Source organism: Sus scrofa, chromosome 6 (assembly GCF_000003025.6).
Source record: "Sus scrofa isolate TJ Tabasco breed Duroc chromosome 6, Sscrofa11.1, whole genome shotgun sequence".
Taxonomy (NCBI): domain Eukaryota; kingdom Metazoa; phylum Chordata; class Mammalia; order Artiodactyla; family Suidae; genus Sus; species Sus scrofa.
Genome location: NC_010448.4, coordinates 22,735,018 through 23,888,450, shown reverse-complemented (window position 1 = coordinate 23,888,450; position 1,153,433 = coordinate 22,735,018). Strand labels below are relative to the sequence as shown.

At 38.0% G+C, this 1,153,433-nt stretch overlaps 1 protein-coding gene and 2 long non-coding RNA genes across 9 annotated transcripts; 1 reads left to right on the top strand and 2 right to left on the bottom strand.

Annotated features, from left to right (window-relative positions):
• Window positions 243,950-965,486, top strand: CDH8 (cadherin 8). Of its 7 annotated transcripts, XM_021093978.1 has the most exons (15): window positions 243,950-244,248; window positions 245,007-245,356; window positions 330,921-330,988; window positions 534,692-534,811; window positions 624,209-624,659; window positions 726,639-726,933; window positions 774,869-774,988; window positions 807,501-807,668; window positions 811,477-811,664; window positions 814,846-815,099; window positions 836,052-836,188; window positions 897,337-897,458; window positions 909,894-910,011; window positions 961,287-961,538; window positions 963,383-965,486. In XM_021093978.1, the coding sequence occupies exons 5-15, from the start codon at window positions 624,408-624,410 to the stop codon at window positions 963,874-963,876; spliced, it is 2,400 nt and encodes a 799-aa protein (XP_020949637.1). In that variant the 5' UTR covers window positions 243,950-244,248; window positions 245,007-245,356; window positions 330,921-330,988; window positions 534,692-534,811; window positions 624,209-624,407; the 3' UTR covers window positions 963,877-965,486. The 7 variants fall into 7 exon arrangements, with proteins under 7 accessions (XP_020949637.1, XP_020949636.1, XP_020949638.1 ...); XM_021093977.1 differs by lacking the exon at window positions 245,007-245,356; XM_021093979.1 differs by lacking the exons at window positions 245,007-245,356; window positions 330,921-330,988.
• Window positions 342,768-357,676, bottom strand: LOC106508507. The gene is made up of 2 exons (XR_002344548.1): window positions 356,706-357,676; window positions 342,768-342,910 (listed from the first exon to the last, which is right to left on the bottom strand). It is a non-coding gene; the product is annotated as an uncharacterized LOC106508507 (long non-coding RNA).
• Window positions 593,745-609,064, bottom strand: LOC106507572. Its single transcript, XR_001303641.2, has 3 exons — window positions 608,870-609,064; window positions 597,852-598,232; window positions 593,745-594,118 (listed from the first exon to the last, which is right to left on the bottom strand). It is a non-coding gene; the product is annotated as an uncharacterized LOC106507572 (long non-coding RNA).

Below are 1,153,433 nucleotides of genomic sequence, written 5' to 3'. Positions count from 1 at the left end.
CTCATGACAAATATTATTTTTTGTTTTAAGAAAACATGCTATTTGTATAATAAGTGAACTATGTTATGTGAATTAATCTTAATAAAATTAATAATTATATTTAAAATAAATTAAAGATATATTAATGCACTATTTTAAATATTAAAGCATTATCATTTATAAAAGTGCCCGAATAAGGATTCCTGGATATAAGACATTGAAAGACTCAGGTAATTAACTATTAATAAAGCTATCTGAAGAAAGGACTTGCTGCCAGGGGAATAAATATTAATTTCTTAATACAATGTTTGAAAAATTAAAAGCTACTTGGCATTCCCATCTTGGCTCGGTGGTAGCAAACCTGACCAGTATCCATGAGGACGCAGGTTCGATCCCTGGCCTTTCTCACTAGGTTGAGAATCTAACATTGCCATGAGCTGCAGTGTAGGTTGCAGATGAGGCTCGGATCCCACATTGCTGTGGCTGTGGTATAGAAGAACATCTGTAGCTCTGATTAAAACCCCTATCCTGGGAACTTCCATATGCTACGGGTTCAGCCCTAAAAAGACCAAAAAAAAAAGGCTACTTAACAATGGGAAAGGATTCCAGAAAAAAAATAAATAAATAAAAGGATTTAATGTTTTATTAAAGGGATTTGAAAGACCAAGGACATTTGAAGCCTTCCATTGTCTTTTCAGCAATTCGTTTAATTATTTGAGTGATATTTCTAAGGAAAATCCATGTTTATACAGTTTCTATGAAAAGATTGTGCAAACTGGAGAAAAGAATTACTCTTAACAATAACAAATATTGAAAAGATGAATGATGCCATATGGCAGTAGAAAACTAGAGAGAATAGAACTTAACACTGATGTTCCTGGATGGTCTTTATAAAATTAAAAAAAAGCAACAAAAACCTTTTCTCAACCTTGATGTTTATATAATTTTTTTAGGAAAAAAAGTGCAGAAAATCTAGAGTGGTGATAAAACTTAAAATGTCTAAAAATAATTGCAAAGATTTATGAAAAGTTTTATGAGTGATTACACATATTGAGAGGCATATAAAGAGGGTAAGAGCCTGGATTCATGAATCACAATGCTGAGGTTTGAAGCCTGATTGTACACCTCATTATTGGCAATATTAAACTTGTCAGAATTTTATTTCCTTACCTGTATAGTGGAGAAAATAATGGGGAAAATAACCTGTCTCACTGGGGTGCTCTGAGATTAAATGAGAAAATGCATATGAGGCATTTAATAGTGTTAATACTGGTAATCATTATTATCCGTATGGTAGATATTATATGAAGTGTGTGCTAATTCCATAGACTCTTTAATGTATTTCCATCCAACTCATTCAGGAGGGACATCTTGATTAATCTTGTTTATTCCCTGAAATACATCTATCGCTCAATTGAAATAACCTTTAAAAATATGTGTGTGTGTATAAGCAAATATTATTTAGCTAACCATGAGTAGATCACAGAGTCACAGACCTCTAAAAAAATCATGAAACTGATGTTGTCATGGGATTTTCTCTGTTTTTAATTATAGTTTCTTTATAGTGTTTCTTCAATTTCTGCTGTACAACAAAGTGACCCAATCACACACAGTTCCCTAGGCTGTACGGTAGGACCCCATTGCCCATTCATTGCAAATACAGCAGTTTGCATCCACCAACTCATCCCAAAAGCTAAATCATGTTGATCTTTCAGGGATGAAAGAATAATAGAGATCTCTGCAGTACCTTGTATGGGGAGAAGTTATAAAAAAAATCTCTGGCTCCTGTAAAATGGATGTCCATATCCATTTGAGATCTCTACTTGAATAGCTACTGTGCTACTTAGAAGCTGAATTACATTTAAAATAATTCTGTTTACAGTTAGCTTCATCCTATTTGATTTTGGGCTAATAGTTTATGTAATGGTTTGTGCAATAATTGAAGGAGACAATACAGTATAAGTATAGTGCTTTGCCTGGTGTATGAATGACGTTAGACAAAGGTCCTGTTTTCCATTTTTCATCCTTCTCTTCCTGTGACAAAATGCTGTCTTGCCAGTTATGAAAGGAAATGAAGATAGTCTGCCAAAACTGGTTCCTGGATAAGCTAATATTGTTTTCTAGGAATCGTGGATACCTTTTCTAACTAATTGTATATTATCCTGTAAATGACCACTTTTCAAATCTTCTCTATGTGATCTCAATTCTATGGATCTCAGAATTTACTTTTTCATCCCCAAAAAACCTCGCAAGATATCTCTGTGACCCTCAGAAATGGTTGATAGATAAAATGTCACAGTAGTTTGAGTTGTGGTTTCCAAAACTGAAAAGTTTAACTTATACCCTGATGTCCCTTCACCCTTCCACAGTTAATTCTAAGAAAACATGCCAATCCTTTAATCTGGGAATCATTTAGGGCAGAAGAAATGCAAATCCAAAGGGGCCGAATAGGTGTGGTGATGCCTTTTTCTTTTCCCAGCATCTGAATTTCTGAGTTTATTGCAGGGCACTCACACCTCCCATTGTGTATAATGATGTGATATGTGTTGATTCCTAATCTCACAGAGCTCACATGTGCAGTTGGAGGAATCACATAGGTAAATACAATAGATCTTGGTAAAAACAATGATGTTAATGAGCCCTTAATCCAATTGTGGTGCAAAGGTCACGAGCTGGGGAACCTCAAGACATGAGCTTTTAAATAAGTGTTGAAGTCATAATAGAAAATCTCAGATGGACATATAAGGGAGATTACTACTAGTAGAGGAAGGTGCCTATGCAAGAAAAGGCATCAGGTAATATTACATAGTTAGAAGACTACTGATGATTCATCATAAATTTGAAAAATCAGGAGTTCCCGTCATGGCTCAGTGGTTAACGAATCCGACTAGGAACCATTAGGTTGCGGGTTCGATCCCTGGCCTCGCTTAGTGGGTTAAGGATCCAGCATTGCCATGAGCTGTGGTGTAGGTTGCAGATGCAGCTCGGATACTCTGTTGCTGTGGCTCTGGCGTAGGCTGGCAGCTACAGCTCCGATTGGACCCCTAGCCTGGGAGCCTCCATATGCCGCCGGTATGGCCCTAGAAAAGGCAAAAAAATAAATAAATAAATAAATATGAAAAATAAGAGACCTGCTCCTAAGGGGTCTGTAAATCTTTGCAGTCATCTGTGTATATGGGCCAGAAATATATGCTTAATTCAGACTGTGTAATTCAGAATTACTTTGAGATACAGAAATTGAAGCAAGTCACAGAACATAGTTGTTGACTGTATGTTTTCCCTTTTGAAAACATGATTTATCAGGAAATAGCCAATCAGTGATGTCAAGCAGATGGTCACTATAGTCAGTGCAGGATGCACAGTGTGTGCTTGTTGCCAAATGTTGTAATTTCTGGTTCCTCTAAATTGAAAGGCTACCCTAAACATCTGTGATCTGTCTCTTGAAAGGTACAGTATATGCAAAGGTTTAATTGATTCTTCTTTGGTATTCAGTGACATCTTTAACAATCAACAGAGGATATGCTTAAGCTAAGTAGCTTTCTGTATAGTGTGGACCATGACTAAGGAAACCATTAGCTTTTACAAAGTAAAGTAAAGGTTGCTATTAAGATAAAAACTTTTTAAAAAAATCTATTTAGAAAACATATCGTTTCCTGGGTTTTAAAGCTTATAGATGAGCTATGTTGAAACAATGCAATTAGAATGTGATTGACTTCTGAGAACTATGAAACTCTCAGCACAAATGATTCCATCCAACTTCCTGTACCAAGAGACTTGAGCAAACATTAGCATGACTTTATCAGCTCAAGACCGTGACCCTACAATGATCTCATACCTTCTTAAAATGCCTGCCTGAGAAACCTCAATGCTGCTCCAAAAAGTTTACTGTTTTTTCTAGCCAAAATTTGACTATGGAGTCTGACCTCCCTTTTCTTAGGTCATGTACTTCAAAAATCTTACAATTATAAATTCTCTTTCTTTCCATCTAAGGTACAAATCTTCTACCACCCTAAAATGTGTCCTCAAGGATCTGAGAGCCATCTCTTTGAAATGCAGACAAGCAGGGAGATAGATTTCCTGTCTCTTAGTTCCTCTGGGAGGGTAAGAGCTTAATTTTGGCAGGTGCCTTGTTCCAGTATGCAAACTCCCTCCTGTCCTAAAGATATAGTTTGTTTCTACTTCAGATAAGGGTAATTAACAAAGCCAGATAGCCTATCTCATTGACCAACCAACCAGCCCTTAACCCATTTCAATACTTTTCCTTTAGCACATTGCAGTATTTAAAATGTTTCAATGGAATAGAGCTCCATTCTGTGTTGAAGTCTCTCCCATACTGTAGTAGTCTAAATAAAATCTGTCTTACCACTTTTAAAAGTATCTGGTTTCATTTCTCTTTGACACTTTCAAAGAACAAAAAAAGAAACCACACTAAACCTCTTTTCTCTTCATTGTAATCTTTTCAACTTGCTGATTTTCTCCAATTATCTTAAAGGGAGCATCTTTCAAAATAGGAGTTAGGGTTTGTATGCCTCAGCAGTTCCATATAAATTTTAGTACAGGATACTACAGATTTCTGGTTGATTGGTGGCAATGATAGCATTCATGCTGTTCCAAATTCTGGAACTCCCCTATGTGTCATTGTGTTTTCCTTCTGTATCCCTGTCTCCTGAAGAGCGAAGCAAAGAAGAGAGTTTGGGTTTGGGGTAAGACTAATTGAAACTTGGTTGTATGACCTTCAGCATGTCACTTAACCTAGTTAAGGCATCCTTTGCTTTTATGTTATATAAGAACAATAATACTTATCTCACAAGATAAAATAACTGTAAAACATTTAACCTTGTGCCTGCAAAGTTTAAAATACTCAGTAAATAAATTTCTGCCCCTACAAATGCCAAAAAGTTAATTTTTGTTGTGGAAAAAAGCTTGTCAGTTAGGATGCTTAGAAAAGACAAAAGGGAGCAAAGGTGAGGGGTATCAAAATTTAACAACCCCCTTGGCTGTGAAATGTAAGAATAAACCCAATGCCTGACAAGCACTGAGGGAAGCTTCTTCTTTCTGGGCTACATTCCTTAATGATCCAATCACAGAGAGGGTATCAGGCCTGATTTGATCCTGTGACTAAGAAACCCAGTCACATTGTATCTTATACAGCACTGGATTGGCATGACCACAGATAAGAATGTGGAAGTATAAGTTGCAGGGCTTTTCCAGGTACATGGTGAAATGAAGGCCTTCAAGTTCAGCTTCCAGCCATTAATAAATAGATGGCCTGTGATCTGTCTCCCGGGCAAATAGGGCTTGTGAGGGGGGCTTCGGAGAGTACTTGTGAAGCAGCGGCAGATTTAATACTCTCTGGTCCCTCGTATTGTTATATGCTCTTCTGCTGAACATAGCTTGACAGTAAGCTGAGGGGAACATCCTCAAGCTCTTTTTTTCCCGTCACCACCACTGTATGGCTGAACCTTGCTCGGCGCTCCAGCAGGAGCTGATGTTGCCAGGAGCTGGACCTGATGGAAATCATAATAGACTCTAAAATGAGAACTACCAATTCCCTATAATTGTGTCTCTATCCATAGAGCGAGATAAGAATTCCTGTCCTGCCTATTTGAGAATCAGTGCAATACTATCACTGTTCATAGAACAGGGGTTCATTTTTTATTAATAATTTTTACTGTAACGTAGATAACACAGTCTGTAAAAAGGAATTCTCTTGTGCTTTGTGCAAGAAGGGGATTTTTCTTCCCCATGTACAATCAGAGAAAACAAAATAGCCATGGTTAGGTACACCATATCCAATGATGGCCGGTATTCCAAAAGGGCAAAGTACATGATTTATTTATATCATTTGTGTGTCCCAAAGGAACCTCAATCTGAGTTCTGGAGACTCTTAAAGATATTTTAGAATGAAAACCTGGATGGTTATTTGTGTAATCCCAATGCTTCAGGAATGAATAAGGATGGATCCTTGTTGTTAATCTGTGTATAAGAAGATAGAGAGTTGTTCAATGCAATCAAGGTGATTTCTAATAATTTTCTTCAAAACTCTAATTCCTAGAGATGCACTAGGGGAAAAATATCGATAACTTTATGAGCAGATGTATTATAATCCATTGCCTAATAGAATGGGAACACCTGATAGCATAGTACAAGTTCTAGAAATCCTAAAATAAAGTAACTGTAATTTTGTTTAACTTATATTGTCCCCAATACATTAGTCCAGAATTTTTTAAATAACAATAATAAAAGACACTCTCAAAAAAAAAAAAAAAAAAAAAAGGTTTGAAGATCAGTTTTCCTGAAATCCTGCCTCATTCCTATTAAAAAAAAAAAAAAAAAACCAGCCACATTCACAGCATGTGGAAGTTCCCCAGGCTGGGGATTAAATTTGAGCTGCAGCTGTGATATATACCACATGGTGGCAGCACCACATCCTTTAAACCACGGTGGTAGGCTGGGTATCAAACCCTTGCCTCCACAGCAGCCAGAGCTTAACCCATTCTGTGCCACAGTAGGAATTCCTCATCACAGTTTTTCAATTTTAAACTGTCCTGATAGTTTATACCACTGCAATTTTGGTTACTAAATGATTGCATTCTCCTTTTATTTCTCTAATGCACTAAAATATGTTATAGAGGGACACTAACTAAATTGGTAGTAAAAGCGTGGATCATTATAGAAAGCCCTGGCAATTGATTTTTAAATAGACTGATATTCAAAATTAGGCATGATGGAGTTCCTGTCATGGCTCAGTGGTTAACAAATCCAACTAGGAACGATGATGAGGTTGTAGGTTCAATCCCTGGCCTTGCTCAGTGGGTTAAGGATCCAGCATTGCCGTGAGCTGTGGTGTAGATCAAAGACACAGCTTGGATCCTGCGTTGCTGTGGTTCTGGTGTAGGCTGATGGCTACAGCTCCGATTAGACCCCTAGCCTGGGAAACTCCATATGCCACAGAGCGGCCCTAGAAAAGGCAAAAAGAGCAAAAAAAAAAAAGAAAAAGAAAAAGAAAAAGCATGACGAAGAAAACAAAACAAACCAATGAAAACGAAAAGGATACAAAACTGTTCTATGTATCATTATAGGATAATTAATTAGTTACTCATTGAAAATAATTAGTTTAATGTCCATTTTATACCAGTACTCCAAATACATGTTCAGCAACTTGATAATTAAATTCAGCCATTCAAAGTAGGAAAAAGGGTATAGTTAATTATTTCTCTTTTTTGGGAAATTATTGATGAGTCAATCTATTTACACATATTTCTTATTGTTGCTTCTGGAAATGCTCTAGTTGTAGAATTGTTAGTATAAAGGTTGAAACTTTCTTTTAGATTTCAAAGATGATATACCATGTATATGGGCTATTTATTTTATTCCATATCTTGGCTGCCTTTTTTGTCACCAAGAAAATACTTCAAGCCATGGGCACAGCCAAAAAAAACAAACAAAACAAAGTAAAGAAAATGCTTCAAATATTTGCTGTCTTTAAATCAGCCCATTGTGCTTTCATTCTTGCATCACTCACTCATGCATGCTTTTATTCATTTAGCTCCACGTTGCAATCCTTTCTCTGATGCCCCTGCTTCATAGGAGTAGTTATGTGCACAGATTTTGGAAACAAACTGTCTGGGATCAAGCTCATTCTGCAGTACACAAGCTGTGAGCAAGTCACTTTTGTTCTCTAAGTCTCATATATGAATGTGGGAATGAAGGTAGTACCTGCATTGAATTTTGGAATATGTACCATGGTAAACCATTAAAGGACTAAGGACAAAACCTGTCACACAGTAAGCATTCAATGAATAGTATATTTAATAGCAATTACAAGCACTGTTGTTAAGCCCTCAGTATATGTCAAAATCTAGGCTAAGAAATTTGCATGACATGACCCTCTCTCTTTCTATGTATGTATATATGTGTGTACTATCTATATAGAGAGTACGTAGAGTTGCTTAATTAGGGTTAAGTGACAGATATAGATAGATGATAGATCGATCAATCAATCCATATAGGGAGATATATATAGAGAGAAATATATATACACACTCACAACTCTGGTTTTTGTAATAATTTTACAGATGATGAAATAGAAGATTAGAGGATTTAAGGAAGTTATAAAAGGTCATGTGTTCAGAAGATGATCAGACCAAAATTAAAACCAGGCAATCTAACTCTGAAACATGTGTTCTCTATGATTGCAATCTACTTCCTAATTTTTATTTGCTAGGCAGACTCACCTAATTCAAAAATCTTTGAAGGTATGAATATGTCACCTCCAAGTGCATTCTAGAAGAAGAAGAAATTCTCCTTGATGGGGCATTTCTATTCCTTTTACATATTCTTTCCATAAACAGTTCAAAACAAATTAAACATTGAAGTAAAGTGCAGGCATTTAATCAATCCTAACACCCATTTATCGCTGCTTAAACTACAAAGCAATAGAGATTATCCCTTTAATATTTAATGCATTCATAAATCTGCTACAGAAAATCTGTCCCTTTCTGTGTCTGTACTTATTCCCCTGTGGTTTATTGCTTTTCAGAAGTTTCTTATATGAAAGTTTTTCAAGACTGAATCATTTTTGAGCCAAAGAGCAGCCATGTTAAAATTACAAATAAACAAGATGATAATGTGTTATTGACCTTTGGTTTGGTGATCAGCATGAACCATTATTATTAGCACATATCTGTTGCCTGTCTATATTTCTCTGATCACTGTATTTTGGGCTGGAAAAGCCCTTACCTTTACTGAGCACACAGGTTACTGTGGAAGAGGCAGATAAACACTTTACAACAAATATGTATGAATATTAAATCATGTGTGTGAATTCAATAAAATGTACTCTTCTTTCCCCTGCCAAAAATCATTTATTTCCCATTGTTCACAAGGTGAAAGATAAAGGGATTATCCTGTTTCTTAATAATTTGGCATAAGCCTCTCTTCCCAGTTTCATCTTGGTCCATCTCTTCTCAACATACTACAGCCACATTCACTTTGTTAATTCTCAGAACAGGCTGTCTTTAGGCCAGCTCTCTAGAAACAGAGGCTGAGATGAGTATTCTAGATTGGTGGGGGGTATGCATCTAGAAGAAAGTTTTGAGGAAAGTAGATAAGTCAGGGGGCAAATGCTACACAATACCATGGTCTTACTTGGAGAGTATCTTCTAAATAATCCCACAAGAAAGTTTTGGATACAAATTGCATAGCAGAACTACTCTGACCTTCCTGTCGTGGGACCAGTCTTTTGTTCTTAGTCAGACTAAGTCTTTGCCCCTCAGTGAGAAAGGAAGACATCTGCCATGTGCGTCTGAGGGCTATGCTGTTTCTTCAAGGGATCTTCTCCAAGAAAAGAACAATTATGAAATGTTTGTAGTCGACATGCCTTGTGTCTTGGGGGTGGGTATACCAGCCCCGTATGGGGGTTTGGGACAAGGATGCATTCTGCAGAGCACTTCGTGTACTGCTCATGTCCACTTGCTTCTAGTATTAAGTTTATTCCACACAGTCACAGCTTCTCCAGTACTCCAGTAGTCACAATACGGGACCTTTTACGAGAGGGGTGTTAGTAGGACACACTGCAGTCCCATGCTGCGGTTCTCCCAGAATCATTACTGAAATCCATCATCTCCCTCCCTACATATTCTGTATCCTTGTCCTAGGCTAGAACTTCTGCAGGTCTAGATTCTTATCTCTGAGGGCCCTAAGGTGCTGGTTACCATGTTCTGATCAGGTATGATTACTGTATTTCCGTTAAACCGGACATGGGAGAATGGACTGGTGCTCCAGTGGGGTCATTTTAAGTACCCATCGGTCTCCTCTTTGGCCAAGAGCAATTATCCAGAGAAGGGAGCAGCTCTGAATTGTTAACAACTATCACAAAAGCTAGGGAATAAGTACACCAGCATGCGAAGATGATCTGAGCGGGGCATTTGAAACATGCACTATGTGGGCTAAATTCCTTTCTGTCTCAGGGCCTTTGCTCTTCTGATCCTTTTATGTGGAGCATTTGTCCTGCTGTTAGACTGTCCCTTACTCATTATTCACTGAGAATTGCACATGCTTCCAATTCAGAGATGCCATGACCCACCATCCCACCTAGGTATTATTGTCATTATTTCTCATATCATGCCTGTGTTGTTCTCTTTCCAGTACTTAGCCAGATTTACAATAACCTGCCTTGGCAACTTTATTTGATTTTTTTTCAGTCTTTATCGTTAAAACTTAAGCTCAATGGGGGTGTTAAAACTTAACTCAATGGGGGTAAAGGCAAATTTGTCTTGTTTACTTCTACCTCACTAATCCCTAGGATAGAGAGTAAAGCAGAGACAGTGCAAAAGTAAAACAAATATTTACTGAGTCCAGTTTTTTCTTTAATTTTTATTATTTTTTAATTAAAGTATAGTTGACTCACAATGTTGTGCCAATTTTGGCTGTATAGCAAAGTGACCCAGTCATGCAGATGCATACACTTTTTGTTTATATTCTTTTCCATCACAGTCTACCCCAGGAGATTGGATGTAGGTCCCTGTGCTGTACAGTTGGACCTTGTTGTTGATTCATTCTAAATGTAATAATTTGCAACTACTCACTCCAGACTCCCAGTCCATCCCACTCCCTCCTTCCTCCCCCTTGGAAACCGCAAGTCTATTCTCTATGTCAGTGAGTCTCTTCCTCTTGGTTGGTTGTTTGTTTAATTAGGGTATGTTTGATTTAGAGTGTTGTGTTGAATGCATATTTGAATGCATCAACTGTGTATGAAGACCTTCATAAAGTACCATATCCATCTTTTATTATAGATCTTATAAGTCTCTCATTATATTAGGACCCCAGGATCATTCATATTTATCTCCATGTTGTGCACCCATTGTACTGTGTGCCTTCCATGCCCACCACCAGGGGCATTGCATGCCCTTAACTACTCAGCCCTTTTGTTTTTCTCTTGAGTTTGAAACCTCATAAAGGACACAGTTGCAGTAAACTGACCTAGCCTTACCTCTTTTGTTCCTAAAAAAGTCTAGCCCACTTCTGATCATCATACTGGAACAACTCAGTGCATTGGATCCAACCCAAAGCCAAAGGATGTCTCTTAACCATTCACTGTTCAACAGATATATGATTCCTGTTTTTCTATTATAAATATTCTATTTCATTCCAGTGGCTTTGGTATGTCTACTTATCTTTAGAAATGCATTCAGCAGTTTTTATCTTATTGATGATTAATTCTTAACGATTAACTTTGGAACCTAATGCAGGATAATGTAACTCCCTTGTTTTCAAAGTGGTGAAGTGTAAGCAAGATTAGGAACGTCTCAGGACACTAAGTAGTGTGGTCTATTAATTCTATGTAATAGGAAATAGGCACAATTCATTTGGGGGAAGAAAAGCAAAGTTTGAGGTTTTTAAAAATATATATATATGTATATATGTGTTTTTTTAGATATTTATATATATGTGTGTGTGTACCCAAATGCATTAATAAGATGTGTTCTTCATTATTTGCTATATTAAAGTGTTTAACTAAGATTGGTAGTGGTGTTAATATCCCCTTCCCATCAGTGCTATCCTTTAATAAAGTTTACCCCTCTCCTATAAAAATACAAAAGTCAGCTCAAACTGTTTGCTTTCATATCCTTAGTGTTATCGATTTTGAACACTCCATATGTTGTCTTTTGTACCTTTGAAGATAAGATGTAATTATCGAAAAAGATGGATCAATAAAATAAGAGATTTGGGTGCTTATTAGTTTATCTCACTCTGCCTCAAGCTCGATTTTTCAAAGAAAACAAGCCATTTGCATGTACTTTTCTTGGGAAAGAAAATTAGCTGGAGTCAGTCAGTGTTCCGGGAAAATTCTTAAAATGTACTTTGTGTGTCGCGTAATATCTCATGGCCAAAGTGTCTATAAAATTTCTCTGTGAGGCATTCCTAACATGGCTGTGAATGCTGAAGGAAATTTTGAGGACAGTTGCCATCCTATAACATCTGAGATATGGGTGATATTTCTAGGGATTCATCTTATAATCTGTTCTAGGCATGCCAAAAATAAGATATTTAGTTACACTTTGATAATTGTCCAGTCTCCACTGTGGCTGTGTTTATTCTGCATAGATGTAATTCAGCTAGTAAGTTGTGTGGCAATTCAATAGACCCTTTTAAATGACCAAGATATTACCCCCCCTCATTAGAAAATAGAGTCACATCTTATCTGCTCAGTTCTTACCGAAATAACAAAAGCAATGCTTCCTCTCCAACCAGGCTTTGAGGCTTAAGATGTATTCATTTCAAATATGCATATTCATGAGTTTCCTTTCTTTTAGTCTATCTGTCCCTGCCTTTGCTTTCCTAAATCTAATTTTAGCTTGTGTATAATACTCCGATATTTGAGTGTACCCTTGGAAAAGACTAATGCATAAATTAGCATAAATAATCCCTTAGACACACTTGTATCCTAAACCATCTGTCTATCTGAAGTCTGAGGTCTTCCATTTGATTGGTTGGGCAAATCCCATGATTTTGGATAATTCTAGATCTGAACCAAGTGAAAACAAATAACTTCTGAGGTAGAAAGCTAGATAAAGTAGAGAGATATTCCCTGGAATTTTCTAAAGAATTTGGCATTACAGACCAAGGAAACTTAAGAATAAATAGAACAAAAGGTCACCTGAAGGTTTTATAAACACTGGTATACTTCCTTTTTGTTCCTTCAGTTCTTTGCATCTTGGCTGACATCTTTATATTCTTTTCTTCTTCGGTTTATCTCAGTGGCCCCCATCTCTACAAGGTTAGATGGTTTACCTATTGCCAGCATAAAAGGGATCAGGGGCACTGATCTTGTCCAGTCAAGCACCTGATGGCTTGAATTATCTTAGAAATCCTTCCAACAAATTCCTGTCATCCATTATTTATTGTATTACTACTAATGGAAAAAATAATTAGGAGTAAATATAATGATAACTGATGAAAATCGTACTGTTACTTATGTTATTATTGAGTGCTTTGATGTTCCAGGCACTTTTATTTACATTACTGCAAATCTTTATATGAATCATGCAAAGAAGATCATGCATCCTGCTTGTCCAGAGAAAGTAATTGAGATTTAAAGAAACAAAGTGACTTGTCCAAAGCTATACTGGTAGGGTTCCAGACTAGGTGCATATAGTGTGTCTGCATCTGCTAAAGCACATTCATGGGACAGCTCCAGTGTTGTAGCACTTACCAAATAGTAAAGCTGCTAACATTTCTTTTTCCTCTTATGGAAAGCACTTCTGTATATGAAGGTGAATTCAAAATGTCTTCTGTCAAGCAATTGATTACTCAGAGTAATCATAATCTATTATATTTATTTTCATATTTTTAGTATTCAAACACATATACAATGAGATTATTATTCATTAGCATAATGTCATTTCTTTTTGTTTGTTTGTTTTTGTTTTAGGGCCATACCCATGGCATCTGGAGATTCCCAGGCTAGGGGTTGAATCGGTGCTGTAGCTGCCAGCCTATGCCTTAGCCACAGCAATGTGGGATCCAAGCTGTGTCTGTAACCTACACCACAGCTCACGGCAACACTGAATCCTTAACCCACTGAGAGGCCAGAGATCAAACCCATGTCCTATGCATGCCTAGTCAGTTTTGTTACCTCTGAGCCACAGTGGGAACTCCTAGCATAATGTTATTTCTGATATTTCCCATAAATGTACAGAGTGGATCATCAAGTTTAGACATTAACTGAATACATCATAATATATTCAGGTATTTTTCATGAATTTATTTAGTTTGGTAGGGATTTAGATTCACCAAAAAAAAAAAAAAATGCTTGCTTCATTTTTTCAGTGGAGTGTATAAAATACACCCCAAGTAGCTCAGCAGAATGCCATACCCCAACAACCAAAGTGGTTTAAGTCCTCATTTTGTTGCTGTGAATGAAGACACAAAAATTACTACATTTACTACTTGTAAGCTTTCACTAACTTCTAAAACAGAAGAAAATAGTCTTACCCTCTGGGCCCACATAGGCCAGTTTTACAGATATTATTAGCACATGGAAAATTAGGAACCATATCAAAAATGCACAGGATAAAAGATAGTTATTCTATTTCATTTAAAAAATTTATTGGCATCTGCACTATGACAAACAGAGTGCCAAAGACATGAAAGTGTATTTGGAAATAGTATCTGGTTCTTAGATGAGATTTGTGGTCTAAGGATGACAAATGATTTTGTCATAATGTATAGCATGTGCTGCTAGGGGGCAGAGGATGCAGAAGAAGCTGGGTCTGATTTTGCAGAGGAATTGACATGGGCAGTATGCTTTGAATTGAGATTAGGTGATTATGGGGAGAGAAGGCGGCACTAGAGAATGAGAGGCAGACAAAGACAATATCATTCTAAAATGAATAAGGATCTTTTTAAGAATCATAAGCAAAGTGGCATTATTAATAATAGTAATAACAGTATCATTAGTTTTTAACTATTCTAGGAATGATATGATGAAAAAATAGGAATTGGGTCAATCAGAATATTAAAACATTCTAGGCAAGAATTTATCAGGGCTACCTTAGGTAAAGCAGTGAGAACAGAGAGAAGGGACACAGGGACTATTCAAGGTTCAGCATATGAGTAGAACATACGAACCAATTGATATGGACCCTCTCCATGTCCCATTTCAAAAGCATATTGTTCACATTCACAAACTACTTTGTACAACAGCAGTCAGACAGTCTTGGCCTTACCTTCTGCATATCTCTCCCTTCCTGATCTCAAGTTCATCTGATCCTGTAGCAAGGGACACCTGCAGAACTTGCTGGGCACTCACAAGCAGGCAACTGAGAAGCGTAAAAAGTTAGTGCCCACAGAGCCATCCATGGCTAAGTGTAGATGATAGGTAAGTGTTCCTTCCTTTCATTACTAAAGCAGTCAGTTCTGATACACATTTTATAAAGCAACTCAGAAGATCCCAGGTGATGGAGTATCCAATAACCCCTAGCAATGACCAGTACCATAGCATTCCAGTCAGTCACCAATAGCAATGACCAGCACCATAAACTCCCAATCACCCATAGCAATGACCAACAACATAACACATATTTGCATTGACTTTTAATTCCTCTTTGTGTCACTAGCTTTGTTCTGCACTCCCACTCCTTATAGATCAGTCCCCAAGTAAACAATCTGGGTGAAAGCCTTTGTCTTAGGTTCTGCTGTGAAGGTAAACTAGTACAAGGTACTGGTTGATACTGCATATCTGACAAGGTATACCATGTTTATAGGTTTATTGGCCATATTTCTGATTCAGGGTAAAATCTAGGAAGACATTATGACTCTATGCTACACAGATTCCACAGGTATATGATCTGATAGTTCAGAAGGCAGATACAAACTGCCATGCAGTAAAAGAATCAACACCCTCAGATGTATTCCAGCATGACAAAATTAGCTGGCCCAATCAGATTCTCAGTGAAATCATACATGAGACAAATTAGAAGAAAAAGGGAAAAAAATAGAAGCTTTAACAAAAATGGAAGGGATAGATAGAGAAAAGCCATTAAGGAGGATTGTGCATATGTGCGTCTGCAAGCTCCAGTCATGAGGAAGCAGAACCGTAAGTAAACAGATGCCAAGAAGTAGTAAAAAAGATACCCAAAGTATAAAGGAAATGTCAGTTGGTAGTGAGAGTAAAAGAGAGCAGATGACAGAACAAGATGCCATAAGAAAGAGAGAGAACAGAAGTTCCTCAATTCCTAACTTATTTCCATTTCTTTTTTCAGTCTTTCACAAGTATTCCTACAAAAAAAAAATTTTAAGTGTTCTGTGTAATCCTGTGACTCTTATTACTAGAAAAGCAACATTAAATCTTTGCCCATGCCACTTTCTCTGGTAACATACAACAAAATCTTCCCACAGACCGGAACAAAAGGAAGTTCCGCCCAGACCTCCCACATACTCCTTTGAAAATCTTCCTCTTTAATTTCAGCACATTTTCATTGATTCCGCTATCAGGAGCACAACCAGACTAAATCATCTAAGACTCATGACATTAGGCAATAACTTGGAAGTACCAAGCACTTTAGTGTAATTATCTTGTCTGAAACAGTTTAGCAAACAAAAAGTCAAGCTGCTGATGGATTATGCTAATAGGTCTCAGAAGCAGTCACACTGGTTATTGTATTATTTTTCTTTCCTATATGTCTCTCTGTTAATACATGTCACTTGGTGGAGGATTGAGACAGACAGACAGCATTTTTCTTTGTTTCTTAAAACTTGATGTTAAATCAATACTGTTATGCAAAAACACAATAATAGAGGTAATTTTAGTGGTTATGAAGTTGGAAATAAGGAAGTACTGAGTTATTATAATTCGAATACAGAATCAGATACATAAAAATTCATTGTGACTAAAAGAGAATGTTAAGTTCTTTAGTACTGTTTTTATTAGAGTCAAAAGAACTTACAAGGCCAGTAACAGACTCAAAGACTTTGAAACCAAACTTATGGTGACCAGAGAGGAAACATGGTGGGGGAGGGTTAAATTAGGGGTTGGGATGGACATATACACACAGCTATATATGAAATAGATGGATAACAAGGACCTACTGTATACCTCAGGCAAATTTACCTAAAACTATGTAATAACCTATATGGGAAAAGAATTTGAAAAAGAATGGATATATGTATATGTCTAAGTGATTCTCTTTGCTGTGCACCTGAAATGAACACATCTTTGTAAGTCAACTATACTCCAATAAATTTTTTAAAAGGAGGATATTAAACTGAAACCTCCCATCTGTGGAAATATTGATAGACTATGGAAAGAGCATCATATAAGTCAGGTATTGGAACCTTTTCCCTAAAAGGACCAGGTAATAAATATTTTTCTTTTGGTCCTGAGCCATACAACTTCTGTCATAAGTAATGCAATCACCAGAATAGAAGCATTTGCAAGAAAGGAAAATTTAGGTATTCATATTCAAAGTTGATAGAGTTCAAAGACTGAGTCATTAAGAATATGGTCTTTTGAAGGCCAGGGTTGGTGGGGCATAATTTTGTGCCATGGAGAAGGGAGGTTGCAGCTTGAGTTACCTAGGAAATGGAATCTGAAATAGAGATTCGTGTGCTGGGACTTGATAGCATAGTGCTCCTGGGGGTGACCACCTGCAAAAGGAAATGGAAAAAAAGTTGAATTGGACACAGGGAGATGTTAGGCTGTAGAACAGTCTTAATAGAGGCCTCAGGCAATCACATAAGGAGCTCCGAAGTTGGAATGACCCTTTCAGAGTTGTCCAAAGTTGAGTCATAGGAACCAGGCGTTAGTGTTTCCATATTGATTAATCTTTAGGAATGCTCTGGAATGGAAATGTGAATTTAGGGGAGAGCCCTCTCTCAGTGAAAGTGATCCCCAAAGAGGAATATGATCCAAGGGCTGTCTTCATTCCTAAAAGAGGATCTGGTGTCATATCCTATTATACATAGAGTCTCCCCTTTACGTGGACCGTATCTGCCACTGATTATATTTACTTTTTTGGTATAAAGTTGTAGAAGCAGGAGTTCCTGTTGCAGCTCAGTGGATTACAGACCCAACTAGTATCCATGAGGATGTGAGTTCAATCCCTGGCCTCACTCAGTGTGTTAAGGATCTGGTGTAGGTTGATGACGCAGCTTGGATCCCAGCATTGCTTTGGCTGTGGCAGCTGCAGCACTCATTTGACCCCTAGCCTAGGAACTTCCATATGCCACAGGTGCAGCCCTGAAAAGACATGCACTATAAAGTTCTAGAAGCATATACTCCAGTATTTCTGGGAAAAACTACAAGGAAGATTCATGGGATGAATTGTAGTCCTTCCTTAACAGCTGTGTCAGTCCCCATTCTCTGCACACATCCTAGATTCCACTGGTCGAGCTTGCTTACCTGGTAGCATCACCCAGATCTGTATCCCTGAGAGATCTGAGCTTATGTTCACCATACTCTTAAGAAGGGCTTGGTTATTGAACTCATCCAATTACAATCAAAACTGGACAAGGGAGTTTAAGGAGGCACCCAAAGGAATCACAATGAGTGTGCCAAATTACTTATTCTGCCCTTATTTTGACAATTGCACTAACAACAACAGCCCTGCCTCCACCTGATGAATAGGATTAATTACCCCATCAAGATGATTGTTTTGCATCTTAAATGCTAGTCATTTTCCATAACACCTGAAGTACCAGGGTAGAAACTATAGTTTATATTTCAGTGGGACTCTGGTGTTCCCTTCTGGAAGCAGTCTCTCTTTTGGAATCAGAAGTTTTATATTCAGAGCCCAAAGTTGCAAGGATGTAAGAACAAATAAGGAATCATATATTCTAACAAGGGATTCATGGTAACTGGAACGATTCCTGGATCTGTGCCTTAAAGTGTACTCCATATCCTGGAAGATGATACTCCATCCTCTCAAGGTATTGTCCCCAGGCTAATGCCTTAAACCAGCTATTCCACCACTCTCTTTGGCAGCTGTAGCCAGTGTAGTATACTGTATGGCCTGTGGCACCCACAGCCAAGGGCCAGTTTTTATAACACCTTTGCTATAAGTGGATCATTTGAATTGAAGTGGTGATAAGTAGGACTTTGTATTGGATTAAACACTCTGTAAGAGAGTGGTGATGGTAGAAGCCCTCTTTGCAGACAAACACATGAAAATGTAGGAAGATTCTTCCTAGATGTTTTGTGACTCTTCATGATAGATGCCATTTGGTAAGTGTTAAAATATGATTTGAAAATCTTCACATTTTATGTCCACTTGCTTTTGTTTTCTTTCATGCCTCTAACCCCAACTTTTATTGTCCCTGACCTTCTATTTTTATTTTTATTTTTGTCTTTTTGCTATTTCTTTGGGCCACTCCCGTGGCATATGGAGGTTCCCAGGCTAGGGGTCTAATCGGAGCTGTAGCCACTGGCCTAGGCCAGAGCCACAGCAACGCAGGATCTGAGCCGTGTCTGCAGCCTACACCACAGCTCACGTTAATGCCGGATCCTTAACCCACTGAGCAAGGACAGGGACCGAACCCGCAACCTCATGGTTCCTAGTCGGATTCGTTAACCACTGCTCCACGACGGGAACTCCCTGACCTTCTAAATATTATTCATATCCATGTATGTTCTAACCTAGACTACAAACCTCTCCAAACAGTGAATGGCATTTAGTCTCTAATCATTGATTAATCACTCTCCCATATGTGTTGGCTTTTTCCAAAACAATCAAGATTAGCAACGGCCAACCAATTCCACTATTCTTACCATCGTTAGTTCTCACCTGTCTGATACATGAAAGCAGCTAATTGCACTGATACCTTGAGCCAGGAAGAACCTGTGCTCTGTCTACAATCAGTGTTGGGTTCTTAATTGCCAGCTGGGTAGCAAGTGATCCAGCTCCAAAATCCTATCCTAGGATCTGATTTCTCAGAATATTCTTGGCACCAACAAAAATAGGTTACATTCCCCAAAAGCAGACTCTGATAGGAAGGTTAGTTGGCCAGAGATTTATTAGTGAACATTCTTGGAGTCACCACCTATAAAATGGAAAACAGTAGGATGGGCTGGAGGGAGGAGATGGGTTATAATTTAGAAGCAGCAGAACCCTCAATCCTCTCCATGAGCAAGTCTGAACCTGGGGTAATCCTTTAGAATTTTCGCAAGAACTGGCAAGGAAACCATTTCTTTTTGTGTTTGTGCTGGCCTGTTTTTGTATGAGGACCGACTGAGAAATGTGTTATAAGACTCTTTACTGTTAAACAACTTAAGAGGATAACCAATATAGTATTAAGCAATATATATATGTAGTTAATTTTTAATAAAATGTGATCTCCTACCTCTGAATCTACATGATCTTCGATACAGTAAGACATCCATTCACTTTATCACTTATTTAAAGAACAGCTATTTAACTAGCAGATACTGTGCCAGGTACCATGTTAGATTCTGGAGAGATAATATAGTACAAAATTTATAGGTATTACCATCACAGAGTTAAAATTTAACATGTGACCTTTTTTTTTTCCCTCCAGAGAGAGAATTTGGAAACTCCTTTAGGACTTACTCAAATCTCTCAGTGAAGATACAGTTTCTCTGCTTTTTAGGAATTACTGGTGGCTATACTGGGGGCAAAGTGGCAGATAAACACACATTTTTTAAAAGTATCTTAATGAATAGTAAAATAAAAAATCAAGTGAGTTAATATTTGTAGAGTAATTATAAAATTATAAGTGCTGCAACTAAAGCAAATAAATTATGATAAGTACTAAGAAAGAGTTAAATAGAAAGCTATTATTTAGAATAAGTTGAAAGTGGCTTTTGCTAAATAGTAGATGGCCAAAGAAGTGATTTAAGAGCAAGAGCCTGGCATGTTAGAGAAACTATGAAAAGGTCAATGCTACTGCATTGACGGAATAACTAAATCCAGAATTCCTGGTTTTCTCTTAAATTCTTTATATATTTGCTCAGACTATCTGTTGTATTTTCCCATATTGTTATTCTTTGAAGTCAAGCCCATATACAACTCTTTGCAGCTGGAATGGTGCTTAGCAGGGGCAGGGTGGTTAGTCCCATTACTGGAATTCAATAGGCTTTTGATTAAATAACTATAAAATTCACTAATTTCAAATGTAAGAGAGTGGTTCTCTTGTAGGTCTTTGAGAATATTCTATAATCAAACTAACATTTTTCTCTGATTTAAATTTAAAATAAAGCCAAGTGGGTACTTTTCCATGTTGTTGTTTTTAAACAGCATGAACTCTGGCCAAAAGCACTGCAAGGAACTAGTCTGAGTGAGTCATCTGAATTTCCTAGTGAAAATGTAAATTTCAGTATGAAGGAAAAAAAAAATGAAACCTCAAGGTATTAATTAACTTGCTGAAGGTAACACGTAGGTAAATGGCAAAACTTGGAACCTCTTAGATTTTTTGACTTTACTAAACATAATGAGTAACATAGATTTTCTGAGTCATTTTTTTACTTTTTAAAAAATATTTAATGGCATATCATTGTTGGCAGATGTTAAATTTTTATTGCTAATAATGAGAACAGTCACTGAAGCATCAGCTTTTTAATTTTTTAAAAATGTCTGTCTTTATGTCTTCTTTTTAAAGGGCTTACTATCACTCTTATTGGAACAGATTGTTTGTCAATAAATTCTGAATTCCCTAGGCAGTCTCTTAATCTATTAGATCATTATTTCTGTAGAGGGGGAAATGGAGCTTTCTTTGAGGCTTTTGTTGTTATTTTACCATGAGTTATTTCTACCCAAAGCTAAAACATAGAAAGAACTGGAGTCAGAAATACGGAGTTCTAAGTTTGGTTCTTCTGACAGTGTCAAGTTTTTTTTTCTTCATCAAGGAACTCAATTTCTCAACCCGAAAAGAGAGATGTGGATAGATTAATCTTGAGTCTTTTTCCACTAGGTCTTCTACATGCAACATAAATCAATTGCATCTTCTTAAGTCTCCTTTCTATTTCAAGCTATTGTTTAAAGTCAAATAGGACCTATCATATCAAATCAAGAAAGACAAAGGCAAGAAAGCCTTTTGAGGACTGTGAGTGTATTCAGATGCCTCTAGGAGAAAATATTCCTATCCTCAGATGCTGAGTGCGTGGCTAGTGCTGAACACATTGTAGATGACAGAAATAATGACTTAATACTCACTTCATTAATTTCTTGAAACAGATGATGCTAGTATATGACATTGAATATGTGAGGATGTGACTTTCGATGTATAAGAGAGCTCCTCAGGCATGTTTGGGCTTGTGCATCTCTCAAGTCTCCTGACATTACAGTAAACGTGGATCAGATGAAAACAGGACCCTCTGTTTTCCAAAACCAAATAACTCCCATGAATGCCCATATTAGAAGGCTTCTTCCTAGACCTCTTTCTCTTAGTTGTCTCTTTCAACCAAAATAGGTCCTGTGGTAGGCATGACATTGTTTTCCAGAGATGTTCCTGCCCTAATCTGTGAAACTCATGTGTGTTACTTTGCCTGGCAACAGGCATTTTACAGATGTGACTAAATTAAGGATCTGGAGATGGGAAGACTATACTGGATTATTCAGGATGAGTAATGTAATCAGAGAGGATCTTAGTAGAGGGAGGTAGGAGGGTCATAGTTATAAGAGGAAATGTGATAATACAAGTAGAAATCAGAGAGCGAAAGTGAGGTTTAGAGCTATACTGCGCACTGCTGGCTTTGAAGCTATAGGAATAGGCTGTGAGCCAAAGGGGACAGGTGGCCTTTGGAAAAGTCAAGGAAACATTCATCACTAGAGCCTCTAGAAAGACTATAGCTCTGCTAACTCATTTTAGATTTCTGATGTGAACAGTAAGATAATAAATTTGTGTTGTTTTAAGCTACTAAATCTGCAGTCCTTTGTTACAGCAGCAATAGGAAATTGATGCCTTCCCAATCTCGATCTCTAAAGAAAGAACATCCCTTCCTAAATTAGTCTAAGAATGAACAGAAGACAAAGATTCACATTATCAACTCTCTATGGGTTATAAAGATTAAATGTTATTAAAATAATACATTGAGATTTATATTTTGGTTTCCATGGTGATTATTAGATCTGCATCTATGTAATGTATTATTTTGAGGAACACGATCCATTTTGAATAAAACAAAATAATGCAACATATTCCTATGGTTCATTACAAATACATAACCCTTGGAAATAAACATTTCAGGTTCCGTTTCAATAATTTAAAAAAATGCATTGACTACGCCCTGGGTGCTGTATGTATGTGTATGTGTGTGTGCATGTGTGTGGCGTTTCCAATACTGTGTGGAAAGCATTATCTTCAATTTTCTTTTTTATGGCTGTAATTTCTAGTTATTTATTAATTCATGTTGTCATTTCTGAATATATATGGCATAATTTAAATAGATTTATAAGTACACAGTGTTTGGAAATGTTACTTGCCTCTAAGTAATAGGTGAGCTATGGCATGGGTTCCCGAGCATTTCTGCGTCTTTACTTCCCCTTTGTTCTTATTTCATAAAATACCACTTTTATTATTCTTCATCTGCCTCTTCTCCCCTTCAGATGAACTCTTTCTTTAACACTGAGATGCCAGGAATTGATGGAATTAAAAGCAGTGCATTTTTCTGAGAAATTAGCATTATCAAAGGTTTCAAGAGCCTTACATTCCAAACATGAGCGCTGTCGGTAGAATTTCTAAAGTCTGTAATCTTCAGTGTTTTTAACCTTCATTTATAATAGATTTTACAGTTTGCAGAGCACTTTCCTTTGGCTTCAGAGTTATGGCTTAGGGTTCTGACCCCAGCTCTGTCTTTGACAAGCCAGGTGGACAATGGCAACCTGTTAAATATTTCCGAGTCTCATTTTTCTCATCAAAAAAAGTAAGTAAAAGTGGAAATGATAATGTTTACCTTGTATGTGTTTTTGAAGATGAAATGAGGTATTTTATGTAAACAAAAGAATACTTAGTTAATAATGGTAACAATTCTTAATATGACTTATTTTATTAGCTAACTATTGATGAATAAAAAAATGATCTTACAATATAGTGACCTAAGTCAGTTAACACATATGACATCACAGCTCTGTGGATCAAAATTCTGGGTGTGGCTTAGCTGAGTTCTGTGGCTGCAGGGGTCTTAGAAGGCTGCAATCAAGGCGCAGCTATCTTAGCACTCCACTGAGGCAGACCTGCTTCCAAGCTAATGCAGTGTTGGCAGATTCAGTTCTCTAAGGGCAGTTGGAATGAGGCCTCAGTTCCAGGTTAGCTATTATCCAGAGGGACCACCCTCCATTTCTTGCACGGTGGGTGTCTCCATAGTGCAGCTTACAGCAGACATGACAGCTGGCTTCCCTCAGAGCAAGAAAAAGGACGAAAGAGGGTACCCAAGATAGAAGCCACAGTCTCTTAGTAACTTAATCTTGCAAGTGACATCCCATCATTTCTGTACTGCAGTTGTCCCTCAGTATCTGTGGAGGATTGGGTCCAGGACCCCCATGGAAACCAAAATCTGAGGATGCCCTAAACCCTTCTGTAAAATGGTGTAGCACATCCTCCTGTATTCTTTCAAGCATCTCTAGATTACTTATAAAGTGTAATACAATGTAAATGCTATGTAAATGGTTGTAAATACAATGTAAATGCAATGTAAATAGTTTCCAGTGAGCGGCAATCCAAGTTTTGCTTTTTAGAACTTTCTGGAATTTTTTTTTTTTTTCGTGAATACTTTCAATCTGAGTTTGATTGAATATACAGATGCAGAACCTGGGGCTACAAAGAGCTGACTGTATTCTTTCTATTCACTAGAAGTGATTCATTAAACCCAGCTCATACTCAAGTGGAGAGCTTTACACAAGGCTGTGAATTCCAAGAAGTGTTGGTATGGGGACCATCTTGGGGACCGCCTACCTTCATTATTATTACGCAGTTCTTAAAATTGTCCTTCACAAACATTCTGGGCATTGGTCAAGGCATTTTCCTTTAAAAAGAATCTGTCACATCATTGGCTGAAAACAAAATAAGACACCCAAATTTGTTTTAAAGCTCCACTTTCTTATACACTTGAATGTATATTTTCCTGATTGTATTAAAGAACAAGGAATATTTTATAACTTCTCTTACTAGAACGTTTTATGTAGTGCTGGGCCTGGGTGACGGAATATGCCGAGTTGCTAAGTTCTGCAAAGCACTTGGTTGCAGAGGGAAAACAGATTAATGCTCCTTTAACTACAACTGCACTAGTGGGTACAGCATGCAATCATGATTTCCAAAACAATTATTTTGAATTTAATAGCTCTCCAACTCCTTTTCTGGTACTGCGAACAGAATACTGACTTAATGGTGCACCAAGCTGCTAGAAACCAGAGGTTAAAACCTGTAGTTAAATGATTTGGGTGAATGGTATTGAAAACTATCACCATGTAGATAGTTCTCAGGCTCTGAGAAGGGGGAAGGGGAGGGTAGAATGGAGAAGAGGATAAAGTGGGAAATGGAACAAAACAGGAAAAGCCACCAAGCAGCTGAGGCTTTCAGTGGCACTCACATACTGCCAATTTTTCTTTTTTCTTTTCTCCTTTTTTTTTTTTTTTTTTTGTTGCTCCAAATGTTAAATTGAGGTGATTATAAAGCTCTTGTTTGTTTTGTTTTGCTTTCAGTGAAAAAGTGAAAATTAAAAGACAGTGGGAATAAAGTGTGGGGAGAGCTTTTGACAGCTGAAGGATGGAAAGCCCATTACCCATAATCATAATAATACAAACCCGGCTGGACAATGCTGAGGGAGGGAACCTCTCACAGGAGAGGCGCTGGAACTGACCCAGGCCTGGCAGGCCCTGGGGCCATCACAGGAATGAGATTGCAAAGCCCCAGGGAGAAGCATTGAAGGCTGCCAACATGGTGGGCTCTGAAAGCTGCACTCTGCGATGACAATGGCGAGCAGCAGAGCTGACAGTGCACTGATTGGCAGTGGGTGGGAAAATGTAGGAATAGGCTGCCTGCCCAGAGGGCCAGAGACCTGGTAGGAGAGGGATGTGAAGGGCAGGCAGAGCTACAAAAGAAACCTGCATGCCAGGGAAAAATATATCTAATCAGAAATCACTTAAAAGAATGGATTGGGGCTTTAAATCCAGAGCATTTAGTACAAAGATGGGAAAAAAAATAGAAAAAGATTCAAAAATGAGCCCTTCTCCATGTGATAGAAATAAACTTAATTTTGTCTAAATGGGGAAAGGGGGGTTATTTTTATTTTTACCAATTTTATTGACCTATGGAATAGTACACAGTTCAATTTAAATAGCTTAATGAATTTTCATAGATTTTCATCTTTTATTTTTATTTATTTATTTATTTATTTATTTATTTACTTTTGTCTTTTTTTTTTTTTTTTTTTTTTTTTTTTGCGTTTTCTTGAGCCGCTCCTGGGGCATATGGAGGTTCCCAAGCTAGGAGTCAAATCAGAGCCATAGCTGCCGGCCTGCACCAGAGCCACAGCAACGCGGGATCCGAGCCGCGTCTGCGACCCACACCACAGCTCGTGGCAACACCATATCCTTAACCCACTGAGCAAGGCAAGGGATCGAACCCGCAACCTCATGGTTCCTAGTCGGATTCGCTAACCTCTGCGCCACAATGGGAACTCCCGATTTTCATCTTTTAATCAGCACCCTAATCTAAATAAGACTGTGGCCTGCCCTCAAGAGTCCCTCACACCCTCTTTTATTTCCTACCCACACCCCCATCCCCAAGAGTAATCACCATACGATCATCCAACAGCATAGATTAATGTTTCTGTTTGAACTTCATGTAGATGAAAGCTTATGGTGTGCTCTTTTGTCTAGTCTTATTTTGCTTAACATTGTTTCTGAAATTCATCTACAGTCTATGCCAAAGATTTGTCCTTTTCATTACTATGTAAAATTTCAATGTGTGAATATATCACAACCTAGTTATTTATTCTACTTTTGAAGGGTAGGTGACTAGTTTCTAGTTTGGGGCTGTTTTTAGTAGTCTTGTCTTGAATGTTCTAGTATTGGTCTTTTATGGCCATGTTTTTTGGCTTCATATCTACAGGTGCAATTGAGAGTCATCAGGATGCTAATGTTCAGCTTTGGTAGATACTACCAAGTGCTTTTCTAAAGTAATCGTACCAATTTATGCCCATGCCAGCAGCGTATGGGTTTCCATTGTTCCATAGTTGTGCCGGCATGTGCTATTGTTTGTCTTTAGCATTGTAGCTATTATTGTAGACATGGACGTCTAGTACTCTAACTTATTAACTAATGTATGCTTCTGCCTTTGTCACCTCTTTATTTTTTAATTTTTAATTTTTTTTTTTTTTTTTTTTGCTTTTTTTTGCAACGTATGGAAGTTTCCAGGCTAGGGGTCGACTCAGAGCTGCAGCTGCCAGCCCACACTACAGCCACAGCAACACTGGGATCTGAGCCTCATCTGCAACCTACACTGAAGCTCATGGCAACACCAGATCCTTAACCCACTGAGTGAGGAGAGGGACTGAACTGGCATCCTCATAGATACTAGTCGGGTTTGTAACCCCCTGAGCTGCAACGCAAACTCCCAATTCTCTAGGTTTTAAATGTGAGTTGACCATTGGAATTGGAATAGATTATCAATGGTATCACAAATCAGGAAGAGCTGGAATTTCAGATTTACATTTCTTTAATTAAATTCAAATGTTAAAAATTTTACATTGGGAGTTCCCACTGTGGCACAGCAGGTTAAGATTCTGGTGTTGCCTCTGCGGTGGCTCAGGTGGCTGCTGAAGCATGGGTTTGATCCCCAGCCTGGTGCAGTGGGTTAAAGATCCAGCATTGCTGCAGCTATGGCATAGGTCTCAGCTGCAGCTCAAATTCGATCCCTGGCCCCAGGAACTTCCATATGCCTGGGTGCAGCCAAAACAAAACAAAACCAAAAAACCAAAATGTTTACATTGTTACAAAGAAAATTTCAGGTTCTACATGCAAATTATAAAGAGTGATTCTAAAGAGAGAAAAAAATCTATAATGTTTCCTGATTATTTTGAAAATATTTCTCTGTATGCTGATATGACGTAGCAATTTAGGTAAAACATTAGGCAAATGAGTGCAAATGAATCTTGTTATAGATTGAAAATTTTAGTTAGGATTATCATTCATTGTTTTCCTGTTTGCTTTCCAGATTAATTCCAGAGATGTGTAGAGCTGTATTTAGAGCATAACTATAGAGGGCAAATATTGTGTATTCACATTTGCTTAATTGTGGAAAATAAAGAAATAGAGCCCTCCTCAAAGAAAACCAGTTTGCAAGCCATGAGTCTTATCTGGATTCATAAGAAAAAGCAGAGACAACCAAGAAGCATCTCCAAAGAGAGAAAAATAAAATTATCTCTAAGACAAAGCCTGAGATCAAGGCATGGAAAAAACAAAGCTTGGAAATGTTAGTAACAAAATGTTAGTAAGAAAACAGTCTCTACAGAGGTAGTCTCTGAGTCTGGTTCCTGCCCAAATTCCTCCTTAGTAAGTCAGAAAAACATGAGATTTTTTAGAATCTTTACTGCTTGAAAGTAAACATTAATTTGAATGAAGCCTCCTAAAACTCATAAGTAAAAATTAAGTTTTAGTATTCAATAAAACTATTCATAATTCTGCTCCAAGTTCCTGAGTAATTCATAAAATAATTGAAGGAATGGGGGTGATTCTTGTAAGAGTCAACTTCTGAGTAATGTGTCTGTGTCAGGAATAAACCAAAAGTGACAAAATGTGCTCATAGAGGGGCACTGACCAAGGTTCATTACAAGTTTTCTTTGAGCTTTGTATCCTGAAAATAAAATGCTGGAATGTTAACAACTATTTTTTCAACATAGTGCTTCACATTTGTTTCCTTTCAAAAAAAATACATATATATATTTATATAAACTTGGTGTATTATGGGTATCTATCTAGAGAAGAATAATCCAATCCAAACTGCTAAAATTGATTCTGATGTATGAAATTAGTTTGTCTTTTCTAAAGTGCTAACATGTATGCTGTTTTTTAATTTTAAAAATGTAGTTAAACAATGAATAGCCCAACTTCTATGATGTTGATAAATATTTAATTTCATTAAAAATTATTGACTTGCTTTCCTTACTTAGTTTTAAGCCCCTCAACATGAGTCTACCTACCAGTTTATGCTTTAAGTGCTTAAAGATTACCATCTAATGGGGAACTCAGTAGCCTGTGGAAAGGCTATTAGATTTCACAGGTGTATTAATAAAAATAACAATAAGCAATATACAGCAACATATTTTCTGTCATTTTATGGATGAGAAAACTAAAACCAAAGGGGTTAATAATCTCATCCAAGGTCTTGAAATAAGTGATGAAACCCAGAACAGTCTGATGCAAATATGCTCTTTAAAATGATGCCATGCTTCCTCAGGAGAAAAAACAAAAGATAGATTCTGTTTTTTTAACCCAAATAACAAGGCAATGAGGACCACAGATGGCATCCCAGCTGTGTCTAATATACACCTGGGAAAGCAGTGTCACCTGAAACCATTTCACATCATAAAAACAGAAACAAAGTTTTGCCAATTATCTGGTTAATCCTGTTAATTTCAGTGAAGTAATGAGGTTTCAAAATACATTTTATTTGGCCTGAAACTTTGATTTGGCTGTCTGCATCTATTGAAGGAACTGGATAATCAGGAAATCATCCCTAAGCCCTGCTTGGCCACATCCAACTGTGTATCATTAAATAATCTCTTATTCAGTCTGGTGTGAAATCTGGATATGTTGTCTCCAGTATTGTGTAGCATGTCATTTATTATTTTGGATCACACGTAGACTGCTTGCTACTTAATCATCTTCAGGATCGGGTGTCGTATATTTGAGCACGTGGTAAAATTAGAACTTCAGGTATCAGAGTAGCAGGTTAGATGATGAAGAAGGTGAGAGGAAGAGGGTCAGAGGACTGGAAAGTGAGTTACTTCTATTGTAATTCAGCACCTCTTGTTCCTCAGTCTAGCAAGACCTTAAATGATGTGTGTATGTATCTGTTTTAAAGACCACTTGGGGAGAGGCTGTTAACCATCATCAAATAAATTTCATATGATCATTCTTACATCCATTTATTTTCCATGCATTCTGAAATAGAAAAGAAAGTTTCATGTTGTCATTCTCTATACTAGATATTAATTCCTAGATGAGTTTGATTTTTTTTTGCAGTTGAATGGTGATAAAATGAAGCTATTTTGAAGCACATTAAATCTGCAAATTTGAACACTTTGATGCCAATGTTCATTTTATTGCAAGGTATCCTATTTTCACCTTCATAAAATTGAATGCTTGCATGTACCATATAATTAAATTTAGCCATACCAAAAGCTCAAGTCTATGCATTTATTAACTCTTGACTGCATCACTGCCTAGGAACTTTGATAAAGTTTACTACAGTTTTCTTAATCTCTGATGTAACTTATCTAGTAAGTAGTTCAATTCTGGAGTTTAGGGAAAGCAGACATTTCTTATTATCCATGGCCTCTATCACAATGACACAGTGCTGTTCTGGCAAAGACATCTAGGATTGGCAAGGAAGTCTTTTCTCCTGGGATATGGGACTCCCTTCAATACTGGCTCTAATATCTGCCCTAAGGAACAAAATTGCTCTTCTGAGGGAAGTGGAAATTAGTTGTTACTATTCAAGATTGAAACTTATAGAATACATTCTGGCTGGTCACCAGAAAATGAAAATTTTGTGAATCTTGGAAAGTTTGAAGCTGCTAAAGGTGGCATTTGCAATCTGTTCCTTCAGCAGGATTTTATTCAGATCAGTTCTACAGGAAACTAGAGGATATAATAAGAAAAAGGACAGAGGGGAGCAGATTCACTGGAATAGAAACTTACAAAGCACCCAGCTTGGAATTTTTAAATGATAGATGTACTTTTCAAGGCAAAGGGCCACAGCCCTGTTTAATCTGTTAAACAAATTGCTGATAGATATATTGCTGCTTCCTCTGGCATTACCAAATATAAACTAATAGTCTTTCCTGTCTTATCACCATTCATTACCCACCACATGTCTACTCCGATCAAAACAGATTGACAAACATTTTCCCAAAGACCCCTCCGATTTACCCTTCTGCTTCCTTTTTCTTTATTTTCTCTTTTTAGATGACCTGTTGTATGCTCACTGGTTAAGTACAATCCAGAAGTTGAAGCTGATATGTCATTTCTTATGTGAAGGTCCACTATTCTCTGTCAATCTTTTCAAAAGTATTGTACCTTCTCTCTCCATTTGCTTACATCCCTGTCACTCTTCAACCCACTTGGATCTGGTTCTGTCACATTGTTCCACCGAATGTATCCTTACAAAGTCACTAAAGCATGCATACAGCCCAAGGAGTGGCTTTCTCTGTCCTCCTCATACGAGATTTTTCAATAGCTTTCGAAAGAGTAAACCATGGCTTCTTTTTTGAAATACTCTTCTCCCTTGACTTTGGAAACACACCTCTCTACTGACGTGCCTATTAATTCCTTGGCTGCTTCTTTCTCCTTTTTCTTTGCTAGCCCCATTCCCTCCAAAATCTATATGTTGAGTTTCTCTAGGGCTTAGTTTTAGTACTTTTTCAGACTACTGCTTCTTCCCCCACCCCCTGCCATAATGCCCTTAATTCCCAAGGACCCAAACACCATCGTTATGCTGATCACTTCCAGATTTTTACATTAAGACCAGACCTCTCTATGATTTCATATCTATGTATCCAACTGCTGACTTTGCATGATCCCTGGAACAATGTATCTCAAACATAACTGTCCAGGATTTATCTTTTATTTTCAGCCCTGCAACCTGCTTTCCACCCTCTACCTACTTGTCCAAGCAGGGTATAAAGGACAGCTCCTGTTTACTGTCTTTCTTCCATTTACTCCATATGTTACATCATCAGCAAGTTCCAGAAACCTGTGTACAGAAGAGATCTAAATCTTTCCAATTCTCTCTGTCAGCATTACTACCACTTTAGTGTGTGTCTGTATACACACAGATTTATACCTACACTGAACAGATTTTAATTACTCTTTATGTAGTATGTGATTTTTTAAAGTTTTAAAATATTTTTTATTTAAAAAGTACATAATTTTAACTATATAAAATGTATTAATAAACTTATTTTTTAAATATATAAATTATAGGAGTTCTCATTGTGGCTCAGTGGAAATGAACCTAACTAGTATCCAAGAGGATGCAGGTTCACTCCCTGGCTTCACTTAGTGGGTTAAGGATCCGGCATTGCCATGGTCTATGGTGTAGTTTGCAGATGAGGCTCGGAACTGGCTTTGCTGTGGCTGTGGTGTAGGCTGGCAGCTCTGATCCAACCCCTAGCCTGGGTACATCCATATGCCACGGGTGCAGCCCTAAAAAGCAAAATATATATATATATATACACACACATATATATATGTATATATATAATTATAAATTATACATATATATATAATTTAATATTTTAATTGGTATTGTATTCTGAATAGTATACCAACTTTCTTTTACGAAATTGCATGCATACAACCTCGTGTGATATTTAAAGCTTTTTTTATATATATATATATATTTTTACTGCATCTGTGGCATGTGGAAGTTCCTGAGCCAGGGATCAAACCCGTGCTGTGCTTGTGACCAGTGCTACAAGTGGGGCAACACTGGATCCTGAACCCACTGGGCCACAAGGGAATTTCCTATTTTAAGCTTTTAAATTAGGATATGCTACATGTTATTTGATTCCACTTATTTTCAAATCCAAACTAATATAATAAATGAAATAAGAATTGTGGGGAGATGGTAGTTAGTTGATGAGTGATAAGAATGAAACTGGCTGGAATGCGTTCATAGGCATCTCTCCAAAGAAGGTCATAATTTTCTCTGTCTTGCTTGGGATAGTAGTTACATGGGTATTTACAACTATCAAAACTCATCTAACTGCTTAATATCTGACCACTTTATGTTAGTCATATATCCAATAAAATAAAGCAAGCCATATGTTACAGTTTTTAGGAATTTCACTTTGAATGTGCAACAAATTCCTTACCTTTTGAAAAGCCATGAATGGTCTTGCCTCTGTCTACCTCTCCTACCTCATTCTATGCACATATCACTCACTCCTTACATATCTTCTCTCCCACTTGTATGAGGTCCTTCTCTGTATGTGGATTATCTTCACCACCATCATCAACCATGAACCTATGCTTTACGTGGCCAGTCCCTGACTCTCAGTTTTAGTGTTTATCACCGTGCTATCAAAAATAGGTTATCTATTGTACTATAATATATATGTATAAATAGATATCACTTTTTATCTGTACTACTCTTTAATTTCATTTTTAATACTTACCACAATGTATCATCATTTTATCCATTTTTTCCATGCTTTTTTTTTTTTTGCTGCACCTGCAGCATATGGAGGTTCTCAAACCAGGGAACTCCTTCTATGCTTGTTTTTGTTTTTAGTTTTTATTATTATTATTATTATTAAAGTATAGTTGATTTACAATGTGTGCCAATTTTTGCTATGCAGCAAAGTGATTGAGTCATACATATATACATTCTTTTTTTATGTTATTTTCCATCATGGTCTATCCCAAGAGATGGATATAATTCCTACTCCATATATTAGGACCTTGTTATTTATCCGTTCTAAATGTAATGGTTTGCTTCTATGCTTTTGTTTAAATATCCTCCATTATAGTATAAGGTGTTTAAAGCAAAGCCTGAATCTCTCTTGATTACCCTTGTTGTATTTAGCCACCTAACACATTACCTGGAACACAGAAGTTATTCATATTTGTTTACCTATGTATTTAATTTATCTGTTTCTTTACATTCAATGAATCAAAGGAGATATTATCATTCTGAAAAGTGAGTACACTTCCTTTTGTTGCCAATATGGGAAAGAAATTTAGGCATTAGAAATGAATGGGGAAAAAAAGAAACAACATAATTCTATATATAGTATAATTGGCTCTTTCTAGAAATGATTCTCTGTGCAGGTAGGATAGGAAACTATATGAGGGAAACAAAAGAGAAAACCTTATAAGCCATAGTTTTTCTTATTAAAATGTATTTGTATAGGTGTTCACTGCTATTTTTTTTAAGAGTTTTTGATGTTGATGTCTCTGTCTATAATGAGCTAGGTAAACAACTAATCTAAGTTTTATCTTCTCTTGAAATAACTACAGTTCCTTATTTCACTCTCTAAACAGCATTTTGTGGGACAGTCTCCCACCAACGTATACAAACTGGTTAGCCAGCGTTCTCCTTGTAGTGGTCATCTCTATTAGACACGATTCTCTGGGGGTGGGGAGGAGCACTCTAGATAGGTAGATGATGGATGGATGGATAGATGGATGGATGGATGGATAGATAGATAAATGGATAGGAAGATAGATAGATAAATAGATAGATAGATAGATAGATAGATAGATAGATAGATAGATAGATAGATAGATAGATAGATAGATATGGAGAGATGAGATTCATTATAAGGAATGGCTCCCATACTTATGGAAGTCTAGAAGTCCTACAGTCTGCCATTTGCAAGCAGGAGACCCAGCAAAACCAGAGGTATAGTTAGAAGGCCTGAGAGCTGAAGAGTGATGGTGTAGATTCCAGTCTGAGTCTGAAGGTCTATGAACCAGGCAAGAGTATTGGGCACAGTAGAAGACTGATTTGCCAGCTCAAGCAGTGAGGCAGATAGCACAAATCCTGCTTACTCCATGGTTTGGTTCTATCCTGGCCTTCAGTGGACTGGATTATGCCCACCAGTATCAGGGAGGGCAATCTGCTCTACTCAGCCTCTAATCCAGATGTTCATCTCATCTGGAAACACCTTCACAGACACATTCAGGAATAAAGTTTAACGGGATATGCGGGCATCTCATGATCTAGTCAGGCTATCACATAAAATTAACTAGCACATCATCCAAAGGAGTAAGAATCTAGCCAACATTTCCAACATTTATCTAATCTTATCCACAGGATAGCAGAGAACATGATGATATCATGTGTTAATATCTTGGTAGATGAATCAACAGGATTACCCAGCCATCACGCAATAAGAAACATTTATGCCGTGAGACTGGTATAGAAAATTAAAATAATGGGCCAGTTAAAAGTTCTCTGAAACTAATTCAGGGAGCATCTTTCACCATAACACAGAAAAGCAAATGGCCAGATGGTTTCAACTCATCAGGCTAGGAAGGCGAAATGCAGTGTTTCAAAGTTATCATCATTGTGAAGCCTGGCTGTCTCTGCCTTGTGGGAGTTTGTCGTTTGAGTCTTCAAAGGGTGAGGAGTCATCTTGAAGCTTAAGACGAAAAGCTGCTTTAGGACTCTGGAGCTGCACAGGGCACACAGTCTTCTACATTGCAGACAAACAGCTGTTACCCATGTCTGTGGAAAAGCAGCAGCTGATGTTTTATAACATGGTGTTATGTTTGCATATCATGGAGTAATGAGTTTGTTCCATGTTGAAAATGAAGCCACGTCAAGGACAGTACAGTACTGTTGTCTTGTCATGCAGTCACACAATCTCAGAACCGAAAATGTCCTTGGGCTGTTGTTAAGCACAAGCATTCATCAGATCCTGGGATCAAACTTAAATGTGCAGTGGCAGTTGTATTGGGTTCGGAGCATTTCACTTTAAGAGAAAAATTAACATATCACAATATCTTAAAAACAGGAATCAGCATCATGAGAGATTTTGGGGGGGAAGGAGAATGGAATGGTTGAAGTCAGTGGGGGTGTTTAAGCAGTAGAAAAATGAAATGGTGAGGAAATAGAGTGCATGAAAGTAGACTCAATGATTACAGTTTTTAAAACCTATTGTTATTGGATGTATGTAGTTTTATTTAAGTATAACTATATATTAATATTGGCATGCTAGTTAATTAAAATAATTTTCAAATATTTTGTAAGACTAGATTCAGGTCTAATAGAAATATAAGAATGTTTTGAGTCAGAACTGGAGTGTGTTTCTTGGGGATGCACTAACTTGCATGTCTCTGGCCAGACATAAAACAAAGGTGTTCCGAAAAGGCTTGCCATTAGATTGGATATCTATCCATGTTTATCAAGGGTCTTGCCATTTATGACTCGGGAATTAAGAGTTGTCTTGAATGAGCCCTTTTGGAAAGGCCATTATGTTTTAGAAATTGTGAAATCGAGACTTAGAAAACATTGTTAAGGGTTATATAGGTATGCTAAAGGCAAATGTAGCTTCCTAAGAGCTATGTTTTGATTGTTTCAGTTTGTTATGCAACCTACTTCCCCATTCCCTATATTATTATGCCAGGGAAATAAGCCAGTTCAAATTCAAGGAGGAATAACCAAGATTTATAAACAGAAATGTGAATACTCGATTCAGCTATTCAAGGATCAGCAAGATTATTCACTTTTGCACCTCAACGTTTAGATTAAGGAGCTCAATATCAATATTTTGCTCTTTGTCTTGTGTGTATTCAAGACCTGAATGAGCCAGGTCCCAGTGTTGTTCTTAGACAGTTCAGGCCGAACAGGTGCCAGTTATGAACACCAGGCTAAACTGGGAGATGGAACAATGACCTGTTGAATATGACTCTTTCTTCCCTTTCTAGTGTTTGGCATGCTCCCTGTTTCTTAGTTTCTTGCTTCTTTGTTTCATTGTCCAAGCTCCTGGACATGTATTGCTGTGTGGAATCACTAACGTGTTCTTTTTTTACCTACAATGGGAGCAGGGTGGCTAAAACCGACACCTTCTACAATTTTGTTTCTGCTCCCTTTTCTAACCACATTTGTTGTCACCTTCTCACTTGTACTTCTACATGTCTTCTCAAAAATGTGCCCTTACAACTTGTACCAAATAGGCAGGGGATCAGGTTACCCTGTCCGAACCTTGTAGTCTCTTGAAGTAGGAATGAGCCCTTGACCCAAACAGAACACATTTGATTTTCAAAGAATTTGGAATTGATACTTAGGAGTATATAATGTAAAAGGCATTCAGTGGGAGGCATAATGTATTTGAATTGATAAAAATTCAGTCTACCAAGAAGGCATAATCTCCACTGACTTCATTTCAATTTAATGGCTTCAACAAATCAGAAATAATTTTTAAAATGTATAGTGCTCCTTAACATATGTCTCTGAAATTCAGTAGTGCAGGTAGAACAATAAACAAGAAAATAAGATGTGGAATATTTAAAGGACTAAACAATATTTATGAATATGTATGCACATATATACATATATGCACACACATGTGCATACATGTTATATTTGTATATTTAAATAAATGCCTTTTACATTACTTTTCGTGTCTGATACTAATATTGTTTATAATAATTTGATCTTTTAGATATCAGGTATTCCTTAGTAATCCTTCAACTTTTATCAAGGATATTTACTGAAAATACCATTTTGTTGGGTATTTTTGCTGTGTTTTTGTAAGGTGTTCACCGTGTTCTGTTAAGTGATGTCTGTCTTATAGATTCACCATGGTGAGAGGTCTTGCAGTGACTTTTTCTTCTCTGTGAAAAGATTTACCATGTCTTGGAATTATTACATTTTTTGGACACTGTCTTCCTGCCTAGTCCCAGGGCCCACACACACTATACTGGTCACAGGAAAAAGAAATGGCACCTGCATCTTCACTGTTCCTAATGGTGCCCCCCTTTTATTTTATTTATTTATTTACTTATCTTTTTTTGCTTTGTAGGACCGTACCCACAGTGTATGGAAGTTCCCAGGCTAGGGGTCAAATCGGAGCTGCAGCTGTCAGCCTATGCCACAGCCATAGCAACGCAGGATCCAAACTGTGTCTGTGACCTACACCACATCTCACTGCAATGCCAGATCCTTAACCCACTGAGTAAAGCCAGGGATCAAACCTGCATCCTTATAGATACTAGTCGGATTTGTTTCCACTGTGCCACAACAGCAGCTCCCTAGTCCCTCCTTTAATAATGTAGAGATGTCTCATTACCTCTGTTAAAGAACAAAAATTCAACTGAGCAAACTCTAAAGATCTTAATTGTTTTATTTAGCAACTTATTCAGGTAATACTATCCATCTCAACAAATAGAAACAATCTCTGAAGAGCTATGTAGCCAAGAGACTTTATAGGTAGAAAGGAACAGAAAAGAAGGAAGTACACAAGGCAAAAAAATGTGGATTGGGTATTACAAGGTTATTTTTCTTGTAGAGGGTGATAGGAGCTGATCAGACAGATTACCTCAGGAATCAGGGAATTCCACTTCTGGGAGAGCTGAAACTGTAATTAAGTTAAATCTTAGTTTGGTGATGTGAGGCTTAGCATACATACATGACTTCCTTTGGGACTTTTGTTCTTATCTTTAACTTCTCCCATTTTCAATCTCTCACCTGTAGACTTTGAGTTCTCCCTACACACCTTCTCATTCTACACCATGTGTCTCTGGTAAATATCAGAGACAACAATTTCTTCCCTTCCATCCGTTCCCATCTAATGTTTATCATTCAGGGATCCTCCCTCTATTTCTGGTCCATTGATCATCTTTCTGACCTGTCTTTACTACTCTCTCCACCTGCATACTTCTATTTCAGCACCTACCTCACCAAGTTGTAATGATGACTCTATGTATCTGTCCCAACTTCGAGCAAACACATTAAAAGGAAGAATGGCTTCATATTCAGTTTTAATGCCTGCTACTGAGCCTTCCACAGGAATGCTTAATGAAGTGACTTTGAATGAACAAATGAATGTTTCCTTCCAAAAAACTGCAAGACATTTTCTATCATTCTCATTGGACAGTCAATATTTGCCCTAAAGATAGTATCCCTCAAATCTCCTCAAGAAAGATAGGTTCATCATGAGACAATACCCATTAGAAGTTAACCTTAGAATATTTCACTTGATGAAGCACATAAAACCTAAATGTGCAGTTTTCATAATGGAGCACCTTTTGTGACCTTAGCAATAGCTCTATGATTGTGGCATTATAATGAGTGTAAACAGGTAGCAAATCAGGATTTGCCAATAATAGTAGTAACTCTCACTTTCCCAAAGCCCTCAGTAGCTCACCCAGTATCCCAAGGCTCACAGCAGCTATTTCTTCCAAGAGTACAAAGACCACAGAAGACTAAATAGAAGATTAAATAGATTTTGCAAAATCAAAATGTGATAAAACTACATTTCAATGAGAGGGGAACAAGGAGAGGAAATTGCAAGGGAGAAAAACGTGTGCAGAACACCAGCCTTTCTAATCTCAGAAAACAGAGCCTTTCCTTGGGGCTGAGCTCATGTTGACTCATCACAGAAATCACAGAGTGAGGATGAGAGAAAGTCCTGAGGAAGCAAGGATCTGACAAACTTCCCTGATAACCTTGACTGCCTGGACACGTGAATTGGGCTGGGCTTTGAAAGTGAAAGGGAACCTGCCTGGCAAACAAGCTGAAACTACAGAAAGTTTAATTAAAGCCAGTGGGGGGATAGTAAAAGTGGGGAGTAATTAGGGCAGCAAGAAAAAAGGACAAAAAAGAAAGCAGAAGATGATTAAAGGAAGGCTCTGGGGGCATGAAGCTACCTGGATAGAATTCTGTTGACAACTATTAAAAATAAGTTTGGTGTTTTGTCTATTCCTAGTTTAAAATTTTGATTTGCAAGGGTATCTGTGTGTGTGTGTGTGTGTGTGTGTGTGTGTGTGTGTGTGTGTTATCCCCTATTATCTGTATTTTTCCTTGGCTACCAGCTGAGTGGGAACGAAATAAAAAAATGCCGTGATCCAAACTGGATTTTAATGAGGACAGTTCACTGCCTGCCAAGTCCTTGGGAATGAAGTTGGCGGACTGGACCCACTGGTCCTGGAGGGTCCCTGCTCTGGATCTGAAAGCCCCTCTGTTAAAAACTTGGCATCCCTTCTGCAGCTTCTCTTTGCCTCTGCCAAACAGATGAAGGCAGCGTCTGGCTCTGAACGTGCAATGCTAAAAGTTGCCATGACTGTCAGAGACCCAAGGAAGGAGCACTTCCTTTCCCTGACATGAGTCAGCTTCAGTTCCAACCCAGGGACCCTCTGCTGTTGTCGCCTTCCCTGAGAGATAACAACTTTTTTTTTTTTTAATTCTTCATAAACACCAAATATGTCGCTTTCTACATTAAGTTTGGTAAGGACCCAAGAAGAAAAATTTCTCTTCAAGAAGTCGTCCTTATGAAGGGCACTGTTACTTGCTGATATATCTAGAGTCGAGAGCTGGTATGGAAGAGTTTCAGGCAATGAAGCTCAAGTTTTAAGAGTCAGATTCTAAACTTCCTGAATCTGAACTTAAGAAAGGGTTTGTATTTTTTTTTTTTTTCCTTCTTTTTAGGGCCGCACCCACAGCATATGGAAGTTCCCAGGCTAGTGGTCAAATCGGAGCCTCAGTTCCAGCCATAGCCACAGCAATAGCAACAGCAACGCGGGATCCAAGCTGCGTCTGAGACCTACACCACAGCTCATGACACCACTGGATCCTTAACCCACTGAGTGCGCTCAGGGATCGGGCCTGCATCCTCATGGATCCTAGTTAGGTTCATTAACTGCTGAGCCATGAAGGGAACTCCCAAGAAAGGGTTTGAATTTTTGATAGAACTATTATGGGGAAGCAACAAAGCTCTCTAAGCAGGAGAATGACATTAGTTATTATGATTATTATTTCTGTTAGAAAAATGATTCTTGCAAGCTGAGACAGATTTATGTGTGTGACTGTTAAAAATAAATATTAATGTATGTATGCATATGTGTATTTGTGTATTTATTTGCCTATTTATGTTATGTAAAAGTGTCTTGAATACCACCAGTATTGTGCATACCCAAACATGATTTCTGTAGAGGCATTAGGATGAAAATAAATCCCATGCCAAATCTTTTGACATATTTGTAGTTCACATCTCCACTGTTATGGAGGATTCCTCAGCTAGAGAAGAGAACTTTATAGAAAAGCAAAACCCATGGTTCCAGTAAAGAACAATTCCCAATTTAGAGTGCTTGAATCATCCTTATTCCCAGTCCACACCAGAGACAATGAAATCAAAATGGTGGGTGGAAGAGGGAGTTCCCGTCATGGCTCAGTGGTAGCAAACCCAGCTAGTATCCATGAGGACATGGCTTCAATCCCTGGCCTTGCTCAGTTGGTTAAGGATCAGGCATTGCCATGGTCTGTGGTATAGGTCACAGACACAGCTCAGATCCTGCATTGCTGTGGCTGTGGTGTAGGCCGGAAGCTACAGCTCCAGTTCGACCTCTACCCTGGAAAACTTTGATATGCCATGGGTGTGGCCATTAAAAAAAAAGAAAGAAAAAAAAATGGTGGGTAGAAGATACAAACCACAGCATTATTATCCAACCACCTCATAAAAGTGCAGAAGGAAGCCTCATTTTAGAATTATTACAGGAGTTTCCTTTCAGTGCAGTGAGTTAAGGATCTGGCATTGTCACTGCAGTGTTTGAGTCACTGCTGTCATGCAGGGAGATCCCTGAACCCCGGAACCTCCACACATGTGGGAATGGCCAAAAAAAAATTGCTATGGAAGGTTGCAGGGTTACATCTGAGACAAACTGAAAAGGGGTATTAGGAGAAAAAATAACAAAGCCCATCCAGAAAAGAGTAGAATCACATGTAACATAAAGAGTAAAAAAAAAAAAAATCATTTGCACTTGAAGAACAGTTGTATGGGGGAAAAAATGCAGAAAAGGCCCAAGAAAATTTGTCACTTTGACATTTCACATAAAGATATTTTTCACTGTTCAATATAATTTTGATACAGTGACATGAAAACAAATCATCCTTCCATGGTATCCTCTTTATCCTACAGGTTGAAGTTAATTAGGATGGGCAAATGACAGTAGCAGTTCTGTGCCTGAACATGAACTTCACTGATTTGCAGAGACAGAGAGAGAGAATTGGTTTCCAGTAGTTCCCCCAAAGAGTGAGTAACATTCTTTGCCACAAATCTCAAGATTTGGTATTTTAACTTTTCTTTTTTATTTCTTATTTAAAAAATTTTATTGACATATAGTTGATTTTACAATGTGGTGTTTTCTGTTATATGGAGTAGTTATTTGGTTATAGATATATATTTTTTCCTTATATATTAAATTCCCAGAAGAAGGATGACTATTGAAGAATATTTGCACATTTAACTTTTATAGATGAGTAGACATAAAGATAAATAGATCAATTTATTTATAGGTATATAGAAAGAGGATAAATGTTTGATTCAAAAGTTTATTAATTTCCAGTTCTTTTGGTATCAGTTTCTACATTCACTTCAAGGAGAAAAAGAAAAATTGTCTATGTGTGTGTTCCATATCTTGTTTGCTAACTAAGAGATTACCAATTATCTCTTGGTTAACTTTGCTAACCAAGAGTTAAATAACTCAATGAAATTTTAAATTGCATCTATATTAATAGTAAAGATTGACATTATGAAGTCTCAATACATGTTTTTTGAGAGAATATTTTTTAGAAGTTTTGTTCATAGACTATTTGTATTTTGTCTTAAGTAATGTTCCTTTCACCCAAGTCTTTTAACTCAAAAGTTCGTGCTTCATGAGATAGCTGAGTAATGTTGAAAGGTCAAGGGTCGGGCCAGTAATTTAGGATGATAGAATTAATCTTATCCTCTGGGTTTTCTGTCTGTTCATTAACTCTGGATGGTTAACTTGGTTCTCTAATTATAGGAATGAATAGTTACTGGGTAGATTTTTCTGTGTTTATATTTAAAAGATTGAGAAACACTAAATGACAGTTTAACATACATGCTTTTTTTCTTTAGTGGATATTTAAGGAGAGATTCACCGTCGTTAAAGTTTTTCTTGATGTCTGAATATCTTAGGGCAATTTAATTTTTTAATTCCAACTGAGCTTCCTGAAATGAAGATTTCTGATGCTCTACTGCCCTTAGAATAAATCAGCATGTATCTGAATCACTACTAAACCAAAACCATGGTTTTCTTTAAAAAGATAATTGACTTAAAAGTTGTTCATTCAAGTTACTCTATATTTTTCAGTTGTTATAGTCTTGTTTTGGTTATTCATGTGAAATCACTTTGGAATTGAGTCATTTATAAAGTGATTGGAAAATACTTATTACCATGAAAATATTCTAATAAGTAGCTCAGATAAGATGCTAGTTAGCTTAATTGAAGGACCATTGAACAGAGTTAAAATGTGGATTTTAATGTTAGTGCCACATAATGTGTATTATGTGAACAAAGTCGAATCTCTTTGCTTCTCTGCAACTTAATTTTACTCATATATAAAATGAATGGGTTGGTCTATATGTATGATTCATACAAAGAACAATATTTAGAGGTGTTTTTTTTCCCATTCAAAATTTAATGAATGAAAAAAAAAAAATGTTGTGGCTTAGCAGTAAAAAACTCAACTAGTATCCATGAGGTGGCAGCTTCGATCCCTGGCCTTGCTCAGTGGGTCAAGGATCCAGCATTGCCATGAGCTGCAGTGTAGGTCACAGATGTGGCTCAGATCCTGCATTGCTGCTGCTGTGGCGCAGGCAGGCAACTACAGCTCCAGTTCAACCCCTAGCCTGGGAACGTCCGTAAACCGCTGGTGTGGCCCTCAAAAGACACACACACACACACACACACACACACACACACACACACACACTAACAAACATATATATGTATATGAAGGCTAATGGGGAAAATGTGAATTTTTGATAATTGATTACTTGATCTGTGTAATACAAAAATGCTACCATAAAAGTGTGACATTGTGTTAGCCAATGTGTTAAATATATTTTTCAAAGACAGATGCAACAGTATCTTCCATTCCATATACTCTTCTACAGTGTTAACCTGTAACTTCCTATTGAAAGATTGGTTATATTTCATCTTTTTCTTTAATCCGGTTAAGTTTGTGTCTGTGTTGACCAATAGAGGATGGTAGAAAGGATACTATGTAACTTCAGTGGCTGGGTTATGTAAGTCCATGTGTCTTTCAGAAGGCTAGATTTTAGACCTGGTTAAGAAGTCCAACTTTCCTGAGCTCTCCCTGTTACACAAAAAGTCCATTTGCAGGTGCTCTGGTTTACAAGCACAGCTTAGATCCCAGTCAACAGCCAGACATGTAAGTCAAGACACCTTAGATGTCTTTGCCACTAAACATTGAGTCTTACCAGCTGAGGTTTCAGATATCATGAAGCAGAAATAAGCTACATCATTGTGTTGATTCCAGTTTCCTGATCCACGGCGTCCATGATCACCATAGAGTGGTTGTCTTCTGTCATCAAGTCCTACGGTAAACAGACAATACTAAGCATATAAACCTTTTGAACTTGGAAGTGAAGTCCTATACAATATCGCATATTGTAGATAGCACTATACTGTATTACAGCCAACTATACTAAACTATCCATAATAAAAAACTAAACCGTGTAACATTGTGTTTGGGACCAAGCAGAAAGTAGTCAAACCCACAAGGAAACCCTAATGAAAGCAAGGAGGATGTTGATGGTTAAGGCTTGGGAGACTAGGGAGAAAATATTATAAAAAGTTATATGAAAGTAGTTAGTAAATGAAGTTGTGGAAAATTTAATAAAACTGTCACCTTGAATAACGTGGAAAATAAGAAATGTACTTAGTTAACTTGATGAGATAGTGGTGGGTATTTCCTGTCATAAACTAAGGCAAGGCAGAGATGGACTGAAGAACAAACTATTCAGTTCTCGAGTATAAATTGAAGGATATATAGTTTCCAGAACAGTCTTTCAAACAGCAGTGGGTTTTCAAATTAAGAAGGGTCCTGTGGACCAACATCAATTCCAGGATGGAAATGTAAAACCATTCTCAGTACCGCAGAAAGATCTCAGGTGATGTCACATAGAATGTTTCAGAAGGCCAAAACCCCTTGCAAGGACCTCGAGAGCAAACATTTCATTAAAGAAACGTGGTTTCATATTTTAAGAGCATGGTAACACTCACCCTAAGTTTATATACTTTACATTTTTTTATACTTTACTTTTTTTTTTTTTTTTTGTCTTTTTGCCATTTCTTGGGCCACTCCCACGGCGTATGGAGGTTCCCAGGCTAGGGATCCAATGGGAGCTGTAGATGCCGGCCTACGCCAGAGCCATAGCAACACGGGATCCGAGCCGCGTCTGCGACATACACCACAGCTCACAGCAGTGCAGGATCCTTAACCCACTGAGGAAGGCCTCATGGTTCCTAGTCGGATTCGTTAACCACTGCGCCACAACGGGAACTCCCTATACTTTACATTTTTAACCACAGAAGACGTGCACAACTTTCCCCATTTCCTAACTGTAAACTGCAAGAAATAATGGTTGTAAGATAATGGTTAATTGAATATAAATTAAATGCCTGGTTTTTGTCAGAATTAATTCAAATAGTATAAGATACTCATTCAGTGCACTCCAGAGCACTATTGTCAGGGGCTGGGCACACCAACTCCTTCTAGGAAATTATTGCTCTTAACCCGAAGTGATGAGTACCTGGAGAAAAAAGTGGCATTGGCTTTTGGACTGATCAGACCCCCACAAGAAGTGTATCTGAGACAGCCACATACAAAACACCAACAACTGGGACAATTGAGAGAATGTTGTATATTGGAAAAAGTTCTGTTTGCATCATCATCCCCCCCTCCCCCCCCCCCAAAAAAAAGTTTCTGTAGCTATGGTCCTTCAGACTCCTTACCTAGGAAAATTCTACTTAACAGATACAGTGGTTTGTCTTATCAGGCAGTGTTCCATCTACATCGCAGGGACATTAACAGTTTTACAAATATATGCCCCTGTGTGGTGGAGCCACACACTGGGAGACTTCACCAGGTCTCGACTGTGAGGAGATCACTGGAAAATAAATGAGTTTGTTTCCATAAACACAACAGTGCTTCTTATTAAATATCAGGAAGAGATTATTACAAATATAATAAAGTAACCACAAGCTGGTAGAGATTAATAAAGTGCAGTTCAGAGAAGATGCTGCTTAAAAGATACACAACCTGACTTGGGTTGTCCCAGAGGATAGAGCACAGAACCTTATTGCACTTGAGCCCAGTGTATAGATCCTGTCTATTTATAGAAAAATAACATTTACTACTTACTTGGGAGCATGACCAATGAAATGATGCTTTTCAAAGAGGGAGTGAGCTTTTCACTTTCAATTTTGAATGTGAAATGAGAAGCTTCTATACAGCTATACAATTTTATACAACTGCCAGAAAAATCACAATTGTCTCTATTGTGATTTCCCAAGGAATTCTAGTCTTTGTCTCTTAAACAGAGAAACATTGTAAAACTGTCAGACAGGAAGCCCTCCCTTGAGGGAAAAGACATTTACAGTAGGACCCGGCAGCTGCTGGGGGAATCTCCCAGCCATAATATTTACAGTGCTCTGGTTCAGGTGCTGTCAGTGCAAGTCGTGCTGCACATTCAGTGCCATCACTGTTATTGAAGCTAATGGTTAACTGAATCTGAATTAAATTGCTGTTTTTGTCATAAGTGGACCAAATGGCATAACATACTCGTCCACTCAGGGCAAGGACAGCCTTCTTTTGAGAGCAACAGTGCTGAAAGCATGTCATCACTTAGGGAGGTGTGTTATGCATGTTTCTGGCCACACACATTCAGGAATGTCACTTTCCCCCAGGATGCGGGACACAGCATCACATTGCCCTGGGATATGAGGAATATTGCTCTGGGTATGAGAAGTTCAAATGCTGAGGCTAAACCTTTAAAATGCAGGCTCATTTCTCCTTGCATTATATGTGGTTAAAGTGCACGAGTTTGTAAAACTCACGCGTAAGAGCTGTATAAACGAGAAACTACATAAATGCCAACCCTTTACTCATTGAGATGTGCTGCTAGTCTAGATAGAATGTATGTATTTGGAGGTTAAGATTAGCAACTCCAAGCTAATTGAAACCCACTGTGACACTTTACAGTCATGAAACTAGCTCTTATAAGACTTACGTTGGAATTCTGGCTTTTTAAATCTTGATAGGATGCTATGCTGAGTCCAGAATTTAATGTATTTACTCTCTTTCCTTTACCTCGCCATAGTTTCATGGTCATGTTACTTTCTCTCAACATCCATCTTTGTCTCTCTTGTGCCTATTTTCTCTCTCGCTCTTCCCCTATTTACTTTCTCTTGCTGAACCAAACATAAAATAGTAAATGTCACCAGTTCATTTTTTAGACTCTGCCTTCATTGTCCCTTCACTATTCTAATAATCATTATTTCTAACGCTGAAGCACAAAACTAATTTCACCATCACTTCCATCTTCCCAAGGATGTCATGCCCTCCTCTCATGTGTTCTGTCAAGGAAAGAGTTACGTGTTACGGGGGAAAGAGAATTTGAGATTCAAAACAATAAGCTATAACATTATTAGAAAAAAAAGCGTGAGGGAGAGGGTATGGAAACAGGCATCGAATGGCCAGATATAGTGGCTACTAGGGAGAAGGAAAAACATTTACCATCTACTGTCTTCTACTTCCATCTTTCCCTTTAAGAAAGCGCAGCTGATATTACAACATTGCTATATATAGATATAGATGCTTAGATAAGAGATTTTAAAAAACAATATATATTTGAAGATTCAACCTCATTATCATCCTCTCAGCAATTTAATGACCACTCAAGCCATGTCTAAAGTCCATTTCTTGGAGATCCTGTCGTGGTGCAGTGGTTCACGAATCCGACTAGGAACCATGAGGTTGCGGGTTCAATCCCTGACCTTGCTCAGTGGGTTAAGGATCCAGCATTGCCGTGAGCTATGGGGTGGGTCGCAGATGCGGCTCAGATCCCGTGTTGCTGTGACTGTGGTATAGGCCGGCGGCTACAGCTACGATTAGACCCTTAGCCTGGGAACCTCTATATGCCGTGGGAGCAGCCCCAGAAAAGGTAAAATGACAGAAAAAATCAAATCAAATCAAAAAGTCCATTTCTTTTAGATCTGTGAAGATTTGCCCAAATTTCTCTAGATTGGATAAATGGAGAAAGTATGGTGAAGTATGAAAAGCATGGATTTTATTACTAAACACATTTTGGCTTGAATCTGAGCTCTGTGACCTCAGGAGAATTGCTTTAATCAATTTGCTCACTTTCATAATAGGTACCAACTTTATAAGAGATCATGCAATGCGGTAAGAGAATTGTGAAGTAGAGTCCCTGCCTAGCACATGTGAAGGGTTCCATAAGTGCATGTTCTTTCCCTGGTCTTCTCTTCTACACTCTCAGCAGAGCATATGTACCTTGCACTCTGCCCATCCTATTGGGACTTAGTAGAGATCTTTGTGTCCTTCTGGAATCCAAGATCTCTGCCTACTTCCATAAAACATGACCTTAGTAGCAATAATAGCTAACATTTTCTGGATGGATTATCTATGTGCCTGTGTCAGACATAACACTAACCTATTTCTTAGTGTTATCTTATTTAATCTTTTCAATATCCCTCAAAAGAGATACTATTAATATTCCCAGATGAGGAACCTTCATGTCCAGGGATTACATAATGTCCCTAGGTTACACCTTAGTGACAGGAGTAGCCAAAACATAAGCCTTGCAATATAATCTAGGTACCCATCTCTGAATCACATCACTACACTGCTCTTTTACACTACAAGGGGTAATTCATGTTTGATAATTGAGATTACAAAGAGGCATAATAAAAATGGAGGTCACGCATGGCCCCAGGAAACAGAAATAATGCTACATGTGTATTGCTGACAACTTACTTTCAGAATAGTTCTGCCAGAGTTGGCAACATATAGAATTATTTTTTTGCATCTTGCTCAACTCTGAGTGCAACTAACCTAAGATTACCTGATTGATGATGGAGATACAGTTTTATGTGCAGCAAGAAAGAATATGGAAGCTTGTGGCATCCCATCAACTCTTTAATTTCCTACATTAAGCGGCACAAAGTGATTAGACTGAAAAGGCACTTTACCATTCAATGCAGGGAAAGCTGCTTGATTTTATTTCCAGAGAAATTGGCCCCTTCTTCCTCCTACTCCCTTTTTGTCTTTAGAAAATAGAAGGGGAGGAAAGCATGATGTTGATTGGCTTTGTAAGAAGTCTATGGCACAAGAGAAAACAAGAACTAGATTTACATCCTGTATAATATGACAGGTCTTGTACCAGTTTTAACAGAAACAACATCCATCGTCCAACAACCATTTGTGCTGTGACAGGCTTGGAATCAACATTTACCTTCACCGTCTCACTTATGTTTCACCACCTCCTACAGAGATGTTTGTGATTATCTTTATTTTCATAGGCAGAAAAGGAGGCACAATGGATTAAATAAGTGCCCAACATCAAGGACTACTGTTGAACATGAGATTTGCACCCAGACAATTTAATCCTAGTGTCTGTGCTTTTAACCCCTATATCCCACCAAAAGAAAAATGTGACTAGAATGGGGGTGGAAGCAGAGAGGGGCGATTTAACCCTAGTGTCTGTGCTATTAATCCCTATATCCCACCAGCAGAAAAGCATCACCAGAGCAAAGATGAAAGCAGAGAGGACCATCATCATTCTTGGAGAGCAGGAACTTTGGAGGTTGGGGTTGAAGTAAGAGAGTGCCATCCAGTGATTTACAGTCCCTCTGTGTACATTAGGGGCCTTTGACAGATTTAGGTTTTATATAAGGAAGCCTTTCATATCATATTAAATCAAATTGCATTAATACAGTAATCATCTTAGGACAATGCAAAATGGCTTAGTAGTGAGTTAAGAATCATCCGTCCTTGGACACTTTCTCAATGGGGGGATGACCCTGAATGGTCTGCTCCAAATATCCGTCCATACATAGACAATGTTGTGATTACTCCCTAACACATTTCAATAATCTCAGTCGTTCAGGATGCTTTAGGCTGAGTGGTTTATAAACTACAGAAATTTATTGATCACAGTTCTGGAGGCTGAACTCCAAGATCAAGGTGCTGGCTGATTTGGTGTATGGTGAGGAAAGCTTCCTGGCTCATAGACACTGTCTTCTTGCTGTGTTCTTGCATTATAAGGGGCAAGGGAGCTCCCTGGGGTTTCTTTTATAAGGACACTAATCTCATTCATGAGGTCTCCACACTCATAACCCAATCACCCCCCAAAGGCCCTGCTTTCAAACAAACCACATTAGGGATTGCATTTCAGTACATGAATTTGGGGTGAGGGGACACATTCTGTCTGAAGTATTCTGAATAAACAAATACTACTAACTACTTCTGTCATTCCTAGAGAAGACTCTTTCCTTGGGAAACTTACAGTAGTGTTATTTGGTAAGAAAACCCGAGTTCCTAGAATCAGAAAGCTTGTCCTTCGCCAGCTGTGATATTGTGATTTACAATGAGAATCATATATTTGTCTTCATTCCTCTTTCTGGCACAAAGCTCCTAAAGCCCTTGGAATTTCCAGTGAAGAGAGCTGAGAGCAGTAAAGGCATCTTTTGTTATGTCAATGAATTGACTTTTGGAAAGTACCAAAGGACGAGGGATGGCAGCCAATGAAGCCAACCATGTGATTAGAGGTTGGAATTTGCAGTCCTGCCCAGGCCTCTGGGGAGTGAAGAGAGGCTGGACCATAAGTTCTATTACCAGTGGCCAATGATTTAATCATCTGTGCCTGTGTAATTAAGTCTCCATAAAAACCCAAAGGAGAGGGGATAGTGAATTTCCAGGTTGGTGAATACATGGATATTTGGGGAGAATGACCTACTCAGAGAGGGCATGGAAGCTCTGAATCCCTTTTCCCACACACCTTGTCCTTTGCATTTCTTCTTCTGGCTGTTCCTGTGTTTTATGCTTTTATAGTGAACTGGTAACCCAGTGATTAAACATTTCCCCAAGTTCTGTGTGCTGCCCTAGCAAATTAATCAAACCCATGGAGAGGGTGGTGGAAACCTTCAATCCATAGCTAATTGGTCAGAAGCCCAGGTGACCACCTGGACTTTTGATCGGTATCTGAAGTGGGTTCAGGGGAGAGGGAGTGGTCTTGTAGAACTGAGCCCTTAACCTATGGGATCTCACGTATCTCCCGATAGATTGTGTCAGGATTCAGTTGAATTTTAGGACACTGAGCTAGTGCTAGAGAATTGCTTGGTGTGAGAAAAAGCCCACACATTGGAATTAGTTTCACAGTTGTATCAACTGTAATCTTTTCCTTCCTCCGATCTCAAACCCGCGTTTTAGGTCCTGTGTCAAGTCTTACTTCCTTCACTCTTTCCTCACCAACATCTTCGAGCTTCCCAAAGGATCCCATTTCACACTCATGGAAACATTTGCTGCAGTTTATAGCATTCTTGGTGGTTTGGTTCTGCCATAGAGATGACAGTATAAAACATAGAGAACAGAAGTATAGTGCAGTGGTTTCTAAATTTCTTTTCAAACACAAAAGTATGCAGAATTCTGATACAAAATAGAGGGAAGCAGGGATGCTCTGGTGGATGTGAAGGTACTGACCTCCCAACATTTTCATCTAGTTCCTGGCCCTTTCCTATCTAATGAGCAGGCAACCCATAGTCAGAATGACGGAATTCAAACTCAGTCCTACTAGGTGATCACAGACAAGTTCTCATGTATCTGGGTCTCTCTTCTTTATCTTTGCCATAGAAATTAATTTTAGGCCAACCTCAAGGGTTGAATTAAGGCTTCAACGAGATAAACAACCAGAAATGTTTCACTTTCTTCTTTTCATGTCTTCAACTGTCCCTTCTCCAGCCTGTTTTTTTCCCCCTCAATTCTTCGTACCCTCCCTCCCCATTTCTATAATACCTTTCATAATGCAGTATCCACAGTAGGCCTTCACCGTACATTTCTTCATTTAGGGTTTCATTTCCTGAATAGTAAAGATTGATTTTGAATATATTATAATTACAATATATGCTAAGAAAATAATATAACAGCCACCATGTTGGTGTTTCTGGACATATATTTATAGAGCTATTTTTTATTATGGAAATAGAGTTTGCATATTCATGGACTATGTTTTCCATTCCACAATACCACATTAGGCAATATATTACATCTCCTGGCCTGCTTGATATTCATTGCTAATAAAGTCTCATAGAAATAAAGCTATGTGGTAATAGAATGGCAGGTTTTTATTACAGAGATGTTTCTATTATGCTAATTTATGATTTAGATGATTTACGCTAATAAGTGTAATTTCTTAATATAAACAAAACTATAGTCAAATTTTGAAATGCCTCTACCTCTGGCTGGCAAATTTACATACCTCACAGTTTTATTAAATATAGTCTGTGGAGATAAAACACATTTTTTACATAACAATCACCTCCGGCTTTTCCATGGAGAATTTGATGGCATAAAACAGCTGCACATCTGTAATTGTTTTGCCACCTGTTCTGTGGAAGTGAAGGTTCTGTGCCTCTCAGTGGTGACTGGATGATGTTTGGCTCACGTTTCAAGGTCATGAGTTCCCCTACCTTCATTTTTTGAAACCCTTCGAAGTATGGAGTAGGGTGGGTAATATCTGATGGAGCTGATTTTCCAAGGGTTGATTAGAAATTTTCCAGAAGAAAGGAATTAAATAGCAATTTGTTCAAAATCAGCCAGATGACCAGATAAGAGGAGACACCCACCATCTGTGATGAGCTTTAATTTCTAATTTTCCAAAGGGCAGTTATTTTAGTTTTACTTCAATTCAGAAAAATAGATTGAGTTCAAAAGAAACAGGAGCATTTAGGAAAAAACTATGAGGGATGACAATATTGTTTAGTGATTGGTCTCGTTTTCTCTCAAGCATGCATACCCACATGTTCACACAGAAATTATCTCTCAATCTATGAATGTTAATTGTATGATATTAAAGCACATTGATCATTCTATCTCAATTAAGTAAAATCTTATGGGTGATTTCTTTTGACCTCATTCTGAACAACTGCACTAAGATCGTTAAATCACCGAAGGTCCTAAATCTACCTGTTGTGAGATTAATATAGATGACCCGTGTGTTTATACCAGCAACTCTACTTTGGGGTGTCTTAAAGTGATATTCGTGTAATCACTCACTATGATGTGACACGGTATTGAATCGTCGCATCACCCACAGAGAGATGACAGGTGAGATGAGGAAAGGAATTCCTAAAATGTAAAAGTTCTTATAACTTTCTCATACAACCTGCTACATATATCCAATCCTTAGAAATTTCATTTTTAGTTTTCAGTTTTACATCATGGCTTAAATCATGATTTTGTTTATTCAAGTGTAATTACGCATAGGACAGACTGCCTATGACATATATTCCATGTAACCTTCCTTCTGTCAACATGTAATGAAAAAGGAAAGTTCACAGATAGAAAGGAGAGGATTGACTTAAGAGGATTTGTTGCTTTGTTTTTGTTTTAATATACAGAAACAACATAAAAGTGGCAAAAACGTAGTCAAAGATGCATCTCGAGTTTCCACCTAGATTGGTTCATGGATAATTGTGCCACTAGTAGAAATCAGCAGTGAGGGGATAGGAATTGTTTTAGAGAGAAGGGAAGGCAATGAATCCAACTTATGCTGCAGGTCCAGGGGCTTCTTGACCTAAATTTGATGTCCTTACATTGTAGGGAGCACTGTATTAGATCTCTTCTGAGGGTGATTTTGCCCCCACCCCCACCCCTGCAAGGAACACGTTCTGCAAAGTTTGGAGATATTTTTGGTTGTTAAACTGGAGAGTGAAAGGAGTGGCTATCACTAGCATCCAGCAGAGCCCAGGAATGCTGTTAAGGACAGAACCCCCAGTGCACAGGGGATACCATGGAAACATTCAGCCCAAAATGTCAACAGTGTCCAGACTGAGAAACTGTTTACTGGATCATGGAGGACGGTTTTATACACACAGGGCTGTCATCCAAGAGCGTGGAAACAAGAGTGCCCCATAATGAAAAACATGTGGAGAATAAACATTATAGGAGTTCATGGAGGTTCAAAGATTGTAGGAGGATGATAGAAACAACGAAATACATTAATGCATTTTCAGGAACCCAGTGATGTAGAATTATTATCCTTGGTATACATATAAAGCGACAAAGGCTTAAGAAGTAATTTTTCCAAGTTTACATAGCTATTAGTAAGCAGCAGAAGAAAATTTCAAACTTACTTCTCTTTGACTCCACAGTCAATTCACTGTCCTGTCTACCAAACTGAGAACTAAAAGCTATTACAATGAGTGATAAATGATCTTTCCAACAATGACTGAGGGCTTCCTGCTGTCCTTGAATGCTTAATGTTGAACATTTTGCTAGGCTGATCTGCAGCCCATATTTAGGGATCAGCAGAGGACTGCTGTAAATATTATAATTTTAGCAATGCTTCTAGCCTCCATATATTTGCTACTTAACACCAGGAGCAACCTCCTGAAATGGGCCAGATCATACATGGTCAAAAGCATACAGCATCCCTTAAAATAACCTGAGATATCTTTTAGAAACATAAATCAGAGTATCTACTCTTTGCTTTGATTATTGCCTTGCATAGCTTTTACAACCCCCTGGAAATGATGTTGATACTTAATGCTGAAGCCATATACTGGAGCTATATTTTGGATCAGAAAATGAGTACATCACTATATGGCAATTCGTGACCATAAAATACAATAAGACCTCTAAACATCAAGAGGCAAGAATTAGATTCAGTCCCCTGCTCAACAAATACATTAATTTTTGACCTTGGTTCAGTCACTTATTATTTTTAGGACCCAACTGCAAATGACTGAATTAAACTTTTCAAGCAGTCATTGGTAGCTCCAATTGGAACGGATTCTATGATCCTTAGAACTTAAAAGCACATAAGCCCTGGAGTTCCCGCTGTGGTGCAACAGATCATTGGTGTATCTGCAGCACAAGAACACAGGTTTGATGACTGGCCTGAAACAGCAGGTTAAAGGATCTCTGGTTTTACCACAGCAGCAGCGTAGGTCACAATTCTGGTTCAGACCCCTTACCTGGAACCTCCATGTGCCACGGGTAGCCATAAAAAGAAAAATACAAATGAACAAACAACAAAAAAACCTATGTCATCCCAAACTGCCACTTTAGCAATACCTAACAGTACTCATCCATGCATTCAACAAACGTTCCTTGTAAACCTACTCTTTGTAATGCAGAGGGGGCTAAATATAAAGCTTAAAAGACTTGATTCCTGCCCAGAAACTAAAAATAACTCAAAATTTATTATGAGAAGAAGTAGAGTCGTAGCTAGTAGATAAGTTCAGACACAATACTTTGATTTAGGGGACAAAAGTGATTGATTAATGGGCTGGCATTTGAATGAGAAGGTTGAAAATTGAGTACCATTATCAAAAATATCCTTTTTTTCTTTATTTCTTTTTTTCTTTTTTTTAATAGGTACTGAGAGTAATGGAGATCCATTTCCCTGGAATGGGTTAGCTCTTCTCTTTATTCATTCCCAAAAGATTTGCATTGTGCCCTTGTGGAAAGGGCACTTTATCTGTCATCATTACTGGATATCATTTTCTAACTGAATGCTTGGCACAAAGTGATATGCTATTTCACAAATAATTATGAAGTATTCTATATAGTACTTTCATGGAGCTGGGGTCTGGGTATTTTTTAAATGGACAAAAAAAAATGATTAACCAGGATAGTTTGTAATAAATTAATCTGGATTTAGTAGTGAGTGGAGATTTACCATGCTCATATACACAGGTGTTTAAAAAAAAAATCAAGAGGGAAAAAAACCTACATGATTTAGGTTCTATTTGTATCAGTCGTATTTAGAGTCCTTTAGGGTTACACAATTTACTAGGCTAATTTCAGTGCAGCACAGGTGTTTATTCTAAGGCTCAAATTAGCTTAAAAAAAATGAATTGATGCAAACTAGCAAAACCCCATAATAGTGTATCATCCCCACTTTATCTCTGAATTACTCATGTTTAAACAGTCAGATGGACCGATCTCCATTTCTCAAAAGGCGCAGAGCCATTGCTGGAAAATGACAGTAGGATTGGCTCTTAAAGGGAAAGTGGTCCAAAGCTCTGAGGAGAAATAGCTGACTCTAGGGATAGAAGTAGGAAATACACAAAATGAGCCTGAAGCATCTTCTAGGGCCGGAAATAAGGAAGTGCTGAAAAAATAATGGGGATATGCTAAAAAAGATACAGGAGTCAAATGAAAAGGTTTCTAATGATTAAAGCTGGAAGAATTTGAGCAGCAAGCAGGGTAATATTGGGTTATTAACCTAAGCATAAAATAAATATCCATAACTCTATACTGATATAAATAAATGCTAGAATAAATTTTAGAATTGCCAAAGATGGACACATCTCTCATGACAAGGAATTCAGATAAGGCACATAGATGTTCCATTCTAGTGAGGTAGAACATTACTCTTCACTTCTTAAGTGTGGATTGTGTATGGTAACTTCCTTCTAACAGTACACAAGGAGAAGGGGGGGAAAGAGTAGCTTTACACTGGATAAATCCGGCCAATACTTAGCCAGGTGCTCCAGATTCACATCAACTGGGATAAGTCATGTTGAGAGTATAAACCTTTGATATGGTCTGCTGAAAAGGGCATTTTTTCCTCTTGTAATCTTCCCACCAAAAACAGAACGCCACCCCCACCTCTGGTCTAGTCATGAGCCAAACATCAGACATATTCTAACAGAGGGACAGTCTTCAAAACAGCTACGATACTTCTCAAAACTGTCAAGACTGTCAAAAACAAAGAAAGTCTGAGAAATTGTCACACCAGGAGAAGACCAAGGAGACTATTGTCACACTAGGAGATTTCATCCTGGGTGGGATTTTGGAACAAAAAAGGGACATTAGGAGTTCCTATTATGGCTCATCAGTAACTAACCTGACTAATATCCGTGAGGACATGGGTTCGATCCTTGGCTTTGCTCAGTGGATTAGGAACCCAGTGTTGCTGTGAGCTGTGGCAGAGTCCAGCAGCTATAGCTCCGATTCAACCTCTATCCTGGGAACTTCCATATGCCTTGATTCCTAGCCTGGGAACTTCCATATGCTACAGGTGCAGCCCCCCAAAAAAAAGAAAGAAAGAAAAGGGACATTAGGTAAAAGTGAGGGGAGGCAGGAATTTAATTATTAATAATGTGTTGATATCCGTTCATTATTTGTAATAAACATATACATAAACAGAATATTAGTCATAGGGAAGCTGGCACACGGTATATGGAAAGTCTCCTGCAGTGTTTCTGTGGGTGTCATACTGTTTTTAAATTTAATTTGATTTTTTTAAAAGGAAGCCCATAGAAGTTCCCTAGTTGCTCAGTGGGTAGCAGGTTAAGGATCTAGCATTGTCACCACTGCCCTGCCATGGGATCAATCTTTGGCTCAGAAACTTACACATGCTGCGAGCACAGCCAAAAAAAAAAAGGAAGCCATTGGAGTTCCACTGTGGCTCAGCAGGTTATGAACCCAACTAGTATCCATGAGGACATGTGTTCAGTCCACTCCATGGGTTAAGGACCTGGTGTTGCCATGAGCTGTGTATGGTGTAGGCCGGCAGCTTCAGCTTAAATTAGACCCCTAGCCCGGGAATTTCCACATGCTGCAGGTGAGGCCCTAAAAAGACAAAAAGAAAAAAAAAAAAAAAAAAAACAACTATTGGAGTCCCCCATCTTTTCCTGATTCAAAGGTCTATTTCTAATTCTAACTAATCCATTTGGTTCTTCAAGTTCTGGAATCGCATCCATTTGTTTGTCTCCTGTAGTTTTCTCCCTTCACTCTGTGTCTCTGGACATTGAACACAGTGGGTCTGATATTTGACGGTGGGCAACTGACCTTTTTTCCTAACATCTCCCTTCACAGACTGGGTGCAAACCACACATTTTTCCATTAACACTGACATGTTCTTGAACCTCATACCACTCATTCCACCTCATGAATTTATTGATAAGTAGCTGAAGTTTCGCTACCTTTTTATTTATTTATTTATTTAGGGCCACACCTGGGGCATATGGAGGTTCCCAGGTCAGGGGTCTAATTGAAGCTATAGTGCCACAGCCACAGCAGTGTAGGATCCTAGCCGTGCCTGCAACCCACACCACAGCTCACAGCAACACTGGATCCTTAACCTACTGAGTGAGACCAGGGAACGACCTTGTGTCCTCATGGATGCAGAAACACGTTTAGGAAAAAAACGTTTTTCCTAAAAGTTCCTTCTTCAAAGATAGAGCCCTTAGCTTAGTTATTTCACTATATTGAAATAAACAATGAGCCAAAGTCTTAAAATGCTATACTTACAACATTATCAATTTTGTAAGAGTTAAAATAGGACCTCTTTGGAAAAAACATTTTTCCTTTTCAGCTGCACCTGCAGCATATGGAAGGTCCTGGGTGAGGGATCGAACCCTCACTGCCACAGAGACAACATTGGATCCTTACCCAGTGTTCAGCGCCACAGAAGGAACTCTGAAAATGTTTAGAGCTATAGACTTCATTGTGCTACTTACAAATCACACTCTCTTCCCTTCTAATATTACAAGAACTAATAATAAGAGAGGACGCTTATTGGCTCAATCTGAACTGTTTGCTCATTTTGGCATCAATTAGGGTGCAAGAGAATAAATAATCATGACCAGTCACCCCGGTTTTCTGTGACTGACCCAGTCTTAGCACTGAAAGTCTATGCCCTGGGCTATGGTCACATATCCACCTTGCAATGGAAAGTGAATAACAGAACAGTATCACTTGAAACACAAAAAGGAGAGTGGCTCCCCAGAAAGAATTTACTCAAAAAAAAAAAAAAGTTAATATATGTAAAGCACTTTGAACAATGCCTGGAATGACATATTAAACGCTCAATAAATATTAGTATAAAAACTCATTCCCCCAAATTCATATGAGTATCTACTATAAAATCAGTGCTTTTTTGCTTTTTTACTTACCTCTAAGAAAGAATAATATGCTGCAATTTTAACTTTGACATACCATCAATCTCAAAATACATTTGGACTTCAGTGATATTAAAATGTGATTTTTTTGTGTGCATATTTGATTTGAAAAAAGTTAAATGTGTACACTTAGATTGACTACATATATAGCTCATCAGGATCTGCATGGTTTGAGCCATGCCAATTCGATTTCCTCTTTCCAAAATAGGATGTTGTTTCCTTCCTTAAGGCCTTTGCACTGTGTTTTCTGTGCCTAAGATGCTAATGTCTATTCCTGCTGCCTTTTCAATGACAGTCACCGTTTTTGGAAGGCATTTCATAATCACCCAAACTAAGGCACTTCTGCCACCTCCACTTCATCCTGATCATCCTCTGTGGAGCAGTAGCTGTCTGTTGGTATTAATCTCACCATACTCATCAACACTTAAAATTATCTTATTCATTTCTCTCTTTGCCTGTTGTCTCCCCCACTCTAGAAAAGAGTCTCTGTGAAAATGGGAGTAACACCCATGCCTAGCCTAGCACATAAATTTGCTTAATAAATTAGTGTTAACTGGGAGTTCCCATCATGGCTCAGTGGTTAACAAATCCGACTAGGAACCATAAGGTTGCAGGTTCAATCCCGGGCCTTGCTCCATGGGTTAAGGATCTGGCATTGCCATCAGCTGTGGTGGAGGTTGCAGATGCGGCTTGGATCCCGTGTTGCTGTGGCTCTGGCGTAGGCCAGTGGCTACAGCTCTGATTGGACCCGTAGCCTGGGAACCTCCATGTGCCATGGGAGTGGCCCAAGAAATGGCAAAAAGACTAAATAAATAAATAAATAAATTAGTGTTAGCTAAATGAATTAATCAACTCTTTTGCTTTGTTTTGTTTCCGATAATGTGTAGCAAGGACTTGTGAACTACAGGACCAAATGAGAAGAGTAGAAAACAGCAAGTCTTTTTAGATGATGACTTAAGTAGGCTTGTTTCTCTTGACTCTGTTACATCCTATATTCATGCCTGCTGAGAGTAAAAACAATATGTGGATTAGGAAGAATGAGATTGTGTAAAAAGGTTAAGAAGAAGAAAAGAAGATATAATATTGTTTGCAGCTTCCCCAGTTGATGAAAGAAAGGCCCTGGAAGGCCTTTTAATGTCATTTGGTTTGTATTGTTTTACTGTTATTTTTGGCCAGAGTGTGGAAAACAAAATAGATAACTGCTCACATCACAAGTACACTTGGCTGTGAGAATGTGATAAATTCACTTACATCTGGAAAGTCTATCAGACTTCCAGAGTTCCCAAAGCAAAATTTAGGAAGCTTTCCAAATCTGCAATCATTTGGATTTTCTCTTTTGCTGTCAACTTGTGGACACATATCTGTGAGAATTTAGAATTACTCGTGAAGGATTAGTTCCTATTCTGATAACCACTAGAATAAGCGAACCAATATAAAACCAGTGGACAAACAAAAGGCACATGTATGTGTGATGACGGTAATTTCAATACCTGTTGAAAAGAAAGGAAGGCAAATGGGAAGGCAGGAAAGGGAGGAGGAAGAGAATAAAAAAATAGAAAAAAGGTGGGGGGAGAAAAGAGAAAAAAAAGAAAAGGAGGAAAAAAAAAAGAAAATTAAGAAGCAACCAGCATAATTAAATCAGTAGAAACAGAGAGGGAGACCTCTTCCTGTCAGCAAGGCCACCACGGGCTCCACTCCCAGAAAAGGATTTGTGGAGAGACATCCCTTATCCGAAATTGAAGTCGTCTTCTCACCGGAGGGTATAGGTCCCCTTTCATCTCTTAACACACACTCCTCCTAAAATCTCAGTACCCCTTTCTGTAACTTAAGACCATACTGCGTGGTAGGAAAACAAGGAAAGCTTTTTTTTTTTTTTTTTTTTAAACAGTAACAGAAACTAAAAAGGAGTTTCTATGTTAAATCGTGGCTTGATTTACTATTGCTGTTCAGATGGATTTCTAGATGATCATGTTCTGTCCAGTTGTTAAGCTTTGGCTGTGTCCTATGTCCTGTCCCCTTTCTGTGTCTTGCTTTAGCTTCAAGCTCTTGGCTCAACCAAATCAATCCTGTTTCTTATCTTACTCACCCGGGTTTGGTATTTATATCAGACATCAACATAGCATGCTCTTATTTTGTCCCTCACCACAACCGCCAAGGCTTTGGGTTGATTGATTCATTGTAGGTCTTACATTCCTCATTAGTAAGTTATTTGCCTTATTTATGTATTTATGTATTGACCGCACTTGCAGCATGTGAAAGTTTCCAGACCAGGGATCAAACCTGTGCCACAGTAGCAACCTAAACCATTACAGTGACAACCCCAGATCCTTAACCTATTGTGTAGGGAACTCCTACAAGTACTTTGCCTTTTAGTTCCTTTCACACACTTAGTTCTTTCTATCCTCCCATAGGTGGAGAGAAGTTCCTGCTGTGGTATAGTGGGTTAATGATCTGGCATTGTCCCTGTGGTGGCATGGGGCAGCTTCAGTCCCTGGCCCAGAAACTTCCATATGCTGCCAGTGTGGCTGAAAAGAGAAAAAAAAAAAAAAATAGGTACAGAGCGTTTCATTATCTACAAAATCAGGTTAGATAAAATCAGGGGCATTCCAGAAAACACTGGTCCCATGAAATATTTCATGAAAGTAAAAATGGATGGAAAAAGGGAGTGAGAGAATAATTAATTTCCATACCACTGAAATACTATGTACTCACACAAGTGTCCATGAAGCCCTTGATCATTGTATAAGCACTGAGAGATTCTACAGTAAAAAAAACAGATTTCACTTTGCTTGAATATCCTTATTTTTTTGGCCGCATGATATTCTTTGTTTCTTTGTAGGAACGTCTACCAATAGGCTAAGAAAATAGCATTTGTGGCAGATACTTAGGAATAATCCTGCCTTGATGCATTTATGGTCCCTCCCAACCTTGACAACATTCAGAGTTATAGAATTCCTTTTGTTTTCTTTTCTTAGGGCCACACATGCAGCATACGAAAGTTCTCAGGCTAGGAGTCAAATTGGAGCTGCAGCCTCTGACCTACTCCATAACCACAGCAATGCAGAATCTGAGCCATGTCTTCAACCTACACTGAACGCAGTGCATGGCAATGCAGCGTGGGATCCTTAACCCACTGAGTGAGGCCAGGGATTGAACCCACATCCTCATGAATACTAGTCAGGTTTGTTTCCGCTGTGCCAAAAGGGGAACTTTTTTTTTTTCAGGGTTATGGAATTTCAATCAGTTGAGTTCTATTTACAATTTGACGCGTGCAATTCACACTTATCAATTCCATTCCAATAAAGCCCACTTATCAATAAAGGCCTTGCTACTTAAAGTGTAGCAGATCACAGCAACTCAGTCACCAGAGGAAATTAATTCTCTCAGGTCACAAAAAATAAATTCCCTTAAACTAACTGAAGAACAAGTTAGTTGTTATTAATATCTTATATATGTCACCATTAACATTAATCTTTGTAATATAAACCATGTAATGTTTCATTTTACCTCAATCAATTTCCAATAACTTGTCAGCAAAGAGGACTTAAGTTTATATTTATATCTCATCAATTTTTCTACCCATTCATTTTAGGGTATTTCTACAGTATTTTTATAGTATTCATAAAACAAAATAATATTTACATTTTAAAGAATAAAGTCATGCTTTTGCAAGCAGCACATTATCAGATTATAAATCCAGTTAAAAGTGTTGAACACAAGCAACTATTTCAATATAGAAAGAAAAATTTATGAAAAAAACATATTTTCCTCTTTACAAATATTATGAAAACTTATTAAAACATAAAGAAGTCAACACATGACAAGGCCACAAAACATATCAAATTTGAAAACATGGCATTAGACAGAAAAAAAGGAACACTCATACAGAAATGTCTAATTCAGTAATGTAATTGTACAAGATCTAAAGTGTGTTAACAAAATGATTAGGGCCTGTGATAGGCTCACATCTGCTATTTTAACAATGACTACCAAGCTTAAACCTTACCTGACTGAATGACAGCCAATATGTAACCTCTCCCCAACCAAGCTTACATTCAAGCCCTTACTTAAAACACTGTAGCCCTGATCATTTCCCTAGAGCCACTCGATTTATGCTTCCTTATTTCCCCCTAGGGTCCATGACTCACTCAAGTTACTCAAACTTATGACAGTCATCAGTGGAGAGTTCCCATCTCCCAGGTTCATAACTCATTCATATCTCTCAATTTGTGAAAGTCATGTTATGTTTAAACACTTCCTCTGTGAACTGAGAGGTCTGACCATGGAACACTTTTCACTTATAAATCCTACTTTGACCCTCTTCTGTCTAGCATGTGCTATTAAAAAATTAGCATTTAATAGATAAGGAAAATCTCAGGTTTATGCACAGCTGTTAATTTTCCTTAGAGTATCACTTCACAGAACCTTCTTTCCAGGAAGATATCCTCTTAGGAAAGGCTGCCTACCAGGAGAGCAACTGTTATGAAAGCAATCAAATACTTTTAATTAAAAAAAAAAAATCCCAACACCTTAAAGTGTTTTCCCTCATGACCTCAATTCCTGGGAGGCTTTCATTTTCATCTACTATTTCTATATTGCTTTGACATAATTAGAGCAAAGTATCACAGATGTTTGGAAGAATTTTTTTTTTTTTCAGTCTGAGCTAAGGTTTACCAGATGTCTAAATCCTCCATTGTGAATTATTAGCAAATTTTTAAAATTTGTTCTGGGGACATAAATCTACCTAAAGAGTCCCAGCAAATAATCGAACCTCTACTCTTTGAGTGTATATAAACTCAAATATGATTGCATTTTGATTTATAAATAAGTACCATGGGTAAACTCCATATTATTTCATGAAATCTTAAAAATATATACACCATAAACATTACACTACTGGCCTAAGATCAAAAGTGTGTAGCTTATTGGGAATAATAAATGTCAAAGTAATTTCAGTCTACAAGAGTGTAAACTTTCATAAAACTGGCATTCATCTCTTATGATACCTTGTGGGCTAATTAGTTATGTTTGAGAAATTAATGGTTTTTAGGAGGAAAAGCAAAAATGCTTTACTTTTAAACATCCAGATTTGAAAAAAAAAATCAAACAGACTGTTTTACATAAAACAATGTAGATTAAAAGCTCAATTAATTTAATCAGTTATCTGAGTGTCAAATAATTTGCCAGTGAAATTTTATGTAGGCGTAAACTTGCCCTGAATGTGCCATTTTCCAATAGGAGATAAAAAGCTGTGTGTACCATCTGGAATTCTGGACAAGGATGAGGTTTCAGTGATTGCATCAGCAATACAGTGCCAGTTTCAGAGATAAGTGTTTTGGGGGTATATGGGAAGAAGCAAATCTGTAAGATTTATGCATAGCACTTCATGCTCATGGTAGTAAGAACTGAAAATTTGTTTAACACCATGGAATGACATAATTGAGCACAAGGCCAAGATAAATTGGCATCCATGTCCTCGTATGCATCCCCAGCAAGGATCTATAGAGGAGATGGTTTGAGGATAGGAATGGTAGAAGGAAGAGAGATGAAACCACGGGAAATGAATTAAGCCTGAAAGAGAACCACATTACTCAGAAAGACTCCAAGATCCCAAAATGAATTCACCAAAAATCATGTGTGTGATGCTCCTCACATACACTGCAGTCTTTAATTTTTTTTATTGTTATTTCCCCAATACAGTTTTTTTTTTTTTTAACTGGACGGCAAGGTGACCTAGTTACACATACATGTATACATGCTTTTTTCTCCCATTATCTTCCTCCATCATAAGTGACTAGACATAGTTCTCAGTGCTACACAGCAGGATCTCATTGCTAATCCATTCCAAAAGCAATAGTTTCACAACTTATACACTGAATTCTTTTTTTTTTTTTTTTTTTTTTTTGTCTTTTTGTCTTTTCTAAGGCCAATCCCATGGCATATGGAGGTTCCCAGGCTAGGGGTCAAATCGGAGCTGTAGCCGCCGGCGTACACCAGAGCCACAGTAACACAGGATCTGAGCCGCATCTGAGACCTACACCACAGCTCACGGCAACTCTGAATCCTTAACCCACTTAGCAAGGGCAGGGATCGAACCCACAACCTCATGGTTCCTAGTCGGATTTGTTAACCACTGAGCCACGATGGGAACTCTATACACTGAATTCTTAAGCCCTCTTCATTCCTGGTCTGGGCTCTTTCAGCAGTGTTTCACCTACTCTCTGCACCTGCATTTTCTCTCATTGATTTCTTCTTCAATGTGTTTCAAGAATTGTTGTTTTAGGGAGTTTCCATCATGGCTCAGTGGAAACGAGTCTAAGTGGCGTCTATGAGGACACAGGTTCAATCCCTGACCTTGCTCAGTGGGTTAAGGATTTGGGATGGCTGTGACCTGTGGTACAGGTTGCAGATGCAGCTCAGATCCCATGTTGCTGTGGCTGTGGTGTAGGCCAGCAGCTACAGCTCCAATTCAACCCCTAGCCTGGGAATCTCCACATTCCACAGGTGTGGCCCTTTAAAAAAACAAAAAATTGTTGTTTTAAAATATAAATTTTGGAGTTCCCACCGTGGCACAGCAGTAATGAACCCTACTAGTATCCATGAGGACAGGGGTTCAATCCATGGCCTCACTCAGTGGGTTAAGGATCTGGCCTTGCCATGGGCTGTGGTATAGTTTGCAGACATAGCTTGGATCTGGCATTGCTGTGGCTGTGGTGTAGGCTGGCAGCTGTGGCTCTGATTTGAACTCTAGCCAGGGAATTTCATATGCCCTGAGTGCGGCCCTAAAAAGACAAAAATAAATAAATAAATAATAAAATAAAATGTAAAGCTGTCTGTATCACCCTACTTTTCTGATTTCCATGAATATGGAGAATAGAATCTCAACTCTTTAGTTCCTCCACAACTTCCCATGCATGCTCCATGCATAGAGCACTTGTCTTACTGAAGCCTCATTCTCCAAATGACTGTGCACTCCCCCTGCTTCTGACCCTATTCCCTGTCTAACTCAATTCACCCTGCAAGACTCAGCATCAATGTCTCTCATTTCCTAGAATATTACCAGACCCAAGCAAGCAAAGATTGTTATTTTTTTCTCTATTTTTCAGTGAACTTTTGAGTTTTCTTTAAAAGTACTTATTGGACTTACATTTAAACCTGGAATAACACATTTGTATTGACATCCTCATACCTTCAACAAATGTGAACCCTGAAAGATAAAGAATCAGAAAAGAAAAACAGCAGACAAGAAGATGACACTTTTGGGGGAAATGAAAGTTAAATGGGAGATTAGTAACAGCAAAGCAGAAAAGGCTGAATCCAAATTGCCAGGAGAAAGTGACAGATGCTAAGAGGAAATTTCAACTTTGCTTATATACCTGCTTTTCTCTCTAGAAATTTATTTTTAAATCTTTACATTCCCCATACCTAGAACAAAGCTACAACTGCTGGCCTACACCACAGCCACAGCAACCAGCAACCAGCAACACAGTATCTGAGCCGCATCTGTAACCTACACCATAGCTCATGGCAACACCAGATCCTCAATCCACTGAGCAGGGTCAGGGATCGAACCTGCATCCTCATGGATAATGATTCCCATTGTGGACTCATTACCGCTGAGCCGCAATGGGAACTTCCAGACAGTGCTTCTTGAATGAATGCTTCAATAGTTGTTATCCTTGTGATTACTATTTATCGAGGTTATAAGATTTACTGATTATTCTCCAAATCATTGTTTTAAATGTTTCATTTAATTCTAACTTTCTAAAGTGGGTGTCACTTATTCTCACTTAACGCACAGAAGACCTGATGCTTGGAGAGGTTGAATAGCCTGGACAAGTATATAACCTGGCTCTGAGCAAAGGTACAATTTGAACTCACCTTAGTTTGAACTCAGAATCAGATATTTTCACCTACATGTTATACTGCCTTCATGTTAAACTTGGTTTTGTTTGCTTCCTAGGAAATGTTTATTTTTTAAAAATGTGATTAAGGTAGGTGAGGAAAGGATGGGTTTTGAAAATGTTTTTGGGGAACAATTCAAATGTCCAAAGTGGGCTTACAGTGTGAGAGCCAGATCAGAGCCAGCACCAGCGGAAGATCACTAGTTCTTTTCCATGATCCAGTGTCTAACAGCAGAAGTGAGAATTCATATGGTCCCTCTTTAGCAGTAATATTCTGACTTTGACATTATCTAAATGGTACATCTTATCAAGCTTGTTTATTTGATTTTCCCACCCAACAGAATCCCAACAGATTAACTGAAAAAAAAAAAAAAATGAAGGGTTTCATTAACAGTGAGAAATGTCAGTTAACAGTGGGAAAAAAAATTGTAGTGGAAGACTAATAAGTAACTTTCTGCTTATCTTAACACAGAGTAAGACTAGGAGTTACTGGTTACTGTCGTGACTCAGCAGTTAGCAAACCTGACTAGCAACCATGAGAATGCAGGTTTGATCCCTGGCCTCACTCAGTGGGTTAAGGATCTGGCGTTGCTGTGAGCTGTGGTGTAGGTCGCAGGTGCAGCTGAGATCCGGCATTGCTGTGGCTCTGGCGTAGGCCGGCAGCTATAGCTCCGATTGGACTCCTAGCCTGGGAACCTCCATATGCCATGAGAGCGGCCCTAAAAAAAAAAACAAAAAAAAATAAGACGTAATGCTTATGTTCTAGCAGTAGTTGTGTCTATTTTCAAAATTACATTCTTCTAAAGGAAATTTTATTTTATACAATTAAATACCTTTAGTTACTCTACATGGCAACAACTCTGAGGACATTTTGGGGGGCAGGGGTCTATTTTTTACATTTTCAACTTTTTGTCTATCTGCAAACTGCCCAGCACACAAAGACAAGATGAGGCCAAGGTTTGAGTAATGTAACCAGTAAAATTTACAATGAGCTGCTTTTGGATTTAGCATTATTTGCATGAACAGTGGAAGGAAGAAAAGCCAAATGAGCCAGCTCCCTGTGGCCCATGTGCCAAAGAACATCAAAAAAAAAAAAAAAAAAAAAAAAAAAAAAAGAACTGAGTGACTGCAACACCACCTGCAGGATTGACTCAGTTGTTGAGGCGCTAATTCTGGCATCTAAGCAGATTATATTCTGCAGACTCTTAGGAGGTGGGCAACACAGAAAGCCCCATACCTCACCAGTGCTAAGGAGGCAATGAGAAACTGTCTTATGAGAGCCTTGAAGGGGAGATATGAAGGCAATGGGTAATGGTCTCACAGTAGCTTCTCACAGATTTCCCATTTGCTCATGTTCCAGAAAGGTCACAACGTGTTCTGCCAGGACATATATTAATTACAGTTCAAGCCTTTGTCTGCACGCAAGTACATGTATTCAGTGTCACCACAGCACCATAACAGAGACAGTCACTTAAATGAACAATGGAGAAATGAGATCAAATATTGAATGGAAACAGTTCTCATGGCATTTTACAGCTACTTCTGTTGAGAACAGATGAGCAAAAAACTGAATGATTCAGTGGTCATATTCTCCATTTGTCCAAAACCTTTTATATATAAGCAATTTATGTATAATAGGTATGATATTTTCTTATATATGTTAGAATATATTGAAATGAGCTTGGTCATGTAAGACAAATTGATTTTTAATATAGTCTGTTTAAGAATAAAGAGAATTGGGGGAGTTCCCTCGTGGTCTAGTGGTTAGAACGTGGCCCTTTCTCAGCTGTGACCTGGGTTCAATCCTTGGTCTGGGAATGGAGAGCCACATCAAGCTCCTGCATGCCATGACCACCATACATACATGCATGCATACATACATACATACATAAATGAAATTAACCTGTATTGAGAATCTACTATTTACCTGGCTCTCTTGCTAGGTACTTTTTACCACAACTCCGTGAAGCAATTCTATTTATCATGTGTATAAGTTAGATCTTAGGCTCAGAGTAATTAAGATTTTCTTCTTTTAAAAAATTTTATTATAGTCGGTTTACAATGTTCTGTCAATTTCTACTGTACAGCAAAGTGACCCAGTTATTCGTAGATGAATGTGGGTACACGTACATACACACATATATATATATACATTCTTTTCCTCATATTCAACCAAAGTTTCATCAAGTGCCAGCCTTAGGAGAGAACATGTTGTAAACCCATGTGTTTCTTACTGGTTCAGTTACTTCTTAAGAAGACATAAACATCTCTAATTTACCTTAGAAACATTTCATTGTATAAGGCTTAAAAAAAAAATATTGTGTTCAGAGGAAATACACCTCAATTACTGGGGGAAAAAGAAGGTTCTAGTGTCTCTCTCTATGTCTAAGAAAACCAGGCGAAGGAAAGTGGAAGCTAAAATGATTAGATTTCATGTTGTTCTGACAGGTCTCTATACCAGTTACGTGGAAATGCCCTTAGACAGCCTAGAGGGACCAAATTTTTTCCTTAATATTTTCCATAATAACGTTGGAAATGTAGAATTGTGTAATTCTACAACAAGAGCATGTTCTAAACTAGAGAATACGCAGGAAAGAATAATCATGGTGGTGGATGCCCCCAATATTGTTATGTTAATTGTTGGCAGATGGAATTGGGGACACTTAATCTGAGAGGAGAGACACAAGGAAGAACTGAGGCAGATTTTCAACAAAGCGAAGGACAATTTTGAGAAAGGCGAGCAATATGTATATTCAGATGCTCTAATTATTCAGACTAAAGCCAGTGGCTAGAAATTAGACAGTTCCTCAGTTTACGCTAAGGAAGAAGTTAATAGTTATACAAACTGTTGGGCAGTAGAATCAGCTGCCTCTAGAGGTATTGAGTGCCCTCTCACTAAACTTGTTTAACTACATGTCTTTCATCGATGTTGAAGATGTAATTTAAACATGGCTAAAAGATGTGGTTAAATCAAATTAAAACAGGTCTGCATATTCTCAGTTGATGTCATAGTTCATTTATTCTTACTCCTTAGTAAGAATATGCCTTCCAAACTAACTCTATCTGATAAAACCCTAGTAATTCAATATCCCTTTAAAAGCCACCTGATTGATCGAGACTTCCAATAACCCACAACAGAAATGCCCTTTCCTCTTCCCTGCTGTTATTTCCCTGGTAAGAATTATTACATCTACCTTGTGTTAGAAGTGCTGTCTGATCATATATCTACTTTTAAACTCTGTATTCCAAATGCTAGTGTCGTTTTCATATCAATGAGGTCTTTAAACCTAACAGATGCTCAGCAAACATTTACTAAATAAACAAATAAGATAACTGTGAAACAGAGGCATTCTTTCTACCTATACAGCAGAACACTTAACAGGAGTATAAAAGTCTTATTTTTGCCTCATTTTTAGAAGTTTAAAGAGTGTTATTCAAAGAGTGATACAGTCTTATAAATCTTTAGTTTGTTAACAGGTCACTCCTAGCACTGTATGCATTTTCTATCATATTTCTATTACCACCCGACATCCTGGTTTTAAAAACAAAAATATATTACCTTAGGTTTCTGTAAGTCAGAAGTCTATTGTAGGTCTCAGTGGGCTAAAATCAAGGTAGCAAAAGGCTGCATTCTGTCCTGGAGGCTCTAGGTGAGAACTGGTTTTCTGCTCATTCAGTTTGTTAGCAGAATTCAGATCCTTATGGTCGCAGGGCTGAGGTTTCATTTTCTTACTGGCTGTGTAAATTGAGGGCTGTTTCCAGCTTTGAGAAGCTGCCACATTTCTTGACTAGTGGACCTCTTCCTTTATCTTCAGAGCCAGCAGTGGTAGATCTAATAGGTTGTATCTTTTTCAAATCAGTGATCTGATCCTGTCTTCTACTCTTCCTTCTTCTTTTGAGTTTATGTGATTACACCGGGCTTATCTATATATTTCAGGACATTCTCCTTCTCTTAAAGTCAGATGATTAGGAATCTTAGTTCCATCCACGACACTAACTCCTTTTACCATACAAAATAGCATAGTCACAGGTTCCAGAGAATAAATAGCTCATGGACATCTTTGAGAAGCCATTATTCTGCAGCCAAAATAATTAGTCTTTTCTTTCCTCATTTTCAGAAATTTCAAAGGATTATTATTCAATGAGCGATACAATTTAAAAAATCTGTATTGTTTGTTCTTTAACTATCAAATCTATATGCTATTTATAAAATAGAAAATTATTACATACCTTTTATTATCTCCTAAAAATATATTTGGACTGTTGTAATATTCTAAATGATTTAAAATGATTTGGATTCATGGTAATTGTCTAAATAATATATTAATTTATATTGACATTTTATATTGACATTTAATGGAAAATCCTTAATATAAGTAAGCTATCCTTTCTTTGGTTTTTGTTTTTTGTTTTTTGTGTCTTTTTGCCTTTTCTAGGGCCGCTCCCGCAGCATATGGAGGTTCCCAGGCTAGGGGTCGAATCGGGGCTGTAGCCACAGCCTACGCCAGAGCCACAGCAATGTGGGATCTGCGCCACATCTGCAAGTTACACCACAGCTCACGGCAATGCCGGATCCTTAACCCACTGAGCAAGGCCAGGGATCGAACCCACAACCTCATGGTTCCTAGTTGGATTCGTTAACCACTGCGCCACAATGGGAACTCCTAGCTATCCTTTCTAACACAGTTTTACTTTAAAGAATGAGTAATTTTTGCAAAATCAGTATTGATTTTTATTTTCACTTCATATGAATTCAGTAGGCTTTTTTTTTTTTTTTTTTTTTTTGTCTTTTACCTTTTTAGGGCCACACCTGCGGCATATGGAGATTCCCAAGCTAGGGATCTGATCCGAGTTTTAGCTACCAGCCTACACCACAGCCACAGCAACACAGGATCTGAGCCACCTCTTCGACTTACACCACAGCTCAAGGCAGTGCCGGATCCTCAACCATGAAGTCAGTAGGCTTTAAACTGTGTTCATGAAAGTGATTTTACTACTGTGCTTTAGAATAAAGTATAATTGACCCTTGAACATCAGAGGGATTAGAGGCACCAACCCTTCTTGCAGTTGAAAATTTGTGTATAACTTTTCAGTTGCTCCTCCATTATCCAAGCTTTGGCAACAGCAGATTCAAACAACTGCTGATCATATAGTACTGTAGTATGTATTTAATGAAAGAAATGTGGGTATAAATGAACCTGAATAGTATAAACCTGTGTTGTTCAAAGGTCAACTGTACATGGACTTTGTGTCAGCTGTTTTGCTTGATGTCTAGGTGTTGTACTTTTTTTTTTTTTTTTTGGCCTCTACATTATTAACAAATGATTAAGTTTGCTATTTTACTTGTCACAATATATTGTATTTACCTGAATATCACATATAAAAAGTGAAATGAACCTAGAGATAAAATACATTTTTTTAAAACCATCAGAAACTAATCAATGTAAGCAAGGGAGACTTCAGTGGAGAAGCAGAGACAAATAGCTTAATAGGGTATATCGGGTAGTTTTTTATATAAAGTTTTAAAAATCTTTAGGTTTATATATCTGTGTTTAGTTATGTAGTTATTATGCACATTTTATCGCAAAATATTTTCCTAATTTCTGTGGTCACAAAGTTGAGAATGACAAACTTGCAGTTGTCAAGAGATGAAAATTGATACATTCTATTAGCCAAGCATTTTATGAGGCATTACCATCTCACTAAAATCTTGACATTTTAAAACATTTGCTAATCAGTTATGTTCTAGACATATTTTAAGGCATATTACATATATATATTATATATTATATAAAGATTAATATATAATCATGTTGTATATATATATATATATATATACATAATATATATATATATATAAATTGCTGAATCCTCACAACTATAGGACATGGATTTTATAATACAGTCTCAGTATCCACAGAAGATTGGTTCCAGGAGCCTCTACAAAGACCAAAATCTGTGAATGTTCAAGTCCCACAATCAGCTCTCTGTAACCCCTAGTGTCACATCCAGGGATTCAAACAAAAACAGATAGAAATTTCAACCTGTGGTTTGTTGAATTTGCTGATGGAAACCCACGAATATGGAGGGGTGACTGTATATTTATTGAAAAACTCTGCCTGTAAGTGGACCCACATAGTTCAAACCTAAATTGTTCAAAGGTCAAAGGTGACTCCAATTTACACATGGGAAGCAAGCTAGGGAGAGTTTCAGGAATTCACCAAAAGTCACACAGCCTTGGAGTTCCCGTCATGGCACAGTGGAAACGAATCTCACTAGGAACCACGAGGTTGCGGGTTCCATTCCTGGCCCCACCCGATGGGTTAAGAATCCAGCGTTGCCGTGAGCTGTGGTGTAGGTCACAGACACAGCTCAGATCCTGCATTGCTGTGGCTGTGGTGTAGGCCAGCGGCTACAGCTCCAATTAAACCCCTAGCCTGGAAACCCATATGCAATGGGTGCGGCCCTAAAAAGACAAAAAAAAAAAAAAAAAAAAAAAAAAGTCACACAGCCTTTGAATGGCCGATTAGAGATTTGAACAGTGGAATGTGAATCCAGAATTCTTTTAATCTCTGCACGTTAAAGTCTCATAACCACCAAACAGCTTTCAACTCTTTTCTTTTACAAATGATCAACAATGGCCCAGTAAAGTTTAAAAAAAAAAAATGACAATATCTCATAACTGGTAGGTGGCAGAACTTGGAGTCAAATTAAGCCTGTTTACCTCCAAAGAAAATACTCTTTTCCAGTAAGTGCCCATATGTCTAATAGGTAGAGATTGACAAATACTTAAGCAATGATAAAATGAAGATAAATATGTCATGAAAGAGACCCAGACCTCCTCTGAACTACAGTGAATTACAACAGGATTATTGCAGAATGTCATCAACCAAAAGTGTGGGTCCTGTTGAGCATCGGGGTGTCTAGATGATCCCCTTTGTCATATTGGATGTTATCCGTATACCACAGGGACAGGTGATACGGCTATGTTTGACTAAACCTGAGCCGAAAGATTCTGAAATGTTTGCAGAATGTTTTCACATCACAATCATACTCACACCCCATCGCTGAAGGTTTATGTTCTCAAGATATTATTCCTCCTCTGATTATATATTTAAAATTAGAGAAGACAATATTTCCAATATAAATTTGAACATCTATGTCTATTTTTTTCTGCTTCAATGATCAAATTTGATTGATGTAACAAAGGAGAATTGGATGCAAAAGCAATTTTCTATCGTCGGATGAAGGAAACAGGAATAGAGTTTGCCTTTCTCTGAAAAGCAGAATTAGAATAATATAAAATAATCTGTGGTTTCATATGCTTTGAAAGGATGACAAGGAAGTAAACAAGAATGTCCATAATCTAAAAAATCCACATAATAGAAGAGTCATTCAAAATGAAATCTGGGGAGAGTAAAGGCAGTATTAAAACAGAATCCCACAAGTGACATCCCATATCCACTAATGTTATTAACATCTCAGTATGAAACCTCCTTATATTCAAATACGAAGACACAATTTAGAAGCCTGGACATTAAAGAAATTAAATTATAATTGTTTCCTTTGTATACTTAGGTTAACCACATGGATTTTATTTTAATTAATTAAAATACTATGAAAACCAAACATTTAAAATCCATCTAACTCACTTCCCTAATCTGCATCATAAAAGAATTAGTATGAATAAGAATTCTAAAGTCATTTGTGAAGTCATTTATAACCTTTATGTATTTCCTATTCTCCTGATTAAATTACATGTCTGAGTGATTCTTAATTATATTTTGCCAAATGATTTGAAAGCTTTCTATCTTAAGGTCTGTTAGTAAACAAATGAATGTGAAAAAATAGAATATGTCCAATATAATTCATGTAATGTAAAAGCTTTATCATTGTCACCAGCATCCCAATGCAATGGTTACTCCTAATACAGTCAACTCCAGCAAGATCTTTCTTGGCAAACGGAAGCCTCACGAAAGATATATTGTAGACATCTCCTTGAAATTTATGCTCCATACAGATTATCTTCTATTAACTGGTGAGCTTGAACCTTGAAAGAAGTTTCAAGTTTCAGATAAGTAACACACATCACTGAACATTACGTCTGCCACCTGGTAATGGATAATATAAATACAGCACATTTATTCAGCAGGGAAGGGAAGCTGCTTCTATCGCCAATTCTCAATTATTCGGGGTAATGGGGGAAAACCTCCAAGTGGTTATCCATAAATACCGATAATTGGCAGAATATGTAAATTAGGTCCCATCTCACAATGTTTACGAACATTTTGGCTGAAGAGTGATAAAAGCAGAAATGAAGAATTATTAAAGCACTGTAATTATTATGAAGTATTTGACAGATTCCCTCTTGCCTGGTTCTCCTCCCATCCCTCTGACATTTCCTCCTCCACCTCCTCCTGTGACCACCCTCAAAAGGCACATCTTCTTCTGGCTTCTGCATTCAGCTTCCTTCTGTTTTCATATACAAATTATTTCTGGTTCGTCTCACCCACTGTCATGGCTACCGATAGCAAGAAACCAAATGCTTAATACATGCTGGTTGAATGAACAGATTGCTAAGTTCCTCTTCTTCATGTGGTTTCAATTGAACTAAATGCTTAAATGTATAGTGGGTGAGGTTGACAACCCATACGTGTGTCACAGTTATCTGGAGAGTTTTATTTTAATGCAGATATCTAAGCTCTTCCCTTATCTCTGAAAGAAGAGTTTTGAGTGGGATTGGGACAGAGGAGCAGAAAATCCTCACTGAAAAGAAATAACCTGTTAACCTAACACAGAAAAACAGGCAAAGCATCCAAGAAACAATGTAGAATACTATGATTTCTATACAAGTAGATGATTCTCTGATTTCTTTTCAAGTGGCTTAAGGGAGTACATTCATTCAGCATAACTGAAAATTTTTACTCAAAATGGCAGCTCTGTGGAGTTCCCGTTGTGGCTCAGTGGTTAATGAATCCAACTAGGAACCATGAGGTTGTAGGTTCAATCCCTGGCCTCGCTCAGTGGGTTAAGGATCCGGCATTGCTGTGAGCTGTGGTGTAGGCTGCAGACGAGGCTTGGATCCCACCTTTCTGTGGCTCTGGTGTAGGCCGGCAGCTACAGCTCTGATTAGACCCCTCACCTGGGAACCTTCATATGCCATGGGTGTGGCCCTAGAAAAGACAAAAAGACAAAATGCCAGCTCTGTGATAGAACCAAGCTCTGGCCTTGTCTTCACATGTGATTAGCTATAATCAATCACATAGCCATAGCATGGGTCTTAGGATAGGTGAATTCACCAAACCACAAGGAGTTAGCCATGCCAGTTTAGGCATCGTCAGATCTGCATCAGTCACTGTAAACTTCACAAGCATTTTTTGAGTAGAACTTGCTTGGTGTCAGGCACTCTGATATCAGATGGATTGTTGAATGCTCCTAACTGCTGACTGAAAGCATTTTCCCAAAGATTTTTGACATATGAAAATGATTAAGGAGTTCCTTCTGTGGCACAGTGGAAATGGTGGCATCTCTGGAGTACTGGGACACAGGTTCAATCCTCAACCTGGCCCAACACAGTGGATTAAAGAACCTGTGTTGCTGCAGTTGTGGTGGCTTGGATCTGATCCCTGGCCTGGGAACCCCACATGCTGCTGGGCAGCCAAATCAGGAAGGAAGGAAGGAAGGAAGGAAGGAAGAAAGAAAGAGAAAGAAAAAGAAAGAAAGAAGGAAAGAAGGAAGGAAGGAAAGAAAAGAAAAGAAAAAAAGAAAAAGAAGGAAAGAAAACAATGAAAACAAGACCATTTTTCATAGAGCAGCAGTCTTAACATCTGCAAATAGAATTGTTTTTTCACCCAGTGATCTTTCAAAAATCTTTCTTAAAATCTTTCAATAGGGCTTAGAATACAGGCCTGTTGTCCTTAAAATATTTTTATAAGGCCTCCAGAATCTGGCCAAGGCCTCGTCTTCTACCACCCTCTCCTTTATGCTCAGTTCTTCAGCAAAATTGGATTACCTTTGCCTTTCTCAAAATGATCAGACACCCCTCTTAAGGCACGTTACTTCTGCCTAGACAGCTTCCACTACTCCTTAACCAACTTCCCCATTCGTGTTTTAAGCCTCATGCCATTTCCATCCAAATCGCACGGATGATGGCCACAGCTTGATAGTGAGTCTTCTCCTCTGGCCTTGCTCAAATCACCTCTGAACTGCAACCACTGCCTTCTGTTTCAAAAAGCATTATGACCCTGGGCCTCAGAACCTCTAGGCATCTCCAGTTACTCTCAGGATACAACCACAAGCTGAAGCAGGCCTTCAAGGCCCTTAGTGGTCTGCTTCTGCCAACCTATTTCATGTGTTATGTTCACTGGCTGTCCAGCTCTATCAGCCTTCTTTGAAGACATAGCACCTGCCCCACTTCTTTCTGCTGCAAGGTGTTTGTACACTCTTGTCCCCTGCTTGAACTCTTCTCTCTGACTTTGTCTGTAAAGTCCTTTTCCTCCCTTCAGCATCCAGCTCCATCGGGCTTTCTGCGGTGATGCTCTTTTTCCTAATCTTTTTCTAGGAAAACCTTCTCATGGTATAATTTGTTATAGAGGAAACTTAATCATTTTTTTTCACCAAGGTATTTTATTGCCTAAGACAGTGTCTGGCACATCTTGGGTACTGAATAAGCATTTATGAAAGGAATTACTAATTAAGATACCTGCCTATAACCCTAGGTTTGACTGAATGTCTTTGTTCCATGCTTCTCATCATTTTGTCCTAGTCCTTGTTTTTTATTCTTATGATCACTGGTTCATTATCTTCTTGGACGACTGGAATGTAAGTTTTTTGAAGGCAGAGGATCTGCCTGGTGTAATCCAGAGCCTTGCATAAAAAATACCTGATGCATGGGAGACAAAAGTCAGTGAAGTCGAAGTAACTACATATAAAGCCATGGTTAATATGAGTTTTCTCATCTAAATTTTTTTAATCAATTCAGCTTTAAACAGTCCATTTAATGCCTGTGGTTATTGCATCAATCACTCTGGCTTTCAGAATTTTCCCTGCTCTACCCTCATCCTGTCTGTCTCAAATATCAGCAGGGGTCTGCAGAAGAGACTGATTCTTTCTTACAAATTATTCTTGCAAACTATCTTGTATGCCAGTGGATGTCCAGGCAACGTCAAAGATCAAACAGTGTTCCTAATTAGTCGTGTCTGTCTTGTGTCTGTGTTTCGATTTTCTAGGGCATGCTTAACTGCTAACATTACTGAGTAACCTGCTCCAGACCCGGTACCAGGTTAATCATTTTCTATAATATACTTCATTTAATCCTCTTTATAATCTACAGATGTGGTAACTTCCCTAGGGTTACAGAAAGTCTTAGAGCTGGGATTCAATCCAGACAGGTTGATGCCTTAGCTTAAGTGCCTAACTACTTTCTGAATTCCCTGACAATGGTCAGGTTTGTATTTAACTGTTTTTTTATGGTCATTCTCCATGTATACATTTCATTGACTCCACATGTACTTGAACTTCAAATATCTCCTTCCAGGACACTCAAGAGAAAGCCCCATCCATAGTTCTCTTCATTGTTTCCTTTACCCACCTCTTATTTGCATGGGTCTGTTTCCTTTATTCCACCAAACTCTTGAAAAAATCCAATTTTGTCATTTTCACTTGCCCCAGTGTCAGAGAAGCCGTTGGCACACTGGGTGTGTCTGCCTGGCATATGTGACTGATGTCACATATGTGACACTGGGTGTGTCTGCCTGGCATATGTGATTCACAGCCTAGTTTCCTTACTTTGCAGTTAGATGAGCTCTGAATCATGTTTAGACTGCCCCCTAGAGTTCTCCAGTGGAAATGAACCTCAATCCCCCAGCAGTAATTGGCTCAGTAACACTCCCTTGACACACTTCTTTTTTTCTCTCTGGCTCACTTCTCCACTCCTGTTCAGGTGCTTCCTTGAGTCACCTCCTAAACTCACTATTTGTATCAAATCCGTGTTTCAGAGTCTGTTCTGGGGACAGCTCTCCCGAGATTTCCTTGCAGGCATGGAGCTCCACTCTTCTATTTTCCATCAACTCCAGAAGCGTAGTGTGGACCTGGCTTGGATGAAATTACAATTTCTGTTCAGTAAGCTTCCATTGTGGGTTCCAACTTTATCTGCATTTTTTAAAAATAAACTATATCTTCAGTGCTTCTAACTTCCTCTCCCCTAGCTTGTATTTTTCTTTTGCACCCACTGTGCCACACAGTCAGAATGGCTGAGAAGTCTGTCCTAGCCCCTCCTGTGGCTTTGGTGCCACTCTGACTTTCAAGTTGAATATCCTATTATCCAGCATCACTGGCCAGGTAACTGTTAGTCATGCTTTGAGTCCTTTGTGATTTCCAGAAAATTGGCCCAAGGGAAATAGTCTCTGTAAGTAAAGATTATATCCATGTGTTCCCTGCAGCTCATCAGAGGATGAGATTTAATGCTATTTCAGACTCCCATTTCAAATTCGTGTTTCCAGCCTGTCATAAAAGGCATTAAAAAAAAAATCTGTGGCTCTTGGGAGCTGATCTCAACTTTTAAAAAAATAATGTTTTTAATGTAGTTCCCAAATCTGTTTCCATTTTTAAAATACATATATATTAACAATGCCTGAAACCAGGTCCAATTCATTTAGTTTAATTTGGCATCTAGATAAGATGCCTGAAATTATATTTTTTAATGGTTTCATATTGGCTCTTCAGTCTTTCATGCTGAATCTTTGTCCTTTTACAAATTAGATTTCTCACTTTCTTTTCATGGTATTCCTGTTGGGCAAATATAATCTTTTCAATAGGAGATAAACATTTCACAATTCCTTGTAATAACTCTTTGTAATAATACCACTCTCACTTCCACATTCTTCAAGCCACTTAAACAGTACCAGTTTATTAACCAAGCAATTTATCAATATTTATTCATGATGCCAATGGCAGCCTTCTTGTCATAAATAATTATTGAGGTAATAAATAGTTTTACTATTAAAAACTGATGACAAGAGCAGAGTGATTACCCTGATAAAGACGGATGACAGGTCTCAGTATCGGATGCGACACTCAGAACACTGTGCAGATTGAATCTAAGGCCTCCTGCATGGATAATAAATTGTTATTTCAGAGAATAAAATGATTGATACATTTGCTTGCTGTGGAAAAAGCATTGGGGAGAAGATTCTACTCCCTAACTTATTTAAACAGGCTATGGTGAAATTTTTTTTTCCTTGTGACAAATTTAACTTTCCAAGAAAGTGACAGCTCTTTGGCAGAGAGATGAGTAGAAAAGCATTCCGTTTTTTAGAAGCTCCTAAAAGTCAAATTCATTTTGGAAATCCTCCGGATGGCCTCTGGCCTCAGTGGTGCCCTCAGCAGGTATCACCTGGAGCAGAGGAGGGTGGAGCAAAGCGGGAGCGTGGTGGGAAGTCATGACATGTGATACCATGACTAGCTCAACAAGGAGACAAATGAAGTCTGTCAGATTACTTTGGAGAAACTGCCACTGACTCTTGCACTGCCTGGCTCAGTGCACAAGCTCATTGTATTTTTTTTTTTTTTCTCTATTGGTTTGATCTTACCTTTTATAACAATCTAGCCCTGGAGACCATCTATCTTTTGACAACGTGGAAAATGACTGTATTAGGAGGAGTGGAGAAGGAGGAATAGAAAGAGAATGAGTTAGAATTGAAAATGTATATTCTATGCATTTGCAAATGTTTTATTCATAACTGCTATTACTACAAATTAAAATGCAATGACAAATATTGTGAAAATCCCCTCAAAGGGAATACTAAAGATTTAAAATATATTCTCTTTACTTTGCTCAATCTATGTGTACTACAAAAGGCAAGGAAAAGAATGACAAATATATAATTTGAAATGTAATCCAGTAACAGCAGGGGCGAACTAAAGTCACAGAATTATTATATTTTCCAATTTGTATTTTAAGGGAACAATTGAAACATCAAATATGATGTATATTCAGTGATTTGGGATCCATTCTAAATGAACTGCTTGTTTGTGAAACACAAGTATCTGCCTTTTAGGTCTGAAGGCATTAGATGTCTTCATTTGTCTCTGTATGTGCTTAACAATGTGAGACTAAAGCAATTTTTGAAAATTATTTTTGTGAAAATGATTTCTTTTTAGCCTTCCTTAGTTGAAACTTTCCTAAGATACATGAAAACATAAGTTATATCATCTTCATATTATTGGAAAAGTGATTATTTTAATTGTTAACTTTATTTTCTAGAATATAAGCGTGATAAAAAAATTTAAAAATTTCACAACTCAATTACTTTAAATGTCTGGTTAAGTATATTGAACATATTCATAAAAACCTATTGATATCTGTTTCTCCTTTTTCCTCTCTTAGTGCAGTGTTTTCTTGCACATGTTCATTTTAAAGGTACTTTTTAGCGTCTCAGTAGTGATAAAGACATTTACATTAGCTAAAAAAAAAAAAAAAAAAAGATCCTGCAACAATGTAATGCCTTGTAATTGCCAAATCTTAATATTTATAGCACAAAGCAGAAACTATGGGATCACAATGGAGAGCTTTTAATTTCTTCTGTGGCCCTGTGGTATATGTTTAATTCCCTAAGCTATGATATACATGATGTTCAAATTCTAGCAGTTATCAAATTAGATTCAATTAACATTTACAGCAACCCCACAGGATGTGTTATGTGTTTCAAGGTGGAGCCATGGCTTAAAGTATATTCTCTGAATTCAAGAAATATATGCCTTTATGAAGACATGATAGATAAACAAACATATTATAGCCAACTAGATAAAGGAATGCTTTGCAAACATCTAAGCTATTCCATGCATAAAGCTGAGGATGACTACCCACTCAGCTAAGCAGAGCTTCTCCCATGCAATTCAGGGGACAATCATTTGACCACTTAGGTGCCATGGACCACATTAGGCACTAGTATCATAGATATTCATAGCCTTGCATTGGTTCAGCAAGCATTTATTGATTCCTAACTTGCCAAACCCTAAATTAGATGTTCAGAATATAAAAACAAGCCATATATCTGGAATTTAATATATGGCACGAATGAATCTTTCCACTGAAAAGAAAATCATGGACTTAGAGAACAGACTTGTGGTTGACAAGAGGGAGGAGGAGGGAGTGGGATAGATTGGGAATTTGGGGTTAGTAGATGCAAACTAATGCCTTTGGAATGGATAAGCAATGAGATCCTGCTGTGTAGCACTGGGAACTATATCTAGTCACTTATGATGGAGCATGATAATGTGAGAAAAAAGAATGTATACATGCATGTGTGACTGGGTCATCTTGCTGTACAGTAGAAAATTAACAGAACACTGTAAACCAGCTATAATGGAAAAAATAAAAATCATTAAAAATAAAATACAAAATAAAAAAATTAATAAAAACAGATCAGAAGGAGTTTTTACCCCTACAGAGCTCAGAGAGAGAAGAGGCATAAAAATAAACAGAGTGCAAAGAAGTGTTAAAGTTATTATAACAGAGGTTTGAATAAGACATAAAGCCAACAAATATAAGACCTTGATAATTACATCTAAAAGAAAAGGAGTTTCATGGAAAAGATGTGATTAAGCCATCTTCAAAGATGATTTGATTTTCAACAATACTGAGAGGGAGGGGTTACATGTGGCCTGGGGAGCTTGCTTGCAAATACTGCAGAAACAGAATCCACTTTTGTTTAAGTAGAAAATGAACTTATTGTTAAGGACATTATAGTTAACCAGGGAATGCAAATAAACCAGAAAACCACAATAACAGCATGTCTAGCTTACTTAGTTAAATTAAGTTTCAGATATAGTATGATTGCTTATTCTAACAGATACCAATTCGTTTCAACCATAAAGTCATTGTTAGGTATCACCACTGAAACTGATGCACAAACTGTGATTTCAGTGAGATGGAGAGATTTCCTCAAATTCATATATGGTCTTAATCAGTAGGCATATTCTTCACCCAAACTATGTGGCCTGCAAAGGAAGTAGTCTTCACATTTTGGAGCTCACTGTCTTAGCCAAAGACACAGACGCAGGGAGTGTCACTTTAGATACCACATGGTAGGGGCTGTGGAGGTGATGCAGGGTGTGTAGCAAACATAGTGTAGGGGCTTGGGATAACTAGGAAGGCTTTTGGATATTGTACTCTCTAAGCTAAACTAAACATTTGCCCTCCCCACCTTGCCATTTTGGTCCATGGTATTTGAACACCTTTTTTATCTCTCTTTTTCTTTCTTTCTTTGTCTCCTGCTTTCTCCCTCTCTCCTTCTCTCTTCTTTCTTTCTTTCCTTTTCTTTTTTTCCTTCCTAGCCCTGGAAGTAATGGCATCTAGTGTTTTCCTGAAACGTGATTCTAGCTGTGTCTAATTATCAAGCCCTCTTTGCCTCCTGACTCTTTTCCAAGATTGACTCTCTGGCCTTCTGAGATCTATCCTGTATAAATTTAATTTCCTCTGAAGTTAATCAAAATCAACTATTTTTAACCAAAAGCCTGACCAGAAAAATGGATTTTAATCTACCTACAGTGGCTCAGATCACTATGGAGGTGCAGATTCTAACCTCAACCCAACACAGTGCATTAAAGGATCTGGCATTGCTGCAGCTGTGACTCAGATTCAATCCCCGACCCAGAAACTTCCGTATGCCATGGCTGCAGCCAAAAATTTTTAAAAAGTGGATTTTATTATACATAAATAGCTCCTTTTTCTTCTGTGGTAAAAATAAGTTCAAGAACCTTTAGTATGCAACAAATACCAACTGCATTGAGTCTTCAAAAACAATATATTATTACAACACAAGAGAGAAAAATTTTTTGTTTTCTACCAACCAGTTCATTGAATTTAAATGAACTTAGTGCCTCCCCCCCGGTAATGGTTCCATGTGAAAGCTAAAGGAGCATAATGCACAGAGTCTATGTTTATGAGGCTGTTGACCAAGAACTCAGAATCCAGTGTTACAGCCAAGGCTTATTCTGAGGCTGTCATCATACAGTTGTTATCTTCTGTGTCTTTAAAGCATAACCTCAATATCATCTGTAGAGAGTTCTGTGATACAGAACATGGGGTTTCAAATACTGGAGGATCTTTAATAACTTACCTTTTAGAGGGGGTTACTAGTCCAGTTTTCATGGTCCTGACAACACTATGATCTGGGCAAGAACAGAAAAAGATAAGCACTTAAATTTTGTTGACATTTATCAGTAAACCTAGTGAAACTGCTTCCAAAGACATCACCTGGATGTAGCACTTTCCTCTTATATGTAGATCCATCCTGTAGTTTCTTTAAATATTCAGATTTTGGGAAAATGCCTCATTCCTAATAATTCATCACTTTTACTTACTAATTAATTAATTAATTAATTTGACCATGCCCACAGCATGTGGTAGTTCCCACGCCAGGGATCAAACCTGTACCACCACAGTGACTCAACCCACTGCAGTGGCAATCCAGATCCTTAACCTGCTGTACACGAGAGAACTCCTAATTAATATTTTTCTAATAAATAAGACTCTCGTGATACTGATCCCCTCTTTGCTCTGTTTGCTAGGAAGATAGGAATAAAGTGTCTGCTGTCTTACTTAGAGTTATTTACAAAGAGGAAAAACAGGAAGAAATCCAAATGCCTAGAGCAATGGCAAAAAATATCATCTACTTCACTAATGGAGTCCAGATACTAAAAGCATATTTATATAGGGAAAACCCTTTTCATTAAAGTATACTGTTGGCATGCCCTTAAGAAGTTTAAATTTTGTTAACCCATTCAGAATGTACTTTATTATTATTTTAAGTACTTCAAAAACAATAGCCACTTGCATGATTTATGATGGGATGGTTCTACGTTTCTGCCAATGACCATCAAAACTCTTTAGTCAGAAAAGGTGTCTCGTTTCTCTAGTTTCTACCCTCAATGTGCCAGAGTCTTGAGCTCAAAAATTATCTGTTGAGCTTTTGCACAGCAAAAGAAACCCAAAAGAAAACAAAAAGACAACTTTCAGAATGGGAGAAAACAGTTTCAAATGATGCAACTGACAAGGGCTTAATCTCTAGAATATATAAACAACTTATACAACCCAACAGCAAAAAAACCAATCAATCAATGGAAAAATGGGCAAAAGACATGAATTGACATTTCTCCAAAGAAGATGTACAGATGGCCAACAAACACATGAAAAAATGCTCAACATCGCTGATTATAAGAGAAATGCAAATCAAAACTACCATGAGATACCACCTCACACCAGTCAGAATGGCCATCATTAATAAATCCACAAAGAACAAGTGCTGGAGGGGCTGTGGAGAAAAGGGAGCCCTCCTGCACTGTTGGTGGGAATGTAAACTGGTACAGCCACTATGGAGAACAGTTTGGAGATACCTTAGAAATCTATACATAGAACTTCCATATGACCCTGCAATCCCACTCTTGGGCATCTATCCAGACAAAGCTCTACTTAAAAGAGACACATGCACCCGCATGTTCATTGCAGCACTATTCACAATAGCCAGGACATGGAAACAACCCAAATGTCCATCAACAGATGATTGGATTTGGAAGAGGTGGTATATATACACAATGGAATACTACTCAGCCATAAAAAAGAATGACATAATGCCATTTGCAGCAACATGGATGGAACTAGAGAATCTCATCCTGAGTGAAATGAGCCAGAAAGACAAAGACAAATACCATATGATGTCACTTATAACTGGAATCTAATATCCAGCACAAATGAACATCTCCTCAGAAAAGAAAATCATGGACTTGGAGAAGAGACTTGTGGCTGCCTGATGGGAGGGGGAGGGAGTGGGAGGGATCGGGAGCTTGGGTTTATCAGACACAACTTAGAATAGATTTACAAGGAGATCCTGCTGAATAGCATTGAGAACTTTGTCTAGATACTCATGTTGCAACAGAAGAAAGAGTGGGGGAAAAAATGTAATTGTAATGTATACATGTAAGGATAACCTGACCCCCCTATTGTACAGTGGGAAAATAAAAAAAATTATCTGTTGACTAAATGAAGAGAAATAAACACAATTTACATGGACAAATTAGGAAACAATTATAACAGTTATAGTAGCAACATTGCATAGAACATTTTGTAGCTATTTTTAAAATATGATTTAGACCTAACCAATATAAAAAGAAATTCACAATTTATGCTTAAAGTTGTTTTTTTAACCAGGTTATAGAACAATGTGTATATTGCAATGTCATTATTGTCAACATAGATTATATAATAGAGCTTCCTTCATTAATGTTTGGAAAATGTGGGATATAAATTATACATTTTCATATAATTAATGAAGAGTACAGAGCTCAGGGTTCATCTTCTAACTGTAATTGAAATCCACGGAGTTCCCATCATGGTGCAGTGGAAAAGAATCCGACTAGGAACCAGGAGGTTGCAGGTTTGATCCCTGGCCTTGCTCAGTGGGTTAAAGATCCGGCATTGCCATGAGCTGTAGTGTAGGTCATGGATGCCGCTCGGATCCCACATTGCTGTGGCTGTGGTGTAGGCTGGCAGCTGTAGCTCTGATTAGACCCCTAGCCTGGGAACCTCCATATGCTGCGGGTGTGGCCGTAAAAAGTGGGGGAGGGGGAGTAATCCATTATAGTTCTACCCATGTCTTCAAACTCTTCTTAGGATTTCACAAAGAATCTTGTATAGTTACTCTTGTCTATGTGGAGGGGAAGCATCCAATCTTAGTCACATTTATCTCAGTGTGCAGGCTATGGATATGTCCTAATGCTAGAATATGTTCTAAATTGTCAAAAATTCCCTCTCTCTCTCTCTGTCCTTTTTCATTTGTTTTTGGTTTCCTATTTCTGTGGAGCCCATCATCACTGTTATGGTCACAGTAGATTTTAAGATTTGAATTTTGTGCATATCCAGCAAAGGAGAGATGGGCTTTAGATTTAAGATCAGCTTTTATTTGTTGAAATCCATGAGAAGGAGCAGAGGAAAGTCTGGAAAGTAGCATGTGTGATCTACCACTCTTGTGGAGTGACTGGACCACAATGTCCTAGGTTCCAGGACCAGGACATAGCCTCTGCTCTTAGTTTTTCAGAGAAAGGCAATAACTAGGTTTGTTACTCTCAGTCGAGGTGGTACCATGTCATTGTAGCTACCTTTTTTCATCATACATATGCACACACACACACCTTCCTCCAAGGGGCAAGTTGTCAGCAGGAAGAATGCTTTTGCTCTGTGCTAATCATGGACTCAGAATAACCCAGCCACTCTATGTCTGTCTTTTATTGCTGGTCACTCTCCTCTGATCTCATCTTCCTGTATCAGGACCAGCTGAGAAATTTGCCATGCCCAGGGTTAAAGAAGAAGGTAGAGCCTCTTGTTTAGAGATTAAGAATTCTGGGAGTTCCCCTTGCAGCTCAGTGGTAACAACCCAGCTAGTATCCATGGGGATGCAGGTTCAATCCCTGGCCTTGCTCGTTGGGTTAAGGATCCGGCATGGCCATGAGCTATGGCGTAGGCAGCAGCTGTAGTTCTGATTTGACCCCTAGCCTGGGAACTTCCAAATGCCGCAGGTGAGGCCCTGAGAAAAAAAGAAGGAAAGAGAAAGAAAGAAAGAAAGAAAGAAAGAAAGAAAGAAAGAAAGAAAGAAAGAAAGAAAGAAAGAAAGAAGGGAGGGAGGGAGGGAGGGAGGGAGGGAGGGAGGGAGGGAAGGAAGGAAGGAGGGAGGGAAAGAAAGGGATGGGGGAAGGAAGAAAGAAAGTAAGAATTCTAAGAGGACAACAACAGAGAATTAACACAAGGGTGGGTCCCTCAGAACAGTCCCAGTGTGACTGCACACAGGTCATAGACCCATGAAGTCAGCCCCATTCACTGCAGTCATGATGACCGTTTCAGGAGCCATTTGGCCTTTGCTTGCTACTGGACTTTGTTTGCCATTAAACTTGTTCTCCTAGATCTATCTCCTACCTGGATATGGAACAAGGATTTGCTGTCTACCTTTTTACAAAGCAAACAAACAAAAATCCCTTGTACTTCTTATGTAAATTATTCTCTCTTCTCAGATTTCAGTGTGCCATTAAGGGGGAGGGCTGGACTTGGATAAACTAAACAAAGGTTTTCTTTATACATTTTCCCTAAAACTGAGGTCTGCCTGGCATAAATCTACATGTGTAAGTAGAACCCTCAAGATATGCTCCAGGGTGAATTTCTAAGCTTACTTCTTCAGAGAGTAACTGGGGATCCCTCTTGTTGAAAGGTCAAAGAAATAGTGTCAATAAACCTATCTTTTTATCTCTTGTAGAATAAGTTTAAATTTATTTTTATCTCTGTGGTTATTTATTTGCATAGGGGATATCTGAAAGGATTAACTACAGTTACCTCTGGGTAGGTGGGATTTTCAAGCTATAATTATTATTGTTACTACTAATATTATTAGTGTATCTTTATTTTATTTTTTGACAATGTCTATGCTCATCTTTTAATTAGAAAAAATAACCTCTAACATTTATAAGAACATTTTTATCCTTTATGAATGATGAAAAATTTCTTTGTAAGCTTAAGTAATACAGAATGTATAAAAACCCTGATTTTTATGATTTTGATAATTTTACCCAGTATTGAGGTGAAAATTATTGTTGCAAGAAATATAACTACTTTTATATATACCTACTCAGATGTTCTAATATTGAAGGCTATTAGCTTGTAGAAATTAGTAGCTATTAGTCCAGTGGAAATTATTTTAGATATACAGCTAATGGGGACTATGTCTGTGTTTTGTGGTTTATGAGTGGCCTAGGTTCTGTTTGGTCACCATCCCAAGATTATGTGACTTTGTCTATCCAAAACTATCTCTCCAAATCTTTTCTTCTTTAAGCTAAGCACTATTTTTGAACATAAAAGGTTTTGAACTCTTTATATAATAAGAAATCTAGACAAAAACGATTGCCAATGTCACTTGTCAATGTCACTAAACAGACATATGTATGTTATGAGCTTCCTGATGAAAACATGTATCATTATTATAATGTAGGCTTATCTATCTATCTATCATCAAGCCTCAGGTTCTAATCACTAGTATGTTAAACATCAACATAGAGAATGAGCAAATATTTCAAGGGTAAAATCAAATGTGTATCTGTGTGTATATATGTAGATATGTATGCATATGTTTATGTGTGTATGTGTATCTCTGTCTGCATCTACATCTATCTCTCTATTTTCTGTCATCTATCTGTTGATATATCTCTACCCAGTTAAAGTAATTAAACAAGGAGCCCATTAGACTGAGAGGACTCTAATGCCTTGGTAGCCTAGATAAGCAAACCAAAACTTAAGCCAGAGTCAATCCATGTAAATGACTCAAGGTTAAAAAAGCAAAACTTAAGAACAACCAGTCAGAGGAGTTCCTGTCATGGCTCAGTGGTTAAACGAATCCAACTAGGAACCATGAGGTTGCAGGTTTGATCCCTGGCCTTGCTCAGTGGGTTAAGGATCCGGCATTGCCATCAGCTGGTGGTGGAGGTTGCAGATGCGGCTCGGATCCCACGTTGCTGTGGCTCTGGCATAGGCCTGCGGCTGTGGCTCTGATTAGACCCCTAGCCTGGGAACCTCCATATGCCGTGGGAGTGGCCCAAGAAATGGCAAAAAGACAATAAATAAATAAATAAATAAATAAAAGAACAACCAGTCACAAACAGCCAAGTAGGCATTCCCAAATAATGCAACTGATTAACTTATAACCAATCAAATTATTCCCTTGCTTTGCTTAAGGCTGCTCTACAAAGCCTTTCCCTTCCCTCTTACCAGTGGAATACCTCTAACCACATTTGATTTGGTTCTGCTAGATTCAAATCAGGGTTCACTAAAGCAAACTCCTAACAAATTTGATATGCCTCAGTTTACCTTTTAACACTATTTTTTCCCATCATCTTTGTGATCATAAATAATAATTTTTTTTTTCTTGGTCTTTTTGCCTTTTCTAGGGCCGCTCCCATGGCATATGGAGGTTCCCAGGCTAGGGGTTGAATCGGAGCTGTAGCCACCAGCCCACGCCAGAGCCACAGCAACGTGGGATCAGAGCCACGTCTGCAACCTACACCACAGCTCACGGCAACACCGGATCCTTAACCCACTGAGCAAGGCCAGGGATCGAACCTGCAACCTCATGGTTCCTAGTTGGATTCACTAACCACTGCGCCACGACAGGAACTCCGATCATAAATAATAATTTACGGGCCCACTAGGAAGTGTTTTATTGGTATCAGTTTATTTGCTGAATCAGCACTCCTACAAGGTTGATGTTAGTTTATATCTACCTGTATTGTTGATGAGATTTACCTAGACAAAGCACTTCCAGATGCATAGCTAGTAAAGGATAGACTTTACTTGGGAATTGATCCCCCCCCCAAGTTGACTTTTTATAACTTTTGAAGAAAAAAGCATAAAGAGCTTCTCTTTTTCTGTCCTAGGATTGAATATCAGCTCCACCAGGTTTCGTTTTTGTTTTTGTTTTTTACTTCTTGACTTTGGGCAACACTGCAAACTCTATGGGTACTCCATTTTATTTTTACTGGCATTATAATAACTACCTCATTTGTTTCATGTTAAATAAAATTTTGCTTGTATTTCATTCTAAATACAGTGATGGCAACAAACAAATGAAATGAAACAATGTTTATGACTTGTTTGCTACCGATTTAACTCCAGAAAAGGAGAGGAATAATCCTTTCTTTTTTTTCCCTTTTTCTTTATTAAATTAAGTGGTGCATCTGTGTGTGTTTTGTCCTTGTCAAAAAATCAAGGCTTTGAGAGACTACTTTCCCTAAGTTATTTTAAAGGCAAGAAGTTGAGCTACAATCCAGACAATGCGTAAAATCTTGTTGACAGAATTTCTGCTGACCCTTCTTGCCCTGGCACCCACCGGGTGAAAGAGCACTTGAGAACAGCAATCAGCAGCCCATTTCCTCACTTCTCTGTGGACTCAAGATTCTAATTGCCTGCTAGTCCCTCCCCCTCTGCCTGGATCCTCTCTCCAAAGGCTCTTCTCATTATACCTGTTGTTCATGACCAAGCCAATGTGTCATATTTAGAAATCTAAAAAGAACCACCCCACCCCCAGCACTGCTCTGATAGTTTGAAGCTTTGTGGAGTGGTTAAACAATGAACAAGAGAAACTGTTGCCATAAAAAAAAAATTTTTTTTTTTAAATTAGTGGGATGGAATTTCAAGACAGTATTTCCATTTGAAGCCATGAATAATGTAGTTATGGTAATATAGCTGCTATTCATAATTATGAACACTTCATTCCTCCACATGTTCTCATGTCACACAGAGCAGGCTGGTGAGATCTGGTCTGCTTTTGATTTTTTTTTTTGTCTTTTTTTTTTTTTTGTCTTTTTGCCATTTCTTGGGCTGCTCCCGCAGCATATGGAGGTTCCCAGGCTAGGGGTCTAATAGGAACTGTAGCTGCCAGCCACAGCCACAGCCACAGCAACGCAGGATCCAAGCCACGTCTGCAACCTACATCACAGCTCACGGCAATGCCGGATCCTTAACCCACTGAGCAAGGCCAGGGATCGAACCCTCAACCTCATGGTTCCTAGTCGGATTCATTAACCACTGTGCCACAACGGGAACTCCCTGATTTTTTTTTTCCTTTTTTTTTGCTGTCTTTTGCATTATAAATTATCCTCTGCTCCACCCTGACTATCCCAACTCTATGGCAGCAGTTGGCAACGTTATAGCTAACAGCAGCATGTCTCCTAATGTTCCCTATAGAATGATTGTGTTTCTTACTTTGGAACTTGGAATTTAGTCTCAGGCAAGGGTTATATTCACTATGCTATCAACAGTTTTGAAGATTTTAAAGAGAGATTTTACTGTGAAATTATGCACCATGGTTCTTTCCTTGCTTGGGCTCTTCCAAAGCCCTGAGAGATATACTAGCTATTTAGTAGTCACATACCTTGTAGAATTTTGGTAACATAATAGAAAAGATCATGGGTCTTGACAGTAGTCTTGTTTTGTTATACATCTGCCACTACGAACTTGATACTGTTGATATTTTTTGTGAGGATTAAATGCCACAACTCTTTAATGCTCTTAGTACAGGCCTAGCACTAAATAATCAATAAGGAATAGTGTTTGTAAAAAACTTTTAAAATGTATGATTAAAAATGATAGCTATAGGAGTTTCCACTGTGGCACAATGAGCTAAGAATCCATTGTCACCACACATGTGGTGTAGGTCACAGCTACAGCTCAGATTCGATCCCTGGCCCAGAAACTTCCACATGACACGGGTGGAGCCAAAAAAAAAAAAAAAAAAAGCTATCTCACACCAACTTTGTGAGTTCAATTTTAACATTTCCTCAAATTTAAAACTCAAAAGACTTTACATTTTAATTTCGCTACAATTAATAGTTTTTAAAGTCAGTACATACATTTGACATCATTGTATAATTCTGCTCCTAAGATTGGCTAAATTGATAGTATATTTTTTAAAATAATGCTATATTTAAAGCTTCAGTCTCTCAAGAGAATGCAGTTTTTATTGATAAGAGTAATGAATGCCTTTGATTTTGAGTAGTTTAGTGTCATGCGTAAATTCACACTGTCAGTTGGTCATTCAGATTGAAGACTGGTTGGAGAGGTTATCCAGAAGTATCAGCGGGTATGGACAGTACTTGGTTTCAAGAACTTTTGTTTTTCTTAGACAAATAGAAATTTGAAAAAGAAATAAGTAAAAGGGACATTGACCTGGCATTTTCCATAAAAGAACCTTAATAAATAAAGGGTGAAGAAAGGAAAAGAAGGAAGAAAGGGGAGGGAGGAAGGAAGGAAGGCGAGAAGAGGAAAGGAGGAGGAAAAGGTGAAAATAGAAAGTATTATCAAATGCCACGATTTAGTTCATGATAATACAAGCTAATCTGAAATTTAGAGAGAGAGAGTCTATCTGAAAATCTCTGTACAAATGCATTTTGCTTTGTATGAACTCAGAGTATTTTACTTATCTTCCTCTTTTGTCCTGTTACCACCATGGTATAACAGTATTCAAATTAATATAAACTTCATTAGAAATTCTGCTGACTTACTATCTGGGCATTTCAGTGAAGTAGCCAATAGGGTCATTTAGAATTTGGCTTTAAATTATCTAATTCAATGCCTAGGCTTAGCCAATATTAGGTTAAAAATTTCCTGATTTCCAGTGATCTCTCTCCTCTGCCTTCCTCCCTTCCAGTTCCCCTTCCTCCTCCTGCCCTGAGCAAAGTAATTCTTTTGTCCTCAGGCATATGAACGAATAAAACAGAAGCCCCGGATCTCTCTAAGGCAAAGGGTGAGTGATGAAGGAGGGTTCTGTTCAATCACCTTCAGAAACATTACTATCACTCATGGTTATTGCCGACTGAGTAAAAGACACGATGCTTGGCTTTCCCAGTAAATTAATATTTAAAGAGTTAGAGACTATGTAGTAAGCCAAGACTAGAGAATATGTAAACTGTACCAGCCCTGTATGCAAAATTATATTTTTGCTAAATTTTCAGTGAGAAAAAGAACCTTGAATCTTAACTTGCTGCATGGTTACCAGCTGTGTCACTTGGAGCAAGTTTCTTAACCTCTTTGAGCTTCAATTTGCTTAAATGTAAAATGGATGCTAATGATGCTTATCTCTTTGCTTTACCGTGAGAATTAAATGAGGAAAAAAAAAAAACGTCAAGTGCTTAGTACTAAAATGTTAGTTCACTAACCCCTGCTAAACACCCCAGCCCCTAGCCTTATCTTTCCTTTCTCAGTCTTCTTGCCTTGAGATTTCAAACTTAACGTTTACTTTTTGGAAACTCAGTAGCAGATTCCTGGATGCACACCAAATTCTAGGTGAGTAATGTAGACCTCAGGGGTTCCCCTGGGGATCAAGATTACATTTCAAATACCCTCTTAAACTTATTTAGTGAATGAATAATTAATAGTACACTTTCCAAGTCTTTAATGCTATATTTCTCAAAAAAGTCTCTACACTGACCACAGAGCATTATGTGGTGAGAGATAGCTTTAAAGAGCAACAGCAACTACAAGGCCGCTTAAGATTATATCATAATACTGAATCAAACTAAACCCCTGGAACAGGGATTGTTCGTACAAATTATTTTTTTACCCAGTTAAACTGGAGACTCACCGTAACATCTACATCAGGAAAAGCATCTTCTGGACATTAGAGATGAGAAAAGCGGGGTTAAATGATAAAGTTCCTCGGGGTACCAAATCCCATCCATCTCTCCTTGCAGAGGCATTATTGCCAGATTTTGCCATTGAGGAATTCATTGCTGCCAAGTTAAGAGGAGTTCTCACTCTTCCAAGATGGTATTCATAGTATCTTCCATTGGAAACCATGCTAGTCATCAAGGGACTTGTGGTTGAAAGGGAAGGCTTGCTTTATACCATAGGTATGTTTGGATTCTATAGGCTTTGGGGGAACAGCCCAGTTACACACATTTGGCTTCTTGGAAGGCACAAATTTGGAAAAACCGCTCAACTAAACTCTGGAGAAACACCTGGCTTCTGTTTCATTTTACTTGTGCCCAGGTTTTCTGGTTCACTGTGTTGATATAAGAAGGAATCCACCTTCTTCACGTTTTGTGTCTTCTAAATGAAGGAAGGCTGTCACAGGATCATGTTTAAGCCTGGCTGAATTCCTTATTTTGTTGTTGTTTGTTGTTGTGGTTGTTGTAGTTTTGTCTTTTTGTCTTTTCTAGGGCTGCACCGGCGGCATATGGAGGTTCCCAGGCTAGGGGTCTAAGCAGAGCTGTAGCCATCAACCTATGCCACAGCCACAGCAACACAGGATCCAAGCCACGTCTGCGACCCACACCACAGCTCAAGGCAACGCCAGATCCTTAGCCCAGTGAGCGAGGCCAGGGGTCGATCCCCCAACCTCATAGTTCCTAGTCGGGTTCGTTAACCACTGAGCCACAACGGGAACTCCATGAATTCCTTATTTTGAACCGTGGAGTGACTGTTTCAGAAATTTGCCTTTTACCTGTTTTACACCGGAAGTCAGGAAAAGTAGGTTGTGGATGAGGTTCAAGAAAAAGAATAGGCATTTATGAATTACTGGCCAGATTTTGAGCTAGGAACATTTTTTTTTTCTTTGAATTTTATTTAATTTTCAGAAAACTCACTGCAAGGTAGATATTTTCAATCCTATTTCACAAAAGTAGAATCTGATCATCAGAGGTAATATTCAGGGAAATTAAGTAACTCGTTTAAGTCATACAGCTGGAGAGTAATGAAGCCTTTAAAATCCAGGTCATAATCCAGGACAGAATAGGACCAGATTGGGATCACAGACCTGCATTTGCATCTAGTTTCACATTTGGCTAAGTGACACTTTTCGCATTGCAAAATCAGCGTAAGAATCATACCTCTCTCCAGGATGTTATGAAGTCACAGGGAGCTAAAGCATTTAGCGTACTTGGTCCATTTTCAATAAATAGTACCTACATTTATCATAATCATTATTATTGTCATGAACATTTCTCATGGAAGTATAGTATCCATGGGGACAGGGAATTTGTTTTTCCTATTTTCTATTCTATGCCCAGTGCATGGTATCAGGGCCCACAATAGGTACTAAATAAACATTTCTTCCTTATCGGGACTAAAGAATCACTTCTGCTCTTGTAGTGAATTACCTATAGTGACTTCTCACACAATACACTGAAATGAGAATCCAATAGAGCCAAAAATTAAATACTCAAACTCTACCTTCTGTTAGTTCAGTAACAAGAGCAGAATTAAGAAATTTCCTGTGAGTTCCCATTGTGGCTCAGCAGTAACAAGCCGACTAGTATCCATGAGGATGTGGGTTCAATCCCTGGCCTTGCTCAGTGGCTTAAGGATCCAGTGTTGCCGTGAACTGTGGTGTAGGTCACAGACGCGGCTCGGATCCCTAGGAACTTCCATATGTCGTAGGTGCGGCCCTAAAAAGACAAAAAAGAAAGAAAGAATGAAAAGAAAAGAAAAATTTCCTTATATTGTTGAGCAAACAGAGCCTCAACTGGGTGGCCAAGGTCAGGATACCCAAGTAGAGCTGGTGCCCCTCCCTGCCAACTGAGCTGCCCTTCTTCTTCTTGGGAACTCTCCCAGCCAGATTCTATTCCAAGCCAAGGAGTTCCTCTTACACAAAATGCACTTCTTCATAAAGCCACCTTAGGAGGAAACTTCAGTCCAAGCGATAGGAGCACTAATTTTCTTTCAGAAAAAGAATTATACCTGCAGGAAGGAAAAGGTGCTGGGAATAGTGTAACACAGGACACCACAGAGCCATACGCACGCTCTCTTTCTCATCGATGTGTACTGCTTCTTTTTGTGGATTATTGTATTATGGCTGAAGTACACATAACTGAGCCCTGAAATCATCCCATCTAGGGTGAAAGTATAAACCAAGGCATATTAGGAGTTCCCGTCATGGTGCAGTGGTTAACGAATCCGACTAGGAACCATGAAGTTGTGGGTTCAATCCCTGGCCTAGCTCAGTGGGTTAAGGATCTGGCGTTGCTGTGAGCTGTGGTGTAGGTCTCAGAATCGGCTTGAATCTGGCGTTGCTGTGGCTCTGGCATAGGCCAGTGGCTACAGCTCTGATTAGACCCCTAGCCTGGGAACCTCCATATGCCACAGGAGCAGTCCTAGAAAAGGCAAAAAAAGACAGAAAATAAATAAATAAATAAGCAAACAAACCGAGGCATATTAAACCTTTTAAGAGTTTATCTAAACAAAAATCAGTTAGAAGCTCCAAAGTGGCAATGGTTAGGAGCATTCCACAGGCAGGAGCTCTGGGGAAAGTTTTTTATGGAGGAAAAAAAAAAAACAAAACAAAACAGAAGCAAAGCAAGGAAACTCTTTGATTGGTTATAGCTTAAGCACTTGCTAGGAAATGCCCAGTTGGCTATTTGGGATTGGTTGCCCTTAGATTTTGACTTAACCTTAAGGCATTTTTATAGGCGTAGGTTTGGTTTTTGTAGGTAGGCTGATAAAAATTAGAACCCTCCCAGCCAAATGGCCCTCTTATTTAACATCACTATAAAATGCTTTCAGAGTTGTAGAACAATAATGATTTTGATGGATTAAAAAAAAAATCCTAAAACTGGAAACTGGGAGGAATCTCAGATATAATCAATTCTGAAAGACTAACTTTCAGACTACTTTTTTTGTTTTGTTTTGTTTTTTTGCTTTTTAGAGCTGCACCTGTGGCATGTGGAAGTTCCCAGGTTAGGAGTTGATTTGGAGCTGCAGCTGCTGGCCTACACATCAGCCACAGCAACACAGGATCTGTGCCACATCTGTGACCTACACCACAGCTCCCAGGAATGCCGGATCCTGAATCCACCGAGCGAGGCCAGGAGTAGAACCCATGTCCTCATGGATACTAGTCGGGTTCATTACTGCTGAGCCACAATGGGAACTCCATAACTGGCAGACTATTAGAATCACCTAGAGAGCCTACCTACCTATCAACATTCATGCATATGTACATAGCCTAAAATATATCATTGTCTCTGCTGTTCTGGAAAGTGTGACCAGGGAATTATTTCTAACAATCCTTAACATTGATCTAGTCAAAGATATTAGGTTTATGGGTGGGAAGCCCGGAAGAAAAGAACACCCTAAGTATTGGCAGAGCCTGCCTTCTGTGTACCTCTGTAGTAATATTTCTATGACACAAGGTAATATCCGTGTAATTTTGCCAGCCTTTTAAAATTTTTGATGGCATAGTTAAATTGCAAGGACCCCAAATTCTCTGTCTTCTCATAAAATTCTAGTTCCCAACAAGTTAAGGTATTTAAGTTTCTATACATTTCATACAATTATCATTTTAAATATATGCATGCTTTATCTGAAGCAACATATTTCAAATAAGAAAAATCAGGATTGTGTAGAAATAGAATTTAGGGGAAATCAGGAAGATGGAATGAATATAAATTGTTCTTAGTAGTATGAACCATGAATATATAATTTTTTTCTTGAATTGATGCTGTTAATAAAAGATGAAAATCCATATGGTATTTGTATGGTTTGCACAATATTAAAATTAACAAGAAAGTCCCATTGGATGCATGGGTCATTATTCCTTAAAGTGTTATGTGGATTTAAGCAAAAACAAATAGTAAAACCTTCATTAAGAGATGTTCATGGTACATTTTGGCAAAAAGCAGATACCAGTATGGCTTTTTGATGCTCTGGAATCTGTTTTGGGCATCCAAAAAAGACCTCATGAGAAATCCCCAACAGAGTAAAACTGACATAAAGATCCAAGAGGATTTTGTGGGATTTGGAGTTCAGATGTTCTTTCATTTGTAATCCTAGTTCCTATTTACTAGCTCAGTGGCCTTAAGAAAGGTTCTGATTGCCTATAACCCTGTTTTTATTCTCTGTTATTTCACAGTGGGGTTGTAAAAGGTAAATGATGTACTACATGCAGAATATTTTAGCATAATGTTTACTACCTCGTAAATGCTCATTGATGCCATTATGAAACGTTGGCAGCAACCAAGATGTCCCTTAGTAGGCGAATGGATAACTAGAATGTGGTATGTCCTGACAATGGAATACTATTCAGTGAGCTATCAAGTTATCAACTGGAGAAAAAAGAAACTACAACGTAGGGCTATGAGTTGAGGTGTTCCCATCATGGCTCAGCAGTAACCAGCCCAGCTAGTGTCCATGAGGTTGCAGGTTTGATCCCTGGCCCCACTCAGTGGGTTAAGGAACTGGCATTGCTGTGAGCTGTGGGGTAGGTTGCAGACATGACTTGGATCCCATGTTGCTGTGGCTATGGCATAGGCCCACAGCTGCAGCTCTGATATTGATCGCTAGCCTGGGCACTTCCATATGCCACAAGTGCAGCCCTAAAAAGCGGAGTGGATAGGGGGGAGCTATGAGTTCAGTTTTATTCAGTATCTTACGGAGTCTATAGCCCAGGAGATAGCCTCTCAGATACCTCTGAGGAACTGCTCAGAGGAGGTAGGGGGAGAGGCCAAAATGTACGTGATTTTGGCAAAGGAGTATATGCAATCCATCATACATCTTGGTAGAAGGTTTCTGCTGGTCACAAGGAGCAGAATCTGAGATCATGATTTTCAGGCTTTCTAAGCATGGGAAGATGCAAGAATCTGAGTTCCTAAAAATTTTCCCCTGAGATATATCTAAATAGCTAAGGGCAATATTGCCTTTTTTTTTTTTTTTTTTTTTCTCCAAAATACAGGGTGCCTTATCCTGTTCTTTTTTCCCTGAATTCCTGTCAGGTTATGCCTTAGGGCAGTGATTGCAATGGCTAATGACTTAATCTTTGTAGAACCAGATGGTGAGTGACGTTCTTTGTTTTATAAAGTCATGAGAAGACAAGGAGAACATTTAAACGAATACCAATAAGTGAAATAAACCAATCTATAAAGTCTACATACTGTATAATTCCAACTCCATCACATTCTGGGAAAGGCAAACCTCTGGAAACAGTAAAAAAGATCAGTGTTTGTCAGGATTTAGAGGGAGGGGGATGGAGGGATGTATAAATGGAGCATAGAGGATTTTTTAGGGCAGTGAAAATACTGTTTGATATTGCAGTGATGGATATATGTCATTATACAGTTGTCCAAACCCATAGAATGTATAACACCAGGAGTGAGCCCTAATGCAAACTATGGACTTTGGGTGGCTAATGATGTGTCAATGTAGGTTCATCAACTATAACATATCTATTACTCTGTTGGGGGATATTGATATTGGGGGAATCTAAACACAAGCGAGGGTAGGGGATATATAGGAAATCCCTGTATCTTCTGCTTAATTTTGCTGGCCAAGTAAAACTGCTCTGAAAAATAAAGTTTATTACCACATGCAACACATATACACACACTCAAAATTTACTCTTGCTGTCAGTCGCTGGCTTTTATCTCCAGACGCAAACAGCATTTTTCATCTATTTGCTTTCTTGCTCATTTTTTCTTAGAAGGCAGTAATTCCAGGATTTGGAAGGACAACAAAAATCCAAACGAGCACTCTAGAAAGTTTTTAAAAAATGCTATCTTAATTCTCTTGGGAGAAAAGTAGACTCAGAAGGGGTGTAGTGTCTTCTTCTTCTCTTTTTCTTTTTTTTCTCTCACTCTCTTTTTGGGCCGCACCTCAGGCACATGGAATTTCCTAGGCTAGGGGTTGAATTGGAGCTGCAACTGCTGGCCTACACCATAGCTTACGGCAACGCTGGATCCTTAACCCACTGAGCAGGGCCAGGGATCAAATCCACATCCTCATGGATACTAGTCAAGTTCATTACTGCTGAGACACAACAGGAACTCCATGTCTTCTTGATATATCAGAAGAAATCAAAAGTAGACATGCTACAATCCTGGGAGCTGCGAAATGCCGAAGGTAGGCCTTTCCAGAAATAATCAGAGCCCAAAACATAGATCAGGATGTTTAGTCACTGAATTCTTCATTGCTGTAATATTTCAATATCTACGGTTAAATAGTTAGTTTGGGCAATGGGAAATAAAAGCAGCTATTTCCCTCTGTCCTTCCTCTTCTTTTCTCTTTTTCCTCTCTCTTTCTCTCCCTTCCTGCTTGCTTGCTTGTTTCCTTCCCTTTTTTCTTTACTTTTCTTCTCTTTTCTTTTTCATTTGTTTCAACTTTTCACTAGTTTGAATTGCTTAATATAATTTTTAAAAACCCAAAAGGTAGGTAATTTTTTTTTTTTTTGGCTTTTTGCTTTTTCTAGGGCTGCTCCCGAAGCATATAGAGGTTCCCAGGCTAGGGGTCGAATCAGAGCTGTAGCCACCAGCCCACGCCAGAGCCACAGCAACGCAGGATCTGAGCCTCATCTGCAACCTACGCCACAGATCACGGCAATGCCGGATCCTTAACCCACTGAGCAAGGCCAGGGATCGAACCCACAACCTCATGGTTCCTAGTCGGATTCATTAACCACTGTGCCATGACAGGAACTCCGTAGATAATTTTTTGATGGTGATGACACTGAGGACAATACCTGCATCATGAACTATTGGAGCAGGTGACATGTACGTTTTTGCTCACCCTGGGGGTTTAAAGATCCCCTGATTCCCAGCCCAGCTTTTCATCTTTTATATTTTACTGCTTCTTGGAATGACACCTGGAAGCTGAAAATCTGTTCTTTGCTGTGTCAGAGTCCTTCAGTAAAACAAGTTTGACCAGAAAAAGAGAAGATTGTATAACTATCCAAAAAGCATGATGTCAGACTCCTTAATAAGAAGGAAAGAGGCATTCTATTCAGGTAGGAATGATCAAATGTAACCAAAAAATTCTTTTCACTTTCAAGTTTCATGGCTGGAAGTCAAGCTGTGTATCTAAAATGAAATGGCTTCAAATGTAGAGGACAACACCATTAACCTGACTCCTAAAATGAAAACTGGGATCCTTTGATCAAGGACATTATTCTTTTATTCAGGGAATCACCATGGGAACAATCAGTAAGCAAAATATAATGCTTACAGAAGTTTAGCACTGTGATTTGAGAAGCAATAAAGTCCTGTCAATCCTGTGCTGATTAGGGAGATAAGACAGAAAAGAAGTCTTCTAAGCTAACATAAATTATGACAGCTAGGACAAGATACAGCTAGCATATAGAAGTGATAAATACACTGGTCAGTGGCATTTGAGGATATCAATAATTTTGTTTCTGTAAGAGTTAAGCATAATTCACATAGGCTCAATTTATTCAAAACCTCTTGGCTAAGGAAGATGTGATTTGTACTACATTCGACAGTATGAAATCTGACTTTGGTAGATTATTTTATGGTATTATAATATGGATTTAGGCGAAGAGTGCATGTTAGATGACCATGTTTCAGAGGTCAAATTACTGGCCTTAGATCTTGTAGCTAAAAATCTTCTCCTTGCTCTAAAACTGCCTACCTCTGAGGAGGTGATTTCACTTTCAAAAATGTCACTAGAGTTTGACCTCTACAAACCGGAACGCAAGTGACTTCATTCAGTTTGTGTTCAAGAGATAGTTATTGAAATTTCATAGGGCGTGTGATCTAAAAAAACTATTGAATTACGTTTTGTGCATCTGAAGCTAATATAATTTTGTAGGTCAACTATACTTAAATTTAAAAAAGAATTTAAGAAACTTAAGAAAAAAAAAAAAAAGGAGTCATTATTGAGCACCCTCCCGATCCTTTATAATGAAGCATAAGACATTCTCTTAGCATGTGGCATATTTGGCAATCATGTAATTCTTTCCTCATAGTAAAAATACGTGAGAAGCAAAATTATAAGAGTTGCTTGGTAAGCATAAGATCTGCATATGAAAATGGTTATATGGTTTTGGATATTTAAAGAGAACAGGTTGTGATAACCTGAAGTTTTTGTTCTCTGTAACAGTCATAGTTTTCCTAGGCAAACCAACACTTGTAATTGTGATTGCTTTTCTTCTGTCTGGTTCAGTCACCATCTCCCCAAGGTAATTCCTTGTTTATCTTTCAATATAATCCTGGTGTGAGTCAAAGAAACGTGAATAATACCTTCAATCTGACAATTTAGCCATAACATCCAATGATGAGGTTGTTCCGTGTGTTTTTACTGAGTGTTCCCAGATGAAAGATGAACCAAAAAAATGATGATAGTCTTGAGAAATTCATGCCTCTTCCATTCTGACAGCCCAGTGCGTCTGGGCACTTGACTGGGTGTCTGCCTCTAACATGCAGAATAGAAGCATTTGTATAACAATGTAGGCCTTTGAAATGCCTATTTCAGCTGCATTTTGGAGAAAGCTTGCCCCAGCTGTAGAATGAATGCCTCAATCAAAGCTACAGCTGGGGTCCTCTCGGGAATAATGGAGTCTTTCTGGAAAAAGGAAGGCCAAAAGTAAGGTGTTCTACGGGACAAACAAATAACGTCTTGTGTTTTGTTAAAAGCCAGGCCAAACGGTCAGGAATCTACCAAAAGTCATTGACGAGAACATACATTAAGGCACAGCTCATTTTCACATGAATTACAGAAGCATCCTGTTAACACCCAAGCGAATAGCAAAAAATTCCTGCTGGCAATTTGCTTTGGAATAAGCCAGGAGAATTCTTGTTTTCCAGAAATTTGTGTAGAAATATACAAAAAGCAGTGGCTTCATCATTTTGATTAAATGATGGGCTCTTAGGTAGATTTAATCCCATGTGGTGTGTATCTATTTGTGTTTATAATAGACCCTAGACTCAACACAGAATACAAAACAAGAATCAAACATAGCCACATAGGAAGAAAAAAACAAATAATTAATGAAGGTATGGATTCAGAAATAGTCAGCTGGTATTTATTTTCATTAAAATGAGAGAGTGATCAGACTGAGATACCTTCACCTGAAAACCTGACTTTAAGTAGCCGGTAACAAACAAAAATGAAATTTATTTCCAATTGATATGATTACTGAGAGTCAGTTCCCATTAACCTATATACACTTAGGCATTAATTTCTGAATTGCTATTCTGAGGGAAAGGTCAGAATCGTTCTGTAAAATAAGAAAAACCCTGAGTAAATGAATTAATTGTTTTTCTATTTTAACCAATTAGAAGAGTGTTTCTCAAATTTTAATGTGCAGGAGTTCTTTTTGTGGCTCAGCAGGTTAAGGACCTGACTTTGTCTCTGTGAGGATGTGGGTTTGAGCCCTGGCCTCACTCAGTGGGTTAAGGATCCTGTGTTGCTGCGAGCTGTTGGTGTAGGTCACAGATGTGGAGGGTCAATTCATATTTAACTCATCTTCTAACAGGGCCTTCTAAGGACAACGCACCACTTTCAGTGCTTTCACATGGGATAACATCACTGTCATGTCTCAGTATCCTTCAAGCCATGTACAGGACACTCTTATTTAGCTTCTTTATTCACTCCTTTTCAAGCCATTAACAAAAACTGTTCACTCTACTTTGAAAACTTATTTGTATCATTTTTTTCCTTTTCCCCACTCTAGCTAACCCTATAGTGCACTTAACACGAGCACATACAAGATCCTTAAAAACCTTACCCCTTGAGGAGAGTTAGCTTTTTAGTTAGTTTGGGGAGAGTCACGGAAGACTAACACTCCCTTGATATCATCTAGGAGGGAAAAAAGATAAATAAAAAATTATACATTTCTACAAAGGCATCTAAGAAGAGTGGATTCAAAGAACTCTTAATGGAATAAATTCCAGAGAGGGGAGTTCCCGTCGTGGTGCAGTGGTTAACGAATCCGACTAGGAACCATGAGGTTGCGGGTTCGGTCCCTGCCCTTGCTCAGTGGGTTCCGTGAGCTGTGGTGTAGGTTGCAGACGCGGCTCGGATCCCGCGTTGCTGTGGCTCTGGCGTAGGCCGGTGGCTACAGCTCCGATTCAACCCCTAGCCTGGGAACCTCCATATGCCGCGCGGGAGCGGCCCAAGAAATAGCAACAACAACAACAAAAAGACAAAAAAGACAAAAAAAAAAAAAAATTCCAGAGAGGGTCGAACCATTCATAGACCTTTGCAACAAGAAATGCAAGTTTTTTACTTGAAAGGGAACTGATACCAGATATAATCTCAATTTATATAGGAAGGAATGAAGTACACTGAACATTTTAAATATGTGGAAAAATACAGAAGATTATTTCTCTTTTCCTTTTCTTAGTTTAAAGAAAATTACTGCTTGGGGGAGTTCCTGTCATGGCGCAGTGGTTAACGAATCCGACTAGGAACCATGAGGTTGCGGGTTCGATCCCTGGCCTTGCTCAGTGGGTTAACGATCAGGCGTTGCCCTGAGCTGTCACGTAGGTCGCAGACGCGGCTCAGATCCTGCATTGCTGTGGCTGTGGCATAGGCTGGTGGCTACAGCTCCGATTAGACTCCTGGCTTGGGAACCTCCATATGCCACAGGAGCGGCCTTAGAAAAGGCAAAAAGACAAAAAAAAAAAAAAAAAAAGAAAAAAAAAGAAAGAAAATTACTGCTTTGATACAGAAATAAATGCACATGTAAAAGAAATACATATGAGTGATAATAGCATAAGAAATGAGAGAAAATAAATATAAGAATACCATGTAAGGGCGTTCCTTCATGGCACAGCGGGTTAAGGATATGGTATTGTCACTGCTGCCTTTCTCCTTGCTGCTGTGGGGCAAGTTCAGTTCCTGGCCCAGGAAATTCCACATGCCACAGGTGCAGCCCCCTCAAAAGAATACCATGTAAGGAGCTTCCTTTGTGGCTCAGCGGTTAAGGAACCTGACTAGGAGCCATGAGGATGCGGGCTCAATCCCTGGCCTTGCTCAGTGGGTTAAGGATCTGGCATTGCCGTGAGCTATGGTACCAGGTCACAGATATGGCTCTGATCCCGAGTTGCTGTGGCTGTGGTGTAGGCCAGCAGCTGTAGCTCTGATTTGACCCTTATCCTGGGAACTTCTATATGCCACATGCGTAGCCCTAAAAAAATTAAAAAAAGAATACCATGTAAGTTTCTTATTTAATACATGTAGTAATGTAGTTTAACTTGCATTTTACTGTGGTAACTTATGGGTGTATTTTGCAATCCCTGGAGCAACCACTAAAAACTGTAAATAAAACAAGCAAATTTAAGAAAAATAAGTACAGCTAAAAAGTTAAAAAACAGGAGAAAAGTTATACTAAAAGGTCTCCAAAATAGGAGAAAAAATGGAAAAATTATAAATGCCAAATGTTAACCATTTATTTCATCATGAATAGGGACTTATATGTTTCTTCGGGAATATAAAGTGATACTATGACTTGGAAAAGAGTTTGTCAGTTTCTTACGAAGTTTAAACACCCTGCTATATATAGTATGGCCTAGCTTCCTGACTCCCAGAATTCAACACATCTGCCCAGAAGATTTATACATGAATGTTCGAAAGTAGAAAAATCCCACATTCTAATGAATAGATTAATGAGGTTTTGTTTGTTTGTTTGTTTGTTTGTTTGTTTTTTGTCTTTTTGTCTTTTTGTTGTTGTTGTTGCTATTTCTTGGGCCGCTCCCGCGGCATATGGAGGTTCCCAGGCTAGGGGTTGAATCGGAGCTGTAGCCACCAGCCTACGCCAGAGCCACAGCAACACGGGATCAGAGCCACGTCTGCAACCTACACCACAGCTCACGGCAACGCCGGATCGTTAACCCACTGAGCAAGGGCAGGGACCGAACCCGCAACCTCATGGTTCCTAATCGGATTCGTTAACCACTGCGCCACGACGGGAACTCCAGATTAATGAGGTTTTTAATGTAGTTTCTTTTATTGGAGTACAATTCAGCAATGAAGATAAACACAATACATGGATAAATCTGGAAACATCACTTTGAGCAAGAGACTGCAGACACAAAAGCATACTTAGGATGTGATTTCTGTGTGTTGTAACAACAGGCAAAGTTAATGTAGTCATCTACAGACACCAGAAGAGTGTTTGCCCTTTTTTGAACATTTCCTGATAGAATTTTCTGAGATGATAGAAATGCTCTCTCTTCATGTCCTGGTTTGGGGTGTGATTAATGTGTGTATACATTTGTCAAATACTTATCAACATACATTCCACATACTTCTCTAACTGTATGCTCAAGATTTGTGCATTTTTGGAGTTCTCATCGTGGCTCAATGGGCTGAGAACCTGACATAGTGTCCATAGTGAGGATGTGGGTTTGATCCCTGGCCTTGCCCAGCTCAGTGGATTAAGGATCGCCATTGCCACAAGCTGGGGTGTAGGTTGCCCATGCAGCTCCGATTCAACCCCTAGCCTGGCAACTTCCATATGTTGCAGGTATGGCCCTTAAAAAAAAAAAAATGCATTTTTACTATGTACAAAATAAATTCCATGGATTTTTAAGAAATAAGTTTTTTAAAAAAGAAAATTTGATTCATAGCTTTATCTTAATCTCTTCCCCCTTTCAATTACTATCCTCTACCCTCTAATGTTTCAGGACTTTTATGCATGCTGTTCTCTCTTTCTCTCTTTTTTAATGCTCTTAGAGCAATTCTGCACATTTCTGGCTCTTCACATTCTTCAAACTTCTGATGAATTTTTACTTCTTCATAGAGTTCTCCAGTCTTTCAGACAAAAGTTGAGTTATAGAATTCTGTATGAATTATTCAATGACTTCACATTTTGAAATTTACACACACCGAGTGCTTACTCTTCGATTGAGTTCTAAGTGACCATGTCTGTTTTGTTCATCATAGAGTGTTCTTTGTGCAGTATACCTGTCACCTCAAAGATTCAGATGAGCCTTAAGAGCTAAGAGAACTGAGGGTCATGGAGATGGACTGACTCCCTCAAAGTTCCAGGCAGAGGAACCACCCTCGATAATATTTTAGCCCTCTTGGTAATGAGGTTGGATGTAGATCCTTACTAAACTGGGAGAAATGAAAGTGAGCTTTGAATAATAGAGGTTTCAATCCTTGTCTCCTTTTACAATGAGATAGTTGCAAGAGAAATAATATCCTATGTTCATATAAAAAAACTGTACAGAAAAGGTCATAGCAACTTTATTCATACTAGCCAAAACTTGGGGAAAAAAAAAAAAAAGGCTATCAACAGATGAAGGAATAAACAAAGGGTGGAATATGCATACAATAGAATGCTCCTTGCCAATAAAGAGGCAATGAGCTTTTAATGTAAAAAACATGAATAATTCTCCAAAATATAATGCCAAACAAAATAAGTCAAATATAAAAGAAAATATACTGTAAGGTGCTATTTACATGAAACTTTAGAAAAGACCAAACAATTGTAAAGTGATGAGAAAGATCAGTAGTCACTTGGACCAGGAGTGGGTGGGATTGAATGGGAAAGGGCACAAAGGAAACTTTTGTAGTGATGAAAATGTCCTCAAGTACAATTTTGCTGGTTACGGTATGAATACATTTGTCAACTCTCATAGATCTCATACTATACTTAAATTGGATGCATTTTTATTATATGCAAATTACCTCAAGTTGATTTTTTTTTTTTAAATGAAACGGTTGAACTCTATGATCTTTAGGTAGCTTTCAACTTCATCATTTTGGTTCTATTACACACAGCAATAATGTGTGAGAGAGCACTTAAGGAGTTTTAAAAATACTGAATGTATATTAAGGATAATTATTAGCAATCATGTTGGTATTCATTCCAACAGTTTTGAAATGTATGTATTTATCAAAGGGAACAAAACACACGTTCCCAAAATTCAAACCTCTGTATAATTTTGGACAGATTAAGAGGAAAAATATGTTTGTGTGTTTGTGTTAGTGTGTTGGAGTTCGTGCTTGTTCTTACTTGTTTGTTTTGGCAAACCTTGAGAATCCGGGGCATTGGTAAGATCCACAACATTGGTGACTTGATGTAACTACGAATGAATAAGAACCATCTTATGCAATTTCTCTTAACATTCAAATCATTTTCCCAATTACAGAAGAAAACTGTTTGACAAACTCTCTTTGAGGTTTCATCAAATTTGCAATGTTTGAAGAACAGATCAAGATGTTTGATGAAAATAAACAGCAGCTGGATTTGCCCTTCCTTGCCACACACACAGAGTTTGTTGGGAAAAGCTCATAAATTCTACTGCTCTCTGACTCTGGGAACAGATGGCTCTTGGAGACCACATCGATGGCCAAGAACTCATCACATTACTATCGTGAAAAGCATCTTCCACTCTTCATTTAGATGAATGGTGCAGTAGTATTTCTATGCACTCCGAAGAGGTGTAAATTAAAGTGGAAAGACATTTTTAAAAAAATTGAATCTTGATAAGAATCAGAGTCCTAAGATTTCCAACCCCCTCCCTTTTGAGATACTTGATTTTAATCTCCAATTTTAATTCCTTAATCTGAAACTAGACATGTTGGCCATCTGTCATCCGACCTTCCAAACATCCATCATCAACCGTATCACAGATGCTAGGAAAAAAAAAAAAAAAGGAGGAACTAGCTCTATTGAGTGCAAGATAATTTATATGCATTATTATATCCTTTTTACATAAAGATGGAAATGCTTTGGCAATCATGAATGTATGCAAGTTTTAAGATGAGTTTCAAACTAATTTAAAACTAGTTCTGAAAATTTGCTTTACTTTAAAAATAACTCAGTCAATCTGGTTTAATGAGATGTAGTGGACTTGGAATCCAACTGACCTGGGCTCAATTTATTCTATTACAATAATTGTTTAGTCATGGGGAAATCCCTTGCCTTTCTAAATGTCAAGTTTTTTATCTTTATAGTAGGAGAAATAATATATTTCTTGGGGTTACGAAAATTTAATGAGCAGGCATGTATGTGAATGCATACAAATAAACCTGGCACATAATTGGCGTTCATTAATACTTTGTGCCCTTTTGTTTAAAAGCTTGGTGCTAACCACATCAACCAGCAGAGTAGCAAATATTAATAAACAGATTTGAATTCCTAGTTAACTTAGCTAATTTCAGTAACTTAATAGAGGCTTGCAACAGGGAAAAGAGTAAGATTTGAGAGGTTCTGTGTAAACAAAATTAAAAATTGAGGTAAAATTGTGAAGAACTTTGTGTGTCATGTTAAGATGCAATTTTATGTATAATAAAGTGTTATTAATCTTCACAGTAGTATTAGGAATTAGAGAAGATACTATCCCATTAGGATATTATCACAACTAAACACGTAGTTACTTATTTCATCTCTGTAGATTGAGGACAATAAAGTTTAACCCCTCTTACCATTACTAACAATTTTGATGTGATCCAAATATTTCTTCACAACTAAGAGGTTAAAAACATCAACTTTAAAGCTGGTATACAGATATTCAAAATTCACCATTTAAATGGTCTATAACTTGAACAGTGTATTATCCCCATGAAGCTTTTTTCAATTTTTAATTATTATTTTTGTAACTACCTGCTATGGTTTATGTGAGCTTAGCTCAGGGTAGTATCTAGGAATGAGCAAGCCCTTAAAAATTTTTAGCCACTTTACAAAGTAGCATCGTCTTCAAACGTGGTTTTTGAAAACAGCCTTTGAATCAGATAACTTGAGTTCAGATTTTTTTTATAAGTTAACTCTTCAAAGTCTTAGTTTCTTTTCATTGAAAAACAGAAAAGAATAACACGTTTTTTTGTCGGTTTTTTTTTTTTTTTTTTTTTTGGTCTTTTTGCCATTTCTTGGGCAGGTCCTGCAGCATATGGAGGTTCCCAAGCTAGGGGTCAAATCGGAGCTGTAGCCGCCGGCCTAAGCCAGAGCCACAGCAACGCGGGATCCGAGCCGCGTCTGCAACCTATACCACAGCTCACGGCAACGCTGGATGCTTAACCCACTGAGTAAGGCCAGGGATCGAACCCGTAACGTCATTGTTTCTAGTCGGATTCGTTAACCACTGCGCCATGACGGGAACTCCCTGGATTGTTGAATTAATTAATGAAAGATTTTTGAAATGCTTATCACTGTGCCTAGCAGTTAGTAAGTTTTCATTTCTCATGATGCCCTCCTTCTATTTAAAGAAACATTCTATTTATTCTTTTATGCAACCTCGGCCTGAAGGCAGTTGGTTAACACACATTGTTCTTTCATCTTAGTTCCACATTTTCCTACTAAATCCTTCCTAATTCTTCGAATTTTAGCTTAAAAATAACTAAATCTCTAGGAAATGTTCTTCGAGAACTTCCAGAAGTGTTGCAGCACTTTGCATTTTCCTGTCTCCTGTCTAGTAACTTGTTTGTAACTTATGTGGAGCAGTTTTATGCCTATTGTTGTCTCTCAGTGTCCTCAGTGCCTAGGATGGTGTCTGACTCACATAAACACAATGTAACACAATGTAGCTTATTGTTAGGATCTGTGAATATAAAGAAAGAAATAGCCTAAGTCATCCTGTTATAAATTTTATCTTACAGTTTTATTGGTCAATTATACTTCCACAAAGTTGAAAAAAAAATTAGTGAAAAAGAAATATTTGTTGGAGTTCCTGGGTGGCTCAGCTGGTTAAGGATCTGCTGTTGTCACTGCTGTGGCCTAGGTTGTTGCTGTGGTGCAGGTTTGATCCCTGGACCAAGAACTTTTGCATGATGTGGACACAGCCAAAACAAAACAAAGCAAAGCAAAACAAGAAATATCTGTTGATAAAATAATTAGGAATTAAAAACAGGGAACAGGTAATGCAATGAGAAATACAGATATGAGACTCTAAAAGATTCAGTGGCTCAGTTTTAGGGAAGCTATCCGTTTCTCTAATATGTCATTTAGTATTATTAAAATGGAAGTCAGGGAGTTTCTGTGGTGCAGCAGAAACAAATCCAACTAGTATCCATGAGGATTTGGGTTCGCTCCCTGGCCTCGTTCAGTGGATTAGGTATCTGGCATTTCCATGAGCTGTGGTGTAGGTCACAGCCAAGGCTCAGATCCCACATTGCTCTGGCTGTGGGGTGGGCCGGCCACTGTAGCTCTGATTTGACTCGTAGCCTGAGAACTTCCATATGTCATAGGTGTGGCCCTAAAAAGCAAAAAAAAAAAAAAAAAAAAAAAAAAAAAAATTTGAAGTCAGTCTTACCTTCAGTAATTAGTTGGATCCATCCAACAACGTTTTCACTCCTATAAATGTGCCTGGCACTAGGGTGAGTTTTGAGCTATAGAGAAACATAGAATGAATCATCACAGACTCTTTACTGAACTACTATGAGTAGTACAGGTGAATTAAATAATTCCTCCATGCCTACTGGCTATCTATTTTTTAAATTCTTGAATCTTCCCTTAAAATTATGATAATCTGATGCCATTCTCCTTGGTAAAATACCAATATGCATCCTAGTATAAAATATGGTTTTAATTAACTTAGCATCATTAAGGTGTTCTCAGGTATGGAAACACTTTTTCCCGTTTCTTCAAGTTCCCTGAGGAGATGAGACCAACAATGACTGCATTTTGAGAAGAGTTGTTCTTATACATCAGCTATCATGCTTTTAAGTCATGATTTTGTGCATGTCTACATCAGTTCTTTGCTTCAGTAGGTGTTAAATTTAATTTAGTACAGTTTGTCACACAGTTATGGTACCTTGTTTATAAGTCATGCACTATTTGATAAGTAGTAAAATGTCTTTTTTTTGGCCATTTCTTGGGCCGCTCTCATGGCATATGGAGGTTCCCAGACTAGGGGTCAAATCGGAGCCATAGCTGCCGGCCTACGCCAGAGCCACAGCAACGCGGGATCCGAGCTGCGTCTGCAACCTACACCACAGCTCATGGCAATGCCGGATCCTTAACCCACTGAGCAAGGCCAGGGATCGAACCTGTAACCTCATGGTTCCTAGTCGGATTCGTTAACGACTGAGCCATGAGGGGAACTCCAATAAATAGTAAAATGAAAGGGACACAGTTCTCCCCCTGAAGGAATTGACAACAAAATAGTGGAGGTACAAATAATTAAATTATCAGAGCTGATCTATGTTGTCTGATATATATGTCAAAAATATCGGGAGTTCCCATTGTGGCTCAGTGCTAACTAACCTGACTTGTATTCATGAGTACATGGGTTCAACCTGTGGCCTCGCTCAGTGGATTAAGGATCTGGTGTTGCTGAGAGATACAGAATAGGTCACACACGCAGCCCTGATCCAGCATTGCTGTGGCTGTGGCTTAGGCCAGCAGCTGTAGCTCTGAGTTGACCTCAAGCCTGGGAACTTCCATCTGCTGCAAGTGTGGCCATAAACAGACAAACCAAAAAAGTCAACTAAGACAACAGTAACACATACTTTTTTTTTTCTCATGAGTTGTAAGCTACCACACATATTTAAAATATATCATTTAAAAAGATAATAGCAAACATACAAATTAGTAGAGCAGATTATTTATACATGAGGAAGTTTTAAAGTCCAAAAATCAACTCCTTTTGAAGTTACCATTTTAACTTTTTTCCTTTATTTCTTTTTATTTTAACTATGCCGCCTTTAAACTTTCACTGTGTCTTAGGTCACTTTAGAAATTAAACAGGAAGGAAGAATGATTTGTTCCTAGGGGGTTTTCAAACATTGATGCTTTTAAAATAAAGGTATCAGGGAATTTGTCTTTATTTCAAGGTAACAAAACATCGAAGATCAGAATTCTAATGTGACAGAAGGATTTCAGGAAGTCAGAAGGTGACTGCTTACTAACTGACATTACAATTTTGCATTGCATTAAAAACGTAGTATATCATTCCTCTCTGTGATCCATGCTTCCTGTCATGTCAATTAGGAATTGCTGTGCAACAAGCCTCTCTAAATCTTCAGCGGCCCGCATCACTAAGGATTTATTTCTCACGCCTCTTCGAGGTTCAGCTGAGATAGCCAAGGGGCATCTGACATTTGCTAGCCTCACTTAAATGTCTGCTCATCTGTTGAGCTGCACATGCGTCTGTGGGCTGACTGGTTGCTATGCTTCACACGTCTCTCATTTTCTTTTTTAGACTAGTAGTCAGCCTTGGGAGATTTTCCTAATGGTGACAGTGTCCTAAGAGTAAGAGCAAGACCCAAAGTGAAAGCTTCACAAGTCTCTGCTTATGTCATGTCTATTAACATCTCGTTGGTGAGGGCCTGTCACATGACTGTGCTGCAGTGTGATACATGAACATAACTACACGTGTGGAATAGTGAAGAACTGGAACATTTTTACAATCTGTCACATTTTTTCTTGAGTAAGCTGACAGATGGTTTCAGGTGGCCACCGTCCTGAAATACCAATACAACTTATAAGTTACAACATTAAATAAAATAATAAAATGAAGAGTAAAGTAAAATGGTGACGTATTTTAGATTTAGCAGGGTCTCATATTATTTACACATCTGTCTTCACATTTTATCAGTAAGTTGCCCATTGAGGCTGTATATTGCCCAGTATTATAGAATGATGGACAGTCCAATACTGAAAATGTTTCTCCAAATTAAAGTATGATATTTCTTCTTCTTTTTTTTTTTTTTTTTTTTTTTTTTAGCTTTTTAGGGCTGCACCTGTGGCATATGGAAGTTACCAGGCTAGGGGTTGAATTGAAGCTGCAGCTGCCAGCCTACACCACAGCTACAGCAATGCCAGATCTAAGCTGCATCTGCAACCTACACCATAGGTCATGGCAATACCGGATCCTTAACCCACTGAACAAGGCCAGGAATTGAACCCATATCCTCACGGATACTAGTCAGGTTTGTAACCTGCTGAGCCACAACAGGAACTCCCAGTCTTTCCTCATTTGACTACTATCATATACTTTTATCTAAGCACCAGTGTTAGAATTTTCTAACTTCACTTCCACAAAGTAGCAAAAACAAACAAATAACAAACAAAAGCAATTTTTCAAATGTGACTAACAACTCAGTGAATTATAAAAGAATTATAAATTCTAAGATACATTCAAAGAAAATGTTCATTTATACTCTATATTGATGTATCTGTATAATTGCTTTTGTTACTTATATTGATCTTGAAATAGGTTCTGTGCTTATGCTAACTGGCTTGTTCCCCTCAACCCCTTTCCCCATTCCTCTCACACAAGGGTTACTGCTCCCCCTGGTTGTTCCAGACACTCAGCTAAGGTGCTGGGGAATAAAGAGTGAATAAAAAGAACACAGGACCTACTTTTGGAATTTATATTCTGGTGGGTAGAAAAAAAGCAGTGAATGAATAATTGTGAATTATAACTCATATATACAGTAAAAAGAAGCAGCATGAATGGAGAGAGAACTACTTTGAAAGGGTACTCTGAGAAGGTGATGATTAATCTGAAAAATAGAGAAAAAAAAAGTCAATAATGTGGAGTAGAAGAGACGTTCTAGGCAATAGGAATGTCCAGGACAAAGACCCTAATTAAGTAACGACTTGAACTGTTTGAGTAACTGGAAAAAGACTAACATGGCTGGATTGTAATGAGTAAGCAGAGTATATAAATGACAAGATAACTTTGGGGGATAGGGTAGGGACCTGTGCAAAACCTATTCATTTATTTTGTCCTAATTCCAGGGCTTATGGATTTTTTTTTTTTTTTTTCTGTCTTAGAGTCCAGGCTTACCAGAAGACAAGAACCCACCCGTGTCTTTTGCAGTCACTACTTAGGTTTACTCTCCTACTCCTTTGTAAAAGTAGCCTCTTAGTTCCACCTCCTACATTGATTGTCACTCTTCATGCTAAAGGGAAAGCATATTATCTGTTGCCATGTCACAGATTATCCTAAAACTTAGTAACTTAAAAATATAAGTTATCTTCTCAGTTTCTGTAGTTTAGTCATTCTATTGCAGCATAGATGGGGCCGGGTGATAAGGAGATGCTAGCTTGACTAAGGAAGGGTCTGCTTCTGTGATCATTCACATGATGGTTGGAAGGATTCAGTTTCTCAGGACATGTTAAACTGAGGGCTTTGGTTCCTTGCAGGTTACTGGATGAATGTGACCTGTGATTCTTTGTTACATGTGACTCGCTCGTGACCAGTTTACAATATGGTAGCATGCTCCATCAGATCAAACAAGTGAGAAGAGCCAGCGAGGTAGAGTGGGTGAACCAAGGTGGGAGACACAGTCATTTATGATCTAATTGGAAAGTGACATCTCACCCCTTTGACCATATTCACTTTATCAGAGGCAAGTCACTAGCGTGTTCCCACACGCAGTTGGAGGGGTTGCATTAAGCTGCGAACATCAGAAAATGGAAATCAGCAGGTGCCGTTTTAGAAGTTATCTACCAGAGGACGTTTCTCACGCATTTCCAATATTAGGCACCTGTCCTGGTTTCTTTTAAAATAGATTGAAACAATCTAGAAGGTCTTTGAAATGGCAGAGACCATTAAGAATAACATGAACCATATTTTATTTGTGTTGACCACACATGTAGCCACCCTAAAAGGCTAATGGAAAATGTCCTTGTCTTCTTTACCCAGGATTCGAGATTATTATATTACATAAATAATCCAGGGCGCATGACATCATAAATCTGTCCCTAGAGTTCTATATATCAGAAAGTCCTATACTGGCAGAAATAGGAGATAATTTAGAATGCTTACATTATGTGTATGAGAAGAAGACATGGATATCCTCGGAGAAGTCCAATTTCCCAATGTCTAGATTTTAAAACGTTGGGGCAAAACTAGCCCTGGAACTAAGGATGCTCTAAGTTTCAGTGATTTTCCTTTTTTTTTTTTTTTTTTTTTTTACCGTATTACAACATTTTCTTTTGCTTTAGGGACCAAAATGGACACTGAAATCCCACAGTACTCATTTTTTTCTGGGTGCAGTCTGATGAAAGGATAAACAAATACGCAACTCAAAATTCCATGAATAAACAAACTTTTTTATTTGCTAATATTGTTGTTCTGATATTTTTGATAGAAATTACTTTCAGTCAGAATACATTCACATTATTTATTCTAAAAAATGCATTAAAGTAAAATGAAAATTTGTGAACCCTTAAGCTGGAATAATGAGTTAATTTAGTCTATGCATTAGGAAAGTAAGGCACACATTTTCAAGGTTACCCTTGCACAGACTTCAATATTTTATCACTTAAACCAGAAGTCTTCTGCTTGAGAAGTACTGATAAACCTGTAGCACAGCACCCATACACATTGACACATACAAGTGCTCTATTGTGCACATGTGTGCATACTTTCAGGGTAGCTAAAATCACCATTATTCTAAATTACTTTGTTTGCTGCAGAGAGGGAATATCCAAATAGGTAATTTTCATCACTTGAAAGTGATACTTGGAGTTCCTGTCGTGGCTCAGCAGAAACGAATCTACTAGGATCCATGAGAATGCAGGTTGGATCCCTGGCCTCACCCAGTGGGTTAAGGATCCAGCATTGCCCCATGAACTGTGACATAGGTCCCAGATGTGGCTTGGATTTGGGGTTGTTGTGGCTATGGTGTAGGTCAGCAGATACAGCTCCGATTCAATCCCTAGCCTGGGAACCTCCAAAAAAAAAAAAAAAAAAAACAGAAAGAAAGAAAGTGATACTTGATTCATTTCTCAAATCTTTAAACTGGTGTTTGTAGAGGATGAAGACAAGTAAAATTATGTGAAAAGTGCTAAGGAGAGGTTGCGAATGTAGATGCATGTTAGCACATCCATTCTAGTCACTTTCTAAAGCGACTTAACATGACTTTTTGGTGAATGATAGTCATGTTAAACTTTAAAGCAGGCACAGATCTCCTTATCATCATTGAACGAGGGATTTGAAGTGACAATTCAATATATGGTGTTATATTTTATTTATAATTCACAAATGGATTTGAAATTTTGACTTTACCCTTTCTGCTAGTTCCTGTCAGTTTCCGTTACAGCTGATGTCTAAAGGACAGATTGGGTACCTCAGTAAAAAAAATAACATTTTGCTACAACTTCCTTTTATGATGTCCCCAGGTTATCAGACAAATATGGACCCTTTTGCTTCTAAAAGTCAAATCAGAAGGCTTTACATCCTGTAGTTGGAGATGGATGGTGCTTTTATTTTAAAAGCTTTAATCAGCTCTTAATCCTTATACTGCTTAGCTTTTCTTTTTCTTCCCAAACTTCTAAAATTTGGACACCTCCAATTCTAGTCAAATGTCATAAATACTTCACTGAGTTTTGGGAAGATGGAGATGGTAGTTTAGCATAATGAGAGTCCTGGCAGGAAATAGAAGGCACACACAAGAGAAATCAAAAGAACTGAATGAACGGAGTGTGTGCAAAGATAGTTAATGGAAACCAAGGAGATGATAAAATACATGTAGGCAAGCAACAGGGGGTATCTCTTAGTACTTCTGGGCCTAAAGAATATGGGGAGGGATTTTGTCATGAATTGCACTGTGTCCTTCCAAATAGTGTATATTGAAGTCCTAACCACCAGTACCACAGAATGTGACCCAATTTGGAAATAGAGTCATTACAGATGTGCTTGGATAAGCTGGGATCGTATTGGAGGTAGGGTGAGCCCCTGATCCAGTGTGACTGAGGTCCTTTTAAAAAAGATGGCCATGTGCAGATAGACACAGGGAGGCAGAGATACCGAGGTAACACCATGTGATGATGAAGGCAGACTGGAGTGATGAGCTGGATCATGGGGTGACGTGGAGCGACTGGGGCCACTGAGAAGGGACTCTTTCCTTTGGGTTTCAGAGAGAGCCTGGTCCTGCTGATACCATGATTTCAGACTTCTAGCCTCCAGAACTCGGAGACAATACTTTTTCATTTGAAGTAGCCCACATGATGGCATTTTGTTAGTGGCAACCCTAGGAAACTAATATAGTTTGGTAACTGTAGCTCAGTTGCAGTTAGCTCCGGACAGTAGGGAGGTTTCTGACAAGAGCAATGGACTTTGGTAGAGGAACACGTAGTGTAGGGATGGCAGGAAGAGGGGCAATGAATACTCTGACCTTACTCTTCATCTCTTTTTCATGTCCTGCCAGTGCTTCCCATTGGCTGAATCTAAAGGAAGCCAGGGACAAGGCTCTCTGATTGAGGTAGACTAACAGGTCAGCCTCCCAGGGTCCAAAAAATGTTGGAAAAGAATCTGGAGAAAGTAAGATTAAGAGCATGAAAAGTTGGAGTTCCTGTCATGGCTCAGGGGTAACGAACCCAACTAGTACCCATGAGGACGTGGGTTCGATCCCTGGCCCCACTCAGTGGGTCAGGGGATCCGGTGTTGCCGTGAGCTGTGGTGTAGGTCGCAGACAAGGCTCAGATCTGGTGTTCCTGTGGCTGTGGCCAATAGCTGTAGCTCCAGTTTGACCCCTAGCATGGGAACTTCCATATGCTGAGGATGCAGCCCTAAAAAGGAAAAAAAAAAGAGTATGAAAAGTAGATGGCTCCTAAATGAAGTATGTTATCAATAATACTAAAAACAAACCTATAAATAAACAAAAAAATCCTTGAATATTTTAGTGTTTTTTTTTTTTTTCAGTATTATACAAATGGCTTTCCTTAAACTATGTGTTTTAAGATAAACTGTATGTCATCTTCTGCTTGGGTGCTGAAATGCAAAGATAACCCAGATGTTCCAGGCTCTTGTCATCGTGAGACTTAAAGTCTGGAGAGCAATAATTATTATCAGTGCCACAAAGAGGAGTTCAGAGAATTATGAGGATTCGTATGTAGGTCTGTAGATTTAAGAATCTGTAACACTGCCTGCAACAAGTTGCTTCAACATGACATCTAGAATCGATGGTCCTGGCCTAGAAGTATAAGACACACACACACACAGACACACACACACGCATGCACACACACAAAGGAAAGACAAGAGCAGAGTCAGGGAAATTAAAGATCGGCAGGATGTGAATACCACAGAAAAAAAATAATGCATGTCAAACACAGACACATTTATTTCTTTTAACTAAGTTGATTAAGAACATTCATCAGTTTTATGGAGGAAACTCTAAGTTCATTTCAGAAGCACACTTGATAATATTTGGTAGCCTGGGCTGCATTGTAATGTTGAGGTATAGAACATGAATAAAGAGAAATCCAATATTCTCACACTGGTGTGTGAGTGCAGTCATTCTCAACTTCTCTTTCTCTGGTTCACGGACCTGGCCTGGATTTACAGCTCCCAATTCTGTTCCCTCAAAAATTATTGATTTTAAAGTTTCTTGTTTTAGGCAAATGTTAGCCTTTCTGTCTTGAGTGTGCACCGTTACAGAAGCATAAAGTAGACCCTCAGCTAGTGTTAGTCGACTCTGAATCTGAAAGAGGAATATACAAGAAGCTACGCAGAAGATAAGAAAAATATGTTTTTGCTTTTGCCAACAGCTGTTCATCTAGATTTCAAGAACTAATTTAATGCCCCTTGATGAATAATATATGAGAAAATAAAGCCAACAGTCAAGAAAAAAGTTCACCATGAGAATGTGGTATAATAAAAATAAAGCCAATTATATAACTAGAAGAAAAGGTGTAAATATGCCAAACCGAACAGTAACCAGTGTAAGTAATGTATAGCTTTGATAACCTAATATAAATAAGACAAAATCGATATTGCTGAAATCAACATATATTATAAAAATAATCAGATTTTATTACTAACCCTAATAACTGCTATATATTTATTTGTAATTTTAGTGCACGGCATTTAATAAAATATTAGAGATTTTATGGATTTTATGAAGCATTCCATCATGTTAATATTACATCCTTTTCATATTATTTAAAATAATTACCAAATATATCCAAACCACATTTATGTGAATAAATCTATCAGCTTGGTGAGGCTGAAAGCTTTGCCACATATTCTACGAATTTTGAAATGTTAACCTTCTTATTTAATGTGTTAATTCATTGGAAAAAATATCTTCGGACATGAAAGGTGAAACAGGGAGTTTTTCCTGTCCTTTTGATGACTGTATTCTATCCAACTCATTTATTTGCAAAGCATTCCCCATCGTCATTTTTCTTTTCCTTGACCACTAATCCTACTTTAGGACAGATTCTTTCTTGCAATCATCTGAATTATTTCCATAGTCTCCTAACTTCATTTTGTGTGTTCAGGAACTTGTTACTAAAATCCAAGCTGCCTATGGTCACCAGATTCATTTTTGACAATATCATTGCATTTTCAAACACCATAGAAAACATCTCACTACCTGGAGTATAGTATCTAATCCTATTAGAGTGCAAACAAGAATATAACTTGATACTGATCTCTGTTGCCACTAAAGTTCTTAGAATTACCAAAGCAAACCCTCAGTTAAGGCCAGACACGTGGGGCAAGACTGTCTGGCATTGTGTTGAAACCCTGGGCCTACCACTTCCTTGCTTTTTGATCTTTTCAAATATCCCTGTTGTATTCATAAAATGTAGAGAATTCCTGTTTTTATTGTTTTTATTGTGAAGATTAAGGGAGACAAACCTGGTAAGTGTCCAATAAATGTTACTTTCTGTTATGATCCACGCATTTTTATTTGCAGGCTTCTATTCATAGTGTTTTATCTAGTTTCACTATCTTCTATATTCCTTCCCACCACTGTTGTATACTCATTTAACACTCAAATCGGGTTCTTCTTAGTCAAAGAAGAATGCTCCAGTATTAACACTCTGAATTCATTCTTTGATTTGTTCATGTTATTAGTTCCCAAACATGCTGTGTAGCAGCAGCTCTGAAAGAGGTCATGCATTTTTCTTTAACACAGCTTTGTATCGCTTCATGTGTCATGGAGAGGAACTACTTGGGGATTAAAAAATTATCTGTAAATTTTATATACATATGTAAGTATGTATATTTATGTATTCTTTGGGAAAATTCAGTGATGTCTCTAAGTCTCAGTTTCCTTTTCTATGAGAAGAGGGTAATAGATTGTTCTAAGTCTCTGCACAAGGATGGATAAAAAGGGCAAGCCCTGTGAAGTGGCACTTTCTGTACTCAGCTTAGGTAACTTTTCAGCAGCCATTGGTTCTTTCTCTCCCTCCCTCTTTCTCTCTGCCTCTGTTCATAACACAACTATCATTTTTTAAAACTTTACATCTTTATTGATTCACTATTTTCTCACCTATCTCTTGTGTGGCAAGTGTGTCTTAAACAAACCAAAGATCTATAAATGATGCCACAGAGACACTTAACCCCAATGGCTGACAGGGCTTCCCATTGAGTTCAGTATTATAGCTGACACTTCTTTTTCCATTTTCTGTTAGAGAATTTCTGTCACCACAGGGACATTAGAAAGTGATGGATTTTAAGCTCTCCCTCCCAGGAACCTGGGTTCTGTGCTGCACATCCATCATTCACAAACTGTTAGTACCCAGAGTCTCCAATGGTAGAATTAAATACATGGGATCTGCTCTTAAATTACTTCGGATAATATGAAAGGCAAAGTGGGGAATGGAAGGAAGTGTAAAACATACAAAGTGGTCTCTGGGTACAACTGAAAATAAAAGAATGCATCATCTAGTGACAGCTTTTTAAAAGTATGACTTGGTATAATGGGCCTGTATTCATCATGTTAATTTTAGCTACAAAAGTATGACCAAAAAGAAGATATGCAGGGATGCTGTCAAAGTTCGTAAAAGTTAACATATTATTTCTGAAGTAGTTATTTTTCAGAAAAACATGTGCATTGTAACAAGATGATAGATATAGATAGCTGATTCTTGGCAACTGAAGCAAAATTGATAATACTCTCTCATCTGGTTTTAAATGTATGTGGTGTAAATATTTAAGAAAAGTCTATTAAAAACAAGGAGGGGAGTTCCCGTTGTGGCTCAATGGTTAGTGAATCCAACTAGGAACCATGAGCTTGCAGGTTCGATCCCTGGCCTCGCTCCGTGGGCCAAGGATCTGGCGTTGCTGTGAGCTGTGGTGTAGGTCACAGACACGGCTTGGGTCCCGCATTGCTGTGGCTGTGGCATAGGCCGGCGGCTACAGGTCCAATTAGACCCCTAGCCTGGGAACCTCCATATGCCTCGGGTGCGGCCCTAAAAAGACAAAAAGACAAAACAAAAAAAGCAAAAGCAAGGAGTGTAAATGAACATAAAGGTAAGTTTTGTGTACTTTACTCGAATTGGTAAAATGATATCAAAAGGGTATTGTGTGTGTGTTTGTGTGTGTGTGGTATATGTGTGTGTGTGCAATACCTTTTCAACCTCTTTAAAAAAATCTGTTCAAAGAGAGAAACCCATAAACACCATAGGGAAATCAAAATGGATTTGCATAATTTTTCTAATAACCCAGAAAGAGAAAAAGTAGGAAAAAGAGAACAAAAATAAAAAAAGAGCGCACCAATAGAATCCAAAAATAAAGTGGCCATCCACATCAATAATTAGATTCAATGAAAATAGTATACACCAATTAAAAGACAGAGGTTGGCACAGTGGATTAAAATACAAAACCTAACTATCTGCTTTTTATAAGAAACTTTATATATACATAGTAGGCAGTTGGAAGATAAAAGGATGAAAAGATATATGTCATCCAAATATTAATTCAATCAAAACAGGAGTAAGTATATTAATATCTGATAAAATATACTTCAGAGCAAAAAAGTTACTGGAGATAGAGAATGACATTATATGTTGATAAATGGATCAATCCATCAAAAAGACATAGCAATTCTAAATGTGCATGCAGTAAACAATAGAGCAGCAAAATAAGTGAAGCAAAAACTAATAGAACTGAAAGAGAGATAGACAAAACTACAATTATAATTTGAGATATAAAATAGCCCTAACTCAATTATTAAAACAACTAGACAGAAAAGTGGCAAAGTCATAAAAGAACCTAATGGTATTATCAACCAACAGGACCTAACTGACATTTGTAAAACACTCCACTCAACAGCAGAAAACACCTTCTTTTCAAGTTCCCACAAAATACATACCAAGGTAGATCAGGTTATTAGTCATAAATCACAACAAATTTAAAAGAATTGAAATCACTCAGTATGTGTTCCTGAAATGCAATAACAGTAGCAGCAAAATACGTAAATATTTGGAAACTAAATAAACTTTTAAATTAGTCTTAAAGGAAATTTTAAAAGTACATTGGACTGGAGTACATTGGACTGAAATGCAATAACAGTAACAGCAAAATACGTAAATATTTGGAAACTAAATAAACTTTTAAATTAGTCTTAAAGGAAATTTTAAAAGTACATTGGACTGGAGTTAGTCTTAAAGGAAATTTTAAAAGTACATTGGACTGGAAATTTTAAAAGTACATTGGACTGGAGTTAGTCTTAAAGGAAATTTTAAAAGTACATTGGACTGGAAATTTTAAAAGTACATTGGAATGGAGTGGTTAACGAATCCGACTAGGAACCATGAGGTTGCAGGTTCGGTCCCTGGCCTTGCTCAGTGGGTTAAAGATCCAGTGTTGCCGTGAGCTGTGGTGTAGGTTGCAGACGTGGCTCGGAACCTGTGTTGCTGTGGCTCTGGCATAGGCCAGCAGGCCAGCGGCTACAGCTCCTATTAGACCCCCAGCCTGGGAACCTCCACGTGCTGCGAGTGCGGCCCTATGAAGCAAAATAAATAAGTAAGTAAATAAATAAATAAAATAAAAAATAAAAGTACATTGGACTGAATGAAATTGAAAATACATTAAAATATGTGAAACATAGGTAAAGCACCCCTGACAGGGAAATGTATATATTATACTCACAAATTAGGAAAGAGAAAAAATTTACAAGTAAATAATATAGTGTACACCTTAAGACTCAAAAAAAAAAAAAAATGAGTGAATAAACCCAAAAGCAAATCGGGGAAAAATATAAAGATCAGATCCAAAATCATGGTGTTGAATAAGGAAAGAATGCACAATGGAAAAAAAAAAAACAAACTCTTTAATAAGTGGTGCTGGGAAAACTGGATAGCTCCATGTAACAGAATGAAATTAGAACACTCTTTAACACTATACACAAAAATAAACTCAAAATGGGTTAAAGGCCTAAGTTTGTAAGGCTAGATACTGTAAAACTTCTAGAGGAGAACATAGGCAGAACATCTGTGACGTATCTTCACATCCACCTCTTAGAGTAATGAAAATAAAAACAAAAACAAATGGGACCTAATTAAAATTAACAACTTTAGCACAGCGAAGGGCACCATAAAAAAAATGAAAAGACAACCCACAGAATGGGAGAAAAATCCTTGTAAATCAAGCAAGTGACAAGGGATTAATCTCCAAAATATACAAACAACTCATGCAGCTTGATATAAAAAAAAAACCCAATCAAAAATGAGTGGAAGATCTAAAGAGATATTTCTTCAAAGAAGACCTACAGTTGGCCAGTAGGTGCATGAAAAGATGCTCATCATCTCTGATTATTAGAGAAATGCAAATCAAGGTATCACCTCACACCAGTCATAATGGCCATCATCAAAAAGACTACAAACAGTAAATGCTGGAGAGGGTGTGGAGAAAAGGGAACCCTCCTATACTGTTGGTGGGAATGTACATTTGTACAACCACTATGGAAAAATAGTATGGCAGTTCTTAAAAAACCTAAAAATACCACTACCATCTAATCCCACAATCCTACTCCTGGGCATATATTTGGAGAAATCCATAATTCGAAAAGATACATACACCCCAAGGTTCAATAGCTAAAACATGGAAGCAACCTAAATGTCCATCAACAGAGGAGTGGATAAAGAAGATGTAGTACATATATCCAATGGAATATTGCTCAGCCATAAAAATGAATGAAATAATGTCATTTGCAGCAAGATGAATGAAATAATTCTAGATGAATGGATCTAGAGATTATCATACAAAGTGAAGTCAGAGAAAGACAAACATGATATATCACTTATTTGTGGAATCTAATGAAAAAAATTAAAATGAACGTATTTACAAAATAGAAACAGATTCATAGAGTTCAAAAACCACTAATGGTTACTGAAGGGGACAGGTTGGGGTGGGGGAGAGATGGATTGGGAGTTTGGGACTGGCATATGCACACTACTGTATATGGAATGGATGGTCAATGGGGACCTGCTGTGTAGCACAGGAAACTCTACCTAATATTCTGTAATAACCTATATGGGAAAAGAATCTGATAAAGATGGATATGTGTATATGTAAAACTGAATCATTTTGTTGTATAGCAGAAATGATCACATGATTGTAAATCAACTATAATTGAATAAAAAAAAAAACAAAAAAAATACGATGTTGAAAGCAGAAAATCAATAGAGAAAATAAATGAAACAAAGAGCTGATTAACAAAATCAACAAAATTTCAAATCTCCAAGGGAGATAAAGAGAAAAAAAAGAGAAGATATAAATTAGCAATATTGGAAATAACAGGAAATAATTCCTACTGATCCTGCAGACCACCAAAGAAAAAGGAATACTCTGAAAACTCTATGCACATAAATTTAACAACTGAGATGGAATGGATCAATTTCCAACTTTAAGACATTATGGAAAAGGCAAAACTAAAGACATCAGTGGTTGCCACAGTCTTGGTGAAAGTAAGGAGCACAGGGGATTTGTAGGGGAACCGTGAAAGTCTGTATGATCCTGTATGGGTGGATACATGCCATCACATATTTGTTAAAACCTTTAGAATGTAAAACACAAAGAGTGAACCCTAATGTAAACAGTATACTTTCCTTAGTAATAATGTATTGAGGTTGGCTCATCAATTTTAACAAATGTATCACAGTAATGCAAGTGTCATGGAGGAGATGGTATGAAGGAGGATATATGAGAACTTTATTCTCTCTGCTCAGTTTTTCTGTATAACTCCTCTAAGTATTAAATATTATTTGTTGAAATAAAATGCAAGTGGCATTAGTTAGCTTTGCATTTCTGAAAAACAATGAGTCAAAGGTAATAGAGAATTACAGGGTAGACCTTCCCCGTGGTAAGAACTAGGCTGCAATAAGAAAGAATCAATATTAAGCAGAGAAGGAGGAACTGGATTTCGAAGTAAAGGTATTGAATTCTTGTCAGGGGATCTCTGTTACTTTGCTAATTTGTAGCAAAAGATAACACAAGTGGAGAAGGCCTCCGTGTTTCTAGATATTAACTAAAATTAATTAACTTCCTTGACTAGCTCATAAACAATGACCTACACATAAGCAATTGATTTAAGAACCAGGAGAAGAAAAGACCATTTATTTTTTTTTAATTTTTTTAGTTTTTTGTCTTTTTGCCTTTTCTAGGGCCACTTCCCACGGCATATGGAAGTTCCCAGGCTAGGGCTCTAATTGGAGCCGTAGCTGCTGGCCTACACCACAGCCACAGCAACACAGGATCCGAGCCGCCTCTGCAACCTACAGCACAGCTCACGGCAACACCGGATCCTTAACCCACTAAGCAAGGCCGGGAATCGAACCTGCAACCTCATGGTTTCTAGTCAGATTAGTTTCCACTGCGCCACAACAGGAACTGCAGAAAAGACCATTTATGCTAGGGGTGCAGTTTAGAGGCTAGAAGTCTTGGATGCTAGTCAGCAGATTTAGGATCTAACATTATGTTCATCTGTGAGATCTTAAGTCCTGTAAAGTTTTGGGACTCTAAAATAAAAGATTAACGTAGGATTGATATTTTGCAAATGTTTCACCACTGAAGATGTTTTAAATTACTTTATCACCAACCCATGTTTTACACTTTTTCTAGAAAAAGAACTGTTTTAAATCAATGTCTGTTTCTCTCCATTCTTATTTTTTAAAAGCATGCACATGTATCATTCAGAACATATAATTACCTTAAGGTAGATAACCAGAGTTTCTATCCATATTGAATTGCTATCATTTCTTCCCCCACATTTGAAAGATGCTGTTTTATTTAACCCATATAACTATACTGAGATTTTCCCCCCCTAGGCTTTAAAAAAATACTGACTATTTGTTCTGGAATTGCATTTACTTTATTGGATTTTTATGAAGAGTAGTGAAGGGTTGCTAACTTTGCAAACAGTGTAGCACGGTCATTGAGGCCAGCAGGAATTTTAGATGTTGAGAATCCTGTGATCATCATCACCTTGACTGCCACCGCCATCAGTATCCTCCTCCTCGTCACCATCATTTCATACGTTCCTCTTGAACACGAACTGTGTTGTCTCTGATAAAACCAGAACACCTTTTGTTCGACAATTAAGGTTTGCCTCATTAAGACTAAGCTAAACAATCACCACCTTTGAATAAAGGCCTGAGCCTCCTAAATACTTCAAGAGCACTACAAGTTTTTCTTTTTCCTATCACTCAATGATTTAATTCAAGAAATATGTATGAGGAGTTCCTGTTGTGTGACGCAGCAGAATCAAACCCAATGAGGATCCATGGGGACGACGCGGGTTCAATCCCTGGCCCTGCTTGGTGGGGTGAGGATCAGGCATTGTCATGAGCGGGGGTGCAGTTCGCAGATGTGGCTAGGATTTGGCGTGGCTGTGGCTGTGGTGTAGGCCAGCAGCTGTAGCTCCCGTTCAACCCCCAGCCTGGGAACTGCCATGTGGTGTACCTGAGGCAGGAGAAGAAGTCAAGCTTGTGCTAGACACTGAGACAACTTTAAAGCTTCTATGTATAGACACTCAGGCGCCTGTATGAATATGCTCTTGAAATCATTCCTAGGCTTTCAAGAGTTCGTGGTCCAATCATGCACTTGAGTACTTTGTTAACCCTACATGATCTGTTTTAAAAGCTGGAATTAGAACATTATTTTTTCTCTCTGTATTTCACTGTCTTCCTCCTGTGTTTACCGTTAAGTAGGTGCTCAGAAATGCTTGTTTATTGACAAAGGAATGGAAGATATACTATTCTTTTATAAATACACCTTACCTTAAAGAAAGTAAGAGAAAGTAATGTCTTATGTCCGGAGTGTCAGAAGACTCTCTGCCTCTTCCTTATACATCTGTCCCAGACATATAATATCCTGGGTACCATCTTACAGTGAATGTCTTCAGCTCCTCGCTAAAGAGGTTTCTTCCATTTGGTTCTATTTCCTCGGTTTTTGCTATTGAAAGTGCAACCTCTGGAGTCTGCTTGAGATTAGCAGAGGGTCCTTGTCCACCTTTTGATTGTGAAATAAATGCAGCTTTTGTTTCCAGCCTCGCCTTGTCTGATTTCCTCTTGTGTTTTCTCCTTTTGACTTTTTAAATTAAAGTGCTGGTCCCCGGGGTTGTATCTCCTGCCTGAAGCTGTCATCCTGTCCAAAGATAACAACACTGTATTTACCATCACAAAAAAAGAGAAAATAACATGAGAATGAGAGAATGTTTGACCTATTAGTGATAGTGTCTTTTCATTATAAAATAATAAACTGTTTAACTGATAGATTGAGCTGGAGATTTTATAGTTTATAAACCCATTTTCCCATCTCTGCTTTCGGTTCATTTTGCTGAGGTTTCAAAAATAAAAGGACATTTTAATCCACACAAAAAGATTAACTCTTGGTTAAAATGGAAGTTCCATACTGACCTCCAAAAAAATTCTGTTAGAGAAATAGTCTTTTTATTGTTGTTGTTAATATTATTAAAGTATAGTAGATTTACAATGTTTTGTCAAGTTCTGTCGTACAAGAGCAGTATTGTTTTTTAAAAAAGCAGCTGACAGGGAGTTTCCATCATGGCTCAGCAGTTAATAAACCGACTAGGATCCATAAGGATGTGGGTTCTGTCCCTGGCCTCGCTCAGTGGGTTAAGGATCCCGTGTTGCCATGAGCTGTGATGTAGGTCGAAGATGCAGCGTGGATCCTAGGTTGCTGTGGCATAGTCCGGCAGCTACAGCTCCAACTGGACCCCTAGCCTGGGAACCTCCATATGCCACAGGAGTGGCCCTAAAAAGACCGAAAAAAAAAAAAAAAAGCAGCTGACAAAAATGGATTGATTTTTTAATTAATTAATTAATTAATTGCTTTTTAGGGCCACATCTACAGCATATGGAAGTTCCCAGGCTAGGGGTCAAATTGGAGCTGCAGTTGCTAGTCTACGCCACAGCCACAGCAACATCAGATCCTTAATGCACTGAGCTAGGCCAAGGATCAAACCTGTATCCTCATAGATATTACTCAGGTTTTTAACCCACTGAGCCACAGTGGGAACTTCTGGATCAGTTTATTTTTAAACTCTGTTTTGTCAAAACTCCTGTATGTTAAATTAAAGAGCATATTTTATGAACTGTGACAATATGTAGAAACTAATTGTAGTTGTATACTCTCAGGGAGTAAAAACTAAATGAATACCTATTTATAGAAAATAAAAATTTACCAATTACATTTCCCTTTTTTTTAATTGGATGCAGAAGTGTGCTAGGTATATTTAGAAGTATTTTAATTGCAAAGTGCCAAAGACATTTTTACATGTAGTCAGTCATTTGATAGCTGCATACTTCTTTTGTTTAATTCTCATTCCAAATATTTCTGAATGCCTAAGAAGCCACATTGCCAAATGATAGACTTAGAGGCTAGAGCTACAATCTATATTATACATTAGTATAATAATGTCTAAGAATATATATTAAAATTGAGATAATGAAAGCATAGGGCAAAACTAACAGGCTGATAATGAAGAAAAGGGACTCACAAACTGAAGGATTTTATTTTGTTCTTCATGGAGTAGAGGAATACTTTGGAAGAACATCTTTATTTGCCTCTGAAACCCTCTCATCTCTGCCTTATGTCTCTACTCTAATCAAGGTCAATATTGAGTTTACTTAACAATAGTTCCATTTAACAATATTAGGTAATACTATAACAATACAATGGTAAACTTAACAATAGTTTGAGCACTGGGTATTTAGGATTTGGGAAGACAAAACCAGAACACTTTTGAAAGTGAAAAATTTTAGGATTGATGAGCTTTAACAGTTATGCCGGGGCAAAGACAAAAATCTATAATATTCCGGGCAAGGATGGATGGTCATGCTCGGCTTCTGCAACAGCTAGTAGAAATAAAAGAGATCTCCAAAATTGATAAGAAATTAGTAGTATCAGGAACTATGAAGCAACACATAAGTCATGCTTCTTTAATGGACACGATTTCAGTTATCTGTCCCAACACATAACATTAGGCAAAAATACTGAGAGAATATCCTTGGCTAAAGATTGAAACTAACAAAAGAACATGCACAAAATATGATCCTGAACATAAATGATGAGTTTTGTGTGTGTATGTGATTGTGTATAGCCTTCTTTGTGTGTGTTTGTATGTGTAAGAATGGAAGAACCTTACATGGCTGCTATCATGTAAAATTTGTTTTTGGAAGTAGAAACCTGGTCTTTAGTCCTTTGTTCTGTGCTAGTTCTGTGAACTTGGGAAATCCATTTAATCTACTGGGGACGCAGCAGTCCTTATAAAATGGAGATGATAGTAACCAGTCTCACGAGACTGTCTAAAGGATGACAGGAGATAAAGTATGTATGTGATAGTATGTTAGCCCTGGAAGTTTCCATGTATGTTAGTGTAAATACTATTTTTTTTTCGCTTTTTAGGGCCTCACCTGCGGCATATTGAAGTTCCCAGACTAGGGGTCCAATAGGAGCTGTAGCTGCCGGCCCATGCCACAGCCACAGCAATGCCAGATCCAAGATGCATCTGCAACCTACATCACAGCTCACAGCAACACCGGATCCTTAACCCACTAAGTGAGGCCAGGGATTGAACCCACAGCCTCATGGTTCCTAGTCAAATTAGTTTCCACTGCGCCACAACGTTGGGGGTGGGGGTGGGAGAGGGGGGCACTTATGGCCAGGAAAGTCATTGGTCATTCTCTTCTCTCCCACTCTTTTCCCAGACTTCCCACACACAATAGACATACAATGTAACCTCAGCACTTCAAGATACAGTTAGCATGGTGATGTGGAGGAAGAGCTGGTATTGAAGCAGCAGCTATGAATCTCAACCTTTGCTAGGTGTCCTTATGACATAAGCACATCTGCCAACTTTCATTCTAGCCTTCTTAGATACCCACAACCCACACCTCATCAGAAACAGCTCTAAGCAGTACAGGCTTATTCATGACATCATTATTATACACTCTGGGATACCCTCAAAGTGTGTTTGTGCTTATACTTTGATATATCCTTGGGATTCTGGGTTCCCATTGCTTCCCTCCATTAATGGTATTGATCATAACTGTAGCAAATTAAATGCTGATATTCTATATGGAAATAACCAGAATGCATACAAGTTCCTACAGTGTTTACATCATGTGTTTTGAATTTTGATATGTATAGATTTCAAGGAAACATTCTATCACGACCTGTCTTCAAAATATAAGAGAATCAAGCGGGAAGTGCTGGTCTAAACACCTACTTTGGGTCAAAATAATGGGAAGTCATTTGCTTTCTTGTGTTTTCACTTTCTCACTGACTGCTGTCAGGAGTCAGTCTCTCTGTCCTTTTTTTCTCTTTCCCCAGTGCTCAGTGAAACTGGTATGACATCTTAGGCTTTTAAGAAGAATGCTTTTCTATCTTTGTTGTTTCTCTTGGGATGAATAGCTGTTTGGCAACACAGTTAGTCACATAGGACTTCTAATGCAACAACAAACAAACAAGCAAACAAACTAACAAAAACAACTGTGTAATGTCCCCCAACTCATCATCTGTTTATCACTTCAATGGGCTTCATGTCTAGTAGCTTGAACTGAGAGATAAACTATTTTTATATGTTTTATAAATTCTATGATGAGCATGCAAGGTATTATGAAAACACAGAGTTTGGATATCTGTGTCATATTGGGTAGTAGTGGTTACGGATGGCTATCCTAAGAGGTACTATTTAAATTCCATTTTTCAGGATAAATTAAAAGAAACTGCAAGGAAAAAGAGTGGGAAGAAACTCATTCTAGACACAGAAGGATACTTCCTACATAAATGACCTCAGGCATGTTTCCCAACTTTCCTGGGCTTTGTTCACAGAGAAAACAGAATTAATTTGTACTATTTTACTTAGATTTGAATGAAATATAAAGTTTCTGTTTCTGTGAATGAAGTATGGGACTAAATGAAAAAATGTCTAACACCTTTTCTCCCTTCATTTTGCAACAAATTGTTTTTTCATTATGTCTTATCATTGGCCATTGCTAATCATTGTATTATCTACTTTAGACTCTTAAATCACATGCCAGTATATTTTCTCAAGGACAAGAGAGAGACATTTCAAGCTAGATTTAAGGAACTGTAACTGGGAATTAACTAAGAGTAATAGATGTAAGCCAAATGTCTATTATAATTTCATTGCTGATATTTAGAATTTAATATGCTCGAAAATTTCTCAAAGACATCAAATAGCCAGCATTTCCAGAGATGAATCTTTTTTTTTTTTTCTTTTTTTTTACTTCTTTCTACATTCATTGAAAGCTGTGGCCTGGTACTTTCCTTAGATCATAATTTAGATGTCAATCTTTACTACTCTAAAATAGTGGCCCTGGAGTTTTAGCTCTACTTAAGACTAGCTTCCAAATATAATAAAAAATGGCTATGAAATCAGAAACCTCTTAGTAATTCTACTGGCTCACAGCAGGACCACTTGAAAAGTCACTCAATATAGGAAAGAAATAAAATGTGCAAGGTTCAGAAGGTGTGCCAAAAATGAAGTTGAAATGGTTGGAAATTTTATTTTATACCACTTTCTCCTTAACCCTTTAGTGACATTTCAATGAAAAGTCATGTTTGAAGCTCCAAACTGTATTGCATAGAATATTGCAATGGACTTTCAGAATATGTCTTTTAAGTGAGTGAATTTCTACAGATTCATGGACATAACTTAGAACAGAGATCTTCACACACAGGTGAGGCCAACTAGATGCAACATGGCTCTTCCCATTTTGAATCCTGAGCTTCAGGGGTCAATCTAATTTCATCTCATCTTAATCACAATAAGTGTTGAAATGTTGCATCTTTAAAGCTAATACCACGTGCTGCATCGTCCTGTTATTTTCGGAAAATGATTACATTGGAAGTGAGGGAAAAGACAGAGGCTATGATGAGTCATGAAAAGTGGTCACTTACCCAGTCCCTCCCAGAGTTAGGGACAGTGTCCCAGTAGGACTGAATCCAAGTCCAGCATCCATTTCCTTCACAATTAGAGAGTTTTAACACAAACAAGTAATATCCGTTGAGATCAATATTAAATGACGACTGTGCCTTTATCTTATGATATATTTTTTAAAAAAATGCACACTAATGACCTTGCCACATTTAAAGTGACTACTCCATAGTCAGTAGATCAACAATCTGTCTAGTAGTGCAAAAAAGACTTAAAAACATTACATTGGAGTTCCCGTCGTGGTACGGTGGTTAACGACCCCAACTAGGAACCATGAGGTTTCAGGTTCAATCTCTGGCCTTGCTCAGTGGGTTAAGGATCCGGCATTGCAGTGAGCTGTAGGTCAAAGACGCGGCTTGGATCTGTAGTTGCTGTGGCTCTGGCGTAGGCCGGCGGCTACAGCTCCGATTAGATAGACCCCTAGCCTGGGAGCCTCCATATGCCATGGGAGCAGCCCTAGTAAAGCCAAACAAACAAACAAAAAAAACCCACAAAAATATTACATTAATCTAGCAAGAGACATAATCTATCAAAGTTTTGGATAAAAAGGGTTGTATTTAGTCCGTGATTTTGAGAACTTCTTGGGCACAGAGTACCTCTTAGGTTTTTTTGTTTGTTTGGAATGACCTTTTTGTGGCAACAGAATGTGTGAATATGCTATCATGCATGCCCTTTATATTAGTAACACTAAATGACATCACTACCAGTCCCTGTCTTGATGAATTAACATTGGGCCAGAGTCATAATTAACTGTAGAAGCTTAAATCCTCAGTGGATATCTCTGCACCTTGATATTTCCATAAAGAATCTCAACCATCCACAGGGAGGAGATAGAGTTCATGGGTCAGGGGACAAAGAAGGAACATTATACTCTAAACCAGTGGTCCTATAGGTTATTTCTAAAGTAATTATGGAGGGTTTTCTTGGCAGACCCATGTGAACAATTACTTCAAACATTCATGGCATATACGTATGGCAGACAAAACAAAGATTGGAAGAGCTTGGCATAGAGAGTGCAGGATTCATTGTTGAGTGTTTTCAAGTTTTTTAGAATAAGCAAAAAAAAAAAAAAGGCAGATTTTTGTTTTCTCTTACAGCATTTCTTTTGCATGCAAGACTTTTCCAATGAAGTTATTGTTATCCTTATATTCAAATTGTAGTTTGGTTACTAAATTGTGATTGACATTTTTGGCAGGGGGTTGAGGATTACATTTTAAGCTACACTGGTGATGAGATATAATAGAGACAGGATCCTAAGATAATGCAGTTTAACTAATGGATTTATTGTGTACTGTAGATACACTTTTTAAAGAGAGAAAATAAAATCTGTAGCTATTAATACCAGACAGAGTGAAGTTATTGCAAGATGGAAGTCAAATTGGCTGAGATCATTACTGAAAGGTGTTTTTAAAGTTCACAGGTTTTTTTTTTTTTTTTTGGTTTTGTTTGTTTTTTTGCTTTGTTTTGTTTTAGGGCTGCAAGTAGGGCATATGGAAGGTACCAGGCCATGGGTTCAATCAGAGCTATAGCTGCCAGCCTATGCCACAGCAACATGGGATCTGAGCCACATCTACCACCCACACCACAGCTCTTGACAATGCCTGATCCTTAATCTACTGAGTGAGACCAGGGATTGAACTCGCATCCTCATGAATACTAGTCAGGTTCGTAACCACCTTGCCATAATGGGTACTCCCCAGAGTTTGTAGTTTGATGAATTATGTAGTGTACTTTCAAATAAAAACATAAAAAATATTGAGCACTTAGAATATTTGTTTTAGAAGTTGCTTTTAGAGGATACACACACACACACACACACGTATGTGCATGGCACACTACCTCTCCTTAAAGATTAATCTGAGACAGGAAGTGTTAAAAAAAAGGCATGTTCAGTAAAAATACTTAAGTAATACAAAGATACCACAAATTGTTTTTAGATAGGCTGCAAAAACAAGTGACTTATAAAGTTACACAGACACCATCTGAAACTAGAAGAGAAATTCAGTGTAAATAGCCCTGACGTGATACACAGTTTTAAATATTTATAGACTTCAGCAGACTGCAGACCTGTCCTCAAGAGGTTTTTAGAAGATTATCACATTTTTGGGGGTAATTTTTTGTTAATCAATTAATCTTTCCACTGGATTTTGGCTTCTTGAGGGCAGGAATTGTATCAGTGTCTCTTCATGTTCCAAATTCCTAACCTTGTACTTGACATGTAAAAGGCCCTAAATAGATGGTTTGATAAATGAATGGATTACTGTGTTTCACGCAGGCAAAGAAAGGTAGGTCATGTTATGGCAATTACTAATTGTCTTTGTCCAGGACCAGGGGAAATATGACATTACTAATACAGAGGCCTGTGTAACATGCTTGCTTTGTAATCCTCTCTCAAAAAGAAAAGAGAGGGACATTCTAGGTGAGGGTAATAACATGAAGACATGGTTCTGGAAAAGACCAGTATAAATATTGTGGATTAAAGAAGTACTAGAGAGTATAGTTCCCCTGACTCTATGTTGTTAAACATAGACTGTTCTGGAGCCCTGGAATGTCTCTGATTCTTGTGTTGTGCAGGTTGTAGAGAATCCCAATCTGATTAGCAGATCCGAATCTATGGATGTTCGTGGCATCAGGAAACAAACAGATTTCAAAGTCTCCATCATGGAACTGACAGTCCTCGAGTTGGGACAAGTCTGAGTTGAAGCATAGGGCATTTCCAGGAAAGCCAAGGGTAGCCTCATGTGTGAAAAAGAGCACTAGACTGCAAGTGAGAAGATCTGATTTCTAGATTTGATTCTGCCTTTAGCAAGCAGTGTGACTTGGTTTCCTTGTTTGTAGAATGAGAGGTGGTGGGTCCCGTGATCCCTTGCCGATATATTATGGATTGCTCTATGATTCTGTGATCTAAGGTGATTCCTGCAGGCCTGGGAGTGGAGGTAAGCAGAGATCTAGGCGATGGATGCCTCTACCTACCTTCTCCTGGAGGCACTTTCACACATTGAACTGTGGGTAGAAACAACCAGCAGGTGAAAGTGTGGTCAAGTGGTTAATAGCATTGATTTTGGAGTAAAAAGAATCTAGGTTATGGGCTCAAATACTGCAGCTGTCAAATCGTCTCTAAAGTGAAGATAAAAATCTCCTTCTCAGGGCTGTCTGAAGGTGGAATGTGGTTGCATGCGAGACACAGGGCGGGCACCAACAGCACCACTAACTTATTCTGTCCTGAGAGGGCCTCTCCCTAAGCATCACCTGACCATTTCTAGGATGGAAGAATATCTAATTTTCATCATCTTAAAATATGGAAGGAAAATATTGCAAAATGTGTGGGGTGAGGGCACAAGAATTTGTCTGGAAGTAGATAAATTAAGAACTCAGAAGATGGAGCTGATGACTTGATGTGAGTTTTGGGATTTCCTCGGATGCTTTTGTCTATCAAAGAGCTGTTAGAGGGAACAGACAGGGCAGAAAAAGATGCCTTTCTTTTTTTTTTTTTTTTTTTTTTTGTCTTTTTGTCTTTTTGTCTTTTTGCCATTTCTTGGGCCGCTCTCGCGGCGTATGGAGGTTCCCAGGCTAGGGGTCGAATCGGAGCTGTAGCCACCGGCCTACACCAGAGCCATAGCAATGCGGGATCCAAGCCACATCTGCAACCTATGTCACAATGCCGGATCCTTAACCCACTGAGCAAGGCCAGGGACAGAACCCGAAACCTCATGGTTCCTAGTCGGATTTGTTAATCACTGTGCCACGATGCGAACTCCAAAAGATGCCTTTCTGATCATGCTGCGGGGGGGCGGGGGGACAGAAACAAAAAATCTGTAGCTATAATCTTATTAAGATTGTAATAAGCTATAATCCTAAAATTATAACCATCCATGTCTTTGTTATGACTAATAAGGAAGGGTGGAATCACTTCTTATGATCTCTTTCTCCCATCTCTGTTCTCCCATCTCCGTTCAGTTATTCTGATGCCTCCTCCATTTCCTATGACAAATTAGAGCAAACCTGAAACTCCTCATAACTGGGAAGGCTTTACCCAATGTGCCTCTGGCTTCTTCTCAGTCCCATCTCTACCTCGTTCTCCTCACTGATCTCTGAAGCTCTTCCTCTGATATGCTAAGTCGGATCTGCCTCAGGATGCTTGTATTTGTACCTCCAGCCTCGAAGACTTCTCTCAGGCCTTGGCTGGATACACTCCTGTTCATCATTCAAGTTGTAGCTCACATGTTTTTCTGCTAAGGTGCCTTTCTTGACTCTCTTCTGTAAAGAAGCCCTACATTCAGGACATTCTCTCTATTTTTTTTTTTTTTTTCTTCTTAGGGCCACACCTACGGCATATGGAAGTTCCCAAGCTAGGGGTCGAATTAGAGCTAGAGCTGTTGGCCTACGGCACAGCAACACAGGATCCAAGCCATGTCTGAGACCTACACCACAGCTCACAGCAATGCCAGATTCCTGACCCACTAAGCGTGGCCAGGAATCAAACCCTCATCCTCATGGATACTAGTCAGATTCGTTTCTGCTGTGCTACGAGAGGGAGTCCTCATGAACCGCATTTGTTAAATTCACAGCACTTTCCATTTTCAGCAGAAAATGATCCTGCTGATTGATTCATGCTGTTTGTTCAGCATGAATGGCAGACTAGTGTACTTTCTGTCTTTGCCACCAGATGGCGAGCTCTCTGAAGACGGGAGACTGCCATGATGGAGGTGTCTAAAACAGTTGCTTGGCCTGAGGCATGTATTCAGTTAATATTTGCTGAATAAATACATGAATGGATTGATGGATGGATAGAGATTCACTTTAGCACAGTGCTATTTTATTTCAGAGGTGAGAAACTCATCCCTTTTCAGCGTCTTCTTAGGCCCACTTGGTCACATCTGGGAAATGGAGTAAATGAGTGAGTCATTAAAAGTAGTTCTCTACTACTGTCTACAAAATAGAAGTATTTGAGGACCTTTTAAATCACAGATGCCAGTGCTCCATCCACCAATTAAATCAGAATCTGTGGGTGGGACTTCAACATTGACACAAACAAAATAAGAAAACACAGTAACCTCCCTGTGTTTTTCTAATGTATAATGAGTGTTGATGACTACTGGCACACCTTACTCATCCCCCAAAGAACTATAAAGTTATCTGCTTTTAGACTCCATGAGATGATATTTGGAAATAAAAATTTAAAGTTTGCCATTTGTATTATGTGGGAACCTACAAAGAAGAATAGCTGGGAAAAGACACCATTCTTAATTAAAGAAAGAGAAATTTTCAGAGAAGAGCTGAAATCTGACATTGGTTGGATTGGATTGTCCCCTTCAGATATCCTGTCCGTTATATCGTTTGCACCATTCATTAAACCTCTGTCTTTTGCAAGTGGCCATCATCCTGTGATCTAGATACTATTTTTTCTGTTTCCATCTTGCTCTAAGGATTGCTAGGCGTTCCTTTACTAAGCAATGGCACAATAGTTAGCACTCCTTCGATGACAGTGGCATTGTGCTGTCACATATTTCAGGCAGATAAACATTGATATGATTTGAATGAGAGCTATGTGACACTGTTGAAAGAGTCTAGATGTTTGAAGCAGCTATGACAGAGACTAATGAAAGAATGAACTGCAATTTAATTTCGAAACCAAGTTATACAGACATCGAAAGATACACTGTTATTATCTCAATCTCAGGTTCTTCCTCAGAGTTCCCAACTACATGAATCCTGTGCTACATGAATGTATAGGCATTGCTTTATCTTGACTTCTGAAGACAGAATCAGTAACATTTACATATTAATCAATCCTGATGCATTGGGTTACTGTAATTACTGAACATTTGGAATCCAAATTTTGCTGATTAGAATGCTGAAATGACAATTTATTAGACCAGCATAACGATTCCAGACAGTTTCCTCAGGAGAAACCTCCCATTATTAATTATTAGCAAAGTTGTTCCCTAAAAGCTCCCCGAAGGAGGTTGGAAAGAAAAAAATAAATAAAATACTGCATAAAGAGGCAGAGAAAGATATATCGATGTGATTGTATTTAACGTGCTATGCATCATGATCAAAGAGTGCTTTTTATATCTCTTATTAAAAAAAGAAAAGTACTAATTTAATTTTATGTATCTATGAGAAAAGCTCTAGAGCAAAAAACTGCAGTTATTGCCAGGCATGATACCTTGTCTCTTTCGTGATATGAATCTTTGTAGTTGCTGGCTTTCTCCATGCCCCTGCCATGACTTTTCCCCAATGATTCCTCAACCATGCTACTTACAGTTAGATAGATATGATTAATTTGTCTCTGCCCTGCTTGGAAAAAACACACTGCATAGAGGCTTTGATCTGATCACACAGGGAGGTCTCCTTATGGTCCAACCATACTGGGTTGGAATCAGAGCAAAGGCTCACATGATTATATGTGTCATTGTTAATTGAGCACTAATGTCAATGTTGATTAGGAACAAAGGAACATGTGGCATTGCAGCCAGGGCTAATTTTCTCATTAACCGTATACCATTAAGAGGTACCTCTGATACCCAAATCACTGTATAACTTCATGGAAAGGAGCATACTGTATTTTTATGTGGTTGTGTTCTTTCAGAGGGCTGAAAAAATTACTAGAAATCCATCTGGTATTGTTAACTAGCTATTTGAATATAATTAGTAGAGGATCATGGCTTTTGCAGAAGGACACCTGCAATTAGCACCATTCAAACATAGTCACTTGCACCTTTTCCTCTCACTGGACGTCATGCGCTGTTCTTCTCTTGGCATTTGAGATGTCATGCATATGAATATCCCTCAACTCCCAGTCCCCCCCCACCCCAAAGCTTTTGTAAGAGATTTTTAAACCTGTCTCTTCCAACCATCTATCCCTGCTCTTTTGACCCTCACCATTAATACCAGTGGCAGAGAGGAGCCAGCAGCTGCTTTGAAGCAAGCCTGTGATTTGGCAGATTTGAAGGAACTGCTGTTTCTGATGACAGCAGTGAGTGAATCAAGCTCCTACATATAGGGATGTGCCCTGGCTATCAGGTGAAATCCAACTCCTGTGGAACAACTTAAGGTGGATTGTGATGAGCTCTCCATCAAATGCTGAATGATCCAGTTTGGGTTATAAGAATGAAAACAATTACATCCAGTTTTGAACTCAGCTTGAAGTCAAAGCAATGAAATGAATAGGTTCTGGGGTGGGAGGTGGGAGGAGGAATGGGACTTAAAGATCCATTGGTCTGGAGTGAAAAAGATATCAAGAAAGATTTTGTCTGTGAAGGGACATAGGCAAAAGTAGAGGACTTTGACTATTGTCTTTAAATGCTCAAGTGCTAAAAATTTAAAAAGGAAGGTTTTGCTGTAACAGCCTTCATCACTAGAAGTCTTTCTAAAGGGCCAAGTTAGGTTGGCTGAAAGTTTGGGGTGAGGTTTAGGGGTGTGTGGGATGAATCATACCATTTTTTTTGATAGGTCAAAAAAGGAAGTAGGTATGTGTGACGATACTGAGTTTCTGAGGCTATAGAAATTGTTTTAAGAGTTACTACCTACCTTCATTCTCAAAAGGATGGAGAGGAATGAGACGAGGAAAAATAGCAGGCCATCTATAGATGTCTAATTTCTGGCTTCTCTGAAGTAATGTAAGAGAATGGATATGAAGTGGAGTCATTGGAATTAGAGGAGAGATGGAAAAAGAAAAGGGGCAGGAAAGAAAAAAGCAACAAAAACTCCTCAGCTTAACCTGAAATAGAGTAGCTCCCTCTAGGCACTCTCCCACTAAACCTTTTTCAGGACCTGTAGCCCCGTGTGTTTAAGCGACACCACTTTGGCCACCATACACACTGCACTTTGGGTTTTGTCCACCATACTCCAGGGAGAACTGGTCATTCTGACTCTAATGCCTTTAGATCTTAGAGGTATGGTCTGGGCTATAGGCCTCAGTGGGAGTATGGGTGCTGTTTGATGACACTAGCTTGAGTGAGGATTTTAGAGAGTAAAATTGAAAGGAGGAATTGCATTGAACTCTGTGAAAAATAAACATTTAAAGGATGTGTCTGGAGGTCCCTTTCTGGCTCAGTAGGTTAAGAATACAGCATAGTGTCCATAAAGATGTGGGTTCTATCCCTGGCCTTGCTCAGTGGTTTAAGGACCCAGCATTGCCGCAAGCGGCAGGGTAGGTCACGGATGAGGCTTGGATACCATGTTGCCGTGGCTGTGGCATAGGCACCAGCTGCAGCTCTGATTTGACCCTTAGCCTGGAAACTTCTCTATGCTGTAGGTGTGGCCATAAAAAAAAATAAATACATAAAATGATAAAGGATGTGTGTGAGAGGAGATTATCTTGAAAAGAGTCAGGGGGAGAGAAGGCAAGGATGCAGGAGGAAGACCAGAAACATGTGGTGTACAAAGGGCATCAAGACTACAGACAGGTTAAATACACTGCAGACTGATAGATAGTAAATATATTTTATAATAAGCTAGCATTATGAATTTCTTATTTTGGATTTTAGTTTATGTCTGTAAAAAGAAAAATGGACTGTTTTCAAAATGGGGAAATTCCCAAAGGTGAATACAAACGTAGAACTTGAGTATAGTTAATACCATGTCAACATCAAATATAATTTCATCAGTATTCAACGGTTTTTTTGAACTAGGATATTTATTTATTTATTTATTTATTTACTTATTGTCTTTTGGGGGGAGGTGCTACACCCTTGGAATATGGAGGTTCACAGACTTGAGGTTGAATCAGAGCTGCAGCTGCCAGCCCACACCACAGCCATAGCAACAGCAGATCAAAGCCACGTCTGTGACAACATCACAGATCACAGCGATGCTAGATCTTTAACCTGCTGAGTGGGGCCAGGGATCAAACCCATGTCCTCATGGATACTAGCCAGATTCGTTACTGCTGAGCAACAGTGGGAACTCCTGAACTAGGGTATCTAGATATGTGCCTTTTTGGTGTTATGTCAATAATAGCAATGATATGACAATTATGACTAATTGCCCTATTTTATTTGGCATAAAATTGACATCGAGGGAATTTTTGCTTACCAAGAATGTCCAAAATGGTGGGCTTTGTATTTTGCACCACTCAGTAGAGGCGTAGAGGCTAATGACTAACGGCGAGGGATCTGGACATGGACTTCCCTGGTGTGAAACCTGAATTTACCAAACACTGTGCTACCTTGGAATGTGCTCTAAAGAAGTAAGAAAAAAAAGGAAGGCCTGGTAAAGCAAATAGAAAGGGAGAAAGAGTTAATAAAGGTGATTATCATAGTTACTAACAATAAATTTGTGAGAATTAATGCACATGATGCATGGAAAATACTTAAAAAGATTTTTGACACATACTAAACTCTCAACATGTATTGGCACTCATCATTATGATTATTGTTATTGTTAACAATTCTGTAAAAATTATATCACTATTCAGCATTCTATAGAGAAGAAAACTGGAACATAGAAAAAGTTACTCATGTAATGTTTGATCACTGCAGAATTTGACATCTAATCTCTCTGAGGTCCACGCTTCTCCCAAAACTGGAAGTTTCCAGCGTGTATTCTGCATGTCCTCTTGGGCAGAGAAGGAAGTTGAGGGGTCCTGAGTGTGGGATTCAGGAGGAGGTAGTTATAAAGTTCAAGAGAACTGTGAGAAATGAGTTCTTGTTCCATTTTTTTGAAACTTTTTTTTCTCTGTTGTGTAAATTGGATTTCTGTGTAATTGAAATGTCCTATGTCCTATGAAAAACGCTCTGCTGCTAAGAAGAATAATAGCATGATTTTGGAAACATGCAAATAAACTCTATAGCCATAGCCCTTCCTCATCTCCCACCATAAAATTCCAGAGATCAGTTGAACCATTTTGACAGTTTATCAATGAATTTTTAAATAGCGTCGAGCTTCTCAGATTAAAAAGGATATAAGACCATCTACTATTTCATATTCTGGGCTACTTTATGATTTTTCTGAAGGTAGAATGCAACTTTCAGCTTTTAACTATCTTGTTTTTAGGTATCTTCTGCACCCTGGTTTAGATCCTGGGGGGTCACACCAAAGCAAACTTTGTGAAAATTCAGCCAGACAGTGGCTTCCTATGGTTTCTCCATGTTACCAGTTAATGAGTCTGGAATGAAAATGAGTTGTTTTTGCAAAGCTTCTGAGGGAGAAAAAAGAAATATACTAGGAATATTCTTTTAGTTTCAATACTTGTTCACAAGAAATGAGAGACTGTTATGCGGATTAGTATATGGGCCCTTGTTCTCTGGAGCATAATGTTCTTTTCACAGTATGCCTTTCTATGATACATTTTATGTATAAGATCTGCTGCTGCCTAATGATGTAGGTATTTTGATTCATATTTTGCAAGGTAAGAAAGTTTAAGTAGTTTTACCCTCACCCCAAATCAAAATGCCAATATGTGGGAGAGAAGACATTCAAACCAGATCTTTCACAGCTTAAGGTCATTGCTAAGACTCTCTGTACTGCTCAAACACTCTTTTCCAGAACTGTCTGCGTTTCCCTACATGACAGTGCATGTAGTTCAGGCATGAGGAAAGCCCCATATATTTATCCATTCCCTTAATTTTTAGTATTAACTGCTGAGAATGTTTGTGTAGGTTTATGCAAGGTGTCTGATGTTTTAAGTCTCTCTCTCAATCCCAAATGTTTATGGTGCCTTAGATGATGTGAGAGGCAACAAAAGCTGCAGTGAGATATGCTACATATTCCCAACTCTGTGCTTTGCTTGCATTAAGATTTTATACCTGTGTTAAAAATAAGCAAAGCACCACCACCACAAAGTAGAACCTTAATGGGTATCTGTTGTAGCTCCTCAAATGCTGTGACCCACCAAAAAGTAAAGAGGCTCTTACAAAATACCATGCTAGAGATAAAAATATATATATATATATATTGAAAAGCTTGGTTGAGGTAGGGAAAAAAAGGAATAACTACGCAGGTACCCAAGAAGACTCTTCGAAAAAAAAGAAGTCTCTTTAGAGGAGGTGCCATTTGAAATAGGTCTTGAGCTGTAGCAAGTATTTTCCAGAAGAGAAGGATGGGCATTCCACATGGGAAAGTCTAGAGGAGGGAACTATTTTCTTCTACCCTTCTCGATTCTTTTGATTGGTCAAATAGTTAAGTTGGCATAAAATAGATTACCTGGAGAAAATTAATTTTTCACACACAGGGGTATCCTGTAGACATGTGGAACCCAGGGGCAAGTGGGGTGATTGAGGCTTATCTACCATCTGGAACTAAGGAATGGGATAGGGACCTGGGGCTTCTAGGGGAGAAGATGTTTGCTTTTTGCCCTAACATGCAGATCAGTCATTCAGATAAACTTATCTCTGAGCCAGTCTCCTATCGCAATTATCTTAAGTAGTTAAGGGAGAGATAAAAATTTTTGTAGAGATGTCCAGATCCTGACTGCTTTTAGCTCACAATAATCCACATGCCAACGTGGAATATTTTAGGGTCACATATTCTCCTCCTCCTCAAAAGGGACAGCAATGTAAAACCAAGGAGGTGTGTGTTGGCATATTTTGCAGAGGAGCACGTGAGCAATTCTGGAAGGAGAGCATAGTATGCCTGGAGGGATGTGTGATAGGCGATAAAGCTGAAAACTCAGCTCAGAATCAGATTTTGAAGAACCTGTAAATGCCAGGCCAGGCTGTCCGTACTTCATTCTGTAAGAAGCAGACAACCATCCTAGGGTTTCAAGCATGAAATGCCATGATTAGATTGATTTGAAAAGATAAATCTGGCTGTTTGGAGGAAAGAGCAGAATAAAAAGAGACAAGAAGGAAGAGAAAAATGATCAAGTTCTCCTCTTGAGAGCCAAGTGCCATATTTATTGGGTGAAATATTGATCTATCTCCTTGAGCCCTATCTTGTAGCTCTCAACATTCCTCATGTAAGTTTAAATGTGAGCACTGCTTTGAAAATGAAAGGCTTTTAGCTAGCTTGTTATGTGTCTTAATGAAATAAAACCTAATTTATAAGAACAAACAATCCTTAAAATACTTGAAAATGCAAGTGAGACTGATGGATAAATTCGTAAGCCATAATTTTTGTTCAGAAAACAAAAATTATTAGTATCTATAGAGGAGTTTCATAAGAATGCTGTTGCACACTTTATGGACTGATCTGTATGGGAGTCCTAAGGTAATTTAGCAGCAAGGCCAAGTTATCTGTGCAGTACCGTAGAGGCCAAAGATGGGCAAGAGAGCCAGGAGCACACCTCATACTGATAAATTAGAGGACCCATTATGAATCATGCAACTGTCGTGCTAAAATAGAAGGACACTTGAAGGAATCCACGTACTGTGAGGAGGTAGAGCATATTTTTACTGTGGAAGAGCAAAAAGAAGTACAGGTATTTGTTTGTTTGTGTGTTTGGCTGCACCCATGGCATGTGGAGGTTCCAGCGCCAGGGATCAAACTCGCACCACGGTTGCAGCTTGCCCCATAGCTGTAGCAATGCCAGATCCTTAAACCGCTGTCCCCAAGGGAAATTTCGGTGTGGATATTACCACCTCTCCCAGTCTGATCCACTGTCTGCTGTCGCTTTATGGGTCTGGGGCTTTATTAGCTTGGCTTTCTCCTTCCTCCTAATGTTGGTTGTTTACTGCAGTGGAATTTTTGGTCCCTTCAACCCAAGTGTCACTAAAATCATCCCGTGGCACATTGATAACTTTCATATGTCATATTTCATGTCTAGCATGAAATATCTCACTTCCTCAGTGTTGACCCCTTTGGCTGTCCATTTGCTCTATCCATTTTAAGCTCTTGACATCTCTGGCTTGGATTTCTAGATGGCCTCTCAAGTCTAGTCTCATCTTCTCTAATGGCTTTTCCTTGCCGTCAAAAAAAGTGATGAGTTCAAAATGCAAAGCTAACTCTTTAAAATGATTAGATGTCATCTCATCACTCATGTAAGAGACAAAATTCCTTACTTTTGGCTTCTTCATCTTGTGTGCGTGCGTGTGTGCGTGTGCGTGTGTGTGTGTGTGTGTGTGTGTGTGTGTGTGTGTGTGTGTGTGTTGTTATTGCTGTTGTTTTCTGGTCTCACTTTTGGCCACTTTATCCCTTCTCCACAATCCAGTTTGGGGATCCTCCTTTTTTATCATGCTGCTTTCTGTCACAGGGCCCTTTCACATCCCATTTTCCGTCTTAAATATTCTTTTTTTACTTACCTCCCTAGACGAATCTTGCTTATCCTTGAGATATCAGATGAAATTTTTGTTGTTGTTTTTCACTAAAAGCCTCTGTAATCTTCTGTAGTTGTTCAAAGCTTCTTCTTACAGATTTTCCTGACCAGGTGTGACTCTTCTTAGATGCACCTTTCTTGAAATTTTATTATTTGGGAAATGTCTGGCTTTCCCACTAGCCTGAAAGTTTTACCAAGGCAGAGTGGAGGGTGTATTTCCACTCTCTCATTATTTTTTTCATTTACCTACTCAGGGACTAGCTCAGTCTTTGACATAAATTAAGCACTCACTAAATCATCTATGTTTTTTTTTTTTTTGAGATGAATAAAAGAATCAATGCTGGGCTGCTGGATTTGAAGTCTTGACTGTATTCTGGTTTTATGACTTCCCGACTCTGTGGCTATGATTAAGTAATTGATTTTCTCTGATTCTGACTATCCTTACATGTAAATGGGAATATAATATTATTATTTAGTGTAACAAACTGCTAGAGAATCAGAGAAATGAACCAAGAGTGGAAGAAAAAACAACAACCTCACACCTACGACGTAGTAGTTACTAAAGATCACAGCTTGGGTTCCCCAGCAGCAGCTGATGAGGTACGTCCAGCGCTACAAAATACTTCTTAGGGATTCTTACATGTGAAATGAAGATGAGGAAGCAGAAATGGGCAGAGGGATTACAATGCAAGCCCAGTAAGCCTCAGTCAACCCAGTGTTGTTCTGCAGCAAACTAAAATGGCTTGATTTTTTTTTATTTATTTTTTTCCCACTGTACAGCAAAGAGATCAAGTTATCCTTACACGTATACATTTTTTTCCCCACCCTTTGTTCTGTTGCAATATGAGTATCTAGACATAGTTCTCAATGCTATTCAGCAGGATCTCCTTATAAATCTATTCTAAGTTGTGTCTGATAACCCCAAACTCCCCATCCCTCCCACTCCCTCCCTCTCCCATCGGGCAGCCACAAGTCTATTTTCCAAGTCCATGATTTTCTTTTCTGAGGAGATGTTCATTTGTGCTGGATATTAGATTCCAGTTATAAGTGATATCATATGGTGTTTGTCTTTGTCTTTCTGACTCATTTCACTCAGTATGAGATTCTCTAGTTCCATCCATGTTGCTGCAAACGGCATTATGTCATTCTTTTTGATGGCTGAGTAGTATTCCATTGTGTATATATACCACATCTTCTGAATCCAATCATCTGTTGATGGACATTTGGGTTGTTTCCATGTCCTGGCTATTGTGAATAGGGCTGCAATAAACATACGGGTGCATGTGTCTCTTAAGTAGAGCCTTGTCTGGATATATGCCCAAGAGTGGGATTGCAGGGTCATATGGGAGTTCTATGTATAGATTTCTAAGGTATCTCCAAACTGGCTTGATCTTTATACCCTGCCACCCTCAGTCCTAGGATGCAGGCAGCTCAGGAAAGGAGCGAGTTCAATGAAGCAGCTGCCTGGCACTGAGGCTGACTCTGAAGGAGCTGTCCATACTCCTGGCTGCTTGGAGAAGGTCTGTCCAGCACACATACACGTTTCTACTCCCATTCAGTGCTTTTCTTCATGAGGCAGTCAGTCAACCCATCAATCACTCTTCCATGAAGCACCCAAATGGACCCCCATAGCCCCTGCATTTTACAAGGGTTCAAAACGAGCAGTCAAGGACACTGGTATTAAACCTTTCCTGATCAATGACACAAGCACACAGGAGACATAGAAGGAAATGATGGATGCTGAGAAGAGGGAATTAGAGAGAAAAGTGTCAATTAATCTCAGGCTGGAGATCACACAGCATAGCGGGAAGTGAATGGGTCTCTTTTTGAGGAGACTGGGAAGTAAATTCGACTTTACCACTTCAAGTGATTATTTACATCTAGCAAGCAGTTTTACTTGCCTGTGTTTCTGGAATTGGAATTATGTGTAAATGAACTTGCTTAAAAGGAAGAAGAAGAAGAAAAAAGAACCCGTGCTGATTTGAATTAATTTTACTTAAAATTGTTTATGCAAGAAACATAAAACTTGTTAGGAAAACTCATGGGCTTAGAGTTAATAAACAACTACACAACTACAAATTTATGATAACTTATGAAAAAAGTACACATTAATAAAATTCACATGAACAAGCATGGATTTTTTCTGGACAGGGCGTATTGTTTGGCTGAAATGAAGCCCTGCCTGCCATGTGATTGCTATGAAACAGGTTCTTTTATAAGTGAAATGTCAGTTCTACCATGTACACTGGGGTGAATCAGAACTATGATCATTTTTCTCCATTCAGACTACGATAAAAACTATTGTCTCTATAGCGTAGTGTGATGGAACGTGGCCTTCATTTAGCCTGTGTATATCTCTCAGATATTAGCATTAGCCTGATTCATTTTTCATTACTGACTATTAAAATCGTGCTGTTTGTTACTGATAATTTAATAAGCTAGAATGCAAATATGAGTCCTGAAATCTTATGGAAATATTCTTAATAAACTGGTCAGTTTATCTATAAGACAGACATTAATATTTTCTAAGTTATTTTTACCTTTTTTTGGGCCCCCCTGTGGTACATGGAGTTCTCCGGGCCAGTGATCAGATCCAAGCCTCTGCTGCTGCATGCCAGATCCTTTAACCCACTGTGCTGGGCCGAGGAGCAAACCTGCATCCTGGTGCTGCAGAGACGCCACCAATCCCGTTGTGCCACAGTGGAAACTCTGTTCTAAGTTGTTTTTTTGTTTGTTTGTTTGTTTTTTGTCTATTTGTCTTTTTTGGGCTGCACCTGCAGCACATTGAAGTGCCTAGGCTAGGGGTGGAATCAGAGCTGCAGCTGCCAGCCTACACCACAGCCACAGCAACACCAGATCCGAGCTATGTCTGCGACCTATACCACAGCTCACGGCAATGCTGGATCCTTAACCCACTGAGCAAGGCCAGGGATAGAACCTGCATCCTCATGGATACTAGTCAGGTTCGTTAACTGCTAAGCCACAATGGGAACTCCTGTTCTAAGTTAATTTTAAGAATGAAAATAATGTTGGATTTTTTTTTTTTTGAAGTCTTTGCTTTAGATTTTGTGGTATTTGGTGCTACTGATTTCTAATATTCATTCTCCCCTTCGTTGTTAGTTATAGTTTCAGATTTTTCAACTGGGCACATTACTGCCCATGTAATAGGGCATATTTTCCAATGTTTCTGGACGCTAGATGAGGCTACCTGCCAATGAAAGATATCACTGAAGGCTTTGTGAGGTATAGCCATATCTATCCAGGAGTTCACATCGTGGTTCAGTGGTAAGGAATCCAATTAGCATCTATGAGGACTTGAGTTCAATCTGTGGCCTTTCTCAGAGGGTTAAGGATCTGGGGTTGCTGTGAGGTGTGGTTAGGTCATAGATGCAGCTCTGATCCTGCATGACAGTAGCTGTGGCTGTGGTATAGGCTGGCAGCTACAGTTCCAATTCAGCCTCTAGCCTGAGAATTTCCATATGCCATGGGTGCGGCCCTAAAAAAACAAATTAAAACAAAACCCCAAAACAAAAAGAAGATGGATGGTGTGTCCTTCCCTTCCTTTTTTCTCTGCTCTTCCACCTGGTGTATGGATCTGATGGTGGAAAACTCTCACCATAGTGCTAGGAACTGTCTTGGATTGTGAGAGCGACAGGCATACAGTAAGGATATTAGAGTAGAAAACTGAGATTTCTGCGAACTCTCATGACTGGGGAGCTGCTACACAAATCTTGGCCTTTATTTACATGAGAGGTGAATATAATTTTATTTTTCAAGTGTCTATAAGGCTCAGACCCCCATATAGAGATGGTGATTGATAGATACAGACTTGTTCAACTTTCATCCTATTATCCATAAAAGTTTTCAAAATATCTTCTCTCTTCACTTAGTCATATGAAAAATAGCTAAGACCTATTACATACAAGCAGGATCAAAAACCAGGCTCAGTCAACTATTAGCTATGTGACCTTGAGGAAGTCACTTAATTTCTCTTGGCATTAGTCACCTGGTCTGTAAAATGGGTATTAAAAATATTATAGTGGTGTTGTCAGGATTAAATACAATCATGTACATAAAATGGCTATCAGATCAGGTGGCAGAAATTAAGTAATGAATGACTTGAAATTGCTGTTGGTAGAAGTGATCTCTACATAAACAAGGGCCCTCATTACACTTTTCATCTAACCAAAGAGGGACAAAATGTGAAAGAAATAAAGTGGACAGTCTCTCCAAAGTCTTCTAAAGATGGAGTTCCCGTTGTGGTGCAGCGGAAATGAATCCTACTAGTACCCGAGAGAATTCGGGTTCGATCCTTGGCCTTGCTCAGGGGGTTAAGGATCCGGTGTTGCTGTGAGCTGAGGTGTAGGTCGCAGACACGGCTCGGATCCCAGATTGCTGTGACTGTGGTGTAGCTCAGATTTGACCCTTAGCCTGGGAACTTCCATATGCCGTGGGGGTGGCCCTAAAAAAAAAAAAAGCAAAAAAATTAAAAAAAAAAAGAACTCTAAAGTTCTAAAGAGATGCCTAAAAACTTTATACATGGCTTAAGAATAAGCAGTTTGAGGTTTTATTGAATTTTAATAGAGAACTAAAATCTTTCCAATTATACAAGAGAGGATGCAAATTCCTCATTCAGACTATGATTTTTCGAAGACAGTTTCCCCTGAGAACACGTGTGTTATGAAGCCATCCAATACATATGTTGCTGTTGGCCTGGCATGTCCTTAACAAGCATGTGAGCCTTTCTCACTGCACCTTGAGGAATTTAGCATATGGTCCTCAACATCTCAGGATTGTCCAGAGTGCAATTCAACATGAATCTCTGTTCAAACACAACCGATTAAACATTTCATGGCATAAAATTGCATCTAATGGAATTAGGATGTTATTTTATTTTATGGATTTGCATCTGTCCCTGATCACCCTAAAACCATCTCTTTCTGCCCCACTTGAAAAACTTGTCAGTCATTCCTGCTGATAGAGCAGGTTTTGGAAGACAAACCGACCTCATTAGGCTTCTTGATACACATCTGCAGGAGAAAGGAAAACACATTGCAGGAATCTATTGAATTTCAGCACTTTGCTGGTCTGGTAGCAAATGACTACTATAGCCTAGCATCACTCAAAATATTTACAATTTAACATACAGAGATGAGATGACTCTAGTTATGACCTCAAAATATGCATGTAACAGATTAATCACTTCTATGGTTATAAAATTTCTAAATAGGAGGTGAAAAGAGCTAGAGTTTTTACATGTCTTAATGTGCAAGATGCATTGCTTGATGACTTAAAAATAAAATATTGCCCTTTTTTTACTATTTAAAATAACTGTGAGAGAGGCATTATTTTGCCAGCTTTATAAGAAAATTTCTTCAAGGTTCATTGCTAGTAATTGACCACAATCTCATGCCTAGTAAATGAGGCAAGCACAATTCAAACGTGTCTGTTTGAATTCGAAGATTTTATTTCATGTATACAATACTGTAAATATTAATTGAAAAACAATAGGATAATTAAACTGAAGACATATTTATTATAGTCTAATGCAAATTTTCATTAGAGTATTAGACAGGTAGATGGCTCTAAAAGATCAGACATGTTGTAATTAATGCCTTATTAAACATTTTCTGAGTTATTTTTACAAGTGATTGCCCAAACTATTCTCTAGTGATGCCATCATTATCCTCAGTTTATGGATGAACCCAGCACATCTATTAGCACATCTGTTAACCTTCAAAAAGTGTTAGGACTAAGCATTACGCATACTAGGAAATTGATCTCATCAGATATTGTAGGAGAGGCTTTTGCCATTTATTTTCCTCTTATGCCTCTGCCATCCCCCCAGAAAACATATATTCTGGGTGAACCACAGCCCCAGAGAGATGACACAGAACTACAGTCAAACTTCATCTTGGAGGCTGCCCCAGCCAAACTTAGTCCAGATTAGCTGACCCTCACCTGACTTGCTGGTGTAATCTGATTCTAGCAGAAAAGTGAGCAGAAAGAAAGGGTAGTGTTTTAAGCCATTGCAATAATTTAGTGTGTGTGTGTGTGTGTGTGTGTGTGTGTGTGTGTGTGTGTCTGTGTGTCTGTGTGTGTGTGTAGATTTCTGGTACTGGGCTAGAATTTTCTATTTTCAAAAGGATATTAGTATTTTATGGGGAGAGGATATAGCATCTAATACGGCATCTTTCAAAAGGATATGCTTTTCTGGAAATAGAGATAAATTTAATCTTATGAGAAAAAATCGCATCCTGAAGCCAAGGCATTGAGTTGTCAAGAGGAGCCTTGAAAAATTGTTCATTGTTGCACTTACTAAGGGGAAAGCCAAAGGCCACAGAGTTCAAGCAGTGGCAATCAATTCATTTAAAACAATGTAATCACTTTTTCGCACAAAATATATTGAATCACATTGTGAGCCAAGTAAAATCAAAAGTTGTTTATTATTACAATGCCTAATTGACTCCCCTCTTTTGCTTCTCGTGTTTTAAAAATACATGCTTATACACATGCTCAAAATCATCGATAATATAAAAAAAAAGTGGGCCTTATCCTCCATAGCAGTCAAAAAGCCTTGATGAAACACAGCAGTATTTTAAAAGTCTCCTGCAAGCTTTTGTTGTTGTTAAAAGGCTTCAAGTAAATGGTATATTTAATTTTTTTTTTTTTTTTCCTTAGCAAAGGAGCTGAAATGATTCAGACAGTTGTTAGGTGCTGAGTGCCTTTTTTTGGTTTGGTCCTTTTCCTCACACTGGCAGAGGTGTAGAGACTTTATGGTGTTCTGTGCTTTTTGCTTTGTGATTTTGTGTGGGGGGCTTGTCAACAGCAGTAATCCAAGTCTTCATTTTACTACTTCAAGGGATCAGAGTTGATGTAGTCTCCCGGGCAAAGGAGACTGGGTAGATGTGTGTGCTTGGATCAGAGGCCATGAATGCCCAGTCACTAAACACCCCATGCAGGCAGAATAAGACCTTTGTAAATCCCTTTAGAGTGATTGACTGGTTTTTATATTTGTTAGGCTCCTCTTTCTCAAACATCACGTGTGTGTCACTGGAAGATTTTGTAAAAACACCTATTTTGTTTCAACAGTTGAAGGGGATGGGTGGGACCCGAGGTTCTGCATTTTTAACACCCTTAAGATGATATCCATGCTTCTTGCCCGCAGACCACACTTGATAATGTGGTTTAGGCCACCTCTGCCATTGAGAATTCAAGAGGCACTGACATTTTAGTGTTTCTGCCTCTTGCCCCTGTTAACTTGCTGTACTATTTATCCAAGAAATATTTATTGGACTGCTACCGTATACCAAGGACAATGCAGCTGAAATGCAGCAGGGAAACAAGCTTCCTGTCTTTCCAACATGAATATTCCTTTGAGGACCAGGGAGAGAGAAAAGAACAGGTGTAATAGGCAGGATAAAGCCCACATCCGAATCCCTGAAAGCTGTGAATATGTTAAGTTTGTGGCAAAGGAGAATTAAGGTTACATATGGAATTAAATTTTTAAGCGTCTGACTTTAAGACTGGGAGACCATCCTGGATTATCTGGGCAAGCCCACTATAATCATGAGGGTCCTTAACTGTGGAATAAAGCAGGCAGGAGTGTCAAAGCAGAGCTGTGATGCGAGGAAGTCTCAACCAGGCATTACTCGCTTTGAAAATGGTAGGGGCCATGAGCCAAGGACTGCAGGCAGTCTTGAGAAGCTGGGAACAGGCAGGAAACAGATTTTCCGTAGAGGCTCCAGAAAAAGATTGTAGCCTTGCCAAAACCTTGATTTTAGCATAAACCCTATGTCAGATTTCTGACCTATAGAATTATACACTTGTGTATTTCAAGCCACTAAATTTCTAGAAATTTGTATAGCAGCTTAAAAAAAAAACCTGATACAACAGGCGAACAGTCAATTAAATATTATGTTCTTTGGTGATAAGTTATAAGGGGAAAAAAAAAAAAAAACCAGTAAAGCGGGATAGAGAAGGAAGTTTGAAGGCTGTAATTTTATATAACGTCTTCTCAAAAGTCATAATAAATAATATATTCCTTGAAAGTTCCCACTGTGGCTCAGTGGGTTAAGAACCCAACATAGTATCTGTGAGGATGCAGGTTCAATCCCTGACCTCACTCAGTGGGTTAAGGGTCCAGTGTTGCCACAACCTGCAGTATAGGTTGATCTTGTGCTTTGGATCTGGTGTTTCCATGAGTGTCTGTGGTGTAGGCTGCTGCTCCACTTCAGCCCCTAGCCCAGGGGAACTTCCATATGCCATGGGTGCGGCCAGAAAAAAAAAATAATAATAAGTGATATATTCTTTGATGATGAATAGAATGAGGGAAAAAGGGTTACTCAAGGTAAGGTGGAAGAACGTGGATGTTGTTCATGGGGGTGGCTGTAATTTTTTATAGGGTTTTGGGGAATAGGATGACATTTGGGATGAAATCTTAAAGTTGTGAGGGAGCCATGGAGATATCTAGAGGAGTATTATCCAAGTGGGTGAAACAATTTACCTCAAGTGCTTGAGAAGGAAGCGAGCTTTACATGTTTGAGAACTAGCAGCTGACTAGGCAGTCAGGGTAGAGTGATCTAAGGAGAAACTGGTAGGAGATGAGGTCAAAGAAGCAAGGAGGGACCAGGACATGCGGCCTGAGGCCATGTGGGCTGTGAAATGTGGGAACACACTAGAGAGCTTTTAGGAATGGAAGGATATATTCTGAACTAAGATTTAAGAGCATTCCGTTGGATAGTTTGTTAAAAATAAATTGTGCATTTAGGAAAAAAAGAAAAGAAAAAAAGGAGTTCCTGTCGTGGCATAGCAGAAACGAATCTGACTAGGAACCATGAGGTCATGGTTTCAGTCCCAGACCTCACTCCGTGGGTTAAGGATCCGGTGTTGCCATGAGCTGCGGCGTAGGCCAGAAGCTGTAGCTCCAATTTGACTCCTAGCCTGGGGACCTCCATATGCCGCAGGTGCGGCCCTAACAAGCAAAAAAAAAAAAAAAAAAAAAAAAAAAAAGGAATAAAAGAAAACCAGTTCAGACGTCATTGCAGTGATCTAGGTGAGAGAAGAGAGTGGTGAGCTACGATCCAGGGGGTGACTGGGCAAATGCTCAGAATCAGGATGCAATTCAAAGGTAAAATGTTCAACACTTTTGAATGAATTTTGGAGACAAGATGAATTTTAGAGAGAGACTGAGAGAAAAGAAGAGTTTTCTGGAACATTCTAAGATTGGATCTGAACCAATCAGAGTTGCCATTTACAGAGTTGAAACATTCAGGAGGGCCAGGTTTGGGGTCTGGTCATTCGTTTTGTTGAAACTTGCTAAGTTTAAAGTGTCTCTAAAATACCCAAGGGAAGATGATCAAGAGATAGTTGGATATATCCTTCTGGATTTCAGGGGAGATACTGGTGCTGGATAAAGAAATTTGGGCATCTTTAGTATAGCTTTTTTTTGTTATTGCTGCTGTCTGTTTGTTTATTTATTTATTGCTTTTTAGCGCCACACCCATGGCATATGGGGGTTCCCAGGAGTTGAATCAGAGCTACAGCTGCCAGCCTATACCATAGCCACAGCACTGAGGGATCTGAGCCGTGCCTGCTACCTACACCACAGCTCACGGCAACACTGGATCCTTAACCCACTGAGTGAGGCCAGGGATCAAATCGGAATCCTCATGGATACAAGTCAGATTCATTACCACTGCGCCACAACAAGAACTCTTGTCTGTTTATTTATTTATTTATTTTTTTGTCTTTTTGTCTTTTCTTGGGCTGCTCCCGCGGCATATGGAGGTTCCCAGGCTAGGGGTCCAATCAGAGCTGTAGCCACCAGCCTACGCCAGAGCCATAGCAACGCGGGATCCGAGCCGCGTCTGCGACCTACACCGCAGCTCACGGCAATGCCAGATCCTTTAACCCACTGAGCAAGGGCAGGGATCGAACCTGCAACCTCATGGTTCCTAGTCGGATTCGTTAACCACTGCGCCATGACGGGACCTCCTTGTCTGTTTTTTTAAATACAAAATTGGGAGTTCCCGTTGTGGCACAGTGGTTAGCGAATCCGACTAGGAACCATGAGGTTTCGGGTTCGATCCCTGGCCTTGCTCAATGGGTTAAGGACCCGGCGTTGCCGTGAGCTGCGGTGAAGGTCGCAGACGCGGCTCGGATCCCGCGTTGCTGTGGCCCTGGTGTAGGCCGGTGGCTACAGCTCCAATTAGACCCCTATCCTTGGAACCTCCATATGCCGAGGAAGCGGCCCTAGAAAAGGCAAAAAGACCAAAAAGAAAAAAAAAAAGTACAAAATTGGTGATCAGCTATCGGGAGAGGATAACTATTGCTAGAGAAGGGAAGAGGAGAGAGGGAGAGTGGAGAAAGGAGAGGAGAGGGAAGAGATGTTTGAGGACAGGAATAATGTGTAGAAAATGCTGCGTTTACTACTGCTGTTAAAGTTTCTTCCACCACACTCAGGCACACTAAACTGTTCCCATCTCCCTTTGAATCTGACAGCACTCAGGGCCTGAACCTAGCCAGAACACAGATTGGGACTTGAACCCACGTTTTAAATTCGCACTCAACAGATGTCTGGACTTACTGAGGTTCAGGTTCTTTTTGCCTCCGTGCAGAAGGAATTCAGCGAGAGACAAATTGATAGGCAAGAAATAGATTTATTAGGACAAGACGCTTGTGAGAGATGCAAGCAGGCAGGCAAGGAAGCTGTGCCCCCAGGATATGGTGGGCTACAGTTTTATTATCCAAGGGGAGTGGGAATCAGGAGCCACGCTTCTTCCTCTTTCTTTGAGTAATAACTCCTCCTTAGTATCAGGTAAGGTGTGTATTCAAATCAGCAGAAGGGTGGTCCTGGACTCCTGCCCTTGGTCTGAACCTGAATGCCAACCTCATCCTATCCCCCACCCAGTGACCTGAGGCAATTCTCACACCTCCACTAGTCAAGCAAGGCTGCCTTTTCTGAAGGCTTTTTTGAACAATTTATTAACTTACGGTGATCTCCCAACATCCCCTAGATTTCCCTCTCTATCTATGAGCCTTTTTTGGGACTTCTGCAGCTACCTATGCCTACTCCATCCCTATCACCTTGCAGTTAATATGGAACACTTGACTAAATTCAGCCAATAAAATAGAGCTGGAAGTGCCTTACGCCATTTACCACATGGACCATAAAGTCCCAAGGAGGTCTTCCAGACTTTTTCCTTCCATGTTGGCCACATTCCTACTCACTGGACTATGATGCACATCACTTTTATCTCATGAAACTTTTATGTTTTGAGATATTCTTTTTACGTTCACAATAAGCATTTTACTTTGGATAATACATTGTCTCTTACAAGCTTTGTAGATATCTAATAAGCAGAGAAGAAGGAGAGCTGAAAGGATTTCAAGGGAAAGAGACCACTGCTTAGGCAAAAGGGAAGACTGACCAGAGGACAGCCTGGGGAAGGTCTGTGTGCTTGAGTCTTGGAGTGGAATAGACAGAGACCTGAACGCCAGAAGAAGGAAGGCGTTTAGGGACCTACCCAGTTTGGGGTCAGGCAAGCGAAAAGATTAAATTGGAGAAAGATTAGCTTGGCATCGGTTTAAGAGAGAGATCGAAGGGAGTAAGAGGGTAAAAGATTCAAACCATTGGAATAACCAAAGAAAAAGTTAACAAATTAGGTAGCAAGTAGTGGGAATAATGTGATGATAAAAATAGCTGACATCTATTGAATGTTTACCCTGCGCCTAACTTGGTCTTCAGCACTTTAAAAGTATTATTTCATCTTCACGGCATACCAGTGAGGCTAATGTATTTCTGATTTTATAGTATTTTAAACACGATATTCTGAAAGTCCCCATGAGGTGGAACTGCAAACTTTAAGTATCAGTAATTGACTTTGACAACTGCTTGCAAAATTTCATTTAAAAGAACTCATTGATGCCTTCTCAATTTTGTGATATATGCATGTATACATTGCACATTACATGTTAGTGTGGCATTGTGTATGATATATACATATAGCACCTAATTAAGCTCCCCAAAATCATCTTGTAATTATTTATTTAATTCTCCTACAGATATTTCCATTTTCAGCCAGGAAAAAATGAAAAGTTTAGAGAAGAAACTTGTGTAAAGGTACATAGTGGAAGGTGTTGAAAACAAGTTTTCTTTTTCTTTTTTTTTTTTTTTTCAGTTTTTTAGGGCTGCACCTGAGGCATTGGAGGTTCCCAGGCTAGGGGGTCAGTCGTAGCTACAGCTGCCCACCTACACCACAGCCACAGCAACGCAGGATCCAAACTGCGTTTGTGACCTACACCACAGCTCACAGCAATGCCAGATCCCCCACCCAATGAGCAAGGCCAGGGATTGAACCCACATCCTCATGGATACTAGTCAGTTTCATTTCCAGTGAGCCACGACAGGAACTCCGAAAACAAGTTTTCTTATACTATACTCAGTGCTCTTTTAACTACAGAAAAAGAGACTTAAGAATAAGAGAACAATGAGAGATGGGGGTTGGTTGGATAAATTACTAAGGTAAAAACAGATTTTAAAAAAATATTTTATGTGATAAAATATTTTATATATTTAAAAATGAATATTTCAGTTATACACTTTCAGTTTTGTTTTCTTACTAAAAAGAACTATGTTTACATTTGTTAGTGTATGTTCTTGAGCTGCTTAAAGCAAAAAGCCTAATGATATTTAAGAAACCTATCGACCAAAGTAAATAAATATCTATATTTTTTATGATGTGGAATAAATAAATAAATCTTATTAAGTCTCAGTCTGCTCCTTCCTCAGAAAGAAGCTGAATCTTTGAGGAAAATGTTCAGCCATTTAGATCATAGCCTAAGTTATACCATCACAAAATAATGGTATTTTAAAATCAGTTGCCATTCAATACATACAACAGGGCAAATTCAAGTTACTACAATGACGTCAGTCACCTGTAAAGTTGCAAATACTGTGTTTTCTTGAATATGAAGACAGCTGGAGAGGTGTTAAATGCAGGATGTGGGAAAATGCATATAACTAATAGGTTTGGCGATTTCACAATGCTTAAAGGGTAACATTGCTGTACAGTTATGAGCTGTTGAAACTTCTCATTGTACAATTTATTTCCTTGCAAAGCTATTATCAACTTTGTTGACGTCCATAGAAGTTATTACTCATGTGAACTTCATCATGTCTAAGAAGGCAGAAATAATTATCCAAATCCTCTGGGAAAGCACAATTTCCCTTCTGTCTCAGAAATCTACTTTTTTTTTTTTTTTTTTCAAGGGCTGCATCCAAGGCATAGGGAACACCCAGGCTAGGGCTTGCTTGAATCGGAGCTGTAGCTGCTGGCCTATGCCACAGCCACAGCAATGCCAGATCCAAGCCACACCTGTGACTTATACCACAGCTCATGGTGTTCCGGATCCTTAACCCACTGAGAAAGACCAGGGACCGAACCTGCGTTCTCATGGATACTAGCCAGGTTCATTACCACTGTGCCACCACGGGAACTCCAGAAGTCTACATTTCTGTAAGTGAAGTGGCTTAACAGCTTTTGTAGGCCTTCGGATAAAGGCCTATAAATTACACTGATATTTTAACTTTAGTTTTGCCTAAAAGAACAGAAAAGTAGAATCAAAGGGATATTGGCCAGGGACCTTATGGTTTAACCACAAAGCTTCAGTCTAGAAGTTTTTCTCTTTTAGATACTGGAGTTATATTAGAAAATGGGCTAACAGAGATTTTGGAGGCTTGTCCAGTTTATTTCAAAGCCAATATCTCAAAAACAGGGGTCAATATGTCTTTATTCTTGGTTCTTAAATACAGCCACGTAGCTATTCATGACAAACCACTTTCTCTTTTATTACATTTCTCCAATTTAGCATGTCTTTGACGATTTTGTCTTCAAATTTGTGTGTGTGTGTGTGTGTGTGTGTCTGTGGTTTGTAGCCAGCTCTTCCCATGTCATCATCCTGGAAGCCAAGGAAGACAACTTATCCTATTTCGTTTCTCTACTACAGTACCAATCATGCATGCAATTCCTTTTAATTAATACGCTCCCTCCTTCCTCATGGGTTCTTGAAGTCCTCAAACTTAACCTCAATTTGCATAGTCAGCGGCACACACTCTGTCACTGATCACACTCTTAGTTTTCTCCTGATTATATTAACACCTGGTATGTTACTTCCCAAATTGCCCCTCCTTCCCAGCTTATCATAATTCCTTTTTTTCTCATGCATTTTTAGCTCTTCATTGATGGTGGTTTGATTTTGTTCTTTGCAGCTGATGCTCTGCCCATGATTTGTTTCCCTCTTTCTCGAAGTTGTTTTTTTTTTTAACTAAGACTCAGCTCCAGTTCCTCCTCTTTACCTAGTCAATCATACCATTTCCTCCTCTTTACCTAGTCAATCATACCATTTCCAGTTAATGCAAATTGTAACTCAATTTGCATTAGCACCAGATATGGCTCCCAGGTAGTGTTTGTTAGCAAGGGAAAGTAAAATACATATGTGTTAATAAAATATATATTGAGCAGGTGCTTTTTGTCACGCACCCTTACTTTAGCAGCAATGGTTTCCCTACTTGTCTTTATTGCAGATTCTCTATTCACCTCTCAAAGCCTTATGACATCAAGTTAAGATAAATTCTAGCTTCCTAAAAACATGTCTTTTCATGTATGCATTTTATTTTATTTTACTTTTTTATTGCTATTTTTATTTATTTATTTATTAATTACTCAAATGAATTTATCGCATCTGTAGTTGTATAATGATCATAACAATCTGATTTCACAGGATTTCCATCCCACAGACCAAGCACATCCCCCCACCCCCCAAACTGTCTCCTCCGGAGACCGTAAGTTTTTCAATGTCCGTGAGTCAGTATCTCTTCTGCAAAGAAGTTCATTGTGTCTGTTTTTCAGATTCCACATGTCAGTGATAGCATTTGATGATGGTGTCTCATTGTATGGCTGACTTCACTTAGCGTGATAATTTCTAGGTCCATCCATGATACTAAAGAGGCCGGCATTTCGTTCCTTGTAATGGCTGAGTAATAGTCCATTGTGTATATGTACCACACCTTCTGATCCACTCCTCTGTCGATGGACATTTAGGTTGTTTCCATGTCTTGGCTATTGCAAATAGTGCTGCAGTGAACATCGGAGTACACGTGTCTTTGCGAATCGTGGTTTTCTCTGGATAGATGCGCAGGAGTGGGATTGCTGGATCAAATGGTAGTTCTATGTTTAGTTTTCTGAGGAATCTCCATACTGCTTTCCACAGTGGTTGCACCCATTTACAATCCCACCAACAGTGTCATAGGGTTCCTTTTTCTCCACACCCTCTCCAGCACTTAATGGTTTGTAGACTTTTTGATGATGGCCATTCCGACTGGTGCAAGGTGGTACCTCATAGTGGTTTTGATTTGCATTTCTCTAATTAGTGATGTTGAATATCTTTTCATGTGTTTTTTGGCCATTTGTATGTCTTCTTTGGAGAACTGTCTGTTTAGACCTTCTGCCCATTTTTTGATGGGGTTATTTGTTTTCTTTGGTATGGAGCTGCAGAAGGACTTTATAAATTTTGGAGGTTAATCCCTTGTCAGTCGATTCACTTGCAAAGATTTTCTCCCATTCTGTGGGTTGTCTTTTTGTTTTGTTTAGGGTTTCCTTTGCTGTGCATGTATGCATTTTAGCCAGTGATACATGAAACATGTTAATATAAATGAATGCACCTAGGAGCATTGTGTAATTCCTCTTGGTCTAAACCTGACACTAAGATTTGGCAATGTCTTGTTTATGATCTCACCTTATTTTGACACAAGGCTTATTATATGTTCAATACAGTAATGGATGTACAAATTATGGGGGCTTATGAAAAATCGATTTATACAAATTGACTCTACACAGCTGAAAACCATCTTTTTCACTACATGAGTTATTCTGTAATGCATATGCATGTACAAAGACATCTAAAGTTGTTTTTTTTTTCCCAACCCCACTTTTCAAGGCACTCAACCGTTACACTCTGAGACAGCTAAGCTCCTGGCTTCTGGGGTCTACACAGGTATCATATTTGTAACCATTAATATGCAGACAGGAGATGATTAAATGCAGGCATGATAGAATGTGACACCCCATAATAAATGAGAATGAAAAAATGAATTTATAACCATAAATCATGTATTAAAATTTATGTCACAGGCTTACATTGATGAAGACAATGTAGAAATAAGAAAATAGGAGATAGGCCTATTTTAAAAATTATAATGAAAGACATTTAAATTTTATGATTTTTTTCAGCTCTTTATGTTATGTAGAAAGTTTGACTTCTTGCACCAGAAGGTAGCTTGTTTGAACTCTATGGTTTAGAATAAGACGTTGGACAGTTACCAGTTTCATTATAATGCAAATTTTTAATTTTAGCATTTTAAATATGAGCACTCTTATGCATCCAAGACAATGAGCTGCTACCATTTTTCTCAGAAAAGGAGAAATAAAAAGTCTATTTTATTTTATTTTTTTATTTTTTGTCTTTTTGGGCTGCACCCATGGCATATGGAAATTCCCAGGCTAGGGGTCGAATCAGAGCTGTCACTGCCAGACTACATCACAGCCACAGCAAGGCCAGATCTGAGCCACATATGCGACCTACGCTACAACTCATGGCAGTCCTCATGGGTACTAGTTGGGTTCTTTACCACTGAGCCACGATGGGAACTCCCAAAAAGTCTATTTTAAAAGACAAAATTATTGAAGTTTTAGTCTTATCATATATTTTACTTAAAAAAAGATGAGTATACAGTTCTATGTTCTGTTGTGTAAAGCTTTACAATTTCATAAAACTTTTAATCATAAAACTTTCAGAGCAAAACCTCACAAATTAAATGATATGTACTTTGATTAGAAACCTTAAATACAGGGAGTTCCAGTTGTGGCTCAGTGGAAACGCATCCTACAAGTAACTATGAGGGTGCAGGTTTGATCCCGGGCCTCACTCAGTGAGTTAAGGATGCAGTGTTGGCATGAGCTGTGGTGTAGGTTGAAGATGCGGCTTGGATTTGGCATTGCTGTGGCTGTGGCTGTGGTTGGTGGCTACAGCTCTGATTTGACTCCAAGCCTGGGAACCTCCATATGCCATGGGTGTGGCCCTAAAAAGACCATAAATAAATAAATAAATAAATAAATAAAATCAACAACAAAAATACAATCCCAAACTCCACATGGAAAGCTACATCTAGAGCATCCAGGGCATCATTATAAAATGTCGAGTTACACTGCAGTAAAGTAGTCATAATGTGAATTTCAGGTGGATATTATGCCTTTAAATGTATCCCCTGAAATCACATTGTGAACACAGTATGTATCCCCTGTGTGACCTTTGCAGTTACTTTCCTCAACCCTTTTCCTTATTCAAATATAAGTTAAAAATGTTTTCAAAGTGTTGTTGGGAATTAAATAAGAAATGCCTGAAGCTGGTGTCTGCCTCGTTTATAGATGCTAAAAAACAAATAAGCAATCAAAAAAATGACTGTTACTTTGAATGAAATGTCTAATCCTTATCCTTATTTAGATATGCTTTTGGTGCTCATGAGTTAAAATAGTATAAAGTCACAGACCCACCTACACCCATATATGTGTGCATATATGTATATTATTTTCTGTCACTATTTTAATTTTTACATGGGACAAAACTATATTGACTTAGGAGAGATGAAGGAAACTTAAAAAAAATTCCGAAAAAAAAATTAAAAATAAAATTTAGAACCACAGGCTCATGCTGTAGACGTATGTGAAACCACGGGTGAGTACACATGCCTGGGGAGGTTTGTAAATTAAAAAAAAAAAGAAGAAGAGATCTTTGCTCTACTGTGTTTACACTTATACTTTCAAAAACATGATGCTAAAGGTGATATTAGTTGAGCAAAACAATGTTATTTCAGCTTCTCTGGAAACTAGTTGACAATAAGTAGTCCCTCGAGGCAAGATTCTTCCCAGCAGCATTGTTCACTACAATATTTGTTCAAAACCTTCAAAACCAATGAGTGATTTGTAAGATCTGTCCCTTCAGGAAAAAAGAAGCGGAGCGGGGAGGGGGAGCTACGGATACCATGTAGCTAATGCAGAACCAAAAACAACAGCAACAACCCCCAAACCCTCAAACCAGCAAAATGATGAACATATCCCGCTTTCCATTTTTCCTTTGAGTGAAAGATTCATTTTGTAGCGTGTAAGTAGTCCCCAGTGCAATCTAGCTGAAATATAATAGAGGAAAAAAAGGAAGAGCAGGTTTTCACAGAAGGAGCTCTGGAGTCTTAGTGACCATTTATTATTTCTTTGGCATTTTGCATTCTTCCAGATTTCATCAAAGATCTTCCTTAAACACCTGTGCCAGTTGCTGTGTTGGACAGTAAAGACACTGTGTCCAACAGTGTTTCCTGGGCATCTACTATATCCCAAACCCCTCAGGATCCTTGTTGTTGTTGTGATTATTATTATTCCCAGGGTACAGAAGAGAAACCAAGGCTCAGAGAATTTCAGTGATTTTCCCAGAGTAAAACCTCTCATAGGCAGCAGAACTTCGTCCAAAATCTCATGAATGTGTTGCATAGACAGAGGGCAGCAGCTAGGGCTTATTTTAGGACCCAGGAACCAAATGAAAGGACACAGAAGATGTTTGTCCTTGGGATCCCTTAAAGAACCTTATTTAAGATGCCACAGGTAGTTTACATTGTCTCTTGCTGTGGCTCTGGGAGAGCAGTGGAATGGATAAGAGTAGAGACTCTGGAGTAAAATTGTGTTCAAAGCTCGGTTCATTCATGTATCAGTTCTTTAAACTTGAGGATGACGTTCAGTCTGCTTACACTTCTGTTTCACTTCGCATGAAATTAGAATGATGAGAGAATACTGCATATTTCATAGGTAGGTAGTAAAGCTAAGTTAATGTATTCAGGATAGTAGCCTGGCTACTGCAAGTTTTCCGCAACTGTTAGCTATCAGGCGTACTCTTCTGTGAGTTTCCTCTGACACAACTCTCATGGTTTTGGCTTATTCATGGTTTCTCTTCCCTTACGGCTTTTGCTTACTCCTTTCACCCCATATGTCTCAGCTGCTGTGGACACGAAAATATCTCTCTGTATGCCTCCTATTCCAATTCCTCAAGAGAGTGAATACGATTGGATTGGTTAGTCACTATCCAGTACGGCTATCCCTGTAGAGCAGACCACTTAACTTCTGTGAAACTACCCTGGCGCTCAGGTGCTGATTACAAGTTAAACAGTTCTCACCAGAATTGTGTTGTCTCATGAAATAAAACATTGCAAAAATATAGGTGTGTACAGCCAGCCAGCAAGAGATGTTTTTTTTAATATATTGCTTGAGCTTTCCTACTTCTCCAGTATATTCTCCCTCCTTCTACCCTTGCCCTTCGGAGAACACCGCCATCAATATTCTTCCCTGATGCATATCAAAAGGGTGCCAAACAGACCTCTCACACTTCAAACCCAAGATTAAATGGAAAATTACTAACGTACAGAGGAAACCATGTTAAACCCGCAGGCCCTGCATTTCTAAGGCAAGCAGTGGGATGCAGACTTGCAGATGAGTGATTGGATTTGTCCCACATGGTTTTTATCTGGAGCCGAGACAGTAGTGATGCTGATTGTAGGTATCAGGTATGTTAACACCTTTGGTTTGCTCAGAGCAGTGTCGATACTTGAGAGAGCAAAACAAAGATGTGTCTAATTTCTTTTTATAAGCTGAGAAGTCATTTCCCAAGTCTCCTTACAAACATCATGAAGTTGTATAGTCTCAATCTAGCCCATAAAGTAAATGCAACTCCTAGCCAAGCCTCATCTGCCTGCCTCCTCACAGATGCCATGAACTTGCAGCTCCCAGCCTCACAGCCTTTTATGTGCAGTCTCCTGAGTCACTCTGAAGGTTTCATGAAAAGTAATCGTACATACGTCCCATGTACCATGTATGTCTTTTTTGACTCTTTAGTAGCATGGATATTCTTTTTTTTTTTTTTTTTCCTACTTAAAGGAATTGAATGACCAAGTACATACATTGGAAACAAAATTGATAACAATAACCGGGGCTAAAGCCAAATGATTCAATTAGCATTTTTAAAGTCGCAGTAATTTTTTCTTAAAGTGACTTTAACAAAAAGTGCTTTTTTAAAATGATGTAATAAGAAGTCTGTTGGTATGGAGTTCCCATCACGGCACAGTGGAAGGGAATCTGACTAGGAACCATGAGCCTGGGGGTACGATCCTTGGCTTTGCTCAGTGGGTTAAGAATCTGGTGTTGCCATGAGCTGTGGTGTAGGTCACAGATGTGGCTCAGATCTGGTGTTGCTGTGGCTGTGGCATAGGCTGGCTGCTATACCTCCAACTGGACCCCTAGCCTGGGAACCTCCATAGGCCATGGGTGCAGCCCTAAAAAGACAAAAAGAGAAAAAAAAAAGTGAAGTCTGTTGGTAGATGATTACTGACAGAAATTGAGTGGTTTATTGATATATGGCCTGGCAATTCTGATTTCTTAGTCTTCCCTATGTGTGTACTTCATTGATATAGTCTGACTGCAGTAGTTGATGTTCAAAGCTAAAAACACTGAGAGAATGTTTCGGGGAAAGAAGGTGTTGCCAAATCTTATCCTCTGTCCACCAGTGCCGAATAGAAACATGAAGACAGAGTTTTGGCAAAGAAGGAAAAAAATAGCTTATTGCTTTGCCAGGCAAAGGAGGCCATAGCAAGCTAATGCCCTGAAGACTGTGCCCTCCCTTGGGAGAGATTAGGAAGTGGTTTTATAGTTTGGCTGTAGAAAATAGGGCCACAGATAAGAATCAGGGCAGATGCAAGCTTGTGTTCTTCTTCCCACTGGTCAGAGCTGGCATTTAGTGGCCCCAGGAACGGTTCTGATGGTCCTCCTCCCTGGTTTTCCATTGCTGGGGGTTTTAGTTCTGCAGGAGTGCTCAAAGATATTGTCATGTATATTCCTTGAGGAGGACCCAGGACACTGCCCCAAGGCTGCACTGGTGTCTTCTGACTGCTCCTCCCTGGTCTCTGTATCCCCTCCCTTCCCTGATGAGCAACTGTTTGAACCTGCCCTTTGGAACTCAGGGACTGTCATGGAGGCTGAGCCTTATTTCCTAAAAATAAGAAATGGGGGACACAGAAAGGCTTGTGTGTCCAGGAACCCCATAGGCCCTACTCATTTTCAAAGGTGGCCTTCCAAAGACCCCGGCTGACTTTTACCTACAACTTGTTGGCTAGAATTGTTTCCCATGGCCTCTCTAGTCTAGAGTGAAAGCTGGGAAAGTTAAAAGCCTCTGCTGGGACTTTAAGGGTGTCATTTCCTTAAGCCAAAGAGGTTCCTGTTTTCAAGAAAGAAGATAACAATGGTGAGTGATTAGTCAACCAACAATGTCTGTTATATCATGATGGTAGAAATCTGTGTAAGAAAAACTCAGATTCGGGGCAAAGTTTACTGTGTCGTAAATGGTCAAATGGGTAGTGACAACTGAAAACATGCCAGAATTTCAGAGAAGGAATTCATTGGTGATGTCTGAATCCTACAGTGAAAACTGTATTTTAAAAGTTAAGCTTGTACAAACTGACCCATGTGATAAGATGGTATTAAAAAATTTAATACAATACACACACACACACACACACGCACATGTGTGAGCGTGCCGCTCATGCATCAGTGGTCATCATTTGGTTGAAGTTGGCTGAATCAATATATTCATGGGTGTTCTGAAGCTCTCTTTAGGTTCAGAGAAAAAAGGTATCGTGATCCAATATTGATGGAAACCATTGGTGAGGAAGTGATGAGGGCTAGATATATGTATCATGTCTGTATTACTAAAGGGTTTTACCTCTTATTTAACTGATATTCTATTGGCAATGCACTGACACAATGCATATAGCAATTTGACCATCCAAGTATCACCACTGAAAAGTACAATGTGACACAACACAACATACTACAATGCATTACAATTATCTTCCTCTGGATTGATCTCCTTTGTTTTGAAAATACTGAACATTTTTTTCTCTTTGGACACATAGTCAAGAAAAGCTGCTTATTTCCCGATTGTGGGCCTGATAGAGAAGGAGCTGGCAACCTCAGCAGTTAGACTTTGCCACACATAGCCCTGAAAACACACAGAGCCCTGGCACTCTAAGGGGAGTAGAGAAAGAAATTCATATAATAACTTGAATAATTGCAGTTTGCAAGTGCTGCTGCTCCACATTCTACCTGAAAATTTGGTAAGATGCGAACCAAATGCTTCTATCTTTGTTCTGCTGACGTTACAGTTGCAAAGCCCTGTTCTCTGCTGTTGTTTCCATTGGATCTGTTCACTGAGATTGTTTGTCAATATTGCTGCAACCAGTGCTTCCTCCACGGAAAGGACATGCAAACAGAGCCACAAATCCCCCATCTTTTACGCTGCTGCTATTTTCTTCAATTTGAGGAAATTAACATTTATTTGCCACCCAGAGGGTCTTAGGTTTTTTGGGCTGCTGTAACAGAATACTATGGACTAGGTGGCTTATAAACAGCATAAATTTATTTCTTGCAGATCTGGAGGCTGAGATGTTGAAGACTAAGGTGCCAGCAGATTCAGTATCTGGTGAAGGCCAGCATTCTGACTCATAGATGGCCACCTTTTTGCTTTGTCCTCACAAAGCAGAAGGAATGAGGGTGTTCTCAGGGGTTTCTTTTATAAGGACACTCATCCCATTCAGGAAGCCTGCACCTCCATAAACTGATCACCTCCTAAAGACTTCACCTCCTGATGCCATCACATTGGGGTTTAGGACTCACGGTAGGGATTTTGCAAAGATAAATGTAGTCCACGGCATAAGGTATAGCAGGCTTCTACGCACTTTATACAGTCTCACAAATGTTATATCCTCAAGTAGGGATTTCAATCCAGAACCATGGAATTCAAAGCATGTTCTCTTTCTATTTGACATGCAATTGCAGAACTACACTGAACACACACACACACACACACACACACACACATTGATTTAACTATTTATATTATCTTAGAAGATTTTATCACCTTCTTAAATTTGAATTCCTTGATGACAGAGAAAAGTCTGTTCATATTCTTATGTCTCAAAATGCCTGACAACATGCTCAATAAATGAACAGTCTCAATAAATAATTCGGTTCTAATGTGTTCCAATGTGTGATATAAAAGAGTATGTTACATTAGTATGTTCAGTTTGTAAAAGTTCATGGTACCTATGAGATGTGTCTATCAAGAATGTTGATTAAACCTCAGTAAATAATTTTAAAGTATTCACTTTCTAAAGTCATTTGCATACTAACAATAAGAATATAACTCACCACGCAAAAAGACCAATTTCAGGTTAAGAAACAAACTTCATATCTGCAATGACATGTGCAGAGAAAATGACATTAACTGTGGAGTTCTTAAAATAACAAGCTATGAAGCATAACCAAATCTGTAAAGTTAGGGGAAATTTGCATTCTATAAAAACCGTTGAAGTTGTTTTTACCATAAATATCTATGAATATCTTCAGTAAGTCTGATATAAATGTGTCAATTTATCTATTTTGGATTTACATGCCACATACTGCCTTGGAACTTGAAACAGCTTACAGTGTTAACAATGCATCTTTGAGGAGTTCCCTCTGTGGCTCAGTGGGTTAAGAATCCCACTGCAGCAGCTTGGGTTCAATCTCCGGCCTGGTGCAGGGGGTGAAAGTGCTGGTTTAGGTCACAGCTGTGGCTTGGATTCAGTCCCTGGCCTGGAAACTTACATATGCCTTGGGTATGGCTATTAAAAAAAAAAAACCTGCTAAAAAATGCATCTTTGAAAATCTTAACTGTACTCAGCTTACACATTAAATCAGCAGATTTGATTTTTTTTATCATGACCCAGAGTAAGAAAATTTTTTATATGCAAACCAGCATGTGTGCATGCACATGCATACATACACACACACCCAAACAAATACTTTACCAAAGAATAATTAATACTGTGTTACATTATCTTAATCTCATCTCTTCTAATGCTTCACTTTTCTTATTTGTTTCATTTCTTTCTTTTTCTTTTTCTTTCTTTCTTTCTTTCTTTTTTTTTTGGTCTTTTTAGGGCTGCACCCGTGGCATAAGGAAGTTCCCAGGCTGGGGATCGAATTGGAGCTTCAGCCTTCAGCCTATGGCACAGCCACAGCAACACAGGCTCTGAGCTTCGTCTGCAACCTTCACCACAGCTCGTAGAAATGCCAGATCCTTAACCCAATGAGCGAGGCCAGGGGTCGAACCTCCATCCTCATGGGTACTAGTTGGGTTCATACCACTGAACCACGATGGGAACTCCTGTTTGTTTCATTTCTTATCTCTTTTCTCTTTAATTCTTTTCTCCATTACAAGAATACTTGTCCAAAACCATGGAATTAATTTCATGGCTCACAGAATCAAGTGTTGGCAAGCATTTTTTTCTAAAAGGCCAGAGAGTAAATAGTATAGATTTTATGAGCTGTAAGTCTTTGTCATAACTGCTCAATTTTGCTGCAGATATTCAACTCTGCCATTGTAACGTGAAGCAGCCGTAAGTAATTGTGAACAACTGAACACATTTATATTCCAATACATCTTTATTTACAAAGCAAACTTTAGCTCAGGTTTGGCACACAAACATTAATTTTTCCACTGTGAGGTCATAGTGACTAAGGGATCATAAGGTCCAGTTTGAAAAAAATTTCTTAAAAAGTAGCTATTCTCAAACATTTGGTGCCAGGAACTCCTTATACTCCTAAAATTATTGGAGCAAACAAATAGATTTTTTTTTAATATAGGTTGTACCTATCAGTATTTATCACATTAGAAATTAAAACTGAGAAATTAAAATCTATATTTATTTACTTAAAATAAATGTATGCGAATGTTGGAGTGTCTGTCGAGGCTTAGCAGTAACAAACCCAATTAATATCCATGAAGATGCGGGTTCAGTCCCTGGTCCTGCTCAGTGGGCTAAGGATCCAAGGATCCCACGTTGCTATGAGTTGTGGTGTAGGTCGCAGGCACTGCTCAGATCCCGCATTGCCGTGACTGTGGCGTAGACTGGCATCTACAACTCTGATTCAACCCCTAGCCTGGGAACTTCCACATGTCATGGGTGTGGCCCTAAAAAGACAAAAAAAAAAAAAAAAAAAAAAAGTCATGTGACTGTAACTGATAGGTTTATGAAAAAAGATCGCTTCTTAAAGCAGAAAAAAAAAATACTGGTAGGAGCAGTATGCTTTTACATTTCAACAAATCTCTTTAATATCTACATTTAAAGAACAGAGCTGAATTCTCAGTTCTAATTTTGCACTCAATCTGGCGAGGCACAGCACATTAGTTTGATTAAATTATGTGAAGAGAATCCAGACGCACACTGATAATGTATTGAAAAAGGGGAGGAGTATTTTAACAGCCTTATCAAATGCTTATATCTATAAGAATAGAGAATATAAAGAATAAGGAATATCTGCTGTCTTTTTTGATACTATGCCAAAACCTCTTAAGTGGTAGTTTCTTTTTTCTTTTTTCTTTTTTGCTTTTTGGTGCCTCCCCCGCGGTATATGGAGGTTCCCAGGCTAGGGTCAAATAGGAGCTATAGCCGCTGGCCTATGCCATGGCCACAGCAACGCCAGATCCAAGCCACATCTACGACCTACACCACACAGCTCATGGCAACACTGGATCCTTAACCCACTGAGCGAGACCAGGGATTGAGCCTGTGTCCTCATGGATGCTAGTCAGATTCGTTTCTGCTAAGCCATGATGGGAACTCCTTAAGTGGTAGTTTCTTAAATGTTAGTTGTGGACTTCCCTTGTGGCTTTGCTTCTACAGTGGCTGTGGCTCCATCACTGGCTAGGGAACTTCTACATGCCTCAGGTGCAGTCACTTGTTTAAAGAAAAAAAAAAAAAGTTATTGTAAGGCAGACTCTGAAAACCATATTAACAAACAGGTGTTAATATCATCACTGATTTCCCCAGAAGAGTCTCTAACTATTGGGAAGATTTCAAACTCATGGTAGTAGACACAGATTTTCCAAAGTATCGTGTTTGTTCGAAACTTTAATTTTTTTCTCTGGTAACACAGTATGTCAGTTATTTTCCTTGATATGATAGGATCACTTCATTCATTTTTGAGAAAAGATCTGCCAAACACCTATCTCTGAATAACCATAATTAATTTATGTGTAGTAAAGAATTTAGCTTTGAGCTGAAAGGGGTCTGACCTGTGTCCTCAGTTTCCTAGAGGTAATCTCTTAGCCCTTGGAATGTCATACCTATATGAGAGTGGTTGTTTACCCTGGAACCTTGGACCATGCCAGATAATGACAGTGTGATGGAGGGTCTGGATGGACTTTGGGTCATACCGTATGACCTTGACCTTAAGAAGGCTGAGGGTTGAGTTTATCCATGGGGGCAGCCAACCAGGTATGTGTGACCAATTAAGACTAGACCCTAAGGCAAGGGTGATTTCCCTGGTGGGAAATAGTCCATACAGATTGCTCCACATGGATGCCGGAAAGTAATGCTGGCCATGACTCCACAGAGAGAACTCACTGGAAACATTGTGTATGAAATATTCCTGGGCTCTGTCACATGTACCATGTCTCTTGGCTGATTTAATCTCTATCCTTTAGCTGTGACAAACTGTAACTGTGAATATAGCGTTTGAGTCCTCCCAGCAAATTATTGAATTTAAAGATGGTCTTGGAAACCTTTGAAATTTGTCTCAGCAGCTGGGTGATCTTGTAAACACTGTTCTCTCTAACTTCACAATTTGTTAGTCATTCATTCAAGTGAAAACAGTCTTCCATGACAAAAACAGCTAGTTCAGTTCACAGACAGTTGCACAAGAGTTTTTCCTTGAGGCAGTTATCATACTTCAGGATGCAGTGGTAGTACTTTATCTACCATACAAATGTTCTTCTTTAGGGAAACTGGCTTTTTTAATCTGCAGATGAATGGCAATGAAGATTATATTGATAACTAGTAGTTTTTTTAAAAATTTTGTTAGAGTATAATTGATTTACAGTGTTGTGTGAATTTCTGCTGTACAGCATAGTGACCCAGTTATACATATATACATCCATTCTTTTCCTCTTACTATCGTCCATCATGTTCTGTCAACAACTAGTATAGTTTAATGTTACCACCTTTCTGCTAAAGTTCCAGTAGTGTTACCTCTATTGCTTTCACACCATCTGTGCAAGTATCAGTATAGTAAAAAGAGAGAATAACATCTTAATTTTATTATTAATGTAATTATGAACTCACAGACCCTCTAAGGTGTTGGCAGGGACTCCCAAGGATTTGTGTACCTTACTTTGAAAACCATTTTTATAAAAATAATGCTACATATATCATGTTACATATATTTTAAGAATTTTTTACTTAATAGCCAGGATTTCATGTAGTTACAAGAGAAAAGTTTAATTGGAAGTTTAATTAGAAGTACTGCCACTGATGTCATGTTGTGAAATTCTTTACTATTTGCTTGAGTCTTTCATTGTCTTCCATTTATTGCTTTTCATTTTCTGGAATTTGTCTTCTACCTCAAAAGTTTGCACTTCTGTTTGCAATATTCTTCTTTTACTTTGAACAACTCCAATTTTTCATTCATTCTTATATGATCTCATGTTGACACCCATTCAAATTTATACTAACACACTTCATCTATATTCCTCTTATTCTTCATTTATCCTCTTTATCCTTTAAGTCACTTATTTTAATACCTCTTCCTCTAAGGGGCCTTCTGTGATTATCCTACCCTTTTTCTTTTATTCATTGCTGTATTCCCCATTATAAACTAGCATAATGCCTGGTCGGTAGGGTGCATAAAATCCCATGAGCTGAAAAAAAAAAAAACCCTTAATTATTGAATATAAAGAAGCTGATAAATTCAGTTTTCAGCTATCATTTTTATCATTTCAAACATCTAGCACATCACCCTCTGACTGAAGCTATATGTCTCTCCTTATTTATGCATAGAGAGGTAGATGCATAAATATAGAGGTGATAGATAGATAGATAGATACCTGATACATGCATACACCCCTGGATGGCAAAAAGTGTCATAACAAACTTGCTGAATGTATGCATAAATAAATCAGACATATATTAAAGCATATTCAGCTTTATGTGTTTGCAGAATCATCAAATATGCTTCCAGAACATTCTCAGGTGTTTCTTGGTATTCTGCCCTATAAAATTACATTATTCTTAGTACATTTTTCCATTTAAAATAATTAAGTAATTAGGGTTCTACCTTCTTGCATAGACTGTAGACTTCTTTGACAGCGAAAATTAGCAAAGTTCTTGACTTCAACCTCTCTTGAAATGGGTGCAAAAGGGAAAAGATGTGAGGGACTGTGGATCGTTAGATTTGAAGAAACAAACAGAGTGGTCAAACACCAGATATCATTAAATCTATGAAAACAAAAATCAAAACGGACAGAATCAGAGCAGATAAAGGTGGAGATCTGTAGATCAATCTCGGTGCTTAATTTTACAGTTGGGGTCATTGATGCCCAAAGGAAAGTCAGTCCACCCAGGAAAAGCCAGCACCAATTTTCTTGGTGCCAAGTCAAGGCTAGTGTTTGGTATTAATGGTCTGTGCTACCTCGATATAATAGTTGCACTTCTACATTTATTTTTATACCTTTGTGTGATGGTTTTTTCCCGAGGCTCGGAGTCTCAGCCACCTTGGGAGAAAGCTGTAATGTGAAGATAAAGACATCTGCTTTCTGTCCTCTACACTTCCCCCTAAGCCAGCTGCAGTAGAGAGACCCGTTTCTGCACATGCCTGGCATGAGACAAACGGCTGCCATGGGCCCCGTATTCTTCCAGGTGAGGAAGAAGCCAGGACACCAAGTTTGGGTGAGACAAAGGACACAAGGTGTCTCGAAGTCTGGGTTCCTCTCTAACATCTCTCCATTTGCTCTTGGGGCTGTTTCACAATGAAAATAAAATAGAGCTCTCCTGTTACAAAGCATTTAGAGAGAGGAAAAGGTAAGAAGAATTTATAAGAATCTTGGACAAAGCTAAAAAAAATAAAAATAAAGCTTTTCTCTACTCCAGTTTTTATTTGCAGTAACCCAAAGTCCAAACATGATACAGCCAAGCTGGCTTCCAGATTGTTTACATTCCCAGGAGAGTGTTCTTCTCACATGAGATCAAAGATTGACTTGCTTCTGCTGAAGAAGAGTATTCTTCAAGTTCCTTCTACTCTGCATCTCTAAATGCTTCTGTTAGCCAGAAAAGGCAGAGCCCCATATTTTCGTTAAGAATATTTTAAGTAGGAGTTCCCCTCATGGCTCAGCAGAAATGAATCTGACTAGCATTCATGAGGACGCAGGTTCAATCCCTGGCCTTGCCCAGTGGGTTAAGCATCCGGCGTTGCTGTGAGCAGTGATGTAGGTTGCAGACACAGCTCCGATCTGGTGTTGCTGTGGCTGTGGTGTAAGCCATTGGCTACAGCTCCAATTCACCCCCTAGCCAGGGAGCCTCCATATGCCTCAGGTGTGGCCCTAAAAAGACCAAAAAAAAAAAAAAAAAGAAAAGAATGTTTTAAGTACAATTTTTCCCACATCAGTTTGAATTTTTGAAAACACAAACATATTCAAATTATAATCTACAACCTCTTGCCTTAAATGTTCTTATTTTTATTATATATATTATGGGGGTTACTTATGGACAAATAACACAAATAAAGAAAATACTCTGGCCATTTTGCAACATTTTATTTCTCTTTCTTACACGCTTCCTTCCCATTTCTCTCTCTCTCTCTCACTCTCTTTCAATTCAATTTTGAATCTTTATTTCTTATTGGTTTTACCCGTTGTGACCCTTTCTACCTTCAGTTCACTTTCTCAGTAGCACCTAGATACTTCAAGTTTCATTTCCTTGAAGACAAACAGCCTAATACACTTTTCAAATTCTGCTTCTTCACTGCACTATAAACTCCAGAGGAATCTCACATACATGACTCCCTAAGAAAGAATAATGCAGATGATTCTCAGTTCTAAGAAAAACAGTGACAGAAGTAAACTCTCCAAATTGCCATGGGAAGTCTCCTTTTTCAGTTAAAACTGAAGATTTTCAGCATAAGTATCTACAAACTGTCTGATTAAGACTAATATGTAGCTGTATATTTCTTTGTGCCCTCCTTGTGACTATTAGATGGAGGAGGTCATCAAGAAGACATGACAGCCAGGTGAACCAGAAACCACACCCAGACATTTGGAAGTCCTGCTCCTTCACATTTGTTCTCTACTTGCCATTCCTGCTCCCAGAAGCTGCTCCAAGGATACAGCCTGGGGACAATTTTTGATATTGAGGTGATCTGAGTCCATAACTGAACCCAGTGAAAATCTCTACCTGCATTTTTAAGATTGGGAAGGCAGGTGCAGAAATCTACTTGTCTTGAGACCACCTAAGACAAACCTCATAAGTTCCCCCTTGCTTGTTAAACCTTTCACCTACCAGTTTAGAGTGGTCTGCCTCTTTTTTCAGTCTCACCCTGCTGTCTACATACTAGGCAGCCAATTTCAGATTACACCCAAGAAGTTCCTGAAGAGGTTTGAAAACCAACGCTATGGCATCCTTCAGTTATCAGATGTGAAGAGTCACAATAAATCCAATGGTTTTATTAAAAGTTAATAGTATTTTATTATTCCCTCTGAAGGCATCTTTGTGAATTATTCTTATATATTTGCTGTTGCAGTATATAACTTATTAAGAATTTGAAGAGGATTGGTATTCCAGGCAAATCTCTCTTTCATTTTTTGCTGCATATATTCTTAATATTTCTGTTACATGAACATTCATGTCTGATTGTTGATGCCAGAAACTGAATGTGGCTGATGGGGTGCTGTCCATAGTGCTGCTATTAAGATTCAGTGGGGGTCTCAAGACTGACGAGAATAGGGCAACATATATGCACTTTTACATATGTGAATCACAATACATATATACATGCGTACATGTATATATATATCCCCCCACACACCCCTCACCAAAGCCTAATGCAGCAGAAGGAGAGTGTAGATTATGGGTAAAGAGGTGTAAAGAATGCTGGCAGAAAGGCATTCTGAACACTCTGCTAGAAAATTGGGGGTATCTTCCTCCCAATTCAGCTATAGGATTTACTGAGAAGCGGGAGAGAGTGAAGTGGGAGAAATCATGCAGAGACAGTGGGTTCAGATCTAAATCTGTGAACAGCACCAGCAGGCTGGTATTTTCCCTTTTTATGTATTGCCTGAAAAGTGGTCCAGAGTATTATGTAGGACAACTGAAAGACACCCAATCTGCCTGGACAAATATATCTGTGAAGAGGTGTTGTGACAAATTGTCAAGGCAGTGTTAAAATGATCCCTGGTTTCTAAGAACTTGTTGTTATCAAAACAGAAGGGAATAGCATTATACAGTCTTGCCATCTCTATTCTTTTCCTTTGCTAAGTAGATTCAGGTTTTCTTTATTTATTTTTTTCCCCCAATACTGAGTGGCTATTTCATCTGAGCTCTGTTTGGCTTAAGATAGTTTCCTTCACTTTTGACCCATCAGAGGACTATACCACTGAATAGCTTCTAAACTCGTCATCTCTAAATGCTGCTCCCCTTTGGTGGGATGTAAGTCTCCTCATTCCTGTTAAGGTATTTTGGGGCCTCCCCAGATCCGTCTGCCAGTCTCAGCTCTGTGTATGATAGTTGGGGATTGCTGGAAAGGAGAGCCCCTTCAGCAGGCAAACAATTATGTAATATGCTGAAATGGAGCTTTGGGGTGGAGAGAGTTCCATAACCATTGAACTGATCAGAGAGGGAACAATAAACTAGGCCGTTTAGGCTGAATGGCGTGCTGTATTGGATGATGCATTCCCTGGTTGCCCACCATGCCTGCCCCATTAGCTGTGGCCATGAAAGTATAGGGAGCCCTCAGGAGTTTTATGGTTTTGCATCTATTGCATCTTGCCTTTATGAATTGTACTTTGTTAAGAACGAAAGAAAACAAAGAGCATTTTAAATGTAAACAAGGTTTATGGTGATCGACTCTGGGTGGTAGTACTATCAGTATTTCCATGTTTACCTATTATCCACATTTAAACATTTCTACAATGAAAGCACATTACTCTAATAATTAAGAGTAAAATAAATACACGTGAAAGCAAATTTACACACGATGTAACTTCATAAAAAATCTTAATTGGTATTGAGTAAAGTTGTCATTGGCCCTTCATTCCCCACTCCCAAAACTAATATACCCACAGAGAACACTGGTCTGTTTTATTGATTTGCAATCATTAGCAGAGGCAGTATCGCAAACTAGTATACAATTTTAAGCTGTGTTTTGTCGTTGAAAATGTCTCTTGGCTAAACGCCTCTTTATTGATTTGTTTATCTGTTTACGAGAGATGTGACTCCCCTTGGTTTTCAGGACAATATCCCTGTGGGCCACTAATCTGAAACCAAGACAAAAGTCCAGTCTATACAATTATTTTCCAAGTATAAGTTCATCTCCTAAGTACTACATTAGTAAATACTTAGTAAATTCTCTTTTCTTCCTTTTTCACTTTTCCTCTCTCCTTCCTCCCTTTCATTATCATTAATACATTTCATTCATAATTATCTTTAATTGACTGCCTTAATATGTGATTTACACTGCACATTTTATGTATATACACACACATTTTATGTATATACGTGTGTGTGTGTGTGTGTATACACTAGGTGATATATCAGCAGCTGGTATGTATTTTAAATGTATATTTCAGCTAGCATTCAGAACAGTCTTACAATCTTGCAGGAAATACATTAATATCTTAATTTAGAGTAGATAAAAGCACAGTCCAGTGTGCTTAATCACGTTTCTTGAAGTTACCCAGTAAAAAACATGGTAAAGCTGTGATTAAAAGCTTAATATTTCTGATGCCAAAGCAGATTATTTTAGGTTGAAGAGAAAATGTAGCTCACCCCAGGAACTTCACATTCCTACCATAAAGCCTTGGGACTCACTGCAGAACCCAGTCGTAGGTGAGAATGGACGTTTGATTACACAGCAGGCTTATTTTTAGGAATGGGATGAGTTAAGAGCAGTGCCCGGGGCGGGGGTACAGAGTATTGTGGTCTCTTCTGGCACAGTAGAGATCTCAGCTCTCTGCCAGCTGCAGAATATCTCCACTTCAGAGGGGAAGATGGGATTTTATTATGTTCTCTTTCAGGAAGTTCTCAAATCTTTGTATTCTTCCTTGGGCGTATGTAAACTGATTCTTCAAACCTGTAAGCGAGCTGGGTAAATACTGACAGAGTAGCAGGCAGAAAGCAAAGAAAAGGGGAAAATGTCAATCCCTTACATATGAAAAATAAATTTTAAAAAAATCTTTTAAGACGTTCTAAAATGTTGCCATATTAGCAGCACTCAAAATTGTGGAGTAACGTTAACCTATGCACACAGAACTGAAAGCATATTTCCTGTGGTGCCTTCCTGCTGTTCGATGGCAGGAAGAAAGGGAAGAAAGCATCTCACTTACAAATTTGCAGAGGGAATTATTTTTAACTTAAAAAAGTATGTTATTGATAAAATTCTAAGTTTTCTTTCATTTTTATGCACGCTCCCCACGTACCCTCTGCTCAAGCCACAGACTTTCTTACCATTCCTGAAACATACCAGACTCTTTCATATTCCATGATTTTGCACATTTTTTTTCTAACGGAGATACCCTTATTACAAGTTCTGCCTACTTCAGATTTAAAAGGCGTATAAAATGTCACCTCCTCTCTCAGACCTATAATACATATCTATATGTGTATAGATATAATACATATCTTTTCATTTTTACGATAGATATATTTCAATAAGTTGCACTCGTTAATCTGAGTTTCCTGAGCCTAAGGATTCTATCCCTTACACTGTCTGTCCCCTGGGGTTGACAATTAGTGTGAGCTCAACCAATGTATACACACTTACACATAGATACATGCTGATAAATGAATTTCAACTCCTCTCCTGGACCCTCCTTGCTTTCCATTCGGGAGACAGTAACATTTCATAAGCTCCTCCATAGAAAGGAGGAGGATTCCAGGAGTTCCCATTGTCGCTTAGGGTTAAAAACCTGACTAATATCCATGAGGACAGGGGTTCAATCCCTGACCTCGCCCAGTAAGTCAAGGATCCGCCGGTGCTGTGAGCTGTGGTGTAGGTCACAGATGTGGCTCGGGTCCCGTGTTGCAGTGGCTGGGCGTAGGCTGGCAGCCGTATCTCTGATTCGACCCTTAGCCTGGGGACTTCCATATGCTGCAGGTGCATAAAAACCAAAGGGGGGAAAAAAAAAAAGTGTGAGGACTCCAAGGTAAAGAAAGGAAAGATAAGTGACTCCAGTATGTTTTCCATCTCACAAAGAGCAGACCATTTGCCATCCATGAAGTGTAATCACTTTACCCTGATTCCATGCTTTATTTTTATTACTCAGAGCTGTGAGTTCCAATCTGAGCTGTGGTTTTATAAACTGTAATAACCTGCCTGCTTTACCTCATTGCTCTGACATCTAACATCTCCATCTATACCGGGAATGAGTCTACTTGTGTCATAGAGATTTAGTGAGGATTAATGGGTGCTTGATACATGGCAGGAGTTGAATATGAATATGGTATAACTAACTGTAATGGCTCTAAGGGAATACTCAACCCTTGGTTTCACCAGTAAGTCTTGGAAGTGGGCATCTGCAGATGGATCCACTGATTAACGTACCTGGAAAAGAGCTGCGTTGTTTACTACCAATTATGTGGCACAGTGGTGTAGTTGGAAGAGCACTGGACTGATATGAAGCTACAACTGGCAACATGTGGGGAAGGGTCTTGCAGAAACCTTTGCACACATGTGCATTTAGATTCTGGTCCAACTTTTCTAAAAACTAATATGTGTGATCTTGGGTAAATGATATCTTTTTTTAATGGGTCTATTTCCCTACTTGTTAAATGAAAAATGATAGTATCTAATTCCCAGCAATTTTTTCGTCATTAAATAATATTCCGGCTAAACTCTGTGCATGAATCATCTCATTTAATATTTCAAAAACTCTATGAAGCAGCCACTATTACTATTTATAAATGAGGACATTAAGGCTTAGTGGGATATCAGTAATCTGTTTAAGGAAACACAACCAGTCTACTTATATTCAGAACTCACACTTGTAACTGCTAAACTGTATTGTTTTCCTCTAAATTTAGTTCATTTAACAAACACCTAATCCAGGCTTACTAAGGGCAAGCTATGGAAGTTAACAGGATAAGCAAAGTCTCTGCTTTCGTGACAGTTGCATTCTAATGGGAGAGAAAAAAACAAAATATTATTGTTTAGTTAGTGATAATAAATTTAGAGGGAAGAAACAAGAGCAGTATGATGTGATGGCCTGCTAAGATGAACAGCTCTTTAGAAATCATGGTCCAGGAAAGCCTTTCAGAGTTGATGACATTTACTAAGAGATGTAAATGATGGCAGAATGGATATGTTAATGGGACTCAATGGCATCTAGAGCATAGCTCAACAAATACATGCTGAGTGTAGGCAGAAATCAATCATTGAATCAATCAATCAGTCTGCCAATCAGCCAGCCTACCACGAGACTCAGCCCTTCTGCTAATTGGCTGTACAGCTCAGGCAGTGATCCTAAACCCTCACTGCTGAGAAAACTTGTAAAAGCACTGATGTCCCCGGGGTTTCTAATGTAATTGGTCTAGGGTGGGTCCCAGGTGTTCTCAGGTTTAAAAACTCCTGAGGGGATTCTAATAATCAGCCCTGGTTAATAATCATTAATTTAAGGAAAGGTGTTTCCTATCTTTGAGCCTCATTTTCTTCATTTGAAAAATGAGGGGGAAAAATATCTCTAGTATAGACTCTCTAGTGCAGAGCAGATCTTACTAGTCAACATATGATCCTCAAACCAGCAGGACCAGCGTCATTTATAAGAAATTCAGACCTGTGAGTCCCACCTCAGACCAAGTGAACCAGAAACTGGATTTTGACAAGATCCATAAGTTATTTCTAAACACAGTGAAATTTCTGAGGTGCTGAACAAGATTATGCTAAGAATTAAAGCTGCTGGATAACAAATGAGAAGGGAAAATCAAAAACCATCTTCTCCAAACCAGGGACAGAGTGGAGCATTTTCTTACTGTCAACAGTGAATGCTCCCATGTTAAAGCCAGAATGGTTCCCACCAGTTGCTCTGAGAAACAGATAAGGTCCTTTTGAGTTTCAGAATTCATTTGAAAATATCTCCAAGAAAAGCTTGGTATAGATTTTATTTTCATGCTTCAAGTTATTGCTTTGAACTTTAACCAAACTTTCCCATCTTCAAGAATAAATTATGAGTAAGGTCATAAATCTCATTAAAATCTAATATTCAGCATAGCTGCCTGGTGTGTATACTATAGAAAATTGGAATTTACTATAACTGGAGCCCTATGGATAATATTGCAAGTTAATTACAGAGGTTAGTTTTTCAACATGTAATGATAGCTTATACAGGCTCACTCCCTGAACTACCATCAGAATTTAAGTGCTCTTAAGAGACCAGATTTAATAACCGTTCACCTATTCCAGTTCATAAGAATAACATTTCCTGGGTAAATAGTAATTTACATCTTTTTGGTACAGATAAAATTAATATATTAGTTAAGTCTCCCTATACACTCACACACAGAAGAAAGTGTTCCTCTTATATGTTAGGATAGTCTGAGTTTTAGAATTCTCTCATATTGTACTTAGCCTTTGATTTAAAGGTTTGGAAAAAATTGCTGTTATTTGGTTACGCAGGTGGTCCCTTTGGGTGTCTGTACACCTTTGACTTGCAAATGGTTGCTCAATCTGTATTATTTGAGTTGATGACATAATCACAATAATTTTATTGTTTAATGTAGAGTACAATAAAAATGTAAAGAGCCAGGGAGCAAGCATTAAGTGATTGTGCTTCTTTTGTCTGTTTCTGAAGGGAAATGAACAATGCTTTCCTCCTATAAAACAGCACCTGTAATACCACAAACATGTAGAAACACACACATACACACACACACACGCGCACACACACACACCCCACATACACACACAACCTATATTCTTTTCCCTAATACAAAAGGAGTAACAAAGTGACAGAGTGCTGTATCTATGTTTTGTTTCCTTAGCTAAATAAGTTTTGGGTTCGGTTAAATCAATACACTAAAGGATAATTTAATGAAAAGAAGACACAAATTACGTTTTCTTGTTTCTCTGAAATAAATTAATTCACAGGGTGCTTTATCTTGTTTAGAAGTTGTCTTAACCCAGGAGATATCACTGAATAATCTTTAATGTAGAAAAATAAACTCGGCACAGTGCAGATATACATTTAAATAGAATTGATAAATCAAATTTAAACATCGATACTTGTTAGCATTCCTTTAAATGTGCTCTCCTTCCAGCTAATGAAAAGCAGGGAGAGATTCCGAATGCCCCACCGTTATTGATTACTGAGAGTTCTAATTTCCCTCCTGAGATTGCACTCTGGCCAAAACTTTCACATTCATATTTTCCAACTAAAGAAAGTAATAATTATAAATTAATGATATCAATTCTATTGAAATGCAATTACACCAGTTTCACCGAGGGAAAGGAGGAGAAAAAAGCAACCTCAGCTTTAGTAAAGTTTCAATCAACATCTTGATTCCACAAAGCTCTTTGTATTCACGGCAAAAATGGACTTTGAGCTATCGGAACTGTGCACCTGGCTTTTTGAGTTCATCTCACTAGCTTTGCTCGCCAGTGGTAGAAATATTAATAGTTTTTTTTTTTTCTGAAGTCATAATGAGAGATTAGGCAGTTGCTGGTTTAAATAATAAAGAGGCTAGTTTAATATCATGTTCTTAGGCAATTGTGCAAAAAAGAGCCGGTGTCATGTGTATGTATATGAATGGGTGTGTGTGTGTGTGTGTGTGTGTGTATGTATAAGATAGGAGCCAGTTGTGACATGAGAACACAAGCATCATTTAGCAACGTTAGAATCCCAGTTTTTCTCATTCTGGCTGTGTCCGCTCTGGCACCTCTTGCATGGGAAACAGTATGCAGTTCTCCAACACTTCTAGAGCTTTCATATGTGCATTCTAAGTGGACATTCTGAAAAGTCACAACTGTTATTTTGAAATCCAAAATTCATCTCTTCAGGTACAGAGTTCCTTTAAGCATTTTCAATCTACAAAGACATTCAGTCTTATTTAGCCTCAAATCCAACATTTAAGGATCCTTTAAAGTCAAATGAATATGTTAATTTAGTTTTATCATCACAGCCACATAAGGCTTATAAATATCTGCAGGATCCACGTGTAAGCATACATATATTTTTGTTGTTGTTGTTGTTGTCTTTTTGCCATTTCTAGAGCCGCTGCCGTGGCATATGGAGGTTCCCAGGCTAGGGGTCCAATCAGAGCTGTAGCCACCGGCCTACACCAGAGCCACAGCAACGTGGGATCAGAGCCGCGTCTGCAACCTACACCACAGCTCACGGCAACGCCAGATCGTTAACTCACTGAGCAAGGGCAGGAACCGAACCCGCAACCTCATGGTTCCTAGTCAGATTTGTTAACCACTGTGCCACGACGGGAACTCCAGCATACATATTTTAACATTATCGAAAACCTTCCGAAATTGGTGAGTCCTAAGAATCAATTGTAGTTTCCAAAGAACTCTGAATTATACACAGAAAAAAATACAATCTGTTCAACTCCAGCATTCTCCAAACTGTATTCATTATGGTATTAGTTGTAATTTATGCAGTTAATGCGAGACTAATAATTCTATTAAAATGATATACCATATATTATTATAGCATTACAGATTACAAATGTTTTATTTGATAGCATTTTTTTTCTGAGCATCGCAAATTCTCTACACCCATTTGAAAAGAGTTTAGATTTTGGATGTATCCATTATTCTAAGTTTATCTTTTTAACAATTTTCCTCATTGAAATAGTCAGTGCCTTTGAAAATTAAAAGATATATTTAAAATCATCCCGGAAGAACTCTTTTGCTTTTAAGCAGCTCTAATGGAAATTGAGCTAAGAAAACCAACTCCTCTATCGCACTTACACTTTAAAGCATTATGGCTGTCATAACATATGTTTACACTTTAAAGTACCATAGCATATCAATTAGCAAACATGCTTATGAAAATGTCCATTTAAAGGAACATTCTTACCATGTACATGGACTTGTAAATCCCAAGATGCTGACAACATGATGTGCCAGCTGCAGACAGAGAAACTGATGAAAATGCAGTAATTCTGAATTTTAATATAATATAAACCATGTCAGCAACATTTTTGAAGAGCAGCTGCCAAGATTTCAATCCAACTGAATGGATAATGTTATTTTTATATTCTGTTCTCTTCTGGCAAATTAAACTTTTTTCCCATATGATAAGCTCTGACTTAACAACAACAAAACTTCTGACTGAATATCATGTGATGAATTATCACCCTGTTTAAGATGAAAGACTAATTATAGTGATGAAAAATAGAGAGACCACAACATTGCCAAGGAGAGAAAATGTAACAACATATTATTTGTTATTTTAAATTTGATATATACCATGACAGGGATAAGTCACATTTAAAAAAAAAAATCTGTTTTCTGTTCAAATTTAAATTGCAGTACATGGCATCTTGCTTACTAAATGAATTTCTTGTAAACCGAAGTGGAAAATAAATTTGACAGACTATTTTGTGTTGAGTCAGATTTCCCCAGTGTTAAGCCAGTCTCCTGGGAATGTGTAAAAACGCAAAATAAATGGACTGTGGCATCACAGATCGGGCCAAAGTGATTTGCCACAACTATCAGGATATTAGGACTCACTGTGGCTGAGGGACTCCACAAACGGATCTGGAAACCAGCCATTCAGCACCCCTCCCACACCCACAAGCAGAGCTGACAGGTCCTGCTGAGTAGTGATTATGTATAATGACTTCATTCATCCTCACCCCTCCACCTCACCACTCCACTCCCCCTGCTGCAGTACTGCCACAGGGATCTTCCTAAAACATCAGGCAGGTGCAACACACCTGTTTAAAGTTATTCAACAGCCTTGTTAGACTTTGGAAGAAAATCACAATTCCTTCATTCTTCACAATCTGGCCTCTGCCTACCTTTCCTGGGTGCCTCCTCTGAATTACTTACAAACTATGCCCTTACCATAAGGAACACTTTTCAATTTCTAAAATTCATTCCTTTCTCCTCTCCATCTCTATCTTTGTACAGACATCTAAGCTGGAAAAATCCTGCTGCATTGTATATTTCATCAAGACTCAGATTTTTTTTTTTTTTTTTTTTTTGATATCTCAACATTTCCACAAACAACCTGTGAGCATCCTGACCAGGGGACCAGGTGCAGTCATTGATAAAGCTGGTCTTTATCACAAGCTCCCCTTTTGCCCTCCCTTGATTGTGACTCTTTGACATTCAAACACACCAATGAAATTTTCTCCTGCCTTTGCTGTACTCCAGCCTGATCTCCAGTAAAGACACTTGTCCAGGGCTCCCATCTGCTTGGTCAATCCCACTCCCTTGGCGCTCCTCCCTCATGGACCTTTGCAAGGTGTGCCATGTCTCTCTCTTCTAGGACCTGAGAGTGTGATGAATCCATTAATTTCATCTCCTTCTCTGAGTGTAACTTCCATGGCCTTGTTGGAGTGAGTGTTCCTTAAAGACCCCACAAGGGGGACTTCCTCTCCCATTTACAATGTATCTTCCCTTAACTTCCTAGGCATCCTCTCCTCTACTGAGCCAATCCTACATCCAGTCTGCATCCATTCAGTGTTGCATAGAATCCCACAGCTTCCTTTAACTATCAGGACATTTTTTACATTCTGTTGCTCATATTGATTCCAATGTGGGAGTTTTGTGGTTGAGAATATAAGCCAGGGTTTTATTTATTTATTTATTTATTTATTTATTTTTAATATATTTTTTTTATTTTCCCACTGTACAGCAAGGGGGTCAGGTTATCCTTACATGTATACATTACAATTACATTTTTTCCCCACCCTTTCTTCTGTTGCGACATGAGTATCTAGACAAAGTTCTCAATGCTATTCAGCAGGATCTCCTTGTAAATCTATTCTAAGTTGTGTCTGATAAGCCCAAGCTCCCGATCCCTCCCACTCCCTCCCCCTCCCATCAGGCAGCCACAAGTCTCTTCTCCAAGTCCATGATTTTCTTTTCTGAGGAGATGTCCATTTGTGCTGGATATTAGATTCCAGTTATAAGTGATATCATATGGTGTTTGTCTTTGTCTTTCTGGCTCATTTCACTCAGTATGAGATTCTCTAGTTCCATCCATGTTGCTGCAAATGGCATTATGTCATCCTTTTTTATGGCTGAGTAGTATTCCATTGTGTATATATACCACCTCTTCCGAATCCAATCATCTGTCGATGGGCATTTGGGTTGTTTCCATGTCCTTAAGCCAGGGTTTTAAAATGTCTTTACCAGGAGTTCCCGTCGTGGCTCAACGGAAACAAATCTGACTAATATCCATGAGGATGCAGGTTCAACCCTTGGCCTTGCTCAGTGGGTTAAGAATCCAGTGTTGTCATGACCTGTGGTGTAGGTCGCAGATGCAGCTCAGATCTGGCATTGCTGTGGCTGTGGTGTAGGCCAGAGGTTACAGCTCCAATTTGATGACTAGCCTGAGAACCTCCATATGCAGGGGGTGCGACCCTAAAAAGACAAAAAACTAATAAATAAATAAAATGTCTCTACCAATGACTAGATATTATTTAAACTCTTTAAGTTACAGCTTCCTTATTGGGAAAAAAGAAAAGTTAAGACTAATTTGCTGGTTTATAGAGTTGGTGAGAGCAAAGATTGGGTTAATCCCTACAAAAAGCCCGCACCAACTGGCTTAGAGAGTCATCCCATAATTTTGGCTCAAACTCTGGCCTATTTCAGTGAAACTTGAAATTCTAAGGATGCTTTCGTCTTTAAAAAATTAGGTGGTTTCAAGAGATTACTTTTCCAGAAATTGGCATGAGTTGGTAAAAGGAAATGCAGTCATAGGTAGTGGACATACAGACATGTACACATATTCAACAACTGAAAAAACCCACAAAACCAAGAAGGAGTTCCCATCATGTGACCTCAAGCACATTTATTTTACGTTATGCCCTTGAGCATTTTAGAAAAGCAAGTGGATCCCACTCTTGGGCATCTATCCGGACAAAACTCTACTTAAAAGAGACACGTGCACCCGCATGTTCATTGCAGCACTATTCACAATAGCCAGGACATGGAAACAATCCAAATGTCCATCGACAGATGATTGGATTCGGAAGAGGTGGTATATATACACAATGGAATACTACTCAGCCATAAAAAAGAATGACATAATGCCATTTGCAGCAACATGGATGGAACTAGAGAATCTCATACTGAGTGAAATGAGCCAGAAAGACAAAGACAAACACCATATGATATCACTTATAACTGGAATCTAATATCCAGCACAAATGAACATCTCCTCAGAAAAGAAAATCATGGACTTGGAGAAGAGACTTGTGGCTGCCTGATGGGAGGGGGAGGGAGTGGGAGGGATCGGGAGCTTGGGCTTATCAGACACAACTTAGAATAGATTTACAAGGAGATCCTGCTGAATAGCATTGAGAACTTTGTCTAGATACTCATGTCGCAACAGAAGAAAGGGTGGGGAAAAAATGTAATTGTAATGTATACATGTAAGGATAACCTGACCCCCTTGCTGTACAGTGGGAAAATAAAAAAAAAGAAAAAAAGAAAAAAAAAGAAAAGCAAGTGGTCAATCTCGTGATCATTTGCATTTGTTTCCACTCCATCGTGAGACCAGAGTCATGCATTCAGTGTTGGTATAGGCCCTTCCAATTACTGCTCTGAAAAAAAAAAAAAGTTACATTTCTTCTTATTGAATTGTGATAATTTATGAAGGATAAGTATTACTGCTCTTTTTACTTTTGCCGTGGGAACATCTGACTTAACAAACGATAAGACACTCTTTCCATCCTTAAAAAGAGGATATTGGAGTAGAGTGGCAAAATCTGTTAAAGTTTCATCACGTTGAGCATAGCAATGTTTTTGGTCTGGAAGTGGGCAGTTTCAAGAATCCGTGGAATCGTGTCCCTCAACAGCTTGCATGCTGGCTATTTGTCTCTTCGGAAAACTAGTTTTGAATGGAATTCAAGACAACTGAGAATAACAGATTGGCTATGTGGAAAGACATTTATTGTGCCTGTAGCACTGCGTAAGAAGGCGCACTGCAAAGAGCCTCGTCTGATGTTTGAGTTCTCAGAGCTCTGAAAGAGACCCAGACTCCTCTGTGTCCCCACATTAAGCTTTAAGAAATGAATCATTCCAAACTACATTTTAAAATGCAGTAAGAGCTTCTGCTGATAGATGTTTTCCCTTTGGAGCACACCGTCTCTAATTTCACTTGGATGTTCACTGCACACACGCCAATCCTTTGCAGTAAACAGCTTCCACGGGGCTGGCCTTGAGTCTGCTTCAACCTGTGGGGTTGCCTCTGTGTCTATTCCAAATTCAAATCCAGCCTTTTTAATTCACGAATTAGGTATTTAAGGCTTTTTTTCTTAATTGAGATATTTCCACTCAATTAACAGAATGAGGAATAAATGCACTGTACCTCTCTTCCTTTCTACTAAGAAATTGGAAGGGGTTGGGCGTTTTCCTTGTTCCCTTCAATTTGATTTGATCACACTGATTTAGTATAATCAGTTGGTCTGGTATCAAGTACAAATACCTGAGGAAATAGCACACGATAATCACAAACAATACAGAACAGAAATACAATTTGATCACCATATATTTTAATGTATAATTTATGTAATTAGCGCTCCAAGAAAATATAGGTGTGAGATATTGATGTAAGCTGACAGTTTCATATATTCAAATGGGGATTTAAAGCATGTAGTGTTTGCTTTAATAAAGATGCTATGAGAGTTCCCATTGTGGCTCGGTGGAAACGAATCTGACTAGCATCCATGAGGACTCAGGTTCGATCCCTGGCCTCCCTCAGTGGGTTCAGGATCCACCGTTGCCATGAGCTGTTGCAAAGGTTGCAGGCCAGCTCAGATCTGGCATTGCTGTGGCTGTGGCAGGCGTAGGCCAGTGGCTACAGGTCTGATCTGACCTCTAGCCTGTGAACCCATATGCTGCAGGTGCTGCCCTAAGAAGGAAAAAAAAAAAGAGATGCTAAATCTGTGTCCTGACTACCTCTTTATCCCTATCTTTTCCTCATCTTGCACTCTATACTGATGTCACAATGGGCATTTGGAATTCCGAAATTGCCATATTTTTTTAAGTCAGAAATACTTATTTACATTCCTCTGTCTGCTAAAATTCACACTCTCAGTCATTCATTAGATCCATTCCTATCAAACTCCAAAAACCAGTGTAAATGTTTTCTTAGTTGATATAGAGGTCTGCCTCCCAGTCAACTTGAAAATGAGAGTCATATTTTATTTATTTCTGTGATTCTAATACCCAACATATAGCCTGGGGAAAAAAGTATGCATGCAGTGATGAATTTTCAATGAATGGATAAATGGATGGATGGATGGATGAATGAATGAGATTGACTGAAGAGAAAAAGGAAAAGATACTCGAGGACAGAAGTGAGAATGTAGGGGGAAATGGCACAGAATAGGCTGATCTCTTGTACAGAAATATATGAAGACATGATTATAATAGTTAGTGTGCAAGGTCGAAATGCAGTGGGTGAGAAGTTTCTATGGGTCTTGAATGTAATGAAGTTGCATGCAGAATTAATGTACTAGGTTCTAGACAGTCAAAGAAGATTCTTGAGCAGATTAAATAATAAAATATTATTTTCAAAGAAGTCATTTTTCTGCTTGAATAAAGAAAGCCCTTGACCCTGCAAAGAAAATCAGACTTGTTTAATAAAATCCGAAATGGGACAATAAGAAAATGGTAGGGTTGATATCACATGACACTCACCTCAATCCAGCTGCATATAGATAGTGACTCCTGCTTTGAAGTTGTAATTTATAAAATGTTAACCTTGAGACCTGGATAAGTGAATGTCATTTGCAGGTCATAGAGGCTGCACTCTGAATCTCTGTCTCATTATGGCAAATAACAGAGCAACGAAGGAAGCACAGAAACATTCGACTACTAGAAGTCAAAGTTCACAAGCAAAATGCCTCTATGTGTTTGTCACTGCACATTTGCATTTTATATATCATTTTATTTTTCCTCTGTGCTTTAATAATCATTTTAGCTATTTACCTTTACCCATGCAAAATTCACAATTTGCATCTGCAAATATCTGCTCCTAGATACATCTGCCCACCTGCAGCATAATTAACTAACTAAAATTCTTTGACATTCTAAGATGTAAACAGTTTCCCAGCCTTGATGTTGGTGAGTCTGCAAATATTAAAAGTTGGTGCTTGATTCTTTTTTCTTCCTTCCTTCCATCCTTCCTTTCTTCCAATACAGCATTATTTCTGCCCCCTGATATTTACAACTTATAGTTGTGGCTGCATAGCTGAAAATATGTGGAAGTGCAATGTGTGCTTTTATGTACATCCCAGATCCTTCCCTCATCACTGAACTGCTCATTCCACCAACTGATAAGCCTTGTTGCTGACAGCATGTAGCTGAGTCCCCTCTGAGGATTGTTCCTAGCCAAATCACCCATGTTTATGATATCTTTCCAAAAGTCATGCTTCCTTCCCAGGGTCATCCTCTATGCAGTGATTGGTAGAGGCGGTGAATAGAGGCTTTGCTCCCTGTTTCAGTCAGTTTGGGCTACTGTAACAAAATACCATACTGGGTGGCTCAAACAAAAGACATTTATATCTCACGGTTCTGAAGGTTGGGAAATTCAAGATCAAGGCAGATTTGGTGTCTGGCAAGGACTGGCTTCCTGGTTCAAAGACAACCATCTTTTAACTGTGTCCTCAGATGTCAAAAAGAGCTTTCTGGGAACTCTCTTATAAGGGCATTAACTTCATTCGTGATGGCTCCTCTTTTATGGCCTAATTACCTCCAAAGGCCCCACTTCCTAATACATGAATTTCAACACATGAATTTTTCTGGGACACATGCAGTCCATTGTGCTCCATTTGCCTCAGTTGAGGATAATTCCGTAGGAACACCCCAGCTCCAGAATTTCCCGTGGAATAGACTGAGGTCTTTTCTAAATGTGTTTTGCAATCCAGCTTCTTGCTCTGCCCAGTCTTGGTTATTTTACTCCTCATATTTTCAGAGAAAATAAAATGTCCTGCATGCTAATTTCCATCTCAGAGTTTTTCTCTAGAATAACTTGACTTTTGCCAGGAAATCAGTAAAAATATCAAACTAACGGATTGGAATTTGGAAAGACCTTCTTTGCATGCTAACTTAATACATCGAAAATCTCACAGAAAGGCTGTCCACTCCACAGGGGTAATCAATACAGTAAATAGTCATCATTTGCAGCTTCAAAAGAATTCTGAGGAGTGCTTAATGGTCATATCTTTTGACCCTATATCCACTTCGGGGCTTTTTTTTTTTTTTAAGGGCTGCACCCACAGCATATGGAAGTTCCCAGGCTAGGGGTCAAATCAGAGCTTTAGCTGCCGGCCACAGCCACAGCCATAGCCACAGCAATGCCAGATCCGAGCCCCATCTGTGATCTACACCTCAGCTTGTGGCAATTCTGGATCCTTAACCCACTAAGCGCCCAAGGCCAGGTATGGAATCTGAATCCTCATGGATACTAGTCAGGTTCTTAACCCATGAAGCTGCAATGGGAACTCCATGGGGCAGTTTTGTTGTTGTTGTTGTTGCTTTTTAATGGAGCAACATTGCTTTATAACATAATAGAAATTTCGGGTTTATGTTATATTTCAACTTCTGTATACACTGGAGTGTACCACCACCAAAAGTTTATTTTCTATCCATCACCATACAGTTGATCCTCTTGACCTATTTTGCCCTCCCCTGCAAACTTCCCCTCTGGTAGCTGCTACTCTGTTCTCTGTATCTATGTATTTGCTTTGGTTTGAACATTTTTGTTTATATATATATATATTTTAAAAATTTTTTATTGTTATTTCCCAATACAGTTTTTTTCCCTATTGTACAGCATGACAACCAAGTTACACATACATGTATACATTCTTTTTTCTCCCATTATCATGCTCAATCATAAGTGACTAGACATAGTTCTCAGTGTTTTATTTTCCACATGAGTGAAATCATATTGTATTTGTATTTCTCTTTCTTATTTATTTCACATAACATAATAGTCTCAAGGTTTATTGATGTTGTCACAAATTGTCAGGTTTCATCTTTTTCATGGCTGAGTAGTATTCCATTGTATGTATTAATGTAGGGGTGTGTGTGTGTGTGTGTGACATCTTCTTTATCCATTCATCTCTCTATGGCCACTTACCTTGTTTTCATATCTTGGCTGTTAGAAATAATGCTGCTATGAACATAGGGATACATATATATTTTTCAGTTGGTGTTTTCATAACCTTTGGGTAAATACTCAGAAGCCCAGAAGTGAGATTGCTCAATCATATCATAGTTGTTTTCTTCATTTTGGGGGGAATCTCCATGCTGTTTTCCATAATGGCTATAGCAATTTACATTCCCACCAAAAGTGTGTGAATATTCTCTTTTCTCTACCTCCTTGTCAATACTTGCTACTTCTTGCCTTTTGGATAATAGCCTTTCTAATGGATGTGAGGTGCTATCGCATTGTGGTTTTGATTTGCATTTCCCTAATAATTAGCGATGTTGAACATCTTTCCTTGTGCCAATTGGCCATCTCTAAGACTTCTTTCGAAAAAGTCTTTCCAGCATCTCTGCTCACTTTTTAATTGAGTTGTTTGCATTTTGTTGTTGTTGAGTTGTATTATTTCTTTATACATTTTAAATATTAATCCCTTATCAGATATCTGATTTGAAAATATCTTCTCCCATCCGGTAGGCTGTCTTTTTGTTTTTTTGATGGTGTCTTTGCTGTGCAGGAGCTTTTTAGTTTGATGTAGTCTCATGTATTTATTTTTGCTTCTGTTCCCCTTGCTTGAGGAGATATATTAAAAAAGTACTGCTAAGACTGATATCAATGCGCATACTTCCTGTGCTTTCTTCTGGGAGTTTTATGAGTTCAGGTTTTACATGCAAGACTTTAATCCATTTTGAGTTGATGTTTGTATGTAGTGTGAGATGGTGAGCTAGTTTCACTCTTTTGCATGTAACTGTCCAATGTTTTAGGCGTTTGTTTTATGAGACACTGAAGAATGTCTCATTCCTGGTTCTTCAGGTTGCTGTGCAATCAAACCCCTTAAAATTTACAGAAGACAGCTTGATAGACATAGAGACAGGTTAGGCAAGTGCATTCTATTATCTTACATCTGTGTCACGTTGTAGTTTTCAAAATACCCTCCCATCATATGATCTCTCCCTCTCTCTCTGGACTCACAACTGTAAGATGTAAGCAAAAGTAGTACCCCTCTTCATTTAAAAGATGGCCATAAATACTTCCCCAGATAAATTATCTCCCTCAGGGAAGTGGGTGAATAAATGCTAAATTGTGGTTGGGGATGTAAGTTGTTCTATAAATCGATCAATAATAATCAAATGAACAGAATAAGTCTCAAGTAAAGGATTTTTGGTTCCTACTCTCTGATACCATTTGCCTGTTTCTCGTATGCACAATCATGACGTTTGTTTTTCAACTGATTCTCTGCCCACCACAAACCTAGCCTAAGAGAAGGACCATTTCTAATCCCACAGCCAGGAACGGAGAGTGCAGCAGAATCTAAGATTCTTTTCTTTGTAGATGCTTCTGTCTCTTTAAAATGTGCCAGAGAAGCTGACTGATTTTAAAATGAGTTTCAATAAAGATTAGGCATCACCCTCATCTGTAACAATTTTTACCTCTAAGGTCTCTAAACCTATTTATCAGGGTAAGGATAAAATATTGTTAGGTCATATATTTCAGTATTAAGAATGGTCAGATACATGCACTCCTGTGTTCATTGCAGCACTATTCACGATAGACAAGACATGGAAACAACCTAAAATTCCAGTGACAAATGAATGGATTAAGAAGATGTGGTACATATATACAATGGAATACTACTCAGCTGTAAAAAAGAACAAAATAATGCCATTTGCAGAAACATGGATGGAACTAGAGACTCATACCAAGTGAAGTAAGTCAGAAGGAGAAAGACAAATATCACATGATACCGCTTATATCAGGAATCTAATATATGGCACAAATGAACCTTTCTACAGAGAAGAAACAAACTGATGGACATGGAGAACAGACTTGGTTGCCAAAAGGGAGGGTGGAGGAGTGGGAGAGACTAGGAATTTGGGGTTAGTAGATGCAAACTACTAACCCCAGTGGATAAGCAATGAGATTTTGCTGCTTAGACCAAGGAACTATATCTCATCACTTGTGATGGAACATGATGGGGGATAAAGTGAAAAAAAAATGTATATATATATATGTATAACTGGGTTACTTTGCTGTACAGCAGAAATTGACAGAGCATTGTAAATCAATTATAATGATTTTTTTTTAAAAAAAGATATTGTCGGAGTTCCCGTTGTGGCGCAAGGGAAACTAATCTGACTAGGAACCATGAGGTTTCAGGTTCGATCCTCGGCCTCGCTCAGTGGGTTAATGATCCAGGGTTGCCGTGAGCTGTGGTGTAGGTCACAGACATGGCTCGGATCTGGCATTGCTGTGGCTGTAGTGTAGGCCATCGGCTATAGCTCTGAATAGACCCCTAGCCTGGGAACCTCCATATGCCGAGAGTGTGGCCCTAAAAAGGCAAACAAACAAACAAAACTAAAAAAATGAACTAAATCAATAAAAATAAATAAAATAAAAAAGATATTGTCTAACCAGCAAAACAAACAAACAACAAAAGAATGGACAGGATCTGGCGCAATGGGATCAGTGGCATCTTTGCAGCGCCAGAACACAGGTTCAATCTCCAGCGTGGCACAGTGGATTAAAGGATCTGGTATTGCCACAGCTGTAGCATAGATCAGTGACTACAGCTCAGATCTGACCCCTGGCCCAGGAACTCCATATGCTGTGGGTGGCCAAAAAGGAAAAAAATAACTAAAATAATGGCCATAATCTGATCTGTGTAAACCGTCTCACCTCATATCTGTAGGATAATAATCAGTATCAACTCTGCAAAGAACAAAGAGCTTCTGTGGGGGTCTAGGAATTGCAATTCTGGACACACAGATTTGGATAAAACCAAAAGAGTGTTCTGGGAAAGAGAAAGAAAGGTAGCAGCTTATATAAGTAAAAGCCACAAGGTGGTTAAAGCTGTCTTGCAAGATGATTGACTCTGATGCAAAAAATAAATGTTTCTTCTTAAGGGATAGGCTGTCACAAGTTATTTAGGGTTAGGGTCTGATAAGTATCTTGAGTTTATGGAACATGGTGCAGATGTTATTGACGCCTCTGTGATGATGATAATTGGTCTAAAGATCAGATTCCATCAGACTGAGATGTACATAAGTCACACTTCTTCAGTCGCCTCTCAGCTCTATTTTAGAGAGCGCACTCTTAGCAATACTGGCTCCATTTTGATTTTCTCTTTGTACACATAAGCGAGAAGACGTTTGTTCTTTTTTATCTAAATTCAGAGAAATCAGAATTAGGTTAATTACCTCTAGTAGTGATCATCGGCATATCTAAAGATATCCATCACTTCTCGGTCTTTTGACTAAGATCAAGTGTTGTATCTGTTCTTATCAATTTAATATCTGACATGTCCTCTATCCGAGGACAAAATATTAAATGGATTTTTGGAGCTAGGAGATGGGATAGGTGCTTGCTCTGTCCACTCCACACATCAACCTGATATTGCAGTACTTCCAGGAACTGTGCACAAAAAAATTAAAAAAAAAAAAAAGATATCCAACATTGCTTTAAAAAATAATCCAGGAGTTCCTGTCATGGCACAGCGGAAACATGAGGTTGCGATTTCGATCCCTGGCCTCGCTCAGTGGGTTAAGGATCCAGCATTGCTGGGGAACCTCCATATGCCGCGGGTGCGGTCCTAAAAAGACAAAAAAGAAAATAAATTATTAAAAAATCCATTTCTTAACAGAGATATCAGTATTCATGCATCATAAAGAAAGAAAAAGAAAAAAATTGCTTAAGGGTGAGAGGAATAACTTTATATTATTGCTCTGACTTTTCCAAAGACTAGTAAGGCATTCTACATCTTTGAAAATGACTTATCTCCAAATAGGAAAGTACAGTCCATAGGCTCTGACTTTCCACTTCCTAGCTTTTATTTTCCTAATTCAGTTGTTATTCAATTTGTCTAATTAGTGTATTCTTTTTCGACAACACTATAGAAATAATAATACGTAATTGTACATATCAGTGCAGTCACGGCCAGTCAAAAATAGACAAACAATTGTAAGTATTTCAAACAGAGGAATTTAATTCAGAGAACCCACAACTGTTAGAAACTTGGGACTTGCCAAGCCTTTGAATTATTTCCTTCTTATTTTCCTTCTATAAAGTATGTTTTCCATGAATGTAGGGTCATAAAATGTTTTTTTCCTTATTTTGGGGTCTTCTTATTTTAAACACTAAGGAAGCACCATTTGGGATTTTTTATTTTTTATTTTTTTGTCTTTCTAGGGCCACACCCGTGGCATATGGAGATTCCTAGGCCTATGTTAGAGCCACAGCATCGCGGGATCTGAGCCACGTCTGCGACCTACACTACAGCAATGCTGGATCCCTAACCCATTGAGCAAGGCCAGGGATCAAACCCTCAATCTCATAGTTCCCAGTTGGATTCATTAACCACTGAGCCACGATGGAAACTCCTGGGATTTTTAAAAACTTTTATTGGAGTATAGTTGGCTTACAATGTTGTGTTAGTTTCTGGTACACAGCAAAGTGAATGTGTTATACATATATCCATTCTTTTTCAAATTCTTTTCCCATATAGGTTTCTACAGAGTACTGAGTAGATTTCCCTGCGCTATACAGTAGTTCCTTGTTATCTATTTTACAGGGTTTTTAAAAATTGTAAGTTGCACTGTGAGTTGAATTGTAAGTTCCCTAGGAAATGACAACACAATCTCCATGGCATCCCATAATAAGCGTTAATTTCTCATCCTGGTCTGTGGATTGACCAGGGGTCTGATTCTGGCTGTGGGTCCAGTCCATTCCTGCTTCACCTGTCCCATTCCGGGGCCTACACTGGAGGGCCAGTAGCTACCTGGGGGCACATGATTCCCATGACGGGGAAAAAACCGCTGTGCGAGCAGAAACACAGGACGCCTCTTAATGTCTAGATGTGAAACCAGCACATTTTCACTTCCACCTTCATTTCACGGGCAAAAGAAAATCCACCAGGTTAATCCTAACATTAGGCAAGTATGCTTCTCTCACGGAGTGAGTGAATATTTGCAGAAGAGTAATCTAGTCTGCAAAAAAGAAACGAATAAACTCAGTTGTTTAAAAAAGTAGCATATGGATAAAAAGGAAAAAAAAAAAAGAAAGAAAGAAAGAAACCTGTATCCCAAAAAAGTGGAATATATTTTAGTGACTGAAATTTTGTTCAAGATACATTGTAACTCTACATGAAGGATTTCTGTGGGCTGTTCAGCAGCTGGCATTCAGATGATCTGTGCTCTCCTGTCCTGCTATCACTGCGGGAGAGCTTACTGTCTCCCTATCAGGGTGTCTCCCTGCTACACATCTCTTTACTCGCCTAGTCTCCATCTCATCATTTCTGTGCACTCAGGGCTTCTATTCACTAATGACGTACAAGTGCATGGCCTCTTAGAGTTTAGTCTATTTACTTCTTTCCTTCTTTGGGTCTTTTGACTTCTCTCAGTCCTACTTCCTTAGTTTTTTGGATTTTGATATTCAAAATCTTCGTAAACAATATTATCGGTTCATTGGATTGCCGTTATCGCTATTGCTATTTGGCAAAGCTCATAACAATCTGCCCTTAGGTTGTACACCTATTTCTTTGTAAAAGTGAATGTTATTGGTTCATCTGATCACTGTTAGCACTCTTTGACAAAGCTCAGAGACCACTAACTAGCTTAGAACAATCTCCCCTTAGGTTGTACACCTGTTTCTGGTCCGATCAACTTTATCCTGGGAGGTGGTTGTAAGAGATCAATGAGATTTATAGTGCATCATCAAGCATCATAGGCAGCTTGTTTGTGGTAGGGTTTTGAGGTGTGTCAGTTTCTCTGCAAGAGTGGGTTATGGGGTTGGCAAGGAATTCTGAGACGTCTCAGAAAAGATGTCTTTAGTTGACAAGCTCTTTGCTTGGTCTTATGATGGAGACAAGTTACTGCTGTAAGGAAGGGTGGAAAAAAGGAAGGAAGGGATAGAAGAAAGAAGGGAGGAAGGGAGAGAAGTAGGGATGAAATTTTGAATGGCAGGGCTGGATGTATTTTCCACAATTTACCTTCTTTTCTTAATTCTGTGTTATTTCAGTCTCTCTTTCTTCCTCCTCTTCTACTTCTTCTATCTTCCTTTTTCTCTTGAACACTTATGCACACAAAATACATTTATTTTGGGAATCTTCCCTACATTAGAGCAACTTCAAGGAAAAAAAAAGGTTTGAACATCAAAGAATCCAGTGTATTTAGACAAAATATCATTAGTTAAACATATGGAATCCTCAGCCTGGGGCTTTCTCCAAACAATGGCTTTTTTCAGCTTTTTCCCAACAATGTCTTTTGGTTCTGAACCAACCTTCTTAACTGCTTGTCTGATCAACTATTTGACCTTATAATTCTGATTCTTAGTTTACCATCAGTCACTGTTTTTCTCTGCCTTTTCCTAATTCTGAAGCTGATTTTCAGCCCTTTCCATCTGTCTCTGAAGCAACAGTTAGGTTTCAAATGGTACCTTGTAGAACCTGAGCACCATAAATGAGAATAAACAAAAGTAGAACTATAGGTACTGAAAAACAACAGTAAACAAAATGCTTGTGAATACTATATCCCATTTATTTGAAAATTCTACGAGTTACATCATCTGCAATAACCAAATCACTAAATTTCAAAGGGCTAAAAATATAGTTACGCAAATTTAAACAAATCTTATTTATAAAATAACACGTTCAATTGTCAATAAGCACAATCAGGAATGCACATTATTGGGTGATTTTTATGTGCCAGGGACTGTTCTTAGCCTTCAGATACATAATTCTTTTTATTCATTTTTTTCTCTTTTGTCCTTTTTTTAGGGCCTCTCCCTTGGCATGTGGAGGTTCCCAGCCTAGGGCTCTAAGTGGAGCTACAGCTGCTGGCCTACGCCACAGCCACAGCAATGTCAGATCTGAGCCACATCTGTGACCTACACCACAGCTCATGGCAACGCTGGATCCTTAACCCACTGAGCGAGGCCAGGGACTGAACCCACAATCTCATGGTTCCTAGTCAGATTCATTGCCACTGCACCACGATGGGAGCTCCCAGATATATGATTCTATTTCATTCTTACAGTTATGCTATAGAGCGTGGTGGTGATTTGTAATCTTCATTTTAGAGATACTATAACTGAAGCAAAGGTAAGTTAAATAGCCTGTTCTGTCTACTAGGTGTCAGGCCAGGAACGTATGAATTTTTAATAATCTCTTGTATTTAAAGATGATTGAGTAAATGAATAGGTGAATGCTTGAGTTTGGCTGAAATATAAGGTTTGAATAGGCAAATACTGGCATATGTACCTGAGAAAATTCTAGGGGTCCTGAATGCCATACTAAGAGATTGAATTTTTTATCATTGATACTAGGCCTATTTAGAATGCTTTTAAGCAGTAAAGTGACACTCTCAATGTTTTTGTAGTTGTTGTTGCTTTACTAAATAATTAGAAAGCATCATATTTTATGTCCTGAAACATAAATAGACTTAGGCAGTGGAGTCAGAGGGAGAATTTAGTAAAAAGCTACATGTGAATAAAGGGTCAGAACTACAATGACAGCAATGAGACAAGAAGGAATACGAAGATTCGAGGATTCATGTGAGAAATTTTCCATAGCATCATTAATTTCCAGAACTGGGAGACTGATTAGATGCAGGAACTAAGGGAGATGAAGGAGTTAATAGCACTAAGTAAGCTACCTTTTGTGCAAAACTCAATTCAAGATATTCAATTGCTTGGGCCATAATTGTGAATAGTAATTATATTTGTTATATTGCAAGGCATTTACTTATCTGGCAAGAAAATATCCAAGTGCCTGTAAATTCTTGATTTGGCCAGGACCAACTTATTATTTTTAAAAAGATACTATCTTTTGGGAAAAAAAGTCTCTAGATTCATAGTGCTACAAAGTTAATAGTTATTATTTTTGCTTCTCTGCACCCCTTGACTTAGTGAATTCCCTGACAGAATATAATCATTGAATAAGTGTTACGTGAATGAATAAGATCTCATCAGCTACACAAAATAACTCTGAGATAGACAGAAACTTGAGTTTTCTTCTACCAGTAAAAAACAAGTTTCTTTTGTTTGCTTGCCAAGCATGTGACCTACCAGAACTTGAACCTAGGTAGTTTTCTCTTAGTTAAAAGCTCATTCAAGTACACTCTGCTGTCTGGTTAACATAAGAAATTCCTCCACCAAACTGCTCTTAAAGATTAACTGTCTTTATAAAATTCAGACAGGTAAAATGGGGAAAAAAGGAAAAAAAAAGCAATACTTTTGGTGGCTCAAGATGCTAAGTATTCATCTCATGCAGGTGTAAAATATGCTGCTTTATCTCATGCTATTTTGTGGGAATGAGAACAGTAGGAGATGTGCCCCGCTCGGCTCTGACATGGCATGGCAGATGTTCACCTGTGTGTGCTCCAGGTGAGAACCTTCACCACCTGCAGCCTGAGTAAGAGACAGAGCACCCGGCTGAGAATTACAACTGCTTCTTGTGTCTGAGAGCCTTGTTGCCTACCTATCAATTCAGAAGCAGATAAGGTACCCAGAAGCCAGAGTCAAATAGATAACTGTCCAAATCAAGGACCCTTTTTGGAAATAATGGAAATCCCATATTCCCCATAGCCTGTACTGTTTGTAATTACTCTGCTCTTTGCAATAGATATCCCACCAAAAAGATCTTATCTATGTTTCTAGAATCATGATGATAGTGCAGGGAGGTTATGAGGCAAAAGGTCTGTAAACTTGGTTTTGAGAGCTGTTTACTTGTGCTGTCAACAACCAGGTGGTTTTAGTCACATGGTAACATTTCTGAGCCATGCATCCATAGCTATAAATTGAGGAGACCAAAACAAGATTATGTGTACTTATTTCATTACTAAGATACTCTGATTCTGACTATAGTCTTAAGGAATTTTTTTGAATCTTATCAAGGGCTTGGCACTTCTTTCAAAAGAGAAGAGGATGCTGGACATAGGAACAGTGCTAATTATATGTTTTGGAATTGAAATACATCGAATGAGCATTTTAACAAGATTAACAAGGGATTAAAGTGTGAGTTCTGTAATGTTCCTTTTCTTCCTTGCCCGGCCCAGTAGACACACACACACACACACACACACACACACACACACACTTATCATGGCTCAATCTGGATTAGAAGAGGAATAAGCTTTAGAGCAACAACACCTAGGAAATCATCAAATTCTCTTCTTACATTATGGTATAAAACAATTACATATTTATTACACAACCTGGAGGAATACAAATAGAAGGAAGACATAGTTACTACTCTTAAATTGCTTCCATATCAGAAAGATTTTTTTTAAAAAAATGTGGCCAGTGTCAGTGGAGAAGATAATCCATGAGGGTGTTGAAATCATGTCATTTTGAGAATCAATTTCATTACATTACAACATCAAAATCAGGGAGTTCCATTGCCTTGATGATTTTAATTGTCCTTTTGTTGTTAGTTGGTATTTGGTGGGTTCTAATTTACTTGCAAATTAGTCAACATGGTCATATTTGCCTGAAGGAAAAAAATAGAGCAAATCAGAGAATTATAGTTACTTGTGCAGCTTTTAAGTCTGAGCCAAACTTCAAACCTTATGCCTGTAGCCAGCATGCACACAGTCTCAGACCTAGCTGGACCAAAAATTAGCATATTTCATAGAGCAGATCTGTCATTACTACTTTAAAATCAGTCCCCAAATATTTAAACATGAAAAAGCATGCCGTTTGCTGAAGTCTTCTAAGAGAATACTAGCACGACATAGATTGTTACTGCTTTGGAGAATGTGCTGCAATCAAAGTAATTAAGCAGAAAGCCCAACCCATGCAGCCAACCACCCTGGAGCTTTTCCTATTGAGCTTATAATAAAATCAGAATCACTTAACTAAACTCCAACATGCTTGGACATTTTTTAATAGAGAAAATGTAATTAGGCCAAACTTCCTAACAGCCTGTTAGATAAAAGATTTGAGAGTGTAGACCTTCTGTATTGTCTTTAGTGGATCACAATTTTTTCTGATTTGCCAAATGGTAAACTTTAAAGAAGAGGAAACAATGAAAATGTTAATGAACCCAGCAAACACTGGACTTCTAGAAATGTGGCATACATGGAAAATATATTGGTATTAAGCTGGGGCACTTTCTGAAACATAATCGTTTGAATATGCATGCGTTTTTCTCGGGGCGGGGGGGGGGTAAAAGCTTTGTTAGACACAATATACCTTGAAAATTTGTCTAATTATGATTTGAATAAACCAAAAAAGCTTAAGAGTTCGTTTAGGTATAATGGTTTATCTGCTGTAGGAAAAGACATGGGAGTTTAAGAGACTTTTCTCAGGTTACCTGGTTCTTAGTGTTGCAGAATGAGTTACCCATCATTAAAGGAAAACTGTGATTTCCAAATTAAAACTCAGGCTTTATCTGTTTGGTCTGAAACTATAGTAAAGGAAATTTGGAATAAAATACAAAAGATTCAGGGGAAAAGTATACCTAGATAGAATATTGTAGGGCAAATCAATATTCAGATTTGTAATTTTATTCCTCTGTATTTTTTAATCTAAATATCACAACTTTTTCCTTAAAAGTTCCAAGAGACCATTTTAAAAATAGCACTGTAAAAATAATGACAATATTCTTAAAACTAATAATAGTTCCTGTATTTATTGAGCACTTACTAGGTGTTAGGCAATGTGCTTAGTTACATAATCACATTAAATATTATCAATCACACCTTAGAGTGGATCTTCTGATTTTATAGTTTTTAGCTTTGTGAGATTAAATTTCCCATCATATTACTGCCAGTAAATGATAGCAGTAAATGGGATTACTTCTGACCTACTCAAAATACCTAGCTGCCTATCACAGCCTTATTATTAGATTATGTTTTGGGTTTCCCTGCTGGAATGAATTGATTCAGTATTGGCTTCTATCATCAGAGAAAACTCACCTTGTTTTTCTGACCTAATATATCTCACTTGTAAGGAATATATGAGATTAAGTGCCACCCTAATCCCCGACATACATTCAGGCCATTTGCAAAGCCCTTTGGTCTCTGAGATAACTACTCCTGTGGTCCAACAAACTTGTCAAAGGTGAAGGTATATTGGACTTCCCTGTGGATCACAACAAAATGGTGAAGGTATACACTGCTGTCCAAGATAAAGTCTCCCTTCTCCTTCCCTCTCTGCTCCGCCTCTTTAAAATGAAGCATAGGTGATAGCATTTACAATATCAAATTAGTTTCAGACAAAGCACAGAATTTTTTTCAGATTATTTTCCATTATAGGTTATGTCAAGATACTGAATGTAATTCCCTGTGCTATACAGTAAATTCTAGTTGCTTATCTATTTTATGTGTAGTAGTTTATATCTATTAATTCCATAGTCCAAAATTGTCCTTCCTTCTCCCCTCATATAACCATAGGTTTGTGAGTCTGTGTCTGTTTTGTATATAGATTCTATGTCTATGGGTCTGTCTCTGTTTTGTATATGGATTCATTTGTATTTTTTTTTTTAGATGCCACATGTAAGTGCTACTATATATATTTGTCTTTCCCTGTCTGACTTAGTTCACCAAGTATAATATTCTGTAGGTGCATCCACATTGCTGCAAATGGCAATATTTCCTTTTTATGGCTCAGTAACGTTCCATTGACAATCTTTTTTTTTTTTTTAAGGTGGCAGCAACATCAGAGAAAGCTAGTACAGGTTCTGACTCTTATCACTACTAGTTTGACTTTGAACAAGTTAATTAACCTCTGTAAGCCTCAGATTATTATTCATCCATAGCATAAAAATGATAATATTGATTCTTTATGCATTTGGGGACTATTAAATAAGGCAGTTTTTGAAGATACTCAGCATTGTCTGCTACATTAAAAATGTTTTTCTTAATTATTATTCTTAATTTTTAACACTTCATAAAAATATATTAATAGTAAAGGAGGAATTTAAGGAAGTAGAAATGGCTGAGGGAGCCATTATCAATGGTTTTCAGTATCAATGGTTTTATTTTCTCCCACAATCTCAATGTTATACCAAACCTTTAGTAGAGTTTTGCTTCTTGCAATAATTTGTGTTAATGCTGCCCTGCAACATAAATAAAGATGGTTTATTTTCTTTTGGGGGCGGGCAAAAAGTTGATAGTCATTAGGAGGTGATCCAGTGATGTTGGTAATATTAGAAGATACTTTGAAAATATCATTTCCCCATTGAGAGAGCCTTAGCAATCTAGATTACTAGATAGACTGCCTATGGTGAGTGGCGTGGACTTAACAAGCCTTTTGAATTGACTATTAAAGCAAATGAAGATTCCAGAGAACTGAAATATTTGAGGTTACCAACTGGGCAGGAACCTTGGTTAAAAAGCTGTCCATACACAAACATATTAGAATTCTATAGTCAGTACAGCTGAAACTCTACATCACGGGTATAAAAGCGTATAGTTTCTTTCCAGATCATAGGCTTCAACAGAGGGAAAGAAAAAGGGGAAGTTGGAACAATCAAGGACGGACTTTGTAATTTTGCCCAGAGTTTATTCACCCCATTCTTTTCTTAATAACGTTTGACCACTTGCCATTTTCCCTTTTGTCTCCTCAATCCTTAAATGGGGCAACAGTTCTTGATTATTTCATTTTCTCAGAAATGACAAAGGGACATAATGACCTAGATAACCACAGTGGGGCTGGGGAGGGGGTTGGGTGCTTTTTTGATCAGGCAAAGATAATTATAGACGCTTAATAATTTGTTCAGGTTGTAAATGTGGGGGGTGCTCTTTGCTGACCCTGCTATTTTATTTTGGATTTGTGAATAATGAATAATTTGTTTTAGGGCATTCAAAGGGTTTAAATGTCACATCCAAGACTTTGACCCTGTCATTTTTAAGTGCCTGGTTAGATAGAATAATCATTGCTAAGGCCAGTGGGTGCTTTCCTTAAATTAAAAGGTTTTCAGAGTATGTCCATATTTGATAATATTTCCATAACTGTTTTGTGAAAAATATTTTAAGGAATTATTACTTTAATAAATGTTAAGGATGCAATTAAAATGTGTATTCTTATGCAAAATGAACACTGTGGTAAATTTTGTCTTATAAATGTCACTTCTAATGGAGTCTTCTGTTGAAAAAAGTGTGGTCGTAATTATATAAATATTCTAGTTGCAAAGGGGCATTTATCCATATGAGTTTCATGTCACTGGACTAATGTATTTTCTTATTTAAATTTTTTTTTATTATTCTTTCAATCTACTATTGTAAAAAGGATTTGAAATGACTCACACTTTTTCAAAAAAAAAAAAGCAAACCTTTGAAATAATGAAAAAAGGGGTAAAGGTGTACAGTCGGAGAGTCAGTAAACGGGCAATAATTATACCAGAAACCTTTTCTAAACATGATTTCCCCCTAGGAAATTAGCACAAAATTCATGTCAGCCAGAGCAAAAGGAGAAATGTGGTGGGTGTGGCATTTTTGTCTTGTATTCAACTAGAAAAGAAAAGAAAAAAAAAAACATCAGCTTGTCAAATATGATTTCTCCATGTTCCTGGCTCTAAGAATTCTCATGACCTGTGTTTTTATTTAGGGTATACAGCTGTTAATGTCGACACCCCCCAACGATCCTCTTCGTTGTGTGGAGGTGCCCATCCCAAAGCCTCTTGAATCCTTCTCTGGAGGATTTCCACTGGCTGACGGAAACCACGTAGTCCAGAGAAGTGTGAGAGTTGTTATGCTGACTTCTTCCTGGGGTCGTTCATGGAAAAGAACGAACTGATGTAATGTGTACCAGCCTCTTAGTGGGCAATTTTGTAGAACAGTTCACACTCCAGAGTTCCTTTTGAAACCAGCTAAGGATAAACTGTTATGTTTACCTATCTTTTTTCTCTTGCCCGATACTATTCCCCTTACTTTCTGCTCAGGTTTCTCTTGAGAATAATCTCTTAATAAATCATTTGCTCCTAGGAGAAGGCAAAAAATATTTGACAAAACAGAAGCAAATCATTTTCAATAAAATGTTGCTTGCAGAATTGAGAGGAGCCTTTTCTTCTGGTATCAGTTTCTTGACCCTTTAGTAACACCTGAGGGAGTAATATTAATTCACAATTTTAAAAGGGCTTGGTACAAAATACCCCAAGTCTTGTTTCTAATTCTCCCTTAGATTTTCTCTCCGTATCTGTGTGTGTGTGTGTGTGTGTGTGTGTGTGTGTGTGTGTGTGTGTGTCCCAGAGGATATTTTCTGGCTTTGACCAAAGAGAAGATTGATGAGTATTTGTCTAGGAGGAAGAGTTGGTTTGAATAGAGAGATCCAATCCGAGTCAAAAGATCTAGAGTAAGACAACTTGTTGGCTATAGATTATGAGGCAAGCAGGGGATTTTGAAAAGAAAGTATGTTCAAGGAGAGCTCCAAAGCTATGTTTAATCTCAGAAATTCTATCCATATGGTTCAAGAATTTCAGCAAATAAAATAATCTCTGTGTATCTCATTTTCTCCATCATTAAAACAGGTGGTAATAACACTTGCCTGCTTGGATTGTAGTGAAAATTAAAATATAACATAGAGGAGTTCCCGTTGTGGCGCAGTGGTTAACGAATCCGACTAGGAACCATGAGGTTGCGGGTTCGATCCCTGGCCTCGCTCAGTGGGTTAAGGATCAGGCATTGCTGTGAGCTGTGGTGTAGGTCACAGACGCGGCTCAGATCCCGCGTTGCTGTGGCTCTGGAGTAGGCTGGCGGGTACAGCTCCGATTCGACCCCTAGCCTGGGAACCTCCATATGCCGCAGAAGCGGCCCAAGAAATGGCAAAAAAAAAAGACCAAAAAAAATGTATATATATATAATATAGAGTCTTTCATAGAGTAAGTGATAAAATGGTTGATTAATAGATATTAGCTTAATTATTTCCTCAAAAGCCATCTCTTCACATCCACACGTGTAATATTAAAGAATGCAGGGGAAATTGCAAAAAATGTTTCAGAAATGGAAGAACTTGTTTGTGAGAGATGTGTCTTGGATGAAGGAAAATTAAAGCTTGTGTGAGAGAGAGAGAGAAAGAGGTTTGTTCTACAATGAGTTCATAATAGTCCTTGCTTATATTTGCCTATGGATTCAGAAATAATAAAAATAACTAACCTGGTAAGGTACGTTTTATTTAGTGAAAATATTTTGCACAAAGAGTGATAACATTAGGATTTCCCACTGTGGTGCAATGGATTAAGGATCTGGTGTCGCAGTTGTGGCTCAAAGTCCATCCCTGACCAGAGAACTTCCACATGCTGTGCGTGAGGCCACAAAAGTGGGAAAAGAAAAAAGATGCTAACATTAGAGGAGGAAGGGAAAGGGTTATGTTTCCTCCCACTGAAACAGCACAAGGGACACAGAAGTTTAACTCATATGGATCCCTAAAATACATGTTTACAGTCTTTAAAATTAGCTGTTCCCTAAGTTAAAATTAAAACAATTCTCTTATGAGCTGTTTTTAGTGAGATAGCTGGTAAGGTGTTTGTTTAGCAAATGAAACTGCTTATATTCAGTTATAAGTGGCAAGACTGAAAGAAGGAATCTGAGTAGTTTTATATCAATGGGAAAGCCATTCATTTCCTGGTTTGAATTTAGCCCATAGCAATGGTCCAGACAATCGCTGTGGATAAAAAACACTTCATAGCCTCACCGATAGCTGATCAAGAGCTCTGAGAGAATCATGAATACTTCCCAACATGTCCTAAAGTGTGTCTCATGAGATGCTTTTTAAAAAGAGGACTCCATAATGAAATGCCAGGAATAAAGAACGCTATTTATTTGTAGATTTCCAATGTATGGTAAATGCATGGTAGCATATTTAAAGCTCTGAAAAAAAATATTGTGTTAAAGATATATTGTACCTGAAGGTTTCTTTGTTTCTTTGTTTAGTTTATCATGTGAGATAAAGTTGCCTGTTACCATCAGTCTCAGAATGGTCCTGATAGCAGATAACCATCATTATGCACCCAAGATTTTTGAGAGCTTACCCATTTCCAACAGGAAGAATTCAAACTGACTCATTTCAATCTCAGAATAGAATGTAGAAACGTGGATACTGAAGGGATCCTTCTTGGAAAGTAGAGCTTGCAGGCAAGAAAATGGGTACATCCCAGCTCCCATAGCAGCTACAGTATTTGTTAGAAGTAGGCAGCTGCTGTTCTAAAGACTAGTAGTTTCCTTCACCAAAGTTCCTTCACTAGTTTCCTTCACTAAAGTTCAAAAACTTGTCACTTAATTAAACATTTAACTCCCTCCCTCTCTGTATCTAAAAGTTTTTTTGCTGTCTTGCCATAAAGAGAATAGATCTGGTTTTATGTCCATTGTCCTCAGAATTATGCTTATAGGAATGTTCATTACGTTGGACCATGACTGCTGAGTGCTGAATCCCTCACTGTGAGAACAGGGGCTCAGAACACACACTTAAGTGTCTCTGGTGGCAAGGGTGGCTCCCCAATTAAGTGGCAAGGGTGAGACTCTCTAATGGAAGTTATGGACTCCAAGCTCTGAAGATCTGAGCACACCCCTGAGGCTATTCCTGAATAGCAAGCTGGAGGTGGCAAGAGAGCTGCATGCTTTTTGCCCGCCGTGGTGAAGACCTTTCAGTGGTCATTGAAGGGACATGTTACCATCACCCAAAAGCGCTTCATGCACAACTGAACTAAATGTTCTAGCTTTTTGCACTCAGCACTTGAAGTTCACATGTAAAGCCACTGTCTCTCAGTGCCAGCCAGCTCAGAGAGCCCATGTCAGTCTTCATTCCTGAATCATCACAAAAATCCAAAGTCTTCCTTCCCACCACCATGTATTTCTTGCTCCCTGATGACCAAGTTCTACAAGGTTAAGAACCATCCTTTTATTTTGTTCTTTTTTACCTTAAAAAAAAATTGACACTTTCATCTTAAGTAAGTAAAGCCAACTAAACTTATATTGAACTGCTTAAGAAAAGGCATTCAACTTTTTATTTGCAAAAACAGGAAGTCTATTTCAAGGTTATTTTCTGTCCTTCCCCATCTGTGAAGTCTTGACAACTCCTCTAGCTAAGAGAGATTAAAAAACAATTTAATCTAGCATATCTTTTTATAGGACCCCCACATTAGAATTTAATTATATTTAAACTTGAGTTTTCCAAACTTACTTTGGCCTTTTTAATATCACCTCAAATTGGGGTTCTGAAGAGTGTAATCTTTTAAGTGCTTGACTGCAAGTTGCATTATTTGGTATTTGCATCTTATAAACGTATGTAAAGTAGAAAAATGAGAGCAGATAAGTAAGGTTTCCCATGCCTCATTTCCCCCATCTCCTAAATTGAATTAATAGGATCTATCATAGTTCTTCCTGTCTGTGACCTTGGGGAGTTTCAAGCAGAAATGACCTATAAAAAAGTTTGTATATTTTATATATTCAGTTTCTCTTTCAGATAGACAAGTGATGTTAAAGAAATGGTGTATTTTGTTTGTAAAGCTTCCTTTAAGTCTTATCAAATCGTGAGTGTTCAGACAGCTTTCCATCAGCACGATTTTGTCAGGGAAACTGAGGCAGAGTATTTGTATGCTCACAGCCATTAGAGAATGGATTGATACAAGAAATATGATAATTTCTTAAGACTATTGGTGAATTCCAAATGTCACTGTAGTTTGAAGTGTGTCCAAAACTGAAAACAAAAATGACACTAAGCTGATTTGTCAAAGAAGTCTTTTTAAAATGCTATTTTATCCCCTTTAAGTAGTAGAATTGTCATCCAAAAAATTACTTGATCCAGATACCTACATATCTTGTTGAATTGGAATTCTGAAATCACTCTCCTTTTAACTCAAGAATGAAACCTCACACTATAGATCTCTGTCTTAAGAAAATAAATCTGGGAGTTTCCGCTGTGGCTCAGTGGAAACGAATCCTACTAGTATCCATGAGGATGCGGGTTCAGTCCCTGGCCTCACTCTGTGGGTTAAGGATCCAGCATTGCCATGAGCTGTGGTGTAGTTTGCAGACTTGCCTCAGATCTGGCGTTGCTGTGGTGTAGGCTGGCAGCTGCAACTCTGATTCAACCCCTAGCCTGGGAACCTTCATATGCCGCAGGCACAGACAAAAAAAGAAAAAAAGAAAAGAAAACAAATCTGTTTCTCTCTGAGTTTCCAGAGGTATGTACCTCAGTTTTCTCAAATTCTCTCTCTTTATCAACTCCTGCAAGCTCTGTTTGGAAGCCCAGCAGTAACACATGTTGGAGGGTTGAGGAGGCGGGGCTCGGAAAACTATCCAGACTATAGTGCTGACTTCTCAAGTTTCAGGAATATGCAAACAGTCCAATTCACTAGAGTCTCTATTATGGTGATATTAGACTTCTGTCTTCCCTTGCTTTAGCCTGTATGCTTGATCATTCTGGGGAGAACCATGATCTGAGCATAGAAGTTCTCCAGCATCAGTGTCTGGCCACAAAATGGTTCCAAGACTTCTGTTTGGTTTAAAAAAAAGACCATAGTTTTGTTAGCTATTAAAAACTAAACAATAATCTGAGATACTAGTAAAGAGGCCTGTGTTTAAGACAGAGACGGGAGGCAGAGGGACACAGGGTGCCTAAATTCTTTTTTTTCTTTTTTTTTTGCCTTTTTTAGGCCTGCACCCATGGTATATGGAATCTCCCAGGCTAGGGGTCTAATTGGAGCTGGAGCTGCAGCTGCTGGCCTCCACCATGGCCACAGCAACGGCAGATCTGAGCTGCATCTGTGAGCTACACCACAGGTGATGGCAATGCCAGATCCCTGACCCACTGATCAAGGCCAGGGATCGAACCACATCCTCATGGATCCTAGTTGGATTTGTTACGTCTGAGCCACAGCAGGAACTCCAGGGTGCCTAAATTCTGATGAGGAAACCAAGGCAAAGAAAACCACACAGAGAAAGGAAAGGTGATGTAAAATAGGTATCAGCTTGTTTTACAAACAAGCCTTTCAACTAGGAACATTGTGTCTCATAATTAGGACATGGATCCAACCTACTGACTACCTAATCTTCATTAGAAATGATTTGAGTCCAGGATGGGTCTGAAGTGGTACCGCTAATTGTTTAGAATTTAGCTGGTCAGATATGATTCTTATCTTCATGAGGAGTCATTTTTGTACCTGCCCTCGTTGCAATACACACAATTATTAAAACAACGTTTGTGAATGAAGGGACCGTTTATTTCTTTTCGTATTAGGTTTTTGCAACTTAATTTTTAATGCCCTGCAAGGCTGTATTGTTGATAAAAAAAAGAGGGTAAGATATTTGAATTATTGGTTAGCGTGTTATTACTCCCCCAAAACTTTTATTCTTCTGGTTATTGTTCTTTTCTTGATTCTTTTGTATTAGGTGACACAAGTTAGTCCGCGTAATCTAAATGGGGAGTACAAGTTCTTTTCTGTGCCTCCACAAAAGATGGCAGTTATCTTATAGGTAGCTCATAGATGGTGATTCTAGTTAATAAAATTCCCAGGAGAGGGTAAGAGACTATCGTGTCTTTGGACAGTTGACGTAATTGTTAGACTCTACTCTCTTTTTCCTTGTGATGTGGCCATAAGCTCTTATAACCCTCTGCTATTTAAGACATATATGTCAAAGAATTTCACTTCCCAATATCTCCAAGCTGAAATTCCTATTGCCATCCACAGTTCATCCTTTTTTAATTCCAACACAGATGGGAAAGGCTGCGTATCAGCAGATTTGGCTCTGAAGTAAAGTATGCCACTGTGATCAATGTCGGGTGTGACAGGAGAGATCCTTGAATACCATTTGCCTTCCAATGATTACTTTCCTGTTTAGTCTACACCACCACATTGATTCAATCGAACATAACACCTCTTGACTGAACTTGCTTTATGCCAGCCCATCCTAAGTTGCTTTGAACCAGAGTCTAAATTTGGACTTGTTGCCATAGATTTGCCATTAAAAGTTTATGGACTGAGCTCTATGTGTCTTCTTTCCTCTGTTTGGCTGAGATTTACAAATCTACTTAGATCTTATCCTGCACAGATGGGTCATATTATAAAGGGTCTGAGCCAGGGAAATAGGTATTGACAGGTCTCTCTGGACATCTTTATACAATTTGCTAAAGGACAGAAACTCAGAAGAAGGCAGTCACATGGTTTGGATGTCATAGTAAACCAAACTACGGCTGTAAGAAATAGGGATTGCTAAGTATGAAAACAACTTCAGTAGACATCTAAGTTCCTGCATATTCCTTGGCATTCCTCCTCATTCTCTTGGACACAATATTCTACTTTTATAAAACTCTCACCTTTCCTACCCCACTTTTGAGAATTCAAAGACTATGGATTAACCTTGGAATAATTATCTGGATTTATTTTTCAACAAGTGAAATCCTGGCTCCATGACTTGAGTAGAAGGATGTTTATTTATATTTTATGATTCTTTTTCTCTCATAAAAGAACCATGGCCTTTATTCGCTGAGTTTTCCAGGGACCTCTGCAGACATGGTTCTAACTTATCTCCTCCCCCAATACACCTCTATTTAATAAGAGCTGATTGTATGCTATTTTGGAATGTGCATAAATAAATGTTCCTTGGCCATATCTCTCTAATGAAATGGCAGACTGTTTGAGGGCAAAGACCATAGGAGGCACATTTTTATAGTTTTCTACAGCATTAGATATATAGTAAGCCCTCATCACATTATTATCCAAATGAATTTAAGGGGAAAATTATTTTTTCTTTAGGTTTTCAAATTAGATCTGCAGTTGTCACCAAAAGTATACTTCCTACTGGAAAACATTACATTTTCTTTTCTTTTTCAGAAAACAATTAGTCATTAAGAATATCAAACCCCTAAGGGCAGGAAAAAATTATTTAAACCTCACTGCATGTGGTTTGAAACAGGATTTTCTAACTGGGGAGACTAATCAGGCACATTGAATGTTCTAAATGTATTTTCTATTAAACAGGGACTGCTCTAAGGCCAACTGCTCACACCCGTGTCTTTAGACTCATTAATTAACTAGATGCTGTGCACAGTTCACTCTGAAGAAATAAGTTAACTCAAGATAATCCAGAAGTGAATTATCTGTTAGGATTAGGGCCTTGAATCCTCAGCACATGTCCACATGGTGAAATGGTAGTTGAACTGCAAGGCTAGTGTTTTGTGAAATCAAGGAGATGGTCTATGACTGAGGATGTGTGTTTTTTATGATGCTGACTTCATCTACACACGTTTTACCTTCTTAATTTAATTCAATTCAATTCTTGGTTCAATCAAATTTTTCAAGTTGTTTACTTAAGTAGATGATTAAGTCATTTAAAATGTTGGAACCAACTGGGTAATATGAATTTGAGTGAGTAATTCCAAAGAAAAATACTAACTCTGCCTGAGATTGCCTTTATATTTCTTGAGGCAATATTTCAGTCCTTATCTCGTTTCCCTCTCTCTTGCCGTTATATATTCATAATCGGATCTGTGAGTGAATATACCATCTCATATAGACATCTACATGAAAACCAATTCTTGTGTCAAACATGATTACAATAGCATATTCAGCAGAACTCTGTCCTTTACCATCTGGAAGAACTGGAAAGGAGCACGTCCTTGTGCCACGTATTCATTGACAGAACTGGGGGACATTGCCCAGGAATGAGTCCTACTGTTAGTGTAATTGCCAAGTCACAGCATCTCCGTTTTTTTTTTTTTTTTTTCTTCCTCCATCTCCCATATCTTTATAATCTGTACTGTTTTTTGATTCTGGGACTATACCCTAAACTAAAGTTCGTTTATGACTTCATTAACTGGGGTTTTAGTAACAATTAAATTTCAATGACTGCAGTGTGTGGGGAGTTGTGTGTGTGTGTAGAGTGGGTGTATAGGCATTGTGTATGTTTGTGTGGGGAGGAGATAAGACACTGAATCTGATTCCCCTTTGTTCAGTCCTTCCTGGAGTTCTCCCGTAAAAAATCGAAGACTTAACAGTATGGAAGTCCTTGTCGGCATGTTCAGATGATACTCGGTGATAATGTAGCATGCTCAACGATATATATGGAAACATGCCTAGCTGCCAGTTGCATAGCTCTCTTTAGTAGGTTACCTCCTTATAATTTGCATATTATATATCCATGAGAATAAACGTGTCAGAGAGTCTTGAAGTCATCCGGTTTCCTTTCCTTGGATCACAATTTCCAATACTGGGGCCTTTTAAAAATCTTACTGTTCAAGATAAGGAAAAATAAAGTCACAACAGCGCATATATATGCAATACCAGATGGGACACACTTTCCAATATGGTGCTTTCTTTTCATTCTTTGTCCTCACGCTGGCATTTAACTTTCCTAGACACAGAGGTGTGAATCACCATCACCATGTGCTATCTGCCTGAGAAAAGTGTGAACTGCTTTTACATACATTAACTCATTTTCAAGAGACTATACAAGGCATTATGCTAGGTGTTTTTGCATGTATTATCTCATTTATCTGGAAACCAAAAAGCATTTGGTGTGTAGGGTTCCCTTAATTGTAGGAAATCTTGTTGTCAGGCTTTGTCCATTCATTTTACATATGTCTGCATCACTCAGAATCCTCTCTTAAGATCAGGAAGTGCGACTTTGGAAGGATTGCAAGTAACAAATGGGAGTTGGAATGATCGAAGGACAGAAAATATCTGGGGTAGTAGAAACAGTCAGAAAGCTTGAAATTAGTAGTTCCCATTGTGGCTCAGCCAGTTAAGAACCCGACTAGTATCCATGAAGATGTGCGTTTGATCCCTGACCTTGCTAAGTGTGTTAAGGATCTGGCCTCACTGCAAGGTGCGTTGTAGGTTGCAGATATGGCTCAGATCTGGCGCTGCCATGACTGTGGCATAGTCTGTTGGCTGCAGCTCCAATTTGACCCCTAACCTGAGAACTTTCATATGCTGAAAGTGCGTCCCTAAAAAGACAAGGAAGAAAGAAAGAAAGAAAGAAAGAAAGAAAGAAAGAAAGAAAGAAAGAAAGAAAGAAAGAAAGGGAGAGAGAGAGAAAGGGAGAAAGAAAGAGAGAGAGAGAAAGGGAGAAGGAAAGAGAGAGAGAAAGGGAAGAACGAAAGCTTGAAATTAGGAGCACAGAGGTGAGTGTTTTTGGCAGTAGATTTTTTTTTCCCCTCACTTAATACATTTCCAAATGTAGTTAGCAAACTTGAGATGGATGCATTTATCAGAATAAAATGTTTCAATTCATATGAAAAATTCATGACAATTTATTCTTCATTATTGCTCATCTAAATCACAAAGAAGAGAGAATCAAAATTATCTAAGAAAATATATTCCACGTGAATATCAGTATAAATCCTGACTTGATAGGTAGATGGATAGATGGATGATAGGTCGGTAGATAGACTTCTCATTCAAGGACTTTAAAAAGTTTATCATAGTAACATTTATTTTTTTATTTTTTATTTTTTTGTCTTTTTTTGCCATTTCTTGGGCCACTCCTGCGGCATATGGAGGTTCCCAGGCTGGGGGGTCTAATCGGAGCTGTAGCCACCGGCCTACGCCAGAGCCACAGCAATGCGGGATCCGAGCCTCGTCTGCGACCTACACCACAGTTCACGGCAATGCTGGATCCTTAACCCACTGAGCAAGGCCAGGAATCGAACCTGCAACCTCATGGTTCCTAGTCGGATTCGTGGGAACTCTCATAGCAACATTTCAATAGCAGGTTTTCTTTATCTGAGGAGAGATAATGCCTCTTTTTTGCTTCTCATTCTTCAATTTACACTTCAAAATCGGGCTTTTCTGCTCTCCTCCCTAAATTTTTATCCAACCTCACCTCCTGATCCTCCCTCTTCCTCCAGATCTCATCTCAAACATTCATATCTGGCAGTGCTGAGTTCATTTCTACATAACAGAACATACGAAGATCCACTTCTCACCTCCACACTTTTTAGAATTATTCTCTGTGCCTAAAATTATTTTTCCCTTCTGGTCCAATTAGAAAATTCCTACCTACCATTCAGACTCAATTTAAGTGCGACTTTCACTATCAATCTGCTTGATATCTTCAAAAAGATTGAGGCTCTTCCTCCACGCCTCTCTTCTATAATAGGTCTATTTTAACCAATTACCTGGTATGCAGTGGTTTTAGTATTTGAGTCTGCCTTCCCACTGAAGCTTAATTCTTTTTCTTTTTCTTTTTTTTTTTTTTTTTTTTTTTTTTTTGTCTTTTGTCTTTTCAGGTCCGCTCCCGCAGCATGTGGAGTTTCCCAGGCTAGGGGTCTAATTGGAACTACAGCTGCCTGCTACACCAAAGCCACAGCTAGATCCAAGCCAAAGCCAGATCCAAGCAGCATCTGCAACCTACACCACAGCTCATGACAACGCCAGATCCTTAACCCAGTGATCGAGGCTGGGGATCGAACCCGCAACCTCATGGTTTCTAGTCACATTCGTTTCTGCTGAGCCACGATGGAAACTCTTTTTTTTTTTTTTCTGTCTAAACAAATGAAGAATGGATGGGTTGATGAATTGATGGATGGAACATGACTTTAAATATATGAAGCAAGCAAGTAAGTCCTTCTAACGAGAGTTTTATAGAATATGACATTATAGCAGTTGTCATCAAGAATAGAAGGACCTGGAATTCCCTTGTGGCTCAGTGGGTTAAGGATCTAACATTATCACTGCTGTGGCTCTAGTTATATCTGTAGCATAGGTTCAGTTCCTGCCCTGGGAACTTCTGCATGCTTCACACCCATCCAAAAAAAATTAGAAGAACCTATGGTGTAGTTATTACATTTCTAAACTAGACTACATTGCAGCATTGTGAGAAAGAGCAGAAAAGACAAAATAAGAAGTATTTGCTGTCATAAAAATCCCTTATAATTAAATGTAATGGTAGATAATTATATCATCCTAGAACAGTAAGCTACTATTGGGCACTTATTTAATTTTAAATTATTTTAAATTATTATTGTTTATTTCTTCTAAAACTGAATTGATAGCATGTCTCCCCATTGAAAGTATTTTAAAAAGAGAGTCCCAAGAAGAGTGAAATAATAAATGGCTCTTTTCTTAGAACTGGCAATCTATCCTAAAGTGTAATTAATATTGGAAATTATGGTAGTGATGTTCATTTCAAATGATAGTAATGTACACCACAATCAAGGCTTTCTTTTTTTTTTTTCCCTGCATTTTTCTCTCAATTAAAACAAATGTTTTATTGCCTCTTAGGGGGAAAAAAAGGTGCTGATTTTCTCTATGATTCTTAATTAATTTGCTTTGAAAAAACTTTTTAAAAACTATTCTAGCGGTTTGCAATAATTACACAGACAAAAAACATGGTATGAAGGTCGTTCTCCAACATCTGGAAATGGAAACAGAGATTCTTGTTAATTAGGATAACTTATAGATGAAGCAAAATCTACTTTGTAAGCAGGGATTTGATGGTAATGTGGGACCAGGGGAGGGGTGAGAGGAGAAATATAGGGCAGGGTATTAAGAGCACCCGACTGAAAGGGGAAACGCGATTCTAAATGTGAATGGCTTTCACAGAAAGCCATCTTCAGAACCATGGTTGTGGATAAAGCAGAGGATGCTTTTAAAAATGCTCTCCTCCCAGAGTTCCCATCATGGCGCAGTGGTTAACGAATCCGACTAGGAACCATGAGGTTGCGGGTTCGATCAGTGGGTTGCCCCTTGCTCAGTGGGTTAAGGATCCAGCGTTGCTGTGAGCTGTGGTGTAGGTCGCAGACGCGGCTCGGATCCCGCGTTGCTGTGGCTCTGGCGTAGGCCTGTGGCTACAGCTCCAATTAGACCCCTAGCCTGGGAACCTCCATATGCCGTGGGAGCGGCCCAAGAAATGGCAAAAAGACACACACACACACACACACACACACACACACAAAATGCTCTCCTCCCAAATGACTCTCCTCCAAGAGAGACGAGCTACATCTGTAGTGAGAATGATGTGCATGAGGAGGATTTTGGCCTGCTGCAGACTGTCATGCTGATATGTGGAGCATCGGTCAACACCTTTTGAGAAGATTCAAGGTAACGCTGTCCCACCAGTGCTCCCTCAGTCGGTGCATTTGTACAAGGCCCCAGGCAAGCCCAGGTTCCCAGTCCCTAACAGAGGTGTTTGTCACTCCTGGGGTGTACCCTGCCTCGAGCCGAGCAGCTGTTGTTTAGTGATAGATCAGTGAAGCAAAACGTTATGCAGTGATGAAAAATAGATCTTGAGCCACAGTTCGTGTTCTTACCCCTTTGTTCTACATTTGTGGCAAACCTCTGGGATTCATTTAGCTGTAATCATTTGTTACTTAGGGGCAACTGTCTTTCAGACAATGATGATGGAGTCACCTTTGAAATAAGTGAAAATGAGGAGAAATCATTTCCAATAGTCCCTCTTAGGATTGCTTTTGATAAACCGGTGCTTGCTCAGAGAGGCTGCTCAGAATGTAGATTATATTCATCAATAACAAATGAGAAAGTTTGACTTTTTTTCTTTTTTTTTTCTCCATAGCAAGTTAATTGGTTTATATTCTGGAATTTCTCCTAAAATTTAATTCAGGAGATAAGGAATCTGGAATAAGACATAAATGTAACAAGTTTCAAGGGAGTTTGTGTATAGTGATGTCCTAATATATTTTTATCACATCTTATTTTATTTTATTTTGGTTCATTTTATTTATTTTTGGAGAAAAAAAGATCCTAGTTAAATCTCATGCACTCCACTGGAAAAAAAAAGTTTTGACTGCAGGCTTCTAACTCTCTAAGATAAATTGTTTGCAAATTTAATAGGACTATTTCCCCTATGCTCATGCAACTCTCTCTAAAGTCAATGACTTTGGTACAGACTTTCAGATCTCAATATAAGTAATTTCCATCTCAGCCTTGAAATGATGATCAATATTTTGTGATTTCTTCCACATAATTTAATCCATTAGATTTATTGGCAATGCCAATGCCAAACATCAAACCTTTAATGAAAATGAAGATTAATATTTGGCCAAGTAACCTCAAATCAACAAATGTCTGAAGCATTTGTGTTGCCTGCATTGAACATTGATTTCTCTCTCCTGAAAAACAATCTTGCACAGTGGAGAACACTTACCCGAATCATGTTCCTTTCCACAGGAGTAGAAGGAAAGTGCTTTGAAACAGGCATCAAGGAAGTAGGGTCTCTTTGGATCTTAGCTATGCCTTTGTTCTCAATCCAAACAGGACATTTTACATTTCACATGCATCATCCATTTTTCTCCAAAAACCTATCATTGAGTTAGAACAAACATTGTTTTGTTTTAATTTGCTCTATTGTGTTGATATGTGTGTTTATGTATTTTTCTGACTTAGTATAAATACCTTTGTAGGTTGCAGATTTCATCATCCATGTAGTTGCAGATCTCAATACTTCCTGTGTTTTTATTGCTGGGTTATTGCATGGATATACCACAATGTTTTCATCCATTAACCAGATTATGAAAATGGGTTAACTCACTTAACCCCTTGTGATGCAGCAGGTTAAATATCTGTCATTGTCATTGCAGCGGCTCTGGTCACTGCTGTGGTGAGAGTTTGATAACTGGCCCAGGAAATTCTACGTGCTGTGGAAAAAAAAAAAAAAAAAAGGAAAAGAAAATGGAAATTGTATCCAGGTTTTAGACATTATAGAGAAAGCTGTTATGAATAGTCTTCATAGGTTTTTATAAGTCTTGGGTAACTACCTAGGTGTGGAATTTCTGGGTTATATGATAAATGAATTTTTAAACTTGTAATGAACAGCCAAACTATACTCCAAGTTTGCTGTTCTGGTTTTTATTCCTATTAGCAATGTATGAGAGGCTCGGTTTTACAGTCTTGCCAAAGTTTGATGTTATGTCTTTAATTTTAAATCTTCAGATAGGTATATATGTTACTACTAAATCATTATAATCTTTATTTGGCTTTTATAAGTGACTAATGATAATTTTTTGATCTTTTAGCATTTTTTAAAAATTAGCTTCTATGCTGTTTTTGAATTGTAAGAGTTCTTATAATTCCAGATAAAGTTCTTTATCAGATACATGTCTTGCACTCATTTTCTCTGTGGTTTATGTTTTCATTTTTCTAATGTCTTTTGAAGAATGAAACTTTCCAGTTTTGTTAAAGTCTAATGTATCTTTTTTTATACTTTGTGCTTTATTTTATTATTTTAAAAAATTTTTTTAACAACTCAAGATTACTTATGTTTTCTCTTAAGTTTTCTTTTTGAAGTTTTATAGTTTTTGCACTAACAGGTTTAAGACTCACTTTGAGGTCATTTTTACATGGAGGAGTTTAAGGGTTGAGGTTCAGTTTTTGCATATTGCTATTCAAATGTTACAATGAATTGTTTCATGGCTGAAACAATTACTCTTTCTCATCAATTGTCTTTGCATCTTTATTGAAAACCAATTAGCTACAAATGTGTACGTCTATTTTTAAACGCTCTTCTGTTACATCATCTGCCTGTTTATCTTAATGCTAATAACAAGGTGAGTACACTGTTTAACTTTATGGTACATCAGGAAATCAAGTACTGGAAGTTCTAAAATATTAAAATCAGCCTGTTTATTTCTTTTTTTTTTTTCCCTTGTCTTTTGGTTTTTTTTTTGGGCTGCACCTGCAGCATAAGGAGGTTCCCAGGCCAGGGGTCTAATCGGTGCTGTTGTTGCCGGCCTGTGCCAGAGCCACAGCAATGCCAGATCCAAGCCACAGCTGAGACCCACACCACAGCTCATGGCAACGCGGGATCCCTAACCCACTGAGCAAGGCCAGGGATTGAACCCACAACCTCATGGTTCCTAGTCTGATTCATTTCTGCTCCACCACGACGGACACTCCAGCCTGTTCATTTCTTTTTCTTTCTCTCTCTTTTTTTTAGGGCCATACCCACAGCATATGGAGATTCCCAGGCTAGGGGTCAAATTGGAGCTATAGCCACTGGCCTATGCCACAGCCACAGAAACGCCAGATCTTATCCGTGTCTGTGACATATACCACAGCTTACAGCAATGTTGGATCATTAATCCATTGATTGAGGCCAGGGATCGAACCTGCATCCTCATGGATCCTAGTCAGATTCGTTACCACTAATCCATGATGGGGACTCCCAGCTTGTTTATTTCTATATAAAAACATTTTGTTAGGATATTATGATTCTGTTGAACCTATAGCTGAATTTGGGAAAAATAGGCATCTTAAAATATTAAAACTTCTGATCATGAATCTTCTGATTCGTTTACGTCTGCCTTTAATTTTTCTCAGGACTGCTTTGTAATTTTCAGGGTGCAAGTCTTGTATTTTTTTTCTAAATTTTACCCTAATATTTTATTATATTTTAAGCCATCGCCAATGGTTTTAATTTAATGTCATTTTTTGTAATCTTTCTTCATACAGCCTTACTAAACACACATAAGTTCTAGAAGAATTTTTATATTTTCAGAGTTTTCTATATAAACAAACATGCCATTTGTGTATAAAGAGAGTTTTTAGGAGTTCCCGTCGTGGCTCAGTGGTTAACAAATCCGACTAAGAACCATGAGGTTGTGGGTTCAAGCCCTGGCCTCGCTCAGTGGGTTAAGGATTTGGCATTGCTGTGAGCTGTGGTGTAGGTCGCAGGCACGGCTGGGATCCCGCGTTGCTGTGGCTCTGGTGTAGGCCAGTGGCTACAGCTCTGATTCGACCCCTAGCCTGGGAACCTCCATATGCCGCTGGAGAGGCCCAAGAATTGCAAAAAAGACCAAAAAAAAAAAAAAAAGAGAGAGAGAGTTTTTATACTTGATTTTTTAATCTTGTATTTTCTATCGCTTTGTCTTATTTTGCACTTCCTGGGACAGTCAGTATAATGTTGAATAGAAGTGATAAGAAGGGGCGCCCACTGTGTTCTGATCATAGGAGGAACGAATGAAGTCTTCCACCATGAAGATTATGTTAACTGTAGGTTTTTCATGGCTACCCTTAATCAAGTTGAAGAATTTTTCTTTTATTTCTTTGTTGAATTATGTCGTTTTTCTATTGAGATAATTTTTAAGCCTGTGAATGTAGTGAAGTACATTGATTTTGAATATTAATCAACTTGTCCTTCCTAGAATAAAACTCACTTGTTTATAATTTGATGTAATAGAGTTCATCATATATAAATATATATATTTATGTATTGCTGAATTTGATTTTCTCATATTTTGCTAAGGATTTTTTTTTGTAGTTTTGTGGGGGTTTTTTAAATTTTTATTTATTTTGTTTTTTTAAAATTATTTCCCCAATACCATTTTTTTTCCTACTGTACAGCATGGTGACCCAGTTACACATACATGTACACATTCTATTTTCTCGCATTATCATGCTTCATCATAAGTGAGTAGACATAGTTCCCATGATTTTTTTTTTTTTAATATTTACCAGGGATATTGCTCTGAAGTTTTCTTGAAATAACTCTACCTAATTTTAGCATCAGAGTGACATTGATATCATAAAAGGGTTGAGCAATGTCTCTTCTATATTCTGGAAGAGTTTGTGTAAAACTGGTACTAGTATTTCTTATAAATGTAGTAGAATTTGCCAATGAAGCCATATGGGCCACAAATTTTATTTGTGGGAAATTCGTGAGTAGGGATTTAATTTACTCAGCAGATATAGAGCTACTCAGGTTATTTCTTAAGTCACTTTGTGTCTTTCAAGACATTTTCCATTTCATCTAAACTGTTAATGTTATTGACATGCTTTTATTCAGAGTATTCCTTTGTTATCCTTTTAATGTCTGTGGGATCTGTGGTTATGTATTCCTGACACTGGTAATTTGTATGTTCCCTCATATTTTATTCTTGTTCAAAATATTGTCTCTCTTGGTGACTGTTCTATGTGCAATTGGAAAGAATATGTATTTTTCTTTTTGAGGCTGTATGTTTTGTTTCGTTGGTTGGTTTAAAAAAAAATTTTTTTAATGGCCACACTCTCAGCATATGGAAGTTCCCAGGGACTGAATCCAAGCAAGCCACAGCTGTGACCTGTGCAGCAGCTGCAACCTGTGCTGCAGCTGCAGCAATGCCATATCTTTTAACCTACTGTGCCAGGCCGGGAATTGAACCCACACCTCTATAGCGACTGGAACTGCTGCAGTTGGATTCTTAACCCATTGCACCACAGCAGGAACTCCAGTGGCTGTTACGGTTTTTTTTAAGTATCAATTAGGTCAGTTCGACTGATAGAGTTGATCAGTTCTTTGAGATCTTACTAACTTTCTACTTATTTCTTTTACCAATGATTGACAGAGGAGCACTGAGAGTTCCGCTTAAAGTTGTGGATTTGTCAGATTCTCTCTTCAGCTCTCACATGTTACTTTCTGTACTTTGAAGCTCTGTTATTAAATACATATGTATTGAGGCTTGTCCTATTCTCTTGATGAATCATCTTTTGCTTTTATCATTATGAAATATCTTTTGTCCTGAAATCTACTTGTCTAAAATACAGACACCTCAGCTTTTGATTTTGTCTCTCTTTGTGTGTCATAGCCTCTTCATCCTTTTATTTTAAGCTATGCATGTTTAAAGCAGTTTTTGTAAGTGTTTTTGTAGACATCATATGGTTTGGTCTTGCTTTTTAAAATCAGATCTGATCGGAGTTCCTGTCGTGGCACAATGGTTAACGAATCTGACTAGGAACCATGAGGTTGCGGGTTCGGTCCCTGGCCTTGCTCAGTGGGTTAAGGATCCGGCGTTGCCCTGAGCTGTGATGTAGGTCGCAGATGCGGCCGGATCCCGTGTTGCTCTGGCTCTGGCGTAGGCTGGCATCTACAGCTCCCATTGGACCCCCAGCCTGGGAATTTCCATATGCCTCAGGAGTGGCCCAAGAAATGGCAAAAAAGACAAAAAAAAAAAAATCAGATCTGATCATCTTCGCCTTTTAATTTGATTTTATGTAATTTTTTTTTACCAGCTGATTTTTTTTTTTTTTTTTTTGCTTTTTAGGGCTGCACCCACAGCATATGGTGGTTCCCAGGCTAGGGGTCCAGTCAGATCTACAGCTGCCAGCCTATGCCACAGCCACAGCAACATCAGATCCAAGCTTCGACCTACACCACAGCTCACTGCAATGCCAGATCCTTAACCCACTAAGCGAGACCAGGGATCAGACCCACAACCTCATGGTTTCTAGTCTCCTTCGTTTCTGCTGAGCCCTGATGGGAACTCCTACCAGCTGATTTCAAATCATTAATCTTGCTGCCTTTTTTTTTTTTTTTTTTGCTACTTATTTTTAAAAATCTGTCTCCTCTTTTCTTTGTTCCCTCTATGCTTTGATTTGTCTTCCTTCTTCTCTTTATCCCTTTCTTCTTTATTTCCAAAAGAAGGAAGGAAAGTGGAAGCCTATTTTCCTTCCTTCTTATGGATTAATATACATTTTTAAAATCTCTTTCTATTTCCATTACTGACTTTTTTTTAAGCTGGTAAATATTTTTTTTTGTTTTTTGGTTTTTTGGTTTGGTTTTTTGTTTGTTTGTTTTCTTTTATTAATTTTTTAAAAAAAAATTTGAAACGCAACAAATTTTATTATGGTTATTGTTGTACAAGCATCATCACAACCCAATTTTACATTTCCATCCCAAACCCCCAGTCCACTACTGACTTTTTTAGCTATAACTCTTCTATTTTAGTTAGTTTCGGTGGTTTCTCTAGAGTTCACAACATATATTTTATCATAGATTTCCTTCTGATATACTTTTTGTTTTGTTTTGGTTTGGTTTTTAAGGCATATGTATGTTCCCAGGCTAGGAATCAAATTGCAGCTACAGCTACTGGCCTATAACACAGCCAGAGCAACACAGGATCTAAGCCTTGTCTGCAGCCTACACCAAAGCTCATGGCAACACCAGATCCCCAGTCACTGATCCAGGCCAGGGATTGAACCTGGATCCTCATGGATACTAGCCATATTCATTTCCTCTGTGCCATAATGGGAACTCCTCCTTCTGATAATATTGTATTAGTTGCTATATAAAGTAAAAACCCCACAAAGCCTCTTCCACTGTTTAACTCACAAGTATGTAAAGACTAATTCCCAGTCAAAGCCTCAGTGGCTCCCCTCTTAGAGCCTTCATGAGCCCTGACTCTGGACAGCGTTGTCCTATTCCATATTTTGCCTTCCCACAGCACTCATCTCTCCTTCTCAGCTCGATGAAACCTCTGCACTTTATATAGGTTTACTCTCCTGGGTCTTGTCCTGTAAATTCTTTCCTGGCATTAAGCTGAAGCAACTGTTGGCCTTGCCTCATTGTCTTATGCCAGCTGTTATGTAATATCTAAAAATCTTTGTTTCATGTATTGTATTGACCACATTTGGAAGCTCCTATAAATCTGATGCTTGAACATCTGCGGTACATGCAGATGTTGGTCATGCCTTGTTGTGGACAACCTGATAACATGCCTGAATCACCTAGCATCGCTCTCATGCCTTTCTTCTCACTTCTGCCCCTCTTGAGAGGAGTCTTCCACCAGGAGGTGCATTTTTCAAATAGAAACCAGCTGATGCAGAGGCCACACTCCAACCGCCTCCTAATTCTGGACTTTTACTCTCTGAGCCATTATCAACCTCCCCTAATAACCTAGGGCTACATAATAGCAATGGTCCTTATGCTCCAGAGACCACAGACATTATTCAAACTAGCCAATCCTAAGCCTACTTATCCCACTTCTCCTGTTCCTTCTTGCAGAAGCTACAATAAAAGCTCTTGCTCATAGTTTTTCTTTTCCCTCTAACATCTCATTGACTCTCATGCTTCCCTGTGCCCCCCTCCCCACCATTCCTCTTGGGAATGGAAAGTAACAAACTATCTTTCCAGTGAGAATTATCTACTTTCTGTTCTTTTTTTTTTGCTTTTTGCTTTTTGGGGCCACACTCAGGGTATATACGGAGGTTCCCAGGCTAGGAGTTGAATCAGAGCTACAGCTGCCGGCCTATGCCACAGCCACAGGAACGCCGGATCTGAGCCATGTCTGCAGCCTATACTACAGCTCTCGGCAACGCCGGATCCTTAACCCAATGAGAGAGGTCAGGGATCAAACCCACAACCTCGTGGTTCCTAGTCAGAGATTCGTTTCCGCTGAGACACGACAGGAGCTCCCACACTCTATTTTATTTTAATTTTTTTTGTCTTTTTGCCTTTTCTAGAGCCACACCCACGGCATATGGAGGTTCCCAGGCTAGGGGTCGAATTGGAGCTGTAGCTGCCAAGCCTACGCCAGAGCCACAGCAACATGGGATCCGAGCCACGTCTGTGACCTACACCACAGCTCACTGCAACGCCAGATCCTTAGCCCACTGAGCAAGGCCAGGGATTGAACCCACAACTTCATGGTTCTTAGTCAGATTTGTTAACCACTGAGCCACGACGGGAACTCCCTCCCACACTCTATTTTAAAACACGTATTTTTTGGAGTTTGTTAGTTTTTAAAGTGGGAAGGTAATTACGATTATTACTCCATCATGGGAAAATGCTTCTCAGAGAATCTGTCCCAATAGACTAGCATGAAACAAAAATCAAGGACATACAGTCAATAACTTTTACCTATGCATTCAATGTATTTGTTCAGTGTTCTTATTTAAAACTACTTAGCTGCTATAGGTTTGGTTGTATTATTGCATTAGTTTATTGAAGCTGCTGTAACAGATTACAACAAACCTGTTACTTGAAACAACACATGTTTATTTTCTGATGGTTCTGGAGTCCCAGATGTCTGAAATTAGTATCACTGCCCTAAAACAAAGGTCTGAGCAGGGCCATACTCCCTCTGGAGTCTCTAGGGGACAGTCTTTTCCTAACCTCTTCTAGGTACTGGTGGCTGCTGACATTCCTTGGCTTTTGTTCGCATCACTGCAATCTTAAAGTTGGCATTCTCAATTCTCTCTCTACTCTGTCTTCATGGAGTCTTCTCCTCTGTACATGCATCAGATTTCCCTCTGCCTCTTTTATAAGAATACTTATGATTGCAGTTGGGTGTCACCCTGATAATCTAGGATAATCCCCCCACCTCAAATTCTTTAACTTAATTACAGCTGCAAAGACCCTATCTTGTGATAAAAGAAAACATGCATAGGAAATAAGACATGAATTTCTTTCGAAGGAGTCATTTTTCAGCCCAGTACCATTGCCTTGTTTTTATGTTTTGTTTTGTTTATTTTGGCCAACATTTCATTTTGCCCACTGCCAGTATTAACTGCAGAATAAACCTTCTCTCTCTGAACAGGCGTGATGCTCAGTAAATAAATCTCTGGAGATTTCAGAAAAACAAGGTAACAGTTGAGAATAGTAATAGTTTCCCAATAGACTAGCATGAAACAAAAATTAATATATCTTTTGCATCAATTTCCAAGTTTTCTAAGTTTCAAATTTGCCCTATTTTTGACTCTCCAAGTTACATGGGGGAGAGCCAAAGGGATAAAATTAATTATTCAGTTTAATAACAATGACAACAACAAAGCTCATGGTTCCTCCTCAAAGGTGGAAAACTACATGAAGGATAAAAATCCTTAAGTAACAAAACTGTCTGTAAAAATCTATGCTGATTTGATAAGTTTTCAGTTGCATGAGAGCCTAGCACAAAGTAAGCACTTAATAAATATATGCTAAAAAAGAAAGCATGCATGAATGAAAAGAATAAATGTATAAATGACTAAAGTGAGACATTACTTCATATAAAGAATATCATCTGTTCACAGGCACACATGAGTAATTACATAACAGATATTTCCCTGATGCTGTGATTCTAAAAAGTGATTACAAAACTTTCATGATTAACTCATTTGTTTGCAAATTTTTTAATGTATCCACAAATGGACTTGTGATTTACTTTTGAAAAGTGAACATTCTTAAAGGACACAAATGCTTCCCAGCTCACATTCAGTTTTCTTCCAGCAGTTCTATGTGGGTATACAAAAGTGTGCAGCATTCAGAATAAGTTGAATCATTCTCGCAAGCTTTCTAGCATAGTCATTTTACAATCTGTGCACATGCACAGAACATAGGAACCAGAAAAGATGAACCCAAATATGAGGCAGTTCACACCTAGAGTTATTGTAGGATGGCATCATGACCCTTGGCTTAGTGTGGCTTGGAGGTAGGACTTTTTGGTGTGCTCTAGAACCTCATCTCTAGGTCCTACACTGCCATGTATTGGATATGTGACCTTGTATACACTGTGTAACTTATTTATCAATCTATATTATGATGAAAGTCTAAATTTTACATATTTCAGAGGGTTGTTTCTAAAACATTGGAGACAACTGCATTATCTGATCTTGAAGAACTGAAGCTTGGTATTTCTTTATCCTGGGAATATTGCATTAGAACCTGAAAAAAAAAATAGTAGGGATACAAAATATGTTAAACAGGGATAGTCCTAAATGATTGTACACATATAAGGTGTGATGTGATATTCATCCATTGCAAAGCAAATTGGAAACTGAAACAAAAATAAAAAACAAAACTGACATGTCTTTGAATTTCTTCCACCGTGGGCACATACGGGAGCTAGGATTTTAGAAAACAAAGCAAACAAAAAATGCTAATAGACCTAATGGATACTCTAGTGGAGAAGTCCATTCAGTGATAAACAGAAAGGGGAGCAAAAAGCCTGAGTCTTTGATGGGAAAACAGGAATGAGAACATGGATGCTGATGCTAAATGAAAAAGCCAGGAGCCCATCTTATAAGTGGCATATGGGAGCAAAAGCCAGAAATCAGATGAAAAGCTAGCTGAAACACAAAGAGATCAAACAATTAAGGATGGGCATTGACGATCGATCGATACAGAATTTAGTGGTTGGTTATGGCTAATCTATTGTGACTGGTAAGTGTGGTGCCCTTGCAGTTCTGTGGCGCAGGACTAAAAAAGTTGGCAGCAAAAGGGCTGATATAATATATTAAGAACAACAATCAAATTTTTTTTAGCTAAATTAGTCTTTGAAAGATTAGAATGATTAGCACTTTGGAGAGTATGGTATTCCTTTCAAAGCTGGAGTAGCCACAGGATAAAATGCTTGACAGGGAAAAATTTTGATAGAAAGTAACACTTCTTTTAAGAGAAGTTTCCTTTTTTTCCCCTCTGTACAATCTCCTTTACAACTTGAAATAGATAGCCCCTTGTAGAGGCATTTTGAGTGGCAGGTTTTGTGGTGCTATTGTAGAGCTGGAAAAAAAAAAAAAAAACACAAAAAACAGCAACAACAACTAGTGCCAATTCACAGTAATGTTTGGTTAGCACATAATGGCCATGCAGGTGAGCAAAGAGTGGGAGATCAATAAGATACCCTGTCATTGCAAAAACTAGGATACAGGGTAAATTTACTTTCTTCACCACGTGGATTTCAAGTTCATTTCTCTGTAGGATGTGTTAAAAAAAATGCTGGTGCACTAACTTGCATTGTATGTACACCCTGAAGGGCAGAAACTTACCAAGAAAATGAATAGTTTCCAAATTTAACAAATGATTGGCTGTGAATGTACTGTATTTCTAAAGATGAAAATGTCAAAAATGTTCATACTCAATTACTGGAATAATAGAATATATTTCATAATTAAAAAAAACTATCTCATTCCCAAGAAGCATATAAAGCATGCAGTAATACATGTGCAGATACATATTTGTATGCACATATGAATTTATGTACATGTATGTAGAGATAAATATTTAGTTTTCCATGGGTAGACGACCTCAATTATGCAGAATCTTGTTTATTTCTTCTTTTAGATTAAGTGAAGGAAAAAAAAACATTATCACCATGCTAATTAATTACATGGAAGATGAGTTATTGTAACATCTAAGAATTCATTTTAGGGTTATTTATATTTTCATTCCCTCAGTTGAAAACCATCAATTTTGTTTGTTTGTTTTTTAGGGCCACTCTCACAGCATATGGAAATTCCAAGGCCAGTGGTCGAAATCAAAGCTACAGCTGCCAGCCGCGGCCACAGCCACAGCAACAGACCCGAGGTGCATCTGTGACCTACACCACAACTCATAGCAATGCCAAATTTCTGACCCACTAGTAAGGCCAGGGATCGAACCCACATCCTCATGGATACTAGTCAGATTCGTTTCTGCTGAGCCATGATGGGAACTCCTACCATCAACATTTTGAAAGTCACTTGAGGGACTGAAAAAGTAATCAAGATATAATCACGAATTTCCCTGAGCCTATCATCGTGATAGAGTCCTCAGATATGCACTGAACACCTTTTCTATGAAGCAAAGCACATGCTATGAGATTGCAGAATTCATTCAGGGTATGGTCACTTGTAAAATAAGCAAAACAAAATGTTTTCTATTGCAGAGGTAGAATAGAACTGAGTCTTCAAAAGTTGGAAGGATTTTTTTTTTACATTATTCCGTGGGAATTACACAATACCTCTTACATAGTGTATAACCTGAAATAACTATGGAAAAAGATAGGCAAATCCAAATTGTAAGACATATTGCAAGAAAACTGGCCCAAGACACTTAAAATGTTCAGTGCCATGAGGAAAACAAAGAAAAAGCTATGAAACGGAGATGAGATTTTTTAGCTGGTGTAGTCTTTGATTGGATCCTGAATTAGGGTGAAAAATTATTTGGGGACTATTGAAATTTTAACGTAAACACAATATTAAACCAGTATTAAATTTGTCTGATATAATTGTAGTTTTGATTTTCCCAAGGGAAGAGCTTGAGACAACTCATGTGTGAATAGTTTGTTTTAAGTGTGATTCCAGGAAGAGAAGTAACGTGGAGAGAGTGAGAGAGGGAAGAAGAATCTTCGCATAAATGGTGCAGCTTTAACATGGCTGTTTACCGTGAGCATCTGGGTTCCTATTGCTTGAGAAATTCTCTGAAGAACTGTGTAGAACGCACTCTAGAAATGAAACTGAAAGACAAGGGGCTGGGATATTTATCCACTACTTAAAGACTCCTGTTGTTGAGAGTAGCCTTGAGGGTGTTACGTCACCTACGTTTCCAAGTACCTTTACTAAAATAAGTTCCGAAGGAGTAAGGTGTTTGGGTATTTGGCAAGGTGCCTAAGATAGTAGGCTTTTGATGTAAACAAGAACTGTCTACCAAAGTAATGACTGAAATAAAAGCTGGATTGACAGGTGTAATAATAATACTGTGGTAAGGTAAGACAGTGCCCTTGTTTTATGAAATAAATATTGAAAGCTTTAAGCGTCAAAATGTCTATCATTCAATATCAAATGAATCTTGGGTGTATGTGTACATGTGGATGCATGTGTGTCTATGCATGCGGAGAGGAATGAAAGCAGAGAGAGTTAAAGCCAATATGGTAAATTCCTTTGCACCTTTCTATCCACTGCAAGGGAAACGTAGAATTTTTCAAAATCAAAAATTGGGGAAAAAAATAAAGCCCTGAACTTGGATAATAACTTTGGAGAGAACGTTTTCTGCTTTCTCTTTTTCACAAGAGTAATAATGGCAGATGGAAAGGGCTTGAGACACAGTCTAATTATTTTGTCATAATTAGACATTATTCATATGAAATCCAAATTCTAGATGTTATATTTTCTTTTTGGGTTACCAGCTCTCTGACTTGGGCATGAGAAGGGACCAAGGTCATTTACTCAGTAATGCTGTGTCAACATTGATGCTAACTGATCCAGTTAATTATGCAGCTACTAGTTGAACTATGACTGTGGTGAAAAGTCTGGACTTAAAGCTTTCATGCTAATTTACTCATCTTCTCATATCCCTCCTTTCTTGGTTTCTTTTTCTTTATGCATTCATTTCTTTCGGGGCTGTCTTCCTTGGCCACCACCTTCATCAATGTCTTTGTCTCTTGAAACAGTGATTCCATTAGGTTTTCCATGTTTTGAATCCTTCTGACGATGCTGGCATGCTTTGGGTAGAAATATAAAAGAGCCGTGTAGAAAAGTGAACTTATTTCCCAGTGTCAGGTCCTTTCTAACTCCTCTTTTACAAGGATGAAATTATGAAACATGCATGGATTCCCAGTTTTAAAAAATTAAATAACTTTCAGTGATATGCCTGCTTCTCATGTTTCTTAAGCACTGAATTATTTTGTCTTCAAATGAAATTCTACTTAAAATTGGAATAGAACACCTCCCCCACCAACCTCACTACATGCTTGTTTCCAAGTACACCCTAATATATCCATGAGTGTTTTTAACTATTCCCTGAATATTTCCAATGACAGATCAAGCAGTTGATTTTTTTCTTGGATGAGATTACAATTTCTTTTAGAATATGCTGGAGATTACATCCTTGCAATTTTCAGCCATTGAGCCTAATTTATGATTAGGAGCATCAGGGTAATAAACCTGAAGCTGGAAAACTTTTACCTGTCTTTCTTCATATGATTTGTCCTTGAAGTTTATCAAACCTTGTGTCGTATTAAAGTGAATAGCTGTTAATCCATATCTTCCTCATTCCTTGGCTTTATTCCTCCTTCTCTCTTTCTCTTTCCCCTTCTTTCCTTTCTCCCTCCCTCCCTTCCTTCCTTCCAAACTTTAGTATAGCAATATATAACCCTTTAAAATAAATATCAGCTTGTTGGATTGAGGCCATGATTTCTGCTTGCCATGTTGTATAGAGTTTCTAGTTAAAGGACATCGCGTATGTATAGTCTTTTGCTGTGTGATCATAACCATCTGTCCCCAAATCAGTGGCTCCTGACTGCATTCCCTCTGGTCCTAGTGCCCCTATGCAGAATGGCCAACGCTGGAGTGCTAACAGTTTATTTGGATGCAGGACTCAAGGCTGGTTCAAGTAGGAGAATTTGAATACCCTAATGATTCTCACCCATATCACCTGGAGAGCTTGTTGAAAGCCAGGTTATGTCCTATGCCCAGAATCCCTGGTTCAGTAGATATGGAGTGAAATAATAGAATTTTCATTTCCAGCAAGTCCCCACAAGGTATTGATCCGCTGATATAAACAAAGGATACCAGTTCTGAGTAAATAATTGCATTCTAGGAGGTAAGTCAAGGGTCTAAAATTAAGATTCAGAATCAGTTGCCACATCTAATGAAAAATTAAAAGCCAGAAGTAAGAGGTAAACACAAGAGGCGAGAGGTCTGATAGTGGACTGGGAAGTGGGCTAAGTGGGCTAGAGAAGTAAACTTCAGGACTTGCATTATTAGAGCTTACTTTTAGATGATTCATTAGAAAAAAAAAAACCTACATTATTCCAAAAGTGTATTTAAATAATATATGTACAATATAGGTAGGCAGAAGAAATTAGAATCAACTGAAAAAAAGAATGATGGAAACAACACCTGAAGCCCGGAGCAGATGAACCCACTTGCTCTCATTGATGCTGACCTGACTATGTGTGCCTGGGAGGGTTACCTGGAGTCACAAGCCCAGCAGAGGCAAGGACACCTCTCCTGTTTTGCTGTTACCTATGGGTACAATGAAGACACATGTGGCATCTCCTCCCTGTGGAGTCTGGCCGCTGTGGCAGTTGCTAGAAAGTAAGTATTCATGAGCTTCTCTGCATCTCAGTGGCAGAGGCAGGCGAGAGCTCATACAGAGTGTGTTAGCCTCACTCTTCTAACTCCTGCAGAAAAGCCATCACCAACTGTTCTGTTCTGTGACAGAAACTATTATCTTTGTGTCTCTTTCTCAATGCCTGTGGCAGAGAGGGTTCTCTAGGCCACCTCTCTTAAGCTTCTTGGAGGTGCTGCAAAATGAGAGAAAAAAGGCTTGACTGCTGCTTGCAGAGTAGTTTAAAGAAGGATTGCCTGCCTTCCAATTTATTTGCTTGGGTCTGACTTCCAGATAGATTGTCAAACCTCTTGGTACCTGTTTTCTGGAGCTTATTCAGTGTGAGAAGTCACAGAGTGTCCTAAATTCTGAGGAAATTGGTGATACTACTCAGAAAGATGTCAGAGAAAGTAGAGGGGCAGTGATCTTGAAAGTGATACAAAATTCGCAGTGTTCAACATTTATAGAAAACATTTCTCAAGGTACCTGCAAGCAGTTCACTTTTCCTTCTCCTCCAATAAAATCTGGAAATAGAAGAAAGTTCTGGAAAGGAATTCACGATGGCAGTAGAGATAAAAACAAAAACTTATAAAAGTCAACACTGCATGTTGGCATTCCAGTTATGCCTGGATTAGGAGCAACTATTGCAAGAACATTTTATGCCTGTATGGTTTCTTGTGACTTTTAATGTTGATGATCTGATATATTGGACTTCTCCCTGCTCTGGAACGACATTTCCCTTCTTGCTGTCAATCTCTTTTCATATACCAGATGACGGTATCTCTTGGGTGCAAACAAGAGATGGTAAACAGATATGTTTGATCTTGCAATGATGATATTTTACAGGAAGGGTGATGTACAAAATTTCAGGCCATGAAAGATCCTTTCTTGACTCTTCCTTCAGCTGTTTCACATGTAGGTGTGCCTATCAGAGTAGCCACTCACTTTTCTCTAATTTTACCCTGTAAAACTGTAAAATAAAGTCATTGATTTAGGCATACATGGAGGAATCATTAGTATTTCTAAAACACCATGATAAGAATGTTTTAAGATGCTTTAAATGGAGTCAGTTATTGTCTTCAGTCTTGAGGTAGCATGATTATTAAAAACCCAGCTATTGAATTCTGAGATAAAAAATGTCATTACATAAAACTACTAACACCACCAAAACCATCAGGAAAAAACAACAACAACAAAAAAAAACTGAGTACGATTGAACCTAAAAAGAAATGCAGAAGGCCACAAGTAAAGAGTAAGAGAAATAGGACAACTTCACTTAAAGTATTTCTTTTGATGAGTAAAAATCAGTAAAAACAAACCTGACATCATCTCACGTCATGTCTAGTCTTTAAAAAATCTCTGTAATCACTACAAATTATTGGTGCCTATTATGCTTTCTTACTTAAGTGTTTCAAAAGTATTAGTGGAAGGGGGGTGCATATACAATCAAGAATTCATGAGGAAAACTGTAATTTTGTAAAGATATATTATCTGGAGAGAATCCTTAAAATAACACATTATTACCTTGTTATTTAAATTCAGACTTCAAAAATCCATATTGGAGTTCTATTAACCTGCCAATTAATATAATAATTAACTCATTACCTTAATGGTATTACAATTATCCATTAGCTATGATTGTATTTTAATTTTCCCAAAGTCAAAGCATAATGGTTTTATCTATGCTCTCCATATGTAATTTTCTCTCGATGCCCTTTACCCTGAAGGTATTAAGTAGGACACAGAGAAATTCTATAATGAGTTATCTAATACTTGCCACACTAAGGGAGTCATTTTACTAGAGCTAGGGTGTCTCTCTTAAAAAAAATAAAGAAAAAAGAAAGAGAGAAGAGAATTTGAAAGAAAAAGACCCAAAGGAGTTCTTTATCTGATTATCTCTCTTTTGTGACCTGAGGTGAAACTCCACTCTCTCCGGGGAGATCTCTGCTTCCCAGATATTGCTGTCTAGCAGTTTAATGAGCAGTGTCCAAAAGAAGATACGATGGGTTAATGAGTTCTTGCCAGCTCTGTGGATGCATCGGTTGCCTGCTTTTCGGGTGTCTAAAGCATACTTATCTGACTGGTTTGGTAAGCCATCATTGGTGTTTGGACAAGAAGGGAAAAATAATAATGTTCAAGGTTGGTTCAGCACGGCTTCACATAAAAGAAACTTCAAATAGATAGTAAAAAACAAGGCTAAATAGTCAGCAAAGGGCTCTGATGTCTTTTAAGAAGCAGTGGAGACATTCATAGCCACTATTTATTGTCTGTCAGTGCTAGGTGCTAAGTGATTTCTTTTGATTAACCCTCTATCTCACAATAACTCCATTAAGTTACATATGTTTATTATCTCAGTATTAACAGACAAGGCGTGGAAAGGTGATGCCATTCCCCTCAAATCATGAGCTGGGTGGTAATAGACATCTAGGCAAGAATTCAGGTTTTTAGGTCTCTCTATGAATCAAAACCTATGTCCTATCAAATACACAATGAAGAGAGAACAAGTCTAACTTCAAAGTCCACATTTAAGACATTTTTTCAAAAATCATCTTTTTTTTCTTGTCTCTTCTTTCAAACACACACATACCACAATGCATTATTTAAAAGATCAATAATCATAGAGGAACCATTTTTCTCTTTAGTCAAGAGGGAGACAGTGCCATTAGGAAAACAGATTTATTATTTGACAATTGGGTCATAAATACACAGTTGGCCCAAGGAACATAAAGCTTCTAAGGAATAGCTAAGCTAACTATTTTATATTTCATAAATCTACAGATAAATTTCTATAGTGTTTGATCCTTAGCAATAAATTCACAGATTCTTGAGCTTTGCCTTGATTGAAGTCTTGGTTGTTTAAAATAGATAACATTGTCTAGTCCAATTGAATGAATATCAGTGAGTGTATCCACCTCATGTTTGGCCACTGCTACAGGCCACATTGTTGCAAACTTCATCTGAGGTTGAGATGATTATTGGAGACAGTATTTACAGGACAAATCAAGAATGCCTTGATTCAGAGTTCCCGTGGTGATTCAGTGGTAATGAACCTGACTAGTATCCATGAGGAGCACTCCCCTGGCCTCACGCAGGGGGTTAAAGGATTTGGCGTTGCCATGAGCTGTGGTGTAGATCACAGACGTGGATTGGATCCCATGTTGCTGTGGCTGTGGTGTAGGCCAGCAGCTACAGCTCCAATTCGACCCCTAGCCTGGGAACTTCCATATGCTGCGGGTGCAGCCCTAAGAAGACAAAAAAGGAAAGAAAAAAAAGAGAATGCTTTGATTCATCTAAGTTCCCTCCTCTTCCAGGTCCACATTGATTCCAGGTTGACATTATGGTGAGGTATACTACATATAAATAACAACTATCATGTGTACTTCCCATGTCTTCTTTTCTTGAGACTTCATTCTTAGTTTACGATGAGAAGAAACTAAAATTCAAAGTCAGATAGAAAGCATATTTTAATCACTCCGAATAGCAAAAACAGTTTCTCTGTTGAATAGAGCTAGTGACTTCTTCCAGAAATTAAATGATGACATTCTTAGCAACACCAGTGCCCAATGACCCCAGGCATCAGTAGTCAGTGGTGGCTCAGTGACAACATTGATGGCTCCCAGCTGCAGTGGTGCCTTCAGATTGCTTTGGAGACATAATTTCTGTGTTTAGCATTGACAGTGACAAAACCATGTCATTGCAAGTAATTCAAAAATAAATTAGAAACAGGTTAGCTAAAAGGAACAGTCTCTGCAGAGATAGAAAATGTATAGCTGAGACACACACTTATGTGTATTTGACTTGAGAGCTCACACCATACTAAGTGGGTCCATAGAAAATTTGGCAAACTATTCTGTCTCAGTTTTCTCAGCTCTGTGTTGTTGAATGCATGGGACACTGGAGAGCATTGTGAATTGTTAGCCTCTGTGAAATGAGCTTTAAGTGCTAGTTTTCTTAGTAGCTGGTATTTGAAATATTAAAAGAGTATGTCTTTTAAGTCTTGGGATTAAACTAGAGAACTGTCAGAATCCATCCCTCCCCCAGGATGGAGAAGACCACAAAATGTCAATCTTTGCATACAACTGAGTTGATATTATTTATCCCAATTTACATAAGACTCACTTTTATATAAATTCCTCTTTTTCTGTTAAAATAGGGTGTTAATCCTAAGGTTTAATCCTTTGGGTTTTCCCTAGATGGCACATATTAAATGCATTTCCTTTCTGCGTTTCTTAAATGCATTTAATCAGGCCTGGGTCCTGGGTCCCCTTATGTGAGTGAACACTCCTGGTGACTCAAACAAGATATCTCAATGTCAGTTAGGACCAATTATGGTCTAAAGGCAGTTAAGTGTAGGTTTTTTAATGAGGTGAAACTGTTTCTCCTGTGCATTAAGTGCCAAGTGAAATGGCTGTTGGCTAACCTCAAGTTAATGAAGTAGTTCCACATTATCACCTATGTGCTAATAAAACAGCCATGCCAGGGAAAAACAGAGAGGTTTTAAATTAGTATAGAATGCTAACAAGTTAGGTTGAGTGGATACCTTCCTTTGAATTTAGTTTCTCATAAAACCAGAGATCATGATGCACATGTGGTCCAACAGTCTGTAAAGATAAGTTTGTGATGGGAACTTGCATTAGAAAGTGCTGTTGGAAGCTTTATCTTCTGCAAAGCACAGGGTGACAGGACTTTTACATCATCTGTTAAGGGTCATTTGGAAGAAAAAAAATACGGCATCAAAGAGTAGCTAAGTCAACACAAGAGTAAATTTCTTTTTTTTTTTTTTTTTGTCTTTTTGCTATTTCTTTGGGCCGCTCCTGTGGCATATGGAGGTTCCCAAGCTAGGGGTCGAATCAGAGCTGTAGCCACCGGCCTACACCAGAGCCACAGCAACGCGGGATCCGAGCCGCGTCCGCAACCTACACCACAGCTCAAGGCAACGCCGGATCCTTAACCCACCGAGCAAGGGCAGGGACCGAACCCGCAACCTCATGGTTCCTAGTTGGATTCATTAACCACTGTGCCACGACGGGAACTCCAACACAAGAGTAAATTTCTGCAGTTGCCCTTGAATAAAAACATAGACTGTTGTGCCAGCTCTTCTAAAAATGGTTATGTTCTGTATTTATCAATGACCTTTGGGTATGTCCATGAGGCCAAGAGAGATTTCCTTCAGAATATACTTCACACTTGCAAAGTCTAAATGATGTCGGAGAAGCAATACAAACATATCATACTATCATCATATCAGGTGAAATTACCTCTACAGGAAAGAAAAAGTACTCAAATGCAACAGTTCATCTCCGAGCTGTCTTCTCTTCCATATTGAGTAACATGAGATCAAACAGAAAATGTTTACTATTTAGGGGCTGACTCTATGCGTGTGTGTGTATGTGTGTGTGTGTGTGTGTGTGTGTGTGTGTGTGTGTGTGTGTAAAGAGAAGTGTTGGGAGTTATCAAGTCTAAGACCAGAACCAAATATCCCCTCTTCTGTGTAGCTTTGTATAACTCCTCTCCCCTATCCAGGACACTAAAACACCTTCCCTTCAATGATATACACTCCAGATTCTCTGTATGGAATTTTGAATTATTCTCCCCGCTCTCAGGAGTCTCGACGAAGGTGTCTGTCAGCTGTCAGCACTCATTGGGGGACTGACTTAGTTTGAAACAATTTTCCTTGCCCGAGTTCATGCCTGCTTTCAGAGGCAGTCCATCTGACTCATGAATACGGACCATGAAAGCTGCCCCTTTCTCCCAATGCTGAAGGAACATTGCAGTTCCACGGTTCCTGGTGGGTTTAGTCTGCCTTGCAGCTTAGAGACTTGTACCTGATCCTGTGTCTGCTTATTCTATTCCACAGATATAAATTCTCAAAGTATTTCTTTAATAAATATTTTGAGTACCCGTCTCCATTTTTTGAACTGCCTCCAGGGTGACTCAATTTGTAACACCTTCTCAGTGCCCCCAGAGAATTTTTATATGCACTTCTGTTTCTATTACAAAAAGTCCACCAATTTGTATAATGGTCAATGTTTTCTTATATATTAGCTTATTTAATTTTCCTGATGGCCCTATGAGGTGTGTATTATTCTCCTCCTATGCCAAATGAAGCTTAGCGGAAGTTAACAGCTTATACAGTGGTAGAATTAAAACCTATAATGTTGTTCTATTCACAGTGAAATCATTTATTCCCACAATAACTGACCTTATGAATGTTTATTTCTCTCATTAGGGAAAAGACCATGCATTCCTCACTCTTGAATAACCACTGTTGAGCTCAGCGTCTGGCCCCAAATTTATAAGTTTTGAGAATTTGGGAAGATGACAACTTTGTAAAAAATCTATAGTTTCCTCATCTTTAAGATGGATAAATAATATAGGCATTAGGATAAAGCAAGATAAATTATATAAAAGGTATACCACTCAACTGGATTTCAGTCCGTAAGTTCTCCTTTAGGCTAGCTAATATTAAGGCAAGTAAAATTAGGCGTCGGGTAGGGATCAAGAACATGAATATTGGAGTATCACAAAAGTCTGCTTTCAGCATTCCCGCGGTGGCTCAGCAGTGATGAAGCCAACTAGTATCTGTGAGGATGCGGGTTTGATCCCTGTCCCCACTCAGTGGGATAAGGATCCAGCATTGTAGTGAGCTGCAGTGTATCGGTCACAGACGCAGCTTGGATCTGGCATTGCTGTGGCTGTGGCATAGGCAGGCAGCTGTAACTCTGATTGGACCCCTAGCCTGGGAAGTTCCATATGCTGTGGGTGTGGCCCTAAACATTTTTTTAAAAATCTGGTTTCCAGTTATATCTATGAGACTTCATCTCCGACTTTGGGCAGCTTTTCTGAAGGCTTTGAAACTAAAATTGGTCAGCCATGGGGAGTTCCCGTCGTGGTGCAGTGGTTAACGAATGTGACTAGGAACCATGAGGTTGCGGGTTCAGTCCCTGCCCTTGCTCGGTGGGTTAAGGATCTGGCGTTGCCGTGAGCTGTGGTGTAGGTTGCAGACTCGGCTCGTATCCTGCGTTGCTGTGGCTCTGGTGTAGGCCAGTGGCTACAGCTCCAATTCGATCCCTAGCCTGGGAACCTCCATGTGCCGCGGGAACAGCCCAAGAAATAGCAAAAAGACAAGAAAAAAAAAATAATAAAATAAAATTGGTCAGCCATAAAGTTGTTTAATTCTCATAACAATCCTGAAAGACCATCCATTTAGAAATTATATCCAGATACCTGAAACATCACTAGCCCCTAACAAACAGAAGCTACCCTGTGAAGACACACTTACACAAATGTTTGTGTCACATGTGCTAAGACAAAAGAAGGGATGGCATATGGAAGAGATGGAAAGGTCAGCTAATAGGTCTCAGGCAGTAGTTGGCTTTGATAAATTATGAAATTCAGTGGAAAATCCTGGCATTAGAATTAAGTAAACTAAGTTCCAAGAAGATTAAATAACTTCCTTAAGGTCACGTACTTGGTACCTGAAGGAGCAGCTGTTCAAACCCAGGTTTTTGATTTCAGAGATTGGGGAAAGGAAGAGAGGAATAGAAAGTATAGAGAAATAAAAAGAAATGAATGAGGGGAGAAATAATATATGTACTTATAAAATGTTTATGTCTGAAAGTGGATCAAATGAATCCCTAAATTTTTGTACAAAATAGAATCTTGAGTCGATTGTGAGTTTCACATCCATCTTTATCTCTCTCCACTAAAAATGTCCATCACTGTAGACTTTTTCTTCCAGCTCTCAAGGTACAAGTGTTGTGGTTGCCACTGATTGATTGAAGACACCAGAATTCAATTTGCAGGAGAGTTCTTACTTCCTTATTAAGCACACATCACCATTAAATGCTTATTGTCAAGAATTCTCATCAGGCTTTTAAAGCTTTTCTGCACTGCCTGTGAGGTACTCACAATACTGAAGATTACCAGTAAAGGCACTTTCATGTCTACCGGGGTAGTTGTGGTGAAGGGTAGAAATGTACTTTCTGATATAATTAAGACAGTTATCCATGAGATCAATTCTAGGTAATGTGAAGGTCATTCCCACCACAGGTTATTCTTGGTAAGACACAATCCTCTATCACCTTCCGTCCTCGAAAAATAAAAGCTGATGAAAAATTACATATGAAATCTGAACTTTTATTGATACAGCCTTGCAAGAGATGATAAAAGTCGGTCATTTCATAAAGAGCTCTAGTTTTTATTTTTTATTTTATTTTTTGTCCTTTTTTTTATTTTGCCATTTCTTGGGCTGCTTCCGCGGCATATGGAGGTTCCCAGGCTAGGGGTCGAATCGCAGCTGTAGCTGCCAGCTTACACCAGAGCCACAGCAACGGAGGATCCAAGCCGAGTCTGCAATCTACACCACAGCTCACGGCAACGCCGGATCGTTAACCCACTGAGCAAGGGCAGGGACCGAACCCGCAACTTCATGGTTCCTAGTCAGATTCGTTAACCACTGCGCCACGACGGGAACTCCAGCTCTAGTTTTTAAATACAATCATCCCTCGGTATTTGTGGGGAATTAGTTCCAGGATCCCTCAGATTTCAAAATCCTTAGATGTTCCAGTCTTTTATCTAAAATGATATAGTATTTGCATGTAACCTTTGCACATCCTCCCATATACTTTAAATTACCTCTAGATTACTTATAATAACCAATACTATGTCAATGCTATGTAAATAGTTGCCGATGCATGTAATTGCTATGGAAGTAGATGCTAATGCTGATGCATGGCGAATTTGAGTTTTGCTTTTGGGAACTTTCTGGAGCTTCAGAAAAAATATTTTCTGTTTGCGGTTGGTTCAGTCAGTGAATGCAGAGACCGGGAATTTAGGGGGCCAACTGTGTAGCTAATCTCTCTGCAGTATTTCTCATCCTTATATTCTTAGTCTATGCAGGGGCTCTAAGTCATGCCCACCTGATCAATATAATGACTAAAATGAGTGTAATTAGGAGGTCTGTTTGCAGCTGAGCTAGTTAAGAGTGGCTAGAACCACAGACCCTCTAACTGGGGCATGCGTGAGTGACGTTTTGACGTCAGAGGCGGAAAACTCCGCCCTCTGATCGTGGTTAGCACCTCCATTTTTTAAGGCCCAGAGGCTACAGCTTAGTTACGCCTGCGCAGAACGATGATTTTGGCGTCTTTCCCCAGTCACCGTGCTTCTCGGGGTTGCCACTCCTCAGACCACTGCGCTGTTTTAATCTTTATCCCTCAAAGACATAGAGCTCCTTGCCTTCTGGGAGGCAAATCTGAGACTGGCTTTCCTGTGGCTTGGGTGCCTTGTGAATAAGCCCTTTCTTTGCTGAAAACCTCAGCGTCTCGGCATTTTGGCTTGCTGTGCATCCGGCGAAAGGACCCTGGTTCGGTACCGCTAGGACTTCAGGAATTCACAAAGGGTAAGAAACAAACCCATATCCTGCAGGCACTAATTCACATACTTAATAATACACTTAAAACATTTTTGAGTGACGATTGCTACTGTGTGAGGCAAGCACTGTCTTGGTAAACAAGACAAAGTGTTGGTACAAATGGAGTTTATGTTCTAATAGCCGTGGCGTATAAATCGATTAAACAAAATACATAAAGCAAAGGTGCCTTTCACATACTGAATGACGGTATTTTATTTTGATAATAACAATTGTAATAGCTAATGATAAGAAATAGCATATATGTGATGACTTCAGTGCATTATTTTTATAAATGTTGTGTTAGAAACACAGGTTTCCTTGGGAGTATAGAAAAAGAAGCAAAGAAATGGTGACATTTAACCTGAACCTCAAGCATGACTTTTCCAAAGAAACCGTCAATTATTGCAGGAAGAAAAAAAAACCCAGCAATTTTAAAGCTACCAAGTTCAGAAAAGATGGGGTGTTGAAAGAATTGCAAGTAGCTCAGTAAGACCTGTCCTTGTATTCACACTTTCTGGAAGACCCTTAACCCCTTTTCCAATCTCTCCTTCTACCACACTTTGATAAATATTCCTCTCTAGGGTAAATTTTACAGTTGGACTGAGCAGGTGAGCTTGTGCAGAAAAGCACAAAATTGTGCTTAAATACTCTTATTTTAAATTTGTGGTTACAAATGCCCATTGAATACAGTATTGCTGGGCAGTCCGGCTATACAGTCTCTCTTTTTTCCTTTCCACTCTTTACAGTTACATCTTCACACCTCCTCATCTCTACTCAAGACTCCTATACCTTCTCATCCTCACAGTTTATGACTGAACTCATTATCTACGGAGAAAATAGAAACAACACATGACTGGGGGCTTTGGCAGAGTTGCTGGAACTGGAGGCTGTGCCCAAGACCCACTGGGCTGTGTGGTTGAAGCTGAATCAGGTCCAGGAGGTGGGCAGTCCCTGGGGACCGCTGTACTCTGGCTCCCTTGGCAGGACTGCTGGAGCAGAGAGACCTGGGGGCAGAGCCTCCCACTTGAGAGAGGGCTCTAACAGTTCCCTGCTCATTTGGCAGAAGCTCTAGGATTAGTAACCGGATTATCTTCATGTAAGTGCTCTTGAAACTGCAGGGTTTTTTTGTTTGTTTTGTTTTGTTTTTGTTTTTGTTTTTTGCTGTGTCCGAGGTGAGGGAGTCTTCACTCAGCCCCTTGGCTGTATTTCTTTGTATTGCAGGTTACTGGTGGGGGAGTGTCCAGTGGATACCATGTCTCCCTACCCTATTTCTGTGTGGTTTCCTTCTGTGTGCAGTAGCCCTTCAATCAGCTCTCTGGTCTTTAGGAGGAACTGCTCTGTATGTAGCTGTAGAGTCAGTGTGTGGGGGAGGAGTTAAGCTTGGGGTTTTACTACACTGCCATTCTGCCTTTCCCTACCACCCCCTCCTATCTGTGCTTTTAGAGGTTTGCTTATATGCTCGTTTTGGGGACTAGACTTGGCCTCTTTGAAAGCAACTTTTTGGAGATAAATTCATATCTTTGAAGGTTAACTGTTAGAGGTTATATGTTAGATACTCTGCTAGTACTGCTGAGAGAGGTCAGCTTGCTATGTACAGGGAAGAGTTTAGATAATATGGTGTATGGATGATAGATTCAAGTACAACATTCGAGTTCTTGAATTTCAAATTTAATACTGTTCCCCTTTCACCAGTCCTGAAAGTTCTTCAGTTGTTTTTGCAAGTTGACACCAATCATCGGTGGATCTTAGGCCTCTTTCCAATCCTGCCCCTTACATAAGGACCACGAAACTGACTTTGGAATATCAGTTTAGACTTGCACAGATTTTTCTTATCACTGTGCTATCACCCCATGGCCTGTTTTCTGCAGAGACACTACGGTGAAGACTAGAAGGGCACTGTCAAAATTCATTAACATGGGAAATACTTTGTTACACTGTTCTCTGTATTCTAAAAATGTATGAATTTGGTATTAAAGAACAGTCAGTCTCTCCTTATGCATTAGACAGTTAATAATGCCAAATCACCAATTATAAGGGAATGTGTTTGAGAGCCTGCATTTAATTGTATTTTTGTGAAGTCACTTGAAATAAACAGAAGTAACAAAAGAGTTTAGTCACCACTTTTACACCACACTCCATTACTTATACCTACTGAAAGATTAATTATCAACTGAGAACTACATGAACCATGTTTATTTTAGCAATATTTCTGTATTACAAGCTTACCAAATTCTCTTTTGCTCATGAAGTTATTTGCATAAACTTTGGATTATTGTCGAAGAAAAAAAATACTCAGGTGTATGAGCATCTAAAAAATAGATGCCTCTTTTTTTCTGTTTCTTTTCCTGAGTTGAGGCGAAATAATATTCAAATTTGATGAGCAAAATTAGCTGCTAGCACAGTTGCCACTGTCTAATTAGGAATTTGAATGACATCACTTTAGAGGTTAAAAATGTTAGTATATGCTACTTCTCCGAACTTCTCTTTTTCAGTGGCCGTTCATCTTTATTTGACTATTGGACCACATATTTATAATTTAAATATATGTATTACATGTAAATTGAAAAGTGCAATTGTTCCAAGAGGGCCAAATTTTACCTAAGGAAAATTGCAGTATCTGGTGCTTTTCAAAGACCAGGAAAGGTTACTTGGAGCTGTCAATCACCAATGTTTTTATATTAACTATAGTTGTAGGACTTTTAAAAATTTCTTATTCATTCTATCAATTTCACCTGTTCATATTCTTCTAAGACACCCCTACTATATCTGGGATTTACAGCACAAACTGAATTTATTTTGTCATCCAGAAGGCCATATATGACTAAATTAAGAATTTAATTCAGGAGTTCCATGGAGTTCCCGTCGTGGCTCAGTGGTTAACGAATCCAGGTAGGAACCATGAGGTTGTGGGTTCGATCCCTGGCCTCACTCAATGGGTTAAGGATCTGGCGTTGCCCTGAGCTGTGGTGTAGGTCGAGAACACAGCTTGGACCTGGTGTTGCTGTAACTCTGGTATAGGCCAGCAGCTACAGTTCCTATTAGACCACTAACCTGGGAACCTCCATATGCCACAGAAGTGGCCCTAAAAAGACAAAAGAGCAAAAAAAAAAAAAGAATTTAATTCAATAAGGAAATATATAATGTGGGAGCACAGCCTGTCATAGGACATGTTGCTTCAAATAGAATACAGCAGGAAAATGTTCAGCTGTTTTCAGTAAGCAGCTGGGTGATCTTTGTTTTTTAAATTCCTTTTCCAAATAGGTATTTATTTGTCAGATAATTGTATTGTTGACTGTTGTTTGAAAGAGAAAATGCAATTTGATCAAGACTGTGCTATATACATACGTTGATACCTGCAGGAGGTAGCTGGTCAACACAAGCAGCTCATAGGAAGACTTTTCTGAGGAGTATGTCTGTTTAAGCTAAAGCAAGCGTACTCTGGCTGTTGGGTTTATGTGCAAGTGCATGAGATTGACGTTCCATTAATTAGATTTTACTTCATCTTTAATGACTTAAACAGATGCACACACCCTCCAAATGCATATACATACCTGTCCCAGTAAGAATCAGTGGAGGCAAGGAATGTTAATACTCCAGTACTTGAATGTGAGAAATATGCCATGTCCTATATGCCAACTAAAAATTGGTGCCTTCCATCTGCCTCTACAAGGATTAAGTCCCCAACTGCTACAGTCACTGACCTTCAACACTTCCTAAAAGGAGTTCAGGGTGGAGATCAGGAATGAGTCTCTGTGCACTGGGAAATACTGACAGAACAGGTCTTTGGATAGATATTTTCAGAAGAAGAATTTATTAGCCCAATTCTTGCATCTCCCCACGTCTACAAGAGAACTAAAATCATTGATGGTGTTGTCTGCTCCTCACGACTAGCAGCAAATTGTGTGCTTGGTTGCATGTAACTCCCCTTCCCTAAAATCATATATAATAGTGACCTCCCTCCCTGCCTCTTTGGAGCAGTTACCAGAGTTACTTGAATGCTTTCTCCCAGGCTATAGGCCTAATTTTTCCCTAAATAAAACAGGACTCACAACTAAGTTGTGCTTTTTTTTCTTTCTTCAGTCAACATATATAAGGTTTCCCATTTACTTATTACACTGTTCTGTTAGTATTGGCTCATTAATACACATTATTAAGGGTTTAATTTTTAGTCATATTTACTTTCTATTGTTGCATTTCAAGGCATCTCTCCTGGATAGTGTATTTATCTAATTGATTGCAGATTATGTAATGTTTTCTTCATGCAGTTGAGTATAAAATCATACACTAAAGCCAATAAAGAGGCAAGGTTGGTGGAAAGTTCCGTTTACTTTATTATTACTATTGCTTTTTACAGCTGCACCAGTGGCATATGGAGGTTCCCAGGCTAGGGGTTGACTCAGAGCTACAGCTGATGACCTGCATCACAGCCACAGAAATACCGGATCCTTAACCCACTGAGCAAGACCAGGGATCGAACCCAAAACCTCATGGTTACTAGTCAGATTAGTTTCTGCTGTGCCACAATGGGAACTCCAAGTTTGCTTTGTTTTGGATGCCAGTGATGGTGGGTAGGGAAGGGGGCAGACTCCCCCCACTGTTACTCAGTGGGCAAGAGCTTTTCTAGCTGGAGGGAGCTACATGCAGAGTCAGCTCTCGTGGTCATCTTGAAATGGGTCATGAGGTGGTCTGACCAGTGTCATCTTGATTGTTTTAAGTACAGTTAATCTTCAGTTTCAGGGTCAATTTTTCCCATTTCCTTGAGGCCACTTCTGAGAATTATGGAAAGCTTATGTCACAGCTACTATCATCTGGTCATCCTATAGCTAACTTCTTCTACCTGGCAGGGGTTTTGGTATCTATAAGACAGCTCATAGAGTATGGCTCAGAATATTGTCTATAGCCCTTGAGGAAGAATTAAAGGTCCTTAACTTTGCTTAATGACCAAACTATTGTTATTTGATTTCATCTGACTGTTCATCTTTGCTCCTGCATTTTTTCACGTCTCTGATTAAATTTAGGCTTTGACTGAAGTTTTTCTACAGACAAAAGGCAGGCAAAGGCCATGAAGCGGGAGGGGGTATTGCCAAAACCTGGCTGCTGTCCACCTGTGCCAAATAGGAACACAGAGACAGAGTTTTGGGTGAAGAAGAAAAAAATTGCTTTTATTGCTTGGCAAGACAAATGAGGCTACTTCAGACTAATGCCTTAAAGATTGTGCCCTTTTTTTTTTTTTTTTAGGCCACACCTGAGGCATATGACAGTTCCCAGGCTAGGGATTGAATCGGAGCTACAGCCACTGGCCTAAACACCACAGCCATAGCAACTCTGGATCTGAGCTGCATCTGCAGCCTACACCACATGGCAATGCCAGATCCTACCCACTGAGTGAGGACAGAGATCGAACCCGCATCCTCATGGATACTGGCCTGCTTGTTTCCACAGAGCCACGACGAAACTCCCAACTGTGCGCTCTTTTGGGGAAGAAGGACAGGGATTTTTTTATAGTCTAAAAGAAGAAAAACTGTTTCAGATAAGAATCAGGATTGGAACAAACATGCATTCTTCTTTCTTTGGGGAAATCCTAGTCATCAAAGCTGGTGTCAGGAGATCTCAGCATGATCTTGGTAGTGGTCTTCTGGGTTACTGCCTAGAATAACAGTACTTGGGAAAAGGGCGTATTGATCAGAGATTAGAACAAACTAGGAAAGTTTCTGAAAAATAATCACGTGTTAATCTTGAACCCACAGGCAGTTGTGCTCAGGGTGCCTCATCTTTAGTTTACGAGTGATGGTGTTTAGGGTGCAGTCAAACCAGGTACAGCACAAGGAAGGGCTTCACGCTGTTCAGTTTTAAAGTATTCATTTCTAGAAGAAGCACAAAGAATATAACTTTGCTCTTAGGTGTATAAGATGCCTATGCCATTATGTGTATCCCTTGAGAGGGAACCAGGATCGTGCCCCCAAAGCTGTATGATTGTTGCTTGACTGTTCTTCCCTGGTCTCTGCATCCCTTTCCTCCCTGATCAGCAGTTGTCTGAACCTGTCCCCTTAGACCTCAGGGAAGGCCATGGATGCTGAATGAGGTCCATTTCCTAAACACAAAAAATGGGGGACACAGAAAGGCTTTTATGTCCAGGAGCCCCACACAGCCCCACTTGGTTACAGCGGGAGGACCCTAGGGTCCCGCTCTGCTTCAGGTTGATGATGAGATCTTGTCATTAGGTTTTGGTGAAAGCTGTCTTTATACTAATATGCAGGAGCATAACTCATTTGATTTGCCAGGGCCCTGTCATTACTAAATGTAGTGGGGTGGACCATTGTTTTTCAAAGATTATGTTGATTTTTTTATGAGCCCAAACAAATGTTATTTCTGTAGATAATATTACCAGTTTTATAATTTCCACATATATGTTACCAGTACACAAGTTTTCTGGATCAATTTAAATTCTAAAATATTTCTAGTGGAGAGGAATTCAGAGATACTGGAATACATAGACACACACATATTCCAGTATAGTTACATAGATAGATAGAGGAATAAATGTATATTAACATTTGAAGTCAATCAAGAGAAAGTTATCCCAGGCATGGTATTCTTATGGTTGCATTAAGCTATTTTCATCCATAATCCAAATACCTACTCTCCAAATTCCTTTGTAAAATAATTGGATTATTGTGTAATTTCATAGCCCTGTAAAATAGTTCATTGTAATGCCTCTAGTTTCTCTGAAATCAAAGGTTTAATTTGCTTCTGTTGTATCTTAATTTATGCTTGACTTTTTAAGGTACTGATAGTCAATGGAAAAAAGGCAGGCAACATGTTAAAATGTCATCAAAGCAGCATTCTATTTTAAAACAAAGATACATATTCTAATTCCAGTGACAAAGATAAAGCACTCCGGGGTGTGCTTTAATGGGCCATTAGTTTTCTTCTTGGGTGGTTGAAATTCTTTGGCCTATAGCCTCCTGCTCCCCTGAGTCTCTGGGCCTCTATTAGACCCATTAAAAACTCCCCAGAATGAGGTTTTTGTCTAATGTGATTATTATAAAACTGTCCAAGTTATGCATTTATTCCTCCATTTGCAATGGCACTGGCATTTCACTTGCCTAAATGTTGACATGAGGGTCTTCAGAAAATAAAGTGCAGATGATCAATTAGAAAGTAAAAAAGAGATTTTTCAGGCGCCTGTCATTGGAGGCAAGGGGAAGGAAGAGAAATGTTTGAGTAATTTAAGTGAGAGTGATTTTCACACATGCCAAATGTATAGTGATTGAACCACCTTGGCAAAGCTCCACAAATAACAAATTGGATATATAATCCCCAGGTTGGTTTTTCAAATAATCTTTAATGCTTCTCTCCTGTCATGGACAGTCTCTTTTTTGTGCTTTCTGTGCCCCTTCAGTAGACACATACATTTTATTTTATAACCCTAATAAAAAAATAGATCCCTATAATAGAACTGACTAGATCCCAGTACCAAAGGCAAAAGAAGCCAGGAGTGGTGTGTTGTATGTATGTATTTATTTATTTATTGCAAAATTTATTGCTTTTGAAGACGTCTTCATCCTATTCTCAGGTGGCTGTCGGGTGAGAACTCTGAACTCTAACCCCTTGATGTAGGTCCCCACAATCTTTGGAGAAAGAATCCAGCAAAGATACTAAGCGTAGTGAGGCAAATAAGTGTTTATTGAGAGAAAAGATGAGTGCGGAGAAAGCACAGACAGGCTCTGGTAGGGGGATGGGAGGAGGGAGATGGGGAGAGAGAGAGAGAGACAGACAGAGAGAAAGAGCAAGAGAGAATAGTCGTCTGTGCTTTGGAGGTCTTTGAGATCACTTGTTTGGGGCTGTCCTTCCTGGCTTCCTCTAGCTAATCCTTTTGCTTCATCTGGCCTTGAGCTTACATTTGGCATGACTCAGGGCCCTCCCCTGTGTGTGCAGTGGGCATCTTTTAGCCAGGATGGATTCTATCGCCAGGGTTTCTGGGAAGTTGACCAGATGCACCATGTCTGGTGCTCCTCCTTTCTCTGACCCCCGAGGGACCTTTCTGTGAGCATGCGCCTCCTTGCTCCTGTCATAATCTTTATCTTGACGTTATCAATCCACAGGGAACAGATTACAATTGCTCTTATTTCCTCCTTCAGTCCCATTAAAAGTGGTAATGGTGGAGATACCAATATGATCTCCCTTTGGAGTTCCTGTCGTGGCTCAGTGGTTAAGGAACCTGACTGGTATCCATGAGGACATGGGTTCCCTCCCTGGGCTCGCTCAGTGGGTTAAAGATCCGGCATTGCTGTGCACTGTGGTGGTCGGTCGCAGATGGGGCTTGGATCCTGCGTTGCTGTGGTTTAGGGTGGCAGCTACAGCTCCGATTTGACCCCTAGCCGGGGAACCTCCATATGCCTCCTTTAAACAGTAGAGTTCAACCCATCATGCTCTGTGAGCAAATCAAGAGTTTTAATCTACTTGTATACAATGATCAGTCTTAAGGTGAAATCCAAAATAGGAAGGAGTGATTCCTATGAATTGGGAGAAATACAGGTATTGCCCCACTTTTCAAAGGTTTGTTTCGTGCTACTTTGCTTTTATGGAGGACGTACATTAGTATGTGTTTTGCCTAACTGAAAAAAATTTGAAGAGGATTTTTTGTTTTTATGAAAATAAGTGAAAAAGTTGAAAATAGGTTTTGACCTTTGTTTTATAACGGGCCATTATAGTGGCAGCATGCACCTAGGGAGAACGATGTTCCAGTTCCTTCCCTGGGAACCACATTGGGATCTCAGCATCAAGGTGCTATAGCTTTGAACTGTGTCTGTAGGTATCTGTGTTTTATCTGCATTTGTTTTGTGCATTTTGAGCAAGATTTGTTTCAAGGCAATTCCTTTTTTGATTTACTTTTATGAAAGAAAGATTTTATAGGACTATTCTACTTTTGGATAGCAGGGGAAACCTGTAAGTGATGTCCCTTCTTTTGTGTTATAAATTGTGAAGCATAACCCTAGGGTTTTCAGGGGCCACTGTTGTTGATTTTGTTCTATATGTTGGCTTCATGGGGGACATTGTTCTCACTATTGTTCTGTATTAGATTAGACTACATAGACATCAGTCAAGCAGTCTGAGACAGAGGGAGAAGAGGAAGCGAGAGGGAATACAGAAAGAGAGGGAGGAAGTGGAGTAGAGACAGCTGATGAGTTTGTTTGAACTGCTGGTCTCAGCTATACCTGAAGGCAGAGCTGCCTTTGAGCACTTCATTTACAAGAACTGGTAAATTACCTTTGTTGCTTAAATGAGGCAGGGATTCCAACCCCCCTGCCCCCTGCTTGAATTAAATATTGGCTCTGATATTAGATCTAGGTCTATACCACCCTAGAATTTGTTATGTTTTTTTGGTTTGGGTACTACAGAGAAACAGAAGGAAAAATATGTATATATAAATTTAGATTCATTATATGTATAATATACCCACACAGACACACATGCATGCTAAAGAACTGACTCATGTTGATTATGGAAGTTGAGAAATCTAAGTTCTGCAGTTAGCAAGACTCAGGAGGGCCAAAGTTCCAGCTCCACTCTGAAACCGAAGGCCTGAGAACCACGGGAGCCCATGCTGTCAGCTCCAGTCCAAGACTAACTTTGAGTCCTACAGTCATAAGGCAGGAGAAGACTGTGCCTCAGCTCAGAGGTAGGCAGGCAGGCAGGCAGTCCTTTCTTATGTAACTTTTCCTTCTGTTCATTCCTTCAGTTGATGCTTTCCACCCACACTGGGGAGGGGATTCTGCCTCACTGAGCCTACCAGTTCAAATGTTAATCTCATCCAGAAACTTCATCACAGGTTAAAGTCCCAAGTAATGTTTAACCAGTATTTAGCCAAATGTTTCGGCACCCATAGCCCTATCAAGTTGTTACATAAATTTAATCATCACAATTAACCTTGGGAGTTCCCGTCCTGGCTCAGTGGTTAACAAATCCGACTAGGAACCATGAGGTTGTGGGTTCGATCCCTGGCCTCACTCAGTGGGTTAAGGATCCAGTGTTGCCATGAACTGTGGTGTAGACCGCAGATGAGGCTTGGATCTGGCATTGCTGTGGCTCTGGCTTAGGCTGGTGGCTACAGCTCCAATTATTCTGGGAGTCTCCATATGCCATGGGTGCAGCCCTAAAAAAGACAAAACCGCAAAAATAAATAAATTTAAAAAATAAACACATGTGATCTTTTATCCTGGCTCGTGGGTCCTCATGATGTAACAAACCCATATTTATGACCATTATTTTCAACTCTTGTCAGGTTAATCATGAGAAATTAAATATTGCCAGCCATATCAGTAATAAAGGGTGTCTCAGTCATCCCTGACTCTAGCTACCTCCAGTGGTGAGCTAGTGAGGAAACAATACCTGCCAGCTCGCAGCCAGCAGACAGCAGCCACTCCCTACAAGTGAGCCCTCAGGATAGAGGCCTGTTAGCTGAGGTGCTTATCAAAAGAATGGTTTCTGTAAACCCGGATCCTTGCATCTTCCCAGGCTTAGAAAAGCACTAAATTCCTATTTTGTTTTCATTTATTAACTGTAATCTTTTGTTCCCACTCCCTGCCCTTCGTTGCAAAACTCCTGTGTATCCTAGCTCCCAGGTTGCCTCCACTGAGCAATTTTTTTTTTTTAATTTGTATTTTTTTTCCACTGTACAGCATGGGGACCCAGTTACACATACATAATTTTTTCTCACATTGTTGCGTTACCATGTAAATATCTAGACATAGTTCTCAGTGCTACACAGCAGGATCTCATAGCAAATCCATTCCAAGAGCAATAGTTGGCATCTGTTAACTGAGCAATTTTCTCAGGGTTACTTGACATGCTGGGTCCTGGGCGTAAGGCTTAAGTCCTGTTTTGTTCATTGAATAAAACATAATTCTTAACTTTTAGGTTAAAAATAGTATATATATATATTTTTTTTTAGTCGGCAGTCACTTTTATCTGTTTCATTAAGATCAGTTTCTGGAGATTTATGATGTTCTTTGGTTTGGAACATACTCTTCTTCGTTTTCCTTGACTTCCTGTGTTGGTTTCTATGCACTGGATAAAATAGCCACCTCTTCTAGGAGATGAATCTCGTTAGCCCAGCCCAAGCTCCTTGTTGCTTCTGAAACCTTTGTTATCCTTCTTTTCTCTTCCTGACTCACAGCAGTCGAGGCTGAGACAATTACCCATCAATGTACCAATGCGAAAGATCACATTCAGCACCTAGACCGACGCAGGGTGGTTGGAAGCTGGACCCTCAGATAGCAGATGGGAAAGTATGTAGTTAAGCTTCTTCCCAGGAGAAAATGGGAGATGAACATTTTTGCCTGCTTTCTCTGTGCTGGTCTTGGATGTATAGCCGTGAGGTGCTGCTTCTGCACCCATTAAGAACTGCTCCTTTGTTTCTGTAGTCTTGGGGAACTTGGGAATGTAAATTGGTTGGCTACCAGAGCCAGGTGATCTGGGTCCCATCTCTCAGGCAGCAGCCACAGCTACTGGGTATGTATAAGCTTCTTCAGGGAAGACTGTGGCAACCAGGAGTAGGATAGATGTTGCCAGGTGTCATAGAGGGCGGAGGTGAGGCACGTGTTGGTCAGCTTCCCTGGTCTCCATAGAGGATCATAACCAGTCCTCCTGTGCTGAATTAGAAGACTGACCCTCAGGCAGAAGCTTGTAAAAGTATGTAGATACCCTTTCGGAGAAAGTATGGGAGATAAGTGTTTTTACCTGCTCCCTCTACACTGTCTGTGGATATACCTGGTTAAAAGTGCTTCTTTGTTTGCTATAGTCCTGTGAAATTTGTGACTATAAATCCTGATTGTCAGAACCAGGTGATTTGGGGACTTGTCCCTCAGGTAGCTGCACAAAAGCTGGGAAGCAGACCTGTGTAAAAGCTCTTTTCAGGGAGATTTCGGTGACTTGGATCAGGCTAGAAGAAGATAGTCGGGTAATTGTCCACTAGTTTCCCCAGTCCCTGGGGAAGATCATAGACAACATAAATGTGTGCTACCTTAGAAGCCTGACTTGTAAGCCTTAGCCATCCAAAACACGGAAACATCCGCTTTCAGGGAAAGACAGGGAAGTGGGTGATTTTTTTCTGTTCCCTCTGCACTGAGCCCTAGGGGTGTAGCCTCAGTGAGTGCCTTAACAACTCCCCTTTGTTTGCTATAATCTTGTGGGTTTTGTGGATGCCAACCTTGTTGGCTTTTTAGGGCTAGGTGTTTTGGGGTCCTATCCCTTCTTTTGCAGTTTTAAAAGTTGAACTGCTAAAAATGAGGTCCAAACCTTTCATTTCTCAGGGAGCAGCTGGAAGTTATGAGTTCCCTCCTGATTTTATGGCACTGTGTGTGTGTGTGTGTGTGTTTATTATGACAGTGTCTTAGTCTTCCTGCCCATTTTGATAATGAACTTTTTTTTCAGTTGCCCAGTGTGTAGGAGTCACTCAGCTAGTTTCTGGATTTCTTTCAGAGATGACTACTCCTTGTTTAGCTACACACTCGGAGTGTCTGTGGAAGGAGGGGTGTTGAAGAGCTTCCTATGTCATCCTCTTGATCAGACCCCAATCTGGAAGGTTTCTTAAAAGGGCACTTTGCAAAGCTTGTTCACCAGATTTTTATTGATTTATTTATTATATTAATCATGGTAAACATGTAAAATACCATCTTAATCATTATGAATTATGGTTTAATAATGTTACCTGTACTCATTCTGCTGTACAACGAATATTCAAAAAGGAAAATTGAAACTGTATACTTAGCGAAAAATAGTTCTCCCAGAAACCACAATTCTACCTTCCCTTTCTACAACTTTGAATACATTAGATACCTTATGTAAGTGAATTGATTTACTTAGCATGATGTCCTTAATGTTCATACTGTATAGTGTGACCGTTTTTTTAAAGGCTGAAAAATAATCCTTTTCAGTGCATTTATGGATAAATATTTGGGTTCATTCCTTCCATCTCTTGGTTGTTGTATTAATGCTGCAGTGAACATGGATATGCAAACAACTCATTGATGCTTTTAAGTTTTTTTTTTTTCCCTTAATATACATCCATAAGTGAGATTGCTGGACCATATGGTAATTCTAGTTTTAATTTTTAGAGGGAGTTCCATACTGTTTACCATAATAGCTGCATTACTCTAAATTTCTCCAAATAGCGCACAAGGGTTCTACCTTCTCTGCATCCTTGCCAAGACTTGATATTTTTTGTTCTTTTGGAGAGGCCATTCTACTAAGCATGGGTGATATCTTATTTAAGTTTTGACTTGTGTGTTTCTTAGGATTAGTTAAGTATTTTCATATGCTTATGGTAATTCATGTATCTTTGGAGACTGGTGTATTTAATCCCGTTTCCAGTTTTTTAATTGGGCTGCTTGCTTTTTCTTGAGTTACAGGACTTTACATAGTCTGGATATTATCCCTTTATTTATGATTTTATTTGGAAAATGTTTCTCCATTCTGGAGGTGGCCTTTTTATTCTGGTGATTGTTTCTTTTGATGTGTGGAAGTTTTAAAATTTGATAAGGTCCCGTTTGACTATTTTTGCTTTTGTTGCCTATGCGTTTTGTGTCATACCTAGAAATAATTGTCACATTCAGTGTCCTGAAACTTTTCCTCTATGTTTTTTTCTAGAATTTTAAAGTTTTATGTCTTACATTTAGGTCTGTAATCCATTTAGAGTTGATTTGTGTGTACAGTGTAAAGTAGAGGTCCAGTTTCAGTCTTCTACATATGGATACCCAGTTTTCTCAGCACTTAGGGAAGAGACTGTCTATTCCACATTACATGGTTTTAGCACCTTTGTTGAAAATCATTTTTCCATGTATTTGGCAAGGATTCATTTCTTGACTGTCTGTTTCATAGTTCTGTATGTTTGCCTTTATGATGGTACCACACTGTCTTGTTTACTGTTGCTTTGTAATAAGTTTTGAAATTGGACAGTGTGTGGCTTCCAAATCCTTTTTTTTTTCCCCAAGATTCTTCGTTTTTTTTTTTTTTTTTTTTTTAGTGCCACTTAAAGTTCCATATGAATTTGAGGGTTTTAAAAGTATTTCTACTATTGTGTCTTTGCAATTTTGACAATGATTACAGCAGGTCATTTGGGGCATTATGGACATTTTAACAATATTATGTCCTCTAATCCATGAGTATGGGTTATATTTTCATTTATTTGTGTCTACTTCAGTTTATTTCAGCAATATCTCTGTCAACTGTGAACAGAGATAATGTTACATCTTTCTTTTCAAATTTGAACACTTTGCTTTCTTTCTTATTTTCCTAATGTCTCTGGCTAGCATTTCCAGTAATAAAATAAAAGCAATTGAATAAAAGTTGTAAGAGTGTGCACCCTGGTCTTGTTCTTGATCTCAGAGAAAAAGCTTTTCATCTTTTGCTATTAAGTATGATGTTAGCTATGGGCTTTTCATCTATGGCTTTTATCATGTTTGTGGTAGTTCTGTTTCAAATTTGTTGAGGTTTTTTTTTTTTTTCATAAAAGTGTTTTGAAGTTTTTCAGTGGGTTTTTTTGCAGCACTTGAAATTATCATGTAATTTTCCTCCTCCGTTTCATTAATTTGTTGTATTACATTGAGTTTTGCATGTTGAACCATCCTTGCATTCCAGAAATAAATGCTTTGCTCAACTTACGTTGCTAGTATTTTGTTAAGGATTTTTGGATCAGTATTCCTCAGGGTTATTGATACTGACTTTTGTCTATCTTTGAAATTAGTGTTATGCTGGTCTCATAAAATAATTTGAATGTGTTCCCTCCACTTCAAGATTTTGGAAGAATAAGAAGACAAATGGTGTAATTCTTTAAATGCTTAAATTATCTTCTGAATCCAAATGGTCTTGGGCTTTTATTTGTTGTAATGTTTTTTGATTACTGATTCAATCTCCTTACAGGCTATAGGTTTGTTTAGATATAAAAAATTTTTCATGTTTCTGTCTCAGTTAATTGTATTTTTTAGGAATTTGTTCATTTCATCCAGGTTATCCACTTGATTGTCATACAAATCTTCATAAGTCTATCAGTACTCTTTTATACTTTTTATTTCTGTGATATCAATTGTAATGTCTCTTCTTTCATTTCTGATTTTAGTTGAGTCTTCTCTCATTTTCTTACTTGGTATAGTTAAGGTTTGCCCATTTGTAAAAACTCACTTAAATTTTTTTCTATTGTTTTCCTATTCTGTATGCTGTAATCTTTTTCTGTTAACTTTGGTAAAAACTTATTTTTAAATTTTTTATGTTGTTTTCCTATTCTCTATTTGTGCTCTAATCATTATTTTTTATTCTATTAACTTTGGGCCTAGTTTTTCTACTTTTTCAAGTGCCTTGAGGTAGGTAGGAATTTAGGTTATTTCCTTGAGGTCTTTCTTTTTAAATATATGTTTCCTGGCATAATCTCTCTTAGTATTGCTCAACTGCCTCTCTTAAGTTTTCACGTGTTGTGTTTTTGTTTTCATTTATTTCTATATATTTTCTAATTTCTTTTGTCATTTCTTTGATTAATGGGTTAAGAGTTCAATTTCCACATATTTGTGAATTTTTCAGTTTTCCTTTTAAAATTGATTTATGTTTCATTAAAATATGATAGAAACAAAGTACTTGATGTGTTTTCAATTTTCTTAACTTTCCCATGTGCACTTAGGGAAATTGTCTATTCTGTTGGTGGGTGGAATATTCTGTTTAATTCTGTTGCATGCAGTAGTTGGTGTGTTGCTCAAATCCTGTTTCCCTGTTGATCTGGTTGTTCTGTCCATTATTGAAGGTGGAATGATGACGTTTCTTTTTATTATTGGGTTGCTTTTTCTTCCTTCAGTTCTGTTAATGTATACTTCATATATTGGAGCCCTGATGATTGGAAAAAAATAGATACTTATTAAAGAATTGACTCCTTTATAATTATGTAATCTCCTTCTTTGTCTCTTGTAACAGTTTTCAATATAAAATCTGTTTTTTCTGATGTAAATATGGTTACTCTGTTCACTTTGGGTTAACATCTGCAAGGAATATCTTTCAGTTCTTTCCCTTTTAGCCTCCTATATATCTTTAGATCTAAAGTGAGTCTTGTATACGGGATAGAAATGAATTCTCTCTCTTTTCCTCATATTCAGCACATCTGTATGTTTTGGAAAATTTTTTACATTTAAAGTAAATCCTCACATGGAGGGACTTATTCCTGCCATGTGCTTCCTTTTCTTCTGTATGTCATAACTACTTTTCCACTGTTTTCTTCTCTTGCTGTCTTTGTGTTTTGCTTTATTTCTGCTTACATGGTTTGGTCTTTATTTCTTTTTGTCTATTCTCTAGAAGTATTTTCTCTGTGGTTACTATGAGAATTACATAAAATATCTTAAAGTTATAAAAACCTACTCTAAACTAGTATTAACGTCAATAACATACAAAAACACTTCACATTTACTCATCACACTTTGTTATTGATGTCACAAATTATATCTTTTTTATATCATGCATCTCATTAACATAGATTTACAGATTTTTATGCTTTTTTCTTTTATTTATTTTTATTTTTTTGCTCTTTGGGGCTGCACTTGTGGCATATGAGAGTTCCCAGGTTAGGGGTGGAATCAAAGCTGTAGCTGCCGGCCTGTGCCACAGACACAGCAAAAACTCAACCCCACACTGAGACAAATTCTAATCAAATCATTATAAGAGAAACACAAGTCACAGACAAAGAACCTTGAAAGCTGCACAAAAATGGGATTCATCACATGTATGAGTTTAGGGAGAAAAGATTATCAGTGGATTTCTCAGCATAAAACTCGAGGCTATAAGGGAGAGCGATAACATATTCAAAGAACTGAAAACTAAAACTAAAACTTGCCAATCAAAAATATTATATCTGGCAAAGTTGTCCTTCAAAAATGATGAGTTTTTCCTAGCTGAAATTTGTTGAGGTTCTTGAAATTATATATTCATGCCCTTCCTCAAATATGGGACATTTTTGGTTGTTATTTCTTCAAATGGCTTTCTGAACTTTTCTCTCTCTTTTCCTTCTGAGATTTCTGTAATATGTATATTGCTCGCTAGTTGGTATAGCTTCACTTTGCTTAATTCTTAATTCTCTTCACTTCTCCAAATTTGATACTAATTTCTTCTCTTTGATCTAGTCTGATTTGAATAATTTCAGTAATTTTTTTTTCAGTTTGGTTATAATATTCTTCAGCTCCAAACTTTTGTTTGGTTCTTTTTTTATACTTCCTATATTCTTGTTGATAGTCTCATTTTGTTCATGTATAGTTTTCCTAATTTTATTTTGCTGTCTCTCTCTGTCCTCTTAGCTCTTTAGGGCAAAACTTTTGATTTCTGAATCAAGTATTTTATGGATCTCTAAATCTTCAGTGTTTGTTTTTGGAGATTTTTGTTCCTTTAATGTGGCCACATTTCTCTATTTTTTTATATGCCTTACCATTTGTTGAAATTTTAGGTAGCTGAAAAATAGATATGTCTATTCTTATCTGATTGGTTTTGCACCAGGAAAGACTCACCAATAAATCCACCTAGAGATCCTAGAGGCCTTTCAGACCTTCTCTAGGGATATGTCTTCTCTAAGCTTATGTGTGTAATTTCCCAGCTAACTTATTCTTCCATTTATTTCTCAGGAGGTCCATTTATTTCTGGGAGGGTCTTCTGTTCCTCCCAGTATCTTTCTATGGTTAGACAATCTCTTTGGTGCTTTAGTAGTCTACTCTGCTCATTTTTGTTTTCATCAGCCCCCAGCCATTCAGAAAGCAGATCCTCCTTCAAAATGCCAGAAAGTCGTATGCACGATTTTTCTCTTGTCCTTGATTCCTCACGGACTACATTGGTTGGGGCTTTTCTTGTGATTATGTCACATTACAGGCTAAGGGAAGGCTATAAATAGAAAGTGAGTGAACGTTCTTACCCACTTTGATGCAGTTATTCTTGATTTTTGCATTGCTTTGGCTACTGCAACTTCTTAATTGTTTTTTGGAGTTCTCACAAAGGTTATTTGGTCCTTTTTTTTTTTTTTTTTTTTTTTTTTCTTGGAAAAGTTAGTGTCTCTATGAGGGAAAGAGAGTCCAGGAGGGCTTTCTATTCAATCGTCTTAGTGATATCACTCCTGATCACCAGATTTTGGTTTAGTGTATTGTGTTGATGCCAACATCTCAGAAGATGTTGATTCAGGAGATAGGAACACATATTTGAAAATACTGTTCCATGACAATGGTTCTTAATATGGATGACATGTTAGAATCCCTGGAGATGAACTGATGCACTGAGTCCACTCTCCTCCCAAATATCCTGACTTAAATGGTCAAAAGTTTAAGACACTCCCCAGTGACTGTAATGTGCAGCCAGTGTTGAGAATGACTGTTCTCATGCTCCTAAGTTGGTATGGCGGCTTGCTGTAGGGTTCCTGATGGGAGGGACTGGTGCCTGCCCACTGGTAGGTGGGGCTGATTCCTGACCCTCTTTGTCTCTGGGTGAGATTAGAGGTGGCTGTGTGCCTGGGGGTCTTGAGGCAGCCTTTTTACTGATGGCCTGGGGCTTCTCAGGGCTGATGCTGGTCCAGATTTTCCCAAAATGGCCACCTCCAGAGAAATGCATGCTGATGAATATTCCCAAGAGCTTTGCCTCCAATGCCCTTCCCCCACAGCAAGTCACAGTCACCCCCTGTTTTCCCAGGAGATCCTCCAAGAAATGCAGTCAGGTCCGACCCAGATTCCTATGGAGCCTTTGCTTTGCCCTGGGACCTAGTGTACGTGAAAGTCTGTGTGTGCCTTTTAAGAATGGGGTCTCTGTTTCCTCCTGTCCTGTGGCGCTCCTGTGTACAAGCCCCACTGGCCTTCAATGCCAGATGCTCTGGGGGCTTTTTCTCCCAATGCCAGATCCCCAGGCATGGGGATTTGACGTGGGGCTCAGAACTCTCACTCCTATAGGTGAGTCTCTGTGATATAGTTGCTTTCCAGTCTCTGGGCTTCCCACCTGGGAGGTATGGGGTTGCTTATATCGTGTAATCGCCCCTCCTACCTCTTGATGTGGCCTGCTCTTTGTCTACTGGAGTAGGATATCTTTTTGAAAGTTTCCCATCCATTTGGTTGAAGGTTGCTCAGCATTTGGTTGTAATTTTGTTGTTTTTATGAGAGAAGTTGAGCTCCAGTCCTTCTATTTTGCCATCTTAATCCCTAAACTCTGAGGAGTTTCATGTTATTAGAAGTATCTAGAGTTATAGAATAATCTGGCATGTAGAGAGATTATTTAATAAACATTTCTGAAATAATGAACTATATAGGGATATAGATAGATTGTTTGCAGACATTGAGCCTGACACCTCCCTTTAATTCCAAACTGTTCTTGATGTTATGTGTGGCTTCCAGCACACTGGTCTTTAAAATTCCATCTCTCTTCCTATGCATGACTTCCCAACCACATGCAGACTTCAGACTCCATCCTTTGCATCCAGTTCCCCCGTTTTCCAAGAAACTTTTTGGAAAAAGTATAGTTAAACTATAGGTAGTGTTGCTTTGAATTTAAGAAAGATGCGTAGTCATCTTTTCCTGTCTAAGATCAAATGAAATCTTATATAACGTTTTGTTGGTGGTAGTATCTTAGAAGCATTGTTATTCAACGATGTACGTCTTTGCCTTTAACTTAATGTTCCTTTTCATAGAGCTCATTCAAGATCATGTAACAGCCTTAACCAATTCTTTAGTAAAGTAAAAAAAAAATCTAATTTTGTCTTTGCTCCATGATAGAACACCATTACCTACACAATTTTTCCAGAATTCCTTCCAGGTTATTTGCCTTGAAACACTTTTCTAAAACTGGATTGAAAATCCTCTCAGCAACATGTCTTCTTGAAGAATTATTTGAAAAAGTGGGTGAGGATTGAGATAGAGATTTTTGAACTCAAAATTATTATTATTATTATTTTTTTGTCTTCTGTCTTTTTGTCTGTTGTTGTTGTTGTTGCTGTTGTTGCTATTTCTTGGGCCGCTCCTGCGGCATATGGAGGTTCCCAGGCTAGGGGTTGAATCGGAGCTGTAGCCACCGGCCTACGCCAGAGCCACAGCAACGCGGGATCTGAGCCGCGTCTGCGACCTACACCACAGCTCACGGCAACGCCGGATCGTTAACCCACTGAGCAAGGCCAGGGACCGAACCTGCAACCTCATGGTTCCTAGTTGGATTCGTTAACCACTGTGCCACGACAGGAACTCCAAAATTATTTTTTTTGAACACAAAATTATTGTCAATAGTTTTCATTTCTTCACTCCTCCATATTTTGTCTTGTGCTTCTACCCCTGCTCCTTGCTAAATAACTAGGGTATAATTTCCCTTTCACAAAAGCCCAGGACCCAAGCTAGGTGAGAAGTCAGAAATACTCCTATAAAAGTAAATGTTGACCTCTGCAAAACCAGCAAGTCAGCAGCCCAAGTTCAAGCCAGTCCCTAAACCCGTCAAATAAACATAGACTTCCTCTCTCTCTCTACACTCTAACAGTTTTCCTGCATTATCCTCAAGGGTGCTAAAATACAGTTTTTATGCTAATCATCAGTTAGTTTTTAAGGATTAAAAACAGTATAAATTGTAGCAAATTATACAGCTCCATGACTATTATTGAAACTTCAATTCGTATCAAACTGATAGTTGAAAGAAAGCATTCTTTTACATCAGCCTACAAAAATTCATATGAAATGACCTTTCTGAATAATTGATGAGGACTTTTTGTCTTTGTTGCAACTTTGTAAGGTGTGCATACCACACAGTAGCTATATTACTCCAGTGGACTGTGCAAAGTCTAATTTGCAACTATTCCTGTCAGCTTTTCTGTAAATTGTGACATTTGTTAGGAAACTCCACTAAAGCCAGAATAGATGAGATTATTTTAGGACATATTCTATCTGTTTTACTTACTTTAAAAAAAAAAACACTGGTTGAACAGTGTCCAGTATGTTGTATAACAAATGATGACAGTGTGTGCATACTGTTTTCCTGTTCCCATAGGTTAGGAGAATACTAATTATAATGGCAAATGAAGATTAAATGTGAGAATTTCCATAATCTTTTATATGTGTAGATAATGTACATTTACAATCTTTTAATAATTTAATTTTGAGGAATAAGTACAAATGCTTAGAGTACTCTATGACCAGTATTTATCATACTATATACATAGCCAAGGAAGTCATTTATGGTCACCTAAACTAATCTGAAAAATGTTCCTGCAAACTCCAGCTAGTCATATGCTGGTAACTTACTGTGTTAATGGTATTCCTGATGTGTGTGTGTGTGTGTGTGTGTGTGTGTGTGTGTAAATGAAATAGAAAGTAATATGAATCACTTGTGTTTTTTTGGTTTTTTTTTTTGTTTGTTTTGTTTTTTTTGCTTTTGCTTTTTTAGGGCCACACCCATGGCACATGGAAGTTCCCAGGCTAGGGGTTGAATAGGAGCTATAGCTGCCAGTCTACACCACAGCTACAGCAGTGCAGGATCAGAGCCACGTTTGTGACCCACACCACAGCTCATGGCAACACCGGATCTTCAACCCCCTGAGCGAGGCCAGGGATCGAACCTGTAACCTCATGGTTCCTAGTTGGATTTGTTTCCACTGGGCCATGATGCAAACTTCCAATACAAATCACTTATAATTAAATCATCCTGCCGTAATCATAGGCTAGAAATTTCCAGTAATTAATAGATATAAATGTAGCTGTAGATAATTGGTTGTACCATTCCTTTTGTAACCATATAACTATTTAATGTTTTCACAAAATAGGGGTTATAATATAGTCATATTTTTATATTCCTAAATTCTCTGAAATATTTCAAATATACAATATTCACTTTCTCACTACATTGAATCTTAATATTATGCTATGTTACTGCACTTCCATTATTTCAGGAAAAAATATGGTATTTGAGAAGTAGTTGAAGCCCCCTGGGAAAACCTTCTGATTCTATTACCCTCTACCAAGGTAATCACAAACATGAATTTAATGTTTATCATTCTCATGCATATTTTAATATGTAGTACATATTTACATATCCCTAAACATAATATAGTCTTGTGTTGGAGGATTCAAGGTTTAAATAAATTAAATCATACTTCATATGGCATTCTGCAACTTGCTATTCCTACCCAACTGTAGGTGTGGAAATTTATCTTTGCTGATAGATAGATCTCTAATACATTGTGGTTCTCACATTTTAGTGGGTATCAGAATCACCTGGGGAACTTGGAAAGAGTACAAAGGTTTAAGTCTTATCCTATTGCAACAAGTCTGAATCTTGAGCTGTTTATTACAGTTGCTGTATAGATGATTCCGATAGACACCAAAGTGTGAGAACCACTATTTGAGTTTACTTGTATTATGTTTTATTGTAAAATACACCACAATTTATTCATTCTCTTTTTGCTGGACATTTATTATTACTATTTTTTGCTTCTACAAGTAATGTAACATGTGAAATGTTAAACTATGCAGTATTGCCCTTTTAGGGTTGTTACACCTGTGTATAGTCCCACCACTGTGACCAACTTAGGTGTGATTTGCCTGGAACTTTTCCAGTGTAGGTACAGGCGTCTAGGCAGACTGGTACAGTTGATTATCCTAATGAGTGTGGATGTTCTCACATACCCCAAACCGTTAACATTGTCACAGTTTTAAAAAATAATATTTTCTGGGCATACAGAGGGATGAATACAAAATGATAACAATATTTCTTTTACTTTGTAATTCTTTTACTTGGTAATTCATTGATTAAAAGGATGACTGATTACTTTTACATCTATTAGTCTTTCAGGTTCCCTCTTCTGTGAAATATCTTTACCCATTTTTCTAATAGGATGTTGATTCTTTCATATACGTGTTTGAGTTTTTTATGGATTTTTCAGTATTAAATATTTATCAGTCATATGTGTTACAAGCATTTTAGGCCAGTCTGTGCTTGCTTGTATTTTACCTGTCTTTTATTTTGCACAAATTTCATTTTTGACATAATTAGCATTGTAATCTTTAATATTTTATGCTTTTTAAAGTCTAAGAATCCATCCTGTACACTGTGATAATAACTTTAATTTACAGATATTTTTCTAACATTTAAAAAGTTTATTTTGACATTGTATCTTGACTATACCTAGAGTCATATGTGAAGTTAAGCTAATTTTACTTTTCCACATGTAAATTATCCTAGTGCTATGTATTACACAGTTTATTTTTTAATCTTTGACTTAATAGTATTATTTATGTCCCAAATCTAGCTTTAATTTATGGCTTTTGTGTTTAGTCAATCTATGTTGTCACCTCTATTTTCTCCCACCCCAACTAATTTCTTTTAATTATTATAATTTAAATTTTTTTCTTTTTTTGCCTTTTTTTTTAAGCACATCTGAGGCATATGGAGGTTCCCATGCTAGGGGTCAAATTGGAGCTGCAGCTGCTGGCCTATGCCACAGCCACAGCCACACAGGATCTGAGCCACGTCTGCAGCCTACACCACAGTTATTGGCAACAGCAGACCCTTAACCCACTGAGCAAGTCCAGGGATGGAACCTGCATCCTCATGGATACTAGTAGGGTTTGTTACTACTGAGCCATGATATGGGAACTCCAGTTACTATAGTTTTAAATTAGGCGTAATATCTGGTAGAACAAGTGTTTTCAGTTGTTCTTTCTCAGTAGTCTTTTTGTTATCTGTGACCTTTTGTTCTTCCATTTGAATTTAATGCTCTACTCATTCAGCTGTATTAAAATGTGATTTTTGTTGAAATCATGTTATATTTATAGGATATTCTAGGAAGAATTGCTGTCATAATAAGTGAGTTTCCTATCCATGAGCATAATATCTCTCTCCATTCATTCACTTCTTTTACTTCTTCAGTAGCTTTTATTTCTCCTAGATGTTTTAATATATACTTATATACTTCTGCATTATGGATGAATGTTTTCTCCTCTTCTGTTATCTAATTTATTAATAATGTCTATAAACACTCATTTTTTGAGTGTGATATATTTTCATTATGAAGTGAGATGTCTGAACATATGTAAATAATCATATAATTCTAAAAATTGAAAGTTTTTTATTTTTTAATTCCTTTATAAATTATAATGGATTTACAGTGTTGTGCCAATCTCTGCTGTACAGCAGAGTGACCTAGTCATACATATATATATTCCTTTTCTTATATTATCTTCCATCATGGTCTATCCCAAGACACTGGCTATAGATCCCTATGCTATACAGTAGGACCTCATTGCTTATTCATTCTAAACGTAATAGTTTGCATTTACTAATCCCAAACTACCGGTCCATCTCACTCCACTCCCACCTTGGCAACCACAAGTCTGTTCTTTATATCAATGATTCTGTTTCTGTTTTTTAGGTAGGTTTGTGCAGTTTTTTAGATTCCACATATAAGTGATATCATGTGGTCTTTGTCTTTCTATTTCACTTAGTAGGATAATCTCTAGTTGTATCCATTTTGCTGCTAATGGCATTATTTTGTTTTTTTTTTTTAAATGAGTACTAAGGGTTTTTTAATTTCTTTTTTCCAATTATTTATTTATTATTATTATTTTTTTGTCTTTTTGCCATTTCTTGGGCCGCTCCTGCGGCATATGGAGGTTCCCAGGCTAGGGGTCGAATCGGAGCTGTAGCCACCGGCCTATGCCAGAGCCACAGCAATGCAGGATCCGAGCCGCGTCTGCGACCTACACCACAGCTCACGGCAACACCAGATCCTTAACCCACTGAGCAAGGGCAGGGATCAAACCTGCAACCTTATGGTTCCTAGTCGGATTCGTTAACCATTTCGCCATGACGGAAACTCCTCTTTTTTCCAATTTATATAGGTACAATTTCTTTTACCTATTCTCTTATATTGCCCAGTATATTCAGCACATGTGAAATGGAAATAGTACTGGAAACCAGACTTGGTGCGTTTTTAAATTATTGACATGGCTGCTAAATTTTCCCTATTATGTAGCAGATGGGCTAATATATGCCTTTAATGGTTTAAGAAATTTCCCTTCCATGTCATGTTTTTAGACTGTAAAGATGTTTGTTCTCTGTAAATCATAAGTGAGTATAATATTTTGAAGACTTTGAATACATGCATCGAAATGATTATATTTGCCTTTAAGCTGCAGTGATGGGCAGCTTCTAAGACAGCTCCCAGTGATTTCCACCTAGCATCCATGCAGTCTGTAAACTCTATAGTACAATGATGGATAACATTTGCGAGAATTTATGTGCTTGCCGTGTTCTCAATCTTAATTTAAAAAAAAGTTTAGTCTTTCACTATAGAGTATGACAATGGATGTGCTTATTGTAGATACCATTTATAAATAATAGAATTTCAAATTTTCATTCTCTTCCTAATTTGCCAAATGCATTTCCTTCATAAGTTGAGATATGTTTTTTCAAATATTACTATTATTAAAAATTTTTTTTATTAATGATTTTTATTTTTTCCTTGGAAATATTAACATCATGAATTACCTTGTTTTTTTTTTTTTTTTGAATGTTAAACTAATCTGTATTTGTGCCACAAATTCTGCTTGACCATGTCTTAAACGTTTTATATATAGCCGATTCATTTTATGGTTTTTATCAAGAGAATGTGGGCCTCTGTTTATGAGGGAAACTGGTTTGTAATTTGCTTTCCTTGTAAGGACTTGTCCTGGTTTTGTGAGTATAATGTGTGTATCATAAAATGAGCCTGGAAATATTCTTACTTCTACAGTCCAAAGGAGTTTTATGGCTTGATATTATTTTTTCCTTAAATGTTTGATATAATTCTCTACATTAAAAGATCTCTGGGCTTTTTATTTGTATTTGTTTTTATCATAAACAATTATGTATATATTATAATTAAGAGTTGATTAAATTTTCCTTACCAGTTCCAGCTTCCATTTGAGTTTACTTTTATACGTATTAAAATATATCCTTCATGATTTTTTTTTCCTGTTGAATTTATGTGGGTATAATAAATGTGTATATGCTTGAAAATAACTTTATTTTTCACTCTGTTGTGGATCCAATTCCTGATGCTGAAGCTGGGTTGATAAATTCTATGAGCATATTGGTTTCTTTATTTTAGTCTTATCTCTGGAGTCAGGAAACTCCCATCTCAGACCATGACTTGAAGCAAATTGAGCAATTTTCTTTCTCCTTTCCCCTGTAGGACTTAAACTCTCCAGCACTGCATGGTTGCAAATAGAGGACACAGAAAGATTATAGTTTTTCTTTGTTTGTTTTTGTTAAGTCTCTGGTAAAAATATACTTGACTTGAATTAGAGTGCAGTTGTATTGCTTTGATTTCCTTATTTCAGATGTCATCCACTGTTGCTAAGTGTTTGGATCAGAGGGTCTGTGTATGCTTGTACTTCATTTGCCATTTTCACCCAGAAATAGATTGTACCATTTAACATTGCATTACAAAACCTCTCTTATCTGTATGTCCCTTCTTGTATGTAGGTATCACTAGTAACTCGGTGGTGTCTTTTATTATAAACCTGTCCACAGTTGCGAGTGGCACTTGAATGTGCCGGGTACAAGAATCACACTGAATGCTTACTACATCCTAACTGCCCTTCGAAGTATTTTACATGTATTTGTCATATGAACAAAGATCATATGAAGTAGCTACTCTGGTTATTGCTGTTTAAAAGGTGAAAAAGTGAAGTATACAGAGATGAGGTGTTTTTTCTAAGGTCAGGAGGACTAAGTTGTCTAGCCTGGTGTTCAAACCTAAGTTGTCTGACTGCCTCACTTAGATGTTTGTTGACTGAGGAACAAACAGATGAATGTTCCTGATGCCGTTTCTGCGTCCTGGCCTACCTCTCCCTGTTCTGCTGCACCAGTGCCATACTTATTTGTCTTATTATTCCTCGTACCTAACACTGAACTAAGAACTCTCTGTATGTACTGCGAATGGTTGTCATGGTTAAAGCAGACCTGAGTAAGGATTCTTTGCTGAGAAGTCCCTCTGTATACTGGTTAAGTGGAGCTGTACATTTCACTGTTTTCTTAAGAGGCCAGTTCACACTTAGGAGAAACATTCTGTTAAAAATATATTTTATAAAGACTAACCTCTGGGGACGCTGGGAGAAGACAGTTGTTCTCTGTCAGCCTTTGAAGAAGTATATGAAAGAAGCTTTGGGAGGTAATAATTGGACAACTTTCAATGATATCAGAGTCTCTTTTTCAACAGATGTCCAATGAAATGAAACATGCTGCAGTTTCTCCTCAGATAGTTGGGCCATTTCTCAGCCTTTTCTCCATACAATTTTGTACCTAAGACTTAAATATAGGGGGGAAAAGAAAGCACCAGACATGGGCAGATTTTATAAAATTTTTATATTCAAATATAGTATTTTACTGGATTTTTAAAAGAAAAAGTGAAATAAAAACATTTAATTTTCTGCAGTATCTTCCAGAATATGGGGACAAGTTCAAATTGAGAGTCTCATAATCTTGCAATTAGAAATAAAGTCTCTGCGAAATTCCTGAGGAATAGCAAGGTAAACCTTTGGCAGGCAGATTTAGGATGCACATCTGTGGGAAGCTCTGTCAACGTCTATTAATTTTTTTTAAGGCAAGGAAAAGATACTTGTTAGAACAGAGCAATTAGAGGACACTTTTCCGGTTTCCCTGCTGAGAAGGCAGCCCTGTCAACTGCCTTATTACTGCAGAGATACTCAGTCCTGATGGTCAGCATTTGTCTCCTGCATTGCTTTTGTCTACAAAATGATATGTTGTTTGCCTTAAGTGTTCCAGCCCTGAGAATGCCTTGGGTTCTGCACTGTGATGCTGGGTTATCAGCATGGGAATATGTATGGAAAAATCCCTGCTTGGAAAGGATGCTCTCATTTACTAGTGAAGCCGCACCAAGCAGCCCGATTGTGTAAAAAGAGCTGAATATCTGGATGTGAGCGTCAAGCTGCCATGCTATCCAGCAGGCTGTGGGTGTGAATTCAATTTATGCTTCTCATTTTGACTGGTTCCAGTCTTCTCCTGGGGAATTGAATCCATTCTCTCAAGTATGTTCTGAAAGAGGTGGAGGCTCAAAGCAGTTAGGTGTTTATGTCTAAGTAAGTAGAAGTGTTATTAAGAAGAGCTATGCAATATCAAATAAATGCCTCTGCCCTATCATTCTGGCAGCTAATGCAGATACAGGCAAAATTCTGTAAACTGAGCCAGTGGAAAATTGTGCCTCTTGTATCACTATAGAGAATTTTATTCTGTGCCATTAGTTAGTCCTCATTTAGTTCAAGTTGCAAACTATGAAGAGGTATACTCCTGAAATATTTTAGCAAGTGGTAATTCCAAAACCCCTAACATAACTTAAGATATAATTGATAAAAATTGATGATATCAAAAGCAAAAAAAAAATATATATAGGAACCTTTGCCAGTGAGATACAGTAGATGAATACCTAAGAATCACATAGCCACTAGAGAAATATATTGAAATACCTACTGATCCTAAAAACCAAAACCAACAAAAATTGGTTAATGAAAATTTTTCACCTATGAGATTTGCATAACCTAGGTAATATGAATTTCACAGAAATGAATATGTATGTATATATAAACTTTTTCTCAAAATATACCATTACCTTTGTAGGCTTCTCTCCCTCTTTCATTTTTCTGTCATAAAGCAGATGCTACAATGCAATTGGTGTTCTGATGTATAATGCATAGTGATTAGTTGCTCTAAATGGCCAAATTACCGAACTGGAGGACATGGAACCAAGATTATGATTCCCATAAAAATTTAGATATTGAGGAGTTCCCGTCGTGGCGCAGTGGTTAACGAATCCAACTAGGAACCATGAGGTTGCGGGTTCGGTCCCTGCCCTTGCTCAGTGGGTTAATGATCTGGCGTTGCTGTGAGCTGTGGTGTAGGTCGCAGATGCGGCTCGGATCCTGCATTGCTGTGGCTCTGGCATAGGCCGGTGGCTACAGCTCCGATTCAACCCCTAGCCTGGGAACCTCCATATGCCGCAGGAGTGGCCCAAGAAATAGCAAAAAGACAAAAAAAAAAAATTTAGATATTGATAGATGACCATAAAAGCCATATCTAACATAGGATATATGTAGTCAGGTTCTGTGGAGTCTCTGTATTCTCAGCTGACACTAGGTCAAGTAGGAGAAAACAAGTGGGTAAAAAAGAGACAAAAAAGTCAGCTTATCATAATTAAAGAGCTAAAAACATTGGAGGAATTAGAAAGATGCACAGCAAATAAATGCAGTGCTTTACTGGTCAAAAGGTGCTTCAAGGAATCACTGTTAACTGGATCCTCTCAACAGTAATGTGCAATAGCTCCTGAAGGTAGCTTTGTTTACATTATTTGTAAAGATACTGATGTTCATAGTGAGAGTGAATGAGTCCCAAGCCATGTTGTGTCTGCAAGTGGTAATGACACAATAAGAACCCAAGGCAACTGAGTCCTAGTCAAGGATAGCCAGTGATGCTCAAAAAAGTGCAGGATGCAGGGATCACATTTACAATGATAGGAAGGAAAACAATATATATCTGATTATTGGATCAGTTCACCAGTATCACTTTGTTGGAATCAGAATCTGTATCCCAAGAGGGGAGGGAGTTTTTTCTACTTTGTTGGTGATGACCAGCAACTAAAAGTCACATGGCTAATATTTTTTGAATGAACATTTGAGTAAGAAATGGTAGGGGGAATTCCCATCGCAGCTCAGTGGTTAAGGAACCTGACTAGGATTCATGAGGACTTGTGTTTGATCACTGGCGTTGCTCACTGGGTTAAGGATCTGGCGTTGCTATGAGCTGTGGTGTAGGTTGCAGACGTAGCTCAGATCCTCTGTTGCTGTGGCTGTGGTGTAGGTGGGCAACTGTAGCTCAGATTCAACCCCTAGCCTGGGAACCTCTGTATACCGCGGGTGTGGCTTAAAAAAAGACAAAAAAAAAAAAAAAAAAACAAAAAACCACCCAAAACAAAAACAAGCTAAAAAAAGAAATTCTGGGGGTTTCCTGGTGCCTTAGTGGGTTAAGAAACTGGTGTTCTTGCTGTGGCATGGGTTCAGTCCCTGCCACAGGAACTTCAGCATGATGTGGGGTACAGCCAAAAAAAAAAAAAAAAAAAAAAAAAAAAAGAGGTAATGTTTTCTATTCTGCAGAAATATTGAAGCATTGAGGAGTAATTGGTTTGTAACATGGCATAGCGTTAAGAGCTAAGAAAAAGAATAGATGCTTTGATAAAACAGATGGTGTTCTTAAATCACTTAGAGTTTCTGGGCCTTAGTTTCTATTATGTAAAATGCAAGCAACAAAATACTTGATATGATTTCAAGATCAATGAAATTTCATTTGTAAAATTATTGTCACTATTTGAAAGTCCTCTAAGGCTACATCCATTTTATTTGTATAAAGAATTATAAACATTACACACTTAAACCATGAGTGATGATGTATTCAGATGTATTTTTTCTAAACTAAACCTTAACTTATGAATCATACTGGAGCATCTGTTCTCCAAAACAGTACACAATTAATTTAAAAGCACTCCCAGATCAGATAGTGAATTCTTTAGTTATGTACTCTGTCTTATTCATTCTTACGTCACTAACAATACCTGAGATCCTTTGATGATACTCAACTGTATTGATAGTTACAATGGTGGTGATGCTTACACACACACACACACACACACACACACTCACTGTCTCTCTCTCTCACTCCCCACTTTTAGAAAAGTTACTAATCTATGATGTCTAGTCTTGGATGATTCAGATTTTGTTTATCTGACGGTATCAAAATATTGACATTAGAATTCCTGAATGTGGAACACATGGTATTTTATTTTAATTATTCATAACCTAATATAAACTCAAGACTTTGATAGTTTTTGTTTTATTTTGTCAAGTTTCCCCTATTTAGCATGGAGCTCAGAACTAGTTTCAGGCACAAGTTGTTTTATTTTAAAGCTTTTTGTTACCGTTTGAAAGTAATATTTTATTTTGCTTCTATTTGGGAGGAAAATGTACATTTTCACGATGGGTAAAACGTGTCTGAAGCTTCTCAAGTAATTTACTCATGGTCGAGAATAAGCAGGAGTGATTAGAGCTTCAAATCAGAAAACTTCAGAGAGCCAGAAGCTATCAAAATGTGCAGCTTTAATGAACGATTTCTCACTCATTGCTGTATAGCAATCACCACTGATACACTCTCTAGTTTTTTCCAAAGCATATATAATTGAGCAAATCATCTAAACCCCCACAAGCAGGCAATTATTCAACTACATTGATGCAGAATCACTGGGTCCAACACTTCATTAGACTATGCCGTAATCCCTTGTTCTTGTCTTAACCTTCTCTGTGAAAAATCTAATTCATCCAAAACTGACACAGTGTCCTGTTGGTTATGCAAATAGTAGCGGTGCAGTAGATAGAGTTTCAAGCCACTCTTGTATCTTCAGTCCCATGTGTAGGGCTCTTATCCAAATCTTTAAATAGAGCCTATGAGTCCTAATAATTATTCAACTAACATATATAAGCTCCCTTTGTGCTTCTTTTTGAAAATGTGCTTATCTTTTTCTCTTACAGAAGAGAGAGATTGAATGGCACTGCCAACACCAGAGGAATAGCTGGGAGAGAGAGCAGGAGGGCACTTTGGTGCAAGGGAGATGATAAGAAAAGTATAAAGCGGCCAGGAGGAGGATGGCACTGCCATCCCTCTCCACCTCTCCATTTCTGTAGCCCAACTGTCCTTTCTCTTGACCCTGTCTTTGCATCATATTGGAAAAAGTATGACGTTGGGTCATCCCCACCTGGCTCAGATGGCATTATCAGTCACTGACTAGAGTACATCTCTGACTGTATTATTTAATGTCTCTGAGCACTTGAAAGATGAGAATAATGTGCCTTGGAAGTCTGGGACAGCTAGTACAATACCAAGCACATGGCAGCACCCACATAGACCACCTAATCTGATGAAGAATGTGCCCCCTTGAAAAACAGTATTTTTTAAACATGTGTTTTTTGTTTTTAAGGGGATATGACTTGAGAGGCATGACAAAATTTGGTAGAAATTTGATTGTTGCATGGGGCCTGGAATAATGTACTTGAGGAAGAGAATACCCCTTTGATCTTTTTTTTTTAGGGCCACACCCGCAGCATATGGAGGTTCCCAGGCTAGGGGTCAAATTGGAGCTGTAGTTGCTGGCCTACACCACAGCCACAGCAATGCTGGATCCTTAACTCACTGATCAAGGCCAGGGATTGAACCTGCATCCTCATGTATACTAGTTAGATTCGTTTGCACTGAACCACGACAGGAAATCCCATACCCCTTTGATCTTGAGTCATGATTTCAATTTGCTTTTTCCTAACATATCTGCCTGTGATTCAAATCAATTAAAGCTATATAACATTAATTTGAAATTAATTCATTAACTTGAATTGAAATTTGAAATTGGGTCCACTAACCTCAGAAGCAAGCTTTGTGGACCCAGTGATAAACAAATCCTCCATTTTCTTATTAATAACAAAGAATAATAACAATTATACATTTTAATGTGTTCATACCATGTGGCCCATGTTAACCATTATCTATTAAGTGTTTTGTTTAATCTCACAACACCCCGTGACCTCATTGCTCTTTTTATCATTTTACAAAAAGCTTACAGATACTAAATAACTTGGCCAAGGGTACACAGTTGTTAAGTGACTGAGTGGAGAGTCAAACTCAGACATTCGGTAGCTACTTAACCAACCTTCTCTCCCAGGTTGTCTACCAGCTGCTTCCTTCTCTCAAGTGGTCAGCTCTCTTATCTTGCTCTTTGTTCTACTGAGCAACATTGCCACCTTGATGCAAATCACTGTTTTTCAGATAGTATTCAGAGAGTTCTCAGCTTGATTCCAACTGGACCTGGTAGTCTTACTGGCCTTTTGTAGAGTAGAACAGTGGCTCTCATCCTTGGTAGAGTGGAACCACCTAGGGAGCTTTAGCACTGGCCTTTGGGCTCCATTCCCAGGGTTTGGTTTAATTGGTTTAGCCTGGGCTTGAGACCTTTTAAAAATACCCTTAGGTGATTCTAATGGGAAGCAGTGTTTGGGAAGAACTGTTTTACAGGTTTGGGCTTTACACACTCTTCTTTCTGACTCTGCAGCCAAGTGGAATCTTGAAGCTTTGGTCCTGAATGGGAGGTATGTGGCCTTTGAGTTGAATAAGGAATATAAGTTTGGAAAGGAGGAAGAAATGATGATGATGATAATGATAACCAGTCATCATCAGTTGAATGTTACTTAATGCTAGGAACTTACATATGTCATTAATTAGGATACACCACTCCTTTTCTTCAGAGTCAAAGGCACAGGGATTGAAATTATTTGACCCAGATCTAGGTTAGATATGCCACTTCATGTGGGCAGTTTCAAACTTCTGCTTTTAATTGTACAATTAAGGTCATAAAGGAGGAAAAGTTGGACAGATTTGGAGGCTGATGGTAATTGTTGAATGACAGTCTTTTGTGCAGGGGCTTCAAAGTTGGTTGGGTGGCAGGATGAAGTGAAGGGGGAGGAATGGGTTTTAGTTCCAGTCAGCTCTCCTTTGGAGCAAAGCCAGTTAAGAACAAAGAAATTTGTTATTGCGGGCTCTAAGACAAATCTCTTAGAGCTGGCTGCAGAACTCTTCCCAGGAGAAAAGGCAACCAAACCATCAGCCATAGGACAGAGATCAGAACAGGGAGGGCCAGGGGGATGGGGAGTGCAAGACAAGCCAGAGAGTCAACTTTTACGAAACAGAACCTATAGGTATCTAATGGCCAAAGAGAATAATTTATTGTAAAAATAAAGAACTTTTTTAAAAACAACAATTATTCATTGGCAAGGCAATCCATGAACTGTCAGGGAATGAACAAGCTCAGGCATAGTTTATGAGCCTCCTCTGATGTTTATAAATATTTCTCTGTACTTGGGTTTGCTCCTTTATTAAAACCGAACAACAACAATACTAAAAGATGAGATAGAAAGTAGAAACTTTGGAATTTAAGGAAAAGAAGAAGTTCATTTATGAATTCCAGGATATTACAATGATTTTTGAGGGAAAACACAAATTAAGGGCCAAACCTTTGGTACCCAGAGTACTAGGAGGAGACAGTGATTCCTGGAGAAATAACAGTGGAATTCCGGGTAAGAGGAAGAGCATTAGTGGGCTTTCAGAGATGCCTATTTTATCATAGAGCCCCAAACGATTACCCCTAGATGACATTTTTAAAGAAAGCATAACATTGAAGGTGGCATCTTTGAACAATAATGATTGTGACAAAAGTATTTTATAAATCCGTATTTTCCTATGTATTTTTTAATTGAGGTATAATTGACATACAATATTAGTTTCAAGTATACAGCATAATGATTCTATATTTGTGTGTATTGTGAGATGATCACAACAATAAATTAATCAGCATCTCTCACCATACCTCGTTAGAGAATTTTTTTTTCTTTTGCTGGGAACTTTTGAGATCTACTGTCTTAGCAGCTTTCAAATATGTAATATAAAATTATTCACTGTAGTTGCCATGCTGTACACTCCATCTCCATGACTTCTTTATCATAAAACTGGAATTTTGTACATTTTGCCTCACTTTACCCATTTGGCTCATCCTCACCCCCTACCTCTGGGGATATATGAGCTTGTGTTTTGTTTTGTTTTTTTAAAGATTCCACATACAAGTGAAATCATACAGTATATGTCAGTCACTGTCTGACTTACTTCACTCCGCATAATGCCTTCAAACTCCATCCATGTTGTTGGAAAGGCAAGATTTCATTCTTTATTTTACATCTGAATAATACTCTGTTATGTATATGTGTATTACCTTTTTTAAATCCATTCATCCTTTGATGGACCCTTAGATTATTTCCATGCCTTGGCTGTTGTAAATAATGCTGTTATGAACATGGGGGTACATATAGCTTTTCAAGTTAGTGTTTTCCTTTTCTTTGGATAAGGAGCCCAAAAGGGAGGTGCTGTATCCTACGGTGATTTTATTTTCAGAGTTTTGATGAACCTCTGTATAGTTGTACATAGCAGCTGCACCAGTGTCATGCCCACCAACAGTGCACAGGCTTTCTTTTCCTTCCACATCGTCACCAACACTTGTTTCTTATCTTTATAGCCTTTCTAGCAGAGGTGGTACCTTCTTGTCGTTTTGATTTGCATTTCCCTCATAGTGACGTTGAACATCTTCTCTTGTGTGTTTTGGCCACACATAACACATCTTTGGGAAAATACCTCTTCAGATCCTCTGTCAGTTTTTAAGTAGACTGTTTTTTTTTTTTTTTGCCACTGAGTTGTATGAATTCTTAACATATTTTGGATATTATTAACCCTTTATCAGATATATGATTTATGATTATTTTCTCTCATTCAGTAGACGTTATTGTCATTGTGTTGATGGTTTTCTTTGCTGCATAGACATTTTGTCATTTTCCGTAGCCCACTTGTATATTTCTGCTTTTGTTGCCTTTGTATGCATTATTTTAATTATAAACTGGCAACATACACTGAGGTGTATTGAACAGATGCCCAGTCTATAGATTTAAAAAAAAAGTCAAAAAAGACAGGTGCTTGAGTTCCTGCTGTGGCCTAATGGTTTTAGGATCTGATCTCTGCTGTGGTGTGGGTTTCATCTCCAACCTAGGAACTTCCACGTGCTACAACTGTGGCCAAAAAAAAAAAAAAAAAAAAAAAAAAAGACAGGTGCCACCGGAGAATTGTTCTGCATGATCCTTAGGAACAGGCGATGGCACCCACAGCAGATGAATTTATTGCAGGCTTGATATTGCTGGTACTTATTCAAAAGGCTTTTCTGAGTCTCTGTGCATTTTTCAGTGTAGTTTAGTACAAGGTTTCTGAGTCAGAATGTAAAAAAATGAAGCCACAGAGCCTGGATTATTTGGTGGATATGAGGCAGTATATAATACCTACATTTAAGGTTGTTAAATCTTACACAAAAAAAGTTAGAGAAAAAGGCAGGATGAGATAATAAATAAATAAATGATCTGAGCAAGGGATAGGTTTGTTAGTCCTAACAGACTGACCTTAATCCAGTTCTCATTACTTCTGTTATCCCCTTGCGATTTTTATTTCTGGCATGTAACTTTTTGTTGGATCTGGCTTACAGTATTATGTCCTGTATATTGGTGGGGTGCCAGTTGTGCATCCACAAATATTACTGCTATAAATGAGGAAGAACCTAACATTAAGACAGATGTGATCCACTGCAGAGTCTGCCATGGACATCTCTATTTCTTTCGTTCTTTACTCCCTTCCCAGGATTTGGCAGAAGTAGTGGTTACCACACTCTGAATGAGTTCAGTCCAGATGGGTTTATATTCTGCTTATGTTTCTCCTTTGTTTTCATGAAATTCTAGCTCTTTGCCATCAAGAAATGGGCTACAAGTTGCAGTAAATGTCTCTTTCAGATTTTGCATTATATATCTTTATAAATACAGATGTGATTACTTAATTTATATGCTCAATAGTGAAAACTAATTCAATTAGTAGATGTAAAATATATACTAATAACATGAATAATTTTTAAGCTCATATGTCTTAGATTTTATGAAGAGTGTTTCCTCTTTCTTTGCATTTGTGATAAATTGTGAAACAATTTTAATAGTCAAAAGGATATTTTCCACTGAAGTACTTGACCAAAGGATATTTTTAAAAGTATAGCGGATGCTGTTTTGAACCTGGAAGTTCACAAAATGTCATAGAATTTTATGTGCTAATAGTGCTCTGGGAGAAGCAGTGGCTCACACTGTTTTCTGGGTTTACAAACTAGTCTTCAGAGGTTTACTAACTTGTCAGAGGTAGCATAGCCAATAAGTGGCACATAAATAGCTGGAACTCATGTCTGCATATCCAATAAAATATCAAAGATCATTTGTTGTTAGGTATTTTATTCATTAAAATAGAAAAACACATGGGGCACGAATTTTTGGGAGTCAGTTTTCCATGGGCTTCTTAGGTTTTTTGGCATATAAGTATTGTCATTAACTCCCCTTTTGTTCTAGACGCTCTAGTCAAGAATTTTGTACAGTAAATAGTCTTTGAAGACACAGATTATGTCTACCTCCAGAGCAAAGGATAGGTTTGTTTACTATGTACAAAGATAATGTTTCTTTTTAGGGTAAAGTTTGGACATACTTTTTTGGAGCTCATTATAAAAAAAAATTTATTCCCTAAACTTGAGGTTTTCAGCTGTGATTCAGATTCATTCCAGGCACAGCTCTACCTGAGACCCTCTGTTTTGCTGTCATGGGACTTGGAGGGTAAGGAAAATTGCAAACTTGACACTTAAGCTGATGCTGTGCCTTGACTAGTGAAGTCCTATGTCTCATGTCTGGGTAATGAAGTCCTGTGTCTCATGTACACAAGATCCATTGGTCTCATGTGTTCTGCCAGCATCTATAAATCTACAGGAGGCTAAATTGTTAGCTGTTAGGTAAGGTAAAAATCTCAAACATTGTACTGCTCTTAGGACACCCAGATATAATGATGATTATATTCTTAAAAATCAGTTAATGAAAACAGCCTAAATATCCATCACCTGATGGTTAAATTAAATGTGACATATCCATATAATGGAATCTTTTTCAGCCATTACAGAATGAATCAGTGTTATCACTACAGCATAGATGAACCTTGAAAACTTTGTTATTGAAAGAAAACACTTCTTTATGATCTCATTTATACAAAATGCCCAGGATAAGAAAACCCATAGAGCCAGAAAGTAGATGAGTGATTCTTAGTAGATTCCAGGAGGGAAGTGTGGTGGGAATTGATGGCTGCTAGGAACTGGTTTCTCTGTGCATTGATGGAAACATTCTGGAACTAGACAATGGTGATGCTTGTACAACATAATGAATATATTAAAAAACTACTGGATTGTATACTTTAAAACAGTGAACTTTATATTCTTTATCTCAATATCTAAAATTTTGAAAGAGGGATGCAGAAGAGGGAGAGAAAGAAAGCATTTCTGTTGCTGAAAGAGCATGGCTTTGGGTTAGCAGATATGGGTTTAAATCCCAGACTGACGATAAACAATTAAATGTCAATAAAATGGAAATATAGAAGTGGACACATTCTTACAAAGATGCTACCTTCCAAGACTGAACCAGAAAGAAATAGAAAATATGAGTAGACCAATCACAAGTACTGAAATTGAATCTGTGGTTAAAAATCTTCCAACAAACAAAAGTATGGGACCAGATGACTTCACAGACAAATTCTATTAAACATTCAGAGAAGAGTTAACATCTATCCTTTTTGTTTGTTCGTTTGTTTTGTTTTCTGTCTTTTTTAATTTTTTTGTATATTTTCTAGGGCCACACATGTGGCATATGGAGGTTCCCAGGCCAGGGGTTTAATCGGAGCTGTAGCTGCTGGCCTACGCCAGAGCCACAGCAACGCCAGATCCAAGCCTCGTCTGTGACCTACACCACAGCTCATAGCAACGCTGAATCCTTAACCCACTGAGTGAGGCCAGGGATTGAACCTGCAACCTCATGGTTCCTAGTCGGATTCCTTAACCACTGAGCCATGACGGGAACTCCTATTCTTATAAAATTCTTCCAGAAGATTGCAGAGGAAACTCCCAAGCTCATTCTCTGAGGCCACCACTACTACCACCCTGAAACCAAAACCAGACAAAATACAGCAAAAAGAGAAAATTACAGGCCAATATCAAAGATGAACATATATGCAAAAATCCTCAAAAAATACTAGCAAACAAAATCCAACAATATATTAAAAGGATCATAAACCATGATCAAGTGGTATTTATCCCAGGTATACAGGGATTCTTCAGTATCTGCAGATCATTCATGGTGATACACCACATCAACAAACTGAAGAATAAAAACCATATCATCATTTCAATAGATAAAGAAACAGCTTTTGACAAAATGCAACACCCATTTGATAAAAACTCTCCAGAAAGTGGGCATAGAAGGAACCTATCTCAGCATAATAAAAGCCATATATGAAATACCCTCAGCTAATAAGATGATTCTCAATGATAGAAAACTGAAAGCCTTTTGCTAAGATCAGGAAGAAGACGGGGGGGTCCTCTTTTACCAATGTTATTCACCATAGTTTTGGGGGTCCTAGCCACAGCAATCAGAGAGGAAAAAGAACTGAAAGGAACCCACATTGGTAAGTAAGAATTAAAACTATCACTGTTTGCAGACAACATGATACAATACCTAGAAAATCCTCAAGACACTGCTAGAAAGCTTTCACAGATCATCAATGAATTTGGTAAAGTTTTAGGAAACAAAATATATATAAATCAATTGAATTTCTATATACTAAGAATGAAAGATAAGAGAAATTAGAGAAACTATCCCATTTACCATTGCATCAAAAAGGATAAAATAATTATGAATAAACTTACCTAAAGAGACAAAAGACCTGTACTCTGAAAATCGTAAGATGCGGATGAAAGAAATCAAAGATGACAAAAACAGATGGAAAGAAATAGCATGCTCTTGGATTGGAAGAATCAAAATTGTCAAAATGGCTCTATTACCCAAGGCAGTCTACAGATTCATTGCAATCACTATCTAGCTCTCAATGACATTTTTCACAGAACAAGAAGAAAATATTTTAAAATTTATATGGAAACACAAAAGACCCCAAGTAGCCAAAGTAATGTTGAAAGGGAAAAACATAACTGTTGGCATCAGGCTCCCTGACTTAAGTGTATACTGTAAAGCTATACTCATTAAAACAATAATGTATTGGCATAAAAACAGAAATACATATCAGTGGAACAGGATATAAAGCCCAGAAATAAAGCCAAGCACCTGTGGTCAACTAATTTATGACAAAGGAGGTCATGACATACTGTAGAGGAAAGACAATCTCTATAATAACTGGTGCTGACCTTCTGCAGCTCAATACCAAAAAAACAACCCCATCAAAAAATGGGCAGAAGGTCTAAACAGACAATTCTCCAAAGACATACAGATGGCCAAAAAAACACCTGAAAAGATGTTCAACACCACTCATTATTAGAGAAATGCAAATCAAAACTACTCTGAGGTACCACTTTATACCAGCCAGAATGGCCATCATCAAAAAGTCTACAAACAATAAGTGCTAGAGAGGATGTGGAGAAAAAGGAACCCTTGTACACCGTTGGTGGGATTGTAAACTGGTGCAACCACTGTGGAAAAGAGTATGGAGCTTCCTCAGAAAACTAAACATAGAACTACCATTTGATCCAGCAATCCCACTCCTGGGCATCTATCCAGAGAAAACCATGACTCGCAAAGACACGTGTACTCCGATGTTCATTGCAGCACTATTTGCAATAGCCAAGACATGGAAACAACCTAAATGTCCATTGACAGAGGAGTGGATCAGAAGGTATGGTACATATACAAATGGACTATCACTCAGCCATTAAAGGGAATGAAATACTGGCATTTTTAGCAACATGGATGGACCTAGAAATGATCATGCTAAGTGAAATCAGCCATACAATGAGACACCAACATCAGATGCTATCACTTATATGTGGAATCTGAAAAAAGGACACAATGAACTTCTTTGCAGAACAGATACTGACTCACTGACTCACAGACATTGAAAAACTTATGGTCTCCGGAGGAGACAGTTTGGGGGGTGAGGGGATGTGCTGGGGTTGTGGGATGGAAATCCTATAAAATGGAGTTGTGATGATCATTGTACAACTATAAATGTAGTAAATTGAGTAATAAAAAAAAACAGGTGCTGAGAAAACTGGACAGCTACATGTAAACGAATAAAATTAGAATATTCTTTCACACCATACAGACAATAAACTCAAAATGAATTAAGAACCTAAATGTAAAGCCAAATACTATTAAAATCCTAGTGCAAAATATAGACAGAATAACTCTGACATAAATCACAGCAGTATCTTTTTTTGTTGTTGTTTTTTTGTTTTCTCTTGAGGGCCACACATGCAGCATGTGGAAGTTCCCAGGCTAGGGGTTGAATTGTAGCTGCAGCTGCTCACCTACACTACAGCCAGAGCAATGGGGAATCTGAGCCATGTCTGAAACCTACACCACAGCATTTGTTATTTGTGGAGGTACCTTAGAAAACTATGCATAGAACTACCATATGACCTAGCAACCCACTCTTGTGCATATATATCCGGACAAAACTTTCCTTGAAAAAGACGCATGCACCTGCATGTTCATTGCAGCACTACTCACAATAGCCAAGACATGGAAACAACCCAAATGTCCATAGATAGGTGATTGGATTAGGAAGATACGGTATATATACACAATGGAATACTACTCAGACATAAAAAATAATAAAATAATGCCATTTGCAGCAACATGGATAGAACTAGAGACTCTCATACGGAGTGAAGTAAGTCAGAGAAAGACAAATACTGTATGATATCACTTATATCTGGAATCTAATATAGGGCACAAATGAACCTTTCCACAGAAAAGAAAATCATGGACTTGGAGAATAGACTTGTGGTTGCCAAGGGGGAGGAGGAGGGAGTGGGGTGGATGGGGTGCTTGGGGATAATAGATGCAGACTGTTGCCTTTGGAATGGATTAGCAATGAGATCCTGCTATGTAGCACTGGGAACTATGGTCACTTATGATGGAGCTTGGTAATGTGAGAAAAAAGAATGTGTACACATGTATGTGTAACTGGGTCACCATGTTGTGCAGTAGAAAATTGACAGAGCATTGTAAACCAGCTATAATGGAAAAAAATCATTATATAAAAAAGAAAAAAAAGTGGTATATTGGAGGTCCCCTTGTGGTTCAGTGGTAATGAACCCAAATAGAATCCATGAGGATGGAAGTTCGATCCCTGGCCACAGTCAGTGGATTAAGGATCTGGCACTGCCATGAGCTGTGGTGTAGGTCACAGAGGTGGCTGGGATCTGGTGCTGCTGTGGCATAAACCGGCAGCTGCATCTCTGATTCAACCCCTAGCTTTGGAACTCAGTGCAGCCCTAAAAAAACCAAAGTGGTATATCGTTTTGTGGTCAAGATAGCAATACCATAAAACCTTGTTTTATAAAAATAGCTTCCATTGTTTCCTTAAAATGATGGAATTGTTTCACTGATAAGACTAAGATTCTTTGATGAAATATATTTTATGAAGGGTAAACATTACCAGAAGAAAAGGATAGCAAAAAGTAGTGACTGTTAGATGGTGGAGCATTTTAATAAAGAATACTTGAAGGCATTTATAGTGCTGATGCTGCATACATTCTCTTCATTATATGAAATTAAGCCAACTTCACCCACCTTCATTCTGAATGAAGTGCATTTTCACACAGTTGTGGAACTCCTAAATGGGCCTTAGACAATCAATGCTTTTAAAATATGTAGACATTATTTGAGAGTTTCATAAATGGTAGTTATTCTTTGTGGCATTTGAAATGAGACCATCAGAATCCACTCCTTTATTTTCATTGTAACACCAGAGCAGTGAGAAAGGAAGGCATAAGTGAGAAAAAAATAAGGGTGTGATTTCCCTGGTTAGCAAAGGTTAAGATAAAGAGCATCAGTGGACTTGAAAATATACAGAGGGCAAGAAAGATCAGCATGTGAAACAGGTTGTGGAAGGAAAAAAAAATCAGAATTAAAAGGTGAGGAATATATTTCTGTTTTTTTTCCCCTTGGCTGTTCTCATTCAAATCCTATTTTTTGAGACCTCCTTTCTATTCATCCTCTGTCCTTTACCCATTCCATTTTCTCTCCTCTCAGTGCCTCTCATGTTACCACCAGCTGTCCTTGTTTCTCTACGTATCATTTCTCACCATACAGTCTCTTCTTTCTGTTTCATAGTTATTGCCTTAAGCCAATTTCCCAAATTGGATCCAGGGGCCCAACATCTCACTGGGGAGTGTCAAGGCAGGGGCCCAAACGGGAACGGATCAGGAGTGAGGGGCGTGGGCAGGGACTCCATACCTGCTTCAGCTCAATGCTGCTTGGATGCAAGCAGCCCTTGGGGCTGCAGGAAAGGACCTCGGAGAGAGTTTTTCTGCCAATTATAAATGCTGTCTAGGTCTTGGTGTTTCACTCTCTTGTTCAATGAATGGAGACCCTGACACTGTTCCAAATGTACTGATTTGAATGAATACACTGTCAAAGGAAGAAGCAGCTGCTTGGGAAAAGGCATTGTGCTTTGGTGCATGTATTCCAACTACATGTAAACAGTTATTTTCTTAGATGATGTTCCAGTGTCCTTTTACCCAGTGCACATTGTAAAAGTCTGAGAGGCAAGAACTTTTTGTGTATGTGTCCTTCAAGGTATATTATTCAACATTTAAGTAAGTTTACATTTATTTTTAATAATGATTTTCTATGTTTGGAATTATGGTAGTGTGTTTGTTTGCAAGGGCTGTTGTAACAGTTCCACAGATGTGGCTTAAACCACAGAGAAAATTTACTTTGTCATAGTTCTGGAGGCTGGAATCCGGGATTAAGGTGGCAGTGGGATGGTTTCCTAATGAGGCTCGGAAGGGAATGATCCATTTTTACTTGGCTTATAGATAACATTCTCTTTCTCTTCCTATTGTTTCCCTCTGTACATGCCTGGTTCCAAATTTCCCTTTTTTAAAAGGACAAGAGTCATTTGATTAGGGCTCACTCTGATGATCACATTAGATCGCATTTTGAAGTAGTAGGGGTTAGGATTTCAAATATAATTTTTTGGGGAGGACACAATTCACCTTATAACAGGTAGTGATACTAAATTTCATTTTAAATACATTTAAAATTTTATTTAAAATTTTAAGGATTAAGTATAAATAAAGCACATTTATCCCTGTCAAATAAAAGCACTAAATAAAAATTAATTCCTCTTTCTAATATTTCAAAAATCAGAAATGCAGAGTAACATGAGTAATGAAAGTTTCGGGAAGATAGTGATCTAGTGAAGTGTTATATTTAATGTTGACTCAGTGCCTAAAGCAGTGCCTGGAACACAGTAGACAATCAGTAAATATCATTGAATACCTAAAGAGACATTTTGGGGTAAGGGGAGGAGAATGGTGAAATTTGGGAAGCGTGTTCTGAAATAGAAAAAGTCCAACTTCAGAGACCTTCAATTCAGGTTGTAAGAGGAGACACACCATGTATTTATAACATATGAATCCCCTTCACTGGGATAGATAGTAGCAATAAAGAGATACAATTTTTTTTTTAAATAAAAAAAGATGTTTCCTGTCTTTGAAAGCTTTCCAATCTGGCAGAGGGAAAATAGGCTCTGATAGAAGTTAATATGGATCTACATAGAGAGGACAGGCATTGAAATCACTCTTTAAAATACTCATCCCGTTAAAATGCAAGATCCCTAGAAACAGAGCCATTTTATGTTGTTATAGTCCATTTTAAACATATGATTGATTGAGTGACACCAAAGGGTGTTTATTCCCAGAATCCAGCCTTGCTTTATCTGCTTCGGTGAATTCCTTCTTACTCCACCTTTGACCATTCTTCTTCTTCTGATTATAACTAGAAATGCCACCTCACCACTGTATTTTTGTCCATCCCTCTTTAAGCCCGAATTCTATAAAAACACATCTCTTACTGTGTTTATGTACCTAATGCTTAACTAATATTCTCTTTCACATATGCTATGTAATAGGTAATAATTATGATTTATATAATGTCATATATATGTATAACTTATATATGATTCACAAATAAATTTAAGAAAAATGTTTCTCATCCTAGCGTGAGTATCTGTAACGAATTTGGAATCTCTCATTTTTTGTTTCCAAATAATACAAACAGTTGACCATTTAATGAAGGAAGAAGTTTAATAAGGCAGTAGGTAAATAAGTACATCATAAAGACAATGAGAGCTGTGGTTTATAAACCTTACTCTGCTAGTTTTTCATCTGAAAACAGGAATAAGCTGTAGAGACGAGCTTGTTGGGGCTTCCAGCGTGAAGTTGGAATTAAAACTATACAATTATGACAAAAAATGATGTAAGCTAGGTAATATGTAAATAATGACATGTTTTTAAGATTTTAATTTACATTTCATTGTATTAAACTGTATTTTTCATGACTTTCTATATTTTTCTGGTGCAAGTACCAATCAGGGTCACTCCCTGGGATAGCATGTATGTCACATATATTAAAAGGTCATTTAAAAAGTTGAAGTATTAATTGATTCAAATTCACATATGAATCTCACCTGTAAAGGAAAGGTGTATGTTGGGAGGAGGCCTAAAATAAAGAGTAAATGTTGATACATACAGTCGATTGGAGATTATATGATGTTAAAACTTAATTGCATTTATGTCAATAAAGATAGAAATCATAAAAGATTAGATTTTACTAAATAAAAACACATTGACCATAATCAAAATTAAATATCTACAGATGTATATGACAGAGGATTGAGTCCATACTTATAAAAATATATTCAGCATTTGGAAAACAAACTACAGAAGAATAATTTAACATCCATTCAATGTAAACAAAACACCACTCTTAATAAAGTAGGGAGAAAAACTCAACCTGATAAAAAGCACCTACTGAAAAACTACAGTTAATATGTTTAATGATGGAAGGCTGAATGTTCTTCTAAGACTGAGAACAAGGCAAGAATGTCTGATGATAGCAGATCTGTTCATCACAGTACAAGATGCACTGGCCAATATAATGATGTAAGAAAAAAAGGTACTGAGAGTGGAAAAGAAGAAATAAAACTCTGTATACTGACAAAATAAACATCTATGTAGCTAATCCTCAGTAAGTAAATACTAGTTAAGAGCACAAGGATGCATTATTACTAACTTATTAGAATGAAAATCTTTTTAAAAAAATAACACACCTAACAAAAATGAACGTGAAGACATGAAGTGCTGGTGATGATACTGCTCAACTTGAATTCTCATACGTTGCTAGTGGGTATTCAAAATGGTATAGTCACTATGGAAGGCCATTTGGGAACTTCCTTTCCAGTCAAGCATTCCTAACTGTTCATTAGTTGATTGATGGATGAAGATATGATATATTTACACAATGGAATATTACTTTGCCGCCCACACACAAAAAATCTTGCTATTTGCAACAACATGGATAAATTGAGAATATTAAGCTAAGTGAAATGTCAGGGAAAAATATCATGTGATCTCTTAAAATGAAAACAGACTTGTAGATGCAGAAAGTAACTGAATGGTGTGGAGTGGAGGAGGAAGTGGGTGAAGGGGATTAAGAGGTGCAAACCTCTAGTTATGGCATAAATAATCGGTGGGAATATACAGTATAAGGGATGTAGTCAGTAATACTGTGGTGGGTGACTTTGTATGGGGACTGATGGTTTCTAGGCTTATTATTTTAATCATATCATAATGTATGCAAATGTCAAGTCACTGTGTAATATACAGATAGCTAATAGTGAAAACATGCTCAACTTCATTAATTGAGTAATGCAAATCAAAACTAAATGAGATACCACCTCACACCAGTCAGAATGGCTATCATTAAAAAATTCTACAAATAATAAATGCTGGAGGGGGTGTTCAGAAAAAGGAACCATCCTACACTGTTAGTGGGAATGTAAATTGATGCATCTGCTATGGAAAATAGTATGGAGGTTCCTGTTGCAGTTTACTGTATGATCCTGCAATCCCATTCCTTGCCATATATCCAGAAAAAACTCTTAATTTGCAAAGGTTCATGCACCCCAATATTTATTACAGCACTATTTGCAACAGCCAAGACATGGAAACAACCTAAATGTCCAGCAACAGATGAATGGATAAAGAGATGTGGTACATAAATAAAATGTAATACTACTCAGCTGTGAGAAAGAGTGAAATAATGCCATTTGCAGAAACATTGGTGGACCTAGAAATTATCATACTAAGTCAGAAAGAGACAAATATCATATATCATTCATATGTAGATTCCAAAGTATGATACAAATGAACATATTTACAAAATAGAAACAGACTTGCAGATGTAGAAAACAAGCTTATGGTTATCAAAGAGGAAAGAGGATGGGGGGTGTAAATTAGAATTTGGGGATTAGCAGATACAAACATATATATATATATTTTTTTTTTTTTTGGTCTTTTTGCCTTTTCTAGGGCCACTCCCACGGCATATGGAGGTTCCCAGACTAGGGATTGAATCGGAGCTGTTGCCACCGGCCTCCACCAGAGCCACAGCAACGCGGGATGTGAGCCATGTCTGTGAGCTACACCACAGCTCATGGCAACGCTGGATCCTTAACCCACTGAACAAGGCCAGGGATCAAACCTGCAACCTCATGGTTCCTAGTTGGGTTTGTTAACCACTGTGCCACGATGGAAACTCCAGATGCAAACTAATATATAAAAAATAGATAACAAGATCCTAGTATAAAGCACAGGAAACTATATTCAGTATCCTTTAAGAAGCCATAATGGAAAAGAAAGTGAAAAATAATGTATATCTATCTATCTATATGTATCAAGCACAACATTGCATATCAAGTAAATAAAAAAGGAAGTTTCTATCTTGAAGAAGCAGATTTAGAAAAATTCCAAATCTTGATTTTTCAATAAAATAGAAATTCTGAAAATAATCACTATGAGTACATGTGAAACTAACATATTTATGTCAACTACATTTCAATTAAAAAATTGATAACACCCTGAAAAACATAAAGTGAAGCATACACATACCATATTACCAAGCAATTCCATTCCAGGTTGTTATGTGAAAACACATGTTCACATAAAAACCTGCACACACATTTTTAAAGAACTTTATCCATAATTACCAGATACTGGATAAATCCAAAAGCCAGTCAACTGGTGTGAGTATAAAAATAAAATCTGTACAACATCATTCAGTGCAATATTACTGAATTATCAGTCATTAAGGAAGGAATTACTGATGTACACAATAACATGGATGGATTTCAGATGAATTATTTTTAAGGAATAGAAGGTGGAATATAAAGATGGACTCTATCTCTCTATACACCTTTCTGGTAAGAACCAAACTATGTGACCAACAAATTGGTATTTTTAAGGGTTAGAGATGGGAGGAGTGGTTGATTACAAATGGGCAAAAGGGATTTTTTGAAATGATGGAATGCTCTGTAGCTTGATTATGGTAGTGTTTATGTAACTGTATTCATTTGCTAGAATCCATAGAACTTCAAATAGAATGAATTTTACTGTGTGTAAATTGTACCTCAAATAACCTGACTTAAAACGGTTAAAGTACTAAAACTATTTTGTAAATTAGAAAGAAAAGGAAATGCCACATGTCAAAGGACATAAACAGGCATTTCACGAGAGAATAATTGAAAGATCAGTTCAGAGTTGTTCACTGTTGCTAGTAACTGGATAAACTTAAAAAGCAAAATGATGCCTGATTTACCTAACCATAACATATGTATGGCTCATGTTCTGGAAAATACATATTTTCTTACATAAAAAACATGAAAATTGTTAAAGTGCTTAAATAGGGCAATACAGCAATATGCATCCTAATTCTAAATTATATTCATGTTTAGATCCAGCAGATCCACTGAAGGAAAAAGTAGATGTAAATGTTTAAAGAAATCTATTAATAAAGGTATTCATTTTAATAGGAAAAATAAGAGCTTTGAAAGTTCAAAGATAGAGACTGGGCAAAATTAATTGCATGCATTTATAAAGTGGAATAAAATATGGACATCAAAATGAGAATATTTATATTTGTATAAAGTTACTGATGTGGAATATGGGGACACGTAAGTAGAAAGTAATACATACAATATGATTATTTTAAGGTGTGTGTATATATATATATATATGTATATATATATATATAGCATACAAGATTATTCTTTTTTTTACCTCCATCTTTATTTTCCCATATTCTTGAATTATATGCCATGAAAAGCTTTTCAAATAATACATATTGTACTGTTTTCTTGATTTTGCTTTGCAGTATATTTCTGAAAAATTTCTTGCATTATTGTATCCTATATGTGGGATGTAAAATTAGATCCTGATGTATAATGATAACTGTAACAATTAACTGCAATATGCCCAGAAAGAAACTAAAAGGAAGTTCTCCAGTTACTTATCTCCAGGTAGCATAACAATGAAAATATTAACCACTTGTCTCATTGTTGACATGTAATATGTGAACACACACAGACACACCACAAAGACACCAACACAATCTATAGGAGAAGAAAAAGAATAACATGGTGATTAGATTTTTTGCTAAAGTTTTACTTTAGTGTATATTGACCATGTTTACTGCAGGCCACCAAATTTCAGAACCAAGTCCTTACAGTATTATTTAATCGCTTATGACCTCAGACAAGCTGCAGCTCATCCTCGTTATTCACACATTGCATATTTGCATATTTGCCCACATGTTCCCAGCTGAGGTTGAATAAGGAAATGCTCTGCCTTCTTGTTTCATCTTTCATGCTGTAACAAGTGTCTTCTTCATGGTCTATTTAAGTGGCACTTTTTTTTTTTTGCATTTTTGTGCTCTTTATTGATAATTTTGTTATTTGAAATGGCCCCCAGGTGTGGTGGTGCAGCATTATTTAGTGTTCCTGAGGGTAAGAAAGCTGTGATATACCTGACAAAGAAAATACCTGTGTTAGATAAGCTTGACTTAGGCATGAGTTATAATATTGTTGTCCATAATGAGGTCAATGTTAATGAATCTAAAATATAGATTAAATAAGTTGTCTTCAAACAGAAGCACATGATTAACAAGGTTATTTACTGATTGATCTATAGAAATTGTTGCCAGAGCCTCACAGGAAGCTAACTCTAATTCCCCTAGGAACAGTAGCTTGGTTTGCTAATTCAATGTTATAGCAATTTTAAAGGACATAACCACTGCCCACACCATGAGTTGACTCATTTGACACCAAAACTTCAGTTTTTTCATAACAATTTTCTGATAAATAATAAAAGTTTTCCTGTGAAAATATATTGGAAGCACAAGATTGATTTATTTAATTATATCAAGTAGGAGGGAGAAGAAAGACAAGACCCAAATACTTTTTTGAAGAGTTAGATGAGCAGAAAGGGAATCATATGTTACCTGATTATTTCATTCGAATTAGCTGATTAGCTTCTTAGCTCGGTGGATAATAAAATGACAAAACTTTTTTTAGTATTACAAGTGTAAAAAAAGAACTGCAGAGCTTTACTCAACCAATTTTAAGTGTATGCTTAAGACATCCCGTCTTAAATACATTGTATTGTGCTACTGTGGCAAATGAGAGATGGCAGTTTGGTTCTTAAGAAAATAATTACTACTAAATACACAGGGGAGTTTTAAAATATCATAATCTTATAGAACTAGTTAAATTTGAGGATAAATCTTTTCTTACGATCTGTAATAGATTCTGTAATTTACTCTACCAAATCAAAATTTAGATATCTATATATTTTTAAAAGCTAGCACACCAAGTTGTTAAGGATCAGTTTTTTTAACCTTTTTTTTTTTTTTGTTATAGTTGATTTACAATGTTATGCCAATTTCTTCTGTGTAGCAAGTGATCCAGTCATACATATATGAGCATTCCTTTTCTTACATTCTTTTCCATTGTGGTCTATTCCAAGATGCTAGCTGTAGTTGCCTGTGATATACAGTAGGACATCATTGCTTGTCCATTCTAAATGTAATAGTTTGCATCTACTAACCCCATAATCCCTATCCATCCTACTCTCTCCCTTCTCCCCCTTGGCAACCACCAGTCTGTTCTCTGTGTGGTCTGTTTCTGTTTTGTAGATAGGTTCCTTTGTGCCATACTTTAGATTCCACACGTAAGTGCTATCGTACGGTATTTGTCTTTCTCTTTCTGACTTACTTCACTTAGTATGAGAATCTCTAGTTGCATCCATGTTGTTGCAGATGGCATTACTTTGTTCTTTTTTATGGCTGAGTAGTATTCCATTGTATATATTTACTACATCTTGTTAATCCATTATCTGTCAGTGGACCTTTAGGTTATTTCCATGCTTTGGCTGTTGTGAATAGTGCTGTTCTAAACACAAGGGTGCATGTTGCTTTTTGAATTATACTTTCTATATATGCCCAGGAGTGGAATTGTTGGATCATATGGTAGTTCTATATTTAGTTTTCTGAGGAACCTCCATAAGGTTTTCTATAGTGGCTGCACCAGTTTGCATTCTCACCATCAGTGTAGGAGAGTTCCCTTTTCTCCACAGCCTCTTCAGCATTTTGTGGACTTACTAATGATAGCCATTCTAACTGATGTGAGGTGGTACCTCATTGTAGTTTTGATTTGCATTTCTCTAATAATTAGCAATGTTGAGCATTTTTTCATGTGCTTACTGGTGATGTGTATGTCATCTTTGGAGAAATGTCTGTTTAGCTCTTCTGCCCATTTTTTAACTGGGTTGTTTTTTGTTGTTGTTGTTGAGTGGATTTTATATTTTGAAGATTAAGCCCTTGTTGTTTGCATTGTTTGAAACTATTTTTTCCTATTTGGTAGGTTGTCTTTCTGTTGGCTTGTTTGTTTTTTATGGTTTCTTTTGCTGTGCAATAGCTTTTAAGTTTGATTAGGTCCCATTTGTTTATTTTTGTTTTTATTTCTAATGCTCTGAGAGACTGACCTTAGAAAACATTTGTACAATTGATGTCAGAGTCTTTTGCTTATGTTCTCTTCTAGGAGTTTGATGGTGTCTTATCTTACATTTAAGGCTTTAAGCCATTTTGAGTTTATTTTTGTGCATGGCATGAAGGTGTGTACTAATTTCACTGATTTACATGCAGCTGTCTAGTTTACCCAGCACCACTTGCGGAAGAGACTTTTCCTATTTTATATTCTTGCCTCCTTTGCTGAAGATTAATGGACAGTAGGTGTCTGGGTTTATTTCTGGGCCCTCTATTCTGTTCCATTGGTCCGTATGTCTGTTTTTGCACCAGAACTACACTGTCTTGATTACTATAGATTTATAATATTGTCCGAGGTCTGGGAAAGTTATGCCTCCTGCTTTTTTTCCCCCCCTTCAGGATTGCTTTGGCAATTGTGGGTCTTTTATGGTTCCATATGAATTTCTGGGTTGGTTGTTCTAGTTAGGCTAAAAATGTCATGGGTAATTTGATAGGGATCATATTAAACCTGTAGATTGCTTTGGGTAGTATGACCATTTTAACAATATTAATTCTTCCAATCCAAGAGCATGGGATATCTTTCCATTTCTTTGAATCCTCTCTAATTTCCTTGATTAATACTTTATAATTTTCAGTGAATAAGTCTTTCACCTCCTTGGTCAGGTTTATTCCTAGGTATTTAATTTTGGGGGTGTAATTTTAAAAGGTACTGTTTTTTATTTCCCTTTTCTCATATTTCATTGTTAGTGTACAGAAATTCAACCAATTTCTGAATGTTAATCTTGTATCCTGCTACTTTGCTGAATTTGTTTATCAGTTTGAGTAGTTTTTGTGTGGAGTCCTTAGAGTTTTCTATATATAATATCATGTTATCTGCAGATAGTGACAATTTTACCTCTTCTCTTCCAATTTGGATACCTTTTATTTCTTTTGTTTGTCATATTGCTGTGGCTAGGACTTCCAATACTATGTTGAATAAAAGTGCTGAGTGTGGGCATCCTTATTTTGTTCCAGATTGTAGTGGGTAGGCTTTCACTTTTTCTCCATTGAGTATTATATTTGCTGTGGTTTTGTCATGAATGGCTTTTATTATGTTAGATATGTTCCCTCTGTATCCACTTTGGTAAGAATTTTGATCATGAATGGATTTTGAATTTTGTCAAATAGGTTTTCTGTTTCTATTGAGATGATCATGTGGTTTTTGACTTTTATTAATGTGGTGTATGACATTGATTGATATGCATATGTTGAACCATCCTTGTAAACTTGGTATTAGTCCCACTTGGTCATGGTGTATGATGTTTTCTATGTGTTGCTTGATTCAGTTAGCTAGAATTTCGTTGAGAATTTTTGCATGTATAATCATCAAAGTTACTGGCCTATAATTTATTTTTTTTGGTAGTATCTTTGTCTGGTTTTGGTATTAGGGTGATGGTGGCTTCATAGAATGTCTTTGGGAGTCTTCTTTCTTCTTCAGTCTTTTGGAAAAAATTAATAAGAATAGGTATAAGTGCTTCATTGTGTGCTTTGTAGAATTCACCTGTGAAGCCATCTGGTCCTACATTTTTGTTTGTAGGAAGTGTTTTTATTATTCAATTTCATTTCTAGTGATTGATGTGTTCAAATTACCTGTTTCTTCTTGATTTGTTTTGATGGGCTATATATCTCTAGAAAGTTGCCTGTTTCTTCTAGGTTGTCAAATTTGTTAGCATATAATTGTTTATAGTGTTCTCTTACTTTTTTTGTATTTCTGATTATCAGTTGAGATTTGTCCTCTTTTCAGTTTTTTTTTTAGGCACAGCCATGCAGGGTACAGGCCGCATCTGTGACCTACACCACAGTTCACAGCAATTTCGGATCCTTAATCCACTGAGTGAGGCCAGGGATCGAACCTGCAACCTCATGGTTCCTATTTGGATTCATTAACCACTGAGCCGTGACGGGAACTCTTGCAGTTTTCATTTCTTATTTTGTTTATTTGGGTTTTCTCTCTCTTCTTGGTGAGTCTGGCTAGAGGCTTGTCAATTTTGTTTGCCCTTTCAAAGAACCGGCTCTTGGTTTTCTTGATTTTTCTTTTTTGTTGTTGTTTTTTAAATCTCTATTTTATTGATTTCCTCTTTGATTCCTCCTTCAAATCTGAATGAGAGTCTTGGTATATAAAGTAATCTTGGTTGGAGGTTTATTCCTTTCATCGCATTAAATATATCATGTGACTCCCTTCTGGCCTGCAGAGTTTCTGCTGAAAAATCTGGTGATAACCTTATCGGGGTTCCCTTGTATGTTATTTGTTTCTTTTCCCTAGCTGCTTTCAATATTTTCTCTTTGTTGTTAATTTTGGTCAGTTTGATTAACATGTGTCTCGGGGTGTTCAACCTTGGCTATATTTTATATGGTACTCGTTGAGCTTCATGGATTTTAATGAGTGGTTCCTTTCCCATGTTAGGGAAGTTTTTGGCTATTATCTCTTGGAAAATTTTTTCTGTCCCATTTTCTCTCTCTTCTCCTTCTGGCACCCCTATAATATGGATGTTGGTGTGTTTAACATTGTCCCAGAATTCTCTTAGACTCTCTTCATTTCTTTTCAGTCTTTTTTCTCTTTTCTGTTCCACATCTGTGATTTCCGCTAGTCTGTTCTCCACCTCACTTATTCATTCTGCTGTCTCCTATATTCTGCTGTTGTCTGCTTCTAATGAATTTTCTATTTTGATTATTAGATTTTGCATCTCTTCTTGCTTAAGTTTTAGACCTTGCATTTCTTTGCTCAGTGTTTCCTGTAAATGATCCATCTTTGCCTCCAGTTTATTGCCAATGTTTTTCATCATCTTCAGCATCAACAGTCTGAAGTCTTTTTCCTGGAGGCTGAAAATCTCCTGATCACTTAGTTGATTTTCTGGGGTTTTTTCTTTCTCCCTCATCTGAGTTATAGTTCTCTGTTGTTTCATTTTTATAGGTTTTTGGTGTGGTGACCTTTTTGCAGACAATAGAGTAGTAGCCTCTCTTACTTATGGTGTCTGCCCCCTTGTGGCTGAAGTTGGTATGGGGGCTTGCTGTAGGATTCCTGATGGGAGGGACTTGTCCTGCCAACTGGTAGGTGGGGCTGATTCCTATCCCTCTGGTGGGTGGGGCTTTGTCTCTGGGTGAGATTAGAGGTGGTTGTGCGCCTGGGGGTCTTGAGGCAGCCTGTTTACTGATGGATGGGGCTGTGAGCCCACCTGGATTATTGTTTGGCCTGGGGCTTCTCCGGGCTGATGGCTGGGGCCAGATTTTCCCAAAATGGCCACCTCCAGAGAAATGCATGCTGATGAATATTCCCAAGAGCTTTGCCTCCAATGCCCTTCCCCCACAGCAAGTCACAGTCACCCCCTGTTTTCCCAGGAGATCCTCCAAGAAATGCAGTCAGGTCTGACCCAGATTCCTATGGAGCCTTTGCTTTGCCCTGGGACCTAGTGTACATGAAAGTCTGTGTGTGCCTTTTAAGAATGAGGTCTCCATTTCCTCCTGTCCTGTGGCGCTCCTGTGCACAAGCCCCACTAGCCTTCAATGCCAGATGCTCTGGGGGCTTTTTCTCCCAGTGCCAGATCCTCAGGCATGGGGATTTGACGTGGGGTTCAGAACTCTCACTCCTGTAGGTGAGTCTCTCTATACAGTTACTTTCCAGTCTGTGGGCTTCCCACCTGGGAGATATGGGGTTGCTTATATCATGTAATCGCCCCTCCTACCTCTTGATGTGGCCTGCTCTTTGTCTACTGGAGTAGGATATCTTTTTGAAAGTTTCCCATTCATTTGGTTGAAGGTTGCTCAGCATTTGGTTGTAATTTTGTTGTTTTTATGAGAGAAGTTGAGCTCCCTCCAGTCCTTCTCTTCTGCCATCTTAATCCCCTTTGATTTCCTCTTTTATCTTAATGGTTTCTTTCCTTCTGCTGATTTTAATTTTTCTTTGTTCTTTTTTTTTCTAATTCTTTTATACGGTAGAGTAAGTTGATGATTTGAGATTTTTCTTATTTTTGCTATGAACTTCCCTCTAAGAACTGCTTTTGTGACATCCCACAAATTTTGTGTGGTTGTGTTTTTACTGTCATTTGTCTCAAGGTATTTTTCGTTGTCATTTTTTATTTCATTCACCCATTAGTTTTTTTAGTAACATTTTGTTTAATCTCCATGTAGTCTGTTTTTTCTTTTCTCTTTTCCTGTGGTTGATTTCCAGTTGTATGCCATTGTGGTCAGAAAGGATGGTCAAAGTCATTTCTACACTCTTAAATTTGTTGGGGTTAGTTTTGTGCCCCAGTATGTAGTCAATCCTGGAGAATGTTCTGTGTGTATTTGAAAAGAATGTATATTCTGTACAAATAGGTTTAGTGTTGTGGTATTCTTTTAGTTTTTGTTTTTGTGAGAAATTCTTTATTCTTCAATTTTAAATAGTAATCTTTATGGGTAGAATATTCTAGGTTGCAATTTTTTTGCCTTTTTTTAAGATTTTTACTTTTTCTATAGTAGTTAATTTAAAATATTCTGTCAAAAATTTTTCCCTTTTAAAACTTTGACTATATCTTCCCACTCTCTTCTGGCCTGCAGACTTTCTGTAGGGAAATGAGCTGATATCTTTATGGGGGTTCCTTTGTAATTAACTTATTGTTTCCTCTTGCTGCCTTTAGAATCCTTTCCCTATCTTTAACTTTTGTCATTTTTATTATAATATTTTGTTGTGTATGTTTGTTTGGGTTCTATTTGTTTAGAGCCCTCTGTGCTTCCTATACCTGGATATTTGCTTCCTTCTTTAGATTTGTAAAGTTTTCAGCCATAATTTCTGCAAATGTGTTTTAAATTCCCTTTTATTTTTCTTCTCATTCTGGAATCCCTGATATGTGTAGATTGGCTCACTCCTTATTATCCTATAGATCCCTTATACTTCTTTTCTTTTCTTTTTTCTTTTTTCAGTTTGGCTTTCTGTCTTGATTGTGTTTGTGTGAGTTCCAGTATCCTATCTTCCAAGTCACTTATCTGTTCCTTTGCTTTATTCATTCTGCTATTCAATGCCTGCAACTCATCTTTGTCTCTGCAAATGAATTTTCTAATTTTTCTTGGCTCCTCTGTATGGTTTCTAGTTCCTTTTTAAAGTAATCTGTGTTATTGTTGATCTTCATTCATAATTCCTTCAGTATTTTTATTACCTTCTTTTGAACTTAATGTCCATTAGACTTCCAGCATCTGTTCCATTGTTTACTCCTTCAGGGGAATTTTCCTGTTTTTTTAAACTGGAAATAGTTCCTGTATTTCATTATTTTGTTTATATTTTTCCTACTCTGTGAGTTTAGGGAAAACAATTACCTATTGTAGTCTTGAAGGGCTATTTATTTACAAGAGTGTCCCTGGGTAGCTTGGGAGGGTTTACTCTCTTTCAGTCTATACACACACACATATAATTTATTAGTTTTTGCATGAGTGCTGCTTTTTGGTTTGGATGCTTACAGTCTCTTTCCTCAGTGTGTGCAGACCATTATCTTCTTGATGTGGGTGTGAAATTGTATGGCCTGCCAGTGCTTACAGGGAGGTGGCGGCAGTGGGCAGTGCCTGTAGGTGGCACCTTGTTGCTGGGCCTTGGCAGTGGCAGGGACCCATGGGGAGATGGGGGCCAGTCTCCTCCTGGTCATAAGGCCCTGGGCAGTGCCAGTGACCCTCAGGTAGATGGGAGTGGCACCTAGAGCCCTTGGCAGCAGCAGTGGCCAAACATGTACATTCACAGCTTCCTCTCAGGAGTGCTGGTCCCATCTTGATTCTTTCTTTTTTTTTTTTCTCTCTCTCTCTTCTCTTCTTTCCCTGTCTCTCTTCTCTTCTTTCCCTGTCTCTCTTCTCTTCTTTCCCTCCCTCTCTCTCTCTCTTCTCTTCTCCCTCCCCCTTTTGTTCTATCTAGTCATATGAAGGGTTTCTTGACCTTTTCGGGAGTCTGAAATCATCTTCCAGCATTCAGTAGAAGTTCTGTGCAAATCGTTCTACGTGTGGATGGCTTTGTGTGTGTGTGTGTGTGTGAGAGAGAGAGAGAGAGAGAAAGAGATAGAGAGAGTGATTGCCACATCCTATTCCTCTGCCATCTCGATGCTGCTTCATGATCTAAGTTTAAAAACCATGGAGAGGGCAAAGATAGACATTGTATGTGTAATTCAATTATCCTAACCTGGGAATTGTGATATGACAGGGTTTCAACATGTTTTGAATGAATGAGGTGTTATGGTAAGGCTATGATCAAAGTGGTCCTGGTTTGCCAAGGGAGAAAAAAATAAAGAAGGCTCTTTGGTTCAGAAATTGAATAAAGAGGAGGTGACACCTGAGTTGATACTTGATGGATGAATACCAGTTAGCTTGATGGAGAAATATCAAGAGACTTTCTGGGAGATAGAGCAGCTTTTGCCAAAATAGTAGAAATGAAAACTTGTCATGTTGGTAATGAAGCACTGTTCAACTGGAAAATTAGGTGGGTCTTCAGGATTTTTGAAAGATGATCCTACAGTGAGAGAAGCAGTGATAAGATCATAAACAGTGTTAGGATGTTAGGGGTTTGAGAATTCAATGAAAATTAAGGAATTTTTTAAATTTAATCAATACTCAATAGGTACTAAATGCTTAAAATGTGTTCAATATTGTGCTAAATACACAGAGACAGGGTGTTACCACATCCTTATGGAAAGATGCTGTTGTTAAAGGAACGAAAGCAAAATACTGATATATGGAATGCTGTGAATGAAACAAAGAGGGTTAATAATAGAAGATACAAAGAGCCATGTACCAGAGCAAGAGGAAAAGCCAGGCCAAATGAAATGACAAGGTCAAGGTTTGATATTGTTTCAGACATAGAGTGGAAGACACCAAGCATAAATCAGCAAGGAGAGTCCCCTAGCAGTGTCCAAGAGATGGAGGGAAATAGATCTTGCACTTCTGTGTTGTTCTAGGATATATTTTAGCTGAGTATCTTTATGCAACACAATAAAATAAAAGCACTTTATAAAATCAGAAAAGCATTTATATTGGCAAAGGCTCCCTAGGGAATCATTTGTTCCCTTTCTGTATGGTGCCAGTGTTGTTGGGAAGGATACTCTTGAGAGATGTCAGATCTTAGTCGTCCATATGGGAAAATGCTTTATAAAAATAAATTGCTGTTTGTTGTCAGAGACCTCATCTCCGTTTATCTCTTCTTATCTCTGAAGTGCAATATGGAACATGTCTTTCAGGGATTTCTAGGGTAAATACACATTTTTCATTGAATACAAGAGTAAAATGAGGCTTCTAGCAAGTGTTATGTTACTGGGTTCAAGGGACATTGTTTTATATATTTTTTTAAAAACTTTGTTCTTACAAAGCCAGTTATTGCTGCCCCCAGACTTCTGATTTTTTTCCTTTTTTTCACCTGTATGCATTAGCTTTTTGAGCAGTCTCCTTTCTATTTGAAATGAAAAGTTCTTAAGGTTATATCTTTGTAACTCAATAATGTTAAAAGTAATGAGGATGAAGGTTAACATGAAATTTCCCTGGAAAAAATTAGAAAATTTGTTTTCAGTAATAAGCACATTCTAGCTACAAAACACAAATGGGAATTTTTGCAAAGGACACTCCATCTGAAGTCACAGAGATCCTTGAATGGGCCCTATACTTGACTCTAGCACCTCCCATGGGAGGCACAGTCTACAGGCAGTCCCACAGGCTCAGGGATCCAGCAGGAGATACTTTGGTCTGCATCTCAGAAAATTCTGAATTAGTTCTCTACTTGGCTTCAACCTCCAGTGATAGTCAGGTAGCAGTCCATACTGACCAAAGTCCTAGCAGGAGACATGCCTATCCATGCCTCTGGAACCTGGTCTGCAGACCTCAGTCTTGACTGTGGACTGTGGAATAGTCTTGGACTCAGTTCTAACTCCTCTCAGACATGCTTCAGTGCCAGTCCTGCACCACCACCCCCTAAATGACCTGGCAGTGACCCTTCAAGGGACCTGTAGGAAACCAAATTCATCTGTACAGGTGGTAATAAGCCTATTGTCTTAGAACCAAACTGTGGACCCTGAAGTGGAACCTTATCTCAGTGCCATCCTTTATGTGAACTCATACACAAGTCACTTGAAATTAGCTGGTTAGAGGAACAATCAATCAATCAATCAATAAAAAGATTGAAGAAATCCTGTGTGAATTATGGGACAATATTAAGTAAACTAACATTTGCATTATGGAAATGACAGAAGGATGAGAGACAAAGGGGGCAGAAAGCTCATTTTGAGATATAATATCTAAAAAATTCTATAAATCATAGAAGAGATGTGGGTATCACAGGTACAGGAAGTTGAAAGGGCCTCAAGAAAGTTCTACCCAAAGAAAAATACTCCAGACATGGTATAATCCAAATGTTAAAAGTCAAAGACAGAGAATTATAAAAGCAGAAAAAGAGAAAATACCTCATCATATGGAGAAATCTTTCAGGACAAGAAGTGGAATGATGAAAAGAGAGCAATATAATAGTTGTAGGGACTTAAATATTCAACTTTCAAGATTGGAGAGATTATTCAGACAAAAATGTATGTAAGAATACAGTGAATCTACACAACTATTGACCAAAAAACACTTAAAAGACATAAAAAACGGAGTTCCTGTTGTGGCACAGTGTAAACGAATGTGACTAGTAACCATTAGGTTTCGGGTTTGATCCCTGGCCGTGTGCATTGGGTTAAGGATCTGGTGTTGCTGTGAGCTGTGGTGTAGGTCACCTATGCAGCTTGCATCCTGTGTTGCTGTGGCTCTAGTGTAGATTAGCAGCCGTAGCTTTGATTTGACCCTTAGCCTGGGAGTCTCCATGTGCCGTGGGTGCAGGCATAAAAAGACAAAAGACGAAAAAGTTAGAGAGACATAAAAAACATTGTGTCCAACACCAGAGTACACATTCCTCTTAAGTGCACATGGGACATTCTCTAGGATCTTATGTTGACCCACAGAGCAAGCCTTAACAAATTAAAAAAGGTTAAAGTCATGCCAAGTACTAATTTCAACACAATGGCTTGAAGCTAGAAATCAATAATAGAAATACAAAAAAATTAACAAATATGTGGAAATTAAGCAACATGCTCCTGAATAACCAATGGTCAAAGGAGAAACTAAAAGGGAAATCAAAAAATATTTTGAGGGAGTTCCCATTGTCACTTAGTGGTAATGAGCCGCTCTAGTATCCACAAGGCTGCAGGTTCGATCCTTGGCCTTTCTCAGTGTGTTAAGGATCCAGCATTGCCATGAGCAGTGTATTGGTCACAGACATGGCGTGGATCTGGCATTACTGTGGCTGCAGCTCTGATTCAACTCCTAGCCCGGGAACTTCCATATGCCATGGTTGTGGCCCTAAAAAAAAACAAAAAATACTTTGAAACAAAGGCAGATGAAAACACAGCATCCTAAAACTTAAGGGATGTAGTAGAAGCACTTCTGAAAGCCAAGTTTGTAGAGATAAATGGCTATATTAAGGAAAAGTTAAGATCTAAAATAAGCAACCCAACTTTATACCCCCTGGAACTAGAAAAAGAAGAATAAACCCAAGTTAGCAGAAGAAAGGAATTAATAAAGATTAGAACAGAAATAAATGTTATAGTGACCAGAAAGACAATCAGAAAACAAAACTGAAAAAGAAGAAAACATAAAACTGCAGGTTTGTTTTGTAAAGATAAAATTGGCAAACCTTTAGATACACTAATAAAGAGGTGAGTCTAACAGGGTAATGAATGAAAGAAGAGGCATTGCAGCTGACATCACTGAAATGTAAAGAATCGTAACAGGCTATTATAAATAATTATACATTAACAAAATAACCTTAAAGGAATGGACAAAGTCCAAGAAAGAAACAACTGACCAAGAATTAATCATGAAGAAATATATATTAAACAGTAATGAAAAACCTCCAACAAAGAAAAGCTCTGAAGCTGTTCATTTCGCTTGTGAATTCTACCAAACATTTAAAGAATTAATGCCATTCCCTCTCAAATTCTTCCCCAAAAATCGAAGAGCAGAAACACTGCTGAACTCACTATACTTGGCCAGCATTACCACTTCAAAGCCAGAAAAGGACATTCCAATAACAGAAAACTATAGGTCAATATATCTCCGATAAATATAGAAGTAAAAATTCCCAACAATATACTGGGAAACCAAATTCAACTGCACATTAAAAGGATCATAGACCATGATCAAGTGGGAATTATCCCTGGGATGCATGGATGGTTCAGTGTACACAAAACAATAATTAGATGATATAAACTGTGAGCAAGAGCTAGGAGCTTTACAGAAGGGGTATCCAGCTGTCTAATTTGGAGGAATTCATGACTTCCTGATCAGGAAGGATTTTCTAATTATGCTTTCTGAGATGAGCCTTTGGTGAAAATGAAGAGGCTTTCTCGTAGCAGGGAGCCCATGAGTGTGGTGGAAAGGTCGAGATTTTGGATTTTGGAGACCTCCTAGGAGCCCCAATTCTGCCATTATTTTAGAATATTCATGTGATGCGCTTTCTCATTTGAAAATACAAGTAAAAACTTAAAGTATATGTTGCATAAATTATGAGAATTCTGTTACCTGATTAATACTTATTTACTTTGAAAGCTTAGCTTAAACATCATTTATTCAAACAGATCTTTGACCATTGTGTTCAGTTTTGTGAGTATATTTGTATTTTCTCTACATATGTCTTTGTCATTAAATTCTACATGCTAGTGATTATGTATTTATTGTCTTTCTTTCTAGTTAGACAGCGAAGCTCTATCAAGGAAGGTTCATGTTTATCTCCATGTGGAATGCTGGCCTCTAGGACAGTGCCTGGCAGGTGAATATTTGTTGCTGACTGACTATTTCCAGAAACCATTTGGTGGGCATCCCACATTATCAGAAGGGAAGAATAACTCCCTTTCAGGCAGTGTTGGCCTGAAGTCCAGAATAAATCAGTTTAATATATGAATTTATCTGACTATTTCAGTGAAAGAGCAATAAAGCATCATTTTACAGAAATATCTGACACCAAATGGTAGCAAAAGAAAGTTCAGTTAGGGAATATTCAGGAACTGTGAAAAAAAGATCCTAAACTATATTTTTAAACAGCTTCAGAGAATTAAAAACAACAAATCAAAGTGCAACACTACTGCAAGCAAAATTTGTGTCCCCATAAAGATAGATACATTGCAAATCACACTGTCTTTAAGTTTGATTCTGCTCTATGAGAAACAGGTCTAACATGCCTTGAACAAGTAAGAAAAAAAGAAGTTTGATGTATATCTTTTTTAGGTATGCTTTATGATCTATGGCAGGGAGGCAGTCGCATCTGTCTAAATATATCAGAGACTAGAGCTTGGTGACATGTTTCTTTTGGAGGAAATTCATTACTACTTCCTGCAATAGGAAAGCAATGCACAGTTCACATTAGAGATGTTTCAGGGACTGGAAAGATTGATTTATGGTGAGATATTACAGCAATTAAATATGCACTGTGAAAAAAAACTAAAGTACATAACTAATGTCTGAGGGATATAAATACTAAGAAATAACAGGAATTTTTGAGATGATAAAAATATTGTGATGAAGAGTAATGAGATGAAATCAAGACATTAGAGATGCTTCTGACTGGAAACATTCCAGAAACTGTCTTCCTGGGTGTATTAGTTTCCTAGGGCTGCGCTAACAGAGTACAACAAACTGGGTAGCTTAAAATAACAGAACTTTATTGTATGACAGTTGTGGAGTCTGTAAGTCCAAAATAAAGGTGTCATTAGGGCTATCTTCTCTAGGGAAAGGCTCTAGAATACAATCTGTCCCATGTCTTTTTCTTAGATTCTATTGTCACCAGCAGTCCTTGGCATTCCTTACCTTGAAGCTGCATGATTTCAATCTTTGCATCTATCTCAACATAACATTTTTCTCTATGTGTGTCTTCACATTGTCTTCTTATAAGGACCCTGGTCATATTGGATTAAGGGTCTACTGTATGTACAGTTGTGCTAAAATGTACTCCGTGAGAATGTGCCTGTGGGAAAACTATAACGAGTCATAACCAAGCCAGAGTCAGCCACTGTAAGTGGAAAAACTGGAATTCAGACACTGACTTGATCCTCTTCTTATCGTTTTCTCTTTCTCTCTTCAGTGTGCATTCTCCCACTTTGATGTCCTATTTTATTGATAATGAGTTAATAGGAAAATGTATTTTTAATTTTTATTAGCTATTTAAAACTTACCTGAGAATTTGTAATGCAGAAACCTGTTTTTCCTATTTTATCAGGAAATGAATTACAAATCTTAATGCAAAGTTTGCTGGGGCCCAGGAGATCTGTGGCATGTGGGTGCGTGTCATGCCCTGGGGCCCCTAGCCGGGCAAGAACCACAGTGTCTACTTTAATGCTGCACTAAATTAGTGAATGCGGAAGCTCTTTAGGTGTTGCTATTTCAGGTTATGCCTTTTCCTCTATTCATTCATATGTTCATGACATACATATTGAGTTCTGTCTAGTACAGTCCTTGGCACTGGTGGTAAAAAAGTCAGAAAAGGTACCAGCCCTTAGGAGAGTACATTCGAATTGGAGATTCAAACAATAAACAACTATCAAATTAATAAGCATAATGACTTAATGATATCATGATACTATGAAGAATAAGTTGGGTGATGTAATAAGAATGACTGGACACTGCTCTAGATAGAGTTGTCAAGGAAGCCCATTTTAATCAAGTGGCATTTTAATGATGCCGCTGACATCAGAATGATGGCAAAGAGCCAGCCACAAAAGGGGAATGCTTTCCAGGAAAAGGACAAACCAAAGTGCAAAAGCTTGCTGCTGTACATGTGCAAAAATAGATGGAAAATGAGTCAAGATGACACTCATTGGGATTCTTTAGAATATTTGTTTTTGTTACTTGTGTTTTAGACACTTGATGCTGGTGGCAGTGTAAAGGAGAGACTCAGTTAAACCAATCTCAGTAAAAAGGGTGATCAATAGTCCTGGTGTGAGAAATGAGCCTAGACTAGGATAAGGTGTTTGGGTTGAAAGAAGTGAGTGATCACAGCAAGAAAACTGGGCTGGGAGAAAGTTGGTGTCTGCAGAGGCATCATGACTGGTGTGATGATTATGTGGGTGAACCCACACGTTACAGAAGACTGTCAGTATGAAATGAATGTTGCTTTCATTTTGAGATCTGTTCCCCACTTAAGTTTATGAGCCAAGAATTATGGAAAAATACATAGGGCATGGGTAAAAGAGAAATTAGACATCTCAAAAAAAAAAAAAAAAACCTTTCTAGTGATGGTTTTACCGACCAAGGAAAATTGGGACATGTCATGGTAGATGGCAGAGGTCAGATTTTTTACCTTTCCTCTCGCTGATGATAATTATATGTCATAATGCATATTGTAATTGTGGCAGTGCCAAGCCAGATGACCTGATAGATATTTTCAATTTGTAATTTCTTTGCTGCAAAATTAAAGTATTAATCAACTAAAAGCCTGCTAGGCTGGTTAAAGATTAACTCTGCACTGAATGGCCAGAAGTAATAGGGCTGCCTTTTTCTTCCATTTATTGATGTCTTCTGCACAATTCCTCAAAGAGGGTCTGTGAGACCTCTGTCAGCTGAGACAACCCACTTTCCACTCCCTTTCTTGTGGTGGTAGCAGATTTTCACAGGGACATTGAATCTGTGTGCAGCACAGTAAGAATCTATATGAAGAGCTTAGTTGAATGTAAGAGTTTTACTCAAAACAAAACCTTAGAAAGAGAAATGTAATAGTAATTGTCTCCCCCGATTTTAAAACTGTCATGTCTGGCAAACTCATGGCTCATTTAAAAAATATTTAAGATACAAAGAAAAAAAATACTGGTTTTTGAAAATGCCTTAAGAAATAATGTTAGATCATTGTGGTACATTCTAGTTAGCTATGTATATTTTCTTCATTTTGTATTTATTTTATTCTGTGAGAGTTTAAAATATTTAATTATGTGAAATAATACTTTTCAGTATTCTAGGAAGCACTTTGTGACTAAGTAAAGTCAGCTTGGATCCCATTGCCATGAGCTGTGGTGTAGGTTGCAGATGCAGCTCAGATCCCTGTGTTGCTGTGGCTTTGGTGGAGGCCGATAGCTACAGCTCCAGTTTGACCCCTAGCCTGGGAACCTGCATATGCCATAGATGTGGCCCTAAAAAGGAAAAAATAAATAATAAATAATAAATAAAGTCAGCTTTTTATTACGGCTAAAATTTATCTTATGGTTTATCGCATTCAAGTTGAGATTGATATATTAAATCCCTTTACTTTCTAAGCCCAGTAGTAAATATGCAGCAAGGAAATAAATTGAGTTAAAAGCAAAAAAAAAAATTCATTCATAAAATTATGTCTTAGATATATGTGATTCTTACTATCCAAATAATAATATTTCTTAAAGTAACAAATGCTGTTTATGGAGCAATGTTATATTATACTCCAGAGAATGTCCCAAGAACTTTATGTATAGGATCTCATTAAAATTTTATTTTACAAATGAAGAAATTGAGATTCAGAAGATAATGACTATTACAGTATTTTCAGTAACAACAGTTTTTATTATTACTAATATATTCTTGATTTTGTAGATATTTTTAAAAATGGTGGTTTTTAGTACCTTCTTTCTTCAGATGTATGTTTGCTTCTCATTTAAAGATATGAAGTCTAATATTCCACTCTTTGGATATGGACTGGCTTTAAAAAGTTGCTTATCCGATAGAATGACACTAACATATATTATTTCGGAAATTCCGAGGCCAAGTCTTTAAAACAGTGTGTGCCTTTTGCCTGTGTCATGCTTGTAATGGTCTGTCCTAGAACCCAGCTGCCCTGCAGAGAGAGGTCTAAGCCACATCAAGAGACCGGGCGTGGGCACTATGGAGGACCATATAACCTTGATCCCTAGCTGAATGCCCCCAGAAGCTCCCCAATATGCAGGAGAAGAAGGCTGGATGTACAACCCAGTCAAGCCTTGAAATGGTGCCATCCAGAGCTGCCATGCAACTGCAATTACAAGAGAGACTCCAAAAGCACTCCCAGCTTAGAGCAAGCATTTCTCAGGACTGTTTGAAATAATAAATTATTGTATGAAGCCACTGAGTTTTAGGATTCTTTATAATGAACAATGGAGAGCCAAAACAAGAAATAGAATTGTTTTTAATTCTAAAATAGGACAGGCCTAAATTTTTTTATGAATTATTTAATTATTCTAATAGTGTTGCAGCTTAGATGCTGTTATCATCTTTGTTACAGATGGGAAGAAATAACAGAGTCACGAACATTAATGCTTATCTGAAAGTCACATGGGTGGTAAATCAAATCCCCGCCATCTGACTGTAGGCAATGCTCTATGCTCTGCACTGCCTTGAAAATTTTTCTTTCTTATGTTATAGAGATGAAATTCCCTCCACTCCCATTAATAACTGTCATCCATTTACCCTGGTACTAAAATGAACAACTTTTATTCATTGTGAAGGAAATACTCTGACTCCTTTCCTCAACTGTGTGGTGTGTACCTAGCAGATGGTGTGATTTTACACTGTGCTGAAAGTGGTACCCAGGTAACAGTGGAGCCTGCATGGTTGAAAATCCAGGGGGATGTTGATCTTCATGGGCCAGATAATGAAATAAGTGTTGTTTGGTTGAAAAGAGGAGTGTCAAGATAAGATTGAACTTAAGAAGAAAAAGACTTAGAAATCTTAAGAAATGAGATGTGAGAATATGGCACTCCAAAGTGTCATTTTCTGGTCAGCCTTCTGAAACAAGGCTTTTCGTTTTGTCCCAAGCATGATGGGAAGCTGCATATAAGTCATTAAAGGAGACATCATGAACACTTGTCCTATTTTTAAGGGAGTACCATGCTGTCTTACTCCAGGACACCCTCCTCTTCAATTAAAAAAAAGGCAGAAAAACAACAAAAACAAAAAACCCAAACAAACCAAAAAACCCACAGCTGACTCTCCAGAAGGTATTTACCATCATCTGCCATGCTTCTACATGTGCACATGCCACAGAAAATCAAATCCTTATTTGCACAAAGATGACCAGTTTCTTTTGCACCAGAAGGAAATTTGTTTTTCTGAATTTCTTATAATCTCTCAGGATAAGCTTAGATAAGCTTTTACTTCCTTCTAGGGTATTTCAACAAGAACTCCTAAAGGCCCTATCAGATGGTCCCATAAACAGATTTCTAAGCACATCATTCCCCAAGAGGCTCAGCAAGAATCTCCCCTGAGCTCATTATACCATGCTAAGGGGAAGAAACACCATAATAAAACAAAAAATAAACTGGAAAAAGTTAATTTTCAAAAAAAACAAAAAAACAAAAAAAAAAGAAGAGGAATGAAACTGGCCCTAAATTTCATTCTCCTCTCTGCCTGGGAGACGATATATATCTTTGTATTTTCCACTTTAGGTTGGGATCATAATAGCTATTGTTCAGTGCTCACAACCATGAATACCAGTGATCAACTCTCTCCCCTCAGCATTAAGCCCTGTCTTACTTCTGCATATATTTGAAGTCGCTGTAGAGAGTTACCCACCTCCATCCTCAATGTCAAGAAAATGTTAGTGGATGCTGCCTCTGAGTTTTTCAGAAAAGAAAATTACCTTAAACGGAATTCAGGGATATATGTCAATTCCCTGTATGAGAAAAAAAAATCTACTTCTATATAATTTTTCTCACCAAATGCTAAGAGCGTGTTAAAGGCAGATGTCCTTTAGGGGTGTCTAAATTATGCCTATTCATAAGTAAACAAAGGACACTGAGACCAGATGAGTTCTCCATGGCCTCCAGAAACTCCTCATAGTTTCCCTTTCAGATAATACACCTAGCCTTTTTTCACTGTGTTTTGGAAGTTGTAATATAATTGTTCTCAAAACTGAATTCTCCAATTGCGGATTCATGATACAGTTCCTTGGATAAATGTAGTCCCTGCCATGATGACCTATAAAGAGTTATGAAGAGCTACTTTGTTTCTTTTCTTCTTTTTATTAATGAGCAGACTGTTCACAGTCAGGAACCTAGACTTTGTGCTAGTGCATATTCTTCAATAATGAATATCTTGACCAAAAATGTGTTATGTATTTCACTACGGTGTGCAACCTGTATGACCACTGATAAACACTGATGGCTGAGCACAGCATGTTCTTATTGTGACAGGCGACAGTCTCTCTTTAGGAATATTAAAGGTATTTGTTCTGCATTCTTAAACCACATGTATTCTTTATTGATTCATAAATGCCTCTTTCTGCCAGTACATATCTACGGTAATCTGTTTCCTCAGTCCCTTATTAAAGAGGTGCAATTAATGTTTTCTCTGCTTTACAGTTATAAAGAAACAGATGATCATTGTGAAATAGTAATATCTTTATGTGAGTATCACTGTCTACCAAGATTTCGCTTTCATCAACTATTATTATATACCAGTGTTAAAAGTTGCATTTATATGCTGTGTTATTATATAAGTGAAATGAGAGGGCATGGGGAAAGAGAGAGAGACAGAGGATTAGTTCATCATTTCGTGTACAATGTTATATTTGAAATTACTTGCCATGAAAATCTGGATTTTCATTTTTCATAACCTAGGATCTATCTGGAAACAGAGCACTCATCCCCTCATAGAAGGAAAGAAGGCTTTTTATAGGTAGTTGTTGGATGAAACAATATAAAAGAATAGCAAGACCCCTGCCAACAACCACACAATGAAATTAGTATTCAGTATATTTATCATAATGTAAGTCAAATGCTGCCTAAACCTATGCTTTTGTAACAATATCTCATTCTATCCAAATATCTTCAGACCTTGTCTGGTGTATCCCTGGTTCTGAGAAACTCAAAACATTTCAAAATTCTTTAACATGACAATAGCTAATCAGTCCTTTCCAGTGTATACTGCTGAATTGAATCCTTCCCAATATGTTCTCAGATTAGGCTTTTATGCCCTTTTGTTGTGGCTGCTTTGCCAATGACATTTTGAGATACATAAAAACCTTTTTAATATTTGAGATGTAAGTGGAGAGGAAAAATCATTAGTATAACTTTGTGGCAAAGATCAAGAGGTGAATGAGAGTAGAGAAGAAAATAGGACATTTAATTAGCTATATGATAAGTTATCAGTCTCTATAATCAAAATTCAACTAGGAAAATAATTTGATTGTCATTCTGCATCTGAGATTCCCAGTTTATTTTCTACCATGTGTGTTTCTGTTGTGGTCATTCCTAATCTTATGTCTTTAGTTCCCAAAATACACTCAATAAAAATTTGCATGTACACAATATGCTTCTACATATATTGTGGAATTTAATCTACAGTTTTCATCAGATTTACAGAAAGATATTTTGCAAAGAAACCTAAGGATCCTGACAAGAGGATGTTATGTCAGAACTCTGTGGGGGGAGTTCCCATCGTGGCTCAGTGGTTAACAAATCCGACTAGGAACCATGAGGTTGCAGGTTCGATCCTTGCTCAGTGGGTTAAGGATCTGGCGTTGCCGTGAGCTGTGGCGTGGGTTGCAGACGTGGCTCGAATCCTGCGTTGCTGTGGCTCTGGCGTAGGCCGGAGGCTACAGCTCTGATTCGACCCCTAGCCTGGGAACCTCCTTATGCCGAGGGAGCGCCCAAGAAATGGCAAAAAGCCAAAAAAAAAAAAAACAAAAAAAACCAACTCTGTGGGAAAGGCTGGGTAGGGTAATGAAAAACGTTAACTTATGGTGTATACCTTCGTGGGGTTATATCCCACTGTGGCATTCATAAAACATGATCTCAAGTAAGTTACCTCGTTATCTTTTTTTTTTTTTTTAACTTCCCCCTCCTTATCTATGTTGATGTGACCAGTAATAGTACCAATCTTTCAGGGTTATTTTGAAGAATAAAATGTGTTGAAGAAGGAAAAGCTGTGATTGCCATGGCTAGCAAATGGAAAGTATCATGTAAATGTTAGTTCTCCTTATTTTAACCGACAGTTTCTTTTTAACTAGTATACCCTTTGAGGAACTCTGAGTATCCTTTTTATATCATTAGCAATCTCTTCTCCTGCTTCTAAGAGCACAGGGAGGTTCACCTATCATTTTCAAGAATTTGGAGGATGCACAAGTAACTAGAACAAACATTTTTAAGGGTCTATTTTGGAGGCTAAGTGACAGTTAAAGAAATTACCAACAATTTGTGGCCATAGACCTTAGCATGTCAAATAAGCTCTGACTTGAATTTTCAGCTTCTTTCAGTAGTTATATGGTCTAAACTGGTAAGTGATATAAACGAGCTTCAGTTTTCTCATCAATGTGCAATGCTCTTCCCATAGCAGCTACATAAGGTCATTGATATCTAGTATGTTGTCAATAAATATTTACTGATTCAAAAATAATTTTGAGCTTTTATTATGCACCAGACGCTACTGATATGTGCCACGTGTACGACCTTGAACATGCCCCTCATTCTTCTACTGAGAGAACTTTTCTCCTAAATTCCTCTCTGTGTTAGTTTTTATTGCTACTGTAACAAATTATTACAAGCTAACATGGGATCTCATTGAGCTAAAATTAAGGTGTTAGCCAGGCTGCATTTCTTCTGGAGGCCCTAGGAGAGGATCTGGTCTCTTGCCTTTTCTACCTTCTGTAAAGATCCCCACCCTTCTTGTCTCATGTCTCCTTTGCTCTGTCTTCAAAACCAGCAACTTTGCGTCCCTCTGACCATCTTCTGTTATCACATCTTCCTCTGACTACAGCCTTTGAGAATCTTGGACAGATGTTTGGCTCTGACCACAGCCTTTAAGAATCTTGCACAGATGTTTGGCTCACCCAGACCATCCAAGGTAATCCCCCATCTCAATGTCCAGAAACTTAATGCCATCTGCAAAGTCCCTCTGGCCATGTAAGGTAGCATCATCACGTGTTCCAGAGAAGAGTGCGGACATCTTCGGGAGGGAGTCATTATTCTGTTACCCTACCTATCATTGCTCGAGTTTAAAAATGTTCGTAAGTGCCTTTATTTTGTTCTGAACTCAGGAGGCCAGTAGAGTACTTAGTGCTTGGTCACCCATTTATAAAGCACCATCATTAAGTCTGTGTCAGTGGTTTATGGAGATGTCAGCTAGGCCAGGGCAAGGTATATTTTTTGTTCCAGTTTCTCCTTAACCCCCACTGTGAAAAAATTATCTCTACCGTTGATGTGCTTAATTACCCACATGAAAGGGCATTAGGCAATGATACCCTGTAATGCTTGCCATCAGAAGGCCATCCTTTATCATTAGCAAACTGCTTAGTGATGAGCTCACAATTGTTCATTGTACCTAGCAGATATTAGGGGCCCACTTATCAGTTTTTCTAATGAGATTTATCATGAGGTGGGAATGGCAATGAGAAGAAGGAGGTGGGTTAATGTTCCAAGGGGACTAATTAGAATCAGGTGAGAGGTGCAGCAGGCAACCAAGGCAATTTCAGTCAGAACCCATGCGAAAAGCTCTAATTAGCAGGAGTGATGGACTTTGCTTTAAGACCACTGGGGAACACATGATGCTCAATTTAACTTTCCTGAACTAGAGGCCAGATAATGTCAAGCCTCAATGTATTATATATTTTTTAAGTGAAGGTAGAAAAAAAAATGCGCATTTTTTATGTGGTACATTGACCACAAAGCTTGGTAAAAACCAAGAACCTTAAAAAGATAAACTGAGCAGAGTGGTAGGTCAATGACAGAAAGGTAGTTATATTCAAGGTATTTGTTTCATAGACGACACCCAGTGAATGTAACAAAGATGGGCTGAAGGACTTTGGGAGACAGAGGAGGATGGGGACCTTGCTTACCCATTGTAATGTCTGTGTCTCTGAATGCACACCCCAATTCAGGAATAATTTAGCTGAGGTGCCATCCTAAAACCACATAAGCTTTAAATTTATCACTTCGGCAAAGTTATTGTTCCTTCAAAAAAAGGTATACAAGGTATTTTAGCTGCAGGGTGCATAACTAGAGAAAGCGTTCCCTGCAGCGCCTCTCTGCCTTTCTACTAAATTAACTGCACGAGAACCGACCATGTTACTGTATGACATTTAGTTTTTCTAATCTGTTTAATGCCATGGTTTGCACATGATGTATTCTGATGTGCTTTTATGTTTTAGATACTAAAAAAGCACATTAGAAGTGCAGTAGGGATTCTTCTACAGACAATATAACTTGTTACAAATTGCATTTGTGGAAAAATTATACCAAAAAATCCAATCTTATCTTATGATTTTTTCCCCTCAAAATTACATTTCACCTCCTGCATGTCTTCTGTCTCTTGCGTCTAAGCATCTTCACTTTGAGATCCTCTTGATTCATTCTCCTTTCCTCTGTGCCCTGTGGTAAATGAATTCAAATCTATTTTTAAGGTAAAAATCGACAGCACTTGGAGATGCAGTCAGCATTTATGCTAAGACTTGCACGGATGCTGTGGGAGATCTTTTGAACATATTTTTGACTCAAGTACAGATTTCAGCTCTTCAATCTCTTTTCGTTGCTAGTAAAAGTGGACACTGTCCCTTAGCACTCTGCACTTAGTATGTGTTTATAAAATGGGAGCTGAGTAATAAAGTAGTTCATGCCCATTCTTCCCTACTTTCAATATGCATATTTATAAAATTATAATGAAATTAAGGAAAAAACTCTGATCCAAGCTGTATGTCCTGATGTATATGTAAGCGTGTGTGGTTTATATGTACATGTTTCATACTTTACAGTGTATTTGTACACACATATAGAGATATGGGGGGTACTTACCATTGCTTTCATTCACTGAGTCTGCCCCCTCCAGGAAATCCTATCTAGAATTAAGAGTCTCATAGTATAAGGGAGGCATCTCTGTTTAGATTTTAATAACATCTTTCCCTTTTAATTCTCTGAAAATTTTCTCTTGTTGTTTACTTTTATTTTTTCTTACTCCCCTTCCCCCATATTGCTCTCATTCTCTCCTACTTCTGAGAGACAGAGGTCATGTTCAGCTGTAACTTTCTCTAATTTGGAGGACACAAATAAATAATACACACTAAAGACCCAAATAAGGGACTAGTGGGCAGATTTAAATTCAAGGAAATTCAAAGACATTTGTATATGATGCAAGTCTTTTTTGATAGTTTGTTTTACTAAAAGCTGTGTATCACTGAAGTGGAGATAGCTGTACTAGTTAGAAATCTCTGTGGGTCATTTTTCTTAACAAAACCCTTCTTTCAGCTGGAATCATTCTCAGACCCTCCTCATCTTCAACCTTAGGAAACTCTCAGGCTGTGTCCATACCTGTGTCTAAGGCTCGGGCTCTTATAGCAGTTTTAAAAAGCAAGCTGAGTACATTTACCAAAATGGTGAATTAAATAAGTCACTGCAAATGGCTGTGCTTGATGATGTTGGTAACTTGGAAAAACCACACCTGCCACATCAGTTCCAAAGACGAGGACAGGAATGGACATGTTCAGATCAGGTGCACTAGGAGCTCATTTTTTTTTGAGATTGAGAGAAATTAGGCCACCCTCCATGTCTGCTGGTATTTTAAAGGTCTTTATCCATGTCATTGAATTGAAAAATACACATTTTTGAATATAAATAAGAGAAGTTTTCTTATGGCACAGCAGGCTAAGGATCCAGCATGGTCGCTGCCGCGCCTTGGGTCTGCTATGGCGCGGGTCTGATCCTTGGCCTAGGAATTTCCACATGCTGCAGACACGGCCAAAATAATTAAATAAATAAAATATAAATAAGAGTGTCATAAATGAAATACAACACCAACAGAAACAAAAATCAGCTTTAAAGAAACTTTAAAAAATTAAATATTAAAAAACTATCAGTCTTTGTAGTATAGTCATTAAGAATTCAAGATCATTTCTTAGAAAATCACAACTTTTCAATATTTTAAATCTGTGAAAATATTGGGAAGAAATGTATTATGTCTTGACAAAGATTATTTCCATGACCAAGATCTATTCAGAGTCCTCTGAACACTTTTTCAGCTAGTCCTGGACTTTTGGACTTCTTTGTTGTCTGTGCATTGTCCAGTTGTAGCAAGAATCCTGCTAAGTCAGTCTAATCGGAATTTCTCAGTCTTGTGGTTGCCAAGGGGGAAGGGGAGGTCAGTGGAGCGGGATGGACTGGAAATCTGGAGTTAATAGATGCAAACTATTGCCCTTGGAATGGATAAGCAATGAGATCCTGTTGTATAGCACTGGGAACTATGTTTAGTCACTTGTGATGAAGCGTAATGGAGGGTAATGTGAGAAAAAGAATGTATGTATGTGACCGGGTCACCGCTGTACAGTAGAAAACTTACAGAACACGGTAAACCAACTATAATAGAAAAAATAAAAGTCGTTCTCTAAAAAAAAGAATTCCCCATTCTCACTATCTGATCACCCTCTGTATCTTATAGGATTTCTCATGTTCCACAGTCCCCCAGGTGATATCTCATCATCCTCGCCTGCCTTCAGCATCCTGTTAGGTTGGTTTAGCCAGAATTCCTCCTTAGGCCTAATGTTTCTTCTTAGTAATGTTCTATCTGCTGACCTCCACTCCTGCTTTTTGGCTTGAGTTACCAGTTGCTCATGCTGTATTTGACCGTGGTCTTTTTTCTGTACCTCAGGATCCTATCGCTGTGGTTCCTGCCACTACCTCTTGTGATGGCCATGCTTAGTCGTCCTACAGTCTTCAACAAGTATCATCAGTACTGCTTTCTTCACAGGTCTGCAGATGTCAAACCACCTTTAGCATTCTTGTTATAGCATCTGGGCACAGGAGGGTAGTCATGTCACATTCAGATAAACAGCAATGATTTTTGAACTTATAAAGTGCCTAGGTTTTCTGGGTCAAGTTTCTTTGATGAGATTAGACTGATTTGGACATTAGCCAAAAAAAAAAAGAGAATAGTTAGAAACTGTTGTTGAAATGAGAAGGATATGTCAGTAAATAGAAATAGCACATTTCTTGTGGAGGTCAGTTTGGGGAAGAATCACCTTCTCTGCTTAGTTTTAGAGTAAAAGAGTTTGACACGAGTATCAATTTAGCAAATTTCTTCTGGAGGAAGAAAATACTAGAACCAGTTGTCTGGGGGTTCCAGGATGGCTGGGAATGGTGTCTGTCTTGCTCACACTCCAACATCAAGAACTATACCAGTGCTAGTTTCATCAGACAGAAACTTCAGCAGTAATTTAGCAATATCTACTAGAATTTTAAGTATTCCAAAGCGTAAAGAAAGAACTTAAACTTCATAATGAAAATGATTTTGTTTTGTTTTGTTTTCATTTGTTGGGAGGTTATAAACAGAAAGCTCATTTTCTAGAGAGAGAGAATTGTCTGCCTGGTGTTTCAAAGTGATGTTCATACTTAAAACCATCATCATCACCATGCAAAGGGTTTTGTAGGTCACAGATTAATTACAAATGTGATACTGAGTTAGCCGTGTGGCAGAATGCACTGGTTTCATCATCAGTGCCCATCACTTTACTGTCAAACATTTTCATTAAAGTTAAGATTCAATAAATAATAGGGACACAATTTTAAATCCAACATCAGTAGTCCAGGGGATGTAAGTGCTGGAGGCACTGAGTCACCTGTGATTATTCACTTTGCCAGATACTAAAGCTTTAGAATAATGACATTTTTCCCTCAGTACTACATCTTGCAATGTACCAAATCTTGCAATGCTAATTTTCTTTGTGGTATTTCTTTGAAATGCAAGAAAGTATAGTTTGATGATGAAAGTTCCCTAGTTTCCAGGTGTTGGGGTCAATGAGGAGGGTTCCCTGCTTGGATAAATTACTTCCCCAAGTTGAAAACATTTTCAAGGAAAATGCCTCATTTGCAACGTGTCATTTGGGGACAAAGCACTAATCACCTGAGTGGTTTCTTTGAAAGAGAATGCAAATGCAGTACAAAGTTCCTTGGGTAAGGAAGGCGTTGAAATTTTTAAGGTATTTGGAAACTATGACAAACTAAATTCCTCATTAACCTAAACATCTTACTTTCCACCCATCCATGAATGACTAAGTATAGGTCCTCATAATTTCCGAGAGGAATAATTATTTCCTAACAACACAGAAAGTTGTAATTCGGAATAATCAGTAGGGGAAAAAAAAAAACTTCCTGGGACACTAGTCTTTATCTCACCTGTTACTAGATTTGTCATTTGGGAAAGCCCATTCCTCTGAAATGTTTCTTCCTTATAGCTAATATTGATCAGATATATTTCATAAATTATTAGGAATATTAAGTGAAGCAGTGATTCTTGAGTCCTGTATCTGAGAGGGGTTATAGAGTAGTGCATAGTTGCATACACTCCAGTGTGAGACCACCTAGATTTGATTCCTGTTTAAATTAATGATCCTCTATATCCTTTAATTTCCTGCCTCTGTAAAATGCATATGATATAGCTACTTTCTTCATAAGGATATTGTGAAGATAACATTAGAAAAAACATAAATAAACAGGACCTGGTAAGCATCAATAAACACTAACTCATTTTACCTTCTTATGCATTGTTTGTTCCCAGCAAATTTTCATTTTCATCTTCTTTGCTCACATTTAATACTTCTAGTGCCAAATAAATTGTACACTTAGCGTTAAAAATATGGTTTTGCTACTTTACTTCCAGACTTGCCAAAGGCATTTTAATTTATAATTTTAAGCAGTGTATTTGTCACATATTTTCTCATTTAAGAAGAGTTGCTTTTTGCCTCTGGCTTCCCAACGGGCATTTTCTTAGCCACTGTGCAGATTTCTTTTGAAATGGCTGGTGTTAAAAACGTTCATAATCAGAGAAGACAGCATGTAGCTTGGTGTTCAGCCAGTGAAGCCTTCAGCCTATCTTGTCTATGAAGACACAAAGCTTTGCAAGTGCACCGTTATTTGAATGGAAAGTGATAATTTTTGTCTGAGCAGGGTCGAGAAGACAATTCAATAACCACAGAATTGTTTAGTCTTTTTCTCCAACTACTTATATCAGCTCTGGTAAACTGTAAAGCACTGGTGGATATTTGGAATTTTATATTTTTATTTATCACAGTGGCTGACAAATCATAGAATATTTTCCTTAGCTATACCTTTTGATGGGTTGGAAAGAATCAGTGTGGCCTATTTTAAAAAGTGTACACTCAGTACGTTAGAAACTTGGTGATACTAACGTTTGTGTGATACCAAAGGCAACTAACTCTTTATCCTTACATTATCCTGACTTTCTGATTGGAAGAGACAATTTAAGACAGTGACCTTGTTTAACATTCTGATTTGCCACGTTGGGATAATATGACTCTGGTTCACTCTGGTTCAGTGTTCTCTTCCGTAAGATGGTAGAAATAACAGTATGCACCTCAGAGAATTTTGTTGAGGATTAAGGTAATGCACAATGACAGAAAGATGGCAAGAAATCACCTACTTTCATTAATAAAGAAAACTGAGATATTCTGAATTTCAATATATTGTACAAACAATGGGGCAGTGTATTTGAAACTTGAAGCCAGAGTCACTGATGTTGTCCCGAGTTGTTTACCATATCATCTTCCTGCTCTCATTCCTAGAGTCACTGTCAAGACATTAAAAACAAAAACAGGGGAGTTCCCGTCGTGGCGCAGTGGTTAGCGAATCCGACTAGGAACCATGAGTTTGAGGGTTCGATCCCTGCCCTCGCTCAGTGGGTTAACGATCCGGCATTGCCGTGAGCTGTGGTGTAGCTTGCAGACGCGGCTCGGATCCTGCGTTGCTGTGGCTCTGGCGTAGGCCGGTGGCTACAGCTCCGATTCGACCCCTAGCCTGGGAACCTCCATATGCCGCGGGAGCGGCCCAAGAAATGGCAAAAAGACAAAACAAAACAAAACAAAACAAAAAAAAACAGGAAGGAAGGAAGGAGGGAGGGAATGAAGAAAGGAAGGAAAGAAGGAAGGAGGGCTGGAAGAAATAATAAAAAATTACAAAGACATTGATGTAACCCTAATAATGTTCAGACTCCACATGGATCGAACTGTTAACAAATTCATATTAAGAGACTAAGTATGAGACTTCACATGTCCTTTAATGCAATTGATTGATGATCAATTGATTGAAAATAAATAACAACATTAATTGAAGTTTTTTTTTTTTTTTCCCCCACTTTCAAAAGAAGCACCCAAGATTTATGCATATAGCCCTCGGAAAGGTCTCTGGACATTTTCACTAATTAGTTTCTGTTCTCCAGGTATATATATATGAAATTCCATACCTATACAGCAGCTGGTGAAAACTGTTGCCGTTCTTTTGAATGCATTACTGTCATTACTGCAGGATCCTTCCTGTAAACATGCCCTTTCATGATCCACCTCCCCCAAAAGTCGGGATTTGACTAAATGGCAGGTGGGAGGAGTCCATGATGTTGGAACTTACAAGGAGGGAAATGTGCAGAGTATAACTGTAAAGCAAACTCCTTTACTGGTTCCCTTTTCTCACAAGGATGTCAGTTATCAAATGAATGTTCTACTCCATTCACCGTTCTTACCTCCATGGGTACCTATAAGGATATAACCATAACCTTGAGACTTATCAGGCCTTCAGGCCAAGGTTAGTGATGGGATGGTTTCACAATGTCCCTTCTCCATCCATTAACTCTAATCAATTTTATACTCAGGCCAAATTGGATTGTTCTCTCTTCTTAACATTCATTAATCGTTCCCCATTTTGATTTATTCACTATTGTCATTCACATTCATCTCTGTGCTCTGCTCTTTATTGTTCCTCAACTTAGACTCTTCTTGACAGCTCATGAAAAACCCATGTTATCCACAATATAAACTCTTTGATCACCAGCATGGAATAATGCCTTAGATGAGGAAGCAAGGAAGAGAGAGAAGAAAAAGGAGAGGGGAGGGAGGGAGAGAGAGAGAGACAGAGATGAAGAGCCCATGGAACGAAGAAAAGAAATTATTTGGAAGATATTCTGCAATTAGTTTTTTTTTTGCTTGGAAATGAACAGCAAGTCCATAGAGTTAGAATTTAAACATCACTTCTGCCACTTACTTACCATGTGACCTTGAGTAAGTTTTGTGTTACCTTGGATGTCCATTTCTGCATATGTAGAAATGAACAATATACCTGAGGAAGAATATGCTTAGTAGACATCGCTACCCACAAGAGTGGTTATAGGTTCGGTGATAAATAAACTGTAGTTATTTTTATCATCACTATTAATAATAAATAAGAGTTAAAAATACCTTTTGCAGTGCTTGAAATTGCCTCTGTATGCTATATTCTGTCTTACACACTCAGAAATACTCCTTTGCTCTTGTGGACGTTTTTAAAAAGGAAAGAAACAAGGCTAAATCATGTAACAGGAGAATCGGGGGAACATAAGTGCTTACACATGTGCACTTTTAAAATATTCAGTAATCACTGCAACTTCTCTAGGTGCTTCCATTTACTTCTGGAAATAAAATGTACACCTCAGTCTCTTAATTGCACATGGTGCAAATTTCAACCAATGAACAGTAAAAAAAAAAAAAAAAACCAGTAACGATTCAGTAATGGCTGGGTTATTTTTTATGGTTGTATTAGTGCCACGTAAATGTCAGAGCCCTGCAGAAGAGGGTGATGATCATTCCTACCCCATGTCTCTTAAAATTCCCTACCTGCCTTCAGAATTCAGGGGAATGGGAGGGACTCTTTTCTCATTCCGTGTGTGCGCGCATGTGCGCAAATGCAACACATGGATTCTTTCCATTATACTGTTTAGGGTGATATTAAAAAAAAAAACAAAAAACAAAAAAACCAGAATACGTCGTAACTCCTGCCTTAAGGAATGCCCAGTAAGAAAGTGAAGAGAAATGTTAAACACGTGATGATTTTTAAGATGTGAAAACAAATTAAATAGTGCAGACTACTACAAAATTTTCAGACCATCGTCTGTGATGAAGACAGATAATTATAACAGTAATAATGATACCTAGTATTTATTGACTGGTTCCTGTATGCCTAGTATTTTGTCTTTTTATTGAACTATGTTTTATATGGGGAAAATCACATGTATCGTAAGTATTCAGCTTGAGACCTTTAGCAGATGCAGACCAAGAGCCTGATCGTTATCACCCCCTGTGTGTTTACCATTCTTGTTTACTATGAATTGTGTTATTATAAATATTTTTTAGTATGTCTCTTATGGTGACTATATATATAGTCGTAAATATGTTCTTCCATGTTTTCCTCTAGAAGCTTTTACTGGTTTTTCTTTCATATTTAGATAATGCAATTCATCGGGAATTTATTTTTTAGGATGGCGAAGTGTGAAGGCTAGATAGATTTTTCCTGTATGGAAGTTCAATCGATTAAGCACCATTTATTGCAAATATCAAGTGATACATTAAGATTTTTAAAGAAATTACAGAAAATTGACACCTGTGTTTATACAAAAGATTAGCTATGGGTGGATGATCGTGCAAAAAGTTCAGCTTAAAGTAGCTCAGTTATTTTAGACTCAATCACATTGCCAGTGAAGGTGGAAACAGTTTGAAGGCAGAAACAATGAGACTTGGAATTTCAACAGTTTTTGTTTGTTTTTGTTTTTTTTTTTGGGGGGGGGGCTGCACTCGCTGCATATGGAAATTCCCAGGCCAGGGGTCTAATTGGAGCTCTAGCTGCCGGCCTACACCACAGCCACAGCAACGCAGGAGCTGAGCCACATCCGCGACCTACACCACAACTCATGGCAACGCGGGATCCTTAACCCACTTTGTGAGGTCAGGAATCGAACATGCATCCTCATGGTTCCTAATTGGGTTCATTAGCCACTGAGCCATGAAGGGAGCTCCCTGAATGGATTTTTAATCACAATTTCTGTTTTCTCTATCATTCTCTTTCTCCCTCTCTCCTTTCTTTCTGGGTGTTGGCCTTATTATTCCTTACTTTGAAAATGGTCCAGAATTTACATGTCAGAAGCTCTATTACCTGTGCTGATCATTCATTTTGTATTTTTGTATACATTCTTTCAGTCGGAATAGTACAAGTGGGATTCCATTGGAAAGGAAACTTTTTTGACTACACCCATGGCATGCTGATTTTCCTGGTCCAAGGATCAAACCTGAGCCATGGGAGTAACCAGAGCCACAACAGTGACAATGCCAAATTCTTAACCGGCTGAGCCACCAGGGGGCTCCCTGGAGAAGAAATGTGAATAATTCAGTGAGATTCTGTGCCCAAAACTCCGTATTTGCTCATGGGATTTTTTTTTTTTTCCTTATTCAGTTTTGTTGTGGAAAAATACACATATATAAATTGAATCCATGTAAATCGTCCAGTGAATTTTTGCAGTTGTAATTTCAACGAATCGAACCACTGCCACAGTCATGGTACAGAGCACTTGCGTCACCCCCAAAAGTTTCTTTGTGTCACTTTATAGTCTCTCCATCCCCCAAACTTTTAGTCATTATACATAACTTTATATTTGCATAAGACCTGCACTCTTGTATATCATTCTTCTCACTGCACATGTTTCTAAGATGCACTCAATTTTTTGTCTCCTTTCTTCTCTCTCTCTGTTCCTTTCCTCTTCTTTCTTTCTTTCTTTCCTTTATTATTGTTGTTTCTGAGAGAACAGATCATATGTTAGTCTGTCCATTAATTGAATGACCTTTGTGGTGTTGAGTGTTTTGGTTTTAAAGACAAAGCTTCTATGAGCATCATGTACAAGACTTTGTATGGATGTACATTTTCATTTCTCTTTGGTAAATATGGGTCATATTGGGACTGTATGCTTAACTCTTTAAAGTGACTTCAAAAGAGTTTTAAAATGTGATTTTACCATTTTGTATTTCTGCCAAACCTTAAGGAGAGCTCTTTTCAGTATTCTTGCCAACACTTGGTACCATCAGTCCTTTTAGCTTTAGCCCTTTCAATATGGTGGCATACCACTTTGGTTTTAATTTGTATTTTCCTGATGCTTAATGATGCGAAACATCTTGTTTTGTCCTTATTGTCCAATCATTTATCATTTGTGGAGTGTCTGTATGGAAGGAAATTATCTATTTCCTCTGCCCTCTAAATTCTCAGTGGGAGGCTCATGTAATGTGACAATTTAACAAAGGAAAAGCAAAGCGTGTGCCTTTATTTAATATTAGTTTTACATGACACTGGAGCCTTCATAAGGAGATGAAAACTCAAGAGAAGCCGTTAAACCTGAGTGTTTCAGTGCTAAGTTTGCTGAAGAGTAGAGGATCCTGGAAAAAGGCAATAGGATGGAAAGGGTATGAGCTAAGTGTAGTGAAGTGGAGGAAGCAGCAAGTCCTGTTCGCATTCCTCTAGGTGTCTTGGAGATAAGGATGTTCCTTTCCACTGGGTACAGGGAGGGTGTATTTCACATGAGTGTTTTGTGACCTTCAGAGGACGGTCAGAAATCCTGTACACACAGTTTCTCAGATTCCTTCAGCCTAAAATATTCAGTATGCTAAAGTGCCATGTTTTGGAATAGTACATCCCAAACCTTTTCATCTATTTAAATCATTTGCCTAAGATTGTGTTTTGATTAACTCTGGATAAGAGACCTCTGTCAGAAATGTTTTAAAAATAGTTCTTTGTTACTTGCCCTTTAATCTTTTTTAATGGTGTCTGTTGAAGAGAGATAATCAAAAATTTTTTATTTTAATTCCAAATTGTACTTAATATAGCCCATGTTTTTAAAAAAATTACCGATTCTGCATTTATAAAGCTTTTCTTCAGTGTATTCTTTTAGAAAGTTTATAATGTTATCTTTTATATCTAGGTCTATGATCAATTTTTTGTTAATTTTGAGAGTGTCCCGGGTGAAGTAAAGGCCAGGATGGTTACTTTTTATTCCACGTGAATATCCAGTTCTTCTCTTCAGAGTTTGCTGGAAAAAGATTTCTTTCTCTAAAGGGTTACCATGACAACTTTGATAAAAACAAAATTCTATTGACTGTACAATTTGGAGAAAATTGATGTCTTAATATGGACTCTTTCAATTCATTAATCTTAAATCATTTGAAATAGCTAAATTCACTTATTAATTTTAGTAGTTTTATGGAGTTCTTGGTATATTCCATGTAAACAGTCATGCCATTTACAAATAAAAGTAGTTTCCTTTCCTATCTTTGTGATGTTTCTTTTTGTTGACTTACTGAAAGGACTTAGAATTCCAGAAAATTATTGAATGAAGATTAGGAAATTAGATCTTTTTCTCTTGTTTCCAATATTATTGAAAAACATTTAATGTTAACTCTGATGTTAGCTTTGAAATTTTTTGTATACGTCTATCCAATAGAGTAAGTTCCTTCTATTTCTGGAAGTTCGTATTTTCAGTGGGTGTCATATGTTACATGTCAAAGGCTTTTTCTGCGCTGTTGTCATGATTCTCTGGTTATTCTGTTAGTATGTTTAATTATTTTAATTGATTTTCAACTATTATTCCAACTTTGCTTTTCTGGAACAAATTCTGTTTAATCCTAATATGCTATTCTCTTAATATATCATTAAATTTAGTTAACTAGTATTTTCTTAAAAGATTTTTACATGTGTTCTTGAATAATATTAGTCTCTGTATAAGAATGTTTATGTTAAGTTTTAGATATCAGTATTATGCTGGCTTTATCAAATGAATTTAGAAGGTTCTTCTCTATATTCTGAATGTTTATGTATAATACTGGGATTATTTATCCTTATATGTTTGATGGAATTCACCAATAAAAGTGTCCAAGGCTAGCATTCTCTTGGGTAATATTTTTTACAGCAAAATTAATTTCTTCAGTACAATAAGGCTATTTAGATTTTCTGTTTCATCTTGTATCAGTTTTATATGTTGAATTTTTAAAAGAATTTGTCTGCTTCATCTCAGTTGTCAAATGTGACATAATTTTATTTAAATATTGTCTTACTAATTTTTTTTTGGTCACACCTGTGACACGCAGAACTCTCTGGGGCTGAATTCAGACCTGAGCCACAGCAGTGAGAACTGCTGAATCCTTAACTGTCGGCCACTAGGAAACTCTGATCTTGTTAATATTTTAATTTTAAGAAATCTGTAGGGGTAACTTCATCACTCTTGATTGGTATAGGGTTATTTTCATTGGATTGATCTTTTCAAAATATCAGAACATGGTTCAAGAGTCAAGGAGTGACTGGGCAGAGTTTACACACAGAATCTGGAGTCCTGTTCTCTGTTAGTTTGTCTCCTTTCTGGGATTCTCTACTCTTTCCAAAAGATAATACATTTTAAAATATGGATTTAAAAAAATTATCCAGAATTACAGTTGTTATCTGTAGGGAGTTTATCTCTCTGGGAATTTATTCTGCCATATAGGAAGCAAAACTCCCAAGAGAAGATTTTGAAAATGCCAACAGAAGAAGACTGGAGGTAGTATCTGTTGAACGCCTATTGTGTACAGATCTACAATTTTTACTTTATGCTGTGTGGTCGGTGCAGTGTTGCTGCTTTTGGTGTCCTTTTATTATTAATAAAGAAAAATGAGGATCAGTGTTATGGTAAAACACCCTAAATTTCAAATTAAGGAAAGTAACAGGGTCTGTCACTGTTACAGGATCATAAAACTATAGATTCTATATATTTTTTGGTGAATCATGTGACTTTTTTTTAGGCTGTTACCACAAGAATGAAAGTTCCTAATAGGAGAGCTGAACTACATGTAAATAAAAGTAATATTGGTCAATGTTTATAAACTCCATAATATTAGTATAGATAATGTTCCATATTGCAGAAATAAAGTATTGCCTTTGGCTATGGACATTGAAGGATTTTTGGCTTTTTGCCTCCATTCTAACAATATCAGATACCGTGCCTCTCTGTCAAATATATATTATGATATTGATCCTTAATTGATCATTTTCTGAATGGCTGATTCAATTAAAGAATATTAACTTAGGAAACAAATAATTTTAAAAATCCATTCAAAATTACTAATTTATTATTTACTATATGTCATATAGACTTATAATTTCTGTTATTATAAAACAGAGAAAATAGGTACAGTCATTGTTTGTTTATAGAGTTTGCTGTTTAATTAGTAAATCAACATTAAAAGAAAAATTAGGGCGTTCTCCAGCAGGTGAAGGATCCAGTGTTGTCACCGCAGTGGCTTGAGTCACTGCTGTGGCAAGGATTCAGTCCCTGGCCTGGGAACTTCACTCCTGCAGGTGTGGCCCCCCCATTTTTTTTTTAATTCAACCATAAAAATACAAACAGAGCAACAAGGATTTGCTGGATGGCACAGGGAATTATATTCAGTATCTTATGATAGCCTGTAATGGAAAACAATCTGAAAAAATATGTATAACTGAATAATTTTGCTGTACACCTGCAAGTAACACAGTATTGTAATTCAACTTCAATAAGAAACACAAATAGAATTGCAGAGTACACTGCATTCCCTAAAAGAGTATCTTCAGATTATGTAAAAGTGGATAATCTTGCTTCAAAGGAGGAGTCAAAAATAATGTATTCTGCCCTCCAGCTTGTTGACGCTACCAAAAAATTTAGTGATGGCTTCTTACTCTCTTTCTTTCCCTGCATTTTCTATTTGGAGTTCATATCTGTCAGCCTTTCTGAGAAACACATGACTGCACACACAATGTTTACTGATACAAGGAATGTTCTGATTCATAGACTTCTCCTTTCTGTCATTCTTTTCAAGAAGAAGCGATGTTGACAGATGTGGGGCATCTGGGGTCAGGTGGGAGCTTGAGAAGCTTAGAAAACTCTATGTGCTCAGTAAAAGCAGGTCTACTCAGCTCATAAGAAGGTGGGATGACACTGAGCTAAACATTTGGCAGAGAAGGAAAATGGAAATGTTGGTATATGTGCTTTTTTCTCTTCAGACTATAAATTGTATATACTTTTATAACAGACCCTAAAGTGCATGGATATAGTCAGACAGCAGCATCCTCATTATCAGTGTCAGTATGTCTGACAGCAAAACAGTTTACTTGTAGGACATGCAAGAGATATTATTTCAAGGTGGATGATTGACATACGTTTTTGTTGCAGAATTCATCTAGAGAAATGACAAATTTGTCAAAGAGAGTTGGATCTTGAAAGATTTGCTTCTGCGTCAGGTACAAATACCATTTCATGAACTTATGTATATATATATTTTGTTTCTCTATGAATTAAATCATGGTTATTTCCATTGTAAATCTTCATTATAACACCATCGTGTCATTAACATAATCTCAGATTTTTTTTTGGTTGGATGTCTGAGTTTGATTTCTGGATGGCTGGACATAATTTAAATTGAGGGTTGGGAAGGTTCTTATTCTCCAGTTTGTGCGTGTAGATTCTCATTTAGATATGCCAGAATATACTTTCTTTCTGTTTTGAATACTTTCTTTACACCTAAGTTTATTCTCTTGAGGCCCTAAGATACCTGTTTTGATTCTGGGCCTTGTGAAGCAAGCATTTCCACCTGGGTAATTTTAATTGGTATAGCCCGGCTAAGCAGGCTTTCTCTCCCTGATGTCTTAACTCTCGTATCAAGACTCTACTCTGGGAGCCGGAAAGGGGATTTTTTTTTTTTTTTTTTTTTTTTTTTTATCTCCATGAGGAACTTATTGATGGCTCTGCTCTAACCTGCTTCTCCATACTACCTGAGCTGAAAAATGTTGTTTTCCACCACAATTCAGGTAAGGAGTGGAATGGGGCATGAGGAGAGACTTGCTCATTATCTTTTTGTTTGTTTTTCCTTTTATCTATTTTCTTCCAATCATTTTGTCTATGGCCAGGTGTTCCTAGTTTTCTTGAGAGCTGTACCTTTGAAAAATAAAATCTAGAAACTTTTTTCCCTCTCTTTCCTATTTGTTTTCCATATTTTAACTGAAGTTACTGTGTAGAGATTACAAAATGCTTGAAGAAGATAGATGAAAGGGACATAGGCTACTTTTGAATTATAAATCTCTTGCCATATTTGAGAGATATTTGAGTCATACATTGGATCAGGACCAGCCCAGAGGGATTCTCAGCCAAAATTCTTAGAATAAATTTTAATTTGGCTCTAGCACTACATTTTAAGTGTCTACAGTTTTTGGTGGTAGCCATTTGTATAAAGTCAAGGAAGTAAACCAGTGTGCATGGGCTAACACGTGGATGAAATATGATCATTCAAAAACACTGTATGTAGTTTATTTGTCTGTACATTCAGGAAGAAAAATGAAAAGTCTAGGATTCAGTTCATCCATGTTACAGAGCATCTTTGCCTTTAACTGAGATGCATGGACATGGATAACTCATTCTGTCTTCTCTGGTCTGGTACTCTGTACGTGTTGAAGTGATGGCTTGGTAAAAAATGTTCTTGGTAAAATTTCATCAACTCTCCATTTTATGAAACCCCCCAAAGGCCTTGCTAACAGTTAACAAGTCCTTCAGTTCCGTAAACCAATATGAAGACTGGAGAAAATCAAGACACATGAACTGTGTATCCCTTTCATTGTTGAAAAGGCATGTTTACTGTGTAAACATCAGATTAAACGAAGGGTGAAATTACTGGCTTAATTCTATAATTTCCTCTCATATTGCCATCAGTATGTTTCAGTACCACTGTTTGAGATTCTAGAAGGGCTGAACACCGTTAATTTAACTTGGTTTGTGGCATGCCATGCAAAATATTGCACATGGAAGTGCTGGTAGGGTTTGATGCATATTTTAGATACTGATAACTTTCATTTTGGTCTCCAGCATCAGTTCTTCCATTTATTCTGCCCGCACTTACAAACAGTAAACCAGAAGAAACACCTCACCTATAGATTTTTGGTTGTAGAATCAATGTGGGAAAAGGACAGGGAAAGATGACCAAAATGTTCCCTTCTTTGCTCAAAGTAGATTCGCCTCTATCAGCTGTTCAAATCTTTTAGCAACCTTCCCTTCCATCCTTATCCTCTCTGAAACATATCGGTAATGAGATTGGTCATAAACAATGTGAATTTGGCCCCAGATAGTGATATGTGGGATGTTTGTTTCAAAAAAATAAAAACCCATGCTCCTCTTTCATCCTTTCATGTAGTTTCTTCTTGTTTCATCTGCCGGGTAAGCACGTTTAGATCCTGGACTAGCAGAGCACCCTGGCCAAATTCTTTTCCATAGTTTAAATGACTGAGTAGGTATCTGTGATCAGGCTTTATTCTAAAGTGAGCCAGACTTCCTACCTCTGCTCCTCCTCCTGTTTCTTATTCTTCCTCATCTGTATCTAAGCATATTACTCTCAATTATTTAGCTTGAGAGGAGGAAGAATGTTCTAATTAGGCTTTGCTTCTAATCAGGGTTTCTACTCAGTCTTTTAAATTGGTGTCTGAATTAGAACATTATCCACTTAGGGCATCTATGGACAAAATGAAACTGATTCCCATTTTGCTCTTGTTATGGGAAAGAACTGAATTGCGTGACAGGATTCAGGTATTTTAATTCTTGCAATGATAGCATCAGGATAACAAAAAGAACTCATAAGCTATGATGCTGTGAAATCAATAAAGTAGTTTTATAGTCACACAGATCTAGGAGTTCCCATTGTGGCTCAGCAGGTTAAGAATCCATGAGGATGTGGGTTCAATCCCTGGGCTTACTCGGTGGGTTAAGGATCTGGCATTGCATATAGGTTGCAAATGTGGCTCACATCTGGCATTTCTCTTGCCATGGCTGTGGCTTAGAATGGCAGGTGTACCTCCGATTTGAAACTTCTGTATGCTGCAGGTACAGCTCTAAAAAAAAAAAAAAGTGAGAAAAACATACAGATATAGGTTGAACTCTTTTTTCTGATATTGTGTTTGTACACACATACACACACACACACGTGTGTGTTATATTTTTATGACCCACCAAAGAACAATCACTATTTTAGCTACAGGTGGTACAGAGATAAATCAAGCAGCAAAAGCCTGACTTTATTGAGCTTATATTTTACTGAGAGATAAATATGTATTGGAAAATTAATTCCTTGGTTGTAATAAATTCTAGGAAGAAAATTAAGCACTTGCTACCTACATTAATTTAAACAAGTTATTTAACTTTGAGACTCAGTTTTCTCATTTGTTAAATAACTTTTGAAAATAACATTTGGGCTGCCTTTTAAGTAATAGAATGTTGGGATTGAACTGGTTGATCGCCTTAAAAAGCTATTTGATAACTGCAATGCAATGTTCTATCAGGGGGAGAAAAAGTGCCTCATCCTCTCTTTCCTTCATGTAAATGTTGGAATTGTCCTAAAATGTCAGATTGCTTGTTTTTAATCATCTGTTTAATTTCCCTCAATGCAAGCTCCCCTTTGTCTCTCCTTTGAATAGGTGGCTTGTAACAAATCCCTACAAATGTTCACACAGATTTTTAATAATTTTAGCAATTCATTTGGAAAACCTTTGTGTTGCAAGCCCAGACTTTAGGAGTCTGAGTAGCAGTTCTGGAGCAACAGAAAGGAAGAGCTGAAAATAGGCATAGGATGGGTATATTGATCAGAATGAAGCCTCGGCCCAAGCTATTGGGCCAAGTTTGAACAGGAGGGAGGTTCTGGCTGATGCTTAGGGACTTTTTTGTTCACCAGGCTTCGTGATGTTTGGTCCTATATCAAGAAAAATGTTTGGACATCTCAAAGTTGATGATACCTTCAGTAATATTTATATTTCCTAAATATGAGGTTTTTTTAAAAAAGTTATTGCATATTAAAAATTTAGAATTATTTCCAAACAAATTTTCCCATAGATTTCCATAGAAATGACTATGAATATGGACTAATTTTGTTCCTCTAAAAATATTTGAATGTCAACCTCTAAATGAAGCTCCCTGAATTTTCTGATGATACTATTTCTGATGATACCACATAGTTGGAGACATCTTTTAAGAAATTTCCTCCTCATACAATGAGAATACCCCAAAATGTGGAATCCTCCTGAACTCACCTGTTTTTATTGTTTTTAGCAGTAACAGCTACAAATATTAAGTATCAGAAATTAAACATATCATTGCAACTATATAATTCATGAGCAACAAGATAAATGTTCAAGGTAACTTTTGTGACTTAAACCAAAAAAAATATTGAGGAGTTCCTATCGTGGCTCAGCGCAAAAGAATCTGACTAGCATCCATGAGGATGCAAGTTTGATCCTTGGCCTCCCTCAGTGGGATAAGGATCCGGCATTGCCACAAGCCGTGGTGTATGTAGGTTGCAGATGTGGCTCGATCCCACGTTCTGTGGCTGTGGTGTAGGCCATCAGCTGCAACTCTGATTCGACCCCTAGCCTGGGAACTTCCATATGCCATGGATGTGGCCATAAAAAGACAAAAAAAATAATGAACTAAGACACTGATTCATTTTTCGCCCATAACAAATAGCACAAATGTAGGCTTAACACTATGGGTTCTCAGTGTCACTGGGATCAGTCTTAAGCTCCTTTTTACCCTAAGATACGACCCTTATTCTCATGCTGAAATATGGCTTTGAGAATATCAATCATCAAAGTAGAGTTCAAGGCAGGAAGGAAGAGGAAAAAAGAAGGGCAAAAAACTCCTGCCAGTTAGGTTTCTGTTAAAGAGACTTTTGTGTGAGTCCTACTAAATAACTTCCTATTACATCTTCTTGGCCAAGCCAGTCAGCCAGCAATGTTCAAGATTGAGATGATTTTATCTGGGCATAAAACCACCCATAGCAACAAAGTTGTTCTTTCGTTTTTATTTATTTATTGTTTTGGGGGTTTTTTTGTTTGTTTGTTTGTTTTTGTCTTTTTTTTGTCTTATGTCTGTGGCATATGGAGATTCCCTGGCTAGGGCTCTAATTGGAGATATAGCTGCCAGCCTATGCCAGAGCCACAGCAATGTGGAATCCGAGCCGCATCTGCGACCTACATCACAGCTCACGGCAACACCAGATCCTTAACCCACTGAGTGAAGCCCAGGATTGAATCTGCAACCTCATGGTTCCTAGTTGGATTCGTTTCTGCCGTGCCACAAGAGGAACTCCAAGTTGTTCTTTAATTATACAGTCAAAAATTAAAAGATGGATATTAGTCTCTGCCATGACACAATTATTCCTATATGCCCCATAAATAAATCAATATATCACGTTAATTTAATTATTTCTCTTACCATGAAACAGCCTGTATTTTCCTATCTGATCATATGAAAATCTGATCTGTTATGAAAATCATATCTGATCAGAAATCTGGTTTGCCGTTTGATCACTCATTACAAGGATACCTATTTTCTCATGCTCTCTGTTGATAAATCTTACCCATTCTTTAAAATGTCCTCAAATACCCATTCTGTTAAGTGTATACAAATTCCCAATGCCTTAGTGAGTTAATTATACCTCAGTTACTATACACATATTTGAAACTATTTGCTACTGCTTATCTTATGTTTTATTAGTAAGTAGATGTTTTTCTCCTTTATCATAGAGAAGCTACTTAAATTACAAGTGTTACGCATTGTCATTAGAGTAGTATTAATACCATACCTCTGAATCCATTTTATTATTCAGTGTTTATCTTCCTATTGCCATTGAATATCAAACCAACTTACAAGCTATGTAAACAAATTTCATTTGCTAGACAGTAATGTTATCTTAGACAATAAGCTATCTTCATAATTTTAATTTTATAATTTCTTTAATGGTTTCCAATATTTAATTCACTTCTATGAAGTAAGTATTTGACTGCAATCACTATAATCCATAGGCAGTAAGCAAATGAGTTATGCTTCCTTGTCTTTACTTTTAATTAATTAATTAATTAATTTGCTTTTTAGGCCTGCACTTGCGGCATATGGAAGTTCCCAGGCTAGGGGTCGAATCAGAGCTATAGCTGCCAGCCTACACCACAGCCACAGCAACATCATATCCGAGCTGTGTCTGTGACCTACACCATAGCTCATGGCAACACTAGATCCTTAACCCACTGAGCAAGGCCAGGGATCGAACCCACAACCTCATGGTTCCTAGTTGGATTCCTTCCTGCTGTGCCACAACAGGAACTCCACTTGTCCTTACTTTTAAAGCATTATATGTTGCGTGTCTATAACATCTGAGTTCTGCTAGATTCTAAGAAAACAAAGTTTATAATTTTCTTTGCTTGGCTCTCTGTGATACTGATAGCCACCTTACCTGCTTTTCTTAAAATTATTTTACTGGTCTGGGAGGAAATTATATGCTTTGTTTTGTCTAGTAAGAAATGTTTAACATTAGCCACATTTCTTGTTATTGTTGTTACTAGCAAGTTCTAGAAGCTCCTGGGCCCTTGTTCTTTGTCGTTGTATTGCTTTCATAATTAACACTGGGTTTAAAAATCTCGTCCTTGATATTTTCCCTCTCATGCTATTATGCCTAATTATAACGTACTGATTTTACTAATGCTGGATGTACTTTCTGTCCCTTATATGATCTTAGATATCAAAAGAAGCTTTAATGTAACCATATGCTGAGAGAAGAGATAACTGCCATCTCCAGGGGTGGTACAAAGGAAGAGAAATAAATGATTTTGAATAAATAAATTAATGGACTTATTTATCATCATATCTGTGATGCAATTTAATATTTTCAAAAATTACTTTGTACAACAGCCTTATCGAAATATGTTTAGGATGTTTCCAAAGAGTCAACTGAAGATAATGAAATTTTCTCAAATGTTTGCTAAACATTTAGTCTCATTATCTTGTCCTTCCCATAGATCCAGGGATAGCCATATTTTAGGGGAATTAGCCTTCCATTTTTCGAGACTGAGTTTGGTCTTATGAATAATTCATAGATACTTATGATATAATACCAGTGAACAAATATGTATGAATGTTCATCCCTTGCTAGATACATATGAGAATCAATAACTATGAAAGCAGCATGCTTTTAATAGCATCTTGATAATATGCCCAGGGCACCTTTGCTAAAACTACTATGCTTCTTAAAAAGTTGCTGTGCTTACACTATGTTAGTATAGTCAGCAAGACTCTGGTCTCCTTATAGTATTTAAGCTCTAAAGAGTCCCAGTAGTTAATGTAAACAAGAAAACCCAAGCAAGAGAAACTGCGTGTAATTTTTTTGATTATAATGTGTCCTAGGAGAAGATCTCTACTGAGACCTGTCAAACTAGGATCTATTTACCACCAGTGCTATTTGCAATTTTTTGCTTGATCTTCAATTTACAAACTTAATGCTAAGACTTGATACTTTCTTGTGTATTGAATACCTAATTTTCCTTGGCCAGACTACTTTATTATCTTGCTCATCTATAAAAAGGGTAAAAAATAATAATAATATCCCTCTGTAATGGCTGTTCTTTTTGCCAGCTAATCCCTAAGTATACTTGTTTTTTGTTCACTGCCCAAACAGATTGAGCATTTCCTGCCCTATCATGGTAGTAAAATTTCAGGATTTGCTCCACACCTCGGGAACTTTGGTCTTCCGTCTCTTCCTCCTTTCTCAAATGCTTCTTTTATTTCCTGTTTCAGCTTTTTATCACCCCTCTCTGAAAAGAGTTGGTGATTCTGTATTCCTTACGGGATTTTTAAAGAATAGACATAGTACCTGTCAAGTGCTCAGAGTCATATTTGTCATATGGGCAACTTTCCATTAATATTAGTTTCTGTCATTAGGTGAGCAAGTATATCTGTATCTGTGAATGTGTTTGTGTAAGTACATTTGTATAGTATGAGTAGGGTTTCACAGGGAAAAGCTAAATAACAATATGGATTTGGAGAAAACCTGGCTTCCCTGGATAGTCCTCAATTGAGCTGCATGATTTTATTTCTCATTTTAATAATCACAGTACCTATAAGAGAGTAACATAGATCTTAGTGCGTTTTTTTTTTTATATTAGGTAACAAACAATACAGTATGACAAATGTAATCAGAGATGGATGGAAAGAATACCTTCCTATAGTCATTAATTTGGGGAAAATTGAAACATAATGGAAGGCAGAAGTAAGGATAGTCACATATGACATTAATATGTGTTTCAAAACTCTAGCTGTATTTCATTAAATTCATTTTTCTCAAGTACTTTCTGTTTTAAAGTTTTAGTGAAAAAAATGTTATTACTATTTATCTTTATGAAAGAATCACCTTCATACTTTGGGGGGTTGATTTACTCTTGATGTTTTGTGTTAGTAGTATTGTAGGTGAGTTTCTAATAAAAAATTACACTAAATGAAAATCAGAAAGAAAAAATGGATTCTAGTTCCAATTTTGTCACTATGTACACCAGGGCAAGACTTAAGTGTCAAATTGCTTTGCATTCTGTGGTGTGGCCAATTCAAACAAACAACACAGTCAAGCATGTAGTGATACTGTTACTTCCTTTAAATCCCACAGTCCTTGCCACTCGCCAGGTTGCATTTACACTTCTCTGCTATTTACCTACATCATTTCCTGTGCCCGAAATTCTCCATCTCCTCCTTTTTTTCCTGGTTAATTCCTTTGCTTTCTTCAGATTTCAGGTCAAGTCTCACTTCCCCATCATCTGTCTTGGCTCTTGCTGACTTATTTGACCATATAAATCTATTCCAAAGTACATATCCAGCTGAATTTTTATAATTTTTGGTGTGTTTTTATTAGGGTTTTTTTTTTTTTGCTTATAAAATATAAGCTTCATTGACATCGAGGATTTTATTTTTGCTCACCATTGGATGCCCAGAGTTATATAATTAAGGGGTAGTATAAATAAAATTGAAGGTGGGTATTTTTTTGAATCTTTTGATTTCATGGTGTTTTTTAGGTAACCAATCTGTTATGTGTGCTACTGAAAATAAAGAACGGATGCAAATGCATTTTATCAAGGAGCAAAGCCCAATCACCAGAAAGAGCCATCACACAGACACTGCTTTAGAAATGGCTTTGGTTTCTGAAAGGGGAATCTAAAAGGCCAGCAAGGGTTAAAAATTTAAAGCCACAATAATGGTATATAGAGTCAGCTCATACTGGCTCATAGGAATCAAGTGTTTGACTTTTTAAGGATTTTGTGAGATGATTACTAAACCCATGGCAGCCTGCAATTGATTATGATGGGAGCATGTACACTACAAAAACTGGCAAAGACTAAACAAGCCTACTCCCCACTTCTCCAGGGATTTTTAATGTTCACTGACACATTACTTCCTGTCACATGAAATAGGAAGTAGCCACTGGAGCTAAGATGGTATGTATAGTTATGGGACTGGGAGAAATCCAGAGAAATACGTGAGCTTAAAAAAATAAAATGAGTTCCTGTCGTGGCGCAGTGGTTCACGAATCCGACTAGGAACCATGAGGTTGCGGGTTCGATCCCTGGCCTTGCTCCATGGGTTAAGGATCCAGCATTGCCGTGAGCTGTGGTGTAGGTTGCAGACGCAGCTCAGGTCTGACGTGGCTGTGGCTCTGGCGTAGGCCAGCGGCTACAGCCCCAATTCGACCCCTAGCCTGGGAACCTCCATATGCCTCGGGAACGGCCCTAGAAAAGGCAAAAAGACAAAAAACAAGAATAAAAAAGAGTAGGTGTATTTGATTATTTCCTCTTTCTTACTAGTGTTTTAAGAAAGATTCATAATAGCCTCTGAGATCATCATTATCACTCTCATCATTCCTAATCTTCTTAACAAACACATATTTTAGGACAGTTGTGACTCTCAGTTTAGAGATCACTAATTTGAAAACACAGATTAAATCACATATCCAGGGTCAGGTAGCTAGGAGATGGCACAAGTTGAAATTGTACCTAAAAATTCAGCCTTCAAAAATAATCACACTGTCAAAGTCAATAGGCTTCCATTGGTCTAGTTATCCCACACTCAGTGTGGAGGCTTTCCATCTAGAGGCAGAGTTCAAGTGTTCTATTTTTCTTTTGCATGTATTATATATATTTCAAAGGCATTTGACTGTATTTTCTCCTGGCCACTCACACCCACCCCAGCCAGGTCATCCATGCCTGAACTCGACATTTTACTTTTAGTTATTTGGATTTTCCTAGCTTTCGATATAAAGAAAGCTCCTTTTTGATCTGAATAGGCTGCATTGTATCTTCTGGAAGTTTTAGTATTAGGGTGGGTGGAAGTAAAGCAGAAGTACTATCCTAGTAAGGACTGCTTAATACCATAGTTATTTAAAAAAACTTTCTCTCTAGGTGGAAAAGTGTTTATTTTTAAATATGCCTAAATAAAACCTTTCAGTAGATAAAAGAAATAATGATAATGCCCATCAAGAAGTATGCTGGAAACAAGCTTTTGCTATTTTTCCTGTCACTTGTCATACAGAGGTTTCTTAAAATTTGGATTGCAGTCCTAAGGAAATATGACAAATACCGTCATCACGAATCAAAGAAGTGGAAAGATCAGTTCATTTACTTCAGAAAATTGTATAGACAAGTAATCTTAATAGCATTTTTCCTGCAACTCATCATCAATGTATTGTGAACTGAAATGAAAATGGATTTTAGAATTTCCAAAATCAAAAATGGATCTGTATACATATTTCCCAGGACAATCTCCTGTCATTAAGTAATCATCCCTCACCCATCTTTTATTGCTATTGATGCAAGATAACATTATCTCAAAACAACTAATCAATATTATCATAATCTCCTAAAATTTTATCTCTTGAGTATTGGCATTTGGAAATACATCTTTAGTTAGCAGGTTTAGTAATTGCTTTTTCTTTTTCAGTTAATCTAGCCCTTAAAAGATTCATGATACATTTCAGAAAAAAGATGTCATAAATATGACTTGAAAACCAGTATCATTTTATGTTAATATACAGAATTAGCAATAAAATAGAAATATCTAGTATGTTTTTAAAGCATCTGCATACTTATGTGAATTCAGATCATCAGTGCTATCAGTGATGTTTATTTTAACATACACATTATATCCCTGTAGGTAAATTTGCCAGCACACCATTATGTTTGAGAAGCAGATTTTTAAACCTATCTCATTATCTTGTAAGTATAAATTTACATCTCCCGTGACAGGGAAAGTATCATTTAAAAACATTTTAGATATGGACAAAGGATCATTACTGAATATAAATGCAATATTATATGTAAGGAGGGCATAAGTGTATACTTGAATCATTTCAGAAATATCTTTATAAAGTTATAATTTAGAATTTTTAAATCACCAGCCTCAATACTGAATTACTCTTACTAAAAGAACAGAAGTAAACAGAACACTGTAAATCAGTTATAATGGAAAAAATAGAAATTTTTATTAAAAAAAAGTATAAATTTTGTTATACCATATAAAGCAAACAGTATCTCTGTATATACATACATATATGTATATGTATACAGGTATACACACATATGTTATAAAAGCATGTATAGGCAGACCTTAGAGGTGTTATGGGTTCATTTCCAGTAAATAAATATTGTGACAAAGCAAATAACACCAATTTTTTCATTCTCCCATGCAGGTAAAAGTCATGTTTATACTGTGGTCTCTTAAGGGTGCAGTAACATTATGTCTAAAAGAAATATGTACTTAATCAAAAAATACTTTATTACTAAAAAATGCTGTTATCTGACCTTATGGTGATCACACATCACCATACCAAGTATAGTAATAAGTGTGAAATATTGTGAGAATTGCCAAACATGTGACACAGAGATATGAATTGAGCTAATACTCTTAGAATAATGGCACTAATAGACTTTCTCAGTGCAGAGTTGCCACAGATTTTCAATTTGTAAAGCTATGCAATATCTGGAAAGCTCACCAAAGCAAAGTGCAATTAAATGAGGTATGCTTGTATATGTTTGTATATGCACATATATATCTATACATATTCTTTAGGTATGTAGGTATATTATACATATATACATATCATATATGTGTAGATATGTATGTGTGTATATGTATTTGAGAGAGAGAATGAATGAAGAAAAAATGTCAGCAAGATTCTTCAAAAACATAATAAGGCACAATTTTAATCACTTTCCAGGTGTTAGCTCCTTGACTCTGCTCCAGAACTTGGAAGTGGGCATTTTTCCAAATTGAGAGATAGAGTTGCTTCAGCTTCTTAGAGGTCCATCTCATAGATTATCATACTGAAAATGAAATTAGAAAACATATATAAAGAACTAGTCATTCCTATAAGCCACCGGATGATCCAAATATTAGCCTGTCCTTTTTCTACAGTATTTTTATTTATAAAATTAATTTCTTGCAAGTTGTTCTGAAAGTTAAATGAGATTTTTGATTTGTACCTCGTGGAAATAATTTCCTGTCTTCTGTTTGTGATTGAAATGAGGTTAGCCAGTTGTCATATATGTTTCATTCACTTTCATTTTGCATAAATATATTTCTTTCTATCTAGTTCTCCCATTGATGTTCATTATAAAATCAGAGCTGCCACGGTTGTGCTTGTTGCGGGTAGCAATAAGATAATCCCTTTGAAAAGTTTTAGAAAAAGATATAACTAATATTATTTATTAGTAACCAGAATGGACTTCATACAGGTTGTCTTCAAACCACAGTTTCAGACACATTGATACATATCTTTAGGTCAGGGTGAGCCTGCATTGTCAGCCTAAATTTCACTAAAGAAAAGAAGAAGTTTACTTAAATAAAAGCTTACTTCATGATTATTTTTCAGAAGTTTTCAGGTGTCTGAATTAGATTAATTACTCACATTCTTCTCATTTTCCCAATTTCAATCCTTCCAGCCCAGAAGAGATAACCCCCTGCTAGTACATTAGCATTCTGGATGCTGGGAATAATACTGTAGATAGAGTTTTTAACCTCGTTCATGACACTAGGAATACAATCATAGCATTATGAGTACACTAGTTCCAGTTGCCTCTGGGAGAAAATACAATTTCTGCCTCATCAACTTTTATTGATAAAACACAGATGTAGTTATATTACTCATATGACTTTCTCAATTTGTTTTTGTCTTTTCCAACTTTTTTAACATAATCTTTATGTTCTTATGAGATAAGTAATCATTTGAGATATATTTAAATGAACCAAGATTCAGTTTTTAAAATTTATTTTCAGCATGTGATGGAAAAAATATAAAATAAGAACAACAACAAAACACTCTATAGTTCTTGAAGTAGTTCTTTGTAGACTCATTTACTTTTCTCTACAGAGGCAGAAGGAGCGTGGGCTATAGTGTATCATTAACCCAGTCCCTGTTATCCGTTTAAGTCTGGCTCAGTACAATCCCTGTAATACAATCCCTGTAAGATGACCTCAGAAACAACCTTAGGGAGTTTCCATTGTGGCTCAGCTGGTTAAGAACCTAACATAGTGTCTGTGAGGCTGTGGGTTTTATGCCAGGCCTCGATCAGTGGGTTAAGAATCTGATGTTGCCATAAGCTGTGGCATAGGTCACCAGTGAGGCTTGGGTCTGGTGTTGCTGTGGTTGTGGTGTGTGCCTGCAGCTGCAGCTCCTCTTTGACCCCTAGCCTGGGAACTTCCATATGTCATAGGTGCAACTTTAAAAGAAAAAGAAAAACAAAAAATCCTTAGGAGTTACATTCATACAAACAGAATAGAAGTGTTTGCCAATAATTAAAGGATTCTGAGACCTTAAAAATCAAATAAAAGCAATATGGACACAAGTTGATTGTTATGAATATCTAAATATGAATCCAATGCAAATGTCTTCTTCGTTGAGCAATTCCACATAGAAACTGTGCAAGTTTTTTTTTTAAAGAGGATCAACATTGTAACTTGAAATCTGAAGGATACCTTCAATATGACCACTGAAATACATCATCTTAATTAACTGCATATTCATCAAAATTGTGGTGTTTTAAGGTTAAAAGATGCATTTCTATGCATTTGTTTTCAAACACCTCTTTCATGATAGTTATTGAGAAGGAAAACTACCTTTCAGAAATACTAGACCTGAAGTTCCTATACAAAGTGGTTAGATTGAAATAATTTTGTTGTAAATAGTAGATTTTGGATGCAATGTAATTCTTTACACTTTCATGCCCATATAATATTCCTGAGGCTAAAATTTTTGACAACATCTAAATTTAGTCTCCAAGGAAATCCTTAAAGTCATAGGCTCCTTATATTGATGAAATCCTTAAATAATTTAATGAATATCCATTGCTTAAAATAATTAAAGAATTGCAGAAAAATCAAATCGTTTATTGAAGACCAGTGTCCACATTGTCCAGAGTACGACAAATCAGTCATACAGTCATACTTATTTCCAATCCAATAGATTTTAAATCTTTTTTCTTAGAAAACTTTTCTAGATATCTTTTTAAAATTGATTTACCATGAATCACCAGTCACATTTTTCTTACTATTAGGCATTTACTAAATTCATTTTGCTCTAAATTGTCTATGAGAGTGAAAAGATTCACACTTGCAAGGGATTATTGTCAGTATAAACTACATTTGGATATTTAAAAGAGAAGTTATTTCAGTGACTCTCAAATGGTTTAGCTGGGCACTTACTCATTGTTAAGTACTTCCTCACTCATTGTAAGTACTTACTCTAGTGGTTATCTCAATACCATCATACTGAGCTTTTCAAAATATCCTTTAGAACTAATAACTGCATTTGACATAGGTTTAACCACATAGACAAAAAAGTGAACTTGGATATTTTGAACAATTCTGCCAGCTTAACATATTTCTTGGTGTTAATTTATTTACTCCATCACGTGATAAATATATACTAAGTATTATGTGTCAGGCACTTGTTCTATCCTCTAACAATATAGCCACAAATTATCAAAAACAACCCCCCCCCAAAAAAAAAAAACAGAAAGCCTCTCTTGTTGAAATGGTTGAGGGGCATGGGCAGAAGTAGAGTCAGGTGTTGAAAATAATAATCTGCTCAGATAGAACATCATTTTTCAGAAGAGAATTGTTTGTAATTGACATGCCCTGGATGACTAATGAGGTTGAGCACCTTTAAAATGTTGAAAGTTACAGTGACTAACTCTTGGTTTTCCTGGAATAGTTGTGGTTTTTAGCTGTTACGTTATGGCTTAGTATTTTCCCCAGATTTTTTTAAATAGGTAGTATTATTTATAATTAGATTAAAATAAGCCAGTGTTCTCTCAATTTCATTGTATTGAATAGCAACCAGTAACAATCTATTTTTCTTTTCCTATACCTTTCCAGTTGCAATGTAATCAACATCTCCCTTTTAGTTTAGGAACATCGTGTATAAAATGTATTTGGGAAATAAAGACTGTGTATTACTGCCTTAAATTTTATATTAAAAGTTCAAACAACAGTGAGTTCCCATTGTGGCTCAGCAGGTTAAAGACCTGATAGTGTCTCTATGAGGGTGCGGGTTCAATCCCTAGCCACACTCAGTGGGCTGATGATTCCGCTTTGTCAAAAGCTGCAGTGTGGGTTGCAGAAGCAACTTGGATCTGGTGTTGCTGTGGCATAGGCCTCAGTTGACCCTTAGCCTGGGAACTCCTGTATGCCACAGGTGTGGCCATACATAGAAAAACAAACAAAACAAAACAAGAAGTATGAACAACATACTTTCTGTAGTGATTAGCTACTTATCACATGTTGCAAGCCATATGAAAGTACTTTTTTTGGGGGCCGGGCAGCTGGCCAAAAGTGGTTGATTATTGATAGTTTTGTAAATTTAGTGTCCATATCAGAGCAAAAACAGTGTTTGTACTAAATTAGGAATCCCTCATAAAAGAAATGTACTTAGAATTGTTTTTGATGCACACAAAATCTGTAGTTAAAATCAAACAAAATGAATGTTATTCCTTTTGAAATAGTAACTGAAGTTATCAAATTTTAGAAATTGACAAAGATTTTTCCTTCACTATTAAATGCCTATCCAAGGCTTTTGTTCATATTGGTAGTGAATTACATGTCCTATTTTTTGATTTATAGCTGGAATTTATATATTCTGGGCATGAGTTCATTAATGGTTTTATATGCGGCAAATATCTTAATAGAGATTTAAATAAAAATTTATTATTTTAATGTAATATAACTTCTCGGCTTTTTCTAATGATTAGTATTTTTTGTATCCTGTTAAAGGAATATCTGACAAGTCCAGTCTGTATTTGCCTGTTTCCCTTAGAATCTTTCTTGTTTAACTTTCACGTTTAGATGTATAATGTACCTGAAATTATTTTTTTTCATAAGGTATAAACTAGGAAGTTTATGGTTCACACGTTTTCTTCCAAGCTGGTATCTGACCGAGTTAGCATCGGTTATTGAAAATATTTTGCCACATCACCTTTGTCATAATTCCGGTGTTCTTGCAAAGGTTGTCACAAAATATATAGAGTCATGTAACCAACCAAATCATATTTAATGTAATATAAGTGAAACTATAGCGTGAGTATGCGTGGCTAATTTTACTTAATATTATAATTGTGAGATTGATCAATGTGGTTGTGTACTTGTTAAAGTTCATTTATTCTCATTTAATTCTATGAATATACATCAATTGATTTATTTACTGTGCTGCTGATGAATAGTTAGGTTATTACCAGTTTAGGGCTTTAATAGACCTTGCTTATATATACCTTTTTCGTACACCAACAAAAAAATTTTTTTTGGTCACACCTGCAGCATGCAGACGTTCCTGGGCCAGGGATCGAAACTGTGCCGCAGCAGGGACAAGGCTGGATCCTTAAGTGCTAGGCCACCAGGGAACTCCCAAAATTATTGTATATCCCTTTTTGGGATTATATGTGTATGTTTTCTGTTGGGAATATAGTGAAGAGTCAAATTGCATAGTTATAGGGTACACTTAGGTTTCACTTTATTAAAAACTCCAGTTTTGCAGTATGTGTATATACATTTACATTTTGACTAACATTGTATTGGTGTTCTCTTTGCTCCACATTCTTGCCAGCATTTGGTGGTGTCCTTTTTTAATTTTAATCTATTTAAATATCAGCAAAATTGAATGAGTTGAGGAACAGCGTTATAGGCCAAAGTTGGTAGCAATACCAATGACCAGAAACACAATCTAAACTGTAAGAGTTTGTATAGCTTAGCTTTTAGGATAAGTTATGTGGGCAACAGGCATGGTGGATGCCCCCTCCCCAGTCACCGGATCCATGAAGTTTGCTGCCAGATGTTATACCAATGAGTGCATAAAGCAGATAGATTTTTTTTAAATTTAAATTTAACTTTATTGGAGTATACTTGGCTTAAAATGTTGTATTAGTTTCAGATGTACAGCAGAGTGAGTCATACATAGAAAAACTATTCATTCTTGTTTCCCATATAGGTTCTTACATACTTTCGTATAGATTTTCCTGTGATTTAAGTAGGTTCTTGTTCATCGTCTGTTTTATACAGTAGTGTGTATATGTTATTCCCACCCTTCCTGTTCTTCCCTCCCCTGAACAGTTTCACCTATGGCACTATAGGTGGGATTTCTTAAAATCACTTGACAGGAGTCATTAAGAGAAGCAAAGGACTTGGAATGCATGAAAGCTCAGGTGAACCCTTTTATACTCTAACACAAACTACCTGTCTTGAGAACTGAAACCCTGACTTGTGAAGCACCTTCCAGGATCCTTCTGAAATCTCCAGTAGGAAGGGACAAAACTAGAGTGCACTGGCCCTGCTCTGATGAGCTTTGCTTCCTTCACGTTGATGTTTCTCCTTATAATGGAGTCTTTCCTGCCGTGTGACTGGGGGTTGCTTGAGCAGTTACGTAACCACCTGTATTAAACCCTAAGGTTGGATGTACCTTCCTCAGTGTTCTTGGGCACCTTCCACTGTCATGGTCATATAAAGGTAATACACTACTTCTTCCTGATTTTCATCTTCTTTTGTATCTTTCTCTTTCTCCTAAATCTCTTTCTAACATTAGAAATGTTCTCATTTCTTTTTTTTCACTAATTTAAGTCCTTTCTCCCACTATTTAACCATGACACCTTATCGCCTCTTTACAGAAATTGGATCTGCTGAATTGCAATGGATTCCTTTAAAAAAGTAATAATAAAATATTTGATCGTATAGTTTTTTTTTCTTAAAGGAGAACACTAATAAACCATTCTAAAGTGGGAGAATATGAGGCGGTAAACATTTAAAACAAATATTTGGGGTTAAATAGTGAGTTATAAAGCAGGGCGATGATCAGAGGTGAAACCCCTCAGTAAGAGACCTTAAAACAAGGGTTTCTAGAGTGAACACCTCTGTCACCCCAGCACTGATTCACACCCTGCTCAAGTATCATTATTTCTTCTCTTTTCTCTCTGTTCCTTTTGGTGTATAATTTATAGTAACTCTCATGATTAGTAGGAGTTGATGTATTTGGACATACAACAAGGAAGGGCATTTTAGCAATCATCTTTTTTACACTGTTATTAAAAAGAGGTTGGGAAACGATGTTAAAAGTGGCGAAGCGAATTCACACACGTTAGACACCTTGGAGTAGCAATATCAAAGCCAGACTTTGCTGGAAGGCAGTGGTCTTCCCATAACATTATATTATCTTCCATCTCCTGGGGAGGAAGACTGTATCTAGAGCAGTGCCTGGTCCTTAAAAACTCTTAAATGACCTGTGTTGTTGTTATGATTAATATTATTACCCCTGTCATAATATAAACTAGGAAAAAGTCTGTTGTAAGTGTTTTCCTTATTTTGTCCCCTGTACTATACACACTTCGAAGTCACCATCGTTATGCTCCCTATGTTACAGATGAGGAAGCAGAGTCATGGGTAGGGTATCCAAATCAAGATAAGTAGGAAGTCATGCAGCTAGCAAGCAGCCTAGTTGGAATTTAAACCTAAGCAGTATACAATTTTAAGTAAATCAGTTAAAAATTTTATGTATAACATGATCTCTGGAATTTTTTTAAAAATCAGAGTAAACAACTTAAAATATTAATAACGAATTTGCATGGTGGGGCTATGCGTGCACATTTTTACTTATTCCTGATTTTCTTTATACTGCCAATTGAATTTAATAAGCCTATGCTAATTTTATTATGAAAACAAAACATGTGTTTCTAAAGTGTTCCATATACCAAATGAAAATCTCATCTCCAGTACGACCAAGGAAATACAGTCCCATGTATAGTCATCCTGGGACTGTTTACTGTAGAAAATAATGTTAAAATATGGGTCTTCCACAGGCATGTTATTGAAGGGAAAGCTGCTTCCTTTTCAGGGGAAAAAAGAATTTCATGGCAAGAAGGAAAAAGTGTTGGAATCATTTATCTATCTGTCTTGATCATGAGAGTAAGAGAGGAAGCAAGGAAACAACATTTTATGAAACCTGGAGTCAAGAGTGTATCCCCTCTACCAAATCGTGTCCTTCATCTCCAACTAAATTATAGGCCTCAGATACCCCCAGCTAGAAATATCCGTGATAATTCATTGCTGAAGCTTTCAAAGGAGAACTAAACCAAAAACTTAAATTGGGTAAAATCTGCTAAGGACATCTGGTTCCTAAAAGCTGAGATTTTATAATCAGAATATTCATGGGCAATGTCAGAGTCCAACGCAGGTGCCTCTGCCAAGGAGGGTGTGTGTCACTGTGTACAGGAAGTATACAGAAATCTGTGTGCGCACACACACAGAGACACATTTGAGATGTTTCATCTGCATCACTGCTTTTTTAGTATTCAGAATTAGAGTCGGCTTTATCACATTTGAGCCCTGCACTTTTTCTGAGAGTAAATCTCCTGGGGTCAGTTTCTCTTGTTCTTTGCCTGTTCTACTTATTTTATTCATGGACCATTTATTCAATAAGTACGTATTGAGTATTTGCTGTGTATGAAGTGGAGAAAAAGAGAAACGATCGTTAACCATAAGAAACAGTGTGAGATAGACAAATAATTATCAGTGATGGGGGCAGGGGTAGTGCTCTGATGGAATGGAGCACAGGGAGCTGTAAAATCAGAGCAGACCATGTAATCTAGCCTTGGGACAGGTCTGGGAATATTACTGAGGAGGGTGTTGGGGTGGCTGCCTTGAGGAGAAGTCACCTGAATTGAGCTTGTTGTGAGGGGCAGGGGGTAGGGGTGTGTGTGTGTGAAAGTCAGCCAGCTCAAAGAGGAAGGGTCATATGGGGCAAGGTATCCCAGACAAAGGGAACGGCGTGTCTGTTTCTAAACAGTAGACTTCCAAAGTGGAAGCGACAGCATTCCTGATGTTTGCTAAAGTGTTATAACCCATTGGAACACACTGTTTTCCATCCTGGGGAAAGGAAAGCATTGGGGCAAGATTTACAATTGGAGCTGTCAGTTTATCAGGCTGGAGCAGGTGTCAGGAGCAGCAAGAAATCAAGTCCAAAAGAAATAAAATCAGAAATAGAGAGATGAGTAAAAGCAGTAAGTAATGGCCATGGCAAAAGGCCACCCGAGACGGCACAACAAAACTCTAGCATGAAAATGAAATCCAGACCTTGTATTAGAGGAAGGACTGTAAAAAACTCAAGAGCAATTAAAGATTCCTGCTGCCTGGGCACTGCTTCAGTATTGATATAAAAATAGCAATTGATGTCCAAAAATGGACAGCATTCTCTGGCACGAACTGCAAGCTCTACCCATCCTAGTAAATAATCTTTAATATGGTAAAAACAACTAAGATAATATGTTATTTATCTTCACATGATTTTAGCAAGGCTAAAAGATCACAGATCTTTTTGGAAATCTTGTTTGGGAAAAACAATCATAAGAGTTTTGCAGATCTTTTTTTTTTTTTTTTTTTGGTCTTTTTGCTATTTCTTTGGGCCGCTCCCGCAGCATATGGAGGTTCCCAGGCTAGGGGTCTAATCGGAGCTGTAGCCGCTAGCCTACGCCAGAGCCACAGCAACGCAGGATCCGAGCCGAGTCTGCAACCTACACCACAGCTTACGGCAACGCCGGATCCTTAACCCACTGAACAAGGCCAGGGATCGAACCCGCAACCTCATGGATCCTAGTCGGATACGTTAACCACTGCGCCATGACGGGAACTCCGAGTTTTGCAGATCTTGTTCAACCTAGTGATAGTTTGAACTTCCAGCAATTAAACTTTCGTCAGTTTATAATATAGAAGCTTCTCTCTACTTGTCATACATTCTGTTATCTAAAAGGCCTTTATGGAAGAAAATTTAATATGTTTGTCATGAATCTAACAGTATCATTAAAATGTTTATTTTTTCTTAATATAAAAGTAATACATGCTCATTATAGAAAATGCAAAAAGCATGGAGTTAATATCATACTTCTATTAATTAAAAAATTGCAATTGCAGTTAACATTAACAGTACTTGTCTTTTTACTATTTTTCCTGTGCAGTCCAAATGACATGTACAGTAAAATTGAAGCTATATAAAATTTATATGTTGCTTTTGTAAAATTGAATCTACTATAAAGTTTCCCCAAATCATTAAAATAATTATTCACAAACATAAATTTAAATGCCTATATAATAATTCACTTGTTATCTTACTATAAATTGCTTAACAATTCTGCGAATGTTATATATATATATATTGTAGTGGAAAAAATAGATACAAACAAAATGCATTTTTAAAGGACATTTAAAAAAATATGAATCCATATATGCATTTCTGATATTTATCTTAGGATCAGTTCTTAGAAGTGGAATTATTGGGTTAAAGGATATAAATATTTTAAAGTGGAAAAACCAGAATTTGCCTAAATAAACTGCATGACCTGCTGGATTTTATGAGTACACAAGCCAGGGGGATATAATTTCCAGAAAGCCTGAAAGATAAAAGGAATGGACCAAATAACCTTAGTTAAATTAATTATTTGTATTTGGAAAGAGATCATAGGAATTCACGTTTCTTCTTACCTTGAAATTTTACTGGATTTATGATACAAAGGTAATTTGAAATATCTCATGTGTTTTTTCATATTTTTTAATCTTTGTTAAAGTTTTATTGAAGTATCATTGATTTACAATGTGATAATTTCTGCTGTGCAACAAATTCATTTAGTTACATACATACTCATACCCATTCTTTTTCAGATTCTTTTCCCATATAGGTTATTGTAGAATATTGGTTGGGTAGGAGTTCCCGTCGTGGCACAGTGGTTAACGAATCCGACTAGGAACCATGAGGTTGCGGGTTTGTTCCCTGCCCTTGCTCAGTGGGTTAATGATCCGGCGTTGCCGTGAGCTGTGGTGTAGATTGCAGACTCGGCTCGGATCCTGCATTGCTATGGCTCTGGCGTAGGCTGGCAGCTACAGCTCTGATTAGATCCCTAGCCTGGGAACCTCCATATGCTGTGGGAGCAGCCCAAGAAATGGCAAAAAAATAAATAAATAAATAAATAAAGAGAATATTGGGTAGAGTTCCCTTTGCTGTACAGCAGGTCCCTGTTGACCATCCATTCCATATACAATATTGTTTACATGCCTTTTTGTTTTGTTATGTTTCAGACATCTGGATCTTTTGAAAATGTAACTGGAATTTGACAGAATTCACCTTCCAGTTTTGGTTGATTTTGGATCATGTAAACTCTTGAAGGAATGGATGGACCTATTAGTGGCCAGGCCATTTGCTGCACAGGCTTATGTGGAAGTCTTATTTTTAAGTATTTGTGATCCTCTCTGAGACAGCTAAATGTCATTAATGCTGAGTATTTTAGAAACTGACATTGGTAGTAAGTTTGTTGCATAAGTGATAGGCTTTAAAGTTTAAATGATGTGGTTAGAAGGTTACAGTCTATTTATAGATTTAATACATTTAGTGTATTGGCTTAAAAATTAAATCTAAGAGAAAGTAGCAATTAATTGAGTTCCAGAATCCGTGCTTTAAATTCTACATGTCTTTTTTTTTTTTCAGTCCTCACCGCAATACCACGGAATCTTTTTTCTTATTATTTGTTTGCATGTGAATATACTGAAGCTTAATGTATTATTTTTAGTGGAATATTTGTGAATAGGATATTTATATTGAGTCACAGAGACATTCATGGAATAGCTACAACGTACCAGACATTATGTTAAATGCTGTGGGTAAATAATAAGTCCATACAAGGCTCAAAGCCTTGTTCTGGAGACAGAAATACAAAGAGTTATTTTTAAGTGCAGACACAAATGGCTCCACAGGAAGCCAAGAAATGCTTTCAGTGGAATATGATGGAAGATTTAAATCTTTGTACATTAGTCGAATTTAGTTAGATTAAACTGATTGGAGTGGATGAAAATCCTTGCATATGTGACTCACTGTATGACTTCTGAAGGAGTGGTCCACTTTTGTTTAAAAGAGTGTATTTAGAACCCAGTCCATGTACAGCATTGTGCTAGACATTTCACATGCCGTGGTATATTTATAACTCAGAGCAATCCTGAGAGTAGGAACTATTTGCCCCATTTTACAAATACAGATATGGCACCCCAAAGAGATTCAGTAATTTACCTAACTTAACTCTGCCTCGAATTCCAAGTCAGTTTAGTTGATGGAGTTCCTGTTGTGGCTCAGTGGTTAACAAATCTGACTAGGAACCACGAGGTTGCAGGTTCGATCCCTGGCCTTGTTCAGTGGGTTAAGGATCCGGTGTTGCCTTGAGCTGTGGTTAGGTCGCAGATGTGGCTTGGATCCCGAGTTGCTTTGACTGTGGCGTAGGCCAGTGGCTATGGCTCTGATTAGACCTGTAGCCTGGGAACCTCCATATGCCATGGGAGTGGCCCTAGAAAAGGCAAAAAAACAACAAAAAAAGTCGGTTTAGTTGACTTCTGAAGTTCATCTACTTAACACTGCAAGAAGCTGCCTGAACCACACAAAATGTATGGCAACTGTATAGTTACTACCTACTGAAAAGTGAATGTTTGCTTCCCCCCAAAATTCCTTTGCTAAAACTTAATCCCCAACATGATGGTGTTTAGCAGTGGGAGGGTTGGGAGATGATTGGTCATATGGGGTGGAGCCCTCGTGCATGGGATCAGTGCCCTTTTAAAAAGCACTGCAGAAAGCTCCCTTGCCGCATTTGCCAAATAATGAATATCGTCATCTGTGAACCAAGAAGCACAGACACCAAACATGCAGGCACCTTGAACTTACACTTTGCAGCCTCTAGAACTGTAGGAATACATTTCTGTTGTTTACAGGCCACCCATTTTATGTTTTGTTATGGCATCCTCAGTTGAGTAAGGTGCTAACTCACTAGAGAAATACTAGTAGTCTTTTGGATTAGTCTCTATGTGACATAAGCTAGAAGCCATTCAGCCTCCAGTCAGAACAATGCCTGTCCTGTTGTTTGTGCCACTAGAGAGTGTAGAGAATAACAAAAATCAGATGGGGTCTTGTAAGGAAGTGTGTGTGTCTGGGGGGTGGGGGGCTATTGAGGTGCTGGGGAAAATTTCCTTGCAAGACTGTCACATCATAAATAGGTAGCATGAGATGAGGCAAAATTGCCAGTCAGAATCTGTAAGGGTCATCTTTGTTTTTTTCTAACTTAAACTTGTATTTTTTTCAAGACAGTAATGTTCTTTGGTTAAAATACCTTCTTACTTCAAAAGAGCTAGGAATCATTTTTCTCTTTCTTCCCACCTTTAAAAATAAACAGGACGCCTGGAGGGATGTCAGTTGACAAGTAAGCAGTGGGAAAAAAGATATGTGCTGAGGATGTAGAACAAAATGGAAAGAACTAAGCCATTGTTGACTTCGTCGAATCACCATACAAGCCACAGAATTTTTACTCTAGGATTTATTGTTGCAGGCAATTAATAAACCCCTTACTTGTTTAAATCATTAGAGTAGGGCTTTGTTTTCTTACTTGCTGACAAATGGAATCCCAGCTGAAGTCCATTCAAATTGATGAAAGCAGAGGGGTTAAAGTTGGGAAGATATTCAACTTTTCCTGGGAAAGTAGAATGAGAATTGATGGCAAGAGGAATGAATGGACTAAATGAGATATTAAATAAATTACAAATGTGCCTCCAAAGGCTGTTTCAGTAATGGTTTTCATCAGGTAGTAGGGCCCCTGTCAGAACAGGGGAAGTATGAGCACCATAATGCAGGGCAACCAATATCAGCTTTCAACAGAGAAATAGATGAAGAAACAAAGCAAAGCTGAAGAAACAGGCTGATCAAGATAGGCTAGCAATAATGTAGCTTTGGGATGCAGAGAGCACAAACAGCTTCAAAGCTTGGACGTTCTGGCCCAAGTTTCTGCAGCCACTGAAATGAATAAACCTATAAATTCCAAACTCCCCTCTTGCTCAAGATTCAAAGTCCTAAGAGACATCATTCGATAACCGTGGATGTGGACATGTGCCTCCATGCTGGATACACATATGTAGTTTCAGGGAGAGCATGTCAGATAGAGATATTGAAGCAGGGCATTAAAAATGCCTCCCACCAAGATTAAATTAAAATGGTACATTTCCCCAAAGGGAGGCTGGAGTAGTATCAGGAAGAATAAGCTGGTTTCTGAAGGATCAATAAAGCAGAAAATATCCAGGCATTCCCCTGGCCCTGCCTCTGCAAGTTTGACCCCTTAATCGTTCCTAAGTCCTATTGTTTTAGATTAAAAAATCTGAATCCTTGTCCCAGTTCCTCTGATGATTCTGTGAATGTCATAGGGCTGATAGAGGGAGTGAAAAGAAAGAATTAGTATTCTAGACTTATGGCTGAGGAATTTGGCTTCTAGACTTAAATTCTGTTACACATAATCCCCATGCATCCATGCATGCTGACAGATATGGCACAACACTTTAATCGCCATTGGCGATGGGCCTAATAAAAGGGGGGTAATAAAATCAAATTCTGCTGGGCTCCATTTTTACAGGCAGTATCAAACCCTGTGAACTTTAATGCCCACTGTCTATTTAGATAGTCATGGCTCAGAGCTGGTATTAAAAGTAGCTAGAAATACTTATTCTGAAGTGTTGAAATATACTGCAAATTACAGTGGAGTATGGGCTTAGTCCAAACTAATCCTACATTGCACTGACCTTTGCAAAATCAGTTCTGTTTTCCTTGGCAGCTTCATTTCCACTCCTTCCCTTTGTCTTATTCCCCTGAAGTTCCATCTTCATTTTGTTTTGTTGTCGGGAATCAGTATGATGTGGCTGCTGGGTTTTGGGTATATTTGTATGACTGCGTGTGATAGGTTTTTGCTTCTGGGTGACCCAAACAAGCCTGTTTTTCATTCCATTTCCTTTGCAGCCTCATTTTCATCCCAGTGCTCTGTATTCCTCAGACACCATCAAATACTTTTCCTTTGTAAAACAATGCATGTATTATTCTAGGCTGTGCTTTCGCTGAAGGCGAAAGGAAAAGCTGGGGGGTTTTCCCTACACATTAAAAAGAAAGTACTATATTCTAGACACCCAAACTTGTGTCAGGTAACATAAAACAACAACAACAAAATTAATCATAGGAGGGGTATAAAAACTACATCTGGCACATTTTCACAGGGGTGTTGTTTCCACCTTCTTAAGTGGGAAGGATGATTTCTGAATGAAATGATAATGTGGAACCAAAACTTTGTCTAAAAGAAGACGGAGAATTTCTAAAAAGAATTGCATTCGCTTAAACAGGCAAGTGGTTTTGACCTTTAGAATTTAGCCAAAAGCTTGAAAAACCTCACTTCTAAGTCTGTGTGTGTAGAGAGGGCACTAATCTCAGTTCTACTTTAATAAAATTTTATCAAATAGTTTGTATGGAGTTTTACTGAAGCATCCCTCAGACGGCAGACACCCAGCTGTGGCCTGTGGCATGGTCAAATACCAGGTTGGCTTCAGGTTTTTATGCGCAGGTTCAAAAGAGAACATATTTTACCGACCACTGTAGACTTACACGTTCACTCAAGCTCTGACTTCACTCAGTAGGGATGGAAAATAAGGTATACTATTTGGCCAAGTTCCTACTTTGATAGAACACTTTGCACTAATTTTTTTTTTTTTTTGGTCTTTTTGCTGTTTCTTGGGCCACTCCCTCGGCATATGGAGGTTCCCAGGCTACGGGTCTAATCGGAGGCATAGCCACTGGCCTACGCCACAGCCAAAGCAACGCAGGATCCGAGCTGCATTTGCAACCTACACCACAGCTCATGGCCACGCCGGATCCCTAACCCACTGAACAAGGCCAGGGATCGAACCTGCAACCCCATGGTTCCTAGTCAGATTCGCTAACCACTGTGCCATGACGGGAACTCCTGACCTAATTTTTTGAAAAGTTTGTTGGAGTATAATTGACTTACAGTGTTACGTTAGTTTCAGGTGCACAGCACAGTGAATCGGCTGTTCCACATACACATATTCATTCTTTGTTCTCACATAGGTTATTATAGAATTTGGACCTTGCGCTGTGTATACACTAGGTCCTTGTTAGCATCTCCTCTAGGTACAGTAGTGGGTATGTGTTACTACCATCCTCCTAATTTAGCCCCCCCCCCCACTGTTTCCCCTATGGTAACCATAAGTTTGATTTCATACTCTGCCCTAATTTTGACTTCCAAATACAATGTTCTGTCTATAGTTATTGTTATTACACTTTTGTGTAGCTAATAATCCCCCAGGAACTTGAAAAGTATGCATTCCCAGAAGATAGCTTCTGAAGCAGAGTATTTTTTAATGGCATGGAAATCTGTAATTTTTATAGAGCACTCTGAATGATTCTGAGTAGATTGTCTTTGAACTACTAATTGTTTGGGTTATATTTGTAATCCTTATTGAAAAAATTTATACTATTTCATGGCTTCTTTTGTATTTTGCAATCTATCACGATTCGAAGACTTGTTTTTTCAGTGATTATTTTAACTGTTCAGTCTCTCCATTTTTATCAGCCTTCTGTTTTTCTCTTTTTTGAATCTTTAAGCATGAAATAAAATTGTGTTTTCTTGAGTTCTGAGGGTTTTGATGGGGAAGAGTTAACTTTATCTGTTGCTGTCACCATCAAGATAGCCTGGACACTCAGGGGCTAGTCCTCCTGATTGACGTGCTGGGTAGGAGCTCTGGACTAATTGGTTGTCGTGTCTCATCAGCATCATTGGAGTAAGGATAAGGAGGGAGACACACCTCTGCTGTGAGGGTTGTTTTGTTTCTCCTTTCCTTGTCCTTCTCCTGATGACAAAGACACAGAGATGGAGGAGCTAGGTGGGGTGGGGGAGAAGGAATCAGGAGAGCGATTAAAAGAATGTGACTAGAAAAGGATGTCTCCCTGTAGCTATTTCATTCTATATGAAGAAGTCAGATAGATTTGATCTCAAATCCCAATCTCAGTTGCCTGCAGCAAGTACTTTTATCTTCTCGACACTAAATAGTGCTATTATTTAAATTGACATGACATGTCTACCGGTCAAGGGTTCTATAGGAAATAAATATATGGGAAAAAGTCCAAGTATGCTAGCATTCACCAGAATGACTTTAGGTTATTTTTACATTCAGTAATTAATACTATTATTGGACAGCACTCTGGCTAGCAATTTTTTTCATAGGTGTTAATAATTTTAATGTTTCAAGTGGTAACTTAACCTCATGTGTTGGGCACCTGTAGCAATATGTATTCCCAATTACAAGACAAAGGTAGTTGGGTAATTGGACCTCTTCTTCGGTTTTCCACTTAAATGGATATCTCAGCATTTTGTGGCAGAACATTTAGAGTGAAGTTTCTTGCTACAGCCTGGTTCAGTTTCTCTGTCTACCTCTTCTGTTTATATCAATGAGATTAATTAACGGAAGTATATTTAGTGATCGTCTAAGTACATGAGATAAATTAGAATTACTTGCCCCCTCTGTTACACTGTCCTTCACATAAATTCATCTTTGGCCTTATGCATACATAGAGTTACAATCAGCATTCTAAAGAATCAGCCTTAGCTCTTTTCACTCTGTGCCGTGTTGTCAATTCCTAGGATACATAACCCTCAGTAAGAGAGAAGCCACTAGTTCACAGCTGAGAATCATCACATTGTGGAGCCTCAAACCCTGTCTGCTTTACACTCAGCTCGTGTTATCATCTTTGGGATACTTCTCTGATATTCTTCCCTTTTCCTCACCTCAGCCAAGCCACCAGGTAGAATCAATAGCTTGTTTTTGAGCACTCATGGAAAGCCTCCCAAACATCTGTCAGATCATTAATCATTGTAGTTGGGCATCAAGTACTATACAAGATGCTCTGGATCCAAAGGTGATTAAGAAAAGGACCATGCCCTCTATGAGCTTATCTTGTAGGGGAGACCAATGATTAATTGTATCACAGGTAACAAAAAGTCCTTGGGAATGTATGAATAAATAAATGAAGTAACCTGGTGAAAGTTCCAAAGTCAAATAATTCTCACGGCATTTATTCCTCATGGAAAGCAAATGTGTATTTTCTGCTTCCTCGCTATCAGAGTACGTAAGATAAAGTAGCACCTTACAGGATATTATCTCAATTCTTTCAATGACTGTAAAGCAGGAAAATAATAGTTTATACTTTAGTCTCTGGGAGAAAACAGAGACTCAGAGAGGTACTCCAGGTTTTCCATGATCACACAGCAAGATTTAACACAGATCTGGCTCAGATTGAAGCCTTAGCACTTAAACAAGACATGAACCCTAATGCAGTGTAACATAGGTCTGTTTGGATTTGCATAATGACAGTTTTGTGGGGATACAAAAGAAAATCATTGAATGTGTATTGTCAACATTTGGTGTCATTATGGAAATGTAATATGAAGTTTGTTAAGGAACTCACTTCCTGCAGATTAACCTTAATGTCCTCCCTTTTAAAACAAATCGCATGGCATAGCTTAAAGAGAAAGCAAGAAGAAACACATAACAATGTATATTTTTGCTCTCTACTCATTGTCTCTGTAAGATGGTGAATCAATAAAGCAACTTAAAAAAAAGATAAACCCCAAAACCAATATTTTTTGTAGAGTATAATACGGTCTACACATAGATGGGGTGAACACAGAGCTGTGTAATGTAACCAAGACTTCCTTTTGAGTAGGAGTTATCAACTTGTATATAATAGATGTTTCCTTTAATAACCTACCTCCCTGCAGTTTTGTAAATCTGAACAAATTAGCCTCTCTCCCTTGCTGTGTATTCTTCTTTGCCCTGAGAATCATGTAAGATCAAGAAAGCAGTTTATCTTTTGTTCTTAATGAGGTCCTCTTTGCAAGACAACATCATTTCAGTCCCGGCCACTGAGTTATCACAGTAGCGTATCAAGGTGCCATCTTATTTTAAAATCCCTCATGGTTCAAAGAGAAAACAGAAAGTTCTGGCATTTTGAGGAGATGGGACTTTTTTTTTCTTTTGGTTTTATTGAGATATAATTGGCATATAGCCTTATATAAGTTGAAGGTGTACAAAATAATGACCTGACACATATAGTACAAAATGGTTACCGCAATAAAGAACTCTTCTTCTCCATGGAAGAAGGAACGGAGGGAAAGATGGAAATAATGAAGGGCGTTAGAGGAGTTCCCATCATGGCTTAGAGGGTTGAGAACCTGACTAGTATCCATGAGGATGCAGGTTCAATCCCTGGCTTTGCTCAGTGGGTTAATGATCCAGTGTTGCTGTGAGCTGTGGCGCAGGTCACAGATGTGGCTCAGCTCTGGTGTTGCTGTGGTTGTGGCATAGGCCTGCAGCTGCCACTCCAGTTAGGTCCCTAGCCTGGGAACTGCCAAATACCGTAGATGATGCCCTAAAAAGAAAAGGAAAAAAAAAAAAGTGAAAGGTGTAAGAAAGAAAAAAAAAATAAGGAAAAAAAATTAATGTTGAATTCTTGTACAGATGATCAAAAGCCAAAATTTGGGTTTGAAATGGTATGAATTATCTGTTGATGTATAATAAATCATCCCTAGACTTAGTAGCCTAAAACAAAAAATATTATTTTATTTAGTTTCTCAAGCTCTGGAATCTTCTGAGAGTTGTTTAGCTGGGTGGTTCTTCCTAGGTGTCTCTCATAAGTTGTGTTCAAAAATTTCAGCCAGGACTGTGGTAGTATCTTAAAAAGACCAGTCTCTGTTTTTGCTTTACCTGGGTTCTAATAACAGCTTAGTATTTCATGAGTTGTGTGAACCTGATTTTTTTATTTTTTTCAGGTTTTAGGAAGTAATAGACTTTGTCAGCTAATAGATTATGAAGTTAACTCTTGAGCATATTGTGAGTGCTAAGTGATCTGTTGCATAAAAAGCAGGTAGCCCAATGCCTGGGAATGTAGGCAGCATCTAGCAAATACTATTTTTTTTTACTATCGATATAATGAGATAGACTGCAAAGTAGGTAGGGAAACAATAATGAGAGCAGGGAATCTTCTGTTTATTTCAGCAAAGGTATGGAGGGTATCTCTTTCTTACAGTGACAGAAATTGTGCTGGGCATGTGGATGGTGTCATAAATGAGATGTGTGTCCTCTTTCCCTTTCCTCTTCATCTTACCTGAAATAGAAGCTTTAGAAAAAAGAGCAGCAGTGAGGATTATTATGGAGAAGGGAAGGACAGCATGATCCACAAATCAGTACAAGAGCTTATCATCTAGATGGGAGGATTAGAAACAAACTAAAACCTCCCCAGAAGAAGTGTTGAAGTTGAATGTCAAAGGAGAGTAAGGCGAATTGCTATGGGCAGAGCGTGAGAGGCAGTGGTATCTTGGTGTTCAAAGACTCAGAAATAAAAACGATAGTATGCCATGGTGGGGATCTGAAAATGTCTAGGGATTAGAGAAATCATCAGGGGGTCAAGGAGACCGAATGGGCCCTTCAGGTCAAAACAGAGGGGTGTGTGTGTGTGTGTGTGTGTGTGTGTGTGTGTGTGTGTGTGTGTGTGTGTGTGTGTGTGTGTGTGTGTGTACATGCTTCGTTGAATGTGTTTGCATGTGAACTGAAGGGGATTTCCAAATAGTACAGAATAGAATAAAGGCTTTAGGAGAAGGATTACCAATAAATTAATATGCAACCCCTCTGGGAAATATCTACATCATGATTTTAGGGTGAGAATTGTCAGACCTAATTCCACAAGGTTGCATGGTGGTACTTGTGACCACAGTATTGGATACTTGCCACTGTGTTCTTATCCACACTTTGTTCTGGTTTGTAAAGGCAGGTCAAACCAAATCATCAAATGAGGTTTTCAGTAGACATCTCACTCAAGATGATATAATACTGCAAACATGATTGTTTAAATTAGTACATCTGAACTTAATTTTAAAAAGCAAAAAATTGAAGGAAAACAACATTGAGACATAATGAGGATAAAATGACTTGACAGGCATTCTGAAAGTCTACAGCGTGTTAAATTTTGTATTATTTTATACCCTTAATTTCTCAGAAAATATGACTCATTTTTAAAGTTCTTGTGCAGATATGGAAACTGAAAGTTTAGTAGAGAGTATGTCCAGTATTATTTCATGACATCTCTGAATTCCATGCAGTTTCCTCAATCTAAAACATATTCACCATTCATATAATAATAATACAAGAATAAATAAACATATTTAAGGTCTTAAATATGTGATGTATTGTGCTTTAGTTACCTGTCACAGGACTCAAATTAGGTGTATAAAATTCTCATCTCAATTTTGTAGGTGAAGAACGAGTTTAGCAGACTTGTTCAAAGACCTTTAGCCAGAAAAAGGAAGCAGAATGTAAACTCACTTATGCCTGGCCTGCAAAGAGGAAGCCTACAGTTTTTCTGCTGCTCCCAAATGTGAACTGAGCATATGATACACCCTTTCAAAATTGAGATACAAATTCATAGCAGCATTATCTTCTTAAGTCAGAATTGTCTTCTTCACTGATAATTCAGGTCTAGCCTCAAAACTGACTGTGGGAGTTCCTATCATGGCTCAGCAGGTTAAAAACCCAACATTGTGTAGGTGAGGATGTGAGTTGGATCCTTGGACTCACTCAGTGGGTTAGGGATCAAATGTTGCTGCAAGTTGCATTGTAGATCCCAGATGCGGCTCTGATCCAGTGCTGTCATAGCTGTGGTGTAGGCCTGCAGCTGCAACTCCTATTCCACCCCTGGCCTGGGAGCTTCCACATGTCCTGGGTGCAGGCGTAAAAAGATTAAAAGAAAACTGAACGCAGCATGTTTTTCATGGAAGTCTGCATTTAGCCATACTTGTGAGAAACTTAACTTTTTTCCTAGGACTATGCTGAGTTTCATGCTAATGTAATTCTTAAGTATGGTCTTCTGGACTCTAATACTTAAGATCAACTCTAGAAGAAATGCACAGCCACTGTCCAGCCTCACTTTGCTTTGTTTGGCTGCTTGGATAAGCATTTTAGCCTACCCACTTGCTCTGACTTGTATGCCCTCTGTCTCAAGGCTATATTAAGGGCTCTTCCCTTCTTTTCCTCCAGCTAAGGACCAGACAGAAAAGCAAAATTTTAGCGTGGTCAGATCCCATGCCTGCTGACAACTGACCATTTTAACAAAGAATGTTTTCTGGTAAGGCTGCTGGAGGTTTTCCAAAGAATTAAAGCCTGTCCTTGGATTGTGCTCCATTTGCTAAATGTGTTGCCAGACCACCAGAAGGTAGAGGGCAAGTTTAAGCTGAGAATAGTTATGGCTGGTTTTCAAGGTCAAATTGAGACTCTTATTGCTGGGAAGGGGAAAGCCACTCAGCAGTGTTTGATGGAAGTGTGTGGTCCACACCATGTGATTTTTCAGGCAGATGGTAGACAAGGGAATGTTTCCAGTACAAGGATGATCACATATTTGTATTTAAATGCCAATATCTATGAAAACGTCTGACTCACAGTAGGTCTTCCATGAACAATGTCTTTGGACACGATTTTGGAGACTCCTCAGAGGAGATTGCAGAGTGAGTCATCGTCAACCTTTAGTTACCTATACTTTTTAAATATGGTGAATCGTAACACATACTCTGTATGTAGCAGAAAATGGAGGCATTAGAAATAAGAATGGTGTTAAGTGCCCTCAGCCGTTCTCCTGGATGGTCTAATATCCGGTCGCATTGTGATTTAACAAATATATTGGATTCTCTCTTTGATTTGATAATAACCACAATGAATCTGGTTTTATACTTCAGGAAATAGGTATCTATATTAGCTAATTATATACATCATTTTAAATATCCAGAAATACGCATGTTCATAGATCTACTGTAAGGAAACCAAACATTCAGATCCCTGTTTCTTGCCAAGCATGTTCAGACCATGAAACCAGTCTTCCTGCCAATTGCTTAAGGCCATAGATGCTCCTGGGTATCCCTTTGTCATGAGTAGGTTTTGCTCACTTTAAAAAATGTGTGCAGTCATTGAACCCAAGCACTGATTCCGAGGTAGCTGCTATAGCCCAGGCTTTCCCGTAATGGGCAGCATAGAAGCTCTAACTTAAGTATGTCCCTTTCAACTTGGTTTTATCCATACACCCATTCATTTGCTTATTATTGTACCGTATAGTGTTGAGAATATACTCTTTTCTAGATTCTCATCACTTTTCACTGATGAAAATGTAGGGTCTTATAAGAAAGGAGCAGGCAAGTTTGCAGAAAATCCTTTTTTTTTTTTTTTTTTTTTACCTTTTATGGGGCCGCACTTGCAGCATACGGAGGTTCCCAGGCTAGGGGTAGCTGCCGGCCTATGCCAGAGTTGCGCAATTCAGGATCCAAGCCGAGTCTGCAACCTACACCACAGCTCATGGCAGGCCGGATCCTTAACCCACTGAGCAAGGCCAGGGATCGAACCCGCAACCTCATGGTTCCTAGTCGGATTCATTAACCACTGAGCCACCACGGGAACTCCAGAAAATTCTTTAATATCTTGAACACGATAGACAACATAAAATGTGTTATTTGCTCCTATAATCTTTACTGTAGGAAGAGGCAGTGTGGTTTCATTGATGCACACACATGCGAGCATGGACCCCAAAATCATGTTATCCAGGCTTCTCACATTAAAGCTATTTTTAGGACTCAGACTTGACATTCTCTAAGTCTCAGATCACATAGAGTTCTTTTTTTACCTCCTTACATATAAAGGACTATGTGCCTTTTTGTTTTTTATATTTTATTTTTTGCTTTTTAGGGCCACATCTGTGGCATATGGAAATTCCCATGCTAGGGGTTGAATTGGCACTGCAGCTGCCAGCCTATGCCACAGCCTCAGCAACGTGGGATCTGAGCCGCATCTGTGACCTATACCATGGCTCACAGCAGTGCTGGATCCTTAACCCACTGAGCAAGGCCAGGGATTGAACCTGCATCCTCATGGATACTAGTCAGGTTTGTTGCCTGTGAGCCAAGATGGGAACTCCAGGACTAGCTATCTTAAAGAAATCACTTGCCTCCTTGAAATTAGTTTATTAGCCCTATAAAAAAATCACTTAGGTTAGCCTACAGATAGGCATATTTTCTTTTTTTTTTTTCTTTTTTTTGTCTTTTTGCCTTTTCTAGAGCCGCTCCCACAGCATATGGAGGTTCCCAGGCTAGGGGTCTAATAGGGGCTGTAGCCGCCGGCCTACACCAGAGCCATAGCAATGCAGGATCCGAGCCACATCTGCGACCTACACCACAGCTCACAGCAATGCCAGATCCTTAACCCACTGAGCAAGGCCAGGGATCGAACCTAGTCGGATTCGTTAACCACTGAGCCACGATGGGATCCAAGATAGGCATCATTTTTAAGCAAAAGCCCTTGGTGAAATTTAAAATAGATATTTTATTATACTCGTGAAAGAATAGGCGATTATCCATGTCAATATCTACCTGATCGTGTACGCACTTGGATTGTTTTATAAGGAGGTGTTTTTGATCTTCCATGGTCACGTACCCTGGTTATAAAATGTGCTAAACCATGAGGGGCTGATCAATGGTACCACACTGGCCTGCCCACATAGAAGGGCAGAGTAATGGAGATTAACCTTGAGACAGACACACGCTTTTGAAAATCAGTGCTTAATGTGACAGTTCAATTGATTTCCAGAGCAGATGGTCACTTGCTTTAGTGATACCCCAGTTCCACTGAGACAGAAATTTGACAAGGAATAAGAGAAGTAGAAGGAAGAAGGCAAGGCGGAGGAAAAGAAGCAGAAAAAGAAAGGGGAAAGGGAGGAGGAGGGGGGAGGAGAGAGGAAGAAATGAAATGAGCAATGTTTATTCAAAGAACAGGATCACAGGTTCCTGTTGTGGCTCAGCAGTAATGAATCTGACTACTATCTATGAGGGCTTGGGTTCTATCCCTGGCCTTGCTCACTGGGTGAGCTGTGATGTAGGTGGAAGACTCAGATCTCCCATTGCTGTGACTGTGGCATAGGCCAGCAGCTGCAGCTGTGATTTGACACCTAGCCTGGGAAATTCCATATGCCGCGAATCCGGCCCTAAAAAACAAAACAAAAAAATAAATAAATAAAATAGGATCACAATTCTTCCCTTTCAGTTCTCAGATACTGTTTTCCTCATATAGATGGTTGATTCTTCCCACAGGAGTCTCTCAGGTTGAAAAATATTTCTTAATATTTAAAAATTTATTTAAATGCTGTATGATTTTTTTTATATAGTTTAGGGAAATGGTGAATGATAAATTCTTGGTGTAAGATGACTAAAGTGTATGTGTGGTGTTTAATATTTATGATTTCTATAATGAATTTATATATTTTCTCATTTTCAGGTAAACCCATTCTTTAAAAACCTTATGAAAATAGAATATACATACAGCAAAGTATACATATTAATGTGCAAGTATACATAAATGTGCAAAACCATAAATTTTCACTGGCTAAACTCATGCAGCATGAACACCAAGAAACAAATACTGCTTGCACCCCAGAATCATTTCCCCTTGTGCCTTTCCTCCAATTTCTGAACCCATCAAAAACTACCACCATTCTGACCTCTTTTACATTTTATAACAATAGAATCACATAATACATCATCTTATTTTTAGTACATAGGTGTTTGTGTCTGGTTTCACTAAACATAATGTTTGTGAGATTCATTTATATTTCTCTGTGTGTTTGTGTATTGTTGATTCTCGTTGTCACACTTTTCATTATGACAGTTGATACAGCCATAATTCAGTTATGTTAAAATTGTATTCAAAATAAAATATATGGCAAATTTGTTTACCTCCTGTATATTACAACCCATATATTAGAGACTAAAATGCCTTTATGAGCATTGTATTCTTAAAGAGTGAGCATATCTAAATTCTAGAAATACGGTTAACCTAGAATCAGACTCCCTGCCTTTCAGGTAAGTCATCTTCTCCTAAAATACAGTTTCAGATTTAGATGTTTCTTTTTCTACTTACCTGGCAGAATTCTTAGATAAAGCTGAGAATTTTGTGAATATGGATCACAAAATACTTCTATAATCAAAACATGTTTCACTCCATTTTCAGATAACCAAATGAAATTAAGGGGAATATCAGTTGTTCATGCAAGGGCATCACTCAGTTAAAATAAGGCAAAAACCTAAGTCCTTTTTTCCCAGTGACATTCAAACTCACCTATCCTCGTATTTCACATGGAAGCTGCATGCTATAATAGATTAAACTCAATGAGTTTAAATTAAATTCACTGAAGGCAAACACATTTTCTATCCCCATGTTACTCTTTCATTATAGTGTGGTGCAAGGGACACCACTGACCCTATTCATTCTAAATTATTAGACTGAAATCAAGTAACTTTTGGTTGGTAAGTATGGTAGGCTGAATAATGACCACAAGCTATGACTGTATCCTCATTCCTAGAGGCTGGGAAGATGTTCTCTTGCATGGCATGGAGTAGTTCAGGTTGCAGATGGAATTGAGGATGTTAATGAGCTAACCTTGAAATAGGAAGATTACCCTGGGTAATCACAATAGCCCTTATAAATGGAAGAGAGAGGGAGAACCAGAGGTTGGAATCAGAGAAAGATGCAAGCAAGCTATCTGGCTTTGAAGATGGCGAAAGGGAAGGAAATGAATATTCCCCAGGGAACTGCTAGGAGGAACACACCCAAGCTGATAACCTTAATTTTAGTCCAGCATGACCCAGTTTTGGATTTATGACTTCCATACCTATATGTTAATAAACTTGTACTACTAACTTCATAGTGATATGTTACAACAAAATATAACATTCATATAATAGGGGTGAGTGATTGACTAACAAAATTATTTTTCTTGCGTCTGGGAGAAAATAAGAGTAGAGGGGGTGGGCAAGAGATAAATCTTGTCTTTTTTTTTTTTTTCTCTCAGACTGTTAAGGATTATTTTACCTTCCACAAAGCAAGTAGCAGATGATTCTTTAGCAAATTCTTCACTTTAATTCCTGAGTTAAGATGGCATTTTTGTAAATGAATGCAAATCTACTTCTGTCTCAGCCAGGGAAAATGTATGCATTGCTGAGAGTTAAATGTGGACATGGGCAAAACAAGGTTTTAGTTTCTTTGCCCTTGCCTCAAATAAGCCTTTTTTTGTACTGCTTACTGAAGACCTAAGATCAAGCTGATGACAGGTGGGAGAGGTACCCCTTTGACTGGGAACCCCAGGTGCATGCTGTTATAGGATTTGCCTTCAAGGCTGCTTCTCCAGAATATATCCCAGAGAGTATGTTAAATATAGTTTTTCTACTTAAGTTTAATTATAACTGTTTTCTCATGTTCCCATAAGAAACATTTCAGAATGTGAAAATCTGGTACATATGGAAATAGGAAATTTATAGGGGCTTCTGGGTACCTCACTTCGCAGTAATATAAGGAGCCTGTTTCATTTTTAATGCCAAAATTGTTCCAACAAATCTGGAGTTTTGTCACTGAGTGAGAAATTAGAGTTAAATACTCAGAGCTGGAATGACATTGAAACACATAGATGGAAGTAACCAAAGAAGGAAGTGGCTCTACTCATTATCTGCAAATTAGAACAAACTAAGAGGCTTTTAAAACCCAACGACAACAAAAAATGACTTGGAATTTTGGGAGCACTCCTCTCAAGGGCTGGCTGAGATTTGCAAAGTGGCTTAATACCATTTTCTAACTCCAGTAGCGAAAGGAATGAATACGTGTGGCAGAGCATGGATGTTAACACCAGAAAAAGGAGGGGTTCATTCAGGTTCCTAGGCTTACTGGTCTTTCACGTTACCAACTTATCCTCATTCCTCATTAGGGACTCACACACTGTTCTGGTCCTGTTCTGTCCACATCTGCCTCTGCAAATGAGATTCTAAATAGTGGTCATGCCAGACCTCAGAAGAATATGCCGGCAAGTGAAGTGTTAAGGGAGGGGATCTAAAAATACCTCAGAGAAATAGTAAGTCCCCAATTTCGAAAATCTCATGGGGCTCCACTTCCTTTTTCCTTCTTACTAGTTTGAAGAACCATCTCTTCAGAAATTTAAGAAAGCAAATCTAGTAGAATTAGAATTTGTCTAGTAAAATTAGAATTCAGTGAGCACATTCTCTGCGTCACTATTGATGCTTGATGAATTTATGCTTAATCTTTTAACTTTCTGTGTTAACATCTTTACCCTTTTTCCAAGGAGAATGCAGGTATAGAAGAGGCAACATCCATAACCCCTCTCTGCCTCAGTTCCTTCATACATAAAATAGAGTTAATAATAGTGCCTGTCGAATAACACTGCTGTGGAGGATAAATTAATAGACACATGCAGTGTGTTCAGTAGGATGCCTGGCACCTGAGAAACATCCAGTTAAGCTAGAGGACCCAAAAGCACTGTCAAGTGTTTTTCTTTTTCTTCTGGCATAATTTAAAACTTGCAGAATAATTGCCAAAATAGTACTTTTTTTTTTTTTTTTCCTGAACAACATAATTGCCATTACCCTGAATACTGGCATGTCTGTCTCTCACCAACAAGGCTGCCCTAGTACATAACCACATCACAAACAGCAAGTCAGGACATGAGTATTCATACATTACTAGCATCTTAACTGTCTCTCAATCATGTTGCACTATTTATCTCATCCCCTCATCCTTTCTTCATGATGAAAGGATCAGGCTTTGCATTGTCATGCCTTCCCAGTCACCTTCGATCCGGAGTAGTCCCCAAAGAAGCTGTTATAGGTTTAGTGCCACATAGCTAGTGAATCTAACTTAAAATTCTATGCTCTGCTTCCTCCTTTTTTTTTTTTTTCTCCTAACCTTGAAAGATGTCAAATCCCAGAGGAGCTTTCCTGTTCCTCAGTGTGTCGTAAAGCAGATCATGGTGCTTGGAAAATGTAGGCATGAGCTTGAGTGTAGCCTAAGAGGCAGAATGAATAGGCAGTTGTTTCTGGTGAGTGCAAGAGTGTCTCAAATATTACACTGAGCATTGGAAATACAGATTTGATCACTTTAATGTCTGTTTATCTGTTTATAATTCTCAAAATAGCATTTGAAAAATAGGCACTTTTTAAATTTTATTTATTTATTTTTATTTTTTAATTTTTTTATTTCACAAATACATTATTTTTTTGAAAAATATGCACTTTGATTAATAGACTAGTACCTTTTGATCCCTACAGAGTTTGCTTGAAATCCCTCTCTCTCCCTATAGCTATATATTTTTATTTCATGTACTTCTTTATTGCTCTCATCTGTCAAATAATTTTTGAAAGTGCATTATCTCTTGCTGCCCTACATTATTGCTACAAACTTAACATTTTTTTCAAATTATTATTTTTTTAAATTTTAGGGCCACACCTGCAGCATGTGGAAGGTTCCAGCCTAGGGGTTAAATCGGAGCTGCAGCTGCCAGCCTACTCCACAGCCACAGCAATGCAGGATCCAAGCTGCATCTGTGACCTACACCACAGCCCACAGCAGTGCTGGATACTTAACCCAGTGAGCAAGGCCAGGGATTGAACCTGCATCCTCATGGATACTAGTCAGGTTCGCTTCAACTGAGCCACAGAGGAAACTCCCAAACTTAGGGCAAGACATGATATCTCACACTTTTTTTTTTCGGGGGGCGGGGGGAACAGGAGTCAAGGCACAGCATGACCAGGTCTTCTCTTTAGTATTTCACAAGGTTACAATCAAGGTTTTGGCTGGGGATGCAGTCTTATCTCAGGCTGAACTGAGGAAGGGTTCATGCCCAAGCTCACGTGGCTTTTGGTAGCAATCAGTTCCTTGTGGACAGTTGGTTTAAGACTCAGTTTCTTGCATGCACCTTTATTAACTGGAATGTACTCCAATTCCTTGCCACATGGGCCTTCACAGCATAGCTTCTTGCTTCCTCAAAGCAAACCAGAGAGAATCTGTTAACAAGGGGAACAATTGTGTGTAATATTATCACAGACGTGATGTCTCATCACCTTTGATGTGTTTGTTAGAAGCAAGTCGCAGGCCCTGTCTGCACTCTAGGAGAGGATTACACAAGCCATGAACACCAGGAGGTGAGTCATGGGCGATAGCTTAAAATCTGTATAAGAAGGAGAAAAGAAAAATATAAGCCCATAGAACATTTTAGAAATCAATAAGATATTTGTATATGTGGTGGAGGAAGATCACATTCAAATCAGACTCTGGCATCTTATATGCCATTTTGTGGCTATCTTAACTAATGAGCATAATGTTTATCAATCTGTGAAACAAATCAAAAACTCATCAAACTCTCTAGCACATGTCTTTTTAATGTATGCCTGAACAAAAGAAGAAAATAAGGAAGACATCCTTTCTTCTTGGACACAAAACAAATGACGGTATAATCCAGACTTTGGAATGAACATACCTAGTATATAATCTCATCTTACGCATTTATTCTTTCGATGGCCTTATTTTATTTTTTTTAGAATTTTTTTTTTTTTGCCATTTCTTGGGCTGCTCCCACGGCATATGGAGGTTCCCAGGCTAGGGGTCTAATAGGGGCTGTAGCTGCCAGCCAACACCAGAGCGACAGCAATGCAGGATCCGAGCCTCGTCTGCAACCTACACCACAGCTCACAGCAACGCTGGATGCTCGACCCACTGAGCAAGGCCAGGGAACAAACCTGCAACCTCATGGTTCCTAGTTGGATTCGTTAACCACTGCGCCACAATGGGAACTCCCTTATTTTATATATACACATTATACACATGTCAAGGTGAAAACTCAAATATGGTTAAAAGGGGAAAATACATGCTAGGCATTGTTGGGAAATTTGATTATGAGATTCCTCCAATACTAAGTATTAAGTGCTAGTTATTTGATGTCACTGGGTATGAGGATGGGAATTTACAGTGTGGCTTTAGAGTAAATGAATTGACTCGATTTTTTTTCAGTAGTTTTGACAATGATTTCTTGGGTTCTGGAAGACAATTACTTCAGTTCTCTAAGGAGCCTTCTAACTGCAGCTGCCAAGATATTTGTAGTGGTTTGGGACTATGTTTTGGAAGAATTTTTGAAGAGTACAACCGCAATATAAAAATATATTCATTTAATTTTCTTCAATTATACAATAACAATGGGGATATGAGGCTTTTTCAACTTGTATTTAGAATGTAAAATTAAAGTAGAAGGCCTAAGTGAAAATGCGAACAATGTTGGTCATAAAAAAAATATCCTGTGTTGTACAAGAGACAGATTCATCCACACTGCTTAACTGTCGTATGAAGTTCTCAGCTTGAGAGTATGATATGGCTAAACATGAGTCAAAGAGTTGGCACTGAGCAGTAGATCTCGGAATTCCCCTCTGGGCAAGGAGGCTGTTCTCAACACCTGGCAGAAGCAGAAGAAAAAAAGAAGCACAAAGAAAGCCGCACTGTAGCTTCAGAATACAGTCTTGATAAAATCCCTTCTCTTTCTCCAAAACATAGGATATGCTCCTTTTGTGGTTCTCTGTGGCAGTAAGCTGAGGATGAATGATGGGAGAGCAGAGAGTATTGCATTGAGATACAGGCTACCTAGACTCAAATTATAGCTTTGCACCTGCTAAACTGAGTCACTTGGGATCGTGTACTGGACCTTTCTAGATGTCAGAGCATACAGCAGATGGGATCAAGTGAAGTGCTTTAAGAACAGCAAAAAAGGACAGATCTTGTGTGTCTTTTCTAGCAGCTGAGAGTCTGTCTAGAAAACCATGTTGTGGCAGAGCTGGAGTCCACATAGAGAGGCGGTGAGGATGACTGCAGGTGCCATTTAGTGAGTTTATCATGGGCATCATGGAGCCAGCAGAGCAGCATCTTGCCTGATAGTTATTTGCCATCTCAGGATTTCACTGTCTTCCAGATTTAATATTCTAAATGTCTTATGACTCACCTTCCATTACTGTAGAATAAAAGAATTTATTTTAGATTTTGAGAGAGAGGGATAGAGTTTGGCCAAAGATGGGGCAATATTTGTGTATCATCTTATTTTTTTTTTTTACATTAACCATAAATGTCATGGCAGCAGAGAATATGTTCTTTTGGTTCTACCTTGTATCCACAGAGAGAAGCCAATTATTGGCACATGATAGTGTTTAATAGACGCACTGTGGAACTGCTGAATTACACAGTACTGCTTTTGAAAAAACCATGTACTGTACTCTGTCTTACGCTGGGTTCCCCTGAAAGAGGCCGTCCTTAAACTAGTTTGTCAGACTAGAGTGTGTTCAAGACAAAGAAAGCAACACAACACATGCATTATAAAGTTGATTCATCTGTAATACCCGGCAGGTAAGCCAATAAGGGGCAAGGAAACAGGGTCCAGTGATGTGATTTATTTTTCAGTCTTATGATTTTTCTTAAGGTCTTCCATAGAATTTTATAAACAACTCTCTGGCAAGTTCATTCATTTATTTGAGCGCCTGACTTCATAACAGACTATCTTTCACCACCAGCTCCCAGCTTATTTTAGTCCTTTCCCCGTAGCTCAGGGTCATGAACTTGGTGCATCTGAAAGATAAGCTTATAGAGGTAGAGAAAAAGACAATATAATCATGTCAGCCTGTCAAAATGTCTGGCTCAAAGGAACAAAGAACCGACTGGCCAGCTTTAATTGACCCAGAAATAGGCCCCCCCCCCACTCAAATCACCCTCAAGAAAAACAGTTCCTGGTTTTGGGCTGCTATAAAATGAGCATTTCCCATTTACTGAGGATTTATAATGCCCAGCACTCTTGTTTTTCTCCTCTGACCTTCATAGCGGTTCTTTCTGGAATATGTTCATATCGGTTTATAGGGTCCAAAGAGTGTGTGTCTGTGTTTAAAGGGATCCTTCAGTTCCATAATAGTGTTTGGACTTCTGTCACAGGGTATTGTTTTCACATTAAGGATTATTAGGATCCCGTGGATGACTACATCGTGACCAGGTGACCAGCTTCTGCCGTTCACGTCAGTACCTGCAGGAGGCTGATGTGATCATGGGCAGTATCTGACGTTACCATCAAATAAATTATCTTTCACATCAAATGGCTTTGGCATCTGAGGTGCTCACCGATACCTTCTTGATGGTTCCCATGTTTTTCTATTTGAAAAACATAGCTTTAAAGATCATGGTCTTTAGTAGGTCACAGTTTTATCTGTATGATCTTGAGCAAGTTATTTAAACTCATTTTAACTCTGCTTCCTCATCTATGAAATGGGGGAAGTAGTAATTATCTTAGAAGATTATAGAAAAAAATACAGTAATTTTTATTAACAGTATGGAGGAGTTCCATTTTCTCCACATTCTCGCCAATATTATATATCTGTATCTGTACTTGTATCTGCATCTCTCCTCTGTCACCTCTCTCTCTATATATATATTTATATACAAATATATTTATATTTTTGGTAATAGCCATCCTGACAAGGGTGAGTCGATATCTCATTGTGGTTTTGATGTGCATTTCTCTGGTGACTTAATGACACAGCATTTTTTCAGATACCTGTTGTTCACTTGTGTGTCTTCTTTAGAGAAATACCTATTCAAGAACTTAGGTCCTTTTTTTTAAATTAGGTTATTCTTTTTTTTTTTTTTTTTGCTTTTGAGTTCTTATGTATTTTGGATATTACCATTTATGTGGGTAATAACCAATTAACCCCTTAGCCAGATTTATGGTTTACAAATATTTTCTCCCATTCCATAGGTTGCTTTTACACTCTGTTGATTACTTCTTTTGCTCTGCAGAACAGTGGAGTAGTTTATATGACAAATGGCATGGAGAGAACTGAAAAATCAAAAACGAAATTATATGATCAGGCAATCACACTTCTGAGTATTTATGCAAAACCTTTGAAATCAGAATCTCAAAGAGATTTTAACACTTCTGTGTTCACTGCAGCACTGTTCACAATAGCCAAAATGTGGAAACAGCCTAAATATCCATTGACAAATGAATGGATAAAGAATATATGATATAAACATACAATGGGATGCTATACTAAAAAAAAGTCTGCAACATGCAACATGGGTAAACCTTGGAGACATTTTGCTAAGTAAAATAAGCCAGTCACAGAATGACAGATATTCCCTGATTTTACTTCAAATGAGGTATCTAAAACAGTCAAATTCATAGAATCCAAAATGGAATAGTAGCTGGTAGGGCCAGAAGAAGGATTAAGTGGGGAATTACTGATTAATGAGCATAAAGTTTCAGTTAAGGAAGATAAAGGAGCTCTAGAGCTCTATTGTACAGCCTTGTATATGTAGTAAATAATACTGTATTATACACTTAAAATTTTAGGGGGGTAGATTTCACATTCCTATTCTTACCCCAATAAAATAATGTTTTTAGAGTTAAGTATATTAAGACATAACATGTACTTAGAATGCTACCTGATACAGAGTTGACAGACACTACCTAGTAACTGTATCAAAATGCATTATGTCTATCGAGGCAGGAGAATGCATCATTTATGGAAAGAAACACCTTACAGATATAAAATTTCAAATGATGCAGCTACTTTCATATATGAAATTTTTAGCTTGTATAAAAGGCCCATTAAATTTTCATTTGTAAAAATTAAGTTAACGATAAAGAAAGAGATAGGAAAAATTGGATGGATGACCTCTGACTTCCAGCCATTTGCATTTAGTCACCCTAAGGATCATGATTAAAGACTTAAGCATTTATGCTGATTTTACTTTGATAGCCTGTGCAACATCTGAGGTTTTTTTTTTTTAATAACCCTTCCATCTTTTCATTGAGAGTGATACAATAATTGTCATGCAGGTTTATAACATACTTAAATAACATCAGTAGTGAAAGCTCATACAGTATTTGTTAAGAAATATGGAAGTATTCAAAACCTTAAAATATTGGCTTCGAACATTAAAATACATTTCTCTGAGCTCTTTGGCCAGGATTTTGTTAGAAAGTTTTCAAAGTTTCATACTGGGAAAATCATCAGGTCAGTCATTTTATTGTTAGAAGCCATTTAAACTAATATTTGATATTTTACAATCTCTTCATGATCCATTATGATTTGTAGGTTTTGAAAATGTTACCATAAACTCCATCCTCATTAGCAGATGCTGGTAAGTGCTGCAATTCCAAAGTATATTTTTGGTAATTTAGAAGATATTCTGCAGTAACTTTCACTACAAGCATTTACAACAAATATTCCTTGTAACATTAAGACAGTATTAACTTTTGAAAATAAATTTAACCAAATAGGAGTTCCCGTCGTGGCGCAGTGGTTAACGAATCCGACTAGGAACCATGAGGTTGCAGGTTTGTTCCCTGTCCTTGCTCAGTGGGTTGACGATCCGGCGTTGCTGTGAGCTGTGGTGTAGGTCGCAGACGCGGCTCAGATCCCACATTGCTGTGGTTCTGGCATAGGCCGGTGGCTACAGCTCCAATTCGACCCCTAGCCTGGGAACCTCCATATGCTGTGGGAGCGGCCCAAAGAAATAGCAAAAAGACAAAAAAAAAAAAATTAACCAAATAGAAAGGTTTTTGAAAGTAAACATATACATTCCAAGAGTGGCTTATAGAAGTAGGTTCTGAGGATCACTACAATGAACCATAGAGTGTTGGGATAATTTTTTGGCCAATATTCTTCATTATTCACATTTTCTATGAATGTATGAGAAATAGGAAAACAATCCAATAACAAAGAATTATGTACAACTATTAATTTTAAAACTCCCTGTGCCAATTAAAAAAGCTCCCTATGTCATTTTAAAAAAAACCTCATTATTATGTCATTTGCATCAAGCTGGCTTAAGGAAAAAGCAGTTTATTGGTTAATATAACTGAAATTTTAGCAGAAGCGCTGCTTTCCATCATAGATAGAATATAGGGGCTCAGGAAATTTTATCAAAGCAATCTGTTACTTTAATAGTCATCAAAAATTTAAAGGGGTTGGTACTTGGAGAGAGGGATGAATAATTGCTTAGTTATATGAAAAACCAACTATGCCATAATGTTAATTTTAGAATCTCAGTGACCAGCAATCAAGTGACTACTGAAAAATTGCTTCATCTTTTCTATATATATAAAAAGTAAAAGAATGTTGTAGAAAATGTTATCAATGTAGTTTTTCTCTCTTGGCTTTCCCCACTGTGTCAGTATGTCAAAAAAGCATTAGCCTAAATGCATTCTGGTAATTTTGGCAGGAAAACTTTGGTGAATTTGATTGGCTGTCATTGGGTTACATACTCATATCTGAATCAATCTCTGTGGTGAGGAGGATGCAAAGCTCTGATTGGCTAGTAGAGAATTACATGTTCCACTCCTGCATTTAGGATGGATTTGCTCCCAAAATGCAGCACTGGGAATGAGGCTCTGACTCTGCCTAATTAATTTTAAGCTTTTGGTAGCCTAAAATTGTTGCTGGCAAATCATTCAGATTTTATGTGTAGACCATGATACTTATGGTGAAACATATTTGTTCTGGTATTGGAACGAGAACAACTTCTTACTCACCAGACATTATCTGTCTTCTTAACAGGTTATGTAATGTAATGGAAATTTATATAATCTTAGGCATTTTACTTGTTTGTGGAAGGCAGTGGTTGGTACTCCTAGAAAAGCTGCAACAGATGAAATGAAAACAAGAGTATTCCAAGATTTTTGTGTATAAACACTTGCTCTGAGAATGCAAGGGAAAAACATTGAAACACTGTGGGTTCACTGCATTTTATGTAACAGCTAAGCAAATTATTCCTAAACATCTTTTTCTCTGGTCTATAATTCAGTGAACAGTTTTACTGAAGTTTTGTTTTAGAAACAGGGTGTGACCCTCAAGTACCACTCAGGTGTGTAAAACAAGTTTTTGACAAGACTTCTAGGATGAAAACATATGTTGAAAATGTTCAGGTGCATAACTCTTGTAGTACTGGCCAAGCAACTTTCAGTCTTTGCATCCGTAACCACAGCAAATGAAATATAATCTGGATTTCTGGAAAAGAAGTATGACTGGCTTTGTGTTGGAAGAGAGGTTTCAATTCCAGATTAACTTGGAGCAAATAACTGAAAATAAACATCCTGATGTTAATGAAAGTGGTACTTGAGATGATTACTAGAAAATCAATCAAATGTTTATGTGAAAGAGGTTATAGAACCTAGAATAGAACAGGTGCACATTCAGTAGAGGTATATAAATGACTAAAGATGTAGTTGTATAGACATAGAAATTAACATTATAAGCTTCAAACTATTAAAAATTATTTACTTCATTTATGGAGTCTGCATCGTGGCTCAGCAGAAACAAATCTGACTAGCATCTATGAGGATGCAGGTTCGATCCCTGACCTTGCTCTGTGGTTTAAGGATCCGGTGTTGCCGTGAGCTTTCGTGCAGGTCACAGATGCGGCTAAGATCCCACATTGCTGTGGCTGTGGTGTAGGCCAGGAACTACAGCTCCAATTTGACCCCTAGCCTGGGAACCTCCATATGTTGCTGGTGTGGCCCTTAAGACAAAAAAAAAAAAAAAAAAAAAGAGAGAGTGAGAGAGAGAGAAAAGAAAGAAAAAAAATTGTTTGCTTCATTTATGGTCTTTGTCGTCAAACAAAACTTTTTTTCGTGCATTATTTCCTATGCCTCTGCAAAAGTCATGCAAACAAGTCATGATAAATAAGGTTAACCTTATTTTTCAAATGAGGAAACTGAACCCTTGCAAGTTGAGGTGCCTTGCTGAAATTCTACTACAACTGGTATAGAGTGGAGCTAGATTTAAACTAAAATCTGAGTAACTTCGGAGATCAAGGGAGTATGGATTTAGATTATAGATATTTTCATTAAAGAAAATCATCCCAATTGTTAATATATACAACAAGTTTTCTCTGATTCCAAAAGAGAAATTAATTTTAAGAAGGGCCCCCAAATGCAGTTAGTACTTTGTTTTGTAACTACCTGGGAAAAGCAAACTCTTTAATTCCATGCTATTAGTAGACAGAAATATAACATCTCTTGCTAATAGATTTTGCCAGTTTCTTACTGTCAATTTATCACCCTGATTGAAGATATGAAATATGGTATCCCGTGCATAAAATGAGCCCTCAGTGAGGCCTGCAAGGAGAACGGATACACTCTATTAACCATCTTTTTTTTTTTTTTTTTTTTGACACAGTGCAGGCATCAGTATCTTCAGAGTACTTGCTGCCATGCATGGCTTAGCTTCATCTGCACCAAAGCACTTACTTTCTTTCTTTATGCTCGGTTTAGTTCTTAGTTCAGCTAGACTTCTTTTTTTTTTTTATTTTTTTTTTCCCCCTGGCAAAAGGCACTGAAGGGTCTGGTTATAGATTTTAAGTCTCAGAAGCATACTTATAATACTTTTTCAGTGAAACCCCAAGAAAGAGAAATATTCATAGCAGTTAACAGATTTCTCCCAATTGTACATGGAGTCTGGCTGTGACCACTCTTTGTAGCCAAGCTTGGTTCCTTAGATTTAAGGATGCTGTCCTCAGACAAAATTCAGAGAAGCAATACAATAGTTTTTGTTCTCCTTATCTGTGCCATGCTCTAGCAGTGCACCTCCTCAGCTGTTCTGTTTCAAATGAGTTTTAACTAAAGGCCTTTTTCTATATGCAGACAATGGAAAAGCAGATGGCACTTTTTCCAGCATATCTTAGCCAAGATTCCACTCTGGAAATAGAGGCAGTTTTTGTTCAGTAGCCCTGAGAAAATTGGTATAGTTCAGTTCCCTTGATTTGGTGTCAGCTAGAACTTAGAAAATCTTTGAGCATCAGTTCATTCTTCAAGTTTGGTATTAATGACACTAAGTTCTAACTTTATACCATTTTTTGCATTATGTTCAGTGTGACTACAAACCTGCAAAGTACACACTCTATCTTCATTTTATTTCCTTCTCCATCTCATTATTTACCTTTAGAGTGAAAGACTGGGAAAAAAACCCAACAAGCCTAGATTCTAATTGATGCTGTTAATGATTAGATGAACTCAGGCAAATGATTATTTTACTTTAAAATCTTTACAATGGGGATGTGAGACAAGAATTGGGAAGAGCCAACACATCAAAGGAATGCTCCTATTTTCCCTTCCTTTACCCATAACAGATCTTATTAATCACACACTGCACTCTTTCTCTCCTAGTAGTACTTAAAGACGTTCATCCCTTCAGACAGTTATTCTTATCTGATGGACCTTAAGAAGCTAAATAAAATTTATTTATATACCCAATACTTGGACTCTCCCAGGCATCTCTTCTAGATTTCACATTCTAGGTTTCATGGTATGCGGCCCTTAGATTTTCCACTAATTGAAATTTGTTAATATGTTTGAAGCTAATTGTATCAAATATATTTCTTTTTTTTTCATTTTTTGAAAGTTTTATTGACGTACAGTTGATTTCCAATGTTGTGATAATTTCTGCTGTACAGAAGAATGATTCAGTTGTACAAATACACACATCCATTATTTTTCAGATTCTTTTCCCATATACGATTATCAGAGAATATTGGGTACACTCCCCTGTGCTGTACAGCAGGTCCCCATTGGCCAATCTCCATATTCTACAGTGTGCGTAAGCCAGTCTCAAACCCCCAGTCCATCCCTACCGCCACCACCTGTCCCTTTGGTAACCCTAAGTTTGTTTTCAAAGTGTGCGAGTCTGTTTAAAATACAAAAGTTAATAAAATAGTCTCTTGCCTCAGTTGTATATCTAGTTATGACTTTCATTGGTTTAAACCATTTATGTTCATTAGGACAGAAACATGTTTAAATTGGCTCTTTTGTTAAATTTACATGACAAAAAAAGTCATTGATTATGTAAATATTGAAACACATATTTACTCGTGGAAAGTTTTCACGAAGACAGGTGTAGCAGACAGATGTGCTGCCCCACTAGATATGCTTGGCCTCACCTCTGATGTCAGCCAGGACTGAGGTGGACCCTTTCATGCTTGCTATTACTTTTTCCTTGCTAATAGTGTTTCTCCTTAAATATAATGACTGTGTACCTTCTTCATTCCTTGCCCTGAGTTTTAACTGATGCATCAAATCCCTGAAGAATTCTGAAAGTATCCATCTGTCTTTCTGCTTCATTCCCTATTCACTGTACCCTTGATCCTAGCCTCAAACTTGGTCAGTTTGTAATAGTACTGCATAGAATTTAAGCTCAAAATAGCCATAGGAATTGAGTGACAAAGGACCAAATTAGTTCATATCTTGTTTCTCTGTTTGGCTTAAACTCAGAAGTTCTCCTGGTACTCCAAATTTCAGGAATAAGGTCCCCAAACTGAAACTCAACCCAAGGGCAGTTCTTAGCAAAAATGCAGGGTTGCCAAAGTGTAGTTCTGGCTTAGCAGATAGCTGTCAAGACAAAGGGCAGTTGGGACTGGGACAGATGCTTGAGAGTAGTTCCAAGTAGTAGGTGATGACAAGAGGTCCAGTCAGACATACAGAAAAATTAAGTGCACGGCAAAAGAGAATAGTGCAACAGGAGCCAGCATAGTAAGCAAAAAGAAAAGCTTTGGGGAAGTCACTTGGAATATTTGAGCTTGTATGCTTTCATTTTTCTCCTACTGTATGGTAAGCTCCTCACGGGCAAGCTGTGTGTCTAATCCCCTTTTACATTTTTTCTGCTTATGATATGGAACATAGTAAATGTTGCATACATGCTTGATAAATCCAAGTAAGAAATAAATGAGTAGTAGAATTTTACCACTAAATAATTTTCAAATTCCCATAGTTCCTCCTTTATGCTGTCAAGTCTTTACCTTTTCAATAGTTCCAGCATTTCCTTTTCATAAAGATTATTTTACTCTTTCAATTTTATGTAAAAATGGTTATTTTTATTTGGAGTATGATGAAGAAAATCGACATAGATTATGTATCAGGGCAACAAAAAGAAAGTTAACAAGTGGTCAGAGCAATATTAAGATGAAAATCAACAAAGTGAATAGGAAATTGTGAAAGATGAATGTTTACTAAAAAGTATAGCATTACATTATCAAAGTATCTCAGACATGCAACTTGTTAGCCAGTACTGAATGCCAGCTGCAAAAATGCCAAAGCATTTAGAAAATATAACACATTCAAAGGCCATTCTTGTCTATCTTATTTATTTGGCATGTTTTAAAAAATTATCAGTTATTTTCACTATTCCAAAAAACCATTAAATACATTTTAAAAAGCATTAAGGAAGTGGCTTGGTGCAGTGACTTTGACACTTTTAAAGATGCCTTCACTGGAACATGATAGTTAGCTTTTCTGAGCCATAGGTCTTACAGTTATAACCGAGGATAGATAATAATTTTTTCTTGAATACACACAATAGCCTTCAAATAAATTGTCTTGTCCAGTGGCTAGAATGCACTAGAAGCCCGATTACATTTTTTCCTCAGTTGTCTTCTCTGCTTTATCCATCTTTTTAGATATTCAAGAAGATGGATGACATTCAAGAGTTAAAGGTGAATGCCCTGAATAGTGGATAGAACATTAAACATTTGCAAGTGAGCAGGTCTGGAGTTCAAATGCAGACCTCTAAATCTGAGGAAGATGGTCTAGAGAATTACGCACAAATACAGTATCCTACTTAAGTATTTGAGGGAGGCAGTCTTTTTCTGGTGGACTGCAGGATGAGAGTGGGGATAATATGAGTGTATCTTAAATGTATGGTTAGTGGTACTGAAGAATTTGATGAGAAGAGTAGGATAAAAGCAGTGTTCATTACATTCCATATGACCAGACTATACTGCCCTAGGTTTAGCTTTCATAGAAACAATTAGGAGCAAGCCTGGTTGCCATATAAGGGCACATGTAGAAGAATTTCTGAATAGGAGAATCTTCAGCAACTTATAGTTAAACTGTCATTACATACAGGGTGTACACTGTTGATTCCTCTGATTTCAGTTCAGAAGAATAAAGGTTATATTTAATTAAGTCTTCACAGTGATTCTGTGGGTATCCCCATTTTGTAACTAAAGAAATTGAATTATATACAATGAGAGGGAACATAGTAGCATAAGAATTCCATCATTCCAGCTAGTCATTCTATAACCATGGTTATGTCACTTCCTCTAGGTTTCATTATCCCTATCTGTAAATGGAAGAAAAAGAAAATTCACATCTCTCAAAAGTATCCATCCTGATCTATCACTAAATATAGGACTAGGAACACATGCAGAAAAAAGGAGAGGGAGAAATGGATGACTCACATTAATAATTGTATCCCTCTAGTAATTGGTTGTAAATGCATGTTCCCTGTATAAACACAATTTTATCATTGGAATTATGAGCACCAAAATCTTGTTCCCATTCTTCAAGTAAATCCATACACAAACAGTGGGGATTGAGTATATAGACCAAACAACAAAAGTTTTCTTTTGCCCCCTGCTGAAAATTTGCTTCATTCCTGATCTTCCATGCAGCCTGTACCATTTATCTCAGTGACAGCAAAAGAAACTTGGGATTAGCCATTAACCAGTAAAGAGTACAGCCCCCAAGGCTCTAGGCAGTGCCACCAGGAAGTACAAATAATCACAGACTCCCTGGTGTAGGAGACCATGTCCTTGGTCAATGAGGTAAGAAGAGGACAAAGGGTGATGAGCAGACAGTAAGTATAGTTTCTCTTTATTTCTTTTTTATTTTTTATTAAAGTGTAGTTGATTTACAATGTTCTGCCAATATCTGCTGAACAGCAGAATGACTCAGTCCTACTTATATATAGATTCTTTGTAGTCTTTCCATCATAGTCTATCCCAGGAGACTAGATATAGCTCTCTGTGCTATACAGTAGGACCTCACGGCTTATCTCTTCTAAATGTAATCCCAATCCATCCCACTCCCTCCCCCCAAGCCTAGTTTCATTCTCATCTTATTTCTCTGACATTCTAATGTGAAGCCAGGTTAAGGACATGTGACCCATTTTAGAGATTAGTTTATAGTTAAATTTGCCACAGCCAATAAAACTCAATGTATATCTTGTGCCCATATTATTCATTCATTCATTCATCCATTCAGTTATTTAAAGAATATTCACAGGGCATCTTCTTTGTGTCACATTTGGCCCCAGCCACAAAGGATGCATATATCAGTATGGTTCCTGACCTCAGGAAGCTCATAACCATGGAAAGAGATATGAACAATAAACATTTATGCCAGTTTTTTCACAAATATTTTTAAGTGTCTATTAAGTCATAGGTAGTGAGTGTACAGGCTACTGAGAATTTGAAGCCCTGAACAAAAGAGAGCCACATGGAGTTGAGAGAATGCATTCCTACTAAGGAAACCATCACAGTTTGTGGCGTATTACTAGGAGTCGGTGATGGTTTTCTTTCAGTTCCTTTAGCCTGTCAAACTCGTTCTCATCACAGAACCTTTGGTCTTGCTGTCCCCTCCATCTGGAGTGCTATTGATATCATTGGCACTTTTTTTCATGTTTAAATCTCAGTGCACATCTTACCTTCGCAACAGTAAAATTGCTGGCCACCCAACAGTAAAATTGCTGGATTTTTCTACTCCTTACTTTGTTTCATTGTTTTCAAAGCATTTCTCCAAAAAATATCATGTTTATGTATTTGTTTGTTGAAGAGGAGGGGATTTATTGTATTGAGCACTCATATACCAATATGTAGAACAGTGACTGGCATGTTACGTGTTTCCTATACATACTTGTTGCTTGAGTGGCTGGCCGAATAAAACAAATGGTGCTATGAGAACATAGAAAAGGAGCATCTTATCCAACCTATGAAAGAAAGGAAGGCCTTGTACCAAAGAGACCGAGTCACCTGCTGTGAAAAAAGAAGCTAGCTGTGTTGAACCAGAAATTGGCTGAAGGAGAGGTATTTCCAGACTGAAGAAGCACAGTGTTCAGAGGCATCATGTGCAGTAGAGTATTACACCTTCCAGGAGCCCTGCATATGGCAGGTGTGCCCAGCGTTGTCAGTGAATGTTTGGAAGTGACAAAGGAAGCTGGATAGAAGGCAGTGGGAAGACCATGACCACACCGCTTTGCTGAGAAGCATGGACTTTATCCTGAGAAGGGCAGGGAGGCTTTTGAATCATTTAAAATAAGGTAGCACCAACCTAGGACGTGCATTTCACAACAGTTCATATGGTCGTAAGGGGAGGTAGATTAGGAGAGCATAAACATGGAAGTGGAACAGTTGATCTTAAGTCTCTTTAAACTGTCCTTGCACTTAATGCCGAGGGAATGAAGTAAAGCTTAGGATGATAAAGATGAGGGAAATGTGGACAAGAGTTATTAAGGAGTTCCTTGGTAGCCTAGTGGTTAAGGATCTGGCATTGTCACTACTGTGGCACAGGTCACTGCCGAGGCATGGTTTTGATCCCTGACCCAGGAACTTCCACATGCCATGGGCATGGCCAAAAGATGAGTTATTAAGAATGGAGAAATGTCGACAAATGATCAGAGATTGTGGGAGTGAAAGAGAATAATGATGACCATGATTCTTCCTAGAGCATTTTATAGTTGGTTGGAACATTTGAGTTCATTAAGGAGGAGTAATAATAAATGTGAATTTATGAAAGAAGGTGGGTGTTAGGATAGTGAAAAGATGTAATTTGGTGGGAACTTGCTATCTTTGCAGTGTCCCTAGACTCTTAAAAAGAAGCTGGCGTACAACTATGAAAACAGGCACTCTAAAGAGTTAGTATGTGGAATTGAATTTGGAGAAATTTGTATGAACGTGATAATGCAGTTTACCTATTGAAGAGAAAGATTCTATGGGAGCTTTAAGTCTCCCACTGTCCCTTAAGTATGAGGGCAAAACAATCTTACCTTCTAAGGATTCTCTAAAGTTTAGTTATCACTATTTCAGAAAGGATCTGCCGGTTAGATAAATTTACCTCTAATTCTGAAAGTCCGTAACTAAGTAGGAATTTGATCTCTATGTCAACAATCATTCATATGGAGAATTGCCTAAATATACACTTATCTGTGGAAATTATAAGGGCTATGGAAACAGGCGAACCTTAATTTAAATTGTGCTTCTCGGTCACTAGATGGACAAGTTGGACAAGTTTTTTTTCTTTTTTTCACTCCTCTGAGCATTTTTTTTTTTTCATCTTAGCATAAGAGGGATAATAATGAATTTACAGGGCTGATCTAGGAATCCCTGATAGTGTGTATATGGCCTAATGCAGAGTGAAATAGTCAACAATGTTTCTTAGTTAATGTCACGACCATAATGATGTCATTATGTGGTTAAGGCCAAAATTGTCAACAATAAAAGCCCACTTTTCTTCCGGCTTTTAACAATAACATATAACTGCATTTCTGCCCCAGCCCTTATTCATTGAGAGGGGGCTCTTTGCCTTTTGCAAGGGGAATGCCAGAACGAAAGGATTGGAATGAGTTTTATTTTCCTGTTTCTGTACTGCACGAATGGTGTAATGTTATCAGCAGAGATAATACTGCCTGTAAATAGCTCTGAGTGAATTTGGTTGGCAGAATCGCAGGAGAAGATTGACAGGATCTTAAACAGCAGTAGTCAGGGAGGCCATGGCTGGGGTATTGACAGCAAGTGATTTCGTGAGTAATGAAGAAGGTTATATGATTAAGTTTCCCGAAGCGTGCAGTGCCTGCCGCGTGCACTTACTGCCGTTCGCCACCCTTCTGCGCTGCTGACTGGCCTCACTGCTTCCCAGGCAGGATCAATAGGATTAGAGGATTTGCACAGAAAGCTTGCCTGTGGCTTCTTGTTAAGGGTGTAGGGTGCCTTATAGCTCTCCTCTCTGGCATTTTGCACCATCCTGTGTATTAATCGCATAAAAAAAACATCCTTTGGTTCTGTTTTATGACTGCTTTTCTTCTATTGCTTTTTTTTTTTTTTTTTTTTTGAGAGCTTTGGAGTTAGGTTTTTTCCCCACCCCCAGAAATAAGCTCATGCCCAAGACAGCATCCAGTATAGCCAAATCCTGCACATTCTTCTTCAAGGTGTAACTTCTATATCACTTCCATCAAGGAGCCTTGACGAGGTCACAGGCTTGGTTAGGATGTCACACTGTGTTCCTAAGTCTTGGTACAGTTGCCTTCTGGCAAATTACCTGCCCATACTTGTTTTCCCCACTAGATTGTTAGCTTCTCTGGGACAGCAGCTGTATTTGATTAACCTTTATAACCAATACTTCTACCTAATTTGATATAGAATTATATATGTGTATATATATATATATATATATATATATATCCCATAGTATGTCTTCAGTGAGCATTTGCTCATTTTTCTAACCACATGCTAAATATTCTAAATGCCATTATCTTAATGTATTCATTTGAAAAAAAAAAAAGCAGGAATTATCTCAACAGTAACCTTACAGGGTATTTGTGAAGGTAAAAGTAAGCTTCAGAGAGGTTTTTCAAAGAACAGGGGCCGATGACAGAGGTAAGTGGTGAGCCTGATATTCACATATGGGTCTGTGTGAATTCAAAGACCGTGCAATTGATCATATTCTTCTACTTTTTCTGGAAATGATACATTGCATGAATTCAGTATAATTATACATAGATATTTTAATCTTCTTTTTAAGATGCTTAAAAAGGTCTTCACCACATTCCTCTGAGACTTAATTTACCTACCACTAAATTAGGTAAACAGCTGCTCTTCAGTGTGCCTGATGAAGTTCAGTGACTTGTCCAGGGTCAAGTGAGCAAGCCAGACAAGGCAATTTGAGAGAGGATGAGTGAATGTGAATCAGGACAGTCGCTCCATCTCGCTCTTCCCCCACTTGGAGAATTCCATCTTCATAGAAGCGTGACAGTAATAGCAACCAGGGATGTGGCAGAGCCCCAAATCACATTCTCCTCCATCCTTGCATATCCCCAGACACTACTGTTCCCTTTGCTCGGGTATTGTGGACCAGGCCTGATTACTCTCACAGCATCACTTCTCCCGATAATCTAAATGCTGCAACCCAGCTGCCTCCACTTGCTTTGGATGCTTGCTGAGCCTTCCACTATCTTCTTAAGTGCCTGGCAGGTAATCATAAATGGAGAGTGACGGACATTATTTTTTAAACTCATACACCTGTATTAAGATATATTAAAACTTCCGTCTTAGGTGGGGAGAAAAATACATTGATGCATTTACAGTCTAGCAGACGACACCTTATTACACAGTCCAATCTATTTTATATGTTGTATTTCCTACATTTGTTCCAGGCATAAGACTTTCTACATTGCTCTATCCAATAATTGAGTCAAATTGATCATTTAATTAACAATGACAAACATTTACTGAGGCAGATTAAATGACTTTTCCTAGCAAATCCCCTTTATTAATAGTTTGGGTTCATAATAAATACATAACCAGGCCTATATCCTATGAAATTGTTTTTGCTTAATGAAACAGTATCTGTCATGACTCTGAAAATTCTGTAATATCCAAATTAATGTTTAAACAAGTTCCAGTATTTTTACTTTGTGAACTATAAAAAATATGTTTAACTCATAGAGATATTTAGAAAACAGTATTGGCCACAACACAGTCTGTGTATTCCTTTGTGTACCCCCAGGGCAAGGTCTATAAAATGCCTAATATTTATTTGCATGTAAATATTCGTATGCATGCATATTTGAATATTGGCATTCTTATAGGGCAACAATGATGAATAAATAGTGCAAAACATACATAAACACACATAATGTTTCATATTTTGAAAATAAATAATGAATGGAAAGTTAACATGAACATATGATGATATAGAAGGGAGTCCGACCTGATAATGTGATGTTTGAGTAGATGCCTTAGTGAATGGAGGCACTTGGACCAAGGAACTTTTTGGAGAAATATTTCTCATGGTAAACAGTGAAATAAATACAGATGGAAGTAGATACTTGAGAGACAGGAGAGAGAGGAAGAGTGAATCTGAAATAATAATTTTCTCTGACATTTAAGATAATAGAATTATCATTTAGATCATTTAGTGTATAGTGGGGGAGATTTCTTACTCTTTAAAAGTATGTTACCTGCCCTCCTCCTCCCATCCTCTCCCCATTCTGGTGGCTTTAACCAAGTGAGAAGGTCTTGGTCTGTGACGGAGTAGAAAGACTATGGCTAGGACTGGATCTGTGTCCATTTCTAAAGCATCCAGGCAAATGAAAAAATAGTGAATTCTGCTAGAGGTCATGGACATAGATCCAGCAGGATAATACTGAAGAATTCAACTCCTCTTGAATTTCATTACTTCTATAGAGTTGCATGTAATGCATGATAGTTATCAATTCAACACACAGTTGACCCTTGAGAAATGCAAGTTTGAATTACATGGGTCCACTTATACAGATTTCTTTTTTTTTTAATGGCTGCACTTGCAGCACATGGAAGTTCCTGAGCCAGGGATTGAATTTGAGCCACAGCACCAGTCTATGCCACTGTTGCAGCAATGCCATATTCTTCAACCCACTGTGCCCAGCCAGGGATGGAATCTGTACCTCCGAAGCACCCCAAGCCACTGTAGTCAGATTCATAATCCATTGTGTTACAGCAAGAACTCTAATACACAGACACTTTTTAAAAAAATATCTTTTTAGGGCCATACCCATGGCATATGGAGGTTCCCAGGCTAGGGGCCATATTGGAGTTAGAGCTGCCGGCTACACCACAGCCACAGCAACACCAGATCCAAGGGGCATCTGCAACCTACACCACAGTTCACCGTTAACCCACTGAACGAGGCCAGGGATCAAACCCACAACCTCATGGTTCCTAGTCGGATTCATTTCTGCTGCACCACGAAGGGAACTTCCACAGATTACTTTTTAATAATAAATACTACAGTACTACTCTGTCTGTGGTTGGAGGAATTGTGGATACAGAGGGTCAAATATAGGTTACTCATGGATTAACTTCTTTTGTTGATCAAGGGTTAAGTGTATAATTTTTTTTAAGTAGTTATTTCCCCAATACATTTTTTTTCTACTGTACAGCACGGTGACCCAGTTACACATACATGCAATGTTTTGTTTTAATGAACATATATTTAACTGTTTATAAGTAAATTCATTTTCAGTATTACTCATTGTCAACTACAGTGGGTTACTAGTGTCTCTCCAAAACCTGTGTCCTTTCCCATATCTCAGAAGGTGACCTTACTTGAAAATAAGATTTTACAGATAGAATTTAAAGATGAGGTCACACTCGAGTAGGCTGGGCCTTGAATCCAGCCAGGATAGCCATTTAAGAAGAGTAAAAGAGGCACAGGCACACATGTATGTGGAGTCAGAGATTGGATATAGGCAACTTTAAGCCGAGGAAGGTTAAGGATGGTCAGCCACCAGAACCTAGGGGAGAGGCATGGACAGATTCTCCCTCTGAAACCTGAAGAAGGAACCAAACTTAGCATCACCTTGATTTTGAACTTCTGTCCTCCTGAACTGTGAGAACATGCATTTCTGTTGGGCTATGCCACACGTCTATAGTTCTTTTTCACACTGACACTCAGAAATGAACACATCTGCTATTACCACATCTTAGGGCTAGCTGTTTTCACTAGGGTTATTTCATTTGATGTTTTGCCCCGACCCACATTCAAGGAGCATAAAGTTATGTACAGTATGTGCTGTGTGTTTAACAAATATTGGACACCTGCCGTCATCTTGGCAATCAGCTGAATCTTAGGAACAGAGGTGTGAATGAGAGATATGAAGCCATGTCCTTATGGAGATTGATTACACAGTAGTGTTTACCCATTCCTGTTACATACTGTAGACTATAAGATTTTTTACCTTGGAATGTGAAATGTGTAAGGTAAGAAAGATTGTCAAGAATTATTAAAGCCACACTGTAGTATCAGAATGATATAGTTTTGCCTACACAAATAAATATTATTAAGCTAATAAACCAGAACCCAAATATGGTAGAATTCTGTTATAAAATTCTCTGTCCTCCTCCTCAACAAATTGAAATCTGGCCTTGAAGGGTAGGATAGTATTCTTCTGGGTCCCAAATTTTTCTTGGTTCATGTCATGGGCATACATGTTTCGAAGTAAAAGGTAGACATTACATCTGAGTTGACTGCGATGTGCATGGAAAAATGACCTTGAGTGTGCCTTCTCACAGTCCTGTTTCCTTGGCACCAAATAAGATAAATGTGGAATCATGCACTTGTCTTATTTACTGTGAAATTCCTGATCTGTTGGGCATCTGTCATGGGGAAGCTGTGAATTGGCCTGCGGGCCTTGGTCTTTTGTGACCACAACAATGTAAAGACTGCTGGGATACCAGGACTGCTGCTTTTTGGTGTCAAGGTGATCCACCTACACAATGATTTGAGTCTGCAGTAGCTTTATAGCCCCTGTAAAGTAAGAGTAAAGGAGGAGAGATGTGTACCTGGGGAGCTGCTTGGCCTCTCAGATCATGATGCAGCACTTGCTTTATTTTTCCCTTCTCTGTCGTCCTCATATCTGATGCAAGAGATTGACTAAAATTAGTTATCTGCAGTCACAGGACATCCAGGTTTGTTCTCCAGACTCCTCATCTAGTGTGCTTTCCTTTTCTCTGCATACCTTCCTCTGGCACTCTGGCTACTTCCCATAAAGAGTTCTCACTTTCAGCCTCACTTTTCTCTTCAGTTGTCCCCAGAGCTCTGAGTTCCAAAGGACCTTATCATCATTGTGGTGGAGATTTTCTTACCACATGAGCTTTTGGTGAATTGACTATCAAGGCTATCTTAGTTTCAAGAGGGGGGAAAAGTTTGCACCTTCACATTCTTTTTCCTTCAGCAGATATTGTACTGAATACTTTTTAATTGCCTTAATTAACTTTTCCCCTATGAATAACCGCGCATTTTTGCTTTAAAAACTGGGATACGTAGCCACTTGGTTAGGAGGAGACTGATTGATAGTATAACCCAGTTGACATAGCCCATCCCCCATTTATAGTGATGAATTAACATCATGGTCCAATTCAAAACAGTATTACAGGAGATAATGTTTGCTGGTGCTTTAGCAATGAAAGTTGCTTTCTTCTTATGGAGTTCCTGAAAGGAATACTATGACTCACTCCAGGACCTGGAGTGTGGAAAGATAAGGCCAGAAATTTTGTTGCCATATTGTCAACATGCAGCTAGACCATAGACAAAAATCAATTAAAGACCTGCAAAGCAAGCAATCAGAAGACCCCCAAATTTAAATGAGAACAAGGTTCAGCCATATGTACCCAGAAAGCTATTTAATTATTTTATTTGTTTGATCCATTTCGAGTTAAAAATTTGGAAGGGGAGTTCCCGTCGTGGCGCAGTGGTTAACGAATCCGACTAGGAACCATGAGGTTGCGGGTTCGGTCCCTGCCCTTGCTCAGTGGGTTAACGATCCGGCGTTGCCATGAGCTGTGGTGTAGGTTGCAGACGCGGCTCGGATCCCGCGTTGCTGTGGCTCTGGCGTAGGCCGGTGGCTACAGCTCCGATTGGACCCCTAGCCTGGGAACCTCCATATGCCGCGGGAGCTGCCCAAAGAAATAGCAAAAAGACAAAAAAAAAAAAAAAAAAATTTGGAAGGGATGCAAATAGTTGTTTAAGTAGTCTCAAAGCAGTTATAAAGAAAGAATACATAGCACCCTTGTCTGTGACATCTTATCAGTTTTTACCATGTTGTGTCTTTTGTTGTGTGTGCGTGTGTTTAATTCTGACTGAGATCTCTGCTGTTTCTACACATGATGATTCATGTATTTCATTAATGGGGAATATTACAGAGTTTAGAACCATTGTACTTAGAATAATGCCTTTTATACCATTCTCTCTATTATTCACTCATTCTGTAATTCTGTTTTTAGTGTATATCGGACCCTTTTACTCTCTCCTCCATTTTGTTAATAATAATTTTTATCTTTCTCTTCCTTTATTTCATTGTGCCATGTTGAGTATAATTTACTCAAATATATCATATTTTATTCTATTTTTCTTCAGCTGAATCTGTTCTCTGATTTAATTTATGCATTTAATTCTTTTTTTTTTGTTTTATCTTTTTTTTTTTTTTTTTTTTTTTGCCATTTCTTGGGCCGCTCCTGAGACATATGGAGGTTCCCAGGCTAGGGGTCCAATCAGAGCTGTTGCTGCCAGCCTATGCCAGAGCCACAGCAACTCGGGAACCGAGCCGCGTCTGCAATGTGCACCACAGCTCAGGGCAACGCCGGATCGTTAACCCACTGAGCAAGGGCAGGGACTGAACCCGCAACCTCATGGTTCCTAGTCAGATTCGTTAACCACTGAGCCACGACAGGAACTCCTATGCATTTAATTCTTATATTAAGTAGCTTGTTTGCTGCCTTTTTAAATACTTTTTTGTTTTCTTCATTTTTAAAAGTTTGAGTCGAATATACTATTCTATAGGTTTTTGTTGTTAAAATTAGTTCTATTGTCCAATTTCCTTGGGATTCTAATCCTCCAATATGGTATGTCTGTTTATCCACATTCATGGCAGATGGTTATCTCATCTGTTTGGTAAAATGAGAGGTGGTGGGCTCATCTACTCAGCTTTTTCTGTGAGAACAACCTACCTTTATAAGAGTGAACTTCAAAGCGAGGTTTACATTTGTTTTATCAGGCACCCTAAAATTATCACTGGTCTATGACCATGTTTTATGTTAATTTCTTAACTCTGGCATCCTGGACCATATGGGTAGTATACATTTAGCCTGTGTGAAGCATGAGCCCACTCTGTTTCCCAAGTAAGGGCTGCATGGTGTATTTGTGTGTTCGCATGTTTTCCAAGAGCCCAAGTGGAAACAGACAGCCTGCTTTGCCATTTCTCTGCATGTTAGATGGAATTTTCCCCAAAATTTTTCTAAGGGAGGTTCTCAACAGTATGTATAGACTTCGTCACAGTTTCTTCAAACTTCCTAGTCCAAGACTTGGTCATCTTGGCTTCCCCTTTCCCCTTCTCCTCCCTCTTATTTTTCTCTGTCTCCTCCTCCTTCTGACAGCTCCCTCCCTCTGAGGGCAGCCACAATGCTAATTCATATGGTTAATACTGTTATTTCCTTTTCACGTCTTAACTCCCAAAGATGTATTCTGTTACTAAACTCAGATTGTATTCACATTTTTTTATTCTTGCTACATAGCATAGAGCTTCTCTAAGAATTTATTTCTGGAGGAATTTAGGTTAACTTAGTCACCTTAGTCTGCCATATTCCTGTGCTGTTGATTTAACGTATTATTTTTCATTTAATTCTCTCCACAATCTTAGGAGATAGGTAAATTGTCCCCATTTGAATCCTTGATTGTTTTAATCTATAAATGAATAGGGTAATTTCTCTAATTTTCACAACCCCTAAGTGGCACATTTGAGATTGGGGCTCTAATCCAGTAGACCACACCATTCAGAATTTTACTCCTATATCAACATGTTCCCCAGTCAGATGGACCAGAATTATAGGCACAGATTATTAGATTATAAACCTGGTGAACTCTCTGGACCGTTTGAGGATTATAAGATAAAAATGAGGACGTTGGCACCCAGCAAGGAGAAATGATCTGCCCCATACCCAAAACCTATGAATTTTAGAACCCCTGATGGAACACATTTCTTTTTCCTTGAAGTGCTCTGATTCCCTATCTTGCCCCCACCACCACACTCACACATCTTACTTGCAGTTGACAAAATATAGATTTGCTATGAAATACAATTTAGACACTAGAGATAGATGCCACCTGCCTCTGCAGTCTCAGGAGAAGGTTGAAAGGCATCATCACAACCTCCCTAAATGCATGTTTCAGCTCGGTGATGTCGACACTTAAAGCTCCCAACAGACAACAAAGGGGAAATTATAGGCGAGAGATGTCTTTTCTTGGAAGGCACCCATTCTGTGTCATCCCTAAAGGTCTTAAAAGAGTCTATGGGTGCTATTGGAAATATCAGTGAAAGAGACTGGCAGTGTAGAAATGGAAAAAAATATATGCACCAAACACAACCTCCAAGTGTATGGCTCATGCTTTTCTGAGAAAAACAAATGTATTTTTACGTCTCCCTGGGTGGGCCTGTTATTCATGATGGATACAGAGAGTCTTAGTAACAGCTGGTGAACAAAGAATGAACAGTGTCTAAACTAGAATGCTAATGCTTTGGGGAAAATGCAGTCACAAGAATGTTCCTTCATAATAACATTTATATTATTAATAACTTTTACACTAGCTCCATTTATTTTAACTAGGATTTATTCAAACAGAAATTTTTAACAATTGTAACTGTGTCACTTAATCCCTAAAATGATCCATTCAGGGGACAGAGCCATAGATTTATGTTTTTATTTCTCAGATGAAGAAACTGAAGTTTATAGAGCTTACTTAGCATCATATCATGTCAACAGTGATTGAACCAGGTCTGGAATCCAGGACTTTTAACTGCCTCACACACAAACCAGCTGCCAGTTCACAACTTCTGTGTTTCCACAGGCCCACAGAAACTCTCATTTAATCTGCTTGACCCACATTCACATATACACACCATTCATTCATTATTTTACTTCTGAGACAAATCATTGTTGAGTGCCTGCTCTTTGCTAGATTGTTAGGTAAATCATGTATATTTGACATTGACAAACTTATTCAACCCTAACTACCACTCTGGAAGTTACTGTTCATATTCTCATTCTCCACAGAGGATATATGGAGTCACAGCCCTGTGGTTTTGGTCACAGAACTAGAATTGGGTAGTGAGGCTTCTAGGTGATGCCCTAGAAATAAATACAGACATTTTGAGATGTCTCTCTCTCTCTCCCTCTCTCTGTCTCTCTCTCTCTCTCACACACACACACACACACACACATGCACACACACTTTATAGAGAAGTTGCTTGGATTAAATGATGTAATGTGTGTTGAACTTGCTGCTGTCATTGCATTGTATTTCTAATGTGATTCCCAGAGTTCAAGTTCCCATATGAGCTAGTAAAATACTCATAGCACGTTCACCTTCCCTGTATTCCATTAGCAGCCTGACATAAACACACCATGTTCAAACTTAAACAAGTAACATACATTCTGCTTAAATGACAAATTGTATTTAGGACATTTTGGCAAGTTTCAGACTTGGGTCTTCTGAGATACAGCACCTGCCTTTAAGGTGCTTCTTGTGCAGTAAAGGTGATACAAAGGTCACTAATAATAGAAGCACAGGAGTACAGTGAGTCAGCAGTTGTGCTTAATTCCTTCTTGATTCTGTAGTTCCTCAGCCCATATGTTCCACCTAATAGACAATGCATAAATACTTTGTAAATGATTGAATGGATACATGCATTTCATTCAGGCCAAATTTGTAATTTTTTTGTAACTTTGGTGAATTGATAATGAATTTAATTGTCTTAAGTAAATTACATGTTTTTATTTTTTAAATTAAAATATAATTGATTTGCAACATTGTGCCAATCTCTGCTGCATAGCAGAGTGACTCAGTTTTATGTATACATACACACATATGTGTGTATGTGTATTCTTTTGTATATTCTTTTCCATCATGGTCTATCTTAAGAGATTGAATATAGTTCCCTTGTTTATCCTTCTAAATGTAATAGGTTGCATCTATGAATCCTAAACTCCTAGGCTATCCCACTCCCTCCATCCTCTCCCTTGGCAAGCACAAGTCTGTTCTCTATGTCCACGGTTTGTCTATGTTTTGTAGTTAGGTTCATTTGTGCCATATTTTAGATTCCACATATAAGTAATATCATATGGTATTTGTCTTTCTCTTTCTGACTTACTTATTATGACAATCTCTAGGTCCATCCATGCTCCTGTGAATGGCGTGGTTTTCTTCTTTTGTATGGCTGAGTAGTATTCCATTGTATATGTGTACCACATCTTAATCCATTCATCTTTTGATGAATATTTAGGTTATTTCCATGTCTTGGCTATTGTGAATAGTATGGCTGTGAACATATGGGGACATGTATATTTTTGAATTACAGTTTTGTCCAGATATATTCCCTGGTGTAGGGTTGCTGAATCATATAATAATTCTATTTTTAGTTTTAAGTAAATTATATTTTACCTTCATAAATGAGGTTTTGAAGTAGGTGATTTCTAACATCTCATACAGTTTTAACTTTTTCATGTCCCTTTTGTCCTAGATTTCTGTGCTTTAGCAATATCAGCTCTTTCAAATTCTCAGATATGCAAAGCTCTGTCTCATCACACAGGGTTTCCTTTTCCTGAATATTCTTCTGTCTTTTAGAACCCATTGCTGTTAGTTTCTGTTGGTTTCTATAACAAATTGCCAGAAACCTGTTAGCTTAGAATTGTAGAAATTTATTATCTTAGAGTTTTGGAGCTCAGAAATCCTAAGAATCAGGGCATTGGCAGGGGAGTTCTGTAAAACGGAGTCCTTTCCCTTGCTTTTTGCTGCTTTTTGCAGGAGGCTGAGTCCTTGGCTCAGGACTGTCTTCCTTCATCAAAGCCAGTAACCTCCCCCTTGTGCTTCCATCAGTCCTCATGTGGCTTTGTGTCCCTGTGTGCTCTTCTCTCCCTCTACTTTCGTTGTCACATTGCTGCTTCTGACTCCAACCCTCCTGCCTCTCATTAGAAATCTACTGTACATTGGGTCCATCCTGATGATCCAGGAACTTCCCCCAGTCTCAAGATTTTTAACTTAATCACCTTAGCAAAGTGATTATCATCTTTTCCAAGTATAGTAACATATGGGCAGATCCAGGAATGAGGATGTGACTACCTGTGGTGCCATTATTCAGTGCACTGCACCGTCCTTAACTACCTCCCTTCTTCATGTCAACTCCTGCTCGTTTTGCAGACTTCAGCCAAGGGGTCACATCCTTAAAGATGCTCTCTCTCACCCCCCGTGTCAAAGAGATAGTCGTATATTCTTAGAAAACTACCTTTCTCTCATGTATAGCACTGCTTAGATTTTTATACATTCATATGTGTGAGTACTTAACCAAAGGTTTTTTCCCTTTCTGGAGTATAAGCTTCAGGAAATCAAGGGATATGTTTGTTTTACTCACTATAAATTCCATGCCTGTACCATGATAGGTACTTAGTAAATATCCCTTTTTTGAATGAGTGAGGCATGAATAACTGCCCTCTAACTTTTTAGGAAGATCTCATTCATACTCCCCCAACCCAGAGGTGAGAGGTCAGGTTCCAGCAGTGGCACCAGAGAACTCTCCATAAGCCATTATCAAAGTGAATACAAACACACTTTCTTTTATTGTGGTTCCCTTTATTGTGCTTTGAAGCTACTGCTTTTTTTTTTTAAACAAATTGAAGGTTTGTGGCATCCATGCATTGAACAAGTGTATTGGTGCCATTTTTCCAACATCATTTGCCAGTTTTCGTTCTCAGTGTCGTATTTTAGTAATTTTCACAATATTTCAAACTTTTTCATTATTATTAAATTTGTTATGGTGTTCTTTGATCTGCGATATTTGATGTTACTATTGCAAAAAGACTAACACTGAAAGCTCAGATGATGGTTAGCATTTTTTTAGTAATAAAGTACTTTATTTACTTTTTAATATATTTTATTTTTAAAAATTATTTCCCCAATGCAGTTTTTTTTCCTACTGTACAGCATGGTGTCTAATCTCTTACAATGGAGCATGATAATGTGAGAAAGTAGAATGTGTACATGTATGTGTAACTGGGTCACCATGCTGTATAATAAAGTACTTTTAAATTTATGTACATTTTTTAGATATAATGCACACTTGATAGACTACAGTATAGTGTAAACATAATTTTTATATGCACTGGGAAACCAAAAAGTCTGTGTGACTTGCATTATTGCAATATTCATTTTATTGTAGTAATCTGGAACCAAACCTGCAGTATCTCCACGGTACATCTATATATGAAGAACTTACTCTGATTGACCTATTTCATTAAGATGTTTAGTTGTTCCACTCTACATTTCCATAAAAAACATATTAACCAATAACCCATTAAGTTATTCTTCTGAAACTTTAACTTGCTCTCTCTATAGACATGAATTAAGTAGGTTAAATGATATAAATACAGCCTCTAGATATGGTATGTAAGTCTACAACATTAAAAATGCACATTATTCTCTCTTAGCTTTTAAAAAACATGCAGTGCTTTTTACTTCTAGTTGTCCTTCTCATTCCTTCTATGTGATGATGGCTGCAGCAAGTTGGGAAACAGATTCCTGTAAGCATTATGCATTATTTAGTATGAATTTACATACTATTCTGTTTTAAGTGCTTTACAAGTGTCCTATAAATACAGGGAACTATTTGACTGTCTGGGCAGAGAGGAAAAGCAAGTTTGGAAAAAGAATTTGCAGAAAGATACAGGGTCCATTTCTAAAATACAACATTCTTTCCCTTGTCCTCTGATAATTACAAATTCTATTCTTTGTACATTGATTTGAACATTTTAAATGGATTAAAATTGTGCATCACACATATACATTTTATAAACACTCAGTGTTTTATTTCACTGTAATATTTATATTGGGATATTTCATAAAAGGTTGTAGATTGCCACCCCTCTCTCTAATCTATATCATTAGCATTTTGTGTTCATGTTAAATAACATAAGAAAATACTTTACATGGAAGTTATCTTTCAAAAGTAGCCTACAGAAAGGCAAAAGTAGGTAAACATATTGAGACTCTTTTCAAATGGAATAGATGCGTTAGAGAAAAATGATGTTGGATTACAGAGGGATTTAAATGCCACCCAGAAAGGGATTGCCTATTTTCTAAAGAAAATTAAGATTGTATTGAAGGGTTTCTAGATAGCAAAAGAAGATTGAGTTATGGAACAAAAAGCAAGATTGGTGATATAGAGGAAAGTTTGAATGAAAGAAAAGAGGAAACCATTTAGGTTGTTACAAGCATCCAAGCTAAATATAAGACCTAGGTCTAATCAGTGGCAGTTGGATAGAGAAGAGCCAGTGTTTTGAGTGAAAACCATTTGATTGAAGTAAAAGAAAACTCATTAACGTTTTAAGTCATGGGAACAAATAATTTGTCAAATCAGAATCGATTACCTGGACCATTTCATTCTAAAGATGATGATGATATAGCTAGAAAATCAGTTTTTGGTATGAAGTCAAGTTTTAAGAACATTAATATATACAGAAAGAAAATACTTCTTGAATTTGGCAGTGAAGATGACATCTTGACACCTTACTCATTATACAAAATGATACCCTCTCAACATGTTTCTTTTGTCTTGATGTCCTAAAAGTGACATTATTCTATCCATGGCTGAACATCAGTAAAAGCTGATTAATGCCTGCTTCACATCATGGTGGATGGCATTCTTTTCCCATTATGTGCCAAGAGGAGATCTTCAGTTCTAAGGTCTCATTCTTAAAGCCGGTGTTGTATGCCATGGTCTTGAAAGTCTGATAGAAAATTCAAATGTTGCTCTCATAATTTCTTAAAATAAAGTAAAAAAAAAAGATTATTTCCTTATTTCTCTATCTAATATTGTTAGATAACCAAAATTTATCGTTTTAGAATGACTTTCCATGTGCCACGTTGGTTTTTAATGTCTTAATTCAAAAATCCTGTGATGGGATCGCTATGACTATAGGTACAATAAAGGTGGAAGAATAGGATTAAATGTGGTAAAGGCCCGTGTTTCCAAGTTCACATTCTATTTAGCATCAGTTGCACAGTTTTCCTAGTATATCAACGTGGTCAGTAATGAAGGTCCTACACGGGGTCATGTGCTAGATCAATGAGAGAGGGAAGGAACTTCTCCTCCCGACCTAATGCTATCTTGAGGATTCTCAAAGATCTTGGGCAGTGGGAAGTTTTAGGCATTTCATCAAACCATTTAACATACCATTTTTTTTAATTCGGTCAAAATGCAAGTGAAAAAGATAGAATGGAGAATATCTGAGCACACCCTGAGTTGGGGAGAGGATATATTGTCTTCTTCAGCAGGAAAAATCACCACCCAGGTGGTCAAGTACTCTCATAGGAGAGGACCACCTTAGTACCACATTAGTCTGGAAAGGAGATGAGGATCACAACTATTAAGAATGGAGAAATGTTAACACTAGTTGCGAAAGCAGTAGCAAAAAGCATACATCATTATTGAGGTGGAATATAAAGCCACTGTCAAAGCCAGAGAAGAGCAGCTTCTCACCCTTATTTCTAGAGACGAGCATAATAGCCAGACGACCATAATGCTAGTTTATGTATGACACACTTAGAGCTTCCTAAAATCAGCTGGCAGCAATTTCAGGAGGGAAACAGTGCCCACAGTTCTGTGGGATCATCAGAAATGAAGGATCTTATTATAAATTTTGTCAACCTATGGGATGCTTTGGGTTCCTGTTACTAAGGAAATGTACCAGCGTATTGTTAGCTATTTAACTCATCTCAGTTATATGCACATTGAAATGACTCAAAGAGGAAGATGATAATAGGAATTTAGGAGGGGAAACATTATCAGATATACGAGGTCCTTTGGAGGGCATCTTTTATGTATTTCACTCAATTCTGAAAGCCAAATGCTTAGCTCAGACCCTGTCAAAAAGAGCTCTGCATCTAAGAGGGAAGTACACACCCAGAAGTACACACACTGGCCACCAGAAAGTGATTTGTGCTGAAAGGATGGGAAGTAACCCCTCCTTCACCTTTGCTTCACTGGCATTGTATTTGCAATTCTAAAAGGAGCCAGTCAGGTTCCTTTCTAGAATCTAACCGTCATTTTATGCCAATGCCCTCAGTCTGTCTGCCACAGAGTATGCACCTACTGTTAAAGACATAATTTGTTCACTAATCCATTCAATGAGCAAATGGAGAAATTAAATGGCCTTAAATTTTTTTTTTTTTTTTTGGTCATAGAGTGCTTAATGCTTAACCAAATAAATATTGCTGAAAAATAGAAATGTCTGTGAGGACATGAGCTGTGCGAACCCTCTTTGGTCCACCTTCACTATCTCATACGGTATGTGGTCTACACTGGCCACCCAAATGATTGCTAGAATGACTTGAAATTGGGTGAATTAAATGGAAGAGTTGGTAGATTGTAGGAACACTCTGAACTGCTAGCAGTCTTGTCGACATGTGTTACTGGTGTTGCTGGGTTTATACAATTTCAGTAGCAATAAAAATAGTCTAGGAGGCCCAAAAGAGATGTGTGCTTTGGTTTAAAGCCCTCCAGATTTCAAAGTGAATAGATTTATTTGGGTGATTGTGAGAGAGGATTTTCAAGTAATCACTAGGGAATGTTCAGTTTAATTGTGTTGCATCTGGTGCTGACTCTGTCTCCCCCCACCAAAGTACTTTTCTGTTTGATATTGTGTGTCTTGGATAAGACCAAAAGATTCATTATTGCTTTTCTTCTTTCATTACGTAGGCTATATTCCTTCTATAACTTCATTATCTATTTATTTTATACCATAATGATTTTAGTAAGTTTTGATTATGTGCTAGACTTACTTAAACCCTTAAACTATACTCCACTGAGGTCCAAATCATTATAAGTCCCACAGTACATTATCGGAAACTGAGGCTTAGGTTAAGTGACTTTCCCAGGGTCACATAATTAGTAAATATTCAAGTCAAGTCCTAAATTCCAAAGGTCATATTCTTTATTTATTAAAACAAGTTTTTCTCAGCAGTTACCACTTTTTTACTTCATTATATTTGCTGCATTCACTCGCCAAATATAATAACATTTATCTAAATTATTTAGTATATTTTTAACTAAAAATTAAATCATCATATTCATTTTTATAAAACTATTTAAATTTATATCTATATTGCTACCAGGGATATAAAATCAATATTTGCCAGAAACAGAAAGATATTATAAACATTAATACAATAAAAGGAAAGTAATGTGATTATATTCTTATGGGACATTGATGCCTATAGGGAGGCATTGAGCGTGACAGCTGTTATCAAAGTATAGGCTTGTATAAATGTGGTTTAGAAAATATCAGACACATGTTATCATCGTTGACATGGTCTCCTAATCAAGAGAAAAATGCAGTTGAAGTGAGAATAGTTCACTATATATTTTAATATCATTTAATGCTATGTTTATGAGCCAAAAGACTCTCCCATCTAAATCATTGTTTCTGGCACCCTACTTTGAAAAACATGAGAGTTTTATATCTGACTTTCAAGCACAGCTCTTTAGGGTAGCCAGGGATATGTTGGTGCAAATAGAGAATAGAAACCTCCATTTAGAAAAAAAAATATTACTAATTCTGCCATCCGAAATGCTAATGTTTTTATACTGCCAGCCAAGTTCTGGACCCAGCATCCACTTAAACAAATGGCAAATAAGATAGACAAGGCAGTGTGTGAACAGTGATGGAGTTCAACCAGGTCATGAAGTTACAAGAATCAAAAGCTCTGTTTTACTAAAATTTCTTATAAGTGTCAGATCTATTTATTTTCCTTGGTAAAACCAATTTTTTTCTCTCTAGTAAGTTTGACTCCCTGGAGTTCTGCAGCAGCCTACATCAAGGCCTACAATTTCACTTGTTAAATTATCTGATAAATATGAAAATATTTTAATCAGTTTAAAATGTTTTTTTTTTTGTTTGTTTGTTTACAGAGAACATCTACCAAATCTACCAATGTTTAAATCCTTAAGTTGTGATAGTTTCTGGGTAGCCCACTCTGGATTCATCTTATATCACACAAGGAAAGGATCTAACCATCTCAAATAAGCAGCCTCCTCAGAAGTGGATAGTACACTCTTGCTTTAAAATACTTTATTTTAGGATATTTGGCAGGAATTTAAATATTGACTCTTTCATGATTTTTATTTTTTCCATTATAGTTTATTTATAGTGTTCTGTCAATTTCTACCTTACAGCAAAGTGACCCAGTCATACATATATATGTGTGTATATATATACATATATATATATACACACATATATACATACATTCTTTTTCTCATATTATCCTCCATCGTAAGTGACTAGGTATAGTTCCCTGTGCTATACAGCAGGATTTCATTGCTTATCCACTCCAAATGCAGTAGTTTGCTCCTAGTAACCCCAGACTCCCGTCCATCCCACCCCCTTTCTCTCCCCCTTGCAACCACAGGTCTGTTGTCCAAGTCCATGAGTTTATTTTCCTTGGAAAGGTTCATTTGTGTCATGTATTAGATTCCAGATATAAGTGGTATCATATGGTATTTCTCTTTCTCTTTCTGACTTACTTCACTTGGTATGAGAGTCTCTAGTTCCATTCATATTGCTGCAAATGGCCTTGTTTTGTTCATTTTTTTTTTTTTTTTGTCTTTTGTCTTTTTGTTGTTGTTGTTGTTGTTGCCATTTCTTGGGCCGCTCCCGCGGCATATGGAGGTTCCCAGGCTAGGGGTTGAATCGGAGCTGTAGCCACCGGCCTACGCCAGAGCCACAGCAACGCGGGATCCGAGCCGCGTCTGCAACCTACACCACAGCTCACGGCAACGCCGGATCGTTAACCCACTGAGCAAGGGCAGGGACCGAACCCGCAACCTCATGGTTCCTAGTCGGATTCGTTAACCACTGCGCCACGACGGGAACTCCTCTTTTGTTCATTTTTATAACTGAGTAGTATCCCGTTGTGTGTATATACCACATCTTCTTAATCCATTCATCTGTTGATGGACATGGAGGTTATTTCCATGGCTGGGCTATTGTGAATAGTGCTACAATGAACATGTGGGTGCGTGTATCTTTGTCTGGATATATGCCTAGGAGTGGGATTCTGGGTCATAAGATAGTTATATATTGAGTTTTCTGAGATACCCCATACTGTTTTCCATAGTGTTTGTACCAATTTACATTTCCACCAACAGGGTAGAAGGGTATTCTTTTCTCCACACCCTCTTTGGCATTTGTTATTTGTTGGCTTGTTAATCATGGCCATTCTGACAGGTGAGAGGTGATACTTCAGAGTAGTTTTGATTTGAATTTCTCTAATAATCAGTGATGTTGAGCATTTTTTCATGTGCTTGTTGGCCATCTGTATATCTTTGGAGAAATGTCTATTCAGGTCTTTTGCCCATTTTTCAATTGTGTTGGTCTTTTTACTGTTGACTTGTAAAGTTGTTTGTATACTTTAGAGATTAAGCCCTTGTCAGTTGCATCATTTGGAACTATTTTTTTTTCTTTTCTTTTGTCTTTTTAGAGCTGCACTGGTGGCACATGGAGGTTTCCAGGTGGGTCAAATCAGAGCAGTAGCTGCTGGCCTATGCCACAGCAACACAGAATCCGAGCCATGTCTGTGATCTAAACCACAGCTCATGGCACCTCCAAATCCTTAGCCCACTGAGCAAGGCCAGGGATCGAATCCACATCCTTAAGGATACTAGTCAGTTTCGTTAACTGCTGAGCCCCAACAGGAACACCTGAAGCTATTTTCTCCTGAAACTATTTTCTCCCATTCCTTAGATTGTCTGTTTGGTTGGTTGGTTATGGTTTCCTTTGCTGTGTAAAAGCTTGTCAGTTTGATTAGGTCCCATTGGTTTATTTTTGCTTTTATTTCTGTTGCCTTGGGAGACTGACCTAAGAAAACCTTTTAAAGGTTGATGTCAGAGAATGTTTTGCCTATGTTCTCTTCCTGGAGTTTGATGGTGTCTTCTTGTCTTACATTTAAGTCTTTAAGACATTTTGAGTTTATTTTCATGCATGGTGTGAGGGTGTGTTCAAGTTTCATTGATTTACAGGTGGCTATCCAGTTTTCCCAGCACTACTTGCTGAAGAGAGTGTCTTTTTCCCATTTTATATTCTTTCCTTCTTTGTCGAAGATTAATTGACCATAGGTGTCTGTGTTTATTACTGGGTTCTCAATTCTGTTTCATTGGTCTGCTTGTCTGTTTTGGTAGCAGTACCATACTGCCTTGATTACTGTGGCTTTCTAATATTGCCTGAGTTATTGAGTTATGCCTCCTGCTTGGTTTTTGTTCTTCAGAATTTCTTTGGCAACTCTGGGTCTTTTTTGGTTCCATATAAATTTTTGGATTGTTTATTGTAGTTCTGTGAAAAATGTCATGGGTAATTTGATAGGGATTGCATTGAATCTGTAGATTGTGTTGGGTATTATAGCCATTTTTATGATATTAACTCTTCCAGTCCAGGAGCATGGAATATCTTTCCATTTCTTTGCATCCTCTTTAATTTCCTTGATGAATGTTTTATAGTTCTCAGCATATAAGTCTTTCACCTCCTTGGTCTTTATTCCTAGGTATTTAATTTTGGGGGGTGTGATTTTAAAAGGTATTGTATTTCTGTATTCCTTTTCTAATACTTCATTGTTAGTATACAGAAATGTAACCAATTTCTGAATGTTAATCTTGCATCCTGCTACTTTGCTGTATCTGTTGATCAGTTCAAGTAGTTTTTGTGTGGAGTCCTTAGGGTTTTCTATATATAGTATCATGTCATCTGTATACAGTGACAATTTTACCTCTTCTCTTCCAATTTGGATACTATTTATTTCTTTTGTTTGTCATATTGCTGTGGCTAGGACTTCTGATACTATGTTGAATCAAAGTGGTGAGCGCCTGGAGTTCCCGTCGTGGCGCAGTGGTTAACGAATCCGACTAGGAACCATGAAGTTGTGGGTTCAGCCCCTGCCCTTGCCCAGTGGGTTAACGATCTGGCGTTGCCGTGAGCTGTCGTGTAGGTTGCAGACACGGCTCGGATCCCACATTGCTGTGGCTCTGGTGTAGGCTGGCGGCTACAGCTCTGATTAGACCCCTAGCCTGAGAACCTCCGTATGCTACGGGAGCGGCCCAAGAAATAGCAAAAAAGACAAAAAAAAAAAAAAAAAAAGACAGTGGTGAGTGTGAGCATCCTTGTCTTGTTCCAGATTTTAGCAGGAAGGCTTTCAGCTTTTCTCCATTGAGCGTTGTATTGGTTGTGGGTTTGTCACAACTGGCTTTTGCTATGTTAAGGTATGTTCCCTCTATACCCACTTTGATAAGAGTTTTTATCATGAATGGATTTGGACATTGTCAAATGCTTTTTCTGCATCTATTGATATGATCATGTGGTTTTTGACTTTTTTTTGTTGTTGTTAATGTGGTGTATTACGTTGATTGATTTGCATATATTGAACCATCCTTGTGAACCTGAGATGAATCCCACTTGGTCATGGTGTATGATCTTTTTTATATGTTGGATTCAGTTGGCTAAAATTTTGTTGAGAGTTTTTACATCTATATTCATCAAAGATCGTGGCCTATTGTTTTCTTTTTTGGTGGTATCTTTGGTTTTGGTATTAGGATGATGTTGGCTTCATAGAATGTCTTTAACAGACTCAGAGTCCCTTTTACTCTCTCGTCTCTCAGGAGCATTATTCTTGCTCAAGTTGAAGTCACACAAGCCTTCCTGGATTTGGGGTGTTTGTGTGGGGGGGTATTTATTTATTTATTTATATCACTGCAAGACTTTTTTATTTGCTAGGTCTAGAATTCATGCTACTACCCTTTTCCTGCTTTACCTATCTAACCAATTTCTGTTGTACAGTAGAGTGACCCAGTTTTATTTATATATATATACATATGACTATATAAAAGATATATATATTTTCTCATATTGTCTTCTATCATGTTTATCATGAGAGATTGGATATAGTTCTCTGTGCTATACAGCAGAACCTCATTGCCCATCTAAATAATCTAAATGTAGTAGTTTTGGAGTTTCTGTTCTGGCTCACTGGTAACCTGAATGGTATCCATGAGGATGCAGGCTTGATCCCTGGCCTCACTCAGTGCGTTAAGGCTCTGGCATTGCTGTGAGCTGTGGCATAGGTTGTGGAAGTGGCTCATATCCCACTTTGATGTCCTCTGGTGTAGGCTGGTGGCTGCAGCTCCAATTCAACCCCTAGCCTGAGAACTTCTATAGGCCTCAGGTGTGGCCATAAAAAAGAATAAATAAATAAATAAATAAATAAATAAATAAATGTAATAATTGGTGTCTGCTAACCCCAAACTCCATCCCAGTTCCTCCCTCTACCTCCTTGCATCCACAAGTCTGTTCTTTATGTCTGTGAGTCTGTTTCTGTTCTGTAGACAGGTTCATTTGTGCCATAGTTCAGATTCCACATGTAAGTGATATTGTATGGTATTTGTCTTTCTCTTTCTGATTTAGTTCACTTAGTATGATAATCTATATTTGCATCCATGTTGCTGCAAATGGCATAATGTTGTTCTTTTCATTGTTGAGTAGTATTTTGTTGTATATCTGTACCACATCTTCATCTGTTGAAGATCTTTTTTCAAACATTCTCTTTTTCCTTTGTAAATAATCTGTGATTTTTTGTTTGTTTGTTTGTTTGTATATATGTCCTGGAGTGGGATTGAAGTGCTGGGTCATGTGGTAGTTCTATATTGACTTTTCTGAGGAACCTGTATACTGTTTCCATAGTGGCTGGAGCCATTTACATTCCCACCAACACTTTAGGAGAGTTCCCTTTTCTGCACACCCTCTCCAGCATTGTTGCTTGTAGACTTATTAACAGTGGCCATTCTGACCTGTGGGAGGTGATACCTCATTGTAGTTTTCATTTGCATTTCTCTAATAATTAGTGATGTTTATACCACCTTATTCATTTCCCCCATTGAGTACATTAAAACTGCACTAATCTATTTGTGTAACTTTTAATTAATGTGTTTCTCTCCTAATAGGCTGTAAGCCCACACAAGCAAGAGAATAGTTTTTAATTCTGCTACTACTACTACTACTACATCCCTGGTGCCAGGCACACTGTCTGGTGCAGAGTAGATGCTCATTACGTATTTATTAGATAAAGGTGAATGCACACATGGGGATTCATATTTAGGGAGGAAAGAGCCGTTTCCAATATAACCATACTGGCTTTCATATCAAACACACCAGACATTAAATAAAGCCCAGCTGAAAGCGGCTTATTTGGGGACAAGTAGGTGAGATACAGGCAGCTATGTTGAAGCTGCGGTTTATTTTACTTTTTTATTCCTCACTCTTGTAGGGTAACACCTGTGAACTGTTCATGCTAATTAGCATCACCTGGTGGTGATTGCTTTAGGAGAGCCTATGAATTAAGATCTTGATTGGATGACTGTTGAAGATCTTTTTTCAAACGTTTTCTTTTTCCTTCGTAAATAATCTGTGATTTTTTTTTTCATTCTTTCATTTATGGAACCTAATGATCTACTTTATGCATTTCCTTTGAATCCCCACTAAGGACACTATCCGTTAAAATCATTTGGCAAAACATGATGTTGGCCATGGAACAGCAAGAAAGGTTTCAAGGTGAAGGAATGCAGTCATGGGGTTTCCAGACCCCGATGCTTGTCATTACTGTGCCCTTCATCCTCTCTGCAGCTCCTGCACTGTGCCCCTCCCCTTACCAACATGCAGCTCGCTCACCCGCTCATCTCAGATACCCATGTGCTTTGGACATGAGGTGAGGAGGTGGAGGAGGGGGAATGGGAGTGTAATAACAGGTTTGGGAGTGCATGGGAATTGCAAAGCAAGAAAATAGATGAGAGCAGCAGGAAGCAGTGGGAAGGCCTGCTGAGAGTGGAGACAGGCAGCATTTATATCCCAACCTTATGTCTCCCAGGCCAGTTTTGGCTCCGTGCGCTTCCTTTCCATGCTGGTGTTCCCTCTGTCTGGAATGCCCTTGTCGCTGGGAATATTTATGCCGTCCTCTAGGACCCAGCTCGCACATCACCCCAAACCCCCACATTAATCAGTCCTGCCCTCATGCACCATTGTGTTTTAACATCAATCTTGATGTGTTTGCGTGTTTCATTCCTAGTACACTATGAGTGCCTAACAAGTAAGGGTTTTGGTTTATTCACATATGTATTCTGGGAAAGTACCTGGCTTATGGAAGATGCGAATAAATATTTGGAGGAAGGAAGGGAGGGAGCTATTTATGACATATAAAATAAACCAAAAACGTAAGCCTTTTGGGCAGTAGAAAGTATCTGGGTTTTGGAGTCATACACAACTCCCAGTTCTTCTCTTACTACCTTAAGTTTTATGAACTTTCGGTAAATGTCTAAGTCCTGATTTTCTCACATATAGAGGCAAATCAAATACGTGGTATATATATAACATACCTTATGTGGTACATAGCAAATATTGAGGACTCATCACTTCCTATGCCTGCTCTTTCTCGCACAAGCATCTCGACCTATAATAATGCATAGATCCATGGTGTCTGACTCATGTGCTGTACATTATATTTACTTAATGCCTTTATGTTTTTTCTCCCAACACCTGCGCTAAGTGGTTGTACACCTTATCATTGAAAGAAAAGCAGCCCATGCATATTGCCTTTTCATTGGTCATCTGTCTTAAGGATTTTGATTGTCCTTTCCAAAATCGACTCCAGATGGGAAGCTGAAAGGAGTCCCGTAAACTCTTGATGAGATTTCGATGAGAGTCCTCACCCAGGAGTCAACAAATTCTTTATTCTTTGCCTAAAAATTCCAAAATCATCCAGATTTTTAGTACTAAGGAGTACTACTGCTAAATCTCAGCTTCCTTGTTACCACTGAACTTCAGAAATGGAAGAAGGAGAACAGGTGGCAGTGGGTATGAATAGGAGGCTCTCTCTGTACAGTCTCTGATTTTGGCTTCTACTTCGTGTTACTGATCAGTGATGCCTGTTTCCTGAGCCCCACTTTGCTCGTCACTGAAATTGGAATAAACGTGTCACCCTTGCCTGCTTATAATAACAAATAACTTTTCAGTGTAAATCCGGGCACCTAGTAGGTACTCAGTGAATCAAGTTTGATGTGATTGCAGATGACCTCTGCTCTGAGCCTTGCTCCCATAGTGTGGCCAGAAGCCATCTCTTCCTGTCTTTCAGCCCTTTGAAATCGTTTCCCCATACACATTTAAAGAGTCTAGATGATTCTTTTTAAGTATCAGAAGGAGAACACACACTTACTAAGGGTAAGAAAAGTCTGAGAATGGTTATAATAAAGCTACTTATTCACAGTTTTTATAAAGAACCCCAAACTATTCCTGCTCTTAAAGCCACCAGTGGGGCTGCTACGGGAAAACGCTGATTTTTTTTTCTTTTTCAAAATCACATAAAGATCAAGATAACAAAAGAAAACAGCAGCACTCCTAAAAGATGGCAAAGATAATTCTGACACCAAAACAAGTATTATGTGTTGAATATCACCTATAAAATTGAAGATCTCAGTCTCAAAGGGAAATGGACTTTCCACCTATAATTGTGTGAGACAGGGGGATTATGGTTTATTGATGCTGTCCTACTCCAGGCATTCAAGTAAGTGCTCTGATATATTAATACATTTAATTCTTACAAAAACTTTGTAAGGTATATGTGATTATCCACACTTTACTAATTAAGAAACATACTTAGGTAGGTTAAATATATGCCCCGATACAAAGTGATGCGATGTGGCATCACCAGTATTTGAACCCAATTTTTAAAAATCACTTTATAGTGTGCAGTCTAACCAAAGCTTCAAATGTGGGCTGCAGTAAGCCCCAAATGTATCCATCTATTTAATAGGTGAATGATTTATATTTGTGGAAGAAAACATTTTACTGGACATGGAAAAAGCTTAGCACGTTCTCAGATGGAAGAATACCAAACAGTTGTCGTTTTTGAAGAACCTCTCTCTCTACACCTGACACTCTTTGCAAAATAGAAAGTCCTTTTATATGAAACTTCCCAAATCCAACCTCATCCCAGATTTACTTAATCTATCCCCACCCTCTATTCCTGTAGTACCTTTTACTCTTTCATAATATGTATTGTCATCTAGATATTAATGCTCTATTTCACTATAAAGGCTACTCTCAAATCCATTAGATTTCAGTTCTTGAAGGGTAGGTTCAGGGTGAATTACATGAACCTGACATTTTAGGTCAAAATTATGAAATAAAAACTGTAATAGTTCATATTTACTATTTCCTACTTAATTTTATATCTATCACAGACCGTAGAATGACAATTCTACAATATAGTAACCAGCCTATGTAATTTTAAAAATTCTGAGTAACGCATACTCCATCAGGAAATCCACCTGACATTTTAAACAATTATCAACAGTAAATCACCTGCTGTGTTCTTGTAACAATTTAATTGATAATAACTGTGTAGCTCACAATATTTAAGCAGAAATGAAAATATGCTTTTAGATATTTATTGAAAGTCTATTAGCTTTTGTCTTTCTTTCACATTTATATTGTTGCCACCATTGGAACTTGCTAGATGTAGCCTCATTGGACAAACCAAACACTGTTAAGGTGAAGCAAAAGTGGAAATTATTTTGTGAGTTTCAGAATGCCATTTTTATATGTTTCGCCGAGATCTGAGACACAGGTGTAAAGGCATACAAAATTTAGTTTCCGATATATATCAGGTAAAAATTGCCATGGTTTCTTATCCTCTGTGATAGAAAATCTTGTTTTAACATTATCTTAATTTTCCTCATTTAGGACCTCAGCTGCATGTTAATACATGCCTATTTGATCAGCTTTTAATCAGAATGGGTAGTGTAATTCTACCTTCTGGTCCCACAGTACATATGTGTTTATTATGCAAGGGACATGGTCGTGGCCTCACACATCTATTGCACCTGTCGGAGCTTATGTCCAGAAGGCTGCTTCAAGACTTAGAGGAAGGCTTCTGGTGACAGAATTACCTAGATAAAGACATATCCCATTCTCCCTACCAGTTGCTGCCCTGAGCACAAAATGCAACCTTTTCAGCAGATCTCACTCTTCTCTTAGTTCTTTTAAAATGTACATGCTGAATAGAATGAATGGAGAGGGGGAAGCAGGAGGAAGAAAGAAAGAAAAGGAGAGGGGGAAGGAGAGAGGGAGAAGGAGAGAGAGAGAGATGTTTAAGGATGGGGAGTGTTGGGACTGACTGATTAACCATCAGTTTGCATTCAGCCCCTAGATCCCTCATCCCAACCCCGTGTTGAACATTCAGACTACAATATAGTAACCAGCCTATGTAAAAATAATAGGTGACAAAAGAACTATCAAAATATATGAATACTAAAAAATTGTGCAGACTGAACATTTTCAGCTCTAATTATGCAGGTATACAAATCAGCAAAAGCAGTTATTTTGGGGACTGCATTTCATTGACTTCAGATTAGCAAAGATTTGAAAAGGCATTCATCGACTGTGACATTGCGCCTGTCTTTTTCATCCCTGAAAGACCATTCTCTGAGACACTGTTATGATTCAAATGTCATTCACACTGGAGTAGCAGGAACAAAGCAGGATTTCCAATAGAAGAAGATCTAATTAAGAGAATAATATTTGCTTATTGTCAGTGCCTAATTAGTTTCCCCTGTATTCGTGTTTATAAAGGTGGCTCTGTTATAATTATGGTTCAACAAGAAGTAGTTATGTAACTGGTCCCCTGGTTAAAAAAAAAAAATATATATATATATATATATATATATATATATATGGCTGAGATACTTGAAGGTTGCCTCCCTTCTTCCTTTATACTTCTCTACATGCACGCAATAGAGATATCAAATGGCTGTGTTTCACTCATTACCTTTTTCTTCACACTGTAAAACATACGCTAGTAAGTTCAGTGAGGGAAAAAGAACTATTATTTCACCATTCAATGAATCCAACTTCTGCAGTGAGTGTGTGAATTTTGGAAGGGGGTGAGTTGTTTATAAGAAGTTCACTGTATGTTTTCTTGCATTTTAAAAATACTTCTTTTTGCTTTCTCTCCCATATGCACTTTCTGCAAAAGGATGGTAGAAATAGACTAAGATGAAAATGACATAAGAGGTGTCAAATGGGCCTTAAAAAGTCCCCGGTTATAATGATTCTCTGTGTTAATGGGAGAGATAAATTGGGATCAAAGACAATTAAATACTTTTCTGTGCTTACATCTCCAAAGAGAATTTTGATCATGCCAATTGCCTACCCCTTGTCTTTAAGGGGAAATTCATTCAAGAAACAGATCAGACCCTCCGCTATGTTTGATCCCTGCAAACTCTCAATCTCTCTTTCCCATATTTCTTTAGTGCCCTAACCTAAAACACTTTAGTATACTGCAGAAGAGGATAGATAATGTTAGGTGCTGTAACAAATAAGGCATAAAATTTCAATGGCTTAACAAAATATAATTTTATTTTTTTTTATACGCAAGACTGTAAAATGAGGATGTTCCTGGTCACCGTGTGATTTATCTCCACATGGTGATTCAGGCCCAAGCTGATTCTAGTTCCCAGCCTCAGATTTCTTTTCTAGCCAAGATAAAAACAATGTAAAAAACAAAACAAAGCGGAAAAAAACAAAAAACAAAATACACTTCTTAAAATTCTGGCCGAGAAGTGGTATATATCACTTAAATATCACTTAAACTCACTTTCTCTTGGTAAGAATGAAGTCACAAGACATGTGCCTGGGAACTATAGTTTGTTGCTGGGCAACCTTCTCCCAGTGACAATTTATGATTATGAAAAAGGAAGCACAAATTCTGTTGTAAAGCCAAATGTCTTTTCTCAATCATTCCTATGGAGCATCCTGCTTCATTACTCTCTGCCATTTCATTTGGTGCATTCTCACTCAACCTTCAAACTATGTTCAAGCATATTTTCTCTTTACAGTCATCTGTGATCTGTCCAAACAAGATAAGGCATTGCCTCTTCTGCACTGCTGTGACATCTGTAAATATTTCTAGTAGAGGAGGTAAAATGTTTGTAACTGTTTAATTGTCTGTCCCTTATGGTCATTTCTAGTGTCATTTCTACTCACAGACACTTACTCTCTCTGAGTTGTTTTATTCTCCTTCATTGCTCTTCAATTATTATTTATGTTTTGATGAGTTCTACATCTATATTTCTGGCATAATGCTTTTTCCAGATCTTAAGACTCATAAAATATTCGTCAGGGTTTTCAGAGAAACAGAACAATGGGGGAGCAATGTATATATACATGCATATCTCAAGAGATTTATTATAAAGTATTGACTGTTGTAATTACAGAAGCCGAGAAGTCCCATAACCTGGCATTTGCAAGCTGGAGACTCAGCAGAGTTTTGGGAACACAGTCATCCCCTCAGGACTTGTGGGGAATTTGTTTCAGGACCCCCATGGACAACCAAATCCATGGATGCTCAAGTCCCTTATATAAAGCAGGGTAGTATATGTGGCCTCTGGATCTGCAGTTTTCCTCATCTACAAATTCAGTCAACCATGGATAGAAATCACAGGTGGAATCCCTGAGTGAAACCTGCAGGGAGACCTGACTGTAGTTGAAATCCCGAGAGTCGGAGAGCAGTGAATGTAGTATATTCCGTCTGGGTCTGAAGGCCCAAGAACCAGGAACATTAAAGGCAGAAGAAGATTGAAGTCCCAGCTCCAGCGCTCAGGCAGAGAACAAATGCAGCCTTCTTCTCCCTTTTTGTTCTATCAGGCCCTCAATCTGTTGACTTATGCACGCCCACATTAGAGAGACGCATCTGCTTTATTCAATCCACCAACTCAAATGCTGATCTTTTCCAGAAATATTCTCATAGACTCACCCCCAGATGACATTTAACCAGTCTCTGGGCATCCCTTGGCCCAGTCAAGTGGATATAGACAGTCTGCCATCAGATATAGCAGTATCTATTTGGAGATATTTAATGTGAATGTAGTGTCATCTGTTGCTGCATTTCAAACCACTCTGCAACTCAGTGGCATAAGACAATGATTTTATGGAGTTCCTGTTGTGGCTCAGCAGGTAAAGAATCTGACACAGTGTCTGTGACGATGTGGGTTCAATCCGTGGCCTCACTCATTGAGTTAAGGATCCTGTGTTGCCGTAAGCTTTGACATAGGTCACAGATGTGGCTCAGACCTGGCATTACTGTGGCTGTGGCATAGGCCTCAGCTGCAGTTCCAATTTGACCCATAGCCCTAGAACTTCCATATGCTGCGGCCATTAAAATAAACAATGACAACAACAAAAATCTTTTTTTTTTTTTTTTTTTTTTTTTGTCTTTTTAGGGCCACACCCATGGCATATGGAAGTTCCCGGGCTAGGAGGTGAATTGGAACTGCAGCTGTCAGCCTACGCCACAGCCACGGCTCCAGCAACACAGAATCCAAGCTGCATCTGCAACATATACCACAGCTCATGGCAACTCCAAATCCTTGATCCCCTGAGCAAGGCCAGGAATCAAACCCACATTCTCATGGATACTAGTTGGCTTCATTGCTGCTGAGCCACAGTGAACCCCCCAAAAAATCTTTTTAGTGTGCTCATGATTTTGGAGATCAGGACTCCAGGCAGAGCACAGGAGGGTGTGGCATCTCTGCTTCACAGGGCGTGGGATCTTTACTTATGGTGACTTAAGTTTCTAGAGATGGCTTGGTTTGATTAACTGGGTCTATATATTTGGGCCCTCAGTTCTGACCGTCAGCTGGGTTACTTTGGTTCTGCCTCTTCGTATTTTGGCTGTGTTTGAAATAGCCATGTTGGCTGCCTCAGTTGCATATCCCATACATGCCGAGGGGTGCCTCAGACATTCTCTCTCAACCACATGGCTTAACTTTCTGGATGTTTTTCTCTGGAGGTAAAAAGTTTTATTTCAGAGCCAAGCAAGTCATTCCTCCCATAAAATTCCTCTAAATTATTCTCAAAACTCAATAGTATGTCTTCAGTTTCATTTTCTCTTGTCCTATTTAAACACAGTAAGCTTGAAGAAGCTAATTGCCATTTTTTAAAGTGTTTTGCCTACATACACATTTTCTAACCAGATCCATGCGTCAGTAAGGTATCTTTGCTCTTTTCCACAATTCCTCATGCAGCACTGTTGCCAGATATTCTGCCCCTTTTCTCTGGTTCCCAGTAACCTTTCTCTCCCTGCTCTTTAGGGCCTCCTCAGCAGTCTTAAGATACATCTGGCTTCCCCCCAGTGCCACATGCTTGAAATTTTTATCATGGTGGCATATCATGTCCAGATAACACATTCTGTTATGGTTGACTACTAATATGGTATAAAGTACCCCAGAGTTAGCACATGCTGAAACAACTGGGTTTTTTTGGCCATGCCCGCCACATATGGAAGTTCCCAGGCTAGGGACTGAACCCACTTCACAGCAGCAACCCCAGCCACTGCAGTAACTATGCCAGGTCCTTAATCCATGGTGCCACAAGAGAACTCCAGCAACACCTATTTTTGTATGCTCATCATTTTGTTTTAATTAGAAATTTAGGCAGGACACATTGACAGTGGGTTTTTTCTGCTTTACAATTACTTGAACCCTCAACTGGGGTGACTCAGCTGGAGATGGCTAAGACAACCTAATAAAAGCCTCAAGCCTTTAACATGCAACTTTAGTTCATCCTTTGGTCTTAATTTATATTGTCTGTAGGTAGATAAAGATTCCCTTGCATCTTACTGATTTTCCCCTGATATCCTGGACTTTCTTTTTATGGCGTCACTCATTTTACTGGGTAGGAAGAGGGGAATTCTTTTGATTTTTATCCTTTATTCTATGAAACTGAAATCTAAGTGAAGGGAGAGATCATATCATGCTCATTCACCATTATATCTCTACCAGTAACACACAGCCTGTTACATGGCAGGTACTCACTAAATGTTTAATACATTTTGAAGCCATCTATTGGTTTTTAGTTCCCACTGGCAAACAGAATGATCTCAGTGGCAGTTCATCTCAGTGACATAGATATGTGTTTGTCCAGATCTCAACATACACAGACTTTATTGGAGATATATTCAGACTGGTTAGCCAGAGGGAAATTCAAGTCATGATTGAGAGTGACGAGACAAAGGTTCTAACCATGAAAACAGTACTCCGAATATAATGTAAAGGTATTGTAAGAATAGAGAGAGTGAATCACAATATCATTAGGTGGGATGAATTGACATTCCAAAAAATGAAAGCAGACAGAATAGTGGAGCAAAGAGTTCAGTACTAAGGCTTTAGCAAGATGCCGAGTCGCAGTTGTTTTTGCTTGGGGAGAGAACCTTCATAAAAATGACAACATGGTTTTTTAAAGACCATCCCCAGTTAATTACAGATGTGGTGAGCAGCCTAGAATTTCCAGTATCACCTCTTTCATGCACATATCTCTAACTAAGTAACCAGGAACCTGTAACTTCTCTGTATGTGAGTTCCCTGTAAATTTCTTGGGCTTTAAACTGGTGTTGGGATGTGGTTGGAAGTGGACAAGAGTAACTAAATTAAAAAGTCAGAGACAGACATCCATCAGTTTGGAAGCATAATGGATAACAATATTTAGATTAATGTCTAGGCCATTAATACTTTTCTAAAATTACTGAAAAGGCACTTCTCCTTATTCAGTAATGGGTTCAAAGGATAGAGGACCTGATAATTATACAGTTGGATGTAGGTCTTTTGGACATAGAAAATTCCTTTGACAGCTTGAATGAAGAGTACTCTGAAACCCATATTCTAAATAGTTCTCAGTGTTGGATTTTGTGTCTTTTGCTCAAACTCATGAATACATGCATCCTGATTAATCAGATACCTTTAAACCTGAGTCCTCCTATAGAAAGCCTTCCCTGATTCACCTGTGGCTTGTATGTTCAGTTGAAGAACTGTGTTAGGAGATCTTAGTCAGTGGCCAGTCTTTATACCATGAGTAAGAGGTTCTTATTTCCCTAGGCATAGACTAAACTAATAAATTCACGTATGTTATTTTATGAGTATGTTTACACACACAAATGTATTCTGATCCTTACTCTTCTGGTTCATCATTGTGTTATCTGTGGCAAAAAAAGGAAATAAAAGACTAATAAGGAACGTAGGATAATGCAGTCTTCCTATATCACAGTCTCTGCACATTTCCTCTCCAAACCATAACAGTCAATAAGGAGATCAAATAAAACAACCCATCACCTACACCTGCCACATAACTATAATGCAGAGAATTCTATAACTTTTAAGTTATAAGAAGTAAGGAAATACATAGATCCAGCTCCAGAAACAGAATCAGACAGAAACTAAAAATAAGACAGAGAAGCCAATGCCTACTATGATAGAATGCAGGTAGAAAACTCTTAAGAAACAACAAGCAAATAATAACAGTTCCACACTAATAGGGGAATTAACATGAACATATCTGAGATCTAGTAATCATGGTACTTGAGACAGTGAAATTAAAAGAAAGAAATTAAAAGAAAGTAGCTAAACTGTATAAGGAGAAAAAAAAGGAAGATATAACTTTTCAGTAGGAAATAGTCTTGGAAGGGAGAGGCATATTTTCAGACTTGGAAGGAGAGCGGGAGAGAAAGGAGGAAAGAGAAGGCAGAGGTAGAGGGAGAGAAGAATTGCAAAATCAGAAGCTATACTGGCCCTTCCACCAAAGGGTGCCATTTCTTCTTTCCTTTTTTATTTATTTTTATTTTTTATTAAAGTATAGTTGATTTATCATGTGCCAATATCTGCTGTACAGCAAAGTGACCCAGTCATGCATACACACACACACACACACACACACACACATATTCTTTTTCTCATACTGTCTTCTATCATGCTCTTTTCCAGGAGACTGGATATAGTTCCCTGTGCTATATGGTAGGACCTCGTTGCTTATCCATTCTAAATGTAATATATGCATCTAAATATAAAGATTTTGCATGTACTAACCCCAGACTCCCAGTCCATCTCAGTTCCTCCCACCTCCCTCTTGGCAACTACAAAGTCTGTTCTTTACGTTTGTGAGTCTGTTTCTGTTTTGTAGATGAGTTCATTTGTGCCATAGTTTAGATTCCACATATAAGTGATATTATATGGTATTTGTCTTTCTCTTTCTGCCTTAGTTCACTTAGTAGGATAATTTCTAGTTGCATGTATGTTGCTGCAAATGGCATTATTTCACTTTTTATGGCTGAATAGTATTCCATTGTGTATATGTACCTGTTGTGTATGTATCTGTTGATGGACATTTAGGTTGTTTCTATGTCTTGGCTATTGCAAATAGTGCTGTAATGAACATAGGGGTGCATCTGTCTTTTTGAATTATAGTTTTATCTAGATATATACCCAGGAGTGGGATTGCTGGATCATATGGCAGCTCTATAGTTAGTTTTCTGAGGCACCTCCATGCTGTTTTCCATAGTGGTTGTACCAATTTACATTCCAATCAACGGTGCTGGAGAGTTCCCTTTTCTCTGTACTCTCTCTAGCATTTGTTATTTGTAGACTTGTTCAGGATGACCAAGGATTGTCATTTCTTAATGGTCATTACTTCACTGTGACAAAGGAAAGATGCATTCTTTAAGGAATCTAGTAAGTCATATAAACTCTTCACTCTGTTAATATAAATTAGTTGTCCAGGGTAACATAAAACATTTAAAATTTTTAATAAAAGGTATCTAATCAGATATACTATATAAATTTAGTATAAGAAGAAAATTGAACACTTGAAATATTTCAGTTGGTGAAAAATTTTCTTCCCCCAAATACTCAACCTCAAAGCAAAAGCAAACTATATCTTAGTTTCTCAACTTGAACTAAATATTTTCCAGAAAGTCCCTAAAGTAGATTAAGATACCTTGAGTTGCATATTTATAGACTCAGAAGAAAGATGGCCCAAAAAGAGAAATATGAAATTGCAGAACCTTAAGAAAAAATAAGAGAATCGTAAAATAAGGAGAAGATGTAAATAAAAATCACAGACAAGCCCATTTTTCAATAGAATCAACAGAAAATACTATAAAAGGAATTGGAGAGATGGCATTAGTATAAAGCGTAAGATGACGAATATCAAAGATTACTGAGGGTTATTCATTCTTAAAGAATAAAAAACTGTAGATGAGAACTAGTATTTAAAATAGAATCCAAGAAAAACTAGAGACTGTAAAAGCTAACCTGAATAGAAATATTTAAAAGAGCATTATGTGTGTGGAAAAGTTGATCTGAAATTGTCAACTCTGAGAAATAATCTAGCAAACGTATTAGACTCAAGGAATTCTGAGTAATTGAGGTAATGGTGACCATAAAATATAATCTCACTTTAAAACCCCTTCATTATAAACTTTGTAAAGTATAACACCACAGTATAACCCTTAATTGTAAAAGAATCTTAGAATGGAAGATCTGTAGCTACCACCTTAATTAACCATGTGATTTTGTTAAACCAATAATGAGAAAACTTGATATCATCATCTACATTTTTGGCAGAGAGCTCTCCTTAGACGTTTGGGCACTGTTATGCATGGCAGTTTTGCAAATGATGAACCTAGCTCACAGATTTCAAGAATAAAGAAAACAAAAGTCTCATCTGGGAAACAAACTTGAGCCTTTCTGGTTACAAAGCTGTTATGCACTGGTCAGGCCAATCTAAAGATTCCCTCAGGGGTTCTAATAGGTAAGTTGTCTACTATTCATCCTCAGATGGCCTCCGAGGGGTCCGTCACTCACATACTTGGAAAATCTTAGAGAACGTAATTCTTAATTAGCTTAAGTAGCATAAACTTCTGTGCAGGCAAGAGCTTATGAGAAAATACGATTTCACTAGTAATTACCCCTAGTGGGTTTCTTTTGTCTCCTCTCTTCAATTCTGAGCCCCAAGAGGACAGAGGTGGTGGTTTTCTTATCCATCCTTTACCATCACTAAGTTTGCCAAGACCAGCTCAGCAGGATGGGGCTGAAGAATGGGTGCTGTGAAACTTAAGGAAAAAAGTTAACGTAAAACATGACACAGAGACATTTATCTAAGCAAAGGTGGGAACTGGGGGACTCAAGGTCTCAGGGACCAAGAGCACCGCCTCAAGAAACCACACTGCTTGTATTGTGCTCTTTAGGATGATGTCAAGTGAGGAGGGACTATGGGTGGAGTTATATAGGGTTTGTTTACTATTTTATAAGTTCTTTTACTATTTTAAAAGCCACTTAGCTGGTAGAAGATTAAGCTTTTACTCTGACCTTTGTAACAATCATTAACATTTGAGTTAGCTATGCATAGCATTCCAGAGAATCCTCACTGTGCTTCTGCAAATGGCATGCCTAGGTTTGCACCTTGGTTCTCTTTGCTAATGCATATTCTCCTAAGGACCACTCATAAACCACTTGGCCATGAGGTTCCTCTTTCTCTTCTTCTTTTGAGGACATATGCTTGTGCAAACGGTGTGCCAGTCTGCACAGGTCCCTTGTGTCTAGACCAATGCATTATGTCCTCATTCAGCTGACCCTATGAATAGCTTATGCCTTTGGGTCTTTGTTCTTAAGCTTAAGTCATTTACCAGCACTGAGACCTTTTTCCAAACAGGAAGATGGGATAAAGTAAAGCAGGACAAGATGGAGTTTTCAGCAAAGAGGCTAAGAAAATATTGTAGAAACATGTCTCCGACATAAGTTGAGTTCATGTCACTGTGTATAGATTCAATCACTAGTGATAGGATTTGAATTCTATTAATAGATTCCCCCCAAACAGAGTGAGGAGATACTAAGCACAGTGTATAGAAATAGGTAATCTGTTTCATCTTCTACCAACATATTTTTACACTTCATTTTCTCCAAGTTACTTCAGTATCAATTTTTCAGGCTTCTGGGTCAATACAGAACTAATATATGAAGCTCATTTGGATGATTCCAACCTCTATTCCTGATGTTTTTTTTTTTTTTTTTTTTTCTGTAGTAACTATACACCATTTGCAATATGAAAGTTTTAATATTTTCCTTAACAAAATGTAGTTGAAAAGAATCACATTTCCCTATAGTATCTAGCAATGCCTTGCATAAACAATATGTACACTTGAAATCTCTGTGTCTTAACATTTATCTTAGATTTAAGAGTTTAAATCTTAATGACCAAATTATAGAGGTACTTATAGCCAGGGAGGAAAAATAGATTAAAACGAAAAGAACACCTATGACACGTATATGTTCTACAAATGTTTAACATAATAATAGCACCTCAGTGAATAGATACCCTAACTCTGATGTTCTAGATAAATCAGCAATGATGGTGAAAAATTTAGTGATTCAGTCTTGAGTGCATGAGAGTAACTGAAAAATTTAACATCCAAGTTCTGACATTCTTCCTCACCTTTCTACTGTACAACAATGTGTTGATAAGACAGCATTGCGAACTTGGACTCGTCTCTCGTTCTGATGGAGTACTCTTTCCAGGAACTGGCACTTCCACAATCACAGCTAACCTTTGAGGTATTTCTCCTTCTTGAGATGCATGTATGTACATATTGCTATTTGTTGAATAAGTGAACTGCCTGCAGCCCATAAGCACTCTAGTGCTCTTAGATGGTAGGACCATATATTGTGTTGGAGGCCATTTCAAGTATCTTCTGCTGCAAAAAGTTCTAGGCCAAGTTCTTCAGCAAAGGACGCTGCTTCCTCATTCTCAGCTGGGAGGACAACTGTGCTCTCTTGGTTAATCACTCTCCTCCAAATCACTGTAATCTCACATTTGCAACTGCATCTCTAAATGTCTGGGTCACAGTGGGAAGCAGCTGATACAGATAAATTATGAAGATAACCTTTGGCTGAGGTTGTTAACATGACTGATAGGAGTCATTATGTAAGATAGAGATCATTATTTTTTATTGGTAAAATGGGATTTTCCCAATAAGCCCCACCAACAAGGCACTAACTGAGAGGGAGAGAAGGTCTCCTTAGGAACAGTGGGTTGTCCTGTGTCTGGATGTCCAGGAGCTTCAGTAGGTCGTCCTAAAGTGAAGGAATCATGGGGAGGAGCTAAGACATAGGGCAGTAGAGCTGTGGTTCTCAGGCTTGAGCATCATCAGAATCACCTGGAGCCTTCTTACATCAGATTGCTGGGCTCTACCCCTAGAACCTCTGACTCAGCAGATTGGCCATGGGGCCTGAGAATTTGCATTTCTAACAAATTCCCAGATAATGCTGACGCTGCTGTTTGGGGATGACCCTTTGAAAGCCACCATTTGAGAATAACACTTGTTACAGGCTCAAGAGTCACACCACCCAAGACTGAAAACCCTCTCTTTCCTTTCAGGCTTCATGTACTTTTATTGATCACTCTGAGACACAGTTTCTTCATCTATTCAATAGTAGCAAAAATAGGACAGGTGATGGCAAGCACATAGCACCATTCCAGACCCACCTAAAGAATTCAGTAAGCAGCAGCTATTACTCTTACCTCCTGTAAAAACTCTAGATGACTCATGTTTCCCACTCCCGGGAAGGCAGTGAAACCCTTAAAGCCTATCAGGTCCATCTCAGTGGCCCAGCACAATACTTGCAGGAGGTGCTTACCAATAAAATCACTAAACATTGGAGCTCATAGATTACTTTCCATTCTTAACTTCTATGACAAGGAAACTGAAGCCCAGAAAAAAAAAAATTCACACCATAACCAAGTGGGTCCTCACACATTTCCCCCACACAGAAGATTAGCTTTGGTTCATTTGGACATGTGTGAAGGTGATGGATTGGTTGGGTATAGGTCCAGAAAAACATCTGTTTTCATCTTGTATAATTAAATTGATGAATCTTGTCTTTCCATCAGTGTGGCTACAGAGGAGATGAGTACCTCAATTTGCACTAACTTGGTGGGCACAGAGAATAAATAGCCTGTGGCCCTTTGGCCCTTTCTGCTTAAGGAACATACAACTTGCCTTTTGGGAGAAGTAAGGGATAGCCAAAGGATCTAAAGTGCTCACATTTTCAAAGTCTTTTCATTTAGCCTTTCTAAGCTGGCACAGCTGCCTTTTAATCACTCTTTTGTTTCTGTTTTCAAGGTCTCCTCCAGTAAAGAGTACTAACCTTCTACACCTCTTTAAAAAGCACCAGGCAAAAACTTCATTTAAGAGAGAAATTCTGGAAAACTACTGACTTTCCCTGAGACTGAGCACATTTTCTCCTAGTGGAGAAGGAGAACTATGTGACCATCATATTTCCAGTTTCACTTAGGCTTCCAGGAAGATCAGAACCAAATGTGTACTTCACTTGCAGCAGTTCCATAAGTCATCGTGATGTGTTTATGCTTTATTGTCATCTTACTTGGTCTCCCATCTCTCTTCTAACTTGTCATTTGGCCAGGCTTCAGATTTTACTGAAAACTCACAATATGCATTTCATATAAGCTCCCTACCCAAAATCTGTTGTGCAATCCAGTTAGCTTAGATTTGCCTTTAGTCACAGTTCTTTATTTTTAATGTTATATATGCAAAATTCAGTTCAAAAGCCATAAAGAAATTGCCAAGTCAAGATGTTAAGATACCCTAAATTTCAATTCCTTTGGAAAACTTATGGAAAGCTAAAGAGATTCAGTATATAAAATTCGGTATATGTACTTTAATGGAATGTTTATCCAGGTTCCATGGAAGCTGGTTTCCTTACAGTGAGAAATATCCAAGTGCTAGTCATCCTGTGTGTGTGCATGTGTGTGTGTGTGTGTGAGCGTGAGCGAGCTATGCAAGAGAGAAAATATCATAGACTGGGTGACTTAAACAGTGGACATTTATTTCTTACAGTTCTGAAAGCTGAGAAATTCAGGAGCATGACACCAGCGGATTTGGTATTTGGTGATGGCCTTCTTCCTGCTTTGTGGAAGACCAGCCTCTCACCATGTCCTCACATGGCCTTTCTTTGGTTTATGCACAGGGAGGGAGACACAGAGAGAGAGAGAGATGTGGGGGGAGATAGAAAGAGAAGGAAACCCTACCTTTTCTTAGAGGCCATTGGTCCTATCCTGAGGGCCCCACACTTACGATGCAGGATAACTCTAATTACCTCCCCAAAGCCCCATTTCCAAATGCCGTTACATCGAGGGTTAGGGCTTCAACATGAGACTATATGTGGGCACACAAAACAGTTCAGCCCAGTGTGTGCGTGTGTGTGTGTATGATTTTACTGTATTAGTCTATACTTTATATAGCAATAGATTCTTTTAGACTTTGAGAATCATAATATCTGAAAGGCTTATCTTCCTATAAACTATAAAGGGACACCTAAAATACATTGAAGGCCTTTAACTAAATTTTATTTTATATTAATATAACATGCGATGACATGTTAGTTTCAGGTGTATAGCAAAGTGATTCACTTGTATATCTATCTATTCTTTTTCAGATTCTTTCACCATATAGGTTATTACAGCATACTGAGTAGAGTTCCCTGTGCTATTCAGTAGGTCCTTGTTGGTTATCTGTTTTATCTATATATCAGTGTGTATGTATTAATCCCAAACTCCTAATTTATCTCTCACCCCTCCCTACCTTTCCTCTTTGGTAACCATAAGTTTGTTTTCGAAGTCTGTGACTGTTTCTATTTTTCAAATAAATTCATTTGTATAGTTTTTTTTAAGATTCCGCATACAGGTGATTTCATGTAATGATTATCTTTTTTCTGTCTGATCTCACTTGGTTTGACGTTCTCTGCCATCCACATCAGTGCAAATGGCATTGCATGCCTTTTCTGAGCTGAGTGCTTTATATGTGTTATACAATCTCAGTTTAATCATTCTAAAGACTATAATGACCATTCACATTTTATAGAGAAGGAAGCCTGGATTTAGAGAGGCTAAGTTATTCAGGTTTACCCAGCTAGTAAACGTGGCTGCCAGAATTTGAATCCGAAGTATCCAATGCCAGAGTTTTGCCCCATTTCTTCCTCATTAATACTTGGTAAACTTTTGTTTGATGGCTGAAAGATTGTTGGCAACTGCCTAGAGAAGTAGCTCATTAAAATTTGGTTAGAAACGCATTTCTCTACAAATACACTTCAATTTCTTGGGTAGGTCAAGTCATCCGCGTTCTTGTCCCATTGAATTTGTATCTAGCTACCATTCTGTAGAGATACACATCAGGAGATGAGCTGCCTTCTTTGCCCTGGCAGATCTTTGTCTATTGTAGATACTCTTGTGGCCCCAGAGTCCTCATGTGGTCGTGGCCCAGTGTCCATCACATAACTGGTAGGGCTTGATACGTCCCACACCATTAAACATCTCCTCGCTAACATCCAAAGACAGGCATTGAACTACATTGAAGTTTCAATAGTAGTTACTGAGAAGGTCTGATAATTATCTCAAGGCTGTTCAGAAATTTCCCATATGAAGATGTCCAGTGAGGATGGATATTTCTTCATTGTTTTGCCAATTTGAGAATGATTTTCCTTTCATTGTGTCTTTGGTCTACATGAGAAATAGTGTTTCTCTCTCATAAGGTAATTTTACCTTTTCACATGAAAAAAACAATGCTCATCTTATGTGCATGCATCAAAATGTATATAACATTTTACTTATAATAAAGTGTCTTTGACAGTAGGCTACTATTACAAAATTATTTTTTCCATTACCGTAATTAATGTTGCCATGGCAACCTTGTTCCTTAACATCACATTTCATCCCTAATATCTGGAAGAAATGGGGAACAAGTTTTCAAATTTGGCCTAAAGAAGGAGTGGAGAATAGTAGGAAGCAAAATTTTAAGAAATGATGAATTTATGTAAAGATATATGCCATGGCACTGCTATGATACGGATAGAAAAATGTTAAAGCAAATAGAGGAAAGACTTTGGTATGAACACCTTGATGTTGCAGAAAAGATACGGCGTTCCAGCTGTGGCACAGTGGGCAAAGAATTTGACTGCAGCAGCTTGGGTCGCTGTGAAGGTGCAGATTTGATCCCTGGCCAGGCTCAGTGGATTAAAGGATAAGGTGTTAAGGTGTGGGTCACAGCTTTGGCTTGGATTTAGTCCCTGGCTGGGAATTTCCACAAGCTATTGGGTGTGACCATGAAGAAAAAAAAAAAAAAAAAGGAAGAAAGAAAGGGAGAGAAAGAAAGAAAAAATGAGGTCTGAGATACTAAGTGAGATACTTTAGCAACATTGTTATAAAGATGCAGATTTGGTTTCCTGGCTCCCAGTCAATATTCTTCCATTAACACTGCACTTCTTTATAATATCAAATGAGTCTCTTTCATTCCTCAGTTGTCTTCCCCATATCAGCATCATTCCCATTCATATTACATGAGTAGCCTTGTATAATTTAAGCAGTCTTTCCCATTCACAGACAGAGATTAGAATAGATTCTGCCAGTAGGTGTGTGTCTATACATACACATACTTATGGTTGCTGAATTTATTTGGCAATTACAAATGTCTTACTGGTTGTGCACACTGATATAAAACAGTTTTAAACTTTTTGAAATGCATTCCTTCACTCCTATAGGTAGTGAGTGGGAGGTTTGGACTAAAGTTGAGGAAGAACATCCTGGGGCAGATAGAACAGGAAATAAAACAGCAACAGGTTTCCTTAGTTTTTGCCAGGGACTGAGTTGTTCCAGAAAAAATATATTTAAAAGGGAATAATGTCAATGCAGAAAGCTGCATTTGCCTTCACCATGATAAGGATATCAGCATTGTGTGAAAACCCTTTGTGATTTATATTAATATGACTTCTCCTTGAAGCATCACAGTATGGTTTATGGATATATTGGGATGGAAATATTTCTTGAGTGTTTTTTGATTGAAGAAAGCTGTGCCACATAATCTTGGGGAAACTGTACACCTAATTTCTCCAAGTGGCATAGCCAGGTGAGACCAAGAAAATGCTGACTGCTCTGGGGATATTTTTTATTTGTCCATGCCTCCCCACTCAACATCTAGCCTCTCTCAAATTTTATTTTTGTTTTGAAAGGAGAAGGCGCTAATAAGTGAAATTTGTCTAAGTCCAAAACTTTTAAACTCAAACTTCCTGTTCACTGACTATCATTGATGTTCTTTATTTATGCCCTGTCCAGGAGCCAACCTGGGAGGGTCACCCATTCCAGTCTTGTGGTTTGGGTGATAAATATATACCCAGCTGCAGAGATGTGCAGGTGACTTAGGTCAGGACAATCGGAGCATCACATTCCCTTGTTCATAGTAATTAAAGAATCATCCAATTGCAGCCAAACAGAAGTAATTAAAGTTAACCCTCGGACTCTTTCTGGAACCACAATAAAAAGTCTACCTTTTCATGCCAAGGCTTGGAAGGATCTAAGCACAACTCTCAAGGAGGTGGTAGTAAGGAATCATTTTGATAAATTATTCTTACTTTCATGGGATGAAACCTGAAAAGAAGGAAGCGCACTGGTTGAGAAGGAAAGAGACAGAGACATTAAAGGGTTTTGATGTAATGAGTGATCAAAGCCCATTTCAACTTTAAAAAATAAATTATTTAAATTAATTTTATTTAGTTAAAAGAAAAATAAATTTCTAAAGTGAAGAAAACAAATTTGTTTGAAATTAGAAAGTAAATTCATCCTTTCTCCCTCCTATAATTGATAAAATATTAACTATTTTTTTTATTTTTTAAACAAGTGAATTAGAGAATTTCTCAGTGTCAGTTTTGCTACACATTGCGTAGAAACTGAAATCAGTGTCCCACTGCAGTAAAAAGTTGTTTCCAAAAAAAGGCTTTATTTATTTGGATAATATTATTTGCCATTTAGTTCATTTTAGAAGATGTAATTGTATGATATACTTGCTTTTATATTTTCTTCTTTGTTAGTGAAACATTTTCTCTCAATTAATCAAACTGCAACATTATCAAATTTTTCACATACAGAATGGGAAATTTCCACACATCTCAATAACTATTTTGGACACTTGCAGTTAAACACATTAAGATGCTTATTAGTGGAGAGTTGTGGAATGAGCCTCAATTAGTGAATTAGACTGTATTCATTACACTTCACCAAATGCTCATTAACAGATTGTTTGATATTTTTTTCCTGCCCGTGCTAGGGGAAAAAAATTTAAAAAAAGGATGAGGGGGTAGCTACTTTGCCTTAGCAGCAGTATAGAAATGCAGTCACATGGTAGTCTTCGCTTACAGCTGCCTGGAGTAAAGAGTGCTTACACCCTTTATCAATAAGACCATTCAAAGCTAGGTATTAGAAGGAAGGGCTACTTCTGTCACTAGAGAGACTATTTGGCATATTTTTAAAATAAAAGTTTTATTTTTAAAATGACAGGTTTATACAAAGGCAGATCCATTTCTGAGAGAAACAGAACTCCTCATCTTACAGCTCATTCTGGCTGAAGTATACCCTGATGACCTTGCCAAATCTTGTTTTAGAATGCACAGCAATCTAGGATGCTTCCATCCAAATTTCCCTAGCTGTCTTCCTCACTGGGGGACAGAATTCCACTGTTGTCTGATGGCTCTCCAAGTGTTTCCAAACCCTTTCCCATTTTATCTCACATTGGTCTTTCCTCTAAATATTTGCACATTTAATTCTGTCTTGGTGTCTGCTTCTTGAAAGATGTAGGCTAACACAATAAGCAAAGAAGTTTATCACGAAAATACCCTAGGAAATCTCTGGAATAACAGACAGACATTACCTCTGAAGGTAGAAGTAAAAGATGAGGCTAAAACATGAGGAAAGTTTGCAAGTCTCTTATGAAGCAATTAGATCTTCTAGTCTATATTGGTCAACCATACAGCCAGACAGGCACAGGCACATATCCCCAACCCCAGCAGACCTGAAACATATCTGGGTACCAAAGCAGAGCTGAGGATGGAAGTAAAATGGTCTAGTAAAAAAAAAAAAAAAAAAAAAAAAAAAAGGAAGATCAAGAGATCAAGGGGAAATCTACTTAAGACTGTAGGAGATTTATAAACCGCTTGTCTATTAGGCTCCCAGTTGAAGGTTTTTCTCTTGGAAAATAACCAGTAACAGTAAAATAACTGTAGATACAGAAAATTCAAATTTCCACTCCTTAAAAGACCAGATGCACTTTTAGCACCTTAATATGAGGACTGCTAGCTATAAAGCTCCATCTTTTACCAACTTTTTAGTGTCTCCCTTTTAAGGGGACTGAACTGAAATGGTTGATGGACATTTGAGAAAATCCTTTAAAATTAAAGTCACCAATGTAAACAAACATCAAAAGAAGGAATACAGAGAAAATAGAAAACAAGTGTATGAAATTATAGGGTGAAAGTAGGTAATATGGATAAAATAGATAAATGGGAATAAGAGAAAAATTTTTAAAAATCACAACTGATACCCTCAAAATTGGAAAATATTGGAAGATGGAAGTGAACCAGTGTTTCATAAAGTAGGAAAAAAAAAAGCAATGAATGTTGTAAATTATAGATTGGTTGTATCTTTTCATTCATTAAAATTTTCTAACCAGGAAGTTCCTATTTTGGCACAGTGGCTTAAGAATCTAACCGTAGTAGTTCTGGTAGGTTTGGAGCCTTGGGTTCGATCCCTGGCCTGGCATAATGGGTTAAAGGATCTGGTATCACCACAATTGTAGTGTAGGTTGAAGCTTCAGTTCAGATTTAGTCCCTAGCCAGGGACCATCTGTATGTGTCACAGTTGTGGCCATTTGAAAAAAAAGAGAGACATGGAGGGAAGTTGATAGCTGTATAAACTCAATGTGAGAAACCATGTTGACATAGGGTGCACATTATTGTCCATGGGCAAGGTGAGTTTATAGAAATTCTAAACAGAATAACCGCAATAGCAGCAGCAATGACAGCATAGCAGCAGCAGTGGTAAAAACAACAATCATGATAGCAGAGAACAGCAGAGAGTACATTTATTTCCAAAAATAGCTCTCCCCAAGTTTCAGCAAGATTCTTTTTTTTTTTTTTTTTCTTTTTCTTTTTGTCTTTTTGCCACTTCCTGGGCCGCTCCCGTAGCATATGGAGGTTCCCAGGCTAGGGGTCGAATCGGAGCTGTAGCCACAGCAACGCAGGATCCGAGCCGCATCTGCGACCTACACCACAGCTCACGGCAACGCTGGATCCTTAACCCACTGAGCAAGGGGAGGGATTGAACCTGCAACCTCATGGTTCCTAGTCGGATTCGTTAACCACTGCGCCACGACGGGAACTCCTCAGCAAGATTCTTATTTCAAGTTACATCAGGGCCCTGGCTTCAAAGACTCTGCTGTGCGTAGACTCTTGCAGTAAAGTCAACATGGCCATACGTGGCAGACTTATAGATGAGGAGAGGCTCTAATTTGCGATCCTTGTATCACTTGTGTAAGTTTGAGTATGTTAATGTTTCTGGGAACAAGAAAAGCCCTGAATAGAATACTAGCTAGATGGACTTTACTAAGTTATTTATCCTGCTGGCTCATCTACGAAACAGGGATGGTAAAACCCACCTCACATTCTTGTCCTAAGTTTGAATATGATAAAGCTTATTAAATTATCTCTGTATGGCATAAATGGTGATTTTCTTCCCTTCTCTCTACTGCAGAATTCCTTTAGGTACATCTTTCAGATTTTAATTTTAGTTATTCCCTTATCTGTCTTCCTGAGGAGATTCTAAGAGCAAAGTTGCAGAATTGATTTCCATCCTCTTATTTTCCTAAATGTGTTAGACTCACATGCCCTAGTTCAAACTGCATACCAGGAAGACATCCATTTCCTAAAGCCTCACATTTGCGGTTTACCTATTAATCTGTGGTTCGTGCTAGCTAAATTCTACAGTTTGGCTATTTCTCCTTTCTCTTTCCCCCAAAAATATCTATTTTAAAAGGCAAAAGATTGATATGATATGAAGAGAAACCAGAGTATCAGAAAACATCTATTTTAAAAGACCTAACTTGACTCCCTACCATATCCTTAAAAGGAGAAGGAAAAATTAAAAAAAAAAAAAAAACCAAAAACCTCCATTACTGGAAATAATGCCATTTGCAGCAACATGGATACAACTAGGAATTATCATAGTAAGTGAAGTCAGAAAGACAAATACCATCTGATATCATTTACACGTGAAATCTAAAACATGGCATGAATAAACTTATCTGCAAAACAGAAACATACCCATGGGCATAGACTTGTGGTTGCCAAGGGGAAGGGGGAAGGAGAGGGATGGACTGGGAGTTTGGGGTTAGTAGATGCAAACTATTGCATTTACAATGGATAAACAACAAAGTCCTACTGTATACCACAGGGAACTATACCCAATCTTTTGGGAATAGACCATGATGGAAAAAAAATACATATGTATATGTAATTGAGTCACTCTACTGTACAGCAGAAATTGGCACAACATTGTAAATCAGTTACACTTTAATAAAATTAAAAAAAAAAAACCTTAGTAAGTTGTCACTCTCTTTCAAACAAGTTGTGATTTTCCTTAAACTACAAACTTACAAATGAAGTGATAAGTCCAATATACTTTTCTCTGTTGCCCATGAATTGAATATCTAAACACTTTAATGTTTTTCTGTTGTGGGTTTTTTTTTTTTTTTTGGTTTTGTTTTGAAATTATTACTCACAGATCCAAGAGGAGTGCTATTCCTCCCACAGCCCTATAATAAAAACAGATACACTGTTACCATATAGTGACTTAGAAGATTTAAATATACATATTTATATTTTGAGTTTTGCTGTCAAAGACTAGTTGGAACAGTAGGGAAATCAATATAATCTCATTACTTGCTTGCTGTTCCAGGTAATTCAATTAACCACTACTATTGTTACTACTATTGTGTATTTTGTTTCCTGTCCTGGAACCATTACCTATCTTGTCTGTAACACATAAAGCTGTTAAAGAATAAAATGTCAATCACATTATAGAGATGAAGACATTAAAGCATAGAGTATAGGGAATTTTCAGTGGAGCCTGAATTTGAGAACCAGGTACCATTTTTTCAATTCAAATAAATATTGATATAAAACCCTCTGGGTTTCTAGCATTCTAGGGAATGAACAAATCAAAACATTTTCTGGTTCTCATATTCTTACAATCTAATGTGGAAGAGTCGTGTCTCAACTGGCTGAAGACTTTACAATGTAAGGTGTGTGAGAGGGTGTTGATTGAATTTTCTTGGTGAAAACAGAGGCTTTACTATTGCAGTGGTAATTAGAGTGTGGGTCAAAGGTCGAGGAGACTTTCACTGGACCAAGTTTGATTTCTGGGTGAGGAGACAACAATCGTGAAGGTCCATCTTCATGAAATTTTAAGTATCAGAAAAAGTAGAATTTAAAACCAAATGACTAAAAAAAAAAAAAAGCAACACTGCATAATAAAAAGCAAAGTATAATATCAAGAATATATAGCGGACAAATTTTTATGTATCCGACACAGAGCCTAGAAAGGTAGAAAGCCAAACCAAAACAGAACAAAAAAATCCCTGACGAAATGGAAACAGACAAGTCCACCGTCATAATGGGGGATTTATATATACTTATATCAGACATTGGTAAAAAAGAGAATTATAAAGGCTGTTTATTTGGAGAAAATACTAACTTATTCTTGAGTGGTTTTGTTACACAGAGTTTGGAAAGAATGAAGCACAAAATAAAACTAGATAAATAACATTTGATTCTATGCTAATATTCTGGACTTATTACTTACAGAATCAAAAGTGATATGGTTAGATCTGTTTTTAAAAAAATCATAGAGGCAATCATGAGAAAAAAGTAACTATTGGATATAGTAAATCCTGGGTGTATTAAAAACAAATTAGTCTAAATGAAAGATTATAGGAAACTCAAGTCAAGAACTAGAAAAGGTGACTGAGGAAAGGCAGTATCTACAAATATGCAGGTTTATCAGTAGGGTGTGGAAGGAGGGAAAGAGAAAGTTAAATATGACTTTGCAGTTCCAAAAATGGATGGCATAGAATAGTGTTTTCTAAACCTCAGTAATGTTGAGAATCACCTGGAGCAGCTCTCAAAATTCAGTTTTCTGAGCCTCCAAACATAGACCTAATTAAATTTTAGGGAAGTGCCAAGCAATCTGGTTATCGAGGTAATTCCTCAGTTCCTTCAGGTAATTCCTCTTTATGGGTGAGTTTGAGGGACAGCAACATAAAAAAAAAAAAAGGTGGTGCCACGAACCAGTGAACAACCAGGAAGAACATATCTGATACTATTTCAGACAGGTTTATTTAAGATGCTATCAAGAAAAAAATGGAGAGATATTAGGGGTATATATGCAAAGGCATGTTTTGAACCTGCGAGGCTATTCAGAGCTAGAGTTGTGGCTTCAAAAGTTATCTCATGGAGGTGGTAATTGAGGTTGTACAACTGGAGGTTTATAGAGAAAAGGATGTACAGACCAATATGTATGATTTCTACAACTAAATCTCAGTTTGAAAAAGAGAGAAATCAGGAGTTCCCGTCGTGGCGCAGTGGTTAACGAATCCGACTAGGAACCATGAGGTTGCGGGTTCAGTCCCTGCCCTTGCTCAGTGGGTTAAGGATCCGGCGTTGCCGTGAGCTGTGGTGTAGGTTGCAGACGCGGCTCGGATCCTGCGTTGCTGTGGCTCTGGTGTAGGCCGGTGGCTGCAGCTCCGATTCAACCCCTAGCCGGGGAACCTCCATATGCCGCGGGAGCGGCCCAAGAAATAGCAACAACAACAATAACAACAACAACAACAAAAAGACAAAAAAAAAAAAAAAAAGAAAAAGAGAGAAATCAGAGAGAATTAAACTAGCATTAAAGATGAAGCTAAAAGCTCATTAATGCAGTATTGTAGAACAAAAGAAAAAGGTTTTTTTTTCCTTTTTTTTATGACTTCCCCAATACAGTTTTTTTTTTTCTGCTGTACAGCATGGTGATCCAGTTACACATACATGTACGCATTCTATTTTCTCACATTATCATGCTCCATCATAAGTGACTAGATATAGTTCCCAGTGCTACACAGCAGGATCTCATTGCCAATCCATTCCAAAGGGAATAGTTTGTATCCATTAACCCCAAGATCCCAATCCATCCCCCTCCCTCCCCCTCCTCCTTGGCAACCACAAGTCTATTCTCCAAGTCCATGATTTTCTTTTCTGTGGAAAGGTTCATTTGTGCTGTATATTAGATTCCAGATATAAGTGATATCATATGGTATTTGTCTTTCTCATTCTGACTTCACTTGGTAGGAGAGTCTCTAGTTCTATCCATGTTGCTGTGAATGGCATTATTTTTTTCTTTGTTATGGCTGAGTAGTATTCCATTGTGTATATATACCACATCTTCCTAATCTGATCATCTGTTGATGGACATTTGGGTTGTTTCCATGTCTTGGCTATTGTGAATAGTGTTGCAATGAACATGTGGGTGCATGTGTCTTTTTCAAGGAAAGTTTTGTCTGGATAAATGCCCAAGAGTGGGATTGCTGGGTCATGTGGTAGTTTTATGTATGGTTTTCTAAGGTATCTCTATACTGTTCTCCATAGTGGTTGTACCAGCTTACATTCCCACCAGCAGTGCAGGAGGGTTCCCTTTTCTCCACACCCCCCTCCAGCATTTGTTATTTGTGGACTTACTTACAATGGTCATTCTGACTGGTATGAGGTGGTATTTCATGATAGTTTTGATTTGCATTTCTCTAATAATCAGGGATGTTGAGCATATTTTCATGTGCCTGTTGGCCATCTGTATATCTTCCTTAGATGTCTATTCAGGTCTTTTGCCCATTTTTCAGTTGGGTTATTGACTTGTTTGCTGTTAAGTTGTATAAGTTGCTTGTATGTTTTAGAGATTAAGCCCTTGTCAGTTGCATCATTTGAAACTATTTTCTCCCATTCTGTAAATTGTCTTTCTGTTTTCTTTGCTGTGCAGAATTAAATAAATACAGCAGTTACTGATGTTAACAATCAAAAAGAGAAAGACAAATATGATATCACTTATATGTGGATCTTAAATATGGCACAAGTGAACCTGTCTACAAAACAGAAACAGACTGACAGACATGGAGAACAGACTTGTAGATTGCAAGGACGAGCAAGGGGAGTGGGATGGCCTGGGAGTTTGAGGTTAGTAGATAGAAATTGTTACATTTAGAATGAATAAACAAGATCCTACTGTATACAACAGGAAACTATATCCAATCTCCTAGGATAGACCATGATGGAAAAGAATATTAAAAATAATAAATACATGTACATTATATATGTAAGAACATTGTATATATATATATGTCACTTTGCTGTACAGCAGAAGTTGGCACTCCGTATTTTAAATTAACTTTAATAAAAAAATTTTTAGAAGACCAATTTTGGAGAAGGTTTGGCTTTGAAGAGATAGAGTTATTGGGTGGCATGATGAGAAAAAAACCTGTTTAAGTGAAGTTTTATTATCTTTTCCTTCTGTCACTCAAAGTGGGAGATGCTATGATGTCACAGTCTCTCTTGGTCCAAGACTGAAGGATTTAGGACCGCAACTACCAGTAGATAGTACTCTGCCATCAGTCCTTCCAGAATTGTCTTAGCTGAGGAGTGACCTCACCCAAGCCCACTTCCATTGACAGCCCATTTCTAGTGTTTGAATTTTTAAGCTTTCCAGGAGGGTAGTTGAGAACTGCCTTGCTTGAGGTCATGCCTCATCCCAAGGTAGTCTGCAGCCAGTGACTAAGAAAATACACACCTAAAGTCTCCTTCTTCTCATACCAATATCAGGTTAACCCTGCAAGTACATCCTGCTGTAGAATTCTTTGTGGTGATGGCTGAGGCTTCACCAAGACTTCACCAGAGCCAAACTTTTCCCTCTATTCCAATTGTGCATCTCCCCCTCCCTTCTGTAGGTGGCGATTCCAAGAGAACTCCTTAACACTTCTCTATATGCTAGTTTTGTCTTGTGTCTTTTTCCTAGGGCACCCAACACTCAAGAATTAGACTTTAACAGATTAAGCTGAAGTGGAAAGTATAAAGCTATGTCAGTTGACAGGCAAAATTCAGTCACTTTTAAGCATTAATAACCAAAGCCGAGTGCAATATTAACTTCAGGGCTGAAGTGGAAAATATTGTCATATACAGGGTTTTTATTTTCTTCTAGGAATATGGGAGAGATCTGAACAGAAACCCTTCCTTCAACATTTACAATTAGAGGCAGAAGAGGAAAAACTGGTGATGTGGATGAGGGTTAGGATAGTAATTTGTCTCCACATTTTACTTAATCATTATTCTGTAAGATACACCCCACAGCCTCCTGCCTTCTCACATGCATATTTGGGAAGACAGGAAGTTCACCTCTTTAGCTGTTTATCATATCCTCAGCTCCCACCATTGTCCATGATACAAAATGGGTGGTCAGTGACTGGAGAACGAAAGAATAAATGCAAATAATAATAATAATACCTAAACTATATTACTTGAAGTTAAATATATATTTTCTAACACAAGCCATTAAGTTCTTGGAAAGCTGATCTTCCATAGTCTCTTGTTCAGGCAGAACACTGCCATTCCTCCAGATGGTTACCCTGGTTTATTGCTCTTACTTATCACTTTGAAGGTATGAGCAACATACCTTCTATTTTTACCAAGGGATTTTCCTTTATTTTTATTAAAGTGTAGTTGATTTATAATGTTCTGCCAATTTCTGCTGTTACAGCAGTGACCTAGTCATACGTGTGTGTCTACTGGGTATAGTTCCCTGTGCTGTACAATAGGACCTTGTTTCCTTCTAAATGTAAAAGTGTGCATCTACTAACCCCAAACTCCCAGCCCATCCTACTCCCTCCCCTCTCCCCTATGGCCACTACAAGTCTGTTTTCTATGTCTTTTGTGTCTGTTTCTGTTTTATAGATAGGTTCGTTTGTGCCCTAGTTTAGATTCCACATATAAGTGATATCATTTGGTATTTGTCTTTCTTTTTCTGATTTACTTCACTTTGTAGGAGAATATCTAGGTCCATCCATGTTGCTGTGAATGACATTTTTCATTCTTTTTTCATGGCTGAGTAGTATTCCATCGTATATATGTACTGCATCTTCTTAATCTATTTATCTGTTGATGGGCATTTGGGTTGCTTCCATGTATTGGCTATTGTGAATAGTGCTGCTGTGAACATAGGGTTGCATGTATCTTTTTGAATTGTAATTTTGTTTAGATATATGCCAAGGAGTGGGATTGCTGGATCATATGGTAGTTCTATGTATAGTTTTCTGAGGAACCGCCATACTGTTTCCCTAGTGGTTGTACTAGTTTACGTTCCCACCAACAGTGTAAGAGGGTACCCTTTTCTCCACATCCTTTCCGGCATTCGTTATTTGTAGACTTATTGATGATAGCCATTCTGACTGTTGTGAGGTGGTACCTCATTGTAGTTTTGATTTATATTTTCTCTAATAATTAGTTGAGCATTTTTTCACATGCCTACTAGCCATCTGTATGCTTTCTTTAGAGAAATAACAATTTAGGTCTTCTGCCCATTTTTTTGATTGGGTTGTTTCAGTGGGTTTTTCATCATTTTTAAGAGAATGTGATTGAATTGAATAAATACCTAATAAGGGGTATACTTTCCACTGCATAGATCATAACTGTGAACATTTAGGGCAACCACTTTTAATGAGCTAATGGCCTAGTATGCACTCTCTGAATTGTTTAGCCATCACTGTAACTCAATACTATAGGGTCAAAGATGTTCTATTACTCATCCAATATTCAGAAACACTTTACAATGAAGTTGTGTTGATTGGAATTGATTTCCAGAGATTTACAACTTTCAAGACTATCTTGAAGAACTCTCTTCTCATCCTTCCACCTGTGAATAAACTAGATTTTTGAGGAAAGGATTTCATTAACACAAGTCACATGGGGCTGGAAATTCCATTTCAAAATAGCATTAATTAAATTTCCCTAATCCTAGTGAAGCTTTCAGCTGTGCAGTGCAGCTATTTCACATGAAATCTATAAGCCTGCTATTTAAATGTCATGCTTCTTTATTATTATTTATTTATATCAAATTTATTAGCTGGATGCATCTCTATAGCCTTAGGGTATGAGTATCTTTAAGTTTAATTAAGGGACCCATTTTGAGTATTCTCACTCCCAATCAAACATAGAAGACAAAAACATAGAAAATATATACACACGCATAAACACGTGCACCCTCCAGAGAGAATAGATCCAACCCAACAGCATGTTAAAAAATTCAGAGGAACTGGGAAAAGACATGTGACAGGAGACATCTAACTAGAGACTCAAGATTTTAATGTTTAAGTTAATTTTAAATTGTAAAGTAGAATCACACAAAAGATACACTCCACTGTACAATCAGATTTAGGCAAATACGTAAAGATTCTTCTGCGGGACAGCAACAAAGTCTTAACTCCCCTCTCACACACCCTGCAAGATGTTTCCTTTTGTAGGAATCAGCTCTAGCATTAAGCCAAGTCCTTTGGTCCAAACATTAGAAAGAAAAAAGTAACCCTAAAATTGGGCAGAACAGGTTACTCTTCTTTCAAGGATGCTAAAACAAAATTAAATTAATAATATAGTTGACTCTTGAAAAACATGAGTTTGAAATGCTCCCTGTAGGGGCGCCCCTAACACAATTTTTTTTTTAGTAATAAATACTACGGTACTGCACACTCTTCACTGGTTAAATCTTCAGATGAGGAACCAGGGATATGGAGCAACCTAGTATATGGAGGATGGATTACAATTTATATACATGTTTTTGACTTAGAGTAGGCACCCCTCCCCCCTACGTTGTTTAAGGGTCAGCTGTATTAAGTGGTCATTGTCAAGGTCAGAGACGGTGGCAAAGCAAGGCCCACTTCTTAATGCATACCCATTTTGGGGTGTCATTAAAAATAATAATAATAACCACATTTTCACCAGCATCATCATCACTGACTTCATTGATTTATATCACCTGTTATTGCTTAAAAGAATCTGAATATTTATCATCTTAATTAGCAGTAGTATTAGGTTTATGTATTTCCAAATGTATTTTTTAAGTTGAGATATAGGAAAATGATAGGTGATTTTTGTGAACTTATAAGCTGCATTTAGTACAAAGGCTAATATTAAGAACACTTCAGTCTTTACAATTGTCTTTAACTCCTGTTTTCTGATCTCTTAATTTTATTATTCTGTGCTGGAAATACGCTACCCTTTACTTAGATAGCTTTAATAGGCTAGAAATGAGGTGAGTATAGGTCTGATGTTATAGTTGAGAGTTATTTTTTTTTAGGTCATCATCAATTTGTGTTTGACTTTTGAAACAGTTTCTGGTTTTGATTTCTTGCCAAATTGTGAGCCATTAATGATCCTCCACAGCTTTCTCTTTTTGGAGAAGTGGAGGTGAGATGGAATATATGTTGACGCATGTATTTTTGCATTTTCTTTACACTTGATCTTCAGTTTTCTTCCTATCAAGAGTGGTAACAACGAAGTGCCAATAAACTTAAAAAACAAAAAAAGAACATCTGTTACATGGGTTTTCCATCATGAGGCCATTTAAAGTGAAATTCTTTTTTTGAAAGATCAACACTTTAAAAATCCTTCTGATGACAAACTGTGCCTACTTCCAGATCATGTGGCAGTAAAACACTATTACATAGCTCATCACACCCAGGATGAAGTGTCAGCTGTGAAACATTATGATTTATGTGTATATTCAACATTTGTTTTTGGAGCCAAACTGACTTCTCTCTTAATTTGTTGCGACTGAAATGATCTCCACTTAATTCTCTGTAATTAGCAATCCTCATTTCCATTTAATAACTCACTCATACACAAAGCATTTGCCACACCTTGTTTTTCTGTAAAAATTCTCATCAATGCCCTTAATTACCTACTGACATCACAGTGTTGTGGTTGTGGACTTTCACACGTTACTGTGTACAGCACGGCTCATAAAGCCTAATGAGAATAAGTTCATTACATTAATCCCAATAATTAACAAACTTGCTGCCTGCTTCTCAGATATCTAATTTGTGACACAAACTTGGCAAATGTGTTCAGCTGTGGAAGCAGAATTGAATCCAAAAAGAGCCTGTTTTAGTGAAGCTGAAATCCATCTTTATTTGAATTTCTTCATCAAATATATGATCTCTTGATGATTTACATTAAGAAAGAGACACGTCCACAGCGAAAGTAAAAATAATATAAAATGTTGACCTAATGAGAAAGGGCTCAGGATGGTGATTTTTTCCCCCCTCATGACATGTTCCTAAAGAGGAAAAAAGGGAAATTATTCTGTTTTCATATCCTAATAATTACACTTTTGTGTGAAAGGACTTAACTCTTTCCATTCCCAACGACCCACCTATTCTCTAAACTGCTGTTTCAAACTCTGCGAAAACGCCCTTTTTACCCAAGGCATTTGTTGACATGACCAAAGTGTATACTAACAGGCTAGTAGTAGACAATGACTTCATGAGCTGAAAGTCAGATCTGCCCCCCTCCAGTGACCCTAAAATTATATGGTGTGTAGTATCCATATCTCACTTTAATCTAAAACACAAATAAAATAGTAGAATAAACTTTAATCTTTTACATGCCTTATTCTTGTGCCTTATTTGAAATCCTTGGGTTGTAGAACAGATTCTGACCTTTCGTAGGTGATCAGCCAGGTTGGTTGAATAAATTAGAAGGTAAATCACTGATGTCTTAAATTTATTGTAACTACTCTGTTTTTTTCTAGGTGATTTTTTCCACACACACATAGATGTTTTACCACTTTCCAGCAATGTTCTAGATAAGTACTTACTGAGCTGAAAGTGAAAAATATTCAGATCTTTCTTACACAGCTTCTCTTTAAGAGCCCTCCTCTGAACCACTTCTCTTTTGAGCCATAATTAAAATTGCATTTATTGGCAGTCTTCTTGAGCCAATTGTTTTTCTTTATTCTTTTCCTTTTCTTAATTTCTTTTTTTGTTTTTGTTTGCTTTTTAGGGCCACACTTGTGGCATATGGAAGCTCCCAGACCACAGCTCACAGCAATGCTGGATCCTTAACCCACCAAATGAGGCCAGAGATTGACTCTGCATCCTCATGCATACTGGTGAGGTACGTTGTTACCGTTGAGCTGCAACAGGGATGCCTTTTTCCTTATTATTTTCTTTTGTGTACTCAGCACAAATATATATATCAGACTTTCTCACTTTAGGGAATAGTTACTGGGGCTTTGACCAAGGAAGAACCCTATGATACAAATAAATAGTAAGAATTATCAAATGCTAAAGCAAAATAGAGACATAGATGACAAATGTCTTAATCTATTTAACCTCTTTTCAAGATAAAAGCATTGTCTTTGTTCGCTTATTTGCATCTGGAAGTACGGATTTGCATGCCTATTATGATTTTGAAATTTATCTTTGTGGATTGACTTTACATAAAAATTAGTATAGGTGTTCAATAATACAGATTTTACCATCAAAAAGATGTAGGTTTGCTCTGACTCCTACCTGCAAGCTGTGTGACTTTTACTCAATTTTCAGCATCTCACATTGTGCAGCAATGAGAAATGTGTATACTAAGGGTGCTGGCCTCATCTTTGGAAGTCATGATAAGGAATATTTACATGAAAGTGCTGAATAAGTGGTAGCCATTTTGAATATGAGAGTAACTAACAATTAATCTTGGTTTGTCTTAAAAGAATGAGGATGAGAAACTAGACTGGTGGAGGTACCTAATCCCATGATTCAGCCATATTTGCAAAGGGGAGGTACGGCTTCCTGCTGTGGCAGGGCGGGTTAAGAATCCAACTGCAGCGGCTTGCATTGATGCAGAAGTGACGGTTCAATTCCCAGCCTGTTGCAGGGGGTTAAATGATCTGGTGTACATGATCTGGTATTCCGCAGCTGCAGCTCAGATTCAGTCCCTGGTTGGAACTTCCGTATGCTGTGGCAGTGGCCAAAAAAAGAAAAAAAAAAAAAAAAAATGAAGGGTAGGGAAGGGTATGTGGAATGCACACACAAATCCTGATGCCTAAATCCTAGTTTCCTAGTGAGCAGGAAATCCCCAGTTACACCTTAGTACTCACAAAACCTTAGTATTTCATTAGGCATGTGTAGACAAAAAGTTGAAACTTACTTAAATACAATATTTTAAAAAACTGGTGAGTGGGGTTTCCATCGTGGCACAGCAGAAATGAATCTAAGGAACCATGACATTGCAGGTTCGATCCCTGGCCTTACTCAGTGGGTTAAGGGTCCGGCATTGCTGTGAGCTTTGGTGTAGGTCGCAGACGCGGCTCGGATCCCGCGTTGCAGTGGCTGTGGTGTAGGCCGGCGGCTACAGCTCCGATTTGACCCCTAGCCTGGGAACCTCCATGTGCTGTGGGTGTGGCCCTAAAATATGAAAAGACAGAAATAATAATAATAAAATAAAAATAAAAACCTGTTGAGAAAAAGAGCTTAAATTCATTCATGAAATGGAGATATTGCATAGCTGCATATAACATGGTTTTTGGAATCCCTGAAACCTGGAATAATATTGCAGATTGGTAACGGTCTTGGGCAAGTTATTTGACGTCTCAAAACCCCAGATATCTCTTCTAAGCCATAAAAGTAGACTGTGCTTAATTTCATTGAAGTATTTGAAAGTGGCAAAAAAAGGTCTCCAAATAGAAGGAAAACTCTTATTTGGTAAATGAGATATATAGTTTATATCTGAATAAAAATGAAATCACAACTCATTCTCAAAGTTTGGAAAAACTTTGTGAACAAAGTATTTCCAAATAACTTATCTCACTTTATTCTCACAAAATTCTTTGAACTGGCATAGCGACTCTCAAGTAAGGGAAAGTTTGCCGCACTAAGGATATCTAGCAATTTCTGGAGAAATTTTTGTCTGTCATACTACAGGGTACTCCTAGCATCTTGCGAATAGAAGCCAGGGATACTGCTAAACATCCTACAATGCCTAGGACAGCGCCTACAACACGAGTTATCCAGCCCCAGATGTCAGTATTGATGAGGTTGAGCAGTACTAAACTAGAAGTATAGGAATCTTCTAAATAATGGCCCATTTGCAATACAAATATCTTATCTCTTATTTTCATCCCATGTTATTGCACTGTTATCAGCCTAGCAGTGAAATAGAACGATGCTTATTTCTTTGGGTCACGTGTCTGAACTAATTCCATCACTTATGTGGCTTATTTTTCTGATCAACTACTAGGTGTCCATGAAGAAATAACTGAAAAGATTGTGCTGATCTAAATTCTCATCATCATAGAATATTCATAATCAAGTGCTATTGGTTAGTAACCTTCAGAATATTAATTAGTTATTAAAATGCACATTTTTAGTATTTATTAAGTTTCAGAAACTGTCTTCATATATTTAATCCCAGCACCAATGTTTTAGCAGATCATGGCCAAAAAAAAAAAAAAAAAAAGAGACAGAGAGAAAAAGATAAAGGGGCAAAAGAAGAAAATTTCGAATCCTTTAATATGTAGAAGACTGTTCTGTGAGTTTCTGGACATCCAGGCTCCTTACTCCTGCAGTACTACCTTTCAGTGGGCATTTTTATCCCTTGCCAGGTCTGATGGGGTTTTTTATCCCTTTCCTGTTGCTCACATTGTGTCAGTCTGTTCAAATATGCCCACACTATGCCAACACAAGGCATCTTTCTCAAGTCTGTGTCCGCGAGAAGGTGCTTTCTAACTTTGCCTGAAATGGAGGCTCACATTTTATTCCTACCCTGCAGTGTTTGTCCACAGTGACATGTAACAGGAACTTGCTGGACTCATGCTCCAAACCCTGAGGCTGGGTTGTGACCATTTTTTAATATTCTCCATCACATGACACGCTGCTAGTTCTCTAGTCTGAATCCATACACCAGATTTCAGCCACACCTTCATCCTTTTCCTGACTCTTACTCAGTGGAGAATTGTTGGGATGGTACAGAATGAGGACACACAGGTGTTTCCGATTTCGGAGCATGCAGAGGAAAGAGTTACAAACCCACCACCGAGCTGAGGAGAGGGGGTAAGAAGTAGATCTCCAGGTGGATCACAGCAGAGGAAGTAGCATGTGTGCAAATGCATACAACCTAAAAAAGCAACCAAAAAAAAAAAAGATTGGCAAAGTATTCAAAATCGTTAGAGAGCAACGAGTGTGTCATTCAGCCCAGAAATAAACGCGACTAGAAGTATAAAAGGAGAACCAATTCCGAACGGCCTCAGAAATTTGGTTTTATTCTGAAGGAGGAACCATGGCAAAGGTTTTTAAAGGAGAGTTTATGGCATGAGATGGCATTTTAGAAAAATCTGTTTGATATTTCTTGGAAGAAGGGAGGATTAAAGGTAGTAAAGCAAGATATGAAAAGGCCAGTTGTAAGGGAAAAATGAAAACAAAGCTTTGAGGTTCTTGGCAGGCAAAAGTGTTACTTAAAATAAATATTGGATACATTAATTTGAAATAAATTATTGGATATCCCTACTTTTTAGTGTATCTGAGGAGTTGGACTCGACTATGCATGTTTAAGAAAGTTTTTTAGTCATATGCGTTGATATTATTGTCACATCTCTAAATCTAACTATGAAATTTCCCACATATTTGGTCTTTGTTTAAAAATCATGAGCAGACCTTGCTAAGATACCTGAAACTCACCAGGTCTACTCATCACAGATGATCAGTGATACCAGGAGTGAGTACAGAAAGGAGGAAATACGGAGTTCCCGTTGTGGTTCAGTAACGAACCTGACTGGTATATGTGAGGATGTGGGTTTGATCCCTGGCGTCACTCAGTGGGTTGGGGATCGGGCATTGCCTCGAGGTGTGATGTAGGTCACAGACTCGGCTTGGATCTGGCATTATTGTAGCTGTGGCTGTGGCCATCAACTGCAGCACTTAGCAGACCCCTATCTTGGGAACTTCCATATGCCACAGGTGTGGCCCTAAAAAGAAAAAAAAAAAAAAAAAAGGAGGGAATACGATGGGACAGGAAAACAACATTGGTTGAATTTTTGCAGTGGAACAAAATGTTAACGAAGGTCCCCAGGCTCCTTTGGAGAGGATAGGATTAATTCATGAAGGAGAGGGTAGCTATCGGCAAGATTCCATGGACAAAGAGAGAGAGACAAAAATGCAGATTATGGTTTGAAAAAATTAACTAGCGAATGGGATGTTAACCTCCGACTGGGGAAGTAATTGTATTATAATGGTGATGGGAAAAAACTATCAACCAAAGAAATGAACCTGAACTGAAACGTTTCTAAACGGCAAGTAACTTTGGCCACCATTCTGGTCTGCGTGTGCTTCATTTTACACTGCTTCCCTATGCTCTGAAATCTCACCAGAGACTAGATGTAGGAATTCTGCAAGATGTCGGCTTTGACACCTAATAAAGCTTTGTCCCCAAGTGACTTACTTCAGCATGTTCAAACCAGGATTCCACTAGCTGTACCACCACTGCTTTCCATGGTGGTTTCAACCTGAGTACTTCACATGATGGATTCAAGGATCAAGGGTGAAAACTTTGAAACACTTGGTGTGCCCAGCATATTGCAGGCTTTTTCAAAATCTGATTATTTTTCTACCCTTCTAAGGTGGTTTGGTTGTCCAAGGTGACCTTTAGTAATGAATCTGAGAGACCTAAGGAAACTTTGGACACTAAGCCAGTTGAGGAGACACTTCTGGGCTCTGAAGCTTGGTGACTCCACGGCAGTAGTAAGCCGTGCTGAGAGAAGACAGAACTCCACCTCACAGGTTTTTGTTATGACTAAGGTGCAAGGAAAATTGAGTAGCAGAGCTTCCTGCAAAATATGCCTGTAAGTACAGCTGTTTAGGGAAGTGTCCCAGGTTTCGAGTGGCAGGATGATTTACTGAGACCACAAATTATATTTTGAGTATAAATGTATTTGTAGTTACTTTCCCAACCCATGAAGGCACCTATGTCCTGGTGTCTTCTCGCCTACCAGTATATGTTTCTGGACTTAAAGGAGATGAAAACTTGAAACTGGACTAGATTTCTCACTAAATGCTGTTTTTAGGAAATATACTGGTGTATCCCATGTAGTATGGTAAAGAAGTAACTTTTTAAAATTATCATTTTGTTTTTAATTTTTTATTTAAATTCATTTATTTTTTGATACTTCTTTGAATAGAAGTATATTTGACATACAATAGTATGTTTCAAGTATACGATATAGTTCTCTGAAATCAAATACATTACAAAATGACCACCAGAACAAGTCTAGTGACCACCTGTCACCATACAAATGTTTTACAGTATTAATGACTATATTCCTTACACTGTATATTACATCCCTGTGACTTATTTATTATGTAACTGGAAGTTTGTATCTCTTAGTCTCCTTTCCATATAAATCTACTTTATTTTTTTGAAGTGGATTTAGGTTCACAACAAAATTAAATGGGAAGCAGCGTTTCCATATACCTCTTGACTCCACACAGGCATGACCCCTCCAACACCTTGCATCATAATAGTACATTTGTTACAATCAGTGAACCTATGCTGACGCATCATTATTGTTTTTTTAATAAAATGTTAGAATTTTTATTAACTATTTTTCTTAATAATAGCTCTATGAATTTTAACACATGCTGTAGACTTATGTAACCACCATCAAAATCCAGATGCAGAATTGTTCCCAGAGGACTCCTTCACGCTATCCCTTTACAGCCACACCCTCTCCTCATCCCTAACCCTGAAGGGCACTGAATTGTTCTCTATCACTATAGTTTTTGTCTTTTCACAAATGTCACAGAGATGGAATCATAAAATATGGACTCTTTTGAAACTGGCTTCCTTTACTCATCATGTCTTTGAGATTCATAGAAGTTTCTGTGTTCCGTCTTCATTTCTTCCCTTTTATGCTGATGGGTATTGCATTGCATGGACATACCACAGTTTGTATGTTCTCCTGTCAAAGAACATTTGGAGTTGTTTTTAGATTGGGGCATTTATGAATAGAGCTGCTATGAGCATTGGTTTACAAGTGTCTCTGTTTTTACTTCTCTAAGGTAAATCCTCTGGACTACTAGGCCATATGACAAGTGTATGTTTAACTTTCTAAGAAACCATGAACTATTTTCCAGAGTGGCAATCCTGTTTTGCATTCCTGACAGCCCTGGATGAGAATTCTAGTTGCTCTACATTCTCTCTAGGACTTGATATGTTCAGGCTTTTCCTGGTTTTGTTGTTCTTTTAGCCATTCTAATAGAGATGTAGTGGTACCTATCATACTTTTAATTTGTATTTCTTTAATGGATAAAGCTACACAACATCTTTTCATAGGTTTATGGCATATTTACCATTTATTTTGCTCTTTGCTGAGGTGTATCTTCAAGTTTTTCCTAATCCATTTTTATTTTGTCCTTTTGGTAAATTGTCTCTTTTATCCTAACGTAATACCCCTCTCTTTTGATTGCTCTATTAGACTGTTTACATTTGATTATTAATATGTTTGGATTTAGGTTTACTGCTTGATTGTTTTTTGTCTGTTTCTTCTGTTTTCTTCTTTTGAGTTTTTCCTTGTTAATAACAGGAATGGCGTTTTGGGGTTCAGCAAAATGAGAGGACTCATGACCTTCTACTTATCACCTTTGGGAAAGTGAAGATTTTAGAGAGGAGTGGCTTATGGTGGATTTTAAGAGGCTGAATTTTAGGTCATTCATCTTATAAAATCCATACAGTTCCTACGATTTAGCAAAATCTGAAGAAACTCTCACCATCAGAGAATGAGTTTTCTTATATTACATGCATGTATTTGTGTTTATTGGTGTGCACTAGAGATTTGAGATATTTCCTAAATATTCTTTTGAAAACCCACTGGCTCTTCCTTCAAATGACCCCAAGAAGACCCACTAATGACTGGGACTTAATTTTCTGCCAACCAGATACATTTCTGGCACAGTTCAATATGGTATAGGTTAAAATCCATATCCACTATTCTTGCCTGGTAAAAAGAAAAAAAAATGGATATGACTAAAGTATTGACAGAGAATGTTAATGTTTCACGTCTTATCTGACAAGAAATAATCGTTCAGACGATAACTTAAATCCCTGGAATGTGACTATTTGTTGAGGGATATTATTGTACTTTAAAAGGAGTAGCCAAGTTCCTCCAGTATTTGGGAGGGTTGGTTGGTTGGTTTACCCTCCAGTTAAATTACATTGTTCAGCTCAATTAAGAAGACACTTATACAACTTCTAGTTTATACTGAGGGCTTTGCGAAGTACTAGGAGGTAGACGTGAATATGATATTTCCATGCTTTTCTAGTATTTTACGAAAAACACAAATTCACCCACTGTATTGTTTTACTATCACATGCAACAGAAAGTTCTATCAGAAATAAGCTTCAGGAAAAATAAAGCCATGGCTCACAGCCAAGGGAAACATTTAAGATTTGATAGTTCTTAAAGCGCTAAGAGTTGAGGAAGAACTAACAAGGTCATAGCTCTTTGTTTCCCCATCTCTTGATGTTCTTTTGCTCTGTGGTGCCTCCTTCTCAGACACACTTCTTTCCTCTTGGGAAGGATTATTGTCAATGGCAGATTTAGCATCACATGGTACTTTAAATGGTACCTGATGAAAAAGGATTTCCCAAAAGATGCTAAGAAGACTCAAATTAACCTGAATTAGGTCAAATAGCTATCTCTGGAATTAGAGGAAATTGAATGAAAAAGGCATGTTTCCCCAATGAAAGAAATGCCTGTCATCAACTAGTAAAAACAAAATGCTTTGCAGATCTCTTCCAAAGATTTGAGGGATTATTTCATGGTCATGAATAATCTTATACAAATTTCTTGGAAAAGTCCTGCTTAAATACAGTATTGTCACCAAAGAAAGGAACAGACATTATTTCTCAGTAATATGCCCAAATAAATATTACTTCCAGGAATTACAGTTTCATTATTTTCTTCACTTTCATGATAGGGCCAAATATGTCCTTGAGCATGTAAGCTGTATATGTTCTGTTCCAACATGCTAAGTTATAATATATATCTTCACTTAGTGATGTACACCAATACTCCTTTCTCTTCTTTCCTTCCTTCCTTCCTTTCTTTTCTCTCTTTCTTTTCCTTTCTTTCTTTTCTTCCTGTTTATTTGTTAGAGCCACACCAGTGGCATATGGAAGTTCCCAGGCTAGGTATCGAATCAGATCCTTAACCCACTGAGCGAGGCCAGGGATCAAACCCATATCCTTACAGAGACATCGAGTCCTTAACACACTGAGCCGCAATGGTAACTCCAAAACTCATATATCACTGTTAGACCGTTACTGCTTTTTGTCTTGTTTATCTGACTTTTTTTTTTTTAATCTAAACCAGGGAAATTTACTTAGGAGCAGGATTATACAGAAAATTATATCAGATTAGTAACACTGATTCACCAGGTGCTCTTAAGTACTCTAAGAAAACTACTTTTCAAATATGAGTTTGTGTTGCAAGGTGCAGTAGTGAATCATGTGTGAATGGCAAAAGAGTAGTGATTTTTCAGTGTGCCGGGGTGGACAGGATTAATGTGATGTATTATGCGGTGACTTCGGGGCCATTGCTTACCAGACCAGGGGTATTATTGTGTGATGATGTCTACTTCATGGAGTTAATATATGAGTTTTTATATGGGATGTGTGAAATAGTCAGAAGCTCTAAGCTTTTTCTAATATGATACTAATTGGTTCAATTCAAAAATCTAATTCCATGATGCACATGTCTGTGGGTTACGGGACAAGGGCACACACATACCATTCTAACCAGAAAAGAGAGGGAATGTAGGAAAAAGGGTGTCTAATAAGTGAATGCTTTAAAATTTATGGCAAACCAAGCAAGTAAAGGGAGACAAATGACCTTCTTGTCAAGCAGAAGCAAAAAGGTAATTGATGGTCAGTTATCAAATATTATCTTACTATTAACACCATATGTGTAAAGTACATCTCTCAGCTAAGAAACTGACCTGTGGTTTCCCAAAAGTATGGCCAGTGGAGAAGCTGGAGAGGACGCATAGATCATAGTTGATGATAGTTGTGCATATAACAAATAGTCACTTTTTAGTTGGCCAGATTTTATAATTTTGAAGCTTTGTTTAGAATATTTGACTCCTGCATAAAGCTCTGTATTTGTTTTTGTTTACTTGGAGATATTTAAGCACCTCTTACTAGCCAGGAGCTATGCTAGTGGTGCAAGGACAAAAGACAAGAGAGTCTCGCCTTCAGGGACATAACACACAAGGTACTCATTGTCTTTACAAATTTTAAATAACATTTTCTTTCTTATTTGTGCAGCAAAAGGAGGCGAAGGTTTCTGGATCATCTCTCCTTACTCTTTGTTGCTCAGTGTATACTAGATCCATACACGATCTTTCCTAACTAGTCATTATTAATTACCTGATAACATTTAATGAGTTTTGATGTATTATTCTGGGGAAGCATTCAGAAATCTCTCAAAAGCTTCTCATAAGACCTCTAGTGAAAGGATGGCTGCATCATATCCTTGCCTGGTGCTCGTTCTTTTCCATGTGTGCTGTGCCCTGAGCATCTCAGCCTGTACCCTATCATTGTACTTGGTTTCTAGTTTATGAATGTTGTCATGTATTTCTAAAGCTCTTGTTCTTTGTTAAATTGTAGGACAGTGACACTAGTTAATTCTAACGTAAATAGAAAGGCTTGATTTATCTTTAAAATACACATCACTATGGATATTAATCTTTTTCTCTCCTGTTTATGTGTGTTTATAAGGAAAGGAAGAGACACTCGTGTTTTCACCACATACTTTACATGTAGCATCTACTTAGATCCAGTGGTGTCAATAATAGCCCAGGACTGTTTCTTTGAGCATTGAATGGCACTCACAATCTCACCCAAGTTTACTTGACTAGAGAGTTGTAGAGCAAGAATTGAACTCCAGCTAATATGACAGCCTGCGATTCTCCTGCTGTACCACTTGGAGACGTTTCGTATAAAGCGATTTAAATGGAGAGATTTACCATGAGCCTTAGGCACTAGACACTCATCTTACAAACATTATGTCCAGAGCAGAGTGCTCTGCTCTTGCTGAGTCTCTCTTGCTTGAGATTCTTTTTTTTTTTTTTCTTCTGAGACATGACATAAACATACGATGTTTTCTCTTCTTCATCAGTAACCTTAGCCTGACTGTTATGTTGAAGTGTAATATTTATATAGAAGAATATATCTGTCAGACGTCTGATGTGTGTATCCAACACTCAGATCAAGGAACAGGACATCACTGGTCCTCCAGAAGCCATCCTCATGCCCTATTCCATCACTTTCCCCAGGCCCCGGAGGGAGCACTTTCTGACTTCTCACAGCATATATTAATTTTGATACTTCATGTAATTGCAGTCATATAGTGTCTGACCCCTTTTGCTTAATAGTATATGTCCAATAATCATACATATTGTGTAGCTGTACAATATTTATACTCATTCTTGTGTTGTATTCAATTAGGCATATGTGTCGATTTATCTGCTAGATACATGATGAGCATTTTGATAATTTCCAACTTTTTGCTATTATAGAGTGTTGTTATAAGCATTCTAGAACATATCTTTAAATAATTATATCTTCACATTTTCACTGGGTGTTTACCAAGCAATAGAATTGCTATATCACAGAGTGAGCTTATGTTAAATTTAAGTAGATACTGTCAATGACTTTATTTGGAATTGATCTTTGTTGTGTAAAGACTGAACATATTTTTCAACCCTTCCTTCCTGCTTTGAATGTAATGCCCTTTTTCTAACATACTGTCTTTCAGTAGTATGCAATTCATTTCCTGTTCAGCCAAGTTCATAGTTCTATGCTTTCAGAAAGATTTCAGTCTCATTTCATCCCCCACCATAGAATAACTTACTGTATTGCTTTGTTTTTATGAATACATAAAGATGTGTCCTCTCTCCCAATAATGGAATGTGTTTGGAAGGCATTGTATGGCTGAACAAGAGAAATATAATTGTAAAATTTTGTTTGTGAAATTAAACTTATTTGGTTTAAAATAATGTCCATTTATGTCCCAGAATCCCTTTCACATTTATTCTTTGCTGATGGGCAGAGACTCAGCCTCAGAGGGAGTATGGCTTACTAGGCAAATCACAGAACTGCATGCTGGGTTGTGTCCCTACAGACTGGGAAAAAACTCTGTAAATATCAGCTACTTGAGTCTTCCTGCAGTTGAACTTGAGGACAAAAAAAATGTGCTTGAAAATATGCAGTGAGGGGCAGCTAGTTGGAAGTCACCTTTCATCATGTTTAAGGAAAGGCTGTGTTGCAGCAGGCAGGTAAAAGAAGTGCAGAGTAAAATTTTAAACCAATAAATTGCAAATATACAGTAAATTTTACTGTACATTCCTTCTAATTCTTACTTCCTTCTCATAGCCTAAGAAGAACAAATACAATTATAAATTAAATAAATTTCAGAAGTTGATTTGAAGCTATACTTTATAAAGAGATAAAAGTTATTTACTCAAATATATTTTTGAGGAAGTTGGAGATTAATGAAATCTGTTCTGTTGCCACACGTAGTTTATAATCTAGCTCTGGTAAGTCAAAATTCTCGTGTCTGTATAACAAGGAGTGTTCAAATTAATGATGGAAGGAAAATAGATGTTAGAAGGTAAAATAATTTGAGATCTTTCCATATAATTTCTAAAACTTTTTATATGAAAGCTCTAAAAATTTTTGTGTTTAATAAACATTGACATTTAATTCAAGAGGCATTGTATGTATAACTTGGGTTCTGATGTCAACTGTTTGGGTTCTAAACTGAGACCTATTTTTTTTTTTTCCTTTTTTCTTTTTAGGGCTGCATCTGTGGCATATGTAAGTTTCCAGCCTAGGGGTCAAATCAGAGCTGCAGCTGCTGGTTTATGCCACAGCCACAGTAACACAGTATTTGAGCAGCATCTGTGTCCTACACCACAGCTCATGGCAATGTTGGATCCTTAACCCACTGAGCGAAGCCAGGGATGGAACCCACACCCTCGTGGATACTAGTCGGGTTCATAATCTGCTAGGCCACAGTGGGAACTCTTAAATTCAGTTCTTTTAATTGTTTCACCTCTCTAAGCAGCTTAGCATAGTTGTCTTGCATAATAGTGTTACTAAAACTCTTAAAAAGGCAATAATAATAAACTATCGAAGTATGAAGATAGGTGGATATTTTTTTTTGAAAAGTGCTTGGCACAGAGTAAGTGCTATTACAAGAGTGTGGCTATTTATAGTATTTGTTTTGATGCTTTTATTATTATTATTATTTCTGTTTTAATTCTTGAAGCACAGGAAGTACGGCTGGTAAAAGGAGACTCTTTATTAGGCTTTGGAGATAGTCTCTCCCCACTAGGAGTGAGCCCGGGAAATAGCATTCATATCCTGAGATTTTTATACCCATTCCTTCTTTCCACAACCAGAATCCCACAATCATGCCATTGGGATGATACTGATTAAAGTTATATTCCTTTTTTCCCACCACTGTTTTATAGTACACTCATTAATCAGAGTACCCCATAGTCAAATTGTCATGATAGTGAAGACATGTTTGAGCCCCTTCCATGAGCTGAATTTAATACAGAGTATTTTACATTAAATATTCCAACTCTCAACATAACTTACGTGGTTGGCGTCATCTTCATTTTTTGCATAAGAAGTCTGAGGATCACAAAGGTAATATCTTGTCAAACATTTGAGATTTACCAACCTTATTGCATGTACCAATAATTTGTTCATGGAATATACTATTGTTAATTTATCTATTTACTGGTTGACATTTGGGTTGATTCCAGCTTCTTAGCAGTTATGAATAACTGCTAAAAAAATTCAAGTACAGAGTTCGGTGTGAACATGGGTTTTCATTTTTCTTGGGTATGCTTTTTAACAAATGAAAGAAGCCAAACTCAAAAGGGTACATGTGGAGTTCCCATTGTGGTTCAGTGGTTAGTGAATCCGACTAGGAACCATGAGGTTGCGGGTTCGATCCCTGGCCTTGCTCAGTGGGTTAAAAGATCCGGTGTTGCCGTGAGCTATAGTGTAAGTTGCAGATGTGGCTCAGATCCTGCATTGCTGTGGCTCTGGCGTAGGCCGGCGGCTATGGCTCTGATTTGACCCTTAGCCTGGGAACCTCCATATGCCATGGGAGCGGCCCAAGAAATGGCAAAAAAGACAAAAAAAAAAAAAAAAAAAAAAAGGTACATGTGATTTAAGTTAAGTGACATTTTGGAAAAGGAAAAACTACAGAGATGCTTGGAGAGCAGACCATTGTTTGCCAGGGGATGGGAGAGGCCTTGACTGCAAAGGAGGTAACAGTGGTATGATAGAACTTTTATGTATCTTGATTGGCTTGTGGTGGATAGTAAACGACATTAGCATTTCTTAAAACCGAAAGATCTGAACACCAAAAAGAGTGAATTTGACTGTATAAACATTTAAAAACCAATGAATGAATAAATAAAAAAACCTTGCCAGAAGTCACACCAGTAGGAAATGGCAGAGCCAGCAAGCAAACTCAGAATGATCTGCCTTCATAACCCATGCTCGTTCCTCCACTAAAACAGTCTTTCTGTCAAGTTTTTATTGCCTTATCAGGAATTATTACCAAATGACTTTCCATACAGGAATTATTATTAGAAAGTTTTTCTGTATGTCTTATAACTTCTCAAAGGGGATGTCTTATCTCATACATCATTATATAGAACTTAACTTAATAAAAACCTGGTTCTCTGTTCTCATTGTATAAGTCTAATTTAAAGGTTGTCTATCGGGCTACTTGTTTTAGACAGGGAATCGAATAAGTGAATGCTTTGGATTTGTTAAATTTTTTTAGAACTTTTTGAACATTTAAAAATATTAGTCACATCTATCCCAGTATTCCCATCTGTTCCCTAAATCAGAGTTGCTTTAAGATAGCAATCATGACTAATTCTATAATGCTTTTTTCTTCAAGGATATGGGTCTTCTCATCAGTTGATCAGTAAGCATTCATGGGCACTTCAAGTAATAGTGTTGGGGATTCCCGTTGATACTAAAAAAATTATTAGACCTTTTCAACAAGTCCTTTTAATTTCGTCAAGAAATTATTTCCCCCTGTAACTGATAACTGTTGTTATAATTCCTTAGAGACTTACTGGCATTAACAGGTTGAAATTCTTCCATGATATTGAACAGCAGTTTAGAAATCTAAATGGTAAAATAAAAACATGGGATCATAATGTAACACTATCTTATATCAAAAATTATTTAGCAAATGAACATGCAGATTATTCCAGGCTCACATTGCCTCCTTGGATATTTAAAACCACTTAGAAATTCAGTACTTACAAATTATCTATAAATACATTAAACTCTCAAAGAACCTGCAGTATTAATTGTTGACTAGGGATTTCATTGGACAGACAAATTATTCAGACAGAATAATGTGTGTCCTTGTTTGCTGTATTTCCCCAGGAGATAAAACAATAAATTCAAAACCTTAAAGTCCCACCAAATTCATTTATCTCCTGTAATAAATACCTTTTTCTCTTCTGCAGTGAACCCATGTGAACCCTGCAAAAATAAAGTGCATTGCAATTGACTGTTTTAAACAAGAGAAAAATTTTTTCTAACTCTGGTTAGAATTTGAATACTCTGGTTCAAAGTTATTGAAAGAGTCTTTATCAGTAAGTATAGATAGCAAAGTATTTGACCATGAACATGGAAGTGGAAATGAACATGAGGGAAAAAATGGTGGTCATCTTTTAAAGATTTGCTGTGGAAAAATTTTGCATTTATAATCAGTTCATTTATTCGTTCTTTCTAAAGGTTTTAATTGAGCACACACTCTTTGTCAGATACATTAAAGAACAGTTCACTGAGACACTGTGGGATAGAAGATGTCAAGAGAGACAGAAAACCTCGAGTTATCTCCAAAGATCTGGGCCTCAAAGGTAGCTAACGTTCAAGTCAAGAGTAGAACTCATTTTTTTCTGCACTTTTCCAGGAATTTTCCCATGGTACCTTGTCACAAATGGATTAAATAGTTTCATTTCAATAAATGGCATGCTTCATTCTATTTTAACGTATTTACTGATAATTTGTTAAGTGCTGTAACTTTTGAGTGGTTTTAAATCTCCAAGCAGGCAATATCAGTCTGGACCAGAGTAGAGGGTTCTTAATGCCAAAGGGAAGGGGTTGAAGATTTTGAACAGTCTTACAAAAGATTTCTGGAAGGGCCCTCCCATGCTGTCTGACAACTTAAGCAGTGCTACACTGGAAAAGTGATAAGGCACTTGAATCAGACAGTCTTGACTTTGAATCCGAGCTGTGAGATCTTGTAGATCTGTGATGTGGAACACATAACTTAATTCGTATGCTCCAGTTTCTTCATCTGTAACGTGGGATTCATACCATAAGAATTTAGTAAATGTTGGCTATTTTTATGGATTAGCCACAATTAGAGACACTTTTTATGCAATTTATACATCTACCTCCAAGGTAGATGTTATTATTGCCTTTTTCCCTGATTACCTTTTTGATAGTATTGACCTTGTGTCTTTTTACCTTACCCCTTTTTGTTGTTGTCACTATTGTTGTTCTTCACACTGAGACTTAGTAACATCCTGAAGATGATGTAGTTGTAAAGAGATGGTGGTAGAATTGGAACCTCCCTAGTCTGGAGCTATAGCCTGTACAGTAGACCAAGGTACCACACTGCAGAGCAGAGAAGATTGAATGAGGCGGTAGGTATGACTCCCTAGTAACACTCTTGGCATTCAGTGGACATGCAGTCAATTGTATGACATAATTAACCATCAAGGTCATAATCTATGTGTGGGATGAATGAGAAAGTTTAAAAAAATGGCTTTAGAAGCAATCAATGCAGGGTAAAACCGGCCTGAATGATCAGGGACACCACGGATCCGTCTTTTCACCTGTGTCATTGGGTTTCAACTGAGAGCAATGTTGCCTTCCCTTCCAGGGAACGTGTGGCAATGCCCAGAGATATTTTTGCTTGTCATGACAAGAGGGACACTACTAACCTCTAATGGACAGAGGCCCAGGGTATTGCGGATTATCTCAATGCATGTAGTATGCATCAATTCTCATGGCAAAAATGGTCTAGTCTGAAATATCAGTAATATCACTGTTAAGAAGCTCTGATCTGTATCATCTTACAACTTTAATTTGTCATGCTAATTCGGACATAGGCCCTGCTTAAGCCCTGCTTAAGAAAAGTCGATCAAGTTTTTACGTTTACCAGAATCATCTCAAAATTTTAACCATGCAGAAGTCCATCTGGGTTTCTGATTTTAACGACTTGAGTTTATTCTACAAATGTACATCCTAGAAATATATATATATGTTCAAAAACTCTCACTTTTAGGTATTCTGATATACGTGGTTCTGTGGGCCCCTCGTAGACAGAAAACTTCTAGTTATAACTCTGCTCTGATACTAAGGACTAGGAAGTGCAGAGATTCGAGAAGTCAGCTTAGTAATTGCTTTTGCCATGAAGGCTTACCCTGCGTAGGGTTTGCACTCCTCCTAATATGCCAGCTTCCATATTAGACTAGTCCCCTGGAGTTGAGGGGCAGAGACAGATTATAGGCAAGAAAGTGTGAGCTACTGTCTGACAAGGAGGTGCTAATAACTCTGCTGAAACTCAGAATTATTTCCTTCTCCCTCTGCTCAATGGAGAGGGACAGGAGTGGAAACAGGTGTTAAAAGAATTCAGCGTGAAGCCAAAGTCTGTCATAAAGCCAAGACAATATGTGCTGGGGGAAGAAAGGACAGCAACTGCACAGTGAAAAGAATATGGAGTAGAATCACAGAGTTTAAGAGTTTTCACGTGGCAGGTTCAGAAAAGGATTCCAGTTCTATACATTGAGTAATTTTCAACAGGTTACATAACTCTTTAAGGCAGTAGTCCTCTATACTGGTTGTAAATTGGAATCCCCTGGGAAGCTTTAAAATACATATTAATATCTGGGCCACACTGTAGATCAGTTAAACCATGATCTCTGGGGATGGGTACAGAGTATCAATGTACTTCAAGTCTCCATGGTCCTTCTAATGTGCAGCCAGAGTTAACTATTCCAAATGTAACTTTTGTTCTTATGGGGAAACAGCTGAACAATTAGACAATGCATGTAAAGATTTCAGTAAGAGATCTGGGGCTTAGTAAGCATATCACATATTAGTTGTCATTGCTATTATTATAATTGCCATTATTGCTGCTACTGCTGCTATTAACGTTATTGTTATCTTACTACTGTTTCTTGCCTTAACGTCTTGAATACCTTCTTCATGTCTGTTTTCTCATCTGTAAAATGAGAATGGTAGGAGTTACAACAACTTAAAGTTGCTGTAAAAATAATGTGATACATTATGAGGATTTTTTGATGTACAGTGCTCATAAATATTAATGTTTTGCTAGAAACTTCTGCATTGACTTACATTAAAAGGGAATTTGAAAGTCTTAGTAAAGATGATGTTCTAAGGTGCCAACTGTCCAATGACATTCTCTTAAAGCAGAGCAAATATTTTATAAAATACTTATTGTTATTATTACCGTTATTATTACCTACAAGGGAACTGTGTGTGTTTGTGCTTATCTTACTTAAACTTCCAGTCTTAATAGATACTATGTTTCCATTTAATAGATAAAGATAATTGGCTCACACTGTAAGTAGTGGGAGAATTTAAATATGGGACTTTCATACTGAATTATTACCATCACCAGTAGTCTGATAACTAAGGAGAATAATGGCCTGTAAGATATCATTCAGTAGGCAACTAAATGCACTACCATTCTCCTTAAAAGGCTTGACCTGGGGGCAGGCAGTCCCACCCTACTTGGATGGAGTTCTGGGAGTTAGTGTGAAGCAACCTTTCTTGGTGGGCTCTGGTGCCCATGGGCATCAGGAAGTGGGTGGGAACAATGCACTGAGGTATCAGAGAGCATAGAATCTAAACAAAATCAGGCTGCCTGGAGAAATTCCCAAGGCTGTGTGCAGGTACACCTGGCAGTCTTATGAGGCTGACAGGGCTGCCTAGGCCAAACTGGACTAATGAAATAGAAAAGAACAGATGATATTAGAACAGATGAATTTAGCCCACTTTATTATTCTCAAACATGACACCTCTGCTTGTTATATGTCATAGTCACTGACCTGGACCTTGGTTAATGGATTATTTAGAAGCCTATGGTTCAGAGAAATTTTGAGGCTTGTATACGACCTTTCAGTGAGCTGGCATTCCAGAAACCCAGTATGACCATCTTTTCACTCTGACATGTAAGGTCTCAGCTCTTTCAGTCTTATCCTTGCACTTATCTATGAAATGTTATTTATGACAGCTGCACAATATGCTATATATTATATCCAGTACTAATATTAACTTCGTTTGAACTTGATTGGGATGGGAGCAAGTGTCCACACAGCCTTCTTTATTTTTTTTTTTTTGTCTTTTTTTTTTTTGTTGTTGTTGTTGTTGTTATTGTTGCTATTTCTTGGGCCGCTCCCGCGGCATATGGAGGTTCCCAGGCTAGGGGTCTAATCGGAGCTGTAGCCACCGGCCTACGCCAGAGCCACAGCAACACGGGATCCGAGCCGCGTCTGCAACCTACACCACAGCTCACGGCAACGCCGGATCGTTAACCCACTGAGCAAGGGCAGGGACCGAACCCGCAACCTCATGGTTCCTAGTCGGATTCGTTAACCACTGCGCCACGACGGGAACTCCCAACACAGCCTTCTTTAAAAGGAAATCACAGTCTTGCTGTCAAATATCCAAAATATGGTCACCCACGTCCATAGAGTTTCAAGAAACATTGAGAATAGATAGCAGACTTCTAACCCTGTAGTATTTCTAAGGTCCAGAATATTACTCCCATATGTGTAGCATCTCTTTCACCAAAAAGTGCTTTGATCCTTGAAATTACTCTTGGAGGAAGGACAATCTCATAATCCCCATTTTTCAGATGAAGAAAATTGAGGTTCCAAGAGGCTAAGAGACTTGTTTGAGCTTATTGAGCTTAATTATAGGAAAGATACAGTGAAAACAATAGTGTTTATGTCTGGGAGCTTGTCATGAAATCATATCTGGGATATAGCAATGATATCTTGGTTATATAGTAAGTTTTTTATATTATCTGATAAAATAAACCAAATTTTTGTTTTCTGTTTAGCAGGAAGGCTAGGGAGGTTGCCTGGTTATAGTATATCAATTATTCATCTATTCTTGCTTTCTTCAAAAAGAAGGATGACACAATAGCCAAAATAAATAACAGCGTGGTATCCAGAAATGAGAAAGATATTAAGATTGCTTATTACTGATTACTGCTATTTTGGAATTTTTATGTTTCCATGTTTTACCTGCCCTTCATTGGTACACAGATGCTTGCGTTTTTAATCTTCTATCTTTTGAAAGTGTTAGGATGTAATAACCATTTTTAAACTGCCGTAAGCAGTCTTTTAAGAATATATATCAAATTTGATTCTTTCATCTCTCACACTAGACCCCAGAAACAGTTACACACTTAATGATGTCGATTTGTGAGGATGATAAATGGGCCCATCTGTCCATACCAATTGGTTCATAAAATTAAAGTGGGGAGTGGAAAAAATAGAGGAAACACAGGAGGCAATTATTTCTACTTTTCCAACTTGGCAGATATTCTCAAGAGGAGTCCTTAATACAACAAAATCTGACCCCTATTAAGTATATGATACATATGACATCCTTTGTGTATTACAGCTTCCTCCTCAAAATAACAGAATTCTTGAAGTGCTTTAGATGTGTTCTCTCTCTCTTAACCTTCACAACAAACCTCCAGGGTTGTTGGTGTGTTTCACCCATGTACCAAGGAGTTGATACCAGAAGTCCAGAGGCGTTGGTAAACTCCACCACTTCTAATACATAAATTGGCTTTGACCCTTGGCCGATGTTAATGGCTTACCTGCTTTGCGTGGTTAGTCTTTTGTCCATATTTTATTTTACTCTTTAAGCTAGTTTATAATTTTTATTTTCTCCCATACAGTTTTCTGAGAATATGTATCTTAGGTGTGTGGGGAGATCATACCGTTTCACAAAGAGTTTGAAAGGACAGGCACATTTGTCTGTCATTTGAAAGTCATCCTAACCTTTCGCTTGTCCACCAAACAATATTCACCAAATGTTCTTTACATGCCGGTCACTGTGTTGAAGCATAGTAAAAACTAAGTGTAGTTTCAGTGCCCCCTTTTAGCCATTATCTGTGTGTAAAACTTGATCATTCAAGGAAGCCGTTTATTTATTGAAGCCACAGACTTAAAAAAAAAAAAAAAACTTGCATCGAAGTGTAGCTGATTTGCAATGTTGTGATAATTTCTGCAACCAGGTGATTCAGTTATACATATATACACATCCATTCTTTTTCAGATTCTTTTCCCATGTAGATTATCACAGAATATTGGGCAAGAGTTCTCTGTGCTATACAGCAGTCCATTTTAGCCACTGATTCCATATACCACAGTATGCTTATGCCAATCCCAGACCCCCATTCATCCCTCCATCCCTCCCCTCTACCAGTCCTCTGTGAGTCTGTTTCTGTTACGCAAATAAGTTCATTTGCATCTTTTTTTTTTTTTTTAGATTCACATATAGGTGATGTCATATTATGTTTGTCTTACCTCACTTAGTAGCACTGCATCAGTGAAAATTAGGGGACTAGGCTCATTGATTACATAGAGTAATCAGGTGTATTTCCTCTCCCGTGTGGCAAGGGGCTAGAGATATATTTTGTATTGTGCATAGTTGGAAAAGGGATTGAGATGTTCATAACTGAAATATTATATTGTGCTATCATTTTGGGGTTCCTGGGCTGAATTCTACTGTGTGTGTATGTGTGTGTGTAAGGGTTTCCCCACACACCAACAAGCAGTTCTTAAATAGAATTCAACTCAATTCTGATAGTATATACCTAGAGATAGTGTCAGATTCCACAGGTTAAGTCTTATAAGATTCCATGTGATCAGTCCTTCAAAACAGCCCCTCTCTATTTCAGATGTCAATCACAAGCCAGGGCTGTTACCTGTACTTTTGACCCACAGGCTATAAATAACCACAGCCTCCTCCTTATGTTCAGTTAATTTGCTAGAGTGGCTCATAGAACTCTGAGGAACATTTTACTTATGAGATTACTGGTTATTTAAAGGAATGTAACCCAGGAACAGCCAGATGAAAGAGAAGCGTAAAGCAAGGAATGGGAAGCACACCATTCTGCTCTCAGTTGCAAATGTTCTCTAATGCAGGAGCTTTCTGAATCCTGTCCTTTGGGTGTTTTGTGGGGCTTCATTACAAAGGCATGATTGATTAAATCATTGAGCACTGATTGAACTCAAACACCAACCCCTTGCCCTTCACAAGAGATTAGGGAGGAGGGCTGAAAGTTCTAATTCTCTAATCCATCTTCAGCTCCACTGGTGACCAACCCACTTGCTTGAAGTCACCTCATTAACATCACAAAAGACTCCTTTTCTACCCTCATAGTTTAGATGATTCCAAGGGCTTTGGAGGCTCTGTGCCAGAAATAGACAAAATATAAGTCATAATATCCCAACTCGAATCATCTATTTCTTAAAAAGTGATAAAGTGTTGTGGAAAGGGCATTTCGAGCAAATCAAATGTGAGAAAAAGTAGAGGTACAGAGAGACTGAGGGGCACAGAAGGCCTTGGGGGAACAGTAGCCTCTGAGAGTGAATGTTCAAAAGAGTAGCTTTGATGATGACGTGTTGTGTAACTCCTCAGTTTCCTTAACTGCAAAGTACCACCAGCTCATCTGGCACTTGTGAGCATCAAGGTTAAGACTCTAGACATGTAGACATAATACCTTAATTCACACCTCTCTAAATGATTATTCCATATACACTGTGTTGATATATTATTTCATATATCTTATTTTATATATATAATAAATACTATGTTTTATGATATAGATAAATACCCAATAAAATATAACTACAGATGAGTGAGCATAAATATGTATGTACATATATAGATTACAAAACAATCTTTTAAATGAATACTGCCTCCTTTAAAGAATAAAAATATATAAGGCTCTTTTTCTATATAATTCTATTCTTTTATGTATATATATAAAATCTCATAGAATTTGCTTATAATATATACATACATGTATATGTGTATATATGTGTGTTTATGTGTGTGTGTGTATATATATGGCACTTTATATATATTTTATATAAATTATCTTTTCTATACAATTTTATTGTCCAGTAGCCTGGATATCTTGATAGCACTTAGATAGAAAAATAGGTAGAGAGGTGAAGAAAAGTATACAATATAGTATGGTATTAACAACCATTAAATTTAGTTCACGGGCTATGGGAATTTAATTTACCATTATTTATTTATTTTTGAACACTTTCCATAGTAAAGTTTTAGAGGAAGGAATGTCTGTTGGTTTCCTGTTTGGATCTTTTTCCAGAACATTTTTGTATGATATAAAAATCAAATGCACTACCTCATTTTTAAACTTTATTTCATCATCAATACTGAAATGCTTTTGGCTATTTTCAAGTAGCAAAATATCCACACAAGTCAAACATTCCAACCATGTGGGACTTCTACAAGGTACATCATAAATTGCCTATAAAACAGTAATTCTCAAACTTGACTTCACATTAAACTACCAATATCAAAAGTTGCTGGTGCTCAAATTCCACCCACAGAGATCTTAGTGTATCCAGTTTGATCTGGGACCAAAGCATTGCTTCTCTTAACCTCCCAAGTTATTTCAGAGTGTGCTCAGTGTTGTAAAACATGGCCCTAAACACTATCCGGTGGCTATTTAACTATTAAAAATAGACTCAACCATTAGATTTTTAAGATAAATACTTCAAAGTGAGTGTTAGTGTAGGTGCTGCTTGGGAGCAGGGTAGGTCTGGTCAAGTGGAGTGAGGGAGGGAGTTTGTTCATTCAAGAAATATTGTCATTTGAGAAAGTTACTGTGTGGTGTAGTAGGTTAAGTCCAGCATTGCCACAACTGTGGCTCAGGTTGCAACTGTGGACACAGGTTCAGTCCTGGCCCAGGATCTTCCAAATGCTATGTGTGCTGCCAAAAAAAAGAAAGAAAAAAGAAATATTGTCATTCAAATTTAAAACAGTGCCTATAACATGAAGTATAGCAAAAAATGGTTCTAAAGAGAATTGTTATATCATAAGCATAAAAAAGATTATCAAGACCTCTTCCTCCAGTCAAGTTAAATAGCTAGAGGAGGAAATAAAAGTAACTGTTTAACACAAGGTCAATTTATTTTATATTTTACTTTACTTTTGACATAAAACGCTATAGGTCATGATGCTTCCATATAATCAACTCTAAACATCTTAAGAGAAGAGGCTGCTCCTAGATTCAAATAGAAATGGGCCATCTGATTCACTAAGTTAATACTTTGAAGGCAGTGTATGAATATTTTAATGAAAAGTTGTAAGAGTTGGGTAAGATTCAAGACATGGTTTATATGTATGTTAATTTATTTTATTTATTTATTTGTTATTTCCCCAATACAATTTTTTTTCTACTGTACAGCATGGTGACCCAGTTACACATACATGTACACATTCTATTTTCTCACATTATCATGCTCCATCATAAGTGACTAGACATACTTCCCAGTGCTACACAGCAGGATCTCATTGCTAATCCATTCCAAAGGCAATAGTTTGCACCTATTAATCCCAAGCTCCCAATCTACCCCACTCCCTCCCCCTCCCCTGCAGGCAACCACAAGTCTGTTCTCCAAGTCCATGATTTTCTTTTCTGTGGAAAGGTTCATTTGTGCCCTATATTAGATTCCAGATATAAGTGATATCATATGGTATTTGTCTTTCTCTTTCTGACTTACTTCACTAAGTATGAGAGTCTCTAGTTCCATCCATGTTGCTGCCAATGGCATTATTTCATTCTTTTTTTATGGCCGAGTAGTATTTCCATTGTGTATATATACCACATTTTCCTAATCCAGTCACCTATCTATGGACATTTGGGTTGTTTCCCTGTCTTGGCTATTGTGAATAATGCTGCAGTGAACATGCAGGTGCATAAGTCTTTTTAAAGAAAAGTTTGCTGGTTTTATTTAGAAATGAAATCTTTATGGGACCAAAAGTAAATTATTTTCTTTTTTATAATCCTTTCTTAAGCATGGATGCCAGGTTTTGTGGAGGCTGTTAAGAAGTTTCTATTTAAGAATTTATAAATTGTACCTTGTTAATTTTGTTCATTTGTCTTTGTTTTTTGAGAAATATTAGAACCAGAGAAAAAAATAAAACAATGCTACATTTAACATTATTACTGTACCATTGTTCTTAACTATCCATAGTAAAATTTCATGAAATATATTTCTAGAACTATTTCAAAGTTCAAATTGTATAAAACTATACACAAGGAAGGCCATATGTATATGTTGAAACTTGCTCTCCATAAATCTAATGTTCTCAAATTCTACTGAATTTAGCTTTTTAGATTAATCAAATACATTCATACTTGAAATTATTTGTATGTGATTTTAAAAAAGGACAGGGAGGAGAAAGCATACTGTGATGATTAATTTTATATGTCAACTTGAATGGGATGTAAGGTGCCCAAATATTTGGTGAAACATAATTCTGTGTGTGTCTATGAGGGTGTTTCTGGATGAGATTAACATTTGCATCAGTGGACTGAGTAAAGCAGATTGGTCTTCCAGTGGCGGGTCCCATCCCATCAGCTGAAGGCCTGAATAGACCAAAAAGGCTCACCTTCTTGTGTATAAGAGGGAACTCCTCCTGCCTGGCTGCTTTGAGCTTAGACATTGTTTTTCTCTTTTTAAAAATTTTCCCCTACTTCCATATTTGAAGCAAAACATTGTCTCTTCCTGAATCTCAAACCTGTGAGCCTTTAGTTTAAAACTACACCATTGGGAGTTCCCGTCGTGGCGCAGTGGTTAACGAATCCGACTAGGAACCATGAGGTTGCGGGTTCGGTCCCTGGCCTTGCTCAGTGGGTTAACGATCCGGCGTTGCCGTGAGCTGTGGTGTAGGTTGCAGACGCAGCTTGGATCCCGTGTTGCTGTGGCTCTGGCGTAGGCCGGTGGCTACAGCTCCAATTGGACCCCTAGCCTGGGAACCTCCATATGCCGCGGGAGCGGCCCAAGAAATAGCAAAAAGACAAAACAAACAAACAAACAAACAAAACAAAACAAAACAAAAAAAACTACACCATTGGCTCTCCTAGGTTTCCAGCTTACTGACTGCAGATCTTGGGATTTAACCTCCATAATCGCATGAGTCAATGCCTTATAATAAATGCATTCCTTATAATAAATAACTATTCTTTATAATAAATAAATACATAGATGTATACAAATATGCACATAACTATTTCTGTATCACTCTCTATATATCAATATATTAAAACATAGATATATGTGTATATATTTTTCTTAATTATTCTCATTTTCTGGGAACCTTTATATTTTCTGAGCACTTACTATGTATTAGGCATGAGAAGGCAGAAAATATCAAAGTACATGTTGTATAATTTTTGCTTTTGTTAGGTATGCTTTTAAAGAGCCTGTATATTTTCAAAAGAGCAATGTCACATAAAATTCCAAAATCAGATACCTTCTGAACCAATTCTGGAATAACTAGATATGTCAAAAATGATTCCCAAAAGGTATTGATTAGCTCTGCCACTAAAAATCTCCAGGAAAAAGATGTCTTGAGTGGTTCAACTATCTCAGAAATAGTTGACTTATTTTTGTTTTTTCACCTACCTTTCCACTGCCTTGATGTTCTTGCATCTGTAAAATATCTATTTTTAGTGTCAGCATTCAGAAGGTAAAGAGGAGAAAAGAAATATGAGACTACATCTAGGGTGGTTTTGTCTGTTGAAAGAATTTTAACACCGAACTTTCAATCTTGATTCACTGAACAAATATTTAATTATAATAATAGCTAACATTTGATATGTAGCCACTAAGTGTCACACAGTTTACATGCTGTATTTGTTTTCTATTTCTGTGTAAAGAATTATCATAAACTTAGTGTCTTAAAGAAGACATATATATCAGTTCACAGTTCTGTTAAGTCAAAAGTCTGGGCAGACTCAACTGAGTTCTCTGATCAGAGTTCTTATAGGCTGAAGTGAAAGTTTCAGCAGGCTGGGCTCTTACCTAGTCTCAGGGAAAGATCTGGTTTCAATTTCATTCAGGTCATTGACCAAATTCAGTTCTTTCCAGGTGGCTGTAAATCTGGTTCCCATTCCATTAGCAGCGTATATATAGCTGGAGAATGTTCTCTGCTCCTTGAGGCTTTCTGAATTCTTTCCTGCAGGAGGCCTTCATCTTACCATCTTCAAAGCCTGCAAAAACATGTCAAGCCCATCTCATGCTTCAAGTCTGTACAACTTCTTCTGCCACCAGAAGGAGAAAACTCTGATTTTAAATAGCTCACGTAAATAGATGAGACACCCTCCAATAATCTTCCTGTTTTAAGAACAACTCATTAAGTAACCCAATTATATCAGCAAAATCCCTTTGACATGTAACATAATCATATAGATATACCTGAGGGTATAGATTACTGCCCTTATACATATTTTAGCTCCAGTTTTCATCACTACACTATTAGATTAGGTATCACCATTCCCAGCTTTCAGAAAGTTTCAGAACCAAAGGTCACATAGTTATTCAATATAAGAGCAATGATTTGAATTCAGGTCTTTCAAACCTAAAGTTGTTTTTCCCACAAATGCACAGTCAGCATTATGAACCCCTATTCTGTACCATAGTCTGGTGCTAAAGAATGAATAATGTTTTTCCTTGTTCTTCAAGAGCAAAAAATTTAGCAGGTTCCTCTTTACCCAATAAGTTAGTAATGAAATAATTCCTAGCATTTACTATGTATTCTTTTAAGGGCTTTTTGTATGTTAATTCATTTAATCCTCAAAATAACCTTATGAAATAACTGCTCTTTAATCCTCAAAGTCATACCACTGGTACCTGTCAAAGTTCATTTTCCAGCACAGGAATTTGGGTGCCAGAGTTTATGCTTTTAACCGCTGAATATACTGCCTTAGAACCATACAAATTTAAATCGTATGTTTAGGTGTCAGATCAGTGCATGCAAGCAGATGTTCCACAGACCTTTCTCTGTTTGCAATTCAAAAGTCCAATTTATGTTCTATTTCAGTGTAAAAATTCCTTATTCTTAATGTGGACCTAGATTTGAGAATCTCCTGAAATATCTGAAGCTATGACGACCCTGAGCTCCCATACGTTTATAGCAACATTCCAGTGGAGCTGAATAGTATTCTCCGTGGCTGCCTTTAGATAGAAATCCTATTTTGCCACAATTCCTGTCACTTCCTATTGTCTTCCATATATTAAAAGAGACAGTCTGTAACCATTAAGTACCCACTAACACCATTGTGTTTTCTTAGAATAGAGATTTTTTTCCCCCTCTGCTTCCTCAGAAGTGGGAAATCAGGAAGCAAACTAGAAATTGTAGACAGCAAACAGTAAGTCCTCTTTCTTCATTTTGTCAATTTCCTAATCGTCTTAGGCATTTAACATGGATTGGCAACCTTTTGCTTTACCTAAAGGCCATTCTTTAATTGGATTTAAGAACTTGGTACCATCTTCAAGGCATAGAAAATATTGGAGTGAGTTCTGTAATCATGGGGTTTGAGTGAGACAAAGGAGATTTTTTTTAGTCTTATATTCAGCCACTAGAAGGAAACACGCTTTCCAAATGTAATTGTGTCATTTCATCTAATTTTAAACTTAACTTTACACTTTAAATGTTAAATTTAAATTGTAAGTACTCATGTCATCTGAGCCCGTGATGATATTTATCATTTGTCTCTGTGCTGTTTCTTTGTGAATTAGTCTATTCCCTACATATCTCCTTTATTTCTAACACTTAGGGTTGATAGTCTTTGCATTGCTTTCCAGAAAGCATTTTGCCCATGAAATGTGAATCACATTCAGGGAAAGCAGAGCTAGTAACCTAGTGACAAAATAAGTAGGCTTTATGCCCGAGAAGTCCACGCGTTTGTGTTAGATAAATGTCTCCCCACCTGGTTTTTGTTCAGTCCATCCACCAATATAAAACCTCACAGCAGCCACATCTGTATTCAGCCACAACTCTTTGTGAAAGGGACAGCTTGAGAACCTATTAAAAATACATTGTTACTATGAGTATTTTGTTCCTCTTTGCTATATAATAAGCTGAAAACTACAGTAGGTGAGCATTCTATGGGGAAGACTGCTGTTCCTTTTATTGGCTTTATAGCCGCACAAGCTAATAGAAAATGCATTTTATATCACTCAGGTGAACTCAATCACGCTGAACTCAACAGGATGGAATATTTTCCCTACATTTAAGTTGTAAATGGCAGGTTGGTTTACAATAAATATCTGGGGCAATAAAATGTCACTTCTTTGTAAAGTTGCATTATAAAATATACCTATGTTGTAAATAATATTTAGAATTTTCACTGAAGCTAATGCTCATTTAGAAGACTTGAGAATTCTTCATTGATATATAGAAAATGTGAATTTATTTTTTCATATTACTTTGTAGAGGCAAAGATATGTATGTCATTACTATTTTTAATAATTTTAACTCCTTGTAAAATTGATTTAATGATTTACTAACAAATTCATTCAATGTTTTTCCTCCTTAAGACATTTAAAGTTACTGCTAATTATCTTAATATATTCCCTTCTTTTTCTCTCCCATTTTTCTCTTATTTCCTTTCATTTTTCCATCTTTAATTTTATTCCTTTTAGGAAATGTTCACTGTGATTCACAGTCCCCCAGAAAATTCCTAGTGTGTAACTCAATTTTATACCCTCAGTCGAAATTCTAGGTAGAGAATTAGTTATCACAAGCTGTTATTGTTTTGTTGTTGTATTTTATTACCAATAGTAGTATTGCTATTGTTGATCATTTAAAATAATTCCAAAGGAAAAATGATCATTCCAAACACACATGTTAAAATGAAGAAAATAACTATAAACTGAAAATTCTTTTTGAATTAGATTTCTGTATACATCTTCATTTATTTAATTTTCTTATCTGGGAGTTTTAATATTTAGCTATATTTTCCTATACATAGCTCTTTGCATCATAGTTTTAGAGTGTGTATCAAACTAGCCTGAAAAATGATTAAGACATTTTTGATAGAATGACTGCATGATTTATAGCCTTGAAATTTGGGAGTGATAACAGACATATCACTAATTACACTAGGAAAATAGATATAAATCAGAAGTATTCCAGGCAAACTATGAAGAATGCTCTTCTCAACACTGGCCTGCAAATTCATATCATGACCTTTGCTTTCTGATGTTTCTACCTTTCAGTGTGAGAAAGCAAATAATTGAAAAGTCAGAAAGGACCATGGTGGTTGCCCGTTTTACTCATTCCGTTTCAAATAATGCAGTCAGGAGTTCCCATCGTGGCGCAGTGGTTAATGAATCCAACTAGGAACCATGAGGTTGCGGGTTCGGTCCCTGGCCTTGCTCAGTGGGTTAACGATCCGGCGTTGCCGTGAGCTGTGGTGTAGGCTGCAGACGCAGCTCGGATCCCACATTGCTGTGGCTCTGGTGTAGGCTGGTGGCTACAGCTCCAATTCGACCCCTAGCCTGAGAACCTCCATATGCCGTGGGAGCGGCCCAAGAAATGGCAAAAAGACAAAACAAACAAACAAACAAATAAAACAAATAATGCAGTCAGCATGTTTTTTTTCCTGCAAAGGAAGATTTTTAAGAAGGGGTGATTTAGAAAGGTATTAATTGGAGTACAACTGCAGTTCTCAACTTTATTATTATCTAACATTTCAAAATGGGTTAAAGAAGAAAAGGGAGGAATTACAAATAGAGAACAATCAAGTGTGAATAACCAAATAACTATCTATTATAATATTTATCCCGTTAAAAATACATTTTTATATGTTTATAGACATGGGTAAAACATGAAACATCAATACAGCAGGTGAGTTTCCAGAATGCAAGGGAGGTATTGTTAGGAACATTGGCATAGAACTGATAAAAATCCAGAGTCTACGGTTTGTATCTAAAGTCTGTAAAACTCCAACCCCATTTATCTTTCCAAATTTATCATACATTTCTTCAAACATGAAGCCTAAATTATGTATACATTTGCCTGATTCCCTTTTTATGCCTATTTCCCTTTTTGTTTTTGGCCAAATCCAAGTTTGGTAAACTTCTCAGTGGAACTTTACCCAATTTCTTCAATTTATTTTTACTACACTGCTCACCTTCCTTCCTCCATACACACACACACTGTGTTAGAGACCTGAGATCCATTGTTTCGACCCTACTCTAGTTTCCAGCGGAGATAAGTAATGACTCATACACACAACAAAATCCTATGAAAAATTATCCTACTGCTGAAATTTAGGTTATTTATATTTTGTTCCTATTATAAAACATTTCTTAATGAATGCAATGGGAACCCTTAGGCAAGTAAGAGTGGGCAAACTTTAAAATGTCTTTCCTTATAAAAAAGATATTATCTATAGTTTATACAGAAGTGCCTGTTAAGTCCTGACATTGGCTTATATTCATGTTTTTCATTGATTTAAAGTGAACTTTTATGTCTTTTTTGTTGTTGTTGTTCTTAGCAATAAACATACTCTGGGAGGGCCCTAGAACCAGGTGTACAATTGCTCACATTTTAGAGCCAAAATGAACATCTTGATTTCAAAGAAGCTAAGTTTCTTAAAAGGGTGTTTAGAAGCTACTGTTTCACGTAGATGTAGTGAAGAAGATAGAATCCCAGACAAAATGAACTACAAAGCTTGTCACAGACCAACTCTATCTCCCTAGATTTGTCATATTTTTCTCTGCCAATTTTATTGAGATATAATTGACCTATTGCACTGTATAATTTTAAGGTGCAGCAAATAGTGATTTGATTCACATCATGAAATGGTTAAGAATACGTTTAGTGGACAGCCATCTTCTCATACAGATACAAAGTAAAAGTTAAAAAAAAGTTATACACTCTTTAACAACTTCATATATAACAAGCAGTGTTAATTATATTTATCATATTGCACATTATATCCCTGGTACTTGTTTATCTTGTAACTGGAAGTTTGCACATTTTGACTGCCTTCATCCAGTTGACCCACCCTCCCAAAGCCCCTATGTCATCTCTTTTTTTTTTTTTTTTACAAATTTGTTTGTGGTCTGTTTGCTTGTTTGTTTTTGAGATAGGGCAATTATATTATGTTAGGTCAATTACACTCTATTGCTGGTGGCCAATGTAGTGATTTGATTTTCCGTACATTACAATTCCATAGGCTTGTCATAATTATTTTATTAAAGTACAGTTGACTTACAATGTTGTGCCAGTTTCTGCTGCACAGCAGAGTGACCCTATATATATATATATTTCTGTCATAATTTTCATATTCTGAAAGAGAAAATAAGAAATTACGGCAACTCTTATTCTTTTTTATTATTATTATATAAGAATAGTGTTTTTAAGTTATTGTATTTTTATCTTTTTAAATAATATTCAATGATACAGTTAAAGTGTCGTTATTACTCTTAGCTTCATTCTGGATTGTTACTTTAGCATATAGAAGTTGCCTACCTTATTCTTGAAGCCATGAATTTGACTCATTCATCAGTTAGCTGGATTAAATATTTCAATTGTTTATTGCTTTGTTACTTTATTTTTTCTAGAAAGTATATATTGATCAAGTTTTCTGAGTTCTTGAAGGGTTCAGAAATATCTTGAAGGGTTCAGAAATGCCACTCTATGCGAATGAAAAAAAATGGCTGTAAAGAGAACTTGAAGTCGGTAACTTTTTCACCACAATAATCAAAAAGTTGCTTCATTATATTTTGGCAGATGTATATAATGCAGGAAATTCTGAGGCAAGATTTTTTTGTTTTTTGACGTACAATATTTTCTGAAATAAGTTGATTTTTTTCTACCATGAATTAGAAATTTTCATTAAGAAGTATCCATTTGATAGCCTTGTTTTAGCATTGTTTCCAGATGTCCCATGAGGTCTTTCAGTCTATATATTTAAGTTTTTCTCTAGCAAAGGAACAGTATTCCATATAAATATTAACTGGCCATTAATTACCCTTCCAATCAGTGAGTTTTACTGAATAAATAAAATAAACATATATTTTTCTTTCTGTTTTCATTTCTGGTTATTTTCACTCTACCTGAGATATTTCCTCTAACATTTTATCCATATTCCTAACTTAGTTATGTGCTGAATTTGTGTTACAAGTAAACGTTTATATGTACAGTGCAGATAGTAATCAGTTCCTCATTGCCTTTTTAATTTTGTATACCTCTCATCCAGCCTTTTCATATCCAAGGTCATATCATACTGTATATTATCTCTCAATTCAATTAATTTATGTTTCCTTTATATCTTATGGAGTAAACAACACAAATGTGTCTGAAATACATTTATATTCTCTGCAGACTTTATTGTGAGTATATTAATCCAACTATTAATGATTTAGAAGGGTTAAAAATAAAGAACTGTGATCTGCTTTAATCCTTCCATGTCCCTTGTACACTGCTGAAAAGTGTTGAAGAGTAGTCTCAATTCTCAGAGTAGTGAGTTTGTGGAAGAAAGATGCCACAGCCCTGGGAAATCCAGTATGGATTATTTGTTTGCTTTTTATTTTGTTTTTCATTAATATTATATTTTCTGTGAATGTATGAATGACAGTAACAAACAATTATATGACTTGCAACTACAAAAAAAATGTAGTCATTTCTATTCCATTAAAGAAATATCCTTTCTTTTTCTTTTCTTTTCTTTTTTTTTTTTTTTTTTTTTTGTGTCTTTTGTCCTTTTAGGGCCGCACCCCCGGCATATGGAGTTTCCCAGGCTGGGGGTCTAATCGGAGGTGTTGCTGCTGGCCTCCGCCAGAGCCACAGCAACACTGGATCCAAGCTGCGTCTGTGACCCACACCACAGCTCACGGCAACACCAAATCCTTAACCCACTGAGCGAGGCCAGGGATCAAACCCACAACATCATCGTTCCTAGTCGGACTCTTTAACCACTGAGCCACAATCGGAACTCCAGAAATATCCTTTCTTATCTTTGCTGTTGTTGGTCTCCTTCCAAGTTGGTGTTTTGATGATTTCTTTGTGTAGGTCTGACTAATATGGCCAATCATCTTTGCTAGTTTCAGGATAGAACTGCTCTTTCAGGTAATTTTTGCATTTAAATTTTAAAAATAGTTTTATAATGTCACAATGCTTCTTCTGAAACCACTGCTACCATGGCAACCATTTCAGCCTTAGTGGCAGCCATATCTCTTTGGGAAACCTCTTTTCAGGAGCTTTTGTCACCACTGGTCTCCTGGTTTAAGTGGCAGTGCATACCTAGCATTTCCTGGCTTGCCTCACTCAGGCAGCCACTGCTCCCGTGAGTGAAATGTTCTCACATGTCATCCAGAGCAGATGATGCAGTGTCCTAGGTCATGATGCTCATCTGAGATCCCAAAGGTCCACAGTGGCCAGAGGAAATTCTAATAAATTCTGCTAATGTTAAATTCCATCCCATCCTCACTTACCCTGGGCTAGGTGCTCACAGGTTACGGAAACTTCCATTCAGCTTTACTCGTCTGATACTCTTTTGAAGATGAAAATTTCCAAGTTGGTCTTCACTAGGCTTGTTTAGTATGAATTCTTTGGAACTGTATATAGTCAGATAAATGAACCTTATGAGTTAGAATTGGTAAGTAGGAAGGAGACCAAATTAAACCTTTTGTGACTTAGAAGTTTGTAATTTGGTTGTGTGTGTGTGTGTTCCTGCTGTTAGTTTAAAAAATTCTCATTCTACTATATTTTTTTGAAAGTATTCTATGCTGATAGCATTTTTGTTGTTGTTGTTCTGGTTTCTGAGAACTTAAAAGTCAAATTTGAATCTTAGTGTAATATACTCTGACATAAATTCTTGAAATCTTATATCCTTGGGGATTTACTTTTCATTCTAATTTTTATATTCCCTGTTTATGACTTTTTGAATTTACTGTGATTTGACATTGTGTATATTCTTAGATATTTGCACATCACTTATGAAAAAAGGCCACAATTAAATAAATTAATATTGTAAATAATTTTAAACCTATCTTTTTGAAAAGCATAATCTCTTCCTTAGATTCATAGGTTGCCCCAAAAGTAGTGTCCTTAAATTATTTTTTCCAATTTCAAATAGGTATGCGTTAAATCAGAAAGTGAAATCCTAAAGAAGAGTAATACCTCTTCCATGTCTCTTAACTTACAGATTGAAATCCATTGTTTTGACACTGATTTATTATGTACTTTTTATATCTGACCTTAAAATGATACAAGAATCACAGCAGTTGAAAAAATTATAGTATATATTATTAAATGTATGCAGTCATTAATAAGGACTCAATAAGTTCTTATCCATAAATCCAGTGGGCTGCCATGCAAATAAAAATGAATGCTACAGCTAGTTACACCCTGATAATTTCTTTCTTTCTTTCTTTTTTTCTTTTCTTTTCTTTTCTTTCTTTTTTTTAATGCTTTTTAGGGCCACACCCATGGGATATGGAAGTTCCCAGGCTAGGGGTCGAATTGGAGCTACAGCTGCCGGCCTATACCACTGCTACAGCAACGTGGGATCTGAGCTGTGTGCAACCTGCACTACAGCTCATGGCATCTCTGGCTCCCTGAGCCATTGAGCAAGGCCAGGGATTGAACCTGCATCCTCATGGATCCTAGTCGAATTCATTTCTGCTGTGCCACAATGGAAAGTCCTCTGATAATTTAAGTATAATCTATATAAAGTTTTAAGTATTTTTATCATTAAATTGCTTATTATTTAGGGTAGCATTAAAGAGAAAATAACTTATTTGGCATTTTATTCTTTAATTTTTTTTTGTGGTTTTCGTTCTTTCTATAACATCCCAAAGATCGTCTTAGTTACTGCTGAATCACCAGCATTTGCATATGATAGTAGGTCAGTGTTTTTTGCATTGAATTTATGTTTATCAATTAAAAATAAAATGTTTATTTGAGGATTGTGTATGCATATGCACTAGATTATCCTGTTTTGCGGTTGCAAGTTAGAGTTTATAATGAACCTCATTTTGAAGGAGAACATTTGGTTTGGGACAGAAAGTCATCTATAACGTTTGCAGAGTTGTGTGCTGCATATTTTCTCAGCTGTTAAGAAACAAGTAGACGCAGGTGGGCTTATTTTAAGTTTTATGTCATAAACCATGCATTGGATTTACACTGGAGATTTGCACTTGCCAATAGCCATCAATTTAAATTAATGAGTCCATATAACTATTGGTTTTGTTTGTAGCAGGAGAAAACACAATTTCCCCTCACCTGTGGCATCTTGTGCTGTAGTGGGTGATATAAAGTCCAGTCAAACACCACTGACAATGAATATCATGGAAAGTACCAACTTGACTTTCTCAGTGCGCATATTTGTATAGGCATTCACTTTATCCTTATATTCAATTATGTCCGAATAGCTAAACTGAGTCCATCAACTTAGAAAAAGAAAGAAAACAATTCTCAACTCTAACAGTGAAACCAAACCTTTCGTTTCTTTTTGTCTCGAACCTCATTTAAGGGGTTGTAAAATACAAGTAATATGTTGCCCTGTCTTGATATTCCACATGGTATTTCGTATTGGTGCTATATCAGCCTTTTCTGTCATTTTCAGTGCTGTGCATGTTTCACGTATGTTTTATACCCATTTTTTTCCACCTAGGAACCTTACTTTATTTTTCTCTCTTAATGTTTTTAAAGAAATTATAGCTGATTTACAATGTTTTGTCAATTTCTCCTGTGCAGGAAATAAACCCAGGATTATTTATATATATTCTTCTTCTCATACTGTCTTCCATCATCGCAAGAGATTGGATATAGTTCCCTGTGCCATACAGCAGGACCTCATTGCTTATCCACTCCAAATGCCATAGTTTGCACCTACTAATCACAGACTCCCAGTCCATCCCCCTCCCTCCCCCTCCCCCTTGGCAACCACATGTCTGTTGTCCATGTCTGTGAGTCTGTTTCTGTTCTGTAGACAGATTCATTTGTGCCATATTTTAGATTCCAAATATAAATGATATCCTCTGTTGTTTCTCTTTCTGACTTACTTAGTACCAGAAGCTCTAATTCCACCCATGTTGCTGCAACTGGCATTATTTTCTTCTTTTTGTTTTTGGTCTTTTTAGGGCCGCACCCACGGCATATGGAGGTTCCCAGGCTAGGGGTCTAATCGGAGCTGTTGCCGACGGCCTACATAATAGCCACAGCAACGCTGGATCCGAGCTGCATCTGCGGCCTACACCACAGCTCACAGCAGTGCCGGATTCTTAACCCACTGAGCAAGGCCAGGGATTGAACCTGCAACCTAATTGTTCCCAGTTGTATTCGATAACTACTGAGCCACAACGGGAACTCCTATTTTGTTCTTTTTTATGGCCGAATAGTATTCCATTGTGTATATATACCACATCTTCTAATCCATTCATCTGTCGATGGACATTTAGGTTGTTTCCATGTCTTGGCTATTGTGAATATTGCTGCAGTGAACATACAGGTGCATGTATCTTTTTCAATGAAAGTTTTGTCTGGATATATGTTCAAGAGTATGATTGCTGGATCATATGGAGGTTCTATATTTAATTTTCTGAGGTGCCTCCATAATGTTTCCCATAGTGGTTGTACCAATTTACATTCTCACCAACAGTGCAGGAGGGTTCCCTTTTCTCCACACTCTCTCCAGCATTTGATATTTATGGACTTGTTAATGATGGCCATTCTGACTGGTGTGAGGTGGTATCTCATAGTAGTTTTGATTTGCATTTCTCTTATAATCAGGGATATTGAGCATTTTTTCATGTGCTTATTGGTCATCTGTGTATCTTCTTTGGAGAAAATGTCTGTTCAGGTCTTTTGCCCATTTTTCAGTTGGGTTGTTGGCTTTTTTGCTGTTGAGTTATATAAGTTGTTTGTATATTTTAGAGATTAAGCCCTTGTCAGTTACATCATTTGAAACTATTTTTTTCCATTCCATAGATTGTCTTTTTGGGTTTTTTGTTTGTCTGTTTGTTTCCATTGCTGTACAAAAGCTTGTCAGTTTGATTAGGTCCCATTGGTTTATTTTTGCTTTAATTTCTATTGCTTTGTGAGGCTGACCTAAGAAAACATGTGTAAGGTTGATGTCAGAGAATGTTTTGCCTATTTTCTTTTCTAGAAGTTTGATGGTGTCTTATCTTATGTTTAAGTCTTTAAGCCATTTTGAGTTTATTTTCATGCATGGTGTGAAGGTGTGTTTCAGTTTCATTGATTTACATGTGGCTGTCCAGTTTTCCACTGCCATTTGGCGAAGAGACTCTCTTTTCCCCATTTTATATTCTTGCCTCCTTTGTTGAAGATTAATTGGCTGTAGGTGTTTGGGTTTATTTCTGGGTTCTCTCTTCTGTTCCATTGGTCTGTATGTCTGTTTTAGATCCATTACCACATTTTCCTAACTACTGTGGCTTTGTAATATTGCCTGAAGTCTGGGAGAATTATGCCTCCTGCTTGGTTTTTGTTCCTCAGAATTTCTTTGGCAACTCTGGGTCTTTAATGGTTCCATATGAATTTCTGGGTTGGTTGTTCTAGTTCGGGCTAAAAATGTCATGGGTAATGTAATAGGGATTGAATAGAATCTATAGATTGCTTTGGGTAGTATGGCCATTTTTACGATATTAATTCTTCCCATCCAGAAGCATGGAGTATCTTTCCATTTCTTTGCATCCTCTTTAATTTCCTTGATGAATGTTTTATAGTTCTCAGCAAATAAGTCTTTCACCTCCTTGGTCAGGTTTATTCCTTGGTATTTAATTTTGGGGGGTGTGATTTTAAAAGGTATTGTATTTCTGCATTCCTTTTCTAATACTTCATTGTTAGTATACAGAAACGTAACCAATTTCTGAATGTTGATCTTGCATCCTGCTACTTTGCTGTATTTGTTGATCAGTTCAAGTAGTTTTTGTGCAGAGTCCTTAGGGTTTTCTATATATAGTATCATGTCATCTGTATACAGTGACAATTTTGCCTTTTCTCTCCCAATTTGGATACCTTTTATTTCCTTTGTTTGTCATATTGCTGTGGCTAGGACTTCCAATACTATGTTGAATCAAAGTGGTGAGGGTGAGCATCCTTGTCTTGTTGCAGATTTTAGCAGGAAGGCTTTCAGCTTTTCACCATTGAGCATTATATTGGTTGTGGGTTTGTCGTAATTAGTTTTTATTACATTAAGGTATATTCCTTCTATACCCACTTTGGTAAATGTTTTTATCATGAATGGATGTTGGACTTTATCAAAGGCTTTTTCTGCATTTATTAAGATCGTCATGTGCTTTTTCACTTTCCTTTTGTTAATGTGGTGTATGATGTTGATTAATTTGCATATGTTAAATCATGCTTATGAACCTGGGATGGATCCCACTTGGTCATGGTGTATGATCTTTTTTTTTTTTTTTAGGGTCGCACTCACTGTATATGGAGGTTCCCAGGCAAGGAGTCAAATCAGAGCGCTACCTGCTGACCTACAGTCAAAGCAACACAGGATTTGAGCTACATCTGTGACCTACAGCACAGCTCACAGCAACGCCAGATCCTTAACCCACTGAGCAATACCAGGGATCAAACCTGCGTCCTCATGGATACTAGTCAGATTTGCTAACCAATGAGATGGGAACTCCCCGTATGATCTTTTTCGTATGTTGTTGAATTCACTTGGCTAAAATTTTGTTGAGAATATTTGCATCTATATTCATCAAAGGTATTGGCCTCAAATTTTCTTTTTTGGTAGTATCTTTGCCTGGTTTTTGTATTAGGGTGATGGTGGCTTCCTTGGACTTGTATAATAATAATATTTGGGCTTTGACCTGTTTTCTTCAGTTTCCTTCTAGAGATTCACCCACGCTATTTCAGAAAACAATACTTTGTTCATTTTCTGTATGGTAAATGTTCCATAATTCTTATATCTGTTGTTTTTCTCATGGGCATTCAAGCCGTTTTCAGTTTGGGGCTATTGTGAATGACTTCGCTATATATAAGTTTGCTAACGACATTTTCCTTGCACATACATACTTATTTCTATTGCTTATATTCCTAGGAGCGGAACAGCTACATCATAGAGGATGTATATGTTCAAGCTCAGTAAATATTTCAAAGAGTTTTCTAAAGTAGTTGTACCAATATCTATTCCTACCTGTACTGTATTAGTTTTCAGCCTTTTCACACTGTCATTAACACTTAGTGTCTTCTGAGTTTTTAAAATTTATTTTAGCCATTCTTGTTGGCATGTGGTGTTATATCATTTATGTTGATGTTATTTCAAATATTTATAGTCATTGGATATTCTTTTTGGCAAATTTTCCACTGCAGTCATTTGCCAAGATTTTGTTTGTTTGTTTAATTGAATTGTCTCTTTTCTTTTATTGAAATGCAGTTCTTTGTTGTGGATGTACAAAGAATGTAAGGTGTGTGAGTATACTCATGTGTCTTATTCTTCAAGTTGCCTTTTTACTATTTTGGTGTCTTTTTATGAAATGGTGTTTTTTTTTTGTTTTTTTTGTTTTTTTTTTTTTGTCTTTTTGCCATTTTCTTGGGCTGCTCTCGCAGCACATGGAGGTTCCCAGGCTAGGGGTCAAATCGGAGCTGTAGCCACCAGCCTACGCCAGAGCCACAGCAGTGCTGGGTCCGAGCTGCATCTGCAACCCACACCACAGCACACGGCAACGCTGGATCGTTAACCCACTGAGCAAGGCCAGGGATCGAACCCAGAACCTCATGGTTCCTAGTTGGGTTCGTTAACCACTGCGCCACGACGGGAACTCCTGAAAAGGTGTTCTTAATGTAAATGTTGTACCATTTAAAATCTTCATATTTTTACATTTAAGTTAGCTCTTTTCATGTCTTATTTAAGAACTATTTGTCTCTAGGTCATAAACAATATATTCTATTTTTTTTTCAAAGAGTTGTGTTGCTTTATTTTTATTATAAGCTCTACATCTATTGGAATTTTTTGTTCATTGGGTGAAGTAATTTATTTTTTAATATGAATATCCAATTGAACAATACCATTTATTGTAAAGTCCTTTATTTCCTACTGAATGGCATTGGTGGTAAAGATCTGGTAATCTTTTAAGACTGTGGCTCCTTTTGCACCCTGTTGTGTTGCATTGATTCATTTGTCTGTTATGTTGATACCTCAGTGATTCACTTACTGTCATTTTATCATCAGTGTGGCTATCTGGTAATGTGAGGGACCTGGCTTTGTTCTTAGATATTATTTTGGCTATTCTAAGTACTTTTCATTTCCAAGTAAATTTTAGAAACAATTTGTGGTACACTTGCTGAGTTCTTAATAGAATTGCAATGAACCTACAGATTCTTTGAGTCATTCTCATAATATTGGTGTTTTTTTAATCCAGGAATATGGTATATCTTTCTGTTACTGGTATCTTCTTTATCTCAGTGATAGGTTATAGTGTTCTGTGAAAAATTTAGGTTTCATTTGGTCTTGCATATTTTTATGCTGTTTTCAATGCTAAATTGCATATTTTATGTTTTGTTAATTTCATAGAGCAGTAAAATTAATTTTCATATAAAGCTTGCATTCATAAACTTCTAACATCAGGGAGTTGGTGAGTAGATTCTTTTGGGTTTTCTGCAATACAAAATCATGTCCATGTCCATGTGAATAATATATTTGCTTCTTCTTTTCTAGTTCGTGTATTTTTTTTGTTGTTCACTTATTAATTCATCCATATTTATCTTATTGCACAGGCTACAACTTTGAGAAGAATAATAAAAATAAATTATAGTACATCATTTTCTGGTTAGAATATTTAAGGCAGAGGGATACTTGTAACACATTACTATTTAATATGAAAAATGTTGGTAGATAAAATATATTGATTTTATTTCTATGTTGCTGAAATTTCTTTTTTTTTTTGTCTTTTTGTCTTTCTGCCTTTTCTAGGGCTACTCCTGTGGCATATGGAGGTTCCCAGGCTTGGGGTCCAGTCAGAGCTGTAGCCACCGGCCTAAGCCACAGCCACAGCAACGTGGGATCTGAGCCATGTCTGTGACCCACATCGTAGCTCATGGCAATGCCAGATCCTTAACCCACTGAGCGAGGCCAGGGATCAAACCCACATGCTCATAGTTGATAGTCTGGTTCACTAACCCCTGAGCCATAATGGAAACTCCAGTACCACCCTTTTATTCCTGAAATAAATCTCATTTGGATATGAAACACTATAATTTTGTGTTATTGGGTTTAGTTTGCTAATATTTTTTTTTAAAGAATTAAGATTACTTCATCTATGTTCATAAGAAATATTGGCCTGTGATTGTGATGTCTTGTAATATTCTTTCTTTGGTTACAAAGTTACATAGACCTCATAAATCATGGTGAGAATTGTTACCTTGCTTACTATTCACTGGAAGAGTTTTATAAGTATGTTGTGATTTTTTTTCCCAAATGTTTGGGTGAATCAATAAAATCTTTTTATTTTTTAGAAAACATTTATATATTTAACTTCTATAGGATTATGTTTTTTAAATTCCTAATTTATAATTTATTAGATTTAATAGATCATTATTTATTCTCTTCTCAGCTTTGGTAAATTAGGTTTTTAAAAAGAATTTATAGATTTCATTGAATGTATAATGAAGTGTTAAACATCTTGTCAAATTTATTGCAAGTTGGAGTAGAATATCCTTATTTTTTTAATATACACATAATCTCTATTGACATCTTTTAATTTTTTATTGATTTTTATTGCTAGTCTCTATAAGTATTTTCTATTCCATTGATTTCTACAGTTTATTTAAGTGTGAGTCCTTTCTCCCCCCACCCACCACCTCACCTCACCTTGGATTCTTTTTTTTTAAATTTATTTTATTTTTTTAGATTATTTCCCCAATACAATTTTTTTTCTTCTGTACAGCATGGTGACCCAGCTACACATACATGTACACATTCTTTTTTCTCACATTATCATGCTCCATCATAAGTGACTAGACATAGTTCCCAGTGCTACACAGCAGGATCTCATTGCTTGCTAATCCTTTCCAAAGGCAATAGTTTACATCTGTTTACTCCAAGCTCCCAATCCACCCCACTTCTTCCCCCTCCCCCTAGGCAACTGTAAGTCTATTGTCCAAGTCCATGATTTTCTTTTCTGTGGAAAGGTTCATTTGTGCCATATATTAGATTCCAGATGTAGGTGATAGCATATGGTACTTGTCTTTCTCTTTCTGACTTACTTCACTCAGGATGAGAGTCTCTAGTTCCATCCATGTTGCTGCAAATGGCATAATTTTATTCTTTTTTATGGCTGAGTAGTATTTCCATTGTGTATATATACCACATCTTCCTAATCCAATCACCTGTCTGTGGACATTTGGGTTGTTTCCATGTCTTGGCTATTGTGAATAGTGCTACAATGAACGGGCGGGTGCATGTGTCTTTTTTAAGGAAAGTTTTGTCTGGATATATGCCCAAGAGTGGCACTGCGGGTCATAAGGTAATTCTATGTATGTATTTCTAAGGTACCTCCATACTGTTCTCCATAGTGGCTGTACCAGCTTGCATTCCCACCAAAAGGGGAAATCACAACAGATACTACAGAAATACCATATGCCATATGAGAAAAAAAAGCCATATGAGAATACTAGAAACAATTATATGCCAACAAATTTGACAGCCTAGAAGAAATGGACAACTTTCTAGAGACTTACAGCCTGCTGAAACTGAAAGAAGAAATAGATCAACTGAACAGACCGATCACTAGAAATGAAATGGAATCTGTTGTAAAAACACTCCCTACTAATGAAAGTCCAGGACCAGATAGCTTCACAGGCAAATTCTACCAAACATTCAAAGAGGAACTTATACCCATCCTCCCTAAACTTTTTCAAAAGATTGAAGAATAAGGAACACTCCCAAAGACATTCTATGACGCCATCATCACCCTAACTCCAAATCAGACAAAGATACGACCAAAAAAGAAAACTATCGGCCAATATCTTTGATGAATATAGACGCAAAAATTCTCAACAAAATTTTAGCTAACTGATTGCAGCAACGTATCAAAAAGATTGTACACCATGACCAGGTGGGATTCATCCCAGGTTCACAAGGATGGTTCAACATACGCAAATCAATCAACATCAGTCATACACCATATTAACAAAAGAAAAGTCAAAAACCACATGATCATCTCAATAGATGCAGAAAAAGCATTTGACAAAGTCCAACATCCCTTCATGATAAAAACTCGTACCAAAGTGGATATGGAGAGAACATTCCTTAATATAATTAAAGCTATTTATGACAAACCCACAGCAAATATAATACTCAATGGGGAAAAGCTGAAAGCCTTCCTGCTAAAATCTGCAACAAGATAGGGATGCCCACTCTCACCACTGTTATTCAGCATAGTTTTGGAAGTCCTAGCCACAGCAGTCAGACAAACAAAAGAAATAAAATGCATCCAAATAGGAAGAGAAGAGGTAAAATTGTCACTGTATGCAGATGACATGATACTATATATAGAAAACCCTAGGGAGTCAACCCAAAAATTACTTAAACTGATCAACAAATTCAGCAAAGGAGCAGGATATAACCTTAACATTCACAAATCAGTTGCATTTCTGTGTACTAACAATGAAATATTAGAAATACAGTACCTTTTATAATTGCACCCCAAAAAATCAAATACCTGGGAATACATCTGGCAAAGGTGGATTCTTGATATAGAAGCTTAAATCACTGATATCCAGCCCTCCTTTTTAATATAGGCATCTAGACTGTATATTTTCCTCTAAGCTCTAGTGGCATCACATAATTTTTGAAAAGTCATATTATATTATCAGTTCACCATATTTTCTGATTTACTTTTTAAATTCTACTTTAACCTAGGAGTTGCCTCACATGCTCTTTCATTCTTTTATTCTCTCCTTTCTTGCCATCTGATTAATCAATATCTTTTAAACAGACTGTTTCTTTTCATTAGCTTTTTATAGCATTTTACCATTTTTATATTGGTTTAACTATATTCACCTTGACTTATTAGGGTCTAATAAATATATATATGTATTTTGTCTTTTTAGGGACATATCCGTGGCTTATGGAGGTTCCCAGGTTATGGGTCTAATCGGAGCTATAGCCGCCAGCTTATGCCACAGCTACAGCAACGTCAGATCCGAGCCCTGTCTCGGCCTACACCACAGCTCATTGCAATCCTGGATTCTTAACCCACTGAGAGACGCCAGGGATCAAACCTGCAACCTCATGTTTCCTAGTCAGATTCGTTTCCTCTCTGCCGCGACGGAAACTCCTAGGGTCTAATAAATATTAACGTTTCTGTTATTTCCAACATAATGCTAAGGCTAACATTGTTACTCCATGGAAATATTTCTTAGCTTTTTACTTTATTGGTGTCATCCAGTTAAATTCTAAACTCCATAAAATTATTCTTATAGTAATGATTGTTCTTATTTTCTTTTTTATTATCAATATGCATGTAGATTCACTGCATAGTTACTTCTGTCTCTCTCCATGCTTCCTGCATTTCCACGCATATACTACTTCCGACTGAAAGTACTGTTTTCTGGCAACAAAGTGTATGCCTTTATATGTGAGAGACATTTTTAATGTTTGAATGACGTTTTCTGTGTATACAGTTCTGGTTTGCCAGTCATTTTCCTTCAGTGCTTCAAATACGGGGTCCCGTTGAATTGTGGCTTTTTTATCTTTTCTCTTTAGAAGTCAGACATCAATCTTACTGCTGAATGAATTTTTCTTGCCCCTTTCTAGGACTGCTTTTAAGATTTCCTCTTTGTCTTTGGTGCGGAGCAGCAACACTGTGGTAGAACAAGGAGTAGTTGTTCTCATGTTTATCCGGATAAGATTCTCTGAGTTTTTTGAATCTGTGAGCTAATCTCTTTAATCTGTTCTAGAAATTGTCTTGGCCTTTACTTCTTTGAATAAAGTTTTATCCTTTTTTTTTTTTAATCTTCCTCCTATGGGACTCCAGTATGTGGCATGTTCCATAGGTATGTTACACATTTCTGGATATTTTGCTTAGTCCCCACCTCCACTGTTTTTCTCTTTATGAGCTTTAGTCCATATATATTCTACTGGTTTTCTTCTAGTTCATTAGGTCTCTCTTCACTTAGAACCATTATGCTGTTTAATTGATTTTGTGGTGGTGGTGGTAATAGTAGTGGTTCTTAATATGTTATCATTTGCTTTACTTCTAGAAATTCAGTTTGAGTCTTTGTTTTTTAAAGACTAATTCTTTGATGATTTCTTCATCATATCTCCTCCTTTTCTTTAATATGTATTAATCTTATTTTAAAATTCTTATGACAAATTCATTATTTGTCACACAGTAGTCCACATATATTTATGTATTTTTGTCTTCATCCTGTTTTTTTTAATCCTCATTAAGTTTTGATTTAATGCCAGACATATTTAATATGTTATAGAGACTTTGAATAGTGTTATCTTACTACAAGAGGATTTTATCATTTTCTGACTATCCTCTGGCAAGTAGTTAAGGAGCAAATTAATACAGTCCAAAGAAGGACTTAGCTAACTTAAGGCAGAATTTCAGACCTGCAAAGAAAACATGTCTATCAACCACTGGTTTGCTCTCATTCCTAGTGTATTTATTTGGGTTGCTCTCCATTGACAGATATCAAACTCTAATGATTGTTCCAGCACTCTGAGACCACAAAAGTTCTGCTATATATTTCTACTGCTCTTGGCTTGGTTTCTTAACTTTTGCTCAGTGCAGCTAAAAATACGCAAATATCTCCACATCTCCAGGTGAAATCCAGGGCAGAATGAATGACAGAAATGGGACTGTCACCTCTGTGAGCCTCCTTTCTCTCTTAGATTTCTTTTTTTTTTTTCTGCCCCATAGCATTTGGAGCTCTTGGGCCAGGGTCTCTCTTAGATCTTCAGTCCTCAAATCTTGGGTGTCACCAATATCTTCAGACATTTTATTTTGTTGTGTTTAAATCTGGTCTATTTTGTTCCTGATAAAAGCCACCATGTATTCCAGAATAACCAAACAAACGAAGTCTGTGGTAAAGTTTTAATTATAGACTTTGTGCAATTATTGTATTTTATTTCATTTAATAATTGAGATACCAGTTACAGATATGACAGTAACTATTGAATAATAGTGACTATTGTTTATATTCGTTTTCCACACAAAAGTAAATTTGATAGAAATGTGTTTTTCTACATCAGAGTCTATGATCTGTGAAATATTATTTGGGGGTGGGAAAAAATTCTGAAAGGGGGCTAAATTGGGACTTCTGAATGTTACTGCTAACTTTAGTTAAGCTCTAAAACACTGCCACTCTGTGGTAATTTGGAGACATAGCAGCATCCTTCATGTTTCTCGACAGGGGTACCCCAGCAAGGTACTTCTAAATTCCCTTTTGTTGTTATTCAGGAAGTTAAAATTTCTCTATTTAGTGAAACAGTTCCTCCATACCTAATCCCATGCATCTCTCCCTCTCAATCCAGTTTTTCAAGTCTAAAGTCCAGCCATTGAGCTCTTCTCTTCAAGGGAACTTGAGCCAGTGGCAAAGTGCTGAGATGCCCAAGTCCCTTGTGTTCCCATTTAGGCTCTGGCACATGTAAGTGGTGTGGTTTTAGACTCATTACTTATGCTTTCTCAGAATCAAATTTTTCATCCAAAAAAATAAGAATTTTAGCGTGTATATTCACTCTATGAAAATTCACTGAGCTATATACACTTTTTTCTGAGTATATGCTGTATTTTAATAGAATTAATATTAAAAGAAGTTAGAAGCATATATTTAAATGCGTCTTTTAAAGGATTGGTCTGAGCATTTAAATGCATGATGCCCACTTTACAATAAAGCCTACATTGATCTTTCTATTCAAAATACTAATCTTCCCTCCCCATCTCCTTCCAGACTTATCCACACATTCATCTCCTTTACTGTCCTGATTTCTTTTTTTTTCCTACAGCACCTGGATAATATAAAATGCTGTATTGTCAGCAGTTTGCATGTTTTCTCACTTCCCTTTGTAACTTCCCAAAGACAGAGATGTTTATCTGGTTTACAAGTGCCTAGAACAGTGTCTTTTACATAACAGGTGCTCAGAATTATTTGCTGAATGTGTGAATGGGAAGTAAGCATAGTTATTGGCACAAAGCAATAGCTCACATTTAAAGAATTTGTTTTTCTTTTTTTTATGATCAGGCTTTCTCCTAGAGACTTATGCTTGTGGGTGAGAAAGGTACTGTTAATTAGGTGTCATGGCTTCAGGTGTCGCTAGGAAGACACAGTTAAAATGACTAAGTTGTATACTTTAAAAGGGTAAATTTTATGGTTTGTAAATTACATCTCAATAAAACTATTACTTTTTAGGTAGATGGTTAGCTTCTTCAGAGGGAGAAAAAAGTTTAGCTCCCAGTTCTCTCTTTAAGTCACTTTTTGATTTTATATAGGTTGTTTCTCTCTAGTTCTTAGTCTTCCATATACAAATTGAGTGTGTCCCTTAAGCTGAAATTCTAAAATTGCTTCTAGTTCTCATATTCCATCTTTTTAAAAAAATACAGACTTCTGTAGAGATGGAGACAAAAGAAGATAAGGTGAGTCTTGTGCCATCACATGCTCTGCAACCAGTAACACCTGCATTGGACAGCCCTGGGTTTAGAGGCTGGGTCCCTTTTCCTGTATTTAAATGTTACCTAGACACACAAATGCACGTGTATCTACACGTGCATACCAACACCTAATTATCTAGTTTTCTAGGACAGAGAACAAGACCATGAGTATCCTTTCTTGGTTTCCCAAAGACTTTCCCAGAAACCTTTTTTTTCAGCCCCAAAAAAGTAGATTACAGATCCTAAAGGCATTGGTTCTTCTGCCTACATACCAGAGTGTACCTTAGGGGCCATCTGGTATCTCACTGCTTAACAAAATTAGCTCAGTTTAATTTGAGTGAGTTAGAACACTATGTTGTCACAATGAGAGACTGTTCCTATTACCTAATTAACAGGGCTTATTAGGAAAATGGTGACTGCTGAAGTCCGTTGCACATCCAGCCATATGGGCATATGAAGCACGGATCAAACAGGTCTCTTTGTAATTATGTTAATCGTTACTCTTTCTGTTTTCCCTCATTTTCATCTCAGCCCAATGCAGAACACATTTCCTAGATTTTTAGCAGCGTGTCAAGTAATAGGCATTGCAAATGGATTTCAGGTATCAAGGCCACCACTTACTGGACACATGTCTGCTGTCCAGTGGCGAACCCCTTTTGCTACTTCCCCAGATGTCCTTCTGTATGCCTCATCCAACATACCTCAGGTAATCTGCTCTATTGCTGTGGCCTTTTATTGCTGTGGCCTTTTCTTTGCCATATGGCTATGCTGCACCCATCTTCTCCAGGTGATAGGTCCCTTTGATATACCATCAGCACAAAAATCTTTGCTAAATAGCAAAGTACAGCATGTATAATTTCCTCATTAAATCAATGGACAAGGTCACTCTGTGTTAAATGCAGTAAGAACATTCCCACATGTTATGTAGATATGCTGACATTTTAAAGCCATCCAAAAGTCACTTCCTTAGCCGTTCGGACCAAAGAAGTAAATGGATGAATTTTAAAATTTACTCTCACATGTATTAAGGCCTCTATATTCATCTAGGATTCCTTAATCTGAGGACAAAGAAGTATCAAAAGAAGCACAGACCCTTGGTTTTGCACCTAAAGAGATAATCCCTTTCTAATCCCAAGTCTCACAATGCTAGTTTTAAATAGAAAGTATATAATAAACACAGTTATGCTTTTACCTCTTGCTAGGTAGTGTGCAAAGTGGTATGCACGCTCTAAAAAAACAGCGCGTCAATACACTCCTTTTTTTTTTTTCTACTTAAAAGTGAGAAAACTGAATCTTAGAACAGGAAATTGATCTCAAGTCAGACTCACGTTGGTGCCTTTTTAGGCCTCTCAGCATCTTGAAATCTAAGATTCAACTCTGTGCTTGGCATGTAATAGAGACTCAACAAATTTTTTTCAATGAATGTCTGTGTAGCAGTTTTACATAGGTTAATAATTTATTCGGAGTGTTGACTTACATAAATATCAGATGAAGTCTGAGGAAGGGAAACCCTAATAGCCGAAGGGAAAATGAGCTTATAATACGGGTTTGTAATTAGAAAACAAATCTCTCTGCCCAATGAGTACATGAATGAGCTGTCTGGAAACTGAAAAGGAAGCACAGAAAACAAGTATTGTACAGTCCCTTGGGGCTATTGCTGCATACAGTGGAGGGGAATGTGGAAAAAGAAAGAGACAAAGCAAGATTGATTGATTTCTATCCATATAATTCAGATCCAAATTCACTGTCTCTTGAAATATCCAAAAATGGATGAGAGGGAGAATAGAAGTTCTGATTTTACTTGCAATATATAAAATACATTTTTACATCTCCAGAAAATAGGATCCAAAAGGAGATTTTAAAAATATTAAAGTTGGTATTTTCAATTTGAAAATGACGACATCAAATGCCGCATCTCTATGTATGAGTCTGCATTGTATGGAGAATCATCGGTGACCCCTCTCTCCATCTGACGCCCAGCTGGCACCAACAGACATGCTGAAGGTACCTTAATACTGAAGCTGCTTAAGCTTGAGCAGCTGTCATAAGACTATTTTTATGATTAATTCATTATTAGCTATCAGTCCTAGCTTGAACCAAGCTGTCTATGTAACTTATGGCTTCTTTTTCATTTGTTGCCAGCATGTATTCTAATTTTAGGGTGTGTTTGGTATAAGGAGATATTTAGGGCCACACTTTAAGTTATTGGGTGTCATCTATCTGCAGAATAGCATCATTTAGTAAGCCTCTTTAGAAGAGGAAATCTACATTTTTGAAAATGAATAGCCTCATTTATCTATTAGTACATTTCTTTTTAAAAAATATATGTGTAAGAATTCTAAAAATGAAAGAGAGAACTTTTGGGTATCCAGAAGGATCCTACGGGGCAATTGCCATGAATGCACTTCACTAATCTAGGGGTCACTGTTCTCTTTGAAATGTATGCAGTTATATATTCATTGCAGCTGTCTTAGAACAGATGATTGTCAACAGTCTTGAGGAAGAGTCTTATTTTCTACAGATGTCCATAAAGGGGAATGATCATTTATCACAAGAATTATTCTAAGCCATAATTTGCCTGCTAAAATGGCATTCCTGGATTATTCTTCTGTAATCCTGTACCTTTCCTCTTATAGAATTTCTCCTGTTTTGCTATAGTTATTTGTTTAAGGATGTATCTTGGGGACATGCTTCACATCAAAGAGTACATCAGATCCATCTTTGCATCTCCCCTTCCTACCTCTAATGGACTTTGAAAAATGCTGGATGACTGAGTAAATGGTAATAAATGAACTCACCTTGAAATTTACTTGAAAGAAGTAGAAACTCCCCTGTAGCACTTGTTTTAGAAAAAGAAATGTTAGAAGAAAATATAAATAAAAATAGCAAAGCATGCCTTTATTTGTTCATATGCTGTATCTCAGCAAAACTCCTATCCTATGATTGGGTAATAATCAAGTATATCTCTCATCAAAACTGTTATTTAAGAATGTGCTGTTATATTACACACCAAATGGTTATGAAAGGAAGGGCCATGCTATTGTACTTATTTTAAATTATTTATGCTTACTTTGGGAATAGATAATTTAGGTGGTTCAGAATCTGAAAGGTACAAAGATAGAGACCTTAAAATCACCTATCCACATCTGCTTCCTGCCAGTCAATACCTGATCCATAGAAATCAATGTTTCTAATATGTTTTGCACATTTATAGAGGCAGTGCATTCAAATAAAAAACAGCTATAAATATGCATATTTATGCTATGTGACATTTTCTGTTGCTCCTGTAGTAAATAAAACAAAGTTAATACAACACGTATTTATTAGTTTATGGTTCTATAGGTCAAAAATCTAATGAGGACAGCATTCTCTTCTAGAGGATCTAGGGCAGCATTCATTTCATTGCCTCTTCCAGCTATCAGAGGCCTCCCACATTACTAGTCTGTGGCTTACTCTGTCTTCAGAGCCTGCAGTGGTGGGTGAGTGTTTCTCATGCTGCCATTTCTCTGGTTCTCTGACTAGATATAGCCAAGAAAAGTCTTGATTAGATTGGGTACATCTCCATAGTCCCAGATATCTCTTCATCTCAAGATTCTTAATCTTATCATACCTGGAAGTTCATTTTGCTTTGTAAGCTCATCTGTGCTTGAGTTTCAAGGAGAATTAGACTATGGACAATTTGTGGGGCTATTATTCTGTTTATCATGATGTTTCATGAACATACAGAAACATGGGCACATGTGTGCACATACATACACAGTTTTATTTTTATAATGAAATAATCTATAATGTTGTCCTGCACTTTGCTTTTTTTTTAAATTTAGCACTGTATATTTTGGATATTTTTCAGTATCATTGTATAAAGAAATTTCTCATTCATTTTTTTTCATACTTTTTTCACATCTGCAAAGTGGGTTTTTTGTTTGTTTGTTTTTTTGTCTCACTAAAGAGATATATCATAGTTTATTTAAGTAGCCCCATATTGAAACTTTTATTATAAAGTTCATGTTTCTTTAAAGAGCTCTTCTCAGGTGGACCATCACATTTGAGCTATGCATGTGTTGCTTACTAGCATTTTATTTATTAGAAATGTCATCTTGATAAATGTCAAGATGATTTTATTAGTTATCAATAACTTTTCTTAAACTTATAGTGCCCTGTGACTTAGCTCTTTGAAGGGATGCTATCCATCTTTTCCTACTTCTTTCAGATCTTTACTGCTTTTATCATCAATTCCCTTCACTACACATACAATCTTGTTGGGTTTGAATCATCTGGAATCTTAGACATTTCCAAAAATACGTTTCTCTATTTTTTTAAAGGATCCTTGATCTTTGCTATATTTGACCTTTATTATGTATGAGATTTATTTCTACTGCTTTTTATTCTCTGTCATTCACTTCTTCTTTGCATGAGACTATTTAAAAATAAGTGATACTTTTTTAATGATGTGATACAAATTATATCTTCTTTGAGTAAATGTAATAGGAGCAGGAGAGAGAGTCTGGGGAGAAGGGAAAAGGAAGATAAATAGGCTGATGATTTCAGCTGAAAAGAGGATATTCCAGTTGTTTTAAAAGTCCTTCTTAGATCTTAGTCTTTCTTAGTCCTATATGATATGGGTAGAAAAAAGGGATACCCAAAAAAGTTGTTACTCAATTTCATGCACTCATGTCAAAATCATATCCAAAGTCCGTATTCTTTTATTTGGAATGATATTTTAGAAACATTTTTATATTGGGCAAATACTATGAATTAAAGAAGACACACGTTTTCTCTGAAAAAGAAAACGAGCATTCAACTGAAATATTAGCTGCTCCTTAGGACACTGAGGTGCAACTGGAATAAAGGAAATTGTTTAAAACCCAACAACCAGACAAATATCTCAAGTACCTCTTTGCCATAGATAAAGAACTCATATTATTTTCTTTTAACTGTGTTTGTTTTTAAACTGCATGAGATCTGAATAGACCCAATCTTCAAATCCAGTGCACATATTTCTATAAACATTGCTTCAAGTTGATCATATTTTGCTACCAGCAGGAAAAAAATTCCATTTCCATGTGTAACAAAATTGTACCACGGGGGATGGCATTATACAATTAAGGAAGCTAGTGTCAGTTAAAACCAAAAGCTGCAATGTCTGCATCACCAGATAGCTGGATGGGGATTTACGTAATAGGCAGGAAAATGCAGGGTCTCTGCTTTGATGACATCCCTATTCACAATTCTGTGTACATGTCACCTGGTACTTTCATAAATGCACCACGGCTGCAGATGCAGGAGGGCATTTTAGTATAAGAAGATGACGTCTTTCTGTCTTTGAAATAATCAGCCCAGTTTGCAAATATTTTTGGACTCTAGTTCAACTAAGTATGAAACAGCGCAAATTAACTTGATGGTCTGTGGGCTGTGTGCATTTGCTGCCTTCAGCATTTGAAAGCCATTTTCTGCCTAAAGTCTGACTACTTAGAATTCAAGTCCTATGCAACTAAGAAACTCCAAAAGAGGTAATGAACCATAAATTATTGCCGTTAGATATTTAATACTCAATCAGTATGTGCTCTCTCAAGCATATCCCACCGGCATTGCATTCATTCTGACAGTGTGGTACTGGTTCAATTACTTTGCTCGTTTACAATAAAAGATTAATGAAAAGAGGTATATTTTAGTTCACAGAGATTAATTGCATCCCTTACTTTCCCTATACTAGAAATATTCAACCCATAATCCTGATAGCTTTTGCATCAACAAGTACATGGAAAATTAATAGACTTTCTTGGGCTGGAAATCTCGGAGGGTTTTAAGATAGAAACATCCAGGGAAAACAAGATTGAAAGTTGTGTTTGGGCTGGAAATGAATTAATTTACCTGCTTCTTTAAATTTACTCTTAAGACATTTTGAATTAGCCAATATAAAGATGTGTATGCTGTAAGTATTTTATATCTGCACATTTCCTGTCAAGTGTTTGCCAAGCCAATTCCCTTTTGAGATCTAATTCTACCAAGGAGAGCCAGGTATGTCTGTGGTTGGTAAGTATTCTACCATTTGGGGAGATGTTGCCTCTTATTTCTTAGGGTTCCTTTTCTTCAGAGCAAATAAATGCCAAGTTTACTAGTACAATTATTTTGAGTCCTTAAAAAAACAAAGTTATTTATCACTGGGAAATCTAGGTTTAAAATTTCAAAGTGACTTCCTGGTAAATAATTTTTAAGTTTCCACAAACTTTGTGAGTATGATGCTATATTTTCCAGGGCATTGAAGGTAGCAAACATTTCTGTATAGTGGATAGATGCAATAGAAAAAATAAAATAAATGTATTAAGCCTTATCTATTTTATAGTAGGATTTTTTTTTCTGAGGTGATTTTGCTTAATCCTTATGACAGTTTCGTTATACTATTGACTCAATTGCTCAGAGAAGAAATTGAGGTTCAAAGAAGTGAAGTGACATGTCTATAGGCATACAATTAGCAAATAGCTAATCCTTGAGTCAGGCCATTGTCTTTCTGTCTCCAAAGTTGATTATATGTTGTACCAAACCAGATTAAAAATAAGCAAACCTCTGTGGCCAGGAGTCAACTGTGCTGTAAGCTTGCTTTTGTTTGTTGGCCCACTGGTGACTGTAACATTTGCTGGACACAGAATGTCTTGATGATGGAATAAGACAACCAATACAAATGAAAAATAGGAAAGCAGAACTACTTTGTGTGCAGATGAAAATAAAATATGGATGGATTGGAATTTAAGAGTGCAAACCTGATCCTTCACTCCTGGTGAAATTAGTCCCCTTGTCATTGCCAGGTGGGATGTGTCTGATATTCTTTTCTCGGTCTTTTCAGATGGCTTAGGGGCTCCTCTCTTCTCCTTTGCAATATGGTTTATTAATCTGTTTCTCAATCAGAGCTGCAGAAATATCTGGTCTGTGTTTTTTACAGATTGTTATCCTCTTGTTAGAAGAAAGATGCTTTCCCTTCTACATACCCTTAAATTGCTTTCTAGAGAGAGGTATCAGCCAAATTTTAGTTCTCCATCTCTCGTGTGCTTTGCAGAAGCCCTATTTCCTATAGCTCAGTGATGTAAATCCCTGATAAGTGTAAACTGTTTAGTATACATTCTAATTTTTTAGTAGTTTCTAAAGAAAAAAACCAGTGGACCAGAGGCAGATCCACTATTTCTAAGAAGTATATATCATAAATATCAAAAATGAGCAATACCGTATCAACTCAGAAAATCCAGCCTCTTTGTCATAAAGGAAATGCTACTTTTGTAGCACCAATCAACCCATTTTTGTGATTTATTTCCCTGAATTTATTGTATTTCTTGGCAGTGGTTATAATGTGTAAAAAAGAACAGAGCTCGTCATTGTATTTTGATGAAGTAGCATATTTTGTAGCACTTTGAAACTGGATTTATTTTGTGATTTCCTAGTGAACTCAATGGGGAGGATACATTTCATTTTAAGAAGGCAGTCTAGAAACAGTGACCACAGACCAGGTGTTTTTATGTTTGTTTTCATACCTGTGCGAGTTTTAGTTGATAAAGAACTGATTGCTTCTCAATGATTTTGTTGCTTGCTTTACAAATAATGATTATGCTTTTATTCCACATAGACTCCACTGCTGTTTGAAATTCCTTGCATATTTTGCACCTCTGCAAATAACTTAATACAGACCTTAGATGTTATCTTTTAGAACTTTCTGTTTAACAGCTATTAGGTATAACAGCTCACCTTTGTAACCCGGGCAAGTCTTTTAACCTTCTTAGATCTTAATTTCTTCATTATGACATAATGGAACTTGAGCAGAGCATGAGCCAGTGAACACTATACATCTATTAGGATGTAGTCCCAAGGGCCTGGAGCTTAGTACCTGGGAAAAGAAAGACTGTGCCTTCCATAAGCTCACCATGTAGTGGAAAACAGAAGCAAGAAAAGAAGCAAGCGCAAGAGTGGGATCAGAATGGCACAGACATGGTTAATATTTGGGGTGTGGCAAATGTGAAAAGTCAGGAAATGTGTCACATGAAAAAGGGAATACTGCAGAGGGCAGCTTAATACTCTTAGTACCCTTAGGGGGTGGTGTAGCGCAGGCAGCTACTTCTTCACAGCCCAAATCCTGTGTTGTCTTGTAGGCCTGCTGGGATTTTTGAGCTTCACCACAAAAGTAGCAGGAAACCACTGGTAAATAAATGTTAAACACCCTAGATAACATCACAGTTTAGTCCACATGTTAGTTCTAAGAATTTCTGTGATCTCATGTTTATGAACAACTGTATAAAAGTGAAAGACAATTAAAAGCAGGAGGGAAGTAGGGTAAACACCCTTTAAATTTAGGGTTGCATGTCAACTGTCTCAAATCTTACTTTGATGTGTGCTGATCCTAAAACTCTTGAAATCTTCATGATATATCAGAGGTTTGATGTGTAACAAGTCTCTTGGTTGATACTTGATGAGAACATGATAAATTATGTATATTTGGTCTGAATGCTTCTATATCCTTACATGATAGTACACAAATGATTATCGTGTCTTCTTATTAAAATCATTTTTCACTAAATGTGGCTTAAGGTAAGTGAACTAAAAGTTGCCAGGTCATCTCATATTTTTAAACCCTGGAGGTATCTTTTGTTCATTTGTTGTCTTTTTTCCTTGTGAGGAACATGACTTAACCTTCTCCATTTCCAAAAATTTATTTGGCTTCAGGGTCTGATTGGCTCTTTGTCCATCAGAGAGTTGAAAGGCTTCCTACCAACATCTCAGATTATTTGTGTTGTCTCAGTGTCCTGAATTTAATGTTCCAGTCATTCTTCCTGAATTTCAACCCGTTTCAAATCCTTAATATGTCCTTAATATATTCTCATATTCAAGACGTCTTTGCTTTCAATCTACATCCTTGTCCTGTCTCTCTGATTTTCAGCAGCCTTGCAGTAATTTTTATTTACCTAATCTCATACCTAATAGGGATACTAAGTGCACATAGGTGCTCATTTTTAGACATTGTCTTTTTTTCCTGTTAAAGTCCAGGAGGCATTTAAAACGAGGTTTTTCTTTCCAGCCTTCATTCACAGCACTCCTTTCAATTTGCACAGTTACTTCCAGTTAAAAGGAAATGTAATCCTTTCTGCTTGTTGGAAATGCGTTGGGCAAATTGATTTTTAAATATATACAGTTCCTATGGTAAATTAAATGGGGCACCACAGGATGTTGAATATTAAGTACTGACATCACGAAATACCAGTTTTCTTAGGTGAAAGCTGTAAGGTTATGGAAAGAGCTTAGGAGATCAACCCAAATTCTTCCACTTCTTATGACTCTGTGGACTTGGGAAATTCAAATAATCATCCAACATAAGCATCATTGTTTTGTAGATAAGCAAATAAAGATTTTGAGATATTATTTTTAAAAGGTTGAAATAATTTACAAAGCACCGAGTACTAAGTGCATGATACATGTAATTGACAATTGGAATCTTGATAATTGGAAGTCGTTATCATTAGCTATGTCTCCATTCATCAATGAAGTACTGATAGACATTCTTAACTCTATAACAAGAGTAAAGATATTTTTAACTAATCATACCCTCAAATTGGAAAGTAAAAAGCAGGAAGAAAATTGAGGGTTAGAATCAGAGAAATAGTCTTTTTAAAATGTTTAATGGTTCTTTGGTTCATGAAAGGAAAAGAATAGTTCATACAGACTTCAGTATACTAAGCTCTGTTTTAGAGTCTCTGACATCTTGCTCTAAATAAGGGGAAAAAAGAAATCTCAAATGTTGGGTAATTGTGGAGTTCCCATCGTGGCTCAGTGGTTAACGAATCCGACTAGGAACCATGAGGTTGCGGGTTCGATCCCTGGCCTTGCTCAGTGGGTTAAGGATCCGGCGTTGCCGTGAGCTGTGGTGTAGGTTGCAGACGTGGCTCAGATCCTGTGTTGCTGTGGCTTTGGTGTAGGCCAGCAGCTACAGCTCCGATTCGACCCCTAGCCTGGGAACCTCCATATGCCTTGGAAGCTGCCCAAGAAATGGCAAAAAAAAGACCAAAAAAAAAAAAAAAAAAAAAAAAAAAGTTGGGTAGTTGAAAAGATTGTCTTCCCACGTCAGTGTTGCTCCCATGACAAGTTCAGATATCCTGCTAGGTTCTCCCTAAGCTTAGCTCTGACATTTGTCTTTTAATCCTCCTCTGATTGTTCGTATGTAATGTAACAGTGAATCCAAATCCAAGTTATGGTTAATAACAATATTTTAATACCACCAGCATTTTAGTATGCCACACTCTTGAGAAGAAAATAAACCTTCATTATAATATAAATGTCTTTTATATAAAGCCTCAACCACATTCTTCACTACTATTTCAATACATTTATTTCAAGCCTAATCATATTCTGAGAAAATTGGTTGGAATAGTGAGCAGTGGCTGAGTCCTGTTGAATTTTAATTCATTGTCCTAAGTAAACCTGAAATTGGCAGTATGATGACAGTGCAAAGTCAACCACTGAAATGAACATGTATAATTTGGAATTATTTCTATCGCAGTGTCTCCATAAAAATATTGGACAAAGCAGTTAGCAAAGGACTTTACTTTTTAGAAGCTTAAGAGTGTTCAGAGGACTGTGGATACAGTTAATATGGGTTTATCCGTGTCAGGACATTGACCTGGTTATTCATGTTTATCATATAAGAAAAGCAATACTTTTAAACAAATATAATTTTGTTATTAGAATCATTATGATAATTTCTGTGCTTATTTATACATAATATGCTTGCACTTACATTATACCATTGTAGAAATCCATGAGGTGGAGTAAACAAACATACCATTTTACATATAAGAAAACAGGTACCTAGCATAAATTATCTAACTTCTCAAAAGGTATTGTTCAACTGGGTGAACCATGTCCCCAGACGTCGGCAAAGACATGGCATTCTTGTAGGAAGCATTTGCACCAAGTGACTCTGTTTTTTTTGAGATCCTCTTTTAAATAATCACACTTGATTTAGACTTATCACTCTAAGTAAAATAAATCCAACCTTTCACTGAGTGAATGACTTTAATTTCAGTGGCATGAGTCTCCATCTCCAGCAAATGCAAGTCAGTGTGATGAAAGTGAAGTGGTAATATTCCTGGGGGGCGGGGAGGGACGTTATATAATAGCAAATTGTTGCTGCAACAGCAACAAGAATAACATGGATTGGAAAACATGATGTGACCTGTCACCCACCACTGAAGGTCCACATTATCGACACAGGCTCAGCCCTTGACAAAAAAGGGGATATATTCATATTTAGTGTGTTCATCTTAACTCTTTGTAAGTTTCTGGCCTGTAGCAATAGGATTGTGGGCCTATCAGTGTTTTGATGTTAGGAAGTTAGGTTAAATGATTCAGTTCAAGACAAGGAGAATCAAAGCTTTGTTACTTTCCAAGCGATAAAGAAGGGCAAAAAGGCAAAGCTACTTTGTATTTTGCAAGGTTTGAGGGAAAGGAGGGAGTTTGAATCAAATGACTTAACATGTTTTCTCCTGAGATACAAGACATAAGAGATTTGAACAGGTTTTATGTTCTCACAGTCTTTAGTTTTCATTTATTTTAAAACAGTAAAGAAATTAAAAAAAAAAGCTTTATGGAGAATTCTGAAGTTACAGAAAATTTTAAAGAGGAAAGGAGAAAGCCCCTCTACTATAATGCACTGCCTTTCTGGCTGTCTCTGGATGGGAATGTGGAGAGCACTGACCTTGGAGTCATGAGGCCTGGTTGGAGTGCAAGTCTGGTCACTTGCAAACTTATTAACCTTGGATAACTTTACCAAACCCCGCTACCTCAGAATTGTCTTATCTGTAAACCGGGGATGATAATAGTACCGACCTCATAGGATTGTTATAAAGGTGGCTGAATAAGTGAGTATTTGAAAGTGCATTCACGGATCCCGAGCATGTTCTAAGAGCAAGAAAAATGTTTCTTGGGTGTGATCACAATAATAGCAAGTGATAGTAAGTAGGGTAGTTCACAGTATTGTTTCCAACTCGTCTAACTATTCACTCCTGGTTTCAATAAGAACATTATTCATCCCCTTTCATTACAGTGTTCCTTCCATATCTCCTGTGAAAAGACAGTGCTGCCCTGCCCATCTGAATTTGCTTTGGCCAATGAAATGTGAGCAGACATGATAGACACTGAATTTGAACAGGACCTTAAAAGCCATTATATGTTCATTCTAATTCTTTTGTTCGTTTCCGTCCACAGTGATAATGGTAGGTCTAAAACGGGAACTGCTTCTTTGGCCCATGTCCATTTCAGGCAAAAAACAGGAGTATGAAATAAATAGTTGCTGTTTTAAGTCATTAGGATTTTTTTAAGACCTCCTTTACTCCAGCAGACTTGACTAGTACAGTAACTAAGCAAATACATATGTGAATGAATGAATGAATGAATGAATGTTAGCACTTAGGGTATTTTCAGTATGTCATCCTTTGTTGTTTATGTATTTAATCTCTGTAGTAATTTTAGATTTTGTATGTCATATATATATATATATATATATATATATAATTTTATAACATTTTTTTCCACTTAGCTTGTAAGTGTAGTTTCTCCCAACATTAAATAGCCTTTGCAGACCTTAGAGTTTATAGGTAAATTGAAATAGCCACTAGAAGCCTGTAAGTGGTAATAATAGTAATAATTGTGGTGATAAGCTTGTTCTCTGATAATGAAACTATAAATATGCACATGGTGTATTTAAACAGAGGCATATAAAGCCATACTGTAATGTTTGGGAAAGTGGTGACTCTAAGGTGAACACAATTTGACTGTAATAAAAGCAAATGTATTAACATATGTAAATAAAGTAGGATAAGAAGTGACACAGAAGTTGAAATTATCGGTGTCCATCTAGAAAGTGTTTGGTGCTTAACCAATAGACATGAGTATAACAGTTCCTTTGGTAATCCATTCAAAGGATGAACTTTGCTTCTAAGACTAGTTTGCCTAATGCAAAGACTAACCATGTATTCATGGTATCCGTTATGATGAGTATAGAAAAAAAAAAACTTGATACCAAAAAACTAATAATTCACCATGGAACATTTATAAATTCATTCGATTTTTTATTTTTATTCTACCTGTGTGAAGGTGGAACATATCACACTCATGCGGTGTATTTATGTCCTAAGTGTCTTAATACTGACCGTAAGCATGGCTTCGAAGAGATCTGTTGCTATTGAACCAATATTTTTGGACCATATTCCATGAAACACTTATTCCATACCATGCCAGTAAAAAAAGCAATAACAGCAACAACAACAAAAAACAAGGGATTTCATAGTCAAAAATGTTTTGAAAACTCTTGGTTAAATAATAGTTGATAAATATCTTTACTCTAGAAGTTTATAAACCATTTGAAAAGTAAGAATAATTGTAAGAGGAGATATTCTAGAATGAAAAATTTTTTAATTGACCATAGTACCCTTTTTTTCATGCTCTATGCTTTTAATATAAATGAGAACTTGTCTGTTATATATTTAAGATCACCTGACCCTTGTTATGGATAAATGTACATTAGACTATATTGATATTATTGAGTCCCAGTTTCCTAATCTATAAAATGAGTATAATAGAACCTGCCTCCAAAAGTAGTTGTAAAGATTAAATGAGAGTATTCAAACATAATTACTAGAATTGAATCTGGTAGCTAATAACAAATGTTTTAAATGCCGTACATGGGCTAACTTCTTGAACCCCCTAAAGTTCCTTGAACAAGAAAACAGACACAAGAGACTCCATATTTTACCATTACCAGAAAGCCATTTATTATTTAAACACTCACCAAGCTACTCTACCACTCTGTGCCTTCCTTGTCTCCTTTATAAAATGTAGATAACAGTGCTATCTCTGAAGTGAAGTACGGCTTCTGAAGAGTTTAGAAACCTGCCTAGAAAAAGTGAGCACTCAATAAATGTAGATATTATTTTTATTAACTATTAAATTAACAATGTTAAAAAGAATCCATTTCACAACAAAACCCAGTTACCTACCTTTATAATACTGTATATTTGTCACTTTATGAACTTAATAATAATTACACACATATTGATATAATAGAGGATGTCATAAAAAAAAACAGGGAAACATGAACACTGATTGAGTTCATCCTGTATGCTAGGCACTGGGCATATATTAATTTATGTGATATTCTGCCACAATCTTTGGAATCAGTATTATCATCCCTATGATGAATATAGCAACTGTACCTCAGGTGGTTAAACATCTTGACCAAAATGTGTCAAGTAACTATAGTCTCAGCAAGTTTTGGATTTATTATGTCAGAATACCTATACCTTTTCCACTGCACCTATAAGAAATAAGATTTATCCATAATGGCAACTTGAGAGACATGTCTTTTCAAATCTTCAAATTTGGTACGTTAGTGTGAAAACACTTTGTAATAGGAGTGAGCATGAGGTGCTGTGATCAGAAAGCGTATGCGTCCATTACAATCTGTCACCTGCTTCTCATGATGAAAAAATAAGTTACAATTCTAAGTATGTCTGTCCCCATCATTGAAGGTAGGCAAAGAAATAACAAACCGTGATGACCTAGGAAGAGATTAGAAACGAAAATAAACTGATAGAAAGTTGGGGAACTTGTATCCAGTTTTCTGGGTTTTTTTTTTTTTTTTTTTGGTCCTTTTAGGGCCGCACCCATGGCATATGGAGGTTCCCAGGCTTGAGGTTGAATGAGAGCTGTAGCAGCTGGCCTACACCACAGCCACAGCAATGCTAGATCCAATGAGCATCTGCATCATACATCACAGCTCATGGCAATGCCAGATCCCTGACCCACTGAGAAAGGCCAGGGATCGAACCTGTGTCCTCATGGACGCTGGTCAGATTCGTTTCTGCTGAGCCATGACGGGAACTCCCATTCTTCTATTTTTAATGTATCCAGTTCCAACCAATAATTGTCATTAAAAGGTATGTATTTTCCCCATGAGAAATGTATTTGCAGGTGTGTGTTTCGTTCACAATACATTTTTATTAAAAAGAAGTGTTCTAGTTTCTCTTCTGAGGTGTAACTTAAGTACCATAAAATTAATTCATTGTACGAGTATGATTGATTGAATTAAGGTAGATTTTTGGAGTTGTGCAATCCTAACAACACTCCAATTTCAGAATATTTCTATCCCCTCACAGGGTTCCCATGCCTCTATCCACTCCCTCACCCAAACCTCAGATAAACACTGATATGCTTTCTGGAGATTGTGATAAATTGAACCATATAAGATGTATTTTTTATTGTCTATCTTTTTCACTCAGGGTATTTTTGAAATTCTTCCACATTGCAGAACATATAAGTAGTTCATTCATTTATATTGCCAAATAGTGTTCCATTGTATGAATATACCTGCTGTCTTTCCAGTCTTTAGTTGGTGGGCATGTTTCCACTTTTTGGCTTTAATGAATAATGTTGCTATGAATTCTTGCATCAAGTCTTTGTGTGGACATGTATTTTTTTTAATGTCTCTTTGTTACATTCTAAGAGTAAAAGTGTTGATCATGTGGTAAATTTATGTTTAGCTTATGGAGAAGCTCCCCAACTACTTTGCAAAGTAGGTGCACCATTTTACATTCTTAGCAGTAATGCATGACGCTTCATTTGCCTCCAAATCCTCAACAGCACTCATTATTGTTTACATACATTTGTTAAAGATCTTCACATCTGTGTTGTTAGAAATATTGTAGTTTAGCTGCGATGGCTTTGTCTGAATTTGGTATTAAAGCAATATTGGCCTCACAGAGTGAATAGGACAATGTTATTTCCTAAAAGATTTAGCGAAGGATGATTAGTATTTATTCTTTAAATGTTTGGAAGAACTCACCACCAAAGCCATCTGGCCTAGGCTTTTCTTTTGAGTAGATATTTCATTACTAATTCGGTTTCTTTATTTATTATAGCTCTATTCAGAAGTTGCACAATAGACATTTTTGAGTGGAGAGGCTTGAAAAGTTGAAGCTTCCAAATTCAGGGTGAAGGCATATACATGTATAAAGAGGCAAGATATTGCTCTACCTGGATTTAGTACAAGTGGTTGGGTAACCTAGAAAAGGAAGAAAAAATCAAGAACTATGAATATAGTATAGTCAGACTAAAATAAACCTTTTTTTTTTCCATTTTCTATAAATTGAAGATATCAACAAAATGGATTAATCTTCAGTTAGCCGAATATATCACTTCCTTGTAAGAAATTTATAAATATGGATAATAGTATCTGAAAATCCAAAAAAGAGTGGAGGTTATAAATTAAAGACTAAACCATATTCTGATGATCTTTTTTGGTAATGAGAATATTCAACGGTGAAAATATGAATGGTAACCTCAGACATTCATATTTTAGAAACTGTAGTAGGCAAAATAATGGCCCATAAAAAAATCCATGTCCTAATCCCCCAAACCTGTGAAAATGTTACTTTATGTGGCAATAGGGACTTTATAGATCTGACTAAAGTTAAAGACTTTGAGATGAGAAGAATATTATGGGTTATCCAAATGGGCACAATGTAATCAAATTTTTTGTTTGTTTGTTTGTTTTTTTATTTTTAGGGCCACACCTATGGCATATGGAAGTTCCCAGGCTTGAGGTTGAATCGGAGCTGTAGCCACTGGCCTACATCACAGCCACAGCAACGCCAGATCTAAGCCATGTCTCAACCTACACACCATAGCTCGTGGCAACACTGGATCCTTAACCCACTGAGCAAGGCCAGGGCTAGAACCTGTATCTTCATGGATCCTAGTCAGATTCATTTTCACTGTGCCACGACAGGAACTCCTCAAATGAATTCTTAAAATCAGAAAAGCTTTTCCCAGCTTTGGTCAGAGGGAGATGTAATACAGAAGAACAGTCTGAGAGATGGAATTTTTCTGGCTTCAGAAATGGATAAAGGAGGCGAGGAGCCAAGGCAAGTGGGAAGCTTTTAGAGGTATGGAAATTTTTTTTTAAAAAAGCAAGAAAACAGATGCTTCCCTAGAACCTTCAGAAAGGAATACAGCCCCCCACAGTATACCTTGATTTTACCCCAACCAGAGGCCTGCCAATTTTTTTAACCTTCTAAACTGTAAGATACGTTTTCATTGTTTTAAGCAATGAAGTTTGTGATAATTAGTTATGGTGTCAATGGATAACTAATATACTAACTGTTGTAAAATGTATACAAATTAGTCAAGATTATTTTAGGCTACTACTAAAACTGGTATTAAATACAATTAAAACTTGTGGTTACTCAAAATGTCAGATACCATCAGCACAACGTGTATGACTCAGTCACATAAAGTGAGATCTTCATTTGCCAGCTTCTGCCAAGAAGATAGAGCAGTAAAATTATGAGCATATATATATATTTCTGCGAATACTATAGCCTCTTCTACTTTGAGGACCTTTTTTTTTTTTTTTTTTTTTTTTTTGTCTTTTTAGTGCCTCACCCACAGCATATGGAAATTCCCAGGCTAGGGATTGAATTGGAGCTGCAGCTACTGGTCTATGCCACAGCTACAGCAATACCAGATCCAGGCTGTGGCAGCTCTCGGTAACGCCAGAACGCTAACACACCAAGTGAAGCTAGGGATCGAACCCATGTCCTCGTGGTCATTAGTTGGATTTGTTACCACTGAGCCACAAGGACAACTCCCAGAGCACATTTTTGATCACTCATTTCAAAGACTTTCCTTCCCAATACTTGTTTTTTGAAAAAGAAACATTTTTTTCCTCCATTGCTAGTTTGGATTCCAGAATGAATTGTTAATCTATGACCTGACGCTGGAAATGTCTTTTTTTTTTTCTCTCTCTCTCTTTTTTAAGAGCCTCTCCTATGACATATGGAAGTTCCTGGGCTAGGGGTCCATTCAGAGCTGCAGTTGCAGGCCTCCTCCGTAGCCACAGCAACCCTGGATCTGAGCTGCATCTGTGACCTATGCTGCAACTTGCAGCAATGCCAGATCCTTAACCCACTGAGCGGTGCCTGGGATCAAACCCCTATCCTCACGAACACTGTGTTGGGTTCTTAACCCACTGAACCACAATAGAAACTGCTGAAAGTGTCTTTTAAGGTCAGGCATAGAACTTACATCCTTTCTCTCTAGTATTTCTTAATTTGAATTTTAAAATAAAGTTTCTTTTGGAAAACTGTGAGATACTGATGAAATCTTTCAGTTCTTTTCCTAACTCTAAATCCCTCTACTGATTTTTCATTAATTCCTTCTAGTCTTTTTTTAAAATGCAAAATACCAGAGTTACCGCCATAGTGCAGTGGGTTAAGAATCTGACTGCAGTGGCTCAGGTCACTCTGCAGGCATGAGTTCCATCCCTGGCCTGGCACAGTGGGTTAAAGGATCTGATGCTGTCACAGCTTTGGTGTAGGTTAGCAGCTGTGGCTTAGGTTCAGTCTCTGGCCTGGCAACTTCCATATGGCATGAGTTAGCCATAATATAAATGCAAAAAATCTTTATCGGGTCTCTCTTATTTTTCTCTTGTTCCATTTTGACCCCACTACAATCAACCTTAGACCTTAGTCATTTACCTATACTTCCTGTCTAGAGATACCAACAAGATCATTTTTTAAAAAACATTGCAGTAGGCTTATCTTTTTTTCAGATGAAAAATGGGATATACCATTCAAGCAGCAAGACCATTTTATTGCTTCTAATGCACATGTCAAATGGGAATCTCAAAACTGTCAAATGCTTGCTGAACTCCTATCAGATACCAAACGTTTGGCATTGTTTTTGACCCCACTTCCCTACCCCATATGCCCATGTCGAATATCGTTATCAGATCAATTATACTTTGATTCGATTTCCTTAGACTCTAGTAAAAATTGCCACCAAATGTGTGGCAGCAAACAACAGAGATGTATTGTGTTGCTGTTCCGGAGACTCAAAGTCTGAGGTCAAGGTATCAGTAGGACATATATCCTCTGAAGGCTTTAGGCTTTAGCTTTTGGTTTGCCATCATTTCTTGGTATTCTTTTGCTTATACCTGCAACACTCCAATCTCAATCTGCATATGGCCTTCTTCCCTCCGTCTCCTCTGTGTTTTCAAGTCTCTCTCTTCTTAAAAAGACATCCGTCATTGAATTTACAGTCCACCTTAATCTGTTAGGATTGCATAAAATCACATCTGCAAAGACACTATTTCCTAATAAGATCGCATTCATAGATGCTGAGGATTAGGCTTTCAGTGTATTTTAGGGGAGGCACAGTTCAACTCACCGCATCTCTAGAGAGAGCTTTAGAATATTCCACAAACTATTCTAAACAGCCGCTTTTAATGGTAAGGGATGGACTATAGAATCAAATGTAGTTGGGAAGACACTATTGAGGAGTGTTTAAAGCATGGATTCTGAAATGAGACAAACTTGCTTTGAAGGCTGGCTGGACTTGATAGCTGTGTGACTTTGTAAAGTTACTTAGCCTTTATGTTTCTCATATACGCAAAGTGAGAATCATATTAGGACCTACGTCATAGAGTTGTGGAGATTAAACAAAATAACATGTAAAAGCACAAAGTCTGGCATGTTAAATGATTAATATATGTTGGCTATTAAAATTGTTAATTTTTTTGAAAGTATTTTCATTAGTTTATCATCATAAACACTGTTTGAGCTGTCGTATGTGATCAGCATCAGGTAAAATATCAGATTAATGAAAACAGCCTCAACTTTATCTCCTCAAAATATAGTTAGTTCATATTACATATGATTTTAAAATTTACAAATTGAATTTTAGTGATTTTTTTATTAATAGAGTCTTAATTGCTCTGTAATGTCAAGCATAAAAAAGGTGATTTAAAATTTTTTTATAATTTTGTCTATTTCTTTCTCTGTCTCTATCTCAATTTCTTCTTCTCCTTCCCTTTCTCTCTTAAAATCTGTTTATATATTACATATATATTTTATTTTTATATATTGATATAATCACATGATTTTATTATATTGAAAGCTATAGTATATATAATGGTACGCATAAGCATTTTTTTAGCTTTTTTTCACTAATCTGTGGTGTGGAAACAAGTGTTAGAATTTTGTGTTATTTTATTAAGTGCACTTAGTAAAACTTGTTTAATTTTATAATGTTTTTAGCACTGTATTTGGCCCCAATTTAAATATGATCTTAATGTTAAAATATGTGACACCTTAAGAAAAAAAGAAAATTGGTATATTTTTAAAATTAAGTATAACGTAAAACAATGAATACCTACAGACAACATATTGCTTAAGTGCAGTTGAAGTAACAGAAATAATGGCTAATTCTAGAAGCTTTGCACAGCAGATAAAGATTACATTTCACACGTAATAAGCAGTTAAGCTGAAGTTAAGTTCTTACAAGATTTCTTTAGATACACGTTTTTAAAATTGTGAGTCCGTATGTTTTTTTCCTATGTAGCACTGGCTATGATATAGTAGTAAATAAATTATGCTAATTTTATTTGCTATTACTTTTAATCAACTTGCATTTGAGCTCCCAAATTATTTTACTAGGTCCTGGCTTTTTAGGGGCATAGTGTTTTAAATTACTTACTATTTTTTTTTCAAAAATGAAAAAAAATGGCTTTGATATCCACTTATTAGTACTCAAATGTGATGACACACATGAGGAACCTGATACATAGCAGGGATCCTTCCTCTTAATTTTTGGCTTATATATTCCCCTTGTATCTCACAGCCAAATTTAAACTTTAAAGGGTATTAACATAAGGATTAGATATGTTCTGTTTAGGTACAGATTATTAATCATACAAGGAAAACTCTCAAACTGTTACATTATGAGAGACAGATACCATGAATTATATGACTAACTTGATAGTGTTCATCTGTTATTGCCGCCTGACTTAGTAAAATATAGTCTTTTCTCTCCTGCACCAAAAATCATTGTTTAAGATTATTTTCCCTAAAAGACTGTTGTACAGACTCTTGTTCTTGTATATATTTAAAAATAGCTCATATGTAACTTTTTTTCCCAAGCATCATCATAATAATAAATAACTAAGAGGAAAATGCATTAACCTGTTGACCTAAACTTTTGAGATGGACCTGTGTTTTAAAGACACAATGACACTTTTCCCCGGGGTGGAAATGAGTTATTTTTATGTTTCAACTTAACAGAAGCATAATATCTGAAAGCAACTGAATAGCTCTTGTCACCTGTTCCAGGTATTTAAATTTATGTTGCTCATTTTTTCCCATGCATAATATATATTTATCCACCTCAGGTGAAAACAACATCAGAAGAAGGAAGAAAAAAAAAAAAAAACACCAAACCAAATTAAACCAGCAGGATTAAGCCAAAATTTAGTTGCAGCCAGCTTGATCAGTGATGTTTTATTCATCAATCACCTGCACTTACATCAAATTGTTTATGCACAGATTTCAAGCATAAATAGCAAACGCACCATTTCATTTTACTTGTGTAATACCATGGATTACTGCGGTGCCCATTAGTCTATTAGATCCCCCTCAGATGTTCAGGTGCTGCATAAAAAGGCTTCCTATTAGTTGTATTAAACTTATTTTTCAAATGGAATGAAAAGAATTTTCAGGTGTTTTAAGACATAATGAGGCAGATTATTTAAGTACTTAGGCCACTTTATGAAAGTAAGTTAAACGTGACTGGAAGAAGCATTAATGCATTTATGGCACAGAACAAATTACTGATGCAGTTTATATAGTTTTTCAAAGCTCATGTCTTTTATAACCTAAATATTTTCCAGTGATTCTCTTAATTTTTATTATGCTGGCAATGGAAGTTATAGGGCAAGCTGAAATTATGCGAAGGGCCTACATTAGAAAGTTTGGTGTGGGAATACCTCCAAGAAGAGGGAATATTTAAGTAGAAATCTACAAAGGAGTAAAAACTACAAAAGAGGAGAAATTCAAAGAGCCACTGTCATGCACAAAAACCCTGACTTGGGGACAAGTGTGGCATATTCTCTGAAGAGGAAGAATGCTGGAGTATCTTTTAGTATTCTCAGTTCTGCATATTCTAAAAGCATACTTTTTATACTATACCACACTGCCTAAAGGCAAACTAATGAAACAAAACAAATATGGAGAAAGTGTAAGAGCGATTCACTTTCTTTATGCTGAGCAATTCATTACTCATTTCTTAAGGTCACTAAATCTCCGTTGATTACAGTCCTTGACTTAAGATGGTTCACTTTAACAATTTTTCACCTTACTGTGGAAGGAGAGCAACACATTCAGTAGAAATCCTACATCAGATTTTGAATTGTGAGCTTTTCCACAGCAAGCTATGTGCAAGTACAGTACTTTCTTATGATGCTGGGCAGTGGCAGAGAGCTGATCACGAGGGCAAACAACCATTCAGACGCACACAACCATTCTGTTTTTCACTTATGGCACAGTATCCAATAAATTGTGAGATAGTCAATATTTTTGTACAAAAAAGGCTCAGCATCAGATGTTTTTGCCAAATGTAGGCTAACATAAGCGTTCTGAGCACATTTAAGGTAGGTGAGGCTAAGCTATGATGTTTGGCAGGTTAGGTATATTAAAAGCATTTTCGGCTTAGGATATTTCAACTTAAGTTTATTGGAACGTAACTCAACTCCATCATGAGTCAAGGAAGATCTGTATGCTTTCTTTTCTTTCTTGAGGGCCTGGTTTAACAGATGTCACTCTGTTTTCCAATCTAACATACATATTGCTAAAATATTTAAATAAATACTACACCCAAATTATATAGCTTATGGGAAATTTAATTTGCAGGAAAGATGGATAGATAGATTTTTTTTTTTTACCCTTTTTGGAAAATCCATGCCTAGGTATCTTACACATGTTCTTGAGCACTACTGAGCCACTTAAATTCACTGAAAGTTTGTATTACACATTATTGTGCAATATTCATTCATTTATTCATAACTAATAATATCCATCATTGGTTCTGAGAAATTTAATCTATGAAACCCTTTTTCCTTATTATTACTATCATTAGCACATTCAGTTATTTGATTCAAGAAAGGTACTAAACTATTCTTACCTTCGTGTATTTTGTGAAAATATATAAAATGCCGTGAAATATAGAGATAATAGCATAAGTTAAATTTGCGGCCAAAAAAGTAAGATTTTTAGAAAATAAATAATTGGAAGTTGCTTGATTATGAGATAGCTTGCATATGCAATGGATAGCTTGTAGTAAAAAATAAAAATCTATTATTAAAGGCATTGGGGGGTGACAAAGTTCAACATTCAGAAAAGTGGTTTTACAGAAGACCTTTCACTTTCCTTTTGTACTGTGTTTCTTATCACTCCAGATAGTTTAAGCTATCTTTATAATGTGTGTAGATGTCTCTTTATAAGCTGTCAACCTGTGTTTGCATGTTTGTTTAAAGAGAATTAAATAAAATAACTTTGAGTTGCACTACACTTTGAATCTATAATATTAAGACTGTAGGTTAATTCTATATGACAAGAAGTCGCAAATGGAACAAATGCTTTTTTTGTTGTTGTTGTTGAAAGTACTCTAAACTAACTAGAGAGAAGGAACTCTTAGATCCAAAGAGCCATACTGCACTTGAAAACAAGTAGAACCTGTTTTTGCTCATCATACAGATTTCATTTTTGCTCACTGTTCATGATAATTTGAAGATTTTGTTCCTATTTAAGTAATTCTGAGGTGACAAAAAAGAACATCCTCGTTGCATATGAATGCTTTTCCTCATTGCAGACATCAGTTTCTAATTCAGGAAACTGACAATGTTGACATCCCCAGATTCTGTATCAAGCCTGACTCTCAAAGAAACTGACCCCAGAAATGATAGATAGTGTGGATTTGCTTTTGAGATACTACTAGGTCATCATTATTTTTTAGGTCATCATTTTCTTTTAATAATAATTTTTATTTTTTCCATTATAGCTGGTTTACAGTGTTGTGTCAGTTTTCTACTGTACAGCAAGGTGACCCAGTCACACGTACATGTATACATGCTTTTTTCTCATATTATCATGCTCCATCATAAGTAACGAGATATAATTCCCAGTGCTATATAGCAGGATCTCACTGCTTATCCATTCCAAAGGCCGTAGTTTGCTCATTCTTAAAATATGACCTTTAGAAGTGTGGTGTATGCAAAAATATCTTGGAACAGGTATTGGGACATAAGGGTTTTCATCCCAGCTCTGCCACTGATAAGCCTCATAATGTTAGATATCTTAATTAATTCTGCCAATCCTCATTTAAAAACTGAGAGGACTTTAAATTGTCTTTCTCATTATAAATTATAAATTTTAATGAGAGATAAGTAAGTTGCTCTTAAAATGAATCTTAACAATAATTATAGCCAATGCACAGCAAAAACATTCTCACCAAACAAAAGGCTCTGTGAAGTCTTCAAATCTTGATTTGTTTTTTCCTTTTTGAAATGTGGAGTGAGTTATGATGGCCACTTGGCATACTTGAAGCCCTTCAAATTGTCAATTCTTTGCTCTTTCCAAAGCTCTGGAGATCTGTTTTTCTCTGAAATGTTTGTTTCTCTCAATTTGTAGCTCTCTGTAGGGTCCCACACTCAGAGCATAAAATAAAAAAATACAAAGAAAAGTGAATAATCTTACCCCAAATTTATTACAAATAGCAATTTAGAAGACTCATTATCACAGTATGACACATAAAAAAGAAGGCTCATAATCAAAGAATGTGAAAAAAATGTAGAAAATATGTGGGTGCATATCTATCCAGCTCTTTCAGCAACATCTGAATGCATGATGTACTGTTCATGCGTGAATCAATAAATACATTTCTGTACTCATTTAAAAGTGTTATTGAAATTAGACTATAGTGATAAATACTAACCGAAATTAATTCATTAGAAATAAAATGTACTCAGCCTCTTCTGCCATTTACTGAAAATGAAGATGCTCAAATTGGTTGAAATTCATAATTTTCGTTTCATACATTTATCAGGGTTTTAAAAGACAAAAGTATGAGAAGGGGGAGTCCCCAGGCTTCAAGAGACTATAACATCTCCCTGAATTTGGTTTCCTGCAATTCAAATGAAAAGGGAAAATTGCCCCTTAATATACATGTGCTGCTGAGTTGGTCAAATCGAGCCAATTCTAATTTTTAGGGTTGTTGAACTCATCGGGGAGGACCTGAGCAGACACATCAAATTCAGAGTTACTCTATGCTTCATTTTCAGTGGGATCCAAGAGGTGCCTCGGTCTCTATTTTTGACCTCCTCATCCAGGGTCCGAATGCTCTTTTACCCTCTAGTTGGTGCCTGTGGCATCTCACTCAGGCAGTCCCTGCTTCCTCAGTAACACAATATGAGATTCCAGCCCTTCCAGCTCTGAGCTATGGCCTCTCAGGCCAGAGCATGGCTGACCTTTGACTGCAGCTTCTCTAAGGAAAATGGGAAGCTGTGGAGGGCAGTTACGCCATGGAGGATTCAGTTTATTCCACGGTGGAAGGAGCCACACAGGGAAACGAGAGAGAACTGGGAGAAGCAGGCAGGAGAGACTGTGAAGAGAGATATGTTGACTGGAGAGGTAGAAGATTGCTGAGGAAGGTTTACCAAGTTATGCTAAGGTTTCTCGGCGTTGGCACTGTTGACACTTAGGGGCAAGAGGGTCTCATCTATAGGTGCACAGTGTTGTTGGGAGTGTGTGTTCCTGTTGCAGGTCGTTTAGCAGCATCCCTGGCCTCTACCCACTAGATGCCAGTAGCACTCCTCCCAAGATGTACAAATAGAAAACATTTCCAGGCATTGCCAAATGTTCCCCACTGTGGGATGGGGGTTGGGGAAAAGGGTGGCAGAGTCTTTGCTTATTTAGAAATCTCCTGTGGTTCATCACCTCCTTCCTTGGTTTGGATTAACTGCTTTCTATGTTACCTGTTAATAACCATGCTTCTTCTTTAGAAGGCTTCCCTTACTCTCTGCGAGATTTAGATGCCCTCCTTGACATGCTTTGTTAATTCCCTATTCATATTTCAGTCAACAAAAAATGCATTGGACACCTATTGTATACTACGCATGTCCCAGAGATATGGTAGTGACTAAAATTGACACGATTCCTGTCCTGATTCAGCTTTCATGTTTGACGAGGAAGCAGACAAAGTGTCTAGTCATAAATGAGTACGAAATGTGTGGTTTCTAGGAAGGAATTAAAGAGGGTGATGTGATAGGACTACTACTTAGGAATTAAAGAAATAATTTAACTTGAATGGGCATGAGAGCTGACAGTTGAGCAGAGACATATGGAAAGGAGTTACAAGAGCCAGGCTGAGGAAGCAGCCAGGGCAAGAGCCCTGGTGTGGGAACAAGCTGGACTTTAAGAACTGCAGGAAGGCCAGTGGTGATAGTATTGGGAGGTGGGGGAAAGGTGGATCTTAGATGAGCCAGAAGAGGTAGTCATGGACTAGCTGATGCAGAGTCCAATAAACCATGTGAAAGCCTTTGCTTATATTTCAGATCTCTATCATAGCCCCTTCCTTCCTTCCTTCCTTCCTTCCTTCCTTCCTTCCTTCCTTCCTTTCTTTCTTTCTTTCTTTCTATCTTTTTGCCTTTTCTAGGGCTGCTCCCACGGCATATGGAGGTTCCCATGCTAGGGGTCTATTTGGAGCTGTAGCCGCTGGTCTATGCCAGAGCCACAGCAACGTGGGATCCGAGCTGCACCTACAACTTACACCACAGCTCACGGCAACGCCAGATCCTTAATCCACTGAGCGAGGCCGGGGATGGAACCTGCAACCTCATGGTTCCTAGTTGGATTTGTTAACCAGTCAGCCATGATGGGAACTCCCTATCATAGCTCTTAATGTACTATCTCTACTTGTCAAGAGCCATGGTCTGTTTATCTATTATTCATGTAGCCTTAAGCAATTCATTCCATTTTTTAAAAAAACAAAAAAGCTGTAAAATGGGTAAGGACAGATGCCTTAAGTATTGTTGTAAGAATCCAATAAAATATTGTGATACTGATAAGAGTTAGTTAATGAAATCGTAGTCACAGCATACATGCATTATTATCTCTTAATCCATGTAGCAATATGTTTTATTCCTACTTCAAGGAAGGAGGTAAGACCCTTGGACTCAATGTTGAAGGCAGAGTAAGAGATTGTTGGTGCAGAATACATGATGGAGAGGACAAAACACCCCAGAAAATGGAAGCAGTATATACAAAGCACAGTTATCAGAAATCCCAGAGTAGAGGGATTAGCCTTTAGATATGTATGGTTGGAGGGTGTGGTGCAGGGAACAGGAGGAGAAAAACCTGGATTAATAGATTCTTAATTTATGTGGGTTATTCAGGCTTGTTCAAAGTAATTTTGCTTCTTTGAACCTCAGTTTCCTTTTGTATGAAAAGGGGGCACTAACACTGCTTTCATAGCATTATTGTAAGGGAAACATAAAATAACCTTTTTGCACAGAGCCCAACACAAAGTAAGTTTTTAAAATATTAGGTATAGGAGTTCCCGTCGTGGCACAGTGGAAACGAATCCGATTAGGAACCATGAGATTGTGGGTTTGATCCCTGGCCTCACTCAGTGGGTTAAGGATCCTGCATTGCTGTGAGCTGTGGTGTAGGTTACCGACGAGGCTCAGATCTGGTGTTGCTGTGGCTGTGGTGTAGGCCCGGCGGCTATAGCTCCACTTCCACCCCTAGCCTTGGGAACTTCCATATGCCGTGGGTGCAGCCCTAAAAAGACAAAAAAGACCAAAAAAAAAAAAAATTAGGTATAAAACATCCACCGCTCTAATTAGTGTACTAGTTCTAATCTCATTTCCATTGATAAGCTGCTGTACTCTTTTCCAAATCTTTGTCATTCTACATTTTGATGAATGACCTGAATGAGAACACATCAAATTTTTAGAAGACCAGAGTTAGAATGGATTGTTAATATACCAAGCAACCAAAATCATATCTTGATAGCCAGAAGTGATTAAAGATAACATACATAAATGAATAGTCCTAAACTCACATTCAGAAAAAAAAGTGTCTATTTGAGATGAGACAGATGTGCATAGATAGCCATTCATATGGACTATCAAAGGCCATTTCTACATGAATACATACTCAATATGTGATAAGAATGTGATATATTTTCCAAAAATGCAGATGCAGTGCTATTTTAGTGGCATTTTAGTAGCATTCATGGAGGTATGTGTCTGATATAAGAAACTAATTATCTCATTTCAGTAAAACCAAAGAAACATACTGTCGTGACAGAAAGTGGTTGATACATATAGATTGTTTGAATGATTGCCTCTTTGAAACGAATGGCTAAAGTGATCGGTATATTAATATTGCACATCTAACTCTAGTTAGTGTCCATTTAGAATGAAAGGTATGAAGGATTCCCTGAAAGATGTGAAAAGCAGTGCCTGAAAGGAATAGAATTCGCAATATTGACCTCCCTCTTCTCTTTTGATTCCTGTAATTCCACTAGTGTTAAGGAGGCCAGTAGACCGGTTGGCAGATCTTTTCAAGGAAGTTGACCCTGAATAGCTTGCTTTTGACATATGGCCAATGGAAAAGTCAGGCTGTAATTTATCTGGGGAGTCTGGTTGAAATGTGTAATGATGGGCATGACATGTACTCAGCAAGAGTGGCACGAACCCGTACAGGGGAATTGGAACGCTTACAAAGGGGACGCTCCAAAAAGAGGGTGCAGAGAAAAGCACAGCCTTCATCTGAAATATACTCTTCACGAATTTCAAGAGACTGGAACATGTTTTAAGGAAATCTGGGCTTGCTTTCAAAAACAGGATCCATTTATAGTTTGAGGGGAAAGCTACAGGAGGCTAAGGGATGCTGGCCGAGATGTCCTTTGAAATCCTTGATTTTTCCGAATCTGAAGCTCTAAGTCAAATTCAGACCCTGCCAACTGCTTGAACCATGACTAGAGTTAAAAGGTTTTTTTTTTTTTTTTAAATAAATCCTTGAAAAATGTAACTGCAGCTTAATGACTTGAATTCTCCATCATTAATAATGGAGGCTGGGTTGGGTAATCCTTGTGATGCTACTCAGTTTCACTCATTGGTACAAACCTGCATGTATTCTCATTGTTTTGGAAAACTTTTACTCATAGACAAATAACGATCAAATGATTTGTGTAAGAAAGTCTCATGGAGCCATGACAATGTTCACTTGCTTTGCATTCTTGGGATGGATATGACCCTCTGTAGCCATGAAATTTTGTAAGAGCACATGAAAACTCTTAAGAAGCAGATGAACACAGGATTATGGATAGAATTCTATGGTAAAAAAGAGAGCACTGATTGAGGACAAATGAACCATTGGCAGTATCATATCTGGATTTAAGAGATAGATATAGCCCTTCAGTCTTCCAGTTCTTTTTTTTCTTTTTTCTTTTGCTTTTTAGAGCCACACCCACGGCATATGGAGATTCCCAGGCCTGGGGTCAAATCAGAGCTACAGCTGCCAGCCTAAGCCAGAGCCACAGCAACACCAAGATCTGAGCCATGTCTACGACCTATGCTACAGCTCCTGGCAATACCGGTTCCTTAACCCCACTGAGCAAGGCCAGTGATCAAGCCTGCAACTTCGTGGTTCCTAGTCGGATTTGTTTCCACTGCGCCACGACAGGAACTCCAGTCTTCCAGTTCTTATAGTGAATTCATTTGGCAGGCTTTCTCTACTATAGAATTCCCTCATTCATCACCCATCACTCATTTTTAAGATAATTGGCTCTTGCTCTCAATTTCAGAAAGAAATTCCAACAAAACTGGTTTTGCAAAGATCTACTTCCTCAGCTCTTTTTCACGTGTGAATGCCCCTTGCCCATGCCCATGTTCACGTTTACCCTTTTTTATAGCATTCTCTATAATAAGCTCTATAGCCTAAGTTATCCTATAACAACCTCCAAATGTTATTTGTTCAACACAATAAAATGTATTTCACACTCAACTGTAAATGTTCCATGAATACCAGCATGGGGCTGTGCCTAACACTGTCAGCAAGGGACCCTGGCTCTTCGGGGCTATGCCTTGTTATAGTTGCACCATCTGTGACTCTAGCTCCTTCTCAGTAACTAAGGCAAAGGAAGAAAAAGTAGAGATTTGTGCAAAGGCTGATCAAAACCTCTTTCTAGAAGTGATAAGAATCAATTATATTCACATCTCATGGCTTGGAACCCACCCACCATCATGCTGTAATGGAGCCATTGTTAAAACTCTCACTTATGATGAACTGAGATGAGCAAGAACAGTTATCCAACCATTTAAAAGGTTTGGGGAAAATAATAACCTTAAGGAAGGTAGGACCGTAGGACTGCTGTTAGGAAAAGGATCACCGAATAAGACAATGATAGGCTGAGGGTGAGGAATCAGCAATGAAAGGCTAAATGTGGGAGCCAAGCCATTGGATTAGAAAAAAAAACCCAGTCTTCCCTCCTGTGTTTCTCCTTTACTCTTACACCACTACCCCACTCAAAGAATTTCTGACAGCAGATGTGTGGGTTTTTTTTTTTTTTTTCCCCAAACAAGCAATTCCATGACACCAGCAGAGTATCCTACAATTGAACTCAATCCCGCAAGTTAAGGGCTCAGTCCCCTAAGACTGACCCCTACTTCACATACCATTTGAAAGTAATAGGTCCCCAGGTTTCCCACAACTTCTTCCAATTTGGCTACGAATAGGGAGTTCCCATGACTCCCTCCCCTTTAGATTTGACTATCTGCTGGAACAGCTCACAGAACTCAGGGAAACACTCAAGTTTGCCAGTTTATGAAACTGGGCTAAAGGATACAGATGGACAGCCATGAAGAGATATACAGAATGGGGTCTGGGTGGGGAGGGGGTGTCCTGACCGTGTGACTGGAATCTTCTGCCTTTGTGGAATTGGGTTACATCACACTCCTGGTACGTGGATGTGTTCACCAACCAGGAAGTTCTCCAAACTCCATACTATTGGGGTTTTATCAAGTCTCCCTCACTTTGATCAATTATTAACTCTATTTGTAGCCCTTCTTCCCTCTTGGGAGAACAGAAAGTGAGGCTTAAAATTCCAAACCTCTTCTAACCATAGTTTGGTTTTTCTGGTGACTAAACCCATCTAGGAGCCATCCAGGAGTCCACCTAGAATAGAACAAAATATGTTCCTAGTGCTCTTATATTTATGAAATTACAAGAGTTTTAGGAGCTCTGCTAGGAACTGGGGACAGAGACCAATCTATATCTACACAGATAAAGATATTTCTTTTCTCTATTATCTCATAGCCAGTGACGCGCCATGGCAGTGTGTAAAGAGACTCTTGTTTCCTAAATGCTGAGGACATAAAAATCTGAAATTTAAGCCTTGAGACCATTTATAGGAGAACTTCAACTGCAGAGAAAGTTGAATGCTTCATGTAAGCCAGACCAGTGCCTGGCCCTAATTAAGAAGGAGAATAAAACCAAAGATGTGAATTTCTGAGTCATCCATGTAAAAGTTTTGAATCCTAGATCTTTTTTAATATCCCTGGATCTAGAAATTTACTCTTAGTGTATCTTTTCAATCATTTTCTTTGAAGGCCTCCAACTATTGCCCTAAGGTGAAATCATTGGCAGGATTAAGATTCACTGCTCGCTTTCAGCCATGTGTCTCAGACTCATCTATTGCTGTCTCATCTCTTGGAACCCCCTTCTCCAAATTTAAGAAGTTGACAACAGAGCAGTTATGGCCTGGGAAGGGCATGATGACTATCAGTAATACCCCCCTCGATATGAGGATTAGGGTCATGTGACTATACAAGGTACCTAATACCAGCAAAGGCCAAGGATGGGTGGACGCTAAAATGTGTGGTGGAGAGGGGAGGTGTTGAGTATCCGTTGTGGCCTCGGGATTAGCCACAGTAGGGAAATAAACCAACCAGAATCCTGCAGGAGCTGTTTCCAGAACTTATCATAGGACAGAATTAGATCTAATGGTGTAAGGGGTGTCTCCATCCCTTTACTCCCCACTTTCCACTTTCAGGCCTGAGTCACACGTTCTTAAAGCTGCCGAGATAGTTGGTAACTGAAGGTTCTCACGTGAGTCATTCTTCAAGGCTTTTCCCTCATAAGAAGAGAGCTGGTTTACACAAACACATCCGTCTCTCCCTGGGACATGCCACTTAAAGTATTAGTTGAGGAGACATGCATATCTTGAAAGAAAACAGTTATGGAGACTAATGACATCTCCACTGATACCCTTTGAATTATAGTGACTGGGTTTATTATTCAAGGTTTCTCATTACTCACCCTTACCTAGTTCACTCACCCACAGGTTTTGAGCCAAAGCATATTTCCTAATACATTTTTATACACCAGTCTCCACCTCCGTTCATTTGGAAGGAAAACCTGACCTAAGACATCAATATCTACAATAAGAGCCATGGAGAAAAAGTGCAGGTTTCCATGAAAGTGTAGAGTCTAAGATTACATTGAAATCGGAGGGCAAGAAAACATACATGTGCAAGAGGTGATTCGGCTCCAATCTGGAGGATGTACCTAAGTGTGGTCCCTGCTGAAGAGGCTGGGGTGAAGGACAGGGGGGAGGAGAAGAGTGCTCTCTCCGGAAGGAAACCCACGTGTCACAGTGTGAAAGCACAGTGACAGGAGACATAAGACATGAAGAGGCAGAGCAGCTGGACCACAGAACGGAACCAAGGATGGAGAGGTAAGAGTCTCGTACAGATCACCTGAAATAGAACGATCTTTATTCTAAGATTGTTGATGCAGTTGTGTAGATGGGGTCATAGGTGAGACATGATCGAATTCCCTTTGTGAAGGACCACTTCCGCCTTCAGTATGGAAGCCAAAGAAGGAACATACTGAAAATGGGGAGATGGAATACACAGCATTGGAAGTACAGATGGGCATCTATGAGAACATGAGGATCTCAAAGTAGTAGAAGATACCATGGAACAGAGTGGGGAAATATGTCAAATGGGAGGCTGTCAGGCAGCGGCAAGAGGAAGGGATTTTATAACAGAAAATATTTTCAAGCTTCTGATCAAGAGAGAGCCACCCTTATCTATATGGATAAAGTTTCTTAGGTTAAGTTGCAGAGGAAACAAAACTTTGAGAAGATGGGCAAGTCATGTTGGAGATTAAGGGCAGTGAAGGACTGAAGGCAGCAGGAGAGGGAGAGAGGGAATGTTAACTATCATGGAATCACAACACAGGCCTCAGCTGGTTCTAAAAACAGATCCGGAGCTGGGCTGGCCCTCAAGAGTCATCCCAAAATGAGGCATGGTGCCTGGGTATTTGTACTCTGATGCTGGTCACTCTTTGGATTTCAAGTTGTCCCCAGAGAGGAAGCATGCATTTGTGCATAGTCAAGTTTAATACCTAGCAAGGGAATCAGTTGCGAGCTATCAGCAGCCTGCACTCTGATGTTCAGCATCTGGGGAAATGAGTCTTTTGGCCCTTCACAGGAGAACTGGGCCATGCACTACAGCATCTATTAAGAAAGCAATTCTGCAGATAATCCTTGGGAAACTCCCTTGAGTTCTGCGCAGGTTCTTGTTGCTACTTGGCTTTCCAGAAGAGCTCACAAAGCCTTTGGTGAGTCAGCTTCCTCTCCTGTATTCCTTCTTGTTTAATTTGGAGACCATTACTCAGCTGCTTGTGCACACTCTAATAAATACATTTCTAGTTCCTAGGAAGGGAAGGCCATATTAGGTATCCAGTGGATGTGCCGTTCTCTTCTTTATTTAGACCTGGAGACCGAAGCCACCTCTTAATTCCCCTGTCCTTGTCTCTCTGCTTCTCCCACTACGGAAAAGTTTGCCAGCATCAAAGAGAGCAGTGGAACCAGCAGAGAGCTGACTTAGCCGTAAAGATTTCTCTGTGCTGTGGTACATGTGACCTTTTCCTTTTGCCGTCACTTAATTCTGCCCCCGGACTTGCCTCTAAGGTGCAGAGAGAGAGAACCAACTCTCTGCATTTCAGGAATGCCTTTCTTCTTAAATGATCACTGGAACAGACGGAAGATCCCTCCCAGACCCTGTGAAGTTACCCAGTGAGCTTCCAAATGCGCAAGAAGCCCAAGACAGGCCCTCCCAGGTTTCAGGGAACCTCTGTGCCTAGAAGGAAAATGCAAATACTCATGGCTAGTTAAAGGCGTCTGGAAAGTGAGTGGAGCTGAATTATCACTGATAGTAAGATGGGTTCATAAATATTTTATCCTCAAAGCCAGTCTATTGAATATTGATTAAAAACCTCAGTTTTGTAATCAGATCGCTCTGGTCTTCCATTTGACCTTCTCCAAGGCCCACCTGTGTTATTTTGAGCAGGTTAAACACAGTGAAGCTTAAATACACTGCTTGTATTTGTGCAGGAGGGTGGATATTAGGCAGCGTGTGCTACGTGTTCTGCCCACCCCCTCCTCTCTGCCAGCACGGTCTCCCTGCTGCAGTCGTGATTGGAGTAGTGATTGCTCCTAGCATAGCTGCATGTTTCTTCAGAGGTTTTCTCGTGGTGGATGACGTCTCTTGTAAGTGGCTAGGTGACTGCTCAGCCCCACCTCAGGCCAGCAATTGATTCCGTAGTGGACATAGGTTCCAATTCTGACCAAAGAATCATGAAACATGTTTCTCTGGGAAATTTTCTCTCATTAGGAAGAGCCAATCTTTTTCATCCTCTGCCTGTTGCTGTGTATCTATGTATTTCATGAAACATCTGTAGTTAACAACAAACTACTATATATGAAACAAACATTGAAGTTGTCAGAGAAGACAGGGAGAAAAAAGCCTATGATTTTTGATAACATAGGTGAGTCCCTAAATCAAACGTTCTGGAGAATTTTGTTTCCCAGTGGAAACACTGGATTTCCTGTTCTGTTAGTTAACACATGTCATTGTTCTTGAGTAAGTCGACTCAAGGTTTCTGTTCCTTGCAAGCGAAACCAGCTAACAGATATACAAGGTGTTTGTGGGTATGAGAGAGAGACAGACAGACAGAGAGGAAAGAAGGGGGAGGAGGGAATAGGTATCCTAGAATCTACTTTGATTCCTTAGTCCTGGCCCCTGAGGAAGTCTTAGCTACTCCTTGAAAACACTGGGCCACTTTCTTTTTCTTGAATTAAATTGAATTGAGTTTCATCAAAGAGAGCCTGAAAAACCAATATTGATTAATTCCCATTTCAAAGTGCTTAGAACAGCTACAGTTAAAAAAAAAAAAAGCAAAAAACACTCAATGACTATTAGCTATTTATAGCATTCTTAATTATCAAGATAATCATTATGTTCTTTCATCTTATCACTCTTTATGAAACCAAAGTGGTGGTTCTTAAAGCTAGTCTCACATGAGTATCACCTATAAAGCTTTTAAAAATTAATGCAGCCCAAATTTTCCACTTCCACTGTAATGGAGGAACTAATTTAGGTCTTCCATGTAAATGACTAGAAAACTAGACAAAACATAAACAACAACTCGTGTGAATGTGGTAAATATATGGTCCGTCTTTGTCCTTGGTTCCTGGCACATAACTCCTGAAATCCTTGGAATCTGTAGGGTGACAGAAGCATCTTTTGTTCTCATAAGGCCACTCTTGATGCCTCCTGGAGAACTTCTGGATAGGGGCTAGTTGCCATCGAAAACAAGGGAGGATTAGAGGGTTGGAACTTTCAGCCCTACCCCTGGGAGTCATTGCTGGAGATTGAGTTAATCACCAATGGCCTAAGATTTAATCAATCATGCCTACTTAATGTTGCGAGCCACACGGGAAGTCCAACCTACTTAATGAAATCTCCGTAAAAACTACTAAGCAATAGGGTTTAGAGAGCTTCTAGGTTACTGGGCTCCTGAAGGTGCTGGCAGGATGGCACACCCAGATAGAGTGTGGAAGCTCCGTGTAACTCTTCCCATACTTTCCATTTGGCTGCTCCTGACTGCATCCTTTATAAGAAACTGGTATTGTCAGTAAAGGGTCTTCCATGAGCCTTTAGCAAATAATCAACCCTGAGGAGAAAGTCATGGTATCTCTCGATTTATAGCTAGTTGGTCAAAAGTACAGGTGGCAACATGGGACTTGCAAGTGATGTCTGATCTGGGGGCAGTCTTGTGGGACTGGGCTCTGAGCCTGTGAGACCTGTGCTAATTCAGTAGGAAATGTCAGAATTGAACTGAATTGTACAGCATCCAGTTGGTATTTAGAGAGTTGGAGAATTGGTTGGCATGGGGCAGGGGGGTGGGGGGGACAAAAAACACACATTGGTGTTTGAAGTGTTGTGAGTAAAAACAGTTGAGCGAGACATTGTACAGCAGGCAGCATAGGGGTTACAACACCTGAGAAGAAGAAAATAAATGAGATGAACCTTATAATTTCCCTCCTTTCAGCCTCGAAGAAATTTTCAGACCCAGTACATGAGTAGGAACCCCAGAAATGTCAGGCAATATTCTTTTTTTTATTAGTCAGTGAATTTTATGACATTTATAGTTGTGCAATGATCATCACAACAATTTACAGCATGTCCATTCCAAACCCTCAGTGCATCCCCCCACCCCACAACCTGTCTCATTTGGAAACCGTAAGTTTTTCAAAGTCTGTGAATCACTATCTGTTCTGCAAAGAAGTTCATTGTGTCCTTTTTTTAGATTCCACATGTAAGTGATAGCACTGATGTTGGTATCTCACCGTCTGACTGACTTCACTTAGCATGATCATTTCTAGGTCCATCCATGTTGCTGCAAATGCCGTTGATTCTTTCCTTTTTATGGCTGAGTAATATTCTATTATGTATATCTACCACATCTTCTTTATCCACTCCTTTGTCGATGGACATGTAGGTTGTTTCCGTGTCTTGGCTGTTGTATAGAGTGCTGCAACGAACATTGGAGTACATGTGTCTTTACGCGTCGTGGTTTTCTCTGGGTAGATGCCCAGGAGTGGGATTGCTGGATCAAATGGTAGTTCTATGTTTAGTTTTCGGAGGAATCTCCATGCTGTTTTCCACAGTGGTTGCGCCAATTTACATTCCCACCAACAGTGTAGCAAGATTCCCTTTTCTCCACACCCTCTCCAGCACTTATGGTTTGTAGACTTTTTGATGATGGCCATTCTGGCCGGTGTAGGGTGGTAGCCAGGCAATATCCTTGAGATTAAAAAACAGATATTATGGAATTAAGGGAGTCCAAGGCAGTTACTCAATTCAGAGTGCTGGAAAGGATAAAGCTATGTAAGGAAAAAACTCTGGAAATCTACAAGAAGTCCCATGGGTCTGTTATTAACTACAAAGCTGCATGTGTGTAGTGGATAATTCCATAAACCCCTGCAAAAGAACTCTACCAGGGAGCTTTAAGATAAAAAGTTATCACTGTTCATTTACAAAAGACTTCTGAGTTCTAACCCATCAGAGTGGAGATCAATGGGTACCCAGATCATCCTAGAGGTGACAGATGGGTCACACGTTAGCAGTGATGCAAAACTGCCTCTAGAATAACTACTCTCCACCAACGCTAACAAAGTGTTTTTTAAAGGGAAGCAAGCCTGGGAAGTCTCAAACTGATCCACATGTAACTTAACGGCCAAACAAAATAAAATTTAGCATTTGTAAAAGAAGACAACAAATACCAAATTCTCATCAGTGAGATAGTCACAATACCCAATCCCTGCTAAAAATTATTAGGCAAATAATTTAGGGTTCTCAAGGCAATGTCACATGTCTACATTTGATACACCCAACTTCTCCAACAAAATAGACAACAAAGATCAACAAAACAAATAAAATGACAGAAATGTAAGTTGCCAGCACAACAGAAAGGTGGTGCACAACTGAAATTAAGTTACCGTAAGTTAAAAAATAAAGAACAAATTCTGGCCAGCTTTCTCTTTGCTTTCTCCCACAGGAATTTATAAATCCACATATGGTTTGGAGAAAAACGCTATTGAACAGACATTCGAGGATCCATGTTTAGTTGTTTTTTTTTTTTTTTTTTTTTTTTTCTAAAACCATATCAGAAAGAGATCCTCTGCTTGAAAATGCTTAAAACATGCAGGCAAATCAAAGCAAGGAGGAGGCTAAATATCTTTGTAGAGGGGAAAGCAGAAAAGAAATGGAGAGACACCTTTGAAAGTTCATGGTAAAGGGGGTAGGGAGAAATAAAAAAAAGTTGATGATTCTGCGAGATAAAGTAAAAGATATAAGAGATCACTCAACCTTTCCCCTATCCTTTCAAACAAAAATTTTTAAAAAGGAAAAGAAGCATAGTTTTCTACTCTGACAGAAGAGGGCACTCTTGAAGTAAGAATCTTACAAGCAATTAGAAACCATCAGGTCTGATCACATAGTAGCAGAGGGGTAAACATTCTTCAGCTACCGTGTGTGTATTTGTTGTATGTATGTGCAAGTCTCAAATAACAAAATCCTTTATAATTCAACCTTCAAAACTGAGTTAAAGAGGAATTTCCACTGTGGCTCAGTGGGTTAAGAATCCACCTGCTGTGGCTTAAATAACTGCAGAGTGGTGCAGGCGATCCCTGGCCCAAGGTATAGTTGGTTAAAGGATCTGGCACAGGTCATAGCTGGCTCGGATTCAATTCCTGGCCTAGGAACTTCTCTGTGCCCTGGGCGAGGCCATTGGGGGGAAAAATAGAAAAGAAAAAAACCTAAATTAAGTATTTAGGCATTTAGGGACATGAGGAAACAATTTGAAACAAAATTTTCAGGAGTAAAAATAGAAATGAAAGAAATAAGAATTGATGATCTCTGGGAAGAAAGAAAAAAAAAGACAAGGTTATATTAGAAATTATGACTAAATGACTAAGTGCTCAAGGAAGAAGATGTTTAAATGAGAATAGTAAAAGGGTGTTGAAGAAAACAGGGAAACAGCTAATGCAATGAAAATGCATTAAGTAAGTAAAACTGTGTGAGAAAAAAATGATTGAAATTGAAGACAGAAAAAAAACACCTGCACAATTGGAGTCCTTGCGGAAGCTAAGCTGTTGGAACGAAATTCATATTTAAACTGTTGTACAGGAACATTTTTTAATCAGATAATTTATGTAAGAAATCCTCAAAACAGTTAACTAAGGGGACAGTCCACTGCAGTGAGGAGGAGCTTGGTTTCTGGTCTCTTTCATCTTGAAAGCCAGTGACAGCAAGTCAAACCCTTCTCATCCCTAGGATCTCTCTTCTTTCCCTTTTTGTTGCATTTCTTCTGCCTTCCTCTTCTGCTCTTAAGGATTCATTTTATTACACTGGGCTCACCCACATAATCCAGGATAATCTCCTTATGTGTGTGTGTGTGTGTGTGTGTGTGTGTATATATATATATATATATATATATATAGTCTTTTTGCCATTTCTTGGGCCGCTCCCATGGCATATGGAGGTTCCCAGGCTAGGGGTCGAATCAGAGCTGTAGCCACCAGCCTACGCCAGAGCCACAGCAACGCGGGATCCAAGCCGCGTCTGCAACCTACACCACACCTCACGGCAACGCTGGATCCTTAACCCACTGAGCAAGGCCAGGGGTCAAACCCGCAACCTCATGATTCCTAGTCGGATTCGTTAACCACTGCGCCACGACAGGAACTCCAATCTCCCTGTTTTATAGTCAGCTGACTCATAACCTTAGTTCTATCTACAGTTTAGTAACTTTAATTCCCTTTACAAAGTCCGTTCACAGCAGTAGCAAGACTAGTATTTACGAATGTATTTTTTAGAGTGAAGTACAGGGTCTCCTTAGTTTCTGTCTACCACACTGCTTCACAGGGATCTTTTGGAAATTAAATGAAATGCTACATATAAAATGTTTTGTGTAGTGCCTGGAACATAGTAAAATTGCCATTTAAAAAAAAAAAAAGCATATATCATTTGCTGATTAATCAATAGCATGTCTTATGTTTGGGTATATTTGCCTCAGTTATCCTATAAAGACTAAACAAAGGGAATTCAAATTTTGAGGAAATGTGTATAGATTTAAATTATTGCTATCATTAGAGTAGTTAATTCTTATCAAGGTTTGAATAAAGCATGTTTTAGACTTCCAAGTTCAGATATGCCATTGTTAAAAAATTATTTCAGTTGAATAAGGAAGGCTACAGACCTAGGCTCTGCACTTTATTTGCATGTGACCCTGGACATGTTACTCTAGTCCTCTCAGCCCTCAGGGTTTTCACCTAGGAAATGGGTGTAGGAATACTTATCAACATCTTTTTTAAGGGTTAGAAAACTGCTATGATATCTGCTAAATGATAGATGCTCAGTAAACATGACTTCTCTCTCCCGTTAGTTAGCCCCATGTCTAACACAGGTTCTGAAATCAAGAGGAAGCAGTGTTATTTTTGGTTTAGTCCATGCTTTGTTTGCTAAGTCTGTAAAAGGTGCTAATGATTCTTACCTCATAGGGACATTGGTAAATTAAATTAGAAAGCTCCGTGATTTAGTGCTTAGTGGCTTTCCCCTTTAAAAAATGAAGAATTTTTAAAGCATTTCCAGACCTTTAGACTGACACATTTCCATCTCTCAGGTCACCCATTAAGTAACACCCGTGTTCCAATTACTGTAATAAGAGTGATTGTAAAACGCAATTCTGCTTGGAAACTGTGCAGTTAGCTGAATTCCCAGGAGCTGTGTCTTTACCCCTGGGGATTCACCTCCAGTGCTTTTGTTGGCAGCCTTTAGTAAGCCTTTAGCGGGCAGCATCTCAAAAGGCAGTGTCTTGCCCCTACTATTTATTAATATGTGTTATCTATATTTTTAAAAGGATGTTCTCTGTCTGTGTACTTGGTGATCAGTAACAATGTAGTAGACAAGGGCATGAAAGATTAGCTGGGATTTAAAGTAATTTGATGTTTGACAATGATAATGAAATGTGTACTGCATCGGAACTTTGCTTGTTAAACAGGAATAGTTTTTAATCGGGAAAGATTCATTCAGAAAACAATTGCAACACTGAACTCTAAAACCAACACACTGAAAGAGAAAGGAAAAAAACTGGTTACCTTATCTACTGAAACCTTTTACAACTTTGGAGAATATGTATATTCTCTCAGTGGCCCTAACCAACAAAGTGTCTGTGTGTGCATGTACGTGTGTATAATGGCACATGTATATTATTAGTAAAAGTGTGTACCTATAAGAAATGCCATGTACACCTATATGCATGATGTATATCAATGATGTATCATATGCAAGTTACATGAAGGAAGTGATATATAAAAATATAAATAGGAAGTTTGGGGTTAGTACATGCAACCTGTTACATTTAGAGTGGATAAGTAGTGAGTTCCTGCTGTAGAGCACAGGGAACTATATCCAGTCTCTTAGCATAGACTGTGATGTAAGATGATATAAGAAAGGCAATGAATTTATATGTATGACTGGGTCGCTTTGATGTACAGCAGAGATTGGCACACCATAGTAAACCAACTCTACGCTAACAAAAATTTGTAAAATGAAATAACATATATGGTTATGATATGTCTAAACTATATATAAGTACTATGTATATAACTTGTATGTGTGTATGCGCTTAATCAATGGTTGCTATTACTACCAGATAAGGACTTTTTCACATACTATTTCTAAGAGTAATTTCCCCGCGGGAAGGGACTGTAGAGAAGATGTGTGTGTGTGTGTTTATAACTGTATGTATGTGTATATATATTATAAATACTCATATTATGCAGTCATACATTATGTAATATATATTATATATACTCACACATCCCTATGTAACAGACATTTATAATTATTTCAATACAGAAGGGAAATATTGAGTATCTCTAGTTGGCCAATAAACTGCTCTCAGATAGACCCTAAGCTGCCCTTTAGAGACAGAAGACAAAAGAAGACATGGAAATGCATACAGACTCCAGCTAAATATGTGCTGGATGGTACAGTAGTTGCTTTCAAGTGAAATTACGTGTTTCCTCTCCCTTGGTTATCCTACCAAAACTATGAGAGAAATACGATCCTAATTCATTTGATTATACTAGTGATTTCCATTCTCTGCTTACTGCGTCAACATCTATGAACATTTCTGTGGTTCTTGCAGGTAGTAATTTAATTTTACTAACTCTCACAAGGAAAACACCAAAGAGGTATTTGTAATATGAACTAGGTTATCCAGTGCTCTTCATTTCAAAGTTTTTATTTCCTGTGAAACCCTGTTGGGTAGGTAATATTGATTCACTTTTAGATAGCAAGAGGTCTTTTTCCAAAGCATTTGAATAAAAAAAAAAAAGTTAGTTACTAGTCATTCTCCTTTTACTGGTAGATGTTGTCAAGGTAATTGAGTTTTATTGTATTTGAAGAGACCTGTGGGTAATGGTTAGGATAGTATACTTTACAGAGATTAGCAGGCAATAAACTGGCTTCTGCTTGGGCCTTGGAACCGAGGACATCCCTATTTAATCTAACAACCTGCTGTGTAGAAACTGTTTCCTGAGGTATTCTCACTTAAATGTGGCATCCAAGAAATGCCTTTTTGAAGTACAGCACGGTTGTGTTTTTCTGCAGTACCACTGCCTAAAATCCCTTCTCACAAGGGATGTGAAAGTCAACAAATGAGACTATCATGGGAAAAAAGGTCATATTTTAGAAAAAAAAAAATTCATGTGTTCAAAAACATGTCTTACAGATTCACAAACATAGAAAACAGACTTGTGGTTGCCAAGGGGGACGGGGAGGGAGTGGGGTGGACTAGGATTTGGGGGTTACTTGATGCAAATTATTGCATTTAGAGAGGTTAAGCAATGAGGTCCTACTGGATAGCACAGGGAAGTAGATCCAATCTCTTGTGATAGATCATGATGGAAGGTAATATGAGAAAAAGAATGTGTGTGTTGTGTGTGTGTGTGTGAGAGAGAGAGAGAGAGAGAGACTGGGTCACTTTGCTGTATAGCAGAAATTGACACAATATTGTAAATAAACTTTAACAGTTTTTTTTTTTTTTTTTTTTAAATAACCAAAAAGCATGCCCTAAACCAGTGCTGAGTCCATAGGGACAGGACTGAAAACATGAAAAAAATGTGGTTCTTTCCCTCAAGGAACCTGAAGTCTTAGAAAAGAAGTAGCATGTAAACAAGTCTTCCATTGTTTTTACAGCATTGACCACAGTGATGTATGGTGTTTGGTAATCACAATAAAAAGAGCAATCATTTAGTAAGCACATCCCCTGTGCCACACACTGAATTAAATATTTACAAATGCAGTCTCATTGGATGCTCACCCTAGCCTCAAGGTGTAGGCATACTTTGATCATTCTCATCTTCCTGGGGGGGTTACCTGGGATTCGAAGAGTTTGACGTGCCCGCCTGAAATTACTGTGGACGGGAGGTGGCTTCCTCAGGACTTGAGTCGTCTGACGGCAGCGCCAGGGTACCTCCTCACTGTGCTGTGTGGCTCAAAGAAGTGTAGGAGTAACTTATCTCAGTGGGTGATGGGGGCTCGTGGTGGCCGGCAGGGGATGGCATGCAAGGATTCACCGGAGAGTAAGCTATTAAACAAGGTGATTTTAAAATAAAACATTACGTGTTTTCCAAGCAGATGTGGACATGGGGGATTCCAGGACAAGGACAGAGCATGTCGACAGATGGAGTGGCAGGAGAAACCGTGCCTGGAAGAAGAGAGACAATTCCGCGTGACTGAAAATAAGCTGCAGAAGGAGTAAGTGGCCTTCTCTGATTCTGGAAAGATAGTCCATGTGACACAGCTAGAGCTTTTAGATTGCAAATTGTCTTTGGACACCGTGGAAGCGGTTCAAGCCAAAGAATTGTATGGCTGATCTAGGTTTCAGAAAGATGTCTCTTCGGAGGGAGAGAGGGGTTAGAGGAACAGAACCTTGAAAATGACCATCCTGAGAAAGAAGCTGTTGCAGAAAATGTCCAGGAGAGAAATCATGGACAGAGGCAGTGTAATGGGATAGAAGTGTCGGTTGAGATAAAGGAATACTTGATTGGCCATGAGTCACTTAGGAAGAGGAAGAGTTGAGGTGACTTCATTTTTCTGGTTCAGTTGATTGAGAGGTTGCAGAGTTGGTGCAGCATCATTGGAAGGCAGAGAGAAGAAGAGGAATGAGGATGTTTTACTTTATGTTGGACACTTGGTTATATCAAATTATGAGATTACTTCACCAGAGCAAAGAATGAAAGCTTTTAATCCATTGCATTCCCACATTAACAATGACTGAAGCCTCAGCATAGTAGTGTAACAACCCACACATTGGAACTATAACTGATAAGGCGCTTCTTACCCAAGGCCTCTCTTCTACTCAAGCTGAAGAGCTACATCTAAATCTATAAGTTTGTCTATCATATTGAATGCTTGAGGGAAACAGCAGCCAAACAACAGCAACAACAAACACCCTGAGAATACATTTTTATCTTCTCTTAGCACCTGGACCTTATGCGTGAATGAATTTCCTTTCTCAACATGACCTCTGTTGTTGAGAAAACTCTCTGTCCACTCCTAGTATCCTTCTGTTCACTACCTGAGTTCTGTTCCTTGCTCCTATCCATGTTAGTTCACTGGATAGTATTCTCCCTGCCACCAACAACTTCTTACACAATGATTTTCTAAAGTTTATTTGGCATTAGTCTACATACCGGCAGTCACCATATTTACTGGTTGACACATGATCTCTTTCAAATACGTATTACTTTCATCTAAAAAGCTTTTGCTGGGAGTTCCCATTGCAGCACAGCGGAAAGAAATCAGACTGGTATCCATGGGGATGCAGGTTTGCTCCCCAGCCTCACTCAATGGGTTAAGTATCCAGTGTTGCTGTGAGCTGTGGTGTAGGTTGCAGCCATGGCGCAGATCCCGCGTTGCTCTGGCTGTGGTATAGACCAGCAGCAGTAGCACCAATTCAACCCCTAGCCTGGTAACTTCCCTATGCCACAGGTGTGACCCTTTAAAGCAAAAATAAATAAATAAAATGGAAAACTTTTGTTGAGACGTTTTGGGAGTAGAAAACAGACTTCCTTAGGACTTAAAGATAAGAGTAGAGGATATGAATTATTGAGAATCCACTCTCTGCCAGGTACTGTGCTTCTATAATTCGCAGTAGGAGATTGGTATTAGTATCCATATTTTTAAGAAGTTATGATGTTTAATGATGTTAAATACTTGTTAAACATGCCCCACACTTCCCTGAGATTTAACCCAGTCTTGTGGGGAGATAAAATACTGCTGCCTTCAAGTGCTTCTCTCTGGGAAGATGCTTAAAAATCCCTGGAAGTGTTTCTAGCCCCTGCTTTTGGTACACATCGCAACATCTTCAAGGTGTTAGATCTCAACAGACGAAAGAACTGCCCAAGATGAAATAATCACTTTAGGACAGACATCCATTGTCCCGATTATTTTACTGATATATTCCCGCGTGATCATTTCTCTTGCTTTGAAAACAAAGGAGCGCATTCATGTTGTCCATTTTCATGACCCCTCACTGAAATTGCACATGTTTGTGCAAGAATTTTAAAGAGGACTTACACATGCTTGAAATGGTTCCTTCTCTTGTGTCGAGGGAAGAATGATCCTTCCATCATATATCAACTGCTTTGTCCTTTTTGATTGTATGGAATTTGGATATTGACATTAATACAGGGGCAGAGAAGTTGAAACAAAGCTAGCAACTCAGGTTATCCACATAATAAAATGCTGAGCCAGAAAGGAAAGGAAGAGAGACAAGAACTCTGTGCGTTGGACTTAATCACATTTTACATGTTTGGCATGTGAGAAGGGAAAGGTTTCAGTGTCAGGGAAACCTTGTGGGGAGATGGAAAAAGCACATTTTCAATAAGGTTTTAGAATCAGAGATGGTCACTTAATTGTCTTATTTTTCATGCCAGACTAATACGTCTTTGATTGATATTTTATTAAAATATGTCCACATATTTAGTGGGGTATATGAGCTATATTCATATTAGATAGAATAAAGAAATGAGAAAAACCCAACTCTAAAGGAAGAACTTGATTTTCAATTCAGATTCTACCCCATATCCTTTATGTGATATTAGAGAAGATATCTTAACCTCAGGGCCTTCATTTTCATTCACACACAAAAAAGAGAAAAGGGTATTTATTATCTTTCTTCTATATCCCAAAAACCAGCAATGTGAGAAATCCTGGCAAGGAACAGCCATGATAATGTTGATCATTTAAGCTAAGTAATTCAAGAATTTACCAACCTTATAAATACTACTTTTCTGAGGATGCAGCCAGAATTCAAAACTGCAGATTATAAATACTAGAATTACAAATTATTATGGTAATTCTGTTTTCGGAGAACTAAAATGTATTATATCACTGATATTACCTTTTGTTTTCAGATGCAATTTTAAATGTAATAATATGAGCTTTTCTGATAATTCTCTTAATTCTTTTTTTATTTTAAAATCAAACATATGGACAGCTGGCTTAAGTTCAGTGCATGTCCAGCTAACCCTAAGCATGTATGGCTTCTGCTATACATTTTAATACTGTCTATCTTGTTTTTAATTTCACTGCATTTTTTGACTCTCCACTTTATCAGTGCTATCTGTACTTTTCCCTGTGGTCCACTGTTTTTATAAAGCAGGCAAATTCAGTAAGTATTCAAATAGTTGCACAAACTGGGAGGCTACTGCTACCAGTAATGGCAGCAGGTAGACACACTAGGCAGGAAAATGAAATGGTTCATCACCTGATGAGCAAAAGCCAAACTTGGGGGTAAGAAGGGGAGTTCTGGGTTCCCACACATACAAAGTGTTTGAAAGTTAAAGCTATGCGAGTTAAAGGTGGGACTAAATTGGTGCATGCAGAGGAAATAAAGATTAGGAGACGAGATGAAGATTCTGCATGATAAGCTTTCCAAAAGGAGAAGCAAGTAGGGTCAGGAAAGTTTTCCAGAACAAAGAGAATATACCCTCAAAATTGCAAAGTTTCAGAAGCCCAGAGTAGAAGCCATTTCAACGTGAGGGAAATTATGAAGAAGGCGATGTAGGAGGAGGTTTTGATCTACACGTCAAGAAGTTTCAGTATACGAAAAAACTCGTTTGAGAGAAATAGGGATTTTCTGTGCAAACAGTAGAAAATGAGGTGTGTCTTGAAGTTAATTAAGGGAGAAAAACAGCCTGGGGGCCAGACAAGGAGGATTCCTGTGGACCTTAGCTTCCTTCCCTTTTCATTCAATTCTTTATCATCCATAGGAAAGTTTCCTAGAAGCAGAAACTTTGAATTGCTGTTTAATACTTGAATATTCTGTTACCTCTAGAATCAAAAGGCAATATGAGTGGATTCTAAGAAAAAAACACAAGGACACACACACAAAAAGCACTCTTTAGTCAAGCAGATTTTGGATAGTACTCCTCAGAATACCTCTAGGTTCTCACTTTCAAATTTCAAACTCTCTCTCTCCCACCACTCCACCCCTGCCAATTCTGGCTGATGTTTTGATGATTGGCTCAATCATTACAGAGGATCATTCTTCCTCTTTCCCAAACTGGTGATATGATAAGGAAATTTTGAGTCTTGTGTTGCTGGTAAGAAAAAGTGATACAGCCTATACCAACTATTTTTTTAAAAAATCATGAGAATACCAGTGTCTTATTATTAGAGAGGGAATTAAAAAAAAAAAAGAGGCACAGAAATGAAAATTCTTCTTTCTGTGTTCAATTTTGATACAACTGAAGATGGATGCAGTGGGAAATGTAATAAAAAATTATGTAAACTCTTTTGAGCCTTGAAAGATTAAATTTTTCAATATATCATCAATTGAACATGTTTAGATTATTGTCTATGAATTCCCTATTGTACATTTTTCCAAGTTGGAACTTTGTTGTTTCTCCGTTTGCATTTTCTTTTTAATTTTTGAATGGTGTGCCAAAGGGAAAAGCCTTGAGAAGAAAATCAATAAAGCCTCACATATAGTTTTGAACTACCCAAATGAATCCTGGGATTTTAAAAAAAGCCACTCAAGTTCTTTGATTATCATTTTTCTAATTTGTAATTTAAAAAACCAGGAATTTCCTGGTGGCTCAGTGGGTCAAGGATACGGTGTTGTCACTGTGTGGCTTGGGTTCAATACCTGGCCCAGGAAGATCCACACGCCACAGGCATAGCCAAAAAAATAAATAAATAAAGCTGAACGAAATATTTGTATATCATTGTAAGATGGAACACAATCTTATCTACCTTTATTAAGTTAAATATAGAAATTTTAACAAATATATTTATTCCTCAGCTAGTTATATCCCCAAGTAGTGAAATGCCTGCATTACGTCTCTCCAGTGTATTGCAGAATCTTAACCTCCCTAAGCCACAATTTTAGATTATTTTGTACATGCATGGAACTTTCTGTATCAGTGCACTGACAGGTAGTGTGTCCAAGCAGGCAATGTCCACAAATCTGGCATAGGAACTAATTCAATACAGTGGGTCCTGCCCTGGCCTTTCTCTCTGGTGGGTAACTAAGGTGCCTTTTCTCTTTTCCCACCTCAAGGCAGGAGCCGAGGGCCTCTGTTCAATTAGCTGCAGTAAACAGTGCCGATGTGCATCTGTGAACTCCACTTCTTTGCATCAGAACTTCCCTGTGACTCCTTTCGACTCAAGGGCAGCCACACTGTCCCCTCCTCCTAGGGGCAGGTCTCTTGAGCAACCCCCCTCATCAATGTCAACAGAATATGCAAGATTGAATGAAACTTTAGTTTCCCTTGGTGAGGGAGATAGACATTCACCAAAGAAGTTAGCTTTGGGTAAAGAGACTGGAGGAAATTCTGTTGTCTTCAGAAGGCCAGAGGCTTTGGCAGTTATTTTGTCTGTTCAGCCAAACATTGCCAAATAACACGTGTACAAGCAAACCATCTAGCTGTTTAAGGTCTAAAATAGCGTGCCAGCAGCTACATCTTCTGTTGTGTATGCCTTACTAGGAACTAGCTTTCACTGATAAGCTGACTAATATATAGTATAAATAGCTCTTTTTCACTTAGAATGGTTATTAAAGCTTCTTTTGTAGAATATTTTGAAATTGCAAAATTGACTCTGAGCATAAGTTCCCAGGAAAGCTGTACAACTTTATGGCTCCCTATGATCTTCAGAATAGAAAGCCAGGGTCACTAGAGCATAAAAGCATCATCAGAGACAATGATTTCATTTGATGTTTTGGAAAATTAATGCATGTCTGAGATTCTGAGATATTGTTCCTTCTTTTCACCAAAATTTCATGAAATCTAAAAAACCAAAATAACTTATAAATAATTGTATTGTGGGTAGGGGTTGTCTTTGCTTATTCTACTTTAAAGTAGTGAGCAATATGCAGTATCTAAGGTGCCGTAAAGACCGCCTGATCCTCTTCGCACTTATACAGTGGTTATAGCTCTTAGGACCAAAGAGCTCAACGCATAGGTAGGGCTAATAAAAAAATGTATATTTCTTATTTTTTTTTCTGACAAAGTGAGTTTTATTCCAGAAAAAGAAAGATGATCCTTAGGAAACATGTTCATATGTTAATGTATGTCACCATTTTTCCCTGCCAAAACTATGCAGTGTTGATGAGAGAAATCAAAGAAGATCTAAGTAAGTGAAAAGACATACTGGGTTCATTGATGGGAAGAGACACATAGTAAAGATGACCATTCTTCCTAAAGTGATATACAGATTTGACACAATTTAGGTCAAAACCCCAACAGATTTTTTTTCCCCCACTGTACAGCAAGGGAGTCAGGTTATCCTTACATGTATACATTACAATTACATTTTTTCCCCCACCCTTTCTTCTGTTGCAACATGAGTATCTAGACAAAGTTCTCAATGCTATTCAGCAGGATCTCCTTGTAAATCTATTCCAAGTTGTGTCTGATAAGCCCAAGTGAAATGAGCCAGAAAGACAAAGACAAATACCAACAGATTTTTTTATGTGGATATAGGCAAGATGATTCTAAAAGTTTTATATAAAGACAAAGGACTTAAAATAGCTAAAACAGTTTTGAACAGGAATAATAAAGACCGAGGAAATCAGTCTACCCAAGTCCAGAAACTACTATATAGATACCTTAGTAGACTGTGGGATTGGTGGAGGAATTGGTGGAGGGATGGACAAAGACATCAGTGGAATGGAATTTTAAAACTTAGAAATAGATAAATATGCTTAATAATTTGAATTAACAGAGAAACACTCCTGAATCAATCAGATAAGGTGGTCTTTTGAAGGAGTAAATCCTGGAACACCACAGTCATGTTCTTACTGAAGCAGAGGAAGCCAGCGTCATAGAAAGCAGAAAAGAGGAGAGACCAGAGATTTGGGAGGTTTAGAAGCAAGAGAGAGAAAAAGGAAGAGGAAGAAATAGAACGATTGACTTAGTTTGTGTCAGTTCCAATGGCTTCTGGAGACTCCTCATTTTTTCCAATTAACCCATTTTATCTCTGAGCTAATTAGAAAGGATGTCTTATTGTTGTTGTTGTTGTACCAGGCTACCGGCAACCACTTACAAAGACAGAGACAGAAATTAGAAACAATTCAGCAAACTAAACAGTTCGAGGATAATAATGCACTGAGGTTTGTTGAGAATTTCAGGTTTCTAAGACAGGCCTTCATGCTTCTGTGTGGAAAATGATAGAACAGCAATCTCCTAGGCAATAACAGGAGGCAGAGGCACATGACTTTTAGATTTAGGATAACATTTAAAAATCTGAAATGGCATCTATGAGGCAATAAAAACCAGAGTCTATGGATACCAGCAACAGTGGGAGCTTCTTCATGATAAGAGTCTCACTGACGGGGACTGGACACCAGTTCTAAGGCTAAATCATCCAGAGAAAGTCACTTAACCTCTTCAACCTTTTGTTAGTTAAATGATGATAATAACAATAGCTATTTCACAGGAGAGCTGTAATGATTAAGGACAACATAGCACTCTAAGTGATTGCTGAATATTCACAGTATTAACGCGGTTGGGTTTTAATTTTTGTTATCTGCGCCTTGGAAAGGTTTTAGAGAAGGTCTATAGATGAAGACACTAAGAAGCCATTTATTAAAAAGGTTACACGTGTGCAAGATATTCTTTGTCGCTTGAGCCCCTCAAAGTCACATGAACTTGGCAGTGGTGGTGGGGGAGCCCAAGTTCAACATTCTCCATGTTCAGTTTGAACTGTTTCAGTGATTTGCTCAATGTCAGCTTTTTAGAATATGAAGTTTTTAATATATAAAGGAAAGCAATGAGTTGGCCCAAAGAAATGAATCATTGGGATGAACAGATAATATGCACATTAAATGATTTACAAAGTTTAAATACTGCAATAAATATGTATGATTATTATTCATAATTTTTGGCTCCCTGAGATAGGGGCACTGACTCTGAAATTCCATTCTGACAATCCAATACCTTTCTTCTGCATTGGCTTGCCAAATATTACTTCTCAGCATTGTTTGGTTTATGACATGTAATCTACATTAGCAGAAGTAAGGCCACAAATTAGTTGTATTTATTGAATAGCTGTTTGCTAACCAGCCTAAGGAAACATATGGAGTTTAAGAGTTTGAGGTAAGAAATCAAAATGCACTGGCTCACTTTAAAGTATAAAATTGTTTTAAAGATAAAATATAGTAATTGATGGGCATTCTGTTCTATGTTAAACAGACACATAAATGCAATTGATTGTAAAGTATCCAATTAAATTAAGCATAGCCATTTCACTCACCTACCATGAGTCCTAAGATTGTGATGCAGTTGAAATCAAGGTTTCCATTTATTACAGTTCACTGCTGTGAGCTTTCTTACAGTCTCTGCCAAACAAAATGAAATGAATAGAGGTTACATATTCAAGGCCCCTATCTTTTATTCCTTAAAGCTCATCAATATGTAAAGCCCTGGGGAGTTGGCTTTCTCAGTTTGTACACTGGGCCTCCACTCATCTGAGGATCACAGTTCGGTGAGTTATGTAAAAGACCCTTGCCATCACTCTCTACCCTATTTGCCCTCAAAAGAGGATAACCTGAAAAATGCTTCGGATATAAATAGGGGGGAGAAATAGTAAGAGTAAGCAGTGCAGAAAGCTTCAGGTGTGGCAGCATTTTAGAGATAGAAGCCAGGTGTATCTAATATGTATGTTAGAATACAATGCATTAGGGTGTTTAGAATGTTTTATTTTGTTAATGAAATTCTATAACTTGGAAAACATAACATCTTGAACTAAAATTGACTTGGGGAGAGAGAACTTCAAGAAGATTTTTATGTAAAATTCTAAATTACCGTAACTTTCCAGTCATTTCTCCTGATTCAAGCCACCTCCCAAACATTTATTAAATTGTTACTGAACCCAGCATGGGTCTGCTCACCCATGCGAAATAAAGCCAGTCTACCGACAGTGGGTTGTGGTGAAGGAAAGGGCAGCATTTATTGTAGGCGCCAAAACAAGGAGTGTGGGGCAGTTAATGCTCAGAAAGCTCGAGCTCCACAATAGTTTCTTTTTTTTTTTTTTTTTTTTTTTTTGCCTTTTCTAGGGCCGCTCCCATGGCATATGGAGGTTCCCAGGCTAGGGGTCGAATCGGAGCTGTAGCCACTGGCCTACACCAGAGCCACAGCAACGCCAGATCCGAGCTGCGTCTGCAACCTACACCACAGCTCACGGCAACGCTGGATTCTCAACCCACTGAGCAAGGCCCCGGGGATGGAACCCGAAACCTCATGGTTCCTAGTCGGATTCGTTAACCACTGCTCCAACGACGGGAACTCCCACAGTGGGTTTTAGGGAAGCAACTTTAAAGGCAGGTTGAGGGAGAAGAGTCGCATGGCTCATGCATTGTTCTCTGAGTGAGTTAACAGGGTGGCATCACAGGAGTTAATGTTATCAGCCCTGAGCTGGTCTGGCCCCTCGGTGCTCATGGTGTTCAAGTAGTTAACTTCCTTCATTTGGTGGGGGTTTTCTCGCCTGTAAAACAATTCAGGATGTGTGCATCCCTGAATTACGTACTGTTAGCTGCGTAATTCAGGGAGGAGCTGAAGTTTTTGTGACTGCCCTGTGACTTGATTTACTGTTTACGTTGTTACCAGTTCTCCTGCCCCAACTTCTGCTTTTGTCATTACATGTTTACATCCTTTCAATCGTTAATTCTTGAGCCAGGTTTTTGTGACTCTGGGAAGGCCTGGGAGACTGTAGGTTTTCTACACATAAGAAGGAAGCAGAGGACCTGGTGGAGGATGGGATGGTCTGTCCCCGAAGGCTCCACAGGGTCCTACTCAGTTTCATAATGAGTCATCTAAGTCCACATCTTGGACCATGTGACAGCTCCTCCAGTACCACCCGATCCCAGTGCTCTTCACCTCAATAGCCACTGCTGGTCTAGGTTGCTCTTATGTTTATAACCCATAGAGAAGGTAGCATCCTCAGACAGTAACTTATTCACATGCCAATAGCCATTTATTAAAGAGTTTGGGACGTTATAGATGTTTAATAAAGATTGTGCGGTTAATGACTGAATAAACAAATGAGTGGATAATAGGTAAATGGATGGGCAGGTAAAGGGACATGTAGATGGACGAACAGATGGATGGATGGATGAATAAGCACATGGTTGTCAGAGTTTTGATCAAACTGAACTATTCTTTTGTCATAAAAATCAAAACATAAAGCATTAACAACAAATACCCAGTACTCTCATTTTATTTAAGGCTTCTTTACCATCTACTTTATTATTCTTCATATTCAGGATATTAGGAAAAATCTTCTTCCTCTTTTAAATGATCAAAGAAGGAATTTGGGGGAAATTTTTTTTTTTATTCAAAAAATATTGAACAGCCTACAAAGCCCCTACACAAAGAGAGATCAATTGATGCTATCATCATTGCCCTAAAACATAGCTTCTAAAAGTGAGACACTGATGAAAAGGCATTAAAAAGCTGTTCCCTTTACGCCATTCTAAAATAGTTGGTTATTTCATTTTTTTTTCCCTCTGAGCTTTCAAAATACTCATGCTGAGATACTGAGATTGTATTCAGTTTGTGAAATTAGTGACATAAAGCTTCTCCAGCCACCCCTATTATCTAGCACAAAGACGCTAAAGCAGAATTGAAATCCTATTATATATATTGCATTAAATTGGTTCCCAGCGGGGAATCTTAATTAAGATGTGCTTATTACCTGGGTCCAGATTAAGTGGCATGGACTGTATCACAGACTTTATAATCAGACAGAAAGCAGGGTTAGCCCAGGCCCTGATTTGCTAATGAAGGCTAATAGCCTGTTGCCTTCATGGTACAATTGTGGTGGGCGACTTCTTAATACCACACCAGACACTGCTTTAATTTAACGCTAAGAATGCACATAACCCTATTGCCCTTTCTTAAGTAAATACTTGTAGGTTTTAAAGCATTACTTTCCTAAAAAGAGATTTGCATCAGACCCCCACTTTTCATGCTACGTGGCATTAATATGGTTCTTCTACAAAACCTGGGAAAATTGGAATTTTTTCCCCTGTTTTGGCCCCTCCTCTCTCATGTCTCTTATACCCCCTCTCAAACACCCATGACATCATACCCTTCCTACTCCTTATATATCCGATGCTGATAAATCTTCACCTCCACTTCTCAGTCCTTCCAGAGCCCCCAGAGCATCAAATCTGTGATAGACCAAGAAGCTGTCTGTGATGTTAAAGCACAAATCAGTGCTGAGTTCCCAAGATCCCGGATAGCTAAGAGATGGAGCTTCAGAGTTCCAAGTGGATTTTTGTGTATCTTTTATGATACCAGAGAAAGAGATTTCTGTCTGGACCATCCATACAACCATCTAGTTTTGCAGCGTGTCCTTTATTTCTTTTACTTTACAAAGAAAAGCCTGTCCTTTCGTTTTGACATGCGCCTGGATGCAAAGCAAGGGAGGAGCTATTCAGCTTGATAATAGAAAGCAGGAAAATTAGCTGCTCGAAGTTGCTTTCTCATCCAGGTAAACACTCTCATCCTCATCAACCTGTGAGTAAACCTTATTAAGTGCCCTAGTTTTCCTCCCTCTCAAGTGCCTAGGAACCCCACGTAGGTATTAAATATTCAGCTTGGTAGCAACAGTTCTGCAAAACAGTCCATCAAACACCTTTAACATCTGGATTGCTGAAAGAGCCAGCATAGTTACATAAATATTTGATGAAGGGGACTCAGTTATTGGTGCTGCAATAATTATACAAATTGTAATGATAATCCTCACTATCAATAATACCTTTAGAGGAAACGGCTCTTATATACCTCACTCAGAATAATAACAATATTAACACGGTACTGACACTTGGCAAGCCAGTATCTCCCAGGCTCGGCTCACTTGGCAATCAGGACAGCTAGAAAGCTTAGCAAACACATATTTTTTGGCCGTCATTCAGTTACTGGAGTGTCAGAGAATATTTGGCATTTAATGCTATGCAAAGTGTTGTTCCCGTTTGATTGTTGTATACTATATAAGCCTTGGAGCATGACGTGAAGTAATTTAACAACTGGAATAACAGGCATTTGGGACAAAACTAATTTCATAGGAAGGCTGATCACAGACACTCAACTTGTTCATAAAAATGTTACCTTGTCATATAATACAAAGTTGAAGATCAAGCTACGGAGGGAAAAAAAAAAAAAAGAAGCCAGTATGTCCCTCGATTCTTATGACACAGAGTCAGTTTTTTAGGATGATGTTATCTTAGCTCTAAATACCAAGATGTGCCTCAGTCTTTCTTGCCATGTCTCTCTCCAGTTTGCAAGAAATGGGCACTCGAGTTAGTAAGAGTGTCTGGGTTTTAATGAGCTCTGCCACGGGCAGACAGCTCTTCATGTCTGTCTGGCCCCCTGTAAAAGGTGCTGAACTATCCCAACAGTGTATCAGGAATGTTACAGAGACATAGGAGAGCACAAGTAAACAAGGCAGAGTGTGAGCCCCTGCTGATGACTGGAGTCTGTTTTCTTTTTCCAGGATAACGTATGCAGGTATATTCTCAGGAGTCAGTCTCCCCATCCCTCCCACATTTCTAAAATCACCTCACTTTCCTATCTGTTGGGAAAGAGGAGGCTTCATCTTATGATTGCCTGGATTCACCCACTCTGCAGCTGTTCTTCAGCATCACGCCTTCTCTCCACTGTGATGCTTGTCACTGTCAGTGACGCTTCAGCGTTGATAGAACTGTGACATTGATAGAATCCTGCCTCTTCTGCCAAGAGTTGAGCAGAGGATTGAGTGTGAGAAGAAGCTACACTTCCCTTTACTATCTTTTTTCTTCTTCATCTTCGAAGACCTGCCCAGTGTTTTAGAATTCAGTGCTGTCTTAAGTGAAAGACCTTCAAGTTCCACCTTCCCAAAATGTTCTTATACACCCACAGCTCACTGCACTCACTCACGACAACCCAGTTCATGCCACCATCATCTTTCACTTGGATTATTGTAATCAACTTCCTCTTGGTCTCCCCACTTCCTGTTGTATCTCTGCTCTCACGGATCCATCTGACACACTGAGCTAATACTTCCCTGGTTCTCAATCAACCCAGAGCCAGGTACCAGACAACCAGGGATAGCCCCTATACCCTAAAGCCCCTTGGAATTATTCACACTAGTCAACGCTAAACTGTTTCCCTGCCTTGCTCTGCCTTGCCTTTCCTGAAAAAAACAAAAACAAAAAACAAAACAAAACAAAACAAAAAAACCAATATAGCTTCTGGTTATGGCTTTCCCCTTTCTCCTACTTCCACTTGACCCAGACAGGTCAGTCCTAATTTTTCCTTTCAAGGACATTGACCTCTCTGTCGGAAGTCAGGTACCTTCTTTAAATCACACATGTATAATTTTAATACAGGGGTCAGTCTGGATTATAGTGCCCTGTTCAGAGCACATTTCAAGTGGTGGTGGGGGGTAATGAATTAGACTACATACATACAAGACTTGTCCATGACTTGACCAGGCAGTTAAAACAGAACTGCTCTAGGTGAAGGTGGTATACGATCCTTCTGCTGTGACAATTGAGGAAAACCACTTTTCAAGCAAGGAAATGGGTGTGTGATATTCATTTGTAATTAATGATAGTGGCTTGCAAAACTCTCTCTCTCTCTCTTTTTTTTTTTTTTTTTTTACGTGCATTTAGGTCTGTTTAGCCAAGATGCCTTTACCAGGTGCATCAAGAACAAATTCCTTGTCTCTGGATCATGAACTTCATTTCCTATATCTGCTTTTTTTTCTTTTAATAGCACCTTTCTGTGGCCCATTAATTCCACTTTTGACACTTTAAAATAAGGTAGAGGAAAAAAACAAGAACTTAGTTCTCCTGCCTAGTCATCGAGTCTTTCAGATGATTGATGGAAGGACAGAACTATTCATATGTGCCTGGCAGAAATCAGGTTTGTGCTCCAAGAATCAGAAGATTGAAAGTCAGGAGGGGCTCTGTGATTCATGACAGAGGGTGGTAGGTGCTTGGATAAATGATTTTTTTTTAAGTGGGAAGATGTGGAGGCAGGGGCGAGGGAATTGGGTACTGTAAAAACTTTAAGGACTAACCACTTACAAAAACATTAAATGTATTTTAAAAGTCATTGTGAATCAAACCTACTTACTGCTAATATTATCGGACTTCTGTCAACCAGAATAGTACTCCCTCTTCACTTGTAACTTAGGAAAAGAAGAAGAATTTAATTAGACAGGAGGAACTCCGTCTGGATAGCACTAAGCATTTTCTTATACTGCTGATGCTTCCTGTTAGCTCTTAAAAAACTGCATGGCAATCTAGCTTGACAGATGTGCTAACAGAGATGGATGCGACATTGTATTCCAGGTTTTGTTGTGGTTGCTATTTTAGATGAATACAAAAGCATTTGTATGTGACTGATACTCTAAACTTTTAGTGTTCAGTGACTTAGAGAATTTCATCGTAAAATAGACCCAATTTTATTTAAGACTTTCAGGTAGTTTGTCTTACTTTTTATTATTATTACGAATACATAGTGCAGAGATTTCAGTTGAAACATGGTCTTCTTGACATTGACAAGACTAAGCAAAATGAGGACTCAGCCTAAAAGACTTAAGAAAGGGTACTTCCGTGAGCAACTTGGCATCCGCCCCCTGGACAGAGGCTCTTTGATGGAGAGGCGGTTTGTTGGGGAATGGTCTCGGGATAACACCTATAAGAAAATGACGGAGGTAGAATTGAGCAGGGAGAGAAGCTGACTGACAACCGAGTTGCAACTGAGGTTTTCGAAGATCCTACAGAGAGCTTGGAAATTGGACGGGCCCTTTAGAGTTCTCCCACTTTGAGTCGTGATCACTGGGCCTTTGCACCTGCCAATCAGCCGAGCATTGCCTGTGACTAAGATGCTGCTTGGTGAGACATTGTAAGACAGTATTGCCAGAGAGGGGCAATGAATGCTTCAACCCTCAAGGGAGATCTGGGCAAAGCACCCATGTACTATACTCAGCTGGAATTTGGACTTCTAGAGCCAAAGGAGTGAGTGAAATGAGAGTGCATATAGAAATATTATTTTCATATGTAAGGATATAAACTTTTTTTAATTAAAAAAACTTTTTAATTACTCAATGAATTTATTACATTTATGGTTGTACAATGATCATCACAACCCAATTTTATAGGATTTCCATCTCACAACCCCAGTGCATCCCCCCACCCCCCGAAATATCTCCTTTGGAAACTATGTTTTTCAAAGTCTGTGAGTCACTATCTGTTCTCCAAATAAGTTCATTGTTTGCTTTTTTCAGACTCCACATGTCAGTGATAGCATTTGATGTTGGTGTCTCATTGTCTGACTGATTTCATTTAGCATGATAATTTCTAGGTCCATCCATGTTGCTAAAAATGCCAGTATTTTGTTCCTTTTAATGGCTGAGTAATATTCCATTGTATCTGTGTATCACATCTTCTTGATCTTCTCCTCTGTCGATGGGCATTTAGGTTGTTTCTATGTCTTGGCTATTGGAAACAGTGCTGCAATGAACATTGGTGTACATGTGTCTTTGCGAGTCGTGGTTTTTAGATGCTCAGGAGTGAGATTGCTGGATCAAATGGTAGTTCTATTTTGAGTTTTCTGAGAAATCTCCATACTGCTTTCCACAGTGGTTGCACCAATTTATAATCCCACCAACAGTGTACTAGGGTTCCTTTTTCTCCATACCCTCTCCAGCACTTATTGTTTGTAGACTTTTGGATGATGGCCATTCTGGCTGGTGTAAGGTGGTACCTCATAGTGGTTTTGATTCGCATTTCTCTACTAACGAGTGATGTTGAATATCTTTTCATGTGTTTTTTTGGCCATCCATATGTCTTCTTTGGAGAATTGTCTGTTTAGATCTTCTGCCCATTTTTTGATGGGGTTGTTTGTTGTTTTGGTATTGAGTGGTAGGAGGTGTTTATAAATTTTGGAGATTAATCCCTTGTCAGTTGATTCATTTGCAAATATTTTCTCCCATTCTGTGGGTTGTCTTTTTGTGTTGTTTAGAGCTTCCAAATGAGGCAAGAATATACAATGGAGAAAAGACAGCCTGTTCAATAAATGGTGCTGGGAAAACTGGACAGCCACATGTAAAAGAATGAAATTAGAACACTCCCTAACACCATACACAAAAATAAACTCAAAATGGATTAAAGACCTAGATATAAAACCAGATACTATAAAACTCTTAGAGGAAAACATAGGCCAAACACTCTCCTACATAAATGACAGCAACATCTTCTCAGATCTACCTCTTAGAGTGATGACAATAAAAACAAAAATAAACAAATGGGACCTATGTAGGGATGTAAACTTCTGAATGAGTGGTAAAGCCCCACAGATCTCCAGCCAGGAGAGTGAAAAGCCAAGCTTTTAGAATAAGGGAGAGATAGTATACTGAAATCTTTATTAGGATGAAAAGAGGAGATTTATAGAGGATGCTAGCCTGATGGCAAGACTTCTAAGTAGCAATTTCCTCAAGTTGTTTTATTTGGCAAATAGGCAATGCTGGTTTAGTGGAACAAAAATAAGGTGAAAAACAAATATTTCATCCCTAAAACAAGGAAGACTGATTTCATCTATGGTGATACTCAAAAAGTTAGATTTTGGGGAGTTCCCGTCGTGGTGCAGTGGTTAATGAATACGACTAGGAACCATGAGGTTGCGAGTTTGGTCCCTGCCCTTGCTCAGTGGGTTAACGATCCGGCGTTACCGTGAGCTGTGGTGTAGGTTGCAGACGCGGCTCGGATCTGGCGTTGCTGTGGCTCTGGTGTAGGCCGGTGGCTACAGCTCCGATTTGACCCCTAGCCCAGGAACCTCCATATGCCGCGGGAGTGGCCCAGGAAATAGCAAAAAGACCAAAAAAAAAAAGATTTTTTTTTTTCTTCGTAGATTGGTATCCTCCTCATGAAACTCAAGTGTTTAAAAGAGAAAAAAAAAAAAAAAAATGGATGGATCTCAACTTTGATCAGAGAAACACATGAAGACCTTCTAGGGTGTGGAGTAAACATTTTAATGGTTTACACCAAGGTTTCTCAAGAGTAACACCATTGCCATTTTGGATCAGCCAACTCTTTGTCATGCTTGGCAGAATCCTGGGTTTCTACCTCATAAATGCTGGTAGCAACTGCTCTTCTCCCAAAGTTATGGCAACAAAAGATGTCTAGTCATTGTTGAATATTCCCTGGAGGAGTGTCTGTATGTGTGTGAGTGGAGAGGGCAGGAATGGAGCCAGACTGATACGATTGATAATCATTGGTGTAAATAATCCTAAAGGAGTTCCCGTCGTGGCGCAGTGGTTAACGAATCCGACTAGGAACCATGAGGTTGCGGGTTCGGTCCCTGCCCTTGCTCAGTGGGTTAACGATCCGGTGTTGCCGTGAGCTGTGGTGTAGGTTGCAGACGCGGCTCGGATCCTGCGTTGCTGTGGCTCTGGCGTAGGCCCGTGGCTACAGCTCCGATTCCACCCCTAGCCTGGGAACCTCCATATGCCGCGGGAGCGGTCCAAGAAATAGCAACAACAACAACAACAACAAAGACAAAAAGACAAAAAAAAAAAAAAAAAATCCTATGTCATTTCATTTGGGGTTACCAAATTCTAGTTTGCCTGGGACTAAGGTGTTTCTCTGGATGTCAGAATTACAGTGCTAAGACTGGGCAAGTCCCAGGCAGACAATTCAATTTGGTCACACTTGTTGGTCTTTGTTTTGGAGTGCACTGTGTTGAACCAGAGGAAATAGTTGTTACACCTATTTAAATAATACACAGCAGGAATTCCCCTTGTGGCTGAGCAGCTTAAGAATGCGACTGGTATCCTTGAGGATGCAGGTTTGATCCCTTGGTCATTGGGTGAAAGAACTGGTGTTGCTGCAAGCTGTGGTGTAGGTCACAGATTCGGCTCAGATCCTGCATTGCCTTGGCTGTGGCATAGGGGTTGCAGCTCTGATTCAGCCCCTAGCCTGGGAACTTCTATGTGCTTCAGGTACAGCCCTTAAAAGAATAAATAAATAAATAAATAATCAATAAATAACACGTAGCGGTTGGTAATGCACAGAAGTTGGAGTTCCCATTGTGGTATAGTGGAAATGAATCCAACTAGTATCCATAAGGATGCCGGTTCAATCCCTGGCCTTGCTTAGAGGGTTAAGGATCTAGAGTTGCTTGAGCTGTGGGGTAGGTCACAGACGAGGCTCAGAACTCGCGATGCTGTGGCTGTGGTATAGGCCAGCAGCTGCAGCTCCAATTGGACCCTAGCCTGGAAACTTCCATATGCCACGGGTGCAGCCCTAAAAAGCAAATAATAATAATAATAGTAATATATAGCAGAATTGCCTAGCAAGGATTATCTTTTGCACCTAAAATGAGCTTCTAGAAATGATATTAATAGTAATAATAAAATGAGCTTCTGATTTCTTCAGGATAATGTTGGAGTAACAAGCTTCAGTTAACAAAAATGAATTCATTCCATGTAATTTTACTTAATCTGTTAAACAATACTTCACTGAACTTCATCATATGTAAAAAATGAGTAATACGGGAGTTCCCGTCGTGGCACAGTGGTTAACAAATCCGACTAGGAACCATGAGGTTGCGGGTTCGGTCCCTGCCCTTGCTCAGTGGGTTAACGATCCGGCGTTGCCGTGAGCTGTGGTGTAGGTTGCAGACGCAGCTCGGATCCCGGTTGCTGTGGCTCTGGCGTAGGCCAGTGGCTACAGCTCTGATTCGACCCCTAGCCTGGGAATCTCCATATGCCGCGGGAGCGGCCCTAGAAATGGCAAAAAGACAGAAAAAACAAACAAATAAACAAACAAACAAAGAATAATACTCTTTTTGTTTAAAAAATACTATGATTTCTAAGTAAAATGTCATTATATTTAAAAGGCCTTTAGAGAGGATGGTTTTCACAGATAAGTTTTAACATTCAAAATCCAAGTATTAAAATAAAAATAAAGCCCAGTGATTTGTAATTGAGTTTTCAGCACTTGTTTCTCAAATGAATCACATTAACTATATACTCCATTCATTTGCCCTAATAAATTGAAGAAGTTGATGAGAAAACGATTTACTCATGGGGCACTTAAATAGCATTATGCTGTCAATATGTAAGCATTCTAAATATAGTAATGCAAACTAATTGAAAATTTACTAATGAGAGTGAAACTAAGTTAACTATTGTTCCCATTCCAAAAATGCATTGTTTAATCATTAAACAAATACTTACTGAAATCCCGTGGTTTGCTAAGACATGGTTAAGTGTTGAAAGAAAAAAATTAGTAATACTTTCCCCGCAAGATAGCAAACTTGATGGGTACCAATAGACTGCCAATTGCTATATACTGGGATATGAGCAAAGATTAATAATAATAACAATAACTCCATTGATCAGTGACTGTGCGTCAGGCATTGTGTTCAATACATCTGTTCATTTTTTATTAATAATTGCAACAAGCTTATAAAGTAGGTATGAGTAATATTCAGATTTTAAATTATATCTGTATAATAGCTAAAAAAGATATTTCAGGATTTCCCATCTTGGCTCAGTGGTTAATGAATCTGACTAGGAACCATGAGGTTGCGGGTTTGATCCCTGCCCTTGCTCAGTGGGTTAAGGATCTGGCATTGCCATGAGCTGTGGTGTGGGTTGCAGACGCGGCTCGGATCCCATGTTGCTGTGGCTGTGGCGTAGGCCTGCAGCTACAGCTCCGATTCGACCCCTAGCCTGGGAACCTCCATATTCCGTGGGAGTGGCCCAAGAAATGGCAAAAAAAAAAAAAAAAAAAGAAAAAAAAGAAAAAAGAAAAAAAGATATTTCAGCTCGTATTTGCATGTAGCTTTTCTTCTATGGTTTTATTAAAGGCTAAGGATATGTCTTATATGGTCCCTGGAAATGGTTTTGGGCAGCAAGCAAAGAAAATCTTCCACAGACACTAAAGATCCATCATGTTCCTTACTAGTCAGAGAAAGATATGTCCAAGATATAAAAGTATAAAAGTATTTCCACAAGCTCCCTTCTTTCCTTCCTACTCTCATTATTGAATAGCAAGACCCTATATTTAGAACTCTATTTTTTGCTTGCATTTTATTTTACTTTTGAATACAAATATTGTCTTGAATATCTTTGAAGGTGAGCAGAATTCTCTTTTGCTTCTCTCAACTCCTCAACCAGATCTTCATAACAGAGAGCCAGAAATGAATCCTCCTTCACGGTTTTTGAGTTCATGGTTCATAAAACATCTCTTCAGAATAGATTATTGGATATAGAGGTGAACACGACACTGTTTATCTTGTTTAACCACCTTTTGACCCAGCACTGCACTACCACATATAGAGCAGAAATCCTCTTATGGAACATTTGCTGGTTTTTCTTTTCGTTATAGTACATATTTTAAGGTGACTAATATTTTTTGGCAACTAGTAGTAACCACTAAAGTTCTAGAAGGTATAATTATAAGACAAGACTACATATTGCTTAGAGAAGGAACTCAGATGAGAGCTAGAGTTTCACTTAATCACTGTGTCCTAAGCCCAGCCAAGTGATTGCTGTGTGGCGTGAGAGCTTGGTAAACCTCAGCTGTATGGACTTGAAATAGATTTCTGTTATTATAAGAGAATCGAAAGAATTATATATAGTTTTAACTACTATAGTTATAACTATTGCCTAACTACTTGTACTTGTGGCTACTACATTTACAAGTACTAATAGTTATATACGAGTTGGCAATAGTAGTTTAAACTATATATAACTCATTAAACTATAAGTACATGAGTATATATGTATGTGTGTGTGTGTGTGTGTATATATATTACAATATTTATGATAAGATACTGTAGCTTAGAGGGACTTTGCCTCTCCATGAGAAGACATGTCCCTTTTCATGAGTGGCCTTGATATAGAGCAAAAAGAGACTAGGACTGGAGTTTCGGTCCAAGTTCTGGCATTTTCTAGGTAACCTTTTTGTTCACCTGTGCTCCTGGTAAAATTTACAGTAGAAAGTCTTTCCATTTCTAAGGTCCTCATACTACTCAGTCACAAGCTAATCCACACTCACTTAAATTTATGCTCAGAAACCAGTCAGAAATTTTTTGACTTCAGCGCTTTCAAGAAAAAACTCTAAGCGCTTTGTTTTGAGCATGTCGCTGTGAAAAAGATAGTCACCTTCACGTTTTCCCCAAATTCTCAGCACTGTTCTGCAGCTGGCACCCTGTGTGCCATCTTATAAACTCCATTTTATTAAGTGTTTTTATTTAAATTCAAAGTACTATTTAGTATTTGAGATCTTAAAAGATAAATGTAAAAGAAGGGTTTTTTCAGAGTTAAGAAAATTAGAAAAGGCAGTGTATTGATATCTGCATCTAAAAATGTAGAAAGGAAAAGAACGGGAAGAAAACAGTTTCTCATTACGCATATTTCCCATTGGATTTTCTCCCCTCTTTTTAAGGCATCCCATTCCTTCTGTCGACTTCCGTTGAAGCGGCTGTCCCTGTCAATTGTCTGTCACTGCTTCATGTCATTCTTTAAAAGACTAGCAAACTTCCTGAGTGACATGTAACTTCAATCAATTTGCATTTCTGCCACCGTGGGAATTATTTTTGAAAACTTATGCATTCTTTCTAGGCTCTTTGAGGCCTTAATTGCCTAGAATGTCCCTTGATCTATAAACTTTCTGTAAGTGGTTCTGTCGGAAAGGAAGTCTGTCTGAACCTAAGGAGCATCTTCTTTCTTAAGACACTTTTAAACAAGTTCTAAAATCCGGTCTGGTAGACAACATGATGAGACATTGAGAGGCGTCTCACCATGGTCTGTTGAATCGTGCAGTAATATTCCATACTCGGCAGAGGCTGCACAGAACCCTATGGTTGACCAAGACGTGGAAGCCAAATTGGTTTCCCATCTGGATTCTCTCTTATCAAGCCCCAAGTATCTCACATCACCTCTGTCCACCTGGGTTTACTTTGTGAAAGTGGAGATTAGAAGTGTCCATCTGATTCATGAGGTTGCTGTGCTGATTAAGTACAACTGTACTTTATACTTGGATCCTTCTCTGACCACTTTCCTTCCTTTGATGTCTGTCTCTAGGAAAACGTTAAAGAACATCTCTTAGGGAACCCAAAACATGAAACTCTTCAGTATAAGTCAGGGTGTGGTGATGAGAAATCCTGGCTATTGCCACCAAGTCCTGATTTTAAAGATTCTGTTCCTTGTCTCTGTGTGATATGCATCCATGTCAGACAACACATGACATTTTCTGTCTTTGTGTCTCCCCCCCACCACACCCAATTCTTCCCTTCTGTTTCTTTCACATGCATGCTTCAGAAATTCATTGCCAGGAACTGACATAAAGTGATGTTACGAATTGATGTTTACATTTTGTAGATGAAGAAACTGAGAATCAGAGCGATTTAGGAACTAATGCATGTTCACCCAGCTAGAAAATGCCAAATCTGAGCATACTGGTTCTATTTTATTTTTCTCCATCACCAAGAGGCTCTGTAGCAGCATTTCATGGCCATCCTATTAGTTTCTCTGATCAAATGACACTAAAGCCACACTTTTGTTTCTCTCTTAGGGAAGGGCTGATTCCAGGCCTAATAGCAGCTATTAACATTTTCATACAAGGTCCTTTTAAAATGTGGGAATAGCTTTGAGATTAATTTCTTTTAAAGCAGACTTAAACTAGCTTTTCTACTGATGCCATGAAGAGGAAAATAGTCTTGTCCAAGGTCGATAAAGAATTGAAAAGTGAGGTTAATAATAAAGGCAGAATTAGAAGCACTTTCAGTGGGGATATGTCATGTGCAAGCCTATAAAATAAATAGCAATTATCACATTAGGAAAATGAGTCCCTTGGAATGGGAGCGGTTTCTGATAACTCTATGTACCACTCTCCTCTGCCTTGCTCACTTTGTATCTCTAATTGACTAAATCAATGCATGACACTCCCCACTCCTGTGCTTAAGACGAAAGCTGTTGTGTTCCATAAGAGCTCAATAACTGGAGACAAAACTGTGCCATTCCAAAAGCACCCTCTTACCTATTGTCTGTTTTACACTTTACTTGTGTATGTAACAAAGATTACTTGCTTATGCATATTGTATCTGTTAGATATAATAGTAAATTCCGGATAAATGGTGCCTGTTGTGTACAGCATAACACATGCTAAAGGTGCTTGTTTTATGTTATTGCTCTGAATCCTTACAACATCCCAGTTATTAGTTATCATTATTGCCATTTTACAGATCAGAAGTAGGAGTTCAGAGATACACAAACAGGTTCAGGTTTTTGGTACCAGAGAGTGGCAGAGAGAGAATTTAACTTAGTTTTGTAGGGATATCTGGGCTTAATCTTGAGTATACTGTGTAGAATATCCACATGTACATGATATGCTGTCACTACCAGTGACAGAAAGTCAAGATTAGTTTTTCCAAAGTTGGAGACAATACTTCTGAAACTTTGTTAAGTCAGATAAGTAAGAATATCTCAGTATAAATTAAGTCTCTTGATTTCTAAGCCATTTCCGTCAAGTACAAAAACTTCCTTGTGAGCCCTTTATGATGGCCCTGTTATTTGTTGTGGAGATTACATGCGGCGCAAACTTCATATCTGGCAGCGGTGATGGCATCACAGGGGACAGTGTGTCATATCTATCCTTGTCCTGCTGCAAACATATTTTACCTGCATGCACAGGTGGCTATGGGTACTCTGTCACTGAAGGGTTAGGACTGAGCTCCATAGAATTCATCTGTGAGTTGGAAAGAAAAGAGCAGGATAAGAAAGAGGCAGACAAATCCTAGAAAAAGATGAAATTTATGGAGTGTTTATAATGTGTCATATACTGCACTATGCATCTGCTACATATGATCAACTTTGATCCCCTGAAACACTGTGAGGAATAGCTATTAGTATTCCCATTCGAAAGAAAGTTAAATAACGTATCCAATGTCATTCAGCAAGTGACAGAGGTGGAAGTTAAACCCAAGGAGTTTGCTTTCAGACACTGGGCTCTTATCCTATATATTTTATAGGGTTCTTAAGTATTGTTTCCTAGAAAACTCTATGGTGCTCCTAATCTTCCCCTTTATGTAATTAATACTGGTTTTTGCGTGCGCATCCTGTGCTAGAGCCTGCTGAAAGTGCTGGGAAGGGAGGGAAATCACTGTGATCTATAACATTTCATTTAATATACTGAAATGTGTCCTCCTCTACCACATGGCACATAAACTGTAAGTTACAGTTGATGCTGAATACACATTTTTTCAATGAATAAATGTACAAATGAATACATGAAGCCAACTTGGGAGCGATGGGCACGTGAACATATGCTGCGAACACATATGCCAGTGTTTTCAGCCTTGACTGTAATTTGCTCCCCAAATTTATTCCTCTCCTTTTTCTTAGTAAAGCCATGCATGATAGGTACCCAGGCTAGTAGAAACCGAAATTTAATTACTTTGCCTCTTCCTTTGTGTAATGAGGTATGACCATGTAACAGCATATATTTAAATTGATAACACATGTAATTTTTGTGCAGTTTCTTAGAATTATCCACGTAGAAAGGTAGCCTATTTTTCTTTGCCTCTCCCTCCTTACTGATTCTTGGAAGGTAGATGTGATGGCTGGTGCCCAGGGGGCCATCTTGGACTATGAGGTGACACATTAAGAACTGCGAAAGAGCAAACTACTAGGATGCAGGTCCTCATGGTCATGAAGCACTCTAATCTCTTTTACGTGAGATTAAGTGAGAGAAATAAATTCCCATTTTGTTCAAGTCATGATTATTTGCTCTTTTTCTATAGTAAGCAGTTAATCCTACCCTTAGTGATTCAGGGTTAAGACACATATATACATAGTGTTGCCAGAAGACAGATTAGGGAACATCTAATTTAAGAGATGGCTGGAAATTAGGAAAGATTCTCAAGAGGTTGGAATAGAAACTTGAAGAATGAGTAAGAGTTTACGAGCATCCAAGGTGAGGGAATTCTTTCAAGAATCAAAGTCACATTTCTAGGATTCAGCAGTTGTATCTCTCTCCAGGCTGCCTTCCAGTGGTGGATTTAGATGCATAATACCATTAAAAAATCATCTGTTAAATATTGAGCACCCAATGAAGCAGACCCAGATCCTGTGCTTAGTAGAAGCTGACAGTTCTTCCCAATCTGGGACTAGTGTGCCTCTCTAGTCTCAGCACCTGCTACTAAGCTGATTTGCACTCTACAGGTGTTAGGAGAGTTACTTCTACCACACTGTGCTTGTTTGCCTCCATGGTGTAGCAGTGATCCAGAATTCTCTTTGCTGCTTGCAAGTTCTATTAAAACTCTTTGTATCCTCCTCCTCTTCCTCTTAGTCTTCCCTTCTCTTCTCTTCCCTTTCTCTTCAGGTAAGACTGGGAAAGGTAGGAGTCTGTGGCAGGCCAAAGGTTGCTATGTGGTCTAGAGCAGTCTGTCAGAGTCCAGGCAGTTGGAGAAAGACATGCAAATGAGCCAAAAGCCTCTGCTTGTACCAGAAAGTAAAGAGGTAATAACAATAATGGGCATTTCAAAAGAACACAGAAGCCACTTTGAAAGCTCTCATTGACTAATCTGGGTAACCTTGAGAATCAGCATAGGTAATAACAGGAGTTTGCTCATGGCTCAGCTGTTGAATGCTCCAGCATTGGCACTGCTGTGGCTCTGGTTATACATCTGTGGCATGGGTTTAATCCCTGGCCTGGGAACTTCTAGATGCTGCTGAGGATGTAGCCAAAAAAAAAAAAAAGGTAAAATAGTAACATATTACAATTCATTGGGTAAAATATGGAATAACAAATCTATACTCATATACAAATTAATGAATATATTGAAAGTTTATGTGAGAATTGGATTAGGTCCATAGTTTCAAAATAGTTCCCCATAAGATACATGTAATTACAATGAGAAAACTGAGCCATTTTCTGTGGAGAAGTCAGCTAGATACTGTCTATATCAAGTGATCCAAGTGAACATTGGCCGGCAATGGGACAAAGATAATCTGGTCATCATGAGAGGGTTTGAAGTGAGGAGGAAGCAGTACCACTTTTTAGCACACTTGCCATTCAAGGGGCAAGATAAGACCGAATAATGGATTTAGGGTTAAAGGAGAATGAAAATGCCTGAGAATGAAATACTAGACCGATTCCCTTTGATAGAAAGGCTACCTTTGAACAGTTCCTGTTGTGGCTCAGAGGGTTAAGAACCTGACATAGTATCCATGAGGATGTGGGTTTGATCCCAGACCTCGCTTGCTGGGTTAAGGATTTGGCATTGCCACAAGCTGCAGCATAGGTCACAGATGTGGCTTGGATCCCATGTTACACTGTGGTGGCGTAGACCTCAGCTTCAGATCTGATTCAACCCTTGGCCTGGAAACTTCCATATGCCACAGGTATAGCTGTAAGAAGAAAATAAAAATAAAAAGGCTACCTTTGAGTCTACCAGCAAAACTTGAGTGGAGTCTGAGGATTCAGCAGTACAGGTGGATCAGTGTTAATTTTCTGATGTAAATGATGATGCTGTGGACGTGGAGAAGAATGTGGTTTTTGTAAGAGATGCATAGGAAAATGTTCCATGGTAATGGGACATCATTTCAACAATTTACACATAGCTTTAGAAAAAAGAAAAAAAAATCCACAAAGGGTACATACACCATGTTTGCAAGTTTGATGTTGTTTTAAACTAAATAAGTAAAAGGAAAAAATAAAGTGATTGCAGGTCTCTTCCTGCTTCTTATTTCACCCAACCTGATGCTGACCCTCCTCCTGTCTTAATTCTCTGAACCAGAGAACAGCATCGTGATTAAGAACACAAGCTCTAAACTCAGTCTGATGTAAAGTTTAAGATCCACTGCTTATTTCATTTTCAGTGTGCCTCTTCACAAATTATTTACCTCCATATGTACAGTAAGCTCCTTTGGAAAAGAGAAAACATGGTAGTGTTTGTCTTTTAGGATTGTTGTGAGAATTAAATTAGCTACAGCATATGCATAATATACTCACACTGTGTCTGCACATAACATGCACTGAATATGCATTAACTTCCTTGATTGACTTCTGTGTCCTCATACATATATCAGTGACTCTGGCCACCTCGCCTCTGTCTCACCATCCATGGCCAGGAAGGCCCCTCTCAAAACTGTGACACCACTCATCGTCCTCTGATGTGACTTCTTCCTTCTACTTCAGGCTTTGAAATGTCAGAGTCCCTAGTAGAAGCAGCACAGGCCTGCCGGTAACCAAAGTACCTTAAAAAAAAAAAAAAAATCTCTGAACTCATTTGATTCTTACAACCTCCCTGGGAGATACCATCATGTTCATTTTATAGGAGAGAAAGCAGGTTCCAAGAAGTGAGAGATCTTGTCCAGTTCACCCAGCAAACAGATGTCACTGCCTTCATATGACCTTCCTGGTTCAAGTCATATATTCTTTCCACCATATTATGCAACCCTGTTTAACTGTGATTTCTAAACACTTGGATGTAGAGCATTGATGTTGTTGTAGCATTCATTGGTGAGAGTGAGAGAGGAGTGGATGAAAGAGAAATGGAGATGGAAGGTGAAAGTATGCAAGGTTCTCTGAGAACACACATCTCTGCACTGATCTTTTGACAATGAGGGAGTTCAGAATATGGGCACTGCAATTATGGGAGCTCCAATAACTTCCAAGAATAGAAAATGAAACATGAGATTGACACCAAATATCCTAGTCTGGCTCTCATTTAAAAAGCTGTACATGATGGTGAAGACATAGGGGCTTGGCTTCTTTATGGAAGGAGAGGTCCTGCAGGTCGTCAGATGTGGTCTTTTGGTGACACAGGCCACTATTGCCTAAAGCGCCTGAACAATTACTTGTGCAGAACTAATAACTAGCACAACTAGCTAAATCTTCATAGACTGCATTTCAAGCAAATGGCTGGTGTCTGTAAGAGGAATGCTAGCTTTGAAGTCGTTGTGATCCACATCAGCAGATTGTTTTCCCTTTTTTGGCTTGTTTTTTAGGGCCACCTGTGGCATATGAAAGTTCCCAGGCGAGGGGTCCAGTTAGAGCTGCACCTGCTAGCCTATGTCACAGCCACAGCCACATCTGCAATCTACACCACAGATCATGGCAACACCAGATCCTTAGCCCACTGAGTGAGGCCAGGGATTGAACCCACATCCTCATGGATACTAATTGGATTTGTTTCTACTGAGCCATAACAGGAACTTCCAGCAGATTGTTTTCAAATAGCATTATGCTATGTAAATCAGACTCATATTCTCAGCAAGTATGAGAAAATATGCAAATATGTATATATCTAAGATAATAACAGAATACTTAACATTGTTTGAAGAGAATACTAAATTTACACTATGGTTTTGAAGTCATACAAGCTAATACGTTGTATGTTATTGCATACATGTGTTCATTGCACCTGCAGACACTTTTAAAATAGTGTATGGGGAAAATATTTATTTTAATCCAGACAGTCTTTCAGTGCATGTTAATTGACAAGTCAAAAGATGCTTCTATGAACATGAAGAAAATAAATATTTTACAAAACTTTCCTATAATTCCCTGGCTCTCTTGGATGTTTGAAAACTGCATGTCACAAAGCCCCTGTGACAAAAGAAAGAGACATACAAGCCTGGAGACTAGAATTGTGTCAGTTCTTCTTGCTAATAGCCAGTGTAACATGATGTTAATAGGGATTTCCTTGTTGGCTTAGAATATCAGGTGATGCCTTCATCTGAAAATATTGAATAACAAGTACTCCAAATTAGAAAAAGGACCATTAAACCACCAATGCAGGAACCCTAAGAAATGACTTAACCTGGTTCTCTGCCACCGTCCCAATGCCAGACCCTGGGTCATAGGTAAGAGGAGTCCAAAGAATTAATGGTGTACATTAAGAATGTCTTCCTAAGTGTACTGTGTTCTCTGTTTCAAGACATATCCGCTTGAAGCAAGAGAGGTGAGCTTTGAGAGAACAGCTTTTGTGAGAAATTGAAGGGGATATCTGGACTTGGAAGCTAGAAACTCACCTGTGATATTGTGACTTAAGAAATATATATTTGGTCTTTTGTTTCTGACACTGAGCTCCTAAAAATCCTTGGAATTTCCTAAGGGAGGAGAGCTGTAAATGCATCTTTCGTTATTTAGCGAGGTGGCTTCTGGGAACTTACCTCGGGATGGGGGCTGGTTGTCTGGAGAACCAACCAGGTGATTAAAGAGTTGGAACGTAGTCCTACCCCTCACCTCTGTGGAGGAGAGAGGACTGGAGGTTGAATCAGTTGCCTGTGACTAATGATTTAATTGATCATGTCTCGATGATGAAGCCTCCATAAAACCGCACAAGGGTAGGGTTTGGAGAGCTTCTGGGTTGTGAATCACGGACAGATGTGGGTAGAGTGGTGCACCTGGAGAGGGCACGGAAGCTGAGTCCTTTCCCCATACCTTAACCTATGCATCACTTCCATCTAGATGTTCCTGAGTTACATCCTTTTTTTATAAGCTCATCATCTAGTAGGTCAAACATTTCTTTGAGTTGTGAGCCACGCTATCAAAGTGATTTAACCCAAAGAAGGAGAAGTTAAAACCTCTTATTTATAACCAGTGGTCAGAGGTACAGGTCACAACCTGAACCTGCCACCAGCATATGAAGTCCAAAGATGGGACTGGAACCTTCAATTATCACTGATCAGTTGGAAGCACAGGTGATAATCTGGGCTTATGGTTGGCATCTGAAGTGTCAGGGGAGGGTGGTCTGGTGGAATTGAGTGCCTCATACTGTGGAACATAAAGCTCTCTCCATGTAGATAGAATTAGAGTTGAGTTTAATTGTAGGACACCTTATCAGTGTCCAGGAAATTGTCGGATATGTGGAAGAAACCCCCCCTCATGTTGGATTTGGATCTCCGAATACCATATATCATTCATAAAAAATGAGAGCTGAGCTTCAAGAACTCTTGAGATGGACTTGCGTAGCTCTTGAAGTAGAGGTAGTTGTAGGTACTTCCAGTTATTGGCAAGATAAGAATGAGACCAGCAAGCACCTCAGAAGGGCCCCAGCTGGAATTGTCTAGAAAAGATTTCACCTGAGAGGACCATTGGAGCAGAAGCTGAACTGCAGTTGCAAGAAGTCAGCAGGAGAGGGCAGTGCGGAGTGCAGGTGGTAACAAGTACTCTAGAGGGAGGAGACTGCTTTGGGGCTTCTTCCAGTACATTCAGCAACCAAGAGAATGGTAGCCTCTAAGGAGAATCATCTCCCTGCCTTTTTCCCTCCCAGTCATCCCCTTTGCCTGACCCAGCAGGAGCCAGATAAATCAGTTAAGTAGGAGAGGAACAGAAAGAAGAAAAGGAAGAGTGGAAGAACATTTCAGATTCCACCTACACAAAGTTGACTTAAAGAACTGTTGAAGAATGGACATCATCAAAAAGTGTACAAACAATAAATGCTGGAGAGGATGTGGAGAAAAGGGCATCTTCCAACACTGTTGGTGGGAATGTAAATTTGTGTAGCCATTCTGGAAAACAGTAAGGAGGTCCTTTAAAATGCTAAAAATAGAGTTATCATTTGATACGTCAGTTCTCCTACTGGACATACATCCTAAGAAAACTAATTCAAAAGATGAATGCACCACAGTGTTCATAGTGGCATTATTTACAATAACCAAGACACAGAAGCAACCTTTGGCATATGAATGGATAAAGAAGGCGTGGGCATATATATACAATGGAATATTACTCAGCTATAAAATGAATGAAATCTTGCCATTTGCAGCAACATGAATGGATCTAGAGATTATCATACTGAGTGAAATAAATCAGAGAAAGACCTATAAGATACCACTTTTATGTGGACTCCAAAAAATAATAGAAATGAATTTATTTACAAAACAGAAACAGACTCACAGACATAGAAAACAGACTTAATGGTTACCAAAGGGGAGAGAGGGGGATAACTTAAGAAAAACAAAAAAGGAATTACAGAGAACGAGATGGTTTGGGGAAGCAAATATATATTTTTTTTATTTAATAAAAAAGTTGAAAATAAAAAATAAAAATAAATAAGCAAAAATATTTTCAACTGGTAAAAAATTGAAGAGTTTATATTTTAACTGAATTGGATACTTAAATATGAATAAGACTCGGTTAATACCAAAAAGTGACAGGAAAAACAATTGAAACTGCTTGATTCAGTATCCATGAACTTGTTGGAAAAGCTAAAGTAGAAAGGAATAAATGCGTTTTTTTTTTGTTTGTTTGTTTGTTTTTTTTTTGCCATCCATGCCTTGTCACTTATTCCTTTAATTTCAAAATCTTCTAGAATGGTTTACTGGGGCTGCCTTAGCAAAATACCATAGACTGGGTAGCCTAAACAGTTGGAATTTATTTGCTCATAGTTGTGGAGACTAGAAGTCCAAAATTAAGGTTTGGTTTCTCCTGAGGACTCTCTCCTTGACTTGCAGACAGTCACCTTCTCACTTGAACTTCCTCTGTGCACACACATTCCTGGTGTCTCTTTCTGGGGCCACATTTCCTCTTTTTTTATAAGGATACCAGTGATGCTGAATTGGGGTCCACTCTAAGGGTCTTATTTTCACTTAGTCACCTCTTTCAAAGACATATCTGAAGGCAACCACATTCTGAAATACCAGGAATTAGGACTTCAGCATATGAATTTTGTGTGGACACAACTTTGTCTTTAATACCCCATTATTAGGTGATTTCTCTATACCATAGAGTTTTCTAGATGCTTTCCTAATAATAGCAGAATGTCTGGCACCTGTGATGTTTTCTGTAAAATTTAGCCAAGTACTTTCCATACATTGTGTCTTTTAAATCCTACATGTTTAAGTAAATCAGTCATTATCTCTGTCTATAGAGTAGAAAACAGCTTCAGAGACATTAAGTAAATTTTCGAAGGTCTCACAGTGAACAAATAATTCAGCTGAAAGTTTAGCAATGATAGTCATGTAGAAGCCAGCTTTCCCCCCATTTATGATCTCATTCATCATTGCATAGCTGTATAACTGCAAGATAATCTATCTGTACTTGGCTTTGCAAATACCTCATTGATGAGAGATTTCTAATGAATGTCATGTGTTTGCAACACTCCTCTTGTATTTGATGAGAAGATGTGTAAAAGTAAATTGCATATAGTCATATGCATATAAAATTACGAATGCATATGTCTTTAAACATATGGTGATATACATATATGCATATATTTACACATGAGAGTTAGTGATTTTGTAAAATGGCTAAATTCTTTTCTCAGTGTGGAACTTGTTCTTTTTGGTGAATCTTACCGATGCTTTTTCATTAAAGGAATTCAAGAACAATTGCAGTTAAATAATTATATTTATATTATAATAGTAATGTATATGTAATTATAATAATATTATATATTATTATCATTTATTAAGAGCTCTCTATGTATCAGGATCTTTGAACATTTATTTGGTTCCATTTCCCTGAAAATCTGTAAGAGGATCAGCATCTTACAAATAAGAATACTGGCTCCTGGAGAACTTAAGTGACAAGTGTCTGTATCAGGGAATTTTGATATTTGCAGTCTCCCAAGAGGCATGAAGTAGGAAGATTAAGGAAGTTGGTTCCTAACAGATGTTGACTAAAACCAAAAAAAAAAAAAAAAGCACAACCTAAAAGTTGAGAACGATGTTTTATTCAGTGATCTTACTGATGACTGTAGCCCAGGAATCAGCCTCTCAGATAGCTATAGAAACTGTTCCAAAGAGGCAAGGGAGGAGTGAGGGGATGTAGGAGATTTTGCTGAAAACAAATAAAAACATGTAATCAAGCATCAAAGATAACTAGTAATCACAAAAATGGACAACTCAGTTTAGTGATTTTGGTGCTTTTACCAAGTTTTGTAGGACATATGCATCAGCCAAGATGCTTATTAAAAAAAATATTATTCTGTGTGCTCCTATACCAGAAATTCCGATTCCTGGTGTCCAGAAATTAATATGCTTTATGAATTTCACCAGCTAACCAGTGGAGTAATTAGCCCCATTTTAGTTCATGGTACCAATATACTAATTACATTCTGAGATATAATCATTGATATTAGAGGTTATTCAGCCTCACTTCCTATTAGAATCAACTGAGGATGTTTGGTTTTGTTTTTAATTATCTTTGCTGTAGCTCACACCCGGAAATTCTTAGTTAGTTGACCTGGGGTGAGATTTAGGAATCATACTATTTTAAAATCCCCAAATGTTTCTAATTGGTATCAAAGGATGAAAAGCTGAGAATGATCTTCCAGATATAACATAATGGAGACAGGAAGATCTCAAATACCAAACTGATTTTCCCAAAGAAGGCACCCTAGTTAAAATTCTGGCCCTGGAGATGCTTTCCTTCAGAGGCAATAGTGCTTTCTTCTCCAATGATATAATAACTCAAAAATATATTTGCTGTCATATTTTAAAATATTAATTTAAAATTCTTATTGATATGGAGTTCCCATTGTGGGTTAGAAAGTTAAGAACCTGACATAGTCTCCATGAGGAAGCAGGTTTGATCCCTGGCCTTGCTCAGTGGGTTAAGGCTCCAGTGTTGCTGTGGCTGTGGCCTAGGCCAGCAGCCTAAAAACTTCATATGCCACAGGTGTGGCTGTTAAGAGAAAAAGGAAAAAAAAAAAAATACAATTCTTATTGATGCAGAAAACTTGCAGATATATAAATAGTGCTTACTAAAGGGGAACTTGGAGAAAAGAAGCTTCAAAAAAGTGAAATTGTCAGAGGAGATTAGAAAAGTCAAAGAAAAAGAGGCAAGTTTAGAGGAGACCATAGTTAAAACATTTGAAAAGTCCCTATATTGTGCCTGGCACTGTGGTAAATTGTTAACATGCATCGTATTATTTAATATTTGTAATCATCCTATGACAGGCACATCATTAGTCATATATTTTCCCACTAGGAAAACTTTCCAGATGTACAATGAATATAACATAGGGGCTAAAACTCAAGGCCCATGATACTAGGTCAGCACCCTTGCTGTTAGAAGACACTATTATAGTACCATTCCCAGAAATGTGTTAGATATATGGAACTTTTTATTTAAGGAAGAGAGTCTGGTTTTGAGGTTCCAGGTGTGATGAAGAAATTATTAGGGATCAGTGTGATGGAAGAGAGTTGATCATAGAGCTCCAAAGACCGTGAAACAAGCCCAGATAGGAAGCCCACATCCCCCACCCCACTTCTTAGAAGAACCAATCCCATTGGAATCTAGATTCTAGCAGGGATGTCAGAGATTTGTATGTCAACTGGGAAAAAAAAAAAGGCACAAGATGAGAGTTGTAAGGTAAGTTTTATTGGGGGCAAAATGAGGACTATACCCAGGATACAGCCTCTCAGATAGCTCTGAGGAACTGCTCCATAGAGGTAGCTGGGAAGGTCAGTATATATATATTAGTGAAAGAGGATGCATGCAGTCAAGCACATGTTTTGGCAGAACGTTGCTGCTAGTCACGAGAAACAGAAGTCTTCGTTAATGATTTTAGTGTTTTTGTAGATATGAGAAAATGAAAGAAATTGGGCTCATTAAAAAAAAAAAAAAAAAAATCCTCTCCTGAAAATCTCTCTCGAAAGGCCTGTTCTGCCAGTTTTTTCCCAGAACACAATGCCTCTTTCCAGACCCCTCTCTTGAACTCTTTTCGGGGTGTGTTGAAGGTCAGCAACTGCAGAGACTAGTGATTTCATCCTTGTAGGAGGAATTGGCAGGTGACAATTTCTAGGTGGCATGTGAATTTCCTGATGCTTCATCTTCATTCTAGATTGACCTGCTTACAAGTTGCTTTGTTACGGCTTAACAATGTGCTGAGCCCTTTACTCATGTCATATTGAGAACATACAGCACAGTTGCTGCCCTTGTAGTCACTTTCATAATCTAGAGAAATTAACACATGCATTCCATTCATGGAGCATTTATCTTAAGGGCGGTGGGTAAAATCATTTTTGTATGGGAAAGATGACAAAATGGAGGAGGAAGGAAGGAAGGAAGGAAAACACAAATGAAGGAAGCAAAGAAAAAAGTTGATGTTCAGAAACATTACAGCCCTGTGGGTGGGTGGTGGACCTGAAAATGGGAAACAGGTTGCTGACACATTGTACTCCCCCCAGAGAACCCACCCTTGTCCATTTCCTGTTGACTTTTTGTCCTGAAAAGAGAGAGAGCCAATAGCTTGCTAAGCCTTCTTGATGACAATGTAGTGAAACTTCACTTATCCACAAGTCCACTCAGTCTTTTAAAAACATTCCCCCTGGGTAAGAATTGCTTTATAAACCACCTGTTTTCCACTGAGTGCTATCATTATAAGCCAATTTCTCTGAAAGTGTTGCCTTAAAAAATACTACCTACTGACTGATAGCAGAAATGCTATGTCAACTACTTACCGTATCTACTTGTTTTTCTCTTCTGGTCTGAAAATTATTTTTTGGAACATAACAAAATATATCGATGCAAACGTTTTTTCGGATCATTTGAGTGTCTCTCTTCTTTTATTTCAAGAAAAATGTGTGCTTGTTATTCTTGTTTGGGGCTATTGAAAGAGATAGAAAAAATAGAAATTCTGTCCTTTAACCCCAGATTCCCAAGGTTTCTGCCACAGGACATAAAGCCCTAAAATGTTCATTGCTAGGCTGTGCACATTTCAGAGGATCTACTCAGATGCTATACATGTGTTCATACATCTTCTATTTGACTATTTTCATTTTGATTGATTTTTTTATTTTTTCATAATTTTATAACTTGAAAATAAAACATGCTTGGCTCTGACCACTTGATATTTTTTTTAAAAAAATGTACTGAACATTTGCTCTTAAGAGAAAATTGGATCCGTGATGTGACTATTTCTGTTTAATGTCAGGTAGTCACAACTTGTTAAGACCTGCTTTTCTTAAGGCTCTGAAATTGCACTTATAATGAAAATTCATTTTCAGTGTTTGGTGTATGCTTATAACATTCTTCATCTGTAAATTACCTGCAATTTTCTTTTACTAGGCTGGTTCCTAATATAAAATCCCAATACTATACTATGGCTTACTTGAATTTACATCAATATAAATTAATAAAAAATTAGCAGTGACCGAAAGATGTGTGTAGCCTAGTTAACAGTATCACACTAATGTCAACTTTCTGGCTTTAATATTAATAACTTAAATAGTATGTTACCATTGGGGAAGGTGAAGGAATGGCATATGGAACACTGTGTATTATTTGTACAAGGTTCTGTGACTCTCTTTCAAAATAAAAAGCAGTGCTACACAACAGGATCTCATTGTTAATCCATTCCAAAAGCAAACGTTTGCATCTGTTAACCCCACGCTCCCAATCCCTCCCACTAACTGCCCCCACCCACCCTGCCCTGCAACCACAAGTCTATTCTCCAAGTCCATGATCCTGCTGAGTAGCACTGAGAAATATGAATAGATACTTACAACAGAGCATGACAATGGGAGAAAAAATTATGTATGCATGTATGTGTAACTGGGTCCCCATACTGTACAGTGGGAAAAAAAAGTGTGTTGGGGGAAATAACAATTAAAAAAACCAATAAAAAACCGTTGACAGTAAAACAAAGAAAGAAAGAAACAGATAACACTGTAGAGTAACAAATACAGACTTTAGAATAATACAATTTGGGTTCCGGGCTCCATCATTTAAGAACTGACTTTGAGAGAATTACTTGATCTTTTAAGGCCTCATGTTATCCATCTCTAAAATGGGAGTAGTGATCAGAGTTGTGTAAGAGAAATTTTTCAGTGAATGTTGCCTGGAGAAGCCACAAAAAATGTGATAACTCCGTAAGTGATATAGTTAAACCAACAACAACTACAAAATCTTTGTGGAATTTCTTATATTTTAAGTGTTTATACTGCACACTCTGCCTTAGGCAAAAAGTGTTTTTTGTTTGTTTTTCATTTTTTTATGGGAAGTTCCCAGGCTAGGGGTCAAATCAGAGGTAGCCACTGGCCTAGGCCACAGCCATGTCAGATCTGAGTCACATCTGCGACCTACAGCACAGCTCACTGTAATGCCGGATCCTTGACCCACGTAGCGAAGCCACACGTGCATTCTCATGGATACTAGTCAGATTTGTTTCCCCTGAGCCATGATGGGAACTCCAAGGCCAAAGGTGTATTGTAAGGTAACCTGACCTTTAAGTCCTTTCAAGCCTCTGAATTCTTTACCCATTTATGTTTCTGTCTCTGACTTTAAGGTGATGGGACGATAAATGACTATTACCAGGAGAAGGAATTGTTCTTGGCTCCCTCTTCCCTGTCACAATACATCCCTACTACAGGGTGCAGACCTTCACATGTTGGCTAAATAGATACCACTCCAAGGCCCTTTAATATTGCGAAAAGCAATACTTTGAATGTCCTGTTTTACAATTAAAGCAACAAATCCATTGTCATTAAATAAGCAAACTCTTAGATATTATCTTTTGTGATGAAAACAAGCACTATAACATCATAATCCTGAAGAACCAAGAAGCCGGGTATTTTTTTCCTTGTTATGATAGAGCATAGCACTGTAAAACACCATTTGGGAAAAGACATCGAACCGTCCCATTTTTTTTTTCATTTATTTATTTTCTAATATTGAATATTCCAGTGCATTCCTAATGAGTAACATCATTTTGGACAAATTTCTCTGAAAAGTGCTTCTGAAGTTGTATTGCATGCTAACAAGGTTACTAGTTACAATAAATTATCTAACGTCTACCTTATAAATCACATTTTTTCAAAAAGTTCATATACTAATGCAAACATACATTGCATATTCAGTTTCCTTATTAAAGAAGTCATCCCATTCAAAAGAATGAATCCCTGATTATCATAGTCATAGTGGAATTTCCTTCGTCTTTGTGGAATTTCCGTGTCATTGTTTTCACCTTATCAAATCCTCGGTGAAATGTTCACAATCAACTATGGACCAGTAGTTGAAGGTTGAAATTGATGTGGCTCCAAGCTGCACATGTTCTGTTCTTGTCAGTCATATGGAAATCAATTCTAAATGCATATTTTTGGCCTTGATTTCCATAAGTGTTCTACACACTTTGACAAGCATCTTCCAAAGTTTTAACTGCAAGGGATGTTGATGAATAAAATGATAGCTCCCACATGGACAAAAGAAAGCTGATGACACATAATGTACAACCTGATGAACATTTATGATCTTATCAGAGAACTAGTAGAAAGGCTGAGACTTCTGGAAATAAGACTATCAGGCTCAGGAGGCTGGTATAAAAGTCTTATACAGTAATAAAGGAAAAGTAAATCTTTTCTGATAAATGATAACTTTGACAATATAGCAAAATCACATTTTCACAATCATGCATTACTTTGACTTATGCTGAATAAAACAGACCAAGTCATAAAGATGTTGAAACCTGTGCAACATCTAAATCTACACTTTCCCACCTTTTCCCTGGATGATCTCAAGTAAATTATTGAACACCAAAGTCCATAATTTCATATGTAAAATGTGGGAAATGAAAAAAAAAGCTTTGACAATTTTGTGTGGATGAAATGAAACCATGGTTCCACATCACTTACAATACAAGGTAAACTACAGTATTTTTCCTCTAAATTGGTAGCCTGCCAAATTGATGAGAATATTTTTTCAGTGTCTTAACTCTACTGTCCCATCTTTTTTCCTTCCAGTCTAAGGATTACATGAGAAACCTAAGGCGCTTAAACATAACCCAGGCTCCTATCTAAAGATACATGGATGTAGAACTATAGAATGTGGGCCTATCAATGGATTTCTCCTGATATTGTCCTTGCTCCTCCCAGCCACAACGTGTGCTCTTGTATATGGTCTCGTACTAGACAGTCACTGAGGCTTATCTAAGCTTAGACAAAGTCTCTATCACCCAGATCCTGGGGAATTGTCTTGAAAGATGTAGAAATTTGTCTTGCAGGTCATGTCCTTTCATTAGTCTTTGTTTGAATTACCACACCCTTCACTTTACACAGTTGTAACCTCCTTCAAGCCCTTTTCTCCCAGCCTTAGTGGTTTTATATCCAAACCAGCAAGGATATTGTCCCTGGATGACTACATAATCAATATCCATAATTCTAGATCCAAAGAGTTCTTTTCCATACATTGGCTTGTATTTTCTTTCTTTTTATCTTCAGAAACAAAAAATTAATTGAGCTTCTTTTAGGGCCTGGAACTTAGAGACACAAAACCATATTTGGATTGCAATAGTCACAACTGTAGCTTAATTGAAAATGGCAAGTTTAGGAGTTGCTTTGTGGCTTAGCGGGTTAAGGATCTGGCATTGTCTTTACGTTGGCTCAGGTTGGTGCTGTGGCATGGGTTCAATCTCTGGCCCAAGAACTTTCACATCACAGATGCAGCCAAATAAATAATTAATTCAAAAAATAAATTAAAAGGGCAAGCTTAAATATCTTCCTGTAGGACAATTTTATGGGCTTCTAAAATGACTTTATATTCAGTTAAAAGAAAAGACATATATAATACCAACCACCACTTTCCTTTCTCATGGTAACTGATCATAAATTCATAGGAGGAAATCAAGAATATGTGATAGGTGATTTTATGTGTCAACTTGATTGAGTGAGTCACAGTGCCCAGATATTTGGTCAGACATTATTCTGGATGTTTCTGTGAAAGTATGTTTTGGATGAGATTAATATTTATACCAATGGTCTTAGAGTAAAGCAGTTGCCTTCCATAATGTGGCTGGGCCTCGAACAGAGTGACTTTGCCTCAACAAGAAAGAATTCTGAGAGCAGAATATCTTTGGATACAAACTGCGACTGTTCCCTCAATCTCCAGCTTGCTAGCCTACCCTACAGGTTTTGATTACTACGCATGACAATTATGTGAGCTAATTGCTAAAAATCAATCATTTTCTCTCCAGACAATGACCTGAGTATATATTACTGAGAACCTATTCAAACTGAACTGAAGTTTACAAAATAAGCCCATCTTCATGACTTTCTTCATTCTTTTACAAATCCACTTTTCTGTTATTTCATGTCCCAATTCAACCCAATGTTTGAGTCTAAAGTAAGTATTTGTTGAGTGAAAATTATGTCTCCCACCCCCTCAAGATTAAAGTGCATTAGTCTACTCTAATTTGCACAGTTTCTGTATTTAATACAGAGGATTTTTCCAGACTAAACTGGCCATAGAGCTCTAGAAAAGTGGACTTTAGGTAGCCTCAAATTTTACACGAAAAAAATTTTAAGCAGTGGATTAGAGCTGCTGATTTTATTTCATAGTAAATTTACTTTGCATACATCAACTTCCTCTAGCCCTATTGATGAAAATCATAGGTTAGCAAAGCTTTCCTTCAGATGATAATTAGGCCATATAAGAATTGAATGGATAATAATAAATTTGCATGGTGCTTGGATAATTCAATATTTTCCTTATTTTTAGAATTATTGGTAACACTAGGCTATTTTAATGCTATTTTTAAACCATCATTTATCCAAACTATAATATTAAATTCTTAATTGTTTCCAAAGCTCCTATTTCATTATGAATGTTCTTCCCTCTTGATTTTCACCTGTTAGCTTTTGTTAGTACTAAAGTATTTGCTGAAACTTTCTGTAAGAAAATAAGAGTCTCACAAGTGCCTCACAAGGCCATTCAATACCGCATTTTTTTTTCGAAAATGATTTTTGTGCATTGTGGGAGTAACCAGAATCAATGCTTATCTGTATAACAATTTTAATGCTGTTTTTCAAAAGAGGGCTGAAGATGGGAGAGGCTGGTTTCTCAAGGCCAAAATACATAAAGGATTAGATTATATATATCTTTTTTTGAAAATCCAAGTAAATAGTTGCATTTGTACAATTAGAAAATGTCCATGGGTTAAAATGCATCTGGTAATGTACAATTTAAGTTGATAATAAAATCATTTCTTGTACACCAGTATGATATATAGATTTTGTGATGGGCAAAAATGACAACACTTATGTAAGACCCCTGACATTAGGGAGGGGAGACATTTTCTTCAGGTAATGACTCCATGTCAGAAAAAAACAACACACAAATTTATTTACTTTCTTTACTTGTATCAAAATAATAAAATGCAGTTAGAAAGATTGATATCATTGTCGTCATCATTTAGCTGAAGAAACAGTTAAGGAAGTCCAATTTTTTGAAACATATGTAACATTGTAATTTTATTATTGAGTATTAATTGTCTATAATTGTGTGCTTTTTAGGGTAGCTATTCTCCAGTGATAGTTGTTTATACTTTATCTGTGCAATAACTTTGCAAGAGACAATTTTCATAGACATATCATAATGGACATTCACTGAGGTATTGAAATGGACCTTCATAGAGTAACTGCTTTCTCTTTGAAAATGCTTTGCTTTATTTATTAAAAATCCTAGCAGGTATAGAGGAATAGGCCATTTTATAAATGAATAAATCAAGACCCAGAGAAGTTAAAAATTATTCATTCACGTTTTCATTTAAAAATATTGTAATAGTTCTTCACAGATGGTTACTAGGCTTATCGTGGTAATCATTTCATAAGGTATGCAAATATCAAATCACTATGTAGTATACCTGGAACTAACATAATATTGTTTGTCAACTACAATTTAAAAAAACATTTAAAACTATGAGAAACCTTTTTTTTTTTTGTCTGTCTGAGAGTACCTGGCTTTGTTTTACAAAAATGAACAGAAAGATAAATGTGGAGATTTTGTAATGTTTTCAAGTTATATAGGGAAAACAAGTATTGATCAAACAGCCCCATGGTAAGTGAAAAACAGAAAGTTGATAAGCTTGCTATAAAGGAAAGGAATGCCATTCTATGAGAACATGTGATAGTGAAACTTGACCAAGAATCTCCAAGATATCACTAACACAAGTTACAAAACAATTAAAATTCCAGCCTGAGAGCCAGGAAAATTTAGACTGGTTAGAGCAATGCAAAATGTTTATCATATGTCATTAGAGAATTATTTTATGATTTTAGAAAACAAACCAAAAAATAAGCAGAGCTCTACATTCCATTTCTGTTCACAGATATATTGCACATGTTTTTAGATAAGCAAACTGAAATCCTACAGCTGCAAAAGTTAAAGACCCAGGTTTCTCCGTCAACATAAGAAAGAACAGAAAGGGTCCCCCCACCTCCACCGACCCAACCTCCTAGTTAAGACCTCTGGTCAGAGACAAGTCCCATAAATTTCACCACTGCACTTTTTTCATTTTCACTCATGTATTCTTTATTTAGCCACTGAAAATATAATACCCCTCCACATTCTTGGTGAGTAAATGTCTAGCATTCCATCCCCCAGTCTGGAACAAAAGAGATGCATGTTGACATTTTGATGCTGGTCAATAGTTTTACAAAAGAAGTCACAATATCTCCTCAAAACACCCTCCATCCTAAGCATCCCTTAGATAAAAATGCCAGCTGAATTGTTTCATTCTTTCTAAGCAAAACTATTCAAAAGATGCAGGGAATCCAAAAGGACTGCCTGGGACTAGCTGTGAAAGGCAGCAGGCAATATAAGAGGTCAGAGAGAATAAAAGCAAGGTATTCACCATTGCCATAAGCAGCAACATGCCCCCCTGAGCTAACCTTTCTTGAGGTTGTGACCCTACTCTGCCAAGAGGAAGTTCTTGTGCAAATGAAAGATAGCTCTGATCCTGGTGTAGCAATAGAGATATATCTTTGGGTAAGATCCAGAAGGTAGTGAAATAAGAATCATAAATTCCACGGGTGCTTATGCCTGCTAACAGAAAAATACGGGGGCCTCTGAGTGTTGCAACTGTTTCCATCTGTTCTCTTTATGTGTAACTGATGTAAGAAATTAGTGACTGCCAGAAGTCACTTCGTTTGCAATTACAGTGTTTAATGATATTAGTATAAACTAGGAAAATGAGATGCTCTGTGCTAGGATAGAAAGCACAAATGAAGGTGAAATCAACTTTTGAAATATTCTATCACTTATGACATCCTTTGTCATCACATAAAGCAGAGGAATATTTTCACTTTATGGCAGAGCAGATGGAAAATCCCTAAGACCTGCTGATACAGGATGAAGAAAGCTTTCAAAAAAAGCTCCTGAATTCTCATGGATGGTCATAGGAGCGGCTTTATTTGTCTCCTGTAGGTCAAAATGGATAGGTGTAACAGAGAGTAAAAATCACAAAGCTGGTCGTATTACAAATTAAAACTTGACCCCCTGATGCTTGTTACATGTCAAAATGAGGTGCTAGAATATTCATCCTTCTTTTTGTCAAACTCTTGATAGGTCACATATTTTGAGTTCTGGCTTTCACTATACCCCAACCAGCAGTATAACCTTCACATTAACCACTGCAACCCTGGGTAAGCCATTTCAGTGAAATGAGAGTCAGAAAACCATCTGTGGGAATGGGTTTATTAATTTCTTCCCTGAATAATGCCCACATAATGATGGTATAGTCAAAAGATATAGAGGCTGGGGATAGTCTTAATAAAACTAAACCCTTGCAAAAGTAAATAGTAAAAAAACAAAACCCAAAAACAAATGGTGAGTATTTTAAAGTACAAATACAAGATAGGGTTCTCTTTACAGATATCTGTTAGTCAACAATGGAAGAAAAATTAAAATCCGCAAGACAACCATTGATTTTTGGCTGCACCCCCATCGTATGGAAGTTCCCTGGCCAGGGTTAGAACCCGTGTCACAGCAGTGACCCAAGCCACTGCAGTGACAATTTTGGATCTTTAACCCACTGTGCCGTAAGAGAACTCGCACAAGACAAGCATTTTAAGTAATATTTTGTGTGGGTAGCAGTAGCTTTTAGCAGAAAATGGATGTATCATTAAGGAGGACTCTTAGGATGAGTTAGAATGCTCAATCTGTCTGTCACAAACTGGCTCTGTGATGTACACAAACTCCATAACTTCTCAAAGTCTAAAAATTGTCATTGTAAAACAGATAATTCCACCTACCTCATTACACTACAATGAAAATTTTATGTACTAATGAATGTGGCAAGCCGTAAATGATGAATAAATACCAGTTTGTCTCTTTGAACCATTCAAACTCTAGAAATACCTTTAATAAGCTAAGCTTGACTTTCCATTGGAGACTCAATGGAAATGTAATAAAAGCTTTCTTGTAACACTTGTACATAGATAAAACTTACAATATATTTCGGAAGGTTCACAGGGGACTTGTAAACTATCAATAAATTCATGGATTGAACATGGATTCCTGGCTTACACACAATTTGTAGACTCCAAGAAGGTGAAAAACAGAAAGAGTGTTTAGGGTGTTCTGAAAATTTTTCAGACACTTTAAGCAAAAATTCCGGAAATATCTTCTATTAAAATACACAACAAAACATATTTCTTGGAGTTTAGTTGTATGGCAACTATCACTTCCTTTCTGAAATGAACTAGTACAATGTAAGATCATAATGGAGAAACCAGATGTGCAGATTTGCAACAAAACATTTGTTCTGCTGCACTTAGGTTAGTGTTATCAAACTTACGATTATTGGCTTACATTCTCAAATTTAACAACCCCCTTGCTTCTGAATGCACAGAGCATCTGGAAGTGGTAGAGAACTTTGGGACAAAAAATCAGACACTTGGGAAATTACTACTCTTTTTTTTTTTTTTTTTTTTTGTCTTTTGTCCTTTTAGGGCTTCACTCACAGCAAATGGAGGTTCCCAGGCTAGGGGTCTAATCAGAGCTGTAGCCACCAGCCTACACCACAGCCACAGTAATGCCAGATCCGAGCCATGTCTGTGACCTACACCACAGCTCATGGCAACATGGCATCCTTAACCCACTGAGTGAGGCCAGGGATCAAACCCTCAACCTCATGATTCCTAGTCGGATTCCATTCCGCTGCGCCACCATGGGAATTCCGAAATTACTACTCTTGAACTGTGACTGTTGAACTAATATATTAGTTTTTTGGTGGTTTCTTTAGACGTATTCTCCTTTGAAGCCTCTAAACAAGAAGAACATATTTTATTACATATTATTCCTTATCTGGGCATGTGATATGAAAATCCCTTCAATCATTGTTTTCTTTTGAGTTATTATGAAGACAAGTATTGGAGGAAGAATAAGCCCATCTTTATATACAACCTAGTTGCAATTAATTACAATATACAATTATATTATTAATAGCCATAATTATGGTAGTTTTGCAGAAAGTGCTAACTTGGAAATTTGCACAGGATTATATATATCTGTTCTTTTGAAAAGAATGTTTCCAACCAAATATTCATCTGAAAATATTGAGAGTTTCTGTTTCTAACAAAGCCTTCACACTCCTGAAAATCTCTCATAAATTTTGGCATACTGGCGTGCCTCATTTTATTACATTTTACTTTATCATGCTTCACTGATAACTGTGTTTCGTGTGTGTGTGTTTTACAAATTGAAGATTTGTGGCACACTTATGTAGAGCAGGTCTCCCAGCACCATCTTTCCAACAGCATTTGCTCATTTGGAGTCTCTGTGTCACATTTTGGTGATTTTCACAATATTTTAAACTTTTCCATTATTATATTTGTTATGGGGATCTGTGATCAGTGATCTTCGATGTTATTGCTATAACTTGCTGAAAGCTCAGATAGGTGATGGTTAGTGTATTTTAGAAAGAAAGTATTTTTTAATTGTTATGTGCAATACTTTTTAGACATTGTTTTTGCACATTTGGTAGACTATAGGATAATATAAACATAACTTTCATATGTACTGGGAAATCAAACAATTTATATGACTCATTTTTTTGCATTGATCAGGAACTGACCTTAAATATCACTGAGGCATGCTTGTATACTTTTACATATGTCTTTAGTTACGTAGTAGAACAAAACAACCACACAAAAGTCCTTGCAAAAGAAAGGCATGATGAAGTTCCCACTGTGGTCCAGTAGGTTAAAAATCTGACTGCAGTAGCTCAAGTCACTGCAGAAGTGTGGGTTTGACCCCCCAGCCTGGCACAGTGGGATCTAGCATTGTTGAATTGTGTCTCAGATTTGATCCCTGGCCTGGGGCCTTCCATATCCCACAGGTGCAGCCTGTGGAACAGAATAGACTAGAGTGGAGTAGAGTAGAGTGGAGTAGAATAGAGTTGGGTAGAGTAGGGTAGGGTAGAGTAGAGTAGGGTAGGGTAGAGTAGAGTGGGGTAGAGTAGGGTATAGTAGAGTAGAGTAGGGTAGGGTAGTGTAGTGTAGAACAGCACAGCACAGCCATGGGTTGGTTTTAGCTTGATTAAACTGGGGTTTTGCATATTAAATGTAGGGAAGAGATATGTAATTTAAACCAATGATATGTAATAAAACACTGTCTATACTCAGAAAAAAAAATATAAAAATTGAAACAGTTTTGCTATCAGAGATCCTTTATTTGGTCAGGTGGTTTAGAGAAGCTAAGATGGACTTGGTTCTATTGCATCATGTAGCAAGCATATATATATATATGGAGAGAGAGAGAGGTTAGTTGCAGATGGAGTGGCATTTGGAGGCCACGAGCCCTTTGGTAAAGTGGTCTTTTGAGCACAGTGTTCCTTCCCATGATGAAGGTGTCAAGCTGCATAGCATCACTGAATGAAGAAACCCAGTCCTCACTGGAACACCTGGTTTTCTATAGAGAAATAAAACATCTCACTACATCTTCTATCTATTGCCTGTGCTAGATATGGCAGATTTTGTTCTGCACTGATCTTTTTAATTGCAGATTTAATTTAAATTTGTGTATGTAAGGTTACAGAACCACTTGTGGATGGGAGCTGAGTATCCCTTCTGAGAGTATGCATATGCTTTCAAACAGGCATGGTAGCAGACAGCAGGTGTTAAAAGCAATACAAAAATCCAACTGTGTGTGCCCTCTGTCTGCTGCATCCCTGAAGGGGTTCTGGAGAACTTGATGTCTCAGAATATTTCAGATTTGGAGTTGGGAAGATGGGGGGTTTAGTTGCTGTGTCTACCAATCCTTTTTTTTTTGTGAAGTCTCAGCTTCACTACAGTCTTCATTCACTCATTTGTATTTCTGCCCATGATATATACATTGAACGTCTGTTATATGTCAAGCCCTCTGCTAAGAACAGCAGAGTCAGAGATGCATAAGAGAAAACTGCCGACCACAAGGAGTTTACAGATTTGTGCTAGAAGACTTGCAAACAGATTATCAGAGACCAGGATGGTAACAGCTCTGATGAAAGGAGGAAATTGCAATGTAAACTCAAGAAAGGGGCTAAATAACTCAGCTTGGGAGAAAATAGGTTTTTGGAAGGCTTCTCAAAGGAAGTGAATTTTTAAATGCCAGACATTCTCTGGAGACTCCCCTGGAAGAGCCAGCTAACCATTCTACACTTGAAAAATGTATTATTTCCAATGCCTCTCCACTGTCCCTCTACAAGCACTTCTAATGGTAGTGGCACAATAAATACATTAAATGCCAAGTTGATGGTAGCCTCAGTAATGACTAGAGCATAGCAAACAACATGGAACACCTTCCTAGGGGCATTAGGGAAGATTAGGGAGACCATCCTGGGAGAGAGTACATCCGAGTTAAACACTGAAGAATAGGAGTTGGCCAGACAAGGAGAATGGGAACTCATTCCAGAAAGAGACTTGAGAGAACTAAGCATATCCATGTCTCTTTGGTTCCAGAAAGCATGACCCAGTTTCTGTTCCTCTGTAGAGAAATGCTGATTCAGATTTGGCTGGGTTTGCTAAATATCAAGACAGAGAAGTATCTCAAAGAAAACAGTAATTTTTTTTCTTTGTTTTAAAAGATATAACAGAAAAAATGAATGAGTTGAAGATGATGCCTTTCTTTGGGTAAAAGAGAACGAAGATAGGATTCTTATGTCTATCATGAGGGCAAAGTGAGTTTCTGTAACTCACAGGGTTTTCAGAAGAAATGAATGAGACAAACTTCTTGCCCCCATTCCTGATAACTAGTCAGCATTTAATAGAAATATTTCATTCTTTCCTTCAGTCCTCTCCCAAGCATCCTTTTTCAGTGAGTGTGGTCTGATGACCTCATTTATATGTCTGTAAACATCCTGGAAAAAAAAAAGCCTGCAAAAATTTGGACAGAAGAAAGGTATTAAATAGAAGGGAAAGATGTTGCTTGGGATAATAACTTTAGTTTCATTCTACTCATAGCCTTAAAAGCTGACTTACAACGGGCAAGAAAACAAATGGATTTCTTCACTCTTGCCTAACTTTCATGTACATGATACATAAATAATGTAAAAAGGTGACTTCTGTGCTGGCTTGTTTTCTCTTTCACTCATTTCCCAGTTACTTTTCAGAATTCTAAGAGCTCTGTCACAGTATTATGAAACGAAAACCACATTAATTGCATTCTCAAGACAGGTAAATGCTGATATGTGATGCCAGCTGAGCCCACAGGCTACTTACTAGGTGGACATTATTCTGATGTTTGGATAGACTTTTTCTTACAAGTCTATGAGCTAAGTTATATATTATTCCCATTTTAGAGAGGATTCACAATAAATAAGCGGTATAAGTTCACACATCAAGTAAGCAGTGCAGTCTGCCCTTGAGCCCAGGAAGTAATGATGGAATGTCTGTGCCTCCAACCACTATTCTGAAGAAATATATGGTAGAGGAATCAACAGAGTGAATTTTTTTCATTTTTTAAGTTTTATTGAAGTATAGTTGATTTACAATGTTGTGATAATTTCTGCTGTACAACAAAGTGATTCAGTTATACATGTACACACATCCATTCTCTTTCAGATTCTTTTCCCACATAGATTATCACAGAATGTTTGACAGGGAACTCTGCCCAGCAGAGTAAATTCTTAAATGCCTCTCTTCTCCCTCCAAACTCAGATGATTAAGGCTGGGGTTTGATAAAAAGCTATTTAATGCTCCCCAGGTACACTCTATGGAAAAAAGAGCTGTGCGTGCATGCGTGCATGCGTGCGTGTGTGTGTGTGTGTGTGTGTGTGTGTGTGCGTGTGTGTGTGTGAAAAGAACCCTGCCTGTGCACTGGAGGTGCAGGTCCATTGAAGGTAAAAACAAAGCCTGTCCAGGATTATCTACCTTCATTGTCTCCTTTGATTCCGTGGCATATTTATGATGTACATGTCATCATTCCTATTCTGCCAGGAAAGAAACTGAACTCAGAGTGGCTGGGAGACTCCTCCCAGGTGACAGAATTATATGTGGCAGAGCCAGGGCTTGAGTACAAATGTCAGTACAGGATGGTATTATAAGAGCATTTCACAGAAAGCATCATATTTGCTGGAAATGGGAATAGGTTCAGGAAAGGCTTTCCTGGAAAGAAAAAAAAAAAGTACTTCAACCAAGATCTGAAGAATGAGTAAAATTAACTCAGAATAGAGGGAATGGTGCTTCAGGCGGAGAGAAGAATGTGAGCAAACAGGGCCTGGCCTGCATGGTCAGCAGGGAAAAGGCCAGTTTTCTCCAACATAGAGAAGAAGCAGGAGGTCAGTGCAGGATGAGGAGAGGTAGGAAGGAACCACGCATTCAGGGGCTTGTAGTAAATGACAAAGAAGTGAACCTGTGTACTGGGAGGCAAGGGTGACCACAGCAAGGTACTCAAGAATGCCTGAGGGGAAAGCCAGGAGCAACAACTATGCAGGTTTTCTGAAAGTCGACTCTGAAGGTAGCACATCAGGCGCAGTGAATTTATGTGGACCAGTTAGGAAGCTCCTGTAACCGTGTAGCAAAAAGGCGATGGACAATTAGAACAGAGCAATGGGCAGGTGATACAAATGGATATATTGGAAAATTTGTCAAAATCAGCTGAACTTACTGGGAGGTAAATCAATGGTTAGAGAGACTCAGAGGTTCAGGCTAGACTTCTAGCTGGGTAGACCTCCGCATCCCTCACTAAGAAGAGAGCATGGATTAGAACTACCCACTTGGTAGTTCCCATTGTGGCACAGTGAAAACAAATCTGACTAGTATCCATGAGGATGCGGGTTCAATCCCTGGTCTCGCTCAGTGGGTTGAAGATCTGGCGTTGCCGTGAGCTGTGGTGTAGGTCACAAACGCAGCTCTGATCTGGCATTGCTGTGGCTGCGGCTGTGACATAGGATGGCATCTACAGCTCCCATTTGACCCCTAGCCTGGGAATTTCCATATGCTGTGGGTGCAGCTTTAAAAAATCAAAAAAACAAAACAAAACAAAAAACCTACCCACTTGGTAGGAAATATAAAATGGAGGAGTCCTAAAGGGTTCTGAGCAATATGCATTTATTCACATAAAAACATTTCCAGGGAGTTTCCTTCATGGTGCAGTGGAAACAAATCTGACTAGAATCCACAAGGATGTGGGTTCAATCCCTGGCCTTGCTCAGTGAGTCAGAGACCCCGCGTTGCTCTGGCTGTGGCGTAGGCCAGCAACTATAGCTCCAATTTGACCTCTAGTCTGGGAACTTCATATGCCATGGGTGCAGCCCTAAAAGAAAAGAGACTGGAAACTATGTCTGGTCACTTATGAGGGAGCATGATAATGTGAGAAAAAAGAATGTATGCATGTATGTGTAACTGGGTCACCTTGCTGTACAGTAGAAAATTGACAGAACATAGTACCAGCTATAACGGAAAAAATAAAAATCATTATTACTGAAAAAAAAAAAAAGAAAAAAAATTCACACACTCCCTGATAGGCATTCAGGAGGAAAAACATTATGAAAATCTGGTGACCTACACTCACTGCCGTCGTACAATGGATATAAAGAGAAATGTACATGGTTTCTAGACTCTCATTTTAAAGATGAGAAAACTGAGGCTTGGGGAGCAGGTAACACAGACTCCAGGCCACATAGCAACTGTGTAATAATTCCATTGAACTGCCAGGGCTTATGTAACGCATGACACAATGTGTGGAGAACGCCCTTGGTATCTTCCTTTCCGTTTATCCCAGGGCCAAGGCACCCCTACAAATCAAATATACCATATTCAGGGGGTTCCCGTCATGGCATATTGGAAACAAATCTGACTGGGAACCATGAAGTTGCAGGTTCGATCCCTCGCCTCGCTCAATGGTTTAAGGATCTGGCATGGCCATGAGCTGTGGTGTAGGTCTCAGACGCGGCTCGGATGGATCTGGCATTGCTGTGGCTCTGGCGAAAGCCTGCGGCTGCAGCTCCAATTAGACCCCTAGCCTGGGAACCTCCATATGCCGCCAGTGCAGCCCTAAAAGGACAAAAGATCAAAAAAATATGTATATATATGTATATATATGTGTGTGTGTATATATATATGTATGTATATAGTAGATTCAAACACTGACATGCACGAGATACTTTCCTGAGTGACTTTTTTTGCTTCCTTATTGGGTATTTGGTAGATTCGGTGATACCAAGGATATGAGCCAATGTCAAATCCCATATCCCATAACTTAACTTGCTAAAAGATAATATATTCTGTTTTCCACACTATGATTTTTTTTAGACTTCCTCCTCTTTATTTTATTTTATTTATTTCATTTTTTGGTGGGAGGGTCTTTTTAGGGCTGCATCCGCGGCGCATTGAAGTTCTGGTCTAGGGATGGAATTGGAGCTGTAGTTGCCAGCCTACACCACAACCACAGCAATACAGGATCCGAGCCGCATCTGTGACCTCCACTGCACCTTGCAGCAATGCTGGATCCTTAACCCACTGGGCACGGCCAGGGATCAAACCCCCATCCTTATGAATACTAGTCAGGTTCTTAACCCACTGAGCAATAATAGGAACTCTCTCCTCTTCATTTTTATTGAAAATAATAGCTGCTATATTTTGCTTAAGATAAAGAGGCAGGTCAAAAGAAAGACTTATTTATTCATGTGTATGTTTGTGTAGTATATGTGTGTGAATGCATCAGTTTCACTTAGGAAGTTTAAACATTTATGCATAATTATGAATAGAAACCAAAATGGATTACGGATACTGAACGACCTAGGAATTGACTCGTAGACAAAATTTGATATGATTTGTCATCCTCTTGCCTACATATCTTGAAGAGTCTGTAAAATAAAAAATAAAAACTGTGCAGGATGGAGTTCCTGTTGTGGCTCATTGGGTTAAGAATATGACTAATAATCATGAGGATGCGGGTTTGATCCCTGACCTCACTCAGTGGGCCAAACAAAGGTCTGGCATTGCCATAAGCTGTGGTGTAGGTTGCAGATGTGACTCAGATCCAGTGTTGCTGTGGCTGTGGCGTAGGCCTGCAGCTACAGCTCTGATTCAACCCCTAGCCCCGGAGCTTCCATATGCTAAATTCCATATCCTAAAACAAACAGGTGTGGCCATAAAACAAATAAAAATTATGCATCAGGAAAATGGCACACTATTACATCACACAATTTTAGGGTTTCCCTCAAAGAGTCGGAAGGGCAAAACCTGGACACTCAGATGACAAGCCCTACTCTCCATCCTTGCAGGAGGAGTTTGGTATCGAGTAGGGGGTTGGTCCAGGCTTGGATTCTAACCCTGATTATTTATCCCCAAACTGTATGGCTCAGTGTAAAACACTTAAAGTCTCAGAACCTAAGTTTCCTTATCTGTAAAGGGGGAATGATAATCGCACCACTTTTGTAATGGTGTTGTGATGAGTAAATGAATAAACGTAGTGAAGTGTTCATTGTTGTTCCTGGCACGAGTGTTAGTTATGCTGAGACCGATGATGAATATGTACAATAAAAAGTTGGTTCATCTGTGCCATACTTTAGATTCCACATATAAGTGATATGGTATTTGTCTTTCTCCTTCTGACTTAGTTCACTTAGTATGAGAATCTGTAGTTACATCCATGTTGCTACAAATGCCATTATCTTGTTCTTTTCTATGGCTGAACAGTATTCCTTTGGATACATGAACCGCATCTTCTTAATCCTCTCATCTGTCAGTGGACAGTCAGGTTGTTTCCATGTTTTCACTATTGTGACTAGTGCTGCAGTGAACATAGGGGTGCATGTATCTTTATGAATCATAGCTTTGTCCAGATACATGCCCAGGATTGCTGGATCCTATGGTAGTTCTATGTATAATTTTCTGAGGAACCTCCGTTCTGTTTTCCATGGTAGTTGTACTAATTTACCTCCCCACCAACAGTGGGGTACAACAGTTTACCTCTCTACACCCTCTCTGACATTTATTATTTGTACACTTGTTAATCATGGCCATTCTGACCTCTGTGAGGTGGACTTGTGGCTGCCAAAGAGGAGGTGGGATGGAGTGGGATAGATAGAGAGTTGACAGTTGGTAGCTACAGACTATTCTGTTTAGAATGGATAAGCCGTGAGGCTATTGTACAACACAGAGAACTATATCCAGTCTCTTGGGATAGAATATAAGGGAAGTTAGTATGAGAAAAAGAATGCATATGTATCCATGACTGGGTCATTATGCTGTACAGCAGAAATTGGCACAACATTGTAAATCTTTAAATTGAATACTTTAATTTTTTTAAAAAAAGATCAAGGAGTTCTCCTCGTGGCTCAGTGGTTATCGAATCTGACTAGGAACCATGAAGCTGCGGGTTCGAGCCCTGGACTTGCTCAGTGGGTTAAGGATCTGATGTTGCCATGAGCTGTGGTGTAGATCACAGATGTGGCTTGGATCCCATGTTGCTGTAGCTCTGGCGTAGGCTGGCAGCTATAGCTCCAATTAGACCACCTAGCCTAGGAATCTCCATATGCCGCGTGTATGGACCTAGAAAAGGCAAAGAAAGATCAGCAGAAAAAAGTCTGATGAGAAAAATCATTAATTCCTAACAGATAAAAGGAACAAGGAACATGAATAAATAATTCTTTAAAAAAAGATATGTGATTAGTGAATAAGAATATATTCAGTGATCCTAGTCATCCCAAACAGTAATGAAGTAATATATGAGGACTCTTAAATCAATAAATCTATTTTTAAAAAATGTTGGGAGATACTGGAAGACCTAGTAAATGCACTGCAGATAGGGATAATGGGGGACCATACTACTGGAAAATAAGATTTCTTCAGGAGTTCTCACTGTGGCTCAGCAGAAACAAACCTAGCTAGTGTCCATCAGGATGAGGGTTTGGTCCCTGGTACTGCTCAGTGGGTTAAGGATCTCACTGAGTATCCTTATGTATAGGTATATCCTGTGGTATAGGTCGCAGATGTGTCTCGGATCTGGCATTGCTGTGGCTGTGGTGTAGGCTGGCAGCTGTAGCTCCAATTCAACTCCTAGTCTGGGAACTTCCATTTGCTGTGCATGTGGCCCTAAAAAAAAAAAAATTAAAAAGATTTCTTCGTATGTCTGGGCCTAACAAAACAAAACATCTTTATAATGGTATCCTAAAAATATTTAGACTACTTCTGCAGTGAACATGTAATTTCTGCTTAGTCTGACAATGGCCTCTGCATGCCTCTCCCTTTAGTTCTAGTTTACTGTTCAATTGATTATTCTCAGGAAAAAGGAATAATGAAATATGTGTAATGAGTATATCATATGTATATTTCATATAGAATGTATTATGTACATATGCATTTAAGGTTTTTTCATTAGGGTCATAACATTAGGGGATGATCATTGTATCCTGGGTAATGCAAAGCACTACTTAGAATATTTAGATAGTGGACGATTGGTGGAAATTATGTAGGCTTTCTAATTTTAAAAAAATCTGAGTCAAATTTCAGGGTTTGTTCTGCCTCCTGGGGAAAACTTGTATTACCTCACCTTAAACACCAGGGTCCTATAAACGATCTTACAATTTTTGAAAATAAAAATAGATACTGTATATATCGACTGTTAGGTGTTGAGCTTAAACAGTGATGATATACAATTCAATGAAATACATAAACAGCATATGTGATGTGAAATGACTTGTCTTTTCATTTCGATGAACTGATTAACTGATCGGTTTTAGAACATACCTAAATGAAAGATCTCCAAGCTGGGAGTCAGGAGTCCTAGATTTTAATTTCAACTCAGCTTTTGTGGTTCCAAGCAACTATCACCCTCCTTGAGCAGAAAGCATATGACACACAACGTTTATGCCAAAGCCCAGCTAGAACGGGTATGTTCACACTCCCTGTGTTACCGTAAGTGAGTTACATGTACAGCAGCTCTCGGCTTGCACATCTGTAAAATAAACCTTTGATCTAAGTTATCTTTACGTTCCCTTCTAGCTCTGAAATGTATGATTACTAATACTTAATGTTTTAAAGTATTCAAAATTTTTACTCTTTTTTTTTCCTGAACATTGACTTTAAAACGGTATATCCTGTGGGTAGTTGGGAGGAAGTCAAAGGGAGAGCAGCCCCTCTAGTTTCAACTGGTACTTGAATCCCAAGCCAGAGGCAGCTCTTCCATTAGAAAGTTACCTGGCAAGAGTTTGTGGAAGTTGTGCATCTTTTTAAACCAGATTATTTTTTTCCCATCCTCAACAAAAACAATTGTACATCCAGTCAATGGCTGTCCGCCACCGTCAGGAGATCTGTTTATGGCTCGCTGTTCCTTTTACATTTTCAGCATCATGCATTTTAATTAGGATCTCTTATAACCCAGGAGCCCTCTCTACCTGCCACACAGAAATGAGCGTTAGGATGTTGGAAAAGATAGTTATCCTGGTTGAAAAGAAGCAAACAGATCTCAGAAAATGGACAGTCACGGAATGAGTTCAAAGCCCAGGGGATTACAAATGAAGGACCTGCTTTTCATGGAGCCAATACAGGCATCCCTGTGTCAGTGGCTCAATTTCCCCATGCAGCATTGATACAAGCGATTGCTATAGTGGTATAAGAGTCTCCTTATGTGCCAGATACATTGTACACATTTTATTTTACAGATACAGATGTTTGTGTGTAGAGATATTTTACCTAAGGAATGAGGATTAAAACCCAAGGGCCCCTATAACTTGGTTTGATGAAGTTTCCTCTTCAACAAGTTACACTTTGTGTTTGGATGCCTATATCATCAGTATGAGGAGGAAAATCTCTCTGAACAAACAGGAAAAATGGAAAGAATTTTGAAAAAATCCCAAAGAAAACCACAACATAGATGAAAAGAAAGAAGGAGAGAAGGAAGGAAATAGAAAAGAGGAAAAGGAAGGAAGGGAAAAAAGAAAAGAAAGAATGAATACAGAACAGAAGCCCTCAAAACCCAAAACGTATTGCGGGAGAGCTGTGAGCCAAAAGGAGGGCATGGGGATGGGATTTTTGTGTGACAGTGCCAAAGAGGAAAGAGGAAGCAAGAGGATTTGCTTGTCTGCATGAACAAGTCTAACCTCTAACCATTTCCCTTAAGGAGTACGTATTAGTGTCTCTTTTGATCAGTAAGTCAAGGTTTTAACCGTGTTATCACTGCCTTCCTTGTGGCTTTTCATAATTGTTCTTGAAATGGAAGTGTTTTTGCAGACATATTGGGAGATGGTCTTCTCACTTGGCTGATTATTTAATCCACCCCAAGCTGTCTGTCTGTCCATTGGATACGGTGTTCATGATGCAGACTGAAAGCCAAAAAAAGCTCAAAAGGCGTTAAGATCCTAGAGCAAATTAACTTACTTAATGGCTCTGTCAATCCACCCTCCCTTCAAATTCTACTATGTTGTTTTATACTAAACTCGATTAGTCTCTCATTGGGTTTGCTCTCTTTCCCATGCGTCAGTCAGTGTTCCAGCTTTCCTGCCTTCCTCCTAAGTGCTAAGTGTGGATGAGTACCCCAAGGAGCATTTTTGCCATCTACAAGATGTGTACAAATCTTATGGACTGGATGACTATGTCTCACTGATACTCCTATGTTGAAGCCCTGATTCCTAGTGGAGATGGGGCATTTTGGGGGACGTAGATGAGGTATGAGGGTGATGCCCTCAAGATAGGATCACTGTCTTTATAAAAAAAAAAAAAAAAAAAAAAGCAGGACTCTTTCTCTCTCTCTCTCTCCTCATATGCCTGCATCCATAAAAGGCTATGTGAGCATACAATGAAACAGAAGCCATATCCAAGCTAAGAAAAGAGCTCTCACCAAGCCCTGGAATTTCCAGCATCTTGTGAATGGGCTTCCCAGCCTCCAGAACTATGAGAAATAAATGTCTATTTTTTTAAGCCACGCTGGCTTTGTTACAGTGACTTGTACCAAGATAGGAAGTGTCACTAGGCAAAAAAATAGGTTTGAATCCAAGAGCCAGGGAGACAGAATGCAAACAAAGATTTTCTAAGCACTGCAGACCTGGACTACTTTAGGACAGCAGGGGTGATTCCCCTTGAGTTGAGGAAATCAAGGACGCTTTGGAGAGGAAGTGAACTGGCAGGATTTCCAAAGAGGAGGCTGATGAACCTCAGCAGGCCCTCTTGAGCTGAAGGAAGCATGGAAGCTTATTTGGCAAAGAAACTTAATCTAATAGCCTCATTCTGAATTATTTTTCATGTCTGGCTTAAGTGCAACCCTGAGATAAATCTTAAAAATGAGACCATACTCAGCTGTGATCAATTAGATGTGTCTGCCTTGGTTACAGGATGGAAGGGGTGTGCATGTTCACTGCCTTATTCGAGGAATTGAAAGAATCTAGTGAGGCAAAGTAGCAAGTTTGGAGTTGGGTGGAGGGGAAGTTTTAAATAGAAGAGATCAGAGATTAGTTAGTAAGGGGAACTGGGGACCAATAAAAAGGCTGTGGAGGGGTTCCTGTTGTGGCTCAGGGAAATAAGAACCTGACTAGTATCCGTGAGAATGCCGGTTTGATCTCTAGCCTTGCTCAGTGGGTTAAGGATCTGGCTTTGCTGTGAGCTGTGATGTAGGTCACAGATGCTGCTTGGATTTGGTGTTACTGTGCCTGTGGTGTAGGCCTGCAGGTGCAGCTCTGATTGGACCCCTAGCCTGGAAACTTCCATAGGCCACAGGTGAAGCCCTTAGAGAAAAAAAAAGTCTGTGGATACCAGAGCCTGTGGATACACTCTGAGAAAATTATGCACTCCAATAACTCCAGTGTTGGATACTTATGATAATATATCTGGAAATCTAGTGGGATAAACTTCATTTGATTTAAGCCATTAGCTATTCCGTTGCATTCATATGATTTAGACACTGTCAGTCACTTATCATTTCCCCAAATATTAACAATTCTTCAATACATTTTTATTTCCTTTACTGCCAGTTGCCTTGGGTGTAGGCCACAATTGGTTAAAGAATGTGTCCTTGATTTTTTCCAGTTCCCAGATAACTTACAGATATCTTAACATCTGATAATCTGTAAGTTATTGTCACTGGCTCAAAGTACGAGTCCTGGTCCAGAGGTTGTGGAGAGGCAGAGAAAAGAAAGCCTTCGTACAAGAGCAGCCTTGTCATCTAACTGGATCTTGGAAGTCAGGCAAAATGTCTTTACATATAAACTACTAGGGAGAGTAAAGAGGAAATTCTAGGCTAAAGAAGTGAGTGATTATTTGGAGAAAGGAAAGATTTCGGGCTGCTATGTGCCTGCCTGACAGTACGTGGTCACATGTTACAGTTGAATTGTAAACTTGGAATTGTATATAGAGCCCATGGATGCCTCTGACCCATCACCTTGGTGCATTTGTTATAAGTGCTGGCTATTCGCTGAGCACTAAAGTAGGCCCCATTAAAATATAGTAAAAATAATAGTAATTTGCAGACTTCAAAGCACCTGTCCTGGAGCCTATAGCTCCAAAAAAGAGACTCCTTATGTAGTAGACAGAGAGGTAACAAGTCCAAAATGTACAGTCAAATAAAAATCATGTTTTCACAATGTTTTCAACTCAGTTCAGGACGTCCAGTTTTCTTGCCCAGGGCCCTACGGTATAATATAATGGCTAAGGGTATAATATAAGGACCATAATATAACGGTTAAGGGTAGGATTTCTGGAGCCACCATCGCTGTGCGATCATAAGCAAGTTACTTTACCTCTCTGCACCCCACATTTCTAATCTGTGAGATAAGAGTAACGAGATTGCCTATAGGGTTTTTTTTTAAAAGAAGTTATTGAGGTAAAAGCATGTAGAAGAGTGCTATTTTATGTTTGCTGTTGTTTGGCTAATCTTGCAATTACTTTCTCACTGGTATTCCTGCCTCCCATTGCCTGTTATCCTCTTTACACCCACACAACTTCCAGGGCTGTGTTTATACTAGGCTATCATAGGGGTGATACATCTACCCCACTGGATATTTTTCACCATGAGAGAGACTTTGTAAATGAAGGCCCATGTGTTTTCAGTCTAACAGATAAGGCCCCAGGAACAGGTCGATTTTAACCTTCCAAGCACAGGACCCAGGACTCTCACCTTATACCCTCCTAGGTTGTCTGTGCTGCAGCCACACCTGACATACTTGTCAGCCAGGTTAAGTGGCTGCCAAGGTCAGAAGGTTACAAGGACATCCAGAGAGGTTAAGTTCCATTAAAGGACATTTCCAAGGATAGTCTGATGCCTCAGCCTTCCCTGTTTTCATCCATCCATTCTGCTGTAGCTTCTGAGAGCTGTCCTTGTTCCAAGTTCACGTGTTCACATCATCTTTGTCACTTGACAGAGCGTCTGAGCACATCTCGTCTCATTCATCTCCAAATCATCTGCACCTGGTGCTAAGGAGAGTGACAACACGAGAATTATCGCATGCTTGAGAAACTGGGTAGTCATGTACACATAGTCACACACACACTTGTTTTTACATTAATAAGACACAGACTTCTAGTGGGTTAATCAAACAAACTACATACTATTTCTGCAAAGCACTCATGTCATGCCTTAGCTCTTAATGAGAATGCTCATGGTGGAATTTTTTTCTGGGAACAGCAAGTTAGATGAGGATGTTGGCTGATCAGGGAGATTTTAGCTCGTACACGAAGAGCATGGACGCTCGCCTCTATTTGTAAAATCATTATGGGAAATGACAGATAACACGTGAGAGCCAAAATTTCATCCAAACAGGAAGAGTTCTACTGCTTTCTTTCTTGCTCTTGATCTCATACATGAACATAAACGAGCATAACACTCTGTGTGTGTGCATGTGTGCACACGTGTGCACAGCAAACATATGTTGTCCCATATATTTCATATTATTAGATTTTTACCTCAACTTGATGAGAAGCATGAAGCAGAGGTTATTTCTCCCAAATTACTGATGAAGAGCCTGAGCTTCAGGGAGGTTAAACAAGGGGTTGTGGAGGTGATGAGTACAGAAGAAGAAAAAAGGGGTGAAACCTCTGCATAGATATCAAAGTGACATTGACAAAGGACTGCTAGAATAAATCAGCGTCCCCATCTTGACCCACTCAGTGGGCAGGAAGAAATTCACAGGACAGGTGGAAAAGAACACGGGAGGGTCATGTTAAAATTTATCAAAGAGTAACTACCTGAACTTTTCATGTTTAAAAGACAAAGACAACAAAACAACAAAAAACAGTACAGGCATACCTTGGAGTTACCCTGAGTCGGGTTCCAGAGCACCCCAATAAAGTGAATATCCCAATAAAACAAGTCACATGTCTTTTAAAAAAAATTTCCATGTATAAAAGCTATGTTTAGGAGTTCCCGTTGTGGCACAGTGGAAAGGAATCTGACTAGTAACCATGAGGTTGCAGTTTCTATCCCGGGCCTCGCTCAGTGGGTTAAGGAACCAGCATTGCCATGAGCTTGTGGTGTAGGCTGGCAACTAGAGCTCCAATTCGACCCCCAGCCTGCAAATCTCCATATGCTGTGGATGTGGCCCTAAAAAGCAAAAAAAAAAAAAAAAGTTATGTTTACATAATACCATATTAAGTGTGCAATAGCATTATGCCTAAAAACCCGATGTACATACCTTAATTTAAAAATACTTTGTTGCAAAACAAAAACAAAAACAAAAAAAACCCAAAACCATGCAGGGTTGTCACAAACCTTCAGTTTTTTTTTTTTTTTTTTTTTTTTTTTTTTTTTTTTTAATGCAGCATCTGTGAAGCACAGAAAGCAAAGCACAGTAAAACAAGGTATGCCTGTAGCTATTTTATGTTTTAAAAGTCCTGTATATCTAGTAAGTAATAAGGCCAGGATAGGTTCCAGGCTTTTTAAATTCCAAACTTTTGAAATCCCAAAATGATGTCTAGATGATACCCTTCACGTCTGGCCATGGAAAGAGATGAGTGTTGTTTAAATATCCCCAGAGGTCTTGCCCAAATCCCAAGGACTTGGCTGCCCTGTGCAAACCCAAGGATCAAAGGGGACCAGATGTGTTTAGCATTCATTTTTCTTTTCTATTTTTTTAATCTGTCTTTCTCTCTTTTTATCTCTCCACTTTTCTTTGTAATTTTTTTTTCCCCTTCACACAGTAGAGTGCTAGTCAGTAATTCAAACACAAGGAAAACATAAATGGTACTTCAGTATTAAGTCCTGGGGGACTTAAGTGATTTATATTCTTTTTCTTCAGCAATATTTGCTGTAAAGCTACTGAAGGTAATATTTAGAGGAAGTGGAGATTTTTCCACAATTTCACCTCTTGATCCTCAGAGCATTTCCTTGATATCTATCAGCAGTTCATAAAGACTTTAACACTTTATGAGCAATATGTTGACTTCCCTTTACAGTGGCAAGGAAAAAAAAAATCCCTCATTGAAGAAGTCTTCAGTGTCTCCCCAAATGAAATTTGGTAATAAACCAAATAAAATTGGCACCAAAAAAATGGAAGTAGGTTTTAGCTTGTTTTCACTCACTCTGCTCCAAATCTGTGTGCTGGGAAGATCTATTTGATTTATTTAGCTGAGTCTTTCTTGACAAAAAGAAATTACAGTGTTATTTTCATCAACCCATGTTGAGGATGTTAAGTAAAGTTGATGATTTTTGTTTTGAAATATTAGTGGGGGAGGCAGGGAGGAATACAATGCTATAATCCTGTTTGTACCTGAAGACTAAAAGCATTTCTGCAAAGTCCATTGGAGTTGGTTATACTGTTTCAATTCTTTATAACTCCCAGATCTGACATTTATATTTTTTTAAGAGTTGATTTTATAGGAAATCAAAGTAGAGAAATCTGGAACATTTGATATTGAGCAAAAACTTGAAGCTCAGGAATAATACTTTAAATGTGTATACCTCCAAGTTTAAGGGGACTTGATAATAGTACTTTGAAAACACGCGGATTTAATGTATTTTTTCACCCAAGCTGCAGTCATTTATGTGGTTCTGTGTTGATTTTTTTTTTAATGTCTGTACACCATCTGGGTGATATAATTTTTTAATTGACTCATTTCTTTAACAACATAAACATTTGTTTTAAAAGATAGTTTTATGTCCATATCTAAAAACAAGAAAGATTATTTTCACTTGCCACAAATGCAAGGTGAAGTTAGAAATAAAATGAATGAATCCACAACAGCATTCTTATATCTGAACAAGGCATTTGGAGTCGGCTGAAGGCTCTGAGCCCCGAGGCCAGCGTTCTGCTTTAGAGAGGTCTGCACTGGCAGGAAACTGAAAGTGTTCTTTTAACATAGTCAGAGGATGGAAAGAGAATTGGAAAGCACGTAACCTTCCCACCATGTGATTCAGTGGTGTTTGTTTTTCACATTGGTACCCCATTAGAGATCACCAGGAGGGTGTACCGCCTGCAAATGCTGAGGCCTCCTAACAGATTTGGGCTGGACAGCCAAAGGTGGAATCCCTTTCTGAGTCTCACATCCTTTTAACTGAAGAATGCCTCTCTGCATCACCTGCATCTCTGAATGGCCGTGAGGGTAAAATGGAATAAGATTATGAAAAAACACTGGTACCGGTGTGTTAATTACTTCTAGTGACCATCAACCCTCAACACATTTTGTCCTTTCACTGTCTCGTCTCTACCAACATGAAGACTCCATCTATTCCAAACCCCTGTCCTCGCTCTTTACACATCTGCCCACAGAAACCTTCATTAACTGGTGTAATCCACCCTTCATGTTTGCTGGAAAACTGAGGCTTTCCGAGAAAATTGCATCCAGGATTCAGACAGACTCCTCACATGTATCTGCATATTCTATTGAAAGCTACACTGGCAAAATGAATAGACAGATATATGAAAAAATACTCCTAATAAAATACAGATTAACCATGCCTGGGTAGGGGAAAGTGGATAGGTTTTGAGAGCAATGAGGTTCTGTTCAAAAATGAGACTTTGAAATCCTATCGTTTGAGTATAAGATCTAGAGGAAAAATAAGTTCCTCATCTTAAGGCAAAAGCAACTTTAAAGCCCATTAGGTTCTTCTTAAAAGGCTTTTTGAACATCAAATATCTTTTCTAAACACTCCATTGATTTAAGTGTACATTAATCAGAAATGCATGGATTCCATCTCCCTTAGAATACTCACAGATTTGTATATCCAGATGCAAAATGCCTTTTCTGTTTCCCATCACATCAAAATTTGACAGGATGCTTTAGGTGCTCAAGACTGACTCCAGAGTGCTGAGCCTTCTCCTTGATGCGTGCAAAGCATGAGAATTGGTGACGTGTCTTTGGTCTTCTCTGTGAATACTAAAGGAACATACTTTTGTAGAATCCCTAGGAGAGAAGATGTAAGGACCAAGCACTGCAACCTTGGGAATCTTTCTCTGCTGCCGCAGAGAAAGCCACCTGTGCTCAAAGAGCTCCGATGGGTTTCCCAGATTGGGTTCAACTCTGACTAGATGTTTCCGGTTTCCTCATCTGAAAAATGGGGCTTCTGGACAGGATCAATTTATCTTGCAGCTTGCTGTGGGGTACAGATGAGATGATAAATCAACAAAAGTTTATGGAGCATCACTTTTGTGCTACTGGGGTTTCAAAGATAAATGAACCAAATACCTCCCTCTGGTCTTTAAGGAAATGCCAGCCCTGGAGGAAGAAACCACCCTGGGAATCTGTTTTAGAGCTCTCTCTTTGGGATGGGGTGACTCGTGTGAAAGTCTAAAGGCTACGGAGACAGTGCACTCTGCCTGAGGGATCCTTTTCTTCCCGAGTGGGAACTGGCTTGGTAAACACTCAGGTGGCAAATTATGAAGCACTAAGGAACAGATGGATTCTTATCAATACTTGGTGCCATTTTAAGTATTATTACTACTAGTATTAACTACTACTATTATGCAAATCACCATTTGGGATCTGACATGTTTCTGGATGTTCACTCTTAATTGTGTTAATTGGCTAAGTTTTTTAATAATTGTTCAGCCTTTTAGTCTCTCTTTACTGTTTTCTTTCTGCTCTCGGAGATGGCGTTTCCTGGTTTTGTTTCTTTTCCCTTTGTTATGTGATCTCTTTCCTCCCTCTCCCTTTTCCAGTGAAATCTGTTATCCTCATCAAGTTGCCCATACCAGTCTGCTAGGCCATCTGATTTTTCTAACTCCAAATCTGGGTCTATTTCTAGCCAACTGTTGACAATAATCCCATAGTTATCTTTGCAGTCATATTCATGTGTTTATTATCTTAAAGAGTACAGTTCCTGAATATTTACTCTGTATCAGGTTTGGGGCTAGGTTGGAGATACGCAGATATGGATAATATAGTCTCTGATTTCAAGGAGCTCCAAATCAATCTAGTGAGTGTGGCAGGCAAATGAACAAAAAATGATAGGACTGTGTGTTCAGCCTCATGCTGCAAGGAGCAGCAGAGGTATGTAAGTGGGGACTTGAGAGGAGACTTAACATTACAGGTAATACCTGTGATCCATCTGGAAAGATAAGACAGCCACCATTCATAAAGAGACATCCCAGGAGAGGAAAAATGTCATTTCTCTATGCTCAGGGTCTGTTCAACAAGCTGATGCTTATTGCATCCCCAGAGTATAGAGCTAAGCCCAGGGGCCTATCCAAGGAATGTCTCGGGAGGGCGGCAGGGGGCTTAAGCTCCTTTATAATTACCAGTAACACCATAACAATGCATTTCCAAGTAGACCTACAATCCATATTTAAAACAACACTAACTGCAACTGCAGTGTTCATGCTATGCAAATTCAGGTTCCCGGCACATCCCCAGTGAGGCCAGACTCTCTTATTCAGCCCCATTCCAGGCATTTCTAGCCGGATTTCTTCCCCTGAGACCTTCCCACTTATAAGACTGGTCAAGCTCTAGTCTCCAAGGTCTATGGCTTACATATAACTGGAAAAATGAAAAATCTGTAGAGATCATTGATATGGAAATAAGCATGGGGCTGACCCACTTCTTGCAGGGTGCTTCTCTTTTGAAGCCCTCATCTGTCCAAGGACCCACCTACCAAACATGCTGCCATTAGTATGAAACCTAGTGGCCAGTCCTCTTTGCTGTCTGTAAGAACTAGCAGCCTCCTGACTGAAAACTGATGCCAGTCAGAGAAGTAGGTGAACTTGCCTCCCATAAGGACCTTGACTTTTCTCTCCTTTATGCCTTGAGATCCCATTAGTTCTCCTTTAGATCATTAAATGCAAAATATTAATCCGTATTTTTTAAGTAAATCATGAGACTAAAATAGGCCTCCTTCTAACATTAGCTGCCTTTAGTCTCTCATTAGTGAAGATGGGATGGGGAGGGAGGAAAAGAGGACGAAAAAATTAATTCTTAGGAAGAAATGTAGTTGGGTATGCAGGATATAAACTGTTTAAAAAATGCTGATATGGAGGAAATGAACTTGTTTGCCTAGAGCTTAGATGTGTTGGAAGACTGTGGATGGTGCCATTTAAAGGCCTGATTGGTGTCTGCCTGAATGCCCTGTGTAGCCAGGAGACAGAGTTACACAATTAAAAAGGGCGGTCTAGCTGTAGGGATCTTGGAAGAATCAGTTTCCTGGCCATCTGCTTTTTTTGGGTACCATTGATGGGCTCACTTGAGAGGAAATTAACATGTATACTAAAAACTAGACCTTGCTTTCTTTTATTACATCCTTTAATCCAACAACCTTATGAATCAAACATTCCGTAAAGCATGCAATACCTTAGACACAAAGGCAAATGAGACTTTGAGAGATTGTCATACTGGTTAACCGGTTAGCTCTCTAATTGACAGAACCAGTACTGTGACTCTTGACTATTGACCCGATCTGTATGACTGCAGAGACATCTCTGTGTCTTGCTTTTTTCTGCAGGCATCATACCTCTTACACCCAAATAAAGAAGTTCACATTTTAAAACACCAAGAAAAAGTGTATTTTGGCTGAAGTACACAGGACAAATAGACTGCGCTATGACATGATGGTAGAAAGATGAAGAGAAGTATAATTGGGATTTCAAGAAGGAAAATATATTTCCCTTGACAGTTTCTTCATCTGAAAAATAGGAAGTTATAGTAAAGAATAAATGAGATGGCACATGCCAATCAATCCCCCTACTGCCTGGCAAGATTTTAAACTTTCAGTAATAAGAATACAAACTACAAGCACTTGTGTCATTTATAACCACTTTTTCTTCCAGAAAAGTGACTATATGCCTTATGTAATTGGGAGGGCAGGGAAATACTTGGTGAAAAATTAAGATGCTCCCTGCTTAGGCACAATGATGTAATTTGGGGGAAGAAAGCCAAATTAAAAAAAAAATCCTATTGTAGAGCATAGGGCGGCACTGTGTCCAGTCTTTTGGGATAGAGTATGATGGGGGATGATAGGAGAAAAAGAATGTATATATATGTATGAATGAATGTGTGTGTGTGTGTGTGTGTGTATATATATATATATGTATGTATGTATCACTTTGCTGTACAGCAGAAATTGGCCCAACATTGTAAATCAACTATACTTTAATTTTTAAAAAATACAAAAAAAAGAAAGAAAGAAAAGGAGTTCCCATTGTGGCTCAACAGCTTAAGGGCTGGATGTAGTCTCCATGAGGATAGGAGTTTGATTCCTGGCCTCCCTCAGTGGTGTTGCCATAAGCTGTGGCATCGGTCTAGATGTGGCTTGGGTCAACTGTTGCCCTGGCTGTGGCATAGGCCTGCAGCTGCAGCTCTGATTCACCCCCTAGCCTGGGAACTCCCATATGCTTCAGGTGTGGCCATAAAAGGGGCAGGGGTAGAAGAGTGAGAAAAAAAATTCAACAGGCTCCACGCATTTGTTTTTCTCTGCTTTCAGAGAATGCAATAGTCCAGTCTTACATATCTCCATTTGCAGTGAGTTGTTTCTTTTTGGGGTCTCTACCAGAAGATACCAGAGAAAGGTTTAGGGTACATCAGAATATATGAGAGCACCTTTTTTTTTTTTTTCTTATGCAGTTATCTTCCTCTGATTCCCTTATAATTCTCCCTCCAAAAATCTCCAGCACACTAGATCTGCTTTGAAGGAGCCTCTGGGGCTACATTAGTGAGCCAAACTCCAGGGTACTAAAATAATTCAACCAAGACAAGATGTATTATTAGACTGAAGAGATACTAGGTGGAGGGATAAATGTAATCTCACCAGAAAATGAATGTAGACCTTCTGTAGATGGCATTCATTTGGGTCTAAACAATGGTTTTTGTTGTTGCTATTTGTTTGTTCCCCCCACCCCCCAGGCTTCTGACTTCATATCTTGAAGACTAATCAGGTTGTTAGCGTTAATAATTTTCCTGGGCCATATTTTCAGAGACAAGTGACAACTTGATATATCCTTTCAAAACCCCTGGCCTGGGATCTGGCCTTGGATCTTCCCAAGAGCTAGTTATGTAATTTTAGGCTCAGGAGTCAAAAGACTTACCCAGCTTTCTTTATGTAAAATGAAGAGGTTGAGCTGGATTATCTCCAAGAGCTTTTTTGGCTTTAAAAGCTTGTAAATCTATAAAACCAATAAATAATATACCTTCTTCTCACCTCACAAGATTATGGCAAGGATTAAATAAGAGAGCTAATGTGCCTAGGAATATACCAAGAGCTATACAGATCTGAATAGTAATAGCAGGTGCTCCCCTCGCGGCTCAGTGGATTAAGAACCCAGTATAGTGTCCGTGAGGATGCATGGTCGATCCCTGGCCTCACTCAGTGAGTTAAGGAACTGGCATTGCCACATACTGCATCATAGGTCACAGATGAGGCTCAGATCTGGTCTTTCCATGGCTGTGTTGTAGGGCTCAGCTGTGTTTTTGATTTGACCCCCTAGCCTGAGAACTTCCATATGACACAGGGTGGCCCTAAAAAGAAAAAAAAAAAGTATGGCTTAGCCTTGAAGAGTTCAGCAGGAACTTGGACACCACTTGGTTTCATTATTCTCAAATGGTCTCCAGAATGGATGGTTATTATTCTGAATCAGAATTACCTTGTTGGCTTTTTGAAAATATACATTCTCCTTGGAGAGTTTGCTTGAGTTGGTTAAACAGGGAATCTGGGGTCTGTGTCTTCAAAACCACGTAAAATTAAGAATTCTGATTCTGTTTGGGAACACATAATGGGTAGTTCACCTTGTATTGCAGTGTATGAGTCCTGTCCATAGTGAGGTAATACATTATGTTAAAAGTAGGTTATAATAGTTACTTACTAGTATTTCAATATTGAACGGTGGCACTAGATTATATATTTAATGTTGGAAGCCCTGGGTTTGAATTGCATTCTATAACTTAGTAACTCTCTAACCTTGAGCAAATTCACTCAACTTCTCTAAATCTCAGTTTTCTCATACTTTAAAGGATACCAAAATATCCTTTCCATTCATAGTACATTAAAAATCTGAGACTATATGTAAAAAAAGCTAATAGAGTGTATTATAACATTATCTCACCTCCCTCTTAACCTACCCTGTGAAATTTCATCACTCTAAGGGTATTGGTAAAACACAATGCTGAATAATAACCATATTAGTAAATAAAATCTCTTAAGTTGCATAGCAGGTGTTTAGACATCCTTCCATCTGAACAGATGCAGATACACAAGTTTGTTTACAGGTGTCTGCTTCTCTCTAAGAGACTACGTGTTTAGTGGGTGGTGTTTGGGTGAATAAAACTACCTTCTGTTATTGTTAGCTTGTTTTAAAATTTAGGGAGATATGCCAAAATGTATGTATTGTCAGAAATTTGCCTTACTATTTAGCTATATTTATTCACACACAGTGTTTGCAAAAGCAAGTACATTTTTTCTTCTCCAAATATTCTTCTCCATTCCCTACCATTCTAAGTCTCTTGAGCAAAGCCACTATTTACAATAGAGTTGTTTTAACGACGTGTTTATGAAAATACAGATCCCGATCCAATTTCCCTCCGGACTACCAAAGAGAATTTGAAACCCTGTTAGTAGATGCAAGATGAAAGGCGGGTTCAACTGTATATCAAATTGTATCTGAGGAACTGAAATTGTTTTATAAACCTCAATTAGGCCTCATACCACCCCCCTGAGGCAAGAAAGAAGTATTATGCACTTTTATGGAGACACTGACTGAAAACCCATGGAGAGGTTAATCAATTTGCATCAAATGTCTTAGAGCTGGGCTGCAGTGAGTTAGGAACAAAATGGAATTTCTTCCTAGGGAGCAACTTACCTTCTTTTATTTGCCTGATTACTAGAGTGTAGGAAACTTCTGGAAAATTATGATGAATGTTCAAAAGAAACCCCAGAGAAAGGATTAGCATTTGTTTCCCAGTTTAGTAAATGAGTGATTTGTTTTTCATGCAAAAGCAAAGCACCTCTTTTGTTTTGCCAAACACTTCAGTGGAAATGACCCCTTTGAGGAAGCAGAGAAAGGAAAGCAGGCAATTCAGGAATTAGGGCAGCGATTGGTAGACTGTTTCTTTTCCTTTCTTCTCTCCACCTTCTTCTACATAGCAACTTGCGCAGATATTGCACGCTAGAGGGCGCTTGAGGTGGAAGAAAAAAAGCCTCCACATCATTTCGCCGAGACCAGTTGCTTTTGCAGGCAGGACCGCAACCTACAAACAGTGCTCTCTTTTTCTGCAAGGCAGCATAACTTTGCTGAACGAACAAACAAAAAACCCTCTCGACAGCCTTGTGCAGCTTTGACTAATAAAAAAGTTCTGTTCATATTCTGAGTAATTTCCTTGCAACTTCTTGGAACATTTTTTGCATGTATATGTAGCAGTCTCCTCTGTGTAACCAATCCAACAACTAAGCTAAATGATAGCTGCGTTTTAGGCATAGTAAGAGGTGCTGGTGTGCCTCCCCCACCATACATTTGTATTATTTTATACATGCGAAATGATACATTAGTTCAAGTGTGCAAATTTCAAATGATGGCGATCTTCTAAACCAGACTTAAGATCAATTCAATTGAATTATTATTTTTTTTTAATATTGACTGCAATCTGATACGCCAGATGAGTAGTGGGGAGGAGGAAAGGGCAGGGTTGAGAGAAAAAGCTCCCCTGCATTTCTCTTTCTTCTTTATAAAGCACACTGCGAACTGTTTTTACTTTTTCCCTCTTCATGGCTCCAATGTTAAACAAGAGGGGTCTGGAATCTTAATCTAGCTGCTTTTCTCTTTCAGGAAAACCAAAAGCCAAAACCCACAACCAAACAACAAATGAAAATGTGTGTAGTCCACAAAACCTGGGCTGGCTTATTTGATAGCTTTGTACCAGTCCCCTTAAATCTATCTACTGCCCCTGTCAGTTTCTGTTTAGAGGCTGAATTGGAGCTTATCTCTTTTCTAGCACCTGGGAAGATGAGAGATAATGCCATTTTGAAAACCTTCTCCAAAATGCTCTCAGCACAGATGTGGTTTTTCAGAAAGTGTTTACACCTCCATTTACTGCAACTATAATGGCAAGCTCAAGATTAGTAATTACAGTCAATATTAAGAGATCCAGGTCTAATTTCAGGGACAGCTAAAACCAGCAGCCAAGAAATGTAGAGCATCACACCTCTGAATAGAGAGTTCAGTGATGAGTTTACCTCAAGAATCCAGAACTACTTCTAAAGAAATCCATTTAGTTTTCCAAATCCTGTGATAAACATTGGTGAAGTAAGCACATGGTATATTTAGTGTGCATATGCTTTTCTTTATTTCACTTTTTTTTTTAAAAAAGATAGCATTCTGTCTTAAAATATTCCAGGACAAAAACAATAAATATTTCCATAATATCTACTTTATTTTTATCCTTCTCATCTCTTTATAGATTACCTGAGAAAATAGCCTAAGGCAGTGGTCCTCAAACTTTAGCAAGCCACAAAATGCCCTGAAGTATCTGTATAAAGGCACGTGGCTGAGCCCCACCAAGTTCAGGGCAGGAAAATTTGCATTTCTAACAAGTTCTTGGAGGTGAGGCAGCAATCCTGGTCCAGAGATCACAGTTTGAGAACTGCTGTAGTTGTTTAACAAAGTCTAACTTGAGCGCCATTCACATCTTTTCATGATTTTAGTAAAGAGGCTGGTTTAAAACAAACTCCTAGACTTAAAAAGAAAACCCAACTTTTCCTAAACATATTTAAGCATTTATAAACTTCTTAAAGCAACTTCCCTAATATTTCCATTCTTATGACTTAGATACCAATATTGGAATTCAAAGTCAAATTTCAAAGTCTTTTTTGCCTAATGCCACAATTGTTTTGTATATATTTATCTAATAGATATATTTCTCAGTAAATTACATTACCGAAAATGAAATAATGCAACCCCCCCACCCCAAGAAAGACACAGTTATTTTCAGATTTCTTCATTGGGATTCCATAACATGAAATGTGGGGAAAGGTCTGAATTCCCGGAAGATATTACGTACTAATTGGTGTTACGGTTTTGCCTTCTTTATAGTTCATGTTTTTCAAGTGTTTATTCTAAATCTTATTTTGAAGTACTCTTGGCAGGTGTCACATTGCAAAACCCCTTCATTCACAGGATCCACACTCCTCTATGCTTCCTCTAGGAGGTATTCCATGAATGAGTGAACTAATTAATCTAAGTTTAAAAGCAATCCAGTAATTCTGAAACTTCTAAGTATTCATACCATGGTAAATAGATTTTAAAAATTAGTTTTAGTTTTTTAAATTGTGTACCGAAGAAGGAAAAGACAAAAAGTTTGAGTATTTTCTCCGCAAGAGATAGATACGTTCCATTCTGCTATTTCCTGCTCCAGCTGTAGAAGGTGGCGTCACCCTAGCTCTCCCATCTCCTGCCAGGGGCTCTGCTTCCTATAAGTCGTCTGATTCCTCACCTTCCACCTAACCAGTCACTGGTTTACTGTCTTCTGTATTCAAAATTATAACAAAGAGTCCCATTCCTGTGGAAAAGAAAAGTGTCTTTTACTCCATGGAGTCTCTCTTTCTCCCTTTCATTCATCTGCAGAGACGCCTCTGCAGAATTGTCTGCCTGTCACCAAAATGCAGGCTGGAGATACCCTGCCTCATCCTCCTCTAGGCATAGGTTGGTCAAGGTTATTCTGAATGCGATCTTCCCGCTCACCGTCCCCCAACCCCCACTCCTTCTCTGACTGTACTTATCCTATCAGCTAACTTCTCACCCTTCCTCCCCCCAGATACTCCATAATGCATGCAGTTTTAGTCACCATCCTAAAAAGCCTAAGGAACAGTCCTCTTCCTTCTGGAACTCTGTAACCCTGGAAAGGAGGTTGGAAGAAAACACTATCTTAAGGAGTTGGGCTCTCACCGTTGTGACATTGTACTGCGTCCTATTAAGAGTGGGTGGAATTGTTAAAGAGGTAAATGCCTTGTCTTTCAGCATCCCTGATTATTTTAGAAATATTCTTATAGGGCTTTTTAACATTATCCTAATCCTCTTTCACAGTGCTTAATCATCCAGGCCTCTCCTAAGAATTAGGAGAAAATTAGTAGGAAATTCCTGCTGCAGTGCTTTGAGCAGAAATGATCAATGTAGAGAGAAAGGGCTACCCTGAATTCTAGTTAGACAAAATTCAGCTAAATGTGTATGTTTAACTGCCCTGAGAATAGATGTGGATAAGTGAGTTAAAACAAACTCATTCTAACCCAAGATAACTAAAGCCATTGAAATCAGACTCTCTTCATTTTGCCATCAAAACAGTTTCATTTTTCCTTTAAGAAAATGAGAATTTTTTTCTCATTTTCTACCATTCTAGCTTTCTTTTGAGGTGAGTTTGTTACTTCTGACAATTCCCAGTCTTCAGTAACACATAACCTTTTCTTTAGTTCTCATAGATGTAAGAAGGTACCCCCAAGGAAAGGCTTGGGGCATTTGTTCAAAGTGAAAACGAATGTCTGAAAATTAAGCACAGCCCAAGATGTGATTTCTTGGTCCACTTGGGGCTGCCTGGTCTAGTGGCAGTTATAATTTGATTGAGCCGTGACTGCTGTTCTTTTTTCCAACACAGAATTAGCCACTTCCTGAATACCTGGTTAGCAGACAAAGCCTGAGAGGAGAGCAGTTAGGTGGTGACTGCCTGGTGGGAAAACACCTCCTGGGTCTCTTCATCTCTCTCTCTCTGAAATAATGCACTAAGTTTCTTGCCCATATCAGCTAGAATGTGAAACAGACAGCTGTTAGACCTAGAGTCAGTATGCTTTTCAACATTCACAATAGGATTTTAGATGCAGCAAACACACAAAAAGTCAAATTTGAATAAATAACATAAGTGTATTGTGTCTGTGTCCTTTTTTTGTGTGTTTGTTTACTCTGTGGCACCAATTTGAGTCAGATGGTACAAGCTCTGCGGACCTCGTGCCTGATTCTCCATACCCTTTTCTCCTGTTTCAGCTCTGTCCGCAGGTAGCAAAACCCTTCCTCAGAGTTCACCTTTAGTGCACAGAGACTGGAATAAATGTCCTGTGCAGGGGAATTAAGCTAAAAAATAAAAAGTAAAATAAATAAATAAAAATTAGCTCATCATATTTTCCCACAAATTTCATTAAAAGATGATTAGAGTGGCTGCCTCTTTCTGTGTGGTTGCCTCGCTGATGGAAGAAGGGAAATCTGGACCTCCTGATTCACAATTCCTCTTCTTGCCCTGGCTTTACCCCAGGGTGGCCAGTTCTCAAGGTTTGAGTGGAGACTATCAGAGGACCTGAAAGGGCATCTTGCAATGGAGGCAAATGAGGCTGTAAGAATGGTGCCTGGGAGATTTGGAGGCCAGGGCACCTTGAGAAGACCTGACAGTCCCTTCTTTTATAGTTCCCAAGCGAGTTCTGCTCTTTTCACGTCTACTTACTGCGCACCCCTGTGGCTGCCCCTCTGCGCTTCCTCGTCCCACCTCCCTAAAGGAGTAGAAGCCAAGGGATATGAGGAATGCGCTCCACCCACAGAACACCGACACATCGCCTCTAAACCGTAGCGTCTGAGTAGTAGGCAGCAGTCTCACAAGCACCCCATTCTGTCCGCAAGAGGTTCTAGGCAGGCGTAAGGAGGAGGTAAGCTGCCCACGCGCACCCTTTTCCCCTGTCGCGGCCTCTTTCTCCCAAGGAAAACGGCCGTGGATCACTGGGACGCTTTTCAAGATCACTCTAGCCCCAGAGCTCAGGGAAGACTCAGAGAGAAAGCTCGCGGGTACCTCCTCCGCATCCTTTTATCGTCTGCCAGCTCTTTTATCCGGGAGCCTGGCCCTCCGCGGGCCGCGCGCACACTGCTCCGAAGGGCGCATCTTCACTGAGTGGCTCCGGCGGCGGAGACGCGCGGGGCGTGCTCGGGAGCGAGGAGCGAAAAGTTGTGTGCCCACTTGGTAGGGGGAGAGCGCGAAGGAGCGAGCGAGCCAAGCGCTGGGGGGGGAGGCAGAGAGGGGGCGGGGAGGGGGCCCGCTTACATGAATTTCCAAGTGGTAGACCTGCCTCTGCGCTCTGCCCAATGAGATCCGTCAGGGGAGGCACCCGGTTCACTTTTCCACATCACTTCACAGTTACATTTGGCAGGCAGGCGGGCTCGCACGCCGGAGCGCTCAGCCCAGAATTAGTGGATCTATTTGGAATCTCCCTGCCTCCTTGAAGCTCATCCGCTGTCGCCGGATTGTGTACAGACGGTAGCGTCCACCCAGCAAAGCTGCACTTTGGGCTGCGGACATTCAGAGCCTGGCGCACCAGCCCCGCGTCTACGCACCAAGTCCCGCAGCTCCGAAAGGCATGAACCCGATCCAGAGGCGCCTGTCCAGCGCGCGGGGACCGCTCGGTGTTTGCCGCCCTCGGGAGCCGACCTCAAGCCCCTCCAGCCATTTGTGAAACTAGAGGCTTGAAATTCGCCAGCGCGGAGCCCCGCGAGAGTAAGTGGTCTCCCCACGCCAGTCGTTTTAATCCATGCTTCGAGGACCCAGGAGGGACCTTTTCTTTTAGGAATCCCCATGCCCCTTCAGACACCTTACGCGCCTCCTTCCCCTAGGATGGTGGATGCGGGTTCCCCGCCCGTGTGCAGGGCTGAGCTGCATCTTCTTTCCTACTGTGCACAGCTGACTGGGTCATCTCAGGGATTTAGCTGATGGTTTTTGCAACCTGCTCTGACGGTAGATCCTAGAGAGTAGCAAGCAGGCTGTGCCCCTCCAGTTTTCCTGTTCGGCTCCCTCCTGGGGGTCTCGGGGCGATTTCGCCGCCTCGCGACACCGGCAGGCGCTGCTGCAGCCGCGCGCCTTCACTGCGGGGCCGGTGCGGTGAATGCGAAATACCCGCCGCTGGATGAGAGGCGGGAGTGAGCCCGAGCCGAAAGAAGGCGTAGGGGATCGGGGGTGCCCTCCGGCTTGTTTCCTGCACTGCCCCACCCCTGAGGAGAGGGAGGGCGACCCTCGTGGTGCGGCTGCAGGCCAGGACTCAGCAGCGAGAGCCCCAGCGCCAGGCTTTCCCACAAGTGGCTGCTCCAGCCCGGGAGGCGCGGTGCCTGCTGCAAACTTGCCGGGCTCCCCAGCCACCCGCGGCTCTGCGGTCATAGCGATGCTGCATCCAATCCAGGCAGGACCCCCAAGCAGTGTCTTCCCTGAGCCCGCAAGACTGAGCTCACAGAGCCTCCTGAGCCTAGCCGGGGACTCCTTCAGAAGCCCTCTCCCAGCTCCGGCAGAGCCCCAAGCTGCGCTTTCTGACAACCACCTCACTCACCCGGGTCCTCGGACCCTTGGGGGGCGGGCCACGCCCCTCGCGGGACCCGAAGAAAACCGGCTCTCGCCTGGGTTTTGGCAGTGCGTAACAGGTTCGTAAGGGACTCGCTCCTTCTCCAAGGCTCCCGCTGGGAGCCAGCGAAAACCTGCCGCCTTCAACGACCATGCCAACAGGTATCCACAATTTCCTGCGCCTTTTCCCTCCCCAAGTCCAAAGCCTTTCCCACCCCTTCTGGCAGAAACCTCAAAGTTTCCTAGTCGTGGACCCTTACCCGCGGGCATAGAGCTAGCGGCACGTCCAGGACTAACCGTTTGCCTCCGAAATCTGAGATGGCAGCTGCTCGCTTGGGTTATTAAATGTAAGAAATCAAACAACATTAATTGTTTGTTAGTCTGTGAAGGAAAATCTGGTAGCAGCTCACTAAAGCCCCAATTAAAGGATAGAGTTTATAACCAAGCAGGAGAGAAAAGGTCCTTTCAACTTTACCACCCTTTCCTGGAGATGCCGCAAGAGTTTTCTCTTTAAGAGGCAGGATCGGACCATCCCTCAGCGCGCCAGAGCTGCTAATCAGATCAGCCGGCTGCTTGCTTTCACCTAATTCGCGAATTCGCCTTTATCTGTGGGCTGACAGTGGGAAGGGGGACGTAGGATAAGGTTTCCGAGCAATTGCCCTCTTTAATCAGGTACCACTGAGAAACAGATCGGAGGGACTGGGGAGGATTGGGGCCCTTGGAAGCGCCTGCCCTCTTTCCAGCATTCTGACAGCCATCTCAGTGGTTAACAGCCCTCTCTAGGCTGTTACCCCCAGCTTCATTATAGGAGCTTTTCAACTGGAAAACTATGTGTGGGAAAGAGATATTTATGTAAGATTCGAGAATGGGATTTTCCATCCATTCAGCCTGGCCGCTGTACCCCACTGCATGCAAAATGAGTCCTGTCTTTCATGGCAAACAGAACTGAAATCTCTGCCTGGCTTTTGCTTTTCATCAGCTCTGTCCAGTTTTCAGGGGTTTTATCTGGAGTGCGTGAAAGTGTGTGTGTGTGTGTGCGCGCACGTGTGCGTGCATGTGTGTGCATGAGAGAGAATGAGAAATTCTTTTGCCAAGGGGCCCGATGTGTTTGAATGATGTTCTCTGAGGGTTACATTTTTTTTTTAAAATCCCTCAAAGGGATTGCTCCATAATCATCATGTCCAGACATGTTTTTCCACTTCTCTGAGCTTTGTGGCTTAAAGAAATTCTAGGGCTATCCCTCTTACTAAATAATAATACTGATAATAATGTTCTGTGATTCTGCTTTACCAGATTTGAAGCTCCCCATCATGTAGTCATTTCATGCTGAAGCAGTCACAGGATTTTAAGTCAGCTTTGAGATACACACACACACACACACACACACACACACACACACACACACTTACCCCCCCCGGACGCTGACGGGGGCTTGGAGTTGAGAAAATCTGTTCTGAAAACAGAGAGAGGAGCCTTGCTGGCAGTCTGGGGATTGCTGCATTCAGGGCCGTTTAGTGGTGTTCATCTTCCTCATTCTGTTCCCCAGGACACCCACATGGGTACCAAGATATTCTAGGACCATCATGAATAGACCCGATATTTTAGAGACACTGGCTAATGTTCTCTGAAATTTGTGTTGCAGTGCTGTCATGCAAACTTTTTCATCATTCTCCCCTTCAATCTGGATCTTATACTTCCAATTATTATTGCTGTTAAAAAATCAATTATTCTGCTTTATAATCTGTAGTCTCTTAAAACTCTTAGATGGGGAAATCTCTCTACGCAAGACTCTTAACATACTTTGGCTGCATTTTTGGTGTCCAGGATGCATTTCTGAAGCTTTTGAAGGTGTTATGAATTTAGCTGAAGATCAATTTTATAGGAGCTCTCACTGGAATAGCAGCTCCTTTTGCCTGCTATACACATATCAACTTGAAAGAGAAGGAAGTCTTTAACCTGAAAAATAACTTTATTTGTGTATTTTTTAGAACTGGTCAAGCCAGTATTCCTATAAACATACCCCTTAATTTAGCACTGAACACAGCTTTAAGTAGCCAATGGCGGTATGCTTGATGCAAAAATAATAATAATCATAATAAAATAAAATAAAAAATAAAAAGATAGACGAACAACTAAACAATCCATAAAACATGCTCAGCAGGATATAATAGACCACTTGAGAAGGCGTTTTGTGAAGGCCGTTACAAATATACTCATGATGCAACGTTTCCTTGTAAACTCTGCACAGATTTGAGATCTGATGTTCCTGGTTAGCAGGGAGTCCCCAGTTGTTGGAGCAAAGCATGAAAACTCCAGAGAACAAGGTATAATGATTCTATTCAAGAAATTGTACCTCGGGGCTTTCCTTTAAAGCCTCCTTTCACTGTTTATTGACAAGAAAAAAGGAACAAGCCCATACAGAAAAGTTAGAATCCACGCTTCATCAACTGTTCAGGAAAACCTTATCGTTAGAAGTAAATTAATGCTTTAAAGGAAAACATAGTAATCTTTGTTTTTTTTTTTTTTCTACTCAAGGTAGCACCCTTATGACTTTATTAACATTCGAATCTAAGCAAATTGTCCATGCCCAACCAAGAGCTTTTCATGGGTAAAATGACGTTTAGTTTCTATTTCCAACCATTGTTTTCTGTCCCATCAGCAAAGTTTTGTGTTTGACAAATCAAGGGCTAAGAGTTATCAGAAGAGCCTTTACATTTTAGATGCAGTCTAAGGTTCTGAGACTTTGCTATGAAAATATTCTGCTCAGTGGTGTTGCTGATACTGGTTTAATTCATCTTATATTTCTTACAGTGTTATTCAGAGAAGCAGAAAAAAATACAGTTTTCCCTTTGTTTTCAGCACTGTTGGCATTCACAGCTGAAATGGACTGACTTTGCTTTTTTAGTTTAGGAGAAAGCTGCTAACTTTGGTGTATTATACACCTCCTACAGAGTATAGAATTAAAAACAAGGCTGATTGTTGTTGCTCTCTATTACATGTTGTACACACAGCTTACTTCTAGAAAACGAGAAAACATGCCCAGATTGTGATTTCATTTATTGGTTCAAGTAGGATATTTTTCTCATCTTCCCTTTGCCATTTCATCTGCTTTAGATTATTTGATTTGCCTTCCTAGCTTCTTGGATTTATATATTGACTGGTCTCTTAAAGCAAATATATTTGTTTGTGGGGCAGGAAAAAATTTTCCAGAATCTCGTTAAGTGCGTATTTGTGAAATAGAATAATATTTTAATGGTTCAAGGTCATCAGTTGATGTTGTGGGGCTTAATTAACCAAAGAGCTGTTTGTCCGCTCTTGTTTCACGCTCGTAGAAAGTTGTGAAGAGGTGATGTGTGCAATATATCTCTGCTGAACTGTTGGTTCTTGCCATTGGAACCTGCTTCAGATGTAACCAGGAGGAGAAAATTGGTTGAACCTGGCAACTTCAAAAGGTCAGAAAAGAAATAAGTTCAAGGGATGCCATTTAGCTGCTTCTCCCGTATGTTGCCGTGAACAGAATCTCCATCTCTTCCTGGCAAAACACCGGGGCCAGCACTGTTTCCTTTTTCTGTCATTCCTGGGGTTTTATTTCCTGAGTTTTAAATGTCATATGCTATTCGCTATCACAAATATCATCCACCTTCTTGCCTTTAGAAGTCTTGTTTTTGTATAAAATTCTATTAGTAGGTAGAAATACATAGATGCAATTTTCTGTTTCTCCTTGGACAGCATCATAAGAGAATAACACTTGTATTTAGAACTTTCAGTCTCCTTCCCTTCCCTCTTTGCCAAAGATGATTGCAGAGCTAGAACGATGGTTGATTTAGGGCTAAGCATAGAGTTAGTGCTCAGTAAACATTGATTTAATGAATTAATGATTAGCACACACTATGCCTTTCTTTCTTTTTCTTAGGGGATTCTCAGTGAAGGGGAAGGAGGGATCCAATTCTATCCAAAAATCCAATATTGTGACATTCCACCTTAGTTTCCTCTACAGAAATTTCATAAGTTGTCCCAAGTTTATTCGTAGGCACAATTCTATTCATGTTCCACAAAGCATATACTCCTCCCTCGAAATCATGTTTTTAATGATATGAGCATATAAGAATGACATAATTCAGCTTTGTAAAATTGAGAATACCTTCAAGACTAGACTTGTATCAAGAATGCTGTTAAACTATATGTGATGCAAAGTTACATTTTATTGTGGAAAATGCTCTAATTATGGAAGTGTTGCATGTGTAACTCTGTGTCTATACCTTTCTCTTGCAGACAGTGTATGAAAAAGTACCAAAGGAAGAACTTAGTTCTTCTTTTCTTTCTTTGTCCCTTCTCTTCTTTCTTTCTTTAATATGTATTTTATTTGAACGATTCACATCAAATCTATGTGACTTGCAAGGCTAAGTATGTTAGAGGACAATTCTGTACTCCTTGATTTTTAGTCAGCAGTATACCTGGCCCTCGCATACGCACACAGGAAAAAAACATGCTCTATGGTAAGGTGCTTCGTGGATGTATCACTTTTAAGCAAAAGGGATATATTCCAAAGGGATATTAAATGGAATTATCTTAATTCTTTCTATGTATATCGTTACGTGAAAATGTTACTGTACTGTATTCATATTCTATTGGCAATAAGAATCACATTTTCCATGCATTGTGTCTTTCTAGATGGATTTATGCATAAAATATGATTATCTGATTCCCGATGTGACACAAATAACATTAAATAAGTAGGTAGGGGCTTGATATATATATCATAAGGGAATGTTTTTCTTTCTTATCTATGCAACCTCATCTCCAAGATTTAATGTAAAAATTACAAGAATATATTTCATTCTTTGCAAGTCTATTACTGTTTCAGTTTGCAAACAGGGTTTCTTTTTTCTTTGTCCAAGTATTCCCATCTTTAAAATAAGGATGCTCAGAAATACGAAAAAAAAAAAATTCTGTCTGTTTTGATTAGAGCAGTAAAACATACTTGTCTTTGAGTTTCACTAAAATATGGTAGTTGAAGATAGTAGTACACTTATTTTAGAATCTGTATAAGCAATTTCATTTTTAGGAACTATACATTCAGTGTGATAACTCAATATTATTTTTTTTTGTCAAATGATTGCTATCTGTCTACCCATCCATCACCTGCATGTGTATAGAGTTCACGGCAACAGTGCCAGTGGGTGGCTTTTAAGCTGTAAAGCCTTTGAAAGATGAAAGAATGACAGTAAGGTGCATTTGTAAGGGCGTACTTGTAAGGTTGGTTACTACCCAGTATAATCTAATTGGAAGAATCTTGACTTATTATACTGAGGATACTTGACTGCATTTCGGTTTCAGAGTTATAGACTTTTTAGCTTTGGTTATGTGTTGTAACTGATTTTAACCCTTACCACATTTCTTAAGCAAGAAGGAGAGCTGCTAATTTTCAGCCATCATCAGTAGTGCTAAAATTTTGTTAAGTATTTTTGAAATATTCACAGAAATATTTAAATTCATAGAAAAAATTGTTAAGTATTTTTTGGAAAAAAACATTACCTGAACCCAAGCCCTAATATTGCTTTCTCTGAACTCCTGCCTAGGAAGTGTTTACATAACACTTTCTCCTCATCTTTGAATGAGTAGAGACTTTCCCACTTGGACCATTCTCATGAGAATGTACTAGATGATTATGAAATGCCATGGAATTTTTCTTGTAGAAGAGAAGTCCTGGGTTTTTCAATGAGTGGCTACAATTTGATTGCAAGCGAGTAGTTCTGGTGTGGATGTGTAATGCTTATGCTTTGCCCTTTTCAGGAGCATATGGTGATGGATGATGCCATGTCTTCTATGGAAAAGAGAGACATCATTGACCTCAGAGTAGGGAGAAGTTTAACATATGACCCTTTAGGAGTTCTACTGTGATGCAGCAGATTAAGGATCTAGCATTGTCACTGAAGTGGCTTGGGTTGCTGCTGTGGCGCAGCTTCTATCCCCGACATGGGAACTTCTGCAATTGTGGCCAAAAAAAAAAAAAAAATTAAAAATATCAGCCTTTGGAAGCCTTATAAAGCTATTTGAAACCATGTGTTGTATGCTAGCTGTGGGGAAGGAAAACAAGGAAATGCTGTTTTATTTATATCCCACCTGCCTCAAGCTATTTTCTGAAACAAACAAACAAAAAACCCAAGAGATAGAAAAGGTTATTTTATTTAATACCTGTTTACATAGAGTACTGGAATTTTCCCCATTGATTTATTGAGCAAGAATTTGAAATAAACTAATTAAAGAAATCAGTCAAGATTCTTTGTGGACCATGTAAAACAGTCAATAAATGGTTAAGTATCATTACTCCACTGACATAGTATCATAACTCCACTTACAAGGCTTATCTTACTTAATTTTTTTCATCATCCTTCAAGTCAGTTTCCTCATCTGCCACAATTGAGATAAATTTGCCGGGTCACTGGTCTTAGGAACGATTGGACTGTGATTCAGATGACTTCTGTCTGAGTCCAGAGTCAATGTTCTCAACCGCCACAGCCTTGTAGTTCATCGGTATCATAAGATTATTAAGGGTAAGATTGATTCCCAGTGGTTACTCTGACATTGGTGTTGGTTTGCAATCTTGGGGTCTGGGGCAGTGAAATTCAAAGCCAGCCCTCCCTCATCTGTGAATCCGGAGAGACTGAAGAAAGAGACAGGCCATCCCAGATTGGTAGGTGGCAGTTTTAGTAAAGCCACGGAACTTACATACGAGGCTTGTCTTGAGCGATCACAAGGTCTTTGTATCCGCCCCCCTCCCCAGCATCTTCAAGTTTATTTATACAGAGGTTTTCACCAGACCATCTGGACCATACTGTCCAGATGATCTTGGTAACACATGACTTTCTAAAAGCTACATCTGTGAACTGCCTTCTAGAGCAGGAACCTTGACTGGGATGTGCATTCTAAGGAGACTCTGATTGCCTGGGTCCTGCTCACAGGTAAAGCTGAAGTCACATCTTTTCCTTGACCTCCTCCAGCAAAGGGCCAGCACAAAATTGTTCTCCCTCATAAAGCCTTTGGCTATTACATTTTGAGCAGCTGATTTTAAAGACAGCAAAGGATGTGACTCTTAAATGGAGAAAGAAGGATTTAGCTTATACTTGAGAAATGACTTCCTGGCACTAGTATGTCTAATCAGCAAGGAAAGTATGGGCCTTAGAGTCATCTTTTTGAGATGAGTGCCATGCAGTTTTGCTGAAGAAGATCCAACAAAGTAGATTCATCTTCAGTCTTTTCACTAATAATTCTAGGAAAGTTTATTGAATGACGATCTGAGTCTATGAATACTAGAAAAAGAAACTTGATACTTCCTGCCTTTGTTACCCCAGTCTGACATGTCTATAGCAGGAAAGCTTCTATGTGATGGATACAGTTCTAACTTCATCTTGGGGAAGGATGATGAGAAGACATCTCTCTTTCTCTCTCTATTTATCTATCTATATATCTACCGATCGATCGATCAGTTTTTGCCCTGGTAACCAATAATTATAGAACTTAAGGAAAACGAAATCATCTAGTAGAAAAACAATAACGTGTCAATAACAGCAAAAAGTGGATTTGGCAGGTATTATTCTGGGTGGCAAAAAAAGCAAGGTATATGCTCTTGGATAGGGAGACAGCTGGATAAGTGTACAGTCTTATCCAAGAATTATGCCAGAATGATGTCCAGTAGGGTTATGGTTGAGGGGAAAGTTAAACCAAGTGTGTGTGCGTGTGTGTGTGTGTGTGTGTGTGTGTGTGTGTGTGTGTGTGTATCTGTGTGTCTGTGTGTAAATAAGAAAAAAAAATTGAATTATCTTCTGCCAAGAGAATTTGGTCAGAGAATTCTGAAGGCTTTAGGAAAGGTGATTCTCTTGCATTATTTATATTTGGACATATGCAAGTCCTGTTCCCCTGTAATCATCCAGGGCTTAGCATGAATTGCACTAGGTCACAGGCTGAGCCACACACCCTCTGTTCCTGAAATACCACTTTGAATTCAGTGTGCATTTACCTGTTTTGAAGCAGCCTACTAATGGCTCTAAATTCAAGGTCAGAAACATTTTTAATAGAAACTCTTTGGTCTTGTGTGTCATTTTTGCTTCCATGAAATATTGTGGCTGCTAAGCCCAGTGGATAATAAAAGCATAATTTCCTGTCAACCACAATAATCTGCAGGATTGAATTCTAAAGTGTCGGTAAAAGCCCATTTTTATTTTAGACTTCAGAGTATGGCTCATCGTTGGGAACCTCAATCTACACTGTTTACCAAATCGATGGTACAATATATTTTTGCATAATGACTTAACATATCTGAGGGTTGACCGAGTTCACCTTAAATAAAATGTTGGGGTCATTGCAGTCAGATCTAAGCTGTAATTAGTGCTATCTCTGTGAATGAGAAGTGGGATTCTAAGTATCTTACCTAAGACAAGGTATCTTCTTATGAAGGAATTCTAAAGACTTCTTTATAAGAATTCCAGAGAGCCGGTCAAATCTCTTCATTTCACTCTCCGGGTATAAATCAATGCAGCAGCATTATAATAAAGTGGATTGGTTGGCCAGACATACATACTGTGGTTAGAAAAATCTAAAAATTAAATTGATTTTTTTTTTACCCCAGCTTTACCACTTTGCTCAATTTCTTCTTCCTTGCATAGAGTTAAGCAGTGTGCGTATGCAGCTACTATTACAGCATTTATTAATTCTGATAACAGTGATGTAATATTCGGTTGCCGCCCAAGAATTCCTATAAAGCTATTGTCTGATCATCAAAGAGGACAACATTAGCTCTGCCTGTTGCAGAGTTGCCAGCATATAAATAGTACAGTTCTAATTGTCGCAGTAGAATCCCATTTCTCCCCAAGTAATAGACTTGGCTGAAGTGGAGGCAGTCTCTCCATCCCTTGATGGCCTTCATGGCAACATACCACTTATTGGAGCAGTTTTCTCAGTGTGGCTTCTAAAGTAGATAAGGAGTGGGTCAAATATATTAAGACGTCATACAATATTCCATATATGCACACAGCCCAGTGTGGAGTTTCCCAAAGTTTATTATATGTATACCCCAGGGTAGTAAGTTGTTCATGGGCATGGCGTTAAAAGGCACTGAGGAAGAAGCGACTTTTTCACTATACCTTTGAATGTTTTAAGTCATTTTAGAAAGATGGTCTGAGTTCGGTAGCTTTATTCTCTTGAATCCCAGGCTTCTCCAGCTATGGACCTCTCGCCAGTAGTATCTGCATCACAAGTGAGATTATTAGAAATGCGAGTTGCAAGCCCCACCCTAGATTTACTGGATTAGTATCTGCTTTTGGGAAAGATTTTCAAGATTTGCATGCTTATTAAAGTTTGAGAATCACCCACCTAGGGGTGTTCTGGAGGTGATTTTTACTGGGCTTAACCATGGCTGATAGTTAAATTTTCACAAACTGCTAGACGTGGTGAGTGATCACATTGAAAGCTTGGAATTGGTCATGGTTGGAAGTATATATGTCATAGAAGTCAGAAATTCATTGTTCTTTCAGATAGCTACTTATTAAATATTGAACTGTACACCTTGGCCTCTAACTATTGCTGTTCTTCCGTTTTTACAAAAAGAAAGATGACGCCAGGCTCTGACAGTATTTAGTTAAGTGAACATTAAACATCATTTAAGCACCAATCTCATTGTGCTTCAGTTTGTTTATCTTTAAGATGAGAATCATGATAATAAAGTAGTAGTAATACTTACAGGATTATTTTGAAGAGTGAGTATATGTGTGTATGTACATTTAATGTGTGTATATACATAATTGCATATACTTTTTATTATGGTATAGTATGTGTGTGCAAGTGTATCCTTCTTGATGATTTAATATTATCCAAACACTTCTTGGTATTCACTATTAGTCTGTTCATCTTTTTGTGGTGAATCACATTGGCTTTTCACTATTAAATAAATATTTTAAAAACTGAGACTATTTTAATAAAATATAAAGTAATTGTACACATGATGCAAAGATTTGGCAAAGTATGAGGAGGGGTATATGAGTGTTTCAGGTGCTAGAAGCTCTGTACATGGGGAGTTAGTGGGAATAAGAGCTTGGCCCACTAATCCAGGGTATTGATCAAGTCACTCCCTCATTCTCTGAAAAGTGAGGAGTTGAATTGGAATTGTAGTTAACTGTCTTCCATACCATTTTCATGGGATGGCATTTATTTTTATTCCTCAAAGCTTTAGAGAAATCAAATATGCTGTGCTCTTCACAAAGAACTGATGACAAGATGTAACAAGACATTATTTGAAAGCTGTCCTAGGTACCATTCATTCACAGATCCTGGGTTAGTTGGTGGTTTTGTTCTGGTCCATTGTGCCCTTCAACACCTACCACCCCCCTCCCAGGTAGGTGATCCCTTCTCAAAATCTGGATGACTCTTCTCCAGGAAGCCTTCTTTAAGATGGTTAAGATAAGTAACACAGCCATCACTCTGTATCTCCCCAACCCTTCTCAGACCAAACTTTACTCAATACTCTTAAGTATCTACTTCCTTGTCTTTACCCATTAGAGACTCTTGGCTTCTTAAAGATCAAACTCTGAACTGAAAGTTCCCATTGTGGCTCAGCAGGTTAAGAACCTGACATAGTGTCTGTGAGTTCAATCTCTGGCCTCAGTCAGTAGGTTAAGGATCTGGCTATAGGTTGAAGATGTGGCTCAGATCCAGTGTGGCTGTGGCTGTGTATGGACCTTAGCTGCAGCTTGGATTCATGCCTAGCCCAGGAACTTGCATATGCCGCAGGTGCAGTCGTAAAAAGAAGAAGAAGAAAAAAAGGCACTCTGAACTGTTTGGTTTTCTACCCTTAGTGCCTGATACATACGCTCATCACCTATTTATATAATGAGAGAAAGGGTTGTGGTAGGAAAGAATTTTGAAGTTAAATTACTTAGATTCAAATAACAGTTTGCTCTTTACTGCAAGTATTCTTGGGGCAAGTTACTTAATTCTGTTGTACCTCAATTTTGAACAAAACAGTACAAGGCATAGGAAGCTTTATCTAACTGTAAGATATTTCTTAATGGATACTATACAATTTGGGGCTATGGATATATTCCTTTATTTATTAATCTTTCATTTTAATGAATGAAGCTATGTCATTGTATAAAATTGTTTCAGGTCTATTATTACTTTTTCTGGCAAGTTCAAGTAGGATACTAATTGTGTCCCATTCCATCCACTTGGTATCTTCCATCAAGGGAGTGTCTCTTAGGAGTTAACATTGAGATTCAACTTCCTTGTCCCAGAATCATTAACAGCAGAGCGATGCCAGAGAATACTTACAGAATATTTGGCAGAATTTAAAAATAGCTATACATTTAGCCTTTCTTAATTGCTTCACCAAGATTACTCTTTTAATTCTCAAAGTAAACTGGCTAGGTAAATACCACGCTAGTTGCTGTTAGCTGGCCTTCGGTTATGCAACTGGAAAGGGTAGTTCTTTAACTAGAATCCAAACCCCGGGCCAGAGGAATTCTCACAGCATCTCATGGTTCTGCCTTTGTGGTCCTTGGCTGTCAGGGAATGGTTTGCATACCTTTTGAACATCGAGATGGCCCATCGTGGAGTAGGGTTATGTTTAGGGAGAATTCCTCTCTTTTCCCTGAGACGTGTTTAGGAAGAGGCTCTGTGATTACAACGACTATCACCTTCCATCTAATATGGTCCAGCCCTTCTCTCACCAGCGTTGCCCTCACCCTTCACATCCACCTTAGGGGAGATTTTTGACTGCCTTTGTGTGACTCTCCTCCCTGGATGACCCTCCTGCAGAGCTCACACAGCTCAGCCCTTTGCTCATTCTTTGGACTTTTTTTTAACCAACACCTCTCAAGGGCAGGGATGGTGTCTGGACCACCCTCCTTCTCGGCTCCGGAAAACCACAGGCACCGCGGCTTACAGAGTGCTCGTCCCATGTGTCAGCTGCTTTATATGAGTCTTGTTTCTGAATCACCCCAAATAAGAATTATTATTACTGCTATTTTGCAGAAGAGAAAACAGAAGCTCAGAGAACTTAAGCATTTTGCCCATTAGTGCAGAGATAGTGAGTGAGGTGAGCTGGGCTTCAAATCCAGGCTTTCCTGCCCCTAAAACAGACACTCTACTGAAAACAATGATAGTCACATAGCCCCATGGCTAGGGGAGAGCCTGGCGTGTGATGGCTGTGCTCTAAATGCTGTTTAAATATGTAAATATAAATGATAAGTAGATTGGCAGTTCAGAAAGATACTCATATTTGGGGCTTTCTTATCAAGACCTTTTGGATTTTGTTTTGTTTTAAATTTGACGTCTGCAGAGGTCTGCCCTCATACTGTAATGAGAGAAGGGCTGACTGGAAATCCGCTTTAAAGGAGGGCTCATTTCCCTGCATGTATTGCCGTTCTAGGGAAAGTTGGTGATGTTTCTCTGGACTCTGTTTCCTCTGAGTCGGCTCTCTCTTGAAAGTTTTTCTTCCCTTCAGATTCCAAAAGAACTGGTGCTTACTTCTCTGCTTATCTGGGTCGGGCTTCTTTCGAGGTACAGAGAAAGTCCCAGTGATTGAGCTGAGCCCAGGCAGAGAGTGACAGGCAGGGCGATTCCACTGACCGTCTTGTTAGATCAGATCCCCTCTGTCTCTTTAGCAGGATCTGGGTCTACCCCTCTCCGCTGGTTCACTAAGGCCGCTCACCAGCCCAGCCAATGTTAATGACTTTCTCACTTTCCCATTCTGAGCCAGAATGGAGCCAGTGACCTACAGGAAAAAGGTTCCCTACCCTATTATGAGCCAAACTGTTCCCAGTGGTGTCCTGAGGAATTATTTTCCCATTTAATCTAATTCAGGCAGGCTTCTCCCTGGGATCTGCAGTGAACATTATTTCTTTAAAAATAATTTTTTTGAGAGGGAAGAAACACGTTTTGCCACGGTGAAGGTAAGCAAAAAAATGTATTTGACACCTCAGATAATGGGGAGTTTTTTTTTTTTTTTTTTTTTTTTTTTTTTTTTTTTTGCCCATTCCTTTCTGAATCTCCTCAGTTGAGATTGTATTTTTATCATATTTCATTCCCAAAGGAGCTTTTCATAATTTAAATCTCCTGTTCAACTATACATTTGGAATGGGAACCCTGACACTGTCCTGATGATAACATACATGCTGGACATTACAGAATTTCTCCCTGGGAGCATTCTAATTTTATTCACACATTATTAGCATCCTGGCAGAGAATTTTATTCTGCACCCTGAACTGGACAATCCCTCCTGATGGGTTGTGGCAGCTAAGACTGTGAAAACTGAGGATATTTCTCTTCCTGTTCTCATTTGTATTTTTTTTTTAAGTATCCTTTAAAGCTTAGTTTCTTTACTTATTTTAGCCCAAAGTGAACTAGAAGTTATCTTTAAACTGGGAAGTTTGGGATGAAAGGGAAGAGAAGGGAGGAAGAAAGGAAGGAAGAAGAAAGAAGGAGAAAGGAAGGAAGGGAGAGTGAAAGGAAGAGAGGAAGGAAAGAAGCTAGAAGGGAAAAGAGAATTTCAGTTACTTGAAGCAGTTTTTGATAAGTAACAAAAATTAATATGCAAATATAAATAAATCAGTAAAGTTTACAGTATATAAAAGGACCCGTTAGCCGACTTGTTCTAATTCCTCAGTTCCACTTTCTTAACTCTAGGGTTTGGGAGGTGCTCACTGTTGTTCACTTACATACCTATGAAAAGCAGTGGTTTTGTTTAAAAACCTGTTGCAGTGGACCTTTATCTTTCTTCCTCCCTGTTTTTTTGTTTTTTTGGTTTTTTTTTGCAGAAAATTTCAATGAGAAGAAAAGCCAGTGGATCGTGGTCCTAGAAAATCTGCTTAGATGATGTCTGTTTCCTGCGCTATTAACACGTGGCCGAGCTGTAAGTAAATGCTCAGCACTGCATGATGAATTGGATGGCTGCAGACCGGAGGCAAAAAAAATAATTGTCTCATTTTCGTGGTGATTTGCTTAACTGGTGGGACCATGCCAGAACGGCTATCGGCAATGCTCTTGGATCTCTGGACTCCATTAATAATATTATGGATTACTCTTCCCCCTTGCATTTACATGGCTCCGATGAATCAATCTCCAGTTTTAATGAGTGGATCCCCTTTGGAACTAAATAGGCTGAGTGAAGAACAGCGGATTTTGAACCGCTCCAAAAGAGGCTGGGTTTGGAATCAAATGTTTGTCCTAGAAGAGTTTTCTGGACCTGAACCGATCCTTGTTGGCCGGGTAAGCTTTGCTTTTGAGATCCCCATTTCAGGATCTGTTGCTGGTCTCTAGATCTTTAACATCAGGCTTGTCACAGTTGTTGCCACACTTGTAAGTACTTGTAAGTACTCCAGGCCAGAATGGTTAGTTCGTTTATCTCTTGGTTTCTTTAGGGATATGAATAATCCCACGGTAACAAATTTAAATGTAGACAAACTGATCCTCTCCTGAAAGCTCATTCTCCCCACCTCCTCCGCCCCGTCATGGATATAAAACCATTTGTGCAATGCATACACAAATAAGGTTTTTTCTTTCTCATTTTAAAAGAAATCTGCATGCCAAACCTTTTCTATAGCTTATAGCACAGAGATATGTATTTCTTGTTCAGTTTGAATTTCTACCACCTGGGAGTCCTAAGATGTTATTTGTTCCATTTTATTTTGAGGCCATGTATTGCCAATTGCAGGTCGATTTTTCTCCTGTTTTTGTTTCTTTTTGTTGTTTGCCATTTCAATTATTAACCTAGGATGGAGAAAGGGAAATTTTTGGAGTGGGTGCTTAGCAGTGCATTGTTCTGTAATTCAGTAAACTTTGCAAAAAGAAACAGGCTCATTCATTGTCAGATTGAGTATAATGTATAGAATCAAAATTCTAGTTTAGTGGTGTCTACATGTGTACACGTGTGTGTGCATAGAAGTGTCGGACTCGATTTATATCTGTTTTGTTGTTTTTGGCAGGTTAGACAAATGTTCCGTGTGTAGATAAGTGCTGCCTGCTTTTCAGAGTCTCACTTGTGGGTTATTGAAGACGATACATGTTTATTCCTTGGAATCGTTCCTAAGCTTCTGTTAATTTTGACTCATACCACCGTCCTAGGTAGAATTCCAATTATGAGCCTGCCAATGACTGATTTTCCTGATAAGTCAGATTCAGAAGTGAATCCTGCCAATATTATTCATTTCACAAATGCAATGATTTTTTTTAAGGGAGAATTAAATATTGATCTTCAAGCCTTGGGTTAACACGAGGGCTCCAGATCCCCTTCCTGCTTCTACCTCATTGTAAAGCAGAGGGAGCCTCCCCAAGGATTATGTTTTTTCATTTCGTATAGTTCTACTTGGACAAGGGAAATGTGGATGAGGTGGTACCATGAGTCTTTCAAAGAATATTTATTGAGCCCTTCCCAAGTACCACACACTTTTTTAGGCACATGGGGGCCTATCTGTCACTGAACAGAGAAAAAAAAAATGATCCCTGCCTTCAAGGAATTCACATTCTGATCAATACTGTTGTGTGTTGAGCACTATTTTAAGAGCATTTTGTAGACACAATCTTATCTGATTGAAACAATACCTCCTCCCTGTCTTGAGATGTATATATATATAGACAGACATATATGTGTACTGCATATATATAACACATCTACAAAGAATATCAAACATATCTACCCTCCTTTTCTCATAAGTCCAAAATATAGAAAACTCTCTGAAAGGTTTGCTTTGTACCCTGATACAAACTCAGGTAGCAGAACTGACTGGAGGCTATTTATACTTGTAATGCATCCCATTACTGTGACTGTTCATATATTTCCTAGCAGAAGTGTTAATGTTTTTGATTACGGGGTGCTGCCCCAGACTCTGTGGAAGGTTTTACTTCCTATACAGTTTATCTACCTTAATGCATTTCTAAATGTAAAAACTTCTCAATTCCAAAATACATCTGGCCTGGTGGGTTTTGAATAGGGGCCTCTTGACCATGTTATTTTTTATTTTTATTTTTTTTTGCGAGTGCAGAAATCGAGACTTAGGTGGACTAACAAAGCAAACCAGAATCGTAGAGCTAGTAAATGGTCTGAGTCTGAATCAGATTGGGAATTTCCAAGGCCATCCTTTACCCACCATATCCCATCACATCTTGGTGACTAGTGACCATGTATTTAAACTATAATTTGCACTTAAGAATGATTGAGCATGGAATGCAGAGTCTGTAAATTCTTGCTTTCTGGATATGCAAAACTTCTTTGGCCAGCCCTGAGGCAAGTCGTTTTCCTACGTACGAAGTTCTGGATATACGATATCTATATTTGTATATAATTGATGGATATTTTCTCCCTGTTTCTATTAGTTAACTCTATGGCGGTCTGTCACATCGTTGGTGTCTTAAGTAATATAAGCAAACAGACTTGCCGTGCCCAGAAGAACTTCCCATTTTTATCCTCATAGAAAGAGTAATCAATTAGAGTTTGTTTTAGACTCAAAATCTAATGATTAATTTTACCTCCATTCTTGAAATGTAGCAATAGGGATGGCAGCAAAGGATGAGGCATTCACTTTCCTTTTGTGACTTAACAATGCTTGAGAAATTCATGCCTCTTTGAAGGACGGGGATGTTGCTAGTGAACCCTAGGTTTTTAAAATGGCCAAGATGCTCCCGATTCTTAATGTCTGTTGTTATGAATTAGCTCTTTCCCCACTCCCTGCCATGGCCATTTCCCAAACAGTTGTTACGTCTGAGTTAAACTTATTTTCTGAAGAACTTTTTTTCTGCAGACATTTCCGATCATATATATTTCCCCTAAAAAACACAGTTCCTGAATTATCACAGCTTAGCCTTTGCGGATCTTGGGTTGTGGCAAAGACCAAAATGCATTTCAGGTGACCGCTTCAGATTATGCATCAGGCTGAGTGCGGGGATGATCCGTGTCGGGCGCCCACCAGTGCTTCTCAGTGTTTTATGTCTGTGCATGCTCTTCCGCATCTGACTCTAAACCACCTCATCGCTGAGCTTCTCCCCAGGAGCTGGCTGAGAAGCATCAGTTACTTACGAGCATACCTGCTCTTTAAAAGGCCCTCCTGTGAGTCACCATGGTGGGAGCCTCAGGCCTGGCAGACTGAGTTCAAGCTCAAGGGCAGAGCCAGTTTTTGAGTGACTGGCTCTTCAGAGCTTCACAGGTACCCTTACATCCTCTGTTGTCTGTTTTTACTATATTGTAGGCAGCTGGATGCAGAGCAAGGACTAAGCCTTAGAGATGAACGCTGCAGAGATTTGAATATTGGCTTTACCACTTTCTGGATGTTAACACAGAAAGTTAACCTGGGAAAGTTACTAAAGCTCTTCAAGGGTTATCCAGATAAGATAAATACAAGCAGATGAGAATAAATAAAATAATGTATGTGTAGCGCCTGTGCATAGCAAATGGTCATGGAGTATTCTTAATTGTGTGTGTGTGTGTAATTGGATTGATGGACAGACAACTGACAATTACATGACTAGGTGAGCACAGGACTCTGGAAGCCTAAAGAGGATCCCTTTTAATTAGCCCAGGTTACTTAAGATGGAGGTGGTATTTGAAATTTCCTTGTGTCTTGGAGGGTGACTGGTACTCAGCTTGGTGGCCTGGGTGGAGTGGGAAGTTAGGTGTCTCTCCTGGACAGAAAGGCTTATGCGGCGTCATGGGAATGGGGGGGATGACTAAGGGTCACCTTGATTAGAAGCTGCATAAGCCTGTGTATTTCCCATTGAATTAAAATCAAGCTGAGAAGTTTCCACTGTGGTGCAATGGGATTGGTGGCATCTCTGCAGTGCCAGGACCTAGGTTCCATCCCCAGCCTGGCACAGTGGGTTAAAGGATCCAGTGCTGCCACAGCAGCTGCAGCACAGGTTGCATGGCAGCTGGGATCTGATCCCTGGCCAGGGAACTCCATTTGCCCTGGGCTGGCCAAAATAGAAAATAACAAAACAAACAAACAAAATAATAAATAAAATGAAGCTGAAATTTGTATTCTTAGCTTTCTCTGCCTATTCTGTCTAAAATATAACTGTCCCATCTCTGATATTTCATATCCTTTGTGCTTTATTTTTTCTTCTTCCTGATGATCGCTATCTCACATACTCCATACTTTATCTTGTTTATGATTTGTCTCCTACTAGACTGTAAGTTCTGCAAAGAAAAAAAGATTTCGTCTCCTTTGTTCTTCACTACAAATTCCCCAGAACCTAGAATACTGCCTGCATATAGGAAGAGCTCATAAATATTTGGCATGAATAAAATGAACGAATAGTTCACCTAAATAATGGAGGAATTTATAAAGTGAAATAAACTCAATCAGCTTTAATACAAAAAGCAATTTTCAATCAAGGAGGCAGTATGTTGCTGTAACAGTCTCCCTTTCTATTGGTATTTTAAAGACCAGCTGGGTAGTTTAAACATTGTTTCTGTGTATTGATTTTAAAAGTCTTCCTTTGCGGTAGTAAGAATGACAAGTTCATTTGTTAGAACAAGTCTCTTTATGAAGGCTGAGGAGTCTTCTTTATGGAGGCTGTCTCCCTTACCAGTGGAAGGAGATGGTGCAGGGTGTGTATTCCATTATCTTCCAATTCATATGCAAATTTATTTGTGCTTATATCACAAACTGGACCAGAAATCTTTCTGAATTTCTGAAAAAGAAATACCAGCCAAACAGACTCCACTCCTGCCTCCAGTTCTTTGTGGAACAAGGTGGGTTCAGAACCTGTTCATATTCATCCCTAAATACTCAGATTTCCACATTGCCCAGGACCTCCGGCCTTGACTTTCTCTGCGAGTTCTGGAAGAGAATAAGGTGGTACACGGGGCCCTTACCCTCTGTGCTTATGTGTTCTGGTCTTAGGAAAGAAGGGGAAGGAGAACCTATGGTGGCTGTCCTAAGTGTTGTAACTGAGACAAGCATGTTATCCTTAGGATGAATGTGCATGGTTTGTTTAAAGCGGGCACCTTGATGCCATCCTGAGAGTCTTTGGCTGTGAGTGAAGAGGATGATCAGTCAAATCATTCCACAAATGTTTATTGAGCACCTGCTGTCTCCTAATTGTGGGTACCAATGGATTCTCAGCTCTGAGGAACACAGATCCATGCCCTTCACCATATGGGTTCCTAGGGGGAGACAGATGTTAAGAATAAAGGAGGGGCATTCCCATCATGGCTCAGTGGTTAATGGACCTGACTAGTATCCATGGGGATGCAGGTTTGATCCCTGGCCTTGCTCAGTGGGTTAAGGATCCCACATTGCTGGGAGCTGTGGTATAGGTCACAGATGCAGCTCGGATCCCACATTGCTGTGGCTCTGGCAAAGGCCAACAGCTTTAGTTCCGATTCGACCCCTAGCCTGGGAACCTCCATATACTATGGGTATGGCCCTAAAAAGACAAAAAGACAAAAAAAAAAAAAAAAAAGAATAAAGGAGGAGTAAGTTGGACTGTTAGGTGAGATGATGAGATATTCCTTAAAGTGTAACTTGTGAGCTGAGATGATATGACCAGGAGAACTAAGGTGCAGGGCTGGAAAGTGGTAGCATTCCCAGCAGAGGACACAGCATGTGCACAAGACTATTTAAGGAGCTGAGAGAGAGTCAGGGTAACTAGAAGACAGAGAACTCCAGTTGGGATCTTTTGAATCAGTTATAAAGATGGGCAAGGATCTGTTGGAGATCTGACTTCCTTCTTTTTTCCCCTCTGCTATAAAGTAGCTGGAAGAGAAAGTCACACAGCTTCTCTTGGGCGCAGTTTCCTCATTTGTAACTGTATTGTGGATTATGGAATTATATGTAAGATACAAATCCCTGTGGAAAAGGAAAAAAAAGCAATACTAAAAAACTATGTGCGACTTCCATTCATTTTTGACCCAAGTTCCTCTAACTCGTCCTTTGTGGATCCGTGATCCTCTCTCCCTCATACTTCTTTATTTTTGGGGAAAAAAAATGCTTTACTTTCCAGGGGGTCAGAGATCCTTCCTCAATCCTTTTCTTACATATACTTCTCTGCTCTCTTTCTTCCCTTTTTCCCTCCTACCTGGGTTTCTGAGGAGTTCCTTATTTGGATATAACTCTCTCACTGGTGATGCCACATCTATTTATAATTCTCTCCCTCCAAGGCACTGACTCATTTTCTCTCTTTAAATTTGACCTTCTAACCTTCCCTCTTCACCGTAACTTGGAAATCGTTCGGGTGGTGCTTAGTATGAAAGACACGGGATGCCAAATAATTACACTATATTACAGTTTACGGTGTCAGCGGCTGGTAAGAAAATTGCACTTGACATGCCATTATTTTTGCTGGCCGTTTGCATGTTAAGAGCACTGGGCTATGCAGCCACCGCCAAATTGTATCTTCGGCCTTGCGAGAACAATTCACTGTCAGTTCCATGAAGCTTCTGCCTACTCAGACAGAGCTTTGTGCACCAATCATTTGGCAAGAATGCAAGTCAGCATCACACGTCTCAATCTAGCCAAACAACTAGCGTTGTCTGCTTTTGCCCAATGTCCCCACTTAGAAATAGCAGGTATCCCAGAGCTGTCAGAAATCTTTTGATGCTGATATTAAAAAAAAAAAATAGTAATGTTAGTCATGTATATTATCAGAAACCCTTCACACCTACACGTGCTCACAAATACATATGCACACACATACACATAATACAAATATGCACAGACATGCACACATGCATAGTCTGTTAGCTGACTTTGTACATGAGTAAAATCTCGAGTTATCTCCTGCTTTTTCTTGGCAGCCCCCAGACTCTGTTTCTTTTCACCTCTGCTGCAGAGGTAGTTGAAAGAGGAAATCCCATAGCCTCTGTGGGCTCAGCCAGATTGTATCTTTGTTCCTTACCAGGGTGTCAGGTTAACCTGCTTAAAAACCAAATTCATGCAGACCTCTTACAAAAAAGTCTTGCATATTTTGTTGACCTCTTGAAGGATCATCTCATGGAAGTGGATAATTTTCCCACTTGAAGCAAAATGATAGTAGTCATATGTTCGTGGGTGAAAAACTCCGATTCTGCAACCCTAATTTATGAATAAATGGCGCCAACGTAGTCAGTGTGGGGGAAAAAAAGCAAAGAGAGAATTGATTCTTATCACAAATATGAAGCCAAAGCTCAGAGGAAGAATTGGGCAAACATAAAGTTGCACAGTTGGGGAAGCTTTGCTTGCATATTCGCATAGCAGAATAGTATGAATCATCAGAAAATGGTTAAGAATTAGAACATGGGAACATGATTGCTACTGAGTAAATACCAGAAGCAAGACATAAAACGTATATAGAATATAACTTAAAAATACATAGGCGATATGAACAGTACCTGGCACGTATCTTTTAAGGCATGTATGTCATGTGAAAAAAATATATATATAATCAAACATAAACAAAAATAATGAATTATTATGTACTCATCACTCTAATCATCTGTATTCAAAATTTTTCACCATTCTGCTCTTACTTCCCCTCACCACACACATATGTGCGTGCGTGCACATGCAGTCGATACTCTTGATTTTAAAAATTAATGTAAGGTGAATCCTAATCATATCTATAACCACTATCCACTGTTTTAGATGTAAAGATTTTCCCAGTTGAAAACAACATAAGATTATAAAAACCCCAAATGTATGGTTCTGCCTAATGAATAAATGATAATCACGTAAGCTGCATTAAAAACAAAATAAGAAGTTAATTCCTGACGTGAATTCATATTAATAACTGTACCATACATCACTAAAGGAGAAATACACCAGTGCAGTCAGACCTTTTTTTCCCAATATGTTTTGTTGGATTATCTTTTTTTAAAAATATTTTCTACATTTTATGTCCTATTCTATGCTATTATTACATTATCAAACAAAATATAATGAGAGAAAAATAAATGACAGTGTTAATATTATTCAGTTTTCTTAAAACCAATGCCAGATATTCGTGGCGAATTCTTGGAACCATTATTTAATGTGAAACTCGTTTGGTAAATAGAATCTTTTTTTTTTTTTTTTTTTTTTGGAAACCATCCCTGTGACAAACCCTTGAAAGGCCAATCTCATCAATTAGTAAATTGAAGTGCCAGCAATATTTTAATTCTTTTTTTGAAGCTATGAAGAGGAAAAGAACAGGCACACCTTGCTATACTACTATACAGCATGTTAAATGCCTTTCATTACCATGAAATGGACCACAATTAACCAGATATGAAGATTTTGTAGTTGGCTTTGAAACGGAACATGTTATGAAGCTTTTGTATTTGGCCTTGAAATTAGGATTGTCTTTGGAGTTTTTAAGTAATACAGACAACCTGCATGTTGTTTGTAACCTTTCGATAAATAAGAATAGCCTGGAGAAGTTATTTAAGGTACTATGTTATCTAAGAAAGATAAAAATGTTCCAGCACTTACAGAATTTCCTGTCCTGGCTGGATACATTTTCTAGTTTCTTTAATACCAGCATTTTTCATCTGTACGCATTATTTCCATTAAAGTTAACTTAAGTTCACCTCCTGTGGGCACATGCGTGCACAAGTGCACGCACACACACACACTCATCCCTTGGCATAATTTGATAATGTGTATTCCTGGAACTATGTCTTTGACTATTTTGAAATATAGTAAAGACTGTGTTGTCAATATTCAAAGTTTTTAAAATTTCTTTAAAATGTGGGTATATTTTCTCTTGAGCACCAGCTGTCTCACCTCATATTTCAAAACTTTAGGAATCTTTTTAGATGTTATATCTAGGAGGAGAACTAAAATACACTCCATTCTTACTCATCAAAGTTAGGGTCTGCCAACCAACAGCAGCATCTTCACCTGAGAGCTAGTTAGAAATGCAGAATTGCATCCTCGCTGAATAAGAAACCTGCATTTTCACAAATCCCCAGGTAATTCCTGTGCACATTAGAGCATGAAAATAAAAACATATATTTTTGAAGATAAAATTAATCACCAGTCCATCTAGGGATAGTGCAAGCCATGCTCTTTGTTCTCTGTAGCCAGCCTGAGTACATTTTGAATACTACCTAACTAAAGAAAAGGGTCATGGGGCTGGTATTTGGAAGAGCCTCAGGTAAGGTTGTGGGTAGAAGCCACTGCTTTTCTCATTTGAACCCCATGTTGCAGGGGCTGGACACAGTAGGTTGTGACACTAATTTGCAATGGGACTCCCTGGTACTGCAAGTGATGGCAGAGGGAGGACCCTATCTGTGCCCCCCCCCCCGTCCCGGCTTCAGCCTGTTAGGAAAGGGGGACTGTTTCCTCATCAAATCCATGGGCTTTTTTTTCCTGCATGTATTTAGCACAACGTGGCAGATGTACTCTGAAATCTGCAGAGTATCAAATGCCACTGGGCTTCTGTGGGAGACAGTAGCAGAATCCAAATGAGCCTGCTCAGAAGGGCTGAGGAATATTGGGGGAACAGCAGGGAATAAACAAACATTGGATGCATATTTCTATTAATCTCTAATCCTAAGAAAAACAAAAAACAAGAAACACACACACACACCAAACAGCTGTGTTTCATAAACCTTTTTTTTTTTTTTTTTTTTTTTGTCCTTTTAGGGCCACACCCCCTCGGCATATGGAGGTTCCCAGGCTAGGAGTTGAATTGGAGCTGTTGCTGCCGGCCTCTGCCAGAGCCACAGTAACAGGGGATCCGAGCCATGGCTGCGACCTACACCACAGCTCACAGCAACGCTGGATCCTTAACCCACTGAGTGAGGCCAGGGATCGAACCCGCAACCTCATGGTTCCTAGTCGGATTCATTTCCTCTGCGCCAGGGCGGGAACTTGCATAGATCTTTTTTTACTGTGAATATGGAGTAGAGACGCTGAACTTGAGGACCTTGGTCAGAGACATTAAAGTGGGAAGGAAAGGAGGTTTTAAGGAACCAAAATAAACATAATATATGTTAAATGTTTACTCTGTGGTAGACGCTTCGTGAAGTTTTCTTGTTCAGTCTCCAGGTCAGACCCCCTGACAAAGGTGGCATTGTCCCCACTGCCAGATAGAGGGTCTCTGAAGGATTAGTTGTTTGCATTAGAGTTTCAAGGTTAGACAAATAGGGAATAAGTGATGAAGCCAGGGATCAAACCTGGGCCTGGTGATCTCAGAACGTGTTCTTGTAATCTTGGCAACACATCATCACCTTTGACCCCATGTAGGAGGGGCTCAGTGTCCTCAACTGCAACCTAATTTGCAGATGAGAAATGTGTGGCTCAATGATGTTAACCCAGCTTTGGTCGCCAGACTAGATATAAAGGGTTTGGTAGGATGTAAATAGACATTAGAGACATCTATCTCATTGCAAAGCCACTACGCTTTTTCTTTGCCTTTATCATCTCTTGGTGTTTTGGTAGTCAGAGACAGAAGTGGCTATAAGCCCCTTGAGAGAAGGAAAAATGCACTTGGTGGCTTATGCCTACAGTGGCTTGGTTTTGTTTCCTTTACAGGGAGATAAAGCTACCATAGTCTGGACCTGGGAAGGGCTGGTACCATGCACATACAAAGTAATTCATAGGTTATTCTCCAAATGTATGGGCTCGCCTGGTACCTGGTATTTTTGGCCTTATCATTTACAGATATACATTTAAGATGATTATGATGATAAAGTAAGAGAAAAAAATGTTAATGGAGTTGCAAGAGGAGAAGAATACTTTTATTGAGCCCTTCAAGCATCTTGCTCAGTGGGTTAAATATATTTACAAATGTTACTGTCTCCATTTTATGGGTGAGAAGATTAAGACATTGGGAGTGAAGTGCATTCTCATTGGCTAGGTGACCGCAGTGAGATGCTTTTTTCTGATGTGCTCAGAGTTCTTAACTACACCAGAACTGTAGCGTTAAGTTCGGTCACTGGAAGCTTTGGCCACAGCTGGGCGAGATTGTGTGTGTCTTTTAAACTGAGAATCCCCAGAACAGTGGACAGAAGAACAGAAGAGTTGAATGGAATGAGAAAGAAAATCTTGCACACATAGATAGGAGCTAAAAGAAGACAAAAAGCTTGTACACCCTCCAGTTGCTTGAACACCTTGTGTTAATGCTGAATAATTTAGTAACAATTCCCTGTTCACTTGGAAATTGAGCTGGTGGACAGTCTTGCAGAGGCTCCAGAGGTGGATCTATAATTTGCTTAGTTCTCGTCAGTGACTTCCCCGGTACCTTTTGCAGCTCTGTATCTTTTTTTTTCCAAATGGTTATGTGCTTCTCTGTTTCGTCTCCTCCTGGCCAGCTCTATCACGGTGACCTTCCTCTGGGATTTTCCGGCTGTGTCCTTTGCCACTGGTGCACTTTGACCACTGAGAATAATCCCTTTTGCCTTGAGCATATTCTACCAGGAAAAGTCATTTGGTGAAAGAGCAAACGTGGCTATTAAAAATGACCAAATCCTGTAACTCCTTGAAGCCAGCCAGACTCCCTAGCCACTAAAAGCTTTATTTAGAATGTGGCAGGTTTATTTATAGTGGAGTTTTCTTTGCTTTTATTTTTTTTATGTTCTTCTGGGAACCCAAAAGTATAAATGAATTTCTCATTGCAGTTTGCCTTTTGCCATGCGCATGTGTGCTTGTGTGTGTGCGTTGTGTGTGTGTGTGTGTGTCTCCTATTATTTTCCTCTTAGAGCAGTGTACTTTGGCAGAGCTCATCCTTTCAATATGACCCTGACTTTGCAGGGACATTTGTAATCAGCCTTGTGAGTATTTTCAGGAATCATTACACATTTGCAATGGTTGGTCCTATTGATCACAGCCGCTGTTGCCCTCCTCTTCTGCTTTTCCTGCCATTAGACTCGTGCTGTAAAGGTCTCTGGTTTTGTTTGTTTGTTTATTTGTTTTTTAATATAACTGAAACCAAATTCCGCATCCCAATTAAACTATCAGGAATGTGTGTCATTTTCCCTAGGTTTTTCTCTACCTCACAAGTGGGAGGAAAGACAGGTTGAAGCTGAAAGACCAAAAAAGAAACATAGAAACACACCTGCCCCAAACACACAAGTACACACAGGCAGAATGAGGTGATGACACAGGGTCCAGGAGACACAAACCATAGGGCCAGCTGCCAGTACACAGTAAGACAGACATCCCTGAGCTCCTGCTATGGTGCAACAGGATCAGTGCAGTCTCTGGAGCGCTTGGACACAGGTTTGATCCCCAGCCCAGCCCAGTGGGTTAAGGAGCCAACATTGCTGCAGCTGCTGCATAGGTCACAGCTGCAACTCAGATCTGATCCCTGGCCCAGGAGTTCCCAGTTCTTTTTGCCAAAAAGAAAACAAAAATAAAATAAAACAGAAATCCTCAATTCTGGAGAGGAAGTCATGTGACTCTTATAAAAGAGGGACCTGGACCCAGGAAACTTACAGAAATTGAGTGACTATCACAGAAACACAGAATTTTCTGTCATGGCTCTGTGGTTAATGAATCCAACTAGGAACCAGGAGGTTGCAGGTTCAATCCCTGGCCTTGCTCAGTGGGTTAAGGAGCCAGCATTGCCGTGAGCTGTGGTGTAGGTCGCAGATGTGGCTTGGATCTGGTGTTGCTGTGGTGTTGGCTGGCAGCTGTAGCTCGATTAGACCCCTAGCCTGGGAACCTCCATATGCTGCAAGTGCAGCCCTAAAAGGCCAAAAAAAAAAAAAAAAAGGAAACAGAATTTCAGAAACAGGGAATCTGAAACAATGAAAATAAAAGTGAGATTTGGTGAAGATGAAGATTGAGAGAGGGCAAGAAGTAGGGTGGTGGAGACAGTGAAAGTAAGCTCCTGCAGAGAAAAGCCATAAGGAGAGGATTTGGGGTCCACAACGTGGTTTTCACTAGGCCCAGAGTGGTTTCTTTTAGCTCCTGGACCGATGGGCCTATGCATACTCATGATACTTCTGATAAGATAACACAGGTCTGTCTTTTTGTGAAAAGAAATGCGCTTTGATTCTGACACATGGCCTTTTCTGAATAACTGGCTGGTGGGACAGGGCATGAAGTCAGAGCTGTTCGAGTAAAGCAACAAACATGATCTTCCTTCCTTCTAAGCTTTTCCAGAGACAGAATATTGGCTTTTAAAGGTATATACCTTCTAGCAACTGATGCTCGGGATTAAATCATGGAATTTTGAGTTCCCGTTGTGGCTCAGTGGGTTATGAACCCCACTGGTGTCCACGAGGATGCAGGTTCAATCCCTGGCCTCGCTGAGTGGGTTAAGGAACCGGCATTGCCATGAGCTGTGGTATAGGTTGCAGATGCGGCTCAGATCTGGCGTGGCTGTGGCTGTGCCTGTGGCTGTGGGGTAGGCTGGCAGCTGTAGCTCTGATTTGACTCCTAGTCTGGGAACTTCCATATGCTGTGGATGTGGCCCTAAAAAAGCAAAAAAAAAAAAAAAAAGGAATTTTACTTCTAATCAATTACGGAGCATAATGATAATTCATCCATGAGTCTTTAAGTGAAATCATCACATCATTCATGCTTTTGGATCATGTTGTGAGTTTACAAAGGAAGTGGGAAAGGATTATGGGAAAGCCTTTGGGCAAATTCTGTCTTCTGAAGCTCTCTAAAGCTATCAAATGAGGTGTTCCTGTGGTGCAGTGGGCTAAGGATCTGGCATTATCACTGCAGTGTCTTGGGTGGCTGCTGTGGCACGGGTTTGATCCCTGCCTGGCCTGGGAATTTCCACATGCTATATAGATGCGGCCAATTTTTTTTTTCTCTTTTAATTTTTTTTTTTTTTTTTTGGTCTTTTTTTGCTATTTCTTGGGCCGCTCCTGCGGCATATGAAGGTTCCCAGGCTAGGGGCTGAATCGGAGGTGCAGCCACTGGCCTACGCCAGAGCCACAGCAACGTAGGATCCAAGCCGAGTCTGCAACCTACACCACAGCTCATGGCAACACTGGATCCTTAACCCACTGAGCAAGGGCAGGGACCGAACCTGCAACCTCATGGTTCCTAGTCGGATTCCTTAACCACTGCGCCACGACGGGAACTCCCAATTTTTTTTTTTAAATAAATAAAACTAAGGAATGGGTTTTAGAAACATTGGAAGGAAAAAAAAGTTAGGCTTTGTATTTTCAGTATAGAAACAATTTATGTGGCTAATTTAAAATAACCTGAAATGGCCAGAGAGAAGACAGAGGCTGTTTTCTGTTTTTGTCCTTTGCAAGTCTGTTTGAATAAATGTGTATTTTAATGGCTTAATAAAGAGTAGGCAGGGTGGAAATTGAAGGATATGTATAGGTAGGACCAAAGCAAATAACACATCCTAACAACCTAGTTCCTTGCAGGATGTACAGAATCTTACTTGGCTTTCACCTGAGCCCTATGAGATAGGGCTGTCAACATCACCCCCAGGCCCCTCTAACAGATAAAGAATTTCAGGTTTGAGGAGATTTAGTCACTATCCCAGAATGGCCAAGAAATTGGGGAATGGGGAATGGAACGTAGAACCACCTGATTCTGAAATCTGTGCTTCTTTCTGCCTACACTGCGCTGCCCCCTCTCTCACTTCATTTGATTCTTCCATGTGTTTCCTTGCACATGGTTATGTTCTTAGGGAATGTGGAAAAAGCTCTTACTCTTACACAGTTTGCTTCTCCAAGAATTTCTTTGGACCATCCCAGCAACCCAAGGAGCCCAGTAGGATAACTGAGATGGTGTTGGACCCACACTGGGAACCGCGCCTCTCACACCTTGTTCAGTATTTCCTCTGATGATCACCCTACCTGCACAAGGTCCTTGGAGAGGCTTCTGCATGGTGGTGACTCCTCTCCACCAGGAAGGGTGATGAGGTTACTACTGCAGCCCCATGGTGCTTCGCCCAGCAGAGTGCTTAAAACTCATACTCCTGAATCTTGCAGGATGCCACTGCCGGCAGCTGGCAAAGCCCTGGATAGGGTTACCTTTTAAGTACGCCGTCTGATCCCCTGGTTTATGTGGTTCCTTTTAAATCCAAGGACTGTACTGCTTCCCTACTCACACTGCCCAATGCAGACTAAGAACTTGGATGAATAATGGTTGTCCTCCCCGGGGATATTATTGAATGAGGCTTTCAAAAGCCTCCACTGCCTTGTGACCTCTTAGTTTCAAGGTATCCAAGATTGTGTTTCTTTATACAGCCTGGCACCCCAAGTTCTGGATGATGCATTGACCAGGGTCAGAAACCACAAGGGCAAGAATGTTAGAGAATTCTTGTGTTGATATTTGAGGAAGGTCTTTGCAGTTACAGCTTTCTCTAGGAATATTCACTTTGTTTGGCTTGAGTTGGAAAAGGTGGACCAGGTCTGCGTCATTTGGTATTTTAAGCCCTGGGAGACAATTCCATCCCATGACCTGGCAGAGAAGCTTTGTGACATTTACAAGGACAATCAGCATGCCTGGGAACTGCTCCCTGAGATGTGATAGGGAAGGAAAAGTCTGCATCTGAAGGCTCCTCTCTCCTAAGAGCACTTTTGAGGTAGCTGAAGAAAAGGTTCCCCTTTGGAATTGGAGTCTTCGAAGAGTCTTTCCAAATGCAAAAACCTCTGATTTTGCTGCTCTGTAAGTACCACAAGGTTCTGGCTTTTTCTTGTGAATTTTATAAAAACGTAAGCAAAAGGAAAACTTTTCTAATCCATCAGGTCAGAGGTTGAATTGTTTCCATTCTCCCTCCCCTGAAAGCTAAGCATTAAGGTGCCTGGACTTAGATGTTCATTTGAACCTCCTTCTTCTTCTTCTTCTTCTTCTTCTTCTTCTTCTTCTTTTTAACTTTTTAGGGCTGCACCTGCAGCATATGGAAGTTCCCAGGCTAGGGGTTGAATCGGAGCTGTAGCCGCCAGCCTATACCACAGCTACAGCAATGTGGGATCCGAGCCCCATCTGGTCTGCAACGTACACCACAGCTCACAGCAACGCTGGATCCCCAGCCCACTGACTGAGGCCAGGATCAAACCTGCATCCTCATGGATCCTAGTTGGATTCATTCGTATGCGCCACAGCAGGAACTCCCTGCACCTCCTTTCTCTTAAAGGACTTGTAATTTCTACTTTACCATTTACAATTTAAGGCATATCATTGCATGCAAACCAACTGTTTAGGGGGCATCGATTTGGGTTTGCAGCTCTAGGAGGGAAACTGCCTCGTATGATCCTAGAGATACACACGTCAGGAAATGATGTTTAGGACAAACTTCTGAAACCATTAGCAAGTTTTAAGTACAACTTCTGTCCTTTTTGTTGTTATAATCACAGTGGCTAGCCTGTTTTTCTCCAATATTTATCCCCTGAGATGAAGAGCTTGTCCAGTTGGCCATATCTACATCACCTCTGTTGACCTCTGTTGGTTGAAACTGTAGGCTTATTTCCTTTTAAATGAGAGATATAGCAGCCTAGGGTATTGTGGTAAAGAGTTCCTCTCTGAAGTTTGACAACGCTGAGTTTCAAATCTTGGCAGAATATTGGGACAGACCCTGAGGGAAGATCATGTAAGGAAGGAGTGGATATACAGGTATGACTGGGTCACTGCTTAACAGCAGAGAATGGCACAACATTGTAAATCAACTATACCTCAATAAAACTTTAAAAACCAAAAAGAAAATTCAGTCATAACCACACACGACAGCTTGTAACCTTGTGTGTCATTTAATCTTCTTAAGCTTCAAGTTTCCTCATCTAGAAAATTAGCTTGGAGAATTTTTTTTTTTCTTCTTTTTCTAGGATTCCCCCAGCAGTGTGATAACTTCATTCATGTAGAGGAGACTAGATGTAATGCTTGTTGCGACTGTTTTAAGCAGTCTACCTTGAACTTTTTTTTTTTGGTCATTGGTTAAAACTTTCTGATGGTCATTCCCTAGAAATTACCAGGTCTCCACATTCCATGGCCATATGTCACGCATCTATAAAATGACACGGATGGCTTCAGAGTGCTCTAGGGCCCTCTGAAATCTAACATTCTGTTTCCTGTAATTCTGAGTCATCTAAATGGATATCAAACCAAGTTTCAGGACAAAATAAATCTCATGGCGTAGAAGGTGCAAGTGCTTCTTTAACATGCGTGCTTTGTTTTCGGAAGGCAGAAATGAAAGGACATGTTTACCTGTGACTCTCTGTTTGATACTCAGTGAGAAGAAGAAAATTCAGCATGAGATGATGGCCACCCACACTCTTATTGAGAGGCAAAGGTTTCCAGTGCTTCAAAGTGTCACAGTACAAACACAGTCCAAAACTTGAAGATCAAGTGAGGGAGGCGGGTGGAAGATATTTGCCAACTTTCAACTTCCACTGCTCAGGGACCCACCTAATTAGGGAGCGATCTTGTTGCTGAAACTCTGTCCACTGGTGCTGAGGAGAGATGCGGAGACAGAGTTTTGGGCAAGGAAAACAGACTAGCTTTATTGCTTTGCCAGGCAAAAGAGGCCGCAGCAGACTACCACCCTAAAGATTGTGCCCAGCTTTGGGAGAGAATAGGAAGTCGTTGCATGGTTTGGGAGTGGAAAAGAGGGCCACAGATAAGGATTGGAATGGATGCAAGTTTTCATTCTTCTTCACAGTTGGTCTGTAGTGGCCCCAGGACTGGTTCTGGTGGTTCTCCTCTCTGGGTTTCACTTGTTGGGGCTTTTAGTTCTGCAGAAGAGCTAAGATGTTGTTATGCATATTCCTTGGGGAGAAACCAGGCCACTGCCCCAAGGCTCCACTCTTGTTCCTTGACTGCTCCTCCCTGCTCTCTGTATCCCCTCCCTTCCCTGATGAGCAACTGTTTGAACTGGCCCTTTGGAACTCAGGGAAGTCATGGAGGCTGAAGCTTACTCCTTAAAAGCAAGAAACGGGGGACACAGAAAGGCTTGTGTGTCCAGGAGCCCCACAGGATCCGGCTCCGTTTCGTTCTGGGCCAGAGGTACTGAATTCTGCTATGAGGCAGACCACCTTCAGATGAACGCTGGTCAGAGGGACTCTTTCCTTTTGATCTTAGAAGTAGAAATGGTTCCCTGAAGAAATACAGTCAGGCATTACAGGGTGTTCTTGGCATCAAATATAGAATTGCCATCATTGTAATAATATGAATTACAATGAAATATTAAATCTGTAACACCTGGTAAGGAGAATGTATGAAAAGAACTTTATTAAAACATACTTGTTAGGAGTGATTGCAGTACCATACAGTTGCTATTTTTTGCATATGCAAATTTTTGAAAAAGCTTGGTGTTCAAACTCTTGAACACGCTAAAAAATGTTGTATCACTTTAGTATCTGAAATTCACTGAAATAGAAGCTAACCGTCAGTGGTATATATTATAAATATTGAAGAGAAGGAGTATTTGGGTGAATAATTACATAAGCATTTTACACCCCTTCCACACGTGCATACTACCCCCTACTCAAACAAATAATTATTAATTTTTGTAATTACTGTGCTGAACATTTCTGATAAATTTGTTTTTGGATGCAGTGGTGATTAAATATGTTATCTAAGATGAGTTGTATTATCTTATAAATTCACCTCAGATTTGTACAGACCTTGTTTTTATGAAAATTAGATGTTTTACAAGAAGTTCATCTCTAGACTATATTGTATCGCAGGTATTACTATTGTAGTATAGTATTTCCATTCTATTGTCCTCTCTTAAGGAAAATAGGAAGTCTCATTGCAGTCAGTAACCCCAGTAACTAACATTCCGAACACTTTTTGCTAGCACTAGAATAAGTACTGTGGCATATCTCACTTAATGCTCACAAAATCCATAGGAGGCACATACTGTAATACCTTTCAGTTTGTTGACATAAAGTCATTTAACAGGATTGTATAATTTGCCTGAGGTCAGTCAGCTTTATGTTGCTGAATCAAATCTCAAACATAAAGATATTTGCCAGCAAATTTTGCCCTTAACTTTCTTGATATATAATCTCCCATAAAATAGATGAAATTTGTGGGTAAAGTGTTCACCTTCCATCATTTCATCAAACATACACATACACACAGAATTTAGAAACGAATATAATGTTCCAGAGATGTATTTACTTTTTATTTTCAAAATCAATACAATTGATTAATGTGTTATTCTGAAGTGCTGACAAATTATTGGGTGAAAGTAGATTAATATATTTATTCAGCAAATTTATTGGGAACATACTATGTGCCAGAGCCTTTGATGAGATGATTAAGACAGAGGCAAGGACTCCGGGTTGTTGTTGAACCTAAGTTGGTGTGCTCAGCACACAGTGAGGCCCAACAAACCAAAATGTTGAGTTTGGAGCAGAGAATGTTTTATTGCAGGGCCGAGCAAGAAAAGCAAGCAACTTGTGCTCACAAGACCCTAGCTCCGCAATAACTTTCAGGCATAGAGGAGTTTTTTTGTTTTGTTTTGTTTGTTTGTTTGTTTGTGTTTTTGGCCTTGTCTGAGGCATGTGGAAGTTCCCAGACCAGGATCAAACCTGCACCACAGCAGCAACCTGAGCTGCTGCAGTGGCTACACCAGATCCTTAACCCGCTGTGCCACAAGGGAACTCCAGGCATGGGTTTTTAAAGACAGTGTTAGGGGAGAAGTTTCCATTGTGGCTCAGCAGTAACAAACCCAACTACTATCCATGAGGACGTGGGCTCAATCATTGGCCTCACTCAGTGGGTTAAGGACCCAGTGTTGCCATAAGCTGTGGTGTAGATCACAGATGTGGCTTGGATCCTGTGTTGCTGTGACTGTGGTGTAGGGCGGCAGCTGTAGCTCTGATTGGACCCCTAGCCTAAGAACTTCCATATGCTGCAGGTGTGGCCCTAAAAAGCAAAATAAAGACAGACAGACAGACAGTGTTAGGGGAGAGGGTCTTAGGATACATGATCAGCTCCTGGACTTTCTGACTGATTGGTTGGTGGTGAGGTAACAGGGTGATATTTGCTGAATCTCATCCTTCTGTTTCCAACCAATCTGGGGTCCCCATGCCTGTGGTCAGCCTGTCATCACCATCCTTCACCTGGGTGGGGAGGGAGTCTTAGTTTCCATGCATCATATTGTTCTGTCCATCTCCTTAGGAGGAACTAGGAGGCCTTGACTGTGTTGTCCTAAGTGGAACCGCTTGAACCTGCTCTTTTGAACTCAGAGAAGGCTTGGACTACAGCATTTTTTCCTACAATCAGGATACGTGTGTGGGGTGAGGGGAACGGAAAGGCTTTTTTATCCTGGAGGGCCCCGCAGGGTTCTGCTCAGATTCAGGATGATATAAACATTCACTTTGAAGAAACAAGGTAGAAATATTCAGTAGTGGGCTGATCACTCTTTAAAACCACTTTACCTATTTTTTTTTCTATAATATCCGCTCATCTTAGTAAAAGCATTGCTACCAGTTCATGTACATTATCCAGATTTCACATCACCCCTGGAAAAGAATTATCATTCAAACCAGCTTGAAATAGGAAGGATTTCTCTCCTTATGGCTCTTAGCAGAGCACATAGCTTGGAGCTAGTGTAACTTTCGAGGCAGGAAGAGAGAGGATCACTATGTAAATCATTATCTCTGACAAGTTCAGCCTCCAGTCATAAGCAGAATGTATAGTTTGTGTATTGACCTCAGGCTGTTTGTCTCCACGGGGTAACTTTTTGAAAAGAAATACTTACAGTAGGTTGATACACACACACACACACACACAAACACACAGTATTATGCTCACGTTGTCTTAGATGAAATGAATTCCAAGGCTTCAGTTATCCCCTGATCGCTGGAGAATCCATCTCTCCATGCTAACCAGGATAGTAACTCTAACTCACCTAAACAAGATGAAGTGAAAATTCCATCTGAAAGGAGTTGTTCCTTGATGAACTCTTAACTGTACTTATTAAGCATAGGGTGGGTGGTGGGAAATTTGCTAAATCCATCTTTCTACGCCCTTCTTTCTTTTTTTTTTTTCTCTCTTTTGCTATTATTATATTTTTAGTAGTTATTTCCCCAATACAATTTTTTTTCTGCTGTACAGCATAGTGACCCAGTTACACATACATGTACACATTCTATTTTCTCACATTATCATGCTCCATCAAGTGACTAGACATAGTTCCAGTGCTACATAGCAGGATCTCATTGCTAATCCATTCCAAAGGAAATAGTTTGTATCCATTAACCCCAAGATCCCCAACTACCCGACTCCCTCCCCCTCCCCCTGGCAACGACAAGTCTATTCTCCAAGTCCATGATTTTCTTTTCTGTGGAAGGGTTCATTTGTGCCTTATATTAGATTCTAGATATAAGTGATATCATATGGTATTTGTCTTTCTCTTTCTGACTTCACTTAGTGTGAGAGTCTCTAGTTCATCCATGTTGCTGCAAATGGCATTATGCATTCTTTTTTATGGCTGAGTAGTATTCCAGTGTATATATATACTACATATTCCTAATCTAGTTATCTGTCGATGGATATTTGGGTTGTTGCCATGTCTTGGCTATTGTGAATAGTGCTGCAATGAACATGCGGGTGCATGTGTCTTTTTTAAGGAAAGTTTTGTCCAGATATATGCCAAGAGTGGGATTGCTGATCATATGGTAGTTCTATGTATAGATTTCTAAGGTATCTCCATAATGATCTTCATAGTGGTTGTACCAGCTTACATTCCCACCAACAGGGCAGGAGGGTTCCCTTTTCTCCACACCCGCTCCAGCATTTGTTATTTGTGGACTTATGAATGATGCCATTCTCACTGGTGTGAGGTGGTATCTCATGGTAGTTTTGATTTGCATTTCTCATAATCAGTGATGTTTAGCATTTTTTCATGTGCTTCTTGGCCATCTGTATATCTTCCTTGGAGAAATGTCTCTATGCCCTTCTTGATAGGGTTGAGGGTGGTTAAGTCAGCTGTTCGATTAACTTGCTTGGTTTCATCTGAATCGTTTTTCCACATTTCAAAACTGGAAATGTGGTTCCACTGCATGTAAACTTTCTGTGTTTCTCCATTACTTATGTGGATGAATCCCAAATCCCTCCCTAAGGCTCAGTGAGTAGCAGTTACCATTATGTGACCTTAGGCAACTCATTCAACCTTTAATGTTGGAAACATTAAATGAGTTGATAGGAAATCGATAGCATTTAGCATAGTCCACAGTAGTGCTATATAATTGTTCACTCTAAGAATGATAATGAAAATAAGAATTATTATTCACAAACAAGTAACTGTTCCTGCTAGTGCTGCTTCCACTGTTGCTAAAAACACCATGGAATTTGTCTACAGATGCGAAAAAGGGTTACCTTTTCTCAGCAACCATGTGAGAAACTGAGCTCAGAGAAATGAGAAAGGGGTTCAGTTGCGATTTCAGCTCAGGAGTTCCCGTTGTGGCTAGGCCGTAACAAATCCGACTAGTATTCATGAGGATGCAGGTTTGATCGCTGGCCTCACTCAGTGGGTTAAGGATCCAGCGTTGCTGTGTACTGTGGCCACAACAGGAACTCCGGTTAGAACTTATAAAACCACCTAACACTCCTGGGTAATACATGCCTGTTCTCTTCTAGCTTTTCTTACATTGTGAAAATCTGTCTACTCTGAAGAGGTGTAGCACGTGCTGTCTTCAGCCATAGGCTTCCAAGATAATGAAGGAATTCATTATGAGTTTATTTTTTTCTGAAGGAACATTCCTCTCCGGTCCTCGCAGTATCCTGGGAGCACAGTGTGAATGTCAGAACCACACGCAGAGTGGTGTGTATGTATGCAACTCTTTTCAGGGTTCTTTAACATCATAATCACTACCTGGTGCTTTACACGCATTATTGTCATCTAAATCTCATAATAAACCTAGAAGTCAGGTGTCGTTACCTCAACTGCATAATGAGAAACCAATCTACTGCAAGAAGAAAGGTAGATACTCCAGCGCAGTGCAGGACAAGTTTAGCTTTGTTGATTTTTCTCTCCACTCAACACGCTGCGTATTTAGATGTAGCCTATAACTTCTGTGATGTTTGTGACCCATTTACCCCAAGAGTTTCTGCCTCCAGATCTCAATTCTCCATCTCAGTAACTCTCAACTCCAAAAGATGAGATGGCCTGGCAAAATCGTGGCAGAGTTGTATTTCAGACCAGATTCACGTGACTGTGAAGAAGTTAGTGTGACCTCTCTGAGCTTAGTTTTTTCAGTTATAAAATATTTGGTCCTTACTTGTTTTAGATTAAATAATAGAATATGTGAAAAGTACCTAACATAGCATCTTTTATACTGTAGACACTCAGTAAATGGGAGCTACTCTTTTTATTATTCATGCTCTTCTGATTATTGTTAATAATCAGATCAGGGAGAGTCACCACGAATCATTAAGATTTTCATTCTTCTAAGGCTGCGTATTTGTTCTGTTTGCTAATGAGACTCTTGGACTTAACGGAACTTATCTGCTTTGTAATGCCCGAGAGTTTTGTTTTGTTTTTGGCTGCACCCACGCAGCATGTGGAAGTTCCAAAGCAGCCAGGGATGGAACCCGAGCCACTGCAGTGACAACATCAAATCCTTAACCATATCAGCCACCAGGGAATTCTTAATTTTCTTAATTATTAAGTATCTTAATTTTAGTTTCCATATAATATGTATCCTCCTTATTTCTTAGAATTGAATCTTTCCCCCTTTATTGATTTTATCAAATCTTTAGGCACAGTGAGTCATTAGAATAAAAGTTCTGGTCTTAAAAGTCTTTGGAACCAGAAATGTAGTTTCACTCCTAAGGTCGAGTAGGTGACTGGAGGAAACAGACTTGAATATCTTTTCTAGATGACACGTACCTTCTTTGTGGGTGGCACAAATACTACTTCCCACCCTCGAAGTCCTTTGATTCATGAGCTATTTCTCAGTAATGACAAACAAATGATGGGCATGTTTTGTTTATTTACAAGGTACAAACTTGGGCAGAGCTTTGAAGAAGCAGGAAAGGACTGACTTGAAGTCCATATCAGCTTCCTCTGTGTCTCGGTTCAAGGGGTTCTGGTCGAAGACAGCATGCTAGATTGGAAAGATTTTAGGCAGTCCTGGGTTAAAATTCTGATTCTGCCATTGTATTCATCAGGGTTACCTGGAAAAACAGAGCCAATAGAGCATATAGAGATATACAGAAAGAGATTTATTGTGAGGAATGGCTTATGCATGTATAGAGGCTGAGAAATCTCAGGAGCTGCCGTGTATAAGACGGAGGTCCAGGAAAGCTGGTGATGCAATTCCGGTACCAGGGGAGTCAGCGGTGGAAGTCTTGGGTCTGAGTCTGAAGATTCCAAAACCAGGAATGCCAATGTCTGAGAGCAGAAGATGGATGTCAGTTAAAACAGAGAGCAGATTCACCGTCCCTCCCGCTTCTGGCTGTGTGTCAGCCCTCAGTGGATTGGATGATGCGTGCTCATACTGGGGAGGGAGATCTTCTTTACTCAGTTAACCAATTTAAATGCTAATCTCTTCCGGTAACATCCGCACAGGCACACCCAGAAATAATATTTTCGCATCTATCTGGACATCCCTTAGCCTAGTCAAATGAATGCATAAAATTACCCATCATCGCCACCACGTGTCCTTATGCACACAGGCTGATCTCTTTGAACCTCGGTTTATTCATCTGTCAAATGAGGAAAATGATACCTTGTGGAAATTTGGTTAACAGCTTTAGTTATCATTTGCCACGGAAGACCACATTTTATTGTGATGTAATTTCCACTTGACGGAAAGATTGGGAGAATAATATAAGGATCTCCCCATACTCACCAACTCTTTCCACTTTAATCCATTTGTTTTATCATTTGTAATCTCTCTACCCACATGTATAACATTTTTCTTCAGAATCATTTGGGAGCAAGTTCAGGACATTTTATTCATTACTTCAAAATACTTCAGTATGTTTTCTAACCACAGGATAATTATCATAATCAATAAATGTAATGTTGGCCCATATACAGTTTTGTCAGCTGTCTCAAGAGTGCTCTTTATAGGTGTTTGTCTTTCTTGTTCCAGATCAAGATGACATACTGCATTTAGTTGTCATGCAGTATCCTGCATGATCTTAAACAATTTTTGTCCTTCTTCATCCTTTTACTTTTGAGGATTACAGGCCAGGAATTTTGTAGAATGTTCTTCAGTTTGTGTCTCTGTGAGTCCTTTGTGAGTATATACATGTGATGCGTTTTTGGGTGAAAAACCTGTAGGAGTGATGATGTGTTGTTCTTAGTGCATCATATCAAGAGGTGTGTGATATGGATTTGCCTCAGTGTTGATCATGCTAAGTTTGCTTACATGGTTACCTCCATTGTAAAGGTACTGTTTCCCCCTTAATAATTAATAAATAATTTGTGGGGAGATACTGTGTGAAAATTTTGTTTTGCATCAGACTTATCCAGTAGTTTTAGCATCAGTGGGTGAGTTGCCATCTCTACTCTTCCTCCCTTATTTATTACTTAGCATTCTACTCTAAGGAAGTTCATGATCCTTTGACAACTGGTCTCTGTTAGGAGGAAATCACAGTAGGAGCAAGAGTAAATATTGGGGTATGATGGTTAGTACAGACGGTAAGTGCCTAGATAAACAAGCAGATATGGGTACCTAACCACTCATTTTGATGGTTTGTGAAACATGACACGGGTGGGGCATCAATGATATATACATTTCGTTCTCATTTCAATAGCCTGTCTTAATCTTTATTTCAGACAGTATAACACAAAGCCAGATAGTGGAGTAACGGGAGCATCAGCAGAGTAGGCTCTAAATTGGGGAGGGTTTTATAATTATGACTTGTAGAAAATCTAGATCTTATGACAAAGAGACTGTAAAATCAGAGAGGGATTGTTCTTAAAAAATAAAAGCTCTGTGGTCATGACATATTTTTTGAAGCATATTAGCCTCATTCATGATAGAAAGTGAAGTGGGGATTACACCATCCACCGTTTTAGGATTGTTTGAATTGTAGACCCCATTAGGGATCTAATAAGCTACCCTCGTTGCCATTATAGAATTCCCTTTGTCTTTTGAAAATTATTTCATAAATCACCACTATGGGTTTCAGTTAAAAGTTGTCCTACTTCTTGGAAACCATCTTAATCTAAATCTCTGTTTGTGGGAAACTTTTGGACTTTAGAATGAACGCTGATACAGCTTTAGGAAATAGAACATGACTTCACATGTTCCCAGGTGAAACCTGTTGTAGTTAAACATCCTGCAATGTGCTGTGTGATGTCTCCCAGGAATGCACTAATGCTTTTTTAAGAAAGAAGATGCTAAAGCAAGCTTTGGCTCACTTACAGGTTGAATAGACTCTTTAAGGCCAGTCATCCTCTGACAGAGGACAAATCTGCCCCTGTGTGCTGTATATGCCACTACCTATGGTGGCAGTGAAAGAACAGTGTTGTTCAATTAGAAGACATGATTCTTTCATCCTGGTTTCACCCTCAGCTCTGATGCTGTTATTTTTATCTCTGCTTCTGAGGATTGGGTTGGATGATCTGTCAGGTCCCTTCTAGCTCAGATATTCCAAACTGAAAAACAGAGAACATACTAGTAAACATTTCCACAGGCCTTGAGTTTTGATAAATTTATCTGCAAGGATGGATTAGGTTTATTTTTCTTTGTCTCTAGGGGAAAGAGACATATGTCTTTAAAGCTGCTTGCCGGACTGTCTTTTCAGCATGATTTTGGAACACAGGAAGCTTTCACATAGAATGAGAGTCAGTATGAGCCCTCTGAAGATTCCATAAAATCTTTTTGGAGAATAAGTAGGTGAGATAACCAAGGGCAAATGGATTATATCTACTGAGTTGTGTAGGTCAGAGTAGAACATGCAACCTTCTGTGTGGTGTCCATGAGGATGTGGGTTTGATCTCTGGCCTTGCTCAGTGGGTTAAGGATTCGGCATTGCTGTAAGCTGCACCTTAGGTTGCCAGTAAGTCTCGGATCTGGTGTTGCTGTAGCTGTAGTGTAGGCTGGCAGCTGCAGCTCATATTTGACCCCTCACCTGGGAACTTCCATATGCTGTGGATGCAGCCATAAAAAGAAAATAATTTTTTTTAAAAAAGAGAACTAGTGAGATTAAAAGCATTATCCCCCTGTATTTTTAAAATACATCTGTTAATTTTGATTGAACAGTGATGAGAAAATGTATTAATAATTGGGTTGTAATCACTAAGTCTACCTAGTAGAAGCTGCTCTGGTCCGGTTTATCTGAATGAAGAATGAGACCTGTAGAAAGTAAAGGAAAATCAAACGAGCCAGCTCCCAGCCCAAGCCCAACTTTGTCCTTAGAATCTGAGAATTAGATGGTCATTTTGGGAAAATAGGAATTGCTTCCAATAACCTCTAAAATTGTTTTGCCTAGTTTTTTGTTTTCTGTTTCCCTTTTTTAAAATTTTTTTATTATAGCTTTAGGTAGGTTCAATCCAGGAAATTTTCTCATTCATAATCATCTATCACCAGAAAGGCTTTCTAGGTCTTACAGAGCAGAATGTTTTCTTTGTATGTATACTAGGTCTATTCCCTCTTTAATAAAACTTTACCCACCAGTGTCTTGGCTAGGAACAGGAGAGCTGGTGTGGTTTTACACAAGTAATCACCTTTTCCGAAACTTGGTTCATTTTTCTTAATCTCCCTGGGACCTTGATTTAACCTTCAGACAGATCTATTTGCTGAAAGCACGTATTGTGGGACACAATTAGAACTTCAATAAGACTGTAGAAGAAACAGAAACAGGGGTGGTGCTGTTCTGCTGCTTTTCCCAATAAGTGGTTCCAATGTGGGGGGCAAAATCGATTGCAGGAGAACAGATGATGGGCAGAAAGCAGTGAGAAATAGACTCTTACCACAGTGGTTCTGAAAGTTCAGAGAGTATCAGAATCATGCAGAGAGCTTGTGAAAGCTGGATGCAAGGACCCACCTGAAAGTTTCTGATTGGGGACCTCTGAGGTGGGGCATGAGAATGTGCATTTCTGACAGGTGCATTTCTACAGGATGTTGATCATGCTGGTCTGGGGACTTTTCCAGCACCAGCGCTCTTGATATATCCCTAAAATAGATTCATATCAGTAGCTTTTGTCTGTAGTAGAGAGAGTATTGGATTGGAGTCACAAAGCTTTTTCCATTTGGTCAATCATTTGATGTGCTATATGCCCTGTTCATACAGATATTAATAAGTCACAGTCTTGTATTCCAGGAAATTGATAGTCAACAAGGGAAACACTCAAGGAAATCCACTATCTCCATACAGTGTAATAAACAATCTACTGACAGTTAGTCCTGGTTTGCTATGTAGGTATATAGGAGCCCTTCCTAGTTCAATTTGTACCTGGAACCTAGAGTTAGGGCATACTTCTTGGGAGCAGAAATTGAAAATGACTTTTGCAGCAGGGGCAGCATTGGAGAAAGAGAGTAAGAGGTACAAACTATTAGGTATAAAGTAAGCTACAAGGATGTATTATACAACATGAGGAATATAGCCAGTATTTTATAATAACTGTAGATGGATCATATCTTTAAAAATTATAAATCACTGTATTGTACACATGTAACATATAATATTGTATAGCAACTATACTTCAGTTTAAAAAAGAACTCAAAAATGAGTTTTGAACACCCTATAGGATTTATTAGACTGAGGAACAATATTTAGAAAGGATAAGATTTAAAGGCACAAAAGGGTGAAATGACAGCACAGTTTTATAATAGTAAACAGTTTGGTAGAAACTGAACATGAAATGCTATTGGGGAATTTGCTTCTTCCACAGCCTAATCACTTTTTACTTCCCAGCCATGAGTTTTCCTTGTATTCTTAGGGGGTCGCATTTTTTGTGTATGTGAGCTGGGAAGGTCAGCCATTGAACATTTTAATCAAGGGGGGTAATGAGATTAGATTTCCATTATGAACGCCTAAATACTTCGTGCTACCTCTATTCTGTGGAGTACTATGCAGCTAGCAGCTATGAAAAACAATCAGGTAGCACTTTGTATGTATCTCTAAAACAAGGTTATAGACTAATGTTCATGAAATGCTTTCATTTGTGTGCAAAGAAGAATGAAAAGGGTATCTGCATTAGCATATGCTTGATTTGATTAGAATATTTCTTTGTGTTGGAACACCTCACATACACACATATGCAAAATGTAGCTAGAGAGCAGTAATTGCTTCTGGGTATAGGTGTTGGAGGACAGAGGTCTGCAATGGGAAGTATCCTTTATGCTTTTCATGCTTTTTTGTACTATTTGACATGATTTTAACAACATCATATTTTATTTTTGTTATTATCATATATATTTACCACTAGTACAACAAATTAACAAATCATCTTAGGGAGTTCCTACCATGGCACCATGGATCTGACTGCAGCAGCTTGGGTCACTGTGGAGGTATAGGTTCGATCCCCAGCCTGGTGCCCCAGCTACGATTCGGATTTGATCCCTGGCCCTGGAGTTTCCCGATGCTATAGATGCAGTCATAACATTTAAAACAAAGAAACAAAAAAACAAACAGATCATCTTGGAGAAAAAAATATCACTGTTATAAATATTTTAAAAAGAGACTTTAGGAAGAAGGGCTGAAGGGAGAAAGAAGAGTTGTCCTCTCAGTTAACATGTTCAGTAGTGGTGAAACTTAGAAATATGTTGGCGACAGACTATATGGAAAGGAGAAAATTGATCTGAGAGAATTATACTGCCCAGGTATTTTCTGAAGTCACTGTGTACATACAAAACTTTAATGCCGGACCCTGTTTATGTACATTAAAAACAAAATTTGTCTTCTTCACCAGAAGGCAAGCTAACTGAGGGCAAGGGATCTATTTTTCTTGTTCACATCCTGAGCACCTCCTAGGTAGAGGCTCACTAAGTATTATTAGATGAATGAAGAGCTTTAATTTCTCACCTCTGTTGAATTTGTATTCTCAGAACCACATATTAAAACTGTATACATGCACTTGGGTGTGGAGCCCAAAGTAGAATATCTTCATTTCTCTTGCAAAGAATAGACCCCCCCCCAAAGGGGTCTATTCCTTTATATTTTATTTCCTGCACAAATGAGCCCTGCACAAAAAGGCTTTGCATATACTTTGCTGGAAGCAGGTAGTTGCAGGAATACATTCAATATATTGACTGGCCAGAGAGTCAGAAAAGTCAAGTGTTAGACACCCCAGTGTTTCTTGAGAGCAGCTTGTCTCCCAGAGCAGTAGATACGTTTTAGGATTGCCAGTTTTAGGAATCAGAGAAGACAGAGAGGGAGAGAGACATCTTGGCTCACTCCCAAGTTGTCTGACTTGGCTTCATGGTTGAAAGCCCTTGAACACCAACGTTATCCCTCCCTTGTGTTGTTTGGGGCAAAACTTTTACTCTCTCAGGAACTCGGTCCTGCTCACCTGTAAAATAGATGATGTTACATCCTCCATCTGCCTACAAATGTTGTTTTAAGTGCCACGTAAAGTGAAATATGTGAAAGCATTTTGTGAACGTCCCCAGTGCTACAGAAACTTAAAGGCGTGTTACTGCTGCCTGCCTACGTGGAGTCTTTTCTCATTTGCATTAGATGTTAAGAGCAACTAGAAGGTTATCATCACTTCCATTCCTGCTCCTTGGGGTTTCTACAGGAAAACGAGAACAGACGTTGACAAAAAGGAAAATCTCTAGTACAGACGGAACGCACAGAAGGGCCTCGCACTCCACCTGGCAGACGGTTGTACCTTAATAGACGTGTTCCTTTCCTTCTGCCTTCGCTTACCTTGACTTGGCGATGCGAACTCTGGCACTTTGCAGAAGGTTGGATTCTTGAGTTTGCTGAGTTGGTTTAGGGTATGAATATATGACTTTTATCTGAGGATTGTTAGGGAAGACAGATTGCTGGAGAAGTCACAGATGCCAGGTGCCCAGCCCTCACTGTATTTAAGATTATTCTACTAACATCCACTTTTACTCTGGGCTCTGTATTTCTTAGCTGTGAAATGGGAACACCTTTCACTGTATCTGGATGTTGAGAGAATTCAAAGTAAAACATGTGAATTATTCGTTAAAGGACCTAGATAATAACAGGTAAGTTAGTAAATGGAATGCACAGTATTAGCGAATATAACCTGGTTGGGTGGTCCTTTTCCTGATCTAGCATACTCTAGCTAGCAAGCACACCTGCTCTGTGAGAGCTTAATGATTACCGCATCTGTGCCAAGTCCAATGTTAACTCCCATTTTTGTTTTATCCTTAAAATGCGAAAAACAATAATACAGATCAGTTAATCTTTTAATAAAGAGATTATATACATATTTATTCATATATATAATTTGACTATTTTATATATTTATATATATAGGGTTAGGATTAGGGTTAGGGTTATATATAAATATATAAAATAGTCAAAGCTCTGGTAATTTGAGGTGGATGGAGGGACTGAACCTATTCTTGTGCTTCTCTGGACACTTGGCTGGCTTCTAATTGGCCTGGGAAACCTGCTTTTTTAAGGGCATTAGAAAAAGAATGCAGAAGCCTACATTCTGGGATCTCCCAAAGACAAAATTCCTAGCCTTGGACAAATCACATAATATCATAGGCTCCTGAGTTTAACGCAGGTAGTAAAGTATATCCTTAGCACAATTGCAATAGATGATGAGAAGGACTTAGTGTTTATAGACCACTAACTTGTTTTGAAAGTATAGAAACAAGCACATGGTTTTTCATTCCCTGGACTCTCATGCAATTCAGTACAGTTAGTTTATTTCATCACCTCCCTGATCAATCATAGGAGCTAAGGATGGTGGTCTGAATGGATTGTAGCTGCCGTAACTAACTGGGGCTTTTGGCTACACACACACTCTCTGAAAAAGATGTTCCAGGAGATTTCAAATGGGGCCCTTAGCCCTAGTTTCCTCTCTGGATGTGTCTATTGCTCTTCCAGGGCCAAGATACTCTGCCTTCTTTAGGACATTGAGTCGAAGTTGCTGTGAATCTTAATATCTGCCCACATCTCGGGAGTTTACCATTCCATCAAAGCTGGAGGCCCAAACTCTAACATCAGCACTTTGCCACTAAGCAGCCTCCCTGTGTGGGGAAACTCACTTCAATCAATCACGGTATTGATTTACCTGGAATATTTTGAACCACTCTTTGTCTAAAAATAACAATGCATCGATAGCATGTATCTTTCACCTATGTGAAATTATGGTTTCAGCATCCCTTTTAGTTTTCTTCTATCCATTTTATCTTTCTCCATCTGACGTTAGGTGTTAGACCTCACCTCTAAGCCAGTTCACTCCCAAGGCTTTGCAGAAGTCTCTAGTTACTGGCAGATCTGAGAGAATCAAAGAAGCTTCCTCTGTCTGTGAGCCCAAATACAGACCAAAGAAAAATTGCTAGAGTGTTTTTAGGAGCTCTTTCCAAGTTGAGCTGTGTCCTGACCCTTTTATTCCTTTTCTTGCCAAAAAACACCAGTTTCTTTTGGAATGAAATTATATAGATGCAGTGATCTCATGTGTGAATATTACTGGCCTCAGCAACTTTCTTTGTCTTGCTCCTCAGCCTAACACTGGGATTTCCTGAATCACACTGCACGTTTTAAAGGTATTTGAGCCACAAAGTTAAACATTGCCAACAAATGTTTGGCTGGCAACCTTTATTACTTATTTGGATTAATAACAACACATCATTTAAAAAACTCACCATTGAAAGTGAAATCTTCCCATCTAAGTTACAACAGATGTAGTAAAAGTGTTTTCACCTGCAATTTGATCCAGTTTGTGTTTATTTAATAATGGAGCCTCTATCATCTGAACATGCTGGATTTTTTTTTTTTTTTTTTTTTTTTTTTTTTTTTTTTTTTTTTTTGGTAGCTCATGAAGACAGGCCAGGGAAACAGCTGCATTGTCACTAAGTGGTGGGTACTATCAGGAGTGGTTTTATGCTGCTATTACAAAAATATTTACAATTAAAATGCAGGGCTTGGTTTAAAGAGCACCTGTTTAATCAGGGATAGAAAGTCATATTTCGTACCTGCCACTAGGTGAATAGCTGCCTTGCATATCAATTCTGTCCCTCATTACAGTCTGTTCTGGTGGAGTTTTTCCTCCTTGAAAGATAATTCTTTGTAGAACCACGAGTTAAAATTTTAGGACAGATATTATCTACTGAGGTTTGCTTGGACACTGAGTTAGTTCTCTTGTGTGTGTGTATGTTGTTGTTTATTTGTTATTTGGCTGCATGTGGAAGTTCCTGGGGCCAGGGATCAAACCCATGCCACAGCAGCAACCCAAGCCACTGCAGTGACAACACTGAATCCTTAACCTACTGACCACAAGGGAACTCCCTAATTTTGGGGGGGGGAGGTTAATGTGACTTTTTAATATTTAGCTTTCCCTTTGCTTTTAAAAATAATTTTCTACGGGAATTTGGTATAGATCTTACCTAGAGGAGCAATGAGCTGGTAACAGCAGTGTCCTAAATCTTCTCAGTGTTTTGACAATGGGATTTTTTGTTGTCTTATTCTCTAAGAGTAAATACAGAATAGCTTAATCATAACCTGAGCTCTTAACTATGAAGTTAGAGAGGCTTGGGCTGTTAACTAGTGCTGTAAATTCAGGAAATTTACTAAGTTAGATTTTTCCTTTACTTGGAGACTCATGAAGATTGTATTTCATCTCTCCTAAAGTTACTGAGAAAATTGCCATTCATACAAACTGCCTGAAATGAACACTTAGTAAATGCTACCATTAGTATTAGTAGTAATGTCCAAACAAAAATCTATAGGAGGATGAACAATTTTCAGAAACTGAATTTTTTTGGCAGTCTAAAACACTAGAATGGTTATAATTCGAGTAATGAGAAAACTCATGTTTTTGACATCATACTGTAATGAAAGAAGTATGAGACCACAAAATCAGCCTATATATATTTGAATCTCAGTTCCATTACTGACTAGCTATAAGCTTCACTTTTCTCCCCAGCCAAATGGAGGTAATAATCCTTATCTCTAAGGGCTATTGTTAGGATTAAGTAATGCTATCTCCAAACTGTATTGACCCAAAGTGAAAACCCAATAGATTTTCAATCCTTTATGCATTCTCCTTTAAACTTTTCATTATGAATTAGTACCAGAGCGTGAATTAGTACAATGGAAACACCTACTTCCTCCTATGTAACAAAGTTTTATTGAACTCCCTGGGAATTCGAAGCAGGAGATACTTGTTTGAAAGCCCAATCTTTGGTCTGCATTCCTCATGACTTTTCCATTATTATTGTGAATGATAGGCAGGCCAGCCTACCTGAAATTTGTTTCTATAGAATCAGCCATAAAGTAGGGGTTAGAAAAATTACATTAAGATGCTGAAATAGGAGTTCCCGTTGTGGCGTAGTGGTCAACGAATCCGACTAGGAACCATGAGGTTGCGGGTTCGATCCCTGCCCTTTCTCAGTGGGTTAAGGATCCGGCGTTGCCATGAGCTATGGTGTAGGTTGCAGACGTGGCTTGGATCCTGCCTTGCTGTGGCTCTGGCGTAGGCCAGTGGCCACAGCTCCAATCAACCCCTAGCCTGGGAACCTCCATATGCTGTAGGAGCGGCCCTAGAAAAGGCAAAAAAGGAAAAAAAAATTGCTGAAACAGATTCCCAGTGTTCTATATCCTGTTGACTCTTCTCACTCATTTAATAGTTCAAATGGCCTTTCCAGGGAAAGTATCCAAGGTGTGCTTGACAGCATTCTCATAGCTAGTGTGATCTCATAGCATCCATGATTGAGCAAGAGGCCATCTACTTTATCTCTTCTGATTCGGATCTACCTTTACACGGTCCTGGACTCCCTGCCTCAAGCCCACATTGATGCTTCACCTCTGGTCTCCATAGTCACCTCTAGACTCTGTTACTTTGGACTCAGGTCCCCAGTCCTCACTTTGATTCAGTCTCATAACTTCAGGGATACATTAGATAACAATTTTATTAACCCCTGTTAAATAATTTCTGATACTGTCTTTTAACGAAAACATACATAATCTAGTCAGTGTTCTAAGCCAGAAGGTCAGGAGTTGGAAAACTTTCCTAAAAGGGTTATATAGCAAATATCATAGATTCCATGGGCCATGCAAGCTCTGTTGCTTCTGTTCAGCTCTGCTCTTGGAGAGCGGAGACTACCAAAGTCTCAAGGCAGATGAACAGATGTGTCTGTGTATCCTACAGATCTTTACTTACCAAAACAGGATTGATCAGCATTAGCCTGAGAGTTGTAGATTGTGGTCTCTGGTTTTAAGGGCTTTATAAATAACACCATGACCCTAAAAACAAATGAACAAGCAAACCAACAAGCCCTAAAAAGAGGTATTACAAAATAATGATGATAATTATTAGCAAACTGAGGTGAATAGAGTTAAAATAAATTGCCCAAACTTTCATAGTTGGTGAACAGTAGAAAGAGGATGGGCAGTCTTCAGGGCTGTATTCTTCATCCTTTACATGATGTTCCTGCATGTGATGCAGCAGAACTCCCACAGTCTAATCTCTGAGTTTGTGATACAGTACAGGTTCCTCTCTGGCTTTTCAGTCCCAGCTCACATTCCTGGGTTCTCTAGGTGAAATCTCCATGGAGAAGTACATGCTGTGAGCCTCCCTAAACTGGGGCTAAGGAAACACCAATCTTTGTCTTCCTTGGGACTTCCCTGGAGATCCATGTGCTTTCTCTTTATGTTTTGATGAGGTTTCAGTGCCTTATTATACAGTCCTGAGTATCTTCTGCTTACCTGCTTCATCTCCTCTTTCTACTTCTACTCTCTAGTTCCTGTGTTTGGATTGTCCCTGGATGGAGGGACCTACTCATAGTAAAATTCTTATAGGGCTTAAAAAGAGAAGAGACACTCATTTCTGGATGCTCAGATTTCAACAGGAGATTTACACATGGAGTAAATCTTTTTTTTTTTTTTTGAGGGTGGAACAAAATAAGATACATCTTGATTTCTCCAGGAGGTGTTAAAGTATCTGGCATAAAACAGATGCTTAATAAATGTTTGTGGAATAAATTAATAGCTGCACAGCATCTCTTATTTGATCGTCTTTAAAGCATTTCTGCAAGTATGGGAGGAGTCACTGATTAGAACAGTGACTACCTGTAGGTAAACATTTGGATGCCCTTAAGAAAGTCCCTTCTCCCGTTTCCCCATTCTATTTATCAGATGCCTTCTCTTCTACCTTTGATTTTTTTTCATTTTTAACAGTTTTGTTGAAGTATGATTATTATACAAAAATTGTACATATTTAATGTATACAACTTGATGCTTTTGGGTATCTGGGCATACGTACACACCCATCAAACCATCACCACAATCAAGGTAATAACATATCCATTACCTCCAAAAAAAAAAAAAGTTTCTAATGTCATAGAAAATATAGGATAGATTTTTAAAAAGAAAAACAAAAAAACATAGGCATCCATATTTCCTATGTTCTATGTTTGGGTTGGCACAAAGATTTTTTTCTCTTTGTCTATTCCATTTCTTTTCTTTATTTTTAGGGCTGCACCTATTTCCCAGGCTAGGGGTCCAATAGAAGCTTCAGCTCCTGGCCTATGCCACAGCCACAGCAGCACGGGATCTGAACCACAACTGTGACCTACACTGTAGCTAATGGCAACACTGGATCTTTAACCCATTGAGTGAGGCCAGGGTTTGAACCCTCAACCTCACAGGTACTCATCAGGATTTCATGATTGTTAACTGCTGAGCCACAACAGGAACTCCTGTGTCTATTCCATTTTATTGAGGGAGGCTGGTTGGAATGTTGTATTCATTAAAATGCTTAGGCTAATCCTGGTCCCTGTGAGAACAAACTCCTTGATCAATTAGTAATGTCTGCCATGGCTGCATGTTGGTAGATAGAGTGGAGTCACCCATACAAAGTATCTGTTGATCTTTATCTAGGATGTATGTTGCCCTGTAAGTAAAGGTTTATATTTTACTAATCAATGATAAAACTTTTAATTTAATGACAAACTCTCCCTGGAACTTGACTTTACTAATCCTTCTCAAGTTTACTTTTCACTCTGCTTAGTCCTTTTATCCACAGGGTATGAGGGAAGCCTTGTACCCCAATTCTAACAGTCCTATGTGATGTCTCATCTTTAATATCTGAAATGTGTGTTGTCAGTAGCTAAGATTTATTGCAGTGCCTACCTTACTGAAGACAACTTTGGGCTCATCTTTTCTGGCTCTAGCTCTGGGCTGGGATGCTTTATTTCTCTCTGCTTTTTTTTTTTTTTTTTTCAATCCAGGAGCAAATTGCTTTTCAAAAGTTTGAGGGGAAACCAGACCAGTTTAGAAATGGGGAAAATGGCTCATTTCATGAATAAATATTTGCCTGCGGTTCTCCACTTTGCAGCCTCACACAGGGATTAAAAGGTAAAGATTGGCAGGAGGGAGGTGAGGAGCCTTTTAGGCAAAAGGCAGCCTGGGTGTTACGGCTCCACATACAGAAAATGCAGTTCCCCCTTTGTTATAAGTAAAATCAGCTATAAGCTGCCCTTTGTAGCTGCCATTACAGAGGGTTAGTCCAGTGGAAAAAGCAAAGGCTTTGAGTCAAAAATACCTGATTTCAGTTCACTCACAAGGGATGTGAGCTTGTGTAGGTGGCTTAAGGTCAAAGAATGTCAGTTTCTTCATCTGCAGAATGGGGAATGATACATGTAAAATATGTACAGGAGTTCTTGTCATGGCACAGCAGAAACAAATCTGACTGGGAACCGTGGGGTTGCGGGTTCCGTCCCTGGCCTCGCTCAATGGGTTAAGGATCCGGCGTTGCCGTGAGCTGTGGTAGAGGTCACAGACATGGCTCAGATCTAGCATTGCTGTGGCTCTGGCATAGGCTGGCGGCTACAGCTCCGATTAAACCCCTAACCTGGGAACTTCATATGCCACCTTGTGGCCTAAAAGGACAAAAGACAAAAATAATAATAATAATAAAATAAAATATGTACAGAACCTGACATACAGTAGCTAATCATTAGCAACTCTTTGTTCTCTTTACTATACCATGAAGAAGAATTAGAGGTTGATAGTGTATGAGCAGTTATAAGCTAATTGGAGTTACTCAATTTCAGAAGACTAGTTTGAAGCAACATCTTCGAGCATTTTATTTGTATAAATGGCTTTGCCATGCAAGAGTATTATACCACCAACCACAGTAAAAGCAGTGGCAGTAGCAGCAAAACTATCAATAATTAGCTTCTGTCAGTATGTATCGCCAGGGGGACAGGTCTTAGCCTTTTTCCTAAATGGGTCAAGGAAACCACGACTTGTGCAGAGAGAAGAGAATGTTGTATTTCAAAACTACGAGGCTAGTATGCTCACTAAAATGCTGGCATACCTTTTGAAGTTGTATAAAGATTTTACTAGCAGAGCAGAAGAAAATTTTGGAGCATCTAAAGATAGTAGGGCTTCCTTGCCAAAAGAGGAAGAAATTATAAATCTATAGGTTCTGGATTTAAACTGAGCATGGATGGCAGGGGGAAAGCTGTTTAGTGTAGTGGCACATTTCATGTGATTCTGTGGTATAATAACAATGATTGCCACAGTAAATATAATGGTAAAAATAATAGACAAACACTAAAACTGAAATGTACGGAATGCTTGTTAGTTCCAGCCATGTGGTAAGCTCTTTAATAAGCCTGTAAGAATCCATGTTCTGTGGTTATGAAGAAAGAAAAAAAAAATTGAACATAAAATTCAGACTTGGTGATTTCAGTATTGGAAGCTAAGAGTTCCCATGCCCTATGGCAGTGTTGGAGGCAGGCATGCTCTTAAAGATTATTCTCCATTTCCATACAGTTAACTTAGACAAAGGAAACCTATCCTGATCCATTCACTTCACCTTGCAAAATTTCTTGTGTGAATTTCAGGGTACTTTTCTCTGAAGCTGCATTATTCAGTTCTGACTTCAAAATGCTTCATTATAAGTATCACATTTGCACTGATATCAATTACCCTTGACCTCAAATTCCTCTTGTTCGTAGGAAAGACTTTGTCATTTTGGCGGTTTAGCCATCATGGTTTTTAAGACATAAGTCTTGAAGAGGAGGCAGTTTTCTTAAACATGTTGGAATGAGGTCTTTGAAGTAAATGATCTTGGAGAAACACAGAATAATACCTCTTTATTATGTTTTTTTAAACCCATGATTTTTGAGATTTGTCTTCCCCAACTTTCTGCTTCTTGCTTTGTTTTGTTACTTACACAGACATTATGGAGTGTTTACTATGTTCTAGACAGTGCTTGGCGCTGGAGAATTAAAAACAAATAGTGTTCTTTCTGCCCTTATGGAGCTGCTATCCCAGTGTCTCTCAGAAGGTTAACTGCTTTGTGAGTGGGAAAAGATAGGAGAGTCTCTGAGAATAATTTAAGTGACTTATCTTCACTCCACAGGAGTGAGAATTTACTTTTTTTTTTTTTTTTTTTTTTGTCTTTTTAGGGCTGCACCCACAGCATATGGAAGTTTCCAGGCTAGGGGTTGAAATGGAGCTGCTGCCAACAGCCTACACCACAGCCACATCAACACGGGGTCTGAGGCATGTCTTCAAACCATACTGCAGCTCACAGCAACACTGGATCCTTAACCCACTGAGGATCCCGTGTCCTCATGGATACTAGTCTGGTTTCTTACCACTGAGCCACAGTAGAAACTCTGAGAGTTTACCTTTTTTGAAACAACATAGCTCAAATTCCATGGCTGTATGCTCTTTGTTAAAATTCTGGCTTTTTATATTCCTGCAGTTTAAGAGTCCATTGGTTTCATGGGCTATTAGGTTTTCTAGAAACTGTTATTGATACTGGATGTCTGCATTCCAGACTATTTTTCTCAAATGGATGTGTACATTTTTTAGATGTATTTGAATTTTCAGAGTGAATTCCCCAGTGATGAGAGCGAGTTACCACCAGCATGGAAAGCCAGTTAACTGTGCTTCAGTGCTTAGGAGCCAGTTAACTGCTTATAACTCTTCCAACTTTAATTTTCAATTAAGGTCCCTATCAGTGTCCATTATGCCTTCGCTGGATATGCACTTTTGTGTTCTTAGTGTAACTCTTACCACATTATAAAATCTCATTCTCTTTATTTTATTTTATTTTATTTTATTTTTGTATTTTTGCCCTTCTAGGGCCGCTCCCATGGCATATGGAGGTTCCCAGGCTAGGGGTCCAGTCGGAGCTGTAGCTGCTGGCCTACGCCAGAGCCACAGCAACACGGGATCTGAGCCTTGTCTGCGACCTACACCACAGCTCATGGCAACACCGGATTCTTAACCCACTGAGCAAGGCCAGGGATCGAACCTGCAACCTCATGGTTCCTAGTCAGATTCTTTAACCACTGTGCCATCATGGGAACGCCTCATTCTCATTATTGTTTTTCTCCTGAATTTTTGTTGATAACAAAATAAAATCCTTTCTGTTGGCTTTTGCAGAAATGATGGTGGAGTATCAAAAGGTTCACAGAATCAAAGAGAAAGTCATTGAACCTCGCTCAAAGGGTGTATCCAGACCCTGAAATGGTGATAACTCACTAACAGCCTGGTGGCTGTCCCCTTAGACTTGTAGAGGTCTGGACTCCCCATTCAAACTCAGGAATAAGAGTAGATTTCCAAGATTTCACATAAAGGGTCTTGATATCATGTGTAGCCTGAGAGAGCGAGAGAGGAGGAGAGAGAGAAAGAGCAGAGCAGCTCCACTGCAAAATCAATCTAGGCTATTCTTAAGATAAACTTTGTAGTATTGAAATATAGCTATGAAGCATAGGGGGCCTATTATGTATGCATTGCTGCATAAATATTTGCAGAATGATTTTCACCTCTGTTTTGCATGCTAAGAGTCAGAGAATTTAAGCCACCTCTCCAAGTCTGCACAGCTAATAAATGGCTGAACTAGGTTTTGAGTCGAGTATATTTCAGTATAACTGTCTCCCTGAGGAGGTTTCTGTCCAGTCTTAAGCAAAGAATTAACAGTGCAGCCTTAGGAAGCAACTAGAAAAAAAGAATACTTTTGTTAGGCACTGGGGTAGACTGATTCTCCTGTCAGTCCATGATGTTTGTGTTAGTTCTGAACTGCATTCCTTAAAAGAAACCTGCAGAGTTTTGAACCCTCAAAGATTTCCAGTCTCCTTTGGCCTTTATAGCTCGGATATCTACTAGAGTCCCTTTGTGTTACCCTCCTGCACTTAGCGGAGCTGGTTGGCACGTGGACTTTACAGGAGACCACCTGTATTTACTAGCTTTGTGACCTCTAGGAAATCAGTTCTGGAGTTCCTGTCGTGGCACAGTGGTTAACGAATCCGACTAGGAACCATGAGGTTGCGGGTTCGGTCCCTGCCCTTGCTCAGTGGGTTAACGATCTGGCGTTGCCGTGAGCTGTGATGTAGGTCGCAGACACGGCTCGGATCCCGCGTTGCTGTGGCTCTGGCGTAGGCCGGCACTACAGCTCTGATTCGACCCCTGCCTGGGAACCTCCATATGCTGCAGGAGCGGCCCAAAGAAATAGAAAAAAGACAAAAAAAAAGGGGGGGAGGAAATCCGTTCTTTCAGAGCATTATCATTTCCCTTTAAAAGCAGAAATCATACCCTTAAAAGGAGAGCTTCCCAAGTGCAGGGCCAGATCAAACTTTTCTGTCCCTGTTGAACACTATGAATGGGCGAATGAATGAATGTGTAATTCACTCATTCAGTTATTTGGAATACTACTATTTACTACATTAAACGTGTCTTCAAATTTTTCAAGTATCAAACAAATGGCAAATAGTGTTTCCAGTCATGCTACTTGATTGTTTTTCTTATTTTTATCCCCCTTGTTATCCCGTTGGCACTCCTTACAACCGACTCCTTACATGTCATGCCCTATTCTTGGCCCATTGCCTACTCTGGACCTCCTAAGGGAGATGGTCATTATCATCACTTGACAGCCAGAAACACAGGCAGAGAGTTCACTTACCTAGAGATTAGGTGGAGTTGGAGTTTCAACCCAATCTCTGTGTTCACAACAATGGATTGTTTTTTTTTTTTTTTTCCTACTCTGCCATTCCATGTCTGTCAATAAATGCCACAACAGTATAGATTTTCAACTTTGAATTTCCAGTCAAAATGCTGAGCAGCCTTTTAATTTTTTTTAAAAAAATTTTAATGTTAATAACACTTTCTATCCAACCTCATAGACTATCACAGAAGCTTGACGATCTACAGGGAGACAGAGATATATGGCTTCTTGAGATTGTCTCCTGCTTCTCTGAGAAGAAAATGAAATTCTTTGTACCACACTTCAATATACTTGACATCGTTTATTATTTTCAGGTCACACATGTCTTTCTTCCTATAGAGAGAGTCATCCTGCAAGCATTCATTCATTATTCTTAAGGTCATGTCAGGAAGAATCATAGACTTATTGTCAACACACTCAGGATAAAAATACAAAACCTCTCCCCCCCACTCAAACCTTCCGTATGTTCTTATCAGGAAATCGATGTGCTGATGGGGCTGAGAACTGGGAGACGTGGAGAAGTGCAGTGTACTTTGCCATCTGTCCAAGCAGATGGAATTGGGATTGAGCTCTCTCACTCTGATCTCGGGTCTGCTGGGTATTATCCTCCTGGATGTCATAACTCCGAGAATGACTGCCCATGAAAAAGGGACTACTTAAAACACTGAAAAAAATGTACAGAGCATACATTGCTATGCTATGGCTTCTGTATTTTCTATACTATTTACTGTATGATATGCTTTAAACATTGAAAAAATACGAGGTTGTCTACCACTTTCTTTCTTTTGAATCTGCTTTAGACTTCTCAAAAGCTGTGGTTTCAGCAGCAACAGTGCCACATAATGTTCTGAGTGGTTCAAAACTTTCAGAACTGGATGTCTTGGATTTCCTGGTACTTGCTGCGCCTTTTCTCACATTAGTTCCTGATTTATGGGAGCCAGCTGTATCCTGCATTGCCAGGCTTAACGAAATGAACCAGAAGCTATTTATCTAAGATAGATAGGTAGATAGATTCATGATCAATCATTTGTTCCAGACACACACACCCACACACACACACACCCCCACACACCCGCCACATCCCTCGTACAGGTTGGTAAGCACTTCCATTCTCGTGCCAGCACTAGCCTGTTTCAGAGATGGATGTCTGTATTCACTTCATGAAACATTCTATACACTCTATAATCTAATGGGTGGCTATTGTAAACTCAGTCTATGCTCTCATCCTTTTCCAAAAGTCTCTTTTATTGAAAGCCAGATATATTTTCTCATTTCATGAATGCATTTCTTTATACGGTTCTGTTGTTTATAGCTTCTTGCATTATTATATAGAAGTGTCAGCGGGGCCCATTACTAGCTGCATTGGTCAAGTTATTTACTCGCTCTAAACTTCAGACTCTTTAATTCAAAATGGAACTAATTATACCTATGCCATAAAACTCTTGTGATGGTTCATACATGCAAATGGCTTACTATATTTTCAGCCCTGGGTTAGTGACTCAGACATAGTGAGTCTGAGAATTAGACAAACCTGACAGATAAGTCTAAAGGGGGACATGGGAACTAATGTTTATTTCAAATATTTGAAATGGAGGCATTGAGATATATGGGTTCTTATTGTGCTAACAATTTGAAAAATTGTTCAAGTGTAGAGTTGTTGGATATCAATTTACAAATTATAAATCCGAGGGCAATTTAATGTATAACTGGAGACTGAGAAGCTTGTGAGTCTTGTCTTCATATCATCTTTCAGGAATTTCTGTGCCTGGGTTTATTTAGTTTTCATAACATCATTTTCATGGATTGCACTCCAGGTTTCTTAGCAACCTGTGTATGCTTCCTCTGTATTTCTGTGCATGTGGCTTTATTGGACCATGGGCTCTGTGGTATAAAGGAGAGGTGGAAATCACATGCATTTTATTTAGGACATTGAGGCCACATTATTCAGGATTCTGAAGACTTATAGAATCATCTTTGTGGCTTACACTGGTGTGAGCAATTTCTGAATCCAGATCTGTCCCTAAATAGGCTCATGTGATCTCACCTGAACTCTTGGTCTTTCTCCATATCTCATTTCTGCTTCCCTTTGTATGGAAATCATTATAAAAACTACTTCTGCTAAGCACCTGGAGAAGAGCGTTGTTGACACCTACAGGCTTGACTCTTCCTTCAAACTCAAAGGACAATAGAACAAAATGAGGTCTAGTATCACTTAGCACTCTTACATTATTCTATGGAAAGATTCTGGTCAATCTTGATGGAGTGTCACAGTTCAGTTATATTATCATGGGGTGAGGAGTAGTCTGAACATGTAGGAGCCAGGCCCAACTGTAAAATGCATTCAAACGCGCGCACACACACACACACACACGCACACACTTTTCTCAGAAAAAAAAAATACATTTTTTTTTTTCTTGCTAACAGAGTGGAATCCACGTGGCCTTGCTCTTTTCACCTTTGTACCAGTCCTCCCATTGCCTTAAGGAATAATGCATGGTGCTTATACCACCACGCCCCAAGCCAAACCAGCTACAAAAATAGAAGCTTCCTGCACGATATTCCTGAAGTTTTGTTCATTTTCTTCTTCTTTGGTCAACTCCATTCTTCTTCTTGTTTCATTCCTGGTTCTGGAGCTTCTGCATTTATCCAGTTGTAGCTGCTTTGTTTCTCATTTTTCCATGCCTTTAATCATCTCTTTTTAACTTCGACTTAAGAAAGGGGTTATTCTCCAATTATTTTCTGCTTTAATTTCCATTCTCATCCTTTTCTTAAGCTTGGATTTTACTTAGGTCATGATGACACACAAATATTAATCTCTAAACCAGGTCTCTCTTTTAAGTTCCTAAACCACATGGCTAATGGCTCCACCTAGACATCTACATCAGCACATTATACTCAAATTACCTCAGTGCAATTAAAAGTACATGGATCGTGGCATCTTATGGACTTGGGTAAAAGTCCAGCCTCCTAAATTTAGTGATGAGGTGACCTTGCAGAAAAACATCTATATTGTGTAGCATGTTTAATATGGAGAGAATAATACTTGCCTTTAAGAAATGCTTTGAATATCAGAGACACCATGTGTAAAATCATGAGCAGATGGCCTGACACCTAACATTGGAGAAAGTTACTGTTGGCATTCGGACCTCGAGCTAAAAGAATGGCGTTTTTATCCTTTCAGCATCTGCATATCCTTCCTAGGCAAATGCCTTAATTGGAGGCCTTGAATCACATATCTATCCCTGGGTCAAAAAAAAAATGTTGTATAGAAGATAGGCACATACCTGATTCATGTTCTTACAAACTAGGAAGGTACTTCCGTATACTAGTTTTATGTTCATGCCCTTGAGCTCAAAAGGATTGTAACATATAGTAATGGGATCAAGAATGATCCCACTGTACCACACCAGTTGTTTACTACATAGTGAATCTATGAGATGCTCAGTAAATCTTTTGTTAATGAATACATTGGAAAAAAATATATATTTATAATAAGATCATTGTCATTTAGAGCTGGGGAGAGACGTCAGAGTTTATTTGGTACATTTTTCAGATAAACGCATGTAGGGCCTCTCTGTACTTTGAATATTCTTTGACAGATTTCAAAATAAAGTGTAGATAGTATTTGAGAGGCCTACATGGTGAAATAGACAATAGTGCCATTACCAAAAACATGATATGATTATATGAGTCATTTAGCAGTGATTTGTGGGGGGAGGTGAGGTGAACAAAGCACACAGCTCAGCAAGTGTCAAGACTCCAGATTCAAGCCTATGCTTCTATAATTTTAATAAGAGAGCAACCCGTGCCATGAAATCTATTCTTCTGAATCACAGTTTATGTTTTATCCTACTGCATCACATGGGTGGAAATCCATTTGAATGTTTCAAGGCCTCGATGGAAGATGCAGTCTACCCAGAACTCCATTCAACAAAGCTTCTGCTACTGGACTTCACTCTTTGTAGTGATTTTCTTTGTCCGTGCCTGGTTGTATTCCATAAGTTCTGAGCACTCTCAGGTAGATGCCAATCTTCATTTCATACCATTCACTCTGCCAAGAGGAGTTCTGTTTATTTTGAGTCACTTGTATCATTATTGCAATGTAAGGGCAAGAAATAAGGCTCTTAACACATACCACCTTCCTTTTTCTTTTTCTCTTAAATGTATAACTGCCTGAGAAATTTAGTCCTGCTCCTTCTGTGTGTGTGTGTCGATCTAAACCCTAACTCAGTGTTTTTCAAAAACCTTGGATTCTTAACATTCTACTGTGGTCTTTTGCCAAAAAGAATACTTAATTTGTGGAACAGGGCTAGGGGAGGTGCCCCCCACCCTTTTCTGGAGCAGTTGGAAAACTTGTTTTAGATGAGCAGCCTGCACCCTGTCAGGCTTCCTGCTGCTTCCTCAAGCAGCACTAAAAGAAATGAACTAATGATAGCTGATGCTTGTGATGGGCAAACTCCCTCCTGCCGCTCAGCATTGGAATGTGAGTGAAAGCTGTGGGCGCCAGGGCCAACCCTGACAGAAACAGGTTTTTAACAGCATGAATTTATGAATCTAGTCAATGCAAATGAGAGTTTATTATGCTTGGAGTCTAAAAACGATGCCTCATTTATTAAATTAAGCTGCAGAAATTCTATTCAGATAATGTTAAATGAGAGTCTTTACTCTCAAAGTAGGCTTTTCTTTGGGTGTTTCTACTTATGTGATAGTGTTTTTTACACTCCACTTCAAATGAAAGGGAGAGGCAAAATTTGCAGGTGGAGACTGCTGTGATTACAGCCAGATAAAACTGGGTTGGAATGGTGATGACACCCTTGACCTGCCCTAGGTCTCACTGCTTTTGAGGTAACCTTTATCGTCTTGAAAATGGGCATGATTTCCTAAGACGTTTGTTGTGGTGGGTGAGAGTGGGAAGGAAGGTCATGATCTATGAGTCAATAGACTAGTCCACTGTAAATAAAAGGAGGAGAGGAAACCTTCAGATACATCCATCATCAAGATAGGTGTTTTCGCAGAGTAGTTTCTGGACCACATACAAGAACTCCTATTCATTCTTTTCTTTGAGCTGATCACAGGAATCCACATGAAACTATCCTCCAAGCAACCCTTATTCTAGTTAAAGAACCACTGGCCTTAGAGTCATGTCTCTATTTAAATCCAACTGTGATATGAGTAACGTGAATATTTCAACCCCAGCGTGAGATTCTCACTAGGTTACTAATGATCAGTATTAACATGGAGGAGGAACATGGTGGTATTACAAAGAGAAAACTAAAACCCATGCACTATTTGAAGTCGACCATGTGTGGGATCTTTTGGCATGTCTATCTTTTACTAACTATATGACATAGGCTAGTATTTTATCCTTTCTAAGATTTTATTTCCTCCTCTCTAAGGTAAAAATGTCTTCCTGTTTTGGCATGATTGTGTTGATTAACAAAGGAGATGATGCATGTAAAGGTCCTAACACAGAGCCTGAAAATGAATAATTTCTCATTGTTTTTGCATTTTGGAACATGATAGATTGACTTAATTTTAATGGTTTAACTCAATGTATTCTTTAGCATTCTTATTCAGACACAGATCTTATGATGATAATGTTAATTCTGTAGTTGGACGTCTAGGTACATTGTGTGTGTGTTTCTGAATGATCACATTTTTTTTTTCATGTTCAGATTATATCAGCATACAAGCTGACTTGCTTTCCAGTTACTACCACCTCATGTCTGTATGAAAGAAGCCTAAGAAGCATGTAGACAATTATATACCTCTATGTTCATAGCAGCACTATTTATAATAGCCAAGACATGGAAACAAACTAAATGTCCATTGACAGGTGAATGGATAAAGAAGATGAGGTATATATATATGATGGAGTATTACTCAGGCATTAAGAGAATGAAATAATGCCATTTGTAGCAACATGGATGGACCTAGAGAATATATACTAGGTGAAGTAAGTCAGAAAGACAAATATCATACGATATTACTTATATGTATAATCTAAAATACAACACAGGAGTTCCCGTCGTGGTGCAGTGGTTAACGAATCCGACTAGGAACCATGAGGCTGCGGGTTCGGTCCCTGCCCTTGCTTGGCGGGTTAACAATCCGGCATTGCCGTGAGCTGTGGTGTAGGTTGCAGACGCGGCTCGGATCCCGCGTTGCTGTGGCTCTGGCGTAGGCCAGTGGCTACAGCTCTGATTCGACCCCTAGCCTGGGGACCTCCATATGCCGCAGGAGCGGCCCAAGAAATGGCAAAAAGACAAAAAAAAAAAAAAAGATTAATTAATTTCATTTTGCCTCAATTATGATCCTATTTTTGAGATGGTAATAATTCAGAGATGATAACACTGCAGAGCTGCTGGAGCTGGTACACGACAGCCACAGGGCAGACCCCAGAGCTGATATGCTGCGGCGCAGGGCTGCTGGGCAGCTGTCGTAACGATCTCATATATATATATTTGGTAGCAGAAGACAGGAGTCCCTCTGTGAGTCATCCACCTTGTGTCATTTTAGAACTTTCTTTCGTTCTCTCTCTCTCTCTCTCTCTCTCTCTCTCTCTCTCTCTCTCCCTGTCCCCCTCCCTTTCTTCTTTCTTTGTCTCTTTCTCTCTTTCTTTCTTTCTTTCAGGCCACACCTGTGGCATATGGAAGTTCCCAGGCTAGGGATCAAATCTGGAGGCTGGCCTATGCCATAGCCATGTGGGATCCAAGCCACATCTGTGACCTACACCACAACTTGCAGCAACACTGGATTCTTAATCCCCTGAGCGAGGCCAGGGGTGGAGCCCACATCCTCATGGATACTAGGCAGATTCTTTTCCACTGCACCACAATGGGAACTAGAATTTTTTGTTTAGGTTTTTAAGAGCTGGGCATATAGAAAATCAGGTAGCTACATACTAAACTTAGGATACTTTGCTACTATGAACTTTGAGAGTCATAACTGTGTCTTTTGTTGGAGATATTTAATAAACATACAGGAAATAGCGGTTCTCTGCTAGGCCCTGTGCTAGCCCTGAGGATTCCATAATTATCCCAGTAAAGTGATTCTAGCTTTTAGGAAAAGATGAGTTGATTTGGATGCCTCTTCGCCTAAGAGAATGGAAGCTCATTAATAAATTAATCATCAGAGTGGTAAGTTAACCGAGAATGAAATAAACAGGGTGCTGATAGGCAATAGCCAATGGACCACTCTTGACATTTCATTAGGTTGGGATGCCCATTTGTGAAATTTGGATGTCTTTTTCTTTATATTTTGAGCACTCTTGCCCCCAACCTCAACCCTAAATCAATTGAAAGAGCAGCGATGGGAGTTGGAGGAGCTGTGTTTTATATGTAAAAAACAGCATGCTGCAAAGGCCTTGAGGCAAGTAGGGTGGGAAAGAGGAAGATATATATGAGGAGCTAAAATACTTCTCTGTTAAAGGTCAGGTTACTTAGGCCAAGTAGACCACCATACGCCACTGTTTAAGGAATTTGGATTTTATTGCTTTGTGCACAGGAAAGCCCCTGGAGGATTTTAAAGTAAAAAAAAAAAAAGAGAGAGATAGAAACTGCTTTACATTAAAAAAAAAAAAAAAATCCATCTTCTACTGAGCAGCAAGGTAGTACAGAGAGAAAAAGATAACTAGTAAACCATCAGAAGGCCAATAGCTAACCCAGGAGAGAATTTGATGGTAATTCATAGAGAAGGGGAAAGGTGAGTGGTGGATTCCCTGTATATCTGGGGACAGACTGAGGTCCATAAGGATTTGCTCAAGGCCACAGACCCCCTCAAGGGTTGAACTAGAACTGCAGCCAAGTATCTTTCCCCGCAAGCCTGAGCTCTTTGTAAATAGGCAAGCTTTGTAGGACTTTCTAGAGAGAAATACCCAGCGGGTTAATTGTGTTGCCATTGGCTGCCTGTTGTTTGGCAGAGATAAGCAGGGGAGAAAGGCTTTCAGCAAGCTTAGAAGTGGGTTTCCATGTGTTCATTTTCATCTGATTTGTTAGAAGTTTCTCAACTAAAGACAACAATGACAAAAAAGCAATGAATACTACAGGTGTATTTGGTCTCTTGAATTTTAGAAACTCCCGGGGCTTTGGGAGAGACTTTAGAAAGTGGCTACTTTATTATTTCCCAAGTCCCTCCCTCTTCGTTTGTCTTGCAATCTTTATCACAGTGGAAAAGAAAGTCTCAGTTTATTGTTAGTCTTTAGTGACTGTTAAAAAGAGAGATTAGCACCTTCTGGGCTTGAACCCCCTCTCCCCTTCTTTCTTAGAGATTTTGGCAGGCTGCAGCCTCTAGCCAGAATTTAATCACATTGCTTTATTTTCACTGAATTAATTTTTATGATTATAGTTATTTATGGCATGTGATACAGGTTTTCTGTTATAGTAGTAACAAACTTTACTTTTGAAATAAATTTGAGTAAAAAGTCAACTTAAAGAGAACAATTAAAAGATTGTATGGGCATGTCACAACATAAAGCAGGATTTTTAGATCCCTTGTTCTGTCACCTCACTGATGGTCCTGTTGGCCGAATGGGGACAGGGAAAGGGGTATGCTTGGGGTCTGTTTCCTGTGTCTGCTCCTATCACCCCCTTCCCATTCCCACTTTGTTTTTCACTCTGAAGGAAGATCAGTTTCCCATAGGAAGGTAGTGAGTATGAGATACAAAACAGCCCTAATCTTCAGAAACTACCTCTTATAATGGGAGGAGAATGAATTTAAGTGTTTATCAAAGGACACTTTTTTTTTTTAAGGTATCTCATGTTTTATCTGAATTATGGATTCATACAGAGTCCTTCAGCACACCGAATTGACCTAGATACATGGTGGTAACTGATTTCTAAAATAGATTGAATGAAAAAAAGGTTGAAGGATGCTGCAAATGGGTGCTTTATTTCTCCCATTTCTATAAAGGAAATAAATGTGACATGCACGCTACCCTGATGCAGATAGAAGATGTCTGGAAAATGTGTGTGGAGAGTTATCAATTATTGCCTCAGGCAAGATTGGGAGGTGGACTCGGAAAAAGGCTTACTTTTATTTTACACAAATTTTATTCCACTGTTCCATTTTGTCAAGTGATGCCATACTTCTCTTACAAAAACAGAAGGAAGAGCATATATCTAGTTTTAGAAAAAAATGGAATAAAGTACCAGTTTTAAGGCACAGCCCAGGAAGTTCAACAGTCTTAGGAGCAGTGCTTTAGGCCAGAAGCCCAGGACTAGCTGGGCTTGCAGCACGTGTGCCCAGCCCCATCCTCAAAGGGCAGATCCTCAGGGCCACGCGATGGAAACAGGAGAGGCTGGCGGTGGGGGGGGGCACAGTCATGGAGATATTCCTGTCCTGCTCCTCCCTCCACCCCACCTCCAGTAAGGACCAGGCTCCACTCGCACAGAGACATGCTTACTTTGTAGTTTTTCCACTTCTAACAAGTTTCACAAACGTTTACTGAGTTTCTGCATTGTTCCTGGTATAGGGGTACAGAAATGCAGGAGACAGTCTTACCTGACCTTATCTTGATGTGAAACAATCCACTTACATTTGAAGGGGAGGAGAACTATAATTATTTATGTAACGTGCTAGATATAAAGAAAGGTTAAGAGATACACCTTGAACCAGGCAGGGAATCTCTCTGTGAAGTGGTAACATCAGAACAGAGGATGGGTGTGAAAATTCTTTCCCTGGGATGAGGAGGTGCTGGGCAGGTGTGAAGAAAGAAAGAGAACCTTGTGACATGATCCTCATTGTCGTGAGTGAGGCAGAGACAGGCAGGGAGGGCTGCAGAGGTGGAGGGGGATTTGACTGGGAAATAATATGCGATGAGGATTTGCTGCCCCTGGAGATTTTGAGTGGGAGAGTAATGTGATCCTGGGCATGGTTTTCAAGAGGTCCTTGCGTCTTCAAGGGGAGTGAATTCTACCGAGGAGGCTGGTGCAGAATCAGAAGCTTATCTGGGTTGCTGCTCTGATTTTCTTAGGGCTTTCATCTTAGCACTTTAAGGAATGCAGATCCTCAGAGAATGTGGAAAGAGAAAGAGTGAAAGGGAGATGAGTGCCCTTAGAGCTATCAGAGAGAGCTCTGACTGTAGTTTTTAAAAGTATGGGGGTATACTGCTCAGCTGGACGTTAAGGATCCAGCCAGTCAAGACTGTTGGTGATGGATGAGGAGAGGAGGAAGGGATAGAAACAGGCAGGTGGACCAAATAAGTAAGGAGGCCCAGCTCTGAAGTAACAGATATTCCCTCACTGTTTCCGTTAATGTGCTGTGATTCTTGTAACTTCGGAGTATTTTTGAGTGCTAGGCTACAGGTTCGGTATGTACTATGCCAGAAACACCTTCAATAAACATGTATTGAGCGCTCCACTGAGATAGGGTCTGTGCTGAAGACAGAAGAAAATAGGTGATAGGACCGTCAGGCCCTCAGCACTCAGGTTCTGGAGAGACAGGACTGGTTTCTTGTGCAGGAAGCCTGTGGAATCACGCAAGTCTCTGTTGCTCATAAAGGCCCCCATGCCCAGATTCGTTCCCTGCTGTCACCCTTGAAATCCTTAGTTTTGTGGTTTTGTGATGAGAGCAGGGGATGTGCAGGTCAGCAGAAGAGCTATGTGGAAGACAGGAAAATATTTCATATTAGTACATTTTTTCTGCATTTTCATTTTGTATGGGGCATCCCCAGTTATGTCACTGGTTTGGCAGCCAGACACATGGATATTTAAACCAGTCATTACAGTAGGCCCTGGCTTTTCCTAGGTGACAAGTACCTATGGACAGGCATAGATTTCGAGGCACTGAAGTCAGACAGAAGTGGGAGATGCAGGGGGTCAAAAACGGCTTTCAGGGACAAGGGGGGCATCCAGTTGATTTTTGAAGGAAAATCAGGATTTGGACAAATGAGCAAAAGGACTTCAGGCAGAGAGAGGAAACAGTAGGTGTACACACTGTGAAAAGGTGTGAGGGGTTGTGCCTGGGGCTTAAACATGTTCATCAAGACTTCAGTCCAAGGAATGGCCTGGGGACCTGTATTGACTGGAGAGAAATGGGCAGGCTCAGACCAGGGAGAGCCTTCTGTGTCATGCTACTGAGTAGGGAAGGAAATTATCTCTGAAGTTCTACTTTTAGTCAACAACCTCAGATGTGCCGATAGGGCTGCAGGTTTTCAGGAGAGTGCGGTTGTTGTTATCGAGTGCTGCCTGACACCCCGTGTGCACATCTTCTCATCTGCATCGCTTTACCTCATAAGGCCGTTAGGAAGATTCCTGTTACTCCCTCCTGTGGACCATGGATAAAAGAACTGAGGTTGAGCCCGGGACTCTCCAAAAAGGTGGCCTGAGAGAGATAAACTGGGAATTGGAGATTCCTGTCAAGTATTTTGACTTCAGAGCCTATATGCTTGGCTTTCACTTTTTTTTTTTTTCCTTTGGGCATCCCTACAGAACAGGAGGTAAACAGCCATGGAAGGAAAAGGCTTCGGCACTTTGACAAGGCTTGACCTAAATTATAAGGATTGTAGAATTTTATTGTGTTGCTATTATGGATGGATGTGACAATATTGCTTTCTTATATTGATATAGCTCTAGTTGGTTTAGCTGTTTCCCCACATATCACCACACTCATATAGATAAATTCAACATTCAAATAGATCAAAGAACTCTGCTAACTTCAGACCTGTGTACATGCTTCTTCTTTGGACTAGAAAGCATTTCCTAGCACTCTTCTATTTAGCTCAGTCTCCAGAGACCCACCTAAGCTCTCACCAACCTCTGGAATTTTCCCTGCCTCATGCAGACTGGCGTAGCTTCCCTTTTCCAAGTTCCTTGAGCTTCTGTGCTTTCTTATCTCCTATGATGCACATAGTTGGCTCTGTGCCCTCCTCCTCCTCTATAGCTAGGCATGAGGTTCTTGAGGGCAGACGTATGTTTTATTTCTCCCCTTTTGCCATGTTTTATTTTGCATATACTCAGTCTCTAGAATACTTTGGAATATAGTCAATGCACAAATATATCCCCGCATGTGTAACCATCTATTATCCTAGTAGAATTACCTGTCCAGTCGGGGCGCCTCGCATTAATAGAAAATCATATTGAGTGCCTAGCAGACACAGTGCTGGGTTCGGGACGGTAAAGGTAATGTAAAAGCCATGATAATGATGACTGGGAGAAGAGAGAAGACATGATTTTAAGGTGGTGCTCAGCACAGGTGGGGTTATATTCAAGCTGTAACCTGAAGGTGGAGAAATCAGCCATGTAAAGATTCATGTGGAAAGTATTTCATGAATTGAGAAAATACTAAATTCAAAGGATCTATGCTGCCAGGAAATTTGTCATGTTCAGGTAACCACTGTCACTGGACCAGAGCAAATGAATGCTTGTGTCTGTGTGAGTGTCCGTGTTTGTGTTCCTATACCTATATATGGTTCCTTGTGTATTTTCAATCCTTTGGTTTCCATCCTTAAATCCAACAGACTCCTTTTTTTTTGTACCTGGGCTGAATGGCTACTTAAATAGTTGGAATCTCTTGAAGTCACATTAACTGGTGTTCTTTTTCACAGAAACGGCGAACCTGACAGATAGGGAGGGTTTCCAATGTGTTCTTTTTAAACTACACTTAGCTGCTGCTCCTGGCTCTTAAATCGACATTCTTTCTGGCTTCCTTGAAGGGAACAATCAGATAGACTGTAGGTGGTCTTGCTTAGACATTTGAAGCTTTATTCTTAGACAAATACTGCCAGGATATGCTTTGATTCCTCAGAGCAGCCAGAACCTTTCATGGTTGTGGGGTGTGTGTGTGTGTGTGTGTGTGTGTGTGTGTGTGTGTGGTGTGTGTGTATAAGAGAAGGGGAAAGGACTATTAACTTTGATCTCTTGAGTCTCTGATTGTGTAATTAAGAATCAATTGGCCAAAACCTAATTTTGAATATATAACCACTTCCACTAACTTGCTTCTGCTGAAATGATTTGCCAAGCAATATCACATTAACACCTAATCTACTCTGAAAATCAGTTAGAAATACTCTATCACCCAGGAACACCCTGTGTTTTCAATGGAGCGTCCACATAGTATTAAACACATGCATTGACTACTTCACACTTATTAGCATGGGGACACATATAGGAATAAGTGCTGCTTTGACCCCAAGGAGGATAAAGTCAGTTGCGCAGGTAATCATGTAATGGTCAGCTTCAGGGACCCTTCAGACCTCTCACAGGCTGGACCTTCTACCTCAAGTACTTCAAGTCTCTCTCTGTGGGTGCAGGGTGAAGAAAATCAATGCCAATCAAACTATTGAAATTGGAATGAATTGCACAGAATTGAGCATTTCACCTAGCTTTTCACTCTTTTTTCTTTTTTATGTTTTATACTTGAGAAATAAAATAACTTCTTGCCACAGAAGTTTAAACTTGTTAAGCAGCATCGTAAAAATATTATTCATGGACTTGGTATTTCTCCTGTAAAAATAGATACTGCTTTGTGCTTATGCAAACTAGGCTTAATTTGCCCTCATAAAATAGAATTTGCATTACCTTGGGACCGCCGTTTGGAAATTAGATAAAATTAAAGAATGTAATAAAAACACAATGTAAATTTACCTCCACTCTTTCCTTTTTCCAAGATGAATTTTATTAGAGTCTAGTGATTGAGTCAATTCCAGATATTTTCTGTATCTTAAGATTTTTGCTATGTGAGGCTTCTGCCTTTTCAAAGGCTGTCTTGCCTGCTTTAAAACAAAACAACACTTCTGTTGTGCAGTGAAGACTTTCAAGAAATGCAGTCAAAGTAGATCTATTGTTTTAACTCTCAGTGTGTAGATATTTATATTTAAAGGGAGTATATGTGTGTGCATGCATGCATACTTTTGGGGGCAGCTAATTTATAGGGTTGATAACTATTGGTCTAATACAGTACACATGGAAATTTGTATTAGAAAAAGTTAAACACATTTTAATCATTTCTTTAAAAGTATCAATAAATAACTTTATCTTAAGTAATCAGGTACAATTTTTCTTAAACTTGAAAATAAAGGAAGTTAAATTCTCTTAATATGGGATTCCTTTGTCCTTGCTGGTTTAAGTGTGGAATAGCTTTTTCTTCTGTCCCACATGGTGACTTTAATAATTAGACTGTGTCTATTTGGGCACTTGCTGGTCAGATGATATTTCTAGTATTTAAACATTTCCATGAAAAGAACTAAATAATTTAAAATTTCCCAAAAGCCCTGGAAGACACATTGTTACAAGATACTAGGTATTGTAATGGAGATGGTTTGATTACCATCAAAAATACTTCCTGCTAGGATTTCCCTCTTCAAAATTATCCTCTGTTCTCTGCAACCATGCTTCTGTGACGTTACAGTAACATCTTTTTGGAAGTTATCGGTTTAAAAAAAGACAAAAATAGAAAGCAAGTGAAGGTTATGTCTATTAGGTACTAGACCATTTTAATGAAAAGCAAGGATCCCCTTGGTTGTATGAATGTCACTGTTCTTCCATTTCTTAAACACTTACTAAATCTGTGACCATGGTTAACTCATTTCTTTAGCTCTCATATACTTACTTCTTCATCTGTGAAATGGAGCCAGTATCTACTTTAGAAGCTTACTCTTGAAATACAGTGATAGAGGTAGTTTGTTATATGTTCATTTTTAATGTTGTTACTATCAAGCAGAGTTTCTGTTTACAGATATGTACGTCATTAGTTAGATGTTCCCCTTCTCACATAGTTAAAAACTGGGTCTCAGTTTCCAACAATCAAATAAATATGTGCACTTGAACTCATTCTCAAAAGTGTTTCTGTGGTGCAAAATTGTTTAGAGTATTTATCATGAGTCAAGTTAATCTTTGGTGTTAGGGTTACAGAGGAATGTTTAAAACCCTGCCCTAGTCATTATAGAGAGCATAGCATTGAAATCACTGTTGACACTGGGACTAGAGAAATTGTTTGGACATGACATTCTGAGCAGAAGAGAGAACGTGTACCCAACAGGGACAAACACCGTATCAAGTTTTTTACCTCCTTTCTCCAAATCAAGTAGATAAGAGGTGGTCAGTTAAATTAGAAATGTGTCCTCCTGAGATGTAAGAAGCCCTTCCTTGAAAAGATTTCAACTCATCAATCTCTAAATATGGGAAGCATATGTTCCAAACTTGATATATGACTTGAGATGATTTTGTAAGTTGACCAGCATAGTGTTAAAGAAAATCAAATCTTTTGGTAGCAGTATTTCTTTGTTGAGTCCTCAGTCCTTTGATAGTTGAAGGAAAATGTCTCTATATAGTCACAACATGTCCTTCACACCTATTACTTAACTAATGTATGTTTTTTATATGTAATTTTAAAAAATTAAAATATGGTTGATTTATAGTGTTGTGCCAATTTCTGCCATACAGCAAAGTGACTCAGTCATATATATATATTTTAAATATTTATATTTTTAAAAATATTATTTTCCATCATGGTCTATCCCAGTAGATTGGATACAATTCCATGTGCTTTACAGTAGAACCTTATTTTCTATCCACTAAAATCTGTTTTTTTTTTTTAAGTAAGACAGCATTGGTCTCATGATCAGAGATTCAGGGAGACAAGAGCTAATATTTATAGTCTTTTTCTTTTTCACTAAATTTATTTTAATGTTCTCATCATAACAGGATACAAATTTTCCACTAATAACAATGTGATATATTATTTTAAAAATCATTTTGACGAAGATCAACTAAAGATATAAAACTAAGAGTATTCTGGTCTAGAAAATAGAAATCAAGTAGATGAAGAGAAAAGAGCGGACATAGAGAACTACCACCCTGCTTTGTGAAGATCTTATGTTCTAGATATGTCCTGTATTCCTGTGCTCTTGCCAGTCTTTCCTCTTCCACCCTTGAGGTCCAAATGACCATCTACTGCCATGAACTGTTGAAAAGATGCTTCCAGCGGTCACCTCGCATCCATTTACTCCCTCCCCAGTGTGTCCTCTGCGCTCAGTCATACAGGTGAAATGATTTAATTTGCATTTTGAGATGATCCTGTGCAATACTACATATCAGTCATTTTTCTTTGCTTATATGACGTAAAATCCCGAGGATCTCTGACAGGCATTGCATGCTTTGTCCCTGCCTTTCTGTTCAGCCTTCTGTAGACCATGCATCCCCTTCAGCAGAGTCTATGCCCCTTCAGTCCTGGTCTCCTTCCATTTCTTGATGTTTACATGGGTTCTTCCCTCTGGATTTTTTGTAGGCTATTTCTTCTATCTTGAATTCACCTCCTATGTCATCCTGACTCCCTATTAACTCCTAACCTTTCTGGAGAAAATCTCAGTTAAATATCTATATCATTTGAGAAGCCTTCCCTGACGCCCCTTCCTGAAGCCAAATTGCTTAGTTCATGTTCACATGATATCCAGTCCTTTTATGAAACTTAGCAATGTGAATACCAAAAGTAAACACAAATCACAAATAAAACCATAAAACTGACAAACTATACATTATTATTTTCTTGGTGGTCACTGCTGTAGTCCCAGCACCTAACACGTGAAGGAACTCAAAATGTATTTATGTTTGAATTAATTATTGAATGCAACTCCCTTGCGGTAATTTCTAAGTGTGGTACTACATGTATTTTCTTTCTTTCTTTTTCTACCTTTTTGTCTTTTTAGGGCCGCACCTGTGGCATATGGAGGTTCCTAGACTAGGGGTTGAATCAGAGCTGTAGCCGCCGGCCTGTGCCACAGCCACAGCCACAGCCGTGTCAGATCTGAGCCGCGTCTGTGACCTTCCCACAGCTCACGGCAACGCCAGATCCTTAACCCACTGAGTGAGGCCAGGGATCAGCCTGTGTCCTCATGGATGCTAGTCAGATTCATTTCCACTGAGCCACAACGGGAATTCCTGTATTTTCTTTCTATGTGATAAACTCATGCAAGACATTAGAGTTTGTTTGGCTTATTTTAACTCCTTTTAATAATGAAAATAATTTTCAAAGATTTCACAAAGGAGTTTATTTCATCAGGCATTTGTTAAACATCAGGTCTAAAGAACTCTACTTTGAAAGATGCACAGATGAACAAGAAGATATGGTCACTGCCTTCAGGATGCCTCATGATGTGTAGTAACTGATTTAAGGTTTATGTTATTTCTCTATACATCAAAAGTTTCTACTAACTTAGGCAATGGATGAATTCCAGCAAAGCTGGCAAATTCCTGTGAAGTAAATCCCATGTTCCCATCTAATCCCATTATTATATTAAAAATATATTTCCTCTTAGTGAGGGGACCTTGAGTATTCAATTGTTTAGCACACTGGCTCATTGGGAAAGCATATCCCTTTAAATGAGTAAAGAGAAAAGGAAGAGCAATAGGCATACTAGGAATTGTTAATGTCCTATAAAGGTGCTGCAGTTAAAGGGAAAAGTGGCTTAGAAATCATTTCTGGCTTTTAGCTTCCGTAAATATGAGACGTAGTGGGGAAGGTAAGCAGAATCTTTGGATTTTGAATCCCAGTTTTTCTGCACTTATGGGATAATCTAGGACAATTTACGTAACTTCTTTGAGTTCCATATTTCTCAGATATGAAAGTAAGATAATATAGGATCTTTCACAGGTTTTTTGAGAGAATTAACCAAAGTCTTTGTGTATCATTTAGAATAACATCTGGTACAAAAGGAAGCACTCCTTTAAATAAATGCATGTTTTTGTTATTATTATTATGATTATTATTCAGACTGGAGTGTGGAGTGTTAGTGGCATAAAGACATAAAGAATTAGACATAATAGATGACCTGGAGGAAAACAAGAAAAAAGTAATCTCACACCTTGAGGTTGTATTTCTTTATGTTGCCATTTTGGCATTAAGCCACTTGAATCCAAAGTAATAGGGAAAATAGACACCCAGTTACACTCCCCATGGTACTCTGCACTCATGCCATTTAATCTTTTCAACATCGATTCACTCAACAAGCAAGTATTGAACTCCTATGCACATTTGCTAAATAGAGTAAAATCTAATACCCACCTGCAATATTTCCCTATAGGTGTCTGTCTTAGGAAGAGCTGTTTCTCAACTAAAAATATCCTACCCTCTCTCTTATCTCTAGCATCTTCTCTCAACACGGAGGTCAGAAAGAGGAAGAAAATCTATTTGGTGTCAAAGGTCTTGCCTTCTGTATTACAACCTGTACTGTTTACTAGGGTGTGTGCTGGCTCACCCTTTACAGAAAGAAAATGCTTTATCAATACTTTTGCTGTACTGCCTCATTTACAGGTCCCTACCTGTCTTGATTTTAGGATTATTCTGGCTCTGCATGCTATAAAAAACCAAGGCACAGGAAGCCAGGAGTGTGATGCTGTGGTTCATGGAGCTTAAGATGTCTTAACTCTAGCATTTACTCAAGTGCATCCTGTGAGGTATTAATAGATGTCACATGAAATACTGTCTTCCATTGCTGACCACAAAACCCTCCAGTTAATAATATTAACATGTTTTTTTGTTGTAGGAGTAATTAGAACTGTTAACATACTGACCTGTTTCGTGTGTCTCCAAATTAGAGGTATAGTATAAAGTCAACATAGCAGATACTTTTCCCAAAATGTATTTGATCATTTTAGACGCGTAAGAATATTTTTTAAAAATATCCCCTCTGCCACCTCCTCCATGGGAGGAGTATACATCCCTGCCCCACTTTTTGTCAAAAGTGTTGACAGAGGAAAGAAACATTTTGTATAAAAAGATACTGTACTGGAGTTCCCGTTGTGGTGCAGTGGTTAACGAATCCAATGGGGAGCCTGAGGTTGCAGGTTCAATCCCTGGCCTTGCTCAATGGGTTAAGGATCCGGCGTTGCCGTGAGCTGTGGTGTAGCTTGCAGACACAGCTCGGTTCCCACGTTGCTGTGGCTGTGGTGTAGGCCAGCCTGGGAACATCCAAATGCTGCAGGAGCGGTCCTAGAAAAGGCAAAAAGAGAAAGAAAAAAAAAAAAGGTACTGTACTGAACAATTAGAACATACTCTTGTTTTTAGTGTTTTATTGAGAGGGATGGAAAGTATGCTTTTAATATCTACTGTTGGACTACTGATTCAGCCAGGGATGGACAGGTTCTATGCTAATTATACTTTGATTGCATGTTGGTGATATTTGGTGAATAATGAATGAATAGTATGTCTGCTCTTGGAGATAACACTGCTAGATGTTAAGTTTTGACTGTGTTATAAACCCCTTTTGGATGTTTCTTCCAATTTCCTGATATTTTTTTAAACCTAAAGTTACTTAGATTGAAATCAGAAAAGAAAAAAAAAAAAAAGCAAGAGATCAGAAACCCTCAGAAGCTGATTCTTAGAGGCAGGCTTCACCCTTTTATTGGTATGTCTTTCTGTTTCGTTATGTTATTCTTTACAGTGTCAGTTCCACTTGAACATCTTCTAAGATCTTTTCCCAATTTAGAGTCATTAAGTCTAGTTCATTTGGTAATTACCAATGATTGGTTTACGTGTAGTTTTCTCATTATGTTGCCATTATCAAAGTTGGGTTCTTAATGGCTAGATAACCAGGACAGAAGTATGGACAGAGAGGATATAATGGAGATGGTTAACTACATGTGATCCAGAGTCGCTGTCTGCTCAGCCACATAGTGTGCCTGACTGTCTCATTGTAATATACATCCCGTCAAATGAACTTGTCCTAGGACTATTTTCATTTCCTTGCGGCATCTGTTATTTGAAAGTAGAGCCACGACAGCCTTGTAAGTTGACCAATAGCAATTCCATGTTGAAATGTAAACACATTTTTAATGTTGTTTAACATTTATTTTAATATTGGAAATAATTTACAATACTCTGGAGTGATGAATGAAGCTTTTCTTTCTTTTTCTCTTCTTTTTTTTTTTTTTGGTTTTTAGGGCCGTACCCATGGCATATGAAGGTTCCCAGGCTAGGGGTCCAATCAGAGCTGTAGCTGCTGGTCTGTGCCACAGCCACAGCGATGCAGGATCCGAGCCACATCTTCGACCTACACCACAGCTCACAGCAATGTCAGATCCTTCACCACTGAACAAGGCCTGGGATCAAACCTGTGTCCTCATGGATGCTGGTCAGATTTGTTAATCACTGAGCCATGGTGGTGACTCCCATGAATGAAGCTTTTCTAAAAAAGAACTGAAACAAATATGCACAGTGTTGGGGGGAAGCGTATTCATCTATTAAATCTAAAAGGGAGTATGTTATTTCATTTAGAGAAAAAAAGGTGTTATGCTTTCTCTCAGATTTATACTATCTAAAAGTTGTATTCTGTTCCATTTATATTTTTCACTGAGTCATACTTTCCAGGAGGAAAGAATTCAACCTAGAATGAGAACTTCTTAGAGGCAGGAGCCATGTTTTACGTATCTCTGACCCTAATTCCTGTGGAAAATAATAAGGACTCAATATATGTTTTTATGAATCTGTATCATTAGAAAAGTGCAAAAGATTGAATGGTAGTCACAAAAATATGTTTTGGGGGAATGATCAGCATTTTCCTTGACACATTTAATACAATTTTTATTCAAACCTTTTGAACATTTTTTTTAAAACTTCACACCTTACAAAAAAGTCACATTTGCCTTCTTTCTTCATAATCATTGTAATAATGATCATAATCAAACCTAAAGTGCAATATATCTCAATTTGGAAGGTCTGTAGTAGCATTCATGTATGGGAAATAAATAATGGCTTGGAGTTGTTTTGATAATGTTTGTGATACTGGTTTTAAGCAGCCTTGAAATTCTCGGCTTTAAGAAATAAAGAGCTGTTTCAAACCCCTCAACAAGAGAATACTTGGTAAACTAGTGAAAACACTGCTCCAATTGCTATGGAATATTCCACTCAGAAAATAGGAAAGTTGAGCTCTTACCTGGCAACCTAGAAAACCAGATTTGGTCAACCTCAGTTACCAAATCTGATTCCAGATTCCACCCAGATCCTCAGTGATTTCTTTTCTCCTCTCTGAATTCTTTGCACAAGATTGTTTTTTAACCAGCCAAAGGAAAAAGAAAAACCCTGTCATTCAGCTCAGCAAATATTTATTCAGAGGCCCCATTATGGAGATTTGGAATCTGCAAGGTCGGCTGTGCCTCCTTGAACAAGTTACTCAGTGACATTGAACTTCAGAATAATCTTTGTTCTTCCCAAATCCCATCCTGTTTTCAGCATCATGAGGGTTAACATGCGTGAAGGAAAAAGACGAAAACTGTTATGTGTTACACACTTACTGTATTACAAAAGTGCACCTTAAAAAAACCTCAGATTCTTAATTCATTAGTAAATGTGTTGATACCTACCTATTTGAAGAAACAAAATAGAAGTTGGAGCAAGCATCAGCTGTTGGAGATTGAATTCAAGTCCTGACATGCCTGATTCTGAAATTTATGTATTTTATTTTTTCCAAAATTGCCTCTCCAGAAGCCCTGTAAATACAGATATGTAAAGCAGTGCTTTCTTTAGAATTTTGCTAGGCACCATGCGGTACATAGTCTTCAATTCCTATGGCTTCCTCCGTTTCTTATAGATATATATTTCACTCAACGGAAATAAGAGAGAGTTCCCGATGTTGTTTAGACGCTATGTGGGGTCTTCAGTTGTTCACTTTTTGGATAAATCTTAAGCCAAAGAAGCAAAAGTACCACTAGCAAGAAGCCCTTGTAATCTTTTCCAAAACAGTGGAATATGTCTTAGTGCAGAAGGATGATTCTCTGTGTGTGTGTGTGTGTGTGTGTGTGTGTGTGTGTGTGTGTGTGTGCACACGCCTGTGTGTGTGTATACATGTAGGATATTAGGGGTGGGTGGTGGAAATACAGTGGGTGGTAGAAACTTCAGAGTAGGGCTGTGGACTAATTTCTTGAGACTCCTTTGACAGGTACTGATTTTGAAGATGCTGAAATCCATTCTGCCTGTGCCTTATTAAAATGAAGGGAAATCACAAAGCATCCTTTGATTCAGCCACATTTCTTTTCACATTTTATAGCCGTTCATTCTACAGTCCTCCAAAGGCTTTAAAAGGAAAAATAGGAGGAAATAATGAAACATACATACACAAACCCCCCAAATCACTAAGCCTGAGAAAGCTGTTAGAAAGCCTAGTTTTCTGAAAACGGCTCACTCCACCACCTTTTAGCAACATATTTCTCTTGATTCACACCAGCTGGTCGTTTCTAATTTCTCCTCAGTGTCTTGGAATAGCTATTTTCCTTGAAGCTAATCTCTCAGCCTTTGCCGATGACTCCCTGAGCTTGGAATTCCGACAGAAGGTGTTAGTCCTCCTCAGCTTTCTGCTCTTCTCTTTTCCTTCTCCTCAAACGCTTAACTCTTAAGTAAACTTAGCCTTCACAGTTGACCTTTTAGTAAGGATGCTCCCAGCCACTCACATCACCTAGAAGTTCAGGTAAACTTTAGGGATGAGACGGATGATAGATCTGGGTGGATAAACTTGATTCCCTGTCTTTGATCATGCATTTAGGCTCCAAATGAAATTGACTTTTTGGCAGGACTGATTGAGGTCTGAACATGCTGCACTTCCCATCTCTCTGGGCAGTGACATCGCTTGTCACAGAGAAACAGACTTGGTGGCCATCTAGATGCAAATTCTGTTAAAGATAGAGCATGTGTTGCTATTGCAGTTCGTCTTCACAAGTATTCCAACAGGTGAGTATTTTCATGTCTTCCTTAAAAGGAATTTTAGGATTTCCCATTACGGTACAGGGGGAATGAATCCAACTAGTTAGTATCCATGAGGGTTTGATCCATCTCTGGCCTGTCTCAGTGGGTTGGGGCTCCAGTGTTGCTGCGAGCTGTGGTGTAGGTTGCAGATGCGGCTTGGATCTGAGGTTACTGTGGTTGTGGTGTAGGCCTGCCGCTGTACATCTGATTGGACCCCTAGCCCGGGAACTTCCATGTGCCACTGGTGAGGCCCTAAAAAACAAAAACAAAACAAAACAAAAAAATAAAAATTAAAAAATAAAAGGAATTTTCAGGAGGCCCCGAGAGCTTAAGCATTTGCTAATATCACACAGTTCATAGGAATAAAACTTAGTTCAAACTCAGGTTGTCAGACCCAAAAGCCAATTTTTTTTTTCCCTAATGGATGTCAGTATACACTCCTCCATCACAGTAAAGCTGACGAGCTTGCTTTTGTTTGAACCTATTTTCTTAGGTTTGGGATCATGTTTTCTTTTGTCTTTTGCACTTTCTCTCTCTCTCTGTGTAAATAAAAAGTTTTATTTCTGTTTTTGTGCTGTTGACAGATTGCTTAAATTGGAAAAGGCTTGTCTATGAAATGAGGAAATCAGAACCATGCCTGGAACATTGCTTCTATTGAATGTGAATATATAGATATCGATATCTTTTAAACTATAAATGCATTCCTTATGTCTAATTCATTCGGTCTTCAGAACAACTTAATCAATTAGCTACCAACATTATTCCCATTTTAAAAGGAAAAGGAGTGAAAACAAATAATTTGGAAAAAGTGACACAGCCAATAAGGCAATATTCTGACCAGTGTACCGAGTATCAGATGGACCATGGCACTTCCTCCAGCAGTGTTGAGGAAGGCACAACTGAGATCTTAGAATAGAGGTTTATTTTTGTGTTAAAAATATCTTCATCCAAAGCCGGGAAGAATTATAGATTCTATGTTAATCAACATTTGACCTCTTTAGACTCATTGCTTGTCACTGTATACCTTTCAATTGAGTGTTACAAACACTTGCTGGCTACTCATGTGCTGGGGAATGTGGCATTACAGGCTTGACACCTCTTATTGTCTTATTTCATCTGCACAGTTCTTCTCTGAGGTAGTGAGCATTGCTCTCAGAGCCTTCATTTTTCTCATCTGTAAGAGATAATAAGCAACTTCTCCAAAGAGACGTGTATACGCATATGTATGCATGGATAGAGTGGACTGGGAGTGCAAATCCAGCTCTGCCCGATCTTAGAGCAGAGCATCTGCCTTTTACTCTTATGCTACACCGTGTTTTCCTCCACAGGCTTGGGTAACTTACCTCTCTTCTTTGGTCGACACTATCCTTGGTGCTATTTTTCTTGGTTCTCACTTAACTGTTTGTGTTGCTTTGGGAATCAGGTGAGACATTTACTTATACAAGAGAAAGCTCTGGTGGTTAGCCTCTGGACTCCATAATAGCTTCCTATAATATAAATTCACTTTCCATGCTGTAATATTAATATCCTATTTATTGTTCTACCACCTCCATTAAATTGTGAGATCTGAGAAAGGGGGTTATGTCTCAATTGTATTTATATTTTCAAACTCAAATGGTCCATGAAAAAGTCATTTGACAAGCTTCTCTTGAGTGTCTTATATATCTGAATAAATCCAGTTCTCACCCAGATGTAGTGAGGGATTATTTGGTATTCATATGTGCAGCTAGCCTTTGACTGAGAGTGGAATGGCTGCTCTATCAAAACCTCTGTACCATCTTGACATGAAATTGAGCTGCGGACACCTATTTTGAATCCTAAGTTAATCTAAAGGACAGGAGGTATCCTCTGAATTTTATCTTTCTCAAGTGTCTAGAATCTAGACAATGCAAATCCATTTTACTACCCCCAATTTATCTCCAGTCATTTGTTCTTTTATTCAGCAGTCTATTACATAACACACCATATTGGTGAGTTGTTCTCCTAGGCACAAAAGTACAAAGTGAGTGAGACAGATAAATTGTCTGCTCATGAAGCTCCTCTTCTAGTATTTGAGGTTGGAGAGTAAGAAAAGCAGTAAGATGAAACTGACTGATGTAAGGTGGGATGACTAGATGACTAGTTTGGTTTGTCTGGAAAATCTTTTCTGAATTAGTGGTTTTTTTTTTAAGTGAAGATGTGAATGACAAGAAGTAACCAGCCATGGTAAGGAAAGAGCAACGAATGCAAATGCATTTAGCAGGGAACAGGATGCACTTCTCAGAGGAACGGAAGGAAATGTAGGGTGGCTAAAGAGTGGTGAGCTGGGAGCACAGTGTTACAAGATGACTTTGGAGTGTAAGACCAAAGGCAGTTAAGTGGTTCTCATGGACTTAGATGAGGAGTTTTGCTTATTTTCTAAATGTGTTCTAAATGTGTTGGGTGGGTGTTAAAGTGTTTTAAACTAGGGCCAACATGTTTTATAAATATATTTCAAAATAACCACTCAGGCGACAGTATGGAGAATGCGTATTAGGGAGATAAAAATGGGAGAGGGAGGATCATTTAGGTAATTCTTACGTGCTCCACTTAAGGATGCTATTTAACTAGTCTGAGGATGGCGGTAACAATGGAGAGGAGAAGACAGGACGGTTTAGATATATCATTCAGAAAATGAAGCAGCACTTCTGTATAGATATAGGACTTGGGGGTCCAGGAGGATATCCAGGATTTTGCTTTGAACAATTGAGTAGATGGTGTTGCTACTTCCTTGAAGGAGAGACAGCAAAGTTTAAGGACTTGGGAGTTCTTGGGTCATGTCGACACAGCGGTTTCTTTGGAGCACGTATGTGGGAACGTCAAACACAATGTTGGATATGTGAGTCTGGGGCGGAGAGGAAGGTCTTTCACACAACCCGCACATTTTATGGGTATGGGTGGGGTGATTAACATTGAAATAAGGTCAGAAGGTAGAATGAGATCACATAAAAGAGTGTATAAATGGAGAGAGGACATTGAGTGCAGTGCTGTGGGAGGGAATGCCAGCTTTCTGAGTTGTGGAAGAGGGGGGGTGCATGCATGGAAGAGAGAAAGAGTATGACCCTGGAAAGTGAAATGTCTTGGACATCAAGAAAAAGACAGTGTTGCAAGGAAAATATGACTCTTTGTTTTACTTGCTGTTATCATTATTTTAATTAAAATCATTTTGGGTCAAAGAAGAAGCTATTTGAAGAGTGCTTTGAAGAAAACTTAACTTCCCAAAAAGGAGAAAAAAAAAAGGCATTGGCTTCATTTTTAGGTCACCTCTGGAAATTTCACTGTACAAGCAACGGAACTGTCTTTTAGGGCTGCAGATGAAAAAAAAGATAGAACCAAAGATAAATGCAGTCAGCCTCAACTGCTTATATTTCTTATGAATTATGTCATAACTCTTTGAAAACAGTATTTGTTGCATTACTGTAAAATTACCACATATTTTTCTTTGTCAGACTCAACTTGATTGAGTTCTGTGTGCATTCGAAATGGTACAAGATGAATATGCTCACTCGAGACCCCCACCTTTCGCCAACCTTTTCTCATCATTCGTTTATTGTTATTACTATTTTTATTGTCATTGTTTTGCATGTATTTCTCTTGTCCATAAGATCTGAGACACTTTAGAAGTTGAATTTGTAATTCCGGAAAGATGGAAAAGGCAGGGAAGAGAGCTTCTCTTGGGGTGTTCCATATGGCATCTTCTTGCCAAGAAATTGCTGTGGAATCAGCCATGATTACATCAGACCCGGAGAGACTTTGGGGATTCCTGCAGCCTCCGTTCTGGGCCTTTTTTTTTTTTCTGAGATGAAACAACCCATTAGCCTACCTCTCCCCATAAAGGCTATAATCTCCAGCCCTGGTGAGGAGCACACATCCTCAGAAGCCAGTTCAGGCCAGTAATGAGATCTTTAATGTGCAAATAAATATTAGATGGGGCAAGGAGCACAGTATGATTCAATCCTGCAGTGACTCATTTGTGTTGATGTGCACCATTTGACGTAAGAAAGATGGAAAAGGAAATAAGAGGTAGATGTATTATTTTTAATTTATTCTTCATTTATGTAAAAAACAAAACAAAACAAAAACCCTATGAGCTATCCAAGAAATGTAACTCGAAGCCTGACTTTTGTTTTCTCTTTGATGTAGATTATTTGGGATGTGGTAAAATTAGTGAATTAATTAGGAGCTATGCTAAGCAAGGGAATGCACCTCTTTTATAGGGGTTGGAAGAGAAATGTTGCAAGGAGGAGGATGTTTTACGAGGCAGGCATTTCTAGTTTGAATCCCTATCCCATCACTTAAAGGCAATATTCCCTTGACAGGTTTCTTAAAACTCTTTGAGTCTCAGCTTCTTATCTATGCAACGTGACAACGCTTATGTCCCTGGAAATGGCAGATATTTAGTTACTGACAGTTACTTACAATGTTGTTTTACATCTTTCTCCAAATTGCTAAACCTTTAGCCTGTTTTCTCCAACTTTGTATGTAGCAGGAGAGGCAGATCTATTTTCATAGCCCATTATTTTCAGATTATGGTATGGCTTGGTATTTAGCTTTTTGGCATTAAAGTCAATTACCAATGATTTATTAGCTACTAGGAAGGTAAATAATAAACTTGAAGGTTATAGATAAATTATGTTTTTAATTGGGATGCTAATAAATTACAATGTCATGTTATGAAGTAAGTAGCTATTTTCTTCAGACATCAGAGTAAAAGTCACCTGATGAGAATTTACCCAATGGTGACATAAATTATACTTAGCTGTCAGAATAAAATCCACAAAGAAGGAAACATAATGCTTCCCCATCTCCAAATATGGTTTATTTGAATTCAGAGTTATTTCTGCAGATCTGTATCTTTCAAAATATGGAAGATCCGAAATCACTTTTTTTTTTCTGATTAGGTAGCAATAAACTTTTCCCCCATAACTCTTTTCCCCTTGAAATGGAAAAGCCATATTTTTAATAAATATTCCCTGAATTGAAATATGTGCCTTAATTCTTATTGGAAAGGAGTTGAATTGTTATGCTAAGTGGAAGCATCTTTCATACCCTTCAACTTTCTGGATTCAATACCAATATCCATACTGAAGCACAATTCTAAGGAGGGTTTAGTATTTGACGGATAGCATCACCTCTAGGGATTGAGAAACTCAGAATCTGAAGAAAGGATTACTGCCTCATCTTCCATGAAGTCTTTGTTGATTTCTTTATCTTCCTTGGCTTTCTTCTTTCTGAGTGACAAAACAAAAAAAAATGCTTTTAGAGTACAACTGCCTGTAATAGTATAAAGACTAATGTTTATTAAATGCTTCCTAAGTAGCTGGCACGATGCTAACTATTTTACGTGGCTTATATCATTCAGTCTTCACAAACAACTCTAGGTGATCTGAGCTAGCATCATCCTGATTTCAGAGGAGCAAATGGCTGAAGGTCATACAGTATATAAGTATTATTAGAGCTGAAAACTCAAGCAGTTTACCGCATGCTTACCTCAATTCAGCCCTTTCTCTTTTCTACAAAAACCCATTGGGAAGGAAAACCACACAGAGATAATGATCTTTGGACACTGGATTGATTTTGTTTAACTTTGATTTTCAAAAAGAGGTTACCAGGTAGATGCATGTCACATTTCTGCTCCCTGCCTGTTTGCTGTTAACCTTATGTTTTAACATTAGTCTCCATGTGGATGATTTACTAACAGTTACATTTAGGAAGTATATTTGCATTTCCTAGACATGTGGCCAAAGTGCAGGACCTCTGGTTCTTTATTGTGCAGAGGAAAACAGAAAGCAGAGAGAGATGCCAGCAGGAGAGGGTGGGGTGGGGATCCTCATTAATACCTAATTGCAAGGAAAATTCCTTCCAATTTTGTGGTATTCTTCTCCCTGAATGAACTACTTCAGTTCTGCAATGACTGGTAAGAATATGGAAATCATGTATATTGTAAAATAAGTGTCATTTGGGATAACTGAGTAATTCATCCTTATCAACTTCTCTACAGCCATTGATGTATAAGATAGGTCTGAGCTTCATTAGGAGGTAGTGAAATATACACTCAATGAAATCATTTTATGTATGATAGGGGGAATTAAAAAAAAGAAAAGAAAAAGACTCCATTACTTGATTTTGATGACTCAACCTGAGATACAGTAATTTTCCAGGGCATCAGTGAAATACTGAATTGTGCCATTTGTCTCTTTTTAAAGGAATTTAATTCCATTAAATGTAATAATATTTAGTACTTACAGAGGATCATCTTCTTTCAAATGGAAACATTAACTGCTGTCATTAATCCTCCCAGCACTTCTCTAGGCTAAAAATATAAATAGAAATAAAGAAAGCAATTAGTAACAGGTGTGTCCTTGATAAAAGAAGGAAATGCAATTAGATGTTCAGCCCCTGATTCAGGACTCCTGGGTTCAGTTACTGCCCAGAGAAGGTTTTTTTCCTGAGGGAAGGGAGCCATTCACATTCTAGAAGTTGCACTGTATCCCTAAAGCTTGATTAGTTGGGAAAAGTTATCTAGGACCTTTTACACATGTTGTGAAGAAAGCTCTATCATGGGTGAAGTTTTCAAATTAGATGATCTGTGTGTCTTCTTCACACTGAAATGCTGTGTGTGTGTGTGTGTGTGTGTGTAAAATTTGACTGTGATTTCTCCACTGTTCACTTTCTCCTCTGGCTTATGTTAGTTTTTCAGGGATTGAAAAAACATGTATGTGTGAGGTGGGGGATGTGGAAGTAGCCGATAGTAAACAGAAAGATTGTATTTTTGGTCACTGGTGTCTGCTGTAAGACATATCATCTCTCAATTGAACTGTATCTTAAATTGATCAGTTTGATTCTTCCTTTTTTTAAAAAAAATGATTTTTGTTGAAGTATAGTTGATTACAGTGTTGTGTTAGTTTCAGGTGTACAGTAAAGTGATTCAATTATGTATATATCCATTCCTTTTTGGATCCTTTTCCTTTTATAATATAGGTTATTACAGAGTATTGAATAGGAATGCTTTCTAATACATGCACCTGAGCATTTTCTAGTGTCCCTCAGTCATTTCCTCCTGTCTTCAAGATCAGACCCAAGCTCCTTTCCATCGCACCCAACATGTCATCATAAACAGCCTCTTCCCATTCTTCATCCCCAAGTCTTTCAGAACTGTAAGCCCAGAACCATGTTTTAAAGTTTCATGTGTGTTCCTAAGCTGGTTACAAAATTTGTTTGCTTACAAACCACCCACTTATTGCACTTGGAAAAGCAGTGTTCCACACAGGAGCAGCATAATGGTGGTTTTCAATGCAAGTAAACATTAAAATCACCTGGGAGGCTGTAAAAAAAACCTAGCTCCCCACCTCCCTCCCCAAATCTAACTCAGAATTTAAGGAAATGGTACCTGGACACGGATGCTTTACAAAATCCCCCAGAGATTGGTGATTTCAGTTTGTATCCGCATTTTAAAACTATTCAAGATAATGCAACAGTGTAATAAAAGGTGATATTACCTAGCAGTTTAGAATAAGGGCTAGGGAATTAGACAACCTCGAGGTTCTTAATATTTCTTAAATGAATTTTTAATTTAATATTTATGTAGAGACAGAGCAAGACATTGCAAATGATCAGAGAAGTAGGACCCCTGGTGGCAGTCCTTAGGTTTGTGTCTTGGGCTCTGAACCATTAAGCTCTGAACTCATATTTTACTTAGCAAGACAAAAGCCTTCTGAGTAACTAGTCCTTTCTTCCATTATTCCCTTAGGTATGGGTTTAGTGATAATCCATTACTACTTGAACATGCCTCTTGGGCAGGGAGGTCACCTTTCCCACTTCTTTTTGTTTTTGATTGCAACCGTGGCATGTGGACGTTCTCTGGCCACGTATTAAACCTGCACCACAGCATCGACACAAGCTGCTGAAGTGACAATGCCAGATCCTTAACCTGTTATACCACAAGGGAACTCCCAAGTGACTTCTCACATCAATCTTTCTGGCCACATACCTTATCTCCCTGAAAGGATTGTGATAAATCTCGTGTTTTCCATCTTGTTAGAAAGCTGATGATATCTTGGCAATCTTTACTAGCCTTAGTTGTGAGGATTAAATTAAGCAGTGGGAATATAGCATAGCCTTTGACAGTGTTAAATGTTCAGTACATGTTGGGTTATTATTTTCATTTCCAGCACTCTGTATCTGTTTACCTGAATGCCTCATAACTCTGTGATGTCCTTATCACTTAGTTTTTCTGAAATGACATTTTCTTCTCTTTCCAGGGAAGTATACAAAGTAATAGTTAACATACTTCAGGTATTTACAGTGTAATGGGCACTATTTTCAGTCCTTTCCATATACTTAGCTTATTGAATTCTTAGACATATGGGTAATTCTTATACTATTAGTTCCACTTTGAAGATAAAGACACTGAGTCACAAAAAGTTTATGTAGCTTTATGAAGGATGCAGCTAGTATGTGGTGGGTTTGGAATTTGAACTCAGGAAGTCTGATTCCAGAGCTGTTGCTTTGAACCTTCATAATACCTACCGTCTGAACCTTCCTAAGATCCAGGTTTCAAAGTATTATGACTGGGTAGATCCATCCTTCCTCCTGTAAAGAACATGATCCATTTCCTCCACTGTCTCCTATACAGACTAAAAATTTGTCTATGATGCTATACTGCATGTGTTTTCTTTTCTCAAGGAATACATTGTCGAGTGGAGGAGCACACATACATCTTACTTACTTACAGGTCTTTAGTTCACATCTTCTAGATGTTCAACAAATGTTAACAATAGAACCAAAAGGAAAAATGGATGAGGAACTCACAGGAAATAAATATAGAAAGAAAATTACATCTGTGTCTAAGAAATATGATGTTACTTCCTTTCTCTCCCATCAAAGATGCACAAGCATGAGGTCTTGGTAAGGATGGGGAAGGAGGTGAGGACGTTTAAACGTATCCATTCTTCATGCTGCCTTATGGTAGCCCAGGAAGAGATTTAGATACATATTTTCAGTTATATACCACTGCCATTCATCACCTCTAAATGGCTCCATTCACAGTCTGTCTACATTGGGGCCTAATGGAAATTTAATACAGTGTTAGGTTAATTCATTTCGTATGAAATAATATGGCAACTGTCTTTTTCTAGTTATGCATCATACATAAACATCTTAAGGCTTACTGATGCATTCAAGTTAGGATAGTTATATCCTGCTTTGGCATTTCGTGCTTATTTAAAGCATGTCGATTGCAAATGCTCCACTTCTGACACCTCCAAAGTCCGCCTGCAGGATGTTGGTACACCTATCATGCCGCCTAATGCTCAGTCCATACCTCATCATCTCCTCCCCTCTGGTATAAGGGTGGTGTTCCCTATGGCCATGGGTTTTAATGCACAGAATGACTGGATAGTTGATATTAGTGTTAACACATTCAAAACATTTCCTACAGACAATCCTTTCAGCAGTTTCCTCTCTAGACTGCTTACTTTGGATTTGGGATCTAACTTAGGAGTCATGTCCTGAGGTTGCAATTATTGCCCAAGAAGCTGAAGCTTACATTTTATCCCTGAAAAGCTTCAGGTGACGGTCAGACTTAAAATTCTCTGGTGATTTTAGTGCTTGTGATCATCTGATAAGTCTACATACATGTCTTGAATACCGACAATATGTTAAATTGTGTGCTCAGTGCCAAGATTCAGGGATGAGTGGGATATGGTCAGGAGTTCAGATCCATTTAGGGAGAGGGAAAGAGTCCTGGTATCCATGATGAAATGATAATAGCCACAGCCTCCACTGAGGAGTAGGTATATACCAGACGTTTACCTCTCGGAGTTTTGTTAACTTCCCATTTTTCTATCTGAAAAATTATGATAGAAGTAAATGATTTCAAGATTTATTTTTGTCTTTTTAGGGCCATACCCATGGCATGTGGAGGTTCCCAGGCTAGTGGGTTGAATCGGAGCTGTAGCTGCTGGCCTACACCACAGCCACAGCAACGCTGGATCCTTAACCCACTGAGCAAGGCCAGGGATCGAACCTGTGTCCTCATGGATGGTAGTCAGATTTGTTTCTGCTGAGCCATGATGGGAATTCCAATTTTAAGATTAAATAAATAGCATATGCACCAAATCACATATAAGTGCTCTACAATCCATATGCTTTTTATTATTATGGTTGATTTACAGTGTCGTTCCAGTTTCTGCTATACACCATTGTGACCCAGTCATACATGTATATGTGTGTGTGTGTGTGTGTGTGTGTGTGTGTGTATTATTTTTCTCCTACTATCTTCCATCATGTTCTATCCCAAGAGATTGGATATGGTTCCCTGTGCAGTAGAGTAGGAGCTTATGGCTTATCCCTTCTAAGTGTAATAGTTTGCATCTACTAACCCCAAACTCCCAGTCCATCCCACTCCCTCCCCCTTCCCCCTTGGCAACCACAAGTCTGTTCTCTATGTCTGTGAATCTGTTTCTGTTTTGTATATAGGTTCATCTGTGCCATATTTAGATTCTACGTATAAGTGATAGCATATGTTATTTGGTTTCACAATCCATATTCTTAAATAAGATACAAAAGAATATAGTGTTTTTCCTGAGTTTTAACATTAAGCTTTTCCTTGTTTTTATTCCTCAGTTTACACTAACTAGTATCAAGTCACCACATACTCAGTGGATCAAGGGAGCCCTTTGCAGCAAGCTGTCACTGAGGGCTTGAGAGCTAGGTGGGAGATTGTTCAGATTCCCAGATGTGTCCTCTATTTCCCTCTAATCTCTAAACTGTCTTTCTGAACCATGTCATTCCCTGCTTTCACTGGTTGTGCTTGGGGTGTTCAGTAGGCAGGGCCTTAATGTTCGAGACGTTTAGAACACCAGACAAAAAACTGGTTTGGCTTTGGCTCAATCTGGGTACCACTCAGTGCTTCTGGAAGGTGTGGGCTGAGGCATTGTATTTTCTAACATCTCATTTCTACTCCAGTTGTTGATGTGTGTGTGTGTGTGTGTGTGTGTGTGTGTTTTCAGCGCAAATCCTAGGACCACATGTTTAATACCATTGATTTTGTAAAAGTGTATCTTATAATTGTAGGTTACATTTTCATGCCGTTTTTGTTTCCCATTTACCACTAGTAGAGTAAGTAGATCCCTCATAGACTTTCTGATTGACCCAAATGACACTGCAGTTCACAGTTTTGACAGTGGAATGTGGGTGTTTCTCGCATCCAGAAAAAGAGGCACGGCAGTGTGACGAGAGACCAATACATTTTCCGTTTCACTCAGTGTACTCCGAAGCCAGGTGATTGCTAATGAATGTTAAAAGAAGTCCTCATTGTTCCAGTGTTGTCATTTTAAGTGAAACATTATTAATCTATATTTACATCTCACAATTTTTTTTGTTTTATTTAAGTATAGTTACTTTACAAGGCTGTGATAATTTCTGCTGTACGACAAAGCGACCTAATCACACATATGCATATATCCATTCTCTATCAGATTCTTTTCCCACATAGATTATCACAGAATATGGGTAGAGTTCTCTGGGCTATAGAACAGGTCTCCATTGGCCGGTGTTCCATCTACCACTCCTCAGTGTGCATATGCCAATCCCAAACCCCCAGTCCATCCCTGCCACCTCCCTACATGTCCCCTTTGGTAAGCATAAGTTTTTCAAAGTCTGTGAGTCTGTTTCTGTTCTGCAAGTAAGTTTATTTGTGTCCTTTTTTTTTTTGTAGATTCCATGTATAGGTGATATATAATATTTGTCTTTCACTGTCTAAATTCACTTAGCACGATAGTTTTTAGGTCCATCTGTGTTGCTGCAAGTGGTATTATTTCATTCTTTTCTATGGCTGACTAATATTCCATTGTGTAGTTGAACCACATCTTCTTTGTCCATTCCTCTGTTGATGGGCATTTACTTTGTTTCTGTGTCTTGGCTATTGTAAATAATGCTGCAATAAACTTTGGGGTCCATGTATCTTTTTGAATTATGGTTTTCTCTGGATGCCCAGGAGTGGGGTTGCTGGATTGTATAGTAGTTCTATTTTTAGTCTTTTGAGAAACCTCCACACTGTTTTCTGTAGTGGTTGCATTACTAACAGTGTAAGAGGGTTTCCTTTTCTTCACACCCTCTTCAGCATTTACTATTTGTAGACTTTTTGATGATGGCCATTCTAGCTGGTATGGTGGTACCTCTTACAATTTTAAATTGCAATAAATACCACCTTTGATGTGATTCCAGACAAATTTTTAAATCAAGGTTGTTGTCAGAGCTAGCAGGTAACACAAATCATGGCTCTTTGAAAACTTGCATTTTGTTTCTTGGGTGACTCAAGCCAAGTAATATAGAGTAACATCAGGAATTTCATTGAGGGTTACATGCCAGGTCTTTTGTTTGATTTGGTTTGGTTGCAGTCAAATGCCCAGAGACCACTTTTCTTAACTAGACACAATTGTAGCTAGAAAATCCTTAATGGTCCATGGAGAAAGGAATGATGTAATACAAACTCTCACTGTAGTTATTTTAAATCTGGACTTTTTTTTTTTTTTTGTCAGGATCAGAAGAGTTTATAGTTTATTTTTATGGAATAAAAGGTTTGCACGGTTCTCAATGCACAATCTGAGCCCAAAGCAAGTGTCCCCTAAGGTTTGTGAGTAATGAATCCAGAACTCGAAAGGTCAATGCAGAGTTGTAAACTTGACATTCCTTTTCATATGAAAGAAATAAGCTAGTCTTGAACTCTTTTCAGAGGTGTGTTGACAAATAGACAATCTAACTGTGGTGTAAGCCAAGGTCAGTGACTTAATGTACTAATTACAAATGATTTTTATCCTTTTCTCAAATTGGGCTGTGTCCTAGCAACTGTTTGTCAACTTGCATTCAAGATTATGTACATTCAAATATAATACAGTTGTATTTCTCATTTAAAAATATGATGTATGTGTTCGTGTGTGTGTTTCTCTAACTTTAGCTAATTTAAGCAGAAATCTCCTGTGCAATTACTCCACATTAATACAATTTTTACTTTTACTATTCATGCTCCCCCCCCACTTTAAACATTTCTCTTGTTCTTGGTTCTGCTTAATACAAACTTAAGTAACAGTTGTTTTGAGGCAATTATTTGTAATCATCAGTGTGATTACAAAATGATTAATGATTGTCCTTCTTCTGTTTAAATACTATATCTGGCATAGATTTGTTCTGGAAAAGAGTCATAGAAGAAGAGGCTTTGCAGATATTAAACTCACCTATGATGTGCATTTTGGCTTTTGGCTGACTCATATCATTGGCATAGGTTTTATATGTATCAATCTATTGATTGATTAACTGATTCCCTTCTTATTACAAAAGAAGGCATTTTAAAAAAACTTACGATTTGTGAACTTGTTAGAAATCCTTATGGGCAATTTCAGTACCCTAAGATTCTTCCTAATAATCTCTGATCCATATGGATGAACAAGGAGCTTCTGGTAAGATAATTGAGAGTAAAATCACCAAACTCAGAAGATTTTTGTTACAGTCACATGGTTAAGAGCAGGGGTTCTGGAGTTGGGGTAACTGGATAATGTCAAGGCAACTGGATCATAACCTTAGCCCCACTGCTAAGGCTCAAGATGCTTATATGAGTTTATACATAGAAAGTAAATAGTACAGTATCTCTCGACAGGTTAAAAATCTAAACAAACAAAAGCCCTGTAGCTTCTTTTAAAGAACTATCTAAATAGTTCAACAAACCATTCTGCCTCTTTATAGATGTCCTTTTCTAAATCTACCAGAGGCCACCTTAGCTTCAAATATGTTGGCCTCCTAGAATATAGACAGCAAAGGAGATTTTGGCAAAGTGGCTTGTTCAACAGCACCTGTACCTTGAACACCTTTAAAAAGTTCCTCCCTATCACTCACTTTCATAGTCTCCAAAATATAGGGCTATTTCCATTTGCTCATTTAAAAGGATGCTAAACCTCTCCTACTGAATGTTATTAGGTTCCTAAATATAGGGGCCACTCACTGGCTGGGTGTGCAAGTCTTTGTCCCCATTAGAATTGAGCAAGAGATAGCAGGAAGTAACGTAGCAGCAGTGGAGTGTGGGCACACAATAGATGCAGTTACCCAGAACAGTCAAGAGTCATAGTAAGCGCAAGCTTTCTTATCAGTTTTAGAGCAAACTAGATTGCTTGATGAAAGAGGTAGAATTATAAATAGAACATTGGTAATATGCAATTAGCATATGCATACGGTGGGCTTGAATTTGAATATCTCAGAAGTTAAGTTTACCATATTTATCTTAGCATACTAAACCTAACCATAGATGAGAATATATATTTTTTAAAATAAAACCAAAACGAAACATAAAAAACAATGACAGAGCTACATAAACTAGTAATAGTGGACAGCAAAGTTATGAAAATGGGAAACAGATAGGAGTAAAAGAGCAGAGTTAATTTTGCTAATCTACAATATTGCATAATAGAATTTCTATAGATTGGTGGGGTCAACATTTTGTTTTTTAAAATTTCTTTATTAAAGTATAGTTGATTTACAATGTTGTATCCATTTCTGCTGTACTGTAAAGTGACCCAGTCATACATACACATGCATTCCCTTTCTAATATTATCTTCCATCATGGTTTATCCCAAGAAACTGGATATACAGCAGGACCTCATTGCTTATCCATTCTAAATGTAATAGTTTGCATCTACTAACTGCAAACTACCAGGCCATCCCACTCCCTCCTCCTCCCTTGGCAATCACAAATCTATTCTCTGTGTCTTTCAGTCCGGTTTTATTTTGTAGGTAGGTTCATTTGTGCCATATTTTAGACTAAGGGGCCAGCATTTTGGCTCTCAGTTTGCTAGTATCTGTTTGTGAAGTATAAAAGCTGACTACTGGTACAAATCAGAGTATCCATGAGATAAAATAAACTAATTCATGTCAAGAAATTTTGTTGCTATCTTAGTATTGGGAACAGTTATTTTTCACCTAAGCATTTTCCCCCTGCAGTACACTAGGCAAGCTAATGAGCAATGTCCTCGACTCTAGACCTGTAATATCACAGTGAGGTGTTTCACAGGGCTTTTAATTTCTATCATTCCTTAATGTAGGTCACAAAAGTGCAACTACTGCATGTAAAGTGCAATTCAGTGGAACTAACTCTACTAGCTCTCCTGAAAAGAAGGACTTGGACAAATGACGTTGCAATTGGAGCTCTCAAGTATCCCTGTGTAGGTATTAGAATATTCAGAGCAATGATTTTCAAAAATTTTTCTCTCTTTTTAGGGCTGCACCTGTGGCATATGTAAGTTTCCAGGCTCAGGTTTGAATCAGAACCATAGCTGTCGGCCTACGAGGCTGCGACAGCAATGCCAGATCTGAGCCACATTCACAATCTACACCACAGTTTGCAGCATCACCAGATCCTTAACCCACTGAATGAGGCCAGGGATTGAACCCACATCCTCGTGGATACTAATCGGATTCTCAACCCACTAACATTGAGGGGACTCCTGATTTTCAAGTATTTTTAAATAGCCTAACCCTTTTGTCAAATAATGTCTTACATAAGAAACATTTAAAATTGATAAATTCGAGGCTTGAGTATTATGCTGCAGGCCACATAGGTCCACATGGCCCCCCAGGCCCCATCTCTCAAGGCATCATTGCAGATTCTGCCCCTGATACAGACAGAGCTGTGCCTTATGTTTATGTGCATAAGGCCTGTGATTGAATATTTATGTGTATGTGTTTAATAAAAGATATATACAAGTAGAAATAAAGTGGTATTTGGTGAATCAAGACTTATACCTAGGAGTTCCCTGGTGGCCTAGTGGTTAAGGATCTGGCATTGTCACTGATGTGGTGCGGGTTCCATCCCTGGCACAAGAACTTCCACATGCCATGCGTGCAGACGAAGAGAGGGGGAAGAAAGATCTGTACCTACACCTCACACACTTATTGTCCCATTAACAGACATACTTCTACCTAATGTAAATCTCACACTGACTCTACAAGGTATTCTTATGCCTATGATGACATAGAAACTGAGGAAAAGGAAAGGAAAGTCGCATGATGTTTTCATCACAAAGCAGTGTCAGGGTTGAGGACTCAGTGACTTTGAAATCCACATTCTTGCTGCTGTAGCATGGTGCTGAATTCCATAGCAAGGCTAAGTATGGAGCATTCAGATCATGCAGTGCTGGTGTTTTTGTTTTTGTTTTGTTTTGTTTTCTCTTTATCTTTGTCCTAAAAGATATTAATGGCAGAGTTCAATAGCAGTAATTAGCCACCTGAAATAAAAAGTGCATAACATCTTAAATGAGACTTATTGTAGCCATTTTTTCCTTCCAAACCTCGCTATTAACTCAGCACACCCTAGATGCCAGTCTCCAGTGTGTCTACATATAATTGCCATTACTATTAATGAGACTCATGTAGGCTTGCAAAAGAAATAACGGAATTTATTGAATCAAAATTATGAATCCTTTAATAGTTCTTGTGAACGAGCACACTGTCTCCTGGTGATTCCTGTTGCATAGCCAACAATTGTTTAAATGCTGGGTCATTTGTGGGCATATGCTCCATCTGTCAGGTGTCACCGAAATCTAAGGACATAAGAAAGTCCTTCTACCACCTAATGGTTTTCATCTGTTTGGTGAATTCAGGAGTGGATCCTTTAGAAGAAAGAGTGAACAAGGACATAGATCAAGGTGCTAATTTGGAAGGTGTTCCAAAGAGAGGAAGCAAGACCATCTATAAATAAATCATAAGACTTTGGAAAGGAATGTGAGGTATTAGAAATTAATGGGCTGCTGTCAGGCATACTTGGGTTCAAATAGCTGTTCTTCCATTTGTTTTCTTGTGATTTAAATAACCTGCCAAAGAATCAGTGTTCAACAAGCGTTCATTCTTTTGCTTTCTTCCCACATTTAGAGAATAGATTTTTTTCTTCTATTTCTGAGGAGGCCTTGACAGAATTCAGGAGAAAAAGATAAGATACTTATTTGGAGTGGAGGAAAAGAATGATTATGAACAAACGTGTTTACACACACACAAGCACACATACTTTTGGAAGCCAAGACCAGACTCTATGGTTCTGCTTCTTATTAGCTTGTGTGCCCCGAAGTGTTATTTAACTAATCTGTGTCTTAGAGTTTTCACCTCTAAAATGAGAATAGGAGTTCCCGTTGTGGCTTAGTGTGTTAGGAGTATCCATGAGGATATGGTTTAGATCCCTGACCTCGCTCAGTGGGTTAAGGATCCGGTGTTGCCATGAGCTGTGGTACAGGTCATAGACCGTGGCTTGGACCCCATGTGGCTATGGCTGTGGGATGGGCCAGCAGCTGCAGCTCTGATTGGACTCCTAGCCTGGGAACTTCCATATGCTGCAGATGTGGACCTAAAAAGCCAAAAAAATAAAAATAAATAAATAAAATGAGGATAGTAAAAACTCTCTTGGATGTGAGGATGAAATCATGCATGTTCAAAAATTAGAACAGAGTATGGTACATAGTAGGTTCTGTATATTTCCAGGTTTCTTCTCCCTCCATCTCTTCCTCCTTCTGATTCAACCTGCTCTTTCCTACAATCTCTTAACCTAACCCTGATAGGAGTCATCCTTGAAATAATGTTAGAAATTTTGTTTTGCTTTGCTTTTCCTAAGAAGAATACTTTAGAAGTCAAAATCATTTATGGGGCAAACAGTTATTTACTATGAATCTTGATTGTAACATTTGATGATACACAGTTTCTCTAAGGAATAGTGTATTCCACTTTTGCGGGAAAATGACCCTACTTTTAAATCCTCTTAAAATTCATATTGCATGAAGCTCTGAAATACATGTGGGGTGATTCCACTATAATTACACATCATGCATTAATTATTTCCTAATGAGCTCAAATGGAGAAAAATAAAAATAGCACCGAAGTAATGTAATATGAAATTTTTTTCTTCCTCTAACTAAAACCAACAAACCAGCAGAAATAAGTATTGCCCTCCAAATGGTGGCTTGGTTTGGTGGAAGATGAGCATTGCGATTTTGAGCTATTTAATATTGTCGCCAATAATACAATATTCCGTCAAGATCACGTCTTAACTGGGATAAGAAAGAACAGTCAGTGAGTCTCTTGATTTCTGTTGGCTTCTGTACATTCCGTTAAAACCACAAGAACCACAAAAACGTCCTCACCCTTCTTGTTGCATTGTGTCTTGTTATTTAATCAGCCTGGCCACATCTGAGAGGCATTTGACAGTGTTGCCACCCCATGGTCTCACGGGCTTTAATTGGACAGTGGCAGTTTTCAATTAGTGGAGGCACATGCCTCCTTGGACTGCCTCTGCGATTTCTCTCGCACATATATTGTAATTATGTGTGTACCTCAAAGTGTGAGACTATAAACATATGCTATATATTTGAATAAGAGTGCTGTCAACACTTTATTTTAGAAGCGTATTAATTATGACTGAATAATAATGTGGATGTAACACAGAGCAACATCCTGTGCCTGGCTGATATTTACATTACCAAATGCATTTCATTCTCAGAAGCATGAATTTTAAAGTAAGGAACAATTAGCAACTCTATGGAAATTGTATATTAAGAGTGTCTTACAAATAATCTTCCTCGAGACGACTAACAGCTCTTTATTTTAAATTGTTTCTTTGCCAAAACAGGCAGGGAGGTTAAAAATAGAAGGTTGAATTTTAGTTAGGTTTGCCGCAACCAAAGATGACTACATGCCTGGATAAGAAGATTTTTTAAGTGTTTATAGCTTTTTTTTTTTTCTCCAAAGAGACTAATATTCATTTATCTTGATTATATCGCTCCATCAATCACCAAGAGCCTGTATATTTATGAGTGCAATTTTTGAGTATGATGCTTTTTAACCTTCACATGAGCATATACTGATGACGCCTGGGAAGATTATTACCTTCAGTAGAGAGGGTAGAAGTCAGGGGTGGGAAAGAGACTTTTTAATTAACTATTCTAGGTACCTGTGGATGAGGATGAGCAGGCCAATTTGGCCTGATATTTAACACTTACAAGAACAGGTGAATTTCTTATGTCCCGTAACATTAGGGTGGGATGAAGACCTGTGTGCTGGGCATACAGGAGAAGCAGTTTAAATATTTGTTGATTCTAGTTGACAAGGGTTATGTAGACAGATATGGATATTATATTTCTTTGTAATTCAAGTGTTTTAGAATTCAGGATATGAATGCTTACAATGCCCCTACAAATGTTTGGAACCTGAAATTGATTATTTCTTACTAGAAGCAACTTGAACCGTTTCTTAAAAATGGCATTTACCATTATCAAATAAAACAGTTCCACTTAGAAGAGCTGGGGGGTAAAAGTATTTTTTGATCTCAAGGCCAGTGGTTCTCAAAGTCTCATGCTCAGACTAACAGTATTAGCATCCTGGGAACGCTTTAGAACTGGAGGTGCTGGGATGGCACCCCAGTTGCTAGGCAAGGTCCAGAAGTCTGTGTGTCTTTGCCCATTAGTCTGATAATCACTAAAGTTTACAGTGCTCTAAGCATACAGATGAAAATGTGTTTATTCCTATCTTCTCTGTCCATCTAGATTGATTGCTAGGGCTTCATAATAACCTGAAATGATATTCACCTGTGATTTGAGATGAGTGCCCAGTTTTTTAGAAGAATTGCTTTGATGTGTAAATTATTGCTAAGTTTGCTTCAGAGAAGGCTATGTTAGGCAGGGACTTGAATATGCTAACTTTGTGCAATGTATTTGATATAGAGTATTTTGTTTAATAGTCACAGTTTTACGGAGGGGGGAGTTTATTTTCTCATTTGTAAAACTGCCTCAGTGGAAACAAGATGAGTTTGACTTTCCTGTGGTCAGTGGAGCTTCCAAACCTAGGTTTTGGGATGCTCACTCCAGAATTTTTCATTCCAGACCAGCAGCCTATGTTTTCAATGTTAAATTACATGAGTTTTTATATATAACTTTATTAAGGTATAATTGCATTAAATTTAGATAAGCTGTTCTCAGATGGTTTTGGTCATAAAACATCACATTTATACTCTTAAAATTCAAAAAGATGACACACCCATTGTTCACTGAAGTGCTACTTACAATGGCCAAGACAGAGAAGCAACCTAAATGTCCATCAACAGATGAATGGATAAAGAAAATATGGTAATGAATACAATGGAATATTACTCAGCCATAAAAAGAATGAAATAATGCCATTTGCAGCAACATGGATGTACCTAGGGATGCTCATACTAAGGAAGTAAGCAAGACGAAGACAAATATCATATGATATCACTTCTATGTGGAATCTAAAAAAAAAAAAAGGGTGCAAATAAACTTATTGGCAAAACAGAAATAGGCCCACAGGAATCAAAAGCAAACTTAGGGAAATTCCCATAATGACTCAGCTGTAATGGACCCAACTAGTATCCATGAGGATGCAGGTTTGATCCCTGGCCTTGCTCAGTGGGTTAAGGAACCAGCATTGTGGTGAGCTGTGGTGTAGGTCACAGACTCCGCTTGGATCCTGCGTTGCTGTGGCTGTGGTGTAGTCCAGCAGCTGTAGCTCAATTCAGCCCTTAGCCTGAGAAATCCCATATGCCATAGGTGCAGCCCTAAATAGACAAAAAGCAAACAAACAAAAAAACCCAACGTATGGTTACCAGAGGGGAAGTGGGGGAGGGATAAATTAGGAAGTTGGAGTTAATACATATACACTATTATATATAAAATAGATAACAACAAGAACCTACTGTATAGCAATATATAATATATAGTTATATTTATTGCTATGCAGTAGTTATGTATATTCAGTGTGTATATGTATATAAAACACTGAGTCACTTTACTGTGCATCTGGAACTAACATGAGATTGTAAATCAACTATAATTAAAAAAAGAAAAAAAACACCTAATGGGGATTCCACAAAATTTTGCTTTATGTGAATTTTATTTTAGTTGCAATATTAGAAATTCAAACTGCATTTATCATTTAGAATAAAAATAATATTGTTTTACTGAGCCATCAGATTTCATTATGAAATAATCCAAAAATTCATATCACATAATTTCATCAAATGAACAATCTCACAAGAGACCCTTAAGTGTCTTGAAACCTTCATCTCACAGAGGCAGACACAGATTTTCTTAAATTCCAATTATTTGCTAGAAAGCTCAGCTTTTTTCATGGGCAACACATATTGTTGATTATCTTTGAAGAAGTAAGATAATGTTGTTGATAAATTAAAACAACTGTAGGAGGTTCCTGTTGTGGCTTAGTAGGTTAAGGACCCAGTATTGTCTTTGGAGAATGTGCATTAAATGCTCAGTGGGTTAAAGATCCAGCATTGCTGCAACCTGCAGCATAGGTCACAGATGTGACTCAAATCCATTGCTGCCATGGCTGTGGCATTGGCCTGTAGTTGCAGCTCTGATTCAACCCCTAGCCCAGGAACTTCCATACGCTGCAGGTGTGGTTGTAAAAAGAAAAAGAAAATAAAAAATACAACTATACTACTTTCTAAGTAAAACTATGCCATTTCCTAAATTTTATAAATTTTGGATAAAATGTCTGATAAATATTCAAGTCAGAATAGCCACAGATGTCCATCATTTGTTCTTTCCATTTTCCATTTTATGGTAAATGAGGTCCTATAAAAAATGTGGCTTGTTCAGGTTACCACTGAGCCAATCACACATTTCACTCCTTGAGTCAACAGTCATACTTCATGACGGAGCGGAAGTGCTTTATGTGTCCTGTCCATTTTATTACACAGAATATTAAGAACGTGTGTACTCAAGCATGAGATTTAGTAAAATTAATGAGTTGTACAGCTTCATCAAAGACATCTTAAGTCAAACTGGCTCTTCCTTCTTTTTCTTTAATCTGAGAGTGCATGGTAGTGAAGAGTACCATGACTCTTAGTATAGTTTTATGTCACTGCCTTGACTGGCGCCAACATAGCCGCGCCTTTGTCCTCTCTTATAGCTGCACTGTCAACACAGTGAGAAAGGCAATTCAGTTTGACCTCTTGGATGCCTCAGAGGTGCTCAGAGATTCCCAGAGGTCTGGGAACCCATAGTTTGGGAACAGCTGCTCTACATCTTCCTGTTTCTTTAAATACTCAGGGTCCTGACAGAGAGGATTCCCACAGAGGAAGGAGCAACCTTGCAGCTTTGCTGCTTCCCAGAATTTTTCTTGTACCCTGATGAGAAAACTGGCCATTTTTTTTTTTTTAGCTTAGCTCTAAGAGATTAAATGTAGCTACTACAACTATAGAAAAATTCAATCCAATCTCTGTCTTACGCTATCTTCTCCCATTACTTCTGAATTGCCAGGTTTTACACACACACACACACACACACACACACACACACACGCGTGCGCACACACACACATGCACGCATGCACACACACCAATAGATGAAAAATTTGTGCAATGCTGAGCTGCATAAAGCCTTTATCTCAGTACACGGTCACTTTCAAAGAACCCTCACTCTCCCATCCAAGGATAATTGAAAAGCTGTTTACTTCATTAGTGTAATCACTCTCTTTATGCCAAAGTGAAATCTACCTTTTTATTGTTAAATGAAACCTCCTAGAACCCGATTCCCCTCCTCTATCTCTGAAAATCTTTCCTATTAGTGATATGTCCCCAAATTGCTTTTCTCTCCTCAAACACACCCAAATTGAAAGAAAATAAACAATGTGCAAAAAAAGCAGATTTTCTAACCCTTGCCCATGCAAACTCTTTGTCACTTTTATTCTTTCTCCTCTCCATGTCTATTACTTTCTGTGTTAGGAGCTCTTGAACTTGGCATTGCAAACAAACTAGCATACCTGATTAACAGGAAGAAGATTAAAAGGACCATACAATCTATTTCTAGAGCCCACCAGGCCAGACAAAACTCTTCTCATGATCAGAATGGATGAAGAATTGTGAATGCAATCTCCACTATAGCTTCTTCTCACTAATGCACAGAATACCCAGAGGGAGAGTGGGGCTCTTTTCTTATAATATCATATTGGGTATCCATTATGCTTGTAATTGATATTGTCATATTACTAGTGTTGTTGAGGTTGCGAAGGAAGTTTTTATTATTTTACTTTTTAGGGAAGAAATAAATACATGATTATTTGAGTAGATCGTTCCCCTTAGTAGACTCTTATTTGCAAGGCTTATCTAATGATTGTCTCGCTTGGCATTGTTGCCTGCAAATCCCTCACCTCACCTCCCTGCCTCCACCTCCTAGGCTTGCTAGATTTCCCCAAAGCTTTTTTACTGGCAAGGGCAGGTTTTCTTCTTTCCTGCTTCTCCCCCTCTTCCCTGCCCCAGGGAGGTTTCCATCATTAGTTTCCTCCTCACAGGGGAGTTGGGGGACCTAGGACTCTGAGGTGTTAATTGGGTCACAGGTTTCCAGAAATCATTAGATCTAGGACTCTGTTTCCTCCTGTGTGCCACGGAGAGGACTCTCACCTTGACTTTAATTCTCACAAGGCTCCTATTAAGCAAACAGGTGATATGTGAAATGTATGTTGAAAAAAGTTGCTAAACAGCTTATAGTTTTGTGACAGGCTTTGGTGTCAGGTATTGTATTTTTCTTCTTCCGTGTCTGATTCTGGCGCCACAATGCTGAACCATTAAAACAGGCATGAATTTGAGAAGCAGATAGACTTGAATTTGAATCCTTTCCTCCTGGCATGCTAGGTATAGTATGAGCAATTGTTTAAAATTCTAGTCTTTAGATTGGAAGAGCCTAGTGTTTAGCTTCTGGGGTTGATGTGATACCTAAATGAAAGAGAAAATGAATGTATCTAATGTAAGGACACTCTCCCTGTTTTTGGAGAAGTGTCTCAGTAAGCAAATAAATGGCTTATCTGGTGTGTCTGGGTCACTGCAATAACCACATGTTTTCTGAGGGAGTATCCGTGGTACTAAACTGAAAAAGTAAAGTAACTATGCACAGCGGAAGGATGTGTCTAAATAATCACAGGCTGTATGAGTTATAAAACATCTGAAAAAATTTTTATGTCCTTTATAAGTGAAAGAAGGTATCATTAGGAAGGATACAATGTTTACCCACAGTTACTATGTACCTGATATGTAAACTTATCAACATTTTAACAATTCCATGATTGTATTGATTGAAAATATAAGGTTTCTATCATTGCTATGACAAATTATCACAAAGTGGTTTAACATAACATGAAGGTATGATCTTATAATTCTGTAGGTCTGAAGCCCAATGCAGGTCATCCTGGGCTAAGACAAGGGTGACTGACTGTGTTCTTTTCTGGAGCCTCTAGGGAAGAATCTGTTTCCTTGCCTTTTCAATCTAAAGGCAACCCACACTTCTTGGCTAGTGGCCTTTTCCTATAACTTCAAAGTCAGCGAGCTTGGATATTTATGACCATTAGTCTGTCATCATATCTCCCTCTGACCACAGACAGGAAAAGTTTCTTTCTTTTTTTTTTAATCCTCTGTGTGGTGCTTTCCCCCCCCACCTTATAGTTGATTTTCAATGTTGTATCATTTTCTGCTGTATAGCATAATGAACCAGTCAAATATATATATGCAATATATATATATATATATATATATATATATACTATATATGTGTATATATCCTTTTTCTCATACTATATCTTCTATGATGCTCTAACCCAAAAGGATGGACATAGTACCCTGTGCTATGCAGTAGGACCTCATTGCTTATCCACTCTAAAGGTTATAGTTTGCATCTCCTAGCTCCAAACTCTCAGTATATCCCACCTCCTCCCCCTCCCCCTCTGTCAGCCAGTCTGTTCTCTGTGTCTATGAGTCTATTTTTGTTTCATAAATAGGTGCATTTGTGTCATATTTTAGATTCCACATACAAGTAATATTGTATGGTATTTCTCTTTCTGACTTACTTCACTTACTATGAGAATCTCTAGTTACATCTATGTTGCTGCAAATGGCATTCTTCTGTATGGCTGAGTAGTATTCTATCGTATGTATGTACCACAGCTTCTTAATCCATTCATCTGTTGATGGACATTTAGGCAGAAGAGTTTCTTTTTTAAGGATACATGTAATTAGATTGAGTTTACCTGGATAACCCAGGATAATCTACCCACTTTGTCGTCCTTAAATTAGTCACATCTGTAAAAGCCCTTTTGACAGCGTAACATATTTATAGGTTCTAGTAATTAGGACATGGATGTCTTTTGAGGCACTATTTTTCTGCCTACAACACCTAGGTAAGCTATCAGTAGCATCGTTGTAAATTGCATCCACCATTTTGTAGAAGTAAGGTATTCATTGATAAGTAGCTAGTATATTTTGGGAGGATATGTTAGTTTGCTACAGTTGCCATAATAGAACACAAGAGACAGGGTAGCTTAAACAACAGAAACTTATTTTCTCACAGTTCTAGAGGCCAAAAGTCTAGGACCAAGGTGTCAGCAAGGTTGGGTTTCTCCTAAGGTCTCTCCTTGGCTTTCAGTTGGCGTCCCTCTTCCTGCCTTTTCATGTACCTCTTCACCTGGTTTTTCCTCTGTGTGTCCCTCCTGTCTCTTTGTGTGTCCAAACTTCCTCTTCTTAATGGTCTTGTTTTAACTTCATCATTGTCTTCAATGGCTTTATCTCCAGATAGTAACATCCTGAAGTCTTGGGGGTTAGGGCTTCAACATATAAATTTTTAGGAGAAACTATTCAGGTCCTAACAGAAGACTTGAAAGAATTACTTTTGTTTCTGTTTATAAATGGAAAAAAATACTGTTTATTTTCATAAAAGATGATGATGATGATTATAGGAGATACACATATTTCCAACATATGTATTTATAGGGTGAAACATAAGGCTATCTTGAGTATTCAGGTTTTCCCTAAAGTTTTATTATTATTGCTATTTGGTATTTTCTCAGCTAACTTCTAAGCATTGTTGGCAGAATGCAGATGATGTGGAAACTCACACACACACACACTCTTAAACACACATACTTTAGCAGCTGTGCCACTTGTTTAAAATATCTACTAGTTTTAATTCAAATCAAGTCTTTTTATTGTCCTTTAGAAAAGGAAGTGTGTTGTGAGTCTATTTAGTTAGCTGTCCTCTCTACTCCTTTATGCATCCCTACGTTCTCCAACAAACTTATTTAATAGTCATCCTATTCCTATTCTTTTTTTTTTTTTAAGACTGCACCCACATCATATGGAGGTTCCCAGGCTAGGAGTCGAATGAGAGCTACAGCTGCCAGCCTGCACCACAGCCACAGCCACACAGAATCCGAGCCATGTCTGCAACCTACATCATAGCTCAGGGCAACACCAGATCTTAACTCACTGAGGGAGGCCAGGGATCAAACCCGCAACCTCATGGTTACTAGTCGGATTCGTTTCCACTGAGGCACAATGGGAACTCCTCTTATTATTTTTTTTAATCATTTATCCATTTATCCATTCATCCATCTCTCTATCAACCCATTCATCTGCCTGTTGAGTAGTCAGACTTGGAAATGTGATTATTTCTGTGAAGTTTGAGCTCTGATCATGATCCTCTGCTTTCATAGCAAGACTCTGGCTGAGACCGTTTACAGTGCTCACAGGGTAGGAGTGGATAACACAGCTAACTTATTATCAGGCCTTTATATCGCCAAAAAAAAAGATGATTTGCCAGTGTCACATTCTGTTCTATGGCCCAAACTGAATCCCAGGTTCATGTATTTCGTTTTTAACTTCACCTGCAATTTTCTTCCAAGTTCACAGCATTTTGACTATCCCACAGTCCCTTGATAAATAGAGAATTTCAGAGAGACTAGATGACTGTCATTTGGTGTCCATGGTGTTCTTTACTGCTGTGCTCTTGTCAGTTTTTGGATAACAAGACACATCCTGTTTAGCAAGTAACTGTGATTGCCACATCAGAAATCTATCTCATATTTTCAACTTCTATTAGTACTCTAGTTAATCAGGTTCTTTTCAAACATAACAAACATTGACACCACATTCTTAAACCTTTCTTTTTTTTTTTTTTTTCTATTTCCACAGCAAAGCTGAATGCTGCACTGTAAACTGATCTTTAGATGACATTCCGAATATCTGTTTTAAATATCCATATCTATTTAAAATCTTTTTTTTTGTTTGGCTAATAATGCTGGGTGTCTAATTCTAGTTGTGTTCACCTTGCTTACATGCTGTGTTACTATACTCTATGTTTATTTTGCACAAAATTCCCCTTCCCATATCTCTATTAATACTTTGTCTATATATCTACTGAGAGAGAAAATGTTTTCAAGAAATTTGTGAAGACTGATCATTTAGTTAAAAATTAAATAGGGGAGTTCTCATCATAGTGCAGTGGAAACGAATCTGACTAGGAACCATGAAGTTGCGTGTTCGATCCCTGGCTTCACTCAGTGGGTTTAGGATCCAGTGTTGCCGTGAGCTGTGGTGTAGGTCACAGATGCGGCTTGGATCTGGCATGACTGTGGCTCTGGCGTAGGCTGGCAGCTACAGCTCCCATTAGACCTCTAGCCTGGGAACCTCCATATGCTGTGGGCACAGCCCTAAAAAAGAAAAAAAAAAAGACAAAAGACAAAAATATGCTCCAAAAATCTTTGTGTAAGAATTTCTTATAATTATTATCTTACTAGGTGAAATAAGTCAGAAAGAGAAAGACAAATACCATATGATATCCCTTATTTGTGGAATCTAAACTATGGCACAAAGGAACCTATCTATGAAACAGAAGCAGACGCACAGACATAGAGAACAGACTTGTGGTTGCCAAGGAGGAGAAGGCATGGGGGAGGGATGGACTGGGAGTTTGGGGTAGCAGATGAAAACTATTACATTTAGAGTGGTTAAACAACAAGGTCCTACTGTAGAGCACCGGGAACTGTATCCAGTCTCCTGGGATAGACCATGATGGAAAAGAATATCAAAAAATTATGTGTATGTATAAAAACACACACACATATATACATATGTACATACATATATGTGTATAAAACAGAGTCACTTTTCTACACAGTAGAAACTGGCACAACACTGTAAATCAACCATACTTTAATACGTTCTCTTAAAAAAGAATATGTTATAATTTACATTTCAATTTCCAAGTACTGTGTTTGCTTTAGTGTACGATACAGACTAGGGCTCTGAGACAGAAAAATTTGTTATATTTTACCCAAATCAATCTTTTAGTGAGAAACTCTCTGGTCTTTCCAGCCCACCCAATCGCCAGTACATCCATCTGTTCATTCATCTACTGATTCATAGTAGTTAATGTGCATTGGAACCTAAGTGGAAAATGGCTGAGACTCTCACTCAGCCAGTCATCTCTCTATGTTGTATGCATGCATTCTCCAATAAAACCATCTAACCATTTTCCTCCCCTTCATTCTTCTGTCAACCATATTATCCATCCATTCAACCATCTATCTATCAACTCCTTGATCCATGCACCTAAATCTCCTTTTTTTCCTGTTTTTTTTTCTTTTACATTTTTACTAAAGTATAATTGATTTAGAATATTGTGCCCATTTCTGCTGTACAGCAAAGTGTGTGTGTGTATATGTATAAAAATAAATAACTGGGTCACAGTCTTCTTCTCATATTATCTTCCATCATGTTCTATGGGAAGAGTTTGGATGTAGGATCGAACCTGCATCTTCATGAATAATAATCAGGTTTGTTACTTCTGAGCCACAGTGGGAACTCTTAATTGAAGTATAGTAGATGGAAATGTTGTGTTCATTTCTCCTGTACAGAAGTTATACACACACATTCATACATACATTCTTTTTTGTGTTCCTTTTCATTATGGCATCTCCCAGGATATTGAGTATAGTTTCCTGTGCTATACAGTAAGACCTTGTTGTTTATCCATTCTATATGTAATAACTTGCATCTACTAACCCCAGCTCCCAGTCCTCGTCTTCCCCATTGGCAACCACAAGTCTGTTCTCTGTGTTCCTAACTCTCTTTCACTGATAGGTTCATTTGTGCTGTATTTTAGAGTCCACATATAAGTCATATCATATGGTATTTGTCTTTCTCCTTTTGATGTACTTCACTTAGTATGATCATCTCTAGTTTCTCAGAGCATGTTTAATACCATTTTTGTAGGGTGGGCATACTTAAGCTTTTTTTTTTTTTCCTATGGCATCATTATGGATTTAATCCACCTAATTCTCCTCTTCTGAGTCTTATCCCCAAAGATGATTTGCCCTCACTTGTGTATGGGTCTTTATAAAACAGAAATGTTGCTCATCCTGATGGCTTAAAGAGTTGAAATGCTACTTATCACCAATTCATAGCCTTTTTAAAGAATTAGACTTGGGAACTTTATTGGAGACTAAGAGATATGGATTTACTATAAGGCTGACACATCATGTTTCAAAACCTATAAAGCCGCAGTCCAGACGGAAAATAGTAGCGTATTTGCCAAGGTCATGGATGTTGGCTTGGGAAGTCTCTTGCCAGCCTCTTATTCTCCATTTGCATTCCTATTAGATGAGCATATTTCCTTTCTATTTCTGTGTCCATTCTACATCTAAATTTTATAGGATGAACTGGTCCACAAAATGTGCCTCTGCTATATAGTTTCATACAAATGGCTTCTAAACATATATAAGAAATCTCCATCACCATTTTAGGTACAAAGTAATGGACCTTCTCCTTTTTCACCTCCTTCTCATCTAGGAGGTCACCAGACTAACTAGGTTTGCTTTCCTGGAGGTCTCCGTAGTATTATGTTAAAATGCATATGCTCTGAAATCTTATTTACTGAGTTACATTTGGTTCTTCTATTTGTTAATTTTTGTGAGCTTGAGAAAATCAACTTCTATTGAATCTGTGCCCCCATCCCTGTAAAATCACTGATAAGATGCAGAACTTCATGGTAGGTCCTGTGCAGATAAAACAATGATTAGACTTTTAATGAGCATTTACTATGTATCATTTACAATGCTTATTGTTGGAAAGATTGTTGAATAATGTACCTAGAGGCTCTGCCTCTGTGGAACTTACCATTTAAAAGAGGAGCACAAGTAATAAATGTTCCTAATTCTGACTGTATTTTCAGGTCCTTGCTGCCAAAACAGCAGTTCACTCAGACTTCAGTTTTCTATTTCTGTGGGCACTGGTCCCCTTGGCCAGGTTAAACTATTAAGTACTCACACCAGTAGCTGATACAGAATGCAGAGGACACACATCTGAGAAATCAGGATGCTACACATCGTGATTGTTGCTATAAAGTATTAGGATTTTTTTTATTTTTTAATTTCTTAAAAATTTTTTTTGTTAAGTAGAGGTCACTTACAGTGTGGGATGCTCCATTCTGTTCTTTAATCAGGGATTGTGTCTTCTTTAGCCTTTTGCTCCATAAGAAAAATTTAAGAGTAACTTGGTTTATATGAAAATTGTTTTTAGGACTGTTACTATTTCACTGAATTATTTCTTCAAAGCGTGTGATCAAAAGAGTAAGTACATATTTCCAACTTAATCATACTAATATGCTTCTGTCTGTTATCTAGTTTTAATCTTATTTGTTTCTGCAACTTGTTAAGAATGATGTGACTGGATGAAAGCATTATTTAGATTTGCTGAAGTAGTATAACTTCGCAGCATATAAAGGCATCTTACAAGTTAGGTAATCCATCATGACAACCTTGCCCCTTCCTTCTACCTCAAGTCCCACCATCATATAATACTTTATTTATCTCTGAAGCATCACAAACAAGTGATTGTCTAGTTCTGTTGGAAAACAGTGATGGAACCAAACTTGTTTTTGAATGCACCATTTCATATTGGGTCAGGATCTTTTTTTTTTTTTTTTTTCCCTGTCTTCTTAGGCCTGTACCCATAGCACATGGAGGTTCCCAGGCTAGGGGTCGAATTGCAGCTGTTGCCCTGCTGGCCTATGCCAGGGCCACAGCAATGCCAGATCCGAGCCACGTCTGTGACCTATACCACAGCTCACAGCAACCCTGGATCCTTAATCCACTGAGCGAGGCCAGGGTTCGAAGCCGCGACCTCATGGTTCCTAGTCAGATTCGTTTCCGCTGCACCACCATGGGAACTCTGGCTCAGCATCTTTTGTGAGAAGTTCTGTAGTGCACAAGAAGGCTGAACTACAAGTTAAAATCAGTGGAGTTCAAGTCAAACTCCTGTTTCTTTCAGGGAAGCTGTTTAGAAATAAGAAAAGTGCTATTTTCTTATACTCTCTGGCTCTTTCTCTTACCTGTTCTTTCACTCTCCTACAAGCTAAATCTGTGCCTGATCTAGAGCAACATCCTACATTCTTATCATTTAGGTCAAAAACTTTTATTGTGTTAAGTCTGTGATCTCATCTTTGATATTAATCATTATGCCTCAACAGTTATAAATACAGTTTAAGATTTGATTTTATGGAGATGTGCTAAGCTTGCTGTTCTCTCCAAGGGAGAATGGATTCATGAGAAGCAGAAATCACTGAGCAGTAGAGATTCATGTTATACTGATCGCTGTTCACCTTTTTGGGCTCCAAAAGATGCTGATTCTCTCCCAGTAACTTAGGTACTTCTCTGGAGGCATATAGGAAACGTGAGAAACTCTCTTAGGCTTTCCTTTTGGATAGCGTAGAACTTCGAAGTAAGTTCTGATGTCAGAGCTACACGATTTTCAGGTGAGGAAGGGATTTCCCTGAAGTTCACTGAAATCTATTCCACATCACTCACTCTCCAGGAAAAGTTGGGCAGCATGGTAATTCAGTCATTTTCTGGTATTAAAATAAGCACGCAGAGGAGAATTTATCTTCCTAGTTTTTTTGTTTGTTTTTTTGTGTTTTTTGTTTGTTTGTTTGTTTTTTGGCCTTGCCCATGCATGTGGAAGTTCCTGGGCCAGGGATCGAACTTATACCACAGTAGCGACCCAAGCCACTGCAGTGAAAATGCTGGATCCTTAACCTGCTGAACCACAAAGGAACTCTTCCTTCTGCTTTTTTGGACAGCCACAGGAAAGACAAGGGTGATACCTTTTAAAAAATAAATTTTACTGTAGTAAGTATAGTTGACTTACAAAGTTGTGTTAGTTTCAGGGGTACCAGCCAAGTGAATCAGTTATGTACATACATATATCCGTTCCTTTTTAGATTCTTTTCCCATATAGGTTATTACATGATATCGAGTAGATTTCCCTGTGCTATACAGTAGGTCCTTGTTAGTTATCTGTTTTATATATGGTAGTGTAATGTGGGTGATATTGAAGACTGATGTGGAATGGACTCTTATTCTGAGAACAGTGATGTGTGAATACCAGATACTTGTCACCTGTCATCCATCTATTATTCATCCACTGCCATCCATCCGTCCACTCATCCTTTCATTGGAGTTCCCTCTATTATATCTCCGTTGTTATTCTGGGGACTAAAGTTAAATGCATATTTGAGGGAACTCAAGGGCTTTGAAGTTAAAGTGGGTAAGATTTTAGTTCGCTTGGCCTAACCTCTCTAAATTCCTTTGCTCTCTGTTTTTTGTTCCAGGGCTTGTCTGTTTTTGCTTTTATTGTTTGTTTGTTTGTTTGGCCACACCCATGGCATATGGAAGTTCCCAGGCCAGATATTGAATCTATAACCTATGCCACAGCTGCAGCAGTGCCAGGCCCTGAACCCATGGTGCCACAGCAAGAACTCCCCTTTGCTTTCTTCTTTACATCACTGTTTTGAAAATAAAATGGGACAGTATTCTCTCCTTCCCTTCTTTTACGCTCACCTTACTCCGCAGGTATTTTTGGGCTCCAACATGACAGACAGCATACCAGGCAATGGGAATTCAAAGAGAGTGTAAATGCAGTCGCTCCTTCCCACAGCTGTTAGTGTTCAAACTTGTATTTTAATTAGGAGATATTATGCAAATATATGAAAGATAGTGAGGGCATAATTATATTGATACTCCCACTTCAGCTCAATTATGTAGCAGGCCTGTTATGGTCCCTGACATCGAAGACTTGATATGAAGGGCTGGGATCATTCACTGCAAATGCAACATCAGTGCTTCTCTAATCAGGCTGCTGTGAGTGACCACACGGATTCATCAGGTTGTAGATGAGACAGATCATGGGTGCCGGACTGAGCCTGGGAACCAAAATTGAGGCAGCTTTGGGAATTGGTATCTACATTTTTCCCTCTGACCTCTTCTTTCCATTATTCTTATAAGTCTTTTGCTTTTGGGCACACACCAGCCACTGTGATTTACTAAAAAAAACCTGTTAGGATACTGGGCTTCTTCCTAAAACCCTGTTTTTATGGATTCTTACTTTTTTTATAGTCCCATCCAAACTCTATCTTGCTCTCAAACCTCTATGTAATCTTACCCCCGTCTTGCTGTCTGTTAATTTCTTGCTATCATCAATATGAAGTCTGTCCTCCAGTTATATTAAATCATCTTGAGGTTTTCTCTCTTAATAAGCTCTCTCTTATCTCTGGATTTTCACCCATACTTTTACCTGTGCTTGGAGTACATTCTTTCCCCTTTTGAGGTCTGAAATTTTTTGTTTTAAGTTTTAATATTTACTTTTTGGGAGTGGCCTGTTCTGTTCCTCCATACTCCACTCTCTGAGTTAAGTAAACTTAACATATGCGTTCAACCCCCCCACCCCCCACCATCCCTTGCCCCATTCTTTCCATATGGGAGCCTTTAGAGCATGCATTTGAATCCAAGAAATGTACTTTAAAGCTTATGCTGTTGAGATTGCCTCTTGCTGATGGTTCATCCTATGGAAAAGTCCCCTAAAAATCTCTGAATCTCACTTGTTCCATTGGTGGAATGGAGACGTGGTCTCTGGTTGGCTGTGAGAATAACATTACATTTATACATGCAGAATGTTTCCCAGATAATAAGTCCTCAGTGCATGCGATTGTAACAATACCAACAGCAAATACTTTCTATATATTTGTGTTTATCTCCCACTAAGCTATAGGTCTTCCAGGGCAGAGTCCATGTCTGTGTTGTTTAGAATCATGTTTTGTGCACATTTAATAAATGAATGGATGAGGTCTCTCTGTACCACAGCCAGGCCAAAGAGTCTTACCACCCCAGGCCACTTTGCATGTGACCTTTATCCTGCTCTAATTAGCAGAAGCAGCCTTTGGGAGAGATAATCTTCACACTTCCATATAATGTATAATGTGTGAAAGTGTGGTGTGTTTGGGATGTCTTTGGCACTATAATTTCAGAGAGAGAGAGTCCTAAGGTGGGATAAGTTGATAGCCGTCTGGATGCATCGAAGTAAGCAGGTATGTACTGACATGTTAAGGCCAGCGAAGAAAACAGCAGCTTGTTAGGAGGTATTCCAAATCGTGAAATCCAGACCTGGAGTCCTGTGAGCATTTGCTGCCTGTAAATTGCTATCCTTACACACCCACAATTATTTCGTTATTTTTTTATTTGCTTTTTAGAGCCGCACCTGCAACATATGGAAATTCCCAGGTTAGGGATCGAATCAGAGCTGCAGCTGCCGGCCTACATCACAGCCACAGCCATGTGGGATCTGAGCCGCATTTGCAACTTACACCACAGTTTAGGGCAAACACAGGATCCTTAGCCCACGGAGCAAGGCCAAGCATTGAACCCACATCCTCATGGATACTAGTCATTACTGCTGAGCCACGATGAGAAGTCCCCCACAGATCTTTTATTTGTAATGTCAAGTTGGTTGCTTAAACCAGCCATGTGCAAGGGTGTGTGTATGAGTGTGTGTGATCCAAACAAGATGGCGTGAATAAATACAGACACACAGTATTACGCTTTTCAAGATTATCATTAGCCTGGGTCTCTGCATTTTACTGAGATTGGCTAAAAATTAATTTTCAGAAGAAAGAGGAAGAGCATGGTGTTTGCTTAGAGTCTCTCCCCTCCCCGTTTTTTCAAAATGGAGTCTTGGGAACTTATTTTCACTCAGTTTGCAACTAGGTGTTATTACAGTGTTTTTAGATGGTGGTATATAATTGAAGATGCTATGAAGTTAAAAATGGTTTTGGTTATTGCACACTTAGTATGTCAGCTTGCATTTTTCTCTAGTTTTCAAATAGATCATCTCAGATTTTAAAACTAATTCTGTAGAGTAGATGTTTTATTCCCAGAGCAGAGGCAGAGTAACTGAAGCTCAAATAAATGTATTAATTTCCCCAATTCATATGGTTGGAGAAACCTGAGTTGTAGCTTTGTGTTTTTTCAAAAACCTATGCTTTTCTCTTCTCTCTCAGTTATTTCTAAACACAAGGGACTTCCAAAAACTAAGAGTATGATATGATTTACTAATCAGAGGTTATTGCTAAGTGTAAGGAAAATAAGGCATAAAGAAGTTCTAACATAAATAGTAAAAATAACATGATTTTGAATGTTGTGGGCAAGAGTGACACATACCAGTACCTTCTGTGTCTCAGGAATGCCCTGTATATGAATGGAAATGTCCATGAATCATATTTTATTCAAAATTTTCTTTTATAATAAAAATGCTAATGGAAATGTTAAAATGCACATAAATTAAAGTGATCCTAAATTAGGATTAATATCATATTAATGAATTATAATCCCACATTCATTAAGATAAAGAAGCATTTCAGTATTTGCTCTTGTTAATAAATTTAATACAATAAATGAAAGGGATACATTTTGAGATTCAATAAATATTTGATGTAATCTTATGCTTTAACTTTTTAAAATATTTAAAAGTAAAATAGGAGATCTAGATGCATTTGGATGCTTTGTTACAATTTTATGTCTTTTTAATAATCTTTTCATTTATTGAGGCACTAAATACAATTTAAACTGGTGAAGAAAGTGATAAAACCTGTTCTGAATAAAAGTGATCCCAAGAGAATGCAATGTCTTTGGAGTTTGTAGGATTTTATTTCCATAAGACTTTATCTCTATCTATTTATATATTATATATATAGTTTTTTTTTTTAAAGGAGCAAGTATTTGAAATCTCATGGCACAAGATCTGTAACTATATTGTCATTTAAATAACTGCATTAAGCTGGAAATATGTGCATTTAAACAGTATTTTACAACTATAATTCAATGACTTTTCCTTTTATAATGCAAACTAAAATATACATGTTCTTGTTTTATTTTGGTTTTTTAGTAGGAGTCAATATAGTATAAAGAATTGCCATGTATCAAAATAGTCCTGTCTCCCTCTTGAGAGTTACCTGAAAATTTGAAAGTCAGGGATTTTATCTTTCCCAGTACCTACCAAAACGTTTTGGACAGAATAGGTGCCATGGTCAAAGATGGATCTTGGTCCCTGCTGCAATGTATTCATTTTTCAAAGAAGTCTCATTTCTGGAAAACGTTCTCCCATATTCTGGCCTTAGTCTTTGTAAAATCAAATGCTTTTCTTGGACCAGAAGAATTGTACAAAAAAAAAAAAAATGCCTTACATGAACATAAGAACTTAGTATACATCAGATTATTAGAATTATTTCTGTTTTTAGGAGTATAGCAGCCAGATTTAAGTTGAACTCTAAGTCTACTATACTTGATTCCATCAAATGTAAACCTTGGAGATATTACAATGTGCCTTGTCAGACATCCCTTTTCTCATATTTTATATGAAATATACTAACCCACTGATTTTTTTTTTTTTTTTGTCTTTTTAGAGCCAGACCCGTGACATATGGAGGTTCCCAGGCTAGGGGTCAAATCAGAGCTGCTCCAGCTGCCGGCCTACACCATAGCCACAGCAACCCCAGTTCCGAGCCACATTTGAGACCTATACCACAGCTTACGGCCATTACGTTGTGAGCCACATGGGAAGTCCCACAGCTTATGGCAATTATGGATCCTTAACCCACTGAGCAAGGCCAGCGATTGAACCGACATCCTCATGCATACTAGTTGGGTTTGTTGAACCACCCATTGATTTTTAGAAAAACTAAGGGAATTATCATGTGAGAAATGGTTCATGTAGTTCTTGGCACACAGATAGTAATCCATAAAAGGGAACTAATAATAACTTTAAATGTGTTAACAAATCGAAAAGAATACATAATATTTTTTATTTTTTCTTGGCCTTTTTATCAATCTAAATGCCGATCAGTTTATACTGAACAGGTATATGTATGAATAAATTAAAAGAATACACTTATTTTGGTGTTTTTGCCTCATTTTTTTTTTCATTCTAAGTGCATGTCAATGTATACTAAACACTGGAGTTCCTGCTGTGGCTCAGCTGGTTGAGAACCTGACATAGTGTTTGTGAATATGTGGGTTCAATCTTGGCCTTGCTCAGTGGGTAAAGGATGTGGCATTTCCACAAGATGTGGCATAGGTCACAGACACAGCTCAGATCTGCTGTTGCTTTTGCTGTGGTGTAGGCCTGCAGCTGCAGCTCCGATTTGACCCCTAGCCCAGGAACTTCCATATGCTGCAGGTACGGCTATGGGGGAAAAAAAGAAGTATACTGAAGAGGCCACAGTGTTTTGTAAAATGTGCTAACGTATTTGTATGAATATCATGATATGTTACTTTACTTGATATGCATACAGTTACATAGACTCTTTATATAACTACTGTTCGCAGAAATGGATGACGTTACAATCAACGTAGAAAGAAACAACTTTACATCAAAGCATGAGATAGTCAAAATATACTTTGCAAATTGCCACATCACTAACCAATGTACCTTTTCATTTTAGCTACACACAGACCTGGATCCTGGGAGCAAAAAAATCAAATATATCCTATCAGGTGATGGAGCTGGGACAATTTTTCAAATAAATGACGTAACAGGCGATATCCATGCTATCAAAAGACTTGACCGAGAGGAAAAAGCTGAGTACACCCTAACAGCTCAGGCAGTGGACTGGGAGACAAATAAGCCTCTTGAGCCTCCGTCTGAATTCATTATTAAAGTTCAAGACATCAACGATAATGCACCAGAGTTTCTCAATGGGCCCTATCATGCTACGGTGCCAGAGATGTCCATTTTGGGTATGTATGCTTCCAATTTCACAGAACTATTAAGAATCATCTTTAAAATAGCTCCTGGCATCAGGGATAGTGTGTGGCTGAATAAAAGACATTTATTACCGTCTTATCTCTAATTTGCATTTCCAAATCCCCTTTTTTGGCCTCAGTTCCACAGCTCAATAGCTTTAGTCCCTTAGTAATAGGAACTGACGAAGCAGTTTTATTAAAATATCTATCCTCACACGACAGTACTTCAATAGGCTGAATTTGTATTCCTCTCATAGACTAGTAGTTTGAGTATTGTTACTGAGGTGGATTTATCAAGATTTGTTCCAACATGCCAGACTAATCCTAGTGATATTTGCTTGATGTTTAATTATTTGTTTGTGTATATTCACATGCAGATGCAGCACATAGGAAATAGAAAACCATCTAGGTCTGTAGTCAGCCAGATATTGAATTGAGCTGGTGGGTTGAGGGTAGGGGAGATTAGGAAGTCACGATGACCAGAGGCTTCTGTGTTGTGACTTTTTTAAGGAAGTATTGCTCCCACCATGACTCACTCCCACTTTTTCTGAGCCATTGAAATATTCCTTGTATGTTACAGAACAGTATATATTTCAAAACATGAGTTTCTACCCTCCCTCTCCTTTTTGGATTTACTTATCTATCCTGACGCTCTGGCCTTAATATAGGAATCCCTAACCCCAGACTTTATACTAGAATAAAAGGGATTTTAGAACTCTTCCTTGTCTGACAAAAGTAGTAGGTAGCATCCCAAATCCAGGGTATAAGATATCCAAAGTCATTCATCAGTATATAATGAATACCAGAGTTTGCTTCAAATTGCATTTAAGACAGCCTATAATGATATGTGCTATGCAGCAAAATCATATAAATTAGAAGCAGGTGAACATGATGTGATTAAAAAGAAAAAACAAGTAGGGATATAAGTTCAAAGCTAAAATTAGGTAAATAGCTTGGCTTTGTGTGACCTTTTCTTTCTTAGCCTGCGATATAATGTTGGTGAGGTATACCCATTGCAGTAGACAGATTAAAATTGACTTCAGGTTTTCTCATCATACCCATGTGTTTCTCCTGCCAAGACTCCACTTTGGCTAGCTCTTGTGTAAGAAATCCTACTTTGATTTTTTAATTTTTTTCCTTTAATCAAAATCAAATCACTCCTCAATGGCTGGCTGAAATGTCACTTTTTCTAGGGAAATTTCTGTGGTTTTCTTGCAGGAAGTTGTCTCTCTACCATCACCGTTACCCCAGAAAGAATCCCACAAACAAGCAAAAATAACTCCATGTTTGTACTTCTCTTAAATTATGACATGTGAACAGGAACCAAGATGTACTATGCATATATTTTTTTCTTTCTTTCTCTTTATTCTTGTTCGATCAACTTTTTTTTCATTCAGATTCGTATAAGGTGGTTTTAAAGGACTGTTACAACCTACAATACCTACAGAATACTTCATCTTAATTGCTAATAAATGATGAACAGGGAAGCTGCTATTTTTGCCTCATTGTTCTGATTTCTACATCTTAACATCCAAATCTATATCTATCTATTTTGAATGTGTCAGAGGCTTCCATTTCTGTGTTATGAGTCATGTGCCTGATAAATACGTTGAGAAAACAATCCTAAAGCTTCTGTAACTTCAAGGTCAATTTCAGCTAAGAAAAGGATTTGAAAGATATTAATAGCTACGTAATGCAATGTGTATGTGCACCTGTAAATATATATGTATTTTCCTCTAGCTAAAAGATTTTTATTGATTAGAGTGTAGCAACTAAAACAAATAATCTGCACTAATATATACAGTTATTTAAAAAATGTTTAGCTTATGACAGTTCTCCCAAAGACCACATGGAATATGCTGCAGTTGAAAGTGTGAGTTTTAAAGTTAGATAGATGAAATTTTGAATCCTGGTTCTATCTGTTATTATCTGGTTGACTTTGAAGTTCAGGGAGGTTAAACTGTTGCTTATTTTCCTTAGCTACAATGCAAAGACAATTTCCATCTTGCTTTCATTGTTTGAGAATTGCATGATAAAATACAGGTAAAGGTATGCCATAAAGTAAATAAGTGTTCGATAATTGGTTCTTGTGGTGGTTTTCAAAATTATTTTTATTAATCTATTTCCCACCCTACCTTTGGACCTTTCCTCTGTATCGATTTTATGCATTGGGTGTCTGGTTCCTGTTTGACTCTAGCCTCTCTGGTTAAAGGAAGCAGAGGCAGCTGCACTATTTTATTGTCAAGTGTGAATTATTCCCTTCATTTCTCATGAAGGTGAATATCAGGATGAAGGTCAGCTACTATCTCCTTTCTCTCCCCATTACCACTCTTCTCTCTCAGCCTGTCTCTTCCCTCCCCTCTTTCCTTCTTTCATTTTTCTTCCTTTGCTGCTGCAGAAATGCCAGCCCCTGCACCTGTACACCCTGAAGAATGCCAGCAAGGACTGGAGGATTTCATTGTGCAGAAAGTGAAAAATAAAATTCTAATTGAGAAATTTACCAATATTGCATTGAAATGAATGTGATGTTCAAGAACTGTCTGCCAGCTGACAGGCTGTCAAGACAAAACACACATATATATTTGCCCAAATGGCAGCCAAATTATTTTAGAAATATCTTATTTGGAAGCTGGAGACAGACCTCTTTTATATTCTACTGTGAATTTCAGAACTTGATGAGAATTCACTTTTATAGCAATACCGCATGGAGAGCAACGTGCGAGCTTGTCTGATTTTTACTGTGAGTCCCAAACTGGCATCGTCGAAGTTCGTTTTTCGATAAAAATTTGCCTACATTTTTCAAGTTCCAAACACTTTAAATAGACAGTTTTAATGACATCGAATATTGGAGTGAGGGATGTTTAACCCTGATTAGGTGTTTGCATTTGGGTTCAGGTAAAACGAACTTTGACTTAGAGAATCTCAGATTATTTGGCTGCAAATTTACTTTATATGTGTGTTAGTGGTATAACCCATCTAAGCCTCTCTTTCTCTGTCTGGGTAGTGTACACAGTAATCCCTACCTTAAAATAGTATGTTTTTAAAAATTCAATGTTTGTATTTAACATACTGGCATAGCAGAGTTGGTCCCCAAAAAATATCACTTTCTTTACAATCATCCTTTTTTTTTTTACAGGTTTGATGAAAGTACAGTTGATTTACAATGTTGTGTCAATTTGAGCTGTACAGCAAAGTGTGTACAGTCGTGTGTGTGTGTGAATGCATTCCTTTTCTTATATTCCATAATGTTCCATCTCAAGAGACTGAAAATAGTTCCCTGTGCTATACAGTAGGACCTTGTTGCTTATCCATTCTAAATGTAATAGTTTGCCCTACTAACCCCAAACTCCTGGGCCATCCCACTCACTCCTTCCTCCTTGTTGGCAACCACAAGTCTGTTCTCTATGTCTGTGAGTCTGTTTCTGTTCTGTAAATAGGTTCATTTGTGACATATTTTATTCTCCACGTATAAGTGGTATCATATGGTAATTGTATTTTTCTTTCTGACTTGTTTCAATTCTTATTTGTAGACTTGTTAATGACTACAAAACTCATTGTAGTTTTGGTTTGCATTTCTCTAATAATTAATGACGCTGAACATTTTTTAATGTGCCTACTGGTCTTCCATGAGTCTTCTTTGGAGAAATGTCTGTTTAGGTCTTCTGCCCATTTCTCAGTTGGGTTGTTTGTTTTTTGTTATTGTTGAGTTCTGTGAGTTGTTTATGTATTTTAGAGAGTAAGCCTTAGCACATCGTTTAAAACTATTTTCTCTCATTCCATACGTTGTCTTTTGTTTGTTTTGTTTTGTTTTGTTTTCCTTTGTCTTATGGTTTCCTCTTCCTCTATATTTGATTAGGTGCCATTTGTTTATTTTTGTTTTTATTTCTGTTGCCTTGGTAGGCTGACCTAAGAAAACATTTGTACAATTTATGTCAGAGTATGTTTTACCTATGTTCTCTTCTAGGAGTTCTGTTGTGTCATGTCTCATTTTAAGTCTTTAAGCCATTTTGAATTTATTTTACAACCATCCATTTTTGATACTTCTGCTAGTCTGATTCAGTAAATTGCCTATAAGATATGAATATTTTGGCCAATAAAAATTGTTTAACAAGCTCTAACTTTATGTTTCACAAATTTGTGAGTTGAATGACCCTGTTTTATTCAAAAGAGCTTGTTAATGAAGGTAGGAGTAAAGGGATGAGAAAGCCAAGTATTTTTTAAGCAGAGTAGCCATGGTTACATTGTTAAGTTATATACCACATGGCAGTGGAGGTTTTCTTACTTCTCTGAGATCCAGGGTTCCGCTAATGATGATCAGTGTGTATTAAAAGTCTCTCTAAAAAAAAAAAAAAAGTCTCTCTATATGCCCAAAGCTGTGTTAAATGCTCGCAATATGTATAGCAGTCCTACAGCATTGGTACTTAAGTTAACTTTTCTATTTCTCATTATTTTTATTCAGAAAAAATGGAAAAATAGTAGCTAATTCAAATCTAGATGCTACGTGGAGGAGCTGGGATTTAATTCCAGGCATCTGGCTCTACCTTCCATGGTTTTAACCATTATGCTCTATGAATGTTTGATAACATCTCTAGAGAATTTTGTTTACGTATGTCCTATGATTCTGCTGCCTATTTAGAATAGTTACTATTTTTCCAGTGTGGGAGAGCTCTTGAGGCCAGCATACTTTGCAAATTAAATTGAGCTGAGACAGGAGCTGGACAAAGAAAAGTTTGGGTGAAGTATTACACCATAGAACTATGATGAGTGTGCTAAACATGTAAGATAATGCATCACATAAAAATTCAAATCACAGTAAAGGTTACTGAGAGCCATGTGGCGAGTGACTGGGGCTGAAGTACTGTTAATATGTTAAAAGATAAAATCTAAAGAGAGTAACTAGGATTGACTCTGGATTTCCTGGTGGTGAAGGCAAAGGAATGCATTCTCCATCAAAAAATATTAATCGAAAAATCAGAAGGTCAAGAGATGACTTAGTAAAATATATTTTGGAAAGGCAAATCTCATTGCTTTCCAAAGACTCATAACTGAAGAGGTTATGGATGTCAGTACACAATATGCAAGTGAATTTACTCTACTTGAAACAGTAACTTGGCCAAAAGGAAAATGTTAACATTTGAAAATAGTTTCAGCCTTTTTCCCTTCTATGTGTTATTTTCATCCCCCTGTCTTCTCTTACCATTAATAGAATGTCTTTTCTTTGTAAATTTGTTCTTTTATGGTAAAAATCTTTAAATCTTCTGCAGGAAGGCCCACATAAAATGCATTCTATTTCTTTTCTGTTGTTCATTGCCTTTAATTTGTAACAAATTCAATCTTAGAGAAAAGTTGCAGTTGTAGTCCAAATTTATTTTCCCTGAACTATTGAAGAGTACATTGTCGAAATGATGCCTCATCATCATGAGATGCCTCAGTCTTCCCACATGGATGTTTTTCTACACAAGCGGAATACAACTATCAAGTTTAGGAAATTAATATTGATACACCATTGCTATTGGAGGCACAGACCTCTGTCACATGTCTCCAATTTTCCCAATACAGTCTTTTATAGTGAACGGATCCAATCCAGGACCCTACATGCATCACTATGGGTTTACATCTATATCTCCAATGCTAAAGCAACACTTCAGGGTTCATTCTAGTTGTTCCCCTTTCCCCAACTGTTTCTTTACACTCAACGTATTCATTATTTGAATCACCTTCACTGTTACAGCAGATGTTTCCATTCGTTCTCTCTGCCCATCCCCTGAATCCCTAACACAAATGCTCCACTCTCCCTCAGCCCTCCTAACCTTGCATGGATTCTACCTCACTCAGCTATACCTAATGGTTTTTGGAATGAACTGTTCAGGTGGCAGGCAGACAGTCAGAAATGGAGGCAAGAAGCTATATTATAGTCTCTACTTTTATTCTCCTATGTATTTCAGTTGTTCATTATTATACCGTAGACCTAGGACAGCTTCTTCCAATCTGTGGTCAAATAGATTCACTGAAAAAATCAAATCAAATTTAACTGATAAACCCTCAGTTGAAGGAGGTGAAATGCTTTTCATACTTAAGAGTCTTTAAAGTATAATATATGATAATTTTATAAATTCATATTATATTTTTTTGGAAATTCAGACATTTATATGGTTCCAGAATATTTTGAAAAAGTATCTTGCAGAGCTATATGATTTTATACTATAAAAGCTTTACAAACACATGTCTAATGAGAAGAGATTTTTGAATCCATATGAGGTCATGTGTTAATTTAGCATGCTGCTAAATAGTGAAACTTACAATGTCTCAAGAGTGATTTAAAAATTATGAGGACTATAACTTACATAGATTAGCTTGTTATTCTTGTCACTGCATGCTACATGTTTTCATCGCATATAAAGATTTCCCCACTAATAACTAAAAAGATTAATTGTCATATTTTTATTATTAAAGAAACAATTTATGTCAGAAGCTTAAAAGATCAAAGAATGTTCATACTGACAAACCGTCTTAAACCTAATATGCATCTTTTTTTATAATTTAGAGGTGTGGCTTTCCTTTTCTCCCGGCTAGGTTTTAAAAAGATTTGGCTGCATTTCTCTATTTTAAAGGAGAGATGCTGCCAAATCTTTGAGAAAGGGAAAAACATATCTTGATGGATTTGATTATCTTCTTTGTCTTATTTGATTCACAGTGATGCACAAAATTGAAATTCTTTAGGAAAACAGGGGCGGGAAATCATGAGGATTGAAATAAACACTTTTAAAAGAAATCCAGCTGCTCTACCTGATACGAATGCCTGTTAACAGCTGTGGTTCCAAAACTCAAAGATGGGGTGAGGATTGTGAAGTTTCTGTGCTGCATAAGGAACGTAAACCTCCTTTAGGAGTACATAGGCAGTTGGTATAAGAGCTCAGTCTTTTCTTGTATCTTATGATGAAAGTGAAGCAGTGGTTTCTGATATGTGGATTTCGGTGGTTCCCAAAGGTCTTCCTAAAAATCTATGGCTTAAAAATTACTGGAGTATCCAAATGGGAAACTTATTGGCAGTTTACTGTGAAAGACACTTAAAATGAATTAGTCTTCTAAGAGGCATTATGTTATTTCTACATGTGGCTAAGAACAAGTTTGGTTTCACTTATGTGGAAACTCCTTCTGTCAAATTTTGCTTTAATGCTTACTCTTCTGTACTCTTTAAATTATAAGACAATATTAATTAATTGATAACACAATAACATATTAGTCAATTGTGTTATCCCTACTGGGGTTCTTACTATTTTTAGAACCTTATGTTGATCAACTCATATCTCTGATATCTTTAATTTTAAGATTTTTTGGGCTAAATATCAACCCATAAAAATATACCAATGCAGGCAGGATAGCTTAGGGAGGTTTATTATAAATTACATAGAAATCCAGCTTTCAGTCATTTTGGAAATATTTAAAATTTTGCTATTCATTATAAGGCTGGCTGAGGAGCTTCAGACCCACCCTTGTTTTGTAGGTTCATTATCAACGTAAACTAGGTGTTTCAGTGGTCTCTTCTTACTGATTTGGTCTGTCATCTTAGGAATTTTAAGTAATAACCAGAAATCTTTGAATTCTTTCGAGAAGATTAATTCTCCATCATTAGGCAGTAAATTTTCTTCAGAATAGTATAAATCACAAGACAATGTGATTAAACCCCTCATTGGATTTTATACATTGTATTATAGATATCACTTTATTCTATATAACAGACTATTAATAAAAATAAGGTGCATAAATATCTGAAATTTGAACCTATTGAAAACAAATTTAACACTCTGCCACAAACTCCACCCCCACAGGTGGACAGAGTCACTCACCATGGAATGGGATTAATTCGAGACTTGTGTCTCCCATTCATGGGTATTTCATAATATAAGTTGGTGTTCTAGAAGTTAACATTAAGGCATTGACTCAACAATAACAATGTCAAAGTGAAGAGGCAACGTTGATTATATACCTCAACCTGTGCCTTTAAACCAGGTCATTCCATCGATGTACCAGTTTAACAGTTGTTTCCAGCCCTTTTCATAGCAGGAACTAAGGCTAAAGTTCTGTTTGTTTCCCTTTCACTTTTTTCCCTCCATTTTTTCTCTGTGCTAATTAAACTCAATTTGATTGGATAACAGTTTGATTACCACATTTAGCTCAGTTTGATTATTCTACTCTTGTCTCTTTAAGTTCTTCAGAAATATGTCTTCTACTCACATGTCGATTCTTCCTGTTTCTGAATGTGTTGGGCGACTTTTCTGAAAATTACATGCACTTTCCTACTGGAGGTATTTCCTATGGTGAACAATACTTCATCTGGGTCTACCCTAAATCATCCTCCTGAAAAAAATAGACATCTATTGCTTTCCATTCAGGTAATCTCCTGGTACTTGAAATACCGAAAAGTATTCTCCTATCAGTAAACCTACACTTACAAGGAAAATCAAAACACTCAAGCAAAACGCTGTATTCTAGATGGAAGGTTGAGAAACAAAAGCAGAATTCTCCCTTGACAATTCTATGATCCTGTTGTCTTTTTGTCTCTTTGTCCTTATATAACAATTAATATTTCAGGATTCAACACATTTATTGCTTCTAGAGGCAAAAGCGCAAATCATTCTTAAGTTATTCAAGCCATGCTTGTGTCTAGAGCTCTGTGAATTAGCACAATACCCACAGTGTTACAAGTTTTTCTAACATGGCCATTTCAGGAAATTATGTATTAAATGGGACTGGAGAGAAAAAGCACATGGAGTTCAGCCTCTGCCCACGTTCGCTTGTCAGAGAAATAAATCAACTGCATGTCAGGGCAGCTCTGAAACATGCATTTGTGAAATTCTTCAGTCTTGGCCAAAAGTGAATGTGGGATACCTTTGTCAATATATTTTAGGCGTATATCATACCCTCCTTGCCTCTCAGACCTGGTAGGGGTTCCTAGAGTCTTTATGCCTGTATTAATATATTTCTTTAATTTTGATGTTTCTGCATAATGGACTTAATAATTGTACTTCCAGACTCACCGGATTTGGAAAATTGCCATTTGAGTTTTAGACCCAGATTACTTTCATTCTTTAGTTGATTAGCCATCAGAGTTGTATAAGATATGTGCCATTTTTTCCCTAATCTTCCTATTAATAACTTCAGAGAAAGATATGATGAAATTTATATGGCAGGGTAACGACATGCATAGATCAACGAAGGCATGCCTCAGAGATTTTGCCTATTGAGTTTCAGACCACCACAACAGAGTGAGTCACACAAATGTTTTGGTTTCCCAGTGCATATAAAAGTCATGTTTATGCTATACGATAGTTTATTAAGTGTGCAGTAGCATTATGTCTAAAAAAAATACATACCTTAATTTAAAAATATTTCTCGGAGTTCCTGTTTTGGCTCACTGGTCATGAACCCAACTAGTATCCATGAGGATGCAGGTTCGATCCCTGGACTCGCTCAGTGGGCTAAGAATCTGGTGTTGCTGCAAGCTGTGATGTAAGTCACAGATGCAGCTCGATCCCACATTGCTGTGGCTGTGGTGTAGGCCGTCAGCAGCAGCTCTGGTTCAATCCCTAGCCTGGGAACTTCCATATGCCTCAGGTGTGCCCCCCCCCCAAAAAATCTAAAAAATGCTAACCACCATATGCCAATGCAGGGTTGCCTTGTACCTCCAATTTGTAAAAAATGCAGTATCTGCAAAGTGTGATAAAATGAAGCACAATAAAATGAAGTATGCCTGTAGATAAAAAATGGTAGAGAAGATACGCAGGCTGTTGAAAGAACTGAGTGTTAAGATGAGAATGTAGATCTATGGAGAAAAGGAATGTAAGTGTATTGTGTGTGGATTTGACATATAATTAGATATCCTTTAAAAATGACAAAAATAGTTACATTATGAGGCTGTAGAAGAGAACATATGGATTGTCTCAGCTGCATCTCTCATTCTAAGTAGTTAGGGTTTCATTCCTTGTATCTGTACCAGAGGAGTTTAAAGTCAGTATAACCATATTTGTTCCACTGTTGAAGATGATTTTATTCATTTTCTTTTTATCAGGGAGCATGATACCAAGGAGTCTTGTCTTTATAATCATGTCAGACTTTCCAGTCTCGTCATTATCTGACAATTATGAATCTTTGTAAGCCACAAGAGTGGTCTGAGTTCAATAAATACATGAGAGTAGGTGAGAGGGAATTCATCAAATAATGGTCTTTGAAATGTCTGTTTGTGTTTCTTGTGAAATCCAAAGCAATGCTATTCACTTAAGGTTAGCATAGGGAATATTTGTTTTATTACTACCTAGAGATTAATATGTTAAAAGTTTATTTTTTGCTAGATGCACAATCCATGTACATTCATTTAATCCTAACAATGACCTTATAAAGTGAGTCTTCTTATTTTTAAAAAGAGAAAACAAAATCACCCAAGCTGAAAACATCCTCAAGATCTTATCGTGAGTAAAAGATGAGCGCTCCCCATCCAACATGCAGAACCGCTAACAATCCACAGAGCAAGGGAGGTGTTACTACAAGGATTAGACCATGTGCAGCTATGGAGCTGATAGAAAAGCTCTTGTCACTGTATATGGTGATGGGGAGGAAACTTGGAAGTAAAGTGGAAGAGACCAGGAATGTTCTGGAATCCAAAAGGAGCCTGTATCTGGCTCTCCTACCTCAGTTTTCCATGTGGCAGGTAACCTGCAAGAGAAGCTGATGCCTTTTGTCAGGGGACTGTACATGGACCTGGCCCAGGGCTTGGACATTCTGAAGAGCACATCCAGCAGTTGCTAAAGGAGCTGCAAGCTGGATCCTGCCCTGCATGCCGACTCGAGGAGCTTGTGCATCTGCTGTGTCGGCTCTGTGCCCCCAGTGCCTGATGCCCTACACTGACGTTTCAACTTTTTTTTCCACTTCCCCCTTCAAAATCTCATGCCAGACTGCACCACGACAGTATAAGGAAGGGGATTCTAGAAATAAAACCCCAAATTAGGAAGCCGATAGAGAACAAAGCCATGATGAATACACTCTATTTAGTTTCTAGCATAGTTAGGTGCTGTGGAAAACACTGGATTTTTTTGAAAAGTGTATTCAGTATGTCCAGTATTATCATTGCATATTATATATTATAGAAGAATTGTATGCCATTTAGCTTACATGTTATTAGCATTATTTTACTGAAAAAAATGTAAATACAATGAATATGTGTTATGGGCTGAATTCTGTTCCACAAAATTAATATGTTGAAGCCCCCACCCCCAGTACCTTACAGCAAGATTGTATCTGGCGGTAGAGCGCTTGAAGAGGTAATTGCGGTCAAATCAGGACATATGAGCAAGTGCTAATCCAACCCAACTGATCTGTTTACACAAGGAAGAAACTGGGACACACAGGAGTTCCCGTCGTGGCGCAGTGGTTAACGAATCCGACTAGGAACCATGAGGTTGCGGGTTCGGTCCCTGCCCTTGCTCAGTGGGTTAACGATCCGGCGTTGCCGTGAGCTGTGGTGTAGGTTGCAGACGCGGCTCGGATCCCGCGTTGCTGTGGCTCTGGCGTAGGCCGGTGGCTACAGCTCCGATTCAACCCCTAGCCTGGGAACCTCCATATGCCGCGGGAGCGGCCCAAGAAATAGCAACAACAACAACAACAAACAACAAAAAAAAAGACAAAAGACAAAAAAAAAAAAAAAAAAAAAAGAAACTGGGACACACAGACACCAAGGGCACATAGGAACAGAAAGGCGACTATGTGACAAGGCAGCGAGAGTGTGGCCATCTGCAAGCTAAGGAGAAACCTCAGGAGAAACCAACCCTGCCAGCACCTTGATCTTGGGCTTCTAGCCTCCTGAACTGTGCAAAATAAATTTCTTTTGTATAAACCACCTAATGTGGTATTTCATTACAGCGACTCTAGCAACTAACCTAAGTTTGTGTGGCCAGATTTATTTAATTAGGACGTAGCAGGGCCAAAATCCAAAACCCGAGGCTTCTTAAATTGGAAAACAGTGTCCTCTCTTCTGTAACTCTTGTTGTCCCTGGATCAGCCTTGACTAGGGTCCTATCTCTGGACACATATGGAGCAAACATCTGTCCCGACTACGGAACATTTTAAAACTAGGAAGTCGTATAATTACGTGCCTGGACCTTCTTTGGGTTTTAAATAAGCTTTTTATTTATGGGTAATTTTAGATTTATGGGAAATTCGTGGAACTATATATCAAATTCCCAGATAGCTCACGCCCACATTCCATCTTAAATTAGTATGGTACTTGGTTACAATTAACGAACCAGTATTAACATTACCTATTAACAAGTGTGATGAATACTGGTCAGGTATTTTTGCAGAACCTCCTTCACTTGAGATTTGTCTGATGCTTTCCTCATAATTTGGGGTAGAGTGTTTGGGGAGGGAAACCTCCATTTTCATCACATTCAATCACTGGATACTGTCAATAAGATTTGCCTCTGTGGATGTTAACCTTGATCGCCTGGATGAGTTATTGTTTGTCAGGTTTCTCTATGGTAAAGTTACTCTTTTTCTCCACTTTCTATCCTGTATATTTGGAAGGAAGTAACCATATGCAGCACATACTGAAAGAGTGGGAAGTTACGCTTCCCCCATACATAAGTATTTACATGATGCATATAAATTTCTTGTGCATACATGATTTGTCCTTCCTTCCTTCCTTCTTCCCTTCTTCCCTTCTTTCTTTCATTTAATCAATATGTACTCAAGGCTTATTTATTTTTATGCTTTGTTTTATAATCCATTGCAACATTATTTTCCTGCTTATTTGTTTTCCAGCTTTGAGCATTGGGAGCTCACTTAGTGGTCTCCTGCGTCCCTTCAGCATACATCCATTGGTTTTGTATGTTTGCTTTTTTAACGCTTACATACTTGCTTACTTTCTTGCACTGCATGATGCTCCAGGCTCATCTTATATATTCACTGCCCCAATTCTAGAATTAGCTATCTCCAAGGAGCCCTGGTTCCTTTTATTGGGGTGTTAGAAATGAAGTTATGAGTGTGCTAGGTGTACTTGCTGCTGGATTGTCTTTAATTCTGGGTCCTTTCAGAGGATAGAAGGAGGATAAATTATAGGTGGATACACACACTTTTAAGTTTTAAAAATATTGGTGGAGTTCCCGTCATGGCTCAGTGGTTAACGAATCCGACTAGGAACCATGAGGTGGTGGGTTCGATCCCTGGCTCTTGCTCAGTGGGTTAAGGATCCAGCGTTGCCGTGAGCTGTGGTGTAGGTTGCAGACGTGGCTCTGATCCCACATTGCTGTGGCTCTGGCATAGGCCGGTGGCTGCAACTCCAATTAGACCCCTAGCCTGGGGACCTTCATATGCCGTGGGAGCGGCCCAATAAAATGGGAAGAAGACAAAAGAAAAAAAAATACATTGGGAGTGTATTATCTTGCCACAGTTTGCCATCCAATCTTGGGAAACCCCACATCCTAATTTTTTTTTAAATTGGCATACATTAAGTTTTACTTATGCTGCCAAGTTGATGCTAATGATTTTGACAAGTGCACTGTGCCATGTGGCCACGTTACAGCATCATACAGAATAGTTTTACTACCTTAGAAAAAGGTCTTCGACTTACCGTGTGGTAAGCATAACTTACAGCATAACTACTTGGCATTGCCTTCTACAGTGGCTGTGGCTCGACCTCTGGAACGTCCATATGCCACAGGTGCAGCCACTTTTTATGGATAAGCAATGAGATCCTGCTTCACAGCACTGGGAACTATATCTAGTCACTTGTAATGGAGCATGGTGGAGGATCATGTGAGAAAAAGAATGTGTATGTATGTGTGTGTGACTGGGTCACTTTGCTGTACAGTAGAAAATTGACAGAACACTGTAAACCAAGTATAATGGAAAAAATAAAAATCATTAAAAAAAAAAAAAGGCCTTGAGCTTTACCTGCTAACTTAGTTCCCTAAGCCCATAGTATCCACTGATCTGTCTACTGACTTTATAACTTTGTCTTTTCTAAAATATCACATAAATCAAATAAGATAGTATGTAGGCCTTATCCTTAGTAATATACATTTAATATTCTTCCAAATTTTTGCATGGCTTGGCAGTTCATTTCTTCTAGTCACTAAATAGTATTCTACTATATAGGTTACTCTAGTTTGTTTATCCTTTCATCCATGAAAGGATTTTTTTTTTTTCGTCTTTTTTTTTGCCATTTCTTGGGCCACTCCTGCGGCATATGGAGGTTCTCAGGCTAGGAGTCTAATCAGAGCTGCAGCTGCCGGCCTGTGCCAGAGCCACAGCAATGTGGGATCTGAGCCACGTCTGAGACCAACACCACAGCTCACAGCAACGCCGGGTTGTTAACCCACTGAGCAAGGGCAGGGATCGAACCTGTGACCTCATGGTTCCTAGTCAGATTCGTTAACCACTGTGCCATGACAGGAGCTCCCATGAAAGGATGTTTTAATATCTTCCAGTTTTGTGTGATTATAAATTAAGGTGCCATAAACATTCATGTATAGGTTTTTGTTTGGAAATAAGTTTTCAATTCAGATCACTCAGTACCTAGGAGTATACCTGATGCATCATACAGTAATAACATATTTAGATTTCTAGGATATTTTAATTGGTTTAACCAAAATACTGATGATGAAGCCCTATGGATAATCTGTAAAACACTGTGAAGATATCTCTCATTCATTATCAGGCTCAGCAATGTATAAAACCTGGAACAGAAAGCAGTTAACAGAGAGATGAACAGATGTACTTGAATGAATTCTAATAGGAACTATCTTAAAATACTCTGAGACCTCTGTACCTTTGGGAAATTCTATTCAAGAGGACTTTTATATTTCCTTCCTTCTGCTCAAAATGGGTCCTCCTGTTTCTTTGAAAATGTGTTCATGGACACTGTTCACCAAGTTGCCACTACCAGTATTACTCTGCCTATTCTTTCTTTTGAAAAGTTCATGTGAAAAAAAGAGAATAAATACAGGAGCGAGCATCTTGTAGTCTGCAAACACGTATGGAGCCTTCCTCTTTCAAGGCTGACTTCATTCCAGCCAAACTCACACCACCTTTATTCTCTAGTAAAGGTACCACCTCCCCAATGGCGGTATGGATAACCACTAGCTAGTGCATGAAGGCTTGCTTCAATCTCAAACAGGTAGACATTTCACCAAGTTAGTTCTGTTAACCCCAGGCATTTGCCGCGAGGACTGAGAAAGTGTTGAAATAGTAGCTTTCCAAGTAGCCAAGCACAGAAACCTGTAAACTTAAGAACCATGAGGTAGATGTCATCTTTTCATGATGTATATTAGAGAAACAAAAAAGCTATGCTTCTAATGTATATTGGAGAGAGGAGAGGAGATGAAGCAGATGACAAAGAAAAGAAAAAAAAAAAGAAAGAAAGGGACTCTAACCCTTCTTGTTGGATTTCTTAGTCTTTGCTTCTAGAAACATAATGAGTCTCAGTTTCCAGCTCCCATGTCCATGGTCCTTCCATCTGTCCATATATATGACAACTTAAAGAGGACCTGGGGGTGAGGGGCAGGAGGATACTATGTTTCCTAATTTTTCCTCCCTAGGAAATACTAAAATTGTCTTCTGGATGCTGTGGGTGCAGGTGAAAAGGAGTTATGCAAAGAAATCCTGGTCTATCAGAGTGTAGATATAAAAGTGTCTTTCTTCTTGGCCATGTAAACAATGTAGAAAGATAATAAACACTTATGCCCACTTAAGTGGGGTGCAGTTTTCTCATTACATGGACCTAGAAAATAGACGATCACTCTTGTGTTTTCCTTGTAAAAGATCTTGGCCCTTCTGGTCAAGAATGGTTTGGATATTAATAATATGGGGTGCATATCTTCATAGTATAAGATTTGTTTTTCTTTTACTGGCATTGACTGCTGCACGTTTAAAAGCAATGAACTAAAATTTAAATCCTTGTGACCATTAGACTCAGAGTGGGAGAGGGGCTATCCCTTCTTCCAGGGTTGTGAAAGGATCATGTGTCTCCTTGAACTGGGAGGGAAAGAGACAACGAGAGAAGGAATATTCTCAGTGCGGTTTGAAAAAAGACTCTTCAGACTGAGTGCGATGTCACTCTTCCATCCATTTATATTCAGAGATCCTCTTAATGGATACAAGATAACCTACATCCTTCTGTGCTTTGTTCTTTGTAAAATTGGTATTAAAGGAAAACTAGGCGATCAAGATGGAAAACAAAGGGCAAAATTCATTTCTAAGCATGTCTTTATTGTCCTTTTTCTCACCTTGACAGAATCATCTGAATAATGATAATCACCCCAGCATTTTTTATTATTACTCCTGTGTAATTATTAGGGAGGCTGATACCATTAGGTGACAATGAAATAATTTCAAACCCTACACACTTATGTATAGGTAACAAGTTACAATGTCAAAATTAAATGAAAGGAGAAGTGCTCCATTTAAGAGCTGCTCCCAGAGTATCTTACGGCTCTGATAAACATGGCACAGGTGCACTGGGAGGGCAGTTTTGGGGACAACATAGCAAGGGAAGTGAGGACCATGTGATGTGAATCCCGTATTGTGTCCACTGCTTATTCAGCTCTAAGGCCGTGGCTAAGTTAGATCTTTCATTAGCACAGACAGCAATTCTTATTTCTGTCTAGGCTTATATACATTCTGGCCTTTTCTTGTCCCCCTGTACATATTTTAAAATTATGCATTGAAGTGTAATATCTACACAGTAAAATGCATAGATCATAAGAGTGCAAGTTCACAAACTAAACAGACATGTGTAATCAGTACCCAGATAAAAAATCGGAAGAATCTTAGCACTGCAAGATTCATTCTTGTGCCTTCCTCCTGTCACTGCTCCCAGAATAACCAGTACCTCCCCTGCAAAAGCATAGAGAGGTGTACCTGCTTTGTACTTGATGCAGGTGGACTCACGTATTACATTTGCTTTTGAATCTGTTTTTTCTCTTTCCATACCCAAGCTTGCAACTGGGTTTACCAAGTTTACAAGATTGGTGAATGAACCAGTGCATTTATTGATTTTTTTTTTCTATTTGCTTATCCTATTGATTCCTTTCCACTCTTTTCTTTTGGATTCTGGAGCTGGAAGATGACTCTAATATTAGATATGTTCTTTGGGGTAGCCTTTCATTATATGCCTGGCTCCAGGTAGCTAACGGAGACCTTCCACGTCAAGGTCAGTGTTAGTTCTGCCAGTGGTAACTCTGTAGCCCTGGGACCTTTAAGAGGTCCGTATTCTTCCTGAAACAAATCTCATCTTATTCCAAATGGAAATTCACTAATTAAAACTGTATTAATTTCGAAGAAAACAAAACAACTGTCTTGCCTCTCATTTTATTTCCTTTTTTTGGTTTCAACCTCCATTTCTCTATTTTCTCCAATATTTTCATCAAATACATTTCACAAACATGTTGTGAGCGCCTGCATTAATACACAGTGAAGTCACAGAGATCAATGCTGTAGTTTGCAAATAGAATGTCCCAGTGTTTAAGAATGCATTCTCTGGAGTTCCCATGTGGCTCAGAGGGTTAAGAACCTAGCATAGCTTCCATAAGGATGTGGGTTCGATCCCTGGCCTCACTCAGTGGGTTAAGGATCCAGTGTTGCCGCAAGCTGTGGCAAAGGTTGCAGATGGTGCTTGGATCTGGCATTGCCATGGCTGTGGTGTGGACTGCAGCTGCAGCTCCGATTCGACCCCTAGCCTGGGAACTTCCTTATGCCACAGGTTCAGCCGTTAAAAAAAAAAAAAAAAAAAAAAAAGGAGAGAAAAAAAAAAAAGAGTGGGTTTTCTGGAGGCAGCAGCCCTTGTTGCCAGTTCCCACTAGTTTTCTTAGAGCAGTGAACCCACTGTTAGCCCTTTGAGTGAAATGTATTTCTAGGATTATTGTCCCGGATCAAATATGCCATTAGCCCACATGGAACTGTCACATTAGAGAAAACTATTATAATTTTATTTATGTAAATTGCCATTAAAGTTTATTCTGCCACCAGTATCACTTGCCATAAATAGAGAAGAAAAATTTCAGATCAATATATTAGATAATTTAATTAAATATATGTATAATATTAGAGAAGTATAATGTGAGATATCTGTAAGTGTATAAAAGTCATTTTCTTTTGTATAGACACTGTTGTCTGGCAAAGGCTTCTATACCAAGCCTAATATTCCTTGCTATACAAGGGGATTTTGGCAAATATTAGAAAGGTGTTACACGCATACTTGCATAAAAGGGAATGTCTTCAGTAAAATCTGAATGATTGAAAGGAGAATGAGATGGATATAGTACATCTGCCACTATAGATTTGAAATTAATTGGTGCTGATTCCTTCCTCATATTGAAGAGAGCAATCGGTTACGTAAAGTGTAAGTTCACATTTTGATAAATGCCGAACTAGGACACATGCAGTAACCATACATGCCTTCATGGGGCTCACAGTCTGTCAGAGAGGATAGCCTGCTTTCTTGAGGCTTATCAAAAATGTGTAAGAACTCTCAACAGAAACCATGGCCCAGGTCTGCTCAGAGATACTCCTGGGAACTTTGCCTGCCTAAGATTTGCATGGCAGAGTATCAAGGAAAATTTCCTGTTTCCTCATGTCTCAGAGGACCTGCTACCATTTTGTAAGCTCTTTAGAAGTGATGAGAATGAGGCCTATGGAATCACCTGCTCAGAAGTCAAGTCATGTGGGCAGAGCAGAGGATGTGTTAGCAGGACTCTGTGGGTTCTGCTTAATAGCTGAAAGGTCAATTCCTGAAAAATAGACAATTTTTCTGCATCATCTCTTCATTCCTAGGCTGAGGAACCCAATGCATGTAAGCAAATGAGCAAGCAGGTGGATAGATTTAAATGTGTGTGATTGTTTTAAAGATTGGGTGGAGCTTTTACATTATATCCATCAAGGAAAAGCCTTTGATCCAAAGATAGTTCAAGATGTCATGATTCAGGAGAGTTATTGCTATGCTGTCAGCACTGGTGGAAAAGGCTTTGCTCTTTTTCTTGCTTTTTAGGGCTGCACCTGTGGCACATGGACGTTCCCTGGCTAGAGGTTGAATCTGAGCTGCACCTGCTTGCCTGTGCCACGGCAATGTAGGATCCTAGCTGCATCTGCAACCTCCATCACAGCTCATGGCAATGTTGGATCCTTAACCCACAGAATCAGGCCAGGGATCAAACCCATATCCTCATGGATACTTGTTGGGCTCGTTTCCACTGAACCACAACAGGAACTCCAAAAAAGGCTGTTTTGAAGCTTCCCTAACCCCAGCCCCAGGGCCAAGGACCATGTTGGATTGTGAAGGGATGGTCTAACACATTAGACTTGGCATTTGCTTTGAACGGAAAAGATAATCCTAACTAATTAATTCTAAGATTTGCTTGAATTTTTAGATATTTCTGTAGCTCTTTAAGTTCCTCAGAGCTTCTAACACTCTAGAAGCCAATTTGAAGGGGGAGATGCTTAGAACTTGGGATCCAAGGTTAGGCTTCTTTTATAAAGAATATAAAAATGTGCTTTCTTGTGTCTGATTTAATGCTTTCTTGAAATGCTCAAAGATAAAAACTTGGGCTTTGAAGCCAGACTGTTTGAATTGTGGATCTTCTCCTAACTACTGGACAACCATGAGAAGGGACTTTACCTCTCCGAATCTGAGTTTCTTCTTTAAAAAAGAAATTTGAAAAGGAAAATTATATGAAAGGATAAGATACTCTGCCTGACATGCAATATTTTGATAAATGTCAGTGTTGCCCAGACTCTGAGGCATGGTTCTATGCCATGAAGTTTATCCTGACTTTCCTTCTCAGTCAGCACAGTGCTTCTGAATTCTCTGAGCATCTGTGTACATAAAGTTGGGTCTTTCTCTCTGATATTTTTGCACATGATACATTTTCAAAATTAGGCTAACTTGCTCAAAGCCAATAATATATTATTCCATTACCTTCACTGCAGGCGATACTCTTACCCTTTGTTTCTATGACTCTGCCTTCCCTCCTTTATTAGTTTTTCAGTTCACTCTCCAACATTAACCTCTTGCTTCTGACCTTTCCCCCCTCCGAGTTCCAGGCCTACAACTCAGACTACCTGTGTGACAGGTAAATGGGAAATCGAGGCCCCTCTGTTAATAGCACATTCAAAACTGAATCCATCTGTCACCTGTTGCTGTGTGGCAATATGACCGCAGACGTCATGGCTTTTAACAACACATGCTTAGTATCTCATCATTCCTGTGGGCAGGACCCATTCAAGGAGTCTGTGAATCCTCTTGCTTTAGAATCTCACAAAGTCCAATCAGAGTTTCAGCCTGGAATGAGATCTCATCTGAGGCTTGAGAGGTAGGATTCTTTTTTTTTTCCCATCTCTTTAGGGCTGCACTGGAGGCATATGGAGATTTTCGTGCTAGGGGTCAAATCATTGGAGCTGCAGCCACCGGCCTAAACCACAGCCACAGCAGTATAGGATCTGAGATGCGTCAGCGAGGCCAGGGATTGAACCTGCATCCTCATGGATCCTAGTCAGATTCATTTCCACTGAGCCACACAGAAACTCTAAGAGGCAGAATTCTAATTCCAAGGTCTTATGGTTGTTGTCAGCAATCAGATCCCTGAGGGGCTCCATTTCTTTGCTCCCTGTGTCTGGTGGATGCCCTCCAGTCCTTGCAACATGAATTTTACAGATGGCAGCTCAGAATGTGACAACTTGCTTCACAGGCAGCCAGAGAGAGTCCAGACTCTATAGACGTGGCAGTCTCAGATAACATCAGTACGTCTACACATCCACCTACAGCGGGTCATCTTTGCTGTATTTCATTGGTTAGAAGCAAGTCCCCCATCATATATATTATTGCTTTCCTCCTTTCTGGTTCTGTAGTAGCAAGAGAGATATTTTCCACACATACTTGAGCGACTTTGCATTGTTCTGAGAAGTAAATGGGGGTGTATTTGAGTTACCTTCTATTTTTCAATCACTGTGTCTTTTTTTTTTTTTTTTTTTTTTTTCTCATTTTAGAGCTGCACCCATGGCATATGAAAGTTGCCATGCTAGGGGTCGAATCAGAGTTGTAGCCACCCGCCTCCGCCACAGCCGCAGCAACGTGGGATCCAAGCTGCATCTATAAGCTACACCACAGCTCATGGCAATGCCAGATCCCTGATCCACTGAGCAGGGCCAGGGATTGAACCCACACCCTCATGGATATTGGTTGGATTCATTTCCACTGCGCCACATTGGGAGCTCCAAACTCTGTGTCTTCTTTCACCACCCAAATTCAAAAAACTAAAATTCACTTACTTGGGCCACTGTCTGGTGTCCACACTATGCAGTCTCGTTTCACTGTTGCCTTGTTCTAACGCAGCCTCTGATTATGACATGTCCCTGCTTATTGAACATCAGTGTTCCTCCGTTACTTTTTAGAGACATAGATCAAAATCTGTACAAGGGCTGATAATGTTCTGCACAATTATACCATGTCAGCATCCCCATATTTTCTAGCTGCATGCTCTGCCTTACAGACCTGCTTTCTGTCCCTCATGTGGGAAAGCCTCATAGTCTCCATGCAAACCATTGATTTTGCCCAGGAGACTCTAACTCCTATCCATCCTTCTGGTTTCAGATTATCATCATTTCCTCCAAGTCTGCTAAAGATGTCATATCATTCTGTCTTCTCCTCCATACAAATATGATTGATTAATTGCTTGTGGAGTTATCTGTGCTTGGCTGTAATAAGCTCCCTCATGGTGGAGCCTGTACTTCTGTCGTCCATTGCTGTCTTCCAGTGCCTATCACAGGACCAAACACAGAGCCAGTATCTCAGAAAATATGTTTTTTTTTTTGTTTGTTTTAAAGGCAGGAAGGGCTGAAATAACCTGCAGTGTTCTCTCAAAAGATTTCCATGGCAGTTAGGGAAACAGACAAAAGACTTTTGTGCAGTGAGGTTAGGGGCCAAGAGACTTGTGTTTTCATGACCTATGGTCCTGAATGGTGCAGTGGAGGAGACTGGAAGAGGAGCAGCCATGACAGAGGCACAGAATGATTTGGGAGAATGATAAGTCGCAGGTGCAACTGTGAGCACGCCAGGAAGGGTGAAGTAACCCTCAGTGTCCTATAGAAATGTGAGACATTTTGAGGTTGGAATGTCATCAAGCTCTATGTTGCCTGAGGGACAAGGCAGCTGACCCTGAAATGTAACCACCAGGGAATTCCTTTCAGATGATATCGTGTCTTCAATCTCCCTCCACAAACCAAACTGCTGTAGAAATGAAGAAAGCGTCATCTCAGTGACAAAACGCTCATGGCCTCCCACTTTCTTAATTTTTTTTTCCTTTTTGCTGCTCACATTTCTCCCTCATATTTAAAATAAATTCATCCCCAAACAGCAACATTTTTCCCTTGATGATTCAATATAAATGAAGTTAACATAGTCATTATTTTTAATTTTTGGTCATCAGAAGTAAGAGCATCATGGGAAGCCTGGGAATAACAATTTATCAGTCTCCTTTACTTTTGAGGAAACTCATTTGTGTAGGATTTAGACAGTGAAATATGAGATTCGCTGTATCATCTTTTATTTTTCAGTGGCTTTAGAAACTCACGCAGGACATGGGGGCGAATACATTAATCTTATTCGGATATAAGGGATCAAAATCTTCAGGCAGGAACTTAGCCTAGCCTGTTATAAAATAGGATTTAATGTATAACACGAGATATTCTGTGTAGGCTAAAATGGGCAGCAGAGAACACGGGGCTTCTGAAGAGTTGATGGTGGATCGTGGAGGCCCCTCCATTAAGCATGCAAGTTTGGATATGTTGTGTCTCTTCCCTGCACATCAAATTTATTATTTTAAAAATAATATCCCTTTTCTGTTATTTAGGGAACAGTAATGTACGTAAACAGTCAGTTGCATGTACCTGCATCGATGAGACTTAGCAGGTATTCATGAGCTGTTACTTAAGAAATAAAAGGTGTTACCTATAAAATACCTGAGCTAATGTTTTGCACACAGTAGGTGCTCAGTAAATCTACCTCAATTAGCAATATTATTGTCATTATCACTGCCACTACTCTGAGCAAGCACTGTGCTGTGCAATTTCATCTGACTTAATATCCAAATTTATCGGGCAGGTTTTTTTTGGGGGGGGTATATGCAAAAAAGCAAGTAAATTAAATGCAATAAACCAGTTAGTTAAAAGTCTTAAAGCAAATATGCCGTGAAGCTGAGATTGGGCTTTCTCCAGTATTACCCACAAACACTGTAATTACAACAGGATTCTGTATCTCCTGGTAGAATATACCATGTTGCAACAGAACAAAGGGTGGGGAAAATAAATGTAATTGTAATGTATACATGTAAGGATAACTTGATCCCCTTGCTGTACAGTGGGAAAATTAAAAAAAAAATTAATTTCTATATATTGTAATAGAAATCACAACCACTTTTTTTTTTTGTCTATTTTTTTGTCTTTTTTGCCATTTCTTGGGCCGCTCCCATGGCATATGGAGGTTCCCAGGCTAAGGATCGAATCGGAGTTGTAGCCACTGGCCTACGCCAGAGCCACAGCAACGTGGGATCCGAGCCGCGTCTGCAACCTACACCACAGCTCACGGCAACGCCGGATCCTTAACCCACTGAGCAAGGCCAGGGACCAAACCCGAAACCTCATGGTTCCTAGTCGGATTTGTTAACCACTGCGCCACGACGGGAACTCCACAACCACTTTTAATGTATAGCTTTACATACTTCCTTTTATCTTCAGACTAAAGCCTTTCTATGGATGTTGAAATACCTTAAACTGGGTGAAGACAGAAGCCCTTCTTCAATTTAGGCATATCTTATTCAAGGTGCTCCATGAGTCATGTTTTTACAGGATACCTTCCCCAGGGAAAGAAAAAGAAATGCACTATCCAGTCTTCCATATAGAATATGTATCCAAAGAGAAGTTCAGATTTGTCTAATAGCTGACTAAATGGTCAGCTCCATGAAGGCAGGACCATTGTTTGACATGATGTTTGCATGAGTGATTTGCACATAGCAAGCAGTGATATGTATTTTTTGCTTGCATGTAATTTTTTCAACTGTAATTAAAAAAAAAAAAACCTTGTAAGAGTATGATTCTAATCCCCTTCCTTATTCTTAATTTGTAACTTACCATTTGTGAATTTCAGGTTAATGCCCAATTTCAAAATCTTAATCCTTGAAGTAAGCAAAATTCTTTAATATATTATCTCTCACACAAATGTTTCTCTTTCTCTCTCTCTCACACATACATTCCTTTTCTCTTTATTCTCTATTTCTGTATGTTGCAGTCTATGTGTATTTGTGTGTAGATTTGTGTGATATATACTGTCTAAGTTGGAGAGAAAACGCTGTTTTCTTTCCAAATCAAAGAGAAAAATGTGTAGAGCCTGGAATGACAACAAAAATAGCTGGCTTGACTCACAGTCTCTCTACTCTGAAATATAAATTCTCTCCCGAAGGGAATTCTCCTTTCTGTCTAGAGTAGTCTTTTCTCCATGCATACACAGATAGTGAAATATGTGCAAATTCTAAAATCTTCATAGCGTCACATGAAATCATTAATTTTGTATTATTTGGCAAAAATGAGGGTGAGAAATTATTCATAGTGCGGTCTCTGAGTCAAGGCAGTTCAAGTTCTGAAGGACCGAGTTTCAGCAAATGCCTGGGAAGCCTCTTTTTTTAAAAAAAAAAAAAAAAAAAAAAAAGAATTCCACCGTCCCCCATTTACTTCCTTGTGAGTATGTCAGTTCCAACCATAATGTACAGCATCAGGCAGTCTTGTGCTAAGAAGAAGATGCACTTATTTCTTTATGATGGTGCTAAAACTAATTGTGTCTGATTTCAGTAGGTTTTATAGCTGTCTGAAAAGGAACCTGGTGACAGAGATAGAAGTTAAATGGCAAGGGAACTGACACCTAATCTGTACATTTGTTTACCACAATTATCTTTATAGTCATCTTCATGTTTGCATGAGATTTTCATATGTTGTTAAATAGTGTTGTATATCTTTGTTATCCTTTGGTTTCCCGTGATAGTGCAGTAAAGTGGGCAAAGCAGATAAGTAAATTAGACTCAGAGATTTAGTGCCCTGCTTTAAGTTTTTCTGTTCCAGCTCCTATTATCGATAAGCCCCACATATACTGATCCCTATGCCAAATGTGCTTTCCATATGCTTTCCACTAAATCTATGCCAATGTTCGGATCAGAATTAAAAGGGGAGGGGAGAGACACAAAGGGGAAGTTGAAAGTAACATGTTCTTGGTGGTTGATCAGTGCATATTTATTTAATGAAGAGAAAGCAAACCTTCTTAACTATAACAATGTGCATGTAACAGGATTCTTTTTCTTTCCTGTTCAGTACCTCATAATGCTTGCTTCGTCCTTTGTATGTAGCGAGAAATGAATGAAGCCCATGAAAGCAGAGGCCATTCCTCTGATAAAGGATTAAAGCATGCTTAGACTTCCTTTGGAAGGTTATTTGAAAACTGTCACATAAGCAAAATGTCCAGGGTTCCTAGTCATAATCATGAAGTGTGTGGGTTCCTTGCTTGATGAGCACAGAGCAGGTCGTTGATATCAAGAAACTGGAGTCTTCAAATCAAATGTGGGATATAGGGAAGCAGCAGTTGCCAGCTATGAAGGGGTTTGTGAAATTATGCGCCTGGAAATTTATGTTTATTTAATTCCTGTTTAAAAAGTTCACAAAGGATATAATTGTAATGACTATACTTAGTTATGTTACAATATATTAATTTTGGAGAAATAAGAATTATGATTAGTATGAAAACTGTACCACATCCCTTCCTTCTTAATTTACCATTCTAAAGAAAAATGAGCTAGTCTGGTTATGATACCCTACCATTTGCTGTCATTACTGGAAAGCGTTAAGTGAAAACAAGGAAATTTATAAATTATAGCCTTACAGTAAACTAAAAAATGTAACCCATATTAAAAGGTTAAAAAACATACCTAGAGATATTCCCAGCATCCTCAGCATCAGTACTTTCTGTACAATCTTCAAACACAAAGAGGTTAAGGGAATTTTTTTCAGTCTACTTTTCTATAAAATTAGAAACTTCATAATCGTCTTAGCTCACTCAGAAGGTTGTAAAGTTATAAAAAGAAGCTAATGTGTTACATAATGCATTATCTCAGTGGCTTTATTTTTTTAGATCAAGACACCTATGTTGATCTTGTATAATAAAATTGTTGCTGTCCACTTAATATGCTGGATCCTTCATTTGCATGGGTACCAGCAGGACCTGATGGACTGGTTAAAATACAGGCTTTCAGCCTTATGCACAGAGTTTATGATTCACTAGGTCTGGAGTGGGGTTGAGCATTTACATGTCTAGCAAGTGCTTGGAGGACATGGATGCTGCTGGCACAGGGATCACACTTTGAGAACTCATCACTTGGTGACTCCAATGCCCTATTTCCTTCTTTGCAGTCCACTCCACTGGGAGTCTCTACCTGGTAGGGTGCCAAGAGACCTGAAAACAAGTTAAGAGAAGCATGATACATCTTTCTGAGGTGTTACCAGAACCTTTATAAGCTATTCATATTTTAAAGAAATAGCAACAACAACAACCAAAGGAGTTCCCATCATGGCTCAGTGGAAATGAATCTGACTAGTATCCATGAGTATGCAGGTTCCATCCCTGGCCTCGCTCGGTGGGTGAAGGATCCGGCATTGCGGTGAGCTGGAGTATAGGTCGCAGACGTGGCTCCGATATGTGTGGCTATGGCTGTGGATACAGCTCTGATTAGACCTCTATCCTGTGAACCTCCATACGCTGCAGGTGCGGCCCTAGAAAAAAAGGCCAAAGGAAAAAAAAGAAAAAAAAAAAGAAAGACAGAACATTGATTTATTAAGGAAGGAAAGGCAAAACTGTGTGATGTATTCTGAGAAAAATGCAAGACCTCAAAGAAGTTGCAAGTTTATAATTGTCTTTTTCTACCTCTGAAACCTGTCACAGAATGTGGCTGCCTAACTTACTAGCACTTTTCAGACAATGTCCGTTCAAATATTCTAAAAGTAGGGGCTCCACAAGGGCCAGTGCTGTTTGTCTACCTAATCCTGAATCCCTAGACAAAAACGGAGTCTCACCAACCTGTGTGGAACTGGGCAAAATTTCTTCTGTATCTATCTGTATACCTTGCTGAATCTAGTTGCTATTTTAGGAGAAAAAAAAAAAAAAGAATGATGATAAAACCACTTCATTGGGGAAATAATACTCTAAGTTGGGTGTTTCATATTGATTCAAGACAATATTTGAAAGTATTTACCAAAAATAGCAAGCTCACTGTGAACCACACAGCTATTTCATTACGGCAAGTAGACAAGTGGATGTGTCGTGTTCTGTGTGAGATTCTTTGGGTGCGGAACCTGGGAATTTCACATTGAACTAGCTCACAGCGTGCTTCTTCATTAGGTGGATCTGTGTACTTTACAACTCGGAAAACACTGCTACAGAGGTTTTTATTCCTTCCAGGGACCATGCCAGCCTGGGGGATACACCAGCAAATAAAGATAGGGTGAAAAATTCAGCCTACTTCAGGCTCGTGTATGTAAATTAAGAGTCTACAGGACACTTGTGCTTGTCTAATTAACTAATCTTTTTATTATTTATATAATATTAGCCACTGTTGGCATCATTTATTTCCATGAATAATGACGCATGTTCTTGCAAGTTGTGCTCTAATTACAGAGAGAACATTAGAAGCATCCTGATGCTTTAGCACTACAGAAAAATTACTACATATAGATTTAAATGCTTACAAAAGCAGAGTTTAAGCTGTTATCTTTTGCAGTTCTCTGGGCTCTCCTGGATGTTTTTCACAGTGTTTGACCCCCCATCTGTCCCAGATTGTACCTGACAGCTCCTTAGAACACAGGTGCTAATTAACTTCATAACACTTCTTTTGCACAGTCCTAAAATCCCAGCCTCCTCACTTCTCGGCCTTTTGAGGAGTCTCTTTGACTAAGAAGTATGCGTATGTATTGCTTTTGTAATTAAAAACTTGAAATAACGTATAACTTTTCAAAGGGTGTGTAATCACCCTTTCTTCTTCCTGACTCACAAATAGCGCTTTTCCAGGGGCCAGTGTGTGCCATGAAGTAGATTCTTTGCCCCATCCTCAGAGATTCTGATTGGTTTCCATGGGTAGGACCTAGGGATCTATTTGCATTTTAAACATGGCTTCTCAGGGGATTCTGGTCCTGGGGAAAGAATCGTTCACTCAGAGCAGACTTTTTTCCACACCAGACAACTTTGTGGTATTTTCTAACGGGCTGTGCTTTGATAGTTTCAAAATCCCTCCTCTGAGTGAGCGTCTCCACATTCTGATTCTCAAATAAGTGCTGAGTTCTATTTCTTTAAGTCATACAGGAGCAATGCAGCCTAGTAACAGGACATTACACACAGCACTTAGCATAGGGCAAAACTGCACAGTGCATGCAGTTCGTGGTTAGTCAGAACCAGCTTCTGATTGCAGGTCCCACACCTGTCAATTACGGGAAACAAGGCTACTGACCTAAACGTTTGAGTTCTTTTTTTCTTTTCTTCACTTCCCTTCCCTTCCCTTTTCTTCCCTTTTCTTTTCTTTTCTTTTTTTCTTTCCATCCTTCCTTTCCTCCTGTCTTTCATCCTACCTGTGTTGCACAGAAGTTCCTGACCAGGAATGGAAGTCACATCACAGCAGTGACCCGAGCTTCAGCAGTGACAATACCAGATCCTTAACCCACTAAGCCACCAGGGAACTCCTCTTTCTTTCATCTCACAGTCATTATTTTCTCTATTTTCTTTTGGTTATTTTTATTTTGTGTATCCTATTTTATCTTTAGGGTTTTTTTTTAAACTATGCTAATATTACCAATATTATAACTATTGCTAATTATTTTCTTAGGGCCTCATCCATGGCATATGGAAGTTCCCTCTAGAGGCTGCAACTGATCTGTAGGTGCCAAGCTATGTCACAGCCACAGCAATGCCAGATCCAAGCCACACCTGTGGCCACACCATAGCTCATGGCAACGCCAGATCCTTAACCCACTGAGCAAGACCAGGGATTGCATTCTTGTCCTCATGGATAGTAGCCAGGTTTGTTACTGCTGAGCCACCATGGGAACTCCTCTAAAGGCTTTTAAATAAATATTTAAATAAATATTATTTGTTCATCAGAGTGTAACCAAACAAAAAAATTGCTAATATTTTCATGTTTTTCCTTTAGGATAACTTCTAAGGGGTGAAATTACCAAGTCAAATGTTTTGAGTGTATCTATTTCTCTATGCCTGTCAATCATCTATTTTTTTTTTCTTTTGTCTTTTCTTTGCCTTTTTTCTAGGGCCGCTCTCGCGGCATATGGAGATTCCCAGGCTAGGGGTCTAATTGGAGCCATAGCCACCAGCCTATGCCAGAAACACAGCAAAGCAGGATCCGAGACGTGTCTGCAGCCTACACCACAGCTCAGGGAATGCTGGATCCTCAACCCACTGAGCAAGGCCAGGGATCGAACCTGCAACCTCATGGTTCCTAGTTGGATTCGTTAACCACTGTGCCACGATGGGAACTCATGTCAGTCATCTATTTATCTACCTATATGTCTATCTATCTATTTCGTTTGTTGTCCTGACTATATTAACTTTGGGGTGCTTGCTATTATAAAATTATTTTACATCTGTGGAAAATGCCATTGGTAATTTCACAAGGATTTCATTGACTCTGAAGATTTCCTGGGGGTGGGGGGCAGGTATAGTCATTTTGACAATATTAATTCTCCAAGAACATGGTATATCTTTGCATCTGTTTGTGTGGTGTTCAGTTTCTTTCATCAGTGTCATATAGTTTTTAGAGTATAAGTTTTTTGCATGTAGGTTTATTTGAGGACCCCCTGTATAACACAGGGAACAATATTCTATGTCTTACAATAGTATATAGTGGAAAAGAATCTGAAAAAAAATATCTGAATCACATTGCTACATACTTGAAATTAGCACAACATTATAAATCCACTCTCCTTCAATAAATAAATAAAATTAATCTAAAGGTATCTGTATGGAAAAACTCATCTGTAACTGAGTAGGTGAATGAATTGAAAATAAACATTTATTGGGTACCTATTTATTCCTATCCTTTTTTAGGACTCTCAAAGTGATTTAAATCTATAGTTTCAGGCTTTTGGTGAGGTCTACATGAGATAATTAAATTAAGTAAATATGTGAGCTAGAAACGGTGGTTCCTCTATACTTGATGGCAGTTATCATTATCTAATTAAAAGAAAATATTAATATTGGAAAGTAAAACAGTCATTTGAGGATGGATTTTTTTGAAGGAGGCTAAAGTGATGTGGAACTCTCTAGAAATGAGTACATTTCCCCCTTTATGCTTTTCCTTTGAAGGACAATCATGAGTGAGATTTGTATTTAAAGATTTTCCTGATTCATAATTATTTTCTTGGGAAATGTGGAGAGCTGTTAAAGGTAGCCTTCACTTCCTGCATGAAATACTGTTTTGAAAATATTTCTCTTGAGAATTTAAAAACAAGAAAAGCCCAGACTCCACTGTTTTTAGACCTAGCCCGGTGCTCCTCATTTCACACATTTATACTCAAACATGTACAAAATCTTTGCTGCCACATTTTTCTTTCTGCCTGGAGAACAGCTGTAAAGATATTAATTGTGCTTCAGTTATAAATGGATTGCCAAAAGGGACAGAACGGGTTGTGTATCTCATCAGCATGCCCTGTCTGGTATAAATAATGAGACAGGAACTTGGTAAATTGGAAATTTGTGATAAAAATGAGATGTGGTATTATGAAGTCCTACCAGTTCCTTCTTCTGGGTACATTGATTTTTAAGGCATTCTGCAAGACTGCTAAATCAATGATTGTCTGTCACAAAATGTTGGTTAAAAGGGCTCTATTACTGGGGTCAACTACAAATTAGCCCAAAGGGTAAACACAAAAGTAGTATAAATGTTAAAAAGAAAAAAGCCACAGATGTTGTAAAATATAGTTGGAAAGGCACAGCTGTTGAAAACATATACAATCCTTTCTCCTATTCCACCTAATATTGTTAAATTTGGCAAGTAAGGAGAAGAAAAAAGAGCGGAAATAGAACTAAATTGAACTTTAGTTTATCATTTCAGTTATTTTTAAAATCAAGTTGGGATTTTCTTTGGTGTCTCCCCAAATTATCTGTGAATGTCTTTCAAATCTGCTAATTTTGCTTTTGCTTTTTGTTAGAACCTAGCAAAGTTACTTTTCCCAGTGTGGTATCCTGATTATAATTTAAAAAATTCTAAGAAAATACTGATATTTCCTGATGTGTTGTACAAATAAATTGATGCACAGTAAGTTGTTTTCTAAATGAAACCCAAATTTGGATGACGTCCTTCCTTATGTGACCAAAATGGAAGAATAAAATTTAAAAAAAACCTACACACACACACACACACACACACACACACACCTCCACACACACACACATACTGTTCCTTTCTGATGGCAAAATCAATATTCTTCAATCACAGAGCATCCTTGAAGTTGACCTACCTGCCCTGCCTCGTATCCGGAAGGTTTCATGGACACACCTCCAACCTTCCCTCTACCTTTCCTAGAAGTAAGACTTGGAGTCAGTCTCCTCTGTACACATACCGGAACCTACCCTAAGTGACAGCTTATGCAGTGATGTTTCTTTCCACACCTCTCCCCTGTCGGACTGTGAATCCCCCAAAGGCGAGAAGGACTTGCATTCATTTCTGATACTCTAAGGCCAAGCCGTTTGTGGTATATAGAATCGATAAACAGTGATAGAATGAAAAGAAGAGAACAAGGAAGAGAGAGTAAAGAGAAAGAAGGATACAAAGACAAACTTGAGAAAAGATAGATGAAATATTAATTCAGTTTTCCTGTTAAGCTACTTAAAGGTATCGTCCACGTCAGATTCATCAGTACATCTTCAGGGCTAAAAGCATAATCAGTCTCACTCTCTCCATCTCATCCTCTCTCTCTCACTTTGTGGGTTTCCATCCTCCCAGTTTAAAGAAACCCTTGAGATGTTGGCAGATCCTGATTGTTTTTTGTAAACTCAGTGTCTAGTCTTTCATGTATTTTTTGGTTTTGCCAAGATTTTAATTAAAGCAGGTAGGTTTTTCCTATTTATTCCAACTCTCTCCAAGCAGGTGCCAAACAGGTGCCAAAGTCTCACTATATTCTTCTAATGTATATATATTATATAGATAAATAGATAAATAGATAGATATAGATTTTTTTCCCTATGCTCTGCTGGTTGTTATATGGCCGTGTTTAACTTCTTCCTATACAATTGTAGAATTCTCTTTCTCCTCACACATCTTTTAGATGAACTGGGGGGAAGAAAACAGACTCTTAGCTGGCATTCAGGAATCCCTGCATCCACAAATGAGCTGATAGCACCAGAGGTGCAAATGATGGGGTTAGGAATTGATGGGGACTGATTTGGATTTTAAATCCAATAATTGATTGTCTAAGAAGTGAGGTCTCTTTGCCAAAGCTAATTTTCTAGTAAGATTCCTTATGTTGTGGTTATTTGCAAGAATTGTATTGTGTGAATTCCTCAGTTATATGGTTTAGAGTTCACAGTGGAGACATGGCTATTTAGGGCAAGATGCTGAAACTCCAGAGTTGAACTGAGTTTGATGGGAAAATGAAATAGAATAGTGTTTCCCCACTTATAGACTCTATGTCTTAATACATTTCTTTAGCCTCTTTGAGCCTATTTTCCATCTAAAAATGTACACAATCATTTCAGCTTATGAGGTGTATTTGGAGTATAAAAATGAGTAAGAGAAAATAAGGGACCTTGCATAGTATATGGGACATAGTTGAAGACAATTAATGGTATCACTATCTCTGTCCCAACCAGAATTTGGGATTAAGACCAAGTGATACCTCCCTCTTTCCAGACTGAAATTCACTACTTTTGTGATAAGTAAAATTCAATTTAGAAGATACCAATGCCAGGAGTTCCCTGGTAGTGTAGTGGTCAGGACTTGGTGCTTTCACTGCTGCAGCCTGGGTTCAATCTCCAGCCTGGGAACTGAGATCCTACATCAAGTTCTGCATGCCATGGTATGTATGTGTGTATATACACATACACATACATAATACATGTGGTCAACATATATATATATATATACACACACACAGACACACACATATATATATGTGTATGTATATATATGTGTGTGTGTGTATATGTAGGTTGTATATATGTGTATGTATATAAATAAAAATGTATGCCTCTTTTTTCCTTCTTAATAGAGTAAAAATGTTGGCTTTGGGTCAGATGGAGCTGGACTTGAATGCCAGCTTCTTAAATTATAACCTAGACCTTGGTAATAAAAGACAGTGGTGCTCTGTGTCTTATTCAGTTTATGCTGTTATAAAAAAAGAGCAATAGGCTGGATGGTTGAAACATCAAGCATTTATTTCTCAGTTTTGGAGGCTGGGGAATCTGGGATCAAGGTGTCGGCAGATTCAGTGTCTGGTCAGGACCACTTTTCCAGTTAGCAGGTGCCCATCTTCTTCCCGTGTCCTCACATAGTAGAGAGGAGAGAGAAGAAGCAAGTTGTCCCTTCTCTCTTCTAAGGGCACAATCCCTCTGTGAGGATTTTACTCTCATGAACTAATTACCAACCAAAGGTCCCATCTCCTAGTGCTGTCCCATTGAGGGTTAGGAATTCAACGTATGCATGGAAGTAGGCACAAAAAAAGTAGCCCATAGTACTCTGTTTGTGATTTTTTTAAATAGGATTAAGGAGTTTCCCTATGTAATATTAGTGGAACATCTGGCAAAGAGTGGCTCAGATTCAAGAAATTCTATCTTCATTTATTCTCCAGTTTAAGTAGAATTTCCTTAAGCACATACTAGCAAGATAGGTAGGACATATTTATTCTTGTGGATTATAGGAACATCCAGAAGGATTTACTCATGCAGAAAAGGGTCCGCTAGACCTCAAGGCCTATCAGCAGGAAGAGAGTCCAGCTCTTCTTCACCCTCCATCACCAGCTGCTCCCTGGCCTTTGCTGCCACCCTTTATCATCAGATGATTTAGTTGATGCATGGTCTCATGGGATCTCCTAGGCCAGTTCTCTGCTAGATCTGTGCTTGCTGTGGGTGAAATATGATTTTGTGGCTATTCATTTGCTCCACGATAAGCTTGGCTTTGATGCTCAGTTTTCAGACTGGCTCTTACTGAATAACCTTCATGGATATAATTGCAGCCATTCTTGGTGCAGGCTTGTGAAGCCTAGATAGACTGCAGCCTACCACCCATGGAACATACCATCTTTATCTTTCTTCCTAGTCCCGGGAGGATCTTTACTCCTGGTAAAGACACTTTCTACCTTCTTAGAACCCTCTCTCCAATAATATCTTCAGTCCATCTTTTCTTCTATAGAGAGGTTTCTTGAGCTTTTCTAAAGGTTTGATATTATACTAGCTTTTGTTTATAGCCATCAAGTGGGCTTCTCTTTAGGAAGTCAAGATCATGACTGCCTTCTTAAGAGAAGCAAAATCTACTATTTCTTCCACTAATGCTTTAAAATATGAAAATAGGTGTTCCCTGGTGGCTTAGAGGGTTAGGTATCTGGCATTGTCACTGCGGTGGCTCAGATTACTGCTGTAGCACGGGTTTGATTCCTGGCCCAGGAACTTCTGCATGCTACAGGCACAGCCAAAAAAAAAGGGGTGGGGGGGATAAGACAAAACAATAGAAATAGCACCTAATTAAAAATATAAATGGATTAAGCTGCTATATTAATTCCTGAATATGTTTTTTTCTAAAGAAAATAACCATTTTTTTTCACTTATTAACAAATATTTATATGCAGGGCACTTTCTGAGATGCTAGAAAGAAAAATAAAGACATTGGGACATATTCTCTACACATTTATTTTACATGTTCTGAGGTAAAATTCAGAAACAATATGGTGTTTGGATAGTTGCTATGAGGGCCAGTTTAGAAACCTCGGTAACTGGTTTTGAATACAGGATTTATCCCTTTCTATTTGAAAGGAGATAATCATAAATGCTTACAGGCTTGTTGCAAAGATTAAATGAATGAATATTTTATACCTGGGCTTCTTAGCATTTGTATAACTCGGACAGTGTCGAGCTATGCTTATGATGTGGTAAAGAGAAGAAGCCACATTAGAGAGGAATGGGTTAATTCTGGAGAGGAGGACTAAAGGGGAAAGTGGAACAAATAAGAAAGAATATTGTTTTCAAGAAGCTTTCAGTCTGAAAGAGAAAAATCTGTATGCACTGAGGTTTATGTATAAAAGTGGAAGGTGCCCCAAGAGACAGTCAAATAATAAAGTAGTTTTAGAGTTCAGAAGAGGGAACCATTCAGCTTAGGAATCAGCTTACCTTGAATCTGAGTCTGAACGACTTAGGTGGATGTGTTAGAGAATCATAGGAATGTACCTGCTTGAACAAGTGTGTCAGATTAAGAAAAAAAAAGAAAAAGAAAAATCAGTTGGGAAAATTAGAGAACTCTGGGTGATTGGTGTAAAGGAGCCCTTCAAAACCCATGTCTAACTCTCCATTTCCCTCCGATAAGCTCCCGTCTGATTAACCTCTTTCACGGCGTTCTGACTTGCAACACCCCACCTCTAAACAGGGACTCGAGATCCTCCTTTTTCTTAAATCTAGTCTCGATATCAGTGTCTTCTCCTCCCAGAAACCTTGCTTTAGCTGTTTTGTGACTCCTCCTGTGTTAGCCAGCTCCTTTCTTTCACTAACAGGACTTTATTACTTCACTTGCTAATTATTTAATTTTTTTGTCTTCCCATTCGTCTGCCCTTCAAGAAAAACTCTTCTAACTATGACATTTCTTAGGTTGGTTCCTAAAAGAACACATCACAGGAGCTCAATTAAAACACATATTGAAACAATAAAGGGCCCAAAGAGGGGGTGAGCCTAACTCCATTTTAGTTGCCGGCCCATGTCGGCATATTTTTTTACATCTCTTTGTAACCACAGCTCTGTGGTGATTCCCCCCATTGAAACTGACAACACTTATGACTCAAACCCAGCCAGAAGCCAGATTGGGACTGGAACCCATGGTTTTTTTTTTTTTTTTAAATTAGAATCCCTCACCTGGCATCTGGATGACTGAAGTTCAGGTTCTTTGTGTCTTAGTGCAGAAGGGAATTCAGTGAGCGACAAAGTGGTAGACAAGAAATTGATTTATTAAGATGGGATGCTTGTGAGAGATACAGGTGGGCAGGCAAAGAAGCTCTGTCCCGAGGATTAGGATTCGGTGGGTGACGTTTTTATAATCCAAGGAACGTGGGGAGGGGGAAAAGACCACCTTCTTCCCCCTTCTTAGAGAGCATCAGGGTTATATCACGAGCTTCTCCTTCCTGTTGGGTATTGGGTAAGAGAGTATTTGACCCTATGAGGTCAAACAAGGACTGCCATGGCGCTTATGCAAATCAGCAGAAGGGTGTTAACATGTGTAAAATATGCTGAATCATCCCAGGTTTCCCTCGAATGTGGGTCTCCTGCTTTGGAATGTCATCTTTCCCTTAAATTCCTGTCCTTGGTCCTAAGAATTATGATTTTGCTGCACTTGAATGCAAGCCTCATTTTATGTTTCCCTTCATAACATATGTCATGCTTTTATTTACATTTTTTTTGTTTGTTTTGTTTTGTTTAGTTAAGCAAGCCTGCTTCCTTCCACACGTTCTGATGGCTTTCCTGAGCGATTCTTAACTTGCAGTGGTCTCTCAAAGTTCCCTAGGTTTCCGTCTCTATCGATGGTCCCCTAATGGGACTTTCTACACCTACCTGTGTAGCTGTCCTTCTCCATCCTTATCACACCTAAGCCTGTTTTGTGTAGAAGGTTTCCTTCCCAGTGGTGCAGTGGCTCAGGGGCTTTCCACGTTGCCAGGTTTGCAGTTTGTATTTCGCATTCGGGAGGAAAAAGTAACCATGATGTGATGGGTGTGCTCATTAACTTGATGGTGGTCGTCATTTCACCGGGTTCACGGATATCAAGGCATCGTGTTGTACGCCACTCTAAAAATACTGTTTTTGTTTGTTTGTTTGTCAATTACACTTCAGTAAAGCTAGAGGAAAAAAAAAAAAAAAGGAAAGGAAGGCTAGGCGGGCAGCCACAAATGTTGTTGAGACTGAACCACCGGTTGCTGAATAGAAACATGAGATAGAATGTGGAGTGAAGGAGAAAAAAAATAGCTTTTATTGTTTTCCCAGGCAAAGGAAGCCCCGGCAGGCTGATACCCTTAAAACTATGCTGTCTTCTGGGGAAGAATTTCAGGGGAGTTTTATACGCTAAAAGGAGAAAAACAGGGTTTCAGCTAAGAACCAGGGTTGGGGAAAACATGCATTCTTCTTTCTTTCAAGGAATCTGGGTCATTGAAGCTGGTGTCGGGAGGTCTCAGTGTGATCCTGGTGGTGCTCTTTGGGGTTATGGCATCGTGACTCTTCCTGGAATAACGATACGTGCAAAAAGGGCATATTGTTAGAGATGAGAACAAACTAGGAGCGTTTCTGAAAAACATCATGGGCTTTTGCTCTTTAACCCGTAGGCAGCTGTGCTCAGAGTGCCTGCTCTTTATCTTACAGGTGATTGTGTTTAGGGTACAATCAAATGAGGGAGAAGCACGAGGAGGGGCTCCACGCTGTTCAGTGTTAGAGTATTCATTTCTGAAGAAGCATAAGGACTTTTCTCTTAGATGTATAAGATGCCTACATCATTATGTGTTTCCCTTAAGAGGGAACCAGGATCCTGCCCCGAGGCTGTACTATTGTTGCTTGACTGTTCCTCCCTTTTCTCTGCATTCCCTTCCTCCCTGATCAGCAAGGGTCTGAACCTGCCCTTTGGAACTCAGGGAAGATCATGGAAGCTGAACGAGGTCCATTTCCTGAAAAGAAGAAATGGGGGACACAGAAAGGGCCCACAGGACCCTCCTCAATTTCACAGGCACACTGCTACAATTTTTCTTAAAGTCCTGGATTTTAACTGGAGCATTAAGCTTATTCTAAAAGAATAAATAATGGAACAGCCACTGCAATGTTATATATTTTTTTTCTCTTGCATCTTGGCCCCCAATTCTTATGTCATCAAATGTAAATAAAGTAGCAGGATGCCCTAGAGATTCCAGGATATGACTGGACAACGTCCCCTCACCTAGGAGGTACTGATGGGCTGGTATCCTTGTGTAGCCTTTGAGTATGAAATAGATGAAACTGTTCTCATTTTTTAGATTAGAAAACGGTGGCTTGATGATGTAAAAACAACAACAACAACAACGACAACGTCCTTACCTTGTGAGAGTGGCAAGTCACAGATGTGGAATATGATCTCAGTCTTAAGATAACGTGAACAAAAATCTTCTGACATTATCACTGTGTCATATACATGTTTCCCACTGCATCGTGCTCCCACCTTCTGGAAATAAATTTAACAAAGATTTGGACAGTTTCCTCTAATAAAGTGAAATTGTGTGAAAGCATTGCTAAGATAACCTTCACTGTTGGGACAGAAACTCTGATTCTGCTGCTGCACACCTGTACTGTCCGTATCTAACTCTGAGCTCAACACACTGTGCATACTATGCAGATCGCCTCTGTGTGAGTGAATGAATGAATTCAGATAATAAAATAGAATAAACGAAGCTTCCACCTACTGCCATCTGACACATTGTAGAAGATACCTGCAGTGCCACTGGTAGCATATTTTTGCAAGGTCAGGATGGAACTAGCTGTCAGCCCAAAGCATAAATGATGCTAGTTTACATCTTGAGCATTTGCAGGATTTCCTTCCATAGGTAGCAGAAGAGCAAAGGCTTGATTGCTGGGATAAGTCTTAGAAAAGAAACTATACTCCCCCCCCTCCCCCTCCCCCATCAGTCGCATTATAAAAGAATCATTCCTTTATTTATGCACATGAAACTGTAAAACAGACAGTTGGTTGTTTTCACATCCAGGCCTCCACTTGTCCTCATTATCTGTTTGCGAAAGCAGTGGGTAGGCCACCCTCCTGGCATTGTGTGCCCAGGATACAGAAGGCACTTTTCTCCTGTGCATAGTAAACATGGCTGAGATTTTACAGTTACACATTTTCATACAATATTTTTCGTTTCTCTCACTCGATGCACATTACAGATGTTTTCTGGAACCATGCATGGATGAATAGAAAACATCTGTGGGCTCCAGTGCATTTTCTGAAGTGTTTAATTGTTCCAGAAACTTTCAGGCTCATTTTAAAAACAAAATGTTAAGTGCATATGGATGTTTCATTAAGTTATCAAACTGTTTATACCTCGAAATGCTCCAGAATATAATATAAAAACTGAATTTTATTTTCCCAGTTTATGTCCCAAAACAGAGCCAGAGAAATGACAGGATACATTTCGGTGCTGTCCATCCGCCCGCCTGCAGTTAAGAATCTGTCCCGATTCCCATAATAAATTCAATTTGGAGCATGTGGAATTTGGCAGCAGCATTTCACTGCAGGGGCTGTGAGTTGGCACAGAAGGAGAACACCCAGTGATCAATGGTTAGACCTTTGCAAAAGAAGATGGAATGGGAAGTGATTGCTTAGGATTGCATCGTGTGGCATGTGTCTTCTGAGGTTTCTACAGTGAAATGGCAAGTGGTTGCTGCCTCAGCCTCCTGTTTGTTTGTTTGTTTATTCATTTATTTATTGTCTTTTTGCCTTTTCTGGGGCCACACCTGTGGCATATGGAGGTTCCCAGGCTAGAGGTCTAATCAGAGCTGTAGCCACAAGCCTACGCCAGAGCCACAGCAACGTGGGATCCGAGCCACGTCTGCGACCTACACCACAGCTCACGGCAATGCCGGATCCTTAACCCACTGAGCAAGGCCAGGGACCGAACTCGCAACCTCATGGTTCCTAGTCGGATTTGTTAACCACTGAGCCACGATGGGAACTCCTCAGCCTCCTGTTTAAATGCAAGATTGATCACCAATGGAAGAGAAGGGTTAGATCTTCTGTTATCACCCTGAGGTAACTTTCCTATGGTTTGGGGCACAAACTCCTAGAAGGAAGTAGAAACCTATCTTCCTGCTTATCAGTGAATGGGTCGGATAGTATAGTTCACTGGTTGGGGAAGCATTCTCCATACACATGATTTAAAAAAAAAAAAAAAAAAGCTGTAATTTTTACTGATCCATGTTTAATCCTCCTCCTCCTCCAAAGACCCCCTAAGGCATCCCTTGGAGGTTTGGAGATTTGACATGTGTCTTCTATAATTACATAATAAAACTGAAAAGAAAAAAATCCTGGTAGGATTTAGGCCATCCTTCCCACTGAGGGAATTTGCTTGAAGCCCTTCAGGAGACATGAATGTTGAAGCCTATGGTATCAGAGAGATGTGCAGAAAAATGCATTGGCTGCCTGCATTTATTGCTCAGAATTTTTCTTAAGGACACTAGGTTTGTGCTGTGTTGTAACTGGACGGGGGGCACATAAAGCAGACAGACAAATAAATCTCTAAAAGTACATGCCAATCATGTACAGCAGAATCCCAGGGCATGGTTCAATAAAACAGAAGAAAAAAAGGGATTTTGCATGACACATCTAAAACATCCAGGGCCAGATGCTCCAGCTTCTAGTAAGCGATAATTTAAACGTCAACAAGTTACACAGCCATTATGAAATTATGGCTCTGCTACTCAACAACAACCCAAAAGGTTGTCATAGCAACACCTGTGCCCCATTATGTCTTGCATTGCCTACTACTTGGGGGAATTAATAAGGAGGATGAGGGAAGATGGGCTGAGGGTTTAATTTTATTAAAATAATGAAGGCAATTGTATTGGTTGCTGTGACCTGTTGGGCCTGTGATCTTTGAAAACTGTAAATGTTTAAGTAAAAAATTTTCAGATGATAATGCCAGACACTCTGTCTGGGGATTGTTCACACTGAACCTGGATGAGGGTAGCCAAAAGGTCAAATCCAAAGTTGGAAGATGATCTTAGGAGGCCAGGAATGCATACCTTTCTGAATTTCAGCTATTGCAAAGGTTCCGCTGCTTTGTTTTCCTACCTGCTATTGAAATGCTTATTCTCTGAAAATATATTGCAAATGAGTCTTTGCAAATGGGGTTTGTGTTCTTCTCATCATAAGAGTTTTAGCTTTTCCAGCGTGCACATTTTCACGCTGCACCAAATCTTTGTTTTTCTGCTCGGGGTGTCAGCACCAGCATTTTTCTTTCTGAATAATGTGCAGAATTGGTGTGCTGACTTGCTCATAAAAAAGTAGAGCCTAGCTAACAGAGCTGCACTACTCAAACCCCAACATCTTATTTTTCCCGAAGGCCTTTCATCTTAGTTTGTCAGCAAACTGGAACCTCTAACCTGACAGTGTAAAATTTTTGATGGTTAATTTTGCTTGTAGTGTTTGCTGTCATTATAGAGGGAGATATGTGGGTTCTGCTGCTGAAGGGAGGGAATTTTCAGGTAGGGCAAGAGGCAAATGATACTGGGACCCCTCTGTTAATTAAAATCCAAGCAGAACTGTGGCAAATCGCACTTTACCAAGAAGCTAAATGCAGAAAAATGGGTTTATTAAAGGCAGAATTCACCTTGGAATTGATGTATTCACACTCGACTTGATACTAGCAGGATGAATTGTGGTGACAGGGATCATATTTGTTGACAACAGCTGGAAATACAACAGCTATATTATTATAATTAGGATCAGCATCAAGTTGGATTATAATAGGGGCTTTCTTGGAGAAATGGCACAGTGTCAAATTTATAGTCACTATCTAAATGAGTCTCTTGTATCCTCGACAAAGGGACAAAAACAGTTCCAAATGAAAACACAAACAGAGAATCCTGTTGTTATATTTCCTGGATATTACTCAGGGTCCTATTTATCACACACCAACACTCGCCGCTTTGAAGAAACATTATCCTGCAAGGTTTACACTTTTCAATTTGTCTCCGTGGTCTGCATTCTGCATGCATTTCCATGGAGAAGCCTACACCGCAGCTTGACTAGAAATCTTTTCTGCAGCAAGATTAACCTCAAAGCATCCATTTTTCCCCCTCTGGGTAATCACTTGACTAATGCATCCACAAAACCTCCACACACATCTATTCCAGTGTACAGGTGCATCAGCAGGCTTGAATCACTATTAGGAGAAATATCATCCTTGACGGAAAGTAGTGCTGCCTTTTCATTTCCAGGTGTCTGAAGTTGAAGGGTGTGGATTTCCTGGGAAGCCAGACATCAGGCAGAAATATCCTGGATGAGGTTGTGGTAAAAGCTTGTAAGCTTTGTTACAGTTTCTAGCCCAGTGGTTCATTTTGGCAAGCGTGGGGGATTTGCATGGACTGGGAGATAATGGCATTCAAATGTGGGCACTATTCATTCAGTTAACATTGAGAAACTTGTTCAGTGCCTGGTCTTGTGCTTTCTATACCCAAACACATGGTATTTTTGAGCCTACAGCAATTTTAGTCCACAGAGGAAATTGACATGAAATTAATTGTATAGGAAAATGTGAGATTGTGTGCATGTGAGCGTGTTCTTTTCAAAGTCACTTTCTTATTAAGGATGTGGACATATTGTTACATTTGGGAATGTGTTTCCCCTTCCAAATGTGAGGAAATAAGCTGCTATTAAAATGACTTGAGTTCCCATTGTGTCTTAGTCGGTTAAGGACATGAAGTTGTCTCTGTAAGGATGTGCATTCAATCCCTGGCCTCACTCAGTGGGTTAAGAATCTGGTATTGCCATAAGCTGTGATGTAGGTCACAGATGCGGCTGGGATCTGGTGTGGCTGTGGTTGTGGTGTAGACAGGCAGCTGCAGCTTAGATTGGACCCCTACCCCAGGAACTTCCATATAAAAAGAAAAAAAAATTAAAAACCTGGAAATATTATTCCACTGCATGTAAAAATTTAAAAAAAGACTAGATGATATTATACTTAGTTATAAATTATAACATCCATCACCACTTAAAATTGTAAAAGACTAGTTTATTATTCAATCTCTCATGTACATACACAAAATGTACATGTAATAGTAGTGATAATAAGCTCTCAGAAATACTGTGCAAATAAATCTTTTATACCTTTTGCATGTTATTATAGCTAATTATCTCAAGGAGCCTGGTATATAACAATTACTATCACCTTCCATTTTTTACATATTAAAGGACCTGAGATTAGAGAAATTTTGTTACTTGGCCAAGAACAGAGAACTAGTAAAAGTTGAGAAAGGAATATAAAACAAATGTTCTGGTTCAAGACAGCTTGATTCCAAATTTATCTTCTCAGCCATTACTCCATACTTACTGTTGTCTCATTTGATCCTCACATAAAACTTTAAGGTTTGAGAAATAAAAATTACTGTTTTTGCATATGAAAAAATCCTGAATCTTGGAGTATGTGATCGATGGAAATCTCGTCCCCTACTCTTGCCTCAGTGTTCGGTAATGTGACAGTGACTTCTCATAATAAGATAATATCCATTTATGGAGTTCCCATTGTGGCTCAGCAGTAACAAACCCAACTAGCATCTGTGAGGACACAGATTTGATCCCTGGCCCAGCTCAGTGGGTTAAGGATCTAGCATTGCCATTAGCTGCAGTGTAGGTCACAGGCGCCGTTTGGATCGGGCGTTGCTGTGACTATAGTCTAGGCTGGCAGCTACAGTTCTGATTTGACCCTCACCTGGGACCTTCCATATGTCACAGGTGCAGCCCTAAAAAGCAAATAGTAATGATTATAATATCAATGTGTATTAACCAATAGAAATAATATGATCTTCATCTGTTTTGTAATGGGAACTACCCAAGGAGTTATCTCCAACTTGTGTTTAACAAGAAATAATCTTCATGGCTCTGTATACAGTAAGAATGGTTGAAAAATTCTTCATTTTATACACAATCTGAGCAAGAGTTCTTCAAAGTAATCAGGATAGAAATTACTGCTTCTCTGGAGGAGGGGGGAAGTTCAATTTTGAAAAGTCTGGTGCCCACTCCATTTGTTCTGAACTGTGGCTTTACATCAGAATTGCCTGGGAAGGCTGGAAAGTACTCTGCTGTTAATTGCCACCCCATGGACCTGAAAGGAACCCCAGGGGTCTAAATATTTTTCAAAGCTAGATTCTCATACGTAAGCAGAGTTGGTGCTCACAGGCTTCGCACATGTTCATTTCTCTACTAACCCCTACATATATTATTTTGCTTGATCCTCCCGGTAACTCTGATATTCACTGTAGATGTGGAATCCAAGGCTAAGACAAGGTAAATGATTTGCCCAAAGAGACAGAGGTCCTTGTCTCAGAACAGTCCATATGGAACTATTCCATCTGTGAAACTCTTAACACTGCTGTGCCCGAGTACACCCATCCCACAATATATTGACAGGGATTCTGTTCATGTCAGTGTCGAGCCTTATGTCTTTATTTTCTCTGTGCATTAAGGCATTTCTAATTTGAGCCCCCCACTAGAAGATAATTTTATTGACTCTGAAAGTTTTTTTACTCCATTCATTTCTCTTTTTCTAACCTAAACAAAGACTGGTATGGAATGCTTATTCTCTTTAACCTACCGTGATAGTGTATAGCGCTTGACTTTATTTTTCTGATAATGTGTTACTTCATAACAGGAGAAAAACATTTCTTCTAAATCAACAAAAAACCAAGGTAAATACACAACACAACAAAACAAAGGAAAATAAAAAATTACTGCATGGTCTTCTGCATGGAAGAATTTACCCTTTCTGGATCAGTCTCTGAACACAGTTCTTTCAGTAACTCTTGAGTCTTTGTGTGTGTGTGTGTGTGTGTGTGTGTGTTTCATTTTTGTTTTTTGTTTTAATTTTATGGCTATACCCATGGCATATGGAAGTCCCCGGGCCAGGGATTGACTCTCACCAACAGCTACAGCAATGCTGGATCCTTAACCCACTGCACCAGGTCAGGGATTGAACCCTCACTTCTGCAGAGACCTGAGCTGCTGCAGTCAGATTCTTAACCTACTGTGCCATGGCAGGAACTCCACGATTCATTTTTTAAAACTTCTTCTGAACTAATTTTATTTTTATCTATTTTTTTAGGGCCACACCTGCAGCATATAGAAGTTCCCAGGCTAGGAGTTGAGTCTGAGCTACAGCTGCCAGCCTCCTCCACAGCCACAGCAACACCAGATCTGAGCTGCATCTGCAACCTACACCACAGCTTGCAGCAACACTGGATCCTTAACCCACTGAGCGAGACCAGGGATGGAACCTGCATCCTCATGGATACTAGTTGGGTTCTTAACCCCCTGAGTCACAATGGGAACTCCTGAACTAATTTTAGACTTAGAGAAAAGTTCCAAAAATAGTTCTCGTATACCACTTACTCAGCGTACCTTCAGGTGATTGTTTCATATAAACTTAGTGCAGGGACTGAAACAAGAAAATCAGCATTGAAATCTACACTTATTGTCATTACTTAGTGTCAGCATTTTATCACCTCGTAACTGGACTATTGCTATAAACCTCATAACTTGTCTGATCTCCTCATTTTCTATACTTCTGCCTCCAGTTGAATCTGGGAGCATTAGTGGAGGGGCTGCCAACATAGTGTTAGTCTTTACCTGAAGTATCTTCTCTCTTTCCTACAGAAGGAAACCAGTATCCCACCCCCACCCCATCTTGACATTCGCATGCCTCTTGTATTTTGTTCTCAGCTTGCGTCACCAACCTCAGCTTTAATGATTGACTTTCACAGTCATCTCTCCTCCTAGAAAAATCTAGTCACTTTTATTTTACTATACTCCTCTCACCTGGAATGTTTTTCCTCCAGTTCTTCTCCATCCCACTCAATATTCAAATAACTGCAAATATTGTACTTTTATGTGCTCATTTCACCTGCTAGTTGATGAGCTACTTGTGAAAGTGATTCTTTCTTTATTTATTTTTTTGGATATTGTTCCCAGCGTCTGGTGGGATGTATTACACAACCAACACTCCAAGTATGTTTTTTTTAATTTCTTACTGTAGATTTTTGTAGAACTTCTGAATCATCATTCTGAGTAAAAATTCCACTTTAACAGTGTGATAGAAGCCTCGACAGATACCACTGTTACACTGTCCTATCCAGTGACCGTAATAGAAATACTTCCCAAAGATTTTGATGGGCAAGATCTTGCAAAAGTTCTACTTTGTTTTGGCAAAGAGAAATGCTTCTTAGATCCACTTTCAAGTCTCTTTAGGTTTAAAACACTCTTCCCTTAGCTGCTGGGAGTGTTCACTATCGACAGCTCAGGGCTGATGATCCCTCGGCTAAAGAGAGCTGCCTGGACCAAGGCCAAGCCTCCATCCTCAGGACAGGCTTCCCACAGCTAGTAACTGGTCAGTGCTGGCATAGAAAGCCCTGGATGGTTCTTCTGTCACATCCCAGGTCTAGAGAGGAGTCCACTGAGGTCTTTGTTGTAACCGCATCACAGTCCACCTGACCCTTCTTTGCAATCTCCTTGTCCTTTTCACTTCCCCACAGTTATCAATCAAAGAGATTCCTCAGTAAAAATTCAAGAATTTTTATCTTAGAATGCATTTCTAGGAAACTTATTTGTGATATTTACCTATTCTTCCTCATTCAACCACTGGAGAATGTATTCATTTATCCTTTCATCCCATTAGCAAATACATGTTTGATAGTTATTATATGTCACTTACTAAATGAGGAAGACCTTGACCCTGCCCTCATAGAACGTGATTCTTGTTACCACACCAGACTTCCCCAGTGTCTCCCCACGTTCAGCAATTCCCAGAATTCCCTAGTCTCTAATACTTTGCTTTTACGGATGCTTGACTTTTTGCTTAGAACTCCTTCCCTGCCCTTCTTCTCCTGTTTAAATGCTACCTGTCTTTTGTAATTTCCACTCAAATGCTGTGCCTCTCAGAAAGCTATTCCCCACCATATCCAGTTTGGGCTGAACTAAATGGGGGATGCAAATGTGATGCTATTGCCTTCAGGTGACTTTCTAGGTATATTGGTCCCTCTCCCCCTCTTCTCTCCCACCATTTAAGTGCAAGCTTTTTGAGTATAGATTGTTCTTGCATGTATTTGTGCATGTATACACATGCACACACACACAAATACATATATACACAACATATACAAAGTGTATATATGCATAGACATAATAGATTATGTTATATAGTTTATATACATGTACTTTCTATGAGGCAGGCTGAATGTGCTCATTTGCAAAATGATCGAGCGAATAAAAATAGAAAATTAATCTGGGGGAAAAAAAGGTTTTGATGCTATTATCCACAGGCCCAATTATCTAAACATGCTGATTAATGGGTAGTTCCAATATAATTTTATATTCTGAGGAATTAAATAAGATGGGATCAAATATTCCTTTGATATTTTTGTACAGCAGCTTTTTTTTTCAGCAGTCAGGTTTTCTAGGTACATTCAGTTGTGCTTTTGCAAAACTTAAATGCTACATGTTATATCTATCATGTTATTAACCTTATGTTTCATATTTCTTTGATGTGTTTCCTTTTCATATTCTCTAAGCTCACATGAATCTGATAGGTATCTTTAAAATGGAAACTACAAAGGAATCTTCAATAATATGGGTTCTAAAAGGGCTATCTCTATATAGTACTCCAAGTTAGCAATACTCTTTCTTTTAAAAGACTTGTATATTGTTGAGGTTGTGATAGAACAGTTTATCTCCATATTTTTAAAGAGATTTCTTTTCCTCCTTATTCCCATACATGGATTTCTGTATAACATGTTTGACAAAATTTAGGTCTTGGCAAAGAATAATGTGTTAATTATTATTTTCTCTCTCTTCCTTTTCTTTTTCTTTTTCTTTTTCTTTTTTTTTAGGTACATCTGTCACTAATGTAACAGCCACCGATGCTGATGACCCAGTTTATGGAAACAGTGCAAAGTTGGTTTATAGTATCTTGGAAGGACAGCCTTATTTTTCCATTGAGCCTGAAACAGGTTTGTGGCCTAAATTTTGAATTCTGTTTACCATGTCATTGCCTTAGGGAAATGCCTTTTTTTGGGGATTTGGATTATGAAATGTTATGGTGAAGTACTTCCCTGCCTAGATCAATAATATTTGAATGAGTTATTCCATGCAATGTGAGGCTCATGGCAAGCCTGACAATCATTTTGATACATATTAAAATGAATTGCAGATCTTTTGTAGAATATCATCTTGTTAACAGATAGCTTGGCACCATTTTTCACCCCCCTGGGGGAAAATGCCCTTATACATCAGGCCAACTTAAACATCAGATTTAAGAATGAATACAGTTACTTATGTGCTGCTTGTTGCTTGGTAACATTTATAAATCATTCTAAGTTTCAGTTCCACATATATCCAGTGGGTTTGGAACCTTCTTCATAGTCTTACAAGGAATATCAGATGAAGCCATAAATATTAAACATGCAGTATGCAACTTGCAATGATCATTCTATGCATGGATGTCATCTCATTGGCTATTTGATACCTCATTTGTAAGACAGGATATTGATAACTACCCACTAGAACTCTTATGAAGCAATGATTATTTTTGCCAATGTTAAAACTAGCCAATATCCTGAGTCTAGTGATCAGATTTTAACAAATAGGAAATACATTATCTAAAAAGTGAAACAAAAAAAAAAATCCACTTTTTACCGATTTGGAAAATAAGTCCATAAAATAACAGTTTTTGTCAATGAGAACAGGTCTTTTATTTTTTAACATTAACAATATGGTAGGAAAGTAAAGCCATCTTGCCAGACTTCTTATAATCTTCGGGTTTTTTTGGTAGCCTGTTTTAAAATTGTTATAAATAACACCATCTTTTGTATATACTATTCCCCTGTATCTGGTGGTTTTGTCTGCAGATTTCCAAATAGAAAAATTCAATATGCAGGCACATACATATATTGTTTCTTTGATTCATGAGTTTTCAGCAAAATTGAGATGAATTTCCATGTCTTACCATTAAGTAAATTATTAATTAAATAAAAAATTTAAAGCCTCTTGGCTTTTTTTTTTAATTCAAAGAGTAAAATCCTCATGCATTTAAAAGGGAGGAAAAGTACATTTATACATAAATAGGTCATGGCTTAAAATTGAATTTATATTTGAAAATAGGAAAGAACTCTTGTAAAATACATTAATTAAGGGGCATAATTATGTGTTCTTCCTCAGTGATGAGAGAAGTCTGCCATAAACTTCCTCTCATTTGTGCCCTTTGTAGGCCCTGAGGAAGTGGCAGAGAAGGTAAGTCAGCTCTGCAGTTTAAGGGAAAAGAAAAAGTCTAAAGATGTCTTATTCCTTGGCCAAAGTTCCAGTAAGAGTTAGGACCAGAGTTGACTCACACCCAGGTCCTTAATTTCAAAGCCTCTGTCAGATACCTTTGAACTTCACTTTTCAAAGGCAATAATTATGGTAGAGTGGCTTCTGCAGAAACAGAAATGTATTCACTGCTAAAGTGAAGTTGAGCAGCTCCTGCCTTTGCTCCTTGGCTGTTTGTTGGTTGACTTGAATCTTTTGGTTCACCATTTACAGTGTAATATATTGAGATATAATTGGTACATGACATTATATTAGTTTCAGGTTTATAACATAAAGATTGGATAATACAAATATATTGTGGAATAATTAGCTCAATAAGTCTAGTTAACATCCATCACCTTACGTAGTTAACAATTTTTTTTTCTTATGATAATAACTTTTTACAATCTACTCGGCTGGTAACTTTTAAATACATGACACAGTATTATTAACTGTAGACACCATGCTAAACATTATATCCCCAGGACTTACTTTATAATTGGAAGTTTGTGCCTTTGGATCAGCAATGGATATTAATTCAGCGGCTGTCCGTTCAACATTCACTATATGCCATGTACTAAATTAAATATAAAGAGACAAACTCACAAAGGCTAATCTCAGCCTGCAAGCATCTCACAATCCATTTTGGAAGGCAGATTTTGTTTTTTTCGACATAAATACAAGGAAGCATGCTGATGTTACTTAAATAATTTATATCTTAAGATAACTTACCATGAAGTGTAAATAATAAAAGTCCCATACTAAGTTAGAAGATTTGGGTAATTTTAAATCTCATTGACATATATTGCCTTTTGCTTAATTAAATGTTGTCAGCAACATTTAATATTTACATTTTTATTTAGCATAATGAATATTTATCTCAACACATTCATTTTAGCTTTTATTTCCAATTTGACAGATATAAAATAATCTGACTTTTATTTTAGAAAGTTTATGCTGGTACTGTTGTGGAAAATGTAATGGAAGGAAATGATATTGAAGAACGTACCTAATAGTTGCTTAATAAATATTATTTGAGTGAACATGAGGTTTTTAAATAAAGCAGACGTGATACAGAAAGAGAGGCTAAATTTAATAATCAATACAATCAGCATAAGTTCTTTAGATAAAACATCAATAGGTATGAATGAAATATAAACATTATTGTGTAAATGCTTATATAATTACACTTGAATATGTTCAAATGATAGCAGTGTTAGTTGTTCCTAGATAGTCCAAATTTATCTATCTCTAAGGCCTTTGTTCTATTAAAAAAGACTGAGGTTGGTATGAATGTGTGAGTGTGTGTGTACATGCAGTGGAGGAGGGTATAAACACAGAAACTAGGAATATTTTTTAATATTTTGCATTAGAAAATATAGGAACAATGTACAAAGGCCATTAAGCGTTTAAATATTTTTTATTTATTTTTATTTTTTGTAAGCAAAGGGAAAGAAAATACCCTTTCTGGTGACCAAAAGATGTGTATCATTTGTGTCCTTTAGGAAGTTGACTTTGAGGTGGAGTAAGGAGAACACGTAGCTTATTGGGGGGTTAAGATTGTGAAAGATAGAAGAAGCACTGTCTTAGTTTCAGCGGCAGTAACAAAAATGCCATAAACTGGGTAGCTTATAAGAATCAGCAATTTATTTCTCAGAGTTCTGGAGGGTGGATGTCTTCAGGGTGCTGGCATGGTTGGGTTCTGGGGAAGACCCTCTTCTGGGTGACAGAGGCCGATTTCTCCTATCTTCCTGTAAAAAGAGCAAGCTAACTCTCTGGTCTCTTTTTATATGAACGTTAATACTATTTATGAGGGCTTCACCTCATGACCTAATTACCTTTCAAAGCCCCCACCTCCAAGTACCATCAGAGGGGGTTTCGTTTTAACATATGAATCTGGGGAGGGACACAAACATTCTCTCCTTATCAGAGATGAAGAGAATTATGCAGGGAAGCCCACCATACTGCAAAGATGAAGATCTGATACCCAAGCAAGTCTGGAGGAGAGGGATTAGGATAAGGCAGTGCAGACTTGACAGCAACCTGTCAAAACCCCACAGGCGAAACAGGAATGAAAATTTCTCTTGGAGTTCCCATCATGGCTCAGTGGTTAATAAATCCGACTAGGAACCATGAGGTTGCGGGCTCCATCCCTGGCCTCGCTCAGTGGGTTAAGGATCCAGCATTGCAGTGAGCTGTGGTATAGGTCACAGACATAGCTCAGATCCTGAGTTGCTATGGCTCTGGCATAGACCAACAGCTACAGCTCCAATGAGATCCTTACCCTGGGAACTTCCATATGCTGTGGCTGTGGCCCTAAAAAGGACAAAAAGACAAAATTATCTTAAAAAGACTCCCATGATGCACAAAAATGACCAGGCTTTATTATCACCTGCCATGTGCAGTCATTGGCTGGGATGTGCCTGGGAAGAGTAGGGCCTTCACTTGAATTTTAAAACTGATCCTAAAGATGCCTCAGCTGGAGGGTGTCAGCTGATTGCACTCTTTGGCAAGTTTTGTTTTGTTTTGTTTTTTGCTTTTTAGGGCCACACCTGCGGCTTATGGAAGTTCCCAGGCTAGGAGTCGAATCAGTACTCCACAGCCACAGAAACACCAGATCTGAGCTGCCCCTGTGACCTACACCACAGCTCATGGCAACAACAGATCCTTAACCCACTGAGTGGGGCCAGGGATTGAACTCCATCCTCATGGATCCTAGTTGGGTTTGTTTCTGCTGAGCCACAACAGGAACTTCCTGGTGAGTTCTTTCTTGAGGAGAAATCCAGGTAGAGGGCCTCTGTGGATGCCACAACATGTGGCAAAAACAAAAGGGAGCACGTTGAGAATGTGATGTTTACTTAAAAGAGTAATACACAAAACTAGCATATGCACAGAATTCACCAAAAATTGCTAGTGGAAGTTCTAATCGTTACATTTATTGAAGGAAAAAGGCTGTTTGGATATTGTGATTAATAATAAGAAATGTATATTTGGTCTTTGTCCCAGTTTCTGGCACAGAGCTTAGAATTTCCTAAGAGGTGAGGGAGATAACGGTGTCTTTTATTACATTAATCAAGTGACTTTTGCAACTGTCATCATGGCTGGTTGCTAAGGGAACTATCCTTGCGATTAAAGGGTTTAAACTTTCAGTTCCACCCTCTGACCTCTGGGGAGGGGAGGGGAGTGGGCTAGAGTTTGAATCATTTGCCCAAAGCCCATGATTTCATCCATCCTGCCAGTTAATGAAGCCTCCATAAAACCCGAAAAGGGTGGGGTTTGGGGAGCTTCTGGATTGGTGAACACGTGGAGATCTGGAGAGAGTGGTACCTGGACAAAGCATGAAGTCTTGGTGGCCTTTCTCCATACTTTGTCTATGTATCTCTGCCATCTGGCCAGTCCTGAGTTATATCCTTTTACAATAAACTGGTAATCTAGTAAATAAAATGTTTCTCTGAGTTCTGTTAACCACTTTAGCAAATTAATTAAAGTCAAAGAGAGGGGCTTGGGAATTTCCGATGGGCCAGAAAAACAGGTGACATTCTAGACTTGCAGCTGGATTCTGGAGTCCAAGAGGGGGGTCAAGGAGAACCTCTAATTTTTAGTCACTTGTTCAGCATAGGCGACAGCCTGGACTTGCGACTGACCTGATATCTGAAGTGTGAGGGGAGGGTAGTGATGTAGCACCAAACATTTAACCTGTGTACCTGGGTGCTGTCTCTGGGTAGAGAGTGTCAGACCTGAGCTGAATTTTACAACATGGGGCTGGTATCTGGAGAATCATTTAGTGGCATGATCTTTGTAAGGAACATTGCTCACTGACCGGTTTCAGGAAGTCCTTTATGCTAGAATATTTTCAATAAGCAAAAGGAAACCAGAACATAGGAGACAAGAATGAATTGTTGCCTCTTGTTTTTATCCTCACGAGAATACTAAGAACAGACTCTGGACTTTGCAACAGAGAAGTGCTGCTTCCCTCTTGCTTGCTACTTTCCAACTTTAGGGAATCATTTCCTTTTGCCATGCCATGTGGAGCTCTCTGTCTCAGGGAGAAATCCTCCTCTTGTTTTAGGTATAAGCTGAAGACTGTAGAAAGATATGCCATGTGTTCTGTTTATCATCTTTGAGCTCATAATCATTAATTATCTTGCATGTTGATTTGTTTTTATTTTTTAAGTCAATTTTCATGCTAGAATATCTATTTCATGAAAGAATGGGGCTTGTCTGATTTGTTCATTTTATATCTCTATGCCTAGCAGAGTGTTTGGCACCTAAGTTCTTTCAATAAGTAGTTTAGATAGGATGTTAAGAAGGGGGAGGGTGGGAAGGAAAAAATGAAGAACAAATTAATAAAGAGAAAGAAAACAGCTCACCACTACTCATTGGGAAGTTGGGTGATGTACCAGGTAGGGAATCCAGGTTGGTTTCCAGCCATTCTTCCTTCTGTTTCTGTGGTGGGAAGATCACCATTTGAAACTCAGACGTGATTGTTGTTGTTGAGACTCACTTAAGACTCAAATTTATGTCATCTCCAAGTCTCATACTATGCCTTAAGTGTCTAGCCAACACAGTGCTATTCTGGATATGTGCAAAAATGAGCCTTGAGACTGTGATAAACTCATGCCCAGATTTAGTTCTAGATTAGATGTTGACATAGAAAGGTTCTGGGGCCATTGCAGAAGGAAGGGATGTTTATTAATGTACCTCCCTATTCCAGACTCCACAGTGATAGTAATAATAATAACAGCAACAACAAAAGGAAAATAACATTGTGTTTCTAAACCACAGCATAGAGAGATGGGTTTCTGTCTCCGTTTTGCAAGTGACAGAGTTGTGTTTCGGAGAAAGTAAGACAAAATGCCTTCCCTATCTTTAAATTGAACTCTCTATCAAATTATAAATAACAGGAATAACTAAGAAAACAAGAATAGAAATGACAACCACCACATTTATTGAACACGTATTATGTTCTTGGCAGTGTGCTGAATGGGTTTGTGTGCATTGTCAAATTAATTTAATTTATTCCACACAATATTTTGAGATAGATACTAGTGTCATCTCAGAGTTACTGATGAGAGAACAGAGGGTCAGAATTGATACATTTATTGCACGAGGTGTTTGAAGCAAGGTTCAAAGTGAGTCTCTGTGATTCCAGGATCCAATTTTTAACATTCTCCTGTACCCCCACTTGACTTCTGCTTGGGGCTGTCACTGGTTTGAAAGTGGACCTATAGAATTTGAGAGCAAGCCCAGATCTCCTTCATACATAGACATGTATGTATGTATACGTCTTGGCAGTTTGGTGTCAGATAGGATGTGAGGCAGTAGTAATTGTAAAATGAATTGTCTTTTTTTTATGTGCATACTCTTTTATTGAAGTAAAATTTATTTACAACATTGTATAAGTTCCAGGTATATAATATAGTTATCCACAATTTTTTAAATCTCCATTTGTAATTACTATACAATATTGGCTCTATTCCTCATGTTGCTGAATTGTCATTTTTGTGAATAGCTTCAAAAGGCTGAAAATAGCTTATTTGTATTCTATAAATGTTTTCTCTTTTTTTGGTTCCCCCTCCCTGCCACCCCCAATACCATATGTTTGCTTGTAACATTTTGGGCACAGACAGGGGGAAATGTGGCATTTCTTTAAAAAGCTACTACTTTGAGGCCAGCAGTGAGGAAACAGTTGCAGTCCATCCGAAGTGATTGAAGATAGGAAGTCTAAATAAAATGCAAGGCAAGTGAATAATAAATGCTTAATTATCTAAAGAAATCAGGGTAAAGTTGCAAGATAGTCTAAACTTTGCTCCAGGCAAGCAAGAGTGTGAAAAATGACCTGCTTAAAAATAAACTAACTTAATTCATTGACCTTTTTTTGAAACTCAGACCATCTTTCTTCATTGGATACAACTAACATTTGTCTCAGTGAACCTGTAAAAATGAGCCAAGGAAAAAATACTCCTTGGGGAAAAAAAATCCATGTAATGAATGGTTCTGTTTTATAAAAATCAAGATAACACATGGAGTCTTCATGGAATGCCTTTATGGAATTGAGTCATTGTTCTACCTTCTGAGCCAAAGTGATAAATTACAAACACACAAGGTCTCTTTTTCAATCAGGATTACGTAGATTATCATTTCTACTGCCAAGGGAATGGCCAAAGACTTTTTGGTCCAGACCTTTGAGAAGAAATATTCAGATAAATGATGCAAGGATATGCCTTGATCAGAGAGAATGTCTTTGTAATTTACACAGAAGTGATATTTCATCAACATCGACATGCTGTTAAGTCATATTCTTGGCATTGAGGGTGCAATGTTGGGGATGATAAACCCAAAATTGTGTGATAACATAGGACAGACACATGCCAGAATTCATGAGATAGGAATTGAGAGGAGTCCCAGCTAAGTCAACCAGGATGGAAAGAGGAGATTAAAGAAACTTTATAAAAGGTAGTGATACTGAAGACTGTGTCCTGAAAAACTATGTCCTGTGACAGGTGATTGATGTAGGGGAGGGAAAACTGTTAAACAAGGCCTCTGAGCAAGAAGAAATCAAAGGGATATATGGTCAGGAGAACAAAAATGGATATGGGGGTTATATTGAAAAATTCAGTTGTTTTCACTTCCTCCATTGTATCTGAAGATTTTTACTTCAAGAGACTTTTTTAGATAAACTTAGTCTGTGATTTAGGCATTCAGACTCCTATTAATTTGAATGAGTGCCATCACCTCTTGGGAATAAGTATCCACTTTTTAAAAACACCGATTATAATGCTGTTAATGATCATTCATGAAATGGGAGAATAAAGCATATACTCCATACTGTGCTTTTGATTTTCACCAATTAAGATGGTCTTGAATATTATTTTTATATTTTTATTTTTATTGAATCAAATAAATTATAATTTTTTAAAATAGGATATTCCAACTTAGAACAACCCAAAAGCTTTTTTTGCATTAATGGTAAATAGAAAGGTACTGCATCATTATTAAAGACAAGACAATTCTTTCCATTAAAACCCCTGGATTTGGCATTGAAAGTTTGACTTACAGGCGGGAATGACATGGAGAGGAGGGAAGCTGGCTTGACCAGGTGCCAGGGACAGCTTCATCCTAATAGATAAAGAAACTCTTTCTAAAGTTCTGGCCAAAAGCTAAAGTATCTGCACCCATCACACAGCTGACTCACTTTGAAAATTTCAGAACACCCCCGATCAGGTCCTCCCCTGAAGTGGCCAGTGGCTGGGGGAGGGGCCAGTACAGCTGCTTCTGTTAACATGTGGAGTCTCTTCTAAGCCTCCTGGAGGAAGAACAGGGGTTCCCCTCAGAGAACTTAGGCATGAAGCCAATAGAGAGAAGGATTTGGGAGGGAGCCAAAGAGTGCTTTTCTCACCTGTGGGGATAACCTCCGCTCTTCATTCAATTTATATTCTCTTTACACAGTAAGGGGCATAGGTTTCTATAATTTTCAAGGAAAGAATACAAGCAGAGAGACTTCTTTTTTGGACACACAGACATACACACTCAGATACATGTTTGGAGCAACTAAAGATGAGGGGAACTATCAGTTTGTGAGTCTGTGTTTGTTTTAGACCAAAAGAGCATATAGAGAAAGACATTTCCTCTCTGAGATTCCTTACATTTCAGGTCGAAGATTACTAGTGAATGTTGAATAAAATCATAGCTAGCATGTGCCAGTGTCTTGGCACTCTTGTTTAATCCCTATTACATATGGAGTAACTCTTTTAAAATATCTAATGAAAGATGAGGATTATGAAGATCCTTGAGATTTAACAATATGGCCAAAGTCAAGCAGGTGACAGGTGTTTTGTACATACAGATCAAAGTCAATATTTGTTGAAAAACATGAATGGATGAATGAGCGAATAATAAGAATCTGAAGTGTATAATGCCATTTGTACATATGTTTAAATCTCACTGTATTGTTGAGTCCCAACTAAATGATGATATGATGGCAAAATTTCTTTTTAAATATCTTATTGATTAATATTCTAATTTGCTCAGTATTTATTTATAGATGATATTCTTAACAAATGCTGTTCCTCCCTAGTCTCACTGCTGATTAAATCTTCATATCCCAGTGAGTATATCAGCTGGCTGCTTGCACACACTGACTTAACAATTGTTTATTTCCCTGCTTGGAGTCTCTTGTGGGAGGTAGAGTATGTTGAGTAAGTGCTGTGGTCACGTTAATTGTTTTATGATTACTAAAAATAATCTCCCACCCCAGACAGAACAATTATGTATACTTGAGTAAGCTGAAAATAGTGTGACTGTCATATCCCTTACACCTTTGAACAATTTTTAAGCACGGAGGGAGCTGTCCAGTGCTGACCATAGCTAGAGTCAAAGGAATGTATTTTTAGAGAAACCAGTCTTTGAATCTGCATGGTAACTGGAAAGAATGTGAACTACTCAGACTCCTCAATATTTAATAACTTCGGTCACACTGGGGTGCTTTGGGATGGGTGTATGTGGAAGCAAAAGCAAATACTTACTCCCCCATGACATCCATCCAACCTGTGTAGACCAGGTAGGATCAGGAATTTTTCTCACTTTACTATGCATCATGTCCTGTAGAAGTAAATTGTAATTTCTATTTCTGTGGCGATATTATTTTTCCTTTGAAATATAGCTTTGGGTTTCATTTGGACTAGTTATGACTTTGTGAAAAAGGACAAAGATGTGTCTTTAAACTGATTTTAGAGAGAAGTGTGGTTTGTCTAAGAATATCAAGGATTAACTTTATATACTAAAAAATGCATTACACACATATATACACATACCCCTTTGCTTTTTTTTTCAATTATAGAATAGCAGCTTTTATTTGTGTAATTCCATCCTTCCCACCTTCCATCCTTATGGCTTAACTCTACATCCCCAGCAGTTAAGATTACCTAAGACTATATTGAACACATCACTGGTGCTCAGTAATTGTTTTTAAATATAATGGCAAATGTGAACTTTCCTGGTGGCTCATTGGGTTAAGGATCTGGCATTGGCACTGCTGTGGCATGAGTTCGATCCTCGGCCTGGGAGTTTCCACATGCCATGGACATGACCAAAAAAATATAATGTGGCAAGTGTGACTTTATTTTTTTATTTGTTTGTCATTTCTAGGGCCGCACCCATGGCATATGAAGGTTCCCATGCTAGGGGTCTAATCAGAGCTGTAGCCTCCAGCCTACACCAGAGCCACAGCAATGTGGGATCCGAGCCGCATCTGCAACCCACACCACAGCTCACGGTAACACTGGATCCTTAACCCACTGATCGAGGCCAGGGATGAACCCACAATCCCATGGTTCCTAGTCGATTTGATAGCCACTGAGCCTCGATGGGAACTCCAAGTGTGACTTTAGATGTAGCTCTCAAAAGAAGGATTATCTAACACTCAAGTTGCTCTAGTTTGGAAAACAGACAATTAAGTATCATAAAATATCATCTGTGATTATAAAAATATGAATATTGGAAGCTCAGAGAAGGAGTTACTACATACTAGACACCACCCTCCTTAAGGCAAAGGGACTCTCTGAAATAGGTTAGTGTACAGATAAGAATCCACTGAGAAGCTGGATTAGGAGGAATATACAAATACTTCATCTGTTTTCTTAAAAGTCAAATTCCAGGAGCATTCCTGAGAGTTTCCTCTGGGCTTAAGCATGAAAGACCATCATTTCTCTAAGAAAGACTATCTTAAAAGAAAAGTTTCAACCATAATTATAGGATCTGATCTAGTTCTCACTATGCACCCAGTGTCTAGCACTGTGCCTTCCTTGTGATAGTTGTTCACGAAACTTGTTATAAATGAACCACTAAACAAGGACAATTAAATCAAAGATGAGCAAGGCTCAAAAATGGGCTTCCTCAGAAAGATGCAGCAGCTGTCAATTTCAGATCCCAGGAAATTTTGGATTTGAAAAATGGATACTCTGGAAGATTAGAATATATCTTTGTGTTCTTATATCCAATATATATTAGCATCTGATCATCCAATTGTTTGAGCCCATTGGGTATGACATTGCTCATGATAGAGCAGGGACAGAGGATGTGTCCGTAGATGCTACATAAGAATAGCCCATAACATCATTGTTATCAGTTTGTGTCTCCTGTTCCAGAAGCAGGGACCTCTCATAGCATGGAACATAATGCTGTACATTGTATTCTGTTTATAAAATCAAATGGAAGGACGGTACCATTTTTTGATCATCTACTATGTGCCATTTCTTATCATTTTCTTCATGACCCTGTGATGTGGGTGCTGGGATCCTCACATTACATAAAGGAAGTAAAAGCTCTAAGCAAGTTAATTTCTGGTAAATACTTAGGTAGTAACACTCAGAGCTGGTTTCCTGACCACATCTATCTGATTTCAAGCTCTGCTGCATTACACTTTGCATGTCCTAATGAAAGGATTGGGGGAAAAAAACAAAAACAACAAACAGAGAAAAGCCAATGAGTCCAGAAGATTAAAAAGAAAAGAAAGAAAAAGAAGAGAGAGACCCCATATATTTTAATGCCCTATTTTATATTAATGTTTATTTTCAGTTGAGTAAATAGGTATTTATTGATCACCTCCACTCTTTAGGGATAAAATGATGAATGGGATACATATGGTCCTGACTTCCTGGAGTTTACAGAACAACTAGAGAGATTTCAACCTAAATAATTATGCTAAAATACATCAGTTGGAGTGCTTTCCTATTTATCGTTCAGAGTGCCATGAAGGAATGATGCAAGGACATGATATAGTTGATTTATTATTATTATTGTTGTTTGAAGAGTTGGATTGAATTTCACAAAAAAATAACAGAACATTCTTGAATAATGAGAATAATTGGTTCAGATAAATAGAGATAGGGATGATTCAGGAATTTGGGGTAAGGGAGTCTAAAAGAGTGCTTCTTGCCAAGAATAGTCTTAAGAGAATCAGTTCTTCATTTTTCAGGAATTGGAGGGACTTTCCACTTGCAGTGAAATAGATTCAGGGAAAAAAAATTGAGCGTAAGTAATGGTCAATAGGAGTACATTTATTTCCGTAGGCGATTTTGTGGTTATAATATGGAAGTAAATGATTATTTCTATCCATACTGATTTAATCGATATTTACAGACTAAATACACTTTATTTTTTTTTTTTTGTCTTTTCAGGGCCGCACCTGTGGCATATGGAAGTCCCCGGGCTAGGGGTCGAATCAGAGCTGCATCTGCCAGCCTACACCACAGCCACAACAACACAGCATCTGAACCTCGTCTGTGGTCTACTCTACAGCTCATGGCAATGCCAGATCCTCAACTCACTGAGTGAGGCCAGGGATTGAACCCGTATCCTCATGGATGCTAGTTGGTTTTGTTATTACTGAGCCACACTGGGAACTCCTAAATATACTTTTCAGATGTTTGTGTGCCTGGTACTGTGCACAGAGTAAGTAAAAGAGACCCAAGTTTTGTGTTTTCATAGGCAGGGACTAAGGAGCATGTGGGTCTCTAAATGAAGCAAAAAAAAGAAAAAAAAAATTGAGGTTTAAACTGGAGTCACTTTACAATTTGTGATTATGTACAATTTCCCATTCAAATCCTAAATGTGATTATTTTATTACAAGCCAGACTGTTTTATATGACCATGAGGAGCAGAAATACGGAACAGTAAATTAGTTATTTTAGTGTTCGTAAGGTTAACAGGATTGAACTGTTTAGTAGATGTAAGCATAACCGTAATTAGATAGTTTTTTTTTTTTATATCTAGAGAGTTTCTTTAAAAGTAGTTTCTATGTGCGGTAAAATTTTATCGTGTGTGACAGAGTGCTATTGGAACTTTCCTTTCCATCCCATTAACTTTAATAATGTTGCTGTGGCATTATCTATCTTAAAAGCTACCTTTGCACTCTGACACCTGTGGATCTTTTAAAGACAGGATTTGAGGTCGCCTAATCGTGCTATTTAATAACAAACAGATTTGGGAAAGAGATATGAAAATGATATGACTATATTTACATAATGAAACAAAATGCAAACCTGATTCCCTTGTTCTTATCCTCAGTGGAGTATAAGTTAGCACCCCCAGATAGAAATAGTAATAACGGAAAGCCCTTACTGTAGAGTAGGCCCAGGACAATAGAGCTAAAAAACTTAGTAATTTAAAAGAACTGCCATCAACGTCACTGGTCTTAAGTCCCCTTTTGGAAAACCTAGAGTCCAGGAAACAAGTAGCCCTATTACATTCTCATAGGATTAGTTCTGCTCTATGACTTGAGTCAAGTCACATGAGTTTACATGACTTCATATCAAATTAGCCATTTTTAACAATCATGTTCTGCAAACTTCACACAATTGTATTTTAAAAACCATTCCCTTGTGAGGCAGCTGTTTGAACAAGAATTGTTAATAATTGGGTATGCATAGAATGTTTACAAGTGTGGGACTGGTTGTATGTTTTTCTCACTCTGTGGATCCATATCTGTAGTTATTCTATAATAGTTGGAAGGAAATAACCCCACCCTCCCACCATGTTCCATTTTCTATCCACCAGGTCTACCAAATTGCAGTTGTAAAATATTAGAATTGTCATAATGGGATCTTTTCTGAAATGACATCACTTTCTGTCATATTTGAAAATAGATTTGGGGGAAAAGCACGTTTAAAAACAGCATTTGTCTTATTTACATTTCATATGAACTCTAAAGTAATGTGCCTCCTACACTCTGGAAAAGAGTTCCTGAAGACTTTCATCTAAAGCAACTGAAAAATATGCTGAAAGGAAGCAAAAGAAACAAACAAAATCTCTGTGTTATATATAAACACTTCTTTATAACAAAGCTAAGCCTCTGAATGGTCACTGTGTTTCTGACAGAAGGAAAGATTCAGGATGTCAGTGTGGCTTGGGATTTCAGACCAGCCCAGGGGGTGTGGGAAACCCTGGACTCTCTGGAGTAAGAGTTCACCTTGTTACCAGCATTCCCAAGTTGATGGCGATCATTCAGCTATTTCCTATCCCTAAGACCTTACTCTTTATGTGTTCAGGCTGGATGAGCATAACTCCTTTTAGAGTGCTTACAAGTTAAGATCCAGATAACAAATTCTCTGTCCAGCACATAATTTCCACTCAACTACTTGATTCTCTTACCTGCCAAAGTTAGAATTCTTACTGAATGACATGAAGCCAACTGCCACCACCTTGAGTGACAATTGTTGGTAACATAGGTCATTGGCTTGAGAATGGATTTGGGTGGAAAAATGGAGGTGTGTCCACATTTAACACACCAAAAACCCCGCCTTTATTATCTGGGTGGGGCATCTCTAGAATGCAGGACCAGAAAGCTCACCTGTGTGTTGTGTTCAGGTCCCTTAACAACTGAGTGAGAAATGGAGTTTTCAGAGCCAGTCCCCACCCTACCCAGAGGAGGTCCTGGTTTCTGCATATCCACTCCACTCTTTGTGGTTGGGTTGTCACATTGACAAAGGACTGTCTTTTCCCATGCTGACTGCCAACACCTGGCTCTGAGTCAATTTGTCTCACTTTTCCATGCAACTATTTCAATAAATGTCAAGGTGCTGAATTTTTACATGTGCGATATTTATATAAGGGGAGAATAAGCCCAACCATAATTCAATCTTAAGGTGTCAGGGTGTTTTACAGGCATAAATTCATTAGACTCTGCAGCTCCCTGTTAGGTAGAGCAGCAGTTCTGCTCGGGTTCTTGAACATTCTCTTGAACATTCTGTGGCCAGAGATTTCCACGCAAGAGGTGAAGAAGTGGGGAAACTCAACTCTAGTTCGACCTCCACACATCTTACGAGGAGATCTGCTGATAACTATTTACTTGTCTCTTTACTTTTATACGGGATTCCTCACAAGCTTACATGAAAAAAAAAAAAAGATACTCATTCAGGCATTGAGTCACTGAAAAATATTAAAGTGCGCTGGGAGGCAACTATGTGTCAGGTACTGTTGTAAAGGCTGGTAAACATCAGTAAACTAGGAAAGTCCATTTGTTTATTGTCCACTCGCACTGGAATGCATGTAGGCAGAGGTTTTGATCACTGAGTAAGAAAGAAAGGAACCAGCCCAGAGAGGCTCTTATTTTGGAAGGGCTGCCTGGGGAAGTCTCACTAATAATTTGACGTTCAAGTAGAGATATCACAATGCTGTTTTTACAGATGAAGAGAGGGTCAAAAAGATTTGCTCATGGCCACATTGTTTTGTGCACCTGGGGTACAGTGGGTGTTGAGATTCTGAATATATGGCTATCCTTTTATAACGAGGAATCATGAAAATCACTTCTTACGTCTTGTAGTGTTTATCCAAGTGTTGAGGGAACTAAACATGGGCTTAGTCACCTTTTTGTGGAGTGAAAAAGATTGGAACAGGAATATTTTTACTGAAAAGAGGATATTTAAAGCCTTAGAGATTAAGATTGACAGAGAGGGGCAGATAAATTAGAGGCTAAAAGAAGAAAAAAAGCACGTATAGAAGACAAATTTCTGTGTGATAAGGGTGAAGAGCGGTATTTAAACTCATACCAAAGTTCAAAAGAGGAGGGAATGAATTTGCATTTTAGCAGGCACTTGCTCATACCAGCCTCATCTTCTTTTTTATTATTAAAGTATAATTGATTTACAATGTGGTGTCAATTACGCTATGCAGCAAAGTGACCCGCTCATACATACATTATACCTTCATTTTTAAAATATTATTTTCCATCATGGTTTATCTCAAGAGATTAGATATAGTTCCTTGTGCTGTACAGTAGGACCTCATTGCTTATCCATTCTAAATGTAATAGTTTTCATCTACTAACTCCCAGTTCATCCCATTGCCTCCCCACCACCCCATAGTCACAGATCTATGTCTGTGAGTCAATTTCTATTCTGTAGATAGGTTCATTTGTGCTGTATTTAGATTCCACATAAAAGTACCTCCTATTTTAGACTGAGAACTCTTCCAGACCAGAGAACTGTACCACATTTATCTTTAACTCTCCAAATCTTAGTGCAACACCTGTTTCAAAGAGGTGCTCTCACCATAGCCATTGATTTGAATGGCATTAGCCATGCTTTTGTAAAGATGAAGAATTAAAGAGGGTGGAAAAGGGGTGACATGGCTTCTTTTGTCTTGCCCCACTGGAAGTTATGCTAAGAAATTAGTTATTTGGAGTGTTTTGAGAGAATTAGAATAAATACAAAAGACCACTAAGGAAGAAAGAAGTGTTGATGTTATTTATTCTCTTCTTTTTTGTGTGTTTTGTTTCTGTTTGTTTGTTTTGTCTTTTTAGGGCCACCCCAATGGCATAGGGAGGTTACGAGGTTAGGGGTCGAATCAGAGCTGTAGCTGCCAGCCTATGCCAGATCCTAGCCATGTCTGCAGCTTATACCACAGCTTATGGCAAAACTGGATCCTCAATCCACTGAGTGAGGCCAGGGATCGAACCTGCATCCTCATGGATGCTAGTCAGATTTGTTTCCGCTGAGCCATGGTGGGAACTCCCTACTTATTCTCTTCTTGATTCTCTCACATGAGCCTTCTTTGGATGTTAAGCTCACTCACATCAGAAACAGACCCCTGGAATTCATTGTAATAACAAAGTGTTCGCATACATGAAGACAGTGAGTCTAATATTATTTGTCTCTAAATATGTAAAACAACAAAAAAGGATTCTCCACATTGATACTGATCAGGCAAATAGCTATTGAAAGAACTCCTGAGATGTTCAGAAAAAAAAGCAAAAGCATTCTTATATCTTTGGAGCCCTTTGGAGACATTCCTTTGCAACAATTGCTAGAAAAAGACAAGGGAAAAAAATTACAGATCTTAGTAATCATCAGTATGATATGCCTCTGTCTATGACACGATATATTTGATGTGTTCTATAGTTTTCAGGAAATATATGTTTTTTATAAGGATGCATGAAGAAACACACTATTACTTAGACACATTAGTGCTTATGGTGAGAAATATTGGAATTGGAATAGGGAATTTCTGGATTCCATCATCATTTACTGGCAGTATGACTTTGAGTGAGTCACTTATTATGCTGTATTTTGACAGAGTAGCAAAAGTACGTCTTCCACGCCACCTTGCCCACATTTCTTTGATTCGAGCCCTTGATCATCTTAGAAACCAAGTGTTCATGGTCTTCATTTAATATGGGGAAATCGTTCTGAGAGAGGATAGGTGACTTGTTCAAAGTCACCTAAAACATAAACGTCAGATTCAAAGACAAACGTATGCCTTTGTCATCATCCAAAAATGTTTTCTCTGTATCCCACAATTTCTCTGAAGTATGTTGCACTCATGTGCATGCACAGGGCTTACTCCTGGAGATGGAATTTTATTCTGCCTTACACGGTACACAGTGGCATGTGCAGGGAAGCTGCAGTTTTCTCAGAACCAGCATCTTGCCTTGCATTCTTTCCATTGTGAAAAGGTCAACGGCAGACCAGCACATAAACCTCAGTTCCTGTAATTAACCATGAGCAACTGAGAGTTTGATGGAGCTCATCTTTCACCTGCCATGGGTATCTGCTACAGAGGATCCTCAGTGCTTAGCTTGGCAAATAGGAGGTAGGTGGTGAGTGCCTACTGAATTGAAGGAAGCAGGCATTTAGAGAAGACAGAGAGCCTCAATGTTCACTCATTCATGCATTCACACACCAACTGTGTATTCCCATCATATGTATCTTTATTTAGATTTGTCGTAACAAAGATATTAAAAAGAATGCATACAGCAAGGAAAGGAAGGGGGAATGGGGCCCGAGAAGAGGTCAATGAGAATCAGGAAGAGAAAGAGAAAGGGGAAGTCATACATTTTTAAAATAAATCCAGAGCAGAAAAAGGAAGAGGTACTTATTTGTTACAGTTTTTACTTTTAATATAGACAGTAAAAATCATAAGCCACTTAATGTATTTGAAGAAACAGAGCTCTGATGTATTTTGACAACTGTCACTAAGGGAACAAAAGATCCCTAAAAAATATTCTCTTACTAACCCTCTGTATAGTAACTCTGTATTAACTGGAAACATCTACCTCGCTTTCCACTCTGACTGGTTTTGCCTCTGGCTTGCCTCCCAGGAAGGTCAGATGGCCTCTTGTTTATACGCGTCTAATTATCTGTCCTAGAGGGACATAGAGATCCGTTCTCCAATGCCTGCCTCTCTAGTGTGGGGTGTACTCCTGCCTGGATTTCAGTATTCACAAGTGTCCGGGGCTAATTATAGTTAAATGTGTCCTATGTATAGAAACACTGATAATGAACAGCTCCTGCAGGTGACATGTATCTGTCTCTCTCTCTTCCCCCGCCCCCTGCAAGGTAAGTATCACTCTCCCAGCTGCACAAAGGAAAAAAAGCCAGAATCAGGAAAGCCACTGAGCTGTGAGCCTGGTTGCCCCATTTGCTGTAGCTCTGTGTGTTGCAATCCACCCCCCTGATTTTACACTTAGCTTGGAAGGATTGGGAAGTTAGCCCCATATCTGTCTTCTCCACTGTATCCTCAGTACCTGAAACGGTGGTCAAAACAGAGTAGTCCTTGACAAATATTCGTGGAACCACAGATTGATTCCTTGTCAGTTACTTAGCCGTACTGTTTCTTCCCCTGACTCTGTACAAAAGAGAGCCAGGGGCCTTCTGTGCCACCTGCCCTCTGAGATCCTCAGCTGGGGGCTGAGAGGCATTGACTGCAAGAGTGCAAAGAATTCTGGTGCAAAAAAAAAAAAAAAAAGAAAGAACAAAATAAACTAAAAGCCATGATAACAAGCAAGAGTGAAAAGGAAGGATGGGTGCTGTGCAGGGGAAGGAAGCTGACAGTGCTTCTTGCACAGACAGGGATCTGGCGAAGAGGGAGTCACGTAGCACCATTGTTTGAGAAGAGGCATGAGGAGAGGAGGAGGAGGAGAATTCTATTTTGAGAGATGATGCGAAGGAAAGAAGTCACTCTGCTGGGAAAAAAGAGAGCCTGCAGCCCCAAAAAAGAATGTAGGAGGATTTCAAAAACAGAACTGGGGGGAGATACTAAACGGGTCAACCAAGATTCAGGGGAGACAGGCTCAAAAGGAGTGGTGATAGGATTATCCAAGGTTGCTTCCTTGAGAGATCGGTGCCCCTTATATTGTTTCAGATGAATTAAGCTCTCAGAATGTCAAGTGATTTTTATTACATGCCTCCTTTCAGTACTCAGACTTTTTTACTTTTGTATGTGTCAATGTTTTATAAAGGTCTTTGGCTGATAAGGAAAACACAATAGAAATTTGACTGTGGGAGGAAACCCTAGAATATTTTTTGTGCTTAGTCAGGTTCTTGATTCTTACTTTGAGAGGAGATGGGACAAGTTCTCAGCACATGTTTGATGCCCATGGTGGCAGCTATTGTAATTGAAAGAAGACCCTTCCTTTTCTGGCCCCATCCCTCTCCTAGAAGGAAGTAGGCAGACCCCTCTGCCCCAGGTTAAAGCAAATGGAAGCAAATTGATACACAGTGTCTCTGAAGCCTTCTGTTAAGACTTTATGAATGGGAACCTTATCCATTCATGTGGAGAAATCGTACAGTGATCTGTTACTGAACATGCAATGACCCATGGGCAAAAGCAGGATTTACTAACCAGATGTTTCTCTAAAAATATGAGGTTGAAGATTTGGTTAATTTGGAAAGTTTTATTAGCAAAGGCAGTCTCTTCACCAGTGTCTCCTTTACTTTCTACATTGTATAGATACTTCAAACCAGGGTGCATGAATCCCTGGAAATTCCCCGAGGGAGGTCCCTGAATTAGTTTAATATCTCTGGGTTAGAGGTGATTAAAAGTGGGAAGCAATGACTATTATTGAAGCTATCAGGCAAACTTACCCAGCAGAATATTCTAAAGTCTGTGATTAGTGATTATCTAGACCCTTCAAAGTGTAGGGGAGGCAAGTTAGTATAATGAGAAGAACCAAGAGATTAAAGGCTTCAGGGACGTTGGTTTATCCATTTGCTTCCATGGTCCCAACCATGCTGAAGCTCATGGAATACAAGTGACTAAGAACTCTGAAGCTCACATGTCTTCATCTTTTAGTAGGAACTGCAGTAGTTCCCTAATTGGGTGATTGTGAAAAATAAAGACGAAGTGATGGTGATAGTAATTATGATAATTATGTAGGTAAATATCTACTCTTGGCCAGCCAGTGGGCTGAGTGCCTTATATGCACATAGACTTTGTACCTGTGTAAGAGCTGGCACAACGGAGACTCAATAAGATATGGAGTATTATTCTTCTTTACTGTGATTGAACTTCATAATCACTCAGCAATGATGTAACATTCACGGTAGTTGTAACAGCAGTAGTGGTAGTGATAAGCTAATTACTATTTTATTATCGACTAAATAGATGAGATGCATTGTCATCCTTAATAATCATTTTATGAAAACAAGCACCTACGGGTAAGTGCTGTCTCTGTGTTATGAAGGAAGAAATGGGGGCTCAAGGATGTTACAGAATTACCCAGATTATTTCTAACAAACACTTGGAATTGGAGGAGTCAAAAATCAACCCTCATGTCCTATATCAAATCCTGGCCTCCTACAACAGCATGTTCTATTTGTGCATGTTGGCAGGCTGTAATCAATATGACATGCTGGGTCTGAACGAGATCTGAGGTCAGAGAGTTTCTCTGAGACATTCAAGGAATCAGGTCACTTTAGCATTTGTGGATAATATCAGTTTAATCAAAATTTGTCTTGAGTATCTGTTATGCTCTGTGAACAATGCTAGGCACTATTCCATATAGGCTCAGGTGGGTTCTACTATCTCTGTTCTATAGATGAGGTGACAAAGTTCCTAAAAGTTGAAAATAGTTGGTTGACTTTATTTAGACTCAGGTCTCAATCCTGGCTCTGTTTCTTAGTATGGGACAACAGAGCCTGTGCTTTATTTACTCAACAACCGCGCCATTTTCGTGTGCTTAAGTTTTGAATTGCTAAGAGAAAGCATCCAATTTTTTAGCGACTTTCACTTTGCTTTTTTAAACCACCCATACTTATTATACATATAATTAGTTATTGGAATTATGGCTTAAGGAAAGAATAGTGCCATCATGTTCTTCACAGAAATAATTCCACTTGATTGAGGAGTCCCTGGAAGTGTTTTCATTTAGGGGAAGAGAAATTTCACCTTAATTCTGAATAGGAATAATTGCAAGGATTTCGCTGTAACTCAAAATTGGCAATTTAAGTAGCATCGGTTATTGGCTAGCCAGCGTGCTGATGCTATAAAGGGTGGCTTGTGCAGAAGTACTTCATAGGGAATCCAGAAGCTACAGAAGCTACAGTTCACACGCTAAACTCACTGTGCACATCGTATGTACAGATTCAGCGATGGGATATCATTGTTAATTCACTTACAACTATTTCATGTGTTATTCCATGGGGATGGGGGGATGACATGACTGTGAGTCACACAGGGGGAAAATTAAAAAGTTGTAGTTATTTAGTAAAAGAATACCCTGTATTACATGACAGGAAATTCACATGAAAGGAAGCAATTTGTACACATTTTGAGATACTGGAATGATTTTCAATGGTCTGATTTAAAGCTTTCAAGCCTGCCGTTCTCCAGAACAGTTTTCAAACACAAACAGGAAAGTCACATAGAGGTTAATATATAAAATCTATATGAAAGAAGCCCTGTCTATCAAGCAGACTCATGGTAAGATGCTTGATGCCATAGGAGGAGATAACGGAACGGTCCTCTTCCTAGAACTACATGGGGTTTTTTGTTTTTTGTTTTTTGTTTTTGTTTTTGTTTTTTTGCCACGAGAAGGTGTATTATTTCATTAATACTCAATACTTAAGATTGCAGGGACCCAGATTTGGGTCCTTGCTCAGCCACAGTCTGTGACCTTGCTCAAAATCTTTCTCGTTACTGGACCACATTCCAAACCCAGAATATTCATGTCATAATACATTTTCAATTCTGGCAAATGAACCAAGTTTTCCTGTGGATGACTGTAGGAAAAGTTGGCTGTCATAATTATATATTTGCCAAGAGAAGTAAATAATAACAGAACTTCAAAAATAGCAAAACCAAAGCAGCATTGATCAAGCATACAGATAAAGAGAATTTTTTTTTCATGTATTCATTCTTAAATAACTCAGTTCTTGAACTGCTACTAGTATACCTAGCTCACCAGCATCACTTCTTTTTGGAATAATCCTGAGAACATCTGGAATATTAGAACAGTTCAACACAAATGTTTCCTGAGACATTTAAGACATAACTCAAATGTCAATTATGAAATGGCTACAATATCTAAAGAGACGGTCAGCACCCCTGGCTTCCTTAATCTGCAAAACACATCTACTTCATCGGCATTCATGAGGTGCTTTGCCCTTCCTCTGGCAAACCTGCATGACCTTAAGAAGTGACTCATACCATGATACAGACTAGCCCTTGAGTCTCCTTTGAGCCTTGAAGGCAGCAAGACTTGGGTTTGAATCTTGACACCCTTCTCCTTAGTAGCTCTGTTATCTTTTAACTGTATCTGAATGCCTCTGGTCTCCAGATACACAACAGTTATTAATATTTACCAGGTCCTTGCACACCTCAGCGCTGAGTCCCCAAAGTGGCTAGAGGAGAAAATGACAATTATTTTTTTTTTTCTGTCTCTCTTTCTTCTTCCTTCTTTACACCCTCCTACCGTCTCTCTTCTTTGTATTGTTTTCTTCCCACCTACTTTTAATGATACCGATTATGGGCCAGAGATTGATTGTGTTCCATCCTGGGCATTCAGGGGTGAATGAGACATGGTTGCTGTCCTCAGTAATTTACTATCAGGACAGGCTGACATAATGGGGCAAGTGGTAAAATGAAGAAGAAACAGAAAAGTGGCATGAGGAAGTTCCTAGCGAAGGTGGGTCAGAGACTAAGGAAGAGAATGATTAGTTCTGTCTGGGAAGGTTTCTTGCTTCTGCACCATTGGAGCTGCAGGGATGAGTGGAATTTTAAAAGTCCATAAAGGGCAACTGTGGACTAGGCTGCAATATCCACATCAAGTTGCAGGGGTACCAGATCATGTGGAAAAACAAAGTAAGAATCTGGGGAATCAAAGGCATATGTGTGTAGTGTTGTAGTAAAGACGAATTTGGATAGAAGTCATGTAGAGATTCGGATGCAAAAAATGTAATTTTTATTACTTGGAAATCAATGTGGAGGCATTACCATTTTGAGGTTGGTGAGAAATGTTCTTATAACATCATTGAATGTCATCTTTGTAATCTTTAAAATAATATAGGTTTACTTCATTATTACCACTGCATTAATATCTAACATTTCTTCATATATATGTATGTGTATATATTTATGAAATGTAAACATAAAGTATGTGTGTGTGTGTGTGTACCACCTGTGAGTGTATATAAATACCCACACATATGTGTGTATTTATTTATGATGGCAAATACTAACATATACATATATTTACATATTTCTCTGTATGTTTATATCTAGATACCTATCTAGAAAGTAAAACATTTGTCTTTTTATTTTTTTTATTTATTTATTTTCTCTTTTGTCTTTTTAGGGCCGCACCTACGGCATATGGAGGTTCCCAGGCTAGGCATCCAGTCGGAACTGTAGCCCCCAGCCTACGCCAGAGCCACAGCAACGCCAGATCCTAGCCACACCTGCGACTTACACCACAGCTCATGGTAACGCCGGATCCTTAACCTACTAAGCGGGGCCATGGATCGAACCCGCAACCTCAGGGTTCCTAGTCGGATTCATTTCTGCAGGGCCAATACGGGAGTTCCCATTGTATTTTTACATCTTAGGTAATAATATCTATTTAAATTCTTATTTTGCAGCTAATATCTTTTTATACATGACATTGATGAGCTTCAGGAGAATTCAATGACATGCTGAGAAATTTGGAGGGGGACCTCCAATTCCATCAGAAAACACATCATTTTCATTTATATTCTTTGCAAAATTGTTATAAGCAGTTATTTAAGTATATGATCATAGCATACATTATTTCTAAGATAAAATTTAAAAATTACAAAAAAAAAAAAAAGGAGTTCCCATCGTGGTGCAGTGATTAACGAATCCGACTAGGAACCATGGGGTTGCAGGTTCGATCCCTGGCCTCGCTCAGTGGGTTAAGGATCCGGCATTGCTGTGAGCTGTGGTGTAGGTCACAGACGTGGCTCGGATCCCGCGTTGCTGTGGCTCTGGCGTAGGCTGGCGGCTACAGCTCCGATTCGACCCCTGGCCTGGGAACCTCCATATGCGGCGGGTGCAGCCCAAGAAATGGCAAAACAACAAAAAAAAAGACAAAAAAAATTGTTATAAGTGTTTTATGATGCTACAGTATTTTTGCAGTGTTTGCTTGATATTTTATGCATTGGATCTCTACAACCTTAACCACTAGTTTAATATTTCCCATTATTATATATTTAAATCACTTGTGTTTTAAATGATAACAAACAATAAAAGTGAACATTTTAATTTAATTTTGTAAGGGGTTAGGAGAAAGGAAATTTATAATTTCCTTGGAATGTTTTCTTAATTTAAAAAAAAATCATATGGAATCTAATATCCAGCACAAATGAACATCTCCTCAGAAAAGAAAATCATGGACTTGGAGAAAAGACTTGTGGCTGCCTGATGGGAGGGGGAGGGAGTGGGAGGGATCGGGAGCTTGGGCTTATCAGACACAACTTAGAATAGATTTACGAGGAGATCCTGCTGAATAGCATTGAGAACTTTGTCTAGATACTCATGTTGCAACAGAACAAAGGGTGGGAAAAAAAATGTAATTGTAATGTATACATGTAAGGATAACTTGATCCCCTTGCTATACAGTGGGGGAAAAAAAAAGAAAAGAAAAAACCATATCAGGGGAGTTCCCGTCGTGGCTCAGTGGTTAACGAATCTGACTAGGAACCATGAGGTTGTGGGTTCGATTCCTGACCTTGCTCAGTGGGTTATGGATCCGGCGTTGCCGTAAGCTATGGTGTAGGTTGCAGACATGGCTGGGATCCCGCATTGCTGTGGCTCTGGCGTAGGCCGGCACCTACAGCTCTGATTAGACCCCTGGCCTGGGAACCTCCATATGCCGCAGGAGCAACACAAGAAATGGCAAAAAGACAAAAACAAAAAACAAAAAACAAAACAAAAAAAACAGGTCAGGAGTTTCTGTCGTAGCTCAGTGATAAGGAACCTGACTAGGAACCATGAGGACACAGGTTCCATCCCTGGCCTTGCTCAGTGGGCTGGGGATCCAGTGTTGCCCTGAGTTGTGGTGTAGGTCTCAGAAGTGATTTGGATCCTGCGTTACTGTAGCTCTGGCATAGGCCCATGGCTATAGCTCCGATTTGACCCCTAGCCTGGGAACTTCTATATGCCGTGTGTTGGGCCTTAAAAAGCAAAAAGAAAAGAAAAAAGAAAGAAAAATTGAAAAAAGGCCAAATTATCTAAGCATGATTTTGATTCCCAATGCATTAAATGCATTCGTTTTCCAATTACGTGATGTTTTCCAATTACGTGATGTTTTGAAAAAGCACCAGAAATCTTTGAGAAATCTAGTATCTCCAAATCCATACCATTCTATGTACCTCTTTACCTATCCAGCTACCTATCATCTAGCTAATTCATAAATTATTGGTCACAAAGAAAGGTAAACGCAGGTTTTTATAAGTCCTATGGAGGCTGAACAGTTGTTTTTTTGTTTTTTGGTTTTTATTTTTATTTATTTATTTATTTGTCTTTTTAAGGCTGAACCCGTAGCATATAGAAGTTCCCTGACTACAAGGTCGAATCGGCGCTGTAGCCTCCAGCCTATGCCACAGCCACACCACCACCAGATCTGAGCCGTCTCTGCAACGTACACCACAGCTCACAGCAACGCTGGATCCTTAACCCACTGAGCGAGGCCAGGGATCAAACCCTCATCCTCATGGTTACTAGTCAGATTTGTTTCTGCTGCGCCACAATGGGAACTCCGTTTTCTGTTTTTTAATGTTTCCCTTTCACCTTTGTGAAGTCTCTGTGCAGCTTTGGCATTACTGAAGTTACCAGCTAATCAGTGATATGGTGGGCATGTATCGAAACCTTGCTGCTTATACCCCTCACCTGTCAGAACCGCCACAAGTGGTACAAATTCCATAGGCGGCAGAAAGTATGGGTACAGTATATGACCCCCCAAAGACTTTATCCCTGGTGAATTTGCACCACTTAACCTCAGAATTGAAAGACCCTTTTCACAGACAGTAAGGTGATAATTGCATGTTACATTGGCAAGAGTTTGGGGGAATGACAAACCTAGTGGTTTCATAACTAGGATAATGTGTTCGACAAGTCTTATTCAAATAGGAGTTTAGCACAGCATTTTATATCAACTGCAATCTTTGAACAGCACAATCTGGGAGACCCGCAAAGACTGAATTACAGTAATCAGCCTTCAAAATGACAAAGGAGTTAATCAGCATCCCCTTGCCTTTCTCGTGAAGCCTCTCAATCTGGTGATATCACAGAAATTATAAAAAGGAGTCTTCGAGATGGATACAAAATGCCTCTCAAATGATAACACCAAAGACAATGGGAAGAAGAAGGGGAAAAAAAAAGGCTCAAGTTTTAAATTTTTGAGATGACTGAATTGTAATCAGAAGTACTCCATGAATGATGAGACATAAGGAACAGCTGTTTAGTACTTAGGAAGAACTTGGGCCAGGCTAGGATTTAAATTCTTAAACTTCTGCACTAGGGAAATCTCCATTTGATTGAATACAGTTAAGATAAAACCAGGTCTCTTAAATACGGGAGAATCAAGCACATCGGTCTATTCACAGTAGGGTCATGAATGCCTGTTTCAGAGCAAGATGATTCCCTCTTTCCCGTTAATCCTCCTGCTAGGGTTCACCTCCCATCTCCTATCTTCCCACCCCCCAACTCCCAGTGCCAAGTTCAAAATCTCCATTGAATTCAGTTTGCAGAGAATGAACTATTCTCAGTAATTGGATTTTCTGATGAGCTGAGATTTTCAAAATGGAGTCCAGGGAAACATTTCTAGAATATAATAGTTTACATTCCCGTTTCTGAGTCTACTTTTCATGAAATGTGATGGAGGATCCAACAGAACAGGATCATCCTTCCAAATGTCTGTTGTGGATTTTTTTTACTCCAGATGTGAGCGCCCCGTTTTCAAGGAATAAATGTGTTCCAGGGACGTTCCATGATTTTTTTTCCCCAAGAGTAACTAGTTAAGGTATCTAAGTCTAAACCCTACAGACACTCCTGAGCTGAAAACTTACAAGAGCCAAAGATGACCATTGTAACCATGTTCATTGTTTCAACTCCCAGTCGTGGGCTGAAATTACCAGGCTTAGAATAACTAAATGGATTTTCTTTTTTTCTGAGGTTATTTACCAAATGCCTACATTAAGGCATTATACCGACTGACCTGGAAGAAAGCATTTTGTCATACTACTTGCCAAAAATTAGAACTCGAATTTGTTGCCAGTTGGGTGTAATGGAAGTTTAAACATGATATTTAAGCTTATGAACACCTTGCTGGGCATTGAGCATGTCTGACTGTAACCACCTGGGAAGACGTGGGCACTGCTTTTGCTTGACCACTACTTTGAGAAAGAGCAACAAAATTCATGTCTTGGGCAACCAGAAGCTATTTAAAATGAGTACTATCAGGAGTTCCCTGGTGGATCAGTGGGTTAAGGATCAGGCATTGTCACCGTAGTGACTTGTGTCTCTGCTACGGTGCAGGTTGGATCCCTGGCCCAGGAACTTCCACATGCTCTGGGCATGGCCTAAAATAAAATAAACTACGCCATCACACAGTGTTTTCAGTTAGTTTATGTTGGCTGAAAGGGTGTAGGGATCTCTTCTCTGCCTTCTTAAAATCACAGTCGAAAATGGATAAAAATGCTATTTAATTGAGATTTGGAGTAACTTTTTAGTCTTTATAGCTGAATATTTTTGACTTCTCAAATTGAAGAGGGAAAATGACTTGTGACTATATTTTCTGTTCTGTGTTTGGGGATATTTAATATGAAACAATTTTTAAAATATAGAAAGTCCTCTCTCTTGGCTACAGAAGAAACAGCCTAAAGCTACTAATACTTGGGAGAATATGTGTACCAAAGTACATAATTCAGGGAAGGAGAAGTAGAAGGAACCTTTAAGGCAGTTTTTAAGCTTCTATTTTAGGAGTTTATTAACATCTTGCCATATTGAAGCAAGTGAAATGATCAGCCTTTTGAATAGGAGTTTAAAAAGGTAGCACATATAGATATGCTCCAACACAAGGAGAAAAACAGAAGGACCAAGGGTACTTGGGGTTTTCCTTTTGCTACCTTTACAGTCACAAGTTAGCAGGAAAGATGTTCCAGAAATTCTGTCTTGGATTTTCTAAGGAGTTGCTGCTAGTAAGGTGGAGACTAGAGGTAACAGGCTTAGGCAAAGTAAGAACTTTTAATTATGCAATTTGTCCTGAAGCCCATTAAGTGTGTGGCATGCCCTAAAGACACTTTGGAGAGACTTCCTGCTTGCCTTCAAATATGAAGACACCTCCCCCCGGTGTTACATAAGAAAAGAAGAAGGTGTGAAAACTCCCAGGTGTGCAGCCTCCCATTTGGGTCATTGTGAGCCACTCACTTCCCTGAAGTGAATGAACAATACCTCTTATTCTCATTTAACAGTAAGGAAACAAATACCTACCTGACCATCTCAAGGTGCAGTCTTGAGACAGCAGTATGTGATTACATTGAAGTCCTTTTGTGTTGCAGGTGTCTCTAGGAATGACCTGGTGGAAACATGTTTGACACTTGAATAAAGAACCAGTATCTTAACCATAACTTTTCGGATCCTAGCAGGAGTGGGGGTGAATGAGGAGCGTTTATAATGAAGGAGGTACTGAGAAAAGTATGGCTAGGTCAAGAGAGACCAGCCAGGGGTAGTGAAGCACCACCAACACAAGCAGCAGAAGAGCTAATTCATTCCTCTCCCTGAAGGTGCAAGGGAAGGAGACCACTCATGGCCACTGGAGTTTTGCTCTAGCATTATCCCAAGACAATAACCAGAGAGTGGCCAAAACTGTGACCGAGGTACCAGGTAGTCTGAAACCTCACCTTGCTCCAGCCTCACTGTCTCCTGGGGTAACATACGTTGGTGGAGTCTAACACAAAGCTGGGAAGTAAAGCATCCATAGAGGTCACTCTCATGCCAAGAGTAGGTGGAGGATGCTGGAAAGTGGATCTGGAAGAGCAGTTGGGGAGTGTTCAGTACACTAACCACTATCCAGATAAGCATTAAATAAATTATCTTTGGAAAGCTCAAAGGGGAAGGGAAACTGTGGTTGGGTAACTACTGTGTGACAAGAACTTTGCATGATTTATCTCACCTAGTCTTAGAATACCCTTAATGAGAGACTAATTTTTCTCTCCATTTTAGAGGGCAGATGAGTCCTGGTGGTTCCATAATTTGTTCATAACCACAAAGCTAAAGTGTGAGGATAATATGAGAAACCAAACTTGGCTTGACCTCCATAGGAGGGAGCATTTATAAGGGGACTCAAACTTGTCCGTAGATTAAGCATTGTACATGGTATGAAGCTCTGTACCTTGGTGGAGGTACAGACATAAACGTTCTGTGATAGGTGGAGACCCAGGGAATTCTTTTTGTCCCATTAAAGCAAAGGTCCTTCCTTAAGAGGCTATGTCATATTCTCATGCAACTCAGAGACATTAACCCAGGTATGCTGTTTGCAGCTGAGCCTCAAAACTATTTTAATTCCAGGCGTCTGAGAGACATCACGGTTTTTTCGTTAATTTACATTCTCATGACATATTTAAATAATGATGAGATTAATACATGCCAGTCTTCTCTGACTCTGAGGAAACTATAAAAATTTCCACTGAAGTAACTTGAGAGGATGAATGTGTAGACCTCCACCCGTCACCTTCTTTGAAAAAAACTTACTTTGCTGCCTTCCTTGAGGAATTATATCCCTTTTCTCTTATTATTAGAAGCTCTACGTCAAATTCAGGGTCCAACAGATGACTTTAATTCATCATGACCTTAAACTGCGATGGCACCTAAACTTTACAAACTACCAGTTACCCATGTAACTATCACAGGAGTAAAACCATTTCCTGATCCTTCTTGGGCCTGTGCTGAAGATACTCTGAGTTATGAAAATACACATCCAAAGGAAAAGTAGCCATGTTGGCTTTTCATCATGCTAAGGATATGATTTGTCTTAGTGTTGTTCTTGATTTTTGCCTATCTGTTTATTTTCCCACATTGCCTCACGGTGATCCAAACCTGAGTGATTGCTCTATGTCTATTTTTCTCTTCGTTCTGTTTTTGTTTATAACCATGTGAGTATGACCTATTCAGTTATATGATAATATGATCAAATCTTGAAACAAATCATTATATTGAAAAATATCATTATGTTACTATCCATATTTCCAAATAGGCAGGATTATCTAATTGCCTGATCCCTGAATGGGAAGCTCTGGTATTAAGGTTTCAAGGTCTAATAAAGTGCATGAGAGCTCACAGCTTTTCCCAGAGCCTGCTCCCTGCCTGGGTGGATTAGATTTCCCAGGACACTTGTGTGCCTTGTCTGCTACTTGAATGATTCAGGGCTTGAACTCCTTGCAAACCTTTTACAGAAAGATGATTTAATTAGAGCATATAAGTTTAAAAAAAAAAAAAAAAACAGGATTACAACTCAGACATGGCCAAAAAATTGGCTCATCCTCAATTTGAATTGAACGTTTATGATGTCTCTAGGGTTAGAAGTGAGGGGCAAATTGTCTTTAATGCAGGAAATTTTCTTTCACTTGAGCCAGAGAGATTACACACATCCATTCACGAGGGCTAGTCTGGGCTCGTCACAAACATTTTTATTATGGCCTCTTACAATTGCGGGGACAGGGCTCTTGTGGCATAGAGTTTAAGTAAAAATGCAGAACAAAAATATAGTATCATAATATGATATCAGACAGTTGTTTGAAATGGGAAAAAATGGTGGTATCGGAATGTTTCAGTTATTCATAGTACCTCCATTCAGTGAAACATTAGGCAGCTCTAAGAAATAATGTGTTGGACCTCTGTATATTAACACATCTCACCAATATCCATTGTATGCAAAAAGAAAGCCCCAGAACAATGACTATACTGTGATCGTATTTGTGGTTAAATATTCTTATGTACATTGTATGCGTATACATGTAATGGCCTTGCAAACATATACATCAAAATGTCAGCAGCATCAATGAAAGGAGGTGTGAAGGTAGGGAGAGGGCTAAATAAAGATTTTTCAAGGTAACTTCAGAAGTATCTATGCAGATTTTGAACCTTTAATAAGAATATTAAATTACTAATGAAACGTACACAGAGGCAGAAAAATGAAACCCTGATAATATGTCAAAAAAATCTACTAATATTTTGCACTGATATTGTTATTTCATATAATTTTATGTTTACCCTTTTTTTGCTTTTCTATGTCTTCTCATTTATCTAAAATATTAAATATTTATTACTTTTATAATACATATGATGTAACTAAACAATTAAAATACAGATGTAGGTAAAGAGTGCTTTAGGCTTTAGACATTTGCCTATATTAATTCTGATTGGCACTTTATTCATCTGAGTTGATTCTAATAACACATTTATTTCTTTCATCTCTCTGATGTATTTCTGAGCTTCAGAATAATTTATCTTTGACCTCAGAGCCTTCAAGCTATTTGTGTATTTACTTCTTTAGTAGGGAAACTGGAGTCTGTGATAAATTGTAAGATTCTTTCACTTCCAGGGTTTTCCTGGGTAGATGAAGCTATGTTATGATTTATACTTTAATTTGGTAGGCAAGAATGCCATTCAGCTTACTTTCTAATGTCTATTTTTTGCAGGTTCTTTTTTTATATAAAATGTATTTTTGCAACTTATCCACTGATGTCTATGACTACAGTCTTTCTCGGTGTTGGCATTAGAGATGCACACTAGCTACGTGTCAAAAGAAAACAAAAATATCTGAATAGGGACTTGATGTATGCACTTGTATGTTTCTGTATGTGTGTGTTTGACTCTGTGATTCACACACTTGTTTTTGAATGAGCTGTTGGCCTGTAAGTCATTCTCCCATTTTTTTTCCCCTCTCAGCAATTATAAAAACTGCCCTTCCCAACATGGACAGAGAAGCCAAGGAGGAGTACCTGGTCGTTATCCAAGCCAAAGACATGGGTGGACACTCTGGTGGCCTCTCTGGGACCACAACACTCACAGTGACCCTTACTGACGTTAATGACAATCCTCCAAAATTTGCCCAGAGTAAGTGAATCCCCCACCCTGGGTGAGCACCTAAATATGATGTTTCCATTTGAATTTATACCTTATTTTTCAGCGATTAGAAAAACAGATAGCAATCCCTGAGTGCTTATTACGTGCAAGGTATGGCAATCCATGTACATGTAAAACCACCAACTCTCCTGTCATTTTGTTGTGGAATGTATCCCCAGTTTACAGATTCCAAAGAATTAGAGAACATTTCTGAACCTTAAGCATAGAATAGGTCAGGGGGCTGAGAATTAGAATCAGCAGGTCTGGCTGCAAGATGTGTGCTTATTTTTCTATTCTATGGTATCTCCCCTTAAGAAAACTTGAGAAGATGATAGAAACACACCTCAGGTATTGCTCTATTAATATTCACTTGTATAAAAGAAACTAAATCTCTGGAGCCTGAGGTGGGGAAGGCAGATAGGCAGTACATTTGCTGCAAAAGCCGCACTCCTCTTTCTTTTGGCTGCTGAGACATCAATGATGACTGACTCTGCTCATCTCTCTGTCAGCTGTCCTCTCAGCAATGTTCTAGGGGGCCACCATCCACCAATCAGGGAGACCATCATTATTTGCCAACTTTCTTACGTCTCCCAGAACCCTTTCCTTCTGGGCATTTATCCAAGTAACCTGACATTAGAGAGATGCTTTTGGGAAGGCCTTTCTGACATGGAGAGTTTTGAGTTGGGAGAAATGGAAGATGAAGAGGAATTAGCTGAAACCAAGTGAAAGCAGGAAAGGGAAGATGGACATTGCAACTTACAGGAAAAAGAGATCCAAAAGCCCTCTGGAAGAAGGGTGTGTGTCCTTGGATGAGAATTGAAAAAAAAAAAATTCACTGCAGCTGGAGCACAGAGGCTGGAGAGTTAGGTTAGGCAGGAGTTTGCCATCCTTGGGTTTGTAGGCCGTTTTAAGTGCTAAGATCTTTATCCTGTGATCATGAGGAAGCCACTAAAATATTTTAACCTGTAAGCTGAGGAATAGGATTTGATTCTAGGGGAGTCAGAGAATATGAACTCTGGTTTTCCTCCAGTATGTTTTCCACAGTACAGCCAGTTAAGAGGTGTCTGTAATCATGCATGTAAAAGGTGACAGTGGCACCAGAGAGCAAGGTTGGTCGCGGTGGGAGTGGAGACAAGTGTGTAAGTGTGATAGATATTTAAGAGTTAATGGTGACAAAAATCTCAGGATAGATTGTGTTTTCAGTTGAGGAGATAAGTTATCCTATTTCTGACACGAGGTATTAGATGCATGCTGGCACTCTTTGCTGGAATAGGAGAACCTGTTTTCGCTGCCTTAGGAGAACTTGTTTTTGAAGAGAGAGAGAGAAAACAAGAGGCAAGGAAATGAGAGTTGGAGCAGAGAGAGAGATACCAAGGTGGGGTTTGCAAATGACATGTTTGAGGTACCTTGGAGAATTAATCTGCAAAAATTCCAAGACAGAAAGAACAGAAACAAACATGCATTTCATTAGGAATTTTAGAGTTTTCACATCTGGCTGTTTATAAATCAGATGACTGTGCAGCCCTTTTAAACCAAAGGATTGAAATAAAGAACACTATTTCTTTTTTTTTTTTTTTTTTTTTTTTTTTTTTGTCTTTTTTGCCATTTCTCGGGCCGCTTTCGCGGTGTATGGAGGTTCCCAGGCTAGGGGTCAAATCGGAGCTGTAGTCTCCGGCCTATGCCAGAACCACAGCAATGCAGGATTCAAGCCGCGTCTGCAACCTGCACCACAGCTAACGGCAATGCCGGATCCTTAACCCACTGAGCAAGGACAGGGACCGAACCCGCAACCTCATGGTTCCTAGTCGGATTCGTTAACCACTGCGCCACGACGGGAACTCCAAGAACACTATTTCTTGCATCCATCTCCCCACTCTTTCATTTCCTTTTCAGTTGTTGTTATATTCAGTGCCCTAATGGGCAACCCCTCTTTCTCAAAAAATAGTTGTTTCAGTTCAGCCATGCCAGATAAGTTTCAAATGTGTTCCCTTTCTTGGTGGTAATAACTATTACCTATGATCACACTGATGAGGATGTTGAGGGTAGGAAGATAGGGATGGATAAAGAAATGTTCCACAGGCTTGGTTTTCCAAGGCTCCCTGACGCAGGACCGGCAGCAAGGGGAGGCTCCTTGCTGTCTTATTTACTTAATAAGCACACCTCAAAGAACCATCTCAAAACCTTACCTGAAATATAAAGTTTGAAGGAAATGGAGTCACTATACCAATTATGAGAGGATTGGGAGATTTGTACAGGGCATGGGAACTTTCCTTGCCTACCTTACAGCAGAACTGTTTGGAAAACATTTTTATTCCCCAGTCCCATAATACCATGATTTTAAGAGGCACTTTTATGTCATCATGAAATAAAAGTATGTTAGTGCTAGAAGAAACCCTTGCCCATCATCTGAAGTAATCTCGTTATACTGGGTAAAATGAGCCTAAGTTGATTCAAGGGACTCAGAGATTGAGTTCAAACTAGAATTAGGTGATGTTCTCTAGATTTAATTTTTCCTTTGGGGCTTGTGGTTCATTGAGTGTTTATATTTTCCTTGTTCTTATTGCAGTGAGACTAAAACTTCCTGATTGTCTGGGTTTGGGTTCCCCAGAAACAGGTACTGAGACAAGAATTTGTTTATCAGTAGGAGATGATCCCAAGAAATGCCACTAGGGAAGTGAGAATGCGAGAGAGAGAAAGCCAATGATGTACATTCTCAGGCCAGTTAGCACTTTGGGCAACTGGCACTTCATCCCATTGGGGAAACTCTGGAACACTGTAAATAAGCAACAGAAGAGAACTAGCTTAGTGTTATCCTACCAGAGAGGGGAGGAGCTTGGGATTTTATGTACTAAGTTGTCTTTGTCGGCTGCTTCTCTGGGGTTATTAATTTTCTGTTGGGTCTAGCTTGACAAGCAGTGGGCAAAATGGCTTCTGAAAGCCAGAGGAAACCCTCAGGCAAAGAAATGCAGGAATTGGCAGTTGAATGTAGGGCAGGTGTGACTGGAAGGGGTCATGGCCATAGGTCATGGGGTTCAGGTACCTACGGCATGCCCTACACCAATGAAAGTGGGTGGCGCCGATACAACAGCCAAAATGATTTGGATAAAGTTGGGACGAATAGCACTAATTGGGCACGTTTTCCTGCCCCCAAAGGAAAAGGAACATACATTGTAATTGTATTTTGCCTAGAGAGTTTGGAAGGTAGGATTTTTGGTCTTCAGAGCAAGGAGGACTTTAGTAACAAGAGGAGTGTTTCATGTGTCTGAACAGCTTGCTGCAGGGCACAGCAGAAGCTTGGTAATTGGATTTTATCAAAAATGGTCTACAAGTCTGTAAATATAAAGGTAACTTCAAAAGTGACTTTCAGCGTGTTACACATTGCATCTATCTGTGCTGAAATTAGCTTAATATTTTATGTTGGGCAACAATGAATATCCCCAAGGGCAGCCAATGTGATTATACAGCAAATTGGAGAGAACATTCACATAGACTCACTAATATCCTGATATAACTCTGCTCCAAATATATACTTGGTAAACATATGGTTGAATAAGTCCCATAACTCAGAAGAGTTTCAAAGAGAGATCGGTACTTCCTCTGGGAACGATTTGTCTCTGACTCATTTAAAAGATTGTACATTCCACAGCGGGAAGGATGTCTTTGTCTTTCCCATCCCTATATGGGTAGCATCCGTACAGACATACCCAGAACAAAGGCGTGTGCGATACATATTCACCAACTGTGAATTAATGAATGAACGGAACATGTGCAACGCTCAGTGTTTCTCCTCTTTTCCAAGGTCTGTATCACTTCTCGGTACCAGAAGATGTGGTTCTTGGCACTGCAATAGGGAGGGTGAAGGCCAATGATCAGGATATTGGGGAAAATGCACAGTCATCCTACGACATCATTGATGGAGATGGAACAGCACTCTTTGAAATCACTTCTGATGCCCAGGCCCAGGATGGTATTATACGCCTGAGAAAGGTAAGGTCAGGAAGGTTTTGTTCATCTTCAGAATGCCTCTCTGGAACTTGAAGTCTGTGGGCGCTGGGTGGACTTCTTGACAGAATCTGAGAGCTGTTGGAGGTTTGCCTTCTTTAGCTGTGAGAAAGTAAGAGTCCTTTTTGCACATCCTCTCTCTTGGCCCCACCTTCCATTTCAGCTCAGTCTCTGGTAAACAGTGACCATGGTGGTGCCAGCCTCCCATCTCACCCATCATTCCCCTCCTGTCTAGCCTCAGTGTTCTTCCATGAGCTGCAGGAACTTGCTCTGTTCTTATCCAGAGCATCCAGCTATGTAGGCAAGTCAGCACTCCAAGGGCAACCTGCAAGCATTGAAGGACAAAGATGGGTGGACAGTTTCTAGGCTTTGAGAATTTTTTTTCTGGGGCCTATTGTCTGTCGTTCTTCAGAGGATTTTCAGGGGAAAGAATGCTCATTAGCCCACAAGGATGGCAAGGTCAATGGCTTTTAATCCTTTTCTCTGCCTTCCTCTCCCCATTTTTGCACTGCTGCTCCCTGGAATATCTCTGCACAGTGCCTTCAAGGCTGCTAAGTCTTCATTGCACGCTCTGCTTTTAGGGAACCTCAAAGGCAGACAAAGCAGACAGATTCAGTTATTCTGGCTAGTTCCAGCACCAGAAGGATGGGGGCCACCCCACTACCATTAGAACCCCAAACCGTGATCAAATGTGCAAATGTTGTGGTAAATGCAACCCATCTTTGGTTTGTTCCTGAGGGTGAGATTACCACTGGAGGAGGAAACATCTCCATAAATAGCACAAATGCTCTATGGCAATCCGACTGCTTTGCCCCCAACCGTGTGTGTATGTGTGTGTGAGTGCGCATACCCATGTGTCTGTGGTTTGTGTCTGTGTGTGTTCAATGTGAAACATTCTGTGCATTATCCATGTTTATTTCTCATCATGACAACTATGTCTATTTAAAACAATGTGTAGAACACAGTTCAGTATTTTACAGACATGAGCATTTGCAAAGAAAATGCCCTTTTATCCTCCTGAGTGTTTTGTTTAACATTGTTCCTCACATGCTTGTCATGGCGTAGGACACATTAATTTTAAAATAGATTGGTTGATTCATGAATCAGGAGATACATGGCAGATCACACTCTTGGGAACCCCCAATTTAGCCCTCTGTCTTTCTCAGCATCCCATTGACATGACTCCAAGCTTATTATCTGACTCTTTCTGCCCCATTACCCAGGGATCTGCTTCCAGTGCTCATGGTCTTAAAATCCCCCCTTGAAGACGTACTGATAATGAGAACCTGAAATTCTCTGGATATACTTTTATAGACAAAATCACTCTTAAAAATCCATTTTGAGGAAAAAAATGGCTGCATCTATTTTAACTCTGCTCAGTAACAGTACCTTTAAACCTGGATGGAACTTAGTTGCAAAGTATTCAAAACTCATGTTTGAAATAGAGTGCAGTATAATTATATTCGAGTCAATTATTGAATAACCCAGAGCCACATTTTCCTTGGCTAATGATTCCTAATGTCATTTTTATTGTTATTATTAACTGCAATTCTTTGTTACCATAAGGTGCTTTTATAAACTGATGCAATTAGCCGCTTGCTATATTTTTAGCCACTGTTATTCATAAACTTGGAAGCATGTACTTACTACATGTCTTGACACCAAGAAACACATGTGTTTTACTCTGGAGAACAATGTGTAGGGAGTCATTTTACCACAATTCATGGGTCCTCTTTTTTGTCTGATCAAATCCCAAGGACACCGGGATGTATCATTATGTTGGGCTAAGAATTAAGCAGAACACAATCTGTTATATTTAATAGTATTTGTAATAGTTTGAAATTATGAAACTGTTACAGTAAAGGTGATTAGAAAACTGTAAATCCATGGTGTATGTGCCTGGTAATTTCAGAATAGACGGGGCATTGGGTATCCACCTTGTTCATTAGAAAATATTTTCCAGAACAAGCCAAGTCTCTTTAGAACAAAATTCAAAAATAAAAATTAGCACACAATTTTGAAATAAGAATACATCTTTAGGCTTGTACAGGAGTTCTGAAAGAGTTCACTAATGCCAGCTTGTGTTCTAGCTTCTTATTTGTTTTTAAATTTGCATTGCAGATTTTAAAGTTCTATTTCTTAGAAATTGCAATGCAAACCTAAATTATCTTTTTGAACCTTGACAAAGTACATCTTTGACATCTGAAGTATTATGTGTTGCCCAGAGAATTGAACTGTGAGGGTTCTAATGCAGATGGGCTTCTGATTATTTAGGGGGGCTGTGTTCTTTCAACTACCTCTATTTACCTAGAGCTTTAAGTCTGTAGGGCTTTTAAGGAAGGAGGTATTCATAGGTCAGAAATATTTTCAGTAATGGTGCACTGAGGTAATTTCAAATTGCTTTTAAGTGGTTGGTGGAAGACACAGTCAGGCCTAGTTATCTATCTATATATACGGCTCTCTTCTAAATATAAACACAAGTAGATATGTATCTGCATTCATATTTCTTTATGTGCTCACCTGCTTCATAGCACAAAACTCATAATAGAGACCTTCTAAGAATGCCCCAAAACATAATAAACCTCATTGTGGCCACATGATTAGTAAAGCAGTGATGCTTTGGAAGTGAAATAAGAAAACACTCTTTGTTGGGATTATTGTTAAATTATGCTTCATAATGTCTCCATGGACTAAACAATGATTATTTCTAGTTCTTTTACATTTCACACACCGTTGCAGAAATGATGAAATATTCTTCCCAGATAGAGATTGTGTTCGATGCTGCCTTATCTCCAACCGGCAGAGGCCCGATTAACTGGCTGATTGGTATGCGGGTCATGCCATCACTAGTAAAATTTTATTATGACTCTGAAGTGAAATTTTGATGGCACAATTCATGACTGTGAATATTTTGTGCATTCCAAGTGAAATGAGCAAAACAAAACAAAACAGTAGGAGATGAGATTCACTGAGTTTGTATAATCAACAGATATCAATAAATGCCTGTAAAATTTACAGGTTGAATCTAGGGGAATGGAGAGCAATCCCATTAAGCCTCACCAATGGGCTTAAATGCACATAACGATCATCCATCAGCATTACACTCATTTGTTCCTGCTGCTGTGGTCATTAGTGAGAAACATTTGTCTTTGTCATTTCTTAACAGCCCCTGGATTTTGAGACCAAAAAATCCTATACGTTGAAGGTAGAAGCAGCCAATGTCCACATTGACCCACGTTTCAGCAGCCGGGGGCCCTTTAAAGACACGGCGACGGTCAAAATTGTTGTCGAAGATGCTGATGAGCCTCCGGTCTTCTCCTCCCCGACTTACCTCCTTGAAGTTCATGAAAATGCTGCTCTAAACTCCGTGATTGGGCAAGTGACCGCACGTGACCCTGACATCACGTCCAGTCCTATAAGGTATTTCTCTTTTCAAAGGAATACTGACAAGCAAACCAGAACATGTAATTATGTGCACATACTGTGCGGCTGCCTGTGAGACTATGCTCGCATGACTGAGAAAATTTGGTCGACATATACTCTGTGTGTGTGTGTTTTGTACACACACGTGCCCATACACCTACAAAGAGCTGCATACAATGCCCAGAGCCAGGAATATCAAGATGAAGAAAGCTATTTGGCTTTCTGAGAACTCAGTATAAAAAGCAAGATCACATATATTTTGCAGTGCATTTGGGTGGATCTTTTGTATTATATCATTTGTGCTTCATTGTGCATTTCTTTTTTTCCCTAGCATTAGGAAAGCATCGATGTTTTTGTTCTTTCTCCTTTGATAATTAGAGTGGATTATGTATAAGAATTTAGAGGCATGGGAGCACTGTCTCGACACATTAAGAGACCCCTATCTTATTTCTGCATTTGGTGTTTGGCTTTGGAAATATCTTCTTGTCACTTTATGGGCATTTCTGATAGGTCAGCATATCTGGATTGGTGCCTTTTAGACAAAATCTTTCTCTGCCAAATATCTTCTGTTTCTACTTTCCTTGCTCAGAAATTTTCCTGAGATGAAAAATATAATCCTTTATTAAAATTTTTCTTCCTTTTTTTACAAATGACGTTTAGTTCTCTTTGTTGTTGTTGAACTGTGTATATCTTTTCTCTTTTGCCAGCCACCCAAATGACAATACAGATGCTCAAGCTAAATAGTTATCTTCCAAAAGAACACTGAAAATCTATAACTTGTCCATCCGTCTCCAAGGGTGAAGTGTTGGTTAATGAGGTGTTTGAGGTGGATTTCAAATATTGTCTTAGAAATGTTTGTTGAAAAGAGAAAGAGAGGAAGAGGGAAGGAGGGAGAAAGAGAGAAAATTCTGTCTTGTAGATAGAAAAATACATTTTTAAAGAATTGTCCAGTTAATCTCTGAGTTAGTTGTCGACTTATTCCCAAGTCATTCAGTTTCTAAGCCACAGAGACCTAGGGCAGAGAGCTTTCCAGTTTCTTTATTCAGGGAAGTGAGCTTTCTGAAAGTTTTATTTATCCACTTCTTTTTTATGTCTTCAACTCTCTGTACTCACAAGGGTAGTGAAACTATGAGGCTGGAGGTGAAATTCAGCAACATAGTCAGTGCCCCAAATAATTGGAGTTGGGCAAAAAAAAAAAAAAAAAAATTCTTTTTCGATCCAGAAAAGTTATTTTTAAACATAAGCCATTTCTAAATACAGGATAATTGAGTGTATCTCATAAGGATCCAAAAAATATTTTCCTTAAAAGAGATCTACCTCTAAGAAGGTAAACCTCCACCAGGGATTTGAGGGGTGGTCCCTTGCCCATTCTCTGTTCTAAAGGAATTCAACCTGCTATAGTCATACAGAATATCCCCTCTTTAGCCAATAGAATTGACTCTCTCTAAGGGCCAAAGATTGAATGCAGGGGCAGGAAGTGTCCAGAGAAATAACTACATGGGCATCTGTTTTCTAACTAACTAGTGAAGTTGTGTAATGGCTTTATGCTGAGATTCTGATGTAAATAGAGACAATGATAGTTGTTGAGTGAATGGATATGAATCTGTCGCATTGTTTTCATGTTATTTCAGCTCTTCTGAAAGAACACAAGACACAGCCATTGCCACTTTTGTCACATCTTCAAGTGTAGGAGAGAATATGAAAACAGGAAACAAGAGAGATCGTCGCCGGGGAACCAGTTTAGCAATTGATTTGTCAAGATTTGTGCTCTTGTCAGCAAAGAACCCACAGGGGGCTCAGAGGTATTCCTAATTGAGGACCCTCAGGAGAAGTGGGGGTTCAGATATCAGGGCAACCCCATAGTATCAGCGAGAACAGACTTCCTGTGCAGAGACATGTTCTTCATTAGCCAGAAGTGAGGTTTGAGGAACTTTTGATACCAAAGTGACACTACACTTGAATTGGCATAACTGAGTAAAAATCCAGTTCATAACCCACCCATGTTTTTGCACATTTTATAATCTCTCTATTTACTGATGTAAAACTGGGAGATTTACTGATAATGATTCCAACAATCGGCTACAATGATAATCATTGTAATTGATGGTTATTATTATTGCTGTTCTTATTTTTTATTTTGGTCACTGGCATGAAAGGCAGGTGTAGAAGGAGCTTGAGACTGCTTAGCAACAACTGCCCAACTTGGAAGCCTTTTGTTTCCAGGTAAACTAAAGGGGTTTGGGGGCTTTGTTATGGGGAAGAGATGGACAGATAAAGTACCACTTGATGACAGGGACGTAGCTCTAGTTCTGATAGATGTCAGACAAGTACTGGTTCCTTGGCATGTGTGGTGTCACCCAAAGAAGGAACGATTACTCTTTCAAATCATTTACAACAGGGTTTTGATATGTTATTCAGAAAGTGAGGCCCACACGATGATGACTGGAGATGGATTGGCCCCGTGGGATGAGATTGTAAGAACCGCCAACTGCATTTTTCAGCATCTGTTCTGTATTTTTGTAGTTGTTCCCCACCCTCCTACCCGGGCCCCCAGTTAGATTGTGGAGAGCAGGTTTTTTCTCTGTGTGCACAATTGGTTAATTTTTGTAGAAAATTAAATTTCCTGACTAGCCAAAGCAGTGCACAGCTCCTTATAAGTCTAGCAGACAGATTTAGAGCCATTTAACCTTTTAATACAGAATGAGAGGACACAGATATTCAGGAAATTACTGAGTTACAAATAGCAAAGCATTATTGTCTTTTTAGGACTGTTTTATTTTATTTGCTAATAAGGATGTATCCATCTTTTAGGGCAATGTTTACTTTGCCATTCAGCAAGAAATAGGCATTTATTGTGGTATCTGCCATGTTAAAACATGCAGCCATTAATTGGTTCATCAACTTCACCTAAGATTCAGCTTCTTTGGAAAGCACGTTGCAAAGCTGAAAATATCTTGTATTTTAAAATTCTAACTAACTAAACCTATGTCTGTATCCATAAACATATCTCTACCCATGTCTGTGTAATGCCATCCTGGGCAAACAGACAAAATTCATGGTCTTACCATCTCTTTTCCAGAACATTAATTAAGCATGTACTGTTTTCTTCCATACTGTATGCCTCTCTCATACAGAATACAGTTTTGCAAATTATTTAAAAGATACCCTAACTTGAAACTGCACAGAGTACGTTTTTGAACCTATCGTAGCTACTCTCAGTCAGACAGATGGTCTCTGGGATATTCTGAGACTCAGCTTCTTCATCTGTATTTTGGGATAATATCATCTTCCTCAGAAGGTGCCTGAGGTAATTAAATGATTAAATAAAATAAGTGGAGCTATTGACATTACCAGCTAACAAAGCCACCATAAATTTTGTGTCTTAAATGCAAATTAAAAAGCCAGTATTCATTTTATAACATTCTTCTGGTAAAGGTTCCTGACTGTGTGCAGAATTATGTTTTTTATTTAACAGTTTATATGCTAAATAGTCTAAGTAACCTCATTTTGTCTAATGTTTCCTTGCTACTGTGGTAAATATTGTTAGTAATAGGTGGGTGTTTAATATGTGGGAGGGATGTATTAAATGGGTTCATTTCATTCCTTAACACCTCTATGTGATAATATGTGTACTTATTCAGCAGATGAGGAAACCTAAGATAAAAGACTGACTAACTTGCTCAGAATCACACAGTCAAGAAGGAGCCAGTGGTGCACATCTGTTTTCGTGTGCGTTTGTTTTCTGACTGTATAGCGCCTGTTTTCTTTCCCTCTGTCACACCCCCTTTCTCTCCCTCTGATCTCTGTGACTCAGAGTATGTGCCTGCGGGTTGGGATGGTTTAGCAGGACCAATCCTTTTTCACCAAATCTTACTTTATGTGTTCATTTATTTTTAATTATGTTTTGGATATACAGTGTTATAGTCCAACATCTAGTCACCATCCATCATTACACAGCAGTCCCCCTTCACCTATTTCACCGTCCCTTCCCAGCATTCTTCCTTTCTGGTAGTTATTAATCTGTTTTCTGTTATGAGTTTATTTCTGTTTTACTTTGCTTGTTCATTTGTTTGTTTTGTTTTAGATGACACGTATGAGCAAAATCACACACTGTTTGCCTTCTCTGACTTACTTCTCTAAGTTCAGTAGTACCTTCAAGGTCTGCCTGTGGTTTTACGAATGGCAAGATTTCATTCTTTTTTATGGTTGAGTAGTATTCCGTGTGTGTGTGTGTGTGTATGACATTATCCACTCATCCATCAGTGGACACTTAGGTTGTTTCCACGTCTTGGCTATTATAAACCATGTGCATTGAATTAGCAGGAGCATTTAGTTGAAATAATAAACTGTCTTTTCTGTAAATTGTCTCATTCAATCTAGGATGCATACCAATAAAGAAAGAGAGTATACCAGGTTGGTATTAATTAAGCAGAGTATGGGCGGGGCGTCCCTTGCTCATCCGTCTAGACCCTTTGTATGGGTTTGTTTCTATTGGCTGTGAACCAGTTATAATTAGGGAGGTAAAGGGAGAAACAGTTCAGTGGTATTTGATGAGTTAGACATGGTGCTAATTTTCTCTTATGTGTCATTTCACTTAATTCTCACAAGAGACACCAGTGTAGTGTAGTAGTCAATGTGATTCCAGGTTTATGGAGAAGGAAACAGAGGCTCTGAAAGGATGAGTTTCCTGTGTGTGTTGATACGGCAGGGATGTGGGCCCCGTGTTTAAACTCAGATTTCTTCTTTCCATCAGCCACCACGTGCATACTTTGCTTGGTTCTTCTATTTGGCATGAGGTGTGGGATGATGACAGCTAATGTTTACTGAGCCGAAATTTAGTGACAGATCATCTGAAATGGCGTTATAGGCAGCAAACCATTTATACTTCAGGTAAAAGTTCCCAGCACAGAGTAGGTGTTAAGTATAAGTCAGGGCTTTCATGTGAACCTGCTATGGCCCATTTTTCCTCCTCAGTAAATTAATGTCAAGTGTGTATTTGTTGTCACCATGGTGCTGAGACAGCATGCAACTGTTTTTTAGATAGGTGCGTCCTATTTCTTTCGAAGTGGTCACCGTGAGTAAGATGTGAGCTGCTTAAGTTAAAAGTGGGATGATGGCCATTCAGCAGGCAGAGTGGGTCGACACATGACCACAGTGGCCCCAGTGCTTTGTTGTCCTAATTCCTCTCTTAAATGTAAGTGCCCACTCAACACAAGACACTGCTTTTTATTTTCCTACTTGTATTCTGGCATTTTTATAATTCAACACCGTTACCAGGCTTGCTGTTAATGAGCTCTTCCCTGAAAACACTTCTTATAGTCCTGATGTCCAATGATGCTAAAGTGAAAATATCTCATACTGTAGAGAACCTGGCAATTATTTGGTGAATAAACTGTGCATCGATTGATTCTCTCCTCGATCTTGAAATAACTCTCAAAAGACCTAGTCTTCTGTTGTTGTTTTTAATTGTGATAAGAATGTTTTACATGAGATCTGCCCTTTTAACATATTTTTTTTTGAGGGGAGGTTGTGCACCATGTGGAAGTTCCTGGGCCAGGGATTGAACCCTTGTTAAAAGGGGTACCCAGAGCCACAGCACTGACACTGCTGGATCCTTAACCCACTGAGCCCTGAGGGAACTCCTTGACAGATTTTGAAGTATATAAAACAGCAGTGTTAACCCTAGGCACAAGATTGTACAGCATATGCTGAGAACTTACTTGTCTTGCAAAACTGAAATTTTATATCTATTGATTAGAAAATTTCTCATTCTCCCTTTCTCCTAGTCCCTGGCAGCCACCATTCTATTCTTCTGTGATTTTGACTATTTTATTTTTTGTCTTTTTTTTTTTTTTTATTTTCTAGGGCTGCACCCACAGCATATAGAGCTTCCCAGGCTAGGGGTCTAAGCAGAGTGACAGCTACCAGCCTACACCACAGCCACAGCAACATGGGATCTGAGCTGTGTGCTCACAGCAACGCTCGATCCTTAACCCATTGAGTGAGGCCAGGGATTGAACCCACAACCTCATGGTTCTTAGTCAGATTTGTTAACCACTGAGCTATGATGGGCACTCCAATTTTGACTATTTTATTTGTCTCACATAAGCTCTATATTACCCTGTAACTGGTTTGTTTTACTTTGCATAATGTCCTCCAGGTCCATCTATGTTGTCACATATTACAGAGTTTTCTTCTTTTTAAGGCTGAATAATATTCCATTCTATCTCTATAGCACATCTTCATTATCTCTTTATCTGTTGACAGACATTCGGATTGTTCCCGTATATTGACTCTTGTAAATAGTGCTGCAGTGAACACAGCAGTGCTAATATCATTTCAGTTCTTTTGAATAAATGCCCAGAAGTGAGACTGCTGAATTATATGGGAATTCTATTTTAATTTTTAGAGGAACTTTCATACTGTTTTCCTTAGCTACTGCACTGCTTTGCATTCCTGCCAATGGTGTGCAAAGGTCTAGTACAAGGACTAGGTTTGTCTGTCTGTTTGTTTGTTTGCCTCACCTGCATCATGTGGAAATCCCAGGCTGAGGAACCAACCCATGCTACAGCAGTGACCCAAGCTGATGGGGTGTCAATGCCTGATCTTTAACCTGCTGAACCATGAGGGAATACCCAGACTAACTCTTTTTAAAACAGGTAAAACTTGGCCATGGAATTCTTGCACACTCTTAGCCTGTTAAAATGTGATTGTCTCTTCCAAGTCATTTTTCCAAAAAACTCACAATGCCACTAATTCTGCCTATAGTAATTAATAAAGACACGTGCATTCGCATGTTCATTGCAGCTCTATTCACAATAGCCAAGACATGGAATCAACCCAAATGTCCATCGACAGGTGATTGGATTAGGAAGATGTGGTATATATACACAATGGAATACTACTAGCCATAAAAAAGAACAAAATAATGCCAGTTGCAGCAACATGGATGGAACTAGAGACTCTCATACTAAGTGAAGTAAGTCAGAAAGAAAAAGACAAATACCATATGATATCACTTATATCTGGAATCTAATATACAGCACAAATGAACCTTTCCACAGAAAAGAAACTCATGGACTTGAAGAATAGACTTGTGGTTGCCAAGGGGGAGGGGGAGGGAGTGGGATGGATGGGGTTCTTGGGGTTAATAGATGATGCAGACCATTGCCTTTGGAATGGATTAGCAATGAGATCCTGCTGTATAGCACTGGGAACTATGTCTAGTCACTTGTGATGGAGCATGATAATATGAGAAAAAAGAATGTATACATGTATGTTTAACTGTGTCACCATGCTGTATAGTAGAAAAAAATAAAAGTTTAAAAACTCAAAAATTAAATTTTATGTTCACTTAGCCACATAGCTATTAATTCATTCATTTACATTACTATATATACATAGTATTTGTAGTATATATATATATGTATGTATGTATGTATACCATATATGGCATGGTAAATATGATTGATCTATATCTCTACCTATATCTATGATTTCCTGAGGAATTTTGATAAAGACAAAGCCTCAGCCCTCATGGCCCTTGTTCTATACTATAGGGGCTGGTTGAAGTGCCATGTCAAATTCAGATCTTCCTCATTTATCTAGCTAAACTTTAATGCTATTCAAAAATGTTAAAACTAGATGACAACTTTAGGATCACATAGAGGACGAGTTTTCCTAGTTTTCTAGTGAATTGGAATAGAAGCAACCACAAATATTCAGTGATGCTGAAGTAGAAATATTTCCCTCTCTAGAGAGCCTAATATTAATTTGAAGGGTGGACTATGTGTATATAACTTTCCTCAATTTGATTCCCTCCCTTCTACCCCCTCCTTCTCCCTCCCTTCTTTTGCTTTGTCTCTCTCGGTAGAAAGAAATGCTTTGGGTAGAAAAAGCCTCCTTTTTCTCCTTAGAGGAATAATAAGTAATATGTGATGCAGGGACTTTAGAATTCTGGGACTAGCAAAATTCAGATAATATTATTTATTAAAGCAGTTAGAGCAACCAGTAGAGCAATTAGAGGCAAAAAAGCTGAAAACTTGTAGATGGAATTTTTGATACTCAAAGTGCACGCAAGGAAATGTTAAAATGGTTTCTTTAGGCATAATAACAAAAGCTAGAATGAAATTAAACAGTGAGAAAGAAACAGTTGGAGTTCAGTGAAATATAATAACTGATTCATAACTAAGGGGTTTATTTCATTATTAGTGGCTTTAAATAGCATCTTCACTTGCAGTTGGCTCAAAATTGTATCTTTCTATAAATTTTCCATACAGAGGCTGCAAACTAATGTTTAGCAAAATATTTTTATAACACAAAGGTGCATTTATGCCTGTTAAGTTTGAAAAATAGATATGCATTGCCTTCTTCCAAGAACAGCCTCTCCCTAACTATGCTCTGAGGAACCTCATTGGAACAAAAGACAGTGCAGTCAGATCAATTTGAACTAAGGTTTCTTCGCACTAGAATTTCACAGATAAGTTAATAGGCTGAGGAGCTTTGCACTCTTTAGGAAGGAGAGACTTCATCTTTGAACTTTCTGTAGTTTTGCAGAGACTCTGAAGCATCTTATATAAAAGGAGGACACCCAGGCATCTGTGCTGGTCTGAGCTCTAGATTTTAATGTATCGAGCTTTGTAGATATCATGATACTCCTGTTTGTGTAACAGAATATATGTTTTTATGTTACTATGTAAGTGTGCCCCATTTCCCTACTGTAGAACCTGCCTAGAGGAGGAACTACTTTACCCCTATTACATTAGGCTAAGAGTCATTGAGCTATAGCCTCTGTGCTGAATCTGGCCTCCCACGTTTTCTATTGCAACACAGCTACCTTCATTCTTTCATGCCCTAGACCTGCAGAGTGGTGTAGTTGTGAACGAGGCAGTAGGACCTGCAAAGCCTAACATATTTACTTTACAAAGAGTTTCTACAGTAGACTGGTCAAGGCTTGGGTTTTCTTCAGTAATTTGAACTGTTGGCTCTCCTGTTATTCTTGCATTTATTCTGTCTTGGAAACGCCCTAAAAATAAGATTTTAAAGATATTTTTAAACCTATAGTAGTCAAAGAAATGCTTTGTATTAGAATCCAGCTGTATATGTTGGGACTGACATGTTTCATGCTTGCCTTAGAACCCTGGGGATGTTCATTCTCGGGGGCCCCGTGACAGTGTGCCCTTGCATTGAGGCTGCCAGGAAAACCTGGCTTTGTTTAGTGTGGCTTTGGGGAAGATCACCATAACTACCATACAGACTGTGAAGGGACATCCTGAAAAAGACCGAGATGCTTACCCACTTGGAAGGGGGAATGCATTTGTTTTTTTGCATGAATTTTTTAATAATACCCTATTTTTCGACCTGTCCCTTCCTTTCTCCAGACCTCGGTGATGGCTACAACACAGGGTTTTAGAATGAGGCTGGCGATTGCCTTAGCCAAACTCTGGTCTCTGCATTTCAGTGTCTTGGCAAAATCTCTGACTCCAGCAGGATTTCTCAGTTGGAAAGCATGAGGTGGCATGAAATAGAATTTCAGTTGGAATAGACTTGCTGCAGTATGTTCAACAAACTCTAACATGTATTCTCTGATACGAGAGTAGATATTTAACGAGTGATACTAGAAATATTTTGTGGCTCTTTATTCTTGCCTACTTAGTGTTTTAGTCAGTGCCCTTCACAGATATCTCATTTACATTATACGTTAACTCTGTGAATTACCCACATTCTTATTCCCATGAAACACATGGTTATAGGTTGTTTTCCCTGGACGTAGATGGAGTTTTGAAATACACCCTTGTTTGTTAGAGACCAGGCCCTGTGCCTGGAAGAGGACAGAAGCAGGCTGGACAGGGGAGCCGTCCAACTGCAGTGGAGTCCCAGCAAAGCCTTGGCCTGGCCCAGCGGGCCTCTCTGGACGGAGTGATGTCATCAGAGGAGTCCAGTGTCGTGCCGGAATGGTAGGGCCTTTACCCTCTGCTGGCTAATCTGCAGATACTTCTGGAGGAACTTTCTGTACATGAGGCAGATTCTAAGGGGCTGGTATCAAGGCTCTCTCCTGACCACTGTTTCTACACCTTATCCCTCGTATCTCCATGGACTTGTGAATGAGCACACAGGATCTCTCTACTGGGGGAGTAACGTGATGAACTGTGCATAGGTAGTTATCCAGCTCCCACACCCATGTTACACACACTATTGTGTCTTCTCTGAGAAAAGGAAAGATTTGTTCTACATTTTGAATGTAGACACCAAAGCGGGAAGTGATTTAGCTGAAATGTTATCAGCGTGGTCCAGTAAACCTGACGCATAATAATTAAATCTATCAAATTGCGTATATTAGTGAACTATTTTAAAACAGTGATCTAGAAGTTCCGACTGTGGCTCAGCGGTAACGAACCCAACTAGGATCCATGAGGATGCAGGTTCAATCCCTGGCCTTGCTCAGTGGGGTAAAGGTGTTGCTGTGAGCTGTGGTATAGGTTGCAGATGCAGCTTGGATCCTGCATTCCTAAGGCTGTGGTGGAGGCTGGCATCTGTAGCTCCCATTTGACCCCTAGCCTGGGAACTTCCATATTCCATGGATGTGGCCCTAAAAAGGACCCAAAAATACAAAAACAAAAAACAAACCAAAAAAAAAAAAAAAAAGATTAGGGTAGTAAAAATCACATAAGAAGCTTGAAAGAAGGAAAACAAATTGGAAAGTGCTGGTCCGGCATTTTTATTTTTATTTATTTTTAATTTTTTAATTTTTTTGCTTTTTTTTTTAGGCCCGCATCCACGCATATGGAGGTTCTCAGGCTAGGGGTCTAATCAGAGCTACAGCTCCTGGCCTTTACCACAGCTACAGCAATGGAAGATCCAAGCCGTGTCTGCGAACTACACCACAGCTCACGGCAACACCACATCCTTAACCCACTGAGAGAGGCCAGGGATGGCACCCGCAACCTCATGGTTCCTAGTAGGATTTGTATCCACTGCGCCATGATGGAAACTCCCTGGTATGGCATTTTTTAAATTTTTGAGTTTTTTTTTTTTTTTTTTTTTTTTTTCTTTTTCCCTGATTGGTTAAGTCTCTGTTCCCTCTAGGGGACAAAACTCAATAATAATGTTTATATTCTGAGAGAAACAAAGATGCTTGTATAGGCTGAACAGTGTTATCTAACGTTATTATACTCATAAGGCAAAATAAATCCCCTGTTTTGCATCCCAACAAAGGGAGATTGACACTCTTATCTGATGTTCAAATATTTATGGAGTCATTTCAACCAAGCCTTTATTTTTCCTTATATTCCTACATTCTAATTTGACACAATGTATTATACAACCTTGCTTTTGACAAAGGACAATCAGATTTGACTTAATGTTGCAGAGGAAAACATAATATTGCATATTTTAAGAAGAGAGCGTGTTAAAAAAAGGAGAAATGCCATTTCCAGCTATCTCTCAAATGTTTATTAGCTCTCTCCTGTATGTTTCAAGTCAGTTTGCTGGGGAGTGGAATAGACGTAGTTGAAGTGTTTTTCAAATAGGCTTCAGAATACAAGTCAAGTTTGGGATGGTCACTTCATGGTAAATGTGGAGAAAGTTTATGGAAGTCTTAAGGAGGTTTAGAATTATTGGAGATATATTTAATGGTGTGAAGGACAGCAAACGATCTTAAAGGTCTTTTAAAACCAAGGATCTGAAATTGGGCAGAACAGGTTTGGGAAAGGGAGCAGAGCCCAGGGTGTGGAGAATTTGGAGGGCGGGATCTGTTCACTAGCCAAAGAGGAAGTGTATCTAGGTCACCGTTATTAAACATCAAGGATATGATAGTGGGCTTTGCACGTGCTTGAATATATAAGACTAGATTAGACCGTGTGGGTTAGGGCATTATGTTTAGTGGCGGCTGAGGCATTTTTTGTAGTTTAACATACTTGTTGGTCTCTGCCCTAGAAAGATTATATATATCCTGCCTTTTGAATATTTTTTTTCCCAATTACATCTGGAAAGGAATGATGGGTTGCTCATCTGTCAGATATTCCCTCTCATCGCACCTAGTCTGGCCCTTTAATTTTATCGTTCCCTAAACAAACCCGAACTCTCAAGATTTTCTCCATGCATTCCCTTCTGCCGAGGGTGCTCTCCCAACACATTCTACCTGGGAAAATTCGACTCATTTTTCCTGTCCCCATACAGATGCTGCATCCTCTAGATGTCTTCTCTGACTACCCGTCCTCTTTCCCAGGCACATCTGGAGATCCTTACCCACTGCAATGTCAGCCTTACTGTATTGCAGAGTTTGCCACATTTCATTATATGTAATGAGAGAGTCACAACCAGTGTGTCTGAGAGAAGGGCTTTGTTCAAGCATTTAACATCATATTTGACCCAAAGAATCAGTCACTTTATTGAAATTAAATACAAATTAAAATTTTCCATCTGACCTCTTGACAGTGTGTAACACTGTGTTGTATTTTTCTGCATTTTTGCTGTCATATCATATTTAGAATTCTCAGTTATGAAAGATTATCTCCGAAGATATTATGTAAATATTAAAGAATCACGAATCAAATTTTATCCGAGATTCATTGTAAAAATAATCCATTTGGGTTGTGTAGCTGCAGAAGTTTATACATGAGATGGTGGCATTATGGTGTTGTCTTTTCAAGGTATAAGTGGCACAAATGATAAAACAGAACAGATATTTAGAAAATGGGATTTGTTGAACCAACAGATTTGGAATCTGAGATTTCTATATTTGACCCTAAATAAATAAAGGTCTCTGAGGATGATTGTAGTGGGTGAATCTGCTTCATCCTTCTGGAGAAAACAGCACATCAAAATACAACCACATTATGTGTCTCTCCACATGGACACCAAATAGTAGAATCTTTCAAATATTTTGTTTTCTTATTTTAAAAACCTAGATATTTGGCAGAGTGTCTTCTAGAAATAATGATAAATTCTCAGTGTAAAACCATTTCTAAAATGCAAAAGGGGATGTATAGTACATTATCTCATTTGGGATTTACCTTAAACTTTAAAAGAAAGCAACCATATTGCTCTCATTTTTCAGATGAAGAAACTGAGGATAGATATATAAGTTGGATTAGCACAAAAGGTAAGAATAAAAAGGTCTTTCTCTGGAAAAATTATCAGGTACTTAACAAATTTTCTATCAGAAAGCATGTTGTTCAGAATAACTTATTAAGAGAAACTTATTTATCGTCATCTGATTATCAAGACAATCAGTGTTGCTGCCTATATGCACGCCAGACTTTTTTTCTGTACTTTCTCATGTGGCACTGAAGTCATTGGGAGTGAAAGAGAAGTCTCCTTGACATTGGGAGCTTGGTTCTGTACATCCTTAAAATGTTCTTGATAGTATCAGAATCTGGTATTCTGTATTGCAAACAACAAATTCAGCAGGAAGCAGAGGGTCTCTGTAAGTGTGTAGTATTTGGGAGTGAGATTGGGAGGCAGACGATGCTTTAAATGAATGAATGTGTATGTACATATAATATTTATGTATTGACAAAAAAACCTGCCTTATACACACACACGAGGTACGATTTTATGCCAAATACTGGTATGAAATGTAGGCAGTTGAGGTGTGTTAATTGAGTAAACATATGACTCAGGCAAAAGTGGTAATTTAATATAAACAGTAGCAGCAATGCAGAAAGGGTGCTATTTTTCAACATAATATTACCCAGTTGTCCATTTTGACCTATTCTCAACCACTGCACCAGTGGCATCTTCTTAGATTAACTTCTGATCTCTGCAGACTACTCTTGATTGAGAGAACTGGTGACCAAGTTTGTGTGCGTGGTCAGAGTGCAGTAAGTTAAATTAGATCTCCAGACAAAGTGCTAAGCATCTAGGTAGCAATTTCCTTGCATCCGTAGCTTTGACTTCAGAAAGTAAAATGATGAAGTCTTTATCATTTATTTCTAAAGCATACTACTGTAGGTCAGAGGGACTCTAGTATTGTAGCAAACCAGGAGTATGTTGGAATAAAATGGGAAAGCTTATGTAGGGTTTCTGTGAACATTGGTTATCAGGGAGATGCAGTTTCTCAAACATACTGTTTGTTTTGGACTGCGAATGTCTATTTCTAAAACTTTCATCATTAGAATTGATGTTAACGTTACTCAAGGAACCCGTTTGCCCACATACCACTCCCCCACCCCGTGTTAATAAGAAGTTTCTTCTTGTTATGGTAAGAAGATGACTCGCCAAAGTGTAATCTTCTTTTCTCGAATGTCTCTTGTCTGAAGCATCTTAAGGAAATCTTCAAAGGAATAGCAACTCCAAGAGATGTAAATTTTTAAGAAATTAGAATGGAGACTTCAATCCAGGAAACATAAGTCCTATGACTTTTAAGATAGATGCCAGTGAATGTTTCAGTAGATAGAGTGGCAACCAAAGTCATTTTTTTCTCCTTTTTCTTCCTTTCTCATCCTGTCTACTCCCTTTTCTCATATTTCTTTGACACCATGTTTTCCACATAATTACAATTGATGCTGAATAAATGTGCATTCCTCTAATAATCGGTTATTGAGTAACTGCAGTGCAAGATTCCAATCAATGTGGTGTTATGATAGATCAATGTGGTGTTATGATAGATGAATCAAATAACTGCTCTTTGTCTTTCGAGAGCAAAAGTGCAATAAATATTTGACTATAGAATAATAAGAGGAGCAGCCTTGAAGGAGGGGGATTGCCAAAGGCCCAGGCCAGGTTAAGAAGGCTCCTGGTGTATTAGAGTGAGGATACCCAGTATAGCCTTTCATCTCTTCACCTTAGAGCCTGTGTTCTGTGAAGATATTCATGGTAGCAGATATTTTGAAAGAGGTGACAACTGGTACAGATAAACACTACAACAAGTTTTGAACTGTTTTTTTCCCGTGTCACTTGGGAAACGACCAAAGGATGTGAATGGTGATTTTTATTTATATCTTTCCATTTCCGGTTTTTCCTCACCCACAGTCACTCTGGACTTGAACAGATCTCTACAGTTTGAAGAATCAGCTATTAATTAATTAACCAATTAATTAACTGTATCTGGGTTATATATCAACTCATTTACTGCCATGTACCACTCTGAGAAGTGGATACTTCCTTCTAATTTATAAATGAGCCTGTGAGGTTATGACCAGTTCCATTGTTCCAGTGAGATCCCATGAGTAAGAGGCCACTGAAGATTTTTTGGTTTCTTTGTGTTTCTTCTACCTTAATCTGCTGCTATCCAGAAAACATATTGGGAATCCCAGAAAACAGAGTGACTTGAGGATCTGCTTCTGAGACATCTATCCAAAATCATGAGATCTTGAGAATTTGCTTGGTACATTGGTTTCTAAAATTTCTGTTGTTACTTTAGATTTGCTATTTTTAACCTAACCTGTTTTTCTTTGAAATTATTCTCTGCTAATTCACTTAAGAAAAGAGCTTGTATCCAAATCTTGCAATTGAGCATTGCCCTTTATTGCTACTGATGGCAGCTATATCACATCATGGAATGAATAGGATGAGAGGGGAGAAATTGAGATGACAGAGTAGATAGCGATGGTTTAGAAGACTAGAGGAAAAGCAAGCAGAATCTTTGCAGCTAGTGATGAGAGGCATAGCTATGGGTGGGGAGCAAGCCACTTCTGAAAACATTCCTAAAAACGGCACAGTGAGGTGCAGCTTTTTTAAAAAATGTGAGTAATCTTTAACTATGTAATTCATTTTAAGCTTATATAGAATGTAATTAAGCTATAATAATAAATGCTTATATATTAATCAAAATGAATCAAAGAGTGAATGGGTATAGTAATGCTTTCAAGTTTGAGTGGTCAGTGCATGGGACAGAGATTTTGGTCAGAAAAGTTGATGGACCTATCAACACTAAAATGGTGCTAGAGATGCAGGTATCAGCCTCCCCATGTGTTCCTTCTCCTCAGCATTATCAGCAAAAAAGAAATCTTCTATGTGGTTGCTTCCACTGATTTGAGAACTCGGATGAACTTGTTTAGGGACAGAGAAGCAAGGAGTAAAAGGATGCTGGCTTACACCTGAGGGAAGAGCCTGGGAATCATAAGTAGAAACTTACTGTTTACAGATAACAGCATTCAATATTTTCAGTGGATATTTACTGAGCACGAATTATGTGTCAGACACGGTAATAAGTATGCTATAGGTATTACCTCATTTAAATCTCACAAAACCTATTATAATTTTTACAGATTAGGTAACAAAGGCTCAGAGAGATTAATAACGCACTAAATCATACCTATGTAAAAGTGATTTTTCTTGTATCCATTCTACAAAAAACCATAAGAGAAGGATGCAAAAACAAAAAGGCACCTAGCACTGCTTGATAAACATTTGGTGCTCAGCATACATTTGGTGTTTAATGCATGCTTCTTGACTATGTTCCTGTATCTGGATTTTCGAACTGTTTAGCAATTCTCGAAAGCCTTTGTCATAAAAGTGTACTGGGCAATAAACTGTGTAAAATGTCTGCAAAGGAAGCAGGAGGCTTCATGAAATAGTTGAGGTAGACTTTAAACGGAATTTTAAACTAAGTCATTTTCCCCCCCATCAAGTTCCTTCCATTGTGTAATCTTGTAATATTATGACATTCTTACCTCTGATCTTACTAAAGGGCTGTATTTATAGCCTATTTTATAAATTCTTATGACTCACCCCATAAAGTCTGTCATGAACTGGATCTTTTAAAAATGAGAAAAATATCCCTGCCTCTCTTAGAGTTATGGGAGTTAAATAACACCTAAATGTTTTTCCACTTTTATGCTATTTATAAACTGTTAAGAAAGGGCCTTTCTCCACCACCTTCCAAGTGTGGGAGTTTATCAGGTTTCATTAAAGGGACATGATGATTTTACTAATTTGATTATGATGAATATATATTTTTTTTCCTGAAAATTATTTTATTTTTTTTTTGCTTTTTTACCTTTTTTTCTTTCTCTATTGTACAGCATGGTGACCCAGTTACACATACATGTATACATTCTTTTTTCTCACATTACATGTTCCATCATAAGTGACTAGAGAGAGTTCCCAGTGCTAAACAGCAGGATCTCATTTTAGCATCTACTAAGTACCAGGGACTGATTTATGCTTTATTTTTAATCTTTACATCCACACTTGGGAGCTGAGTACTTTCTCTTTGACCTGTGAAGAAACTAAGGATCAATGAATTTATTAATATTCCAGAAACAGCAATGCATAAATATTAGAGATATAATTTATTCCAAATTTGAGTTCTGCATGATACAGATTTCAGTAAGGGCTTAAACTAGCATTTTTTTAAAATTAAAGTTTAGGGTATTAATAATGTTGTGCCAATGTCTGCTGTACAGCAGAGTGACCTGGTCATACCTATATATACATTCTTTTTCTCATATTATCTTCCATCATGTTCTGTCACTTTTATGTGGAATCTGAAATATGGCACAAACGAACCTTCTACAAAATAGACACAGACTCATTGACATAGAGAACAGCCGAGACTGCCAAGGGGGAGGAGCGAGGGAGTGGGGTAGGCTGGGAATTGGGGGATAGTAGAGTCAAACTATTACATTTAGAGTGGTTAAATAATGAGGTCCTACTGTAGGGAACTTTTTTTTTTTTTAATACCAACTTGCAAACTCTGTCATTGTCCCCAGTGCTACTACTTAGCCACAAGTTGTAGGTATTTACTGGACAGCAATCAAATAGCCATGGATTGTGTTTCAGATTGGGGATTCATGAGTATCAGTGATTAGAATGATTCTCATTTACTGTGGCTTCTGGGAATTTGATTGGTGCATGAATGTATGAAACATCAACAGTGCGATAATAAAATTACTAGAACCCAGCAAAGCCTGCAAAGTTTATTTGTGAATATGATGCAGAAAGTGATAATTAATCCTCTGGACATTTCTTAGCTCTTTTAAGAGACAAAGTGTTCATGGTATCTGGAGCAAAAGACATGTCTGCTCAATTATTTTATAGTTAAACTTGGAACCTCATTGGTCTAATCCATAATCATTGTTCCCCAGGAAAATGACTTTTAGTCTTTTTTCCGTAATACAGCAGATTCAAATGTTTTGCAATGAACCACTTATTTCCTCATGCTTAGGATTATTTTGCCAGCACTGTTAATCCAGATATGCCTCTGGGTTCTTAAATCCTTTCTGAATTTCCCTAATCATTCTGAGGGTTGGGCACGGGGTTGGTTTGTAAATTCCTGGTGTATAGATGCAAATCAGTGTCTTAGTTTTCTTTGTAGCTAAGTCTTTACTAAACCAGGAGTTATAATTTCATGGTACATGTTTTCATCAAGGAATTTAGCAATAAACTATTGTCAGTAAAATTAAGCACTTTTAAATATTCTTCCAAAATATTTAATGATGCCTGTGTTTGGTGGGGAGGATTAACAGGAATGCCTTTTTTTCTTAAGATTTGTATCTGGTATAAGAGATGGAAGTAGCACGCCTAATGAAAAAGAAATAGCTGAAAGGAGGGAAAAGTTATCTATATCTCTATATATTTGTCTACCCATCCATCCATTCATCCATCCTTCTTTATAGGTAGATGTGGATGCACATAAATAAGTAGATATACATAAATAAGTATGTATATATAATATGTATAAAATGTGTTGGCAATAAAATATACTAAAAGTATAGACAGAAAATTATGGGAGGAGTTCTCATAGTGACTCAGCAGTAACAAACCCAACTAGCATCCATGAGGATGCAGGTTCAATTCCTGTCCTTGCTCAGTGGGTAAGGATCCGGCATTGCCATGAGCTGGGTTGTAGGTTGCAAATGCAGCTTGGAACTGGCATTGCTGTGGCTGTGGTGTAGGTCAGCAGTTACAGCTCAGATTTGACCCCTAACCTGAGAACTTCCATATGCCTTGGGAGTCACCTAAAAAAAGAGAAAAAAAAAAAAGGGGGGGAGAAAAATATGGGAAATTTATTTTTTCTCTTTTTCTTATAATAACATAGTCTTATTCTTGATGATATAATAAATGTTCATAAAAATGTAAAAAAAAAAAAGAAAAGAAAATACGCTCAGCTCTGAATATCCACAGACTGTGTGTCATATTTAGGGTTAATGGGTACCAGCGAATAGAGAGATTTCATGTGGACTTCCTAGGAAGTCACCTTTACTACAATTTTCTTCAGTCTTTCCTCCTGAATGGGATTGTTCATGATGTTGGTCTTAATTTGGGCTTCTACAGATTCATATGTTTTGCCATGAATACAGATGTGGAATACCATAGAACGGGTGGATTAAACAATAAAAAACTTATTTCTCACAGTTCTAGAGGCTGAGAAACCTAAGATCAAGGTACCAGCAGATCCACTGGGTGGCGAGGGCACGTTTTCTGGTTTGCAGATGGTTGTCTTCCTGTATCCTCATTGGTGGAGAGCAGAGAGAGCCTGTATATCCTACTTTTTTTTTTTTTTTTTTAATAAGGTCATTAATCCTACCACAAAGGCCCTACCTCATTACCTAATCTAACCCTAAATACCTCCTAAAGGCCTTACTTCCCACCTCTATCATGTTAGGGGTTAGGATTTTAACAAATAAATTTGGAGGGAACACAAACCTTCAATCTGCAACACCCTTCTTTGAGCCTCTGTTCTGTCTTCTTTTAATTCCATTCACTGCCTATTTATTTCTCTTCATGCCTTGTGCTCCCTAAGACACACAGCTTATTGTATTTGGTACTCCATTGCCAAAGCTCAGATCTTGGTGTATAAAAAGGATATTAATAAGTGTTTTGGAAAAAATAACTCCTGTATGGTCTTGATGCTTAATTCTGGAGAAGCGTTTGGCCCCACAAACAAAACATGTTAATGTTGGTCTTACCTGAAATGGTTTTCTCACTAGAAGAACCACTAACCTATCCATTTAAAGTTTTAAATTTCATTAAATCTTGTATTGCAAATCTGCTAAAATATCTTTTTTTTTTTTTGGGTCTGTGTCTGAGCACACAAAAGTTCCCAGGCCAGGGGGCTGAACCCATGCCACAGCAGCAACCTGAGCCATTGCTGTGCCAGTGCCGGATCCTCAACCCGCTGTGCTATAAGAGAACTCCTCTATTACAGTTTTTAAAAATCGTTTCTATAGAACAGTCCACATCTGAGTTCTATGGGCAGAGACTGATAGGAAATCTAAAAATAAAAATACATATGTATTTGCTTTTTTCTAGGGCTGCACCCATGGCGTATGGAGATTTCCAGGCTAGAGGTCATATGAGAGCTACAGCTGCCGGCCTACACCACAGCCACAGCAATGCAGGATCCGAGCCATGTTTGTGACCTACACCACAGCTCATGGCAATGCCAGATCCTCAACTGACTGAGCAAGGCCAGGGATCAAACCCACAACCTCGTGGTTCCTAGTCAGATTCGTTTCTGCTGCTCCATGATGGGAACTCCCTAAATATATATTTTAGTTAAAATTTTAAAAAAATGAAAACAAACCAACAGCAGCAGCAACAAAAACATACCTGCTGTCTGATCATATATGTGTTTAACACAGACATTTCCTTCGAACTGCTGTAAATAACTTGCTGTCCAGCTTCATCCTGCTTTGGGCTAATTTCATTGTTTTATATGGTATTTTGTGGCAACTGCTAATTATCATAAGCTGTCCAATAAATGTGATAGATTGTCCAATTAACTCTTCATCAGCATCCATTTTTGAAGATGTTACCTATTGAAACTGATGGCAGTTTATGACCTCCATGTTGCATATGTAGCTAATTACTCCTTGGACAATAATTATTAAGTTTCTTGTTCCTCATTCAGTCCTTTTGTTTTACAAATTATGATACCGTTGAGTTTCCCAATTCATTTGACTGCACAACTATGGCTCTCTAAGGATTACTAAAGGGCTGCTGTGGAATGTATGGATCACATAAACACTGAGGTAGATGACGGATGTATCTGTTTTGTAGGTTTTCCATCGACCGGCACACTGACCTGGAGAGACAATTCAACATTAATGCAGATGATGGGAAGATAACCCTTGCAACACCCCTTGACAGAGAATTAAGCGTATGGCACAACATAACCATCATCGCTACTGAAATCAGTAAGTGCCTGGGTTTGTTCATTTCTTCCTTGTGTGACTGGGGTCAGTTTATGCCTAGTGATCGTATGATAAGTGGTCCCAGTTTCAATTAGATATTTTGGCATTGGAGCTTATTTTATCGTTCCCAGGGAGCCTTTGAATGTGTCATCTCAACAGGAAATAATTTACAGTCTGGCAAATTATCCAAAGGTTGCAATATATGTGAGAAGAAATGTTCTCATATCCAGATACTCTTACTCTCATATCCATTGTTCAGCCATTAAAAATAATGTTTTGCATACTATAATGTGGGGAAATAGCATAAGAGGATAGGTTAAAAAAATAGAATTCAGGCACTACATAGTATAATTTAAATAAGTGGACATTAACATATAGAAAATATAGAAACTATTACATATTTAAACTATGTATATCTGCACGCACATATACATGCCAAATATGTAGAAGGAAAATTTACACTGTCAATATACATCATTTTGGGGAGATGATATTATAGATGATTTTATTTTTGTTTTGCTTTTTAGAGTTAATGTATTTTACACAGTAATCATAGACTATGTAAAATTATATCTTAGATATAAGATTCTTCACAAATTACATGTAAAAATGTAAGCCTTTTTATCAGAGGTGGTTCCAGGGTTGTTAAAATAACATATGTTAGTCTTTTTGCCAATTTTTAATGAGCATAGCTTCTTTGATTACACTTAATGACACCACAATTGAGTCTCTAAATAATAGCTACATGGTAAAATTCAGTGCTATACTGTCTGAGAACTTGCACTCTGCCTCTCCAATTTTCTATTATACGAAAACATGCACAGGGCTCTGACGCTCATTTTATTTCCAAGCCAATAATATTTTGCATATTTTCTGACTGTCATCTTTCCATGAAGGAGCAGATAAGGACTTAAACAGTTTACATTAGCTCAAGGGAGACAATATTTGTGAGGGGACCGGGGTTGAGGGAATCTGACTAAGGAAACAAAAACCTACGTTAAGAGAGATTCATGGGCATATATACAGTATAAAGGAGGTAGGCCCTAAAATCTGCTCTATGTACTCCCTCTAAAATCTGCACTGGTTTCACAGCCAAGATGAAAACAGGGGACGTAACTCTAAGATAGGTGAGTAGTTTGCTCGTCAGAAGAAGAGTAATCTAGACCTTCAGCAACAGCATGCTTTTTCCTTATTCTGCGATGTGGGAGTAATGCCTTCCATGGAGCCTTACTAAAAACAAAACAAAACACAAAACTGTGTGAGAAAGTGACAAGTCAAGACTGCATAATGTTTCTTTTGGCCACCTCTATGCAGGCAAGGAAATTGCAGCCACGTTGAGATGGGGGGGGGGGAGAATAGTGCTTTGGAAACTTTGATGTTTTCCCTGTCTTAGGAGTACCACTGTCTTCTCCAGTAGATTACTCTGACCGTAGTTTCCCCTTGTCACATTAAGGGATAAAGCAAACGAAGTATTCTACTTGGTGGCTTTAGTTTATTAGAAGCATTAACCCCAAATGGAGAGGTACAGATGGACAATTTTGATAATTTGCAATGTCGAAGCCATATAACATCACCTTAAGCTTCTTTGAAAAAACTGTCTATTTAGATTTGTTTAAGGCTACAAAAATGCTCTAAAGGACCATGGTTTTCTTTAAAGCATGTAGGCAATAATTACTTATAAAGGAATTTTCTCATGTATTGACTATAATAACCCAGCTCAGCCTTAATCATGACACTTTTTTTTAGGGGATGGATGCCTTCACTTAAATACTCATAAAAGAGACCCTAATCTTACGAATACACGCAATCTATTCTAAAGAGTAAGAGGAAATGAAATAAGCAGAACAGGCGGTTAAGAAACATTTCAGGGGCAATCCAGAAACAAAAACTCATTTGCAGGGAATTCCAGGGAAGAAAGGCAGACAGACACAAAAGCAGGTGCTCCAGGATAATGAGCTGTTAACTCCAGGGTGACAAGGGTCCCCAACCCAGTCGGGGAAGACATTTATCTGTTCATTCATTCAGTCATCAATGAACAAGTCTTCAGTACTACCGAAGCATTGTTCTAGTGTCTGGGGATATAGCAGTGAGTGAAATAGACAAAAACCCTGGACCATTTGGAGTTGTCCTTATTTTGGAAGTCCCTGCATATGAAAGGATGAGAAGTCCCTGCATATGAAAGGATGAGTTGGATTCTGCTGATGTAGCCATATGTAACACAGAGGTTAGGAAGGAGATGATGAGTATTGGGAATGGCAAGTGGTCCCATGCTGATGGTGTGAAGAAAGTGCTACAACAAATCTCCAATGAATTATGATTGATTCAAAAATATTAAAATATAGACAAGCTATAATTTTCTTCATGGCTTGAGAGACATCACTCAAATATGTCCCAGAATCAGTTTTACAATTAGCTCCTGTAGAAACCAAATGGGAAATGATTCTGTTCACATGACAACCTTCAGCTTTTCTTTGAACTGTAATAGAATTAAAAATATATAATCCAAACTTACATTATTCTGTTGAAATCAGTGGGAGTTATCTCACCTTTTGTTAATTTTTCTGTCTTTTTTTAAAACTCAGATTGAAAACTAAACATTTTTTGAATGTTTTCATGTACCTTTCTTAGACCCAACAAGAATGGGGAGAGAACTTTAATTTTTAGCTGTAAAATACAAGCTGAGGTGGGCATAAATCTAGAAATTTTAAATGTACAATTAGGTTATCTTTATTCTAAATCATGAAAGGAAGTCAAAATACTAAGATCATAGAGAACTTAAGAAAAAAATTGAGTTAGAAACTTGTTTTGACTCAGTTTTATTATTTAGCTCATCATGTAATGTTTATCTTCCAAAGCCACAGACCATGTCTTGGAAAAAATATTAAAGGGAGATTTATTGTACTTGGATGAGATGAATGTTTGAAACTACCCAGGGCACGAGAACCCCATAGGGGGAGGTTCTAATAAAAATAAAGGAATATTCATTCCAGGGAGAACAATTTAAAATCACTTTTGGAATACCATCTCATCAGATAAAAGATTTAAGCAAATGAAATTAAGCTAAAAAATGGATTTTAGGAAAGTCCATCTGTTATCTCTTAATGAGAATGGAGATGTCATCCTTTATCCTTTTGTGTCACATTCACTTAACCAAGGCTGAGATGCTTCACTGTGTGTATGTCCCAAGTATTTCAGTGGTAATAGGTCTGACTTGCCAACACAATCAACAGGCACATCTCATTACATGAGCTGGCAGTTAGAGGCCCAAGTGCTAACAAGAGGTTAAGCTTGTACAGTGCATCTCTGCTAAGTATCTTTGCTGGTAGCAGCCCCATTGCTTGTGCATGGCTGCTGTGTACCACGGTGATGAAGGCTTAAAGTAAATTTAGCTAATTAAAATAAACCCTGAAAAAGTATTGTATAATCCCTAGGATGCACTTAATTTTCACTTCTCTCTTTGAAAGGAAGCACTATTATTATATGCATTTTTCATCAAGGAAACTCAGACGCAGGTTATGTAACTTGCCCCAAAGAGAGCACAGAGGCAGAGGCAGAATTGGTACCCTTTTTTTAAAAAATTTTTTATTATGATTGATTTACAGTGTTCTGTCCATTTCTGTTGTACAACAAAGGGACCCAGTCATACATATATATATATATATATATATATATATATATATATACATTCTTTTTCTCACATTATCCTCCATCATGTTCCATTACAAGTGATTAAGATATATAGTTCCCTGTGCCATACAGCAGGATCTCATTGTCTGCCCAGATGCAAGAGTTTTCAACTACTAACCCCAGATTCCTAATCCATCCATATTATCTAACTACATATTACATATTCTTAAATGCCTGCTTCAGGAAGAACTCTCTCCTCTGTCTTCTTTCCTTTCATCTTCCTTCTTAAATTGAGCTTCCGATACTGACAAATCATTTCCTGAAGTGAGTAAGTGAGTGAGCGAGGTAATTCTCCTGTGCAAAGCAGAAGGCTAGGGCAGGGACAGGAGTACAGTGGAAGAATGAACATGTCTGACTTCGCTCAGGTCCTCCTATTCTAATGTATATAATTCAGGGGAGGGATATTGCTTAATGGACAAAGCCAGGCTTTGGAGCTGTTCAGAGGGGAATTCTATTCCTATTTTTTTGTTGTTGTTGTTTTTGTTATTATTTATTTTTTATATAATGATTTTTATTTTTTTTTCCATTACACCTGGTTTACAGTGTTCTGTCAATTTTCCACTGTGCAACATGGTGACCCAGTCACATATATATGTATGCATTCTTTTTTCTCACATTATCATGCTCCATCACAAATGACTAGACATAGTTCCCAGTGCTACACAGTAGGATCTCATTGCTAATCCATTCCAAAGGCAATAGTCTGCATCTATTAACCCCAAGCTCCCAATCCATCCCACTCCCTCCCCCTCCCCCTTGGCAACCACAAGTCTCTTCTCCAAGTCCATGATTTTTTTTTCTGTGGAAAGGTTCATTTGTGCTGTATATTAGATTCCAGATATAAGTGATATCATATGGTATTTGTCTTTCTCTTTCTGACTTAGTTCACGCAGTATGAGAGTCTTTAGTTCCATCCATGTTGCTGCAACTGGCATGATTTTGTTTTTTTATGGCTGAATAGTATTCCATTGTGTATATATATACCACATCTTTACCCAGTCTTCTCTTGATGGACATCTAGATTGCTTCCATGTCTTAGTTTGTAAATAGTGCTGCTCTGGCATGCATACATTGCATTTCATTCATTGGGGTGCATTTGTCTCTTTGAAATATGGTTTTCTCCGGATAGATGCCCAGGAGTGGGATTGCTGGATCATACAGTAGTTCTATATATAGTTTTTTAAGGAACCACCACACTGCTCTCCACAATACATTCCCACCAGCAGTATAGGAGAGTTCCCTTTTCTCCACATCCTCTCCAGCATTTATTGCTGGAGGACTTTGTGATGATGGCCATTCTGACTGGTGAGAGTGATAGTTCATTTCGATGAAGTTCACAGAGAACTCGACATATCCTGTGTGTCTCAGTCACCTGGGCTACTGGTTAAATTAAACTGTGTTGAAGCTTTTGCCTAGGACTTACTTAGACTCTCAAGTCAGCCATTCAGGAACTCACTTTTAACAAGTTCTCCTACCTCCTCTCCACTCTCCCCATCAGATGTACATTTAATTAAATTATCCTCTAATTAATATAATTGTAAATTACAAACATAATTATTATGTTGTGAAGGAAGGTAGAAAGAGGTGAGGTGTTCTTCTGTTTGTGTGTTTTGGTCTTTATTTTTTTGTTATTCCTGTGATGATGAGTATTATTTCACTGAGTTGAGGTTTGAGCCAAGGCTTCTTAGATGATACACAAGCTTCCTTGAGGTTGGGCAGGACAGTAAGACCTTCTTAAGAGAACAGCATGAGTAACAAGCACAGCTGTCTGAGAGATAAAGGATATTGGAGACAGTAAGGGCACACATGTGCTTAGAATAGTCTCTGCAGGAGCATTTCAGAGGTAGGGAATGTCAGTTTTAGCATATCTTTCCCAGAGAAAGTGGTGATGTGGGATGGAAAGAAGGGAAACCCGCTGACACTGTGTCCCTGAGAGCAGGCAACTGGCATTTACAGAAAGCCGAGTACTGTTGGTTACCTGAAAGTATGTAAAGCAGGAAGCATATAATTGCCCATTAAATTAATCTCTTTGAGTTAGTGATAATGCATTGCTCTAGCCCACTGCAGGAGGCTGCACACAATATCGCAAATGAAGCTTTTCACTAACGATGGTTAAATCTCCCAGGGACACACTAGTTTGATAGCACTTAAGGAATGTTTCTTCCTGGCATACAGCCCAGTTGCCAGAAACATTGTTTTGTCCAACCCAGGCTACTTAGGAAAAATATATCTTTATAGGGAACTCATTGTTTAGAGAAATTTGGGGTCCTGGAGTTGGATGGAATTAGTCACATCATGGCCATCTACTCTGGGGCAAATTATTTCCCCTCTCGAGCTCACTGTTTTCCCATCTATGAAATGGGAGTCATAATTATTTCTTAAAATTTAGGGTGTAGGAGCAATTGAATTAAAAGTGATGGAACTGTACCTCTTAACTTAAAAATCTACCTATAACCTTTAGATCTTGAATAAATTGCTCATGTTCTTATTAATATAGCCTTAGCCATAGGCTTTGAATAACATCTTAATTTTAAACTATTTGGTTTATATCATCTTTTACTCCTCCTCCCCACAACAAAATTGGTCACTGTGACTATGTGTTACCACTAGGTACAGTTGTTTTTCTTCATTACACAGCTAATATGCTTGTTCACTGATTCTTCCTGTGCCCGGTTTCAGCATGGTAGATTGACCAGTGGCTAAAGAAAGGCGCTCAAAATGAAGCAAACATACTCTTGAGGTGCCTGATTGAACTAAGAACTTTAGATCTTACATCAAGTTCTCATTCAAATATGTAATGTCTCTATCTGTTGCCTGTGGCATAATCGGGACTAGAGATTCTTTAAGATTCATTCCCTTACATAGAATTGAGTGGAAGCAGATGGAGAGAAGCTATTATCCATTTGAATAATTCTCACTGAAGGGAAAGGGTGATGAAAGCCTCAGGTGGACGGTGAAATTCAGGGGCAGGAGTAGTCAAGGGGCTCCCAAATATCAGAGAAACTGGAGAAGTATGACAGATGTGACTGTCTGGGAAAATAGGCACATGGCAGGTTCCTATCACAGTCCCCTCCTTCAGACAAGCATACAGGTTCTGTAAGGTAGAGATCAATATTCTTACTATTCTTGAGGTTTATAATGAGGGGAAGTGGAAAATGAAATATGAAAAAGTGGGAGGTCCCATTTTCACTTAAGCCAACACAGTCTCCCTGAGGATGCAGGTTTGACCCCTGGTCTCGCTCAGTGGGTTAGGACCTGGCACTGCCACAAGTTGCAGCGTAGGTTGCAGATGTGGCTCAGATCTGATGTCACCATGGCTGTGGCATAGGCCTGCAGCTGCAGCTCCAATTCGACCCCTAACCTAGGAACTTCAATATGCCACAGGTATAGCCATGAAAGGAAAAATAAAATAAAATAAAATAAAATATGCAAAAGTGAAGGAGAATCTACAGGTTTCCTGGAAAAGCTACAGGGTCCTTTACATGCAGGTTCCTTGCATGTAAAACAAGATAGCAAAAACTGACCCGACTCCAATTCCTCTGTACAAGGAGGGATTGCAGTGTCATTCCAAGTTCAGCGAGAGGCCTGATACAGACCCCAAAGCGATATCATTCTGTGGGTAACCCACACAGGTTTATTTTAACCTCTGTAGTGCTCACTTCATGCGCAAGTACACAGGTACTTGACTATTGACTGGGGAATCGCTCCCTGATTTCCTCTTTCTTCTGCATCCATCCTCCCAATATCCTCCTAGGACCACTCTGTCTCTTTTATCTTTACCCCTCTTTCGTTCTAACCTACCTAGAAAAAGCCTGCAGATTAAGATCAGAGATAAAGAATTTAACTAGGAACCCCTTTAGGATGTCAGTAGTCCCTTAGTTCTAACCCCAAAAAAGATAGAAGCTGTGAGGCTTCTATCCCTATTTCTTGCCCTGGTCTCTCTTTATAAACTGCCCTCCCCAAACCCTCAGCAATAGCTCTTACTGAAGATAAAGAGTAGAAGATATGCAGCCAACAGTAATTCATGTTGTTCAGGTACAAGTTGTAGCAAATTGATCAGTCATGGTGAATGGTCATCTCCAGGTTTAAGGGTACCAGACAAAGGGGGCAGGTAGGGGAGGTCTTAGATACATGAATAGATTATAAAGATTAGATAATATGAGGTTGATTTATCCTCAGTTATGGTTTCTCTGGGGACAGAGGAAGAAGCACATGGGCTTGGGAAGAAAGCACAGGTATCATGATGTCTAAAAATCAAAGAGAATAATATAGAAGTGACCAAGTTTATACGTCACTGTTCTTGGATGGAGTCATTACTTTTTCACACTCACTCCATTGGTAAGTTACTTAACTTCACTCTGTGGCTTAGTTTCCCTATTCATATAATGGGGGAGGAATTAAACACCTTTAGAGCTGGGTGGTAAGAATTTTTTAAAAAAATTGTATTGGGACATAGTTGACTTTCAGAGGTGATTATGTTTATGTGCTAATATCTTTCTGAACAGAGTAAACTTTTGGGAATAATGCTAATGCTAATATTAATTATTCTAGCAATAATTATAAAGTAAACATTAATTTTAGAATTTTATATAATTAAAGAGGCTGTGCCTAAAAGTGACCTTTTTGTCATCAAGTAAAACCACCCCCCTTTATTTTGAGGATATACACATTTTGAATTTTTGAGGAAACCTCAGATTATTTGGGAGGAACAATTTCCCACAAACATATGTATCTGGTAGGAGGGGCTTATTTCCTCTGTCAGACCTGACCAGCTTAGCAACCTTTAAAAGCCACCTTCTTACCCAAACTCAAGGTTATAGTCACTGATATAACTGTTTGCTCAGAAAGCAGTAATGGTTACTAGCTAAAAACATAAACTAGGGAGTTCCTGTTGTGGCTCAGCAGGTTAAGAACCTGGCATAGTTTCCATGAGGATAGGTTTGTTCTCTGGTCTTATTCAATGGGTTAAAGATTCAGTGTTGCCTCAAGCTGCAGTGTAGGTCACAGATATGGCTTAGGTCTGGAGTTGCTATGGCTATAGCCTAAGCCTACAGCTGCAGTTCTGATTTGACCCCTACCTAGCCCAGGAACTTCCATATGACACAGATGTGGCCATAAAAAAGAAAAGCAAACAAACAAAAATCCCATGAACTATGACGTCAAATGTTCACAGCCAAAACATATGCTCTGTGTGAGATCTGAATGCATTACATGATCTCTTTAAGGCTTAGTTGATTTAGTTGAAGTTTTTATAACAATTAAATGAGATAATACAGGTAGAATGCATAAAACAGAGCCTGGCATATAGGAAGGACTCAGTAACAATTTTTTTTTTCTCTTTAATGCCCCTCTCCCTCTTCCTCATCTTCTTCTCTGTACTTTTCCAGACCAAACTTGATGCTTACTCTTTCTTACATAAACTATTAGTTCATTATCTAAACATTCTATTTGTCATTCATTTTTCTCTTTTTTTTTCCCCAGCTACTTGGGCTAAGGAATAAAGGGAATCAAAATAGTCACATGGATACTCTGATTTGTATTGGTTCCCTTCTGCTGTGTAACAAGTGATGCCCAAACTTAATGACTTAAAGTCATGAAGATGTATTTTTCCTGGTTCTGTGGAGCAGTTGGGAAGTTGTTTTGCTCTGAACTGATTTTGCTAGTCTATCTGGTAGAATAGTGGCTTTGTCAGAGGCTGGACAGTCTACATTGGCCTCACATGTATATATGGAAGGCTGGTTAGAGCATGACGCCTTAATTGGCACCTCTTCTCTGCTCCACATGGCCTTTCATCCTCTAATAGGCTAGCTCAGCTTCTTCAGTGCTCCTTCCAGGCTTCTATGGAACAGCAAAAGACCAGAGAACAAGTACTCACCAAGTCTCTATTTGCATCAAGTTTGCAAATTCCACTGGTCAAAGCAATTCACATTACCAAGAGTAGGTTCAAAGGGTGAAGAAATAAATGTTACCTCTTGATGGGAGGAACTGAAATTTCCAAATATTAGGGGCATTAAAAAATTATTTCGGACTGGGGTGCCAATATGTATAACCAAGAGGTGATACAGATCTGTAGCCTACATACAACGATATTTTCCTTCCAGATTGCTCTTCTTGTAGGATATATACATCCAAAATTCTCTGCTCTAACATCTTACTTATTTGAGAAAAGGGATTAGCTGCAATATTTGTAACCGTTGTCAACAGGTTAACTATGGATTCTTTAGAATTTCAGCTTCAATAGCAATTTGTATTATTCATATTAAATCTATCAGTGCATTTATACTGGTATAAAAGCTTCTATCACATGACTGCTGGTATAAGCTTTAGCTATTATTACCACCATTTCTTGATAGCCAAGCTGGGGTAAGTTCTTTGGCTATAAATTCTCATAGAGCCATCCTCTTTGCCTTCAAGTAACTGGTTGAGGCTTATCATACCCATTTATTTGTTTGAGTTTTAAAATGTATTTCTAAGGAGAGAAATAGGTGAGGTCCTTGTTCTCATGAAACATTGCTTTATTATTGATCACTGTTTTATCCTGGGAGCCTAGCATAGTGCTTGGGGCGCCCAGTAAATATTTGCTGAGTTAATGAATGAGTAAAGGAAATAAGAATTAATACCACAAGAGATTAACCTGCTGAGTCCTGACTCTAAACAGACACTATTAATTGATTAGCGGAAAAGATCTTTGCTTTAATATACCCCACTCAGCTTTTGTTAAGAGTCTTAGATAGATAAGCACATAGGCACAATGGCTTTCTGCATTTTTAAAAGTCATTCTTTCTTGCATGACTGAAGCTGAGGCATAAAGGGCAGGAACAGCATTGCTCTCCTTGTATGAAAATTGTGGGGCATTGGCTCCGCTCACAGGGAAAGCGTCCCATAGAATGTTAACCAATCTGAAGAGTCAGAGGCAGAGACCATGAGAAAGGTGCTGGCAGAGAGGAACCTCAGGTCCCCTCGCTTTTTCCCTAAGGAGCCGGACTTCTGATCTCGGAATCTTTATTCCTCTTCCCTCTGAGAGCCTGAGGCAAGCCCTGAATTATGCCAGCCCACACTTCATTACCCAACAAGCCCATTTATCGTTTAATCTGATCTGTATTGAACAAGTGGAAGCAGGTTACAAAGCAGCAAAGCCTAAAGAATGAAAATGCAGCACGTTTTCTGATTACAGGGATCCCTAATCCAAAGCTTAGAAGCTAGGGCTAAAAATAGACACCAATTCCATCTTTTAGCATGTTGGTGCCAGGTCAGGTGGCCCTTCAGCCAGATGGGAGAAATGTGAACTCTGAGAACCTGCTTCTATCTAAAGTGGGGGGGCAGGGCATTGGTTACTCTCCACCCTCACTTACAATACTGGTATTTTCTTGTTCCTGGAGTATCTACTGGACAAGGGTTCACCCCACATGTTTGTTGCCCTAGGTCCAGGGTTTTGCTGTTTGTCACAAGGAAGCAACAAAGTAGAATTTAGAGAAATTGTCTCTAAGGCACACATTGAAACTTAATTATTTGTTTTAAAAAGCATATAACTGGGAAGAGGGTGTTATTTCTCCATTGGATGGGAGAGACAGGCTTCTCTGAGATGATTCTTTTGGGAAGGTACATGCCTTTTATTTTGGCCATGCCCAGAGCATTGAGAATTCCCCAGGCTAGGGTTCAAACCCACACCACAGCAGCAGCCTAGCTGCTGCAGTGACAACAGTGAATCCTTAACCCACTGTACTACAAGGGAATCCCTGGGGAAGGTATATTTTCACCAGGTTCATGAAGTAACTGTAGGCTTTTGTCAGAGATGTATCTCTAAATTAACAAATGTCTTGCTCAAGAGGAGAAGCACTTAGAATATCTTCTAAAGATTAGAGAAATCAGGAAAGAAAAGAAGATACGGTTGAAAAGTTAAGTATAACAAATTAAGATTGCCTTTGGAAGCCAGGTATAGGAAATGATCTTACCCTCTGTGTCTGTCAAATACATCAACATATCAACATAAGGGAAATATAGGACTCAGAATATTAGCATTCCAGATTTAGGAGCAGAATAGGTTATGGGTAGAACCAAGAGCCTACACATGGAGAGTGAGAAGGGAGAATACAGCTATGATGATGGATCAGAATCACCCAGAGAGCTTGTTAAAACGTATATTCCTGGGCCAAAGAACTGGTCTTTCTAATAAGTTCCCATATGAGACTGATGCTGCTGGTCCAGGGACCACGCTTTGAGAACTATTGCTACAGTCCCTGCAGTCCTAATTCAGAATAAAGCTAAGACTGCATTAATGATGCATTAAAAAAAAAAAAGCTAAAACTGCATTTCTGTTTGAATGTACAGAAATTGGCATCTGGTTAAAACTAATGAGCAAAGAGGAGAAACAAATAGTGCTGGATATTGTAAGCCTTAGCGACAAGGATGAAAATAATGATGCAATTAAGAGTTGTTGCTTACTGTATGCTAGGCAACGTTCTAGTACTTCTCATGCCTTTTAGCCATTTAATCCTTGCAACAGTTCCCTAAGATGGTATTGCCAGTTCTCTCATCTAATAAAGCTAAGATACCAAACTTCAGTTTCTCCATGTTTAGGTGGCTAAGTGTATATTTGATCCTAGCTTTGTCTGACTCTTCAGTCCTATTTTTAAGAATTGAGCTTCCATCGTCTCCTAGTGGTAGTCTAGTTACTACTGAGACATCGTAATTCATGCTAACAGGTCAGAAAACAGAAAAGATGACTCATTACTTCACAGCCTTCCTTCTGCTAGCTTTTTATAAAACAAGTTAGACACAGTGGGAGATTATTAATAGGTTTTTTTTTCCCCCACTGAAAGGGCAGGAGTAGGTGTAGGTGGGGATAACAAGTTTAAAATTCGCATCTGTGAACTATCTGTACCATGGGAATTTGGATTTTTAGGAACCTCTAGTTCCTAAATTTAAAACAAACTAAAGGGGCTCCTTATATTAAAGTTTGACTGCTCCTGCAACCCCTATCCAGGAGATAAACCTAGAAAGATGCCCAAGATGATACACCTGCTGTTATATTTGGACAATGAAACCTTAATGATAGGCTGAATAAGGGATACAAGGAATAAAACCATGGATGGCAAATGTGGAAGGAAAAAGCATCAACACTGCAGGCAAACAAATATAAATTCCAACCTAGGTTCCATTGGCAACTACCTACTTGAACATTAACAATTTCCTTGATCCATCTAATGTGTTTATTTACAGATAAAAAGGAAACTTTAATACTGAACAAGGAACTAAAACTCACCTGGTTGATATAGTGAACATATATGTATATATAATTACTATCATATTTTTATAATGAATATGGATTATATCACTATAATCATCACATTATATCATATATTCTAAATATATTTTAATATATCTGTTTTTAGCAGTGGTAATAATGACCAAAGCCTCATCTTCTGTTCTTTCAGGTGGACTGTTGTGAGCTTGATGTTTAAGAGACACTGATTTTTTAGAACCTTCTCTCTGTCTTGACTTTAATGGTTTTGCTTAGCAAAACAAATAAACCATTCTAAAGCACTGTGAAGAAAATCTGTTTGCTAAAAAAAAATGTTCTATTTGAGCATATATATTTTTTCCCTAGCTTTTAAATAAGACTTGTCATTAGATTGTGTGTTAGGCACAGTATCTAAATCTTGTTGCCTGTTAATATTTGAGTATCTCTGGATATAAAAATATCCACACTGAGCCAGCATTTGATTTCCTGCTGAACTGTTTTTCACATTTCCAATATAATTATGTAGCAGTTACAAGGAAACAAAGACTGAACTCCACAGAATACCATAGAAACCCATATTTGTTTATTTAAAAAAAGATATATAAAGCATCTAAGACAAAAACTGATGTGTTGGGTGACTTGCAGGGAAACTGATACCTAAAATAAATCTGAAAATATCCAGATATTTATCAGAAATCATTGGTTAGGCAGGGATTTAAGAAAGCATTTATATGTTCTACAAATGGCCTCTGGCATGTAAACAAGAGGATTTAGTCACAATGGGAAATACTGAATTAAATGTCTTTATTTTGTCTTTGGCCTCTGAATGACTGATTTTGTCCCTTGTAGTGTCCATCTTAAAGAGAGTTAGGATACAATAAATAAGTCACTCAATGTACCCAATAATTTTTAACTGATTACACAAAACCCTAGTGAGTCAAACACATTTCTGCCCTTCTCTACTAGACACTATGGTCGCAGGTTGTTAAAGGCCTGGTTCCCAGCCTAGAGATGGGGCCTCTGCAGTAAGGAGAGAACCCTGGACCACAGTCACAGTCATTTTCTCTAATGGAGGGAAATTAGACACATCCTAACCACACATATGAGAAAGAAATTAGTTCTATATGATGCCTTCTCCATCACTCTTCAGAGTCAAGCCCAGTGCCACCTTGGGACAAGTGAAGAGGAAAAGCAGGACTGTTAACAGGCAAAGGAACAGCATGAATCCACCCAAGGTGTTTTGGGAATTTTGTGATGACAGGGAGGGACTTAGTGATCTTGGCTTGTTTCCATCAGGCTTATGGTAGCCTCCATTGTATGCTCCGTTTCTTTCCATGGAGACCTTTCTGGAGCCTTTTCACCAATGAGAACATAAAAATGAATGCCCAAGTTCTGCTGTTTGGTTGTAGGAAGGCTGGGGAAGCTCACTGGTCTTTGGACATAAGAATCATGCTCTAGGAAAATTGCACAGATGCATGTAGAGCAACTCTCCTGTGATCCCCATGGACTCTCAGTCTGGTAAATTGAATAATATCAGGGTGTGGCAGTCAAGGGACATGATAAACTAACTAGGGTTTGAGATGCTACCTAATTCCAGGCAGAGTGACAGTCACCAAAGTGAGATGCTCCCTGATTCCAGGGGTTCCACGAGGTTCAAACATTTGTCATTCACTCTCTGTAACAACCTTGAGATGGACATACCCTGAGTGTTGTTTCAGAAATATGTGAAGTGAGATCCAAAGAAGTCAGAACGTGTATATAAGGTCACAGATCTAATACTGTGAGGTTCAGATTCATCAGTTTTAATGTCAAACCTGATCTGTCTACTCTTTGGTGCTACTAAGCATGACAGATGGGAAGACAGGGCAAACATCCTTGAAAAATATTAATATTTGTATGCACATGCTATTAGATGCCAGCCTTTGTACTAGATAAAACTCATTCGGGAACCAAAAAATCAGGGAATTCTATTGCTCAAGTTCAACTTGGAATAAAAATCATATGACATGATATCACATAAGGTGGTGTATTTATTTTATTCAGTGTAGTTTTGCTGAGAAACTTGGTGCATCAACACCTTCACATGGATACTTTGGTCCTTCTTCTTAATGTGTACTTATTGTAATTATTGTATCTGCAATAGGAACATCTAATTTTAAGAGGCAAGGAGTTGGATATCATAAATCCATTCAGGAAACATAGGCTCAATTCTTGGGCCCTATTGTAGTGGTACCTCTGGACTTTAAGGTTTTCTTTAGTATGTGGGTAAAATGAGACCATTACTAAGTTCTCATCCATCTCTGGTTGATGGATCCTCGGTGGCTTCAGCATAACATGATAATGAAGAGCAGAGGTTTGGGGATAGAAAGATATGGGATTGTAAACTACCTACAATATCTGTAAGTCATGTAATGTTCGGAAAAATGCTTATCCTTTCTAAGCCTCAATTTCATCATTTTAAGATATGGATAATCGTGTTTTTGTATATTGTTGTGTGCTTCACATGCCATAGGCCCTGGTCTTAAATAAATCACAGAATGGTTGAAATATACAGGGGAAGATGGGATGAGGGGTAGGCGGCAAACATCTTTTTCCTTTAAAACACCCGATTCAAAGTATGGTCGAGGGTAAATTAAGACCTTTGAGACATTGCCAAGGGTTCTATAAGGTCAAATATGTTTATAATAATGCTCAGTTGCTATTTTCCTTTTTCTCTCATGCTTTCACGACAACATGAGAATGGAGTTTTCCAGAGGTTACAGGACATGTGTTGGTATTTTTGTTCAATGGCTAATGGAATGTGTGCATATGTATTACTTTGTTTTAAAAATTAGTTGTTAGGAGTACCCATTGTGGCTCAGCAGTTTAAAGACCCAACGTTGTCTATGTGAGGATGTGGGTTTGATCGCTGGCCTCACTCAGTGGGTTAAGGATCCAGTGTGGCTGCGGCTGTGGTATAGACCGCAGATGCAGCTCCCATTCAGCCCCTGGCCTGGAAACTTCCATATGCCACAGGTGAGGCTGTAAAAAGAAAAAAAAAAATTAGTTGTAATTTCCAGTTGGTAAATGTTGACAGAGATAACCCAGTAACATGCTTTTATATACAGAAGTTTTCTGATTTCTTTGATAAATTTGAACTGTATAAAGAGACCCTGAAACCACATTGTTTAAGAACTGTTGCTTTAGGAAGGCATTTATCTTCTCAATTAGTTTGCAATATAGTTAGGAGTTCCCTATTGGCTCAGCAAGTTAAGGATCTGGAGTCGTCACTCATGAGGCTCGGGTTACTGCTGTGGCACAGTTTCAATCCCTCGGTCCAGGAATTCTTGCATGCTGCGAGTGCAGCCAACAAAAAGAGAGAGAGAGAGAGAGTAACAACAAAAAGTATTACAACATCTTAGCTATCACGTTGACAAAATAATTTACCACCAGCAATATGTAGGTGGGATAGTGATAGAAGTACCACATATAACATCTTTAGTAGAATTCTGGGTGTAGTATAGAGAGTAAGAACTCAGTAAATGTTGGTCATTGTTAAGGGCAGAATGAAAATGAAGTTAGACCCAATGGAAATAGATTGGCCTTGACATTTTTAGGGTCTCATCAACTAAGGTTGCCTTTTCAGGAGACAGCGTTATGTTAGGACAGATCAAGACTTGCCTTCTGCTAAATCCCTGGTATTGTGACTCAGAGAGGCATATGTGTGGGAATAGGGAATCAAAGAGTGTCACAGAGATATAGGCTAGGGAGACCCAACCAGGTACCTCCAGACAGTGACACCCAGCTTGATGTGCTCTTCTAGGCCTTGCCTCTGAGAACAGATGAGTTAACAGAGCATAAGCCTACCAAGCTTTAAACTACACATCTAACTCCTACTGTTCCTGCTCCATGTTTCTTCAAGCCAATTTAAGAAATGCTGCAATAAAATATGCTGACCTAGATGATGATAATAAGAACAACTGTTAACAACTACTGTTATTCCATCATTTCTTGAGCTTACTCTCCTCAGTGCTTGACACAAGCATTTTGAGTAGAGTTACCCATGGACTTTACAAAACTTCTCTGTGTGTTTGGGAATTATATTCTCTATGACTTGCAAATGAGAAAATCAGGCAGCTATAGTATATCTCTAAGCTCTAAGGACCTCACAGGTAGTACCAGGCAGAGTCAAACTTTGAATCTACGTGTATCTGGCACCAGAACCAGTGTGCCACACTACAAGGCCTTTGCAGACATTCTATTTTTTATTGTAAATTAATGTATTAGCATTCTTGTTATAAGCAAGTGTCTTCCCTGGGCTTGGCTAATGCATGCCTATGCTGAAGTGCCATTCTCTTCGGGAATATCCTGACAAAATAAAGTTTCTGGTCCCTCAAAGCTGAGGACAAAACTTACATCTCAGTGGACCTAGCAAAGTGAATGAGTGGATGATATTTTGGAAAATTTAGTTATAAAACTGAGGCTCTTACCAGATAAGGATAACTGGCCTTTGGATTTCATTTCTGCTACTACTAGGAATTCCTGCAATTTCTATTTTTATGTTATATACTTTGTAAACTGATTCCTTATTCTTTGATACATGGACGCCTCAAAACAACTGTATGAAAATAAGCCAGGGCTGCTTGTATTACCCTGCATTTTAGAGGATGTAGCTGAAGGTGAGAGAGTTTGAGTTGTTTTCTCAAGATCATTCCACTAGACAGTGCAAAGTTATTCTGAAACCCCAAGACTTTTCATGAATCTGTAATTAGTATTCATGCCTCACTGATATTCATTTTGTGACAACAGACATGCGCCAGATCAATTCTGGTAATACACACTGTGACAGCGGTGACAATAATAGCACCTAGTAGTCACACTGGTATAACCATTGATTTTATGGAGTAGTTTTTTTACCCAGAAACTGCATGAATAGTGTCACACACACAAATCAGGCAGATATCATCTTGGTAAACACTTTGAAGCGTGTTAGGACATCAGAAGAAATACAGTTGAGAGTGTGCATGAGTCTACTCTTCAAGGGAGCAAGATGCTTGCTGGCTTGCTCCTTACAGTGTCCATCCTCTCATCTCTCTGCAGACTGTCTTTTCCAAAGCATATAAATGCATCCCCGGAATTGTGTAGGCTTGAAGCTCAAAAGCTTGATCTTGTATTTAAGGTGCTGGGATAGTGCTGGCCTGAAGCTCCTCTTCACAACATAAGTAACCTGCACAGACAGAAGACTGTTAACTTTTAAAAATACAATGAATATTGGAGATAAGAGATGGCTAAATAAATAGGGTATATTGTCCCCATTTTATAATACGGATATACATGGTGTTAATTTCCTCAGGAACACTGAACTAGCACTTTCTGGAAGTAAAATGTCCACCGAGTCTGTCTTTCTGTATCAGTAGACTATATCCAAGTTAACAGCACATAGACTCCTTGCAAGTATCCAGAATTATTCTGGATTAGACTCTCTCCTTTCTTTCTAACTCCTTTCTTTGCTCCCATGGAATCAGCCTTTGGTTTCTCAAAGGAATTCAACAATTTAAAAATTTATATCGGTCTATTGCTGAGGTATGGGTCAAGGTAGATGTGCATTTCAGATCTTGTTTCATATTTGAAAACAATAAAGTTACTTCCTTTCTTATCAAAGCTAAAGCCTAGAAGGCAGAAAACAGTAGAACTCTCCTGCATTATCTGAGAGCATTTTTAAACAATTAGATGCCCGTAATGATGTGATGCCAAAACATCTGGCAGCAGAAATGAAAAATTAAATTAACTGACATTTATCCATATAAAGCAGAGCAACAGATGTGAGGGAAAGCCTGGATGAGTATCTCAACTAATTTTGATGAATTCCAGTAGAAATAAACCCTAATTGTCCATTTATTAAGTCTTTGGAATCATGATTCTAATGATAATAATAGTAATCTCATCTGAGAGTTGGGTGCCAAACTGAAGTGTCAGCCTGCAGCATTTGAAAATCATCCCTTTTTTAATACTCAGATGTCTTCATTCTTTTTTTTTTTTCCTGAAGAATTTTTTTTTGTTTCTTAGCTCTGTTGAGATTTAGATATTTGACTTAAGCACTTGGTTTAAACAACAAAAACTTCTTTAAAAATCATATTATTCCTGCATTCTTTTATCTGCCTTATTCACACAGATTGTTAGGGTTATAGTTCTACTGGAAGTTTCATTTGCATTCTTCTTGAATCCAACAGAATAATGGTGATGATGTCTTAATTTATCCAGCGTATAGCCCTTTACACAGATTTCATTAATCTTTGCAGCATTTCTCTGAGGTATATAAAGGGCAAGTATTATTGGACCCATTTTTCAAGTGTAGAAAATAAGAGAAAATGAGATAGAAAATCATTTTCTTAGGACAACAATAAGAGCTTTGACTAAACCACCCCATATTTGTAGTTGTGGTACTGGTTTGAAACTATGACAAATATTAGCTAATTAATTCACATGGAAATTATTTCATAAACATGTACCATGGTGAGTTATTTGTGTGTGTGTGTATGCATTCTATAGATCGGTATCTAGTTTTATTCTTAGGGGAAGAGGAAAGGGAATTGTTCCTGTGCATTAAAGTAAGCATTGGAGTTGAGGGCTATCTTGATGGGGCTTTTTCTACAGACCTATATCTCATTGGCAATGCCTCATAGAGTAACTCTGGTTTCCTTTACTCACAGAACTGTGTGTTGGATCTGTGGGAAAGAACTACAAGTCAGATCTGCTAAATAAACTTAACAATCAAACTCGTTTTTATCTTAGGTATTGGCATATCCCAACAATCTGTCCTACTCTAGGTTACGATTGCTTAGGAGTGAATACAATTTGAACTTAATGCACATTTAGAGGGCATCAAAAAATTCAGAACCAGAGAGATCCATCTCCTCTGACCATAAACACATGGCCCTAAAGCTTGAGAAAACTAGATGCCAAAGATTACAGGTGGGAATTACAGGTGAAGAGTGCCCATATTCCATTGGAAATCAGGGAAGCCCAACTAAAAGAACTGTGGGTGACTTGACACAACAACTGTGGACTGAGCAAAAAAATTCTTTTTGAAAGGGCTATCTTGAAGATTATGACTCAAACATTGGAGGACCTAAGGTGGTTGACAGGGGAAAGAAGAAGAATGTGTGAAATTCCTTGAAAATTAATTGACTTAAAATAATTTTGCCTATGTTCCACATAATTTAAAAACTTTCTGCTTTTTGTAAAGTAAATAAAATAAGCACTGGAGAACTGTGAACTAATTTCAGTTAGTCAATCTCTTGGTCTTTGTCATACCACACATTACCTTTACCCTAAATGTGTCAGTTTTCTCTAGTTTTCTCCCAAAAGCTTGTGACACAAGACGATGAAGACAGAGAATCTTTGGTATACTTAGTTTAGTGTTGAGACAAAAGGAAATGTCTCATTAATCTGACACCTTTACGGACACGTGTAATGGTCATTATGCTGCATCAGTAATTGAACGTGAATGGTTAGTGATTCATGTAGGTGGTAATAATTATTCTTAGTTTTCCAAAGACAGACTGAGCCCATTTGGGGCCGTCTGTGGAGAAACACAGGGAAGGTGCTGAAGTTGGGTGGTGAGCGCTCTTTGATTTGAATCTAAAATCCATTTGTTTTTCAACCAGCTGCTCTTGACCTCCATGCAATGCCCTTTCTCACTTCTGCCATCAAAGAAAGGAGTCTGAGCCAGAGAGCCTTTGTTTGAATTCTGTCTGGGTTACATACGGGTTAGGTGACAATGGGAAAGTCTCCCCATGTTTCTGAGCTTCATTTCCTTCTTTGTGAAATGCGAATGATAACACCAACATCATAGGATGCTGAATGATCTGAGGTAGAGAAGGCACCTAGTTAGCACCTAGCACCATGCCAGGTACATTGAAATGGACAATTAGTTATATTAGATGTATTAATTCATTTTGTGGTCACAGTATCTTGTTCACCCTAAATTATTCATCTTTGAATTTCCAGGAGCTAGCAAAAACTAGAATATGATACTCAGTGATATTAGTTGCCGTTATTGAGGGTCTGCCTTGCTCCATTAGCCATTCGTTTTGCTGTTACAGATATAACTTTTTTATTTCACTTCTAATGATTCTACAAAATATACAGAATCCTAATCTATTCTGTAACAGCTTTGAAGCATTTTCCAGCTATGCTTCCCTACTTATTTAGCAAAGGGATTAAAAACAACTACCCCTCCCCCTGAAATCCCTAAACTATCAACTCAACGTGAATTTTGCTATTTTCTTGAAGTTAAACCCTAGGCATAAAAATGGCAAATGATTTTTTATGCTGTCAGTTGTGTATTCAGATAACACTTGGTTCTGCCAGAAATTTCCACAGAATTGAAGTTTAGAAGATAAATAAGCAGAAAATCCAACCAGGGACAATCAGAGATTTCCCTTTCAACTCTAGCTCCCAACAGTATTATTTTACAGTTAATGTGCACTCCATCGACTTGGAGGCTGTGATACACATGGAAGGATCAATGGAGGGCTTTGGGGAGGAGGAAAGCCTGCAGACACTCTGCAGTCCTGAGGCCACGACTGGGTGGTGGATCTGAGGTTCCTGTTATGAGCATAGTGTCCAGAGAGTAATATAATCAGAGCTGCTGGAGTGAATAATATGTATTCTGACCCCAGCATGTGTGTCTGAAGTTCATGATGCTCCCTGCTGTAAAGAGCTAGAAATCTGACCCACAGGAACTGGACTAATAGACGAAGAAAAAGATTGGGCAGTTTGGCATCTTGCTTAAGAACATAGGCTCTGGAGAGAGACAGACCAGGTCTTTACTGTTATCCCTTTATGTACTGTACAAGCTCAAATAAGATGTGTAATATAGGGCACTTTGTTTAATATCCTCACCCTAGCAGGAAGTTGGTGCCTAAATATTCTCACTCTCACTAAAAACAAAGCTGCATTTTTGTGGGATGCACATGAGTTGTTCAGAAAGTATGCTAAGGCACCTCTTCGCAAGCTTTTATGTGCCTTTGTGTTAACTGGAAATCTTGCAAAAAAGCAGAATCAGATTCTCAAAGTTAGGAGTAGAAATTCTGCATTTTTAATAAGCTTCCAGATGATGCTGACATAACTGGTCAGTGGGCTAAATTGGAGTAGCAAGGTTCTAGTTATTATGTAATAGTTATCACAAAGCAAAACTTTAGGCTAGTGTTTCTGAGCTCAGTATGCATCCATCACACTCACCTGGGTTGTATATTTATCTATGCATTTTTGAGAGACAAATATTTATTTCAGAAAGATGGGAAAATTTTTGAGGTATTAATGTCTACTAGTAAGGACATTTGCAAGGAATTTTTTTTTTTATTGAAGTACAGCTGATTTACAATGTTGTGCCAATTTCTGCTGTACAGCAAAGTGATTCAGTCACACATATATGAACATTTTTTTCATCTATCATCTCCCATTATGTTCTAACCCAAGAGATTGGACACAGTTCCCTGTGCCAATACGACCAGTTGTGCCAATAGGACCTCAGGCCCATCCATTCTAAATATAATAGTTTGCATCTAGTAACCCCAAACTCCCAGTCCATCCCACTCCCTCCCTCCCCCCTTGGCACAAGTCTGTTTTTTATGTCTGTGAGTCTATTTCTATTTTGTAGATAGGTTCATTTGCACCTATTTTAGATTCCAAAAATAAGTGATATCGTATGGTATTTATCTTTTTCATTCTGACTTACTTCACTTAGGATAATCTCTAACTGCATCTATGTTACTGCAAATGTTATTATTTTGTTCTTTTTATGGAATAATAGTATTCCATGGTATATATGTACCACACATCTTAATTGATTTACCTGTCAATGGACATTTAGGTAGTTTCCATGGCTTGGCTATTGTTAATAGTGCTGCTGTGAACATACAGGTGCATGTATCTTTTTGAATTGTAGTTTTGTCCAAATAGATGCCCAGGAGTGGGATTGCTCGATCATGTGGTAGTTCTATATTTAGTTTTCTGAGGGACCTCCATACTGCTTTTATTGTAGTTGTACCAATGTACATTCCCACCTACAGTGAAGGAGGATTCCCTTTTCTCCACACTGTCTCCAGCATTTGTTATTTGTAGACTTACTAATGATAGCCATTCTGACTTGTGCGAGGTAGTATCTCATTGTAATTTTGATTTGCATTTCTTTAATAATTACTGATGTTGAGCATTTTTTCATGTGCCTGTTGGCCATTCATATGTCTTCTTTGGAGAAACATCTATTCAGGTCTTTGGCCCATTTTTTGATTGGGTTGTTTGTTTCTTTGTTGTTGAATTGTTTGTATTTTTTGGAGATTAAGCCTTTGGTTGCATAATTTGCAACAATTTTTTTTTCCCATTCTGTAGGTTGTCTTTTTGTGTTTCTTTGGGGTTTTTTGTTTTTGTTTTGTTTTTATAAGTTTCCTTTGCTGTACAAAAGCTTTTAAGTTTGATTAGATCCCATCTGTTTGTTTTTATTTCTATTGTCCTGGAAGACTGACCTAAGAAAACATTTGTATGGTTGATGTCAGAGAATGTTTTGCCTACGTTCTCTTCTAGATTTATGGGGTCTTGTCTTATTTAAGTCTTTAAGCCATTTTGAGTTTTTATGCAAAGTATGAGAGGGTGTTCTAGGTTAATTGATTGATTTACATGCAGCTGTCCAGTTTTCCCAGCACCACTTGCTGAAGAGACTTGTCTTTTTCTCATTTTATATTCTTGCCTCCTTTGTTGAAGATTAATTGACTGTAGATGTCTGGGTTTACTTCTGGGCACTCTATTCTGTTCCATTTCTCTATAGGTCTGTTTTTGTACCAGTACCACACTGTCTTAATATTGGCTGAAGTCTGGGAGAGTTATGCCTCCTGCTTGGTTTTTGTTCCTCAGTATTTCCTTGGCAATTCTGGGTACTTTAGGGTTCCATATAAATTTTTGGATTGTTTGTTCTAGTTCTGTGAAAAACGTCATGGGTAATTTGATAGGGATTGCATTAAATCTGTAGATTACTTTGGGTAGTATAGCTATTTTAATAATATTAATTCTTCCAGTCCAGGAGAATGGGATATCTTTCTATTTCTTGAATCCTCTTTAATTTCCTTAATTAATGTTTTGTAGTCCTCAAAGTATGTGTCTTTCACCTCCTTAGTCAGGTTTAGATATTTTATTTTAATTTTTTTGGTGCTATTTTAAAATGTATTTTTTTATAATCCTTTTCTAATATTTCATTGTTAGTATACAGAAATGCAACCAACTTCTGAATATTAATCTTATATCCTGCTACTTTGCTGAATTACTGTATCAGATCGAGTAATTTGTGTGTGGAGTCCTTAGGGTTTTCTGTGTATAGTATCGTGCCATCTGCCTAGAGTGACAATTTTAGCTCTTCCCTTCCAATTTGGATGTCTTTTATTTATTTTTCTTCTCTGATTGGTGTGGCTAGGACTTCAAAAAAGTATGCTGAATAAAAGTGGTGAGAGTGGACATGCTTGTCTTGTTCCTGATCTTTGCAGGAATGCTTTCAGCTTTTCCCTGTTGGGAATGATGTTAGTTGTGGGTTTGCCATATACAGCCTTTTACTGTGTTGAGGTAAGATCCCTCAGTGCCCACTCTCTGGAGAGTTTTTATCATTAATGGGCATTGATTTTTTTCAACAGATTTTTCTGCATCTATTGAGATGATCATATGGTTTTTATTCTTCAGTTTGTTAATGTGGTGCATCACACTAGTTGATTTCTGAATACTGAATCCTTGCATCCTGGGATAAATGCCACTTAGTCGTGATGTATGATCCTTTTAATGCAGTGTTTGATTCAGTTTGCTAGTATTTTGTTGAGGATATTTGTGCCTATGTTCATCAGTGATTTGGGCCTGTAATACATGTGGCTTTCTTCAGGGACTGGCTTAAAGGTTGCGTTCCATGGTGTCAGAATTGCAAAAGCGACTGTCTCAAGAGAGACGGAAAGTGAAATCTATTAGTTTCTTATAGATATATATGTCCAATACTCACAAAGTTTTACTTTTCTTATTTTCTGTTGCTTAAGCAGTAACACAGTTCAGATTCAGGAGAAAGGTCTCAAAGGAATATTAAATAATTTTATGCAATGTTTTAAAAACATCACAAACTACTTTTGTCTAGAAGTTATTAAATTCCTACTAAAACACTCCAAGTTTTCAATGAATTTTCGCATCAGCTTCAGCATCAGAATATAGGGGTACATTCTTGTATAAGGGAACATGTTTAGGAAGACTTCTATATAGACACTGTTACTTAAAAAGAGAAAAGATATAAGTTACAAAGAAGCCAGTGATAAATAGCAATTCCTGAATTCACTTGGCATATATCACTGGTTCCTTCTATATGGCACTTCTTTGAAAAACTAATTATCTTAGACTCTCAGCTCTATTCTTTGGCTCTTGATTTGGCCCCAATCATTCTTCTGCTTCTTTTTTTTTTTTTTTTTTTTTTTTTTTAATAAATTGTGTTTGTACCTGGTATCTGCCTTCCGCCTATAAATGTTTGAGACCAGGGGCCTCTTTTTGTTTTCCATTGTCTCTGTTAATCAAAACCAGTGCATTTCCTTTAAAGAGTAATCAATGTATAATCCATTTCATTAAAAAAGAGTTACACTCCCATGTCTCTTCACAATGAGCCCTTCTTGACTTTGGGAATCTAGTGAAACTGCTGTGGTCAATACTCTTTAAGATTTTTAACAGAGAGAATCTGGGAGCCATGTTCTGTCCTTAGAACCTTCACAGCGCCTTTCATCTCTCTGAAAGTTCCCATGAGGAACCTCAGATCTTTCTGAGATATTAACAACAAAGGATCACATTGTCCCAATATGTATTTGATCTGTGGGATGAGACATATCTTAATTTGAGAATTGTTTTTCTCTGGAGAACCTGCCGATGAAAAAGCTTTATTTTCAAACCCAACCAGTCTTGATGGAAAAGTTCCTCCTTTTGCTAATTTTTCCCCCTCCACATTTTATTTAGGCAATGAGAATAATCAATGTGGCATTTTAAAAAATTCTTTTTCTGCTTGAAATCTCTTAATTAGAATATCAAATTAATTTGGTACATTTCCTTTTCTTCTGCATGACCTGCAGGTGACATGGTCAAAAATCTAGCCCCTACATACAAGGGTCTCCTTTCCTCTAACTACCAATAACACTTTCCCTGTTTTCTTTACTATAAGACCTTGTCAACAGTCTCCTCATATCCTTTTGGCTTTCACTAACAATCTTCCCAATTTATCTAACTCTTGTTTGCCACCTGGTCCCAAAGCCAATGCCACATGTTTTAAGTTTTTATTGCAGTAGCACCTTGCATCCAGGGACTAAAATTTGTTCTGGTTACTGTTACATAACAGACTGCTCTGGAACTTAATGGCATAAAACAATAACAAATATTTATTTTGCTCACAAATATGAAAAGTGAGTAGTGCTTGTAATGGTCAGCTTGGTCTCTGTAGAATGTGGTACCAGCTGGGAAAACTTGAACATGGCTGACCATCCAATTTCAAGATGCCTCACTCAAATGGCTGGCACATTGGTGTTGGCTCTTTGCTGCCTGTCCAGGAGAGAGCTTGGGCTCCTTCATTGTCTGGTGTCTCTGTTCCAATAGTGAGCATCCCAACAAAGATGGGACATGAGTCTAGAAATTGATGTAGTGTCACTTTTTTTTATATACTATTGTTTAGTAAGAGAACAAACATCCAAGAGAAGGGAACACACACCCTACCTTGCACTAAGGTGTAAGGCAAACAATTTGGGGACCATGTTTTAAAATTACCACACTGGAGTTCCAATTGTGGCTCAGCAGAAACGAACCCAACTAGTATCCATGAAGATGCAGGTTTGATCCCTGGCCTTGCTCAGTGGATTAAGGATCTGGTGTTGCCACAAGCTACAGTGTAGGTCACAGACATTGCTCAGATCTGGCATTGCTGTGGCTGTGGCATAGCCTGGAAACTGTAGCTCCAATTCAGCCCCTAGCTTGGGAACTTGCATATGCCATGCGTGCAACCCTAAAAAGACAAATAAAATAAAAAGTAAAATAACCACTCTAACTTGTTTCCCACAAGAACATGTTACAAAAGACAATTGAGATAGCCTTTCTGTACAGTAGAAAAAAATAATTACGGAAATTTAAAAAAAAGGTAGCCTTAAACTATTTTTAACACTGTATACTACTATTAGAATTATTATTACATACAATTAAATGTTTTAAATACTCTTAAAGCTTTAAGTCCTAAAACTCTAGAACATTCTAAAAGCTGAGAATATCTGTATAACTTCCCTGTTACTTCATAAACCCTGTTAGATATGTTCCTTGTTGTACTTTATCTTTGAATTTAAAAAGCCCTTGTTCTAAGGCTGGTCTTTGCAGTCTAACTAGCTCTGTGACCTTGAGATTGTATCTTGTATCCAGTGAACTTTTTAAAAAATTTCTGAATAAACAAAGAATATTAATAACATATGTCCTACTTAACTCAGAGGGATTTGTGACAGTCAGTAAGACAGTTTATCAGAAATAACAAAAGAGAAGAAGAGCATTAATACAGGGCATATATATTTCCTTATTTCAATGACTTCTTTCATTTTTTAAAATTTTATTTAAGTATAGTTGATTTACAATGTTGTGATACTTTCCGCTCTACAACAAAGTGATTCAGTTATACATGGACACACATACATTCTTTTAGATTCTTTTTCTTTTCAGAACATTGGGTAGAGTTCTCTGTGCTATACAGCATGTCCCAGTTGGCCAATCATTCCATATACCTCAGTGTGCATATGCCAACCCCAAATCCCCAGTCCATTCCTACATCCCAACACCTATTCCCTTTGGTAACTGTAAGTTTTTCCAAGTCTGTGAGTCTGTTTCTGTTCTGCAAATAAGTTCATTTGTATCCTTTTTATAGACTCCATATATAAATGATATCATTTGATATTTTTCTTTCATTGACTGACTAAATTCACTTAGTATGATAATCTCTAGGTCTATCTATGTTGCTGCAAATGACATTAATTCATTCGTTTTCATGGCTGAGTAATATTCCATTGTATATATGTATCACTTCTCTTTGATACATTCCTCTGTCAATGGGTAGTCAAGTTGTTTCCATATCTTGGCTATTGGAAATAAGGCTGCAGTGAACACTGGGGTGCATGTATCTTTTTGAGTCATGGTTTTCTCCAGATATATGCCCAGGAATGGGGTTGCTGGATAATATGGTAATTGTTTTTAGTTTTTTGAGAAGCCTCCATATTGTTTTCCACAGTGGTTGTACCAATTTACTTTCCCACCAACAGTGTAATAGGGTTCCTTTTCCTACACTTAATGTTTGTAGACTTTTTGATGATGGCCATTCTGGCTAGTATAAGGTGGTATCTCATAGTAGTTTTGATATTCATTTCTCTAATATTTGTGATGTTGAATATCTTTTCATGTGTTTTTTGGCCATTTGTATGTCTTCTTTGGAGAAATGTCTATTTAGATCTTATGACCGTTTTTTGATTGGGTTGTTTGCCTTTTTTGATATTGAGCTATCTGAGGTGTTTATATATTTGGGACATTAATCTCTTGTCACTTGTTTCATTTGCAAATATTTTTCTCCCCTTCTTTGGGTTGTATTTCCACTTTGTGTAGGGTTTCCTTTGCTGTGAAAATAAAATTAAGTTTTATAACGTCCTATTTATTTTTGTTTTTATTTGCATTACTCTTGGAAGTGGATCTGAGAAGGTATTGCTATGATTTATGTCAAGAGAGTGTTCGGTCTCTGTTTTCCTTTAAGAGTTTTATAGTATATGGTCTTAGATTTAGGTCTTTAATCCATTCTGAGTTTATTTTTGTGTGTGGTATTATAGCATTCTAATCATTCTTTTGCATGTAGCTATCCAGTTTTCCCAGCACCACTTATTGAGGAGACTGTCTTCTCTCCATTTTATATTCTTGTTTCCTTCGTTGTAGATTAGTTGACCATAGGTGAGTAGATTTACTTCTGGGCTTTTTATCCTGTTCTATTGATCTATATGTCTGGTTTTGTGCCACCCATACTGTTTTGATGACTGCACCTATATGAAATCAAGGAGCCTGATTGTCCAGCTCCATTTTTCTTTCTCAGGATTGCTTTAGTTGTTTGGGGTCTTTTGTGTTTCCATACAATTTTAAAAATTTCTTGTTCTAGTTCTGTGAACAGTGTCATTGGTAACTTGACAGGGATTGCACTGAATCCGTAGATTGCCTTGGGTAGTAGTCATTTTCACTATATTGATTCTTCCATTCCAAGAGCAAGGTATATCTTTCCATCTATTTGTGTCATCTTTGATATCTTTCATCAGCATCTTAGTTTTCAGAGTACAGGTCTTTTGTCTTTTTATGTAAATTAATTCTTTCTTTACAATTTGGATACCTTTTATTTCTTTTTCTTCTCTGAATGCTGTGGCTTAGATGTCCAAAACTATGTTAATTAAAAGTGGCGAGAGCAGACATCCTTGTCTTGTTCCTGATCTTAGCTTTCAGCTTTTCACCATTGAGAATGATGTTAGCTGTGGGTTTGTCATATATGGCCTTTATTGTGTTGAGATAGGTTCCCTCTTTTCCCACTTAAAAGCAGAAATGGGGGTTGGATTTTGTCAAAAGCTTTTTCTGCCTCTCTATTGAGATGATTATATGTTTTTTATTCTTCAATTTGTTAATGTAGTTTATCATACTGATTGATTTGTGGGTATTGAAAAATCCTTGATCCTTGGGATAAATCCCACTTGATCATGCTGTATGATCCTTTTAATGCATTACTGGATTCAGTTTTCTAGTATTTTGCTGAGGATTTTTGCATCTATGTTCATCAGTGATATCGGCCTGTATTGTGTGTGTGTGTGTGTGTGTGTGTGGTGTGTGTGGTTTTTGTATCAAGGTGATGGTGGCCTCATAGAAGGAGTTTGAAAGTGTTTCTTCCTCTGTGATATTTTGGAAGAGTTTCATAAGGAAAGGTGTTAACTCTTCTCTAAATGTTTGATAGATATCTCCCATGAAGCCATCTGGTCCCAGACTTTTTTTGGTGAAAGTTTTAAAATTACATTTTCAATTTCAGTACTTGATATTGGTCCATTCATCTTTTCTATTTCTTCCTAGTTTAGTCTTTGAAGATTTTTCCTTTCTAAGAATTTGTCCATTTATTCTAGGTTGTCCATTTTATTGACATATAGTTGCTTATAGTGGTCTCTTCTGATCCTTTATATATTTATGTGATGTCCACTGTAACCTTTCCTTTTTGATTTTGAATTTTATTGATTTGAGTCCTCTTATTTTCTTGATGAGTCTGGCTAAAGGGTTTATCAATTTTGTTGATCTTTTTTTTTTTTTTTTTTTTTTTTTTTGGTCTTTTGTCTTTTGTCCTTTTAGGGCTGTACCAGCGGCATGTGGAGGTTCCCAGGCTAGGGGTCTAATCAGAGCTATAGCGGCCAGCCTACACTAGAGCCACAGCAATGCCAGATCTGAGCCACATCGTGACCTACACCACAGCTCACGGCAACAGTGGATCCTTAACCCACTGAGCGAGGCCAGGGATCAAACCAGCAACCTAATGGTTCCTGGTCATATTTGTTTCTGCTGCACCATGATGGGAACTCCTTGTTGATCTTTTAACAGAACCAGCTTTTTAAAAATTAGTTAATGATTTTACTACATTTATAGGTGTACAATAATCATCACAACCAAATTTTATAGCATTTCCATCCCAAACTCTCAGTACAGCCCCCACCCTACAACCTGTCTCATTTGGAAACCGTAAGTTTTTCAGTCTGTGAGTCAGTATCTCTTCTGCAAACAAGTTCATTGTGGCCTTTTTTAAGATTCCACATGTAAGTGATATCATTTGATGTTGGTGTCTCATTGTATGACTAACTTCATTTAGCATGATAATTTCTAGGTCCATCCATGTTGCTAAAAATGCCATTATTTCTTTCTCTTTAATGGCTGAGTAATAATTCCATTTTGTATATGTACCACACCTTATCCACTCCTCTCTCAATGGACATGTAGATTGTTTCCATGTCTTGGCTATTGCATACAGTGCTGCAGTGAACATTGGAGTATATGTGTCTTTTTGAGTCATGGTTTTCTCTAGATAGATGCCCAGGAATGAGACTGCTGGATCAAATGGTAATTCTATTTTTACTTTTTTGAGGAATCTCCATACTGTTTTCCACAGTGGTTGCACCAATTTTCATTCCCACCAACAGTGTAATAGTGTTCCTTTTTCTCCACACCCTCTCCAGCACTTACTATTTGTAGACTTTTTGATGATGGCCATTCTGGCTGGTATAAGGTGGTACCTCATAGTGGTTTTGATTTGCATTTCTGTAATAATTAGTGATGTTGAAGATATTTGCAGGTGTTTTTTGGCCTTCTGTATGTAAGAGAACCAGCTTTTAGTTTCACCGATCTTTTCTATTGTTTTCTTCATTTCTATTTCATTTATTTCTCCTTTGATCTTTATGATTTATTTCCTTCTACTGACTTTGGATTTTGTTTGTTCTCCTTTCTCAAGTTGCTTTAGGTATAAGGTTAGGTTATTTGTTTGATATTTTTTCTTGTTTCCTGAAGTAGGTTTGTATTGCCATAAACTTACCTCTTAGAATGGCTTTTGCTGCATCCCATAGGTTTTGGATCATTGTGTCTTCATTGTCATTTCTCTCTAGGTATTTTTTAAATTTCCTTTTTGATTTGATCACTAATTTCTTCCATTGGTTGTTTGGTAGCATATTGTTTAGTCCTCACATGATTGTTTTTTATAGTTTTTTTTTCTTGTCATTGATTTCTACTCTTAGAGTCTTGTGGCTAGAAAAGATGCTTGATACAATTTCAGTTTTCTTAAATTTACTGAGGCTTGATTTATGGCCCAAAGTGTGATCTATCCTAGAGTATATTCCATGTGCAATTGAGAAGAATGTGTATTCTTCTGCTTTTGGATGGAATATTCTATAAATATCTATTAAGTCCATCTTGTCTAATGCATCATTTAAGGCCTGTTTTTCCTTGATGGTTTTATGTCAGGATGATCTGTCCATTTCTGTAAATGGGGTGTTAAAGTCCCCCACTATTATTTTGTTACTGTTGATTTCTCCTTTTAAGGCTAACAGCAATCATCTTATAAATTGAGGTTCTGCTACACTGGGTGCATATATATTTACAACTGTTGTATCTTCTTCTTGGATTAATCCTTTGATCATTATGTAATGGCCTTCTTTGTCTCTTGTAATCATCTTTATTTTAGTCTAATATTTTGTTTAATATGAGTATTGCTACTCCAGCTTTCTTTTGATTTCTGTTTGCATAAAATATCATCTTCCATCCTCTCACTTTCAGTTTGAATGTATCCATAGAATTGAAGTGAGTCTCTTGTAGACAGCATACATATGGGTCTTGTTTTGTATACATTCAGCCAGTCTAGGTCTTCTAGTTGGAGCATTTAGTCCATTTACATTTAAGGTAAGTATTATTATTTTTTAATTTATTTTTTATTGTTATTTCCCCCAACACACTTTTTCCTCCCCACTGTACAGCATGTGGACCCAGTTACACATACATGTATACATAATTTTTTCTCCCATGGTCATGCTGTGTTGTTAGTATCTAGACATAGTTTTCAGTGCTACACAGCAGGATCTCATTGTAAATCTATTCCATGAGCAATAGTTTGCATCCGTTGACCCCAAGCTCCCACCTCCTCCCACTCGCTCCTCCTCTACCCATGCAACTACAAATCTATTCTCCCAGTCCGTGATTTTCTTTTCTGTGGAAAGGTTCGTTTGTGCTATATATTAGATACCAGATATGAGTGATATCATATGGTATTTGTCTTTCTCTTTCTGACTTATTTCACTCGGTATGAGAGACTCTACTTCCAGCCATGTTGCTGCAAATGGCATTATTTCATTCTCTTTTATTGCTGAGTAGTATTCCATTGTGTATATATACCACATCTTTACTCAGTCCTCTGTCAATGGATGTTTGGGTTGTTTCCAGCTCTTGGCTATTGTGAATAGAGCTGCAAAGAACATGCGGGTGCTTGTGTCTTTTTTAAGGAAAGTTTTGTTCAGATATATGCCCAAGAGTGGGATTGCTGGATCATGGGGTAGTTCTATGTATAGATTTCTAAGGTACCTCTATACTGTTCTCCATAGTGGCTGTACCAGCTTATATTCCCACCAAGAGTGCAGGAGGGTTCCCTTTTCTGCACAACCCCTCTTGCATTTGTTATTTGTGGACTTGTTAATGATGACCATTCTGACTGGTGTGAGGTGGTATTTCATAGTAGTTTTGATTTGCATTTCTCAAATAATCAGGGATGTTGAGCATTTTTTCATGTGCTTGTTGGCCATCTGTATCTCTTCCTTGAAGAAATGTCTATTCAGGTCCATGGCCCATTTTTTGATTGGGTTGTTGGCTTTTTTGGTGTTGAGTTGTATAAGTTGCTTGCGTATTCTAGAGATTAAGCACTTATCTGTTGCATCATATGAAACTATTTTCTCCCATTCTGTAAGTTGTCTTTTTGTTTTCTTTTTGGTTTCATTTGCTATGCAAAAGCTTGTCAGATTCATTAGGTCACATTGATTTATTTTTGCTCTTATTTCTGGTTGCTTTAGGAGACTGACCTGAGAAAATATTCATAAGGTTGATGTCAGAGAATGTTTTGCCTATGTTCTCTTCCAGGAGTTTGATAGTGTCTTGTCTTATATTTAAGTCTTTAAGCCATTTTGAATTTATTTCCATGCATGGTGTGAGGGTGTGTTCTAGTTTCACTGATTTGCATGCAGCTGTCCAGGTTTCCCAGCAATTCTTGCTGAATAAACTGTATTTTTCCCATTTATGTTCTTGCTTCCTTTGTCAAAGATTAATTGACCATAGGTGTCTGGGTTTATTTCTGGGTTCTCTGTTCTGTTCCATTAGTCTGTCTGTCTGTTTTGGTGCCAGTACCACACTGTCTCGATAACTGTGGCTTTGTAATAGTGCCTGAAGTCTGGGAGAGTTATGCCTCCTGCTTAAGTTTTTATTCTTCAGAATTGCTTTGACAGTTCTAGGCCTTTTGTGGTTCCATATAAAGTTTTGATTGTTTGTTCTAGTTATGTGAAAAATGTCATGGGTCATTTGATAGGGATTGCATTGAATCTGTAGATTGCTTTGGGTAGTATGACCATTTTTACAATATTAATTTTCCAATCCAGGAAAATGGAATATCTTTCCATTTCTTTACATCTTCTTTAATTTTCTTGATTAATGTTTTATACTTCTTGGCATATAAGTCCTTTACCTCCTTGGTCAGGTGTATTCCCAAGTATTTAATTTTTTGTGGTGCAATTTTAAAGGGTATTCTATTTCTGTATTCCTTTTCTAATATCTCATTGTTAGTATACAGAAATGTGACTGATTTTTGAATGTTAATCTTATATCCTGCTACTTTGCTGAATTTGTTGATCAGTTCAAGTAGTTTTTGGGTTGAGTCCTTAGGGTTTTCTATGTATAGTATCATGTCATCTGCATACAGTGACAGTTTTATCTCTTCTCTTCCTATTTGGATGCCTTTTATTTCTTTTGTTTGTCTGATTGCTGTGGCTAGGACTTCCAAAACTATGTTGAATAGCAGTGGTGAGAGTGGGCATCCCTGTCTTGTTCCAGATTTTAGTGGGAAGACTTTTAATTTTTCTCCATTGAGTATTATATTTGCTGTGGGTTTGTCATAAATGGCTTTGATTATGTTAAGGAATGTTCTCTATTAAGGTAATTATTGATATGTATGTTCTTATTGTCATTTTGTTAATTGTTTTGGATTTGTTTTTGTTGGTCTTTTTTCCCCCCTTCTTCTCTTGTTTTCTTCTCTGTGGTGTAATGAATATCTTTAGTGTCATGTTTGGATTGCTTTGTGTGTGTGTGTGTGTGTGTGTGTGTGTGTATGTTTCTATCTATTGTGAATTTTTGGTTTGTGGTTATCATGAGGTTTTGATATAGGAGTCCATATATATATATATATATACACACACATACACACACACACAGATTGTTTTAAATTGCTGGTCTCTTAATTACAAATGCATCTCCAGTATACTGCATTTGTCCTTTCCTCTTCTCAAAATTTCTGTGTTTGGTATCACATTTCTGTGTGGATGATTCCTTACCTTTACTCTGTTTACCTTTACCAGTGAGCTTTCTCATTAGTAATTTTCTTATTTCTGATTGTGGTCTTTTCCACCTAGAGAAGTTCCTTTAGTATTTGTTGTAAAGCTGATATAGTGGTGCTGAATTCTCTTAGCTTTTTGCTTGTCTATAAAGCATTTGATTTCTCCTTGAAATCAGAATGAGAGAGGCTTGCTAGGTAGAATATTCTAGGTTGGAGGGGTTTTTTCCCTTGATCACATTAAATATATCATGCCACTCCCTTCTGGTATGCAGAGTTTCTGTTGAAAACTCAGCTGATAACTTTATCAGGGTTCCTTTTTCTGTTATTCGTTGCTTTTCCCTAGCTGCTTTTAATATTCTTTCTCTTTAATTTTGGTCAGTTTGATGTATCCTAGGGTGTTCCTCCTTGGATTTCTTCTATATGCTTGGTATTTGTTGTGCTTCCCAGATTTGAGTGAATTATTCCTTTCCCATGTTAGGGAAGTTTTTGGCTATTATCTCTTCAAATATTTTTTCCGGCCCTTTCTCTCTCTTTTCTCCTTCTTGCAGCTCTATAATGTGAAATTTGGTGCTTTTAAAGTTTTCCCAGGAGTTCCGGTCGTGGCGCAGTGGTTAACGAATCTGACTAGGAACCATGAGGTTGCGGGTTCGGTCCCTGCCCTTGCTCAGTGGGTTAACGATCCGGCGTTGCCGTGAGCTGTGGTGTAGGTTGCAGATGCGGCTCGGATCCCGCATTGCTGTGGCTCTGGCGTAGGCCGGTGGCTACAGCTCTGATTCAACCCCTAGCCTGGGAACCTCCATATGCCGCAGGAGCAGCCCAAGAAATAGCAACAACAAAAAGACAAAAAAAAAAAAAAAAAAGTTTTCCCAGTGTTTTCTTATACTGTCCTCATTTCTTTTCATTCTTATTTCTTTATTCTTTTCCACATCAGTGATTTCCATCAGTCTGTCTTCCACCTCACCTTTTCATTCCTATTGGTCACTGCTAGTGAATTTTTGATTTTGGCTACTGTTTGTTGCATCTCTGCTTAATCTTGTGGGGTTTTTTTTGTTTGTTTGTTTGTTTTTTGTTTTTTGGTCTTTTCTGGGGCTGCACTCATGGCATATGGAGGTTCCCAGGCTAGGGGTCTAATCAGAGCTACTCCTACCGGCCTATACCACAGCCACAGCAATGCCAAATCTGAGCTGTGTCTGTGACCTACACCACAGCTCACAGCAATGCCAGATCCTTAGCCCACTGAGCGAGACCAGGGATCGAACCTGCAACTTCATGGTTCCTAGTTGGATTCATTAACCACTGAGCCAAGACGGGAACTCCATGCTTAGTCTTTAAATCTTCTATTTTGTTGTTCAACATTTCTTATAATTTATCAATCTTTGCCTCGAGTTTTTTCCTGAGTTCTTGGATCATATTTACTATCATTGCTCTAAAGTCTTTTTCATGAGGTTGACAATCGTCATTTCACTTAGCTGTAGCTTTTTTTCTGGGATTTTTTTTTTTCTTCTTCCCTCGTCTGGCACACATTTCTCTGTCTTTTCATCTTGTATAGCTTTTTGTGTGGTATCCTTTTTACAGACTGCAGGATTGTAGCTTCTCTTGCTTCTGCTGTCTTCCCCATTGAGGGTGAAGTCGATAGTGGGGCTTCTAACAGGCTTTCTCATGAGAGGGACTGGTGACTGCCCACTGTTAGGTGGAGCTGAGTCTTGTTCCTCTGGTGGGTGGGGCATTGTCTCTAGGTGTATTTAGAGGCAGCTGTGTGTCTAGGTGGGCTTTAGGCAGTCTCTTTGCTGATAAGTGGGGCTGTGCTACCACCCTGTTGGTTTTTTGACCTGGTGCTTCTCAGCCCTGGTGGGTAGGAACAGATTTTTCCAAAATGGCAGCATCCAGGGGACTCACATTGATGATTATTCCCTGGACAACTGCCTCCAATGTCCTGCCCCCACTGTGCATCACAGCCACCTCCTGTTTTCCCAGGGGAACCTCCAAGACCCACAGGTAGATCTGACCCAGATTCTTAAGGAGTCCCTGCCTTGCCTTTGGAGCTAGTGCACATAAAACCCTGTGTGCGTCCTCCAAGAGTGGATTCTCTGTTTCGCCCAGTCCTGTGGCACTCCTACACACAAGCCTCACTGGATTTCAGTGCCACACCCCCAGGCGTGGGGATCTGATGTGGGGTTTGGAACTCTCACTCCAGTTGGAGAGCCTTTGCAATATGTTACTTTCCAGTCTGTGGGTTGCCTACCAGGCAAGTATGGGATTGCTTATATCACAAAAGTGACTCTCCTACAACCTCGATGTGGCTTCTTCATCTTTGGGTGTAGGATATCTTTTTTTTTATTGTTGCCCGTCTGTTTTGTTCATAGTTGTTCAGGACTTGTAATTTTGGTGTTTTCGTGAGAGAAGTTGAATTTAAGGGTTTCTACTCTGCCATCTTGTCCCAATCTCACAATAACATTTTAATCCAGAACTCTGGATACCTAATAAGAGAGCCTCAAGTAGTGAAATGAAGGGATTTCCAGGGGTCCAATTATTTAAAATAATAATTGAATGAAGATTTTTTCAAGGTATGATGAATATGTGCAGATAGCAACTTGGAGCAGGGTTTGTCAAACTTCCAGGAGAATAAGAATCCTATCTCCCAAGCCCAGAGATTCTTACTCATTGGGACCTTGGTTGGGTTCAAGTCTATATGATTTTTGCAAATACCTCAAATAATTTCAGTACGAATGAGTGTGGAGCATCCTTTGGGAAACATTGTGGAGGGAGAATAATGAATAGAAAGTAAATATTCAGACCAAATATATTCTCCATTTAATCTGATACTATAGTACATTGTGTTATATATGACACTACTATGTAATTGCTATGTTTAGGTGATAATTTTGATATTGATATTATATATGTAATACAAAGTTGCAATAATTTGGCACTGGGCAGTTATATCTTACTGTGTGTGTGTGTGTGTGCGTGTGCTTGCGTTTATATTGACTCCTAAAGCCTAAAAAGGAAACTATCCTCTCATAGTAATACTTTGGGACTTCTCTTATTTTCTAGTAATTTTCTAAGTTAAGTTTTAATGTTGTGAATTTGTTGAAAAGGTTTTCAATAGTTGTGAAAAGTGAGTATGCAAGTGGAGAGGATGATAGATGAACTCAGATTTACCTTATATATTTGTCAATAGAAAAATCTTAGTGGTTGTTGGAAAGGGTGAAAAGAGGCAACAGGGACAGAAAATTTATGAGAAAATCTTGCTTAAACAATATATTTTATGGATACAAAAATGTACAAACTGTTCATATTTTGAGAGACTGAGTAACAATTTGAGCAAAAAAGAAAAGCTCAATACAAATAAAACAAAATTCAGTTACTTTTTCTTAATTAAAAATATGATGCATGGATAATAAATAAGATAAATAAATAGGAGTTCCTGAGTGCCTCAGTAGGTTAAGAACCCGACTAGTATCCATGAGGAATTTGGGTTTGATTCCTGGACTTGCTCAGTGGGTTAAAGGATTTGGCATTGCCGTGAGCTAGAGTCTTGGTCACAGATGCAGCTTGGATCTAGCATTGCTGTGGTTATGGTGTAGGCTGGTAGTTATAGCTTCAATTCAGCCTCCAGCTTGGGACCTTCCATATGCTGTAGGTGCAGCCCTAGGGGGAAAAAAAAGACCTAAATCAATAAATAAATAGAAGATAAAATCATTAAAAAACAAAATTACCCATATAATTTTGTTTATAATCTGGGAATAACCACTGTTAACATTTAGTATTTTCTTCAATATTTTTAATAATTTTAACTTACTCTATATGCAAATAATATTGCATATTCTCCCTGCTATGCAATAAAAAAACCTCTTTATATATATAGATCATATTCCTGACTACATTTTTTGTATGACTAGATTATAATTTAAGTAAATTTTTATTTGATGTGAAAATTTAAATAGCTAAATGTATGCTATTTTGAATCACTCAACTAGAAAAAAATAGTATAAAAACATGCAGCTACCATGAATAAATGTACACATGCACACACATAAATTCTAATAATTAGAGTCTCATGGATCAGTTGTTTGTTTTCTGATTATTTTAGACATATTAATTGGGACTCCTCATGATAATACACGTTATTCAGACCAGTACTCACCTACTGACCAAGAGTTTGCATTCACTCTTCGCATTATTCACTGAGCCTGCATTTATTTGGAGAACGTATTCCAACTCTTATGGACGTCTACCATGAAACTTCTGATGAGAGTCATTTGCCCTGTATCCTTCATCTTGTCTTGAGCCTGTGAATTATCATATTTTTACATTAAGCAAAATATATGGCTGCTGATAATATTTTTCCTTTGAGTCATTAGTCCATCCATACTACACCCATCTATCTAGCCAATCATTGATGCATCTATTAATTACATTTTCAATCAGTTACTGATTTAATAAACATTTATTGACTAACCATTATATGCAAAACACAGAGCCATGTTTGGTATGAGATGTGAAGGAAATTAGAAAAGATTCTAGCTTTGAGAACCCAGATCTTTTTTTGAAGAATGTGAAAGTGTTTTATATTGGAATAGGACTCAGTTTGAGACCCTACACTGTAGCCTAGAAATGTTAGGAGTCCTGAGTTTATTTCTTACAAGTAGTTTAAGCCTCACAATGAATGAAACATGTTAAATGAGGAATTACCTTTTTTGAATACTGCTGTTAGAAATACCAAGTATCAATAATAATGTGTGGATATGATTTTTAACTTGAGAAAACTGTTTCAGGATAAAATACAAAAAATTCTATCACCCTAAAGCTAAATAGATGTCTTGTATCTACACTATTTTTCAAAAGCCCTTATTGCTCATCACTTATTCTTCAAATGCAGTGTGCATGCACTGTCCTACCTCTGGACTTGTTATATTATTTTTTTATTTCCTTGGATATCCTGTCATTTCTCTACAGTTCTCACTACTGCTTTTCCATCAAAGTTTGGATCAAATAAATCTACCCTCTTTTAGAAACTGTATGTTGTGTTTCAACTACCTTGGAGTTTAGAGAAGTGATGTTCTAATTATCATTAGAGTTATTTGTGTATGTCCCCTCTATTACCTCCCACCTAATGTCACTAAGAGTGAAGACAACATTTTTACGCTTTTCTATAATCCTCATAGCTCATGGCATACAAAGTATCACATTGTAAATGATCAGCAAATATTCATTCAATGAGCAAATAATCTTAATGGTTACTTTTTGGATACAATTTCAGAATTTTTAAGCACATGCTTATAATATGCTAAATACTATACAAAAAGGGGAAAATCTATCAGTCTATCAAGATACGGGGAAAGAAGAAGGCACAAAATTCTTGCACATATTCTGATGTGGGGCTATGTCAGAAGAGAGGGTTCCTGAAGAAATAAAATATCCTCTGAGAACACAGCAGTTGCTAGTATACTTTAAAGTTAATAACCCAAGCCTAATTCTTTATTAAAACCTAGACTAGTTTTGTTTTACATTTTCTCAATTCCAGTAATCAAGCAAAGGCTGTTACTTAATTCTCTCTGCAGTCTGTCACTATTATGGGCAAGTCTATTACTACCCCTAGGAAAATAATTTTATTTGCCAACCATCCAGTAATCTGTGATTGAATACTTCCAGACGTTAACCATGCTCTCCCTTTAGAATCTTTGCAATAGCTGTTTCTTCTGACTGGAATATGCATCCTTGTGCTGTAGTCATAATTAATTCCATATCTAACTCTTTGCTCAAATAAGCACAATCCTTGTCACCACCAATACCAGATCTTCCTTATCCTGCTTTATTTACTTTTATTAGCATTTAATCCTTTCTTACATAGTATATAATTTAGTTATTATCATGTATACTGTTTATGAATTCTTCTCCATGGGTAGAATTTTTACACTGTAAATTGATATCTCCTTAACAGCTACAGAGTATCTGATGATAGTAAGCCTTCAATAAATATTTACTGAATGAATGAATGAGTGGTTGAATAAATGAATGAAAGGAGAACATGTAAATGAGGACTAGACTGTTCATATTTGCCTTGGCTTAAAGAGCATTGGCTAATACCTAATTCCATGGGATAATTAACTGGGAGTATAACAACATGATTTGTTTTCATAGACATCTTCAAATATTTGAACTGGAAAGTTCACCACAACGCAATGTAATATAATTACCTTTGTTTTCATAAAGTGTAGCGTGAAACACAGAGAGAGGATGTTTACTACCATATGCAAACAATTAAACAACATGTTATTAATCCTAGGCTGACCCTGCATTCTAGCCCAGAGTTCTTGTCACCAAACTTTTACTATGCAACTACTATTAACCACCTTTTTACCCTTCTTAATCCATTCTGTCCATTTAAACCTTTTAGTGTTATCAAGATGGTTCAAAATGTGATTGGTAGTCTTTTATCTTAAAAGATACAAGTATCATGTTCCTTTAAGTCAATTTTTTTTTTTCTTTTTAGGGCCGCACCTGTGGCATATGGAGGTTTCTAGGCTAGGGGTCAAATCAGAGCTGCAGATGCCAGCCTACACCACAGCCACAAAAATGCTGGATCTGAGCCATGTCTGTAACCTACAACACAGCTCACAGCAATTCCAGATCCTTAAACCTCTGAGTGAGGTCAAGTATCAAACCCACATCCTCATGGATACTAGTCAGGTTCATAACCCATTGAGACACAGTGGGAACTCTGATCCAATTTTTTTTTTTAAATCACTCACACTATTTTGTTTTTTGTATTATTTGTTTTTAATGGGGAGAAGATAGAGGGTATTTGTGGCAAATTATTTCACCCCAGATAATCTAGAGGAAAATCCTCTCTTCTAATTTATGGCTTTGTAATTCTACTTAACATGTGTCTGTACCAAGCTAAATGTTAGGGAAAATATTATATATCTGAAAGAGATCTGGATGTGCTTTGGAATGAGGCATACATTAATTTCAAACCCTGTACTGTATGCGTCTTTTAATTGTTTGACTTCGTGGAAAGGATATTGTTTCTCTATACTTTTGTTTTGGCATCTCTATAATGGATACTAAAACTAAGTCCATAATAAACACTAAACTTAACATCTATCATTATTAGTTCCCTTTTCCCCCTCCTTTTCTTTGCCTTCATTTTACATGTTACCCTGGGACTATATTCATTGTTATTCATATGATGGAATAATTTGTTTAATTGCCTTAACACATTAGGCAATTAATTCTTTTTAATGTTGAACAAATTCTAACAATCTCCTGAAACAAAACTATAATGAAGGTTTATGTGCAAAAAAATTAAAAGTTATAGAATCTTTTTATTCTCATATACTCATGAAAAATCACCTGGATAGGCAATATTTGAAATTATAAAATTGTGAATTGCTCTCCTGCACTTAATTAGAAGTAAATATGGATGTTGAGATGAGAAGCTATATAGTAGAACTCATTATCAGAGTTTTATTTTTTTTTCAGTAGAGCATTCTGGGAGCAAAATCATCACCAGTCAAGTATTAAGAAGCAAGTGGAGGGAAATCCTAAAATTATTTATAAATAAATCAGAGTCACCTTGCTTACAGGAAAAACAGTAATTTGCAGTGCTGTGAATGCATGACCTATAATTTCAATTTAGGGCCCAGATGAGATGGAAAACTAACACTAACAATTTCTAATGATGAGTCTGGATGTAAACTATTACATATCAATTCTGTGATTAAACATAAGTCAGAATAAAAAGCAATGATTGATTGTTTTAATTTAATGATTAGAGCAGATATTAAAACCTACCCCACATCTACCATCTGCCACTCCACTTGCCTCTTCCACAGCCTTATTCTATGAATGCATACTTGCAGTGATCAGAAACACACTAGCTTGGCAGACCAGTGAGTTTTACTCTTGAGCAGTTGTGTTAGAGGCGCTTTAATCTTAGAGTGAGCCAAAATGTGCCTCAAGGTATAAACAAGTCTTATTCACTTCCCCTTTAGCCTAGTGAAATACAAGGTGTCTTGAAAAATATTGTTTATGTGACATCGTTTCAGTTCCCTGAAATAATGGCTAAGGAGAAAAATGTGTTTGTAGAATTAGGCACTGAGGTGACAAAACCTCAGAAGACGTTGAGTCAGTTAAGGAGGTAACTAGAAATTTTGGAGCAAGATACAATACAGGACAAAAACAAGACCTAACTCTTAAAATTCTGTAATTTGCTTGGTTTTTTCACATATGATTTCATTCAATCTTCTCAATAAGTCTCAAATAGATACCAATTCAAGGTGACATCTATGTACCAGTTACTGTCTATATGCTGAATACAACAGTGAACAAAGAAGTCCTAAAATTTCTACCCAGAAGGAATTTACATGCTATTAAGGAAAGCCAGGATTTGCCAAATCATAATTCCTGCTTACCAGTTGGCTTAATGTCTAAGTTTCTTTGCCAGAGGGAACACTAGGATAGATTCTTTCTAGAATCAGAACTTCACATAGAAGATATAAAAACAGTAAGCATTAATGGTGTCTTCCAAACTATCCCAAGATTCACGGCTATAATCAGAGAAAGATTTTTGAATGAAGAAAGAGATTTTCTCACTATGATTCTTATCATATGGAACCTACTCAAAGCTCTGGAGTCCTTTTTTGATTTTTTTTTTCCATGATAAAAGTTTCTGGGCTCCCAATCATGCCACGGAGTCAAATTTTATCAAATGTTCTGAAATCCACAAAAATTTAATACAAACTAAGTTTTATCGTAGATGAAGTGAATTCACTACCCTCTTTGAGTACTGTAGGTTTTGGCTTGATTAGCCAGAATTTAATAAAATAATTTGTTCCCATTATATAAAGGAATTCAAAAGAAAATGATATCCTTCTACTCCTTAAAAATAGACCCTCCTCACAGCATTAGCTGGCAGAAGTACATAAGGACATATTTGACCTTGGACCTTTGGAAGCCACGATTCTGTGACCATCACTGGTGGCCAACAGACATTGAGAATAGATACAAGTTTCCTGCAGTCACCAAGAAAAAGAAACTATTCTCATTTCATTTTCATATTGGGGGTGAATGCTCAGGGTCAAATTATTAGATTTTTAATCACAGAAAGGAGGAAATTGATTGTTGAGATAAGAAAATAGACAAAGGAAGTCAATACACTATATCTTGATACTATAGCACTGTATATATTGTTTGTAAGCAATGAAAGAAAATTTGGGTTCCAGTATTTGTCTCTTTTATTTGGCCTGATTTTTGTTTGTTTATACATGTCATTTATACCTATATCATGATTAGTTAACCTATCTAATTGAAATTTATATAATCAAAAATATCATTATTACTAAACACACTTGAAACATTTACCCAACATGGCCAAAACTGGGCCATAAACCAAGTCTCAACACATGACAGAGTATATTTTCTTAACACAGTGGAATTAAGCTAGAAATAAATAACTAAAAAAAAACCCTGAAATTATCCCCAAGTATTGCAAATTAAGTCATACATCTCTAAATGATCCATGAAAAACACAATAAAATCACAAAGGGAATTAGCACATTTTCAAAATGAATAACAAAATAATTACATGACAAAACTTGTGGGATACAACAGAGTGCTAGAGAGAAATTAGCCTTAAATGTCTATATTAGAAAAGAAGACATGTTAAAAATCAATTATCTAAGCATCCACTTCAAAAAGGCTGAAAGTGAACAGAAAATTAAACACTAGTAGCAGGGATAAAATAAATATAGGGTAGAATGTAATGAAATTGAAAACAACTATACAGAAATTCAACAACCTAAAAGCTGTTTACTTGCCAAGATAAAGTTGATAAAATCTTGCAAGAAAAAAAATAGAAAAGGTATATGTTGTCAATATCAGAAATGACAAAGGGACAATGGATCAATGAGGAAATCAAAAGAGAATTTAAAAAATACCTTGAGATAAATGATAATGAAAACACAACAATTCAAAATCTACGGGATGCCGCAAAAGCAGTGCTTAGAGGGAAGTTCATAGTAATACAGGCCTTTCTCAAAAAAGAAGAAAACTCTCAAACAACTTAATCTACCACCTAAAAGAATTGGAAAAAGAAAAACAAACAAAACCTAAAGTCAGCAGAAGGAAGGATTATAAAGATGAGAGAGGAAATCAATAAAATAGAGATTCAAAAAGCAAGAGAAAAAAAAAAATAAGTCCAAGAGCTGGTTCTTTGAAAAGGTAAACAAAAGTAACAAACTTCTGCCCAGACTCACCAAGAAGAGAGAAAGAATTCAAATACACCAAATAAGAAATGAAAAAGCAGACATCTCAATGGATACTGCAGAAATACAAAAAAGAAAAAAAAAAAAGAGAGAGAGAAAACTATGAACAATTACATGCCAACAAATTTGACAACCTAGAAGAAATGAACAACTTCCTAGAGACATACAGCCTGCCAAAACTGAATCAAGAAATATATCAACTGAACAGACTGATCACTAGAAATGAAATTGAATATGTAATATAAACACTCCCTTCAAAGAAAACTCCAGGACCAGATGGATTCACAGGTAAATTCTACCAAACATACATGGGTATAAAGGAGAACTTATACCCATCATTCTTAAACTTTTCCAAAAGGTTAAAGAAAAAGGAATAATTCCAAAGACAATCTGAGAAAACACCATCACTGTAATACCAAAACCAGACAAAGATACTACCAAAGAAGAAAATTATAGGACAGTATCTTTGATGAATACAGATGCAAAATTCTCAACAAAATTTTAGCCAACTGAATCCAACAACACAAAATGGGATTCACGACCAAATGGGATTCATCCCAAGTTCATAAGGATGGTTCAACATACATAAATCAATCAACATCCTACACCACATTAATGAAAGAAAAGTCAAAAACCACATGATCATCTCAATAGATGCAGAAAAAGCATTTAACAACGTCCAACATCCATTTATGATAAAAACTCTTACCAAAGTGGGTATAGAAGGAAAATAACACAATAAAAGCCACTTATGACGAACCCACAGCAAATATAATACTCAGTGGAGAAAAATTAAAAGCCTTCCCTCTAAAATCTGGAACAAGACAAGGATGCCCACTCTCACTACTTTTATTCAACATAGTATGGGAAGTCCTAGCCACAGCAATCAGACAAACAAAAGAAATAAAAGGTATCCATATTGGAAGAGAAGAGGTAAAATTGTCACTCTAGGCAGATAACATGATACTATATATTGAAAACCCTAAGGACTCCACACAAAAACTACTCGAACTGATCAATGAATTCAGCGAAGTAGCAGGATACAAGATTAACATTCAGAAATTGTTTGCATTTCTGCATACTAACAATGAAATATTAGGAAAGGAATATAAAACTATAATACCTTTTTAAATCACACCCCCGAAATTGAAATGTCTAGGAATAAAGCTTACCAAGGAGCTGAAAGACTTATATACTGAGAACTATAAAACATTAATCAAGGAAATTAAAGAGGATTCAAAGAAATGGAAAGATATTCTATGCCTCTGTACTAGAAAAATTAATATCATTAAAATGGCCATACTACCCAAAGCAATCTACGTTAGGCAATATTACAAAGCTATAATAATCAAGACAGCATGGTAGTAGTACCGAAACAGACATACAGACCAATGGAACAGAATAAAGAATCCAGAAATAAACCCAGACACCTATGGTCAATTAATCTTTGACAAAGGAGGCAAGAATATAAAATGGGGAAAAGACAGTTTCTTTAGCAAGTGATGCTGGGGAAACTAGACAGCTGCATGTAAATCAGTGAACCTAGAACACACCCTCACAACATGCACTGAAATAAATTCAAAATGGCTTTAAGACTTAAAAATAAGACAAGACATCATAACACTCCTAGAATAGGACACAGGCAAAACATTCTCTGATATAAATTATACAAATGTTTTCTTAGGTCAGTCTCCCAAGGCAATAGAAATAAAAACAAAAATAAACAGATGGGACCTAATCAAACTTAAAAGCTTTTGCACAGCAAAGGAAACCATTAAAAAAAAAAAAAAAAGACAACTTATGGAATGGGAGAAAATATTTTCAAATGATGAAACCAACAAGGGCTTAATCTCCAAAATATACATATAAACAACTCATATAACTCTACAGCCAAAAACAAACAACCCAATTGAAAAATGGACAGAATAGACATTTCTCCAAAGAAGACATACAGAGGCTAATGGGCACATGAAAAAATGCTCAAAAATCACTAATTATTAGAGAAATGCAAATCAAAACTATAAAGAGGTACCACTTCACACCAGTCAGAATGGCTAACATCAGTAAGTCTAAAAATAACAAATGTGCTGGAGAGAGTGTAGAGAAAAGGGAACCCTTCCACACTGTTGGTGGGAATGTGCATTGGTACAACCATTATGGAAAATAGTATAGAGGTACCTCAGAAAACTAAATATATAGAAACGACCACTGATCCACCAATCCCACTCCTGGGCATCTATCTGGACAAAATTCTTATTTTTATTTTTTTATTTTTTATTTTTTGCTTTTTTAGGGCTGCACTTGCAACATATGGAAGTTCCTAGGTTAGGGGTCAAATTGGAGCTGTGGCTGCTGGCCTGCACAGCCACAGCAACACCAGATCTGAGCTGTCTCTGAAACCTACACCTCAGCTCATGGCAATGCCATATCCTTAACCCACTGAGCAAGGCCAGGGATTGAACCTTTGTCCTCATGTATACTAGTCAGATCAATTTCTCCTATGCTGCAATGGGAACTCTTGGACAAACTTTTATTGACAAAGATACATGCAACCCTATCTTCATTGCAGCACAATAGCCAAGACATGGAAACAACCTAAATGCCCATAGGCAGATGAATGGATTATGAAGATGTGGTACATACACACAGTGGAATACTACTCAGTCATAAAAAAGAGCAAAGTAATGCTATTTGTAGCAACATGAATGGAATTAGAGACTCTCATACTATGTGAAGTAAGTCAGAAAGAGAAAGACAAATACCATATGATATCACTTATATCTGGAACCTAATATACAACACAAATAAACCTATCTACAGAAAATAAACTCAGAGACATGGAGAACAGACTGCAGTTGCCAAGAGGGAGGGAGAATGAGTGGGTCTGGAGTGGGTGTTTGGGGTTAGTAGATGCAAACTATTGCATTTGGAGTGGATAAGCAATGAGACCCTACTGTATAGCACAGGGAACTATATCTAATTACTTGTGATGGAATATGAGGAGGATAATGTGAGAAAAAGAATGTATATATGAATAACTTGTTCACTGCTGTACAACAGAAATTGACGGAACATTGAAAATCAAGTATAAAAAAAAGAAAGAAAGAAATAGGTGCTTCCATCATGGCTCATCGGAAATGAATCTATTATCCATGAGGACGCAGGTTTGATCCCTGGCCTCATTCAGTGTGTTAAGGATCCAGTATTGCCATGAGATGTGGTACAGGTCACAGATGTGACTTGGATCTGGCATTGCTGTTGCTGTGGCATAGGCCAGCAACTACAGCTCTGATTCAACCCCTAGCCTGGGAACCTCCATATGTAGCTGCAGCCCTAAAAAGACAAAAGACTGAAAAAAAAAGAAGTGACAAAGGGGACATCATTATGAATTCTATAGATGTTAAAAAGATAAAAAATGGATATTATGAACATATGCATTACAATAAAGATTAAAATATATATTTAAAAAAGTAAAAAATAAAATATATATTAGATAGGCATATTTTTCTTTTTCTTGTTAATGCAGTTTGCATGGAATGCATTTTTCAACTTATTAGTCTCACTTTCTCTACTGAATAAATTGAATCCATAATTACTAACTCTTAACACATAAATCGTCATGCCCAAATGAACCTGACACAAACTTTATCAGAGAGAAGTAAAAGAGGGAGCATTTTCCACCTTATGTCATGAAGCCAGCATAATCTTAATGCTAAAATATGACAAGAATATTACAAGAATTAAAATTAACAGCCTGCTTTTCATAAACAAAATCCTAAGTAACATATTAATAAATCAAAACCGCTAATGTAAAAATATTACATGCAGGGAATACAAGGACAGATGATAACATTTGAAAATCTATTAATGTTAGTTAAAATATTGAGGAAAGAGAAGAGAGAAACCATATGATCATTTTCAACAGATGCAGAAAACTTTATATATTCAACTCTTGTTCATCTCCTGTTCATGAAAATGCTTTTTGCATACTAGAAATAGAAGAGAACTTAATCTGATAAAGGATGGCTACACACACACAGGAACAAGCCTGTACAAAAACACGTGATTTATGACAAATACCAGACCTGATGGTAAAATACTGAAAATTTTCTTCCCCGAGGCTGAAAATTAAATAAATTTTTCTACTTTTTGCTGCTTTATTCAAGTATGCTACAGATTTTAGCTAGTATGATAAGATACGAGCAAGAAATTACAAATATTGGAAAGAAAGTTGTCATTATTCACAGACAACATGATTACATACATAAAAATAAAAAGGAAAAACTACATTAAACTACTGTAAATAATGAGTATATTTCGCATGCTTGTTAGAGTTATAAAATAATCAGATTTATATTTTCTCACATTGCCCAGTAACTAAAATAAAGATACTACTTATAATGGTAAAAAGACTTCAGTTAAATTGATACAAAATCTAATGAATGACACACAAGACTTCAAAACAGAAAACTATGAAATATTACTGACAGAAATTAGAGAGGAACTAAATAAATGAAGTATATACATAGTCCATGATTTGGAGATTCAAATGTAAAAGATGTCAGGCCTCTTTAAGTTTATTTGTTCTTTGCAGTATCAATCAAAATTCAAGCATCTGTGTGTGCATGTGTTCAAACTGACAACATAATACTAAAATGTGTTTAGAAATTTAAGGGGAAAAATAATAAAGAAATATTTAAAAAGAAAAATTGTTGATCTTATTTTCATAATAACAATATATGAACATTATAAAGAATTATTGAGAGTATTTTATGAGCATAAAGATAGAAAAATAAACCAATAGAACAGAAAATTCCAGGAACGAGCCTGTATAAAAATACTTGATTTATGATGAATTTACCATCAATGGACTTACAATAATGTTGATTGTGAACTGGATGTCCATGATTGGATGAAACTGAACTTTGACCTCTAACTCAAACCATCACTTTTAGTAATCTTCAGAGAGATCAGAGATGTAAATGTGAAAAAAATAATATACCTTCTAAAAATACCAGATAGGTTATGCAAATAATGAAGTTGCAAAAAGTGTTAAAAGTTAATAAGAACAAAGACTGATGAATTCAACTTTATTAAATTAATAATTTGTGTTCAACAAAAGATACTAATAAGAACGATGGACTTCCCTTATAGCTCACAACATAACACATGGCATTGCTTTTACAGTGGCTGTGGTTCAACCACTGGCTCTGGAACTTCCATATGCTGCAGGTGTGACCACTTGTTAAAAAAAAAAAAGGATACTACTAAGAATGAAAAATTAAGCCACAGAGTGGGGGAAGGAATTTTGCTATTCATATTTAGCAACAGACATATATCCTTAATATATAACATGCATTCATTAGGGAAAAAATAGACAATTAAAACATGACAAGAACTTAAACAGTAATTCACAAAAGATGATGCCAAAGTGGCCATTAAGCATAATATGTCCTCAGCATCAGATCATCAAAATATTGGAAATAAGATCAAATTGAAATACAACTACACACCTCTTTAGTGGCTAAAATTAAAAAATGAGTAATAAATAACTGACTTTACCAAGTGTTGTTGAAAACATGCAGCCACTTGAACTTTGTACATTGCTGGTCAGAGTGTAAATTGATAAATCCACATTAGAAACATATTTGGAAACATACACTTAAACTGAAAATTTTATAATCTTTCACTCTCTTCCTAAGTGTGTAACATGCCAAAATGTATGTATTTGTACACCAGCAGAAATACACAAAATATTTATGGCAGCACTTTTCAGCATAGCACGAAACCAAAACAACCCAAATGTTCACCAGGAAGAGAATAAATAAATACACTGTGGTATATGTTTACAATGAAATTCTTTTCCAAACAGTGGAAACAAGCAAACTACAGCTGCATATAACCACTGAATGAATTTACAAATAATATATTGAACTAAAGAAGCCAGATACCAAAAAATATGTACTTTATATTATTTCCATTTTCACCAAGTTCTGAAAAAGGCAACTAATATAGCATTAAGGACCAGAATAGAAGTATTCCCTGTTGCCTAGCAGTTAAGGATTCGGCACTATCACTGTTAAGGCTTGGGTCACTGCTGATCCCTGGCCTCAGAACTTCCTTATGCTGTGGGCAAGGCCAAAACAAACAAGCAAACAGACAAACAACAACAAAAAAAACCCCAAAACAAACAAAAACCCCTAACAGAATAGATGTTACCTTGAGGTATGTGGTGACTGAGAAGAAAAGTTCTGGGGATGCTGGTTATTCAAGATACCTTGATTTGGGTGATGGTTACAGGGAAACACTCATTTCATAAAAATACATTGGGGATAAAACCTTAAGACTTATTGTGTGTGTATATATATATACACACACACACACACACAAAATGGAATACTACTCAGCCATACAAAAAGAACAAAATAATGCCAAATACATTGGGGATAAAACCTTAAGATTTATTGTGTGTGTATACACACACACACACACACGCACGCACACAGTGGAATACTACTCAGCCATAAAAAAGAATGACATAATGCCATTTGCAGCAACATGGATGGAACTAGAGGCTCCCATACTAAGTGAAGTAAGTCAGAAAGACAAATACCATATGATACCACTTATATCTAGAATCTAATATACAGCACAAATGAACCTTTCCACAGAAATGAAAATCATGGACTTGGACAATAGATTTGTGGTTGCCAAGGGGGTAGGGGACGGAGCGAGATGGATTGGGAGCTTGGAGTTAATAGATGCAAGCTATTGCTTTTGGAATGGATCAGCAATGAGATCTTGCTGTGTAGCACTGGGAACTATGTCTAGTCACTTATGATGGTGTATGATAATGTGAGAAAAAAGAATGTATACAGGTATGTGTAACTGGGTCAACATGCTGTACATTAGAAAAAAATGTATTGGAGAAATAACAATAAAAAAAAAACCTTAGGATTTAAACACTTTAGTGCTTGATGGCTTACTTCAACTGTAGAGGTTGACCTCACACCAAGATGTAAGGGAATGATCCCAAGAACTTTTAAAATATGACAATTAATTTTCTAAATATAAACTCACTAATAAAATGTTTCTTGTTAATGGAGACATCAAATCTTTCTTTTGAGGCTGTTTAACAGTTCAGTAGAATATTAGGTTGTTTGGGAGATGATCTATCATAAAACTAAGATATTTTAAGATTATGTTTTACAAGTGCTATGTAAAGAGAGCCTGTAGAAAATAATCAGTTTTTTCTGTTTGTGTGTGTTTTTTCACTTGTTAGTCAAGCTGCCCTGGATTCGTATTTCAGATTTACCACTTCCTGGCTTTGAGTAGATATGGGCAAGCTGACTAGAGTCCATATAATCTTGAGAGGCTCATTGGATATTCACAAATTGATACTTCCACCTATTGTGATATATAACCTATATATAAATGGATTTCAATCCTTAACATACCTTGAAATCATAATCCCTAAATAATGTCTTCACAGTACCCCAACAACTTCAAAGAGACAATACATAGTAGGTTCATACAGTGAATGCTGGGTAGTTTATAATACTGTTTTTTTTTTTTTTTCCCTAATAAACTGTGTGTTTGTGTGTGCATGCATGTATGTAATAGGGGCACAATTGTTATGTTAAGCTGGTGCTGAGTGAGCATGTGAACCGAATATTTGATAAGTCCCTATCCCACTGAAAGTATGAGTCTCCCTAATTAAGACTCTAATATATAAGGGATTTAAACTGAATTGTATTATAAGAGTATTCTCAAGAAATTCAGTTCAAAGAATTTTGAATCAATCCTATTTGAAATAATTAGAGAAAAGAAAACACTGAAGTTTTAGTAAGAGAAGCATACTGCAATTTTGTTGGCAGAGTGGAATTAGAGATTTAGCAAAGACTTAGATTATAAAAGGAGATGTAAAGAATAATAAACTTATAGAATTTTGTTCCCTTACCCTTTATAATACGGAGAAAGATCTGATGTATGAAAGGCTATAAACATGCAGTTAGGCCTTTGAAAGGAGAAATGAGTATTTTCCAGGAACAAATTCAGTAAGAGTAATAATACACAGTAGAAAAGAGAGGCGTGCATTAAAATAAAGCAAAAACAAACACATAAAAACCACATGTGTATACATACATACACACAACAAAACAAAAAGAGATAACAAAGGAAAGCAAATGTGTAAATATACATAAAGGAACTCTAGAAGCAGACTTATCTTCAAGGAAAATGTCTTGGAAAAAAAAGCTTGGTAAATAACAAATATGTATTTATAAATTTTAAGTTAAAACATTTAGTATATGAAAATAAAACTATTCAGTGCTTAATTTTTTTTTTTTTTGTCTTTTTGTCTTTTGTTGTTGTTGTTGTTGTTGTTGCTATTTCTTGGGCCGCTCCCGCGGCATATGGAGGTTCCCAGGCTAGGGGTTGAATCGGAGCTGTAGCCACTGGCCTACGCCAGAGCCACAGCAACGTGGGATCCGAGCCGCGTCTGCAACCTACACCACAGCTCACGGCAACGCCGGATCATTAACCCACTGAGCAAGGGCAGGGACCGAACCCGCAACCTCATGGTTCCTAGTCGGATTCGTTAACCACTGCGCCACAACGGGAACTCCAGTGCTTAATTTTTTAAAAAAGGAATTAAAAGTAAATAATATGCTATAACATATTGATGGAAAAGTGGAAAATGCCAATACTTCTGTTCCCATTACTATTAATTTTTCATTTATACACTGTCATTAATGTTGCCTTTATTTAGAATGTGACTGTGAAAAGTTTTGCATTTAATGAACATAATATCTGAGAGGTTCATAACATCAGTTCTTCACCTCAATGGCCCTAAAATTTTACTTACAGAATTTTACAACCAGAAATGTGTCTACCTGACTCTTTAGGAGCTGAGCTTGTTTAAGCTGGTAAAAGGATGCTGAGGGTTCATTGTAGAGTGTAGGAAAAGGTGGCATGAGGGCTTGCCAAACAGTTACGCAAGACTCCACTACTTCCAGGTTCACTTAACAAGAATATAATACATACGAGACCTACACATATTCTCCCCATTTAGAGAGCATTCGAAAGTGGTGGAGCCAGACGCATGTATTTTTGCAGTCAGTAGGGAAAACAGACAGGGGTCCGTGAGGACTTGAACCAAAGTCATCATTTAGAGTCATTTTCTCTAGAGAGTTTAAGGCATTTTCAAATACATCTAAGTCCACGACTTTCACAACAAGAGAAAGCATTTCTCTCCCTTTCTCAAGAGAGCTACTACTTGGTTAATAGAAAAACTTTGACTTACAGGCTTTGTTCATTTGATACTAAGGCCACCATCTGATTAAAGTTCTCATTTAATTCTAAACTGCTCTTCAGATACGACTGAGGCTTTAAGGAGTAAAAGAGAATGGCTCCTCTTTATAGTCTGGCTTACTGGAATTTTTAACAATCCTATAATCAAAAAAGTATTAGACTTCTGGTGGTCAACTGCTCCCTTGATGTTGAAATTTCTTGGCATGTATTTGAAGGGAACAGCAGACTATGTTTTAACCAGTGCAGTGATACAGTTGTCATGATGGTGAGGGGGTAAGTCATAAAAAAAAAAATACTGTAAAGAGATAAACCTGCGAAAAATATCCCCAACACCCTGCTGGTGTCTACTACTTAACTATATTTCACCTTGTTTTTATGCTATCTAATAATCTATGAAATAATAAACCATCACTAATGATTTAGAAATTATCACATAACTTATGGGCAAAAGGTATCAAAAATTTTATCTTTAGTCACCAGAGAACCTAAATTCACTACTGAAACTATTTTCCAAGAACTTCTTTCCAATTCCCATCAGTCCTATTTTAAATTTCCTACGTTGCTGTCTTTTCTATCATATATTCCGTTCAAATCTGCCTATTTTAGGAACTTCCACTGTTCCTCTCACCCCTATTCAATTATAAATTCACTTACTTTGCATTCTCCCTGTTGACTGTAATTTACTGCTCATGGCTTCTACCCTTCTACTTGCAGAAGGCTCAAGAATTATTTATTGAGCCCACCAGTATATCTAAATTTGTCAAATCATTTTTTCTCTCTTACAGCCTGAAAAGGAGAGGCTGTTTATTTCAATCGATGCCTGCAAAAACAGCAGCTTGTGGAAACTAGTTAGAAGCAAATTCCCAAGTAACGCAGACTTGGCAGTATTCCATTACCTTTGATTATAAAAGGGCAAAATTAATGGGCAATTCATGAGGTTATGTGACAGAGAGGTGACAGGAAGTCACTAGGATTCAAATGGTAGAAGTCAAGGAGTTGTTTATACTAGGTGACATTTCACCCTTTTTTTCCCCATCGTTATGTGAAAACAGTCTGACTTTTGTAGCCAGTTGAAATGGGCTTTTCCTTCCAGACCATTTTGTCACATCTCCTGTGTTTATAAAATTAATCTTTAATGAATGCTAATCAAGTTTCTAATTATAATATCTTTATATTTAATGTTTGTGTATCAGATGAAAGGCAAACATTTTGGGGCCAGTCACAAAGGACATGAATAATTTCCTTAGAAGCTTATCTAATTAATTTTATTGCTCTATCATATCTTTAAAATTTGAACTCCCATCATTTCATTAATTTAGATAAAAGTGAATCTTCAGCATTTAAACATGATACTTGTGTTGAAAATTATGATAACTTGCAATAATTTTAATCATGTATGTTCATTTAATTACAGACAATGATAACACGTTTTGGGGGTTTTTGGGGATATGTGACAGTAGTTTCTTGTTTTGTTATATTTTATTGTTTTTATCCTCATTTTAGCAGTTTCAAGAAATTAGGTAAATTTCTGGGACATTCACACACATAATAAAAAACACATACATACATACATACATAAACATAATACAAAAATACATACACATAAAAAAAAACAAACAAAATAAAACTAGCCATAACTCCTCTTGTTATTACGCTTTATGCTAAATTTTAACATTGTAAGTTTCATCAAAAAATAAGTCAGTGGCTCACCAATGATCATATGATATAGCTAGCCTCTGTGCCTTAGCTTATAAGAGAGGACCCTTCCTGGTGTGGCTTCAACTTTCTGTGCTGACATCCCCACCAGCCACTTCTCTGGAGCGACACATTTTTTGGTGATGGCATTGGTCTCTGGGTTTCTGGGCTTTTTAACATGTGGCTGACTCTTACCTGAAAGATTTGTTCATCTTTCCTTACCTACAGTACTTCCACTCATTATTTAAAACTAATTCAAAGCTCTTTGAAATTGTCCCTGTGACTTTAGGACATGTCTCTCCTTCCTATATTCTTCCATGACATTTTATAAAGGAATAATAGGTAGGTTATTTGTGAGTAAAAACAAACCATTATAATGTGGTATCTTCTTGAATACTGTGGATTCCTGGATGATAGGAGCTTTGCTTAGTAACCAGAAGAACGAATATAAATATTTACTGAATAATTAAAGAGAAGAATGATGAAAGAGTACATGAATTAATGACAAAAGGATATTATCAAAATTCTCAGGAGCTATGAGTTATTTAACCTCCTTGAGCTTATCTTTTATAATTTGAAGAATGAACTTAAGGAAGCATATAGAATCAAATTATTTTCACATATCTTTGTGGGGTTTTTTTTGGGGGGGGGTTTTGTTGTTCGTTTTTTTGTTTTGTTTTTGCTTTTTAGGGCCACATATATGGCATATGGAAGTTCCCATGCTAGAGGTCGAACCGAGCTGGAGCCCTGGCCTACACCACAGCCACAGCAATGACAGATCTGAGTCACGTCTGCAACCTACACCATAGCCCACAGCAACACCAGTCCTTAACCCACTGAGTAAGGCCAGGGATGGAACCTGCATCCTCATGGATACTAGTCAGATTCGTTATTGCTGAGCCACAAGGGAACTCCCAGGTTGATGGTTGTAACATCCTACTCAATCATAAATGTGGGTTGAATGGTGGCCCCATCAAAAGATAGGTTCAGGTCCTAAATCCAGGAGCCTGTGCCTGTGATGCTTGGAAAAAAAGGTATTGGTATAGTTAATTAAGTTAAGGATCTTAACATTAGATCATCCTAGATTACTCAGGTCAGGCCCTTTATCTAGTAACAGGTGTCCTTATGAGAGACAGAAGAGCAGAGGACAGGATGAGAGCAGACAGACCTCTGAAGATAGGGGCAGAGACTGGAGTTTTGTGGCCACAGCTAAGGAATATCTTGGCTCCTCCCAGCTAAGACTGCCTGATTCTCTCTAGCAACTAGTGGCCTCCCATTTAGCCCATAACTCTACCCAAATCTCAGTCTTTTCAGAACAGCCTCCGCTGTTCTGAGACCAACATTGGGCTTGAACATCACACTTCTTTGCAAATGAAGTCAGTTCCTTTTTAAGAGATTCAGAGTGCTCAGCTTTAGGCTTCTTCCTCCACCCATCCCTAGGTGAAACCTCTGAATAGAGGCTCAGAGCTTCTTTCTAAGGGATTCCCTGCTTTAGGAGCTCAGTGTCTGTGAAGTGAGGGGGGAGATGGTAGCCTCAAGTTTTCTTGGCTTACTTTCTTAGCAGGAAGTGTCCCCCTAAGGAGCCATGGCAAGGGTGACCAGGGAAGGGTGACCAGGACCCAGGGTCCTCTGTGACATTTTGCCCAGTAAAAAAATCTCTATTCCATTAGAAGAGACTTGGCAGCTGCCACCTGCAGTTGCCCAGAACTTAGCCTGAGCAGCAGGTATCTGGGCAGGATGAGAAATGCTAACATCTTGCCTCTTTTGGGGAACAAGAGCCCTCCACTAGCAGCTTGGGGTGAGGTAGTCCTGTTTTCTGGGAGTACACCTCCCATCTTGCTGAGGTGTGAGGGTGGAGGGAGTGAGCAGGTCTTGGTTCAAATACCATGGACTCTTTTACTGAATTTTAGTTGATTTTCTTAAATAAATGTGGGTTTTTTTTTTCTGTTGAGGGGGTCATTTTTTTTTCTTTTTTTTTAAATTTTTGCTGTGTGCCTTTTGTACTTTGTCTAGAGACTTTATTTAATAATTTTTCCTAGTTTTCTGGGAATTGAGTCTGTGGAGTTTGTCCTGCTCTCATTCTATATGTCCAAAAAAAGAAGAAAGAAAAGTAGATTGTGTGTTAAAAGGGCTTTTTGAAAAAGATGTGGCTTGGGCTGAATCATAAAGTGTAACAAGGAATTCAGCCATTGTAAGGAGTAGTAGTTGTATTATCATGAGTTGGGCTTAACTGTCCAGAATGTTTTAAGTAACCTCTAAGTTATAGATACTGTAACCACTTGTTGTCCTCCACCAGCATCTCACTTTTCAGGGCCAGGCTATACAGTTTAGGTTCACTTCCTTTTAACTTTTTTTTTTTTTTAATGAGGTAGACTATAAACTAGTAAATCAAAAAGAAATACCTAGAAATGTATCCAATTCATCTATGTAAGAAGACATCAATTCAGGAAATTTGGTACAACCCATTATATTTATCCCCAGCTTGATTTTTGATATTTGTACTCAACCTTCAAATAGTGGTCCAACTGAAATAAATATTTATAGCAAGCCTATAAGCACTCTTGAGGAAATGGCATTACTTACGAACAAATAAACAAAATGTATTTTGTTTAAACCTTCATCAATATTATACTGTGAAAATGGCTCACAGTTTGGAGGGCCAAAATTACCTTTTGGCATTTTGGGGTTAATTATTCATTGCGTCATGTTGCTAAAGGCATAAAGTCCTTTGAATGTTTGTCTCTTCATCAGTAATGCATACTATGGGGCTTACGTTGCCTACTTTATAGCTCTTTCGTGAGGACTGAATGACTCTGTGGAATATCTTGCACTTACGTAGTGTTCACTCAATATGTACAGGGTTGAGGTTTACAGTTCTAAAAGGCAAAGGCTAAGACACCCTTGACTGGGTGCTCTATATGATGCGAGCACTTTTAATTTTTCTCACATAATAGTATAACAGTGAATGCTGTAAATAAGTAGCATACGGTATAACTGCAGAGAAGGTCTCAAGGTCTTGAGTTTCAGTGTCTGCAGGAATAAAATGAGGTTACATAACATGTTCAGAATTACATAGGCAGTAGGAGGCAAAGATGGGGCTTCCAAACATTGTTTGTTTCCTCCAAACACCAGATTCCCTTTTATGCTTTAGCAGCTGCTATTCAGCTCATGGTCAGACTAGAAAAGAGATTTATATCTTTGAGGATACAGTCATACCTTACTTCAGATACCTTATAACTGATTTAATCTACCTGATTCAAGCAGATAAAGGTCAAATGTAAGTTTCTTGTCTTAGGTCAGCTGTTGTCTCTTTTTAGATTTTCCCTTCCATTGCAATTAGGGAGGCGCCTGCTTGTCCTGACTGAGAATGAATTAATTTACTAGACATAGGATAGTAAAAGAAAAAGGAGATATTAGGTGAGACTTTTAAGGCCTTTGGTGTGATTTTTGGGAAATGAGATTATGTTCCATTACTGAGATGGTTGGAATTCCAAAGGATAATACTCATCCATCCGTAGTTTATCAAATTATAATATTGGAGAATAGCCATGGCAGTTAACTAAATTCAGGTCTTGTAGCATTGCCAATCAGGTTAACCCACTATAAATTTGTAGCATCACTCTGATTATTTGGTGTAAGCTTTAAAATACTTTTATATTTAATTTTTTAAAAAATCATTACTTGAAGGTTTCAGACATCTGAATTTAATCAATTATCAACAAGAAGAGTTTGATATATCAAATGCAAGTCTGTTTCTTGATATTCAAAGCCAAAAATCTTTTTTTCCCCTTCTTGGCCTACTTATAAACATTCCGTGCTACAGAAACACAAATAAATAATTGGCCATTTTCACTGTATTCTGTATAATTTACAAGCTATCAAAAGATTATTACATGGTGCAGTCAAACAGGTATTGCATTTATTACAGATGAAAAATCATCCTGTAGGCCAAGTTAGCAATATATTAATGGACCAGACTTGTGTGAATGCATCTTTATGTGTGTGTATGTGTGCGTGCGTGTGTGTGTGTGTATGTGTGTGTGTGTGTGTGTGTGTATATATATATATGGATTAAGGATTACATATTAAGCTCTGTGCTACTGGAATTGACCTAGAAAGATTAAAAGATTATTATCTGTTTACACTGATGAAAATCTTTATGAAAATGACAATATTAAAAGAACTTGGGCTTATCTTATCCAAAAAGATCCCAAGGTCAATTTTTAATAAAAAGTAAAATTCATTAAAAGATATGATTCCCTAGCCTTAAGATTATCCCCTTTGTCATTGTTAAAGATACCCTCTCAACAATTGATTTGGTCCTGGCCTTTTTATGGTTTTTGATGTTTATCTTTAATCGTCAGTCAAACAAGTAATAGTGCAAAAATGGGCTCTGTTCTACCCAAGATAAACAAGGAGGTAAATCTTTGTTGCATACAGCATTTTTTCTTTGGTACAATGAGCTTTATCCATAAAATAAAGTTTTATTCATGAAGGAAACCTCTTTTAATTTATTCAGAGATGGTCATTATCAAGCTAAGCTCCAGCAAATGGTGTTCGGAATAGTATTTATACTTTCTTTTAACTAGCCAAGCCCTTGCTGTTTTTCTTACTGAATGGTCAGGTTCCATAATCACCATGTTGGAGATCCCTTAATTAAGGGACATTAAAACAGACACACATGCTTTCAAGAAGAAAGTTGGGTTTCACGTTAAAATGCATTATCTTCAATGCTGATGTTATTTTTTCCTTCCCATAGGGAACCACAGTCAGATATCCCGAGTACCTGTTGCTATTAAAGTGCTGGATGTCAATGACAACGCCCCTGAATTCGCATCCGAATATGAGGCATTTTTATGTGAAAATGGAAAACCCGGCCAAGTAAATATCTCCATGTTGTTAATGCTGCATATGTTTGTATACAACTGTCTCATATTTGATTAGCCTGCATTAGAGTGTGCGCTCGCATCATTTACAATCTGCAAAGTCCTAGGCAGGAAACATCCAAGTGGGAATGGAGGAGTAGTATTTTTCTTTCGGAGATGTTAATTCTCTTCCTACTTATGGCCAAATTGGCTCTGAAATGGAACGACCTGCTGTGCCATGAACCCAGAGCCAAAAATCTATCTTGAAATATCTCTGCCTATGGATAATCACAGAGGAGGTCTTAGAGTGACGGGGCCAAAATGTTTACCTTCACGTGATAGAAAGGGAGATAAAAGCCCATGGGCAAGCCGTGTTGGTTTCATAGCACATGTAGGAATAGCATATAAAATAGTGTAACCCCAGGAAGACCACTTGTAGGAAGTGAATTTTTGAAGCTCTCCAAGTGTAGATATATTTAGATAGGTACAAGATAAACAACATATTTTAGACATGCAGGTAAAGCATCTGATAATTGTGTATTGATGTGTATTGGTGGAACTTTTTTTTCCAAACCTTTCTTCTATAGCATAGGTAGTACAACGGAGAGAGACAAAGGGGTGGGGGGCGGGAGGAAGAAAAAAAGCAAGGAAGGAAAGACGGAGGGAGGGAAGGAAAGAGGGAGGAAGAGTAGAGGGAGGAAGGAAGGGAAGAGGGAGGTGGGGGGTGGGTAGGAGGGAGTTAAAAAAGAAGAACAAAAACAAAACCAAAACCTGCTATACTCTGAATGTCAAAATGGAAATAGTCTCTGTAAAGTTCTAAAAAACACAAATGTAATAGATTTATTTTAACAAGGTGCCAAAGTACTGTATGTTTAAGAAATTTATCGTTTTTCAACTTCCTAATTTATTTCTGGATGGTGACATTTTAATTTAAATAAACAGCAGCTGACAGCATGACACTGGAGTTGTTAATCCAACTATTCTTGTGCCTCATGTGGGTGTTAGGAATTCAACTTACTATCTGCTGAGCAGTCTACCTGACAAGAGTCAGACTTTTTCCACATAAGAAAGGAAGAGCACTGTGGCTCTATACCCTGCAGTAATTATTCCAAAATATCAAGTTGTTACCCTCCTATGAAACAGTGGGCATTTTCCCCTAAACTACTCTATCTGAAGGATTCCCATTGTTTCCAGCTACCAAAAGAAGACACACATACATGTGCACACACACAAAGTAAAAGATAAAATTCTAATAACATCCATTGATTCTACACACTGAGCCACTGTAAATGTTATTTTAATCAAAATATTCACCTTCAGCAATGTTATGCAAAAGGTGCTAGCTTTTTAAAAATAATATTCTAACATTAGTTTCAATGTTGCTTAATTTCATGTCAAACCGCCCTCTATCAGTCTTATCTTTTGAGCATTTTTATTTATGATCCTTTGAGGAGGGACTCTATAAGACTTGGCAGTAAATATCATTTAGCTAAGTTAGTAAATGGAGTTGGTGGAGAGAGTTTGATCAAAATATATGCAGGTCAGTTTCAAGGATAAGGTTGTGGGGATCAGATTGTTGCTGGGGTAATGCAGCCAATCGCAGAGTTATAAGCCAGACATTTCTGATAATACAGAAACTGTCAAATGCTTTAGAATTTAAATAAAGCTCCATTGTTCATGCAAAACTTATCACACAAGTTCAGAGAGTCAATGGCATTGATATTTCAAAAATTTCACATTGGCTTCACTTGTGATATTGACATGCATGCCTTTGGACCTCCTGGAATCTGAAGGCTTACTCTGTGGATTTTGACTGTTTCTAAGGTTTTAATGATTCTTCAGCATTTTTTATCCTCAGAAAGAAAAATACATTGTTTCATCACCTTTCTTATGCAAGATCAAAATAAAAAACAGAAGCCGATTCTTTGTTTTATGATTTCTGCAAATCAACATGGAATGACTCATTCTGCGGGAAAATGTTTGTGTTGTGTATGTTCACTGCACTATCTTCTCCTCAAAGGAATGCTTATTAGAGTTTATATTTACATGGAGAGATCGGATCTTTGTTCAGCATAATTTTTGGACATTTGGCTGACTGGTTGATACACAGGCAGTTGTTCAAATAACTTCTGAATTTCTTGACTCCCTTATGCTCATCAGAACTCATGTTTGATTCATTACATCATTCCTAGGTCACTTTAAATGGCTCCAGTATATCATTTTTATATTTAACATTTTCCAAAATTCATATTTGCTATCCACACTAAATAGTGTTCCTTATACAAGTTCAGCATAGCTACACTTTCAATCATGTCTCGCATTACCCCATAAATGGCTGACTCACTTTGAAATTAGAATATTCATTATCACACATTCATGAAAAACAAATGGCAAAAACTGAATTAGCTCTAAATTCGTAATCTCAATATTTTTCAACAATGAATGTCTGCTTTATAACAGCCTCAGAGAAAGGACTGCAGGTGACTTTGAAGGGTATGGTTTGCCGGGAAGATACGGATTTAAGGCTAAACTCGAAGGGGATCAGCTTCCTGGGAGATGATGCTGCTGGAGGTCATTAGCAACAATGAAGCACAAGCCATTAAAAAAATCCCAATCCATAAAAACCTTCTGCACTGAGTGAGCTTCTGTAAGAGGTTCTTAAAACATCTCACAAAACAAAAACCAGTATCAACGTGAACACAGAGAATTCTACTGTGCTTAACTCTTTCCCACTGAATTGCACTCATTTAAAGAATCAAAAAAAAAAAAAAAAAGAAAGAAAGAAAGGAGGACACTTTCCTTTTCTTTAGGCGCCACACTCAAACCAAACATGAACGAGAACTAGAGAAACATCAGTGACCAGTGGTGGCCAGAAGGCCTTCTATACTCTGTTCTACATCTTACCTCCTTAATACGGTCTTTCTAGGATTTTATCTCAGATGCATACCTCTTGTTTCACATACATATAGAATTAGGGTAATTTGCTCCAGATGGTTCATTGTTGCAGGGGCTGAACTAAAAATATTGTTTATAAGTCTGAGTTAAGGTCTCTTGTTTAGTCTCAGAGAATATTTATTGTTTGAGAATTAGTTAGGCAATAGACTGGTTCAGCTCTTTTTCCTTCAGGGAAGAGCTTCCTGTTACTATAAATAAATCTAGTGGAGTATAATTTAAGCTTCATCATCATCTAGAGAAGCTCTTTAGCATCAAGTTAATTATGTGTGAGTTAAAAACATACTTTGGTTCATCTCTTTTAATCCCTTCTCTCAATGACCAATAATGCAGTAATATAAAGTTTACTTATCATGGGAGTATCACAGGTCAAAAAAGGAGATAATAGCCTATATTTATAGGTATGTATCTAGCCAAATTCTTGGCATGTAATAGATATTCACAAAATTTGAGAATCATGGTCCTAGTTTATTTCATTCAGCAGAGACAAATATTTCAACAATTAGCTTCTCAAATATTACCATGGAAACACTTGTTTTATTCACAGACACACAGTGTGCAAGTGAACCTCTTTAAATGAAAAGTCATTCATTTATGTCTTGAACAATATTTATTGTGCATCTACAAGATGCTAAGAATTGTAATATGACCCGGGGAAACAATATGAAAAGAACAACAACAACAACAACAAAGCGTTCCCTTCAATGGAACTGAATGAGGAAGAGGAATAATAAAACTTAGAATGAAATCAGTAGTATAATTTAAAATCTGAAAATGGCTGAAGAAGACAACACAGCTAGACAGAAGAACAAAGAAAAAAAAGCAGAGATCTACTTTATAAAGTGTCATCAAAGAAAGTCACTTTGTAAATGGATATCATTTAAGTTGAAACAAAAAAATGAGAAAGGGTTAGTCTACAAGAAGTAGAAACAAGAGGCTTCTAGCCAACAGGATAAGCTTGTGCTAAGACCCCAAAGGGAGAAAAACCTTGGTTGCTTGAAAAACTGAAGATGTTCTGTGGCTGAGAATAAGCAAGTATAATAAGGGTGTAATAAGCAAAAATGAAATTGGACAAAAAGAGTTTTATGTTTGCATAAAATCTACACACATACACAGAGAGAGATGAGCGCACATGCAATTAGGCAGGAAGAGCATTTAGAAGGCTGTAATCTGAAAAGATAATGGTAGCCTGGCCTAAAGTGCTGACAGTGAAGATGGAGAGAGGCGACTGGGGAGGCTGCATGCTTACATGAATGAAGTAATGTATGCAGGCATCTGACATGTAATCAACATCACTGCTCTGGGAATCTTGTGTTGCCACGACATTTACAGATCTGGGAACTGAAGCTGACAAAAGAGTATGGGTCTCACCTAAAGCCATGAAAAGTGGGGAAGATGGGCCTCAGTGTCTAATGTTTTTTATTTTTTAAACTTTTACTGAAGTATAGTTGATTTACAATGTCCAAGTCTATTCTTGCATGTCCGTAAGTCCCTGTGCTTTCTAGAATTTCACAATGCCTCCCAAAGAGCAGACTTTGAAATTCCATGGCCCCTGTAACACACTTTTTCAAAAAATATTAATGAGAACAAGATGCTCATCAAGAGTGAGTACTTTTCAAAAGAGAAAAAAATCAACCTTGTGACCAATAACACACTCTATTCAAAAGCATTCCATGAAAACTTAAGGGAAAAGAAATAAAGCTTAGTAAGAAAAGTAAAAATAATGATCCCTGGATTAACACTAGTAATGAACAAGTTTAGTACTTTATTTATGTATTTTTAGTTTCTGTTAGTCTTTTTCTAATAAATGTGAAACAATGAAATGAAATTATGGCATTTTATAACACTTATGAAACAATAAATATAGGAGATTTAATTTTAACTTTCCTGCCAGAGGGCATCTTTCAGCATCTATCTGCATACACAAAAGGGAGACAGGATTGATTTTAGAACAGATGAAATTGATGGCCTCAACGAAATGCATAAAATAAGATTTTCATTTTACTTTGGGTGGAGGAAGGGGATGTCAATTAGTGGAATGCATTAAAACACTATTGAAGAAGTCATGCGTACCAAAATGTATTTCAAGAGGGTCGTTCATAGAAGCATAACTTTTAGAGCGCGATTTTGACGTAGGAGGAAAAGCAAAAAAAAAGGGAAAAAGTGAAAAAATACAGTGAAAGGTTTGAAACTAGCACAATCTAAATGAGTCACAGCTCTGACATTTACTAGTTTTGTGACCTTGGGCCTTAACTTCTGTTAGTTTAAATTCTCATATTTTAGAAATTTCTAGCTCAATATCAAGGACTAAAGAAATAATTAGTAGTAGTATATGTTTTAACGGGTCTCATAGTTTGAAAAACAAAATATACTTTATTACTAGTATTGTATTGCTGTTTTTATTGTTGTTGGTGTTGTTATATATTTATGAGCTTTGATTTGGGGCAAAACACTATAAATAATCGCTTAACAAATCAGTATAAAAGAGGACAACCTATTCCCCCGTATTGGAATAACTCTTCCTCTGATAATTTACAAATGTTTTCTTTGTCAAGGGTGAATGAAGGGCTTTTACCTCATTCCTTCCCATATGAATTTGTGGGCTAATACTTTTTTTTCAAATACACTAGAATGAACTTACAGGAATATGTATGATCTAAATCTTGCTAAGTCAAGTTTGCAGCCTCTACATGCTTTGGCTGAACTTCTTACGTGATTCCAACATCCTATGCTTTATTCCGGCCCCTCACCTAAATATGATTGATAATCCACAGAGAAAATGGTGTAAAGGACTGTTTACAAATCTTGGGCTGGTACTGACCCACTCTTTTCATTTTGTTTTCAACCTACAAGTTAGTAAACAAGGATTTAGGATGGAAGTATGGTGCACAGTGTGTGCTGGATTTTACTTGTTCACGGGAGCCATGGTGATAAGCATGCCTCTGAAAAAAGTAAAACTGACACCAGATATTAGGAGGTTTTAGTTATAGGCTCTGAGTTAGCAACATAAATTGGGTAAGATATGGAACGAAGAGGAGCTGATATATTATTGGTAGAACAGAGATGCAAATGGAATTAGTGCAATAATCAGCTAGCTATGTAGATACAACACTTTCAAAGGAGACTGAAGAAATCTCCAGGATTTTAAGATTCATATGGGGTTTTGGAGGATAGCCTTTGTTTTTCTTTTTTTTTTTAATTGAAGCATTGACGATTTATGATGTGTTAATTTCTGCTGCACAGCAAAGTGATTTTGTTTTATACATACATATATATGTATACACCCTTTTTTAATATTCTTTTCCATAATCGTTTATCATAGGACATTGAGTATAGTTCTCTGTGTTATATAGTAGGATCTAGGTGGTTAGTTATCCCTCCATGTTTCATAACTTACATCTACTAACTTGAGCCTCCCACTCCATCCTTCCCCCAAGCCCTTCCCTCTTGGCAACCACAAGTTTGTTCTCAGGATAGCATTTCTTTCTTTTTTTTTTTTTTTTTTTTTTTTAATTTTCCCACTGTGCAGCAACAGGATAGCATTTCTTAAAGTAAGTACCTGAGAAACACTTTTAGGATATAGCACATAAGTATATGGTATGACGTATGGTGTGTGGTGTGGTGTGTGTGTGTGTGTGTGTGTGTGTGTGTGTACGCGCGCGCACGCACACACGTTTTACCAAATAAAGTTGGGAACTACTAAATTAAACATAGTTAAACATTATCTTCTGTAGATTTTGTTTAACGGTAAGATCCTCTTGCACTTATAAATACATATGAACCCCCAACAGGCTAGAACCAAATGGCCTTTGGCATTTTCCAAACGTAGTTGATTATAAAATCTTTAGAATTTCCTTCAAACAAAACTATTCAACTGGTGGTAAATGAAACCCAGCTGGAAAAATCTTGTTCCAGAAGAGCAAACAGTAGGGTGCATTTTCATCCTAGGAAGTAATGTTTGTGATGTTAACAAGACATCAGGAAATATTCCTGTGAAGTCTTGTAGTGGAAAAAACGGAGAGGAGATAAGATTAAAAGGAAGTTGAGACTTCTCAATTATGTTGAAAACTGTGGATTTCACCTGACTAATGAGGTTTTCAAAGCGGAACAAGTGATGCATTAATTAAAGTATTGATCATTTCAGAGGTGCACAACAAATGCGTGAAATATGCAAAGTTTGGCAAAAGAAACAGGAGAAAAAGTGGAAAATTCAAACTTTGTATAAATACATCCTTCAAAAGTCCTGGCTTTGTATAATTTTACCTCAACTTAGTTTCAGTAAAGGAAAAAGGAGTGAAAAAGAATGAAACCGAGTTCTGAGATGGGTTAATGAAGGCACAGCCCCAAATGTCTACCCAGAGGCCTGCGGGCGCCACATAACGTTTAAAAGAAGCGTATACAATCTGATCTACATTATCTTGTTATATTTTCTATAGGTCAGGCTCTGGATAGCCACCTAATATTTTTAAAGACAAGGATATATCCATAAAAAGAAATGTGACAGGGAAAAACCCTTTGGGGAGGAAAAGAAAAATATTGGTAGAAACTGGATTGCCGTGCCATTTATTAAAAAGTATCCAGGAACTATCCGTTTAATAGAAATGAAGTGTTTATTTTGAACTATATTATAACAGTTTTAAAACGATCGAGGAAAATTCGGGCATTGTGTGGGTTTTGATATAATTTCTAAATTCCTGGATTTCCTCGTTTTCAATTAATCATCAGTATAACTTGATTTCTCTTGGAGGCATAATTTAATTTTCAAAGACCACTCTTTCAGGGACTTGTTCTTAGCCTATTTGGGGGTTCCCTTCAGTTACGGACACCACTGATCATCCAGTAAAGGCTATGGACATTCTTCTTCTATAGGTGCATATATAAATGATTTCATACCATTTCACTCACCGATCCTCCTTTCCTTCCTCAAATGAAAAACCGCTGCTCTAAAAAAATAGAAGCTGGTATTTCAGGAACCTTAACATTGGTAACCGAAAATAAACTAGCAATAATAGGCAAAATCATGACTAGAAAACCACAGAGCATGCTGTCCTTTCTGTAGTCCCTTTGACATCTCCTCAATCACTCTCTCCCCACCGCCCTCAGAATCAGAAGGAAGTCTTAACACCCATCAAGCAGACAGCTGAGTGGATATGTCATTCCTATGCACTCTCCAAATCGTTGGCGGTCTAAGCCCCAAGTTATCCAAAGGACATGTGCCCAAGGGAGGAAAGTCAACAAGATTTTGAGGCAACGTGACACAATGGGGCAGGAAGATGCAGGGGGGTTGTTATCCAAAGTATCTGGGGTCAGATGTTACATATAAAATGTCTTTGACTCACTGGAGTTCTGAGAAGTCTCTTCATGCCTACCTTTCAAGGTTATGTAAGAATTAGTGATGATGCTAAAACATGCCTGACATGACTTATTTATTCATCCATTCATTTACTCATTTAGACAGTACCTATTAAATAGTGAGCACATGCCAGACCCTTTTATATAGCAGTGAGGGGGGGGAAAAATCAAACAACTCATCACCTAAGAACAAATCAATAATAATATCTACAGGAACTCATAGGGGATACCATAATAGATTCCATGAGAGTTTTAAGGTTGTTAACAGATCAGATAATCAGAATGTGTTTGCTGGCTGCTTGCCTTTTAAAAAGTTAATGACAGTGAAACTCTACTGCTATTAAATATTGATGAGTTAGAATAAAAGTCTAAAATAAAGTTTAATAAACTATATTAATAAAAACAATGTAACTTAGGATTAATGTTATTGATAAACAAAGAATAGTTTTTAAAAAGAGTCAGAATTATATGACCCACAATTCTCAATTTTTTTTTTCAGTTTTATGCCTTAGGAAGGTCATTTGATTTCAAAGCAGTACTTTCAAGAAATAAATTAGAGTGCTCCCTCAGAAATCCAAGCATGACCCTTAAATCCATTTCCTTATGCTCACATCCCAGGTATGATTTGTTTTTCTGGTAGAGATATATTAGCTTTTAGCTTCCCTTAATATTAATCCACAGTAAATTATCAGACATTAGATTTTTCAATTTCATCCTAACTTCATTGTTAGAAAGGAAAATCTTTAAACATCATATATGTACTACTAAAAATGTGTGCCCTCTCCAGAAATTTTTACATCCTTTTCATGAAATAGTTGTTTACTTACTTAAAAATTAACTGATGTAGCTCAAGATGGAACAGTGTGTGCAGGTTTCATTTGCCATCAACTCAGTGTACCTATAAAATCTGCTTGTGTGCAGGTGCACTTCATTGAATAAGTCTATTCTTTTTCTTCTATTGTTTAAAGCCAAGTATGTTCAGATGTTATTACATCAATGAAAACTGCAGCCTTTTTAAGATGGGGAACTTAATGCATTTTAATAGCATAAAGTCCTTCAAGTGATCTACTAGGCATCTACTTTAAGATAAAATGACCAGAGAGTGGCCATCTGCATTAAAATAAAACAAAGTGTCAAAAATAGTTTAAACCATAACCAGTTTGCAGGATATCTGGAAGTTAAAGATTCACTATTTCATCACTTTTTTCCCAACATATCATGCCCTGAGTGTGACGTACACTGGACAATACAAAGTCTCCTAATCAATAATAACGAGGGACTCAGGGACACCAAAGTTCTGCCCTGGCTCAAAAGAGTGGGATCTCAGACTTATGCATGCATCAGAATCATCTAGAAGACTGTTTAAAATGCAGATTTCTAGGCTCCATACCAAGACTTTTTGGTTCAGCAAGCCCAAGAAGTTGCATGTCTAACAGAGTTGCTGGCGTAAAGAAATGGTGGAAAAAATATTCATTGCGGGTGTAACATTTAGACCAAACTTCTGTGATGTGATATGACAGGTAATTATGCTTCTTTACTTCAGGTAAGCGAAATTATGGCCTCTTTTGTTTTGGCTGTGATAGCTTAATTTAACATGTAGATGTAGTCGCCAGCATTTGTGAATCATTTTCATGCAGATTACTTAGAAAGGTTAGGGATGGTGTTGCTTAGAGGAGTTCCACTCATTAAATACACCTTAAGAATGCATTTACTTATGAATGATTTCCACCCCAGAATATCAAGAAATCCTCTCTTCATTTGCTCTTCTTCTTCACACGTGACTCGTATATTTCAGGAATTACTTCTTTAGCAGGTGCACTTGGGAATAGAAGTCTTTTTGCAACAAAATTGGGTAAAGGGAGGAGAGGATGATACTGTGCTTACAAGTAAAACTCCCCACCCACCCCCGTTCTCCATAACGGCCTAAAAGAAGGCTCTTGTCAAATGGTTCCATTAAATATTTAAACCTGTAGGTTGTCCATAAAAAAAAAAAAATCTGTGTTTCAGGGCTTTTTCCCTTGTGCTTTAATTTTTTCATTTTTATAAAACTGGAAGCCTAGAGCACCTCTCTGCACTTAAATGTCAAGGCAAATATGCTAATTGTTTAGATCAAATTGCTTTTCCACCTAATCTGATGGAGGTGAGGCTCTGTGTAACATCAAAGTTATGCCTATCAAGGTGCTATGTCATGAATAAATGGTAGTGACCTTAACAAAAAAAAAATAGTAACTAAATAATAACAATGATGACTAACATTCATTGAACATTTACTAGGAGCCGGACACTACATTAAGAGATTCATGGGAATTCACATTACTAATTTAAATGACCCTATAAGAAAAATATTTTATTTATTTATTTATTCATTTTTGCTTTTTAGGGCCGCAGCCATGGCATAGGGAAGTTCCTAGGGGTCGAATCAGAGCTGTGGCTGCCGGCATAGACCACTGCCACAGCAATGCCAGATCCGAGCCGCATCTGCAACCTACACTACAGCTCATGGGCAATGCCAGATCCTTAACCCATTTAGTGAGGCCAGGGATCAAACCCACATCCTCATTGATACTAGTCAGGTTTGTTACCCTTGAGCCACCATGGGAACTCCAAAAGTACTCTTTTTTATTTGAAGTGTAGGAATACAAGAAGACTGAGTTTTAGAAAGAGTGAAGTAAGTCCCTCCGTGTTGTGTGAGGAATAAAGGATGAGCCTATGACTTCTATCCAGGCAGCTTTGTTTCAGAGTCCATCACCTTAATGGCTATCTCACTGCCTTAACCATGAGTTATATTTTGTGCTATTTTGTGTTATGTGGTTACCCGAGCTAAGAACAATTATAAGACATTTTGCAAGGTCCTTAACGACAGTAAAGCACTGACAAAGTAAGACTATTTTCCATTTTAAAAATGGAGAAACCAAATGAGAGAAGTGGTTTCATTTATGCCTAAAATAACCTTGATGCATACATATCATAGAGCCTGTGTGTAATACAATGCAAAACTCCACAGCCACTGAAAATGTTCTTAAATTGCGGTTCTCATCTTGTTTAGGTGATAAGTTGCAAGGCAATGATGTCCCTTTCTCAAGAAGTGATCCATTTTTTTTTTTTCTCTTTAACCATACTGGCAAAGTGGAATGGGACATAATTGTTCAAAGAGACATAACATAGTAGGCATCATAATTATAAATTTCACAAACCTGAGAGCATTTTCCTATTACTCTTTCATGGTAAATCTGATATCTCCTTGACTGTCATGCTTCATAGGCACTTTTTTGGGGTAGTAATTATGTTGTAGCTATTTACAGTAGTGGTATAAGCTATACGTTTTACTACGTTAGCTGTTGCCCCGTGTTTCATACTGAAGTGATTCATATCACAAAATTATACATAGGAGTGATTAAGCTAATTCTCTGACATCCCAAGGAACAACTCAGCAGTAAGGTAATGCAGCTTTGCAAATGAAATAAGCACATTCAACTGGCACCAATTCCAAGTATGTGTATCTATCCAAACAGTCCTCTGCACAGTGGTCATTCTTCTAATCCCTATAATTTATTCATCTCAGAATACACTCCAAAGCATTGTCTGCATGTGTCATCCATGAGCTTTAAAACCAGTATTCATTATTGGGAGAGAACAGAGGCAACTCTTCACAAAGTTTTGTGGCAGTGATGTTTGTGCTGAGAAACATTCTATCCGGCAGACACATGTGACCTAACGAGTATAGTGAAAGAGAGTTGTGAGATATGAGATTTAAGTCCTCTACTTTCCAGATCCTCCCAGGAGCCAGACTAGAATCACTGTAAAATTCTAGATTTCATTCTAGAAACCTGTACATACTCAAAGAGGACAGAAACCTGTAATTTCCCAGTGGAATTTCCAAATGCCCTTAAACTTGCTCTTTCAAGCCACTGACACTGAATGGACACAAATGTAATGACCTTAATTTTAACCCACTGATCAAAGCTAGGTTTTAAAATGATGAATGTTTCTTCTTTTCTTGGTGCAAACCATCCAAAACAGTCTAGAAAACTGAAAGGGATTCCTTGACCAAAGTATCACTCCACTAAAAGAATGTCACTCAGATTTTAAAGGCAGTGTGAGCCCTCTGATGTCATCAGAAATGCTGACGTCAAGTTTTATGTTACAGGTCATTCAAACAGTGAGTGCCATGGACAAAGATGATCCCAAAAATGGACATTATTTCTTATACAGTCTTCTTCCAGAAATGGTCAACAACCCGAATTTTACCATCAAGAAAAATGAAGGTAAATATATTAGCATTGTGAAACAGGGTAGAATATAAGTTGGAAAATAGGATGTGATTTCATAATTTGACTAAAAATATCAGTACAATAATTTTTTTCATCCACGAGTAGTTGAAACTTAGCTTAAGCCTAATGGCATAGCAATGATATCACTTCCTCTTTCCAATATTGAAACATTAGATAAGGAAATTGTGAATGTGCGAGTTAATTTTATCCAGGGAAAACCTCAATCACCTTACTTTAAAAAAACGAACAGTAACCTGTGAAAGTTCCACTAATTTCAAGATACCAAGATATCTGATAGAGGAGGAGCTGGCTTATACTTAGCAGTTGTTAAGTTTTAATTGAATGTTTACCAAGTCTTTAGGGAAAGCCTATTCTAATTTTGCCTGGTTTGTGGGTACACATTAGAGGTATTTGTTTTAAGCCTGCACCAACTTTGACAATAGCAATTAGATCAGAAAATCCTTCTTGAAGGACACTCCTTATCAGTACTATTTGGCAGCTAATATGAACTTATTTTATTGTTAAGTCTTTTACTCATAGAGAACATTTAATCTATTTCATTATTTCTTGAGAGCCAAGCTTGGATTAACCATTTCCCTTAACTATTGTCTATTACATATGAAGGTCATAGATCATTTTTAAAAAGTCTATCTCATCTGTACATTTTTCTTTCTAAGCTGCTATATATTTAGCAAGGATTTTAGCTGTTTATTTTGGCTCAGATGTATTTAAGTCTTAGTTTCAGCTGTTTTAGAATGATTGTATTGCCAAATAGATGCATTGTCTGGGGCTGTCTTATGGCTTTACTATAGGCATTTGTTTAGATTTATGTAGAGTCTAAGTAAAAGATATAGTCAATTAGAAGAGTAAAATTTGGTTCATGACATTTGGATCATTTGCTCTGTTCTGTTTCAAGGAGGTAGTGAATTTTGATAAAACCTCCTTTATGAAGTGAAATAACATTTTACAGTTCTTGTTAAATATATCGTGGCCTTACCTTTCAACATAATGCTGCTTAGTTCTTTAGGGATGCTTTGATAAATGTGAATGCATCACAGAAAAGGAAATGAGAAAGCTGTTATAGAGATATTACTCATATAGCTGGCTTCCACCATTATAAATATTAAGGAGACAAAAATCTTGATCTTTCTTCTCTACAATGGAGTTATATGTTAGCTTCCCCTAATTAGGAGCTCTAATCCAAATGCATTGTCTTTTGTTTTTTGGCTAACACTGCCAAGATTTGTTTTTTGTGGAAGTGACTCTGCCTAAGATGATAGCATCCTCAGATATCCCAAACTGAGTTGAATTTCTGTACAGAAGGATGGCTTATGTTTACTTTGATTGTGAGCTAAGTCAGTGTCAGTCATTATTTTTAAATATTAATTGTCCTACATTAAGAAAAAGTCTCTGTGAAGACATGTTTTCCCATCCTGATGGTTTTGAGCTCCTTGGTGAACTCTGCAGTTTTATGTATGCCTGTTTTAGGTATGACCCAGCAAAGTCACTGCATAAACATGTGCTGGATGAATGAGAGGTGGTTACTGGGTGCCTACGAAAGTGCAGTTATGCCCTAAACCTTTTAAAGAGGAGATTTTAGCCCTATAGTGAATGTATTTCAAGTATTTTCTCTAATTTTTAGAATCGGTACAAAGTAAAAGTTTGTACACTTAGAAAACCTCCTTTTGCCCCATCACACATTTTGACAAACCCTGTAATAGAATATTTAAAGGCATTTGGATTATCTGTTTCATCTTGAAACTAGAAAATAGAAGTGAAATTTTGACTTACCTCACAGGTGTGTATATGTGTGTGCATGCATGTGTGTGAGAAATAACTGAGAAAAAAAAAGATGCTAGGTATCACAAAATGACCTCAGACAGAAAATGCACTCTCTGTGCCACAATGGTTTATGTAAAATTATATGTGTTGATTTATTTTGCAAAGGATAATCATATAATTTATTGTTCCAACTGGGATATTTTTTAAAGTGCAAGGGGTTGCTCTGAATGTTTGTATTTATGCCTAGAAAAACCATAAACCAGAGACTGTCTTCTATAAACGAGGACATATGTTCTCTGTGATTTTGGATTTAGGATAGAAATATTCAACATCTCCACAGAATAAATCATGAGCCCATAGGTCTTTGGAATAGATATGGCAAGTTTATACTCTATCTCCCTTTTTCTAGATCAAAAATTCATGAGTTTTGTTTCATAGAGCACTACTTTTGTTGGCACCTGGATAGTACTCATGAAGATTAAAAAAAGAAAAGAAAAAAAGTCTCCTCTTAACATTTAGAATCAATTAAAGTAATGGAAAGAAGTTGTCAGATTTAAAATATTGGAGATATATGGATAAGAAGGTGGATAAAAAGATGTCTTATGAGCCTGTTACTCATTACTTGTTTTGCGTTTTTTGGTTTGTTTTTTGGCTGTACCATGGCATACAGAAGTTCCCAGACCAAGGGTCCAACCCATGTCACAGCAGTGACCTAAGCCACTACAGTGACAATGCAGGTCCTTAAGCCACTGAGCTACACAGAAACTCCCCCATTCTTTGCTAATGAGAACACACACACACACACACACACACACACACACACACACACACATTTCAATGTTAGACGTTATTTTAAAACTATGGGAAATTTTATGTTTTATGGAGTGAAGCAAATGGCAAACTCGTATTCAGAATTATTTTTTCTTCTTCACATGGACCTTAAAATGGTCAATAGCTGATGTTTCTCCACTGAGAACATGATGTGCAAGTCATGTACAAGTTTCAGCCCAACAGATAAAGGTTATGCTTTTGAGAGAGCCAATATATTCAAATCCATAATTGATGGGTCGATGATCCCTCTTTTAATTAGGTCTTCAAGGGAAATGTTTTCAGTGTTTGGCATTTTCTAAGAAACTGCAGCATGTGTTTCAACTTGAAGTTGCTGTGATCATTCTCCTTTCTCATATGGATTGGTCCTTCTGCAATTTTCAGCTGACTAATTCATAATCAAAAAACAAAATGAGATAGAAATTAACTGTCTCTTGTCTCCTACACAGTTGAATGATTTCACAAATAATTTTCTCTCTGAATATAGGAGAATTCTATTTCTGTCAGAATAGGAAACAACCTTTAATACAGCAAAAGGGGAAAACAAAGGCCCAAAATGTGACGAGTCACTCATATCCCATGCACACCCCACACAACCACAGCACTTTGATTCTGCCTAATTATGCCACCCAGACATGAGTTTCTTCCTCTTCCAAGGGGGTGAACTTATAAACAAGAGGAATCGGCCACCTCTCAGTACTGGCTTCCATTCTAGTCATGAAAAATGGAGGATATTCCACAATTAAATATAACAAGTCAGGGGAGATAATATGGATCTTTTTCAGATACAAAATATCTTGCATGTGGAAAATTGAGGTCTGCAGAAACTTGATCTTCTCTATCCTGCACACTGTAGTTAAAAGATTTGATTGAAATTTCTAGAAAGCAGGTTGGAAAAATGGAAGTCTTCATGTTTTATATTAAAATACTTGAATCATGTGTATAAAGAAATGAGAATAAATATAAAACACTGTTCCCTAATGAGGGCCTGTGGGAAGGACAGACATAGACTTGGCCTCAGTTACAGCTTGCAGAGTCCTAAGGGAAAGACAGCAAAGGAACCAGATGACCCTAAGACACTTTCCTCTTCTTTATGATTCTTTTTAAGCCAAAATTCTATTGATGAGAACTGCACTCTGCCGGCATGATCGTGGCAATTAATTTGGATAATGTAGACGCTGACGAGAGTGGTGAAATAAGTGTGCCTCGGGTTATCTCAATGACCGTTATATGGTTGCCTGTTTAGAATATAACTCCTGTTTTATTTTGTGGGGTTTCCATCTTAACTCAAGGGCCAACCTCAATCACTACGTGTTTCCTGTCTCTAGAACGTCCCTTGTGAGAACACTGACGACAGGCAAGCTATTATTTTAACCTCAGTTTCCTCATCTGTAATACTGATAAGGATTACACTATATCCACCCCACAAGTGTACTGTAATGGGAATGAGTAGCTGAGGGCTTAGACAGTTCCGGCATGTAGAAAAATACTCATCATTAAATGGGACAAGATCTTATTTATGTGAATCTATTAATTTCTAAATTTCCATGCTGTATTCCATCTCTTCTGGCTTATCATTCTCAACCATATCTCTTTGAATTTTGAATAATGTCCAGTAGTTCTGAAAGTGGTCTCATTGTGGAAACTGTGATCCTCATTAATATGTATTGCAATGTACTGTAGTCTGTAGGGTATTATCATAGAAACATAAAAGGAAAAAAAAAAAGTAGGAAGATGAGAAGGTGGGGAAAGAATGAAAACATTTACCAGCCACAAAAATAACGGGGATTCCTGGATCTGGTTTTAACTATACAGGCTTTTCGGCTTTATTTTTTCTCCTTTGCCAACATGAAATTCAGCTTTCTCCACACAATGGCTAAGCCCAATTTCTAACTTAAGATGACTTTTCATTCCAAAGTTATCTTAAATCATCCACAACTTCCCAACACCTGTAGTCTGTGGGAATCATTTTGTATAAGTTGGAACCTTAAAGACCATCCTCCTTTGTTCTTCTGAATAATGCCAACTTAATTCAGACTCTTCTTGTCACACAAATAAAGCGTACTGCTTGAACGTGAAAGTGGATTTCCCTCATTCCAAGACAGCCAGAGCGGATCCTCTGTCCTCCAGCTTCTCTCCAGCTGAATCCTCACACACACCTCTCTTGTATTCAGGATGTAGGTTTCCAGGTAAACAGAATCTCTCTCTCCTCCACCTTAAGCCAGCTCTGTTCCATCCAGGCTGAACTGGACCAGAAAGGCCTTCTTGATCAAAGCAAAAAGGACCGCCTTGGTAAGCCACTTGTCCTCTTCTTGGCTACCTCGAGCGTCATTAAAATTTTCCATTACACCAAGCTACTTTGAAAGTGACAGAGGACTTCCCTAAACAGCATCTCTTTCCTCAAGTGGCCTTTATAGAAGCCCCCATCCCTCAGCAATAGCACATTCATTATGATTGGGTTTCTTAGGCAACGATACCTAAGCAACAAGTGAAAAATATTTGCTTTTAAGAGTGTGATAATGAATACCTACGCATGTGTGTTTCTGATATGGTCCACTCTGCTCACATAGTAGACTTTTCCACAGCACCAAACTTTGACAAGAGGGCCTTTTTCATATACGGTATTAACTTTCACCCCTATGAAGCATGGCATTTCTGCTCAATGTTGAATCATAAAAGGTAGTGCTCAATTTGCATGAAACAGAAGGGCCAATTGGGATTCCAAATATGCAGAATAGCATTATGCATACATGATCCAAAAAGGCTTCTGCTTCAGTAATTCATAATTTATTGTTTATGCTTCCAGCAATGTTTCGTTGATAAAAAGCCATTTATGTTTCATTTTGTCGTCTAAACTGTAATTAAGGACGATGTGCAAGCTAAGAAAAATAGATAACAGATCTGTACTTCCACTTTCTGCATATGACTGTGTAGTTTGGTTCAGAAAACTAGATTTTCTTTGCTTAAGTAGTTTTTAGAAACTTGTTTTTATAGTTTCCGTGTCTTTTTTTTTTTTTTGTATGTTTGTCTTTTTTTTTTCAACTCATAATACAAGAATACCTTCAGAAGTTAAGAAAATTCCTTTGCAAAAATTGAAAATCCTAAAATTATTGCTCTGGTCAGATATAGCAGATTGCAGTACCTATTTTTCAGTATATGTTAGGGAAGACAATTTCGTTCTGAGATTGCTGACTCCTATGGAGTAATTTACATACATTGCATATGTTTATATGTATAGTTGTCCATATGCTATTCAAAGTTATGAATTGGTTCAGAGCTTTGCCGTCAATTTGCTAGCCATCCATTTCTGGTTCCTACAGAGAATCCTAATTCTGAAGATTTTTGAAAGAGAAAACCCAAGAGATAAATCAGCACCTGGTTATTTATCTTGAGGTTATCTTAGTTATTATCTTAAAGATGCATAAGGACCTAGAATTTATATATACAAATTTTGCTTTCTGAGACTTTTGCTTCACAAGAAAAACAGAACAATAAAGGAATCAATGAACGCCAGGGGCGAGTATAAAGAACTACTCAGATAATTAAAAATATATATATCAACTCTTGTTTGGGCCACATTGTTGTTTGTGCCATTAAAAATACTGGTATTTACTGATTTATCATCTATTTACAAGCAGGACACTAGGCCTTAGGATTGTGTGGGTGCCAAATAAACATGACTGTCCTTTGGTAAGCACAACCAGATATTAAAATGGAATGTGGAAACAAAATGAGCTGTCAGTCTATGCAAATTCTCCTTTTCTAAAAAAGCATTAAATGTAGTTGACAATCATTTCATCTCCTTTCAGCACAGAAGTTTGCATTTTGAATTAATGTGAGCACTTTATAGACACAACATTAGGCATACGTGACATTCTGTCTGGGGATGTGACCTGAATAACAGGGAAGGCTCTTCGGATCCTTCCGTTTATTACAGTGTACGGAGAAGGCAGGGAAAGAATTTGGAAACAATAAAGGGGACACTTGCATAGATAAACATTTAAAAAGTTGACTTGGGATGAATTAGAATGAACGATAAAAGAGAGCCCCTGTGGATAGAGAAATGCTCAGGCTTCCTGGTTAAGAATATTTAGTTTTGCATTCTAGCTCTTCTGAATATGAACTGTGAGAACTTATACAAATTCTGCATAATCTTGAGCCTTTATCTATAAAATGAAAATTATAATTACCCCATGTTGTTTTGTATAAAAACATTAAGAAAAAAATGTGCTAAATTTAGTGTCTGATAAATAGAAGGCCCTCAGTAAATACATTTCCTTTGTCTCTCTCTCTCCTTCCTCTACACACTTGAGAGCCCCCTGAATGTCTCTCATTCACTCCATGCAACAGATAAAAACACTGAAAAAGAAACAGTAACTAGTGATATACTATTCAACTGCCCCTTACCTGAAAGGCCAATGACTGAACATATCAGTAACACTAGTCATGAGTAAAGCAGGGAGAAAGGAAAAAAGGAAAAGAAGAGTATTTGGGTAACTTAACTTGTTCTTTGAATATAACCCTTGTTACCATAACATAATCAATGGATAGAGAGTACCTATAAATTGTAGGTTTCCACAGGACTTGATCCAGTTGCATGTAGTTCTCTCTATACTGGCAAATGGGATATTTGAGAGGTGACAGAATGTTACAGTTTTTTGAGCTAGGTGCACCTTGGTAAATAGCCAGATTATGATGATATAGATGCTAGCTACAGATACTTCAAATATATTTTTTAAAAATTATTAGCAGTGTGCTTTAGGCAGTGATGATAGGTGTCCATCTCCCAGCTTAATTTCACCATCTCTCTCTCCTTTCTACCTTGTTCTCATCTTACAGACCCTTACACACCCTTTAGGCTGAACATGCAAAAGCAATGATGCCTTTTACTTTCCCTTCCATTTGTCTGGAATATGCATCCTCTGCTCCCTCTATTTTCTCTCTAGCTAATTTCTAGCCATTCGTAACAACCCAGGCTCCCCTCATCTGTGAACAGAGCAAGAGTGCTTAACAGTTGCTGTAAAGTCTTCTTTGCTTTGCTTTTCAGGACTGTGTGGTAACTGCTAAGGCAGACAGGGATATCTATCCTGAGTCAAGGAGTATCTCCTCCAGCATCCTCTGAGGCTCTTGATAACAGATCATATCTTTATTCACTCATATTCATCCAATGCCTATTTATTTAGTGCTTACCATGTGCCAGGCACTACCTTAGGAACTGGAAATAATGGAGTGAATAAAGTCGACACTGTTTTCGTCCTCCTGTACAGAGTATTTTTGTTCTCCTTAGGACTCTGTCTTACACTAATTTGAATTCTCAGAGAGGAAGGCTATAATTTAACATGGCTTTTTGTCATACAGCAGAGACATTCACAGGCTAGCCTGCAAAATACTATGATTTGGGGAAGAATGATCACACATTCTAACTTCTAGACTGTCATAAACAATGTTCCCTCTTAAATCTTACCCAACTTGTAAAACTGGTTCTACATAAATAGTTAGGTTTTTCTGGATTCCATCTATCACATCTATACAAAGCATCTGTCTGATCAGTGTGGTGACAGATATCTGAAGTCACAAAGAGATCATTCTCCCTGTGAGTTTCAGATCAGTGTCCTCATTATTCCTGAGCTTAGACAAACTATGCCGAACTATACTCTTCTATACTCTTTGACTTGCAGAGTCAAATCATGTTGGTGAGCACTCTTCAAATTCACAGTGATCCAAAAACTTCCCTGCAGTTTGGGCTGTACCACTATGAGCTGGGGCTGCTGTTTCTATTTTTGCAAGTTTATTAGACTCCATTCTAGTTTTGATCCAAGTCTCATTATAAATAGTTCATGCCTTTTTCAGTTGCTATGCATAGTTGATTTAGATACCTGTAAGTTAACACGTTTTAGCTAATTTCAGTGTAGCTTGTTGTAGCTAATTTTCAGTGTAGTAATGTTTACTGAGGGCCCTTGGCAACTAGAGGATGGTATTGTGCTGATTTCTGGACATGACTTTGGGTTCACTTCTATCTGTTGCCTGTTCTATCCAAGCTGCTACCAGAATGAATGTGCCAATGCACTTTGTAGAGGAAGATATTAATTGTTGTCCTTGGTCCTTTTGCGGTTACTCATTGCCTTTGCTCTCATCCTCGTAGATTGCCTACTAGAATTCCTCCTTCTCCTGCTTGAGTATATTATTCTCAGCCTTTTGAAGGTGTTTATCTTAAAGCAGTCTGAAAACAAGGTGAAACCGTACCTGGTGTGCTAAGCACAATCATCCTTCTCTGAGTTTCATGCTTTCATTTGGCCAGACAGTCATTGCTAGTTTCATCAAGGTCACGCTGTGATATACTTCTCGCCAGACTTCAGTTTCCTCTCGCACAGAATGAATAGGTTAGTGCTGGAGCTAAGGACTCATCTATTCTAACATACTGAGTGTGCAAACATGTGTATTAGGGGAAAAATAGCGCAAACGTTGAAATCAGACAAATCCCGCATCCAGCAATTAATGAAGATGTGACTGTGGACAAGGCTTTTAACTTTCTGTAACAGATTATGTTAAAGCACAACTGCTGTGATGGACCAAGCAAAGAACCTAGGATAAATGCCAAGGGCAGTACCTGAACTTAAGTGATACTCTATGTTCTCTGTCTTTATTAACCTTCAAAAGAAACAACACACATAGAAGTGATCTTTACACCTGAAATCAGATTTTGCTCACTCCCAAAAATAAATTAATGAAGTAGTTCTTTATATTTTGAGTATATCTGCATCTATTCTTGATGCTTTTAATAGGATTAAAAAAACAACTGTCTCACATATTGAAGAGATTTCTCCACACATACACATACACACACACACACACACACACAGAGGTTACTAAAATGGAGCTGAGAAGTAAATCAGTATAAACACACAATATGTATATCAGTAATAGATATTTTTAAAAGTTTTCTCAGTGCACAGTTTCAAATATTAAAAATAAAAAAATAACATTGGCCATGCTCTGAAGCATATCGTGAGTGACATAAAACTTTGTTATAAATGTTGGTAGGATGGAGTTCCCATCGTGGCTGAGCTGAAATGAATCCCCGATTAGGAACCATGAGGTTGTTCGATCCTTGGCCTTGCTCAGTGGGTTAAGGATCTGGTGTTGCGGTGAACTGTGGTGTAGGTCGCAGATGTGGCTTGGATCTGGCATTGCTGTGGCTCTGGCATAGGCCGGTGGGTACAGCTCCGATTAGACCCCTAGCCTGGGAACCTCCATATGCTGCGGGTACGGCCCTATAAAGACAAAAAGACAATAAAATAAATAAATAAATGAAAATAAATGTTGGTAGGCTGAAGTTCAAGGAAGAAAGCTTTAGACTGGTTGAGACAATTATCTAAAATTCATTATCGTTTTTTTCCCCAGAGAATAGAACTAAAATGTATGCAAGTAATTATATAAAGTTCACATTTTGAATGAGTAGGGAAGAAACACAAAGAGAACGTATATCCCTGTGTTAATCCTGTTATAACTTTTCTTTCTAAAATATTTATTTAAAATGGATGTTCAATTTTACAAGGACTTTTTTTTCCAGGGAATCATCTAACATTGCATAGCATGAAAACAGAATTGCTTAAAAAATAATTTTCACTGAGAAATATAAAGATGTATTATAAAGATTAGAAAGTAGGATTACCTCTCTGGTTAGGTTATTATTGAGAAGTCCTACGATTATTTTCAGATAAAGCTGTACTTTTTTTATTTTGAATGGGTTATGTATCAAATTGTAAAAAAAAATAGGTAAAATGTACTGAGCATCTATTATTTAAAATAATTTACCTAATATTCATATATTACTATATATATTCAGAGTATTATTATGCTACTTTATAGCTGAGGAAATGGAAGCCTCGTAATTGACTTTCCAGGCATAAAATGCAGCTACCAAGCAAGCTGTTAAAGCTGCATTCTCACCAGCATCACATACAGTCTTCTAATGCTTTATGCTGTACTTCTAGAACACTTGTTCAGTAAAACTGTTGATATTTCATTTATAGTTTTCAAACAGTTGTGCTTTCTTTTTACAAACTATGGAAGGTTAGAAACCAATAGCTAAACATCAGAGAAGATCATCATAGTATTAGTTGGAGAAAACCTAGCAACATCAAAAAAGAAAAAACAGTCAATGATTTACGTAGATAATGCAGGCCTAAAACACCATTATGCCTCCTGCTTAGTGAACATCTACTACATGAATGATTCTAGACTGTCAGCATCTGACCTTCACAATGGTCTTTGCAATTCATTGCAATGATAATGAGTTATGAGTTACTAAGACATGTGGTAAAGTATTAGTTTGCTATATGTAAGAAAAAAACAAAAACAAAAAAAACGGAGACTCCTGTATTAGGCTAATAGACCCGATTCAGTCTTGCATAACTTATCCTCTAAATCTAATGAAGGTATAGAAAAGATATAGATATAGAAGATATAGAAAAATGAAAGCCACAAAAACTGATAATAAATATGTTGCCAAATATTGGAGAACTATCTACTTAAAAAGCTAAAATGTCCATATTAAAAAATACTAGCAACACCACCACCACCACTAGTATGCCAAAGATGATTTTTCTGTCAGAAATGGGAGAAATCTACTTTCTAGAAACTTGGTTAGAGGGCCTTGGTAGCCCTTTGGTGAAGAAACAAAGTATATATCAGTCATAAAAATTGAGTAACCAATCCCATATGTGTTCCTTTTGCTTTTCCGATATCTTCTAATAATTAAACTCACAGCAGTCAATTGGACAAAAGGCATCCAGTGAATAGTAATGGGAAATTGCAAGAGAAAACTACCATTTAATTTTGATTATACATATTTTATTCATGCTGCACTATCCAATTGTAATGACCACACATAATCACTCAAATATATACACAGTGCATTAAGACAGAGAACACATAAATCACTTAAACTTTTTAAATACAAAGAGTCTAAAATACATTAAATGGAAAGAAAAAGCATTTAGAAATATTTACTATTTTTTGGAAATGGGACTTGTGTAGTCCTGTGATTATGCATAAACAGGTTTTACATACTTTTTAGTAATATGATGTGACATTTACATGATCTAAAGTTAGAGACACATAAATACATAACACTTGACTTAGATTCTTAACCATTTACTTGGCTATTTCTTTTATTTTTTATTTTATTTTATTTATTTTTTTCCCACTGTACAGCAAGGGGATCAAGTTATCCTTACATGTATACATTTTTCCCCCACCCTTTGTTCTGTTGCAACATGAGTATCTAGACATAGTTCTCAATGCTACTCAGCAGGATCTCCTTGTAAATCTATTCTAAGTAGTATCTGATAACCCAAGCTCCCGATCCCTCCCACTCCCTCCCTCCCTCTCCCATCAGGCAGCCACAAGTCTATTTTCCAAGTCCATGATTTTCTTTTCTGAGGAGATGTTCATTTGTGCTGGATATTAGATTCCAGTTATAAATGATATCATATGGTGTTTGTCTTTATCTTTCTGGCTCATTTCACTCAGTATGAGAGTCTCTAGTTCCATCCATGTTGCTGCAAATGGCATTATGTCATTCTTTTTATGGCTGAGTAGTATTCCATTGGGTATATATACCACCTCTTCCGAATCCAATCATCTGTTGATGGACATTTGGGTTGTTTCCATGTCCTGGCTATTGTGAGTAGTGCTACAATGAACATGAGGATGCATGTGTCTCTTTTAAGTAGAGTTTTGTCCAGATAGATGCCCAAGAGTGGGATTGCAGGGTCATATGGAAGTTCTATGTATAGATTTCTAAGGTATCTCCAAACTGTTCTCCATAGTGGCTGTACCAGCTTATATTCCCACCAACAGTGCAGGAGGGTTCCCTTTTCTCCACAACCCTCCAAGCACTTGTTATTTGTGGACTTATTAATGAGGGCCATTCTGACTGGTGTGAGGTGGTATTCTGGTAGTTTGATTTGCATTTCTCTTATATCAGCGATGTTGAGCATTTTTTCATGTGTTTGCTGGCCATCTGTATATCTTCTTGGAGAAAGTCTATTCAGGTCTTTTGCTCATTTTTCCATTGATTAATTGGCTTTTTTTGCTGGTGGGTTGTATAAGCTGCTTATATATTCTAGAGATTAAGCCCTTGTCAGTTGCATCATTTGAAACTATTTTCTCCCATTCTCTAAGTTGTCTTTTTGTTTTCTTTTGGGTTTCCTTTTGATGAATATAGATGCAAAAATTCTCAACAAAATCTTAGCCAACTGAATCCAACAACATATCAAAAAAATTATACACCATTACCAGGTAGAGTTCATCCCAGGTTCACAAGGATGGTTCAACATATGCAAATTAATCAACGTCATACACCACATTAACAAAAGAAAAGTCAAAAATCATATGATCATCTCAATAGATGCAGAAAAATCATTTGACAAAGTCCAACATCCATTCATGATCAAGACCCTCGCCAAAGTGGGTATAGAGGGAACATTCCTGAATATAATCAAAGCCATTTATGATAAACCCACAGCAAATATAATACTCAATGGGGAAAAACTGAAAGCCTTCTCAAATCTGGAACAAGACAGGGATGCCCACTCTCACCACTGCTCTTCAACATAGTTTTGGAAGTCCTAGCCACAGCAATTAGGCAAACAAAAGAAATAAAAGGCATCCATATAGGAAGAGATAAAACTGTCACTGTATGCAGACGACATAATACTATACATAGAAAACGCTAAGGACTCAACCCCAAAACTACTTGAACTGATTAATAAATTCAGCAAAGTAGCAGGATATAAGATTAACATTCAGAAGTCAGTCGTATTTCTGTATACCAGCAATGAAATATTAGAAAGGGAATACAAAAATACAATACCTTTTAAAATTGCACCTCACAAAATCAAATACCTCCAAATATACCTGACCAAGGAGGTAAAGGACTTATATGATGCTTGGCTATTTCTAAGGTTATTAAGTTCAGGGAGAACAAAGTAGGGACTTTGTTCTAGGGCATCAGACCTATATCTCAATGTAGTCTAGTGAACCATTTGTGATGGAGAAAGATCAATCGTAGTGGCCTGAAACCACATCAGGCCAACATATTATCTTTGCCTTTTTCTTATCCAAAGCCTAAACTCTAATCTGATGCCTTTAAACTTCACTATCACCAAGTATAAGATATTGTTAATGAGATGCATTATTAATTTTTGACCACCTAAGATAAATAATGTTCCACTAAAAGGCTGACAGTTAAATACAGTGTGCCCTCAACTATAATATACACCCTTTTTCACAGATATTAAAATCAATGAAATACAGTACTCTGATTAATAAACCTGAAGAGCACATTGGCTTATAAACAGAACTGGAGGAAAAGAACAAGAACCTAAGTACAAAAATAATGCTAGGTATAAAGATCATGTACTCTAGACCAAAACTCGACTGAAGTTAGAGGAGGAACAAAACTGCATGAGTTGTAAAGAAGCATTTCCAAAAGCAGTCATTTTTACTCTATTACTCTCTTGCTTAATCCCTTAACACAATGTCTTTCAAAATAAGCAAAGCACTATTAACAAAGAATTACTTATTCATTTCTCTCAAAAGTGCAATTTCCAATGTTGGAATTGCAAAGTGAGAATTTAAATTCCAAATCTTGGCTGTGCAAGATTCTCCCAGAAATGCATTACTGGAGTATGTGCTAGGCCTTGTTTATAAGTATAGAACATGGAATTTTAGCATCATAAAAGCATCATAAAATTTCTCTCATTAAGGCCTTTCCTCCTCAGAAGAGTGATGACAGTAAGCAAGTGGTAGAGAACAGGAAAGAACAGGAAAAAATATCATAGTTCAGGTGTACCAAGTAGCAAAGGTAGTGAAACCTTGTAAGAGGAAAGAAAGAAGCTGGCATTAGATAAGGATGGAATTTAGGAATTAAAGTAGTTCTATAAAACCTTCCCTGAAATGTATCCTGGATCTCAGTAGGCTGATTCCAAAGAGTGATAAGGAGGATCAAATTAGGATGACATGGCAGCAAGCATTTCCAAAAAGTAAAACAAACAAACAAAATAACTTCTATCAGGGATGTATATGTTCTCACCTATGACTCTCCATCCTAAAAGAAGCGCCAAGCCAAGGTGCTTATTACAATGGCTACCCACTCCTTCAGAGGGCAAAGATGGAAAGAACAAAGTAAGATGTCAGAAGAATCATCAGTTCTACTAGGAAATCCAGGGAAATTTAGACACCAAAGCCAAAACACCAGAGTGTGGAGATTAAGCAGATAGAGCCCATGATTTAATTTACTAGCCCATTCGTGGGTCTCCCTGCGAGCTCACTTTTTAAAGTCCATTCTGTGTTGGGCTTATAGAAGCAAGACCATTCACACTGCAGAGGGTCTGAGCCTCTTGATACACAGCATGCATCAGTTTGTTGTCTTAGAGGGCTGGGAAGGAAAAGAGTTATGCTGCAGAGAAAATTAGAGGAAAGAGGGGAAGTGTGGGCTCTTCCAGCTGTGATTCTATTATCCTTGATCCCACACATTCCATGACTTCCTTAGGCTTCTAATACATAAAATACTCTCAGAGGCAACAGTGATGAAAATGAGCCATGGCAGAGACAGTCCCACAAAGTGGGGAGGTCATGTACCACAGACTGGATTCTGTCCATAGGCTGCATCGCTTGTTAGCCAATATCTGGTAAGTATTGCATTTCTCAGCCCGAGTCTTCTCTTAAGACAGGTATGTCCAGGCAGTACTGACAGAATTGCAAGGAGTTAAAAAAAATATGTGACCATAGAGTATAATTCATGGGCTCAAAGGGAAGAGTGTTTTAAGAGTGTAAGAGACAGTTAATGAATGAATGCATTTAATGTAGCTCCACACAGAAGAGCTTGTGAAGAGCTTTCCCTCCTCTTAAGCAGAAAAAACTAGATGGAGAGTTATTCATTAAAATTTGCTTATAAGTGACAGGAAATCCCATTCAAATTGCCTGAACAATAAAGGTAAACTGATTCAAATAACAAAAAGTCCAGAATTTAAACGGCTTCTCTCATGACCAGATCCAGATGCCCCAAGGATGGACCCTATCCTTCCCCAGCACCATTCCTCTGCCTTCTTTCTCTCTGCTGTGTTGCCTTCCCTGTATATTCTCTCCAAAGAGTAGGAAAGAAAGTTTGCAGAAATAGTGGGACTATACACATCTCACAGGTTGGTGTTTGTGGATATATATACACTGCACTTTTTGGGGACCATATTGGACCTAGGACATGAGCATGTGACTCAACTGAGGCATTCTCTGTATTCATGGGGATGAAATACTCTTCTCAGGGCTGCTGTGTACAGTTGTGAGAGTTATTCTCTATGCAGAGCCCCCAGCCCTGGGAGTGGCAAGTGAAAACCAGCACATACTCCCTTTGAGAAGCTGTGATCCCAGTGAGGTCTTCTTTGTCTCATTTTTAGAAAAGCACTGTCTCATCAATAAGCCCTTGAACCCATTTTAGGCTGTACTTTCAAAAAGATGAATACATCTTTTAATTCACATAAATGCAACCTTAAGTAGGAGCGATACAACCCTGTCGGTTCAGCCTGGATATGTCCCCATCTTCCACTGGTGTCAAGCCACTTGATTGACAGCTCCACCACAATCAGAAGATGTGAGGAAAGGGCCATTCTAAAAGGAAGGCAGGTTGGAAAAATAAAGAGAACAGACAGGATGAGAAGATAAGTCACCAATAGGCAAGTAGGATCAGTGCTGTGAATGACCTCAGCAGGGGAATTTCTTCCCTTCCCTTGGGAAACTTCTTTGCAAAGAAAGACTTCCTGTTCAGGAAGTTATGAATTGCAGTTGTCTATTATTTGACTTACATTGCATTACATTGCAATATGTCATTGTGAGATGTGACATAATATAATGTAAGTGACAGGCAGCTAAATTTTTACAGCAAGAAAACTTTTTTTTTATATATCCAGGATCTGCTATCAAATTTGATAGCAGCTATCAATCCATTTTTTCCTCAGGTAGATCAAAAATTTGATGTTCATGAAAAGCAGGTCATTTTGAAACATCCAGAAGCACTTCAGTGCCTGTACAATTTGGTTACCATAAATCAGTTAAAAAACAAAACCAAATACTCTAAAAGATGCATGAATCTTGATTCAAGTTCTGTTTTTGCTTTTTAGATGAGTATAATATTGTTTTGGATTGTGAGTTTAGTTTTCTTTTGGATATTGCTAAAAAGTGATTATCAAATGAATTATTTTAGTGCCTAGATCAGACGAGGAGTTCACAACTGAGAATGGTTTTGCAGTCCAGGCAACATTTGGAAATGTCTGAAGATGTCACAAGCGAGACAGGGGTGGGATGCTACTGGCATCTAGTGGGTAATGGTCAGAGATACTGCTAAATGTCTATAATACAGAGGAGAGCACCCACAAGGGCATTCTGGCTAATGTCTTGGCAATGCCTCTGACCCCAAGGTCATTATTTAAGTGAATTGGCCTAAACATGGTCATGACCTGGTCCAACAGTTTCCCAAGTAAGATTCTGATGAATCCAGAATGGATTTAATTTATCACCCCATCTTCAAGACAGGCCATGGTGGTATATTATTTAAACATCTAGCTGATTTTTGGGGAATTAAGGAACACCAAACAGTCTCTTTGCACATCAAATTTTTTGGGAATTTCACAACAGCTGGTCCTATAAGGAAAAGAAAGAAGAATTCCTGAGGTCCAATTCTACCTCCACCCCAAGTTTATCCATGAGAGACTTTGGAAAATGGTTTCCCTTCTCAGGCTCCCGTGGTCTCATCAATACTACAGGAAATTGCATACAGCAGAATCACTACACTTTGTTAGTTTGTTGTTAGTTTGACTTTTTTTTTTTAATGTAAGAATCCTTATATTAAGCGATACTTTTCAAGGTACTCTGATTATATAAACTACATAGGTTTAAAGCTTATATGATTGAAACAGGTGAGAGAGAGGACCAAGGACCCTGTCCGTTCCCTATCGCCCCATCACTCCCAATATGAAGAACCCAAGAGATAATTTGAAAACCAGTGATGCAAAAGGCTCCTTCCAGGGGTAAATTCAATTGACATTATGAATCATGCCAGGGAAAGACATTAGAAAGTCAATACTGCTCTTGGGAGGACTCACTAGGAGTGTGGACAGCTTCTTCAGCCTTCCGATTTGCTTCTAGAAAGGCATGCCTGAGAACAAAGCTGAAAATAATCCATTGTCAGTGTTTATATGTATCTGACAAAGAATTCTCACTATCTGAGATTTCCATCTACCAAGATACAGAGTAGTGCCAGTAAAAGGAATGTAGGTCTTAGATTATGACAGATACAAAGAGGAATCCTTGCTCTGCCATGTACTAACTCTGTGTGTTTAGGTTCATTATTTCAGGTCTGGATGCTTTTGTTGCTTTCTTTGTAAGGTTGGGTTAATAATGCCTATCATAGAAGTGATTTTAAGGATTAAATGTGATAATGATGCAAAGCATTTACCACAGAGTGTGATGCATAATAATAGTTATCATTTATTGACTGCTTAGTACTATAATTGTAAGAATTAGAGATAATGTGTGTAAAGTGCCTGACATGTTGAAGATGCCCCATATGTAGTTGCTTCTGTTATTATTCAGCTGGAATACACAACCAGAAAGAGTTCCAGAAACATTTATAAGATGGAGGTAGTTAGCTTCACTTTTTTGCATCATACCTCATTTACCTCTTTTTCTTCTTCACGTCAGAGAATATCCTGGGTGTCCCTGGTATTTCAGGATCCAACTCTGACTCTTAATAAAGGCTAACTTGCACATAATACATAGTAATAACAACAGCATCGGAGAACCTAGCATTTTGTGGAGGGCATCACCATTTTGCAGACGAAGAGGCGGAGGCAGAAGGAGATGAAGTACCTTTGCCAAAGTCAATTAAACACGAATTGGTGCATCCACGATGCAGGTTAAAACAGTCTGCTCTGGAACTTTGTGTGTGAATCATATAATTAAGTGTTGCCGAGCCAAATGCTTCCTAATAATGGGACCCTCTGATGACATAAAGCAATAACCCTTTAATTTAGTCACAAGTCTGCACATCAGCGTATTGTGTTACTGGGCTTAGCTTTGTATTTCTTCTGACCTGGGCTAGGCTCAGCTATTCTCACCTCGGTTCACCTGCCTGCCTGGGACTTTGGCTGCGACAACTAGAACCTAATTTCATGTGGTTTCTCCTCTTCTAGAAGGTTAACCTGGGCTCAAGTGGAGGAGAGTTGTCCAGATTGGGAGCAGAGTCATCAGGTTTTCTTGATTCCTGGGCTTGGAACCTGTACACTGTCAATTTCTTTGGTCAAAGTGATTGTAAGGCCAGCCCACATTAGAGAATAGGGCAAAGAGACTCCCCTTTCTGATAGAAAAAGCAACAGATATTCTGTGGCCATTTTCTACAGTCTGCTGATGTATTCCTTGGGTCCATAAGTCCTTTACATTCTTCTCGCATTCTCCATCCCATCCCAGGACTCCCAAAAACCTCTTACAATTATAGCATCAGCTAATCATGCTCTGTAACAGGTCTGAATGCAAATGAGATTCCCATTTCAGCTTCTCTCAATCAGGAGATGGTGAACTGAAAAGACACATTATCTATACCTTGTATACCTAACATGTAAGGTTACCCTTGAAAAGGATACTTGGAGTACAGATTCCTACTTAAATAGGGGATGGATGAGAGAGAGGCAGAAATCACTGGTCCACAGCTACTCTAAAATCCACCTGCTTACCTTTGCCAGACAGTCTTACTCCAAAAGTGGGAGATGACCCAGGTTCTCCTCTCTGGGTACAGAGCCTGGTTCATTGTTCACCACTGCTCTTGACTCTGCCCCTGAGTTCTTGGATCACCCTTTGATAAATCTTTTGTTTTCTACAGGAAATATCGTATGCTTTCAGCTGAGTATTTTTCTCATCTGCTAAGTGTCTGAGGCTTTTTTTTTTGCATCATCCCTATTGATGATGCTTTCAGCTATAGCAATGTCTTTTAATACATTGTAGGTTTCCTATGAGTCTAATTCAGATCTGGTTCATGTCTCCAAAAGCCGTATCTATTATTCTTTTTGAGAAATATCTCTTTTTTCTTACAGTATGTCAGTCTACTTTAAGACACTGTCCTAAAGATTTTTTTTTTTTTTTAATTCTAGTCAGGGTGCTCTATGAGGTACCATCTCAAATCTTTTAGATGTCTTAACAAGGGCAGTCTCACCCTTCATTTGATCTTTACCCCAGGAGAGGGGTTAGCAGACTTTTTCTATAAAGGGATAGAAAAGGGATTAGTGGGTCTCACGCCCTCTGTCACATTTACTTGTTCTGTCTTTCTAGTGAGAAACCAGCAAATACACAATACATAAACCATGGGCATGTCTGGGTTCCAACAAAAATATTTACAAAAGCCGGTAGCAGCCTGGATTTGGTCAGTGGGTCATAGTTTTCTGACTTCTACTCTAGGCCACTTTATATTCTGAGTCTGTTTTACTATTTGAGAGATAGGAATTGAGAAGAGTTTTATTGCCCTAACCCAATAAGCCTTATATCCAAAATTCCATTAAATAATGCTTATGAAATAAATACTTTTGTTATTATTTTTTTTGTTTTAGCTCATTTCACTTTTCCTGTATCTTATCATATGTCACTAAAAGAAGCCAATAGATACTCTTAACACTGCCTGAAAAATTTTTGCCAAGCTCCACACATTAATTAGGAAATCTTTAAAAAGCCTTTTATGTTCAAAACTTTGTCTACTCTACAACTTGATTGACCACTGTATACCTGCTTGACTACCAGTTTGCTATATCAATTTCCTCACCCCTTTAATAGCTTCAACAAAGAATCTAATTGTTTCTTTGCTGCTTTTTTAGCATTTGCTAAAAGTTTCCTGACCTCCATTCTGGCTCCTGACCTATCTGGTCCCAAAGCCAATGCTACATGTATTAGATTTTTATTGCCATAGCCACCTTTTAAAGAACCTATTTCTTTCTTTTTTTATTTCTTAAATTATTTTATTCTATTTTTAATTTTTTAAAAATTTTCTCTTATACATTGCTAACCTCAACAAATTTAAGAGTATAGAAATTATTTCAAGTATCTTCTCTGACCACAATGGCATGAAACTAGAAATCAACCACAGGAAAAGAAATGAGAAAAAAACCTATTTCTTAATCAGTTGGCTCTTTCATATAACAAACTAACCCACAACTTAGCAGCTTAAAATAATAAACTTTTTAAATGTCTTATGATTCTGTAGACCATCTGGGTGATTCTTCTTATCCAGGCTGGTTCAACAGTGGTGGCTAGATGGTATAACACAGCTTCTGCCATATGTGATGACTGGCTGAATGTTCACTGGGCAAAAGGGATGATTTAATAATGTGTGTGTGTGTCATCATCCAGAAGACCGGTCCATTCCTGTCCACATGACATTGGTTACACGATACCCAAATGTGGGGGAAAAGGCAAGCACCAAATGCTGGAATGCATTTTCTATGGACCCACTGACCAAGAGAAGACACATGATAAATTCCAGATTCAGTGCAAGAGGAAATATCTGAGAGCATAATCACAGAAAGAAGAATTATGGCAGACATTTCTTGCAAAAAAGGAAAGTCTATAACCAACCTACCCATTATTAAGCACCAATTTTCTCCAGATTAAAAAAAAAAAAAAGTACAGAGCATTAGAGTTCACTATTTCTTCTGTTTTATGTTTTTGTTTGTTTGTTTTTTTCCTTGGTGAAAGGTAGCTTCTAAAGACTTTTTGGTTATAATTGTTCAGCCCCTGATTCTTGTAAATGTCAGGGAGAGCAGGACCTAGTCTCCTTCCAATAAGAAAGAAGAGTTGTTTTTCTTCTTAGTTGGCAGCATCAGTGCACCACTCAACACATGTGTGCCTATACACACACCCCCCACCACCCCACACACACTTTTGTCTGTGGAGGGGGATTCCAGCACAGTCAATGAGGTATGTACACACTCTGGTCTTTCTGTATTCTTTGACAGGGGAAATGCAGAACAGCAAAAAAGTAGACATTCTTTTATCCAGATAGGTCTACAGGAAGGAATCCATCAAACTACAGCACTGATGGACAGCAGGAGTAAGTGACTTAAGAGAAATACCTAAAGCCAGGTTCATAGACAACCTTATACACTTAAATAAAAACCTCTGATGGAAGGCTCTGCCTAGGGTTGGCCATCACATTTGCCTTTGGACACTGAAATTCATGTCAACAGAAGGACAGATAGAAAATGTTGTGTTTTCTCTCTAGAGAGTGTGAACTTTCATCACACTTTGCCTGGCTAATTCCAGGTTTTTGCCAGTTGTTCCAGCATTATCATTGTTAATAATGACCTCTTTCCAAAGTATTTCGCTGATAAATTATATGTTCACCTAACCTCTAGGCTCCATCTGTATTGCTATTATAAAAAAAATCACTGATGTTGCTACATAGTAATAATTTCCAAGTGAATGACAAGGTGCTTTCCCTGAACATCGCTTTATCACCATCCACAGAGCAAAATCATTCAACCACTGTCAGTAAGGTCGTTAAGAAGGTGATCAAGGTGATCAGGAAATGTTGATTGTGTGGTTAAATGCATATAAGTTGTGCATTTTATCTCATATTCAATGAGTTTTTGAAGAGTGTTATGACCAAGTACCACAGAGAGTCTTTCAAACATGTTTCCTCTTATTCATCCATTCATACACCTTTAACACATATTGACTGCGTTCTTGTGGCTTATCAGGAACAGGTATGGTGACAAATATGAGGGATATAGAGATCAATGTCCTGATCCACATCCTTAACGATACTATTGGAGTTCTTGTTCTATCCTATAATCATCAGCTTGCTTGTCTTAATTCTGGGGCTTGCAGGAGGCAACCAAGACCAGAGACAAAGGGATCTCAATAAGACTGGGGTAGGAGAGGGGACAATGAGGATTCCTAAGAGGAAGAGATACCTGATTTGGGTCTTATAGGAATTATCATACGGAAAAAGTAAAGGCTGAGTGGTGCTTCAATCCAAGAGAGCAAAACTAGGAAAGAAAAGAAGCTTTTGTAGATGTACAATGCGTGTATGACCAACCACAGTGTCTGGTGGTTCAGATAGAGAAGTTCAGCTCAGGGATGGCCCAGGTATCCCAATAGTGAATATGATCCTTTGCCTTGAGAGTAGAAAACAAATAACCAAGGCAATGAGAGGGCCAACAGAGGGTGTGGCTAGAATACAGAAAAGGAGCTCTGAGAACCAACCCTGCAAGCTAAATCTGGGCTGATTCTTCAAGGTGAATGTACTTAATAAGAATGTACTTGATAATGTACTTTGATGAAGGTACATGACTTACCCAGGTAAGTGAAAGCAGGGATCATCCAAGACAAAGGAAACAACTTGGTTAGACAGCCATATACATATATATATATATACACACATACATACATATATATACACACATACATATATATATAAAATAGCCCCATTGGTAGTACTAGACTCTGTTGTGAGGGGGCATGCAGGCATTAATGACTAATTAGTGACTAAAAATAAAGCTGGAAAGGGACCCAGGAAACTTTGAAAAATTGCTGGTGAAGGCTATAATACAAGAAAAGAAGGAGGTAATTCTTACAATAATTCTACATGCTACAGTTAGCCTTGTGGGAGGAGTCACTCACATATAATAAACTATCCTTGTTGGAAAAAAAAATATCCCAGAGATTGCAAACATGAGTTACATGGATATATTCATAGTACCTATCTCTGCATTTTCTTAGATTCGATAATGATCTTAGAATACACATATGGTCTTGCTAATGAACATGTTCTTTGCAAAGAGGAAAATAAATACATAAATAAACCAAGGGAAAGACCAGAAAGCTGAGAGATTTATTTCAAATGTTTAATCGATAGCAACTGTAAAGGTGTGTGTTTATCGAAGGTGCGTAAATATTTTACAGTTCCAATTCCTGCAAATACTGACCAAATTCTGAAGATCATATCATGCATATTGATGAAAATGGCATTATTTCAAACTTCATTCTGCTCATGTGAAATAGGAGTGCTTATATACATGAGAGAGACCATTTTATTTTATTTTAATTTTATTTTTTTGTCTTTTTTTTTTTTTTTCATTTCTTGAGCCGCTCCTGCGGCATATGGAGGTTCCCAGGCTAGGGGTGGGATCAGAGCCACAGCAGAGAGACCATTTTAGGGTCACGTGTATGTGCAAGAAAACTTCATTGGGGGGGGTTATGACTTGCCACTATCATGCCAAGTTACTCCAAGGTTTCAGAAAGCCAGTAGTGACAGAATTGCAACAAGAATCAATAAAGAATCCAACATGCAAGATAAGAGGGAGAAGTGTTACTAACCTTTAGAATCCATCTTTATACCTCCTTCTTAATAATGTCTCCAAGAGCTAGACAGGTACTTGCACAGACCCTCTTGACCCAGGTAGCTTGATCATCTTTAGACTGGCCATAATGCCAATCTCAATCCCTGTGACCCATTATTCAACATATGGCCAGCAAACCTGCTAGCTCATATATATCTATAGAATATCAAATTTAGTGAAATGGTGTTAAGAATGCAGACAGAGACAGCCATAATTTAACCAGATAACTGACATGAAATTCACTTTCCTAAAAAGTAGAAGGCAGTCTAGATTAGTGGCTTTTAAATCATGGTTAGATTGTTGTATCTTAGCTATAACATATGTTAGTGATGGGAACATGGGTGAGTTAGTCAAACTCTCTAAAACTCAGTCTTCATCTGAAAAAAGAACATATTAGTAAAATCATCTCCATAGAATTTTTGTGATTTATGTTTATGAAAATCTTCAGAAGGACTCAATAAATATTTTCTCTGTATTAAATACCTGGCTATTCTTAATGATTGAAGCAAAAAAAATCTATAATCATAATAAAACATAGTAAGTATTGCTTCTAGCTTCTAAAGTAATGGTTTTACTTTCCTTGCTTTGTTTGTTCCCCCCCAAAGATCCATGAGGTGATATTATGATACTCATTTTACAGCTGTAGTATCAATGGCTCCATGAGGTTGAGCTTAATTAAGCAAGTGTCTTAAATCACAAAGTTAGTAAGTGGTGATTAAATGGTGGAAGCAGAATTCCCAGTCTGTGTGCTGCGGTAGAGGGGCATTCAAGGGAGAAAATGAGGCTTGAGGATAATATGAATTGCATGCTTTTTTATGGGCCGGGTAATTTATATATCTTATCTCATGTTAACTTCATGATGGTCCTAAAAAGGAGATATTCCTTGTTCTGTTTTATATATGTAGAAACTTGAGTGATGTGAAGGGGCTTTTCCAAGGTCACAGAAGAGCTAAGATTCAAACTCCCATTTAAAGCCCTTAATATTGATTTTTTTTTTTTTTTTTGGCTTTTTAGGGCCACACCCATGGCACATGGAAGTTCCCATGCTAAGGGTCAAATCAGAGCTACAGCTGCCAGTCTGTACCACAGCCACAACAGCACGGGATCTGGGCCACATCTGCGACCTACAGCACAGCAATGCCAGATCCTTAACTCACTGAATGAGGCCAGGGATCGAACCTGCGTCCTCATGGATATTAGTTGGATTGGCTACTGCTGAGCCACAGTGGGAACTCCCCCTAAGTATTGATTTTAAAGCCTTTAGTATTTCATTGTGAACTCTTGTTTTGGGGAACAGAGAGGATGCCAGGTTCTTAAACTGTTGAATGAAGTGGAGGACACTTAGAGTTCGGAACAACCTGCCAATCTGTGTTTCAATGAAGTTCCCTCTACACTGTCTTCCCATCACGTGTGGTTTTCACTTGGGGTCTGTACTTAGACTGTTGCTTATTGCAGACATGAAGAGTGTATGGCTTCTATGTGAAAGAGGAAGGCATACTTGGAATTAGAAGTAAACAAAAGCACACAGAATATGCGGTCCTGCCCATTCAACACCCTCCCACTCCCCCATACCCTCTACTCCACACCACTGCAGGGCTTTGGCTGAAAAATATTTAGGCATACAATGGGTTTGGGATTCCTCATGCCTTTGAAAACTTCACTTTGAAGATGATAGGCACCTTTCGAATTGATGTTAAGGGTGGCACATCCACTAAAAGGCAGAAAAAGGAAAAATGCCCTTTTTAAATGGGTTGCATTTTCTGTCAATCAATCTGAGGTCCCTCAGTACAGAGTATTCCCCAGCCGAGGAGAGAGCAGCAGGAAATTCACGCTGTCCAAATCTTCACATCCCCACTGTCATCTCAGTGGGATCTTTCTGCAGAAACCCAAACCACGAGGGGATATGAACGGTTACCTTCAGACCTCAGGATTGCTGCGTTTGGGGGTAATCCCAGACAGTAAGTGCATTTCATTTCCTCCAACTGTTCAGTGGCCCACCAACAACATGAAAAGGGAAGCCCTTGAAAAAGGAGCAAAACCCTTCCTTTGTAAACATCTTTGAAAACAAACTGCTCTGCAGACAAGTCTGGGCCGTGCAGGAGCTTAGGAGCACGGAGAGAAGTATTGCTTGTACCTGCCTTGAGTCCTTATATTCATAGGTAAAGAAAGCTGGGGTCTTTATTAGAGTTTCCAAGGGCACATATGCAGTAATTACATCCTTGGCTTGCATCTGATCTGAAAACGAGGTATAACGTCGTCACTCTGGCTGGAAGAGAGGCTGGAGTGATGGAGGTAACACTGGCAAGTGACACAATAAAAGGAAAAAGATGACAGGATTAAGGTGTGTCCCCCTCCTTGCTTCCTCTACTGGCCCAGCATAGTGAGGAAGTTCCATCTGAGAAGAGATTTCAAAGTATTTAGAATAGCAGTTCTGGGGACAAAGAGATATGGATATGAGGCCCTCTCAGCCAGTTTTATCGGAGGAGCTATTTCACTGCTTTCACCCTGAGAACTCTCACTTGCCAAAGGTTTTTCCTCACCATAAGAGATGGGAACTGATTGAAATAAGTACGTGATAAAAACAAACAGGATTACACACAACTGTATAAAAGAGACGATTAAGAAGAACCTACTGCACAGCACAGGAAAATCTCAATAGTCTGCAGTAACCTATATGGGAGAAAAGAATGGATATATTTATCTGTATTACAGACTCACTGTGCTACACACCTGAAACACAACACTGTGAGTCAACCCTATTCCAATTAAAAAAAAAAAAAAACCAAAGAGAAAAACCCGAATATGATAAGAGCTAAATGAGATGAATCTTAGAAAGACCACAATTCCTAGCTTATTAATTATACATTTTCAATAAAAATCATTAGGATTCACTTAGGCTAGTACTGCTATGTTCTCCATTTTTTACTAATGATAAAACTGGCCCACACAGGGGTTAAGTAACTTGCCCAAGGCACTTCACCGACAAATGCAATGCCAGAGTCCAACCCAAGCAGTCCGACTCCAGAATGCAGAGGCAGAAACACTGTGCTAATCAGTGTTTCCCATAGTGTAAGAGTTAGGATGATAACTCCTAGCAGGAAGGTTTGTGTGAGAACCGAGGAAGCTGTAAGTATGAAATCGTCTGGTAAGGTGCTTACATTGAAGTAACTTCTTCATGACCTTTAACAATATCTTTGTAATGTCCTTTAAATTCATGAGAATAGGCTTTACTGTCAGGAATCCCAGATACTCAGTGTTATTGACCAAGGACAGAATGACTTTTAAAAAGTTACTTAGACTCTCTGAGCCTCACAGTCCTGATCTATAAAATGGGTATATTGTACCTTCATTTATAGTGAAGTTGTTAGATAAAATCTGTAGGTGTATAGTGCATGTTAACTAAGGAGTTAGTCTTTACGAACCCTCTGAGATTTATGACTCAATATTTTGGCTTCGAAATGGGGTAAGGACTGAGAAGTCTCAAATTTCAATCACAATCATATTTTATCCCTTTTTTTTTTATTGCGGCATGAAAGGAAGAGGGAAAAGAAGTCAGACTAAAATTAGTTCATTTTAAACTAGGTAGACTGTTTAATGATTTATTTAATCTATTACAACATTTAAGGAAAGTATTGATACTATTATAGTGCCAAAGGAAAAGAAACTATGTAATTTGCATAATGTTATGGTTAGGAAACTGGGGAACTGGTCTTCAGGACCCTTCATAAAAACCCACTGTTGCTGTTCTCTTCAAAACTGCCTGGCTTCTGTTAAGAAAATTTTATTCACTCTTGTTTCAAAAGCTATTTGGTTAAGTAGAGATTCTGCTTTTAAACCTCCAAAGGACACCTGCAAGATGCAGAAATGTCCTTATAATTTCCATACACATACTGCCTAAACTAAAATGCATTAACTCCAATAAATAAAAAGAAACAAATCCCCAGCCCTGTCAAGGTTTCCAGCTGCAAGACTTCCAATTAAAAATTTCTCCTTTTCTTCACTCAAGTAACATTTCCAGCATAGATAACAATTTTACTGCGACATCTTTAATACCATTAATGATTTGATCTTTCTGCAGAGAGCTTAAAAGCATGTAGACGACAGCGACAGACCCGAGGTAGGTAGGTGGAAGGTTACACAGCAGGAATAGCTAGTGATCTGAACGTATTAAAGCAAGTGCACCAGAATTAAAGGAACCAGATGAGGGGCACTTACAAAGTAACACTTGAACACAAACCAACTGCTGATTTTTTAAATAAGGACTTTGGAATGAGAAAGTGGATTTTCAGTATCTCTTTGGTTTTATTTTTGCAGGCAAAATCAAACAGATAATTGAGGCAATCAGTACTGGGAACAGTGCCTTGTACAGTGTAGGTGACTAATAAATTTGAAAAAGGAATAATTCAAGCCAAAAAAAAAAAAAAAAATCCCGCTGTCATGAAAACGGAGTAAGAAGAATGGAAGCATTCTAGCATCTATAGTGATCATTATTTTAATAACTGTCTAAGCATTCATTTTGTCTTTGTTTACAGTTGTGGCTTTACTTTAGTCTTGAGACATCAGATGCACTGACTCAGAAATATCCCAACATGAATAAGACTTTGTGCTTCAGTTATCTATGAGTGAAGGCTGACAACTCAAAATGCATTTAATTTCCCCAAATGAGATAATCTGAGTGGATGAAAACATTCTTGTTTCCTTCCACAAACACGGAGGCTTTACTACAGCCTCAGTGCTAGATTCTTCAGATAGAAAGTCACTGAAAACACAAAATCTGCCCTCAGAGGAATGTACCATTTACCTCTGATGAGCAGAGTAGTAATGCAGTAAGTAAGTTTTATTCTCAGGTAAGAGAGCAAGTTCTGTTTTGATTTAGAGCCACAGATTCTGCCCTAAACATCAATAGTCATCTTCCAATGGCAAACTGCTCCTCTGGTAGAGGCAGCACTGAAGAAAAAGAAAACCCCCCAAAGATAATAGTAATGATCATTTTAAAAGTTGACGTCATTATTATGTGTCTGGTCTGTGTTAAGTGCCTGGTATACCCTACTTCACATCGTCCTCATTAACAGTCTGTGAGGCAAGTGTTATCATTATCCCCATTCTATATAAAAGGACACTGAGCGTTCAGTGTTCTAAAAAGTCTTAGAGAAACCATGTATATTAAATAAAAGGTCCTTCTTTATCTCCTTCATTAGGTCTCCTTTTACTCCAGCCAAGATCCACTTCCCTCCGCTATCCCCCCACTGCAACAGCATCCTTTTTGTTGAACTCACTGGCCTGACTCATCAAAAGCATCCTCACCTGAGGGTCACTGAACTTACTTCTCTCTTGACACCCTCTCCTCTCCTCCCAGCCCAACCCCAAACATCTGAATGCTGGACTCACTCAACATCTGCCTTAAATCTGCTCAAATGCTGCAAACTGACTATGCTTTTCTCCACTTCCCTCATCTGTTTCCCTAAATGACTTCATTTTTCTTCAGAGCAATTTCCACCTTCTATGATAGCCCACTGGCCAAGCTCTCACATCCAGATCTTCTGCTATGCAAACTAAGTTCCATGTAGGTTGTAGAGATTTTTTTCTTTTTTCCCCAGATAGGACCCTTGAGAGAAAACAATTCTTTGCTTTCAAATTCTCTCTGTTCTCAGTTCAAAATATCTTATTGAGCAGGGACCTACTACGATAACAGAAACCATTCTGAATATTTAAAAGAGGAAACTTAATGCAAGGCAGTGGTAACAAAGATGATGGAAGAGGCTAGGGAGCCAAATAGCAGACAGGGAGGCAATATAAGTATTGGCAATAAAAGGATACTTCTACCACCCCTAAGCAGAGAAGGAAAGGGAAGATACTGAATTACTGGAAGCCAGGGTCCAGGGTTTGCTAGAAAGGTGAGAATCACAAGAGGCCAAATGAAAGGAGGAGGGGGTTTAGCTGCTAGAGAAATGCCACTTGTGGTAGAGAAGAAGGCAGATGTATAACATAACTTGGAATTTCCTCTTCTCTAGCCACAGCCTCCCATTTAGCTGAACCCGGCCAAACTCCCAATGATAGAGATGCTCTTAGGTCAGCACCTCCTGTGGTACAGAGCAGAGCCCTGGACCATCAGGAGATAGGTCTGAGTACCAGCAATCAATAACTGGCAGAGTCTCAGTGATGAATCAGGCTGCAGGTTGGCTTAAGAGCCCCTTGATATAGACCCTCAGTGTAATCTGGCTCCCTTCTTATAGGGAACATGCAAAAAAAACGTAGTTAATGAAATAGGTATGTGATTTTTGCATTTGTTATTGTTGTTGTTTAACTATGCTTCCCACTCCAGGAATGCATTTGAAACTTTTTATAGCCATATCTATAACGCCTAGTCAATAGAAAAACTTAGAATTCTTCTCAATAAATACCTGAAGAATGAATGAAAGAGAGTGACAAAGCCGAGGTGAGGCAGCACAGTGATTTATACACACTCTGTCATCACATTGTAATAATTACTTGTTTATTGGTTTTAGTTCTATTTCCTAACTTAATCTTCTAACCCCAGAAAGGCAAGAATGTACAATTGATCTCAAGTTTTGATGTATTATTGCCTAGTATTGTGGCATCAGCATTTATCACATATCTCTAAAATCCCATGTATCTGTGGAAAAGTAGGGAAAAAAAGACAATAAAAGGAAACCATCTCTTCTGAACACCATTAGGGGTGAACTAATTCTGGAGAAAAGGTTTTCTCAAAGATCTCTTTGTTCTTTGTTCCAGTAGCTTTTCTAGAATTACCAAATACAGGGCCTACTTTCCTCATAGCTGATGAAGGTGATTCAAATAATGCCTTTTTACAGGGAAAATTGTAGCTGAGCAGCACAAAGTTAAAATGGGTTTCAGAATCTTTTTATTTCTAAGACCCTTAATGGGAAGACAGAAATTTGTGACCATGAGCTCTACAAAGATACCAGTGATTGCAATGCATGATGAAATGAATATCTAGAATAAGCACCTCTAGATAAACACATACTAATGCTTCATGCCCTTTAATACTTTTAAAGAACTTAAATAGTGTACATGTAAGGACCTCTTTCAATATGCTGGTCAGACAATCCTTAATGCTGGCTAAAGAGTGTCTGGAATTTCCAATTTATACTTCAATGACTACTGTGAGAATGACACTATATTTGGGGATATACATATATTATGCCATCAAATTCTCATTTAAAGGCATAAATGCCTCTTTCCAAAGTTCCATGACTTAAATCAGGAGTACCCTTTCCTGACTTTAGGTTTGCTACTGTGGTATGTTTTTTTACATATACGGTACAATCTCTCTAATCTTTCTAATACTTGAACAGGCTGTGTCTTATTACGGCATTATAATAACCCTAACCATAACCCTAACCTCAGTTACAGAAATAGAGATTCAAGGAAGTTGACCATCTTGCCCAAGTTCCGCAAAGCTACTAAAAAGCAAAAGTGTAATTAGAAAATAACTACCTAGGTTATATATTTTTTAACGTTTCCTATGGAAACTATCAAAAGGATATAAAAGCAGACAAAATATCTTACTAAACTCCACATACCACATCTGAAATTTCAAAAATTGTCAACTTATGTCAAGTTTATTAAATGTATTTCCTCACCACTTTCCCCAACTGGTATTTCTCTGAAGCAAGTCTCAGATATGCTATCATTCATTTATCAATATTTTAGTATATTCTACCTAGGCTCTTTTTTAATGTAATAACTTTTTGTACATATAGTAGAATTAGTTTAATGTAGAACTAGTTCTTACTGGGAAAAAACCTACCACTCACTTCCAGTGTCTTTTTTTTTTTTTTTTTTTTTTAAGGCTGCACCTGCAGCATGTGGAGGTTCCCATGCTAGGGGGTGAATCGGAGCTGTAATCGCCAGCCTACACCACAGCCACAGCAACATAGGATCTGAGCCGCATTTGTGACCTACACCACAGCTCATGGCAATGCTGGATCTTTAACCCATTGAGCGAGGCCAGGGATCGAACCTGCATCCTCATGGTTACAACTGGGTTCCTTAACCACTGAGCCACGACGGGCCACTTTCAATTGCCACTGGCACACCACCCATTTTGCCCTGTACCCAGATGGTCAGTCATTGCTCCAAAAGTTAAAGAGGATCATTACAGATGTTTCATTTGCTTATTGGACAGCAACAAATTTACAATGAAATACCTGTAGGTCAAAAAACAAGTGCTATGTATTTTTTAAAAATGCCTTTGCCTTTAATATAAGGGCTGTGGGGGAGGGGGAAGAGATACTGAGAAAAACACCACGACTGTTATGAATTGGAGGATTTAACTGGATATATAGTAAGAAGAAATTAAAAAAAAAAACTGGAAAATACTCAACTGCAAAAACAGGGTAACAAAAGTAACATAAGAATTTAAAGCATACTTCTACATACTGCTGTGGGTATTGAAATCTTGGCAAATGAATGTTTAAAAGTAAGAATGCAGAGCAATTAACAGAAAATCCACATATGACATCTCTTGGGAGTCTTTTTGAACCAGTTTCATTTATCCTTAGATTTTTAACATTTTCCAACTCAAATTAAAAAATAAAATAAAATTACTATTTTTCCTAATAAATAAACTTGCATTGCTTCTGATGACTAAAAATTAATGAGCTTTTAAATGTCCACAGAAATTGTTTTTAGTCTTAAATGGCTTCTTATGAAAGGAAAATGCTGTAACTCTTTTCAGAAGATTGGCTTAGATTTCACATTTCACACACATACACAAAAGATTGAATAAGCTCTTTTCTGTTATAGAAAGGCAAGTTAAACAGCAGGATCTACTTATTGAGAAGTGTGAATCTCTATTTTTCAAAACGTGGAATGTCTTCAGGACCTTATCTTTCTTTACTTGGAGAGATTATTTTTCCATAGATTCAGTGACGGTGTCTCCAGGTTTTGCAAGGCATCATGCATGCTGGGAGGATCATCCAGATTACTCTATGGGAGACTCCTAATTTTAGGAACCAAATATTGTCTACTATCAACCCATGCACAATATTGCTCCAAGGACTGTTCTGTGGATCGTCCTTAAGGTCATGATGCTGACTTGGCAACTACTCTTCCAATCTTTTTTTTTTTTTTGTCTTTTGTCTTTTTTTAGGGCCACACTTGTGGCATATGGAGGTGCCCAGGCTAGGGGTCCAAGCAGAGCTACAGCCTCCAGTCTACACCATAGGCACAGCAACGACAGATCTGAGCCAAGTCTGCGACCTACACCACAGCTCACAGCAACACTGGATCCCCAACCCACTGAGCGAGGCCAGGGATCAAACCTGCAGCTCATGGTTCCTAGTCAGATTCGTTTCTGCTGTGCCACGACAGGAACTCCTACTCTTCCACTCTTTAAAGGGTATGCAGCTCTCTCATGTGAATGCTAGTACAAATGTGACAACATTCTTTTTATTTTTCAAAATTGTGAAGTAGCTTTTTGAGATATAAATGGTATTTCATAAAACTCATTTTATGGTGCAATTTAATGTTTTTTTAGTAAATTTATAAACTTGTGCCACCACCACAATCTATTTTTATAATAATTTTAATTTTTAGAACACTTCTCTCACCTCAGAATAATAAATAGATGTGCTGCTATAAGAGAGTAAAATCTCGGAGTTCCCGTCGTGGCGCAGTGGTTAACGAATCTGACTAGGAACCATGAGGTTGCGTTCGATCCCTGGCCTTGCTCAGTGGGTTAACGATCCGGTGTTGCCGTGAGCTGTGGTGTAGGTCGCAGACGCGGCTCAGATCCTGTGTTGCTGTGGCTCTGGCGTAGGCCAGCGGCTACAGCTCTGATTCGACCCCTAGCCTGGGAACCTCCATATGCCACGGGAGCGTCCCAAGAAATGGCAAAAAGACAAAAAAAAAAAAAAAAAAAGAGTAAAATCTCATCTCAGCTACTTTTCAAGAACCAATTAAGTTTTGAATTTTCCAGGATCAGGTATTGTTGCTATTTAACCACTGATGTGCGGTGCCACTTTCTAACATAACAGCTGAATGTGAGATCATCTTTTAAAATACACAAACAAAAAAAACAGCCCTAGAAAGACCAAGGGACCCAAATAAGATAAGCCTAAAGGCCAAGTTGGAAACATTTCAGGAAAAAAAAAAATGTTTGCGTCAAATGAGTTAGAGTTGGAGGTGGAGGTTGCTGGTGGGAGAATGAAGATTACATGAAAAACCCCAGTAAAAAGTATTAGTCCTTTATATCTCCCTCTCATAGAGCATCAGCAACAAACTGTAGCTATATTAGCCATGCAAGATTATTTCCCTTTCCGAGTTCCCACTATGCCACAGGGGAAACGACTCCAACTAGTATCCATGAGGATGCAGGTTTGATGCCTGGCCTTGCTCAGTGGGTCAGGGATCCAGTGTGGCCATGAGCTGTAGTGTAGGTCACAGACGTGGCCTCTATCCTGCACTGCTGTGGCTGTGGTGTAGGCTGGCAGCTGCAGCTCTGATTCAGCCCCTAGCCTGGGAACTTCCATATGCCGTGAGTACGGCCCTAAAAAGCAAAAATAAATAAAAAAGATAATACTCATTTCATTGATTCGTATGTTCCCTGGGACAGGTCATGGGGAGGCCAGAATTACGTAAAGCAGATACCCGACTAAAAGAGGAAGTAGAAGTACAGAGCAATATCTTACTTTTGGAGGGCTGCCTTCAAAACCTGAAGCAAAACCAAGCCTGGGGAAGGCAGATGTTTTAAATTAATTGTTGGCGATTTTAAAATCATCTTTATTGACATGCAATGACCTACGTTACTCTACTTCTTAACACATATTTTCTCAGTTTTTTACTTCATATCTTCGTTTATAATGTAGCTTGTATTTCATCTTTGGGGCTTTCAAATAGAATTTCATTGTAAGTATGAAAGTATGAAATCCAAACATTCTTAAAAGTATATTTCAAAGCTAAAGTCACTGATAACCTTAACATATATGAGTAAAATCGAGTGTTATTTCAAGTTTTGTTAAACACTTTGCACACGACAGACCCTGGACATACACTTGAGAAAGGAAAATACATTTACTCTTCGAAGACCTCTTGACCCTCAGTTCCTTCATTAAAAATTTGGGCACAAGGAGAGTGTCAGCTATGACCTTGCATTATTTAAAAATGCAACCAGGTAAGTAACGAAATTAGGATGAAAACAGGACTAGGAATCATTCCAGAGCCTGAACGTTATTTAATATGATATTCTGAAGCATTCTGAAATACACACCCCAAAGAAATTATACCTGCTATAAACTATACAGGAATTAGAATGCTTAAAAGGGAACACATTCCTCTAAACTTCTCTTTATTTGTTAAGCATAACTCTTATAAGTCCTAAATGTGGAGAATCTGATGGCAGGAATCCTTGGATCACTGCCCACTGCCAGGAAATACCACCCATTCATTGTCAGTGGGGGAAAATCAAATATCATCTTGAGACTATTTGAAAAGACTTATCCAAAAATTCCCTTTATTTTAAAAGAAAGTATTAAAATGAAATCATGCATGACTTCAAAATGTATTCAGATTTCTCTATAGAGTATAACAATAGGGAATTTTATCAGATTACATTTTCAATAAAAAGAGTTTGAATGAGTTTGATGTGATTTCTATTTCAATCATAAGGGTGACCTACACAGGTATCTTTTTCCTCGATCGTTTTATTTCTGCTCTCTCCATCTGTCTTTTAACCTGTTAATATGTGGGTGAATTTGAGGGAAAGCAAATCAGTTTGACCTTTAATGTAAAGTCATTTTTGGATGATCAAAACAGTACTATTTCTAAGACTATAAAGAATGTGGATTTTAAGATTCAAAAGCACATGCCATTCTCAGCAACCTGAGAGGAATGATAATGTGACCACTGCTTGAATGATAATTTTATCTCCGTAACTGCCTTCCACCTCTTGCCTTCACTGTGCATTAAGACTTCTGCCCAGAGATATATGTTTAGCCAAGCTGTTTTAATATAACATATTAAACTTTAAAATGATTCAAGGACAAACACTGGACTTCAGCTCACTGTAGGATGCCACATTTTCTTGCATCATTTCCCTTCCTTTTTAGCAGCTATTTTACCAAGAAACCAGAAAAGAAGGAATTATGCAGGGAAATTGCTATCAGCTGCTACTCCTGCTGGATTACAGAACCAGGGTATAATAGCTTCCCCAGTGGAGCCTCAGAGGGCTTGGGCCAAGCCATTAACCACTGCTAACACCTAGGGGAAGAAACAGAATAGAGGAGAATGGCTCTCAGGCATCCCAGAAGATTTTTATGCAAACAGAATTTATTTGAAATGCAGATGTCCAGGGCCTAGCCCCAGAAATTCTTATTCAGTTAATTTACAGTAAAATCCAAGAATATGCATTTTAAACATATTCAGACTGATATCTGTATCTAAATTTTTCACTTGGCTTTGGTTTGTATTATTTACTGAGTCACAGGAGATTATTAAAAATTCTTGAAAAATAGAGGGTTAAGATGGACCATATTTATCGGAGCCTAGTGTAGGACAGGCACTTTATTTTTAAAATTAATGTAATAATAAATGTAATATTAGTGAGTATGATTCTCTCGTTGCACTGTATTTGTGTAGGGTTGGATTCGTTTTGGACTTCTCAAGGTAGACTTTGCATTTTGAGGCTCTTGTTACACAATGGTGTAAATTCATAATGAGTATTATGGATTCATTCAACAAACTAGTGAAAACCATTATATTTACTTTACATTACTTTATAATCAAATCTCTAATACATCTCTGAATTAGATACCCCCAAATCCTTGGGAGTCTGTTTATTCCTATTGCCTTCTTCAAAAAGGATGTAGTAAATTTTCAGCCAATTCCTAAAGGATGACAGAACTTCCCTATTTTGACAAGGAAGGTGTGAGTTTCCTGGATACAAAGGGAAAGAGGTATAAAATCATGTAGCCACAAAGGTGATATGAGACATGCGGTCAAGAAAGGGATTTTTGGAAATGGAGAAGGATAGGCATTAGATGTTATTAGCTCCATTAGTGAAAGACTGAATTTGCAGTACTGCCCATCTGGGTGGATGTACCCACAAAGAAAGTGGAGGAGGCCTAGGGCTAAAATCTTAGAAACAAAAATACTGTCTGGTATGTGAAATCAGATAAATGAATCAGGTTCAAACAGATCATAAAGAGGTTGGAAAAAAAAACAGCTGAGGACAGAATGCTGTGGAACAGAAACATGGGAATTATAAGGAGAAGAGAGTGTGACATTCTCTGTGTTCCCTGCCCCACCCCCCCACCCCTTACCAAACGAGCCCTTTCTTCTAAATCCAGCTCACATGCCACTCTTTCCTTAAAGCCTCTCTCATCTGTTATCTATGAATATAGAAACTTAAATCAGGGTACAGATGGCATAGTGGACCACAGGGTAAAGGACAGGGGTCACAGTTAAAGAATGGCCATCAGCTGACTCACATTTTGGCTAGTTACATGTTATTTGCTCTCTCTTCTGAGTCAGAAGTTCCTTGAGATGAATAATTATTTTGAAAAGCCATCCATTTGTTCCTTCAACAAGGGTTAAATAAAATCTCGTCATGGAGACTTCTATACGGCAACACATACGACATGCACATATGACATTCCCTAAAGAAGACAAAATCTCTGCTCCAAGGATCTTTCCAGTTGATGAGACAGAAAACCATCACACCTGACTGTACTGCAGTCTGTTGGGTGAATATGTGCCAAAGAAGACTTTTCTCTAACAGCAGTGTCTTGGAGACAATAGGAACTAAACAACGGAGGGTGGAATGAACTGAGAGTGTCATTGTGGATGTGAAAGAAGTTAAGACAGAGGCAGGGATCATGGCAAAGGAAAATGAATGCATACTCTTTGGGGTGGCTTTCACTTCATGCCCTATTTTTACATGTGCACATTCAAAATCTTCAGGGAAATGATAGTATCTAGTGAAGTGAGGATTCCCAGGGATCCTTGACCTCCTTCAAATCAAAGTAGGCTATTTAGAATGCAAACTACTTTGGGTACTTTCTTTTATATCTTCAGCTCTCCATTCACTGTCTTTAATGATTTCAGTATGTTATACATAATAATAATGCTTTGCTTTAACTGCTATTTTCAAACTGTCTTACTTCCTCGTCCAACTACCCTATATAGCAAGTGTGTTAATGAGCACAAATTTATCAGTTCCTGTGCAAAATGAGTTAATCTCTGAGTCTCAGTTTCTTCAATATTTAGAGATATCTCTTCAGTAGAGATGTGCTAGAAAAGTCACTCTCCTGATAACACTAGCTTTCCAATGCCTGGATTTTTTTGGGGGGGAGTGGCAGAGGCTGCACCTGTGGCACATGGAGTTCCCAGGCTAGGGGTCTAGGAGTCGAATGGGAGCTGCAGATGGCAGCCTACACCACAGCCTCAGCCATACAGGATCTGAGTCGTGTCTGCGACCTACACCATAGCTCACAGCAACACTGGATCCTTAACCCATTGATGGAGGCCAGGGATCAACCCCTCATCCTCATGGATAATTGTTGGGCGCATTACCACTGAGCCAAATGGGAACTTCCAGTGCCTGGATAGTTTAATCACTATTAGGTTGTTCTCTGAAGTGTTCACAACTCTGCTAAGGGCCTTGGTATTTCTTTTGTTTTGTTTTTTCCCTAGGTAGGTGTACACTTACAAAATATTAATGCATTTTTTTAGTTCTGCATAAATCCAAATGGATAGAAATATCATTTTCTGTATCTGTTGATATTTATAAAAGCTTTAACTTTCCATCCAAACAAAATAGAAATTGGCTCTTGGTATCGTTGCCACTTTTGTGGGTTAGTTAATGCAGCCATTCCTCAGACAATATGAAGGTAATATTCATCTTTATCTCTCATTCCCTGTTGCCTGGAATGAGATAAATCTGCCTTTCCTCTGAGCACTGAGGAATCTGCATAGGTACATGGAACATTGTGAGTAAGAGCAAGCATGCAAATTAAGTGTAGGAGAAAAGTAATCCAACTCAGAAGACCTTGGGCATTGTGATTGTATCTAGTGCAGAACTTTGATACTCTCCAGCACCAAAAGAAAGAATATTTCTTGACAATTAATTCAAGGTTATGTTGTGCTATGTTGTGTTGTGTGAGGTTGACTCTCAATATATGGGATTTAGAGCACAGAGTGATGTACTGAATAACTTCTGATGCTGCTACAAAACTATATTCTTGACTACCAGTGGCCTTGGCCACTTTTTACCTTGTTTCTGATAAAGGTGCCACGGTGATAGGAAAACCTTCCTCCACACAGTGCCTCTTTTTATTTTATCCTTGAGATTTAAACAACCTTCTTAGAGCCCATTTTCCCTTACTTCCTGAGGTGACTTTTGCTAGGATGACAAAGAAAGTTTAGAAATACTTTGGACTTGTTTGTAATTTTTTTTTTAATGGCCACACCTGTATCATTTGGAAGTTCCCAGGCTAGGGGTTGAATCAGAGCTGCAGTTTCAGGCCTATGCCATGGCAACACCAGATCTGAGCGGCATCTGTGACCTATGCTGCAGCTTGCCACAACAGCAGATCCTTAACCTACTGAGTGAGACCAGGGATTGAACCCACATTCTCACAGACCCATTGTTGGGTTCTTAACCCACTGAGCCACAGCAGGAATGCCATTGCTTGTAATTCTTAACTGGTAGCTGTGAAAACATGAGCAAAGTCATTCTATTGCTCAAAAACCCTGTTTCTTGTATGTAAAATGGCCATAGGAATGCCTGCCTTGCCTCTCTAAATAATATTTCATCAGATCTATTGATTATATTAGTTTCCTAGGGCTGCCATAACAAATTACCACAAATTGGGAAGCTTAAAACAACAGAAGTCTACTCCCTTTCAGTCTGGAGGCCAGACGTCTGAAATCAAGTTGTTGGCAGGGCTTCCCTCCCCTTAAAGACCAACTCCAAAGAAGAATTCATTCTTATCTCTTGCAGCATCTATTGGCTGTAGCCATTCCATCTCCGTGACCATGTCATGTCAGTGTCTGCCCTTGTAGACACATTCTCTCTTCCTCTTCTCTGTGTTAAATCTGCCTCTGACTTACTCTTATAAGAACATATACTGCTGGGCTTTCTTATAAACGTTATTCTTTCTTTCTTACATGTTATTCGACTGAAGGCCGACCAGATAATCACAGATAAACTCTTCATCTTGAGATTCTTAGCTTGATTACATCTGCAAAGACCCTTTTCCAAGTAAGGTGACATCACAGGTCCCAAGGAAGAGGACACGGACATGTCCTCTTTGGAGGTCACCATTCAGACCACTACACTGAATGCCATATTCATGGGATCTAAGAAGAATTTCCCCCTTTAAATTAGCCATTTAAGAACAGTACATGGAGCGTCTCAAAGAATTTTAGCAGATGCCTAAGTTTCATGTCCTAATTTTTGTAAAGTGAAAGGCATAGCCCATCCTCTGTACACTTCCTCTGCAAAATGCCAACCTTGGAGATATTTATAGAATTGTAGTGCTCCATGGTTGTTATGAAATAAGCTTTTATTTTCCTGTTAAAAAGCGCTAGTTTATTCTATGTGTACTCATAAAATGTTGACTAAACATTAACTTTGGTCTTAGTCTAGGAATTCTAAAATAATTCACAATGGTGATTTTTCTAAAGTCATCGTAAATCTTGATCACTATTTTATAGCCAGATGTACATACTTTATTATTAAATATTAGAAGATTTGATCATCAGTCAACAAGCCAGCCTATAAACATTGAAATTATTGACATCAGGTAGCATGGTACCCTATGTAATGAGGAAATAAGCAAGAAAAGAATGACAAATGATCTAATTAGGTGGTTCAGAATATCCAGTTGCATGTTGTAGATTTAGCATGTTGGTAAACTTTCAATGAATTATGTAGAAAATTAAAACGATGCTGGAGGAGACTGGTTCCACAGAATCTTAGTTTTTATTAATTCATTACAGCCTGATTATTTCCAACAAGACCTAGTGTTCAGAGTAAAAATCTATAAATGAAGTATAGATATTATGATCTTTGCTTCATATTCCTAGATAGCAAGATGCTGCATATGCAGGTATCTAGTATTCTTCAATCTCATGGATTTGGTATCTTTATTGCTTTGCTAGGTTTTTAGAAATAAACAACAGACACAACCCAATGATAAGAATTTAATTAAATCTCTTGTCCATACCTACTGAACAGAGTGCCATTTTCCTTTTGTTTTCACTTCCTTGCCACTTTCATTCCATTTGATTCCACCAAGAAAATTTGAATTAAATTTGCAAGTCAAATGACAAGAGACATTTCTCAAAAAGGCACAGTATCTACTGATCTTCTCTTCATCTATTCCTTTGTCATAAACATTTGCCTGGCAAATGCTTTCATTAACTCTGGCTCCTTGTTGCTATTGCTTGCATCTAAGAGCATAAACAAAAGCCAGAACTCCATGATTTCAAATAAATGGGACCTAGACCAAAGTGAAATGTCTGCATCATGGCAACAACAGATGAACTACACTAAAACAAATATCGTTAGATTAGCCCGCTTTATTTTATCTTGAAAAAAAAAGACAATTTGGAAAAAAATGAGATGTTTAAATAGTAACAACAATAATAATGGTTACTATGTTGTATTAAAATATGAAGAAAATAAATGGAAGGAGAGAAGGAAAAGAGGAAGGAAGGAAGAAAAAAAAGAAGGAAGGAAAGAACTTAGGAATGTGAGAAAAATTAGACAAATAAATGGTAAATACATTTCAAGCATTATCCAAGTAGGCACAGTCTATCTCTGTAGATAGGCTTTCTATTTTTTAATGGAGTATGCACATGGAATTAATGAGTGACTCTAGTACTATCTTAGTGTGCCGAGGCTGCTATAACAAATTATTTCAGACTGGTGGTTTCAACAACATAAATTTATTTTTCACCATTCCAGAGGTTAGGAAGCTCAAGATCAAGGTATAGGAAAAATATATTGTATCCTGAAGCCTCTTCTTTTGGCTGCTTGTAAGTGGCCACCATCCCATGAACTCTTCTTTGTGCACCCATAGGTGGAGAAAGAGAGAGCTCTGTCATGTCTGTATTCTCTAGACATCTATTCTACAGGATAAGGGTCCCATTCTTATAAACTCCTTCGGCCTTAAATGCTTCGTTACAGGCTTCATTGCCAAAAATAGCCACAGGGGGTGGTTAGGGATTCACTATATGAATTTGGGGACTATACAAACTTTCAATCCGTAACACTTACTGACTTATTTACTAAAGGAAATTTTTATCATAAGTATATTAATATTGTGTGAAAAAAGGCTCTTTGATTTCCAATTCTAAGTGATTCAAAGACTGAATATAAGAATCAAAGAGGGAATTCCTCCTAGAACAGCCTAGGAGAGACTCAGACTAGGAGCCCCTCTCTGAATGTAGGACTAAGTTATCCAATTTTAGCTCAGTAAAAGAGAAGTCTGGTGTGCACCTTTTTAAAGGACGGCATTTCAGTTTTTTGGTTTTTTTGTTTGTTTTGTTTTTAATTCTAGTCTAGTCTATTTTTGGCTTTATATGGCCACACCCACGGCATATTGAAGTTCCCTGGCTAGAGGTGGAATTGGAACTGCAGCTGCCAGCCTAGGCCACAGCCACAGCAATGTGAGATCCAAGCCATGTCTGCAACCTACACGACAGCTCAAGGCAACACCAGATCCTTAACCCACTGAGCAAGGCCAGGGATCAAACCTATGTTCTTAAGGATACTAGTCAGATTCGTTTCCACTGAGCCAGACGGGAACTCCCAGATATTATTTTAGAGCAATTTTCCTTCCTCTCTGAGTCTTCTCTACTTGAATATAAGCATCCTCAGTTTATTGCTCACTTTACATGACAGGAGGCATGCCCAGGGAAAAGACTTGGAAACCATCAATATTTGTCTTACATTTCCAAATAAGACCCTGGGCTATATATACCCTTTCAATATCATGAAGTTATACCTTCTTACTCACTTATTTTGCACAACATATAGTTCCTATGACAAAAAATAACATGAATGGAAGTAAATATGAGCCGCAAAAAATATAGCTAATGATTATTCATTTATTCAGCAAATATTTCCTGAATAGTCATTATGCATCTTATAGTGGTTATTTGTTACTGGGAAGTTCCCTAATTTATAGCTGAACCCCTAGTGTCTATCAGATACTCATTATGATGTTGTTTCTCTGTGATAAATGTTTTAATGAAAGTAAAAAGGTATTTAGAAGATCACATATGGTTTATGTAGAAGATTACATAATTCATTTATTTTACTAGTTGGGGACTACTAGTAAGAAAAATTTTCCTCCCAAAGTGATATTTAAACATGGCCATAAAGAATGCAGAAATATGAAGAGTTTAGATTGGGGTGTGGAGGGTAGAGAGATTATCAGGCAGTAAAGAGAGCAAAAGTGAAAGCCCTGAGGACAGAAGATCCTTAACGCAGAAAATACCCGCATGGCTAGAATGTAGAGAGAAGGAAGAGTGGTGGCAAAACCAAATGAAAGTAGATTAAACAATATGACTAATGTTTTAAGAATCTTTGTTCTGTGCCAAGTCCCGTGATAAAGACTAGGAATGGAGCTGTGACTAAGACTCGTCTCCCTCAAGGGGCTTAGAGTCTAAGGAGATAATATACATATTTTATTGAATATCACCTGTCTCTATAATGTCAAAACTATTACATAAAATTTCTAAGAATTTAATTTCAAGATGGCTGATTTTGTTACTGCCACTAACTATTTCCAGTAAAATTATGACAAAGTCTCTGGAAAAACAAAATGGCAAAACTAAGAATACAAGTAACTATTTTTATTCAAAATTAATCTGTTGATAGAATCTGAAATATCATACATACATACATAATGGCATAACTGTAATATGGCATCTGAAACCAAAAAAAAACCCAAAAAACAAAAAAAACACCTATGCACCTACTATTTACCTGGTCCTTTCTTAACAATTTATTTGTTATACATCTTGTACTACTCAGTAAGGAATCCACCTGTACCATTATTTTAGGAATATTTTCATTTGAAGTATGCCTGGTGCTTTTAGTCCCCTTTAACTCCCCTTATGATCTTTTCTTCAACAAATCTTAGCAGTAACAAATGGGTGTGGAGTATGAAGCAAGGATGTGAAAATGGAGTCATTCATCCTCCTTGGTGTAAGGCTCATAAGCAAAGCATTCCAGGAAGATGAGAGAACAGGAAAATCCAAAACTGAGAGAAAATTGAGAATACAGATATTTGAATATTTTGCCTATTGCAAGTATCAGAGAATTAGGTAATAAGGTTAAGATATTTCTATCTCAATGCAACACAACTGTAGTAGATGAGTAGCAACTGATATTTATACTGGATATTAGTCTACCCTAAAGAATGTCAAATACTTTTGGTCCACTCTCTTCTTTAATAAATCTTGGTGCAATAGCTTTCTATCTTTTGTCAAACTCTGTCATTATATACTCAACTTTAAGAGACTTCATTTTTTAACAAAATCCTGAGGTATGTGTCTATGGAATCAAAAAGAAAAAATAATACAATAGCATAATAAGTAAGAGAAGAAGCCATAAGGATAAAACAGGCTAAGTTGCAGAGAAAACAAAATGATAAAAAAATGGAAATTCATGCAAACATGAAAGATTGAAAGGTTTTTAAAGAATGAAAAATACAACTGAAGCCTAGTTTAGAGGTAGCAAACAGCTACATTACTATCTTTGATACAACTGCCCTTTCCCTTTGTAAAGCAAATAAAGCAAAAGAAAGTAAAAATTTTGAAAAGAAAAAAATGAATGCATACAAACAAACAATTGCAAAAAGTGTCTTCAAATAAACACCATCAATCATCTTACTTGCTGTTGAAAGTCAAAAGCTGTTTTCTCTTTTTTAATATCAAGAACAATGTACAGATGTCTACCATAACTTGTTATACTCAAAATTGTATTTGAGGGGCTTGTTAGTATAGTAAGATTAAAAAACAATAATAATATAGGCATTAAAGATATAGGTATCCTTCTAAGTACTGCTATAACTGCATCCATTATATTTCGATTGATTGCATTTTCATTTACATTGTTTCACAACTTTTTTCTAATTTTCCTTTTAATCTCCTCATTGAATTATTGACTATTGAAGAATGCATTAATTTCCACATATTTCTGAGTGAGTCCCCCCACCCCAATTTTTTTTTTCCTATTATTGAATATCTAATTTCAAGGGTCAGAGAATGTAGCTTGTATAATTTATATCCTTTTAAATTTACGGAGGGTTTTTTTTTTTTTTGTGGCCTAGCCTATGGTCTACATTGCAGCATAGTCCATGTGTACTTGAAAAGAATATTTATTCTGCTGTTTTGGGGTGGAGTGTTCTAAAGATATCTATCAGGTATAGTTGGGTTATATGGTTTTTAAAATCTTCTATTTCCTTATTTATTTCTGACTAGTTGTTTTATCTATTACTGAAAGTAGGACATTGGTATATCAGTCTATTTCTTTTGAATTTCTAGTTATTATATATTCAACAATATATTATGTATGCACTGTTTTATACAATTGCTTTTTAAAGGTTAAGAAAAGAGGAAAAACTATGCATTTATACGGTCTTATATAACTACATAATTACTTTTCCTGATGCTCTTTGTTTTTAATGTGGAATTGAATTACCATCTGGGGTTGTTTGCTTTCAGTCTGAAGAATTTCCTTTATTGTTTTTTAAAAGACATGTCTGCTGGTGACAATACCCTCATTTTTTTTTTTTTTTTCTATCTGGGAATGTCTCTATTTCATTTTTTTTTGAAGGATAGTTTTGTTGAATATATTCTTATTTGAAAGCTTCTGCTTTGAGCACTTTGAATGAGCTAGCCCACTTTGTTCTGGTGTTCATTGTTTCATAAAAAATTAGTTGTTAATCTTATTGGGGTTTCCTTGGAAGTGGTCCATCAATTTTGTCTTGCTTTCAAGACAATCATCTGTCTTTGCTTTGAAGTTTTTTTTTTTTTTTTTTTTTTTTGCTTTTTAGGGCCATACCTGCAGCATATGGAAATTCTCAGGCTAGGGGTTAAATCAGAGCTGCAGCTGCCAGCCAACACCACACTCACAGCAACACCAGATCTAAGCCACATCTGAAACCTACACCTACAGCTCACAGCTCATGCCAATGCTGAATCCATAACCCGCTGAGTGGGGCCACGGATTGAACCCACATCCTCATGGATACTAGTTGGGTTCGTTTCTCTGGAGCCACAGGGGGAACTCAGGTCTTTACCTCCTTGATGTTGAGCCTTCTGAATGTGTAAACTAATGTTTTTAAATTGTTTTATGTTTTCAGTCATGTTTTTTCTTCTCCTTTGTCTCCTAGTATTTTCACGGAAATATGTTGGTGCACTTAATGGTGCCCTGTACTTTTCTGAGGCTTTATTCATTTTTCTTCTTTCTTTTTTCTCTTTATTCTTCAGCTTGCACATTTTGTATTGATCTATCTCCAAGTTCACGAAGGCTTTATTAATTCAAATGTATAATTTAGCCATTGTAATCATTGTAATTTTTAAATTTTAGTTATTGTATTTTTCAACTCTATAACTTCCATTGTATTCTTTTTTAAAGATCATATGTATATATTCTTTAAAAAAATACTTATATATATATATTTGCTTTTTAAGGCTGTACCCACAGCATATGACCTACTGTGACCTACACCTCTGCTTATGGCAACCCTGGATCCCGACTCACTGAGTGAGGCCAGAGATTGATCCTACATCCCACAGACACTAGTTGGATTCATTTCTACTGTGCCACACTGGGAACTCTTCTTTTTTTTTTAATAATTTCTATCTCTCTACTGATATTCTCTATTTGATATGACATTATCATGCCATCATTTCCTTCTTTAAGAATGGCTTACTATGGTTCGTTGAACACATTTATAATGGCTCCTTAGAAGTCTTTGTTTAATCAGACATTTGTTTACTCTCCTTAGAAGTCTTTGTTTAATCAGACATTTGTTTACTCTAATGGGTTTTTTTTTTTTTTTTTTTTTTTGGCCTACTTTCCCCTAGCCCCCCTCCCCAGTTTATGGGTAATATTTTCTTGTTTCTTTGTATGTTTTGTAATCTTTTGTTAAAAACAGGACTTTTTTAGAGAATATATTATAGCAACTCTGTGTATTGACCTTCCACCCAAAGCTTGCTATTGAGATTTGCTTATTTATTTGTTTCATGACTGGCTGGATTTTTTTAAGGGAAGTCTGTTTCCCTTTGGCAGTGTTAAGCCTCTGATGTTTCACCTCAGGGCATCCCAAGCTTTGGTGTGTCCATGGTCACTCTGGAATGGCAGCAGTTTTGGCAGGGTTCTCTCTGTCTCTTTCCTCGACTCCATTCAAGTTGTTAAACTCTACCAAATGCCCGATGATTTCTGTACTGTTTTTAATCAGGTGGCTTGAATTTTTTTTACAAATGAATCCAATCCCACTTGGGGTCCTTGTTCTGATCCAGGCAGGCTCCCCCCCCATCACTTTCCTAGGTTCTCTGCTTCTCCAGTGGGGCAAAATTTTAAGCCATTGCTTTTGGAACAGAGTTGGAGACTATGGTCTGTTTGGCTGAGTCACAACTCTACACTTGTTGCTGGGGGACGGTAGCCTCAAGCCTATGTGGCTTGGCTGTCTCAGTAAAAAACCACCACCTTACAGTCCAGGGCAAGCACAGCTGAAGCCCTATATCCCCTGTGAAGCCTTGGCGAGGTAGAGCCTTGCTGTACAAATAGGGACTGTAAGGAAGAAAAGAGCCCCACATCTTTGTTCTTGGCTGAACCAGCCTGGAGTGGGGTTTCCATCTCATAGACCTTAGAGAAGGGATGAAGGGAGTAGGTTCTGGTTGACACACTACATCTCATCGTTCCTACCATGCTCTAGTAGATTTTCTTGAATAAATGTTTCTTGATTTGCTGCTTGTCTCCAGGACCATTTCCAGAGACATTATTTTTTTTTTTAATTAATTCTCACCAGTTCCACCGGGGAGCAATTCTGTGGAGTTCATCACATTATTATGCTCCTTACACATATCTCCATGTTGATATATGTTTTATAAGTTAAAAAAACAAAGTTTTACAAGGTTACTGGAATTAAAATCACTGTATAAAACAATTACATTTTATATACCAGTCATGATGAGATGAAAATATAATTTTAAAAGGATAATATTTACTAAAGTAACAAAATAATACAGTACTAATAACAACTGTAATGAAAGAGGTAGAAATCTCTTGTAGCTAAAATAAAAACATGCTGTGGACATATATTAAATAAAATAAAGGAACTGTGATCTTGATATAGAAGACTAAAGATAATAAAGCTGTTAATTCTCTCAATTTATGTACACCTTAATATGATTTTTACTAAAACCCTTATAAGAATTTTCTTGGAACTTGATTTGGAACTCTATTTGTCAGGGATTAGCAAATGAGCAAGAATAGCTGAGTTATTCCTAAGAAGAACACGACAGGGGAATATAACCTAGCAAACATTGAGATTTATTATAAATTTTTCATAGTTAAAAAGCATGGTATTGATGTAGGATTAGAAAAATAGCATTGGAGCATAATAGAAAGCCTAAAAGGATGAAGATACACAAAAATTTGCTTTGTGAGAGATTGAGAATTGAAGATCAGTGGGTAAGGGATAAGTTACTCTGTAATTAACCTTGGGAAAATCTATAATCAGTACAGAAAAAAATCAATTCCATACAGTTGTATAAATGTGAAAGATAACATTATGAAAAGTAATTTTTATGGAATTAATAATTTTAAAAATAAGGCTAACCTACTAATCATTAAAGATAATGATTGACTACATTGAGATTAAATGTAGTAATCTCATTGATAAAATTGACTACATTGAGATTAAATTTTTAATAAAATGAAAGGCATCATATGTTTTAAAAAAATGAACTGGAACTTTGTTGGAGATATTTGCAACATGTAGATTAAAAATATATTAGATACATGAATTTGAAGTGTGTGAAGCTGATAATATTCCATATTTTTTACATGTAAAATAATGACAGTTTGGCCAGATAAAACTAAATAATTAATAAATGCAAGTACCAGTCAAAAATAAGATAAAAAAATGAATAGGCAAATAGGGAATTGACTTTGCCTGGAGGTAGCAGGTAAAATTTAGCAAACATGACTCATAGACTTCCTTTACTCAGTCAATAATTTTCTTTATATATAAAAGGAGCAACATATGCAGATACTGGGAGTAGTAAAAATAGGAGTATGAGTTTGGTGTTAGACCCACCAATGCTTTTCTATGTAATAAAGGAGATAGCTTTGTTCTGCAATGAGTAATACTCCTACTGCAGTTTCTAAATTATCATTATAGATTGTTTTAAAGAGAGAATATGCAAAGATAGTTTCTCATATAAATAATGCTAACCACAGAAATACAAAAGCCTCATTCTCATTTTATTAATTGCATCTGGAAGAACAATTCCCAACTTCTGTTTTGAACAATGGCGAATGAAATCATCCACAAACGTTCCTTGTATAAATTAACTGTACTCAAACTTGTCACACACTTTCTGGAAACATAACACAGCTATATATTCTGTATCTGTGTTAAGGTAATGTTTTCCTGCATTTAGCTTAGTGGTATTTCCTTCTATGTCACAGAAATAAAGATTATTAGATCATTTGGAATATCACTGCTTACCTCCATTGGAGACCTCTTTTCACTATTAAAATTACCAAATAATGAGACACAATCAGAAGTAATATAGAAAAAAAGATGTTAATCAGAATTGTTTTTTTTTAAATTTTCTGTTGGACTGCTTACTAGCAAGGAATTGTAGGTCCACATATCATAACAAAGCAATGAAAGTATGATTTATACATCTATTTTAGGGAATATCATTTTTTAAAAAAAATTCTGATATGGTACTATATAGTACAGAAGACCTAACACATTTACTTACAATTATTTGAGTGGACTAGATATTCACAGTTTTGAGTATTCTGGAAACCAGTAGGACACTTCTGGACAGCAGTGGTTTGGAATGCTTGCCTTAATATGCAGCAATGAGGAAGCCAGGTGTTCTGGGGTCTGCAAACTTGCTAATATTTGATAAAATCCCAACTGAAATAATCATCTTGCCCAAATTACGGTGCACACATCAAGCAGTTATGTTTACCTGCTTTTGGCTAGAATATCAGTGTGAAATAATCAGTGTTCCCATGTTGAATAGACGTATGTCTTTCATTAATTGAAATAAGAAAATAGATGCATAATTTATATATACGTGTGTGTGCATGTATTTATATGCATATACATGTATAGCCATGGTTCCTGAGATAGGGATGAATGACAACAAAAAGTTCATTTTTGGGAGAAGTTTTGAGGACTATAGGGTTACTATGGGACCAATCACTTCTCACTGACCAGTTCTACTTTGAACTGAAGCACGTCCTTAAGTATTGCTTAAATGTCCTTGAGTATTCCTCCCGACAACCAATATACATTTCCATATACATAATTAATAGGTGAAAAATGGATCACCTGCTCCCATGACTTCTCATTTAATTCTTATTTGTGTAACCACTACAGGTCTTCTCTACAAAATTTTAAAATATGTGGCATATCTCCTCCAATTGGCAGTAAATGAGACTTTTGTTATATCTTAGTATAAATGCTCTAGAGCATGAATGATTCTTTGTAGGTATCTATAGGAGTCAAGCGCATTGTTTTGTACACCAAACTGTTAAAGAATCTATCTTGTAACACAAAGCTTCTCAAACATGACTTTCAAATATGGGGAAATTCTGTCTAGCCAATTTTGCATTATAAAGGAGAGAATATTAAACTTATTTATGGGTACTTGGGTAATCTGTGTCATCTAAAAGGACACTTGAAGATTTTTTTTTTTTTGGTAAATGAAATCTTTTGCATTTACAAGGTGATTGTAAAACTCCATTAGTCTATTCTGATACCCCATGCATTGAACCTGTTAGGGTGTGGATGTTTTGATCCATACCCTTTGGAAAAGTGGGAAAAGGGGAGAGAGCTCAAGTGGTTCAGTGGAGTTGGGATTGTCTTGAGGTTTGAGAGGATTTATGAACTAGAAAAACAAGTGTTGTTTGGGCAGCTGTTTTGAAATGATGCAAACTATTGTAATTTTCACTTTTTCCAGATAATTCCCTCAGCATTTTGGCAAAGCATAATGGATTCAACCGCCAGAAGCAAGAAGTCTATCTTTTGCCAATCATAATCAGTGATAGTGGGAATCCTCCTCTGAGCAGCACCAGCACCCTGACCATCCGGGTCTGTGGCTGCAGCAGTGATGGTGTTGTCCAGTCTTGTAATGTTGAAGCTTATGTACTTCCAATTGGACTCAGTATGGGCGCCTTAATTGCCATATTAGCATGCATCATTTTGCTGCTAGGTACGTATTTTCTTCATAGCCTTATGGTCACCATTTTTCTGGTTCATAAATGACAGTACATAAGGACAGAAAGCCCTAACCTAGCAACATATCAGTATTCTTTGGAGGAAAAACTCCTTTGCACTTCTCCAAGCTTTGAGGTCACTAAAAGGAAGGGAAGAAAAAAAAAATGGATTGTGATAGTAAATGTCCAATTGGAGAGAACTATTCAGTGCCTTTTTCAATCCCATCACCAGTAAAAAGACAAACTAAGCATAATGGTGGTGAAAGTGGGGATGGACCTTTATGTGGTTACAACATTAACAGTTATATAACAAAGCCTCCAGATCTTCAGATACAGGCCAGTTTTCTTCAATAGGGGGCTCTTATATGTCCAAAAATACTCACCTTAACAATGTATAGATTGGGTTGCTGAGTCCATCCAATCACAATATTTGGTGAGATAAAAAGAAAAAAGCCAAGCAATCAAAAATACATATTATCTTTAAAAGAGCATTGTGTTTCTCAGATATTTTTCTTGATATTAAAATCAATTATGATGAAGACTTCAAATTAAGGAAACGTTTTTACCACTCTTTTCCACTAAAAAATCCAATTATAAAAGTAAGATAGGGAGTGCCTGTCATGAACCAGCAGTTAATGAACCCAGCTGGTATCCATGAAGACCTGGGTTTGATCCCTGGCCTTGCTCAGTGGGTTAAGGATCCAGCATTGCCGTGGGCTGTGGTGTAGGTCGCAGACGCAGCTTGGATGCTGCATTGCTGTGGCTCTGGTGCAGGCTGGCAGCTGCAGCTCTCATTTGACCCCTAAGCTGGAAGCCTCCGTATGCTGTGGGTGTGGCCCTAAAAAGACCAAAAAAAAAAAAAAAAAAAAAAAAAGTAAGATAGGCAGTAGAAACATATGCAAAAGGGAAATTACATCTTAATCTGCCCTTCAATAAAGGTTATGTCAATTACTACCTTCCTGGTTACACCTGTTCTGCTCATCCAGTCCCCTGGATTGAGCAGCATTGCCTGCTATTTTTTTTTTTAATGCCCTTGGCCCAAGTTTAGTTTGGCTGATCCCACTAGGATTTTTTTTTTTAATTGTTATTTCCCCAACACAATTTTTTTTTTCCCACTGTACAGTATGGGGACCCAGTTATACATACATGTACACATACTTTTTTCTCCCATTGTCACGCTCCGTTGTAAGTATCTAGACATAGCTCTTTTTTTTTTTTTTTTTTTTTTTTTTTAAGTTTTCCTCTCCCTTTCCCCACCTTTGGGCCTGCCTGGCCAGATAAAGGAGTGCCAGCCTTCATGCAGACAAGAAGTTGCCCATGCAAACTTGACATTTATCTTAATCTATCACTTCATGTGTGAATGAACATTATTTGATTGAAGAGTCTTGAAGTACTGATTAAAAACATAAAAGTATACTAGAGGTGATCTATTAAGCTCCTTTTGCTTTATAGAACAGGGGTAAGGAGCCAAAAAACATTGAATGACCTGCCCAAGATACACAGCAAGTTAGTTATGCTCTCTGTGCTCTTTTCCATTTAGTGCCATTCACTCTAGAGCTCCTAAGGGCATTAAATGCAGCTTTCACCATGAATAGAAACAAGCTTGTTCTTTTAACCCAGCTTCCTCAGCATTTAATAAACAGAAACAACCCGAATAGCATCCCCTCAAAATTCAATGCTCATCCTTCAGAAAGGTGTTGAACTTAATTCCCGAGTGAATGTATTAGAGCTGCAGGCTCCTGAGTTTTTAAATGATGTCCCCTTTCTCAACGTACACGACATGCTGCTAGGGAAATTATATGTGAGTCTGGCTAATTGTTATTTTGTGTTTTCCCCCCAGTCATCGTGGTGTTGTTTGTAACTCTGCGGCGACATAAAAACGAGCCTTTAATTATCAAAGACGATGAAGACGTGCGAGAAAACATCATTCGCTACGACGACGAAGGAGGAGGAGAAGAAGACACGGAGGCTTTTGACATCGCAACTTTACAAAACCCAGATGGAATTAATGGATTTTTACCCCGTAAAGATATTAAGCCAGATTTGCAGTTCATGCCAAGGCAAGGGCTTGCTCCAGTTCCAAACGGTGTGGATGTCGATGAATTCATAAATGTGCGGCTGCACGAAGCAGATAATGACCCCACAGCGCCGCCCTATGACTCCATTCAGATTTATGGCTATGAGGGCCGGGGGTCTGTGGCTGGCTCCCTCAGCTCCTTGGAGTCGGCCACCTCAGACTCAGACCAGAATTTTGACTACCTCAGTGACTGGGGTCCCCGCTTTAAGAGACTGGGTGAACTCTACTCTGTAGGTGAAAGTGACAAAGAAACTTGACAGAGGAGGAGAAATCGATCCATGGGAACTGAGCATTCTGTAATATTCTAGGGTCACTCCCCTTAGATACAACCAATGTGGCTATTTGTTTTAGAGGCAAGTTTAGAACCAATCATCTATAAACTCAACTGCATTTTAATGTCGAACCAAAAAAATTAATAATAAAAATTTTTACAAAGTATATGTTAGGAGGTTATAAATCTTGTGGAGTGTGAATTAAAGTATGTGGAGTGTCTAGAAGTCTTTGGATATTTGATATTTACCTGACCACCACAGACAAAGATTGGGATCCTGGCTAATCCTTAGTGCAATGGTTTAAAAAAGAGGAAAAAATCAAAATTAAAAAGGTGCTTTCTTAGAAAAACGGACCTGCAAGAAATTTGCTGCTGATATGTGTCTTCTGCAAGGATTTTTATAAATGCAAATGGTTTTTCCCCTTCACCAGTAAGGATCCCGCTACAAATGATAAAGCAATACTTGGTCTGCTGTACATTCTGACTTTTTGGAGTTTTGGGAGGCCTCCTAGATTACACGGTACGGTGACCACACATTGTACATAATTGTTGGCCCCACTCATCAGAGACTGAATAGCATCTTTAAATATTGTGTCGAGCCTTAAAATATTCACATGTTCGTAATCCATTCCAGGGCGAGGAATGCCAGCTCAGTGGTGGGAGGAGAGAAATCCCATTCAAACAGGCTTGTTTTCTGGAAGCAGGATGACTCATTCCCTCCACTTCATCTTCTCCCACAAGGACACAAAGATAAACTGTATCACACAGCGGACTACATGAGAGACAGATGGTTTTATCGCTAGCGCGTGGATTTATTTGTTTAATCCTCGAAATAAATATTTTATTGATGTCCATTAATGCTTTTATTTATTAAGGTTGGTAATCTATAGAGTAAGGGACTATATGAAAAAAACTAAATTATATCCATTAATAATCCTTTAGATTGTTTTATATAAATATATATACAATGAATGTTTAATACATGTACATTTTGACGAGATGAGTATGGCAGGCAATATTATCAAAAGGGAAGCCAATAGTCTCTTTAGAGTAGAAAGTGTTATTGTGACTGGTGATGGCAGGAACAGCATTTTCCCAGAGAAACTTTTGGACTGTTTTTTCTATTTTGTTCATAATCCCTAGTATTTGGTGTTTTTACTACAAGCACAAACATCTGAAAGTATATTGACTCATGTGAATATTTAAACTCTAGACTTTTAGATACCTACAGAATGCCCTGCCCAATAAACATGCTTCCGGCTTCCCCTCCCCACCCCTGTTTTAGAGCAGGAACTGATTTGTATATAATTTTACAGCTTCTGTTTCTAGTACTTCTCCCCATCCAGTCTTCATGGTGATGCACAGAACGTCTTAGATTCCAAAAGAGAACAGCACTAGAAGATATGAGCATATTCAATTTTTAATGCAAACCTGCCATTTAGGAGTAGAAAATGTATGATAAAACTCAAGTACTACATGCAGATCATTTTAATTTTCTACTTTGCTTTAATGCAATATTGTTTATTTACTTCATGTATTGTATTCAGAGAAACTCCTGTATCGTTTCCTACTTTGTGAAATATATTTTTATAAATACCTTTGTTGTCATCACTTTTTTTCCCCCAATCAGATGAAGATCTGTTAAGAGAGTCCTCAGCTCCAACTAGAATTCTAGAATGTTCAACTAAATCATCCCAAGGATCACTTTTATTTGTAAGAGTCTTTATAATAAAGAACCTGAGAGGGGGTGAGCAGATGCAAACTAGTGCATTTAGAATGGATAAGCAATGAGACCTTACTGTACAGCACAGGGTATAACATCTCATCGTTTGGGATAGAACATGACGGAAGATAATACAAGAAAAAGAAAGTATATATGTGTATGCTGGGTCACTTTGCTGTATAGCAGAAATTGGCACAGGATTATAAATCAACCACGTCTCAATTTTAAAAAGTATATTTTAAAAAAGGACCAGAGAGAAGTGGTTTGGTAATGATCACACAGCAAGGTACCAACAGGGACATTAAAGGAACATCGGGTACGTAAAGGGTGGTCAAGCTGTAACAGATGGGTCCTCCTGGAAGCAAATGCCCAAAGCAGAGTTAGTAGTAAAAGATAAAAGAGAGAGGAAACAGGAATGAGCAGGGAAAGCTTTCAGAAAGGGATGCAGATTTTAAAACTTGTAAAAATTAATAGATTAGGAAGCAGGAATTGACAAGAGAGCCTTAGACGCCACTGTAGCCCTGACAAATCTTTGCCTGAGAAATAAGGCTGGGGGTTTGAGGAAAGAGCCTGTTAGAGGTGTCCCTTATTGCACAAAAAAAGGCTCTAGTTCCCCTGCCATCTTAGTCATTGACTTGGGGCTGCCTGAGAAAAGCATGGCTTTAGCTAGAAAAGTGAAGCATCAACTTCTGGAGGCTGATGCCAGTGTCAGCAAAAAAAAAAAAAAAAAAAAAAAACCAAAAGTTTGACTATGATACTTAGAATTTTACTTAGTGCCCAGTCATTAATGGATCCCTTATTGAGTTTCCCTTATCACTATGGCTATTGAACATTTTTCCTTAAGGTCAAAATAATGGCCCAAAATGACTTTAAAATATACCAGGACTCAGCACAGTGACTAAAACAAATGCTTTGTGAATGTAGATTATTCATAATAATTGTTGTAGTATCCGAGAGAAATATTTTGACTATCTTACCCATTTTACACCAAGCTGAGATTATTACTTCACTTATCTCTTGGATACCAGACTCATATCTACTGTACTTTTCAGTGAAATGACATAGATTACAGGCTTATAAACATGTCTAACAATAATTACATTATTTTTCAGGAGTATAAAATCCATATCCTCTCACCTTGGCAATCAGTAAGATAATCTTCATATAGTGACTTTTACAGGCAGGAGGTAATGTCTGTTACCCAATCTTACTTTAAAATTTACTTTGCCCAGGAAGAGAGAAGGAGAGTGTGGTTTTCTTGTTAATTTTCTTTGCCACTGCCATGCTGATTCTTTGTGCTTAAAAGCCCATTTAAGGTTTTGTAATATGGGGAATCAGGTAAATGGTGCCATGTTCACATAGGGCCGAGCTATCCTTTACAGTAGCCTGAATTTAAATAAAGACTTGAGGAAGATAGCTGCTTACATACAAACACACCCCCCCCACACACACAAACACAAACACACCACTTGACTTAAGTTCTTTTAACTTTAGCAATCAAGTTGCTAAAACTTCCTCAACCAAAAGAGGTGGGTGGGGTTCCCAAACTTTTAGGATTTGAATATGTCCTGCTCAACTCTTTAAATAATACATTTTTAAACTTTATCAAAGCAACTATTTTTGTCTCTTTGCACTGTTTTCTATTGTAGCAATACTGACTTATGCCGTGTGTGTGTGTGTGTGGCTGGTTGGTTATTTTTCAAATGAAATGCTTGTTCAGTCCATAGGCATTCTTTCTTCTTCTATTTCTTCTTCTCTCTCTTTTTTTTTTTTTTTTTTAACAGCTACACCTGTGGCATATTGAAGTTCCTGGGCTAGGGGTCGAACTGGAGCTACAGCTGAGGACTATGCCACAGCCACAGTAATGCCTAGATCCAAACTGCATCTATGGCCTTTATCACAGCTTGCAGCAACACCAGATCCTTAACCCACTGAGTGAGGCCAGGGAAACCCACAAACTCATGGAGACAGTGTTGGGTTCTTAACCCACCGAGCCACAAGGGACATTCTTACACGCATTTTAATGTGGCTGTGGGTCTTGACTGTGTCCCAAACATGAGGCCTTTTTTTTTGTTTTATTCTTGAAACATCCCTGCCCAAGGGTTCTCTGCGTAATGGAGAAGAACCACTGAGTTTGAAACAAGTGAGACAAAAGCATCTCCCTCTGCCAACCTCACAATTCCAGATCCCCGCCTGGGGAACTGACATATCCCTAAGGGTCTGGACATCACCTGGAATCAATTCGGCCTCAACCCTCTTCACTATCTGATCAAATCAAACTAGAGAAATGTCTCTTAAACACCTGTATATGTATACTGCAGGGGATTAAGAGGCCATTCTTTACAAAAAATATTTTATGAGTACAGCAATAAGATTTAAAAGTTTATAACAGGATGATTAAAATATGCTAGAAATTAAATTCAAGTATTAGCCTTGCCCTGCAAAACTGTGATTTCTAGAATATGAACTCTACAGAAAAAGTGTTTAGGAAAAATGTGAGGGTAAGTGTTTGTATGTATATAAAATAAAACTTAGATTCACTGGCATCACCAGTGAAACGGGGATGCTTGGAAAGAGTCAAATGTGTCTTTTGGAGGGTTTGCTTAATCAGATGCTTAATGTAAGACAAGTCTCTGCGTGAGACTTGAAAATCTCCTAGGAGCAGCCAGATTCCACACTGAGACTCAACAGAGTTTTGGGCTATGCTGTATTTTGGAGACGGAAAAGCAGGTGCTGAGAGCTAAGTAGCCAATTACTCTTTATAGCCACATAAGGACTGGAGGCAAGTAGGCCTTTCCAACAAGTTGTATTATGCGATCACTGGCTTTGCAGGGAATCTCACGAATGTATAACCTTCTGATTGCCTTTTTGATTGAAAGTTCCATCTGAGATCAGGGCAGTACAACCCGTAATAAGATTTCAAAAAATCCCATCACTGGCACTGTTGGAAAGGCTGAGCATGACTGAAATCCCATCATTGTCAGTCAAAAAATAAGGTAACAGTGGGCATCACTATAAAAGCTATATAAATGCACAATTTAAACATGAATATCAACACTGAAAAGACTGCACATACACATATACATTTCTATATACACACATACTCAAGTTTTTAGAAATAAATTTATATTTGCAGTTGTTTATCTCAGAATCACACACTGTCAAAAACCTGGAATGGTGGCTTTTTGTTTCTCTGAATCTAACTTTGAACTTGAAAGAAGTTAGATTGAAAGTAAAAGATTTTAAATGCAGCTTTTGTTTAAGACCAAAATTATGACTCACAATACCTGAAATTAGAATGAAAGGCATCACATTCTGAAGCTGTATTAAATTTTTCCAATACTGTACTTCTATGAAGATAACAACTGTAGAATGTATTTTTTCAAGGAATATAGTTTTCGGCCTATTTTTTAATTTTCCTCCATTACAGTACTTTTTTTTTCTATATATAAAGCTTCTTTGCAAAGTTAGTCGGCCAGTGTTGCGTATACTGCTGTCATTGTAGTTATGCTCTTTTTTAATGATCGTAGAAGACAGAAATTCTGTCATTAAGGTAGACAATTATTTTTATTATTTTCTTCTTAGTCAACCATAAATTTATATATCAACTGGTATACTTTTCGTTGTTATTGGTTACATGATATACTCTTGACATTAAAGACATCCTAGTCCTACTATTTTCTATCCAATCCTAGTATTACAGGGTTCATACCATTTAAAATCCCTCTGACTTGATTATCTGAAAGGAAAGAGAATTGTGCCTCCTGCAAATATTGGGCATCATCCTGCTCAAGAATTGGGCTATACAGCTGACACAGAAAGATGACTGGAGATGGCATCTCCAAACATTACTTCCTTTGGTTATAAAATTCAGCCAGTGAATCTCATCTAAGCTAATTGTTGAACCATTCTTTCTCTGTGGTCTTGTAAACAGTTGTTGGAGTCTAGGTTTAAACTTAGCTTGATCTGACATTAAAGCCCATGACTTTTGACTAAACAACACTCTCTGTAATTATAATGTGAGTCTTATGATCAAAAATAGAAACTATGTGATACACAATGATATGGAAGAACTGAGGGGGAAGAAAGTGACTGTAAATGGGAAGCCTCAAGAAGTCTTTACAGAGAAGTTTTTAAATTAGATAAGAACTAAAGAACGGGTGCAAAAGTCATCACAGCTTTTCAAACACCGTAAATAAAGAGTGGGAACTTACAACAGATCACACTTAACAGATTAGCGACAACTTTATGGACATTCAGGAAGATCCAGAAAGTGACAGTTCATAGGACATTCTAGGTTTGCCTAATTTATGGCATGCTCTTTCTAGATGAGAAAACTGAGGTTCAGAGAGATGTGTTATGGAATTTTCCAGGGTTAAATTAGACACTGAATAAGTGAGAGGAACAGGAATGGAACTCTGGTCTTCTTGCTCATTAGCAGGGCTGTGAAGTTGTAAGTATTTTTAAATATATGCTTCCTTCCTGTTATTTATAGACGTTTCATTTGGGTTGCAAGGCTAGCAGGCATGTGTTTCAAGAATTGGTATGTGGTTCTGTCTTCCCCCAAATGAGTTATCTGCCATCATCTGACACACATGTTGAGTGTAAGTATTACCTCTTGTAGGTATCTTTATTAATAGATCAGCAATACCTCTGTGATTATCCATAGATGACAGGGGAAGGGCTGTCAGAAGGAATAGTACAGGATGCTGCCTGAGCGGGGGAGCTAGAAAACATAGAGACAACAAACAGTGTCTCTGAACATTCAATTGACCTAAAGACCGGGACAAGAAAAGAAAATGAGAGGTCACTAAAGGTGCATGTTAACTCCTTCAGATCCCGTCCGTACATGCGGAGGTGCCCAGGGTCATCATGGGTGACTCCTCATCAAGGTGAGCTAGAGTTTAACAACTAACTGAACACAACAATCCCACACTGGGATCCTTATCTCTCCCTAATAGGTACATTCCCTCAATCCTACTTCACCGAATGTTTTTCTAGCTTTTCTTTTCTTCTAGCTCTAAAGTTTGAGAACTATTCCACATTTGTCAAGTCTAATTGTCACACGAGTAAATGCATTATCTAGGCTCAGAGAGAGAGCTACAAATACCGTATTGAAAATAAACTTAAAAATATTTCTAAATATCTTTCTACAACATACGGGCTAGATCCTATAATACTAAAGCACTTGCCTTGCCTTTCTAAGACAATGAGTCTAACTGGATAAATTATAGAAACAAATAAATAATAAAACATTAGGTCTGTCTATGCTATGGGAAAGGTGATCTAACAGTTCTATGAAAGTTCAAAGAAATAACATCTAATCCTGCCAAGGCACGGTATCCTGCTAGAGACTATGTCACAGTGAGTTTTGGACGGGCCAGATCAATAGATTGGGAGTATCAATAGGTAAGGTCAGACTAGGTCCAGGTGCTTGAAAATGAATATGTTGATGGGGTAAATCTCTCAAAGGACTTTGTTGCTAGCGTACTTTGCTATATGAAATTGTCCGTATGTCAACACCTTTACTACCCTTACATATATTACAAATATATGCCTAGGATTTTCCACTCGTCTGAGTGGTGAGGATACAGTAGTATTCAGTATAGGACATAAAATGGATAGGACGCTAAGTGCTTACATAGAATGGACAGAGTGATATTTGAGTTGCTACATAAGTAGCTGTCACAGAAGACCACAGCAAGGTCTTAGGAAAAGTCTGTGTCATCTGTTCTGCTTATACAATGGGCATATACAAGAGATGAAAATGGTGCCCAGATCAGGAGATGAGGGGGAAAGGGACACAATATGATGGGGAGGGTGGGGCAGAGACCGTATTGTACAAGCCCCTTTTAACCAGGATAAAGAGCTCAGATTTACTTTACATCAAAGAGGAGGCAATTGAAGGGCTCTAAAACCAAAGAATGACATGATCTGGCTTATATTTTTAAAAAGATTACTCTGGTTCTTGCATGGAAATGGGATTATAGGACCCAAGAATGAAAGCAGGAAACCCAGAAAGGAGATTGTTGCAATAGCTCAAGCAAGAAATTATCTTGGCTTTGAAGGCTGAGGTGGTCAATGGAAAGAAATGGAAGAAACAGATAGATCCAGATAAATTTTAATCTAAAGCTGACAGTATTGCCAATTGCACTGGATATGCAAGATAAAGAAGGTACTTAAGGTGACCCATAAAGTTTCTGACTTGAATAACCACGTCATGGGTGGGACCATGACAGAGAGTGGGATGACTCAGAGATGATCTCGTTATCAAAACAGACATCTTGATTCCTCTAATCATCTACAACAGAATGGATAATAGAATTTAGAGTCCTGTAGAAATCCCTACATGGAGTATGTAAAGGACCTTCTAGAAAATGTTACTATACTTTGATTCTTCTATATATCAATATACAAGTGACATAACTAGTCCCAGGTAGAAAACATCTAGCCAGCCTGATTATTTTATTTTTTTAGCTTTCTAGAAATGGAAAAAAGGGAAAACAAAACAAAACAAAACAAAAACCCTCTCTATCCTAGCGAGTTCACTCTTGGCTAGAGTATGATGGATTCATTTATAGGGAGTGTTTCTTAATGGCAAATGATGCATGATATCCTGAAATATGTATTATGCTTACCTTAAATCAGGGAAAAGGGAACACGTAACTTTATGTTATAAACATAATAAATACATTGTCCAGGAAACATTCCCAAGGCATGTCCTTTTCTATGTAGTGGATGCTAATTCCCAGAGGAAGAAGCATTTTGGTCTCTGTGGTTTAGCTATGATAAAAAATAACAGAAAACAAACAAACCAACTTTTTTTTTTTTTTTTGGTTTGTTTATTGCCACTTACTGATAACTCCATCCAGTTCTCCGGAAGTTGGGGAGTTTGGCACTTAATAAATGCTAGGTGCATAGAACTGAAGGGATATCAGTCTGGAGGAAAACATCTTACACAAAATAAGTATAAGACATTGTTATATAAAAAGCTATTTTAAAAGGATGCACTTTACTTGTAATGCACTTATTCTGCTATAAGCCCTGTGCTAGATGTTAATGGGGGCTGGACAAAGAAAATCAGATTCAACCTGTTTCCTTGAGAGCATCCAGGCTTCCATGGTAGCATAAACCAACATTTTTTATTTTTAATCATAGCATTGAGATTTGAAATCCGTTTCAGCACTTTCACGTTGATATAAGAGCACTGAGTCAAAATAACTGATGCTTCTTGAGTTTGGGGAAAGGTACAAAAATATTTACCAAGCTATGCAATACAGAAGAAGTTAGTTATTCAGTTAGTTAATAGGTGAGAGATGGAATGTATAAGCAAAAACAATATCAGAAGAGAAAAGCAGGAAGGCATGATGGATTCAAAGAACCTCTCAAAGAGACACAGTATGTGTCTTAAAATTTTGTAGGGATAAATCAAGAACTGACATTTACAGGCCCACTTATTTTTTTCCTATAAAAAATCAAAGAAATCTGGAGTTCCTATCGTGGCTCAGCAGAAACATATCTGACTAGTATCCATAAGGACACAGGTTAGATCCCTGGTCTTGCTCAGTGGGTTAAGGATCTGGCATTGCCATGAGCTGTGGTGTAGGTTGCAGATGTGGTGCAGATGTGGCTCAGATCTGACATTGCTATGGTTGTGGCTATGGCTGTGGCCAGCAGCTGCAGCTCTGATTTGACTCCTAGCCTGGATACCTACGTATGCTGCGCGTGCAGGCCTAAAAAAACTGAAAAAAAAAAAAAAAAAAGAAAGAGAGAAAGAAAGAAAAAAAACACAAACCAATGGAATATAATAGTGTATTAATAAGAAATATATCATACATCTTATTTTAATGTGGTTCATCCTATACGAAGATAATATGGTATATTTAGTTGACCATCAAAGACAAAATATCACTGAAGATTTTAATAGCTACATTAGAAAAAATATCTGAGAGATCTCACGATCTTCTTGATGTTTGAAAAAAGATACAAGGAAAAAACCAGAAAACTAAGCAAGAAGCATAGATGGGAACTTCTTTAAGTTAATAATCTACCCAAATGCTACAACAAACAAAAGAATTAACAGGATTGTAAGGCATATTCCCTTAATGTGAGAATAAGAAAAGAATGGCTGTCCTCATTTCTTTGATTCGGCACAATACTGGACGGCCCGGCTACTACCATTATACAAGGAAAATAATAATAAAAAAAAAAACCAAAGATTTAAAGATTTATGGAAAGAGGTTTTAAGAGGTCATTATTAGCAGGTGACGTTACCATATACATAGGAAAGTTAACAGAATAAATAGACAAACTATTAATACTAAGCAGAGAGTTCAGTAAGGAGGTTCCTCAGAAAACCGAATATAGAACTACCTCATGATTCAGCAATCTCACACCTAGACATATATCTGAACAAAACCATGATTCAAAAAGATACATGCACCCCTATGTTCATTGCAGCACTATTCACAATAGCCAAGACATGGAGACAACCCAAAGGTCCATCAACAGATAAATGGATTAAGAAATGTGGTACATACACACAATGGAATACTACTTAGCCAGAAAAGAAGAACAAAATAATGCCATTTGCAGCAACAAGGATACAACTAGAGAGTCTCATACTAAGTAAAGTAAGTCAGCAAGAGAAAGACAAATGCCATATATCACTTCTATGTGGAATCTAAAATATTGCACAAATGAACCTATCTCCAAAATAGAAATAGACCCACTGACAGAGAGAACAGACTTGTGGTTGCCAAGGGGGATGGCAGGTGGGGTAGGAGGGAGTGGGATGAAGTGGGAGTTCAGGGTTAATAGAGGCAAACTATTACATTTAGAATGGGTAAGCAATGCGGTCCTACTGTGTAGCACAGGGAACTATATCCAATCTCCTGGGATAGACCATGATGGAAAATAGTACGAGAAAACATCTATTTGTGTGTGTGTGTGTGTGTGTGAAAGAGAGAGACAGAGAGAAAGAAAATGACTGGGTCTCTATGCTATACAGCAGAAACTCTATGCTATATAGCAGTAACACTACATCAACTAGACATCAATAAAAAAAAAAAGTAAGTAGGGAGTTCAGAAGGACAGCTACATATGAGGAATATACCATTGAGGAAGAGACTTTAAATGTTAAAGATGCCAATTATTCTAAACATCCATCTGCAATTTTCATCCATCACAATCAAAATTATAGCAGATTTCTGTGACCAACTCAACATCTTTCTTTTTTTTTCTCCAAATTTGATTTTAGTATTTATGGAACTCTATTCTTCAATATAAAATTTAGTAAGACTAGTGGAGAGTTGAAGAGGGAAGGCTATTTCTCACACTGACAGATGAACCACCAAGTTATGAGAATAAAACAAGAAAACAACAACAACAAAAACAATAAAACAGTAAATAAATCAATGCGTTCCTGCTGCAGGTGCAGAAACACACTCAAGTCCATGAATTGATAGTCAAACTAAGTATAGTCAGAAAAAAACGGAAATGCGAAAACAATAAGCTATACTTTAAACCCATGAGACAGGTCTATAAAGGCGGAGACCACCAAGTATTTGGTGAAAATATAAAATATGAGGAGTTTCATACAGTGCATCTACCTTGTGATCTAGCAGTGCTACAGCAGAGTATAAGTCCCAAAGAAATAAGTGAATAATCTAATATCATTCATTATACTGTGGGTTTTTTGTTGTTGTTGGAGGCACTGTATTCATTTACACAAGGAAAGTGGATATTAAGAGCTACTATGGGGCATTGAGAAGTAATAAAATAGATGCACAGAGGCCAACATATATCCATTTTGAAAATACTGTCAAACAAAAAAAACGCAAAATATGGAATGATCTTTATGGCACAATAGCATATATATTAATTCAAAGCACGTTTACACAAATACACATTTTACAAAGGATACATATCCAAGAATACCTAGTATTGCATCACCTGAGAAGAACGACTCAACTCTTTGAACTTGAGTTTCACTAAGGAAACACGCATATAAGTAAAAATAAAATAAATAACATGAGATATTTATGTGTTTATGATTTAGGGAAGTCCATAAATAACATAGGTCTTGGACTTAGTGTTCGGTAGAGAAGAAATATTAGCAAGAGGATGAGTGGTGTTCCAATTATGAAAGTTCACACATGGTAAGGAGTCTAGACATAGACGGGGAACTCCAGCCTATGGAATTTGTTCTGCAGAAAAATAGGAACTCATATGATATGGATATGGATAAGGGTTCTGAGTGAAAATTAAATTTGCAAATTACATTTCATACTTGGTGCCTTGCCCCAGTGATCCATCCTCCTCTTAGAGGTCATAATTAACATTTACAAACTAAAGATTCTCAGAAATCCTCTTGCAAAGGAAAACATTCAATTTGTTTATTCTAGGATTTCTCAAATAAATTACTAATTTTTTAACTGAAATAAATCTTTCTAGATATATTTTCTGAAATAGAATTTCACTATTATTACTGGAATCAATAGACCAACTGGGGATTTTTAAGAAATAGAAGGATATGATCAAATCTAATTTAATTCTCTTCCTGGTGCAGACATATTAAGGATGCCATCATCAATTTATTGAGCATCCACATGTACACAGCTATGGTAGTGTGACTGGAATAAGACAGTATGTCTACACAGAGCTAAGTGGAAAGAGAAACTTAACACATGGAGATAATTAGATGATATGACCTACTGCATATGACGCTGTCTCAGGAAGTTATAGAATGTGGGGAAGCTGTGAAGTCAGTGGGCATTCCAAAAAGAAAAGGCTCAAGGAAGGGCAGAAGGACCAGTAAAAGCAATATGCAAAAAGCTGAAACATATCTTTTAGGCTTCCCCTTTAGGTGAAGGGGTTTCTGAAACCATTACCTTCATACTGGTTATTACAATAGTCAATTGACTAGTCTCTCCGTCTCTATCTTCTCCCTCTTCAACTTTTAGACATTTCTATTATCAAGTAAACCTCCTAAAATATCACGTTTATATATTTTTCTGCCACTAATCTAAAATGGCTCCGTAATCATTTAATTTTTTTTTTTTTTTTTTTTGGTTCAGCACATACTTGTAGAATTCATTATATACCAGGTCCCAGTAAAACATAGCCTCTGCCCAAAAGAAACTTCCAGGCTGGATTTTAGGCCATGGTGGAGAAGAGGGGGCTTATTATATTAAATAATTACCTCCAAGCCAACAAATGACCTGAGCTTTTCAATCAAAGTTTCCTCCCTTGCTTTGGTCAAGACAGGATCTCCCCTGTTTGCCATTGCTGAAACCATCCAGAAGAGCCCTTCCTACTGGTACTCATCAACATACCTATTTATTCTTCAAGGTCCAGCTCAGTATTGGGTATGTGGTCACAAGATCAGATCTGAACAGCCAAAAGTTAGGCAGAAGTTCTAGTACTAATAACGAGAGGGTCCCGAGTGAATTATTTTTATAAATAAAGGAAACAGTCCCAGAAGGTCCAAATGTTGGACATGAAAAAGACTTACACTAGTTCAACATATACACTGTCTTTGAATAACAATGGTTACTTTGAGGGGGTTAATTGAATACTAACCCAATTCAAGGGAGGAGTTTATTTATTTATTTATTTACTCTCTTTAGGACTGCATCCATGGCATACAGAGGTTGCTAGGGCCGAACTGGAACTGTAGCTGCTGGTCTACACCACAGCCACAGCCATGTGGGATCCAAGCCATGTCTGTGACCTATAAGACAGCTCATGGCAATGCTGGATCCTTAAGCTACTGAGCAAAGCCACGGATTGAACCTGTATTCTCATGGATGCTAGTCAGATTCATTTCTGCTGCGCCACAATGGGAACTCCTCAAGGGAGGAGTTTATTTGCCAGGTTTATGCACATGGAAATGATTGAGAGCTGTGAGTAACACGCCAATTTAAGGGACATAGTTCTTAGATTACATGCCCTTAAACATGCAATTATGTCTTTTGAGTTTACTGTCCTTCTCTATAAAGTGAAGGGAACTATATCACATCAGTTGCTTTCATAATTGCAACCGACTTTCCCATGTGCTGCTAATGGCTGGGGATGAGGCGGAAGATCACTGAGCAGTATCACAGAATTTCCACCCTCACTGCCTCCATCACTTGATTTTTAACTCTCCAGAAATTGTTGTTGTATTAACTGAGGTGACAAGTAAGTTACACTTGAAGGAAACTTTATTTATTTATTTATTTATTTATTTATGGCTGAACAAAATCTTTCTGGAAATTTTGCCCAACGTTTTTCAAAAATCCCTTCCAACATGTCATAACCTTGTTTATATATTTATTTAAATATAGCTAATAGAACTCCGCATGGCCAAAAAAAAAGGCAAAAAAAATCACTTTGAAGCTTTCCAAGTAGAGAAAAGAAAATACTTATATCCTAGTAAAAGGAACATAGAGATTTTGTTCTGTAACATTTTGTCTACAGTATCATAGAGGAAGGCAGGCATTTTGTACTAAGTTGTCATGGCCACCGTATAGCTGACTTGAAAATCTGTAAGAATTGATTATCAACCCTAGCAATGTTTGCAGTAGAAAGAAGTATTTCCATGCGGTATTTTCTACTTTCTGGAATGTTCCTGAATGGTCCATGTTGAATCAATGGAGTACTAGTCTTTTATAGTCAATCATTCACATAAGTTAGGTTCATATTATTTCTGTATTTGTGTAGGACAGTATTCTGGGATGGAGAAGGTAGAAATCATTTTTTTCTAGCTTCATAACTCATAATGATTTTGTAATCACACGGCAAAATGACCACTCTCTTCTCCTCTATCCAATTCTGATAGTCCAGAAAGATGACACATATGCGGCACCAAGACTCTCAGTGGAGAATTATAAACTCTCCTAAGTGTACCTGTGGGACAGCGATGAAAATCTCTTCAAGATTATTTCCTAAAATGCGTTAAGTCCACATCTAGACAGAGGTGTAGAAATAAGATCATTAAACCAATTTTCTACTCTGAACCGACCAATTTAACACTCCAAATGTAAAATCTTTCTGATCATCTGGGGAGAATGTGATGAGTGACATAAAAGTTAAAAAATTTGGCAGCAACATGGATGGAACTAGAGATTATCATACTAAGTGAAGTAAGTTAGAGAGAGAAAGACAGATACCATACGATATTACTTATATCTGGAACCTAATATACAACACAAATGAACGATTTACAAAAAAGAAACAAACTCATGGACATGGAGAACAGACTGTGGTTGCCAAGAGGGAGGTGGAGGGAGTGGGATGGAGTAGGAGTTTGGGGTTAGTAGATGCAAACTATTGCATTCGGAGTGGGTAAGCAATGAGGTCCTGCTGTACAGCTCAGGGAACTATCCTGTGATGGAACATGATGGAAAATAATATGAGAATAAGGATGTGTATATATATATATGTGTGTGTATAACAGTCACTTTCTGTAAAGCCGAAATTGACATACCACTGTAAATCTACTATAATAATTTAAAAAAAAAAACAGATTTAAAATTGTCTCTTCTAACCATGCAGTTCACTTGCAACTATATGGTTTACTCCATGGCTGTGACGTATGCCGGCGGTTGTAGCTCTGATTCGACCCCCTGGCCTAGGAATGTCCATATGCCACAGGTTTGCCCCAAAAAAGAAAAAGAAAAAAGAAAGAAAGAAAGAAAGAAAACCCAATTAAGAGAGCAATAATAACTTTAAAAGAGCAATAATAACTTTTCTGGGATCCCACTCTAACATTATGATGAGTCTACTTCTTATGATTATTTTCTTTGTTTCTGGTTTGTTGATTGGCTCACTCATGGCCCAGTTTCTCTGGCATCATACTTTGACCCCTGCATTCTATTCTGCTCCAAGACTTGGTGGCCAATAAGGATGTGGAGCAGCCCAAAGCTAACCACAGAAATGAACCCATCAACATTCTTAGTCTTAACTGGAAAACGAAACTAAATAGCTGCAGGAAATTGGAGAAAGAGTTGAAGTTTTATGAGTACTGCAAGTGACAGAAACTATGGCAAAGGAAAGCCATAGTTGTTCCCTTTGATTTTGTGGAATCTCACTGCCCGTTAGGGGACAAAATAAGGACATAAAGAGAAGTAGGAACAAAGGAAGTAGAAGACTTGAACTGTTTATTGATCAGCTATTATGGGATATTGTTTTCACAGGTTTGTAGGAGTTGTCAATAAAATAAGTGCTATTTTTTTTTTCTTTTTAGGGCCACACCTATGCATGTGGAAGTTCCCAGGCTAGGGGATGAATAAAAATTGGAGCTGAGGCCTAGGCCACAGCCACGGCAACACTGGATCCAAGCTAACTATGCTACAGCTTGCAGCAACGTCAGATCCTTGACCCACCGAGTGAAGCCAGTGATCAAACCTACATCCTCAGAAAGACAATGTCATGTCCTTAACCCACTGAGCCACAAGGGAAATGCCACCTAGGTGCTATCTTTATCACCAGGCTACAGATTAAGAAACTGAGACTCCTAAATATGAAGTAGCTAGATGAAAAATCACATTTTCACCTGATTACAAAGCCTGACATTCACAGCCCATGAGTGCCATCAGGTGACAGTTCTAGCAGGGGCTCAAACATGATCTCACTTATTTGCATCCGTAGGACTTCTGTCATCTCCATCGTGGCAGTTTTACAAAGTTCTACTTTCAAATAAAATCAAAACATCCCCTGTTTTTCGTGTAATCCTTAATCTGCTATTTTCTCTCACCTCCAGCAACACCAGGCTTTTATCCATTACTTATGAAGAATTTGGGAAACCTGTCACTTTTTGCTGGGGCTTTCATAATATCCACAGATAGCTGTGTTTAGGATCAGTATGTTCTAGCTTATCCTTATCCCTGTGAATGCAATTCCGGAAATTCCACTTTGCAACTATAAAGCTCTATCTGATTCGATCCAAATTCAAATTCAATGTAATAATCAAGAATATTTCAATGTTTCTTACACTTATGACATAGGTAGTAACTGACTGTGACATCAAGATTTCCAGACACTATGAGTCTGTGCTTGTCCTAAACTATTGTGAGCAGATGTTTCCTCAAGACATCTGGCAGGAAAAAAGGTATGTACCTCTGCTAATGATACTAGGAGATGAAACTATTAAAATCTCATTCACGGAAGGGAAATTAGCAGACATACATGTGAAATAATTTTCTGTTTACCCACTTGGTATGAAAAACTTTGTATACCTATCTACCATGCCAAAAAAAAAAAAAAAAAAAAAAAACATTTGTTACATAGTTGCTTTTTCAGCCAATGTTTATATTGGGTTCCCTCATCTGCAAGAGGCTATTCTAATAGCGTGTGTGTGTGTGTGTGTGCTTGCAGGATGCAACAGCTAAAGCATACACACCAAAATACAAAAATATGTACATATGTGCATACATACATACATATATATTTATTTATTTATTATAGAAAATGTTATGTAGTTGGCAGTGCAAGTCTGTACAAGTGTGTCCTCTACAAAATGCCCAGGCAGGAGTTCCCGTCATGGTGCAGTGGTTAACAAATCCGACTAGGAACCATGAGCTTGCGGGTTCGATCCCTGCCCTTGCTCAGTGGGTTAAGGATCCGGCGTTGCCATGAGCTGTGGTGTAGGTTGCAAACGCGGCTCAGATCGTGCGTTGCTGTGGCTCTGGCATAGGCTGGTGGCTACGCTCCGATTAGACCCCTAGCCTGGGAACTCCCATATGCCACGGGAGCGGCCCAAGAAATAGCAAAAAGACAAAAAAAAAAAATAAATAAATTAAATAAAATAAATAAATAAATAACAAAATGCCCAGGCAAAGGGACACAAGTAGCGGCATAAATCTAGCCAGACTACCCACCAATCCATGTGTCATGGTGTGGGTCTGTGCCAGCCAGCTTGGGGGAGGATGCTTTTTTGCAATCCATCTCCCAGAGGAAAATATTTCTCTAAATCATACAGACACTCTAAGAAATGTAGAGTGCTGAAGTACTATAAGGAAATATTTTGAGATTTCAAGAAAGAAAATAATAAGGGAACTTGATGCCGCTGGGTTATCTGTGAAGTTATCAAATAATAAAATGACATATATAAGGAAAAGTCAACAGGGAAATATAGAGAGGTAAGGTAGATCACTGGATAGAAGATCCCTAGGTTGGGAAAAACTTGAGTAACTTGAAGAAATAAGCATGTGGCTAGCCTGTAGTGGGAGAAAAGGAATTTAATATGAGTTGATGTTGAAGAGATAAGCAGCGGGCCAATCATATATGATCTTGTAGGATACTATGGTGAATATTTATATTTATTTTTATTGTTAGTCTATCATAAAAATCATATCTTTTTTTTCCCTTCATTTTTGGACTCCCTGCAGCATATGGAGTTCCTGAGGCCAGGGGTCTGATCCAAGCTTCAGTAGAGACCTAAGCCGCAGCTGTGGCAAAGCTGGATCCTTAACTCACTATGCTGGGCAGGGGATTGAATCTGCATCCCAGGGCTCCCAAGGCTCCACCCATCCCATTTTGCCACAGAGGGAACTCTAGGAAATCATATCTTAAAGACAGGATGAACACAAGTGCTGAAGGTAAGATGGATGAAAAGATAAGACTGGAGTATAAAAGAAAGCTTTCTACAGGAGAAGTGATTCTAGGCATCACTGGCATATAAGTGCTCCTTAGGACTGAAATCATATAGTAGATGTAAAGGAAAGTCCCTCTGCTTACTCTCTACTCAATGAATACTTCTGTTTCCACACACTAAGCAATTCTTCAACTATAGGTGCACGTCAACCGGGTGTCCTACAATTCAAATCAGTTCTGACAATAAATACCTGGAGATAGCATCAGATTCCACAGACTGTATGGTCAATTCGGCAAGACTGTCCCCACGTCAGATATCACTCATGAGTCCAGATTGTCACCTGTGCATCTCACCAACCTGCCATAATTTGGAGGTTCCAACAACTCCCTCCTTGAGTTTGATCATTTGCTAGAATAGCACACAGAACTCAGAAAAACAATCTACTTATCATCACCAATTCATTTGAAAGGATATTTCAAAGGATATAAAAAAATAGTCAGATAGAAGAGGTGCATAGGGCAAGGTATGGGGGAAAGGGTGCAGAACTGTCATGCTCTCTCCAGGTGTACCACTCTCCCAGCATCTCCATGTGTTTAGTAACCTGAAAGCTCTCTAACCTCCCTCCCCATACCTTGCAGGGGGAGGGGGTGGTTTGAGGAGGCTTTATTACATACATAAGATTGATTAAATCAATGGCCACTGGTGATGGTTCAACCTCCAGGCTCTCCCTTTCCCATGAGTTACAGGGTGGGACACAAAATTCCAAACCACTAATCACAGAGTTGGTTACCTTGGCCAGCCCCCACTCCTTTGGGGCTTTTAAAAAGCTATTCATTAACATAAACTCAGGTGTAGTTGAAAGAGGCTTATTATGAATAACAAAGGATAACTTTACCACTTAGAAAATTCCAAGGGTTTATGAGTTAAGCACCAGAAGAGTATCAAAAACCAAATTTATATCTCTTATTATAAATCACTATATCACAGTATATAAAGGGACTTATAACTTACCTTCAGGGGTAAATTTCTTTAGAGAACTAATTTTAGGAGTATGTGGAATCAGAGGAGGATATTCTAAATTTATATATATTTTTAATTTAAATATTGAAGACACCAGAGAGTATCTGATATTATTAGTGTTAAACCAGCAAATAAAAATAGGATGGCAAGAGAAGATTAAGAGAGGATAATCAACTGTAGGATGATACTCCTGGACAAGTGTAAAACTAATAAACAGAACCCTCAATTAAGTAGAATTTGGAGACCAGAAGAGGAAGCTCTTATGCCCTGTGACAATAGCAGAGCCCACAAGAAGACTCTTCTTTCTTGGCAAGGACTCAGCCAATGAAAAGCCATGGACTTTTTGTTTACACTAGCCTTCCCAGTTTCCTTTTCCTTTCTATATGAGAATTCTCCTTACCTTGTATAGGAGCTGAAATGTGACTCACCAAAGTTGCAGACCCTGCGTTGCAATTCTCGGCCGATCCAGAATCAACTTGTCTTTGCTGGAGAAATCTCTTGCAGTCCATCTCAGGTCCATGCACAGTGGAAGCTACAATCCAGAGAAGATGTGGAAGATTGGTCTTTGACAGGAGGGGCTCTATTTTCTTACTCGTAATAAGGAGGAACAATGAATGGCCTGTGCATTCACACATTTTATTATAAAAGTATCTCTTAAAGTCTCGTTATGTTTATAATTACTGTGCTAGATGCCGGACACACACAGGTTGGCAAGACCAACGTGGTCACTGCCTCATGGAACTTTTATTTACTTGCCATTTCTGGCAGATGAAGGAAGGCAGGATTTCCCACCCCAAAATGCGCATGTTTGGCAAAAGGATTATTTCACGTTCATTGTTTCTTTTTTGTTTTTGTTTTGTTTTGATTTTTTTAAGGCTCATTATTTTTAAGATACTACAGAGATAAGAAAGGCTCTAAAAACTGAGCAGAAGTTCCCTTTTGTAAGAGATATTTACATCTATAAAGGGGAAATAAGGGTGTCTTCCTCTGAGTACCAGGAAGGGGAACTGACTAAATCTCTAGAAACTCTCATCAAGGAGAAAGCAGGGACTTAAATGTGCGAAACAACCAGATCCTTATTTACTGTGCTTTTCCTGGTAACATCTCATTACTGCCTCACCTCACCCCCCAACATCTTTCTTGGGTCTTTAGCTGGAGATGGTATTTAGGGTTATGGCCATTTGGAGAGACTTATTTAATTTTCCTGGGTCTCTCCCATGTATGCAAGAAGTAAACATGTTGTTAAACTTCTATTTGTTTGTTTTTGTTAATCTTTTTATTACAGGAGGGTCTTAGCCAAGAACCTAGAAGAGTGAAACAGAGCATAAAACATTGACCAGCTGAAACTGGCTTTACCTCTTCAAATGGGTTGACTGATTAATCAAACTTTGGGTTATTTTACAGAGATGGCAGTGCACATGTGCAACATGGGAACCTGTCTCCAAGATGACCCCAAACGAAGACTCTTTCGTCTATAAAACTCAAAGGAAGGAAGCATTGTCAGTGGAGCCCTTTATAAAGCAAGAAGTCCTTCAATAAAGGAAATCTACCTTGCAGTGGCATGAGTAGCTTATACAGACTGATTCAAAACTGGCCAATGAAGTAGTTCCCTTGCAGTGCAGTGGGTTAAGGATCTGGCATTGTTACTGCCATGGCTTGTGGGCTGCAGCTGTGGTGTGGGTTCAACCCTGGCCTGGGAACTCTGGCATGCCACAGATAAGGCCAAATTAAAAAAAAAAAAAAAAAAAAAAAGAAACAACAACAACAATAGAACTAGCCAATCAGCTTCCAAGGTTGAAATTCTCCTAACCCCTTAAATTTCCTGGATCAGGAGAGAGATTTGAGCCCTGCCTCCTGTTTCCTTGCTAGTGGACCTTGCAATAAAGCTCTTTCTTTTCTCAAAAGCCAATGCCATGATATCGTTTCTATGTATTGGGCAGGGAACCCTTGCTGGATAACAAGGGTAGAGGAAAAATGATTTTTCCTCCCTTTCGCAGACAGTAAATAAACAAAAATAAACAAATAGATGGAATGATTTAAAGATAAAAAGGCAGTTTAGATGGAATGAGAGTAATTAGAGAGGAGAGTTTACAAAGAGCAGTCAAAGGGGGCCTCGCTGAAGAGGAGGCATTTGTGCAGAGACCTACTTGAGGGTGTGAGCTGTGTTCAAATTTGAAGCAGGAATGCTGAGGAAAGCAAAGAGGAAAGGAGATCAGAAGAGAGAGGAAAGCCCCCGATGCTGCTTCTAAACAAAAACATAGTTATGCCTCAGCAAGAGGCAGGTGATGTTGCAGCTACTTGTGGTTAAAATAATTAAAAAAAAAAAAAAACCAAAAAACAAAAAACAAAAAAAAAACCAACCCTCTAATGTCAGCACATTTGAAAAAGAAATCTACCAGCACATCACCCTGAGGCTCTTGACCGTGGATCCCACATCATGCCTTTTTTTTTTTTTCTGAGCATTTTGAGGTAAGTCTCTGCATGGTGTCCCTGTTTCAATATTCCATTTAATCTTAAAAAACAAACAAAAAAATCACCTAGATGTTGTGCAAAGCTAGTTCTCAAACCTATTGCAAGCATTACTGCAGTCTCCAATCGCTGGTGAAACACTGCAACCTGATGTTTCAGCTGCTACAAAGTTTCTGGTTCCTTCAAGGAATGTTCCACATTTCATCGGTATAATGATAGAGTTTATGATTATCTACAGTATGTAATTACGCCATTAATAGTAACAGTGCAGTTTTACATTAATTATAATGAGAATTAATGGGTAGTTACATAGTTTTTCAGCTACAAGGAAAATATTGGGTACCAATTACTCTTGTATAGCTGAAAATGAATTTATGCATAAATTTACTTTGGTAATTTTTTTAGGAAATTATAAGATTTCAAGTTCCAGTTATGATGAATTACAGAAATTAGAAAAAATATATAGGAGATGGGAAATTAGACTTTGGAACATAAAGGGAAGGAATGGAGGAGGCAGTCTGGCACGGGGTTAAGGAGATAAAGGCAGACAGACCTGAATTAAAACCCAGTAACTGCCACTTACTGGCTCTTATTTAAACTTTCCACCCTTGATTTCTTCCTTATTTGAATAAGTCAGGGCTCATGATAAAGGCTGCCCTGAGTTGTACCAAAAAGAGATAATTTTGTAAATTTTCAGCATGCTGCCTGGTATATCATAAATACTCAATAAATGGTAGTTGCATAAATGGAGAAGAAGAAGGCAGGTTGCTGTAATAAGGGCTTAGTAAATGTATATGTGTATTTTCCATAAAGATCTAAGAAAAGGTAAACTCATGGCTTAGAACCATACTCAGTGATATCCATAAGAGAATATGGACCAAAAATAAGTGAGGCTGAGTGAGGCAAGAAGTGGCTATGGAAATGATATTTCATGGCCCATAAAATCAAAAAGGCATCACAATTTTGAATGGAAGACCAACCACAGTTAGAAAATAAATTCCCTCCTGGCATGCATATTATCCATAATAAGGCAAAATGAATTTACAAGCATCTCACTGAAAGGCAGAGGAGTGAGATACTAAAATTCTTTAGGTGCCTAGGGCTGGTTAAGAGAGATTAATGTGGAATAGAAATTACTACTAATTTAGGACTTGCAAAATGCCTTCAAATGTTTACATGAGCTTTAATGCCCTAAGCATTTCTCAGTCTCTTTCTCCCTCCCCTCTTTCATACCTATGTTCCTCAAAGTGACTGTTTTCACCTGGAAGGTTGGCAGAATATTTCTCTCCGCATGGGAAGAGACAGTAGCTTTCTATACACTTTAAAATACACCGAATCTTAAATTTCTCAGTTTCATTTATGAAGTCACCCAATTCCTCCTGGCGACCATTGTGGTAATTAGGGCAGGGGCAGCTCATTTTTGTGTCTGGCAAATATTTGCCTTGAACTCTATGAAGATACATTCTCCTTCCTTCATCTAATTAATCTTAAAGGTCTCTCCATGCTTTCAGACCAGAGAAAGAGAAGGCAAAATACCTGAACAATCAGGGCCGTCAATAACAATTCTTCATGTGCATTTGTCTTTCTCTTATCCACTGCCTCAATTAAGAACACATCAGCATTATGAAGAAAAGAAAATACCTCGACATTTTCCAAATCTTGACAAAGGACAGAGGCTTCAGTAATGAGATTTGCATCCCCTCCTGGATTTCCTACTGCAGGGTCTATAAGTGTCCCATGCAGAAGGCTGTCAAGCAGGCTTGGGAACAATATCACAAACAAAAACTCCCTGGTGGAGCCAGAAAAGGCACCCTCTGTCTTCTGCCTACAGATCGGAAATGACCTCTGCTTGAAGCCCTTGCCTTCATTAGCAGAAAATTCTTTGCTTCATATTTGGAGACATGGGCTCAAGTGATGCAGGCTAATGTTCTCTAAATTGGTTTAAGATTAGACCTCAGCCCTAATATCCTGCCATATTTAGAGTCTTAAAGAATCCTAATTTCCTCCAAAGGGAGCCTAATTTAATCTCTCTTTCAGGTGGGCTCTTAGAAAAGTGTACTGCAGCTCACAGTAACCCTAGACCTCTTTCTCCACCTTCAATACCTTCCAAATTGGCTTTTCCCATAAATCAGTAGCAGTGATGTGTGAGAAGACTTCATTTGGGCCTCACAGGGCACCATGTCTGTTACATACATGACCAAATAAAAATAAGGGCTCATTCTAGGGAGAACTATTTTGAATTCATCAGATGAGCTACTGTCTTGCTGAATCTCCTCCTGAGCTGCTGATGAACAGTTAACATATACTGATAATAAGAGAGAGTGCCTACCCAGCTCTTAACCAGAGGAGAGGCCAATTAAAAAGCATGAGAAAAAGAATGTATGTATGCATATATGTATGACTGGGTCACTTTGCTGTATTGTAGAAATTGACAGAACCCTGTAAATCACTGTATTGGAAAAAATAAAAATAAAAAAAAGTCAGTGGACAATCAAGAATCAAGACTCACATGGAATCCAAATCGAACAATTCACAGTATAGTTCAGAGCTTTTTTTTTGGCTGTGCCCAAGCATGTGGAAGTTCCCAGGTCAGGAATTGAACCCACACCACAGCAGTGACCTGAGCCATAGCAGTGAAAACACCAGATCCTTAAAACCCTCTGAGCCACCAGGGAAATCCCTAGCTGAGATCATTTTCCTTGGCCATGCCTCCTTTCCTTCTTGTATTAAACAATAAACTAGAGACTTTGTAATTATTGAAACAACTAACATACATTTTAATATCACACAATTGTCACTGTGGATTTTAAGTATCGTAATGGAGCAAAAAGCTTATAAAATTTCTTTCTTTCTTTTTTTTTTTCTGTCTTCTTGGGGCCACACCTGAGGCATATGGAGGTTCCCAGGCTAGGGGTCAAATCAGAGCTACAGCTGCCGGCCTGGCCCATGCTTCAGCCTCAGCAATGTGGGATCCGAGCCTCATCTGCGACCTGCACCACAGCTCATGGCAATGCCGGATCCTTAACCCACTGAGAGAGGCCAGGGATTGAACTCCCATCCTCATGGATCCTAGTCAGGTTTGTTAACTGCTGAGCCACAACAGGAACTCCCTAGAATTTCAATATATGTTCTTTTTATCCATTCATCTGTCCATTTATTCACTCCTTTAATAAATCTTTATTTTTGGTTTATTCTTAGGCGATATTATAGACAGTTGGATAACATCACTGAACAAAAGAGCCATAGCATCAGCAATCCAGGTACTTACAGTATCGTGAAGGAGACAGACAACAAACAATAAACATAAAACAATATTCTGTTGTAGAAACCTGTGATTTCACTGAATGTTAATCTTATTTTACATGTTTTTTATAAACTTCTCTGAATTCATTTATCCACAAAACTCTACCTCTTTATAGCACTTTTAAAGTCAAATTGTGTGTGTGTGTGTGTGTGTGTGTGTGTGGAGGAGGGAAAATGACCTAAATACAGCAATTTGCCTGAATTTAGGTAGTAATTAACTTATAAATGAAGAGAGGATCCCAGTTGGTTTATGTAACTCTAAAAGTCATGCTGCTACTACTATGCTGCACTACCTCTAAGAAACAGAGCTAGAGAAATGAATGAATAAAAGCAGAATTTTTTAAAAAAGGTTTTTTTCTTTCTGTGAATTCTATGCGTTCTGACAGAACTCAACCACTATTCTGGCTCTCTCTCCCTCTCTTTCTTTAATCTTTTTCCCTTCTCACCTTCCCTTCACGTCTCACCTCTTTTTTTTTTTTTTTTAATAATAAAATACATATAAAAGAAAGCTTCAAGGCCCCTGAGTACACTTAGGTTAAAAGGCTAGTGGTTCAGTTTAGGGGTTCGGGTTGTGTTTATGGTTTCTTTTGGTTTTCTTGATTTTCCAACCCCCCTCCTCTATTTGCTACAAAAAAAAAGAAGCGGAAGAATCTCCTTTTTTATCTGTCCTTTACCTTTCTCGCTTATTATCCTTCCCCTCAAAAAAAAAAAAAAAAAAATCTTCAGGATGCTTCTCTTCTCTCCCAAATGTCCTTACCAAGGATTCTTGGACTCTAGCACTTGGGCTCTATTCTATACTTATTTTCACATTAAAAATAATAAATAAAATGCCTTCTACTTTGCAATGAAATTATAGTTTTATTGATCTTAGAGATGTCCTAATATAGTGCAAAAATCCATTTAGCATTTCCCTTTCTTCATATTATTATTGTTTTTAATAAAATGACAACCCTTCCTTATCTTCTTTTCAGAAGTCTAATATTTCTGCTCCTCTGTGCTGTCAGAATGACTTGCTACCCACCCAATGTTTGCAGCAAACTTAATAGACTTTCACAATATCCCTGAGACAATAAAATCCAGTCCTTAAGAGGTGGGAATTAGAGGGAAAATATCTGTGAGAAAGGTAACACACAAACACAGACACCACTGCATTCTCTGCTGGACTGCTCCTTTCCCTATTCCATGCAGAGCAAAAAAAATATATATACTGTTAATGCTTCAAAAATATTTATTTTTGGCATGTTTAAGCTGCTTATTGAACCTGTTGATGTTCCTTTAGTGGGAACTTGTCTTATAATAAATAATCTTGTCAACACAAAGTAAGCCAATTACAAATAAAATGATTTTCATAGGCAATATAACAGTTCTCAATTTTTCAAGGTTTTTAGCTGTTTCTGTTCCCTAGATATTTACTAAAAGTATCTATATATATACATATATATACATACATACATACACACACACACACACATATATATAAAGTAATAGCATTACCATGCAATTTAGGGGCCAGAAACTCCCACTCAATTCCCTAAAAATATCTCCATAATATTATTGCACTAATATTACTATAATCTATGACTGGGAGATTCTTATTTTCTCTGCTCATTCCTTTCTTCCTCACACCACCCAGGTACAATTTCAACTATGTCCCTCTGCCTTTCTTCTGGAAACAACAAAACGGAAAAGTAAAAATTGCACGTTAAATGACCTACCATATATCCAAATATGTGTAGCAATTCTCCATAAGTGATGTGGACCTGATGTTTCCTCAATAAAACTAATTTTCAAAAGTTTTCTGTTTTCCAAGAAGTACTGTAAGACTCTGTACTGGTCAATTTTACTTCAATTCTATCCTTGATAAAATGAAGATCTAAATAATCACCAGTTTGGGAGTTCCTGTTGTGACGGAGTGGTTAATGAATCCGACTAGGAACCATGAGGTTGTGGGTTCGGTCCCTGGCCTTGCTCAGTGGGTTAAGGATCTGGTGTTGCCATAAGCTGTGGTGTAGGTTGCAGACGCAGCTCGGATCCCCCATTGCTGTGGCTCTGGGGCAGGCCAGTGGCTACAGCTTTGATTCCACCCCTAGCATGGGAACCTCCATGTGCCGTGGGAATGGCCCAAGAAATAGCAAAAAGACAGATAAATAAATAAATAAATAATAATCACCAGTTTGACAGAAAGTGCGTTAAGTCAAAGGGCCAAATCACTCTTTCTCTCTTCTCCAAATTCACCTCCTTCCATTGCCATGCCCCTTTACTTACACCTCTGGGCTTTGGTATTTGTGATTTTCTTCCACTTTGAATGCCTCAGTTACACTCCTCCCTGTACATCTAGGAAATTCCAATTCTTCCTCAACGAACAACAACGCTATTGTGAGGGCTTCCCTAAGTCCCAGGACATCCAGTCCTTGCAGACAGAGGAAGAGGTGGCTGCAAGGGAAACAGGGGCGACGTATTGCCTAGCAAGAAGGTAAACACAGAAGGGATACAATCAATTTTTCCTATGCCTGTTCACTCACTCTGTCATTAACTTCCAGAAATTAGGCATCATTATTTCCTTGTGGCCTAGCAGAGAACTTCATATATAGCACACACACAGTGAATGTTGGTTTCCTATGTGTAATGATGCCCTACTTTTTCAGTCTCACTGCAGGCCAGAAATTCATTGGCAGCAACAATAACAAACCCTGGGGAATGCAGCCAAGAATCTAATTTCCAGATTTATCACATTAGATTATTTAAAATGTCCACTTTTCAGTAACAAACAACAAAATATGCAATAAGACAACAAAGTATGGTCTACATACTAAAAAAAAAAAAAAAAAAAAAAAATCAGCCAACATACAGTGTCTCTGAAAATCCCAACCTGTACTTACTAGACAAAGACTTTTAAAAAGTTATTTTAATATGTTTTAAAAAATAAAAGAAACCATAGCAAAGAATTTAAGGAAAGTATGAATCACCAAAGAGAAAAGATCAATAAAGAGAAACAAATTATTAAAAAGAATGAAGTGGAAATTCTGGAGTTGAAAAGCTGAAATTCTGGGAGTTCCTGCTGTGGGTCAGCAGAAATGAACCCAACTAGTATCTATGAGGATGTGGGTTTGATCCCTGGTCTCGCCCAGTGGTTTAAGGATCCGGTGTTGCTGTAAGCTGTGGTGTAGATCTCAGATGCAGCTCCGATCTGCCATTGCTGTGGCTGTGGTGTAGGCTGGCATCTGTAGCTCTGATTCTATGGACCCCTAGCCTGGGAACTTCCATATGCTGCGGGTGTGGCCCTAAAAAGACAATCAATCAATCAATCATCGATCAATCAATCAATATATAAATAAATAAGACGTTACTACACATCCACTAAAATGGCCAAAATCTGGAACACTGACTACAACAAATATTGGTGAGAACGTGGAGCAACAGGTATTCTCATATACTGCTGGTAGGAATGCAAAATGATTTAGACACTTCAGAAGACAGTTTGGGGATTTCTTAGACACTTCAGAAGACAGTTTGGGGATTTCTTACACACCTAAACATACTCTTACCATCTGAGCCAGAAATCGTGCTCCTTGTATGTTCCACATGGACAGCATTGCATTTCTACTTATGTATACCTGGCAAAGTGCTCACCGCCCACAGTTTGTTTTCCATCCATCATCAAACAATGGACTCCCTTTACCCACTTCGCCCTCCCCTGACCCTGCATCTTCTTCTCTCATAGCCACCCCTCTGTTCCCTGTACCTAGTGTTGGTTTTTGTTTGAGAGGCTTATTTTTGTTTATTAGCTTTTTATATACCACAGATAAGTGAAAGCATGTAGTATGTTTTTCTTCATATGACTTTTTCACTTAGCATTTTCCCTCAAGGTCCATCCATGTTGTTGTTAAGTAGCAAGACTTCATCTCCTTTCATGGTCAAGTATATCCCACTGTGTGTGTGTGTGTGTGTGTGTGTGGTGTGTGTGTGACATCTTCTCTAGTCGTTCGCCTGCTGATGGGCACTGATGCTGTTCCCATATCTTGGCTACTGTAAACAACGCCACATTGAACATGGGGGTACAGATATCTTTTCAGATTAATGTCTTTATAGTTTCTGGATAGCTAGCCAGAAGTGGGATAGCTGGATCATGTGGTAGTTCTTTTCTTAATTTTTCGTGGAATCTCCATGCTGTCTTTTATACCGGCTGCACCAATATATACTCCCACCCTTAGTGTATGAGGGTTCTCTTTTCTATAAAAGACATACTTATATTAAAACATAAATGTTTTGATAGATACACAACGGGAAAAAATATTATGTGTAAACAGACATGAAAAGAGAGATGGAATGGCTATAGTAACAGCAGATAAAACAGACTTTAAGATGTCACTATATGAAGCAAACTGATAAAATTGAACATAGAAATAAACAACTTAAGAGTTATAGCTGGACACTTTAACACTCCACTTTAAATAACATATATAACAACTACAGAGAAGTCAACATAGAAATGTGAATGAGTTCTCTTTAGGGGTCATGAAAATATTCCAAAATCAGATAGTTGTTATGCACAAATGTGTGAGTTTAATAAAAAGCCACTGAATTGTAACTTTTTGAAGTGTGAGTTTTGCGGCATGTGAATTATTTCTCAATAAATGTCATTTTAAAAATTAATGCATCTTGGAGTTCCTGTTGTGGCTCAGTGGTTAACGAATCCGACTAGGAACCATGAGGTTGCGGGTTTGGTCCCTGCCCTTGCTCCGTGGGTTAAGGATCCGGCGTTGCCGTGAGCTGTGGTGTAGGTTGCAGACGCGGCTCGGATCCCGCGTTACTTTGGCTTTGGTGTAGGCTGGTGGCTACAGCTTCGATTAGACCCCTAGCCTGGAAATCTCCATATGCCATGGGAGCGGCCCAAGAAATGGCAAAAAAAAAAGACCAAAAAAAAAATTAATGCATCTTGAATTTTATAATCATTTGTGTAGTTATTTCATTATTCTCTGTCTTTTCCATTATAGTAAATCTCAAAAGGGCAGGAACTATATTTTTCCTTCCACTCTACATCACCGTTTTGTTTATATTTTATTCTTTTACTCTTTGACTATACCCGAGGTATGTGGAAGTTCCTGGGCCAGAAATGGAACCCACACCACAGCAGTGACCTGAGCCACTGCAGTGACATCACTTGACCCTTAACCTGCTGTGCCACAGGAGAACTCCTCCTATCACCATTTTGACCACGGTATCTGACGTTGATTTAAGCACTTGGTAGATGTAGAAGAAACTTTAAAATAGTGAAATTTTAAAATGGGTATTGAATGACTACAACCCAGGTCAAATTTGAATGCATGCTGCAACAAGCATACTCTGATGAGAGGAAAGTTCTAGACCACCTTCAGGGGGAAATAGTAACTGCAAATATCATTTTTGAGTACATTCACTCTCATTTATAAGACCTGAAATGAATAGAAGGCCCTTGGAATTAGCAGTCATGGCCCTACACGATATGCATGGTCTACGTCATAGGAGTAAAATGATGAAAGGTTATCTTTACTAAATGCACTAATCCTCTGTGCTTTTATTCCTTTTTGCTTTATAAGTTGCTTACAGAGCTCTTCCAACAATCATTTATGGGACAAAAATAAAGTCTCCAGGAGTTCCCATCATGGCTCGGTGGTTAACAAACCTGACTAGTATCCATGAGGACTCGGGTTCAATCCCTGGCTTTGCTCAGTGGGTTAAGGATCTGGCGTTGCCATGAGCCATAGTGCAGGTCTCAGACGTGGCTCGGATCTGGCATTGCGGTGGCTGTGGTGTAGGCTGGCGGCTATAGCTCTGATTCGACTCCTGGCCTTGGAACCTCCACATGCCATGAGTGTGGCCCTAAAATGACAAAAGACAAAATAAAATAAAATAAAATAAAGTCTCCATTACAGTTTCTCACACTAGCCAACAAGAGAACTTGGAAGAATGGGTGTTTGGGGTTTGTCCTATAAGAGGTTTTACTCTCAAATAGTGACAATTACCGTTTGTTCTTTTGTAGTCTATATATTACTTGACCAAAAGCGTAAAACCACTAGTTGGCAAAGACATGCTTTGCTTTCACAGCTTTCCCGGTAATTGATAATTGAAGCTGACCTGAGAATTGTTTTCCAGTGACAGTGATGTCTTAAGCTGGATATCCTTGCAGTTTAGAGCTGGATTTGACTGTAACTTCAGAGTCTCTATTTCTGAAAACTCTAGCAGATTTTAAGAACAATTTTTTTCTTGCTGCTTCTGTTGCCAAAGTTAAAATGTATACATTTCAAAATATCATCTAGGACTAAAAAAAAATCAAAAGACCTTTTATTTGATCACTTAACATTTGAAGAAGAGTAGTAATCAATAGTTTAAACTACCTACTATATATCAAGTGCTTTACATATTTTAAAAACAGTTCTCCCAAATCACAGATGAATAAAATAATACAGTACCTGAAACTGTTGAGATTTCAGGAGGAGAAATGAATTAACGGAGAACTTAATTCCACAGTGGTAGGAACTGGATTTAATTACAACTGAATATATTTCCAATATATCATTGATTCTCAAGCAGGAGGGATTTATCCTCAGGGGACATTTGACAGTATTCGGAGATATTTTTGGTTGCTATTAGGGGGGTAAGGAGTGCTACTGGCATTTCGTATGTAAAGGCTAGGAATACTGGTAAACAGCCTCCAATGGATGAAACAGCACCCAGAACAAAGAATCATACAGCCCGAATCTCAATAATGCTAAAGTTGAGAAACCCTGCATCACATCAGTGGTTCCAACTTTGAACATATATGAGAATCACCCAGGGAACTTCAGAAATACTGATGTTCCTTCTGAGGAGACTTTAGTTTAATTGCTCTGATATGGAATCATGATATTAAGATTTTAAAACCCTTCCACTAAATCTCATGAGCAGGGAAATTTGAAAACTAGGAGCTTGTAGAGTGTTGTGTCTGCAGAAGATGAGGCTACAATATGACTCACCCAAAAGAAAATTGTGCAAAAACTTCTGTGGATTATGGGGATAAGCTGGGAAAGGGTAAATGACCTTCTGTTTCACAACTTCACTCTATTTTGCCAAAAATGATTTCAAAAACCCCTGTGTTAACCAGACACCATTCTGGGGTTCATAGTTCCACTTGGTCTAGACTAGAGAACACAATACCAAGGATATCTGTGTATCCCAGAACCTGCCTGCCACCAGGAACACTCTGAGGCCCCCTCCGCCGTCTGTTCTGCTGCTTCTAGTTGCCTTTAGGCCAGAACCACCAGTTATGACTACTAGGCCTCCAGATGCAGGTGTTCTAAAACTACCAGCCAGACTGCAAGCCTGCCATCAATAGCTGGAACCACCTGGAGGGCTATGCTTCCTATAGAGCATAGCAGAGAGGGAGCCCTTAGAGAAGCTGAGGAGGCTGCAAAACCAGTTCCAGGGCCACATCCACTTCAGTGACATCAAGAAGCCAGACTGCAAAGACTGGGAGACCAGCCTGAAGGCAATGGAGTGTGCCTTCCACCTGGAGGAGGACATGAACCAGAGCCTGCTGGATCTGTACCAACTGGTCATCAAGAACAGCACTCATCTGTGTGGCTTCCTGGAGGGTCACTACTGGCATGAGGAGGTCAAGTCCATTTTAAAGACTCAGGTGGCCATCTCGCCATCCTGCTTAAGAGGGGGGCCCCCAGAAACTGTTATGGCAGAGTCCCTCCCTAACAAGCTCACCCTGGGTGATGGCAATCAGAATTTAGCTTGGACTGCCTTCTTTATAGCCACAGCGTGACTTCCCTGGTCACCATTCAAGGCATGCAGATCTCAATGTCTCTGTCAATATCTATATCCATATCTCTATCTCCCCATCTATGGAGAAAAGGATTCATTATAAAGAATTGGCTTTTGTGCCTATGGAATCTGAGAAGTCCCACCATCTGTTGTCGGCAAGCTGGAAGCCCGGGAAAACAGGTGGTTTAGTTCCAGTCTAAGCCCAAAGGATGGAGAACATGGAGAAATCATCATCATATGTTTTCCAGTCTAAGTCTAAAGGCTGAATATGGTGAGAAGCGTAAATCCTGGTTCAGAGGGCAGGAGAAAAACCAATCCCCCAGGTCAAATAGTCAAGAGGAGAGCCAATTTACTCTTTCTCTGCCTTTTCCTTCTCTTCAGGCCCTCAGTGGATCAGATGATGTCCAGGCTAATCAGGGAGAGAGAAATCTGCTTGATTCAGTCTATGATTCAAATGCTAACATTTTCCAGAAACACACCCCAACACACCCCAAGAAATGTGTGTGTGTGTGTGTGTGTGTGTGTGTGTGTGCACATGCATTTTTGCTTTTTTGGACTACACCTGCGGCATATGGAAGTTTCCTGGTTAGGAGTCAAATCAGAGCTACAGCTGCTGGCCTATACCACTGCCATAGCAATGCGGGATCCAAGCAACATCTGTGACCTACATCACAGCTCATGGCAAAGCTGGATCTTTAACTCACTGAGGGAGGCCAGGGATCCAACTAGCATTCTCATGGATACTATTTGGGCACATTATTGCTGAGCCACAACAGAAACTTCCTAGAAATAATGTTTAACCAGCTATCTGGGCATCCTTTGGCCCAGTCAAGTTAATTCACAAAATTAACTATCACCGTTTCCAAACCTAAAATAACACACATTCTTTCTGAATTTTCCTCATGGAGCTTCCAAAGGCACTCATTATTCTCCTTCCTGTTTTGTGCCCTGGAGGAGAACATTGCTGTATGCACATACCAGATTCTGAAACTTAGCAGAACCCTATAAGGCTTATGGGCACAGGCCTTTCTATGTCCCTTATCAGTTTTTAGGGAATAAACTTCAGCCTCCATGACCTTCCCTGAATTTCAAATGGTAGATTTGAACAGTTGCTAATCAGGGAACGGAGAGGATGTGGAGAGAAGGGAGGAACAGTCAAGAAATATTGTAGCCTTGGGAAAAGTCCTGGTTCCTCTTTGAGAAATATACGTAACAATATCCTTGAGGTCTTCTGCAGAACTAAAACCCTCAACAAATGAAAACCAGAGAGGAGAACCACCAGAACCAGTCCCGAGGCCACTAAACACCAAATATGAAGAATGAAAGCTTGCATCTACTCTGATCCTTATCTGTGGACCTATTTCTACTCCCAAACTATAAAAAAAAAACACTTGCTAATTTCTCTCCAAAGTGGGGCACAGTCTTTAGGGCTCTAGTCTGCTGTGGCCTCTTTTGCCTATTGGAAAGCAATAAAGCTATTTTTTTTTCTCCTTTGCCCCATGTTTCAGTTCAGCACCTGCATACAGAGGCCAAGTTTCAGTAACAATTCCTTGATCCTTTGTTTCTCTGCCTTCTTAGCTCTGTTTTGCAGTGTTACTTTTTAAGAGGCTTTATGTCACTTATCTTGTAATCTCATCCCTCTGTAAACTCCCTTTATATATCGCTTTTGAATGAGCCACCATTTCCTGCTAAGAATCTAACCAAAACAAGATCTAATAAAATAAGTGATCGTTTTAAAAATTTCTTGGTGGCTTTTATTTGAATTAAGTGGGAAAAACAAAAACAAAACCAAAAAAACCTCACATTTTACCATGTATACCCGCAAACCCTATCAGGAAAGTTAACATCTTAACCAAATCCTTGGCACCTAGGAACTATCAGCAAAAGTGAGATAATTGTACTTCTAATTCAGCTAAGCCTCAGTTTTCTCATCTTTAAAATGGTGATTGATTTGAACTGAGTGTTCATGAGGACAATATTTTAACAGGTTTTCTAACATGGGCTCTTTAATCCAAATCACTAAATATACAATCTATTCAGAGCTTTTTTTAGTTTATTAGATTTCCTCTGTTGGCATTTTCTCTAAAGGTTAAGTTGGGAGAAGAAATAGGATTAGCAGACTTGAGGATTTGTGTACTTTATCACTCAGGGTCCCAGAAGGAAAGAAATCTCAAAATAGGGCAATTTCAAGAAAGTTTATCTACAGTCGACTATGCAAAAATAAGTAATAGAAATATACTTTCTGACTTTGCTCTTCTGCTGGGGGCCACATGGCCTGATACAACAGAAAGCAAAAAGACAGAGAAACTCTGGTTCCCATGGGTTATCCTTCTGGCATTAAGTTAACTGGGAAGAAGGGTGGGAGGCAAACCTGGAAGGAAAAGGCAAGACATAGGCACAAGGCTCCTTCTGTTTCTGGCTACACATTTCTGTGTGTTTAGCTTATAAACTTAGCTTATAAAAATGTTTTCATAGGAAGTATTTCATTAGACCATTAATTCTGTAGATGAAATAACTTAAATGTGGCACTTTTGCTTATCCTACTGTTAAATTTTTGTCAAAGAGACCTGGAAGAATTAGGCTCCCTGACTTAAAATGATACTACAAAACTAGCATCATCAAAACAGTGCTGTACTGCTGTGGCTGCAGCATAGGCTGGCAGCTACAGCTCCGATTCAACCCTAGCCTGGGAACTTCCTTTTGCTACAGGTACAGCCCTAAAAAGACCAAATGAAAATAAAAATGAAACAGAGCAGTACTGGTACAAACACAGAAACATAGATCAATGGAACAGGACAAAAAGCCCAGAAATAATCCATGCACCTATGGTCAACTAATCTATGACCAAGGAGGCAAGAATATACAATGGACAAAAGACAGTCCCTTCAATAAGTGGTGCATGCTGGGACAAATGGACAGCTATATGTAAAAGAATGAAATTAGATATCTCCCTAACACCATATACAAAAATAAACCCCAAATGGATTAAAGATAAGATCAGATACTATAACACTCTTAGAGGAAAACACAGGCTGAACACTCTCTTACACAAACTGCAGCAATATCTTCTTGGATCCACCTCCCAGAATAATGAAAATAAAAAAAATAAAACAAATGCGACCTAATTAAATTAATTTTTTTTTTTTACACAGCAAAGGAAACCATAAACAAAACAAAAAGAAAACCTCTGCGGAGCAAATATTTGCAATTGAAATGACTAACAAGGGATTAATCTCCAAAATACATAAACACCTCTTCTAGCTCAATATAAAAAAATTAACAACCCCATCAAAAAAAAAAGGCAGAAGACCTAAACAGACATTTCTCCAAAGAAGAAAAAAGCACATGAAAAGATGTTCAACATCACTAATTATTAGAGAAATAGAAATCAAAACTACATTGAGATATCATAGCAGTCATGATGTCCATCACTAAAAAGTCTATAAACAATTAATGCTGGAGATAGTGTGAAGAAAAGAGAACCCTCCTGCACTGTTGATTGGAATGTAAGTTGATGCAACCACAATGGAAAAGAGTATGGAGGTTCCTTAAAAAACTAAATATAGAACTACTGCATGATCCAATAATCCCACGCCTGGCCACCTATCAATCACCACAAAAAGATACATTTATCCTAATGTTCATCGCAGCACTATATACAGTAGCCAAGACATGGAAGCACCTAAATGTCCATAGACAGAGGAGTGGGTAAGGAAGATGTGGTACGTATGTACAATGGAGTATTACTCAGCCACAAAAAGAATGAAATAATGGCATTTGTACCAACATGGATAGACTTAGAAATTATCATAGTAAGTGAAGTAAGTCAGATAGAAAGACAAACATCATATGCTATCATTTATATGTGAAATCTAAAAAAAGGATACAAATGATCTTATTTGCAGAACATAAACAGACTCATAGACTTTGAAAAATTTATGGCTACCAAAGAGGTCAGGTTGGGGGTGAGGGATGGACTGAGGGTTTGGGATGGAAATGTTCTAAAATTAGGTTGTGACAATGGTTCTACAATTATGACTATAATAAAATTCATTGAATTAAAAAAAATTTTCAGGGAGTTCCCATTGTGACTCAGTGGTAATGAACCCAACTATGATCCATGAGGATGCAGGTTTAATCCCTGGCCTCACTCAGTGGGTTAAAGATATGGCATTGCCATGAGCTGTGGTGTAGGTCACCGAGGCAACTCAGATCCTGTGTTGCTGTGGCTGTGGCATAGGCTGACAGCTGCAGCTCTAATTTGACCCTTAGCCTGGGAACTTATATGCCGCAAATAAGGCCTAAAAGGCAAAAAAAAAAAAAAAAAAGTTATCATATTCTTTGAGAGTTTGTCTGTTTTATTGAGGTAGTATTTAGAAATCTTGTGGAAGATTCATTGTTTGTGAGAACAATGCCCATTGAGTTATTGACCAATTATAATCTAATGTCTCTCTTAAAAATGATTTTTTAAAAAGTTTATATTTTTCCTTTCTTTCTTCATTTATGTATTTTTCTATTCATACTCTAACTTAACAAAAATCTACTAGCACATTTATTGAGTAGCTACTACATATTGGAGAATTCAGTAAAAAGAGGCATGATGTCTCTCATTTGCAATTTAATAGGAAATGATGACTTTTGAAAAAATAAAGCATGACCTATTCGGATATTTTTGAATTCTATTAATTAATAAGTTCTCTGGCTAAGTTCTAAGTATCACTTTGTTCAAACGTTTCATTTTGCTGATCATAAAATGATTATTACATTGTGTACAATTTATAAAGCAGAGTCTAGAACTCAAATTTCCTGAGCCTAAGGACATTGCTTATCCAAACTCAATTACTGACTCTAGAATGGATTTTACTGTTAAGAACTGATTGTCTGTAAATGCTAGTTGGTTCTTGTCCTCGTTCCTCCTTGTTTTAAAAGATATCCTAGCCTTGACTTTTATGAAATTTGTAAAAATACTTTTTTCTCACAGACCTGGAATATCATTTTTATGAGAACAATCATAAGTAGAAGAATATCCCTTACATTCCTACTACAATTAGCCAAACCACAGAATGCGGATAGTTCAATATGGCAACTTAGATTTTAAATAATCATATAAATGAAACTTAAAATTGTGAATCCTTTCAACTACCCAAGTTAATTCTTTAATAATTGTTCTGAACTCTTATATTTTGTTCAGAACAATTTAACCTAATTTAAATAAATAGAAAGTACCTACAAACTATGCAGATAGAGATTTCTTTGAAGAATAAAATCATTTAATGATGCTCTGAGAGTGAAAAGTTCCATTATGCACTTTCTAAATAGTTAATTCTTCCATTCCATTACTGATGCTGCCCTCATTTTAATTAGAAATCTGGAGATAGGAAAAGGACTTCAGAGTCTGGGTCTTAGTTTTGCATTTAGAAGTTGATCTGGGCATTGCTATTTAGATGGGGAGAATTTTCTTCCCACATAATATATCAGAATATTAAATCAGACAACAGGTTAAGCCAGCCAAAAATTAGGTAACTATATTAATAAGCATTCCATACATATGAAAGCTTAATCACTGGGAAGGACCTGCTAAGACTAAGAATGGGCATTCATGCAAAAGCTAAGGATGGCAAATAGTAGCTGCATATGGTGTCTCTCTGCTACCAAGTTCATGAAACACATTATTTAAGTCCTTAACAAAACCCAACAGCATGAACAGCTTTTCCACACTAACTCCTTCGACCCTTTTCTGTACTCTCTAGACACAAAGATTTCTCTGTTCCTGGAAAATGCACAACTTGTTCATGCCTCTAGGGCTTTGTACCTATTTCTTCCTCTGTCTGGAATGTCCTTCCTTCTAAGGCTGGCTACTCCTCAATTCATAAATCATATCCTTAAAGCTATCCTTATTATTATCTTTTATTTTTTCTGTTCATTTTGTCATTTAATCTGAAATTATTTCATATATTTGTTCACTTCTCTATCCTGTTTCTGCCACTGGAATATAAATAACATGAGAACTGGATTATTGAGCTGTTCATTGCTGTAACCCTGGTGCAAGAACAGAGCCTGGCTTAAGGCATATGTTCAATAAATATTTTATGAAAGATTGGATTGCGCTGAAAGAGATAGTCTGATACAGTGAGCCATTATGTAAAACCTGGAGCTAGATTCCTCAGATTCAAAATCAGATTCTGCTCTTTCTGAATCATGTAGTCTTAGATGCCTCTGTTTCCTCATCTCTAAAATGATAATAATAGTATCTACCTCACAGGTTGTTTTAAGAATTAAATAGGCTTAGATGGGTGAAGTATTCTGGATCATGAAAGACATATAGCAAGTGTTACCTAAAAGCCTATATGTGTGTGTGAGTATGTATGTGTGTTTGTTAATTAATTTAAAAAAAAGAAGAAACAGTTTAACTTCTTAAGTGGCTAAAATGTAAGAAAATTAAATGTTTCATAAAGGCCATTACCCAGAATCTAGTGACATAGCTAAGAATTTTGATACTTTCATAGTTTCTTTGTTTTTTTTTTTTTTGTTGTTGTTGTTTTGTTTTGTTTTGTGTTTTTTTTTTTTTTGCTTTTTAGGGCCACAACCACAGCATATGGAGGAGCGAGGCCAGGGATCAAACCTTCAACTTTATAGTTCCTAGTCAGATTCATTTCCCCTGCTCCACAATGGGAACTCCCTTTCACGGTTTCAAATAGAGAACTTTGCAGACGCGGCTCAGATGTGGCTCGAATTTGGTCTTTCTGTGGCTGTGGTATAGGCTGGCAGCTACAGCTCCAATTGGACCCCTAGCCTGGGAACCTCCATATGCCGTGGGTGCGGCTCTAAAAAGACAGAAAGACAAACAACAACAACAAAATCCCCTGAAAACCAACAAATAGAGAACTTTGGGAGTTCTTGGTTGTGGCGCAGTGGAAATGAATCTGACTAGTATTCACGAGGATGCTTGTTGGATCCCTGGCCTTGTTCAGTGGGTCGGGGATCTGGTGTGGCCATGAGCTGTGGCGTAGGTCGCAGATGTGACTCAGATCTGATGTTGCTGTTGCTGTGGTGTAGGCTGGCAGCTACAGCTCCGATTCAACCCCTAGCTGGGAACTTCTGTATGCCACGGGTTCAGCCCCAAAAAGGAAGGAAAAAAAAAATAAATAGAGAAGTTTGGTTTCTAATATCTTTGCCAAGCCTCACTCACCCCATTTGTCGCCTGGGGACAAACACTGACTTTGGATTCAGGTATGTCCTATCTAGGTTTACTAATGTGCTTGACTTCCCACACCTGTCACCAGCCCCTGTCTTGTGTTGATGATGTCAGTTTATATTTCCCCTGATGTCTGATCCACCTACCCAGGGCTGTTCCAGTGATAGCAACAGCCTCTACCTGCTTCCCCTGGGGCATTCAAAGGTCTTCCCTTTCAAGCTACTGAGGTTTTGCTCAATTGCATGCTTAGCTGTCAGAGTAGGGTGGTTTCCAGTAATTCTGTTCACCAACTCCCACCTGGGGGGTTTAGATAAGTAGAAAATACAAAAGAACAATTTGTAAACACATGTTTCTATGGCTCTGAACACAATGTGGAGGAACAAAGGGGAGTCAGAACTCCCTGATCTAATCTTTGGAATTGTAAAGAAGTCATGACTATTTTGACTTATTTAATTCTGTGGAAATAGCATTTGAGTCTAATGTGGCTGAGGTTTTAGTTTTCATGTGTTAATTGTTTTAACATTTTCCACATTTAATAATGCACAGTATAAGTGATCCAAACAAAATTATTTCATATTGAAAAAAACATTTTCTTTCTAACATGTAGCATGAAACACCATTTGATTTGTAGAGAGATGCTCAAAAAGTGATTCAGTGAAAAAGTCTAGTGAAAAGAGCCTTGAGGAAGGACCTAGGATATATGTTTTGTTATGATTTTTTTTTTCCCTACAAAATGCTGTGTGTTTGGCACCTTGTACTAAATGCTTTGCCCATTATTGAAGCAATATAAATTTTTAGAACACAATTCCTGCTTTCTTAGAAGTCAGTCTCCTGGGGAAACTATAAAAGGTCCTCAAATAAAGTGGGATATGAAGTGAAATATAATCTAGAAAGAGATGCTTGCAATAATCTGAGACTGAAATGAACTGGTTGCAAATTTCCACATTACAGTAAGATAATATGCCATCAAGTGAGATCCCATCCCAGTACCTTTATTCATGTTCTGAGAGTTGGGTCTGGTAATGGAAAAACTGAAAAAGAAAGGAGGAGGAATATTTAAATCCTGTCCATGTAACATGCCACAGAGAGTAAATTATTTACATGGGGGTCTGTTATCACATGCAATACAATTCTCCAGATTGGACCTCAGAAACTTTACTTAAAAATAATGGATTTGGACAAGAAATGTCTAAGCTATAAGATCTGTTTACATCTACTAAGACCTGTCTCTCAACCTGTCCTTTTTTTTTTTTTTTTTTTGCATGTTTATTAGGTTCATTAACTTTCTACCTAAACTAAGGTACAAAAATACTTTCCTAGGTCTTAATGCTTACAAAGATATGTATGTGACTAGACAAAGTGCTGTTACAAAAGGGAGAAAATCAAATAAATTGAGAGAAACAACAGAGGAATATCTAATTCTCAGAGTTTTACCTGAGTTGTCTTCTTCCCAGAAAGCATTATAAATCAACTGTACGGTGAGAGTATATAATTTACTTTTTGGAGCTATTTTGTGGATGCGGTGAAATAAATTAGCATAAGGTTGTAAAAGAGGAAAGAAAAAAATAGTGAACAATAAAAGATGTACTGTTGTCTTGAGAATTAATTAAGTTAACACTTCTGTTGAAGGGACACACAGCCGAGAGCCTTGACTATGGTGCTTCTCCTATCTAGGTAATTGGTTCAAATTCAGACCATGCTGCTAGTAATCAGAACCAAATCTAGCAGATCATTTGTTCACATTGTGGAAACTAAATGAATGGGCAAGATTCAATCTCTTAAACCAGTGCTTTGTCACCAATCTGTACAGTGACCTTGCATTTAAGTCAATTCATTCCTAAATTTGAAGTTCTCTTTGTTCTAAATCATTAGTATGTCAACGAACACCAATTGACTGCCCACACTATGGCAGGTATTTTCCACCTTTTGGCCATAGGACATAACAAAATAGGCATGTTCTCCCTTTTACAGAGCTTACAATCTGAAAAGGAAGGTAAATAGTCAGAGTTTGGTGGTTCTTGGTCAGTGGGTTGGTTTTTCTATTACCAACCACCTCCATTTTCATCCTCTTCTGTCTTGCTATGAATCCTGGGAAGCTGAAAACTGTTTGGTCTCCATCATACAGCCTCTTGGATATCAGCTGAATTAGGGCCAAAGGGAGGCACCAGCCAGAGACAGGAGATCCAGAAGGAAGAGAAGTCAGGATGTTTCTTTCTCATCTGTTTTCTTTATGGCTGTGGTCCTGGAAAAGGCTTGAATTCCCTTACTTCCTGCCACAGTTCCTTCTGAGTAACTTCTCAGATTGTGTTTGACTCTAGCAATACCACTCCATCCTTTTCCTTTTTAGGTCTGGAGGTGGGACTGTCATCTGGCTGCCAAAAGTTAGATGTTTTATGATCCACTGTGAGTGTCTTTAAACTGGCTCATACCTCTGCAAATGTCCTTACACTAAACTCTCATAAATTGAATAAATTTAGTGTCCTATTTGTTGAACTTCGATGATATGGCCAGCACAACTAAGAACAAGATTAAACTGGGTATCAAAATGAGTGTTTAAAACTTAAAAAAACTTGAACATATAAATTTACACTCACCAGTCTTTCAATGTGAGGAAAATATATTTTTGACTATGTCCTTATTGATTAGAGGTGAAACTTGCCTTTATTGCATGATTATCACACATCCTAATTTCTGATTTTAATTTCATTAAAGAGATATGAGAACTTGCACTGTAAAATAAGTACAGCATTCATTTGGAATTTCCCCCACTCTTTTATATTGCTTCTTGTTCACCTAAAGTAGGAACACTAGTTTTTTTTTGCTACATTCTTATTGTGTCCTTATAAAATATCCCATTTTGTTTGCATGAATGCAGGTGACAGTTCTTCTTTTCTGTGCTCTAATTAAATATTACATAAACACAATGAATTACAATTAATAATTGCAATGAAAAGTACAAATGGAATAAATAGGGTTGGAAACAAACACAATGTATTTGAATAAACAAACAATGCAAATGGTAGCTGCAAATATTAAGGCATCTTAGAGAAGCCTATTGGCTGTGTGTGTGTGTGTGTGTGTGTGTGTGTGTGTGTGCCAGGAAATGCACAGTGTTTGTTGATTAAACCAATATTTTGGTTAATTAGAAGAGAATTGTAAGAGTTTTACTGCTTAATATGAATATTTACAAACAAAATTATTAAGACCATGAAAGCGTGAGAAGTTTGTATCTAACAGCCTGGGAAAAGGGAAGCTAGGAAGTAGTCCCAAAAGAAGTGATATGGAAGTTAATCCACATCTGCAGGATGACAAGGATTTATTAAGGCAAAGAGAGAAGATTATTCCCCTAAAAAAAAAAAATGACATGTGAAAGACACCGATACACAAAAGGAATCACAAACTTAGAGCAAGAGAGAACATTAAATTGAGATGTAAACTCAGGACTCCCCTTGTATATTATACAATTTGGCCAGTGTTTTTACATTTACAATTAGACATTAAAATCCACCTCATGGGGATGAGGGAAGGTCAAGCGAGATGGCACACAGATGTTCTCAGTAATGGTTGTTTTATTTAAGAAGGTTAATTTACTCTTGCTGATATCAAGGAGAATAGGTTTGTCCCCCCTTGGTTATTAAGGTCTCGAAAAAAATACACTGTGACTATTACTAAAATACAAGGTGCTATTTAAAATGTGGAAAATTCCAACTTCATAATCAGACTGCAGCTATTAATTTGGTCATTATTTAATTTGTCATGAATGATTTATTTTGAATTATGAAAAAACATAATGTACTACAAATCTGTGAGAAATATTATCCTTACCATAATGATTATAAGAATTGCCAAAATAATGAATGTCTATTATTTCCCAGAACTGTTTCAGTTCTTCATAAAGAGACTTAAAGGTGAGAGGAATTACATTGTTCATGTGATTTGGGTTGCCCTCTGCCTAAATCTGCTCCATCATCAATAAAATCAGAGCTTTTAGCCTGATATTCAACCACTCTGGATTTCAGTTCACTGCCCGTCTCCCCAGTGACCCAATAAAATCAGAGCTTTTAGCCTGATATTCAACCACTCTGGATTTCAGTTCACTGCCCGTCTCCTCATCCACTTTAATTCTCTAGCTTTGAGAAAGGCAATATCCTGCTTGTGATATCAGAATGGAGAAAATCTAACAGGCTTGAGAACTGAAAATTTATTTTGTTTTGTTTTGAATTTTAAATGTATTGCAGTTAATTTTCCAACTCTGTAAAATATTGCTATGTAAATCACTATAACTTATTCTCAAAAAAAATGTCCATTTAAATTCCTGGATTCCTTTTCTTTGCAGCATTACAATTTGCATGTGAGACTTGGATACTTATTTAAAGTCCTTTCAGGTGAAGCTGGAACAGCAAGTCCCATGGATGTGTTTACTGGGTGTCCTGTGTGTGAGGAGAAAGTCACACCTACATCCCACTCTTGTCCTAAAACTAAACTAATCTCCTTGGATTAGAACTCTGAGATTGAAATCTTATGAAAAGGGCGAGCGTGTGTGTGTGTGTGTGTGTGTGTGTGTATGTGTGTGTTATCTCTTAGACATACAAACTGAAGAGCTTACAGATGCATTGATAGGCTGTCCTGGATCTTCATTATAATATTTATTTAGGGCTTGGTGCATGGATAAAACATTACTGGCCTAATTTTGATAATTGCTGAATCCATGATCAGGACACTGGGATTCACTATGCTTTCCTCTGCTTTTAAGTATATTCACAATTTTCAATAATAAGTTTCTGTTGGTTTGCTTGTTTTTCAGTTCACCCAGTGTAGTTTTACCTTGGAGCTGCCTCTGACCTGTACTGTCTCAGATCAGACACAGCCATCAAACCTCCATCTCATTTATACTCTTTGTTCTCTTCTGCTGTGCACTGTCTAGGCAGCCACCTCAAGGTCTATAGAGAATCAAGGTGAACTCTAGCAATCATGGAAATCCTAACCTACCATCTGTCTCAAGTCCAAACTGTATCCCTCATCCCCGTTTGCCACAGTTCTGTAGTAAGCATTTTCTCAGTAACATTAAGAAAATGACACCATTAGGCTCTCTCTCCCCTGGGGATTTCAGAGGGAGGAAGAGTACCTGGATTAAGGCAAGATCTATGTACCTACGGGTCTCTAAGCCTGGCACAAACTTAATAGCAACAAACTGAACCATAAACCCTGCCATATTTTAAAAACCTAGTTTCAGAGTTCCTGTTGTAGCTCAGTGGAAACGAATCCAACTAGGAACCATGCGGTTGCGGGTTTGATCCCTGGCCTTGCTCAGTGGGTTAAGGATCCAGTGTTGCCGTGAGCTATGGTATATAGGTTGCAGATGTGGCTCGGATCTGGCATTGCTGTGGCTCTGGCGTAGGCCAGTAGCAACAGAACTGATTAGACCCCTAGCCTGGGAACCTCTAGATACCATGGGTGTGGCCCTAAAAGGACAAAAGACAACAAACAAACAAAGAAAAAATCTAGTTTACAGGGTCCTGCCTTTCTTCATCTTGATAAGGATTACCATGCAGGCACTTCAGCTACATTTTTAAATTAAAATATAGTTGACCTACAATATTATGTTTCAAGTGTACTACCAGGTAATTTCACCTTTCCATACATTATGAAATGATCAATACAATAAGTCTAAAAACCATCTGTCCCCACACAAAGTTACTATATATTATTGACTATATTTTTATGCTGTATATCACATCCCATGGCTTATTATTATTATTATTATTGGTAACTGGAAGTTTGTACCTCTTAATCTCCTTCATGTTTTTTTGTATTTTTGTTTTTTCAGGGCTGCACCCATGGCATATGGAGGTTCCCAGGCTAGGGGTCTAATAGGAGCTGTTGCTGCTGGCCTACACCACAGCCACAGCAATGCCAGATCCTTAACCCACTGAGCCAGGCCAGGGATTGAACCCACAACCTCATGGTTCCTAGTCAGATTTGTTTCTGCTGCACCATGATGGAAACTCCAGGAATTCACTTTTCTATTGCTGAGTAAAATTTAATTGTATATACACATATCTTGGCTACTGTAAATAATGCTGCAATGAACATTGGAGTACATATATCCTTTCAAATAAGTGTTTTTGTTTTCTTCAGGTAATCTAGCTATAAACTTGAGCCTTATCCTCATATTCTTTTTCAATAGCCCCATATCCAATCAATCCCCAAATGTCGATAATTTTTCTCCAGCATAAGTGAGATCTGCTGCCTCTTCCCCATTCCTGCTCATCTCTTTCAAATCAGAACTAATTATTTCTCATCTGGATTATTTTAAGGACTTACTCTCTGAACACCTTGCCTCAAGTTAATTACCAGGCTACCCATTCTCCAGATTGCTTGGCAGATGTATGGTGGGGGCACTTTCTATAATTCAAACCTGAACTTCTATTACCCTTCCATTCAAATTGCTAATTACCTTCTTTTGTGCCTCCAAAACACATCCTCCTTCCACAAAGTGGTAAAATTTCTGGTTGAGATACACATCCCATGTGCTGTGCCTGCTATCATCACTCCCTGTGCTCCAGTCACAGGAAAATTTTAACCAGACCTCAACCACACCTCCCTCTTCACCCCTCTCCACTTTTGCATACTCTTTCTTTCCTCATATTCCTCTGACCATCAAATATAATTATATTTTTTATTATCTAAATTTCTTTAGCATATCTCATTGTTTTCCTTAAGAAATGAATCAACATTGAAATGATGTGCAGTTCAGTAAGACTAGAAAATCCTCAAAGCACTTGGCAGAGATTATGTGTGTGTTTGTGTATTTATGATTTGGTATATCAACACTTCCATGATCAAAGAGCACTTAGGTACAATGCTCTATACCACCCAAGACAAAGAACAAAAGGAAAATGCTCTTCCACATGGTTTGCAAACTCTGCCATACCTGGCACCCAAGGTCTTCTCTCAATTCCATCCACAGCTTGTCCTGCTAATCTAACCTTTATTACTAATGACTATGCACCTTGCCTTTTCATACCTCCACATTATGCTTGCTCTTCTCTGTCAAATTTCTACCTTTATTTACCAGTTAATTCTGCTTATTTTTTTTTAGACTCAGCTTAGTCATCATCACCTTTTTAAGGTCCCCTACGTCTTTCTTGCTACAGCGCCTTTTTTTTTTTTTTTAAGTCTACTAGGGCCACATCTGCGGCATATGGAGGTTCCCAGGCTAGAGGTGAAGTCGGAGCTGTAGCTTCCAGCCTACACTACATCTGCAGCAACGCTGGATCTGAGCCACGTCTGTGACCTACAGCTCACAGCAATGCCGGATCTTTAACCCATTGAGCAAGGCCAGGGACTGAACGCACATCCTCATGGATACTAGATGGGTTCGTTAACCACTGAGCCACGATGGGAACTCCATGCAGCTCCTTCTTACAGAGATGCTATTCCACACTTCTCTTACTGACTAATAGTGACTGCATTTTTGAAATATAGCTTAGATAGGAAAGGCATGTGAAATAGCCCTTAGAAGTCTCAACACCAAAATACCTGTCCCTTCTATTTGTTTACACAAATTTTATCAAGATTATACATATATATTTTTTTCTTTGAAAAATAGTCTTCTCAATAAGAAGGCTTTTCTCAGAGTCAGCTTTGTGTCAGTCACTCTGCTAGATAACTGCAGTAAATAGCAGATCACCTATTAGCATGTATGTAATAGACTTGAGCCTAAGCCTGGGCCTGGCTGATGGCCATCCTGATCATAGAAAACCCCATCTTTAGTTACAGGTTTTCTTTATAACGCCTGACACTACCCTCTGTTAGTATGAAGAAAGATGGATAATAGCCCTATTAATTAAAAGCTAAAAATAGAGTTTCCACATGATCCAGAAATTCTAGCCCTGGCCACATATCTGGGAAAAAAACTCTTAATTTGAACAGATACACACACCTGTATGTTCATAGCAGCACTATTCACAACAGCCAAGGCATGGAAGCAACTTAAATGTCTATCAACAGATGAATGGACAAAGAAGATATCTACTCTATAGACAATGGAATACTACTCAGCTATAAAAAGAATGAAATAATGCCATTTGTAGCAACATGGATAGTTCTAAAGATTATCATACTAAGTGAAATAAGTAAGAAAGAGAAAGATAAATACCATATGATGTCACATATATGTGGAATCTAAAATATGACATAAATAAACTTATCTACGAGACAGAAACAGACTTAGAGACATAGAGAACAGAACTGTGGTTACCATAGGGATGGAGTGGGTGTTTGGGGTTAGTAGATGCAAACTACTATGTATAGAATGGATAAGCTATGAGGTCCTGCTGTATAGAACAGGAAACTGAACTCCAGATCCTGTGATAAACCATAATGGAAAGGAATATGAAAAAGAATGTATATAAATGTATAACTGAATCACTGTCATACAACAGAAATTAACACAACAATGTTAATCAATTATACTTCATTTTAAAAAAAGACTAGCTCTATTAAGTAAACTACTCAATAAAGCACTTGCTTTCTCTCGTTTGTGTCATATAGAGAATCACTAGGGGAAGGGAAATAAAGCCCTCATCAAACAATGGAAAGTGACTTTCAGAAGTGACCTTTGGAGTGAAGGGTTTATCACTGGAGGTAGTGAAATTTCTATTGATAAATATGAGACAGACACTGAAACAAGCCTGAGTCCCGGAATAAGGAGAGGAATGAAAGCCGACCTGATTGCTTTTCTGCTATGAGCCTCATACTGCTTCATTCAAGAGCAACTTCCTAGCCAAGTACCTATCCTGTGCCTGGCAATGGAGCTAGGCAATGGGGTTTCAAAAGTCAACAAAACATAGCCAATTAAGACTTTGCCAGTGTTGTCTGTGGCACAGCATATTAAGGATACAGTGTCATCACTGCAACAGCTTGGGTCACTGCCATGGCAAGGGTTTGATCCCTGGCCTGGGAACTTCCACATGCCACAGGTATGGGAAAAAAAAAAAAAAAAAAGACTTTGCCATCACAGAGCTTACCAACCAGCTGGAATATAGGTATGTACTCATCAATACATACACTGAAGTTGACAAGTGTTTCAAGAGAGGAGATACTGGAGTCATGAAAGTATACATGACTGAGGCTATTTCATTTTTTGTTGAGGCTATCCCACTGACCCACAGAGACTGGCTTCAGAGCTAGGCAAAATAATAAAAATAATAATAATAATACAGACTATAAAAAGTAATATATAACATTATTTTTCTGGAAACTTAGGGTTTAGAACTGAGGTCAATGCTTGCTTACATAGGAGAGGAAATAAGACTAGATTTGAAGACAAAATAATACATACAAGACCCAAATGTGCCACTTGACTTGAAGTAACTTGAATAAATCAGATCACCTCTCTGAAATTGAGTTTTTCTGCAAAACGTAAGTATTGATACCTAACTTGACAGATTCTCAGGGCTGTGAGAGATGCTCAGTTAGAACAATGAGGGGGAAAAATACTCTGTAAACCAAGACCTATGTGGATTTTGTTACTAGTAGTATTGCTATGTGAACCCGTCTGAGACCGAGCAGGTTAAGACAGTATTAATGTATATGACTGAACAGATGGGTGGTTCTGGATTGTTAACTTTCAAAAGCTCACTGCATTTCTACACCAACATTTCCCTTGTTTTTAATGGTTTGGTCTTCTCTTCCCTGAAAGGATGAGTTTTAGAAGAAAAACAAAACCATTATTTTTAGACTTTGTCTAGGACTCTCTGGTATTGAAATTCCCATAGATAAACAGGAGACAGGCATTAAAACAGACTTGCATCTGTTTCAGGGTCAGCAGAGGCCAGTAATGGCCATCGTCAGTGCTCTTCCCAATGTGCATCCCCAATTCTACCCCCAAGCCTTCTCACCTCTTCTCTATGCCCATTTGCAATCTGTGTATCTTCTGTCTTGTACCTGCAACCTTCTTACAGGGCAGCCTTTGGTTACTAGAGCAGCTTTTGCCCAAAAGCACAGAAAGTAGAATTGTGTGGTTGTTTACAATTCCCTTACCTCCAAACAGGGACAACTCAGAATTAAGATGAAGTCATTCAGGACTACGAAAGCTCAGCTTCCTTTCCTAGAGTTTGCACATGCCAGAGTTCACCCACCTATTGAACTGAGGCAGAGACTGCCCCTAAAAGTTTACCTTGTAAAACTTCTTCCTCTTGTCAAATTTCCCCCAATTCCTCTTGTTCTGTTTTCCTGCACTACTTCTGTTTTTCTCTGGAGCACTTTCTTAATAAATGATCTTCATTTCTGGGTCTACTTTTGGAAATCTGACCTAAGGCAAAGCCACTTAATTTTGAGAAGCTAAGATAGATATACTCTAAGCAACTGGCTAAGGTACACCCCCAACTCCCTGGCACAGATGTGTATAAATAGATGGGAAAAAAATGACTGTGGAATAAAGACAATTATTTTTACAACAACAGAGGTGTTATTTCAAAAGTTTTCCATTTGAAAACCATATTGAATAAAGTCCATTGTTAATAAATGTATCTAGTAGTAACTGAAATTCTCTTCAGTAAGATTTACTATCTCAGGTATGAGGAGCATAGAAGACATGATTTTTCAAACAAGAAGAAGAGAGGTACTACTTAAGGATAGAAAAGACTAGAATTTTACAGTGTACTTAAAAGTTAATAGCTGTTCTCCTTAAAATGTATAAAGCGTGAAAAAAATTACATTTGTTGAGTAGACTTTATATACATTAATTCTCATCACAATCTTACAAAGCAATTATTCTCACTTGAAGAAGAGATGAATAATGAAGAGCAATACAATAATTTATGCAAAAATACACAGAGAATATGTGACTGATTTACTGCAACTTAAATCAAGTGTACTTCAAGTCCTGTGCTCACTGTACTATGCTGTCAGTTGCCCTAAGTAGAACACAAGACAAGGATCTCTCAAAAACAAACATGCAAATGGCAACAATCTTTTTCCAAGTGACTTAACAAGCTATTGGAGGAGAGGAGATTTACAGCTTAGTTCCATTAAATTGTATAGTGCATCTTTTCCACATTTATATGTGTTGTACTTAAACAAAGATATGTGTGTGTCTTTCAGAATTCTCTTAGTGGCTTTTAGAATCTGGAAATCTCACTCTCTTGTCCAATTCCTACTGTGAAGCCAAGATCCTGGCAGAACTGACATATAGATAACATGTTCTATGAACATAAGGCATGGTCTCCATCAACCTAGAAAAATGGAAGGATTGTTATTGTCACTTTGGATGAAGATAGCATTAGGTCCAAACTCAACTCTGACACCTACTAGTTATGGGATCTTATATGTGTGTAATACAGTGATCTTGAGACTTCATTATGGGTAAAAAGGAGATGATCAGACTCTCAGAAATTGTCACAATTGAGAACCAATGTATATTTCAATTAAGAGAAGAGAATATGTGTTATGAGAATAAGAATGTATATCAAAGTACTGTTCATTATTTCATCCTAGTTTTTCTCATAAATCTCGGAAATTATATTAAGTCATAGCTATTGGTGTTTTGGGTCAAATAAAAGATAAGAGGTTCCCTGAGAGACAGACAAGGTCATGAGGAGGTCCTGCTGGAATCATTACCCCTTCAGGGAGGTAGGTTTTATGTAAGTTTTGACTGAAACTTAGTGTTTAGACAATCTCTGTACATGTGTTAGTTGTGAGCATCTTCTAATCCATCAGATAGTTGCTACACAGAAGATATGGCAAACAAGCTGCCCATTTTTGGTTGGGAACTTGGGAGACCTTGTCTATCTTTTAAAACAATTGAAACTGATATTAAAAAATCTATATATTCACAAAAACAATAGTGGGTTCCTTTAGATATATGTTCAGAGATGTAAATTTTCAGTAGTAATTTTATAGAGAGGAAGTCTAACACTAAAAAAAAAAAAATCTCTGCTTCTTTGATTGTCCACTGAACAAAGGACACATGCAACAAAGAGGCAAAAGACATTCTTTCAACTCCCTTGAAGTAAAAGCCTTTTGTGTGTTTTCTGGATTGGTTTGGAAAAAGAAACAACAGCTGCATCAAGACAAGAGATGAAGGTAGCTTGTTTATGCCGATGTCTGTGATGTCCTAGTGCCCTTTCTCATTTAATAATCCATATAGAGAAACAGTAGCTCTTTGTTCTCTTCTTCCTGCCAAGAGCCTCAGACCATGCCCTAAGAAGATCACCAGACCCTGCCTTTGATTTACTCGAAAGGCTGTAATTGGGCCACTTCAATCCCCATTTAAAAACTTCCTGTGGTCCTTGAAGGCCCACTTTTGCACCAAAGTTTCTGTTAACTCTTTCCTAAGAGAGGATCTTCTTACCACAGCCCATAATGGGATGTATACATTCTTTTTTTTTTTTTTTTTTTTTTTGTCTTTTTGTCTTTTCTAGGGCCGCACCCACGGCATATGGAGGTTCCCAGGCTAGGAGTCTAATTGGAGCTGTAGCCGCCGGCCTATGCCAGAGACACAGCAACGCAGGATCCAAGCCATGTCTGTAACCTACAGCAGAGCTCACGGCAATGCCAGATCCTTAACCCACTCAGCAAGGCCAGGGATCGAACTCACAACCTCATGGTTCCTAGTTGGATTCGTTAACCACTGAGCCATGACAGGAATTCCGGGGATGTCTACGTTTGAGTGTCTGAAAAAACCCAGGGTTCAGGATTCTTGACTATCTTGAAACTTACATCCATAATTTAATTTTGATTGCAAAACACTAATGTGAGTCAGGGCAAGCATTTTGCTGTCTGTATTTTAAAAGATTAGTAGACATGATAAGAAATAATCCAGAATCAGGATCAGGAATCCTGTTTATTTATTTATTTATTTATTTATTTATTTTTTTTTTAAGGGCTGCCCCTGTGGCATATGGAAGTTCCCAGGCTAGGGGTTGAATCAGAGCTGCAGCTGCAGGCCTACACCACACCCACGGCAAAACCAGATCCCAGCTGCATCTGCAACCTACATCACACCTTGTGGCAATGCTGGATCCTTAACCCACTGCATGAAGCCAGGGATTGAACCCACATCCTCGCGGACACAATGTTGGGTTCTTACCCCACTGAGCCACAATGGGAACTCCCCGGAATCCTGTTTTTAACTCAAGGTTGAAACATGTCCCCCTTCTTATTTCAATAGGTGTCCCCTTCCAGAACAAAATAATACTAACCAAAGCCTCACTAACTGTGAAATTGGTCAAGGATAACTAAGGAGAAACTTTCTCCCTTCTAATCCCTCCTTTCTTGATCAGAATGAAGAAAGGAATAATGTAGGTGGGCCATTGGGTTTTCTCTGGCAGGATTCTCTAGCCATGCACTCACATTTCTTCCCCCACACATCATTTCATTGTTCATTTTCCTAAATGCTTCCCACCTCTCTCTTCATTTTGGAAGATAACAAAGGCTATCAATCACCCAAAGCTGTTCTGATGCTTTCCTGGCAGTTAGAAATTACATTTATTTACACCGAATTCAACAGAGCCCAAAACACTTTTTTATAGATCTTTCCCCAGAATCACTCTCCCTTTATTTTTGTGTAGTAAACTGTATTGTTCCTTTGACTCCCAACCTTCAAGGCATAATTAATTCTTGTATATGCACTTTGTCAGAATGAATTTGACAGTCATGCAAACACAGAGAATGTACCAAGCCCACCCGCCCCTCACAATTCGCACACACCTACGGAGAAGCCTCACTTTTATCAGAAGCCTCCTAAGATAAGTACCCCACGGGGAACACATGTCTGCTTCAGTTTTGATACATTTTTCAGATAACAGCAAGCATTGCTCATACCTTGAGGTGTTTAAAAAATGCTCAGGACAGCAGGGTTCAAGTGGCTGTCAGCCAGAGATACAGCTTTTTTTGGCTAGAGTATCCACTTGATAAGTTATTCATTCTAAGTAGTGTATGAGAGAGCTTATTCAGTTCTGTATGGTCACTTGCTGTTTACTGAGAGGGAGACAACTGAAAAATTAGCACAATTCAATTTTTAGAGTATTACAATGGAATCCACTGTGTACATAGGTATATGTAATTCAGTTCTCCTTCTAAAAGATACAACAATAACTACGTAATAAAGAAACAATAAATGAGCAAGTTTCTAGGTGAAGTATTGAAAGATAAACCTTTCAAAGTAGAAGTTTCTGAAATAACATTAAATTAAATGTTAATATCTATCCAGGTCATAAGAGGCACATCTCCAAAGCTAGTCATTGGCCTGCACTCATTCATGATATTTTTTCCTTTTTATAAGTGAGATAGAGTTGGTTTATAATATTACATTAGGTTCAGGTACACAACAATGATTTTATAATTATATTCTACTTATAGTTATTATAAAATATTGCTGTACCCTCTGAGCTGTACAATATATCCTTGAACCTTGCCTATTTATACATAATAGGTACCTGTTAATCTCCTGTTCCTATTTTGCTCCCCACTTTCTCCTTTCCCCTAGTAACCACACTCTAACTGAGAGTCTGTTTATTTCTTGTTATATTCACTGGTTTGTTTTATTATTTATTTATTTTTAAATTTTTTGTCTTTTTAGAGCCACACCAGTGGTCTAGGAAGTGCCTAGGCTAGGGAGCAAAAAGGAGCTGCAGCTGCCATCCTATGCCAGAGCCACACCAATGCCAGATCTGAGCTGCATCCATGACCTATGCCACACCTCACAGCAATGCTGGATCCTTAACCCACTGAGCAAGGCCAGGGATTGAACCAGCATCCTGGTGGATACTAGTTGGGTTCTTCACCTGCTAAGCCACAATGGGAACTCCCTAATTTTTTGAGATTGCAAATGTTAGTGACAACCTACAGTATTTCTTCCTCTGATGTATTTAATCAGTATAATACCCTGCAAATCCATCTGAGTTGTTGAAAATTGGCAAAATTTCATTCTTTATGGCTGATAGTATTCCATTATATGTATGTATGTGTGTATATAAATATAAATCTACATATGTATCACAAGTATAATATATATATGTGTATATGTGTGTGTGTGTGTGTGTGTGTGTATATATATATATATATATAGCATCTTCTTTATCCATTCACCATTTTTTTTTTTTTTTGGTTGCATACACAGCTTGTGGAAGTTTGCAGGCCAGGGATCGAACCCATGCCACAGTTTGGACCTGAGCTACAGGTGCGACAAAGCTAGATCCTTAAACCACTGCACCAAAGGGGCAGGACTTCCTATTCATCTGTTGATGGACACTTAGATTGCTTCTATATCTTGGCAATTAATTTTTACCCAGAAAAAACTGTTCTACCATTTATAAATACTCAATAGATTAGAAAGTAATTATATGGGAGTTCCCGTTGTGGCTCAGTGGTTAATGAATCCAACTAGGAACCATGAGGTTGTGGGTTCAATCCCAGGCCTCGCTCAGCGGGTTAAGGATCTGGCGTTGCCGTGAGCTATGGTGTAGGTTGCAGACGTGGCTCGGATCTGGCGTTGCTGTGGCTCTGGCATAGGCCGGCAGCTACAGCTCCAATTAGACTCCTAGCCTGGGAACCTCCATATGCCGCTGGTGTGGCCCTAGAAAAGATAAAACAAAAAACAAAAAAAAAGTAATTATATGTATGATTTACTATTTTTATCATTATTATTCTTTTAGCTTCTGGTTTAGAAAGCTATTCCCCATATATACCTTTTCCTTGTTAATTTCTTTCCAAATAAATAAATAAATAAAATAAATTGCCTGGGCAAGTCTCTCAAGAAGTTTAGACTTGAACTTAAGGGGCTTTTATATGCCATGTGTATTGAATGTTCACTGTTTATTATCAGCGCTAGATAATCTCATTAAGTTATCTTTTAACAAAGAAATTGGGGACGATTATATTGTTTATCTAGAAAACAGGGACAGTGATGCTTGAAATATTGTCTCATTCACGATCTTTTAGCTAACCGGTAATAATAATAAAAATGAACCCAAGATTTTTACCCAAATTGGTCTACCTACAAATTACAAGATTTTTTTTTTTTTAACTTTCCTAAGAAAATGTCCTAAGCTGAAACCATAGATGCTTAAATTACTAAATTTCTTAATCGGTCACCCAGGTCAAAACAGTCTCCAAGGAAATTTTTTCCGGAAAAAACAAAAAATATGCATCCATCTTTTAAGATAAAGATAGTTGAACAGTGGAGGCCATGGTCAGGTTGTTTTTTTGTTTTTTGGTTTTTGTTTTTCCTGAGACCTTGTATCAGAATCCTCAAAACACCCCAACATAAAATATGCAGGAAAGTGGCCTGAAAAGTATGTGTTATCAGTCCCTCATTACGGCTTATGGTATTTTCAAGATCATTTTTACTCATCTAGAGTCTCTGTAGTTAAGCTCTTCAACTTCCCCAAATGGAGAAAGGGGCCATTCAACAGCTTGTTCACATAAGCAAACGCAAAGGGCCAAAGAAATAACAACCTACCCCTTGCTTTGCAGATCTGCCTGAGCAACATTGCGACCTGCCGATTCACAAGTTCTCCCGAGGCTTTAGAAGAGAGTTGGAAATTCTGTGTTCAAAGTTTGTATTGCAAATGATCAACAAAATAGAGTCTCCCAAACAAGAGCGTCCTTGTTTATGGTAAATAACTATGCTCCATCTTCTGGGTTATACATCCATTTCTAATGACAGTAGGCAAATAAAGAGAACTGGATATGTTTCCACTCACAGCAGGGTGGTAAGTATTGACCTTGGTTGGTCATGTGTCACCAGAAGGCTGAGGAACAAATTGCTGAAAGAGACTGGAAATCACAGTGAATCTACCAGCCTTCCAGTCATGCCAGGTATCTCTGTCAAGATATTCTGTAGAATGCCATTAGCGAAACAACAGGAAGATGGAAGTTAACAGCCGGGCAAAAGGGGTCATTCGTGAAAGAAGAGAAGAGGACAGGTGAAAATTACAGCTTTGACGTTAGTAAGTGGGAATAAGCTGAGATGCTCTCAGAGTAGTATTTGTAAGCAGGGAACAGGTAATTGCATATAATAAATGCCCTGGAATTGTCATTCTTCTCGGGCTGGTGTGCCCTTTCTCTTTTTCATTGCCTCCTTTGGAGATTTTTTGAGATTTGCTTTATTTCTTGTCCTTGCACTCTACATTGCTATTGAAGCCTCACACATAATAGTCACTCCTGGAAACTGGAATCCCCCTTTCCCTGGCAGGAAAAAGCAAAACTCCTTTAAAATATATATTTCATCCCCTATGTCTCTGTAATATAAGTCCTCAGGCTATTTATTCAAACACACACTTTTGGGTCCTTTAGTTAGGTTCAGTGAAAATATGATCTGTCCTTGGGATGCCTGATGTACAATGGGGAAAACAAGAAAGAGAACTAAGACTTACTAAAAACCCATCACACATCAGACACTCTACTAAACACTTTTCATTGCATCATCTATTGCCATTCACCACCAGTAGGAAGTTCCCAATTATACAGTTTTGAAAAAAAATGTAAATATAAAGAATAAAACATAAAGATTAAAAATATTTACTTTCTGATTTATCCAACTCTTATGTCTCCCACTTTCTATTAACTAAGAGACCAAGAATATCACTGAGGATACAGCTTTTACAAATCTTTCTTGGCTGGCAGACTCACTGTTGACTTGATTTTGGTTTGGCTGCTTATGTGGTTTTAAGAAAGATGTAGCAATTCGAAATGTCATATCCAGACATGACACATCCAAGAGAAAGAAAAGCAGCATTGTCCTAGATGAAATACTTTCTCAGGAACCCCTGGCATCTTTTCTCATTGAGAAGAATTGTGTCATAAGCATGGTATGGAACCAATCACTGGCAGATAGAACAACACAATTGATTTCAGCTAATAAAAGTGAATCTCCTTAGAGAAATGCTGGACTGCTTGGGGAAGGGGCTATAACTGGGAGAAAGAAAAAGGATTTTATAATAAAAAGGGAGACAGCAATCAATGTGTTCCAAATTAGTAATTTTTTGATATCATGACACAGAATAATGACTTATAGGGGTATGGAAACTTAAGAGGCAGAGATGGAAGTTGAACACATCTAATTTAGTCTCTTATCCATTGTGATATTCGCCCCACATGCGGTTTTTCTCTCTTTCACATGATGATTACAAGCAAGGGTTTGGGCAAGGGGAGGGACAAGATATGATTATGAAATTCTAAGTTAGCACCTTGGCCCTTTAGACATTTGAAAACTCTCTACCTGAAAATGTCACACCTCTCAGGCCATGTAGATGGACGTTAACGCTTTGTGGTTTGCTGGGAACAAATATAACAAGTCCAAAGCTTGGTACTAAAAATGAAAAGATTATTGCATTCAACACAATTGAATACAGAAGACAAAAATACAATATGTGGTTAACCACAGACCCCAGAGACCCTTCTGCTTAGCTGTGCTGATATCTGAAACTCCTCTCTTGGTCATCTGCAGCCCTGATGGCTCTGGTCCAGTAGCTGATCATTTGAATGTAATGAATCAATGTGAAGATAGCATTATTTTAGATGAGTTCACTTAGAAATCAAGTACCAAGACATGTTTATAAGTGTGTCTCTTCTTGGCATGGGTAGGAGGGGTGGGAACAAATGATTGAATTCTGTTATACACACTTTGAACAACCTAAGGGTACTATTCCCACCCCATGCTCAGTCTGAACGTGGTGAACCATCACTTAGCTAGCAGGAAAGGAGGTGGCAGAGTCAACTCCCAGATGGACACTTTGGGCACCATCAAAAGCAAGCACAATTTAGATGGGAAGAACCCCTGTTTGAATTAAGAGCTTTAATGTTTTTTTTTTTTTTTTTTTTTTTTTTTTTTTTTTTTTTTTTTTTTTTTTTTTTTTTTTTTTTTTTTTTTTTAATTAAGCTTTAAAAAAAGAATAAAATAAAATTAAGAAAAAAAAAAAAAAAAAAAAAAAAAAAAAAAAAAAAAAAAAAAAAAAAAAAAAAAAAAAAAAAAAAAAAAAAAAAAAAAAAAAAAAAAAAAAAAAAAAAAAAAAAAAAAAAAAAAAAAAAAAAAAAAAAAAAAAAAAAAAAAAAAAAAAAAAAAAAAAAAAAAAAAAAAAAAAAAAAAAAAAAAAAAAAAAAAAAAAAAAAAAAAAAAAAAAAAAAAAAAAAAAAAAAAAAAAAAAAAAAAAAAAAAAAAAAAAAAAAAAAAAAAAAAACTTGGAGAGGCTTGTTCAACTTTGATTACAGTTCAAAACAGTAATGCACTTAGCAGGACCTGTAGACATTTGGTCACTGTGTGTGGTGTTAAGAAATGGCTATGTTGATTTTATAACTGAAAAGTAGGAAGGGGAATGTGCCAAATAAATGTGGGTCTAAATCCTGACTACTTTATTTATTAGTGATTCTGCAACCTGAGGGCGGGAATACCTAACTTTGAAGAATGTTGTACAGAGGATTAATAAGGCAAGTGTGATTGGAATACAGTGGTAGGAGTTCAGTATATCTACATCTTCAAAGAATAGGTGAATAATAAGAGAGGGTATAATTTAGTGTTTTAATCTTATGCCCGTTTGTCCTCCCAGCAATACCTTATCTACCTCATCTCCTTCCGCACTACTATATGCACAGGTAGACTTATTCCTACAGATGGTCTTTCTCAACTCTTCTCTCTATCAGCTCATCTCTGCCTAATTTCAGTCTTCGGAAAGCTCTATTAGAAGTGAAAACAAATGTATGTGCAACTAAATGCATTATGGTATCCTCTCTTTGATTCTGGAACCGTAAAAGGAACATTAGTGGAGACGTGGTGAAATCTAAATAAAACTTGGAGATTAATTCATAGTAATGCACTATGATTATATTTGTAAACATTGGGGGGACTTGGTGAAGATCACATGCACACCCTTTCTACTATTTTTAAAAGTTTTCTGTAAATCTAGAAGTATTAAAAAATAAAACATTTATTTTAAAAATTAGTAAATAAAGACCCAGGATGCTTATCTCCTCACTTCATTAAGAAGCTTCTCTAGCAATGCCATATTTCCTTACTTCAGTGCCCATGCAATGACACACCTATCTCTATTTTCCTCTGGAATAAGTGAACACTGTTTTTGATTTTTTTTTTTTTTTTCCTTTTTAGGGCCTCACTTGCAGCACATGGAAGTTCTGGGCTAGGAGTTGAATCGGAGCTGCAGCTATCGGCCTACACCACAGCCAGCAATGCCAGATCTGAGCTGCATCTGAGACCTATGCTGCAGCTTGTGGCACTGGTGGATCCTTAACCTACTGAGTAAGGCCAGTGATCAATCCTGCATCCTCTCAGACACTGTGTGAGGTTCTTAACCTACTGAGCCACAACAGGAACTCCTGATTTTTTGTTTGTTTGTTTGTTTTAAGCTTGGGATGATAGAAGCTTTCTTCTGTTACTAATATCTGGTGTGACTTATAGCTCCCTATTTGATTTTGTTTTGTTTTGTTTTGTTTTGTTTTGTTTTGTCTGTCCCACAGCATATGGATTTCCCAGGCCAGGGATCAGATCCAAGCTGTACTTGTGACCCACACTGAAGGGATCCTTACCCACTGTGCTGGGCCAGGAATTGAACCTTCATGTCAGAACTCCTGAGACACCACCAATCCCACTGTGCTACAGTGGGAATTCCTGGCCCCTTATTTGGCTTTTTATGTTTTCTTCAACAGGGTAAATAGGCTCTTCCATTATTTCTCTCTGGTTTAGAAATTCAGAGTAATGTTATTTTTCTTTATTGTCTCTTGATAGATACATCTAGGGAAAGTTTTCTTAATCAAGGCTATATCCTTTCTACACACACAGTCTTTTTGGATTTTGATCAAATGTGGCACAAATAACAAGACAACAATTGATGAAAATATGTTCAATATTTTAATTTCCTCTAGGTTCTAGATCCAAGATAATTCCACTATTATCCAGGTATTAGCACTGATCCTAATCTTCCTCTGGCAAACAGGGAACTCTGCAGTGGTTTCAACAACGTGGATGATCAGAACTTGTAGGGCTAGTGCTTTGACTCTAGGTTGTAGGTCAATCCTGTCCCCTTCAGACTGAAGTCTCTACAAGAAACTCAGACCACCTCACCAACAAAAGAGTGAGGTGGGTAAGATAAAATTTTGTCCCCAGTTTATGTAAACAAAATGTTATGCAGAGTTTATAAAAGGCACTTTTCAAAAAGGTTGTTACAGATGCTAGACACTGTTTTTCCTCATTGAAGAGAGAAAGCCTAGGTCATAAAAAAACGTATCAAGAACTTGAGGTTAAGAATATCAGTCCCATCTACCGGTATTTTCTTTCTTTTTTTTTTTCAGAAGAACAAAATATGAAATGATGCAACAACAGGGTATCTCAGCCCCCATGCAGGGATTTTCTAATAGCTACCAGGACAAAAGTCTTTGAATACCATACATTTCTTAATTCATCTTCCTCCACGGGTTGGACTTCAGAACTGTAGTCTCAGTGACTTGGACTCTATTATTTCTGGGCTGGTAGGATTTGTAAAGATGAATTCATGTTTAACCATAAACCTTAGAGATGATTATAAACCAAACAACAAATAGCCTATGTGGCCTTCAAGGAAGCTTAAATGAAGTTACCCTCACATTTTCTTTCTATTAGCTTAACTCAAAATATTACAAGACAGTTCCTAGATAGGTATGGACTAAGAACCAGAAGATTTGTAAAATTTTACTATTCAAGGAAATCAGGACAAAACAGTCTATAAATGCTCCTATAGTCTATATATATGAGACTGCTCCTCAGTCTCTCTCTCTCTCTCTCTCTCTCTCTCTCTCTATATATATATATATATATATATATATATATATATATATATATATATATATAGACTATATCTAACATGAAAACCAGGTATTTGAAGCCTATTATGTGGACAGGACAAATTAAACCTAAAAAATGAATTGTGGACAGGCAGTTTATATATGACTCTCTCCTCCACATTTTCATTAATCTTACAACCTGATGGACTTCTGTTTTATTGAAATATTTTATATATTCCAATTCATACACTCCTTTCACGCCCAAATCTTGCCTTCTGTCTCTTTGTAGCATTGTGATAATTATGCATAGCTTGATATATGTCCAACACCTTATTAGGCATTGTACCCTTTGGGGATGATTTAATGACATTTTATTGTGTTAAACTATGATTATTGCCATTGCCTGTTTATATCATGTATCTTCAAAGAAAAATGTCATAAATCTTTTCAAAGAACCAAGGTGGATAGTTGAAATCACTAGGTTCCCAGAGCTCCGGGATCAACGTTTATCAGACAAGTCCTAATTATCCTTGTCATGGCCTTTTTCTAGTCTTCTGGAGCCTCCAAACAATTTCTAAAGCCTGTCACACTAGCAACAGCAGAGGAGGGCAACCAATTCAGCCATCAGCACAACTCCCTGCTGTTCATGTCCTTGTCCTAACTAATGAGCACCCAAGTGTGGAAACAGTGTTGGTTTGGAAATCAGAATATCATAGTTTTTATGACATTAGAAGTAGGGTATAAAGCTTTGATCCCCCAGTTTCCTCATCTATGAAATGGGATGAGATTTTATAGCTCTTAGTAGATTAAAAAGGAGTAAATTTATAGCAAATATTCCCTACAGTACTTGAGATATGGTATTATTTAACAATCATTAATTTCCTGTCACTCAGATGCAGTATAATCCAATGTGTTTCCAACTCCCCTTTTCTTGGGTGCAATAAGAATATGGCAAATAAACATTTAAAAAATAACAAAATAATCCTTAGTGCTGTAACTGGTTTCCCTAAATATTCTATAATGTCCATCTTTTTGTTTGTTTATATGTTTTGTCTTTTTTAGGGCTGCACCCATGGCATATGCAAGTCCAGGTTATGGGTCAAATTGAAGCTATAGCTGCTGGCCTATGCCACTGCCACAGTAACACGGGATCCAAGCCATGTCTGTGACCTACACCACAGCTCATGGCAATGCTGGATCCTTAACCCACTGGGTAGGGCCAGGGATCCAATCTGCATCCTCATGGATACGAGTCAGATTCGTTTCCACTGAGCCACAAGAGCGACTCCCTATAATGTCCCATCTTAACAACTTGTAACCATATCTATTATGTTTCAAGAAGGCTGATTTCTGTACAGATGTTTGTGCTCAAATTTAAGTCCAACTTATATGTGATAAAGACTTCATTTTTTTTTAAATTGGGGATTTGGTAGGAAAGGACATGACATGAATCGATAATATGATGAAAAGAGATATGAAGTCTGACATATGTGGGTTTGACTCTTGCTTCTCCCAATTATTATCAGAGCATCTCTGTGGTTAAGTTTTTCATCTACCAAATGATAATAATAATTATTACTTCACAGATTATTTATGTGCATGAAGGAAACATGAGAAGAAGTGAATGAACATAATCTGACTTAGTAAGATATAGCCCATTGATAGACTCAATTGAGGATATTTATTTTTGTTATCATTGAAGCTATTTTCTTGTCTTCATTTTGGGGGGCCTTGGAATTGTGTGGGTAGACAGTGAGAGGTATCCTAGCTGTTCTGTATGTGATACTGCTCTTCTTTACCAAAGTCATGGTCTACCACGTCCTCCTCCTACAGCAGGTCTCCTCACCATGCCATTCCCTCTTAGCCACACACAGGTCACTTCCCTGGATCAGCAGACCATTGATCCTTAATTTCAGTTCTGGGAAAAACTGAATCTACTATGTCTTAATTATTTATTTTTCTGTTTTTAAATTTTTTTTATATTGTGACCCTACTTCCCTAAATTTCTGATTCTTATTAATCTCCCTTACCTTTGGTCTATTTTCTCTACATTTAATTCTGTCTTGTGATTAGTACCATGCAACTATAGGAAGAACCAACTGCTGGGAGCCAATTTAGATGAGTTTGACACCCTAAGTGGTCTAATAACCTACTTTGCTGTTCCTACATGAAGGAATGAGTTTATGGATTCAATCTGACTAAATTACCACTTCCTTCAGGAATTTTCTTTCTCTCTTTATGCTCCCAATTAAGCTATGTATTCTTATTCTTATATAGATCATGGGTCAGTCATAGTCTTTGCTATCAAGAAAATTTATATCATAGGACTAGTTTGGTGAGACCAAATGCATATATGAAGTTTCAAGGGCTAAGCCTCAGGATGTTTCATAAGTCATCCATTTACTTACTGATTCACTTGTATCTTTAACAAATGTGTTTGAGCACTTCCAACATGAGGGATAATACCCATGAGTTCAGAGGAGAAAGTGTAGCATTTGGGAAGTAGGAGAGCTAAATTCATATTTTATTTGGACCTTAGGAAATGGATTCAACCCCTTGGGTATCAGTTCCTTTGATTAAATAAGGAGAATTGGGGATATTGTGTTTAAAATGTTTCATAGCATCTGATATGGTATGCATGTTTAATAGGTTTTATTTCTCTTTATTTTGTCATTATTTTACAGCCAATGTGAAATATATGGGCCATATTTAGAATAACTGAAAAGCTCTTCATTTTATCATTATTAAATCATATTAAAAAGCTATTCATTTTGTACTCTATAATCACTATGATTAATCTCCTCTAAGTATTAACAAAGGACCATGGCTACAATGACCCTGACTACAGATGTGTCAAAAGAGGTCTTTGCCCTTTCATATAGCAGGTGTATATTCATATGTAATGGGAGGATGGTGGGGTTGGTAAACATTATATCTGAGTAAAACTGCAGGCACTTAGAGAGAAAAGTGGAGTTGAAATGTGACAGATGAATCACTTTTGAGACCTCTGTGTTCACAGAGGAAGGATCAGAGTGATGTAATGAGAAGAGAAAAACTGAAGTAAATATTTCTCTAATCACTACAGAGAATCAGAATCATGGTAATTGTCTCAGCTTTTAAAACACTTCATATGATCAAAAGACATAGACAGGCAAAACTATTGACTACCAAGGTCTCACCTGGCTACCTTCATTCTATAACTTCTAAAATATCAAATCTAGAATGATGCCGTCAATGTAAAGATCTGATGATCTGAAACAAAGTCAGATATTTGGGTACGTTGTACCTACGTTTGAAGAGTCTGTATTGTAGTATTACCTACTGGCTTCCAGCATATAAAAGAGGAGCCGTTGTCAGTGAATGCTGCTATAAACTGAATGTTTGTGTCCTGTCAGAATTCATCTGTTAAATTTCATTCACCTGTGTGATGGCATTTGGAGATGCGGTCTTTGAGAGATGGTTAGGTCATAAGGATTGGTCTCTTAAGGTCGGGATTAGCGGTCATATAAAAGATTCAGATGCTCCCTCCTACTTCCATCATCCTGGAAGAAGGCCAGAATCTACAGGGAATCAGGAGGTGGGCTCAAACCAGACAGTCAATCTGCTGGTGCCTTGATCTAGGACTTCTGAGCCTCCAGAACTAAATTTTTGTTAAAAACCACCAGTACAGGAGTTCCCGTCGTAGCGCAGTGGTTAACGAATTCGACTAGGAACCATGAGGTTGCGAGTTCGGTCCGTGCCCTTGCTCAGTGGGTTAACGATCAGGCGTTGCCGTGAGCTGTGATGTAGGTTGCAGACTCGGCTCGGATCCCGCGTTGCTGTGGCTCTGGTGTAGGCCAGTGGCTACAGCTCCAATTGGACCCCTAGCCTGGGAACCGCCATATGCCGCCGCAAGAGCGGCCCAAGAAATGGCCAAAAAAAACCAAAAACCAAAAACCACCAGTACATAATATCTTAATAGAAGCCCCCAAAAAACTAAGACAGATGCACATAGTTAGAACTAATATTTAAAATACCTTATTTGGTGGAGGAGAATTCCTGGAATTATTTTTCCTCATATTTTACTTTTCAGAGCCGACACGAGGAGTGTTAAGAGAGCGTCTAACACAGTTATGGGTAGAAGTCAAATTTTGCTTTTGTTACTAATCAAAAACTAAAATCTCTCAATGGTTAAGGAAGTAAAGGCAGGGTGAAAATATGATACAAAACCTATTCTGAGGGTTTCCACTTTCTGCTTCCAATGTAGAAAGTTGGAAAGAGGGTTTCTCTCATCCTAACAAGGAAAAGCTGGAAAATATACAAAATCATACTGATTAGAGAACCGAGATTATAATGAAACAAACTAGCCTGAAATCTAAGAAAATAAAAGTGACTCCAAGGAGAGACAGGTCATGAATACTACCTCATCACAGGCCAATAATGGGAGGAAGACACGCAGTCATGCCATTAGGAAAGAAGAACTCAGCTAAGAGATTTAGTGAACTTGTAAATTCTGAGTATGTGATAGCTTCTGAATACAGACAAAGAGGCATTCACAGGCATTCTCAAACTCTTTTCCATGAATCTTACTAGGTGACAAGGTGAAAGTGTGGAGTCAGAGCAGGAACTACAAAAAGCTTTCTTCATGGAGCATACCTGGAGAAGGGGAGTAGTTACAGCTTGTGGAAAGGTAGGAAGCAGGGGAGAGAGACTAGTCATTACTCTGAGCCCAGAATTTGGAGAACATTCTCTCTGGAGGAGCGGCATGTCCCTGAGAAAGCCCCATGCTTCAGATTTAAAGACTCAGAAATTGTCTGAGATTTAGGCTGAACCATGGTGACAGAAACATACACGAAACCTACCCACTTCCACTACCCATCTAGAAATCATCATTTACAAAAAATAGCAATGTGACACAGAAGGAAGAGCAAAAGGATGGAGAAAGACCCTCTGGGAGATCTGGCTCCTAGGAAAACCATAAAACTGAGAGTAGAACAAGGACATTGAGAAAATCCCTCTGGCTAAGCAATTCTTATCTTAACCATTCAGGATGTACTCTAACCATTCAATGAATTTGAGGATTACTACACCAATTACAAAACCCTAACCCAGCTCAAGTATTGAGTTGATTGACACAAGCACCCACTCCCCTCCTGCTATGGTCTGAATGTTTGTGCCTCACTCCAAATTTGTAAACTGAAATCCTAATGCCCAGTATGATTGTGTTAGGAGATGGGGCCTTTGGGGAGATGATTAGGTCATGAGGGTGGAGCTTTATGAGGGATTAATCATTTATAAAAGAGATCTGAGAGAGCTCTCTTGTCCCTTTCAGCATGTGAGGACACAGCAAGAAGACACCATCTATGGACCAGAAACTCAGCTTTCACTGGAACCCAACCATGTTGTCACCCTGAACTTGGACTTTCAGCCTCCAAAACAAATAGAAATAAAGTTCATTGTTTATAAGATACTGGGTCTGTAGTATTTGTTATAGCATCCCAAATAGACTAAGACCCTTACTGAAGACCTTTAGAATAAGAATGATGCCTGTTTCCAGGCATATGTATTATTTATCTCATTTTCTACTGTCCTATATTTGATCATCAGTTTTTAACTGAAAAACAAAAACAAACAACATACAAAGAAAAAAAAAAAAAAAAGCCCACTGTCAAGAGACAAAATAATCGATAGAACTAGCTTCAGGTAAGAACTGAAGCTATCATTCAAGCAACGTAAAATAACTATGATTAATATGCAAAGGTATTTAGTTTTTTTAAGCTAAACCATATAAATGGTAGATATTATAATCAGAAGCAATAGTTTGATAAAGATAGTGAAACCACTTGAATCACATCAATGTGCTTCAAAATAAAACAAAACTGAGCAAAATATGGTAGCAGATACACATAATATCTTTGATAGACACATTGGATTCTACACAGTCAAAAGACTTATAGACTGAATGTTTATATATTCCTAGAATACGCATGATGAAATCCTAATTCTTAAAGTGATGTTATTTGTAGGTAGGTAATTAAGTTTAGATGCAGTCATAAGGATGTGGATCCCATTATGAAAATAGTCCCCTTAAAAGTGGAGGAAGAGATCAGTGCTCAGTCTCTCTGCCACATGAGGTCCCAGGGAAAAGGCAGTTGTCTGCAAACCAAGAAGGCCTTTACCAGAATCTGACCGTGCCAGCACTCTTATCTTTTACTTCCCAACGTCCAGAACTATGAGAAATAAATTTCTGTTTTGAAACATTTTATTGCTATGGCAGCCTGAGCTGTCAAGACAGAAATTGAATGGAAAGGTAGAATGTTGATATAACAAATACCTAAAAATGTGGAAGCAGCTTTAGAACTGAGTAATGGGTAGAGGCTGGAGGAGTTTTGAGGTGCCTGACAGAAAAAATCCAAGATTGCCATGAAATGACTGTTAAATGCTTTCTGGTGAAAGCTCAGAAAAAAACAGAAAGCTCTAGAGAAAGCTTACATCTTCTCAAGAGTGTTCACAAACAATCATGAATGGGATCTTGGTGGAAATGTGGACAAGTTATTCTGGTGAGGTTTAAGAAGAAATGAGGAACATGTTGTTGGAAAATGGGGAAAAAGTAATCCTTGCTATAGTATGGCAAAGACCTTGAGTGAGTTCTGTTCACAGTCTAGAGTTTTGTAGAATATACAGCTTGCAAAAGACGAAATTTGATGTTTGGTGGAGGAGATTTTTAAGTAAAATGTGAAGGAGTAGCTTGGTTTCCCCTGAATGCTTATAGTAAAATGCAGAAGAGAAAAAAATGACTTAAAAACAAAATTGCTAATCCAAAGTAAGCTCAACTTAAAAAGATTTGTAAAATTCTCAGCCTATCCATATTGCAAAAAATTGGAAAGCTTTTTTTTTCTGAAAAGAATCCTAAGTGTGTATACAAGCAATTATTTGATACTGTGATTAGTCTGGGTGCGAACCATAGGCCTAATCATCCACTCAAGCATAAATGTTATCAGTTTGAACTGAAAGGGATATAGTTGGGACAAAATGAAGGAAACCTCTCAAACTTCTTGTGTCCTATAAGACAATACCATAGGAGTTCCCATCGTGGTGCAGTGGTTAACAAATCCGACTAGGAACCATGAGGTTGCGGGTTCGGTCCCTGCCCTTGCTCAGTGGGTTAACGATCCGGCATTGCCGTGAGCTGTGGTGTAGGTTGCAGACGCGGCTCAGATCCCACGTTGCTGTGGCTCTGGCGTAGGCCGGTGGCTACAGCTCTGATTCAACTCCTAGCCTGGAAACCTCCATATGCCGCGGGAGCGGCCCAAGAAATAGCAACAACAACAACAACAAAAAAAAAAAAAGACAAAAAAGACAAAAAAAAAAAAAAAAAAAAAAGACAATACCATAGAACTATTGACCATAAACATATGCTAGGTCTTCAAGACAAAAGAGGAAAGACCCTGAAGGAGAGTCAGAGATTATCAGAGTCCCTTTTTGGTTTCAAAGGGAAAAGCCTTTGCCTCAATATCAACAGGCCAGATAATGTGCCTGGAGCCTTGGAGTGGGGCTGCCAGAGTCTTGGGGGCTTAGTTCCCACCAGGTAGAGCCAAGGAGGAAAGACCGCCACCACAGCAGAACTGGAAGATGGAACACTGCATTGACAGGTATTATGTTATAACATGAAGGTCTAATGATGCTTGTCCTGCTAGGTTTTGCACTTGCTATGGACTCATCACCATTTTCTTTCTTCCAATTTCTCCCTTTGGGAATGAAAACAGTATCTCATGCAAGTTCTGTCATTCTTTTTTTGGAAGGGCCTAACTTAGCTGGTTTTACAAGTTCACAGCTAGAGGAAAAAAAAATGTCTAAGGATAAATTGTACCTGGGGTCTAATCTATATCTCACTTAGGTAATATTTAGATCTGATTTTGAACTTTAGAGTCAATGTTAGAATAAGTTAAGACTTTGGGATATATTGAAATGGGATGACTGCATTTTGTATATAGGAAGGACATAAAATCTGGGGGGCAATAGCAAATGTTATGAGTTGAATGTTTGTGTATCCTCAAAATTCATATGTTGGAACTCTAACTTCCAATGTGACTGTATTTGGGGGTGAGGTCTTTAGGAGAAAATTAGATTCAAACAGTCATGAGAGCAGCATCCTAATTATAAGATTAGTGTCCTTAGTAGAAGAAAAAGAGGTCAGAGCGTTCTCTCTCTTCACTATGAGAGGATACAGTGAAAAGGCGGCCATCTCCAAGAGGGCTCTCACCTGAACCCAACAGTGCTGGCACCCTTATCTTGGACATCCTAGCCTCTGAAAGGGTTAGAAGGAAGTTTCTCTTTTTAAACCACCCAGTCTATGTCATTTCGTTGCGCAGCTCAAGCTAAGACAGTCACCTTGATGATAGGTTAACGTAAATTGCCTGATGTGAAACACAAAGAAAAAAAGAGTGAACCAACAAAAATATAATGGTATAGTCAAGAAATATAGGAAAATATTAGATGGACTAAATCTGTGAGACTAGAATCCTAGAATATTTAAAGAAACAATTTAATAACTTTTTAAAAATAATAAAAGATGTCAAATTACAGATTCAATAAGCTCAGAGACCAGTAGCCAGAATAATTACACCACCCACATGTGTACACACACACACACACACACACCTAGACACATCATATTCAAAGCTTCTGAAAACCAAAAATCAAAAGAAAATCTTGAAGGAGCCAGTCAAAGGAAAAAACATATTGGATTTACATAAAAATAAGAAATATAACAGACTTCCTGTCAGAAGCTGCAAACCAGGAGAAATGGAGTGATATTTGGATAGTGTTGTAAATCTAAAAAAGTCAGTCTGGAATTTTATATCAAGTGAAGTTATCTTTCAAATTTGAAAGAGAAATAAAGTTGTCTACATACAAATAGAAATAGAAACTCCATTATTAGCAAACCAGCACTATAAGAAACTTGAAAAAAAGTTCTTTAGGCAGAAGAGGTAAATTATCTAACATAAACTTAAATTTATACAAAGAAATAATGTGCTATGGTGATACTGCTTGTCTATAACAACTATCCTACAATTATATTGGATACTTCTTCCTTTTTTTGCAATTGGCAATTTAATACACACTTCATGACATCCCCACCAAATTTGTTATTACCACACCAAATCATAATCTATAGATTCTATCTCCTTCCTAAATGTTCATCTCATCCATTCAAATCCTAAACCATCCATTACCATAAAAAAATTCCAAAATTGCAATTCTATATTTAAATAGTTTTTTGGCCACCCAACAGCATATGGAGTTCCTGGGCCAGGGATCAGAAACAAGCTGTAGTTGTGACTTAAGCCACAGCTGTGGCAATGCTGGATCCTTAGTCGGCTGTTCCAGGCCAGGGATGGAACCTATGTCCCAGCACTCACAAGATGCCACTGATCCCATTTTGCCACAGTGGGAACTCACTCTATACTTTTCTGTATTACTAAGCACAATGGATAATTGATAGTGTTACAGCGAGGTCCTGTAATAAGAGTCTATTGCATTATCCATTTCGCTGTTCTACATGACTGATTTTGAGATGTTAGTACAATTTTAGACACAAACACAGAAACAACTCTAGGCCCTTCAATTATATATAGATATTTGAACTACATATTAAATAGATAGACAGACAGACAGACACTTGTTCACATTAGGAATGAAAAAAATTGGAAAGCCCAGCAGAGAACATTGAGGAAACCCAGAGATTAGCAACAGAGGGAAGAGTCTACACCATTAGAGCTGGGTATTTAATAGAAGTAGGTGTACCAGATCCATTAATGCAGAATCATCCAAAAGGAGCCAGAGCAGGAATTTTTCATGTGAGAGGAAACCATGGAGGGAGGAAAGTGAGAGCTGGATCAGGTAAGCAAGGCAGCCATCTGTGACAACAAAGGAAGCCAAAGGAAAGGTAAGAAATATGTTCATTTCTCTCGTCCTTCCAAACTTCTGCGAGGTGGTCTTATTGGACGAAGAATGCTAGAAGTCAGAGAACAGTGGATTCTGGAACATACAGTTACCTAAACAAGAGATCAGAACAAGAGAAGGGCAGGTAATAGATTGGAGCGTACACAAACAGTTCCCTTGCACACCGTGTAATCTATCCTATAGAAGGATCACACAGTCATTAGTAAAACAATTAAATTTGATCCTGATATTATCCTGTCAAAATTTTAATGACTCTGCCTTCTCAAAGCTATTAAATGTTTCACATGTCCTTATCTCTGTGTGTCTCCATTTTGCAAATTATATTCCAGCATCACTCATACACTTGCTTTTGTAATATTTTGCAACCATAATATATGCTGTTTACACCCTCAGGTGGACAGGATTCTCAAGACAAAATACCTTTTCTAACCTGAAAGTGCCTAACAAATAACTCATCCTCTATGTTTGGTTTATAGGTCACCATCGCCACCACATAAAGACACAAAGGCACCTGCTAAATAAAAACCCATCACCTGAGTTGTGATACTGCATGGTCAATTTGTCCTACAATGAGACTGATAATCCTGCTAGACAGCAATGGCCTGTTTCATCTTTGTATCTTCAGCACCTAGGAGTGTATGTGACATGTGGTGGAAACTCAATACACACAATGTAGAAAGAATGACATATAATTAACCGAAAACTGAATACATTTGGAAGTCCTCACAATATCTCCTCCAAAGCTCATAACTTCTATTTCTCCCACTCCCTGCTGTATGCTCTAATTATCATACAATATGTGAACTCTTGATGGTTGATCTTAAGAGAAAGAAAAAACGTGAAAGGTTATTATCAGGATTCCAATTCAGCGCTGAAAGTTTCCTCTTAAAAGTATGTGAAGTTGTTACATAGCCACCTGAGAACAACTGAGCTTCTGACGACATTAGGTTACATAATGGTAATTCGACGTGGGTGTCATCATGGTAGACTCTATGCTGTATTCCCATAAAAACTAATTCTATCTGGAAAACTGGGTAGCATGTTTTCATGTTTATGTCTTTACTTGGAATTTATGTTAACACACCATGTATAATTCAATTTCTTGTCAAGTATCTCTAAAAAATAATATGCTTAAGCAAATACTAGAAAACAACTGAGATGACATTTAAGTCAATCACCTCATTAGCCACCAATTTTTTACCATAGCATGATATTTTAAAGAAAAATACTTACAGGTTGTTAGATTCAACATCAAATTTAATTGTCTTGGGGTCTTTGCCATCTGATAAAATTTCCCCTCAGGTGACAAGTCAGTGTTTTGCATTGGCAAATATTAAGGAAGATAATGATCATTATTGGTCTGTGTACATGCTTATAGGTGTTTTGGGGTTTTTTTCTTCTTCTCCTTTCTCCTTTCACCAGACTACGCTTTGTAGGAACATAAATCCTGGTAACATTGAAAGCAAATTCCCCTATGAGAATAAACACCCCAAGATAAACTTTGAAAACTTTGCAATTAAAATTCAAAAGCCTCATTTTAGGGAATAATTAAAGACATTGCACACTGCTTGCTAATTGTTTCTTTTTTCTTTTTCTTTTTTTTTTTTTTTTGTCTTTTTGCTATTTCTTTGGGCCGCTCCTGCGGCATATGGAAGTTCCCAGGCTAGGGGTCTAATCGGAGCTGTAGCCACTGGCCTATGCCAGAGCCACAGCAACGCGGGATCCGAGCTGCGTCTGCGACCTACACCACAGCTCACAGCAACGCCAGATCCTTAACCCACTGAGCAAGGGCAGGGACCAAACCCACAAACTCATGGTTCCTAGTCGAATTCGTTAACCACTGAGCCACGACGGGAACTCCGCTAATTGTTTCTACTTGGTTTTCCAGTGTCATCACAAATGAAAATAAAAGTCCATATGTAGAAAGCCCATTGAACCTTCTATTCCCTTAATCTACATTATTTGAAAATAGGCTGTCTTAGTCCATTCTGAGTGCTATAACAAAATTTCATAGACTAGGTGGTTTGCAACAGAAATTCATTTCTCTCAGTTCTGGAGGCTGAGGAGTCTAAGAGCAGATTCAGTGACTTGTGAAGGCCTGCTTCCTTCCAGACTGCCATGTTTTTTGTGTAAGCTTACATGACAGAAGGGGCAAGGGATTTTTTGGGGGGTCTCTTTTATAAAGGCACTAATGCCATTCATGAGGGGTCTACGCTCATGACCTATTATATCCCAAAGGCCCCACCTCCTACTAACATCACCTTGGGGATTAGGATTTCATTATATAAAATTGGAGGGGAACACATTCAACCTGCAGCAGAGCCAATTACTTTTCTTCCATATTCCTTTTTTCTCAGATGAGGAAAAGAAGTGTTGAACAGAGTGATAAAAATTGGCAGTCTCTTACTTCAAGTTTACTTTATCTTTTTTTATATATGATGATTTTTACTTGATTCCATTATAGTTGGTTTACAGGGTTCTGTCAGTTTTCTACTGTGCAGCATGGTGACCCAGTTACACATACATGTATACATTCTTTTTTCTCACATTACTTTATCTTATCTCATTCTTTCTACTGCTTTCAACATCCAAGATGCCTTAAAAAGTGAAACCGTATATAGGCATAAAAGAATACATTGACTACTTTTTAACGAATGTTGGAATTGTATCTACAAGAATTTGTCAACGAAGGGAGAGGGCAGTTCAATGGCTTCTTTCCTTCCTCCCTCCCTTCCTTCTTTCCTTCTTTCTTTCTTCTCTCTTTTCTCTTTTATTACTGTTATTATTGTTATTATTATTGTTGTTTTTACATTTTACTTCCAAATCTGAAAGGCATATGTTGGCAAAGCCATTGACAACTTCTCACAGAGGTGGAAGGGAGAATGTAGGAAATGTAATAGAAATGTGTGTGTGTGTGTGTGTGTGTGTGTGTGTGTGTGTGTGTGTGTGTGTGTGTGTGTGTGCTGTCTTAATCCAGTTTTGAAGTCCTGGCTAGAGGCCAATTGGTCCTTTTCTGGAGTATCAGATTAAGTCAACACCCCCAATAGTCCCTTATTAAATTCTCATAGTCTGGGCCATTATACACTCACCCTAGTCACTCAGAGCCAGACAACAGAAAACCAGGGGCAGCACCTATGCCCCAGAACCTGTTGAACCTATTAAAATTAACCAATCCAAAACTTATTTTCCCTGCCTCACAACGCAGAAACCACAGTAAAGGTTCTTATTCACAATTTCCCTCCCTTCTACTTTCTGACCAATCCCGGTGCTTCCCTTGATCAACTCTGCAGACCACTCTCTGTTGTCTCCAGGAAACTGTGAACACCACAAAACTGCAAAACTCTTTCTGGTTTCTCTCTCATGATCTGTGTCTGGTCTCACCATACCTCCCCCAAGGTAATAAAGTTAAAACAGGGACCTGGACCTTTTACTTATGCGAAAAGCATTGCTATCACATGGATGAACACATCAAGTTAGTATAACTTGATAAAAGTATTTGAAACATCTAATTCTTTTAATTTCATCATCACCTAGCAATCAGCAATTCACTTCCCTCTTTTTGTTCATTCTATTGAAGGAATATTTATTCAGTGACTGTCAAATGCCTGGCACACTTTAGAAGGAAAAAGACCCACAAGAAAGTAGCCTCCCTGAGGACAGAGAGACTCTATGTAGCATCTTATCTTGTTAATAAAAGAGAACACACAATTTACTCGCAAGTTTTCTGGTCCATGGGACAGTAAGGGTTTTCACTGTAAATCCAGAAAGTAGAATTATAGTAAATAGATCCCTTTTGAGTGAGAGCTTACGTGAGAAATGTGCGGTCCTCACAAAAATATTTTCTAAGTGCCATCTACTGATTTTGGAGGAACGTAGGCATAGAGAACAAGAGCGAGAGTGAGAGAGAGAGAAATGAAGAGAAATGAAACAATTTGTACAGTAATGGAGCATGAAGTATATGCTGTTTCATATTCTTTGATGAGAAGGATAAAAACTGGAAACATAGCAGCAGGGCTGAATGAGGCATAAACTACATAGTCTTTTGCTAAGGGCTGGGAAGCAATATTTACATTTTCTGAGACCCAAAGTTAAAATTATTTCTACCAAAATAATAGGGTTAGAAAAAACATATTATCTAAAAAGGAACAGAATATATGATGTGTAATTTTAAAACCTATGTATCAGATGTGGAAAAAAAAAGGAGGAAAAGAAAAGCCAAGTTGTTTAGTTACTCACTATTTTTAGAATGGGGCCACAACTCCTTTACTTTGTGTTGAATGAATGAAATCACCCAGTCCTCATCTTTAGATCAGTAAATCCATCTGGGTCTAAAGGCAAAAAAATGTGATTATGCCTGAAGTTTCTTTTGGTTACCAAATCAAAGTAATAATTAAAACCCCATAGCTTTAAATAGAAATAATAAGGCTTGAAAAATATAGAGCATTATCTCCTGGACTAGCAACAAATAATTCACCTGATTTGTCTTCTATTACGTTCAACTGGTTCTATTGCTTAATAGCCTTAGGGAAAGTGGGGTGGTGGTATAAAGGGAAATAGAAAATGCTGTTTTGGATTCTTTAAACATTTTATAGTTGAAAGTAACATTTCTGGTAGTCAAGGACTAGGTGATTCTGAGTAAGCCTCTCACTCACAAAACTAGGAAAATTTAAAGTTGTTGGAGAAACACCAAGTCAAAAAAGTGAGGGATTAAGAATAGTTTTCATTTCAAAAATTAAGAATTAAATTAGAAGTTGTTTGAAGTTATTGGAGAAGATAACATCAAGTCAAAAACGTGAGGAATTGAGGAATAGCTTTCAGGTGAGACAAAAAGCTTTGAGGGCAGAAACTCATTGGGCTCTGTACTTCCACTGAGGCAGTGGATGATTCCACAGATTACATGTTCAGTCTTTGCAGAACCTCACCTCCACTCCCCTGCCAAGTTCAAACTCCACTGCCAAGCTCGGATTATTGCCTGTGCTTCTGATCTACCAGCTATAGATCAGTGGTATCAATGACACATTTTTGGGGGGGAGGGGGTTGAATTAGCAACTCACAGAAATTAGAAAAGCATTTTACTTAGTAGATTACACTAGGACAAAACTCAGGAACAGCCAAATGAAAAAGCTGCATAGGGCAAGGTGTGGAGAAAGAGCTTGGGGATTCCATGCTCTACGTAGACAACTCACCCCAAATCTCTGCATGTGCATCAACTTGGAAACTCTCTGAAAGTCATCCTTTCAGGTTTTTTTAAAAAGGAGGTTTCCTTGCATAGTCATGATGGATAAATTACTAGCCACTAGCAATTGACTCAACCTCCAGCCTTTCTCCCCTCCCCAGATGTTGGGGGCAGTGGTAAAACTGAAAGGTCCAATCCTCTAATCACATGGATGGGTCTCCTGGACACCAGCCCCTATTCTTAAGTTTACCAATGTGCTTTCCAAAAGTTACATCATTAATGGAACAATAGTCACACTCATCGCTCTCATCACTTAGGAAATTTCAATGGTTCTAGTAGCTCTGTCCATGCTAGAAAGCTGGATAAAAACCAAATATATATTTATTTTATTTATTTACTTATCTACCTATCGATGTATTTTTCTGAGTCTTTTTAAATTTTTAAATTATTTTTGTTTATTTTTTATTAGTGAACTATAGTTGATTTACTACATTTCATCAAGTTCTGTTGTACAACAAAGTGACCCAATCACACACATTTCCCTGTGCTATACAGTAGGATCCCATTGCCCATCCATTCCAAATATAACAGTTTACACCTCTAAAACACCCTAAATGCCCGTCTATCCCACTCCTTCCCCTTTCTCCTCCCAATCCCTTGGAACCTCAAGTCTGTTCTTGGCCATGATCTCTTTTTTGTTTTCTTGTTTGTTTGTTATTTTTAGATAGAATCATCTGTTTTATATTTTATATTCCACATATAAGTGATATCATATGGTATTTGTCTTTTTCTTTCTGGCTTACTTCATTTAGTATGACAGTCTCTAGATCCATCCATGTTGATGCAAATAGCATTAGTTTGTCTTTCTTTTATGGCTGAGAAATATTCCATTGTATATACATACCACATCTTCTTAATCCATTCATCTGTTGATGGACATTTAGGTTGTTTCCATGTCTTGGCTATTGTGAATAGTGCTGCTCTGAACATAGGGGTGCATGTATCTTTTTCAATAAAGTTTTGTTGGGATATATGCCCAGCAGTGGAATTGCTGGATCATATGGTAGCTCTATATTTAGCTTCCTGAGCTAGCTCCATACTGTTTTCCATTGTGGTTGCGCCAAATTACATTCCCACCAAGAGTGAAGGAGGGCACCTTTGTCTCTATAGCCTTCTTGGCATTTGTGATTTGTTGACTTGTTAATGATGGCCATTCTGACTCATGTGATTTGGTACCTCACTGTAGTTTTTATTTGTACTTCTCTAATAATTAGAGATACTGAGCATTTTTTCATATGTCCGTTGGCCATCTGTATGTTTTCTTTGGAGAAATGTCTATTCAGGTCTTCTGCCTATTTTTCAATTGGGCTGTTTATTTTTTTGTTGTTGAGTTGCATGAGTTATTTGTATATTTTGGAGATTAGGTCCTTGTCTGTTTCATCATTGGCAAAGATTTTCTCCCATTCTATAGGTTGTCTTTTTGTTCTTTTAAATGGTTTCCTTTGCTATGCAAAAAATTTTGAGTTTGATTATGTCTCATTGGTTTGTGTCTTTATTATTATTATTCTAGGAGGGGAATCAAACAAGATGTTGCTGTGATTTGTATCAAAGAGCCTTCTGCCGATGTTTTTCTCTAGGAGTTTTATAGCATCTAGCCTGATATTTAGGTCTTTAATCTATTTGAGTTTACTTTTGTATGCGGTGTTAGAGTGTTCTACTATCATTCATTTACATGTAGCTTTCCAGTTTTTCCAGCACCATTTATTGAAGAGGCTATCTTTCTTCCACTGTACGTTCTTTCCTCCTTTGTCATAGATTAATTGCCCATAGGTATTTGGGTTTATATTTGGGCTTTCTATACTGTTCCATGGTCTAAATTTCTGTTTTTATGACAGTCCATATTGTTTTGATGACTGTAGCTTTGTAGTATTGTCTAAAGTCAGGAAGCTTGATTACTCCATTTTCGGTTTTCTTTTTCAATATTCCTTTGGCTATTTGGAGTCTCTTGTGTTTCCATAAAAATTTTAAAATATTCTGTTCTAGTTCTGTGAAGAATGTCTTTGGTAATTTGATAAGGATTGCATTGAATTTGTAGATTGCCTTGGGCAGTATAGTCATTTTGATAATATTGATTCTTCCAATCCAAGAGCATGTTATATCTTTCCATCTGTTTGTGTCATCTTTGATTTCTTTCCTTAACATTTTATAGTTTTCAGAGTATAGGTCTTTTGTCTCTTTAGGTAGTTTTATTCCTAGGTATTTTATTTGTTTTGATGTGATTGTAAATGGGATGGTTTCTCTGATTTCTCTTTCTGATCTTTCATTATTAGTATAACGAAATGCAGTTGATTTCTGTGTATTAATTTTATAGGCTGCAACTTTCCCAAATTCATCGATGAGTTCTAACAGTTTTCTGGTGCTGTCTTTAAGGTTTTCTAAGTATAGTATCATAACATCTGCAAACAGTGATAGTTTTACTTCTTTTCCAGTTTGGATTCCTTTTATTTCTTTTTTCTTCTATGATTGCTGTGGCTAGAACTTCCAAAACTATGTAGAATAAGAGTGATTAAAGTGGACATACTTGTCATGTTCCTGATCTTATGGGGAATATATTCAGTTTTTCACCACTGAGAATGATGTTAGCTGTGGATTTTTCATATGTATGTGAAAAATATATAAAATATACATATATATTTATTATTTTGAGGTAGGTTCCCTCTATCCCCACTCTCTGGAGAGTTTTTAATAAGAAATTGGTGTTGAATTTTGTCAAAAGCCTTTTCTGCATCTATTGAAGTTATCATATGATTTTTATTCTTCAGTTTGTTGATGTGGTGTATCATATTGGTAGATTTGTGGATATTTAAGAATCCTTGCATCCCTGGGATAAATCCTACTTGATCATAGTGTATGATCCTTTTAATACATACTTGGATTCAATTTGCTAGTATTTTGTTGAAGATTTTTGCATCTATGTTCATCAGCAATACTGGTCTGTAATTTTCTTTTTTGTGGTATCTTTGTGTGGATTTGGTATCATGGTGATGGTGGCCTCAAAGAAAGAGTTTGGGAGTGTTCCTTCCTCTGCTATTTTTTGAAAGAGTTTCAGAAGAATAGATGCTAACTCTTCTCTGAGTGTTTGATAGAATTCACCTGTGTAGCCATCAGGTCCTGGACTTTTGGTTTTTGGAAGATTTTTAATCACATATTCCATTTCAGTACTTGTGATTGTACTATTTTATTATTTTTTTAATTATTATAGTTGATTTACACTGTTCTGTCTGTTTCTACTGTACATCAAAGTGACCCAGCCATAAATCTATACACATTCTCTCATATTATCTTTCATCATGTTCCATTATAAGTGACTGGACATAGTTCTCTGTGCTATGCAGCAGGACCTCATTGTCTATCCATTCCAAATGTAACAGTTTGCATCTATTACCCCAAAGTCCAAGTCCATTCCACTCCTTCTTCGTCCCCCTGCCCCGAAACCTTGGCAACCATAAGTCTGCTATCCATGTCTGTGAGACTATTTCTGTTCTGTAGATATGTTCATCTGTGTCATACTTTAGATTCCACATATAAGTGATATCATATGGTATCTGTATTTTTCTTTCTGACTTCACTTATTTTAGATCACAATGTCACAAGTACCTAAGTTACAAAAGTTCAGATATGTGTCTATGTGTTTCTCTATACGTAAGACGACAGATATACAGTACATCTAGAAATATTTGCAAGTAAGTATAGCTCTTTCCTTAGGTATGTTCAATGATTATAGCCCTGTTACACTGAAAATTTGTTTGTGGTGATTGTGTCCTCTTAAATGGCAAGAAGAAATCAAGTAGAATTTTGAATATTTTAAATAAATGTGTTTTCATAAAAATATATACTGCATATGTGCCTGTATGCAGTATGTAACCCTTAAGGCTCATCCTTACAATACAGAATGAAGATTCCAATAAAACACTATAGGTCTTCTTTCATGAGAACTATTAAAAGGTGAGTGGCATATAGATAGTCAGAGGAAGGACAGAAAGCTGGAGAGGACAGACAGAATCTGATCAGGCATTAGAGGTGGGGTAGACAAGATTTTTGTCCCTAGTACATCACCCTTCCCTATAATCATGTTCTTTGCTATGTAATTTTGCAATCTCTCCCCCTGAAGCTAGAATGGGCTTTCCTGTTTCACTTTGAGCTTGACAATGTGACATTACTTAGCAAATGACATATTAGCAGACATAACACAAAGAGGAGCTTGGAAAGTGCTTGCCCCCACTGAACTTTGGGACTCTTGAATTCTGTCACTGCCAAGAGTGTTTCCCTAGATTAGCCCTGTCCCATCAATGTGAGCTGCAGAAACAGCATACAAGGACTAGGGATACCAGCTGGGCTCAGGCTCGGTGAGCTTCTCCAGCCAAGTCCAGAAATCCATGACAAGGCATTATGAGCATTTTAAGTGAGATTTTCAGTGGATTTTTAGACAGTGATATTGTGGTATTTGCTTACTGACACAGAAAGTGATTTGGTATTGGTACTATATAATAAGATGTTCTTTTTTGTTGTTTTTGGCTGCACCCATGGCGTATGGAAGTTCCTGGGCTAGGAATTGAACCTGCAACTGCAACTCCAGTTGCATCCTGAACCACACCTTCAGCAACTTTGGCTCCTTAACCCACAGTGCCATAGGGGACCTTCCAAGATGTTCTTATAGATATATCGTAAAACTTCTAAATTGGAGATCTTATTGTGATCTATCAATTTTTTTTGATATGTGTAAGAAGTCATGGAATTAACTGATTTTATAGATGAAGAAACTGAGTCTCAGATAATCCACTGATATCACGACTATTTTGCGACAGAGCCAGGGTTCAAAGCCATGCTATCTGACTCTCAGCTTATTGCAATTTCCCATTCCACTATGCCTTTTTCAGAAATATGAAAGGATAGAAATAATAACAGAAGAAGATGTAATGATCATAAATCTATTTATTCCATAACAAATTGCTAGACTATCCCTAAATTTGGAAGTAGACTTACTAACAGAGATTTAAAGATTTTTTATTTTACTCTTTCAACTCCTCATGCCTCTGTTTATGACAAAGGCCCATGAAGAACTGAGTTAGGAAATAAAGATTGGAGAAGAATGGAGAGGGGGAGAAAAACCCCACAGTCGCTAGATAATCCATAAACTAAAACAATCAGCACTTAATTGAATGCACATGTGTAGACTGAGCAGTTTCCCTAATAGTGAGGCAGTAGGCAATGATTAATGACTGCAAGAAATCAGCAAACAATTCTTCTTGAGCTCTGAATTGTGTTCTGAATACAAAATCTGTTGGAACAGGTGACATGTTGCCAAGGGTTCTGAGGAGCAGACAGAAGAAATTGCAAATCTGCCAACAATTTATTTCCAAAGACAGAGAGAAATGGTGACGTAGCAGTCACAAAATAAAGCAGAAAGCTTTTTATAATTTTTTTTTTCTGTCTGAAGAATGGTGAGCCAGACTATGGTTTTATTATCAGAGCTACAGAGAAAGACAAAATGCAATAATTAAGAAATCCAAAGACTGTCATAAAAGACAATATGAAGCAGGAAGTTGAACAATTACTTAAAGTGCTCAAAAAGCTCAGCTCAGAACTTTACCACTCTAAGTGTTTGGAGGAAAGTGAACGGTTATCTCAGGAAGAGGGAAAAGTTAAATTTTTAGATACAGTTGAATACATAAGGATATGTATTCAGCCATCCATCAAATACATATTTAAGCCCTACAATGCCCCAAATGTAAATTTTGTAAGAGAAGAAACATGAAGATACCATTCACAGTTCCATCCCCATAAACTAGAGCAGAATCTATTGCACAAAATATGCTTTAAAATACCTAATTGAAGAATGAGTAAGAGGATAATGCTACTTTCATGGGTCTTACAAAGGAGTGAGAATGACACTCAGTATTTCTGGATTTTCCTTGCAATTTATAGAATTATAAAATAGAGATACATATACACAGTAACAATGTAGCATATGAAACAATTATTCTCATAACTATAACAATACTAATGCCTACCACTTTACCTTCATGAGTCTGATTTAGTTTATCTGGCTGGAGACCTGGCATTGGTATTTGAGAAGTTTAATGTGCAGCTATGGTTGAGAAATGCAAATATATAAAGGAAGAACTGACACAGTCTAGAAGTTCTGAGGGAAGAGGAAAGGTTTAACTAGGGCAACTATAGTATGTGTGGAGTGTAACATCCCAGGCATAGGGACACACGTGGACAAAACCCCTGTGGCTAGAAGACATAAGACACTATTAACACAGTCGAAGGGCGGCATGGCTTATACATGCAAGAAAGAGGCAGAAGATGAATTTGATGTGGTAGACAGGGGACAGAACACACTCTTTTTAAGTCTATGTCTTTAAAACAGTGAATGGATTTTTATTATTCTTATGATAGAAACAGTAGGAAATTGATGGGAGGAGTTCTGCCTTCCTGAATCATTACTTTGCCATCAGGTTTAAACAAACATGGGAGGGGAGGGTATTTCTGCAGAGGACCATTAGGAGAGCAGTGCAATCTCTACACACATGCTACTGGTACCTAGGACTGGATGGAAGTGAGCAGTTTAGCCTGCTATTAGTTGCAGACAACTAGGTTCTGAGTTTCAGGGTTTAGAGGGTCCTGCTATGGATCCTACTCTTAAGCCTTCTCCATATGCTCTCCCAAGGGAGGTCCACACTTTTGTTCAAAGGCGTGCTAAGGGGTTAGTATTAGTAGTAGAGTGGTGGATAATGCAGTGTGAGCTGAAATGATCACCTATCTATATGCACATTAGCCTCATGAGATGTGGTTTAGAGTTTGCAGTACAGGAGAAGTAGCTTGGGATGGGGGTCAGGTTCAAGCTTGTGTGCATGTATGTTCCAGGTATGACTTTGTCAGAGGCCCTGCATGCATTAGGGAAAGATCTGGCAGTGGGGAGAGGAAAAGGAACAGACAAGTGCACAATGCATGATCTTAAAATTAACAGGGAGAAAGGCCAATAAGACATTATCAGTTTTATCCTTTGAAATAATCATATTTAAAAAAAATTCAGCATTTGTAATTTTTCAAATTCTTGTTCATATTTTTGCAAATTATTGACATAATAGTTCAATGAGTTGATCAAAACATGTATGGTTTCTTCTATTTATAAATTTAAAAACTGTCTTTAGGAGTTCCCGTCGTGACGCAGTGGTTAATGAATCTGACTAGGAACCATGAGGTTGCAGGTTTGATCCCTGGCCTTGCTCAGTGGGTTAAGGATCCGGCATTGCCATGAGCTGTGGTGTAGGTCTCAGACACAGCTCAAATCCCACGTTGCTGTGGCTCTGGCATAGGCCAGCGGCTGTAGCTCCGATTAGACCCCTAGCCTGGGAACCACCACATGCTGCGAGAGTGGCCCTAGAAAAGGCAAAAAGACAAAAAAAAAAACAAAAAAAACAAAAAAAACAAAAACAAAAAAAAAAAACAAAAAAAACCCTGACTTCAATATAGGTAGGGTGTGGCAAATTGTTTTCTGCAAAGTGCAAGATGGTAAATATTTCTGGGTTTGTAAGCTGTATGCTCTTTGTCATCTCTGCCATTGGAGCTACTCATCTCTAACATTGTGGCTCAAAGTAGCCACTGACAATATGTAAATGAATGTGTTTGTGTTTCAATAAAGTTTTATTTATAAAAAGAGGCAGAGGTCAGATTTACCTCATGGAGAGTAATTTGCAGACTCTCGATGAAGGCTGTTATTAGGTGGAAGATAATAGACAGCATTTGTGGAACCAGAAGTTAGATCCTTTAGTTCCTGGTTCTGTGCTGGGTGCTTAAATGATAAAGAAACCAAATTCTACTTTGGTGTTGAAGGGACGTAGAAATCATCTCGTCTAAACTCATTCTTCATATGAGAAGACTGAGGTCTAGAACAGCCAAGTGGGCAAGTGAGCTCCCCAGGGTCTCAGAGTGTTTACAGACAAAACTGTAACCAGAATTTGGGGCTCTTTAATTCTGGTCTGTGTTCTTTTCGTTAATCCACCATCAATGTCAATGACTCCATGAACTGCCTATGCCAGCTCTGGACTTTTCTTGTCTTGTTATAATGTCTCCTTAGATGAAGGTGAGCCAGAACCTAAAGAAAAGCATGGAAAAATAGCAACAGATGGAACCAAGCTGGGAAGGACTGTTGCAGTATCTTCCAGATTCCTAACATGATTCATTCTAGCTCTGAAATTCCTAGTTCTGCTAGTCCTTCAATTTTTTTTTAACCAAATAACTTAGAAAATTGCATTTCTATTTCATTTAATGCCTTCATTTTATAGCAACTTAAGGTAGCCTTGCTGTGGAGGTATTTGTTGCAGCTATGGTTGTATGGTTGTGTATGCTCTGATTGAATGTGATATAGAGACAATCATGGAACCTCCTTCCAACTGTAGATCACTTGATCCAAACTCAGAGAAGAGTCACATTCTAAAATATACAACCAGGAAGGCAGAAATAATTCCAGATTAGCTCAAATGTTTTACTCTATTTCTTGGGCACAAAGCATGGGAACTTTGCAAATTTCACCACTTTCCTCATCACTTTCCTCCAATCCACTGCAGCTCTTGTATCTATGTCTCCTCCCTAGCCATCATATTTCTTCTCTTCCTACTTCTCCTCTGCCTCCAAATTCTGCAACTAAGTACCAAGAAGAAACAACTAGCAGAATACTTTGCAGAGAATTAGGATGGAAATAAATAGAGTAGGGAAATAAAGGCAGAATATTCTTCATAGAAGAGAGATAAAGGCTAGGATGGCACAGACACAAATAATGTTTGTCCAGACACATTTAAAAAAATTATCCTTTTATGAAAAATACATCAATGTTCATAGTTGTTTTTAATGAATGGACCAGAGGCCTCCTTTTGGAGACAAAGTGTCTGCTGGCTGACATACAGTATTTGATAATAAAACTTAAGCATGTCAGACACAACTGATAGCCTTCTTTGACTCTTGTTAGAGTTGGAAACCAATTCAGAAGGTGTAATTTATTTAGAGTTTAGTAAACCATTCAAAAAAGTTCTGCTGGGAAATCTACAAGAGAAATTAGAAGCATTCTGTCTGATTGAAACCACCGGCGTCCATCTACATAAAACTGACTGACAGACAATAAAATAGGTAATTACCATCAGTACAACATCAAATGGAGGATAAGATTAAAGGATTAGATTACAACAGCTACCTCTGAAGGCAGAATCTGGAATTTAAAATGCATCTGTAGCTAGACAAGTAACTATTTAAGAAGCACTCTTATGGTACTTCAATTTCATTAGGAAATCACATACAACGAAATATCAAGAAAATTTCTTCAAGTTGAAAGTTTGCTTAAGAATAAAACGGAAAAGAAGTAGTAAAACTATGCCTACATAAAAATCTCTATGCAAGTATTTATAGCAACCTTATTAGTAATCACCAGAGATGCCTTTTGAAAGAAAAAGGATAGAACGAACTATGGCACATTCATACAAGAGAATACTATTCAGTAACAAAAAGGAATGAATTATCATGCCATTCAAAGATATGGATGAATCTTAAATGCATAATATCAAGTGAAAGAAGTCTGTCTGAAAAGGCTGCGTACTATATCCTTCCATTTGTATGACAACACTATAGAGATGGTAAACTGATCAATAACTGCCAGGATCAGGAGAAAGACAGGGTTAAACAGGTAACGCACAGGGGTTTTTTTAGGGTGTGTACAGCTACTCAATATGATGTTGCATTGGTTATACATGGTTCCAGGTTTGTAAAATATGTAGAAATTTGTAGCAAAAGAGTGAAACATAATATATGTAAATTAAGGCAAAACATGACTTGGGAGGTTGGGGGAATCCCAGAATGGGGTGTAAATGAGACCAAGAAATCAAACTATACTAGGAATGTAAAAAAATCCACCCCACTGTAGAGGTAGAGGTGGGGTAGAAGATGCAAACTTAAGTAACTTTGGAAGTAAGTGGAATTTGTAAGATTAAAGACAAATGAAACTATGCATAAGCGTTATACTCCAGTTGATAAAGTACCCTTCCCCCAGAGGTGAGGGTTAACCACTCACTTCTAAAGCCACTATCCATGTACACTGGCATTGAACAAATAAGTTAAGGGATGGTGGATAATGGGATTCAGGTTCCAACTGTTGGAATGTGAGGTTACAAAGAAGCAAGAGGAGTAAGCTACAAAGACCCATGAAAACAGTTTGTAGTTGGAGGCATCAGCCTAAACTAATATTTAGTTTAGTATAGTTATAGACGTCATACTTTTCCTTTTTATTTTATTTTATTTTATTTTTTGGCCACTACCATGGCATATGGAAGATTTGGATCCTGGGATTGAATCCACAAAACAGCAGTGACAAAACCAGATCCATACCCTGTTGAGCCACTAGTGAATTCCTACAGACATCCTTACTGGTATATATATATATATATATATATATATATATATATATATATATGAGTCCGTGAACATACACATTCTCCTGTGCTCTGTCAGCTGAGAGATCCAAGAAGCAACAAGATCCTAGCAACAAGCCTAGTGTATAGAATTTTGTTTCTAAAGCATTTTTCAAAAAAGAGGACCTGAGACTGCTTGGAGAAATGGCTAACTGTAAGACCAGGGTGGCTTCTTAGAGTTCCAGAAAGCAAGTGTAGAACACATACACACATAAGGATGGAAGTACGTCAAAGGGATACAGGAGCCAACTAAAACAGGAAGAGCTACAATAACTTGAAGGAAAAAAAAAGTAGTATTGGATTATAATTCAAAGTACAAAATAAGTATCTGTAAGTCCATACCGCTATAAATAAATGATAGAATACAAAAAAAGAAATGGAAGAGAATTGTCTCCTAGAAGTATTTTAAGTAATGAATGGTGATATTTCATCTTGGGGAAGTAGAATATAATTCCCATTGTACATACTGCCTTCTTTCCAAAAGTACAGTAAGGAAATGGAGGAAAATGGTAACTTTACACAGGATAAACTTGACAAGCACTACAGCAGCCATTCTGATCAACACTAACAACAACGATAAGGCATGTTAATAGTATGTGCTTGATATGATGTGACACTGTACCACTACGAGTTTCCTCTCTAAAATCTAACCTCCAGTTCAATAAATTTTCAGCAGTTCTCCTCAAAACTTTCGAGGTAGCCAAACAATTTTTAAGTCTTGGAAGTCATTGCAGCCAAGAGGAGCCTAAGGAGACCTAACAACTAAATCTAATGCAGTGTCTTAGACAGGATCCTGGGACAGAAAAAGAACATCAGGTTAAAAATTATTGAAGGAGTTTCCATTGTGGAAACAAATTCATTTCCATTGTGGAAACGAATCTGACTACTAACCATGAGGTTTCGATCCCTGGCCTTGCTTAGTGGTTAAGGATCTGGCCTTACCGTGAGCTGTGGTGCAGGTCGCAGACATGGGCTGAATCCCAAGTTGCTGTGGCTATGGTGTAGGCCAGCTGCTGTAGCTCCGATTTGACCCCTAGCCTGGGAACCTCCACGTGCAACAGATGGGGCCATAAAAACAAACAACAACAAAAATCCATTGAAATCTAAAGAAAGTATGGACTTTAATTGACAATAATATATCAATGTTGGTTAATGAATTGTGACAAATATATCATAGAAACATAAAATAATAATGGGAAGCATATGAGGTATACAAAATTATAATGCTCCCAAATTTTCTATAAATTTCAAATTGTTATAAAACAAAAATTTTACTAAAAAGCTGTACTCTGTACTAAAAAGAGTTCAGCTTGGGATCGTTTTTATTTAATAAGCATAACCCAATGCCAGGCACTAACAGAGTAATGCAACAACTAGGCAGACCATAGACTCTATAACATTAGACAATTTGATTTGATGATCTCTCACATCCTCTCAACGTAGACATAAATTTTTACAGTGAAATATATCTTATTTATCTGTATATTCTTGCAGTGTCTAGCACATTAGTCTGTACATATAAATGCTCAAATGGTTTTGGTAAAATTGAAGTAATGTATATTAATGGTTCCACAGAACTAGGTAATGAATATGACCATAAATACTGCAAAAATTCAGGTGTCATTCATTGTAGAAGGATTCTGACCACACAACATGAATTTAGTGGTCAGTAGATATAATTAATATCCACTGCAGACTAAAGAGAGAAGATGATTAAGTTTCAACTGATACTTGAAGTTTGAGTCACAGAATGAGTGGCATCTGAATAAGGCTCTCAAAAAGATATCTTGCAGCTGGACTTAAAATTGCCAAATTCTTGATTGCAGAAATGTGTGTACTGTATGTGTTAAGCGTTCTCAGTAAATGCTTACTTAAATAAAAGTATAATACAGCTTTAACATTCATCCATTTAACAACCATAATTCCTACTATCGGAATTAACTTCAAAGGTGTATAACATATAAGGTCACTGGGAGTCTAACTAAAGCCTTTGTATAATTACAATTGCTGTATGTGATTGGTGTGCAGAATTCACTTTGTTAAAACATCCAACATCATCATCTTAAACCAGTTTTTCTCTTTGTGTTTAATAGTTACAGTGGACATTGTACCTTCTGCTTATAAAGTGTTTTCTAGTTTAGTGCAGTGAATTTTAAGACGCTTTTAAAAGTAGGGAAGTAAAAGATGCACAAAATAAACATTAAAAGGCACACAAAAGTATATTCGAAGAAAACAAGTCTCTTTCCTAAAAGAGAATCCAAGTATTTATTTCTAGATATAATCACTGTGTTTTCTATTCCTATTCCATTTTTTTATCCCTCTCCACAAAGATTATTTTTTAAAATAAATGGAATGTATTCTAACCATACCCCTAGTGATGGATAACTGAGCTTATTTTCAGTCTTATGCTCTTATCAACAATGTGGTGAAAACCTTCCTTTACTTACAAATATGTGTAAATGTACACAATCTATGTATATGCATCTGCAGCATAAATTCAAAAGCGTTTTTCCTCATAAAACATAAATGTGCATTTTTATTTTGGGTAGATACTGCCAAACTGACCTCAAAAGAGATCGCACAGATTTATTGTTCTACCAATAGAGGCTGTTTTCCCATATCCTCACCAAGTCGGTCTATCTTGTCATCTCTGACCATGGTTTAAGAGTAAGATGCACAAGAAACAAATAATGCTTAGTTGAAATTATATGATAGATGTGTGTGTTGGTCTTGGTCCTAGAAGAAGCAGATGCTTTTTTGAACTCGCTTCAATCATCTCTTTCTAAAGCATCATCTTTCCTACCAGGGCCCTGATTAATCTACATATTTATCTATAGTTTTAAAGAAGTATATTTCCTGTGTGTACATCTACAACACTCTATATTTAAACCCTGGTGAGAGAGCTGTCAGTCAGGAGTTGTGGCCTGGGAAGAGAAAGGTATTATCAAAATGCAGCTCAGCCGGAAAGGAGTCTGCATGCACTTTTTTTTCATCATCCAATCTCCATAGGACAAATAACATTGAAAATTAGAAGGGAAGGGAGCCCAGATGATACAGTCTACAGAGGCTAGCTTTCTGAGTCAGAGAAAATTTAGAAAAGGTGAGGGGCAGATCTGGAGAGGCATAGTTAAAAAAATGCAGCAAATGATATATCCACAAACTTGTATATTTAAGTTCTCATTTGGATTCCACCAGGAGTATTAATGATCTACTAGGAGAAGAATACATAGATCCACAGAGATAAGAAGTTTCATGTTGGAATATGGTGGAAGGCAATACATATTGTTAAAAACAGGGTCATAGATTTTTTTGAACTTGCAATTCTACCAGAGATAAACTTTTTTTTTTTGTCTTTTTAGGGCCACACCCGGAGCATATGGAGGTTCCCGGGTTATGGGCTGAATCGGAGCTGAAGCTGTTGGCATACACCACAAGCACAGCAAGGCCAGATCTGAGCTGCATCTGTAACCTATACCATAGCTCAAGGCAACGCTGGATCCTTAACCCACTGAGGGAGGCCAGGGATCAAATTTGCGTCCTCATGGATACTAGTCAGATTCATTTCCACTGAGCCACAAGGGGAAGTACTCCAGCAGAGACAAACTTTTTAACCACTGATTTTTTTTTTTTTTTTTTTTTCTGGCTGCACCCACAGCATGTGAAAATTCCTGAGTCAGGGATCAAACTCATGCCACAGCATCGACCCAGGCTGCTGCAGTGACAATGCCAGATCCTTAACCTGCTGTGCCAAAACGGAACTTCCAACCATTTCATTTTTCAAATGGAAAAATGTAGACCTAGAAAAGTGTCTTGTAAAATGTGGGACTACTAAGGGAAAGTGCTTGATTCTAAACACTGGATATTGACCTCATCCAGGTCTCATGAGCTGTCTCTTAACCTATCTCCATCTAGTGTCTTACATAACTGACTGAGATACAAACACTTTTATAGGATGCAATATTTTGGCGGTTAATCATTCAGAACACCTTTTTTCAAGGTAAGCTGTAGCTATTTTGAATAAATGCAATGGTGATATATAAAGGAATGGGTGGAATTGTTTTAAATTACTCTTGCAGGCTACTGTCCTCCCAATGCTTCATTTCCTGGACAGGCTATTGGGCTTCCACCCAGAAGTTCAATCAAAATGTTTTAACTTAAAAATACATACATACACATTCACTTGTGCATATGTGTATATTTTTGTGTGTTTTACTGTTATAACTTAATAAAAATAATCATATCATAAAGCAGAATAAAACTATATAAACTGTCTTTAAAACTAGGAATAAGCAAATAACATTTAATATAGATTTATTTCATTGCACCAGTGTTGTTAGTTGGGATATTATATCATATCATATCATAATCATATTAAAACAAACTTCTGATGGCCAATAGGCACATGAAAAGATGCTCAACATCACTAATTATTAGAGAAACGCAAGTCAAAACTACAGTGAGGTACCCTAACACCAGTCAGAATGGCCGTCATCAATGAGTCATTAATAGCAGATGCTAGAAAGGGAGTGGAGAAAAGGGAACCATCCTACACTGTTGGTGGGAATATAATTGGTACGACCACTATGGAAAACAGTATGAAAACAGAAAAACAAATATAGAACTAACATATGATCCAGCAATCCCAATCCTGGGCACATATCCAGACAAAACCCTAATTCATAAAAAGATGCATGCACCCCTATGTGCATTGCAGCACTATTCACAAAAGCAAAGACATGGAAGCAACCTAAATATCCATCTGATAGATGAATGGATTAAGAAGATGTACATATACACAATGGAATACCATTTACCCATTAAAAAGAACTAAATAATACCATTCACGGCAACGTGGATGCAATTAAAGATTCTCATACTAAGTGAAGCAAGTCAGAAATAGTTGTACAGTAGAAAAAATAATATATATATATAAATAATAAAAAAGAGAAAGACAAAAAAACAAACACTATATAATATTTATATGTGGAATCTAAAATATGACACAAATGATCCTATCTACAGAACAGAAACAGACTCACAGACATAGAGAACATACTTGTGGTTGCCAAGGGAGAGGGGGGAGAGAGTGGGAGGGACTGAGAGTTTGGGATTAGCAGATGCAAACTATGACATTTAGAGTGGAGAAGCAATGAGGTCCTACTGTACAGCACAGGGAACTATAAACAATCTCTTGGAACAGGACATGATGGAAGATAATATGAGCAAAATAATGTATCTATATGTATGACTGGGTCACTATGTTGTACAGCAGAAATTAGCACAATATTGTAAATCAACTATATTTCAAAAATAAAAACAATAAAGGCATATTTCCTTTTTGGTGGGGAAAAAAAACAACAACAAAGTAAAGAATTCTTAGAGCTGAAAGATCACTTCCAAATAACCCTCCACCTCCACCATTTTACATATAAGAAAATTCAAGAGGTTAGGAAAGAAAACACAATTCTTGGACCTGAGAATCAAAACCCAACTTTACAAAGATTTCCCTGGGATCAGAATCTGAAGGGGAAAAGAAAAAAAAATAATGTGGAAATATTGCAAAGCCTGCCTGCTGCACTGATGCACTTTTGTGTGGTGGTGAGCATGAGCACAGAAGCCAGCGCAGCAGTGAGTGAGGAGTATTCTTCAATAGAGGGGAGTCACACAGGAGAAATATGAGCCTGGAGACAGAGGAAGAGGCACAGAGAGTGCTTACCAGACTTTTGGTTCTAGGTCCTGTAAAACTTGCTTCTGCTTCTGTTCCTAAAGCTATCGAACACCACCAAAGTCACTATAGATGTTGAGAATTCACATATATAATCGAGCAAGCTTAAGTGAGTTTGTAGCTCTGATATAAAAAATATTTGACTGATACAGTTCTCTGGGTCTCCATCTGACATTTTCCTCTGAATTACAAATTATGGTTATACTAAATTTAACATGCCACCTATAAAGATATCTAGATTTTTGGAGAGCTCTACAACATGCTGATAGAAACCCCAGGGAGAGCCATAATTGCAGACACAAAGCAGAGGTGACATCAATCCACTATTGGTTCCAGAGATTTCTTTCTATGAATTTTGGTCCATTCAGCAAGTGTGTCCTAAAGCCCAAAGAGCTCCTGTGCTTATTTATTTTATGTATTGTTTTATTATTTTCCCCACCGTTGCATTATCATATCCTAACCAAAATTCCTGAGGACGGGTTCTTTTCAGGAGTCTAATTACAGATCCAAGAGGCCTGCATGTCCTCTAACATCTTGTGATCATCATAAATGTTCAAAGGCTTTGATGAATACTCAAAAGCAAGATTAGAGAATGAAGTTGCCAGGAGCTCTAAAATCATTTAAGCAGAACCCCTTTGTGAATTCTGCCACTATTCGACATAGCCAGGATCTAAGGCATATTAAAGGGTTGTAAAATCTTGACTATCCAACAGCTGGAAAATAAAGCCTTCAAATCTAGACATTTTTACTCTTCTCCTATATCCACAGGTAATATGGTGCTTTGGAAAAGTCTTAAACACTTTTACAACCTTATTTAAAACAAACAAACAAAAAATAGAAAAATGGAGAAATTAAACAAAATTTGAAAGAAAGGGGAGGAAATACCAGACTTGGAAAACACCTAAGGACTTTTAAGATACTTTCAAAATGTTTCCTTTCACCCAAAAACTTCCTAATGATCAAAGGCTGAGAGAGTGAAAGGCGTTTGCCCCAGGATCACACAACTATTTCTGATGACCGAATAAATCTCAAGTCCCTAGTGTTTGGTGTTACGGTGTGGTTAACAAGCAACACACTCAAGCCTAAACCAAGCCTGGATGTCTGGCACAGGTGCCATTTGACTCAAGTGTCCTGTAGAACATTAGGCAGCTTCATGCCTACAGGAAAAGTTGCTCAATGAGAGGCCTGTGGCTTAGATTTATCCAATTACATGTTTTTGTTTCCGTCTTGCTTTAGTGTTTTTGCCCCACACCATCTTTAAGCAAATTTTACTTGATCCTAATATTGAAAAATAAAGGGATTGCCCAAAGCATTCTGGATTTCTGGTGTCTTCCTAAGACAAAGGAGTACTGACAACACTGGGTCAGCATCACTGGCTTTCAGGTGTAACACATTTCTTTTGTCAGGAAAGACATGATTTAATTCCCTTCTGCTTCTGGCCTGCTTATGTATTTCTGTTACTTGCCTAGCACTGATATTTGATATTCCCAAAGGCTTCATGTTAACAACTTCATAAACAACAAAGTCCTATTGTGTAGTACAGAGAACCACATTCAATGTCTTATGATAAACCATAATGGAAAAGTATATTAAAGTATATATATATATATACACACACACACACACATACATATAACTGAATCACTTTGCTGTAAAGCAGAAATTAACACAGCATTATAAACCAACTATACCTCAATAAAAAAAGGAAAAATATAACCATGTCATATTGGTATTTCTTTGGAAAGTCCACTTTCACTTTCCAGAGAGAATGGTTCCATCTCCAATACAATACACTATACTTTAGTGGCTAAAAATATGTTTGGAGTCAAAAGAATTTGATTCAAATTCTGGATGTATGCTCCTGAGTTGTGTAAGTTGGGCAACTATTTAACAACTCTTGCCTCAGTTTTCTCATCTATAAAATGGAGTTGGTACTACTAAGCTCACGTTATTGTTTTTTAGTTTTTGGTTTTGTTTTATTTTTTGTTTATTTTTATTTTTTTATTTTTTCTGCTGTACAGCATGGGGACCAAGTTACACATACATGTATACATATTTTTTCCTCCCATTGTTGTGTTGCAATGTAAGTATCTAGACATAGTTCTCAATGCTACACAGCAGGATCTCACTGTAAATCCATTCCAAGAGCAATAGTTTACATCCGTTAACCCCAAGCTCCCAATCCCTCCCATTACCTTCCTCTCCCCCCAGCAACCACAAGTCTGTTTTCCAAGTCTATGATTTTCTTTTCTGTGGAAACATTCATTTGTGCTGTATGTTAGATTCCAGTTATAAGTGATATCATATGGTATTTATCTTTCTGACTTATTTCACTCAGTATGAGAGTCTCTAATTACATCCATGTTGCTGCAAATAGCATTATTACATTCTTTTTTAATGGCTGACATGGAAACAACCCAAATGTCCATCGACAGACAATTGGATTAGGAAGATGTGGTATATATACACAATGGAATACTACTCGGCCATAAAAAAGAATGACGTAATGCCATTTGAAGCAACATGGATGGAACTAGAGACTCTCATACTGAGTGAAATAAGTCAGAATGGTTTATTTTTTGTTTGTCTGTTTGTTTGTTTGTTTGCTTTTCAGGGCTGCACTTGCGGCATATTGAAATTCCCAGGCTAAGGGTTGAATCAGAGCTGCAGCTACCAGACTACACCACAGTCACAGTATCATGGGATCCCAGCTGCATCTGTGACCTACACCACAGCTCACTGCAACACTGGAGCCTTAGCTCACTGAATGAGGACAGGGATCAAACCCATGTCTTCATGGATACTAGTCAGGTTCACTACTGCTGAGCCATGATGGGAACTCCTAAGCTCACATTACTGTGTGAGCTTTTGTGAACATTCACTGAGTTAATAAAGAACGCATTTGCCAGAAAATATCTCATGTTCTTTTATATATGGGTTAGCTATTATTACATTATTTGCTTAGATATTCCTATTGTCCCATAAAATGGGGCATGGGGAACCCTAGATTCATATATATGGCCTTTGTTTTACTCATAGAACATACGTTTTCTCTTGAAACTGAATGACCCTTCAACTGTAGTTACTCCACCCTAATTATCAACCTCACGTGTCCAAGTGAGGATATTAAGATTTTAATATCTTTGTCCCTGCATTCTACTCTAAAATAACAAAAAAATGATATTTTGGCAATAATCTTTAGAATATCCAACCTATTAGAAATATGTTAAATAGACTAGTGAACCTCTTCTTTCTTTTTTCCCCCAAGTGGGAAAGAAAGATGGAAAATACCTGACATCCACATGCATGTTATCTTATCCTGCGTCTACGGCAGACAAAACTAATCCATCCTGAGGTTTTTTCCTGAAGACTTGGATCTCAACACACACACAATCCTCATCAGAGTGGTTCAGAAAGCTACTCCCTCAAAGCTGGAGTTGATCCATCTCTTGAAAACTATTATTTAGGTATTTTCTTATCTGCTAACTATACTATTATTCTACTGTATGAGTTCAAAACCTAAGAGTGATCTTCAATCTCTTTCTCTCCCAGGGTACACACAGCATCCTTTTCAATATCTTGCCAATTATACTCCTAAAATGTCTTTGGAAATGGTCACTTTCTTTCATTTCTCACTGTCATTGCCTTGGTTTGGACTTAACATTACCTCGCACTTGGGCAGGAGCACTGGCTTCCTTACATCTTCCCTGCCTCAACCCGCCTTCAGATAATTCTTCCCAAACCGATTTTTGAAGAGCCAAGGTTAAATCCTGTCACACCTTCTTTTATGACCCCTCAGTGTCTATTCCATTGCCTACACAATTATGGCCTAATCTGCTGAGAATTTAAAACCTCCCATGATCTGCCCTCAACTTTCAACTACAACCTCATCTCTCTCTCTCTCTTTTTTTTTTTTTGGTTTATAGGGCTATACCCATGGCATATGGAAGTTCCCAGGCTAGGGGTTGAATCGACAGCTACCAGCCTATACCACAGCCACAGCAAGGTGGGATTCGAGCTGCTTCTGCAGCCTATACTACAGCTCCTGGCAATGCTGTGTCCTTAACCCACTGAGCGGAGAGGCCAGGGATCAAACCCACATCCTCATGGATGCTCCTTGGGCTCGTTACCACTGAGCCACAATGGGAACTTCCACAACCTTCTCTCTTAATGGTCCTTGAATCAAGCCATAGTTTCTGTACTTCATTTCCTCAAACTGGTTTTTAATTTTTTAACTCTTGTTTGCTCATGACTGGTCTCTCTTGTCTCCACATTTAAAATACATACTCATTTATCTAATATTTATCCCTCTATAAAGTACCCCAAATGCTTTTATTTGATAAGAATTATGTACTCCATGGATTTTTATAGTTTACTATATTTCATGAATATTCATAAATCACATGGTGTTATAACTAGTTGTATGTGACTCAAACTATAAAAGCAAACAAATCATGTGTTAGCAAGTATTTCTGAACATCAGATTTCTTCATATCTGCACTCCCAAGTGCCTAATTAATGAATGACACACAAATTGAGGCAGGAAAACAGGTAGGAAAAAAACGAAACGAACTAGTTTTGCTTTTGATATTTTGCAACCCTGTGGTAATTCTGATCAAATATTAGGTGGAAAAGAATATTAAGACTTTTGACTGAAAGGAATTTTATGTATTGTCAGTAATTTTTAATTATTTGGGTTCTAATGCTTGTCAAAACAAATACAGAATTAAATTTGATCAGATAATAAAGTCATTTTAGTCTCATTACATGTATTTTACTTAGTACCTAATTTAGTCTTTAATTTTTCAAACTAAAGTTTATCTAAATATGGTACCAATAAGAGTCCCGAATGGAAAGCATTACTAAACCAGCATTTCTACAATTGGCTTAGGATAGTAAGCAGCCTCTAGTCTTTATTTCAGTTTTATGAGGGCAAATACTTAGAACTTTAATCATCATGCCTGCCATTCCTCTAGTTTAATTTAAAGCAGGTCAACCTATAAAATTGTAGATCAAAGGGCCATGAGAGAAAGAGAAACATAAATCAATAACTTGCAAATTCTGATATTGTCTGTCGTTGATTCCTTTCATTTTTTAGTCTTAATATAACAACAAATTGTGCAAATGGGTGCTTTTTTTCAGTTAGCAATTCAGAAAATCTGCATGTGTATTTTCTATATCGTGGTTTTTTTCACACAATTTCCATAAACATAAATGATGCTGATATATCTAAATGTCACTTTCAAGTATTTATTAGTAGATAGTAAAATCGTGTTTCTCTAAATCCCAAAGCAGTACTGTCTAACAGGAACCTAGTGATAGCTAGAAAACTATATTCTAGACTGAGTACTTCGTAGCTGTGGGGTTCTTTCTGAAGGATCAGAGTTCCAGATAGGTCCTTAAAGTAGATATCTAATTCCAGAAACCAGTATAAACAGAACAAGAAAGGAATCCATTTACTCCAAGCTCCTACAAGGTAGGACATGAGGGAGGACTTTAGCTTTAGGCACATGAAGGAGATGGGTCAGGGAGTTTCAAATGCCTCTTCCTTCATTTCCAATACACATGCATATACATGCACAGATTCAGTAATTTCCATAATACATACAGCACATTTCATGTAGTCAAACTTTCTCTTCTTACATTTTCACCACAGATAGCAGCTATCCCAGCATTTTCCCATGCTTTCCTCTGCCTTTATCTTGAATTGTTTTACTTTCAGGAAGGGAACTATGATAACAGAAGGCATTAATTTCAAATCCTTAGTTCAGTGGATAGATCAGAAAGTGTATACTGAATTAGAATTTTAACAAAATGGACACAGTGATCACAGAAAAGTGCAGAAAAAAACTGGTTTGTTACTCATAGTTTGAAAGTACAGATACTGTATATATGCAACATAACAGTAACTGAACTTTCTCTCAATTTCCATACATATTTGTAAGATAACATTGTGATTGGCCTCTCAGCGATTAAGTTCAACAGGTAGTTTGTGAAATAAGGTGTCAGTTGAGTAGTTAAGTCAGTGTAATTTCATCAGACAGACCTGGGCACACAAATCACTAAAAAGTCAAGACAATTCTTGGCTAGATGTGACTTCACCACTCTAGTGGATATGGCTACATTCTGTCGAATGCAGAGAGGCAATCATTAAATGCTGCTTTCTGGGAGTTACAACAAATACAATATGCAAGACCTGGAAAAACAACAATATCAAATGTTCAGTGGCGTCCTCAGGCTGACAAAATTTTTCTTAGCTTGCCAAATTTTGTCAGTCTGTTTCCTTTTTATGCCTTCTAGTTTTGCAGTTCATCCTAAGTATAGGATATCTATTCAGTACTCTTGCTATAGGAGTTACCGTCATGGCTTAGCGGTAACAAACCCAACTAGTATCTGTTGAGGACATGGGTTCGATCCCTGGCTCCACTTTGTGGATTAAAGATTTAATATTGTTGTGAGGTGTGGTGGAGGTTGCAGATGCAGCTCAGATCCCGCATTGCTGTGGCTGTGGTATACGCCAGCAGCTGGCAGCTGCAGTTCCAATTGGACCCCTAGCCTGGGAACTTCCATATGCTGCAGGAGTGGCCTTAAATAAAACTACTCTTGCTACAAATCAGACACTTCAGATATTTGAACATTTCCCCTAGCAAGTACTCAAAATGTTAATTCATTCTTGCCCAGGAGCAAATGGAACATCTGGTGCAACTTCCCAGCAAAGTCACTGGTGCAGTTTAGCTTCTGAAGAGGAATGTAATGGGTGGGCTAGAGGGTAAACCAGTGGCATGTGTGACAGAAACAGGCACAGTGGAAAACAAGAGATTTTAGTACTATGCTTCCTATAAAAAATGGCCTGAAAATTTACTAGATTCTTATTTCATTTGCAAATGACTCATCCACTTTAAATAAAAATTTGAAACTCGGACCTATGAATATTGAATAAATCAAATTATTCATCTGTGGTGATAAGGAATCTAGTAAGGTACCATGAGGTAGCAATTTGCATCTTCTCATACCACAGAGCTAATCACCACACCAAAAGCTGGGCACTTGCGTTCAAAAACTCTGGAAAAGTTTTAGGTATGGGTTACTAGAACTCTGGGGTTGCTTATGTTCATAGAATAAAATAAAATGAGACATTAATTTAAAAGGTGTGAAGCAGGTATGGATAAGGTTGAAAATGAGGACAATTTGCTAACATTTCACAAACCCACACTTTCACTTAAGAGAGAATACAGTCAGTAAGAGGCATAATTGTTCATGCAATATGTATTGAAATCTTTGGAATTTCTGTATAAACTTATTTAAAAAAATAATAACTCTATAGCTCAGATGTAGAGTGCAGTCTTTCTTCAACAAGAAAGACGCTCCTTTATAGCTTCACCTCTACACTTTTCAGTGTTGGTGTCAGAGAATTACAACCTTATACACTGAGTGTGCAACAATATAACCTAATACATTTTTATATGCCTTACTCTCTTAAATTTTGTAGAAGACACGATTTGGAGTTACAAACCAAATTTACAGTAATATTACCTTTTACACTAACAATTGTGTGTGTTTTTTTTCTTTATAGTTATTAGTCTCCGAAATTAGGTAAAAAACAAAAAGTATAGTTACAAACCATTGTAACAATAACTCTACTTTTTGTAATTGCCCATGTATTTACCTTTACTGAGATCTTTATTTTTCCATACAACTTCAATTTACTGTCTAATGTACTTTCATTTCTTCTTGAAGGATTCTCTTGACCATTTTTTGTGAGGCAGGTAAAATGACCATGAATTTCCTCAGCTTGTTTTCTTTTCTTTCCTTCTTTCTCTCCTTCCTTCCTTCCTTTCTTTCCTTCTTTCTCTTTCTTTCTTTTCTTTCTTTCTCTTTCTTTCTTTCTCTCTCTCACTCTTTCTCTCTTTCTTTCTTTTAAATGGCTGAACCCATGGAATATGGAAGTTTCTAGGTCAGGGACTTAATTCAAGCCTCAGCTGCAGCCTCTGCCACAGCTGCAGGAACCCCGGATCCTTTAACCCACTGGCTCAGGCCAGGGATTGAACCCACACCTCTGTAGCAACGCAAGCTGCTGCACTGGATTCTTAACCCACTGTGCCACAGCAGGAAATCCTCCCTCAGCTTTTATCTGTAAATTTCTTAATTTCTCCCTCAATTTTGAAAGAGATATAGTATTTTTAATTGGCAGGTTATTTTTCCTTTTAGCACTTTGAACATATTAACTCATTGTCTTTTGGCTTCCAAAGTTTCTGATAAAAGATCTGCTTATACTCTTATTGAGGATCCCTTTTATGTGATAATTTGCTTCTTTCTTACTGCTTTCATGATTTTCACTTTGTCTCTGCCTTTTGAAAGCGTGATTATAATGTGTCTCATGGTAGGTCTCTTTGAGTTTATCTTGGAGTTTGTTGAGTTTCTTGAATGTTTTATTTATGTCACACATCAAATTTGGCAAGCCTTCAGCCAGTATATCATCAGATATTCTTTCTGCACCCCCTCTTCTTCTTGAACATTCATGGTGCTAATGCTGCTCCTCTTGGTGGTATCCCTTAGAACTTTTAGATTCTGTTTCTTCAATATTTTTTCCTTATGTTGCTTAAATGACAATTCCAATTATTCCATCTTCAAGTTCACTGATTTTTTTATTTACTTTTTAAAAAAATTAAAGTACAGTTGATTTTCAACATTGTGCCAATTTCTGCAGTACAACAAAGTGACTCAGTCAGAAGTTCACTGATTCCTTCTTCTGCCTGGTTAAATGTGTCTTTGATTTCCCCTAGTAAGATTTTGATTTCCGTTATTAATCTTTACAGTTCTAGAATTTTGTTTTGGTTTCTTATTTTAATTTTTCAATTTATTTATTGATATTTCCATTTTTAAAATTTTATTACAGTTGATTTACATTGTTCTGTCAATTTCTGCTATACAGCAAAGTGACCTGGTTGCACATATACATATATTCTTTTTCTCACATTATCCTCCATCATGCTCTATCACAAGTGACTGGATACAGTTCCCTGTGCTACACAGCAGGATCTCATTGCCTATCCACTCCAAATGCAATAGTTTCCATGTACCAACCCCAAATTCACAGTCCAACCCACTCCCTTCCCCCTTGGCAACCACAAGTCTGTTCTCCATATCTATGAGTTTTGTTGTTATTGTTTGTTTGTTTTCTGTAGATAGGTTCTTTTGTGCCATATTTTAGGTTCAACATACAGGTGATATCATATGGTATTTGTTTTTCTCTTTCTGAGAAAAACATACTTAGCTTAGTATGAGAATCTTTAGTTCCATCCCTATTTCTGCAAATGGCATTATTTTTTTTCTTCTTTATGGATGAGTATTGTTCCGTTGCGTATATGTACCACATCTTCTTTTTTTTTTTTTTTCGCATCTTTTTATTTATTTATTTTCCCACTGTACAGCAAGGGGATCAAGTTATCCTTACATGTATACATTTTTCCCCCACCCTTTGTTCTGTTGCAATATGAGTATCTAGACATAGTTCTCAATGCTACTCAGCAGGATCTCCTTGTAAATCTATTCTAAGTTGTATCTGATAACCCCAAGCTCCCGATCCCTCCCACTCCCTCCCCCTCCCATCAGGCAACCACAAGTCTGTTTTCTAAGTTCATGATTTTCTTTTCTGAGGAGATGTTCATTTGTGCAAGATATTAGATTCCAGTTATAAGTGATATCATATGGTGTTTGTCTTTGTCTTTCTGGCTCATTTCACTCAGGATGAGATTCTCTAGTTCCATCCATGTTGCTGCAAATGGCATTATGTCATTCTTTTTTATGGCTGAGTAGTATTCCATTGTGTATATATACCACCTCTTCCAAATCCAATCATCTGTCGATGGACATTTGGGTTGTTTCCATGTCCTGGCTATTGTGAGTAGTGCTGCAATGAACATGCGGGTGCATGTGTCTCTTTTAAGTAGAGTTTTGTCCGGATAGATGCCCAAGAGTGGGATTGTGGGGTCATATGGAAGTTCTATGTATAGATTTCTAAGGTATCTCCAAACTGTTCTCCATAGTGGCTATACCAGCTTATATTCCCACCAACAGTGCAGGAGGGTTCCCTTTTCTCCACAACCCTTCAAGAACTTGTTATTTGTGGACTTATTAATGATGGCCATTCTGACTGGTGTGAGGTGGTATATCATGGTAGTTTTGATTTGCATTTCTCTTATAATCAGCGATGTTGAGCATTTTTTCAAGTGTTTGCTGGCCATCTGTATATCTTCCTTGGAGAACAGTCTATTCAGGTCTTTTGCTCATTTTTCCATTGGTTGATTGGCTTTTTTGATGTTGGGTTGTATAAGTTGCTTATATAGTCTAGAGATTAAGCCCTTGTCGGTTGCATCATTTGAAACTCTTTTCTCCCATTCTGTAAGTTGTCTTTTTGTTTTCTTTTGGTTTCCTTTGCTGTGCAAAAGCTTTTCAGTTTGATGAGGTCCCATGGGTTTATTTTTGCTCTAGTTTCTATTGCTTTGGGAGACTGCCCTGAGAAAATATTCATGATGTTGATGTCAGAGAGTGTTTTGCCTATGTTTTCTTCTAGGAGTTTGATGGTGTCCTGTCATATATTTAAGTCTATCAGCCATTTGGAGTTTATTTTTGTGCATGGTGTGAGGGTGTGTTCTAGTTTCATTGCTTTGCATGCAGCTGTCCAGGTTTCCCAGCAATGCTTGCTGAATAGACTTTCTTTTTCCCATTTTATGTTCTTGCCTCCCTCGTCAAAGATTAATTGACCATAGGTGTCAGGGTTTATTTTTGGGTTCTCTATTCTGTTCCATTGGTCTGTCCGTCTGTTTTGATACTAGTAGCACACTGTTTTGATGACTGTGCCTTTGTAATATTTTTTGAAGTCTGAGAAAGTTATGCCTCCTGCTTGGTTTTTGTTTCTCAGGATTGCTTTGGCAATTCTGGGTCTTTTGTTGTTCCATATAAATGTTTGGATTGTTTGTTCTAGTTCTGTGAAAAATGTCATGGGTAATTTGATAGGGATTGCATTGAATCTGTAGATTGCTTTGGGTAGGATGGCCATTTTCACAATATTGATTTTTCCAATCCAGGAGCATGGAATATCTTTCCATATCGTTACATCTTCTTTGATTATAGTTTTATAGCTCTCAGCATATAAGTCCTTTACTGAAATATTAGAAAAGGAATACAAAAATACAATACCTTTTAAAATTGCACCTCACAAAATCAAATACTTTGGAATACACCTGATATTTCCATTTTATTCATAATTGTTTTCTTGACTTTCTCCACATCTTCCTTTAGTTCTTTTAGTATATTTAAGACAAATCTTTTAAAATCTTTGTCTAGCATATCTGCCATTCGGTATTTTTCAGAGACAGAGTCTATTTATTTATTTGTATTTTTGAGTGGACCATACTTTGTTTCTTTGTATGCTCTGTGACTTTTCATGTAATATTTACTATGGTAACTCTGGAAATCAGATTCTACCTCTTTCCCAGGGTTTACTGGATTATGTTATTGTTTTGTTTGTTTTTGTTTATTTGATTTTTATAGACTGTCTGTATGCCAAGGAGAAGCCTAATGTCTAAATTTAAAATTTTCTTGGGTATTTTCTGAGTCTTTTGCTGGACATGTGTGGGAACTCTCTAATTCTCTGTATATGCAATTGTTTTTCAATGTCCTAGTCTGTAGTATCTAAGTTCTAAAAGAGGGAAAACCAAGAATTGTGTTGGAGGACCCTAACCCTTTATGTCCCCTAGAAGTTACCAGGTGGAAGGCAGAGGTGCTTGTAAAAATGGGGGAGATGCAAAAACAATGGCTGCCTGTCTCTTTGTCTGCACACCTCTGAAACCAGAAGCAGAAACAAGTGACAGAGCAGAGCTTCCTAATATTTAGAGGAACAGGGTCCTCTCTGCCCACGCTGGCTTCCACAAGCTACGTACAAGCTGCTCCAGGAGCATGTGCACAGCTGTCTACCCGCTGTGTGGCTGAGGGCGAGAACGGATAGCTGCTACTTTGCTAAGAGGTAAAATTGACCAAAATTAATGTAATTTACCAGCCATGGCTTCCCTGGAAGTTGCGAGCCTTCAACAGACTCTAGAGTTCTAAAGCAGTTATATCAGGCAGATTCTGCCAGTGTAATTGTTGTTTAAGTAGGGAGACAGATTTCTGATTCTTCCTACATTGCCATTTTCCCACAATCCTCTCTGGTCTCATCTTTTAAGTTACTTGCATATATATAAATCTGTATAATAAAAAGTTATAGATGCTATTCCACATGATTAAAAATAATTGAGACTGATCTCATCTTTACTCTTTTAATATACTGAAGGCAGTTATTAAACATCAAAAATAAAATAAAAAAGTGGTAAAATTTCATTCACCGATAGTATCACTTAAATTTGGTTATCGGTTTAACAACAATGCTCTCATATACTGTGAGTTGCCAAGGTGAATGTCATTAGAGTTCAATAATAAATAATGTCTGTTTCTAGGCCTCTTATTTATTATATCTTAATTGTAGGAAATGGACTCTTAAAAGGAGAAAGAGTAATTAGAGCAGTGTACACTGAATAACATAGAGTTCAAAACTGAGGCAGATTTCAGAAGGCAGAGTATTGGAAGAAGGGTTTATTGAGGAGAGTGGTGCTTGGCCTAGATTCTAAAGGAAGTAATAAGGAGAGAGTATATTGCAAACAACATTTAAAGTGTATCACCAGTGTATAAAGAATGGCATGATTAGTTTGTTTCTAGCATCCTTTCTTTCCTCATAATAAACCAGAGAGTGTACTCTATTTTTTTCTTTTACCCCTAAATAAATATCTTTTATATCTCACTTCCCTAAGATCCTTAAATATGAATGACTAGCTAATCTTGAACTACAGGGTAGTAATGCAACAGAAGCTTGAAGCTGAATCAGGATTTGGCTGCATTTTGCCTGTGTGATCATGAGCAAGTTGTTCAAGTGAAAAACTGATGCAATTGCATTTATCCCATATGTTCATTTGAACATAAAATGTGATAATGCACCTAAGTTGCCTGCCTAGTGCCTACTATGTACATATGATGTTCATGAGCATTGCACTTTCTGGAGTTTTAACAGGTAGAAACAGTCTTCTCTGATGGTGCTCTTGGGAGATAAAAAATTAAAGAGAGATTTTTTTTTTTTTGCTTTATAAGGCCACACCCTTGGCATAAGGAAGTTCCCATAGGGGTCTAACTGGAGCTGCAGCTGTCGGCCTAAGCCGCAGCCACAGCAATGCAGGATGCAAGACATGTCTGTGACCTACACCACAGCTCACAGCAATGCCAGATCCTTAGTCCACCGAACAAGGCCAGGGATAGAACCTGCAACCTCATGGATCCTAGTTGGGTTCGTTGCTGCTGAGCCATGATGGGAACTCCCTAAAGACAGATATTCTTATTTTCATGTATTTGAATTACTCTTTCTTTCAGAAGGGCCGAGTGAATGAGCCAGGCCATAAGGGCTCTGCCAAAAATAAGGCCTGCTTCCCATAGCTCCAGACTATGATAAAGTCAATATGTAAGAAATCAAGTCAGAGGGGAAACTTGTGAGCAAGAGAGGGGACCTCAAGGAAGAAGTCACTATTTAAAACTTTTCAGTAGTTTTAATGATGATAAGGAAGAATAAAGAAATGAGAGTAGTAAACTGTGCACCAGGAACTCAGTAAAGCAGATAAGAACATGATTTCTCAGAAATCAGCATTATCTTCATACTTCCTATGGTATAGAGGGGTTATCAGTGTTGAAAATGCTAGGTATAAAGGGGTATTTACTTAAAATTAATATAATTAAAGAACAGGAGTTCCTATTGTGGCTTGGCAGCTAACAAACCCGACTAGCATCCTTGAGGATGCAGGTTCGATCCCAGGCCTTGTTCAGTGGTTAAGGATCCGGTGTTGCTGTGAGCTGTGGTGTAGGTCGCAAATGTGGCTCAGATCCCACATTGCTATGGCTGTGGTGTAGGCTGGCGGCTACAGCTCTGCTTGGACACCTAGCCTGGGAACCTCCATATGCTGCGGGTGTGGCCCTAAAAAGACAAAAAAAAAGAAAAAAAAAAAAGAATATAGTAGAGTTTCCACTGTGGCACAGTGGGTTAAGGATCTGACCAGAGGCTTGGGTTGCTGAGGAGGTGCAGGTTTGATTCCTGCCTCAAGAACGTCCATATTCTGCAAGTGCAGACAAAAAAAAAAAAAAAAAAAAAAAAAGAACCTAATAAAAGTGACACAAAAAGAACTTTTTTATAAAGCAGAAAAAAAACTCAAAGATTTTGAAATTAAATTTAGGATTTCCAAAGGAGAAACCATGGCAGGGAGGAGGGATAGAATCTAAGAGTGGGATTAACATACACAGACTACCATATGTAAAATAAATAACTAACAAGCACCTACTGTATAGTGCAGCGAGGCTTATTCAATGCTCTGTAATAACCTATGTTGGGGGGGGTGACGAATGGATATTTGTATATATATATATATATATATAACTGATTTTTACTTTACTCTGATAACAATACAACACTGTAAATCAACTACACCCCAATAAAAACTTTAAAACAAATAGATATAGCATATAGTGAAATAAAGACAGTAACTGGTTTGAAAACCATAACTCTGTGTCACAGTCAAATGTTAAAATGTGGTCATATCTCCCCAACTGCCTATGTCTGAAAGCATTAGGCATGCTCTATGGCTCAACAGTTTAGCCTGAAGCACTTTCCAGAATTTCTGGAATATACTATTAAGTATGTTACTTATGTCATAGTCTCTACTCATTCCTCAGAGCCTTCTGGCAAAGGAAAAGGAAATTCCTATTCCTGAATGATGCATTTCCCGACTGGTCACCATCTTTTATTTCTTTCTGTTTTTATTGCCCTGAATTGTTTTTTGCAGGTTACATAGTTGCTTTCTTTTGCTTTAGGGACCTTCTTTTTCCATTCTGACTTCTGGCAAACTTCTTTCTACAGAACATTCTTATTTATAGATACTATAGATATAGATATGTAAGGTTATTCACAATAGATATTTACAAAATGTTCCTTCTTGCCTCTTTTCTCTATGTCCTCCTTCTTACTCTTAAGTGTATCTGGAGAAATGGATGAAGAAAATCTCAGAGAGGCCGTGAAGAAAAATCCTTTCTCTGTTTAGCAGAAATAATGGTCCATTTGAAATTTACCAAACTTTATATGCCTAATACGTTAGTTTTTTACCCATCACCATGTTTAATATGGAATGATGCTAAAACTATTATGGGAAGATTTTAACATATATCTAGAGACAGGAATACAATTCCATAATATATTTGTAGACTAGCCAATGAGTTCATAAGCCACATACCAGCAGCACTTTAACTTTCAGGTAAAACACTGGATTTTGATATATAGAATATCTGAGGTAATTCAAAGACCTTGTTTTCCAATACAGGGAGGGTGTTAGAAGTAAAGAGTAACCATGGCAATTAAAAATACAGATTTTTTAGAATCATAGGTCATAATCCAAGTTCTGTAACTTACTGAATTTTAGAGCTATAACAGATTAATTAACCTCCATTAAGCTGTATATCTGTATATGTCAGGAAAAATATTTTAAAGATATTAGACGGAAAGAAATAAAATATTTATTTCCTGCTTCCCTTTCCCTTGATCTGAGAAGAACAGTTCTCTATTCACGGCTTTAGGGCAGAGGAATCCAACAGGGAGGAAGGCAGGAAACACTATCTTCCATCTTTGATTTTCAACAGCTTAACCTATTAAGGAGATTAAGCTTTGTGGCTCTGAGGCTGAACATGCAGATAGAGTGTGATTTTAAGTAGAAAGAAAAAGGAATGAGTGGTGTTTAAGACAGATTTGAGGAACATACCTAACCCTGAAGACCAGGGCCCTACCTTCTACCCTCATTCCTCAATCCGGTGGTTGAGGTTTGGTGTGGTTAACTAGGGAGAAAAAAGCTGAGGGAGAATAAATTTATAAAATGTCCAGAGAGATTAAGGGAGATGAATGTATCATGGCTATAGGAACAACGAGGGAAAGAGCAGCAATGTCTGATTAGGAATTGAGCGAAATCATATTCCATAGATGGTTCAGTCTTCTTCGAACAGTCATAACAAACTATCCTTCCTAACAGTGACCTGGGGCCTCAGGAGCCAGAACCTTGCCTGTTAGACTCAGCATAGTGACCCCAGTCCTACGTTGGAATTCTCTAAGAGAGGGTTGTCTGCATGGATCCAGCCAGAGTAAGTCATCAAGAGACTGGATAAGGTTCTGATACAGTAATCAACCCCCAAATACATCCCTGACTTCTGCATGTGAGCAGAGGAACAGAGAAACTTCATCTCTAAGCGGGTTACATTGTGGGAGAAGAACTGAAACAGGATACCAGCCTAATGAGAACTACTCTCAGGATTACATTGTACTGAGAGATAGAAAAGGTGGCTGTAGACATAAGCCAACACTCACAGGTAGTGAAAAAATATTGTATCAAATACACGCTCATTACATAGCATTTGTTTTCTTTAACAAACTCTTTGCCGTCTTCATCATCATCACAGTCATCACCACAGATAAGATCTCCAGAGCCTACAGAGTAGAACAGTCACTTCTCCAACAGCACACATCATATCAGAAAGTACTGGGAGAAATACCGAGTGGTGAGAGTAAAGATTCCTAAACCCCAGTTAAATCTGGGTGAGAAGCTACAAAGTTTTGCTTTGTGTGCAGCCTTCATGTTGAAAACCTCTCAAAATACAAACAAACCTCTCAATCAGTTGTGCTTTGTATTTGTTTTCTGTATTTACTTATTGATTTTTGATTATCAGAACATTCAACTCTCATAGCTGCTGAATGCCAACCTCTGCTACTCTGCATTTAATTTTCCTAAAAGGAAAAGCTCATCTGTGTGCCAGAGCATCAGAAACAAGACTACTGAATATGTGCTTTTGGAAGGCAAAGCTGACCTTTGTCTCTCTGACCAGAAGAACATCTTTGATTGTGTGTCAGCCTATGATGGCATATGGGTCAGCCTGGGGCTCCAGCTGGACTTTTGTGAATTTAATCAGCTGGATGGTACCAGTTCCCACCGAGAGACTAAGATAAATAACAACACGTTCCTCACCCAACTCTAGAGAAAATACAGTCACAGTGGGCACTAATTGTTCATGCTCACTCAGATCATTTTTATGCTGTATTTTGCATGTTTTGAAGTTTATATAGGCTTCCAGGATAGAAAAAAAAATTGTCCAATTTCCCTTAAGGCTAGAATGTGAACATGTGAGTTGCGTTCTGCCAACCAGTGATGGCAGAGGCAGCTCGGTTGTGTGGTTTGTGGTATTGGTGGAAGCTTCCAGACCGCTGTAGAGACACAAGGTTATTAGTTAGTGATGACAGCAGTTCTGTAACAAATTAAATCTGAAGTGCAATCTGGAAGTTGCTCCTGTTAACTTAGCTTCCAGCAAACGCTTGCAGCCTTCCCAAAGATCCCAAACAATACCCAGTAACTGCTTTTTTTTTTTTTTTTTTTTTGTCTTTTTGCCATTTCTTGGGCCACTCCTGCAGCATATGGAGGTTCCCAGGCTAGGGTCTAATCAGAGCTGCAGCCACCGGCCTAAGCCAGAGCCACAGCAATGCAGGATCCAAGCCGCGTCTACAACCTATACCACAGCCCAGTGGATCGTCAACCCACTGAGCAAGGGCAGGGACCGAACCCACAACCTCATGGTTCCTAGTTGGATTCGTTAACCACTGCGCCACGACGGGAACTCCCCCGGTCACTGTCTTAAATCTCTCCCTGCTTGCCTATGTTAGAATAGATCTTCTACCTACAAAGATAAAGTTCTGAAACATGTAGTGGGGTAGTGATAAAGGGCGCCATCAACCGGGGACTTTTGAGTTGAATTCTGTGCGTTTGCAAGAGGGTGAGGGACTGAATAGAAGCTTCTGGATTTAAAGAGAGGGAGAGAGGAGGGAATGGAGGGACAGAGGGAAGGAGGGTTGAGAGAGAGATTCTCCTTCTATCAGCTCCACTTACCCTCTTAAACTTATAGCCTCACAATGGAACAACCTCAGCGGAGACATAACCTCCCCAGTAGTTCCAACAATGGGGCCAAACTGCCTCCTTTTGGTCTCACCAGCTTCCCATGCCTACTTTTGAACCAGTTCTCTGTGGTCAGGGGGTTGCAAAGATCTCAGTGGCCAGAGCAGAGAGCACAAATTCAAACAAACCACAAGTTCACACAAATTAAGGGTGGAAAAACAGTTGTCTCTAAAAAAAAATAGTTTTATTCCCCAAATAAGAGAAACTTGGGGCTGAGGAGATTCAAACAACTGATCGATTCTAAGTATCTGAGGATGCTCTCTGCTTCCATCTTGCTGTAGGCATGATATAACCAGGGGATACACCTCTCTGAGCATATTCTCTAAAATGATGCTTTTTCAACAATTATTAAGATATTACTTTAGACAGATTTTTAAAACTAGCTCAATGAATTTTATTATATTTATAGTTGTACAGCCATCATCACAACCTAATTTTAGAAAATTTCCATCCCAAACCCCCAATCCGCCCCTCCCTTCTCACTTGTCCCATATGTTTTTCAAAGTCTATAATCTATTTCTGTTCTGCAAATATGTTCTTTTATATCCTTTTTTTTTTTTTTTTTAGTTTCCATCATATGATATCATATAATGTGTCTCTCACTCTCTAACCTCACTTAGTATGATAATTTCTAGGTCCATCCATGTTACTGCAAATGCCATTTCATTCTTTTTTATGGCTGAGTCATATTCCATTGGATACATGAACCACATCGTCTTGATTCATTCCTCTTTGATGGACATTTAGGGTGCTTCCTTGTCTTGGCTATTGTATATAGTACTGAAATAAACATTGAGATACATGAATCTTTCGAGGCAAGGTTTTCTCCAGATAGATGCCCAGGAGTGGGACTGCTGGATCATACAGTAATTCTTTTTTTTATGTATTTTTTTTTATTGTTATTTCACCCAATTTTTGTTTCCACTGTACAGCATGGGGACCCAGTTACACATACATGTACACATACTTTTTTCTCCCACTGTCATGCTCCACTGTGAGTATCTAGACATACTTCTCAGTGCTACACAGCAGGATCTCATTGTTAATCCATTCCAAAAGCAATAGTTTGCATCTGTTAACAAGCTCCAGATCCATCCCACTTTCTCCCTCTCCCTCTCCCACGGGAAACCACAAGTCTATTCTCCAAGTCCATGATTTTCTTTTCTGTGGAAATCTATTTTTAGTTTCTGAGGAACCTCCATACTGTTTTCCATAGGGGTTGCACCAATTTACATTCCCACCAACAGTGTAAGAGGGTTCCCTTTCTACATACCCTTTCCAGCATTTAGTGTTTGTAGATTTTTTGATGATGGCCATTCTGGCTAGTTTAAGGTTCTACCTCATAGTAGTTTTGACTTGCATTTCTCTAATAATTAGCAATGGAAAGCGTCTTTTCATGTGTTTTTTTGAGACAGATGGCTTTTAATCTCTGATAAAATGATATTGGATAAAGCACATTGAAAACAAGTCTGTGAGGCCCTTAAAGAAGATGGTCAAAGAATGGCATTTTCACAGGTCAGTTGTCTGTCTGTCAGAAATCCTAGCACCCTCTCTGATCCTCAAGGTACAGAAGTTAAACCAACTCAAGGTCTTTTTCCACTTTTCTTTTATGATTACCCTAAACTCATTCTTCTCCACCACGAAAATGAGTACCTATGGAAACAATGCTGATTAGTAGGAATAAGTCTAATTAAAGATAACTGTAATTAGTGCTAATGACCCTCCCTCTAGGCTCACAAGGTTAAAGAGGGTTATTATTATTTTTATTGCTATTGTTATTATTTTATGACTATCAGAAAAGACAGAGAGATAAAATTCACTCAGAGGACTTTATGTCTCGAAGTTAAAGCTTGGATGGATTAAAGATGTCCATCTGTACAAATGCACTTATGCTTACATATGCAGAATTACAGATTCACCCTCACGCTTCCACAGTTATACTACACAGACTTCCCCATCAATAATTTTTCAGTAATTATTTCCTAATTATTTAGAAGGAGAGGGGTTGCTCTAGGTTCCAAGCATCTAATCCAACTACTTTATGACACTATAACACTTACTCTAATTTACACTTTACAAACAAGCCTAAATATATCCTCCCTGAGCTGAAACAATAATTCAGCTTGTGCTCCTGGTGGAACCGAAGGTAGCATTTTCTTTCAGAGGTTAGAAATTATGCCTAATATATGCAATGTTTCTCTTTTGTAATGCTAATTAAAACAAAGACTGAAGTAGACAGCCAATTTGGGTTGTTTATGCTGAACTACCAGCACCGCCCTTCCTTTTCATCAAAACAAAATACCAAACCAGCTTTGGTTTGCACTGAGGTTTACTGCTGTTCCCTCCATTTTTAGATCAAAAAAGAAATATCTGAATGTAATACTAGGTGAATGTTAATTGTCAGATTTACCCTAGTACCTTATAGATATCTATATACACCACTGCAGTTTAGATGCCCAACTGGAATTTTAGATGGCAAACCTAAATGTCTGACTATTTATTGCTTAAAACCAGAACTTTACCCTCCTTTAGCACAATGTAATGGGAACAGTGCTGGCTTGGGAGGAAAAAGATATGGCCAGGGCACTGATACTTGTCTTATTTATTTATTTAAATCAGAGATTTGGATCAGGATATGATTGTGCGCTTGAAATGCCTCCTACTTTATGGAGTCCCTATTGTGGCGCAGTGGAAACAAATATGACTAGTAACCATGAGGACGCAGGTTTGATCCCTGGCCTCGCTCAGTGGCTTAAGGATCCAGCATTGCCATGAGCTGTGGTGTAGGTCACAGATGTGGCTTGAATCCCACGTGGCTGTGGCTGTGGTGTAGGTGGGTAGCTGTAGTTCTGATTTGATGCCTCGCCTGGGAACTTCTATACGCCCTGGATGCAGCCCTAGAAAAACAAAAATAAATAAATAAATTAAAAAAAAGAAAAAAGAAATAAAAAGAAATACTTCCTACTTTCTTAAACTGAAGATTTATTAGCATGTCATTTTTATTTTTTGTTTATAAAGCATGGAATGAGCAAGTAATTTCCTTCTAAGCTGTTCCAGAGAGTTTGACTTGAAATAGTGTCAAAAAGGAAGTACAATGCCATTCAGGCTTCTGCCACTCATGTTACAGAAGGCACCGATTTCCTTCCTGATAAAGGGAGCAGAACAAACAGTTATCTCCCTGTACAGCCCTGGCAGAGCCCACCAGGGTCCACATCCTTAGAGGGGCATTCAAGCACCAAGGATACAAAGACAATGATTCTACTCTTCCCTGTGGCACAGTGTATTCTGATCACAGCATTTTCATCAAAATGATGGCTCTTGCTTATAGGAGATATTTGTTTCAAATCTTTATTTAGTAAATCAATGTCTAAAAATTATTTACTTATTAAAATTAAGTCAACTAAAAATTTTAGTGTTTGCTCATATTTGTTTACTTGTCTCCCCCCACTTGCCAACATCAGGGTAGACAGTGGGGGACTCTAGGGACGGGACTTAGGTAGAGTATCTTGTGTCTATCAAAGTCCTATGCAGTAATCCAAGTCCATCATCCCAAGCGGTTCCCAGGTCGGTCAGCAATATGTGTGGTTGTAGCATCAGTGGTGATGGTGAGGATGGTAGTGGTGAAATTAGTTATAGTACTATCAGCAGTAGCAGTAGCTAACATCCACAGGAGGGAGGTACTTATGCTGCACCAGGCACCAATTGAGTAGTTTTCATGGATTAGTTCATTTAATGCTTACTCCAACTTTATGGTCCATTTTACAGATATGGTATCTAAATCCTAAAGGTATAAACTACTTTTCCAAGGCTGTACAGCTACTTAGACATATAACCAATATCTGAACTTTGAAATTTTCTAACTAGAAATTTGGAATTGGGGCTCTGAAATATTACTAGAGTCTGGATTCTCATGGAGGGTAAAAACTCAGATTCTCTTTTAGAGATATCCTTTCTTGTGAATGAACAGCATGGAGCTGGAAGAAATTTCATATGATGTCTAGTTTCTGTTTCTTATCCTGTTTAAATTCCTCCTTCTGAATTCCACAAGACGTCTTAATAACACTTGGATTTTTTTTCAAATCACCAATTTAAGCTGTTTTATGTAACTTGAAAAAAAAAACTCAAATAACACTATTGATTTAAGCAACATGATATCTTATAAAATAATTATCATCATCATTACTATTTTGAGGAATAGACTAAGGCTTTCTCTAAAATGCTTTCTCATCCTTTATAATAATGTAATGTAGGGAACTCTGCCAAGTCATATAATGAGCAGACATCTGGATTATATAAATTTTATATAACTATGTAAGATTAGATTCTGGAGCTTAATCAGATAAGGTTTATTCCTTTCAAAACGCTGTTTTACAAAAATTTAGGATGTGCTATATTTCATATTATTAAATGCCTCACAACTACTTAGTTACTGAATATGAATACCTTACGAACATGAAATTTAAAAATTCAAAGATCAAAAAAGAGTTGACCCAATCTATCGCCTTGGCCAAGTATAAAATTTGGTTTTAATTACACTAATTAGAAAATAGACTTTAAAAACTGTGCATGATTTTCAACAGGATAGTAATGTAACTTTTTATATTTCATAATCAGCTACAGAACTATGAAATTCCCCATTGGTATCATTGCTAATTTATATGCCTCATATTTATATATGGCATTAGCTCTGATCAATAAAATAAAAATGTCCACTTGCCTTTCTTTGTGTGATGCACAGAGATTAAAAGATGAATAGACTCTGTGTCCACTCCATAATGTAGTCGTGAGTCCTGAAATCAGTCATCTGATGTTTGAGAACAATGTCTTGTATAATTTCATTATGACTGGTTGTTGACTCAAATCCAACAGTACTGCCAGTCTTGATGACACTGCCATCTAAGGTTCTGGTTCCCAACAACCATGCTTGTATGTTTTTCGTTGACGCCATCATGCCATCAATAGAGATATGACCCATGGAAGCATCTAAATAATTAAAGTTGTTTTTGCTTATGTTTCCTTTATGTTAAAATGACTGATGATTTTATATTTCTATATGTTTATTTCAGCCAATTTTGATAAGAATTTGAGATGGGCTGAAAAATATGTAGGTTATAAGATACATATGGAAATCACTCTAGCGCCATGTTTCTTAAAACAGGGAGGCATTGTTGCCTCTAGGAACATTTATCAATTTTTAGAGACAGGTCTTGTAACTGGGGTGGAGAAGTGTGCCTGGCATCTAGTGTATAAAAAATCAGCAATGTTGCTAAATATGTTACCAGGTATAAGAAAGTAATCTTTCACCTAAAGTGTTAACATATTGAAGTTGTGGAAACTAGGACCTTCTATATAACCTAAATAGGTATTTTTAGTTATTTTGGTTGATGATGGAGTCAGATGTGAGACTACTCTCTTGCAGCTACTCACAGATAGGGAATTGCATGGTAACGTCAGCTATGAGCCCCTTAGAATGTAAGGGCACTCTAAATTCAAATAAATTATTTTTTGATCAAGTTGTTCCTCACATGGTCAGATCTTTGTAATTTATGCCAGAATAAGAAGTAACAATTTTTTTTCTTTAAATTTAATGATGATTATTGAAAATTCCAAACAATAAAGTGAGAACAGTATTGCTAATCAATGTTAATTGTTTTCATAGATTATCATACATTTGAGTCAAAGTACTTAGCAGAATTTTTGTTAATTAGCTTTCATGCGAGGTCTGAAATGTAAGAAAAATAGGTATTTTTACTCCAACTTTGCATATGGCAATTATGTGTCTCATATGAGTAAACAGCCAGGAGCCAGAACTACTTCTGTAAATAGGGTAATTTAATTGTGTAACACTTGAAGTGTCATGGCCCTATGCACGAAAAGACGATTTTCATTTGCAACACCAAGCAGGAACTGACTCTGCTCATTACAGGGTGAAACGATAAACCTTCCCAAGGGACAGTGTGGCAGAAAATGTTGATTGTGACAGAGAAGGTGACACATGGAGAAAAATATTTCAAAACACAAAATAGCTGCAGCACAGGAAGGCCATTCCTGGCCCTGAAAAGTAAACCAGGCAACTTACATTTGATAGAGCATACTGGGGGGGCAGCAAAATCCCCATGGTAATCACGTGAAAAAGACTATGTTTAAAGGGAACTTTATGCTGATATTGGTCACTTCCTTTTTTAAGTGCAGATAATTCTTGGCCTGTTCTAGTAAAAGAATGCCATAGGACACAGTGGGAAAAATATCCATGATGCTAGAAAACGTGAGAAATGGGCCAATAAGAAGTATACGTATTCTCCTTATTCTCAGGAACCTTAGGGGACTGTTCTGATTCAGATTCCTGTCATCTCTTATCAAAATTCTTGGACAAAGTGGCCTAAAATGTGCTTCTGCCTTCAGGACCCCCATCTCTATCATACATGCACACATAAGCAGAAACACAATTTTAAATTGAAGGCAATTCTGAAAAGATAATAATGAAATTCAAAAATAAAGATTAGGTCTCAAATTCACGATTCTAATGTGTTACATGTGTTTCCCACTTTTCACTTCTTTTTATTATTTTTGTTCTAACAGTGATCAAACAATTTTAAATTCTAATTTGTTCTCTTACTATAAAAATAACATTTCCGTTTGCTTATAATCTCCATTACTAACTTTTTTATGGATATATAATTTTCAATGTTGCTATTGTGTCTCAAATTTACTACTGAGAAGAACGTGTTAATGAAACCTTGCTTACTGCTTTTTTCCTTTATTTTTAGGTAAAGATGCTCATTATACTGTTATTTATTCTGAACAATTATGATGTTTCTGAGAAGTCTCTAACAGAAAATCATTATTATATATCAACATACAGAACTTCCCCCACCTGTTTTATGAAAATAACCAAACTGCTCTTCAAAAAAATGATGTATCAGTTAACATGTGATTCTGATAATACATGAAGATAAGTTTTAAAATATCTTCATTTGCACTTACTGTTACCTTTATTATTAGCTTTTATTAATTTAAAATGACACAGTTAACGTATCAGTTGAGTCAGAGTTTTGCATGATGAGCTTAACGCTAGGTTTATATTAGAATTTAGAAAGGCTCGCACTTGTATATACCCTGCGTTTTTCTTGACATATTTTTTGTTTGTGACCTTTCGTCAAAAATAGCTGTGGATCACTTATGTGCAAGACTTTGTGATAGCCCTACAAAGAAGAAAAATATGTGGTCTCTGTCTTCCATAAGTTTGTAACCGGTAGGAAAAACAAGTTGCATATTCAGATAAATTATGATCATGTGAAACATGATAAATGAAAGAAAAGAGATGGTTATAGCAATGAAAGTTTAGGAATGGAGAATAAAATAGAAAACCCTGTTTTTAAGTATTTAAGCTGTCCCTTCAAGAAAGAATAATTTAGCAAAGGAAGACAGGGCAAGCAGGATGGAAAAACCCAAGCAAACGAACAGAGGCAGAAAACACAGAGCAGTGCCTTTAAAAGAGAAGAAGACTTGTACCCAACAAAATTGTAGTGTAAATGTGTGGGTATGTGTACCCATTTTAAAAAGTGGTCCAACCTAGAAACTATAATACTAAGTGAAGTTAGATGGGGAAATACAAACATCATATGATATCACCTATATGTAGAATCTAAGGAAAAAAAAAAAAAGGATACAAATAAACATTTTTGCAGAATAGAAACAGACTCACAGATTTTGAAAAACTTGTGGTTACCAAAGGGGGATAGGTCAGGGGTGGGGTGGGAGGGGTGGACTGGGGGTTTGGGATTGGCATATGCCCACTGAGATACACAGACTGACTGGCCAATGGGGACCTGTTGTATAGCACAGAGAACTCTACCCGGTATTCTGTGATAATCTACGTGGGGAAAAGAATCTGAGGGAGAATGGATATGTGTATAGGTATGACTGGGTCAGTCCATTGTACAGTGGAAATTATCATGACTTTGTAAATTAACTGTTCTTCAATAAAACTTAAATAAATAAATAAATAGTGGTTCAGGGGCCTTCATCACATTTTCAGAGCCCATCACTGACTATATTGTTAACATATGTTTGCATGTATGCATATACACAGGCTTGAAGCAATAAGTAGAGAGAGGGAATTCTCAAGATAAGTGTAGATTTATTCAGTTTACAAATTAGTAGGGATAAGATTAGCTCCTAAAACCCAACATCTTGGGTCTATTTTAATACCTAACATCTTAACTTATTTTCATATTAATGTTTAAGGAGATAGATTGAAACTCATTCCATTATGGAAATAATGTCTTATGCATGATAACTGTATTTTTCCCTTACATTTTTTCACTTATTTTTTTTTCCATACAGATCTTTCGAAATGGATCCAACCCAAAACCTATAAAGAATAATGTATATCTGCATGTGTATATTTATATATTTAATTTTATTATATATATAATAAATTAGGACACTAAGACCAAAATTACTGAATAACTTCTTCAAGTGCAACAACTAGACAGAGGCAGAGTTGAGACTTATCTCTGGAAATATGCCTCCTAATTCCATGCTTCTTGTACCATATTACCCACCCTACAGGGCAAAGTTACTCGGAGTTTGGGGGTTGCACATATGGGTTCTTAATGCATTTGAAGGTCACTTTAACTACTGTTGACTCCCATTTCTCACATCTGTGTACCCTGTGGCTTCCCTCTTTTCCTGGTCTTCTTTGCCACTTCTCCAGCTGTTTTCTTTTTAAACATTTTTAATTTTTTTTATTTTTGGAAGTTTCAAAAAAGTGACTTCATTTTTTTTTATTGTAGTAAGAACACTTAGCATGTGATCTATCCTCTTTTAAGTGTAGAGTTCAGTATTGTTAGACACAATGTGGTACAGCAGATCTCGAGATTATTTATCTTGCATAACATACACTTTGTACTGGTTGAATAACAACTTGCCCCAGCCTTTGGCAAGCACCCTTTGACTCTTTGCTTCTATGACTTTGGTTGTTTTAGATGCCTCATGTAAGTGGAATCATTCACTATTTGTCCTTCTGTGAATAGCTTATTTCACTTAACACAGCAACCTAAAGGTTCTTCTACATTGTTGCATATGGCAGGATTTCTTTCTTCTTTTAAGGCTGAGTAATATCCCCTTGTATGTATTTGCTTCAGCCACTCACCTATTGATGGACATCGAGGAAAAAAATTACAGTAATTAACACTGTATTGCACTGGCATAAAGATTTCCTTTTGTTTTCTTAAAAGACATTTGACTCTTACTCCCTTTCTCTTTCCAATGACCATGGCTTTTGACAATCGATGATTCCATGCTCTAAGGTACATTTCTCATTGTACAATGTTTGTTCCAAAATATACTTTTCTCCTTCATTTATAAGATTCCTGGAAACTAACACGGTCAATCTCTTCATCCTTTCGATTGCAGGTATTTACATATTTTTTGAACTAAAGAACTGAGTAAATGAAAGGGAAGAGATTGGAAAGGCCAGTAAAGAATATAATAGAAACACAATTACTAATTTCTAAAGCGTCTCAAATATAATAAAGTTTCCTCTTGACAATTTAATGATGCAGAATAGAATAAGTTGGTAGAACTGTCATTTGAAAATAGAAAATTAAGGTTTTATAAAAAATATTGTATGATCTTGGTTATTATTCAGCTCTAAAGTGAATCCACAAGGTCTTTAGCAGCCTAGGGATTTCAAATGCATATATTTTGTTGCTCTTCCAAGAAATTCAGCTATTACACTGATGTCTGTCACTACCTGGAACAGGATGTGAAAGTATCTTTAGTGTTTCGTTTACCATTTTAGCTATGGCTTCTCAAATTTCTTTTGACATTTTGTCAAGGGGGAACCAATTCTTCTATATGCTTTAAAACATGCAATTCAGAAATTTGTCAAAATTCATTTGAAAATGTTGAGAGAAGAGTCCAACTTTTTAAATTTTTTTTAATTAAAAAAATTTTTATTGTTATTTCCCTAATACAATTTTTTTTTCTACTGTACAGCATGATGACCCAGTTATCCATACATGTATACATTCTTTTTTCTCCCATTATCATGCTCTGTCATAAGTGACTAGACATAGTTGTCAAGGCTACACAGTAGGATCTCATTGCTAATTTTCATCAACTCTAAGAGTGTTCACTAATCTTAGAATTTTGCTTATATTCCCCTACAAGGACCAGATAAGATGGTTTCATGTTATACTGTGAGAGTAAAGGATCCTGGCTGATATTGATAAGACAAGCACAGGCTTGTCAGAGGCCATATAAGAGCTGGGCACACTTAGATCAAAAGTTTATAGCCACATATTTGTCATGTCATTAAGCTCCAGATAAAGTGAGTGACTTGCCTTAGTTTGCTGGCATTTTCCCAGTTTAGAACTGAATATCCTACATCCTGAAAATAATGAGTTCTGGGCAAATTTAATATAGAGATGGTTGGTGACTTAAGATGATGCAACAACAATACTCATTCAGTAGACATCGTACTTGGAATTTTCAGTTTTGATCTTTTCCCTGACTAGCGATATGCAATACGATACTCTCTTGTGATGCCGAGCAGCTGAAGCTCCCAGTCAGCCACACCATCACCAGAGTAAACAACTGATACGCTTAGAGTCATCCCGTACCTAACCATTCTGTTTTTCACTTTACAGTGTTTAATAAATTACATGAGGTATTCCAATACTTTATAATACAATGGGCTTTGTGTTAGATAATTTTGCCTGACTGTATGCTAATCTAAGTTTTCCAAGCACACTTAAGTAGACTAGGCTAAGCTATGATGGTGGGTAGGTTAAGAATCTTAAATGTTATTTTTGACTTAATCTTTTCTACTTTTTATTGGGGACACAATTCCATCATAAGGAAGATCTGTAAACACATGTGTGTAAATATACATATAACAGCCTGAAAGAATACAGAATGCATTATAGTTATTATCGACAGTGGTCAGGTTATACATTTTTTACATGTTCTTTGATGGAAGGGGAGGGAGATGAATAAAAGCAAATGAGCATTTCTTTTAAAAAAAAAAACAGTATTTAAAAAATATTTTTTTGTCTTTTTAGGGCCACACCAATGGCATATGGAGGTTCCCAGGCCAGGGGTCGAATCAGAGCTGTAGCCACTGGCCTAAGCCAGAGCCATAGCAATGCCAGATCCAAGCTGCATCGTGACCTACACCACAGCTCATGGCAATGCCACATCCTTAACTGCTGAGCAAGACCAGGGATTGAACTGCAACCTCACGGTTGCTAGTCAGATTCACTTCTGCTAAGCCACAATGGGAACTCCAAAAACAGTTATCTTGAAAACAACTGAACATTCTAAACAGTACAGATAGGGGCATGCATTTTGTAGTAAAGCCTATGTCCACCAATGGTAGCATGAAAATATTTGTAGTGAGAGTTTAATCAATACTTTCATATTTATTTTAACTTAGAGACTTATCTATTTATTCAGCTTTAGCAAAGTCAAACCCAAATGGGGTATAATTTCTGAGTTATCTTGTCATGCACACTAACAGGGACTAATTTGCTTAGTCAGCCTTTGGATTCTAATGACTATGGATTCTCACTTCCCATTTGGCCTTGCACAAAGCGCTTTCCCCTTAGAATCTCAATTTCCTGTCCTTTAGAAGTTTGGGATTGGAATAAATGGCTTTCGCAGTCTCTGATATGCCATTTTGTTTTGGTTTTCTATTTTTGCGTGGAAACAAATTGCGTATCTCTACATTTATACTATCCAAGAAGAGAGCAAGGAGGTGACTCTGGGGAGGAATGGAAGCAAAGAGAATAATAAAGGCCCCATAAATCATGCATAATAGAATGTGCTGCTAAAAGGCATTGCGATGCTCTGAAAGAGAGAATTGCCCTTGGTGTGGGCAGGATTTGACCTTCTCTGCTTTGCTGTAACATCAACTTTGAGTCCTAAATTCATAGAAACACATAATCCTTCCACCTGTACCACCTGTACTCTGAAAATTTGTCAGGCAATGATGTTGTTATTTAGGTGCATAGGCTCCAAAAGGTGAACAGATTCCAAGAAATAACATTAGCTTGGCTAAAACCATAGACGATGGTGAATTGAAAGACATTAACTGAAATTCGGTCTTAGGCTCTTTCTACAATGCAGTCCAAGTCCAACCCTTCTTTCCTTCCTACCCAAACACAACAAAAGCACAGGATGGGACTAGCGAAAGGTGAAGTGTGAGAAGATTTCTGGCTCATCTGTGCCCCAGGTGGGTAGAATATGCTGATCCCACCTTGGAGTGGAGTTTTATTGCTATTATGTGTTTGAAACATTTATTTGTTATTTCTTTCACATAACCAACACTTGTTGAACATCGATTATGTTCCAGACACTGTGTGAAACACCAAGGATATAGATACCAAGAAAGACTGTGAAAATTAATGGGAGAGTAAAAGAAACCTACAAATATAATTACACTGATATGTTGTAAAAATCAGGATCTATAAAAATTTTTGAATTAAAAACGTGGAAAAAATTGGAAGGAATAAGAATTTTTGCTCAGAAGTTATTACTGTGCAATGTTAACAGGGAGAAAAGATCTCCAGTTTATACCACAGTGGAAAACCTGGTGGAGCCAAGAGACAATCCAGGCAATTTGCTCCAGGATTCATGTTCTTAATCTCTCTGCTCTGCAGCTTCATAGCCATCAGTAGCTGTCATTTAACTAACAGTAATAATAACAATAGCTAAAAATGTATAGAGCACATACATGTACATTCTCTTAATTATCACATTTAATCCTCATTACAATTTTATGATGTAGGCACCCTTTTAAATTTTATTTTACAAATGGAAAACAAATTAAGAAAGATTAAATAACTTGCCCAAGGGTCACAGAGCTGGAAGACACAAATCTAGGATCCCAGCCCAGTTCTGATTAACATTAGGAACTGTTGTTTTAATCACCAACTTATATTATGCTGCTGGCATGTCACATAAGCCATTTCCTCTCATAATCTATGTCTCTTTCCCTACTATTGAGCATATGTTTGGTGAATAGTTCAAATTCTGATTTTCAAATGAGCCAACATCTTTTTATGGAAACATTAGTTGAATTTTACAGTGTATTAAACTATCTGTTATTGATATGCTATTTTAATAAAAATAAATTTTGTTTTGATGTTTTTTATTTTTAACAAAGTATTGAGTGAATGAGAACTTGATATGTGATTAATGTGCATACAAGATTCCTTTTGCTTTGAATCAAGTCTACAAGAGGGCTGACACGGACCACTGTGGAGGAGAAGGATTCCTCAATGGTTGCCACACTAACACAGAAGGCTGTCTCTCACATCCCCTCAACAACCCATCACTATTCTTGAGAATCAGTGACTTTTTTTTTTAATGTCTTCTTAGGGTCACACCCATGGCAAATGGAGGTTCCCAGGCTAGGAGTTGAATTGAGGCTGTAGCCACTGGCCTACGCCATAGCTGCAACAACATAGGATTCCAGCTGTGGCTGCAACCTACACCACAGCTCACACAATGCCAGATCCTTAACCCACTGAGCAAGGCCAGGGATCAAACCTGCATCCTGTGGATGCTAGTCAGCTTCATTTCCGCTGAGCCACTATGGGACCTCCAGAACCCTTGACTTTCATCTTAGATTCTCCCGAGTATCTTCCAAAGAAGACTTTTTTCCTGATACTGGTTCAATTTCCATCGTTTCCACCTAACTAAACACTCTATTAATGGCAGAAGCTTTGTCTGATGTGTTCCCAGCTCTCTCTCCAGTATTTAATAGAGTATGATACCCTAAAATATATTTTAAATTCAACCATGCCTCTTCCCTTTCACAACATCAATATTTTTCATCTTCTGTATCTCTACTCTTATTCTTTAACCATCTCTATTCTACAGAGTATCCAGAGAGAAGTTTTAAAAGCATAAAGTAGATCATACCACCCTCTTAAAAGCCTCTAGTGACTTCCATTTGCATTTGGCATAAGTCCAAGCTGTGTAAGCCGACATACGCAGAAAGAGCACCCTTTGTCCTCTTCAATTTCATATCTGCCACCATCGCCTTTTTCACAGAAAAAAAGCAGATGCCTCAAAGAGACCAAAGCTATATCCACATCTCCAAACATTTGACCCTACTGTTTGTACTGAAATATTTTTTTTTCTTTTCTTCTTTGCTTTTTATTTATTTTATTTTATTCTTTTGCTTTTTAGGGCCGAACCTGCAGCATATGGAGGCTCCCAGGCTAGGGGTCCAATCAGAGCTACAGCAGCTGGCCTGCACCACAGCCACAGCAATGCCAGATTCAAACTGGGTCTGTAACCTACACCACAGCTTATGGCAATGCCAGATCCCTAACCCACTGAGCAAGGCTCAGGATTGAACCCTCAACCTCATGGTTCTTAATCGGAAGGGAACTCATGAAATATTTTTCTTGATTACTTGACCGGGTCCCTCTTATCATCCAGGTCATAGAGTACGTTTTACCTCTCCAGACAGGTCTTCTCAAATAACCCTTTCTAGCCTCTCTATCCCCTTTCTCAGTTGTCTTATTTTTATTGTACATGTTTTATTAACTTAAAGAAATAAGATGAATTATGACAGTGATATTTTATTTTACTAGAATGTCTATTCGGTAAAACAGAAAATGTGACGGTCGTCTTCTGAGCACTTAGAGTTCAACGGTTAATAATGCCTGGCCAATAGTCAACATTCAAATGTTAATGGAATTATTGAAACATGAATGTACGTCTATCCTAGAGATAGGCTCATGTGAAGTGTCATCAATAGAAAGGACCAGGTGGATAGTGGACATCAGATAGCATTTGGATACATGCCTTTTTAGGGGGATGTGAGGTACTATCTCTTTGCCTAGCCTATGTGGCTCTCAATGGGTATGCAATAACATTTAGTTTTTATCATATTTTCTCTTCTAGAAATGTACACCTGAATGGAGAGACACAGTTACAGATGGCAGTTGAAAACAATCATTTGAAGGAAATAAAGGCAGCAAAAACTCAGACTGAAATTTCTTCTGCTAGCCTGTGTCATCTTTCAGATGCCCAACATATTCAAGGCAGCATGTCTTTTACTTGTGAAAGCTTATCAGAGTTGTTTTCCATTGCTAAGAACCACAAGACTGACATAAATAATGTGAGGGATGTGACAGCAACAGCTGCAGGAGAAGCAGAGGGATTGAAGTATCAGGAAAGATGAGTTGGGGTAACAAGTGAACTGTTGGAATTTTGTCAGTGGTGTTTCAGTGACTCTAGCAAAACCCTTGACAATTTAAGTAGGACTTGTACTTTTGTGGGCAAATAAGTTTTATTTAAAGGAGAGTAAAGTGATGGACAATGAGAGGCACGTCAGTGGCCTCCAGTTAATGCCAAATGTGCTATAATTATTTTTTGAAAAACAAAAAATAGATAAAAGTATAAACAAAAGAAATCTCCTTTTGAAGTTTTCTGTATCACTCTGACACTCTAAATATTGCATCTAAGTTTTTCCCAAGATCTCCTATTTACATTTTAAATAGCCAAAGAATGCAAATATCTCTATTCTGCATCTCTGAAAATGTATGGTACAGAATCAAAATGAGCTTCTTTGGGACTCATCTTAAATTTCTCCTTGATCTGTATTTCCCAAAAGTCTCTATGATTTGGGTCAATTGATTATTGACACTTAATGTCTTCATTCTTCAGATGGGGATTTGATATAAGCAGAACCCATTTAGAACAAAGGCAATTTCATTACACAGGATAATTATATTTTTGGATATAATTGTCTCCATTGGGATCTCATAAAAACCTAAAGCAACAGAAACATTAAAAGGCTATGGATAAGCCTTCTATTAATCAAGATGATTTTTAATAAAGAAAATTTCTATAATATAAGGAAATGTTTCCTTGGATCATATAACTATGAAACAATGATTTTCCTATTCTTTTTCATTTACTCCCTTGCATACTTATTCAGTGTTTAATTACAGCCCAGGTAGTAGTTTAACCCTATTAAAACTATTAATATTGTTAGGCAATTAAAATTCACTTAACAGACATAGCTTCTTTTACATGCTTGCCTCTCTGTAATTGTAACATGGGAGATGCCTGACCTTCAACATCAATATAACTAACACTTGTATAGTGTGTTCTGGTTTACAAAGTGCATTTACTTCTATTCACTCACCTGATTATCTTTTGAAATCTGCGCTAAACATCAGTCTGTGCATTTTACAAGTAAACAAAATAGAGCTCAGGAGTTAAAGGACCTATCCAGGATCATGTAGTCAGCAAATGAAAGAGCAGGGGTTTGAAGCTACATCTACAGCGTCTCAAAGTTCACATTATTTTTTCCAAATCATAGGAAAGTTGTCCTCATACAAGGCTAAATTGTACTTGGGGAGAAAAAAAGCATGGTCAACAAACCAATTCCTCTTCCTCGACTCTGGAAAAATAAATTGCTGTTTTGCATGAAAATAATGAATCCATTGCCCTTGTATTACTCTGATGCTGATGCTCTATCAGGAAATAGGCATCTCCAAATAGACTTAGGGTTTCTCTTTTTATCTCAACATAGTCTCGTCACTATTACTATTATTGTAATTTTTTTATGATAAATAGGTGCAATCCTAAAAGGCAAGTGTTTTCTCACAATAACCAGACAGGATGATGAGTGTTTCATACATGCATGACTGACAGGCAGAGGAAACCTGGGAAGTGAGTTAGCACACCCCACTCAATCATGCCATTTCAAATCTCCAAGCTGACTTTCAGCACACAGCGGCTTCTAGTGTTTCTCAGGAACAGAACAGTAATCCTGAATGTTATAAATAGGTTGTTTGGTCAAAATATTGACAACCTAATTGAAAAATATATATCCTACTGTTTCACTGTTTGCTAGCCAGTGAAATGAGACAGAAACCCCAAGGAATCACAGAAGGCTTCATATGACCTGCCACTTTGACTTATGTAACCGCATCACCCTGGCGAATGAAAGACCTTGTTTATTTTTAGTTTCTTATTTCTGCCCATCAGCTTGGTCTGTGAGGCAACTGTAAACAACAAATGTTGAGAAGACAAAAAAAGTTGTTAAAACTTTCTTGCCACAAGTCTTCATCTAGGTTCTTCTTAAAGGGACAAGGGAACACAATTATTGGTCTGTCTTCACCTCGCCCCAAATCTACACAACAGAACAGGGAATATTCCCATGGCTGGAAATAAAGTATTGAAATGGCTAATGAACACAATCAAGGTTGTGTAAGAGGATGGGGACTTGGGGAGCGTTCTTCACAGCCTGACATCCTGACTGATTCATTATTCATATCTCTACCTATGTATGTACAAAAGTGGAATTTGTTGACTACTTGGTTTTGTCATCCTAAAACATGTATTGAGCACTATTCTGGGCAAAGTAATGGAGAAGATTCAAACCTGAAAGAAAATCAGAGACTGTAATACTCACCAAGTGCTTATGAAATCTCGCTACCCAAAGGAGGCTTCATGGAGTCCCATTGACACACTGCTTAATTTCTCTAAGCTATAGTTTCCTCCTATAAACTGGGGATAAATTATATTTACTTTGAGTCTTTTCATAAGATAAGCCTAGTAATATATCCTGGTATAGCATCTAGCTCAACACTTTCAATCTTTAAGTCATCCCTAAGTAACCCTAAGTCTGACACTTTTTTCCACCACACTATACTGTATCTGAAATTAATATATTAATAAAATATAGTAATTAATACAATTGTTAATTATAATGATAATTATATTTATGTTAAATTTAATTGAATATTAATGTAATTATTAAATATTAATTATATATACATGTCTTTTTAGAGTTGCAGGTGTGGTATATGGAAGTTCCCAGGCTAAGGGCTGAATTGGAGCTGTGGCTGCCAGCCTACACCACAGCCATAATAATAATGGATCCAAGCTGTGTCTGTGACCTCCACCACAGCTCCTGGCAACACCGGATCCTTAACCTGCTTAGTGAGGCCAGGGAGCGAACATGCATCCTCATGGATCCTAGTCAGGTTCATCACCACTGAGCCATGACAGGAACTTCTGAAATGAATATTCTTGAATTCCTTTTGGGTGTGGCTGGCAATTCCCCCACCCCAAACTTCTTGCTCATTATGTCTTATAGTAGAGACTACTAAAATATTCATTATTCTGTCTTTTAATTAATAGTAACTTAGTTGTAAGTGGAAACTAATGTGCTTTACTTAAAACAAAATAAAACCAAACATATAACAAACACTACATTTGAAAGAGATTTCATGGAATTCCTTTCTGGCAACTCCTGTTCGCATGAAATTGTATAAAACTTAGTTCCATCCTGTTGCACAAATAGAGAACGGAGATGTGAGACAGCAGATAAAATATTTGATGGACACTGTTAATTAATATACCCATCCTGAACTTTTTCTGGAATAAATAAAAACAGGGTTATATATATTTTACTACACTAAAAAAGAGAGTATAGCCAAAGTAAAAAACAAAAACAAAAAACATGAGGTATTAGAACATGAAGTTTCCTGTGAAGAGAAACTGCATTTTCTTAAGAGAAATCTTATGTAAATAGAAGGCTTTCAGAAAGAACATCTTCTACTCTTTCTCCCATATCCTGTATGGAATATGGGTATGACACCTGGAAATGCATCATCCTTTGCTTTTTACCATGAGTCAACTAAAGTGAGAAAATTTTCAATTCAGGGCAGAGATACTGATCCCAACAGAACTCATTGGCCATTGAACCAGTAATAGCAGCCACCCATTCAGAATGCGAGTTGTAAAAGCAGTAAACCTCTAGTCATTGAAGCTGCCAGTTCTTAAGGTTGAAACCATTCCTAATGAATACACTTAGTTATTCAGGCTGTATTGGATCCCAAACACACTTCTGGTTCCAGAAACAAGTTCCAATCTCTACACTACCCCTCTTAGGTTGTTTAATCTTTTCTTTTCTTTGAAGCCCCCTAGTCGAGATGCCTAGCTCTCTTTTCCATAGATCAATTCAAGAAGCCCAAGTAAGTAGGAAAATTACATGATTCTTTGTTTAACAGAGCACATCTTCAGAGTTGGCTGAGTGTCACAGGAGAGCACTGAACAGGCCACCCAATCTTAGAGCTGATATTAGGAAGGCCTGTGTGTGAAACGCTTATCTAATGCAGTGTTTCCCAAGCCCGTTGCATTAAACATTGAGTATCCTAAGGAGAGAAAAAAGGAAGAGAAGGAGGGAGGGGAGGGCAGAGGGAGAAAGGAAGAGAGGGAGAGAAAGGAAGAGAGGGAGAGAAAGAGAGAGACAGAATGCAAGAGAAAGAGAAAGAGCCATTTCCTGGCCTCTCTCCAAAGCAACAGAATTTGTGGTGGGAGAAGAGAGTTGATGGCACGCAATCCGAGAGAATAAGACACATATTTATTTTTATAGAAAATGCTCCATCTGGGTCAGTGATTTCCAAGGTCGATTTGACAGTTGAAGGAACTTAGGCCCAAATAAGGGAATTAACAACACCTTTGGGGTCAAAGTGATCGATGACAGAATCAATATTACAATCCTATATCCAGGCTACCTTCCTCAAATGCATTCCATTGAGTACCTGCCTAGTAAGGTCCTTGGAGAGACTTCTTTCTGGTCCCCTCTCTATGAGGCAATGAAAACTGACTATTTGGACTTTTCTTTGCACATCTCCCAAGCAAATTTCACATGTACAAACTAAGACTCATTTTTTACCCACAGATAAATAGGAAGGGAAGGGAGGAGGCGAGAATGGAGGCAGAAATGTTAAAACTCTATGTGAGGTAGAGACATCATTAAAATCTGTAGGTGAGCAAAGTGAGACTCAATCCAAGTAAATTATCTAAATTCACAAAGCATAAGAATAACAGAGCTAGGATTACAAATAATCTGAATGCTTTCCATCTCTTTGTTGCTTTGTCAATGTTATGCAGCTACTAAGGAAGACATGGCTTGCTGCACACATTGTTCTAGTAAATATAGGACTATGACATTGGGATCTGAAATCCAAAACAGCCTTGGTATTCTTTCCTTGAAGGTTCTCTCAAAGGTAACTGAAGCCTAAATGTCAGAGATAGATTTTAGAATTAGTTTTGTTCAAGTTAGAAATCACATAGTGTTTTTCTTAATATTTGCACCGAGTTCGCAGAAAACTAGAGAAAGCAGAAGCTCCATATTGGTGCTGTTTTTAGGGTCTCTATTTTAGTTTTTCTTCCAAGTGTTCCCCTCATCTGTAGCCCACAGTCCTCCCAACTGCACAGAATTTAAGTCAAAAGGAAGATGAAAAAAGACAGTCTACCTTTGACTACTAATTCTACATTCCTTCCAAATGAAAATGGTCAAATATGAATTGCTATACAGAACAAGTTTGCCTGGGGAGGAACAAGACAGGACAATCAATTAAGTTAAACATTTTTCCAAGCCTCATTCTTCCAGTATTACACAATTGTCTATACTCCTGCAGAGAATCATAGAGTTATTTGAATAAATCTTGATTTTCCAATTTTTAAAGAGAAAGCCAAATTCTGTGATCTCTAAAGCGCTGCAAAGACATGCGACCTACCAAAAGTCATATAAGAGCACCTCCGTCTCCAGCTTTGGATGATAAAACAGAACCTAACTGGAGCCCCTGGTTGTGCTCCTGCTCTCTTAAAACTCTTTCCATACAGCATGACTTTAAAAAACTAAACCAGGTGAGATTGTTCTTCCGAAGCCCTCCACTGTTTTTCCCTCACTCTTAAAACTGAATCCACACTCCATGAATGGTCCACAATGTGTGACAATTTGGCCCTTGAAACCTTCTTTGTTCTCTTGTTTAGTCCCATCTCCTTTTTCTTATGCCCTAGCACACTGATGTCTCTTACTCAACACAACTTGACTCTGTCTTAGAGCCCTTCGCCCGCTATTCTCCCTTCCAGCAAAGTTCTTCCCAAGTCTCTCTGTGGGAAGAGAGACCTCCTGCTCAGGTCTCTGGTCCCAAGTTCCTACCTCTAGGAGACCACCTCTGTTCACCTTACATCCTTCCCTTAAAAAAAAAATGGATAAAATACACCTAACTAAAAATGCCATCTTACCCATGTTTAAATACACAGTTTAGTAGTGTGAAATACATCACTGTGGAACCCATATCCAGAATTGTTTCATCTTGCAAAACTGAACTTCCCATTAGATAACAACTTCCCATTTCTCTCTCTCTTCAGCTCCTCGGAACCACCATTCAATCTCAGTTTCTAGGAGTTTTACTACCCTATATACCCCATATAAGTGGAATCATATGGTTATTTGTCTTTTGGAGACTGGCTTATTTCACTTAGCATTAGTCCTCCAGTTCATCCTTGTTGTAGTATGTCTCAGAATTTCCTTCCTTTTTAAGTTGAATAATTCCATTGTGTGTATATACATATAATATTTTGCTTATCCATTCATTTGTTGGCTATTATGAACAATGCTGTTATGAACAGGGATGTACAAATATCTACTGGAGACTTGCTTCCAATTCTTTGTATCCAAAGGTGAGTTTCTGATCATAACGTAGTTCTAAATTTTTAAGGAACTGTTTTCTACTGTGACATCACCACCAATGGTGCACAAGTGTACAAATTTCTCCACATCACTGACAAAACATGTTATTTTCTATTTTTGTGATAGCAAGCATTCTAGCGGATGTGCAGTGATATCTCATTATGATTTTGACTTTGACTTCCTTAGTAGTTAGTGATGTCGAGCATTTTTTCCGTTTAATCATGAAAGGCTGGCATATCTTTGGCAAAATGTCTATTCAAGTCTTTTTAAACATTTCATAATAGTCTATGTCTAATATTGGTAAATACAGGTTGTTTACAATGTCGCCCTATTATAATTATTGATATAATAATACCACTGTACATAAATATTGATTGATAATTCTGACTTCCCCCCTCAGGGAAAGTTTCCTAGGAGCAGAATTATAAATACTATATCAAAGCATATGGGCATTTTCTAAGATTTTGATTCATGTTTCCAACAGTTTTGGAGAAGTGATGCACCAATTTATACTCCCACTAGCCAGAGTATAAAATAAATACCTCTACTTTAGGGATACAGTAGTAAGGGTGTACAAAACTGAAAACAAAAATCTACTAATTCAAGAGCTGATGAAATGTCCTCCTATCTTGTCCTGACCCACTAGACTGTTTGCATTTCACTTTCTATAAATTGGCTTTATTAACTCAGATAATGGGGAAATGTGGTGCTAAGAGACCGCTCAGGAGCTGAAATTCACGTATCAGTCTATTCTGTGCTTGTCATGATTATTTGGACACAGTTTCTAAAGAACATACAGGGATTCAAGCACATCATCACCTGGAGACAGTAATGACTGATCCCGTCTCAGCTGAGCATGCATGTTATCTGGTCTTGGAATATGTCAAAGCCAGAGAGATTGATGCTGAGGCACATTTGAGGACTTACCGAAGATATGGGTATTACTGATTAATTTCAGAAATTTAGGATTCAAACTTTTGTGTCCTGGTAGCACACTTTTATATATTGTTCTAGAATTTCCTGTGGTATTATGAGAGGGGTTAAAAGCCAGCCATAGACCAGCCATTGATATTAGATGTAACCTATCTCATAATGTCTATAAAAATAATTCATGGCTATTTCACTATTCTTGGGATTGCCACAATGTCTTATGCAGCAGTTGGTTTGCAGCCAAGGCAATAAAGAGCTCTATTCACTCCATTCCTTCATTTGTAAAATGTGAGCACTGCATTCATGATTCTCAAACTGAGTTCCCTAAGGTCACAAGAGGTGCTGTCATTGAATAGGTCATTATATTTTTCTGGGAATGGAAGATGACCTATGTAAGATGCCATAACCTGTACAATTCTTTCTTTAAAAAAATGACAATGTGGAGTTCCCTTTGTGGCACAATGAGATTGGCAGCATCTCTGGAACACTGAGACCCAGGTTTGAACCTGGCACAGTGGGTTGAGGATCCAGCATTGTTGCAGCTACAGTGTAGGTCACAATTGTGGCTCGGATCTGATCCTTGGCCCAGGAACTCCGTATGCCATGGGATGACCAATAAAAAAACATAAATAAATAAAATGGCAACGGTCTTGGAAACTACTAGACTAGTGTCTTTCTAACTCTGAATAAATGGCTCTCCATTTCCCTTCTACATCTCATTACAATTAGCAGCTAATGTTTCAGGCCATAGAAAAAAGATGAATTTCTAATTAGTTACATTTTTTTTTCTTTTTAAGTCCTGGTATGTATTTTCATAATACCCATGTTACCCATGTACCTCATACGTCAGTTGGAGTTTCTACCCTCTTTCAAATAGGTGTACTGATAAATTCACTCTTTAATCTCTATGGAAACCAGAGCCCTGTGGTAGGCAGGTTTTGGCACACGAACATTGCACAGAGAATGGAGAAGGGTAGAGAGCCACCAACCCTTGATTACTCTGCTTCAGTACAGCATCTGTATGAGCTATCCCTGTTTCGAAAAGTATTAGAGGAAATCATTTTCTCAGATTCCCTTAAGAATCCTGTTTCACAGAAGGCACTGTGCAGTGTAATATATTTTATAAAATATAGAAGAATGGGTTTGTGCAGGGATTGTGGGAGTTGGGGCAGAATAGGAAATGCACTTAATCACTACCACAACAACTTCAACATGCACGTTGAGTATATGGTCTTTAAAAGAGACTCTGGTTATTTCACCATGGAAAACAAAAGGCAAAACAAAACTAAACAAAACAACCTTAACAGATTTTCAGTCATCACTGACCACTTCAGATCCTCTCAAGATATCCTCCCTTCACTCTCTTTCCCACTTCTTTTCTTTTCTCATGCCCACAAGGATTGCCAAGAAGTTGGGAGAGTCTTCTTACTCAATAAGGAAGAATCATTCATTTCTCTTGCATGCTTTCTGCTATAATCTGCTCCAGGCCCACCTTCATACATCCAAACCAAAGGCAAATCAAAGCAGCACAAAGAGAATTTCCAGTTAACAGGATTCGCTCTTCCACAAAAAATTCTGATTGGAAATAATTATGTTGTCTTGATGCTACAGATTTTTTTTTTAATTCTAAATTTTCTTTAGGAAGACCCACAAATGATGCCCATAATTATATGAGTCTTATCGGTATTATCTCACATGGGTCATGTTTTAAGTATGCCCTATGCTGTGCTGCTTACTCTTAAAACATTTTGTTTCAAATAGTTTTCCAAAGGTATTGTGCCCTTCAGTGTCCCAAATGTTTCTTTTAATAACCCTCTTCCCTGATCTCAAATGATTCAGTATTTTAAGTGGCCATTGAAAAGCTATGTCAAATCCATTTGTAAAAGCTTTATTAAGTTTAACAGCAAAATCTCATAAGTTTGGCTTGGTTAATCTATCAATTTAAGGCTCATTAAGATAAGGAATGACAAAGCTGGAAGAGAATGCCTCTCTTTTCTTTGAAAATACTTATAAAATCAAGCACTCAGCTGTTTTCTCATTGTATGCTACTTTGGAAATGTCAGGTGAGTTTGAACTGTCAAAAGCCATCAAAAATACTGCTGAGGTTGCAAAGGAAGCAATGACTACCTAGGGGAAAACACAGTAAACTATAGGACCCAGGAGTCTGCTTTTCTCTAAAGAAGGGAAGTAAGTCTTGAAAGGGCAAGGTTGGAGAGCCAACTTCTTCCATGTGAAGTCTATAGATTATGTATCAGTTGTGGGGCTGTGGTGAGGGGCAACATACCGATGGAGCATAACTGTCTTGTAACAACCTTCCTTGCTTCTAGGGTCCCACTGTTTCCACTCTATCCTGCCCATCTCTGCCACTTGTATCTTCCCTAAAAAACCCAGAAGGCCTCTCCTTATCCTTCCCCCACAAAAAAACAAACAAATGAACAACAACAAAAACCTTCTACTGTCTTTTGGAGGAGATTTGCCCTGATACTGTGCAAAGGTGGACATTTGAGTGAAATAAATAGCAAGTTCTGAAGGCTGGATGCAATTCTACATAATGAACCTTAGAATAATTACCCAGATGCTCTGGATGTTTTAAAGCTCTTCTGAAAGCAGAGCTTGAGACAAGGACTTACTTCTCAGTGTCAACAACTAGGGGACTCAATCCTTGTAGCAGATTTTGAGGTACCATGTGAAATGTGTCACAGTGAAGGATGAACTATAGAAGCATTTGTCCATGATTCTCATTCTCTACTCATAGAGGCTGACCACTTGGTATGCCAATTCCTCTGTGTTTGTCAATACATCAATTGAGCAAGCTCCCAAGAATTTGGCCAAAATCCCCTGAGAAGAAAACTAGAGAAATACAACAGAAATTTTAGATGTAGCATTCTGGTGAAACAAAGGAATTGTCTGTCATGGCTACATCTTAAAAACCACAGGTTAGTCTGAGAGATGTGACATATACTATCAGAGGTGTCTGCTACAATGTATCTTCATAGTTTACCCATTGTAAAGATGATAAAAAGCTCTATATCACTAGGAGGATTAGACGTTGTCTGTCTTAAGTGTTCACATAACGAATAATACATGAAGGTTGCTCAGTAAAAATTTGGTAAATTTGGAGTTTGAGCATGGTGTTGAAAATCTTCTGCTGGCTAACATTTGCTTTTGCTTCTTTTTTCTCTCTAGTCTCTTTAATGTCATCATTGCTGTAACCAAAGTGATCTATTAAAAGCCCAGGGTCTTTTTTGATGATATTTGTGTATCAAGTCTCTTCCTTATCAAAAAGCTCTGCATTTCACTGGATACCCTGGAGGAGAGGGAGTAGACAGTTACCAGCAGCTCCAGTTCATAAAATGATGCTCATAATGTCTATCTATTCTATAACCTCATTTTTGTTCCAAACACATAGAAATCTCATTTTGTTAATATCAGACTAAGAACAAGTGCTTGTTAATATCTGAATGATTGACAAACTCAATGGTTGTTTTCAGTTTCTGCCTTTGTGAACAGACTGCGGAATTTGACACAGTTGTCTGAACCCTTTTCTTTTTTTTTTCTTTTTTTTCTTTCTTTTTTTTTTTGTCTTTTTTGTCTTTTGAGGGCCGCACCTGTGGCATATGGAGGTTCACAGGCTAGAGGTCTAATTGGAGCTGCAGCTGCCAGCCTACACCACAGCCACAGCAACGTTAGATCCAAGCCGTGTCTGTGACCTACACCACAGCTCACAGCAACGCCAGATCCTTAATCCACTGAGCGAAGCCAGGGATTAAACCCTAAGCTCATGGTTCCTAGTTGGATTTGCTTGGGCTGCACCACAACAGGAACTCCTGCACCCTTTTCTTTAAGTGCTCTGGTCACCACTCTGCCTGAGTCTCTTTATTTCTCTCTCACTTCTTTGTTTTCTTTCAGATATCTCTCCTTTGCCTCCTTCTTAATATTTGTGTTGACAAATTTTCCATCCTTGGCCCTTTGCTATGTTCTGGTAGTCCTTTCCTAGACACCTTGGGGACAGAAGAAATCATCGGGTCTGCAGATTATTTGGCTATTTTATTGTAAATGGCCACATACCGACACCACCACACTAAATGCTTGAACGAGTTACCTATAAACTGAATGCACTAAGAAACATGGTTTATTTCATCAACATGTACTACTAGAGGAAATGAAATATAACAAAGACCAATCCAGATCTTCTATTTCTCAAAAAAAATTTTTTTTTTTTTTGAGACAAAGCTAGGCCTGTATCTCTGCACACAAAAGGTGGCTTAGACTGAATGACAGCCTTCTGCCTTTAGACCAGTGAACTCCTAAACTATACACATATCTGCTTCCTCATCCATGTATGGTTTCATCTCCTTCCTCACAACCTTCTCCAAACTTTAAATAGGAGGGTAAAGAGTAGAAAACAAGATAAACTTCTACCCAACATATCTTCAGTCTATTCCCTATCATTACCTTCATGGTCAAATTCATTATTGTTCATTAGTTCTTAGTCAAATTTCCTTGGCTAGTCTTCTTGGCTATCCTTGGGTCCCTTGGCTTTGCCTTGCCTTTGTAATTTTTCATGTAACACTCAAATTGCTTCTTAGTCTCTTTTTCCCCCCTTGCTTCCATCCTGATACCACATCTTTATATTTTAGCATTTTAAATTAATTCATTTGTTTTTGGCTGTACCCACAATGTACAGAAGTTTCTAAATGAGGGACTGAACCCACATCACAGCAGTAACAATGTCAGATCCTTAAACACTAGGCTACCAAGGAACTCCTATTCTGGCATTTTAAAAAGATTCATTTTCAGAATAATCATCTATCTCTCTATGTCACCCTGTGGCTAACATTCGGAGAGACAGATGGCTTAGGGGAAATAGCACTAGATCAGGGCGATGCCCTGTGCATCCTAATTGTCCCTGAGTCAGTAAGTAAGACCTTTGGAAATCACTTCCCTTCTTGGGTCTTTGCAAATGTAGGACAGAATGTTGAACTATATTATCGTGAAGGGTCATTCTGGCTAACTAGGTTTTTTTTTTGTTTGGTTCGTTGGTGTTTTTTTTGTTTGTTTCTTTTTTGTTTTTTGCCTTTCTAAACTAGAAAAGCTAGGTTCCCAAAGGGGAGAAAGTCTCCTAAGTAAATTTTGACCAGATTTATGGTGCCCTTTAATGTGCTTTTGACAATTTTATGTAACTTTGCATTTTAATTCCTAATAGCCCTCTTTCAGAGTATACTGACAGTTCAGTTATTTTTCACAAATACTTACACTCTGGTAAATATGACTGGGCTGATACACTTTTTCATAAACTCCCTTCCCCCCACGTATACCTGCAGGAATTATCTTAGAAGTGAAATAGTGGTCTCTAAGGAGTCAGAGCTAAATTCTAAACATTGAACCGCAGTAAGCATTTTTTTTTTCCCAACAGAGTAAGAACAGAATTGCCTGTTTAGTTAGTTAGTTAGTTGTTTTTTTCAGGTTTTCCCAAGGAGTCAATCCTAGAATCTGAGCTTGGATCCAATGGCACTGACCCTCTCTGAATTTCAACTCTCATTTTAGAATACCTTGATGCTTCTGTAAGAACAGAGATAGGAATGACCCTCCAGTGGTTTAAAAAAAAATGCTTTTGATATACCTAGTGCAATGTTGGGGAGCAAACTAAGACATGAGTGCATGTGGATTTTAAATAATAATAACCCGCATTATTCTCACCACTACTCAGGTTTATATCTTTAGTCCTATTGTACCCAATGACTACTGAGATTCATTGGCAAGTTATGGAACTTCTGTTCCAAAATTGAATAATATTCATCTCCAGATATTTGTGCAGATTCAGTCCTAGGAATGGCACAAGTTTCTAACATATATTCACTGTGGACTTGTTAACTTCACAAATTTATTTGGGTCTCAGTTTCTCCAGGAGACAAAAATAAGGCATTTGGAAAAGAATAGATTTCATCCTACTCAGTCTTTCTTTTGGTATTCTATGATTTTAGCATATTATTTCGGGGGGTTTTCTCCTGGCATGTAAGGAATATTCATGCTTTTATTTCCTATTAATCCTAAAGTTCTGTGATTTATTCCCTTAAGTTTTACAAAGTAATTACTTGCAAGAGCTCTTCCTTGTATGAACTGTAATAAAAATGACTTAAGAAAAATGGTTAGTTCTTGCATAAAATTAAGCAGAAATTAAATTAAAAGACAGGACATCTGTTCATTTTACATCAAGCCTTTGAGGATGTTCCCAATGAACTGCAGAGTTGGTGGTAATAAGGAAAACTAGGAGAACTTTTGATGTCTGTAATTGAACTTTCTTATCTCCATACCATGGAACACTCCATTTCCTATTTCCTGCCTAATTTGAGCCCAAACTTCCTATTGTGATGCAGGAAGTTCCATCAACCAATGAGTCAACTGGTGAAAGAGGAATCTTCCCTTTTCAAACAGACAGTATCCAGGAGTAAAGAGTGAACTGTGTGGCTATATAATGTAAAGAGAATGAAATATAATAACTTTCCTTCATTTTATGTTAAGAACTGTATTTACATGTACATTCATTATTTCAATAAATCCTCCACACAAACCAGAACACAATAAAATAAGTCCAAAGGGCTGGTTGGAACCATGGAACTATCTTTTCCAGAAAGGTACCAAAGAAGTGTGAATATGTGAGATAATAGGATCTTAAATTTACTGAGCACCTATTATATGTAAAGCAGAGTATGAGGTACTTTTGATCTAATTTGTTTCCTCTGAATCTCAGACAATCCCATGAGGTAGAATATCATTCATCTCTGTTTTCTAGATTAGAAGTATAAGATGCAGAGAAGTTAAGTAATTATCTCCTGGTCACGTGATAATGATGTTCACTTAGGATTAAAGATAGATAATTAATTATAACCTTAACTTTTCAGGGTCAGAAACAGACACAGCCTCACAGTGCTTTCCATCTAGGGGGTGAATATTCCTTCATGGAGCCATGAGGACAGAGGGAGAGTTTTGTCTAATAAGCTGAACACAGAAACACTTGCTCTTATAATCACATCCTATAACTTCCAAGAAAAAGAGTAACAGTGATCAGAGGCTGTTAATAGGACTGATGTAATTTGGAGGGAAGTTAAGACAAAGCAAAACTACTACTGTATTTTAATATAATGATAAAGCAGTTTCATTTTTCAATAGATTTCTTTCTTTCGTCTCAGAATACAAGGGAAAATTGGGCTTATTTCAAATTCCCTCCAGATCAGAAAATGAATACAGATGAGAAAGTAGCATTTCTTGAGATCATGAAATAAATTTTACAAATTACCAAGGATTTAAAAATTCCAATCCCTTCCACTAATATGGCCTGTGAAAGGAAAAATAGGAAATGGGTACAATAAGGGAACTAAAATGGCAGAGAATGGTGGAGAGAGAGGGAGAGAGAGAGAGAGAGAACTTCAGGAAGGAAAAGTTCTCCTGCTAAGAACCCTGAGAGCTCAGGGGAAGAGCTGGCAGTGGTCACTGCGGAAGGATTAGTAAAGAAGGCATCTGTTGGGGACAGGTGGCAGCCCAATAGAGAGGGAAATAGAGGCACTGGGTATCAGAAAAAGAAAGTATAAATTAAAAAGTCTTAAATACACTCTTCTATTAAAAAAACCCTACTTGATGTGTATTAATGATAATATCCCCATTTTCAGTGAGAATGGGGATTATGCAAGGCTTTAGCCTCCATGTGTTATCTGGCTATGAAATTTTGTTAAAGAAAAATGTAATCAAAAGTGGAGACGCATAATCTGATGCTATAAATAGCAAACATTCCCAGAAGTGTTGGGAGGAGAAATGTCACACCTCTATAGAGATTTTTGGAAAGTGTGACGAGAAGAAACAGAACAAAGTATGCTGGGAGAGGTTTCCCCACATCAGTGAACCATGAGAGAGAAAAGTATTTCCCTTCACAGAAACACTCTTGTCTATTGAGACTCCAGTACCAAAAATATTTCTGCCATTTACCAGCACAGTGACTACTTCATTTCCTTCATAGTCCCTGTGACTCCCTTCTTGCTGAAGCGAAGTCCTCCTGAGGATCTTCCCAGTTCCTTTTTCCTGATAATATTCTCCTTAAGTCTATTTTTGATTATGAATTTGTCTATTTCTACCACTTTAATTATTTGTTGCAGGAAGTATAAAAGATAAAAACATTTCTAGGAAGAGACAGAAAAATAGAAACCAGTTGAAATAGTTGGTGATCCTCTATATAGGAGCATTGACAATGTAAACTGTAATTTCTGTTTGCTTTTTAAACTGTAATTGTCTGCGTTGATGATGAAATTACTGAGGTGTAAAGGGAAACCTCCTTGAGGGAGTGTCCTGTAGTTTTTGTAAACTTGGTTTTGTTCATGCTTACCCTTACCTTTTAATGCTGGACCGAGATAAAGGTGTCCAGGTTCTAAGAATTTCTAGGAGAGCCCAGGAATTTCTCTTTTTCATTTTTCTCTTTTCTTTTGCATTATCCACTCTACCAGGCTCTTGTGAACTGACAGTAGACAGCAAATGAAACTAAACAGATGTTTTCATAGTGTCTCTTGAGGCATCTGCATAGTGTGTATTCTGGCATTGCTGCTTCCACTGGGAATCCTCTCATATGAACCAGGGGTCTTGCCCATGGCCAAGACATGTTTTGACTTAGACTCAGGTCTTTGGGAGTCAAAGACCTCTGCAGATAAATACCACGTGGTAAGGAAAGAGGATGTCTGGCAGAGACCAGAGACTGCATCCTGGCTGCTGAAGCCTGTATTGGGTGCCCTGGGAGTGCATATGAGCTTCTGTCTTCAGAGGACGGTGTCTTTAACCCCTAGATCTGGGTTTTGAGTGTTATCTCAGCTCTTGAAGAGAGAGTTTGTTCTCCTCTGAAACATATATGAGGTAGCCAACAGCACCTTAGAACACTGCAGGAAGAATGTAAGAGTGTGTGAGTGGGGCTCTGGTCAGCTCTGAGGAAGTGTGACTGAACCAGCCTTGAGGCTCTGGAGGCCTGGCTAGAGAGCTCTCCATGGAAAGGGGACCTCTTCATAGGCCAGAGTGAGTACTCCTGGCTTCACCCTTAAACTTGGGTGAGTACACCCTTAAACTAGGGTGTCCAAGAAAGGACTGTTGCGGATGCCCATTAACAGATCATAATACAGAGAAGAAGAAGAGCCCCAGCCTTGCCACAGAACATCTCAAACCCTTGATGTGGACAGCAGCATGATTACCTCTTCTGTCTGAGGACACTGTGACATCGAAAAACCAAGGCTGTGCTTCTAGGTTAACTTTGACGCCTTTGGTTTTATTGCTTAGAATGATAAGTTCGCTCTTTGGAAGCATCTTGGCTCTATATGCAAATGAGACGTTGGGCAGGCCCATCATATATCTTGGTCCCATTTAGGCTCTTTGCTGGGGATTCAAAAATAACTAGGCACTGTGACAGCTCAAATGATCACATGTCCCCAGAATCTATCTAAAGACATGGTATAAATAAATAGAGGAAGAGATGCATAGAGGCTAGAAATGGAGTTCCCAGGGGATACAAATATGCCAATGTTTCAAGTATTATCTTTGGAAAACGACACATGGCTTTGGACCTAAATACACCTACTGCTGGACAAATGTAACTCCAGAGTGGAAATGAAACTGCCGTATAGTCTCAATAACCACAGAGAGGGATGTCCCTGAGCTAATAATCTTTGTTCTGGTTCCATCTAGTTACTATTTACCACCCTATTCCAATCATCTTCCCTGTCAAGCCAAACTAAACACTGCGAGGTAGAGAGGATACAGCAATAGACCAGGAATGAAGTCCCCACCTCCATGGAAACTGCCATCCTATTACTGAAGCAAACAATCAACAAATAAATATATAACACATTGGATTGTGACCCAGCAAAAAAATATGTAACACATTTGATTGTGCCAGCAATGAACTCTGGCAAAGAAGATAAAGAATGCTGAAGGATGGGGGGCTTTATATTACCTGGGGTTATCAAGGAAGACTTTACCAACAAGAAGCACATTTTAACAGTGATATGAAGAAGTGAGGACGTAATCTCCCCCGCTGTTTGGAGGAAGAGTGTCTCAAGCAGAGGGAACAGCAAATACAGTGACCCTGAGGTGGGAAAAAAACTGGAGTCCCCGTCAATGAGGAGACGTGAACAGGGAGGGAAGAAAGGGTGAGAAGTGAGGTCAGAAAGTAGCTGAAGATTTTGGAGGGTGTTGAACAGTGGAATTACATGATTTCATTTACATTTTATCAGGATCATTCTCTCCAGGAGTCTGACAAAAAGGCCACAAAGCAATGAGGTAGGAGATGTGATGTGAGATGCAAACACATTTTTTTTTTTTTTGGAGAAGTTAAAAGCATTTTGATGTGAGCTTGCAGAAGATTTACCAGAGTGAAGGGGAGTCGGGTTTAATAATGCAACAAAGGAAGAGAAGAATTACCACTATGATGGAAATTAGAGAAGAGAAGGGATGGAATCTAGTACATTGGTGGAAGGATTGATTTATATGAGTTGACAGTAAATCCAAATTAATTAACAGAATGCAGATCTATGTAGGGGACTATACATAGAGATGGATAAACATGACAGTTTGGTCATGTGGAAGTCCTTGCATTTTCTAGGTGAAATAAAAAGCAAGATTATTAGCTGAGATTGAGGATTAAGGAAATCATAAGGTAGTTTTTTTGTTTGTTTGTTTTTGTTTTTGTTTTTAAAATCAACTTACTTTTCTTTCAAAGCCCTTCCTTTGTCCAGGTCACCCTTCATGAGGGCACAACAGGAGCCACCTGCCCTACACCTGTTGTAGCTCTGGGACAGCTATGTTCCTAACAACCCGTAAGCACTAAGTTTACTCAGGAAAAGTCAATGGGACTTACACTGCTGTCATCCTATGAAACTTTTAACACAAAGCGATTTTTTTTCCAGCCAGAGGTGCCAAACCCTCTTTAAATGTTCTTCACAGAAGCAATCAGATCCAGAAGTCATATCTTTAGAAAAGCAGCCTTCCTCTTTCTCAAAGCAAACCAGGCGCATAAGTAAGGAGTATTCTTGCGATAGGCAGCCTGCTAAGCCACATAAAACCGGGCCATTATTCCTTGTGCCCTTGTAGGTATTTTAGCTTTTAAATGGTGATACTATCATTTTAATTAAAGCTGAAGTTTCTTCAGCATTCAATTCAAAAAGAGACCACAAGGCTCCATTCTACAATAGAAACTAAAGCCTTAGTCCATCAGTAAAACAAAGTGTATGGATGAAGAAGGTAGGCAGAGTGGGAAGGTTTCAAAATTTGATGGTGGGAGATTGGTGTCACAAGGGTGTGACAAAGAGCTACTCCCAGGACTGTGAAAGTATACTCATAAAATTCCTTTTATGAAGTATCAGATTAGATACAGGAAAAAAAGCCTAAAAGTCAGGGACTGTGTAGGGAGTGAGATAGACCTGTTGAGTATCTTAGCCTATCTTCTTTAATTGCTAGGTGATAGGAGTAATCGAATTAATATGCCCATTTTTACACACAGGATATGAAGATACTGTCCTGGCCTAAATCCATGGATGTCCGCTGTTCCTCCTAATTGTAACACACAGATATGCCACCAGGCATTAATAAATGTTCCCTGGAAGGGCAATATCAACATCACCCTAGACCGAAAACCACTGGTACAGACTAAGGGCCCTGTATAGTAAGTATATAGAGCATGTATATTCTTGCCCTGCAAAGATATTTTATTAAAAAATAAAATAACAGAAGTCAGAACTTTTCCCATTTCCAACACACTAGAGCAAGGATTTTTTTTCTTAGCAAAGTTTTTGTTTCAACAGCTTTTAAAAAACCTTATATGTAGGAACAAATGCAACACTGTATATATTGAAAGTGCAAAACCAGATCAAGATAATTAACACATTGCCTTATACAATTAACTGTGTGTGTGTGTTGGGGGGGTAAGAATGCTTAAGATTTGCTCTAAGCAGCTTTCATGTATACAATTCCATATTCTGAACTACAGACACCATGTTGTATTTTATTCTTATTTTTTTAATGATTTTTATTTTTTCTATTACAGTCATGTTGTATTTGAGATCCTCAGAACTTATTCTTCTCATAATTGAAATTTGTTTTTGTTTTTGTTTTCGGTTGCACCTGCAGCATATGGAGGTTCCCGGACCACAGCTGAGACCTACACCACAGCTGCAGCAATGCTGATCCTTCACCCACTGTGCCACAGTGGGAACTCCTCCTAATTGAAAATTTGTATCTCCCAACTTACATCACTCCATTCCCCTCTCCCCAGAGCCCTTGAGAAATATCATTCAATTCTCTGTTTATATTACCGAGGTTTTATACTTCATGTTGGTATTTTGGTGGTTATTTGGTGTAAGTCTCTCCTTTGAGATATCTATCCTTGGATGTAGAATAACTTTGGATCAAATTGGTGGAACCTGTATTTGGAGCCTTGTGCCTCAGGGGCCTCTATACTTTAGAGTATCGTTCAGGAAATTTTCTAACTCCTTGCTAGTGCCTGGGAGCCACCAGGCTGGCAGTGACAAATGAGCAGGGCGCCCTGAGCCCAGATCCCACATTGAATCCAGTGCCTAGGCTCTCACATACTTCAGGGATGGCCCTAGGTCCATGACAAGATTGAGACTAGGAACCTTCAACCAAATACTTATTCCAGCTCTCCCAGGATTCCTCTTTGGGGTTGTGACAGTTACAGCTATTGCCAAGAAAGGCCAAGTACTGATACGCATTTTATTAACAGATTGACACAATTATCAAGTCTCGCTGATAAAAGTAAACATAGGTTATTTATCTAAAGAAACTGTGAGATTTAAGGTGTCTCCAATGCCCCCCCCAAAAAAAATCTGCATTATGTGTCCATAGGTGAATTATTGTTGGTAATGTGTTTGTGGACTTCCTCAGATTCTGAATGGATCAGTACGTTTTGATATTAGCCTCAGAAAGAAATCTGGATTTTGAAAATGTGGGTCCACTTTGATCATCTATGCACTTATACGTTCACCTTACAAAGGTGTTTATCTTTTGAGAGTTCTTAGTGACTTGCAAATTTCTCTTGAAATCTTTTAAGTTTTAAGATAATTTGTGAAACCCATGAAAGCTGGCATACAAGCGAGTCAGTTTTAGGGCTGCAGTAATGTATTTACGATTGCCTTTAGATCTTAGGAGAAGTTTTAGTCTGTTGTCTTTTTCAGAAACATCCCTGATCTGCTCCTCTCTGAAAAAGTCTTACTTTGCTAGCAGTGCCCTCACAGTAAGGTGTATCGTCCTATAACTTGCTGCAGTTTGTACATCAGATTTGCCACACAGACAAAAGGTCTTAACCAGGTCAGATCATTTTTGGCTTTCTTGACTTTTAAATGTTAACACATCATTAAAGGAAGTTCAATTAAATTCTCATCCTAGATATTTTATACAAGTTGGGTATTTGTAGTACTTCTGTGCCATTCTCGTTTGATATACTAGTGATGTGAATGACAGGTCTTGGTCTTATAGCTTTTATAGGGTACACAAATTCCAATAGTGTTCCATTACCAAAACTGTCTAAGTTTTATGAACCCATTTTCAATAAAATAGCACTTTTTTTTAACCCAGTAGATGCCTATGATGTAGCATGATTTAGACTATATGAGAATCAAGGGAGAAATGAGACATCAAAAAATCTTGGAGCTGGAAGGAGAGCTAATATATTAAACTATCAACAATAGGCCAAACAAAAATCTCATTCATACTTTACAGCAATTCGGTGCTATAGGTATCAGTAATCTCATTTTAAAGGTGATGAAATTAATGTTCAAAGGAATACTTGACCAGTTATTTATAAATGTAGATGCAAAACTCCAATTTAGAGCTCACCAAAACTCATACTTTTCTTTAGGATAATCTGAAGTATTTCAAAAGAGAAAAGACAATAATACAAAGACCTTTGTTGTGAAAATAAAGGTCAGGAACCAAAGGACCATCTGGCTGTGGTCTTCTAGACCCATGGAGTTTATTAAAAACTAATTGACTACCAATTTATTATTAATCAAAGGCATACACAACCCACAAATCATAATGTTTTTTTTGTTTACACGCGAAAGCCAAAGTTATTAGGTTTAGTTCAAATGAGAACATGCATATAAGTAAAAATATGAGGATGATCTGATTTGGACAGGAATTTCCCCAGCTACATCTATGATTCTTAATAGCTTTTAAAAATTTATTCTGGAAAATAGGGCAAGGAACCTCATTATTATCTCTGTAGACTTTTTTATGAATGCAGAAACTTGATTTGGAATCACTGGTTGGTTGACCCTCTACTTATCTGAGTAAATGAAACTTATTTCACTAAATCTCATAAGAAAAATCAAAGGTAGGGCCAGAATTAAAACCCAAGTTTTCTGTCCCCGAGAACATTATTTTCATGACACAAATATAATCTAATGTTAAATATATTTTATTCCTGTAACCTCACTTCCATCTGTACATATGTATATATATATGTGTGTGTGTGTGTGTGTGTGTGTGTGTGTGTATACACATATACATTTAGTTTTTTACAAAAAGCCTTAGTCTAAAATCTAAGAGAAGTCAGAATAATAGAGAAAGGTCATATTTAGCAAAGGGAATTCTAGATATTTATTTTTACTCATTTACTTAATACAGTTTAAACAAGATACCTCTAATGAATGAAAACATTTACTAATTTTAGAAAGTTGTATAGAAATAAAGTAGAAATAAATGAAAATGAGAAATGTATTGGCTTATCTAACTCGACAGTTAAGGGATAAGTTAAGCTCAGCTAGATCCAGGTGCTCTAATGTTTTCAGGGCAGTATTTCTTGGTGCCACTTTCTTCTGTGGAGCCTTCATTCTTAAAGAGATGTTCTTCACACAGTTTGCAAAATGGCCAAAAGTGACATCAGGTTTAAGTGGTTCTTGAAACTTGCCTTTCCATGTTTACTGTATCATGAACTTTGAAATAACTCTCAAGGGTACTTCTCTAGTCTACCGTACTTAGGCCAATAGTTGTAGACACAGAGGGTACCAGGGTTGCCCCAAACCAAGTTATTCATTTATACCTGCAACCACTGGTGGCACTGTGATTGGCAGTCCAAAAATACCACATGAGGTGGGGAACAGGAAATCCCTTACCCCAAGGGAAATTGGGCAAATATCTTTCCATTACAAATTTCCATAGAAAAGACCAAAGAGATTGTAAAAGGCCATTTATTTTACAAACCATCACCACAGCAGTTTCTCTACTCAATATCATATATATATATATATATATATATATATATATATATATAATTTTTTTTGTCACACCCATGGACTGCGGAGGTTTCTGGGCCAGAGTTCAAACCCAAGCCATAGCAGTGACAATGCAGGATCCTTTACCCACTGAGCCACCAGGGAATTCCACCAACACAACCTATATTTTGCTTAAGGTTAAAGCATCCCTAAAAATAAAGCTACATTTTTTATACCCTTAAGCACTTGTAACTTATATCTCTTTTCCTCATGCAATCAATGGAAAATTGTGTAGACCATTTTTTTATGCAGTAATGATAGTATCAAATATAATATATCATTATCAATGTGTCTTCTACAAGAACAGCCTCAGAAAATCTTGCTTCCACTCTCAAGATCTTTTACGTATTTCTTAGTATCATATAAAGGCATGAGAAAGTCACTTCTCTAGGTGAAAATCCACATCTACACATGGTTTGTGACCTACTTGGTGCAAGTTTTCCTGGACTGATAGGTAGCAAGGAGGTGATAGCCTCCTCCCCTTACATCTCTGGAAGAGAGGAGGAAATAATTTGCATTTTAACATGCACCACTTTGTACTAAGCATCTGGCATGAGAGAGAGTAAAACTCAGATGCATGAGGTACAGGTTACCTGTTCTCCTCAACTTTTAACCTTTACCTTATGTTCATTCACTTGCATTTATGCATCTCTGAATCCCTAAGCATCTACAACAGCTCCAGACATTTGATAAGAGTTCAATAAGATGCACTCATTTCTCTAAAGGAAGGAGAGAATGACAAGAAAATCAATGATTATAATGTAGAATATCAAGAGCTTTGATGGAAGAAGAAGAACAGAGGAGGAGACCTAATCAAGCCTCAAGAGGTGCCAGGAGTATTTACATCAGAAGATGTGGGACGTCTCCAGAGTGGACCTCTTACACTCCTATACATCTTTCTGAGTATGTCGAAACTGCAAGGTCTTGATCCTGAGGGTTCTTTCACCCAGACCCCTTCTCAGGATTGAGTATATAGTTGTAAATTCTTTTTTTTTTTTTTTTTTTTTTGTCTTTTTGTCTTTTTTTGTCTGTTGTTGTTGTTGTTGCTATTTCTTGGGCCACTCCCGCGGCATATGGAGATTCCCAGGCTAGGGGTCGAATCGGAGCTGTAGCCACCGGCCTACGCCAGAGCCACAGCAACGCGGGATCCGAGCCGCGTCTGCAACCTACACCACAGCTCACGGCAACGCCGGATCGTTAACCCGCTGAGCAAGGGCAGGGATCGAACCCGCAACCTCAAGGTTCCTAGTCGGATTCGTTAACCACTGCGCCACGACGGGAACTCCGTAAATTCTGAAAATGAGAAAACACAGCACAGAAAGGCGCTACGGGGCTCCACACTGCTCCTGGTCTTGCTCTGTAAAAATAACATACTGTCTAACATTTGCTATTAAAGGAGAAGAAATCTACCCTAAAATGATACTTAACAATATGGGGATATATATGCATAAAGTACTTCATTGTAGCATTGTTTATAATCTCCAATATGTCCTTACACTAAGGAGTGGCTGACAAAATTTTGATGCATTTACAAAATGAACTGCTGCACATCTGTAAAAAAAAAAAAAATGAAATCCTATGAACTAATATGGAGATATTTCTAGGATATATTGTTAAGTGTAAAAACAATGTATATACAAGTATCTCTAGAAGAGAAAATAGGAAATATATTGGTATGTGCTCATTTTGTTCAAAAAAATGAAGATCGTGATTAGTAGATGCAAACTCTTACATCTAAAATGGTGAGCAATGAGGTCCTTCTATATATCCAATCTCCTGTGATAGAATATGATAGAAGACAATATGAGAAAAAGAATGGTCACTTTGCTGTACAGCAGAAATTGATAGAACATTGTAAATCAACTATATTTTAATTTTAAAACATTAACGTATATGTAAACACACACAAAAAAATGAAGAAACGTGGGGAGGGGGTGAAGACACATCTCTAAATGCACCTTTCTCATACAGTTCTGACTTCTGGAACATACTAATGTTTTGCAAACTCAAGAATAATACATGTTTTAAAAATCAGCAGGGCTGGGTACAAACTCTAACATCACAAAAGCAAATGAATCAAAACTATTTCAAATGAATAGCATAACCTCACTGAAAGGTGAAATCAGAAATTAACTTTTGAGCATACTATTTATAGAAGTGTAAACAAATATTGGACTCTAATTAGTAGATTTTAAAAAATGTTACAAAAAAATAAAAAATAAGAAATGTTACAGTGATGTAAGTTAACTCTGACATGAATTTCTTACTTTCTGTGTGTTCTAGGATTAAACAAACTAGTAAATAGATTATATGTAGATATCTACAACATTTTCAAATGATGCATAATAAAATTTTTAAGTATATATGTATGTATTGTACAGTCAAATGCAAATTTTCTTTCACTTTCAAAAAATAAAAACAAATATTTCCAGGGAGTTCCTATTGAGGCTCAGCTGGTTACAAACCTGAGTAGTATCCTGAGGATGCAGGTTCAATCCCTGGCCTCACGCAGTGGGTTAAGGATCCAGCACTGCCGTGAGCTGTGGTATAGGCCACAGACACGTCTGGGGTCCCACATTACTGTGGCTGTGGTCTAGGCTGGCAACTTCAGCTCTGATTCAACCCCTAGCCTCAAAACTTCCATATGCTGCAGGTGTGACCCTAAAAAAGCAAAAAAGAAAAAAAGAGAGGATCTCCTATGCTACCTATGCTACTTTTCAATATTGTACCCTGCTGCATGTTCAGGCTTCACCTGGCCCTTCACATTAACCTATTGGATTTGGATCATGGGTAATCAGCATGAATGAATAGCCATGAGGAAGACTGTTTCAATGGATGTAGCAAGATTACATTAATCAGCGTTAGTAGTACATGATATTAATAAAGACTTGCAATGAAGCAAGTACAGTGAGTGAGAGAAACCTCTATTAGTAAAGGGGAAATGATCAAAGAGAGAATGAGAAAGCAGGATTCTTGCCTCAGTCCATGTTCCAAGCTTGGAAGGCTATACATATCAGTTATTAGACCTGCAGTCAATGTCATAACAAGTTCTAGCAGGGACTGGTATCGCTGAGGTTTCCATCAAGAGGATGAATAAAGCACAATTTTTAAGGTGGAACAATACTTACCGAGTAACCAGGTGGTTACTAACTCTGTAAGTCATGTCGGACTTTATTCCAAATGTTAGCTTTAGCCATATGCATTATCTCATAATGTAGGCATAGAACAGAAGAGAAAATAATCTGAAGGTGAAGTAATTGAATAAAGTCCAGCATATGTAGCACTGTGTTTCATGCATAACAAATATTAATATTTTCCATAGGTAGCCAATTCTTATAATGAAGAGAAAGATACAATGATGATTCTATGGTTACCTATGTAAGCCACCGGACACAGAAATAAACAAAATGTCCCTAAACTGCTCAAAGTTCCCATAAAAGGGTGATGAAAAACACCTATATTAGGAAGCAGACCAGGAAATACTAATTTACTTGCCCAAGACTGCGCAGTGCTGATTGATGAAGCTGGAATTTGAGTTCATATCTGTCTCAATTCAAACACAGTATCTTAGTGACATTTCACATATCTATACTGAACTGAAATGTTTTATGCAGTTTATGCAAAAGTCCCTTCTCCTTCCATGTGGCTAACCAGAATAGCTTCAGAGTATTTGGTTTCCACACATAAGTGACCTTTCCTTAAAGCAGAATTTTTGCCCTTTAAATAGGAGGAACACGCTTTCTGGTCTCACATAGATATCTGTGAGAGACACGGTTTAGCCTTGACATCTGTTACTAATTTGTGACTTTAGGGATCAAAATGCTTTAAAACGATAGATCTCAATCAGATGCAGAAGCCAGGAATAAATAGTTCCTTTTCCCTATCGCCTCTTAGAACTCTGTGTTTAATAGTTGCTATACTCCAGGCCTTGACAAAGGTTGAACACATTTTATCTCACTTAATATCTGAAAAATACCTTCTGACTCGGTTGTTTTAACATAATAACACATATTTTAAATGTAACACTAGCATTACAGTTTTACTAGTGGAATTCAGAATCTCACTTCCAGGAATCACATTCTTGCACACACACACACACACACACACACACACATGAATACACACACAAACATCAGAATGCAGAAGAATACAGGCCATATCACTTTTTAACAGATTAAAGACACATGGTGTGAGGGAAGAAGAGCAGAATTTGCCATTCTAATATTCAACTGATGTTAATCTTCTCAAAGAACATCTGTCCTTTAATCTAGACTTTGGGTCACTCTCACTGGCATTCATCACTCACTGAGACAAAACTAGCTCTCCTTGGACCAAAGGAAACAATCTGTCTAGTCTCCTCCTCTCACATTACACCATTTTCTCCCTCTTTCCTCTATTCAGTTTTACTTTACTAAGCAGCACTCTGAACAAATGAGTGAACCGTGTTCATCAAGAATTAACTGGACACTGGCTGAAACTTTAACAAAATAAAAATGGCTTTTTCTAATAAGGAATCACAACCACAGCTACGCTAGTTTGAAAAAGTTACTCAATGCAACACAAAGACGAGAACACACTAATTTTTTTTTTATTACCCCAGCTTGTTTTATGCATTCCAGAAGGTTGGGTGGAGATGATAGGGGAGGGAGAAAAATGCTTATTGCCTGCATGTATATGAAGAAAATTAAGTTCTACGTATTTAAATGTCTTCTAAGTTGCTGGGTTTCATCCATCCAGTCCTCAACCCATTCTCTTCTCATCTTTACCTGCTCTCTATCCCAGAAGGATAACTTGGACAGTGCCTCAATGGGTTTTCCCATGCTCAAGACTGTGGTTGAGTCAAACTCATGACAAATATGGGAAGAAAATCTAAGTGAATTGAGGCATTTATTTCCCAGGGCTTTATTTCCTATGTTTCCATGATCTGGCTATTTACGGCCAAATCTCCTTTGGACAACTCCTCTTAGCATTCTGGTAATGGATTTCTATCCTTGCTCCCTCAGGCTCAGAAGTGGTAATGTATTCCCACCATTACAAGCCACTGTAGTATTATACTTGACACTACTTCTTTCTCTAAATGCTACTGGTAGCCTTTTCACACAGCCTGTTTTAACATTCTTCTCAAATTACCTAATTTGAGTGCTCCCCATTTTCATGTCAAGACTATGACTGACAGACTCAAATCCATCTAAACAAATCCATCTAAACAAATCCAGAAGTCAAAAGTTCTTCTTCTGAAGATCACAGTCCAGTGGCTCCATTTGCTCTCCTGCTCTTTCTGAAGCAATTAGCACAGTGCCAGGCACACCATAAATATTAACTATATACTTAATGAATAAATACATCATTCATGAATGAATGGATACATGAAGGATCAGACGGAGGAATGAATAAATAACTGAAATCATTATTTATCCATTCAACTCTCAAAAGCAAAAACAATGTTCTGCTGATTTTAAAAAAATGGTTGATAAATCTTGACTGCCTGTGAAAGATGTAGATCTTAGAAAATGAGTGTTTCATCTATGCAGTTTTTATCCCTGCTCCCTCCAGTGGTTAAGGGACACATTCTTTTTCCTCAAGGCTTCTGATGTAATTGGTTTATCATCTTCAGGCCATTATTGTTGTGGATCAAAGCCTTTCAATGGAATTAAAATTAGGTTGATTTCATTAATGCTACAAATTTCCAACTGGCTAAGGGCAGTTTTTTTCCTCCTTTGTTTTTACTTTCTTTCCTTTTACATATTATAACAAGTGAAGTTTGATGTCAATATTGGACCAATTATTTATTGTCATTAATATTATTGGCTGCCAGCATATGGTTTGAAACTTGGTCTAAAGATCACATTGAGATATATATTTACAATATTTTCTTAGGAAAAAAAATGCTATAACATATGAATTTATATACATAGATAACTATTCCTGAAATGATATTCATAGTCATTTAACTAGAAGAAATAAGTAGGGTTAGAAAACCACTGGAAAGCTCTACTATATCACACTTAGAGAAGACCTGAATCTAATACATCTGCATGTCCATATTTAGAATTGTGTGATTTAAAACCCTCTCACTCCATGTTTCCCAAGTATAAAATGGTAAGGATTAAATGAGGTATGATACCTTAGTTAACATATGTTGAGAAATTTCCTAGTTGAAAGCACTATGCCATTATTATTATTGGTAATATCATTTTCTGAGATTCAAATTATTTAATGCTCTTCATAAAATTTTCATATTTATTAATCTAGAGGCATTTGTAGTCTGTAATTTTAACTTATTTTTTGAAATCCATGAACAAAGTTCATGGCACTTTTGATTCATGCACTACATAGGTTGGGGGACTCAATATATTTATCAAAAAAATAAGACATTCTTAACCTCGAAGAAAAAGATCTGGTGTGAGAATTATATTTAATAGCTCAGCAGCAAAGGTAATCCTCAGAACAGGGAATGTATAAAATGCTTCAAACCACTAGAAATATGGTTCATTCATTCATTAAGTTATCAAATTTCACTTTATAATGATGTCTGCGGCACGATGTTCATTCGCAAATTTTGTTTTGAATATTTAAACATACTCCTACAATTCTATACTTAACTTTAACATTTTAATAGTCATGTAAGAAAAAGTCAATTTTCTTCACCTATCTCACTGCCCAGAATTAATTCTTTAAATTTGTATAAAACCTACCTATGGTGACCATTTTCAGGATTACATGAACAGAGGAAGAATCCAATGCTCAAAGACTTTAGGTAACGACATTATACACTTATTAAATGGAGCCAGACATTAAACCCAAAGAGGTTAATTTAATTAACTTCTCTTGTAGACATCACCTTGTACTATTTTTTTCTTTGTGAATTTTATGCAGGTGTAACTGTCTTTATTTGTCAACTATATAGGCTTTTTTCATTTTTATAGGCTATATATTACACCTTTTAATGCACTATATTTTATTTCAACAGTGAAAAACTTGAAAATAATACAAATGTTCATAAATAGATAACAATTACAAACAATGTCACAACGAATGTCCTTATACATTAACTGTCAGAAATGGGTAAAGACGTCTGTAGGATGAAATTGTATTTGCAGATTTACTGACATAAAAGCTGTGTGCACATAAAGTTTGACAAATACGCCTCAATTGACCTCTGAAATGTGTTTTTTTCTGTTTTGTTTTGTTTTGGTTTTTTTTGCTTTTTAAGGCTGCATTTGTGGCATAAGTAAGTACCCAGGCTGGGAGTCAAATCAGAACTGCAGCTGCTGGCCTACACCATAGCCACAGCAATGTCAGGTTGGAGCCGTGTCTGCAGCCTATACCACAGCTCACGGCATCCTTAATCCGCTGAAGGACACCAGGGATCAAACCCCCATCTGCATGAATACTAGTCAGGCTCGTTACCACTAAGCCACTACGGAAACTTCCCGAAAATGTTAAATAAAGGTATAGGATCAGCAGTGATATTTAAGAATTTACATTTCAGCATACCTGCTTCAACACTAGATCCCAAACATCAGCTATTTGCTACCTATGCTATTGGTTGGACTCATTTGGAAATGTAGACTAGTTGTATGTTTCTAAAAAACATCCATTACTGAAATACTGATTTAATAATTTCAACAATAACTACCTCTCCACAGCAGGAAAAATGCCTTGCATTTTTTTTTTTCTTTTTACTATCAGATTTCGAAACTACTTCAAACTCCTTGAGTCTTTCCACTGACATGTTTGACTATGGCATGTGATTTTTTTTTCCACTGGTAGAGCAAGAAGCAAGCAAATATCACTTAAACACCCCTTTTCAAATAAATAGCATAAAGCGGAAACAAATGAAGTTTCCTTTTAGACAGATGCAAGCTGTCCGCCCAGAATATGACCTTTTCTCTGAACTTTCTTCTCAAGCTACCCTAGAGAGTGACACATGAAAGAGTAAAGATGCTGCAGAAGCTTGGTGAGGATTGGGGGTCGTGTTCTCATCTAAGCCAAAAAGACACCAGACAGCCTTTTTACAACTAGAAAATACCAGCTTCTAGCCATAACATTTAAATTGCAAGCATGAAAAAAACAATATCTGGAAACTGCACTGATATGAAACTATGTCACATAGCTCTCTTATGCCTTGTGCTCAAAGCTTGATAAACACACCTGTGATCTATGGGGATACTTAAGATTGGAGGGACCATTATTACTTGCTAACTTTACTTACGATGTGCCTTTATTAAGGGATTCCTTGAATTATCTAACACTACCTGCTGAATCCCATTATGTTTGTTTTTTGTTTGCTTGTTTGTTTTTTGTCTTTTTAGGGCCACACCCATGGCATATGGAAGTTCCCAGGCTAGGGGATAAATCAAAGCTGTAGCTGTGGGCCTACGCCATAGCCATGGCAACGTGGGATCCAAACCACATTTGTGACCTACATCACAGCTCACAGAAACACCAGATCCTTAACCCACTTAGCGAGGCCCAGGGATCGAACCCGTGTCCTCGTGGATACTAGTCAGGTTTGTTACCACTGAGCCACGATGAGAACTCCTGTATGTGTTTTTTAAAAAGGAGAAAAACACCTAATGAAGTGGCATATTACCATCAGCTGCAATTAATGATGATTTATTTCTAATTTATTCAAATTTGAAGATAAAAATTATAGATAAAAATTATAGATTGCTTTCGACTTTTTTTTTTTCTTTTTTGGGAGAAAATAATTCTTGGTTACGTGTGTGAGACACTTATCAAACCAAGTTACAAATAAAAATGAAGACCGAAGTCTGACTTCTGCACACTGGCTCTTGGGTAGGATGTTGAAAAATCAAAAACAGTCCTGTTATGGGTTGATACTATGGGAGCAGCAGCCAAAATGCTCTTTTATCCTGGAGTGACTTGGACAGGTCTTGAATCTCTCTTTGCCCCTCAAAGCTTTTAGTATCAGAATGGAACAATTTTAAGAACTGAAGTGGAGTAAGTGGCCAGGATCAGAGTCAAAAACAAGTGCCAAAATCAAGCACAAAGGGAATGTCCTACATTTCTCCACTTTATGAACCCTAACCACCAGTGAGACAAATGATTATAACATAGATTTAAAACAACAGAATCACCTTGGTCTGATGTCTGGTACGGCTTCCTCAGCTTTAACCTAGCAATAAAACTGAAATGGTGCTGTCAAATATTGTCACATGCCAGCCACTTGGTATAAATCACCTGTCTTCAGGGGATCCATTTCCCTTGGGACTTTTGATAGTAGCCTTGTTGGCTGACTTTCTACAGAGCCTGACCCAATCCTTCTAAGAGGGAGGCGTCAGAAGAGGAAAACACATGGTGAAGAAAAGAAAATATTGATGCTATTTGATTGTTGTTGAAGTTGCTATATGTTTCTTCTGTCAGGCACTCTGCGAGCACCTAACGACTACAATATGCCAATTCCCCAATATGGCCCAGGCCCTTACTGCTTGGGTGCTCATGGGCCAAATTCTGCTCATTTTTTCTACACAATGAAGATGAGTCTGCCCTATTGAAGATCACTGTGAGTACTTTAAGAGATAATAATGCAGCAAAGAGGTGATATTTATTAGGAGATTTCAATGTTCTAAGAAACAGGCAAAACCCTAAAATGAGGTTTATAATTGTAAGAGCTGTGAAGTAGGTGTTATCATCCCTGTTTTCTATGTGATGAAGTGAATGCTCAAGAGTTTTAAGCCTGGGTTACAATGAAAATAAATGATTAAGATGGCATAGAAACCCAACTCAATTACTAATTGCCAAACCATGGCCCTCATCTTAGATAAAATGTTTTTTTCAGCTTAGCTTCCAGGATATTTCCTTGATTGTGCAACCATTATATGCATCATTATATAGTGGTTTCATGCTAATACTTTTTTTATTGTCATTGGACTGGAATAGAAGGAAAAACTACCATGATAATTCCCAAAGATAATCTTTTAAAATTTTTCTCTTTTTAAGCTCTCAAAAATATTGAATGCTTTCCATATTATCACTAACTATATTAATAGATTTGTGGAAACAGGGTATTAATAGATATGTGGAAACAATGTAATGGCTTCATGTAGTATTAATGCGCTAATGGATGTGCCAAGCTATTATTGTCATTCAAATTGATAAGGTATTTTGTCTTTAATGGCTTTGAGTATTCATCTCCTGGAGGAGTTTTAGAGTCCATGCTAGTGTTTTAACATAAGCCCTTCCTGTTGACTTGATATTTCACAATTAAATAGAAGATGCTTGTGACGAATGTATTTAAAAAGTCATGATCAGTATTTTATTGAAAATACGAAGTCACAATTTTGGAGCACCTGTGTTTACTGACCAGCAGTTGTCCAACCAAATTAGTATTTGATTACAGGGTGCCTTTGGATCTGTGATTTGAAAACACCTTAGCCATAAGGGTAACGGAGGAACTACAGTAATTGTTGAAGTTAGTTTGGTTTTCTATGTGAAACAGGTGTTTTAGAAGTGTTGGAAAAAGCAAGAGGAAGAGACAGAAAAAAAAAAGAGAGAGAGAGAAGTTATTACTGAATTCAATCTGTTCTCATTTTCTAGAATCTAACAACTAATGCTAGAATTATGAGAGTGTTGTCATCTTAGGCTACTCTCTATGAAAATATGCCAGTGGATTTATTTGTCTTGTTTTGACTCAGTCATTTCGTAGTTTGATAATTATAGACACATTGGTTAAATACAATGTGATAACAACCATAATGGATTAAACAAATATGTTTCTCTGTTTTTCTCTTCCCCTCCCTCCCCCTCTCCATTCAGGAAGGCATCATTTCTATTTCTAAAGAAAAGGTCTGTACTTGGGTTTGCTTTACAAAGCCAAAACTTCTTTAAAAATTTCACAAAACTACCAATTATTGTATCATTTGAAGTAGAAGATTTATTACAGGGCTTGGAGTAAAGTTTGGGTAAATAAAATAGTTTTTTAATCACATAATTTTCAAACATGAGAATTCAATCTGTTGGAAATAAGTCTCCTTAAACCACTTGCAACTTATGCGTAAAGCAATTCCCTAGTTGAGCTGACTTTCAGTAATTTTCGTGTAATATGAACAAGTTCAAAAATACGGTGGCTTGAATATTTAATAAAACACATGGACATTAACATTCGCTTTAATACAAAACACTTTTTTTGAAGAGCAATGACTATTAAAAGTATCTTCCCCAACATGTGACAAATGCTAAAATTAATGTTATCATGATCAAAGATGCTTAAAATACTTTCCATGCACCTTAAAAGTACTTAGGTTTTCTTGATTTGCCCAATCAGATCTATCTTCACTTTTGACCCTCTTGGTATTACTTCTAACAATTTAAGCTTAATGAAAAGATTTCAAGATATGACATTGCCCAAATTAAATTTTAGAGAAACATTCAGTATTATCTTGGATTCAAAAGGCTTATAGATGGCAACGATGGGCAAAGGAGTTTAATACATTAAGGATACAGCATGCAGATACTGAGTCTGGAAAGTTTGCATCAAGTAGCAAAGAACAAGGTATTGAGTTGAGTTAAGGAAGGGGACTTCTGTGTCTGTGTCTAATATAGACAGAGAGCGGGCAAGGGCTTTGTTTTATCATGACCAATTTAGAAATTAGGCAACTAGATCACACGTGATATTATAATCAGCAATTCTTGTGCATCATAGAGTGAGAAATGATTCATCAAGATCTGATTGTTAGTGACACTTGGTTAGGTGCTGGGAACACACAGCTAAACATCTAAAGCTGTGATTTTATAAACCTTAACATCTGACTGAGGAAGGCAATAGGAAAACCAACAATCTATAAATCATGGTCACTAAGCTAATAGCAAATTAAAAGCAAGGGATCCAGAGATGGGTTCTAGATTCTAGAGGGAAAAAGTCCTGGCTCTGTCACATGTTTGGTGCCCTGATCTTAAACAATGAAACAGTCAGGAAAGAGGATCCATATGATATCAACAGAGGGAATTTGATATTCACAGTTCATTACAAAGGGGTTAGAAATACTTACAGGAATAAAGTGACCCATGAGACAATTGAGAAATCAGTATCAATACAAAATCATTAACGACCTTACAAACGGGGGGGGTAGAAAAAGGAAAGTTCCTGTTTGTTAGCAGAGCTGAATAGATGAGGTCTTTTGGCATCAACAGGATAATGGGGGGAGGGGCTATTCAGTAGGCAGTAGAACCACTGAAGTAGTCACCTCTGAAGACTCTAAGCCATATAGAGGGAAATGCGGCTATGCTGGCTTTTTCCATGCTCCACGCTCCAAATTTCTGCCAGTACCTTCTACTGCACAGGAAAAAAAAAAAAAAAAAAAAAAAAACCCAAAAAGCAAAAAAAGGAAACTAGTTGGTAAGGAAGATTAGGATATGTAGATATCAAGACACTTCCCTCCACCCAGAACAGAGGAAGTATAAGGAAAGTATTAGAGAAAGAGAAACATGACTATGACTAGTGCAAATAAATTATTTAAAATCTCTCAATTCTCCTAAAAGTCATCCAGTGTCTTCTCATGGTATTTAAACTAAAATATGAACCCCTTACGTACCCACTTACCTACACACACACACACATGCTAATTATTCCATTCCGCATATAGTTTCGCCAACACCTTCTCAGTATTCTCCCCTAATCCTCGTGGGCTTTGCTTTCATTCTTATATTGACTTCTTACTGTTCAAGACCTACTGTTCTCTCTTCCTGGAATGGGGTTCTTCATAGCCCTGCTTGGTGGGTTCCACCCTGTCTTGCAGATTTCTGTTTAAATGTTATTTCCTGTTAGAGTTCTTCTTGAACCACTGGGTCTAGAGCAGTCCCCTTTCTCCTTGGTAACAATAACTTCAGCATGTTTCTAATCTTTGCAAAGCTCTTTTACTGTTTGATATCAAACACTGAATATCAAAATTTTAAAATAAGAACATCTACCTCTTCCTGTAGAAAATAAATTCCGCATGGGCAGGGACTTCACTTGCTTTATTTAGTACCTAAAGAATGTCTCTCACATAGTTGCTCCTCAAAGTATATTTTTTTAACAACTGGGAAAAACCATTGCTGTTGTGAGAAATATCAATGTACTTTATATAGGATACGTTTATGTTCAGAAAGTTTAAATACAGTGAGATTTGTGAATTTATATAGCAGATGCTTTAAAATTAAAAAACATATTGAAATACAGTTGATGTATAATATTATTTTGGTGTCAGGTGTACTACATAGAGATCTGACATATTCATACATTATGAACATTGGGAACTAAAGTTTGGCACTTACCATCAGCCTCTACACGGAGAAAAACATGAGCCACTGCAGCTGAGTCGTAGCACCTCCTGAATCGAACTTAGGGTGGAGACCAGGAGTGAGGCACTCTGTGCTCTCAGAAAACTGGAAGAACAGGTCAACAGATAGTTAAGATATTTTTAGGAGAAGATTTTATGAGCCCAATTATTGCATCTCCTCGTATCTAGAAAAACACTAGAATCTGTCAATGATGACTAAGGTCTGTGACTAGTAGTAACCTTCACAAAACCAGCAGCAAACCTCTTCAAATGTGTGCATGGCTGCAGGCACCTCCCCCTCCACCTTTATGACTTAGATCTTGATATTCCCCCTTTCTTCTTTGGGCAGTATTTCAGAGCTACCGAAAAAGCTGATAATGGTAGCTCTGAAATACTGCCTCCTGGGCTGTAGTTAGTGGGCAAAGCAAAAGATGTCCTGATCACCTGTGAGAAGAGCTATGCCCAAGGGTGAGCCAGTGAGCCCGGAAGGAACTCAGGGAAGAAACAAAGAAGACAGGCCCAAAGGAGTGATTCCAGTAAGCCCAGACTTTACATTGCTTTCCCATAAAACCGGATTTTTCTGTAAATTTTTCTGTAAATCCCATTATTTGTAAATCTTTTGTTCCTACCATCTTCCCTTTGTTGCAAAAACTCATGTATCCTAGTTTCCCCCCTTGCCTCCTCAGAGCAGTTTCTCAGGGTTACCTGAGATGCTGTCTCCTGGGCATAAGACCTAATTTCACCCCAAATAAAATTTAACTCTCAACTTTCAGGTTGTACTTTTTAGTTGACAAAATGATCACCACGCTAAGTGTAGTCATCATTTGTATAGTGTATGCTTTGTAAGTGCAAAAGCTAAAATAAAGAATTATACAGTCAGAATAAATTTTCTTTCCTTTTCATGCCAAAGGAAAAAAAAAAAAAGACAGACTCATATGTATAAATCTGTCTTGCATTCCAGAATGATAATGGAAAAACATATTTCAAAGGGTTTGACAAATTCCTCAATAAAAATATATATTATAATAATACTTCAGAAGAGGATTCATTATTTGATTAAAGATAAATTAATCAAAATTTTGTTTGATTCATTTCACTATTAAGATATATTAGGCTCTTGGGATCACTGCGATTTATTAATGATAAAGATTTATTTCTCTATGTTGGGTGATTTATTGTAAATGTATGCATAGCATAATGCCTTTTTTTTTTTAATGTTTGCCACCTACCAGATTGGAAAAGGTTTTATAGTAAGCTGGATATGAAGCCCCACTATCCTTTGAAATCCTTACTTTTTTATCTTCGGCTTTCTTTCACTGGTCTCCACTGTTGTTTCCAAAGAACCGGTTTATTTTAATTTGATTTTGGATGAAAATACATATGCCTTTATTTTTAAAGTAATATACTATACTTCCATATTAGATACTTTGGGGAGTTCCCATCGTGGCTCAGGGGAAATGAATCTGACTAGTATCCTGTCCTCACTCAGTGTGTTAAGGATCTGGAGTTGCCATGACCTGTGGTGTGGGTCACAGATGCAGCTTAGACCTAGGGTTGCTGTGGCTCTGGCGTAGGCCAACAGCTACAACTCTGTTTCAAACCCTAGCCTGGGAACCTCCATATGCCGAGGGTGTGGCCCTAAAAAGACAAAAAAAAAAAAAAGAAGAAAAAACTATGAAGAACACAAAAAATCACAGTTGTAAAGAATTAGGGTGGATGAACTGGCTACATATTCCATCTCTTTCTTGGTGTTATGACTTAAAAAAATAGCTTTCTAATATTAATTTTCTCAACATATCTATCTTAGTGCTGCTGTGTGCACAGACTGAGAAAAAGACATAAAAATATGAAGAGGACCAATCACACATCACCAGCAAAAAAATAACAAAACAATAGTAATTAATATTTTGCTTTTTTATTGTCATATAAACCACATAACAAGATTTGAAAAAGAATGGATGTGTGTAGGTATAACTGAATCACTCTGTGATACAGCAGAAATTATCACAATATTGCAAATCAACTATATGTCAATAAAACTTTAATAAATGAAAACAAAATTCACATGAGAATGACTTTTTAAACAAATTTTTGTGTACAGTGCAGTATAATTAATTATAATAAAATGTTACACAACAAATCTCTAGAGATTTTTTTCTTGCATAACCATCACACACAACACATTAAACAGCAACTCATTTCTTCCTTTCCGCAGTTGTTGGAAATTACCATTTTATTTTTTGTTTCTATGTGTTTAACTACTTTAGATATCTCATGTAAGTAAAATCATGCAGTATTTATACTGCTGTGATTGGATCATTTCACTTAGCATAATGTTTTCAAGGTTCATTCACGTTGTGGTATATGACAAAATTTTGTTACTTTTTTATGTCTAAATAACATTTCATTGCATGTATGTATAGACCACATTGTCTTTATCCATTCATTCATCCATCCGTGAGCATTTAGGTTGTTTTCACCTTTCAGTTACTGTCAATAAAGCTGCAATGAACATGGTAGTGAAAATACCTCTTTGAGATTCTGATTTCAATTCTTTTGGATAAATACCTAAAAATAGGATTGCTGGCTCATATGGTAGTTCTATTTCCAATTCTTTTGCTATTTTCCACATCAATTGCATCATTTTACTTAGCTACCAACAGCACACAGCTCTCAGTTTCTCCGTATCCTCATTAACATATGCTCTTGGGTTTTGGTTTGGTTTGGTTTGGTTTTGATAATGGATATTCTAATAGGCATGAGGTGATGTCTCATTGTGGTCTGATTTGAACTTTTCTGATGATTTCTCATGTTAGACATCTTTTCATATTCTAGTTGGCCATTTGTATGTCTTCCTTGGAGAAATATTTAGTCAAGTCTTTTGTACATTTTTTATTTGGTTTGTTATTTAATTGCATTATTGCCCATTAACTTTTTTGCTATTTATTTGTAGAAATTCCTTATGCATTTTGGAGATCAACCCCTTATCAGATATATGTTTGGCAAATATTTTCTCCCACTTTTTTTTTTTATTTTGTCAAAATGAAAACAAGCTTTTAAGTTTAATTAGATCCCATTTATTTTTGCTTTTATTTCCTTTGCTTTGGGAAATAGATCCAAAAAAATATTGCTACAATTAATGTCAAAGAATGTTCCACCTATGCTCTTTTCTAGGAGCTTTATAGCTTCCAGTCTTATATTTAGTACTTTAATCCATTTTGAGTTTGTTTCTGTATATGGTGTTAGAGAATGTTCTAATTTTACTATTTTGCATGTAGTTATAAAATGGAACAATCTAAATACCCACACATATGGTGTGTGTGTGTGTGTGTGTGTGTGTGTATACACATACAAACAATGCACACACACTTAACAGACACGCACTTTTATTAGAATACACAATTTTTTGCAGACATTCTCTTTAAAAAAATACCCAATAGAAGCAGATCTAAAGGTATGGGTATTTTTAAGACACCAACTACTTTGAATAAGACTTTAAAGCATAATTATTACGTGCATATACACAAAGTACTACAGACAACAAAATATTGTCTCATCTCTCCTTACAACATGGTTTCCTAAACCCCATAATGTATTTGATGAAACCAAGTCTAAGAGACATGAGAGTAATATTAAAATACTTGAATCAAACCTTCTGGTTCTAATCAGCAGACTCCACTGTACCCACTATTCTCATAAGACATATTTTGCATAAAGGAACAATGTGGAATCCATGCAAAACAGGTCAATAATTGGCAGAGGTAAACTTTATTCAACAGTAACATCAGACCAGAAAAACTGGGATTCAGAGGCCAGACCACAACACAGCAAGGTAAGGAGAGGAAAGCTTGGAAATCAGAAAGCCTAAGGCTACAAGATTTGCCATGTGCAAGACCAATCTATTTACCTATCTATCTATCTGTCTATCTATCCATCCACTTATTAATGTGACAAAGGAAGAGATATTAGGAATACCTACACTTAAAATTTGAAAAACTGGAAGCTTTGGCAGCTAATACTGGATCCACTTCCCTCCTGGAAAATAGACTGGATGGAACCATCTTCCTTACTTGGGCATGACTGTCCCAGTTAAGCACAATCTCCCCTATTGATTAATCCATATGAACCTAAGTCCAGGACACTTTCCTCACGTGAAAGACCTGACTGGCACCTGTAGATAGATATTACAATTTGTCACCCTTCTATTGGACTTAAGTTTCCTCATAGCATTTTGTTTTTTTACTATCGAGGGTGAATACCTTCATGTTGCCAATGGCTCCTTGTATTTTCTTACCACTACTGGTGAACCAATGCACCATCAAATTTTTGGCTCCATCTAAAAAATATAACTACAGTGAAACCAATTTTCATTACCTTCTCCTCTTCCATGCTAGTCCACAGCACCATCACCTGTGCCCTGACTTTTTTTTTTTTTTGCTCTTTAGGGCCACACTTGCTGCATAAGGAAGTTCCCATGCTAGGGGCTAAATGAGAACTACAGCTGCCAGCCTATGCCGCAGCCAGAGCAACACAGGATCTAAGCCATGTCTGCGACCTACACCACAGCTCATGGCAATGCCAGATCCTTAACCCACAAAGCGAGCCCAGGGATCTCATCCTCATCCCCATGGATCCTAGTTGGGTTCATTAACCGCTGAGCCATGAAGGGAACTCTCTGTGCCGTGAATTATTGCAAGAGCTTTCTAACATTTCTACCTGTCTCTATCCTAGTCTATCTGTTCTAAATACGGAAGCCAGAGTCATAATTTTAAAATGTAAATCAGAGCATGCCAGTCCTACCTTCAAAATCTTCCAATAGTATTTTATCGTTATCAGGGAAAAAAAAATTCTTAGAATAAACTACAAGTTGCTCCAGTTCTCTTCCTTGTTTTCTCTATAACCATAAGTCCTATGACACGCCAACAAAACTCTGTATTAGGTCCATGGATCTGCTTGGTATTTTTCTTATTGTCAAGTATGATCCTGGCTCAGAATATTTACAGTTGTACTTTCTTTTGTTTATTAACTTTCTCTCAGACATTCACATAACTTGTTTTACCATTTTCTTATAGTTTCTTCTAAAAAGTAACTTCATCAAACAGTTCAGTAATTTATGAGATATTCGCCTTGGCATACCAAGTCTTTCTTTAAAAGAATGAAGAAGATCTCCATATGATAAAGAATCAACTCTGGAGGAATTTTAAAAAAATGCTAATGATCTGATTATCTCTCAAATAAAGTAAGCATTGGGCAGGGAGAACCCAAGTAGGATTATGGTATTTGGCTGCACTGATTTAAAAAAAAAGAGAAGAATTGTCATAAAATGGCATCCTACTTTAAAAGTTTTCTCTGATCTGGAGTTCCCGTCATGGCACAGAGGAAAGAAATCTGACTAGGAACCATGAGGTTGTGGGTTTGATTGCTGGCCTCACTCACTGGGTTAAGGATCCAGTGTTGCTGTGAGCTGTGGTGTAGGTCGCAGACGTGGCTTGGATCCGACGTTGCTGTGGCTCTGCTGTGGGCTGGCAGCTACAGCTCCGATTAGACCCCTACCCTGGGAACCTCCGTATGCCACAGGTGTGGCCCTAAAATGACAAAAGACAAAAAAAAAAAAAAAAAAAAATTTTTTTCTCTGATCAATATGAACAAAACAGCAATTCTCAGGCTCCTTCCAAAGTTTCATTTTTCCTCATAAAACTTACTGTTAATTAATGCACACTGAACAAACAAAAGTAAAATTAATTGTTGCTAGTGTTTGAGCTTTAGGAGGGCAAATTCTTTACATATTATATTAGGCACTATGTCTTCATGACCCAAACAATGACTCAAAGTTATTGAAGATCAATTAAAAAGTAACAATGAAATTAGAACACACCCTCATTCCACGCACAAAAATAAACTCAAAATGGTGTAAAGACTTTAGCATAAGACCAGACACCATGAAAATCCTAGAAGAGAACACAGGCAAAACATTCTCTAACATCAACCATACGAATGTTTTCTTAGGTCAGTCTAACGAGGCAATAGAAATAAAAACAAAAATAAACAAATGGAACCTAATCAAACTTACAAGCTTTTGCACAGCAAAGAAAACCATAAAAAAAAATGGAAAAATAATCTATGGAACGGGAGAAAATAGTTGCAAATGATGCAACTGACAAGGGTTTAATCTCCAACGTATACAAACAACTCATACAACTCAACAACAACAAAAACCAAACAACCCAATCAAAAAATGGGCAGAAGACCCAAAGAGTCATTTCTCTAAAGAAGACATACAGATGGTCAGCAAGTACATGAAAAAATGCTCAACATCATTAATTACTAGAGAAAGGTAAATCAAAACTACAATGAGGTACCACCTCGCATGGGTCAGAAAGGCTATCATTAATAAGCCTACAAATAACAAATGTTAGAGGGGTACTGAAAAAAGCAGACCTTCCTACACTCTTGGTGGGAATATAAACTGGTAAAAACACTATGGAAAACAGTATGGAAATACCTCAGAAAACCAAATAGAGAAATACAATATGATCTAGCAATCCCCCTCCTGGGCATATATCTGGACAAAAATACAATTCAAAAAGATACATTCAGAGTTCCCATAGTGGCTCAGTGGTTAATGAATCTGACTAGGATCCATTAGGATGCAGGTTCAATCCCTGGCCTTGCTCAGTGGGTTAAGGATCCGGCGTTGCTGTAAGCTGTGGTGTAGGTTGCAGACTCGGCTCAGATCTGGCATTGCTGTGGCCGTGGTGTAGGCTGGCAGCTGTAGCTCTGATTTGACTCCTAGTCTGGGAACATCCATATGCCATGGGTGTGGACCTAAAAAGCAAAAAAGAAAAGAAAAGAAAAGATACATGCACCCCTATGTTCATTGCAGCATTGTTCACAATATTCAAGACTTGGAAACAACCTAAATGTCCACTAGCAGATGAATGGGTTATGAAGATGTGGTATATACACAATGGAATACTTCTCAGCCATAAAAAAGAACAAAATCATGCCATTTGCAGCATCATGGATAGAACGAGAGATTCTCATACTAAGTGAAGTAAGTCAGAAGGAGAAAGACAAATACCATATGATATCACTTATATGTGGAATCTAAAATGTGGCACAAATTAACCCATCTACAGAACAGAAAAAGACTCACAGATATAGAGAACAGATTTGTGGTTGCCAAAGGGGAAGGGGGAGTGGGATGGACTGGGAGTTTGAGGTTAGTAGATGCAAACTATCACATTTAGAATGGATATGCTATAAGGACCTACTGTATAGTACATGATGGTAGAACGTGATGGAAGATAATATGAGAAAAAAATGTATATATGAGTCATTCTGCTGTATGGCAAAAATTGATACAACATTGTCAATCAAGTATACTTTTAATAAAAAAATTAGAAAACAGTAATGTCAAACAAAGTATAACGTGAATATAGATATCTATTTCATTGGTTGGAATGAAGACTGAATAGGCTAGCATATAAGAAATTCCCTGACACAAAACAGTTACTCAATAAATGTTAAAAGTTATTCTTCTTGTAGAGTATAAATACTTGGACGATTTTGTGTTTTCAAGCATAACTCATAAGTACTTATAATGCCAAAAAAGGATCAGGCAGAACATAACCAATCATGGGGAATAATCTTCAGACTTTGTATAATGTTGAAAACATTCACCAAAATTCATTGTGAAGTTCGAGTATAATTCATAGTGTCATCTTCCCTTTTTTCAAAATAGACACTTTATTAAGTAGGCTTTATTTGACATCTACATTATGAAAATTAAATGATAAAATCTGAGTGACCTTTATTATTTTGCATGGGGCTGCTCTCATCACCTTATCTCAGTTTTTGAAAAGGTCATCAGTGGTGTACTTGGGCATCTATTAATAATGTATTGATATTTGCTTTGTAGGCCAAGGAATTATCCACAAATCAAAACACATAAACATGATGAAATTGAGTTTACAATTATGTGAAGCAACTTGTGTGGGATGGGTGTGCTATTTTTTATAGGTTTATTGCCTGGCAGTAACTACAGGAGATTAATGATATGTATAAAAGGCTACCTCTTTGGATGCACAAGCCAAATTAAATAATGGTACGATAGGGGAAGACGTGGGACTAAAGCTTAGACAGCCTCAATTGCAGAAGTTCTAACATTGACTGTATGACTGGAAACAAACTCCTTGGCCTCTTTGTTGAATTTCCTTGTCTACAAATGGAGACAAAGCTCCTTTCCAGACTTAACAATAGTATGACTGTGAAAGTCAATTGCAATATTGTTAAAAATACTTGTGAACCACAAAGTTCTTTATTTCAAAACTTGCTCCAAACCAATAAATATTCCTTGTTCAAATGGAGTTCTCCAAATCCTTTTTCACCCTTTTGGGAGAAAATGTATATAGTGTAAGAAGGAGGTAGCGGTGATGCTGGGCAAAGCCGGGGTTGAACTTGAGCTCCATCAATTACTAGTTGATCTCAAGTTGAACTTGGGCTGTCACCCTTCCATGCTGAGTCTCAATTTCCTCAGATGAAATATGGGATAATCTGAAGAGTGTGTTGGGACCTCACTGAGGCAAAACATCATGCAGGTTATTCTTCATTTACCCTAAATACTCACAGCCCCCTCTTTGCCTTTCTTTCACTACCTCAAGTCCCAGTGGAATGATCTCTATGAATGGCACAGTCTGAGCCTCCTGAGTTTTCCAGCTTCTAGTTGGGTCAAGCTAATGAAAACTATTTGCTGGAGATTGTAGCGAGGCCAAGGATCAAATCGTATTCTCATGGATATTAGTCGGGATTGTTTCCACTGTGCCACAATGGGAATGCCCTTTATGAATATTTTATTTTACTTTATTTGATATTTTTAAAATTTGTCCTTTTTTTTTTTTTTTTTTTTTTTTAGGGCCACACCTGTGGCATATGGAGGTTCCCAGGCTAGGGGTCTAACAGGAGCTGTAGCTGCCAGCCTACGCTATAGCCACAGTGACGCCAGGTCCGAGCCATGTCTATGACCTGCACCACAGCCCACAGCAACACCAGATCCTTAACCCACTGAGTGAGGCCAAGGATCAAACCTGCAACCACATGGTTCCTAGGCAAATTCATTTCCACCGCACCACAATGGCAGGAACTCCGGTATGAATATTTTAAAATTGAATTCCATTCAAAGAGTTTTCCATCACAGCCTACTAAGTAAGAAACAAACTTCCTATCTCTGTTCAAAAATTTTTCAGCCCATTATACTGCTGTTGCCATGGGTTATTCAGGCAAGGTTTCCTCTAAGGGAAACCTCTACCCCCAACCCCCAATCTTCTCCCACATGCCCATTAAATATCATTCAAAATATTTTATTTTGATCCACCATATCTTGGTTCCTTTCTTTGTGTTTGCATCTGAAATGGAGCAGACATCTTGTTTACCAGAGACCATAGGAAAGTGAATTCACTTATTGATTGACATTATCAAGCAGTCAGACAGACACTGTAGCAGGTAAAATTGCTTTTTTTTGTGTTGCTGTCTGCCAAACTTTAACAGAGAAAGTGATGTGCTTTTGCCAGGCAGGGCTACTATACAAGCAGGTAATGGGTCTTAAAAATGCTGCAAACGTTAATGGTGTAAGATCAATAATATTAATACCACAGGTAAAATGCTATTACATATATTATTAAGACATTGCTCAAAATGGAGTGACTCAAAGGACTTGGAGAATGTATGAGTAATTGCTGTATCATTGGTCCAATAAAATGCTAATGGAGCTTGTGTCATACAACATACTGTGTATAGTTTTCCCCAGGATTTTACAAAGAGTGGTTCTACATTAATGCATAGACCCCCCAATTGCTCTATTAGTCTCATCTTCCTCCTAAACATGAGCTGATTCAGAAGGCAGAAGATGATATTCCTTTTCAATTTATGCATTATATTTTTTCTAAAATCACTCATGAAATGAAAGACAAAAATAGTAAAGGTATACATTATTATGCTTTATTTTTCTAAATATTATGTACATGGAAATAAATAAAACTTGCCTTAATCCTACCACCTGAGCAGAGGGTACTAAGAAATGATAGCTCCAGAAAACATTATAGATTGCTGTTAAAAAATCTTTCTGCATTTACTATTTTTTTTTTTTTTTGGTCTTCTGTCTTTTTTTAGAGCCACATCCATGGCATATGGAGGTTCCCATCCTGGTAGTCTAATCAGAGCTGTTGCTGCTGGCCTACGCCAGAGCCACAGCAATGCCAGATCCAAGGCACGTCTGTGACCTACACCACAGCACACACAATGCTAGATCCTTAACCCATTGGGCAAGGCCAGGGATCGAACCTGCAACCTCATGGTTCCTAGTTGGATTCATTTCCTCTGCACCAAGATGGGATCTCCTGCCTTTACTAACTGATTCCAAAGATAAGAGTGCATGTTCTTTCAGTGAAGTTAGGAAAACATGAGCTGGAACTAGATGACTTCAATATGTTAAAAGAATATTACTCAAATGCTATTTTTTCCATCAACTTAGCCCTTATATGTTCTATTTAGACAAGATATACACATAGCTGACAAGAAGTTAAATAGATGAAGAGCTCCATAGATATGAGCAGATCCTGGATTCAAATGGTATAGCACTCTCTCTCCAAATATGTATATAGTTTTCTACTTGTTTTTATTGATTTAAATATGTACCATTGGACTTATTTTAGTTGAAATTCTGTTTGTTGCAGAAAAAGATAAAGACTGAAAAAAAAAAGAAGAAAAGAAGGATGGATGGATGGAAGAAGGAAAGAGCAAAAGAAAGAGAAAGAAGAGAAAAAAGCAAAGGAAAGAAAGAAGTCAGATAAGCAGTTTAAGTAAGGGGAAAATTTTCACTTAGCCACAAATATGGGGGGAAAAAAGGCCAGATATGGGTGAGATCGTCTTACAGGCTTTCAGGAAGAGTCTTTTACCCATAACTTGTATTCAATGCTATTTCTAGCTCAAGCAACTTGAGCACTGTATTCCTGGTATCAATTTTAGCTTGTGCAAAATACAGCTGTCTAATTGCTAAGTGAGAGGGGAAAAATATTTTTTTTTCTTCAAATTTCTGATGATCTCCATTGGTTTCTAATCCTGTCACATCTTTATTTAAAAAGTGCATCCCTTTTGTCTTTCTTAATAACTGGATGAATTTGTTATTGGAATAGACTTCTATTGAGTCTTCTAAATTATGGAGTTTATAAGAGTACCCTGCTCATGGGTAGAAATGGGAAATGATTTTTCAACTTTTCAGAAGTCTCATTCTATAAAATATCAGCGCAGATGTATGTCTGTTCCAACTACAAGCCAGACAAGCAGATGAAGAGATAGATTACTCTGTAGGGCAAGCAGCAGCCAGCTCCAGAGCTTGACCAGGGGCCTTTTCAGAACTCAGCTTTTGAAATTGATGGGTGGACCCATGTCCACCCCAACCTTAAGGTAAGCCTACCAACCCAAAGCAGTGGAAACAGTTTCAGGTGCCAACAGATGAGACAGATCATAATCAAAGTAACCACATTTTAGGAGGGGAAGGGATAACAGGTATGTAAAGCTAGTGAGGGAGAGAGAGTCAATTAATTTATATATTAAAGTAGGCTGACAGGACAGCTGACCAGCTGAAAAGATGGGGATGGTCAGGATATCACATATATTTACAGACACTTTGTGGCTGCTGGAGTGGATCATCCCTGAGGAAATTTAAAGATACAGATGAGGATCAGGCTCTCTAATGACATGTCTGTTTGTGTTTATATTTATTTCCATATTTATATATGCCACCTTAGTTCATATCAAATTGTTTCCGAAGTAAAAAAGATACAATAAAAACAGCATAAAACTACAAAACCTAGTTGTCATCAAAGCTAGGAGAAGGTGAATTCATATACTAAAGGGGGAATGATTAAGAGTGATAGTATGGATTTAGGCAGGCATTACCTTGAAGCCACTGGCCAACAAGAGCAAAAGGGCAATGTGACGATACACAGGGCTTTTGTCATGAAACAAAGGAAATACATGAGGATACAATTTCAAAATTTGAATTACATTTAACAATTGATTCAAGGGTGAATGTACTTAATAAACTAGGAATAATACTGATTTTTATCATTTGGATACCTTATTGAATTATTCCATTTAATTATCCAATGAGGCCAATAACATAGATTTGAATGCTATCCTTACTTTCAAAGGTGAGATAAAGTGTTTTACCTAAGCTCATCTTCTGCCTGAGTGTGCAGAGCTGAGATTTGAACCTAAGCCTGGCTTGCACCCAAATTCAAGGTCTTTACATTGCACTTCATAAGTTCAATTTTTGAAATAGTCACCTTTCCTAGCATGGAAAAAGGATGACTTTTTTTTTTTTTTTTTTTTTTTTTTTTTTTTTTTAATTTCCCCACTGTACAGCAAGGGGATCAAGTTATCCTTACATGTATACATTACAATTACATTTTTTCCCCACCCTTTGTTCTGTTGCAACATGAGTATCTAGACAAAGTTCTTTTAAAGAAAAAGAAATGCTGCAGCTTTTCTTTAACCAGACCAATGAATTGATGCAACGTATGGATCAAACCAATGACCAAGATATTGCCCGTCATTGTTTTAAAAACACAAGAGTGGTTTTATATTTCAGAAGTGATAATTTTATCTGCCTGATCCAGTCTTAATATATATTTATAAATTAATACACACAACTTATTTCTGGAAAGGAATTCAAAAGAGTCTCTGGAGAAGGCATGTTGTCTCATTTCTGTACTCTACAAGGGGCCATTTTGGAACCAATAATGCATTTAAGTGTTTGTAATTATTAAGTGTGTCCAGGGCAATTGCCATTTCACACAATTGCTCCCTTTACACTATCTTCTAAATGATGCTAGTCTCCTTACTTTAATTATTTTTGCAATTGATTCCTAAATTTTACCATTAGGTAATTTAATTAATGATTCCATAGATAACTCCATGTTGTTAAAGCCTTTTTAAAAGCAACCATTCAGTTTGGGTAAACAAATTCTGCATTTCATTTTTGTGTTAATAATTATGAAATTTGTACCCAAAGTACAAGAATCACCCTTGGGGGATCTTCTTTTGTTGCAAAGTAGATAGCATTAAAAGAACTCTGAGCATTGATCAAGTGGAAGAGTTCTGTGATTAAAGTATCAATGAAGATAATTCCCCATCCTACCGTGATGGGTAAAAAGAAGAGCCAAGATAATTACAGTCCAAGAGTGATCCTAACCATTAATTTGTTGCTTCTTCTAAGTAGGTTTATATCTGGGAGGAGGGGAATGACTGCCATTGTTTGCTTATTAAAGCATGTATCTGATTGTGCCACTCCCTTGCTTAAACCCTTTGAATGAGGTGCCATTGCACCAAAGAGTAAGTGGAAAATGCCTGTTTCCTTAAGAGTCCCTGCCTAATCTCGCTCTTGCCTCCTTCTCAACTGATGTTCTCTCTCTGCTTTCTCATTAACAGATGCTTTTAGTTCCTCATTCACAGCACCACGCCTTCCACAGAACTCTTCTATTAATGTTTCCTCTGCCTGGAAATTCTTGTCCTCCAGCTTTCACTGAGTCACTTTAGCATTTCAAAGTGAAATCATCCTTGACGATTCATAGGATGCCAGATTTCCTTATTATTAATGTCTGAGCACTATGCATACCTCCTTCTGAGCAATTAGAGCTATAATGTTACATTTATGTGATACTATTTGATTAAACTGTTTCCCCCATTAAGTTCTGAGCTCCATGAGAGCAAAGATCATGTCTGTTTCTATGCACCAATGTGTTCCAGCAATCATCAGAAAACAGAGCACATTGTGGTTACTCAACAGATTCATGTGAATGGATGAATGAATGAAAGGGTGAATACATAGTAAGCTTCTGGATATTCCAAGAACAGTACAGTATGATAACAAATGTCATCTGGTTGAGTTGAAGGTTAATATGACACATTCTTTAGAAACAGAAACAACTCTGTTCAAATGTTGCCTCTTCAGTTTGATAAATGCCTCATTTACAGAGTGGGCATATTACCAATGGGATACTTTCGAGGATTAAATGAGTTAATTTTGTCATTATGTCTCAACCAAATTGAGTTAATTCATGGAATGTTGTGGAACAAGTAATTTATTGATTCATCCAATAAATATTTAGTGGACCTAGATGATACACAGAACAGGCTCTGTGCTATGCGTTTCAAAGCAAAACTCTACAGGAGTATCCCCTGACTTCATAAAGCTTTTCTGATACTATACTAACCATGATGTCATTAAAGCCACTGAAAGACTAAAAGAAATCCACATGAGCCACCTTCAGTCATGTAAAACCATAAAGCTTTAGATTCACATGCATAGTGGAGTAGTGTCTCTTATGCCTATATTTTGTGATAAAATTACTGTCATAGTTTAACTTTGACTTCCTGGTGCTCTTTTAATTGAGCTGAGATCCACAAACTCTCCTAAGTCACTGTGATACCAAAATTTTATATCTGAATGGTTCTTATTAGAAACACACAGTGGGGTATTGTTTGTTTGTTTTCTGTTTTCAGTTTCCCTTGATTGAATTGCTATCCCTTGAGTCAGTCACTATTCACTAAATAAAGTGGGAAAATGATGAGTAATGTGAATCATTTCCAACAGGTTACTACAAAAAAATGGAGTGACCCAGATTTGGTGTACAAAAATAGCAAACTACACATCACTGGCAAAAGTTTGGCTTGGAGTCTGAGGCAGTTGATCTGCTTATAAAATGTTCTGAATAGTAGATGAGAGAGAGTCTTTATGGTGACAGAGTCCCAGAATCGGCAGCCCATGTTACAAGTAGAGCTTGGTACTCTAGAAAGGGAATGGTTATACAGATGATTTTTATTTTATCTTTTTGAATGTAAAATGATTTTGCGCATGAATCCTAAACTGTGTTTCTCAGGATGCTATGATATTTTCATATAAATATTCAGACAAAGTACAAAAAGGATATTTGAAGCTTTGAAAATGGCATTTAAAATGAGATCAAGAAAGGGAAATATTAGCTACTCAATTAACTGTACCAGACACAGTGTGGGCAGAATCACCAATGATCCCAACAGTCATTACAATGGATACTATTTTCCCCATTTTATGGATAGGGACATTAAGGCTTAAAGATGATAATAAGTGATATATAAAGAGCATGCCAACTAATTAATAATAATGATTAATGTTACTAATTATTAATATTCATAATTATTAATATCATTATTCATTAAGCAGCAAATTCTTTATTATCTGTCTCTCTAGACTAATTGTTAATTATATTAATGTCATTTATTAATAATAATAATTATTATTTCTTTATTATCTGTTTCTGTATAATACCTCCTCCATGAAAGCAGGTATGGTTAAATCACTAAAAGATCACTAGAACCTATAACTTCTCAAAAGCAAAAGAGGTGCTTAAAATATTTTCTAGTATTAATGAACTATTTTATATATTTTTAAATACTCATAACAAATTATAATTGTGAAGTAACAAATATGAATGGGCCGCACAGCTTTAAAAACTCAATTAATGATGTTACTTTTATTAATTTCACTCTTCTGAAACAGCACAGTAATGTTTTTAATAATTAATATACTTAAAAAAATTTAAACACTTTTAACTTAATCATTAAAAAATAAATCCATTAAACTCTTTATCAAAAGCTTTTTTCTAATTTTAGAACTTACAGCTACATTAGCCTAACTTGAAAGCAGTTTAATTTTCATAGGGCCTCCTGATACTTTCACTTTCTTCTTCCTATAGGTCTTTTTATTTTTGTATTCTATCACATTAAAAAATAATCTAGAAAGTGGACTTGGACTAATCTCCTTGTGCCTTCACCAGGGTTTAAACAATTTAATGTGGTACTGGTTGCCTCCCGCTTTCTTAAATTGGTCTTTTGGGCATGCAGAAGTTATAGTAATCTATTCTTCTGTAGAATGTTAGGTAATCGGCCCAATTTCTCAACTCTAGACATGTTATATCCATTATGAGTTTCTACACATCAACATTTCAGTAACAGAAGGGAGTTAATCTTGATCAGGAAAGTAGTCCAAAGGGGACATAATTAGGACCATGTCAACATTAAGTCCTTGTAGTAAGGTGGAGGGATTCCTGAATGGCTGGATTCTATCCACTTAAAATAGGTGGTAGTAACCACTATAAAACAGCAGGAGTCCACTAAGTCAAAGACACCTCATGCTAACTTTGTTAACAATCTTTCCCTAATTAGTTTCTTTTTTTTTTTTAAGGTATTAAGTAAATTGGCCTGTTAATCACAGAAACAAATATGACCCGATAGGCAGACATGTGTTACAGGTGACATGTATTCTAAGGAGTGGAGATCATTCACTCTGTCGATAGGGGACAAGGTCTTCTTTGAACTGTTATAGGAGATTATCGTTTACCTGTCCGTTTCAATACTTCCAAATGACTGGTTTTCCTTGGATCCTCTCATGTGTCCGGCACTGTACTAGACAAAGAATAAATGCCTGGACTCAGAATAATGGAAAGACTAAGTCTACTTAATCAGTGGCATCATTCACATTGTGTTTCTCAGATCCTTATGGTTTTCTTGGCAAGACCTTAGGTCTCATGGTTATCAAGAGTATGGCCCAGCAGCAGGGCCCCCAATTCAACACTGTTCTCCTTTCCAGGGATTTTAGTCTTTTATTTATTTTATATATGATTGGTATAAAAGTGCACTTGAAGTTTAAGTTCAGGGGCCTCCAAAAAACATTAGAAAACTGCTATAAGAATCATGGCAATTCAGTCATAAAATGTTAATAGGGTGAAACCCAGGAATGTAACTCATAATGTGACAACCCTGATTTATAAAGCCCTGTCCTCACACATGTTTACTAAGGTAGGTATTTCCAGCTTTTTAGAGGAGGAAATGGAGGATCAGAGAAGTTGGTGACTTGTCCAAGGACAAAGTCTATGTTGACATAGCAGGTTCCAGTACCCTTCATATCCATCAAGGGCATAGGGAAAATACTAAACAACCTTTCCACTGAGTGATCTGAGAGGACACTGACACAGCCCCCTTTTCATTAGGAATGTGGAGTGATGCAGCTCTAAAGCCAATGAAGGCACTTCTGTTGTTGGCAGAACACTTGCATCAAATATCTGAGTGACGCTTAGTAACATGAGTTTTGAGTCAAGGGAAAAGACCTTGAATCTTAATTGTATTGTTTATTTTATTTTTTTGTCTGTGCCCACAGCATGGCAAAGTTTCCAGACCAGGGATCAAACCTGTGCCACAGAAGTAACCAGAGCCACAGCAGTGACAATGACAGATCCTTAACCTACTGAGCTACTAGGGAACTCCTGTACTGTTTATTAATTGCATCCATATGGAGAAGAAAAAAAAAAAAAAAAAAACCCTTCCCTTCCTTAGGCTTCAGTTTTCTCTTCTATAATGTACAGAAAATAAAAACTTTTCTACAGTGCTTTTATTTGTATTAAAAGTTAACATTATTAATAAATACCCTAAAACAGACACTGAAAAAGAGATGCCACTTTCGGGGTGTCTACTTTAATTTTTGCTATTACATCTATGAACATAAATCCCAGTATATAAAGTCAAAAAATGTACTTCAAAATCTGCAGAGGTGCTCAAAATATTCCTTGCTTTTTTATGATTTTTAAAATTTACAATATTGTTAAAGTATAAGCAATAACTGTCTAAAAATTTGGAAGCACTTATATATGTCATTATTTATGTTGCACATCTTCAATATAGATCACATTACTAAAACAGTGTCAATATCAAAATAAATTTTTCAAAATGCATAGTGTTATGTACATAACATAAAATGTGTACCTAAAAATTAAACCTAACCCTGTGACCTAAAGAATCCAGTGATACCATACTGAGATTGCCCAGACATCGCAAATACCAAGATAATGACTCACTGGTCAAAGCAAATAACAGGACCAAGCAGAATCTGTGTGGGAGGGGACCACACAAATCTGTGACTATATGAAAGAAATAGGGGACTTACTATGACCGTATTTGCAAATAAGCTATCAATCAGAAAGGGTTTATAACAATAACACATACTTTACAGATCTTTGAAGATCCAGCAAAATAAAGCATAAAAAGACACTGAGGACAGGATATATGACTTGGGGTTATCATTTATTAAACATGTTTAAGCTAATGTTGATAATAAGACATTGCAGATACGTTAGTGTAGAAAAGAGAAGACAAGTAGAATATAAGAACTGCCTACATATGTTTAAATAATCACTCTTACATGGCCTAAACTTCAAAATTTCTGGCTTGGGCATCTGGAAGCATACAAAGTAAGGAAGTAAATTTTAATTCAACATCAAGGAATACAGCTAAAAATATGACAACATAAATGCTTGCTTTCACAGGAATCATCCTATTTGTAACACTATGGTCAAGATCCTGTGCTGAAGACCGAAAATGGATTTCAATGACTATAGAATTTATTTTCCCTCCTTGGATGTAAATGCAATGCAAATTAGAATGTAGCTTTTCTTTTTTTTAATACAACAAGAAAACAACATCTATTCAGTAGGATGAGGAGAGAATTCATGAAAGGAGGAATAGTTAGGGCAAGCTGAGTCAGGCACCTGCAATTCCCTTGTCTATTCCATATCCACCTACTCCTTCTCACATGAGCAGATGTTTGAAAGCACAGGATGGATTGGAGATAAAATGAGAACACACTCCTTGGTATTATTGTCCACGTGAGTTGGCAAAACAAGAATCACTTTCTATGGAAAGAGTAGAAAATATAGGATTCTTTGGTAGAGATAAATGCGCCTTTTATTTTCAAATTTGGAGGAACAGAAAAGCAAGGGAAGCATTTGCTAGGTGCTAAACTACTCATGAATAAAGCCAATACCTTTCAATTTTCCCACTTAGAAACTTGACAGATGTGGTCAAAAGCCAATACGCAGTGCTCTTTTCTGAACATGAAACATCAAATTAAATATGAGCAGCCCAAGGCCCTGTAATAATGGAATATTAATATCTGACTCAGTCCTTCAGAAACTGATCTATTGCCATACCTGACCCTCACCTCATGTGTTACGGACACATAGACTGGGCTCTGAAGTTTTTATTTTGAGAATCTTATATGATCAATCCAGTGGTCCTCTTTTCCATGTCACCTCTACAAACACATGCTCCCTTAACTAATATTTACTAAAAATGAGTTTTGAACTTTTCTTACCTTTTCTGAGACATTAGATCAATATTCTCTTTCAATGTTACTTGAACAAATTTCCCTTAATACTACGGAATGACTAATCACAAAGAACTCATTTGTAATCTCTAAAATAATGAATTCTTTTCATCACGCCTTTGCTCTGCAAAGTGCTTTTTAAAGCCAAAAATGGCACATGGTTCCTGTACTATGAAAATTATGTTGGGGTTGATAGTAAAACGCTTGGTTGGGAGCGAGGGTTGATGCCAAGTTGCTAACTAAAATCATAAGTCAGAATTCCTTATTAATTCCTATATGAGGAATAATGCTAGCTGTGTTATTTAGGATTTGTAGACTTTGCTATGCATTATACAATACCTTAAAAATATTTTTCTATGCAAAGCACCATTAAAATTAATGATGCAAGGAAGCAGCCTCATAAAATTATGCACTCATATTCTCATAAAGAGCAATGGCAATTGGGATCATGTTTATCAGGCAGTTTCTAGGGTCTAACTTAAAGTGCTATATCTGGGGGGGATGTGTTTAGCAGAGGTCTCTGTAGTATATCTGATGCAAAACTTCTCCTTGAATGTATTAATATTCTTCTCCAAACATTAAATCCCCTCTCTTTAACATGACACAATATAGTCTTCTAAGAATCTAAACATTCGTTAATTACTTAAAGTAATGTTCAATCTGTTAACGAACATTTGACTCTTATCAAGGAATTAGTACAGTCATAATACGACAGTGGATAACAACATCGCTATGACACTTAGAGCTCCACCATAGTATGAAATGCTCTCTCTTTCATGTATAGGAAAATATCAAATGGAATTTGAAGGACTGTTTCTGTCATTAGTATTATAAGAATTCAAGTCCAGATGCCCAACATTTACCACATTTGTGATTCTGGAAATGTGGAAATAAATTCATTGGTGAACACATAAACAGATTGTAGTTTCGAGTTCCTAATGGAGAGCTCAATGATTTGTACATATTTGATGGAAAAGTGATCCTCTGGAAAGACCTTTTAAGGCCATCCTTCATGATAAAGTTCAAGTATGAGGAAGGAAGGTAAAGTCATGACATCATCTCTCCTGATCGTGTTACTTAAAAACAAAGAAAACAATATGGAAACAAGAAAAATAGTGACTTCCCTATGGAGAAACTATTCTGTTTATTTGATATGACAATAAAAGCCATCCTCCATGAGATTCTTACAGCTGGTTTTGATTTTTTTTAAAAAAATGTGAATCAGGACAGCACAATCTGAGGTATAACCTACTGTGTGGCAGGCTGTGTATTAGTCAATGAAGATATCAAGACGAATAAGTATTTCTTGCCATCAAACAGCTCCCATTCTCATAGTATAATCATGCACAGAGCAGCATTCTCAAAAGCCTGTTCCATTGCTTCTAGAAACCACATATCTTGTATTTGGTGTCATCTGTATAACTACAGCTCAAAAAGATTTTCAGATGTTCTTCTTTCCCAAGATAGGTTTTAAGTAAATCAGAATATTAGCTAAGAAAGTTACTCATATAAACAACTGCTAATAAGTCAAAATAAAGTTCTAAATCTTTCTGCACTACATCTAGGTCCTAACTAGAAGTCATAAAATACTGGTCATTTAACATATGAATGTTTTGTCCCTCTATCACAAAAGGAGATAATTACTAACTCATGACATTGTATATCTGACATAGTATCAGCACCTTCTGTGGGGCAGGTATCATGCTGGTCAGTAGGGTACAATGATGATATAAAATGGGTATGTTTCCTGACTCATGAAGTGTATGCCCTAAAGATGATGCATATAGGGTGCCTCTTGGTAACTGGCAAATATTTTAGACATGAATAGGTTTTCCTCCCTTTGTCTACTTTTTTTTTGGGGGGGGGCGGGGCGCACCCATGGCATGTAGAAGTTCCAGGGCCAGGGATTGAATCCATGTAACAGCTACAATCCAAGCCATGGCAGTGATAACATCAAATCCTTAATCTGCTGAGCCACCAGGGAATTCCCTGATTGCTTCCTCTTAAAGAGTGAGAGAGTCTTATGAAGAAAAAGGTAAATGTTTATGTCTCATTTTCCTTGTGGATACCTAGGGGATAATTTATTACATATTATATAATAAGAACAAATCATTAAAAAAATGTGTCCTGCCCTCTAAGCCTTCTGGATTTGGGAATAATGGCAACTGATTGCTACTGAGTAGATCAGATTTCTAGTGTGGACTTGGAGTCGATGAATAAATTAGTCATCTATTCATTCTATATCAGAACAAGCAGTCAACTTGAAGCATGCTGACCCCTGCCTGGGCTTTTTCTAGCCACTCATTTGAAAATAGAGAGGAAAAAGAGACAAGATAAAGGAATGAGGAAGACTGAGTCAGCTTGAGAGCAAGAGCATGAGACTCTGTTCAACTCTTCATTGATGGTTTCTCAGGGCTGCACCTGCAGCATATAGATGTTCCCAGGCTAGGGACTGAATCAGAGCTATAACTACTGGCCTATGCCACAGCCACATCAATGAAGGATCCTAGCCACCTTACGACCTACACCTTGGCAATGCTGGATCCTTAACCCACTGGAGGAGGCCAGGGATCAAGCCTGCATCTTCATGGATACTGGTCACGTTCAAAACGTTCTGAGTCACAATAGGAACTTCACTGATTATCTTACTATGACATCAGGATCCTTACCTTCCTATACTACCCAGCAACAGTAATACTGGCTCTCACTGACTGCCTTTGCCTTTAAAGGCCTAGCTCTTCCATTTTGTTCTCTTTTTTCCAGGAAGAAAAGACTGAGATAAATTAACTTCACAGGAGACATCAGGTTTCCCACCTCACTTTAAGAATCTAGTCTTTTCAAATACCATATAATTTCACATGTAACAAATGAACCTATCTACAGAACAGAAACAGACTCATGGGAAGGACCCAGAGAATAGACTTGTGGTTGCCAAGGGGATGGGGGGAGGGGGGAGGAGGGAAGGAATGGGATGGACGGGGAGTCTGGGCTTGGTAGATGCAAGCTATTACATTTAGAATGGATAAGCAACGAGGTCCCGCTGTATAGCGGGGAACTATATCCAATCACTTGTGACAGAACATGAGAGAAGATAATATGAGAAAATGTCTATATATATATATATATATATATATATATATACACACATACATAAATATATATGTATGTATATGTAAATATGTATATGACTGGGTCACTTTGCTGTACAGCAGAAATTGACTGAACAGTGTAAATCAATTATAATTAAAAATTTTTTAAAAATAATCTAGTCTTTCACTAAAACACCACCTGGGCATCCTTAGACAATAAAAGCTGAAGGAGCGTTCTTCTTCATCAAAAATTTTGGCTGTATGGGCTCAGAAATCCAGACTTTTAAAGTGACCCAAGGGATTCTAACAATCAGTTGAGATTTGTTGCTTTATTTTTAATTAAAAGATAATCTCAGGGGAATTGAGTTTTTTCCACCGGGAAAAGGGTAACTGAGATTTCTTATATATCTTGTCACAACTTCCCATGAATCAATAATTATTCTAAAACAGAAAGTTAAAAAGCAACAAAAGAGAAAATTAAAATAATATTCATTTTAAAAACCAATAAATAATAACATGAATAAGCCCAGACTCCCATGGTCAATTAATCTTCAAAAAAGGAGGCAAGAATATAAAACGGGAAAAATACAATCTTTTTAGCAAGTGGTGCTGAGAAAACTGGACAGCTGAATGTAAATCAATGAAACTAGAACACACCCTTATGTCATACACAAAAATAAACTCAAGGTGGTTTAAAGACTTAAACATGAGACAAGACACCATGAAACTCCTAGAAGAGAACACAGGCAAAATATTTTTGACATCAACCCTACAAAAGTTTTCTTAGGTCAGTCACCCAAAGCAATAGAAATAAAAACAAAAATAAACCAATGGGACCTAACCAAACTGACAAGCTTTTGCATAACAAAGTGAACCATAAAAAAAAAAAAAGACAACCTATACAATGGGAGAAAATAGTTGAAAACGATGTAACCAACAAGGGCTTAATCTCCAAAATATACAAACAACACATACACCTCAACAGCAAAAAAAACAATCCAGTTGAAAAAAGGGCAGAAGACCTGGTTAGACATTTCTCCAAAGAAGACATACAGATGACCAAGAGGAACATGAAAAGAATGCTCAAGATCACTAATTGGTAGAGAAATGCAAATCAAAACTACATTGAGGTACCAACCTCACACCAGTCAGAATGGCTATCATTAGTAAGTCTACAAATAACAAATGCTGGAGAGGGTGTGGAGAAAAGGGGACCCTCCTACACTGTTGGTGGGAATGTAAACTGGTTCAACCACTATGGAAAACAGTATGGAGGTACCTCAGAAAACTAAATGTAGAACTCCCATATGATCCAGCAATCCCACTCCTGTGCATATATCCAGACAGAGAAAGCATTCATTGAAAAAGATACATGCACCTGTATGTTCATTGCAGCACTGTTCACAATAGCCAAGACATGGAGGCAACCTAAATGTCTGTAGACAGACGAATGGATTAAGATGTGGTACATATACACAATGGAATACTACTCAGACTTAAAAAAGAAAAAATCATGCCATGTGCAGCTACATGAACAGAACCAGAGACTCTCATACAAAGTGAAGTAAGTCAAAAGGATAGAGACAAATGACATATGATATCACTCATATCTGGAATCTAACATATGGCACAAATGAACCGATCTACAGAAAAGAAACAAACTCATGCACATGGAGAACAGACTTGCAGTTGCCAAGAGGGAAGGGAATGGAGTGGGATGGGGTGGGGTTAGTAGATGCAAACTATTGACTTTGGAATGAATAAGCAATCAGTTCCTGTTGTTTAGCACAGGGAATTAATATCTGATCACTTATGATGGAACATGATGGAGGATAATGTGGAAAAAAGAATGTATGTTTATATATAACTGGGTCACTTTGCTCTGTAGCAGAAATTAACAGAACACTGTAAATCAGCTCTAACAATTTTTTAAAATAACAATGTAAAATATTAAAAGTAAAACCTCCTTGTTACTGGTAATTTCTTTGACTAGGCAACCAACTTAAATGATAACTACAGTCAATGTTCGGATTGGACATAAATTAAACTACTATATGTGTACCTATTCATGCTGTAATTTTGAAATTCCCGAGTGCTGTTGACATCTCATAGAACTCATTTATTCAAGTCACAGTCTGCTAATAACTATTCAACTCATACTAATGCTACAGAATAAAATTTGAAGAAAAAAGTATACAATTTATGACTCAGTCTTAGACAGATGGTCTGAATGATTATTCCCAAAAGGTTCAGCTCTGTGACAAGATCAATTGCTATAGCAAATATATACGGTTTTTCACACCTCAATCAGGTCTACTGTGTAAAAATGACTACGGAAAAACCATCTAATACTGAATCTATCGTATGCTTGCCCCCATTAAAAATGCATCTCAATATACAGTGATCTGGGTCTCTCCCTTGAATTTTGGGAGGATACAGAGCTTATTTAACGGCACAAGAGGTGTGAAAATATTGCTGTGTGATGGGAAGCACATGGAGTTTTCAACTGTGCAACCACAGAATTGGCAGAGATTTCCATGTCCACTGCCAGTAGTTCTCTTCCTCTGTTCCTCCAGATTTTGCCAGCTGGAAAGCACAATCTATGCTGTCTTTCCGCTTTCCTCCAAGCGGTAAAACTGGCTCTGCTGTTAGACATCCATACAAATTCACACAAATAAATCTCGCCTGGGTTTCAAGAAAGCAATAATTCAGTGTGTTGAAAATGGTTAAAAGCAACATATAGAACTGAAGGACTAGGAATGTGTTATTAATTTATTTAAGCATCTTTCCCTCGGTGGTTTGCTCACCAGGAAAACGGACCTACTCCCCAGCCACACGCAAGAGTTTCGCAGTAGCAAGGGTATTAATTTTCATCAATAATTTTGCCCATGGCATGTTAACCTTTCTGCAGTATTTGACACAGTTGCTTACTCTTTCTTCTCTAAGTGTTTTCTCCTCTGTAATCAATGGCAAAAAAGGGACACATTTTCTAATTTTATGAACTGTGCTTTTCAAACCCTGACTCCCTTTCATCCATTTCTCTCTCTCTCTCTCTCTCTCTCTCTCTCTCTCTCTCTCTCTCTCTCTCCCTCCCCCCATACACATACACACACTCGTGTTTTAAGCTTAGACAAAAAATTGAGAAGATAGTGGAGGGAGTCCCCATGTACCTGACACTCATTTTCTCCTGTGATTAACATCAGGTATTAGTATGGTACATTTGTCATTATTAATGAATCAACATTTGTGCATTATTATTAAATAAAGCTTATGCTTTCTTTCTTTTTTTTTTAGATTTTGTCAGTTTGTACCCAATTCCCTAGAATCCTGCGACCTCTTAAATTATTTTTTAAAAAATTGCATACAACAAGGATCATTCTTTATGCTGTAAAGTTCCATAGGGTTTGATAAAAAAAACATGGTCCTGTTTTCATCATTACTGTATTGTAAAATAGTTTCACCCCACTAACAATCCCCTGCACATCACAAATTCAACATTCTCCTCAAACCTCTTGCAACCAGCAATTTGTTTACTATCTCTGAAGTGCCATTTTTTTGAATATCATAAAAATGGAATCTTATAGTATATAGCATTTATACACTAGCTTCTTCCACAGATCAATATACAAGTAAGATTATCCATCTTTTGGAGTTCTCATCATGGCACAGTGGAAACAAATCTGACTAGGAACCATGAGGTTGCAGGTTCAACCACTGGCCTTGCTCAGTGAGTTAAGGATCTGGTGTTGCCGTGAGCTGTGGTATAGGTCACAGACATGGGGCTCGGATCCTGTGTTGCTGTGGCTGTGGTATAGGCTGGCTGCCACGCTCCAATTAGACCCCCTAGCCTGGGAACCTCCATATGCTGCAAGTGCAGCTCTAAAAAAGCAAAAAAAAAAAAAAAAAAAGATTATCCATCTTTTGACGTGGCTTGACACAGCTTATTACTTTTTAATCACTAAATATTATTTTGTTGTATGGTGTTGCATCAAATGGTGTTTATCTATTCACTTATTAAAAGACACCTTATTGCTCCTAGTTTTTGGTGATGAGGGGGAAAGCTGCGCATGAAGATACCATGTGGACATAATTTTTCAAATAAGATGAGCAAAGACTTATGAGTGTGATTGCTGGATTGTATTGAAAGCTATGTTGAGTTCTGCAGGCAACTGCCACACTGTATTCCAAAGTTACTGTGACATTTTGTATGTCCAGAGTAACGAATGAGGCTTCTTGGTGTTCACAACTTCAGCAATTAGTACTGCCATTTTTGAAAAATTTTAGTTATTTTAGTAGGTATATAGTGATATCTCATTGTTGCTTTAATTTGAATTTCTCTAGTGAAATACGATGCCGAGCCCCTCTTCATATGCTCTTTGCCATCTTTGTATTTGCTTTGGTGAGGCATATCTTCAGATGTTTCCACTGATTTCAAGCAGGTGTTTATTTTCTTGCTATTGAGTTTTCACAGTTCACTGCATACACTACAGCCCCTTAAATTTTAAATAGATAGTTTAAATTCCTTCTCTGATAACTCCAACAATTGTACCATATCTGAGCCTGGTTATGATGATGGCTTTGTCTCTTCAGATTTTATCTTGTTTTTGGCCCATCTTTGAATATTTGTGTTGTTGAAAACTGGCATATTGTATCAAGTCATTGCAACCAAGGTATGTGGACATTTTGTATTTTTATATTCACGTGGCTAAGAATTGGGATGAGTATAACATTTTTTTGTAACTGTAGGTGCCAGAGCCTTCAATTTTCTCTAATGACTTTGTCGTTGTTGCTCTTGTTTTTCTGGGCTGCTTTA

Excerpts from the sequence above, each read along its gene's own strand:
- CDH8 (XM_021093979.1), top strand. The coding sequence starts at position 624,408 with ATGCCAGAACGGCTATCGGCAATGCTCTTGGATCTCTGGACTCCATTA. Across the intron at positions 836,189-897,336 it reads CATCATCGCTACTGAAATCA|GGAACCACAGTCAGATATCC; the intron begins GTAAGTGCCTGG and ends TCCTTCCCATAG. Across the intron at positions 961,539-963,382 it reads ATGCATCATTTTGCTGCTAG|TCATCGTGGTGTTGTTTGTA; the intron begins GTACGTATTTTC and ends TTTTCCCCCCAG.